This window comes from Lissotriton vulgaris, chromosome 6 (assembly GCF_964263255.1).
Source record: "Lissotriton vulgaris chromosome 6, aLisVul1.2, whole genome shotgun sequence".
NCBI lineage: Eukaryota > Metazoa > Chordata > Amphibia > Caudata > Salamandridae > Lissotriton > Lissotriton vulgaris.
Window position 1 is genome coordinate 1,292,057,126 of NC_141694.1, and position 977,397 is coordinate 1,293,034,522.

Below are 977,397 nucleotides of genomic sequence, written 5' to 3' on the forward strand. Positions count from 1 at the left end.
AGGCTAGGGTCTTACCTGTCCATCACACTTTGGAAATTCCTTAATGCCACTCTCTCCAGCATCAATTATGCTTGGAGTCATTATCATTAATGGCAGGCTTCTCAGTGTCCATCAGATCTTTCCTTGACTTCTCATTTCAGTTCAGAAAGCTCTATTTCAGCAATACATGCCATAAAAGCAGAATAAAAACTTAAGAGGTCCGGCAAATATCATACATAAAAAAGGAATCAGCACAATTTACATATGATATTTACACTGAAATGTAGTCGTCGTCATAGCCATGTTAAAACCCATAAAAATGTGAAGCTCGTTAAATTATCAAGTTAAAAAGGTAAAAGCTCAACTTTAATCTTATAATCCACATCCAGCCCAGAGCTTGCATATTGAGGGGACAATTCTGAGTGCAGTATTCTCAATGCAACACAACTGCTTCTGGTGCCCAGATTCTTACATGTAGGTTTCAGCCATTTTTTCCGTGGGCCAAAATATCCTGAGCAGGCAAACAAGACATGAGAGAGTGTTTAAATTTTATCTGTTAAAGTAGGACATTTGTTATCAGCTTTGGGAGGCCAATTACTTGAAAGTATTGTCTCCTATTGAAAGGCTTGGATATAATGTACCAATAAGGCTCGTGGAGGGGGGTGGATTTAAATATTTTTTTTAACTCCCTGTCAGTATAGTACTCTCAATTGCGCTGAGATCATCTGTCATAAGCATGTGACAATACTGATCTTTTATCTTTTCTTTTGAGGGTGACTGTACACCAGTTGGGTTCTCCCATGTTGCTTAATGTTCTTTTGATGTTATAGAGCCAGTCAATCTTCTGTGAGCGATCAGCCTCATTAACATCCCTCAGGACTTTAGGATATTTGACCAGCTCGGGGGTAGACCACATTCTACGCCAAAATAAGATTGGATGGAGTCTTGCTATATCTACTCGGGATTTTCAGACTAGGACATAAAGCACAGGTTTACGAGGGGTACTTTGTGGTAAACATGTCAAATTTTGCAGAAACTTATTCTCTGCTACAGTAAGTAGGGCTAAATTCGTATAGCCCCAAAATTCTGAACCATAGAGCACTGAACCCATTACTTTGGCTTCATAAATGTGGGGAATTGGACTTATTGGCTTAATTAAATGAGCTTTTGGATTATTTTACTAATGCGCCTGCTAGTTGGTGATGTTTGCAGACCATTATTTCGATTTGGGGTTTCCCAGGCAGATTCTTGGCCAGAGTAACTCCTAAATAATTAAAAACATCAGTTTGTTCGAAGTACTCACCATCTAGTTTCACAATGCCCCTAAAAGTCTTATGTTGATTAAAAGCCATACATTTCATTTTGGCAGAATTAATAATTAAACCTCGAATCTTACAGAAGGCCTCAAAGCAGAGAAGTGTGCGTTGCAACCCACTAGGGGTTTTTGCGATTATAATTGGCATACATCATTCAAAAATAAGGAGAATAGTGTCAGCCCAAGACACACCCTTCCCTATCGGAAATCGTTCGGTAGTGTCACCCTTGACTTCTATTCCCATCGTTCTTCAAAAAGAGAAACTCCTGCAAGAATAGGGAATGGTATTAAAGTGTCAAAGGTTTCAGGGGTTGAGGTCCCTTTTAGTGACATCAATGCTCTTAAACTGAAGGGAGCACAGTTCCATTATACAGGCTCTCCTTTAATGTGCATCTCTTCCCTGGGGTTAGACAATCTTGTAAGCACAGGCGGGAAAGGCAGAGTGAGTCTATTCCCTGCAGAAGTGGCTGGCCAGGTCTCGGTGTGGCTTGCGGCAGGGGACCATCTGATTGCTCCGCTCGCGTGCATTGCACAGGTCCGGTGGCCTGTCTATCGGTTCCCACCAGTTCTCCTTCTTCTGCCTCTTACCCACAACATTGATTGGAGAGTTGGAAATTGGAGTAGCCAGGGCCGAAAAATTTATCATCAAGAACAAACTCAACAGAATTAGGGAATCAGCTACTGAATCTGCTGGCTATAACTGCCCTGCACAGGGGTCTTCTTACCCTTTATTACTGGGTGAATACATAACCTTTTCAGGCCATTAACTGTTACTCAGTTCAGTCATTAAACTGCTTCTCCTTAGGCATACATCCATTTGTATAGAGCCGTGCTCGGCTATACAAAATTCATTCACACGAGTGTAGCATCTTTCAAAATTTTGGAACAAGGCTCTATACAAATGGCGGTATGCCTAAGAAAAAAATTGTCCTTGCATTAAGAAACAGAGAACAGAATGCAATAATTGGAATATGTTTAGAGAAAGTGTGCACTAAAGCCATGTACGAATCTCAACGAAGCGTATAATAAACTTCGCTCCATGTATTAGAGGTGAGCATGTGATGTTTTTGCCCTGAAGAAGCCCATAACTGGGCGAAACGCGTTGGCTGCACGGAATTTTTCAATCAGAAGACTCTGAATAAAGAATCGAAAAACAATGGGAATACCTCTCTAGCTATCTGCTCTTGTTGCTTATCTAGCAGATTGATTATATTTATGTTTTTGTCTAAATGTTGCCTCTCTACTGTGTCCAAATATGGCTTTCATACCCAAGAACGATGGAGAAATGAATGAAACAACTGAATTAGCACTAGACTCGAAGGAGCTCTCTCCATCCTGAGTCATAAAGACGTATTTGACAAATGGGGTATAGAAATTGCACTTCCCAAATTGGAAAGATATCTTCCAATATTTTCTTGACGCAAACCCATCCTTGTGAAATGCAAACAAATTCGCTGAGGCCCCACATGCCAATGTCTGAGACAATCCAAGGACTCAGTATAAACACTTATTCAACTTTGAGAGGCACTCTTCAAACAAATTTCGATAGTCCAGTATAGGAAGAGATTGGTGTAAAAGTGGGTCATCAAGGCAGACAACGGTGCACAGTGACAAAATCAGTCAATCAAAGGCATCAAGACTAGTCCTGGCTCCAGACAATCCTGGGGCAACCCAATCCTATTTAAAAAATAATGAATCAGCAAATAATCAAAGCTGCCAATCAGAAGACCTCCCCAATTAAAGGGACCTCCCTATACGTAAATTAGTTGCCTCAGATTCTGCTCATGAAATATTGCTGGCTGGGAACAAATCAAGTTCAAGAGGATGCAAACCAATACCTATCTTAGTTTGATTTAATCTGCCGGCAAGAAACATGGCTAGCAAACTTATTGTATTGTTGGGATATGAGCCATTCAAGCTTATAAAAGAGCTGTCAACGGTCAACCAGCAAAAGGACTAGCAGTTTTTTGCTAACTCTCCATGAACTGTAAAATAGAACAAATAAGATCAGACAAACCATGAATTTGGGGGATTTCAATTAAATTCCCAAATAAGATCCGGCAGAATCTAATTCTGCTTTGTATTTATTTAAATTCAGGCAGGCTGGCTCTCAAAGTCAAAGTGGACTATTTAATCAACTACCTCTATGATGTCATCAGGGAAATCCCAAAGACAGAAATATTAGTGACAGGCAACTTCAACTTCAACTTGTTCAAGTTCTGTGACATTCTATAATCAACAAGACAGATAGATTTAAATGGAATATTCCCTTTCCTGTGTTTCTTCCACAATGCTGAGATTCAATAGGGAATACACTAGTTGAATCCCCCATGCGCATGGCTAGGATACTGTGAATCAACTGGCAGCACTCACATACATCACCCCTAAGCGCAGCGCTGAGTTGGACTACATGTTTCTGTCCGTGCCTCTGCTCAAGCAGCTGATAGAGTTCCAAATAGAACTCTGCCCAGAAAGCAACCATTTCCCAGAAACTTTGGTGCCCCTGTTCAAAGACTACAAGGTCAGTCATGCCAAATCGAATCACTTGAACCGCCAATGTGGGGAATGGTGAAGCCATATGGAGGAACCACTTTGGGGGGATTACTCAAATGATTTAAACACTATGGCAGTGGAAAACTGTAGTATTCAAGAAAGAAGGAACTCTTTTAGTAGAGATAAATTAAGTTTTATTGATCAAGATAAGGATAGGGAAAACCCGACATGCAGTGCCAGGCTCTCCACCAATTCTAACGGCTGTGTCTAGAACGCCCCGGTTACATGCACGGGACTAGCTGACACGTGCCCAGAGCAAGTCGCGAGCCACCACGTGGACTATAAACATAACACATCTCCTTTCCTTTGACATGAAATGATGAAAACATAGTAAACATAGATTGGTTACATATAAATTAGAAGTATTATACTATAATAGTAAATATCATGTAGATAGTGAGAAAATTAAACATACAATGCTGCTTAATGAAGGAGAAAGACAAGGAAAAACAATAATAAAACATTGATAAACAATAACAGAAAATTACAATCTTAGCCACTCCTTTCCTAAACATTAAACAAAATCTTTCAAATATGTGGGTGTACTTCTCTTGCGAACAGGTCTATCCCCTTTTACACCAATAACTTGACGTGGAGGTGTAGTTAGTAACTGAGATCCCTGCGACCTAATACTTTTCTAATACAATGCTACCCTCCGGAGATTCCATGTCTGACCATTTTGTAACCTGACATAGTTACCAGACACAGATTTTACCTGAAAAGGTCCCCTGAACTTGTTAAACATTTTGTGCTTTCCTCCCGGTTTGACCTTAGCCAAATATCCTTCAGAAATATTCGTTTTGCCAACCATGACAGTGTGTTGACCACTGACAAGTGTGATTTTTGCGTCCATGTGGGTATTAATTTTGTACCAGACAGTCTCCCTTTCATGAGCTCAAAGGGTGTTTTATTCATGTTCTGGTGTACAGTTGTGCGATATGCCCAAAGCATTTCCTTGATTTCCCCTTGAACAGACCGATTTGAAGCCAAAGCAAGTTGCATAGTGCCCTTGACCAATCTATTCACCCTCTCGCACAGGCCGTTACCTTGGGGATTATAAAGTGATGTACGCAAGTGTTTCAGACCTACGTGAGCAAAATAGTCCTCCATTTCTTTGGATGTGAACTGTGTGCCATTGTCTGACAAAACCATAGCTGGAATGCCCTCCCTCCTGAAAATGTCATTAAGTACTTTGATAGTAGATTGTGCGTTAATGTTCCTCATGAACGCAAACTCAACCCACCTAGAAGTTGAATCGACCAATACCATTGCACATTTTTCACTCTCCTGGAGTTCATAAAAAGGTCCTATAAAGTCAAGACACACTTTTTTCCAAACCCCTTCCTCAGATACCACCTGTCCACCAAGTTGAGTACTCGCTCCTACTTGAAGTCTTTTTTCCGACTCCTTACTCGGCTCGCAACGTTCCACCCAAGCTCTAACCTGGGAGTCCATACCCAGCCACCAAAAGTTTTCTTTAAGGTGCCTGGCCATGAGAGTCTGTCCCAAATGACCTTCACGCGCTAGGCCAATGATACAGGATCTCAATGAAACAGGTGGAATATATCTTTCCCCTCTTAGTAAAATGAAATCTCCATGCATTGATATTTCATCCTGAAGTTGTACATAGGGTCTAAGATCTGGTGTTACTGTGCTCTGTCTAGAAACCCCTTCCCTACACACCCTAATCAAACTTCCCATAAACGGGTATTCCTTCATTGCCTGTATCCGTTCGTCTTTAGTAACTGATTTAGAAAGGTCCCCCACAAGGTCTTCTAGATAAGCAACAACATTTTCAGTCACCAACTCTTGTGGCCTAGCTTTGGTATCTGGTAACCTGGATAAACAATCTGCCACACTGTTGCACCATCCAGGTACATACTCTACATTGCATGTGAAGTCTTGAACACTGACAGCTAATATAGCCAGTCTGCCCGAACAATATTTGATGCCTCCAGGACCAATACTTTCAAGAGGGGTTTGTGGTCTGTCCTGAGTGTAAATTGAACTCCCCACAAATAAATTCTAAAATATCTCGTTGCCCATGCAGCTGCCAACGCCTCTTGCTCGATGACCGAATAATTCCTCTCACTCATGGTCAAAGAACGAGATGCAAAAGCAACTGTATTCAAGTGACTACCACACTTCTGTGTTAAGTCCACTCCAATGCCTACAGCGCTTGTATCCACGGTGAAGAATGTGTGTAAGAAATGTTCAAAACTAGAAAGAATATTGGCATTCACAATATTATTCTTAATTGACTCAAAAGCATCCTTTTGTGCTGGCCCCCAGGTGAATATTTTCCCTGTTCTCAAAATATCTCTTGGAGGCTCAACCTTATCTGCATAATTCTTGACAAATTTCGCATAGTATTCTACCATGCCCATGAACAATCGTAGTTTATCTTTGTCATCTGGCTCTGCTACATTGAGTATGGCACTAACAAGATCTTTTTTTGGTTGGATCCCATTTCCAGTAACATGGTATCCTAGATAATCAACCTCTTTGACCACAAAAACACACTTGTCCTTACGTAACGTTAGGCCAGCTTTTGTTAAACACGATAACACTTTACCCAAAGTGCAATTGTGGTCATTTGAGTCCAAACCATATATTAATATGTCGTCTTGAAAAAAACAACACGTTCAATGTTCTTGAGGATATTCGTAATAATCCTTTGAAAAGCACTTGCAGCAGAACATAGTCCAAACAGTAATCTCTTGAACTGGTAGTTGGCCTCCGGGGTGATGAACAAAGCGTACTCTTTTGAATCTTGATGGAGTTTAATTTGGTGGTAAGCACTTCGTAGGTCGAGTTTAGAGAACACTTTACCACCAGCTAAGCCCAGGACGATCTCATTGATATTGGGCAAAGGAAAATTGTGCATCACTACTGCCTTGTTCAAGCTTCTCATATCAACACAGAAGCGCAAAGAGCCATCTTGTTTCTGTGTGATGAAGACCGGAGACAACCATTGTGTTGCCTCCACCGGTTCGATAATGTCCTCCTCAAGCATTTGATTAATGATCTTTCTTACCTCAACCCTGGCAGACAAGGGTATTCTGTGTGCGACATGCTTAACTGGTACACTATTCTTTTTAATTTTAATAACATGTTGGTACCCTAATGCCTTTCCCAAGGTTGTGTTAAAGACGTTCTCATATTTCTTCAAAATGATTTGTACATCACTTGCGTCATCGTCAACACACATGACTGGTGGATCAGCCCTAGGATTTACCCTAATGTTTAGGTCATACTGGTGTAACCACCCCAGAATGGCAGGACCATGAGGAGAAACATAAGTCTTACCATGGGTAATATCACAAGACACCAATGCTTACCCCTTGACACCCTTTTAAAATGACATCTGATGTAACCAATTTCTCTGTGGAAAAAGCAGTGTCATACAATTTCTTGGGGATGATTGTGGATAATGAACCCGTATCTACCATGAGGCTCAACATTTTTCCATTAACATCAAAGTCTGCGTTTGGACGACATAGTATGATGTGGTTAGTGTCCCGTGGGTCATCGTTAGACACTATCATCATTATCTCTGCCTTGTCATCAGTTGTCACACTCTATCATTGGAACTTTTCTATTGCTGGCTGACCTGCACATCCGTGCGAAATGCCCTTTCTACCGCATTTCAAACAATCTTTCATCAAAGCACTACAATTTTTAGAATCTGCTAGATGAAACGGACTCCCACATCTATTACATGAGCGTATGTTTTGTTTTTGTTTGTATGGTAGTGTTGATTTAGTAAATGAAGTAGCACCTCTATAGCCAATTTTAGCTTGTGAACTTTGTGTGTGTTTTATTTTTATAGGGTTTACGGTCTCACTACCTTCAACTTGTTTACGTATACGTATACGTGTATCGCCACATTAATTCTGATTTTTTCGTGTACTTCACTTAGTGGGCCCACAATGGCAGTATCGTCGCTTTAATTGGATAATCCACTTAGTGGGGCCCACAATCCAAGCATCGGCGCTTTAATTGGCGTTTCTGTTTTAATTCTTTCTAAAGGCGAGTTAGTGGTGATTTGCCCACGGGAAGCTTAAACCTTGATCCTACTGGTAACGGTGAGGTAAACCATCGTCTTTATTATTTTACAATTTTAAACGACGTACCTTTTTCTCACTAAGGTTAACTCGGTACCTTGTGAGTTGCATGCTGTCGGTTTCCGATTCCTTCGCTTTGCTTCTTGCTTGTTGCTCTTTGTTAATGAACTTCAGCAGACCTCTGAAGTGTTGCCTTGTTGAATGGTTTTCAATTCTTTCATGCATCTATCACTTTCTTCTGCCACTTTTGCTATGGTTATAGATTCTGTGAGAGAAGGGTTTTTTGCAGCCCATAACTTCTCCTGTATCTTCTTACTGTAACATTGTACAATTAACTGATCCCTGATCACTTCGTCTTGCATGCTACCAAATTGACACTTTACATACAATTCTCTTAACCTGGAGACAAAGTCATCAATAGATTTGTTTTGTTTTTGTGGCTGGGTATAAAACTTGTCTTCTCATGACAATGTTCTCTTGTTTGGCAAACCTAGTATATAGTCTAAACAGTGCCTCTTTATATACATCATCAATCTCTACTAGTGGTGCGGGTAAGTATTTAAAAATCCTTTGGCCTTCCTTGCCTAATTCTCCTAATAATAGTGCTTTCTTCCTAGCTGCTGAAAATGTTGTGCCATCTAGAGCTACAATATAATTTTCAAATGCCTCACACCAATCATCCCACTCCTTGGCTGGTTCCCCAAGAACAACCAAAAATTGAACCGGTGCTTGGATGGTATTAACATTCATCTTGAGTGATAGTGAATGTATCTCAATTCTAAGGAATGTGTGTGTATCACAGAAGAAAAACAAACCGAAGGAAAATGATACACGTTGTAATGTGTGTGTATCACAGAAGCTGGTTCCAAATGAATATGCAGGATGAGAAATGTCTAATTCATGGTACAAATATGTGCAGCAATTATTTCAGAGTACACAGCACTTCGTATACACTCAGTTGTGTGTGTATCACAGAAGCTGGTTCCAAAAGGATATGCACTTGAACATTGTCTCAAAGTATACTGCTTCTATTAAAAATGTTCAGTGACAGTCTCACTCCCTCTGTGCACAACAATTTCTTCTGAAGTTTGCAGGCCTTTCATCAAAATGCACAATTTATTTTATCAATGACTTTGCAGTGTTGCGTCTATTTTACTTCGTGGGGCCCAGTATACGTGTATCGCCACATTAATTCTGATTTTTTCGTGTACTTCACTTAGTGGGCCCACAATGGCAGTATCGTCGCTTTAATTGGATAATCCACTTAGTGGGGCCCACAATCCAAGCATCGGCGCTTTAATTGGCGTTTCTGTTTTAATTCTTTCTAAAGGCGAGTTAGTGGTGATTTGCCCACGGGAAGCTTAAACCTTGATCCTACTGGTAACGGTAAGGTAAACCATCGTCTTTATTATCTTACAATTTTAAACGACGTACCTTTTTCTCACTAAGGTTAACTCGGTACCTTGTGAGTTGCATGCTGTCGGTTTCCGATTCCTTCGCTTTGCTTCTTGCTTGTTGCTCTTTGTTAATGAACTTCAGCAGAGGACGATTTCCATTCATGTCTCTTCTGGTTGTCAACGTTGATATCGTAAACGTAGCAGCGAGTGGACCAAGTCGCCATAAAATGTAGTATTCAGGAAAGAAGGAACTCCTTTAGTAGAGATAAATTAAGTTTTATTGATCAAGATAAGGATAGGGAAAACCCGACCAGCAGTGCCAGGCTCTCCACCAATTCTAACGGTTGTGTCTAGAACGCCCCGGTTACATGCACGGAACTAACTGACACGAGCCCAGGGCAAGTCGCGAGCCACCACGCGGACTATAAACATATCAAAAACCAGCTCTGCAGCTCAGCAGCCTGCAATAAAGCAATGGCAGGCCTCTGCATGCAACTAAGGACATCAACATGAAATCAGAATAATCTCACATCCGTCATCACTGAGTGTAAGGCGTCTTGGTACACAAACAGCTTATGCATTGAAAAGAGGAAGATTGGCAAATTTGCCAGATTGATTTCCAAGGTAAGGCATAGTGCAGAGGCCTGGGCGATACAAGCGACTATAGAAACACTGTTGTGCCCAAAAGGGTTTCACAAAAGGAAACGTGTTTTTACTCACGAACCTCCTAGCTGGTAGGCTCATGGAGGTTTTTTAGATTGAAGTGTCCAATACATGGTGCTGTGGAAAAAAAACCTTGGCCCTGGGGAATCTGCGTAAAGTACATGAATCAGAGAAACATGTTGGCATCTAACAGTGGTATGCATATATAGCAACCTACACTGTTTTTTAGTTTGAGTGGGTTCACTGAGCAAAAGAATAAAGTTGTTGTGCATCGAGTGAATCCTTCTTATTTTAACTCATTTTTCCACACTGTGAGGTGTGACACATTTCTGCACTTCACATTCTGCACCTTTATACCATTTACACTTTGGACACCTTTCTGTTGAGAGCCTAATGACCGCCGATGATGACAACAATGGGCTCATCTGGTGAGTACCTACCAGTGGCCCGCCAGGTGGCATGCCCGTGAGGGGTCATTTCACTCGTCTCACTTTTTCACTCTGAGTAGTGTATGAATTTGACTCGAATAGTTGAGAATGTTAAGCCTATGAGTCTTTCCTTAATACACTAAAAAACTGTCAACAAAGTGTGGGAAAATGTTTTTATGATATACATATATTAATACTACTGAATAGAGTACAATGAAGGTTATGTAGAAAACTACAAACCATTAAGTAGACTACAGTGGGGAGATACAACAGATTAGGATCTCCGTAGTCTTAGGACCCTGGTCTTTTTGTGTATAACTCTTGGAGTGGAGGGTCACCAGGGTTCTTTTCCCTCTTTGCTCCATAGTGAATGTGTAAGGCATAGTGCGGACCAATGCAATGCTAAACTCACTCAGCTGAGGAAACACTACGAAAAATTAGTCTGGGAAGCAAAACAAGCGGTGAATGAACAAATCTGGATCTTTTCACTGTAGGTTTCAACCTCAGATAAAAGTCACCAATACTGGAAATCGGTGAATTCCTTCACAACCACAACATAACCGTTAAGACAAAATCAAATGAAAAGCACAAGGTCAGAATCTTACATGGCCAACCTCTATAACTCCTCTGAGATAATTAAAAAAACATCCTCTGCCTCCTAATAGTAGTATTAACTACAATCATCTTAACACCGCCACTAGCACCTTCTTTATTTAAAGCATTGCCGACAATGGGTGATCCATCGCATTCAGAGGCAGAATGGAATATCTCTCAAACCACCCCATCCTCCCTTGGGGGAACTAGTACCAAAGAGAGAAGTAATGGGCCCCAGGGCAAAATGGACTTCCCACTGCAATTTTAAAAGAGGATCAGAAGTTTTAAAGCAAAGCACTGTGCAGCGTGTTTGATGACATACTTCTAACTGGCACGATTCCTTTATCGTGAAAAGGAAGTATAGAGGACTCGAATAATATGTGTTTGCTTGACCTGGATGCCAAATTTTTTGCTTTGCTGATTCTACAAGATCTACAAAATTGGGTTAACTAAGTGAATACAATGCACTGGATCCAGACTGAGTTTCGTAAAACAAATTATGACACTTTCCTTTCTAGTTCACAAATCGTTGACTAATAAATGAGCCCTTCATGCATGTTTTTTTTTTTAATATAAAAACCTTTATTTTCGTTATGCACAGTACACAGCGTCTGCCTACAACCCAATCGGGCCGGCCGCTATGACAATTAACATCTGGATGCCAGATATAGAGGTAGTACAGTTAGAACAGAGAATAGCAGCTTAATGGTGCACCGGCACCAAAACACCATGCATGTTTTATTGACTATAAAAAAACATGCAATAGCATTTATAGGGCCAAGCTACGTCAGAAATTGAGCAACTGGTGTCTTTCACCAAAGATATTAAACCCGATGATCGCCCTTTGCTCTAACAAGTTGATCCAAGTTAAACTTAGAGGGACGTCACCTTATCTACAAATGGATCTAAGTTACTCTTACTAGGGAAGGCACATTATCTAAAAGAGTTCCCATAAATAAAGGACTGAAACAAGTCTGCGTGCTGGCCCCCATTCTTTTCAATATATTTACTGCAGACATCTAACCCACCCAGAAAACCCCAAAAGCCTGTCCTCAGGGACTCAATGGACAACCATTGCACAATTTGCAATATGGGGATGACACAGAATTGCTGGACTTCTCAGCGATTGGGCTCCAAAATTCTCTTAACAATCTCTCTTCTTATTGTAAGTTAAATGGATTTGAAATAAATCCAGGAAAAGGGAAAATTGTCACCTTCAGGAGGATCATAAGCACCTTCCCTGGTCCTGGAAACTAGGGGAGCATACGATTGACAAGGCCATTTCATATAAGTATTGTGCGCTCCAGGCCTCTGAACATCATCAGTTCATCAGGAAGCCTTGCAAAAACGGGCCACAGGAATCAAGGCTGGCCTCTGTAAAATGTCAGTAAAGACCCTTCCTGTTTCCACTATTACAGGTCATATCAGGCAAATTCTTATCTTCAGTAGTCTACAGCCTTGGAATAATCCCTGATAAATCTGGGTGCTTGTTGAATAAGCAGCAGTTTAGACTCTGTTGCCAAATATTTAGACTCTCAAATTGCACCATAGAACTCTAGAAAGGCTTCAATGTACTTTGATAGATCAAATCCCGGCGCATCGGGCACCTGTGTTGAAGTTTAGTTTCGTTAAACTAAAGAAAGAGGAAGGGTGGAGCACTTTCTAGAGGAGGGAATCACTTTCTATGTAAAGATTTGTTCAAATCACTGTCATCGCCCTGGCAGGTTACAGTGCATACGTTTTTGTACGATCTGAAAATGAGCCAGCCATGGTATGAGAACACATCCTATGAGGTCTTCAAATCCCTGTTGGGAAAGGCAATAAAAACATTAATGGTAAAGAAAGATCCCCGGGATTTACAATCAAAAGCCCACAGCCAATATGCAGTAATACGCCCTTGTGAATTCCCATAGAAGCCCATGTTCTGGTGTGAAATTGTGCTTCTATGGAAATTCTCTATGGCATATTATCAAGCCCATTATCGCCGCTTTAGCTGCAGTTTTCTGCCGCTAATGCGGCGATAATGTTAACGTCGTGCTTGATCATATGCCCCATAATTCCTGTTGTTTTGTCCCTTCCTAAAGGAACCGCTGGCCCATGTACTATGCACCTGTCCATCTTTTGAATCAGAAAGATACTTTTCGCTAAAGCTACTATTTAGAGAACTGCAGGTGAGGTGGGTGGCTGTCCAGAGGCAGCTATCCAATGCTTCCAGGGCATGGATAGGAGGCTCACTGCCCGCTTTGTCAAATTTATTAACCAGATTAAAGCAATACTGGAACACCTAAAATCTATGTAGGAAGTGAATTGCATTCCATAATTTTAATGTGTATGTGTCACAAGAGCGGCATTGAACAATTTTTTTGTGCCTGTGCCTAATTAAAAAAAACTGTTTACTATAAATTAGGACCCGTAATGCTGAAGATTAGCTTCCATTTTCTAATGATCATAAATATAATTTCATGTCGAGAGGGACCAAATTATTTTAATCAGAGCATTTTAGTAAATTTCTTTAATCATTTTTCAGAGCATTTTTATAAATTTTTCATTCTTTTAGGACTGCTCTAGGATGAATTTTATTGTATTGCTAGGCAATGGTTTTTATTAACTAAGCATATTATTTAAGTAAATATTTAATATTTCTTTTGTAAGCACTGACAACCATGGGCAGTGCTGGACATGGGGACAGACTGTGTGTAGAGGTGGTCAATAAGTAGACTAGAATCTCCTCCATTACTAGCCTAGTATCTGGGGATAGTGAATGGGCACGCAAACCATCTCATCTGGGGGTTCCCTCTCTTGAGTGATATATGGCTGCGACCTTTGGAATTTCTACAACTTTCATTAGTTTGTTCAAAGGGTCGATCTCCTCTGCACTTATCTCCTTGCACTATTGGATAATGTAGACATTCTACTGTGTTCTTCGAGTACTGTCTTGGAAAGCAAGGGCAATATATACAGAACAATTATCCCATAAATACAAAGACAGCTGTTATTTTATATTTGGTCACGTATGGGTTTTACAGCATAGTACAGCATTCTGGTTTAGTATTTCTTTGTTTGCATTTCCTGTGCATGTGCTCAGCCAACACATGTTTCAACCTGCATGGAATTTTTTTAACAGCTTTCTCTAAGCTGAACGTTATTGTTCACATACATCACGTTTAGGCTGTGAAGAGTGTATCAGTGCTTAATTTGTGCCCGTGGTTTCCGGTGCTTGGCAATTAATTGTCAGCAATGGCTCTATTTACAGTTCAGGTGTCAAGTTGGTACTGCCATTGGCAGGGTATGGGTGGTGCATGCTTCAGTGGTCTTCTGAAAACTGGCCCTGGCACTTAATGTTTTACAAATTCGGCACTGGAGTGTATAAAACTCTTTTTGTTGTAAGGTTGTGCCATACAGTCCCCATAAGAAAGTCACCCGCCGGATAGCGAAGACTACTGGAAAACTATGTACAGGAGTGCTACCAACAGTTCTCAAGACTCGTCCTGCTAGGTTATAATTGAGCTCACAATGAGGTGCTATGATGATCATGCCGTACAAAGTAATGGCCAAGTATCCTCCTCGCCTGTAATTGTGTGCGAGTCCTGGGTGCTACTACACACTGGGTAAAACAATTTTTTAGACCTTCCAGGTGACTAGAATATTGCACTCCCTTGTATTTTGTGGTGAGGAGGAAAGAGTATTGTAATCCGAAATGCGTCCACTGTTAAGGAGCGAGGGTTGCATAAAAAAAAAGAAGTTGAAGAACAAACTGCATGAAGAGATAAGACATTAAAGTGAAATTGGCCTATACTGTGAAACTGGTTGGAATATTCTCAGGGTGCACCATGGACATTATTCAAATATGGATGCCCCTTTTTGGTGAAAATGCAATAAAAAGGACTGCTGAAATGTGTTATGTGATTGTATGCACTATCTAGAGCTACTATGTGAAATTGTGTGAATAAATGTATAAGTGATTGATCATTGACTTACTCCCATGATTTGTTGTAAATGAAGATTGAAAATGCAATACAATAGTTACTGATTCCACTATTGTGTTGTAAAAAGAATATAAAGAGTATATCTCATTCTCTACAGAGAACACACAGTTCACACAAGTCACTGCAAAATTGTGATAGATTCACACATAAGGGCAGATGTATTCAAAAAAATTAAAAAAGGCAGAGCAACAACCATTTGCTGCATTGTGCTGGGGAGAGAGCCGCGTAAAGTAAAATCTACTGAGATATGATGCTGCTGCTCTCTTCTCCAGTTCTGGCACACAAACAACTGCCTAATGCCATATAAATACCTTTGCGCTATAGTACAAAGATGTGTGTATAATGTTTAGCATATATTTTATTCTGGAAGGGTACCTTACAGTGCAAAATCCTGAGCCTAAATGCATTTTTTAACTTTTAACCCACTCAGAGCCAGATTTATCAAGGGCTTCCGTTGCCTTTTGCGTCACACAAGGTGGGGCAAGGGCAAAGCAAGCCATTAAGTGAGATTTACTATGCCACACAGAGCCACCTTGTGTGGCATTGTAAATCTGGGGCAACGCATGTCACTGCCTCGCTTTACTCAGCCCTGGGAAGGGGTTCCATGGGTGGAGCATGGGTATTCCCTGCACATTCACCCACGGTTTTTGGCCCATTCCCTGATATACTAACACTAGTAAATCTGGTAATGCTTAAAATGGTATGCCTTACCAGGGGAGGTGTAACAAGGATAAATATGTTTATGTCTCCTCATTTTTTCCCTTTCTATGTGTGCTCTATACTGAAGCGCAAATAGAGAAAAACACCCCAAGGATTGTTTTTCTGCAACAAGGTACTCCTTCCTGCACAAAAATAATCCCGCCTGGGGCGCAGGCACACTTGCATTGTGCCTGTGTAGCCACAAGGGCACCAGCACAGAGGGAGAGCAGGAATGTGTCATATCATAGTAGATATGGCGTATTCCTGCCCTACCCATTTGATGCAGCGCAGCAAGTTGTCTTCCTGCATTGTGCAACATAGGAGTAAATCTGCCACTGGAGGTGGCTGTACAGTGGTGCAGCACACCTGCAATATGTGAAAAGTTGGGAAATATTCAGAGGAAAAAGCACCATTACTTTAACAGCTGCCTACAAGCAGAAAAAAAAGTGTTATGCTTGAAAATAAATACCTTTCCAATACTTTCAGCCACTTTGCATGGTGGTGCAAGTTGTTGATAAATCTTCTCAAAAGTATTTGTATGATTTTGGGGAAGGGGAATGCTTATTCACAGATCCATGATTATGTTAGACTTGTCAGACTTAGGTGGTGTTCCCCATGCATTTTGCCTTTTTCCCTCCTGCTTTCTCCCTCATTTTCTGTTGCTCTTAGGACTCTATAAACTAGTGGACCTGCAGCACTTATTGTGCCACCCACTTAAGTAGCCCCTAATTGACTAAAGATTGATTGATGATGAAGTAGCTCCCTTCAGTTCTGCCAGGGCAACATGTGTGGACTTTTTTTTTAAGAACAAACTTTATTGATATTTTTGTTGTCCACATGATAACCTCGAACAATAATGTAAATGGACATGACATGAAATAATATTCACTGTCATGAGCCACTTCATACAATAGATGTAAAAAAATAAATAAACTACAATAAAGGTAACAAAACATAATTAACCATAATAAGAAAAGGGCTGCGTTGCGAAACATTAGAGTAGTATCTCTAAAGCATGACCATGTTTCAAGCAACAAATTGGCTAGTCTAGTCACCTCTGACATAGGACAATGCATAGACTCCAGTTTTAGCTGTGGGGCAGAACCGCCAACACTGGAGATGTGGGCGATGATGGATGTATCAAGACAATTCCTCTATAGGCTGCCCAGTGTTGCCATATACGTATGTGTTTCTGTGGACATCCACATGCCTTAAAGACTGGTTCCTCCAATCCCATGTAGAAATCGAATCTGTGCTTCCAAGCTACCAGTGGGGGAGGGGTGGGTGCCTTCCATGGTCAGGCTATGTCAAGCTTGGCAATAGTCAGGCTGAGAAACAATAAATGACGTTTATATATGTTGCCCCCTATGTCTTCCGCAAATTGTAGCAGCGCTAAGCGTGGTGTGTTTGGTGTAACCCATCCCAGTAACTTAGCCAAACATCCTTGCACACACTTCCTAAATCTATTAAAGGTCGGCATGACCATACTGTATGAATAAAAGTAGCCTCTTCCGCTCCTCAGCGAAGGCACTCTGGGGAAGCAAGAAGACCTTCCCTATGAAGTCACATTGGAGTGAAGTAAATTCTGTGTAAGTATTTCAGTTGTATAAGTCGTAGTCTCAAGGAGATAGCAGCCCCGCAAAGGGATTCTAATGCCTCCCTAATGTTTGATATATTTTAGAAATGTTGTGGTCAATCAGGTCGCTCATAAGGAGCTTTCCCCCTAGTGGATTAACTTCAGGGAGGGTGGAAATATCTCTAAAATGAGGAGTAATAGCATGATGGAAATTACGATACTTATAAAACTGAGAGTGTGGGATGGAGTATACCTTCTGAAGATCGAAGAAGGATTTGAGTGTCGTACTCTGGAGGAAGGAGGCCAATGAAGAGATACCGATTCGGTCCCAGCCCTGGAACCCTTGTAATCGTTGTATCTGGGGAAGAAGGCGATTGCACCATAGCGGGGTTGCATCTGTAAGATGGTTCAGCCAGCCGATACGGCGGAGCGACTGAGGCCACACTGCTAGGACCACCTTGGTGGCCAGAGGAAGGCCCTGAGTGTTTGCCCAGCCATATAAATATTTGTAAAGTGATAGATCGTCTAGAAGCCAGCGCATAGGCCGGTTCGTCTCTGGGGGAGTACCACCAGTCATTTAGTACCTGTAGGTGGGAAGCAGCATAATATGACTGGATGTCAGCCGTCGCAATGCAACAATATGTAGAGAGGAAACATATACGAAGCGCCAGTCTAACGGTACCTCCACCCCAGAGAAACTCATAAAGCATGGTGTTCAACTGCCTGAACCAGAGACGTGCTATAGGGTAGGGGTGGTTGTGCAATTGATGAAGGGAGATCATTTTGAAAGTGGCCGAACAGCCATACAGAGATGGTGGTAAGCCCGCCCACGACTTAAGTTCTTTTTTGACTTTGGCCAGGACTGTGTCGATATTTATTGCTTTGGATATTTCTTGTCGGTCGGTCACAAAGACCACCAAGTATTTAATACCTTCCTTGGTCTGGTAGAATTCTGAGGCCCAGCTATAATCAGACTCGGAACCACGCAGGGCCCATCGTATGGATTTATTAATGTTCATGTATAATGCCGATATTTCGCCATGGTTTTACATAATCTGCAAAATGCGGGGGCCCGATCTTCGAGGGTCAGAAAGGAAAAAGAGAACGTCATCCGCATAAGGTGTGATTCTATCACAGACCTCTGGTGATCACTCAAAGCCTCTAAAGAGGATGTCTATGCAAAACCACACCACCAGCGGCTCGATGGCTATGGCAAACAAGAGCGGAGACAGTGGGCAGCCTTGTTGGGTACCTCGAGTAATGGGAAACGGAGCAGATATTCTGCCGGATATGCGTGCAGAGGGAGTTAATCCAGTATAAAGCATACGAATATAGGATAGGAATTTGTGGCCAAAATTAAGATGTTGCAACAGAATAAATAAATATGTCCAGCTGACTGAGTCAAAGGGGGGCCTAATGTCGGCCAGCAGAAGAGCCGCTGGGCGACTGAGACGGACCACGGCAGCTATGGCAGTATGAGCTCGGCGAATGTAATGTGTTGTGGCCCGTCAGGGAATAAATCTGTACGGGTCAGGGTGAACAAGGTCGGGGAGGTGATCTAACAACTTGGTAGCAAGCATCTTAGCGATGAGTTTTGCCTCAATATTCAACAAAGAAATGGGCAAATAGGAAGCATGTAGTTCTGGTGGGCACCCTGGTTAGTGAAACACAGCCATTTCTGCGTGCTGCCAGCCTGGGGGCATAAGTGCCATATGTGTCACTTCAAGTATAGCCTCAAGACAATGTGGGGCTAGTAGCTTTGTGTAAGCTTTATAGAAATCACATGGAAAGCTGTATGGACCGGGTGTTTTTCCCGGGTGCAAGTCAGCTTTAGCCCTGGTGAGTTCCTCAATGATTAGCGATGCTTCAAGTGGGTCACAAATCCAATCAGAGAGGGCCCGCGGAGGAAGATCTATAAAGAACTGATCGATAATGGAGGCATCAAGGATTTCCTGTGCCGTGTTCAGGGACCAGTAGTAGCCTGTGAAGCTAAATGCGAGCGTCTTTGGGTCTGTCATTAGGGCCCCAGCCGAGTCCCGGATCCCCGGGAGTGGGGCGTGTGTTTGTGTGTGTTGACAAAGTTTATAGAAGAGTCTCCAGGATTTTTCGCTCCACTGAAAGATTCTGTATTGTGTTGCAAGCCATGTCACTCGCGCCTCATCCATCAACGTATTGTGATACTGTTGCTGAAAAAGGTGTATCTGTTAGCGCGCCACGGCACCGTCTACACCCCGGGCCTGCCGCTCTGTTGTTATAATTTGTGCTTCTAACTGTATAGGTGACTGTCTACAGAGCTTACATGCGGCTGAACAAAACTAATATCAGTTCCACTCAGCGTGGGATTCATGACTTCCCAAAGCGTACATAGACGAGGTCACTGTTCCTTCGTTATGAGAAAAATATTCTGAATGTGAGCAATGAAGTTTAGTGCGATATGTTGGGTTCTGTAAATTCAATGTCAAGAGCCACCAGCTTAAAGGCGACAGATCTGGACCTATTAAAAGCTGAATGGAGAAAGGCGAATGGTCCGACAGTCCTTGAGGTAGGATTGCAGCCGTAGGTACCCCATGGACAAACGTGCCCGGGATAAATATGTGATCTAATCTTGAATAGGAAGTATGTGTATGGAAGAAGTAAGTATAGCTAGCCCCAGAGGGGTTGTGAACCAGCCAAGTAACCACCCAACCAAGCATGCGTACCAGGGACTGTAGTTTAGTATTGACGGTCCCCATGGCCGTCCGCCTGCCGCCATCTATCCATGGTTGGGGACATGACATAATTCCAATCCCCTCTAAATATCGAGAGACTTCCATGTAAGTCACCCCACATCCCCACTAGATGTTCTATGAAGCCTTGACCAATACTACAACTTCTTCGGCAACCAACCCATGTACAAAGATATATCGACCATAGGCATCAGTCCATTTCTTTATCAATGTAAAGGGTACTCTTTGATGAATCAGGATGGCGATGCCTCTAGAACCCCTGGTGAACACCGCATGTAAGACGTGAAAGAAGCCATACCGGGCCAGACATGGGGCCTTAGTGCCCAGCATATGGGTCTCTTGCAGCAAGAGGACATCGGCACCAATGTGTTTAGCTTATCTAAGGACCGCACCATGTTTAATCTTGTCAAGCATACCTCTGGTATTCCATCTGACTATATGAAGCTACCCCAGGGAGTGTATTATAGGTTCTGCCGCCATTATATTGTGACAAGGTGAGTGATGGTGCCGAACACATCTGGACAGAAATGCACTGAATGTTTAATGGCTGTGCAGCACTTGTCTAAAGGAACAAAACAATCACAACCATGAACATCAACTCCTCCCCTACTCAACCCACCCCAATACTTCAAAACAGTAGAAGTATATGTCGTAGAGAGTGAAACCTCCAACCCCCAACAGGGGAGTAGGGTGCAGACCCTCCAAAGGATCTGCATTGCCCCCAAAATGTCTCGAGTCCTCTGGGGGGTTGAAGCAGACCCATAACACTGGTCCAACCGTTACCTGGCACTCATTGTATAGGAAGGATGAGCTCTCCATGCTACCTTCAGAAGTCTGAATACTAGAAATCATAAAACATAATTTCTTGGAGGGCCTCATGGGTTTGCTCATCTTGTTCTTTGTTCTTGGACATCCATGTAGATCTGGATCTATGGCGTTGTCTTTTTTTAGGTTTTGGCTGTGTGCGGCCTGGATCTCTGGTCCATGAATCAGAGTCTCTAGGTGGCACAGAGTGCAGCTTGACCAAAGGCTTCCTCTGGGTATAACAGCATATATGGAATGTTTAAGTCTCTCAGCCATGCCTTGGCGTCAATAAATGATTGGCGCTGTTGCTGAACCATTTCATGATTCGGTGGGAGTCAAATTTAAGATCTGTTTTAAGTCGCGTCTGCTGCGGAATCACATCATGGTCATGGAAATTCAAAAGTCGTGCGATCAGGGACCGTGGCCTGGCACCTGGTGGAGGTTTAGATTGTAGGGCCCTATGGGCTCGCTCAATTATGAAGCATGAGGAGAGAAGGCCATCCGGAATCAATCAATCAATCAATCAATCAAAGGCATTTATAGAGCGCACTACCTACCCGTAGGGTCTCAAGGCACTAATGGGGGGGGGGGGGGGGGCGTTACTGCTCGAACAGCCAGGTCTTGAGCTTCTTCCTGAAGGCGAGGTGGTCTTGGGTCAGGCGCAGGTCAGCCGGGAGGGAGTTCCAGGTCTTGGCGGCCAGGTAGGAGAAGGACCTTCCTCCTGTTGTCGCTCTACGGATGCGTGGGACGGCGGCGAGGGCGTGGCTGGCTGATCGGAGGTGGCGTTTGGGAGCGTAGAATTTGATTCGGTTGTTGAGGTAGCTCGGGCCTTGATCGTGTAGGGCTTTGTGTGCGTGGGTGAGGAGCCGGAAGGTGATTCTTTTGTTGACGGGGAGCCAGTGCAGGTCTCTCAGGTGTCCGGAGATGTGGCTGTTTCGTGGGATGTCGAGGATGAGTCTGGAATCCATGAGGTAAACCAGTTTGTTAGAAACTTCCCTACATCATTTCCCTCACAGTTTTCGGGAAAGCCCGGAAAGGGTAGGTGGTTTGCTCGTGTGCGTACTTGAACATCTTCCATGCGCAGGGCCAAGCCTTTTTGTCAATTGTTCCAGAGAGGTAACTTAATGTTGTAATGTAGTCACTGCATCTTCAACTCCATAAACTCTGGTTTCAGCCTCGATTATACGGTCAACTGCATTGTGCAGTTCTTGGCCCAGGAGTGTGACCTCCGTGCCCACCGTACCAATCTGTGTTTCAAGAATCTGTCTAGATTGGGGGCGTGGTCTACCGTACAGTGGAATGGCCGCTTCTTGAGTGGGGCTCCCCCGGCCGGGATCAAATCCTACATTAATCCTGCACTACGGATGGATGCCGACCTGCCCTGATCTCTCCCCTGTGTTACTGAACACCTGCGGACCCTGATATGCTTGTTCCGACACTCCGACTGCACCCCGAAGCTGAGATAAGGGGACCGTGATACAGATGCTGAAGATCTGTGAAAGCGCGGCTGGGTCGATAACGGCAGGTCGCGAAAATTGAGCCCGCGGCTGCTGGCGAGCTGTAGGCCGCGCGCTGCTGTACGTGAGGCCTGGCACTCTCTCTGGCGGCGGAGCTCGGACCTGCAGTGCACTACTGTGGAGGAGAGCTGTGAAGGACGACTACATGCCCTCGGGCCCCCGAGTGTGAGTGGCTGCTGTACTAGGGGTGGAGGACGAAGATGCCCCACGTACAACTCCAGGTCCACCATTTTGAGGCAGCCCCCGGGTATGTGAAGCATTCTGTTGATCCTACCGTGGGCCCGCTGAGGACACTGCATATCCTTTTGCAGGCACACGTACCATACTTCCTGCTGTACCCAGCCAAGCTGAGAGTGTCATTTGATGGAACTGATCACTTCTTTACCGATTCGAAGTCCGTGTTAAAGTTCGCTTAGCATGTGGTAGGCAAGAAGAATAAAAATAATCGTGAGGCCGACAAATCCACAAAAGATCACCTCAGTGACAATGACTGATTTGGGTATCTTAATGTGTTCTAACTTGTTAACTTGGTAGAGTTGAGGTTTGGGGCCCAGAGGCATGTTGTTTCGTTTGCTAAATAGAGGTCTTGGTGCTCTTAGATATGTTATTCCTTTTTGAACTGAGATGCTGGGATCCTGGGCATATGGCACCGTCCGCAGTACTCCCGGCCACCTTGAGTAAACAAGGAAGTTTGTCGGTGTCACTGCTCCCCCATGGGAGGACTCCCTATTTTGATATGTACACCTTTGTTCTTTTCGTTCTCTGGGGTGGGTATTCTACAACCTGATTGGGCGGTTGGAGTGGGTGGTGGGGGGAGGGTGGGGTTTGTTTACTTGTTCATTGCCAGTATGGATGCAATTTGTTGGCTAGACTGTGCAGTCCATGGTTGGAGGAAATTTTGTTGTCACCTCACATATGGCCTCTGTAAGTACGCATTACACATATCCTTACTAATACACTGAATTGCATTACCTGAAACATCCGAGGGCTCAATGACGGAAGACAATCTAGACTGGTCCATGCTTACCTATCCAGATATAATGTAGATATCTGTTTGTTACCGCACCTCAATGTTACACCCTCACAGAGGCTCTGTCATAGTTGGTGGGGAAATGTCTACTCTTCTGTATATTCTAACTATGCACGCAGGATGGCTGTGTTGATTAAATGCGGATTAGATTGGAGGGAGGGATTGGTACATGTGGATGCTGAGGGACGATATGCTCTTATACAGGGGGTTTTGTGTGGTGTCTCCATGGTTATTGTGTCCGTCTATGGACCTTATGTTGACTCCCCAGAGTTTTTTAGGAATGTCTGGACGAAAGTCAGAGCAACAGGGTGCAATACGATATTATGGGGAGGCGACTTTAATGCTATACTAGATGATGACCTGGACAGGCGGGGTGCCTCCCGCTCCCTACACCCGGCTGCCAGTGCTGTCCTGTGTACTATAATGTCTGACGGTCACTTAATTGATATATGGCGTAACAGACATCTCCTGACTAGAGAGGGCACCTGCATCTCTGATCACCACAGCGCATGGTCCCACTTAGATTTCTGGCTAGTATCTAGCAATATAGCCATCTGGACTTCTGATGTAATACACCTGCCATGTTCATTGTCAGATACTCGATGAAGCCTTTAAAGAGGAGATACGGACAGATATCACTGAGTACTTTGCTCTGAATACAGGTTCGGTGGATACCGAAGCTTCGCTTTGGAAAGCATTCAAGGTTGTAATTAGAGGCCAGTGCATAGCCAGACAGGCGGGAGTGTTGAAGGCAATTAGGGCACAATAGCATCCTTGGAGGCTCAAATAAGAGAACTTGAGGAGCGGTTCTACTCCACCGGTGACCCAGAGGCTGTTGTCCTCCTGCAGTCCAAGCTACTAGACTTTTCTGAGGAGGCACAACGGGAGGTTAGGTTCCTTGGGAAATATGCGGAGGCAAGACGATATGGAGAGGGAGATAGGCCAGGACGCACGCTGGCCGGTATGATTAGATCACCTAGATCCACCATGTCTATTCATGAAATCCACACTGCACCACACACCGCTGTTAGGGGTCAGGTGGAAATTCTAAATGCTTTCTCCAATTTTTACTCCAAACTTTATACTGCCACCCAGGATACATGCCTCGAGGGACTGCAGTCATTCCTGCATTTGATTGCACTAGTATGGTTTAATACCAATCACAGAGATTATATGGACCTCCCGTTCACTACTGGAGACATAGCCCAGGTAATAAAAAGCTTACAGCTCGACAAGGCCCCTGGGCCTGACGGTCTGACCACATCTTTTTACAAAACCTATGTTGAGGAACTGGCGCCTAGGCTGCTGGCGGTATATAAAGAGGCTTTGGAGGAGGGAATATTGCCTAAATCCATGAGGAAAGTCATAATTATTACTTTGGTAAAGCCTGGGAAATCCAATTGACTCATACAGACCACTGTCCATGATAAATGTGGATGTTAAAGTTCTAGCTAAGCTGATCGCTAATCGGCTACAACCAATGCTCCTTATCATTGCACTGCCGGATCAGTTAGGGTTCATCCCAGGGAGGTCGACATCTCATAACGTACAAACTGTTTTCTCAGTCTTACATTACCTGCACCCAGAGGTTCATGCTTCAGTGGTGGTTTTAGACGCCACCAAAGCGTTCGACACACTCGAATGGCCATATTTATTTGCCATACTGGGCCCCATACTGGGCCCTATTCTTGCATTTTTGGGTGCACCCATCGCCCTTCCAGCCTCATGTGGCAGTAGAGCTTGATGGGGTTGCACCTGTTCCTGTTCTGCTTAAAGTAGCCATTTATAAGCCATCGTGATGACCCCGTGGTGATATAGACACCGCAGGAACGCTGCGTTGAGCATGGGATGAGCTGCGTAGACAGGCGGGAATCCCGGTGTTGTATGCTCCATCGATTCCGCTAGCACAGAACCCAATGATGCCCTGTGTGGAGACGGAATCAGTAAGACACTAGAACAGAAAATGCAACTGCATACCTTCGCTGACTTGATCCCCGACAACACATTTAGGTCACCTCCGACTGTGGACGAAGATCAGAAGATACCTTTTTTGCGAGCTATTCATGTATCATAAACTAAAAGCGGCCTGTCGGGGCCTTTGCAGGGATTTCCCGGAGGCCCCTCTAACATTGCCCACATTGGAGAACCTGCTACGATCCCCTTCTCCCCGCAAACTTGTCACACGCCTCTACACGCACATGCAAAACACTGCCCCTTTGGTGAGGCCTAAATCCCTTCAATACTGGAATGAAGACCTTTCCACCCCATTGACTGAAGAACAGTGGGAATGTTGCTATGGACAGTTGAAAGAACTTTCTCCCAACTACAAACTCCGACTAATACATTTTAAATACCTGCACAGATTTAATAGGACTCCTATAGGCCAGCATCATATGGGGCTTAGAGAAGATGACAGTTGTTGGCGCTGCAAGTACTCCCCTGCTACATTCCTACACATGGCATGGGACTGCAAGGTGATTGCAGATTATTGGTCCAGAGTCTTGTCCCTCAGTGAGTCAAATTGTTGGAGGGCCCGCAACCCCACTCCCATATTAGGGCTATTGGGCTATGTTAAAGACACCCCGCCCAAGCTGCGCAAGCTACATGCAATGCTTCTATTATATGCTAAGCGCCAAATTGCGGTACATTTGGGTAGAAAGAGGGTGCCATTGATTAAGGGTTGGATTGCTGATGTCACCACACATAATTGAACACTTTCTGGGAGCTTGCCCCCCCCCCCCACTTTCCAGCCTCGTGACATCTGGGACCCTTTCCTGATATGGGTTCGAGGGCAGAGCGACTTTGCTGGGGCAGAGCACACTGGCGATACGTAGGCTGAGACACAGGTGTGCAGGACCAGTGAATGTTCTGAGCTTGGGGGCGGATTCCTGCTTTCAAAGCTTTGAAGACTGTGGGTATCATTGTATAAATCCTGCAATGTACTATGTTTTTTTGGACTCTGTCAGCTTATATTCTCATATAATGATGTCAAAGAGCGTTTGGATTTCTGTGGTTAGTGCTATATAGAACCAATGATGTAAGTGCGACATGACCAAAAGATTGTAATCTGTGCCGATGCATGTACTGTGATTAAGCTACACTTTGTAATGATATAGCAACAAAGTGACTTGTTCTGTTGTTGTATTGTTTTGTATTTGTATAAAATGCCAATAAAAAAAGTAAAAAAAGAATCTGTCTAGATTGGGTAATGGCTTCCAGGAGAGCAACATTGTCTGGAAGGTCCGAGATGGCACCAGGGACATCCATGGACTGTGCCGTCCTGGCAGCGAATCGGTCCAGCATGCTCTGCCGCGGGCCGGGTCCGCTGTTTTATCTTTAGACATGGTGGGTCAATAATATCTGGAGGATTTGGATAGTACCCACCAATTAAATAGTCAATGTATTTACACACTCCAAGCTGGATCCGCCGTGTATCGTGTGGATCGCTGCAAGGCTACAGCCGCTGGAGGACCAACAATATGCCCCGCCAGGAGGCCAAATGGGCCCAAGGAAGTCGCCGTTGTGCAACCCCAGCCAGAAAGGGTCCAGTCCGAGTCTCTTTCTAGTGAGGCCCCTGCAAACACTAGGCAGCTGAATGTAGAAGGTAGACACTCTATTTGTTCATTGCGTGACAATATGTCACTCCAGCATCAATAGCCAGGGGAAGGCCTTCTACTTGGCCACAAGCCGCACCAAACACTAGTCTGGCCACCTCCCCAACCAGGGGTATGCCACCCACCCCCAGTGAACCGCTCAGGGACTCCACTGTAGGCGGTCATCAATGTCACCAGGATGGGCCAAGGCAGTGTTCACTGATGGGCACAGTATCATTCAACACAATATTAGGCCACAACAAAGCCCCGGATCCAGATCATCGATTCCCCGGAGGCCTTGAAAAGACACAGGTACAGTTTCACACTAGGCAAGCCAAGGCCACTACCCTAAACAGCAGGCCAGCTCAGTCGCCTAAGCAGCAGTTAAGCAGGGGCTGCTAATAGCCACAACAGCATCCACTGGGATGTCTTGTAATGCCGCAGCCTCCAACAAGGCTCTATCCGCCGGCACTCACCCGCAGCGTGGCCCAGTCTTTTCTGCAGATGGATACCGCTCAGTGAGGCAACAACTACATTTTATGTCCACCGGCGATCGGTGCCATAGGCCCAGCACCAGCTATGGCCAGGCTGCCAGCCCAGGACTGGCTCCCGGAGAGGCACAGGCCAAATTCGGGACCGGACAAAGCACTAGTCACTCTCCCGATCGGCACTCCGATCCGCACCGTCATACCGGATATCCTCGGCGTCTCTATGGCATGACCTCTGGGGCCCCAGTCCCGGTCTCGCCCCAATCATTGGTCTTTCACTTCCCTCTGGCCCAATTCGACCGCCGGCACTGTCCCAGCCGCGAGGCCCGCCTGTTTGGCAGCATCGCTTTTGGCCTCGGTGGGATGATCTTGGGCACCTGTGCCTCTAGGCAGCCGTTCACTTCTTTAGGCGATGGTATGACTAGGTGCCGCCAGCCTTGGAGGACACACCTCTGCCCGGCCGCCGCTGCTCCAGCGATGTACGACCCGGTCTGCTCCCCAGGCTGGAACCGGACAATCCAATTCACCCAAGGTCTACTGCTGTGTGGCTGTTGCCACAGCCACAAGAAAAGCGTAGTGTTTGGCAGGATCATGAAGGATTGTTTCTGTGCCGAAAAAGCTCGCTCAGAGCACGTCCGCCATCATGGGATACTTGGCTGCACCCCCCATGTGTGCAGTTTTAAACTGCTAATTTAACTTGGCAAAAAATAAACCCTTGCCAGGAATAAAAAACCCTTTTCAATATGTATACATCACCCCTAAGGAAGCCCCTAATCAGCCCATAGGGCAGGATGAATGTATTTAAAAAGTGGGGCATGGAATTTTAATATTTACACGTCCTGGTAGTGAAAAACTTGTATATTTGTTTTTCACAACTACAAGGTCTGCCTCTCCCATAGGATAACATTGGCTTACCTTATTCCGTTTAATAAGTGATAACGTTTGTTTGGGAGCAGGTAAGATATGGTGTCTAAGGAATTGTAATTTAAAATTCCCTGAATTGACAGTCAGATTTCACAATTCTGAAACTGCCACTTTTAGAAATTTGCCATTTCCTTTTCCTAGCCATCTAGGGCCCGATGTAGGTAGGCCGTTACCGATCGGTAACGGCCGAAAATACCGATTTTTGGCCCTTACCGATCGGTAAACAGCCATCGAGATGTAGGGAACCAAAAAAATAAATAATCGGAGTGAAATCCGAATCGGAAAGAGTACCGAATGGGAAAGAATCCGATACGTACATACCGAAAATCGGATATGTAACGAATCGGTAACACACCGAATCGGATGCAAACACCGAATCGGTCCATGTACCGAATCGGTAGTGACACCGAATCGGAAAATTACCGATTCGGTCCATGTACCGAATCGGTAGTGACACCGAATCGGAAAATTACCGATTCGGTCCATGTACCGAATCGGTAGTGACACCGAATCGGAAAATCACCGATTCGGTCCATGTACCGATTCGGTAGATAGACCGATTCGGACATGAGCCGAATCGGAAAACATACCGATTCGTATGAATCGCCGATCGGGAAATTCCCCGATTCCGACAGATGGGGAGATGTAGGGAGGCACAGAAACACCGAAATCGGCTCAGAATCGGTAGAATTCACTCGTTATTTACCATGGATTCCAATCAGGTGGTGACCAACTCCAACCCATATAAACAGTCCCAAAATGCATTGCAACTTGCAGGATGGCAGCTTTTTATGTCATTGCGAGGCGGCTACGGCTACAGCAGGAAGGACAGAGGGAATGGCTAAGAAATGAACAGGTCTACAGACAGAGGATAACCCTGTTCATGCTCACAGAGGCAGAGATCCTACAGAGATACAGGCTGGACTCTGACACCATACTTGAGCTCATCAGGGATCTCAAACCATTCTTGGACCACCACACCCCAAGGGCACACGCCATCCCTGCGCACATCCAGGTGCTATGCAGCCTACACCTGCTAGCGTCTGGCAGCTATCAAAGTGGAGTTGCAGCGGCAGGAGGGGTGAGCCAGAGCAGCCTGTCAAGGTTCTTCCACACATTCCTTGACGCCATGATACACAGGATGGACCAATACATCTCTTTCCCTGCAACCCACGCAGAACTGCTACAAACTAAAGCTGACTTCTACCAGATGGCACAATTTCCCTAAATCATTGGTTGCATAGATGGCACGCACATTCCGATTTGCCCACCAGCGGACACCGAATACATATACCGCAATCGGAAGTCTACACACACCATCAACGTACAGGTGATCTGCAATGCAAAGTGCACCGTCACAGACCTGGTAGCAAAATTTCCAGGGAGTACCCATGACTCCTATATTTTCCAACAGAGCGGCATCTATGCACGGCTGATGGCTGGCGAATTTGGTGAAGGATACCTCCTAGGTGAGACACATCATCAGACCCCCATAACACATAGTAGCTAGGTGGAATACATGTATGCATGTGTGTAATGTAACCCCTTTCTCTTCCAGGCGACAGTGCATATGCCCTCCGCTCATTCATACTCACCCCCTACCTCAGCCCCTCCACACCCAGCCAAAGGAGGTATAACCGGGCCCACATACGCACAAGGAATGTTGTCGAACGGACCTTTGGCATCTGGAAAAGTAGATTCAGATGCCTGCACAAGAGTGGAGGCGCAAGGCAGTATACCCCCATCACCTGCTGCAAGATCATAGCTGTATGTGCAATGTTACACAACCTTGCGGTGAAGAAGGGCACTGAGGTGGAGTTGTCTGACTACGAGGACCATGACGACGACGAAGCTGTGCCACTGACACAGCCAGCTGGGGTGTGTACGCCAAGTGATGGCAGATACAGACGTGAGGAGATTACTGAAAACTATTTCTGAGTGAGTACAGATGCAAAGACAGCTAAATGGTTTTTGGGAAAAAACAAATTTTAATACTGTTGCAACACAGTTACTGCACTGATGTGCAACAAAAAAATGGTGTAATGGAAAAGAAAACAAAAGTACAAGGTTCAGGTTGCCTCACCCGCCCTTGCAAGGCTATTTCTTTGCCCGCTTGCCAGACCCACTGGGGTGTCCCTCAGCCCCCTCTGAATGACCAGCAGCATCTGCGGAGCGCCTGGTGCTCCTACGTGGCTCAGACGCAGCGCTGGCCGGGCTGCTTCGGCTGCTGCTGTCCCCAGCATCCCCCAGGTCCAGGGCAGGATTGGTGGCTGTGTTCGAGATGATCATGGCCTCCATAGCAGTGGTGATCCGGGCCATTCCCCTTGTGAGCTCTGCCGTGTTCTGACTCAGGCTAGATTCCATGTTTGCGCTGCGCTGGCACAGTTGTGCCGTAGCCGCAGCAAGGCGGCTCATGCAGCGGTTCTGCACACGGGCATCCCGCCTGCGCACCAGCTCCTGCTCCTCCATTCTGCTACACAACTGGGTTATGGCAGTGGTTAGCCTGCCTAACCCTGCTGCCACCTCCTTGTTTGATTCCACGAAGGCCTGAAATCCCTTTACCATTTCTCCCATCTGCAGGTTGTGCTGCAGGAGCTGGCGTTGGCAGGCCATCGTGGATTTTGCCTGCTGCCTCTGTATCTTGACCATCTTCCCCTCGAGGCCCAGGAAGACACTGCCCTCCCGTGCTGGTGCAGCAGTGGTGGTGATGGCACGGCGCCGGGCACTGCTGCTGCCGGCCTGCTGAGTGGGCTGGGGTGCCACTGGTGGGGGTGTGGTGCTGGCCGGTCCCTGAGCCCCTGCTCCCAGGACAGGTTGTACTGGTGGCAAAGCCATGGTTGTGGCAGTAGCTGGTGTAGGTGGAAGGGGGTCCCTTGTAGGGGAGTTCTCTGGGGAGAACTGCAAGGGGGATGTGCTGGGCATTTGTGGGGAGTGCAGTGCTTCGAAGTCTATCACCAGGTCTCCCTCCATACCAAGCCCTAGGGTGTTTCCGTCCTCCTCCTCCTCCTCAGCAGCCTGGCTGGTGCTCGGCCCTGCGAGTGCAGTGTCAGATGGTGCTGCTGCCTCGGATGACAATGTTTGTCCGCCTGATGGTGCCCCTAGGTACAAAGAAGCATTTGTAAATTGAGTGCCGATGTATTACAGTCAGTACAATTAAAGCATTCCACATGTCCTTGCTTCTCCTTAGACTGTGTCACACTGTTTCCTGTCTTGTGATTCTGCACTGCCATATTTTGCTAACTTCTGCTGACTACATGTACCATGATGCTTGTCTCTTGTATGTTGGTTACAGTACTGTGCTGGGGCTTGCCTATGCATTGTGTCTAATGGGGAGGTGTCTGGTAGGGTGTGTCATGATGCGCATGCTTCTTACCTGTAGCTGTAGCTCTCGCAGAGCTGTCCAGGGTCCCAATTCCACTAACACTCTCCCTCTCAATGGTGGTGGAGACCATTTCCTCGAGGTCTGTGAGGGGTGGCGCCGGGTTCCTGCCTCCACCTGTGAGTCCAGCCTGCCTCTGGATCTCTGCCATCTTCCTTTTTGTGAGGCTGCGGATGTCGTAGAATCTCTTCTTGAGCTCATCCACGGACCTGGGGGTGACACCCACAGCATTCACCTTTTGGGCGATTTCGCTCCAGATCCTCCTCTTGGTGCTGTCTGGCACATTGAGGGACAGCTTTCCAAAGAGCTGGCGGTGCACCCTCACCACCTCCTCGACCAACACCTGAAGCTCGGTGGTGCTGAACTTCGGCTTCCTCTTCTGGGAGGACTTCTGGCTCTCGTTCTGGTTTGCCATGTTCTTCACTACAGTTCACAACCTCCTACTCCCACTGCTGCTAACTGTGAGTGTTGAGCTCAGGCTGGCTCTCCAGAAACTTCTTAATTAGCTGCACCTGCCAGGGTTGCCACTCCCTGTTTGGGTGGGGGAGGGGGAGCCACCTCATTGGCTGAATCGGCTTTTACCGAATCGGATAATACCGAATCGGTAAAATCCGATTCGGTAAAATCCGAATCGGTATTATCCGATTCGGTAAAAGCAGATTCGGTTTCTTCAATGCATTCCTATGGGCTTTTTCGCCATGGGTGTGTTTTCATGGCTATGATTCTATGATTACCGAATCGGATTTTACCGAATCGGCTATTTCCAATTCGGTGTTAGCCGAATCGGAACTATCCGATTCGGTGTTGGCCGATTCGGTACTTCCCGATTCGGCCCGTGCCGATTCGGAACGTACCGATTCACATTACCGATGCCGACCGATTCGGTAATAATTCGCATTATTTTGGCTACATCTCGTTTTCCGATTTCAGAATACCGATTCGGACCGCCTCGGTATTTTGAAATCGGAAAATCCCTTTTACCTACATCGGGCACTTAGTTCCTGCAGTCTATTGCTGGGCCACAAGGCGTAGTTGGCAGTTACCCTTTCTGTATTCCTCTAAGGCAGCCTCACAATAGGGGTAATGGGAGTTGGAAGGAATGGGTCGGAGCTGTGCACAGCCCCACTTGTATTGTAAATTAACTCCACACTAGCCTTTTGTGATTCGAGCCATCTTAAGACCAGGGCAGGAAGGCAGGAAATTCCATATACTTATCCAGAGGTTTTTTCCACTTCAAATCTGACACCAGATATAAAATTTGGGCACTCAGACCCACACATCAGTTAACTTCTTGACCTGCAGAGGACTCTCAGATGACTGCCCTGCTGTCTGTGACCTGCTGTATACTGCAGAGGACTGCCCAGCGGCACCAAGAGGACTGCCTCTTGGTCTGAGCCTGCCCTGTGTCCTCAGAGGACGGCTGTCCTTCTTGAGACCTGCTTCTCTGCTTGAACCTAAGACTTCCAGAGTGATTCCAAGGGCTAGTTGGCTTGCCTCCAAATCATAGCCTCAGGTACAGAAAAGGTTCCAACCATCCAGCTTGACTTCGCACCTGGGCCCATCCTGAGTCCTGACCTTCCAATTGTTGTCCCTCCAGACCTGGGCCCTTGGAAGTGGTGACAAAAGTGCCCAGAAACACGAAAACCAAAACTTTGACTCAGAAAACTTTCAGCCAAAAGGTTTTCATAGAACCACGAGGAGACCAGTACCTACCTGCTCACTGATGTGCCCAAGTTGCATTGCCGGTCAGCTTGTCTTTGCGTTAGCTCCCTCTACGTTCTTCTCCCCAGCATCAAATCCTGTTCAGTGATTCCTAAGCAAAAGCATATCTGGCCTCATGGAGCCCTTGCATGCAGAGCCTATAGCTTCATCCCGCTGGAGATTTTCTAAACCCAAATAAGGGTCTAAGTCTGAATGTAGAACTCATCAATGTGACTTTGTCCAGCGGCTCCCCGATGAAGATGCCTCCTCCTTGGACACTGCTGTCTGCCTCACCCTGCTGAACTTTGCCTTCTAAGACTTTTCTTCTTTCCACTTTGCGTATCCGAACCGAACTCCATTGCTATTGGCCATAACTTTCCTCTGGCCCCGGCCTTCCATGACTAGATGTCCACGGTTTATGCTTTTATCTTTCAGGTGCTGTTTTACTTTAAACTATGAAAACGTATAACTCTGGTTCTACTGATTGTATTTTTGTCATTTTGCTATCGAATACTGTATGAAATTTTACTCTATTTTCCTAAATTGGTGTGGGATGTTTCTTGTATTGTGTTTTTTCTTTAGTACTGTTTAAGTGCTGCATAAATACTTTACACATTGCCTCTGAATGAAGCTCGACTGCTTTTGTGCCAAGCTACCAGAAGGTTAAGCACAGGTTAATTTAGTGACTTTTTGTGGTTCACCCTGACGAGGATTTTGTCTGTCTCTTGAGAAGGGCTCCCTCCTCCCTCCCCCCTCAACCAACAATCCATTTTCTTATAATGTACTCAACTTGTGCTATTGCTGTTATATAAATATAGGTGTACTGGGGCACGGAGTGATGCAATTCTCGACATTGCAAGTCTTTTTTGCAAGATTAACTGCTGGTGTGCATGAACAGCTAATGATATCATACATGAAGAGGAACAATGAGAAAGGCCATATTCCTCAAATAACATGTAGAGAGTTAAGCATCTCTGTTCTCCATTCTTTCTGCAGTCTGTTAGCCAGTCAGTTTGATAATTCCCCAGCAGTGTGTTAGCCAGTATGTGTGGTCAGGGTCCTCACGGTGAGCCAGATGGCTCAGGTTTTGTATCCTTGGTCTTAGAACAGTATTTTCCTTACATCTTGACATTTTTCGATTCTTGTATCCGATCCTGCTGGTCCTTGGCTGTAAAATTGTGTTGATCCCAGGTGGTACCTCTGGATTCACTCTAAACAATATTACAATGATCCTAGAGGTTGATGCTTGATCTAAGTATGATCCTGGCGTGTTCGTTTGATGATGATGTGTCCTGGTTTATTGGATCCTCTGGTGTCTTGGAGAAGTTGTTGTATGCCTTGGCAAAGATGTATACCCTGTCCACTTAACAGTCAAATTGGGTTCTCCTAAATTCCAGTTTGTTTTTCTAGGTAGTATCTTTTTGAGTTCTTCTAGTGCCTCGTTGAGATTTTAAAGTTCGAGTGGTGATCTCTCCACGATTAATATCCTTTTTATGTTTCGCCTGAATAGTGCATGCAGCGCATGCACTGCCCTTGTAAAACCGTTTGTAAAAAAAAGCTTAATGGGGCTTAGAGAGCATGCCCCATACTTACCATACTTTGGTTGGTTTGTTTGTCACTCTTGTTTCCTTGCTTCCTATTGGTCAGCGGCTTGCTACTTCTTCCTGGGCTTCAGGTTTCTGACATTGTCGTGGAGCATGGACCACCTGTAGTTTCCTGTCTGCGACCAGTGTCCTTCCACTAGCCACAGGCTCCTGCAGGTACTTTTTTCTTTAGTTTTGGACATGCACTCTCAAAGAGTGCATGTCTCTGCAGTGTGTGTCCCACCCTTCTGTTCATCTTGTATCTTTCCCCACCCCATGCCCAGTCCTCCCACTGTGCATTGTTGGTGCGCCTTCCCACCTCTTTCGCTGTCCCTTATCGCTCCTGTATTGACATTAACAGAACCGAATAGCTCTCACAAAACTATTTGGCTTTGATATATATTTTTTTATTTCAAAAGTTTTTATTAAGGAAGCAGAAGGCAAAGTTTAAACATAAGTAAACGGAAAAAATATCTTCTGTATTGACAGTATCAGTAAGAGTGACACAAAGTAAATACATAGTGAGCATAGTACAGATCTCACAATATGATATCAAAAACATAGTAATCAAGCTAACCACTATTTGGTGGACCAAACAGAGTATGAAATAAGAGATAATAGGGAAAAAAGGGATACTGTGGAAAAGTTCTTAAAGAAACATGGCTACAACATGCATAAACATTTGTAATGAGTTTAAGCTCAGGCAAGCGAAGGCAAAGTCACGATCACATACATTAATAGTAAATATATTGGTTGCAAAGTAATACAGTAGTATAAGAAAGTCTCATGTAGAGCTGCAAAGGAGGATCTATGGAGGCTTAATCAACTGTAACTAAAGGTCCAAACTATTCCAAAGCGATTTGTTAGCCGAAATCCATGGGAATAGTGCAGACATAATAGTTGGTGTGCTTCAGATATAACCAGGGGCGGGTCCTCCATTTGAGCGAAGGAGCTTCGCCCCACTAACCAAAATGCCCCATAAAAGTCCAAGAGATGAAAAATAAAATGGTAATAAAGTTATTGTATGACCATTTTAGCTTTCATCCACCCATCCCGAATCGAGCGTCTGGGCGGGGGTGGGCGGCTGCTGAGTGACAGCAACAGGGAGGAGATAGGGGTGCCTAGGCACTTCAAAACTGTGCATCTTTGGCCGGCTGTCTTGAGATGGCCAGCCAGACATGCGCACTTTGAAACCTCTAACCCAGCTGTTTAAGACAACTTGGTTAGACCAAGACTCTGCTACCAGTGCCCTTGGAAGCGCAGAGAGAGGCCACTCCCTACAATCCTGGTGCTGCTCTCATGCTGATTAAAAACATGAAAGTAGCACCAGGATTGATATTGGGAGTTGTGGGGGGTTCCGCCCTGGAGGTAGAGATGAGAAGATGAAAACTGGACCACGGAGGACTTTTGTGCAGGTAAAGGTGTTTTTATTTTCTTTCATTAATGTGTCCCCCACCCACCACCCATTTGCCCACCCAACCACTCTCTAGTGCTGTCAGCTGCAACATGATCTAACATAGCCATTCCCACTATGCATTGCTCAAGGCATTACCATGAGACTTTCAGTTTGACAAAATGGTCTTGTGGGTAAGTATATCAAAAACTACAGAGGGACCCTGAAACCTAAAAGGGATAAAGGGGGAGGGAACAACCCACCAGGGCAAAATTCATCAAGTAAAACATGGAAAGGGGAGTTCCCAATCTTTAAAGGGACCCAAGGGGTTCCAGTAATAAATAAGGGACGCCCACAGAACTGCTCGAGATTCTCAAAATTTAAATCGTTTATTGATATTCATAGAAAAATAACACATTGTAATTAATTCAATATAACATACATTATTTAATAAATAGGGATCAAAAAGAAAGGTATAACATCAACCCAAGGGACACAGAGAACACAAAAAATTGGCACACAGATCACACACTCATTCTATCAAAGACTGACTCATTCCCAAACCATCAACATTCATACTCTACTCTATCATCAACCACATATCATCAAACAAACACTGTAAAGCGCCGACGCGCGTTCCGGAACAGTGCCAATATGGGGAATTCCTTCATCAGGGCGCATGACATAGGAAACACAGTTTATTTAGGTCTCAATGGAGATCCTATAACAGCATGATAGAGGACAGGTCCCAGAAGGTACATGAGGGCAAAAAGAGCATATCTGTGGGCGAAAGAGACAATTTTAGAAAACACATTTAATGTAAAACCAAAAGTGCCAAAGAATTGGTCACAAGAGGGAGGAAGGAGCAAGACAAGATAAACACAAGCACATTCATGCCAACCGTCCAGTAAATTAGTCTAAAAAGCAATGAAAGAACCGAATTTAGAGAACCAAAGACTCCCAAAGTCCACAACATTAGATACAACCAAAACCAAGGGTGAGAATCAAGGATTAGAATCACCAGAGAGTCTGTGAGAGCAAATAGATAGATTCCATCCCAAGACAAAACAAAAATACAGTCAGGCATACCAAATATTTTACGAACTTGACTGCTCAAAGTCGCTAAACAGCTCATGGGCAATATGCGGACCGGAGGGTCCACGGTCTCCAGTACCAGGTGGCAATACAAATCTAGAAAAGACTGCACCTGCGACAGGATGGATGCGCCGTATTTAATGTACGGCGCTCCATGTCACAAGGACTGACAGATACATCAGTATTTCTGACGTATCTGTAGGGACAAAAGTGGTGCATTGCTGGGATGTGTCTGAAAACTGACGCAACTCCAGCAACGTGTCGTCCTAGAAGTGACGTACTGAAATCGTATAGATTTCAATGCGCCACTTCTACAAGGCTTTTTGCGGGTGTAAAGCACACCCTGCATACATACCTGGAGCAGGTATAATGTGGCACAGGGGTTTACAAACTGATGCATCTGCCTAGATGCATCACATTGTAAATAGGGCGCAACATGGCGCATTTTTACACCACTTGTGCGTGACAAAAAGTGATGCAACAGCGGCTCAAAAGTGTTGCAAGGCCTCATAAATAAGGCCCTAGATCTAGAAGTAAACATTATTCTTTCTGTAGAGTTAGAGCTTCCATGGGACTAAAGGGACCACAAATGGAGAACAAGAAGTGCCATAGCAACTGTAAGTGAAAGATATTGTCAATAATATAATTTATGTACCCCCAAAAAGTAACCAATGAAGGACATTCATACAGCATACATTGCCTATTGGCATGCTCAGCTTCACAATATTGTCAATAATATAATTTATGTACCGCCAAAAAGTAACTAATGAAGGACATTCATACAGCATACATTGCCTATTGGCATTCTCAGCTTTACAGCTCCAACAGTGAATATCATCTAGCAACCCTAAAGAGGCCAAGCTACGAGGAGTCCAAAACGTTCTGTCTAAAATGTGTAACTTAATTTGGGCTAAATTGGGTGTAATATTTTTTTTTATGGAGATGACCATAACTTCTTCCAGTCAATAGATGACTGTGACGGGGCCGGTCGAACGACCGAAGGACAAACCCCGGACTCGAACTGGTGGACAGTCGCCCCCCACTTACCCACTTCTGTCCCTTCTCCGCAGCAGCCTGATCCCTGTCTCCAAGAGGACTGGCCAGAGGAAGACAACAAGAATCGTTGGGATCCCGAGGATTTCGGACAGTATACCTTTAAGGGGGAGGACACCTATGGCGAGACCCAGCCCCTACTCAACGTCACATCCAAACCCAAGTCAAAAAAGAGGAGGAACCCAGGAAGCGGCGGACGGCGTTTCCCTGGAGGAGAGAGAGCTACGGTGTGGAGAAAGGAACTGGAGAAGGACGAGCGAGGACGCTGAAAAGCCCGAGGACGAGGAGAACGTTGAGGAAGATCCGGAGAAGCCAGGAGGCTACCGACTTCACGAGTCGCCCCGCCACGCTCCCACAGGGCAAAGTAGCAGGCTGGGTGGGACGGCGTACCCGACCCCTTTGAGTAAACGTGTATATAGTGTAAAGCCCCCCCTGTGTATAGTCTTGATCTCACCCCTACCTCCTCACGAGCACTAGTAAATTACAGCGACCGAGGGTTACTTGCACTTATGCACGTGGTTTTCCTCACACTCGGCCCTGAACTCTGTGGTAAATAAAAATATGACCCTGTCAGAATTTCTATACTTAACCAAAAGGTCATGCATATAATGAGAGGCAGAGTCCGTGGTGTCCGATTCAGAAGGGCTTTATTCAGTAACTCGAGTTAAGGGAGAATCCGGTTCCATCACCACTAAGGATCAGGAAGGATCGTCATCTGAACTTTATTCACAGTGTACATTATTTATACTTTAAACATACATTACATTGCATAGAGAAGGCGGAGCGCTCCAGGCGGAGCAAGCGAAGGAGAGAGATAAGAGCACATGGGCGTGAAAAGGGCGTGTAAGAAGGCGTACACGTGGGTGTTCCCTTGAGCAGTCATAGGTGGGTGGATACATGGAGGGGGTCTGCATGGTCAGCAGGAACCTTTACCCTACATGTGTGCGCAACTTGGTCATGACGTGGAATTGACGTGTAACTGGGGGAAGCTGGGGGGAGCTGACTTTCGTGCTAGTAGAGAAGCCTTGAATGTCAGGACGACCTGCACTTCTGGTATTATCTGATATCTTGAGTTTGGAGGATGTATTATCTGAATTAAAGGTCGCTCGAGCAAAAGCTGCTCATCACTAAATGTTAGTGTGTGCATATATTTCTTCTTGTATTGCGTGGGGCCATGGGCCTTCTATGGATGTGAGTTCTGTAAATCACTTGAATGGAGACAGAAAGGCTAGGCCCTATCTTCTGCAGGCGGATATGTTTACCTTCTTCATTAAGCAGGAATGTGTTTCTGTGGACCAGAGCAGATAACTGTAAGCAAAATACTGTCTTGGCAGGCCAGGCTGGGCACCTCTCGGCTGAGCAGGAAGTATGTGAGAGGTCAGGGATACATAGCTAAACTGCAGCTTTCAGAGTGTCAGGAGGCATGGAGCCTGAATTCGGGCCTGGCTCGGCTGAGCCACAAAACGGGTTCATCTCGACTTTTAAACGTGCACCATGCAAATGCATTGGCAACATAGGCCTCAGTGCAGAATTAACGTTTCTTTCATGGAGGGCTTGGTAACTGACATGCTAACATTGGACGGAAATGCAGAGGCATTATTATTACAGGCATGAGAGGGGAAGTGCATGGTGACATGAAGATACATAGGGTACATGCAGGGGACACATTGGCCACATAAAATTTCTATTTCCTCATTCCCTCCTTGTCCCCTACTGTGCCCTTCAGGACACATCTATATTCATGATACCGTATATCTGATCATACAGCATCATTTGTTCGTCTTTTTTTCTTTTGTATACGTGGATGGGTAATACAGGCAGTGGCACACAAGCCGCAAATCGCTGGGCCACATTGTAGACAGAGACAGCAACTGAATATAACAAGCAGTATCATTCCGAGGAACGACAATACTTTCCATCCCCATGCTGATATTACACTCCAGAGCCTACTGGACCAAGTCCATGCGCCTGGGTTTTGGTGTATCTCGTGAGCTATCTTGTGGAGTCTTGTTATTGCTGCATACACGGATGTCGCGTTATTAGGAATAAACACGCAACAACTGAAGCCGATCACTCTACAAGCCCCGCCCCTAGCTGCCAGGATGACGTCAAGAACAAGACGATTCTGAAGAACAACAAGTCTCATGGCAGATTGCTCCTCCGTCAAGTTCGCCAGAGCAGATGCAGTCTCATTTACTACTGCTTCTAGAGTTCTTGTTAACCTGCGTATTAGTTTACTGTTTTGGACGGGACCTATGAAGAAAAAGAATCCTCTATTGAAATCTGTATATTGCTCCCAAGCTGTCTCAGTCTGATCAATCACTGGGGAATCGGTCTCCCTCTTGTTTCTAACATGCAGTAATTGGGAATCTCGATGATAATGGGATGGTGCTAGAAAGACGGGTGGCAGCAGGAACGCTATATAACACGTTCCACCCCAGTCTAAGGGCAGACGTACATAGGCTGTCTGACCGCAAATGAAATAGGAATGGCGGGAAGCTTTGAAAGTAGACTTTCCTTTATCATTGAACTCGATTACAGTATTACAATCACTGTGTCCCAGATGCACTGACCCTTTCTTTCTAACGCACAATTCACCTTTTACTGGTAAGACTGATATGAACGGTGGACCTGTATTTTTCTCGGACTGGACATTCAGAATCATAAAGTTAAGGGAAGCATTTCCTTGTTCGTACACTTCATTTTCTAGATCGGTCCCTTTCCTCTGGGGAAGACCGTCTTCGTCTGGAAAACATGCCTTATTCATTACATTATTTAAATCTCCCCAAATCCAATCGCCCTGGGAAGCTGTGAACTTTCGATCTTGTGATGACATTAAAGCAAACCATGCTCCGCACGAACCATTGTGCGGGAACGGGAAAGGAAAAAGGGGCAGAACTCCCTTCGTTTTCTGATAAGATGGGAATCGGCCACATACCCAGCAATTCGTTACATTGCTGGTCTGATGAGAATGGTGCAACATTCGAATAAAAGTATTGTTGCGCAGTGCTAGTCGATATGACAGTTCATGGGGTGGCAGATGACTGAATGTGTGCTCTACAGTGTCATTAAAGGAAGAGTGTATATGTGAGGCAATAGGAGGAAAGAAAACATGTAGTGTCAAGCTGATACATATAATCGTTATACTTAGAAGAAACATAATAATCAGAGTAACTATACATCTACTTCGTAAAATCTTACAGTATTTCTCTCTCATCTTGCTCTTTTTGCTATTCTGGTCTACGATCTTATACATGTCAGGAACCTGTCTAACCGATTCACCACCGAGTGGACTTAAACAATTAAACGCTGTCTGACTTACTAGACCGTAACTTAGACCTATACTCCTGTTGCGGAGTCTTTTCTAGCAAAGGGGGCTTTGATTCATTATTGTCGGGGCAGTCTTTAGTTTTGATCAAAGTTCCGGTATCTCCATAGAATATTTTAATATGCTGGGCGTGGATCCAGCCTTTGCGTCCCTCGACCTTGACGGCAGTACTCGTGGTAAGCAGTACTAACTTCGGTGTTCTCCAGCGGGGCTCAAGAGGGCTTGAACGATCAAAATTCCGGACAAATACCATATCCCCCGGGACGATGGTGTGTTCTTTGACTTGGGTGTTGTCGGGGAAGGCGGTGGCAACCTGTGAACGACAAGAGAGTAGTGCAGACATCAAGGAAGCCAGGTAATCTGTCAGCATGTTACTGTCAACATCAGTAATTTTCTTTGGCATAGGCGTACCCCACATGTTCGGTGGTCTACCAAAAACCACTTCGTAAGGGGATAGACCTGTTCTGGAATGAGCTACCATACGCATGTAAAAGAGGGCAACCGGCAAGGCTACCAACCAATCCACTCCTTTTTCTGCACAGACTTTTGCTAATTTCGTCTTAAGTGTCTGGTTATGACGCTCTACAAGTCCTGCTGCCTCTGGGTGTCGTACACAATGAAATTTCCACTGGTATCCTAACAGAAGGGACACTTGTTTCATTAATTCAGAGGAGAATGGCTGACCGTTGTCTGAGTACACGACACAGGGCAATCCGTACCGTGGGAAAAACTCTCGTACCAATTGCCTGGCAGTGGTCACAGCAGTATAATCTGGGACTGGGTACGCTTCTGTCCATCTAGATAGTGCACATACAACTACTAGGACATATTTGTATCCTCTACATCTGTCCATCTGGATATAATCCATCTGGAGGACTTCAAAAGGGTGGTCAGGAGGATGAAATCCACCTTGTTCCACCGGAATGCCTTTGCCTGGATTGAACTGGCAACAGATCATACAGGTGCGTACTTTCTGTTTCGCTGCTGCACGCAGGTGCTTGTTAAACCAAATATTCTGTAAACTGTCTAGCATTGCCTTTTCTCCTAAGTGTGCTGGACTATGTGCTGTGTTTATGATGACTTGTACCATAGAGTCTGGGAGAAACCATGTAGCTTTGCCTTTTGTCATCCAACCCTGGTCAGTCTGGACCCCTCTTTGTTCAGTCCATTTCTTTATTTCGTCTGGAGTGGCATGTGTCTGTATATCGAGTACATCTTGTGAGGGATCCCTGACTGTCATGCTGTTTGTCAGTGATGGTACCTTTGCCTTTGTCGTGTCTGTTGGTGTCTGGGCTATAAGTTTAGCTGTTCGGTCTGCCAGGTCGTTACCCTGGGTAATGGTGTCTGTAACTTTCGTGTGTGCTTTGCATTTCAGGATGGCTATGGCTGTAGGCAAATGTATTGCTTCTATCAGAGCCTGAATTTTGGCCCCATGAGAGGTCAGGAAACCTCTCTCCTTCCATAACACTCCGAAGTCATGAACAACCCCGAAGGCATACTGTGAATCTGTATATATGTTCACTTTCGAGTTCTTGGCTCGTATGCAAGCTTGTGTCAGAGCGATGAGCTCTGCTGCTTGTGCTGACAGTGTGTCTATTCTTTGTGTCTCTATGACTTCAGTAACAGTGGTCACGGCATATGCGGCCACTAACTCTCCTGTGCTTGTTCTCATGCATGAACCATCTACATAAAGTGTCAGGTCAGGGTCTGGCAGTGCAATGTCTGTCAGGTCTTCTCTTGGTTTTGTCACTGTATTAATTATTTCCACACAGTCATGTGGTGCAGTGTCCACTGTGCTTGAGGGCAAGAGTGTAGCAGGGTTAAGAATGTTGCATTGTCTGATCTCTATGTGTGGCTGAAATAACGTCAGTTCATATCCTGTCAGTCTTGCTACAGTCAGATGTTCTGTCTGTGTCCTGTTCAAGAGAACTTCTACTGCATGTGGAACTTGTACTGTCAGGGGGTGTCCTAACACTATAGAATCACTCTGTCTTATAGCTAGGGCTGTTGCTGCAACTGATTTCAGGCACGCAGGCAGAGCCTGGGCCACTGGATCCAATGTACTAGAAAAATAAGCACAAGGCTTGTGTTTTCCTGCTTGATCTTGTGTAAGGACAGATAATGCTGTTCCATCTCGTTCAGTGACAAAAAGCGTAAAAGGCTTGCTGTAACAAGGAGTCGCTAAAACTGGTGCTTGACATAAGGCTTTTTTCAATTCTTCAAATGCCAGAGTATGTTCTTGTGTCCAAGGGAGGACAGTCGAAGACGCTGCCTCCTGTGTTGTCAGCTGTATGAGTGGTTTGGCTAGATAGGCATACTGGGGAATCCATTGTCTGCAGTAAGAAGTGAGGCCAATGAAGGCCCGTACTTCCTTTTGTGTCTTGGGCTGTGAAAGGTTAGCAATTAACTGAATACGTTCTTGTGTCAGCTGTCTACCCCTCTTGGACAGCAAGTGTCCAAGGTACACCACTTGCTGTGCACAGAATTGCAAATTTGAAGGGGACACTTTGTGCCCCTTGTCTGCCAAGAAGTGTAAAACTGTCAGTGATGCATGTTCGCAGTCTGGTTCTGTTCGTGCCGTGATCAGGATATTGTCTACATATTGGAGCAGTACAGTGTTGGTAGGCATGTGAATACTGTCCAGTTGTCTCTTTAATGCTTGGCTGTAAATACTAGGACTTTCTGTAAAACCTTGAGGAGCTCTCGTAAATTTAAAGCTGCGTCCATTTAAACTGAATCCGAAGAGGTATTGGCTCTCTGGATGAATTGTGATACTGAAGAAGGCGTTCTTTAGGTCAATTACAGTAAAGAGCGTCGCCTCGGAATCAATTGCAGTCAGTAATGAAGAAATGTCTGGGACCACTGGGTATTGAGGAACTATGCATTTGTTCAGTTCTCGAAGGTCAATCACTAATCTGTAGACTGGTGGTGCATTAGGGTCTGTTCGTTTAAGAATAGGGATGACAGGTGAATTACATACATTCGAGTCAGTCTCTACTACTACTCCTTGAGCAATGAGTTTGTCAACAATTTTCAGTAAGGCTATAACGGCATCAGGTGGTAACTTGTATTGTCGGATACGTGGCAGTACTACTCCTGGTTTGAGAGTGACACGGTGTGGCGTAATGTGCATGTAACCTACGTCAGTCCGACCTTGTGCCCATAAATGCTGTGGTACATTCTGGAGTCTGTGATCAAAATCTTTCAACACATAATGTCCTTTAAAATCACGTAAGAACAATCGTACTCCTTCCGGAGAACAACATATAACTGCTCCTAGTTCTTTCAATGTCTTTATACCAAGCAAATTTTCTGGACATGACTTAGTAAGTAACAAATCTGTGGTACGGGACAATGGACCGACTCCTAGGGAAACTGGCTTCGACACTTCGTTAACAATAGGTTTTCCTGAAAATCCCAGGGAAACATTCTGTGAGCCTGAGAGGGGTGCCCCTGGAACCTCGTCATGGCTGATGGTAGTTCTGCTCGCCCCTGTGTCAATCAAATATTTTCTGTCCTTTCCCAATACACGACTATGTACATAGGGACCCTCTTGATCTACAGGAACCTCAATAAGGGGCAAGCCAACTTCCCTCTCTAGGCTGTTTCATGAGAACTGTTGGTAATCTGGATAGTCCGACGGTGTGTACTGGTACATTTGTTGTGTGGCTTGTTGTGTGGCAGCTGGTGGTGGGGGTGGAAAAGTCGCTACTGTCTGTTGTGTGTCATGTGGGGTGCTATTCTGTCTAGAAGGATGCGGTCGTTCTTTTGTCTTGCCTGTAGCTATATTGTGTTTCAGGACAGCACATTCATTTACATAGTGACCTGGTTGCTTGCAATAATTATAGTTCCCTTTAACAGGTGCTGTGCCCTTTTTATTCGCATTAGCTGGTACCGATTGTGCAACCAGCACTTTCATTTTCGTATCTTTCATGCTTCTCTTTTCATGATCCTGTTCCTCTCTAATTCTGTTCTGGTGATATTGTAACATTTGCAACATTTGGGAAGGGCTATTTGCTTGCCAGGTACTCTCAACCTTTAGTACTCTATTCTTGATCGGGGGTAAGGAATTTTCTACTAATTTGCTCACAAAAAGATGTGGATATGATTCACTACTGGGCTTAAGGCCACTATTAATAGAAAAACATTTCTCGAATCTAGAATAAAAATCACTGGTGTCCTCATCTTGTTTCTGTTTACAGGCTGAAATAGCATCCCAATCTTCCTTTTTAGTAGTCAATAGTCTCGGCAGAACCTGTATCAGGAGTTCAGGTAGTTCTTTAGCTTTTTCCCCAAGACCAACACCAGGGTGCCGGCCTTTATCCTCTGTTTCCAATTCTGCCCAACTTAACTTTTTCTCTCCCACCTCCCAGTCTTTTTCTTTAAGCTTTTCGTAAATACCAGCAGGCAACAGTACTTTCAATAATTTTATAATGTCAGCATACGTGTAATCCCCTATGCGGAGAATGTCTTTTAATTCACGGTGGAACCCCCCCGGGTCTTTATCATGGCAGGACAGCATCTTTTTCATTTCCAGTATTTCTAGTTTCGTCAAGGGTGTGTAAACGTATACTCACTGAAGGTTACCCGCTGCATTTTTGACGGGATGTACCTCTCGTAGGGGGTTCTGTCTGTCTATGTGTAAGCCCTTTCTGTCGTGGTGTGGGGCAGGAATCATGCACGTGGTTAGAGAAGTCAAGTACTTATGTCGTTGATCTAGAACAGGGGTACTCATAGTACGGCCCGCGGGCCAGTGGCGGCCCGGCAAGCCTTCCCTGGCGGCCCGCGGACCTTGCTCACATCATACCAGTGTTTGAATCATACCAGTGTTTGAATTGTTTTTTTAAAAAAAGAGTGTCTGCAAACTAAGTTACAGCAGCGCGACTCCTAGACTCTGCTGCTCTGTGTGGGCCGGCCGGGGATTCCTGCCATAGTTGGAGTGGAGCTGCAGGGGCAGAGGTGAACAACACAGCCTCATTTACATGCTAATGGTCTTTTAAAGACCTGTTAATGCGCTCGGTGCATCTGTGTGTGTGTGTGCGCTCCGAAGCTGTCTCAGCCCGGGCTGACACAGAGGCAGGGTGAGAAATGAGGGAGAGGGAAAGAAAAGGAGACTAAGTGAGGAAGGGAAAGGGAGAACGGGTGAGGAATTAAGAGAGGGAAGGAGGGAAAGGGAGGGTGGAAGCAGGGTTCAAATCAAAGTTCCACGCGGGTGGACAGCGTCCCCCCACTTATTTTACTGGGAGCTCGATAACTGGAGCACATGGAGCAGCACATTCACTATTTGGCCTCTCTGGGGTGAGATTGGAGCTCATTCAGAATGCTGCTCACGCACTGGCTTCTTTGATGCAATCGCATCTAAGGGGCGAGCAAGAGGAGGCAATGAATCTGAAGGTGCAAGCCACCTTTCGTGACATCACTTCTTGTTGTGACGTCAGCGTCCCCCCACTTCTTTTTTTAGGACTTGTGCCTTGGGTGGAAGGGAAAGGGAGGGTAGGGGGGGGGAGGGAGTGACAGAGAGGGAGTGAGGGAGGGGAATGGAGATCGGGTGAGGGAGTGAGAGAGTGAAAGGGTAGGGGGGGAAGGGAGGGAGGAAGGGAAAGGGAGGGGGAGGGAAAGGGAGTGACAGTGAGGGAGGGAAAGGAAGACCGGGTGAGGGAGGGAAACGGAGACCGAGTGAGGGAGGGAAAGGGAGACAGAGTGAGGGAGGGAAAGGGAGTCACAGAGTGAGGGAGTAATGGAGTAAGAGAGTAAGGGAGGGAAAGGGATACCGAGCGACGGAGGGAAAGGGAGACAGTGAGGGAGTGAGGGAGGGAAAGGGAGACGGAGAGAGGGAGGGAAAGGGAGACAGAGTGAGGGAGGTAAAGGGAGACAGTGAGGGAGTGAGAGAGGGAAATGGATGCAGGGAAAGGGAGGGAGGGTAAGGGATGGAGGGAAAGGGAGGGAGGGTAAGGGATGGAGGGAAAGGGAGGGAGGGAAAGGGAGGGAGAGAAAGGGAGTGACAGAGTGAGGGAGTGAGGGAGGGAAAGGGAGACAGAGTGAGGGAGTGAGGTAGGGAAAGAGAGACAGAGTGAGGGCGGGAAAGGGAGACAGAGTGAATGAGGGAGTGAGAGAGGGAAAGGGAGGGAGAGAAAGGAAGGGAGGGAAAGGGAGTGAGAGAGGGAAAGGGAGGGAGGGAAAGGAAGGGAGTGACAGAGTGAGGGAGTGAGAGAGGGAAAGGGAGACAGAGTGAGGGAGTGAGAGAGGAAAGGGAGACAGAGGGAGGGAGACAGAGGGAGGGGGACAGAGGGAGGGGACAGAGCAAGGGAGAGTGAGAGGGAGGGAGGGAGACAGAGAGAGCAAGAGAGAGAGATGTGTGTATGTCTGGTGGCTCAGTGCATGAAGGTGTCCGCTGCATGGACCAGTGATCAACCTCATGGTCAGTTTTTTTTTATTGCTCTAGCCCCGCCCCCTCCCCCACTGACCCCGCCCCCACTGGTGCGGCCCTCGGACACAATTCACAGTGTAAATTTGGCCCCCGAGAGAAAGTTTGTGAGTACCCATGATCTAGAATGACATTAATTAATTCAGTACCTAGGTCTATCCATCTATCTAGAAGTATATCGTCCAGTAATTTATACAAGGGACCGGGATCAGAATATTGACTCTCGTACAACGTTATCAAATGTTGAACCATGTAAATACCAGCCAAACGCTGTTCGTTCGGCGGAAGGCTCAAAAAGGTCTGGGCAACTACATCACTGTTATATATGTTAGAATTAGACACCCATTGAACGGCTGACCGGGCTAATTCCTGTTCGTGTGGGGTGTGGGGTCTATCACACTCTACTCGTCTTTTCAGTGCGTTCTCAGTAGCTTGGAATAGATTTTCGATGGAATATCTTTCTTTTATAGGAGGTCCCTGTTTGCGGTAGTTGAGACACTTGGGCCTGTCAAACTGTCGTGCTTTGCCTACGTAATTCATTTTATCCATTTCTTCAGTTCCGAGCTCTCCATCTTCTGATGGTGACTCATCTTTCCCGTCTGACTCTTTCCTGTGTAATTCTAAGATCTCTTTCCGTATTTTCCTGTACATACATTCTGTCGGACCCTGTTTATCATGTTTACCGGCAGCTATGTTGTCACTCCAATCAGTCAGACCTCGCTTTACTTCTTTGTCTGGTTGGTCTTGTTCCCTGATCAGACAGTTAATCAAAAAACGTAAAATCATGCATTTAACCTCCACCTTTCTTTGTTCCATGGCCTCTTCTATACTGGCGGGTCCCTCCCCCGTCCTAATGAAATGGTATATTTTATCTAAATTTTCCTTCATGCCTGGTAGGGTGATCAAATAGTCTACAGCGTGTCTTAATCTTAGTGAGTACATGAGCATTGCACCCTCACCTGGTACTGGATCGTATATACAATGTGAAATAGTTACATTATGCTTAAAGGGTGATGCTGTGCTGCCATTTGTGGCGTTCGTGGTAGCCCTAACCCCAGCAGTGCTCGTGTTGCTGGCGGTGTTCGTGGCGTTGTTGGTGCCCCCCCCCACTGCCCCTTTTCCTACGTCGTCTTTCACGGCCTGCGGAAGCCGCATTTGTAGAAGCAGATCCTGCGATGGGGGCGGAGGGAAGGGAGGGAATTTTGCGTTTACATAGTCCGGAGCGGGCTCTTCTAGATAGGAGGAAATAAAAGCCTCAGCTGCTGTCAGCTTCTGTCTACGTACTCTAAAGGGTACTGGTGGTGGTGGCAACTTACGGAGTACTTCTGAGGGAGTCGCTTTAGCTAGTTCTTCTGTGAGGACGGGATAAATACCTGCAATGAGGGCATTTCTTTCTCAATCTGCTGGTTCTGCCTTGACCCGTTCCCCCTCTTCCTGCAGTTCCTTTTCTCTGGCTTTTTCCGCTGCTTGCTTACTTCTCTCTGCTTTGTGGAATTCTTTCTCTGCTCTCCTATGCGCTTCTTTACGCCATAACTCAATGGCATCTTTCTGGGACGGCCTCACTTTCTTTTTCCATAGTGCTTCCTCTACGTTCATAATGCATTCAGCATCCCATGTTCCTGAGGCAGGCCATCTATACTTCTCTTCTAGATCCTTCGTGTAATCTACCCATAAGTCTAAAAACAGTATGGCATCTAGCCCGTGCTTCTGATACATAAAATGACCAGGTGTGTCTCTAGGCGGGACGGGAACTGCTTCTTCGAGTATCCCTTTCCTGGTCCCTATCTGACGTAATTTCGAAAACAGTGGCATGTTGGAACTAACTTAACGAAAACACAATATACACAAAAGAAATAGACTGAAAACAACCATTCGCACTACAACACTAAAACATTAAAACAGATAAGTTCTAACTAGTACATAGGGAAAAACATGAACTTGGAAACTGTTAACTTTATGTACTGCAATACAGTACAACCATACCGGTCTCATAAAGAGACACGTCTTTACCGTGCCTGTGTACCCAGACACGTCTTTACCGGGCTCAAATAAATGAACCCGTCTTTATGCGTTCCCAATAACGGTACTCACCGGGAAGCAGAACTTGAAGGCCTCGGAAACTCGATACTGCGTGACTGCGGTGCTGCTACTGCTACTGCGCATGCGCCTCGGAACAGGTGGGCCTCGGGATACCTCGGACCTTGCTCTCTCACGGCTTGGGCTCTGGTTGGGATGGTTCGCAATCCTCACCGCCTCGTGTGGATGCCTGGTCGCAGTCTCCGTCTCCTCCGTGGACCTGAGGGAGTAGGCAGGAAGTCCCGCTGTCGTGTACACTTGAAGTCCGTCACGGCTGTAGAAGGGGGCAAGGGCTGGACCTACATCTCCGGCGCGTGGGAAAGGGGACTGGCTCCTGTTCGGGCGCCAGATTATGTAGTAAATAAAAATATTACCCTGTCGGAATTTCTAGACTTAACCAAAAGGTCATTCATATAATGGGAGGCAGAGTCCGTGGTGTCCGATTCAGAAGGGCTTTATTCAGTAACTCGAGTTAAGGGAGAATCGGGTTCCATCACCACTAAGGATCAGGAAGGATCGTCATCTGAACTTTATTCACAGAGTACATTATTTATACTTTAAACATACATTACATTGCATAGAGAAGGCGTAGCGCTCCAGGCGGAGCAAGCGAAGGAGAGAGATAAGAGCACATGGGCGTGAAAAGGGAGTGTAAGAAGGTGTACACGTGGGTGTTCCCTTGCGCAGTCATAGGTGGGTGGATACATGGAGGGGGTCTGCATGGTCAGCAGGAACCTTTACCCTACTTGTGTGCGCAACTTGGTCATGACGTGGAATTGACGTGTAACTGGGGGAAGCTGGGGGGAGCTGACTTTCGTGCTAGTAGAGAAGCCTTGAATGTCAGGACGACCTGCACTTCTGGTATTATCTGATATCTTGAGTTTGGAGGATGTATTATCTGAATTAAAGGTCGCTCGAGCAAAAGCTGCTCATCACTAAATGTTAGTGTGTGCATATATTTCTTCGTGTATTGCGTGGGGCCATGGGCCTTCTATGGATGTGATTTCTGTAAATCACTTGAATGGAGACAGAAAGGCTAGGCCCCATCTTCTGCAGGCGGATTATGTTTACCTTCTTCATTAAGCAGGAATGTGTTTCTGTGGAGCAGAGCAGATAACTGTAAGCAAAATACTGTCTTGGCAGGCCAGGCTGGGCACCTCTCGGCTGAGCAGGAAGTATGTGAGAGGTCAGGGATACATAGCTAAACTGCAGCTTTCAGAGTGTCAGGAGGCATGGAGCCTGAATTCGGGCCTGGCTCGGCTGAGCCACAAAACGGGTTCATCTCGACTTTTAAACGTGCACCATGCAAATGCATTGGCAACATAGGCCTCAGTGCAGAATTAACGTTTCTTTCATGGAGGGCTTGGTAACTGACATGCTAACATTGGACGGAAATGCAGAGGCATTATTATTACAGGCATGAGAGGGGAAGTGCATGGTGACATGAACATACATAGGGTACATGCAAGGGACACATTGGCCACATAAAATTTCTATTTCCTCATTCCCTCCTTGTCCCCTACTGTGCCCTTCAGGACACATCTATATTCATGATACCGTATATCTGATCATACAGCATCATTTGTTCGTCTTTTTTTCTTTTGTATACGTGGATGGGGAATACAGGCAGTGGCACACAAGCCGCAAATCGCTGGGCCACATTGTAGACAGAGACAGCAACTGAATATAACAAGCAGTATCATTCCGAGGAACGACAATACTTTCCATCCCCATGCTGATATTATACTCCAGAGCCTACTGGACCAAGTCCATGTGCCTGGGTTTTGGTGTATCTCGTGAGCTATCTTGTGGAGTCTTGTTATTGCTGCATACACGGATGGCGCGTTATTAGGAATAAACACGCAACAACTGAAGCCGATCACTCTACAAGCCCCGCCCCTAGCTGCCAGGATGACGTCAAGAACAAGACGATTCTGAAGAACAACAAGTCTCATGGCAGATTGCTCCTCTGTCAAGTTCGCCAGAGCAGATGCAGTCTCATTTACTACTGCTTCTAGAGTTCTTGTTAACCTGTGTATTAGTTTACTGTTTTGGACGGGACCTATGAAGAAAAAGAATCCTCTATTGAAATCTGTATATTGCTCCCAAGCTGTCTCAGTCTGATCAATCACTGGGGAATCGGTCTCCCTCTTGTTTCTAACATGCATTAATTGGGAATCTCGATGATAATGGGATGGTGCTAGAAAGACGGGTGGCAGCAGGAACGCTATATAACACGTTCCACCCCAGTCTAAGGGCAGACGTACATAGGCTGTCTGACCGCAAATGAAATAGGAATGGCGGGAAGCTTTGAAAGTAGACTTTCCTTTATCATTGAACTCGATTACAGTATTACAATCACTGTGTCCCAGATGCACTGACCCTTTCTTTCTAACGCACAATTCACCTTTTACTGGTAAGACTGATATGAACGGTGGACCTGTATTTTTCTCGGACTGGACATTCAGAATCATAAAGTTAAGGGAAGCATTTCCTTGTTCGTACACTTCATTTTCTAGATCGGTCCCTTTCCTCTGGGGAAGACCGTCTTCGTCTGGAAAACATGCCTTATTCATTACATTATTTAAATCTCCCCAAATCCAATCGCCCTGGGAAGCTGTGAACTTTCGATCTTGTGATGACATTAAAGCAAACCATGCTCCGCACGAACCATTGTGCGGGAACGGGAAAGGAAAAAGGGGCAGAACTCCCTTCGTTTTCTGATAAGATGGGAATCGGCCACATACCCAGCAATTCGTTACATTGCTGGTCTGATGAGAATGGTGCAACATTCGAATAAAAGTATTGTTGCGCAGTGCTAGTCGATATGACAGTTCATGGGGTGGCAGATGACTGAATGTGTGCTCTACAGTGTCATTAAAGGAAGAGTGTATATGTGAGGCAATAGGAGGAAAGAAAACATGTAGTGTCAAGCTGATACATATAATCGTTATACTTAGAAGAAACATAATAATCAGAGTAACTATACATCTACTTCGTAAAATCTTACAGTATTTCTCTCTCATCTTGCTCTTTTTGCTATTCTGGTCTACGATCTTATACATGTCAGGAACCTGTCTAACCGATTCACCACCGAGTGGACTTAAACAATTAAACGCTGTCTGACTTACTAGACCGTAACTTAGACCTATACTCCTGTTGCGGAGTCTTTTCTAGTAAAGGGGGCTTTGAGTCATTATTGTCGGGGCAGTCTTTAGTTTCGATCAAAGTTCCGGTATCTCCATAGAATTTTTTAATATGCTGGGCGTGGATCCAGCCTTTGCGTCCCTCGACCTTGACGGCAGTCCTCGTGGTAAGCAGTACTAACTTCGGTGTTCTCCAGCGGGGCTCAAGAGGGCTTGAATGATCAAAATTCCGGACAAATACCATATCCCCCGGGACGATAGTGTGTTCTTTGACTTGGGTGTTGTCGGGGAAGGCGGCGGCAACCTGTGAACGACAAGAGAGTAGTGCAGACATCAAGGAAGCCAGGTAATCTGTCAGCATGTTACTGTCAACATCAGTAATTTTCTTTGGCATAGGCGTACCCCACATATTCGGTGGTCTACCAAAAACCACTTCGTAAGGGGATAGACCTGTTCTGGAATGAGCTACCATACGCATGTAAAAGAGGGCAACCGGCAAGGCTACCAACCAATCCACGCCTTTTTCTGGACAGACTTTTGCTAATTTCGTCTTAAGTGTCTGGTTATGACGCTCTACAAGTCCTGCTGCCTCTGGGTGTCGTACACAATGAAATTTCCACTGGTATCCTAACAGAAGGGACACTTGTTTCATTAATTCAGAGGAGAATGGCTGACCGTTATCTGAGTACACGACACAGGGCAATCCGTACCGTGGGAAAAACTCTCGTACCAATTGCCTGGCAGTGGTCACAGCAGTATAATCTGGGACTGGGTACGCTTCTGTCCATCTAGATAGTGCACATACAACTACTAGGACATATTTGTATCCTCTACATCTGTCCATCTGGATATAATCCATCTGGAGGACTTCAAAAGGGTGGTCAGGAGGATGAAATCCACCTTGTTCCACCGGAATGCCTTTGCCTGGATTGAACTGGCAACAGATCATACAGGTGCGTACTTTCTGTTTCGCTGCTGCACGCAGGTGCTTGTTAAACCAAATATTCTGTAAACTGTCTAGCATTGCCTTTTCTCCTAAGTGTGCTGGACTATGTGCTGTGTTTATGATGACTTGTACCATAGAGTCTGGGAGAAACCATGTAGCTTTGCCTTTTGTCATCCAACCTGGTCAGTCTGGACCCCTCTTTGTTCAGTCCATTTCTTTATTTCGTCTGGAGTGGCATGTGTCTGTATATCGAGTACATCTTGTGAGGGATCCCTGACTGTCATGCTGTTTGTCAGTGATGGTACTTTTGTCTTTGTCGTGTCTGTTGGTGTCTGGGCTGTAAGTTTAGCTGTTCGGTCTGCCAGGTCGTTACCCTGGGTAATGGTGTCTGTAACTTTTGTGTGTGCTTTGCATTTCAGGATGGCTATGGCTGTAGGCAAATGTATTACTTCTATCAGAGCCTGAATATCGGGACCATGCTGAATTTTGGCCCCATGAGAGGTCAGGAAACCTCTCTCCTTCCATAACACTCCGAAGTCATGAACAACCCGAAGGCATACTGTGAATCTGTGTATATGTTCCCTTTCAAGTTCTTGGCTCGTATGCAAGCTTGTGTCAGAGCGATGAGCTCTGCTGCTTGTGCTGACAGTGTGTCTATTCTTTGTGTCTCTATGACTTCAGTAACAGTGGTCACGGCATATGCGGCCACTAACTCTCCTGTGCTTGTTCTCATGCATGAACCATCTACATAAAGTGTCAGGTCAGGGTCTGGCAGTGCAATGTCTGTCAGGTCTTGTCTTGGTTTCGTCACTGTATTAATTATTTCCACACAGTCATGTGGTGCAGTGTCCACTGTGCTTGAGGGCAAGAGTGTAGCAGGGTTAAGAATGTTGCATTGTCTGATCTCTATGTGTGGCTGAAATAACGTCAGTTCATATCCTGTCAGTCTTTCTACAGTCAGATGTTGTGTCTGTGTCCTGTTCAAGAGAACTTCTACTGCATGTGGAACTTGTACTGTCAGGGGGTGTCCTAACACTATAGAATCACTCTGTCTTATAGCTAGGGCTGTTGCTGCAACTGATTTCAGGCACGCAGGCAGAGCCTGGGCCACTGGATCCAATGTACTAGAAAAATAAGCACAAGGCTTGTGTTTTCCTGCTTGATCTTGTGTAAGGACAGATAATGCTGTTCCATCTCGTTCAGTGACAAAAAGCGTAAAAGGCTTGCTGTAACAAGGAGTCGCTAAAACTGGTGCTTGACATAAGGCTTTTTTCAATTCTTCAAATGCCAGAGTATGTTCTTGTGTCCAAGGGAGGACAGTCGAAGACGCTGCCTCCTGTGTTGTCAGCTGTATGAGTGGTTTGGCTAGATAGGCATACTGGGGAATCCATTGTCTGCAGTAAGAAGTGAGGCCAATGAAGGCCCGTACTTCCTTTTGTGTCTTGGGCTGTGAAAGGTTAGCAATTAACTGAATACGTTCTTGTGTCAGCTGTCTACCCCTCTTGGACAGCAAGTGTCCAAGGTACACAACTTGCTGTGCACAGAATTGCAACTTTGAAGGGGACACTTTGTGCCCCTTGTCTGCCAAGAAGTGTAAAACTGTCAGTGATGCATGTTCGCAGTCTGGTTCTGTTCGTGCCGTGATCAGGATATCGTCTACATATTGGAGCAGTACAGTGTTGGTAGGCATGTGAATACTGTCCAGTTGTCTCTTTAATGCTTGGCTGTAAATACTAGGACTTTCTGTAAAACCTTGAGGAGCTCTCGTAAATTTAACGCTGCGTCCATTTAAACTGAATCCGAAGAGGTATTGGCTCTCTGGATGAATTGGGACACTGAAGAATGCGTTCTTTAGGTCAATTACAGTAAAGAACGTCGCCTCGGAATCAATTGCAGTCAGTAATGAAGAAATGTCTGGGACCACTGGGTATTGAGGAACTATGCATTTGTTCAGTTCTCGAAGGTCAATCACTAATCTGTAGACTGGTGGTGCATTAGGGTCTGTTCGTTTAAGAATAGGGATGACAGGTGAATTACATACATTCGAGTCAGTCTCTACTACCACTCCTTGAGCAATGAGTTCGTCAACAATTTTCAGTAAGGCTATAACGGCATCAGGTGAAATGAAATGAAAAATTATATTTATATAGCACGTACATACCCTAAGGCCTCGCAGCGCTTGAACTGAATAATGTGGTGAGCAAATAGCAAGGTTTAGCACATTTTGGCGAACAGGTAAGTTTTTAATATTTTCCTAAAGACCATCAGGTTGCTAATTTCCCGCATATTCGGCGGTGGTAACTTGTATTGTCGGATACGTGGCAGTACTACTCCTGGTTTGAGAGTGACACGGTGTGGCGTAATGTGCATGTAACCTACGTCAGTCGGACCTTGTGCCCATAAATGCTGTGGTATATTCTGGAGTCGTGATCAAAATCTTTCAACACATAATGTCCTTTAAAATCACGTAAGAACAATCGTACTCCTTCCGGAGAACAACATATAACTGCTCCTAGTTCTTTCAATGTCTTTATACCAAGCAAATTTTCTGGACATGACTTAGTAAGTAACAAATCTGTGGTACGGGACAATGGACCGACTCCTAGGGAAACTGGCTTCGACACTTCGTTAACAATAGGTTTTCCTGAAAATCCCAGGGAAACATTCTGTGAGCCTGAGAGGGGTGCCCCTGGAACCTCGTCTTGGCTGATGGTAGTTCTGCTCGCCCCTGTGTCAATCAAATATTTTCTGGCCTTTCCCAATACACGACTATGTACATAGGGACCCTCTTGATCTACAGGAACCTCAATAAGGGGCAAGCCAACTTCCCTCTCTAGGCTGTTTCATGAGAACTGTTGGTAATCTGGATAGTCCGACGGTGTGTACTGGTACATTTGTTGTGTGGCTTGTTGTGTGGCAGCTGGTGGTGGGGGTGGAAAAGTCGCTACTGTCTGTTGCATGTCATGTGGGGTGCTATTCTGTCTAGGAGGATGCGGTCGTTCTTTTGTCTTGCCTGTAGCTATATTGTGTTTCAGGACAGCACATTCATTTACATAGTGACCTGGTTGCTTGCAATAATTATAGTTCCCTTTAACAGGTGCTGTGCCCTTTTTATTCGCATTAGCTGGTACCGATTGTGCAACCAGCACTTTCATTTTCGTATCTTTCATGCGTCTCTTTTCATGATCCTGTTCCTCTCTAATTCTGTTCTGGTGATATTGTAACATTTGCAACATTTGGGAAGGGCTATTTGCTTGCCAGGTACTCTCAACCTTTAGTACTCTATTCTTGATCGGGGGTAAGGAATTTTCTACTAATTTGCTCACAAAAAGATGTGGATATGATTCACTACTGGGCTTAAGGCCACTATTAATAGAAAAACATTTCTCGAATCTAGAATAAAAATCACTGGTGTCCTCATCTTGTTTCTGTTTACAGGCTGAAATAGCATCCCATGTTCCTGAGGCAGGCCATCTATACTTCTCTTCTAGATCCTTCGTGTAATCTACCCATAAGTCTAAAAACAGTATGGCATCTAGCCCGTGCTTCTGATACATAAAATGACCAGGTGTGTCTCTAGGCGGGACGGGAACTGCTTCTTCGAGTAGCCCTTTCCTGGTCCCTATCTGACGTAATTTCGAAAACAGTGGCATGTTGGAACTAACTTAACGAAAACATAATATACACAAAAGAAATAGACTGAAAACAACCATTCGCACTACAACACTAAAACATTAAAACAGATACGTTCTAACTAGTACATGGGGAAAAACATGAACTTGGAAACTGTTAACTTTATGTACTGCAATACAGTACAACCATACCGGTCTCATAAAGAGACACGTCTTTACCGTGCCTGTGTACCCAGACACGTCTTTACCGGGCTCAAATAAATGAACCCGTCTTTATGCGTTCCCAATAACGGTACTCACCGGGAAGCAGAACTTGAAGGCCTCGGAAACTCGATACTGCGTGACTGCGGTGCTGCTACTGCTACTGCGCATGCGCCTCGGAACAGGTGGGCCTCGGGATACCTCGGACCTTGCTCTCTCACGGCTTGGGCTCTGGTTGGGATGGTCCGCAATCCTCACCGCCTCGTGTGGATGCCTGGTCGCAGTCTCCGTCTCCTCCGTGGGCCTGAGGGAGTAGGCAGGAAGTCCCGCTGTCGTGTACACTTGAAGTCCGTCACGGCTGTAGAAGGGGGCAAGGGCTGGACCTACATCTCCGGCGCGTGGGGAAGGGGACTGGTCCCTGTTCGGGCGCCAGATTATGTAGTAAATAAAAATATTACCCTGTCGGAATTTCTATACTTAACCAAAAGGTCATTCATATAATGAGAGGCAGAGTCCGTGGTGTCCGATTCAGAAGGGCTTTATTCAGTAACTCGAGTTAAGGGAGAATCGGGTTCCATCACCACTAAGGATCAGGAAGGATCATCATCTGAACTTTATTCACAGAGTACATTATTTATACTTTAAACATACATTACATTGCATAGAGAAGGCGTAGCGCTCCAGGCGGAGCAAGCGAAGGAGAGAGATAAGAGCACATGGGCGTGAAAAGGGAGTGTAAGAAGGCGTACACGTGGGTGTTCCCTTGAGCAGTCATAGGTGGGTGGATACATGGAGGGGGTCTGCATGGTCAGCAGGAACCTTTACCCTACTTGTGTGCGCAACTTGGTCATGACGTGGAATTGACGTGTAACTGGGGGAAGCTGGGGGGAGCTGACTTTCGTGCTAGTAGAGAAGCCTTGAATGTCAGGACGACCTGCACTTCTGGTATTATCTGATATCTTGAGTTTGGAGGACGTATTATCTGAATTAAAGGTCGCTAGAGCAAAAGCTGCTAATCACTAAATGTTAGTGTGTGCATATATTTCTTCGTGTATTGCCTGGGGCCATGGGCCTTCTATGGATGTGAGTTCTGTAAATCACTTGAATGGAGACAGAAAGGCTAGGCCCCATCTTCTGCAGGCGGATTATGTTTACCTTCTTCATTAAGCAGGAATGTGTTTCTGTGGAGCAGAGCAGATAACTGTAAGCAAAATACTGTCTTGGCAGGCCAGGCTGGGCACCTCTTGGCTGAGCAGGAAGTATGTGAGAGGTCAGGGATACATAGCTAAACTGCAGCTTTCAGAGTGTCAGGAGGCATGGAGCCTGAATTCGGGTCCTGGCTCGGCTGAGCCACAAAATGGGTTCATCTCGACTTTTAAACGTGCACCATGCAAATGCATTGGCAACATAGGCCTCAGTGCAGAATTAACATTTCTTTCATGGAGGGCTTGGTAACTGACATGCTAACATTGGACGGAAATGCAGAGGCATTATTATTACAGGCATGAGAGGGGAAGTGCATGGTGACATGAACATACATAGGGTACATTCAGGGGACACATTGGCCACATAAAATTTCTATTTCCTCATTATCATATTAGTCATTAGACGTCCTTAACCCGCTCCTATTTCTCTCCTTCTTTCCCGGTTGCCGTGCCTGACGGAGGAGCCTCCACCCATCCAAAGACCCCTTTTGTAAGGACTACTATCCTACGCATTTTTCGGGTCGAAACGTAGACCATATAAACTTCACCAACTCCTACCCCCAAGCTAGACCGAAGCAGCTGAAGGCGAGTTAGGTGGTCTGCATCATTTGATCTCTGGACTCTATACGAGCATAATATTGTGGCCCTTGGTTCAAGGAACCACATGAACATTGTTTTTGAAGCTATGATGAATACCTGTCACGAATGATTCTGACTATTCCCCCAATCCTACTTTATCCCTTACACTTTCCTTCACTTCACCCCCCTTCCTGGTTGTGTATGTGGGCACATATACATACAGTTTGTTGAAATATTAATGATGAAACCTAACCAATGTAAGGTAATAATGCAATTTTGAAATAAATCCAGTTGCATTTAATAATCTGTCTTTTTGAAATAACTATACAAAATTGTAATCACTTGTTCTTTGTCTGGGACCCTTTTCACTTATACCGCTTAACTACCCAGGTCCCCTGACTTTACTGGGTTTAACCTTTCCTGTTTAACCCAGATTAGAAAGCAGCAAGCCAGTCCAAACACACCAAGACAGCCCAATGGACAGCCAACAAAAGCGAGAGGGGCACAAAAGCCCAGACAGTGGAACTGAAGAAACAGAGGGCATACCCACCACAGTGACCCAACAAAAAGCCACAGCAGAAAAGAGACGCAGTCCGCCCGAAAACACAGCCACACTGCAAGGTGGACCACCAACTGCGAGACAGCCGAAACCATCAGAGGAACTGGGCAGCGGAACCAAACGTAATCAAACAGACTGGCAGGAGCTGCAAGAACGGATAGAGGTGCAAAAGGAACCCAGCACGCCAACCGAACAACGAAAAAAAAGAAGGTCACCACAACTCCACCCGCAAGGATATAAACAGGTGGGACACAGACCCCAGTCGTACAAAGGACCCCCAGATGGGAGCGCGACACCAGGAAGAGAACCAAGGCAGACACAAGGCAAAACAGACCTAGGAAGTCGCAGGAACCATTCCAAAGAGACATGTTCACCAAGGGAACCCAACCGGCCAACAGCAAAAAGCAGAAAGCAGAAAGCCCACAAGGCCGCCCACGGAGCCCGAAGAGCGGAAGGAACTAGGCCCAAGGCCAAGCCACCAGAAATAAAGCAAATGTCAACCAGAGGCCACCATGCAGAAGAAAGCACATAGAACCCGTCAGGAAGGGGAACGCAGCACGAAGCAGCAAGACCGCCCCACACAGGGACCAGGCAAACTGTCCCAGTAACGTACCACAAGAAGTAAATGAGCCGCTGAAGCGAGCACCCAGGCGGCCACACAGCTAGCCAACAACCAGGCCTGGCCCAGCCGAACAATGAAGAATTGACTGGAACAGGAGCGCACAGGGAGGAAAAGCCACAGGCAGAAACACACCAAAGGCCGGAAGGACAGAAGAGCTGAGCGAAACAAGTCCTAGCAACGTCAACACATCCAGGGAGCAAACCCGAGCCAGCAGGCCCCAGCACCCCAAATCCAGGGACAAAGAGGGAGAGGATGCAAATTCCATACAGGAAGAGCAGGGCCCCGCCCAGAGAAGGAGAACCGGGAAAACCCAGCAGCCCCAGAAAATGAAAAGCACAGTTCGAACACATACCACCTCGGGAATTTTCGAAAGCCGTGGCAGGAAACAAACCCTGGCCTGTGCAAGAACATGCCCCCCAAAGTACAATAATGACCATCGCGCCAAAGCCCAATGGTCCAACACTTGCAGCAGCATAAGCCAAGGGAGAAGCACCCAGGTGAGCAACACCAACAGGTCAAATGCCCTGTACAGGCCAGACAAGCCCAGACCCCCTGGAAGCAAAAGGAACCAGAGGAAAGCAAAGGAACAGCCGAGGGGCCACCCAAAACCAGCTGAAGGAGGACAGGCACTGGGAGGAAGGCAACTAATAAACTGGAAAACTAGAAAGAGGATGGGGAAAACACCAATACCCCACTGGAGAACCGGAACCAGATGAACAAGACCCGCCAGAGAATGACTAGCGAGACCGCCAAAAAGCAATCGCGCAAGAACAGGCCAAAACGCACCCCCCCCTGCAGAGGCGAGCGCCGAACCCCAGGCCCGACCAGGCCGACACCTCCCAAAGGCAGCACAGTACCTCGGACCTGAGCAGGGGAGCCCAATAACTGACAATCGGAGTAGCCCAGCAGCGGGCAGGACCCATGCAACTGAGACAGAGGCCACCCAGGACAGGAGGAGGGACAACAGAAAGCCCCCACAGAGGTAAACCCCTAGGAGGCGAGGAGAAACACGACCAGGAAGGGTATGCAAGTGCCGCCAGCCGAGCCAGGGAGCAGGAGGAGGAGGGGGCACCATAACCGCGGCCCTGGACAAGAAAAGGCAAACCCAGCAGAAGCAAAATACCACCCAGTGACCAGGAAAGCAGCCCAGAGAAGGACGGACAGGTGCCAACAGCAGTCTGCCCACAGCAGACACTCCGCAGCCCACAACCCCCGGAATCCTCGCAGCACACTCTGAACGGCAAACTCTGATTAATGAAGGAGTGCGAAAACGCCTGGAAGGTACCAATGCTGCGACAAGCAGTGCCCTAAAAGGGTATGCACTACACAATGATCCTGCCCCAAAAAAGCAACAATCCGCACTACAACACTAGTCACCAATGATCAGCCGGAAATACAGACAAAGAGTGAAAGCCACAAAAGTAGTATTTAGAGAACCAACGTAAACCAGCACAAAATTGAAATGTGCCATACTGCCATATACATACTGTGCATAGAAGCAGGTCCAACAACACAAGTCAATAATGGGGTGGAACCAACGACCAAACAACACCCAAAGTGGGGAAGAAAAACTAACCCCTATCATCCAATGAAAACTGTGAAGCAAACACAGACCTAATGCAGCAACAGGCGTAGGAGACCCCTCCAGGAATCGGAAAACATATACAAATATTAATATACTCCACGCACTCCATGATGTGAAGGGGCAGCTCCTGAGCCTGGACCTACCGACCACGGATGTCCAGCAAGTGTGGTCGTACATGGGAAGAAGGGCCCCCACCCCCACTGCGCCGACCAAAGGCAGCAGACACTGCAGCCGGAACCAAATCCAAGAAGGACTGCAAGGTGAAGGCCCAGCCGGGCCTTGGGAGCAACCCAACATTACATCAAAGGAACAACCACACAGAAAAAGGAGAAAAACACCACATCCCCTTAGGACAGCCGAGAAGGCACAACCGACCCAGCCCTGGAACAATTAGCCTCCATGCAAACTCCCTGGCGTGGCAGCGGGAAAGGAAACAGACAGCCCGCACCTGTGTTCAACACCCAACCCATCGACAGCCTCAGGAGCCCGACACATGTAGGGTCGACCCCCCTCCCCCGGTGACCCAGGGGAGTTGCCCCACGAGCACATCTCAGGGAAAAAATAAAAACCCAGAGGAAAAAAGTAGCGAAGGGAGAAGCACATACCATGGGAACAACCCGTGGCCAACAAGAGCGAAAAGAGGGGTCAGAAGGAACGAAGTAGAGCCCCAGACGGTACCACCCCACCCGCCCCCCTGTATACTCCTGGCTTGGTAATGCAGAGCCTAACCGGATCCAAAGAAGAGAGGTCCAAGATTCCCAGAGTCAACTAGAGCAGGACTACCAACCAAGGACCAGTGCTCCCGCTAAAGCAGGAACCACTTAAGAGACAGCTCATCTGGAAAGTCAACGTGCGCAGAACTAAAAAAACAGGCTGAAGGGTTGGCCCGGCCCGCCTCTTATAGAGGTCAAGGTTGTAATAGGTCGGCCATATTGGGAAGGGATGGGAGGCATGGGAGGCTGACCTTTGCTTTGGAGAGTTCTGGTGTGGAGCTGAAGCTCACTTTGTTAGTCATGTGGCGAGGAAGACTTACGAGAAGGTAATGTGGCAGTTTCTCAAATGGGGGCGGGGTGGACTTTCGGCACTGGTTTTTCTGAGAAGTTTTGAAGCAGGTAGTCAGTGGAGCCTGATCCGCAAATCCTTTTTCAATGGCACTACCAAGCACAAACACGCACATTGGCGGCTGGGGGCCTCTAACCCAGCCAAGGCTGAGGTTGATTTGAATAATGGAGACTCAGATGGGATGCCTAAGTGGCAGGGCAATGGTTAGAAGCAATCCATTATGGGGCGCCCAATATTAAAAGTGCTCACGATGGATGCCACAGCATCTATATTGCAGGTATACATTATGGAGGACATGGGGGATGAGTCCTCGCTCGGCGATATGCTGATGGCTTTTGCTCTGGCTGGGATCACGGTTACGGTTACTGAATTATGCGGATGACCTACAGCTCCTATTTACAATTGACAACTCAGAAACGCCCATTGCTTTTTTCCAGTCTACAATGAGGTTCATCCAAGCCTGGATGAACCAGAATCATCTGAAACTGAACCCTGGGAAAACTGAGCTGGTCCTGACTGGGGACAGTGTCAAGTACTGGGGTCCACACTACTGGCCAACAGACATGGGTCTAGCCCCGTCCCCCTCACCATCGGCAAAGACGCTTGGCATTACCTTAAATAGCGACCTCTCACTTAAAACGCAAGTAGGTCAGGTAGTTTCCAAATGCCTTTTCCAATTAAGGAAAATCCGGAAGGTTCGTCGCCTTCTGACCCGCGAAGCCCTGATACAGGTGGTGATCGCTACTGTGATCTCTCACTTAGATTACGCTAACTCGATTTACCAAGGTCTTCCTCAGTTCCTCCTGAAACGTCTTCAGATGGTGCAGAACCACGCAGCAAGACTGATTCTAAGCCAGCCTAGATGGCATCCAGCAACCCCCCTTTTGAAAACACTTCACTGGCTTCCGGTAACCCAGCGTTGCATTTTCAAAGTCAGCTGTATGATGTTTAAAGCACTCTATGGCAAAAGCCCCAAATTCATCTCTAAATTGATCATAAAATATGCTCCGTCCCGAAGCTTACGTTCAGCACATCACTGTCTACTACAAACACCCTCCTTCAAACGCAAGCGGTCTGGTGGCTGCAGATTTGGCACCCTGGCACCTCGCCTATGGAACTCCCTTCCTCTTGAGATCAGGCTATGTCCTGACCTCCTGTCATTCAGGAGACTCCTAAAGACCTGGCTTTACCTACAAGCATACCACTAACCCCATAAACTTTCAACTCTGACCACACTCTGTCTTTACAGCGCCAGGAAACCCACCGGTGTCAGTACGCTATACAAACCATTGTTAACATAACATAACATAACATTTCTTTGGGTGGTAACATTGTTGCAGGAGCTCAGGAGGGAATAGCATTGTCTCTGCATGGAAGGTATCCTCTATTTGTGACAGCTGCAGAAACTGTGAGTAATGAAGGGGTTAAGTGTTCAATTGACTTTGTGTTTGAAATGGATAGTGGAACCAGCAGAAGCATAGGGGAAGGTGAAGGGCAGGGAGCGTGCCATGTAGCTCCCATTATGCCTCAGATATCCCCATCCCAAACGGATAGGGTATGTGAGCCCTCTGTATCTCTCTCTGCAGCAGTCACAGTAACTACAGTAGGTACAGTGGCCACAGCTTGTGCACAATTGACTGATGCAGACAACACTGATGCTCCTGGTGTAGGCAACACAAATACTACCTTGAGCACACTAGTTGGGGCTGTGACTAAATTTGATGCTGGTACTTCTGCAAAACACGAGTTGTCACTCAAGACCACTGGTGGTGGCATAAAGAAGCCTCAGGATGTATTTAAAAAGAGGGCAGGGTGGCAAATCTACCCCCACATGGCACGAGAGCCAGACAGGTGGTTAAAGGCAGTCCATTATGGGACTGGGTGATGTCAAAGAAATATGTACAGGCATTACTATCATGCTTATTTACTGCCTCAGTGGACTCTTGAAATCCTGCCAAAATAGACAAGGCTCTGCAGAACTTTCTTTATCAATGACTAGTATCCCAGAAAAATTGGCCCACACTGGAATCTAGTCTTTACTCGCTAGGCAATGCACCCCTGCGCCTGCTCTCCAGCAGCTGCTATACCCAATCAATTCTTATTGGACAGTAAGCAGGAGCCAATTATGTTCACTATATTGCAGATGCTGCAGGCTCAGTGGGCAGAAGTACAGAAACGGGAAGGGGCGAGGGTACGGAACTTGCCTACTCCAAACCCCCTGTCAAATACGGATACACAGCAAAAGGAGGAGGGAATGAAGAACGTGAAGTAGTGATCCAGTGGTGGCACATGCTGTGTGTCCTAATACTGCCCTCACTCACACAGATGTGGGACATGCTTTATCATAAGGCTGCTTACAATACACCCCGGCGAAGCCAACGACTGGGGTGGAGCAATAGGGTACGAGGAGACAAGCACAACACAAAAGAGAGAAAACAATTGAAAACAATGCTTTCAATTGTGACTGGGAACGCCAGAATTGAAAATGTAGTGTCATGTGAGTTTTAAACTAGCTCGGAGGTATCTCTGTACCTATACTTTATTCCAAGACCCTCCGGCCAGGATTAAAAACTTGAAGGATGGTGGTGATAGGGAGCTATAATGTGCTGCTTACACCCCTCCTTACTGCCAGGTAGTCAACATGTTTCGACCGTGTGTATGTGCCCAGTAATCAGGGTCAACCCGACCTTCTTCAGGACTTTCCTGGTCGCAGTGTAATATTGTTCGCTCTGAACCTCCGTTTGAGGTTGGTGGGTGTCTGTAACCCTAATCCTCACATAAAGGAACTTCCTCTAGAAAATTAGTGGATTTACGAGTTTACCCCTATGTCAGGTTAAAATGGCGCCATTGCTATACCTACATGACGGGAGCCGGCGAGCACCAATTAGGAGGAACACCACCTTTGGAGTAAGGGTGACAACAGGGGGTCTCTTCTCGCCGACCGCCATTTTAAACTTGACATAGGGGTAAATATGTAATCCACTAATTTTCCAGAGGAAGGTCCTTTGTGCGAGGATTAGGGATACGAGCACCCACGAAGGTGGGTTGTGTCATGTGGGCACCGCACTCCGCAACGCTTCGCTACATGCTGCAAGCACGTGACCGACTCCGTCGCCGCCCGACCCGAACATCGACCGGCTCCGTTGCCGCACGGTGACCTGCTAGCACAGCAGCGAGCGGTCTCACCTTTCAACGCAAGCCCTGGTCTCACGGCCTCCATCAACAAGCCGCTGCCTGCACCAAATTGTGAGGACATTGTCCGCCACAATGCTACATTTCACAACGCAACCGCGCCGTTTGCCTTGACCGACTCGCACCAACGAGTTGGTCGCAACAAGAAAGGTGCTGTGTCCAAGTCTGTTGACGCTTTAGCTGGCCCATATCGATGCGGTCAGCTTGAATTGTAAGACTCTGTCGTATTCAGTATCGCGGTAGCCCCAGGAGGAGCTACTGAGTTGGAAGAACTGTGTGTTATTGATTTTCCTGCAATTTAAAGGTTATTTTGCACAAGTACTATTGTTCAAGAGTATTGTATGTTGGATTTTTATCGTACTTGGTCTTGTTAGTTTAGATAAAGATTTACTATTTTTTTTAACTGGTGTGGTGTCCATTTGTAGTGTTTTTACTGTATTACTGTATGTGTTAACAAATGCTTTACACACTGCCTCTGATATAAGCGTGCCTGCTTGTTCCAAGCTACCAAGGGGGTGAGCAGGGATTATTTTAGGAGTGTATGCCCCTTACCCTGACTAGAATCAAGGGCCCCTATTTGGACAAAGGTACCTACCTCTGCCAACTAGAAACCCCCATGTCTAACATTGGTGGTCAGCGGTGAGGATCCTGTACTTGCATTTGTGATTGGTGTACACTACTAGCATAGTGAAGACCATTACGTGACCACAAACTTTTACTGAACTTTTCCCTTGGATTGTTTTTTCTGCAAAGTAAAGAACTGACAATTTTGTCATTATCACCAAGCCAGAATCCATTGCATCCATTGATATGGAATTTAAGGAAGATAGGGTGGAAACCTACAATGTGTCTCAACTGAAAGCTATCTGCAATAAATGTAAAGTCTCTGTGAAAAGCCTCACCAAGAAGGATGAATACAAAAAAGGCGCTGAGGGCCTGGTAGGAATCCAGAAATGCCAGTGGGCAGGATGAGGAGCCTCTGGTGGAGGCAGAGAATGTGGATGAGCAACACGAGGGGCAATTGAATCTGCCAGGAGGGAGGGTACCTTCTGTGGATGGCAGCAGTGTTTCTCAAAGGGGTCTGTCTCCAGAGGAGATGGCGGACAGAGAGAGAGGGTGCATGAGAGGGAGCTTGCTAAGCTCAGGCTGGGGAAGGAGGGTGACATAGAGAATATGAAGTTGGAGTTGGAAAAGCAGAAATTGGCCATGGAGGAAAAGAGGATGCTTTTAGAACATGAGAGAGGTTTGAGGGAATTTGATCTGAAGGCAAAGAGCCTAGAGATCACTCCCCATGGTAGCAGCGCACCATCAGTGCCTGGAGAAGGGAAGGTATACATCTCAAAGGAGGTTATCAAGGATTCCATTAAGCGTGACAACATTGGTCAGTGGTTCAGGGCCTATGAGGTAGCAATGACGTCCCACAGAGTCCCTGAGAGAGATTGGGGAGTGGGGTTGTGGGGTCGCTTTCTTAGCGAAGGAAGGGAAACATTGCTAAACTTGCCCACTGAAGATCAGATGTCCTATGCCCCCATGAAGGAAGCCTTAGTAACCAGGTATGGGTTGACCTGAGAGCTGCAAAGGCAACATTTTAGAAACTGCAAGAAGCTGGAGTCAATTACCTGGGTGGAGTATGTGTCCTACTTTTGCAGAGCATTGGATGGTTGGGTGAAGGGTAGCAAGGTGAATGATTTGCAGGGGCTCTATGATTTTGTTGCGTGGGAGCACTTGTCAGATAATGTTTTCCAGAGCTACGTCAGCACTTGATTGACATTAAGCTGACTGACCACAGGAAGCTTGCTGAGGAAGTAAACCAGCACTAGGGTCCACAAGGGTAGTGTGGGAGACTCCGCCAAAGGTGTGCAGGGTCCCCAGCAGAAGAGTGGGGGGGACAAGGGTAAACAGAAGGAGTTCCAAAAAGGGCCCCAAAGTAATCCCCAAGGGAACCAAGGTAAGGGTTCCCAGCCTCCCACTGAAAACAAGCCATGGATCCAGGCAGATAAGCCTGTTCATAGGGGTTCCAAGGCATGTTTTAGTTTTGGTCAGTTGGGCCACTTCCAAGGGGATCCTAGGTGTCCCAACAAGGTAAATATTCCCTAGGACCCTCCGTTTAGTTGTTTGTTGTTATTGTTCAAGTGCAGCCTTGGCTGCGGGTCCGGTCAAAAAAGAGTTCCATTGTGAACTCTATCTTCACAACCCAGTTTCTTGTGAAGAAGAGAGATATATATAGTCATAGAATACCTCGCTTGAGGGCCTTTCATTGACAGCGCCTCCTGAGATACACAACCGAGATCTTGTCCAGTTGGTCTCACCACTCTATAACTGGGTATCATCTAGAAAAGGTTCATCATGGCAACTAATCTAGGCCTGGCCTATGATGAGGCTGAGATACAATCAATCCTGGATGATAATCCAAGCATGCTGGACCTTATGCCCAAACCACAAGACTCTGGGGATGAAGGATGGTCCAAAATACTCATTCTAAAAAAGAGCCACTCTCGCATTTGCATCCATGGTATTACCATGGCCGAGTACATGAGAGGTAATGGTGCCCCCACGGGCTTAATAGTTAATGATGCCCCTAGATTATTTCTAGACGACAAAGAATTCATCAGAGATTGGTACTTAATTGCATGGAAGTGCACGCACGATTGGCTAGTTTTAATTATCAAAACTGCCAAAAAAGCTGCAGATAAAATCATGATCGAGATTCAGACTTTAGAAGGCCAGATAAAAACCACACTTTCATCCAAACTCTTTACCAAACAACAGGATGAGAACAACAAGGCAAATAAAGACTTTAAAGACTCAGTCCTGTTCTCTAAACTAGAGAAATGTAAAAAAAGATTTAGCTAGGTTTTCAAAAGAAAAAATGTATCCCTATACGAGTGCCACATATACACCGACACCGTATAATAGAAATGGAAGGAGAGGTGGTTCAACCTACGGTACTTCCGTGTCAGAAGACATCTCCAGTGACTCTGATTCCTCAAACCAGGGCGCTCACTTGAACCCCAACCGTGGGAGGGGCAACAGAAGACAGAGAAGAGGCAATACCTTCAATCAAGGGCAATTTAATCCATGGTGGACTATAAACCCATGGACTTCAGGTAAATTCCCTTATGCCCAACATGTAGGACCTTATGGCCCAGCACCATTCCAACCATTCCAACCATGATTCCTTTTTTAGGGTTTGGCCAAGGGAGACCACGCGGCAGGAGACGAGCTCCACAGTGTCAAGTACAGTGGAATCTGCCCCCATAGTCGATGGACCTGAGGAGCGGGAGGAAAATACCACAAGACCAGGCGGGCACGAGCGCGAGCACGGAGAAGGGCTCATAGTTAATCTTAGCTCACGAACATTGACACCCACAGAAGAGAAACTACTCAAACGAGGTCTTGGTTTTGTGGCGACAACTCCAGGGGATGTTTTTCAAACCCAGGTAGAGATTTCTAAATTCTTCCGAAAAATACGGCTACATTTCTTCTTTTCGAAAAACAATGAGCAAACAGTGATTGAAAAAAACACTGGTTTGAAGAATCCATCAACGTTCACGCCTCTCGGTACCACTATCCCAGCAAAAGTCACGACTTTCGAAGAAGATGTCCAACATGACATACAAAACCTGTTTAGTGAAAGACAAAAACCTTTTGTCAATATCACCAAAGCTGAACAGCAGGCACTTCAAGAATTGTCAAAAGAGCCTTCAATTACGATAAAACCGGCAGACAAGGGCGGGGCAACAGTCCTTCTGAACACTACAACTTACAGGACAGAATGTCTAAAACAACTGAGCGACATTCGTTCATACCGCTTTTTACTGGAAGATCCAACACCGAGATTGATGACACAGATTGGCCATCTTGTGGAAGAAGCCCTCTCGGAAGGTTGGATAACCCCAAATGAAGGCAGTTACCTACGCAGAACACATCCCACCATGCCATATTTTAACATCTTACCGAAGATACTTTAAACACAGCGGCCACCCCCGGGCCGCCCGATAATTTCGGGAATTGGCTCATTGATGGAACCATTGTCATCCTTTGTAGATGTCTTTTTGAGACCGTTGGTACGTGTCATGCCGTCTTATCATATTTCAAATATCGCTTTGAAATATCACCCGTTTTAGATGCATATTCCCTTATAACGTATAAATTATTCCAGCAGTATTCTTATTTATCATTCCAAGGATAACATTATATTCTGTAGAGATAAGTACAATTCCATAAGAATGTTGTATACTACAAAATGGCGCTTTGAAATACCACCTGCTTTAGTTACATATTCAGGCTTGAGTACGTCATTTGTGTCTAGTACGTGGCGCGAACCATTGCGTGGTAAATATGAGTAAGAAGCCGTGAGATCGCTAACTACGCCAGTATAACTCAACGCGAGCATACGATTAAGAACAGCGACGGCAGTAACTACAGGTACTTTTACCTCATTTGACTTCTCCCGTTTGTAGATAGAATCGGCAATAACAGCAATCCGATGCTTAAGCAATTCGTTTACTCTTTTTGTAGGAAGAGAATATTCACTCAACAGGTATGTCTTTGTTATCCGACGGTCAGGACAAGTATCCAATCGTGATTTTATACAAATATCTAAATGCCCTATTATGCGTTTACAGGTCGTTATAACCAGTCAAGATAAGGTAGGACCTATCATTTATTCTTTAAAATTATTCATCCCTTGATATAAAGGAATGATCACAATTAACCGCCAGGCTTTGATATCATTTCTTCCCAGAGAACTACAAGTCCCAGAAATCATTGGGTAAGCATGAAGTTATGGCTCTTATGACTTAGACCTTACATTGTATTTCTCAAAATATAATATTAGGTGTCGTGGTTTTTATTTCAGCTGACTGATCACGCAAATAACACAGAGAGGTATGAAATGGTATTATTTACAAGTAATCACTCCCATGGCACAAGTTAAACAAAACACATTTACACATTCTGTTTTTTATTTTTTCAGATCAGCCCCTGATGAAGGCACTATTTAGTGCCGAAATGCATTGGGCAGGAATTGATAAAATGTGAAATGTTAAAAGTTATGATTGGTTATAAAGTGTTATCACAGTGAAGATTGTATAATGTATTGAATAATATTGTGGAAATTTATTGATCACAATTGTATAAAGATTATGGAATGTAATACAAGTTGATTGATTGAAGATAATCAGATTATGAGAATAAATAACTGATTAACAATTGTATACAAAGTTGAAAGTGTATAATCAATTAAGGTGTAGGACAACACCATGTGCACAGTGCGCAACTAGATGAGAGTTGATCCCATCATAACCAGAGTCTTATTTACAAGACACTAAAGACGTGCTTAGGCTACTACCGAAGATTGAATTCGACTCCACATCTGATATACTGGTGTCTTTTGATGTGGAGTCGCTTTACACCTCCATTCGACAAGACGAGACGCTAGAGGTGATCGAACAACTTCTGAATGTGAGTGATTTGGACTCCATTTCGCCGGTCTCCCTGTTCATGGATCTTGCATCCATAGTGATGAAAGAGAACTTCTTTCAGTATGAGGACAGTTACTATCTACAGAAGTCGGGTACCAGCATGTGCAGCGTTTTCGCGCCGAGCCTGGCGAACCTCTACATGCACAAACTTGAACAGGATTATGCATTGAACATCACAAACCCGTATCTACCATCTGTACGGGTTTGGAAAAGATATATAGATGATATCTTGGTGGTATGGAGAGGTAGTGTACCGGACCTCATGGACTTCCATGCCTGGTTGAACAATTGTAACAATTTCCTACGGTTCACCATAGAATATAATCACCAATCTCTTGCTTTCTTAGACCTGCTAATAACCGTATCTCCAGAAGGACTGAGATCTGAGTTATACAAGAAGCCCATGGCGTGGAACTCACTCCTAGAATATGGAAGTTGTCATCCCAAATCCCTCCGGGATAATCTCCCATTTGGTCAATTTTTACGTGTTCAACGTAACTGCTCAACGAAAGAGACCTTTAAAAAACATGCTCAAGATTTGGAAGAAAAGTTACTCGAGAGACAATATCCTAAGAAACTGATTCAAACATCTAAGAAGAGGGCTTCTAACAATAATCAAGAGGCTTTATTGGAACCGGCTCCACCAAACGAACAGAATGAGTGGATAACGTGTGTTAACACGTTCAGTACCAGATCCAATGCTATTCAACAGATCATCTGAAAACATTGGAAGATCCTGATAATTTGGCCCTGATAATTTGGAACAACCTCTGTTTGCCTTTAAGAGACGCGCCAGTATCAGAGACCAACTGATACACACGAGACCGCAATTAGGGTACCACTCACCAAGTTGGGACACTCTGGGGCATACCAGCAGTAACAGGACACCACCCTTGTGGAAACTGCGCAGCGTGCCCACAAACCAAGAAATCGACAAGAATCGATATCGGGACTAACAGAGCTTGGGAACAAAGGCGCTTTACGAATTGTAATAGCAGCAATTTAATTTATTTAATCACCTGCCCTTGCTCCCTGAGATATGTCGGAATGACAACCAGGAAAGTTAGAACTAGGATTTCAGAGCATAAAAGTACCATTCTCTGTAAGAAACAGGCGACCCGACTAACTAACCATTTTTTGGAAGTGAACCACAAACCTACAGACTTCCAATGGACAGTACTTGAACAACCGCTGATTCCCACTCATATTACAGATGTGTCCAAACACCTTTTCAAAATAGAACAGAAATGGGTGTACAAGCTTAACACTGATAAAGCGGGTCTAAATGAAGACATCCCATGGATGTCACTATAACACATCCTGTATGACTTACAACTTCTATTTATCATGATAGCAAGTCTCAGATCAAAACATCAAAATAAGGTTGACAACAACTGATAAAGTCCTATACATCTAACCATCTCCGATATAATAAAATAGCCTCTTGACACAAATGACTTAGAGGTATGTGTATTAAAATATCCTGATCCCTCGAGTAAATTATGACACTGATTCCTCCCTGTCATACTGTTTTGTCTTATTGTTCATAGAAATATCCATTAATATTATATCACCAATTAATAGTCACCTTTCTCAAAAAACGTTCCAAAATACCCATCGGTTGCATTTAACACCCCATGACAACCGTTAATAGGTCAGTCGGTCGCATACTACTTATGAGGGGCCAGTCTATCTAAAACAGGGTTCCACGAATGTATCCAGTGGTTCAAGATGCAACATATCCAGCCAGCTCCAGAGTAATACACTCAAGCAGTTATTTACCCCATCTCTCCAAATAATCATGATTGGGCCATATGCCCTCAAAAACATATTATCTACAATGCCTATCTTTGTTTTGTGACACACGCCATAGTTGTAGATAGCATCGTTTTAAAGGAACCATTCTGTAACGATTATACAGAGCACACGATCAAACAGAACTTCGCCACATAAGCGCTGAACGTTCTACGTTTCCCGGCATACTCTGTCGCGGACGAGTGACTTCATCTTTAACCAATCGCACTTGTCACATTGCACAACAAGTAACGTGAGCATACGCAGCCCCGGCACCTCCCCATACAGCCCAGATGGTGGCAGAGTGTACCAACGGGCAGGTAAGCACAGCTACCCCATAGAATTAGGTATACGAGTGCTTGAACGAACCGCGAACTAAGTGCACATACAAAAGGAGCGGTTAGTCGTTGGTGGTGTTGCGTTTGGGCACACTGCGAACCATAGCACTATAGGTTGTTTTTCTTTCGTATGTGAGCCGTAGCACGAGCAGATATGGCTATGATAGAAGGGTCGATACTCGGGCTTTAACCTTTTCACACTTTTGAAGCTATAATATGAGTATATTCTCTCGAATCGAAATATAGACCTGTGATAGAGCGGGAGTAAGCAAACAGTGAGACAGAGAGTTATGGAGGTGTCTAATGAGAAGGGATCAGATATACACAAAGTGTAGACATGGACAACAGTATCTCATTCAGACTTGTTGGAGCGCTTTCATGTCTGGCTCTCGCGTTGTTTTTAATTGTGACTTTACATATCACTCTCTCTACATCATAGAGCGGTGCACTATCTTCCTGAGCTGTTACCAGGCAAGGAGTGGCACGTTCCTCTTACCTAGAGGTGAGCGAGAGGAGTCAAGTGACACAGTTACTATCAGCTGGTCATTTAGGATTGCCATATAATCAGTTGACAATATGAGATGACTTACACTAACCTTGGTAATGTCGTTTTTATCTTTGTATGTGTCTTTTATTTATGTTGTCTGTGTCTAGATGACGTCTTTCCTGGGACATCCCCTGCACAAATTAGGAGGACTACCAGGTTTGAACAGGTGATATCTGTATCAAAAATCCTTTTTTATATCACACCATCGAGCAGTAGCAAATGTTATAGGTCCTGAAGAAGCGGGAGATACTTATTGATCTTTAAATTACCGCAGAAACATGTTGACCATCACATTGGGCCAGTAATTATTAGGGTTAATCACTGGCAATTTTGCACTGAATTGTTTTTAGGTTTGGAAATGAGCGGCACCAGAATAAAGTTTTTTGCGTTCATTATTCAATTTTAGCATAGAGCACATCCTTTCCTTTTTGGTTTTCACTACTCTGTTTTCCACTGCTCCTCAGTTACCACACAGCACTTCCCTTAAAGCCCTCAACCTCACAACAACAGCCTCCCCCACAGAAGGTGGCAACAACTAAGATTCTCCACTTTGGGAAGTGTTTCAAATGATGAAAGGGCGGCAAAGGGCGTGTAACTGATGGATATCTTCCTATACAGAGCGATATCTTGTTGTGTGCTTTCCTAACATCTCTTAAGCACTAAATTTAGTCATCCCGACACATTTCGACACATAGTTGACCCACAGTTACTCTTGTTTGTATTATACATTTGGTTATGGGGGCTGTAACTGTGTGGTCGGTAAATATTCCCTAGGACCCTCCGTTTAGTTGTTTGTTGTTATTGTCCCAACAAGGTTACCACCACACCCACTGGTGCATCGCCCAGGCAATTGGCTAGTGTAGCCTTGGGGGAGGAGTCAGGTGCCCAAGATGGGTAGGATCCGCAGAAATGCCCCTGGTCTCTTTAGGAGACAGTGCGATGGTCCCAAGAGCTCAAGACTGATTTGCATATGGCGGGGTCCAAACTGGAATGGCATGGTGAGCAAAAAAACTATGGATTTAGGCCCGGATCTCTGTACTGGGGTGAATGTATCACATTGTTCTGCAATCTGTCCATCAATTGTTCTTTTTGCATTTGTCACCCCGAGTGGGACAGGTATCTCCAGACGTGGTTCCCATGCTCTCCATGCCACTGGAGTCAAGCTATCCTGGCTGATAGCCAGAAACCGGTCCTAGGATGCTTGTTTCCAGTCCAGGGAGGACCTGACCTGGCAGTTCGGGCTTGACTGTTCCCATTAGGTGCAGAGTCAAGACTGATTTGCATATGGCTGGGTCCAAACTTGAATGGACCCAGCCATGGTAATCAAAGAAATTATGGATTTAGGCCCAGATCTCTGTACTGGGGTGAATGCATGACATTGTTCTGCATTCTGTCCATCAATTGTTCTTTTTGCGTTTGTCACCCCGAGTGGGACAGGTATGCCCAGACGTGGGTCCCGTGCTCTCCATGCCACTGGAGTCAAGCTATCCTGGCTGATGAGGGCTGAAAGCCCAAAACTGGTCCTAGGATGCTTGTTTGCAGTCTAGGGAGGACCTGGCCTGGCAGTTCGGGCTGGACTGTTCCCATTGGGCGCAGGGTCAAGACTGATTTGCATATGGCTGGGTCCAAACTGGAATGGCATGGTGTGCAAAGAAAACAATGGATTTGGGCCCAGATCTCTGTACTGGGGTAAATGCATGACATTGTTCGGCAATCTGTCCATCAATTGTTCTTTTCACAAGAGCTCAGCTGCCTGATAGCACTAAAAAGTACAGACAGTGGGTGACCATCAATAGCCATAGTGTGGAGGCTCTGAGAGACACCGGGGCCAGTGTGGCAGCTGTGAGTTGTCGGCTGGTGTCTGAAGAGCAGGTGGTCCCCAACGCATTCTACCCAGTAGTTGCCACTGACAATTTAAAGTGCCTCTGCAAAGTGGCACAGGTTCCCTTTGAGTGGGGGTGCGGTCTCAGGTACCTTGAAAGTAGCTGTGAGGCCAGCCATGCCTGTGGACTGTCGGCTAGACAATCATTTTGAAAAGGATCCCCTTGGGCAAAGGTGGAGCAGAAGTCTCATTTAGAGATGTTGGGTCTGTCTGAGTGGGCGTGTGTGACCACTCGGTCTATGGCAGCCCATAAGGGCATTCAACAGGACCTGGAGCCTGAAAGGGTGGACCAATTGGAAAGTGTTAGACATTCACAAATACACAACATAGTCAATAAATGATACACAACTCAATAAGGAGAGCCACACCAATTTAAAAACAGAGATATCTCACCTAAAAACTGGAATTTTCTACCAGCTGCAGATCCTCTATAGGTTCCAGCGCCTTCCTGCTGAATCCACAGAAATTCTGTAAAAAGAAATTTACAACTGAGCCTTCTCTGGCATCTACCAGAGAATTTGGAACTCCTTGTCCCATGAAATCAGACTGAATCTCTCAACTGCAGCTTTCAAGAAGGAAGTTAAAGTACTACTAATAAACACAGTTCTGCCCTAGAACCCAGGAATTCTACTCTCTGTGCCCGTCATAGCACTTCGACCACACCCATGGCTATTTCTTGCTTGTTACAATAGCGTTTTTGATTTGTCAGACTTGATTTTGAGGTGGTCTCTCCCTCAACTGGGGAGTTGCCATATCCTATATTGAGTTCAATTATGTTATTGTTGGTTTGTTATGTCTATTCTTGTTTGTAAAGTGCTCTAATACTCTCAAGGGTCATGTTTGTGTGATATAAAATGTTAAAATAAAATAATACAAATCTTTATATATATTTAGGCAGTAGATTCAATATGATCAGGTAGGTACGATTTGTAAGAGAAATTCTTTAGGTTTTAGAAAGTTGACACAGTGCAGTTTTTGAAGGCTGCAATGTTAACCCATGGGAGAAAAAACATGTGCGGTTTACCAGTTCTGTGCAGCGACTTAGGGAACCAGTCTCCTGGATTAAAGGTGAGTAAGGGGCGAGGTCCAAGGCAGAACCTGCAGGTCACCTTCAGCGGCATTAGGGCGGCTGGTGCAGTGGTGCTAACTGCGTCTGATGCCCAATGCAATCCAATGGGGATTGGTCTGTTCATAAAGAGGCTGCAGGGAGGGACTGAGGTCAGTCAAGTGAAACCAACTGGTGGCTTCTGGTGTTGTGATGTTGGGGGATGTAGGGACACCTCTGGTCCTCTTCCCCTTGGGACGGGGCATCCGGGTGCAGAAGGGTTTTTGCTGAGTCAAATTACTTCGTCCGGCAACACTTGCGGTTGAGGGGGGCCTACACTCAGAGGTTGCAAGTGACATCGGGGAGTAAACGAGGGGTCACTTCACAGTGAACTCAGTCCCTGGAGAGCTTGCGGACCACGTTGACACTGTTGACCCACTTTGATTTGGGCTGGGGAGCTCGAGGGCACTGCTGCTTTGTGGCTTCGAGTTTTGGTGGTACCTGAGTCCTCGAGGTCCTTCTTTTGGTGTGTGCAGGATGCAGGGGAGAGTTCTGGTGTCCCACAGGAGGTCTTGGTTCTTGGGTTAAGTGCTGGCAGGTCTCCCAGGCTTTGGAGACTCAGTAGCTGCAAAACAATTCGTCTTTTGGCACAATTGTTGAAGTCAGCAGGCAGGCCCGCAGGGTTGGCACCAGGTCAGTTGCTGGGTCTTCAGTTTTGCTGTTTGAAGTTCTTTAAGGTCGGTAAGATCTGATTTTCTGGTGCCAGGGGACCCCCTAAATACTGAATTTAGGGGAGTCTAGGGTAGCCTCCAATGGGCTACCTACCTTTGGGGTCACTACGCCCCCCTGTATGACCACTTCTTGTCGAAGGGGGCAAAACCCTGTCCCAGAATGCCTAGGTTTGCTATCACAATGAAGGCTTACTCTGAAAAGTCGTGGCTACCTCAGTTAGCCTACCTTAGGGGTGGTACTAGCCTGGGATTGGGCACACCTACCTGGCTGGCTAATTTTTCTGCCTGTCGAGGTGCCAAAGGGATCTGACAAAGGGGGTTGGCTCCCTCGCCTGTGAAGGGAGTCAGGATCGCATTTCAAAGACAGTGGCTTCTTTGGAGCTCCCCTGCCTCGAGATGCTAATCTAATATCACCACTGGGTTTGGGATCCCAACAGTAAGGCCAAGCCACTGACCTGTATTAAACTAAACAAATGCCAATACTGTTATGGTATTTAGAGCCTAATTGGTCCAACCATATTGAAAGACCAAACAACATGTGCTATAGCCTTCTAGTTCTGTCATGAATACATCTTTTCTTTTTAATTATTTTTTATGTCAAAACGAGAATTTTTTTCAAATTTGCAAAACATTTACATTTTTCACATCATGATTGCAACACAAATATCACATTAAAACATTTACATATACATATTTCGAATTGCCCCCATTCAATCTCTCATTCAACCTTTTCACACATTCAAACACAAATACACTGCATTCACAGGTGTCACTATCTATTTCCAATTCAATTTTGTTCAATCTTTTTGGATTTAGAAAAATACCATAAAAACCAAAATCATCCTTTTGTAATTTTTTTAACACAATTCAAGCTTTGTTGAACATTCTTATGGCTAGAAAAGACTGGTCTATACGTTTCGAACTCTTGATAGCTGTAGAGTTCTCTTCAGGACCCAATAGCTGCAAGAAAAACAAAAAGGAATTTTTCTCTAGCACTTTGTCTTGAAATCTCACTGGTCACCACATTTATACCTCTTGGGCCACTCTTACCTTCTCTTAAACAAGCTTTTTTGATCAAACCGACGTTAGGAAATGTACCAAAAAATAAAACGACAACAATCACTATCACTAGTCGGGGAGTTATCTAGTTTGATACTTTCTTGTCCAAAAATGTAAAGAGAGCTACACTTACATCAAACTTTTAATCCCACGTTTTATTCAGACTCTGCGCCTTCGCCTTCAGACCTAAAGGACAAACCAACACTGATAAGGATTTCTGCTAGTCCCAATATGTGTGTGTGTTAACACAAGAGGTTGTGGACTTACTTGTTGTCATCCGGTGCATTCTACGTCGATCCTATTCTTTTTTTGTATAATGTTATGGCAGTTCACCCGCGGGCGGAACCTGAGATGGAAAGATGGCTCATTTAAGAGGATAATTAAAAATTTGCTAACATTCGTGCCAAGAATTTTCAATTCTATTAAGGACAGGAGGCGAGGATTATGCTTTCACATTTCTTTATTGGCAAAATACAGCAGCCAATAAGAACACAGTAAAGAAACAAACAACTACATTTTCCATGAGTACCACTGATGACCATAGAGGTTACATAGTATAAAAGGTACAATAGAGGACAACACTTCCTCTTTCTTTGTCCAGAAACAGTTCAACAACAAGAATAAAGTCTCAAGAAACCAAAGGATCCATGAAGGAGATCACGAGGAACAGACCACCAGAAGGCAGAACGAAGAAACTGAAGCCGAAGATCTTCCGTGCAAAGCACAAGCCTCAGACAACGGGGAACATGAATACAACACCTCATTTAGGATCTGGACCTGAAAGGTAAAACAGAGCCGTAATGCAGTACACCCACAAAAGTATAAATGCATAGAATAACCAAAATAGGGTGGGAAAAAATAAGGCATAAAACAGCATGAAACATAGCATAATACAATTGCATACAAAGCAAATGATAATGAACAATAGAAATGCAGATATAAACAAGGGTGGGATAATCCTCGCCTCCTGTCCTTAATAGAATTGAAAATTCTTGGCACGAATGTTAGCAAATTTTTTATTCTATGGCAGGACGCAGGCTCCGATTATGCTTGTTCAAAGCTTAGCCACCACAACCGAAGCAACATCCACAATAGGTTTGAAATAAAAGGTTTTAAACACAGACCCCAAAGACCAATCAACGGCCTTCATGATATCATGGAGACTGGCACCCAAAGAAAAGGCTTTAGAGGCCATAGCCCCCGTGCTGAATGAGCACCAAAGAGGGAAACATTAATGCCAGCCTCCAGCTTGAGCCAATGCACCCATCTCGCCAAAGTAGCAGGAGTCACAGGCTTGAAAGGTTTTTGCAAAGCAATTAACAGTTGACCAGGTACATTTTGTCGAAAAGGAGCAGTACTCACCTCGTAATCCTTGATACATTGAACCACACAAAGTTGTAGATTATGTGGAAAAGAAGGGTAAGTCACAGAAGACGTGTTACATTTAGTATGCCGAGAAATAACAAAAGATACACCTTCAGGCGAGAACGTACGACCCGCAAGGTCCAAAGCTCGAACATCTGAAATACGTTTGCAGGACAGCAGGCACAACAACATAGTCAGTTTAGCAGATTGTTGCTTGCGTGTCAATAAGGAATTGCAAGTCCATGATTCCAAGAAACGCAGCACAACGGACACATCCCATAAAGCGACATACTTAGGACAAGGAGGTTTTACCATCCGAATGCCTCTGAGTAATTTGGAAACCAAAGGATGTTCCCCAACAGGCTTACCATCAACAGAAACATGCCCAGCTGAGATGGCAGAACGAAAATTATTAACAGTTCTATATGCCAGACCAGACGGAGCAATGGACGCTAGAAAATTCAGGACCAAAGTTATATCCGTAGAAGCAGGATCCACCTTCCATTGTGAACACCAATCACACCATCGTTTCCAAGCTGACGCATAACGTTTGTGTGTGTTGGGGGCCCAAGCCTCACCGATAAATCTGGCAGCACTCTAGATAGGCCTGGGATTTGCCAGCGACCCCCGAAATCCTCCACGCCACCAGGCGGAGATGACCCGATAGAACGAGGGGGTGAGGTTCTAGAAGAGGGTCCAGCAACAGGTTCCATTTGTGGGGAAGAAGGAGCGGCGTTGAGCAGCTCATCTCCAGAAGAACCGGAAACCAAGCCTGGGCTCTCCATAGAGGAGTGATGAGAATGAGCTCCGATAGAAAGTGCCTCATGTGGGCCAGAACCCTGGGAATCATCACAAAAGGTGGAAAGGCATAACGCAGGAGAGAATCCGGACGCCAACTGTAAAAACGGGGAAGCTGTTTGTTGAGGCGAGAGGCAAATAGGTCGCGGTGACAACGTCCCCATATCCGGAACAATGCCCAAAATACCCGAGGATGAAGCCTCCATTCGCTGTAATCCCGCAGATGGCGAGAGTTCCAGTCTGCTATCCGATTGTCGCGGCCAGGAAGGTACTCTGCAATAACAGTGATCTGCCATTGCAGACAAAGATGCCAAAAGTCCTTCGCAATCTCCGCCAGGAGCCTGGACCTGGTTCCCCCCAGTTTGTTAACATATCGCACCGCTGAGATATTGTCCATGCAAAGGAGAATGCAACAATTCGACGCCTGAGGGGTTAGACAACGAATCGCAAAGGAGCCCACTAGAAGTTCCAAGCAATTGATGTGAAGGGTCAGTTCCTCCTGAGACCAACGGCCCCCTGTTGCAACAGGGCCGCACCGGGCTCCCCAACCCCAAAGACTCGTGTCTGATTCTATTACTACATCCTGGGTCTTCCGAACAGCGCACAACCGTTCCAAGACTCCATGTGTTCCAGCCACCATAACATCTCCCAACGTGCATCCTCCGTTAGAGGAATGAGATCGGAATAACAAAGACCCTTCTGAAGATGTTTGATTTTGAGGCGATGAAGAGCACGATAGTGCAATGGACCTGGGAAGATTGCTTGGATCGAAGAGGACAACAGACCTACAATTCGAGCCACCGATCTCAACGAGACCATCTGTTTGGACAGCACCATCCTCAATTCCCTCTTGATGGCTCTGATTTTCTGACCGGGCAGAAGGAGTTGGCATGAAACCGAGTCGATCCGAAACCTGAGGAAGTCCATCGTCTGAGACGGAAGGAAGTTGGACTTCTGAGGATTCACAAGAAAACCGAGTGATTGTAAGAGTTCTATGGACTATTGTAAATGAGTCTGCAAAACGAGAGGGCATTGAGCCATGAGTAGAATATCGTCGAGATACACTATCAGGCAACCCCACGGGCTCGCAAAGACTCCACCACTGGACGCAGAAGCTTCGTGAAACACCACGGAGCTGATGAGAGACCGAATGGGAGGACAGTGTACTCGAACCACTTCCCGAGCCATTGGAATTGTAGGAAGCGTCGATGAGGACCGTAAATTAGAACCGACAGATAAGCGTCTTTCAGGTTGAGGCGGACCATCCAGTCCCCTTCCTGAAGAAGGTCCCTTAGAAGATGGATGCCCTCCATCTTGAAATGACGGTATACCACTCCGCCATTGAAGTCCTTTAGATTGAGGACCAAGCGTGCACCGCCTCCCTTTTTCTCCACCAGAAAAACATTGCTGACGAAGCCTTTGGGATGCAGAGAAGTGGGAATGATGGTCCCTTTGGCTAGAAGAGAGTCGAATTCCTTGGAGATGAACTCCTGATCTCGTTGGGAAAAAACAAGGGGTAGAGGAGGGTGGTGTTGGTGAGGATGTTCGTAGAACTCTAGTCTGTAACCCTGCACTGTCTCCAACACCCAAGCATCGTTTGAGATTAACTGCCAATTGTGGAGGAAAAACCTCAACCTGCCCCCCAAAACAACCTCTGAAGCCAGAATCAAGCTCACCTGAGTTAGAGAAATCGTGACGTCCACCTTGGGTTACGCCGTAACCCCCTTTTTTAAACTGTCCTCTCCCTTTGCGAGAGGGGTAGAATTTGGACTTGTTCGAACCGTAGGAATCATGTCCTCCACCTCTCTGGGACTGGCCACCGCGTTGATTCTGTTGGTTGTTTCCTCGGCCGGACGAGCGTCCCCTTTGTCCGACCCTTCCAAAAACCGGGCGGAATGCCCGACGTAGATTGGATTGTGCCTTGTCCAGGCCACTGAAAGTAGCTACAAATTTTGTGAGTTCCTTAAGGAAAGGATGTCCAAAAAGTAAACCCTGGGCCAGGGAATCAGACTCAGAGGGAGCTAAATCCCTGAGTTTTGGGTCCAGCTTAAGGAGGATTGAGCAGCGGCACTCACATGAAATTGCGCAATTTGCATTGCCCAACATACAGATAGCCCTCTGTGACCAACCCCCCAGCTCATCCGGATCGATGAGAGCATCAGACTCCTTGGCCCTGAATGCCAAATCGAGAATGTTTGTCAGAGGACTGAGGCGAGAAGGTCCAACATCCTGTCCTGACAGGACCTCCAAGACCTGTCCAAACCCTTCTTGGGATCCTTAGAGTACTTCTTCATGTAGGTTACCATGGTTGGGTCAACGTCAGGCGTATCTGCCAACTTATCCGAAAGGTCTGGACGGGGACACTCCGATCTCAATCGGGCCTGAACATCTTTGTCAAAGGGACGGCGAATATGGGTTTTTACATAATCCGCCACTTCAGGGGAGGGAAGCCAGGAAATGGAATTCGGATGGATAATAACCGACGGATCAAAGGTGAGAACCTGGGGTTAGAAGGGGCGTCCACAAAGTGTTCCTTACGAGCCTACTTTTTTGGTGGAGGAACCACAGGGCCAGAGGACGAGGAATCAGAAGAGGAGGAGCCAGCATCCCAAGGGGAGTCTAGCGACGAACTTGCAGACTTTGAAGATTTCTTTGAAGGATGTGTAGCGGACAGAGTCTTCACCAATTTAGCAAAATCCGAATGATGCAGATTTTTGGGAGACTTTTTGGAATGCCCAGAAGATGGAGGCAACCAACCCTGTTGGGTGGCATATTCTGACAAATGCCGCTTCAATGGGGCAATGGCGTTGAACAACGCTTGACCCATCAAGTCACCGTCCACAGAACAAGAGGGCTCTTCTTCATCGTAGTAATACTCATCTTCAAAGTAGTCTCCCATTATGCCAACAGTAAGTTGGAATATGCCCATGTGAGGAGAATAATCAATATTAACAACCCAAAGGGCAAGTCAGGGGGAGTGGAACCCCAAAGCAAGCCAAAAAGAATGGCAGGAACGAATCTGACAGCACCAGTATATTTAAGTGTGTAGGGAGGGCTTGCTTTAAAATTAAAGACAGTCCAGGCAAAGCCTATGCACAATGTTACAACCCCCAAACTATACTGAATAGGGGCGTAGGTGGGGGCAAGTCAACCAGGCTAGTGGGCAAACGCTATGAAAGCTGCTTCAAATATCCCCTCCTGAGCAGAAACGCTGGAAAAGAGCACTCGCTGACGGCCACCGTAGCCAAATGTCAACAATGCTACTGCGCATGCGCGAGAAAAATAATTGCCGGTCGATGGAGAGACGCGCGAGCTACAAGCGCGTCTCTCAGCCCCCAAACTAGCGCTCCACTAAGAGGAAAAACAGGCGCGGACAACACGCGCCTGCAACGGGGAGGTGTCACACGCTCCCGGTAACTAACGCCGACAGCACAAGGGGGCAAAACTGAAACCGAAAAAACGGCAATGAACAAGCCGCGAAACAAGGCGAAATTGCAAGTACAATTAGCGCATAGGCAATAATAACATGTACATTAGAGCATTAAAAGAAGAGATAAAGTGCACTTAACTGGCTGCGAAGCAGCAAAGAAAGAGGAGGTGTTGTCCTCTATGGTACCTTTTATACTATGTAACCTCTATGGTCATCAGTGGTACTCATGGGAAATGTTGTTTTTTGTTTCTTTACTGTGTTCTTATTGGCTGCTGTATTTTGCCAGTAAAGAAATGAGAAAGCATAATCTGAGCCTCCGTCCTGCCATAGAATTCACACTTTTACGGCATGGGGGACCATAGCGCTTGATCGAAGGTCCAAAACTTACCTTTGTGCTCTTTTAGTTAGCTCTGGCAGCCTATTCCAGCGCACACCATTGTCGCAATCCTAGAGTGGGGGCGTACTACGTGAATGACTTATGTTGGCTTCCGGGCGCAAGGTTCTTTGGGATATGTAGTCACTTGGACGTTCGCGGCTGAAATGCCCGCGGCGTCTTATCGAAACAATCTATGTAATGTCAAATATTCGGTTCTCAAATTGCTTTCCATTTTGGCATCTGCTCAGCTTGGCTCACTTAATAATCCTACATGGGTGCTTTATCATTCATCTTTTGGTTTACCTGGCATAATGATCATTGGAGTGTGTGGTGACTGAAAACACTTGCGGTTCCGTGTTTTCAAATCACTCTATGAAGTTTCAAATTGTCGAAACTCAGTTGGAATAACCACTTTATATTTGGAATGATACATGGCCCGCATCGAGGGATTACACCGTGGGGGCCGTCATTGTGTGTCGTTTGAATTCAATTATTGTCAAACTTTATTGATCTATAGGTAATATGTGTGTTCCACTATCGTTCTCCTTATTGCTAGATTAAATTGACATTAACCCTCATATGAATGGCATCATTTTTTCCGGGTAGATTGTCCTTAGTCTGCGATATAGGCGGTCCAGATTGCTACGGGTTCAGACATAGGTCCTATTCTGGATTCGGTCTGGATGGATCATAATTATTCAGGGCAAGCTTGTGCCCAGACGTAAACTAGTGGTGGTTGCATGGGCTATCTTGTGTTTCCCCCTTAAAAAAATTGGCATTAGCCTCATTTATACATTTCTGACAATTCATTGAGTCCATCAACAATAGTTCACCAACGGGGCCGTTTGGATGTTTTTTTTGATTCTTGATTGGTGTTGTGTGATTCGTGTTCTAATTTCTTGGTTGGTTTTCCCTATATACAACATGTTACACTGGCATTTTTTTCCGTAATGACAAAGTGATTTGCAAATTGTAAAGGTCTTGTGTTTCCAATGAATGTTATTGTGTTGAAAAAGACTTCCTTCTTCTGTAGTGGCACACCATATACAGGTCGCACATTTGTGGTGTCCTTATACGGGAGTTAGCCCCACAAAGGTTCTCACTGAGACTGGATTTTTTTAAGGTAGTGCAGCCCGCACTATTTGATTAGCGATACTGGAATTTTTTTTAAAGCAAACAACGGTGTATTATTTAGTGTCTTATTTAAGTTTGTAACCAGATGCCAATTCTGGGTTATCACTTTCTTTAACATGTTTGAATTCGGGTAGAACGTAGAGACACATACAATTCTGTCCATCTCGTTTTTTGTTCTTTTTTCTAGAAGACATTCCCTTGGAGTCCACCACGCATACTTCATGGCCCTTTTGAGTGATTTCTTCAGGTAACCCCTTTCTTTTAGATTTTCTGTCAATTTCCTAGCGTGCAAATGATATTCGTCTTTGAAATGGCAATTTCGTCAAATTCGAAGCTATTGCTCATAAGGCAAGTTCTCTTTTAAATTCCGAGGATGATTGCTTGAGAAATGGAGGGCCTTATTCCGATCCGTTTGTTTTTTAAAAAGGGTTGTTACCAACCCTCCCTCCGATGGATAGACCTCCACGTCTAGAAAAGGCATTCTGGTTTTTGAATGGTTTAAACTGAACTTAATTTCCTGAGTTCGGTTGTTTAGCCATTCGTGGAATTTAACCAAATTCTCTTTGTTTCCGGTCCATACCATGAAAACGTCGTCGATATAACAACTCCAATTGCCGATGAGTTCTGTAAATGGGTTATTCTGGTAGATGTACATCTCTTCATACTTTGCCATAAATAATACGGCTAGCTCCGGTGCAAAGGGGCAACCCATGGCGACTCCTCTTACTTGGTAATAGAAGTCACCATTGAAATTAAAATATTTTTTTCTTAGTGCAAAGCTCGCTAATTTCATAATAAAATCAGTGGGCAATTTTAGAGGTCTTTCACGGGTTCCAAGAAAAGACTCAATCACATACAACCCTTGTCTTGGGTAATCTGGGTGTACAGTGACACCACATCAAGTGTCACAAGGTAATGGATATTCTCTTCAAATTCTAGTGTTGACAATCTGTTAATAAAATCAGTTTATCTCTCAAAAAAGACTTCACTTCAGGTAGAAAGAGTTTTAGGAACAAATCAACAAATGTGGAGATTGGATCCATAAGAGACTCGCATCCAGAAACTATAGGTCTTCCAGGTGGTGTAGTCTCACTCTTATGTACTTTTGGGACTACATAGAATAGAGGGATCCTTGTAGTTTTAATTTTCAGATATTCAAATTCCTTTTTGCCAATAAACCCTCGGACTTGGCCTTCTTCCAGGATTGAATACAGTTTTGTTTAGCTCAGATGTAGGGTCCTTACTGATTCTCTTATAACATTCTGTGTCGTTGAGTTGTCTCATTGCTTCAGAGATGTAATTTGACGTGTCCCATACAACAATAGAACCGCCTTTGTCGGCCTGTTTGATTATATCCGATGTGTCCTTCTTCAGGTTTATCAAAGCCTCGATCTCTAATTTGGTTGTATTATGTTTGATCCATCTTTTTTTCTTTTCCATTTCCGTTATTGCTGATAAAATAGTTATTTCAAAAGTTAACACTTCCTTTGGGACTTTATTTGTTTTCGGGCAAAAGACAGATTTTTTCCTAAGGCCCATTGTCTTCCCGGTTATATCAAAAGGATTGTCTGCAAAAAAGGTTTTGAGCCTTATCTTGCGGCAGAATTCTATTCCTTCCGTTATTAGTTTGACATAATCTGTATTTTTTGTAGGTACAAATGATAGACCTTTTTGTAATATACTTTCCTCTTCTTTAGTTAGGATCTTCTTTGACAGGTTGTATATTGCAGACACTGTTAATTTTTGTAGTTGTGTCGACGGGTGGACATTTCCCAAGGTTGTCGATTGAATCTTAACCGACCCCGTGCTCTTTGCTGGCCTCTTCCTAAAAAAGGAACCTGCTGTTGTTGGTGTTGGCATTGGCATTAGCATGAAGCTGTTGTGACGCTGGGGACAGAGACATGATGAACTGAGGAGCAAGACGCAGGTAAGTGACAGATTGTTATCAAAGAGTTGGAACACGGACGTCTTACAGCACCTGTCACTTGGCGCACATACAACAGCATTGACATTATCAGCAGGTAAGGTACGGTGCAGGCTCAGCAGCAGGGAGCCTAGGTATGTCGCAGTTTCAACAGTCACGCGACGTATGGTCACTACTATGTGCAATAATGTAGATCAAGAATGTGCAACAGGAGAAAAACGTGTGATCCACTCCTCACGCTAGTATCAGTCAGTACTGGTGCAATACGCATAAGGAAAACCCATTTGTTGCAGAATTAACTTGAATTCCAGCACCTGCCTGACCTTAAAATGGCCGCCGGGTAATCCTCTCAGGGGATTGGACGAGGCGTCTGACTCCAAGATGGCCGCCGGTGAAATCTCCCACCTCGCGAGAATACAGTCTTCAATCGTGCAATATTGACAGCAAGGAAAACAAGCAAGCACCTATACCTCTGGCCAGAATGAAGGCAGTTCTCGGGTCTAGGACGAGACCCCACATGCCCTGGAGGAGACTCACAGGCAGCATGGGCATGAGACCCCACCACACTCCCTCAAGAATATTTCCAGGCAGCAGCACGGGCATTCACAACCCCGATCCAGCGAAACCGGGGTGGGATCCCAGATCGCGGTAATGAGGTGAACAGCCCAGGCACACGTGACCGGGGTGGGCTCCCAGGTTGCAGCAGCGAGAGGGCACACAAGGGGCACACGCGACCGGGGTGGGCTCCCAGGTCGTGGCAGCAAAAGTGTACAGTAGGGGCACACGCGACTGGGGTGGACTCCCAGGTCGCGGCCCAGCCCACAGCTCTGAGGCAGTGGAGCAAACAGCAAATATGGCAGGGGCACAACGCGACCGGAGTGAGCTCCCGGTGCGCGGCACGGCACAGCAGCTCTGAGGCAGCGGAGTGCTCAGGAGACCACAAGAAGGCAGCCACGGTCCACGACCTACTTCGTCGCCAGATGTAGTGTCGCCTTGAAGGAATGGACTACACCGACAAACTTAATTGGTGAGGAGCTTTGTTTGCATGCTTTCATTACTTCCCTGCTACGAACTAACTCCTGACCCTCATCCCACTTCTACACTTTCCGTGTTGGTCCTAATGCCCAGCACATCTTATAATGTTACAGTATGGGTTCCTTGTGACAGAATGTGCCAAACAAAAGATACCTCATGTACAACATAAGGCCAGTTTGATTAGTCTCTCACCCTGGGTGTTATAATGCCCCTTATGATGTTTCCATCCTGTTTGCGTGATTCTGAAATGCAAACTTCATAGGTAAACATTTCAGACTTGAAAACTCAGTTACTGTAATCACGTCTACCGAAGTACATTAGACAGATGTTTATGGCGTAAATCATAAATGGTTTTGCATATCTACCTATAACAAGCCCCATTCCTGATTCACTGAATCTAGAATGGTGGAATGTTATCTTAACAAATGGGATTTGGCCTCTTGGAAATTTCTGGACTATGGAGGAATGTAAACAGACCAAATATAGTTGGGTTTGGTGGTGTTACTTGGTAGGGCAACTAGTTGGTTACCTCCCACTGACTCACAAATTGGTGGTTGTTCAAAAAAAAAAAAGAAATCTCACTTTGAAATCGCTCACAATTATACACCTTTCAAAGCCAGGCTACCTCTCGCATTAGAGATGGTCATACTACTTCCTCGTCTACTGCAGGTTAAAAAAACACATTTTCAGCACTACATTACAGTCCATTTGAAATATAGGAAGTTTTTTACCCTTCCACAAACTCACTGATTCATCCATAGCCACACTGTCAAAAATCTGTACCATGGTATTCTGCACTACAGTTTCCTTCTGTATGTATCCACCTACATTCAAGCCCGAAAGACTGCACAAAAATTGAGATAGCACTCAAACTCAAGCTTTTTAGAACTCATCCAAAGGAAAACTCCTAACATGTAAACAAAAACTTCTGCCTTCAATGTTTTACCTCTTGCTGGTCTACCACCTGCCTCAATCCACTGCAGAAGCGTCCCTGACCATCACAGAAGACACCTGGATCTTTATTTTAAATACCACTCACATTTGAACTTTGGGTGATTGTAACTACTTGCTAGAGCATTTACAGGCAATATCAGCAATCTTTTAAAATACCCAGAACTATACAATCTCTCGCAGCCAAACTCTGAGGCTACACACTAAGGAAGACATCTCCTCAATGCAATTTTTATTTTGATCTTAAGCAGCATGCATGCGTTGTCTGCAAGACCTGCTGCATTCAATACAAACAACGTGTTCCCCACGTTCTGCTTGCCATAGGTTCACTCCTGTGTCACGCTTCTTGGCTGCCTCCTAACTCGTTCACTCGACTGTTTAAGGCCCAGCAGCACCGGGCAAGTACAGGTTCCTTACAATCTGTATCTGTCCTTTTGGAGAACTTTAAAAACAAATGTATCGCTTTCCGCCCATCACGGACTTCTGCCGATACCGCTTCCCTGTCTGATTTTTAGGACTCGCCTATGGAGCACACAAGCGCTGCATAGGAAGGGACCTTTAGCCATCGCTCAGGACTTTTGGCTAAACGTGTGCATGTTTTCCATTGGTTTCTATTGCGACTTGTGCATGTTTGGTGCTTCCCTTGCGGGAGTGAGGAGTGGCGCGTCTGTTAGCAATTATCGCGCTCGCTCCCGCTAGGTAAATGCTGCTCGTCGCTCCACTTGCCCCCGCTCGCCCACAGATTGTCCAGATGTAATTCACACAGGAGCAATTGTGCATCATTCATACTTTAAGCAGCTACGTCGGAGGCTTTATATTCACATTGGGTGTTGCTCTGTCTGGAATTATGCTGTTTTATGATGGTAACTGCATTAAAAAAATGCATTTACCCTAACGAGAAGTGCGCTATGCATAGTATTTAAATTGCCGTGATGTAACAGGCCTTCTGGGTGGCTGGGTCGCATCAGTATACTAACTTAATTCGAGCAAGGCGGTTGCTAATGCTAGGATCACTTTAAGTTGCTCTGTGAACTTCTGTCATGCCAGTTGAGGCTTGCCGAAACTTTTAACCACTTGGACGCTAAGTGGATCCAGCCCATATAATGAGATTTCCATTAAAATGAATGGGCAGTGCATGACAAGTTACCCTTGTCATTAGCATCCAAGAGGTTAAGTGGTCGCTGTTCTAATGACATACATTTGCTATGCTATTTTGGCGAAGAAGTGACGTTTTATTGTTGGTCAAATGTCGACACAATAACACTGACCATACCCTCGTGCAGTGCTTCTGCTCAACATGACCCCATGTATTTCATTGTAGGTCAAGGCATTTCTGCCAATGGTGAGTGGCGAAGCTGGACTCAGAACAGCATTCACTTTAGCCCACTCAACTCGTGTATCCGCATTTCTGAAACCCGAAATGGTGGTAATGGCGCCCTCTTGTGGACACTAGAACAAATGCACATGATGAGCGTTGGGGCTTCCTGTAGTTACGCAAGGTCTGTCAGTGGCTTAATTTGTTTCTTAGCATCCGTTTATACCACTGCAGCTAGAGGAAACGATTTTCCTTTGTACCCATCCCAATTTGCGTACTTTGCAGCAAAAGCCCAGAGAGAGGAATTGAATGAACAGAGGGCATCCCCACCACAGCGACCAAACAAAAAGGCCACAGCAGAAAGAGAGACACAGACCCACAAATACAGCCACACCGCAAGTTTGACCACGCATCTGGAGAGACGTGCGCAGAACTAAAAAAACAGGCTTTGTGGTTGGGCCGGCCCGCCTCTTATAGAGGTCATGGAGTGTATGGGTCGGCCATAATGGGAAGGGATGGGAGGCAGGGGAGGCTGACTTTTTTGCTTTGGAAGGGTTCTGGTGTGGAGCGGAAGCTCACTTTGTTATTCATGTGGCGAGGAAGACTAACGAGGAGTAATGAAGATTACCGGTAAGTAATCGGGGCATTTGCTAGGACTACTAAATATTCAATGTATACATAACGTGAGCCCCTCTGGTGAAAACAAATATATCTGTTTACAAGTAAAGCAGTTCTACAAGGAGAAGTGAACATATTAACAAGGCAGTGCAGTGTGTTTAATCAAGGTTACTGTTAGGAATTAGTGAGGCTGCGAGAATCCTTGACATGTGGGATTGGTGCAGGAATTCCGGTATTTATCTCCTATCCCTAACCACTTTAATGATGTGAGTTTATTGACGCTCCCTAACGCGAGTAAAGAGGTGCGTCTGAACGTAGCCGTTGCTTGGCCTACTGTTCCAGTACCACGCCCCCCTTGCTGCTTCCTGATTCATGAACGCATTCTCCGTGGTGTGTTGCAGCTCCCTCTGGGCGTTCGTTGAGAAAACCCTTCCTGCATCTTGTTGCCGTCTCTTTCCGCAGTGCCTCGCTTTCTTCGTGCTCAGTGGGCAAGTTTCTTGCCGGTATTCGGCATTTCTCTTTCGCCGCGCTCGAGCAAGCTCTGCTGTTTCCCCTACCTTTCCTCACGCATTTTGCGGGCGTCTTGCTCGCCCATTACAATAGTCCCTAGCTCTGTGGCACTCAAAGGCAACTTTTATCCTCCCCTTTATTTTGAGACCTTCTGAGAGTGAGCGCTCCGCCCTGATTCTGCCTTGGGGCCGGGTGTCTCTCCTCCTGAGTGTGATACTGCTCCGCTGTTCTGAACCCTACACAGCCGGTCGATACACCTCATTCCTTATCTTGTTTTCTTTTGTGTGTTTGGTGTGTGAGTCCTTTGTGAGTTCTGTCCTTCCTGGTCCGTTATTGGATCTCCTGATTTCCTCTCATCACAGAACTCAGCAATACTGCGATCCCGACCTTCATATACGCTGTAGGGGGAATCCTTTCCCAGAGAGACAAAGAAACAGGACAAATGCATCCTATAGCATATTTCTCAAAAACCTTATTACCTGCTGAGAGAAACTACACTATAGGAGAATGAGAACTGTTGGCTATCAAGTTATCCTTTCAGGAGTGGAGACATCATTTGCTAGGGTCCCCCCACGCCACCCAATCCGGCTTCCGCCCAAACCTAAGTACAGAGACCGTGCTCCTGGAGGTGTCAGAAGCCATTAAAGGGGTACTGGACTCCAGGGGCAAAGCCATGCTGGTTATGTTGGATCTGTCGGCGGCCTTCGACACCGTCCCCCACGAGGGCCTTCTCGCAAGACTCTATGAGATTGGCCTACGGGGGACGGTGCTCAGCTGGTTTTCATCTTTCCTAGCTGGCCGCCGACAAACGGTCTGGGCCTCCCCAGACTCTGCCGTGATGCCGCCATTGGGAGTCGCGGTTCCGCAGGGCTCTATACTGAGCCCGCCCCTTTTTAACATCTTTATGACCCCTCTGGCGGCATTGGCGGAGTCGTTCGGGGCCCAGATCGTATCCTACGCCGACGACACCCAGCTCCTCTTTTCTTGTAAGAAGGGAGGAGACTTTGATGGAGAGAGTATCCGGGATTGCCTTGGGGCTGTTTTTAAATGGTTCCAGCTGAACAGCCTCAAGTGCAACTCAGATAAGTCTGAGGTACTCTTCTTCGGGTGTGCGTCGGATCCAGACTGGCAAGCTTGGTGGCCCATTAACATGTTTCCTCTGTCCAGTTCATCCCGAATAGCTAAGAACCTAGGGGTCAAGATGGACAAGGGTCTGACCCTGAGATCCCAGATCCTAGGGGTGACGGGTACATGTTTTGACCTCCTCAAGACGCTGCGGAGGTTTTTACCTCTCCTGTCTGAGGAACACAGGAAGCTGACTGTGCAGGCTCTGATCGGCTCTAGATTGGATTACTCCAACGTCCTCTACTTGGGCCTGCCAGAGTATCTGCTGCAGCGGCTCCAAGTTGTGCAGAATGCTGCCGCGAGGGCCATTTATTGCCTAAACAGGTGAGCCAGCGCTGCTGGCCTTTTGCAGACCCTACATTGGCTGCCTATCCGTAAACGGATTGCTTTCAAGTCATTAACTTTGGCCTACAAAGCTCTTCATGCTGTGGGAGCTAAGTATCTCCAAAGGAGACTCGCCTTTTACCACCCGGCCTGCTCTCTCAGATCAGAATCTTTGTTCCTGGCGGCTGTGCCGCGCGTAAAGAGAGCTCGCATTGGAGGCCGCTCCTTTGGACTGCTGGCGCCACAGCTGTGGAACACCTTGCCGCTGACACTCCGTGGAGCCACTAGTTTACTTGCATTCAGGAATGGCCTTAAAACCTGGCTGTTTGCCCTCTAGGCTGTTTTTCTTTCCTTTTCTGTTCTGCTTTCCACTTTGCTTTTATCACGGTGTTGTGTTATTCTGCTGTAGGTCTCATTATTAAAGCGCCGGGACACTCTTTTTGAGTAGCCGTGCGCTATATAAAAATAAATATAATATAACATAACATAACATAACATAACATAGTCACCATTTATTCAGACCACAAAAACCTTCAGTTCTTTAAATCAGCCAGAGCACTCACGCCAAGGCAAATGAGGTGGTTGTTATTCTTTAGTGAATACGATTTCCTTATCACCTATAGACCAGGGTCGCAGCAGGGAAAGGCAGATGCTTTGTCACGTTTAGGACATGAACAAAGCACAGACAAAGAACAACCCCTTCCTATTATTCCTGAGAACAAGGTACTTGGGGTGGGAGAAAAAGACTTCAAACTTCTTGAAGACATAAAGAAACATCTCCTCTCCATGTCATCTGTAGACTGGTTACAGAATCCCTTACACACCATCAGAGAAGGGTTGTATTATCATGAAGACAAACTGTATGTACCTACTCCCGCTCTTCAACAAAAGATCATAGAGTGGTGTCATTGCAGCACCTTAGCAGGGCATCCTGGCAGCGTAAAACGAATGAGCTTTGTCATAGGTGGTTCTGGTGGGAATCCATGACCAAAGATGTTTTAGCCTATGTGCAATCCTGCGCCACCTGTGCACGACAAAAGGCTTCGCATTGCGCGCCTACAGGGCTACTAAGAAACCTAGCCATTCCACCCTAACCTTGGCACACCATAAGCATGGATTTCATGACTGATCTTCCCTCCTGTGAAGGATACACCACTATTTATGTAGTAGTGGATTTGTTGTCAAAGATGGGCCATTTCATTCCTCTAAAAAAGCTACCTTCCTCTAAAGAGCTAGCATCTGTCTTCTTGGACAATATAGTAAAACTGCATGGGTTACCCTCAGTAATCATATCTGATAGAGATCCCCAGTTTGTCTCCAAGTTCTGGCGGGGGCTGTGTTCCATTCTGGGTATTGATCACAGGCTTTCTACCTCTTATCACCCCCAAACTGATGGGCAAACAGAAAGGACCAATCAGACCCTAGAGCAGTTTCTGCATTGTTTATTAACCTCAATTCCCTCTACTTGGGTTCAAGCTCTTCCTTTAGCAGAATTTGCTTACAACAATTCTAGTCACTCAGCTACAGACGTCTCCCCTTTTTTCTTTTTGCATGCGCAACACCCTAGGATGATTCCTATTGTGCTGCAGCAGAATGAAACATCTGTACCAGCACTAGAAGAATACCATGCACACATCCAGGAAGTATGGGAATCAGCTAAGACAGAGCTAGGCAAAGCCAAAGAAGCCATGAAAAAACAAGCTGATAAACACAGAAAGATAGAGCCCATGTACACTGTAGGAGAGAAGGTATGACTGTCCACTAGAAACCTTAGGATGGAAGGTTCTAAAAAATTCCAACCCAGATTCATAGGACCCTTTCCTATTGAAAAGATCATATCCCCTGTCACCCTGAAATTGCAATTACCCCCATGCATGAAAATACATCCTGTCTTCCACAGTTCATTGATCAAAAAATACCTGCCCTCCGTTGTCCCCGAGATTTCTCCCCCACCTGTACAAATCAATGGAGAAGCTGAATATGAAGTACGTAAAATTTTGGATTCCAGGAAATATAGAGGCAGACTCCAATACCTCATAGATTGGGTAGGGTACCCCCCGGAAGACAGATCATGGGAGCCTGCAGCAAACATCCAAGCAGCCAGATTAGTCAGACAATTTCACAGACTCCATCCCTCTAAGCCTGGTCCTGGGAATAGGCCTTTGAGGAGGGGTACTGTTAGGAATTAGTGAGGCTGCGAGAAACCTTGACATGTGGGATTGGTGCAGGAATTCCGGTATCTATCCCCTATCCCTAACCACTGTAATGATGTGTGTTTATTGACGCTCCCTAACGCGAGTAAAGAGGTGCGACGGAACGTAGCCGTTGCTTGGCTTACTGTTCCAGTACCACGCCCCCCTTCCTGCTTCCTGATTCATGAACGCATTCTCCATGGTGTGTTGCAGCTCCCTCTGGGAGTTCGTGGAGAAACCCCTTCCTGCATCTTGTTGCTGTCTCTTTTCGCAGTGCCTCGCTTTCTTCGTGCTCAGTGGGCAAGTTTCTTGCCGGTATTCGGCATTTCTCTTTCGCCGCGCTCGAGCAAGCTCTGCTGTTTCCCCTACCTTTCCTCACGCATTTTGCGGGCGTCTTGCTCGGCCCATTACAATAGTCCCCAGCTCTGTGGCACTCAAAGGCAACTTTTATTCTCCCCTTTATTTTGAGACCTTCTGAGAGTGAGCGCTCCGCCCTGATTCTCCCTTGGGGCCGGGTGCCTCTCCTCCTAAGTGTGATACTGCTCCGCTGTTCTGACCCCTACACAGCCAGTCGGTACACCTCATTCCTTATCTTGTTTTCTTTTGTGTGTTTGGTGTGTGAGTCCTTTGTGAGTTCTGTCCTTCCTGGTCTGTTATTGGATCTCCTGATTTCCCCTCATCACAGAAATCAGCAATACTGTGATCCCGACCTTCATCTGGGGTAAGAAATACCTGGTACAACAACGCATGTCAATGTTTTAAGTGTTACAGCGGTGTTTACCTAGAGTGTATGTTACATAGTGCATCCTGATTTTGTTTCCTAGCCTGGACTACCACCTGAAGCACTTCTTCCTGCATGCTGACCCCCTCGTATGAGGAGAGTGGTGGACACTCCTTGGGTTTTTACCTCATACTTTTAGGGGACAGTAGACAGGAGTGTGTTTCATATCACATTCTTGCTTCTGTGTCCTGGAGGTAGCGGGATTCTTCTTCGTTCCTGTGGAAGCTGGCACGTTTGCTAACAGTTACATGGAGCAGTTGTGCAGGTGATGACTCCAGCAATAAAAATCACAATACATTACATTTGCTTTTACTTATACATATCGACACTTTTTAAACACTAAGCGTACTTGAAATTTCGGGAACAGGGAATTTAAGCAGTGTGCCTAGACTTATAAAGTGTTGACTCTAGCTCCAAAGGTGGGTATAAAACCACCAAATTATCCACTCATTTAGGAGTCCATGACTGTCAGATCCGTGCCAGCTTTTCTGAATAACCACTGACTCTGTGATTGAGTTTCGTTAACAATAATTGTGTGCAAATGTATCATATGTGCCTCTCCTGAAAATCACGAATGGGCTTGGCCCCCTTGGACCTGTGCTGGACACCCATGTACGAAGCCGCTTTACCACCCATTAAACGCTGTTCATTCTCAGAAGTGGCATTTATCATATTCTTTTTCATTTTCCTTTGCAGTGACTCTCCTAGATTCAAGATCGGTGCAAGGCGAGCTTGGGTGGATAGCTAGTCCGCTGGAAGGCGGGGTAAGTGCATTGCAATCAAACAGTGAAATGGAATGATTAGTGCACTTCTGAGGAGCCCTAATGGCTAGATTATTGTTGATTGTGGTGGGCATGTCAGATTTCTGCCAGAGCCCCATGAAGTGAATTAGCTTTTGTGGGAGAAACCCAAGACTCTCCTGGGATGGCTCTGGTCATGGAAGATCAAGTACCAACAAGCATTGGCATAGCCAATCGGTCTCGCCGTTGTGACCTTATAAGTGTTTAGTTATCCAGCACAATATCCTTGGTGCAACAACATCAAGCGTTGCATGGATAATCACTTATAAATTCCTAAAGGGGAAACCTATTGGCTATGCCAATGCTTGTTTCTGATAAGGAAAAGGGGAGATTAAGTGATTTGCCCAGAATCATAGGATGTTGAGTGTCGTTGCCGAAACTCGAACACGGTTCCCCAGATTTGAGGTCACGGTTCCCCAGATTTGAGGTCGACTGCCCTAACCGTTAGGTTACAACCTCTCCCCTAATAGCCACTGCAGCTTCACTCGGATGTAAACGTAGCAGATATTCCAGCGTCTGTGTTGGCTTTGCACTCCCCCACCCAGCTCCTGGTCCAAAGAGAGGCCTGTTTGTGGACGCAAGGTTATCGAAGGGGGCTTGGGGCGATGCAGTTTGACTTTCGATAAATTAATACCCAAATAATGTTCCTGCTAGTATTGCGTGTTAGCAACAAAATATACAAACATTGTCTACCCTGTTCAACATGTCAGCTATATATATGTGTGAGCGTGTAAGAGTGTGTCACACACACATTAAACTCACATATACAGTTCTTTATTTAAGCACTCTATAATTTAGTTTTTTTAATCTGTGTATTTATTTGCATTTTGCATGCACTGGTTGGACCAGTCCAAAACTCCGCTCGAAGCTGATGTGCATGCCAGAGACCAGAATGTCACTCTCCTTTTTTCTCACCAACTCCTCAGTTCCGGGTACTTTCCGCTGCTCTGGGGCTATCCCAGCGAGGTAGTTTACTTCTGAGTTTTGCATCCGGTTCAGTGTGTTGATGTAGCTTTCACTCGCATTTCTGCTTGTTTATGGAATGCACCATGAGCACACATCACGGGGTAGGGGTCCTGGCTGTTCATGTGCACGTGTGTGCAACTCTCAGAGCTGACTCCCACGGCAGCCCAGACAGCTTCCTTTGAATGTATGGGACCCAGGTGCGCACACGGACGCATGTTTACCTTGTGGCCACATCCATGTAGAATCCAAGCACACAGGGCCTTTTCTAGGTGTGTTGCCACCCTAGGCAAGAATTGAAAAATGCCGCCCCCTCCCTTTTACTACCATCACTCTCTCCCCCTGTGATCCAGGCTAGAAGGATTAATTGACAGGTGAGGCTCGTGAGTGTCAAGGGACATCACTCAGGTTCTATGCATGCTGATCAGCAGGTGACGCAGCCCAGATATAGTGTACCAAATTCACCCACAATAACTGGAATGCACTTTATTTTATTGAATGGGCAATCATTGAACTACAAATACAGGGGCCTATGACGTGGGTGCGTGTTCATGCAGGGCACAGATGTGTGTTTGTTTTTAGGTGAATTTATTGTGACTTTTAAGCTGGGGACCAGGTTGGAGTCTGGAGGGAAGCTCAATCATCCTGTGATTCTGGGAAATTACATAATCTCCCCGTATCTAGAAAAGAACAAAAACGAATGTGTCTGTCTGTAATTCTGTAATGCAACGGTTTCTCCTGTAAAGTGCACTGATACCTTCCGGTCGAGTTCGCGGTATATAAACTGCAAAACAAAAAAAGTACAAACACTTAACTCGGAATTTCTCGGAAGATGTGCAGCAAGCAGCATAACTACACAGGCAGTCACCTCCCGCTGTTATCAAGTGGTGCTCTCTGCAGCACATGTTCTAACCCTGAAAATAACCAGAGTTTACTGTATGCACTTTAAAAAGTGCTTCGCATAAACTGGAAGACATCAGTGCCCTGCGGGAACGCACGCCTTCATGACACCACCCCAGATCTCATCTATGGGTTTAGAATTTCTTGTTGTCATCTCACGTAGTTCTGTTTATATTTCACTTAAACCTGTTTCCTATACATGAATCTCTCCTGCGCAATCAGCATGCACAATGCCATAGTTTACTGGGCCTCGCCAAAGACTGTAAACAGATAAAAAAAAAAGCCTATTTTGCTGATGTGTAACGCATTACATTTCTAGTCTACACTAACGTCTCGTAATCTTCCACTTTAGCATGTTTGTACTTCTGACAACGTTTCCCATTGTAGCATCAGGCAAAGTAGCCTGTTGGTTAATGTAAAACTTGTCTTTGCTCCCGAATTTGAAGGAAACGCTTCCTTCGGTGTGACTTAGTCTGAAATCTAGCCCATAGGACTCCCAGCTGCGACAGAGGGCCTAGTACCTACATGCTCCGAAGGAAAGGGCTTATCTTGGAATACAAAATCTCGCCACCTGTAAGCAGTGTACAAAATGTTCTTAAATCATAGACAAAACTTTCCATTGTACACAACAAAACAGCAACCAGTATATCCACATAACCATAGTACTCGGAAAATCAGTAAGTACATCTACATTGAACTTTCAATAGTTATCAAACCTTGTGTCTTTTCTCGCTCATGAGCACATGACTTTTAGTACAGTTCTTCCCTGCATATAAAAGAGAAAACTTATTTTTAAAAGGCACACAAATGACCGTGCACGTCTTTGTGCCTGCGTTATGTTTTTCAGACGCACTTTCTCTACTGAGCACAGGCTACATGCGTGGTTGGTTACAAATGAACCACCTTGTGAAATGTTGGATAGAGTCAGCACAAACTCATGTTTTTTGCCGCCCTACCCCTTTTGCCGCCCTAGGCGGCTGCTTAGTCCTGCCTAATAGTAGAATCGGCCCAAGTGGCATGCTTAAAACTTCCCAGTTAAGCATCGTGGCATTAGGAACGGCCCCTGTAATCGAGTGCCTCTCTGGGGTATGTTCTGGTCGTGGCGCCCCATTTAACAGAGAACAAACAAGACATTTGGCATTCTGGCAATATAGGCGTTCCCTACAATGAAGCGCCTCTCTGCTGTTATTCCTCTCTATATCCCGTGACAACAGAATAAACAAAAGGTTACAGCATCCGAGTATTACTTATGTCCCTTGTAATCAAAAGCCTCTCTGGGGTGTAACTAGGGTACAAGTCCTAAAAAAAGAAGTGGGGGGACGCTGTCACCGGAAGTGACGTCACAACAGGAAGTGACTTCACGAAAGGTGGCTTGCACCATCGGGCTCATTGCCTCCCCTCGCTCACCCCTTATATGCGATTGGAATCTTAGAAGTCAGCGTGTGAGCATCGTGCTGTGATGTGAATTCCGATCTCGACCCAGAGAGGCCAAAGAGTGAAGTCCAGCTGTTTGGCAGGGGGGACGGAGTCCTTCTGGTAAAATAAGTGAGGGGACGCCGTCCACCCGTGTGGTACCACAGCTCGAGCCCTGGGTGTAACCTCGTTAAATTGCCGCGTTTCAAACAAATAGGTGTCAGTTAAAACAATCGCGCCTTTCATAGGATTGAGGGCGATATCCTGATCTAAATGCCCCGTTTCCTGGGATTAAGTGCGTTATACTGCGACAATTATGGGCCCCATGACTAAAAGGTAAAGTATGGAGAAGGGGGTAGGTAGCAGCAGTGGTTGTAGCAGACAAGCCTGCACCGCAATTACAGGCAGTCCATCTTAGATTAAACTTCTAATACTAATCCGAAAGAATAGCGAGTTCTTATCGTATTGCCCAGGTTTCCTGGGATTAAGTGCGTTATACTGCTATTAACAAGCTCTGATTTCCCTTAGAGGACTTTCCATCCACCTCTACACGCCTTGATGGCTTATCTGAGCTCGTGGGGGCGAAGTGAGCTTGCTCTGGAGGCTAACTCTGAAGCCTGGATGTTGATGCTGCTCAAGGTACTCAATTCACTCTGAAAGAGCGAAAAAACTCCATAGCTTGCTGTTCAAAAGTGTCTCTGCTAGAGTTGGTGCTCTGGCTGCCTCCTCCAAGCTCTTATTACTGCGATGTAAATTGGGGGCTTCAAGATCCTCTCCCCTCTCATAGGATACCCAGTATCCCCATATATTAACACTGGTTCCACCAGGCCACCAGCGGCCCCAACAGGCGATAGCTCCTGCCCAATGCATTTCATTTCATAAATCTTTATTTGATTGCGAATAAAAATCGACGAACCAGGTGAACAGTCTTTTTGTTTCGTTCAAAAAGCATTTTCTGAGCATATGGCCATGGATGCCAGGTTCATAAGAGTGCAATGCCATGGGTGAAACCCAGTTTGATTCCACAGGATTATTTTTAAGTTGTGGACCCACACTTGTAGGTCCTGCAGGATGACACTTGGCCTCTATAGCCAGGAAGGCGATCAATCGATAGTTGGCTGGTTTGCTCTAGTCAACTTCTTCAAGGATAGGATGTATTATTGATCTCCTCCAGGAATCTGGTATTACATCGTATGACCCTGCCGAGTCATACAGTTTGGCTAACTTTGACACCCAAAATGCTGGTCTTGCTTGAATAGGGCTGGTGGAAGGCTAGTGGGACCTTGGGCCCCTCCCACTCTACTTTTCTTTTTGATTGTTGCTAGATTGTTTGGTTTTCGGTAGTCGGGTCCTTTGGGGATCCCATTGCTAACTGTGGCCTTAGTTTTCCAAGTGAGATTGTGCCTGTTTCCTTGTGCTTGTAAGATTGCCCCAGTGCTGTTGTCAGATACTGCATCAGCTTTTTGCCCTTCCAATGATTGACTTATAAAGGGAGGTGGGGCGCGTTTAGACCAGTGACCCCGCATTCTGGTGTTATCTTCTGTGCTAATCTCTTCTAATACTAATCCGAAGGAATAGCAAGTTCTTATCGGATTGCCCAGGTTTCCTCATTTATCTTCGCATTGAAAGCGTTAATTGGGCTCCTATAGATCTCATTAATGATTCTCCAGAAAACCTCTGAGCTATTTTGTTCACAGGAGCGGGGAATTTACACTCACTTTTGATCATTGCGGGCTTTCTTCGCCCACCAGACGACTTTTTTGTAATCCTTCGGCATTTTTCTAACCCTAGCCAGTTGCTCCTTGTTGGTTTGGTCTGGCTTTAGCTGTCAATACTCCCTATTGAGGCATCCCTTTAGGATGTCAAGCTCTTTAGTCACCCATGTTTTTATCCCTCTGTTACTCATTGAGTGGGAACAATCTTTCTCTTGTACGAGTCTAGCAGGGCCTAGCAAAACCATTCCTCTGAGGTTATGACAATATGTGGCTTGAGTGGTTTCTCGACCAACAGGTTCATACTTTTTGCTAATATTTTTCTTGTACATATTTTTGCCATCTTAGCCTCTTTAGGTTATCTGTAGTTACATATGAAATACAATATTTTGCTATTTTGTAAATGATTCCAATGCATTAGTTTGTGGATGATGGCCACTCTCTTAACATATCTCTATCCTGAAGGTTGGAATTGAATTAATGAGTGCAAGAGAAGCTATTGAAAAGTTAATTAATAGTAATTTATTTGTCAGACATGTGTGTCCGAGCTGATAAATTGTCACCCTTAATGCGGCCACTCAGTGTCGTCAAGCCTAAGGTTACCAATAAATTGGCTTGTCTGTCCCTTCAACTTTCTTCAGGGTGTGACCGAGCTGTAATATGCCATAATAAGTATTGCACAGTGGTGTTATCGCCATGCTCTTGTTGGTGAGAAAAAAGAAATACATTGGCGTTTCGGGATAACATTAGGTATGATGTATCATATTTCATTTTTATGTCTGTAATTATTGACTCAAATTTTCCAATTACTGCCGCTTTATTAATACATAGGTGTATGACGATGAATGGTGTTTTTCTGTCTTGAGTCAACTTTTTGATTTGGATAACCTGGATCCAGTTCTCTGAAATATTGAAGATTTCGACATTTACTTTTATGTTCACATAAATATATATGGAGAGATCTCCATTTGTCCGCCATCCAAGGCTAGCTCTCTGTGCGGGTTTGTTATATTCCAAATACCCCAGTAAGGGGACAGAGTGTTCTGACAAGGTCTCCTGCAGCAAGGTGACATGGAATTGCTCCAAGTACTGGGTGGTCTGGATGTCAGTTACCTTGTGATGAATCCCGGATATATTACATGAGCAGATATTCAAAGTTGATGGACCTTAGTCATTGGTGTTGTTTAATCTTTATAGGTAGTATTTTGTGGGGAATTTGCTATTAATTGATGTATTGACACCTGCTGGTACCATAGGGAGCCAGGTCCAGTCGGGACTACTTGATTCAGCATTACGCAAATTGATTTGCTGGCCTTTCAAGCCCAGCACGTCCTTGGTACTTTCATTCCTCATTTAAGTTCTTTTTTGTGTTCTCTGAGCTCTGATTTCTTTACCAACTGGGTTTCTTAAAATGGAAAAGGGCATTTGGGCAGGATCCTTGGCTCTCCCCGCTGGGTCAAAGTAAAGAGCTATCTGAACCCTACGAGAGGGTTTTTCATTTGACTATTACTATTAGCGATGGTTCGAATGAACCCAGATTCAGAGGTCTCCGTTAGTTTTTTTTGTTGCAGATTTATATAGCTCGAACTCGACCCGAAGGTATTGGAGCGCTTGATGTAACAGGTCAGAAGTCAGGAGTCCTGTCTCCGGTGGTGTAACCGGATATAGTTGTATCACTTCATCCGTGGGCCAGACGCATACATGCCAACATTTCAGGAGAGCAAAGTGGGAGATTAAAAAAAAAATCGGGAAAATGGGTCTTTGAATCGGGTTACTGGCATGTATGGGCTTTGGAAGTGTGCTGCTGTAGGATCGGACATTTGAAACGTAAATGCACATTTTTTTCTTACCAGAAGCATGGAACATAAGGCAGGCAGAGAAGGTGATGCAAGTGTTGGGGACTGGCCTGGCAGGTTGTTGGCAGTGCATGCACCCCCCACCCCCCTGTGGCAGCCCGGGCTGAAACAGCTCCCCCCCTCCCAGTACTTCGCAGGTCTTTAAAAAACGATTCCCTTGTTAATGACGCTTTGTTGGTTTTTCACCCCTTCGAGAGCCCCTGTATCGCCACTCTTTGTTGGAAGAGTTAGCACTTTACACAGTACCTAGCCCTGTCAGCTGAAACCCCTGAGGAATCGGGTTTTTGCTTGTAGGAATCGGAAGGCGGGAGACTAGCCTTCAAATCGGTAGTCTCACGCCTGAATCGGGAGGGTTGGCATGTCTGCAGACGTGGCCGTTAGGGGTTAATAAATGGGGTGGAACTGCAATTTGTTCATCTCCCGAGCAATTACTGGATGTATAGAGTGTGAGTTACTGATGCAACATTGCATCACCAGACACCGGCATATATGCTGCGCAACACTGACGATGAGGGGGTCGTGACCTGCACCCCACTGATCAGCACTGAGGAGCCATCCAACAGCCCTCCGCAGAGCCCTGCTGGTGCCCCTGCACCGCGGAAGGTGCGGAGTCTGGTTCGCCTCAGGCCGGTTGCAGAAAAGCGGCACCAGTGAATCCAGTGGCATCCTGAGGATCCAGACAAGCCGCAGAAGACAGACTCGGCGCGGTGAGTGTGGCCTTTGCTGGGCCGCTACTGCGCTTCGGGAGAGCCCGCCCAACAGGCCCACCTCCCGCACGGATGTGAGAGGGGGAGTACTTCAATACGAAGGCGAGTCAAGTGCCGTGTTCTATGCCCGACTGCGCAAGCTAGCCACCACCTCTACCGCGGACTATCATCCGAAAGAGATCAGAGTGCAGATCATCCAAGGGTGCCAGGACAAAGTGCTCAGAGGACTCATCCTGCGCCAGCGGGGTAAAAGCCTAGAGAACATGCAGGTTCTCGCAAGAATGCATGACCTGTTGGCGGCACGAGCCAGTGAGATGGATCAAGCTTCACAAGAGCCCAGGAAAGGCAGGCGAATGTCAAGACAGAAAGAGTCGACACTCTCTGTATGAAAACAAAACACAATGCGTACAGGAAACCAAAGCCATCAACAGCCAAGGTGAAATGCGGATACTGTGGGCGCGAAGAGCACCCGGCTAGTGAGTACCCCGCACAATGCTGCACCTGTGCCAACTGTGGGATTCCCTACCACTTCGCAGCAGTGTGCCGGAAACGGAACAGGGGAAGGGACAACAGAGGAAAAAGACCGTTATCCAGAGCAGTGTGCCAGCTGTCTACCACAAACGTATCGCAGCGCGAAGAACCGAAAGGAGCCAGCTGGGCTTGCCAGGGGCTAGAAGATTCATCAGATGACAACGAGGTAGAAACATTCCTCATCTCATTCCTGCAAGAGCTAAAACGCCACAGGAGACCTCAACCATCGTGCGTGGTCAAGATAGCGGGGTATGAAGTCAAGGCCATTAATGACACTGGAGCCTTGGTCAATGTAATGGGCATCCAGCAGTACCACCGTCTCCAGCCCAAACCGCCCCTCACACTATCCAAGACGAGGATCTTCGCGTATGGATGCCACTCCCCGCTGCCCCTAAGATGGAAGATGTCAGGACCAGTCAAAACAGAAGACCAAGAAGTGGAAAAGTGGTGCCATAATCCTCTGAATTGTCTGTGTGACGGCAAATCTCCCCAGTCCACGCTGCACTTTATACTTTTTTGTAGTTTTTATAGGGACATCCGGAAACTCGTATTAAAACAACTCTTTTTAGCTAATAACCTTATTAATTATAAACATGCTTTTAACTTTATATGTAATCTGGAAAATGCTAAAATTATGAATGCTGCAATCGTTTTTATACAAATGGCAATCAGGAGAAGAAAGGATTACTCATATTTGGAGGCTTTAACATACGAAAAATCTGACGATTGAACCTAGATGTGCTATTCAACTCTTAACCTGATATACGTTAACACCTTGCACTTTATGCACCTTTACGATGCAAGTTATTTTGTAACAAGTAAAACGGACGCCAAAAGATCACTAGTTTGAACCAATAGTGTCCTTAGTTAAAAAAAAATTTGGCCGACATGTTTCTGCTCAAATTGGCTTGCTCAGCTGAGCTTTCATCAGGACCAGAAAATGCCCCGGGTGGTATACACACGCTAAGGTGTATCCTGACCTCAGGGTTGAATTTGCTAATGAACCAAACTCACGGTTTCGTGGACAGTCCTGGATTTTCCCAGCGTCCAATACCCTGTGAAGAAATAAAAGGAAGAAAAAATGCGGCGCAAAGCAACATAATAATTAATCCATTGCTGCCCACATGGTAAATGCAGACACACACTTACTCTAACATTCGTGGGTTATCGCTCAACCATCCTCCACCATGGAAAAAACCATAATGTGCTATACTATGGCAATGTGAATTCAATATTTAATTAATTGTGGCGCAATGGTGACTTAAATCAATTTGCGCAGTGTAGCATGCACAGTTGTCAATTGAGCATGCATTCAAATTTGCACTAGTTCTAGTGATCGCTAGGGTAGTGCTTCTCAAAGTTATGGGCCTGCCTGCTTGTTTCATGTGGTTAAACTGTGCGTGCCTCTAAACACTCCGTGGAGTGTTTGCCGCAACCAGGATGGAGGGGCCACCATAGTATGGAAAAAGGTTGTGATTGCTCAGGAAGTCTTTCATGTAGACGTGTTATGTCCCGCTTCTGTGGGCTCACGGCGGGGGTATTCTTCACGCCAGATAATATCTATAGCAGCGTCAAAGAAAATGTGTGCGATTGTTATTGGTTTGTGTTAGAAACTCACATATATGGCTATGTTCAATAATCCTGATTGTGTTCCCTGGTGTTCACAGCATCTCGTTTTTGGGAGGAGTAAAAAGAAGAAGGGGGAAAAAAGAATGCCTGGAACCCTCCCTCGGCATTAAAAGTGGCATGTTTAAAACTTCCCAGTTAAGCATCGTGGCATTAAGAACGGCCCCTGTAATCGAGTGCCTCTCTGGGGTATGTTCTGGTCATGGCGCCCCATTTAACAGAGAACAAACAAGACGTTTGGCATTCTGGCAATATAGGCGTCCCCTACAATTAAGCGCCTCTCTGCTGTATATCCCGTGACAACAGAATAAACAAAAGGTTACAGCATCCGAGTATTACTTATGTCCCTTGTGATCAAAAGCCTCTCTGGGGTGTAACCAGGGCGCAAGTCCTAAAAAAAGAAGTGGGGGGACGCTGTCACCGGAAGTGCCGTCACAACAGGAAGTGACGTCATGAAAGGTGGCTTGCACCATCGGGCTCATTGCCTCCCCTCGCTCACCCCTTATATGCGATTGCATCTGAGAAGTCAGCGTGTGAGCAGTGTGCTGTGATGTGAGCTCCGATCTCGTCCCAGAGAGGCCAAAGAGTGAAGTCCAGCTGTTTGGCAGGGGGTACGGAGTCCTTCCGGTAAAATAAGTGAGGGGACGCCGTCCACCCGCGTGGTACCACAACTCGAGCCCTGGGTGTAACCTCGTTAAATTGCCCCGTTTCAAACAAATAGGCGTCAGTTAAAACAACCGCGCCTTTCATAGGATCGAGGGCGATATCCTGATCTAAATGCCCCGTTTCAAACAGATAGGCCTGGGATTAAGTGCGTTATACTGCGACAATTATGGGCCCCATGACTAAAAGGTAAAGTATGGAGAAGGGGGTAGGTAGCAGCAGTGGTTGTAGCAGACAAGCCTGCACCGCAATTACAGGCAGTCCATCTTAGATTAAACTTCTAATACTAATCCGAAAGAATAGCGAGTTCTTATCGGATTGCCCAGGTTTCCTGGGATTAAGTGCGTTATACTGCTATTATCAAGCTCTGATTTCCCTTAGAGGACTGCCCATCCACCTCTATACGCCTTGACGGCTTATCTGAGCTCGTGGGGGTGAAGTGAGCTAGCTCTGGAGGCAAACTCTGAAGCCTGGATGTTGATGCTGCTCAAGGTACTCAATTCACTCTGAAAGAGCGGAAAAACTCCATAGCCTTGCTATTCAAATGTGTCTCTGCTAGAGTTGGTGCCCTGGCTGCCTCCTCCAAGCTCTTATTACTGCGATGTAAATTGGGGGCTTCAAGATCCTCTCCCCTCTCATAGGATACCCAGTATCCCCATATATTAACACTGGTTCCACCAGGCCACCAGCGGCCCCAACAGGCGATAGCTCCTGCCCAATGCATTTCATTTCATAAATCTTTATTCGATTGCGAATAAAAATCGACGAACCAGGTGAACAGTCTTTTTGTTTCGTTCAAAAAGCATTTTCTGAGCATATGGCCATGGATGCCAGGTTCATAAGAGTGCAATGCCATGGGTGAAACCCAATTTGACTCCACAGGATTATTTTTAAAATTGTGGACCCCCACTTGTAGGTCCTGCAGGATGACTCTTGGCCTCTATAGCCAGGAAGCCGATCAATCGATAGTTGGCTGGTTTGCTCCAGTCAACTTCTTCAAGGATAGGATGTATTAATGATCTCCTCCAGGAATCTGGGATTACATCGTATGACCCTGCCGAGTCATACAGTTTGGCTAACTTTGACACCCAAAATGCTGGTCTTGCTTGAATAGGGCTGGTGGAAGGCTAGTGGGACCTGTGGCCCCTCCCACTCTACTTTTCTTTTTGATTGTTGCTAGATTGTTTGGTTTTTGGTAGTCGGGTCCTTTGGGGATCCCATTGCTAACTGTGGCCTTAGTTTTCCAAGTGAGATTGTGCCTGATTCCTTGTGCTTGTAAGATTGCCCCAGTGCTGTTGTCAGATACTGCATCAGCTTTTTGCCCTTCCAATGATTGACTTATAAAGGGAGGTGGGGCGCGTTTAGACCAGTGACCCCGCGTTCTGGTGTTATCTGCTGTGCTAGTCTCTTCTAATACTAATCCGAAAGAATAGCGAGTTCTTATCGGATTGCCCAGGTTTCCTCATTTATCTTCGCATTGAAAGCGTTAATTGGGCTCTTATATATCTCATTAATGATTCTCCAGAAAACCTCTAAGCTATTTCGTTCACAAGAGCGGAGAATTTACACTCACTTTTGATCATTGTGGGCTTTCTTCGCCCACCAGACGACTTTTTTGTAATCCTTCGGCATTTTTCTAACCCTAGCCAGTTGCTCCTCGTTGGTTTGGTCTGGCTTTAGCTGTCAATACTCCCTATTGAGGCATCCCTTTAGGATGTCAAGCTCTTTAGTCACCCATGTTTTTATCCCTCTGTTACTCATTGAGTGAGAACAATATCTAATTCTTCTAGCCTAGATGACAGGGGTAGAGTGTGATGGTAGTAAAAGTAAAAGGAAGGGGGCGGCATTTTTCAATTCTTGCCTAGGGCGGCAAAACACCTAGAAACGGTCCTGCATGCCACTGGTGTCAAGCTATCCTGGCTGATGAGGAGTGAAACCCAGAAACGGGTCCTAAGCTGCTCGTTTCCAGTCCAGGGAGGACCTGGCCTAGTTGTTCGGACTAGACTGTTCCCACCGGGGCCAGGGTCAAGACTAGTTTGCAAATGGCTGGGTTCAAACTGGAATGGCATGGGGAGCAAAAAAACGATGGATTTAGGTACAGATCTCTGTACTGGGGTGAATGTATGATGCTGTTCTGCATTGTGTCCACCAATTGTTCTTTTTGGGGTTAATAAATGGGGAGGAACCGCACGTGGTTCATCTCCCGAGAGACTATTGAATGTGTAGTGTGCGAGTTATTCCTGAGCTACTACTGAATGTGTAGTGTGTGAGTTACTGGCACAACGTTGCATTACCATCCACGGGCATACACGCCAAGCAACACTTCACATGAGCACCAGTTAAAATACACAAGGACACATTCATTATTTAGTATGCACAGGGAGATTAAGTGATTTGCCCAGAATCACAGGATCAAGAGAAAAACCAAATTACACAAGCACCCTCTTCAAAGTCCATTAATCTATGAACATAACTGTAGGATAGTGGTGTTATTTCCAAGGTTATTACACCAACATCAATCAATTGTTCAATGGCAATTCAAAGTATGGATCCAAAACCAAATCTTGTGCTTCAAGTTCTTTATTAGTCAAATATGTTAAAAGTTTCCCAGCTTTACACTGCCAGTGTAAAGCTGGGAAACTTGATTGATGTTGGTGTAATAACCTTGGAAATAACACCACTATCCTACAGTTATGTTCATAGATTAATGGACTTTGAAGAGGGTGCTTGTGTAATTTGGTTTTTCTCTTGATTCTTGGTATTTGCATTCAGTTGCATTGCTCAAACACCCCTGGTGGTGGGTGTCTTATCAAGTTCTCAGTGCACCTCTATTTGATACCTCACGCATTACGTACCCAGGGAGAATAACTATAACAGTAGGTGCGGACGTTTTCTCTGATGAGAAACACTACCGCCATTTTCTTTGTACAGAATCACAGGATGCTGAGCCAACGCTGAGGCTCGAACCAGATTCCCCAACTCCAAAGTCGGCAGCTCTAGCCATAAGGCTACATCCTCTCCCCATACATTTATTCCCTACCCCATAGATTTTATTGTTGTTTTGGGTAATGTCAGGCTAGTTCTTGCGTTGTCAGGGTTACCAGTGATGGCTCAGATATCTGGGCTCCGTAGTGTCGCTCCTGTGACCCAACAGGTGCAACACAGGATAGTTTATCCCCGTTAGCAGGGGTAGTGAAGCAAACCCCTCCTGTATTCTTGCCCCTGATAGATGATCCGTGAACACGTGAGCATCCGATAATAAAGTTAGCCCGACAGCATTGTAAGCACGGAGGCAAAGGCAGTTCACAGAACCAACTATGTCAGTCTCTTTATTTGGGCCCTGCATGAATCTCGGCAGAACAGCACGGCTCCGGACTCACCTCATGAGTCTTGGCTAATGCGATAGACTGTAGATTTGCAGATTTGTTTTAAGGTTTATGTCTTGAATACATTTGAGCAGATTCTTCCGGTTTATTAAATCGTGAGGACCTGTAATGTGGTAAAAAATAGTAATGTATTAGTACTGGGTACATTCAGGCGCGCAACTCCCATTGGGCTCAAAGGGCTTCAGCCCCACCCCCCTCGTGTGTAGCAGCCCGGGCCGAGACAGCTTCCCGGGCACACACACAGCTGCACCTGAGTATTTCACAGGTCTTTAAAAGACCATTTGCTTGTTAATGAGGCTTTGTTGTTTTTTCATCACTACTTAGAGGCCCTGCATATACAATCTGCTTCTTGCTGGAAGAATGAGCCCCCACCTCCCGAAATTTTTTCTTACCACCACCCCCCCATCCAAAAAGTGGCTTTAGTTGCGCTTCTGGGTTCATTTGCACTGTGCTGAGCCACTTTGGTGAGTTCCTTCGGCACACTTTAGAGGTGTTTGGATGTTTCTCTGATCTGCCAGTTGCATTCTCGCCCTTCACGACCTTGTGCTCCTGTGTTGGGTCAGTTTCTATTAGTTTGTGGCCCCCATGGTATACATGACTTTTGTGCCTGTAGGGCATCCCCGGGCCCGCGAAGGGGGCCCTTCCAAGAGGGCGGCCCCCCTTAGGGCCACAGGATGGCACACAGTTAGCTTCCCAGTGTTGGGGGGACTCTCGAGGGTCCCCCAGGCCTGCGTCACTTCTGGGCAGGCGAGGGCAGGGGGAGAGGTGCTTATACCTCTCCCGCCCACCGATCTCCCTCTTTTCTCTTGCTACCCTGACGCCGTTTGGTCATGCGGTCTGTCAATGCGTCCCAGAGGTTCCGCGGGCGTAGTTTGGTTGGGGTGAGTATAGTCTTTCAGGCTGTTGCCCCTGTGGTGTTCACGGCAGGGTGGACTGGGCATGTGCTTGGAGGCGCACGCTGCACATGCAGTTGTTTACCAGGGCATTGTACGCTCGATGTCTGTTCTTTGGTCCCGGGACGGAGCTGGCATGCCATCGGCATGCAAAGGTGTATCTCTTGGAGTCTGTGTGCGTCTCCGCCGCAGCTGCACGACCCCCCGGGTCTGTGCTTTGTCGGACCGCATGGGTTATCTGGGTCATGCAATGCTTGGAAGCTTCCAGCTCTCTTGGTTTGCTTGCTTTGATGTGGTTTTGTTTTCTGCGCAAGGGCGTAAATGTGTGGTGCTTGGTGCCTATGCTTGTGAGTTCCCGCCACAGCCCCGCTTTAAGTCTGGCAGGCACTTTGAGACTCGCATGGTGGCGGCTCTGAAGTGTAGGTGGCTGCCCCCTTTTTCAGAACTTGTTCAACGGGTAGCTGCCACAGGTTTTTAGTGACCGAGTTATTGGATTTCGTGCGCGTGGCGGATGTGCGTCAGGTGGTGGCATCCAAGTTTCGAGCTAGGAGGGCGGGTTTGAGCCTCCAATCTGCAGGATGCCCGTGGTCCCTGCAGGGGACCCCATAGGAGGGCCGGTCCCGTAGTATCGCAGAGGACAGCAGGCAGCCAGCCCATCCTGGGGCGGCGGTGCGAGGGACAGGGTAGGGGGGCGGGGCGGTGGGTATATAGGGGTGGCTAAGCATGGGCGAATTTTGTGAATCTGGCGTTCGCAAATTTTGCGAATTTGCGAACTCGCAATCCGCAAAATCCGCGAATTCTCGCGAATTTGCGGATTTTTTTTTTTTGTGTTCGCAAGGATTTTTGCCAGTTCGCGAGGGTTTTGTACCAGTTCGCAATTGCGAACTTACACGTCGGCTCGCAGCGGTCGCGATTATGTTGTTTCTACGTCTGGTTCATCATCACAGGTTCCCAGCACCCTCTGTTTCACCCCTGCCACCCTCTGTTTCACCCATGCCACCCTCTGGTACATCAATGCCACCCTCTGGTTCATCATCACTGTAGATTATGGGGGGAAAAAGCAAGCACACCTGCCCTGCTTCAACTGACATGAATTAATTTGGGGTTGATTTATTAATGTGTCACTGTTTTAAAATTCCAGTCTTGCACCTGCTTCCTTATCTGTAATTTGCGGTATGTTACTGTTACATCGCAACTTTTACATCGGAATGCTGTTACAACGCAACTTTTACAACGCTGGTTCCATTACATCGTATGCCATTACAACGCAGTACATTACATAGCAGATGCTATTACAACGCATGCCATTACATCGTAAGTATTGGTAAGTATATAATTTTTTTTTTTTTATTTAATATTATTTAATTTATTTAATTAATTTTAATTATAAATAAATATATTTATTTATGTTTTTTAATATTATAAATTAAATATATTATTTTAAGTAATTTTTAAAATAAGTATGAGTTTAGGAGTATATGTTTTGGGGTACTGAGGTATATGTTTTGGGGTGTATGGGTATTTTTAGGTTTTAGGGCAGGGTTTGAGTTTTGGGGTACAGGGGTGTATTTAGGTTTCAGGGCAGGGTTTGGGTTTTGGGGTACAGGGGTGTTTTTAGGTTTTAGGGCAGGGTTTGGGTTTTGGGGTACATGGGTGTTTTTAGGTTTCAGGGCAGGGTTTGGGTTTTGGGGTACAGGGGTGTTTTTAGGTTTCAGGGCAGGGTTTGGGTTTTGGGGTACAGGGGTGTTTTTAGGTTTCAGGGCAGGGTTTGGGTTTTGGGGTACAGGGGTGTTTTTAGGTTTTAGGGCAGGGTTTGGGTTTTGGGGTACAGGGGTGTTTTTAGGTTTCAGGGCAGGGTTTGGGTTTTGGGGTGCAGGGGTGTTTTTAGGTTTTAGGGCTGGGTTTGGGTTTTGGGGTACAGGGGTATTTTAGGGTTCAGGGGTAGGTTTGTGTTTAGGGCTAATTAAATTATATTTACCATTTATAAATTAATTAAAATATATTTATTAAATTAAATTAATTATAGTATATTAATTTCCTTTTTTAATTAAATTAATTAAATTAAATGAATTATTTTAATTATTTTTTTTTAATTACAATTTTAAAAATATTTAAATTAAATTAATTTCATTATATTGATTAAATAAAATTAATTACAATTTTTATTAAAATTAAATTAAATAAATAGATTTTAATTTATTAAAATAAATTAATTACTATTTTAAAATGTATTTTAATTAAATTAATTAAATTAAATTAATTAAATTAACTTAATTACATTTTTTTTAAAAAGGTATACTTACCTATACTTACAATGTAATGCCATGCGTTGTAATAGCATCTGCTATGTAATGCCATGCGTTGTAATGGCATCCGATGTAATGGATCCTGCGTTGTAAAAATTCCGATGTAACGGAATGCGTTGTAAAAAACCGCGTTGTAGTGACACCAATCCGTAATTTGCTTTCTGTTGCAGTGCAATTTTTTTTCCCAGGACCTTTGTGGCCTACTTGTAGCTATTCTATGAGCCTGCTGTGAGGGTCAGAGCAGGGTCATACAATTGTTGCAACTAGCAACTGAACTGGGAATTTGCGGATTTTTTTTTTTGTGTTTGCAAGGATTTCTGCCAGTTCGCGAGGGTTTTGTACCAGTTCGCAATTGCGAACTTACATGTCGGCTCGCAACGGTTGCGATTATGTTGTTTCTACGTCTGGTTCATCATCACAGGTTCCCAGCACCCTCTGTTTCACCCCGGCCACCCTCTGTTTCACCCATGCCACCCTCTGGTACATCAATGCCACCCTCTGGTTCATCATCACTGTAGATTATGGGGGGAAAAAGCAAGCACACCTGCCCTGCTTCAACTGACATGAATTAATTTGGGGTTGATTTATTAATGTGTCACTGTTTTAAAATTCCAGTCTGGCACCTGCTTCCTTATCTGTAATTTGCTTTCTGTTGCAGTGCAATTTTTTTTTCCAGGACCTTTGTGGCCTACTTGTAGCTATTCTATGAGCCTGCTGTGAGGGTCAGAGCAGGGTCATACAATTGTTGCAACTAGCAACTGAACTCTGGAGGGGCCCCAGTCAGGAAGCACTACAGGGAATGGTTACTAATGATGAGTTTGAACTTTTGCACCTGCTGAATGCTTTCACTTTTGCAAAACTCGTTTTTCTGCAGAACAGCATTACAGCAACTGTAATGCCCCAAACAAGCTTACTTGTGAAAGTTGATTTCTAATCCAAAAGTGATCCAAAGAAAGTCAAAAGGCCTCAAATCCAAAAAAGTGCAGGCAAATGTCAACCTGAGGAGTTATTCTGATAAAAATCATCATTTTCAGAAGGTCTATGCTGCTTGCTAGTGGATTTCTTGTGCAGAATTGCAATTTTTGTAATTTCGCGAGTGCGAGATTGTTGCTGCCCGCCGCACCTACATGTTCGCAATTGCGAACTTACACCGCACGGCGCAAAATTGTATCACCAAGAAAAAAAAATCCGCTGCGTGCGAATTTGCGGATTTTCGGTAAATTTGCGAGCGTTCGCGGATTGCGAATTTACCGAAAATCCGCGAGCGTAACGGATTTTCCGCCCATGCTTAGGGGAGGCCCCTCCTCCCATGCGCTCTCTTTGCCTGTTGCCCCCTCTCCCGCCAGGTCGCATCCTTGGCTGCTACCAGGCCCATTCAGCCGCGCCGGCTGTAGCCAGTCCCCCTCCCCGTCCAGGACCCTTATATCCCCCTTTGTCATCTCCCTCGTCAAGCACCGTCGGGATCGAGGTAAGCGGTGACACTCTTCGCCTCCCCCCGGGCTCCGTCCTTGGGCAAAACCCAAGTTGCACAGGGCTCCGTGGTCAGAGACCACGGGGAGGTGGAGGCGTCCGTCGAGGGGTCGTGCGGCAATGGGATTGTGCGGGCGGCTAACTTTGAGAAGGGGCATTTAAGCGTGGGAACATCGGCAGGCCTCGGCCTCGTGGGCACTGAGCATGGAAGGTGATAACAAGGATCTGGCTATCGAGCGGGGGGCCTAGGCTTGGGAAACAACAAGTGCGGGTATGACCGGATTACCATATTAATGAGAGCGGTAATGAATGAAGGCGAGTCGCTTGATGCAGGGAAAAAAAACGGAATGCACTTTAAAAGGCATGGTGTGAGGCGGGGGGGTTCGATCGGGCCGCGTTAATGTTGTAGATCGGGTGGGCTGGAATTAGGCAGATGCTTGTGGATGCATGGGGGGGGGGCACACATTGCCCACCAAGGTATTAGACGCAGGAGGGCCGTTTAGGCCGCTGCGGGCTGCATGGTTGAGGGCCATACGGTGGTCGGGCTCCCGCGGGCCGCAGCTTTGTCTCATGCATCTATATGTGCGGGCCCAGTAGGTAAGAGCCTCCCCTCCGCTCCGACCGCCCCCTCACCCCCCTGGGACACAAGTAGCATGGTGCAACAGGACCAGCTCGGTACGGCGCGACTTGGGCAGGTTGCTTGGCGGGGATGAAGGGAGGCATCGGTCCTAGTGTAAATGACATTCACTGGGGCAGTGTTATCGCGTTTGAGGACCGCGTCCTAGTGTAAATGACATTTACTGGGGCAGTGTTATCGCGTCTGAAGACCGCGCGTAGGGGGCCCGTGATCAGCGCAGGTCACGCCCTCGTGGCCCGCGCGCCGGTGTTTTAAAATGGCGGCGTTAGCATCACCAATTTACCCCCCCCCTCCACCCCCAACCCCGACGACATTGGGTGACCTCGACACAACCGTTTTACTCATCTCTCCGTCTGCCGCTCAATCGGCAAAGTACTGGGAGAAAGACCAAAGCATGTTAGCACTACACAAAGTTTCCCGTGGTCAAGAGAGTATTATGGTGTAATGGCAGCAAGATTTTCGTACTTTCAGCATGCTTGTCGCTCAACTGAATTCAGCACCTGGAAAAAGAACAAATGATGATAGCATGATCAGGAGAATGTTATGGTGTACTGCAGCAAGATTGTTTTATTATGCAATATGCTTGTGTTCGAACTTTTTCCCCTCAAAGGACAAAGTATGGAAGGGAATGATCAGGGCGTTAGACGTGATGCACCTGTGGAAGGGTTACAAAAGAAGGGTGGCTCAATTTAAAAGGGGGGGCGTACACACCAAACCTATATTTCGGGAAGGGTTCTACGGGTCATGAGGGGCGTGCGTAAGAGGCCCGCGCGTCCCTGCTTCACCCCCACCGCACTGGAGACGCGCAGGCCCTTAAGTGAATAGGCCTGCGTGTACGGCTATACCTTTTAGGTCCACCTTCACTAGCACACATCTCAGCACGCGCGGCGGCAGGGGGGGGGGGGGGCAACAGCATTGATACACCACTGCCTCACGCAAGCCACACACAAATTTATGGCAGTTTCAGGGGGCAACTGATATAGTAATATGGCGAAACAGGGAGAAACAGGGCAGGCAATAGGCAGCTCTCTAATGAGGGCATGAGTATGAGTGACATGTGGCCAGTAATGTTTATCTATGTACAGTGTTTTCCCCCATGTATCCTTAATGCAGTCGCTGTCCTGGTCGCAGGCGTAGCTGAGTATGTGTTTAATGCATGTTCCTTATTACAGGCAGGGGTAGGCAAGCAGCAACAGGACCGCAGGAGCACGGTGCCAGGGCACCGTAGAAGGTAAGCACGAGATAGGGGGTTGGGGGGTACCTGCAGCTCCGAAGGGGCGAACAAGAACAAACGCACTCGGGGGGGATCGGTGCATGGCCGCCCCCCCCCCGGTCCCACCGCAGCACCACTGGGCAAGGAAGAACGAATTTTGATATGTGCTTTTATCACAGTAGACACAGGAGCGGGCGCGCCAAGTTGGATTTATCGGTCGCGACGATCACACAGAAGCCCGTTACGACGCCTGTTAGGCCCCGTCAGCGCTCAAGTGCAGGAAGTAAATCCACAGGGGGCACGGGATCGGCGCACAGAAGGGTGGGGGGGTGCCTAATCCGGCCGTGATCTAAAAAAATCTCGAGGCGGGATGGTCACCGTACCTTTCTCTTGCAGGAGTAAAGGGACCTCGTCAGGATGTCCAAACGAAGATCGCCCGATGCTGGGTCGGCTGCAGACGAGCAGGCGGCAACCTTTGTACAGCTCGTTAGGAACAACCGCATGGCTTGGGCCACTGAGCTGCTCAATGCCAGCAACAATGACTCATGTTGTCACAAGGACATTACAGATATTGAGGAGGATGATACGGATGGGTCAGGACACACTAGGGCGTCTAAGAGGTTACGCACTGCCACGAACAAGGAATTCCCGCTGCTGCGAAAAAGAAGGGTGGGGTCAATTCGGCAGTCGCAATGGTTCATGAAGCGCCCGGTCCCTCGGGCAAGCAAAAAGGTTCGCAACCCACGGTGGATTACGCCACAAAGAGCGATCTTGGTAAGATCATGTCCACCTTACAATGTTCATGACTGAAATGAAGGAGAGTGTATCGAACCTGGGTGGGGGCGGCAGGCCCAGCGAATGTATGGGGCAAGGAGGGCTCAGCCCCTAGGCCTCCTGCCCCTGCCTTACCAGCCCCAGGACCCTGCGCACCAGGGGCCCCGCTGGCACCGGCGTCACCGTACCGGAGCACAATGTCGCCCCTGATCTAGCAAGGCCCCCTCCGCCGGCACCTATGGTACCAGAGTCACCGGTACCTGCACCATCGCCCATACCATCAGAATCACCGGTACCCACACCATCCCCCTTACCATCCACTCCTAGTCCGATGCCCCTCCTCCCGGCAGCCCCGACACCTCCCACGGCGCCATTGCCAGCACCCACCCTGGCGACGCCGCCATCCGAGGAGGAGGTGGTGCTGGACGCTCCCTTGCTGTCAGGGCGTTCTTCCTTGTCCTGAGAGGTGCCCCTGGCTGCAAAAGAACTCATCTGGAAGAGGGAGTTCATAGATATTTTTTTTATGCTCATGTTAGGACAACAGGGTACAGACTTGCGCAGGGCAGGGCTAAAAGAGGACGAAAAAAAGGTGAGGTTCCAGCCATGGCCGGAAAAATCGATTGACACTTGGTTGGAAGCCTTCGCCATACTATCTTCGGTAATCATGGAAACATTTTTGGCGCAAGGCCCCGCCCTGGTTCAATATGGCAGACTAATTCACAATGAGGCAAAGAAATGGGGGGTCGTTGGGTGGTTGAACTACGATAGGGAGTTCAGAAAGAAGATGTCCAAATGCCCCAGTATGCGTTGGGATCATAAGGAAGTACAACTTTGGATGGACTACATGGGGTCCAGCTCGCTGCAGGGAGTCGCGACAGGCAGCAAAGGGCAGGACACGCAAGCAGCGACAACAGAAAAGAGTTTCACGCAGCAGCACAATGAGCAAGGCACCCCGCCCTTTCGGGGTGGTCACCGGGGGAGGGGGCAAAGAAGGGGAGGCGGGAGGACTCAGGCCGGAACTTGCAGGTTGTTTAACAACGGTCACTGCCACTGGGGGAAATCCTGTAGGTTCACGCACACATGCAGTAATTGCGGAGGGCAACACCAGGCAGGAGCATGTAGGAACCACAAAGGACAGAAACAGGGAGGACAGTACGGGGGAGGGGTGGCGCGTGGCAGAGCAAGTAGCACAGATGCGCGTCCCGGCCACCCACCCATCCCCGCTCCCGGGCACGCGGCGCCCCTCTCCAACGCTAGGCCATCCTCTCCTGGCCCCCGGCTCCCACGCCCCCGCCATCCACACAGGCAAGTGCAGTGAAAGGGCCCTCACCAGTTAGTTTGGAACATTTGATCCCCCTGTTGAATAAATACCCCAACAGAGTTGACGGGAGACTGCTCCTGGGGGGCTTTGCTGATGGCTTTGTGATACCTTACATAGGGACACCGCGAGCACGAGATGCTGAGAACCTGAAATCCGCTAAGGATTACCCCGAGGTAGTGAGAGCAAAGGTTTCAAAGGAAATCGAGTTGGGTAGAGTAGAGGGCCCCTTCCAGCAGCCGCCGCTCGCACACTTCATAGTCTCCCCCCTGGGGATAGTCCCCAAAAAAGACCCTGGGGCTTTCTGACTAATACACCACCTGTCTTACCCCGAGGGTGAGTCGGTCAACCATAACTTGGAGGAAGGGGTCTGTTCAGTTTCATACTGCTCATTCGATGTGGCCATGGACTTGGTGAGGAGAGCGGACAAGGGGGCCTGGTTAGCCAAAGCAGATATAGAATTGTCCTTCTGCCTTCTGCCGGTACACCCCGGCAGCCAGCATTTGCTGGGATTCAGGTTAGGACAGGAATACAACTATGACAGGTGTATGCCCATCGGGTGCTCCATCTCTTGTGCGTTTTTTGAGACATTCAGCACTTTCCTCCAGTGGGTACTGCAAGCGACACAGGGAGTGGACAGCATGACCCACTACTTAGATGAGTTCCTGTTTGTAGGAAGGGAGGACACCCCAGATTGCGCTGAGGCATTAACAAAATTCCAAAATGTTACAAAACAGCTAGGAGTGTCAGCGATTTGGCATCACAGATACGGACAGTACTGAGACAGGACAAAGTATCCCTGGAGGACATACAAAGCTTGCATGGCAGACTAAGTTTTGCTACCAAAGTGATACCCGCGGGCAGGGCCTTTGCGCGCAGACTAGCTAGGACAGCCGCCAAGATAAAGCGCAGACACCGTGAAGTGAGGCTGAGCATGGGGGTAAAAGACGACTTGAAGATGTGGGGGGAGTTTCTGGAACAGTTTAACGGCTCTGTAATCTGGAGAGAACCCTGTACTAGCAGCCAGGAACTTACGCTGTTTACAGATGCATCAGCAGGGAGGGATTTGGCGCGATCCTAGATAGAGTGGTGCGCAGAGAAATGGCCTAATGCATGGAGGAAGAAAAGAATAACAGCCAACATAACTGTCTTGGAGATGTTCCCGATTGTGGTGGCTTTCCACCTCTGGACGGCCATGCTAACTGCGAAGAGGGTGGTCTTGTGGTCCGACAAACTGGCCGTGGTTCAAGCAATCAACACACAGTCCACTAGATGCGCACTCGTACTATGCTTGCTCAGGGAATTAGTGAAGGTATGCCTGTACAACAACGTAGAGTGCAGAGCTAGGCACATCCCAGGGGCACAAAACACAGCAGCTGACGCCCTCTCTGCTCTGGCACCTGCTGTAGTGGCGCAGCGCATTAGAGAGCTAGGTGAGCTGTCCCTGGCACCCCGGACCATGAAGAGATACCAGGCATGCGTGGAGAAATTCTGTGAAGTCATGGGCCCATGGGAGCAAGCAGCCTCCTCCGGGGGGACAGGGTTCAGGCGTTCATGATATGGGCCAAAGATTGTGGGAAGAGCCACTCATGGATGGCGGGGCACCTGTCGGCCATCGGGCACCACGCAAGGCTGCTTGGGCAGGAAGACCCCACTGCATTGGTTATGACCAGGGCGGCACTCAAAGGTTGGGACAGAGTGGTGCCCAAGTCGCTCGACCAGAGGGCCCCTATCGACTATGAAACATTACAGGGGATGCTGGAAGCCCTCCCTTCGGTCGCCCAGTCCGCATACGAAGCATCTCTCTTTGCCTCCACTTTCAGCTTAGCGTTCTTTGGGGCCTTTAGAATAGGAGAGTTGGTGGCACGGTCCAAGACAGAACCCAATTCTAGGGCACTGCAGATGAGGGATGTGCGCTTGACAGCTGACTCAGTTGAAATATTGTTACAATTCTCAAAAACGGACCAGACGGGCAGGGGGAGGGGAATTTCCCTGCACCACTTGGGGAACGACAGGTATTGCCCGGTGGCCCTGCTGGCCGCCTTCTTGGCCAGCCGCCCTTACACAGATGGTTTGTTACTGATACACTTGGACGGCTCCCCGGTCACCAAATTCCAGGTGGAGCACGTGATGCAGGGGTGCCTGTTCTTTGCTGGTTACACTAGAGGGGGGGCCAAATTCAGCTCTCACTCATTCAGGATTGGGGCGGCCACCACTACTTTCAGGGAGGGCCTGCCTGCAGAGGCAATTAAAATGGTGGGGCGGTGGGACTCCAATTGCTATAAAAGCTATGTGAGGGCAGTAAGTGTGATACAACCTGACTCAGAAATATCCCAGGGAACAATTAGGCAGGGAGGGAATCAGAGATGATCAGGCGCCACTGTGGGTGGCCGTTGCATTGTACAGTTGTGTGGAGTGTGGAATAAACTAAAAACTTGTCAAATCATAGTGTTTTATTGCAGGAACAAATGTGTGGGTGATGGGGCACTCCTATGTCGCAAGAATTGCAAGATGGGTGGAGGCTGTTACTTGGAAACATGGTTTCACCAACATATCCTGGTTTGGATTTCCAGGAATGCGTTGGGCTGAGCTTTTAGGAACGCTGCGCAGGACGTTGAAGGAGGGTAGACCTCAACCGCAAATCATAGGGGTACATATGGGGGGGAATGACCTGGTGGCAGAAGGCAAGAGGCGACTGCTGTAAGCAATGAGGGGGACTTAAGTACACTGAGCAGTGAGCTGGGATCATGTGGCCTCTGGAGGTCTGAGATGACACCTAGACCCATATGGCACGGGGCGAGATCCCAGGAAGGATTGGAGGTAGCTCGCAAGCGCATAAACGCAGCCATGTGTAAATTCACGGAGATGCGGGGGTTAGGTTTCATAAGGCATGGCCTGCTGCATGCAAAATCTGTCGGCTGCTGGGAAACTGACGGGGTGCACTGGTCCAAGGTAGGCATGGCAATATTCTTGCTAGACCTGGGTGAAGCTCTAGAGACAGCCGGTTGCAAATAGGAAGAGATCCAGGGAGCTAAGTGGTGGGGGCTCTGGATGCAGCGGAGGCCACACCCAGGGCTGTGAAGGAGTTATAGGGTGATCCCGATACAGAAAAGGCGCAGGAACAGGACCTGAAGCCTCCAGTGCTAAGCGCACCGTGCATAAGTCATACATGCTCCAAGGGGTCCTTCTTGGGAACTTGGAGTACGACGGCAACCCGTTAGTCCTTAGGGCGGTTGTAAACCTGAAAAACCGGGGGCTTGCCTTATAGGCTCCGCCCAGCTGGGAAAGGTGTGAGTCACTCTCCCTTGTTCAGAGGGCGGAGTTGGTGGACGACTGGTTCACCGGTGGGAGGAGTAGATCCTCCCAGGTACAACACCAGGCTATGGCCGCTGGTGTTTCTCTTGGCTGAACTTTAGGTGCCCTGCAACGAGGGGTTGCGGGGCGGACGGGATCGCCTGTAAGATAACCCACCTTTTATTTGTATATCAAATAAACCTGCAGCTTCATCTTTCCAATATCATTGTGTCTGTGTATTATTGTGGAATATTGTGGTGCTGTGGGCGGCGGTGTACCGATGGAGATACTATGCAGGATACCCGTGGTCCCTGCAGGGGACCCCACAGGAGGGCAGGCCCCGTAGTATCGCAGAGGATAGCAGGCAACCAGCCCATCCTGGGGGGCGGGGGGGGAGCGGCACGAGGGACAGGGTGGGCTATGGGTATATAGGGGTGGCCCCTCCTCCCACACGCTCTCTTTGTCTGCTGCCCCCTCTCCCGCCAGGTCGCATCCTTGGCTGCTACCAGGCCCATTCAGCTGCGCCGGCTGCAGCCAGTCCCCCTCCTCGTCCAGGACCCTTAGATTCCCCTTTGCCATCTCCCCTCCCCACCGCTCACCCGCTGAAAAAGGGGGGAAATGGGGAGGGGAACTGTATTAATGTTTCTTGTTGCAGGAGGAGTTACAGGGCGATCCAGATACAGGAAAGGCTCAGGAACAGGACCTGAAGCCTCCAGTGCTAAGCGCACCGTGCATAAGTCATACATGCTCCAAGGGGTCCTTCTTGGGAACTTGGAGTACGACGGCGCCCCGTTAGTCCTTAGGGCGGTTGTAAACCTGAACAACCGGGGCTTGCCATATAGGCTCCGCCCAGCTGGGGAAGGTGTGAGTCACTCTCCCTTGTTCAGAGGGCGGATTTGGTGGACGATAGGTTCACCGGTGGGAGGAGTAGATCCTTCCAGGTACAACACCGGGCTATGGCCGCTGGTGTTTCCCTTGGCTGAACTCCAGGTGCCCTGCAACAAGGGGTTGTGGGGCGGACGGGATCGCCTGTAAGATAACCCACCTTTTATTTGTATATCAAATAAACCTGCAGCTTCATCTTTCCAATATCATTGTGTCTGTGTATTATTGTGGAATATTGTGGGGCTGTGGGCAGCGGCGTACCGATGGAGATACTACGCTCGGTGTCCTGTGTTTCAGGACAGGGGTGGGTGAGGTGGACTCGCTCATAGGTACAGCAATAGAGAGCAAGGCGATTTTGCTTCTGGCAGAATCAGAGTCAGTGAAGGAGGCAGACTTGGTTTTTCACCTTTGATTCGCTGGGGAAACCCTGGGAGAGAAGAGCCCTTCTGTGGCCATGTCCCTTTGTAATTGTCTCATGAGGTTGTTTTGTGGGGAGGGTGGATTAGGCTTGCCTGGTGTTTTGTCGGTAGGGCCTGCCTTTCTGCAGTGCCCTTCCACGGTGGTGTTGGGACTTACACCTGATTCTCTGCTTAGATACATGTGTCACCAGTCCTTCCATCTTGGTTGTCCTTTGGGGGATTGTCCAAGGTCTCGTAGTGTTGATGGTTTGAACAGTATTATGTGTCTCTGACCTTCACAGTGTGCCTCCTGTGCCCTGGCTTTCTGCTTTTCCTAAGACCCTAGTAGGTGCCAGGCACGTCGCTGTGCTTTATGAATTTCGCTGCCTCCGTTGTGATGCTCATGGTGGAGACCACAGCGGGAGTGTTTGCATGCGACCTACTTGGCCCTCTATAAAGTGGTTGCTTCGAGTGTTTAGCGATTTAGTTGTAGGGTAAGTGAGCCTTAGGCCCAGAAACAGTGCGTAGGTCATTGTCGACAAACATTTGGAAAAGGGATGCAGTACAATATACTAGTAATTGTCTGAATACTGTGCTGTATCCTAAATATCACCACCATACCCCCTTTGTATTGCCCAGTTTGTACTGGCCTCTGTATAGACCGATTAGAACAATAATCTTGGGTGGCTTGCGTCCACGTCCCTAGGGAGCTTTAGGAGTGGTCATGATTGGCAACAGGAAAGGCCGCCCGCCGGGTGGAGCCTCCACAGTGCTGCGGGGTAGGGGGCCAGGCGGGAGTGGTCACGGGCAGCCTGGTGCCCCGTCATCATGGTTCCCTCTCATGTGATGTCTTTTCGGGGTAATATCGTGGTGCTTGGGGGAAGGTTCGAGCATGAGCAAAGGGTAAAATGTCTTGGGTGCAGATTTTATTGCTAGCGCCTAATTTGTGCCCTGTATTCTGGTAGTTATGTGGCATGTTAACTTTTATCCTTCTACAGATGTGCGTCACAGCAAAGGTGGTAGCCTCGCACGGGGATGGGGAATAGAACGCGGCGGCGCTCGGCGGCGACCCAAGGGGGTCTTGGGGGGGGGGGGGGCAGCCGACCGTAGGGAGGTCCCCCCCCGGGTGATTTGGGAGGGCTGCGGGGGGGGGTCTGGGTGATTGTGCAGGCAAAACATTCCAGAATTCTTGATGGGCTGCTTTCAAGTAGTTTTTGGCAGCCCAACTTAGATAGCGATTTTTGTGGTATTCTGTGGAGTACTTTGTGGTTTATTTAGATTTAGTTAAGGTAGCATTGTCTTTAATTGGTTAACTTACTGTCGCCATGGAAGATCATAGGGTGCTAGAGGCTCTTCATTTGCTGTCGGAGGCTGGTCGAATGGATTTGGTGATTGGAGGAGGCTCGGCGCGTCCTTCACGCCAGGCCTCTGCGGGCGTTGCTGCGGCTGTGGCAGCGTGTTATTCCCCGAAGAAGCAGCGTGCACAAGGGGTAAGTGAACCGGGCCGTTCCCGTACGAGGAATCCGGCCCCGTCTCAAAAAGGGCGTGTTGGGGGAGGGGTTGCTTCTGGTATGCTGAGCGATCTTTCTGCTGCCGCGGGGGGGGGTCCGCAATGGTGTTTCCTCCAGCCGGGCGCGTGTCTGAAGACGCCCTTGGCATTGAGCGCCCAGCAGGTTTTGAGGGTGCCCCTGCAGCCGCTGTGGGTCGCGGAGGCAAGAAGGCTTCAAAGAAGCGCTCGGTTTCCCTTTCCGAGCTCGAGCGGCGAGAGGTGTCAGGAGACGGCGCTTCCTCGCGGGTGCAGCGCAGGGGCTCAATTGCTTTGGGAGAGGGGAGGGGCGGCTGGGTAGTGGGCGGGGAAGTTTTTTCCTTTTCTATGGAGGCTCAGGGGCTTTCCACTATGGAGCATCAGATTGGGGGTGTGTCTGGAGGGGGTATTTTAGATGCAGTGGAAGGTGGTGTGGCTGCATCTTTTGTTGGGCAGCATTCCCCGGTAGTTGAGGATGTTGAATTGTTAGGGGGTGCTTATGGGGGTGATGAGTTTGTTGGTAGCCCTTTATTGTTTTCCGGTGCCCCTTCTGAGCATGAAGAAGTGTTGTCTGTCTTAGGCAGCTCCACAGGTGAGGGGGAATGGGCTCAGATGGGGGAAGGGGGTGCCAGCAAAGGTGTTCTTCTTGATGTGGGTGGGGAACGGATGGGGGCTGAGGGGTCAGCAGTGGGCAGCATTTGCCTCACCATCGTGTAAGACTGTCTGCAGGTGTCAAAGAAGACTTGCGAATATGGGCATTTTTCCTCACTTCCTTTAATGGTGTGCCATTGGTCAGAGATGTGGATTTTCAGTGGGATGTGCAGATGTTTTCAGATGCTGCAGGCAGCGCAGGTTTTGGCCTGTACTGGAATGGGAGGTGGTGTGCGGAGCAATGGCCTGCAGATTGGTTGGATGGTGGGAGGAGTATCACATTTCTTGAGCTTTTTCTTTTACTGGTGGCCTTGACACTTTGGGGAAACGATCTAGCACAAAAAAAGTCCTTTTCCGTGTTGACAACATGGCAGGAGTTGAGATTGTTAATCGGCAGTCGGCTAGAGATGAGCAGGTATTGAAATTGATGAGAGTCTTTGTGTTGGGTTGCTTGAAGCATGACATCACTTTTCGAGCCTTGCACATTCCCGGTGTGGACAATGACATAGCGGATGCTTTGTCCCGTTCGCAGTGGGGGAGATTCTGTGGACTGGCCAGGGAGGCGGACCGATCACCAACCCCAATGCCGACACATCTGTGGCACGTAGGCAACCTCGGGTATTACAACTGGTGGTAGGTTCTTTGTCTATGTCCACGTGTTCAGCTTATTCTTTGGCATGGAAGAATTTTTGGAATTAGGCGCGTGTATGCATGAAGAGGTTTGGCGCCGTTCCAAGGATGTCATTCAGTTTATCCTAGACCTCATGGATAAGGGTCTTTCTAGAGTGACTATTGCAGGAAAGTTGGCAGGGATATCCTTCATGGGTAAGCTTTTTTGGGGTTATTCTCCTTCGGCTGGCGAGATTGGCAAACGAATGCTTGAGGGTTGAGCCAGGGAGCAGGGGGGTGCAAGGAGGTGTAGAGCTCCGTTATCTTGGCAGACACTGGTTCGTCTATTGGCGATTCTGCCCTCAGTTTGTAGAGACGATTTTGAAGTTTGTTTGTTCGCCTGGCTGATGGCCTTCATGTTCTTTGGGGCTTTTCGAGTTTTAGAATTGTTGGTTTCTAAATGTAAGGGAGGAATTTGTTGGTATGATGTTCTCTGTTCACAGGAGGGGGTGCATGTGTGGCTTTCCAGCTCTAAGACTGATCAAAGGCAGTTGGGTAAAGGGGCGGTGATTGGAGGCGCGTTCACCAAGAATTACATTTCCATTGCTGTTGGCTCGCCGTTGGCGCATGCTCTTGGGGGGTTGCGATTGTGATCTGTTTTTTCAGCATATTGATAAAGTGCCTGTGACAACATATCAACTGCGCATGGTTTTGCGTAAAGCTTTGCAGCAGGTTGGTTTGGATAGGGATCAATATGGTACACACTCTTTTAGGATCGGTGCTGCGACGGAAGCGTTCAATAGGGGTTGGTCTCAAGGGGACATCATGAGGTTGGGGCGCTGGTCGTCTAACTGCTTTCAGCGATATGTGCGGAGCAATGCGGGGGAGGCGCATGCGTCATCCTCCTTTTCTTGAGTATTCATTGTTTTTTCTTTAACAGGTTCAGTTGCTGGGCTCTGTTGTGAAGTGGTGACTATTTGGATAGTGGGGCATTTGTTCGTCAAATGGGCACGGGTTCAGGCTGCTCAAAGTTATTTTGGGGAAATGTTGGGTTTCAATGACAAAATGTTCAATATTGTTTGGAAAGGTAAAGGAGGGATGCTTTGGAGGGAGCTGGTTCCATGTCTTAATACGGGAGTGGTTGGGGGTTGCTGTCCGGATATTTTAATCATCCACTTAGGAGAAAATGATCTTTGCGCTACTAAGGGGGTGGTTTTGTTGCGGGCAATTAAGAGGGACTTAGCTGTTATTAAAGAGCGCTGGGCTGGTTGCCATGTTGTTTGGACGGAATTGATTCGGCGTAGGATTTGGAGAGGCGCAGTGAATCCTCGAGCGATTGCTAGGGCCAGGAAGAAGGTGAATGCTGAGGTTTCCAGATTCTGCCGTCAGCTGGGTTTTGGAAGAGTGTCTCATAGAGAGATACGATTTGAGTCAGTTGAATTCTTTAGGGACGATGGAGTTCACTTATCCAGAGTAGGTATGGACCTGTATTTGTTGGAATTGAGAGAAGTATTGGCTAGGTCTTTGACAGTCCGGCGGTGAGTAATATTCGGGCTCCTTCCTTTTTCCTACTAGGGGGGGAGAAGGGGGGGGATAGTGTTTCTTCCCCCCCACCTTCCTGGGTGGCGGGTATAGTTGTTTCGGGGCACTTTGTGTCAGATTTTAGTGATTAATGGTCAGGTTGGTGTTATTGACAAGGAAAGGATAAGTTGGCCATTGGTTGACCGTTTATACGTTTTGGGGGTTTGACAGAGGTGAAGGGGCAGGCATATGATTGGTTAATGGAAGGCATGGTATTTATAAGTTATTGGGGTTGATATGATGACGTAACGTTTATATTGATGATGTAATGTTTTATAATGTTGTTGTAATGTTTGGGGGAGGGGCTATTGAAATCTTAGGGGAGGGGGTGGGGGGCGGGGTCAGGGTTAATTAATTATTTAGTGAGGTTTAGTTTTGGAAGGCTTTTGCCAAGGTTATTTATTTTGTGATGCGCACCTGTTCCTAATAAAGCGGCCTTTTCCACACTCAGAAATTTTCTTGGTCTGTATTTATCCCCCCCCTCGCCCTCCCTCTCAAGCAATGGTATTGGGCTTCGTGGTTGATAGTTTAATAGGAACACTTGAGGTTGGGCAACTTTCGGGAGTTGCGGCCAGCACTGCCGTTTTGGAGAGCCTGGGATGGGAGCAAAGTGAGTCCTGGCCTTCGGAGCGAGATTCCAGGGAGTGGGGTAAAGCATGACACCCTGTGTCTACCATTACGAGGCGCCGATTCCTGGGGGGAGGGGGCTGCTGCTCGTGTTGTCTGCTGCAGGGCCTGCTGGTCTAGGCCACGAGTGGGGTCTGGAATGTAGTAATCATTAACAGATTGAGGAGCGCTTCGAAACCTTTATTTTATTTTAGTGGAGGGCTTTAAAGGTCATGACAACAGGTGAGAGGCTCGATCGTTACAGGTGGCACCACTCCACTGTTCTCCATAAATTGACTGCACAAGGAATATTGCTCTTTAAGGTTAGCAGACTACGTATTCTGATTCATCAGGGCATTACCTTTTATTTTACGTTCGAAAGGTATTTTATTTAACGGACGCTGACGGCCAGTTAAACCCTTTTTGCATTGGTGGGTTTCACGCACAAGTCCGGTAGGGCAATTGTGCAAGCTTATCCGCAGCGCGTGGTCGGAATGTCATGTTTCCATATGTAATGTTTGCGCCCGCGGGTTAGCGGCCTAGTTAGCCGCGCACCGCGGGGTGCGCATACGGGGGCGTATTACATCACGCGCTGGACTATAAAAGAAACAGAGCGTGGCTGGGGAAGTTAGTCCGGACCACGCGGTAACTCTAACTGGTGTCCCGAGTCTCATTACTGCTGCAGCGCTAACCACACCACGCGCATGCGGTCCAAAGACTCAACACTGGCGACGAGGGTCTGAGAACCAATGCTGTGCCCCATTTGCCACAGCCCGGCCGCACTCCGAAAGAATAGGGGCTCCCACACTTGGCGAGGCCGGTCCTAGCGGCCCGCTCCGTGCCTGGAACCGGCAGATGACGACGGCCGCAAGAGGTTGTCCTCGCTTATGCCCCTACCGGAGGAAAGGACCGCGGACGGGCGTGAAGTACCCCCAAGCAATGATGCTGGCACCCTTGCCCTGTGAGAAGTGGTACGTGTTTCGCCGCTGGCGTAGTCACCGCCAGTAGCGGATGGGGTTTGGCCCGAGCGCAGTCAAGGGAGAAGACCATTTGCCAGGTCGTGAATCCCCAAACAACCAGCTCAGTGGCACGCACACAGCGAAGACCGCTCAACAGTGCAGCAGGACCACGACCGGCCGGAGCAGCGGCAAGATCGTCCCAAGCCACGCGCTAGGCCGCTCCACGTGCCGACATGGCAGGCATTCCCCCCATAGAACCATTTGTAGTGGACGGTGCCCCCGCAGCCCTGGCGCCACGCTGGAAGGACTGGACGGAGCGCCTGCAGTTCTACTTTGAGGGGGCAGGCACAGCGAGGGAACGCCGCAGGGCGCTGCTTCTTCATTTAGGTGGGAAAGATATCCACAGGATTTACAAGACCCTAGTGGAAGCCACACCAAAGACCTACATCACGCTCCTCAATGCGCTCAATGCACATTTCTAACCAATGGCAAGCAAAGACTATGAGCGATTCATATTCCGGCAGGCCAAGCAGGAGGCCGAAGAGTCACTCGACGCGTTCCATGGCAGGCTTAAAGAACTCGCCAGCACCTGTGGTTTTCGCGATGAGCAAGAGGAGATACGAGGCCAAATAATACAAAGGTGTTACTCATCAAACCTAAGAGTGAAGATCCTGCAAGAAGACGGAAAACGGCTAGTGGACATCCTGAAACTAGGGCGCTCCAAAGAACTATCGCAAGCGAGAGCGTTCCACATGGAGGCAGCCCTCCACCGGCCAGTCAAGGCAGAACAGGTCAACACAGCCGAACAGGTCAATACAGCCGAACAGGTCAATGTCGTTCGACCGAAATCACGCCAGTCTGGAGGGAGGAAGCCACAGGAAAGGCGCAAAGAATGCGGATACTGTGGAGGCCAGCCCCACTGCGCTCAAGACTGCCCAGCATGCAGGAAAAGATGCATCTCGTGTGGACGGATGAACCACTTTGCAGCGGTGTGCAGATCCACGAAGTCAAAAAATGAGGCGGCCCACGCCATCAGAGAAAGCCAGGACAGCGAAGATATGGGCGATGATTCCAACGACTACACGGTACACTACGTGTTCACCATTGACCAGCCACAGAGGAAGAAGAGGCGTCTCCCAAAATGTCGCATAAAGATACATCAGCAGGAAGTAAGAGCCACGATTGACACGGGAGCCTCGATTGAGCTCATGGCGGCGAACGTATACAATCAACTACGCAACAAACCGACTCTGAAAGCAGAAAAGATCCGGGTATTCGCCTATGGACAGAAGACCCCAATCCCACTGATCGGGTGTTTCCAAACAGAACTGCAACACCAGGACCGGTAAGTCCCGACAACCGTCTACGTCACCAAGGGGGGCAGTGGCATGCTCATCAGCGGGCAGGCGGCAGAAGAACTCCAACTAATATCATTCGCAATGGCGGTACTAACCGAAGAGTTAGACACGATAATAGAGGAGTTCGAAGACACATTCCGAGGCATCGGGTGCCTCAGGGGGAAAGAGGTATCACTCCACATTGACCAGTTAATTCAACCTGTCACCCTCAGGCATCGGAGGATAACTTTCCGCCTCAGAAAGAAGGTCGAGGAAGAACTAGAAGCCCTCGAACGACAGGGCATCATTGAAAAAGTCAGTGGGCCTACCCTGTGGGTGTCTCCCATCGTGGTGGCGCGCAAGCCTAAGCAGCCCGGCCAAGTCGGCATCTGCGTGGACATGCGCCTGCCCAACGCGGCGGTCAAGAGAGAACGGCACCTGACCCCCACAATCGACGACATATTAGGGGAGCTAAACGGAGCAAAGTGGTTCTCCAAGATGGATCTTCGATCGGTCTATCACCAGCTGCCCCTTCATCCAGACTCCCGCTACATAACCACTTTCTCCACCCACGTGGGCCTCAGGCGGTATAGACGCCTCAACTTCGGCATCTCCAGCGCCGCGGAAGTCTTCCAGAACACCATCAGAGAAGTTCTGAGCGGGCTCCAGGGAGTCCTGAACGTTAGCGACGATCTGCTAATATACGCGAACACAATCGAAGAGCACCATCAGAGGTTGAGAGGTGTGCTACGGAGAATCAAAGACTCAGGCCTGAACCTGCACCGCAAGAAGTGTCAATTCCTCCGAAACAAGATCAGCTTCTTCGGCTACACTTTCTCGGATCAGGGAATAGCCCCCGACCCTGACAAGGTGAAAGATGTACAGGAAGCCCCAGCCCCCTCCAACATCTCGGAAGTGATGAAGGACTGGGTTCTTTTGGACCCAGCGGTGCCAGGGCACAACACCTGAAACCTTCGTGGGTAACCTGCTCCGGCGTACAAGTCACAGAGACACGGGACACTTCCTTCGGCGTCAAAGAGTCAAGGTTTATTTACTGCAGGGAACACAGAAGTCACGACAAGTACAACACGTGCAACTTGGGGAGACTGCTTCAAATTGGTTTTGTGGATCGCTCTTTTTATACAGTTTTTACCCATAGGCTAACATTGAACACAAAGGTTTACAACTCAGTTCCCACATCTAGCTCCCAGAGGGGTCGCTTTGGTCGCTTTGAAACATACAAGGTCCGGAACATAAGTGCGGAAACATTTGGCGGTTCCCAACTGTAAAAACCCATCTTCCCACCATTAGCAAATTCCAATCAGCAGTAAAGTAGATCGAAACAGGAACGAAGACAGGTGCAGAGGAAGACGGAGACAGTGGGGAGATCGGAAAGGGTGTAAAAGAGGAGGTGTCGGGAAGCACGAGATACAGGCATCAAAGGGACGTGCCTAATGAGATGCACGGCTGAGACAATAAGTCCGTGCGGCAAGATGAGCCTCGAGCGGCGCCATCTGCCTTACAGTAGCAACCCCCTCGTCATAAAAACACTTTCAAAGGACATGTGTCTTCCGCAAATATCTTGGGAGTCCCAGGGTCGCGAAGCGGACAGCGTCCGTTCGCTGACTACTTGAGGGCAAGAGACAAAATGGATGCCGTATCTAAGATGGAACCCGTGGGTACAGATGAGAAGCCCACGTAACAAACGAACGGTTTAAGTTAGCACAGCGAAACTGCGCACACTTACTAAACTCGTCATTTGCGGTTCATAGATACTAGACTCGACCATATTCGTGCGAGTCAAAAACACCACTTACGATTGTCACGGAACCTCAGACGCTCCTTTTGCCCTCATGTAGGCAAGCACTAGTCGGAATCATATTCGATATTCATCAGACCATCAAGATGTCGTTGTAGCATAGCTCTGTCCAACCGAGTCCCCTTGGTAACAGGTGGTTGTCTCATACACGTTGTAGCACAGAGGCCACATAAGGCAGGACCACACTGCACACAAAGGCAACACGTGAACAGGAACACTACCACAACCCCGATGATCATCAGAATCTTCCAACCCCAAGTCGATACCAGGCCCCAAAACCAACCGAGTAAAGTCCAATCCCCTACATCCACGTGTATGGATTCGGAGATCTTATGCAACTTCGAGATGGCTTGATAGACAGTAGGAGCATTATCAGGTATGAAAATGCAACAGCTCGAATGGATCACTTTACATACCCCACCGCGATCTGCCAAGACGACATCTAAAACCATACGGTTTTGCAACGTCATAAGTCTCTCCGCCTGAAGTTCTGTGGTGATATTACCAAGGGCACTGGCAGTAATGTTAGCTGTCGATTCTACCACTCGAGTCAAATGTCTCAGGTTCCTACTATTAACCATAGGTCCCCAAAACGGGAGGAAACCCTTGAAAAAGTCTCCTGCCTCTTGACCGGCAGTATCCTCTTCGCTAATTACGCCTCGTACAACTCTAGTCTTGTGGTAATCGGCATCTACAGTGAACGTCGGAGGCAACAGATTTGCAACAAAACATGAGCCCATGAAGTCTGAGGGCAACCATGTATATGCACGATCATGACAGATGAAGTACGTACCCTTGGCAGCCAGAAACACAGGGGTCGGGGACATTGACAGAAGGTAACTTTCAGTGCAAGCACTTACTCCAAGTGAGGCTTGCGAACCACGACCCACAAGACAAAAGTTACCAGTGTGGGGTACGACCCATATTGGAGGCGAGCTTGTAAGCTGCTTTTCATTAGTGAACATACTATATTCCCCTCTACTCAGGACCCTATAGGCCTGTACCTCTTCCTTAGGGATGAGAAAAGCATCATGGATCTCATCTTCCAAATCCTGTATTGCCATCGATAACACCCACTGGTACGAGGTAGGACCAGGTTTGGGGGAACGTTCTGGAGAGGGGTGGAAACCTAGTGCGCTTCGAAGCATTGTTTGGTATGCTCGAGCTGACCCTTGGGAACTATACGGTAACACCAGATATGGAATTCCCTTACCCGTAGTATGTGGCATCAACCCACACACCCAACAATTAGTAGTGTTAACCACTAACTGATGCTGATGGAGGAGCTGGATAAAGGAATTGTTGCGGAATTCTACACGTCTAGCCTGTTCGTGTTCCGGTAAAATGTGAAAGGAATGAGGGGAAACAGTAGAAGTAATAGAAGTAAGATTAGGGTAAGGAGTAGGAGTAGGGGTAGGAAGTAAAAAGTAAGACATAGCGTAATACACCCCACCCGCCAAGAATGCAGAAGCAGTTAAAAACAGTACAAACAATTGGAATACAACACATTTAGTACGACTGAGTTTCTGCAGTTTGACTCTATACGCCTGAGCTCCTTCCCAATCGTTCAGCTTTGAAAATGCCATTTCCCTACGACCGTCCGCAACGTTTCTTGACGCACTTCGTTCTGTGCAGCAATAGTCAATTCCCAGGAGTTCCTAGGAACCGACGGCCTTTAACCTAGCGTCAAGACCTACTGTCCAGAAGGAAGTACGCGCGCGGCCCTACGGCCCTCAATACACAATATGTATTTTATTTAGCACAAAATTTCAGCTGAGGAAGGAAAAAGATACAAGAAAAAATCTGAATACATGTACAAAACAATTTGCAATGATACGAATTGTTCAAAGTTGATCAGGGGAAACGAGGATATTGCAGTTATCAGTTTCAGCAAATCAAGAAAATTTTATTTGTCCTTAGTATGAGAACGCAAAGAATATCGATGTTTCCCGGGACGTGTCTGCTCGTCGAACAAAGGATCTGTTGAAGAGACAGCGTCCTGTTGATCAATTGGTTGATTTGATCTTGAGTCTTTTGCTGACAATGTTCCAACAGTGGCTTTCTGCTGCGCTGAGTGTTCACCAACAAGCTGTGCGTCGCTAAAAGGTACAAACGCCGGCAATGTCTCTGCTTCTGTTGACGCAATGCCTTTCCTCACCCACGGGTCTGCCGGCAAAGGAATAGGGACTCGTTTACAATGGGTAGCATGTACCCAATTCTTCCGCCCCTCGAGACGAACGGCAGTCCTCGTGGCCAGGAGCACCTGGTAAGGTCCAACAAAACGGGGGTCCAGATTCTTCTTACGTGAGAAGTTACGGGTGACTACCCAATCACCCGGCTGGAGCTGGTGGCCTGGACCCTCCGTCTGCGTCGGCAAGGCGTCGTAAACCTGTTGATGAATTAATCTCAGTTTAGCAGTCAAGTCATGTAAGTAGTCAATCAACATCGGATACTCAAGATCAACGAATATTCCTGGCCTAGGAACCCCCCACACATTCGCAGGACGGCCGAACACTATTTCATAGGGGCTAAGCCCTAGTCGGGAGTGTACAGTCGCCCTAGTTGACAGTAATGCTAGAGGCAAAGCGTCAGGCCACGAAAGTCCAGTCGTAGCCTGAATCTTCGCTAGTTTTAATTTAAGGGTACCATTGTAACCTTCAACCAATCCAGCTGACTGGGGATGATTGGCGCTGTGGAATTTTTGATTAATTCCAAGGCCCTTACACACACTCTTCATTACACTTCCAACAAACTCACTTCCGTTGTCTGACCACACGACTCTAGGCATTCCATACCGAGGAAAGTATTCCTTCAGTAGGATTTTCGCAGTAGACAAAGCAGTATTATCTTTGAGGGGATAGGCCTCGATCCATCGGGAGAATGCGCAAACCACAACCAAAACGTATTTCAGGTTATTGCATCGCTCTATATGGATGAAGTCCAATTGGATCACCTCAAAGGGATACGAAGGAGGAGCAAAACTGCCAGGGGGAGTTGGGGTTCCTTTGCCAGGATTGTACATTATACACACCATACAATTCTTCACCAGACGTTCAGCACACTTCGTAATGCCATCATTCTTCCACACATCAGCCAACAGCTTGCAAATACCTTTCGCGCTAATATGTGCTAACCCGTGTGCCATTGTCACAACGGCCAGTACATACGCATCAGGCAACATCCATCTTTTCTGATCTGACAAATCAATCCAGCAACCATTCGCATCCAACCTTCCCGTACTTTCTTTCCACTTCGTCTTTTCAGTCTCGGTGGCCTCATTCTGAATTGCTTTCACGCTCTCTATAGTATTCTCACACATACTCGATTCTGTAGGCCACCTAACCGAACTCGTCACATACATTCGAGTGCTAAGGTTCCGGGCAGTCTCCTTAGCAATCTCGTCTGCAAACGCATTACCACGACCAACATCATCCGTCACTTTACGATGCGCACTACACTTAACAATTGCAACTTGAGCAGGCAAAGTCAATGCATCCAAAAGATCGTTCACGAGCTGGCCATGCTGTATTTTCGTGCCATGCGACGTGAAGAAACCACGCTCTCGCCACAACCGTCCAAAGCTATGCGCTACACCGAAAGCATACTGACTATCGGTGTACACATTCACGCGTTTACCTTTTGCTAATACACATGCTCTAGTAAGAGCAATCAGCTCTGCAGCTTGGGCAGAATTCTGATTCAATCTCGCAGTCTCAATAACAGTATTCAACGTCACAACAGCATAAGCAGTAGTCACATCACCATTCGGCAATTTAAAACATGACCCATCCACATACAGGGTGCCGTCAGGGTCTTCCAATGGGGTGTTTTTAAGGTCCACTCGACCTTTTGTTTCCTCCTCTGTACGCAAGTAGCAGTCATGTTCTGCTACTTCATCTGACTCTGCACTAATTGGTAACAAAGTTGCCGGATTTAGGACATTACAACGTTTTATCTGAATATGGCTTGCCAAGAGCGTCAATTCGTACCCAGATAACCTCGCACTCGTCAAGTGCTGAGTTTTCGTCCGATTCAAAAGAGTATCGACTGCATGCGGAACCATCACCGTAAGCATATTATCCATGACCAATCCTGCTGATTGTCGGATAGAGACCGCAGCTGCCGCAGTTGCTCTCAAACAACTCGGCAATGCTCTAGCTACTGGGTCTAAGGTCGAGGAAAAATATGCACATGGACGTTGCTTACCACCAAAAGGTTGCGTTAAGACACTCAAAGCACAACCTTCCCTCTCGTGAACATATAACGTGAACGGCTTGCTGTAATCAGGGGTACCTAACACAGGAGCCGAACACAATGAATCACGTAATTCAGAAAAACTTTTCTGACATTCTTCCGTCCATGGTAAAGGAGTTGAAACATCCTTGCACGTAAGAGCCACCAATGGTTTCGCTAGCAATGAAAAATTAGGAATCCACTGCCTGCAGTACGACGTGATACCTAGAAAGGCACGCACATCTCTTTGGGTTTGTGGCACAGCCATTCGCGCAATCGCTGCAATTCTCTCTGGGGTCAATCTCCTTCCCTCCTTTGACAATAAGTGACCTAGGTAGGTTACTTCTTGACAACAATATTGGAGTTTAGAAGGTGACACCTTGTGATTTAACTCACAGAGATGTTGCAGCAACGATATCGTAGCAATTTTGCAAATGTCCTGAGTATCAGCAGCCACCAATAAGTCGTCGACGTATTGGATTAAAGCCGCACCAACCGGCAACCTAAACGCATCCAGTTGACCCTTCAAAGCTTGACTGTAAATCGATGGACTTTCACAGTAGCCTTGAGGAGCGCGTTTGAACCGGAAGCTACGTCCACCAAGAGAGAAACCGAAAAGGTCCCTGCTCTCTTCGGCAATCGGGATGCTGAAAAACGCATTTTTCAAATCAATCACCGAAAACCATGAAGCAGTAGCTGGAATCAGAGTCAGTAGCGCCGTGATGTCAGGCACAACAGGGAATTGAGGAACCACAATTTTATTTACCTCCCGTAAATCGATAACAAAACGATAAACAGGCGGTTTGGTAGGATCAGTACGTTTAAGAATGGGCAGTACAGGGCTGTTGCACACGTTTCCCCGAGTCTCCTCAATAACATCTTTCTCGATCAAATCATAGATGATCGCTAACAAAGCTCGTTCACCATCAAGGGAGATACGATATTGGGGAATACGTGGCAATCGCACATTAGATTTCAACTGAACAACATAAGGGGAGATATCAAGTAGGCCCACATCATTTGGACCCGTCGCCCACAAAGACGCAGGAAGAGAATCTAATTCCGGTGGAAGCTTATCGAGGGACAAATACATGGGAGAAACTACCTTCTCTCCGAACGTAAGCTTTACACCCGCAGGAGAACAATACAAAGTTGCATACAAACGTTTAAGCAAATCCAGACCCAAAAGATTTTCACCACAACCAGTGGTTAGAATCAACGGAGCTTCGAGCTCACGAGGCCCAATTTTAAGGGGCAAAGGGCATGAAACTGGATTGCTAACGGGGGCGCCAGAGAATCCAACGGATACATTTGTTAAGCCAGACAAAGGTGCGCCAGGGAGTTTCGAATGCATGATAGAACTTTTCGCTGCACCAGTGTCCAACAGAAAAGGCTCAACGACGCCCGATGTAGCAACTGCGACGTAAGGCCCTCTCTGATCAACCGGAACTGATACCACTCCCTCTCCTTGTCGTTGGCTGTCCTAGTAATTACTGTCGTCAGTTCCCTGATCGACGTAATAATCGTCTACATTGTACTGCGCCGAACGTCCTTGTGATGATCCGCGTTGATCGAAACAGTTATTAGAATTTGATGAATTGTCAGAACGGTCGTTCTGAGCACCACGGCCTCTACCACGTGATGCGTTCTGTGAACCACCACGGCCTCCTCTAGACGAATTACCACTATTACGATCATTCAAAGCAGGACAATCAAATTTAATGTGTCCCTCCTGTCTACAATAAGCACATTGATTGTACCCCAATGAAGATCTTTGGAAAGAGGAATCATTACGCGACTGCGATCGATTCGATTGCGACTGTGATCTATTCTGCTGAGACGCATTCTGATTAGAACGCGGCGGATATGCTTGTTGCAACAACACTTTAGTTTTCAGCTCTTTTGTCTTTTTATCAGCACGATCAGTTTCCTCTTTTTCTCTATTTTCATAATATTGTGCCGTAGCCAGAATCTGAGCTGAGGTAGAAACGGCCCACGCACTTTCTGAATTCTTCAATTTATTGCACAAGTCGGGCAATAAGTTCGATACAAATTTATCCACAAACAGCCGTTGTCCACCCTCAGTACCCATATCCTGTCCACTATGATCAACGAATGTTTCCTCAAACCTTGTAAAGAAGTCTGAAACACTCTCATCTTTCTTTTGCTTACAGGCTGACAACTTATCCCAATTCACCCTCATAGCTGGCATAAGCGTTTTCATTAACGTAATGATTCGCTGGGGAAGAAGTTCAATCAACTGATCGGGTTTAGTAGCAGCCGCTTGTCCAGCGTCTGCCGCTGTAATAGCAGCCCAATCACCACCTAATTCATTTGTGTGATCTTGGTGACGAATCTTGGCCCATACCGGTTGCGGTACGACATTGCCAAACAACATGTCGATATCGGCAAGATTCATTACCGTAGCGTCTACGAGCTGCGATAATTCCTTATAATACCCAGCAGGATTTTTGCGAGGATCGGGCAAAGTTTGTTTCACCTGAAGCACTTCCGCTCGTTTCCATGGGAGATGTATCCACACTCTCTGGAAATGTGCCGCAACTGGAGCATTAGCATTAGTATTATCAGCGGGTACCCAAACCGGCGGAACTTCACGCATAGGATATTGGCCAGACTCAGATTGTTGGCGTTCAAGATCCTCAACAAACAGTGCGTGAGGAATAGGAGCTAGACGAAAAGATAGCAACTGCTCGATAGCACGTCGGACATTAGTATCGACTATCAGTCCAGTAGCGAACTGAAGCCGAAGATTAGACAGGGCGGTCAGCACCTCGTCAGGCGCAACGGCCGCTATCTGATCATGTAAAAGTTTACACATTTCGTCAAACACATATCTCTGAGTCGGTATGTTGAATTGACTAAATGTTTCAAGAACAACTCGGGGTGGATTTCTCTGTGGATTGTCCATCCAACCCATCGCCATATTGTAGAGCGCAGCGCGTTCTCTATTAGCAGGAAGCTGACTACGCCTCTGAGGACCATCAGAACCAGCAGACCCAAAAACAGGTCCGAGCGACTGAAAGAAGTTTGTCGCAATGGGAGAATTACGATTACGGGTAGAGGGACAAGAATAAGACACAGGACTAACAAGAGAAGGAGTAGAAGCAGTAGCAACAACAGGGGTTAGCAACACAGGAGCAGTAGCGTGAGCAGGAGTATGTGGAAGCGGAGGAGCAGTAGGAATAGAAACAGGCACAGGAGCAGGAACAGTCGGAAGAGCGGGTGCAGGTTGAGGAACAGGCGGAGGAATAACAGGGGGGAGAACAGGTACGGCAGGGACCACAGGAGCTGCGGTACCCTGTACGTACGGAGGTGGCGACTTCATAAGATAGGACATTAAAGGATCCTCAACTGCCTCTTCCTTCTTATCCGACTCCGTAGGCAAAGCAGGATAGCATTTATCTATGGTCATACGTTGCAGCCTCTCAAACACTTCCTTATCCTTATCCTCCTTATCACGCTGAAACTGCTCAGCTTTCTTCACAATAGTAGCAACATTATCTCGCTCACTACGTTTATTCTGTCTGATCTCTTTCCGTCGGGCTTCTTTGCGCCACAACCGAAAGGCATCAAACATGGCCGGCCTAGATTTGCGTTCGAACAACTTTATTTCCAAATTATCTAAGATCGACGCTTCGAAGCTACCATGAGGTGGCCAACGAAGATCGCCGTCTTTCTTTGTATATGTTATCCAATAATCGTTAAAAGCAATCGGGCCTAGCCCATGTTTGCTATATAGGTCATAAGTAGGAGTTCCTACCGGAGGTATCGGACACGAGTCCTCCAGCAGGGAATCCGCACCACAAGGTCTGAAGCAACTGAACAAAGTACTGCGACCAGGCATCTTGCACGCTAGCCGAGTTTCACAAACTTCAAGGGTTACGGGATTTACCAAGTCCCAGCAAGAACAAAACCCTCGGTCTTTGGCGGCTGCAGTCGTCAAACAAATACAACAACAAAGTACGCTTAGCAAAGTGTCACCGACAAAAACACTCACACAGCGTGTACAACAAAAACAAACACTAGTGTTTACAACAAAGACACTCGCTTAAAGTGTCTACAACAAGAACACTCGCTAAAGTGTTTACAACCAAGGATTCTGGGAGCGACCCACAAATACTTAACTCAAAGATCAATGGCGTCCTCAGGAAGGCCCGTCAATCGTCTCGCTATACCAAGGTCTACGCCAGGCGCCAAAACAGGTCTACAGTCAGGGCAGCAGTCCGTCGCAGCCGTTAGGAGGCGGGAATCTTCGCGGGAAAAGTCTTCGGGCCACTTATTTCGACAACAGGATCGATGAAGCGGGGTGCACCTTCCCTCGGAGATTTCACACGAAGTTCCTCACGATCGTCGGGCTTGGACCGGTACCACTGATGCAGCCCCACGTTGGGCGCCAACTGAAGGACTGGGTTCTTTTGGACCCAGCGGTGCCAGGGCACAACACCTGAAACCTTCGTGGGTAACCTGCTCCGGCGTACAAGTCACAGAGACACGGGACACTTCCTTCGGCGTCAAAGAGTCAAGGTTTATTTACTGCAGGGAACACAGAAGTCACGACAAGTACAACACGTGCAACTTGGGGAGACTGCTTCAAATTGGTTTTGTGGATCGCTCTTTTTATACAGTTTTTACCCATAGGCTAACATTGAACACAAAGGTTTACAACTCAGTTCCCACATCTAGCTCCCAGAGGGGTCGCTTTGGTCGCTTTGAAACATACAAGGTCCGGAACATAAGTGCGGAAACATTTGGCGGTTCCCAACTGTAAAAACCCATCTTCCCACCATTAGCAAATTCCAATCAGCAGTAAAGTAGATCGAAACAGGAACGAAGACAGGTGCAGAGGAAGACGGAGACAGTGGGGAGATCGGAAAGGGTGTAAAAGAGGAGGTGTCGGGAAGCACGAGATACAGGCATCAAAGGGACGTGCCTAATGAGATGCACGGCTGAGACAATAAGTCCGTGCGGCAAGATGAGCCTCGAGCGGCGCCATCTGCCTTACAGTAGCAACCCCCTCGTCATAAAAACACTTTCAAAGGACATGTGTCTTCCGCAAATATCTTGGGAGTCCCAGGGTCGCGAAGCGGACAGCGTCCGTTCGCTGACTACTTGAGGGCAAGAGACAAAATGGATGCCGTATCTAAGATGGAACCCGTGGGTACAGATGAGAAGCCCACGTAACAAACGAACGGTTTAAGTTAGCACAGCGAAACTGCGCACACTTACTAAACTCGTCATTTGCGGTTCATAGATACTAGACTCGACCATATTCGTGCGAGTCAAAAACACCACTTACGATTGTCACGGAACCTCAGTGAGAAGCTTCCTGGGCATGGTGAACTTCTGTGGGCGGTTTATTCCGGACTTGTCTAACCTCACCAGACCCCTCTGAGAGCTCACCAAGTCCACCACCCCCTGGCAGTGGGGTGAAGAACAGGACACAGCCTTCCGAGACACCAAAGCCGCGCTGTCGGCGGACAAGACCCTCTCATACTTTGACCCGGCAAAGCCTACCAACATAGCCGTGGATGCCAGCCCTTACGGCCTGGGAGCTGTGCTGACACAACGCCAAGGACAAGATGACTGGGCACCCATCGCCTATGCCAGTCGGTGTCTAACCGAAACAGAGCAATGATACTCTCAGATAGAGAGAGAGGCGATTGCGATCCATTGGGCCTGCAGACATTTCCATGTCTACGTATACGGACACCCGTTCACAGTATCAACAGACCACAAACCCCTGATCCCACTGCTCCGGGGGTCAGTGTCCAAACCGCCGCCTCGAATAGAAAAATGGATCCTGCAACCACAAGAATACGACTACCAAGTAGAATATAAACCAGGAGCGACAAACCCAGCGTACTACCTCTCTAGACATCCCAGCGCTGCCACCAACGTGGAAAAGGAAGACGCAGAGGAAACAGAGTAGTACGTGAAGGTCGTGCTGGAAAGGTCAAGGCCCCTACCGATGAGTTTGGACATAATTATTGAGGCAACTCGTAACAATGAAGTACTCCAGCTGGTGATGAGTGCCCTACAAGCCAACGACTGGAGAACTGTTCAAGCTTCGCTAACCAAGAGGACACCACAGGCGAGGAGCTCCCTGGAGACGTTCCTGCGGGTAAAAGAAGAACTGTCAGTCGACAGTCAGGGGTGCCTACTGAGAGGGCCACGGATCGTGATGCCCGAAAGCCTAACAGGGCAAGCAGTCGAATTAGCACACCACGGACACCAGGGGATAGTGAAAACTAAGAGTAGACTCCGAGCCAAGGTGTGGTTCCCGGACATGGACACCAGAGTGGAACAGACAGTCAAAGAGTGCCGATGGTGCCAGGCCGCGGGGCAACCCGAACGTCCACCCCCAGTCATCACCGAAGACAACCCGCATAGGCCGTGGGAACGGGTCAGCGCCGATTTCAGACACCTTCCAGATCGGAGATACGTGCTTGTCATCATAGACGACTTCACCAAGTACCCTGAGGTAGATACATTAGCAACTCTCACGGCCAAGGAAGTCATAGCAAAATTCGAGAAGGCAATCGCCACGCACGGAATATTCGAATGTGTCAAGAAGGACAACGGACCGCCGTTTCAAGGACAAGAGTTCGCAGATTACCTCAAAGAGTGGGAAATCCACCACCGGAAAGTGACCCCCCGCTGGCCTCAAGCCAACGGGGAGGTAGAGAGGTTCATGCGCACACTGAACAAAGTCATCAGAATCGCCCATGCAGAAGAAGCTCCCCTAGAGAGAGCAATCTACACATTCCTGAGGGAGTATCGGCTCACACCATATCGCACCACTGAAGCTGCCCCAGGCGCCTCTGCGATGGGGCGGATAGTAAGAGATACCCTACCCAGCCACCCTACCTGGGCTCCGAACAATGTTGACCCATGGAAGACATTGTCCAACAGGGTCCGGTCAAATGACTATGCCAGTTTTCGACGAAGGGCCAAAGAGCCGACCATCAGAGAAAGAGATCAAGTCTATGTAAAGGACAGATATCCAGGGAGCAAGTTCCGACTCCCGTTCGAACCTCGACCATGGACAGTCATGCGCCGCACAGGCACCGTGGTGACCTCTCAACGAGGGAGGGAAATTGTCACACGCAACATCGCCTTCTTCAAGAGGGCCCCCCAGAGCTCCCCAGGCCCACAACTTCAGGAACCAGAAAATGAAGCATCCAGCCAACCTGAGGGACCGAACAGTCCGGGAGAGACTGAAAATGATACCTTAGGTGATGACAGAGCGGCGAGCCCCACAGCTACTGAAACCCCTATAGTAAGTAACCCTGGGCGGAGTTCGCGGAGTGGGGCTTCGCGGAGCTACGCGAAGTGGGCAAGAAACTACGCCCACCTCCGCACTCCGCGTAGCCCCACTCCGCAAAACCACTGGCCGCCAGCCCCGCCACCCGCCTCCCTCCCGCCCTCCCTAAATACTTTAAAATAAAGGAACGCAATAATTTTAAAAGCACTTACCTTGCCGCCGCTGGCCGCCGCGTTCCCCGGGGCTCGTTATCTTCCGTCTTCCGTATTTTTCAATAATGCGCATGCGCGGGCGGCCGCGCATGCGCATTTTCTCGTGAAAATGCGCATGCGCGGCCGTCCACGCATGCGCATTACTGCAAAATACGGAAGACGGAAGATAACGAGCCCCGGGGAACGCGGCGGCCAACGGCGGCAAGGTAAGTGCTTTTAAAATTATTGCGTTCCTTTATTTTAAAGTATTTAGGGAGGGCGGGAGGGAGGCGGGTGGCGGCCAGCTACGCTCCGTCTGCGGAGCGTGCGTAGTGCCGCCTGGCTCCGCCAGCTCCGCAAAATGCGGAGTGGGCGGCACTACGCACACTCCGCAGACGGAGCGTAGCTGGCCGCCCACCGTTAATAGTAAGCAGTCCCCGGTCCCCGGACGATCGCTGGGGCGCCAGAGGGTCCCCTCAAGAGACTCCCCGAAGGGCACCTTCCCACGGAGAAGCAGCAGGATATGGGCTCAGAAGAAATCCGGCCCGTCTTTCCAACTGGCAGACTTTGCTGTAGGCTGAAATTGAACTTTCCACCCATCAGACTGGTAACAGGCCGGATGGCCCAGTATTACTTTCGTCTATACTGTGATCACGAATGACTCATGTTTATTTTGTTTTTTCTTAATAAAGGTTAAAAGGAATGTAATGTTTGCAGCCGCGGGTTAGCGGTCTAGTTAGCCGCGCACCGTGAGGTGTGCATACGCAGGCGTATTACGTCACGCGCTAGACTATAAAATAAATGGGGCGTGGCCGGGGAAGTTAGTCCGGACCACGCGGTAACTCTAACTGGTGTCCCGAGTCTCAATACTGCCGCAGTGCTAACCACACCACGCGCATGCGGTCCAAAGACTCAACACAATAGAGTTTCAGATTTTAATTTGGAACTTATTATGATGTAGGTTTCCAGGTACAAAAATATAACACTTTAACATGCTGATGTCAATTTAAACCGAGTATTTGATTTGTCTCACGTACGAGATAGCTCAAGCGGCTACAGTGTGACACTTGGAATAACAGAGTTGCCGGTTCGCTTCCCGTGTAGGTCAAGAAGTTTAACGAAACTTGGTTTGTTATCGTGATGTTTTAAAAAGTTACGGTTTGGGAACAGTACGAATTCAGTAATGTTTGTTCCCACTTGGCATCTGCTTATACACCCAAAGACAAAACTCGACACTATATGGTGGGCCTGATTAGTTTCACTTTGGTGTTGGGGGGGGGTGGGGGGGATCATAGGAGCTCAGCACAGGGGCTCCTGGTGGGCGAGTCTGATCCTGATCAAATGTTGGTCGGGTGGCTCTTCACCCGATTTGCAACTGCTTTAGCACATTCAGCCAAAGAACAGCTAGGTTTCCCGGGCACAATGTTCATCTGATAAAGTGTGGCGGGTGCTATTGTGCCTCTAAAATGCAGGGGAATCAGAATCCAACTGGGCTCTTGGCTTTTCTCTTTATGCAGCATACAGTACCCTCATGAGCAAAGTTTAGTCAAGACATTGCACCACATACCTTCCGCTCCAAAGGCATGCGATGCCCAGGGGAAAGCATGAGGGTAGTTTGCGTGAATGCTTGTACCAATCCTTACACTTCTGTGAGAGTATTCCCAAACCCCTCTTGGCGCCTGGAACATGGTCCTAAGTTAGTGCATGAATGTCACGATTTTCGACCGCTGTAACACTATCACTAGTGGGCATGCAAGATGGTTTAGCAGTCCGGGAGCTTTGGCTTTGTTCTCCAAAATGGTTCCGTCCGCAGACTACTTGTGGGGTCTGTCGGTGGTAAGTAAGATGTAACCACTCTGTTGACCCGGAATATGCAATATTTTAAGCGCCGCAGTACAGGGAAAGAGCTTGGTGTTGGACTTACTGTCCAATTGACGGTGACTATAGAGTTTTTGTCCTAACTGGGTACTTTGTAGAGCACTGATCATGCATATGGAAGCTTTTAATTTTAAAATACTTGAGGTTGGGGCACCACTGCAATCATCAGCATCAAGTTCACCTTAAATCTGGGTGGATTTATGGGGCAATAGGCACCGTCAGTTAATTATCACCACCGGCGCCTCTGACAGTCTGTCACTAGGCGGCACTGTCTTGCTTGGAGAGAGGACCACTCCAACATGTACTGAGTAAGTCAAGTCTTTGTTGACCATTGCGTTCTTCCCAAGCCATCGGGATAGCCTTGGGGGCCTGGATTGCCTCATTTGTCACACTTCGAGTTCGAGTTATATAGAGGCTTGTGAGTTCTGTAATTTCGATTGCCAAGTTTGCTGCGCATCAAGGATAGATGTTGAATGACTCCTGACAAATTCGGCTTGCAATGTTGGTTACATTGGGTTTGGTGATTACATTATCCTTTAACATGCGGTCTGAGAAAGTAGATAAGCTGTTTGGACATAGCAGTGCATGATCTGGGACACTTAGCAGTAAGCCAGCAAACATGAAACACATAGATCGTCATTCGGAAAAGGAATGCAGAGGTGTCAGTTGTGTTTGGACAAATGCTCCGGTAAGAAGAGAGCTCCGTGGGTTAAGGCGTGCACGGCAAGGATCTGGGGGTAACCAGTATTGGTTTGCTTCCTAGGTTTGTAAAGTTGATGAGCTGGGCCAAGTTGTGCTGCTAAGCACCGTGCATAATCTATAGGTCACAGTTTTGAATGCTAGAATATGCCGTGCATAATCTGTATGTCAGTTTTCAATACTAGCACACGCCTTATGCACAGTGACAGTTAGGTTCGGAATCCTCTACTCCTGCACAACATCACATATATTGTGCATTCAGGACACATGTTATACGTTCTACTGACCCCGATGAGGTAACCACCGCATCTGCAGCGATGTCAATCTTTACGGGCAAGAGGTGCAAGTAGGGATTGCAACAGGACACCTGCAGCAGGGTGTGCTGCCAGGCAGCAAAGAGTTGGTGAGTAAATAGGTCTGGCAGGTCCCTTAGGGGGTGCCTGCCACCTGGCCACTGCAGGTTGTTTATGGGGATCTCTAAGGACTTAATCGGGATCATGGCAAAGTAAACATGGGCTGAGTCACAGGCGGGGTGTGGCGGTGGTGGTACCTACATCATTTCACAGGATCACCTCCTGTTGGGTCTATCTAAGGCTATAGTACAGCATCAGTGCTATATTGGACCATCATTAACACCAGCAACTGTCACATTGTAGCAGTAAAGCTTTCATTTATTTCGCCCGGGAGTGGGGCTGGCAATGTCATCGAACTTTGCGGCCATCAACGGAATAGGCAAAGACATATCCGTGATTGCGCAACGCACACTCAGCACTAAAGCAAGCTAATTTTCAGCAGAATCCGGGTATACCGTCAGTGAAAACGGAAGGTTGGTCTAGACGCAAATAGGCACTTTCTGTCAGCTGTGGCGGGAGTTGCCATTCTCAAGAGGGTGCGGTTTGCTGATAGGCTGAATGGGAGGGGATGGAGCACTATACGGACAACTACCAGACTACTTTTGAAGTCATAGTTAAGAGGGTGCAGGTACATTACTTATAAGTTTTCTCCACGTCCACCGAGCATAGGTATTGCATGCTATCAGTTGCCTCAGTTATGCACATTTTCCTTGGGAGTTGTCAGTTACCATTGGGACTGCATTTTTATGGTCAGGCGGTTGGAAGGCCTTTTAGATGTGGGTTTGTAGCTCAGGCATGTCCAAGTAAGGGTTAAGAGGCCAGAAGCCGGCCCTGGGATTCAAGTTCACAGGCCTGTTTAGCGGCAGAACTGATAGGACTTGTGTTCAACCTCCTGGTCACAGGTTGAGATCCTGGTAGGTCCACTCAGCATTTCATCCTTCTGAGGTCAATAAATCGAGTACCATGGAGATGAGTAAGAATAAACATATGTGAATTATCCCGCCCTATAGCCTTAGCTGGAAGCCATGCAGGTTGTGGAAGTTGTCATCCAAAAAGCGTGCTACGGTCCAAAGTTTGGGGAAACTCTGGGTTAAAGCACAAATGCGCTACTAATTATTAAAAAACATTTCCCAAGAATACTATCAGAAGTTGGGGAGGGTAAGGCGTCACCTAGGGTGGTGACTGGCGTTTTCGATGGACATGTTCCAACAAGCGCTATACACTGAGGTGTGAGTTGAGCATCAAACTGGGGACCAGTGAATTAGGGTGGTCAGAAATAACCCCCCAGCAGCTGTGGCAGGGGGCGCGTTCAGGGGAAGCCACGGAGACCTCGCGCAGGAGGGTGAACAGCGCTGTAATAAGATGATCTGTAGCCGAGTAGTATTGATTAATTAGAAAGGCACATGGTATTCAAACCAGGATACTACAAGCGCCATGCACATATTCAGAGAGAACAGGGGTTTGGTTTGATCTTGTATGGGTTACTGCACGCCAAGTCCACAGGGTGCTTAGATACAGATGGGATACACCTGTCTAAAGGGGGAATGGACCTATTCTTGCTTGATCTGGGGGAGGCCTTGAAATCGGCAGGGGGTAGGTAACTAGGTCTATTGTGGTGGGGGCCCCTGGGTGACCGTGGCCACACCCAGTGCTGTGGCGGAGTTACAGGGCGATCCAGAGGCATTTAGGTACAGTAAGGGTACCCTCTGCAGGAGCACAGTAAGGATGCGAAAGCCAAAAATCCCCAGGGAGGTCCTCACGTTGGACCCTGGAGGAGCGACTGCGCCCTGTTAGTCCTTCTGTCGGTTATAGACCTAAGCAACCGGGGGTTACCTGCAACTCTCCGCCCCCCTGAGTTGGGAGGGGCGTGAGTAAGGGGGTGGACAGGCGGTCCGCCGGTGGGAGGGGCTTACACCTCCCCCAAATCGACAAACACCAGTTGGCGAGGGCCACTTGGTATTTGGCTCATCAGGTGGGCAGGCGGCGAGGGGCTGGCCTGCCCTGGGATCGCCCGTAAGATAACCCACCATGTTGGCATATTTGTTATGCAAATAAACCTGCAGCAATTTTCTCCACTAAAAAATGTGTTGTGTCTGATTATTTCTCCAGAGAATTGCTGTAGGAGGGCTGGGGAGTGTTGCCGATATTGGCACTATGTTCTTGAGACCGCTGATGTTCTAGGTAATGGAATCTCTAGGTTGTTTTGTATAGAGAGGCTTGCCACTTCTGCAATGCTAGTTATCGGTCTATTTGCGCCCTGTTCCTCTTACCGGTTACATTTCTGAGCAGTTTCTCCTCTTTGCCTGCTGTAGTTGCGTTATTGTTGAACATTGGAAAAACCCTTTTGTCCTCTTCAGTTCCTGCCACGTCAGCGTCTCCAGGTTCTGTTTTTGGAATCTTGCAGGGGCAGGCTTTGTTTCAACACTCTTGGTTTTAAGACCTGCAATTCTCCAATCCCTGCCGCTTTTGTTGTTCTCCCCTGCGATCTGATTGGTTACCTCGAAGGGTCTAGGTTGATGTAAGGGGGGTGGGGTGGGGGGGACGGGGCTGATGATCAGCGGGGGTATCTTTGGTGCTGAATCCTGTGGGTGTGAGTGTGAGTGTGAGTGTGAGTTGAGCATCAAACTGGGGACCAGTGAATTAGGGTGGTCAGAAATAACCCCCCAGCAGCTGTGGCAGGGGGCGCGTTCAGGGGAAGCCACGGAGACCTCGCGCAGGAGGGTGAACAGCGCTGTAATAAGATGATCTGTAGCCGAGTAGTATTGATTAATTAGAAAGGCACATGGTATTCAAACCAGGATACTACAAGCGCCATGCACATATTCAGAGATGGCCTGCCCTGGGATCGCCCGTAAGATAACCCACCATGTTGGCATATTTGTTATGCAAATAAACCTGCAGCAATTTTCTCCACTAAAAAATGTGTTGTGTCTGATTATTTCTCCAGAGAATTGCTGTAGGAGGGCTGGGGAGTGTTGCCGATATTGGCACTATGTTCTTGTGACCGCTGATGTTCTAGGTAATGGAATCTCTAGGTTGTTTTGTATAGAGAGGCTTGCCACTTCTGCAATGCTAGTTATCGGTCTATTTGCGCCCTGTTCCTCTTACCGGTTACATTTCTGAGCAGTTTCTCCTCTTTGCCTGCTGTAGTTGCGTTATTGTTGAACATTGGAAAAACCCTTTTGTCCTCTTCAGTTCCTGCCACGTCAGCGTCTCCAGGTTCTGTTTTTGGAATCTTGCAGGGGCAGGCTTTGTTTCAACACTCTTGGTTTTAAGACCTGCAATTCTCCAATCCCTGCCGCTTTTGTTGTTCTCCCCTGCGATCTGATTGGTTACCTCGAAGGGTCTAGGTTGATGTAAGGGGGGTGGGGTGGGGGGGACGGGGCTGATGATCAGCGGGGGTATCTTTGGTGCTGAATCCTCAGCGATTTTTATTTAATGCATTTTTTATAAAGCACGGAATTAACCCGAAGGTGTCATAGCGCTGTACAATAGAACCAGTTACGTTACATGAGAGACATGTTACAAAATAGAACGTTACAGAAATAGCAGGACACAATATCAAACACAGCAAGCAAGAAGAGGTATGGTAAAACATAGAAGTCAAGAACACAATATCAAACACAGTAAGCAAGGGTGAGGAAAGTACAAGAAAATATTACAAATTTACAATGTCTAACGAACTTCCTAGAGGAGTCTTTTATACCTAGAGGGTGTTTTTGTTTTGTTTTTCTTGATCTGTAACTGAGTTTTTTCTAAAGATATAGAAAACACGGCTGCGGTCTTTCCTGCCTGCCAGGACGGCTGATCTAAATCCCCGTTTCCGTCCCTTACCGAGCTGTTTGTGATCTCGCTTGGATTTCTGCCCTTGAACGCTCCCGTTCCTACCACTTTCAGTGTTCTCTAATTCTGTCGAATGGGTTGTATTGAGGCCTGCGATCCATTGGGTATTTCTTGTGAGATGCCAGGCAGTATTCGGATCGAATATAGGCCCGGCCGGGCACCCTTAAGAAAAAAAAAGTGGGCCATAATTGCAGATTGCGCAAAACACGGCTTTAATGTTTTCAGTATTATGAAAAGAAAGGAGGGGGTTCTCTAAAAGAGGCAGGCTTTCCTAACTTCACTGAAATAAAATAACAAAAATGCAAATGCTGCCAGGAATGTTAGTGCACGGAAAAATTCACACTAGTGCACCACACCTGAATATAAGTGAGGCCATTTCTGCTCAGACCTCCCACCTCTGCTCAATCAGCATACATTAATGGACCAACCCAGAAAGAGACTGGGAATGACAACTCCGTCCCAGTATGTAAAAGGGAGGTAATAGAGGACCATCTGCCTCCGGAAAGGCCCCTAGAGCGCCTGAATAGCACAGTCAAAAACCACATTGACTACGTCTACCACGCTGCCAAAAAAGCAGCCCACATCTGCAATTATTGCCCCAGTGCGCCCTTTTACAATTCAACATTGGTGATATCCATTTGGGGTCCTGTGACTTTAATCCAAGTCATCCGTAGACATGTTTATAAGATTGTTTTCGTGGGCTTTATCGGGGATTGAGTTACTATTTGCCAGTTGGTGAATTTTCTTTAGTGGCGTAGGGCCCCCCCTTCCCTAATTTAACAAGCTTAAGCAGGGCTTAAAGTGAGAGAAAAATGGTGGTGCTCTAAAAGGGGCATGACCAACCTATTAAGGGGGTGTGGTGTATCCAGTTAGGGGCGTATTCTAAATCATGGCTAAAATACATTGCCAAATCCAATAGCTCTAGTACGGGCCGGCAGCAATTGGCTTTGCCAATGCTCGTTTGTTATACCCAGGGCTTTAAGTGGGATGAAGAAACTGGGGGTCTCCCAAAGGGGCGTGGCCGTGTAATTAGGGGTGTGGCTGTAAAACATTTACGCTAAAAATCTGTGTTTAGCATAGTGTGCCGACCCAGTTGTATTTTGATGTTTCTGTCATTGCATCCAGATATGTGATACAACAAGTAACATCATACCTACAACAAGTCAGTACTATTGGCTTTGTCAATGGTTATTAGTTGCATAAGATAAATAAGCTGCAACTATGGCTTGTATATAATATTGAAAAAGCTTCCAGTTAAAGCCCTGGTGACCCTACCACAATGTTGCTGCTCTTGCGTTTCAGAAAGAGAAGGGAAATCCAGAAAGAAAATGACTCTTTAAGGATTTCCATTCCCCCACAACGCTCACCTGCCATGATGGCGGCAACTGCGGTCACTGAAGTCCGGAAAAAAACGGACCGCCTGTGCCAGGGCTCAAAACAGAGCCCGAAAGAGACCCGTTTCGAGAATGCCGGTGCTCAGACCCCTTGAGACCCTGGTTATACCACCATGTGTTTTGGACTATGCTTGTGTGTACAGTGAGCTTTCATGCTTATTTTGGACTCCTTCTTTGAAGATATTGTAGCAATCTAGGAGCTCAGCCAAATGACCTATGTTCCTGTATTAATGGCTGATATGTGTTTGGCAGGCGTTACTCTCTGATCTTATCTACATGTACATTTGAATCAGTAACCAGGTATATTGCTGATAGGCAGGTTTGTCAAACGAACTTTGTAGGTCTAGTATATTTACGAGTCCCACGGAATTCTTCCAAATATTTGGGAAATGTGATAGTATTGGGGAAGTTTTGTTAACGTGTTGTCCGACTCCCAGAATGTTTGCACATTCCACAATCATAAGACTTCGGAGGCAGTATAGTGCAGTTAGTTCACACACGTGTAAGTGGACTTGTGAAGCGCAGACCTAGTTGCGTAGCAGTGCTGACCATGAGCCAGACCCTGGAAGCAGAGTCGGATTGGGATTATAACAATTAAACAACAGGGGGTGGTGATGGACAGAGTTTCTGAATTAAGCAGAATACTCTCACCCAGTCAAGAGATCAGGGCTTAATCCAACACCGTTTTTTAGCTCACTGCACCATCCCAGCTCAGAACCTGGCTATATGCAAATTAGTCTGTCCCTGGCCCAGTACATCATGGGAACAGGGCAAACCAAACTACCAAGCCAATTCTTTCACTGGGAAGGAAACAAGCTTCCGGGGACCGGTTTCTGGCATTGCAGCCGTCTTCGGCCCGGCTTGCTTGAATCCTGATGGTGCAATGAGCAAGGGACTCACGTCTGAGTATACCCTTCCACGCTTATGGTGGACAAAAGAATTAAACAACAGGGGGTGGTGATGGACAGAGTTTCTGAATTAAGCAGAATACTCTCACCCAGTCAAGAGATCAGGGCTTAATCCAACACCGTTTTTTTGCTCACTGCACCATCCCAGCTCAGAACCTAGCTATATGCAAATTAGTCTGTCCCTGGCCCAGTAAATCACGGGAACAGGGCAAACCAAACTACCAAGCCAATTCTTTCACTGGGAAGGAAACAAGCTTCTGGGGACCGGTTTCTGGCATTCCAGCCGTCTTCGGCCCGGCTTGCTTGAATCCTGATGGTGCAATGAGCAAGGGACTCACGTCTGAGTATACCCTTCCACGCTTATGGTGGACAAAATAATTGAACAACAGGGGGTGGTGATGGACAGAGTTTCTGAATTAAGCAGAATACTCTCACGCAGTCAAGAGAGCAGGGCGTAATCCAACACCGTTTTTTAGCTCACTGCACCATCCCAGCTCAGCTTTCTGAATTAAGCAGAATACTCTCACCCAGTCAAGCCCTGATCTCTTGACTGGGTGAGAGTATTCTGCCTAATTCAGAAACTCTGTCCATCACCACCCCCTGTTGTTTAATTATTTTGTCCACCATAAGCGTGGAAGGGTATACTCAGACGTGAGTCCCTTGCTCATTGCACCATCAGGATTCAAGCAAGCCTGGCCGAAGACGGCTGAAATGCCAGAAACCGGTCCCCGGAAGCTTGTTTCCTTCCCAGTGAAAGAATTGGCTTGGCAGTTTGGTTTGCCCTGTTCCCATGATGCACTGGGCCAGGGACAGACTAATTTGCATATAGCCAGGTTCTGAGCTGGGAGGGTGCAGTGAGCTAAAAAACGGTGTTGGATTAAGCCCTGATCTCTTGACTGGGTGAGAGTATTCTGCTTAATTCAGAAACTCTGTCCATCACCACCCCCTGTTGTTTAATTATTTTGTCCACCATAAGCGTGGAAGGGTATACTCGGACGTGAGTCCCTTGCTCATTGCACCAGCAGGATTCAAGCAAGCCGAGCCGAAGATGGCTGAAATGCCAGAAACTGGTCCCCGGAAGCTTGTTTCCTTCCCAGTGAAAGAATTGGCTTGGTAGTTTGGTTTGCTCTGTTCCCATGATGCACTGGGCCAGGGACAGACTAATTTGCATATAGCCAGGTTCTGAGCTGGGATGGTGCAGTGAGCTAAAAAACGGTGATGGATTAAGCCCTGATCTCTTTTCTGGGTGAGAGTATTCTGCTTAATTCAGAAACTCTGTCCATCACCACCCCCTGTTGTTTAATTATTTTGTCCACCATAAGCGTGGAAGGGTATACTCAGACGTGAGTCCCTTGCTCATTGCACCATCAGGATTCAAGCAAGCCGGGCCGAAGACGGCTGAAATGCCAGAAACCGGTCCCCGGAAGCTTGTTTCCTTCCCAGTGAAAGAATTGGCTTGGTAGTTTGGTTTGCCCTGTTCCCATGATGCACTGGGCCAGGGACAGACTAATTTGCATATAGCCAGGTTCTGAGCTGGGATGGTGCAGTGAGCTTAAAAACGGCGTTGGATTAAGCCCTGATCTCTTGACTGGGTTAGAGTATTCTGCTTAATTCAGAAACTCTGTCCATCACCACCCCCTGTTGTTTAATTATTTTGTCCACCATAAGTGTGGAAGGGTATACTCAGACGTGAGTCCCTTGCTCATTGCACCATCAGGATTCAAGCAAGCCGGGCGGAAGACGGCTGAAATGCCAGAAACCGGTCCCCGGAAGCTTGTTTCCTTCCCAGTGAAAGAATTGGCTTGGTAGTTGGGTTTGCCCTGTTCCCATGATGCACTGGGCCAGGGACAGACTAATTTGCATATAGCCAGATTCTGAGCTGCGATGGTGCAGTGAGCTAAAAAACGGTGTTGGATTAAGCCCTGATCTCTTGACTGGGTGAGAGTATTCTGCTTAATTCAGAAACTCTGTCCATCACCACCCCCTGTTGTTTAATTATTTTGTCCACCATAAGCGTGGAAGGGTATACTCAGACGTGAGTCCCTTGCTCATTGCACCATCAGGATTCAAGCAAGCCGGGCCGAAGACGGCTGAAATGCCAGAAACCGGTCCCCGGAAGCTTGTTTCCTTCCCAGTGAAAGAATTGGCTTGGCAGTTTGGTTTGCCCTGTTCCCATGATGCACTGGGCCAGGGACAGACTAATTTGCATATAGCCAGGTTCTGAGCTGGGAGGGTGCAGTGAGCTAAAAAACGGTGTTGGATTAAGCCCTGATCTCTTGACTGGGTGAGAGTATTCTGCTTAATTCAGAAACTCTGTCCATCACCACCCCTGGTTGTTTAATTATTTTTCCACCATAAGCGTGGAAGGGTATACTCGGACGTGAGTCCCTTGCTCATTGCACCAGCAGGATTCAAGCAAGCCGAGCCGAAGATGGCTGAAATGCCAGAAACTGGTCCCCGGAAGCTTGTTTCCTTCCCAGTGAAAGAATTGGCTTGGTAGTTTGGTTTGCTCTGTTCCCATGATGCACTGGGCCAGGGACAGACTAATTTGCATATAGCCAGGTTCTGAGCTGGGATGGTGCAGTGAGCTAAAAAACGGTGTTGGATTAAGCCCTGATCTCTTTACTGGGTGAGAGTATTCTGCTTAATTCAGAAACTCTGTCCATCACCACCCCCTGTTGTTTAATTATTTTGTCCACCATAAGCGTGGAAGGGTATACTCAGACGTGAGTCCCTTGCTCATTGCACCATCAGGATTCAAGCAAGCCGGGCGGAAGACGGCTGAAATGCCAGAAACCGGTCCCCGGAAGCTTGTTTCCTTCCCAGTGAAAGAATTGGCTTGGTAGTTGGGTTTGCCCTGTTCCCATGATGCACTGGGCCAGGGACAGACTAATTTGCATATAGCCAGATTCTGAGCTGCGATGGTGCAGTGAGCTAAAAAACGGTGTTGGATTAAGCCCTGATCTCTTGACTGGGTGAGAGTATTCTGCTTAATTCAGAAACTCTGTCCATCACCACCCCCTGTTGTTTAATTATTTTGTCCACCATAAGCGTGGAAGGGTATACTCAGACGTGAGTCCCTTGCTCATTGCACCATCAGGATTCAAGCAAGCCGGGCCGAAGACGGCTGAAATGCCAGAAACCGGTCCCCGGAAGCTTGTTTCCTTCCCAGTGAAAGAATTGGCTTGGCAGTTTGGTTTGCCCTGTTCCCATGATGCACTGGGCCAGGGACAGACTAATTTGCATATAGCCAGGTTCTGAGCTGGGAGGGTGCAGTGAGCTAAAAAACGGTGTTGGATTAAGCCCTGATCTCTTGACTGGGTGAGAGTATTCTGCTTAATTCAGAAACTCTGTCCATCACCACCCCTGGTTGTTTAATTATTTTGTCCACCATAAGCGTGGAAGGGTATACTCGGACGTGACCCTTGCTCATTGCACCAGCAGGATTCAAGCAAGCCGAGCCGAAGATGGCTGAAATGCCAGAAACTGGTCCCCGGAAGCTTGTTTCCTTCCCAGTGAAAGAATTGGCTTGGTAGTTTGGTTTGCTCTGTTCCCATGATGCACTGGGCCAGGGACAGACTAATTTGCATATAGCCAGGTTCTGAGCTGGGATGGTGCAGTGAGCTAAAAAACGGTGTTGGATTAAGCCCTGATCTCTTTACTGGGTGAGAGTATTCTGCTTAATTCAGAAACTCTGTCCATCACCACCCCCTGTTGTTTAATTATTTTGTCCACCATAAGCGTGGAAGGGTATACTCAGACGTGAGTCCCTTGCTCATTGCACCATCAGGATTCAAGCAAGCCGGGCCGAAGACGGCTGAAATGCCAGAAACCGGTCCCCGGAAGCTTGTTTCCTTCCCAGTGAAAGAATTGGCTTGGTAGTTTGGTTTGCCCTGTTCCCATGATGCACTGGGCCAGGGACAGACTAATTTGCATATAGCCAGGTTCTGAGCTGGGATGGTGCAGTGAGCTTAAAAACGGCGTTGGATTAAGCCCTGATCTCTTGACTGGGTTAGAGTATTCTGCTTAATTCAGAAACTCTGTCCATCACCACCCCCTGTTGTTTAATTATTTTGTCCACCATAAGTGTGGAAGGGTATACTCAGACGTGAGTCCCTTGCTCATTGCACCATCAGGATTCAAGCAAGCCGGGCGGAAGACGGCTGAAATGCCAGAAACCGGTCCCCGGAAGCTTGTTTCCTTCCCAGTGAAAGAATTGGCTTGGTTTTTGGGTTTGCCCTGTTCCCATGATGCACTGGGCCAGGGACAGACTAATTTGCATATAGCCAGATTCTGAGCTGCGATGGTGCAGTGAGCTAAAAAACGGTGTTGGATTAAGCCCTGATCTCTTGACTGGGTGAGAGTATTCTGCTTAATTCAGAAACTCTGTCCATCACCACCCCCTGTTGTTTAATTATTTTGTCCACCATAAGCGTGGAAGGGTATACTCAGACGTGAGTCCCTTGCTCATTGCACCATCAGGATTCAAGCAAGCCGGGCCGAAGACGGCTGAAATGCCAGAAACCGGTCCCCGGAAGCTTGTTTCCTTCCCAGTGAAAGAATTGGCTTGGTAGTTTGGTTTGCCCTGTTCCCATGATGCACTGGGCCAGGGACAGACTAATTTGCATATAGCCAGGTTCTGAGCTGGGATGGTGCAGTGAGCAAAAAAACGGTTTGGATTAAGCCCTGATCTCTTGACTGGGTGAGAGTATTCTGCTTAATTCAGAAACTCTGTCCATCACCACCCCCTGTTGTTTAATTATTTTGTCCACCATAAGTGTGGAAGGGTATACTCAGACGTGAGTCCCTTGCTCATTGCACCATCAGGATTCAAGCAAGCCGGGCCGAAGACGGCTGAAATGCCAGAAACCGGTCCCCGGAAGCTTGTTTCCTTCCCAGTGAAAGAATTGGCTTGGTAGTTTGGTTTGCCCTGTTCCCATGATGCACTGGGCCAGGGACAGACTAATTTGCATATAGCCAGATTCTGAGCTGGGATGGTGCAGTGAGCTCAAAAACGGTGTTGGATTAAGCCCTGATCTCTTGACTGGGTGAGAGTATTCTGCTTAATTCAGAAACTCTGTCCATCACCACCCCCTGTTGTTTAATTATTGGGATTATAATAAGGCCCGCTCATCAAAAAAAACAAGCATTTGCAATGCAATAGGTCTCGCATTAGGAAAGTTTGAGCTATTGGTCTTGTAAATGACAATTTTTTTATTTATGTGTTTGTTTTGAAAATAGCTAAATTAATAGCTTTGTCATTTACAATGCCAATAGTTATAACTTTCGCAAATGTGACACCTATAGCATTTGTAATGCAACATGTTTTGTATTTACGTGACTTAGATGTATTGATATTACAAATAACAATGGCTTTTAATTTTTTAAAATAATTAATACTTAAATACAAGTGATTGTAATTTATAATGGCAATAGCTTTAACTTTTGTAAATAACTTTTGTGAAGATTATGTTCAGTGTATTTTATTGGACGAAAATCCAAGAACAGAAGTGAAATATTAACACCTTTTTGTGACATTTGTAATAAAGCTTGAAACATTGAGCGAACATATTTGAACCAGTTGTTGTTGAATGGTTGCACAGATTGATGCTGTGATGGCGCGGAGTGATGTTGTGGTGGCGACGAGTGATGCTGTGGGTTCAGTGATGCTGTGGTAGCACATAGTGATGTAGTGGTGCCCCTGAGTGATGCTGTGGAGGCCCTGAGTGATGCTGTGGAGGCCCTGAGTGATACTGTAGAGGCGCATAATAATGCTGTGGTAGCGCATAGTGATGCTGTGGTGTTCCAGAGTGATGCTGTAGTGTTCCAGAGTGATGCTGTGGTGGTGCTGAGTGATGCTGTGGTGGTGCTGAGTGATGCTGTGGTGGTGCTGAGTGATGCTGTGGTGGTGCTGAGTGATGCTGTGGTGGTGCCGAGTGATGCTGTGGTGGTGCCGAGTGGTGCTGTGGTGGTGCCGAGTGATAATGTGGTGGTGCTGAGTGATAATGTGGTGGTGCTGAGTGATAATTTGGTGGTGCTGAGTGATGCTGGGGTAGCACTGAGTGATGATGTGGTGATGCTGAGTGGTGCTGTGGTGGTGCTGAGTGGTGCTGTGGTGGTGCTGAGTGATGCTGGGGTGGCGCTGAGTGATGATGTGGTGGTGCTGTGGTGGTTCTGAGTGGTGCTGCTGAGTGATGCTGGGGTGGTGCTGAGTGATGCTGTGGTGGTGCTGAGGGGTGCTGTGGTGGTGCTGAGTGATGCTGTGGTGGTACTGAGTGATGCTGTGGTGGTGCTGAGTGATGCTGTGGTGGTGCTGAGTGATGCTGTGGTGGTGCTGAGTGGTGCTGTGGTGGTGCTAAGTGATGCTGTGGTGGTGCTGAGTGGTGCTGAGTGGTGCTGTGGTGGTGCTGAGTGATGATGTGGTGGTGCTGAGTGGTGCTGTGGTGGTGCTGAGTGATAATGTGGTGCTGAGTGATAATGTGGTGGTGCTGAGTGGTGCTGTAGTGGTGCTGAGTGGTGCTGTGGTAGTGCTGTGGTAGTGCTGAGTGAAACTGTGGTGGTGCTGAGTGGTGCTGTGGTGGTGCTGAATGATAATGTGGTGGTGCTGAGTGATAATATGGTGGTGCTGAGAGATGCTGGGGTAGTGTTGAGTGATGCTGGGGTAGCGCTGAGTGGATGATGTGGTGATGCTGAGTGGTTGCTGTGGTGGTGCTGAGTGATGCTAGGGTGGCGCTGAGTGATGCTGTGGTGGTGCTGAGTGATAATGTGGTGGTGCTGAGTGATAATTTGGTGGTGCTGAGTGATGCTGGGGTAGCACTGAGTGATGATGTGGTGATGCTGAGTGGTGCTGTGGTGGTGCTGTGGTGGTGCTGTGGTGGTGCTGAGTGATGCTGGGGTGGCGCTGAGTGATGATGTGGTGGTGCTGTGGTGGTTCTGAGTGGTGCTGCTGAGTGATGCTGGGGTGGTGCTGAGTGATGCTGTGGTGGTGCTGAGGGGTGCTGTGGTGGTGCTGAGTGATGCTGTGGTGGTACTGAGTGATGCTGTGGTGGTGCTGAGTGATGCTGTGGTGGTGCTGAGTGATGCTGTGGTGGTGCTGAGTGGTGCTGTGGTGGTGCTAAGTGATGCTGTGGTGGTGCTGAATGGTGCTGAGTGGTGCTGTGGTGGTGCTGAGTGATGATGTGGTGGTGCTGAGTGGTGCTGTGGTGGTGCTGAGTGATAATGTGGTGCTGAGTGATAATGTGGTGGTGCTGAGTGGTGCTGTAGTGGTGCTGAGTGGTGCTGAGTGGTGCTGTGGTAGTGCTGTGGTAGTGCTGAGTGAAACTGTGGTGGTGCTGAGTGGTGCTGTGGTGGTGCTGAATGATAATGTGGTGGTGCTGAGTGATAATATGGTGGTGCTGAGAGATGCTGGGGTAGTGTTGAGTGATGCTGGGGTAGCGCTGAGTGATGATGTGGTTATGCTGAGTGGTTGCTGTGGTGGTGCTGAGTGATGCTAGGGTGGCGCTGAGTGATGCTGTGGTGGTGCTGAGTGATGCTGTGGTGCTGCTGAGTGGTGCTGTAGTAGTGCTGAGTGATGCTGGGGTGGCACTGAATGATGCTGGGGTGGCGCTGAGTGGTGCTGTGGTGGTGCTGAGTGGTGCTGTGGTGGTGCTTAGTGGTGCTGTGGTGGTGCTGAGTGATAATGTGGTGGTGCTGTGTGGTGCTGTGGTGGTCCTGAGTGATGATGTGGTGATGCTGAGTGATGATGTGCTGATGCTGAGTGGTGCTGTGGTGGTGCTGAGTGATGCTGGGGTGGCGCTGAGTGATGATGTGGTGGTGCTGTGGTGGTGCTGAGTGGTGCTGCTGAGTGATGCTGGGGTGGCGCTGAGTGATGCTGTGGTGGTGCTGAGTGGTGCTGTGGTGGTGCTGAGTGATGCTGTGGTGGTGCTGAGTGATTCTGTGGTGGTGCTGAGTGATGCTGTTGTGGTGCTGAGTGATGCTGTGGTGGTGCTGAGTGATGCTGTGGTGGTGCTGAGTGGTGCTGCTAAGTGATGCTGTGGTGGTGCTGAGTGGTGCTGTGGTTGTGCTGAGTGATGCTGTGGCGGTGCTGAGTGGTGCTGTGGTGGTGCTGAGTGATAATGTGGTGGTGCTGAGTGGTGCTGTAGTGGTGCTGAGTGGTGCTGTGGTGGTGCTGAGTGGTGCTGTGGTAGTGCTGAGTGAAACTGTGGTGGTGCTGAGTGGTGCTGTGGTGGTGCTGAATGATAATGTGGTGGTGCTGAGTGATAATGTGGTGGTGCTGAGTGATAATGTGGTGGTGCTGAGTGATGCTGGGGTAGCGCAGAGTGATGATGTGGTGATGCTGAGTGGTTGCTGTGGTGGTGCTGAGTGATGCTAGGGTGGCGCTGAGTGATGCTGTGGTGCTGCTGAGTGGTGCTGTAGTAGTGCTGAGTAATGCTGGGGTAGCGCTGAGTGAAGATGTGGTGATGCTGAGTGGTGCTGTGGTGGTGCTGAGTGATGCTGGGGTGGCGCGGAGTGATGCTGTGGTGGTGCTGAGTGGTGCTGTGGTGGTGCCGAGTGATGCTGTGGCGGTGCCGAGTGATGCTGTGGTGATGCTGTTGTGGTGCTGAGTGGTGCTCTGGTGGTGCTGAGTGGTGCTGTGGTGGTGCTGAGTGATGCTGGTGTGGCGCTGAGTGATGCTGGAGTGGTGCTGAGTGATGCTGTGGTGATGCTGAGCGATGCTGTAGTGGTGCTGAGTGGTGCTGTGGTGGTTCTGGCTACACAGGCCTTTACTGCCTCTATGTGGTCGAAATCCCCAGCCTTTCCCTATCTGTTTCCAGTTACCTATGTCCTAATGCGACCAATGATGGTGAAGGTCGAACAGTCTGATAAGACAATGACTTTGAAAACGTAGGTTGTGCCTGTATCTCTCCCGACTCCCATGGGTCCTGATACAGGACTTGTGTTTTCATAAACATTAGGTATAACCCTATATTGTTTTTGTTGACTCTAACGAGGAAAACAGTGGAGGGGCCATTCACGCATTTCATTAACATTACATTCCTTGATCCAGCTATCTGAGCCCAGAGAAATGTCACGGGCAGATAGTATACATATTTACTAAACACCACGAGAATATTGCTTCAGTGACTACCGCATAATCAAACAATTGAACCACTGAAGTTATTTATGCACGTGTATGTATGTGTGGATACGTGTAGGCATGCGTGTATATGCGAGCATATCTGTGTATATGTGAGCATGTTTTAGTGTGTGTGTAAGTATGTACGTGCATTTGTGTGCACATATGCATTTTGTGTGGTGGCGTTTGTGTGTAGGGGCTTATGTGTATTTGGTTGTTTGTGAATGTTTGTGTGCGTGGGTGTAATCTATGCTTATTTGTGTGGTTGCGTCTGTGCGTGTGGGTATATTTGCTAATGTACGTATGTGCGTATTTATGTGGTTGTGCGGGTAGGTGTTTATATGGAAGCTTATGAATGTGGGCGAATGTGTATTTGCGTAGCTGCGTCTGTGTGTGTGGATATATTTGCATGGCCACCTAGTGTATTGTTGTGGTTGCGTTTGCGCGTTTCTCAGAGTAGGTGTATTTATGTAGTTGTTTGTGTCTGTGAGGCGTCTGGTGTATTTGCTTGCCCAGATACGTGTATTTGAGTAGTTGCGTCTGTGTGTGTAACTGTGTATGTATATTTGGGTAGTTGCGTGTGCGTTTGTTTGTGTGGTTGGTTGTTTAGGTGTGTGTGTGTGTGTATTTTTGCGTGGTAGATATGTATCTGAGATGTTGCACGTGGGAGCATTTGTTCATGTGCAATCATGTGGCTGATTTGTTTGTACGTGTGTGTACACAGACAAAAGACAAATGTGGCGCACTGAAACCAAACAAAAAAGGGCATGTGTTCATGAAAGGGCAACAGCAGAAAGGCAAAGCTGGCAATTATCCCAGTCTTCCCGAGGTACAATCCTCGCAGGTTTAAATGCATTATGTTGTAGCTTATAGTGGGTTTTTCAAGTAAATTCCAACTTCTATTGAATCGTCTGTTTCAGAACACACCCTTTCAGTCACTTGAGAAGCAGCGGGGGAGATAACGACAGTAGAGAGGGTGAGAAAGAGAACAAACAAGAGAAAAGGCGAGAGACCGGAGAAGAAGCAACAATACGAAGAGAGAGCTAAAGAGAGGCAGGAAGGATAGAAGGGATGGGGAGATAAAAGAGAAAGAAGGAGGATGAGAGGGAGAATACAGGGGGAAGTAGGAATGAATAGTGTGGAGAGAGAAAGAAACAAAGTGTGAGATAGCGAGAGAAAACGATAGGGGTGAGAGAAGTAAACATAGAAAAGAAGCAGACGAGAAAAGAAACAAAGGGGTGAGAGAAAGAATAAATAAAGAAGGGGTGAGGGACAGAGATTTGGAAAAGTCAGTCCTAAGAAGTCAGCCTTAGGGTCCTGGCAGGGGTGAATTAGGGTGGAGGAGAAGTGAGGCTTCACGCTTCAATGCCTGAGGCCGAGCGCACGCTGGGGAAGCTTCAGATGCCTGTGGGAGGGAGGCTGGTGGCTTTGATGTGGACGCGGGTTCCGCACGAGTGCACCACATGAACTGGACGCAATCCGCGATGGTTTCAGAGCTTGGTTTGCCCTCTATACTCTCGTCTATTTAACCCTTACGGGATAGAATAGTCGAGACCTACAAAAGTAGCCAATACTTGTGGATAATAACTTTTCATAAATGTTGCTTAGTTAGTATCTGGAGTTATTTTCCTCTCTCTTAATTTCCTTTTCTCTTCCCTTTTTTTGTCATTCTTCTCCCCTTTGCACATCTCACTTTTTCTTTTGTCTCCGAACTGTGCTTGTTCCATTTTGTTACTCCTTTCACTTTGTCATTTTTGTGCCAGGATGAATGTTGTTCACAGTAATGTTGTCAATCAATCAAAGATACTTTATTCGGTTTTTTAAAATACAAAACCATAAAAGTTCATTTTAAAAATACAATTAAAATGACATGATTATATTTACACTTTAAAAACAAAAATTCTAAATTAAAAACAGTTGGTATCTTATCTATGGCATTATTGAGCAGGCTTACACAGTTATAAAGTTATACAATACTGGCTTGGATCCTAACATGCCAATCAAATTTAAACAATTTGTAAACAAAAATTCATTTCATTATGTCAGGATCACGAGTACTTTTCCAAATTTGACCTCTGCTTAATACAAAGTTTTAAAAATTAGTGTTGTCGAAAAAACAATTGTTTCGAGTTGTCAAAGTTTTCTTTTTGCTCAATTTGGTTGTAGGCCAAATTTTTATTTTTTATTTTCTCTCAATCGAAAACAGGAGCGCCTCACAGTTTTGAAGATGACATGGGGAAGGAGACATCCAATGCTCAGCTGTCTGCTGCTGGAGACGAAAGTAGAGCCTCTTAAATGGCCATCATTTGTAATCTGGCTCTTTGCAGGCACAGCTCCCTTTGACTCCACCCCCATTAGTGCCAGCTGTGATGCTCAAAAACAGCATCGTCACTTCGAGGCTTAATTGTCTTGCTCAGTGACATGCTGTCTCTGCTCAGTTTGGCTCATTGTCCGACTGCACACAACAATGAGCACCCAAGGTCTGTACTTGGTACCACTGAGGTCTGATCTCTACTTAAAGCGCTGAGCTTAAGTGGGCCACTGCACCTGATGGCCTTGTAATCTGATTCCCACTAAATACTATATTCGTTTTACATTTGGCCTCTTATGTCTGCAGGCCCCCAGACAAAGACTCACTCGTTAAACAATCTATGAGAAGAGCAGGGCTAAGTGAAGGTCAAAAACTGCTAAGGGAGCCAAGTTCGAGAAAGGAGTGAGAACAAGAAATTTAAAAAAATCTAATTTTAAAAAGAATACAATGGCCATAAAACAGAGTGCGTGGGGGACTTGAGGAGGTTAAGATAAGATCAAAACAATAGTTTAAAAAATATGGTAGCTAAGAAGTAGAAAGGAGGCAGGTGTGAGGGGTGAAAAGAAAGGTAAAAGGAAGGAAACAAAGAAATAGGAAAGGTGAAAGAGAACTGAAAGGAAAGAAGGGTGAAAACAAAGAAAGATGGCTGGAGGGATGAAAGCATGGATCGAGGGGTGGGAGGATCAATTAACAAATGGATGCAAGGAAGGGTAAAAGGATGAAAGGGTGAGTGGGTGGATGGAAAGTTGGACTAAGGGTGTTAGCATAAATGGATGGAAGAGTGAAAGGATGGATACTCGATGTGTGAATGGAATGGTAATTGAATGGATGGAATGATGAAAGGATAGATAGTTGAAAGGAGAGAAGCGTGAAACGATGGATGAACAAATAATGGATTGATGGATAGAAGGAATGTTAACGGATTGTTAGAATAATGAAAAGATGGGGTAAAGGATAGAAGGGTGGGAGGATGAATGGACTAATTGGAGGATGAATGGATTGATTAGAGGATGTATAGGTGAAGATAACTAATCGAGGAACAATTGGGCTTACCGTTCCTATCATTTGGTGGCGTTAGAGATTTGGTTAAGGGGGGGGGGGGGGGGGGTATTTACATTTTCTGGCTACTCCCTTTGTTCCTTGTTCTTACATGTTTGATGATGACTGGGTGTGTCTCTATTGTGTCCCTGGGTGGGAATTCATGGAGTTGTCCTTAACTGCAGATCTCGGATTGACATGCTCTGCTAATACGGTTACTTATGCTTAGGTAAGAGTTTTACGAAAATAAGTCCTGGGTGAGAGTGGTCTGCCACCCGTGTGTGTAAGGAGGCGCTGAGACCCCCGAGTACCAGGGCATGCGCTCTTGATATATTTGCCACTTTGCTCCCCTTAGTTTGTGATGTATTTTTACTTCTTTTACTAAGCTATTGAGAAGCTAGGGAAGCGTGCTCAGCGTGTCCACTATGGGAGAGCTGTGGCATGTGGGGTATCCTATTGCGGTATTGCTCTGGGCTTGAATTATCAGGTTTTTAAGTTTGGTGTCAATTCTTGAAATAAAAACTGACAAGATGTTTAGCAAGTCGACCTGCAGTTCTAATGTTGATGAATGGTAATTCAGTGCTTCAAGAGGCTGCCTGTAGAGTATCCAGTTAGGCAGTCCAACAGCCTGAGCTGCAGTCATTTCTTTTACCATCTCCTTTCAACATTGCTGCATTATTTAATACATTACTTACTGTGCCCCTGAAGGGCCCTGCTTTGCTGGTGTGAAGGTAGCGTCCTTGACTTCCATGCATTCCTTCATATGGGAGTTATCAAAGGAAGCACAGTTTCCGTTACAGCCCATTTTTTACCCCCAGTCTAATGTCCTGGCCGGTCAGACTCTATGGAATTTCTATAACCTGTGGTTTGAGGTGGTACAAGTTGGGCCCGATGGACAAGTTACTTACCTTCACTAACTCCTTATTCGGTAGAGACATGATCTAGTTGCAGATTCCTTACCTTTGAACTTCCAGGCGTCAGGCTGGATCCGGAAGATTTTTGATAACAGTTACCCTGGGCGCCAATAGGCAGCATCGTCCGACTCCGCGTGACATCGTAGGCGTCGGGTTAGTCGTGACGTCTGCACCTATATAGCCTTAATCCAAGTGCGCTGACGTAGTACTTTGAATGACTTTCCACACCGGAAGCATGGAGCCATGAAGTGACTCAAACAACTGGGCCCGAAGGGGAAACGCCCCTGGCACTATACCAATCTGCAGTGTGGAGGATAGGTCAGTCAGTAAGGAATCTGCGGCTAGATCATATCTTTACCAGATAAGGCGTTATCAAAGGTAAGTAACTTGTCCGTCTCATAGACACATCTAACCGTAGATTCCTTACCTTAGAACAGATACCCAAGCAATGCCTTCCTCAGAGGAGGGACTTCGGTAAGGTTTTAAATCAAGAAATCCTGCAAGACAGAGCGGCCACAGAGACCCTCCCTGTGGACCTGAGAATCCAGGCAATAGTGTCTGGTGAACATGTGCAGAGATGCCCACTTGGCAGTTTGTTTGATGTCACTAACTGGAACACCACGCTGAAGAGCTGTAGTGGTTGCCTTCGCCCTGGTAGAATGGGCCCTAAGGCCTGCAGGAGGCTGTTTCTTCACAGAGGCATAACATATTTTATCAGGGAGGATGACTCGGTGTGAAATGGTTCTCCTCTTAACTGCTGGCCCCTTCTTGCTCCAACGTACCCTACGAAGAGTTGGTCGTTGACCCTTAACTCTTTAGTCCAATCTACATAGAATGATAATGCTCTTAGTGGGTCCAGACGGTGGAGACGCTCCTCTTCCTTGAAGGATGCGGAGGTGCATAGAAGGTAGGCAGAGTAACAGATTGAGCCAGATGGAAAGCACTACTTTGATGACATTGCCTGCAATTCACTCACCCTTCTGGCAGAAGTTATTGCCACTAAAAAGTCTGTTTTGACAGTGAGCAGCCGAAGGGGGCAATTGTACAGAGGTTCAAAAGGTGAACACATCAAAAAGGTAAGGACCAAATTAAGGCCCCATTGGGGCATAATAAAAGAAGAAGGGAAGAACAAATTGGTAAGTCCCTTCAAAGATCTCTGTACAAGAGGCGATTTAAAAAGTGATGATGACTGATCTGGCAGCTGAAGGAAACAGAAAGGGCCAAAAGGTAGCGCTTCAGAGTGCCCAAATAAGAACCCTGCTGGGAAAAGGAGAAAATGAAAAGAAGAACATCTGAATGAGAGGTAAACAAAGGGTCAACAGATTGTTCTGTACAGTATTACATTTTTTATGCCATCAGCAGGCATATACCAACTTCATGAAGGGGCGTCTGGCTGCCAGATTAATCTCACAGGCTTCGTCAGGAAAGTCTAAAGTTGTCAACTGTCGCCACTCAATCTCCACACATGGAGAGTGGACAGGTTCAGGTGGAGGACCCTCCCCTGCTGCTGTAACAGAGATCCTCCCGAAGAGGCAGTCTGACCGGAGGATCGATGCTCATTTGCAGAAGCTCAAGATATCAGACTCTCCATGCCCAGTCCAGAGCCTCAAGGATGACTTGGGCAAGGTCACTCTTGATCTTCTTGGGAACTCTGGACAGGAGTGTTTTGGGCGGAAAGGTGTACAGTAGTCCTGTTCTCCAATCTCGATGAAAAGCGTCACAGAGCGAGAGCCACCTTGGAAACTCCAACACGCAAAACTGCTGATATTGCGCATTCTCTTCGGAGGTGAATAGATCTAACCAAGGCTTTCCCCACTGTTAAAAGAGACCTTGCACCACCTCCGGATAGAGACACCACTCGTGATCCGTAAGGCACTGGTGGCTGAGTTTGTCTGCTCTGGCATTCAGAGAACCGTTTAGATGTTGAACCGCCAGGGAAATGCCAAGTTCTTCTAGCCAAGTCCAGAGATGCAGGGACTCTTGACCCAGGGTCCACGACCCCACTCCGCCCAGCTTGTTGCAGTACCACATGGTGGTAGTGTTGTCCGTGAACACCTGAACCAGCCTTCCTTTGAGGGATGGTAAAAAAAGGCTTTCAGTGCCAACCGGATCGCACAAAGCTCCAACAGGTTGATATGGAGCCTAGCTTCGGCCGGAGACCAGAGCCCTCTGATCTCAATCTCTCCCAGAAGGCCGCCCCATCCCAAAAGGGACATTTCCGTCACCAACGTGAGATCTGTGTGTGGAAGAGAGAGGGGTCTGCCTCTGTCCCAATTGTGGTTTATCAGCCACCACAGCAGGTCATTTGCAGTTCCTTCCAATATCTGAATTAGGTCGGTGAGTTTTCCCAGATGCTGTGCCCATTGAAACTTCAGGTCCCAATGCAGAGCCCGCATATGTGCCATCTGGCATGGTCCTCTAGAAGGATGTAGGAGGCCATGACGCACAACAGCCTCAGAGTTATTCTCACCAGAATCCATGATAGAGGCTGAAACATTGGTATCATAGCCTGAATATCCTGGACTCGCCACTCGGGAGGATAGGTCCGAAACTGCACCATTTACAGAACTGCTCCGATTTAAAGGAGCACCTGAGATAGAGTCAGATGTGACTTCAGCACGTTGATAGTGAACCCCAGCGAATGCAAGAGGCCCTTGGCACTGGTAAGGCCGAAGGGGAGCACAGTAAATTGAAAGTGCTTGTGGCCCACCGTAAACCGCAGATAGAAACAATGGGCTGGCAGAACGGGAATGGGGAAATAGGCATCCTGCAAGTCCAACACTACCATCCAGTCTCCCCCGTCTAGGGCATACAGGACTTGAGCAAGGGTCTCGAGTTATCAAGGGTGTTATGTTTAATAATGAGATCAAATTCAGCCGACCCTTTACATGGGATTCAGTGGGAAGATCAGCTTTGGCTATTACTGAATACATGCAGCCATCTGACCCACTATTATTTTGTCAGTTTAGCTTATATTCCTCAACATCTGTCAGATGTGTTTCGCTGGAGATTGATACTTTATTATCATCTAGGCTGTTCCCATTTTTTTAGACAATCTTATGTTCACTTGTGTTAAAATTGTTTTTATTTCTGGCAGGCATCTTCTGTTGGCCCATCTATTTTGTTTTTTAAAAAGTCAAACAGAATTGGGGAGGGTGTGTTGTTGTTGAACCTTAATGTTTGTTGTTGTGTTACCCTAGTGGTTGTTCGACTTGAATTGATGTGTTTGCCCAGGCCCACGGTTTTACACTTTCTTGCCCCCTTGGGCACTAGTGGTGCTGCTGATCTAGGTTACCCTGATCTGATTGCAGCGACGGGGAGATACAGTCTAATTTGTGAAAGGCCAGAAGGTGAGGGAAAGGGCATAGAGCGTTAAGCATGGACTGGGGTTGCACTAAACCTTCCCTGAGCGGTTGCTGGTAATTGTAGTTACTGATATTGGGTAGTAAGTGTGAGGCGCTGAGCTGTGGACCTTATCTTTAAACCAGGGTGTTATTTGTCAGTATAGCATCGGCTGGTTTAAACGGAAGCTACTCTATGTTACAATGGCCACAGGTATTGACCCCTCGTCTCACTACTTTCAATGTTCCCTGTGTCCATGTCACTGTTGGTTGTTGATGTAGGTACCAAACCTCGCTGGTCTCTAATCTGGTTTTCCGAGGGAAGCACAGACACATACAGTAGGGGAAACAGGAGAGAACTTTTTTGCACAAGCCACATCAACGCCTAAGCCAGCTGCCTACATGGTCCACTAATTCTGCACCCACCACCAGGAGGCGCGCCTGTTGCTTCACCACCTCCAGGGCTTAACCCTGCTGCTCTCTGGGGGACCAACGGCAGGCACCACTGCTGACTATGCTTGGCCGCTTCTACTACTTTTACTGCTTGGCCTTGCTGTTAGAGTTGATGCAAAACTGTGGGATGCAATACAATTTTGTCCATACTCCTGATGCAATTTTCCTGTGGCTACGGCTGCAGTACTTGCGGGGCTTTTCAACATGCATCGGGCGGCAGGTGTTGGGCGGCCAACAAATCAGCAGCCCTGAGCGAGCTGTGGGTAACTGGCCCCAGGTGCCGCTATAGTCCCCCAGCGCCATCATCCAATTTAGTGATCTTGTATTTCTGCTCTGCTTCTATCGGCATGGCAAATGCAGTCCAGTGGGACAGCCGGATCAGCCGTGGACCAAGCTGTGTCTGCATGCCCTGCTCTTCGCTCGTTGCTCTTTCCTCTGCGTTCCATCCATTAATGCCGCTTTCTGCTTCCATGTCATTAAGAAATATTACCTAGCCAATAGCAATAAATCCTCATATTTGTGAGCATAGCTTTCTGTGTATTTACTGGAGGGAGGTTAGTATTAAAGGTGGTAAGTTATATGTTGCCTTTGTGGACCTACACACTGCGTTTGATCTAGTACTGCGAGCAAAGTTATGGAGAGTGGTGGCTGAGATGGGCCTACCCCATAATCTATTAGAAATTTTAATTTGATTGCATTCACTAAATAGAGCCCACGTTAGGTGGGGGGAGAATAACCAACTCACCCAGCAATTTTCCATTAAATGTGGAGTGAGACAGGGATGCATCTTAGCGCCCACCCTATTTCTCTGTTTAAAAATGCGGTGGTAGTTCACCTAGATATAGATGGATGTGTCGCTCCGAAAGTAGGTGAGAGGAGAGTACCTGCATTACATTTTGCAGATGATACTCTATTAATCTCAAAATTCCCCCAAGGGCTCCAACAACTGTTGAATAATTTTATTGGGTTTTGTAAGGAGCTCGCCTGGTACTGAATGATCCCAAAACGAAATACATGATCTTCTCCAAAGGGAATACAAAATCACCTAAAAGAACGATGTACGCTGAAAGTAGCCTCTTAGAGCAAGTATTTGCATTTGACTATCTGGGTATTCATCTAAAATCTAACCTAAATTGGGCCCACCATTTTGAAAAAGTCCAACTGTCGCTAATTCAGCAGACTGCTCATATAAGTAAAATCCATAAAAATACAGTGTCCAGGAAAGTGCCACCAGCACTGAAATTTAGAATATCAAAGCACTGGGGGGCGAGGGGTGGGTTGGGGGCTCTCTATGGGGCTGAACTATAGGGTATTGAGAATACAAATTTTATCACTCCGATAGAAAACCGCTTTCTATGATCACTTTTAAATCTTCCCATTAGCACCCCCATGGCTCCTATGTTTTTGGATTTGGTCCAAAAACAGCTGGTGCATAAGCTGGACTACAAGCTGCTAATGTTTGGGCATCGTTTGTGGTCTGCTAAAGAGCTTGCCCGTTACCGAGAGGTGACGATTGATCTGTTGAAGCGACCTCGGGTAAATTCCATTCCATGGGATAGTTCCCTGAGAAATCTACTTGAGAGACCTGGGATTTAGGAGTACTTGCCCACTCCTGAAAGACTGTCCCTTATACCAAAGTGAAGGGCTAAAAAGATATATTGGGAAACCATAATGGAGAAGGAGATAGCTAAACCAGTGGGTGCACTGACCCAGGATTTTATGAATTTTAAATTTGTCCCATTTATGAAGAATCCATTGATGAAATTGTTCTACCAATGCAGGTAAATTATTTGTACAATTTTGATACAAGAGTCTCCCACTAAACTGTTTGTAAAAAAAGTGGTGCAGCAAGGCTCCCTCTGATGATCAGTGTAAGGTTAGCCCATTATCCATAATCCATTTGTTATTCTTTTGCCCCCACTACAGATGCTTGAGGGTCAAGCAGTGTGTAAACGAATTGGACCTGGCCATTACCTTGAGGTTTTGAGAATTGTAGCCACTGATACCAACAGGGTGATAATTTTTGGTTTGGCCTGATTTTGGTATGAATTATGGATCAAACATTTTAAATGTACTATATGAATTGTCTTTTAATCTATATTCATGAAAAAAGTTTGTCCTCTCTCGAACAATGAGTTTTATTCCTACACTGTTTTAGTGTTATGTAATCTATCTGTTAATTGATTTTTACTTTTTATGTCATCTTAGTCCGCGCTGTACCATGCACTTTGTAAGATTTTTGTGATGGAAAATAAAATTATTTGATGATGGTAAGATTAGCAACATAAATAATCCCTTTACTCAATGTGCACTTGCGACCAGGCTGGGATAATTGGTTCAGGCCGAAAGGAAAATGCTACCTACCCAGTATGCATCTCTTCTTGGCATATATAGCTGTGTAGAGTTATATGCTTTTGCATGGATCGCCATCTAGTGTTGGGTCCAGATGTTTGCACTTTGTTTTTCTTTGAAGAAGTCTTTCCTGTCACAAGGTAGGTGACTCCTCCTTTCGGTGATAGTGCGCATGGGCATCAACTCCATTGTTAGATTGTTTTCCCGCAGAGGATGATAATGGAGTTAGTAAGAGTAGTAAGAAGGAGATGTCCATTCATGCATGTAGCTAAGTAAAATATTACTGCCACAGGTATAGGTACGCGGGGCGGCGGGCGGGCGCATATGACTACCGCTCTGTATGCCAAGTACAGATGCATACTGGGTAAGCGGCATTTTCCGCTCGAGGCATGTGAGCTGTAGATCATATGCTTTTGCATAGACTACATAGTAGTTATCTCCCAAAGCGGTGGCTAACCTGTAGCTGTTGCAGTAGTCTGAAATAGTGTACGTAAAACTGCTTGGCCTACTCTAGCTTGCTGTGCTGCCAATACATCCACAGAATAATGTTTTGTGAATGTGTGAGGTGGCAACCATGTTGCAGCTTTGCATATATCATCTATGGGTATATTTCCTAGGAATGCCATAGAAGCCCCCAGATTGCGTGGAGAGTGTGCTCTAGGGGAAACTGGTAATGTTTGTTTAGCCTTTGTATAGCATATTTGAATGCACTTGACTATCTACCTTGCAATACCTGATTTTGATATAGGATTGCCTTGTGTGGTTGAGCAAAAGTGACGAAAAGCTGATTTGTATTATGGAAAGGTTTTGTCATTTCAATGTAATAATAGCAATGCTCTTTTCACATCTAATGTGTGCAGTGCACTTTCTGCTACTGAATCTAGTTGAGGGAAGAGTTCAGGCAACTCAACAGATTGATATGAAAAGCAGAAATGACTTTAGCAAGAAATTTAGGATTGGTTTGAAGAACTACTTTGTTTTGATGCATTTGTAAAAAAGGTTCTTCTATAGTTAATGCCTGAAGTTCACCCACTCTTCTGAGTGATGTAATAGCCACTAGGAAAGCAACTTTCCATGTGCGTAACTGCAGTTCACATCTGTGCAATGGCTGAAAGGGTGGACTCATTAGTCTGGTGAGAACAATGTTGAGATTCCACACTGGAGCAGGTGGACGTCTTTGGGAAGGACTCTTTTGAGTCCCTTCATGAACGCTTTAATGACAGGTACTCTAAAAAGAAATAGATGATGTCCATTTTGGAGATATGCGGCTCTAGCAGCTAAATGTAAACGTATGGACGCGTATACTAAATTGGAGCGTTGTAAATGTAACAAATAGCATAGAATGTTTTGGACAGAAGCATCAAGCGGATTGATGTGGTGGTTATTACAGTAAATCACAAACTGCTTCCACTTTGCTGCATAGCAGGCTCTTGTGGTAGGACATCTAGCTTCCTTTATAATACTCATAGTCTGGTGGCAGATTAAAATAGCCAAACTCTAGGACTTCAGGTGCCAGTTTGCCAGATTGAGTTGACTGGGGCCTGGGTGTCTTATGTCTCCATGGCTCTGTGTGAGGAGAATAGGTGTAAGACGTAGTTTTTGATGAGGAACTACAGAGAGTTCCACTTGGGTTGTGAACCACAGTTGATGTGCCTATGTGGGAGAAACTAGGATTAGTGTCAGAGACGCCTGTCTGAGTTTCCGAAGCACTGAGGGAATGAGTGGTAGAGGTGGAAAAGCGTAAGCAACTATCCCTGATCAGTTCATCCATAGTGCATTGCCTTTGGATAATGGGTGTGGATACCTGGTAGCGAAGTTTGGGCATTTTGCTTTTAAGTGCGTGGCAAACAGGTCTATGTCTGAGAAGCCCCACATTTCAAAGAATGGGAGGAGAACTTGAGGATGTAGTTCCCTTTCGTGATTTGCTGCATCTGACGACTTAGCAGATCTGCCATCTGATTGTCCACTCCTGGGAGGTGTTCTGCTAGGAGATAGATTTAGGGATGAATGGCCCATCTCCAGATGTCCTGTGCTAGGTGGGACAGTTGGATGGAGTGTGCCCCCCCTGTTTTTTAATGTAGTACATGGCTGATGTTGTCGGTACTAATTAGTACAATCTTGCGTACTAGCTGATCTTGAAATGTTTTCAGAGCCAGAAAAATTGCTAGCAGTTCTAGAGGATTTAAATGAAGCTGTTTTTTTTGGGGGCTCCACATGCCTTGAATTGTATGGGTTTGGAGATGCACTTCCCAACCTGTCAGTGTTGATTCTGCTGTTAGTACTATCTGTGGAACCGGGTCGCTGAAGGGCCGCCCTTTCAAAAGGTTTTTTGTGTTCCACCACTGCAGAGAGCGATGGATACAGCCGTCTAACAACACTAGTTCTGATAACGGACCTTGAGCCTGGTTCCACCGACGTGCTAAGCATTCCTGTAGAGAACGCATCTGAAGTCTTGCGTAGGGAAATATGAAAATGCAAGACGCCATCATTCCCAGTAATTTCATGAACACTGGAGCTGGTAAGGAGTGTTGAGGCTTGAACTGAGACATTAGGTTTTGAATATTTCTGATTGTGGCCGGAGTTGGGTATGCTAGAGCACTTTGTGTGTCCATAGTAGCTGCTAGATAGTCTTGAGACATGGATGGTTAGAGATGGGATTTGGTCAGATTTACTGTAAATCCTAGTTGGTGAAGGAGTTGCACAATCTTCTGTGTGTGACGCAGGCAGCTGTTGTGTGAACTGGCCTTTATGAGCCAGTCATCTAAGTATGGGAACACGTGAACCTGTTGTCTTCTCAGGTGCGCTGCGACTACAGCCAGATATTTTGTGAAACTCCTAGGAGAAGTTGTCACTCTGAAGGGAAGGACTTTGAATTGATAATGTTGGCCTGTTACCACAAACTTGAGGTATTTGCGGTGCACAGGGTGTTTTGGATATATGAAAGTAAGCGTCCTTTAAATCCAGAGTGGATAGAAAGTCGCCTTGCTGAAGGAGAGGAATCACTTGTTGGAGTGTTACCATATGAAAATGGTTCGACAGAATGTATAGATTTAGTTCTCCGAAGTCCAATATAGAACCGAGAGAGACGTCCTTTTTGGGAATTAAGAAATAGAGGGAGTACACTCCTGTTCCTTGGTATTGTAAAGGAACTAGTTCTATTGCCCCTTTTTGCAACAGAGAAAGAACCTCTTGCTTTAGAAGGGTGAGATGTTGTTAAAGATTGCAAGAATCGCTGTTAGCATGAGCTGAAAGCCATTTTGTACTTGGCAGCCATTTTAGTTAGCTATATGCTTGCCATGTGCTTTTTCCTTCTTCCATAGCCTTGCACATGCTCAGAAAGGCCTAGCTGTCAGAATGCACCTGCTCCTAGTATAGAACTGTCAGGCTATTCTTGCTGATGTAAGGAGAAATGTCTCTCCCCCCCCACTTTGTTGTGCAAGCAAATTTTGTATACCCATATTAGTCAGTAAGCATGCTTGCATGTGCCAGGACCTCCCCTTGGTTTTATGCTGAGTAATGTAATCTATGCATATATACGGCCCCAGTTCTCTGTACTCCTTAGACCGGAGATCTTCAATCTGTAGCGCAACACCATCTCAGGGGAGGGCGCGCACTCCACACTAAAATCTTACCTTCCTTTGTCTTTCACTGTCCCACGTCTTCACCCATTTCAAATGGGGATCTATGATTGGAGAACTCTGGGGCACGAAGGAAAGACACCAATGAGGGGGACAGAAGCAGAGATATCAGGAAGTCCCGCAAAAGTTGCGTGCATACAGATGCTTCAGTCTAGTCCGTGCTGCCTTTCTTTCCTTGTTTCCTGCAGAGGTTTCCTGAGTATTACTGACGCCTCACTGTGAAGGACTTTGCAGAAATCTACATCAACAGGAAAGAGGGCTTTGCTGGGCCATTTAGTGCTGCCCAGCTTTCAAAGTCCAGGGCAGGGGGGAGAAGGAGGGAGTGGGGAGGCGTTGGGCAGGGGTTCAGCAGTAACAGAGGGTTGGAGGGAGATGGGATGGGAATCGATGGGGCACAACGTGCCCATGCTTTTTTTGCCATTGCAAGAGCTAACAGGGCTTAATTGCTACAGCTGAAATGCTGTTACTTTTCTCTCGCATGGCACAGGCATACCGACACATACGCCCTACAGCTTCACATAAAACCACGTGTGCGTCATAACCGATAATGAGGTGACTGATAAAGGGATACGGAGGCGTTCGCCAATGGAAGTCTGGGTGGGGAGTTTCCATATTAATCATATTTACGTTACAGGTGGGTCTTCACTACTCACCCCCCTGACACTGGGGTTACTGCATGCCACACACCCCCGGCCGCCATGGCAAAGGCAAACAAGAAACAGCTCACAGGAGCAGGCCTGTGCACCCTGACACGGCGAGCCAACGAGGGATCAGAAGTGCCCGGAGAGTATGAATTATTCATCGACACTGCTCCGGACAGTACCCACCTGTCCAGGTCATGCAGCCTGGGAACGGTGTGTGCAGCTCTCCATTACCTCACTAGGGTGGCAACAACATCTTCAGTACCGGCGCTACTCAAAGAGCAGGGCAAACACACCTGCTTCAGTTTTACAAATTGTGTTTTGTGGAAAAGGTTAAATAAGATTTTCACCAGGGCAGACATGGCACAGACTGATTCTGCTTTATTTTTGCCGTGTTAACATATTAATTGAATAAAATAAATGTCTCCCAGTTTTCGAAATATAGAGATGGGACCTCTGAGGTAAATCAGTTTGCTCTATTTGTGGCATGTAAGTAGTAGAATCATTGCTATCTTAGATTGCGCAATATTTAACGATTCCTTATCTACGATTTCTTTGCTGGTAACTATGGTACTCCTAAAATGACAAACTGCTAAAACTGAAAATGCCATGTGTTGTTTAAATAGCCTGCAAAGACCTGGTCTTGACACTAAATGACGGTTATAAATAAAGAATGTATTTATTTGTAATGTGACTTGTCTGTCTTTCTTCCCTTTAATTATCAGTCATGGATCATTCAGGCAGCCCTAGAACACAATTAAAGAGCTTTCCATTTATTTCGAAGTATGCACAGATAAGAGCTGAAAATACCGCATTAGTGACTGCTTATTTTTGTACCACCTGGGACATCAAAACAATGAACTGGCAACTCTAATCATAAAACTGAAGTTTGTTGCAAGATCAGCACATTATTTATATCCTCCACCCTTGATCCCTGGTTAATGCTATAATAGCAATAGTTTAACTTGTATCTGAAACTCTATGCCACTGTCAATAACATGCTGAGTTACTTCAAGTGTCAGGGAATGCACACTGCATTCAGACAACTCGCTGCTTATTCTCACGCTTCACTTTCACACTCACATCAATCACAATGCCCTCACAATGATCCCCATGCACTCACACCAGTCACCCGCTCACCCTGTGAGTGGGTGACTGATGTGTACTGGTGTGCACGTGTATTATGCAGATCCAAGAACTGAGGGTTATATGTACAAGCCCCTATCTTCACTACAATGAAAAACTATGCAATCTCTGCTGGCTTGTGCTTTTAGCATAGCCTGCTGACATTTTTGAGAAATTAAATTCCCTGAATTTGTTCCTACAAGGAGCTGAAATCTCTTATTTTACCATGAATAAAAGAATAACTGCATTCAAGAAAAAGCTCAAATTATCGAGAAGACTAGTTGAAGAGGGCCTGTTTGAGCAGGTTTCATGTTTAGTAGATGCTCTTGAGGAGACTGAATATGAACGTCCAAGTGTTGCAGAACTAATAAAAAATTCATCTGACGTCTTATATGGACATTTTAGAAAAGTATTTTCCGGAGGGCAATGATCACTTAAATGACTGGCTCTTTCAACCATTTCTGGCAGAGGGGGAAAGCCACCCCCGATTCATATGCAGGAAGAACTGATTGAACTCCAAAGTAACTGCTCTCTGCAGATGCATTTCAGTTTAGTCTCACTGGGAGAGTTTAAGCTGGAAATGTCTGCAGAACATTCAGCTTCGAAAGAAACTGCAATCAAAACTCTCTTGCCTTTCAGCTCCTCCTATTTATGTGAGATTGGTTTCTCAGCACTTGCGGTATTAAAGACTAAGTACCGTTCAAGACTGGATGTGGAGCCCAACCTGATGATGGCTGTAGCAAAAATCCATCCACAGATTGACCGTCTCTGTGGCAAAAAACAGGCACACCCATCACATTAATGTTGGTGGTGTTATCAATCTATGTTGTGTAAAACAAAGCATCCTAGTAAAAACAATTTGAACACATTTTATCTTGGAAAATTGTGTTTTGACCTGTGTAATAAGCCTGCCATCTAATGGGTGGCAGTTGATTATGTAGTGTCCCAGATTCCAGTAATTCCTGCCAGGTGTGTGTGGGGAGGGGGGGGGGGGGGGGGGGGGGGGCGGCAACATCTAAAAAGATTCAGCTGGGGGGGGCTCAACCTGCAAAAGTTTAAAGACCTCTGCCTTAGACTGTCTCATACAATGGCTTAAGGGTACTGTGTGACGCATTCTCCCTCTTGTGAGGTCATTAAATATGTTTTCTTGATATTACAGCTTCTGTGCCAATTTCTTCTTTGTTGGTTAAAAGGACCAGGGGTATCAGTGAACCCCTTAGGAGGTTTTTATTTCTTCAATGTTCTTGTGACATGAGGTGCGACCTTGGAGGAATATTCGGTGGAGTGCTTGTAAGTTCCGGGCAATAACCAGATTGGATAATTTGTAGAACCCATTTGTCTGATATAATCATATTCCAAATAGGTAGAAATTATGAAAGGCATCTCCAGGCAGGAGTGGAATGATCAGGGGTATGGTAAATAAGTCACTGCTTGCAGGGAAGGTGCGTGTTGTTACCTCTGCCACTTCCCTTGCAGTGTTTCTTCTATATCCTCCTCTAAAATAACCTCTTGAAGAGGGCGATTGATTGTTGCCCTTGTAAGAGGAGGAGGAGGGATTTTCTGTAGATAAGGTTTTGGAGCCGCCCCTATTGAATGAGCGACAAAAGGAACCCCACTTAGAAGGTGATTGGAAGGCTCCCATGGATTTAGCAATTTCAGTATCCTTTTTCATCTTTTCTAGTGATACATCTACAGCTGGGCCAAAAAGATGCTCTGTATCAAAAGGTTGATTAAGAATAGAGGCTTGTACTTCAGGCTTGAACCCTAAAATCCTCAGCCAAGCATGTCTACAGAGTAGTACACTAATGTTTACTGCCCGAGCTGCTGTATCTGCCTGATCTAACACACACACCCGATAGAGGTGTTAGTTATTAAATTGCCTTCTTGAATAAGGTCACTGGCTTTAGTCTTATGCTCATCTGGAAGGAATTCAATGAGATTTTCGAGTTTGTCCTAATGAGCTCTATCATACCCTGCCAACAATGCTTGGGCATTTGCAATGGGCCAATTATTTGCCGCTTGTGAGGCTATCCTTTTTCCCGAAGCGTCTAATAATTTCACTCCTTATCAGGAGGGGCATCCCCTGTTGTTTGAGAGTTAGCTCTTTTACAAGCATTGGAACCGACCAGAGAGTCTAAGGTTAACTGGCCTTTGATATACACAGGGTCATTAGGTGCAGATCTGTATTTTTTCTCTACCCTGGGAGTAATGATCCTAGCTCTTACAAGGTCTTTAAAGATATCCTCAGTGTGTTTGAGCATCACCTTTAACATTGGTAATGTTTGTGTAGCCCTTTGAGATGAACTCTGTGTCTCTAACAAAAAATCATTCTATAAACTCTCCTTATGCAGCTCTACTCCATGATATTGTGCGGCCCTATTAAGGAGCTCAATGTACCCAATGTTATCTGGAGGCGAAGGCCTGGATGTATACAAGTAAGGGTCGTTATCTGGTTGAGGGACATTACAGTGATCCCATGGATCAGGATCCTGGGGTGCATAGTTGTCTATATCCCCATCCCCTGTTTCATGTGGGAGAGGTGATGGTGGTATAGGGGAATGTGTAGGTGTAATAAGCTGTTCTTCATTAATGGTTGAAATAGAAGGAGGAGAAGGGTTAGTGGCCAAATGTTTCTTCTTTAAAGCAATGTGGTAGTCCTCTGATAAGCCCATTTTCCTCTTTTAAGGAAGCTGGCGTATATATGGCCAGTTTCAGGATGAATCGATATTTCCTTCTGTTTCGGATCCAGTGGATTTTCGATCCGAGGCACTTTAGTTGTCGTACTTTCTTTAGATGCAGGTGTTGGCGTCGAAAGTTTCGGCTCCAAAGTTTTCGGCTCCGAAGATTTGGGTTTAAGCAACGGTGGCATGGAAACCGGAGGGTGTTTCGCCTTCGAAGCCAAAGGTTTCGGGTCGGCACCGGCACCGGCATAGGGACGGGTATATTCCGAGCAAAGAGGCTGTTGGTTATGTTTTGGTGCCGAGTCCGAAGGCGGAGTGCTCAAAACCTTTTCTCGGTGCCGACCTTGGCCCAAAGGCAGAGGAGGGACCAGAGCCTTTTACTTATAAAGGAGATGGTATGGGAAAAAAGTCTCTTTACTCACAATCCGTTGTCCCGATGTGAGGTTCTCGGCAATCGGAGTAATTGTCGGATACAGAGACATGCTCCTCCTCCATTTTGGCTTCCTGCACTTGCAATTCTTCGTGTTCTGACTCTTCTCCGAGGAGTTCCGGCGCAGAGCCGCTTTGTTGGTACATTTCATTACGTCGATCCTGATGATCACTTAGGGTTTTCTTGGATCGAAACGACTGAAATGCGTTACAGTCTTTAGCATAGTGTGCCGGGGATAGGCAAAGATTGCACACTTCATGCAAGTCGGTGCGCAGGAACTCGACACCCCGGGCATTACTTGAATGGAGCCCGTTCCATCAGCTGCTACTGATCCCGTGCGGGTAGGCCCAAAGACCTTCCACGAATGTTCCGATCAAAGGTTTTTGAGAGCAAACGATACGCGGCTAATGGGAAACGTGATCGATTAACAATACCGTTGAGGGCAGTGGATTGCGCGTCGAAGGGGGCCCGAAGAAACGGTGCCCAGCGGGAGCGTAACAATTCACATCCGAACCAGATGGTGGAAAAAAACAATCTAACAATTGAGTCGATGCCCATGCGCACTATCACCGAAAGGAGGAGTCACCTACGTCGTAACTGGAAAAGACTTCTTCGAAGATAAGCAAATTGCAAATATCCGACCCAACAATAGATGGTGATCTATGCAAAAGCATATGATCTACAGTTCATATGCCTCGAACATATTAATTTTGGGTAACTGGCACTTCAGATAAATGGCTGTCAACATAAAGATGGCCAAAGAGGTGACCCTTGGCTTTCTGGATAAAACGCCCTGCACCACGTGGACTACTACAGTTCACAGATAATGTGCTAGTTATTGACATTTATGCAGAAAAAAGTGAGGGTGTATAGGCTTGGATTAATCTGAACCACTGATAGTTACTCTGGCTGGCTTTAATACAAGTTAGCATGTCTGTGCTATTGCAGGAAGGGAGCACCTACAATCACATCATCCTTGGTCTGGCTCCACAAGGATCAATTTAACCCTGTACTGCTAGGCTATGTCCGTTACAATTAGGGCACCAACAAACACTGATCGGTTAGGGCCTCGTTGGACCTCGATAGTTAGGTGCAGCTTGAGTCCCTTTGCACAAGCACGGAAACACCGTTGGTGTCAAACTAGTCACCACACAAATCATAACAATTCCATTATAACAGGTCAAATGCTATTTTACAGACAACACATACTTCCATTTAGTTGACAAACAAGATCCACACTAAGAGGTGTATATGGGAATATGGGTGGCGGGGGGTGTACAGCCACATAGGTAGGATGTTTTATAATGTTTGTATTTAATTAATGTATGTGATGTTCAAGTTCTTCAGTTTTATTGTGAAAGTATCGGACCATTGGGATTACACAGGACATTTTCCCATTAACACAAAAAATGCTTGAAATTGTTTAAAAAAAGAGACCATGTTTTAAACATTAAAAAAATCTTGATTTTAATTTGCAATAAGAAAAAGAATGAGCAAACAAACTACATGGCAATGCTCAAAAGAATGTGTATATTCTTTGTGCTGCCACTTTTTAGGGCAAGATGTTTTGTATGCAAAATGTTTCTACTCTCCATCAAGTTTCAGAGTTTTATGCGAACAGCTATCCTTACCTTACTATCTGCACCTTCCGAAACAGGTCTTAATGGAGCGTAAATGTAATTTTCTTGCAACGCCAATCGTGTTTTTATAGTATCCCGGAAAGGAGTAAATTGCTTAATACCTTAAAGGAGTTTACCAGTGGTCAACATGATTTTTAGGTCTCGGCTAGCCGCGCGGAAGCGCGTCTCCGCCGAGATCTTTTGTCAGGGACTGTGCTTCCCACGAGACAGCCTCGGCCACGCGCATTGCCTCTTCAAGGAGGTGATTTCCGCTGGCCACGCGCTCGCGAACGCGCTCAGCTGCTGTCTCCTGGGAAGCAGCAACACCACACACGCATGCGCATACACACACACAAGCGCCCATGCACGCACGCACATACATACAGAGACACCCCCCCTCACACATACACACACGCGCGCGCACACACACAAGTGCACCGAGGCCCCCCTCCCCCGCCGTAATCGTCGCACACATACATACACACACACACGAGCATACACACACACACGTGCACCAAGCCCCCCCCAGCCTTTTGGAACTTACCTGGCCAATGTCGGGGACTCTGCTCTGAGCACGCGGCGCCCAACCTCCTGCTGGCGCGGCCCCGGGGCTCTACACCGCTCACAGGAGCCCCGGGCCGCGCGACGCATCGACTCCGCCTGCCTCCTCTTCCGGTCTGGACGTGGCCCCGCCCCCGTCACAGGCGACCGTGCCGGGCTTCCGGGGGCATTTTTTTTACCATATGTCTGGGTGAGAGTTGGAGCCTGTGCATTATTAACTCAGTCACTGGATGCAGTATGGTGCATTATTGATTAGTTTTACCTTTCTTATTGATTGAGTATTTTTGGTCAAAAGTGCATGTTATCTTTGTGTTTGGTTTTAGCTCTGACGTGAAGAAGGGCACAGTGACCCGAATGGCATTCTTCACTTTCGATCACGCAAATGTACTGGAAAACCAATGGGAAGATGAATGGCATTTGTTAAAATGAGCACGACATGAATAAACATGCCACGTGAATGGCAATCATCGAGGTAGTCTACATGTATTCACAAGCAGCTGTTAAATGACTGTTGAGTTCTTTTCAACCGAGATAGAAAGATGGTGCACACATGCAGCTGTTTGCATAATCACAGGGTGACAGTGCACCGCGCTATTTATCTCTGGCTCATTTTTCAGAAAGGTACAAAGAAAGTCTTCCATCATCTAAAGGAGCATTTGTCCCTCTTGCAAAACATCTGGAGCAGCTGATCCATGTTACACTGTAATGTCCTCAAAAGAATGTCATATCTATGTTTTATAAGGATTGAAAGCACACGCTTCTGTCGTCTGGAGGGAACCTCCCATAAGATAGCATGGGATTCTGGCCTGACAAGCCTCATCTCTCGGTCATCATCTGAAGGTGACACAGTAATGCCTGGACCAAACCCATATCTGTTGAAAGAACTCGTGCTCTCAGCAATGGTGTTTTAAAGATGACACTGAACACTGTACACTGTACACTGAGTGCAGAGTAGTGAGTGCAGAGTAGTGAGTGCAGAGTAGTGAGTGCAGAGTAGTGAGTGCAGAGTAGTGAGTGCAGAGTAGTGAGTGCAGAGTAGTGAGTGCAGAGTAGTGAATAGTGAGTGCAGAGTAGTGAGTAGTGAGTGCAGAGTAGTGAGTAGTGAGTGCAGAGTACTGAGTAGTGAGTGCAGAGTAGTGAGTGCACAGTAGTGAGTGCACAGTAGTGAATAGTGAGTGCACAGTAGTGAGTAGTGAGTGCAGAGTAGTGAGTAGTGAGTGCAGAGTAGTGAGTAGTGAGAAGTGAGTGCAGAGTAGTGAGTAGTGAGTGCAGAGTAGTGAGTGCAGAGTAGTGAGTGCAGAGTAGTGAGTGCAGAGTAGTGAGTGCAGAGTAGTGAGTACAGAGTAGTGAGTAGTGATTACAGAGTAGTGAGTAGTGAGTGCAGAGTAGTGAGTAGTGAGTGCAGAGTAGTGAGTAGTGAGTAGTGAGTGCAGAGTAGTGAGTGCAGAGTAGTGAGTGCAGAGTGAGTGTGTAGAGCAGTGAGTGCGCAGAGCAGTGAGTGCTGTTGAGTGCAGAGTGCTGTGTATTGGCAATGTAAATGACAATGCCATTTATTTATGATTTAAAGAAAAAAAAAAGAAATGTCATGAGCAATGCCAATAGCTCTACCTTTAATGATGCCGAGACCATTGCATTGCAAATGCTTGTTCTTTATGTTGTAACATTTAGAAATGTCATTACACTTGTTTAAAGGCCACAGCAATTTGGAGTAGAAAAATGCACCTTGGGTATAGGAGCCAATTTCATATTTGAGCTGCAATCTCCAGTCACACCATCCACAAGTAGGACTATTAAACACACAGCATCAGGCCTGGCACTGTGTCCTGAGGTTGCAGCCTAAAACATTGTAGTTACACAACACAGGAAACCAGTTGACATTTGCAAAACCCTTCTTTGAACTCATCTGTCACTTGGCCTTGTAGCCAACAATGCTAGCTGATTAATGTATAAAAGCAGGACTTGAAAAATGTTAAGAGCAGCATGGACGCTACGATGTTCTTTGAAAGTTTATTTTGAATAATTATCAACAATCCAGTCAATTGGAAAGGTAGACTTTTCCTAACATTGTGGAAATGTCTCTTTAGAAATCCTCGGAATAGGGGCGGATTCCACCCCGTGCCGGGTGCACAGCTTTAATGTCCATTGCATTCATGAAATATTATGATGAAATAAAAGAACTTGGAGAAAAAGGATTGAGTTGTTGGCATTTAATGAATGCAATGGACATTAAAGCTGTGCACCCGGCACGGGGTGGAATCCGCCCCTATTCAGTGTATTACCCGGAAAGCGCGGGCTGTCCGCTCTTTCCGGGGAGCACGCGATAGAAGAGAACATTGTGGAATAAATAAAACAAAAATTAAGAAAGAAAGGTGTGCACTCTGTCATGTTTACAGTGCAATATGTCTTTAGAAATCCTTATATTGTGCTACTTATACGCCTTAGTGATAATGATGTTCAGCTGACCTTCCCTCCCAACAGTAACTAAGCCTTGAAGAAATGTGAACTACTTCCATGCACAAGAGGTAGTTGAGCGGCCTCCGAGAGCGGTAAGGATGGGATGATGAATCGCCGTCCACCTATTTTGGAATGGTGGAATCAGGAGTGTAAAGGATGTATGGTATTACAACCGGCAAAGCTGAGTGGCCTGACTTTTGGCACATTTAAGTCAAACTGTGGTCGAATGTAAGAGACGTATTTCAACTGGATTCATTTCCAGTCTCCTTGTCTCAGGTAAGAGTTGGGGGAACCAATTTAGGTGTTTTTTCTCGCAGGGGTGGATTCCCATAACACAGGCCCTAGGTGGAATCCCCACAGCAGGATCCTCTGGGATAGTTGGAAGGAAGGCCAACAGAAACAACTGTATAAGTGGAATGATTGGCCTGAGGAAAATCTGTTAAGAGCAGGAGTTGACACAAATAATTATATAGTGTGTATAATTAAATTGGCCACCCACCTCCAGCTTATCAGAGCACAGCCGGAACCTGGTTAAGACTCAGGAGAAAAGTTTTGGCCGTCCCTGCCTGTGAAGAGTATTGAGGTGTGACCTGCTCTCCACTTGTACCAAGGGAATGGAAAGAGTCAGTGGCTGACAGCAAAAGGCTGACGACTGACTCCATCCTTTGTCAGAGAATCAATTGCCCAGCTGTGAAAGAACTGCACTGAAACCTGCTGAAGTCCTTGCATGAAAGAGAACTGGAGCCAATGAGCCTTCCCGGGTGCCTCTGAGTGTCTAGGAGCGTCAATAGAGGCAAAGATTAGGTGTTCCAGCACCTACACAAAACTGTGACAATCCTTTTCAGAGCTCAGGAGGACTGGGACAAAATGCCAATGTTTCCCAAGAAATGTGTGCTCTAGATCTATGTGTATGTGGGGATATTGATATAGCGCACTGTTACTCCAAGGAGTGTCATGGCGCTAAAAAGCTGTAGGATAGCAGCGGGGAGGAAGGTTTACGGGCATGAATAGAGCCAAGTTTTTTGTTTTTTTATGAGGTGTAGATTCAATGGTTCTCAGATGGAGTGGCATTTTGTTCCAGAGGGAAGGTCCGAGGCAGGAGAGGGCCTTACCCCCACAACGGGTATAATGGCTAGCAACAGGTTGGAGGAACGGATATTTCTTTGTGGGGCATAAAAAGAGATCCTGCGTTTGAGATACCCTGGTCCTGAGCCATATAGGGCTTTCTGGGTAACCAGCAGTCTTTTAAAGATTATTCTTTTCCTTACTGGTAGCCAATGGAGGCTCCACAGAAGGTGGGACACGTGCATTTCGTGGGAGCTCAAAGATGGAGCGGGTTGCTGCATTCCGGACAAGCTGAAGCCTGTCCAGCAAATACCTAGGCATGCCTAGATAGAAACCATTCCCGTAACCCAGCCTGGATATGGTCAGGGCTGGAATCACTTGTTGTCTGGCAGCTCTAGACAGAAAGAATTTAAATTTCCGCAGAAGATGTAACAGAGCAATACAGGTGCCTACTACAGTGTTATCTTGGGCACAGAATAACAGCTGGTTATCCAATTTAAACATTTATATTCAATACCAACAAGAGAGAAAGGGCATGGGTAGGCACTCCTGTACCCCAATCAATTGTAGATTAACAACAAAGGAGTGACTGTGATAAAAAGTGCTATCAAACTTAGATAATGAGGTGTGATGTTATTTCGCTCTGTGCTGCAAATGTGATCAATGCTCACACACGTGCATGTACAGAGCAAAATCTCTGTCTCCCTATGAACGCCCCACAGGTCCTCCTCTGAGGATGAAACCTGATGGGCTTAATGGCCACCCAGTGTTAAAAAGGGGAAAAGAACCTTGTTTATTAGAAGGACCCTCACTCACCACTAGTTGGTGACATGCTTCATCATTGGGTCCCCGCTGGATGCCAATCGAGTGGAGCAGAGTCGGGAGCATCTGGTGCGAGACCATATCGAAAGCGACCGATACATCAAGCAGGATAAGCAACGTACTCTCACCTGCCTCCTGACTCCGTCGGATGGAATCAACCATTTCTAGCAGCGCGGTTTCCATGCTATTGTTAGCGCAAAAGCCCGACTGGCTAGGCTGAAGTAGGCAATGCTTTTCAAGAAAGGATGATATCTGCTGGTTCACATGTTTCTCAAGGAGCTTCAAGAAGGCTGGGAGCAGAGAGATAGGCCAGTAGTTGGCAGGGTCAGAGGGGTTAGCCTGGGCCTTTTTTATTAATGGAATAACCTTAGCCTGTTTCCATTTAGTGTGAACCATGGCAGGCGAAAGGGAGTCATTTAATGGCTGCTTCATGGGCGGATTTATAGCCTTTGCTCCCAGTACAAGAATGGAAGCAGGGACAGGGTCCAATGGAGAGCCAGATTTAAGGCATTTTAGGGTCCTTTAAGAATCCTTCAGAGAGATGGGGGTCGAAAAAGTTCAGGGAACATACTTCCGTAGTAGAGGGTAGAATATAGTTAACACCATCGCTGCTGCAGAATTCCCCTCCTGTGCTGCATGATCTCTATTCCCATTGTTCATGACGAGCTCAGCTGGTCATCAGCACAGCTCAACCGTGCCTCATGACGAGCTGAGCTAGTCATGAGCATCGAAGGGGTTAAGTGTTTCCTGATAGTTAACCGCCACTAAGGCAGGACCTGATGTGTCATACTCCAATCAATCAATCAATCAATCAATCAATCAATCAATCAAAGACATTTATATCGCGCACTACTCACCCGGAGGGTCTCAAGGCGCTTGGGGAGGTGGGCTCCGCTACTGCTCGAACAGCCAGGTCTTGAGCTGCTTCCTGAAGGCGAGGTGGTCTTGGGTCAGGCGGAGGTGGGTCGGGAGGGAGTTCCAGGTCTTGGCGGCCAGGTGGGAGAAGTGGAGGGAGGCTGGCCTGGATAGAATCTATTTTTTTGGGGGAGAATGAGGCGAATGTTTCACACCATTCCTCAGAGGGCGGTTTCACATTAGAACCGGCTTCAGAACACATCACAATTCTGAACATTTCTCTAGAGTGATTGCCTGCCTTAAGAATTCTGGCCTCAAAATAGGCTTTTTTGGCTATTTTAATTTCTTTATAATAGTGCCCTAGCTCTGCTTTATTGTCTGCTTTGGCTGCTGGACAGTAATTTGTCCTCCATAGCCTCTCTTTACGTTTACAGGCTAATTTCAATTTTTTTAAGGACAGGGTATACCAAGGGCTAGGCACAGTTGACCGAAGCTGTTTGGTGCGACTTTCCGGAGCCAAAGATTGACAGACAGACTCAATCCAGCCCTCAACCAGGCATACATCAACGTTAATCATGCCAGTCAGAGGGGGACTTGTGGCATTCAGCTTGTTACCCAGGACGTCCGATTTAATTTTACCGAGGGCCCTAACCGTACGGGGAAAGTTTCTCTCTTTGAGAGGGACATTACTGAGTTTTGGCCATCTGAACCGGAGCATAAAATGGCAGACCAGACCAAAGGAGAGGGAGGATCAACATCAAGGGGAATTGACATAACTATTTGGTCAAGCAAATGCCCGGCCAAATGAGTCGAGGCCCTAGTGGTAGGCATAAGGCCCATGGCCGTGCAGCTCTCCATAAGTGTATGGCTTTCCCTTAGCTGCTCACAATCCATGTGTAGATTGAAGTCCCCCAGCAGGATGAAATGTTCGTACCTCAGGGTCAGAGGGGATACCATTTCACAAAGTGCAGATACAAATCCTGCAGACGTGCCCCGGGTCTGTATCTAAGGCCCCTGGATATTGATTGTTTAGGAGAGAAAGAAAGGGTAAACCCCAGTATCTCTGCCATCTCCCGGTTCACATGGGTCAGGGTATAGCAGTCTTTAAAAATAATGGCTATCTCACCACCTCTGCCCCCATTTCTATCGTTCTGTACAATTTTATAAAACCACTGGAACAGCTGTCCAAATGTCAGGACCCGAGGAGTCCGTGAGCCAGGTATGTTACCAGCCGCGGCCCGTGGAGGGAGTTCCGTGGGGCAGACAGGCGGGGCGGGGAGGGACATGGTGGGTTGGTAAACACTGGAATATGGATGATTGCAGGTAAGTAAACTAAATTAATAAAACGAATTTTGCGATGCAGGCCGTGCAGCGAAATTCGTTTTTAAATGTAATTGTTTACTTACCTGCAATCATCCATATTCCGGTGTTTACCACCCCCCACCCTGCCCTTCCCCGCCCCGCCTGTCTGCCCCACGGAACTCCCTCCACGGGCCGCAGCTGTATGTTACAAAGAGAGCATCGAAGTCTTCCTCACCAATGAGGTCATATATATTAATAGCATGCTTTGGGAGGGAGCGTGCATTGAATAATGCCGCCTTGAATGAAGGGACCTGCTCAGAGTAGTGTTGAGGGGCAGATTTATTATGCGTCAAGGTAAAATTGCAGGATGTGCATAGGTTTCCAAAGGGATCTAGAGTGTCCAAGCACAGCGGTATGCAACTAGGAGTGATATTGAGGGAATTAAGTTGTGAGGAGTTGTGGGCAGTGTTCCCTGAAAGCTGCGTGCGCGCTCACGTCTGTGCCGCCAAGCGCGCAGTGTCCAGTGTGAAGCGTGCACATCCTGGGAGAGCATTCACGCTGCAAGCTTTTAAATCACGCGCGGCGTGAAAAACGGTAATTTGCTGATTGCTTGAAGCTCATGTGCACGCTAGGGCTCCTGCACTTGCCGCATTTCTTTATTAATGGAGCGCGGCTGGGGGCTGTTGGTGGGCCTTTGTGAAAATATTTGTTAATTGCAGCACCGCCATGCGCTGCAATTAACAAATATTTTCACAATGGCCCACAATCGGACCCCAGCCGTGCTCTTTTAAGAGAAGAAATGCAGCAAGTCCAAAAGCATGACGTGTGCTTTACACTTTGTGCTTTTGGACTTGATTAAAGTCTTGTCTTAATGAAACACGACTGCGGGCGGATTGTAGGGCATTGTGAAGATATTTATGTTAGTTGCAGCGTATGATGGTGCAGCAATTAACAGCAATACTTTCACAAATGCCCACAATCAGTCCGCAGCCGTGTTCTATTAGGAAAAGAAATGCAGCAAGTCCAAAAGCACGACGTGTGCTTTACACGTTGTGGTTTTGGAGTTGAAACATGACTGCGGGCTGATTGTAGACAACTGTGAAGATATTAATGTTAATTGCAGCGCAATGTGGTGCTGCAATTAACAGCAATACTTTCACAAATGCCACCAATCAGCCCGCAGCCACGGTCTATGAAGAAAAGGAATGTAGCAAGTCCAAAAGCACGACGTGTAAAGCACACGCCGTGCTTTTGGACTTGATGCATGTCTGTACCATAGCTGCCAAAGTTTATTTATGAATGTAAGTGTCAATATGAGTGACATTGAACGACTATGAGTGACACTTTCTCTCGAGTAAAATCAAGTAAGCTTTTTTATTTTGCACAGCTTACTTTAGAATCAAGGCATTAAATAAAGGGCATACATAAACTAAATTGCATATATATTATGCAGACGATAATGAAAAAATGACTCCTTCAAGAGTTGTCTTCTTTTTGCAGGTCGTAGAATATTTAATGACTATTTGAATATTTGAATATTGTGACCTACATTGAAGATTACCTAGAGAGATATTTTTTGTCCGTTTTATTTTATTTAATATAGAAAATTCTTTCCTCAGTCGATGATATTATCTAAAATCATTGTGGAATTTCTACTTTGGGCAATGCTGAGGTTCCGTAACAATTGTAAGTGGTGTTTTCGACTCGCACAAATATGGTCGAGTCTGGTATCTATGAACCGCAAATGACGAGTTTAGTGGGTGTACGCGTTTTCGCTGTGCTAGCCTAAACCGTTCGTTTGTTTTGTGGGTTTCTTCATCTGAACCCACGGGTTCCATCTTAGATACGGCATCCATTTTGTTTCTTGCCCTCAAGTAGCCAGCGAACGGACGCTGGGGTTCCCAAACTCCTGCGGAAGACACGTGTTTCTTTGAAGGTGTCTTTATGATGAGGGGGATGACACTGTAAGGCAGATGGCCCCGCTCGAGGCTCATCTTGCCGTGCCGGTCTATTGTCTCAGTTGTGCATTCATTAGGCACGACCTCTTTGATGCCTGCAAACTCGTGTTTCCTGACACCACCCCTTTTACACCCACTTCGATCTGTCCACTGTCCTCATCTACCTCTGCACCTGTTTCTGTCTCCTCCTCCATTCGTTTACTGCCGAATGGAATGTACTAATGGTGGGAAGATGTACTTTTACAGTTGGGAACTGCCAAATGCTACTGTAATTATGTTCCGGGCCTTGAATACATGAAAGCGACCCCTTATGTTCTTTACGATGGGAACCAGGTTGTAATCCTTTGTGCACCATGTTATCCTATGCTCAAAAACTGTATAAGAAGAGCGATCCACAGATACAATTTGAATCAGTCTCCGTGAACTTACATGCTATGTACTTCTCGTGACTTCTGTGTTCCCTGCAGTAAATAAACCTCGAATCTTTGACGCCGAAGGAAGTGTCCCGTGTCTATGTCATTTGTACGCCGGAACAGGTTACCCACGAAGGTTTCAGGTGTTATCCCTGGCACCGCTGGGTCTTAGAATAACCCAGTCCTTCAGTTGGCGCCCAACGTGGGGCTGCATCAGCGGTACCGGTCCAAAGCCCGACGATCGTGAGGAACTTCGTGTGAAATCTCCGAGGGAAGGTGCACCCCGCTTCATCGATCCTGTTGTCGAAACAAGTGGCCCGACGACTTTTCCCGCGAAGATTCCCGCCTCCTGACGGCTGCGAAGGACTGCTGCCCTGACAGTAGACCTGTTTTGGCGCCTGGCGTAGACCTTGGTACAGCGAGACGATAGACGGGCCTTCCTGGTGACGCCATTGATCTTTGAGTTAAGTATTTGTGGGTCGCTTGCAGAGTCCTTTGTTGTTGTGGGTGCTTAGTTGTTGCATGGTTCCATTGCATTTGTGGTTCTTGGTATTTTGTTCTTAGTTGTACTATTTGACGTCTGCAGTCGCCAAAAACCGAGGGTTTTTGCTCTTTTCGCTGGGATATAGTGTAATCCCGTAACCCTTGACGTTTGTGAAACTCGGTTAGTGTGCAGGATGCCTGGCCGCAGTACTTTGTTCAGTTGCTTTAAAGGTTGTGGTACGGATTCCCGGCTGGAGGACTCGTGTCCGATACCTCCGGTTGGAACTCCAACTTATGAGTTGTACAGTCGACATGGTTTGGGTCCGATCACGTTCAATGAGTGTTGGGTTTGTTACACCAAAAAGGACGGTGTCCTTAGTTGGCCACCTCATGGTAGTTTTGAGGCCCCGATTTTAGATAATCTTGAAGCTAAATTGTTCCAAAGAAAAGCAAGGCCGGCCATGTTTGATTCCTTTCGGCTGTGGCGTAAAGAAGCCAAGCAGAGAGAAATCAAGCAGATTAAACGTAATAAGAGAGAAGGTATTGTTACAACGGTAAGAAACGCAGAGCAGTTTCAGCGAGATAAGGAGGAAAAGGAAAAGGAAGTCTTTGATAGATTGCAGCGCATGACTGTCGATAAGTGTTACCCCGTTTTACCGACGGGTACGGATAAGAAGGAGGAAGTAGTGGAGGACCCCTTGTTGTCTTATCTATTGAAATCACCACCTCCGTATGCACAGGGTACCGCAGTTCCTGTGGTTCCTCCTGTACCTGTTCCCCAACCTGTACCTGTTCCTCAACCTGTTCCTGCTCCCTTACCTGCTCCTGTCCCTACTGCTCCCCCGCTTGTAATTCCTCATACTCCTGCTCCCGCTGCTTCTACTGTTCTGGTTACTCCTGCTGTCCCTTCCGTTCCTGACACTTCTCTTGTTACCCCGTTGTCTTACTCTTCTACCCCATCTGCTAGACGTCGTGCCCCTTCTGTTGCTGCTAACTTCTTTACTTCCCTTGGACCGATTCTTGAGTCCGCTGGTTCTGATGCTCCCCAAAGACGAAGTCAGCTTCCTGGTGGTAGGGAACGTGACTCGCTATATGATATGGCGATGGGTTGGATTAGATACCCCCTTAGGAATCCTCCGCGTGTGGTACTTGATACGTTTTCTCAATTTAACGAACCGACACAGAGGTTCGTGTTTGAGGAAATGTGCAAGCTTTTACGTGATCAAATATCAGCCGATGCGACTGATGATGTATTGGCTGCTCTCACTAATCTTCAGCTTCAGTTTGCGAGCGGAATAATGGTGGGTAGCAATGTTCGACGTGCTGTCGAGCAGTTGCTATCTTTCCGTCCTTCTATAGTGCCTCGGGCATTGTTTCTAGAAGACATTGAGGAACCACTAACAGCGCCTGGTCAGTATCCTATGCGTGAAGTTCCACCGGTGTGGATGCCAGGTAACCCTGGTGCTGCTCCACCGATCCTGCCACATTTCCAGAGAGTGTGGATACATCTTCCGTGGAAACGGTCAGAAGTTTTGCAGGTTAAGCAGACTTTGCCCGACCCTCGCAAAAATCCTGCAGGGTACTATAAAGAATTGTCGCAGCTCGTGGATGCTACGATAATGAATCTTGCCGACATCGATATGCTGTTCGGCAATGTCGTACCGCAACCGGTATGGGCAAAGATTCGTCAGCAAGACCATGCAGCAGTATTAGGTGGTGACTGGGGTGCACTTAGAGCTGCAGATGACTTACAAGCCGGTGGGGCTAAGCCTGACCAGCTCATTACTGATCTTCCTCAGAGAATAATTACTCTTATGAAAACGCTTATGCCAGCTATGAAGGTTAACTGGGACAAATTGTCTGCTTGCAAGCAAAAGAAGGACGAAAGTGTCTCCGATTTCTTTACGAGATTTGAGGAGGCATTTATCGATCATAGTGGTCAGGATATGGGCACTGAGGGAGGTCAGAGGTTGTTCGGGGATAAATTTGTGTCTAATTTGTTGCCGGACTTAAGCAACAAGTTAAGGAATTCAGAGAGTGCATGGGCTGTTTCCACTTCTGCTCAGATATTGGCTACGGCCCAATATTATGAGAATAGAGAGAAAGAGGAAAATGATCGTGCTGACAAAAAGACAAAAGAGCTTAAAACGAAGGTGTTGTTGCAACAAGCGTATCCTCCACGTTCAAATCAGAATGATTCGCAACAGCGGAATCGATCGCAGTCTCAGTCGAACAGGTCACAATCACGAAATGACTCCTCTTCGCAGAGATCTACGTTGGGGTACAATCAGTGTGCCTATTGTAGGGGGGAGGGTCATTTGAAATTCGATTGTCCAGTTTTGCATGATCGTAATAGTGGCAATTCATCTAGAGGAGGTCGTAGTGGTCCTCAACAGGCCTCACGTGGTAGAGGTCGCGGTGTTCAAAACGATCATTCTAATAATTCTTCTGATTCTAATAATTGTTTCGATCAGCGTGGATCGTCGCAAGGCAGATCCGCACAGTACAATGTGGATGATTATTACGTCGATCAGGGCACTGATGACGGTAATTACTAGGACAGCCATAGACAAGGAGAGGGAGTAGTATCAGTTCCGGTTGATCAGAGAGGGCCTTACGTCGCAGTTGCCACCTCGGGCGTAGTTGAGCCTTTTCTGTTGGACACTGGTGCAGCGAAAAGTTCCATCATGCATTCGAAACTCCCTGGCGCACCTTTGTCTGGCTTAACAAATGTTTCCGTTGGATTCTCTGGCGCCCCCGTTAGCAATCCGGTTTCTCGTCCTTTGCCCCTTACTATTGGGCCACGTGAGCTGAAAGCTCCTTTGATTTTGACTACTGGTTGTGGTGAAAATCTTTTGGGCCTGGATTTGCTGAAACGTCTGTATGCGACTTTGTATTGTTCTCCTGCGGGAGTGAAGCTTACTTTGGGTGAGAGAGTCATCTCTCCTATGTACCTGTCTCTCGATAAGCTTCCACCGGAATTGAGTTCTCTTCCTGCATCTTTGTGGGCAACAGGTCCCAATGACGTGGGCCTGCTTGATATCTCTCCTTATGTTGTTCACTTGAAATCTAATGTGCGTTTACCACGCATTCCCCAGTATCGTATCTCCCTTGATGGTGAGTGAGCGCTGTTAGCAATCATCTACGATTTGATTGAGAAAGATGTTATCGAGGAGACTCGGGGAAACGTGTGTAATAGCCCTGTGCTGCCCATTCTGAAACGCACTGATCCATCTAAGCCTCCTGTTTATCGTTTTGTTATCGATTTACGGGAGGTGAATAAAATTGTGATTCCTCAGTTCCCTGTGGTGCCTGACATCACAGCTCTACTGACTCTGATTCCAGCATCTGCGTCCTGGTTCTCAGTGATCGATCTGAAGAATGCTTTCTTTAGCATTCCAATTCCTGAGGAGAGTAGGGACCTTTTCGGTTTCTCTCTCGGTGGCCGCAGCTTTAGGTTTAAACGCGCTCCTCAGGGCTACTGTGAGAGCCCATCGATATACAGTCAAGCCTTGAAAAGCCAACTTGGCGCGTTTGTGTTACCGGCTGGTGCGGCCTTGATCCAATATGTCGACGACTTATTGGTGGCTGCGGACACTCAGGACATTTGCAAAATTGCTACGGTGTCGTTGTTGCAGCATCTCTGTGACTTACATCACAAGGTGTCACCTTCTAAACTGCAATATTGTTGTCAAGAAGTAACCTATCTAGGCCACTTATTGTCAAAGGAGGGAAGAAGGTTGACCCCAGAGAGAATTGCAGCGATTGCTCGAATGACTGTGCCAACAACTCAGAGAGATGTGCGTGCCTTTTTAGGTATCACGTCATACTGCAGGCAATGGATTCCAAATTTTTCGTTGCTAGCGAAACCATTGGTGGCTCTTACGTGTAAGGATGTTCCAACTCCTTTATCATGGACGGAAGATTGTCAGAACAGTTTTTCTGAACTACGTGATGCGTTGTGTTCGGCCCCTGTGTTAGGTACTCCTGACTACAGTAAGCCGTTTACACTATACGTTCACGAGAGGGAAGGTTGTGCGTTGAGTGTTTTAACGCAACAATTCGGTGGTAAGCAGCGTCCATGTGCATATTTTTCCTCGACCTTGGACCCAGTAGCTAGAGCATTGCCGAGTTGTTTGAGAGCAACAGCGGCAGCTGCGGTGTCCATCCGACAATCTGCAGGATTGGTCATGGATAATATGCTTACGGTGATGGTTCCGCATGCAGTTGACACTCTTGAATCGTACGAAAACTCAACATCTGACGAGTGCAAGGTTGTCTGGTTATGAGTTGACGCTTCTGGCAAGTCATATTCAAATAAAACGCTGTAATGTCCTGAATCCAGCGACTTTGTTGCCAATCAGTATGGAATCAGATGAGATAGCACCTCATGACTGCTACTTACGAACTGAGGAGGAAACAAAGGGTCGTGTTGACTTGAAAAATACTCCATTGGAAAATCCCGATGGTATCTTGTATGTGGATGGTTCGTGTTTTAAGTTGCCGAATGGTGATGTGACGACTGCGTATGCTGTGGTAACGTTGAGTACGGTTGTGGAGACTGCGAGATTGAATCAGAATTCTGCCCAGGCGGCAGAGCTGATTGCCTTGACTAGAGCGTGTGTGTGGTCGAAAGGGAAACGGGTGAATGTGTTTACGGATAGCCAGTATGCGTTTGGTGTTGCTCACAGCTTTGGACGATTGTGGAGAGAGAGAGGTTTTATGACATCGCATGGTACGAAGATCCAGCATGGACAACTTGTGAATGATCTTTTGGATGCACTTATATTGCCCAAGTAGGTGGCGATTATTAAATGTAGTGCACACCGTAAGGTGACGGATGATGTTGGTCGTGGTAATGCATTTGCGGATGAAGTTGCTAAGGAGACTGCCAGGAATCTTAGCACTAGAATGTATGTGACGAGTTCGGTAAGGTGGCCTACAGAAACGGGTATGTGTGAGGACACTATCGAGAGTGTGAAAGCGATTCAGAACGAGGCCACCGAGTCTGAAAAGACGAAGTGGAAAGAGAGTACGGAAAAGCTGGATGCGAATGGCTGTTGGATTGATTTGTCTGAGAATAAGAGGTGGATGTTGCCGGATGCATATGTGCTGGCTGTTGGGACTATGGCACACGGCTTGTCACATATTAGTGCGAAAGGTATCTGTAAGTTGTTGTCCCCTGTATGGAAGAATGATGGTATCGCTAAGTGTGCTGAGAGATTGGTTAAGAATTGTATGATGTACAATCCTGGTAAGGGAACTCCTACACCCCCTGGCCATTTTGCTCCCCCTTCATGTCCCTTTGAAGTGATTCAGCTAGACTTCATCCATATGGAGCGATGCAATAACCTAAAGTACGTTTTGGTTGTGGTTTGCGCATTCTCCAGATGGATTGAAGCCTACCCTCTTAAGGACAATACTGCCCTGTCCACTGCAAAAGTCCTACTGAAGGAATACTTTCCTCGGTATGGAATGCCACGAATTGTATGGTCTGATAACGGAAGTGAGTTTGTGGGGAGTGTGATGAAGAATGTGTGTAAGGGCCTTGGAATTACACAAAAATTCCACAGCGCCAATCATCCCCAGTCAGCAGGTTTGGTTGAAGGGTACAATGGCACCCTTAAATTGAAACTAGCAAAGATTCAGGCTACGACTGGTCTCTCGTGGCCTGACGCTTTACCCTTAGCTCTTCTGTCAACCAGGGCGACTGTACACTCCCGAGTAGGGCTCAGTCCCTATGAGATTGTGTTCGGCCGCCCTGCCAATGTTTGGGGGGTCCCTAGACCCAGTGTGTTTTCTGATCTGGAGTACCCAATGTTGATCGATTATCTTCATGATCTGACTGCTAAACTGAGGTTAATTCACCAACAGGTCTTTGAAGCATTGCCGACGCAGACGACGGGTCCAGGCCACCAGCTCCAGCCCGGAGACTGGGTGGTGACGAGGAATTTTGGCCGAAAGCGCAACCTTGAGCCTCGTTTCACCGGACCCTACCAGGTGCTCCTTGCCACGAGGACTGCTGTTCGTTTGGAGGGGCGTAAGCATTGGGTGCATGCCACCCACACCAAGAAGGTACCCATCCCTTTGCCAGCAGACTCGTGGGTGAGGAAGGGCATCGCCTCGTCTGAGGGTGAGGTTTTGCCGAACTTCGTCCCATTCAGCGACGCTCAGCTTGTCGGAGATACCTCAGTGCAGCAGAATGATATTGTTGAACATTTGTCATCACAGAGCTCAAGATCTGAACAATTGACTGGTCAACGGAACTCTGTTTCACCATCGGACCAACTGTTTGATGATCAGACTCGTCCTGGGAGAAGCCGATATTTTCTTCGCTCCAATACCAGAGACTAATAAACAAATATCTTTGCTTTCTCCCCTGACATCCACGTTACCCCATTATCGCTATCCAGTTTGAACACACTTGCATTATTGTGATTTTGAAAATTTTGAGTCTTTTCTTCCATGTATGTATTCTTGCTTCCACAGCTAAGAGATTTTGTATATATTGTTGATTAAAAATACCTTACATCCGGGTGGACCGTAGGCCGCACGGGTACTTCCTTCTGGTTAGTAGGTCTTGACACTAGGTAGAAGACTGTCGGTTCCTAGGAACTCCTGGGGATTGACTACTGCTACACAGAACGAAGTGCGTCAAGAACGTTGCGGACGGTTTTAGAGGATGGCTTTTTCGAAGCTGTCGGAATTGGAAAAGGCTCAGGCCCAAAGATTCGAATTGCGTAGAATTGTTTATACAAAATTCTTCATGTTTCAGGTGTTCCTCTTATTCCTAACTGTTTCTTCGCTATTGGTGGGTGGGGTGTATTACACGATACAGTCATTGTTGCCTACTGCCTCACCTACCCCTTCTTCTGAACCTAAACCTACCTCCACTGTTTCTCCTCATTCCTTTCACATCTTACCCCAACACGAGCAGGTTAGACGTGCGGAGTTCATGAACAATTCCTTCGTTCAGCTCCTTCATCAGCATCAGTTGGTGGTGAACACTACCAACTGTTGGGTGTGTGGGTTAATGCCGCATACCACCGATAAGGGAATTCCGTACTTAGTCCTTACTTACAGTTCCCAGGGTTCAGCCCGAGCATTCCAAACGATGTTTCGAAGCGCACTAGATTCTTACCCCAATCGAGAGCCGCGTTCTCCCCACTCTGGTCCCGGTCCGTACCATAAATCGTTGGCAATAGCGATTGCTGATTTAGATAGGGATATCTATGATCCATCCCTTATCCCAGATGAAGAGGTGCGAGCCTACAGGGATCTGAGTGAGGCTGAGTATAACGTGCTAGTGGGTGATAGACAGCTTAAAAGTTCATCTCCTATATGGATCGTACCCCACCTTGGTAATTTCTGTCTGAAAGGCCGTGGTCGAAGCCCGAGAGCTCACCTCGGGGAGAGTGCTTGCTCTGAAACATATGTTTTACCAATGCTCTCTTCCCCTGTTCTTCTGACCGCCAAGGGTACGTACTTTGTCTGCTACGACCGTGCATATACGTGGTTGCCCCTTGACTTCGCGGGCACCTGTTATATTGCAAACCTGTTGCCACCAACCTTTACGGTTGCCGCAAATTATCACAAGACCAGAGTTGTGAGGGGCGTGATTAGCAAAGAGGACACTGCCGGTCAAGAGGCAGGAGACTTTTTCATGGGTTTCTTTCCGTTTTGGGGACCGATGGTCAATAGTAGGAACCTGAGACAGTTGACTCGAGTGGTGGAATCGACTGCTAATATCACTGCCAGTGCCCTTGGCAATATCACAGCAGAGCTTCAGGCGGACAGGCTTATGACGTTACAAAATCGTATGGTTTTGGACGTTGTCTTAGCAGATAGAGGTGGAGTATGTAAGGTGATCCATTCGAGCTGTTGTATTTTCATTCCAGACAACGCTCCGACTGTCTATCAAGCCATCTCGAAGTTGCATAAAATCTCCGAGTCCATACACGTGGACGTAGGGGATTGGACGCTACTCGGGTGGTTTTGGGGCCTAATGTCGACTTGGGGTTGGAAGATTCTGATGATCATTGGGGTTGTTGCAGCATTCCTGTTCACGTGCTGTCTTTGTGTGCAGTGTGGTCCTGCCTTATGTGGCCTCTGTGCTACGACGTGTATAAGGCGGCCGCCTGTTACCAAGGAAGCACTGATGGATAGAATTATGTTGCAGCAGCATCTGGATGGTCTGATGAATATCGAGATCGATTATGATTCCGACTAGTGCTTGCCTACATGAGGGCAAAAGGAGCGTCTGAGGTTCCGTAACAATTGTAAGTGGTGTTTTCGACTCGCACGAATATGGTCGAGTCTGGTATCTATGAACCGCAAATGACGAGTTTAGTGGGTGTACGCGTTTTCGCTGTGCTAGCCTAAACCATTCGTTTGTTTCGTGGGTTTCTTCATCTGAACCCACGGGTTCCATCTTAGATACGGCATCCATTTTGTTTCTTGCCCTCAAGTAGCCAGCGAACGGACGCTGTCCGCTTCGCGACCCTGGGATTCCCAAACTCCTGCGGAAGACACGTGTTTCTTTGAAGGTGTCTTTATGATGAGGGGGATGACACTGTAAGGCAGATGGCCCCGCTCGAGGCTCATCTTGCCGTGCCGGTCTATTGTCTCAGTTGTGCATTCATTAGGCACGACCTCTTTGATGCCTGCAAACTCGTGTTTCCTGACACCACCCCTTTTACACCCTCTTCGATCTGTCCACTGTCCTCATCTTCCTCTGCACCTGTTTCTGTCTCCTCCTCGATTCGTTTACTGCCGAATGGAATGTACTAATGGTGGGAAGATGTACTTTTACAGTTGGGAACTGCCAAATGCTACTGTAATTATGTTCCGGGCCTTGAATACATGAAAGCGACCCCTTATGATCTTTACGATGGGAACCAGGTTGTAATCCTTTGTGCACCATGTTATCCTATGCTCAAAAACTGTATAAGAAGAGCGATCCACAGATACAATTTGAATCAGTCTCCGTGAACTTACATGCTATGTACTTCTCGTGACTTCTGTGTTCCCTGCAGTAAATAAACCTCGAATCTTTGACGCCGAAGGAAGTGTCCCGTGTCTCTGTCATTTGTACGCCGGAACAGGTTACCCACGAAGGTTTCAGGTGTTATCCCTGGCACCGCTGGGTCTTAGAATAACCCAGTCCTTCAATGCTAGTCTCTACTTACCCCTTTATGGTGATAGGCTTTCCTTTGAGACTCGGAGAATGCATTTACTAACCGTGTGGTATAGTCCTCCACTGCAAGGTAGTTAGCCATCAATTAAATGGGTTAGCATTCATTATGATGTAATTAGAATGAATATTTAACTTATGGCTTGTAGATCGCACACCTAAATTTAATGTTAAAATTATGGCAGTACAATAAATCTACTTCCTCCGACTTTCAACTGAATCCTAATTATTAATATTAAACACGAGGCAAGTATACTATTATCTTGTAAAATTAAAACCTCCTTCCTCAGCTATCATGCAGAGCTTCCCCCTCTCAATTTAGTTGCCTTTCCAACTTTCACAATACCCACCTATGTATCTCCATCTAATCCAGAATCGTTGACCAAACACTCATCACATCAAATACACCACTATATCCATGCACACTGGTTCTTCTATATTGTTATCTGCTGTTTTTAGTTATAAGCATACCCATGTCAGGCATACGGACAAGGAATAATGGAGGAAAATAACCCCAACTATGGGTTCTGGTGATTTCCCTCGTATTGCAACTCAACAGAGACTGTTTAGGAGATCATTTACAGTTTGATGGAACGGAAGTACCACCATAAATTGGCTGAGCTTCAGTGCCACCAAATACCTGGTCCACACACAGAGGTGGTCAAACCGCTGCGTTTCCGACTGTAGTATCTGCTGACTCCACTGTTGAAAGCCCCTAGTCAGCGACCTTTCTGTACGCCAAAGGGCTTCCAGCTGTGTATGCCACATATTGGGTGGGCCAACTGAATGTTTCCTGCTTGAGGTTACCTTGTGATGCCTGGCAGACTTCAAGAGGGGAGAGGAGTTGGTCTATCGGCAAGGGCGGGCAGCTTCGAATCTGGGGAACTGGGTTTGAGTCTCGGCAATGACGATGAACATCCTGTGATTCTGGGCAAATCACTTAATCTCCCTGTGCCATAACAAAAAAAATATACGTGTTCTCATGTAATGCAACCGGTGCTATGTAAAGCGCTCCGATACCAGATTCGGGTCAAGTTTGCGCTATATAAAACTCTGTAAAGAGGAAAAAGAAGCAGTGAAGATAAGGGAAACATAACAATATCAGAAATCACACCCATTTAAGCAACAGTCTAAGAAGATTTTAAAGCCGCTATAAGCACAGGAAATTGCATGGCGTCCCATTAGTTGGGATGTGAGTGAAGGAAAATTGGCTCTGTAAGAGGACAGCAAAGACACATAAGGTGGAAATGCAAGTGATGCAGGTATGGGCTGCAAGATCTTTTAAATCTCACTCCCAGCAGAGGCTACAACCAAAAACCATTAGATTGCTTATATTCCATGTTTCCATGGTTTCTGTGTCCTTAAGAGTGACACAAGTGCCACTTGTTTGACAACTAGGGGGAGATTTACCAAAAAGTCCCTCAACGTAGCGCAGCACCTGTAGAGCGGCTGATAGGGAGCAGGAGAACGCCATATCTTCAGAGATATGGCTCTCTACACCGTTGTTACCTGTAAGGTGCAGGCACGCGCACATCTGTTCTCCTGAGTGAGCAGTGCTGTGTATGAAGCACGCACACACAGCACATCCGAGTGAGCGTTATGCGCCGAAAGGCAGAAAATGCTCCTGCACTTGCTGCCTTTCTTTCCTAACTAGAGCGCGGCTGTGGGGCCGACTGTGGGCCTTTTGAAAGTATTTATGTTAATCACAGCGCCTGTCAAGGGCTCCATTTAACATAAATACTTTCAAAAGGAAAACACTCAGCCCCACAGCCACGCTCTATTTAAAAAAGGAATACAGCAATTCTACAAACTCGAGATGTGCTTTTAGAATCATCTGAAAGCACACTTTGTGATTTTAAACTTGATGACCTTTTCTAAATAGAGCAACCCTTGACGGGTGCTGTGAATAATATAAATACTTTCAAAAGGCCCACAATCAGCCCCGCAGCAGCGCTGTAGGAAAATAAAGGCATCAAGTTTAAAAGCACAACGTGTGCTTTCAGATGATCCTGAAACTCTCCCCACTCACCTCCGCCTTACACAGAACCACCTCTCCTTCAGAAAGCAGCTAAAAACCTGGCTATTCGATAAGTAATGCACACACCCTCCCCCAAGCGCCTTGAGACCCTCTGGGTGAGTAGTGCGCTATACAAATTCCTGAACTTGAACTTGAAAGCACACATGTTTGTAGACTTGCTGCAATTCTTTTCTTAATGCAGCACGGCTACGGGGCTGATTGTGGGCCTTTTGAAAGAATTGATGTTAATCACATCGTCCGTCATGGGCTGCATTTAATATAAATTCTTTCAAAAGGCAAACCATCAGCCCTGCATTTAGAAAAGAAATGCAGCAAGTTTTATATAGTGTGACCTCAACACAAAAATATTGGAGCTCTTATTATTTACATGATTGATTTATTTATTTGGTATGCAGGGGGAGTTTAATTGATTTGCCCAGATCACAGGACGTTAGGCTGACCAGAGACTCAAAACCCATCTACTAAGTCGGCAGCTCGAGCAATAAGCCACAGCCTCTACCAAAAGGACGCAGGCATTTTCAATATTATATGCAACTTTATGCAACAAACAACCATTGACAAAGCCAAGAGTCCTGGCTTGTTGTAGGTGTAATGTTACTTGTATTATATATCTGTATGCAATGACAGAAAAAGCAAAATATCAGTCGGGTGGCACACTATTCGAAGCACAGGTTTTTGCTTAATTGCTTTTAAGCCATGCCTTAAATTGCATTGGTCACGCCCCTTTGATAAACCCCCCTAGTTTTTTCATTCAAGTTAAAACCCTGGTCTAATACGCGTGGTCGGGTTCTTGGCGCACATTGCCTTGGCTGCAGAGCACAGAGACCTTCCTCTGCCGCACATAGAGAAAAATAATTAGAGGGAACATTGGTTGTAGGTATGGCGGTGCTTACCACTTTTACTCATTGGGGAATAGTGGCAGGCGCTGGTCGCGATCGGGACGCTGATCGGCGCAAATGGGGCTCGCCATTGGCGCGCCCTATGGTGCGCATCCGCGCAGCGGTACAGTTTAAATGCATCAGCTTAATTGGGATGCTAGAGTGTGCACTACCAAAGACGGACGCTCTAGCTATCCCTGGAGGAAAGATGGCGGCCGCCCTCAGAGCAATAGAGACGGCCGGCAAGACACCTCCCACCTGTCTTCCACGACAGCAGACGGGATAGAGAACTATATGTCAACAACCAAGAAAGTGGTCTTGTCCAGTAAAAATTGTACGTGTGCCGTAACTGAACTAGAGTACCCAAACCATTAGTAACACTAGAAGTGATAACCCTGGGCTGGTAAAGAAAATCCCATCAGCCCACCCATTTGGTGGAGTGTCGTCATGTGGGAGATGTCATCAATCCAAATCTCAGACAATGCACCTAGTGATGGTGCGGAGATGGATTATCATGATGTAAATCCAGACCACTGGGCTTCACTGGTGATGCTAATGGGGTGCAGTGCAAGTGGAAAAATTAAAGTGAACAAGTGAAAATAAAATTGACTCAAAGGACCAAAATTAAGTTTAATCAGTATGGTACTAGGGTCAATATTAAAAATGCCCAAATAGTTTGAAAAAATAACTATACATAGGCAAAGTGAGTGGAGGCCGACATGTTTCAGCTAAATTGACTGTTGGTCTAAGCTTTCTTCAGGACCATTGGGAAACTGCGACTGCAACTATAAACAACAAAACTATGTGACTGTTCACGCTATATACGCTGGATAAATCCTACCAGTTCCTCTGAGCCCAGATGTGTACTGGAGGGAATCCAGATCTTTCAGTATCTCCTATAAAAAAGAGGAGGATAAGCGTGCATCAGAAGATATAGTGTGTAACGGAATTAAGGAAACTAGAACAAGTAACTAAGCACACAAACACTGCGGTGAGAGAATCACTCACTGCTGACAGAACAGACAATCTAATCCTGTCTATATTAATACGTGTAAACAATCACGGCTATGTGTAAAAAGCGTAATGACTTACCCAGCATTGTGTGGGAGTACGCCTCACCTCACCCGGCACCCACTCGGGAAGAAGGAGGCCCCGCTCTAGTTAGGATGGAAATGTGAAACAGAACCTCAGAAAAATAGCAGAGGGACTTATACTCAATTTTATTTGCATTCCCAGTAATCTCCTAACAAAACCTAGTTGTCAAGAAAAAAGACTCAACCTCATTTACAGCTCATGGCCAATACTATGCAGGAAGGAAGTTAACAAGAGTCTCAGATTAAAACCCCAACTCAAAGAGCTCTTAAATGGCGTTAAGATGGCTAAAAGTTGGTTCCCACTAACAAGAGGGGCAGCAGGATGTATTGCCCTACCTTTCCGTCGGTACCTCTACACCAGCGTCCGAGAGGGAGTGGAGGTAGCAGGGTCGTGGGCGCGCATGTCTATCTATGTCCGCGTTAATAGGCTCATTAGCCCCAGCTGTGTAGGGGATTGTCAAATCGCCGCGCTAATGAAGCACTACAGTGGATATACGCGTGCGCTGTGTATCTTGGTTAGACTGCGCATGCGTCGAAGATAAATGGCTTCGAGTCGCACATGCGCTGTTGTAATCAAAAGGAATGGGCATGCGCGAAAGCGCTAGTAAGTTGTAGTTGTGTGGGCGGTTCGATTGGATCGCCGCCCGGATAAAGCACTGCGACAGATCTGGGCATGCGCTAGGTATCTCAAGTGTATTGCGCATGCGTCGTCTTGAGGATCTTTAATGTCGAAACGCGCATGTGCTACATTAACCGATTCGCTGAACTGCGCTTGCGCTAATGCTCAGTTGCTAATCGATGTACACTACTGTATGTTGTATATCTAAGAAAGAGACTCAGTGTGCGAGGCAAAGCACCTATTTGTATAACGCCACAAAGAGGACCAAAGCATATATATATATATATATATATATATATATATATATATATATATATATATATATATTACCTACTGGCGGTCGCCAGTAGGTATATATAGTTAGGATTTTTTCCCTATGGGATTTCTGAAAATTCTATGTCTAATAACTTTGGCGTTTGTGGACGGAATCGGCTGAAATTTTCAGGAAAATGGCACATTTTGTTTCTGAGCAGCTCCTGGAAATTTGGGGGGGTTTCGTCAAGGGGGGGCTGAGAAAAAAGGGGGGTCCCAAAACACGTTTTTAACATTGAGTTTTCCATAGGGCGGTTGGACTCACTTTTAGCTCGAACGGCTGAATGGATTTGCACGAAACTTGGCAAAATTGTAGGGACTGTTAGCCCGATGTGCCTTTGCTAGGTCTCAATATATGTGCTTCAGTGGATTTTGAGAAATTAACGTTTAAATCAAGATATATATCTGTAACAGCGCTCCGGGCAGCGCTCCGGTTCGCGAACTTTTCGCGTATCGGAACTTTGCGAAGCAAAGCTGATTGGCTCTCCGGTGTCTGTCAACATTCTAAACAGTCCGGTGCGGCCGCCATCTTGTCTCTCGGTAGGATCGAGAGACAAGAGGAGGCCAAAACAAAGGGGGAAATGAAGGAAAGGGGGCAAGGTAGACCCCTTCTGACCCCCTAGGATTGATGAGGGGGATATTATAGAGCCACGCCGGGCCCCAAAAAAAAAAAAAAAAAATCCGATTTTTTCGCCGTAGAGACGCGTCTTGGTTCGCGAACCGGGCAGCTAACCGGGAAGCTAACCGGCAGTGTAACCCAAAAAAAAAAATCCGATTTTTTCGCCGTAGAGACGCGTCTTGGTACGCGAACCGGGCAGCTAACCGGGCAGCTAACCGGGAAGCTAACCGGCAGTGTAACGGGAGTCTGAGGAGTAGCTGATTGGCTGTCAATATTGTAAACAGTCCGGAGCGGCCGCCATCTTGTCTCTCGGTAGGATCGAGAGACAAGAGGAGGCCAAAACAAAGGGGGAAATGAAGGAAAGAGGGCAAGGTAGACCCCTTCTGACCCCCTAGGATTGATGAGGGGGATATTATAAAGCCACGTGGGGCCAAAAAAAAACAAACAAAAAAATCCGATTTTTTCGCCGTAGAGACGCGTCTTGGTACGCGAACTGGGCAGCTAACCGGGCAGCTACCGGGAAGCTAATCGGCAGTGTAACGGGAGTCTGAGGAGAAGCTGATTGGCTGTTATCATTGTAAACAGTCTGGAGCGGCCGCCATCTTGTCTCTCTGTGGGATCGAGAGACAAGAGGTGGAAAAAAAAAAGGTGTAAATGAATGAAAGGGGTAAGGCAGACCCCTCCTGAACCCCTAGGATTGATGAGGGGGCTATTAAAGTTCCCTGGGGGGTGAAAAAAAAAAAATTGCGATTTTTCGCGGTAAAGGTGCTTCCTGGTACGTTAACCGGGCAGCTAACCGGCAGCGTAACGGGAGTCCGACATATTGTGTTTTTTGAACGTTTGTGATATGTGCACGTGTGGATTTTGTCTAATTAAGGTTAAAAAAATATATATATATCTTTAAGCGTGTTCTGGCGCGCTTACGTTTTGGGTTTGGTTTGAGCTGCAGAGACGATACGTCACGGTTATGCGATGCATCATGAGGCGTCTCACGGGCTACGTGATACGTCACTTAATAAAGAATATATTTTACAGCTATAGATATTAGCTTTTAAAAAACCAATGAAATTCACAGAAAAAACCATAGGTTATAGACCATATATAGTTAGGAATTTGCATTTACAAAACCTTGAAAATTCACTGAAAAAACCATAGGTTATAGACCATATATAGTTAGGGATTAGCATTTAAAAAACCTTATTTTATTTGCACAAAACCATTGAAATTCCATATATAGTTAGTTGCACTAACTATATATCGCGGACCCGCAATCCACTGCTAATGATGTCACATATTACATCATTCATGACATGGTCAGTGACATCACTGATGACATCACTGATGACATCACTGATGACATCACTGATGACAACACCCAGTGACTGTATGTTTCTGTAAAGTTAAAATATGTCTTACATATTGAAGAATGAGTGGATGTATAAGTGTCTGGATGAAGGATTTAGTAGGTGCATGACTGACTGTATGAGAGAATGATTAAATGTGTCTCACTGAGTGCATGGGTTAGTGATTAAAGTGTCTTAATTTGGCAATCAATATTTATGTTCTTCTGTAAACTGCTGCATGTTTAAATCAGTAGCTATATCAGTAACTATATGGGTTATTGAATGGTTGCCCAAGTATTTGTATGGGAGACTGAGTGTGTGTGTGGGTGGCTGGGAGGTGTATAACTCTGTGCATAAATGTGTGAGCGGTTGATTCCCTAGGTGTATGGGTTCAAAAGTGCATGTAGAAACAGCTGTATGGACAGTTGACTGTGTGCATGAGTATATTGGTGAGTGAATGGATATCTCAGTTCTACATGTCAAAGTAAGTACATATGTAAAACACACTCCATGTGAGAGTTGACATATATAAATAACTGAACATAAGAGTCAGTGAATGTGAGAGTGGCTGTATGAATCATTGTGAACTTGTATCAAGGATTGTATAAGAGAGTAAATATGTGTTAGTATATGTTTGAATAAGTAAGGTGTGTATAACTGTATAGTTAAGGAAATGGAGATGTGATTGATTCTTTGCATGACTGAATAGGTGTGTGAGTAACTCCATGGATGTGTGACAGTCTGTGAGTGCCTGTTTACACTGAGTGTATCAAAGGTTATATTAGAGTCTGAAGATGTATTATCACATAAATGATATCATCAGTGATGTAATCAGTAATGTCAAATGAGATGTCAGTGATGTCATCAGTGATGTCATTTGAGATGTCATCAGTGATGTCATCAGTGATGTCATTTGAGATGTCATCAGTGATGTCATCAGTGATGTCACTGACCATGTCATGAATGATGTAATATGTGACATCATTAGCAGTGGATTGCGGGTCCGCGATATATAGTTAGTGCAACTAACTATATATGGAATTTCAATGGTTTTGTGCAAATAAAATAAGGTTTTTTAAATGCTAATCCCTAACTATATATGGTCTATAACCTATGGTTTTTTCAGTGAATATATATATATATATATATATATATATATATATATATATATATATATATATATATATATATATATATATATAGCGCCACCCAAAGGGCTGTAATCTGCTGCACAATGTCAGGTTAAATAAACCAAGATTTAATCAAGTGGAAGTATGTCCCATTCCACGTGTGGTATGAGATCTAATTTAAATGAAAAAGCAGCACATATGTTGATGTCGGGTTGCTGTCAATAATGCAGACCCTTGCACACTTATGTACTATAATGTAAGAACCAGAACAGCATTCAATGTTAATGTTAAGGGAAATTTATTGAGCGCACTGTCACCATGAGTTTCCTGGCGCTGATAGGACACTGAGGTTGAGCAAGAGGAGTTTAGTGGGGATGTGAAAAGAGCAGTGTTTTTAAAGATTTCCTAAAAGATAGGAGGGAGCAAGAGGTCTTGAGTGACAGTGGAAGAGAATTCCATAGCTTGGGAGCCAGGTGAGAGAAGCTGCGGCCGCCAGATTTAGTGAGTTTAAACCGGGGGATAACTAGAAGCATGAATGTTTGTTTATTAATTATATGTTAGTACAGTGTAGCACCAGGGGCCGGAATACGGAATAGTGTACCAGGTTCATAGAGAAGCACCAAAATGTGGTATGGGATTTGTACAGTTCAGGATCCCAATTAAATTGAATTCATGTGATGAGATGGTCCCGAAATCATAAATTCATAGCGATGTCCAGGGTATATCATCGTTCAAGCCTACAATGTGACTCTTCAAAAGGAAGACCCACTTCTGTTCCTTCTTGAACAGGAACTTGGACACGTCACTAATGTGTGCTGGAATAAATGGCTGTTCGAGTATAACCCATTTCATCTCATCGGCAGTATGTCTGTGATCTAAAAAATGATTTGTTAATTTGGTGGCCTGTTTACGACATCTAATAGTGCTTCTATGTTCCCCTATTCTTATTTTGATCTTGCGGGTGGTGTAGCCGACATATCGTAAGGAGCAGGGACAGGTTATCATGTAAATGACGTTGTCAGTGTTACAATTTGTGTGTTTCTTGAGTAACCATGTCTTACCTGTCCCTATGTCGACTGGAGTCGTTTTCTCAGTCTGGGGACAAACACTACATGACCCACAGGGGTGATGGCCAGTGACCGGAGGGAGGCTCCACAAGGTTGTAGAACTGTCAGTCCTGGTAGTCCTAGGTCTTGTGTGGACAAGGGTATCACGCAAGCTAGGTGCCCTTTTGAATGCGAACAATGGTAAAGGAAGATTCGCATCAGTGCTGTTCAAAATCGCCCAGTGTTTGCGGACCAGTTTTTGTACAGAGTTGGACATTGTGTTGAATGTACTGACAAATGTCAGACGTTCAGTTGGTGGTTTAGGTGGACGTCTTTCAATTAGTGCCTCGCGGTTATTATTCGAGGCACGCTTCCATGCTTTGTTCACAAGGTGCTTAGGGTAGTGGCGTTCCTCTAAGTGGGTGGCTAGTACGGTTGCATGTTTTTTGAATAATTCTTTAGATGAACAGTTCCTCTTAACTCGGAGGAACTGGCCCACAGGAAGGTTCTCCCTAAGGGAACGTGGGTGGTGACTGTTGAATGACAAGAGTGAGTTTCTCGCCATAGGTTTGGTGAAAAACTCACTCTGAAGACTCCCATCTTCAGGAAAGATAGATAAGTCTAGGAAGGGACGTTTTACATGGCTGTACTCAAGTGTGAATTTGAGGTAAGGATTGCATCCATTGAGCCATATGTGAAAAGCCTGTACTTCAAGTATAGAGCCTCTCCACACTACCACAACATCATCTATATACCTCTTCCATAGCACCAGGTGGTCAAAGAATGGGTTGCTATGGTTGAGGATATAATTCTGTTCCAGTTGGTGTACATAAAGGTTGGCTAGGCTCGGGGCAAAGACACTCCCCATGGAGGTCCCGGAGATCTGTAGAAATAGTTGTTCTTCAAATTTAAAGTAATTTTTCTTCATTGCCAGTTCTGCAAGAGATAGAATAAAGTTGACTGGGGTTATACTGTCAAGATCTTCCATTGATAACAGACCTCTAATTACATCTAGCGTATCCTGTTGCGGAATGCAGGTGTAGAGTGATTCTACATCAAAACTGACCATGAGGTCTGTATCCACATTGAATTGTATAGTTGGTAGTAGTCTAAGGACATCAGCTGTGTCCTCTAGGTACGTAGGCATTTTCTTAACTAAAGGTCTGAGAAAATGATCCACAAAAGTGGAAAGTGGTTCCAGAAGAGAACCAATCCCTGAAATGATGGGACGGCCTGGTGGTGGTCTAGTGGCTTTGTGGATCTTGGGAAGGCAATAAAAGCCTGGAATGATAGGTTTCTCTGTAACAAGGAATCTTGCTTCCTGGGGTGTAATCCACCCTTCGGTGTTACCTTCGTCCACCAAGGTTTTGATTTCAATAAGTAAACTCTGGGTGGGATCTGTAGTTAGACGTTGGTAAAACTTGTCATTACCAAGCTGTCTGAGACATTCCTGACGGTACTGTTCCGAGTCCATGATGACAGTGGCTCCCCCTTTGTCCGCAGGTTTTATGATAATGGACGGATCTTGCGAGAGATTTTTAACCGCCTGTTGTTCTAGTTTGGAAAAATTGTGGAACGTTCTCCGTTCAGTGTTGTGCAGCTGTGAGATATCATGTCTAACTGCCTGTTCGAAGGTGGTAACAAGGGAAGGAACTTGGTGACTCAAAGGAGTGAAGGTAGAGGGAGGACGTAGTCCTGTGTTGTTACCTATACCATCTCCTGATTGTGAGTCTTCAGTTCTGTCTTTAAAGAAAAAATGAAGACGAACTTCACGGAAAAACTTTTCAAGTTCCGTTCTCAAAAGGAACGGATCTCCTTCATTTGTTGGCACAAAGCCCAGACCTCTCTCCAGGACTGACTGTTCAACTGAAGTAAGGGTGCGGGAGCTAAGATTGACAATTAAACTCCTGTCGCCTCTGTACTGTTGCTCTCTTGAGCTGCTTTCCTGCTCCGGGTGTTGGGGAAAGTCTGGTCCGCTTCCCAATGGACAGTTTGTGGTCCTTTTCTTCTTCCCCTGTTCTGTCCCCGGCCACGACCTAAAAAAGGCTGGTTAGGGAAAAACTGGGAAAAAGGAGTGTAAGGATTCATTTGTTGTGCGAATGGCGGTTGTGGTTGAAAACCCCATGGACCAGGTGGCCACCAGGGTCCAGGATGCTGGTAATCACCTGGGTGTTGATTGTACATGGCACCTCTCTGTCGACCACCTCGCTTAAACGGTCGTTGTTGTGACCCACCCCCTCTTTGAGGGGCTCTAGACGTGTTGGATGCATCTGAGTCGCTAGAGTTAGTGTCAGACCCAGAGGATGAGTAATTAGATCCATAATTTCTCCCTCTGCTATTAAAGCTGGGGGCTACGTAGTTGTCACTAGTATATGGATAAATTCTCTCCATGGAAAATCGATCTAAATCTTTTTTGAATTTGTCCATTTTACTCATCAGGATGTTGTCCTTATAGTCCTTATTTGTCTTATTTGTTTCGTCTAGGCGTTTCTTAAATAGTGTGCTACATGCAGCTTTTATCTGGCCTTCAAGTACCTGAATTTCTATGAGGATGGCGTCTGCTATTCTCTTGGCTGTGCTGATGATCAATATTAACCAATACCGCGTGCAGCGCCACGCAATAAGGGACCAGTCACGCAAAAATACTTTGTCGGTCAGAAAAAGGCGTGGTGTGTTTGTGACAATTAGGCCTGTAGGGGCACATTTCCCTCTAAGGTATTGTGCCATGATGGTTCCATGGATAGAGGTGCGTGTGTGTGATTTCTTTAAGTTGAGTAGTGTGAGCCACTCATCTTTTACTACACTGGAGGTCTCAGGTAATGAGTCTAAAAGGGAAGGGTTGTCATCCAAGATAGTTTTGAGCATTTCATCATCAAACGCCAAACCTACAAAATCAGCCATGGCTTCGACGAGGGAGTCTCTAAACAAATATCAACTAGGAAAGTCCGATCAAGGGATATACCCTAAGACAGAATAACTACAATGTACAGGAAAGAGAGATAGAGAACTACCCACAACCAGGTCAGTAGAAGTGGAATGCTAGAGTGAGTAATAAAAAATTAGTTCAACCAGGTAGCTATAAACCCCTGGCTTGTCTTGTGCGAAGCCTTTTAAAGCACAGTTTGAGGCTACTATGGGAATGCTGGAAAAGCATCAGCTATCTTAAAGATTTCAACAACAATATCATCCTGCCAGGCCCATAGGAGGATTTTGAGAATCAAAAAAGTGATTAAGTCCAACGGTAACATTTGGGACCCAGACAAGGCTGCAAAATTCTCCCACTGGTGAAGCGTCTTTAGCAGCTTTAGAATCCAAGCTTTGCCCTTCACAGAGTTTTCAGCCCAAAAAAATGGATGCCTCAGTGGGATTCCAGACTCATACAATCCAGTGCTGAGTGAGCCTTGCCTGCTACTGTACCCTGCCTTGATATCCAGGCCGAGTTTTCCTTCAATCAAAAACGACTGACTCTCCCCCCGCCCAAAAAAACAAGACCAAAGGAAACATGTTTGATCGGTGCAATCCTCTTGGATTACCTGAACCCTACTTCATTGTGGTTAGCCTAAAATTGTACCTAGATTCCCATCAGCAACAACCATCTACTTTAATCTGTTTTTACTTCAAATAAATCCGATTTCTAATTTCATCGATCTTTGTTTTATTTCATGTATTTAATTTATTTTAATAAATGTATGTGTGGATTTCAGTGTCTGCTTTTCTGACGTTAATAATGTTTTGGTGCTGCTTATTTACATAACAGATTTCTTTGACGCCCAAGCGTTAGACTATAGCCACCAAAGATATAAGACTAGGTTTTCACAGTGAAACTATTTTGAACCTAGCAAGATATACAATTATCCCATCCAATAGAGGGAAATGGAAAGGCAGGGTGGGTTGAGGCTTGTAACGTGGTCATGTTTATAAGAAAGGGATTTTTCGTAGACATGAGTGAATAACTCATAACTTCACAGGACTTTGTGTCCTTGACGCTGTGGACTGAAACAGAAGGATAGCTTGTATTAATGCTACCATGAAAGAAATGAAATCTCATGACACAGGGTACATTGAGAGAAAGGACACTGTCTATTTTAGGAAGAGCTTACCAAGACATCAACTGAGCTGCACACTGTGTTCTGCCTCATGGAGAACTTATCAAAGCCACAGAGCTGTAAAAATATGGCTCAAAAGAGACAGCAGAACACTGCTGGCTTGAGCGTAGACCACATACTTATGTACCCTAAAAAATTGGGGATAAAGAGAATCACCTTCCATTCTTAAAACTGTTGAAAAACATGTTTTTTTCAGGAAGCAATTTAAAGGGTTTGGACAACCGAGGTTCCTATTGGATACAAGCAGAGTGATTGATGAACGTGTTGTGTTGCTCCTTCACACTTTGATGTGGGCTCAGGGGTGCATGCAGGTATGCAGATTTTAAAGTACTTTAAATAAAATATTATCATTAAATGGTACATGGTTAAACTTTGGACAGCATCTGAGTAGATTACAACCCCTGCAATGTATACAATAACCAGAAACAAAGAACTAGATCATAAACATATCGTTCAATAAATTACACTTAACAGATTTAACCCGTTCGGCGCTTATGACGGAACCATTCCATCACGCGCCTCGGGTGAGCTGTGCTAGTGACGGAACGGTTCCGTCACGGCCTGCTCGTCGCGCCTGCGCGGTGCAGATTTCACGCCTGTGCGGCGCGTTCTATTGAGCGGGCGCATTCGTGACCGAACTGTTCCGTCACTAGCACAGCTCACTCGAGGCGCGTGACGGAGCGGTTCCGTCACAAGCGCAGGTGAGCCGTGCGGCCCCCCCACCCCCTAGCACTGCGGCGTTATTGCCGCCGCAGTGAAGGGGTTAAGTATTTGTCAGCGTTAAGCGCAGTTTAAGGCACTGCGCCAGAAAGATTGTTTTTACTTCTAGTTTGCCAGCATAAACATACCAGGTATATACCAAACAGAAATCTAACAAATGACGAAATACGCAATTTATTTGTAAAAAATATTTATATATATATTTAAGAACAACAGTGAACGAAGGTCAATAAAAAAGCACTATGTAGTCAGGATCAGATTTAGAATCAGCTCTTTTTTTATCCAAAAACTAAAACAGAAGTAACTTTAAAAGTTACACACAATGATTATTCCCCATAGGGAACAGTAATGTCAGTATTTTCACACACTCCGTATTAAATCCCAGAAAAGGTTGGGTGAGAACCGTGGGCATGAACTTTGGCCACTTGCAGAATTTACAATGCAGAGCAACAGTCCCGCAGTCACTTAGGTCTTTGACAACAGTCACAACTATGCACAAGTTTGAAAGTCTGGAGAAATTGTAGCACTTGTGCAAGGGAATTCATTCATTCCTTTCACTGTAAAAATTGATTGCAGCAATTTAAAAGGTTTGGTGACGCTTAAAATTCCTCCATCCTCTGTGGATTACATACTTTGCCACTTGCTGCCTTTTCTTACGACCTTCAACTACAGTAAAGGTGAGTGGCTGGAAGAAGATGCAACACGGTTAGTTTAGTCTTAAATTCCACCAAATAAACCATCCCAAGCCTTCATGGTTCTCTTCGATGAATCCACTTTCTGGCTGCTTATAATATTTCTTCCTTTCAGTAGAATTCTCTTTTTCAGGCTCACTGCGCGCCTGGAAGACTGACACTGACTGAAGACTGGCTTGTCTGTGGAGCTGGAGATCCACTGCTGACTGGCTGCGGAGGCACAGGAGCGGGCTCCGTTTTGCTGATGTGTGTGATGAAACGCAAACGGAGCTTCAGAGCCGGCCTTAGATTACAGATGATTTTCTCTACCTGTACAAAAAAAAAATGAAGCAGAGTCAAGGCTAAAAATTGAAAAATCACTGTCAACTCATATAACTTGTGATATCCATATAGCCGTGATCTGCTATGCTTAACAGGGAAAAGTGCTGGTTGAAACTGATGGACAATACCCCATATTTAGGAAGACAGACGACAAAGAACCAAAGCAGCGGATGGGTTAGTCATACAAAACAAAGACGAAATCGAAGCAGCCACTGATCACTGCTTTCAGAGTTTCCCTGCCAACTCTCATCAAATTAAATCATCAAGTTAACTGAATGAGATGAATATCATTTTTGTGGCATATCCCAAGGGTACCATACCGTAATGGGTACTGGTATAGAGCATAAAGAAATGGTTACTTACCAGTAGGAGTGGTTTTGTAGCTGGAAGAGTTTTCTGGATTCACATGCTGTGCATTATTCTGCCATCTAATGGTGGGGCCCAGAATTGTTTCTGGTGGGTTTTTTTAGCCTGTGGGACATCGTCGACCACCATTCGGTGCTAGGTCCATTCTTTATGTGATGTCAGACGGTGGCCCGGAAGTTCCTGTGCGTGGTAACCATCTTCTGATTCTTTTTTCCCTTTTCTTTGTTTGGTAAAATAGGGTATGCCTTCACTTTTCTTGTCTTTAGTTCTTTATTTTCATTTTACATGATCTTTTGACCCACCTATTTGCATGCCTCCTCGAGGGGAGATGGGTGCATCTCATGTCAATCCAGAAAACTCTTAAAACTGCAAAACTACTGCTACTGGTAAATAACCATTTTGTTTTGCAGCACAAATCCTTTTGTGGATTCACATGCTGTGCATTAGATTATGTAGCGGTTTCCTCCCTCATTGGGGTGGTTGTGGTAAGAAGAGAAAGACCTTACGAACAGGTGTTGAAGAACTTTTTGTCCCTCTTGAGCTTCCTTTCTCATATGTATAGCCACGAAGTAATGCTTGGTGAAGGTGTGTAGAGATGCCTATGTCACAGCTGCACATATAGTGTCTACTGGCACATTGGCCATGAAGGCCAGGGTTGCCCCTTTTTTTTCTTTGTTGATTGGGCTTTTGGCCGGGTGTTTAGTGTTTTTCTCAATGAGGAATAGCATACTAGAATTGCTTCTACAATCCAACGTGCAATTGCCCCGTTGGTCACAGGTGCTCCTTTATTGGATTTGGAGGGAGAGACGAACAATTGATTCACCTTACAGAATTGTTTTGTCTCCTGTAAATAGAATAGAAAGCCCTTCTTACATTCAGGATATGAAAGCTTCTTTCCAGTCGTGTATGTTTTGAAGAAAACTGCTAGGTGTATGCGTTGATTCATGTGGAATTTGCTTACTACCTTAGGTAAGAATTGAGAGTTGTTCCTTAGGATAACTTTATCCTTGTGGATTTGCATGTATGGTTCCTCAATATATAATGCCTGTAGTTCACTTACTCTCCGTAGAGATGTTATAGCTATTAAGAAGGCAGACTTTATTGTGAAGTATCGGAGTTCTGCTTTGTGCATTGGTTCAAGTTGTTCTGTCATTAGTTGTGTTAGAACTGTGTTTCAGCTTCACATCGGAGCTGGAGCCTTCCTTGGGGTGCATTCTTTTGGAACCTTTCAAGAATCTTTGGATGACTGGTAATGTGAAAAAACCTTTACATGAAGCTCCCTTGGTGTAAGCTACAATCACTGCCAGGTGCACCTTTAGGCTTGAGTAGTTGATCTTGCTGCCTAGCAAGTGCATACAATATATCTGAGCAACGTTTCCTGTGTGGATATTGAATTTAGGGTATTGTTCTCCGTACAACACGTCATACCTTTTCCACTTGGCTGAGTAGCACTGTCTTGTGGTTTGTTTGCTTGCCTCCTTTAGTATCTCCACTGTTCTTTGCAGTAAGTTTCAATGTCTGAACCCTATGTACTCCAGGCTGCTAGGCTGAGTGTAACTGATTATAGGTCAAATATCTGAGCACCCTGCATTGTGAAAAGGTTGTTCTCTGCCTTGAATGTGATCATCTGTCCCGTGGGCAGTTCGAGTAGGCTTGAGTACCAGGTTTGCCTTGCCCATTGAGGGGCTATGAGAAATAGGTCTGTTCCTGGTTGTCTGGCTGTTTTCGAGTACCCTTTGTAGTAGAGGAATTGGAGGAAAAACGTATGTAAATGCCCCTGACCAGTTTAGCGACGGGGCATTCATTCCATTTTGATAGGTGGTGTTGAATCCTGGAGACAAAGAATTAGCATTTCTTGTTCTCCACTGTTGCGAATAGGCCTATTTCTTGTGTCCACCAGAGGCTGAATACCCCTTGCAGGCTCCTTTGCTTTATCTCCCATTTGTGTGAGCTACTGTTTTGCCTCCTGAGCTGATCTACTTCTGTGTTGTCCTTTTCTGGCAGGTGAATTGTCTGCAGGTTGATTCTTCTTGAATTGACCCATTGCCATATTTCCGGAGCTAGCTTGCTTAGGGTAAAGTATTTTGTTACTTCCTGTTTGTTGAGGTAAAACATTGTTGTGGTATTGTCCTTCTGGATCAATACTGTCTTCCGTCCTATGTGGGCTTGGAATGCCTTTAGTGCCAGTAACACAGTTTTCATCTCTAGGAAGTTGATATGTTTTATGGAGTCAACACCATTCCATTGACCCGTATCCTCAGGTATCCTGAATGTGCTCCCCTATCCTTGTGGTACACATCTGTTGTGATGGTCACTGAGGGCGTTGGTGATTTGAAAGGTCTGCCTAGTGTTATGTTCTTAGAGGCTCATCAATGTATCTCCTTCTGTACCCTTCTGGGTGTGCTCGTGGATGAACATGAGGTATCTCTTGGGTGCTTCGTTCATGAGTCTGTGCAGATAGGCGTTCTTTAGGTCTATTGTTGCCGTAAAGTCCCCTTTTGTAGTTGTGTGATTACCTCTTTTAGTGTTGACATCTTGAAATGCTGCGTGCTGATGAATTGGTTTATGAATCTGACATCTAATAAACGTCTTAGCGTGCGATTTTGCTTTGGCACCAAGAAATAAGGTGAAAAGTTTCCCTTGTTGGTACTTTCTCTATTGCTTGTTTTTCTAGGAGTTACTTTTTTCCTCCCTTAATTGTAAGAGTTCTGTTAGTTGGAACCTTTTCTTCCTTGATTGATTTGGTGGAGTTTCTTTGTTACTTCTATACAATAGTCATTGCGTACCACATTTAAAATCCAACTGTCTCTAGGTATGTTTTCCCACTGAAGTGGGTAATGCACTGTTCTGTCTTAAACTGGTGTTGTGTGAGGGTCCTCCTTTGTGGGCAAGTCACTTGGGGTTTTCCTCCTCCTCCTCCTCCTCTCGAGAGTTGTCCCCTGGCTCTTCCTCTGCCACAAAAGGACTGTTGTTGATAGGATTGGTATCCAGACTGCTGGTTTGACTGCTATTGGTTGCCTTGTGGTTGATGTTGTGGTTGCTGCCCTATTGAGAAGACCCCCCCTCCCTTCCTGTGGGTCTTCTGAGGTTTAATCATCCTCCTCTTCTGAGAGTGCCCCTCTGTTGTGGGGCCCCCTTTGCCCTGGCAGTCTCATTGTCCTTTTGTATTTGTTGTACAGTTTCATCAACCTCACTTCCAAACAGGGCTTCTCCTGTAAAGGGTTAATTGATTATGGAAGTTTGTACTTTCTGTTTGTAGCCTGAAATTCCTAAGCAGGCAGGCCTTCTTAGTGTTATGCCTGTGCACATTTGTCTGCTGGCTGTATCGGCTTCGTCTAGAGCGGATTTCAGGCAGGTGTTAGCTATGTTTTTTCCCTCCTGTATGATGGATTTTGCTCTCGTTTTATCTTCCTCTGGGACTTTGTTCCTTAGTTCTACAAAGGCATTCCATTGTTGGTGGCCATACCTATTGAGGAGGGCATTAGAGTCAAAATGCTCCAGTTTTTGCTGCCTCCTTCCCCTTCTTTCTTCCCACCATGTCCATTCTGCTACTTTCACCCTCTGGAGGTGGGCCAGAGGAGGAATGAGCGTGGCTCCTCTTGAGTCAGCCACTGTGTTCCCTTGAATGTATTTAGGGTCTCTTGCAAAGGGTTTGTACTTTATTCCCCACCCTTGGTGTTTCTCCCTTTGCTGAGGCAGGTTCCTTGAAAGCCTCTTTGCCCTGGTCGAGAATGCGAGGCAGCATTGGAAGGTATTGTGTACCTTTCATGGAAGGTGCTAATGTTTCTAGTAGGAACTATAAGTCTCCTTCCTCATCCTCTAAGAGGTCCTCGAAGGTATCAGATGCTCTCCTGATGAGGCTGTTGTAGAAGGCTATTTCATCTGGTTACGAAGCCTTCGAGGGATAGCTACAGACTTCTTCTTCAGGGCTTTCTGTGTCAAAGTCATCCCACTGTTCCTCGAAAGTTCCTGTTGATTCCTCCCCTTCTGGAACATTCCTCTTTGACAACCTCCTCATAAGGTTCGGGGGTTGCCGGAGCTTCTAGGGAATCCTCTTTTTCCTCAGCCTCTGTGGTAGTAGATGGCTTAGCAGGAATCCTGAACTCTTTTAGAGCCTTGTCAAACTCCTTCTTTCATTGAAGAAGAACAGCCATTTCTGCCTCCAGACCTCTTTTCTTCTTCTCCACCCTAAGGGCCTTTTCAGCGTCTGAAGCCAGGGAGATCCTCTTCTTTGGTGTGTGGAATTCTGCCTCCAAAGGTATGGTTTTGTTCTTCGCGGACTCTCGTCCAGCACTAGTCTTTGTCGATTTCGATGTTTTGCCCACGTTTGTATCCGTGGAATGGGATCCGTGGGGTTCTTTTGGCCGCGGCTGACCCTCAGTTGTCTTTTTCATCTATGCCTGGGCAGCCTTTTGCGCCTTCTTTTCAAGGTCCTTGGTATCTGAGGGGTTTTTGTTATCTTGTCTGGTTTCTTCTCAATGTCATTGGGCTTCCTTTTTGAGGTACACTTCCTCTTGGCGTCCCCTTCGAGGATCTCGATGTCAGACTCTCCACGTGTAGATTCTGTGGTCAGCCCCTGTTCGTCTTTGTCCCTTGAGAGGCCCAAGTCCCGCAAGAAACCTGTTATTTCTGACTGACAAGTATGGCTGCGTGATGGTCCTTGCTCTGTTCTCGACGGGCCTTGAGGGTCTTCGACCAAAACAGTGCAGGCCTTGCAGTCCTAATCCTTGTGATCCCTCAGCAGGCAGAGGTTACAGACGTAGTATGGATCATGGTGCGCAAATTTGTGGTGGCAATGAGGGCAAAATTTGAAAGGGGTATTTTGCGTTGCCCCTACCTTGCCTCATTTTGGTCCGTCTGCGTAGTCGTTGTTCCATCTGGATCCCCCGATGCGGAAAGGTGTGTCTCCTTCGCCAGTGTCTTCTCAATCGACAAAGGTTTTTTCCTCCAAAATTCCTAGATTTTTTCAGGGATTTCGTCCAAAACTTTGAATGTCTCCCCTTACTTCCAGACCCAACAGCAGAAAAAAGAATCTGACGATGGCTATCATGTACAGGAACTTACGGGGCGCCGACCGACGTCACACAAGCGATGGACCTAGCAACAAATGGTGGTTGACGACGCCCCACGAGAATAAAAAAAGGAAACAGACAATTTAGGATCCAACCACTAGATGGCGCATTAATGCACAGCATGTGAATGAAGAAAAGAATTCATGCTGCAAAACTGATAACCAGTAAACAAAAAGGTGCACAGTAAACATTTCTTATTATTCCTTACCGGGTCTTTTACACTGTCTCCGGTGAACATGTACTTCATGTGGTACAAGAAGTCACAGATGGGATCTATATAATTAAGGTGTGCGCTGCACTGGTCGACATTCAGGAGCATTTCGTAAAACGCCACACCAATCTGGAGTTAAGTATGAAAACAAAACAAAAAACATTAAGTTGAAAAGGTAAAGGACGCTTACAAACTCAGTTAAATAACCTGATAAAACAATTGATACATCTTCAATCGCAGATCAACAAGAATTTGATTTAACTGTCCTACTGCAATGCTGAGATAATTATTATAACCAAGACCTGCTGGCTACGTTCACTTACACTTGAAGTATGCGCCATCACAGAATGCCTTGGAATTAATTTAATTATTTTAATACACCAATAGTCTTTCTAAAATGAACACAACTTAACGTAGCCTGGAAGATGAATTTATATTGGATGTACGTTGTTACAACGCATGCTTTTAGCACGCATGCTGTAACAACGCGGTTTTTATAACGCATTCTTTTACAACGCATAATACAAAGGGGTGTTGGATAGTGAATATTTTAATTTACTATTCCAACACCAGTCCCCGTTGACACTAGGGAAGGTGTTGGATAGTAAATTAAAAGTATTCACTATCATTGAGCGCCCCCCAGAGTCATGCATTGTAATAGAATGCGATCAAAAAACTGCGTTGTAATAGCACTGCGTGCTAAAAGTTGCGTCGTTAACGACGTTCCCCATTTATATTGGTTAAACTAACAAAATGTCTTACTTTTAACTACAGATCTAGACCTTTGTCGTGCATTCTAGCGACGGTGTCGAACTCTGCGCTTGCCAAAGTTGAGTTCAACATAAAAAGGTAAGGAAAGGTACATCTTATGTGTCTTTCACACAACATCAGGTGGTCAGGAGAGAGCACCGAACGTGGCTCTCCAAGACATGCTGGACACCCACAAACATACCACATTTACTTCCAGAAATATCTGTAATTTCTTAAAATTCCCAATATTTCACATCGTTTGACTATATAAGCACTAGTCGGAGTTTCTGTCACATGAACTCTGGCTACAGTTTTAACCTCCAACAAAAACAGGGTAAGAACCGAATATTAAATCCTACCCACATCAACTACAGAGCTGTAATGTTTCAAATTCTAGCTGTTCATGTATCAGGGTGAGGTTGAGACTGCCTGATTGAGAATGGAGGATCCTCGCTCCAAGGAGCAGATGCTGATTAACTTTAATGAACATTCAGAGATCTGGAGACATTAACAGATGTTCTTAGAAACATCAATCTGTGGTCTAAGTTGGGCAAATAAAGAACCGTGTTGACTTCCTTTCACCACTGTGTTCTTAAAAGATGCAAGGGAGGCTAGCCAACAGTTTTAAAACGCAGGTTCCTCTAAATAAACTACTGCTCTAAACCTATCCAGAGGTTTTAGGATTCCTACTCGATCGACAGTCAGATTTAACAACCCCTTACATTCAGCTTGTATATCGGTTAGGTGGCAGTGTAAAAGTAGGTGGGATGAAGCAAGGGGATACTGCAGGTTTTGCTCACCTACAGATTTACTGTATTTACTTAATTCTGCTTATTTCTATATAAAAGTGCAGCAGAGGGTAAAATAGTTTATTTCAAACTTGCTAGACGAAAACCTTTAGAAGCTGCACATTCCTGAGCTTCAACAAACTTGAATAATGCCTGGTTATTTTCAAAGATCAATATAAAGATATCACTTATTTCTACTATATCCTGACAGATAGATTCCCGACAATATGTGCGACCACTATCAGAGTTTGTTGCTATGCTTTCGGCAAACAGGAAATGGAAATATCCCTTTTTCAACTTTATGGCTGCCAAGAAGTCAGAGCTCTGTAACAGTGGAATGATCATCTACAGTGGGACCCTGTGGAAGTACGGTTCACTTAGACTCTTGTTCGAAAATATAGGCTGCCATCCTCTTATTTTCTGTAGCAAGAAGCATCTCCTTCCTGCTTTGTTGACAACTGTACAGTCAATTTTAATAACACCGTAATGACCTCGTGCTCCAGATGAGAAAAGTGTTTTTCAGGCAATTCCATTAGCTGTGCCATCAAGCTTTTCAAATAATTGTCTTCGAATAGAAAATACCTGTCTGCATTAAGAAAAGTATTTGGAAATCTTTGGGGACTGGGAAAGTCTCACTTCTTTCAACTCTCCCCAATGAAGTGTGGGAGGGTGAATACCTTGAAATGAGGGTAGAGCTTGCCTTTCCTGAATGTGGGCAAGCCCACACCACTACTCTTTAGCGTGAATTGTCACCAAGGGAGGAACTATGCAAGAGAAAAAAGTTACTTGCCTTCTGTAATGTTCTTTCTGGTAGATACTCTAACTGCAGATTACTCTGTTAATACACCAAGGCGCCATACTGGATCAAGAGATATTTTTCTCATTAATTTCCTTAAGCGCAAGTAGGTGGCATTGTGTGGCTCGGTGTCTGGTCTGTCCTAACCCAGAAAGGACCCTACAGGCCGCAATATAACTGCCACCTCAGAGTGTCGACCTCGGTTTCCAAGCTGTCAGATGTGGAGGCCCTACTAATCAGATTATGCCAGTGTGCAGATCCCTAAATTGGAATCTTTTTAGTATGGACTGAAAGAGTTCATTTGCCAAAACGATGATCGGTGAGAAATCGGTGTTTACACAGAGTAGCCACCAAAAAGAGCACTAAGTGACGTTTTCTTTGGATGGATACTTCTAACCCCAAATTCCTTTCCTCATGAATAGATACCAGCGCAGGACCACCACTGGTGGGGAGTCTGTGAAATGGCTTAGACCAGGAAATCTTACAAGTGCGAACGACCAAAGTGCACCTCTCTCCAGACCAGATTATCCTGGAAGTACTGTTTTGTGCACATGTGAACTGGTGACATGAAGTTGTTGTGGATGGCAAAGTCACTGACTGGGGCAAAAGTGAGCAAGAGATTAAAGAGGAAGTTGCTGTAGTGGTGACTAACAGATGTCTCCTCAAGAAGTAATGGATAGAAGGAAAATGTTACTTACCATGAAAGCATCTGTTCGCAGTTTGCAGTGCTGTATAAACCCATGAAGTGAATAGACTGTACAGCAGTACTTCCCAAAGTGGCTAGTCTGTGGATGACGCAAATGTCTGAAATAATGCTTTAGGCAGAGTTTGGCCAAGCATAGCCTGCTGACAGGTGAGGATATGCTTGGTAAAGGTGTGTGTTGTTGACCATATTATTACTTTACAGATGTCAGTTATGGGAAGAGGAAGCATACCCATGTGTCTCGTAAGTACTATATAGAGATTCCTGGGGATTTTCGGTGAAACTCTGAATTGGATAATCCTTTTAAGGCCTTACATAAAATCTTTAATAACTGATTCTGAGAAGGGAAGAATGCTCCCTGTTTTGCATGTATGCGGCAATGGCCACAAGGTGTGGGCGTATGAGGAGAACCAGACATGTTGAGGAGGATTGAAAACCATGGTTGTCTGGCCCAAGTGGGAGGTACCACAATGAAGGTCAGAGACATTTTCCATAGCTTCTTTACCGCGTACTGAAGGAATGGGTGAGGAGGAAAAGCATAGGCAAATATCACTGAAAAGTTAATCTAGCGCAGTCTGCCCATGGACTGTGGGTCTGGAAACCTAGAGGCAAATAATATAATGCGTTTCTTATTAGTCGCAATCACCGCGGATTCATATAATAATTTAGTTGTGAATCTAAATGAGACTTTTTATATAACAGTTGTTTTTCCTGTTTGGCTGTGATTGAATTGCGCTTTTATGGATATTTTATCCGAATAAAGATTGAATAAAAAAAATAATATATATATATATATATATATATAATGTTTGGCAAATAAGTCTATCTAAATAATCCCCTCGTGTTGGAAGTAAGGGAGTAAGAATTGTGACTAAAGTTTCCAAGTCTGGACACGCTGATGCATCCTGCTGAGCAGGTCAGGAAATTTATTGTCCGCTTATGTTAAGAACTAAGCAAGGCAGTGAATGTGGTGGGGAATCGCCCAATAACAAATCTTCTGTGATAGCGCTGAAAGCTGTGGTGAGTAAGTAATGCCCTGTTTCTGCAGGGGGTACATGGGGTGTTATTTAGTCGTTTTTTATCAGCACAACCTTTCCCTGAATGCTGTCGAAAAAGGCTTTGAGGGCTAGGTGGATGGCAAGAGGCTCCAGAGTTGATGTGGAACACCTGCTGCTGAAGTAACCAGCGACCCTGAGCTGTTAAGCTGTAATTGTGATTTCCAGCCAACAAGAACTACAGCCATGCTGATGGTCATCTGCGGAATGGGGTTTCTAAAGGGGCTGCCCTGTAACAGTTTTTTGGTTCTCCACTACAGCAAAGTGTGAAAGGTACCGGCACTTACCAACACTAAATCCTGTAGCTAACCCTCAGATTGAGACCATTATCTTGAGATGCATTCCTGCAATGGGAGCATTTGTAGCATCGTACAGAGAACTATGCTGATGCAAGGGGTGATCATCCCATAAAAATGCATCAATGTTATGACTGGAAGACGATTTGGCTGAAAAGGAGGTATAAGCGACTGGAAATTTAGCAAAGGGTTAGGATATGGCTTGCCAGTGATAGCATTGAGAATTGATCCTACAAAAGGATGAATTTGTAGGCGGTTCAAGGTGAAAGGAGATGGCGCTTATTGTAAATCCTAAGCTGTGGAGCAAGGAGATGGGAGTTTGAGTGTGTTAGACACAGATGCCTGACCACGCTCTGTACACATGTCCAGATATGGGAAAATATGCATGTCCCCTCTTCTGAAGTGGGCAGCTAAGACCTCAAGGCAATTTGTAAACATATTTGGGGCTATGGTAACCACGAAGGGTTGCACCTTGAACTGTTATTGTTACCCTGAAGTTAAGATAGTGCAGATGAGCAAGATGGTTATGTGGAAGATGGCATCCTTCACATCTAGAGCGGCCATGAAGATGCTTTGCTGCAGCAGGGAAAGATATCCTGTTGGGCTGCCATCTGGAAATGTTCTCATAGGATGTATCAGTTTAAAGAATTGAGGATTGGTCTGAGGGAGCTACCCTTTTTGGGGATTAGAAAGCACAGGGAATAATCCCCTCTGCCTTGTTTTGCAAGGGCAATGGCACTGTAGCCCCCTTGAGCAGCAGTGCCTGTATCTCTTCGCGGAGGAGTCAATGTTCTGTGTTTAGGGTGTGTGGACAGGGTGGAATGTTTGGTGAAGCTAAGAGGAGCTCTAGGCAATACTCATCAGTCTATGGTTAGAACCCAATGATATGAGGTGAATTCTTCTCAAAGGGCAAGACATCACTGTAATTTCCCCCCCAACAGGTGTTAAGTGATCGGGGAGATACGTGGCACGTCAGTGTTTTGAAGTGAACACTCCCTTCGTGGGAATACCTCTATCCTTGCCCATGCTGGAGTTGTTAGAGATATAATCCACATGTGTAGACTACGCCTCCTTGTTGGGGGTAGGCATACAGCAGTCCTTGGTATGACTGAAACTATTCTGGAGAAGGGTAATTTGCTGCACCACCTTACTGTTCTCTACAGAAGAAGCCACTAGTTTATTGTGTTTGAAAGCTCCCCATACTCTTGGTTACTTTCATATCCTCCCTAAAAATGTTCCAACCTTTGGTGTACTTACGGACGAAAGAGGTGTTCACCATCAAAAGGTAGATTGATTAGATGCTGTTGCACCTCTCGTTTAAAACCAGATATCCAGTCATTAGTGTCGTCATAGGATGACTGAGGTGTTCACCTCCTTAGTTGCTGTATCAGCTGCATCTAGTAAACAACATCGCGCTGGAGATTATTTTGCCCTCTCAAACAATTTCTTCTACCGTTTCTAAATTGTTCTAGGGAGCGTTGTATCAACCCTCCATCTCCTCCCACTGTGCTCTATTGTACCATGAGAGGAGACCCACAAAGTTAGCAATCTACCAATGAGTGGCGGCCTCCATCGCAACCCTTTTGCCTGCAGAATGATTTCTTTTGATCCCCTTATCCGGCGAGGGAGCATCCACCGAGGTCTGTGCAGCAGCCCATTTATATATTTTCACCACCAGAGAGTCTGAAGAAATGCATACCTTAGTGTAAGTAGGATCCGAGGGAGAATGTTTATATTTTTTCTCCACTTGCAGAATAACCACTGGGGTCTTGAAAGGCTCTTTCAAAGTGTCCATGTCAGACATAAGGAATCCCTTTGAGCACTGAAAGAAACTGCATTGAGCGTTCTGACTGAGTGTTTCTCTGTGTAAGTCTTCTTCCATAAGGATCTGGGCAGGTCTACCTAGTGGTACGATGCACCTGTCTGTATGACCCCCATAAAATAAGACTGTCTCATCTGGGGGAGAGGGCCTGAGTGGAACTGGCTTTAGGTCTGCATCCCCCGGAGGTTCTTCAGTGGATTTAGGATAGAAAGGTGCCTCGTGGCCCTCAGGGGGTACAGTGCTGGGGCTACTTATATCCGAGTAAGATTGTGAAGACTATGATGGGGAATGGGAAGGTAGTGGAAGCATTTCTAGTGGTAGTGTGGAGGAGGAGGAGATATCTAAGGTGGCAGGGGTAGTCGTTGCATCTCTGAACCTTTTGAGTTGTGGGAGAGGCTCTGAAGGAGTATCATTGTGGGCTCCTCTTCAAAGGCCCGCCTCCTCTTTTTGTTATTGGAGAGGCTCTGAGGTCTTCAGATCCTTAGAAGTGATCTTCCTTGTCTGGGCTGGATTAAATTTAACTTTTGCCTAGCATCTATTTCTTCCTAAAGTGTTTCCATCCGTGGTTTCTGAAAGTCATCAGAGCCTGCGACAGAGAGAGGTTTCGTCCCAAAGGGGTTTTCAGCACTGCAGTGCCTTCTGAGCTGTTTGAGGCTGGCATTGGCTTCAATGAAGAATGCTGTGTCGACACTGATGGGTTCCTCAGCCTCAAAAAGTGCTTTGGCTTTTTGGTGACAACCGATGGGAATTGAGGCTCTTGGTTGAGTCAAGTGTCCTTTGGTAAGGCACATGATGTTTGCTTCAGCCATATTCACAGTCTTCTGCGTTGACTTGGTTTGAGGGCAGGTTGGAGCGGACACAGTCTCACTCCTGTTCTTATGGCTTGGAGGAGCCAGAGTCAATTATCTCTGGGCTAGGCTGTTGTGCAGGCAGGCCTTGTGATTCACTGTCATCCTGCTCCTCTTCAATGCCACCACAAGGATTCCCATCACCGAAGTATTGGGTGTGACGTATGTTGAATGCCTTTGCATATTTATGTGCATGCAGGGGTCTCTCCACTGCCAAAGTGCTATCTTACAGCGAAAAACTAGGCATAGGATAAGGTATATTCTGTTTTTGTGGTCGGGAGAGAGTCATATATTACACACCCTGTGAAGGTCAGTCTAGGGGTATTTCACATGCCATTAAAGGCACTTTTTGAAGGGGGTATGTTTCATCACCCTTTAGGCCTCCATAGCCGATAGAAGGAATGGAAAAGAGGCCAGAGTCATTGACACTATCTTCTACTTTCAGGCCACGCCCCTTTTTTCGAGCATTTAAAGGGCGCCGAGGAAAAGCGCGAGCCTGATCACTTTGACCTCCTGAGGCGGAAGCCGGGAGAGTTGCTCCTAGACCTTTTAAACTGTAATACTGTGATTTTAAGCCAGCATTTTAAAACTATTTGAGTGTATTTTTGTGATTTGACAACAAGACCTACCTCTGTCCCCTGGGCACTCCCGCGCAGCGGTTTGGAACGCTGCCGCGGGATACTTCCTTGTGTTGCCGCTACCCCCCTGGGACACACAGGCCACGCCCACCACCATTCAGGCCACGCCCATTTTTTCGAGATTTAAAGCGCGCCGAGGAAATGCACGAGCCTGAACACTTTGACCTCCTGTGGCGGAAGCCGGGAGAGTTGCTCCTAGACCTTTTAAACTGTAATACTGTGATTTTAAGACCGCATTTTAAAACGATTTGAGTGTATTTTTGTGATTTGACAACAAGACCTACCTTTGTCCCATGGGCACTCCCGCGTAGCGGTTTGGAACGCTGCAGCGGGATACTTCCTTGTGTTGCCGCCACCCCCCTGGGACACAGGCCACGCCCACCCCATTCAGGCCACGCCCATGTCCCCACTTATTATTCAATATGTGCTTCTACCGGACGCGCAGCGGACGAGCGCAGCGGACGAGCGCAGCCGGCGCGCATGAGGCGAGCCCGCCTGCGCCCGCGGCCGGGGCCAGGCATGCTGCGGGTAAGTGGGCGCACAGGGGAAGGATCGTATGGTCAACGGATGATCTTTGGGCTCTCAATACTACATCTGAGTGCTGCACTCATGAGATGGATCCTCAGACTTTCGCTCCTCCTCAGATCTGTGGGACTTGTGGGGTATCCCTGGCACCAAGAGACACTGCGAGGCTCTCCAAACCTAAGCCGCCGATTAACAAAGGTCTTAGAGCAGGCCTTCTGAACTGCAGATCCCTAGTCAAACATACAGAAGATATCTGGCTACTGCTAGAAGAGCACGAGTGGGACGTTCTGTTTTTAACAGAAACATGGATCAAGGAGGATAATATGACCGCCATTGCGCTAGCAGTACCCCCGGGATATAAAATATGTTTTTCGAACCGCACAGGCACCAAAAGAGGTGGAGGTGTGGCTGTCATATTTAAAGAACAGCTTGTATTAACATCCTCGGCCCCTACCATGATTCAGGGAATCAAGGGGCTACACTTTTGTTTTCAGGTGAGTCCTCAGCTATCTTTAGCGGGATTAGTGATCTACCGCCCACCATGCCGGCGAGGATCCCAATTTACTAACTCTGCTGGAGACGATTGTTCAGAGCTCGCTCCCTCCACCCTCAATTCATCGTGGTCGGGGATTTTAACATTCATATGGACAAAGCAGACTGCGCGCCTGCAGAGCTGCTGAGATCCACACTAATTACAGCCAAGCTGAGACTGATTAACGACGGCCCCACGCACAGAGCGGGTCACACGCTCGATTTAATTTTCTCTATTATTAAGGATGTGAAGGCGGATGCACCACTACCGTTAATCTGGTCAGACCACTCATGATCCAGTTTAAATTAAATATAGCTTTTGATAATCCTGCTTCAAGCAAATGCTCTTTTTTGAAGAGACAATGGAAAAAACTAGTCCCTGATATCATGGGTCCTGTTCTGGCGCAGAATATCCCATCTCTCACCTCAAACGCTAACAGGGACGCACAGCTATTTAATGATTGGGTCGGGAATATGGTTTCTTCCATCGCACCAGCCTCACGAGCAATATCTAAATGGGACTCCCCCTCCGCTCCCTGGTTCTCTTAGGACCTTAGGGCGGAGAAAGCTGCCTGTAAGAGGTTGGAGAGATTGGAGGGTAAATTACGGGCCCTCAGAAAAAACCAGATATAAGGAAGCATCCAAAAAACTTCAGAAGGCCATTAGAAAGGCAAAAAAACAGTTTTTTGCGGATTCTATCCAGCAGGCAGAGCAGTGGAGCAAACAGATCTTTAAGGTGGTACAGTCCTTTTTTAAACCTAAATGTATCGAGAGGGAGGTCCCCCCGTCAACCACTCTGTGGGAAAACATCTCTGAGTTCTTTGATCAAAAAATCAAACAAGTCTATGAGTCCTTTGGGCCAGAGAAAAAAACGGTAAAAACGGACCTAGCTATCAAAGATGTGTTGGGCGAAACCTTAGCTCAATTCCAGGCGATACCCCGGAGTGCGGTGAGACAAGAACTTAACCTCTGCAAATCTGGTTCACCGGACGACCCATGTCCATCTAAACTATGGTGCACCATAGCTGATTTTGTGGCCCCCACATTACAACAGATCTGGAATACGTCCATCATTTCGGGGGTATTCCCGAACATCTGGAAACATGCAACCCTCCTCCCGCTGAAAAAAAAACCTAATGGGGATCCAAAAAACCTCAGCAACCTACGCCCGATCTCTCTGCTAGCCGCACCGGGAAAAATGTTCGAGAAAATAATACAGCGCCAGTTGAGCAAATTCGTTGAAGACAACAAGATACTGCATGAGACGCAATCAGGCTTTCGCCCTGGCTTTAGCACAGAGACAGCACTGATTGAGGTGGCAGAGTCAGTAAGGTGGTCAATGGATTCGGGAAGCTCAGCGATGCTGGTACTCCTGGATCTGTCGGCCGCCTTCGACACGGTTGATCATGCTAGACTCTTGATACCACTGGCTGAGATAGGCATCCGTGATCAGGCTCTGGGGTGGTTACATTTGTATCTGTTCCAGAGAACACAGAAGGTGGCACTGGGGACTGCATCTTCAATGCCCAAAGACCTCAGTTGTGGCGTCCCGCAAGGGTCGGCACTCAGCCCCCTCTTGTTCAACATCTACCTCGCTCCTCTCTTTACGCTGATTGCCAATTGGGGTGTCAAGGCAATCTCATACGCCGATGACACCCAGTTGGTATTTCCGTATGCAGAGGTGTCAAACTTTCGGTATGAATTTAGGGTTCGGTCTCAGCACCACCCTGTCCTGTTTGAACTGCATAAATGGTTCCTGAATGGACAGGGCCTGTAGCTTGCTTACTCTCCTGGCAGATGTTAAAGCGAGTAAGAGCGCAGTTTTCCATGAGATGTACTTGATGGATGCTCGATGAATGGGCTCAAAAGGATGCCTCATGAGTTGGTTGAGGCCTAGATTGAGCTGCCATGTAGGAGGGACCTTCCGAGGCCTTGGGAAGGATCTATAAAGTCCCTTTAGGAACTGTTTTACCAGTCTACTGGACCACAGCGAAGGCCCTGTGAAAGTTCTGGTGAACCGTGAGATAGCCGCCAGGCTTTTATGGATGCATGCGCCAGACCTGACTGTGCCAGATGTAGGAGATATGGCAGTACCTGCTCAGGTGTGACGTGCAGCGGTCGCAGGCCTTGCTCTGAACACCAAATGCAGAATCTTTTCCATTTGAGAGAGTAGGTTTTGTTGGTACTGTCTGCTCTTGCTTTTGCCAACACATCCCTGCATTCCTGCGGAATATTCAGGCTACAGAACTCTCTGTGCTCAGGAGCCAGGCCGATAACTTGAGCGATTGCAGGTTCGGGTGTTGTACCTGCCCGTTGGACATCGTTAGGAGGTTCGGGTGCTGCCGCAGACGAATCGGTGTCCTGATGGAGAGTCAAAGCAGATCCGAGAACCAGTGTTGTCTCGGCCAGAACGGGGCAATCAGGATCAGGGTACAGGGCTCCGCCTTCATCTTCCTGAGGAGTCTTGGGATCATCGGAAACGGAGGAAAAGCGTACCCAAACACGCTGAACCAACGGATGGAAAAAGCATTTCCCAGTGACCCTTGTTGGGGATGCCAGCTTGCGTAGTTTGGGCATTTGGCGTTCCCCTTGGTGGCAAACAGGTCGATTCTTGGGACTCCCCATTGAGAGAATATGTGAGTCAGTGCGCTGTCGCTTAGTTCCCACTCGTGGGAGAGGGATCTTTGCCTGCTCAGGGCGTCCGCGATGGTATTGTCCTTGCCTGGTACATAGTCCGCTTTGAGCGTGATTCCATGTAGTACCAGCCAGTTCCAGATCTTCTGCGATTCGCGTGATAGAGTGAGCGAACGCGTTCCTCCCTGTTTGTTGAGATAGTGCATCGTCGTGGTGTTGTCCATTTTGAAGAGCACCTAGGAGTTCTGGACGCATGGTAGAAAGGCCTGCAGTGCCAGATACACAGCTCTCAGCTCCAAAAGGTTTATATGGAGCTGTTTTTCCTGAGTGTCCCACTTGCCGCTGATCTGAAGGTCCTGGAGGACAGCGCCCCATCCTTCCAGGGAGGCGTCCGTGGTGATCACCAGAGGTGTCGCCGGAAGGAGAAATGGCAGCCCTATGGTTAGATTTTTGCGGCGCCTCCACCAGTCCAGACTCTTGGATATTTTTGGCGTTATTCGTACAATGTCCTCGAAAGAACCAGTACTCTGAGTCCATTGGCTCGTGAGAGCCTCCTGCAATGGGCGCATCCTGAGTCTGCAGTGAGGGATGAGGAGTATACAGGAAGACATCATGCACAGGAGAGACTTCTAGGTCCGGACTTTTAGGTTCGCCTTTGACGCCACAGCCATGGCCAGAGATAATATTTTGTCTGTCCTTTCCTTCGAGGGGAAGGCTTTCGCGCACTCCGTGTCCAAGGTCGCTCCGAGGAAGGTAATTTTTGTCGTAGGGATAATGCAGGATTTCTTGAGATTGAGAGTTAATCCTAGCCTCTGAAAAAGATTGGTGCAGGCGTTGGAGGATTCGGTTGCGTCTATTGCTGAGGGTGCCTTCAGCAGCCAGTCGTCTAGGTAGGGGAAGACCTGGTGGCCCATTTGACGCAGGAAAGCTGCCACCGGTGCAAGGCACTTTGTGAAAATCCGCGGCGCGGACTTGAGGCCGAACGGCAGGACCTTGAATTGATAATGTTGTCCTGCAACTTCGAACCTCAGGAATTTTCTGTGACACTTGAGGATGGGGATGTGGTAGTAGGCATCTTGGAGATCCAAAGATGTCATGAAGTCTCCTTTTTCCAGAATGCCTAGTATTTCTTGAATCGTCACCATCCTGAACGATTGGCTCCGTAGGAAAGCGTTGAGCGTTCGGAGGTCCAGAATGGGCCTCCATTTTTTCTCTTTCTGGCGTACAAGAAAGAAGTGGGAATAGAAGCCTTTTCCTTTCTGAGGTGTTGGAACTCGCTCGATTGCTCCCTTCTTCAGCATCACAGAAATTTCTTGGAGAAGCAGGCGTAGGTGTTTGTGTGTCCGTCTGCGGGGAGGTGTGGTAGGAGGGATGGAGGTGAATTCCAGGGAATGGCCGAATCTTATCATTTGGAGAACCCACCGGTCCGTGGTGATGCGTTGCCAATTGGTGAGGAAATGGGTCAACTTTCCTCCAATTTGTAATGAAGGATAGGGTGGCTGGACTGGCTGGAGTAATAGGTCACTGGCGGCCGCCAGTGCCCATCTTCTGATTTTTGCCCCTGTAGTTTGATCTTCCGTAAGAAGACTGACGATTTTGTTGTTGTTTGTGTTGGTATTGATTTTTGGTATTGTAGGAATACGAGGACCTATTCTGATAGGAACCTCGATAAGAGGATTGACCTCTGGATCTGTTGCCTCGAAAGGACTGGTTCCGCGTCTGCAAGGTACCCAGTGCTCTGGCAGTATCGGTGTCCTTCTTTATGGTTTGTAGTGCCTCATCGATCTTGTCCCCAAAAAGGTGCTGGCCGTCAAAGGGCATGTCTAGCACTTTTGATTGCACCTCCTGTCGGAACGACGTCGCTTTAAGCCATCCTTGACGGCATAGGACAGCAGCTCCAGCAAGTTGACGAAAGCCGGTCATGGCTGCATCAATAGCACAGTCAATTATTTCCGCTGCTGAGGTTTGACCCTCCGTAAGCAGTGCCTTGACTTCACCTTGGACTGTGTCAGGCAGTTCCGCCAAATAGGGGGCTATGTCCTCCCAGAGTTGGCGATTGTAACGCCCTAACAGAGCTATGGAGTTGGCCACCTTGATGGTCATGGCCGAAGTTGTCGTGAATCGTTTTCCGATCGTGTCCAACTTCCTGCCTTCTTTGCCCGGAGGAGCTGATAGAGGGGAGGAAGGGTTGCTGGAGTTCTTCTGGGCCGCCTGTGTAACCACCGAATCTGGTTTCGGGTGTCCATTGAGGCAAGCTGCCGCTGTAAGTGGGGCCTTATATTTTTTGTCCAGGCGTGGAACAACCGCAGGTACAAAAGCGGGTGTCAGCATTAGTTTCTTGCCTTGCTCCCATAGGAATTCTATTATCGGGATAGATTTCGTTGACTTCTGCGTCTGCTCCTTAAAATCGTGCAAGAAGCATCCAGTTTCCGTCGATTCCATAACCATATGGAAGCGTTTTGCTGCCCTTTCCACAATTTTATGAAAGCCGCCAATGTCCACAGGTGGCGAATCTGCTTGGCGTGGTTCGGGTGAAGCTGGGGAAGATGCCACATACTCATCCTCCTCATCATGGGCAGAGTGTATTTCCTGTACCTCTCCTTCTTCCAATTCATCATCGTCCTCATCTTCGTCTGATGATACTACCACCTGAGGTTGGATTCTCTCACGGTGGGTTTGAGGGAGAGGTTGAGACTGTTTTGGGACTGACGCTGGGTTATTTACTGCAGGCGTCTGATTCCCACTTTCCGTCGATGGTGTTTCCGGGAAGCGTTGCTTGTAATCTTGTATAAGGTATCTCAGGTCATTGACAATAGAGACCGGCAGGCATACCATTGGGGTGACCTCTGTGCGAACACTAGTGTGGACGGAGTGTTCTTGGTAAGTGAACTCTTCCTGTTCCTCGTCCGTGCTCTGGCATTTGACATGAAGGTCCGAAATGGAAGTAGCAGGTTCCAGGGTCCTCCTCCTCAGATTCTTCACTCTGGAAATTTATTTATTTATTATGTTTTGGCTCTCAAAGAGGGCCACATAAATATGTACATACAAAGCAACACAATCAATAATAAAAATTACGAGCTTAAAAACATAGTATTCAAGCCAAAATAGGTACACTGCAAACCATCAGTCCCACAAGGCCAGGCCGGCACCGTCTTCCAGAAAATTTAATAAATAGCTAAAAATCCTTTAAAAAAGTTAAAAACATAGGCGCAAAACATTTCATTAGGTGGGCAGTAAAGTGCATGAAGAAAATCTTGTAAAGTGACAATGCTGAGGCGTAGACAAATTACTTTAAGCCATCGATTACGCAAGCTACGTAGCATAGGACAAATCAACAGTACATGCATACAGTCCTGGATATTCAAATTACATAAGTTGCACAGCGGTGAAGTGCCATGCCATTTGGACAGCAGCACGTTAAGAGGGATTAAGTCGTAACGTAATAGAAACCAGAACCTACGTATCCCATGTGGTAAGTTCCACAGGGCATACGGTTGGGGCTGTTTCAACCTATAGGATGAGATGAGCAGCTCCACATTCCTTTTACCACTAACTGTTTTTTTATCAGATAGAAAACAATACTCCCACGAAGCCTCCTTGAGGACCTGCTTTAACTGCGTGGGAGAGTAGGAGAAAAGAGCGCTTTCATCCAGTCTAAGGATTTTCACAGCCCCTCTAAAATTGCTAACAAGTTTGGAGAACTCCTTGAAATTGCCCAAAAGCTCATTTTTGAGTAAGACTCGCAGGGTTCCCTCTCTTGCTCTGGCCAAACTGGCTACCCACCTTATTAAGGCACACAGCCCCTGAACCCAGGCACTCCTGAGTCCAAAATCCAGCCTACAGGCGGCCAGTGGGCAGGCATTATTAAGAGTCGAGAGGGATCTCAGGAGTTTTCCCTCAACCGTGTGGCAAAAGTCCCAGTACTTAATCTCTATTATTTCTATACCATACAAAATGGTAGCGGGGATTTTAGCTCTGAATACTTCCAGAAGGCTGGAAAAATGTCTTTTCCCCGTTGCAAGGTATAGGGACTTTAACCCGTTGCCATGGGCAAGAGCTTTGCGGGAGCAATGCTCTATATGAAGATTCTCGCTCATATTGGCCGAGAATATTTTCCCCAAAAAAGTATAACAGGTTACGACCTCCAATCTATGCCCTCCAATGGCCCAACTAAAGTTTGTCGAGCGGCATTTCTTCCTACCAGCAATACACATCACTTTACTTTTATTAGTATTGATCTTCATGAAATGCTCCCCAGCAAAGTCCTGAAGAGCCTGAAGCCGATTTGCCAGACCCACAGGAGTTAAGTCAAGCAATAACACATCATCGGCATACATCAGACAGGCTATTGGCACTCCTCCTAGCATCGGTGCGATCCCCTCACTGTGGGACACAATATCAGGGAGGTCAGATGTATAAAGGGAGAACAGCAGGGGCGCCAAAAGGCAACCCTGTTTCAGGCCATTCTGAGCTGGTATTTTGGCTGAAAGCCCCCTTTCGCCCCCCATTAAGACCCTGCACCAGGTCTCAGTGTGCAGAGCCCGCACCAATTCCAGCAGGGGAGTAGGGACACCCAGCATCGCCAATTTTCTCCACAGCGTTCTCCGATCTACTTTATCGAACGCTGTGGAGAAATCAATAAAGGCGGCGTAAACAACACCCCCCCTCACCTGGACATATTTATCCGTAATAATCTGAAGGGCAGTCAGGTTGTCCAGAGTGCCATGTTCCCTACGGAAACCAGTCTGTTCCAGTGGCAAGATATTGCGCTCCTCGACCCAATCAGAGAGAGAACTCAAGAGGCATTTTGCAAATACCTTTCCGATGGAGTCGAGGAGCGCAATCATACGATAATTACTGGGGCTGTCCCTTGCCCCCTTTTTAAAGATGGGGACCAGAATGCTTCCTCTCCACGATGCAGGGACACATTTGGACTGATGGCATGCCCTGAACAGGGGGTACAGGATTTTGCTCCAGATTAAAGGGTCTTGTTTTAGGACCGTCATCGGGAGCTCATCCGGACCCATGGCCCCGGAGGGTCGCATATTTTTTATAGCAAACTCGATTTCCTTCTCAGAGGGAAAGAAAACCGAGTCATCAGGGTCAGCGTACGTGAAATGATCCACACCGGTGGGCTCATTCCCTGCATATAATTCTCTAATATGGGAGGACCATAGGTCTTCTGGTATAGCTATGGGGGTAGGGGAGTGGCGCGTACCACATCCTTTCCCGATTATTGCCCAGAAATCTTTGATATTGCCATGCGCTGCAGATTCCCTTAGTTTAATCCATACTTCATCCTCCCTATCCCTTTTAATTTTTAGCTTGAGTCTGCTTCTCTTTCTTCTTAACCTAGCGATTTCCTTCCCACGTTCCGGTACCCTTTCAATGTACTGTGCACGGATTAGTTTGTTTACATCCCTATTCAAATTGCGGAGGGTCAAAGGAACTGCCTCTCCTTTTTTTCTAGGGGGGACAATTTTTTTGACATTCCATATAATCTTTTGCATGAATTCCTCAAAACAAGCTATTTCTTTTCCGTGCCACTCTTCTATTTCCCTGAGGGTATCCGTCAATAACTCCTGCACCCCATTAATGGCGGCATTATTCCAGAAGCATCTTCCAGATGTTGGGTGGAGGGTGACCTCCTTGCCGTTAAGCGACCAGGATGCCGTAGTCAAAGACTTTAACGAAATAGATAGTAATAATATGCTATGGTCGCTCAGAGATGTGGGTATGATCTTTAGGTCAAGAATCTGGGGAAACAGACTATGGCTGGCGATAGCATAGTCCAAAATTGATGATCCAAAGGGGGATTTATGGGTGTAATTTGCGGGGACGTCAGATTGAAATCTTCCGTTTAAGATAATGCCATCCCCGATCGCAAGTTCTTTTAACAGGATCTTCCCCCTTTTATTTGTTCTTAAATTTTCAGGAAAAAGCGTCTGGGGGATGCAATATGCTTCCTCCTTAGCTTTATCCCTGAAAAGTTTTAGACTAGCGTTTGAAACTTTACTATTCAAATCCCCAATAAGCAGAATTACAGGGAAAGGAGGTGAATTTTTTACCTTATCCATATACTGGAGAACCCGCTGCAGTTTATCGTTAAAACATTCCTCAGGCGGAATATACACATTAAAAATTACCATAGAGTATTTTACATTGTCATAAAACATATTTTCCAATGTTATTGTGTGAAAAAGTCTACTGGGATCGATGTAATGGGAAAATCTCCATTGAAACTTATTTGATAGTAAACAGGCAAGCCCCCCCCTGGCATGCCCTTTCTTAGAGGGCGCAGCCGGGACTTCCAAAACAAAGAAATCATTTAAAGGCGTTAACCTATCTATGCACCATGTTTCCTGGATACACAGTATATCAGCCTCCAGAGTGGATAAAAAGGTCATTTTCTCCGGGCTGCAATGAAATCCAGCCGCGTTCCAGGAAATTATGTTTAAGGCTGGGTTAAAGGTGTTGGAACAATTTGGGGTTATCCTTATTTTTTTGGGATAATGCACTATGAAGCCAATTCCACCGGTCGTCGTTAAGTGTGGAATTCTCAACAAGTGGGAGAGGCTTCACGCGTGATACTGAGCGTTTTCCCCTGGAAACCCAAATTTTCAGGTCTCTCAGAGGCGAGGTTACCCCATTTTGCTCACCATCCCTCAACCCCAGATTATCAAAAGAATTTGGCTTGCCTGGGGTAGCGATAGGCAGAATATCAATGCCTAAGCGTTGAAAATTTTCAGCCTGTTCGAGTATCAGCTTTGTTATAATAGGGGAAAAGAATTTCACCCGAATGCTCAAAACCCGACTACCTCCCAACAGAGTCACCAGATCTATGTCTCTAGACTGAATATGATAGAGACATTCAACCTCGCTAAAACGCTTAAGAAGCCAGGCTCTATTTAGTAAGAGGTCAGTATCAAATAATGGCACAAAGTCTAATATACGCACATCCGCAGGTGCCTTAGACATACTTGCTTTAGGCCAGGCCGGAGGGCGCGCATTTACAGAGTCAACTGTTACCACAAAGGGAGGGGCAAAAGGGTTTAAGGTCCCGGATGGATGAGAGAGTAATCCTCCTAGTGCACTCCGAGAAGGAGAGCCGGGTAAAGAGTCCTCAATTTGTGGAAAATCCTCTTGGGGAGGCAAGCTGCCTTGATCATTTTCCTCCTCCACAGATGTTGATGTGGTTAGGTTCACATCCATGTCCACTTTTAAGGAAGTAGATGAGGGTTCCCCATTCCTTGTTTCATTCCCCCTTTCCTCTATACATTTTTGAAAAATGATCCTCCGTTGCTTCTTCTTTCTATATTTTCGAACTGGTTTCCTCTTGCTGGCTTTGGTAGTTATTTGTTTACCGTATTTTCTTTTTTCTACAGTAACCTCGGGGTTGTCGGCCAGGAGATCTTTTCCGCCATCCGGGGCAAAGATAGGAAATAACTCCTGAGCCGGTTTGAGGCTGGGCAAGACTTTATCCTCCTCCTCTATCTCCAGGACTATATTCTTGATACAGTTAGATGCTGCAGTATGAGGCACCTCCTCATGAGTACCCATGAGGGGCATTTCATTTTTCCTAACTGGTTCGCTTCTAGTGGCTTTAAATTTCCCCTCCGGTGCGGATTGTTCAGACTTGGGGGAGGAGGCCTTAGTTAGGTCCGGCACTTTCTGCAGCAATAATTTTAAGATTTGGGTAACTGATTCAAGGATACAGTCCGAGCTGCCTACAAATTTCCCTAGAAGCAGCAGAATTGAAGCAAGCAGTTGTTCCAGCGCGATCATAGACTCTGAGATCGGCTTTTCTTGTGCTTCTGCCGTACAAATATTATCCAGGAGATTCAAGTCAGGGCTCTTGGAGGAGTTGAGCAAGTCAGATATTTCATGTCTATTTAGCGACGGGGTGCTACTATACAACATTAACCCTGAAGGAGTGGCACCCCTCTGAGCTTTAAGTTGCTCCAGAGATTCCACTTTAGCCGGGCTTACGTAGCGTCCCCATAGTTCCAGATCAATGGATAGTGCAGACGGGTCGTCCCTTGGCCTGTCATTCGTAGATAATTGCGGGATCGATGAAGTGTGCATAGGTTCGCTTACAGTCATCAGCTTCCCATCTGTGTGATCCCGAATGGGGGACCCCCCTACTATAGTTTGGGAGGCCCCCTGCTGGACTTGAGGAGATCGGGTCTCAGAGGTAGTTGGTAAGTGAACTTCCTGTACTTCCAGGACTTTAGAATCTGAGTTATGTGAAGTCGCACAATTAAGTTTTTTTATAACAGGTAGATCCCAGAGTTCGGATAACTGACATTGACCTTTCAAAGGTGGATTGTTTACTGACTTGGTTCTTGTGCGGATTAGAGTGAATTTCCGACCAGGTTTTTCTCCCACTACCCTTCCAGATCGTAGAGTTTTAGACATTTTCCACAACAGCAGATAGGAATGTAAAAACTTAAAACGGATAAAAAAAAAACTGGAGTCAAGGCGGTCCCTGGCAAAACAGGTAGGACCAGGGTGCAGTGTAACTATCACAAGACTTGTATCAAAATGCCCTCCCACAGAGATGGGCACAGATGCAATTAGAATCACAAAGCAGTGAATAAAATATAAGGGACTGGGCCCAGCCCGGCCTACCTCGGTCACTGAGGGCCACAGAGGGCCCGGCGTCCCGCTCGCGTCCCGCGAAGCTGGAGCTGTGCTTTAATTTATGCGCCTCCAGACGCGCTGCTCGCCGAGGTCACTTCCGCCCCTGGGAATGCTGGGAGTTGTAGTACCAGCGTCCCTCTCCACTGCGGCCGCGCGAGGTTGGAGACTGCGGCGGCGGGAGGGATTCAACCAGCGGGGTTTTCGGTGTCAGCGGGATTCAGCAGGGTTCTTTGGCCACAAGAAGGTTCACGCCGACAGGGTGCTTCTGACAGTAGAGGTATGCCCGCTCCACCGGAGCTGTGCTTTAATTTATGCGCCTCCAGACGCGCTGCTCGCCGAGGTCACTTCCGCCCCTGGGAATGCTGGGAGTTGTAGTACCAGCGTCCCTCTCCACTGCGGCCGCGCGAGGTTGGAGACTGCGGCGGCGGGAGGGATTCAACCAGCGGGGTTTTCGGTGTCAGCGGGATTCAGCAGGGTTCTTTGGCCACAAGAAGGTTCACGCCGACAGGGTGCTTCTGACAGTAGAGGTATGCCCGCTCCACCGGAGCTGTGCTTTAATTTATGCGCCTCCAGACGCGCTGCTCGCCGAGGTCACTTCCGCCCCTGGGAATGCTGGGAGTTGTAGTACCAGCGTCCCTCTCCACTGCGGCCGCGCGAGGTTGGAGACTGCGGCGGCGGGAGGGATTCAACCAGCGGGGTTTTCGGTGTCAGCGGGATTCAGCAGGGTTCTTTGGCCACAAGAAGGTTCACGCCGACAGGGTGCTTCTGACAGTAAAGGTATGCCCGCTCCACCGGAGCTGTGCTTTAATTTATGCGCCTCCAGACGCGCTGCTCGCCGAGGTCACTTCCGCCCCTGGGAATGCTGGGAGTTGTAGTACCAGCGTCCCTCTCCACTGCGGCCGCGCGAGGTTGGAGACTGCGGCGGCGGGAGGGATTCAACCAGCGGGGTTTTCGGTGTCAGCGGGATTCAGCAGGGTTCTTTGGCCACAAGAAGGTTCACGCCGACAGGGTGCTTCTGACAGTAGAGGTATGGAAGATTTCTGAAGGTAGCTGTGTTTGCACTTTGCTCGGAAACGTGGTTTCTGGCGTAATTTGCTGTTTGTTAATCTTGCCAGACGCAGAACTTGATGTGGAAGTTGCTGTCGTTGCTGGTGTCGTCGACGGCGTCAGCGTGAGAGACGACACTTCTACGAGCTTGGATTTCTTCCAAGGCTCAGAAAGGGCCATTGTCAACGACGAGTCATCAGTCGACGGTGTCTTCGTCGACGGTAAGGTCTTCGTCGACGGTATCTCCGTAGACGGCATTTTGGTCGTCGACGATGATGATTTCGACGTCGATGTTGTCGTCGTCGGTGCACTCGTCGACGGCGAGCCCGTCGTCGACGTCTTCGTAGTCGACGTCTTTGCCGTCGATGCCCTCGTCGACGCCTTCGTCGTCGGGATCGTCGACGGTGGGCTCATCATCGACGTCGTCGTCGACAGTGGGCTTTTCAACGACGACGTCGTCGTCGACGGTGTAATCTTCGTCAAGGTTTTCGACGTCGACGACGATTTCAGCAGTATAACAGATGAAATAGGTCTACCCGCTGACGACGATGATGGAGTTGTCGTCGTCGACGGTGAAGGTGACGACGCTGTCGTCGTCGACACAGTGGTGGTCACTGAGGAAGTCCTCTGGGTATGTCTGCTAGATGATTGAGCAGGCTTCTTAAAGGTCTGGGAATCTTTGGCAGACACTGAAGATGTCGTAGATCTTGCCTCTGAAGACTTCTTTTGTGCCTTCCTAGGAGGAGTGTCTGAGGGGCCAGGGGAAGCTACCCTTGGCCGCTTCTGAGAGACTTCTGAGGTCTTAGAAACACTACCCTCGGAAGATTCCAGGTTGTCTCTGTCTTTAAGCCTGTCAAGCCAGATGAGAAGGCGACCTTCCCTGTCCCTTACGGTCTTTTTAGGGAAAGACCTACATATTCTGCAGTCTGCAGGGACGTGGTCTGGATAAAGGCAATATAAGCACAAGGCATGCTTATCTTCCACATGGAGCCTTTTCTTCCCACATGAAGAGCAGGCCCTGAAAAGGGCTTTCTTCTGGGATTCAGACATTGTAGAAAGCAGTGGAAAGAAAACACTTACTGCAGGAAAAAGTGGACAGAAGTAATCCCTGACGAGATGTAGAGTGAAGAAATCACTTCCAAAAGTTAAGTAGATGGTTTTGAAGGAATCCTGAGGAGAGCTCAGGCTGGAGTCTCCCTAGCACAACGTGCAGTAGAAAATCTGAGGGACTGAGGCTCCTCCCAGGAAGGTTCTAGAGGGAGGTCATAGCTGATTGGCTGACTCTAAGAGTTTAGTCCTTTTTACATAAGGACAAGGAAAGGCTACTAAGGTGAGGCCCTTAGGCCTATTTTCTCTATGTATGTCTATAGGACATTACTTTTTTATGTACCGGAGGCTCCCGTCTCGACGACGGGGAATGATTCAGGCATGTGAATCTATGAAAGACACCCCTAATACTGGATAAACTTCCAGGCCTGTGTGCTTCGCTCCAATTGCCGCGTTCAACTTGCCAAAAAGGGCTCGGCTGGGGTGTCGAACTTTTTCGGCAAATGTTGCGACACTGAGGAATACTCTGCCCCCAGCAATTCAGCAAGCCCCCTCTGAATATTGCTTCAAGACGTGGCTCTTTGCCCAACCACGCTAAACTCCCTCACTTCAGCAATCTGGATTAACTGTGTTCTTCTTAGCGCCGGGACACCTCCCCGTGAGGTAGCTGTTCGCGCTTTACAAAATGCTGTATTATTATTATTATTATTATTACTGTGGTCTCCAAAACATAGAAGAAACTGGATACAAGTACTGCAGAAGTCTGATGATAATGGAACTGGGAGTAGTCAAGTCAAGTCAAATAACTTTATTCGGTTATTTATAGTAACAACCATAAAAGTGCATTTCAGTAAACATACTTTAGCACATAAAATCCAAACATTATTAAAAGCAGCATCTGGTACAAAGTCACAAGGAGAATATACATTAAAAAATATAAGTTATATTAATTAAAAATATATCTATCAGCAACACAATTACCCCTCCATACTTTTCCTGAATTTAAGAGCTAATTTTAAAAATCTACATACAAATAAAGTACAATCACAGCTTAAAAGTTGAAGGTAGTAAAGTGCTGGTTTGATTTGTGCAAAATTCAGCTGTTTGAGGCATGGTTTTAGATATAGCCTCCGTGGTACGGTATAAAAGGGGAAGATGAAACGAAAGTGTGCCAGGTCTTGCGGAGACTTTTCGTCGCAGCCGCAAGCTGGCAACACTTGGCCACGATGGGCCCCCCTAGGTACGGCTAATAAAAGATGGAATATATCTAGGCGAAACCTCGTCAGCAAAAAGCGATCATAACCTGACAAGGGCCATTACAGGTACGGTTCCATGCACAAAGATGTTTTTAATAGCACGTGTTTCAGAACACTGTCTTTCATTAATTCGCCCTCCTCCCGAGCTAAATACCTAGATGTAATGAAGGTCTTCTTCAGAAAGATAACATCAGATTTAGTGATAGACGTTGGAGTTACAAAAAGATCGGGGCGCCCTAGTTCAGAGAAATAGTTACTGATATATTTAATCCAAGGGACTTTGAACCTGTTATCCCATGTTAAAGCTTCCTGCAGGATTTGTTGTGTATGGGGTGTATCAGTATTTAGCCAACAGTTTAGCCAACAAAGTAAAGGATTTACGGCTATCCTGTCGCATAAATATGGCATGCCCAGCTCTTCATGCACTGAAAAATTTGCTGTTCCCCTTGGAACCCTCCGAATCCGTTTTAAAAAACGATTTTCTGCAACCTCCAAGCCTCCAGGGGAGGCATACCCCCATAGCTCGCTTCCATAACATGCAATAGCAGTGCTCTTAGCTTGATAGAGTTGAAGCAGTGCGGCCACTGGACTGTTACCCATTTTGCTTGCAAAGTCAAGTATTGCTGCATTTGATCCGGTTACCTCGCCCGTTTTCCTCTCTACTGCGGGTCCTCAATTTAATTGATAGTCAAAGAAGACACCAAGGTAGGAAAATGTTTTAGCTACAGGTATTTTTTCGCCGTTGACATTAAAGGAATTTGGCTTTTTTTCCCCTTGGCCTACCTTCATGACATATGCTTTTGAGTTATTAATACTCAGGTCCCGGGACTTCATAAAGGCGTGGAAAGAGTTTAACAGAGTTTGCAGGCCGATTGCAGTCCTGGATATCAGGACTGCGTCATCCGCATAAAGCAGAACCGGTAGGCCTTTCCGTCCGACATAGGGGTAATCTGCTCCTGTACTTAAAAGATGCTCTTCCAGGTCGTTGATGTATAAGTTGAAGAGAAATGGAGTTAAGATACACCCTTGTCGGACGCCCCGATGAATTCCGAAATCCCTCGTTACTTTTAGATCTTGTGTGTAACGGACGTTTGCTCTTGTGTCGGAATGCATATCGGCCAACAAATTAATCAAACTCTGCTCCACTCCCATTTTTGCCATGGCATCCCATAGCCTACCGCGGTCTACACAGTCGAAGGCCGACGATAGGTCCATGAATGCCATGTGAATTGTACCTTGCCTGGCCATGGTGTATTTTCCTATAATCATATACAGGTTCAGACACTGGGTGACCGTTGAGTGACCAGGCTTGAAGCCGTATTGAATCGGGGAAATTATGTTATTTTCATCTGCCCATGCTATTAACCTGTTTAAAATTATGCCCCCTACTACTTTTACTACAGAATTAATTAGAGATATTGGTCTGTAGCAGTGAGGGCTATTACGGTCACCTTTTTTAAACACGGGTACTATGGTGGAGATCCCCCACGACTTTGGGCAACCAGAGGCCGCTGCTGCATTAACTACAGCGGTAAGGACAGGAGCCCATAGTGATGGACAAGATTTAAAAAGATCTGGGGGAAGGCCATCAGGCCCTGGGGCCTTGTTACAGGTTAAGCCTTGGATTCCTTTTTCAACCTCATTAATTGAAAAATGCAAAAAAATCTCCTTAGGAGTGACAAAACTATACTCAGCTAATGGCTCGTTACTTTTAAAGATAGTACTAAAATGGGTGACCCAATCCTCCTCTGGGATATTTGTGCCAAGAACGGTGTTACTTGGATGGTCAAACAAAGGTTTATTAATAATTTCCCAGAACTTTGCACTATTACCCAAAATTTTGGGATCTAAAAGGGACTCCCAGGTACTTGCCTTTACCTCTTTTTTTCGAGTCGCAAGTGTTTTATTGTAATTGGAGCGCATAACCTTAATACATGCCGGATCTCTGGGTCTAGCTTTTAGGGCAGTCTTAAGGTCTCGACTAGCTTTAGAACAAGAATGATCAAACCATTTTGGATTACTGCCGACATGCCCATTTGCTGGCACCATTAACAAAGACCCTACTGTTGATACAACCCCATCAAATGCAGACAGGGTTTGTCGAGGGGATGATGTAGGTGACACACAAAGTGAGAGATCAGAACTACATAGATTATTAATTGAAATATACAAATTATCACTGTTCACCATTGTCCATTTCAAGCGACGCTTTCAGTTTATGCACTTTAAAGTCCCATGGCCTTTGCGTCGCTTTCGTAGTTCAAAGATGCCTCCACCCAGTTTGATGGAAATTGGGTTATGATCACAATGAAAATTCATTTGGATACAAAAAATCTGAGGCAAAGTTGGCAAGGTCGGCAGATAATAGGATATGATCTATGTATGATCCATTTATGTTACCTTTATACGTAGGGACATGAAAAAGAGTATGCTCCGCCGTCACGGACATGGCTGCCACTAAATTTATTCGTTCATCAGGATGTTAAGTTGGGTTCCTCGCCGAGAGTGATCGAAGTGGAAGCCTTTCAGGCTGTTACACCCCAAATATCCCATGGGCGTCACTCCTGGATTCCCACGGGGATGGGTGTTAAAATCACCTGCAATCAATATGTGGCGCGGCAAATTCCCCACATTGACTCTCCAAAAATCGCACAACTGTAGTAAATTACACTCTCCCCGTTGATTCACTGCATTATAGAAATTGATCAGGGTCAAAGTATATTTGCCCCTCTTTAACTCTAAGACTTGAACAAATAAGAGCCAGATTAATGTAAGTTGCTAGGCCACCCTTTGCTCTTCCACTACTCGATGGTTCGGCTGGCGTGAAGAAACTTTGATATCCCTCGATGTGGGTATTTTTTCCATCTACCAACCATGTTTCTTGGAGGCATATCACCGCATGTTGCTTGACAAAAGACAGCCAAGTGGGATCACAAACTTTATCAGCCAGGCCCGCCGTGTTCCAGGAGAATCTAGGAGTATTACTGTAGAGGCCTAAGCAATGAACCTGGAACATGACAAGCCCAAGAGTCTCTTTGGCATGTGTCCGAAGCCAAACAAAAACAATCTAACAATGGAATACATGCACATTGCTGACTAAGTGATGAGTTACAGGTTATCTTGTCAGAGCTCAACACTAGATGGCAGGGTCTGTGTATCTACAGCCACACATGCGACAAACATTTACTTCCTGAGGATTCTCAGTTTGATGACAGGATACAATTTAAAAATCTATAAATTATGCAACGCGGCCAATACAATGTCTTTCTTCACAACCGCTCATAAATACGACTAGAACTTACAAGGAACTTTTAGAAAAAATGATTGGATCATTTTTTTTTCTCTAGCACAAGAATTGCAAGACCAGAAGAGATAACTGAAACAAAGAAGAATCATGAAAACTGGGCATCTTTTAATGTTTGTTGAACTGCAGCAACGTAGGGAGTAAAAGTATCAATTAAGAAAATTCTGCAACTATAGAGCTGGACAGCAAACCTTCTGCCTAATTGACCAAGAAGGAGGAATACTGAGTTGGCCGAAGCAGGCACGATTATCTAGCACAAACTGGAAACCAGTGGAGACAGCTCAAATAAAGAGAACGAGGGTCACTCGTTTCATAGTACAAGGACCAAGACACTCCATTCAGGCCCTGAAACTGGTAAGAGGGCACCACCCGCATTCATATGATCTGGAACTTGAAGATGATCCCCTCCTTGACAGATATGAAGCATTTGTTATAAAATGGAGGTCTCTGGAGCAATACTTTCCAGAAAAAGGGTTCATGTGCAGTGCTGGACCTCATACGAAGGTCTTTGTGTCAACATCACCATTTTCAACAAGTTCAACAAACATGGTCCTCTGCCTGAAAATCATGGATGAAGCAGGGAATATTGATGTAATGTGATGGCGGAGAAAGGCTAACAAATCCCTCAAATGAGGCAATATAACACAGCACTTAAACCACCCCTATGGCTGCTGACCTCTAGATACATCTGTGTGCTATATGAGATAGAGTAATCGCATGCCACAACGAAGGAAAGGACCATAAAGGGGGGGGGGGTCAATGTTTTGAAGAGCACCTCCGGAATAATGCATAACTGTGAGAAAAAATGCTACCAAGCATCACCCGCTACTTATTAATCACATTTTATGTACGGAATGCAGTTGTTTTTCAGTAACTAGTGTTTTGAGGAAGTCATTTTATTCAGGATTTGTTTAGTATTCAGTTGCTACTGGTAATAATTTCACAAGAAATGCAGTAATGAAGCATGGGGTGAGACAGTTTGAAAGCACACAGAAGAGTAAATACCTCGATCATGCATCGAGTTCTTTCTTGCTGAAATCTCTGTAGAAAAGGCCCCACCAGGTGATACAAGTAGAGCAACTGGAATTCTGTCTTCACTAAAGGATTCAGCACTTCAGCAAGGAACCTGTATAACATTAGAAACAACACAAACTAAACTTGAGAAATTATACATGGAGCACATTTCTACATTAAATCGTATGAAGGCTTTCGTTTTCTGACCAACTTCATGAGTATTTAGAATAAATATTATGTATATATTTTTTTTACAATTACCTATGCAATGGAATGGGGTGCATAATTGCCATCAATAAAACCTAGAGCTGAAGCAGAAGACCAGTGTAAAGTGTTGAATTAGTTACTATGTTCCATAATACCACTACCACAAGATGTATCACACACAAGATAGTCTAAGTGATGTCAAATAGTCAACACAGACAGAACAAAGAGCACACACACGCAATCAATCCCTCGCTCTACCTCTCAGCCCAGCACATATTGGAAGTGGCACAGTCTTAGATGCACGGATGGCTTAGATGCTGCATTCCTAAAGGGTATTAATGCATGGAAGTCATAAGTGGGTAGAGGTTGCTCAGAATGATCACTGCTAATGTTGGGCACAATGGTACCTGAGGGAAGGTACTTAAGCATGGAATTACTAACATGAGAGTTGAAGATAAATGGAAGATAGCAAAAGATGACTGGTACTATGTGAGGAGGAAAAGCATTAAAGTTGCTAATGCACCACTACTACTGACAAGATGGGAATCATGGAGGCTTGAGGGGTGCATTCGATATTGGAGGAGAAGGCAATGCCGTGCTCTGGTATAACACATTGTTATTTATGTACAGAATGCCTAGCTAAGGAGTAACAGAACTCTGGAGGCCAGCAATTTGGAAGTGATCTTGATGAAGGAAGGGTATTCATGGCATGATGCTCAGAATGTAGTCATGCAGGCCTTATTGAACAGTATATGGTATAGGCCTTCAAGCTGGCAATGGCACCAACACTAAGAAAGTGGCAGGTGGATGAACCCTGGTAATGGGGGACAACTCCTAAAGATACATGAAGGTCTACCAAAGCAGTCCCTGGGGACAGTTATCAGTAAAGGAGGGGTACACAAGGAAGCGATAGGAGACTAGTACTGGATGAGATGACCATATACTGTGTTAGTTTTGAGGGATTTCTACCCAGAATGTCAAAAACAAGGAGTTTGTAAGTAGTGGGCTGGTATTGGGGGAGGGAGTGCTATGTGGCCGCTGGTTGTGGTCTGCCAGGTACCCTGTACAGGAAGACAAAATGTAATTTGAAACTGTCAATGGCAAGTGAGGGCAAACTGAGGTTGGTAAGGGTGGGCTGATAGTTGCAAAAGGAAATCAAGGAGATTGGTAGTCTGATGCAGGCACAGGGAGAAGTACTGATGCATGCAATGTGGTAACAGCAGGCTTATCCTCTGGAAAGATGCAAGGTAGTTTGATAGCACGACTGGTAGATGCATCTGATAAACGTGGATGATATGAGCACAAATGGGATGACTGGGATGCAATAACTATCAAAGGAGGCTGCACACCCTGCTCTATGCTCCTAGCCATCTTACCCATTCTCACTTGCCACCTCTTGCTATGTTCCTTCCTTTGCCCTCCTTTCTTATCTCTGGCCCAAATCGTCTTTTCCGGCCCTTCACTTTCACCTCTATACCCTTTTCTACCCCCTTCGGGTTCCTCACTTCTTTCTCAACATTTTATACATCTGCACCTAATTTTCAATCTCTCTTTTCTTCGACAATTCAGTTTTTCCCATTTCAAATGTACCTGGCTCATCAAATCTCATTATTAATTTGCAGTTTGGGATTTCTAATCCTGTATTTGAAATTGTAAATGTTTAACCCCAAATACTAGAATACAAAGACATAAGACACTCACTTAACTTCGGACGACTTCAGATTATAGTTTGATGGCTCTGCCCCCTCACCATGTCTTTCCTCTGCTTCCTCTATGTAATTTATGCACCTCAGCTTTCACCCTCCTTCTCCAATATCCTTCCTTTATCTCCCTCCTTATGCCTCTCTCTCTGCTTCCTCCATGTACCTTCTCTCTATGTCACTATTACCAACCCGTCATTGCTTTCTCTCCATTCCCTCTCCCTTTTAAACTTTGTCATGCCATCTGTGAGAAATTGGGTTGTAGGTTGACTGGCGTGTAAACCCTGGTCAAGCAGCAACCACAATCCTTGTCAGGGTCAGGTACAAGCCAACCCTAAATTACCTGTGCTCAATCCTCTGGAAGCTAGTCACAGAGCAGTCATGCTTAACTTCGAGGCACTGTGTAAAGTATTTGTGCAACACTTCAAACAGTAATATAGTGAAAACACCACACAAAAAGGATCCAGCACCAAAGTAGACAGAGTAAAATGTAATAAATAAACCAAGAGCAAAATGACAAAGTACCAATCAGTAGAACCAGAGATATGATTTTTAAAGAATTTAGTGCACATAGTGCCAAAAAGTATAAAGTGCTAACTTGGGATATCTGATCATGCACGACCAGGTTAAAGTCACAATTTCAGGCTGACAGCAATTGAGCACATGTCGACAACAGTCACCAGGTTAGCCCAGTTGGAGTTTACCTTCTCAAGTTCATGCCAAGAGTCCCATTCACACTGAAGAGTGCCAAGGAGGGTCACTGACTGCATCGCTGGAGGCTGTTGGTGTAGCGCAAAGAGTCAGCCTGCATCCCGGAGCAGGCGTTGCTGTAGCTCTGCGTTGGTAGCCCTCGCGAGTGATTGATGCTAGAGCACGAAGAATTGGGCTGACAGAGCTTTGTGCTGAATCGCGGTGTAAGTGGTGAGGTTTCGATACAAACTGGGCTGTTCGTGGTCACAAAGGGCCAAAAGCTTGATTTCAGCTCACTGAGCCACACCAAGTGTCCAGGACCTGAGGGGCACCAGTTGGGGGGCAAGAACTCGCTGCAGCTGGGTGCTGGGTCCAGGAGCTGGTGCAGGACCTAGAGGAGTCTTTTTTTTGTCCCCAGTCAGGAGGCCAGCAGACTAGCCCTTCGAATCACGCTGGGAGCCATGGATTCAAGATGAAGTTGCATGTCCAGGTCTTCCTCCCAAGACAAGAGGGCAGCAGTTTAGCAGAGTGGCAGTCCTTTCAGCAGCACAGCAGTTTTCCTTCCTGGCAGAGTATTCACAGGGCCATAAGTGTACTGAAGAGTTGGTGTCTGAGGTCCAGTATTTATACCCAGTTGTGCCTTTGAAGTAGGGGAGAAGCTTCTAGGGGTTTCCCTTGTAAGTCTAAAGGCATTCTGCCTTCCCTGTCCTCGCTCCAGAATAAACTACAGGTGGTATGCAGCCCTTTGTGTGGAGGCAGGACACAGTCTACTCAAGTTTATGTGGGGCTGTGGCCAGCTCCTCTATCACACCCATCCAGGCATAACTAATCTCCCCTATTGGTGTGGCTGACAAGGAAATGGCCAACTACCAGCTACACCCAGTCATGTGATCCAGGTACAGGCATTAAGGGGCTAAGACAGGAAAATGGCAACTTTCTAAATGTGGCATTATCAAAATCGAAATTTAAAATCCGACTTTACCATAAGTTAGGATTTTAAATTAGCTATTCCAGAGACACCAAACATGAACTGGTTACCTATTCCAACTTGGAAATTACACTTATTAAATGTAGTAAGGTAATTCCAATGTTATTCTATGGGAGAGGTAGTCCTTGTAGTAGTGGAAAACGAATGTAAAAGTTTTTTACTACCACAACATATGAAACTCATAGGAAGTCCAACTTTTTAAATACACTGCAGGCTGCCCCTTGAGCTGTTCAGGGCCTAATCTAGGGGTGAGTTATATGTATTAAAAAGGAAGGTTTGGGCCAGGCAACATATGTATTATGCCAGGTCGAAATGGAAGTTTAAAACTGCCCACACAAGTGCAATGGCAAATCTGAGTCAATTTTAAAAGTGCTACTTAAGTTGATGTTACAATCAGTGCTGCGGGCCCACTAGTTGCATTTAATTTACAGGCTGTGTATACATGTAGCCCCACTTTACTAGGGACTTGCAAGTACATTAAATATGACCGCTGGGTGTAAGCAAATCTACAATGTTTTAAGGAAAAAGCCCAATTACCTTATCACTGGGTAGGAGTGGTAAAGTGCACAGAGTCCTAAGGCCAGGAAAAATGAACTAAGCAAAAAGCAGAGGGTATAGGCAAAAGCCTGCAGAGACGGCCAGGTCCAAAATCATCCAACTCCGTTCTTTAGAAACGTCGAGTTGTTTGATTTCAGGTTCAAGTAGCTTATCCATCTCGTACTTTTAGGTTTGAATTTATAGTCGAAAATGAAAGTGCTACAAATTCTAAAACAGACAAGCATTGGCAAAACCAACTGGTCTCACCTATGTGAGATCTATTGGCTTTGTTCATTTTTTTTCAGCCGGATGCATGTCTAGTGATTTAGTTCTTCTCTTATTTCAAATTTTACTTATCTTGCCTTCCTCAAACACTAGCTATTTAATCGTGTTTCTTTCTGTGGGTTTTTTCCATGCATTCGTTGAACCATGCCAGGTGTTTCTGAGGGGCTTTGATTGAGAGCTCGTATTCTGACGCTGAAACCAAAGCAAAGTGCCTGTCAGTAGATTGGCCTTTCTGCAGAGCACACAGGTCTCATCTTTGGGAACTATAGGTGTTGCCAATGGTTTTTACAGCTGCTGTGCAGAATTAGTAAAGAGGAACCTAAAACAAAGAGTTCCCTAGCGCAGCCATAGTGGCTGTGTCATTATGTAGCTGCATGCACCACAATTGTATGTGCCAACAAAAAGTCCAGGGTATCTTTGCTTTTTATTTACTGACACAAATTGTATTGACAAAAAAAAGAAAAAGGTAGTGATAAAGTGTTAAAAAAAATGTAGGTGGAGGGATTCAACAAGGAGAGCAGGTATGGAAGCCACACGCATGGCGCTGGTGGAGAAAGGATCAAGGAGAACAAAATTGGAAGAAACATGAAGCAAGGTGGGAGAAGTACACAAAAAGGAGAACAACCTGCAGTACAAAGGAACAGAAACACATAGGCACAGAATAGAAAACTCAACATGTAGGGCTGTGTGTAGGGTAGTGGTTAGGGTAGGTTGGTGGTGGTTACGGCTAGGGTGGTGGTGGCAGTAGTAGAGGTACGGTGGTGGTTAGTGGTAGTGGTTAAGGTAGGGTGGTGGATAACGTGATGAGGGGCTGGTGGTGGTTGAGAGATCATGGTTAGGGTTGTGGGGTAGAGTGAAGGTGGTTAAGAAAGTGTGGGAGTATTTAGGGTTTGGTGATCATGGTGGTTAGAGTATGGTGATGGAGATTAAGGTAAAGTAGTGGTGGTTAAGGTGGCATGGTGGTTAGGGTGGTGGTGGTGGTGGTCGGCTGGTTAGGGTTGTTATGGTGGTGGTAGTAGCTAGGCTGATGGTAATAGTTAGGGCGACAGTAGTTAGGATGGTGTTAGTTTAGTGGTTTGGGTGGTGGTGGTTGGCATGGTGGCGGTTATGTTGAGAGTGGAAAAGGTGGTTGTGGTAAAGGTGATAGTGGTCAGGCTAAGGGTGATGAAGGTGGTGGTAGGGTGGTTAAGGTGGTGGTCGTCAGGGTGGTAACAGGGTGGTGGTGTTAGTGGTAGGGTGCTAATAGTTAGGGTGGTGGTGGTTGTGGTTAAACTGGTGCGAAGGTTAGGAGATGGAAGACAGAGTGGTGGTGGGTAGGACATGGTGGTGGTTAAGGGGGTGCTGGTGGTTAGGGTGTGGTTAGTTGTAGGATGGTGCTGTGGTTAGGGCGGGTAGGGTGGTGGTTACGGTGGCAGTGGTTGGGGTGGAGGGGGCAGCTAGTTGTAGGGTGGTGGTTAAAGTGAATGTTTAGGGTAGAGGGGTGGTTAGCGGTTGGGTAGTGGTGGTGTTTAGGGTGGCGTTGGTGGTCGTTAAAGTAGTGGCTAAGGTGATAGTGTTAAGGTGGTTAGAGTGGGGGTGATTAGGTTAGTGGTAGGAGTTGTGGTGGTGGAAGGATGGTGATGGTAGTGTAGTGTGTGGAATGGAAGGGTGGTGCGGGGTGGTGGCGGTAGGGCTGTGGTGGTAGAGTGATGGTACACATACTGATTCAGTAAGGAGGACGGGTGAACATTCATCAATAAGGAAGATGGGGAAGAAGAAAGAAAAAAAAGTTCCTCAGTCCCATCGCGAGCAGCGGAAGGGTACTCTGTGCCCCACGGAAGAGAGAAATGAATGCAGAGAAAGTGAAACTGAATTCCCGGACCAGCAAGTAATAGTGACAAGAAGGCATCCTAAGTTAAAGCTCAGTCCATCACCATCCCCTTTTGTACCGCTTTTGGCCGCCATAAGTGTGGCAGGGTATGCTCAGACTTGAGTCCCTTGCTCACTTTGCCACTGGATTCAAGCAAGCCGGGCTGAAGACAGCTGGAATGCCAGAAACCGGTCCTCGGAAGCTTGTTTCCGGTCCAGGGAAGACATGGCTTGGCAGTTCGGGCTGGACTGTTCCCATGAGGCACAGGGTCAGACTGATTTGCCTATAGCCATGTCTGTACTGGGGTGGCAGAGTGGGCTAAAGAACGGTGATGGATTAAACCCAGATCTTCTGACTGGGTGTGAGTGTTTGATTGATTCAGATGCTCAGTCCATCACCACCCCCATTTGCACCCCTCAAACATTCACAGCAGGGCCCAGATGAAACAGAAATTATGCCACTACTTAATGTAAACTCAAGACACACCTGAAAGAATTTGCCAAATGTTATACTCATTGCTAGGTTTCCCTACTACAGCATTCCTGGAGAGTGGCTTTATGAAACGTGTTTGGCTTCAGGCAACAGCGGCAAATCAAGATCCTACAAGCAAACAGCAGAAAAGATCTCATTGCTGCACTGAATGACGACCAACTCTCTGGCATTGACCCTTCCTAATCTAATCTTTCTCCAAGTACTAAAATGTGGTAATTGTGAAGTAAAAGACGCAAAGCACTATCCATAAATTCTATAAAACATGATCACCAAGCTCACTTTGGTGAAGTTTGACAGCAAACTAATTTCTGGGAGGAATTAAGGACTCAAATAACCCTACCCCAATAGCATAGGTTAGCTCCGAGTTGCTTCAAAGGGGAAATGTCAATGATGTAAAGAGATAAACAGATGTACAGAATTCTACATACTTTGGAATGAGGGAGAGCTGTCCAATGCTTGAATGATGCCATACAGCGTGAGCCAATGCGAGGGTGTAGCTACAGCTCATCTCTGAATATGCCTGGTGGCACGCTGTAAAGTCGAACAGCTGAAATGGATATCCGACCCATTCAGTCTCCGACGTCAGGCTGGGGCTGTTGATGACAGTCACAATCCGTTCATGTAGAACTATCCAGTAAGGCTCCTACAGGGAAAAAAACACAGGAAAGATGGGAATTGTCATAACATCTGCAACCGTAAATCTATGCAACCGCAATATCTCCATGCGTGTCTTTACACTCATTTTACATTATTTTTCACTCAGCTAAAACAAGACCATCACAATACATATATATTCTTTGACTTTGTACATTTTCTTTAATTAATGCTCCAAATGTAAAAAAAACAAGCATTAGAAATGCAATAGGTCTCGGATTTTTTTGAGTTAGAGGTAATGGCATTGTAAATGGCAATGTGTTTTATCCATGTGTTCACCCTGCACACTCACACACTGCAGTCACTGTCACTCCGCAGTCACTCTGCACTCACTGTGCACTCACAGTCACTCTGGCACTCACTCTGCACTCACAGTCACTCTGGCACTCACTCTGCACTCACAGTCACTCTCGCACTCATTCTGCACTCACAGTCACTCTCGCACTCACTCTGCACTCACAGTCACTCTCGCTCTCACTCTGCACTCACAGTCACTCTCACTCTGCACTCACAGTCACTCTCGCACTCACTGTCACTCTCGCACTCACTCTGCACTCACAGTCCCTCTCGCACTCACTCTGCACTCACAGTCCCTCTCGCACTCACTCTGCACTCACAGTCACTCTCGCACTCACTCCTGCACTCACTCCTGCACTCACTCCTGCACTCACTCTTGCACTCACTCTTGCACTCACTCTTGCACTCACTCTTGCACTCACTCTTGCACTCACAGTCACTCTGGCACTCACTCTGCACTCACAAAGATGTGCTGTCGAGAACCAGACAATAAATAATTAACCCGCTCTCCTAAAAAAAAAGCAGTTATCAGTTGGGTGGATTTTAAAGAGCCTGTCATGTGAATTATTTCCTCAGATGTCAGCACAACTCCTCCTCCTCGGTAGACGTTTGTTTCGAACTCTGAAAATCAATAACACAGGCATTATCAACATCACGAGGGTGTAACGCCAAGTCAGTCCCGCTGGATTCGGGGCATTATTGCCACAATTGCATTAACCCACTATGCCACCTTACCACAAGGGTTGCAGCGTTGAGCTGAGCGGCTTATGGCACACAATGAGATGGGGAATGTAGTAGTGGAACTATGGTGGATACTTTCAGTACAGTGAATGAGCCTGTCTGTGGGACCAAGAGGCGAGAGAGCGAGCGAGAGAGCCTACCCTCTTCCATAACAAAGAAAACAAGGGAAGCCTCTGTGTGGGCATAACACTCTCCCAGCATTAACCCACTCCTACCCAGCAAGAAGGGGAGGATGGGCAAAGATGAGGCGAAAACACATAAGAAAAGTAACTTACAGGCTGGGGCATTCTCTCCTGGACTCCAGATGTGACGGAAAGTTGCGCAGCAGCAGTCAGCTCTGGAAGGAATTATCCCCGGGAGCCCATCGCCTCTTCCTCCACTCTGCCACTTGCTTTCACTTTGTGCTTAAGGGCAGCGGTCCGGTCGGGAGTTCCCTGTAATTGAGCTTCGCCCTCTCTCTCTCTCTCGTCTTCCCAACCCGGCCGCTGTGTTTATTTCGCTGCCTTTCAGTCAGAGGGCAGGGAAAGGGGCCGTCCCAGCAGCCTGACTTCACGGGAACGCCTCTTCGGATTACACGGATCTCCAAGGCTGCACCAAACAGGCCTAAACACAAGCAGGTCCGCCCGCCAGGCGCGCACGCAGGACTGCGGGCAAAATACACCCACTGGAGGCTTACTCAGGATTGAGAGGCCGCACCTTCTTTTTTACAGAATCCTAATATTCATGTGTTTCTCATAATGCCACCGGACAGAAATTTGCTCAAGGAAGCTTTACTTTGAAGGGGAATATTCGTCGAAAAATGCACGAAATAAAAAAAAAAAACCTCGGCCTCGCGCGCACGCGCCACTGCAGGCATATGTTTACAATTATCTCGGCCGTGACACCGAGATAATTGAAGATATATGGCCTTCTGGAGCGCGTGACCGCACGCAATATGCCATAGGCGGAGCTACTCTACCGCCTATGGCCTATTGCGTGCTCTCTTTGAAAAATACACAAATGCGAAGCCCGATTGCCATGCAGCTGGCAAAAAAAAGGACATAAATTCACGAGCAGCCAGGAATGTGTTAGGTAAGATTTCGGAGACCCTCACACAAGGACTCTTAGGCTCCGCCTACACTGCTACGCAGTGTGATGTAGGCCCGAGCCCTAAAAACACATTGGTTTGTGAAAAAGGTTGCATGAATTGATTATTGGTATTCATATTGTACAACAAAATTGATTAAATCACTCTGGTGGTGCTAGCAGTTGAACATGAAAACAATAAAATTGGAGAGCTACAAAAGTGGAGTTTTGAGTTCCCTCTTAATTGTGAGACTGTTCATTTTAGTCTGTGGGGAGTTGAGACCTGGGGCGCAGGAGCTTGGTGTAGTTGTACCTCAAGAAGCCCAGCGGCCCGCTTTGTTTCAATTAAGGCTACATTTTCCTATGCAAGTGTATGGCAGGACAGCACATTCCATTGCTTTTATTAGGGCCCATGGCACGGTTTTCACTTTTTACCATAAATGGGACCGATTAGACAGATCGGCCATGTAGAGCCCCATAGGTTGATGCATATTTGGCCAATGTAATCAGAGCCTCTCCCTGGTCACAATTGTGCACCTGATACACAGAGCTTAGAAGACAAGCATGTATTCCAACCTAGGGCCAGGTACACTTAAGCAAGTTTGAGGTAAAGCCTCCCAAAGTATTTGCCAGCGCACTGTCCTGCTACTGTATTCTTGATCACCCAAAGTAGGGATTATCTAGATTTGGTGAGTGCTGGATAACGCCCACTGGCATAACTGAACCATGCCGGTTTATAGTATTCATTGACAATAGATAACCAGAAGCAAAAGAGCAGGATGCAGCAGAACACACTGGTGATGAGGATCAGAGCCAACAACTTATTATTTTGGAGGGTTCTTGGTTCATTACACCATCTAGGATAAAATAAACAAGCATTGAAAATGCAATAGGTCTCGCCTTCGTTTAAGTTAAAGCAATTCTGTTTGTAATTAGGTGTTTTTTTAGCTTTGCTTTTATTAGTGTTTTTCAAACTTTCCTGTACATAACCTGCATATGTATGCATATATATATGTATATCTATGCATGTATTTATATAGATATGCATATATATATATATATAGATATGCATATATATGCATATATATGTATATGCATATATATGTATATATATATATATATATGTATATGTATATGTATATATATATATATATATATCTTGCAGGAAATAGAAATCCTTAATAAGGAATTGGAGGCTGAAAAGGATCAAGAACTTATCAAAAAAACACGAGAGGAAATTGATGTCAGACTCGCAAAGCATCAGGAGACTATCAGCACGCGGAAACAATATAAGTTTGCACGCGACAAACAAGATTATGAGACTGGTAGAATCTTTACTTTTGCTCGAAAATTCGACAACGTGAAAAGACAAGCGATGGCACAAAAGGTAACAGCTCAAAGTACAAGTAACAATCAAGTGGTGGAATTGTCAGAACCTGAAATGAGTTCCGTCACCAGTGGTAGTGAGTCTGAAGATGACATCGCTGGGGGGTCTAATATGGGTCCTGTACCCACAAAATACACGCCCTCTGAGGAACTGGGTTTTATGGTCGAGGACAGATTCAAGACCTTGCGACCACAGACCCGGCAACAGCGAAAGATAAACGAGCAGCAGCAAACAAAAAGCGCAGTGCAAGGAGACGATGCAAACGCCAAAGGGAAACCAAAGCGAGGGAGAGGAAGAGGAAAGAAATGGTAGATCCTCCCATTTCCCTGTCATCCACTGTGCTCTCTACAACAAGTCTCTCAGCTAATGGTGACAGTCAAGATCATACATTTAACAACATGGAAAGCAACACTGTCATCAATTTGTCTGAGGTCGACCTAAACAAAGCTGAATTACAACTCCTGTCATTGGGTCTGTCATATTGCCCCCGAAACTCATTCAATTATGTGCAGACCAGGGTGGACGTATTTAAATTCATACGAAAACTCAAGTTAAAAAAACATTTCAAACTATCAAGTGCGCAGTCTAAAGCAACCGACATCGTTAATAGCCCTCTAATGTGTTTTCTATTTCCGATACTAAAGCTCTGGTGGTAGCACAGGAACTGGCACTAGAAGAAGATTTCGTATCTGGAGTAACTCAACAAAATCTGAGGAGGGCAGGCATAGTAACTAATCTCCCATGTGTCACCAACTTCAAACCACCATCAACATTCTGCCCTATAATGCCAAAGGACAACATTGATGCATTTGGGGACATGGTGGTGGAAGAACTGAAGAAGCTACAAAATAACACCACACGCAAGAAGAGACGTATGAGATATATGGAGAAGGAATACAGCAAACTCATCAAAAAATTAAGGAGTGACTCCAATCTCATAATCAATAAAGCTGATAAAGGGGGCAACACTGTCATCTGGCCCCGAGACCAATACATGGCAGAAGCGGAACGTCATTTAAGTAACACATCTTGTTACAGAAAGGGCAACTTTATAGACATTCTGCGCCTCAAGGACAAAGTACACAAAGATTTAAATGAATGGAGGCGTGAAGGTCTATTAAGTAAACAAGAACATGCTTTTTTGAAAAATGAATTCCCTATAACCCCTTTCTTTTATCTAATACCGAAGATACATAAACAAACAAACCCTGTGCCTGGCCGCCCCATTATCTCGGCCCAAGGCAGTCTGTTAGAATCTGTGTCTCGGTATGTAGATCATTTTCTGCATGATTTTGTGGAAGCATTACCTTCTTATATCAAGGACACGGGGCATTTCTTGTCCAAAATCAATGATGTAGTATGGGACAATGAATCTGTTTTAATAGCGTTGGATATAGACTCGCTTTACACCAGCATAGCACACCAGGATGGGCTGAATGCGGTAAAATATTTTCTGAGCAAACGTGACATTGCCTTTACCCAACATAGTAGCATGCTGTTGAAAATGTTAGAACTTTGTTTAAATAACAATTACTTTTTATATAACAAAGAAGTATATCAGCAGCTAAGAGGAGTGGCCATCGGGGCATGTTTTTCCCCCACTTATGCATGTCTTCATGTAGGGTGGTGGGAGGAACATGTCCTCAGGGGTTCTCTGGAGGCTAAATTTCAGAACAGAATTTCGCATTTTTGGCGCTTTATTGATGATGTTTGTCTGGTGTGGAGGGGATCTGTGGATTCTGCAGCTGAATTTGTTAGAGAGATCAATAAGAATCAGCTCAACTTGAAATTTACATCTCAAATAAGTAAAGAAAAAATCCAATTTCTGGACGTTGAAATCTATGTCCAGAATGAGAGACTCCAGACCAGGCTATATAGAAAGCCCACAGCGGGCAATTCTATTTTGCACGCTGGGAGTGCGCACCCAGGTCACCTCGTAAAAAGCATCCCGTATGGGGAATTCCTGCGTATTCGCAGGATTTGTAGTTCTGAGGAGGACCTGAATAAGTGCCAGACAGAAGCATTCCAGAGATTCTTGGCCAGAGGGTATGACTCCACGGCCCTAAGGGAGGCAATGTCCAAGGCTAATGAGCTAAACCGAGCAGTGTACTTAGGAACAACTACTGCTGCTAGAACCAGACAGGAAGAATCATCTGAGGTCCCTGATAGATTGGGATTGATCACCACGTTTAATAGTGAGGAGAGAAAATTGAGAGGCATTCTCAGAAAGCATTGGCCACTATTAAAAACTGACATCACAATTGCACCCTTGTTACCTGAAGAGCCCACTTTAACTTTCAGGAGGGCACCCTCGATGCGGGATGCCTTGGTAAGAACTAGCCCAGAGGTTATCCCCAAAAAGGAGGGTCTATTTGAGAAGTCAGGTTTCTATCGTTGTATTTCGTGTAGGGCCTGTAAGTTTGGAGTTTCCACTAAGGAATACAAAACTGCTTTTGAGGCTTCCCCTATTTCCATTAAGGGGCACTATACATGCCGGTCTGAGTTTGTAGTTTATGTGCTCCAATGTACTTGCGGGCTCAGGTACGTTGGGAGCACTAAACTACAGGCCTTCAATAGAATACTCCAGCATCTCAGGGCCATAATAAACGCAGATGAGAAATACCCTGTGGCTCGGCACTTTGGCCTAGTACATCAGAAGAATGTAAATCACCTGAGCTATTATATTATTGATGGAGTCCCTAAGAGCATCAGAGGGGGTAACAGGGAGAAATCCCTCAGACAATTAGAAAGCAAGTACATTTTACTATTGGACACGAGGATCCCAAACGGCCTTAATACAGGGGAGGACCTTCATTGCTTTTTATAACATCACGACCTATGATTCAGCTATGCTGACTAGGTTAGGTGTATTATCCAGCCCCTCCGGATAACCACTATCTAGCGTCTTTAAATTTTGGGGAAGGCCAGCTGAGTTTTATTGGACCTGTAAGAAGTGTGGGCAGTCCATAATGTACCATCATACCTGCATCCATAATAAGAATTCCATCTTTATGCTGCAGTGGTGTCTGAGGCTTTCACCCCCGTGGGTTAAATCAGTTCCCCTCACTTTTGTGTGTATATATCTTTCTTTAAACACATCATTGATTATAATTTGGACATTTTGATCCATTCCATTTTGAATTCTGTGTTTACCAGCTGTAAAGTAATGTTCAAACTGTTACGTTTTGATACCCTTAAGGCACTATGTCTGAATGTTATCTCTAATAGTTGAGATTGTATATATACTTCGGTATTTATCTGTATGGGGTATCCAATTTGCAAGTACTATAGTCACGTTTTATTTAGGGTTGGGAAGTAGGTTAAGTAGTTGTATTTACTCTTGCACATGCAAACCTCCTAATTGGCATAACATGGTTAAGCATGAGTATCTCCCAATTTTTATACTTTTGACCAGTGTGTTAAAACTTGAATAACTAGTCACATATCAAATCACTTATTTTGATCCTTTTTTTGAATTTTAGGTTATGGGTTTGCCCTTTCCTCCCCCGTTTTTTGCACACTAGGTGGTCACGTTAGGGGTTCTAATACCAATCAACTCGGGTTTGTGAGCGGGGAAATTTATATATTGAACAAGAAATATAATTGCGCACCATCTTTTGATTTTGCAAATATATGTAATGTAACACGGCATTGGGTTTGTAAATATATGAAAACAGTAATCTCGATGGATTCACGTGTACATAATGTATAGCAACAATGATATAATGAATTGATGGATTGTACATAGGGTTGTACATAGTTTGTGCGTACGAATAGTGTGATCAGATTATGGATTGTAAATAGTTAGGTAATTTTATATCCATTTCTTTGTCTGTTTTCCATGACAGGATGATGTGCATGAAAAGATTTTTTCAGTTTCCATTATTTCTCCCGCCCCTCTTGTTGATTGGTAAACCCTATATATACATTTTCATTGGTTTTGTTCGTCATGTGATCAAGGTCACCGTGGAGTGACCGAAACGCGTCATGCTGGCGAAATCGTGTGAATAAACTTTGAGAATATTTCATCCTCGCGCTGTGGAGTGGTTTGTACCTGTGGTATCCGGTGTGGCAGATTGGATCTTGGTCCTGATTTGAGGCAGCGGAACAGGACTGTGAATTGTGTATATATATATATATATATATATATATATATATATATATATTGGTTACCAAGCCGCGTTCCTTCCAATCAAGGATGGCACTGACACCGTGAGTTCAACTCAAGTTACATTTATTTCCAAAAGCTGCTTACAATATATATGTCACTGACCATGTCATGAGTGATGTAATATGTGACGTCATCAGCAGTGCATTGCACGCGCAAGTTATAGTGAGTCCAACTAACTATAATGTGGGAATTTCAATGGTTTTATGCGAGTAAAAGTTCCTGCTAACTATAACTGGTGTGAAACCTATGGTTTTTGTCAGTGAATTTAATAGGTTTTTAAATGCTAATTCCTAACAATAACTGGTGTGAAACCTATGGTTTTTTTCAGTGAATTTCATAGGTTTTTTAAATGCTAATTCCTAACTATATATAGGGCCTCAAACCTATGAGATGTAATATTTTTTATAATGAATCCCATATTGTATATTTATATAATACTTTTTTTTTTGCCCTGGTTCGCTCCCGGTGCGCGCCCCGGTGTGCGCACTGGAAAGCGCATTTTTTCGGAGCGCCCCGGGTCGCGCACCGGTGAGCGTCCCGTTAGCGCTATTGCCGCGAACGAAAACATCATGACGTATCGCGTAGCCGCGTCCGCGTGATACGCACGGCGTAAGCGCACCCGGAAATACTCGAGCAAATACGATTGCGCAACGTAATCATCTGACGCGCTTACCCGACGCGCCCCGTGGCGCGTCGCGTAACCGCGCCGGGTCATGTGACCTAAAAATAACACTTTTCATTGGTGCAGAACAGTTTTGGTTTCTAGATGATGAAAGCCCGGGTCATGTGACCTGAAAATAACACTTTTCATTGGTTCAGGACATTTTATTCCCCAAATGATGAAAGACCCCACCTTTTTTCCTTATTCTGACTTTGTCCTTTGACTGAGGAAGACCTGTTTGAACATCTTTGAGAAAAATTTTGTACTTTAAAATGGCTACAGTAGCAGCAGCAGCTGGAGCATCTGCACCACCACCACCACCACCACCACCACCACCACCACCACCACCACCACCACCACCACCACCACCACCAAGAGGACCACCACAACATTACATTGGTGGTCAAGAAGAAGAGGAGGAGGAGGAAGGGAGAAGGTGGCTGCCAGAAGACAATACCCCATACAAGCCAAGGCAGCACATTGCATGGGAGTTTTTTTCAATCCCAGAGGGCAAGAAAAAAGTCAATGCGCCCAAGGTGACTTGCCTAATCTGTGGCATGGAACTTTCAAGGGGGAACCCTAACAAAAAATATTCTTTCGGTAATTATTCCTTGATTAGGCACATGCAGCGCAAGCATCCGAACAACTATTCTGTTGCAGAGGTGAGAGAACTGGCTAGTAACCCTCCCCAATCTACAACCACCACCTCCAAAAGAAAGCAACCCACTCCATCGGGACCAGAGACAAGGGAGACGATCCCTTGCATACAACCACGGTTTGGGGAATTCAGAATTACATGTATTTTTGGTGGTAAGACCATCTCCTATGGTGAACAGAGCATAAAGCTCATCCTCCTTGCTGGTGACAACCACAATTGCCCCAAAAACCCTAATTTTTTACTGATTTTTTTTTGCTCCAGTTGAGCCATTTTCAATTCTGTTTTTTGCTTCTCCCCGTAAAAATAACAAAAAAATATATAAAATAGTTCATAAAAGCCAAAATAAGTACAAAATGTTCAAAAAACATTAAAAAAATAAAACAAAAAGAAGAAAAAAAACAGTTCTTTTTAGAACTACCTCAAAATTATAAAAAAAGGCTACATTTTTTAAAAAACTCTATCATTCTTTTCTCCCTGGTACGCTCCGCGGTGCGCGTACCGGACGCTCCCCGCGCGCAAATCCCCCCCCCCCCCCAACATTTTTTTTTTTGCCCGCAGGGCCCTTTTATAGCCCCCACATCAAACCTAGGGGGTCAGGAGGGGGTCTACTCTGCCCCCTTATGATCATTTCCCCCTTTGTTTTTGCCACCTCTTGTGTCTCGATCCTACAGAGACACAAGATGGGGGCAGCTCCGGACTGTTTGGAATGGTTACAGACACCCGAGAGCCAATCAGGTTTCCACGCGCGAACTCGCATAGCGAGCACCGGGGCGCGGCCATAGATATATATATTTTTTTTAACCTAAATTACTCAAAATTCACTGGAGCACATATCTTGAGGCATAGCAAAGGCACATCGGGCTACCAGTCCCTACAATTTTGCCGAGTTGGTGGAAATCCATTTAGCCGGTCGACAGCCCTATGGAAATTAACATGGGGAAAACACGTTTTGGCCCCCCCCCCTTTATGTCATGGGTGCAAAATGTGCCAAATTGCAAAAACAACCAAAGAGGGAAAATGACCAAACAATAAAACATGGAAAATACGTCAACTCATAACTTGTAAAACTGAATTCACTGTATATGGAATAGAATGTCCATGCCCACTCATGTACGTGGGAAGCACCAAAGGAGAATTGAAAAAACGCATTATGGAACATGCTAGAGCACCGACACACAAAGACCGCACTAACGCCGTTGCCAAACACATGGAACAGGTACATAACGGAGACTGGCTGAGACTAAAATTCTTTGGCATAGAAACAATCCCCAAAAATATCCATGGAGGAGACCGGGAAAAAACTTTAAGACGGAAAGAGTCACGTCATATTATAAATTTCAGAACATTAAAACCATACGGCCTGAACCAATCGGAGGAGTTATACATTCATTTGTGATCATGGAACATTATGGACAAATGATGATAAATTCACTGGAGGGATAGAAAATTAAATTTAATTAAAATTAATTTGTTTATCAAAGAAATGGAAGGGAAATCCATGTAACCCTTAAAAATTAAGATGGTTTTTGTTTTCTAATGAACAATGATGAAAAGCATCTCTTAAAATGAGTTTAATTAAACTACAATTACCATAATGCTTAGCAGCGCGGCTAGGAAATGATGTATACTAGCATGTGACAGCCATAAATATGAGAAAAAAATGTAGGAAGTTGGTCGTGAGCAAGATGCAGGAGGCATCGAAACGCGTTGATCAATGCTTACCCTTTTCTTGGCTTTGAATAAATAAACGGATTGTGGATTAATTGCAGAAGGAGTGCGCCCGTTCTTCTTTTCAACCGAAGGAGCAGTGTGGCAATTTTGAACGGCGTGGTTCCGCCGTAGGTTCACGCACCCACAAGGAGCGCCCACATGGTCGGGGCAAAGCGAACCAAAGATTGAATTTTATATATATATATATATATATATATATATATATATATATATATATATATATATATATATATATATATATATATATATATATATATATATATATATGTCCTACTGGCGGTCGCCAGTAGGTAGTTATAGTTAGGATTTTTTTCAATGTTAAATCTCAAAATTCTATTTGGAATAACTTTGGCGCCGGTTGACAAATCTGACTGAAAATTTCCTCAAAATGGCCTCGTGGCGTTCCGGTCCTTCCCTGAAAGTTTGGGGGGGATTCGTCAAGCAGGGGCCGAGATAAAAGGGGGTCCCAAAACGCGTTTTCCCCATGTTAATTTCCATAGGGCGGTCGATTTCACTTTTAGCCCGAACGGCTGAATGGATTTCCACAAAATTTGTCAAAATTGTAGGGACTGGTAGCCCGATGTGCCTTTGCTATGTCTCAAGATATGTGCTCCAGTGGATCTTGAGTAATTTAGGTTAAAAAAAATATATATATCTATAGCAGCGCCCCGGTACGCGCCCCGGGGAGCGCTCCGGGCGCGCCACGCAAGGTGCGCACGGAAAGCTGATTGGCTCTCAGGTGTCTGTAAACATTTGAAACAGTCCGGAGCGGCCGCCATCTTGTGTCTCTGTAAAATCGAGACACAAGAGGTGGCTAAAACAAAGGGGGAAATGACCATAAGGCATCAGGGATAAGACCCCCTCTGACCCCCTAGGTTTGATGTGGGGGCTATAAAAGGGCCCCGCGGGGCATTTAAAAAATTTTTTTTTTCGTTTTGCGCGGGGGGAGTGCCCGGTACGCGCACCGGGAAGCGGACCGGGGAGCGTACTATGAGGAAAAAAGAATGACAGAGTTTTTAGAAAATGAAGCCTTTTTTTAGAAATTGGAGGTAGTTCTAAAAAGAACTTTTTTTTTCTTCTTTTTGTTGTTTTATATTTTTTTGTGTTTTTTGAACATGTTGTACTTTTTTTGGCTTTTCAAAACAGTTTTATATTTTTTTTGTTTTTTTTTAGGGGGAGAAACAAAAAAAAGGGAATTGAAACTGGCTCAACTGGAGCAAAAAAACAAAAAACCCCCAAAATTACTTCTTTTTGGGGCACTTGTGATTATCACCTGCAAGGACGATGAGCTTTACGCTTTTTTCACCATAGGCAATAAGCTTCCCACATGCAGAACAAGTGATTTTAAAATCAGCAAATCGTGGCTGAATACAAGGCATCATCTCTGATGTTTCTGGTCCCGATGAAGTGGGTTCGTTTCTTTGGGAGGTGGTCCTTGAAGACTGGGGGAGGTTACTGGCCAGTTCCTTGAGCTCTGCACGAGAATAGTTGTTAGGGTGCTTACGGGTCATATGTCGAATCATGGTATAGTTACCAAAGGAATATTTTTTGTTTGGGTTGCCCCTTGAGAGTTCTTCCTTACAGATTAGGCAAGTTACCTTGGCCGCATTCACTTTTTTCTTGCCCTCTGGGAGTGAAAAGAACTCCCATACAATGTGTGACGGGCTTGTATGGGGTATTTTGTTCAGGCAGCCATCTATCACCATCCTCCTCTTCCTCCTCTTGTTGACCACCAATGTAATCTTGAGCTGGTCCTCTTGGTTGTTGTGGTGGTGGTGGTGGGGCAGATGCACCAGCTGCTGCTGCTACTGAAGCCATTATAAAGATCAAAAAGGTACAGAGAGGTACAAACAGGTCTTCCTCAGTCAAAGGACAAAGTCAGAATAAGGAAAAAAGGTGGGGTCTTTTATCATTTGGAAAAAAAACTGTCCTGAACCAATGAGAAGTGTTATTTTCAGGTCACAAGACTAGGGGCTTCATCATTATGAAACCAAAACTGTTATAAACCAATGAAAAGTGTTATTTTAGGGTCACAACTATGAATAATGTGTTGAGTGAAAAGGACAAATGATGTACTAAAAAAGTTACATATCTACCGGGAACCATCACAACATGTGTATGCACAGGGACGATCTGACTAAAGTACCTCAACTACAATGTTTATTTTCAAGAAAGACTGTGCCCCAAAATGGAAATAATTAATACATAGAGAGTCACTCTATGGTGGAGTGTGTCATCCAATTGTAGGACCATAAAGAGTTACTATACGCTGGAGCGTAATAAGACCCTTGTGAGGGATCAATATGTTCATGATTTAAGGTTGTTGTTGATTGTTGGTATGGTGTTTGTGTATTCATGTGGTCGCTTGTGTGTAATATAGTGTTTTGTAAACATTTTTTCTAGGAAGAAGATGTTCTTCTCTCCTTCCAGTGGGCATTCAATTGTGATGGTTCCCGGTAGATATGTAACTTTTTTAGTACATCATTTGTCCTTTTCACTCAACACATTATTCATAGTTACAGTAGCCTTTTTTCCTATGTTCCTGAAGAAAGCCGGGGCAACGCCCCACAGGCTGAAACATGTCGACCGTCCCGCACAGCGCCATGGGGTAGTCATACTACTCGGCGTGTTTTTAATATTTGACACATAGATTGCGTTTTGAATGTTGTACAGCGCCTGTGTAGTCAATTTTAATTTATCACTGTTACTTTAGCACTGCACTTTAGGAAACACTACTTCACAATGGACATCACGGCTAGATTACTGACATCCATTTCCACAGCGGCACTACATGGTCGGTTGTGATATGGAATGATCAGCAAAACATCCCACATGACGTGAAATCCACCATAAATGGTGGTCTGATGGGATTTTTTCCAGCCTATGTTTTCAACAACATACGTTCATACATGCACCCATTGTTGCACATTCGCCATTACAGCTGCACACCTTCTTTCAGACCTAGTCTGCTCTCTTGTGTGTTTTGTATCTCAGAGTAGGGGAGCGAGCAGAGAGGTCATTAAATATTCCCCTTGACCCTCCACATACATGTTTTGTTTTCTTATAGTACATTGCGGTCATGTTGTCCGTCCGGATCAACACCGTCTTGCTGTACAAGTATTTCTGAAATGCTTTCAGGGCTAGGAATATCGCTAGCAACTCTAGTTGGTTGATATGCAGCCTTCTCTGCTTGTTTGTCCAGAGCCCCTGTACTGTGTATTGAAGGAGATGGGCTCCCCAGCCTGTCAGTGATGCGTCCGCTGTTAGTACTAGTTGTGGAACCGGCACTTGGAACACTCGCCCCTTGGAAAGGTTTTGTGGGTTCCACCACTGCAGAGAGTTGTGAGTGCGACTGTCTACCAACACTAGGTCTTTCAGTTGTCCTTGAGCCTGGTTCCATTGCTGTGCTAGACATTCCTGCAATGGGCGCATCTGAAGTCTGGCATGGGGAACAATGAATTTGCAGGAGGCCATCATGCCTATGAGTTACATGAAGATTTGGGCTGGCAAAGAGTGTTGTGTCAGGAATTTGCGAATGAGTGTCTGCATACTGGCTATCCTTGCCGAGTTTGGATACGCCTTTGCCACTGAGGTGTTTATGGTGGCTCCCTGGTACTGCTGTATGTGGGATGGTTGCAGAGGTGATTTTGTATAGTTGATTGAGAATCCTAGGCTGTGTAACAGCTGGATTGTTTGAGACGTGTGTGCTGCACATTGGTGTTACGATTTTGCTTGTATAAGCCAATCGTCCAGGTAAGGGTACACATGTACGTGCTGCCTCCTGAGATGTGCTGCTACAGTCGCTAAGCATTTTGTAAACACTCTTGGAGCCGTAGTAACCCCGAAAGGCAAAACCTTGAATTGGTAGTGTTGACCTTCTATTGTGAACGTGAGGTATTTCTGTGATCCTGGATAGATGAGTATGTGGAAATACGCATCTTTGAGGTCCAGTGTTGCTAGGAATTCCCCCTGTTTTAGCAACGGGAGCACTTGTTGTAATGTTATCATGTGAAAGTGCTCCGACAGTATGTATTGATTTAGGGGTCTGAGGTCAAATATTGGTCTGAGAGAGCCATCCTTCTTGGGAATAAGGAAATATAGGGAGTACACTCCCTTCCTGTTGGAAAGGGACTTGCTCTATGCCCCCCTTTTCTAGCATGCAGTTCACCTCTTGTTGTAATAGGGTGATGTGTTCTCTGGACATTGGACAATGTCTTGGTGGTATGTTTATTGGTGTAGCTCTCACCCACCTGTCTGTGGTAATTGTGTTCCAGACGGGTAGGAACTGTTGGAGTCTGCCTCCGACTGGTGTTATGTGGTCTGGAGGTAGTGTAATAGAGTCACTGTTTTGAGGCAGTGGAGGCTCTGGTGTTATTGCCTCCAAGTCCTCTTCCCTTGGTATTGTTACCTCTGTAGCCTCCTCTGGTTGTGTTTTTGGTAAAGGAACTTTGTGCGTTACCTTTATATGAGGCCGTTGTTTGTGAGGGATGCCCTCGTGTATTTGCCCCGTATGAGGAGCGACGAAAGGAGCCCCTTTGTTGCTTAAATTGCAATGCCCCCATTGATTTTGCTGTCTCTGTCCTTTTTCATTTTATCCAAAATGGTGTCGACAGCAGGGCCAAATAAAAAGTCCTGATTAACAGGCTGGTTAAGGATAATGGACTGTACCCCATTTTTAAAACCAGAAATATGCAGCCATGCAGGTCTGCGGAGTAGAACGCTAGAGTTGATTGACCTAGCTGCAGTGTCTGCTGCGTCAAGCGCACATTTGATTGAGGCGTTAGTTATGAATTTCCCCTCGTGTATGAGATCTTGGGCTTGTGCTTGGAAAGGCTCAGGTAGGTGTTGCATTAGGGTTTCTAGCTGGTCGTAATGCGCCCTGTCGTAACCAGCCAGTAGGGCTTGTGTATTAGCGATCCTCCACGAGTTGGAGGCTTGTGCTGCTACTCTTTTCCCCGATGCCTCTAGTATTTTTGATTCTTTGTCTGGGGAGGTGCCTCCCCAGTGGTTTGGGAGTTGGCTCGTTTACGTGCATTGGCCACTACCAGTGAATCAAGTGGTAACTGCCCTTTGATGTAAGTAGGGTCTGTAGGGGCTGCCCTATACTTTTTTTCTATTCTGGGGTTGATGACCCGTTTCCTGGCTGTATCCTTAAATATGTCAGGTGCATGTTTTAGGACTCCTTTTAACATGGGAAGTGTTTTGACACTGATGTGGGGAAGGTGTTAAACAAAAGTCTTCCTCTACGGGGTCGTTATGCATATCCACGTTGTGGAACTGTGGAGCTCTGTCTATGAGCTGATTAAAAACCACGGTGTCATCAGTAGGTGAAGGTTTAGTAGGATAAGAGGGCATATCAGGGATGGGATGGGTGTTGTAAGGGTCAGTTGGCTCTTCCCATGGATCTTGTGGTTCAGGATCCTGTAGGAATTCATATTGAGGCTGTGGCTCATCCCCTGTGTTACCTTCGTCTTCCCCGTGATGAGAGGGAGAATAAGGAATATAAGGATTGAAAGGAGTAGTAGGCATGATAGGTTGAAAAGGAATGAAGGGTCTAGAAGGAGAAGTTCCAAAGTCCTTTTTCTTTAGTGGAATAGGGGACTGAGGTTCAAAGTCCAAAGGCCTCTTTTTCCTATGCAGGATGGTAACTTTACCAGTCTGTGGGTCAATAACATTTTTTGCTTGGTCGTCAGAGGGATCTGGGTGGAAGAGTTCTTCCTCAACAATCCTGGGTTGAGTCTTAGGCTTTGGTTTGTTGACTACTTTAGGTTTAGGAACCGACTTTTTCGGCTCGGGCCTTTTTTCGGGTCGACTGTCTTTCGGGTCGACGCGTTTTTGTGCTCCTTAGGCTTCTTCGGAGAAGTGTTGTCTCCCGAGTCGATGTTTTTTTTGGGATCGACTGGAGTCTTTTTTTTTTTCGGCTGAGTGTCCTTTCCGGAGTCGATTGTCTTTTTTGGATCGACAGGTGTCTTCAGATCCGGTGTTTTCGGTCCGAGAGGACGTTCTGACTTGGACGCGTGCTTCGGTACGGCGCCTTTTGTCGGGTCGACGTTTTTCGGTGCCGAAGGCTTGTTTGGGTCGGAGACCTTCTTTGGTTCGGCGCCCTTGGGTTGTGTGGCCTTGTTTGAGCCGACAACCGGTTTTAGGTCGACAAGTTTGGGCTGCATGGCCTTCTTGGGGTCGACAGTCTTTTTGGGCTTGATGCTCTTTGGCTGTACGGCCGCTTTCGGGTCGGCGACCTTCTTTGGCTCTGGAACCTTCTTTGGGACGATGTTTATTTTTTATTTTTATTTATTTAGTTCATTTGTATAGCGCAACAGCTACCCAACAAAGGGTTTCCCGGCGCTAATGATCCAGTGATTTGATTGATTCAGGTCTTTAGATGTAAAACAGCCAGGTTTTTAAGGCTTTCCTAAATTTCATGTAATTTATTTCATTCCGTAGTGTCAACGGGAGAGTGTTCCAGAGTGAGGGTCCGAGATATGAAAATGATTTGCCGCCCATTCGTGTCAACCTAATTTTAGGAATCACAAAATGGTTAGCCGTGGCTGATCGAAGGGTTCGAGATGGGCGGTAGGGATGTACAAGATTTTGTAAATACTTTGGGGCATTGTTAGTAGAGATCTTATGCATAAAGCATATGGATTTAAACTTAACCCGATTCTCAATTTTCAGCCAGTGCAATTCCCGGATGTACTTGGAGGTTGGTGTGGAGATGGGAATTTTCCACAGTAGTCTCGCGGCTGCATTTTGCACTGTCTGTAATCGGCGGGTTGTAGCCTTATTGGCCCCTAAGTATAGCACGTTACGGATTGGGAGAAGACTTGGAATGTACGCTGTTCCAGCAGGGATTTAATCCAGTTACAGGCTGCGCCCCGGATGCCTATGGAATGAAGTGTTTGTGCAAGGACGGAATGTGACACAGTGTCAAATGCTGCACTGAGGTCGAGCAGCACCAAAGCTACAGTTTCTCCCCGGTCCAGCATTAGACGGATGTTTTCGGTTACGCCTAGCAGGGTCGTCTCCGTGGAGAAACCTGTGCAGGAATCCTGATTGATGGAGGGGTAGTAAATCATGAGTGGTTATGAAATCAGTGAGAGACCTATGAATGTCTTTTTCTAGTATTTTTGCAAAGGTGGGCAGCAGAGAAATAGGTCTGAAGTTGGATGGCAAATTGGGATCTGCTCCCATTTTTTTGAGCAACGGATGAATCATCGCGTGCTTCCACTCGTTCGGCACCGTTTCTTCCTGCAAGGATGTGTTGAGGAGATTGGTGATTATGTCCAGGGCCCCGTTGCTGAGTTTTTTTAGAACTGAACAAGGTAGTGGATCTTTGGGCGAGCCAGATTTAATAGTATTTAGTAGTTTGAGAACTATATCGAGGCTAAGCTTCGGCCAGTTGTTAAGTGTAGCGGAAGATGCCTCGACAGGAGGGAACGGGCAAAAGGGAGGAACTGCCTCAGCCGAGGTGATGGAACCTGAAAAGTTGGCTTTGTAGCTAGGATCAGTAGGTGGAATAACGGGCAAGGTCGGATGAGTCTTGTCAAGGTCATTAGTGGCTTGGTCTATGCCCTGATGTATTTTGTCCACTTTGTCGACAAAGTAGGCCGCTATTGAGTCGCATTGTGACTTATTGAGGTCTGGCGGAGATTGTATTGTGAGAGAGCCAGCCAGTTCTCTCACTGTTTTGAAAAGTGTTTTGGATTGGTCTAGGGCTTCCGTTATTTTAGTGCAGGCATGTTCAGCTTTAGCTCTACCACATAGCTTCTGGTAGTTCATTAATTTAATTTTATAAGCTAGTTTGGCGTCTGGAGAGTAGGTCTTCCTCCATTGCCGTTCCGCGTTTTTGCAGCTGCTTTTTTCCTGCTTTAAAGTCTCAGTGAACCAGGGGGCGGGAGGACGGTGAGTATTTTGTTTTAATTTTGTTTTAGGCAAGGAGGAATCGATGGCTTCCGTGAGCCAATTTTGGACAGTTGTCGAGAGGTCTTGTACAGTTGACTTTGTACAGGGGAGATGGCCTTCTAGAAAGGAGTTAAGATTCTCCATATCAAGCTTTTTCCATTTCCTGACAAGTTGTGTAGGTACCGGTGCATTATCTTTATTGGAGAGTTTTACCAGGAGGGAAAATTTAATCAGAAAATGATCTGACCAGGGCACGGGTAAAGCAGGGTGCATAGAGATGTCATTTAAGTTGGAAAAGATGGGGTCCAACAGGTGACCGGCTCTATGTGTGGGGCCGGAATTCTTTAGGATCAGATTAAGGGATGCTAAATTCGTTATAAAATCATTGGCTATTAAACAATCCTTATTTTCCAAATGTTATGTTATGTTATGTTATGTTATCCTGATATATTGAGCGCACAGCTGCCCCAGCAAATGTAGGTTCGTATCCCCCATGATGGTGAAGCTAGCCATTTTCATAACTAGAGGGCCCATAAGTTCTAGCAGGATTGGTAGCCATTTGGAGGCGGTTCCCGGCGGCCTATAAATAAGTGCTCCAGAGAAGGTAAAGTTAGGTGTTAGCGAAAGTTTGAAGATTGCCCCTTCGCAACCTTCACATGGGAGCTTGCTGAATTCATAATTATAACTATTTTTGAAAATAATTGCTATCCCTCCACCTAACTTCCTTTCGCGGTCAAATCTAACAATAGCATATGTATCAGGAAGTGCCATAGCTAAATCTGGACCAGAGCTATCCTGAAGCCATGTTTCTGTTAAGAACACGGCGTCAGGAGCCTCATCCAATAGTAGATTGAAAATTTCGGTTTTATGCTTGGGTAGTGAGCGACAGTTGATGCTAAAAAATTAAAATGATTTTGAATTGGTTATCTCATTATTCTTAAGTTTTCTAGCCTGCATAGCTCTTGTTTCTACACGGTCTATGGAGAATCGGCAGCATTGGCAAATATCTTTCTCCCGACCTGGCTTTAACAGCCTGCACGAGGGATGTCTTGCAGGTCGTAAGGTCTGCAAATGTTCCGTAGTAAATTTAATGCGAGTAGGGGCAGTTACATCAATTGACGTATTGATTGTAAATGGTACCTGTAGGTGTTTACTATTGGATGATGGAGGAAGCAAACAAAGGAATATAGGCGTGGCGCACTGCGATAATGGTTGAGAAGTTGGTTTAACGAAGTTAAGGTGGGTTGGATAAGTTTAAGGTCGGACCCACTGGTATAAATGAAGAGCGGGAGCGACCGGAGCACAGGAGCTGCGAGAGACTGAGGCGGCGGAGCAACCAGGGAGGATACGAGGCCGGGAGAGCAGAGCAGAGCAGAGCAGAGCAGGGACAACCCCACACGCGGGAGCGGAGGTACAGAGCGCTCCTTGAGAAAGGACTTCTTAGTCCGAAATGCATTGGAGCATCAATCTCATGTCGTTTGATGATGTTTTTCAAGAACTTTGATGATTTGTGAAAAAAAAGCGTTAAAAACGTTACAACGATAACCTTAAAATAAATAAATAAATTCTACAACTTCACTTATTTGGAACTTTGTTTGAACTTTTTTGGAATCTATCGTGTTGTCCAACACAAAGAACCACACATGATGGAGGAAGCGCCATAGCCCTTGGGCACGTCCGAGGCGCGGACGGGCGCAGACGGGCTGACTCTGGCGTGACTCCGGCGCTGGCGAGGCGCGTCCACTGTACGCGTCCGCTGACGCGGAGAGCGTCCGTTTCCTTTTGTAGGGATGGCTAGAGCGCTGTCACAGCTGCCGCCTCCCACTCAAGATGGCTGCCGTTGGGAGTCTTCCCCTTCGACTCGGTACACAGCCCTAAGATCGGCTGGAACCGACAAAGTGCAGGGAAAAGGAATCGCTGGGGCGGGGTAAGTGCAAAGCAACAATTAAATGGTTTTTAAAAATTCGCCGTCTAAAATACAATTACAATGCGCTAGTAATCAGCAACAGTTTTACACAATTCAGCTGTTACTGGGCCCTCGGGTTTCCGAAGGTTTCGTTTTTGGTGCCGAGCCGGATGGCGGGGCAATCAAAACTTTTTATGATCTTGGCTAAGGCCTTTTAGCGATGCCTTGACCGGAGCCGTTGTTATTGGGGTAGATGGTGTGGGGGGCAGGGTACTCACGATTTGCCCCGGTGGGATCTCGTTATCGGAGTCCGAGTAGTCCTCTACGGTGACGATCTCTAGGTCCGAGTCTGGCGCCTCTTGTAATTCTTGGTCGTCATCGACGATGTTGTCCGGGTCTGGTGCCTGTAGCTGCATTTCTTGCCTGGCTGCACGTCAGTTCCGAATAGTTTTCTTGGATCGAAACTGTGCACAGGCTGGACAGCTTTTCTCTTTATGGTCTGGGGAAAGGCACTTGTTGCATACTGAGTGCTTATCAGTATGTGGAAACTTGGCGTGGCATTGCGGGCACCTTTTAAACGGGCTTCTTTCCATCGCCGGTCGAGTCACGTGGCGTCGAAAAGGCCCAACGGCCCGCGTCGACGACCACTTGGAGATGGAAGGCTGGATCGAGTAGAGAGGTACCGATCGAGAACAATACCATTGAATCGAAGGCCTTTTGGCCTTTAGAAAAGTTACGTTTTCGCTTCCAAAGTTGGAGCATAGGAGTTTGCATCCGAACTCAACGGCGGTAAAAAACAATCTGAGGATGGAGAGGATGCCCATGCGCACTGTAGTCCAGGGGAGGAGTCACCTATCTCATGATACTTCCAAGACTCTTCCAAGACAACAAGTGCAATCATCCAGACCCAACACTAGGCGGCGATCTATGCACAAGATATGAATTCAGCAGCCCACATGCCTCGAACATATATATATATATCTATGTGCATATGGGTGTGCGTTGAGAGAGGTAGAGAAAGGTATAGAGGTAGAGGTAGGGAGGTAGAGAGAGGTAGAGAGGTAGAGAGTAGAGAGTGAGTAGTAGAGAGTAGAGAGTGTGTAGTAGAGAGTGTGTAGTAGAGAGTAGTGATTGTGTAGTAGAGTGTGTAGTAGAGAGTGAGTAGTAGAGAGTATGTATTAGAGAGTGTGTAGTAGAGTGTGTATTAGAGAATAGTAGAGAGGAGTGTGTAGTAGAGAGTGTAGTAGTGTGTGTAGTAGAGAGTGTAGTAGTGTGTGTAGTAGAGAGTAGTAGAGTGAGTTGTAGAGAGTTGTGAGTGTGTAGTAGAGTGTAGTAGAGAGTGTGCAGTAGAGTGAGTAGTAGAGTTAGTGAAGTCGAGTGTGTAGTAGAGTAGTGACTGTGTAGTGGAGTGTAGTAGAGAGTGTGTAGTAGAGAGTAGTAGTGTGTAGTAGAGTAGTGAGTATGTAGCAGAGTGTGTAGTAGAGTGTAGTAGAGTGAGTGCAGTAGTGTGTGTAGTAGAGAGTACTGACTGTGTAGTGTAGAGTGTAGTAGAGAGTAGTAGAGAGTGTGTAGTAGAGAGTGAGTAGTAGAGAATAGTAGAGTAGTGAGTGTAGTAGAGTGTACAGTAGAGTGTATAGTAGAGTGAGTAGTAGAGTGAGTAGATCGAGTAGTAGAGTGTGTAGTAAAGTTTGTAGTAGAGTGTAGTAGAGAGTGTGTAGTAGAGTATAGGAGAGTGTGTAGTAGAGAGTGTGTAGTAGTGTGTGTAGAGAGTGAGTAGGGAATAGTAGAGAGTGGTAGTTAGTGTGTGTAGTAGAGTAATGAGTGTGTAGTAGAGTGTGTAGTAGAGTGAGTAGTAGAGAATAGTAGAGTGTGTAGTGTAGAGTGTGTAGTAGAGTGTAGTAGAGTATAGTAGAGAGTGTGTAGTAGAGAGTAGGGCTCCCCTGAACCCTGACGATTGCTGTACCTTACAGGTCAAACAGCATCCAGCGGGATGTTTCCTTCATTGGATCACGATTCAGTACACAATGGCTACGCCACTGGCAGCCCAGGCAACAAAATAAAGACAATGTAATTGCAAATAGGAAAGAAAACGTCAAAAGCTGCTGTATTTGCCCGGCCACGACAAGCTGAACAACCTCCGTCTTAAGCTTGCAAGAAAAGGAATGCAGCCAGCAAGTTTTTCCACGTACCCTCCCTAACGTGAAAATAACATGCAAAATGACTGCACTTTTTAGGATATATATCCCGGAAAAAAATCTTTTTTTTTTCTTTTTTAATTTATTTCTTTTTTCTTTTAAAAAATATCAATGCCCGTGCTGCAGGCATCCTTGCACGTGACGTCACTGCTGGTGCGTGGAGCGAGGCCTTACAATTAACATACTCGGGAGGTGCGTGATCCCTGCTTGGATGTACAGCCTTCGAGCAGAAGATAATAAAGCGCCAATGCCGCGCCTTTACGCAGTCCAACCGTACTGGGACGGAGCGACCCTCCTCTCCCCCCGGGTGCAGGGTGACACTGAATGATTACAACCCGCGTTGCCAGGAGGCCTGTCTGAGTTACGAAACATGTCAGGGGCAGGGCGCCGATTTCCCTACAGGAGCGATGCGCGGTGTGTGGGCCTCAGAGAGGGCGAGTCGAGCCAGGCTGGACACGCACCTCTGCTGCAGGTACGACACCCACTAAGCTGCTGCATCCCTACAACAACACAAACTATGATGCGACATGCGAACCACGCAGCGGCGACAGGGGGTACTGCAATGACATTGAGAGAGGGAGAACCCAGTACAAAGCACCGTGAGAAGGGGTAGGAGCCACGCTCAGGGTGGCATATGCCACCAGTGCAAGCAGCAGAGTGCTGTGAAGTACTGGAGAGTACCGGAGGGAGGAAAGTACTGAGATGCGGCATGAGAGGGGTGTGCACAAGGACTGCCAAGGGCGACTGCATAGGCATAGGTTCCGCTGGTGCAAGTGGTGCAGTGGCACCGGGGCCTACCGAACCCTGATCACTGCTGCATTTTATCATTCAAACAGCCACCAGGGGGGCCACCTCCTTCCTTGAACAGGGGTCCATGACTACCGCCTACACCACTGGGGGGCGTGCAGCGGGAGTCCTTGTGATGGAGGGTGTAAACCGGGGGACGGAAGAAGCTGAGTCCTGAGAGGGCTTAAGAAGTAGGCGGGGTGTCGGAGGGCAAACAAACAGGAGAGGGCAGATACACGTTCGACAGCAGAGGAGGGCAGCAGGCAGAAAGATGCGGACAGTAGGTGTCTGTAGGGACAGCAGCGGACACGGAGAACGTTAGAGTAACAAAGTAGCAGGACAAGAGCAGGGGGCTGGCTTAGAGTGAGGGGTGGGAGCGGTTTGCTGAGAGTTAAAGATGAGACTGTGAGGCCAGCAAGAGGATCTGCCCTCACGCTACAGATTAAGAGGGCGTCTGATTGGTCTGTTCATTGTCGGTGCACGAGCCAATGTCAACAGTGCTAAAAGGTCAGGAGACAGGACATTAAAATGTGACCTGCCCTCTGTGCCCTTGAAAGCAGCACCCCTTCATTGCACTCCACTCCCTCTGGCTTGGCACTGTAGCGGAGGCCGGAATGCCAGTCTAGGGCCAGGCGTCGCGCACCCCCAGTAAGGGTGCCGAGGGGGCTCAGTCCTACCTGTCAGCCAGGAGTGCTTCCGGCGGCTCCACCTAGCGGGGCAGGCTGAACGGGGGCCACTTCACCGGCCTCTCCTTGGGAACAGTCATGGCTGCAGGACGTGCTCACGATGCTGAAGTCTAAACTGAAGGCATTCACCCCGCATCCCGCGGCCCATGCACCTGCAGCAGGGGAGTTACCTTAGAGCTGTGAGGGGGGCCAAGAGAGGCGACAAGCCTGGGGGGCTCTGCTATCTCCTCTGCTTGCCACAAACAAACCCCCCAGCCGAAGCCCACGCTCCCCCATCCATGCATCAGCCAAAAACAAGCAGTGAGCTCAGACTGCAGCAGCTGCCGTCTCAGGAATCTGGCGAGTCATGTTACTAATCTCCTAACATATGATCTCAGGCGAGCGCTCTTACTTCTGAGGTACACCACTGCTGTTGTGGGCAGAAGGGTGCGTGGAGGTCCAGCTTAGATGCCAACAACCGCTCGCCAGGCGGCTGACGCAGACTTTTGTCTTATTCTGCCGTCCCACTTGAAGGGCCTTGGCCTGCTTTCCTTCTGGCGTAAACGGTTTGTTATCTTTATGGGGCCATCTGTTTGACCCCCATAAAGATAAGAAAGCTTTTACTCCAGAAGGAAGGCAGGCCAGTCCGTCCACGTGGGATGGCAGAAATAGAGAAAAGTGTACGTCAGCACAAGCTTTTTCCCATTGGCTGGCCACCGTTTAGCATAAATGGTGACGCCGGTCAATGGGAAAGAGGGGCGGGGCTTGAGGGGGGGCTTAAAGCCAGTTACTGAAACCTCCTGAAAACACTAAATTTCGCCAGCGAGACTGCGCATGTGCGCAGCTCTAGGCTTCGACCTAAAAAGGTGTTTTTTTTCTGGCACGTTGTTTTAGTATAAGAATCAGATAGTCCTCTGAAACCAGCAATAATGGGAATGTTAACTTTTTATAGCAGGAAAGCAGATTACGTTTTCCAAATTGTTTGTAGAAAATGCTAAGAGACAAAATGAAATGTGAGTGACAAGATGAAACATTTCTGTAGCTCCGCTAATAATGTTTTATTGATTTTATTTAGTTATCTTTATTTTTATATTACAGATGTTATGTAGTGCATTTAATTAACTCCTCTTTTCGGTATGACTTTTTATAATAACTTTTAAATAAACATGACAGTTGAAGTGAATTTCTTTTTGTTTCAGTTTAGAGTTATCTATGAACATCAGCTACAAGATATTACCGTGGAACAAAATGAAACTGCATATTTGCACTTTCAACTATAAAAATACCAAAGAAAAAAGTATCAATTAAACCCATTGGGATAGAAAGTTGCTATGTGAAGTATTTGTCATGTACCGAACCCTGTGCTGGTGGACTTCAACGAATTAACAGCTTAAAAACAAAATTAATCCTAAATTCTTTAACTTTCTCATGACGTCACTTCATAAACATTTTGAAATGGCACAGGACAAATGGCACCCCTACAGATATTGTGGCTGGTGTGACATATTTCCACTTTCAGACCCTCTAGATTACTGCTTTAGAAGATTGAAAATGCGCACACAGAAAAACTCACACCTACTTGCAAGTCCTCACAGACAGTCCTCCACTACCTCCCAAATAGCAGTTTATGCTTTTAATGTGTGTTCTTGCCTCGTAAATTGGGTAGTGCTGTAGATATAGAAAGTGTAACATTTGGATTTGTTGTCCCACAGAGAGGAACACTTCATGCTGGCCTACAAGTGATACATTCTTTTTTACCACAAAGAAAAACAAACAGCAACTTCTGCATAAATAGAAACCGGCTTAGGCATTTATAGAATTCTGGAATATTACTTCGAAGGCATAAACGTTAGGGCCCTATAGTCAAAATGTTTGACCTATGCATTTCCATCCCGTTCTATACTGTTAAAAATTAGTTACACATTTTTTTTTCTAAACAGAAGACGTTTTACTCTGATTCTGATGCAATGAAGTACAAATTGAATTGGATGAGACACTACCCGACAACTCACAAAGCCTGGGTGTGTCCAACAAGGCCATAATGACGGACATGTTTCTCTAACGCTTGGGGACTCCTCCTCTTTCACCCGTTGCCATCCTGGGGGCATTGAGGGCTGCTTTCCAACCTTATCTGTGGACCTTATCTGACATCCTGCTGCCCTTTCCAGTGCTGACGCATGGCCGCAGGGTCGTTCAATTGGCAGTCCTCGCTGATCCCAACATGGCGGCCTGCTGAGGCCAGGGGATACGGCGGTGACGACAACGGAGTGGCACTGGTCATGAGGAGCATGGACTAAGACTGCTGTGGAGACAGGGTGCTGTGGCAGTCCCCACGGCCCGACAGCACCATTAATGCTCAGCTGTACACCGGGCAGCGGTGAAAGGCCTTGAGTGTAGCAGCCTTCTGGAAGCATTGACTGAGACCGATGGGTGCCCTGCAACAATCCGACTGGCTGCTTGTGCTGGTGCCATGGGGGTGGTCTTCACAGGTGTAACACTACCTATGGGGCCTCTCATCTGGGGAATTGGTGGCCCATGATCCACGCTGACCCCAGGCACTCCAAGCCTACTCAGCCTGAATGCTGGAACCGAAGATGGCTGCTGTGGGGTAGACACCCCCTTGCAGTAAGGCACATTTATAGCCCCTAAACACCTGCTATGCTACAGAAGCGCACTCCAGGAGCAGCCATCTGACCCCCTTGTAGGTTAGCTAGGACGGTCTCAAGGGCCCTCAAATGGTTTGCGGAGCAGTTCACTGTGGGAGTGAGTGGCCTAACGCATACCTGGAGACTTGCTCATAGACTAATTTTCCCTGCAAGACCGGTGGCACCCGAACATTCCAGCTGCTCATACTACCGCCTTCTTCTCCCATCCGCCATACCGGTTTGATATCTGCCCCACCCCACGGACTATATCTGTTTGATTGCGGCCCCACACTACATGGATAAGTTGCATTGCACTGGCTCGCTTTGCCATTTTCTTTGACGAGATGTGTATTTTGTCGCTCTGCCTACCATGAGGAGAGATGAAGGAGCCAGTGCGCACACCCAGGCTAAGATGGATCGGTACACAATACAGACCTCCACTGGGGTCGGAGCGCCAGCAGAAGAACTGCATCTACAACAGCAGCCTATGACTTGGGGACCGTACTGCAGGCCAGCCAATCCTCGTGTGAAGTGGTTGAGGCTAAGATAGGAGAAGCTCAGATTGAAACATCGCTTATCCACCAAGATTTGTGGAATGTGGGTAAAAGAGTATCGGAGGTAGAAGGCAAATTCTCTACCCTGGAAGATGAGATTACTACTCTTAAGCAAACAGTTTCTAAACTCTTCTACACCACCGCTACCCTTGAAATACACATGGAAGAAGTAGAAAACAGATTCAGGAGGAATAACCTGTGTCTCATCATGTTTCCTTAAAACGTTAAAGCTCCTCACCTGGAGCGTTTCTTGGAGGCCTGGCTGGATTCCTGGGTGTCCAAGGGTAAGTGGACACCAGGATTTACAACTGAAAGGCCGCACCGCTTGCCGTCTCCGCGTCCTCCTCTGGGAGCCCCTACCCACCCTCTGATAGCTCGTGTTTTGATCTATTGAGATAGGGACACAGTTCTATGAGCAGCCAGCCAAGCTGGTGCCCTGGCTATTGAATCCACCCGCTTCATGAGCTTTCCTGACTGTACCAGGGCGGCCTAGAAGCGGCGGAGTTCCTTCGAGAAGATCAAACAGAAGCTTAGGGTCCTAAATATACATTACATGTTCGTATTTCTTGCCAAGCTCAAAGTGATCCATGATTCTGTAACACATTTCTTTGAGACTCCCGAAGCAGCCTGGGACTGGGCCACTGCGGTTTTGGCCTTCTGCACCAGTTACCAGCAAAAAGTCTTCCACCAGCTCAAATGCTACCGGCCCCCTCGCACCAGGTCACGACGAAACATGCGTTCGCAGAAGAACAGGAGGCATACCCAGAGATAATCGGTTTCCCCTGATCCCCACAGCACAATTATCCACCTGGAACCCAAGAGTCATGCACTCTGGGCCTCGGCTCACACCAAAACACTGCCTTGAAGCCTCAATATGGAGTGTAGGCCATGCCTGTGCTGTCTGCCAGTGATGAGCTGGCCAGGTCCACTTCAGTGCTGAACTTGCATACGTGCCCCACAATATCCTGAATCAGAGGAGTACCCATGCTGTGAATTTACCGGTTTGGTTTTGATGGTTTGTGTTTTTGGGGGTTACAGGGCGACAAATGATTGAGTTGGAGAAGTGTGGAAGTTGGGGGGAGAGTTGTTTGGTTTCATTTTTAGTTGTTTTTTCATTTTTGTCTGTCCTTCAGGACCATGCACTGTGATACACACTCATATCCTCCGACTACTGAATGTTGCACACATCCATGATCAGGGTCCTCCTACCAATTACCAAACCCAAATTGCTGTTTGACGTGGATCCATCGCCTGACCACTGATGCCCTAATGGTACATTTTAAGATTATGTTGTGGAGCGTCAACTGCCTTTTAGGCCGCATTAAGTGGTCTGCGGTCCTTTGCCTTGCCAAAAGATTTATGCCTGAGGTGTTGAGGCTGCAGGAGACCCACCAGCTGGGCACACAATGTAATCTTCTGAAACACTTTGGGTATGACAGCGTATACCACTCCGGGTCCGCGTAAGGGTCTTGGGGTGTGGAGCTTCTTTTCCATAAATCACTGCCATTGGTAGTGACCTCCGCTGCTGGGGATGCACAGGGGAGCTTTATGGGCATACAGGGCTTGCTCGAGGGCCAACGCTACAACTACATGAGTGAATAGGTACATCATCCAAGTCCCCCTCCCCGGTGTTAACGGCATGGAAGAATGAGGTGGTCCTGTTTTCGCCAGGAATTACAATAACTGGTGAAGACTTCAATGCCTCCCCCAACCCTGACCTTGATGCCCCGGGCTGCCCACAGCAGGCCAAATGTTCCAGGCCAAACAGCTCCGGACTCCGATGAAATCCCTGGGGCTGTATGATGCTTGGAGAACCTGGCACTCCAGGAACTGGGAATATACCCACATGTCAGCCTCATATGGGACCCATCCCCATGTAGCCTGCTCCTACTCCCCGCCACAATCTTCTACAGGACGACAGGACTAACAATCCTTCTGCAAGGTATTTATGGCTACTCTTTCATCATGGGCCACTTTGCAGTAGCAGATCTGGTATGACACCCTCTTTGATATCTTAATGTCTGGCACGTTCTTGACCCTGCATGCAACAAGCATATAGAAACTAAACTTTATGCTTATTTTGATCTTAACAGCGGAACAGTCGTGCCTATGGGTGGTGGAATAAAGCCACTGTCAGGGGGCACAGAGATATCTTAGAGGGTGGGAGTAAAACTTAGCCAGATGTCACTAGGGCACCTGATTCTGGATCTCGAAAAATTAATTGCGCTTAGGCTGATGGAGACCTCCACAGGCACCTTCAAATCACCAGGGCCTCCCTAAAACAGATTTTAGTTGATGAGTCCAGGAGGCAAAAGGGGGAACCGGCTGTATTGGCTTACTACCAGTGATAGGACTTCTAGGATACTCCCCGAGATAGTGGAGCCTTCTGGGACCCTCCGATTAACAACGGCGGGTACTGCTGCTGCCTTCGGGGACTACTACTGCACACTCTATGCCGGCAGGTCTCTAGAGGAATGGGACCGCCCCCGGCCTTTAGAGGAAGGGGACTTCCCCATTGTTATTGGCATTTCCCTACCAAAGCTACCAATGGCTCTCCGTTCCAAGCTGGATGCGCCTCTGCCGATCGAGGAAATTGTTGCGGCAATTACTGAATACAGTTTGATAAATGCAGCAGTCCGTTTACGACAGGGTACTGGGGATGGTAGACATCAGGCTTTACTACTGGGTGACCCATTTAACAGTGATCATTAAATGGCTGCCCGGAGAGAAGGATGGCCCTGCCTACCACCTATCACATTTTTGCCTAGGACTTATACCATTTTGGAATTGCTCTATGGTGGCACGTTCCCTAATAACTTCCTAGCCCTGACATCTATTGCGATTCAGACTTGGCACATGGCCCTATGCTTCACAAAATGGGATGGGATAGTTAGGCAATGGACCTTCCTGCGGATGGAAGATGGCTGCACCACACGGCCCACCTTGAAGGCTTTAGGAAATGGATCAGAAGTGGCCAACTACCCTGGTGGCCAAAAGGGACATGGCCCATTAATGGAAATCATCCCAACCTCCGGCCCAGCGGACTGGTGTGCCAAAATGGAATAACCAATATATCAGGTAAGGGGGTGACTACAGAAGCACGCCAAGATTTGGGGCAGGTGAGGGAGAGTGGCCAACCGCCGAGAGCACTGGCCGCTTCCTAAGGCGGCTCCGTCCCAGTGCGCCCGTTTACAACAATATCCGCCATATAATCATCCGGTAGTTGGTACAATTGTATACCGGGATACGCAGGAACATACCGGGGGTTGATTGCGCTGAGTCCCGACTGAATCAGTCTAGTTGTTCCGGGATTGGACCACTGACTCACCTTGAGCGGGGAGAGGCCGCAAACCATGGAGAGCCTGGACTGTGTGGAGCTGCTGTTCGCGTCTGCGACCTGACGGAGGTACGATGCCTTTGTCTTCTGGGGCGTAGCTTTGGGCTGACAAGTCACCGGGGACCCAGGAGGGTCGATCTAGACCTGGTGCTTGCTGCTGGGTGGGGGATCCGAGGAGCCTGCCTGCCTTAGGCCGCTGGGACCCTTGGTTGCGCCTCACATCAGGTGTCGGCTAGAGGAGACTGCAATCTATTCTGCGTGGCAGGTGGGTGAATCCAGAAGCCACCCGCTGTGTCTTGATGCGGGTGGCGGTTTTGAACTGCGGTGAGCGGACTCGAACTTGGCACCGCCCACCACTGGTAGACGGAAGCGGCCAGAGCGAAGCGACTCGCTCCATTAAACTTTCTACCCCTGGCTCTCCACACCGCCCCCACTGGCTACAATTCAGTCCAGTGGCCACTTGAGGACTTCGGGACGGCCGCGGCCACACGTGAGGAGCAGTTGAGAGTTTTGCCTTTCCTCGAGGGACCTGGGCGAGACGTTGAGAATGATGTGGCCCTCTGGGAATCTGGGAATCCATCCACACTGTAGCAGGAAGCTGCTGGGGGAGGGAGAGGGGGGGCAGCGGGGTGCTGGGCCCCGTTGACTTTGTACACTAGTGGAGCGCCCAGCTATCTGGGGGGTGTCCCGGATTGATTTGTGGGCTAGTGAAGGGAGTGCCACCCGGCCCCCTGGGAGGTGCTGCCGTATCTGCTATTGGAGCCAGTGTGATTGCACCTCCTGGCCTGCGGTGCCACGGCGGGTCCTGGTTGACGTGGCTTGAGGAGTAACCTGTGCAGACCGAACTTGCCCTTTCTTCCCTGGAGTGCGCACAGACAGAATCGGCTACACCATGGCAGGGGGGCGAAGCTCCAAAGCGGCAGTCCAGGCCAAGCTGACCAAATTTGCTTGGGATGGAGGCCCCGGCGTAAGTCCAAAGAGGGGACGCACCACGCAGGAGAAGCCACAGTCTGGTGAGAAGCAGAAAGAACCAACACTGCAGGACATTCTTGAGGCCATTACAACCATGTGCACGTCGTTGGAATTGTGCATTGACTCTGTGTCCTCGAGGTATCCCTTTTCCGAGCAGATATGCGCTCGATGAACTCACGCCTAAAAGATGTTGAGATAAAAACGGGCTCATTGGTCGAAACTGGAAGCGCAGTTGAACGACTACGAAGGGCGCTCTAGGCGTAACAACGTCCGCATATTTGGAATACTGGAAAGAGCAGAGGGGCAATCAGCGGACCTGTTCGTGGAGGATTTGATTACCACCCGTCTCAATCCGAAAGGGTTGGGTGGGATTGTTTTCATTTATATTGTAGTTTATTTGTTGACTAGGCATGGCATACCTGATTGACCTTTGGCAAAGGCGGACGCTGGTTCCACATTGTTGGTGTACGTGTTGGTGAAAAGCCCATGGTATACCTAAACGTTTCCCCCCGGGGGCCTTTCTGGGTGGCTCTCACCGGACATACATGTACCTCGGAGACTGAGTGAGGGGCACAACAACTAGGCAAGATCTTAAGTTACTATCTTTGAATGTCAACGGATTGGGACAAGATTAAGAGGGGTGTGGACTTCAATTCCTAAAGCGATACTCTCCTGATGTTGTTCTCCTTCAAGAGACCTACCTGCTTGGAAATGCATGCAAGGCATTGTCAAGATGGGGCTTCCACCTAGCGGCCCTCAGCTTTCGGCTCTGGTTCCCCGGGTGTGGGCATACGGTCTGGAAATGATTCCCCCTAACTGTTGATTCGGTCCGCACTGACGCCCTGGGTCGCTTTGTTGCCGTCTCTGGGTTCTATGAGGGGCGCACCCTCAATCTTGTTTCGGCTTATATACCAGCGGGTCTGCACACTCAGGCCTTCGCTGACCTCGGGGATCTCCTTCTTGGCTTACCAGACAAACGATTGTTGATCGGGGGTGACTTTAATTACATTGTCTCTGACTCCCTCGATCGGTGGCCCTAGAGGGACTTGCCGCCTTCCCGCAAACAAATCCATAGCCTTCTGGGCGCGAAGGGCCTGGTGGATATTTGGAGAACCCTACATCCTACTAAGCTCCAGTACACCTTTCTTTCTGGGCCTCATCGTAGCATGTCCCGCATAGACTACGTGTTGACGCTGGCATCCCAACTTCACACCATCAGAGAAATACAATATCTGGCCAGGGGGATCTCCGACCATTCAACCAGTCAGTGTCGTTTAGAGGAGGGCAAGCCCATGGCTGGCCGGGTGGCACGATTAATCCTTGGTATCTCACGACCCCCTCCATCTGATACAAGGTCTTGAGCGAGTCGGATCTTTACTTTCAGGAGAACGAAGGGTTCGTCGACTCGATAAACGTACTTTGGGAGGCCCATAAGGCTGTTATACGGGGGTGATCCTGGCCCAGATCGCCAGAAAGCGACAGGATAAGGGAACTAACGGTCCAGTTGCAGGACTCGGTAGAATTGCACCAGAAGCTGCGCATAAAAGAATTCTCAGATTTAGCGAAGGAGGCTGCCAAGACACACTATAGAGCCACGCTCAGCAGAATTTACGACGTAGGCGATAAGGCGGGCAAACTATTGGCCTGGTTGGATCGTCGGGACAGGGCTCAGCGTGTTGTGGTTGAGTCTGAAACAGACTCACAAACCTGCCTTACTGCACTACAAGATATAACGGTAGCATTTGGCCAGTATTATCAATTGCTATACACATCTCACACGCCGCATACGGAGGAGGAGGATTCCTCTCTCCTTTGCGATATTTCAATACCATTCCTTTCTGAGGAGTGCTCCGATCTAGACATTACAGTGACGGAAGTTGAGAAAGCCATACAGGACCTGCATGGGGTGGGGGGAGGGGTCGGCGGGTCCAGACGGTATCCCCATAGAATTGTTCAAGCTCACGGCGGGTAAGACTGCACCCTTTCTCAACGAAATGTAGTATCGAGAAAGAAAAAAAGGGGGTATCCTTTCAGAGAATCAAAGAATTGCCAACATTGTAGTCATTCATAAAGCGGGCAAGCCAGCTAATAAGTGTTCGTCCTATAGGCCCATATCATTGCACAACTGTGAAGCTAAAATTCTGGCGAAGGTTCTTGCCACGCGCTTGCTCAGGGTCTTGGCCTGCCTGGTCCATCCGGATCAATCGGTGTTCATGCCTGCGAGAAACACCTCCCTCATCCTGCGCAGGCTCCGCGGAGTGCTGTGCCGGGTGGACACAATCAGGGAAGATGCAGTCGTGGTGTCCTTGGATGATGCATCAGCGTTCAACACCATCGAATGACTACATGTTCGCCGTGCTCCGCAAATTGAGTTTCGGCCCCGAATTTATCAACTAGGTGTGGCTTCTGTACCACCACCCACTTGCAGAAGTAATTATCAACAATAAGAAATCCCCTGTGTTTGTTCTTGGCAGAGGCAAAGGGGTGCCCCCTTGTCACCGCTTCTCTTTGCTCCGGCCCTGGAGCCGTTAGCAGAGAGGGTCCGGCAGGACCCCGCTATCAGGGGCCTAGGTGGGCTTCCGGTTGGGAGGACCACATATCGCTGTATGCGGACGACATTTTGCTCTACTTGGCCTCCCCAGCGGCATCCCTCAATGTGGTCCTGGACATATTTCGAGTGTTTGGTAGGTTTGCGGGGTATACAATAAATTGGTCTAAATCAGTGCTCTATGTTCTGTACGGCAAACGGCACTCGCTCCACCGGGGTTCCCAATTAACGGGGGCTACGGAAGGCTTTAATACCGGAGGATCTGGGTTTCCAAAGAACTAGCCAGATTCCACGAAAAAATCGTTTGCTGCCTCTAGTGCGTCCTGAATCGGACATTCAACACTGGAAGTTGCTCCTGTTGACTCTTTTGGGGCGCGAGGCCCTATTCAAGATGATGTCCCTTCCTAGACTTTTATATGCATTGCAGAACACTCCACTTCCAGTCGCCGCCTCGTATTTCAAGGAACTTGACAGCATTGTTCGAGATCTGCTTTGGGAGGGCAAACCACCCCGTATAGCAACACACAAACTCACAGTAGGATGGTTTGATGGGGGCGTTGGTCTACCGCATATTAAGAGGTACTATTGGGCCTTGCAACTTGCAGCGATTAATTAATGCATGTATAGACCGCAGGAGGATCCGGCCTTTCGGATCGACAGTTGGCTCCTCCCGGGGGGGCGGTTTTGAGGGTGCGTTATACACACGATCTTTGAGACCTGTCTTGACCGGCGCGACCGGGCATCCAGTGCATGTATGGAGGGTGGCCAATAGGAGTCGGGACTGAGAGGGTAAACACACACGGGCCACGCCTTTTTGGCACTGTGAGCAATTGGGTAGATTGATCAGTTCAAAGAGCTTCGACCAATGGGACCTTATAGGTATTTCCAAGGTGGGTGACCTCTGGAAGTCGGGTACGGTGGTTCCATTTTCCCGATTGCAGCAGGAGTATGAACTAGCACAGTCCGAATATTTTCGATACCTTCAAATTAGGCATGCCCTGCTTACGGTTCGTCCCAAGGGTGACGCTCTCCCGGAGTCCTCCCCACTTGAGGACAGGATCCTGGACATCGGCCTACCGGAAAAAGCAATATCCCTTAATTACAAGAAGATCATCAACAATATGGCTGATCCCCTGATCCGCTTGAGAGCCAAATGGGACCACGATGTTGCGGGCCTAGACGATGAGAAGTTGTGGGCAGCAGTGGCCTCCCCTCGTGAGGTGGCCATCTCATCTAGGCTCCGCCTGGTCCAGTTAAAACTTCTCCACAGATCCTACTTGTTGGGGCCTCTGCTGGTTAGCAGGGTTATATCTTGGACAGGGGCTGTGTGCGACGATGTGGGCGTGCGCAGTGATCCAGGGGTACTTGGAACGGGTGGTATGCCAGATGGAGGGAGGGCTGGGGCAACAGATTCACTGTAATATTAAGTTGGCATTGTCAAACATCTAAGACCCTACAGATCTGAACTCCAGGGAGCACACATGGGTCAAATTGGGGCTTGTGATTGCTAAAAGGAACATTGCACGGATGTGGAGGGCTCAGAGCCCTCCAAAGATAGTGGATTGGGCCAATGATATGGATTGGTGCATGGCGACAGAAAAATCCATTTATGAAGCCAGGGGTTGCCTGAACAAATGGACATAAATATGGGTGCAGTGGAACACATACAGGGGGGAGATTTGTGAACCACCAAGAGTCAGAGAAATGTTCACTTGTGGGATCGGACATTGGAAGATGGGTCCTTTCCGGGGCACCATTCAATGTGTAACCTATAATGTCTAACTGCCTATTCTTGCTATACCTAGGTAACATACCTTTTTTTTCAATAAAAAGTTATTACATTTTTTTTTTAAAGATTTTGGGCAGGGGGTGGTGGTCATACTATATAGTATGGGAAAAGTGGGGTGATGGACTGTTACAACATGAGACGCAGATGGAACGTGTACATATGGACTGTACGCAATTTCAATGGACTGTAATGTTTGTTTGTTGTTAAGAAAACAATAAAAAGGTTTATCACAGAAAAAACAAGAAAAAAAACTCACAAAGCCCTCTTCACCCCAATCAGAGATAGTTTGGAGCATTATGCCCAAGTGTTTGGACTTGATATAATCACCGACATACCTCTAGCCGTGGCCAATGTCATGTACATATATGACTCTGCAACAATATTTGTAAAGATCTTTGTTGAAAGAAAGGATCAAACCAGTCAGTCCATTTAAAGATTACATTCACAAACAGGCATAAGTCGCCGTTCAAAGTTGGCATAGCTGGGAGTGAATATTGCTTAGTATTCACAAAGAATTCCTCTGTCGTGGTCTCCATTTTGGAAATCAACAAATTGGGCAAATTTTGACCATGCTCACGAGTAGCTATTAAGTAATCATTCGTCACAGGGCGGGAGACCCATTGAGCTATGTTAAACAGAGATTCTCACACACTACATTGTTCAGGCATTCATTTAAATATAACGAGAAAGACAACCTAGAAAAGTTCTGTCCTAGACATACAATCAAAACCAGTCTGGATTAACTTCAAAATAACATCAATTATCAGAAGAGCGTTCAATATTGAAACAATTCTGCATATTAATAACTATTGCCAGTAATTTAATCCAATGTTCACACCCTGAAAAGAGTATCACAAGAAGGGCGTGGATGTGTGAGTGTATAAAAAGAAGAGCAGAAGGAAAGATTCAAACGCAACTCAGTACTTTGTTACTGCACTTTGTGTGGACTTAGAACAAATGGTTATACTCAACTCACTGGCAAGGCTGTGATGATCAAACCGATTGCATTCATCCAAGCTGTAATGTTCTCTCTTGGCACTAACGGCTGGCTACAGGAAACAAGAAAAGCATTGTAGTGCGTTTATTTTTACTTGTCATGATGGTTTTTATTGACATTTCCATGTAACACACATTACTTTTCACAATATTCCGTAATAGTGGCCCTTGACAAGAAAACAAGATGCCATAACAAACTAGAGCAACAAATGAAAAGAAATGAAAGAGAATGCAAAGGATACATTAACACTCAGTCCATTTTTTACTTTTTGGTAATACTCTCGCTTTGAAATCTCATTAGATATGAAAGCGACTTATCTATAGCACAGAGCTTTGTGGCTACGGCTATAACTACAGCCCTGTCTAGAACGTGCATTCATACCGTGGCCAGTCTACCCTTCCCATGCCTGACTAACCATGATCGCCAACCTAAGAGGCCTTGTCTGAGGACCTGCACCTCTGATATTTTAGCCACCAAAGCTGTATCGAGATTACTGTCCACGTTCTCCCATAAATTTGTTGTGTAATAGGTATGCACTTACACCCAAACTTATGAAAGGGAGAAGGCCCTGACCAGAGCCAGAGGAATCAGCTTTTTGAGGAAATTCGATTCTTTATGGGGCAGACTTGCACAAGATTATCAGGCCCGATTGGGAGATTGATTTAAAAAAAAATATATGTATACATTTTTTGGATGGATGCTGCTGTTTCATTTTGTGTTTGCTGAGTGCCAAATTAAACTGCGGAAAGAATAATTCTTCGTGTGGCTTCATCCGTATGGGTAACCTGCAGCGATGGATTTATAACGGCTGGCCTCGGCCGTGGAGTGGGGCCCACCGCATCAAAGCGGGTCCTATCAAGTGCCGATTGGTGGTTGAAAAATTAGGAACGAAGTTGGTGTTGTTGCAGGACACTGCCCGCTCACCCGCATTGGCAGCCAAAAAGCGGTACCCAAGATAACAGTTGGTTTTCCATCCATTCACTGGGAAATAAACTATGTTTTAATTTTGAACTGCTCAGCACACCCACATGGGTTAATCAGCAGCGCACTACAATGCCCACGAGGCCTTGCATTTGCCACGCCCGGGAGGCAGGTATTAATAGAGATGTGCGCGAGGCTACGTTGTCTGCAGTTTCTCTGAAATACACGCCGCAGATGAAGGGAAAGAGAGTTCCCGAAACGCGTCCGGCGTTTGAACTTTTTGGATGGATGCTGCAATTTCATTTTGTGTTTGCCGAGTGCCAAATTAAACTACGGAAATAATAATTCTTCGTGTGGCTTCATCCGTATGGGTAACCTGCAACGATGGATATATATATATTTTTTTCTCTCTTTCCCCTTCTTTTTCGTTTTCTATTGTAATACGCATTTACGGTTAAGTTGGTAGTATCACTAAATTACGTGAATCATACGTATTTTCATTGTGTTCTCATTGCATTATTGTAATGTTACATATAATGCCTAATGCTTTATCTCTTTTGGCAATAAAAAAAATACATATATTCAAAAATAATAGGCAAGTACCCAGAAGGCCAATATTCTTGTAAGTTTCCCATATTTTGCACTTGTTTAGCTCATAAGCATCACTGAATGAACATCGTCACGCCCTGGCTGTGCTTTTGTCTTGTGCCAACTTCGGGAACATAAATAGCTGGTGCTGTTTTTTTTTTTTAACTAAGTGTGGTGCAAAACACAGTTCTAAAAACAGCAATGGAACAGTACCTCTTCAGCACCACATTCAGGAGGGCATTACCAACGTCCTTTCCAGGAACAGCCAAGGCCATGAGTTCAACACAGGTGACGTGGAGCGCATGCGCTGCTGGGTTCGGAAACTCGTTGAATCTCCAGTCACAGTTTGGAAATGGACCCGGTGACTTGCCAGCCATTGGTAATGCTGTGATGAAGGAAAGTAATCTCTCTCGTGGCATAACTCAAACCTTTTTCAAACATAAAATTACAGCGTCAAAAACAGGTGTAGAAAAGCTTCAAGATCAAGAAATTACTTACCTGCAGTAACGATGTTTCTGGTGGAGAGAGACTCCATCTGCAATTTCCTCACCTGTAAAACAACACCGAGAGTCAGGCTAGATCTGGAAACTTCAAAGATCTCACTTCAACGATAAGGAGTGCTGGCTTCAGATGACACCGGAAGTGACGTCAGATGACGTCCACGAAGCCATATAGCGGTGCAACAGTTACCATACATTTTTGCCAGCCTTCAAGGCAAGAGGACAGATTCCCAGGTCTGGTGGCTCAGTGGGCTAATGCGTCCACTGGAAAAGCATATGTGCGATCTCATGGTCACAGGTTCAAATCTCAGATGGTCCACTCAGCCTTTCATCCATATGAGGTCGATAAAATGAATACCATTGAGTTGGGTAGCAATAAACACTGTTATCAACGCCAAGATTCCTACAAGTGAACGTGCCCTTTACAAATACACGTTATGCTATTGATTAAGTGCAGTACCAAAAATAATAAATTGGGATCTTATTCCTTTCCCTATAACACATCCATCTAACAGGGAGGTGGGTGGTTCAGTAAGGAATCTGCAGGTAGATGACCATCCACCAGAAAGATTGTTACTAAAGGCAAGTACATTTTTCTTCTCGTGGATACTTCTACCTGCAGATTCCACAATTGTATAACAAATTAAAGAGCAATACCCTGCTTTTGGAGCAGGGTTAATGGATGGTTAAACAAGGAAGTCCCGCAAAGCAGATGTGGCACTTCAGAATCCAGACAATAGGGCTCGACAAAAGTGTTCAGGGACATCCACGCCGCCGCCTTGCAGATGTCTGCGATGGGAACTCCCCTGGCAAGAGCCAAAGTTGTAGAGCTTGCCCTGGTGGAATGAGGTCCTTCAGGATGATCTTTTTGGCTAGAGGGTTATAGGTTGTGATACAAGAGACAATACACCTGGAAAGGGTACTCTTCTATATCCCTTTCCCTTTCTTAGCTCTGCAGTAGTAAAGAAAGAGCTAGTCATCTAGTTGTATGTCCTTTGTTCGGCTGAGATAGTAGCTGACCGCCTGCCTAGGATCCAGCCGATGCAAACGCTCCTCCTCCTTAGCAGGATGGGCGGGGGAATAAAAGGTTGGGAGGGCGATGGACTGGATTGGTGGAAGGGATTCACTACTTTTGGCAGGAAAGCAGCCAATGCTCGCAACACCAATTTGTATGTATAAAAAGAAGTAAAAGGAGGATGGGAAATGAGAGCTTGTAACTATTGAACCCATGTAGTTGCTTTGATAGGCACCAAAAACACAGTTTTGAATGACAACATACTTAAGGGACAACTATTTAGTAGCTCAAATGTAATTCACATAAGAAAAGTCAAGACTAATCCTAAGTCCCACTGGGCCACAACGAAGGGGGGTAGGAGGATACATATTTGTCAACCCCTTCAAAAAGCGCATGGCAGTGGGGGACTTGAAAAGGGATGCCACCAAGAGGAATGTAAACCGGGCAGCAAAATACCCCTTGACATTGTCTATCACCAGGGCCACTGGAATTATGCGAGTATGCGGCAGTGGCATTTTTCACAAAATAATACATCTGCTGCATCAACGGCAGATTTTAACAAACCAAATTGTTTCTAGCTCAAACTGATCAAAAGGTACTGAAAGAGTAGCAAAACGAGTCCCAGCATAGAGGAAAGCCCTTTGCAAGTTTTGACTGGTAACCCTTTAACTGCTTCGTGCTGTATTTGTATTGTTTTCAATAGGGTGAAATATTTGTCCAGGCATTACCACATGTAAAATTGACAAAATTAAGACTATCGCAAAATGTGGCACACTGTGATGCATGCCTTTTCTTGCGTCATACTTAACCCTGCGACATAGTTTGTTCCTTCCCTGTCCCTTAATTCCTGTGGCCTTAACTACCGCACTACTCTGATGAGCAACGTAAAGTGTGTATGGCAGGACCGGACACAGCTCGGATTACTTGGGTCCACGTTATTGCCTGCACACCATGCAACAAAGTTGCTCCATCTGCCCGATTAAGCAGACTTGGTGGAGTGGCGATGCACTGATAAAATAACGTCAACCATCCCTGGAAGCAGCTGAAAGGAGATCAGGTGTCCCCACTCAATTTCCAAGCATGTAGGTGAAGGCCTTAGCGATTGGGGTGGAGAAACATTCCCCTGACTGGGAGAGAAGGCCTGGATTGAATGAAAGATGCAGTCACAAACAAAGCAATGGATCCGTAATTCTAGGGAGGTCTCACAAGTGACTCGATGTGCTCTAGTGCATAACAGGGAATTCCCTTTTAAGGACAGTTCCCCTAACACACCAGAGGTGTCATGCTTCATCATGGGGGTACCTCAGCACAGGCGAGGTCGAGAGGGTCCAAGTCAGTGCCAACATTTCATGGAGCCTATTTCTGTATTCTTCTCCCTCAATGAGCCATTGGGCATCTCTTCATGATTTGTGTTCTGGAGTGGCGCTGGATAACGGTGCTGGTGAGTCTTGACTGGTGCCGGAGGCAGTTGTGGTGGTGGCGTCAGTGGTAGTGGCACGGTCTAAGGTGTTGTGTATCAAATGACCGGGTCAAAGGAAAGCCGAGACAGCAATGAGGTCGATGGACCTGCGCAGACAGAGATCGGGGGAATAGAGAGGAACAATGGTTGCCTGATTGGAGCAGGTGGTTGCGCAGGTCCACTAGATGGCATAGACGCCCTTGCGAAAACAGAATACTTGGCATTCAATTACACCACTGGGTCCGATCCTGGTGTTGGGAACCCTTGGAAGGTTGGTGTCAGAAGTCGGCCAGGAAGTGGCCTTGGTGTCACAAAATCCAGTGGAGTTGGAGTCCAATCCGAGGCAGGGTCCAGTGAGGCCATCAGAGTACGGACACTCTGAGGGGAGCCACAAGGGCAGGCTGACTAACTCCAGCTCAGAGGATGAATGACCTGTGGGAGTGGGAAAGAGACAGGGTGACTTACTCATGGCGCTTTTCCTCATCTTCTTCCGTTTGTTTCCAGATGAGGAAGATGGTGACAGGGAACGATGTCTGGAACATTTTCTACTTCATTTGTCCTCCTTAACTCAAGCCATAAAGAGCTTAGCCACGCACTCCTTCATAGCCTTGGGGTGCATAGTTTAGCATGAAGAGGAGGCCCGGGAGCCATGGTCCAACATCAGGCACTAGAGGAAAACGACAAGGGGGACCGTGATCAATTTCTGTTCTTTGCATTCCCTACATGGTTGAAGCCCAGATTTTTAGAGGGAGACCCTGTATTGCATTTTATTAGAATTTGTGAGAGGAAAGTCTCCACGGAGCGCACAAGCTCCGGATCTGTCTAAAACATGGGTACTCACAAACTTTCTCTCGGGGGCCAAATTTACAGTGTGGTTTGTGTCCGAGGGCCGCACCGGTGGGGGGTGGAGAGGGGTCAGTGGGGAAGGGAGCGGGGCTAGAGCAAATAAAACCTGTGACCATGAGGTTGATCACAGGTCCCTGCAGCGGACGCCTTCGTCCACTGAGCCACCAGACCTGGCATACACACCTCTCTCCCTCTCCCTCTCCCTCTCTCTCTCTCTCTCTCTCTCTCTCCCTCCCTCTTCCTCTCTTCCTCTCTCTCACCCTGACTGTCTCACTCTCTCTCTGTCTCCCTCTCTCTCTCTGTTTTCTTCTCCCTCCTTCTATTTCCCTCTTCCTCACTCTATTTCCCTCTCCCTCACTCTATTTACCTCTCTCTCCTTCCCTCTCCCTCCTTCCTTCTGTCGCCCTCTCTCTCCTTCCCTCTCCCTCATTCCCTCTGTCTCCCTCTCTCTCTCTGTTTCCTTCTACCTCCTTCCTTCTGTCGCCCTCTCTCTCCTTCCCTCTCCCTCATTCCCTCTGTCTCCCTCTCTCTCTGTTTCCTTCTCCCTCACTCTGTCGCTTTCCCTCACTTTATTTCCCTCTCCCTCACTCTATTTCCCTCTTCCTCACTCTATTTCCCTCTCTCTCCTTCCCTCTCCCTCCTTCCATCTGTCTCCCTCTTTTACCTTCCCTCTCCCTCATTCCCTCTGCCTCCCTCTCTCTCCTTCCCTTTCCCTCACTTTGAGGTCTCCCTCACTCTGAGGTCTCCCTCTCTCTCCTGAGGTCTCCCTCACTCTGAGGTCCCCCTCCCTCTGTCTCCCTCACTCTGAGGTCTCCATCTCTCTCCTTCCCTCTCCCTAACTCTGAGATCTTCCTCTCTCTCGTTCCCTCCCCCTCACTCTGAAGTCTCCCTTTCTCTGAAGTCTCCCTCTCTCTGAGATCTCCCTCTCTCTCCTTCCCCATCCCTCTCCTTCCCTCGCTCTCCCTCGCTTGCTCCCTCGCACTCTCCCTCGCTCTCCCTCCCTCACGCTCCCTCCCTCACGCTCGCTCCCTTGCTCTCCCCTGCTCCCTCTCTTGCTCTCCCTCCCTCGCTCTCCCTCCCTTGCTCCCTCTCACTCCCTTGCTCTCCCTCGCTTGCTCTCCCTTGCTCTCCCTCCCTCCCTCGCTTGCTCTCCCTCCCTCATGCTCCCTCCCTCGCGCTCCCTCGCTCGCCCTCCCTCGCGCTCCCTCACGCTCCCTCTACCTCCCTCCCTCGCTCTCTCGCTCTCCCTCCCTCCCTCTCCCTCACTCCCTCCCTCCCTCCCTCTCCCTCCTTCCCTCTCCCTCCCTCCCTCACTCTCCCTCCCTCGCTCTCCCTGCCTCGCGCTCCCTCTCCCTCCCTCGCTCTCCCTTGCTTGCTCTCCCTCCCTCCCTTGCACTCCCTCCCTCGCTCTCCCTCACTCTCCCTCCCTCGCTTGCTCTCCCTCCCTCTCCCTCGCTTGCTCTCCCTCACTCTCCCTCGCTTGCTCTCCCTCCCTCACTCTCCCTCCCTCCCTCCTTCTCCCTCCCTCATGCTCCCTCCCTCCCTCTCCCTCGCTTGCTCTCCCTCCCTCCCTCGCTCTCCCTCCTCACCCTGCCTGTGTGTGCTCGGACTGTGACCGCTTCCAGGCGCACACACACTGCCGCACTCAAGCTCTTCACAGGTCTTTAAAAGACCATTCGTATGTTAATGAGGCTTTGTTCACCTCCCAGCGCCCCTGCAGCCCCACTCTGCTTATGGCCGGAATCACCCAGCCCCCCCCAGAGCAGCAGAGTCTGAGTCGCGCTCTGGCTGCACACATCTTTAAAACATTTTTTTTTAAACTCGGGTCCAATATCTGCAAGGTCCGCGGGCCGCCAGGGAAGCCTTGCCGGGCCGCCAACGGCCCGAGGGCCGTACTATGAGTACCCCTGGTCTAAAAGATGTGGAAAAAAGGCAAAATGACGTTTTTGCGCAAGAGCAAGTGCTATAGGGCATTGTGACGTCACCTGATGTCACTTACGACATCATCCGAATCCAGCACTCCCTAGCGGTGGTGTAGTATCTTTGAAGTTTCTAGATCCAGTCTGACGTCTGGAGATACTCAATAGGTGAGCAATCTGCAGGTAGCAGTATCCATCAGAAACATGCATGTATAAGTGTGATCATGAAATATTTATAGCCAGAGATTAAACCCAACTGTTCCAGGTATACGGCTGTCATTGTATCACTCAACGTGCAAACAAAAATAGGCCAGTCAGGGTGTAACAGAATACCGTGATACAAATACTGATGGCCTAGTTATGCATGGCTAAAACAGTGTTCACTGATAAGAGAGGAAGAGATTTGTCAACATTAAGGCGGAAATCGATACATGATGGTGAATCTTCCGGCTGATGACATGGGGAGAGCAGACTGCAAGCCACAACAGTCATCAGTCACGGTTCCACTAAATATTGATTCACATCAAGGGTCAGTTTGTAACTCTTGGTGTGCAGGTGTCTTTTATATTGGACTGGTCAACTATCATTCCAAGTGAGTGATGACATAAGATGTAGATGACGTAAATACCAAAGTGATGATGCTGGATGACCTTGTGGGGGAAGAGGGTATGCAGTTCTCCAGGTAGGAAAGAGAGAACAGACGAAACAAAACAGAGCCGGTTAATCAAAAGATTAGTCAGGCTCGCAAAGGAAGAGGAAGGGAATTCCTCTTATCGGAACCAGGGTCCTCACACACCCAGCAAGCTAGGTGTCATGCTTCATCATATGGACCTGCTCCTTGCCGGGTCAGCGCTGCAATACCGAATGGGCACCCATAAAGGGGCTCTTTAGCGGAGATCTTTTGTTCCTGGCCGTATGGTGCAGTGCGTGTGAGAGGTCAAGTTGTGTAGATGTAGGTAAATTAAGGTGGTTTAAAACAGATTGGATAGTCCAAAATATGACTTTTATTTCAGCTGGCTATCCACCGGATTATAAACAAAATAAGAGTGGTAGCTTGCTGATGTAAGGGTTCAGTTCAGCTATCTGACGGGCAACAGGTTTCATGCCTCGAGGTTCTAGTGATCCCCAGCAATTCTTCAGGATCTAGTGTAAAGAAACTAACTACACAATATGGTGGGTGCAGGTGCTACCTACTACGTCTAGTACTATGGAAAATAGTCTCTCCACGAATGTTGGGTGACCTAACTCAGTACTATAACAAACTCCAATCTGTGTCAGATGCAGTACCGGGACACCTATAGTCTGGTGTCGATTTGTGGTCGCTGGAGTGGGCTGGAAAACCTACCCCTCGCACCTTGAACCGGGAAGACCTTGGATGGCCTTGGCCATGTGCAGTTGCAGGAGGATGTAAGGTAGATTCTTGTGATGGATATCTTTGGGCAAATTCATTTGAACTGCCACTGTTCTTAAAAAGAACATTAAGAAGCATTAGAGTATAGTACCTGTAGAACTATGCAATAATGATTTGGAAACAATGATCTAAGGTATAGATAGTTTAGGGTATTTACCTTTGGCTGTGACAAATAACCTAAGATAGAAAAATACTTGGGGATATGATTTGGGCTTGCAACATTATAGTGTATTGTGACAGGTTACCATCTTTTGTGAACTTAAATGGAAGGAAGCTGGGGAACAGATAACTGAATGGAATATAACATTATTAAACAAATTGGCACCAATGCAAGATTTGGCATAAAGTATGCCAGGTAGTAAATAAGTACAATATTAACAACCAGGTAGTTATTTGGAAAACACATTATGTTGCTACGGTGGATCTGGGCGAAACGTATCTTGTACCATTAAATCGAGGAACCAGGTTGTAATACAGCCTTATGTCCAAGGGGATGAACAAAGGTGAGCAGTAAGGACGAAGACACCCACAAATACGGCTTCTTCCTACTGGTAACAGATAAAAGGAAAATACACCAACAGTACTTTAGAGTGGCTGGACCACATAGATTAGTACTTTGCACAGATGGATAGTTGTGTTTTAATTTATGACAGATAATTTAAAAACAGAAAACAAATGATGGGTCTTCTTAAGAAATATGCTGTTTAGAAGACTACTACCATCCTTTCATACAGATGTTTTCTTTCGAACTCTGATTTGGAAATGTTAAAATTACAGTTCTAGTCTGCCTACTTTGCAGCGGGAGGAATTATCTCTTTCCATTTCTGTAGGAGGTCTGGACCAAGGGAGAGGTCCTATTCCACTTTTGACTGACCTTTACAATAAACAATAGAAAAGACTCCATCAAAGGTAAAGCCTGGTCAACACCAGATGAACCACACATGCAGTGCATTTACTAATTGCACCCCAATCAGGCCCCTTAAGATTACAACATATGGAACATTTTCTGTAGCGGGAAAGGTACTTGTATTGCACTCCAATTAGGTCATCTGGAGGAACTCTGTTTGAAGTTCTCATCTGTTCGCCCCTGCCAAGAGAAGCATAAAGTTTGAGCTTCTTCATCTACCAGAGGCCCATGTGATTTCTTTATTCCAGTACTGCTGCTGTCTGTACAACAGGCATTTGTAATCTCTCTGTGGAAAAAACTGCTGTTGTACATATTTCTGAATTTGACCTTTCAAATAAAATCTTGGGCGTCAAATTCTAGAAGGAAATATTCTCTAAAAATGCTGATACGCTGTACAGTTCTTATTTCCTGCAAGTCTTGATGCTGTTGTTATCATTTCTTGCACTGTGCATATACTTATAATTGTAGCCACCTCATCTCAAAAGTGAAGTATTTTGGATATGGTACATCTCGCCTGATGAACAGGGCTTGGGGTTCCTACTAAGGCTAGTTTCGGTAGAGTGGGATGGAATCATGAATGGGATTATGAATGAGAGTGTTTTAGTACCACATTTCAATTTTTTTTGTATTCATGTTGGGTAGGTTACTTACCTTCTACAACGCCTTATCTGGTAGAGACGTGATCTAGCTGCAGATTCCTTACCTTTGAACTTCTAGGCGTCAGGCTGGTTTCATAAGATTTTTCTTAGCAGTGCACCTGCATGCCGGTAGACTCCATGTGACGTCATCGTCATCATGATGTCCGCTTTGTCAATATAACAACCACTCCGGCACGCTGACATCAGTACTTTTCACAACTTTCCACCAGAGAAGCGTGAAGCCATGCAGTAACTGGCCATGGTGTGTTAAAAAATGAACAGCTAGGGCTCTGAAGGGGAAAATCCCTGACACTAAAAACAATTCTGCTAAGCCGGGAGGATGGGCGGGCCAGCAAGGAATCTGCGGCTAGGTCATGTCTCTACCAGGTAAGACGTTAGCGAAGGTAAGTAACCAAGCAAAACCATCCCCTGAGGGACTGCGGAAAGGTTATATCAGAAAATCCTGTAAAACTGAGCAACCAAACAGATTGGGAATCCAGGCAGTATGGTCTGGCGAACGTGTGCAGTGATGCCCACGTGGTGGCTTGGCAGATATCAGAAACATGAACTTCATGGTGAAGAGCTGTGGTGTAATGGATCCTTAAGCCCTTCAGGGGGATTTTTCTTCACTAAGGCGTAGCAAATTTTTATACAAAGGATAACCCAGTGGGATTAAGTCCTCTTTTGGACAGATCACCCTTTCTCTGCAGCCACGTACCCTATAAGGAGATAGTCATCCACCTGGAACTCTTTAGTTTGATCGAGATAGAACCATAATGCTCATTTTGGGTCCAGACGATGGAGCAGCTCCTCTTCCTTGGAAGGGTGAGGTGGTGCATAGAAGGTGGGAAGAGTAACCACTGTCCCATGTGAATGGGTGTCACCGACTTAGGGAGAAATAAGATGCTCTTGTACGGAGCAACACTTTGTCTGGGAAGACTGTCAGGTAAGGAGGCTGTGATGATAGTGTGTGTAGTTCACTCACACTCCTGGCAGATGTAATTGCCACCAAGAAGGCTGTTTTGATGGTGAGCAGCAGCAGAGGGCGGTTGTGCAGCGGCTCAAATGGTGAGCACTGTAACAAGCATTTGCAATGTAATAGGTCTCGCATGATTGCTTAAACCAGCGTAAATGCGAGACCTATTGCATTGCAAATGCTTTTTTTTCTTAAGCTCTCCTTGAGACCGCATTTGTTTTTTAGCTGTCTCCCTAGTGTGCTTCTCCTTCCCACTCTGTGTTGCTCTCTTACTCATGAGCTTAACCCACTATCTATTATGCGCTTGCCTCCCTATGCCTTTCACCCCCCACCCCAGGTTGCTTCCCTCACTCCAAGCTCCATGTTGCTTATTTGCCTACTTGTCGCTCCCACCCCATCGGACTCCAAGCTGATCTCTTTCTCTCGCCCATTTGCTTTTCTCCATAAAGCCCCCACCCACTTACCCCTCTGCACCCCCGCACCTGCCACCTTCATGTTGCTTCCACTTCCAGGCAGTAATCAGTTTGAAACTGCACATATTTCAGCTTTTTATTCTGGTGAATCTGCACTTCAGTGAATTATTAGAATATCAGTGGTAGGCAGTTTTTTGCTTCAGTGAGTCATTTCTTTCTTGAGGGTAGCAATAGAAAAAGGAGAAGAAATCAACGTTCAGCTGGCAGTAAATAAATATGTGTTTTTGGATGGACAAGTGATTGCTCCTGGCCTGATTCCGCATGAGTGAGTAAAAGGTCCGAGACTTATCGTGACATCTAGTCATGTGGTAATTAGAAACCGGGGTGGAAGTTGAAGGAATCTTTGTAAGGAGGATGTAGCCGTGAGCTGTGGAATATGTGAACCCTCTGCAACAGAGATGCACGTTGGTCCCGCTTGAGATTGCCAAATTAGTGACATTTCACATATGTCGAAACACTGTGGCATATATATGAACACTTCTGAAAATACCAACGGATGTGCCAAGTACATGAAACCCAGTTCTGTAGTAGTTTGCTAACAGTTCTTAAGAAATACCATTGTATTGTTAGATGGAATCGGTGTGCGCTGTGGCTTATGATTCATTCTCACATTCACAAACGTGCAGGCAGTGACAAATTTGAAATGTTCATTATGGTGAAGGAAACATAATTCAAATGGCCTCTTTTTTCTGAAACCCAATTATTCCTTTTAGGAAAAAGTGCCCGGAGTTCTGTATCATAACTCCGTGCTCTGACCAGATGTGTAGACCGTAGTAATGCTGTTAACAGACTGCACCATAACTACGGACTCGGGCAGCTTACTTTGAAAACACGAACACGCTGAGCTGCAGTATCGGTGACCCAGTATGCGCCGTCTGCTTTGGGGAAAAAACTATTTGCTTCAATTAACAGAAAACAGGCACATGCATCTCAGCAGCTCTGGCTTTGAAGCATGGAAGAAACAACTACAGCTCTGTAGGTTAATTTACCGGAAGCCGCAATACGTGTGCAACCTGCAGTCACCGGTTTAAATCAGAGAAGGTAGGACGCAACCTTACATTTTACATTAATATAATTGTTTGAAGTATACAAATCTGTGTTTACAATAAACAGGCCTTCACTGTCCTCCTTCTGTTTATTTGCTCCCTGTGAAATGGATCCAAACAAGAACAAGCAACGTCCCCAGCACAGACTAGTCAAAATAGGTCCCGATACACAGACCTACGCAACCCTGATGGAAACCCCCGTGCAAGGGACTGGACACATTCAAACCTCCACGGCGTTTATCTCCCTATATTTACGCACTAGCCCAGAGTATAACCCACAGCCCCATCCATCCCCAGCAGCCTGTGCACTCCAATGTCAATACTGCACGTATGGTCTGAAAACAATAGGCCTCTATTGACGGGCTCCAGCCTGCACCCATGGTTAACTGTTTCTAGGCTGCCCTCTGGTGCACGCGACTCTGCCATGGATGTCCCAAGCCCCACTTCCCCCCCCTTCCAGCTCTGAGAAGCAGCCCCTGATGGAGACCCGACGGCTGAGATCACTTACCCTGCGCCGACGGGACTGCGTCTGCGGCCTCCTCCACCGAGGCGAGCGGGGGTATCATATACTGAATATGTGGGTGCACCCCCAAATCCACCTGTTCGGAGACCGTGGGACAGGCGGATGCAGTTCAGGCGCTGCGTCATCCTCAAACAAGTCGGCCTGGAGCAGAGAACAGCCTATGAGACACGGGGGGGGGGGGCATGAGCGTGACGCCGTGAGCGTGCACATTGGCGTTCCCTGCGGCTCCTGACAGTGGCGGCCCTGCAAAGCTAGAAGCGCGTTCACAGACCGGTGTCTGCTCGTACACCGGTCTGTACCGCTTGAGAGGCTCAACACAACGACAATAAGACTCGCTAGCGGCAGCGCGCTTCGCGCTGCAACGCTAGGCGAGCCCTAAAAATGCACGTAAAAATGTCTAAACATGCCGCCTTAATTATGTAGCTTTTATGACTAATGAAGGCGTGGCGGTGGCGTCAGTAATACACCTGCTCCCGATCACCAGACAGAAAGTGAGAATTATCACAGCATGAGGCCCCAAAATAATAATTATCACAGCATGCCGAGAGGCGCCCAACGCTGCTGGAGCACTCAACTGCGCATTAATTATAGTTGAGTGCTCCAGCAGCCTGGGGCGCCTGTTGACATGCTGTGATAAATGGGGTCTCATGCTGTGATAATTGTTACTTGGGCGCCTGACGTGCTCCGCATTAACGCGCACAAGCCGATCCACTGTGAAGCACGTTCACAGACCTCAATCGGCTCGTGCCCATACTAGAATCGGCTCGTGCCCATACTAGAATCGGCTCTTGCACAGGTCTGTCTCCAGGTCTGTCTCCCTTGGAGGCAAACACGGCAGCTATAAGTCTCGTTGGCGGCAGCGCTTCGCGCTGCAACGCCAGCGAGACCTAAAAATGTGAGAACCAAATGAAGGTCCCACGGTGGCATAATAAAGGGTGAAGGGGGAACAAGTGCATTAACCTCTTCAATAATCTCTGCACCAAAAGGGATTTGAAAAGAGAAGGCTGATCAGGCAGCCACAGAAAATAGAAAAGGACTTTATCTCAGCGGGGCATTTGACACCATTTCTCACAAAATCCTTCTTGATGCCTTACCCACCATGGGCCTGGAGGGATTAGCCTTGGACTGGCTGGCCTCCTTTCTTTCTAAGCGCACTTTTCAAAATGTTTCCCGTTCTGCCACTTCCAATACTTAATTCACAGTACCATGGGGTCCCCCAGGGTTCTATCCTCAGTCCCCTACTTTTTAATTTATATGTTACCCCTTTAGCTCATATAGCTGACAATGTCGGTCTCAGGCTATTCACATACGCCGACGACTCCCAGGTTATCTTCTCGCTTACGAACTGTGGCGAGGCCTCCTTCTCTCGCCTTCAGTTTGGTCTTGGAGAAATAGCAAAATGGATGAATTACAACCTCCTCAAACTGAATGGCGAGAAGACGGAGGTCCTTGTCCTAGGACAGAAGCCTAACCTGTGGACCTCGAGACACTGGCCAGCTAACCTAGGTACCCTTCCTGTACCAGTGGAGCAGGTACGAAATTTAGGTGTTGCCATCGACAGGGGCCTGACAATGCAATGGCAAGTTAGTAAAGTATCTGCCATGTGTTTCACCATTATACGTTGGCTTCGTAGGATCCTGTGGATGTTGCCTGTTGACACAAGAAGGATGGTGGTGAGTGCCTTGGTCACCTCCCGGTTGGACTATGGCAACATACTCTACCTGAGGGCGGCCAAGGCTGTCACCCGACGCTTGCAGCTAGTCCAAAATGCTGCAGCGCGTCTTCTTAGTGGATGTCGTAAAACCGACCACATATCCAGCCACCTTCGTGATCTTCACTGGTTGAAGATTGAAAACCGGGTGAAGTTTAAGGCTCTCACCTATATGCATAAGATCAGGCATAAGGTGGCACCTAGTTATCTACAGACTTTAGTAAAATCTTACTCACCTTCCAGTTCTCTCCGCTCTTCCTCCCAATGCCTCTTCTCAGTTCCCAGGATCAGACTCTCCAGAATGGGAGGCTGTTCCTTCTCTTACTTAGGGCCCAAGTTATGGAACTCCCTTCCTTTGGCCATTCGGTCTGAGGACAGCCTTATTTGTTTCCGTAAAGCCGTTAAGACCTGGCTTTTCGATCTATAACTAATTGGCCAATCCATCCCTTGTTAGCTGCAGTATCTTAGCGCCGGGAGACCCTTACGGGTTGCTGTCGAGCTCTACAAGCTTAAATAATAAATAAAAATAAATAAATAAAAAGGACAGAAGGATAGCTCTTCAAGGTGCCCAGAGAGAGCCCTGATGGGCCATGGAATGTATAAACAGGAGGACATTAGATAAAGATGCAGCTAGAGGGTCAATAGACCGGTCTGTACAATATTTACAAAATTTGTTCCATCAGCAGGCATATACCAATGTTGTGGAGGGACACCCGGCTGCCAAAATAACTGCACAGACTTCGGGAGGGAGGTCGAAAGCTGTCAACTGTCGCCGCTCAATCTCCACGCAAGGAGGCGTAGAGTGGACAGGTTTGGGTGAAGGACCCTCCCCTGCTGCTGCAACAGAAGATCCTCCCGTAGGGGCAACCTGACCGGAGGATCAATGCTCATGTCTAGAAGCTCAGAATACCAAACTAACTGTGCCCAGTACGGAGCCACGAGAATGACTGGTGCTCGTTCATACCTGATCTTCTTGAGCACTCTGGGCAGGAGTGGTATGGGCGGAAAAACTTATAGGAGGCCTGAGCTCCACTCGCAACAAAAAGCATCATGGAGCGAGAGCCGCCTTGTAAACTACAAAGCGCAGAACTGATGACATTGCACACTCTCTTTGGAGGCAAACAGATCTAACCAAGATTCTCACCCTGCTGAAAGAGACCTTGTGCCACCTCCGGATGGAGACACCACTTGTGATCCGCAAGGCATCTGCGGCTGAGCTCGCACGCCCTGTCATTCAGAGAACCGACCACTAGGAAAATGCCCTGTTGTTCCAGCCAAGTTCAGAGATGCAGGGCCTCCTGACAGAGTCTACGACCCCACTCCGCCCTGTTTGTTACAGTACCACATGGCGGTAGTGTTGTCCGTGTACAACTGCACGTGCCTTCCCTTTATCGACGGCAAAAAGGCTTTCAGTACCAGTCGGATCGCCCAATGGAGCTGATCTTCCGCAGGAGACGCAGTCCTCTGATCTCCACCTCCCCAGATGGCCACCCCATCCCAGAAGAGACACATCCGTCATTACGGTGAGTTCTGGGATGGGAAGGGAGAGGGGTCTGCTCTTGGACAAACTGCGGTCTGTTAGCCGCCCCTGCAGGTCTCTTAACCAGGTTGGTGAGATTTCCTCGATGCTGTGCCCATTGTAACTTCAGGTCCCACTGCTGAGCCTCAATGTGCCACAGTGCATGGGTCACTAGCAGGATGCAGGAGGCCATGAGGCCCAACAGCCTCAGAGTCATTCTCACCGAAATCCAGAATAGAGGCTGAAACATCCGTATCATAGCCTGAATATCCTGGACTTGCCTTTCGGGAGTATAGGCCCGAAATTGCACTGTGTCCAGAACCGCTCCAATGAAAGGGAGCATCTGAGAGGGGGTCAGGTGTGACTTTGGCACATTGATAATGAACCTCAGAGAATGCAGGAGGTTCGCCGTAGTCTAGAAGGTGGGAGACAACTGTTTGGGGCAAGCCCGCCTTCAACAACCAGTCATCGAGATAGAGAAAGACTGGAACCCCTGAACTCTGCAGATGGGCTGCGATCACCACCATCATCATTGTGAACACCCGAGGGGCAAGGGTGAGGCCGAAGGGAAGCACTGTAAACTGAAAGTGCTTGTGGCCCATTATAAGCAGCAGGTAGCGACCAAGGGCAGGCAGGATGGGGATCTGAAAATAAGCATCCTGCAAGTCCAGCACTACCATCCAGTTTCCCGGGTCCAGGGCAGACAGGACCTGAGCTAGGGTGAGCATCTTGAACTTCTCCTTTCTGAGGAAGTAATTGAGGGCTCTAAGGTCTAGGATAGGAGATGGCCTCTGTCCTTCTTTGGAACCAGAAAGTAGCGGGAATAAAACCATTGCCTACTTCTGGCCCAGGAACCCTCTCTATAGCTCCCTTGGCCAAGAGAGTCTTGACTTCATAGTGGAGTAAGACAAGGTGATCCTCTGTCAGTCGATCGTACACTGCAGGCATAGATGGAGAGGTAGTCTCGAAGGGGAGGGAATTGCCTCTTCTGACTGTTTGCACTACACTCTTGTCCGATATGATGTTTCGCCAGTGGTGTAGATGGTGGCCTACTCTGCCACCGACCAACAGTGTGATCCTGGGGGATCAGACTAGGAAGGTTTTGCAGTTGAGGAGTGGAATGTGGCTTGGCTTGCCTTCTGGTTTCCAGACCCACGGGGCTGGGGTGAACCGCGTCCACGGCCCCCCAGAGTTGCTGAACCTGCGGGGCTCGCTAGCCGGCATACGGTTGGCGCGGTTGATAGCCCCTTCCTTAGCCACGAATGGACCAAAAAGTGGATGAAGCCCTAGAAGTTGTGGTGAGTCCCAAAGACTTGGCCATGGCTTCTTTGAAGCGCTCAAGGGCAGTATCCGTTTTGTTTCCGAAGAGACAAAAGTCATCAAAGGGCATGTCCATGAGGTTAGCCAGGACATCCCCCGAAAAACCAAATGTTCTCGGGCAGGCATGGCGACGAACGGCCACTGTCGTTGAAATAGCTCTGCCCAGTGAGTCTGTCTTGCCCAAGCCACATCTGATGACGAACTTAGCTGCGTCTCTCCCGTCTGAAATAGCTTGGGAGAGTAGAGCCCAGTACTCCTCTGAGACTTTGGGCAGCACTTGCGCAACCGTGTTCCATATCGAATGGATATAACGGAACAAAATGCATGCGCTGTTCACCGGTTGCATTCTCATACTGGCGGAAGAATTTTTTTTCTTTCCGAAACTCAACAGTCTCTTGGATTCCCTGTCCGGGGGTGCGGAAGGGAACGAGCCACAGGAAGTGGAAGCCTGGACCACCAAGCTTTGTGGGGTGGGGTGGCTGGTTAGGAAAAGTGGGCAGCCCAGTTCATGGCAATGGCAGTAGGTGATCGTCTTATTCACAAGAGCCCCATTGCTGGGTTTGGACCAGGTACCTAGGAGGATATCGGTTAAGGCCTCATTAAACGGTAGTAGGGATTCTGAGCTGGAGACCCCATGCTCCAGGACCTCTGTCAAGACATTAGTCCAGGACCTCCGCAGCCCTACGTGCCACCATAGCAAATGATGCTCCCTCCTCCATAGCCAGGGTAGTAGGGGAAAGAATGCCAGAGTCGGGGGAGGTGTCCAAACCACTGGCATCACCCAACTCCTCGTACCAGTTCACTACTTGTTGGTGTAGGATTTCTAAGGGATCCTGCCCCCCCTCCAAATTCTCTTCCTACATCCCTAAACCTTCAGAATAGGACAGGGTGAATGTCTTGGAGCCGTACCGTTGGGACACCCAACTGTCTCTGTGTCGTCGGGAATGAGGATCGGGGAGGCGCCACAGGAGGGCAACCGCGATGCCAAGGACCTCCGCATCGGACGCGATGCCAGGGAAGGTCACCGTGGCGCTGCGACTGGCATCAGTGCAGACCCAGGAAAAGGTCCAATCGGAGGCCGTGGAGCCGAGCCGGAGCTGCAGGCAAGCAAACCACGAGGGCCCCACCATCCTCTGACCCTGTGGGGCCCAAAGGTGTACCGGAAGGGCCAGGCCATCCAAATATTGCGCACAAGGCATCACAACTCCTTCAGCTGTGCCGAATTAGTACTGGCTGGCGCAGAAAGAAAAGAAGGGAAGTTAGCGCACCAGAGTGGCGGTTATATTGACGATGACGACGGACATAACACGGACGATGCACATGGAGTCGACTGGCGCCACCTACCAGCGCGTATGGGTACTGCTAAGAAAAATCTTCCAGATCCAGCCTGACGCCTGGAAGTTCAAAGTTAAGGAATCTGCGGCTAGATGTCTCTATCAGATATTGGATTTTTATACAGAGCACTTCATATAGCACAGTTGCTGTTTGAACGCTCCATAAATGACAGTTATTACCCAATTTAATGATGCTCAATAAATGGTCTAAAAAACATGGAAGTTAAAGACTACCTTGCTGGAATATGAACTTGTGAATCCTGGTTTATACATACACTATCAACAGGTTACTACAATAATTCGTAAAGGATATTGTCAACCAGTCGACCGATCAATTTGCAGTAATAGGTGTCATCTGGGATCCATGGATTGTCTTCTCTCACATTCATCGCACACTTGAGATAATTGTCACTCAAACACCAGCCCAGAGGTCGGTTATCTTTTAAGGAGCCAATAATAGCATGGACAAGCTTCCTTTTCAGGTTTGTACGTTCTCGAAGATGCAGCTCGTAGTAGTGCAGAGTATTGTATAAGTATGTAACTGGCCGGTCTGGAAACAGGAAACAAAACGAAAGGATTAATATTCAAAATCTTGGAGGTAATATCCGTCAACTGACATTTTAAACCGTGGAAGAAGTAGCAGTATCAGTATAAAATGTGACAAAGACAGAAGTATTCTAATCACCAAAATACATTTGTGCTCTTAGTCCCTCCACCACAACCCTTCTTTTGAGTAGAGACTTCCTCCACAATAGAGACAGGAAAAGGAACCCAATAATACTAGTGACTATGAAACCAAAAAACCTGTCTGGCCCAACTTAAATCGTGTGGCTCAACATTCACTTTGTTGCGCCCTGGAAGTGATGGAACAGAGCTGCATACAAGCTCTGCTCTTCCAAGCTCATGCCAGTTGCTTAATTTTTTCTTTACATGCTCTCAGAAACAGAGGTAGAACAATTGGAAGTACCAGTGTGCACATATCTAACTTGGGACATTTTTAGAAGTTAAAAAGAGGCCACTCTAAAGAACATGAAGGTGGGACGGCAGCAAATAATCTTCAGTTAGATAAACTATCCACCAGAAGAACAAGCTACTTACCTTCTATAACACTGCTTCTGGTGAACACTCTACCGGACAGCAGATTTCTCACCTTGTGTCGGTTCGGTTTAACCCCAGAAGTGATGTCGGGGCAACAATATAACCACTACTTTCATGCATAGTCAGTTTCTGTCTGATAATAGTCCGCTCTGTCAAACGCTGAGCCCTTAGGAATCAGATTATACCAGTGTGCAGAGCTCCAAGCTGGAATCTTTTTAGTATGACTTCCAGAGTCCATTCCACAAAGTGAGAACGCTGGTGGGTTGATGAGGAATCTGCACCATAAGACAAAGCGTTACTGAAGGTAAGCAACTTAATGTTCTGATGGATACTTCTAACTGTAGATTTTTCTCTTTGTAAAGCAGTATCTCCCCAGGTGATATGTATTTGGGATGGCTCAGACCTGAAAGTCTTGCAGGACCAAATAGGCAAAGTGGTCCTCTAGGCGGGACCGGACTATCCAGGCAGCGGTGCTTCGTGGACGTGTGAACTGTTGTCCACGTTGCATCTTGACAAGATATTTAAAACAGGCACTCCACGCATCAGTGGGTTAGTAGCAGGTATGGCTATGGTAGTATGAACCCGCAAACCTTTCAGAGGCTGTTTCTTGGCCAGTATGTTGCAGACTTTGATACGAAGTACAATTCATCAGGAGATGGTTCAATTTTGCACAGCTCTTCCTTTCTTTGTCCCAGAATACACTGCAAAGGTAGGATCATTCAGCCGATGTTCCTTGGTAAGATCAATTTAAAAGCTCAGAGCTCACTTTGGCGATATAGTCTCTTTCTCCTTGGGTGGATGACATGGGGAGAAGAAAGCTGGAAGGGTAACATTGGGAGGAAAACTGACTTAGTCCTTAATACTAGCTTGTCTGGTAAGAATGCAGTGTATGTTTACAGGACAAAGTGTCCATAGCTCACTCGTATGACAAGCTGTGACCACTATGGGGAACAGTCTAGTAAGCAACCTCAGAGAACAAATGTGCTTTGGCTCAAATAGGGTGCACATCAGAAATGCGAGGACCAGGTCATGGTCCCACTAGGGAATAAAAAAGGGATATGGCAAGAGCATGTGGGTGAGTCCACTGCGAAAACACAGTACAACAGGTGATTTGAGCAAGGGTAGCTGATCAGATAATCATAAAAAGGCTGATAGGACTGACAAATAGTATTTAAATATTGTCATAGCAAGTCTTTGCTTGGCTAGTGATAGGGAGAAAAGGAAAACATCATACAACTGGACTTTTTAAGGCTGGATACGTGTGGGGGGGGGGGGGAGAAACAAGACAACAAACTTCTCTTAGTGTTCGCATGGATGTTCTTAGTTGAAGGTCACCAGGCTTCCAAACTAACATTAGGTCTCAAGGAAAATTGAAGGCAGTCAACTTTTGCTGCTGAATCTGCATGCATGGAGGTGTAAATTGTGCCAGCTTGGATGCATAACTTTGCCCTGCTTTTGAGACAGGATTCCCTCCCAAAGAGGCAGCCAGATCGGAGGACAGATATTCATGGCCAGACGTTTTTGGTACCACACTCTCCTCGCCCAGTATGGAGACACAAGGATAACTTGGGCCTGGTCGACCTGATCTTCTTTGAAACTTTGGCAAGACAGTTAGAGGTGGGAAGGCACACGAGTCCAAAGTCAAAACTAGACCAAAGCTGTCTCAGAGAGAGAACTGCCTTGGAACTCCCACCCACAAAAGTTTGGATTCTGCGCATTCTCAGCAGTAGCGAAAAGATTGAGCCAGGGTATTCCCCACTGCTGGAAGACTACCTTCGCGAAGTCTGAGTGCTGCAGCCTTTTGTGACCCACTATGCAACACTGAGTTTGTTGGCCCTGGTATTTGAAGATCCTGCCAGGTGTTGCTCGAACAGGTCAATGCCCTACAATTCATCCTATTCCAGAGCAGCAAAGGCTACCGCCACAGGACCCACAACTCCACTTCAAACTGTTTACTGCAGTACCATATGGCACTGGTATTGTCCATGAGAACCTATATCCATAACCCCTTTGATGGATGGGAGGAAGGCCTACAGTGCCAAGCAAATCGCCCACAACTTCAGCAGGTTGATGCAGAGCCATGTTTCCGCTGGAGACGAGAATCCTATTCTCTCCACCTCTCCCGGATGGCCAACCCACACAACAACGTTTCCATCACGACTGAGCTCCAGGTGGGGTAAGGAGAGGGTCTGCCTGCCTGTCCACATGCGGTCTAGTAACCACTACTGAAGATCTTGGTCTCCTACAGCATGCACCTGGATGGGATTTGAGAGGCTACCTTGATGCAGAGCCCATCAAGGCTTAAGATCCCGGTGCAAAGCCTGCATGTGCCACCTGGCATGCTCCACTAGCAGAATGTAGTAAGTCATGAAGCCTCAGAGCTGCTCTCACTAAACACCAGGACACGGGTCGAAACATCGAGATCATACCCTGAAGATATCTTGAACCCGTTGACGTGGAGGGAAGATTCAAAACAGCACCTTGTTCAGGATGGCTCCAATGAAATGAAGCCTAGGCACATTGTACGTAAACCACAGAAATCTCCACAATTGATGAGGAGGTGGATTACCACTGTATGAGAAGAACCCACCTTAACCAACCCATCATCGAGGTACGGGAAGACCAGCATTCCCAACCTTCTCCGATGGGCAGCAACTACAACTTTTGTGAATACCCAAGGAGCTCAGGGGAGGCTAAAACGAAGCACAGAGAGCTGGAAGTGCTTGTGGCCTATCTAAAACTGCACACGGAGTCTGTGGGATTGCAAGACATGGGGGAATGTGAAAATAGGGATTCTGCAAATCTAATGCTACCATCCAGTCATCTGGTTCCAAGGCATAAAGAACGTGGGCTAAAGTGAGAATCCTGAAGTGTCCTTCTTGAGGAAGAAGTTCGGAGACGTAGGTCTAGAATACGGAACCAGAAAGTAACAGGACTAGTAACTAGTCCTGATTTATGATGCCATTCTCTTGATAAAGCTTCCTCCTCAAAAAGAGCGTGAACTTCTTGCTGAGGAATAGACATGTGATCCTACGGCAGCCGATTTAGTGTAGGTGCACCTCAGGAAGAGTGGACAGGAAGGGTGAACCTCAATAATTACATTCGCTTTAACCTCCACTGAGGGACGCTACAGGTCAAGAACTTCTGCCACCCTTCTGATTAACACAGCAAATAAGGGAGGTTCCCCTGAAGAGGGGCCATGTGGAAAATTGAGGCCAGTTGTCAGTAGGTGTCAAGGCAACAAGCCTCCTAGGAAATCCAGAAAAACTTTTGCTATTGTATATTTGGGGTATATGATGTAATGAAGCTCTGGATTTGAGAATCTATGTAGTAGCGGAAATGTGTCAGATGTAGAACAGGGCTGTGGAAAAGATCAAGTTGGGTGAAACTTCGTTTGTTAGTCCTCAAACATCAGCTCACGTGGAACCAGTGCAGTATGTGTTGCTGTAAGAGGAGTCATAAAGAGTTTCAGACTCGGGGTAGACTCCTAAGCGTGTTTGTAGTTGGCGCCAGGAATAGATAGACTGGAGGAAACCAGACTAGAGGCCTCCTTAGATCCATAGGGCACAAGCACACCAAGGGCTCCAGAAAAGTACCAAACATTTGCAACATAGCACCTTTGAAGTCTTAAATCTCCTGAGGCATTGCTAATGGACTTAGACTGGATTGAGATTAGAGTGGGGTTCGAATCTGTGGTAGCCAATGGAGATCCTGAAGTACATTGCTGTCCATGCAACGTTTCTTATTGAAAGTGGCAGGAAGCGAGGGAGCCATACCATGTCTGGACTTCTTGAGGTTTTTTTTTTACTTACCGGAGGATTTGGAGTGTGATGATGAACTCTCTCTGGAACAGCTTTGGGACAGAAAATGTGCCTGCATCCTCCACATTAAATTAGGGGTCTTGAGCACTGTAGGAAAGCTCAGAAGGCAACAGTGTAGAGACTGGCTAACAATTAGACATTAAAAATTCTTAACTATCCCCATAAAGTCTTATAATGGTATACAGAAATGCACGTTTTTAATGAAATATTTATCATTTATTAATGACTTGAACTTAATTGTGTGGACTATTTTATTAAACACAAGATTACTTGCATTTAATTTAGATTCAATAATTATTTTTTATTTTTAATAAACAACAAACTTAACTCTTTTATAATGTTATATAGCAATTATATATATATAATGCCTGTGCAACCCTCATCCTTTAGAAAAAAATGCCTCAGAGGCCTAGCTCTCCCCAGGGGTCTGTATTCAAAACAACAGCAGGAGCCTGTGCTTTTATTTATTTTTTTGCTGTGGATTTAGAATTCCAAATCCACAGCCAAAAGAAAGCACAGACATGTCCCTGATGGGGGAGGCCCACAGATACCCCCCGGGTCCCAGGGACCACTACCCCCCGGGTCCCAGGGACCACTACCGCCCGGGCCCCCATAGGGCTTGGGGTCCACTACTTCCCCGGCGCCGGCCCCTGCTATTTCTCCGGGTGCCCACCTCGGGACATAGCCGTTTGCTTTTGCTTGGCAGGAGCTGACATCTCCCGCCAAGCCAGAGCAAACACTCCAGTTCCAGGAGGGAGCTATCAAAATGCTCCCGCCTGCTGGAAGCAGAGGTTTCATCCCTTTTCCTGCCAGTAGACATATGGGCTAGGAAAGAGATGAACCTGATTGCTGCTGCATGGAGGGAGCTGCCTTTGCAGCAGCTCTCTCCATGCAGCAACAATGCCGGCTCCCCAGGAGGCGGGAACATGTTGGGACAGAGGAGCCTTGAGGCTCCCTCCGCGTCCCAGGGGAAAAGAGAAGAAAAAGGCAAAATAAAGGTCAGCAACAAGCAGAAAGAGACAAAAAAGGGGAGCAATGAGTAGAAAGAGCATAATGGTGAAAACAGTAGAAAAAGGCAAAATAATGATCAGCAATCAGTGTGTCAGCTGCAGAATCATTCGGATTGGGGGGAAAAGGTTTTCGCAATCTAATGTCTTGAGAATTGGTCTATTTGTAGTGTTGCCTATCTCTTGAAGATTTGTGTCAGTACATCTTGCTTTGGTTTCCACTTGTGTATGGTGTTTGCTTTTCTGCTTAGTCTGTGCGCTTCTTTGTTGAGTTTTTCAGGCAAGTGTATTACTACCAATATTATACTGTTTTGATTCAGCCATCTTCATACTTCCTGGGTCAATGTCAATAGTGGTGGTGACCTTGCTCCTCCTTGTTTCTTGATGTAGAACATTGTTGTTGTGTTGCCCGTCTGAACTAAAACTGTCCTTCCTATTAGATGTCTCTGGAAAGCATTCAGTGCTAGGAAGACATACTTCTTCTTAGCACATTTACTATTGAACGGCTTCTTTGGGGATCCATTAGCTCCTGATTTTTAGTTTGTTTATATGGGATCCCCATCCTTTATGGGATGTCCTTGTTGTGATGGTCACCAAGAGAGGTTGTGGTTTGAATTATTTCCCCACTGTGATGTTTTGTAGGATCCATCATCACATTTCTTTCAGAACCTTGTATGTAAAAAAAAACCACAGAATTGTCCTAACTCTTGGTTATCTGTGATCATTGTTACTGAACCCTTGTTCCTTCGGTCTCATGCAATCTTGTTTGTGGTATTAGTGCAATGCAAGAAGTTATCATGCCCATCATTTCTCCCACTCTCCTTACTGACAGACACTGTTACTTGTGGTAGAGGTCCGTTCTACAATTGCTTTAAAACTCTTGTCCACTGGTACTGCCCTTATGTTCTGTGAGACAAGGATCGCTCCTAAAACGTTTTTCTCCTTTCCAAAGTTTGTTGTCCTGGCACTGGTTGAACATACCTGCTTTTACTAGTCAGTCATCCAGGTATGGGTAAGTGTATTTTCTCCTTCGTCTAAGATGTGCTGCTAGCCTGCTAGGCACTTTGTGAACACCACAGAGTCAACTTTATCCCAAAGTGTAGGATCTTGAATTGGTAGTGTGTTGCTTGTTATTGGTATGTGGAGGTAAGAAGGTTTGAGGTCTGTAGTTGCCATGTGGTCCCCGTCTGTGGTTGCCACGCTTCCTCTATATAAGAGGAGGACTTCTTATTGGGATGTCAAATTGAATTTTTGCATCTTTATAGACTTGTTTAGTGTACTTAGACCCTGGTACCAAAACAAGACATTAGGACCAATACTGGATCTAATTTGAGTCGAACACTATGAGTCCTTCTCCAGGGGATATTACTTCTCCGGCTTGTTTGCCTAACAGGTCCTCTACTTCATTTCGTAGTCAATTTTGTTCTCTTTATAGTCTCTTCTTCATCCGTGGTATTGTTGGAGGTGTCTTTATTAACTTAATGCAATAGCTATATCTTATAATATTTAGTATACAATTGTAAGAGGTGATCTTTCTCCATTCTCTTAGGAATCCTCCAAGTCTTCCTCCTACTGGTGACCAGTATAGAAAGGTGCTCTGTGTTCAGTCACTTGCTTGCATGCCCCCACCCAACCCCGGAATTTCCTACTCTTCTCATGTGCCCGTGAAAGGGCTGTCTTGTAACTGCACTGTCCTGCCATTGTGGTGATGTAACCTCGCTTAGCTACTGGCTGAAGGCAGCAGGGTTGGTAGAGCAGCATTCTCGAATGTCTGGTCCTAGTGGTGGACAAAACCAAGCTGAGATGGAGACAATGTCTCTGTACATTGTGTATCAAGAGTGGAGTTACAACACGTCTTGTGACTCCATCTTAAAAAAAAAATAATAATAATTGCAAGCACCCAAAACTATGGCACAGAGGAATGCAGATGATGTGTATTTACAGTTACACATGCTAAAACACAAATGTTTAAGGTTATGTCACTTAAATATTACCTGTGAGGTAAAGTGCAATGATAAAAAGTATTGAAATCCTTGATGTACTTACCCGAGAAGTACATACCACTCCTTAACAACCCTTGAAATACTGACTGGGAGGAAAGGATAGCACACTGGTTGGTGCATTGCCTAGCATCTATAATTTGTACCCCAGAAAGAACGGAGAGATGATCCACAGAAAAGACAGTGGGAACATACAGAACCGGCAAATTAATATTGTACTATTTTGCTGCCATTGGCAGTGGGTTGTGACATCTGCAATGTTTTTACTAAACAGATAATTCAGTTGATTCACATGAAGCACTCACCATGAAATTTGTACAAGCCACCAAGGTGATCAAGTAGAGTTTCCAACGATTTGGAAACTGGAAGCAGTTCAAGAAATCTGTGGATCACAATGTCGAACACTGGAAGAAAGCGAAGACACACATTTCCAAAGTAGATGGGCAGGTAGTGATGTTGAAGCTGCACAGGAGGATTCACTTGCTCAGCTAGTCCTTCAAAGTAAAGCTTTTCGGGATACTTCTGGGGAAAAAGCAGCAGATAGGCTTTATGTTTTCCCAGTAATAACAAATAAAAAAAAAAACAGGACAACAATTAAGAGGGGACAGGAGTTTATTCTTTATATAAGCGTATAGATACAATATTTATCACCACAAATAACAGAGGAAATGTGTGCCCGTTCGGGATTTGTGGGAAGAAGGTTATGGAAGATAAGAATAGAGAAAGATAGATCAAGAGAGATAGCTAGCTGAAGGGCAGAAGATAATTAAATGCAAAGAACTTCAAAAATGAACTGTAGGAAGCTGGTTCTGTATATACTATACCAAAGTGAAGTATAGTGTGCCTAGAGTCCAGTTGATCCCTAAAGGTAGGCAGAGGTAAAGTTAGATAGAACTTCACTCTCTATTTGTGGTAGTGTGGTTGAGCAGTAAGGCAGTATCAGAGGACAGTGTTAAGCATTTGTTGTACACACTCAGTCAGCAAATTAATTCACACACTCAAAGACTGAACTTCAGACCAATTGTTTTTGTAAAAAAATATTCTTTTGGTTGTTTTATTTTCTAGAAAGAAGCAAGCCTAGCACATGTAAGTTGATAGATACTTTGCAGTAAATATACAATTTGAAATGCAATTGTAAATGGACTTTGAAGTGGTTACAGTTTGAATTACTGGTAATGCAATACTGTGGAATGCTGTACATATACTTTGTATCGATCTTGCAATGATAATGACAGATAAGTTACTTTTACGTTACTTTTGAGATTACTTTTTCTACTCAGTGGGTTATGCCTAGATATCACACTGGGAAATTTCCTAGAGAAAAGGTAAGTAAAGTCAGTTTTGCACAATTGTTATTTTTCAGGTGTCCATACAAATCAACTCCACACAGAACATTTTTCAGAGGAAAATCAGTCAATAGGTTCCTATCTAGAGAAATGAAGTTAACGGTTACCAGTTAAGTAATAAGTCTTTGGAGTTGAGCTTCTAGGGTAAAAACAAGGGTTCCCCCAGGGTCAAGGATGCACTCTCGTTACACCCCCCCCAGAGGCCCTAGGGCAGCCGGGAGCAGAGTGCTGTGGCCCAATGTTATCCAACAGGGGATAGGGGGCCTCCGGTTGGTGGCTGCTGGCTAGCAGGCCAGTCGGCTGTGGGACCAAAGCTCCTGGACTTTAGCTCAGGGCAAATGGGGAAACAAAATAGCACCATAGGTGCTCCCTCCGCGGCACTAGGGCGGCCGGGTGCAGGGTGCTGTTTCGAAATTGGGCGCCCTGTTGTTTTCAATGGGAAACCTCCGGTTTGCAAAGGCACTGTAGGCTTGGGGACGAAGGTCTTCTGGGTGGGACCACCACTTCAAGAGGTAAGTTGGGAAGTTAGGGTTTGGCTATGCACCGTCTGTTTGGTCACACAAGGCAGTGGGGCGTTGGGTGCAGAGGTGCATTTTAGGGTCGGATCATCTTATCAGCTCCTGGTTGTGGGGACCTTCTGGATTTAGGCTGAAGGCGTCGGCTGGAGGCAGGTCAGGGGTCACCTGTCAGGATCGCTGGGGTGACCTCCTCGTGGTGTTTGCCCACTTGAGCTTGTGCTGTGGACGATAGTTGCAGAGTGGGGCGGATCCACGGTGTCCGGCCGGAAACAGAGGTTGCAGATGAAAAATCCGGTGTTCAGGGGAGACAAAGTCTTTGTAGTTGAAGGCAGGTAGGTCCTCTGGGGTTTTCAAGGTTGCCGACCACGATCTTGCAGGAGCAGTTTTGAAGGGGAGACAGGCCAGTAGGGTTGGGGCCAAGTCAGTGGGCGTCTTCCTCTTGTTAGCTGCTGCACGGCTTGTAGTTTCTTCTTGTTGGAGGAAGAAGCAAGGTTCAGGGGTGCACCTAAATACTAGAATTAGGGGCGTTATAGGTAGGTAACAGGCAGGGTCCAATGGGTCCCTTCCCTGGGGTGTGTACACCCCCTATTATGCCACCCTCCAGTGGGAGGGGAGGCATGAGCCTGAACCTGGTTGGCTGAGCCCCTCCATCTTGAAGATGGCGGGGATTGGGAGTTGTGGTTCACCTTGCCTCCCACACCTGAGGGGCTGAGTTGGCAGAGGTAGGCACACCATTCTCCCTCACTTGTTTTTCCCGCAGGTTCTCCTGCCTAAAGTGGGGTCAGAACCTTTGGGGACCAGTTGCTGAAAGCAGCAAGTGGCCTGGGGAAGCTCACAAAGGCGGCAAACCTTTAAAGCTTCACCTTCATGAACTCTTGACCATCCTGGGGGAGGAGGCTTGGCACGCCATACCAGGATGCACATTTTCTCAGGCCCCAGAGAGCAGCAGGCTCTCGACCCAGGGGTCCAGAAACATGACTGGTGATGGCAGATGAAAGCAGCTGAAAGCAGCCACTCAGCCTGGAAACTACTCGTGGTTTAGTTTTCAGGGGGCATCTCTAAAATGCCCTCTGTGTGCCTTTTTCATTAAATCCCCCACTGGCATCAGTGTGGGTTTAATGTGCTGAGAAGTTTGATACCAAACTTCTCAGTTTTCAGTGTAGCCATTATGGTGCTGTGGAGTTCGTAATGACAAACTCCCAGCAACATATACTCTGATTAGCAGCACTGTAATTACAATGTCTAAGAATGGACTTAGACACCGTCTAGTGCACCCAGCTAGAGGGGTGACTGATCTATGCCAGGGCAGTGGGTTGGAGGCAAGGCACAGAGAGATGTGCGCCATTGCGAATCTTCACTTTGTTCTGCACCAAAACACGCAGCCTGCAAAGGCAGTATGTGTGTGTAAGGGTACAGGACCTCTAACTGTGGCACAATAAGTGCTGCAGCCCTCAGAGGTCTTCCCTGGTCACAGTGCTCTGGGTACCAGCTATATGGGAGTCTAGGAACTAGCACAGTTCAAAAGATGCATTGATTGGCAGGGAACACGATAAATGTTGTTAATGCTGCAGGCCGAGCCCTCCATCTTCTGGTGGGATTTAGGAATAGAGAGAAAACTTTCTGGCACCAGAAAAAAACACCTGTCTTAGCCTAAAGGCATAGTGTAGGGTGAACTAGTACTCCACATAACAGTTTAGGATTTTTATTTTCTCTTTACAGTCCATGTGCATCTTACTATATTATGGAATAACGAAATAAATGACTACGGTAGTTCTACTGAGTTTGCAGGCATACTGTGTTTTGAGGTCAAACTGTGTGTGCACGTGTGCTTGCTTTCTTGGTTTCCCTTGAAGGCTTCCTTCCCTTCTGGTCAGTTGACATGTGCCGTTTCATGAGGCATACCCTTACTCTATCCCTAAGAGGTGGCAAGATTTGGCTTTCCAGGCTTCCCCCACCTAGGACAAACTGCTCCTTTCTTAACCCACCAATTACCCCAGCCAAGAAACCCAGCTCAAGCTACCAGGTTAAGGGAGGACATGTTAGAACTTAAATAAAACTTTCTGTTGTATTCGGACTGGTTTGGGCTCTTAAGGTAAAGTAAGGTCATTAGCTAGGCCACCAGCTCTGATTAATAGCAACATGAAAATGGTTACCCAACACACTTTGGCTGCCCTACTACATGAAGATCAAAGCAGCACAAGAAGGTTCAGGCATCTTCTCAAATGGACAGTGCCCATAGTATATAGTCAAGTGCTTTACTGGAAGTAAGATATTAATTTAATGGCTCCTTTTCAGTGTCATGAAGATTGTCTCTGAAGTGTTCTACACTCACTGGTGTCTTAAATCTTCACCTCATCTCGAGATGGTGGCACCACTTGATGCCGAGTTTCTATTGAATATCTACAAAACTGTGAACATATAACATAAAAAGAAAATTGGTACTTCTGCATTCATGATTTCCAATTTTCACAGATGATGGAAGTGGTGAGGCAGAAGGAGGAAACGTGGCTTGTCAAGGGTTGTGATAGTTCAGACAAAAGTGAATGTCTTAAAAACTGTTTCTTCATCATAAGGGATTTTTTTTTAAACATGAGAATGCAGATCAACATGTTCTCGATGATGAGCCTGATGATAATGCCTGACAAGCACACAAGAGTGTTAGTATTAAGTGTTAATATTGAATTATTGTGTAATATGGAAGAGCAATAGAAACACCTCAGAAAACAAAGGCCCGAAATGCATGCTCGAAGACAAGGACCCATGAGTTGACAACAGCATTAACAGGACTGCTTTTTTGTTAATAAACTGAATGATGGTAGCATCTATTGAAGGAATCCACGTTGATACCATCAAGAAGAGAGGGATGAGGGTCTGTACCTCCTCTTGTGCATTTAGATGCAGCTCTATGCCAGATGGTAATCGATAATCGGTTACGCATTCTGCATAGAATAACCAGAAAATTGAGTCTTATGGCCAGAAGTGTTGTAGTTTCAGTTTATTTTATCGTTTGATTAGAGCCAAAGAGGCTCACAAACATAGCACAATCACACATCTTACTAAAATTAGAAGAAACAGATATTCTATAGCTAATCATTTATTATTTACTCCAAAGGCTCAAATTCTTAACATTGCAATATCTCCATAAAAAATTCGATCATTAACTGCAAGGCAGCCATAATCCAATGTCCCTTAACAAATACTGAAATGCTTACCCCCAAAAACATACAACATATATTTAAAATAAGTTAAAACTCCACCCAAACACAATCAATTAATATCCACCATTAAAGTGCCTGGCATAAGATGTTGCGTTTATCAGTTCTTAAAATAATGATTGAACAAAGAATAAAACCACTTTATCTAAATTTGTATAACCAAATGTCTATGTTTACATATGATATTGACATAAGGTACTATGTACCCATGATCCAACATAGGGCAACCTAATCATTTAGTCAATAACTCAATTTGAAAATACAAAACTCTTTTAATGTTAACCCATACCCCATAGGTCATTCAAATGTAATCAGGTGATCATTTGAATGTTGGATAAAATTCCAACTCATCAAAGCCATTATTAATAATTAATCATGTCAAATGACTGTAAAGCTTCATTTTGCTCCGAACTGAAACCAAAAACGCATTCACATATTAAGTGACCTCGTGCATTATGGCACATAAAACAAGTATTCACAATCAGGCATTGTAACGCCAAAGGGTGCCAAATTCTTATTCAATCAGATTCGACTCAATATTCATTTTTGTTTCTAATCCGCTTTCATAAGCCATATTAATAATTCTTCTAGTTAAATAGCCTTACAACAGTTATTTGTTTATAAAGTGACCATGTGCATTATATCCAATAAAACTAAGATAATATAGAGCAGGTAATGTAAAGTGCATATTCAGGCATACAGTTGTTTAGCCGCAACATCAATGGTTACTTTATTAGAAAAAAAAGTCCCCACTTTAACTTAGACTATTCTTCACTGTTTCTAAAGATTTACCAACCATATGGTATATTGCCTGGCCTTATTGAATGCCAATATGATTGAAAATACATCCTGAAGATATTGCATCTGGGGCTGTCAAAAACAGTCAATCAAAGTATCCAAAGCAGAACAGAATATCAGTTCATGGCATAATTACAGAGAATATTGTTTAGAATACGGGCAAATAACTTCAGTTCGGGACTCTTTTTCATGGATCATAACGCTCCATTTCCATTTTATAAAAGACTACAGTTAGCCTTATCTTAGCTTCAGCATCCATCAGCTGATATATGTTTGCTTTTATATCTTTAAGTAATGCTGTAAGGTATCCTTATAGTCCCTACATAGCAAATATGCCAACTGAGGTCTCTTCCTGCACTCATCAATATCACATTGCATAGCATAGCTTTTGATAAGATTTTTTTGTCATTTTCTTCATTACAAAAGGTCGAGTGTCATTAAAAATATCAGAAATAGATTAATTCTGATCCTTCATATTTCCTAGATTCTTTATCCATGGAGTGGTTTCTTGTACATGTACCTAACATTTAAGCAGATGCCTAAATGTCCCTTCCTAGGCTGACCATATAGACTTGCCATAGCTTAAAATTCGATGCCAGTACTTTAGTTTAATATTCATAACTTCCAGCTACAGAATGAGCACAGTATTTATTGTATCTTGTGGAAGACTAAGCCAGCTTTCTAGATGATTATCTCTATGGACTGCAATTCGAATATATCGGAATCTACAAACATTTGACAGCCATAGAGCAGCAAACTTACAATTTTTATATTACATGTCTCCTTGAGCACGTCAAAGGATTCATATCCCAGGACTGGGTCCATATGCTTTAAGGAGCAGGCGACTGCTTTAGCCTTCTGCTCCTGGTTGCTCATATGTGCCTTAAAATTAAGACTACCTTAAAAAGGAAACCCAAATATGTATGTATATTCATGTACAATCTCAAATTTATCTGATTTAATCCACCACTTCAGGTATTTTTCATTTTTGTACACTTCGAAAATATTACTTTTGTTTTACAGAAATGTATTTTCCAATCATTGGCTTCATAGTATAAAGAGAAGGCATTTAGCTGTTTTTGGAGACCTATGGCCGATGTACGCCCCATTTTTGCATGTGCAAACGGGTTAGCGACCCGCTTGCGCATGCAAAAACTAATAGGGCCATATACAAACCCTATTTAGCAAGTCGCAATTTATTTGCGAATCGCTAAATAGGATTTGCGACTCCCAATTAGGAAGGGGTGTTCAAAGTGTGTACCTTCCTAATTGCGACTCGCTACCCTATGTAAGAATGTTTTGGGACCACAATTGCTGTCGCGAAACACTCGCAATTTACCGCCCTCTTCAAGAGGGTGGTAATGCACTCGCAAATGGGAAGGGGACCCCTTCCCTGTTGCAAAAGACCAGGGACCACTACCTGCCCTTAAAAAATGAAACAACCTTTTTTTTTTAAAAATGCATCCCGTTTTCATTTAAGGAAAACGGGCTGCATTTAAAAAAACAAAAACTGCTTTATTAAAAAGCAGCCCCAGACATGGAGGCCTGCTGAGCCCAGCAGGCCAACATACTTGGGAGGGCCATCCATTCCTAATGGGGTCGCAAATTGTGAGTGCCCCATGAATACTGATGAGGCATGCAATTTGCAACCCTATTGGGAATCGCAAACAGTGTATCTGACACTGTTGTAAATGGCATTTAGCGACTCATACATTGCGACTCGCCATTGAGCGCAATTTGCGACTAGCTAAAACCCCCGGTCGTACATCTGGCCCCATATGGTGTGCAGTTAGATGGTGTCGTCAGCATATAATGTAGCTGGAATTAACACTCATACTAGTTTTGGTGTGGGGCAGTATCCTCAGACCAACGTTTTGCAGGTACATCTGCAATATGTAAGAAAAAGAAGTGATGCCAGCATACAGCCTTCTTTTAGTTCATTAGGCGTATTAATTTTCCTAGTTAGGGCACCATATCTCCTCAGTTCCACATTGGTCCAAGCACCTTCATGTAGTTGTATGATTACTTTCAATAAGCCGGGGTAGATCTTCCAATTCAAAAGTTTTTTCAAAGGTTCTCCTATTAATCAGGTCGTAAATGGGAGATCGATCTATGAAAGCTGTGTAAACTAGTGGATTTCTTTTACAAACATTCTTCCATCTTCATCATCTTCAAAGCAAATGATCCAACTACAGTATGAGAGTATATTTAGGAGTGCAATATCTCCCACCTCTGCTTCGAGTGTATCTTGGGGAGTACGAATAACTTCAATCTGTATTTCAAGTTTAATCGTAGGAGTGCCACACACCAATCTGTAATTTTAGTATTTCTGCTATCAAGCCAAGCTGCTGCTGAAACTTGTAAGTTTGTGTCACCTAAGTTAATGCATGTTCATTGTATGTAAATATTGTTAGTTTACTAATGGTAACTGCCTCCTCTTGTTATTTCCAGTGCATTACGTCACGGCAAAGTCAGAGGTTCTGGTCCAGTGCACATCTACCTTGAAAACATAGGAGGTCTCAGAAGTGACGAATCCTGTTACCCAGTGTCGCACAGCCGCGGGGCAGATCCAGTACTCCAAGCCTCTCTTTTCTTCTATCATCCCAAACCCCCTTCCCCAAGGGTGACATTGTGGACTCTCAGGTTTTGGTTCCTGGATCTGCATTGTCCTCGGGAGGGAAAGGAGGTCTAACATTGGCTCCATTGTCATTTCTGCAGTTGACACCAGGTGAGTACATGACACCTAAGGCAATCTTCACCAACAACGTAGACTTGCAAACAAGTTTAAAAGGATAACAACGTTACCAATCGGAGTAATTAAGATTTTGCAACAGCTTGGCTAGCGACAAAAGCTGGAATGGTATTAGATCAAATTGGATCTAGCACGCAGTGGTGGTGGAACAATTTATAGTGTGGTGGTACTGCCATTAATGCCACATCACTGAAATCTTAAAAACGGTGGAAAATTCAAGCGTCATAGAAGAAATCAAGAGTAGCAAATGTGCCATGCCCATTCAGAGAGATAGTGGTAAAGGTGTGGCACATAGTTGGTGGTATATTTTGGAGCACGGGTATGGTAGAAAATGGTCATTTACAGACAGCATATTTTCTGTTGAAAAGGTCTCTGAATTTGCATAGACATGCAATTTTACTGGTAAAACTATATAGCAAAATAACAAAGTGTAGATATTGGGTTTCAATTTATATCTATTATTTGCAGATTATCAAGTAAATTGTCTTGGTTTGTTTTGATCCTATTGAAATCATTGTTCCCATCACACTTCAGAATAACAAAAAAGTGTTTTGTTTGTGCTTTCCTCACTGCAATTTAAAATATGGGTATAATTGCTGCTGCCCATCTCTGGAACGAGCTACACCAGAGTATCAGACAAATTAACTCCTTGATTGATTTTAGAAAGAGTCTTAAAACCTGGCTCTTTCCTAAGGACTGATCTCTTTTTCCTTCTGTCATCTTCTGTCATCTGGTTAATTCTCTCAGTCTAAGTGCCAGGATACCCGTAGGGTGGCAGTTTGCGGTATACAAGAACATTTTCAATTCAATTCAATACATTTTCTGTTTTTTTAAAGTCTCTGTTAGTTAAAAATAAAATCCTGACATGCTACAGTCTTTCCTTTAGTTTCCGGTACCCCAGGAGGATTGTCACCTCAATCACTATTACATTATGCTTTCACTTTGCAATCAGAGGAAATAAAAGTACTCTAGCCTGATATTTGACCTCGGTCTTTGAATGTGCAGCAAATGTGACAAGATAAACCCAACATCTATAGGCATCTTTATTGCTCATTCTCCTTCTGAATTCCAGCATAATTATGTCTGGGGGTGCTGCAGCACCCCCACCACCCCTAAGCTAGCACGCCTCTGTTAGGGACTTTATGGTTAATATGTCAGATATGACAAATGTAACAATCAAGTTCAAATAGAAGTAAAAATCTTTTTCTGTGAAAACGATCTAAAAGTACCATCTAACAGCTACGTGATCTGTGAACAACATGTTGAAATGTTTTAACTCAAGGTATGATGCTGAATAGCTGCCAAAAGCATTCTATGAGCCAGCCAAAGGTGGAGGAACCTGAAGATTGCACAACTGAAGAATGCTTATCCAGTGTCCAGGGGATGTGGCAAAAATGACTCCAGCCTTCTAAGAGACCAGAGAAAAACAGGAAAAGAGTTCTGTGGATTGGGAGTGGGAGAACTCCTGATCCTGTTTGGGAGGGTTGTTTGGAGTGTGACAGATCTCGAGGCAGACATTGTATCAAGCCTCTGTGAAGACAAACCCAGAAATTCCAGTGAGAGACACTGTCTCCTTTTATTTAAAAAAATGTAAGGCAGATGTATATCTGGAAAATATGTTTAGTCCAAGGATTATTTTAGGAATGCGTAGGCCAGAGAGAAAAAGTTGTACTTGGCAAGGGAGACGGTTAAGGGCAGGGTGAAACCACACTTCTTAGTAATTAATAACACTGTCAAACTCACTATACATAAATTACAAAAGGCTGAAAGGTCACAGAGGAATACCACAGACAAAGCCAGCATTTCATGAAAATGAAACATCGTGTCATAGACAGAATCATGAGGTGAGGACTAAATGTGCAGAAAAAAAATGAAGAGCCACACACTGAATGGTACTTACCTACTTGACAATGGTAAATAGGTCTGGCAAGCATTTGTAGTCTATATAGAGTAGAAGAAATGGAATGGGTATGTCAGGGGCACAACTGCAGTATTCATTATCTATTCTGAAATGATGCAATTACAAACTGCAGGGCAGAAGATTACTTACAAGAAACACCATTGGTGCTTCTATAAAAAATCCAACACTGAAGATAATGCAGTTAAAGCCGATGTCACTGATTTTAAAAGGTCAATTTGGGAGGTGGGAGGGAGGGTACTTGACATCGAATATGGGGGAAATTACTGTATCTTAAACTGATATGCAGTGAATGAATTGCATTTGTTCTATTAGGAATCCAAAGAGAAAACAACATTCTGAATAAAGGAGGTAAAAAAACAGATCAACAACAAATATGGGTGAGTTATCATGTATGAAGGAGCTTAGCATTTACAACGGTGATGGATTAAACCCAGATCTTTCGACTGGGTGTGAGTGTTTGATTGATTCAGATGCTCCGTCCATCACCACCCTCTTTTGTACCGCTTTTGGCCACCATAAGTGTAGCAGGGTATGCTCAGACGTGAGTCCCTTGCTCACTTTGCCACTGGATTCAAGCAAGCCGGGCTGAAGACGGCTGGAATGCCAGAAACCGTCCTCAGAAGCTTGTTTCTGGTCCAGGGAACACATGGCTTGGCAGTTCGGGCTGGACTGTTCCCATGATTTACAAAAAGGGGGTGGTGATGAACAGAGTGTCTGAGTTAAACAGACCACTCTTACCCAGTCCAAAGATCAGGGCTTGATCCATCACCGTTATTTATCTCACTGCCCCATCCCAGTTCAGAACCTGGCTATATGCAAATCAGTCTGTCCCTGGCCCAGTGCATCATGGGAACAGGGCAGACTAAACTACCAAGCCAATTCTTCACCAGAAAGGAGACAAGCTACCGGGGACCGGTTTCTGGCATTTCAGCCTTCTTCGGCCCGGCTTGCTTGAATCCTGATGGAGCAGTGAGAAAGGGACTCATGTCTGAGTATACCCTGCCACACCTATAGTGGCCAAAAACGATTCAGAAAAGGGGGTGGTGATGAACAGAGTGTCTGAGTTAAACAGACCACTCTTACCCAGTCCAAAGATCAGGGCTTGATCCATCACCGTTATTTATCTCACTGCCCCATCCCAGCTCAGAACCTGGCTATATGCAAATCAGTCTGTCCCTGGCCCAGTGCATCATGGGAACAGGGCAGACTAAACTACCAAGCCAATTCTTCACCAGAAAGGAGACAAGCTACCGGGGACCGGTTTCTGGCATTTCAGCCTTCTTCGGCCCGGCTTGCTTGAATCCTGATGGAGCAGTGAGAAAGGGACTCATGTCTGAGTATACCCTGCCACACCTATAGTGGCCAAAAACGATTTACAAAAAGGGGGTGGTGATGAACAGAGTGTCTGAGTTAAACAGACCACTCTTACCCAGTCCAAAGATCAGGGCTTGATCCATCACCGTTATTTATCTCACTGCCCCATCCCAGCTCAGAACCTGGCTATATGCAAATCAGTCTGTCCCTGGCCCAGTGCATCATGGGAACAGGGCAGACTAAACTACCAAGCCAATTCTTCACCAGAAAGGAGACAAGCTACCGGGGACCGGTTTCTGGCATTTCAGCCTTCTTCGGCCCGGCTTGCTTGAATCCTGATGGAGCAGTGAGAAAGGGACTCATGTCTGAGTATACCCTGCCACACCTATAGTGGCCAAAAACGATTTACAAAAAGGGGGTGGTGATGAACAGAGTGTCTGAGTTAAACAGACCACTCTTACCCAGTCCAAAGATCAGGGCTTGATCCATCACCGTTATTTATCTCACTGCCCCATCCCAGCTCAGAACCTGGCTATATGCAAATCAGTCTGTCCCTGGCCCAGTGCATCATGGGAACAGGGCAGACTAAACTACCAAGCCAATTCTTCACCAGAAAGGAGACAAGCTACCGGGGACCGGTTTCTGGCATTTCAGCCTTCTTCGGCCCGGCTTGCTTGAATCCTGATGGAGCAGTGAGAAAGGGACTCATGTCTGAGTATACCCTGCCACACCTATAGTGGCCAAAAACGATTTACAAAAAGGGGGTGGTGATGAACAGAGTGTCTGAGTTAAACAGACCACTCTTACCCAGTCCAAAGATCAGGGCTTGATCCATCACCGTTATTTATCTCACTGCCCCATCCCAGCTCAGAACCTGGCTATATGCAAATCAGTCTGTCCCTGGCCCAGTGCATCATGGGAACAGGGCAGACTAAACTACCAAGCCAATTCTTCACCAGAAAGGAGACAAGCTACCGGGGACCGGTTTCTGGCATTTCAGCCTTCTTCGGCCCGGCTTGCTTGAATCCTGATGGAGCAGTGAGAAAGGGACTCATGTCTGAGTATACCCTGCCACACCTATAGTGGCCAAAAACGATTTACAAAAAGGGGGTGGTGATGAACAGAGTGTCTGAGTTAAACAGACCACTCTTACCCAGTCCAAAGATCAGGGCTTGATCCATCACCGTTATTTATCTCACTGCCCCATCCCAGCTCAGAACCTGGCTATATGCAAATCAGTCTGTCCCTGGCCCAGTGCATCATGGGAACAGGGCAGACTAAACTACCAAGCCAATTCTTCACCAGAAAGGAGACAAGCTACCGGGGACCGGTTTCTGGCATTTCAGCCTTCTTCGGCCCGGCTTGCTTGAATCCTGATGGAGCAGTGAGAAAGGGACTCATGTCTGAGTATACCCTGCCACACCTATAGTGGTGTAGAGTATTCTGTTTAATTCAGAGACTCTGTCCCTCACCACCCCTTGTTGTAAATATTTTTGTCCACCCTAAGCGTGGAAGGGTATACTCAGATGTGAGTCCCTTGCTCATTGCACGATCTAAAAGGATGCACCATCAGGATTCAAGCAAGCCGGGCCGAAGAGGCTGAAATGCCAGAAACCAGTCCCCGGTAGCTTGTTTCCTTCCCAGTGTAAGAATTGGCTTTTGTAGTTTGGTTTGCCCTGTTCCCATCATGCACTGGGACAGGAACAGACTAATTTGCATACAGCCAGGTTCTGAAACTGGGATGGTGCAGTGAGCTAAAAAACGGTGTTGGATCTAGCCCTGATCTCTTGACTGGGTGAGAGTATTCTGTTTAATTCAGAGACTCTGTCCCTCACCACCCCTTGTTGTAAATATTTTGTCCACCCTAAGCGTGGAAGGGTATACTCAGATGTGAGTCCCTTGCTCATTGCACGATCTAAAAGGATGCACCATCAGGATTCAAGCAAGCCGGGCCGAAGAGGCTGAAATGCCAGAAACAGGTCCCCGGTAGCTTGTTTCCTTCCCAGTGTAAGAATTGGCTTTTGTAGTTTGGTTTGCCCTGTTCCCATCATGCACTGGGACAGGAACAGACTAATTTGCATACAGCCAGGTTCTGAAACTGGGATGGTGCAGTGAGCTAAAAAACGGTGTTGGATCTAGCCCTGATCTCTTGACTGGGTGAGAGTATTCTGTTTAATTCAGAGACTCTGTCCCTCACCACCCCTTGTTGTAAATATTTTTGTCCACCCTAAGCGTGGAAGGGTATACTCAGATGTGAGTCCCTTGCTCATTGCACCATCAGGATTCAAGCAAGCCGGGCCGAAGAGGCTGAAATGCCAGAAACCGGTCCCCGGTAGCTTGTTTCCTTCCCAGTGTAAGAATTGGCTTTTGTAGTTTGGTTTGCCCTGTTCCCATCATGCACTGGGACAGGAACAGACTAATTTGCATACAGCCAGGTTCTGAAACTGGGATGGTGCAGTGAGCTAAAAAACGGTGTTGGATCTAGCCCTGATCTCTTGACTGGGTGAGAGTATTCTGTTTAATTCAGAGACTCTGTCCCTCACCACCCCTTGTTGTAAATATTTTTGTCCACCCTAAGCGTGGAAGGGTATACTCAGATGTGAGTCCCTTGCTCATTGCACCATCAGGATTCAAGCAAGCCGGGCCGAAGAGGCTGAAATGCCAGAAACCGGTCCCCGGTAGCTTGTTTCCTTCCCAGTGTAAGAATTGGCTTTTGTAGTTTGGTTTGCCCTGTTCCCATCATGCACTGGGACAGGAACAGACTAATTTGCATACAGCCAGGTTCTGAAACTGGGATGGTGCAGTGAGCTAAAAAACGGTGTTGGATCTAGCCCTGATCTCTTGACTGGGTGAGAGTATTCTGTTTAATTCAGAGACTCTGTCCCTCACCACCCCTTGTTGTAAATATTTTTGTCCACCCTAAGCGTGGAAGGGTATACTCAGATGTGAGTCCCTTGCTCATTGCACCATCAGGATTCAAGCAAGCCGGGCCGAAGAGGCTGAAATGCCAGAAACCGGTCCCCGGTAGCTTGTTTCCTTCCCAGTGTAAGAATTGGCTTTTGTAGTTTGGTTTGCCCTGTTCCCATCATGCACTGGGACAGGAACAGACTAATTTGCATACAGCCAGGTTCTGAAACTGGGATGGTGCAGTGAGCTAAAAAACGGTGTTGGATCTAGCCCTGATCTCTTGACTGGGTGAGAGTATTCTGTTTAATTCAGAGACTCTGTCCCTCACCACCCCTTGTTGTAAATGGACTGTTCCCATGAGGCACAGGGTCAGACTGATTTGCATATAGCCATGTCTGAACTGGGGTGGCAGAGTGGGCTAAAGAACGGTGATGGATTAAACCCAGATCTTTTGACTGGGTGTGAGTGTTTGATTGATTCAGATGCTCCGTCCATCACCACCCCCTTTTGTAGCATTCACAATAGGCATCCGCCATTGAGGAACGTCAGGTCAAGAATAAAGAAATTTGCTGCTTGCTCCTATGAAATTTAAATATTTGCATAAGAAATTGTTTCATGAGAAGTTTTGCAAAAAGAACAATTGATGGACAGAATATAGAAGACTGTCATACATTCACGCCAGTACTGAGATCTGGGCCTAAATCCATTGTTTTGTTGCTCCCCATGCCATTCCAGTTTGAACCCAGGCATATGCCTATCTTGACCCTGTGCCCAATGGGAACAGTCCAGCCAGAACTGCCAGGCCAGGTCCTTCTTAGACTGGAAACAAGCATCCTATTTATTTATTTTGAAAGTTTTATATAGCGCGAACATGACTACCAAGGGTATCGGAGCGCTTTACAGATTATGCATCACGTAGGTTATAAGTAAACAAAACAGAATAAACAAGGCAAAAAAAAACAGAATCGACAACGCTACAAGGCCACATTCTAGAATTGTCCAAGAAACTCGTGAACCAGGTGGCTGGGCTAGAGTCAACGGGTGTGGACCCAGAACCAAATGAAGGAGCCATGTTAAGGAAGAAATTTCTTAAACAAGAGTCCTTTGACTTCTTTTTTGAAGAAGACAGTGGAGGGGTTCACACTGATTTTGGGAGGAAGGGAGTTCCAGATCCTTGGAGCCATCCCTGAGAAGGTTTGGTTATAGGTAATTTTTTTGTTTGTTTTTTGTGTGGTTTTAGCAAAGGGTGCTGGCACTTCTGGAGGCCCTAGAAAAACAGGACAGCTCCAGTTTACGAGCAAGATACAGTGATGTCTTGAAGTGGACGGCCTTGTGAGCCATATATGCAATTTTTAACTGTATCCAACCTTCATATGGAAGCCAATTCAAGTCCGCAAGTCCGGAGAGATGTGGTGGAATATTTTTTGTACCAGTTAAGGGCCTAGCAGCTGAATTCAGGGAGGCACTAAGAGAAGCCGTCCTCACTCTAGGCAGGAATTAAAGTGTTGTGCTACCATAGTCCAGCTTTGAAATCACTAATGTTCGTACTGCAACTTTTAGGTCATGAGCAGGGAGAAAGGGTTTGAGTTTCATGAGTAGGCTGAGTTGGAAGTTCGCTCCTTTGGTGAGATAACTGATGTGCTTCTGCATGTTCAGGCTTTTGTCCAGAATGATAACCAGAGAAGGTGCTGAGTCCATGAGGTGCTGTCTGCAGTTACGAGCAGTCAGCTGATTCAGCCATTGCTCCATGACAGGGGATTGGTTGTGGGGTGAGATCAGTCAGAATTCTGATTTAAGAGCTTTTAACTTCAGGTGATTACTTGTCAACCAACTCTGTGTTTCCAGCAGGACTGAGTTGAGGGACTGAATGTCTTCGGGGGATGCGATTTTAAGGTATAGTTGGGTATCATCCGCGTACATATGATAATGAATGCTAGATGATTTTAGAATTTCTGTCAGAGGCTCCATGAACAGGTTAAAGAGCGTGGGGACAGTGCTGAACCCCCAAGGTGACCGGTGCAGGATGTGACAAGGAGTAGTTCACCTTGAATCTTTGGGATCTGTTGAGAAGGAACAAAGAGAACCAGTTTAAAACCGGCCAAGACAGCCCCATTCTATATTCCAGGAGGTCAATTAGGTGATCGTGTTTGACAGTGTCAAATGCTGACAAGAGGTCAAGAAGGATCAATAGGCACGCTACATTGTGATCCAACATTCAAAGTGCATCATCCACGATGTGTGTTAGCGCAGAGACTGTACTACGACCTGGGCGAAAACCAGATTGGCATTGGCCCAGGAGCTTGAAGTGGTCGATGTGATGACCGAGTTAGGCGAGCACACATTTCTCCAGGAGTTTTGCTAAGGTGGGTATGTTGGTGATTGGGCGAAAGTTAAGATGGTCCGTGGGATCAGCATTTGGTTTCTTTATGATCGGGGTAACTTGACCTGATTTAAGGCAATCCGGAATAGCACCTTGCATAAGAGAAGCATTGACGATCGTCATCCAGAGTGTTAGTAATAATAATAATAAATTCCTTTATTCGGTTTTTAACAATGCAAAACCATAAAAGTAATCACAAAATACATGCATAATCATATGTGAAATAAAAACAAATTATCAATTATAGGACATAAATATAGCCAAAGTCCTGTATTTTCTTAAAAAAGGAACAAATCGATACATTTCAATCAGGTTTTTTAAAGATTATTCCTATGCCTCATAATACACTTTAAAAAATTAAGTACGTGATAGCAAGTGCGTTCAGAATCTAACATCTGCAAGGCTAACATGGCGGGCCGACACTGTCTAAAACCCCAGCGCTTTAGTAGCGGAAATAGCCAGATCTTTCTGTGAGTGTGAAAATATTTACAGAACAGTATTGTGTGAATACATGACTGAGGGGACATATCGTCACATGGGCAGAGGGCCAAGTTTGCGTCCCAAGTGTTCTTTTCTGGAAAGGCCACAAGTCTGTGAAAAAGATTCAGTCTAAGCCTTGTCAGAAGCATCTTGTCGTATGTGGTGAATTCTAATGTGAGGTAGAGCTGGATTTGCGGGGTATGCTGTATCATGTTTGCATGGAGCACAGATTGTTTGGTCGATAGCAGGGTCAGCCTAAGAGACTGTAGATGGCTCAGCGCTATTTGTTTTAGGTCTTTCTTTGTTATTTCAGTTAGTTTTTCTGGGGAGGTATAGTACTTTTCTAGACCCAAGTCGGAAAAAAAGTGTCTGACATAGGTGAGCCATGCTATTTTGTGTGCACGATCCAGTGCCATGGTATCCTGTAAAATGTCTTTGGTCAGTGAATTTTTGTCCGACAGCCAGATACGTCTCCAGAGTAGCAGTGGCTGAACCTTTATCAAGTCTTCTATGTATGAGATTCCCAGTTCCACATGACAAGCGTAGATGGAGGAGCATTTTGGGGTGGATAAAAGGAATCTCATGAATGAGTTCTCTGCTATTTGGAGTGAACCAGTGTCTGTATGTCCCCATACCCCAGCCCCATAAAGAGCGATAGCTAGGCATTTTGCTGTATAGATTTTTAGAAGTTCAGCTGGTGGTCTCTTTCCGAGTTGCTGTGAAAAGTTCATCAACGCTACAATTGCTCTTTTGAACAGATGTCTCCTGGCCTCGACGGCGGCCCTCCAGTTTAGTCTTTCATCGATCATAATGCCCAGATAGGGGTACTGGGGGGGGGTCCTCTCAAGTTTTTGGTCATTTAGATAGATCTTCTTTGTGGCTTTTCGGCCTCCGCCCGCTACCATGATGAATGTTTTTTTTACATTTATGTGTAGATCTAAGGCACTCATGAAGTCAGCATAGTTGGATAGGGATTTCTGGAGCTCAATTGGGGTGCGTGCTAAAATAACTGCGTCATCCGCATAGAGCAGTGCGGGGATCAGGCGATGTTTCAGTCTGGGGAGGTCCTGCCCCGCCCCTCAGCATCCTCTCCTCCAATCCGTTGGTATACAGGGAGAAGAGGAAGGGGGCTAGGACACATCCCTGCCTTACTCCTCGTTCTACTCTGAATGGCGCGGTGAGCTCTCCTTTTGTTCCATAACGCACTCTTGCAGAGGCTTCAGCGTATAGCTCTCTTAGGAAATCCAAAAGGGGGGGATCCACCCCTATGGTTCCTAAAAGGGTCCAAAGCTTCGCGTGAGATACGCAGTCAAACGCGGAGGACAAATCCACGTATACCATATACATTGTCCCTGGCTTTGCGTGGATATATTTGGACACAATCATGCTTAGGTTGAGGGCCTGTTCAACAGTTCCAAAGCCTTCCCTGAATCCAAATTGCAGGTTCGATAGAATGTTTTTATCGTCTGCCCATTGCTGAAGTTGTTCTAAGACTACTCTGCCGACTACTTTGCCCAGAGAGTCTAAAAGTGAAATGGGACGGTAACATTTTACGTCCTGGCGATCCCCTTTTTTGAAGATTGGTACCATGATGGAATTTGACCATGACTCCATCAGTCCCAGTTTTGCAGCTGCAGTACATACTCGTGTGAGTATGGGGGCCCAAAGATCCGGGAGTAGTTTAAACAGATCTACTGGGACCCCATCGGGTCCGGGTGCTTTACCGCCCTTACTCATTTGCAGAGTGTTAGTAAGGAGGATCTCACTTCCGGGAACAGGTTCGATGGCAAAGGGTCATTGTAGTGATGGAAAGGTTTCAACTTCAACAGCAATTTGCGTATAGTGGGTTCATCCACGGTTTGGAACAGACTCCAAGATGCATTATTTTTGGGGAGGCAGGGCTGTGAAGGGTCAGCGCTAATCGACTCTGAAGGGCGTAGGGTGTTCTGTGGAACACTCGGGAGGAGATCACAGGCCAAGCTTAATTCCCTCTCAATCTTAGTAGACTTATCAGTGAAGAAAACAGTAAATTCTTTGCAGTTCGAGATTGACCCTTGATCCAGAGGGGAGAGGATAGGCTGATTGTTAGCTTGGGACTTGATGAGCTCGAACTGTTTTTTTGGACTTTTCTTGCTTGATCTAGTTGAGTTCTGAAGAACGTGGCCTTCGAGTATCTGATGCGTTTATTGTATGTGCTTTGCAAGGATCTCAAGTGACAAAGATGTTCAGGGGAGGGATGCGATCGCCATTTCCTTTCAGCAAGTCTTAGATTTCTTTTTTCAGCATTACGACTATCATTGAACCACGGTTTGGAGCATTTAGAGGACACTTATTTCAGCTGTGTGGTGCTACTGAGTCAAGACCATGAGTATTGCATGGTTATAGTGGGCCATCAGGTTATGGACATCTGACATGTTCAAAGGTAGTGGCAAGATGCTATCACAAAGCACCATCAGGTCTTGCAAATTGATGTTCCTTAAACATCTTTTCAACTGTTTTCAGCCAGGATAGCTTGACTCCAGTAGCATGGATAGCACGGGACCCATGTCTGGGCTTACCCGTCCCACTCGGGGTGACAAATGCAAAAAGAACAATTTATGGACAGAATGCAGAACAATGTCATACATTCACCCCGCACTGAGATCTGGGCCTAAATCCATCGTTGTTTTGCTCCCTATGCCATTCTAGTTTGAACCCAGACATTTACAAATCAGTCTTGACCCTGCACCCAATGGGAACAGCCCAGCCCAAACTGCCAGGCCAGGTCCTCCCTGGACTGGAAACAAGCATCCAAGTTGGCAGGTTATGCCCAGACATGGGTCCCTTGCTCACTTTGCCACTGGATTCAAGCTAGTCTGGCTGATGAGGTGTGTTACCCCGAAACCGGTCCCAGGATGCTTCTTTCCAGTCCAGTGAGGACCTGGCTTGGCAGTTCGGTCTGGACTGTTGCCACGAGGCACAGGGTCAAGACTGATTTGCATATAGATGGGTCTGAACTGGGGTGGCGAGTGAGCTTAAGAACGATGATGGATTCAACCCTGATCTGTGACTGGGGGCGAGTGTCTGAAAGGTTTCAGTGCTCCGTCCATTGTCTCCGTATGTTTGCTCATGTGAAGTTTTGCCATTATATACACAGGCAGTTTTATTATCTGTAATCAAGGGATGGCATTTTACATACAATATCAGGGATCACTTCCACTAAACTAAACATACTGCACAAAAACTTTGCAAAGTATTTTAGAAAATGGGGTCTGAACGCGTTGAGCTAAAACCTGGAAACAATGTGCAAAATGTATTAACCCCTTCCATGCTCATGACGAGCTGAGCTCGTCATGCAGTACACTGGTCGTGTGCTTATGACGAGCTGAGCTCGTCATGAACAATGGGATTCTAAAAAGTACAGCACCAAGCGGGATTTGCTGCAGCAGTCAAGGTTTTAAACCAGTTGAATTGTTTATCAAAATCAAGTAGAAATTAACTAAATAGGTTTTACCTTGTGATAATTCATATGCTTCGTATGCCAATCATTCTGTAGCCAGTGTTCCGGGGAGTTCTCCTTCACAAAATCACTCACTCGGTTCCTAAAATCATTGGGTTTCAGCAACAGCAGCTGAATTATGAAGTAGCAGACCTGAGCTTCATTGCCTTCATGACTACGCATAGCCTGCAAAGATATATAAGCAACCAGAAACTTCAGTAAAAAACATTATGTACACAGATCATCCAAGTACTGCAAGGATCAGAAATGGAAAACATTTTAAAGTTCCCTGTGAAATATGGATTTAATCCTCAAAAAGACAGCCCCAAACACACTCTACAGGGCTGTATCCTTGTCAGTGCTACAAGGAGTATGCGACAATGGATGATCAAATTATGTAGCAAGGTAGTCTAGCTCTCATCGGTAAAACAAAACAAAAAAACAAAGTACGTGAAACATTCTTTGTCAATGGGATTTTTTTTTTAATCAATTTGAGCTAGAAACAGGACCTTTTGTTGTAATTCGCAAATTATGTGGTCAAATTAAGTAGTGAATGTGAAAAAGCCCTAATTATGCAGTGAAGGCTCCAGCCACAGAACCGAATGAATCCACAGGCATTCGCCATTGTTTTATCAACAATTTATTATTGAAAGGGAAGCAACATCTAAATATTCTCATTTAAATCAGTGCTCATTGATAGCTAGCCACACTTTGAAGAGAACAGGCTAGCACACACAACAAAGTCAAATTAAATGTGGCCCCATAGCACAGGCTATTTAGAGCCAGCATACTAATAAATGTTCCTTCACACATTTACTACTACAATGCCCAAGGACAAATGTAATGATATTTTAACAGTACAACAGTGAGAAAACAAAGTTTACTGCCTTACAGAATGCATGTTACATTGACTTCACAAATAAAATCAATATTTAAAATTATCACAAGACCTTTTTCAAGTGATTTTATCTCAATGCAAGGATTTAACCCGCTGAACATAGGATCAGGATAAGGACTTCTGCTTAGAACCACTTCACATAAGAAAACAATATGGCATAAACCATATATGCAGACTCATGAGAATAATACAAACTCTCTTTAAAAGCGCTTTAAATAACGAAGGCTGATCCTAAAACGACCCCAAAAAAACAAAAGAGCAAATAATTAGTCCGTAACAGTGCCAAAAGCAAGATCTTACTTGGATACGGAGACCAAACAACAAAACTTCAGATTTCGAGGCTTGTAACCGGTCAGCTTGTCAGTAGCTGCAACAATTCACACATCTGTCACAAGAACTAGCGTACACTGATTTTGTGGAGGATAGCCATGCTGCCAGGATGAGACAGTGGCGGGAAGGCATTCAGGAGTCCCGAGCTGCACTAGATGGTCGTATTCAACAAGTACCTGCTTTGGAAACTCCAATGTGCAAAAGTGCTGACACTCCCTGTTCTTATACAGTACCAGACCATTTCTGTACAAACTGAAGGATTGAAAGTTGCAGATAAGTATTTCAAAAAGTTTACTGAACATTTTGAGACGTTATACATTGTTGAAGAATGTAAGACAGTGTTGTTGTAAGGGTGTACACCAAACTGCTCATTTTGCAAATATGTGTAGAGTATTTTTTTAGGGCGTTGCTGTAAATGCCTTCTCAGTGATAAATGGATAGATATGAAGCCTCTGACTTAAGATTGTATGTCAGATGAGGTGTTTAACAGGCAAACTCCAACAAGGTAAATAAAGACCAAACACTTTTTTGGGTGGTGTTCAAGCCGCAATTAGTTGCGGATTGCATTTTGTTTCTTACACGGCTGAATACCAGCAAAAAGATAATAATACCCTTCATTAGTATCCGGTACTGTAGCTGGTGTATTAACGCCCATCATTAATGAAATGTTTAGGCAGGGCTCTTTTCCATCAGACCTGAAAGTTGCTTTGCTTCTTCCATTGTTAAGGAAATCACATTTGGATCCCTCTGGGGCAAATAACTATCGCCCTATCTCAAGACTCCCCTTTCCTGCAAAAATTGCGGGAAAGGCAATCAACAAGTAATTGAATCTATTCTTGGAATCACTCACAGTTTGGGTTTCGCAGCCAACAAGCACTGAATCAGCTTTATTCACGGCCTCGGGGGAATTTAGGGCATCGTTCAATAAGAGCGATTCTGCAGCCCTCATTCTCCTCAATTTTTCGGCGGTGTTCGACGCGGTCAATGATAAGATTCTGAATGGCCGTATCGAATCTTTGAGCATCAGTGGTTCCACCCTAGCGTTATCTTGGTTTCTCACAGAGAGAGTGCAATCTGTATCTATGGATGATTACCTTTATGATTCCTTCCCTCTCCCTTGTGGTGTTCCGCAGGGTTAATCTATGAGCCCGACCTTTTTAATCTAAACATCACTCCTCTAGCCACTTTGATCACAAATGTGGGTTTCTCAGTAGTCACTTACGCCTACGACACCCAAGTTGTTGTCTCAGTTGCTGGCAATCACAAAAAATCAGCTGGCCTTTCCCGCAATTGCATGCAACAAGTTAACAACTGGATGATGTGAAATCGCTTAAAGCTAAATTCTGATAAGACGGAGGTACTACTACTGGGAAGCAATGTTTCCTTCGGGTCCCCTTATTGGTGGCCAGGTAATCTTGGCCAGGTAATCTTGGATTGGTTCCGACCCCAGTAACAAAGATGAACAATCTGGGGGTGATTATTGATAATCATCTGTCTTCTGACAAGCCGGTAAATGCCATCACTTCCAGCACTTTTTTTACGCTGAAAATTCTGGAAAGATTTTGCCTTTCATCCCACCGGAGCGGAGTAAATTAGCAATAACCATCCTTACCTGTTCCAAAATAGATGACTGTAATGGTCTATACCCCAATCTACAGAAACACTCCCCAATAAGTTACAGATCTTCCAGAATTCAGCAGCATGCTTTTACCAAAATAAACATCAGTGTCAAAGACATTAGTGGAGCTTCACTGGCTGCCAGTAGAGAAGAGGTTAGAGTTTAAGGCGCTTGTATCGCCTTTAAAGCATTACATGACAAAGGTCCTGACTACTTTAAAAAGAAATTTGCTAGATACATTCCATCAATGCCACTTCGATTTTCTTCAGCAGCCAACCTTAGAGTGCCCAATTTGAAAAGAACTTTTTGGGAAGGAAGACGTTTTATTTATGGTACAACCAAACAGTGGAATGCCCTACTGCTTTATTTAAAGACCAGTCCATCTCTGTCTGAATTTGGAAAGAATCTCAAAACTTGGCTTTTAATCCTAAATCCCCTGAGCAGGGTTTACTAACTTTATCCTTTCTGTGTTTAGCCAACGCCAAGACGCCCTTGGGCAGTCGAGCGCTTTATAAAACTTATTTTAATTTCTTTTCATTTCATTAATGCGGATGATTTCACACACATGGTTTTTCTCTCGTATGCTGTGAAAGGTTGCATCCATTAGCAGTGTTATGGTGATTGAAAATTGGCTCTAGGTGTAGCCTATTGAATGTATTCCAGACCAAAAAGCATATTGGCTCTAGGTGTAGCCTATTGAATGTATTCCAGACCAAAAAGCATATAGCACACTGTCACATTCATTGGATGAGGTCATCCTTGATATTAATGATGTCATTAATGATGTAATTTGCAATAGCATCAGCAATGTCAACAATGATGTTATTTAACATGCCATGAGTGATGCTATATGTGAGAGCATAAGCAGCATGGAGTGCAAGTTATAGTCAGTTCACTGAAACATAATTGGCAAATTTCAGTGGTTTGTCAATTGTTAAATGATAAGTCTTGTGTGACTTCATCATCCAACTACAATGTTGGTTTAACCGTTGTTTTTTTTGTGGATTCTGTTGTTTTTGTAAGATAAGGTGTTATTTCCATACCCAACTATAATGTCTCATTAATCTTTGATGTTTTCAGTACATTTCTGTTATCACATTCTACATTTAGGATGTGTAATGTGTTCTTCAGGTCAGGAGAACCTCTGCAGATGGCGCACAGATGTGTGCTGTACAGACCTGGACAAAATGCCTGGTGTCTGATTAGACATTGAGCCCAACTTTGTGACATCATTCAACATGGCAAGAGATTGAAAGCACACTCATTTTAGATTTTTGTGGTGTGTTTCATGCTTTTTTGGTTTGGAGCAACTTTAAAAAAAACTTTTTGGAAAATGTTATTTTTGAAAAAATGTTTTAATTTCTTTCGTTTTTTCAACAAGTCTTTGTGTTCTGTGTGGAGATTCTCTTTTGTGACGTTTGAAAATATTATTTTATTAGTTTCCCCAGAGGCCCATACTTTGAGGCACTGCCTGCAGTACATTGTAAAATGTTGAATCTTCTTGTCACTTTTCTCCCTCTATTGACAAAGCGCTTCCTGTGGAAAAATCGGTTGTCCTTCAGCTGCACGGCTGTTTTGCATCTCAGCAAGAGCAATGCTTTTGGGATGCGTATCCATTAGGTACTTCCACATCCCACTGGTACCATGAGAATGTTGTCCACCCTTTCTGCAATGCAGCACCTAGTTGTTGATAGTGTACATAACCGCCTGTGACCTAATTTTCTATGGCCAGCTGGAAGTTCGGAAAACTGCCCCACCGCTTATTCTTTCTAAGGTCTCAGTAGTTGTGGTGCTGCTGAAGTGGGTAGAAAGACAATAATTTAATCACCTTCTAATGTTTTTGCACCATAACTTTGTTAATGGCCACCACCAAGGACATTCAGATGAATTTGGACACGGGTAACTAGGCTGGATTAATACTTCTCGATCTGATGGCTGCGTACCACACAGTCTCACATACTTTTTTATTGAACCGTCCTAGCGCTACTGGACTGGGGGAAAAGCCATTGGCTTGGTTGGAATCCATCCTAAATAGACGACAGGCTGTGCAGCTGGCTTCCTTCTGCACGGATTTTAAGGATATAACATGGGGTGTGCCACAGCGGTCTGCCCTCAGCCCTACGCTTCTAATATTTATGTGGTTCCTCATGCGCATCTAATTTAAGCTTCTGGATTTAAATTTTTACAGGTATGCAGATGACACCCAAATAAACATCTGAACAGAGGGCGATTTGTCATTACTTCAGGAACAATTTAGGAACGTCTGCTTAAGGTGGTGAAATGGATGAATAATAACTTGGTTCGCCTAAATTCGGATAAAACCGGAGTCTTGATTTTTAGGACATTTTCTCAATCTGGTCCCATAGGTGGTACAAAACTCTTTGGGCAAATGCCCAGTACCAACCACATCAGATCAAAACTTGGGAGTGCTCTTTGATAGCTGACATACCTTTGAGTTACATATCAATAACTTGAAGTCAACTTGTTTTTTATTTTTTTATTTTACTTCCGAGGCATCTTAAAAAGATAACTCTGTTCATCACTCATGAATTCAGGCAGCTGCTATGGTACTTAACAGATTGGATTATTGCAAACCTCTAAATTTAGGTTCTACCAGAGTATATAATGTGGAAACTGCAACTCATACTAAATGCGATGGCCTGGTTGATTTTTGAGAAAAGAAAATTTGATAGTGTTTCTCCAGCTATTAGAAAGCCTCACTGGATGCCCATTAAGAAGTGATGTCAGCTAAAAGCCCTCTGCATGGCTCAGAAAGCTATTTATCCTACAATTCACAACTCTTATATGCCAGATTTGTTTCAAAGACATTGTTCCTCCAGGCTGCTTCTCTCCACATCGGCTGGTGTTCTTATTATACCGAATGTTTGCAGAGCTCGCCTAGGGAGCAAGGCTTTTTTCTCTATCACAGATCAAGCCTAGACCAAATTGCTTATGCATCTTTGTCTCAAACCTGATGCTCTACTTGTGATCGGCCTGGTGGATGGTAAGCTTGGTGTCTCTAAGTCTCCAGTTCTGTCTGAGGCTATGATAGGCTGTGATTGCATGTACACCAAACTGCCTGTCTTAAACACCAATCTGCTAATGGTGGTCGAGAAAATAATTTGAAGCTGCTTGCTTGGATTTTTAGTGGTGTTCTATCAGTACTCTAGCAGGACTCACAGAACAAATGAGAGAGTTGTGTGTCACTCCCCCTAGGCTGTTACTTTCTTTTCTGGGTCCTGTTGGACTCCGAAGCATTACAACATTTGTGTTTGGTTAAAAGAGATCATTTGATTTTAAGTTTGAACCTAGGGATTACCTCACAGGCAAAAATAAATATAATCTGCTGTAGTTTTCATTCAAATTCTTAAAGCATTACAGTACCGTCGGACCTGCGACTTTCAGCTAAAAGCAGATCTGATTGGCTGAAGTCATTGTATTTATATATTTATTTATATATTTAAGAAAATCCCACATTATTGCTTTTATTAGGGAGTGGCTCTTGAGTGTATTGACATTCTCTGCAAGAAAAGGTGTACTGAAGATGAAGGAGCCTTATCATAATCTACTACACTCTACACTCTCCCCATCTTTATTCTCTGCCAGAGGAGGTTGTTCGCACCCTCACTCAAGTCACCAACCCGCTATATGCAGATATTACCTTGTATTGCACGAAAGCCGGTAAAAAAGTACGTTGGAAAAAAGAACACACAGCAGCTCGATACTAACTCTTGGCTGCTCACAAAGCAAACTACAAAAAAAATTTGGGATCAGAGTGCAGAGGCCACACTTTTTAATTATTGTTAGATGAACCCCAATAAAAATACAAAATTACAGGAAATATGTACAAATATTTTTAATAAACAAGAAGGAAATTGGCAAAGGTACTATTAAAAAGCACTTTTCGAGGTTGAAAATAGAAATAAAATTACACAGTATGTCTTGTCTGTATCTTGATATACAATGATGGGCATAGTTGATTTGGTTTAGTTCAATGTTTTGTAGTATACAAACATGGTCCAGATTTACTTACACTGCACTCTATGATATTTTTGTAACACAAATCCAGTGCAAAACCTTGTGGCTATATTTATTTTCCAAGCAAATCCAGATTTGCATTAGAAAGTTGAACAAAGTAAGGCAAGTGGTGGTATGTGTAACTTTTGTTCAATAGGGCCTTCAATGGGTGGTACATTTGTATTTCTATGCAATGACTAGTCATTTCCCTGTGTACACCCCTGTGGCACCCAAACCCTCCGTCTGCTGCAGGTGGTCAACACCCCACTGCGCTAGGCCTTGCAAAGTTGGCCACTGGGCCTTGATCCCAACCACCATGTGTGTTGAACCTTGCCTGTGTTCTGGTCTGCGCTTAACCCCTCCACTGAGTACAGATGTTAGCTGTGCACAGTGCGGGATTAGCTGCAGCCCAAAGCACCAGTGGCTCCCAGGTAAGTTTTGCTGACGGGCGTTCTTGGTGAAATACAAGAGAATAGCGGGGGTAGGGTGCACTGCAAAGCGTAGAAACCCGCAAATGTACCTGCTGGTGCTGCCTCGGGTCCCCGTGTCTCGTCCACCGAAAGTCAGAGTAGCAAATCAAAGGGGGCAGGAGGACAATGCATCCCGTCCTGGCAGAGGCAATGTCTCAGTAAGCCAATTCAAATTGCTCTGACTGCCGGCGGGTCTGGAGATTACCACAAACGTGAAGAAACAAGCAATGCCGAAGCAGGAACCAGATTCTCCAGGCCACTTGCGACGAGCGAGCTTCTGAACGTGCCTCTGGAATGCGCGTGAAATAAATGATACAAGCGCCTCCTCTCGCAGAAAGAAGCAGAAGCCACTGTGGGGGTGAGAAGACAGCAACATTTAATGCAGTAACAAGGCGAATGCATTTCGGCCGGTTTGGCCTTCGTCAGCGCCTGCGGTCAGTAAAAAGGAAGTCCCAACGTTCTGCAGGTAAAAAGCACCACACCGCACTCTGATAGGTGCATCATAATAGCTCCGCCCCTCAGCAATGTTAATCTCAAAATGTGAATCAGCTGATCTGAGGAAGTCAATGGACTCTATCCCCCAGGATGCACCAGTGGCTCCCAGGTAAGTTTTGCTGACGGGCGTTCTTGGTGAAATACAAGAGAATAGCGGGGGTAGAGTGCACTGCAAAGCGTAGAAACCCGCAAATGTAACTGCTGGTGCTGCCTTGGGTCCCCGTGTCTCGTCCACCGAAAGTCAGAGTAGCAAATCAAAGGGGGCAGGAGGACAATGCATCCCGTCCTGGCAGAGGCAATGTCTCAGTAAGCCAATTCAAATTGCTCTGACTGCCGGCGGGTCTGGAGATTACCACAAACGTGAAGAAACAAGCAATGCCGAAGCAGGAACCAGATTCTCCAGGCCACTTGCGACGAGCGAGCTTCTGAACGCGCCTCTGGAATGCGCGTGAAATGAATGATACAAGCGCCTCCTCTCGCAGAAAGAAGCAGAAGCCACTGTGGGGGTGAGAAGACAGCAACATTTAATGCAGTAACAAGGCGAATGCAATTCGGCCGGTTTGGCCTTCGTCAGCGCCTGCTATATATATATATCACGCTCACAGGTCTGCCACACAAATGAGGGAGCACTCGAGGCAGCCGAGAAGGTTAGACCGTTAACCTTTAATTCGTGATATGAACAGCAAACACGCATAGGTTTTAATAACAGCAGTTCCTTCGTCTCCTTAAATTTAGTGGCGGACCCAGGAGCTTGAATACATAGCGGCAGCCCAGCCGCGAAGGTGTACCATCCTGTCTAAAACGGGGGCCATGAGATGGGATGTTACCTACCTCGACTGTGGAGCAGCGGAGCTGGATTAAAACTGCAGAGTTGGTGGAGGCTCATCCAGAGTCTAGGGGCTCATACAGAGCAGCAGTTAAGACAGTGCGTTCATTTATGGACTTTAAAGACTTCAAAATCCACAATGCTGAGGGGCGTGAATGGCCCAATCAGTGAGCATGTAGGAGTGCCGCACGAAAACTTCGGTAGAAGCCTCTGAGGAAGATAGCAATTGAAACGCGTCAGGTGATTCGAAGTTTCTGCATATCCCGCCCACCTACGTGTGCAGTTTGTACCTAATATATATATATATATATATATATATATATATATATATATATAATGCTCCGCTGCCTTTTGACAGAAAGGACCAGCACTCTCGTTACTCTTAAACCCAATTAGGATTTATTTGTGCAAAAATAAACAAACAGACGCGTTTCAGCCGTAGCTTTCATCAGTGTCGGCAAGCGTCACATAAGCGGAAGTTAATATTTACAAAATACATAAAAATAAATGAAGGACTATACAAAAGAAATCATCAGCACCATATTAGAGTGTGCAAATCGCTATCAGAACAATTCATTTCTTTTAAATCATTATATGCAGTTCATCACTGTCCTATTTCAGGATTTAAATACCAGATATGCAAATTAAATAATTTGACTTATTAGAAGGAGACAGTTATTAGGCTCTATCTCTCATAATTTCAATAGAAATTGCACATTGTTCAACATGTGACATTGTAAAATATAACTGAATTATTCAGCCCTGGATGGGCAGGCACATTTTTCTATTTGGGGAGGAATATCTCGCAATTTTGTCATGTGCCCCATATTAAGTTGTAACTAGATTTAATTACTTGTTGATGTTTTGATTTCATTTCAATTTATGTTGAACTGTTATATACTATGTTATAGTCCTTCTATTCTTTGCCAAGACATACAATAGTGCTGTTCAAATTTATCTTGTCACAAATGAGTTATCAGCTCCACTCCAGCGTTTAGCCCATTGTGAGACTTGGTCTGGAGTTTGATAATATTTCTCGACTCCAGACGTCGTAACCTCTTCTCTCTATCTCCACCCCTGATGTCATTGGGGATACATATACATTTTGGGGAACAACTTTCCAGATATACATGACATTTCAACCCCAACCACTACTTTAAATACTAATTTCTCAAACAAGGCTGAAGGGATGTACACCAAATCACAATTCTTATTTTCTGCACCCCACCCCACTTTTCTGCCATTGCCCCCCTCCACCTCTGCCCCCACTAGGCGCAGCCGAAGGGTATTATGAGCAAACCCTTGTAATTTTTCAATTGTTTTTGGTACTGTGGTACCAAATGGGTGTCCTTGCCTGTGGGGCTCCTCCGCTAAGGCAGAGGAGCGTCGCCCCACTGACAGGAGGAGCAAAGAAAGGAAAAAAAATGATTAAAAAAAGTAATGTTATTCTCATTTTATATTTCCTCCTGCTGCCGCAGTGCATGAAGGGACAGGCAGAGCTGCAGGGGAGGAGTGGTAGACACTCCTGTTTGCAATGACTGTTTGGTCGGCCCTCTCAGGCCGACCAAAACAGTCATGCGCACTCCCCTGTTCTTCATGCAGGCTGCATTACAGCCTGAATGGAGAACATGCCCACCCTACAGCCCCTGGCTGAGCGCCATGTGACGTGTTCAAAATGGATTAAGCGTATTTTTTGGAAAGGTCTGTGCAGATTGGTCATATAACAGCAAAGTTATATAGATGTTTTCAATGGAAGTTACTAAACGTAGCCCAGTAACACATCACATTTAGATCAACTGAGCCAATGCACACCCCAACACAAGTTTACTACAGTGCAAGGGTTCAATTAAAGTTATTACCACAGGACAGCAAAACTAACATTAGGAACAGTTTATTACCAATAGTGCAGAAGAAGAGGAGCAGTATGATGTACTTGAAGCTTCACCTTTTGTGAGTTATGGACCATCTGCACACTCAACAAAAATAATACATAGCATAATTCAACTCTGCCCATATGCATATGGAATCTATATGCCATTGCAGTGAAAATAAATGAGGACCATAGAACATCTTAATGTGCATTCATTAGTTCGTTTCTGTAAATAATGCATTTATTATTACAGGGCAAATGTCATATTTTAGTTTTGTACCACAGCTGAGATAAACTTACTGATTACCACCTTACAGACTTCAAGTTACAGGTACTTTTACTTTCCAAAGTGTCACACGACTTCTTCAATGCAATGTTAGCTTGCTTTGCAAATGTAACCCTTTGCATCCTGGTTTTGGTTAAATATTAAAAAAATAAAACAAATACATAAGAAAAAATGCTTAGGCATAAACTATATAGGCAGAGGTGCAGAGTGTACTAGGCTACCTATTACTATTGTTAGTGGAGCTGAAGGGCGACATGACCCACTCAAGGTTTTGTTTCTTGTTAACCATGACCTCTCCCAACACTCAACAACAATAATAAATGTCTTAGGAGTAGATATTTGGACGGGCTCCACAACCAGTTTTTGGCACCAATGGCATATGACGGAAAAGGTTGAAGTACTGTGGAAAAGGAGAGGGAGAAGGAGAGAGAGGTAGAAAGGGAGAGAGGGAGAAAGAGAACAAGGGAGAATGAGAGCGAGGAAGAAGGAGAGAGAGGGAGAAGGAGAGCGAGAGAGAGGGAGAGGGAGAAGGAGAGAGAGAGAGAGAGAGAGAAGGGGAGAGAGAGAGAGAGACAGAGGGAGAAGGAGAGAGAGGGAGAGAGAGAGAGAGGGGAAGGAGAGAGAGAGAGAGACAGAGAGAGAAAGAGAGAGAGAAGGAGCGAGAGAGGGAGAGATGAATAGATAGGTTGATACGTAATGGTCTTATACTGCCATGAGGGAATTCAGGTGATATTTTAAACTGTGATGTTTGTGAAGGTCACCAAATCCTAAAATGACCATATAGGATGATGTATCATGATACAAGCTTTGTGTCTGATCTACATGTTTATTGTGTGAAAGTTTGCTTTAAAAAAGGTATTTTCTTCAAAAAGGGAGAGGTCTATTAAAGTAAGTGAAATACTTGAATTCAATGATTATGAAGTTTAGCTCAGTATGTGAAGTACGTAGATTTTGAAAAACACACCCACTGCCTTGTTTAAAAAGGAAAAAAACACTTACTGTAGAAGGGAAAGACTGCTCAAGCTGTTCTCTACAAGGTGCAGTGAACAATGGCACCAATTGGAACTAGAATCTATTAAAATTATTTATACCGCGCACTATCACCATCGGTTTCTTGGCGCTCCTTGATAAAAAAATAGCATTGATCCAGGGAGGGGATTAGTCATATGCCGCTTGAAAAAGCAGAGTTTTTAGGAGTGTGCGGAAGCTGTCGTACTTTGGGCAGAGACGGAGAGTGAGGGGTAGGGAGTTCCAAGTGGCTGGAGCCAGGACAGAGAAACTCAGGCCACCGTGCTTTTTTCTTTTAAATCTGGGGACCTCAAGGAGATTTAAAGATGCTGAGCGAAGAGCTCTGGCAGGAATGTGACGGGACAAGGCCGATGAGATGAACCTGGGAGCTGCGTCCTCGAGGGCCCTGAAGGTGGTACATGCCAATTTGAAGGTGCAGCGTTTGGAAACAGGGAGCCAATGCAGACTACGGAGGAGGGGGGTGACGTGCTGGTGTTTGGGCTGGCAGAAGATCAGGCGGGCAGCCTGATTCTGCACCAACTGAAGTTGGTGAAGGTGACATGCAGGGATTCCTGCGTACAAAATGTTGGCGTAGTCAAGCCTGGAGGTGATGAGCGGAATGACAACCTGGGTCAGGGCTTCTTTGTTAAGAAACCTGCTGATCTTGCGGATGCGCCTGAGATGGAAGAAACAGGCAGAAGTGACCGCGTTGATGTGAGGTCTCATTGATAGATCTTGGGATATGATCACCCCCAGGCTTTTGACTGAGCTCACAGGAGTGGGTGCAGTCCCCAGAGATGTAGGCCAGAAGGAGGCATTCCAAGGGTGATTGGGGCCACCCACCAGGAGGAGCTCGGTCTTGGTGGGGTTCAACTTTAAGTGGCTGTGATACATCCATTCCGCAATGGTTAGCATGATGGATTGGAAGTTGGTGCGGGAGGAGGGGAGGGAATCTACAGGGAAAATTAACTGCAGATCGTCGGCATAATTATACATTGTGACCGGGAAGTTACGGAGGGTGGCTAAAAGTGGTTGGAGATATAAATTAAAGAGGAGAGGGGATAGTGCCGAACCTTGTGGGACACTGCAGTGAAGGGAGGTGTAGGGTGCAGAAAAAGTGGAGAGGTGGACGGACTGTGAGCGCTGGTGAAGGAAGGATCTGAGCCAGTCGAGGGCCACTCCCTGGATGCCGGCGTTATGGACACGGTCGATCAAGATGGTGTGATCGACCGTGTCGAATGCCGCTGAGAGATCCAGTAGGACAAGGGCTTGAGAGATGTTTTTGTCGGCTCCTTTCCTGAGGGTGTCCATGACTGCCACTATGACCGCCTCGGTGGAATGGAGGGGTCTGAATCCTGCTTGTTGAGGATCTAGAAAAGATGATTGCTCTATGAAAGAGCTCAGGCAGCGGGTCACGTAAGTTTCCAGGATCTTACCTAAGTAGGGGAGGAGAGAAATGGGTCTGTAATTGCTGAGTATTATAGGGTCTGCATTGGGTTTCTTCAAGATTGGTAAAACGGCAGCTTGCTTGAAGGAAGATGGGACCACTCCGGTAGCGAGAGAGTTGTTGAGTAATGCTAGCGGGGGGCCAGGGCAAGCAAGAAGGGCTCTTTTAAGAACCTGCGGGGGGCAGCAATCATTGGGGGATCCCGAGCTGACTTTATGAAGAAGTGATGAAAACTCTTGTAGATATATAGGTGGGAATTCAGTCAAGATGCTAGTATTTGGGGGGGCAGAGGAGGAGGCGTAGGAGATGCCGGGGTAGGGATATTATGTTTTATTGTTGTGATTTTATCTATGAAATAAGAATTGAGTGAGTCGCAAAGGATTTGTGTCGGCTGAGGTTGGGGAGTGACTCGGTCTGGAAGGGAGAGCTCATTTACAATTGAAAAGATGTCTTTCATTTTGTTATCCAAGTTCAGAATTTTTTGTGAAAAATAGGCCGTCTTGGCTTCCAAGATAGATTGTTTGTAGGTTTTTAAAGTCTCAATGTATACGAGTTTCAGCTGAGGGTCGTAGTGGCGACGCCAACGGCGTTCTGTTTGCCGCAGGGCGAGTTTGTCTGCTTGGAGTTGGTCCGTATACCAACGTTGAGCGTCATGGGGGCGCATTGCTTTGATTGTTTTCAGGGGGGCAGCTTTGTCACTGGCCTGGCGTAACCATTCATCGAGTTTCTCAGCCTGATTCTCTAATAAGGATGGCAGCGAGGGTGCAGTGGAAGCCAGTGAAGCATGGAAGTCAGGAAGATTAGCCCTTTTCCAATTGCGAGCCATCTTGTTCTTGGTACGGATGGGAAGACACAAGGTGTGTAGATGAAGGTGAAAGGAGATGAAGTAGTGGTCAGACCAGGAGCATGGATGGACTGAGGGGGGTGAGATGTCGAGGTTAGATGACCAGACTTGGTCAAGTGTATGACCTTTCAGATGGGTGGGGGTGTGAATATGTTGAGAGAGGTTCATGCCTTTGAGAAGTTCAGTGAATTCCACTGATAAATGGTTTTCGTGGACATCGGCTGGCCAGTAATTGAAGTCACCGATTACCATGATATTAGCGTGGTTGATGGTCAGTTGAGCGATAGCGTCGCTGAAGAGTTTGGGGAAGAGAGGCATAGGATCAGGGGGTCTATAGACGATAACACAGACAAAAGATGCTTTAGAGGAGGTGAATTGAAGTGCCAAGTGTTCTGTTTTTGGAATAGCGGTCATCGTGATCTCGGAGAAGATGTGTTTAGAGCGAATGATAGCCGCCACTCCGCCACCGGTCTTCCCAGCAGGCCGGTTGGCGTGCATGATATAGTATCCGATAGGGATTGCAGCAAGAATATCGGGGGCAGAGTCTTCAGTAATCCAAGTTTCTGCTAAGAGAAGGATATCAATGGAGCTTTGATGCAATAATTGAAAGATTTCAAGCTGATGTTGAATGAGGGAACGGGTGTTAAGGTAGTAGATCAATAGGGAGGTGGTGGTCTGGGGTGCAGGGGGGGTTGGGTCGTGAAGATCGCCCAGTGCCGGGAAGTCAGATGGGACGAGAATGCCACATGTCAGGGCTGCTTTAGCGGCACGGGCGGGAATGGGTCCAACGTGATTGAGACTCATTAGGTCGGCAGAGGAATATGAGTAATAATGGGCATTACGACAGGGCCCTGGGCCTGGTCGGCCGCGGACGGGCGCAGACGGGCTTGACTTGTGCGCGACTTCGGCGCGAAGTCGGCGCTCCCGCTGCGCTCGTCCGCTGCGCTCGTCCGCTGCGCTTCCTCCATGCCGCCATTAAATACTAAAGGGGAGGGAGCACTAGACCGCTAACCTGCAAGGATTCTGTGCAGGGCGGAAGTGATGTCACTGCCAGGAAGTGCCGTGCCTCGACCTGACACTCCGCGCAAACGGCACAAGCTGGGGCGGACCGGGGCCACGAGGGAGTTAAGAGGCAGGTAAGAGTACCTTACAATAGCTCAAGAAGCAATGTGCAATGTGAAAAGAATAAATTGTCGACGTGCTATTAAAATCAGCAAATGTAACAGTGAAAATCACATTACAGTTTTTAAAAAGTTTGACCAGCGTGCTGGTAAATCAGCAGCGAAATTTAAAAGTCCAGAGCAGGAACACAGCACAGCCTACTACCGCAGCCTAGATCGCCGCGTTTTATCAAAGAGGCTAGGAGCTAAAGACAGGTTTTAAATAGTCGGAAGGCTCGGCAGCACTAGACCGCTAACCTGCAAGGATTCTGTGCAGGGCGGAAGTGATGTCACTGCCAGGAAGTGCCGCGCCTCGACCTGACCCTCCGCGCAAACGGCACAAGCCGGGGCGGATCGGGGCCACGAGGGAGTTAAGAGGCAGGTAAGAGTACCTTACAATAGCTCAAGAAGCAATGTGCAATGTGAAAAGAATAAATTGTCGACGTGCTATTAAAATCAGCAAATGTAACAACAGTGAAAATCACATTACAGTTTTTAAAAAGTTTGACCAGCGTGCTGGTAAATCAGCACCGAAATTTAAAAGTCCAGAGCAGGAACACAGCACAGCCTACTACCGCAGCCTAGATCGCTGCGTTTTATCAAATGTTTAAGGTCCACCCCGATCAACATGAGTTTTGGGGGCAGAGGCCAGCCCCACTCTTATCTGAGGCCCTCGCGTGGTAATCGCTAGCACCCCCACTCTTAAATTCAGCCGCCGCGACCGGCAAACACCGGGGCAGCCACGTGCGGCAAAAGGCCTAGCTATGCAACTGAATAGAAGGCTTAATTAAAATCTTTCCTGCAGCCAAAGTTGATGATGGTTAGCGTGATACGGCCTCAGCTCCCGTTGCTTTCAGTTTCATCAGTACTCGGGAACAGCTCAGCCCCAGGGCACAGATTGTAGAGGTACCACTGGAAAGGGGATAGTCTCCTCATGGAGCTGTGGACAGCATAGGACAAACCACTAGACAACATGGATTACTTGACTACTTTATTATATTTAGAGCGGGGGCCGGCCTGCACCTGCCGACCCTCTCACCCTGGGCCCAAGAAGACCTTTCTGCAGTTTAACCAGCTTGAACGTTTACTCCCAATCTGGTCCCTGGCATTGCGCTGCTCTCACACAAGTGGGTCCAAAACAGGCCCTCTCACCCCACCTGGAGAGGCAGAATGGAGAGTTTACTCTATCTCTGCTCCCTTTCTTTCCAATCTATTTTGGGTAAGAAAAGACAGTGTGATCACCACAAGCCAGACCACCCTAGATTCCTCTGTGTGTCTAGTTTTCAGAAACATCAGGAGAAGGAAGGTTTCTTTGGGTGCAGGACGATCGCTAACTCTAACAACGCCTGCTACCCACATCCCCGGAATGATTGAAGTTCAAATGAAAATTCTATGTTTTCATATTGCATTTAGAGGCCTTTAACCTCCATGGGCATACACCCACCAATACGAATATGGTGAACTTTTTTTACTGGGAAAAACGGGAATGCTGGGTGGAAGAATACTTCTGTTGATCCCTGCAGAATCTGGAACTTTCAGTCACAAGAAAGGGAGTAAATTCAGTGATTCTAGTCAAACATTGATATTTGCTGGGCCTTCTCCGTAAAAGAAAAAGACAAAAAAAAAGATAGTGGAATTAACAAGTCGCATCACTATGTACACCCGTGGGTGGCTATTTGTTTTAAAAAATGTTTGGGGTTGGTAGGTTTGCCTGGGTGCCTGCCAACCCCAGGTCCAGGTACCACAGCTTCCGACATTCCCATAATGATTGCAATTCAAAGGAAAGCCTTGATGTTTCCACATAGCATTTTGGGGCCTTTCTTGCCTTAGGTTATAGGCCAACAGATACAAGTTGGGTCCTATACAGATGTTGTTTAGGGAGACATTAGCAATGAAAGTTTTTCAATGTGGAGTGTGCCCTTGGTACTCCCACTGCCTTTTTAGCATATCTGTATTGTCAGGACTATCAAATCTAGTGATTGGTCCCGAGGGTAAGTCCCTGCTTGAAAGGGCAAAGGAAATTAAACATTGGTACCCTTTCTTGATTGTTTTCTGTAGGTAATACATATCTGTTTTCTGAAATCCAATATATCCAGGGCACTTTTTGCTTGAGACTTATGCTGTTGGAAGAATGAAGGTGACCAGGGACCTTCTGATGGCTGATGTGTCAACAAACGTCTACTATTAACCTTTGTGTGTACACCACTATGGCTGCCAGATATACCTTAATTGAGGCGCTTGATAGTATTCATCTCATAGGTGAGGTACTTGACTACTGTCCTGTCTAATACCCAGCTTTTACCAAGGACTTTCTTATTACAATAATGAAAGAGCCAGTTCCGCCTTGTGGTATGCCTTCGGACTTCTTTGTGGGACTCCACAAGCTTATGGTAGACCCAGGTGACCAAACTCTAGGTCCTCCAGAACCATACTCTCAGGCTTTGTGTAGCTGGTTTCAGATGGTATACCAGACCCATTGAATTGTCAACAAATCCTGATGACCTGGCAGCCTCATATCACTGTCTGTGTCAGCTTCACAAGATTGGTAAGCCATGTTTGTCTGGCCTACTAGGGTGCTATGAAGATTACAGTCAATGGCACTTGGTTGCCTTTCTCTAAAATGAGTGGTATCAACTGAATTTGGGAAAGATGTCAGCAAAAGTCCCCAACCATTCTATTGAGTGGGAATTCCCGAGTGACAAGAGTTGTAGATACCTTGAAGCAAAATGTAGGCATTTTGAGTTTCCTTGTGTTCTGAAAAAATCTAGGAGTGGTGTGTCCAACCTCTGAAAAGTTATCGCCACCAGCTGTTGCTTTAATTCTCTCTCATATGAGGAGTCTGTCTGCCTTTTTAGCCGGTCCGCTTCTGTGTTCTGCACCCGATAGGTGTATTGTAATTAGTGTTATACTTCTCTAAATAGTCCAGCTTCATGTGTCCTGTGCTTGTTGGAAAGAACGTAAGACCATGTCCCGTTCTGTTTGTTATGGGTGAATATGCTTCTCGAGGTCTCTGTCTGGATCTGAACTTTTCTTCCCCAGAAATGTCCATAAAGCTTTGAGGGCTAACGAGACAGTGTTTAGTTCTAATACATTTATATGTTTTACTGCCTTCCGCTGGCTCCATAAGCATCTGATGTTCATCTTGTCCTTGTGGGCTTAAAACAGTGTTTCGTGTGCACCCATTTTGAAAGTTACAGAGTTACAGAGAGAGTTAGTCGTTTGAATCTTTAGTCCACAATAATGTTTGTGATCCACCACCACAATATCTCTTTGGGCACACTGCATGTGATAACCATTAGATCCTCCCAACTCCTGGTTGCCTGTTGCTATTACTGCAGCTAAAGCCACCCCTGAAGAGGTCGAATGTGAAGTCTTGTACAGAGTGTCAGGCGTATGCACTAAGCCATCATGTCTGTTCGTTTCCCCACCGGTCTCACTGTCGGACCTGTAACCCTTCTATTAGAAGCGAGCTTGCTCTGTCAGCTCCCATTCTGGCATTCAGGATGATTTTTCTAAGTTGAGGGAGAAACCCAGTTAATAGAGTATCTTTATCACAGTGTTCATATTGTTCTTGCACTGTTTGAATGACTTCACATTTACCAGCTATTGGCCTTCGTAACTATTAATGTGCAATTCCTGTATCCAAGGGTGTGCTGCTTCTACAGCAAAGTACTTTGCGAAACCCTTCGTAGAAGCCTCAACAAACCGCAAGAACGTCCTGTGTCCGCTGTTGATTGGTATGTAATAGCAGGTGTCCTTGAGGTCTATAGTTGCCATATACTCCCTTCTTGCCTTGCATGGGAAAACCTCCTGCAATGTTGTCATCGTGAATCTTTCTGTCTTTATAAACCTGCATTAGTTCTGGTATGGGTAGGAGTGTCTTGTTCTGTTTTGGCACGAGAAAGTAAACAAAGTAGACTCCTTGGTTCTATAACTTTGATAGTATTCTTTCTATTTTCATCTTGAGAAAGAGGGCTGCGACCTCTAGCCCAAGAACTTTCTTTGCTGCAGGTCTATGTCTTTGGTTTAACTGTTTGAGGTTTTCTTAGCAGATCTATGCAGTGGCCATGCTGGATTATTTTCAAAGTTAATTTTCTTCCACTCTTAAGTGAAACCTTCAATCCTACCTCCTATCCCATTGGAAAGTCCCTTACTGAAGGGTACCGACCCCCCCGGGCCGTTCTTTTTCTCTGGGTCTTCCATAAAAGGTTTACCTCGATGGAGAAGAGTACTTCCACTCTGATGGTGCTTTTGATGTTCCACTTTGTGGTGTGAAGATTGCATGCAATGTGATAGACGACAAAGGCCATGCTGAATCGCTTCACCTACTTTTGCTGAAGACAATGGGAGGAACATTCAGCCTTCACTTGCTGGGGTATTATCAGCCTTCCTTCCAGCATAAAGCAGGATAGCAGACTATGCTAATATATTGAACAGTGTCTTCACTGTTAGAAGCAGGTAAGAGTGTGTAACATCTTTGAAACTAAACTTAGGCTTTTCTTTTTGTGCGGAGTTCAGTTTAGTAAGCCAAAGATAAGAGAATGAAATTGTTCTAACGTTACATAGCCTATTGTTGGAACATTTTCTTCTGTTCACATTATTCGTGAACACTGCAGCTCTTGATGTTTCACAAGATTGATGGTTACCTGAAATGCATCTCACTCAAATACTGCTTAGTAATTTGCGATTTGGCTGCAGTCCAGCTAGCTTTCTGTCTCAGGTTGGCACACTGGCAAAGTCCTAAGTACTTGGGAGTCTAGAAATGCCTATTTTCCAAGCCATAGAGCATGGGTACTCAAACATTTTCTCAGGGGAAACAAAGTAATTTGGGGTGCGCTTGAAGGCTGCTTCAAGGTTTCCCTATGTCTACGGAGACAGGGTGGAAAGGAGGATTACCAGGACAGAAAATAAACCACAGCTTTTCAAAAGATCACTGGGAAAATGCTTTCTTTTAAATCTTTTTTGTGTGTGCTGATTTTGCATACATGCCAACATTTTCAAACTGGGAAGTGGGAGATTTTGGAAAAAAATAAATAATCAAAAACAGAAAATAGGGGAATGTATAACCCCCATTGGCTTATGTTGAAAAAGAGGGAATTTTAGGCGGGAGGCACATAAAATATAGTCATTGTTTACTCCAAAAGTCAGGAGTCCCTGTCTACATGGGGTCTATTAGAATGTATGATTTTGCAGCAGCCTATCTAATACTTTGTGCAACCTACACATTTTTACAATTTTGTAGCCTATGCTACATTGTGGGTAGTTTTGTTTAAATGAAAGAGGTGCACATTGTGTAGTGTTTCAGGATGGGACCCAAAAGCAATATAAATACACATCACATTACTCCAGTGCACCGCCCTGGATTGAAGTTTGAGACCCTACAGTTACACACAGTCATCTAAAGTCTGTAGCACCCCTGCTAATTGTCCCACTCAGGTCCATGCATGATGTGCTGCCCCAGTCCAGGTTTTTTATTTAAATTCTAGGACTTTTAGCCTAGGTTATTCCAAAAAGGCTGAACTGGAGCAGTACATAATGCCGGAAACTTTGGCAGTGAGTAAAACGGTGCATTTCTACCAAAACAATGCATTTCCACTTTTTTTAACTTGCATTAATTGCTTTATTGAAGATATGTGCATCACATTTATATGCAATGTACTTTAGGTAATAAACCAGCAAAGTATTTACAGAATATGGTTTACGTACCTCCTGACCCACTCCCCAAACTTACTAACCCAGCCTTTTATACTTATGTTCACAGTTCCCCTTGTTTTGCTATACACTTCCACAGACCAATCAGATAAGACTTCCTCTCTGAGCAGGACTGCTTACCTGTCAGTACAAGCAGAAGGAGCTGTAGAAATAAACTCCATAGCCAAAAGAGCGTAAAGAAAAGTTAATCCTAGTGTCCTCTTTATTTCTGATTCTGGGTTTTGTTTCTACAGTGATTTTAGCTTGTTCTATTAACAAGCCTACCATGATCCTAAAATAAGCTAAAGTGACTACAGAAAAAAAGTCCAGAATCAGAAAAAGGAACTTGCTTGGGTAACAGGAAAAAAACAGAACTCGAGCAGCTTTGTTTTTTGCAGTTCGTTCCCAAGGGGAAGTCTGACGGCCACAAGGAAAGGTCTGCCAGGCTGCCAGCCACCCCTGGGCTGCACATGGAGTACCACAGTGCAGGAGGATCTAGAAAGCATATCAAAAGTTGGCAATGTGTTAATGTCTTGCAGCCAACTCATTGGGTCTCCTTCACCGGAGGAGATACGATAGTGGTTGGTGCTTGTGTTCTTAGGTGCAGTGTGACTATGAAAGAGTCTATAGCCTCATTGCCTTTGCTGTAAAGTGGGACCTGGTAGAGTGCTTGCACTTCTTTTAGATCCTAGTCATTCTCTTTTGCTGCAGCTGGTTCTCCGATTGCCTATCGTCCTTGGTCCAGTATGATGGGCAGCAGGGACAGGTATTGGTTCTTTTTCTTTGAGGGTAGCAGCGTTTCTAGGAGGAATGCAAATGCTACTTACCAGTATGCATCTGTTCTTGGCATATAGGGCTGCTGACATTCATATCTGTGCATAGATCGCCGCCTAGTGTTGGGTCCGGATGATTGCACATTGTTGTCCTGGAAGAGTCTTCGAAGTATCACGAGATAGGTGGCTCCTCCCCTGGACTACAGTGCGCATGGGCATCGACTCCATCCCCAGATTGTTTTTAGCCATTGTGGCCAAGATGGAGTGAAACTCAGTGAATGATGACCATGCCATGAAAAGATATGTGAACACTGCAGCTGCTACAGGCGCCGGGGAGGAGGGCGGGCGATATGAATGTCAGCAGCCCTACATGCCAAGAACAGATGCATACTGGTAAGTAGCATTTGCAGTTCAAGGCATGTGGGCTGCTGAATTCATATCTGTGCATAGAATACATAGCAGTCCCTCCATTAGCGGCGGCCGCCCGTGCCAGCTGCAGCAGTTTGGAAAAGTGTCTTGAGAACAGCCTGCCCTACAGCTGCCTGCTGTTTGGAGTGCACGTCTACACAGTAATGCTTAGTAAATGTGTGTGTGGTAGACCATGTGGCTGCTCTACATATGTCCTCTAAGGGAATGTTTCCAAGGAAAGCCATAGAGGCCCCCAACTTTCTGGTTGAGTGGGCTCTTGGTGGAATGGTAAGAGTGCGTTTTGCCTTTGCATAGCAGATTTGAATACATTTCACGATCCACCTAGCAATACCAGCCTTGGAAATAGGGTTACCTTTGTGATGTGGCGCAAAGGCAACAAAAAACTGCTTAGTCTTTCTAAAATCCTTGGTCCTATCAATGTAATACATTAGGGCCCGCTTAACGTCAAGGGTGTGGAGCATCCGCTCCGCCAGTGACTCTGGATTTTGAAAGAACACCGGCAACTCAATGGTTTGGTTGATGTGGAACTGAGACACAACTTTGGGTAGAAATTGTGGGTTAGTGCGTAGCACTACCCTGTTTGAATGAACTTGGAAGAAAGGCTCCTGGTTTGTGAGGGCTTGCAGTTCACTAACCCTCCGTAGCGATGTAATTGCTACAAGGAAAGCCACTTTCCATGTCAAGAACTGAATCTTGCAGGAATGTAGTGGCTCAAAGGGAGGACCCATCAGTCTTGTAAGAACCACATTGAGGTTCCATTCAGGAGCTGGTGGAGTCCGTGGCGGAATGACTCTTTTGAGGCCTTCCAGAAAAGCTTTGATGGCAGGCACTTTGAAAAGTGAAAGGTGCTGCCTATTTTGGAGGTATGCGGCCATCGCAGACAAGTGAATGCGAATGGAAGTATATGCCAGATTACACTTGTATAGATGGAACAGGTAACAGATGATGTTCTGAATAGAAGCATCTAGTGGATCAATGTTGTGGTTTGCGCAATAGATGACAAACCGTTTCCATTTTGCCGCATAACATGCTCTAGTAGTGGGCTTTCTAGCCTCCCGAATGATGTCCATGCAATTGGGAGGAAGGTTGAGGTAGCCAAACTCTAGGACTTCAGGAGCCAGATCGCCAGGTTGAGCTGTTGCGGATCTGGGTGCTGAATGTCGCCATGGCTCTGCGTCAGAAGGCTGGGTGTGAGATGAAGCCTTTGATGCGGTACCACGGAAAGTTCCAGAAACGTGGTGTACCATGGTTGGTGAGCCCACGTTGGAGCAACTAGGATGAGAGTCATTGAGTGCTGCCTGAGCTTGCGCGCCACCAGCGGTATCAGAGGTGCTGGGGGAAAAAAGTACGCAAATCTGCCTGACCAGTTCATCCATATCGCATTGCCCTGCGATTGCGGGTGTGGGAACCTGGCGGTGAAGCTTTGGCATTTTGCGTTCTCCCTTGTGGCGAATAGGTCGATCTCTGGATGACCCCACCTGTGGAAGTACGGTTGGAGTACTGATGGATGTATCTCCCACTCGTGCATTTGGTGGCTGTGCCTGCTGAGCAGGTCCGCCATTTGATTGTCCTTGCCTGGGAGATGTTCTGCCATGAGGAAAATGTTCCTCTGAATGGCCCACTTCCACATGCTCTGAGCCAGATGAGACAGCTGCGGAGAGTGTGTGCCCCCCTGTTTCTGAATGTAGTACATGGCCGTCATGTCCGTCCGGATCAACACGACCTTGTTGCACAGATGTACTTTTAATGCCTTTAAGGCCATGAGGATCGCCATCAGTTCCAGTACATTGATGTGCATCTTCCTTTGCTGTAGTGTCCATAGTCCCTGCACCGTGTATTGGAGCACATGCGCTCCCCATCCCTGGAGCGAAGCGTCCGTTGTCAGGAAAATCTGCGGCACAGGCTCTTGAAACGGTCGGCCCTTGCAAAGGTTTTGTGGATTCCATCAATGCAGAGAGTTGTATGCCCGACCGCTCACCAACACTAGGTCTTTTAAGTGCCCGTGAGCCTGAGTCCACTGACGTGCTAAGCACTCCTGAAGCAGACGCATATGTAGTCTTGCGTGTGGGACTATGGAGATGCAGGAGGCCATCATGCCTATCAACTGCATGAACACTCTTGCTGGAAGCGAGTGTTGAGGTCTGAATCTTTGGATCAGCGATTGAATGCTGTTGACGCTCACTGAATTCGGCTGCGCTGTGGCCGCTAGAGTGTTTATGGTCGCACCCAGATACTGCCGTATGTGGGCGGGCTGGAGATGAGATTTTGGGTAATTCAGTGAGAAACCCAGATCGTGCAGAAGGTGAATGGTGTGGGACACGTGGTGGGCGCACTGCTGGGCCGACTTCGCCTGAATGAGCCAGTCGTCCAGATAGGGGTAGACGTGGATGTTTTGACGTCTTAGATGCGCCGCCACCGTCGCCAGGCACTTTGTGAAAACCCTGGGCGCCGTGGTGACCCCAAAAGGCAAAACCTTGAACTGGTAGTGCTGGTTTTGAATTGTGAACCTGGGGTACTTTCTGTGTGAAGGATGCAGTGGAATGTGGAAGTACGCATCCTTTAGGTCCAGAGTTGCTAGGAAGTCCCCTTGCCGAAGCAGTGGGAGAACCTGCTGCAGCGTGAGCATATGGAAATGTTCTGACAGAATGTTAAAGTTGAGCGGTCTGAGGTCTAGGATGGGCCTGAGGGATCCGTCTTTCTTTGGAATCAGAAAGTACAGGGAGTAAACTCCTGTACCTCTTTCCTGCAGGGGCACGAGCTCTATTGCCCCTTTTTGCAGCATGACGTTGACTTCTTGCTGCAACAAGTGCAAGTGATCGCCGGACATAGGACGGTTCTTTGGGGGTATGTTGGGTGGAGTGGATGTGAGCTCCAGACAATAACCGTATTGGATAAGAGATCTGACCCACCTGTCCGTGGTGATGGACTTCCACACTGGCAGGAACTGCTGGAGTCTCCCCCCGACCGGTGTTGCGTGGTCGGGGGGCAGTGACAAGGCATCACTGTTTGTTGGCGGTGGAGGACCTGGAGCTGTTATTTCCACGTCCTCTGCCTTTGACGTTGTTGCCACGAAATCCACCCCGACCCTTGTTGGTATAGGAAGGTTGGGTGTTGCTCTTGTAGAATTGCGTCGACTGTGACAGTTGACCCCTCGAGGTGCCTCTATTATTGGAGCGACGAAAGGAACCACCCCGAAACTGCTGGGACTGCAAGGCACCCATAGACTTCGCAGTGTCGGTGTCCTTCATCTTATCGAGGGTGGTATCAACCTCTGGGCCAAACAGGTGGTCTGGGTTGACCGTCTGGTTCAAGATGGTAGTTTGAATGTCTGGTTTGAAACCGGATATCCTGAGCCATGCATGTCTACGAAGTAGAACGCTAGTGTTAATTGCTCTTGAGGCGTTGTCAGCCACATCCAGAGCGCACTTAATCGAAGCATTGGTGATAAGCTTCCCCTCCTGTATCAACATTTCTGCTGCTTCCTTATATTGATCGGGTAAGTGCTGTAAAAGGGTCTCTAGAGTGTCATAGTGTGCCCTGTCATAACGCGCCAGTAGCGCCTGTGTTTTGGATATGCGCCATATGTTGGCTGCCTGCGCAGCCACCCTTTTCCCCGAAGCCTCAAATACTTTTGATTCCTTGTCTGGGGGAGGAGCATCACCCGTAGTTTGTGAGTTGGCTCGTTTGCGTGCATTGGAGACAACCAGGGAATCCAGAGGCAACTGTCCTTTGATATAAGTAGGATCAGTGGGCGCTGCCTTGTACTTCTTGTCGATACGTGGGTTGATGACTCTTGCTCGGGTGGGCTCCTTGAAGACTTCTGCCGCATGTTTCAACACCCCTTTTAGCATTGGCAAAGTTTTTACAGTTTTTTCAGAGACTGAAAAGGTGTCTGCAGAGTCTTCTGCTGGGGAAGTCTTGGCTGAAAAAAGCTGAGGCTCCTGCCCCGAATGCGGGTCCCCAGGATCGCCACCAGCGGACCATGGCTCAGTCACATCTTCTGGGTCTGAGTAGACTGGATAGGAATACTCATCCTCGTCGTTGCCGTCACCCTCCTCCGCATGGGAATCAGTGGGTGAAAGTTCATGTGCTTGTGATGATACAGGCTCCATAGAGGCAGAGGCACCAGTAGAGTCCATCTTTTTCTTAAGTGGAATTTGGTAATGCTCCAATTGTGGTTCAGGGGTGATCTTTCTCTTCAGGAGAGAGAGCTTGCCCGTGTTGGCGTCGATTACCACTTCTTGACGCTCCTCGTCTGCCAGCGGTCGGTGCCGTGGGCTTGGAACCACTAACGATGCCTTCGGCGTCGAAGATATCTTCACTGGCACTCCGGCCCCAGGTTTTGCTGTGAAAGCCTTCGGCGCCGTCTTTGGCGGCAACGTGAACAGAATCGGCGTTGGCGTCTTTCCCGTTTTTTGAAGAGGCTTGGGCGGCACAGGGTCCTTCGGCTCGACTGCTGCGGCCCCCTCCCTAATACGTTGAAGGGACCCCGTAACCTTTTTAGTGAACGAGGCGGAGGGACGCACCGGCTCGAGAGAGCCTTCTGAAGCTGGTTTTGGGATGGCGACCAATGACGCAGTCTTCGGAGCCGACGCAGTTGCCCCCTTGGCCTTATCGAGCGGAAGCGAGGCAGTGAGAGACTTGGGGTCGTCCTGCCGCTTCTTCGGGTCGAGAGTGGCCTTCTTATGGTCGTCGGCCTTCTTGGGATCGAGGCGACTCTTATGTGCGTCGACCGTCTTCGGCGCCGATGCAGCCGCGTCGGTCTTTTTAACCTTCGGCTTCGATACCGTAGTCTTCGGGTCGGCCATTTTGGCGCGGCCCTTGAGCTCGACGGCCATCTTGGATTCCTTCGGCGCCGAGGCCTCCGAAGCCTTCGACCCGACCAGCGCGACTAGCGCTTTCGGTTTCGATACGTCTGGCGTCGAGAGCGATGGTTTCACTTTCGGTTTTTGTACCGTGAGTGGTGCCGTGTATCAATGTCCATGGCCGGGCCGGAAGGCGGAGCCGTGGGACGGGAATCAAGGCTTTGGGTAAGGCCCGAAGGCGATCCCTCGGCCTGGGCCTTAGAATGGTGGCTGGCCCAGGAGTCAGTTTGAGGAAGCTCCTCGTCCGAGCTATCCTCTACGGTGGCAAGGGCCCCGTCGTCGTCCCCTACCTCCTCGACGATTTCATCGAAATCCTCGTCTTCCACGTCGTAGTCGTCCTCGACCTCCGACGCCGGGTTAGATTCCGTGATCTCCTGGATAGTGTCGTCGCCGACACCTCCGTGTCGAAGATATCTGCAGGAGGAGGTGCCGATCGCTGGGCCTCCAGGCGCGCAGTTCGGCGGAGCTTGAGTGTCTTCTTTGACCGGAACTTGGAGCAGGCCATACACTTGGCCTCGTTGTGGTCCGGCGACAAACACTTATTGCACACCGGGTGTACGTCGATATGTGGATACTTCGAGGCACACACCGGGCACCGTTTAAATGGACTTCGTTCCATGATGGAAGTAGGCTGGAGCGTCGTGTAGGCCCGTCCGCGCCGAAAGCACGCGGAAGGGCAGTGTTGGTTCGGAGCCGAGGAAAAAACGAACCCGAACGATAGACAATACCGACGCAAGTCCTAAAGACCTTTTGGTCTCGAGCAAAGTAAGTTAAACAACTATCGATTCCGACAGAGGGAACCGAAACACATCCGAACCCAATGGCCGAAAAAAACAATCTGGGGATGGAGTCGATGCCCATGCGCACTGTAGTCCAGGGCAGGAGCCACCTATCTCGTGATACTTCGAAGACTCTTCCAGGACAACAATGTGCAATCTTCCGGACCCAACACTAGGCGGCGATCTATGCACAGATATGAATTCAGCAGCCCACATGCCTCGAACACCTAAATCCCCCTGTTCCTCTTTTTTCTGCACCCAAGTTTTCCTCCCCATTTTATTAAGAAGACCGTATATCACTATGTCATCCAGGCACGATGGTTAGGATGGGTAGGAATTGATACCTTGCTCAAGGGAATCCACATAGAAAACCTACCACTGCTCGTTAGCGTCTCCTGTCTGGAAAGATTTGTGCTCTATTTGTCCTCTTGTTCCTCTTTGTGTTCAAATAATTCCTCTTGTACCTCTTACTGGGACTCTGGCATGATAGGAGTCTCCAGCTCTGTAGGTTCTATTTCGCAGGTCTTTCCCTCGATGGTTTGAGTGGGATTCGGAATGTCTTCAAAGAGTCGTTGAACTCCTCAGTTCAGCCTCCATATTTGTCCTGAGTTGCAGTTTCCTCCAATTGATGTGGGCCTTTTGTTTGTCGTCGAGCATTGCTTGATCTTCTATTTGGCGTTAAACCCTCCTTTTTGCGGGATACTTTATCACACTCATCATCACCCTTATGAGTTGAGGCTCTGAGGGTTTGCCTCCAAAGTAACTTTTGATCTTGATCTGTGGGGCACTTTTTGCCTTTACATCCTTTTGAACACTGGTGTTTTGGGACTGAGTTTGACTTTGCATGCTTTGAGTCTGAAGGTTTCAGCTTGACTTTGTTACCTGGCGTTTCTTGCTTTCTCCCTATTTCAACGTTCTCTCTGGCCTCTTTTATATGTCCATGACTTCTTCGACGCTTGAGCCTTCTGCTTTTGCCAGTTTAATTGCTTTGGGGTTTTCTTTGTCGAATGAAAAGCCCAGATCTTTAGATGATTGGTTTGTGCTGGATTTGCACACTCCTTCAGCTCTGCAGTTCTCATTGTGCTTCCATACTTAATGATGGACAAAAGAATCAGCAGGTGTAGACCATGACAAAGGGCTCTTGGGCATACGTACAGCAGACATCACACAAGGACAGAAAGGGCAGCAAATGGTTAACTACGAGCACAAGAAAATACAGAGAAAAGGAACTAATAGAGAGAATTCCTGGACATTTCCTAGGAAGTGGTAATTTCCAGTTTATTACTTCTCTCTGAATGTCAGCGTAGAATAACTTAGCTGTCGCTACCCAGTGGATCACGAACGGCATCTCCATCTGGAGGTGGTGCAAGGTCTCTTTCAAGAGTGAGTAGAGCGTTAGTTAGATGTGTTCTCCACTGCAGAGAAAGCGGGAAATGCCCAGATATTCTACACATGTCCAGGGGTGCGGGCCTCTTGATAAGCCGTTCACGACCGCCACCCTGCGCTGCTTGTATCTGTACCCCATGACAGTGGTGTTGTCCGTGAATACCTGTACCAGCCTTCCCTTGATTGAGTGAAGAAAGCTTTCAATGCCAACCAGATCACCCAGCGCTCCAACAGATTGATGTGAAGCCCGGACTCTGCCAGAGACCTTTGATCTTCACCTCTCCAACATAGCTGCCTCAGTCAAGGATTGAATCATGGAGCAAGGGAGACAGCTGCTGACTCAGGAGCTGAGGATCCGGATTAGAGTCTCGGCGTCGACTCAACAACCGGTGATTCTGAGCAAATCGCATAATCTCCCCGTGCCCATGGACAGCACCTGGATACTCACATGGGTGATGAGCAGCCCTATATAAATCTAGAAATGTAGAAATTTTACAGTCAGCTCGGGCTGGAGAGGGGAGAGGGACTGTCGCTGATCCAATCATGATTCACAGCCAACACTGCAGAACTTTTGGAGTTCTCATCGAGGTCTGGACCAGGAGGGAAAGGTAGTCCTGATGTTGTGCCATCTTCAATGTCAGGTCCCACTGCAGATGCCTCATTTGCCAACGGCATTTGTCACTAGAAGTATTCAGGAGGCCATGAGACCCAGCAGCCTCAGAGTCTCACTGAAACCCAGGATAGAGGCTGAAAACATTATCATATCCTGAATATCCTGGATGGGACGTTCAGCAGGATAGGCCCGAAACTGCACTCTTTAAAGAGTGACCCCGATGAAAGAGAGCGTCAGAGAGGGAGTCAGGTGTCAATTTGGTACACTGATAGTAAACACTAGGAAATGCATGAGGTTCGCTGTAGTCCGGAGGTGGGGCAAGCCAGCCTTAAACAGCTAGTTATCGGGGTAGGAGAAGACTAGAATCCCTGACCTACGTAAATGTGCTGCAACCAACGCAATCGCTTTGGAGAACCCAAGAGGTGCTGATGAGGCCAAAGGGGAGCCTGGCAAACTGAAAGTGCTCCTGACCCACAGTGAACAGCATGTAGCACCATTGGGCGGGCAGGACAGGGATGTGGACGTATGCAACCTACAAGTCCAACACTACCATCCAGCCTACAGAGCAGACATGACCTGACCTAAATTAGCATCTTGAATTTGTTCTTTTCCAGGAAACAGCTGAGAAGGTGCAGGTCTAGGATAGGACAGAGCCCGCCATGTATTTTGGGCACCAGAAAGTAGCAGGAATAGCAACCAAGCTATACGTCTGATGCTGGCACCCTCTCTATGGCCCTTTTGGCCAAAAGAGCTGATAACCCACCAGAGCATGGAGAGATGATCCTCTTTCAGCTGAGAGGAATGGTTGGTGGAGTCTCCAAAAGGGGGTGGAGTAGTCCCTCTGGACTATTTGTAAAACCCAGTCCAATGTTCTAGACTGACAATGAGGCAGATGATGGCAGATCTTGCCTCCCACTGGGTGTCTGTGCTGGCATAAGAGCAAACTAAAGGGGTTTGGAGGCTTCTGCTGCTGGGGGAGGTGGGGGTGGACTGACCCACCCCCTGTTGGTGGTCCCACATGGTCTGTGGGAACCACAACCCGAAACAGCAAACCTGTTGGCCCTGGTGGCTGGGCAGTAAGGGACATGGCTGGAAGCCCCTACTGTAGAAACAGAAGGGGTGAAAGACGGTTTGGAGTTGGTGAAGAGCCATGGATAGACCCAAGGACTTGACTGTCTGTCCCTAAAAGGCTCCATCACAGAGTCTGCCTTCTCACCAATGAGGCAAAATCCATCAAAGGTTATATTCATGAGTGAAGAGTGGTAACCTCCTGAGAAGCTAGTGGTTCTTAGCCAGGCGTGGCATCTGAGTGACACTGACAAATAAATCAATTTGCCCAGCAAGCCAGTCATGTCAAGTCAACACCTGATTGTGAACTTTGCTGCATCTCACCCATCAGCAATAGCTAGGAGTTTATGGCTTGGGCCTCCGCAGAGACCATGCAGCACTTGGACAACTGAATCCCACACACTGAGTGTATAATCCAAAAATGGGCACGGTTTTCACTGACTTCAGTGCTAGGTTTGTGTAAGAGAACATTCTCTTAGAGAAGGTATCCATCCTTTTGGATTCATATTCGATGGAGTGCCAGGGAATGCCCCAGGATTGATCTAAGAAGTGGAAGCTTGTGGCTCTTAGCTCTCTGGGGTAGGGTACTGAGGGAGGAAATTGGGGTCCCCAGGTGCAGAGTGATGGGGGGCAATTGTCCTGTGCGCAGGAGCCCCTGTGTAAGGCTTGGATCAGGCTCTAAAGAGGACATCTGTACGGTCTTCATTGAATGGGAGAAAAAGTTCAGAGCGGGCTAATCCCAGCTGAAGTACCTCGGTCATGACATGTGTCTTGACTGCCAACGTGAGCAACTGAATGTCCTAGACATTAGCTACCCTTAGCAGCACCACTACGAATGAGGCACCCTCCTTTACCATGGTAAGGGGACAGACAAGGCCAGAGTCTGGTCAGTTGTCCAAAACACTCATGTGCAAGTTCCTTGTACCATTTGTCCTCTGTGTCATCAAGGGGATGGTGGTCACTCTCTCCAGGCCGGTCAAAGGAAAAAGGCACTGGCTCAGAGTCGGAAGGCATACTACCAGTAGACGCCGGACGACACCCATCGGTTCCATGTCAAAGCTGGGTATGACCATGGGGCCTGTGCCACTGTGAGGTGTCAGCGGCACTGGGAGCGATGGCAGTAGAGCCGGTGGAGGAAGTTTGCGGGTGGCCCTGCTCCAGATCCAGCAATAAATCTAAGGAGTTCGACTGGCGCCAAGGGTGGGCCTACTGGCAAAGAACCAGAAAGGTGTCTTTCCGTACCTGTGGAGCCCAAAGGCGCTCATAAGCTGTTAAGCTACCGAATTATGAGGTGCATAGCTTCATAGTAAAATTTCTCAACTTGAGAATGGGTTGATCTGGTCAGGAAAATTCAGGGAGGTGCATAGCAGACCCTGGCCCAGACTCCGCCACTAAACGAAGCCTATAGTGCGGATGCGCCCATGCCAGGGGCCAAGTTTTGGACCGGCAAGAGGAGGTCGAAGACTGCTTTCACTTCCTCCACTTGTGGGCCTTACCTGATGACTTGGATCATGAGGACGAGCATTGGGAGTGACTCCGTGAGCGGTTCTGGGACCTTTTGCGTGACCGGGATCCACTGGGTCGCCTCAGCTTCTTCGGATTCATGGCTCAGCAATCCTTGCAGGTCTTGGAGTCGTGTTCCTGCTCCAAGCACCACAGGCAAAACAAATGAGGGTCTTTCACAGACGTCTGTCTGTGACAAGCACCACGCACTTTAAAGCCTGCTGGCTTCTTAAGGGACGATCAACACCCACCAGGGAATGAAAAAGCGAAAACAATATGTTGAGGAAATAATTACTGGGGGTAGCTGTCTCCAAATCTAAAGGGACTGGCATGTAAAGAAAAGAACTGAAGTCAGCATGCTGGAGTGGCGTCTACATAGACACCACGTACGTCATTTCTGAATAACACCAACTGCTGGCATGCAGGGGAACTGCTCGAAAACTTTGAGATCCAGTCTAATGCCCGGGGAATAATCTAAGGTGAGGAACCTGCGTCTAGAAGTCTCTATTAGATATTATACAGCTGCAGAAAAGGTTGTCATGCTTGTGTCATCAATTCCCATTCTTTGCCAGCCGGAATTAATTACAGGATTTGTATTTCAGAAATGCTGTTTGGGTGAAAGCCTGCCCATTTGGCCCCTTTGGGTAGATGTGGGGGGTCTCCAAGGAAAAAAGGAGGATGTGGTAAGAAACTTTAACAAACTCCCAAACCTTAAGCTTCCTTAACAGCCCAAAAGATCAAGCCTGTGTCACACACTAGACCCTTCAATAAAGTGATAATGCTCAGTTACCTTTAGTGCACTTAGATTTTGGATCTACATAGAACTTTGATTAGCTGACCAGCCTTCATCTCACATTATTTAGTCCAAAACAAAACTGATGAAGAGTCAATTTCCGCATTCCCTAATGGATACCATTAATGATCTCACATCAAACGAAGATCTAGCTCATCTACAAGGCTATGGAAATTCCTCCAGTCACGGCAACTGGGAGATGAAATCAAAGGTGTTTTTAATAATGCAACTGGTGCTCAATTCTGTTCCCTTGCTGGTAAGCTAGGTGTGACAGTAGTGCCTGCAGATGTGTTGGATAATGAAAGGACTAGCTGACAAGGATGACTTGGTACACAACATGTCAAAAGAACTCATAGGGTCACTAACCTTTGTTGGCAATTACTAAGAAGATAATTAACAAGCATGTTTGCTGGTATTTTGAGGTGTATTAACTTGGCATTAGGTAGTTCAGGTAGACAGGAGCAAGTGATCCTTTTTAGTCAGTCAGAACTGCGACCGGCCATGACATGTAAGGTATCTTTTGTGGATCATTTACAGGGCTTCATTGCTGATTTATTACGCTCTGTTAAAGATCATTTCTAGGCCTCTGAACTAAATTAAGGGGCACACAAATAAAGCAAAGTAATTCACAAATTATACCTAGTATCTCCTTTTCATGTGTACATAAACTTCATTAAGAAACAATATATAGACTTTAACAATAATAATTAACCACAAAATTTACATGTGGGGCTGTGTTTATTCGGGATATGTCTGAGACAGGGATTGCCAAGAAGTATTCAAGCAAGTCCTTGTTCAGGTGAGGGTTATCCCCTCACAAAAAACAAGGGACTCCTGAAAGAATAGAAAGGCTAGTTTCAATCAAATTCATAAGGCATATGGGTTCAGGTTTCTGTGTTTTTTTTGTTATGTGACATGATACATTTGTGAGAAGGATTACCTAGAATCTTTCTTGGCCTGAACAACTGGGATGTCCTGTTGAGTGATGCACATTAATCATACCCATATCCCAGGTAATACTTACCAGACAAAGTATCAGTCTGTCAAGAGTCACAATGTTATACTTCCACACCATATCATTCAGAATCTCAATGCATTTATTAAGCTGCTGCCCTCCTGCTGATGTAGAAAACTCGTACACCAAGAAGTCAGCAAAAGTCCTGACATGAGCTACAAGAGCTCTGGCTCCAATTCTTTCAAGAACCCTGAAAAACAGAAAAGAGTGGATTTCAGCAGTGCTTGAATAAATGAAATACTTACACAGAAATTGAAGAACTTTTAATAAAGTATTACTGACCAAGACAATTACATTTTTAACAAACTTATTCATACAATAACACAGCAAACACTATCCATAATCAGCGCCGTACAAATTCTCTTTTCAATCATCTTGCGAGACAAATAAATTAAGCTATCATGGAGGGGGGGTTACATTTCGATGCAGTTACATGTACTTCTTTTTGATATCAATCCAAAACGTGAAGGAACATTTCAGGGCTTGAATAATCGACAAATTGCAACCAGGCTCAAGGTTTATTAACTTGTAAAACCCATGACTTCCCCAACCGACCTGTTCATTTTAACTTGTTATAATCCTCCTCCCCTTCCTAAGCGCCTTGAAACCCTCCGGGTATGTAGTGCGCTATATAAATTCTTTGACTTGACTTGACTTGACATGGTATACATATTTTAAGAATGTAATGCAGAACTAGGAGGAGATAATCAGCTACTCTTATGGCCATACCTGCCCTGTATTTCCTTTCGTTAAATATAATTAAGAAGAATTATAGTACTTATCCTCTGAGCATCTGTTCATTGCATGTAAAGCTGTAGATTCATCTTGTGTTGGGCTCGGACTTTTGCAACTTGTTTTTCTTTAAAGTCTTTAGAGTAAAAAGATCTCGGTGATTTCTACCTTCTCCATTGTTAGACTGGTTTTCACACAGCAGGTTAGAGAGAAGGTATGGAGTAGTGAGTAGGATAGAACAGTGGCCATGTATGTAGAATACAGAATACTGATGGTTGAGCAAACATTGGCTTCCGTGGAGAAGGGCCAGAGCATGTGAATCTACAGGAGTGCATGTAACAAACAGATGCTCACAGTGTAAGAGAATACATTTGTAGCACGAGTGGCTGTAAATACAAATATTCAGCATTGACTGTAAAGCAGTACTCCCCTAAGTGGTGGCTTGCCAGTCGATGGTGCAGAGTTCTGAAACAGAGTTCTATAGACAGTGTGACCCACTCTAACTTTCTGCTTTGGAAGGACATCCACACAATAATGATTTGTGAAGGTGTCAAGTGGCAGCTAGGATATGTTTCCAAGAATAAAACAGTGGCATGTGGATGAAATGTGGCCTCGGGTGGGCAGGTAGGGTCCTTTTGGCTTTGAGGTAACAAGTCTGGATGCATTTAACAATCCATTTGGCAATACCTGCCTTCAATATGGATGGCCTTTATGAGGATGAGCAAAAAGCAACACAAAGCTCTTGTGTTTTACTGAAAATAAAACACAAGAGTATGCTTGACATCAAGTGTGTGAAGTGATCTTTTGCTACTGAGTCAGGTAGTGGAAAAAAGAATGGCAGCTCATTTACTTGGTTAAAGTGGAATGGGGAAGACAACCTATGGCAGGAACTTAGGGTTGGTCCTAAGAGCTACCCCGTCATTATGGACCTGGAAGAAAGGTTTTTTTTAGTGCAAGGGCATGTAGCTCACTAATATGCTGGAGGGATGTTATGGCTACCAGAAAAACGACTTTCCAGGAGAACTAGGGCAAGAATGCAGTGATTCGAAAAGGAGCTCCCATGTGTCTAGTGATGACAATATTGAGATGCAGACTGGGCAAGGTGGAACCCTAGGAGGGACGACACATTTAAGGCCCTCAAAATAAGGCTTTAACAACAATGATTTTGAAGAGTGAGGAGTGCTTCCTATTCTGTATGTATGCAGCAACAGCAGCTATGTGCAGTCAACTAGAGGTGTAGGCTAAGCATCACTTTTGCAGATATAGAAGGTAGCAAATGATGTCTTGACTGTAGATGTGCGAGGTGTATGTGTTTCTCATACTGCAGACAAACCATTTCTACTCAGCAACATAGCAGGTACATGTGGTAGGTCTAAGGGCTTCCTGGAGTTTGTCTATGCACTCTTGAGAAGTTAAGATAACCAAATCTAGGACCTCAGGAGCCATATTGCTACATTCAGTTGTCTAGGTTCCAGGTAACTGACTCGGTCTTCATTTTGTTATAGATGGCCCGCCTGTTGGGGAGTGCCTCGTGTGGAGCGATGGACATCTCTAGGAGGTTCAAGAACCATTGTTGTCTGGGTCCTATGGGAGCCACCAGGATGAGAGTAAGGGGGCGTTGCCACAGTTTCCTCACCACGTACAGTAGAAGTGGAAGAGGAGGAAAGGCGTATGCAAAGATCCCATGTCAGTTCCTCCACAGAGCATTGCAGATGGATGTGGAAACTTGGAGGCAAAGTTTGGGCATGTGGCAAAGAGGTCTATGCCTGGGGTGCCCCACAGATGAAAGTAAGTAGGACTCATGGACTTGTTGCTTCATCCTGCTGAGTTAGTCTGCAAACTCGTTGTCTACTGCTAGTAGGTACTCCGCCAAGAAGTGAACCTGGCGGACTGGCCATTACCAAATTATTTGCTCTAGTGCAGACACCTTAGGAGAGTGAGTGCCTCCCTACTTTTATAGGTAAAACACAGTGGTGGTGTTTTCCATTTAGAGCAGAACCCCCTCATCTTGAATGTCGAGGGTTTTGAGGGCTAGATGAATGGCTAAACGATCCAGATGGTTGATAACCCCATTAATGAGATGGCCACAGACCAAGGCCTGCCATGCCATTTACATGTGCCCCCCTATACAGGGAGGGATGTGTCCATAGATATGGTCACCCAAGTCTGTATGGGGCCTGCCACGCAACTCATTACTGCTATTCCACCACTGCATAGATTGATAAGTGATGGCCCATATCAACACCAGATCTTCCCAGTAATCCTATGCTTGTGACCATTGATTTGAGAGACTCACTTGGAGCTACTGCATATGGAGCCTTGTGTGAGGGACTATGGCTACACATGAGGCCATAATACTGGGAGAGGGGCATTACTGTTCCAACTGTGAAAGGACACAGTGGCTAAAAAGAGGCAGAAGCTGCTGGAATGCCACCAACCGTTGGGAACTGGGGCAAGCTTTGCTCAAAACTGTGTTTAGGACTGGTACCAGGCAGTGTTTGACCTGAAGTGGCTTAAGGTGGGACTTAGTGGCATTGACTGTAAACCCCAAGCTGTGCAGTAGAGAAATTACAGCTTGAGAGTGGGCTAGGTAGTCTTGTCTGCCTACACTCTTGATCAGCCAGTCATCTAGGTATGGGAAGACATGAGCCCCTCCCCTTCTGAGGAGGGTGACTACTACTGCTAGACATTTGTTGACTCTGAAGGGCAACACTTTGAAATGGTAGTGCTGACCACTTACCATGAAGCACAGGCTGCGCTGATTAGCTGGATGGATTGAGATGTGAAAATAGGTGTTCTTAAGGTCTAGTGTGGCCATGAAGTAATCTTGCTGCAGCAGGGGGATACCATACTGTGGGGCGACCATATGGGAATGTTCCGACAGGATGAATCAGTTGAGAGGCCAGAGATCGAGTGAGCTGTCCTTTTTGGGATTAGAAAGTCCAGAGTAGACACATTTGCCATGGTGCTGAGGGGGCACTGGCTATGGCCCCTTTTAGAAGGAGCACCCGAACTAAATAGTCATCTGTTGAACAGATACCAAGCAGCACCTTCCCATAAATGGGTCTGTGAACTGGCTCAAATGAAAAAGCCTGCAGGAACGAGCAGGTAAAGTGAATCGTAATGGGAGTGGTGCTCTCTGTGTTGACCAATGGGTAGCAGATCTTAATACAGAGTACAATTCACAAGAGATGGTCCTCTTCAGAACTGCCTGGACTTTCTTTGCTACAGTGAATACAATAAACAACAACTCTCTAGTACAATCTATATAGAAGCTGAGAGACAGTTTTGGATCCAGTCGACGTAGTTTCTCCTCCTCCTCCTCCTCCTCAGAGGGGTGAGGCACAGCGAAGAATGCTGGAAAGGTGATGTTTGCCCAACGTGAAATGGAGTGACTACCTTCAGAATAAAGGACGCTTGAGTTCTTAGAACAAGTTTGTTTGGGTGGAAAGTGGTGTATGGTGGGTTGACAGAGAGGGCTTGCTGCATGCTCACTAGCCGGGCCAATGCTATGGCAACAAGAAAGCCTGTTTGAAGGATAAGCACTGGTAGAGGACAGCTGCGCATAGGTTCAAAGACAGCACACATGAGGAATGTCATAACCAAATGTAAGTTCCACTAGGGCATAACAAAAGGATTAGGGTCACAAAATACTATGAACCCTTAAGAAAATGCATCACAACAGGTGACATAAACAATCAGGACTGATCCTGCAACTGTACGAAGGCTGGAAGAGCCAACAGATACCCTTTAACAGTGCCCAAAGAAAAGCCTTGCTGTGCAAGGGACAACACTGCTTCAGACCGCTTGACATGAAGTGGGTACATCTGTTTAGTAGCAAAGCAAGCCACAAGCTAGCCACAACGGCAGGCATATACACACCTGGTTGAGGGGCGCCTGGCTGCCAAAATAACATCAACAACTTTATGAGAATGGTCAAAGGCAGTCTATTGCTGCACCTCAGTCTCCTAACATGGAGGTGAAAAGTTTGCAAACCTGGATGCAGGGACCTGCTGCTGTTACAGGAGATCTTCCTTAGTCTAATCAGAGAACCGATGTTCATGCCCAGGAGTGAGGGATATCGAATTCTCTGTGCTCAAAGCGTTGCAACTAGAATGGCTTCTTGGGCCATGTTGTTCCTAATCTTCAGTAGTCGGAGTAGGAGAAGTATCGGCACAAAGGAATTCTGGAGTGCTGAATTCTACTATAAGCGGAATGCGTCTCTAAGTGAGAGACTCTTTGGAAACACAAACGCACAGAAGTGCTAACGTAATGCATTCTCTACAATGGAGAACAGTTCGAGCCAAGCTTCTCCCCATTTGTGAAAGGGATCTTGGACCATATCTGGGTGTATTCAGGATTTGCGATCCGCAAGATTTTGATAGCAGAGTTCCTCCGCCCGGGCATTCAAAGATCCTGCTATGTGCTGCATGACCGGGGACATTCCCTGGTGTTCAGCCATCAAGAAGTGCAAAGTTTCCTGCCAGGGTTCACAACCACATCACGCCCTGCTTGTTGCAGTAGCACATGGAGCACATGGAGGTGGCGTTGTCTGTGAAAACCTGAGCCAGCCTCACTTTAATGGTTGGGAGTAAGGCTTTCAATGCCAAGCAAATGATGTTGATGTGGAGCTGAGCCTCTGACAGAGACCAGAGGCCTATGATCTACACCTGACCCAGGTGGCCAACCTAACCTAGAAGGGATGCATTGGCCACCATCATCTCTGGGTGTGTTAGGGAGAGGGGTCTGCCATTGACACAATCGCAGTCCAGCAGCCACCACAGCTGGTCTTTCTGTCTCCTCAGAAATCTGGACAAGATCAATCAATCAGCAAATTTTTATAGCGCGCTACTCACCCGCTAGGGTCTCAAAGCGCTGGGGGGAGGGGGAGTGGCTATTGCTCGAACAGCCAGGTCTTGAGTTGTTTCCTGAAGGAGAGATGGTCCTGGGTCAGCCGTAGGTGGGTGGGGAGGGAGTTCCATGTCTTGGCCGCCAGGTAGGAGAAGGATCTTCCTCCGGCGGTGGTTCTGCGAATTCGTGGGACGGTGGCGAGGGCGAGGCTGGCGGATCGGAGCTGGCGGGTGGGTGTGTAGAATGCGAGGCGGCTGTTGAGGTATTTGGGGCCCATGTCGTGGAGATCCTTGTGTGCGTGGGTGAGAAGTCTGAAAGTGATCCTCTTGCTGACGGGGAGCCAGTGCAGGTCTCTCAGGTGGGCAGAGATATGGCCGTGAAGGGGGATGTCCAGGATGAGTCGTGCAGAAGCGTTCTGTGTGCGCTGGAGTCTTTTCTGGAGTTTGGCTGTGGTTCCAGTGTAGAGGGTGTTCCCGTAGTCCAGTCGGCTGGTGACGAGGGCCTCAGTGACCGTCTTCCTGGTTTCGGTGGGGATCCACCGGAAGATCTTTCGGAGCATGCGCAGGGTGTTGAAACAGGATGACGAGACGGCGTTGACTTGCTTGGTCATCGTGAGGGAGGAGACCAGGATGAAGCCCAGGTTGCGTGCATGGTCCGTTGGCTTGGGGGCAGGGCCCAGGGCAGGGGGCCACCAGGAGTCGTCCCAGGCAGAGGGGGATGGTTCCAGGATGAGGACTTCAGTCTTGTCTGAGTTCAGTTTCAGACGGCTGAGCTTCATCCATTCCGCGACGTCTTTCATTCCTTCCTGGAGGCTGGCTCTGGCGGTGGCGGGGTCGTTGGAGAGGGAGAGGATCAGCTGAGTGGCGTCGGCGTAGGAGATGATATTTAGGTTGTGTTGGCCTGTGATGGCTGCAAGAGGGCTCATGTAGACGTTGAAGAGGGTGGGGCTGAGCGAGGATCCTTACGGAACGCCGCAGATGACTTCGGTGGCCACGGATCAGAACGGGGGGAGGTGGACTCTCTGGGTTCTTCCGGCGAGAAACGAGATGATCCACTCCAAGGCGTTCCTTGGATTCCGGTGTTTCTGAGGCGCTGTATCAGGGTGCGGTGGCATACTGTGTTGAAGGCTGCTGAGAGGTCCAGGAGGATGAGGGCCGCTGTTTCCCCGTTGTCGAGCAGGGACCTGATGTCGTCGGTAGCTGCGATGAGGGCAGTCTCGGTGCTGTGGTTTGCTCGGAAACCAGACTGCGATGGGTCGAGGGATCCGTTGGTCTCGAGGAAGGCAGAGAGTTGTTTGTTGATGGTCTTCTCGATGACTTTGGCAGGAAAAGGGAGGAGCGAGATGGGGTGGAAGTTCCTGAGGTCCGTGGTGGGTTTCTTCAGGAGGGCGCTGAGCTCGGCATGTTTCCAGCTCTCCGGGAAGATGGCGGATGCGAAGGAGCTGTTAATGATGTCCCGGAGTTGGGGTGCGATGATGGAGTCTGCTTTGTTGAAGATGTGGTGTGGAAAGGGGTCGGTTGGGGAGCCGGAGTGGATGGTGTTCATCGTGCGGGTGATGTCTTCGGTGCTGACCGGGGTCCAGGTGCAGAGGGTGGTGTTGGGGGGCGCTGGTTCTGTGGTTGGGTGCGTGGTCTGTGCGCCGAAGCTGTTGTGTATGTCGGCGATCTTGCGGTGGAAGAACGAGGCGAGTGATTCGCAGAGGTCTTGCGAGGGTGTGATGTCGTCGTTGCAGGCGCTGGGGTTGGAGAGCTCTTTAACAATGCTGAAGAGTTCCTTGCTGTTGTGGGTGTTGTTGTCCAGACGTTCTTTGAATGTTGTGCTTTTGGTGGTGCGGATCAGCTGGTGGTGTTTGCGGGTGGCGTTCTTGAGGGCTGTCATGTTCTCTGTTGTCTGGTCGTGGCGCTAGGCTTTCTCGAGGATGCAGCAGGTTTTCTTGGAGTTTTTGAGGTCGTTGGTGAATCACGAGGCTTATCTGCTGCCGGGTCTGCTGGGAAGGTTCTTCAGTGGTGCGAGGTCATCGGCGCGGTTGGTGAGCCACTTTGTGAGGTTGCGGCCTGCTTCGTTGGGGTCCCTCGTGTCGGTGGGAGGGTTCTGGCTGAGGGAGGTGGTGAGTTGGTCGGCGGTGATCTTGCTCCAGCTTCTGCGGGGAACCTGTTGCGGGTGGTGGTGGGTCGTGGTTCTCCTGAAGTTGAAGTGGACGCAGCTGTGATCTGTCCAGTGTAGTCCGGTGGAGTGGCTGAAGGAGATGTGTTTGCTGGAGGAGAAGATGGGGTCTAGCGTGTGGCCGGCGTAGTGGGTGGAGGTGTTCACCAGTTGCTTGAGTCCGAGGTTGGCGAGGTTGTCCAGCAGGGCGGTGGTGTTGCTGTCATTGTTGTTCTCCAGGTGGAAGTTGAGGTCCCCTAGGAGGATGTAGTCTGAGGAGGTTAGGGCGTGCTGGCTGACGAAGTCTGCAATGGCTTCACTGAATTGTGTGCGTGGTCCCGGGGTCTGTAGATGAGAGTGCCTCTGAGGGTGGTCTTGGGGTCGGTGTGTATGTGAAAGTGAAGGTGCTCGGCGGCGGTGAGGGTGTCGTCGGAGTTGGTCGTGATTCGGATGGTGTTTCTGTGGACAATGGCGATGCCTCCTCCGGTTTGGTTGATGCGGTCCCTCCGGGTGATCTTGTAGCCATCCGGGATGGCTATGGCGATTTCGGGGGCTGAGGAGGCGTTCATCCAGGTTTCTGTGAGGAAGGCGACGTCTGGTGATGTTGTGTCGAGGAGGTTCCAGAGTTAGACGGTGTGTCTGTGGACGGAGCGGGTGTTGAGCAGGATGCACTTGAGGTGAGTGTTGCTGGTGCCTGGCTTGGCGGGAACGGTGCAGGTTCGGAGGCAGGTGAATTTGCAGGCTTGGCAGGTGAAGGGTCCGTGGGTGTGTTTCGGGAGGGCTCGGTAGCAGGCAGGGCTCCGGCCAGCGTTGAGTGCGTGGAGGGTGGCAGCGTCGTAAGTCCGTCGCGTGGGCTGGCATCGTCGGGGGCCAGGGGTCCTGGCGCTAGGCGCGGTCCAGGCACGGACTGGCGCAGACGGGCTTGCCTTTGGCGCGCCCGCTTCATGGTCTGCATAAGACTGTTGACGGGAGGGAGGAGCAGCTGGGTGGCGGGAGCGGGGCGGCGAATGGGGTGACAGGGGTGTCAGGGGGGCGGGGCCGCAGGGAGGCAGCAGCGGGAAAAATGCGGCGAAGGAGGCAGCAGGAGACCGGGGTGAGCAGGCGGCAGCGGCGCGGGGCGACCTAACCTGAAGGCAGGGTCAGAGGTCGATCGGAGAGTCCCCTGATGTTGAGCCCACTGTGACATTAGGTCCCACTGCAGAGCCTGTATATGTCATCTGTCATGCTTGATCAGCAGGATGCAAGAGGTAATCAACAGAAGAAACTTCAGTCATCCTCACTGAAAGGACAGAAGTTGAAACATAAGGACATCCACTGGGGAGCCCAAAAGAAAGCACAACACACTGAAAATGATCCTAACCCACCGTGAACCACAAATAGTGTCTTTAGCCTTTCAGGATGAGGATGTGAAAATAAACCTTCTGCAGGTTCAATGCTACCATCCAGTTTCCAGAGTAGAGGGCAGACAAGCCCTGGGCCAGGGTAAGCATCTTCAATGTGTCCTTCTGCAGGAAAGCATTAGGAGAATCTAAAATAGGGCAAATGCCTCAGTCCTTCTTCAGCAACAAAAGTACCAGGAATAACCACCACAACCTACTTTTAGAGTAAGCTCCCTCTCTATTTCACCTTTGGCCAACAGAGCCTGACCCTCCTTTTGGAAAGGGGACAGATGGTCCTCCGTACCCCGTTTTGACAATGGTGGATGGTGCGAGGAGAATAATTAGTCGATAAATGGTCGTGCAAAGCCACACTGAGCTATTTGTAACAACTACTTTTCCAAAGTTATGCATTTCACACATGAAGTACTGAATCTTTCTTCTGATGGGGTGGCTGTGTGTAAATATGGACATATTGAAGAGGCCTGGGGCTGTGGAAGACTGAGCTGCAAGCTGCTCCTGTTGACAACGTGATCTGTGGGTACGGAGGTCCCAGGCCCGGAAGGAATAAGGGGTTGTTGCACCAGGTGCAGTTGTTGGTAGTATGGAATACCCGTCCCACATCCCCAGAGGGGGTGAAACTGAGGGTGCGGCTGGCAAGGGGGGCAGTCATACCCAAAGACTGAGAACGCATTGTGGCACTGCTATCCATAAAGTGCTCAAGGGCCGTCTCTAGGTGGAAACATCAAGTTGTATGTCCATCAAGCTAGCTTGGACATCACTTGAAAAACCAATAGGCGGCATCCAACAGTGCTGATGAAGGGCCATAGTGATAACTATGGCTCTGCCTGGAGAATCAATTGTGTCAAGCCCACAATTGATCTTGCATTGTTTGAAAAAAGGTGGCATGACCTTCCTCAGGAACAATGGGAAGTTCCTGGGCCACCGAATCCCACAGGGCATGGGTTTAGCGGCTCAGCAAACAGATAGCATTCATGGACCATAAGTCAAGACTGGTGGAAGTAGATATCTGATTCCCAAAAGTCTTGATCCTCTTAGACTCCCTTTTAGGTGGAGTATAAGAGAATGCATTCAATTCACCTTGGTAGCTGAAGCCTGTACCAAAAGGTTCTCAGGTTTGGGGTGCAGGACGAGCACACCCGGATCCTCAGGCACAAGATGGTGATGGCGGGCAATCTGTTGGTTGACTAGATGCCCAATGAGGGCTTTGTCATTGTGCCATGAGGGTGTCAGTGAGAGACACATTGAACAGTATAGGAGCTCAGCACTAGTGTGATCCGGTTGAAAAACCTCAGTTAATACGCTGGTCTTGACCACCTAAGCGGGGAGCAGTAAGTCAAACATCTCTGCAGCCCTCTGCATCTCCATCACAAAAGATGCACTCTTCTGATGGTAGGCCCCACAGGAGACTCCAGGTCAGTGTCTGGAGAAGAATGAAGTCTACTGGCATCCTGGAGATCATCGTACCAATTGTCCTCATGGTAGGTGTCAGAAAGGAATATGCTTTTCCCCCCGCATACCATTACCCCACATGTTGTTACAACGCAGTCATTACAACGACCGCGTTGTAACAACGCATTCCATTACCCCGCAAGTCGTAATAACAACTTGCGGAAGGGGGATGCTGGATGTTGGAATAGTAAAATTTACTATTCCAACTCCAGTCTGTACGGACTGTAGGGAAGGTGTTGGATTTTAAATCCAACACCTTCTCCCCCTCCGCAAGTCATTGCAACGACTTGCGGGGTAATGGTATGCGTTGTCACAACGTGGTTAAGGATGCGGGATGACAGCGTTTTACCATAGGAAAGAGCCCGTTTTTGACATGGTCACTTTAACTTTTTGCCTGGTAAATATTGTGATTGCGACTGAAAGTGCACAGGTTTTCTGCTAACCAGGTCCCCAGTGCCAGAGCTCAAATGTGACAGACATGCCCATTCAGGCTTTATCCTGCAGCACAATGGAATTGGCAATACATCCTGGTTCACCAGGGCAACTGGTTTCCTCTCTCTGCTTCTCGTGCCAGCCTGTCTACCTCAACAATGGGGGAGACCTCCCCCCACCGGTGTTAAATATCTGCACTTCAAAGACAACTTCACCTCTGAAGCTTGCCTTTTGGGGCGGACACCCAAGTGGCTTCCCGCAAAAGGGAGGTGACACCTCCCTTGCCTGCAATCCCTCATTGTTCTCCTTCCAGAGATTTGTTGGCACATCCCTCCAAGAGGGAAGACACTTTACACATGGAGCAGGCTCAATTTGCACATTGGGAAGGCACAGGAGTTTTAAAGGCAACAAAGTGGCAGCTTTGCTAAAGCTGCACACCCCAACAAGTTACATTAATTTCAACTTGAAATACAAGTCGGGCCTAATAAAACACCTTAATACCTGGACCCGCGGGTTGGCTGGTGGCAACATGGGGGAACTACTGCGCCCTCTAATACATGACATGGGAACTTCGCCCATAAATCAACATTAAAATAAGGTATAAAAAGGCAGGGTAGGAATACCTTGATCCACTTGCCCTTGTAGGGCAGGAGGATGGGGGAGGGGGAGGGGGTCATATCCCAGAGGGACACTCCTTGCGGACAAACATTTTTAGAGGGGTCTTCATGATCCTGCAGGATTCCAAAGGACTTCCTGTAGGATCAGAACTTTTTTTTTATTACAAAGAAAAAGGTTAAAGTGGAGTAGGAGTCTGCTGGGGGCTGCATAGTTAAGTATGGTAATAACATTTTACAGTACATTAAAAAACATACAAATTCACTGAAAAAAACAAAGGTTGTAGTGATGTGATGAAGAGAAAAAAATGAAATACACCTATTATAGTTTACTTAACTAAAACTTGCACCCTTGCCATGCACTGCTTATGATCACACATATTATATCACTCATGATACATTCTATTACATTATTGATAACATCATTGATTACGACACTTGGCATGGCGGGGGCGCAGGTGTAGTTACTTTAGTTACATTTAATTGGTGAATCACAAGTCTCACTTTTTTTTGTTTAAAAGGTTAAGCATTAACTGACATCTACTTCATCCACCTCAGTTCCATCCTGGAAAGTTTCAGGGTGATCAGTAAGGCGGGATTGAGAAAAAAGTAAGGAGGGGGGTCTCAAAATGCTTCCCCCCCCCGCCCAATCATTTTCCATAGGAATTTTTTGACAGCACTACAGCCAAAACAGATTAACAGAATTACACCAAATTTGGCAGAAAGCTAGATCTTTACCCAGAAAGCATGGTGTTGTGATTTGGTGTAAATCTGTCCAGCAGTTTTTGAGTTTTTAACTCCATGCGCGCTAGCGGAATTCCGCTCCTGCGCTGAGTTTTTGTAAATCGCACTTTACGTGACGAGCTGGGCTCGTCATCAGCGTGCGAGGAGGCTACGCCATGACGAGCCCAGCTCGTCATCAGCGTCGAAGGGGTTAAGGCTCAAAATGTATAGATATATTGACATTTGTATCCAGATATACTCTATTTGTCCATTTTAAAGGCAACTAGTTATTCCTGATTGGTTGGTACAAATATGATATGGCAGCCCTTACAGGACCCGAGGAAATGACCTGTGTGTCACGAAAATCTATTAAAAACATATATATGGGGGCAGAGTGAGCACACCCTGACCATAAAGGGCATGTTGGGAAGTGGTGAGGCATGACTGGCTGGCCACAACACTGACAACATGTTGTGCCTGCCATTACAGAACTCGGGGACATGGGCCCTATTGAAATGCCTGTAGCAAAAGCCTGTTTTGGAGGGCCACAAAAATATATAAAATCACTTTTTGGTGGTCCCATACTAATTATAGGATATTGTGGTGTAAAATACTGATCCTCTGCTGTGATTTGATGAACCATGTTTAACAGAAAAATGTTTTGTCTCAAAAGACATGGCTTGGCAGTTCGGGCTGGACTGTTCCCATGAGGCACAGGGTAGGACTGATTTGCATATGGCCATGTCTGAACTGGGGTGGCTGAGTGAGCTAAAGAATGGTGATGGATTAAACCCAGATCAGTTGACTGGGGGTGAGTGTTTGATTTGCTCAAACGCTCCGTCCATCATCCCCTTTTGTATCGCTTTGTTCGGCCTAAGTTGGCAGGGTATGCTCAGACGTGAGTCCCTTGCTCACTTGGCCACTGGATACAAGATAGCCTGGCTGATGAGGATTATGAATCCGAAACCGGTCCCAGGATGCTTGTTTCGGTCCAGGGAAGATATGGCTTGGCAGTTCGGGCTGGACTGTTCCCATGAGGCACAGGGTCAGACTGATTTGCATATGGCCATGTCTGAACTGGGGTGGCTGAGTGAGCTAAAGAATGGTGATGGATTAAACCCAGATCAGTTGACTTGGGGTGAGTGTTTGATTTGCTCAAACGCTCCGTCCATCATCCCCTTTTGTATCGCTTTGTTCGCCCTAAGTTGGCAGGGTATGCTCAGACGTGAGTCCCTTGCTCACTTGGCCACTGGATACAAGATAGCCTGGCTGATGAGGATTATGAATCCGAAACCGGTCCCAGGATGCTTGTTTCCGGTCCAGGGAAGACATGGCTTAGCAGTTCGGGCTGGACTGTTCCCATGAGGCACAGGGTTAGACTGATTTGCATATGGCCATGTCTGAACTGGGGTGGCTGAGTGAGCTAAAGAATGGTGATGGATTAAACCCAGATCAGGTGACTGGGGGTGAGTGTTTGATTTGCTCAAACGCTCCGTCAATCATCCCCTTTTGTATACCTTTTTAATGTCAGCATGCACAGAAACCCACAGGTAAATAATGTATTGTAAACATAGCTTTAATTTTTCTCTCATAGTTTGTCAAAAGGACTTTGATTTAAGCCACAACTTATTTGTAACATACTCCTGCAACTCACATGAGTTGCAAACAATTTCTACCTTGCTTAAATGAAGTAATGTTCACTGCTAAAAATGTGCTATTAACCTGTGCACCATTTCCGTTTTACCATACTGAATCTAATCACTTGTCTCAAGGGCTATCCTATTCATATTTCATGGATGCACATGTAAATACAGTCAATGTATACTGTAAATGTTTGTGGACCTATCACTAATTACGTTCTTTTCTACACTCATTCAGAGGATTTTAGGGTAATTTGAGCTGCAGTTGTTTGGATGATGCCTCAGCCAATCAGATCGCCCTATTATCTGAAGTCATGTGCCCGCAGGTGTCCCATGTATCCAACCATTAAGATATGTAGACATTTTGAACCTTAATTTCTCAAAAACTACTGAATGAATTTACACCAAATCACAAAAACATACTTTCTAGGTAAAGATGTAGCTTTCTCCCAAATTTGGTGTAATTCCATTCCGTTATTTTGGCTGAAGCGCTATTCAAAACTCCCTATATAAACTAATTTGAACAAAACAGCAGGGGTGATTTGAGGTTCCTTGGCACTCTCCTAGAAGTACACACTAAATTTGATGTATGTGAGCATAAGTAAAGTGGTGCATTTATAAGGGGGGGGGGGGATGCCCAGCCAACATCAACTAACAGAATCTTGGTTCCAAGTAAACTGAAATACAACTTTATTGCACACGCTACAGTAGATAAGAAGTTCAGTCTTCAAGTGTTACACGATCTTCAACATTTGTGAGTTGCTTTATTCAGGGATCAGCTTTAATCCAACTTTTTCCAACACATGCTTTGCTGTATTCAAGACTTCATCAGAGCTGCATATCTGGATATACAACATCTTTTAAGTTTACCAATTTAATTGGTATATCAACTGTCAACCCAACACTTACGTTGAAGTCCATGGACCGTCACGTATTCGCAACGTGTTAATCTCCGAGCATTTGCAATGCGCTATCCCACTATGACGTGATGGCGCCCAGAGTGAGAATTACGGCAAACCCCTACTCGGAAGTTTAAGCTTGGAATACTACTTTAGTGAACTCACTGACCTCATTTATGAATTGAGATCTTATTTTGGATAATTTGACAACATCGAAATAAGTGTTGGGTTGACAGTGGATATACCAATTAAATTGGTAATCTTAAAAGCCGTTGTCTTCACAGATATGCAGCCCTGATAAAGTCATGGATGCGACGAAATACGTTTTGGCTATAGTTAGATTAGCAAAAGTTGGATGAAAGCTGATCCTTGAATAAAGCAGTTCTCAAACATTGAAGATATGTACAACACTTGAAGACTGGACTTCTTATTTACTGTAGCGTGAACAATAATGCTGTATTTAAGTTCCCTATAGAAAATGAATGGGGAAATTGAGTATTGAAAGCCCCCCCCCCCCCCCCCGCCCCTTTTCTCAGCCCCCACTTAACAGATCATCCCAAAGCTTTCCAGGACCAAGCAGTGGTGAACTTTTTTTTGTGCTCTTCATGAAGATTCACAAAATGGCACCAAAGATATTAGCAAAAAAATAGATCTATTGTCTATATGGTATAGTCCCTAATTATATTTACACACTTCTATACCTTTACCATATATACATCACAAATGTTGGCAGAAGAAAGTTTAAATTCCGTTGATGCAGTCTCTTCTTGCATGGTGGAAAGCATTTACTATGTTCTTTTGTGGATCAGTAAGAGATCACTATGGTTCTAATAAATGAGGGCATCATTTAGGTTAGCTACGGAAAGCTGATACACCTAGGTTGCTGCTCACAACCCATTTGAACTGCTTTGAATCCGCCTTCGTTTATCTAATTACCTATCTTTCAAAAGTAAGCAGTGGCGGCTGGTCCATAGGGGCACCAGGGCAGCGCCCCACTAGACCGAATAAACAAGAAAAACTGCTCACAGGCAGCAAGAAATGTAAGCAGACGGCAGACGCAGTTCTTCTGTTTACATTTCTGGCCTGTGCTGGCAGCTGCTTCACAGCCTGTATTGTGCATGACAGTCATTCAACAAGTGCACGCACGCAGGCGAGAGCAGCAGGAGTTCAGAAGTGGACTTCTACTGCGCATCTGCAAGGGGCGCTTTTTATTTAACACTGCCACTCCATTGACATTACATTAGGCATAGTGTAGTGCAGGAGCCTGAAGACAGGATCCTGCTCGGGCATTGACGTACAGTCGCCCCATGCCCTGTCAAATGTCAGGATACCTCCGAGTAGCCGCCCCCAGTCGGATCCAGTCTTATGATTTTCCACTTGCCATGAGAGTTCCATCCAGAGTGAAACCCTCCTTAGCTTTTCAAATGGCTAAACCTCGATGCTTCTGGGGTTATCTGGGACACACCGCCCTATGATTTTCCACTTGCCATGAGAGGACTCGGAGACGTGATGCGACGCGGACCGGCTGAGGAGATGCCTCATCCTGTTAAGTTTATTTGTTTTATTTAATTAACCCCCCCGCGCCTACCTCGAGCCATGCCTTATCCTTGTAAGTTTATTTGACCCCCCCCGCGCGTACCCGAGTCATGCCTTATCCTTGTAAGTTTATTTTCCACCCCAATCCCCCTCCCGTGCGTACCCCCGAGTCATGCCGGCCGCAGGGTTCCATCCAGAGTGAAACCCTCCTTAGCTTTTCAAATGGCTAAACCTTGATGCTTCTGGGGTTATCTGGGACACACCGCCCTATTGACTAGGAATCAGATTCATCCTTGCTCATACAACGATAACGATTTATAAACACAGAAGTATGTTATCTATTTTAGCAGCCAGCGTTTAAAAATGTAAATGGACAGCTTTTTTTTCACTGCGCCGCATCGTACAAGCTCGGAGTCTAAAGTTAAACTTTTCTGCATCATGGTGCCCCACTTATCACTGTCAAAGAACTCAAATAAAACGATGGCCTATTTCGCGGGCACTGACTAACCTTCTTCCAAACTATGCATTTGGTGGAAGAAAGGGGAGGGCAGCCAAGTTGGCGAACATTTCTTGGTATTTAAGTAGCGTGCCCCTCGCACTGGAGCTGAATTTGCAGATTTTGAGGGTTTTTTTTCATCCCGACTGCCACATCTTCAGGACACGAGCTCCAAAGGCTAGGTACAAAAAACATTCAACCTGGACCACAATGTGAGAAACTGGAACATCGATTCTCTAGTCTAACTGTTTGTGATCCGCTGATAATAGGTTTACGTTGCACACACTGGTGAATATTTTTGCCTAAAGACAGTTTGGCATCCTGTATCGTACTTAGGAGGACGATGACAAACCTGCTGGTGTGCGCTTCCAGAGTGGACTCCATGTGGCTAAGCAGCACGTCCTGTTGTAAAGTGATTCCCACCCTACCATGTGCAGCTCTCTGTGCTGGGGCTTGTTTTGCTTGGTCTTGTCTATAGCTTGAAATGCCACTTGGACCAAGGATTAGAAAGAACAGCACAGCCCTCATATCTGATGCTGGTGCAGTCCTTCTGCAATGAGGAATGCGCAGAATACTGCAAGTTACAGCCTGGGTCCTCGATGGCATTAAGGTCTTGGCTGTTTGTGCAATGGTCACCTTTGGTGATTTTTGTTGCGTTATGCTTTGTCCTGCCTGTATTGTCAGAATGCGCAAGGGGTGCCCCCAGGGTGGCCCAGGTTGCATGTTGGGAGGACACACTAATTGCTTCTCAACTGAATTCATTGATACAGGGGCACGTCCCCTCTGGATTGCGAGGGTGCTCTGGTGTAGGGGCAAGGTCTCATCACAGGTGTCTCCTTCACGTAAGGCAAGAAGGGCCTGCCACCTCCTGAGAGAAGGAATTGGCTTGCTCCTTTTCGTTCTTCAGAGGGGCAAATCTGGTATTCAGGCTCCCACAGCACCATAGCATTCTACGGCTTTCTGAGTGGCCTGTCCAATGATTTTCTTGTCCCCTCGCGGCCCTCACTCACTGGTTACCAGCACCCACTCTCGCTACGGTGCAGCATGACAATAATTTTACGCCACACCACTTCAAATGTCACCAGCCGCCACTGAAAGTAAGTGCTATTCTGCTATTTTTTTTCTATACAGGTGGACTTTGCACGACACACCAAACACTGTTTAGTGATACTGTGCAGTTTTAAGCTTTCAACAACAGAAAATTATAATCATGACAATTGTTTAATGTAAATGGATTCATAATGTCCTGAAGGTTATTTCTGCAACGCCTATTATTTTGGAGACACTGTGGCATTGCCTCATTTGAGAAATTATTACTGTGATTTTAACAAATCATGTCACCATTGTTGCATGGTACACTTTACCTAAACATCCTTCAGATCGTAAGCACTAAAATAAATCCATGAACAAAAAATGTATGTCTTGAGACACCTGAAACTAGACCAAGAGCAGAAACCCCAATGATTTGACTAACACATCATTTAAAAGCTAATGTCTCTTGCTTTGAAGAATAATAAGGTTTAAATGGTGAAAAGAATGTGAGAAAGTGGACGCACTCAAAGGCACTGCGACAGGCTTCAACTAGTCTAATGTCTTAAACAGAGAGCGTTGAGTCTCGTCTTTTTCAAAATGCCTCTCCCGTTTACATGACTTTCCGCACACCAAACTCACAGAAGCCATCTTCAAAGGGTAAAAAGATTATTTAGATTACAAGTATTATTTATGGGGTAAAAAAGATAACATTACATAACGGTTAAAAAACACATAAAAGAGAATATCTATGTCAGAGTGTGTTTTAAGTTTACCTGTAGCCGATCTGATTTATGTGATCTGTCTCAAGCAGCATCTTCCATAGTAGGCACAGAAACAGTGGCGGTGAGCCCTGCATGGAGAAGTGTGTAATGATGTCGTCCTCAATGGTCATAGACTTCCACTTCCTGTACTCTTCCTCTACGTTCTTCTTTAGGTTGAAGCGACTTTCCTGAGGGACGTTGTTCTGTCTGAAGAATGTCTGACGTAAAACACATTGGAAAAAGAGAATTAAATCTTTTGGAAGGATCACTGCTTATAGACTCACAACACTTACTACCGTAGAAGGACTTTCACGACAGGAGACGCATCTGTCAAGTTTGTGGGCATAATCCAACCAAACAGGTCTGCTGTCTAATTTCTAAAACGTGATCGATCCGTAAGAGGGGAACAGAGGGTTGAAGGTACAGCACACAATTTCCCAATGGCATGTAATAGCAATAATAAAGTTTGGAGTAACGGGGAGAGAGGAAACTAACACCACCCATAATCTTTAGACTATTTGTCTCATTTAATTGTTATGCACATAGGCAACATGGTTGCGGAGCAAAAGCCCTCACCCACCAAGCGGTGCGAGATTCCCGATATTGAAGACGAATTTCCCATGGTATCTTTAGTTAAATTTAATCTTATTTTTCACCTTTGTTGGACAATCTACTTGATAATATTGGGGCTAGACAGACCTGGCCCTTGTTGGATTTTTAGAAAAAGATCTACAGCAAAGAGCCCCTTTTGGGACCCGTTGAGCATTTCAGTGCCAGCCAAACGAGGAGCACAGCCCAATGAAAAACGTTGCCAAGCTTAGTGGGTGAGGGCTTGTGCTCAGCAATCATGTTGCCTATAATCATAACAATTAAATGAGACAAACTGTCAAGAGATTAAACTGTATTTTGGGTGAGGCGAGTTTACTCTCGGAACTGCACACTGCTATTATTGGAATGAATTACTGAAAAGAACATTGCAGTTAAAACTTTGACACAAAGTTGGCAATTGTCTTTACAGTCAACAGGTGCAAACAAAACAGAAATTCAATGATAATCAATCAGGCTATGAAAAATACACACTTGTAAAGCAAATCTGTCTGGCATCGGCCAGCAGCCTTTTAACTTTTGTCAATGTTTGTTTTGTTATGGTTTTTGCAAAACTTGATTGTTGGGAACGCTGCCAGGTCCCCATCTATCTTGAAAAAATAATGCACAAAAAAAGTTATAAATCAGAATATTTTTAGATGGTCTCAAAAAGCACAGTGACTGGCACTGAGGTAACTACTTTGTGGAGATGCCCTTTTGTGAAACAGCAGAATGCCATAATTCACAGTGAAGATAGCGCGTGGCTAATGTGGGCTGACCAAATAGTCCATGATGTGTGCTGACAGAACACAAATGTGATTTACACAATAACAGATCAATGGATTAGGAGCGCTAGCTGAAAGTCTATTTAGGTAAATAAACTATACATATCATTTAGTAAAATTAAAAGGTAATGAGTTACGCCAGACCCATTCAGGCTGCCTATGTGAAAGCACACATTATATCTCAGCTTGTAGAACAGTGGCTCCTGACAAACATCCGCTCAAGGTGACAACTAATTGCCAACAATGGAAAGAATTACATTATTTGAGACCCTACCTACGACACAATAGGCAGCTCTTTATAATTCAGACACAAAATATTTAGAATGTTACCTGGAGCGGTGCTGGAAAGCAGCTTAGCGTGTGTGAAGCCCAATTGTGCGGAGTAAAACTCATGATTGTTTGAAGAATGTCTTTGCACCAGGTTCCCTGTATTGAATCGGAACCTGTGAAAAAATCTATGAAATTTGAACAATTTTAGTAACACTCTACTTGGCTCTTCTCATCAAAGATGCCTGCAATAAGTTGGAGATAAAAAAGCAGTGCACAATGACTGGAAAACGGAGACACAAAGCCATCACAGCAGGAGGTAGCATTAAGTAGCCTAAACTAAAGCTTTGATAATGACGTAATCTAAACAACTGTAATATTAACAGCAATATGAATTGACTGACGTTTCATATGGCATCTCTGCCAATTCTAAGTGCGGCAAATAACTAGTGCTTCTATTATCTAATTTACCAACTTTCGGAAAGATGGAAGGCTAAATCTGCCTTGTTGGGATTCGACCTGATCACTGCACAGTTAAGAAATGAATGTGCAACTCACTGACCCATCCTATTGCCTATATTCTAAGAGTTTGTCTTTTTCCATGACTTCTGTTATGTTAATGCCAATACACAGTGTCCAGCCATGTTGCTACTAATACTCTTGTGCTGTCCCCTCAAGGTCTTTTCAATTCTATTGACTTTTCCCAGCACCCCCTGCAAGAAGTCAGTGATAACATTTTCTCGAGGAAAAACTACGTTTTCCTCAGAGCATTGGCCAAGCAATAGCTATCTTTAGACCCCTTGTTCATGAACTGCAAGCACCTAGGGATATTATAATGTCCTGTACAGTATTTATTCATGAGATCCCAAACTAATCTTCACATCTTCCAACTTCCTCTCCTCATCCACAAAATAATGAATGAAGCCCTTGCTTCTACGTTATCATTTCTTGAGCGCTCAAAGCAAAGCCTTGGTCAATACCCAGGGAAAAATTTCAAGATAAAGTGCAATCTTTTCTGGCATGTAGCCTTAAACCATTATTGCAAGAGTCCTTCAAGGCATCATGCATAACATATTAAGTGGTAAAATAAGGAAAGAAAATATTACTTTCTTCTAAGAATCGGTTTGCAGCTTGCAGTGCTGTAGATTAAAATAGTGTTCACACGCCTGCCTTTAGTGTTGGGCTTGGGACGTCAAAAGTTGCTTTTGTTTTTCTTCGGGGGAGATTTGGTCTCAGGGTGACTTGTGACGCATCCCCTAAAACCCCGAAATACATCAGGGCACATATTTCCCCTAAAATGGTGGTTTTCTTCGAGGGTAAGTGTGTATGTTGAGATGCAAAGCATTATTAGGCCTACGTCCTGGAGAAGGAACATGTAATTTCTAAGGTCATTGTATTATAAATTCACAGTTATAATTACTTTTCAGGTTCAGTGCTGGGCTCAAAGATACACCCCTGGGACCTCTCTGATAGCAGGTGAGTAATCTCGTTTTCGTTTATCGGCTGACTTTTAGTGAATATTTTAAAGTTGTAAAACTCGGCACAGAAGAAATTCGGAGTGAAACACAGCCGAAGTTACCCTATGGAGAAAATCAAGTTATCGGTCTTGTGGTAAGTACGTGGCTGGCAGAGTTAAGGTTCTGGGGGTAGACTCAGGGGTCTCCCAGGGTCAGGTAGGTACAGTTGTTGCACCCTCAGCGGCACTGGGGCAGCCGGGTGCAGAGTGAGTAGGCCCAATGTTATCCTATGGAGGATCGGGGCCTTTGGTTGGTGGCTGCTAGCAGGCAGAGCATGTGGCTGTGGGACCTGATCTCCTGGTCATTTACTCAGGGCAAGTGGGGAAGTAAAGTAGGATAGATGTTGCACTCCCAGTGGCACTCGGGCGGCTGGGTGCAGGATGCTTTTGAGCCGTCGGGCGCCCAGTGTATTTCAATGGGAAAGCTGGATGTTGAAAAAAGGCTGCAGACTCAGGGACGGAGATTCTTCAGGTGCGACCACCACTTCGAAAGGTAGGTTGGGGTCTTGGAGGTTCGGTAGACACTCAGGAGTTGGGCACAGGGGGACGTGGGGAGCCGGGTGCAGGGGTGTTGGGAAATCTTACCCTCAGCTGGTCGCGGTTTGGTGGTCCCTTGTTGAGAGGCTGCAGGCATCATCAGGAGCGTCGAGGAGGGTCCTTGGGCACTGGATTTGTGGTCACAATCGCCGGGGGGACTTCCTCGTAGTCATTGTTCACTCAGGCACAGGCTGGGCTCGGCGGGTGCAGTATGTGCTGGATTTACCGTTCCTGGCTGGCACCAGGGGTTGTTGCTGTTTGAGCAGAACCACTGCTCGTGGGAGTCCCAGTCTTTGGGTGAGCAAGGCAGTCCGGTCCTCCAGGGTTTTCGAGGATGCTGACCACAGGAGATGCCGGGATTTAGCAGGAGCCGGTTCAAGGATCAACAGGCCGGTAGGGCTGCGGCCCAGTCAGTTGGTGTTGGTGTTGTCCTCTTGTTAGCAGCTGCACGGCAGGTCTTCTTTCTTCTTGTAGTTTCAGAATCGGTATCGGAGGAAGGAAGGTTCCGGCGTGCCCCTAAATACTAAATTTAAGGGCGTTACAGGTATGGGAAGGTCTGGGACCAATGGGTCCATTCCCTGGGGTGAGTACACCCCCTATCCTACTTCTCTCCTGTGGGAGGGGGGCAGGAGCCTGTCTCTCATTGGGTAGGGCTCCCCATCCTTATGCTTCACCTCGCCTCTCCCACCTGAGGGGTGGGGTTGGCAGAGGCTGGCACACCCCCTTTCCTCATTTAGGGTTTCCTGCCTGTCTTTCAGCCAGAGAGGGGGTCAGAACCGGTGGGGGCCAGTTGCTGAGTACAGAAAGTGGCCTGGTGAAGCTCACAAAAGGTGGCATGCCTTTGAAGTTTCCCCTGACCATCCTGGGGGAGGAGGCTTGTGACCTCGTCCCAGAATGTGCAATGTTTCAGGCCCCCGAGAGCGGCAAGCTCTCGACCCAGGGTCCAGAAACATGTCTGGTGGTGGCAGCCTCGGAGGCCACGCACGCAGGACACTGGGAGTTGGTTAGGTTTCAGGGGGCATCTCTAAGATGCCCTCTGTCGTGCAATTTACATTAAATCCAACACGGGCATCAGTGAGGGTTTAATGTGCTGAGAAGTTTGATACCAAACTTCTCAGTCTTCAGTGTAGCCATTATGGTGCTGTTGAGTTCTTCATGACAACCTCCCAGCACCATATACTCTTAATGGCATCACTGCACTTAATTGTGCCCAGGAATGGCCCGGGGTACTGTAGGGGCACAGGGCTCATGCACCTGTGCCTACACCACTGGCATAGTGCACCCAGCTAGAGGGGTGACTCAGGTATGCCAGGGTAGTGTGTTTGTGGGCATGGCACACAGGGATGTATTCAGACCTTAGAACAATTGGAACATGTTTACGATCCTTGCTCAGGCGAACAGCTTTGAGTTAGTAGTTATTATAGATTTCCATATTTTCAGATGCTTAATTGATCAAAGTACTCCAACATCTTGTAATTTCATTTATTTGTCAATTGTTACATCACACGTGAGAAATTCAAATCTTGAATTGCTTCTTGTGCCTCAGATATGCTAATCCAAGCATTTTTCTGGGCATGACCTTTCAAAACACAAACGCTTCTTCGATAATGAATCATATGTTACCCATGGATTTCGAGCTTTTAGAAGCTCTTCTTCAGGGGTTTCACTATAAGTAAAAGAACATATCAATAAATTACATTACATCTCTCAAACCATGAGTATATCCACAGCGTACTTCTCGTTGAAACAAAATAACATCAAATCATTTTTAACACGTATCGTAAATTGCACTATAACCGTAACTAAAAAGTTACCCAAATGATGTCCTGTAAGTCCCTTAATTTGAGTCCATCATTATGCTACTGATGGAGCAAGGTAAAGAACAAAATTTTGTTCAAACTTGCGAAATTAATCTCTCCTAATAAAGAGTAAAACAGACTAATACATTTGTGGTGAAGTTATTAATCAACTTAGTTTAAAAATGCACACATGTAATACATGCGGGATTAATATGCTTTTTGTTGCTAACGCAAAGAAAAATTAATAAACTAACCTTGTCTATTGTCTTTGTCAGTATTAAATGCGCCAGTTAAATTTAATAGCATGTGCTTATTTTATGTGCTTATGTTATGTCTTTTGTGGTAAAAGCTCTAAGAGTTCCTGACATTCGAAAAGGACTGGTAAATATGATGCTGCTTTGTGTGCTTAAGCTAGGTAACATAATTAACTGTGTTAATTATCAAAGGGGGAGGGTAACAGAATGGGTCTCAATTCTTTAATTAATTTATGTCTTGTGTTTGTTTAATAATAGTTTCCGAAGGGAGGCCTAAAGTTGGCTCTGAGAAACATGGCTGACAGAGCTGCAGACACGAAAGCTTGTCCAGAGTGATTTTCGCACATGCGCAGCTGTGAAGAATTTGGCTGCGAAGCTGTTATAAAATAAAGAGCGATTTTCTTTGCTGAGATGAGCGTGTTCACAGAGGCCAGCCAAGGACAGTAAAACGATATGGTGGCCAAGGCCAGGAAGTAGAAGTAAATGTTCTGAGCTCGAAAATAAGTATCATTCTTGAGGAATGGAGGATGCGGAATAGAAAGGACAATGGGCCTTATATGAAGCCCGGATTTTGGACAAAAGTTGGATGACTTTATCATGGTCTGACACCGAACAGCCAATGAGAAATGCAGATTCTTATGAAAGAATGTAAAATGTAGAAAGTTTAGCTAAAGAGAAAGGTATAAATTATGACACCATGAGTGGAGAAAAAACTCTTACTTTCCAATTCCTGAATGGTGCGCGTTATGCTGATGGACCTTTGGCGCATGTAAGGACAGCGGATTTATAATGATTTATTTCTTTTTAGGTGAAGACAGATTGAGACAGGGAAATAGTTTCAGGGAAAGGAAACTGTTATTTTGCTAATTCTTCATGTTTCTGATTTAACTTTGAAATGTCAGTTCTAATTTACACTTCCTTATTAAAAATGCTACTTTCTTATTTGCTTATAAAATAAAGATTTAAAACCTAAAATGTTCTTTCTTTGAATAATAAAGCTAATAAAATTAGATTTTAAATGACAAGCTGGTCTTGTTTATTCATGGTCTAGTTTCCATTAGTTGATCCATCAACCATAGTGGTTTGATTTAATTAAAAGTTTGTTTTATATATCATGGTAATGAAGAATAAACTGCAGTTGTACATATTAGTGTAAATATTATGTGAATAGAATATAAATCAAATCACTCGATTCAGCTGCTCAATAATTGTCTCATTGGTGTTATGGGCCTGTAAAAGTGTTTTATACATATTGGTGAGTATTGAGGTGTTGTTTAGCGTTTGTGAGACAGTTTTTCTATAGGAGCGCTGGATCACTACCTTTGCTCGGCAATGTTAGTGATAACACTAGCGTGAAAATAAACCCACCCGATATTCCTGTAATACAAGGCCGCAAGCTACCGAAGTGGTCCTCTCGTTAACATACCTTTACGACTTGCGTGAGAATGCTCTTGCTTTTTTCTGAACTGCAGCAGCCTTACTTACTGATTCTACTTAGCTTTTAAACAGCGATAAAGGACCCCTCCTCTCTATTCGTAACAATCATACATCGCCAACCATTAGCGTCCCCTCCTCCTAACTACCCATCCCATAATGCATTGTTCTCTACCTTATTCGACCGTGCGCAACAGCCCGATCCTTCATTTCATAAACATACCCGACAATTATCTTCAACTAACGACCCCGGACATTTAATCGATTGCCCCGCCCTCCCTTAAGGTGTTGTATTACACGCTGTAGACAAGTTGTTCTAAATATAAACAGACTGGTGCCATTACACATTATACATGGCAATTTACTTGAAACAAATGCATTTGTTCACAGTTCTTCTTGTGCAAATTCATGGATTTGAAATGAAGCCGTTTATCAACAATAAAGTTCCTTTTGTAAACGAAGAGATGCATCTCACGTGTGTGCTGATATTGATGCTTGACCAAGTTTTACAATGCTCTTACGGGTGCAACAAGTGGTTTAGGGCAGAATCCAATCATAATCATCATTTTTGATGACACAGGGATGTGTGCCATGTCGACTCTCTGTTTAGTTCTGCACCAAGACACTCAGCCTGCAAAGGCAGGGTGAGTGTGTCAGGGTACAGGGCTTCTAAGGGTGGCACAATAAGTGCTGCAGCCCTTAGGGGCCTTCTCTGGTCACAGTGCCCTGGGTACCTAGGGTACCATTTACCAGGGGCTGACCTGTGGCCAGAGATACCAATTGGGTTTATGATTTAATGCAGTTTTAGGGAAGCAACATAGGTCCTGGGTACCTGATTGGCAGGAACCCAGGGAACACTCAGTCAAAGTACATCAGCACTTCAGCAAAAAGTGGGGGGCATACTATGCAAGAAAGATGGCACTTTCTAAAAACTGCTATTCCTCACTGGGTGATGCTGCCTTGTCTTCGTCCCCATGCTAGCCGAGAGCTGATGCCCTTTGAGCAATGGCATCTCTCCTGCCTATTCGACAAGAAGATATTGTCAGACATATACACCTTTCTTCTTGCTTCTAGGACCTCGTTGAAATATTTGGCACAAAGTAGATGAGAGAGGGAATATGGACGTCCTTTTATGGATAAAGGACAGAATTACATTTTACAGCTCACCTGTGCTACAGCCATTAACACCACCAGTAAGGCGATGTTCTTAAAGATTGCTCACTACAGGTATTACACCCCAGTTAGAATTGCTCATTGGGATCCGAGCAAAGATGGACGTTGTTGGCGCTGATGTGAACAGCAGGGCACTCTCAAACATCTGTTATGGCAGTGTCCCAAGTTGTAAACCTTTTGAGATGGGTTCTTGGATGCAGTAAACACTATATACAACACAGACATCCCTAGATTTCCCATCAATGCGCTATTAGGTTTTCCCAATCATCTAACATATCCTAACGTATCCTCTGAAAACCAAGAAGAGGCAAAGCTATTGCACGGACACCGCGAAACAAGTTCTTCTCTCTAGATGGGGCTCAGAGGTTGTCGAGGTGCACTTAGACTGGCTTTATAAATTACGGTAACTGTTGTGAATGGAGAAGTTAACAGCTGTCGCCACACATACCCTCCTCATATTTAATAAGACGTGGCAACCATTTATTCCCTACCTATCAGAGGAATTCTGCATACTGCCTACTTTATTCGCGCATTCTCCGACTAACATCCTCAGGCGATTCTCCTCTGAAAACACCACCATTACGCTAACCACTGCACTCTCTCAGCAAGTAAGCTTCCTGCAAAGTATCACACTCTTCTCTCCTCAATATTCATATTGTCATTCCTTCCGTCCCTTTAGTCCTGTGCTACTCTTCTTCACTACTATACACATGTTAACTCAGCTGTGCCATCACCACGGGCTACTTGATGTAGGTGGGACGTAGTTGTATTACATGTTTCTCTATAAACAATAAAAAGATATAAAACTCATGTGCCTCCTGGGCACACATGGAGCCTACTCCACTAGGCAGCTTTCTGCCCTCCTAGAGAGACGTGCAAATGAATCTCAGGAAGGAGAACAATGAAAGATCAGAGGCCACCTCCCTCCTGCAAGAAGCCACTTACGTGTTTGACCCAAAAAGTAGGCTTTAAAAATGATGCCGCCTTTGAAGAGTAGATGTGGGACACCAGGGGGAAGGGCTGCCTCATTGTTGAGGTGAGCAAAAACAACAGATAATGGATGGAATGCTGAATAAATCAAACATTTACCCCCTGTCACAGATGTGGGTTTAAGCCATTGTTTTTTGCTCACCATGCCGCCCCAGTTTGGACCCAGGCATATGCAAATCAGTCTTGACCCTGCGCTCCATGGGATCAGTCCAGCCCGAACTGCCAGGTCAGGACTGAAGCAGGACTCCCCTGCAGCACCGAGGGACCAGCAAAGAGAGGCTGCACCAATGAGGACTGCACCTGCTGGCTAGTAAAGAGAGGGACTATGTCTGCTGTGTCCTGCTCAAGGAGAAGCAATCTCCAGAACCCAATCAAGCCAAGAGAACTCCAAGGGGCAGTTGACTGGCATCTTATTTAACAGCACAGGGACACAACAGCTGAAGAAGTCTGTGGGGGGCAAGAAGGTAGCACAAAATCTTCACACCACTACCACCACCGCTGTGCAGCACAGAGGACCAAAAGCCTACACGTAGACTTGCACCAGAGTTCGCTGTCAGAGAGTTGCTCTGACCCTCAGACGGAAAGTTATTGACCAAGGAAGGATTGACATGTGCCCGCAACAAAGTGACTGGGAGACCGCTCTGCTACGGACGGCATCCAGCAGAGCCTGCACGTAGCACTTCATTGACTGCCCCTGCCTTTGGCCACCGGACAGCAAGCAGCATTTTGACCCGACCCCTGGAGGTGGGTGAACACTATTTAACCAGAGTCGGTCCTGCAACGCGGGAGATCGCTCTGCAACGGAATGCATCCAGCACAGCCTGCATGTAGCACTTCATTGACTACCCTTGCCTTTGGACATCGGACAGCACACCACATTTGACCCGGCCCCTGGAGGTGGGCGACCACTATTTAACCACAGAGTCGGTCCCGCAACGCGGGGCGCGCGGGCTAAGCACAGGCCAAGACCGGGCCACGACCGGGCCAAGACAGGCCCGTCTTAGCCGGTCATAGGCCGGATTAGATTGGGCTGGGCCATTACGCTTGGTTCTATGCTCAGGCGGCCTGGTAAAATGCTGATATAACGACACATCGATGTGGGGTGAGTTGCTCTTGCTTACGGACCTTTCGCCTGCTTGCACAATAGACTGTCTATTAACTGGTTACATCCGTTGCTCACCTGGAGGGGAATTTGCACATATAACCTTACCGCTAACGCCCATTAGGCCCCTGCATAAACTGATACCTCGAGGCTTTGTTAACATTTTATGCTCACTGTGTTTGATCTGCTTGAGACGGATAAAGGCTTTCTGAATATAATCTTAGCTTCGCCTGCATAGTATAAATCTGGCATAAAGGGTAAGAGGAAAGCTACCCTTCAGATTAAAGCTAAATCTAAGACCAAAAATCTAAAATCCCGCAGTTAGTACAAACGATATTAAGTAGAGCAGGCACGCATAGGATCTCAGCTGTGGGCATTAACTTATTCCCCTGGGATATTTTTATCAGCCTGCAAACAACTCCTTTGGGATAGTCAATGGGCTAAATAAAGTTATTGCTTCGCCTTTATATAATGTCCCAGTGCATAATCGTTTTGACCTGCTCCCAACCTCAGAGGAAGTTGACTGACTACCTTTTTCAGGTTCAAGGATAACGGAGAAAAGGCAGAACCTTTATATAACTATTCAAGTGTCACGTTTATGCACTCCGACTACAGAAAAGTTTAGCTCTCTACAGGGCCGTTTCTACCATTAGGCAGGACTAGGCAGCCGCCTAGGGCGGCTAAAGGCAGAGGGCGGCAAAAAACCTGATTTTGTGCTGGCCCTACCCAGCATTTCACAAGGCTGGTTCATTTGTAACCAACCACACTTGTAGCTTGTGCTCGGTAGAGAAAGCGCTTCTGAAAAACATAACACAGGCACCAAAATGCTGCACAGTCGTTTGTGTGCCTTTTAAAAAGAAATTTTCTCTTTTATTATATGCAGAGAAGAAATGTACTAAAAGTCGTGCTCATGAGCGGGAAAAGACGCAAGGTTTGATAACTATTGAAAGTCCAATGTAGATGTACTTACTGATTTTCCGAGTAGTATGGTTATGTGGTTATACTTGTTGCTGTGTTTTTTGTGTACAATGGCAAGTTTTTGTCAAGCTTTAAGAACATTTTGTACAGCGCTTACAGGTGGCGAGGTTTCGTATTCCAAAATAAACCCTTCCTTTCGGAGCATGTAGGCCATCTGTCGCATCTGGGAGTCCTATGGGCTAGATTTCAGACTAGGTCACACCGACGGAAGCGTTTCCTTCAAATTCGGGAGCAAAGACGTTTTACATTAACCAACAAGCTACTTTGCCTGATGCTGCAATGGGAAACGTTGTCAGAAGAACGATAGATAAGATCTGGGATGGTGTCATGAAGGTGTACGTTCCCGCAGGGCACTGATGTCTTCCTGTTAATGCGAGGCACTTTCTAAAGTGCATACAGCAAACTCAGGTTGTTTTCGGGTTAGAACATGTGCTGCAGAGAGCACCACTTGATAACATCTGGAGGTGACTGCCTGGCATTCTAGTTATGCTACTTGCTGCACATCCTCCGAGAAATTCCGCATTAAGGGCCAGATGTAGGTGGCCAAATACCGGTCGGTAACGGCCGATTTCGGCCGTTACCGACCAGTATTTGGAGTTTGGGATGTAGGGGCATGTTAAAATACAGATTCAGTAATTTTACTGAATCTGTAATTTTTCCGATTCGGTAAAATACTGATTCGGTAAAATTACCGAATCTGTATTTTGACATGTAGGTAGCACTGTAATCAGTGCTACAGGGGTTTAAGAATTCGTTATTTACCACCAACTAGAAGTTGGTGGCAAATAATGAAAACCCATTAAAAAGCATTTTTTTTGCTTTTAAAACAGTGCCATGTTGCAGACATACCCTAAGGGCATGTATGTCTGCAACATGTGCACCCATGCACAATTGAGGGGTGCAACAGGGTGTCAAAGTGACACCCTGCCACCCTTCTATGTTTTCCCCAATTACCAAATCGGTATTTACCCATTCGGTAATTGACATTCATTCCTATGGGCCTCCAGGCCCATAGGAATGAATGGCAATTACCGAATCATACCGATTCGGTAATTAAATCGGTAAAATTACCTACATCCCGATTGACAGTTCTTAAATACCGAATCGGTATGATTCGGTATTTAAGAATCGGTAATCTGGGATTACCTACATCGGGCCCTAAGTGTTTGTATTTTTTTTTTAGTAGTTTATATGCCATATACCAGTGCACTTTACAGGAGCACCAGTTGCATTACAGAATCGACACATTCATTTTTGTTCTTTTGTAGACACGGGGAGATTAAGTGATTTGCCCAGAATCACAGGATGATTGAGCCTCCCTCCAGACTCTAACCTGGTCCCAAGCTTAAAAGGAACAATAAATTCACCTAAAAACAAACACACATCTGTGCCCTGTACGATCACGCACCCACGTCATAGGCCCCTGTATTTGTAGTTCAATGATTGCCCAATCAATAAAATAAAGTGCATTCCAGTTATTGTACGTGAATTCGGTACAATATATCTGGGCTGCGTCACCTGCTTATCAACATGCATAGAACCGGAGTGATGTTCCTTGGCACCCACGAGTCTCACCTGTCAATTAATTCTTCTAGCCTTGATGACAGGGGGAGAGAGTGATGGTAGTAAAAGGGAGGGGGGCGGCATTTCTTAATTGTTGCCTAGGGTGGCAAAACACCTGGATAATATTACATCCATTCCACCTAATTTCCCATTGTCTACTTGTAGGGTTCCTGAGATTTTATCACTGCCCGGTGACACCTTGGTTAATGAAGTTGATCCCGCACTGACAGCCACCATAGATCCTCATGGTGTTTTGTGTGCTGATCCCAAGGCAGAGAAGTTTAAAGGTCGACACAGGAAAGATTGTTGTAACATCCTGTTTTCGAATGCAGTAGGCTTAAATTCGAAGAAAAATAATCCGCTATGGTTGGACTTTGTGGGGAGTTTGATATAGTCTGTACTCAGGAAACATGGGTGGAGGACCCGATCTACATTAATGGGTACAAAATTTACCATACGGCAGCAGTTGCCTCGACACATGGGAGATCTAAGGGAGGCTTATGTACCTTTGTTTCTAGCTGCGTGAACGTTACTAAAATTACATTGGAAGTTTCAAATAGATACTATCAAATCATTACTATTGATGTTGATAAGTCATTCTGTATTGCCTTGATGAACTATTATAACAATGTATCCCACAATTTGATGGGGGTGTTTTAAGGAAAATAAGTAACCTTTTATATAGTTTGCAGGTTATTAAAACCAAAGATGTGCTTATTATTTAGGGAGGAGACTTTAATTCCGCATTGTGTCAATATTTAGATGGTAATGTCTGTGGAATTTTGACTGATGGTAATAGTTTCCCACATTTCTCCCACACAGTGTCTGGGGATCTCTTAAATGAAATTATTTTGGTGTAGATTTGAGATATGTAAATAATCTTGTTCTCCCCCATGCCCTTTAGTCCCACTTTTATTGGTTGTAGTAGGTCGCCTACATTTGACTATATTTTAATGTCAAGTAGACATTCTTCCATTATTTATGATTTCTGTACTCACACTAACACCCTGAGCGATCATTTTTCGCTAAGCATAGCTCTAATAAGCCAGAGTAACCTGGTAAATAGAATGGATAGTTCAACTCTTATTGGTCGATAACATATCACGGAGTAGGGGGCGTGGCTTGATGCGCGGCAAGATGGCCGCACTGTAGTGCAGCTCTACCACCCGCCACTATCATCCTTCCATTATCCTGCTCCTATTGTGACCATCGAAGTGATTTTCCGGGTGGAGTGCCTGGCAGATAATCTGGGCGCCTGAAATGTGGTGCTTGTGAGGGCGGAGCGCCAATGCTGTGGAATATAACGGACTCTGGTGCAAGTGATCGTACCTAAAATCGCGGCCCCGCGACTGGCGTAGCGGCTGCCTGCCGGACGGTGAGACGCAGCTGGGGATGCAGCTGCATTGAGCGGGGCTGTGCTTGAAGTCATGTGGCCGCGATCGACGCAGAGAGGAAGCTGATTGCTGGTAGGCGCACTGTGCGATCGTTGACAGCTGCAGGGGAGGTGTGGAAGCAACTCTGATCTGAGCGGGAGTGCTAGGGTGCATTGGCCTGATCGGAGGCAGCCGCACTCTGGGCCTTGCGGCAGTTCGCTCTCCCTGGGCATATCGCGCACTGAGAGAGTTATAGCGCGCTCCTGACCAGGACCCTGGCGAACTGGTGAGAGCCCTTCATTGATTGCACAGGGCTTACACGAGTGGCTGAGGAGCGGATGTGTAGGGCAGATATCGTCTGCATTTAGTGAAAAATACCCACGGGCCGCTCAGCACCATCTAAGCACACAGCACACTGTCACACCCGTAGATTCAGCTGACTCTGGCCTTTTTTTTGGTGACAGGCATATAATCACTGGACGCTGCTTGTGAGAGGCTCCGTTGCGCATCAGTTGCGCATCAGTTGCGCATCAGTTGCGCATCAGTTGCGCATCAGTTGCGCATCAGTTGCGCATCAGTTGCGCATCAGTTGCGCATCAGTTGCGCATCAGTTGCGCCCCCCTCGCGCGGAGTGCCTTACTGAGCGGATACAGCCAGTCATCATGGGAAAGCCAGATAAAACCCAGCTGTGCCTGAATTTAGAACTGCGCAGGGGCAGCAAATCCTCACAAACCACGGCCTCTGACTCTGAGCTGGATACTACTGTGCAGGCCCCAACTGCTCTATAAAAAAAAACTATCTGCCATTCAAGCCAGCCTTCAGTCTATTGATGGTAAAATTGAAGCACTGAACTGCCGCATGGATCATATCTCTGCCAAGCTAGATAAGCGGCAGTTGGAATAGGAGCGGTGGAACAGAGGATTTCGGACGCTGAGGATGGCCTACAACAAGTGGCTGCCAAAATTACCGACATTGAAAAAATTCTATCACTGATTCGTGACAAAAGCAAGGACATTAAAGCGGGCTCTCGGCGAAATAATGTGTAAATTTTAGGTTTGCCGGAATCCACGAATGTGGGAAAGCTGGAGGAGTATGTTGAGACCCTGTTCCGTGATGTTTGTGCCTCAGGGAATCTTTCACAAATGCTGGTTCAGCGTGCTCAACGGTCTTTGGCAGCGCGTCCGCCGCCAGGTGCCCCACCCAGGCCTATCATTGTGCGCTTGCTGAATTTCAGGGAACGTGACGCGGTGTTGCGTATCACTCGTCAGACAGGCATCAATAATTACCACGTTAACGTCCTATCTTTCAACCCTGATTTTACAGCCACATTTCAAGCAGCACGCAAGGAATTTCAGGGGGTTAAAAAACTGTTAATGAAGGAACAAATCCCCTACACCATGCTGTACCCGGCCCGATTACGAATATTAGAGGAGAATAAAGCGAAGATCTTTGCCAATCCAAAACTGGCAATGGACTACTCCAGATCCCTGAGACGTGGACAACGTGCGTCTGGTTCAACCTCAGACATTGATGAATAATGCCCTCCCTTTTCTGGTTGTGTTCTGTATATCGAGTTACAGTGATGCCTATGCAATGCATTGCAAATGTTTGATATTGTACATGGAGGGCATGCTTGCCTTTTAGTCGGACTTGCTCGGACATTTAGGTGGGTGGTGGCGCAAGAGCCGCGGTTTGGTGAACAACAATATAGATGTCAAGGAGCACCGGCTCTGTTTCTTCTAGATTAGTGTCAAATAACCGAAATGGCTGTGTCTGTTGTGGATATGTCATTCTGTTTGCCATCTATGGGATCAAGGTGCTCTGGGAGTACCGAGAATGTGCACCTAGGGGGTTTGGATTGGTCATTGAGTTGTTGCTACTGGCCAGTGGCCCCTTTATCTTTATGTTGCCAGCTATATCAGCTTTTATTCTCTGGTCCACATACAGGAGCACATCACTTCTTGTAGGCGGCCTCCTCCCTATCTCATTTGGGAGTGGTATGTGCCGCTATGTCCCCCAATGGGTAACACCCGTTTGACTACGATGGACTTTTTCGCTATATTATTTTTGTTTTTATTTTCCTTACTATTGCACAGTTGGTTGTATTATGGGATCATGGCTTTGGCACTTTGAGGATGCTAAGGTGGGTGGGGGAGAAGGGTTTCATTGTTGCCTGTATGTTTTTCTTTTCGTGTGTGATTGGACCCATGCTATGTAGTACATGTCAAGACACGGCATCTACAAAAAACAGAATGTTCTACCTACAAGTACACTTTACATTAACACTGCCTGACAGGCGAGAGGTATAATTGTATAACTTGGAATATACGTGAGCTTAATACTCCCAAAAAGATTAGTCAAGTGATTGCATATTTGGAGAGGCACAATCTACATATTGCGTTACTACAAGAAACGCATCTGAACAGACGAACAGAGGTTAATATTGCACACAAATGAGCAGGATTCAAACTAGCCTCATCTTTCTCCACCTATGCTCGAGGGGTTCTAATATTGATCAAAAAAGGAATAACCTTTCTCCCTGTTCACACGCACACTGACACGGAGGGTCGTTGGGCGATTGTGCAGGGCAAATTGGGTATGACTCTGCTCACACCTATAAACCTATATTGACCAGTAGTGGACAATCCATAGCCCATCCTACAGATACTAAATGTGTTACACATGTTGCCAGATTCGGCCATCCTCTGGGGGGCGATTTTAATACGCACCTTAATCCAAACATGTATAAATCTAACCCACAAGGTGCGCAAAACATTAAAACGGCTCAGTGCGTGCAGGAAGCCATGGAGGAACTGGGCTTGGTGGACATATGGCGCCTGCGACATGCTCAGGATAAAGTAGGCACTCACATTACCCCATAATATAACAGTTGGTCTCGGCTGAATTACTGGCTAGTGAGTTAGGAGGCTAATGGGTGGTTGTCACTTAATCATAACTTATCTCGCACCCTGTCAGATCATAACCCTGTATATCTGATTTCAGATTCCCACAATCCGCACCGTCCCTTCACTTGGAGGTTTCGCGTGGAGGCCCTACTTGACCCTATATATGAAGACACAATCAGACAGGCAATAAAACAATATTTTGAACAAAACGTGGGATCGGTAGACAGCTTTTTCGTGCTATGGGAGGCACGGTGCGTGGGGTGTGCATAAGCACCACATTAGTCATATTGAAGGATATCAGAAGCCAAATTTCTAAAACGGAGAAAGCACTGGGTGAATTAGAGGCGCAGCACTCGGTTCAACCGTCAGCTGCTTTTCTTGTTCGTATTCAGGAGCTTAACATGGAGTACAATGAGTTAGCTGATTCAGAGGCGAGGTATATCGCCGGCAACACGTGGCCAGGTCGTATGGGGAGGGCGGCTGACCGTGCAGAAATCTTGCCTTCAAACTGAAATTTAGGGAGCACCACCAACATATTACTAAAATTGTGGACGATGATGGGACAGAACATTATACGCCCCATGCATTACTTTATCAATTTAAACGTTACTATAGCGCAATGTATACCACACGGGGGGTGGGGTGGAGAGGAAGCTGATCTCGAATATTTATCTGACATTGCCTGTGCTTGGCTGGCTGATGGTCAGCGTGAATATCTAAGTCACTCCATTGATGAGAACAACGTTAAAGATGCAATTCTTTCACTCCCTAATAATAAAGCATCAGGGCCGGACGGGCTGACGGCGGAATTTTACAAGGCTTACGCAGACATTCTTGTCCCTTATCTACTGGAAATGTATGCGGAGGACCAGGAGTCTGGTATCTTGCCTCCCTCCTTAAGACAGGCACTTATCACACTCCTTAAGAAGGATAAACCCCCACGCACTGTAAATCATACCGTCCGCTCTCGCTGATTAACCTCGATGCGAAAATTCTATCGAAAATTTTGGCCACCAGGCTCCAACCCCTCATGCCTATGCTAGTGCTCCCAGATCAACCGGGGTTCATACCTGAGAGGTCTATTTCACAGAACCTCAGGACCATATTTGCCATTTCTCATGTTTTAAATCCCGAGCTTCCAGCTGCAGCAGTTATGCTTGATGCTGCGAAAGCATTTGACTCTGTGGAGTAATAGGTTTTATGTTCTCAAGCGCATGGGGTTCCCTCTAGTGTTACAACAATGGCTGAAAGTATTATACACTGAAAAGTCGGCGAGGGTACGAGTGGGAGGTTTCACCTCTGACCTTTTTCGAGTGGGAGGTTTCACCTCTGACCCTTTTAATATTGAGAGGGTCACGAGGCAGGGTTGTTCCCTTTCCCCCCTTCTATTTGCCATCATACTGGAACCGTTAGCGTGCATATTACGCTAACGTCACAGGAGCTCCGCACTCAATTTTCATCATAGACCCGTCGGCATTTCCATGTATGCGGACGATGTGGTCCTTTTCGTCCGAGAACCTCAACAATATCTTTCTCCGATTATTCGTGAATACATTAGATTCGGTCTCTATTCAGGATTGTCGATCAACTGGGAGAAATCGGTCATGATCCCTCTAACACAGAACACTGCTCCCCCCGGTAGAATTCCCATTAATATGGACCGAAAATCCAGTCAAATATCTTGGAGTGTGGGTGCATCGGGATCCCGAGACTGTGATAAAAGAAAACTATGGCCATGCTTATGATGCACTGGTGTGTAAGGTGGATAAATGGATATATCTACCGCTCTCTTTAGCGGATCGCACCGCGGTCATTAAGATGGTCATCCTCCCCTGTTTCTTGCATCTGTTCTGTAACATCCCCATCTGTCTAACCAAGCACTTATTTTTTTTTTTTGAGACCCACGGTCTCAGATTTTATTTATTTTCACAAAGTAAAATGTACACAAAGCCAATCAATCATAAAATGTTATATAAACAGCAGTCTTGTCATACTCGGCAGTGTGCCCGGCATTCCGGACGTAAGCAAGCAAAAGTAAACAGTAGCCAGGAAAGATGCATTAGTCCACAGTTAACGGTAGCTAGAATAAAGCAAGCATGTTATATCTGCAGCGTACCCCACTGCATATGGGCAAAAATTGTCCATGACGGGCCAGAGCAGTTGTTCAGGGCTGCGCTTCCTGGGTAATACAGATGGTGCATTGAGCTTAGCCACTTCCCGCAGTATAGTTCAGAGCACGAGGCTACAGTCATGTGATCATGGCAGTACATAATTACATAGAACTAAAACGCAAGAACAGAAATCATGATCACAGCAGAAACATCACCAACTGCATAAAAAGAAGAAAAAAAAAGAAAAGGGGGGGGGGAAACACATCAACAACAAAAAGACTAGTGTTCGCATGTATAGCAGTGTGACGGTATTGCCAACATACTGGGGACATCGGATGTGGCCAGTAGAGGGAGGGAGCAGTCGTGTATTGAGGGTTGCTGTAGCAATGAGGCGGCATGGGGGAGGACGGTAGACAAGATGGAGGGGGGGGGGCAGGCCCCAGGGTGCTATAGTTACTTGGTCATCACCCCACTGCAAATGGGAAATCATGTGATGCCCGACTGGAGGCAGGCCTGATGGTATGCGGTCAGAGTGGTGTCCCATTCCTGGGCAATTGGATACATGCGGAGCACCGCCGTCTCCTCCCTGTGTAGCGCCACACTTTCCGCACTAGCCCAGTTAGCAAAGGAATGACGCCAGTCTACCGGCCGCGGGGGGGCACTATTCTTCCAGCGCTTCGTATTGAGTCGCTTAGCTGTTATCAGCCCCAGATCCCAGAACCGTGCCTGCAATTTAGTCTGTTTGGACCTCTTATAGAGCCCCAGCAGGCATGCCTCCCATGTGTTGGGAAGGGTGCCGCCAGTGGCCACTGTCAGTGTGGCGGTAACCGCCGACCAATAAGTACTAAGGTGAGGGCAATGCCAGAGTGTGTGTAGTAGGTCCGCGTCCAGGAGCCCGCATCTGGGGCACGCCGAAGAGGTGAGGCCAAAATAGCGATTCAGTTTGTCCGGAGACAGGTATGCCCGGTGTATTATAAAATACTGAATGATCTTAAACCGTGCATTCCGAGGGACGTTTCCTGCTCCAGCCAGTATCATGGTGCATTGTTTGTCCGACCATTCACTGCCTCGATCAGCCGTCCACTTATCCCTCAATCGTTGGGAGGAGAATTGTGTATGATGGTGCAAAGCCTGTGCTAGCCAATGCACCAGATGAGAACCATCACCCATCACGTGCAAGTACTGTATCAACATATGTGTGGTCGGCTCCTGAGACAAATCCCCCCAAGCCTTGGACAGCGCACGGAGAAGCCTAGCGTGCACTAGGAACTGTCCCAAGGGCAGTTCAGTACTGGCAGCTAGAGCCGCAAAGGACAGCAACTCTCCCTCTCCATATAAATCTCCCAGACTATCCAAATCTGCCGCTGCCCAACTGCGCAGCGCGGAGTGTGACATCACGCCGCCCCCCAGGGGGTCCCTAACAGTGGCAAGTTCGGGGCGTATGGCACCGTGTCTTTAGTGAGCCTGAGGCCCCGCACAAAGCACTGTCTTGCGACCGCTAGGTGTATTGTATCTGGTCAGGAGGACGTCCCCGTATTAAGGGGTAAAAGAGCGTGAGTACCTGGGACAAAGTCAGGGTCGTGTCGGCGGTGGCAGTGTCATTCAGGTTTCTGCCGCTGAGCCAATAGGCAACCCACTGGAGCTGGGCCGCTAAGTAGTAAAGCTCCTGATTGGGAACCGCCAGACCTCCAGCCTCTGTGGCCGCATAAAGGGTCCTCAGCGCCACCCGGGGGCGCCCCCATTCCAAATCAAGCGCCTGGTTAAGGCCTCCAAGCTCTTGAATATGTGCGTTGGCACATACACCGGCAGGTTGGCATAATAGTATAGAAGCCTAGGGAGCATTATCATTTTCGTTAATGCTACGCGGGCCGGCACATTCAGAGGAAGGGAATTCCAAAACGTGACCTGGGCGGTCAGCGAGGAGATGGCCCTGACAAGGTTACCCTCTAGCAAGTCGACCGGGTCCAGATAAATGAGGATTCCCAGGTATCGGAAGACCGTCGGGTGCCACTGCAGTGTCTCACCCATCATCCGCACCTCACATTGTGGCATGCCAGCACTGAACGCGTAGACACCCGACTTCGCCCAGTTGACACGGAGCACCGACATATCCCCAAACATCCGAAAAATGTCAGTGAGGGTCTCGGGTATACACGTTAGGTCCCTAACATATAGCAGCAGGTCATCGGCATACAGTGACACCCAGTGTGTCCCGTCTACTAGGGGGATACCCCAGGTGGCGCCAGAGGTTCGAAGCAGTGCTGCCAACGGCTCCATCATGAGTGCAAATATCAGGGGAGAGAGGGGGCATCCCTGCCTGGTGCCCCTCCCGACTCGCACTCTGTCAGAGAACAGCCGCCCGGTGCGGACCCGCACCTCGGGTGCTTGATACAAGAGTGCCACCATCTGGATATAGGCATCACTTAGCTCATATTTCTCGAGCACCTGGAGCAGGTAGGGCCACTCTAGGGGTGCAAGCCTCCGAGCCAGTGTCGCCGCCAGAATCTTGTAGTCTGTATTAAGGAGCGCCAATGGTCTATACGAGCCAAGCTCGCGCGCCTCCCTGCCTGGCTTCAAGAGCGAGATCACATTGGCCTCGTTCAGGGACGCCGAAAGCTCAGCGTTCTCAAATGCCGTCTTATACACTTTCAGCAGTTCCGGTATTAACAGTAAGGAGTAGGCTTTGTAAAACTCAGCCGGTAGCCCATCCGGGCCCGGCGCCTTACCGTTAGAGAGGGAGAATATCACCTTGCGCAGTTCCTCCCCGGAGAGAGCTGCGCCCAGCTCTGACTGTTGGGCACGGGTGACAACAGGTAGCTGCAGTGTCGTCAGATAGCCTGTAGTGGGACGTGAACGCCTCACGAATCAGCTGTTGGGTAAAAACTTCAGCGCCCTGAGCCGTGCGGATCGAGAGCACCGACGCCGATTGGGTATCTTGACGTATCAGCCAGGACAGGAGCCTGCCAGGCTTGTCCCCCGCATTGTGGGTGCGCGCAGAGTGTGCTGCGTAGTTAAGGTTCTTCGACCTCTCCAGCAGAAGGCAATGATCCGTCCTGGCAGCAATCAACGGGGAGTCATCACCCTCCACCGCCTCCCGCTCCCTATCTAGTAGGATGGACTCTGCGTCCGTTAGATCCCGCTCTACTTGCCTACGCAGGCCCGCCTGTACACCAAGACAACCACCTCGGATAACCGCTTTAAAGGCATCCCACTCAATTCTCGGGGACGAGGCGGAGTCGCCGTTGTCCTCAAAGTACTGGAGTATCCTCCTAGACATCTCCTCGCGAAACGGTGTATCAACTAACCAAGCACTTATTTGCCACAATAAAAACACAACCCTTGAAACTGGTATGAGGAGGCAAGACAGCCAGGATTAGCTGGGCCACTAACACTTTCTTATTCGAGAGGAGGGTTCGGTGCTCCGGATTTTTACATATATTATTAATGTGCTCAGGCCCAATACGCATATAACTGGTTTAGACCGCATGACTACCCCCGCATCTAGCAGTGGAGGAAGGGGATGCCTATCCAACACCGCTGGCGGGTTTGATCACTCATGTTAAAAGGGGCACTCCCAAATAAGAAATACATACCATAGATACCTCTATCAAGGCATGGCATATGATAGGCAAATTGGCTCACAAGCTCCCTATGTATGCCCCTGCTCTTCCCCTAGCTGATCACGCTGCGCTCTCAGTCACTCAGGAGATTGGTCCTATGAGATCACTCCGAAAGGTCGGTATTACACATATGCATGATCTTTATTGTGAGGGTAGCTATCTTACGGAAGCCGAACTTGCGTACATCACCAATCCCACTCCACTCTTTCAATACACCTGCCATCGCTTGAAGAGAGCGATTAAAGAACACTACCCGAGTTTCCCTGATGAGCCATCTCAGCTTCATTCGCTTCAAATACTACTGACTGCCCCTTCCAAGAAAAAACTCATTACTAAATTATACAAATCGTTACAGGAAGAAGCAGCAAGATCTGAGACTAAAAGCTATGAACGATGGAATGCTAGAGTAGACCCTCAAATTACTCTGAAGGAGTGGGAGAACATTTGCACCCTAACTGGTAAACTGACACCCAATGGCAACCTGCGGGTCATTCATTTTAAATTTATACATCAAATTTATAATACTCCTGTCAAATTGCACAAAATGGGACTCAGACTCAGATCGTTGTAAAAGATGCGGTCAAGAGGCAGCCGATTTTCTTCACTTGGCCTGGGGGTGCAGAGCTGTTGCGAATTACTGGGTGGAAGTCATACCGAGATTACAGATCATGACAGGCACTATGTTACAGTGTACACCTCTTACATGTTTACTTGGTTATGTCCCGCAACTGAAGGGTACTAGGGGCAGGTTCACCAGAGTGGCCCTCCTAATGGCCAAGCAAAGAGTCATGTTCACATGGGAGGGCAAATGTAGTCCACAGCCTGAGGGATGGGTTACAGATCTGGTGTATTGCCGCGATCACTTGGAATTATTTGCAGAGGAATTACCATCAGCATCGAGACCCAAACACATCTGGGAGCCACTGAGGCATTACTTATTGATAAAGGCCCAAATGGATGACACATCATCTGAGAGATCTCTAATACTATCAAGATGAAATGTTTGTTAAGTGTACAATACCATGTGTGTGTTGAGACCTTGATAAACCTTGCTACAGCCTGTCCAATCACTGAAGTTACAGTTAACCTTGATTTTCTTTTTGCTGTTCCTTTGTCTTGATTGCACTGCCCTGCGAGGCAGATGATATTTTGCTGATGATGGAAATTCGATAAAGAAATAAAAAAATAAAAAATTTAAATTAAAAAAACCATATCACGGAGTAAGATGAAAGGGTATTCACTTCGCTGGACAAACTCACTTGTATTTACGAGACAACGTCTCATAAGGATATTTTAGAAAATGTCTCCACTATATCAGTTTATATAAAACAAGCACTTTGTGTGGAAAATAGAAAATTAATAAATAAAGGAAAAGGGTGGTTTGATTCCAAATGTACCAAGGCACTCTCTAGACTTAAGCATGTTTTACATAAAAGTGTTAAAAATAGAGAAGGAATTAAATAAGCGAGAAGGAAATATAAGAGTGCTTTAAAAAACGAAAGCAGGCTTTAAAAAAAGAGGCCTGGTTAGCCTTACATGCAGCCTCAGTGACTAGGGGCAATTCTGGCTTTTGGAAGGCTGTAAATGCCCCTTTTTTGGAGAATAAAGATAGTCCTACGATTGAGATTGCTATTAGTGAGGCTGAGTGGGTTAACCATTTTTCCATTTTGTATAATAAACTGCCTCACAAAGCTAGGGGAGAGGTTGATATAACAGATTCCCTAGATTTTCCATCCCGGGACTGTTTAATGGACTTACGCTTTGACCTTGCGGAAATCAGCGAGGCCATATTGTCAAGTTCGGGGGAGGAAAGCGCCTGGCCCAGACGGCATTCCTGTAGATCTTTTTAAATCTAACGTTTTATTCTGGGGACCACTTCTAACTCAGGTTAATATTGCAAGCTGTTTTAGTCACTTCTTACCGTCCTGGTCAGAATGAATATTGGTACCCATTTTTAAACAAGCATTTACAATGCAATGGTTTTGCCTTTGTTAAAGTTTGAGCTATTGGCATTGCTCTTGACAATATTTTTATTTATGTTTTTTTAACATAAATAAATGGCATTGTCATTTACAATGCCACTAGCTTTATCTCTCGCAAATGACACACACAATCACCCACAGAGAGCCCCCCCAACACACTCAGAGGCCTCCCCACACACACACCCACACAGAGCCCCCCACACACACAGCCACACAAAGCCCCCCCCACACACCCACAGAGCCCCCCACACACTGCGAGCCTCCCTACACACTGCGAGCCCCCCCACACACTGCGAGCCCCCCCCACACACTGCGAGCCCCCCCCACACACTGCGAGCCCCCCACCCACTGCAAGCCCCCCCACACACTGCAAGCCCCCCCACACACTGCAAGCCCCCCCACACACTGCAAGCCCCCCCACACACTGCAAGCCCCCCACACACACTGCGAGCCCCCTAACACTTTACAATGCAACGGTTTCGCCTTTGCAAATGTTAGAGCGATTGGTATTGTAAATGACACCATTTTTATCTCTGTGTTAGATTTGAAAACTGATAAATAAATGGCATTGTCATTTACAATGACAATAGCTTAATCTCTCGCAAATGCCACACACAGACACACCCACAGAGAGCCCCCCACACAGAGCCCCCCCCCACACACACCCACAGCCCCACCAACACACCTACACAGAGCCCCCCCACACACTGCGAGCCCCCCCCCCACACAGAGCCCCCCACACACACTGCGAGCCCCCCCAACACACTGCGAGCCCCACAAAGCACCTACAGGAATTAAAAAAGAGCATACCCTTGGGCTCGCCCACTACCTACTCACTGCGACAGGCAAGTTCCCCAGTTCGTCGGCAGCTCTGGTTGTTACAACACATCCTCTTGTTCTTCACCAGGTCCTCATTTGTCCTTCAACATATCTCTCTTTAGTACCCATAAGAATTTATTCAGAAGCAAATGAGTGGCCTCAGCCTGGTGAAGGACATATACTATCACGTGCACTGGTAGCATGCCCCTAAGCGACTCTTGCATCTCTAACGTATAACAATAACGACACTTTTCACGAGCACTTTGATACATTGAAACCGGTTGCTAAAATTTCGAAGACAACACGAAACATTTATTCACACAATAGATCGTCTATAGTAATCAAACGGCAAGGCAGAACACAAAAGAGGATGTCTCCAAGCAAAAGAAAAAAAAACACACTTGGCTAAACCAAACCCGATGGCCACAGAATGTGAGAAAGAACAGAAAAAAACGCAGAAAAAAAGCATCACTCCCGTCGTAAACCATTCTTATGATCTGCATTGTCAGTGCACACGGCTAAATATAACCACATGTTCCAGCACTGGAGCAGAACAAATCAAAACCACTCCTCCACCAACTGCGTGCGAGTCAGGCACACACAGTAAAGTGAAGGCCTCTTGCAGCTGCAAATAAAGTTTTTTTGGGAATGGGGGCTTTTAAGGGGGAGCACTTGGATTCTCCTGGTTTTAAACTGAGACGACGCGGGTCACCATAGTTTGTAAACGCACATAAGGCATGATGCATGTGTATAAATAGTTAAGACATTCATCGATGAAAGAGAACTGAGGTTGCACAACTTTGTAACAACTTTTGTGAGGAGATAGAAACGAGTGAGTGTGTGTGTGTGGGGGGGGGGCATGGAGGAATTGATCGAGGCCCAGGGACGGCGAAGGCGCCCAGGGAGGGCGAAGGCGCCTAGAGGGCGACGGTGCACAGGCAGTGTCGACGAAGGCATCGGGTGCTTGGGAGAGCTGTGCAGGGACAGAGCCCATTTAGGCGAACACGGGTCCGAGTGCGAGAGCCGGGTTCTTGGGGGCGGATGGTATTAACATGTCTATTTAGAAATCTTGCCTTGTTTCCAGCTCGGCGCTTTCCTCCTTTCTGTATTTTTCTTTCTCCCACTCCTGTCTCGGAAAAGGAGCGAAGCAACGGTTAAGGCAGCTCCTTCATAGCCCACGGGTCCCAAGGAGGTGGGGGTAGCTTTCAGTACTAGCAGCAAGTGCATTTCAAACATAGCTTAGCGGGTGGGGGGGCAAGAACACGGACAGCGGGACGGGGGAGCGGGAACACGGGGGAGCGTGCACTTCTTATTAATTAGTAGAGGTGGCATCTCCGTTCCACTCGGCCACCGGTCTGTTCACGTGGGGTCGGCTCTAAACAACAACAGGATCCCAGAAATGACGGCGGCTGCAATGAGGGCGGGTGCCGTCAATGCCGGACCAGATTGGGGGGCGTTCCCGAGAATCGGCTTTCGGCTGACGTAGCGTGACGTCGCCAAAAGCCAAAAATTCTCGGGAACGCCCCCGAATCTGGTCCGGCATTGACGGACAGGCCCGTCTTCCAATGGCTAGCCTCCATTTATGGAGCTAGCCAATGGAAGACGGGGTCCGTTCCTGTCTCCCGTACCATACTCATTAGGTTTTCGCCTGCGCAAAAAGGATGCAGAGCAACCTCCCGGCTTCCGCCTCAGGAGGGGAGACAGCCTCCAGTTCTGAGCTCTCCATCATGGCTCGCTAAAAATAAAACGCTCAACGAGCCATGATTCAGAGCTTTGGCATTGAAACTAAAGGCATTAATCAAAGGGCCTGTTGGTGGCTTAAAACATCCACTCCGGTCCGGCGCCTCTCCGCATCTATAGATCACCACCCGCCACTGCTCATTACCCTAAGAGTCAAGCGTGATAGGAGTTGAACTTGACCTGGCCAACTCCTCCAACTCCAAGGACCTTTTTAGTGTCATTCAAGAATTCACCAACCCACGCAGCGAAGCCACAGACATCACCCCATCCCAAGACCTCTGCGACAAGCTTGGAAAGTATTTTCACCTCAAAATCAAAAACCTCTCCGACAACTTCAACGACCATCCACCAGGCGCCACTGACGGCCCCCCGCCCCCCAGAAATACCAGCCAGCCCACCATCTCCAACTGGACACCGATCACGGCTGAAGACACCCCCTCGACAATGAAAAGCATCCACTAGGGGCCACCACCTACCCCTGCCCCCCTCACATCTACCACAGAGCCATGGCAGCCATCGCACCCGATCTACAACGCACCATCAACGCCACCTTCAAAACAGGCACCTTCTCAGACGACTGCAAGCGCGCAGAAGTTCGACCTCTGCTCAAGAAGGCCACAGCTGACCCCACCGGCCTCAAGAACTATCAGCCCATCTCGCTACTCCCCTTTGCAGCCAAAGTTGCAGAGAAAACAGTCAACAGGAAACGGACATGATTCATTGAAGAGAACGCCATCCTCAACCCATCCCAATCCGGATTTCAAAGCAACCACAGCACAGAGACCGCCCTACTCGCTGACAAAAACTACCTCTGCACCCTCCTGGACCAAGGCCATGCCGCAGCCTACATCGTACTCGACCTATCAGCGGCCTTCGACACAGTCTCCAAACGCACACTAGTCGCCAGACTACACGATGCAGGCATACAAGGAACAGCCTTGGACTGGATCTGATCATTCCTCACCGGAAGAAGCCAAAGGATCAGACTCCCACACGTCCTCTCCGACCCCACGAAAATCACCTGTGGAATCCTACAGGGTTCATCCCTGAACCTCACCCTCTTCAATATCTACATGGCCCCCCTCGCAGCCATCGTCTGACAACACGCCTCAACATCCTATCCTACACCAACGACACCCAGCCCATCCTCTCCCTCACCAAAGACCCCACCACTGCCAAACTCAACTTCCAGAAAGGAATGCAAGACGTTGCAGTCTGGATGACCAACAGCTGTCTGAAGCTCAACACCGAGAAGACAGAAGTCCTCGGTACCACCCCTTCTGCATGAGACAGCACCTGGTGGCCGACCGCCCTTGGAAGCCCACCTACCCCCTCAGACCACGCCAAGAACCTTGGCATCGTACTCGACTCATCACTCACCATGAACCGACAGGTCAACTCTGTCACCTTCAGCTGCTTCAACATCCTCAGGATCCTTCGCAAACCTTCAAGTGGATCCCCCCTGAGTCAAGGAAGACCGTTACCCACACACTCATCACAAGCAGACTCAACTATGGAAACGCACTCTACACTGGCATCAGCCAGTCCCTACTCCACAAACTCCAGACAATACAGAACACCGCAACCAGACTCATACTCTGCATCCCCAGACACGAACATATCAGTCAACACCTACGAAGTCACCACTGGCTCCCTGTGGAGAAAAGAGTTACTTTCAAAATCCCCACTCACGCCTACAAATGCCTACATAACAATTGGCCCAAATACCTCAGCAACAGAATCAACTTCCACGTACCGAAAAGAAACCTCTGATCTTCCAACCTCGCACTGGCCGAACTCCGCGCATCCACAGAGCCAGAGCAGGAGGAAGATCCTTCTCTCACATTGCAGCCAAGACCTGTAACAAGCTACCGGCAGACATCAGGCATGCCCCCTCCCTGAACTAGACACAAAGGAAGGGTTATTATTTTTGCGATAAGTGGTGGCGCCTCCAAAATTGAACGTGATTTTTGATGGAACAATATTTGGAACGGTGCCACAGAAAAGAGGTAAACCCACAACCTCCAAAATAGACCGTAGTCCACAAGCAATAAATACAAAGGATCTGTGCACACTTTCTTTTGTTGATAGTATGAATACTGTACGTAGTTAGAAAACCACAAAACAAAAACACACAATGAGAAATGTTGATTGAAGTATTCTTCCAGTTAAGGTTTATTCTTGGTGCCCAGCCAACACGTGTTTCATCAGGGAGTTACCCTAGACTTCTTCAGGGCTCTAAAAATGCATAATGGTGGCAGGTTACACAAATGTAATCGCACCAGATACATACAATATGGCAAGCTAAACAGATCTGTGACTTCAAGTGCAAGCCAAAACGCAAGCATGTGTTCCCAAAAGCTGTCAAAGAATCCAGAATTGAAAACATGCAACTATTACATTGATTCGAGTCATCTTATCATCACTCTGAGTGCAAAATAATCTGCCCCCTCCCTGAACACCTTCAGGAAGACCCTCAAGACCTGGCTCTTCGGCTAAACAGATCTGCGAACCCTCCCACCAACCCCCCCTACCCTCCCCTACCCCCCTACCCCCTCCCCCCCTCCCTACCGGAGCCTTGAGACCCTCATGGGTGAGTAACAAGCTTACAATTCGCTGATAGATTGATTGACCAAGTCTGCAGAGCCTTAGTAGACCGGGCACCAAGAAACCAGGGGTAAACGACCTCCGCTCCCAGGATTGAGGCAGAGTAGCCCCTGTCTGCTTTTGGCCCCTCAAATGGGGACTGACAATATATAGCTTTCTTACCTTACACCCTCTGGCTCTAACCAGGCATTGAAATATCAACCATAAATATTTTGGCTTTATCTGACCATTGTTTTAATTTAGCTGTAAATAAAGGATGTTCTGTATTCTACCTAAAGCACTTTTGGATCAGGTCAGCACTATAAAAAAAAACACTTAAAACTAAGTAACTACTTATTTAGGTACAAGCAGTATTACTGAAATGTGACGATACGCCATTACTTTATGGAGCAATTTTGACTGATGCCACCTGAAAAAGGCTGGTTGGTGGTAGCTTCACGCATAAATGCAGAAAACTAAACATAATTGCGTGACAAGGGATAATGCAGGAAACACTCTTCCCTCCTTACACAAGATGATCACCAACGATTTATCATGAATTTCTAAAATTCTGTAAACATCCGACTTTATACGTACGATGAGCTATGTTGCTGCGTCTATCGATCAGGGTTCACCGATTCATACACACAGAACTTAATAATGGCATCGTGAAGGGTGAGAGGTAAGTGACCCGCAAGGATTTGAACCTGTGCTCACCGATCCTTGGCGTGGATGCGTCAGTAAACTGAGCCACGCGACCCAACTTCGAAAGCCCAACCTTCCCTTCGGAGTGCCCTGCGGCACCCCAGGATTACAAAAACAACGGGGTAAGCAATTCAATTCAATTCAATTTAAACTTTATTTCGGTTTTTTCTAAACCATAAAAGTACATAATCTAAAAAACATCAAATTCAAATGTAATAATCATCATCACAGCAAAAAGATTATGAGTAATTACTAAAGCCTAAATCATGGGTGGAGGAGAGATTCACACTGTCCATCACTAATTTCTAAAAGCGCTAAAAAGAGATAAAAGATTTAAAATATTTACATTAGATAATTAATAAACGGGGGTAAATCAAGTTTTTAATTCATACATTCCTATTATAATTAAGAACTGTTGCTATTAAAAGGGTTGGAAAAACGAAGAATTTTCTATTCAACAGTCAATCAATTTAATAGACACAATTAATGAGTTAGAAGCAGATGTTGGAACAGTCTGCATACTATCCACTAACTGCTTGCATGATAGTCAACTAAAATTACAGTTTCAGATTATTTTTAACTTCGAAAGCCCAACCTTCCCTTCGGAGTGCCCTGCGGCACCCCAGGATTACAAAAACAACGGGGTAATCAGATACAAAGTGGATTTAGAAGGTGAGAGAGATGGAGAAATCAAACTAAAAGCCACGAGACACTGAGACAGAGCGAGAGGGTTAAGGAAGGGAGGGGTGGGAAGTGAGAGGGAGGGAGCAACAACGAGCTCCACGCTGAGAAATGAAACTTAAACGAGTATTAAGGATCTTCGGGAGGAGAGAGGGGGGCAGGGAGTCACGCGCTCACAGCCCTGGCTGCAGCACAACACCTGAAACCGCGCCCCTTTAAGAGGATGGAGTGAAAGCCGCTCTGGATGTCAATGCAGTAATACTGGTTCCAGGTGGACAGCGGGTGTGGCTGCTGTGAGCTCAATGGACACAAAAGGGCGGACACCTCGCGCTCCACAACACTTGACCCACCCAAAACACCAAGAGGAGGAGCAGGGCGTGCGGCTTGGGGGGGGGGGGGGGGGAGAGGAGAGGGTACAGATGCTTCTCATTGCAGGGCCGGCTTTAACGTTGGTGCCCCACCCCCCCCAAAGCCCCCTCAAGCCCCCATAACCACTCTCTCTCCGATGTATTTAATTAGTTATATAGCACCACCTAAACCAGTGAAGGCTGTCAGAGCACTTTACACCAAGCATACATTACACAGACAATTACACAGAGAATCAATCATAAGTGGGTAAACAAGTGTATAATAAATACTACATAAGCTTGAAGACTACAAGTGAGTCACAAGAAACGAAGACTCGGAATTTAAAACATACCTCCATAGTGGGGGGTTACATTTAATAATAAGGATTTTTTTACCGAAAGGAACCCTTTCTGAAACATTACAATAAATAAAGATGGAGGAAAACATCGTAATGCTCTCAATATACCCTCATGTTTACATGCAGCTGTTTGATGACAGTTATTAGCTCACTATTCCATGTTAGGATTTTAACATCTACACTGCCAGTAACAAAAGGATCAATCTGACAAAAGCTCTAACCTATTTAAACTCTATGCACTTTGTGATCTGCATGGTACACATTCTTTGCAGCAGGCACATTGACCCTTTGTGCTATCATAAAAAGAGTTAAAACTTACACTAGACAAAACTCCTCCTCTCTCCAAGAAGAACATTAATCACCGGAGTTATCTTGACATTTTTATTGTATGAAAATTGCCAGAGCCCAACAATTGAGTCGCAGGTGCTTTTAAATCCATAAAATACTTCCAAACAGGCGCCCCCTGGAAGAGTCAGCACCCGGTGCGGTGGCACCGGTCGTACCGCCCTACCCTCATTATACCAGCTCCCAGCATTCTATGGTTCAGCATCGCCCGTTCCCAGCTCACCCCTCTCGCCCCACTGCTCCCACGGAGGCTGCCCTCTCCTGAAGCGAGCTGAGACCAAGAAACGAAACTCACAATACTGTTCAGTTTCGGTTTCTATCTCGGAAACTATGTATTAAAGGGCGCTGAAGCCCTGCAGCCAGTCCTGGAGAGGAGAGGCTGGATGCAGGGACTGGCTGCAGGGCAGCAGCGCACCCGGGTACCAGAAGCAGGTGAGGAAGAGGCCCGAGGCGACCCGCAGACTCCAGCACTCACTCACTCAGCCTGTTTGCAGTCACTGGCTGAATTAATTGTGTACACTCCAGGCAACGGCACCTTGTTTCTACCCAGCCAGGCTTTCAGAGGCATCAGCACCAGCCTCGCGCATGCATGACTCTGCCCCATCCCTTCAAGCCTCTAAGATGAATCTTTTACATTCCTCGGCCTTTCAGAGCCATCAGTTCTCAAGTGACTGGCACCTCAACATCCCTGCTTGCAACGCAGCATCTCGTCCCTTCAGAGCATCTCACCCACTCGCCTCAACCATCAACCCTCTTCCCTCGTCGTCTACTCCTCCCCCTTCACTCCCGATATTTATTATTATTTATTTACACCAACAGGATCCCAGAAATGAAGGCGGCTGCAATGAGGGCGGGTGCCGTCAATGCCGGACCAGATTCGGGGGCGTTCCCGAGAATCAGCTTTCGGCTGACGTAGCGTGACGTCGCAAAAAGCCAAAAATTCTCGGGAACGCCCCGAATCTGGTCCGGCATTGACGGACAGGCCCGTCTTCCAATGGCTAGCCTCCATTTATGGAGCTAGCCAATGGAAGACGGGGGCCGTTCCTGTCTCCCGTACCATACTCATTAGGTTTTTCGCCTGCGCGAAAAAGATGCGCAGAGCGCATCTTTCACCAGGCAAAACCTAAAAAGGGATAGGGAAAATCCCTTGTGTTATAGACCCATTTCATTGTTGGATTCAATGGTGAAAGTGATGGGTCGAGTTACTTTATCTAGACTGCAGGACTGGGCGGACGAGAATACTATTGTCTCTGACATTCAATTTGGCTTCCGCAAAGGATTTGAAACCGGTCTTAGGATGCTTGTTTCCGGTCCAGGGAAGACCTGGCTTGGCAGTTTGGGCTGGACTGTTCCCATGAGGCACGGGGTCAAGACTGATTTGCATATGGTCAGGTCTAAACTGGGGTGGCATGGTGAGCAAAAGAATGATGGATTTAACCCAGATCTCTTGACTGGGGGTGAATGTTTTAATTTGTTCTGCATTCCGTCCATCAATTGTGTCTCTTTTGCTTTTTTTCCAAGGATTAGGCACTGTGGAACAGGGTCTTAATTTGAATACTCTCATAGGTAAATACACCATGGCAAAAAGGGGAAGGTTATACTTGGCCTTTGTTGACCTAAATGCTGCCTTTGACTGTGACATCCATGTCAAGCTTTGGAAGATTTTAGAGGGCATGTGGGTATAGATCTCACTCATACACTTTATGAGGCAGTTTTATGTGCGTGCGAAGGCTAGCGTTAGATAGGGAGCAAGAGGGGAATGTACGTCGCCATTTAGCATAGGAATGAATCAAGGGTGCGTTTTGGCACTATTTCTCTTCACCTTATACATAAATGATTTAGTACGGGTGTTGGCAAATGTGTGCCAGGATTTACTGATAATTGATAAACGTCCTATCCCTGCCCTTTTATACGTGGATGACGCAGTCCTCATAGAGCGCACTCCATGGTGTCATTTTATGTGGCATTTATGTCTAACCTGGTACTCACTGTCAACTCCTCAAAAACAGTTATTATGAAAGTTGGAGCCGGCAGCAATGCGTGTAGATATAGAGATATATATATATACATATATAGATATATATATGTATATATATATATATATATATATATATATATATTAGCTCATACTCCATTTCTTTCACCATGAAACAAAGTTCAGCACTCCCGGGGTACAGGCAAGTATTTCTTTATTTTCGCCATTAGCCGTAGACAGACACGTTTCGGGTGTGAGTCCTTCATCAGTGTTTACTCAAAACGCCGTCAAGCGGCTACTTAAATACGTCATTGTGACACGCCTCTCAGCATTACAAGACGGTATCGAAATCGCATGTGCGCCTATGCGAATGTGGCGGCCATCTTAGAAAGCATAAAATCGTGCAATTCCCACTGCAGTATATTAATACTGTAACTACTCTTGCCGTGTATCGGCATATCAGCCGCTCAAGCTGGTGTAACCTCACTATAAATACTCACGTCCGAAACGCGTCTGTCTACGGCTAATGGCGAAATAAAGAAATACTTGCCTGTACCCCGGGAGTGCTGAACTTTGTTTCATGGTGAAAGAAATGGAGTATGAGCTAAAATGTTAAACGCGTGTACCGTCACGTCTGAAGCACCCGCTCGTGAGTGACCCGTGTTTATGGTACAACAGGAGCGCTGATATATATATATATATATATATATATATATATATATATTATATATATATATATATATATATATATATATATATATATATTGATCCGTGATCAAGACAGCGGACGCTGTCGAAACGCGTTGGTTGCTTTTTTGTTGTTTGAACCCCCCACATGGATTGATGGAAATAAATCTTGAATTTTCACTGATATAAGCGTTTCAGAGCCGTCTTTTCAGCAACTCCCCTCTTCCCCGGGACCGGGGAAAACCTGTTGCAATTGTTAGCGGTTGGCTCAACCGCAGGAGTAACGCGACCGAGGAAAAGGAGCGCCTAGCGAAGGGAAAGGGAGCCAAGCGGTGGACATATATATATATATATATGGCTGATCATAGTGGTGGCAGCACTGTGAAATTCCGCTGGGGAAAGAAAGGCAGACTGGAGTTTACTCTTCTGCCCACTCGCTCTCCTGTACTCTTGTTTTAGCGCTTTTTAAAAACCCTTATCTCCACTTTTACATTCAATTGATTTGGAAATTGTGATGTATGTATTTTAAATAATTGGACCCGTTTTTTACCCTTGTGCTGTTTTCCCGGTTCCCCTGTGCCCCGTTCCACCGCGGCTGCTCTGTGCCGATTGATGTGGAGGGCCAGGTCGGGCGGCGCCATCTTGAGTGAGGTCCGGTCCCTGGCTGGTCGGGAGGTAGCGGTCCAGCTCGGGGAGGGGCTTGGGGGTTAAATAATGGTACCTCATAGGGCGCGCAGCGGGCGCGCCGTCTTCGTGCCGAAGGAGTGCCAAAGGAGGGCCCGTCTGTGCCCGTCCGTGCCTCGGACGGGCCCAGGGCCAGCCATTCTGCCCGACTCCCTGCAGGGATGGCCAGCCTAGAGATACGCAAGTATTCTCGCCACGATCTTGTGAAGCTTGCTCCCCCCCGTGTAGGATTGCCATGTCCACGTGTAGATCTTGGTGGAACTTGGGCTGAGTGCCCCAGCTGTGGCTTCCTCCCCCAACCTGTCCTACCCCCACGCCTGGTCAGGAACGCCGGTGTTGCAACCATTAGGGCGGGACTGATTAACGCTAGATCGATGGTTAAACATGCTGCAGATATTTTCGAGCTACTGGTGGATGGCCGGCTGGATGTGCTGTTCGTCACGGAGACGTGGATGACCAACACCTCCGCTCCGAGTGTGGAACTGGCTGTCCCGAGAGGCTTTAAAATTGCGAGGGTAGACAGACGTCTGGGGAGAGGAGGCGGATTGGCCGTTATTTACAGGGAGGGGTGGTCCTTTGCTGTTGAGCCACCGATTGCGGGTGTTGATGGCGAGGTTCTTCACTTTGCTATAAAAATATCCCCGCACTTCACCTTAGGTGGTTCCGTGATTTATAGGCCCCCTGGCCAGGCCAATCACTTCCTTGAATCCTTAGAAGAATATATAGTGCCGCGGGCCTTAAGCTTCCCTAGGTTCCTTCTGGTCGGCGACCTTAATATTCATGTAGACACCCCTGACTCACCGGAAGCCCGTAGGCTTGGCGAAATTCTCACCCTGGCACAGCTCAATCAATGGGTTACTGTCCCAACTCATGAGGGAGGTCACCTGCTTGATCTGGTCTGCTCCAATTTCCCGATTCAATCTGTGACAGTGGAAAAAACAACTTGGTCTGACCATGACCTGGTCAGGTTTGAGTGGTTATCTGAGGAACCTGGTCCCACGCCCACCATCTGTCACACCCAAAAGATCAACTTACCTGCGTTTAGACAGGCCCTGTCCAGAGCTCGCCCGAAAACTACGATGCTTCTGGACGAGGCGGTCGGCGAGTTCAACGAGTGGGTGCGGCAGGCGTCTTCTGCTTCCATCAAACGTACAACTGTGTCTAGGGTACGACACTCTCCCTCCCAACCCTGGATCTCTCCTGAACTGAGGGTGATGAAACTTGGCTGTAAAAAATTAGAACGTGCGTGGAGATGCAACTATAGCCCAGAGGCTAAAGCCGCTCTACGCCTAGGACAAAAAAGTTACTATGCAGCCATCAAGGGATCAAAAGGGAACTACTACGCTGGGCGTATTGCAAAAGCAGATAACAATAGCAGAGAGATCTTCGCTATTGTCAAGAGCTTTGTTGCGCCTGTAGCTGACGCAGTTTCTCTTCCGTCCTCTGCGCAATGGTGCGAGGATTTGACCACCTTCTGTATTAGTAAAATAGCGAGGATCCAGCAGGACCTTATGGCGGCTATGTCTGCAGACTGCGTAGTGACTGACATGTGTCCCATACTATGTCCTTGCTCTGGACAACAGCTTCTGAACTTTGGCCAAGTTGCTGAGGGTGCTATCTTGCCCCTCCTGCAATCTCTGAAATCGGGCTCTCCCGCTGATCCGTGCCCGGCTCGGGTGCTTTCAGAGGTGGCGGATTTGGTCTGTTCTGAGATCACACAGATAGTGAACCTCTCCTCGGCCTCAGGGGAGGTGCCGCTAGGGTGGAAACAAGCCAAACCTCTGCCGCTTTTGAAAAAACCAGGACTGGACGCGACGGTTCCTGGGAACTATCGTCCAATATCTCTTTTGCCAGCACTTACGAAAGTTTGTGAGAAGGTGGTGCTTCAACAATTGGAGAATTTTGTTGAATCTTCCAATGCCCTCCATCCTGCCCAATCGGGTTTTAGAGCTACCTATAGCACTGAGACAGCGCTAGTGGAGATGACTGAGGCGATCCGGGACTGTCTGGACGGAGGCGGTAGAGCGGTCCTGATTTTATTGGACCTCTCTGCCGCGTTCGATACCGTCCCCTACGAACTCCTTCTCGCTAGGCTGTCCACTATTGGCATTGGGGGAATGGTGCTGTCTTGGTTGTCTTCGTTTCTTTCCGACAGGTCCCAGCAGGTCTGGATGCCCCCCCATGCCTCGAATCCTAAACCACTTCTCACGGGGGTCCCCCAGGGCTCCACTCTTAGGGCCCGATTCACAGAATGAACTTACTACTTTTGGCATTCACAGAATGCACTTACTACTTTTGGTATTCACAGAATGAACTTACTCATTTCGGTATTCACAGAAGTTAGGACTACTAACTTTAGGATGCCTAAATGCCTTCTGTGAATACCGAAAGTCTTAAAATTAGGATTTTTCTCAATTTAGTAGTAGTAAAGTTAGGACTCCTCACTTTAGGATGCCTAAATGCCTTCTGTGAATACCGAAAGTCTTAAAATTAGGATTTTTCATTATTTAGTAGTAGTAAAGTTAGGACTACTAACTTTAGGATGCCTAAATGCCTTCTGTGAATACCGAAAGTCTTAAAATTAGGATTTTTCATTATTTAGTAGTAGTAAAGTTAGGACTACTAACTTTAGGATGCCTAAATGCCTTCTGTGAATACCGAAAGTCTTAAAATTAGGATTTTTCTCAATTTAGTAGTAGTAAAGTTAGGACTCCTAACTTTAGGATGCCTAAATGCCTTCTGTGAATACCGAAAGTCTTAAAATTAGGATTTTTCTCTATTTAGTAGTAGTAAAGTTAGGACTACTAACTTTACTACTACTAAATTGAGAAAAATCGTAATTTTAAGACTTTCGGTATTCACAGAAGGCATTTAGGGATCCTAAAGTTAGTAGTCCTAACTTCTGTGAATACCGAAATGAGTAAGTTCATTCTGTGAATACCAAAAGTAGTAAGTGCATTCTGTGAATGCCAAAAGTAGTAAGTTCATTCTGTGAATCGGGCCCTTAGTCCCTTACTGTTCAATGTTTACATCACCCCCCTGGTTTATCTAGCGGAACAGTTTGGGGCTAAGATAATAGGGTATGCGGATGATACCCAACTGCTGTTTACCTGGCCTGACGACAATTTGGATCCATCAGTAGTTCATCGGTGTTTGTCCTCTGTATTTCGCTGGCTAACTCAGGCCCAGCTGAAGTGCAATGAGGACAAGTCGGAGGTGCTTTTTTATGGTTCCTTCCCCCCCCTGTTTAAGAACACATTGTGGCCCCCTAACATTCCTAGCCCGAAAGAGATGGGAAGACCGGCAAAAAACCTAGGCATCTGGTTTGCAGAGGATCTTAGATTTGAGGAGCATATAAAAAAGCTGACAGGCACCTGCTTTGCCACGCTGAAAATGCTCCGCAAGTTTTTTCCTCTGCTCCCTAAAGAGGCTAAGGAGACGGTCGCCCGAGCTCTTATACTGGCAAGGCTGGACTACGCGAATGCTTTAACATCCCCAGATGGAAGAGCGTACGTGCTGAGATGAGCACCATTCATTGGCTCCCGGTTGCGCAGCGCATCCTGTTCAGATCTCTGGTGCTGGCGTTCAGAGCCATTCACGACCAAGGCCCCGTCTATCTGAGAAAGAGATTTATTTGTTATGTGCCAGCACGCTCTCTTAGATCATCCACGTTGCTGAAACTGTCCCTTCCCCGTTTCAAACGTGCCAGACTTGGTGGCCAGTCAATCTCTGTGATTGTGGCCAGGGCTTGGAACGCCCTACCTCTTCATCTGCGTTCCTCCCAAACTGTGGCGCTATTCAAGAAAAATCTAAAAACACACTTATTCAAGAGTATAATATAAGTTGTTTTCTCTGTGGTTCTGTTTCCCGCCTTTCCCCTTCGCGCCAGGATACTCCCAAGTAACGGAGCGCGCTACAAAATAGTTTATATATACATACATATATATATATATATATATATATATATATATATATATATATATATATATATATATATATATATATATATATATATATATATATATATATATATATATATATATATATATATAACAAAAGGATTGAAAGCTCTAGAACCTTTTCGTATTTAGGTATTTTGTTTGATCGATTAGGGACTTGGACTCATGCGGTCAGAGCCAGAAGACTGCTGTTTGTGAAGGCTATAGCTGCCTTATCTAACTTTAGTAGAAAATTGGGCAGTCGTCCTCCAGCAGAATTACTGCAAATCTACAAAGCTAAATGTCTGTCAATTGCCACTTATGGATCTGGCATTTGGGGTCATATACATATTAATTCACTCCAAATTAAAGAGAATACTTTCTTTAGATTTCTGATGGCAGTCCCAAATAGTACCTCTTCCTATATTGGTCATGCAGAGCTGGGCATGCCCCATATTGCGGAGATTATAAAAATTCAGCCAGTGCTCCTATAGCATAGGATCTGGACGACTGAAAAAACAGCATTTAATCATCAAATTTTGTGTGATAGTATCAGATTACAAGGGGCCATGCATATTAGGTGGTTAAAGTACATAACAACTTTTGTAATTAATCTTGGCCATCCAGAATATTACAAAGATCCTCACACTTTAAGTGTAGTAGCTAGCGAAGAACTTAAAAGTAGCTGTCTGTCTTTACTTGAAACACGTAGAACTTCTGGTGAAATTTCGAAATCTACTGTGCAAGCACATCAGCTTACTCTAACCTCGCATAGTATCCACCTATATTTAAAGAATACAGAAGCTGGCTTTGACAGATTCTTGCTAACGCATTTCATATTGGGTCTCATTCATAGAACAATTTGTTTTCCAGACTTATCGAACTATGTGTAAATGTCCATGTGACGATTTATCTCTACAGTCAACACTACATGTACTCTTTTTTTCTAAATTTTATTCCGTGCAGAGGAGGCGGTGGATCCTCCCGATTTTAAGAACACTTGGACTCAGACAATGTCGCCCTGCTCTACTGGTTTTACAATTTTTAGATAATGATCTTTTTATTACGTCTATAACTGTGTTCTTAAAAAACATTATAAAATGTAGGAAAACGATTATGATGTGAATTTAGAGAAGTGGACGATAAAGTTATTGGTTTGATGTGTCTGTAAATATTGGATCCCTGAAGTTTGTAAATTTTGTTATTTAAACATTTGTGGTCTTAATCTTTATGTATTATGTGCTTTTTTATCTTCTTTTATGATTCCCTTATTTAAGAAATCGAATAAAGCTTTATTAAATTGAAATTGACTGGTAGTACAGTGGCAACTGGACTTCGGCCAGACCGGAGAGGACTTAGTGGAAAGCCGACACTGCAACCAGGATCCTCTCACCATCTTCGTGGACCAAGGAATCCCTGCAGGAAAATCCTAGTAGATAGCGTGCATTCACAGCATCTTCAGCATCCTTTATCCCTTGCATCTGGACCACTTCATAGTAATCCATTGCAATGAGGACAAAGTGCCTGGAACTGCTGAAGGACTGCTTTAAAATTGAAGGTAACTGTTCTTGAAGATCTTGATGGCATCCCCCCCGTTAAATCCTGCTGGAGATGTTCGCCTCAAGTACTTCTTACTGACAGTAGTGATACTTACCTATGTTTTCCTTGAAAAAGTTTGCAAGTGTCCAATTTGTTGATTTTGCCAAGGTTTTTTTTGCACTTGAATGAAACTGCACTGCTTGCGAAATCTATATATCCGGAACCCTCTGGTGGATCTTTTCCGTTCTAGTGGATAATTTTTTTTTTTTTTTTTAAACACAGTCTATTTTTATAAATTGGTGTCTTATTTATTGAGTGTTGTGTCGATTTCTTCTTCAATTGCACAGGTGCTGTTTAAGTGCTTAACACTTGATCCTCTGAGTAAGCCTTCCTGCTCAGCACCACAGCTAACCAGGGATGAGCTGAGGGTTTTACAGACGAAACCTATTGACCCAAAGGAGTTGGTGATTACACAACCAAACCATGTAAATACACCATTAGCGGCTAGTGTCATGGCAGAGTGGCGAGCGGGGTGGGGTGTATGTGTTTGTGCGTGCGTGTGTGTGTTGGGGAGGAGGAATCATAAACAACAATGAAAATACATTAAAATAATAAAATAAATAACTGCTGCCCGCCACAACCCCACACTCTTCTGCTCCTCTCTGGGTCCACACAGGATCCTAGACTCCCCTATGGCCAATCCTGGCTCTGCTCTCATGCTGCTAATTGCATGATGGCAGCGTCAGGAATGGTCTGAGCGGCCTGGATGTACGCTTCGAAAGAGACTGGGAGCCTGTGCCTGCTGTATCAAACCCAGCAACACAGTTCGGGTTGGAGACAGCTCAGTGAACATGTCGATTTGGCAATCCTAAGACTGCTGGCCAAACCCACATGCTCATGGACAGCAGAGCAACCACTCCCACTCCGTGACTGTCATCACCATGGCCTCACCCCCAAGACATGGCCCTTAGAACTTGAAAAATAAAATTATAATATATCTGTTTTATTATCGTTTTAATTTTAAACTTTTGAGGCGGGTGGGGGGACTCCTAATCAAAGCGAGGAGCCCTCGCTGAAATACACCCCACTTCCTCACAACATCTTTCCCTGTTTTGAACACCTACTTCCAAATTGAATAGCTCATTAAAATTTTACAAATGTTGCGTCTAATTTGCGGTTATCGTCTCAAATGCCCAGAATCATCTCTTGTTCGCCCAAATAGTATGCACACCCTTGTCCCTACTTAACTTCCAATTAGGCAAAATGTTCCTACAAACATTGTAGTGTTACAGATTCACAGAAAGTTCAAACATCTTGCAGTCACTCAATAGTATTGGCAAGTTTATATTGAATGATTTGTAGCATGCTAGTACAGGAATGTATGTAACCCAATTCTGATGGAACAAGAAGACTTGTGGTACATACCGTATTTTCCGGCGTATAAGACGACCCGGCGTATAAGACGACCCCCTACTTTGCTTGATAAAATTTAGGTTTTGTGCTATACTCGCCGTATAAGACTACCCCCCACTTCCAGCGCAGTCCAACGCAGTCCTGCATAGCCATTCCGAGAATGTATTTTGAACTTACCGTATTAGTGATTCTAATCCTCCTCCCTGTGGGTGAGCAGTAAGGCTTTATCAGTGGACAGTGTTAAGCGTTTATTTTACAAACTCAAAGACTGAACTCAAACAAATTGGTTGTATTAACAATATTGCTTTACTCGCAATATTTTTATTTAGAACCATATGAAAAACTGTCACTTGTGAACATACGGTACCTGTTTGTCATCAAACATAAATTAGTGCATGAAACAGTGCAAGTGGATTAAACTTTCCATAACTTTTCATAAATCCAAGCGATTTCTACAGGATTTACAACGTTCCCTTTAAAAGCCTTCAAAATCCTCCTCTTCGTCATCTGATCTCATAAGTAAGTCAATGAGATCTTGTGGTACATCTGTAAGGCAGTCATCGTATGGATCTGGTACCCATTCCGTATCAGATGATGTGGTCTCTGCTTCGGCATCCTCTTCATCTTGCCACAAGTACTCGTCCTCCATACCATCTAATGAATTTGATATGCCACACTTCTTGAAAGACTTTATGACAGTTTCTGCATCGATATCGTTCCAGGCCTTTATGACAAAGGTGCACAAAACATCCAACTGTGGAGCACGCATGTTTCCTCCTTTTGTGAATGTTTTTTCACCGCTAACCATCCACTCATTCCACTGTTCTCGGATGCGATCTTTAAATGGCTTGTTTAGACACACATCCAGTGGCTGCACCAACGATGTCAATCCTCCAGGTTAACTGCAGCATCTGTTTTTAGTCTTGCCAGCCTTTGCTTGGTGCTTGGAGTTAAATGAGCCCTGAACATATCACACACCAGTAGACTATGTCTTTGTAGAAGTCCACCTGGTCGCCTGCTCCATACATTATCAAGCCATAGCTTTACCCCTTCTTCATCCATCCATCCTTTCTCATTCACATGCACAAAACAACCAACAGGAAACTTGAGTTTCGGCATTGTTTTTCTTTTGAAAATAACCATTGGTCTCAGTTTTGCGCCATCAGCTGTGCATGCTAGTACCACTGTGAAACTGGACTTCTCATGTCCTGTTGTTTTTATTAAAATTGTCTTTTCACCTTTTTGATGGACAGTTTTGTTTGCAATCATATCGAAATTCATTGGAGTTTCATCCATATTTCCGATGCTACTTAGCGCATAGCCATGTTCATTGCGCAGCCTAATAACGTAGCGATGGAAGCTATGCATTTTGTCATCAAGATCCGCAGGTAATTTTTGGGCAATTTTTGTCTTTTGCCGCAATACCAGATTATGCCTTCCCAAGAATCTGGTACACCAGGATACAGTGGCCTTAAATCTGTTGCTGAGATCTGGGTTAGATTTGGCCCACTGAAGTGCAACCAATCGGATTTTATTTCGGGTCACAACATAACCGCTTTGGCGATGATCGGCCACCATGTCTGCTACATGCTTTTCGAGTTCTTGCCAATGTGGGGTGCCTCTTCTTAATGCACACTTACCCCTTGGCATACTCCGTAATGCTTTCTCATTTGCTCTCCAGGCCCGAACCATCTTTTCTGTCACTCCATATTGTCTTGCAGCAGCACAGTTATTATGTTCCGTGGCAAAATCCACAACTTTAAGTTTGTAACTGGCTTCATATTTCCTTCTTCTTGCCACCGCTGGAGCCTTGCTGGGTTCTTGACTGCCAGCCATTTGCACTGGATGTACTGCTGGAGCCTTGCCGGGTTCTTTACTGTCTGCCATTTGCACTGGATGTACTGCTGGAGCCTTGCCGGGTTCTTGACTGTCAGCCATTTGCACTGGATGGACTGGTGCTGTACAGTATGAACAGGTGCGGTACGGCAAATATCTGCTCACCAGACTGCCTTTCCTCTTCGCAACAACCAGCCAATCACGGCAAGTGCTCTACTGCCTTCGGGAACATTCCTCAGTCCCCTTTCTATGCCCATGCCCATGTCATGGAGAGAGGAGCGCGTGCCAAACGTGCAACACAGCGGGGCTGCCATCTTCGGCGCTGGCTGCCCGTTATATATTTCGGACGTCCTGCTGCCTCGTCCTGCTGCCTCGTCTGCCTGGGGATGTGAAAGCGGTTGGAGGAGCGTGTGCAGCGGCAACGGCAGTCGAGGTAAGACTCATGGCGCCATTTGCTCGCTTGTGAAGCGGTCTGACACCTTCAAATGAAGTCCTGGCTATGAAAAAACGCTCGCTTTCGATACTTGCACAGTTCATGGCGCGGGGCCTGGGTGTGGACGTTGCCAGTGCCGGTGGCTGTATTTTTTAACATAAGGTGTGTTGTTTCTTGTTATTTCCTATTGTGAAGCGGTCTGACACCTTCGAGTGAAGTCCTCGCTATGAAAAAAAACACTCGCTTTCGATACTTGCACAGTTCATGGCGCGGGGCCTGGGTGTGGACGTTGCCAGTTCCGGTGGCTGTATTTTTTAACATAAGGTGTGTTGTTTCTTGTTATTTCCTATTGTGGAGCGGTCTGACACCTTCGAGTGAAGTCCTCGCTATGAAAAAGCGCATGAAAAGATACCATAAAATTTGGTACCCGGCGTATAAGACGACCCCCGACTTTCCAGAACATTTTACGGGGTTAAAAAGTCGTCTTATACGCCGGAAAATACGGTAATTAAAACAGAGTGTTCCTACATTTTTCTTGATTGGTGGCAGACTTTACTCCATTCAGAGCGCCTAGAGACCTGTAGGTGATTTGGCGCGTTATAAATCCAACATAACAATAACAATAAAATTCAAGTCTTTTCAATTTGTAATTATTGGCTACATAGAAGGCTAAGGCAACAATTGATCAAGATCTCAAAGAGAAACTGACTGATATGGTTTTTGTTTAATTTTGAAAGCTTAATTTTCAGGTCTCTGGGACAATCATGAGCAAGTCATTTTGTTAGCTTCAAGAACATGTCTAGTGGAAAAGTTTTGCATGTTTAGCAAGTTCCAAAAAAAGCAGAAACAGCCAACGACCAGAAGAGCTAAGAGGGCAGCAAGAAGCATTCACACTTTTTCATCAGCAGATGAAAGCGTGAACTGTTATCAACAAAATTCATAGGAAATGTTCCCACTAATGATGGAGTTACACACCCACTTCTGTCACCTCCTGTACAGTCTCATGTATAGCGAGTGAGCTTGTTTTGGTTTCATTTACACATCAAGCATCATGTATTTCTTAAGTATGCAGTTGTTGACACTGACAAAATAGGAGCAGAAATGGGTCCGTTTTCATGAGGTGTCTAATGAGAATGTGGTAATTGTATTTGACAATGAGTTACAGACTTTATAGAGGTGGATTCAATTTGTGATTGCTAATTTGAGTTGATAAGCTACAGGGCCTGACTGTTTTTCTGAACTATAACCAGCCTGTGTCATAAAAGTGACTTTAAAGGACTTACCTGTCACATGAGTTGCTCGAGCAAGTGTCAAAATGAGAGCTCTATTTAGTTCTTCCGATTCAGCAGACAAAACAGTTTTTGGGTCGCTCAGAAAACGGGTAAACTGTGGCTGGACCTCAGAACTGCCAAGTGCCGTTATGAGGCGAAGGGCAGTGCTCTCCACACTGAAAAAGACATATAAAAAAGTAGGAGCTTTAATTAAATAATTTTAATGTTTAAATAGTAGGGACCGAATTAGACCCACTAAGAAACCATTATGCATTTTTGACCAAGTCCAGTATACTCTTGCTATATTCATTCATCATCAAATTTAACTCTTGAGGTAGATAGTATATTAGGTGTTTGCTAAGGCACATTCCACGATCTCCGCTTCCTTCTTGAGGTGAACAACAAAAGGTTATCTAAGTTATGGCAATTATTCATAGTTTATGTGTGGAAGAAGGAAATCACAATTGTGCGCCTTAACCTTTGATATTAATCGAGGTAACAGACATGCAAGTACTAATCTTTATCCACATCCCTACACAAATCTAGGTTAGGACCAGAGGCGAGAATTATACATTCAGCTTCTTTTTAATCAACTCAGCTGCCAATCACCATTTAACGTAATTAAAGTCAAAGAACCACATGCCCCATGAGTCTCTGGTTATAGGTCTCATTTTGATTTCTACAATTAGATGACCAGTGCTGCAATGTACCAATCATCAGGAACAGCATTTCCGCTTTCTTCGCTGCTCAGCAGCCAGATATGTGATGACCTTGATTAATGTTTATGGTTATAGACAATATTGGTGAACATGGTGTGCTTTTTAGATTTACTTTAATGGATATGTCAGACGCTTTGACAAACTATGGGTCTGGACAGAGTTCATACTCTCTATACTTATGGTTGTGAATACTAGCCTAACATTGGCTAGATTATAGTCGGCTCATTCCTGGATGTACGCCTGAGAGGGGTCCCTTCCTGGACCACAACGCCTGGTGGAAGGGGTCCAGTAGGCAGGCTCACAGAGCGGTTTCATAGTGTTTGCATTTATTGCCCAACCCGCATCATGGTGGGGTGGGGTTGGGTGGAGTGGTGATGCACCTTGTGGTATGTGCACGTGCAGATCGGGCCGCCAGGCCTGAGCCCAGGGACGATGTGAGTGCAGAGACGTTCTGGCCGTCTGCTCTTCTTTCTGGGCATTAGAGTAGCTGCCTCCAGACACTTCTGATATGCTTAAATAATTATAAATACACCAGCAAATATCCAGAGAACACAGTCATCAGCAAGACCTACATTGGGAAATATGTATCACCAGCAACAGGTGGGTGTTGCTCGAAATACTGACAGGGTACCCTATTGAGGGTCTGTCTCTGGGATAAGATAATTAAGATGCGCTCACCTTAAACACTAAAATGTAAACAATCCTAATCTCCATGCAGGGTCCTGAGAAAGAGATTTCCAAGAGGAGATAGTTGAGGAGCATGGAGGAAGGGGATGGCTCGACAAACTAGATTCTTCAGCACTTGAGCCCTTGGGAAGACAGATAATGATACTGGCTGCCACACAGGCCCTAAACACCCCTTAGGGGAAAGATCCTCTGTATTCTACTCCTTTTGAACCACCCTAAGGCACTCCGCAGCCTTTTAAGGCCAAAAAAACCAATCATCAGAGGTCCTCAAGGTGGCCTTTCTTTAAAAAAAAAATGATAATAAATTAAATCAACCCTATCATGGATAACGAGGATGAACCGGGTTACAGCCGACCTGGTCACTCCAATGAGGGGCCTGAACACCCTTCATTACAGATATGTGATCCAGCAAGTAAGGTAACATTAAACATGCTGGATCCTGAGGACATCCACATTTCCTGTTCCTGAGAATAGTCTCCAGCGGATAAAATGACACAATATATGGCAATATGTTTATACAAACCTCTTGACAAGAAGGTGAGAAACTGCCTTAGGGTGAAATACCTCAGACCCTCATTGGAGGATAAAGTTCATATGACCCCAAAACTGATGGGAAATATGCTACTTTCCTATACAAATTTGAGAAGTATCCAGAAAACGGGACCAACTGTTCGAGAAAGGATATCTCAGACAAGCTTTTAGATATAGCATGCCCACTTATCAAAAATATTGCGCTGGTGAAGGAGGCCAGGAAGACCTGGAACAAGATTTCCCCAGACATTCTCTCTGGGTGGGTTTACCAAGCTATATGTTTCCTCTGCAAAGCAAACTGTGCCTCCTAAACAGAACTACGCCGATTGCTGTCCATCAAAATTGACCCCAAGCTAGGAGCATTGGTGACTTCTGAGGCAGACCAAGAGGTGGAGGAGTGGTCTCTGGAAAACCCTTCATAAAAGAGCTAGAGAAAACTGTTCCAAACTTTTCACCTCTAGACAAGGCCCAACAGTGGACGAAAATGGTGTTTGGGCAAAAAAGTTTATGGAGGGGCCGGTGGAGGAACAGGGGAGCTCAACTGGCTGACCGTTCTTCCTGTTTCCCAAGGAGTACAACCTCTAAGGTGAGGCTTTCAGTGGCAAGATCGGAAGGTCAGAGGATTTTTCCCCTCATAAGGCACTGGCAGAGATCGTTAAGGAAGAGGAACTTTCTGGCTTGCTGTCAACGCCCAGGTGGAATAGCAGATACAGATTACCTCTTTTTTTTTTGGAGCAAAGGTGGGAATATTTCTGGGCCGGGAGTCCCAGTAGGAAGACATCTCATAACTCTCCTAAAGAAAGAAAAACAATGTTTTTCTTATAAAACCCTCACCCTCCAGGGTTTGCCCCTTAGCGGCATGCTTCATCATCGGGTCATCCCTAACCGCTGCAGATCCGGGCATGCTACGACCTACGGCTATTTGGGAGCATTTATTTGGTGTATTTTTACAATGATAAAGAGGATCTTAAAGGAGGTGAGTGAAGGGTAGTGCTAAACTAAGTTAAAAATACCTGACTAGTAGTCTATCAACTATATTCCCGCCTCTAGTTGGTATGATTAAAAACTGGGTTTTATTTTTTTTATTTTTTAAACGAGGTTATGATTTACCTGCGTTTTTCAAGGTCAACATGCTTAGAGCCATGCTCCTATTGGTTCTTCTTCAGGACCATGGGAACCTAGTTCCTATGGTACCACTCCTATGGGTTCCTTATTAGGAACACGCTAATTGCATGCCATGCAATGTGCTGAACATTTATAATTTTATCACCTAGTTGGTGTTCTTCTACTGCTTTTCTGTGGATATATAAAGGAGAGTTTAGGTGTTTCAGCCTAAAGCTGAATGTCATCACTTAAAAATACACTTGTGAAACACCATGGCGTGAGAAAGTGTAATTGAGAACAGGAATGAGTGAACATTATTAGTGTTGTTCGATTGAACAAATCCCACAACCTGGTATCATACGGTGCAGGATAAGCCGATGTTTGGAGAGTTGTGTGATAATATTAAAGTCGGGTTTATAAATAAAAACGAGAAGTTTTAAATCAAACCAAAGAAATAAAATTAACAAAACAGAAATCCACATACATACTGGATGCTATATTATTATGTCATGGTCCCTCCGGGTCGTGGGTGGCCTTTGTCACACTCTAGAAAAAAGGGGGGAAGAAGAGGAACGACTTTAGAAAATTAGTCAGCATTTGTAAATCCGATACTGATTCTCGGGAAACGGTACTCGTGGTATAATAGCTGAAGGCCTGTATAAGGGTAATCAGCGTTCCTTGAGAAAAGGGGATCGGGAAAGGTCCTTACTTCGTCTAGGCAGACCCTTGTCCAATGTATCTACTCGGCTTTCCCCGGGGACAGCATCCTGCAGATGTGCGTACTTCCGGCGAATTTTGTTATTAGACATAGCGCGGAGACGGGACGTTCTCGCCTAAGTTCTCTCCCAAACTAAATAGGCCCCTCACATGGAGTAACCATTGGGTTCCATTGTGGTATTCGTATGTTTAAAATGAACTGAGTTTCTCATTACTTTATCATTGTGTTGAAACATGGTTTTCAGTAAAGAAATAGACTATGCATTAACTATATGTTTTTTCCTCCTGGAAGAAACGTTGATTTTGTTAGGGTACTTTCATGTTTTGAGGTCTTTGTTGAATTCTCAATATATACAGTTTCAGCCAAAACAAGTACATATATGGATAATGCTACTTACCCAGTATGCATCTGTTCTTGGCATGTAGAGCTGTGGATTCACACAGTTTGCATAGCCTGCCATCTAGTGTTGGGTCCGGATCTTCGCACTTTGTTTTTCTTCATAGAAGTCATTTCCAGCCCCTTGGTAGGCGACTCCTCCTTTCGGTGATAGTGCACATGGGCATCAACTCCATTGTTAGATTGTTTTCCCAGAGAGGGTGATCATGGAGTTAGTGAGAGTAGTAGAAAGAAATGCCCATGTATATATGTATCCCAGTAAGATATCACTGCAACAGGTAAAGGTACCGAGGGAGGCGGGTGGGCGCATGTGAATCTACAGCTCTACATGCCAAGAACAGATGCATACTGGGTAAGTAGCATTTTCCGTTCGAGGCATGTGAGCTGTATATCACATGCTTTGCATAGACTATATAGCAGTTATCTCCCAAAGCGGTGGCCAACCTGTAGCTGTTGCAGTCGTCTGAAATAGTGTATGTAAAACTGCTTGGCCCACCCTAGCTTGCTGTCTTGATAACACATCTGCACAATAGTGTTTAGTGAATGTGTGAGGTGAAGACCATGTTGCAGCTTTGCATATGTCATCTAGGGGTATATCTCCTAAGAATACCATAGAAGCCCCTAGTTAGCATGGGGAGTGTGCTGTAGGGGAAACTGTCAATGTTCGATTTGCTTCTGCATAACCTGTTTGAATGCACTTGACTATCCACTGTGCAATATCTGATTTTGATATGTGATTGCCTTGATGTGGTGGAGCAAAAGCTACAAATAGTTGTTTCGTCTTACAGAAAGGTGTTGTCCTTTCTACGTAGTAGAGTAATGCTCTTTTCACATCTAATGTGTGTAAAGCACGTTCTGGCACATAATCTGGTTGAGGGAAGAATACAGGCAACTCAACAGATTGGTTGCTATGAAAAGCAGAAATGACTTTGGGTAGGAATTTAGGGTTTGTTCGAAGAACCACTTTCGTTTGGTGTACTTGTAAAAATGGTTCTTCTATTGTTAGTGTCTGAAGCTCACCCACTCTCCTCAGTGATGTGATAGCTATGAGGAAAGCTACCTTCCCAGTGAGAAATTGCAGCTCACATCTGTGCAATGGCTCAAAAGGTGGACCCATCAGCCTGGTGAGGACAATGTGGAGATTCCATACTGGAGCAAGTGGAAGTCTTGGGGGAATGATTCTTTTAAGTCCCTCCATAAATGCTTTAATGACAGTCACTCTAAAGAGAGACAAATGTTGTCTGTTCTTGAGGTATGCAGCTATTGTTGCAAGATGTAAGTGTATGGATGTGTACTATAAATTTGAACACTGCAGATGTAATAAATAGCATATAATGTTTTGAACTGAAGCCTCAAGAGGGTTGATTTGATTGTTATTACAGTATATCACAAACCGCTTCCACTTTGCTGCATAGCAGGCTCTTGCGCTAGGACGTCTAGCCTCCTTGATGATGGTCATGCAGTCTGGTGGGAGATTGAGGTAGCCAAACTAAGATTTCAGGTGCTAGACCGCAAGGTTGAGATGACTGGGATCTGGATGCCTTATCTCTCCACGGCTCCGCATGAGGAGATTGGGTGCGAGATGTAGTTTTTGGTTAGGAACTACTTCGAGCTCCAACAGGGTTGACGAGCCCATGTGGGAGCAACTAGGATTAGTGTCAGGTACGCCTGTCTGAGTTTACAAACCACTAATGGAATGAGAGGGAGAGGTGGAAAAGCATACGCAAATATCCCTGACCAATTCATCCATAGGGCATTGCCTGTGGACGATGGGTGTGAATACCTGGATGCGAAGCTAGGGCATTTTGCGTTTAGGTCTGGAAAGAGCCACATCTTAAAGAATGGGAGGAGAACTTGAGGGTGGAGTTCCCATTCATGGATATGTTGTCTTTGACGACTGAGCAGATCTGCAATCTGATTGTTTACTCCTGAAAGGTGTTCAGCAAGGAGATACATTTTGTGACATATGGCTCATCTCCAGATGGTCTGTGCTCATTTTGACAGCTGGAGAGAGTGTGTGTCCCCCTGTTTTTGTATGTAGTACATTGCTGTTGTGTTGTCTGTATGAACCAGGACAGCTATGCCTACAAGATGAACTTGAAATACTTTGAGCGCTAGAAAACTCGCTAGCAGCTCTAGATGATTTATCTGAATCTGTTTCTGCTGCAAGCTCCACATGCCCTGAATTGTGTGTGTTTGGAGATGAGCTCCCCAACCAGTCAGAGATGAGTCTGCCGTTAGCACTATCTGTGAAACCGGATCGATGAAGGGCCGACCTTTTGAAAGGTTTTGTGTATTCCACCACTGCAGAGAGGGATGGGTGCGGCCGTCTACCAACACTAGATCTGATAACAGACCCTGAGCCTGGTTCCACGGACGTGCCAAGCATTCCTGCAGGGGACGCATCTGAAGTCTGGCATAAGGGACTATTAGGATGCAAGACGCCATCATCCCTAATAACTGCATGAAAACGCTGGCAATGAGTGTTGAGGCTGAAACTGTGCGAGTAGAGTCTGCATATTGCGGACTCTGGTTGAATTGGGGTAGGCCTGAGCCTTTTGTGTATCTATAGTGGCTCCCAAATACATTTGTGTGTTGGATGGTTGGAGATGGGACTCACACAGATTTACTGTGAATCCAAGATCGTGGAGCAACTGCACCGTTTTGCAAGGGTGACAGACAGCTTTGTTGCAAGCTGGCTTTTATGAGCCAGTCGTTTAAGTATGGGAAGACATGAATGTGTTGTCTTCGTAGATGAGCTGCGAATACTGCCAGGCATTTGGTGAAAACCCTGAGCGCAGTAGTTTTTCCGAATGAGAACATCTTGAACTGATAATGCTGTCCTGCTACCAAGAACCGGAGGTATTTGCGGTGAGCAGGCCGAATTGGGATATGGAAATAGGCGTCCTTTAAGTCCAGAGTGGACAGAAAAATCGCCTTGCTGAAGGAGCGGGAGCACTTGTTGGAGTGTCACCATATGAAAGTGGTCCGACCAAATCTATAGATTTAGTTCTCGGAGATCTAGTATAGGCCTGAGAGAGTCATCCTTTTTGGGAATTAAGATGTACAGGGAGTATATACAGGGCCCTTGATATTGTAACAGGACGAATTCTATAGCTTGTGTCTCTAACAGAGAGAGAACGTCTTGCTTGAGAAGGGAGAGGTGTTCTTGTGACATTGCGTGTGATCTTAGAGGAATGTTTGGAGGAGTGTCTGTAAGTGCCAGGCAGTAACCATATTGGATAATTTGTAGAAACCATTTGTCTGAGGTGATTGGTATTACAGGCAGGTAGAAATTGGGAGAGAAGTCCCCCGACAAGAGTGGAATGATCGGAGGTAGCGGAAGGAAGTCACTGCTTGTTATTTGCGAGGGAAGTGCATGTTGACCTTACCTTCCCTTACCATGGTTTCCTCTAAACCCACCTCTAAAATAGCCTCTTGATGAGAGAGATTGGTTGTTGCCTTTGTAAGAGGAGGAGAGATTCTCTGTAGATACATTCTTGGAGCCACCCCTGTAAAAGGAGTGACAAAAGGATCCCCTATTTAAAGGTAACTTTAAAGCCCCCATGGACTTGGCGAGTCTTTTTTTATTTTTTCCAGCGAACTGTCAAATGCTGGGCCAAAGAGGTGTTCCTTGTCAAATGGTTAGTTGAGGATAGAGGCCTGCACCTCAGGTTTGAATCCTGAAATTCTCAACCAAGCATGCCTGAGTAGCAGTATGCTGGTGTTTACGGCGCGGGCTGCTGTGTCTGCTGCATCTAAGGCGCATCTGATGGAGGTATTTGTGATTAATTTACCCTCCTGAATAAGGTCATGAGCCTTTGATTTATGCTCATCAGGCAGAAATCGTATCACCTTCTCTAACTAATCATAATGAGTCATGTCATAGCGTGCTAACAAAGCTCGAGCATTAGGAATGCGCCAATGATTGGGTGCTTGAGACGCTACCCTTTTGCCCGAGGCATCAATTAATTTCGACTCCTTATCAGGAGTGGCCTCACCTGGGTCTGTGAATTAGCTCTCTTGTGACGGTTGGAAACCACAAGAGAGTCTAAAGGCAGCTGACCCTCTGTCGGTGGGGTCAGTAGGTGCAGGTTTATATTTTTTCTCCACCCTGGGTGTAATTATTCTTGCCCTCACAGATCTCATCTGTATGCTTAAGCATCCCTTTAAGCATTGGCAGTGTATGAGTAACTTTTTGAGAGGAACCTAGGGTTCAAATAATAAATCCTCTTCTAAAGCCTCCTTATCTGCCCCATGATAATGAGCAGCCCTGTTAAGTTGCTCAATGTATCCTATGTTGTCGTCGGGTGGTGAGGGTCTGGCCGGATATAAATCAGGGCCATTTTCCGTGTTTGGGTCAGTGTCATAATCTTCACATGGGTCAGTATCCTGTGGCCTATTCTCATCCCCATCCCCTTCATCCTGTGGGTCAGGTGATAGTGGTGGTGGTGAATTTGTGGGTGTGATGAGTAAATTTGGATCATTGAGCTAAGGAGGTGGAATGTAAGGTGGAAAAGGGTTAGTACCCAAATTTTTCTTTTTCAGAAGAATGTGGTAATCCTCTTGCAGGCCAAATTTCCATTTTCCTTTTTTTAGTCAATTTGGCATGGATATGTCCAGTGTCTGGATTTATTACCAGTTCTTTCTGTTTCGGACCTGAAGGGGGAACGTCGGACCAAGGCTCTTTTGGTGGAGTGTTTTTGTCTTTGGTCGCCGTTTTCAGCGTTAAATGTTTTGGCTCCAAACCCTTCGGCTCAGAAGATTTACTCTTCGATAACGGTGGGATGATTACGGCAAGCGTCGCACTGTTTTTCGTCGTGTGCCAGGGATAGGCAGAGATTGCACACTTGTTGCAAGTGGGTGCGCGGAAATTTAGCGCGACATCCGGGACAGAGGTTGAATGGAGTCCATTCCATGGACTGCTAGCGAGCCCAGCGAGGGAAGGCCCACCGGCCCTCCACAAGTTTTTTGATCTACGGTCTTAGAGTCGAAACACTACATGGAGAATGGGAAACTCGATCGAGAAACAATACCGTTGAGGGTAGTGAATTGTGCGTCAAAGGGAACCCGAGAAACAGTGCCGAAACGGAGCGCAGCAATTCACATCCCAACCCGATGGCGGAAAAAAGCAATCTAACAATGGAGTCAATACCCATGCGCACTATCACCGAAAGGAGGTTTAACCTACCTCGTGACTGGAAAAGACTTATTCGAAGAAAAACAAAGTGCAAACATCTGGACCCAACACTAGATGGCAGGCTATGCAAAGCATGTGATCTACAGTTCACATGCCTCGAAAACATACACACACTCAATAACACACACACACACACACACACACACACACACACACACACACAGATTCAGCAAATAAATGAGGGGTCTACATATTTTTGTACTTGTTATATGATGTTTCAAACAAAGGGGGGTGGGGGGGTAAGGGTTTTGGTTGGTTCATACACATAACAGGTAATCAAAAGAAGAGTGACCATAAAGATAAAGTATATGAAAGAGGTGGGTGTCGCACGTAAAGTCTGAGGCCAGTTGTCAGTGGTCCGATGGTAAGACCAAATTTCAAGAAAAAATACACTGTTTTTTCAGGAAACCCTCACTCACCCTAGTGGTGACATGCTTCATCATCGGGTCCACCGGGAGAGATCGAATACCTTCCCGGTGTGCTGCGACGCCAGGAGACTGCGGAGCAGGTTTTTGTGTGAAGATGAAGTGTGAAAAAATACTGAGGTTTAAAAATGTCAAAGGTTGTACCAAAAAAACTTTATTCACTGGTCAACCTGACATATTAAAAATAAGATATGTGAAGGGAAACTAGCCAATTACTTTATACTGGTGTTTACCCTGTAAAGAAGGTCAACATGTTTCTGCCCGTTTTTATGTGTTACTTTACTGGGCTTTCATCAGGACCGGTAAGCAAGTGTGCCAATGACAGGAGGGGCGCGCTAAGGCCCGCCCTGCCAATGGTCGTGAAAGTTAAAAATAGCACTATGTGTAAAAATGGTGCAAAAAGAAAGAGAAACAAACTCATAAGTAGTGGGGTTTTACCTCTTTTGCGAGGAACCTAGGAGTCTGTAGGAAGAAAAATTTTTTTTGACAGACAGACAAATACAAACATAAACACAAAGATATCGAATCATTGGTTTGTGCATATGTACAGTGGCCATAAAGAGTGACTTTGTGGCTTGACACGTGCTAGCATACCTATCAAGGGCCGTGGCCGGTATGCCTGGGTTGCGTAGTTGAATTCATGCCAAAATCCGAAGTGGAGGGGCCTCAACTAACGCTGATTAGATCTATTCAGCGCGAACTGTTGCATATGTGTGGTATAGCAACAGTGGCTAAACAGGTAGACTAGTCATGTATAAGTCTATTTGTGAGGAAGTACAAGAAATATCTTGCTACCTATGGTGGGGTGTCAGGGAATGAACCCCGAAGGAAAAAAATACGTTAAAGCAGCGTCCCGGTGCGAAGCGCCGTGACACTGCTGGCCGTGGTATATACATTACCCAAGCACACAACACTAAGTACAAGGTATAGGATAAATGTCCTCACTTGTAAAGAAATAGATCCACGCCCCATAGAACACAGGAGGGGGGTGGGAGCGACAATGGCACACCCTGTAATTGAGGGAGAGAGGGAAACAAATACACACAAAGGAGGATTTTAGAACTGGCAGGATTCCATTCATACAACTTATCTGGTTAGAATGATGTCTTCAAAGTAAGGTCTCTTACGCCCGCAACGCTCAGCACCCGCTCGGCACCTAGCTTCACCCTCGCTGGATCTCGTGGATCCATTGCGACGGGCTAGCGAGGCGTTTAAAGGGCGGTGGCTGCGTGCGGACCAATCAGGTGCCTTCCGATGAAAGCGAGGCTTGAAGCTCAAAGCCGTTAAGCCAATGGGTGACGGGGAAGGTGCTCGCGTAATCTCGCGAGAGGACCTGGAAGCGAGGCTTGCATTGAAACGCAAGCCTCGATCTAAGGATGGGCGAGGTCCGCCCTTGTTTCAGAGAGAAGTTGTCTAAGCGCTCACGAGATCACGTGAGAGATTGACTAGGATCACAAAGAGGCTTGTAACTCAAGCTGAAAATGGAACGCAAGCCTGGAATTTTGCGTGGCTGGTGTTAGTAATAAGCGGAATGCGTAATGTCCAGCATATGTTACCCAGTGTTGGTAAAGACATACATGAGCAGCATAAGTCTGGTCAGATTAGCTGAATCAGGTTGTTAACATGGGAATATGTTCATGAATGGATCTAAAATAGCGCTGGTGTGACTAAACCACTCAACCAGTGTGGTTATGGTGTTTGCATTCAAGAAGGGAATCAGAGAACTCGGGATAGTTTTAGTTTTTTAGGACGCTGGTCCACGGAATTTGGTCATTAAGCCCATTTACATGGGTGCTGAGTCGATAGACCCAGCGCTGCTCTTTTTCGAACAAAATGTTTTCTCTGTTTTTTACACAGTTGACCTGTTCGATCACTGTCCAGGTCAAGTCATTCGGAGTATGATTGGTTTGCAGGAAGTGCTCGCTGAGTTTCGTGGTGATTTTTTTGCATCGAATGTTGCTACGGTGTTCCCCGATGCGTGTCTTAACTTTCCTGGTGGTCATCCCCACGTAGCGTTTCGCGCAGGGACAGGTGATCAAATAAATCACATTTGTCGAATTACAATTTGTGTGGGATTTTTGGGTCCACACTTTTCCTGGTTCCAAGTTGAGTTGTTTCGAATGAGTGGTCAGATGGCAGACACTGCAGTCTGTGCATGGAAAGGGACCCGTAACTGGGGGTAGGTGCCAAGCATCTGTGATAGACCTGGTTGCTGTGTTTGCACTGGGGCTGTTAATGGTCTTGTATGCACCAAAGCATCTTTAATGCTCCTGCCTTTTTTAAAAGAAAAAAGTGTTTTTTTCCCAGTTGCTGAAATTGCTGCTGATAGTTCTCCAATTTTTATTGATGGATTTTTTCACTGTGTCTGAGAGGGTGCTGTAGGTGGTTACACACGTAAGTGGTGTTTCTGTGGTTGTCCTTACGTTGTCCTCTAGTAGTGCCTCTCGAGGTTGATTTCGTGCTCTGGTTTGGCCTTTTTTCAATACTCCTTTAGGATACCCTCTTTGTGTTAGTTTCTCTGTTAGTTCCTTGGCCTGTTCCTTGTAGTCGTTAATATTACTACAATTTCTTCTCAGCCGAAGGAATTGGCCGTAGGGCAAGTTTTCCCTTAAAGGTCTTGGATGGAAACTCCTGAAATCGAGGAGATTGTTTTTCGCCGTTGGTTTGTGGTGAGTCACAGTTGTGAAAGAGGTGCCCTCTATTTTAATTACCACATCAAGGAAGACGATCGATTCCCTACTGAAGTTATTAGTGAACTTCAAGAAAGGATCCAGAGTATTTACCCATTCTAGGAACTGTAGAAGACTGGCTTCCGTCCCTGTCCATAGTAAGAGAATATCATCAATATACCTCCTCCATAATCCTATGGAGGAGGCAAAGGGGTTGGTAGGTGGTAGGATATGCTTTGTTTCGTAATCATAAACATACAACCCTGCTACGCTAGGAGCGAAAGTACTCCCCATAGAGGTCCCTGTGCATTGTAGATACAATTGGCCTTTGTACTCAAAGTAATTTTCTTTGAGTGCCATTCGTGCACATTTCAGGATGAATTCTTTGGGGGTGGTGTATTCCCAAGTTTCTTTGTCTAATGCTTCCCCTAGTACCCGTAGTGTGTCTTCCTGTGGGATACTAGTGTACAGACTCTCTATGTCCATTGTTACCAATATTACTGAGCTTTCAGGTAGAGTGGTATCGTTCAGTAATTTGAGTAAGCTTTTGGTATCTTTTAAATAGGTGCTGGAGTTCTGTACTAGCGGTTTCAAGTAATGGTCACAAAAGGTGGATAAGGGTTCCAGAACTGACCCGATCCCTGATACTATTGGTCTACCTGGAGGTGGGTCCACATTTGTATGCGTTTTAGGCAGGGTGTAAAAGTAGTGTATGGTTTGTCCCCCTGCCATAAGGAATGCTGCTTCATGCGGGGAGACGTGACCTTCAGTCTCTGCTTCCTGTACTAGGGCTCGAATGCGTTCCTTCATTTCTGTGGTAGGGTCTGTGTTGAGGAGCAAGTAATTTGTTCTGTTGTTCAGAAGTGTCATGCAGGCCTTATCATAGTCAGTGGTGTCCTGGATCACTATCCCTCCGCCTTTGTCGGCGGGTTTTATGGTTATTTCCTTGTTGTTTCTCAGGTTGTCCAAGGCCTTGTGTTCTGCAGCGGAAAAATTGTGGAATCGTTTGGGGTCTTCACAATTTTCCAGGTCTTTTATAACCGCCTGTTCAAAGGCAGTAATTGCCGCAGGGATTGTATGCGGAGGTGGCATAAACGTAGATTTGAGTCTGAAATTTGTGTCAAACTCCTGTTCTTCTGTCGGTGGCTGGTCCTTAGATTCAAAGAAGGCCTTTAATTTTAATTTCCGAAAAAACTGTGAAAGTTCACAGTGTAGGAGGAATTTGTCAGGACGACCGGTAGGGACAAATCCCAAGCCTTTTTCCAAGACTTTTGTTTCTTCTGGAGTTAAGACTTTATTAGAAAGGTTGGTGACCAGGCTTACACTGCGCTGGTGCTGGCTGTCGCTGTTCTGCTGCGGGTGTGTTTCCCCACTGCATCCTCGTCTTCCCAGGTCACTTGTGTGTTGCCTCTGTTGCCTCTGTTCCGTCCACGTCCTCTCCCGCCCCTCCCTAAAAAAGGCATCGGTGGATGATTGAGGGGAAACTGGGGGTGCATGTACGGATTCCAGTTCATCATGGGGAACTGGGGTTGTTGGTAAAACATCGGTACGGGACCGTTGTTAGGCTGGCCATAATTCTGGCATCTAGGTTGTTGGTTTGGGTAGTTTGATCTACCCCTCCCTCCTCTCCGTCCCCTTTGTCTTGGACTCTGATTACTAGCTGTACTCCCACTTGAGGAGTGGCTATCTGAGTCATCTGATTTGCTGGTGTCCTTTTTTGGAACACTGTAGTTTGGATCGGAGTAGGGATATACGTTCTCAAATTTAAATTTTTTGAGGTCTTTTTGGAATTTTGTGAGTTTCGCCTGCATCAGGTTGTCCTTGTACTCCGTAAGATCTTTATTGATTTCGTCCAACTTTTTTTTATAACCCGTTATTGTAGCTTTATATTGGGCTTCTGTTTGTTGGATCTCAATTAACAGAGTTTCGGATAGGCGTAATGCTGTCTTAATAATAAGTACCAGCCAGTCTCTGGTGCAGTGCCAGGCAATCATGGCCCAATCTCTTCTAAAAGTGGCGTCATTGAGAAAGATCCTCGGGGCATTTGTAACCAGCAGCCCTTTGGGCGCTGAATTGGAGGTAAGGTATTGTTTTAGGATAGTTCCATGAAGTATAGTTCTTATTCTGTCGCGCTTTAGTTCGGTAAGTTGTTCCCATTCCGCTGTATGTGAGATAGCCTGAGATATTGCTGGATCAGCAAACATATTAGGATCTGCCAAAAGTTCGTCTATCTCCTCCGTAGAGAAAGTGAGTCCCAAATTAGCTGCCATTATCAGTACAAAATATAAGAGATTTATATTTTGTGAAAAAAAGGTTTATGTGACAAGAAAAATTCTCTCACTGCTGTGCGCAGCTAAGTATATCTCAACAAAAGGAGAGAGAGGGTTTTAGGGCACTCTTAGTCCCCAAGCAATATACAGGTAATCAAAAGAAGAGTGACCATAAAGATAAAGTATATGAAAGAGGTGGGTGCCGCATGTGAAGTCTGAGGCCAGTTGTCAGTGGTCCGATGGTAAGACCAAATTTCAAGAAAAAATACACTGTTTTTTCAGGAAACCCTCACTCACCCTAGTGGTGACATGCTTCATCATCGGGTCCACCGGGAGAGATCGAATACCTCCCCGGTGTGCTGCGACGCCAGGAGACTGCGGAGCAGGTTTTTGTGTGAAGATGAAGTGTGAAAAAATACTGAGGTTTAAAAATGTCAAAGGTTGTACCAAAAAAACTTTATTCACTGGTCAACCTGACATATTAAAAATAAGATATGTGAAGGGAAACTAGCCAATTACTTTATACTGGTGTTTACCCTGTGAAGAAGGTCAACATGTTTCTGCCCGTTTTTATGTGTTACTTTACTGGGCTTTCATCAGGACCGGTAAGCGAGTGTGCCAATGACAGGAGGGGCGCGCTAAGGCCCGCCCTGCCAATGGTCGTGAAAGTTAAAAATAGCACTATGTGTAAAAATGGTGCAAAAAGAAAGAGAAACAAACTCATAAGTAGTGGGGTTTTACCTCTTTTGCGAGGAACCTAGGAGTCTGTAGGAAGAAATTTTTTTTTTGGCAGACAGACAAATACAAACATAAACACAAAGATATCGAATCATTGGTTTGTGCATATGTACAGTGGCCATAAAGAGTGACTTTGTGGCTTGACACGTGCTAGCATACCTATCTCGGGCCGTGGCCGGTATGCCTGGGTTGCGTAGTTGAATTCATGCCAAAATCCGAAGTGGAGGGGCCTCAACTAACGCTGATTAGATCTATTCAGCGCGAACTGAAGGAACGCATTCGAGCCCTAGTACAGGAAGCAGAGACTGAAGGTCACGTCTCCCCGCATGAAGCAGCATTCCTTATGGCAGGGGGACAAACCATACCCTACTTTTACACCCTGCCTAAAACGCATAAAAATGTGGACCCACCTCCAGGTAGACCAATAGTATCAGGGATCGGGTCAGTTCTGGAACCCTTATCCACCTTTTGTGACCATTACTTGAAACCGCTAGTACAGAACTCCAGCACCTATTTAAAAGATACCAAAAGCTTACTCAAATTACTGAACGATACCACTCTACCTGAAAGCTCAGTAATATTGGTAACAATGGACATAGAGAGTCTGTACACTAGTATCCCACAGGAAGACACACTACGGGTACTAGGGGAAGCATTAGACAAAGAAACTTGGGAATACACCACCCCCAAAGAATTCATCCTGAAATGTGCACGAATGGCACTCAAAGAAAATTACTTTGAGTACAAAGGCCAATTGTATCTACAATGCACAGGGACCTCTATGGGGAGTACTTTCGCTCCTAGCGTAGCGGGGTTGTATGTTTATGATTACGAAACAAAGCATATCCTACCACCTACCAACCCCTTTGCCTCCTCCATAGGATTATGGAGGAGGTATATTGATGATATTCTCTTACTATGGACAGGGACGGAAGCCAGTCTTCTACAGTTCCAAGAATGGGTAAATACTCTGGATCCTTTCTTGAAGTTCACTAATAACTTCAGTAGGGAATCGATCGTCTTCCTTGATGTGGTAATTAAAATAGAGGGCACCTCTTTCACAACTGTGACTCACCACAAACCAACGGCGAAAAACAATCTCCTCGATTTCAGGAGTTTCCATCCAAGACCTTTAAGGGAAAACTTGCCCTACGGCCAATTCCTTCGGCTGAGAAGAAATTGTAGTAATATTAACAACTACAAGGAACAGGCCAAGGAACTAACAGAGAAACTAACACAAAGAGGGTATCCTAAAGGAGTATTGAAAAAAGGCCAAACCAGAGCACGAAATCAACCTCGAGAGGCACTACTAGAGGACAACGTAAGGACAACCACAGAAACACCACTTACGTGTGCAACCACCTACAGCACCCTCTCAGACACAGTGAAAAAATCCATCAATAAAAATTGGAGAACTATCAGCAGCAATTTCAGCAACTGGGAAAAACCACTTTTTTCTTTTAAAAAAGGCAAGAGCATTAAAGATGCTTTGGTGCTTACAAGACCATTAACAGCCCCCAGTGCAAACACAGCAACCAGGTCTATCACAGATGCTTGGCACCTACCCCCAGTTACGGGTCACTTTCGATGCACAGACTGCAGTGTCTGCCATCTGACCACTCATTCGAAACAACTCAACTTGGAACCAGGAAAAGTGTGGACACAAAAATCCCACACAAATTGTAATTCGACAAATGTGATTTATTTGATCACCTGTCCCTGCGCGAAACGCTACGTGGGGATGACCACCAGGAAAGTTAAGACACGCATCGGGGAACACCGTAGCAACATTCGATGCAAAAAAATCACCACGAAACTCAGCGAGCACTTCCTGCAAACCAACCATACTCCGAATGACTTGACCTGGACAGTGATCGAACAGGTCAACTGTGTAAAAAACAGAGGAAACATTTTGTTAGAAAAAGAGCAGTGCTGGGTCTATCGACTCAGCACCCATGTAAATGGGCTTAATGACCAAATTCCGTGGACCAGCGTCCTAAAAAACTAAAACTATCCCGAGTTCTCTGATTCCCTTCTTGAATGCAAACACCATAACCACACTGGTTGAGTGGTTTAGTCACACCAGCGCTATTTTAGATCCATTCATGAACATATTCCCATGTTAACAACCTGATTCAGCTAATCTGACCAGACTTATGCTGCTCATGTATGTCTTTACCAACACTGGGTAACATATGCTGGACATTACGCATTCCGCCTATTACTAACACCAGCCACGCAAAATTCCAGGCTTGCGTTCCATTTTCAGCTTGAGTTACAAGCCTCTTTGTGATCCTAGTCAATCTCTCACGTGATCTCGTGAGCGCTTAGACAACTTCTCTCTGAAACAAGGGCGGACCTCGCCCATCCTTAGATCGAGGCTTGCGTTTCAATGCAAGCCTCGCTTCCAGGTCCTCTCGCGATTTTACGCGAGCACCTTCCCCGTCACCCATTGGCTTAACGGCTTTGAGCTTCAAGCCTCGCTTTCATCGGAAGGCACCTGATTGGTCCGCACGCAGCCACCGCCCTTTAAACGCCTCGCTAGCCCGTCGCAATGGATCCACGAGATCCAGCGAGGGTGAAGCTAGGTGCCGAGCGGGTGCTGAGCGTTGCAGGCGTAAGAGACCTTACTTTGAAGACATCATTCTAACCAGATAAGTTGTATGAATGGAATCCTGCCAGTTCTAAAATCCTCCTTTGTGTGTATTTGTTTCCCTCTCTCCCTCAATTACAGGGTGTGCCATTGTCGCTCCCACCCCCCTCCTGTGTTCTATGGGGCGTGGATCTATTTCTTTACAAGTGAGGACATTTATCCTATACCTTGTACTTAGTGTTGTGTGCTTGGGTAATGTATATACCACGGCCAGCAGTGTCAGGGCGCTTCGCACCGGGACGCTGCTTTAACGTATTTTTTTCCTTCGGGGTTCATTCCCTGACACCCCACCATAGGTAGCAAGATATTTCTTGTACTTCCTCACAAATAGACTTATACATGACTAGTCTACCTGTTTAGCCACTGTTGCTATACCACACATATGCAACAGTTTGCGCTGAATAGATCTAATCAGCGTTAGTTGAGGCCCCTCCACTTCGGATTTTGGCATGAATTCAACTACGCAACCCAGGCATACCGGCCACGGCCCGAGATAGGTATGCTAGCACGTCTCAAGCCACAAAGTCACTCTTTATGGCCACTGTACATATGCACAAACCAATGATTCGATATCTTTGTGTTTATGTTTGTATTTGTCTGTCTGTCAAAAAAAAATTTTCTTCCTACAGACTCCTAGGTTCCTCGCAAAAGAGGTAAAACCCCACTACTTATGAGTTTGTTTCTCTTTCTTTTTGCACCATTTTTACACATAGTGCTATTTTTAACTTTCACGACCATTGGCAGGGCGGGCCTTAGCGCGCCCCTCCTGTCATTGGCACACTCGCTTACCGGTCCTGATGAAAGCCCAGTAAAGTAACACATAAAAACGGGCAGAAACATGTTGACCTTCTTTACAGGGTAAACACCAGTATAAAGTAATTGGCTAGTTTCCCTTCACATATCTTATTTTTAATATGTCAGGTTGACCAGTGAATAAAGTTTTTTTGGTACAACCTTTGACATTTTTAAACCTCAGTATTTTTTCACACTTCATCTTCACACAAAAACCTGCTCCGCAGTCTCCTGGCGTCGCAGCACACCGGGGAGGTATTCGATCTCTCCCGGTGGACCCGATGATGAAGCATGTCACCACTAGGGTGAGTGAGGGTTTCCTGAAAAAACAGTGTATTTTTTCCTTGAAATTTGGTCTTACCATCGGACCACTGACAACTGGCCTCAGACTTCACGTGCGACACCCACCTCTTTCATATACTTTATCTTTATGGTCACTCTTCTTTTGATTACCTGTATATTGCTTGGGGCCTAGAGTGCCCTAAAACCCTCTCTCTCCTTTTGTTGAGATATACTTAGCTGCGCACAGCAGTGAGAGAATTTTTCTTGTCACATAAACCTTTTTTTCACAAAATATAAATCTCTTATATTTTGTACTGATAATGGCAGCTAATTTGGGACTCACTTTCTCTACGGAGGAGATAGACGAACTTTTGGCAGATCCTAATATGTTTGCTGATCCAGCAATATCTCAGGCTATCTCACATACAGCGGAACGGGAACAACTTACCGAACTAAAGCGCGACAGAATAAGAACTATACTTCATGGAACTATCCTAAAACAATACCTTACCTCCAATTCAGCGCCCAAAGGGCTGCTGGTTACAAATGCCCCGAGGATCTTTCTCAATGACGCCACTTTTAGAAGAGATTGGGCCATGATTGCCTGGCACTGCACCAGAGACTGGCTGGTACTTATTATTAAGACAGCATTACGTCTATCCGAAACTCTGTTAATTGAGATCCAACAAACAGAAGCCCAATATAAAGCTACAATAACGGGTTATAAAAAAAAGTTGGACGAAATCAATGAAGATCTTACGGAGTACAAGGACAACCTGATGCAGGCGAAACTCACAAAATTCCAAAAAGACCTCAAAAAATTTAAATTTGAGAACGTATATCCCTACTCCGATCCAAACTACAGTGTTCCAAAAAAGGACACCAGCAAATCAGATGACTCAGATAGCCACTCCTCAAGTGGGAGTACAGCTAGTAATCAGAGTCCAAGACAAAGGGGACGGAGAGGAGGGAGGGGTAGATCAAACTTCCCAAACCAACAACCTAGATGGCAGAATTATGGCCAGCCTAACAACGGTCCCGTACCGATGTTTTACCAACAACCCCAGTTCCCCATGATGAACTGGAATCCGTACATGCACCCCCAGTTTCCCCTCAATCATCCACCGATGCCTTTTTTAGGGAGGGGCGGGAGAGGACGTGGACGGAACAGAGGCAACAGAGGCAACACACAAGTGACCTGGGAAGACGAGGATGCAGTGGGGAAACACACCCGCAGCAGAACAGCGACAGCCAGCACCAGCGCAGTGTAAGCCTGGTCACCAACCTTTCTAATAAAGTCTTAACTCCAGAAGAAACAAACGTCTTGGAAAAAGGCTTGGGATTTGTCCCTACCGGTCGTCCTGACAAATTCCTCCTACACTGTGAACTTTCACAGTTTTTTCGGAAATTAAAATTAAAGGCCTTCTTTGAATCTAAGGACCAGCCACCGACAGAAGAACAGGAGTTTGACACAAATTTCAGACTCAAATCTACGTTTATGCCACCTCCGCATACGATCCCTGCGGCAATTACTGCCTTTGAACAGGCGGTTATAAAAGACCTGGAAAATTGTGAAGACCCCAAACGATTCCACAATTTTTCCGCTGCAGAACACAAGGCCTTGGACAACCTGAGAAACAACAAGGAAATAACCATAAAACCCGCCGACAAAGGCGGAGGGATAGTGATCCAGGACACCACTGACTATGATAAGGCCTGCATGACACTTCTGAACAACAGAACAAATTACTTGCTCCTCAACACAGACCCTACCACAGAAATGAAGGAACGCATTCGAGCCCTAGTACAGGAAGCAGAGACTGAAGGTCACGTCTCCCCGCATGAAGCAGCATTCCTTATGGCAGGGGGACAAACCATACCCTACTTTTACACCCTGCCTAAAACGCATACAAATGTGGACCCACCTCCAGGTAGACCAATAGTATCAGGGATCGGGTCAGTTCTGGAACCCTTATCCACCTTTTGTGACCATTACTTGAAACCGCTAGTACAGAACTCCAGCACCTATTTAAAAGATACCAAAAGCTTACTCAAATTACTGAACGATACCACTCTACCTGAAAGCTCAGTAATATTGGTAACAATGGACATAGAGAGTCTGTACACTAGTATCCCACAGGAAGACACACTACGGGTACTAGGGGAAGCATTAGACAAAGAAACTTGGGAATACACCACCCCCAAAGAATTCATCCTGAAATGTGCACGAATGGCACTCAAAGAAAATTACTTTGAGTACAAAGGCCAATTGTATCTACAATGCACAGGGACCTCTATGGGGAGTACTTTCGCTCCTAGCGTAGCGGGGTTGTATGTTTATGATTACGAAACAAAGCATATCCTACCACCTACCAACCCCTTTGCCTCCTCCATAGGATTATGGAGGAGGTATATTGATGATATTCTCTTACTATGGACAGGGACGGAAGCCAGTCTTCTACAGTTCCTAGAATGGGTAAATACTCTGGATCCTTTCTTGAAGTTCACTAATAACTTCAGTAGGGAATCGATCGTCTTCCTTGATGTGGTAATTAAAATAGAGGGCACCTCTTTCACAACTGTGACTCACCACAAACCAACGGCGAAAAACAATCTCCTCGATTTCAGGAGTTTCCATCCAAGACCTTTAAGGGAAAACTTGCCCTACGGCCAATTCCTTCGGCTGAGAAGAAATTGTAGTAATATTAACAACTACAAGGAACAGGCCAAGGAACTAACAGAGAAACTAACACAAAGAGGGTATCCTAAAGGAGTATTGAAAAAAGGCCAAACCAGAGCACGAAATCAACCTCGAGAGGCACTACTAGAGGACAACGTAAGGACAACCACAGAAACACCACTTACGTGTGCAACCACCTACAGCACCCTCTCAGACACAGTGAAAAAATCCATCAATAAAAATTGGAGAACTATCAGCAGCAATTTCAGCAACTGGGAAAAACCACTTTTTTCTTTTAAAAAAAGCAGGAGCATTAAAGATGCTTTGGTGCTTACAAGACCATTAACAGCCCCCAGTGCAAACACAGCAACCAGGTCTATCACAGATGCTTGGCACCTACCCCCAGTTACGGGTCACTTTCGATGCACAGACTGCAGTGTCTGCCATCTGACCACTCATTCGAAACAACTCAACTTGGAACCAGGAAAAGTGTGGACACAAAAATCCCACACAAATTGTAATTCGACAAATGTGATTTATTTGATCACCTGTCCCTGCGCGAAACGCTACGTGGGGATGACCACCAGGAAAGTTAAGACACGCATCGGGGAACACCGTAGCAACATTCGATGCAAAAAAATCACCACGAAACTCAGCGAGCACTTCCTGCAAACCAACCATACTCCGAATAACTTGACCTGGACAGTGATCGAACAGGTCAACTGTGTAAAAAACAGAGGAAACATTTTGTTCGAAAAAGAGCAGCGCTGGGTCTATCGACTCAGCACCCATGTAAATGGGCTTAATGACCAAATTCCGTGGACCAGCGTCCTAAAAAACTAAAACTATCCCGAGTTCTCTGATTCCCTTCTTGAATGCAAACACCATAACCACACTGGTTGAGTGGTTTAGTCACACCAGCGCTATTTTAGATCCATTCATGAACATATTCCCATGTTAACAACCTGATTCAGCTAATCTGACCAGACTTATGCTGCTCATGTATGTCTTTACCAACACTGGGTAACATATGCTGGACATTACGCATTCCGCTTATTACTAACACCAGCCACGCAAAATTCCAGGCTTGCGTTCCATTTTCAGCTTGAGTTACAAGCCTCTTTGTGATCCTAGTCAATCTCTCACGTGATCTCGTGAGCGCTTAGACAACTTCTCTCTGAAACAAGGGCGGACCTCGCCCATCCTTAGATCGAGGCTTGCGTTTCAATGCAAGCCTCGCTTCCAGGTCCTCTCGCGATTTTACGCGAGCACCTTCCCCGTCACCCATTGGCTTAACGGCTTTGAGCTTCAAGCCTCGCTTTCATCGGAAGGCACCTGATTGGTCCGCACGCAGCCACCGCCCTTTAAACGCCTCGCTAGCCCGTCGCAATGGATCCACGAGATCCAGCGAGGGTGAAGCTAGGTGCCGAGCGGGTGCTGAGCGTTGCAGGCGTAAGAGACCTTACTTTGAAGACATCATTCTAACCAGATAAGTTGTATGAATGGAATCCTGCCAGTTCTAAAATCCTCCTTTGTGTGTATTTGTTTCCCTCTCTCCCTCAATTACAGGGTGTGCCATTGTCGCTCCCACCCCCCTCCTGTGTTCTATGGGGCGTGGATCTATTTCTTTACAAGTGAGGACATTTATCCTATACCTTGTACTTAGTGTTGTGTGCTTGGGTAATGTATATACCACGGCCAGCAGTGTCAGGGCGCTTCGCACCGGGACGCTGCTTTAACGTATTTTTTTCCTTCGGGGTTCATTCCCTGACACCCCACCATAGGTAGCAAGATATTTCTTGTACTTCCTCACAAATAGACTTATACATGACTAGTCTACCTGTTTAGCCACTGTTGCTATACCACACATATGCAACAGTTTGCGCTGAATAGATCTAATCAGCGTTAGTTGAGGCCCCTCCACTTCGGATTTTGGCATGAATTCAACTACGCAACCCAGGCATACCGGCCACGGCCCGAGATAGGTATGCTAGCACGTCTCAAGCCACAAAGTCACTCTTTATGGCCACTGTACATATGCACAAACCAATGATTCGATATCTTTGTGTTTATGTTTGTATTTGTCTGTCTGTCAAAAAAAAAAATTCTTCCTACAGACTCCTAGGTTCCTCGCAAAAGAGGTAAAACCCCACTACTTATGAGTTTGTTTCTCTTTCTTTTTGCACCATTTTTACACATAGTGCTATTTTTAACTTTCACGACCATTGGCAGGGCGGGCCTTAGCGCGCCCCTCCTGTCATTGGCACACTCGCTTACCGGTCCTGATGAAAGCCCAGTAAAGTAACACATAAAAACGGGCAGAAACATGTTGACCTTCTTTACAGGGTAAACACCAGTATAAAGTAATTGGCTAGTTTCCCTTCACATATCTTATTTTTAATATGTCAGGTTGACCAGTGAATAAAGTTTTTTTGGTACAACCTTTGACATTTTTAAACCTCAGTATTTTTTCACACTTCATCTTCACACAAAAACCTGCTCCGCAGTCTCCTGGCGTCGCAGCACACCGGGGAGGTATTCGATCTCTCCCGGTGGACCCGATGATGAAGCATGTCACCACTAGGGTGAGTGAGGGTTTCCTGAAAAAACAGTGTATTTTTTCTTGAAATTTGGTCTTACCATCGGACCACTGACAACTGGCCTCAGACTTCACGTGCGACACCCACCTCTTTCATATACTTTATCTTTATGGTCACTCTTCTTTTGATTACCTGTATATTGCTTGGGGCCTAGAGTGCCCTAAAACCCTCTCTCTCCTTTTGTTGAGATATACTTAGCTGCGCACAGCAGTGAGAGAATTTTTCTTGTCACATAAACCTTTTTTTCACAAAATATAAATCTCTTATATTTTGTACTGATAATGGCAGCTAATTTGGGACTCACTTTCTCTACGGAGGAGATAGACGAACTTTTGGCAGATCCTAATATGTTTGCTGATCCAGCAATATCTCAGGCTATCTCACATACAGCGGAATGGGAACAACTTACCGAACTAAAGCGCGACAGAATAAGAACTATACTTCATGGAACTATCCTAAAACAATACCTTACCTCCAATTCAGCGCCCAAAGGGCTGCTGGTTACAAATGCCCCGAGGATCTTTCTCAATGACGCCACTTTTAGAAGAGATTGGGCCATGATTGCCTGGCACTGCACCAGAGACTGGCTGGTACTTATTATTAAGACAGCATTACGTCTATCCGAAACTCTGTTAATTGAGATCCAACAAACAGAAGCCCAATATAAAGCTACAATAACGGGTTATAAAAAAAAGTTGGACGAAATCAATGAAGATCTTACGGAGTACAAGGACAACCTGATGCAGGCGAAACTCACAAAATTCCAAAAAGACCTCAAAAAATTTAAATTTGAGAACGTATATCCCTACTCCGATCCAAACTACAGTGTTCCAAAAAAGGACACCAGCAAATCAGATGACTCAGATAGCCACTCCTCAAGTGGGAGTACAGCTAGTAATCAGAGTCCAAGACAAAGGGGACGGAGAGGAGGGAGGGGTAGATCAAACTTCCCAAACCAACAACCTAGATGGCAGAATTATGGCCAGCCTAACAACGGTCCCGTACCGATGTTTTACCAACAACCCCAGTTCCCCATGATGAACTGGAATCCGTACATGCACCCCCAGTTTCCCCTCAATCATCCACCGATGCCTTTTTTAGGGAGGGGCGGGAGAGGACGTGGACGGAACAGAGGCAACAGAGGCAACACACAAGTGACCTGGGAAGACGAGGATGCAGTGGGGAAACACACCCGCAGCAGAACAGCGACAGCCAGCACCAGCGCAGTGTAAGCCTGGTCACCAACCTTTCTAATAAAGTCTTAACTCCAGAAGAAACAAACGTCTTGGAAAAAGGCTTGGGATTTGTCCCTACCGGTCGTCCTGACAAATTCCTCCTACACTGTGAACTTTCACAGTTTTTTCGGAAATTAAAATTAAAGGCCTTCTTTGAATCTAAGGACCAGCCACCGACAGAAGAACAGGAGTTTGACACAAATTTCAGACTCAAATCTACGTTTATGCCACCTCCGCATACGATCCCTGCGGCAATTACTGCCTTTGAACAGGCGGTTATAAAAGACCTGGAAAATTGTGAAGACCCCAAACGATTCCACAATTTTTCCGCTGCAGAACACAAGGCCTTGGACAACCTGAGAAACAACAAGGAAATAACCATAAAACCCGCCGACAAAGGCGGAGGGATAGTGATCCAGGACACCACTGACTATGATAAGGCCTGCATGACACTTCTGAACAACAGAACAAATTACTTGCTCCTCAACACAGACCCTACCACAGAAATGAAGGAACGCATTCGAGCCCTAGTACAGGAAGCAGAGACTGAAGGTCACGTCTCCCCGCATGAAGCAGCATTCCTTATGGCAGGGGGACAAACCATACCCTACTTTTACACCCTGCCTAAAACGCATACAAATGTGGACCCACCTCCAGGTAGACCAATAGTATCAGGGATCGGGTCAGTTCTGGAACCCTTATCCACCTTTTGTGACCATTACTTGAAACCGCTAGTACAGAACTCCAGCACCTATTTAAAAGATACCAAAAGCTTACTCAAATTACTGAACGATACCACTCTACCTGAAAGCTCAGTAATATTGGTAACAATGGACATAGAGAGTCTGTACACTAGTATCCCACAGGAAGACACACTACGGGTACTAGGGGAAGCATTAGACAAAGAAACTTGGGAATACACCACCCCCAAAGAATTCATCCTGAAATGTGCACGAATGGCACTCAAAGAAAATTACTTTGAGTACAAAGGCCAATTGTATCTACAATGCACAGGGACCTCTATGGGGAGTACTTTCGCTCCTAGCGTAGCGGGGTTGTATGTTTATGATTACGAAACAAAGCATATCCTACCACCTACCAACCCCTTTGCCTCCTCCATAGGATTATGGAGGAGGTATATTGATGATATTCTCTTACTATGGACAGGGACGGAAGCCAGTCTTCTACAGTTCCTAGAATGGGTAAATACTCTGGATCCTTTCTTGAAGTTCACTAATAACTTCAGTAGGGAATCGATCGTCTTCCTTGATGTGGTAATTAAAATAGAGGGCACCTCTTTCACAACTGTGACTCACCACAAACCAACGGCGAAAAACAATCTCCTCGATTTCAGGAGTTTCCATCCAAGACCTTTAAGGGAAAACTTGCCCTACGGCCAATTCCTTCGGCTGAGAAGAAATTGTAGTAATATTAACAACTACAAGGAACAGGCCAAGGAACTAACAGAGAAACTAACACAAAGAGGGTATCCTAAAGGAGTATTGAAAAAAGGCCAAACCAGAGCACGAAATCAACCTCGAGAGGCACTACTAGAGGACAACGTAAGGACAACCACAGAAACACCACTTACGTGTGTAACCACCTACAGCACCCTCTCAGTCACAGTGAAAAAATCCATCAATAAAAATTGGAGAACTATCAGCAGCAATTTCAGCAACTGGGAAAAACCACTTTTTTCTTTTAAAAAAGGCAGGAGCATTAAAGATGCTTTGGTGCATACAAGACCATTAACAGCCCCCAGTGCAAACACAGCAACCAGGTCTATCACAGATGCTTGGCACCTACCCCCAGTTACGGGTCACTTTCCATGCACAGACTGCAGTGTCTGCCATCTGACCACTCATTCGAAACAACTCAACTTGGAACCAGGAAAAGTGTGGACACAAAAATCCCACACAAATTGTAATTCGACAAATGTGATTTATTTGATCACCTGTCCCTGCGCGAAACGCTACGTGGGGATGACCACCAGGAAAGTTAAGACACGCATCGGGGAACACCGTAGCAACATTCGATGCAAAAAAATCACCACGAAACTCAGCGAGCACTTCCTGCAAACCAATCATACTCCGAATGACTTGACCTGGACAGTGATCGAACAGGTCAACTGTGTAAAAAACAGAGAAAACATTTTGTTCGAAAAAGAGCAGCGCTGGGTCTATCGACTCAGCACCCATGTAAATGGGCTTAATGACCAAATTCCGTGGACCAGCGTCCTAAAAAACTAAAACTATCCCGAGTTCTCTGATTCCCTTCTTGAATGCAAACACCATAACCACACTGGTTGAGTGGTTTAGTCACACCAGCGCTATTTTAGATCCATTCATGAACATATTCCCATGTTAACAACCTGATTCAGCTAATCTGACCAGACTTATGCTGCTCATGTATGTCTTTACCAACACTGGGTAACATATGCTGGACATTACGCATTCCGCTTATTACTAACACCAGCCACGCAAAATTCCAGGCTTGCGTTCCATTTTCAGCTTGAGTTACAAGCCTCTTTGTGATCCTAGTCAATCTCTCACGTGATCTCGTGAGCGCTTAGACAACTTCTCTCTGAAACAAGGGCGGACCTCGCCCATCCTTAGATCGAGGCTTGCGTTTCAATGCAAGCCTCGCTTCCAGGTCCTCTCGCGAGATTACGCGAGCACCTTCCCCGTCACCCATTGGCTTAACGGCTTTGAGCTTCAAGCCTCGCTTTCATCGGAAGGCACCTGATTGGTCCGCACGCAGCCACCGCCCTTTAAACGCCTCGCTAGCCCGTCGCAATGGATCCACGAGATCCAGCGAGGGTGAAGCTAGGTGCCGAGCGGGTGCTGAGCGTTGCGGGCGTAAGAGACCTTACTTTGAAGACATCATTCTAACCAGATAAGTTGTATGAATGGAATCCTGCCAGTTCTAAAATCCTCCTTTGTGTGTATTTGTTTCCCTCTCTCCCTCAATTACAGGGTGTGCCATTGTCGCTCCCACCCCCCTCCTGTGTTCTATGGGGCGTGGATCTATTTCTTTACAAGTGAGGACATTTATCCTATACCTTGTACTTAGTGTTGTGTGCTTGGGTAATGTATATACCACGGCCAGCAGTGTCACGGCGCTTCGCACCGGGACGCTGCTTTAACGTATTTTTTTCCTTCGGGGTTCATTCCCTGACACCCCACCATAGGTAGCAAGATATTTCTTGTACTTCCTCACAAATAGACTTATACATGACTAGTCTACCTGTTTAGCCACTGTTGCTATACCACACATATGCAACAGTTCGCGCTGAATAGATCTAATCAGCGTTAGTTGAGGCCCCTCCACTTCGGATTTTGGCATGAATTCAACTACGCAACCCAGGCATACCGGCCACGGCCCGAGATAGGTATGCTAGCACGTCTCAAGCCACAAAGTCACTCTTTATGGCCACTGTACATATGCACAAACCAATGATTCGATATCTTTGTGTTTATGTTTGTATTTGTCTGTCTGTCAAAAAAAAAATTTCTTCCTACAGACTCCTAGGTTCCTCGCAAAAGAGGTAAAACCCCACTACTTATGAGTTTGTTTCTCTTTCTTTTTGCACCATTTTTACACATAGTGCTATTTTTAACTTTCACGACCATTGGCAGGGCGGGCCTTAGCGCGCCCCTCCTGTCATTGGCACACTCGCTTACCGGTCCTGATGAAAGCCCAGTAAAGTAACACATAAAAACGGGCAGAAACATGTTGACCTTCTTTACAGGGTAAACACCAGTATAAAGTAATTGGCTAGTTTCCCTTCACATATCTTATTTTTAATATGTCAGGTTGACCAGTGAATAACGTTTTTTTGGTACAACCTTTGACATTTTTAAACCTCAGTATTTTTTCACACTTCATCTTCACACAAAAACCTGCTCCGCAGTCTCCTGGCGTCGCAGCACACCGGGGAGGTATTCGATCTCTCCCGGTGGACCCGATGATGAAGCATGTCACCACTAGGATGAGTGAGGGTTTCCTGAAAAAACAGTGTATTTTTTCTTGAAATTTGGTCTTACCATCGGACCACTGACAACTGGCCTCAGACTTCACGTGCGACACCCACTTCTTTCATATACTTTATCTTTATGGTCACTCTTCTTTTGATTACCTGTATATTGCTTGGGGACTAAGAGTGCCCTAAAACCCTCTCTCTCCTTTTGTTGAGTCATACACATAACAGCCTGTCATGCGGTGTCTTCAGTGCTTAATGTAATTTTCTATCTCAGTTAGTAAGAAAGGGGATGTGTCTCACTAAGTAAACTAGCACCACAGGATGTTGTTGATGAGGTCATTGGTCTTCTTTCAGAGTTGGCTAGGACCTTTATATGTTCTAGAATCACCCATTTGTAATCCCGTGCCAGGTGGTTCATCTCTAAAAAAAAAATCGGACGATATTTTTGTGGTTGCGCGGCCACATCTTAGATTGCTTCGATGTTCACTAATTCTAGTTTTGATCTTTCTTGTCGTCATTCCAACATAATGTAGGTTGCAAGGACAGGTTATCAAATACACCACTCTTTGTTTATTACAGTTCATCAGGTTCCGAAGCTGTCAAGTCATCTCATTGTTAAAAAACACTATTTTTGTGGTCTTTGTTAGGTGCACACACTACAGTTCCCACATAGGTAGTGGCCCATAGTTGGCATCATGATGCTATGTGGGACCGTTGTCCGACTATCTATCATGTGTTGTCGGGTATGGACTAGCATGTCTTTTAGGCTCTTTCCTATCGTATGGGAGAACATGGGTCATGGTATTGACAGGTTGTCACTATTGAGTATGCACCAATGTTTCTGGATGATTTTTGTTACCCAATTGGACTCTACATTGAAAGTGGTTAAACATATAGATCTCTCTTCAGGATTATCTTGTTTTTGGCGAGGTTCTAAATTCGCATTGGCAAGATGCGGTCCCCAGGAAAAGCTGAGTAGGTACACTGGACGAGGGTTTGCCTTGACAAAGTAAGTAGCTTTCCTGATCCCCTTTCCTCAAGGAATGCAGATTACCCTTATACAGGCCTTCAGCCCTGATACCACGAGTACAGTTTTCCGAGAATCAGTATTGGAGTTACAAATGCTCGCTAATATTCTAAAGTCTGTTCATCTCCTCCCCCCTCCCCCCTTTTTTCTAGAGTGTGACAACAGGCCACCCTCGACCAGAGAGACCATGACGTAATATTATAGCGTCAAATATGTATGTGGTTTTTTGTTTTGTTAATTTTGTTTCTTTGGTTTGATTTAAAACCTCTCTTGTTTTTATTTATAAACCCCACTTACGTATTTACCAAATAGGTGGTAAATGTATAAATGTTCAGCACATTGCATGGCATGCAAATAGCGTGTTCCTAATAAGGAACTCATAGGAGTGGTACCAAAGGAACTAGGTTCCCGTGGTCCTAAAGAAGAGTCAATGGGGGCATGGCCCGACACATGTTGACCCTAAAAAACGCAGGGGCATCATAACCTATTTTTTTTCAAAATCAACCTGTTTTTAATCATATTGACTAGCAGCAGGAATAAAGTAGTTAGACCTACTAGTCAGGTATTTTTAACTTAGCTTAGCATTACCCTCCACTCCCCTCCTTTAAGATCCTCTTTATCATTGTATAAAAACACCAAATAAGTGCTCCCACATAGCCGTAGGTCGTAGCACATCCAATCCGCAGCAGATCGGGATGGACCCGATAATGAAGCATGCCACCAAGGGGCCACCCTGGTGGGCGAGTGATTTATAAGAATAATAAGGTTTTTCTTTCTTTTGGAGAGTTATGAGAGGTCTCCCTACTGGATTTTCGGTTTAGCTTAAATGGGCCAGTTTATCCGCAAGCGACAAAACATCATCAGGGAAACTTGGGTCCTTCAAACCATTCAAAGGTAACACAGAGTTGAGCGATAATCCCTTACTTAACAGTAGGAGCAGTTTTACAGCTTGAAGAGTTTCTGGATTCACATGCTGTGCATTATTCTGCTATATAACGGTTGGGCCGGAATACTGTATATTTTCCATTTTAGGTGCATTATTCAGTTTTTTTAACATCAGCAATTTTTTTACATCATGATTTGTAACTTGATACAGTCCACATAAAATACATTAGAATTTCTTTTTAGGAAGCGATGCATACAATATACAGTACACAGAACTCTTAATACAAAGTAACAACCAATCAACTTACAACTAAACTCAAAGGCCCCACACACAAAAAAAGTGCAAATAAGCAGACAATTATTTTACATTATAATGTGATACTTAAGATGACTGAATAAATACAGTAAACAAGTACTATACAATGTTTTAAAGTGCGACACTAAATACAGTAATTTTAGATTGCTCATTACGTCCATCATTATATACAGAAAATTAATACAATACATCTATGTTATGCTGTTTAGAAGTGATTAAGAGAGGGGCGTGGCCTGAGAGGCAATGGAGTGGGACGTGTTCTCCCTGCTCTCGGTCTCCCCGAGGCCCATCGAAACACCAATGACCGTCACAAGACAACCAAGCTGGCATCCTGCAGCTTTACCGACCCCTGTCACTGCCCTGCGTTTGACTGAGGGGGTCGGATGTTTCGAAGAGGGGGTGAATGCGGACGTCAAGCGCCATCTTTTCTCCGGGGGCTTCTGTACCGCCTCCGATGCTGAGGCTGCCCTGAGATGCTGGGGCAGGCCCACTCCGTTCTGGGCTTGGTGGTGGGGGTTCCTCCTGTGATTTTACGGGGGAGGGAGGGGGTGACCCCTGAAGCTGATTGGTAAAGAGCCCACCGGTGCAAACGGTTCTGCAGAGCGGCCACACCTGTGGCGACCCCGGGGGCCGGCACCCCTCTCCCCTGCCTGGAGGTGAACACCCTGCCCCTGCCCGGTGTTTAAGGCCTTGCCACCGGAGAGGGGGCAACCTACCTGCTCCGTGCAGCGCTGCTGATGTCAGAGGACCTCTGCCGCTGCTGAAGGGGATCCCTGCTGTGGGCCTACATTGACAGCTGTGACACTGCGCCCTCTACGGTGAGTGTGGTGCAGATAAAGGGCCAAGTGCCCCAAAGCATAGACAAGATCAGAAGCAAGAAGAGGGGGTGGCTGAGACCTAGGGTCCCCTGCTGCTGACAGTGAGATCACAGACTGGGCCCGCCGGAGACGGGCGCTCTGTGCTCTCTTGGGCCTGGTTGGTGGACTGGCTTATTCGCTGCTTGTGGACGTGCCTTGCAGCCGGAGAGACGGGTGCTCGACTGGGCCCTCGGCCTGAGACCAGTCAGGGGGCATGCCTGTGAAAACACGAGGTGGGGGTGGTGGTGTCAGTGGCGGGGGACCTTAATGGGCCGATGCACGAAAAAAAGTTCAGAGCCTAGAGGCGGTGAACAACAACAACAACGCTGAGAAGGCCTAGGGAAGGTCCCCTTGGAGACGCTGGCCCGGTTGACGCACCCAAACCCATGGCGAGCTAAGTCCTCATCACCCAAGAGCCAAATCCCTGCAAAAGACATACCCTCAACACGCAGACACTGCCTAGAGACACTTACTGGCCTTGTTACCCACAACTGGGGAGTGAGGTGGCATGGTGAAGGGGCCTTCTTTGATGCAGCTGATCAAATGAGACAGCCAGCCCAATGTTTAACAATCCAATATAGCTGATAAATTATCTGGGACTACTGCTAAGGGGCGGACATATACTTTGATCTGTCTGAGTTGGCACAAAGCCGTTCCCTCTCAGGGGGACTGCGAGAAGCGGGCCCTGCTACACCCAGCAACTTCTAGCCCTGGGATGGCGGGAGATGCTTTGGGGACCTCTCTTTGACTCCCGCAATGTAAACTATGCCTTTTAGTGCAGAGTCACTAACAGCACCTGTCCTTTCGAAGGAGCCCCGGATTGGAGTGAGGCAGGCCCGGCACATCTATTGGCCTTGTACTTGGTGGCACATGTCACCCCATTATGCCACGCTCTAAAACAGCAAAGGAAAATCGGGTGATGTCTATCTGGAGTAAGGCCCCACAGGTGGATGCATTGGTGCCTTCGCCCTCACTCTCACCATGGGCGGGGGATACATCTTCTACCCCGGTCACTCAAAGATACATGGACCGTTTATTGCAAGAAATTCGCACAGATATCACCTCACTCAAGGATGAATTCAAATCCAGCCTAAGCGACATTCAGAGAGATGTATCCGAAATAGAAGAGAGGGTGGGTGACTTTGAACAGACAGTTGATGCCAGGTCAGAAGATCAGGAGATGCTATGGAGGTGGATAACGGCCTTGGAAGAACAGAACATCGACCTACAAACCAAGCAAGACGACTTACAAAATAGGAGCAGATGCAACAACATCCATAACCGGGGAGTGCCACGGGGTGTGGAAGGCACCAACATCATGTTGTGTTGTTGCCTCCCCAGCCGCTTTAGATAGGGCCCACTGGGTGACTGCCGCCAACAGTCACGAAGAGATGATTCCGGATATCCTGACTAGAGAAAATGTTTTCACGAAGAAAGAAGCTATCATGCATGCAGCCAAGATAAGACTGAACTTGCACTTCCAGGCTATGCGATACAACTCTACCAAGATCTCTCTCCTATAACCTTGAGGAAACGTGACTTCAAACCGGTCACTGATAAGCTACATAGTCTGGGAATCCGCTATAAATGGAGTCATCCCTTTGCTCTTTTGCAACAATGGGAAGGCAAGCGCCGCTCACTGAGGTCTCTAGCGGAGGCAAAAATCCTGCTGGGACTTCCAGATGACTCTCAGAAAGAAGGCGCCTCCCCGTTTTTGGGCACCCTGGGGCGAGATCTCAAGCCCAAATGGTCCAACCACGGCAGCAAGAGACATCCTCCTAAGAATCAAAGCACAACATTATCCAGCACCTCCGTAATCTTAGCAGGGATGCCTCCTCTGCTGCTCAACCGCAGACTCCCTCTGAACTCAAACACCACCTGGCACAAGCATGCGTCAATGAGACTGAACTGCTACTGCCTGTCTCTCTCCTTTTCCTTCTGACAGTGGCGGTAGACCTCATGGGTGGAGAGGGCAATTGGCGGCTTTTGGACTCAGACATCCCGGTGCCTTCGCTGATGGAAGCACCTATTGACTTTCTCTTCTGGAGGGTGACTCCTCCAGCCAGTTTGGAGCACTGCGGTGCCGCCTGCGGCAAGATGAAGAAGTCACAGTTTGACCCTGTTGGTCTGTTGTTCCCATATGTTTTGACATGTTTTCTTTTTGGAGGTCGTATCCTATTGGCTGCGGGCAAGTGGGATGGTACAGCTAGCCTGTCGGCCCGAGAGTTGAGGGCGAGGCCCAGTTTCACGGCCCTTCTATTTGGTAAGCAGGCCGCACTTCGACAGTCATTTGACTCCTTACACATACGCTTTATGCCCACTCCCCGACTATATACCCCCTCTGGGGGCCTTAAACTGATATCCCTGAATGTGCAAGACTTAAACTCTTTAAACAAATCTAAATACATTTGGCGCAATGTTCTCAGCATGACCCGGATGTCCTTCACTTCAGGAGACCCACTTGACGAGAGCTGACTGCCATCGTATGGAACATCCAAAATACCAAAAATGGCACTGGGCATACATGACTTCCTAAACGCTGGGGTGGGCATTCTCTGTGAGGCAAGCTTTTATGCATCTGTGGTGAAAGAGGTCTGCGATAAGGAGGGTCACTACTTGCTATTACACCTACTCTGGGGACAGTGCAAACTGACAATGCTTAACCTATATGCCCCAAATACTTCACTGGACACATATATTAGGCATATCCTGTGAGAGCAACTAGAGGGGGAGGAGGGTGACATCATAGTTTGTGGGGACTTTAACCTGGTGTGGGACCCTTTACTAGATCAAAGCGGAACAACATTTCAAAACACTAGGGCTATGTCTTTGCACTTAAAGAGGGATATAGAGGACCGTGGCCTTGAAGACGCATGGCACTATAAGCATCCTGACACATGAGACTACTCCTTTTACTCGCATGTCCACGCCTCCTACTCCCGCATAGATTATGCTTTCATTACTCCTTCCCTTATCCATCGGCTAAGTATGGTGGCGCTCTCAGACATCATCTCAGATCATGCACACTTAGACCTCACATGAGATGCTAATGGACCCACCCTGGGACCACACCACGCTGCCGTTCCCCCCACCTCTGCATCTTTCGTACGTTCCTGAAGATGTAGAGAGATACGTCAAGGAATCACCAACTATTTTAAGCTTAATGCCCTCCCCGAAACCTCCTTCCACACACTCTGGGATGGGTTTAAAGCCACTTTTAGGGACACGATCACGTCCATAGCCATTGCGCTGGGGCCTCAGGCGAGGTTGGTAGACTTGAACCTGTCGGCAGAGATTAAGCAGCTAGAACACCTGGACAAAACTGCCCCATCCCACTGGACCAAGCGACAGCTAGCTATTTTATGCGGCAACTGCGCACCCACCGGACAGGCAAGGTGGAACTAGCGCTCCTGGCTCTCCAAAAGCGATAGTACGCAGGGGCGATAAGGTTGATAGGCTCCTTGCCCGCAGGCTGTGTCATGCACGGGCCAAGACACATATTGCGAAAATTCAGATGGGGTACCTGGGATGGGCCACTGCTGAAAGGGATAAATTGGAGGCCTTTACGACCAACAGTTGTATTCTCAGGATGACCCATGCCCCACGCGGCTTCACTCCTATCTCACAGAGTGTGACTGGGAACCCCTACACCTACAACACGCCGCCCTTGTAGATGAACCAATCACTTTTGAAGAACCACGCACTGCAGTCTGGGCTCTCCCTTTGGCAAAACGCCCGATCTGATGGATTCCCGTTCCTCTTCTATCGGCTCTTCCTGCCCCACTTTCAGGAGCATCTCCTACGACTTTTCAACTCCTTCACACAGAACACGGGCCTTATCACCACAGTGGCAGCTGCCGAAATATCGCTCATACTCAAAGCAGGTAAGGACCCGGCCTTGTGCTCCTCTTATCAACCCATAGCCTTACTCAATACAGATGCTAAGCTCTTCACTAAAATACTAGCTGCTCGACTGGAACCATACCTACCAGGCTTTATCAGCCCTGATCAAGTGGGCTTCATTCGCCAACGGCAGGGGGGGGGTAGACAATGTTCGCCGCATCGCACACTTACTGGAAAAATCACATTGTTTGACACAGAGAAGGTCTTTGACATGGTAGATTGGTTGTATCTTCATGCAGTACTGAATAAAATAGGACTTGGATAGGGCTTCATCACCCAAATGATGGCTTCCTACGTGGCACCGGTAGCTTGTATACGTGTTAATGGTCGAACCACATGACCTATATCTCTTCATCGGGGTACCCAGAAAGGATGCCTGCTATCGTCTTTATTGTTCGCCCTGGCGGTTGAATCGCTCGCCATTAAAATCTGCGATAGGGACACGGTAAAAGGCATACCTTTTGGTGTCCAAATGCACAAGATAAGCTTGTCCGCAGATGATCTCTTGCGATACCCCTGCCCAGCGTTGTGGAATGTCTACAGGCCTTTTAGGCTATCTCTGGTTTCAAGATTAATATGACCAAGTCATCTGTGCTTAATCTCACTATACCGGCTCAAGATGTACGAACCTTACAAAGCCTAGTGCCTTTCCAGTGGTATTCGGACTCCATCAAATATTTAGGCTTTAATATCATTCCCACACTCACCGTATGGTCTCGTGCAAAGTGGCCCTGCCCTCCCTCCGCCGCTCCATCCTGGCTGATTTCCAGAGGTGAAAGCCCCTCCACATCTCCTGGCTGAGGCGTATAAATGTTATAAAAATGAACGTACTCCCAAGAGTCCTCTATTTATTTTAGAATTGCCCAGGTCACTCCTGCAAGAGGATCTCCTGTGTCTCCAAAGGGACATTCACACTGTTATATGGGATGGGAAACAACCCAGAGTAGCCCACTCCTTGCTGATGCTGCCATGTGATAGGGTGGTCAGGCCTGCCCCAACCGTCTACAATACTACCGGAACTGAACTGAACTGAGAAGCTGTGGTTCCACATGGACCACGCAGTGGCGTGTAGACCCCTTTGGTACCTTGCTTGGCTACCTAAACATGCCCGACTGCACAGTACACATGTTTCCACACCGACTAGGACAGTGTTGGAGATTCAGGACATGAAGGTCCTAACTATGGGACTGACTACTTTTGCATCCCCTCATCCCCATTGCCTGCAACTCAGCCGCCCCCCCCCCCCCAAAACTATCGCCCCCTTCCTTTCTTAGTTGGAGGGAAGGGGACTGCCGGACGCTCCAGGAACTCTTTACTGGAGGCATCAGGAAGTCGTTTGACAAGGCAGGGCGGAATTTCAACTTCAAGTCACAACACAACTCCAATACCTCCAGCTGTGGCACTGGACGCTACTTTCGGCGGTCTACCCAGCAGCTACCCGCCCACACCCTATTTGAGAAGCTGGTGCGAACCTTTGATGCTACACAAGGGCTAATATCCAATACTTATCAGGTGCTGCAAAATTCCACCCTAATTTGCACCCATATGTATCAATCCACATTGGAACAACACCGTTCCAGAGGAAATGAAACTCAAACATTGGGAGACATTATGGCGGGACATACCCAAAACCTATTGCAGTCTCTCTCTACATGAGACCGCATATAAGCTGATGTTTCAAAGCTCCCGCTTTTCTGTCTACCATTTATTTCAATATCTCCCCCCCTCCTGTAGAGTGATTGCTACATACTGGAAGGAGATACTAGGGCATATCAAAGGCACCATAGGCTTTCTTCTCCCCTTTTCATTCCCTACAATTATCCTAGGCATACATCCTTTTAACTTGACCGCAATGACCCACGCAGACTGGACACTCGTCAGTCAGTTACTCTTGGCAGCGTGCCAACTCCTAGCGCTTATGTAGAAGCAACCAGCGTAGGTATACAGGTAGCCTATATAGGCGCAGTTAACACTACAAACTTTCACCTTTATCCTTCCCTACATTATATACATAACAGATCATAGGGACTGACCTTTTAACTAGATACGACACTGCATTCAGAACGCAGGCTTTTCCATAGTTCGAAACTCATACTTTATGTATGAGGCTTCTTGGAAGCTCAGCAGGACGAACATCTCCTGTATAATATCTATGTATAAAGTGCAAGCCCGACGTCATCCTTTAGGCCGACACAGTAACACAGCGAGGTAGGACCCCTGGGAAGGGATATCTATCTATCTATCTATCTATCTATATATATATATATATACATACATACATATACATATATATATATATATATATAATGTCTTGCTTAGTAAGACAGAGGTGACCGTGACTTCTTGGCTGACACACTGACCAGAGACGCAGAGGTTCCTGCATGCACACACTCCAGCTCGCAGTGGTCTAACATCCCTCGCAGGGTGTCCAACTAGAGACCATGATGGGGTCCCATATTCTCACCTTTCTCAGGTTATGGGGTTGACTAGACCTTACAGGGATTCTTGGCATAACACCTACACAGATGCTAGGTACATCTAGTTAGGGAGACATCGTAGGAGTATGCACTTTCTAATTATGTGTTTTATGTACTTGTATATATATTCATGATTACTGCAAAATGGTAGCACTGTACCATCCCTTTACTTACGTAGTACTGCTAATCATATATCTCTACTACTGTCTGATGGTTGTTACAGCACATCTATTGTGTTCGGAGCCAGTCTGCCACCAAACCCACAGTTGGTGTTATCTGAACGCGCAGATCATGTAAAGCATGGGTACTCACAAACTTTCTCTCGGGGCCAAATTTACAGTGTGGTCTCCGGCCGAGTGCCGAACCGGTGGGGGCAGGGTCAGTGGGGGAGGGGGCTGGGCTAGAGCAACAACAAAAACTGTGACCATGAGGTTGAACACAGGTCCCTGCAGCAGACGCCTTCGTCCACTGAGCTACCAGACCCGGCATACACACCTCTCTCTCTCCCTCTCTCTGTCTACCTCCCTCTATCTATCTCCCTCTCTCTACCTCCCTCCCTCTCTCTACCTCCCTCCCTCCCTCCATCTCCCTCCCTCCCTCTCTCCCTACCCGGTCTCCCTCTGTCTCACTCACTCTGACTGTCTCACTCCCTCTCTCTCTGTATCTCTCCCTCATTCTGACTGTCTCACTCCCTCTCCCTTTCTCCTTCCCTCTCCCTCCCTCTCTTTCCCTCTCTCTCCTTCCCTCTTCCTCCCTCTTCCACTTCCTCCCTCTCCCTTCGCTCTCCTTTCCCCTCCTTCACCCTCACTCCCCTTCCCCTCACTCTCCTTTCCCCTATTCCCCCTCTCCCTCCCTCACTCCCTCCCCTTCCCTCCCTGCCTCCCTCACTCCCCTTCTCTCTCTTCCTCCCTTTCTCCCCTCTCTTCCTCCCTTTCTCCCCTTCCCTCTCTCCCTCACTCCCCTTCCCTCCCTCCCTCATCCCCCTTCCCTCACTCCCCTTCCCTCACTCCCCTTCCCTCCCTCCCTCATCCCCCTTCCCTCACTCCCCTTCCCTCACTCCCCTTCCCTCACTCAGTCCACTCCCTCACTCAGTCCACTCCCTCACTCCCTCCCTCACCCCCTTCCCTCACTCCCCTTCCCTCACTCCCCTTACCTCACTTATTCCCTCACTCCCCTTCCCTCACTCCCCTTCCCTCACTCCCCTTCCCTCACTCCCCTTCCCTCACACCCCTTCCCTCACCCCTTCCCTCACTCCCCTTCCCTCACTCCCCTTCCCTCACCCCCTCCCTCCCTCACTCCCTTCCCTCACTCCCCTTCCCTCACTCCCCTTCCCTTACTCCCCTTCCCTCACTCCCCTTACTCCCCTTCCCTTACTCCCCTTCCCTCACTCCCTTCCCTCACTCCCTTCCCTCACTCCCTTCCCTCACTCCCCTTATCTCACTCCCCTCCCCTCTCTCCTTCCCCCTATTCCCCCTCTCCCTCCCTCCCTCCCCTCACCCCCTCCCCTTCCCTCACTCCCCTTCCCTCCCTTTCCCTCACTCCCCCTCCCTCACTCCCTCACTCCCCTTCCCTCACTCCCCTTCCCTCACTCCCTCTTTCATGCCCCTCTCTCCTTCCCTCCCCTTACCCCTCGCCTCTTTCCTCACTCCCCTTCCATCCCTCCCCTTCCCTCACTCCCTCACTCACTCCCCTTCCCTCACCCCTTTCTCACTCCTTCCCCTCACTCCCCTTCTCTCACTCCCTTCCTCACTCACTCCCCTTCCCTCACTCCCTCCCTCCCTTTCCCTCACCCCCTCCCTTGTTCCCTCACTACCTTCCCTCACTCCCCTCCCCTCACTCTCCTTCCCCCTATTCCTCCTCTCCCTCACTCCCTTCCCTTCCCTCACTCCCTCCCTCACTGCCCTTCCCTCACTCCCTCCCTCACTGTTTCCCTATCTCTTTCTCAATTTCTCGGTCTCCCCTTGTCTCGGTCTTCCCTCTCTCCCTCCCTCCCTCTGTCTCTGTCCCTCTACCTCCCTCTGTCACCCTCTGTCATCTCACCCTGCCTGTGTGTCACCGGGCTGAGACAGCTTCCCCAGCCAGCTTCCCCAGCACGCACAGACACACAGCCCCCACCCTGAGCACTCCACAGGTCTTTAAAAAGACCATTTGCATGTGAATTGGGCTTTGCTGTATTTCACCTCCTCTTAGCGCCCTTGCAGCTCCACTCTGGCCTGGCTGGAATGAATCGCCCGGCCCCCACAGAGCAACAGAGTGTTTGCAGACACTCTTTGAAAACACGGTTACAATGTCTCATGGTCCACGGGCCGCCATGGAATGCTTGCTGGGCCGCTGCCGGCCCACGGGCCGTACTATGAATACCCGTGATGTAAAGGATATATAGGAACTGCACGACAACATTGGCCTTAACAATTGGCACCACTATGAATAAAGATGAGGACATACAAAAAGCATGTGATCTAAATATAGAACCCACTTCCTGCAGAGGTCACAGAGCTGCTCCTCCTTTGCTAGGCCTTCACAGGATCCAGTGATAATTCGTAACGGGAGCACACTTGGTGTCAAGTGATGATGGGCGGCTCGCAGGGGCTTTCCTGCAGGATTAATACACATAATGGCCTCAAGCAGGGTTGCCTGTTGGCCCCTCTTTTGTTCTCTTTTTATATCTATGACCTCCCCGAGAAAGTAAACTCAGCGAAGGGGGATGCCCCTAGAATTGGTACAATGTCTATTGGCACTCTACTATATGCAGATGACGTTGCTATTTTTGATCTAACCCTCATTGGTTTGCAGCGTCGTCTGGATGCCTTGACTAATTATGCGGAGGAGCATTGTTTGAAAATCAACATTGCCAAAAGTAAAATTTTAGTCTTTCGCAAGAAAGGTCTTAGAATAAAGAAAGGGTATAAATGGCTGTTGGGGCAGGAAGAACTTGAACTGGTCAATGCGTACCAGTATTTAGGGAAGATTTTTTCAAAAAACGGGCGTGACTCAGAGCACATCAACCGTTGTGTTGGTAAGGTCGCCTCCCAGGCTGGAGCTCTAAATAGATTTTAGAAGACCTGTGGGAGACATCATTTTAATCATGGTCTGTCAGTGTTTAAGGTTAAAATTCCCCCAACTTTAACCTATGCTGCAGAAGTTTTGGATAGGAATTACTGGCTCTCTTTCGATAAGGCTGAAGGCCGGTTTTTCCGTCAAATTTGTAATTTAAATTCCATGGCTGCCCCACATGTTCTTTGTTTGGAATTCCATTTAGTTTCTTCTTACACTTCTTCCCTGGCAGCGGTCCTGAGGTGGGGGAACTCTCTTTGTTGGGGTGTTGAGGGCACGTTAAGGGCCGCTTTGAAGCTGGAAAATTTTGTAAAATTAAAAAGAGAAATCAGCTTTCTTTAGATCTTTTGCTTACGCAAACCATCTATTTGGGCTCAATTTAAATAGTGACTCACCCATCCCAAAGTCTGCACTGAAGTCGTTTTTAAAGAGGTCTGTAAGCATGATTAGTACAACAAGAGATATAGCTTTAAGTCATCCTAAAGTTCGTAACGAGGTGATCTGTGTGAGTGCGATGGGGAGCGGACCCCAGCCCTATCTCTCATGGAATGTTCCACATGGCATCAGAAGATTAATACTTCTTTTAAGAATGAACCTATTGCCCTTGAGAGACGTAACGGGCATTTGGGAAAAAACTCCTAGAGATGAGAGAATTTGTGAACTGTGCCGCTCCCAAATACAGGATCTCAATCATGTGCTATTTGTGTGTCCAGAACTTTTAAGGGTAAGGCGTATGTTTTTGAGACCCTCTTTTATTACATTTAATATTCATTCCGCTGAGGAGGCCCGATATTTTGTGTTGTCCCCTTCCAATGAAATGATCTGCCATAGAATATTTTAATTTTTTTAAACATTTCTGGTTATTTATTAGAATTTCTGAATTTTAGTTTAGTTGGTATGTGTAATGTTTTGCCTATTGCTTAAGGTAGATTTTTGTATTTGTTATAAAGCATGTTCCTTTATTGTATTGGTGTATTTTTGTGGACCTCAGTTGGAGTTCCGTAACAAATAAACTAATTGACTTGACTAATTGACTTGACTCGTAACGGGAGCAGATTCAGCCTTAGTAGTAAAATGGTTCTATGCACACCATGGGGAAGGTTCCATAGTACATCCAACTGTTTTTTTACAAATAATACTCTCCAATATTATCTCATGCCGGGCATACTGAGCATACAACACAATATCCCTTTTCTGACTTACTTCATAGATTGTTTTTTTAATTGACCAATTGTAAACATGTCCAGAGCTTTCATATAATTTAAAAAGAGTGCGCTTCTTATCTTCAAACAATAAAATATTTAATGTTTCAATGCAGATCGAAATGACCCGGATTCACTATTCAGTACATTATCCCCCCACCTTAAAACAGCAGCCATGGCAAACAAATTTGCGGAGAGAAGCCCAAATTCAAGCCGAAGGGCCAATAGGGCAGCCAAGGAAATCAGATTGCAGATTTGGCGCCAAGTTCCCCCTTCAACTTTCTAGAAAAAAAAAAGACTAATGATACTCTTCCATTACCTCACAGGTAAAGCTCAATGCAGGCGGAATCTTAATGGTATAATCGTCAAAAAGCCTTTGTCCACAACACTTATATAGTCTACTAATGGCAGAAGCTTGAGATTTTGCCTTGCTTCTACACGGAGTAATGTGATCCTTATTTAGGCAACTATTAGAAAACATTCTGGCTAGGTATGGGTGCAGTTTCATCACTTCCAAGTTGCCTATCCCCAGGGGCCAATGCAAACCCTTCCTAACTCTACACCCTCTCGTCCTAAAAGTCATAACTTTACTCTTAAGGATATATATTTTTTTTAAATGTCATCGGAATAATCACAATGAGCAAGGAAACAGTCGCACTCATGGGTAACTAATCGATTCGAGCTTCTTCCAAATTTACAGATGGTTAGGGTGCTTCAGATGCTCACTCCTGTTCGTGGAGGTGCAAGGGAATACGTCAACAGGAAAGCCTTCCCCGGGAAAGGTTGAAATCTGAAGCACTCCTGCAGAAATGCAATTCTCTTTTTCACTAAGTTCAATGAAAACTAGTGTAATCTTTTTTTAAAAATCCAATATTTATTCATGTATTTCTTTTTCCATATTACTTCATATGGGGGTTGTGAAACATCATAGTTTAATCCATGTTAATTCAGTCCAATAGAATGGATCAACTAATCTTAACATGCGTTACAGCTGTTTAGCAGGTCAACACATTGAGAATATGACCCTGATGCATTTCGAGCCGGAGTTTGGTGAACGCTATCGAAAGGAAAACATTTTCGTTCGGCGGCGTTCACCAAACTCCGGCACTTTCGGAGACGTGGGTTAAAATCACTGAGATATTTTCCCCTGAAGAAGAGCTATTGCTTGAAATGCATCAGGGTCATATTCTATTGGACTGAATTAACATGATTGAACTATGATGTTTCACAACTCCCATATGGAGGAATATGGAAAAATAAAGAAATACATGACTAAATATTGGATTTTTTGAAAGATTACACTCGTTTTCATTGAACTTTTTCCAAGAAAAATTGAGAAACCTGTTAATTCCTGCGCTATAAAAAATAATGTGCTGTAGATGTTCCATATTTGCTTCCCAGTAATTATCCACTTCTGGCCTGATCTTGTCATACCTGCCAACTCCATGCAGTGGCCTGTTCAACAAGAACACATCAATGGCAGAGTGGGGTCTCCTGGGATTTCCTTTCTCAAAGCTAGATTACATTACTCTAGAACAGAGAACAGTCCAAGGCGACACGTCAGTGCCACCCCATTAAATCTGTGACCAGGGTCCTGTGTTTTTAGTTATGTCCTGACAAATGGCTTGAATTGTACGGCTTGCATTTGAAAGTGTTTGCTTTCAGCAAACCAGTTTTTTGTAGGCTGCATGAAAGCCATTTGTCAGGCCATAAAGACCGCACAGAGCTGCTAAGTGCAGCTAATCTCTCTGAGCAGTTATAAAGATAGAAATAGTACCAAGACGCCAGTAACCTGTGAATAATTTTATTTGAATCCTGCCCTACAATTTATTTATCTGTTTATATAGCGCTAGAATCGACCCCCAAAGGGGTATCTCTGCGCTTACATGGACTTAAGAAGAAGGCAGTGGTTCTTTAGCAAAATTAGACATCACAGAACAAGAACATTTGAAAAAAAAATGAATGTAAGATGTACAGGACACTGTCTGAGGGAAAGAGGAAGGTCATTCCATAGGCAAGGGGCCAGATGGGAAAAGGCTTTCACTCCTAGCCTACCTTTTTTTTTTTTTTACAGAGGGTACTTCCAGAAAGTGTTTACTGCTAGAGCGGAGAGATCTAGGCGGAACATAAGGTACAAATTTCTCTGCAAGGTATAAAGGGATTACATTGTGTAGTGCTTTATGAATAGTACAACAGGTTTTAAACTTGATTCGCTGGCAAATCGGAAGCAAATGGAGCTTCACAAGAAGGGGATGGGAAGAGGTCCTCGGAGGAGCATACAGGACCATCCGTGCTGCTGATTTTGAACTACCTGCAGTCTGTTTAATGAGCTTTCATTGGCCAATATCAACAGGCCATTACAATAGTCCAGGCGACTTAGTACTAATGCTTGGACCAGGGTTCTGCGGGTAGATTCAGGAAGCAGAGGAAAGGCTTGATGCAGTAAACTTATCACATGGAAACATGAGCCGATTGGCTGGGTAACATGTTCTTTTAGGTTAGGCGACCGGTACAGATGGGAACAGGATGGAGACCCAACTCCAACCAAAACAGGGGGGCTTCTCCAAAGAGCATTACCTCAGTCTTCTCCACATTACACTGCAGAAAATTATCTACCATCCAATGGGATATAGCTCTCGTCCCATTTGAGAAGGCAGACTGAACTGCAGCTGTGAGTTTGTCAAATGGGAAGAGAAGCTGCGTGTCTGCATATGATACGGGGATAAACCCACATTTCCTCAGGAGGTTGGCCAATAGAGCAACATAGATGTTAAACAAGGTAGGGCTCAAACAGTTGGTCAATTCCAGAGGGGCCGAACGAAACGCACCCAGGTTAACGCTCTGACACCGATCCGACAAAAAGCTCCTCATCCAAGCCACAGCCAAATTTCTTAACCCCGCCTCTTCCATTTTTCTGAGCAAGATACTATGGGATAGTGTGTCGAACGCTGCAGATAGGTCCAACAGCACCAGAATCATAGAGTGGCCCTTATCCAGGGACATTCTAATACTGTCTGTCACAGTCAGTAAAGCAGATTTGGTGCTGTATCTGGGCCTAAAACCAGACTGGGAATGATCTAAACACCCGGTCAGTTCGATGAAGTTGGAAAGATGGTTGTTAACATGTTTCTCCATATGTTTGCTCAGAAACGGAAGAAGCGAAATGGGTCGAAGGTTAGAAAGATCTGTCCATGGTGTTTTAACATTCTTGTGGATAGGTCTGACCTGAGCGATTTTCCACTCCTGTGGGACTTTACCCTCTGTAATAGAGAGATTAATAAGAGATTGTCCCTCCGGAACGAGCTGTTTGGTCAGAGATGGAATAACCTTACAAGGAATGAGATTGGATGGAGATCCAGATTTTACCTGGATGAAATGATGAAATTAAGGTAAGAAGGAACACATTTAGTTTGGTTCTTTGTTCTATTCAAATATGTTTTAATCATTGACAATAACTTTATCAGCCTGTGGGCAGCTGGTTTATTCATCACTGTAAATGGCAGAAGTAACTCAAGCATTGAATTACTGGGCTATCCCACAAGTTACATAGACCAACAGGATTTGGATTTAGAGTACTTTGGTGTACTCCAAGTGAATCAGATGTTACTGACTCAGAAGTCACACTCTGTGTTCATGAACAGCTGCTAATTCACACTGGATCACATTTGTCATCTTTCTTCTAAATGGGTATTACTTTCTTCCAGTGCTGTATGTACTCACTGGCCTACTTAAAGCATAACCATGAATGCCACTAATCAATCTAAAGAGATCTTCAGGATTGTCTCTGATCTCTCGAACCCTGACTGAGTTACTTGGCTGATTCTATCCACTCAAGATCTGTGTGACTCTCTGAATGTCTTCTTTGTAAATAAGATTGAGGCCATTATGAACAGCATCCCTCCCTGTTCACCAATTAATAATCTGTTCATGCATGTGGTGAATAGTCAAACTCTTACCTGCTTCTCCAACTTAACGCGAGAGGACCTAGCACTCCTATTGACAAAGGTAAAGTTCGGTTCTTCAACTGACCTCTGCCCCCCAAAGGTCCTGAAAGTAGTATGTACTTGGATGCCTACCGTATATAGTCATTTCTTAGCCAATCTGTCAATATAGGGGTGGTCCCTTGGTCCTTTAATAAAGCGAATATTGCCCCAATTATAAAGAAAGCTGCTCCTTATCCTACGGATATGAAAAACTTTAGGCCTATCTCGCTTTTACCCTTTTTTACCAAAATACTCGATGCCCACATAGCGCGTCATCTAGGTCTCTTCATTTAAGAGTCAGGCTTCTTGGCTCCTGCACAAGCAGGATTTCAACCTGTACACTCTACAGAAGCTGTGATTATGTCTGTTGATGACATGCGAAAAGAGGTAGATATGGGCAACGCCCAAGTCCTGGTGCTATTGGACTTGTCTGCGGCCTTTGATAAGGTCGACCATAGTATTTTGGTTGACCAGATCTGGGTCGCGGGCTTCCAAGATTCAGCATTGAACTGGCTTATTTCCTTTTTGAGGGACAAATCGCAATAAGTTAGGCTACCTCCTTACTCATCTTCAGAGGTCCAACTGAATTGTGGGGTTCCTCAAGGTTCTTCGCTGTCTCCCCACCTTTTAAACATTTATATTTGTCCCCTAATCAAAGCCCTCAAACTATAAGTTAGCAGAGGACATGCAACTATTATTTATGCTTAGTGATTGCCCTTCATCTCGCTATTTGTTTCAGGATACTAGAAGGTTCATCTGAGACTGGATGAACAGCAATCATTTGAAGCTGAACCCCAATAAAATGGAGATATGTCTCGCAAAAAGTAAGGTGAACTATTGGTGCCCCTCGTTCTGGCCTAGCAAGATGGGCTCTCCCGCTTCACCTGAAAAAGCTGTAAAAAGCCTGGGTGTCATAATAGATGCAGAACTTTCTTTTAAGCAGCAGGTAGTGGAAACCAGCTAAAATCGCTGATAGCATCAGCTGAAGTCATTTTGTTTTTGGCAGCCATTTTAGTTAGCCATGTACTCGCCATGTGCTTCTCCTCTTCACTGCTGCCTGCCCTTGTATTGTGCTTGAGTCATCAGTTACAGTTAACTCCTTCAGCATTGAGTCAGAGCACAACACATGCTCAGAAAGGCCTGTAGCTGCCAGAATGCACCTGCTCTTAGAGTAACTGTCAGGCTATTTTAACTAATGCCAGCAATATTGTAACTCCTCCCACATTGTTGACTAAGCCATTCTTATGTATCCTTATATGTATTTGTTTGTATAGTTCTACTTCCTCTTTTTGAGTCTCCATGCTAACTCAGCTATAAACTGGCAATAAAAGGCTCTTGGTTTCTGTACTTCTTGGACTGCCTCATACAGTGGCCTGAGGGTACCCTATTGACGCAGTCTCCCTCATGTGAGGTTAATACATTTATTCTCTTGCTATTACAGCTTCCGTGCCAATCTCTTCATTGTTGGTTTAAGGACCGGTGCATCAGTGAGCCCCTAAAAAGGCTTTTTATTCTACAGTAGGAGCTGTGACTTCTGCCAGCTACGTAGCATAAAAAAAGATTTAAATAATCCTTATTAAGGAGGCTTTGATCCAAGTAATCAGAGCTCTATTCAGGTCTAGATTAGACTATGCTAACACAATTTACCTGGACCTCCCTAAAATCCTTCAGTGGAGGCTCCAGCTTTTTCAAAATCAGGCTTCAATGCTGATTTACACCCTGCCCAAACGTTGCCAACCTTCAAGGTAATGGTGGGCCTTCACTGGCTGCCAGATGTACAGAGATCAATGCTTAAAGCATGTTGCGTGGTTTTTAAGTCCCTGTACCTGAGCTACCCTGCCTTCGTGAAGTCTAGCAATATTGAATACTGCCCAACCACAGGTTTAAGATCTAGCAACTTGCACCTCTTGACAATTCCGCCCTGGTAAAAACAAAGGATTGGCGGGCGTAGGTTTGCCGTTATATCCCCTTGTGTATGGAATAGCCTGCCTTTGGACCTCAGGGCCTCAATGGACCTTGCTACATTTAGGAAACTCAAGAAAACACTGCTTTTTAGACAGGCTTATTACAAAGGGAGGTTGAACTTGACTGGTTACCTAGCGCAAAGAGACCATCTGGTGGATGTGAGCTTTACAAATGGGCAGTAACATAACATTACATAACAAAGATCTGATGGATGCTGTTATCTCCAGCACAGAGTGTGAAAACAACATTCTGGCCAGCATTGGGCTCCTCATTCTTCCAGCACTTGGGCCAGTGAATAGCAGTGGACCACACCATTGTCAGTAGCTAGCAGGATTGACCTAAAATATCAGTCATCTTGATGCTTGCAGGAACAACCACATGACCGCACACGGTGTGTACACCATGTGTTACAGGTAGCAACATGGGATTTGGTAGAACTTTTATGCTTAAAGTGATGGGAAGGTGGTGGGAAGATATGGCTAAAGACAATGTATTTTTCTAACAAAAGTGCAGGAAGGAAAGAAAGTACCTGCACCTACAAACGGACAACACTGGGGCCTGCAGAGCACCATTTTCATTTAAAATTAGAGGTGCAACTGGAATGGGTGAGGCTCGCTCAAGTTCTGCTTAGGTAATATTCAAAGCACAAATAATTGCAAGCAAACCCTAAGCGCCGGGTGGAGCAAGACTAGCAGCAAGTTCCGGGCGCCGCAATCTTATATTAGTGCAAAAGGTATGTTTAACCCCCACCAGAGCCAAATACAGTTTTTGTCTGTCTAATGACTAGAAAGACAAAAACAGTATTTAGCGTCAGCGGAGGTTAAACATACTTTTTTGGCATATGCCATTGCCTAAAGATCATTTATTTAGTTAGCTGCCTGCAGCGCAGTCTGAAATTTTTGGCAATGGGGCAATTTCGGTGCGCTCAAACTAGTGCCAGCACTACAGTACTACGACCATTTGTAAAATACCAGGACTGGTGTATACATGAGCTCACCGACGCATTTCACACAGACCAGTCCACTCCAGACACAGTCTATCTCACTCCGACGACACAGAGTGTGGAAATCAATTTCCTGATCTGGGAACGGCCCGTTGAAGTTCTGCTTCGGAAATCCTCAAAGGCGATTTGAGAGGAGAGACAAATGATTTCAAGCAAACCCACAATGCCAGCCGCAGCAAGACTAGCAGCAAGGGCCTGGCGCCACGATATTATATTAGTGAAAACATTTCTTCTTTGTGCTTTGGGGATAAGCACAAATCGCACCCTGTGTGAGAGTCGGAGTGTGCGTATTTGGCCCAGCACCGAGGTCACAGTCGAAAGAGGTCCTTCTTCGTCTCCACCACCAGGAGATGGGCATTCTCAATGGGCTTATGTGTGTTGATCACCGGGTAGTAGGTCCCTGGCGTCAAGGATCCGTTGGTGTCATTAACTGGATCTCTGGTCATGTTTTCCCTGTACCGTAGGCCAGATGAGCATTGAATGTCCAACTGAGCCTGATGGCAGAAAAAAAACGAACTAACAAAGGAACTGCTGAACATGCGCAATACCTCGAGGGGGAGGAGAGACGACATGACGGAGATCATGAGACTTCCCAGAGGAAAAACAACTTGCAGAGTTGCACATGTAACTGTAGCCAACACATGCTTTGAATATATTTGCTCCCACCACCCTTCAGAATTTCACAAGAAAGTGCTTCATTTGTGGTGTCCGAATTCCAATATATTCTTAAATATCGTCAAAGATCATTTATAGACATTTACATTTTGTTGTGTGCTAAAGAATAGTAACATCGTACAGCCTTCCTCCAGCACATCCTCAGGAGCCAGCATGATTGTCACATAAATCCTCTCACTTTTAAGTCAGAGAAAGAAAGGTAAATACCAAGCTCCCTTGGAAGACAGAGCCTGACATTTGACCTCTGTTTTTGAAAGACCATATATGTGACAAGCTAAGAACAAGATTTAAAGGCCTGTTTACTGAAATCAAACACTGGCGGAAGGATACAGTAAATAGGTTCTGCTCCTCGAGAAAGGCAAACCTAAGCTGGACAGCCTAAAACAAATAAAGTCAGCAAATATAAACCAAGCATATGTGAGCTACAAACCACAAAGCCAATGCTAAGGGATGTGCAAAATGCATTCCCAGGGAAGCTTTCCGATTTTCCCCAAGATGTCTTTAGCAAACCAGACAGCACAGTTGTCTGGTAGGCTCTGTCCTAAAAAATGCAATATTATGTCAACTAATACATGCATAGTAAAATTCAGCCTTCAACATCTAACCCAGTGTATGTCACAAGAGACTGCGGACCACTCACAACACTGCAGATGTTAGAACAATGTCTGCGGAACAAAGGTACCCAATTATAATGGAATTTAGCAATGCAAAGGTAGGGGAAAGGAACTGTGGGCTCTGTATTGATATGGGCCCAGAACAAAGGAGTGAAACCCCCCAATTTACAACAATATGTACACTAGCCTTCAAGGATACAAAATAAGCAATATTTAGATTTAAACACAGCAATCAGATTAGCGCAGAATACCTTTATTTGCTCTCAGTTGCTTATATAAATGCTATTAATTCATGTCGGAATTATTTTCCTTTTCTACTCACCACAAGTGGAGCTGGTTTTGATTTGTTTGTGGAAAAGCAGCAAGAGAATGTAGGTGACTCAGCAGCTGGACCCTGTAATGAGGCTGAATGTGGTGCATACGGTAACTAAACATCTCTAGTAGAGTGTGAAGGATCCCCCAAGCATGGGACTTGAATACCGTGGGCAAAAGCTGACCTGAAAGAAAATAACCATAAAGTTAAAGTTCTGCATGCATACTATTCTTGGCTAAGACTGTGTGCATATCTAGAATGATAATGTATTCTATGTATGCTTACAAACAATGCAATGGGATTTCTGTTCCCATTGACAGCATAAAGATAATCCTCTACAACACAGCAGGGAACATTCACAGACAAATACTACTTACGTTGACAATGAGGTGGGGTATCACACAGTTCAAGACTGTAAAGGGGAAATTTAACTTAGGCTAACCAACATTTTTTTTTAAAGATACGCAACATTTAATGTGCCACAGCTCCTGTACCCGACACCTCCCATAAAACAGAAATGTAACTGACAGCACATGTAAATTCAAGACAATGCCCATACTGTTGAGGTACCTGCAAAACCTCAAACATGTGGGGCTAGACCATCCAAAGCAAAGCAGAAGAATATATGCTCTGTGCAATATTTCAAATATTTAGTCCCCATCCATGTGCTGTGAAAGGGGATGTCCATCGTGTTAAGGAACGACACATAGGCATCTACAAAAACTGAAGAGAGAGACACTGAAAACAAGATTATAGTAGGGAGGCCAGTACCTCAAAACTGAATATTACAGCCTCAGCCACAAGTGAATTTGTACATGCGGGATGACAAGATTAGAATGGATTAATCTAACAGTACTATTAAGATTTGCTTGACAGAAGTGAGTAGCAACTCAAAATATCTAGCAACTGAAGGAATGGGGATTACTCCAGGTGGTGCACTTCTAGCACGATTTGCCTCTGTAAACACATGAATGCTGCCCTTGTCACACAGCTGCATAAGGAGTAATCCACAGCTGGAGATGAAGCCAGAACATGGAGTAAAGTTTAGTGATGCCCACCACTACGTGGCTGGATATAGAAGTCTTGAAAGTTCAATACTTTAGGACCACTGCGGGTGTCAAAGTGCCATCAGAAGAGCAGAAAGATTCTAGGGATAAAAACTCTTAGATGATCTTTTGATAGATGAAGACATTCTCAGGACTTTAGATGGATTGTTAGGAAAATGAAGGATCAGTTATGGAAAACTGTCAATGTTTTTTTTACTATGAACACCTGCAACTTGTTCCCTACTAATGCTCAACAAACTGGGTAAATTGCCTTTTACCAGCTTAAATGCCAACATGGAAGTTTCCACATAAAGTGGAGTAGCCCATCAGGGAGTAGCCCATCACAAAGCAAGCTGAAAGTTTAATTACGCAAAATAAAAATTAGCGTCAGTTCTAAAATACATCAACCACAGACAGGCATGACATATATAATTCATACAGGAAACCAAAGCTGGGCAGATGTGCAATAAAGTAATAGAGCATTATAGAGAGAGATGAATCTCAGATCAATTACTGTCAAACAACCAATCACAAAAAATGGAACAGTGAAATGTTAATCACTAACCAGCCACAAAGTCGTCGGTCATGAATGTTTATTAAATATTAAAAAGAAACAATTGATGGATGGAATGCCGAACAATTCAAACACTCACCCCCCAGTCACAAGGATCTGGGTTTAATTCAGCACTTTTTTGCTGACCACACTACCTAAGTTTGGATCTGGCCATATGCAAATCAGTCTTGACCCTGTTCCTTATAGGAACAGTCTGGCCCGAACTACCCAGACGGGGGTCCCGTGCTCTCCATGCCCCTGGAGCCAAGCTATCCTGGTTGATGAGGGGTGAATTCCCGAAACCGGTCCTAGTATGCTTGTTCCCAGTCCAGGGAGGACCTGGCCTGGCAGTTCGGGCTGGAGTGTTCCCATTGGGCACAGGGTCAAGACTGATTTGCATATGGCTGGGTTCGAACTGGAATGGCGAGCAAAAAAATATGGATTTAGGCACAGATCACTGTATTGGGGTGAATGTATGACATTATTCTGCATTCAGTCCATCAATTGTTGTTTTTGCATTGGTCACCCTGAGTGGGACGGGTATCCCCAGACGTGGGTCCTGTGCTCTCCATGCCATTGGAGTCAAGCAATCCTGGCTGATGAGGGGTGAAACCCCGAAACCTGTCTTAGGATGCTTGTTTCAAGTCCAGGAAAGACCTGGCCTGGCAGTTCGGGCTGGAGTGTTCCCATTGGGCACAGGGTCAAGATTGATTTGCATATGGCTGGGTTCAAACTGGAATGGCATGGTGAGCAAAAAAACGATGGACTTAGGCCCAGATCTCTGTACTGCGGTGAATGTTTGACATTGTTCTGCATTCTGTCCATCAATTGTCGTTTTTGTATTAAAATATTACTCAATGAATCAAAGTTTGTCATTTTGGATAAAATGCATTGACAAACACATGCAAGATAGATAAATAACATCTTATAAAAATCAGTTATACACAGTTGATAAGTCTTTCAATGGAATAAAAAGAGATCGAATAAAAATGTAAGATAGTCACACTACATGAGAAGTCTTAATAATAATTCTAAACAGACAAAAGTGTGTTAGCACAGTTCAGACAAAATTACAAATGCCGGAAAGTTACACAAGAGACTTATTGCAAAAGATACATTTACTAGCCCACAGTTTACTTAAATCTATGGCCAATTAACCCATTTCTCCTATGCCAAATTGACTCGAGGTATTTTGATTTGAGAATACTACGTGGGCCCCAGTATTGTATTTACAAACTCTCAGGGCTACCCTATATTGTCAAACCCCTATGTGCCTACAGAGAGAAACAATCTTTTAAGCTCTCTGTTTTTCATATGACATGCACAAAAATAGGATGTGTCCCTCCATTTCATCAGCAGCAAGGTACAGTGGATTTAGACAAAAAGCCCTCCAGCTACTAGTAAGTATTCTAAGGGCAATGTCCCTAGTCTGAACTTGATATATAATGATTGAGTAAATGGAGGGTTTACACAGTCCAAGAATGCTTCAAATCTAGGGCCAGGTTTTACTTTTCACAATCTGGCTGTCACGGTTCTCAAACTTGTGGATTGCTGAAGTTTTCCCCACTCCTAATCCCAAAAGCAGTTCCTGACAGACTTGCGGGACGTGGTAGTAATGGCTCCTTTGTTGGAGCACAAATCGCTCAGACCCAACTTGGTCAAAGATGCCCTGTTTTAACTTACACAAATTAATCTGCATGCACCAGGGAATGATGAAATATCTGAGACATAGCCTGTAGGGATCCGACACCTCCACTGACCAAATAAAAAAACAGTAGAGGATTGGTATTTAGCTTAATTATACCCTCTACAGGTTTCATGTCAATGGCCAATCTTATGGCCCATATTGAGGTGCTTTTTGGTAGTTTTACAATAGCTCTTTAAAAACAGTTTCAGCCTCCTCCATAAAGTAAGCAGTACTATTTCCGTACAATTCTCAACCATAAACGGCACCAGCAACCGCTTGGGTCCTCAGATTTCTAGAGCTGTGGTAACAGGGCAAAATGTTATGTTAGCAAATCTGCTGATAGCAGCTGCCCTATGTTTTAGTAGTACCACACTTTTCTAAATTTGGTAAAACTATGAGTTTCAGCTGGACAGTCGTAACCTTAGGTAGCCAAACTCAGTGACTCTTTTAAGACTTGGTTTACTCAATCATAGTGTTCCCCTGAATTGTTTAGGAGGGTTGATTACCATGAACTTGTGTTACTTGACTTGATTGTTAGGCTATGGGTCAAACAAAATAGGGTAAAACTTTCTAGCAACAACTTTTGTGTGTACTCTGACCCTTATAATGGGGTACGTTTCATTGGCTTGTGCCCAATTTGCATAGTCTAACTTGTCTGTAATCATTATCACAAAAAACCTCCTGGGGCGTTTGCCAGGGATCGGGGGGTTCAGATAGGAAGAAAACCGGAGTATGTCCTCCCTAGAAACATATTTACACAAAAGATACTCCAATCACACTATGATATAGCGTGTTGCCAAATAGTGTGTATTCTAAAGTAAAAGATGTCTGTAGTGGTATGGATTACGCACTTTCCTACCTAGGGTATGAGGATCATACTAGTTATGACCGTGTTTGTTAAGGGGGGAAATAACTAGTTCTTATTAGTTACCCTCACACACCCTAGTGGTGTCATGCTTCATCATCGGGTCACCACGGCCACTAAAAGTCGAGGTGGGCTCAACCACAGTGTTGGGTAGCTCTTTAGATAGATGAAGGGCGGGGGACTTAAAAGATAAAATACCTGGAGCTGACCCCTGGTTTCCCTTTATTCTTGGGTCAGATCCGGTTGTTAAAAATAGATAAAAGGGGTCTTTTCGGGATTTTAATGGTCCTAAGACCCTAGTGTCGACATGTTTCAGTCCACGGGGGGCGTAAAGGTCCAGGACTTTCTTCAGGGCAGTTGAAAAAATCCCCCTTTATGTGTGGGAAATTATAGGATGGAAGTCCCTATCCTATTCGTGTTAAGAGGGATGAGTAGCTTCTCTTCGTGAGTGTTAAAATGTCTTGATATTGCCAGGCTCCATCTGTAGGGCAAAAAATACACAAAGGAACAAATTATGTATCCACATGGTGATAGTGAATAGGTGCGTAACCCATGTATGAGCATGCTACATTCTGTGTGCATACCAGGAAAGTGGAGTGCTTGACCCCACTCAGTGCAAGTCATTCATACGTGATTGTGACAGGCTCCAAATAAAACAATGTTTTCATTGATTTATATTCTGTGTTCTATTGTAACATCGTATCTATCAGATAGAGATTTGTGAATAAACCGTGAATAAAAACCAGTGATCACAGCCTCAATTGCAAAAAAGGCACATTTCTTTTAATCAGCGTATAGGTAATGCTATACTTTCACCAGGGTTCTCATACATACATACCACATGCACGTGAGAGTATTAACCGTGCTGTCAACAATACATACGTGTAGGCATGCCATGAGTGCTTTAGCGTTATTGTTCGCACTTACCCAAACTTTGGGGGCTTCGTGCGTCTCAACGGACCGGGATGAATGGTGTGGTCCTAAGAGTTTGACATTTACAAGGAATATGTGGTTTATAGAGGTATGACTCCTGATAATCGTATACCCAGATTACTACGACGGAGATCCGTCAAAAGAGCAGGAATGCCAGGGAAAGTGTAGGCAGCCGGCTGACCTTGCTCATGTCGGGGGGAGAGAAATAAAGGTTTGTTGCGATGACTTACTCAGTTAGAGGTTTCACCCGTCTGCTGCATCTAGCAATATCCCGGTCCCCGGCTTTGCGAGAAAAGAATGACCGGGAGATCGGACTTAAAAGTTCCATTTGCTAGGTGTATTCACTTCCGGGAGAGACACTGCCAGAATGCGTGATCCGGATGTGGTCGGCGGATGAATGATCGTTGACCCTGAGTTTCCGGTCCTGGAGAGTGAAGGTTCATGGGACGAGTAGTTCCTCAATTACATTGTTGAAGAGCCACATAACTTAATGCATAAATGTACTGACAGAAACGGATTGCTAATCTCATGTAAAATAATTTACAATTGAAAGCGAGGGAGAGTTTGAAAAATGCACTCGTCCAACACAAATATAAACGATCGAGTCTCTGGGTGAAGGTGATGTTGACGGTAACAATTGCTCGTCAGGGGCGGTACTTAATTTGCAGTTAAATGTACCTGATCTCTATTTTTTTAAAACAAGATTTGAACAAGAGAGTAGGGGTTGATAATGACAGTGGCCATGTGATGTCATGGGTCATCATCAAAAAAAGTGATCATGGTGATGGCTAGGAATTCCATGCAGATTGTATTGTATCACTAATGTGATATGATCATCTTTTTATCTGGCCCCAAGGAATCGAGTCATTTAATCCTACTTCATGAGTCTTTAAACGGTAAACCCATCGTTGTTCCTTCTCCAATAGTGTTTTCTGTAAGTTGGTCGTTACTTTCACTTTTTCAATTACAGTCCATCTGATATCAGTGTCCTTGTGATGTTTTTCGACATAGTGGGCTGTCAGCCTGGTCGCTGTGGTAGCTCTTCTGATGGTGGTTTTTACTTGATAAGATCAGATGCTCACAGATGCGGGTTTTTACTTTTCGTGAGGTCATCCCTACGTATAGTAGGTTGCACGGGCATCTGATGAGATAAATCACCCCCTCCGTGTTACAATTTGTATGCGATCTCTGTTCCCATGGGGTGGTTAATCCTAGATCGAGATGCTTTGTATGTTCAGTAAACTCGCATACTATGCACATCCCACATGGGGAATGTCCTGTCACTGGTTGTGCATTCCAAAGGGTAGGTTGGATATTAGTTCTGGGCTGAAAACTGTTGGTATGTACCAGAGAGTCTCTCAGACTCCAGTTTTTTTTGAAGGAGAACATGGCTTTTTCAAAGGTTAATTGATTAGAAGTCAGTATCCCCCATTTCTTGTTTATAATTTTTTTCACTTCGTTAGATGATGAGTGAAAAGTGGTGACGCAGATCAACTGTTGCGATTCAGGTCATTCATGGGTTTCTAGAAGCGAGTCCCTGGGAGTGTTCATGCTCTTTTCTTGGCGTTGTTTAAAATTCTCGCTGGGTATTTTTTCTCTTGAAGTTTCTGAGTAAGGATTTTTGCTTCTTTTTTGTAGTGCTGAATGTTGGAGCGGTTCCTTCTGATTCGTAGGAACTGTCCTACTGGTAGGTTCTCCCTGAGGGTGCGTGGATGTGCACTATCAAATCTCAGTAGACTGTTCTTATCAGTTGGTTTTGTGTACCGGGAGCTACTCATGGTGCCGTTACTGGAGATGATATTGATGTCTAAAAATGGTACTGTTTCTCTGTCTTTATTCATTGTAAAATGTAGATGAGGGTTAAGTTGGTTGATCCAACTCTCAAAGTTTTCCAGGTCCTCTTCATCCCCTTTCCAGATCATTAGAACGTCGTCAATCGAATATGCTACTTACCAGTATGCATCTGTTCTTGGCATGTAGGGTTGCTGACATTCATATCTGTGCATAGATCGCCGCCTAGTGTTGGGTCCGGATGTTTGCACAATGTTGTCCTGGAAGATTCTTAGAAGTATCACGAGATAGGTGGCTCCTCCCCTGGACTACAGTACGCATGGGCATCCTCAGATTGTTTTTCGCCATTGTGGCAGAGATGGAGTGTAATACAGTGAGTGATGTCCATGCTACATAGTAATTCTGAATGCTACAGGCGCCGGGGAGGAGGGTGGGCGATATGAATGTCAGCAGCCCTACATGCCAAGAACAGATGCATACTGGTAAGTAGCATATTCGGTTCGAGGCATGTGGGCTGCTGAATTCATATCTGTGCATAGATTACATAGCAGTCCCTCCTGTTAGCGGCGGCTGCCCGTGCCAGCTGCAGCAGTGTGAAAAAGAGTTTTGAGAACAGCCTGTCCTACAGCTGCCTGCTGTTTAGAATGCACATCTACACAGTAGTGTTTCGTAAATGTATGTGTGGTGGACCAAGTGGCTGCCTTACATATCTCTTCTAAAGGAATATTCCCAAGGAAAGCCATGGACGCTCCTAACTTACATGTGGAGTGTGCTCGTGGTGGAATGGTTAGTGTGCGTTTAGCCTTAGCATAGCAAATCTGTATACACTTAACGATCCACCGGGCTATCCCTGCTTTGGAAATGGGGTTGCCTTTGTGTTGTGGAGAAAAGGCAACAAAAAGCTGTTTTGTTTTTCTGAAATCCTTTGTTCTGTCTATATAGTACATTAGAGCCCTTTTGACGTCTAACGTGTGTAGGGATCTCTCTGCGACATTTTCTGGATTAGGAAAGAAAACCGGCAGTTCTATGGTCTGGTTCATGTGGAACTGCGAAATCACCTTAGGCATAAATGTAGGGTTGGTGGGTAATACAACCCTATTTGCGTGGACCTGTATGAATGGCTCTTGAATGGTTAGTGCCTGGAGTTCACTAACTCTTCTCAGTGAGGTAATGGCTACTAGGAAAGCAACTTTCCAGGTCAGAAATTGAATCTCACAAGAGTGTAGAGGTTGAAAAGGTGGTCCCATCAATCTGGTGAGGACCACATTCAGGTTCCAGACTGGTGACGGTGGGTGTCTGGGAGGGATCACCCTTTTAAGTCCTTCCAGAAAAGCTTTAATGGCAGGCACTCTGAATAATGAGAGGTGCTGTCTGTTCTGAAGATAGGCTGCTATGGCGGATAAATGTATACGAATGGAACTGTACGCTAGATTACATCTGTATAAATGCAACAAATAACAGATAATGTTTTGAATAGATGCATCCAGTGGGTTAATGTCATTGTTGGTACAGTATATGACAAACCTTTTCCATTTAGCCGCATAGCATGCTCTGGTTGTGGGCCGTCTTGCCTCCTTGATGATATTCATACATTCTGGCAGCAAGTTGAGGTAGCCAAATTCTAGGATTTCAGGAGCCAGATCGCCAGGTTGAGCTGTGGCAGATCTGGATGCTGAATGTCGCCATGGCTCTGCGTCAAAAGCCTGGGTGTGAGGCGTAGCCTTTGATGCGGTACCACGGACAGTTCCAGAAAGGTGGTGTACCATGGTTGGCGAGCTCACGTTAGAGCAACCAGGATGAGAGTCATCGAGTGCTGCTTGAGCTTGCGTGCCACCAGCGGTATTAGAGGTGGTGGGGGAATAGCGTACGCAAATTTGCCTGACCAGTTCATCCATATCGCATTGCCTTGCGACTGTGGATGTGGAAACCTGGCGGCGTATGTGGGCGGGTTGCAGGTGGGACTTTGGGTAATTCAGTGAGAATCCCAGATCGTGAAGAAGGTGAATGGTGTGGGACATGAGGGCGGCACACTGCTGGGCTGAATTTGCCTGGATGAGCCAGTCATCCAGATAAGGGTAGACGTGAATGTTTTGTCTCCTCAGGTGCGCTGCCACTGTCGCCAGGCACTTTGTAAACACCCTGGGTGCTGTGGTGACTCCGAAAGGCAAAACCTTGAACTGGTAATGTTGGTTTTGGATGGTGAACCGGAGGTATTTTCTGTGTGACGGGTGCAGCGGAATGTGAAAATACGCATCCTTTAGGTCTAAAGTTGCGAGGAAATCCCCTTGACTGAGCAACGGGAGTACTTGCTGCAGGGTCAACATATGAAAGTGTTCCGATATAATGTACTGATTGAGGGGTCTGAGGTCCAGTATGGGTCTGATGGACCCGTCCTTCTTTGGTATCAAGAAGTACAGTGAGTAAACTCCTGTGCCTCTTTCTTGCACAGGCACGAGCTCGATTGCCCCTTTTTGCAGCATGACGATGACCTCCTGCTTCAATAAGTGCAAGTGCTCGTTGGACATAGGACGGTGTCTTAGGGGCAAGTTGGGTGGAGTGGATGTTAACTCCAGACAATAACCGTACTGTATGAGCTGTGAGACCCACCTGTCTGTGGTGATGGTTTTCCAGACCGGCAGGAACTGCTGAAGTCTCCCCCCGACCGGTGTTGCGTGGTCGGGGGCAGTGACGAGGCGTCCCTGTTTGTTGGTGGCAGAGGATCTGGCGTTGTTGTTTCCACAACCCCTACCCTTGGCGCTGTTACCACGATATCCACCTCAACTTTGTTTGGTGTATGTGGGCTGCGTGTTGCCTTTGTAGTACTGCGTGGTTTGGGAGAGCTGGCCTCTGGAAACGCCTCTAGTGCTTGAGCGATGAAAAGACCCACCCCTGAATTGCTGGGACTGTAAGGCCCCCATGGACTTAGCAGTTTCAGTGTCCTTCTTAATCTTTTCCAAGGTGGTGTCCACCTCTGGGCCAAACAGATGATCTGGATTTACTGGTGGTCTGTATCTCTGGTTTAAACCCCGAGATTCTGAGCCAGGCATGTCGTCTCAACATGACACTAGTGTTGACAGCCCTGGCTGCGGTGTCAGCCGCGTCTAGTGCACATTTAATTGAAGCATTGGATATTAGCTTCCCCTCTTGAATAAGCATCTCAGCTGCCTCCTTGTATTCGTCTGGCAGGTGCTGCAACAGGGTCTCCAGTGTGTCATAGTGTGCCCTGTCATACCTCGCTAGAAGCGCATGTGTATTGGAAATGCGCCAGATATTGGCCGCTTGGGCTGCCACCCTTTTCCCTGATGCCTCAAACACCTTATATTCTTTGTCTGGGGGAGGAGCATCACCCGTTGTCTGAGAATTAGCCCTCTTCCGGGCATTTGAAACAACAAGAGAGTCCAAAGGCAACTGTCCTTTGATGTTAGTAGGATCAGTAGGCGCCGTTTTATACTTCTTCTCAATCCTAGGGTTTATCACCCTGGCTCTGGTAGGCTCCTTAAAGATTTCCCCAGCATGTTTTAAGACACCCTTTAACATAGGCAGAGTCTTGACAGTTCTCTCTGAGACTGAAAAGGTATCAAAAAGAAAATCCACGTCAATGGGGTCAGCATGGAGCTGGACGTCATGGTTTTTAGCCGCCCGTTCAATGAGGGCATTGAACACTGCTGAATCCTCTGTAGGTGATGTCTTCACAGAATAAAGTTGAGTGTCTGGGGCAGAATGAGGATCACCTGGGTCAGCACCAGCAGCCCAGGGTTCATTGGTATCATCAGGGTCTGTGTAGACAGGATAGCTGTACTCATCCTCATCATCGCCCTCCCCAGGGTCCACGTCAGAGTAAGTGGGCGACACATTTTGGGCATGTGGAGAAAGTGGTTCCACAAGGACAGGAGTCGAAGTAGAGTTCTTCTTTTTCTTTAAAGGAATTTTGTAGGACTCCATCGGCTGTTCCGGGGCAATTTTCCGCTTGTGGAGGGAAAGTCTGCCCGTTTCGGCATCAATAAAGTGTTCTTGTTGTTCTTCTAATGAAGATTGCCGATGTTTCAAGGTGGGAACCACCGTCGTCGACTTCGGCACCGAGGACATCTTCTCGGGCATGCTGGCGACCATTCTAGGGGTGAAAGCCTTCGCGCCACCTTCGGCGGCAACGCGAAGTAAATGGGCGTCGACGCTTTGTGAGGTTTCTCGACCGGCTTCGAAGGCGGAGGATCTCTTGGGCCGGCAGCCGAGGCCTTCTCCTTGATGCGCTGTAGGGAGTCCGTCACTTGCTTGGTGAAAGCGGCGGACGGTTGCGTCGATCCGACGGGATCCTTTGAGCCAGCACCAGGCGTGGACTCGCGGGCACCGCCGCTTCTGGCCTTGTCTTGTTGACGCGGAGTCTCGAGAACTTTCGGATCACCGAGTCCTTTGTTGGTGTCGACCGTCTTCGGCGCCGATTTACTCGGCTCGACCACCTTGACCTTTGTCTTCGGCGTGGCAGACTTCGTCTCGACGCCCTTGACTTGTGCCTTCGGATTGACAACACCCTTCTGCTTCTTTGGCGCCGAGGGCTTCGAGGCCTTGGATCCGACCAAAGTAATGCGCACTTTCGGTTTCGAGGGGGGCACCAGTGCTGTTGCTTGTGTCGAGACCGTTGGTTTCACTTTCGGTTTCGATTTTGCAGGGTGCGGCTCAATAGTAATGAATGTGGCCAAGCCCGAAGGCGGGGCCGTAGATCCCATTGTAAGATCTTGGGTAAGGCCTAGTGGCGATCCCTCGACCCGAGCCTTATGAAGCGGTACGGCCCCAGTGTCAGTGTGAGATAGCTCATCGCTCGAGCTATCTTCCATGGCCCCAAAGGCCCCGTCGTCGTCCCCTACCTCGTCGACGACTTCTTCAGCTTCTAACATTTCAGCATCCGCGTCGTAGTTGTATTCGACCTCCGACGCGGGATTCGACAGGTTGTCACCGATTTCCCGGTCAGCTTCCTCCTAGACATCCCCAGCATCGAAAATGTCCACAGGCGCGGTGCAGTGTGCTGGGCCTCCTGGCGCGCAGCGCGCCAATGCTTAAGCGTCTTCTTGGACCTGAAACGGGTACAAGCCATGCAACTGGCTTCATCATGGTCCGACGACAGACACTTGTTGCACACCGGGTGGACGTCGATGTGGGGATACTTTGAGTTGCAGACGGGACATCTATTGAACGGACTTCGGTCCTTGATGAATAGTCGACTGGGCCCTCCGCGCCAAAAGCACGCTGGTGACGAACGCAAGGCTATACCGACGAAGAAAACTAAAGACCTTTTGGACTTAAGAAAGTTTTTTATCGATTCCGACTAGAGGGAACCAATATACATCCGAAACCAATGGCGGAAAAAAACAATCTGAGGATGGAGTCGATGCCCATGCGCACTGTAGTCCAGGGGAGGAGCCACCTATCTCGTGATACTTCGAAGACTCTTCCAGGACAACAATGTGCGATCATCCGGACCCAACACTAGGTGGTGATCTATGCACAGATATGAATTCAGCAGCCCACATGCCTCGAACTGACTCTGACACTTCCTTGGCTATGAATGGACTGGGGCGCGTCGACTCGACAGGGTCCTTGGAGCCAGTCTTCGACTTGTCCGTAGGCCTCGACCGAGGATCGATCCCATCTTTCGGTTCGAGCCTTTTGTGTGAATCGACTCCCTTCGGCATCAGCCTTGGTGGTTCGACAGCCTTGACCTTGGTCTTTGGTGCCCCAACCATTGGCTCAATGACCTTCTTGAGCTTTCCAGCATCGACGGCCATTTTCTTTTTCTTCGGCTCTGAGGGGTTTGAGGCCTTGGAGCTGACCAGAGTCACTTGCACTTTCGGTTTCGGTTTTGGCAATGATGCTGTCGGTTTCGATTTCTTTGTATCGACCGATGGCGGTTTCGAAACCGAAGGCTCTGTAGTAATGTTCGAAGCCGGGCCTTTAAGCGGGGCTGTAGAACGAGATTGTTGATCTTGGGTAAGGCCTAGTGGCGATCCCTCGACCTGAGCCTTATTGAGTGCGTCATCGTCGGCCCCCGTATAGCCGGTTGTGCCTAGCTCTTCGCCTGAGCTATCTTCTACGGCCCCAAGGGCCTCCACGTCGTCTCCTACCTCATCGATGACGTTTTAGTCTTCTTCTTGCACCTCTTCGTCGTCATACTCTGAGTCATGGCCCGAAGCCGGATCGGAGCGGTATTCCTGATCCTCCAGATAAACGACCTCTTCGTCTTCGGTCCCAAAGATGTTCACGGGAACAGGCGCTGACTTCCTCGACTCCAGTCGAGCCGCGCGTCGAATCTTAAGAGTTTTCTTCAACCGGAACCGGGCACAGGCCATACAGTTGGCTTCGTTGTGGTCTGGGGACAGGCACTTGTTGCACACCAGGTAGACATCGATGTGCGGGTATTTTGCATTGCAAAGGGACACCTCTTGAATGGACTTCTTTCCATTTGAGATCGAAGATCGGGTCGAGTGTGGAAAGAAAAACTTGTTGAGTCCTCGATGCCCTCTCGAAACAAAGGCACTGATACCGAACGAAACGATACCGACGCTGTCGAAAGCCTTTTGGCTTTGTAGAAAGTTTTCCTAACTTGAGCTAAGATAGTAACATCCGAACCAAATGGCGGAAAAAAACAATCTGAGGATGGAGAGGATGCCCATGCGCACTGTAGTCCAGGGGAGGAGCCACCTATCTCGTGATACCTCGAAGACTTTTCCAGGCAACAATGTGCAATCATCCGGACCCAACACTAGGCGTCGATCTATGCACAGATATGAATTCAGCAGCCCACATGCCTCAAACGTATCTGTACCACCTGTATATTTTGGTGGTATATGGATTGGGTGTCCAGATGTTTAGCTTGTCAGTAAGTCTTCTAGTATATGATACCAGTGGTACCCAGGGCCTGTAAGTTAGAGTGTGCCCCAGCACAGAGGACCAAAACCAGACATACAGAGTTGCATCAACATTCGCTGAGACCAGGAGTGCTGTTACCACTTACGACTGTAACTCTTAAGTGGTTCAAAGTCCCAGGAGTAGAGAGCTCTTGCCCAGGGTGTGAGGGCAGTAGTGAGACAGATCTGCACGCTCAGCTCTTCTGTCCATCTTACTTTAAGGTAAGAGCCAAATGGATTACCTTACTTTGTAAATCCAGGGGTTTGAGGGACTATAGGGAGGTATTTAGAATTCTTACATACGATACCTCCCCTTTGACAGAGTTTGCAACGGCCAGATTTCTCCTGTCAATGTGGCACACAAGGTGTGCAAAATTGAAAATTGGAAGCCCATAATCTATTGATACTTAAGTAATCTAATTATCGTATCACGAAGTTCTCCACTAAATGCCTAGGGATTTTCCAAAGTGACTGTTATTCTAATTCATGCAGCTCTTTGGTATGTTTGCACTTTCTTAACCCTGTAAAAAAAAAAATTATCTGAATATTACGCTTTAGGACTCATGTTATATGTCTTAAAATATTTATCTTATTTGTAAAATTGTACATATGTCTTTTGATGGTTTTTAACCGATAATACAAGCTTTTGACTGGCTTTTATATTTTTATGTTGTTTGGTTACTATGCAAACTTTTACTATTCGATTAAGATTTTTAAAATAAATATTTTAAATGTAATCCTATTGCTCCGTGCGCTATGCTGGATTGTGTTGTTAAAGAAAAAGATTGCTTTGATTACCCCGGTGTTCCTGAAACTTGAACGAGATTGACAAGTTACCTGACAACAATATCCGTGCAGGACTGCTATGTGAAATAGTGACAGGTCGGAGGTCCAAATGGTATTTCTTCCTTAGCATAGAGCATTAAACCAAGCCACTGCACTCTTGTTTTAGAAATCAGACTCCTGCAGATCTGGAAAATTTCAGAATTTGTAGCAGGGTCACTTCTGGAATTAATAATGCCCATGGAAATACATTTAGAAGTATTGCCCAATCATCTAGGAAGGTGCCTCCTGGGGAAATGTCCCTTGTCCCTTTTTGTGATGTGAATCGGTCAGCTTCCTTTTTCCCTTAGAGGCAAGTAGTCTTAACACTGAGCAGGCAATTACTGAAAGAGTAGATCCACCACCTCTCAGAAAACTACTTCAGGAGAATAAGGGAACATTTAGTGAGGGATCTCGGAATAAAAACAAAGAATTGAAAAGGGATGAACTCATAGAACATTAGCAATCCAGTGTCTTGAAATCCTGGGCATCCCTTTGCTAGCTAAGGAACAATGCAACATACTTTAGTGGTTCTCCTGAATGTTCTGGCTCCATGCCAGATAAGTGGCAGTAGAGGCAAAACATAGTCTATGAATTCTATGCCAAATTACCAAAGACCGTGTCTTTTCAACAAACAGCTATCTTCTAAAGTCATCTTAATATTATGACATGTGGAGAGTTCGAAGTAAAGAGTTCCAGAATGAAAATCTTTGAGAATACAAACATCGCTACCCAAGCAGATTGTATTGCCCTGGGAGAATAGAATGAAAGTTCTGGGTGTCTGACCTTAGGCATCTGTTTAGGGCTATTAAGAAGAATCTTGAAAAGGTGCTGAGTGACATTGCTTATGCATAACGCATATTTTGAATTTGTTTCTGTTCTTATCGGGCAACCAACAAAGCATGATCAGTGCAGGAAAAATGTGATGAGATCTTTTTAGTTTTCTGCATAAGTTGGGCTGCAGAGTGTTATTTTCCCTAGAGAATGTTCATCACTTCGGCTGGGAAACTGGGATTAGAATATGGTTAAAATAGACAGAGGTTAAAAATGGAGAAAAAAGCCCACCACAACGACCAAATTCATTCAAATATGGTCTGGCAAACAAAGAATCGGATGGAGGTGACAAATGTATTGATGCAAAAGTTACTTACCTTCGGTAACTATATATCTGTAAGAAACATTAGTAGCAATAGATTCCTTACCTTAGAATTAACCCCAGGCGGATCCAGAAAGTTTTTTGTAAGCAGTACTCTGTGAGAAAAGGTGGAGGCTACAACACCCGGGCTTACCTTTGACGGGGCAGTCAGATGCTGAGGGCAATAGTGCGGGAGGTGCTCCATTAATCAAGAGCTGTCACTCTCCTCCACAGGGCGGGGAATCTGCGTGCTTGGAATCGAGCCCACCCTCACGCACACACCTGACAGGGGGTGACCAATGGGCTGCCCCGACAGGAGGAGAAAAGGAGGCCGCGTCATCAGAAGGGCAGCGAAGCAACCCAGAAGCGGAGGATGGACTGGAAGAAGACACCAAGAGGACCAGAGCCAGGGATACCAAAAGGAACACAGAAGACTGGGCAGTACCGGTAGGGAGCAACTACCTGAGAGCGGAGAAAACTGATGCCAATACCGAAGAGGACCCAGACGAGTGGTGGGAAGAGTGGTGGACCCCGGAGGACACGCAGGAACCGCCGCAACTCAGGAGAGTTGTGGCTTGAGGTGGTACGTGTCGGGGGCACAGGGAGGCCAATGTGAGTGGCGGGTGAAAGAGAAACGCACTATGAATGTTTAAACCGCGCCACACCCCAAAAGGTTTTGCACTTTTTAGCAACATTATATTTAGTGGGATCTTGGCACTTTCCTTTTTACCAATCCCCCGGTTTCAGGACCGCTTTTGACCACTCGTACGCTATCTTTTGTGCACATTTGTTTTTTTTTTACTTTATTGGAGCTCATCCCACAGCTTGTGCAAAAGGGGAAAAAATAGGGAAGGAACCTGAGGGAAGGGACCGTGCTTCCTGCACCGCCTTCTTTTACTGGCACCATGCAACAACCACAAAACTCACCTGGGTGTGGTGGTAGAAAGAGTGCAACAATCATAGGGATACTTATCCTCTCTCTTTCCTCATTTGGGTTATCCTGCCTAATGAACCTCCGGGGAAGCCATATTCTTCTGGATCACCTCCACGGATGAGAGAGTGAGCGAGGAAAGGTCCAAGAAGCATCACTGAACGAAGACATCCCATCAATCACACCAGGGGAAGAGACTCTTTAAACACCCTTTTCATCCCATAACCTTGTCGGCATCTGTTGCTATCCTGACAATAAAACCCTCACTATACACCAGCTACGGCCTCCTCACTTCTGTTTACGCCCATTCCTCTGACAAGTGGTGTCAGAAGTATCAGGGGAAATAGAGGCCGTCGTGTCCAAGATGGAGGAAGGACAGGAACGTCTGGAAAAAATCATGGGTCGTTTCCTAGAGGTATCAGAGGCCGACAGAGTGACCCTACATAAGGCCCTTACTGAACAGACTCAGTTCCAGGGAACTACAATAGGGAAATTGGCAGAGACACTGGGGCAGCCCCGGGGACATACCTCTTTACCCTCGGTTGTGCTAAAAAAATATGTACCAGGAGAGGACCCTGATTTTTTCTTTTATAACTGTGAACGAATGGCAAGAGACGCCATGTGGCCGGAAGATAAATGGGGTCATTATCTGGGCCCACTTCTGACGGGGGAGTTACAATCTGCCTATCAGGCGGCCAACCCCCAAGGCACCACCCCCTATCACGATATATAAAGCGCAGTGTCCATGAACGTATGGGCATTGATGAAGAAACACATAGGGTTAGGCTACGTCAGGTCAAAGAGGATCCACAAGAAACGCCACAAGCCCTATATTTCAGAGTTAAGGATCTAGTAAAAAGGTGGCTGAAACCTGGCTCCTCGACCAAGGAGAAAATAATTGAGAAAATATGCCTGGAACAGTTCCTGAATTCCCTGCACCCTCCCATACAAAGATGGGTTAGACAACACGTGGGCCTCACTCTGCTTTTAATCGGGCACAGGAATTGCAAAAGGGAAACAAACTACCTTGGAGGCACCCTGGTGGGACTCCTCCGAAAACAGCCAAGACCCTCCCTCATCCCAGAAAACAAGAATCGGTCACTCTGATCCCAAGCCCTGTTCACACCCCTCCCCCAAAACCAGCAGCATTTTTAGGTCCACAGTGTTTCCACTGTGGCGCTTTTGGGCATATTGCCCGATCCTGTCCCCAGAAAGAAGAACCCATGGAGGTGGGTTTTTCCCGAGCCCTATACTGCCAGTTCCCGAGGGAACATCCATCTTTTCATAAGAGAGTACTCGTTAACGGAGAACCCCATAATGCCTTGGTGGACACAGGGTGTTTACAAAGAGTCATGAGACCACAAGAGGTTCCAGGGGGAGATCCTACGACGACAGGGGTTGTCCACATACAATGTGTACAAGGATATAGTAAAGCATATCCTGTGACAGACGTCACTATACAACACCAACTCAATATGCCACCAGTCCTCCTGAAGGTAGGACTGATCCCGAAATTGCCTGAACCCCTAGTACTGGGAAACGATTACCCTCATATGAACGAGCTCCTCAAAGGAGTGTGGAAGGAGGGAACTCAGAGGAGGGAAACAGCGCCTTTTGCCCAAGACCCAGAACACGACTTAAATATAGGGAAGGATAGGAAAAGTCAAAAACAGAGAAGAAAGGAAAAGAAAGAATGGACTGCAGCAGTTCTAACCAACACAGGCCAGCAACTATGGGACCATGATCAGAACTTCCATTCGGCCCAGCGAGAAGATCCCACTTTACAAGAAGCCTGGAGACAAGCCACAGATCAGGAAGACCCCCATCACCCTCAATTCTACCGGCATCGGGGCTTGTTATATCGGAAAGGGGGTATTCCTTGCCAACACAATTACTAATACCCCAACCCTTCCGGGAGAAGGTTTTATTTTTAGCGCATAGCCATCTACAGAGGGGACACTTTGGTGTGGATAAAACAGAAAAGGTAATCCTAGATACGTTCTACTGGCCAAGGACCTTCCAACAAATCCATAGATATTGTAAAGAATGCTTGGTGTACCAGAAAAATAGTCGCTACATTCCCCCTAGAGTTCTGTTGAGACCACTTCCAGTCTTCGATGAACTCTTTGCTAGAGTGGGAATGGATATCATAGTCCCTCTCCTTCCCTGCAGGAGCAGATATCGGTATGTGTTAGTACTTGTGGACTACGCCACAAGAGTTCCTGAGGCGGTAGCCCCAATATGACACAAATAGCGAAAGCCATGATCAATGTCTTTTCTAGGGTGGGTTTCCCACGGGAGGTCATTACTGATCAAGGGACTCCCTTTACATCCTGCCTGATTCAACAGGTATGCCAACAGCTTCAGATTAAGCAATTTCGCACTGCAGCCTACCACCCCCAGACAGACGGCTTAGTGTAATGGTACAATTCCACGCTTAAGACAACCCTAAAAAATTATTGAGCCTAGAAGCGAGGAAATGGGAGGACATGCTTCCTTTAGCCCCATTCGCTATTAGATGTGCTCAGCAAAAAAGTTTGGGTTATTCCCCCTTCGAACCTTTGTATGGGAGACCGCCTAGAACCCTCTTAGACATGGCCAGGGAAGAGTGGGAGGAAGAAAGGGACTGTACAAAATCAAAGGGAGAGCTTGGGAATAAGTACAGGTTACGTCCCTTCCCCAAATGAATACAGGACTTAAACAATGTGGACGGACCCACTATGTTTATGCAATTAAATCACTGTGAGGAGTATGAAAATGGACCCAATTAGGTGTTCTTAAAAGGTCCGTCACACACTAACCTGGTTGGTGTCATGCTTCATCATTAGGGTCCTAACCGGGCGGCCGAGTACCTCTCAGATGTGCTACGACGCAGGATTACAGCGGAGCTGGTGTTGTGCATAAATGTGGTGTAAGGTGAATTATTTACAGTTAAAAATATCTCTGAGGATCCTTGCCTACAACTTTAATATTGCGGTACAAAAGGGGGTGGTGATGGACGGAGCATCTGAACCAATCAAACACTCACACCCAGTGAAAATATCTGGGTTTAATCCATCACCGTTCTTTAGCCCACTCTGCCACCCCAGTTCAGGCACGGCCATATGCAAATCAGTCTGACCCTGTGCCTCATGGGAACAGTCCAGCCCGAACTGCCAAGCTATGCCTTCCATGGACCGGAAACAGGCTTCCTAGGACCCGTTTCTGGCATTAGAGCCGTCTTCAGCCAGGCTTGCTTTAATCCAGTGGCAAAGTGAGCATACCCTGCCAACTTATGGCTATCAGAGCGGTACAAAAGGGGGTGGTGATGGACGGAGCATCTGAACCAATCAAAACACTCACACCCAGTCAACAGATCTGGGTTTAATCCATCACCGTTCTTTGGCCCACTCTACCACGCCAGTTCAGACATGACCATATGCAAATCAGTCTGACCCTGTGCCTCATGGGAACAGTCCAGCCCGAACTGCCAAGCCATGCCTTCCCTGAACCGGAAACAAGCTTCCTAGGACCGGTTTCTGGCATTACAGCCATCTTCAGCCAGGCTTGCTTCAATCCAGTGGCAAAGTGAGCAAGGGACTCGCGTCCGAGTATCCACTTTTGTATCGCTTTGTTCGCCCTAAGTTGGCAGGGTATGCTCAGACGTGAGTCCCTTGCTCACCTGGACTGTTCCCATGAGGCACAGGGTCAGATTGATTTGCATATGGCCATATCTGAACTGGGGAGGCTGAGTGAGCTAAAGAATGGCGATGGATTAAACCCAGATCAGTTGACTGGGGGTGAGTGTTTGATTTTCTCAAACGCTCCGTCCACCATCCCCTTTTGTACAACTTTAATAATGGCGGCTCAGGATAAAGTTAAAAACAGTATGTGTCGTGCAACTAATCTGGAATTATTTACTGTAAGTTGACTATGTGTGGCCGTCTACATGTTTCAGCACGTAAAAAAAGTGAAAGGGCTTTCTTCAGGACCAGGTGAGTGAATAGTGAGTGGCAAAGGTGAATTGTGCCACGTGAAACCTTTTGTAATATCTACACACGCGCTAAGGTGTGTGTTGGCGTACTCACTGACACTTGAAAAATACCTGCAGAGAAAAAAAGAGACATAACAAAACATATCATTTTTCGCAACAATAAAATGCAACCATAATGGCAAAAGGATGGTTGTAGTCAAGTGTCTCTGACTACTACAGTAATTGGCATGTAGCCCATGCTTGTGGCTGCATGCAGGTAGTACTATGCATGCTGCGTCAAAATTCATGAAGGACAGCAAGGGCAAATGAATGGTGTGCGTGCATTTAGTAGGAAGTTAAAGGCGCTAATCTTAGACTGACGATGAGGTGCTGTGTGGCTCCTTAGTGGGAGGAGGCTGTTTAAAATACTGAAGTGCACCCTGTGCAGTCTGCGGGCTATGCAAATGAGAACCCGGTGTGAGGCCACTAGCACTGTGACAAGAGGTCCTAGGCGCGTAGTGCGCTTATGGCCAGGAGTATATACATACAGTGATTAGATGCTCCTCGACCAATAGTGACTAATTAAAAACTGTCAAGACAGTAGTAAAACAAGCATTTGCAATGCAATAGGCCTCGCATTATTAAAGTTTGAGCTATTGGCATGCTAAATAATGCAACACCAATAGCTCAAACTTTAATAATGAGAGACCTATTGCATTGCAAATGCTTGTTGGTTTAGCATACAGCTCCTGTTACGAAATCTGGTTTAAGCCATCTCTTGTAACAGGGAGACAATGCAGTCACACCCATGAGCTTAAATGGAATAAACTACTTACACTCATCTCGACTAAAAACCTAAAGCCACAAGAAGAGACTTTAAATCTAACATACAAACATTAAAATCATCTTATTACAAACCAAATAGAAGAAACAAATTATCAGACAAAAAACTATTCAGCATTGTCAAAACCTAAACAGTCACCTGTAAAGATGATGATATCCACAAGAAATAGCTAATTTCTTTGGAAAGACACAAATTGTTAGTAATTTAAATCTCTGAACAAGGGCTAACTCTGATCTCATCGCATCTTGACCAGAACTGAAAATAATCTCAAATTTCTGCAGCCTGATATGGACCTCCTGGAGCCTGATCACCTATGAATCTCACCCCGCTACCTCTATGGTTCTGTAACATCCAACCAAGGCAAAGTATCATGAACACCTCTATCTATCAGTGAGTGTTCCATACCGAGACATCATAAGATCCAGCCTGAAAATGCTCAAAGCTGTCCCTGATAGCAATGAAAACCATTCACCATCTCACAGTCCTGCCCTTCATTACTATGAATATGGAAAAATCTTGAAACAGTTCACCAAATATTCAGAGAATAGAGAGGCACTCTAGAGACCATAAACGTTAAAAACCCAATGGATCACACTGCCATGGAAGTTAGTGAGTTTAAGAAAGAAACAAGATGTATGCTGTAAAACAATAATAAGATGCCGAATTCCAGATTTCCATATGATCCGTAGGAAATGGGATTGCAGCTTCGTGAATTCATGGATATGCATGTAACAAAGCTGCTAATGCATGGTCGGACTAATGGGCTCAAGTCTGCTCGAGAGTTAATAGGTACGCTTGTACCAATGCTGCTCATGCCTGATGTTCTTAACTGGAGAGCATGCTGTGAAACACTAATAGGGTGCCGATGTCCAAATTTCCATGTGATACTTAGAAAAGTGATTACAGCTTCGTGAGTTGTTAGGTACGCATGTACCAACGCTGTTAATGGGCGGTATAGTGATAAAATGATTAAAAACTTTAAAAAAAAACTCTGGGAGTATGGAAAATGCTGTGTCGCTGCCTGCCTGTTGTATGATTATGAAGGACCACGAAGGGCTGTCATGGTACAGCAGAAGGTGCAAAGCTTGAGTTAATGGTGCACCCACGGATACAGTAGTGGTAATGTCGGTGGTGCACTCCAAAAGTAAGAACAGCAGTGTCCATGCATGCTTTCACATAACAGGGAGGTACCCTACAGTTTAAATAGATTCTGCTCTTGGATCTGGCTCTACATTATTATCTGCTGAGACTGTTCCAAGGTATGTTGTTCTTCAAGCCTGTTTTATGACTGGATAATTGATATATCCATCTCTGTTCTTTTTGGAATAGCTGCTGTTTGGATGTTAGGCATGTTAGGATCCAGGGTTTCTATGATGACCCAATGCATGTCGCTGTTGGTATGTCCTGCCTCCAGAAAGTGATTGGTCATTTTGGTCACATTTTTCTTGCATCTTATTGTGCTTCGATGCTCACAGATTTTGGTCCTGAATTTCCGGTTGGTCATCCCAATGTAGGTGGTGAGGTTGCAGGGGCATAAAAAGCGGTATATGGTGTGCGCCGTATTACAGTTGGTGTGTTGTCGCAGTTCCGACGTTTTTCACGGTTCCAGGTGGAGAATTGTTTGTAGTTTCAGTCAGGTGACAACCACTGCAATTGCCAAATGCAAAATGGCCAGTTACTCTTGGGAGCCCCCAAGCGTTTAGGACAGTGTTGTCAGGTCTGTGTTGTGGGACCGGCCTCGTAGATACCAGTGCGTCTTTGATGGATTTGGCTTTTTTGTGCGACACCAAATGGAGGTCCCAATTGAGGTTGCCTGTCTTTAGGATTTTCCAATGTTTTTTGAAGATATTAGTGATTTTGGTGGAGACGGTGTTGTAGGTTGTGACACATGTCAAAGGTGTAGGTTGGGTTTCTTGTGAGTGTTTTTCAATGAGGGCTTCACAATCCTGATTCCGCGCTCGTTTTTTGGCTTGGTCTGTGATGTGTTTGGGGTACCCCCGGTCTTGAGGTTTACTGCTTAAGTCCTTTGCTTGGTGCTTGAAGTCTGTCACGCTACTACAGTTTCTACGCAGCTGTAAGAATTGTCCATAAGGGAGATTTTCCCAAAGGGGCCAGGGGTGAAAACTGTAGAAGTGAGTTCCGTGCAGTAGGTTTGTAATGTGTTTTGCTTTTCAAATGTCCATTTTCGGCCAAGATGTCTAGATCAGGAAGGTGTTTTTTTGGTGGTCAAACAAGTGTGTGTACTTGAGGTTTTAGTCACAGGTATGAGCCATTAGCAGAAGGTGTTTAATGACCCAGTATCTCCTTCCCAGATCAGTAGAATGTCTGTATATCGTTTATAGAACTTAATTTCCGGGATCCGTGGCACGTTGTTAGGGCAAATGTATTTGGACTCGAAATCGTGAACATACAGGCCTGCCACACTGGGGGCGAAAATGCTCCCCATGGATGTGCCGTATTCCTGGAGGTAGAGTTGCCCTTCGAATTAGAAGAAGTTGTCTTTCAGCGCGAGTTTTGCGCATTCCCAGATGAATCTCCTGGATGTGTGGTACTTCCAGTCAGTTTTCTCCAAAGCTGTCTCCAGGACGCCCAGAGTGTCGTCTTGTGGATGGCTGGTGTAGAGGCGTTCTATGTCGAGGCTCACTAAAAAGAAGGTCCCTGGATCATGGGTCATGTTGTTGAGTAATTGTTGTGGAGTAGTCTCAGGAGATCCTTTGTGTCTTGGAGATAGGTGTTGATGGATTGGACCATTGGTTGGAGAAAAAAATCACAATATCGGGACAGTGGTTCAAATAAAGAACCTATGCCTTGTACAATGGGGCGACCCGGAGTGGGTAGTTTGTTTTTGTGAGTCCTAGTTAGTATATAGAAGTATGGTATTTTGCCCATGGTGGAGGTGAAGAACTTGGCTTCATTGGGTGTGATTTGTCCCGTTGTTTCAGCTTCCTCCACTCGGGAATGGATGAGTGCTCTCAGGTTTTTGCTCGGGTCCTGATTTAGTTTTTCATAGTTTTTAGTGTCACCGAAGAGTCTCTCACGTTCTAGTCTGTAGTCCTCTCTGTTCAAGATGACTGTCCCTCCGCCCTTGTCGGTGGGTTTGATAATGATCGATTGGTTGGATCTCAGGGATTGTATGGCAGCATGTTCTGCTGTGCTGGTGTTTTGGAATATGTGGTCCTCACTCAGTGCTTTAATATCCTTGGAGACGGCTTGTCCATACACAGCTACCTTGTGTGGGATAGCACTGTCTTAGTGGGGGGACGCCTGGCTGCCAAGATAACATTACAGACTTCGGGAGGCAGGTCGAAAGACGTCAACTGCTGCCGCTCAATCTCCACGCAAGGAGATGGAGACTGGACAGGTTCGGGTGGAAGACCGTCCCCTGCGCTGCGACAAAAGGTTCTCCCGAAGAGGCAAACCGATCGGGGGATCAATGCTCATACTGGCTCGGGATACCATACTCTTCGAGCCCAGTCCGGAGCCACAAGGATGACTTTGGCCCGGTCGCGCCTGATCTTCTTCAGCACTCTGGGCAGAAGTGGTATAGGCGGAAAGGCGTACAACTGACCGCAACTCCACTCGCGAAGAAAAGTGGTTCTTCGGTGGCGAATAGATCTAACAAAGGCTCTCCCCATTGCTGAAAGAGACCTTACGCCACGTCAGAGTTCAGATGCCATTTGTGAACCATCATGCACCGGCGGCTGAGTTTGTCCGGCCTGGTGTGCACAGAACCTGCTAGGTGTTGAACCACCAGGTACATGCCCTGATGTTCCAAGTCCAGAAGCGCAGAGCCTCTTGGCAAAGTGTACACAACCCCACCCCACCCCGTTTGTTGCCGTACCACATGGTGGTGGTGTTGTCGGTGAACACTGCACTACACTCCCCATGACAGAAGGAAGGAATGCCTTCAGTGCAAGTCAGATCGCTAGAAGGTTGATGTGGAGCTTGGACTCCGCCGGAGACCGGAGGCCTCCTATCTCCACCTCCCCCATGTGGCCGCCCCATCCCAGAAGGGAGGTGAACGTCACAAATGTATGTTCCGGTTGGGCACGGGAGAGGGATCTGCCACTGACCCAATCGTGATTCATGAAGCCACCACTGCAATTGTCATGCAGTGCCCTCCGAGATCTGGACGTGATCGGACAGGTTGCCCTGATGCTGTGCCCACTGGAACTGCAGGTCCCACTGCAGAACCCGCATATGCCATCTGGCATGATCCACCAGCAGGATGCAGGAGGCCATCAGATCCAGTAGTTGAAGGGCCATCCTGACCGAAACCCGGGACAGAGGCTGAAAGATCAGAATCATAGCCTGAATGTCCCGGACTCGCTGCTCGCCAGTGGTGGAGATGATGGGGTATTCGTCCACCTACTGGCATCTGATGGGCCTGAAAGGTCAGACTAGGAAGTGGATGCTGCGGGCGGAGGCGGACTGACCTGCCCGCTGGCCCCCTGAACCACCTCGACGGTTCCCAGGTCCGCGACCACGCTGAGGTTGTTGTTGCTGGGGTCTTTGGCTCTGCGAAGGCGGTGGGGTGCCCCTTCCGTGGCCACGAAAGGAATGAAAAGCACAAGGCGGAGAAGGCTGAGCGGCCGACAGGCCCAAGGACTTGGCGGTAGCTCGGGAGTCCTTGAAGCGCTCCAACGCACTATCTACCAAATGGCCAAAAAGGCGAATGCCATCAAAGGGCATGTTCATCAGAGTGTTCTGGACATCCCCTGAGAAGCCAGTGGTCCTCAACCAGGTGTGGCACCGAAGCGCCACAGTCATGGAAATTGACCTGCCCAGTGAGTCAGCGGTGTCTAGCCCACAACATATGGTGAACTTTGCTGGATCTCTCCCAGCCGCAATCGCTTGGGAAAGAACTACCTGAACCTCCTCCGGGCAGTTAGGAAGCACCTGCGCAACCGTGTCCCACAGAGAGTGTGTATGATGGCCCAAGAGGCATGCAGTGTTCACCGACTGCAGCCCTAAGCTGGCAGATGAAAACAGTTTCTTACCAAACTGATCCAGCTTCTTGGAGTCCCTATTCAGAGGTGTGGTAGCGAACGCGCTCTGGGATGTAGAGGCTTAGACAACCAAGCTTTCAGGGGTGGGGTGTTGGGTAAGGAAGAGGGGGGGTCTCCCGGAGCCGGGCGACGGTGTCGGGCCACATTCCTATCCATAGGAGCCCCTGTGTTGGGCCTGGACCAGGTGCCCAAAAGAACGTCAGATAGTGCTTCATTAAAAGGCAGCAAGGGATCCGAAGAGGTAGCCGCCAGTTGAAGCACTTCTGTCAGGAGATCAGTCCTGACGGCCACTGTAGGGAGTTCGAGGTGGAGAGCCTCGGCCGCCCTACGCAACACCACTGCATAACTGGCTCCCTCATCCGTAGCCATGGTAGGAGGAGACAGCATGCCAAGGTCAGGTGAGGTGTCAAGACCACATGCCACGCCCAAGTCCTCTACCCAGTTCAGATCATAAGCACAGTCCTGTTCTAGAGACCCTTCCCAGTCCTCTCCTTCCTCAGAAGTCTGTGGAACAGGCTCAAATTAAGGAGGAGGGACAGAGGGCACAAAAGAGCCCATCGGTGTCGGGCGACGTCGAAAACCCACTGTGTCCGGGTCGGGGCTGAACCTGGGGACAACGTTGTCTCGAGGAGCAGGCGACGTCGGGAGCGATGCCAGGGAGATCTGCGCCAGTGGAGGTGTCACTAGGTCAACCGGTGTCGATCGGGATCTGATCCTGGATCCTTGGGGGGCCTGCGGCATCGGAGCCGCTAGAAATAGTAAAGCAGAACCCCCAGTCGGGCCCGCGGGCGCACCGGTGGGGCTAGACGGCCAATTGAGTCGGGCCATGACAGCAAGAAACTCTTGCACCTGAGTAGGCGTCGCCCGGAACAGGCTCAAAATAAGGAGGAGGGACATAGGGCACATGGATCAGGCACTGTGTCCGGGTCGGGCTGAACCTAGGGATGACTACGTCGGGAGCGGGTGACGTCGGGAGCGGGTGACGTTGGGAGCGGTGCCGGTAGATCGTGTCTCTAGGTCAACCGGCGTTGATCGGGATCTGATCCCGGATCCTTGGGGGGCCTGCGGCGTCGGAGCCGGAGCCGCCAGAAATGGTAAAGCAGGACCCCAAGTCAGGCCCACAGGCACACCGGTGGGGCCAGACGGCCCATAGTGTCAAGCCATGGCATCAAAAAACTCTTGCACCTTGCACCTGAGAAGGTGTCGCCCCCGCACCCGGGAAGGGGGGGTGTAGACTGGGGGCAACGTTGCAGGCTCCGCCAGAACCCCCGGGGTGGCACCGCCCGCACCCTCGGCTGCGTCGCTTGATGGGCGAGGGGAAGTCGAAGAGCGACGATGCTTCTTCGACTTCTTGGAATCCTTCGACTTGCCTGACCCCGAGTGCGAAGTCTTAGATCCAGTAGAATGATGGTGACGACTCCGCGATCGGTCCTTCGACCTCCCACGGGACCGGGACCTTGAGCGGCGCGGAGTAGACTGCCGGGCTTTAAGCAACTTTCGGGACCGCTCCCGCAAAGTCTGCGGCACCATGGACCGGCAGTCGGGGCACGACTTGGGTTCTTGGTCACGCCCCAGGCAGTAGAGACACACGTCGGTGACGGACCCACACCGCATCATGCTGAGAAAGTCTCCACAGTTCTTGAACCCGGGAATCCCTACGACACCAGGAGTCAATTGTTTCAAAAAGATTAGGCAAAAGGCCTAAAAAAACTCAGTCAAAAAGTCACTGGGGGTACTTGCTCTTCCCGGATCTGCACTTGCTGGCGCGGAAAAAGAAAGAACTGACGTCAGCGCACGTGGCCGCGTCCAAGTAGTTGCGGCGACGTCATCCAGGCGCCAACGCCGCACATGGAGCCGCACGACGAAGCCTACCGACGCGCAGGGGTACTGCTGAAAAACTTTCTGGATCCAGTCTGAGGCCTGGGGGTAAATCTAAGGTAAAGAATCTATCACTACGTGTTTCTTTCAGATTTACTCTTTAAGAGTCATTATGTCAAATGGAGAGATGCACAACAGCTCAGCATGAAAACTAACATCCAAATGAATGATTATGATAGAGAACCATTGTGATGAACATGTTAGTAGGTCCAGTAAAACTGGAAAATTATGAGGTTTGGTCGACCTAGGAGGTCATTTTTTAAGTTCTGAGGCAAAATCATTAAAGCGAAGGCAGTTTTATTAATCTAATCTTGTCCATATGAAAGGCTAGTCATTCCCGTTGTTTGTTTGGTATCTTGATAGGAATTTAGGTATGAGAGCATTAGTGAAAGTCAGTGTTATGGTTATTCCGGATGAATGAGAGGTGTCATGTATTTGATGAATAAATATTTCAAAGGGAAGATCCTTAGTGCACACAAGAGGACACTTTTGCAGTTAGAAAGAAGGAATCAAGTTGTATGTGCTAGGTGTGTTAAAATAAAAGGACCAGAACCAATGGAGTCCTGAAGTCTCAATTAGGCAGGTAGCCTTCAAATGGGAAGAAGATATTATGGTTTACTGTCCCAAAGATGACAGAAAAGTTGAGGAGCAATACTGACCAACCCTGGCCAAGGTCTCTCACTTTAAGTAATATCTTCCTTTCCAAATTAACTCCTGATTTCGATACTGAAGACTTGTCAATGGGGGACGATAAATTGTGGCCATGAAATAGTCTCTCACCTTTATTCTGAGGTATCCAGTGTTAAAGACCCATCTAGTTTAGGCATTGGAAATAGCACCATAATGTTCTGTTACCTAGAGAAATTCCAACTTGACCAAGGGTGAGGATGGAAAAATATACCACTGCCATCCGAATGATGACTTTGAATTTTCCTCATCTGCATTCTATCCAACATGACAAATATAATGATGGAAGCAATGGTGCTACTGGGCAACTCGAACAACAAGCATTTGCAATGCAATAGGTCTCGCATTTGCAAGTGTTTAAGCTATTGGCATTGTAAATGACAATGCCTTTTATTTATCTGTTTTTAAAAGCCAACACATTAATAAAAGGGATTGTCATTTACAATGTCAATAGCTTAAACACTTGCGAATGCGAGACCTGTTGCATTGCAAATGCTTGTTTAAAACATTATTGTAATAAAGTTTCCTGAATACGAAGATCTGCCTGGTAGTAGTAACTAACGCTTTTCTTTTAGTTTGAGGCAGAGGCGTTGTTAATTGAGAATAATATGCTTTGGTTGAACTGCACAAGATACTCATAAATGTTAGTTGCAAGTAGTTTTCAAAGAATGACCAGTAAGATAGAAGACATGGTCAGCCAATCATAAGCAGTTAGGTCAGCAAATAGCACACTGAGACATTATGAAAGAGGACGCAGAGAAGTTGCCACACTGCACAGTCACTACCCAGTGTTTCCTCTCATGGTGAGTGCAAATTGATGTCCCATGAAGCGGCATGCCATGATCAGAGCGCATGCTCAGGGCTGGCTTCAGGAGTGCACATCCCTTAAGACGTGCTTTAGGCGAAAGGTGCCCATGTTCGCAAACTCTCAAGCAGGGAGTTCAGGTGGAAACCCATTTCCGGTAACATAGTTAATATCCACAAACATGCTGCCACTAGCTGAGATGAAAGTCATTTTTGGTGGGTGGCTGTTTCCTCAAAATCGTTTTGCGTTACGGACTAACACTCGGCAACAGGTGACACGGAGTAATAAAGGATGTGTTGATGTCACACTCGCAGGAGGCTACAACACACAGCGCCTCTCCGGTGACTGCTCCGGGCTCCATCCAGCACTTGAATCAAGCTGGGAGCACTCGTAGTAAGAACCCATTGCAGGAAAACAATTCAAACATTTATAGAGGGACCGTGAATTACAAGCATTTTCAATGCAATAGGTCTTGCATATGCATTTTATTTATGTGTGTTTAAAACAAACACACATATAAAACACTTTGGTATTTATAATACCAATAGCTCAAACTCTCACAAATCCAAGACCACTTTGGTGGTGGCATGCCACTTTCTTTTGACGCTGCTCGCCGTGTTCAGGTTACAGTGAGCAGCGTTTAAAGAGAGGGGCACAGGCAACACTAAAGTGAAAGCGCGGTATGGGGCTTTTTCACCCAAAAATGAAAAATAAATAAACAAAGATTCTGTCGAGCAGTCGCTAAAGGTAAAGCGGACCGCGCTGGAAAATTAACCAAGCATTGGCATAGCCAATAGGTCTCGCTTTTGGAATCTTTCTAAGTGTTTAGCCATGCAACACTTGATGTTGTTTAATGAAAGATATTGTGCTGGATAACTAAACACTTGCAATGTTCCAAAGGCGAGACCTATTGGCTATGCATTGGGGCGCCTTATAAGTGATTAGGTAGCGCTATTGACTTTGCTAATCTTTCTAAGCTGTGCTGTAGAGAAGTGTTGCTGCTGTGCAATATGCTGAGAAGTTGTAATTAGGCAGGGCAGGGTATGCTCAGACGTGAGTCCCTTGCTCACTTTGCCACTGGATTCAAGCAAGCTGGGCTGAAGACGGCTGGAATGCCAGAAACCGGTCCTCGGAAGCTTGTTTCCGGTCCAGCGAAGACATGGCTTGGCAGTTCGGGCTGGACTGTTCCCATGAGGCACAGGGGCAGACTGATTTGCATATAGCCATGTCTGAACTGGGTTGGCAGAGTGGGCTAAAGAACAGTGATGGATTAAACCCAGATCTTTTGACTGGGTGTGAGTGTTTGATTGATTCAGATGCCCCGTCCATCACCACCCCCTTTTGTACCGCTTTTGGCCGCCATAAGTGTGGCAGGGTATGCTCAGACGTGAGTCCCTTGCTCACTTTACCACTGGATTCAAGTAAGCCGGGCTGAAGACGGCTGGAATGCCAGAAACCGGTCCTCGGAAGCTTGTTTCCGGTCCAGGGAAGACATGGCTTGGCAGTTCGGGCTGGACTGTTCCCATGAGGCACAGGGTCAGACTGATTTGCATATAGACATGTCTGAACTGGGGTGGCAGAGTGGGCTAAAGAACGGTGATGGATTAAACCCAGATCTTTTGACTGGGTGTGAGTGTTTGTAGATTCAGATGCCCTGTCCATCACCACCCCCTTTTGTACCTCCTTGTATAGATGACACGCCACCCATACTCCATTAGCAGCCCGCTAGCACTTGGCATTTTGTCACCCCGTTGCCCCTGTGCGCTACCCCATTGCGCCATCTGCTCCCTTCCACCTCTCTGGCCCCACTCTCCCAGACCATCTCTGCTTCTGCGCTCCCGGGGATTGTTCCAGATTCCCCCCACCCCCTTCCGGGCATAGCTATCATTTATCCCCCCCTGGGACCGACACACTGTCCAAAGGGAATTAGCGAGTTCTTCCACACGCAATGTCAAGTCTACATTGTTTATACCACATACAGTAGCATTTTTAACCCCCCTCTATGCCTTCCCCTCTCATAGCAAGAACAAGACCAATATACCCGCTACATTAAGTTACAAGTAAAACTTAACCCTAACAACCCTAACACTTTGCTCTCTATGGGAAATATAAAACGAGCAGCACACTTTAGAACACATTGTTTCCACGCTGCATAACTACTAATGCAGCATGCCTCACTTTTATAAAGCCATCCTTGTAATAAAGAGCAAATTTTAACCCTCCACCCAGCCGGCTACCATATTAAAAACAAGCCCAAAGTACATGCTGTATGTTTTTTAGGCCTTAAAACAAGTTACTTGCTTTTTTAGGTCCCACTATGGAACAGACCGTGCCCGACCCCTGGCCTGTCCTCCCATCGCCCGCCGAACTGCACCCCAACCCAAACGGCCTCAGAAGGATGAAAGGCCCCTGCTGCGACCACCCCCTTAATGCAATGTCTTTCCCCTAATGTACCCATCCCCTTTTCGCCTCCTCCCAAGCCGTGCGAACCCCCACCTCCCTCACCCATCCAAACTGCGTGCCCTACTCCGCCCCACTGAAACCTCAGGCCCTTTCCCCACTCTCCCCAATTAGCTCCCCACAATGCCGAAAGCTTGTTTTTAGTGGGTGGCAAAAATGCAGCTCGTCCACTGCTGCTTTGACTGTTGTCACACAGCTCTTCTCTCTTAGCACGGTGGCTCCTTAACTCAGTTCCTTGGCTGATCCACCTTTACAGACACACAAAAAATAACTGAATAATTAAAATCACTCTGACCCTTTCTTGTGTTTGGTTTTGCACTTTAAAGATAATCAAAGTAGCATAATAAGTAATGAAGTTATGCTTTGACCACTGTTGAAGACATACATATGATTTAAAGCAATTGTTTTCATACCCGAAAGAACCATTGTTGAAACTATTGTAAATGACAAAGCTATTACTTTTGGAAGTTGCAAGACCCACACATTAAAATAAATTTGTCAATTACAAAACCAATAGCTACAACTTTTCTATTGCGAGGCCTATTGCATTTCCAATGCTTGTTACAGTGTGGTTTGTGACAAGCCGAGCATGTACCCAGTTAACAGGAGCTTCAAGGGTACCGAAGGAGGGGAAGCAGGAGCTCTTATGGGTGGAGTCGGGAGGGGTGGGGTGTGCCCACAGTAGTAGCAGGAAGGGACACAGCTGAGCACTCCACATGAGAGAGGGGTGAAAATTAAGGGGGGACGTCTGAGACAGTGGAGAAGCATCACGAGTCTCGGCGGGAGTAGGAGTCCCTGCCCTCGCGAGCCAGGAAGCATGAAAACAGGCAAAGTGGTTAAGAGCATTAGAGAAGCGCGTAACTAAGCAGAGGGGGAAGTGGAACACCGAGCTGAAGCTGCATTTCAGCAAATGCTGATATTTCTCTGCGACGCCCTCCAAGCGTTGTAAATATTTGACAGTTGTAAACTTTTAGTCAGTAAGTTGGCAACTCTAGATAAAGTGTGTCAGGGGATGCGCTAGTTGGCTTCCTTTCAGTAACATGACGTATTGTAAGAGATTCTGCATTATGTGCAAATAAGCATATTTCTGTTAAAAGAGAGCTCAAGTGCGAAAGCTGGGGCATATTACCAAGCAATAGTGATAATTATCGCTATTGCTTGGTTAGAGACAAAAATTTACTGCAGCGCTGCAGCGATTTTTAACGCAAATAAACCTTGGTATTACCAAGGTTTAACGCAAATGCGGTAAAACTCGCCGCAAAGCATGAATATCGCTGAAAAGTCTGCGATATTCATGCATTAGCAAGCTAATGCTCTTAGCCATGTTATCCACCTCCCATTGGATAACATGGCTAAGAACTGCTCAGGGCAGGTGTTAGCTTTTGGAGATATTCCCGCTTAGCGCGAATATCTCCAAAAGTTGGTAATAGGAGATAGCGATGTTAGCGACTGTTTTCAGTCGCTAACATCTTGGCACGCCCACTTTGCATCTCATTAGTGATAAATATCACTGACATGCAAAGTGGGGCCCAAGATGGTCGCTATCTCCTACTAGCTGTCGCTAACTGGTGTTAGCAGCAGCTAGGTAATAGGGAGATAATTTTATCTCCGCTTTCTTGGCTTTTAAAGCCAAAAAAGCGGAGATAAACCCCCTTGATAATATGTCCCGCTGTTTTTAAAAGATGCTCAAAGATCAGAAATCTATTGGCGCTCGAGTGTGCTTGTACAACCCTGGTGCTTTAACGCTGCACCAGAAGTCTTCAAGGGGGCGCGAGGTCTGGGTCTGTGTTCTTGTCCAGCTCTTAAATGCAAAGTGTATAAATTGTGGACAAGGCTGCCTTTTCAGAGAGAGCACGCGCTAAAACAAAAGCGCGGCTCAGCGGCCGTGAAAGTTAATTAACAAGTACTTGTGCGCGCGCATTAAGGGTGCCCAGGAGTGCGTGTAGTACACACACATTTCAGTCAGTACAAGCAAAGTGGCAAAGATAACTTAATATTTTGAGCATTCCTATTGGCTGTCACTGTAGTACAGCGGCATCACATAGGGAAAACTTCTGTGCACATCTGCACCGCATCCTTTCCCAGAAAACCCTCATCCGAAGCAGCGCAACAAGAAGCGCGTGGGTAAGGCGCAGGAATTCTTAGTAAACAACCTGCATGAGGAAGAGAAGGACAGGAATCTGTGTGGACAAGTGTAGTCTTTTTGTGGCCTTTTATAATGATTTAAAATCATATTTTATATGTCACTGCATTAGTGCATAATCATGTTCCACGTTTTTACATTTTTATGATGTACACAATGAGGTTATAATAGTCTCCAACCTTATCTGCAGTCTCCATGCAGAACAACGAAAAGCTCACTCCTCACTATCCAACCAGCTAAGGAATGTGCTTTCGCAAACCATCCCTAAATATGTCGTACTGAAGTGGGCCTTCTCTTTATCAAGAGGCCTAACATAGAATCTTCAATCCTTAACCCCCCCGCCCCCCTCCCCCCTCCCCCCTCCCCAGGCCTTGGATTGTTATCTCTTCTTATTTCTCCCAAACCCCATTTTACTGAGAAGGATTTGGTAAAGCCAAATACCTTGAGGAGGTAGGGACCATCAGGGGGCAGTTGGGGCCTCTCAGTGCCTAGGTTAACAGTGAAAGTGTGGCAGCAGTACTTCTCAGTGTTTCTCTTGCAAGAAGGTAAACTCATAACCACACAAGTCATTGGAACAGAGTGGTGATAAACAAAATAGAATTTAAACACAAGAAAACACTTGACTATTTGGATATAATATCAATGAAAAAAAGGTGAGATGAGTCTATACCAATAGCAACTCACAGGATAAAGCATCAGCGTTAAAAGGATACTTATCAAGAAATGAGCTGCTGACTTGAATGAATGGCTGAATGATTTCCAAAGACCCACATTCTATGTTAACCCATGGTTATTTTTATAAAATTACCCCTACAAGTTCAATTCTTTAACATCACACAAAGCATCTAAATTTACATGGGTATACAAGTCTAAATAAGATAATTAGGCCAAAATAAAAACAAACTTAACAACTTACTTATGAATCCTTTAATGCCCAAAGATTCAATCTCCATGTAAACCAAAAGGCGACTGTATGTTTCCACGAGAGCTGGGGCCAGAGCCAGGGAAGATTTAGCATGGGCTAGTTTAATCACTCTGGTAGCAATGCTGTGAATAAGACTGGAGAATAATTGTTTTCATATTAGTCTCATAGGTAAAAATTAGATGTTGTGAGTAAAAGCAGAGCATTTCATCACACAATGGTACAGCAAAGAGAAACAAATGTACAAAGTAAGCTATTCCTTTTGCACGGAATTACTAAGATTGAAGTGTGACTGCCATACTTTATCATAATTTAGTTTCAACAAGTGGGCCACTGCATTATTACAAAGGCTGCAATACTTAATCTTGTTATGTCCAAGTATTCCCAATGTACTTCATTCAAGTCATAGAAGAATTTCATTTCACCTTGAAGTCTAAAATTAAAACGGCCTGTGCTATACTTTAGCAACAAAGAACAAGCTACTTATCTTTAGATACAAAAGCTACCTCAGATTTCTTAAATTAACTCTTCCTGCAGGCGTCAGACTATATCCTTAAATTTTGAAACAATAACTTCACCATCACTAGGTTCACTGTCCGACAAACTGACAAGTGTCTCACGACTCCACCAGAAGTGATGCATTGGTGGGTATGCTTGGCACAGAGGAACTGCTGGCACAAGCTCTGTGCAATTTTTCTACTCCTCACAATGGGAAATGCAGGTTAATGACAGGAGCAAGAAAAAAATGAACCAAAAAAAACCTTACTCGAGAGGGAAGCGAAGAGAGTAGTTAAGAAGCTACAGGAGCTATTGTATCTATGAAAAAGAACATCAAAGGTAAATAAGTTTATCTCCTTATGGATACCCTTTCCGCATATTCCGTATAGTCATTGAATGCACCTCTTCCATTACATCTTTCAGGGAGCAGGGTAGAGTTTACTACTAGAAGGATTGGGGTATTGTTCAGTTAAGTTGAGAGTGTAGACACAACGGTAATGTTAAGTAAAAGAATGAACCATGGCATACACTATGAAAGGGAACGCTGCACCAAATCACAGAGCTAGCCACTATCTGCCTGGCTGAGTGAGCTAGAAATTTCTCAGAGGCTAGTTTGCTTGACTACTTGTGGCAATGCTTACCCAACAGGGATATACGCCTTGAAATTATCAATTTTCTCACTGTTTTCTCAATCTCAGAAGCTTGAAAGCTCTTGCACCCTAGAAAATGGCACCCTGTTGATGAAATAGCTCCAAGTTCTGCAGGGGTACACTATATGAATGTGCTCCAAATATCTGGAAAGCTGATGAGTCAGCAAGAAGAATGGAAGATAAGTTGCCTGTGAAATCTGAAACTCCATTGCCACCTTGCAGAGGTACAAAGGCTTGTCTCTGAGAACACCAGCTGCAAGATTATAGAAGGAGACCGTACGTACAAGGCTGTCCTGTTTGAATGAAAAGAATTGTGCCAATCATCAATGGCAGTGAAGCTCGAAGTAATATGAGCTCACATAGAAGGCTACTGTGATCATTTAAGACATAAGGAAATACATCTCAAAAGGAGTACATAACAGCAAGTTTTTAATGCTACTTATAATTGTAAGTGAAAGAAATGATAATTGGTAATCAGGACCTACTTGAATAAAAAGAACATTATATAAAAATCACGCACATGAGGACTTCCCATTCAATAATACTGGGTCAAGAAAACCACAGGAATTTAAAAACCTTGGGAAGAATCCAAGTATAAGTTGAGAATGAAATTATAAAATCCAAAAGAACTGTAGACTATCTGCCCCAACAAGGGTGTGAGATTCTTCATGTCATTTTAAAATTCGTCCTGAGGAAGGTGGAGCATATATGCGATACCCACCAAAACGCGCCAACACTTTTTTCTCAAAAGATTATTGGGTTTTAATGAATTATACTGTTTTCAGTATTGTGTTTTTGTGCATTTTTATATGAATTAGGATTAAATATTTGGATGAACCACTGTTAAACGTCAAACGCTATTGTTTGTACAAGTGATGAGTTGTTACTCACCACGATATGGATGCTGTATTTTAACTGCTTTCACAACACATGGAATATAATATGCATTACAATTTTTTTTTTAACCTCTTCCATGCTCATGACGAGCCCAGCTCGTCATAAGTCACAGTAGAGCTGTGCTCATGACGAGCTGGGCTCGTCATAACGGCCATGGTCCGCCCGCGCACCATTGATTCTCCGCCTGTGCGTGCGAATTAATCAGTGGGGGGAGTTGTGACGAGCACAGCTCTACTGTGACTCATGACGAGCTGGGCTCGTCACGAGCACCGCGCCCCCACCTTTCCCGCGCCTTAGGGGAATTACCCCCGCAGCGAAGGGGTTAAGAAAACGTGTGAATAAATCAGAGAATATATATGTTTTTAACACACTGTCTTAGTGGTCTTTCATTCCATTTTATTTTTCTTTCTTATCCTTACGACCTCTTGGTACTCTAGTATATACTTGCCTCTGTGTGTCTGAGCAAGAGTCTATGTGAGTTATTTGTGGTATTAAGATTTATGTGGTGGGACTACGTACAGTTGTTCAAAGGGAACAAGCTCCTGCTTTAGGGTTTTGCCCAATTCCCTTTAGTTGAAGGGATACTCTCAAGATTTTTTCCCTTCTTATCCCTGAGAACAAACTTTCCTTTGGATAAAGTACCAATGCTTGGCAAAACAAAAAGTGTGAAGTTCACTGACTTGAGTTAAGTTGACATTACGGTGAGAGAAAAAAAGCAGTTTTTAATAAAGCTATTTTATCTGAGAACAATGTGGCAGTTAATTAAGGGCTGGCCCAAAATAAGGAATATGCTACTTACCAGTATGCATCTGTTCTTGGCATGTAGGGATGCTGACATTCATATCTGTGCATAGATCGCCGCCTAGTGTTGGGTCCGGATGATTGCACATTGTTGTCCTGGAAGAGTCTTCGAAGTATCACGAGATAGGTGGCTCCTCCCCTGGATTACAGAGCGCATGGGCATCCTCTCCATCCTCAGATTGTTTTTCGCCATTGTGGCAAAGATGGAGTGTAATACTGAAAGTGATGACCATGCCTGAAAATGATTCTGAGTGCTACAGCTGCAACAGGCAGCGGGAAGGAGGGGGGGGCGATATGAATGTCAGCAGCCCTACATGCCAAGAACAGATGCATACTTGTAAGTAGCATATTTCGTTTGAGGCATGTGAGCTGCTGAATTCATATCTGTGCATAGAATAAATAGCAGTTACCTCCTTAGCGGCGGTTGCCCGTGCCAGCTGCAGCAGTCTGAAAGAGAGTTCTGAGAACAGCCTGTCCTACAGCAGCTTGCTGTTTGGAGTGTACATCTACGCAGTAGTGTTTGGTAAATGTATGTATGGTGGTCCATGTGGCTGCTCTACATATATCCTGTAAAGGAATGTTACCTAGGAAAGCCATGGATGCCCCTAGCTTGCGTGTGGAATGCGCTCTTGGGGGAACTGTTAAAGTGCGTTTAGCCTTTTGATAACAGATTTGTATGCATTTAACAATCCATCTGGCTATACCTGATTTGGAAATAGGGTTGCCTTTGTGTTGTGGAGAGAAGGCAACAAACAGTTGTTTAGTCTTTCTAAAGTCTTTTGTCCCGTCGATGTAGTACAGGAGAGCTCTTTTAACATCTAAGGTGTGCAGTGCTCTGTCTGCCACTGAATCTGGGTTTGGAAAGAAAACTTGCAGTTCTATGTTTTGATTAATGTGGAACTGCGAGATCACCTTTGGCATGAACTTGGGGTTGGTGCGCAGCACAACCCTATTAGCATGAATTTGTAGGTAGGGCTCTTGAATTGTCAGGGTTTGAAGCTCATTGACCCTTCTTAGCGATGTGATGGCTATCAGAAAAGCCACTTTCCATGTAAGAAACTGTATCTCACAAGAAAGAAGAGGCTCAAAGGGGGCCCCATGAGTCTGGTGAGAACGATGTTTACATTCCAGACAGGCGAAGGAGGGTGTCTGGGAGGGATTACTCTTTTAAGGCCTTCCAAGAAGGCTTTAATGGCAGGCACCCTGAAGAGGGAAAGGTGCTGCCTGTTTTGAAGATAAGCGGCCATGGCAGCCAAATGTATCCTAATGGAACTATACGCTAGATTGCATTGATATAGATGCAGCAAATAACATATGATGTTTTGCGTGGACGCATCTAGCGGATTAATGTCATTGTTGGAGCAGTAAATGACAAAACTTTTCCATTTGGCAGCATAGCATGCCCTAGTTGTAGGTCGCCTTGCCTCTTTGATGATGTTCATACAATCAGGGGGCAAGTTGAGGTAGCCAAACTCTATGACCTCAGGAGCCAAATCGCTAGGCTCAACTGTTACGGATCTGGGTGCTGAATGTCTCCATGGCTCTGAGTGAGGAGGCTGGGAGTGAGGCGCAGCCGTTGGTGAGGCACCACTGAAAGTTCCAGGAACGTGGTGTACCAAGCTTGCCGTGCCCACGTTGGAGCAACCAGGATAAGCGTCATGGAGTGCTGCCACAGTTTGCGCACCACCAGCGGTATAAGTGGGGCTGGGGGAAAAGCGTACGCAATTCTGCCTGACCAGTTCATCCATATCGCATTGCCCTGAGACTGCGCGTGTGGGAACCTGGCGGCGAAGCTTTGGCATTTTGCGTTCTCTTTTGTGGCGAAGAGGTCGATCTCTGGATGACCCCACTGCTGGAAGTATGGTTGGAGCACCGAGGGGTGAATCTCCCACTCGTGCATCTGATGACTCATCTGGTTGTCAACGCCCGGGAGATGTTCCGCCATGAGGAAGATGTTCCTCTACTTGGCCCACTTCCACATGCTCTGGGCTAGGTGAGATAGCTGCGGGGAGTGTGTGCCTCCCTGTTTCTGGATGTAATAGATGGCAGTCATGTTGTCCGTCCGGATCAACACGACCTTGTTGCACAGGTGCAACTTGAACGCTTTCAGTGCCATAAAGATTGCCATCAGCTCCAAAAGATTGATATGCATCTTTTGTTGTTGTGCCGTCCATAGTCCCTGCACAGTGTAATCGAGGACATGCGCTCCCCATCCCTGGAGAGATGCGTCCGTCGTTAGCACTATCTGTGGGACAGGCTCTTGGAACGGTCGTCCCCTACAAAGGTTTTGTGGACTCCACCAATGCAGAGAGTTGTATGCATGACGGGTCACCAACACTAGGTCTTTTAGATGCCCATGGGCCTGGTTCCACTGTCGTGCTAAGCATTCTTGAAGGGGACGCATGTGCAGCCTCGCGTGCAGGACTATGAATATGCAGGAGGCCATCATACCGATCAGCTGCATGAACACCTGCGCTGGGAGCAATTGTTGAGGTCTGAACCTCCGAATGAGCAGCTGCATGCTGTTGATTCTGGCAGAATTCGGCTGTGCCGTTGCCGTCAGTGTTCAATGTTGCCCCTAGGTACTGTTGCACATGGGCGGGCTGCAGGTGCGACTTTGAGTAGTTGAGTGAGAACCCTAGACTGTGAAGGAGGTGAATTGTACGTGACATGTGGCTGGCACACTGCTGGGCTGACTTTGCTTGAAAAAGCCAGTCGTCCAGGTAGGGATAGACATGAATGTGTTGTCTTCGAAGGTGCGCAGCCACAGTCGCTAAGCACTTGGTGAACACTCTGGGGGCAGTGGTGACCCCGAAAGGCAGGACCTTGAATTGGTAATGCTGATTGTTGATGGTGAACCGGAGATATTTCTTGTGACTTGGGTGAATGGGAATGTGGAAATATGCATCCTTGAGGTCCAGGGTCGCTAGGAAGTCGCCCTGACTGAGCAACGGCAGGACTTGCTGCCAGGTTAACAAATGAAAGTGTTCTGACAGTATGTATTGGTAGAGGGGTCTGAGGTCTAGAATGGGCCGCAGGGAACCGTCCTTTTTGGGGATTAAGAAGTACAGAGAGTACACTCCTGTACCTCGTTCTTCTGCAGGCACAAGCTCTATTGCCCCTTTTTGCAGCATGGAGAGTACTTCTTGCTGCAATAAGTGCATGTGCTCTGCGGACATAGGACGGTGCCTTGGGGGTAGGTTGGGGGGGTGGAGGTTAGTTCTAGACAATAGCCGTATTGGATAAGTTGTCTCATCCACCTGTCCGTGGTAATGCCTTCCCAGACTGGCTGGAACTGTTGGAGTCTTCCCCCGACAGGTGTTAGATGGTCGGGGAGCAGTGACAAGGCGTCACTGTTTGTTGGGAGCGGAGGATCTGGCATTGTTATTGCCACGTCCTCTGCCCTTGGCGCTGTTTCCACGGTATCCACCCCTGGTATTCTTTGTGTAGGTGGATTGCGTGCTCCATTGCTGTACTGGGCTTGCTGTAAGGCCTGTCCTCTTGAGGCTCCCCTATTACCGGAGCGACAAAAGGAACTGCCCCGAAACTGCTGTGACTGCAGAGCCCCCATGGATTTTGCCGTCTCAGTGTCCTTTTTAATTTTTTCGAGGGTTGTGTCTACCTCGGGACCAAAAAGGAAGTCTGGGTTAACCGGCTGGTTGAGCAAAGTTGTTTGAATCTCTGGTTTAAACCCAGAAATGCGGAGCCAGGCGTGACGTCTCAACATTACACTAGTGTTAATGGCCCTAGCTGCCGTGTCTGCCGCATCCAGTGCCATTTGATGGATGCATTAGAAATTAACTTCCCCTCCTGTATGATCATTTCTGCTCCCTCTTTGTAAACATCAGGCAGGTGTTGCAACAACTGTTCTAGTGTGTCGTAGTGGGCCCTATCGTATCTAGCCAATAGGGCCTGTGTATTTGAAATACTCCAAATATTAGCAGCCACTCGCTTTCCTGACGCCTCCAAGATCTTTGATTCTTTGTCCGGAGGAGGAGCGTCACCACTTGTTTGCGAGTTTGCCCTCTTACGAGCATTGGCCACTACGAGGGAGTCCAATGGGAGCTGGCCCTTGATGTAGGTGGGGTCCACTGGAGCAGGCCTATATTTTTTTTTAATCCGTGGGTTGATAACCCTCGCTTTTGTGGGCTCCTTGAAAATGTCCGCAGCATGCTTGAGGACCCCTTTTAGCATAGGCAAAGTCTTTGTCGATCTTTCAGAGGTGGAGAAAGTATCAAATAATAAATCTTCTTCCACAGGTTCTGCGTGCATTTCCACGTCCTGGTTGAGGGCTGCCCTTTCTATCAAAGCGTTAAACGCCGACGTGTCTTCAGTAGGCAAGGTTTGACATTGTACGACTGAGTGTCCGGTGCAGCTTGTGGATCATCAGGATCTACAGTTTGATCTACAGCATCAGACCATTGCGGAGGTTCCTCCTGATCAGTGTCAGCGTGATAAGTGAAGGCCGCCTGACCGTATTCATCACCCATGTCCTCCTTGCTTTGTGCTGGAGAATATGCCATCTGTTGTGAATAGCTCTCAACGTGTTCAAAGAGAACTGGTGAGGTGGCTGAGTCTTTCTTCCGTTTAAGAGGGATTTTATAAGCCTCCAAGGGATGTTCAGGTGCAATCTTCCGTTTATGGATGGTAAGCCTGCCTGATTCCGAGTCGATGAAGAGTTTCGACTGGTTGTCGTACGAGGGTTCTAGGAACACAATCCCTTCAGGGGTGGGCTTCGAAGGCGCGGACAATGTTTTGGATGTGTCGGTGCCTTTGTGGTGTTCGAGATGCTTGGCTTGAGCCGTTGGTGGCAGACCGAATTTAATCGGAGGGTGGCCGACCTTTTTGGAGCTTGCCGTAGTGGTCGATGCAAGCTGCTTCAGCGACTCAGTAGTATGTTTGCTTGATTGTGTCGACTCGAGCTCCCGGTGCATAGCATGCACGGCTTTGGGCGTCGATGTCACTTGCTGTTTCGGGTCGGCTTTGGTCTTCGACTCGAGTTGTTTGCCGAGTAGCGGTTTGAGTGCTGAAACTTTCGTCTCGACAGCCTTTTTGGTTTGGCGGCCTTTGGTCTTGTCGCCATGTTTGGGCGTCGACGTCGACACAGACTGCGTCGTGGTGACGTGCTTGACGGTAGAGCTTGGCTTCGATGCCCCAGTCTTCGAGGCGATGGCCCCTTTTGACGCCGAAGGGTCGCCGATAGTCTTTGACTTGACTGGCATCGACGTCGATCCGACGACCACTTTAAGAAGTTTCGGTTTCGATTTTGGCTCTGTAGGTTTGGGTTTCGATTTTGAAAGATCGACCGATGGCTCCTTCGAAGTATTCTTAGCCTGGCTTGGACGCGGGGCTATAAAATGTAAAGGAAGATCTTGGCTAAGGCCTTTCGGCGATGCCTCGACCTGAGCCGTAGGGAGCGTATTGTCAGTAGTAGGCCCCGCTACTGCGGTTGAGCCTGGCTCATCACTGGAGTCGTCATCGACGGCTCCGATGGCCTCATCGTCGTCCCCTACCTCGACGAAGTCTTCTTCGTGGACGTATTCCTCTTCTTGCTCGTCCACCTCGAAGTTGGAGTCATGCTCCGACGCTGGGTCCGACTGCTCGTCAGGATCTTCTTCTTCTTCTTCGGCGCCTTCTTCGTCACCGGCCTCGAAGATGTTGACCGGCTCGGGTGCTGACTGTCTTGCTGTGCGTCGAACTCGAAGCGTCTTCTTGGAGCAGAACTTCGAGCAGGCCATACAGCTGGCCTAGTCGTTCTCGGGGGATAAACATTTATTGCACACCGGGTGCACATCAATGTGGGGGTATTTCGAATTGCAGACGGGGCATCGTTTGAACGGGCTCCGATCCATCGTCATCGTAGTTTGGGCCTTTGGTGTCGAAAGTGAAAAACTGCTTTCGACGTCCGGTTCGAAAAACTGGAGAAGAAACAGGCACCGAACGGGACAATACCGACGCTTCGAAGGCCTTTTGGCCTTAGTAAAGAGTTAATACAAAGTTTCCGAACTGGAGTCGAGAAAGTACATCCGAACCAAATGGCGGAAATAAACAATCTGAGGATGGAGAGGATGCCCATACGCACTGTAGTCCAGGGGAGGAGCCACCTATCTCGAGATACTTCGAAGACTCTTCCAGGACAACAATGTGCAATCATCCGGACCCAACACTAGGAGGTGATCTATGCACAGATATGAATTCAGCAGCCCACATGCCTCGAACACAAGAGTACCATAATAAAGTCCCACTGGGCAACTGAAAAGGAAGTGCTAGGAATTTGTTCTTCATGCATTCAAGAATTTAATTGACCGCCTGTAATTGAAAGAGGTAGGAGGAGAAAAGACACCCTCCGATCTCAGAAGGGTATCCTTTCACCATATCAATTCTCAACTCATTCTTTACCAAAGAGAGAGAATTGAAGAATACGTGCCACCTGGTATGGAGCAGAATTAAGAATGTAATTGGACACCAGGAAGCAAACAAAGCTCTGTTTGAATACACATCTCTTGTAGAGGGGCTACCACCATAAGCAAAGCATTCAGCGCATCTGGTGGATAATTACATGAAGCAGGAGCAACACTCAAGTTGCATGCATGGACGTCCAGAGCTGCCCGATTGTGATTAAGAATTTGCCCCTATTCTGTGAGAGGAAGTCTTCCTAAATATAAAGACAAACAATGGGAAAGCCACAATTGGATCAAACTAAGGTGCAGTTCCTAGGCCACTGGCCTCTATGGGCACTACCAAGAAACCAGAACTTTGCAGAATGCTATTTTGTGAATTAACATTTAAAGAAGAGGTACCGGACAGAAAGTCACAGTGCAGGAAGCAAGTCCACAGAAGACACATCACAACCCTCAGAGTTTTTTTGTGGATACTAATGTCTGAAACAGGACAGAGGACATTTCCTGCTTCAAGTGACCATGAATAGATGGATACACAGGGAATGCCACATATTGAATACGTTCTCCAGTATCCCTACCTTTCTTTTAAAAGACAATCCTGTGCGCACACACAGTTATTAAAACAGACAATGCAAGTGTAAATTGTAAGCAAATTAGTGCAAATTCCAACATAGATTTCTTTTCTTGTTTTAATTGGTAGTTACACAAAGCAGCCAGCCGAGACATGTTTCATCAGAGAAACAGTGGTCTCTGATTCTTCAGGGCTGTGTGGAATGTTCACAACTTAGTGTAGTCCCTCAGCCGGTGATAATTTCAACCCAGTGGGGTACAAGTCCATCAAATTGGAAAGTAATTGCACACTATAATGCAGGCAGCTGTAAGGTAAGGCGGCAGATGGCGAGAACATGCAGTCGGTGATAATTCCAAACCGAACAACATGTTGCTCTAATGGCTCAAGTATTCGGAAAACGAAGGAGGTCTTCACACGCGATGTCGCTTAAAAAGATATAACACCAGTACAATCACCATACAGGACGCAATCTTCCCATGTTATGTAGGTCCTAATCTAAAGTACAGAGATATTGTGGTATGCACAGCGCCCGTCGAGGAAAGACACGAGTATTGTGTCTGCCTGCTTTAGTGGTGCGTGGTGCTCTCGTCCTATCTTTTGTCCTATCAATAGTATAAAAGGGCTCTTTTGAAATCAAGTGTGTGCAGAGCTCTTTCTACTACTGAATCAGGTTGAGGGTAGAACACAGGTAACAACTGATTGGTTAGTATGAAAAGCAGCGACTACTTTTGGAAGCAATTTGGGGATTGTACGAAGAACCACTATCTTTATGAAGTTGAAAGAAAGATTTTCTACGGTTAATGCCTGTAACTCTTCAAAATGTTTTAGTGAAGTAATAGCAATGAGGAAGGCATCCTTTCAAGAAAGACATTGTAATGAACAATTGTGTAATGGTTCAAAAGGTGGTCCCATTAGTCTTGTGAGAACAATATTAAGGTTCCAGACAGGGGCGGGTGGTACTCTGGGTGGTATTGTTCTTGAAATTGCTTCCATAAATGCCTTAATTACTGGAACTTTGAATAAGGACAAATATTGTCTATTTTGAAGATAAGCAGCTAATGATGCAAGATGTAAACAAATAGATGTGTAGGCTAAGCGTGCTTGTTACAGATGCAAGAGATAACAAAAAGTATGTTGTCTAGATGCATCTTGTGGATTAATTGTGGTTTTATTACAATATATAACAATCGTTTTCCAGAGGCGGAAACGCATAAGCAAATATCCCAGACCAGTTTATCCACAGAGAATTGCCTTTGAATAGATGGTGTGGAAATCTGGAGGTGAAGTTTGGGCATTTTGAGTTCCCTGCTTTGGCAAAGAGGTCTAACTGTGGAAACCCCCATTTTTGGAAGTATGGAAGGAGAACCTGGGGATGAAGTTCCTTTTTGTGTACTTGTTGCCACATTCTGCGGAGGAGGTCGGCAAATTGGTTGTGCATCCCTGGAAGGTGTTCTGGCAGAAGATTAATTTTGTGATGTATTGCTCAACACCATATGGTCTTAGAGGCATGACAGCTGTAGAAAGTGTGCCCCCCCCCCCTCTGTTTTTGTACATAGTACATAGCAGTCATATTGTCCGTCTGGACTAGGACAACTATCCCTAGGAGGTGAGGCTGAAAAACCTTTCGTGCTAGATAGACAGATAGAAGTGGGAGTGTTTACCGTGGCTCCCAGATATCATTGCAGTTGTGAGGGTTGAAGATGGGACTTTTGAAAATTGACTAAGTCCCCATTGATGGAGAAGGTCTATGGTAGTTTGAATGTGTTGTAAACACTTTTGCTGTGTGTTTGCTTAGATGAGCCAATCGTCTACATATGAGAAGACATGAATTTGTTGTTATCTTAGATCTGCTGCTGCTGCTGCTGCTACTACTAGACATTTTATGAATACTCTGGGTGCAGTAGAAACCCTAAATGGGAGCACTTTGAATTGATAGTGATTTCCTGCTATCACAAATCTGAATTATTTGTGATGTGCTGGGTGAATAGTAATGTAGTAATGTGTATGCATCCTTTATGTCCAGTGGTGACAAAGTCTCCTTGTTGTAAAACTGGAAGCACTTCCTGAAGCGTGCCTATATGGATGTGTCCTGATAGTATGTATCGGTTTAGTGGTCTGAGATCTAATATCGGTAGTAGAGAACCATCGTTTAGGAAGTAAAGTGAGTAAACTCCTGAGCATAGGTGTTGTATTGGAACTGATTCTATAGCATCTTTTGTTAGAAGAGCTTGTACTTCTTGTTTGAGGAGCTGTTGGTGCTGTAAAGAACGTGTATGAGTGTAGAATATTGGGAGGATTGCTGTTAAGCTCCAGGCAATAACCATGTTGGATAATGTCTAATACCTATTTGTCTGAGGTTACAGATTGCCAAATGGGAAAAACTGTTGTAGTCTTACCCCCACAGCTGTTCGGGGGGAATTACAGGGGATTCGCTGTTTGTTGGGAGATGGAGAGGCATGCATTGGTGTACCTTTACCTCTTTCTTCAAAAAATTTAAATACCCCTGAGTAGGATAAGAAGGAACCATTCACTATACAACACTTTCCCACTGGCCTCTGAGTGTCTGTGTTTGAGACTTATATCTCTTACAGCAAACATGGCAACCAATCACGGTCTGGCTTTTGACGAAGCCGAGATCCAGTCGATTCTAGATGAGAATCCAAGTATTCTAGATAGTATACCAATACCTCAGATCAATAGCGATGAGGGTTGGGCCAAAATCTTAATTTTGAAAAAGAGACATTCACGTACTTGTGTTCACGGTTTAACTATGGCAGAATATCTGCGCGGGAATTGCGCACCTAGTGGCCTGATCGTGACCAACACACCAAGATTATTCTTGGATGACAAAGACTTTTTGAAACACTGGTCCTTAGTCGCGTGGAAATGTACCCGCGATTGGCTAGTGTTGATAATAAAAAAAGCTAAGAAAGCGGCCGACAATATAATGGTCGAGATTCAACTCCTGGAGGGACAGATTAGAACTACACTTTCAGGGAAAGCCTTCAGTAAAGGTCTAGATGAGAGTAACAAATCGAACAAAGAGTTCAAGGACTCTATTCTCTTCAACAAACTGGAGAAATTCAAAAAAGATCTGGCCAAATTTGCGACAGAATGGGTCTACCCCTATACTAGTGAAACATCTGTCCCTGCAATTTAAAACGCTAAGGGACGCTCAGGAGGGTCAACATATGGAACCTCTAGCTCAGGGGAAGGGTCAAGTGATTCAGACTCATCCCAGTCAGGGAACAGTACCAATAAAAACCGAGGCAGAGGAAACAGACGAAATTGGAGAGGATCCAATCAGAGTTACAATCAACCTCAGTTTCCACCATGCTGGCAGCCAAATCCTTGGCCTCAAGGAGCTCCTTTTCCCCAACAGATGGTACCTTATGGTCCTCCACAGTTCTATCCTGAATTTAATTCCCAGCCTTTTTTAGGGTATGGCAGAGGGAGAGTGAGGGGGGAGAGGCGAGCACAACAGGGCCAAGTACAGTGGCACCCTGTACCACAGACAATGGACCTGAGGAATGGGAAAAAGATCCCCCAGGAACAAACAACAGCGACCACTTCAGAGACAACCTTGTGATAAATCTGAGCTCACGAATACTCTTGGAGATTGAACTCAAAGTATTGAACCGAGGGCTGGGTTTTGTGGCCACAAATACTGGTGATCCCTTCCTCACTCATATTGAGATGAGTAAGTTCTTTAGGAAGATCCGCCTACACTTTCTTTTTGCAAAAAAGAATGAAGATATAGCGGATAAAACTATGGAAGATCACAACACAGGTCTAAAAAGACCATCCACCTATAACCCACCAACTATAGGTCTTCCTGCAAAGGTACTGGCCTTGGAAGAAGCGGTGGATAGTGACATAAAGAATTTATTCCAACAGAATCACAGGCCCTACATGAACTTTCCAAAGAAAGAACAAGAGGCTCTACGAAATTTAACTAAAGACGAATCAGTGGTGATCAAACCTGCTGATAAGGGGGGAGCAATAGTCCTATTGGATACCACAACATATCGGGAAGAATGCCTTCGCCAACTCAGTGATACCAAGTCTTACTCAAAACTAACTGTGGATCCGACAGAAAGACTATCACTAGTTATTGCTCAGAATGTGGAAGAGGCACTGTCAGAAGGATGGATAACAGCAAAAGAGGCACTGTATTTACAATAGGTCATCCTGTGATGCCGTACTTTTACGTATTGCCTAAAATACATAAAGCTCAAAGACCTCCTCCAGGCCGCCCTATAATATCAGGCATAGGGTCATTATTAGAACCCTTATCCACATTCGTGGACCATTTTTTGAGACATATGGTCCGCGAAATGCCCACGTTCATACAAGACACTAAGGATGTTTTGAGGATGCTACCAGATGTGGAATTTGATATGGATCTCGATCTATTAGTGTCCTTCGACGTAGAGTCTCTATACACAACAATTCCCCAGAGAAAGACCCTCGAAGTGATAGAGACCTTACTACTAGAACGAGATTTAGGCTCAATCACACCGGTCGCTTTTATCATGACTCTGGCTAATTTAGCCATGACAGAAAACTACTTCCAATTCGAGGACTCAATCTTTTTGCAGATCTCTGGCACCAGTATGGGCAGTATTTTCGCCCCGAGTCTAGCGAATTTATATGTCCACAGATTCTAACAAGAATTTATTCTTAACGACACCAATCCATTTTTCAACCAGGTACGCCACTGGAAACGTTACATAGATGATGTCTTGGTCATATGGCGTGGAACAACAGAGGACTTATCGCTCTTTCACACTTGGTTGAACAGTAGAAACGAATTCTTACGTTTCACTGTAGAGTATAGCAAACACCATCTTGCGTTCTTGGACCTGAAGATAACAGCTACTTCAATGGGTTTGCAGTCAGAACACTATTGCAAACCAATGGCAAAGAACTCCTTACTAAGATATGAAAGCTGTCACCCCAAAGCTTTAAAAGACAACCTGCCTTACGGGCAGTTCCTAAGAATACAGAGAAACTGCTCAACGAAGGAGAGCTTCAATGATCACTCAAAAACTTTGGAGAAGAATTTGATTGAAAAGAAATATCCAAAACATCTAATACGCAAGTCAAAAAAGAGGGCTTTCAACAACAACCGAGAGAGCCTACTAGAACCCTCAACAAGAAAAGCTGAACAAAATCGCATCATGTGTGAATACCTTTGGAACCCAATCGAATCAAATTCAGAAGATCGTAAAAAAACATTGGGGTATCTTAAACACGGGCAAAGACACTCTTCCCCCTCCACTGTTTGCTTTTAAAAGGAGTCAAAACCTTAAAGACCAATTGGTCCATACGAGACCGCGATCAGTTATCCCAAGAGCAGTAGGCACACTCTGGGATATGCCAGCAGTCAAGGGCCACCATCCGTGTGGTAACTGCACGGCATGTCCTCAGACCACCAAGACCACCACCATCGATATAGGTAGCAGGCATCCCTGGGAACAGAGGCAGTTCACTAATTGTAACAGCCAAAATGTTATCTATTTGATAACCTGCCCCTGCGACCTAAAATACGTGGGCATGACCACAAGGAAAATAAAGATACGCATTAGCGAACATAAGAGCTCTATCAGATGCCGTAAACAATCTACTAAAATGACCAACCATTTTCTTGAAGTACTGACTTTAGATGGACTTTAATAGACCAACCTTTGATACCCAGCCATGTTACAGATATCCAGAAGTTCCTGTTCAAGAAAGAACAAAAATGGGTATACACATTTAATTCTGACAAGGGAGGTCTAAATGATGACATTCAGTGGATGTCTTTATAAACAGTAATATACTTGGCCCTAGAGAACTGTATTTCTAGTACACTGTTGCCTGTATTTCTGATTGGATCCTAATAGTGAGATGGAACATCCATCTTGAAGTTTCCTAAAGGTATTGCTTCATGGTCAGTTCCCATTACGATTTTTAACAATTTCTGGAGTGAAAACGATATTACAACGGAATAAATTTGAGAATATGACTGCTGATAAATATAAATATGTCGAGGCAAATAAAAATACTTATACACACTTAGTGGCGAAGTGGGCTCTCACAAATAATTACTCTTAAACGTCCATATCTGACAACACCTTATCCGAGAAAAAAACGCGATATGCAGAAAGGTAGAACGTTTTCAATTTGTAAGCCGAAAATCGAGATTTATTTGGTTCCTACTACAAATCCCATGAAACCTTAACATCACGTGACAACAAACGTGAGCGCGACGTTATCACGCGCTCACGGAATCAGGAAGTAAATAATCCAGTGTTTCAGCCGCCCGTCACCTCCCCGAATGGCTCGGAGGGACGCCTGGAGTACCGACGGCCAGGTAAGAGATGTTACCACCGTCATTCTATCTCTTAGCCTGCCGTTGTTGGGCCCCTAAAACGAAGGCGGACCTCGGGAATCGAGTTTCTGGCGATTCCACACTATAACTGAAACGGAGGGTATACTGGTACTACTCTCTGTAATACGACATTCTTAGAATTAGATTTTGTGCTGTACAACGCCAGTAAAATGTATCCGCATAACTTGAGGACAAGTATAAAATGCTGACAGAATATCATAGCCAAGAGATCGTAATTGGACCGTGTGAATAACGGTTGATTATTACAATAGCAATCTCGATCCCTGATACAACTCATAACATTAATTTGATTACAGACAATGAGACAATGAGACCGACACCACTGGTTTTCAATGTTGCAAAAAACTTTGAGGCATTTATCTACATGACCTGCATGATGTGAGTTTTGACACAGACCGAGCCAGTGAGATTGTCAGTTGTGAAGTCAGCAGTTGCTGACATGTTTATGTGTTCCTTCCCTTCCCCTCAGAGCAGTGCTTCAACTACCTGAGCCATAGCCAGGTGAGGTGGAGTGGAGTCTTTCTCTCCTGTACAAATTGGTAAGTGAGAGTACAGATACCAGAATAAGGTAACCCTGCTGAAATTGAATGAACAGCATGAGGGCGAAATAATTAAATTAGTCGCCTGGTTGCGATATACTAGATGTATCATAGAAATGTGAGAAATTGAATATCTAGACTGTATTAATTGTATGTTTTGTCTTCCTTTGCAACTGTCTACCTGTGTCCTGTTCGGTTGAAAAATCCAGCTGGGAGAATGATGTTCATAAAATACCCAGGTGATAACTTTTCATTATGAGCTTCACAGTTTTGTGTTTTAAGCAGTAGCGTCGCCGGTCCTGAAGAGTGCAGTAGACACCACTTGGGTCTATTAAATCTGCAGAAACATGTCGACCAGTTAAGAATACACTAGTAGCTATTAGTTAAAACTACTAGATTCGCACTACTTTTTTATTGACTTAGAAGCAGCGAAGTGTTTATTAAAGTTCTTTTCCTCCTGTCTATCTAATTTTAATAACACTTTTTTGTTTATTATCACACCTTTTTCACATGCACTGCTTGACAGTAGTCTCCTGTCGCCCTAACTACTTGGCTATACATCACTGGGTCACATTTCAGTCTACCAACAAAAAAACAACCATTGTAGACTATCTTCCTTCGTGGTATGGAGGAACCCATATGATGAAAAGGGTGGTACAGGTCGAATGCTGATGGGTATTTTCTTCAAACCTGAATGAAGTACCCCCGTTGATTCTAGTTTTGTTAGTTTACACCACATGGTTTGAGGCTGTAAGTTGCATAGTTAGTCACTCCCTTTTGCCTTGACCCACTGCTATTTGCTGTTAGTACCTTTACCTCTGCCTTTGAAATTGTTCCCTCTATATACGCTTTTATAGAAGCCTCTAGATGGAGAGTGTTGTGTGTTTGATTTGTATGAAGACACATTAGGATATGAGGAATTACTTTTGGATTCTCCTCTATAAAATGAGCAACAAAAAGAGCCTCTGTTGGATGGTAACGGAGTGCTCCTATTGACTTTGCCACTTCTGTATGCTTTTTCATCTTCTCAAGTGATCCATCCACTTGAGGTCCAAAAAGATGTTATTTATCAAAAGGAGCATTGAGAATAGTTGGTTTTACTTCTGGTTTAAAACCGGAAATTCTCAGCCCTGCATGTCCCCCAAGAAGAATGCTTTTATTGACTCCTCTTGCTGCAGTATCAGCAGCATCTACTGCACATCAAATACACGAATTAGGGATTCATTTTCCCTCTTGCACTAATTCTTGTCCTTTTTTAGGTCTCGGCCTGGCGAAAAGCAGCGCAAGCGATGCTCTGCCATGCAGAGGACCTTTTGGAATCGATACGATTCCAGCGTGCACGCGGGGAGACAAACAGGGCAAAAGATGAGACAGAAGATGTGCACGTGGGGATTGGATGTTTTACTGGCGGCGTGATACTCTGGGGACTTTTTTTTCCCCACCAGTAAAGGCAGTCCCCGCATGCACAACTTCTGTCCGTCCCATGTCGGGCCGCGCGTGCATGTTTTCATTCCAATCTAAATTACCACTTGCGCAAAAGTGCTCTGAGTAAAGGTGACATTTTACAGCTGGCATAATGGCGATGTTTGAAATACAGTACAGAAAATGGGCAAGGCGATACCCTCCACTGTACTTGCTCGAATACATGCAAACTCCTCTATTCTTGAAGGTGGCTGGCAAAATAATCATTAGTCGGGGGGATAACGCAAAGTGTTTCTTGTTCCATTTAAGAATTGTCGTCAAGCAGTCATTCTGGCTTTTGGCCTCTGGTTGGCGCGAAAACATTCACCTACAAAAATTTGAAGCGTAGCACTGCCCCATTGTCCAGCTAGAAACCTGAGGTCTTCTACTTCTCCCATTTATTCATCCCTCGTATTCACGAGAACAGAAAAGGCAAATGATCTTGCTCGTAGCCTCTCGGGCATGGACCACTCTTTCCTTTCACGCTGGGCTCACGCAAAATCATATCAGTTTCTGGCAGGCACTCCAGGACTTTTTTGATTCATTCCTGCACATGGATCCAGTATCCTGCTTTTTGGGTAATCGCTTGAAGGTTTAATACCTCTAGGACACCCCTAACAGGAATAGCAGCGGCACTTAGAAATAAAAATTAGGTAAATAACCTAAATAATTTTTCCCTGTGGTGCAGTCATCGTGCTATCAGATTGGCGGTCATGCCTGATAGAGTGGAGAAGCCCCTGAAACCGACCTCCTATGTGTATGTTGCGCTTTAAAAAACAATTTCTCGCAATTACAGGTTTTGTTTTCACTAGGTATTCATATGAAAAATCAGTAAAAATCGGTCAACTTGGGGGGGCGTGGCTGGCGGCCGAACATGGCGGCAGCATAGAGGACTAGCTCCGGCGAGGAAGCGACCTCTCCATCTATCCGCATGATAATCCGTGACTATTTGTTACCTCCAACGGCAGCACCGAACGCCCGGGACCGGGCGGGACTGGCGGCAGGTTCCCAGACGAAAATCGCGCATTGGATGAAGGAGTTATCGTCGAATGTTGAATCGGCCGGAGCACAGGCCCACCTACGGGCCCTCAAGTGATCGCTGAGACCGACCGGAAGTGCAGCCTGCTCGGTTGCTACAGACAGGAAGTGGTCGGTGCAACACCCAGTGACGGTCCTGCTCCGCGTCACTCGGCTCGCTATACCCGGCGAAGACTCATTGGCAGGGTGGCCGCACTTTCTTGTCATCCGAACTTTGCCCGACAAGTCTGCCCTGCGGAGACCATCACGGCGTCTCACTTTTTAGCAACGGAAGCCTCCTCCATCTTGAACTGAGATCAGCGTAGTGATTGCGCATTCACTCGATACCCCACCGGACCGACGAACTGTATTCCCTCCGCGATCGAACGATGGCCGGGAAAGGTGTGAAAGGCGGCACAACCCAGACTCGTATCGACCGCTTCACAAACGATAGGACCGCTTCCCCCCCGGCGGAGAGAAGAACTCCCCCCGTAAAACCAGGCGAGTCTGGGGGAACGAAGAAGGCGACGCTGAATGATGTTATGAAGGCTCTTACACAGGTCCAAACAACGGTGGGCTCTATCTCGACCGAAATCACACTTATCCGCGCTGACTTTCACAAGATGGCCGAAAAGGTAGGCTCTCTAGAGCTTGTCACGAAATCGCTGGTGGAGGATGTCTCGGAACTGCAGACGGCCATGGAAGCGGTCATGGCGGAAAACAAGCTCCTTAAGGACAAGCTCGACGACCAGGAGGGCCGCTCCAGGCGGAACAATGTACGCATTCTTGGCGTTCCGGAGTCTGAAGGTGTGAGGGCTACGGATCTATACGTGGAGGAACTCATCAAGACTCATCTTCAACCCAAAGGCCTGTCGACCTTCTTTTCTGTGGAACGAGCCCACAGGGTCCCGGGAGGTCAACCAAAACCAGGGGCCGCGCCGTGGCCAATCCTAGCGAGACTGTTTAACTACCGCGACCGGGACATCATCCTACAGGCGGCGCGTGTCTCGCCACCGGTGAAAATCCTCAACTCAACGGTGGCATTTTTCCCAGACTACACGGCGGAGGTGGCCAGGCGGCGAAAAACATTCTTGGATATTAAAAAGGAACTTAGGAAACGTGAACTCCCTTATTCTATGATCTTCCCAGCCAGGCTTCGGGTGGTGGCGGAGAACAGGACATGGTTTTTTGACGACCCAAGCACTGCGCGAGACTGGCTGGACGGCTGGCGTCCTGCTTCTCACTCTCGCCGCCCTGGACGGACTAAGAACGGCTCGCCTCACTCTGATCACAACGCTGCAGGAGCCGAGGGTACGAACAGTGGCAGAAGCTCTCCGGTACGAGATGAGGCTACTCTAAGTCTGCAGGTGGACCCTTGAACATATGTATGTGCTATTGAAGTTTGGGACTGTGGTTGGAACCGCCAAGGACACTGGGCCGAGGGCCTCCGTGGAGGGTATGAGGGGTCGCTAATTCCGGAGTGCTCCTCACCCCCAACGAGCAAGTAACTGTGTGTTTTCTTTGGGGTGGGTTTAAGCACTCTGCTAAATTGGGGTGGCGGGCAGTTTGGAGTCCGTGTAGCAGGGAAGCAGGGAGGGTGAGGATGTTGGGTGTGGGGGGGTTATGTTGGTTGTTTGGTTTGAACTGTTTGGCTCTACTTCTCATTTTGAACATGCTAGTAGTCACGTATGACCGTATTCCTGACACCGGGTATATTGCCTCTGATCCTCGAACACTGAATCGGCGCAGACACACGCTTCGTTGCATGGGGTTGGGGAATTCCCTACTTGATATGGCTCCGTCCCACCCTCTAGGACACCCAATTGCACGCTTGATCACAATATGGCGGATCCCCCACAGCCTGCTGTAGTAACGCATGACACTGGGGTGGGGGCGGTACCACCGCTGCGGGTAGTGTCCTGGAATGTTCGGGGGTTAGGAGATAAAGTGAAGAGAGGGCTGGTCTTGCAATGTATTAAAAGACTGAACTGTGATATCGCCCTCCTCCAGGAGACGCACTTAGTGGGGGTGGCCACCAAAGCCCTGGATAGGAGAGGATACCGCATGTTAATACACTCGGACTTTACTTCGGGGTCCCGGGGGACGGGTGTCTGGGTTAAGAGGGCGTCACGATTCATACATCACTCCACGAAAGCGGACGAACATGGCCGCTTCGCGGCGGTGTGTGGGCAATGGGAGGGCGTGCCCATTAACGTGGTGTCTGTGTACATCCCACCAGCGCTACATTCATCGGCACTTCCGGACTTGGGCAAATTTCTCTTGGAACTCCCGGAAGGGGATCTGTTGGTGGGCGGCGACTTCAATGCATTGGCTGATACTGATATGGACAGGTTCCCGGCTCGCTCCCTCCCTACTGGCCCAACGAAATTCAGGGACTTCTTGGAGGCACAGGGTCTGGTAGACATTTGGAGACAACTTCACCCTACTGATCGCCATTATTCGTACTATTCCTCCACCCATGCTTGCCTGTCACGCATAGACTACTTTCTCACACTGGGGGGTGGCAAACTCACTTTTGACAAAGTACAGATTGCGCCACGGGGTATTTCAGACCATTCTCCCTTGATCGCTACACTGTCCTGTTCGGCCACGGCTCGCACACGTCTCTATCCCATTTACCCTGGTTATCTCAAAATTCCCCCGATCCGAAAATCCCTCAAAACTGCCACTAAACATTATTTCCAGGAGAACTCCGGGTCGGTGTCCTCACCGACGATTCTCTGGGAAGCATACAAAACGGTACTAAGGGGCCAGGCCATTGCGACCATAACCGATCATAAACGCAAACAAAAACTAGAACTGGTAGAACTGGAGCTGCAGTTGGAACAGGCTAATGTGACTCATATGACCACACCGTCAGAGACCACTCGACACGCGCTGACTCTCTGCCAGCAAAAACATGACGATCTTCTCCGCCGAAGGGTGTTAGAGCGTATAGAATCGACAGCATGCAGAGTATATGATGTGGGCGAAAAAGCCAACAAATTGCTGGCTTGGTTGGACAAAAAGCGGGACGGAGGCAGGCACATTCTGCAGTTACGGGACCAAATGGGGACGTATCACACGTACCCTCCCAAGATCGTAGACCTCCTGGCAGACCACTTCCAAGGGGTGTACACCCCAGAGGTGGTGGTCACGGCTGAAAAGGCGGAACTGGCACTTCAAGATGTAGAAGTGGAGGTGTTACCGCCGGAGGCGCAAACTGAGTTAGAAGCGGTAGAGGAACTCCGTATGGCGATAGGCGCACTGCACACGGGCAGAGCGCTGGGCCCCAATGGGATACCAATCGAATGGTTCCAAACGATGTCGGACACACTAGGCCCACCATTGTTGGCCATGTTCGAGAACTGCCGTGAGACCGGAACGCTACCCTTGGACCAGCGCTTGGCAACGATAGTAGCTATCCCAAAACCTGATAAACCTCCAGAGTGTTGTACATCCTATCGCCCGATCTCGCTCATCAATGCAGAGGAGAAGATCCTGGCAAAGGTTATTGCTAATAGATTGACCCCACACCTCTCCCAGCTGATCCACCCAGACCAGTCCGGCTTTATGCCGCACAGGAGTACGGCATTAAATCTCCGTAGAGTGCACGGCGCGTTGGCACGAGCACACTCCCTGACGGAACCGGCGGCCATCTTGGCACTGGACGCCAGGATGGCCTTCGATATGGTAGAGTGGCAGTACCTGTTCGCAGTTCTGCATCGGATGGGCTTCGGACCGAAGTTTCTATCGTGGATCCGACTACTCTACACAGGCCCAATAGCCCATGTGGCGGCCAATGGCCATATCTCACGAGCGATCTCTTTAGCGCGTGGGACTCGCCAGGGCTGCCCCTTATCCCCGTTGCTGTTCGCACTGGTCCTCGAACCCCTTGCGATCGTTCTCAGAACGACACCACTGTTGAAGGGCATCAGATGGACGGAGACCTGGGAAGATAGAATATCACTGTATGCGGATGATATGTTGGTGTACGTGTCAGCCCCCGAACTGAGTGTTCCGATTTTATTGGCACTCTGCGACAAACACGGTGCGGCCTCTGGCTACACAATCAACTGGACGAAATCGGTCCTTTATGTTTTGAAGGGCCCTCGACCAGTCCTCCCTGAACACTGTCCGTTGGTGGTGACCGATGTCTCCTTCAAATATTTGGGCATCCATGTCACTAGCGATACGGCCGTCTTTACCGACCGGAACCTGGCGCCCCCCCTCCTCCGTCTGAAGGCAGACGTGAGACACTGGTCGTCCCTGCCACTCACACTCCTAGGCCGCGCTGCACTGTTTAAAATGATGGCGCTCCCGCGCCTCTTATACATCTTTGAAAATACGCCAGCTGAGATCCCGCCCTCCTACTTGCAGAAAGTCACCGCAGTTGTCACCACTCTGCTTTGGGGTGAGCGTCCCCCGAGGATAGCTCACCTCAAGCTTAACCGCGGCTGGTACGATGGTGGAATTGCGCTACCGAATGTGCAGCTTTATTATTGGGCATCCCAACTCAAGGTACTCAACCAGTGGATCCATGCATCACACACCGACCCGGCATACATGGCGGACAGGGCCCAACTGGGAACACAAACTCTCCTGGCCCCCCTCTATAACCCAAGTCTCCTTAAGGACCTGATTGGCCCCACTAAACACACAGTTACCTTATGGTACAGGGCACTCACCAAGCTACAGTGGAAGGGAATCATCACGAAGCTCACCCCGCTTTGGGATACCAAAAAACTGGGCTGCCTAAGGACCAGTAAAGGGTTCACCCAGTGGGACAATATAGGCATCTCTACGGTGGGAGATCTCTGGACGTCCACAGGGGTGATTCCATTCGAGCAACTTCAACAACAATATGCCCTGGGCCCCACAGAAACATACAGGTATATCCAAATCAGACATGCTCTCCTGGCAGTGTTGGAATCCTCCCCCCTGGAAGACCGGCTCCTCACGGACTTCATGCAAACGAGGGCCACCTCGCTCACATATCGTAAATTGCTAAATAATCTCCCAGACCCCCTACAGAAACTGCGAGAAAAATGGGAGGATGAGTTGGGTACTATGGATGAGACGGATTGGAATGCTGCAATGGCGTCCCCGAGAGAGGCTGGGGTTTCGGCCAGGTTCAGGCTCATACAATTAAAAATACTACACAGAACGTACTATACGAGGACCACCCTACACAAAATGCACAGGGCTGACTCCCCTCGTTGTCTTAGGGAATGTGGGGAGGATGGCACATTATTGCACACACTATGGGGCTGCCCTCTCATTGCCAGATACTGGCAGCAGGTCATGCGCACGATCTCACAGGCCCTTGATACCTCCCTCACACCCGAACCGCGCCTTTGTCTCCTGAATATATGGGAGGGCACTGATCTTAACCTCAGACAACAGCAATGGGTCACAATTGGAACAATGGTGGCGAAGCGTGATGTGGCGCAGAGATGGGGGGTAGCGGAGCTACCTACTTTGGCGCTACGGTGTAAAAACATGGACAAATTGATGGTAACTGAACGAACTGTTTACAAACTCAGAGCGAACCCAAAGAAGTGGAACAAGGTGTGGGAGGCTTGGAATAGGTACAGAGGGGACCTGTGTGACCCGTTGCAGGAGAATGAAGACGAGGATTCAGAGGATGAGGAGGGAATGATTGATTAACCTATGGGTCACTGCGGGGTTGGACTAGAAATGTACTCTTATAGTTGGAAATTCAGCTCACGATATGCGGGGGGGTGAAGGGGGTAGGCCTGGGGTTGGGGGTCGGCGTGTTCTACTAGTATCTTATGTTCTATATTGCTTCATATCTATGCACTACTATTGAGCCACTATGTTTGGTTTGTTTTGATTTTTCATAAATGGAACAAAAACAAAAATGAACCTTAAAAGTAAAACTTCATAACTCCGATATTTACATCCTGATGGTCTGCCATATCATCCTCATCCTGTGCTGCCGGACCGGAGGGTTGTCGGCTGAATAGCTGTGTAGAAGTACGTGATATTCTGTTCTTATCTCATGGCATGAATACTGCGTAATTGTACTGTTGTAATGTGGATGATGAGTATCAATAAAAGTTTTACACCAAAAAAAAAAAAAAAAATCGGTCAACTTATAGCCAAAGTTATAATTGCCTCAGTAGCGGTCCCTTCAAACCGGGGCATGAGGATTTACCAACAAGGGACGATGAAGTTTGAAGAGTAAACATTACGACGGGTGGGGGTCGAGAGGCGGCGCGTGCCATTGCGCCATCTTCACAGCACGTGCCCCGCTCCCTTGGCCTGTTCCTTGTTAGCTCGTTATGACGCATCTGCTTTGAAGTCTGGGTACCCTCTTCCCTCAACAACAGGTCTGCTCTGATCTCCCTCCCCTCAGAGTATCAAATTCCCTCGGTCCGGAGCACTGTTAGGGTACGAGGAGCACCGAGAGGGCGGGAGAGGACCCGAGTCACCAGAGGCCACCAGTCTTTCATGGGGCTACCAGGGGGGGAGAAGGTGCTCTGAGTGGACCGGAGGTGGCCGGAATTTGTTCCAGGCCCCCAGGGGAAGTGATTCACCGAGGGGGTCAGAGGGTGGGAGGTGAAGGTGTGACGGAGGGCGAACCAGAAGTGTGTGCTGATGGCCTGCCAGGATAAAATGAAATTGTATTAAAATAGACTTTGTTTTTCCTCTGAAGTTAAATTTAGTTTTTCCTTGAACAACAGTGTAACTTGTCATGCTGACGTCTGTGTTGCCGGATTTGGTGTCGGTAGAGAGGCTCATAAAGCCGGTAAAGTAACTCAGTGCATTAATGCACCCATGCTTGAGATCTTTGTATTAACTGGGAAGACCAAGGTTCCAGTCACAACGGGGTTCACTTAGCCACTCATTCTTCCGAGGTTGATAAAATGAGTCTCATCAACTTGAGAAATAAGTAGCGCTTAAAAAGAAGACAGTGCGTAAACTCTTACAAAAGAGTACTAATTGTTGATAATATTGTTATAATTACTGTAATCAAGAAGTCTAAGCACCTAAGTTGTGTGCACATACAAGATTAAACATTAACGTGTTTGGCTATATTTATTGTGGTACTTTGGCTTGGTTGGTGCTGTTGGATGCTACCTACCTGGCATTATTGGTGTAGTGAGAGTCTGGGTTTGGTGCATTCAGAAGCTCTGATGTATCTGGACCTTGACCTTTGTTGCTAGATTTGATGTGGGAGATGCTCAGGCAGTGCCGCCTTTTTTATACCCTGGTCTCTATGCCTCGATATGGCGCAGTGAAAGGCTCGGACCTGGACCTATTAATGAAGTTTGTGCATTCAAGAGCATAGACCTTGGCCTTGTGGCAGGATTTAATGCAGTGAAACGTTCGGACACTGGTGCACAAGGTTTTAGGTCGAGCTCGACCTGCATTCAATGCAAAGCATTGATTGCGGTCTGCTCGACAACTATTGTCAGCCGTTTTTGGGAATATGGACGCGAGAGTGGCACGAGCGCAGATTTGACCATGTGGGCGTGCACGGCGCCATGCCCATCTCCTGCCTCGGAAGCTCCAACACCACACATGCATGCGCATACACAGACACACACACGAGCGCCCATGCACGCACGCACCCATACATACAGAGAACCTACCCCCGCCGTCGCATACACACACGCGCACACACACACACACACACACTGCATACACACACGCCCCCCCCCTCGGAAGCTCCAACACCACACACGCATGCGCATACACACACACGAGCGCCCATGCACGCACGCACGCACCCATACATACAGAGAACCCACCCCCGCCGTCGCATACACACACGTGCACACACACACACTGCATACACACACGCTCCCCCCCCTTACCTCACCGGGCTCTTTTCTTGATGAAATCCCTGTTTTCTTGTGGGCTCCTTCTGCTCGGCTCCGAATGGATGGACGGGCGGGGGCGATGCGGCCAGGGGCTCCAGTGCTGCTACGGCGGGCGGGAAGGCAGGGGCGACGCGGCCAAGGGCTCCAGTGCTGCTACAGCGGGTGGGCGGGTGGGGGCGACGCGGCCAGGGGTTCCAGTGCCGTCCATCGCCTCTTGTACGCCATCAGCAAGCGGACCCAGAGAAGCGGCCAAGAACACTCTGCGCCTGCGCCCGCCTGACGTCACTTAGAGGCTGAACCTTACGGTAGGCAGGCGCGGGCCGCAGGGTCCCTCTGACTCATTCTACGGGGCTCCAATACTTTCAGGCCGACTTCGCGCTATATAAAGCTACATAAAAAACAGTTTTTTCTTTTGCAGGGCATGGCTCGCCTGTTTTGTTTAATAACTTACAACTATTCATTGCAGCGCAGCACCCATTGCACGAGCTCTGTGCGTTCAGCTTCGAAGCTCCATCTCCCCATAGTGTGCCCTGCCTCCCACCTCCAAAAACATATTTAACTCTCCTTTCACCCCGCTACCGGGTTAAAGAGTTGATCATCGGCTGGGCTCATCGTTTCCTGGGATCATCACTACGGCGCAAGGGCCACAGGGATCGGCTGCTGAGCCAGCCTCAGACCTCCCCGCCCCCCCCCCCCCCCTCCCCTCCTCATCCCCCTCCTCCCATGCAGCAGCTAATCAGCTGCCCAACAACTCCGGACTCCGTGCAGTAAATAGTACGACAATCAACCCCGTTCGGTCTCCTGTTGTGAAATATCAAAGGTGCATGCTACCTGCTTGCTGCATTACAAGTACCAGACAATTGCCCTTATCAGACATACATGCTACCTTTGCCTGTTTAGCCTCCGTTTGAGGTGTTTGCATTTTCGGAAGTGGGGAACAGGTCGTCCTGGCCAGCTGGAGCACGCCAGGCCAAGGATCGAATTTGTTGCACTAGGGAAGTTATCTTCATGATTTGCTAGGAAATGGCTCCCATTTTTACAGTGGAATGACATTAAAAAAAGTACAAGGTATAATATTTTAACAATCTGTGCAAATAGTAAGCAGTTTAACTTCAATGTTCAATATCTCACTTTCGAAAATGCCGCATTTGAAAACGTATAAACTAGTAATTTTTAGACATTTGTTTAAAAGAGACATGGGCGGCTGAACTGCATATGTTTCTAGTTAACCCCAGGCATTTTCGAAGTACTTGCAAAGCTGGGGACAAAAACATAGCATCAACGTCAGTATCTGGCTGGTTGTTTAAAGCCTTAGCTACTATTACTATTGTCCTTTTCCACAATGCATATGCTTCTAATGAGATACTCAATTGAGAACAAAAAGCCTACATTAATATTTAAAAAATTCTACCTCCTAGGCGATCAAAAGAGTTTAGCCACATCAATAGCCTTTGTTATCTTGCACATCAGCTTGTTTATTTAGAACCTAATTTGATGATTTGTGGTTCTATACCCTTATTATGGTGGAAAGTGCCAGTTCTGAGACTCCGCCTGTCCTCTTGCTTGACCCACAATGTTTTAGATATCACCAAAGCTGTATCTGGACCGTGAGTTATTGCAGAGGCAGAGCATCCTGAAGAGGTATAACAAGACTCCTAGAAATAAAGAGGACTTCAGACGTTCAAAGGGAAGATGATTTTCCTTCTTCTCTTTTGATTGGATGCAGATGCGCTTGTCCCTACCCTCCTTCTTGGTCCAGCCTCCTCCTGAGAAGAAGTGCTTTATCCAGGACAGACAGATGAATCCGTCAACAGGGAAACTTTTTTTTATCAACTGAATAAAAAGATGGCTCACAGGATAGTGTGTTGCACACTGCTATATACACCGGTTACACCCTGAAGAGCCTCTGCAGTGTGGGCATGTTTGTTCCCTGATGAGCAGAGTTTGAAGATACCAAAAGAGTATATATTTGGGGCAAAATAGAATTTCTGCAGGTCAAAGTGCACTTTCGATAGATGAACATGATTGCAATGTAACTATTTTTGGCTGATAAACTATTGTTTTAAGTAACATTCTCAGAACCCTTGGAGGCAGTCTTTTATACGAAATCATTAGCTACCAAAAATTGACAAAGCTAGTAAGTATGGATTTAATGTGCCAACCCGTGTAAAGAAGGAAATGCAGAAGGCTGCCTTTGTGCATGAGCAGTTGATAGTCTGGGAGGTCTAAAATATTTTCTCATGCTTTCCAATTCAGACACTCACTGCAGGTGGAGTGGTGCGCCCAAACTGCCAACAGCTTTAGGTGAGAGGAAAATACTCGTGGAGCCAAGACTTGATTGGCGAGGTCTCAAGCCAATGGCTGAAAGAGGCTGGTCAATAAAAGCTAGGTTGTGTTGCAGGGGAATTCCCTCAGTAATCTAGCTTTGGAAAATATAGGAAATGTGGCACGATTATCTCTTATTACCGTTACCCGGATTTCCGCTAACGGTCAATGGATCTTTGCCACCGTTTATGACCAGAGAGCTCCTACATAAACATGAGCAATTCATAAAATGCAAATTAACATTTTAGCCAATAATGAGCAGTTTTAAAGGGATTTATTTTCCAATCAAATATAAGAATCTCTGACTCTTCATTCAGTAGTCCGGTATCAATCCGGTTACAGAATTGCAAACAGAAAAATTAAGTTAGCACAAAGCATCACTCTATCGCCCTCACTCTATCTATCGCCCTCACTCTATCTATCGCCCTCACTCTATCTATCGCCCTCACTCTATCTATCGCCCTCACTCTATCTATCGCCCTCACTCTATCTATCGCCCTCACTCTATCTATCGCCCTCACTCTATCTATCGCCCTCACTATCTATCGCCCTCACTATCTATCGCCCTCACTATCTATCGCCCTCACTATCTATCGCCCTCACTATCTATCGCCCTCACTATCTATCGCCCTCACTATCTATCGCCCTCACTATCTATCGCCCTCACTCTATCTATCGCCCTCACTCTATCTATCGCCCTCACTCTATCTATCTCCCTCACTCTATCTATCGCCCTCCCTCACTCTATCGCCCTCCCTCACTCTATCGCCCTCCCTCTTTCTATCTATCACCCTCCCTCTATCTATCTATCGCCCTCCCTCACTCTATCGCCCTCCCTCACTCTATCGCCCTCCCTCTTTCTATCTATCACCCTCCCTCTATCTATCTATCGCCCTCCCTCACTCTATCGCCTTTCCTCACTCTATCTATTGTCCTCCCTCCCTCTAGCTATCTATCGCCCTCCCTCTATCTGTCGCATCACCACAGCATCACTCAGCACCACCACAGCATCATGCAGGGGCACAACAACATCACTATGCGCTACCACAGCATCACTGAACCCTACAGCATCACTCGTTCACCACCACAGCATCACTCAGCAACACCACAGCATCACTGGTTCAAATATGTTCTCTCAATGTTTCAAGCTTTATTACAAATGTCACAAAAAGATGTTAATATTTCACTTCTGTTCTTGAATTTTCGTCACAATATAATACACTGAACATTATCTTCACAAAATTTATTTACAAAAGTTTAAGCTGTTGCCATTATAAATTACGATAACTTTTATTTAAGTATTAATTATTTTAAAAAATTAAAAGCCATTGTTATTTGTAATATCAATACATCTAAGTCACGTAAATACAACACATATAGCATTACAAATGCTATAGGTGTCACATTTGCGAAAGTTAAAACTATTGGAATTGTAAATGACAAAGCTATTAATTTAGCTATTTTCAAAACCAACACATAAATACAAAATTTGTCATTTACAATACCAATAGCTCAAACTTTCCAAATGCTAGACCTATTGCATTGCAAATGCTTGTTCATTGTGAGTCTTGGACAAAGGTATGTGGAGTTTGTGCAATGATAGGTTCAGACATCTAACTCTGTTTTTGAATTTGTTCCAGTGAAAAGTTCAAGCTAAGGCTCTCTTGCTGGATTTGGTTTCCCTACTAGAGACAGGGAAAGGCAAAGGATTGAAGCTGTGGGAAATAAGGTCTTCTCTTAGATGAGCCTTTCCCTCTGTACCACAAACACAACCTCTATTTTGATCTCTTATTCCCATGCATTGTGGGAACTGGTGCAAAGGCTTACTTTAAACCTCTCCGTCCACTTTTGTGACATTTATGCTGTAGTGTAGTTCCTAGTTTCCCACTAGGCCCTGCGCATTGGAATAACATAAACAGTAGTATCGACGTGGAACTGCAGATATTCCAGGCCTCCACTGACTATGCTAAACTTAATTGGGTTGTGTTACCAACTAGCTCAGAGGTCACTGGAAACTTTCTTCTCTGCATAGGAAGTGATCAGCTTCCTTGGCACAGACAAGAAGGGATTCAGTTTTCCAACAACCGTGCAACATGACAACTTTGCTCCTCAGATCAAGAGTCAATCTCTAGGGTCGTGTGAAACAATAGACAGGTATTTCACTCAGTCAGTTTAGTGCAGTTTACTTTCACGAGATGTAGAGAATAGAGAGACGGGCGTTTGTCAATAAAGGGTTAACATTTATTGAACAGTCTTTCTTCTCGTACAAGAGAAATGTATTGCCACAATTGCAAGACTTGTTGTTATAAAAAGTACGTACAGTAAGATAAGTATTGCGAAATAGAACTGTAAAAGCATTGATATGGTTTCTTAGCCATACAATGGTTTAAAAGTAATAAAACATATATACAGTCATATATACATTAGGCTAACATACTCAACTGGTGCTTCTAACTAAGCCTACCCCAGTGTGCCTGACCTAAGCCTAACACGTGGAAGGGGAGTAAGTAAGTAGCTTTAAGTTAAGTTGGTTTTGCCAAGGTTTGTTTCAAGAATTCTCGTCTAAGGGTTTAGTCAACACCATACCTCTGAATAGAATGATGGAGGATTGGTATCTCCTTCAGGGGTCACTCTCGATATCCCAGTCACCCGCGAGGGTAGACCGGAAACGCCGGAGCTGGATTTCTCTGCAGGAGAAAGGCAGCGGGTCTCTTCAGCGCGTCGAGGAAGGAGGGGGGACAGCGTCCGCGGGCAGCTGGAATCTGCTGGATGTCTTCGCAGAGGGACGGCTGTTCAGCTCCTAAGCGTACTGCACCATCGTTCGCGCTTTAGCAGCGATAATGGTATCAGTAGCTTCACCCCCACAGGGACAGCAGGCTGCAGCGACAGAGTGCTAGATTCACCAACACGGGGTCTTGCAGGCAGCTAGCATCAGCAACAGTAGCTCATTGCTTAAGGCAACGTTGGTAATATTTATACCTGACAGGTGCCGGGTTTGACGCAAGTTTGCTGGACATAAGACGTCAATTAAAGATGTCACTAGGAAGTGATAGTTATCAGTTGCTCATTAGAGTTCCATTACTAATCAAAACACAGCAAGCGGGGATTTCCAGGTGTGCTGAGTTTTTATCTTGTTGAAGAACTCGGAGTGTTAATCTAGGAATATCAGATAGTGACTTCTGCTCTGTCATTGCACTAATTGGTTGCAAAGGAAGTGGCAGAGAACTATGCTGGAATGTGGCTCTGTTCGTGTGAGGCCAGAGATGACTTTCTGAATATCGTACTTGAACGGTTATGCCAATATAGGGAATAAATGGATTTATAGCCGAATAGGGGCATAAGGTCACAGTATCGATCAGGAACCTAGATAAACACGCAACAATGCAGTTGTGCGTGATGGGCAAGACGCCCGCAAACGTACCCCCCACTTTGTCTGGATACAGAGGATAGTGTGGCATGATCCATGGGCTCTTTCGCCACCAACCGCTGCCATACATAGAAACATTCCACTGGCATTCTGGGTTATCTCCAGGCAAACCCCATGGACATGACTTTTGATAGAGTTTGCTTCTTTGGCATTAAGGCTATCTCAGCAACGGACAGCTACAAGCAAAGTTTGTCTTTGACTCAGTCTTAGGGACTGTTTTTTTCTGCTAGCCAGTTTCACCAGTAGTACAGAAGGTAAAGAAGATATTCCAGGGGCCTGTCTTATGGGCAGCGCCTGCCATCGCAGCATGCGTAGCTGCCCACATTATTTCACAGCTAACAAGGGATGTGACACAGCCAAGGACTATTAAGAGCTTCAGCACAGTCCTCTTTCTCCTCTTCCCTGGCTCCTTCTGCAAAACCATTTTAATTTGCACTGGAAGGAGCATGTGCGGTCTCTTGGGCAGTAGGATGTCCTTTCATTTAACTCACTGTCAGTCCATCACCGAGGACTGGTGTGTTTGTCGGATTGTTGATCAATGTTATACCCTTACCTTTCAGGACTTGCCTCCTTCCATTTCTCGTGTTCTCGGTGTCTCTCCAGAAGATCAAGCCCACGTTATGCAGCAGTTGGTTATCGATCTGTTGAGGAAAGGGGCTGTGGATTTGGTTCTAGAGTACATGAACAGGCAAGGATCCCACATCTGTTATTTTCTTGGCCCCAACAAAATGGTCTCTGTCCCATTCTGAATGACTTCCTCCACAAGGAGGAGTTCAAGATGCAGGTCTTTTTGATTCTGGAGCTGGCAGATTAGGTAGTGTTCCTCGAATTGCAGGATACATGTATCATTATGACTATGCTGAAGGCAGGTTTGCTGGTTTTGATGTCAGACCACTTGCAGACCACAAACTCCTTGCTCTTTGACTTAGGGTTTTCAAGCACTCTCCCCAAGTCTCACCCCCAGTCTTTTCGTCATTGAGGCAGAACAGACCATTGTTTCGCTTGAAGCCTTCTCACCTCCCCAGCAAGTTTGAGACATTCATACTATAATCCTAATTTTTCCGAACGTGAGGTCTTGTGGCCATAAGAGTCTTCTGCCTTTTGGGCCTGCTTTCTTCTTGCTTCTTGTTGGTTCCCCACTCTTTATGGCACATGCTTGCACTCCAGTGGCGTCTGTTTTCTTTTGGTCCAACACTGGGCAGTTCTGCTGGACAGCATTCAGGTTTTCCCTTAAACAGCTTGATGCTTATGAAAGCAAGTAACAGCTGTTCATGTCTTCCATGGTTATCCATTTTCTAAAGGTATTGACCAATTTGTTTGGTTTGCTATTTGTTAAGTTATCCTTTGCAACAGCTAACCTTGTAGGCCGTGTTGTTGATGGCCATTACCTCAGCTCAGCTTCTTAGCAAACTGCAGCCTTTGTCTACAGTTCCTTTTTTCTGCTGGTGAACTGTTCCTTTAGACTAAGGCATTTTGTCGAAGGTGTTTACCCCGTTTCACATGGTTCAGTGCATCACTCTTCCAAAATTCTAATCATCTCCGATTCCCACCAAAGATTAGGAAAGACAGCACTGCCTGGATCCTCACAGGGTGCTCTGTTTCTACATTGACAGGACCCAAGAGTCCCGGACCGATGATCTCTTTTAAGGTCTTGTCTGGTGTTAGCAGCGCGCATGCGCTGCTCTCGCCATGACAAGGGCCTTTTGAAATCGATGCGGATTCCAAAGCGTGCACGCGGAGGGACAGAATATGTGCATGCAGGGACTGGATGATTTACTGGTGGCGTGATACTCTCGGGACTTTTTTTTTCACCGCCAGTAAAGGCAGTTCCCGCATGCACATATTCTGTCCATCCTATGATGGGCCGCATGCGCTTCTTTTCATTCCAACCTGAATTACCACTTACGCAAAGGTGCTCGGAGTAAAGTTGACATTTTACAGCTGGCATAATGGCGATGTTTGAAAGACAGTACAGAAAATAGGTGAGGCGATACCCTTCACTGTACTTGCTCGAATACATGCAAACTCCTCTTTTTTTGAAGGCGGCTGGCAAAATAATTAATATTAGTGGTGGTGATGCCAGTGAACAGGCAAAGAAGGGTCACTATATGCCTAAAGAATATGCCTAAAGAAAAAACCTCTCTGTTTGGCATGTAATGTGATTCATGTTCACAGATGTGAAATTGAGCCCGATTGTGAGAGAGTTATATGAACAAATAAATACAAGTTCATCAAAGACGCCGCTCTGGCTCAAACCAAACAGCACATATAGGAGGAAACGTTTTGCTTACCTCGGACAATGTCCCTCCTTTCAACTCACTGCACTCACTCAGAAGTGCTCGCTCAATCTTGTTTTCCTTTTTCACTGTGACAGTCCTTCACTTTCGATTTCTCTTCTTGCACTTCCTTTTGCTGTGAAAAATGCTAATCGGATGGCAGCTGGGATTGCAGGCGCACCGCGCAGACAGACAGCACGGACACGTACTGTGTCCCTCAAGCCTCTTCACCTTTGCACCGTTTGTACTAGTTGTTTTCTTGGGCACTGTGCTATGTGCACATTATGAGTGACAAACTTGGTCGTTCAGAAGACAGCTTGCCTGCATTCCCATACCAACATACTGTAGACCTTGGATGGTCTCCAGCCAATCCCTTCCTCCTGCTGGCTCTCGCGACCTCTTTCACACAGTTCCCGAACCGGAATCCGGCAGTCAGTTCTCCGAAGGCGTCCTCCGGTTTCTTAAACTCTGTCCATGCCCCTGGAGTCTGAAATACTCGTCTCTCAGTTCTTTTATCTTTTTAAGAAATGATTTTGACAGCTTGTGAGGTACTGAGGACTGAGGTATCACTTGCGTCTTCTATTGCAGGGAAACGTTTTGCGTGTAATGCTGTGATTTAGACTGTTAACAGCATGGCTTTGAGATGAACAGTTGTCTTTGCCATGGAATGTGGACTTAACTGGGTGAGACACATAAATAGAAATATATGTTTGTAAATGGGGTAGGTATGTGTGGTCTTTTTCTCTCAGCTGCAGAGCACAGACAGTCTAAAATACTTTTTTTTACAGAATTCACAAAAGCAATTTGTGCCACTTGAATGGATGCGTCGGCCATGTTTGTTGGGTCCTTAAATGTATCATGTGCACATAGGCATATGTGAGTGTACAATGCAAGATCGCAGGCGCTGCGGATGCATCTGTGGAGTGGGGTCCACTTGTTGCGGGCTTCACAATAAAAAGGTGTCAGACAATGACGGAGGAGAGCGTGTCACGCGGAGACGGGGGTGCGCGAAAGGGGGTGTATGAGAGATGGTTAGTGAGTGAGATGGGCAGGGGTCTGTGGAGGGGCCTTCAAGTTAATTTTGGGGGTTGTCTTCTCAGAAGACATGCAGACTGGAATTTCCTTTTGGGGTGAGGGGGAGGGATACTAAGGTTCCAGGTGTGGAACTCTAGGTTTCAGTAGAATTCAATATGTCGGAATCTGTCTACTGGCTGAGCTCTGTGGGTGGTTGTTAGACTGTGTGTTGTCAGTCAGAAGTGGGAGTCACTAAATTACTAGTTCTTACAGAGGGCATGTATGTTATCAGAGCTGTGAGGGTCTAAGATCATGTGATTGGAGTCCTGAAGAGAGAGAAATGTTGCCTAATCTGGAGATAAGCAGCCACCACAGCCAAGTGTAGTCGTATGAAGGTGACAATAAGCCCACATGTCTGGAGGTGTGCTATGTAACAAACATTGTTTTGAACAGTGGCTGTTAAGGGAAAACAATGTGCTTTGAAAGGCAACAACATATAAACCCTTTCGATTTGGCATAATAGCAGGCTCAAGTTGTAGGTCTGCGGGCTTCCTTCAGAATGTTCATGTATTCGAGAGGAAGATTGATGCAACTAAATTCTAATACTTTAGGAGCCCAAATGCAAGGTTGAGACTCTTGTGATTGGGTGCCTGATTTCTGCATGGTTCTGTGTGAGAAAGTGAAGCCTGTTTGGGAACCTCTTGTACAGAACCACCGAAAGCTCAATGAGAGTGGTGAACCAGGGTTGTCTGGTCCAAGTAGAAGCCATCAGGATGAGGGTGAGAGAGGTTTGTAGCATTTTACAAAAGAAAAACTGAATTCAGGGAGAGGTGGGAAAGCGTAGGCCTAATAACCCTGACCAGTTCATCCATAGTGCACTGCCCATTGACTGTAGGTGTGGTAATCTTGATGTGAAGTTTGGGCAATTTGTGTTTCCTGCTGTGAAGAGGTACACATCCGGAAACCCGAGAACTGGAAATGGTGGAGGACTCCAAGGTGGAGTTCCCACTTGTGGTTGTGTTGCCGCATCCTGCTGAGAAGGTCTGCAAAATCGTTCCCCACCCACGGGAGGAACTCAGTCAGCAGGTGGATTCTGTGATGGAGAGCCCAGCGTCAGATGGACTTAGCTAGCAGAAAAAGCTGAGATCGAGTGCCTCCCTGCTTCTGTATCTAATAAAAGGCTGTCATGCCGGATGAGGACTACCTTGACCACAATGTAGGAAAGGAAGGCCTTGAGGGCTAGATAGACAGTTAAAAACTCCAAATAGTTGATGTAGAGACCCCTGTGACTAGAATCTCACTGATCCTGGACAGTCCGGTTTTGTCGATGAGCCTTCCCACCGAGAGATGCGTCCATTGTAATGGTCATCTGAGCAACTGGGTCAAGAAAAGGCCATCCTTGCAACAAGTGGATGGTGTTACAAAAATGCAGATAACAATACGTGTGTTGGCTGCTCAACACTAAATCATCCGAATGACCATCCGCCTGAGAATACAGATGCAATAAGCACTGCCTGCAGCGGGGGCATGTGCATTCTTGCTTGGTGGTACTATGGCGAAGCAAGAGGTCATCATGCATAGGAGTGCGCATGACTGAGCAGACTGACCTATTGATTTGACTGAAAAAGAGGGAGCAGCACATGGATGGACTGGACTCTAGCTGCACTGGATAGGCTTGGTTTACCTCTGCACTGAGGATGGCTTCCAAATACAGTTGAATTTAAAGGGGCTGGTGAAGGAACTTTACAGCTTTAATGGTAAATCAGAGTTTGTGAAGGAGGTGTACAGTGGCACGCACTGCTGTTGCATTGTACTTTTTATCAGCCAATTGTCGAGGTATGGGAATACATTGTTACCCTGTCTTTGAAAGTGTTCAGTTACTACTGCAAGGCATTGGGTAATATTTGAGGTGCGGTGGTGACCCCGAAGGGCAGCACTTTGAACTGGTTGTGTTGGCGCCTTACCACACACCGGAGGTAGTGCGGATGCGCTGGATGATTCGGGATGTGGAAGTAGGCATCTGAAGTCAAGTGCAGCCATTAAGTTCCATTGCTGTAGCAGTGGAATGACATTCAGAAGAGTGACCTTGTGGAGGATGTAGGAAGTTGGCTCAGGATATACTAAACCAAAGTGAGGTACAGTGTGCACAGAGTCCAGTGGAACCAACAAGGTAGGCAGAGGTAAAGTAGATCGCTCCTCACTCTCTATTTGTGGTAGTGTGGTCGAGCAGTAAGGCTTTATCAGAGGGCAGTGTTAAGCATTTGTTGTACACACTCAGTTAGCAAAAGAATTCACACACTCTAAGACTGAACTAAAGACCAATTGTTTTTGTATAAAAATATTCTTTTACTTATTTTATTTTCTAGAACCAAGCAAGCCTGGCACAGGTAAGCAATAAATACTTTTTAGTAGTAATGCAGTTTGTAAATAGTTAGAACTGTAATTGTACTTTAATTTGATTACATTAGTGTTATTGATAATGCAATGCTTTTCAGAATACAGTACATATAATTTGTATAGGATTTTTGGTAAAATTACAGGTAAGCTACTTTTGAGGGTACTTTTCTTACACTGTGCATTATGCCTGGATACTGCACTGGGACATTTCCTGTAAACGGTAATTAAAACGTTTTTGTTAGTTAGAACAATTGGAAACACTTTTCATAGAAAAACAGTCAATGTTATCCTATGGAGGAAAATAGTGTTATTGGTTTTAAGGTAAGTACTTTGTTGTGGGAGTTGGTGTTCTGGGGTTAGAATCAGGGGTCCACCAGGGTCACAGATGAACTTTTGTTACACCCTCAGCAGCACTAGGGCGGCCGGGTGCAGAGTGCTGAGGCCCATTGTTATCCAAAGGGGAGAAGGGGGCCTCTGACGAGCAGGGCACTGGGTTGTGGGAGCAAAGCTCCTGCACTTAAGCTCAGGGCAAATGGGGGTTTCGGCCAGCACAAAAGACACACCCTCATCTGCACTGGGGCAGCCAGTTGCAGAGTGCTGTTTTGGTGCCAGATGCCCTGTAGCTTACAATGGGGAGTCTCAGGTTTGCAAAGGCACTGCAGGCTCGGGGACTAATATATTCTGGGTGCAACCACCACTTGGAGAGATACGTTGGGATCTTGGGGGTTGGTTACGCACCATTGGTTGGGCCATCCAAGGCTGTGGGGCGTCGGGTGCAGGGGTGCCTTTTAGGGTCGGATCTTCTTACCACCTCCTGGTCGCGTTTGGGTGGACCTTTCAGTTTGAGGCTGCAGGTGTCTGCTTGAGGCAGGTCAGAGGTTGCCGGATCTCAAGTCAGGATCGCTGGGGGGACCTCCTCTTGGTGTTGGGCCACTCTAACTCAGGGAGTGGGCGTCGGGTGCAGAGTGGTGCAGACCTGCGGATCCTTGCGGAACTGGAGTCTGTTGTTTGAACAAATCCGGTGTTCACGGTACACAGTCTCTTTGGGATTGAAGGCAGGCAGGTCCTCCGGGTTTGTCGAGGTTGCTGGCTGCAGGACACACCGGAATTTCGTTGGAGCAAGTTCGAGGTGGGGACAGGCGGGTAGGGCTGGGGGAAAGTCAGTGGGCTTCCTCCTCTTGTTAGCATCGGCATGGCTGTTCGGTCCTTCTTTTCTTCTTGCAGGTTCTTGTCTGAGGAAGCAAGATTCAGGGGTGCCCCTAAATACTAGACTTAGGGGTGTTACAGGGAGGTAAGATGGAGGGAACTGAGAGTTGTGCTTCACCTCGCCTCCAACACGTGAGGGGTGGAGTTGGCTGAGGTGGGCACACCCATCTTCCTCATTTGTTTTTCCCGCCAGTTCTCAAGCCCAAAGTGGGGGTCAGAACTAGTGGGGACCAGTTGCTGAAAGCAGCAAGTGGCCAGGGGAAGCTCACAAAGGCAGCAAGCCTTTGAAGCTTCCCCTTCGTGAACCTTGCCCATCCTGGGGGAGGAGACCTGGCACCTCATCCCAGGATGTGCAGGGGTTCAAACCCCTGAAAGCAGCAGGTTCTCGACCCAGGGGTCCAGAAACATGTCTGGTGGTGGCAGCTGAAAGCAGACAGTCAGCCTGTGAGCCTGGACACTAGTGGTAGGTCGTTTTTCAGGAGGCATCTCTAAGATGCTCTCTGTGTGCATTTTTCATTAAATCCCACACTGGCATCAGTGTGGGTTTAATGTGCGGAGATGTTTAATACTAAACTTCAGTTTTCAGTGTAGCCATTATGGTGATGTGGAGTTCGTAATGACAAACTCATAGCACCATATACTCCTAATGGCAGCACTGTACTTACAATGTCTAAGAATGGACTTAGATTCTGTAGGGGTACAGAGCTAATGCACCTGCACCCTCACCACTGGTATAGGGCACCCAGCTAGAGGGGTGACTGATCTATGCCAGGGCAGTAGGTTGTAGGCATGGCACACCGGGATGTGTGCCATGTCGACTTTTCACTTTGTTCTGCTTCAAGACACACAGCCTGCAAAGGCAGTGTGTGTGTGTGTGTGTAAAGGTACGGGGCCTCTAAGGGTGGCACAATAAGTGCTGCAACCCTTAGAGTTCTTCCGTAGTCACAGTGCCCTGGGTACCTGTGGTACAATCTACCAGGGGCTGACCTGTGGCCAGAGATGCCAATGAGGTTTAGGTTAGTTTTGGGGTAGGAGAACAAGCCCTGGGAATCTGATTGGGGGGACCCAGTGCACATCAAGTCAAAAGTGCATCAGTAGCCTGGCAAAGAGTGAGAGGGTTACTGCAACAGAAACCCAGCTTCTCACAAGTGTTCTGACAGAATGCACTTGTTCAGGGGCATGAAGTCCAGGATAGGGCTTAGGAACCCATCCTTTTTGGGAATGAGAAAGTAGAGAGAATACAACCTTGAGCCCTGTAGGTGTGGCTGCACAGGATCTATGGCCCCTTTGAGAAGGAGCGTTTGAATCTCTTTTTGAAGCAGACGTTGGATTTCTGAGGAGAGGGGGGGGGGTTATAGAGGGTGTTTCCACAGTAGCCACTTCTGAAGTATGGATTCTGGATTCAAGCAAACCGGGCTGAAGACGGCTGGAATGCCAGAAACCGGTCCTCAGAAGCTTGTTTCCGGTTCAGGGAAGACATGGCTTGGCAGTTCGGGCTGGACTGTTCCCATGAGGCACAGGGTCAGACTGATTTGCATATAGCAATGTCTGAACGGGGTGGCAGAGTGGGCTAAAGAACGGTGATGGATTAAACCCAGATCTTTTGACTGGGTGTGAGTGTTTGATTGATTCAGATGCTCCGTCCATCACCACCCTTTTTTGTACCGCTTTTGGCCGCCATAAGTGTGGCAGGGTATGCTCAGACGTGAGTCCCTTGCTCACTTTGCCACTGGATACAAGCAAGCTGGGCAGAAGACGGCTGGAATGCCAGAAACAGGTCCTCAGAAGCTTGTTTCTGGTCCAGGGAAGACCTGGCTTGGCAGTTCGGGCTGGACTGTTCCCATGAGGCACAGGGTCAGACTGATTTGCATATAGCCATGTCTGAACTGGGGTGGCAGAGTGGGCTAAAGAACGGTGATGGATTAAACCTAGATCTTTTGACTGGGTGTGAGTGTTTGATTGATTCAGATGCTCCGTCCATCACCACCCCTTTTTGTGCCACTTCTGAAGTAGCCTCTAGTGAAGGTTTGTTGAGCAGTCTCTCATTGTAAGGACGTAGAGGCTCTGGGAAGGGTGGTCTTCCGTGATACGCTGATGCCCTTTTGATACTGCCCTCGGTGTCGCGTAAAATAACCCTGGGACGACCTCCACCAGGTCTGTAACCCTTGCTTCTCACGAAGCATGACGAGGCCTCTTGTGACGCCTGCTGGTCCTTCTGGTCGAGAAAGATTCGCCGTCATTTCGAAATACCATGCAGGAACTGCGAAGATACTCCAAACCTCTTCGGCTCCCAGGACTTCAAGGGGAAACATCATCCCGAGCCTTCGACCGACAACAAGGAGACTCCCACCTGTAGGGAGTTCTGGCTCTGACCTCGAGATCAAAGACCCGCCAGTTCAACAAGTCGTGAGTATAGCTCCACCTCCACCCGACACCACTCAGAGCTTCCGTACCACAAGGGGCCTTCAGCTGCTCTGTACCCACAGAGGCAGGATTCTGAGACACTACTGTACCAATAGTTGAATTTGGACACTGCACCCAGTTTCAGCTCAGTGCTGAAGAAAATCTTGAAGTGGACTTCCTTAGCATGCCTGCTCCTCGCCCGGCACCAACCTGGCCATCTGATTAATCCGATACAAAACAACCTGTACATACCAACACCACATGGCAGGAGTATGTATAGCATGTGTATTTACAGTCAAACACATGCCTCAAACATTTTTCCCAGGGAAGTTTAAGATATTTGAAAGAGTTAATGAACATCTTGTGACTAATGTCATATGGGTATGCACAAAATGGCATTAGAAGTAATGTATAGCAGATAAGCCCCCCTATCCTAAATCACTGTCAAAGATTTTCTTAAATTTCAAAATGGTTAAAAACAATTAAGAGCCACATAGTAGGGCTGTTAGTCATTTCCATATGAAGCATAATTATTCAAGGATAATAAATGGTGATGTATTCAGAAGCTTTATATTTTTCAAATACTAAATATTCCTGAATCATTTCATTGCCATCACAGATGTACTGGCTCATTCAAATGTCAAACCATCTCTTCTAACCAAAAAGTAGCATCATTGTAACATTGAACAAAGATTTAAATAAAGAAACAAAGGTGGTAGGTAGTGGTATAGAAGAGCCTCATTTAGCATTTGGGCTTCAAGGTCTGCATTCATTCCCAAAACAAAATAACAACAGATCACAGGAATTTCACTTCCATTTTCTGGATGTATAAAATAAGAGTAATCATTCGCAGAAACAAATAAATGAGCAAATAAAAGTACCTCATTTTTGCATGAACAGTGAGTGAATCCAGCAGGTTCATTGGCAAAGGAGTAACAGACCCAGAAGCCAAACAGCTGGTCCCAGGAAGAGGGATCCTCATATTTCCGTTACCATAAATCGTCTCCACCAGAACTCCCATGGGTAACGTAAAACACTCAGAATTTGTAGAATAGGCGTTGCACAACAGTGCAATTTTGTAATCATTCATTTGTAAACTTTTATTCCTCAAACTCTGCTGCAAGAACCTGTTGTGGAAAATTATGGTTGGGGAGAAGGAGGATACAAAAAAGAATCACAATCTGTAATAGGATTCTTATATGCAGCTTGTCATAACTCAAGGATGACGATAATTAATGGGGAACGATGACCTAGATCAAGAACAATCATTAGAGTGACCTTGTATTGTAATTTACTGAAACATCACATTTTGGGGCAGTGCGGTCAAAAGTGTTAAAAAGAACATAATAATAAAAGGATCTAACTGCACTTTAGCACAAACCCAAACTAGACTGCTCAGTTCAGAAGACCTCACAACAAGAGACACATCGACTATGAAGTTAAAAAACTTCAAAAGAAAGCCAACCAAAATCTCAATGACATTCTGGCAGTTTCAAAGAAGTGCATTCTAAACAATACATACATGCACAGCAAAATGGAACATAAACAAGGGAGAAGATAAGTTGATGACCACTTTAAAATATTCAAAATGCAAATGAAAACCCTACATACATTTCCCAAAGGAAAATCCGTAGATAGAGGGACAAAGGGGTGTGGGAGGGGAAGATGGGAATAAATCATATGCAGTGAAGGAGGGAGACCCCAGTGAAATGTTTGAAGGGCTATATGCAGTAACCAACTAGCAGGTTTGGTAATAAAATAGTGTAAATCATGAAAAGCAAACTACAGGAATAGGAACATGTTTAATGCCAACGAGTAGGGGCCAGTCTTGCATGTCTCATAAGAATATGGCTCTTATTTCAGATCAAGAGCTTGGTGAGATGATCGACAAATTCGGATCATTTTAAGAAGTGGTTTTTTTTTGTTTAAACACAAGGTACCTGAGATTTGCAATAAGTAATAGGCAGATATGACATACCCTGAATATCACTATTGCTGGCTGCATATTAGCTATAATAGTGCTTGCCTCAGTCTACATTCATTACTGACCTGCAGAAGGGCTGGTTCGGAGCCTAGGTAGAGCAATCAAGCCTGTGCCAGGAATGAGAGTATGTAATATGGCCATAAGACATCTCTGGCTAGAGACTAGAGTGCTAACTGACCTTCATCTTACAGCCCGCCCTCATTTGATTCAAATTTTGCAGGAAACCTTAGTTTGCAGTGCTGGCATGTTTAAAAGGTAACTGCAGAACATGTAAAAACGAAATTCAGCCAAAAAGTTTCCTGAGGAAGGGTATGTTGTCTTAGCTCTGGCACTTACACCCCTTAGTTTAAAAAACAAAGTCTTAATTTTCTCCTCAAAGGAAAAGTTGACCTAACTTAGGGGCCGATTAGGATGGCGGACGGACCTGCGTCCGTCTGCGACCCCCGAGGTGGAGGGACCATCTGCAGGGGCAGCGGCGGTCCCTCTGGTGCAATTAGAATGTGACCGCCACCCTGGCGGTCACATCCTGTATCTTTAACCTTGCGGCGGGTGCTGCTTGAAGCAGCACCCGCCGCAAGGTTAAAAATGCATGTTTTACATTTACATGCACAAAGCTGCAGGCACCGCTGCTTTGTGCATGTAAATGCTGGGGGGTACCAGAGGTACCCCCCATGTGCCCCCCCACCCCCTGACACCCTGGGGCCCCACAACGGGCCCCTAAACACCAAAGAAAGACCACATGCTTTTCCACGGCGGAAAAACCCGCCGTGGAAAAGCATGTTTAAATGCACATCGTAATTTGGCTGACTGTGTCTTGTAGACACCGCCACCAAATAGCCCTCCACACCCCGAGGATCAGCGGCGGATGGACCTGCCGTTCGCCCCTGGTCCCACCGCCATCCTAATCTGGCGGTGGGTGTTTTCTGTGGCCGCAGCGGTGAATCCGCATCCTCCAGGCCGGCGGTGACTTCCGCCGGCCCGGAGGATGCGGATTCACCGCCATCCTAATTGGCCCCTAAGTGTTGAATTGTTACTCTTTAACTCAAATGTCTGCGTAGGTGCATTAACAGCCTGCCCTATCAGCTCCTATTGATCACAGACTTTTAAAATGAGAGATCAACTGAAAACCTTACAAGTCTTGAATATGAATGTATGAAAAGCCTCTTTTCCTATGATCATTCCCAAGTTTTTCGACTGATGCTGCAGGTTTTTTGACTCAGAGTGCATGGAGGCCTGCTAACCAGACCTCAGTGCCCCGACCCTAAAGTGTATAGCAAATCGGCTGTATCCAATTGAAAATGGCTAACTTGCTTTTATGTCCCTAGTAGATAGTACTCTGGTACCCAGGGCATGTAGGTTAGAAGGGTATTCAGGGCTTAAAGCAATGGTTGTGCCGCACTGAAGGTCTCTCAAAAGTAAAAAAATCCGCCCCCTTCAGCTATTGCAAAATGATAGAACACTTGTGCACTGCTAGCCCGACTTTGCCATTGAAAGCAATAGCAAAGCCACTACTTCCCCTGGACATATCTGTAGGTTACCCCCTCTGGCAAGCCTACTGAGTCCTAAAAGCAGGGTGTAACATAAGACACAGCCAGGAAATGTACTTTACATATCCTGACAGCAAAACCAGTGAAACTACAGTTTGTACTGTGGAAAGGCTTGGTCGTCCAATTTGCAAGTACAGGGTTAAATGCGGACCCCCTCAGCTGTGCTAAGTCCTGAACAGTGTGACCAAATTGGGCACTCCAAGATATCACACACTTCGTTATATTGAGAGTGAGCTGTAACTCAAGACAACAGTAATATAACTTGTTGCAGTGTGCAGGTGTAGCAAAGTTGCCACTTTGTTGTCTTTAAAACTCCTGTGCCTTCCTGGGCAACCATGAAGCCTACTCCACGAGACAGCTATCTGCCCTCCTGGTAAGACATGCCATCAATTCTCAGTAAGGAGAACAATGAGGGACTGCAGGCAAGGGAGGTGTCTACTACTGCAGAAAGGCACTTGGGTGTTAGCCCCAAAGTGCTTTTGAAGGCCAGGTGAAGCTGCCTTTGAAGGCCAGATATGTAACACCGGAGTGGAGTGGTCAGGGGGAGCTTAGGGGAGGGCTGCTTCATTGTCGCAGTAGAAAGGCTGGCATGGAAACCAGAGAGGGGAAACCAGTTGCCTGGATCCTGGGATACCCAGATGTCAACCTCCAGAGGAAGTGGTCACCAGATGGTCTAAAATAGCTCGCCCAATGAAATCTGACTTGCCACAATGAGTGGGTGAGTAGATTGCTCAAGGCCTGAATAACAAAGCTCAATCCAGCCTTATTAATGTATGCACCAGGCGTTATTCATTGGACTTAACAGTGCCTTCAAACTCGGATAGCCGGCCCTGCACTTCCAGGATCCTATGCGTGGTATTGCGGCGATGTTGTTGGATTAGTGCCAGGTCAACCTTGCGTTTCCCCATCTTGCCCTCTAAAGTGACCTTGAGATCCTGGATGAGTGTGCATCATTTAGTGACTTTGAGTGTGCAACAATTATCTAAAACTCCTCTCTGATAAGTCTAAGGCTGCGTGTGACTAAACTACCCTAGATAGAGCACCTTGGGAGGGCTAAAACAAGACCCTGTCCACTCATAAGGGATACCTGGACTCTTTACACAGCACACCTCTTTTTGGTATACTATAAAAAGAGTCAGCTTCCTAAATACTTTAAGCAGCACTACTGCAAAAAATATTTAACGAATTACACCAAATTTGTCAGGAAGCCTTTTTAATAGCTTTTGAGAAATGAAGGTTGAAAAATATTTGTTATCATGATTTGTACTTCATTATATTCCTCTCATCATGACTAATGTGTATATTTGATGTATTGCTGAAGAACTGCACCTTTCAAGAAAAGGCTTATTGATGGTCGCTTTGTAGATTTGATATATATATATTTTTTACATTTTAGCCCCATGGAGGAGAGAGACTCCTCCATGGGGCTAAAATGTAAAAATGGTCACATTGATGGATTACCACTGGAGTCCTGCAGCATTTTTTTTTAAATGGTGGCCCAACACTTTACAATAATTAGGAGTCCAATGGAAAAAAAAGGCAGGGAGTATGCACTGCCCCTCCTCAAGCTATTTTCGGCCCTAGGGACCCCATCCTCCCTCCAATGTATTTAAGTGGTGGGGGCACAACGCCCGCCCGGGCAGCCCCCCCTCGATGTCTTAAAAAGACAGACTCAATTACTGTGTTTCGGGGAGCCCTCTCAAGGGACAAAGTTTGCTTGCCCACACTACAGTGGGCAATGAAACAGATGTTTGCTTCCATCTGGAGGTAGCATTTTCAAATCTCCTGACCAACGGAAGCAAACACTAAGTCTGCTCCCAGCCGACGGGAGCTTTATAAATGCTCCCACCGGCTGGGAGAAGACTCGCGATCTGTTTCCCTGCCTGCACGGATGCGGGGCAAAGAAACAGAACAACATATTACTCCCGCCCGGAGGGAGCAGCATAATTAGCTGTTTCTTCCGGGCAGGAGTATTGACGCCTCCCGAACTATGCAGGGAGCCGGCTGGTGGCCTAAGGCTTTCCCCATGGCTACCAAGGTGAGCCATAATCAGAGCATGCCACCGGCACAAGTTATAGTTAGCTCTGCTGGTGAACAGGTGAATGTCTGAGTTTATTTTTGTTCAACACTTTAAAGTTGTAACCAAGGACATCACTTTAACCTTTGATTTTTTCAGTGAATGAGCATGTGTATATGTGCATGTGTGCAGGCAAAAGGTAATTTTGGCAAGTGCGCATGAGACAAAGTGCCTTTTAAGTGCACAATGACCAGGCTCATCAGGAAAATCAGGTTTGATTTTATTAAAGTCGCTGAATACTGAATATCTAACAACTTCGGTCAGGGCCTTAAGAGGGTAATTACATCCTCAACAGAGATAATTTCAATCCAACCGTGGATAGCCAGCTCACTGAGTCAGTTTCCTTTCTACAATGCCTACTTTTCGCCCTATCCCCAGCCCCGCAGAAACATATGCAATGTTGGGGCTCTTCAATTCTAAAAGGGATCAAAAGCCCTGCCAATAGGGGTTAAAGGGTGTACAATGTTAACTTTATTAGCCCCATCATTAAAACACCAATACCATTACCATATTGGTCAATCAGTGTCCTCCGCTACATCCACAAAGGCCTGATAATCACACTAGTAATTTCATGCTATGCTCTTGTTCATACAAAGTGTGCAATCACAGTCCTGAAACAATATTCCCACCTTCCTTTAGCTTTGATAAATCAATTTAATGCAGTACACCTTGAAACTAACTAAAGGTAACCATGAGATGTTACACTTTAATTTCCAAAACCTATTAAAATATGAGGTCACCTAATACAACTCCAAGACAGGGAGATAAAACTATTTGTACAGTGGTTGTAAAGCTCAGTGATTCAAGGTAGCAGACACCCAAAAAACACTTACTCATGATGAAGCTTGAGAGAATGTGGGATGGGTATCTGTAGCTTGGAGTTGTCATTCTGTGCTTTCCTGTTGAGATGTATCCAAATGCAGGTCATGGCAAAGGCGTGAGTTGACTGGGGTTTATTAATATCCGGTACAGGAATACACTAGAGAGAAAAAAGAGAAACATTTTGTATCACATGTTAACTCATTACTTAAAGGTGTGTAGCATGATGGTCTGGAAAACCTGTGGTACACAATTTAGGATCTTTAAAGCCAATCTAATTAAATCAGGTGATAGTTGTTTAAAAGGTTTACTTTAGGAACAGAGCTCCCTGAAGAACAAACTCTTACAGCTTGTGGAAGCAATTTGATAGCTTAATTGTGTAAAAGAAGATCATAACTGAAAATCCACAACTACTACTGCGTCATTATGGACTAAAGCATACGTCCATTACCGGACTATACAAGCTTTGTTAGGGTCTACAAATACTCCACACTGTAAAGAAATGCGATTGGTTAGGTCTGCATCTTACTAATGCTAAATATAATAAAATGGTAATATTACATCAAATATTAAAATGACGCAGTTTGTGTCTGAGAGTATTCATTAAATTGCTGTTTGCACATGTACATACAGTAAGGATTAGTTACTTACCTGTAATCCTAGTTCTCATCCAGGGGTATACTCATCAAAGTCATAATCTATGTATATTCTCAGCCCATGTGCGGGATCCCAGAGCATACCGAAAATACATATATATAACTATATATGCATATGTGAAAACATATATATAGATATAGATATATATGCAGCCTAAAACATTTCCACAATGGCCAAAATGCTCAAATTACATAGGTTTGCGTTGTAGCACCTATACTCTCCCAACCCGTAAGGAAGATAGAGAGCAGTAAACACTTGTCATACAACAATGCTTTATTGCCATAGAGAAAACCTGTAATTGCAGGCATTTGCCAGTAGGCTACAGTAGAGTATAAGGAAACAAAGAAAAACTGACACCTTGCCTTTAAGGCATTAGAGTAGGGGTACCGTGCCTTTAAGACCTCAGGAGACCCCTTGCTCCCATGATGCCCTGCAGGTGGCAGTTAGGTCAGTTCTTTTTGGAGGTGCATAGGCACCTGTGTAGATCTGTAATCATCATACAATAACTTTCCAGTAATGCTTGTCCGGGGAGGTGGGTAGGTCTCTTAGGACGAGTATACCCCTGGATGAGAACTAGGATTACAGGTAAGTAACTAATCCTTCTCATCCAGGGGATACTCATCAATAGTCATAATCTATGAATAGAGTAGAAAGCCCATACCCAAAGTCTCCAGGACGAGCATCAAATATTATACAACATGAATAAACATTGCATTCAAATTGCAGTTATGCAAACATATTCATCAAAGAGGCCTGCCCCAGCTGGGCATCGGCCTGGGCATCTGAATCTAGGTAGTAATGGCGGGTAAAGGTATGTACTGAGCGCCATGTAGCTGCCTTGCAAATCTCAGATATCGGAATGTTGCGAAGGAGAGCTGTGGTAGAAGCTTTCCCTCTGGTGGAATGTGCACGTGGTCTGCCCTGCAAAGCCCTGTTAGCTAGCTGATATGACAAAGACACGAGACGATTCATCTAGAGATAGACCTTTCTGTAGCTGCCAGACAGGTATTAGTTGAACCATAATTGACAAAGAGCCGGTCAGACTTTCTAAGTGGAAGAGTCTTAGCCAGGTAAACTTTAAAAACCCTTCGGAGATCTAGGGAGTGTAAAGATCTCTCCGGGGGAGTGGTTGGTTGAGGGAAGAAAGTAGGCAGTGTGATGCTCTGATTGATGTGGAAATCCGAGACCACCTTGGGCAGGAAGCCTGGATGAGTTTGTAGCACCACTCTATTGGCATGAAAGACCGTGTAAGGCTCCTTGCAACACAGGGCCTGAATTTCACTCACCCTGCGGGCTGAGGTGATGGCTACAAAGAAAGCAGCTTTCCAGGTAAAGTGCAGCAAAGATGCCTTATGAATAGGCTCGAAAGGAGCACCCATCAATTTGGTAAGTACGATGTTAAGCTCCTAGGGAGGAGAGAGGGACCTCACTGGTGGAAACACCTTCATAAGCCCCTCTAGGAAATCTTTGACCACAGGCATAAGGAAGAATGAGGTCTGGGAAGGAGACTTCCAGTACGCTGTGATAGCAGCTAAGTGAACCCTGATGGAGGGGTACTTCAGGTCTGACCTTGCCAAGTGTAATAAGTATGGGAGAATCACCTGCTCCTGACCTTGAATTGGATCGAGAGCATTGTCCTTACACCTAATGTAAAACCTCTTCCACTTGAAAGCATAAGACTTTCTGGTGGAGGGTCTCTTCGCTTCTCTAAGTATGTTCATACAGTCAGCCAAAAGGTCTAGGTGGCCTACTGGATGACCTCAGGAGCCATGCCGTCAATCGAAGGGAAGGAAGGTTGGGATGAAACACCCTCCCCTCATCCATGGTCAGTAAGTCCGTGCGGCATGGTAGCCTCCGGTGAGGAACCTCTGACAATTGGAGGAGATCCGGGTACAACCACTGGCATGGCCACTCCGGCGCTATCAGGATCATTCTGATGTTGGTCCTGTAGAACTTCTGTATCACCTCCGCGATCAGAGGGAGTGGAGGAAAAGCGTACAGCAATGTCTGCGACCAGCTGATCAAAAGTGCATTCCCCCGTGATCCCTGCTGGGGGAATCTGGACGCGAAGACGGGGCATTTCGCATTTGCCCCGTCTGCACACAGATCGATGTCTGGCACTCCCCATTGCCAAAACACCTCCTGGGTGACGTCTTCATTGAGCACCCAGTTGCGCGCTTCTAAGAAATCTCTGCTTAGACCGTCTGCCTGAACATTCAGGATCCCTGGAAGGTGAACTGCAACAATGGAGAGACCTCTCGCCAGAAACCACCGGCAAATGGATTGAGCTTCCAGAGACAGAACTCGTGACCTGGTGCCTCCTTGTTTGTTCAGATAGAACATTGTTGTTGTGTTGTCTGTCTGAACTTGTATGAGGCTGGACTGAAGAGACGGGTACATGGACTTGAGCGCCAGATAGACCGCCCGTAGCTCCAAGAAGTTGATATGATAGCTTATTTCTGTCTCGGACCAGAGACCTTGTACCTGAAGCTGGTCTATATAAGCTCCCCAGCCTTGCATTGAGGCATCTGTGACCACCGTCTGCTTTGGAGGCGACTGATGAAACGGAACCTCTTGCAGCAGATGAGAGCGCTTCATCCACCATCTGATGGAGTCTCTGGCAACTTGGTGGAGACAGATACGATTTTCCCAGTGACCTGACCTCTGAGGCCATTGATCCTCGAGTACCTGCTGCAAGAGGCCGCATGTGAAGGAGTTCATTGGGTGCAATGTAGATGCACGAGGTCATCGATCCTAGTAGTGATGACACTTGTCTGGCTGTAGGACTTTGGGTGTCGAGAAGGGTGCAGCACTTCAGAAGCATCGATGACAACCTCTCCTCCGAAGGACACACGCTTGCCTCTGCGGAGTCCAGGGAGGCGCCCCGGTAGTGTATTCGTTGGGTGGGGTTGAGGTCCGACTTTTTGTAGTTGACTTGCAACTCCAAGGAATGCATCAGGTTGAAACAGTATTATGTGAGATGGCTCTGAAGTAGAGCAGGTGTGGAGCTTTTCAGGAGCCAGTCGTCTAGGTATGGGTAGACTAATATCTTCAGACTGCGGAGGAAGGCAGCCACCACCGCCATGCACTTGGAGAATGTCCGCAGGCGGATTTGAGGCCGAACGGAAGCACTCAATACGGATAGTGGTGACAAGAGATCTGGAAACTGAGAAATTTGCAATGCTTCACTGAGACAGATATATGAAAGTAGGCGTCCTGCAGGTCGATAACACACATCCAGTCTCCCTAGTGAAGGTGCGGAAAAATCTGATGCTGGGCTAGCATATGAAATTTCTCCTTTCTGATAAACCTGTTCAGCATGCGCAGGTCGAGGATAGGTCTGTATTCTTTAACTACTCCTCGTTTTTGGTCTAGGAAGTAGCGGGTATATACTCCCTGATTTCTTTGGAGGGGCGGGACCTCCTCTATGGCCTTCTTTGCGAGAAGGATATATACTTTGTCCTTTAACAGCTGACCTTGAATTTGAGGAAGGCGCTTGAATTGCGGGGGCACTTGCGGAGGAGGAGATGTGAACCTCAGCAAGTAACCATGCTGCACAATATTCAGCACCCACTTGTCTCTTGTTATGGTTCCCCACTCTTCCAAGTGAAAAGCTACACTCCCTCCTACCGGAGTGGCGAACGGTTGCGGAGGAAGTAACGACTCAAGGCTTGGGAGGCTGCTTAGAGGTGGACTGCTGTTTGTCATTGCCTCTTCCTCTTCCAGGGCGCCTTTGTTGGAACTGGGATCTTTGTTGGTTCTGGGAGGACCATAGAGGGGTTTGAACCCTCTACTGAAAAGAACGTTTGTCGCCCTGACGGAAACGTTTCTCTAACTCTTTGCGCTTTTCCAGGCCAACAGCCTTGACAGTGTCCATCTCTGCCTTCATTTTGTTCATCTCTTCGTCAGCGTGAGCCCCAAACAAAGACGAACCATTAAATGGAAGGTTCAGAATCTTTTTCTGGGCATCAGGCTTGAGGCCTGTGAGGCGCATCCAGGCTGCGCGTCGTGAACAGACTCCATGGGAGTAGCCATGAGCGGCGAGATCTGAAGCATCTGCTGCAGCATTTATCACCTGATTGGCTACTAGCCCCCCTTCTTGCAGAATTTCCGTGAAATCCTGCCGGTCCTCTTTGGGAAGCTTCTCGGTGAATCGTGTCAGGGAGTCCCAAATAGATCAGTCATATCTCCTGAGAAGGGCAGAGGCACTCGCAACCTTCATTGATGACACTGAAGTATTGCACATCTTCCTCCTATACGAGTCCATTTGTTTACTGTCCTTCTCAGGGGGGACAGAGGATGACGTAGAAGCTGAGTGGGACTTCATGGCTGCAGCCACAATGACCGAGTCTGCTGGTGGGTCAGCCCTGAGAAACAAGGGGTCCTCTGCTGGGGCCTTGTATTTTTTTTCAATTCTGGATGGAACGGATTCCACCGTCGCAGGGGTGAGAAAGGTGGCCATAGCCGGTTCCAAAAATCCTGGCACCAGTGGTAGCAGCGGTCTAGGAGCTGTACGGTGATGTACGGTATCAAAGATGACGGACGTGGGAACCACCGGGGGATGCAACGTAATGTTGAGTTTCTTTGCACCCCTACCCAGAACATCTGTGAAAGTCGTGATGTCATCAATGGGCGACACCCGTGATGGAGGAGCTGAGGAGAAGGTCGGAGAGTAGTCCCGGACTGAAGATCTTGTAGAGGAAGACCATGTGGGTGATCTTGTGCGCCTTCTTTAATGGGGTCTGTCGTGAAGATGGCCCTGGACCTAGACCGACGTGTAGAGGGTGATCTTGGTCTGGAAGGCGATCTTTGTCTTCTAGGGGGAGACTTGGAGGGTCCAGCCGGAGTGCTTCTCCGAGGAGTGGTCCTGGATGGCGAATACGTACGGGAGTAATCCGAGCCCGGACTACTGCGGCCACCTGACCCGGCACCTTGCGGACGGCGAGGCGACAGACCGTGGGCCCTCTCCTCTGCAGGTTTGGGGGATACCTCTGGTGAGATCTCCACAATATGCAGTCCTGGAGACAAGATGACGATCTGGACCTTGGTACCGACTGCTGCCGGGACACAGCTGTGATTTCTGTAATCTTTTCTCTGGCAGTCGAGTGCCTCGACGGCAATGAGGTCTGAGTCACCATCGGTGTTGAATGAGGTCTCGATGGTGGTCTTGACCTTTGGCGTCTATTTGGAGATCTCGATGCCAATCTGCCATGGCGTCGAGTTGACGCGATCTTTCATAACGTTGTGTCGATGGCTATCTTTCATGTCGTCGTGTCGATGTCGATCTTCTTGACGTCTAGTGGTGGGACCTCGACGACCCTCTCGACGACAGCAAGCCCACTGGTGGAGAGATGTTTGCCGCGCAACTCTCGACGCGGACCCCCTCGAGGGCAGCGGAGAATGTCTTGACGTCGACGGAAGCCTTGACGTCGAGGGAGACTTAGGTCTCTCAGAACCCACAACCTTCGAGCCCGAAGTGTGGTGCCTTGACGCCGACTTATTTGCATGAGGCGGAGACTCTCGACGTCGAGATGGTGTTCTGTCCCTCGACGCTGAAGAGTATCTGGGCCTCTTCGACGTCGAATCTCTTGTTCCCTTCCTCTTTCTGGGGTCAGGAGAGGTGGAATGTCGCCGCTTTTGATGTTGTTTGCCGAAAGATGGTGGTCTGAGGCCTCCATGGCCACCACCCTGATGACTTTTGTCCTTTTCCAGCAGTGCATGGAGTTTTATGCGTTCCTGGTCACGCAGGGTTCGCCTGGAGAACTTTTGGCAACGGTGGCACTGGTCAGGATTCTGTGAGGATGCAAGACACACAATACACACAGAGTGAGGATCTGCCAGTGCCATCTTCTTGTCACAGGAAGGACATTTCCTGAATAAGGCTGGCATTCTGACTGGAAAATATTTATGGAAAACCACAAAACCAGCAGAAGAAGCCTTTAGAAAGCAGAAAACTTCGAATTTTCTGAAAAAAATCTCTTCAAAATCAGTTTTAGTCACAAAACTGAAGAGCTCACGCTCAAGGATCCTCTCAGAAGGAGCCGGAGAAAAGAACTGACCTAACTGCCACCTGTGGTGCATCATGGGAGCAAGGGGTCTCCTGCATGTCTTAAAGGCACGGTACCCCTACTCTAATGCCTTAAAGGCAAGGTGTCAGTTTTTCTTTGTAACCTTACACTCTACTGCAGCCTACTGGCAAATGCCTGCCGTTACAGGTTTTCTCTATGGCAATAACGCATTGTTGTACGACAACACTGCCCGCTTAGCAGACTATAACGCACAGTGCTACAACATTGGTTGACACAAATGCACAGAGCGAGGTGGCTACCATAGACGGCCTAGATACCAGCCAGGTCCGAGTGCAGAAACACAGAGAGGCGAGAACACCACATAGGGGAAATGTAAGGGCCGCAAGCATACAGATAAGCGCGCTGATTGGATCGAAAAGCAGTGGAGATTATGGACAAAGACAAAACCCAGCCAAAAATTAACTTTGATCAGCGTAGACAGAGGCAGAAGGAATTGGAACCTGAACAAGCAACAACTGCGCCAGCAGAAATGGCAGGCCCAGCGGAAGAAGATATACGCACAATACTAGCAGCAGTTCAGAAGACCTTGGCAATCATTGAGGGCAAGATAGACTCCTTAGAGTACCGGATGGATCGCATTACGGAACGTCTCGATAAGCAGGCAGAACGGATAGACATGACGGATAGAATGGTGATGGAAGTAGAAGAAGGCCAGACAGAACTGGACTCGGAGCAATGACAGATGAGGAAGCTGCTGAGTAACCTTCAGGACAAAGCAGAAGATTTGGAGGCTCGCTTGCGGAGGAGCAACATATGAATAATAGGCCTTACGGAATCTACCAGCATGGGTAACATGGAAATGTATGTGGAAAACTTGCCAGTGTCGCTGCTGGGCCGGGAATCCTTTTCCCCTATGTTCGTGGTGGAGCATGCCCATCGATCACTTGGCCCAAGACCACCGCCAGGTCCCCCGCCAAGACCCATAATAGCCAAATTGTTGAACTATAGAGCCTGAGATGCAGGACTGAGAGGCGCAAGAGAGAAGAGAAGCCTCCAACATGAGGGCTCCATAATCTCTTGATTTCCTGACTTCACTCTGCGGGTGCAGGAAGCGAGAAAACAGTTTGCACTCCTGAAAAAGCAATTGAAAGAGCAGAACCTTGATTATGCAATGCTTTACCCAGCACACCTTAGAGTGAACAGGCAGGGAAAATCTAGAATATTCACGGATCCTAAGCTGATACAGAATGCTCACAAAGAATGGTCCAAACAAGACACAAGAATTAAAGACTCCGATGCCGGCGAAGGCACCCATGGAGGGAGCCTGGAAGAGCAAGATTGAATGGATCGCAGACACAAGAGCCCGCTAATGTGTGAGACTGATATGTTGGGGTAGACGTACGTCTCTAAAATGGCTGAGGCGAGGGAAACTCTGATGAAGTGGAACAGCACATACAGGTTTACTGTGGACTCACAGCTGGGCTGTCGGGCAGACTACCGACCTTGCGGATTCTCACAGGGCAACTGTCCGTCTTTGCAGGTGAGTGGCTGCTCGTTATGCAGTCACCTCGAGAGCTCGGACCGGACGGGTCCTCCTTCGCTTTGCTCTCGGGCTCCCGGTGCAGTTGCGGTCACGGTGTTCGGGCCAGCGGCGGCTGGTCCTTGCTTTGCTCTCGCTGTTGCGTTGGGCCCCGGTCACGGTGGTCAGGTGGATGTCGTTGCCTTGGAGGAGATTCCTCCGTCGGTGCTGCGGCGATGGCCAGCACCCGCAGTCGCTTTCTCCCAAGGGGGTAGCGTCCACTGGTCCTGGGACGCTGGTCAGGGGGCAAGTTCAGTTGCAAGCCCTTGGAGATCTCTTTAGCAGAGTTTGGCACACAGTAAAGCAAAAGTCTTCTCGTAGTCTTTTCTTCTTCCTCTCCTTCAGCAGCAAGGCACCAGACACAGGCAAGAGTCAGCACCCTTCCTTGTCTCTCACGGTCCTTCTCGTAGGGCAGAGTCCTTCTGTGGCCCAAACAGGATCTAATTTTCAAGGAGCAGGGCTCCTTCTTTTATAGGCCAATTCTTTTGTTCTCGCAGGCCAGGGGGGCCTTTGCATAGCCACTCTCAATCCTTGAGTACCCCGGTGGGTGTACTCCGGCTTCTGCTTTCAGTGTGAGGAGCAGGCGCATCAGACGCCCCACAGGAGGTGGAGCCAGCATTGTGCGGACAGGGGTGGCCAGAGTACCTTGTTGATGGGGGCTTCGCCCTTCCTGGGCCAGGTGCCGGCAGAGTCATCCGCCGCTCCCCAGGAGGGTGGAGCCAGCATTGTGGTGGCCGAGCACAGCTACAGTTCGAGTCAAGAGGCACTCCTACCTCCCACTAAGGTGTAATCTGCGCATTCACCACCTGTCATCCCTCCAGCCCTGTCACTCACACATCCCAGACAGTCAGATACACATACCAGCAGAGGCGGGCTGAAATGGTTAAGCAAGCAAATGCTAACTTTCTAAAAGTAGCATTTGCAAACCCAGGATACTAAAATAAACTTGACTACAAGAAATATTTTATCATCCTGAGTTCAGGCATACTAAACATGACTCGCTACCATGCTCCTTGAGCCTGCGGGGATTATAGGGTGTAATAATTCTCGCAGCTCAGTCTGGCCTAATGGAGCAGGTAGCCTTCAATAGTGAAATACGGTCTTGGTTGTAAGTCACTACTAGGACATGCCACGCACATCAGGGCTTGTCCTACCTTACACCTACAACGCACCCTGCCCGCAGGCCTACCATAGGGGTGACTAATATGTAGTCAAGGGAAGGGTCGGTGCTGGCAAGTGGGTGCACTTGCCCAGCTAGCGTGACGGTACGAGACCGCACGCGGGTTCTGCGGTCGCAGTTCCCAGACACATCTTTACGGCTGCTTCGGTGGGTGGCGCAACCAGCGCTGCAGGCCCACCAGCAGTATTGGCATCTACAAGCCCCGGCACTCTCTAGTGCGCTTTACTAGGGACTAACAGTAAATCCAATGAGCCAATCATGGATACCAATCGCATGTACAATTTACAGTAGGGAGCACTTGCACTGCGGCACGGGTCAGCCGTGGCGCAGTGCCCCGAGTATCGGAAAACCAGCAAAACATCGGAGGCACATCAGCAAAAAGTGGAAGGGAGACTCACGCCAAGGTGCCAGGTCTAACAATTACTCAATATTATACTGCACTAAGGTGGAAGTGGGAGAAACAGAAATCCTGGAGCACATTAAGCTACCATGGCTGACGGACGAGTACAGAGAATACCTAATGAGGCCACTCAACGAAGTTAGGGCAACTCTGGCTGGCATGAGGACAGGCAGTGCCCCGGGTGTAGATGGACTGACTGTATCATTGTACAAAGAGTCGGCGGACCTATTGATACTGCACTTATTAACCCTATTCGAGGAAATGAGCTCAGAGGGCCGAATGCCCTCCTCAATGAGGGAAGCACTAATAGTGACTATACTAAAATCTAACAAACCCTCCGCCGAGTGCTCCTCCTACCGCCAGCTTTCCTTATTAAATGTTGACACTAAAATATATGCCAAAATCCTAGCAAACCACCTGGCCCCCTTGATCCCGATCCTAGTAGCGCCGGAACAAGCCAGCTTCTGCCCAGAGCGTAGCTTGACGTATTATCTGAGAACAGTTTTTGGGGCTATACAACATACTAGGCAGGAAACAAAGCAGTCACAGTCTTTTAAGATATGGAAAAAGCATTTGATTGAGTGAAATGGGTGTTTATGAAGCACGTTTTATTGCGGATGAGAATGGGCAAAATGTTTTTACTGATGATAGGTGTTTTGTACAACTCCCCGATAGCTAGAATCAGACTGGGCGGCAAGGTCGCCCCATTAAGATAACTAGAGGCACTCGTCAAGGATGCCCACTCTCGCCGCTGCTCTATGCTCTTGTAGTGGAGCCACTAGCCTGCGCTCTCCGTGAATACCACAGTCAGAAGGGCATTTGCTCCCCAGAATACAATAAAGCAATGCAGATGATACGTTACTTTACGTGATACGGAGGAAAACCGGTCACCGATGCTCCAAGAGGTTGTTAAATATGGAGGGCTGTCGGCCCTCAAGGACAATTGGACTAAATTATTATATTGCCGATTACTCCAGCGGCGCAGCCCTTTGCACCTGAATACCCCTTACAATGGACAACAGAGCCAGTACGCTACTTGGGGGTAAAGATACACACGGACTCAGAAGTGGTGTTCTGGGAAAACTATTGGATGGCAGTAAGTAAGCTAGAAGACAACATAACACATTGGAAGCACCTGCCCCTATCTCTGGTGGGACGAGTATCACTCATGAAGATGGTCATTCTTCCTAGATTCCGGTTTTTATTTGCTAACACCCCAATGGTTCTCCCAAAATCCTTTTTTAAAACAATCAAATCGCTTTTAGTTGACTTGGCCTGGGCTGGGAAACACGCAAGAGTCCGCTGGAGTACACTTACTTTACCGTACAACATGGGCGGATTGGGCGCTCCGGTCTTAGAACTGTATTACAGGGCGGCACAAAGTTCCCACGCACACTACTGGATACATGAGACACCTGGGCCTCCACACAGATTGAAAAAAATTGTGGCAGCCCCCTACCCACTACCAGCACCATTATTCAAGCCCCCTTCTCGCAGAACCGGAGTGCTAGACTTCGTAAATGCGGCTACACATACCTGGCAGAAGCTACTTACTCTACAGTCTGGTGCCATACTATACTCTCCACTGACGCCAAAGGAATGGTGTCACTGGCTGCCACCATGCTGCGATAAATGAGTGATAAGCGCGCTTGAGTCAGTGAACATCACTACAATAGGCGACATGTTAAACGATGGCGCAGTCAGAAAGTGGTTGGACGTGGAGATGGGTGAGCATCAGAGCACTCTACTCACTAGACTTCAATATCACAGGATGGGACAGGCACTGAAAGACATACTAGGAAATGACTTAACAGAACCACCTGACGTCGCAGCACTTACATACGTCAAAGTCAGATACTCCCGTTAAAATAGTCTTCAGTATATACAAGATCACACAAGATTTTAGGAAAAATCATTATGCCAAAGCCAGACTAGAATGGCAAGCAGACTTGGGGGTGAGCTTGGAGGACGATAAATGGAACTACTGCTGTGAAAGCACAAGGCGAATCTCCTTAAATGGAGGACACAGACTTATTCATTTTAAGTTCCTTAACAGGGTTTATTAAACTCCGGAGCCGCTGCACAGATATGGGCTCCGTGAATCAGCTCATTGTGATCGCTGTAGTGCGGGTCCAGTGGCGTTTTTACATTTAGCTTAGCTGTGTTCAGAAATTTTTGGGAACTGATTTTTAAAGCGCTGGGCGACACTGCCTCCATGACATTGACCCCAGACCCTTAATTAGCGTGGTTAGGCTATTCCAAAAACTTGCCAGAAGCAGTGAGGCACCTAGTGGATATTGGACAACTACTAGCTAGGCGTAGAGTAGCGACTGCCTGGGCCAGAGGTCCAGTTCCCACACTGACTAACTGGTCCAGGGATATGGTGTACTGTAGTGCGCAGTCTGATCTTTATAGTGAATTGCTCCCACTCCGGAGCCGAACTAAACATTTTTGGGGGCTCTATCAAAGCTATATTGCCGCACAGACAGCAGACATCACTAGTGCGGAGCGCCCGGATACGAGTGCGAACCAGATACCTGATAAGATGCACAGTAACAGATCTATGGCAGAAAACTCCTGATAAGAATATCATATCCTTTGTTATTTACAGCAGCTGCTGCATAACTTACATTACTGAATGTTATTGGGCTTGAAAACGTTATCAATCAGTTGTGTGGTATGAATATGGGTGCAGTGTCATTATGAGACAGAATTATAGACACAGTGTTCATGATGTGAAGGTTCACTTTGTGAAGCCAACTAATATGATGTAAATCATGATGTCTTTAATGCCTATGCTAAACGGAACGCATGTAACCTTTGTTATGTTTGGTTATAAAAGATAATTAAAATGCTTTTTTTAAGTCATATAACTTGTTACTTTGAAGTTGGGATAGCAGGTGTAGGAGACAGTTATAGCCTCGAACAGAAATTACATACATCTGTCACAGCACTAATATACCTTACAGTAGGTAATCACAGTACTGTCAACAGTAAAGAAAATTCAATTAAAAAAACACATACATGAAGACCTATCAACATTCATTAGACCGAAGAACTCACATACACCCAACAGAAGAGACACCACAGTGGTAATTTCCAAATGTTTCACAATTGAACAAGCAACCAGCTTATGACACGCAGAAACCCAACACAACATTCATTCTCTTGCTAATAAATCTCAAGAACACAATAGACGGAACATTTCAAGTACATCCGCTGCAGCATGGACAAGCAATGTAGTTTACAAATATGTCTTTATCTACTGCACTCACTAAACAAGAAAGTACTCAATCACAAGACACGTTGGAGAGACATTTCACACACAGCTATCCACATGGCCAGACCAACATGAAACAACCACTACAAAGACAACCACAAATCAAACACCAATTTAGACATAATACATGCCCAACATAGGCAGCTCCAATATACATGTGCGAAAGCAACAAACTCAGTTCTGAATCATTCTGTATATACAAAGACAAAGAGATGATAAACATCAATAAAACTCACCAGTCACACCTCTGTAACACAAGAGTCAAACCGCAGCTCAATACATTTAGGCACTGCCACACAATGAGTAAAAATAAAAGACCCCAATACATATCAACTACAAGTAGAGTTAGAATGCAACAGAACCCTTAAAATCAGGTGTAAAGGCATTTCTACACATGCCCCTTCGTCTGGGATAAAAGGCGTTTCTTTAAAGCCATACTAACTGGCAGATTGAAACTAAGGAACATAACATAGGAAAAACATTAAATGTAATCTAGTTAAAATGTTTATAAAATGAAATACTTGAAAGGGAAGGTGGTTTAAAAGTATAAAAAGGTTGTATATTCCTAACAATAATACTTAGGAGAACTGACATGTGCAAATGAGTGAATCAGACCCATCCTGATAAGCAAAATAAGATGTGTAACTGAGTGAGCCATACCTATCCTGATAAACAAATCTAGGATTTCTCTGGTAACATACTGTGTTACACCTGACTAACCGTAAGGAGGATTAATCACAGTATGAACATGCCAAGTCACTGTCCATTTGACACAGCAATACACAGTTGGAGGACCCATACCATTAATAAATATATAGCGGGAAAGAGTGTAAAACACTAGATTATCATGTTATGGCAGGCTGTCATTTATCCCACACCGCAAGAGTTACACTAGGCCTGTAGACTATGAAGTTAAAAGGCATGAGAGGCAGCTGAGAATACCAGCTCACCAAGTTGTTAGACCTGGCAAAATGTCCTTTCTCTCATCCATCTCATGTTCTCTCCTTACATCCCTACCTCTGGCCCCAAGCACCTTATCAAAATTCAGTCAAATTATCCACTGAAACGTCACAGCAGATGACCCTACTGTGCTCTTGAGCTAGGTCACCCACAAATAAAGACAAGTTTACAATCCTGAACGATGACTAATCCAGCATAGGAACGATTCAAATAACACCATTAAATTATTACTTGGAATCAGGAGTTATATATTGTAAGTGCATTTTTCAAATTAAAAGTGCGAGTGGGATCATATTTTTCTTCTTTGAAAATATAAACAAACCCAAAACATGCACACTTAAAATTTGGAAAACACCAATACTCTTTTAAAAACAAAACTAAGCATAAACAGAATGAAAAGAGTTCTCTTTTTAATAAAGCACAAATTTAGAAAAAGCATTAAACCATGACAAACCACCGAATACTAGCGGTAGTCTTACTGGTAACTCAGAATTGTCCTCACTGAAAGGTCTGTGGAGACAGCTCACTATCTCATGCAGAGTCCTTTCCATGCCCTGATGATGGATACTTTCAGAATAACAAAAAAACAGGGGGGGGGGGGGGGGGGAGGATGCAAAACTGGTTTCTCATGTGATTTTAAACAAAAAAAGCCCTTTAAAAACTGCATAGTCTCAAGCAAACATAAATGGGATTGTTAAGAATGGAGTGCAACAAAATTACTGCAATACGAATGTGAAGGATTTCATCATTTTCAACAATTCTTGGGCAGTAGAAACTTCATGTTGTCTACAGTGCCCTGTGATCGGCTGAAAAGATGCCAATAAGAAATGTTGATGCACTTGCTCTCTTGGATTAAGTGAATGCAGGGGGATGATTGAGTATTGACAGGAGAGGTATTCCTTTAAGCCCTGTGTGGAGTACAATAACGGGGTCAGCTCTACATCATCAGAGATGCCATAGATATCAGTTCAGTCCAGTTGACTGGTTCTCGCGACTAGATGGCCAGTGTAATATTACCAACTGATGGACACCTCCGGGTAATTACACAGCAGAACACCTGGGGACTAGCCAGTATAGGTGCACTGGCAGAAAGTGTGGATGTGTAGTCTGTGACTACTAGTGTAGTTGCCTAACTCTCTTTTCTTGGACATCTTATTATATATTTCTCTATTAGAGCGGTGCTCCATTTACCTGCGTCACAGCCAGGTGAGGTGGAGTTGTTCTCTCCTACAAATTAGGTAAGCGCGAGGCCATCATTTGAATGACACATGGGTGTTTAAATAATCAACACCCTGGGTGAAACAATAATTGGTATATAGTCACCCCTAGCTGGTAAAGAGTTGGCAAACAGCAGCCATCCAAACACTAATGATTTTCTGTTTATATTCTGTCTGTCTTTTCATGTATCTGATTTCGTTCATCCTGCACATCCGGATGAAGGAATATGCTACTTACCAGTTTGCATCTGTTCTTGGCATGTAGGGCTGCTGACATTCATATCTGTGCATAGATCGCCGCCTAGTGTTGGGTCCGGATGATTGCACATTGTTGTCCAGGAAGAGTCTTCGAAGTATCACGAGATAGGTGGCTCCTCCCCTGTACTACAGTGCGCATGGGCATCCTCTCCATTCCCAGATTGTTTTTCGCCATTGTGGCAGAGATGGAGTGTAATACTGAAAGTGATGACCATGCCTGAAAATGATTCTGAGTGCTACAGCTGCGACAGGCACCGGGGAGGAGGGTGGGCGATATGAATGTCAGCAGCCCTACATGCCAAGAACAGATGCATACTGGTAAGTAGCATATTCCGTTCGAGGCATGTGGGCCGCTAAATTCATATCTGTGCATAGAATAAATAGCAGTTACCTCCTTAGCGGCGGTTGCCCGTGCCAGCTGCAGCAGTCTGAAAGAGAGTTCTGAGAACAGCTTGTCCTACAGTGGCTTGCTGTTTGGAGTGTACATCTGCGCAGTAGTGTTTGGTAAATGTATGTATGGTGGACCATGTGGCTGCTCTACATATATCCTCTAGAGGAATGTTACCTAGGAAAGCCATGGATGCCCCTAGCTTGCGTGTGGAATGCGCTCTTGGGGGAACTGTTAAAGTGCGATTAGCCTTTTGATAACAGATCTGTATGCATTTAACAATCCATCTGGCTATACCTGATTTGGAAATAGGGTTGCCTTTGTGTTGTGGAGAGAAGGCAACAAACAGTTGTTTAGTTTTTCTAAAGTCTTTTGTCTTGTCGATGTAATACAGGAGAGCTCTTTTGACATCTAAGGTGTGCAGTGCCCGGTCTGCCACTGAATCTGGGTTTGGAAAGAAAACTGGCAGTTCTATGGTTTGATTAATGTCGAACTGCGAGATTACCTTAGGCAGGAATTTGGGGTTGGTGCGCAGCACTACCCCATTAGCATGAATTTGTAGGAAGGGCTCTTGAATTGTTAGGGCTCGAAGCTCACTGACTCTTCGTAGCGATGTGATGGCTATCAGAAAAGCCACTTTCCATGTAAGAAACTGTATCTCACAAGAATGAAGAGGCTCAAAGGGTGGCCCCATGAGCCTGGTGAGAACGACGTTTAGATTCCAGACAGGCGAAGGAGGGTGTCTGGGAGGGATCACTCTTTTGAGGCCTTCCAAGAAGGCTTTAATGGCAGGCACTTTGAAGAGGGAAAGATGCTGCCTGTTTTGAAGATAGGCTGCCATGGAGGCCAAATGTATCCTAATGGAACTATACGCTAGATTGCATCGATCTAGATGCAGCAAGTAACATATGATGTTTTGCGTGGACGCATCTAGCGGATTAATGTAATTGTTGGAACAGTAGATGACAAAAGGTTTCCATTTGGCTGCATAGCACGCCCTAGTTGTAGGCCGCCTTGCCTCTTTGATGATGTTCATACAGTCAGGGGGCAAGTTGAGGTAGCCAAACTATGACCTCAGGAGCCAAATCGCAAGGCTCAACTGTAGCGGATCTGGGTGCTGAATGTCTCGATGGCTCTGAGTGAGGAGACTGGGCGTGAGGCGCAGCCGTTGGTGAGGCACCACTGAAAGTTCCAGGAACGTGGTGTACCAAGCCTGCCGTGCCCACGTTGGAGCAACCCGTATGAGCGTCATGGAGTGCTGCCGCAGTTTGCGCGCCACTAGCGGTATGAGTGGGGCTGGGGGAAAAGCGTACGCAAATCTGCCTGACCAGTTCATCCATATCGCATTGCCCTGAGACTGCGGGTGTGGGAAACTGACGGCGAAGTTTTGGCATTTTGCGTTCTCTTTTGTGGCGAAGAGGTCGATCTCTGGATGACCCCACTGCTGGAAATATGGTAGGAGCACTGAGGGGTGAATCTCCCACTCGTGCATCTGATGACTGTGTCTGCTGAGCAGGTCCGCCATCTGGTTGTCTTTGCCCGGGAGATGTTCCGCCATGAGGAAGATGTTCCACATGCTCTGGGCTAGGTGAGATAGCTGCGGGGAGTGTGTGCCTCCCTGTTTGTGGATGTAATACATGGCAGTCATGTTGTCCGTCCGGATCAACACGACCTTGTTGCACAGGTGCAACTTGAACGCTTTCAGTGCCATGAAGATTGCCATCAGCTTCAAAAGATTGATATGCATCTTTTGCTGCTGTGCCGTCCATAGTCCTTGCACAGTGTTATGGAGGACATGCGCTCCCCAGCCCTGGAGAGATGCGTACGTCGTCAGCACTATCTGTGGGACAGGCTCTTGGAACGGTCGTCCCCTGCAAAGGTTTTGTGGATTCCACCAATGCAGAGAGTTGCATGCAAGACCGGTCACCAACACTAGGTCTTTCAGATGCCCATGAGCCTGGTTCCACTGTCGAGCTAAGCATTCTTGAAGGGGACGCATGTGCAGCCTCGCGTGCGGGACTATGAATATGCAGGAGGCCATCATACCGATCAGCTGCATGAATACTTGCGCTGGGAGCGATTGTTGAGGCCTGAACTTCTGAATTAGCAGCTGCATGCTGTTGACTCTGGCAGAGTTTGGCTGCGTTGTTGCCGTTAGAGTGTTTAATGTTGCCCCTAGGTACTGTTGCACATGAGCGGGCCGAAGGTGCGACTTTTGGTAGTTTAGTGAGAATCCTAGACTATGTAGGAGGTGAATTGTGCGCGACATGTGGCTGCCACACTGCTGGGCCGACTTTGCTTGAACAAGCCAGTCGTCCAGGTAGGGATAGACATGGATGTGTTGTCTCCGAAGGTGCGCAGCCACAGTTGCTAAGCACTTGGTGAACACTCTGGGGGCAGTGGTGACCCCGAAAGGCAGGACCTTGAATTGGTAATGCTGATTGTTGATGGTGAATCTGAGATATTTCCTGTGACTTGGGTGAATGGGAATGTGGAAATATGCATCCTTGAGGTCCAGGGTTGCTAGGAAGTCGCCCTGACTGAGAAATGGAAGGACCTGCTGTAAGGTTAACATATGAAAGTGTTCTGACAGTATGTATTGGTTGAGGGGTCTGAGGTCTAGAATGGGCCGCAGGGAACCGTCCTTTTTTGGGATTAAGAAGTACAGAGAGTACACCCCTGTACCTTGCTCTTTTGCAGGCACGAGCTCTATTGCCCCTTTTTGCAGCATGGAGAGTACTTCTTGCTGCAATAAGTGCATGTGCTCTGCGGACATAGGACGGTGCCTTGGGGGTATGTTGGGGGAGTGGAGGTTAGTTCTAGACAATAGCCGTATTGGATAAGTTGTCTCACCCACCTGTCTGTGGTAATGCCTTCCCAGACTGGCAGGAACTGCTGGAGTCTTCCCCCGACAAATGTTAAATGGACGGGGGACAGTGACAAGGTGTCACTGTTTGTTGGGAGCGGACGATCTGGCATTGTTATTTCCACGTCCTCTGCCCTTGGTGCTGCTCCCACGATATCCACCCCTGTTATTTTTTGTATAGGTGGTTTGCGTGCTCCCTTTGCTGTACTGGGCTTGCTGTAAAGCTTGTCCTCTAGAGGCTCCCCTAGTACCGGAGCAACAAAAGGAACTGCCCCGAAACTGCTGTGATTGCAGAGCCCCCATGGATTTTGCCGTCTCAGTGTCCTTTTTAATTTTTTCGAGGGTTGTGTCTACCTCGGGACCAAAAAGGAAGTCTGGGTTAACTGGCAGGTTGAGCAAAGGTGTTTGAATCTCTGGTTTAAACCCAGAGATGCGGAGCCAGGCGTGACGTCTCAACATTACACTAGTGTTAATGGCCCTAGCTGCCGTGTCTGCCGCATCCAGTGCACATTTGATGGATGCATTAGAAATTAACTTCCCCTCCTGTATGATCATTTCTGCACCCTCTTTGTAAACATCAGGCAGGTGTTGCAACAGCTGTTCTAACCTGTCGTAGTGAGCCCTATCGTATCTAGCCAATAGGGCCTGTGCATTTGAAATCCTCCAAATATTAGCAGCCTGTGCTGCCACCCGCTTTCCTGACGCCTCCAAGATCTTTGATTCCTTGTCCGGAGGAGGAGCATCACCACTAGTTTGCGAGTTTGCCCTCTTGCGTGCATTGGCCACTACGAGGGAGTCCAATGGGAGCTGGCCTTTGATGTAGGTGGGGTCCACTGGAGCAGGCCTATACTTTTTTTCAATCCTAGGGTTGATAACCCTTGCCTTTGTGGGCTCTTTGAAAATGTCCGCAGCATGTTTGAGGACTCCTTTTAGCATAGGCAACGTCTTTATGGATCTTTCAAAGGTGGAGAAAGTATCAAATAAGAAATCTTCTTCCACAGGTTCTACGTGCATTTCCACGTCATGGTTGAGGGCTGCCCTTTCTATCAAAGCGTTAAACGCCGCCGTGTCTTCAGTAGGCGAGGTTTTGACATTGTAAGACTGAGTGTCCGGTGCAGCTTGTGGATCATCAGGGTCTACAGCATCAGTCCATTGCTGAGGTTCTTCCTGATCAGTGTCAGTCTGATAAGTGAAGGCCGTCTGACCGTATTCATAGCCCACATCCTCCTCGCTTTGCGCTGGAGAATATGCCATTTGTTGTGAATAGCTCTCAACATGTTCAAAGAGAACTGATGAGGTGGTTGAGTCTTTTTTTCGTTTAAGAGGGATTTTATACGCCTCCAAGGGATGTTCAGGTGCGATCTTCCGTTTATGGATGGTGAGCCTGCCCGATTCCGTGTCGATGAAGAGTTTTGACTGGTTGTCATACGAGGATTCTTGGAACACAAAACCCTCAGGGTAGACCTCGAAGGCGCGGACACTGTCTTGGATGGGTCGGTGCTTTTGTGGTGCTCGAGATGCTTGGCCCGAGCCGTCGGTGGCAGACCGTATTTAATTGGAGGGTGACCTGTGAACGGGCCGACCTTCTTAAAGCTTGCCGTAGTGTTCGATCCGAGCTGCTTCGGCGACTCACTAGCATGCTTGATTCCTTGCGTCGACTCGAGCTCACGGTGCATAGCATGCATGGCCTTGGGCGTCGATGCAACATGCTGCTTCGGGTCAGTTTTGGTCTTCGACTCGAGAGCTTTGCCCAGTAGCGGTTTGAACGCTGAAATCTTCGGCTCGACAGCCTTTTTGGTCTGGAGACCTTTGGTCTTGTCGCCATGCTTGGGTGTCGACGTTGACTGCGTCGAGTTGACGTGCTTGACTGTAGAGCCTGGCTTCGGCGCCCCGGTCTTCGAGGCGGCGCCCCCTTTCGACCCCAAGGGTTGCCGACAGTCTTCGACTTGACTGGCGTCGACGTGTCTGATGGCGTCGATCCGATGACCACTTTTAGTAGTTTCGGTTTCGATTTTGGCTCTGTAGGTTTCGGTTTCGATTTTGAAAGATCGACCGATGGCTCCTTTGAAGTATTCTTAGCCAGGCCTGGACGCGGGGCTATAGAATGTGGAGTAAGATCTTGGCTAAGGCCTTCCGGCGATGCCTCGACGTGAGCCGCAGGGAGCGTATTGTCAGTAGTAGGCCCCGCTACTGCGGTTGGGCCTGGCTCATCACTGGAGTCGTCATCGACGGCCCCGATGGCCTCTTCGTCGTCCCCTACCTCAACGACGTCTTCTTCATGGACGTAGTCCTCATCCTCTTCGTCCACATCGAAGTTGGAGTCATGCACCGACGCTGGGTCCGACTGCTCGTCAGGATCTTCTTCGTCGGCGCCTTCTTCGTCACCGGCCTCAAAGATGTTGACCGGCTCGGGCGCCGACTTCTGCGCTGACTGTCTTGCTGCGCGTCGAACTCGAAGCGTCTTCTTGGACCGGAACTTCGAGCAGGCCATACAGCTGGCCTCGTCGTGGTCCGGGGATAAACATTTATTGCACACTGGGTGCACATCAATGTGAGGGTATTTAGAATTGCAGACGGGGCATCGTTTGAACGGGCTCCGTTCCATCGTCGTCGTAGTTTGGGCCTTTGGTGTCGAAAGTCAAAAACTGCCTTTGACGTCCGGTTCGAAGAACTGGAGAAAAACAGGCACCGAACGAGACAATACCGACGCCTCGAAGGCCTTTTGGCCTTAGTAAAGAGTTATAACAAAGTTTCCGAACTGGAGTCGAGAAAGTACATCCGAACCCAATGGCGGAAAAAAACAATCTGGGGATGGAGAGGATGCCCATGCGCACTGTAGTCCAGGGGAGGAGCCACCTATCTCGTGATACTTCGAAGACTCTTCCAGGACAACAATGTGCAATCATCCGGACCCAACACTAGGCGGCGATCTATGCATAGATATGAATTCAGCAGCCCACATGCCTCGAACACATCATTAGAAAGAAGAATGGAAACATATGAAATACCCAGTTGATATTTAAATGCAGAAACATGTTGACCTTGTACTTTATATAGTAGATATTTGTTTAAACTACTAGACTATCGCACTGGTTTTATTATCTTGGAAGCAGAAAGGTATTTATTAAACATATTTTCCTCTTTTCTCTCCAATTTTAACTTTATTGACTATCTTTCTCATTTTCACATTTTTTCACGCACTGCTGTATAGTTACTTCCACTTGCTCATATACTTTTAGCTCACTGTAATACCCATTGCACAACTGAAATCAATGTTTGAATGGGCGCGAGCAATTACCCTTCCTGGTGAGAAGGATCCCAGATGATGACAAGGGCGGTATCGGTCGTAAACTGATGAGTATTTTTCACAAACGGAAAGTATCCAGCTGATCTAGTGTCATTATTCTCCTAAGTCAGTTACATGTCTAGTCGATAGAGTGTGCTTGTTTGACCCACAGCTACTTTGTGTTTGCTGTAAGTATTGTACTTGGGGGTTGTAGCTGTGCCAGGTCGGTAAACATCCCCTTGGACCCTCCTCTTCACTGTTTTGTTTATAGATACACTGTGGTATTCACTGAACTGTCTTTCAGCTAGTAAGAATTACTCAGTTTGTTCAGTCCATTCTGATGTTGTGGTAGCCAGTCAGATGGATGTAGCTCCTAATTAATTATAATAGGCTATGTGGCAGCCAACCTGAATGGATGCGGCTCTTCATATGTTTCTAAGACGCTTGTAGGAGAAGTGTGGCTCAATGGTTAGAGCGGCAGACCCGGATGCAGAGGTCCAGCCCGGGACCAGGGTTCAATTCCCCGCCTCGGCGGGTCTTGGGCTCAAAATTCCACGGACCTGATAATTCTCGCCTCGGTGCCTATTCTAATCATAGACTCCCACTCTGCAACTCTGGGCAATAGCTTGCTTAATCTCCACGGCCCCCACAACGCTAAGGATGCCTGGCCTTCACACTGGGGGTGCCCAGGAGTGGACGCCTCACCCGGAAAGCCTGGACGGGTTCCACAGCGGTATTCGTACAAGCGCCTTGAGACCCTTGTGGGTGAGTAGTGCGCTATACAAGTAACAATTTACAATTTTATAGGCCCAAAAAGGGAAGATGTGAGCGATTCATGCTGTAATGCACAATTACATTCACCAGTTTCTTTTGTCTGGAAAAACAACAAAAATGGCAGAACCATCTCAAATCCACAACAGCAAAGAAGACATAAAAAAGGGCAGCATCCACCTACTTCTGGGAAGGGAAGTCCAAGCATACAAGGGCAAGTGAGGCATAGGCAAAGCAATGGTGAACCCTGCTTCCCTTCAGGTACGTTGGCAGGTGAATCAGTCCTTTCTCAAACCCAGAAGAATATGTCAAGCAAGAAATGGATGGGTCTGACATTGAAGGCTCAGTAAAGAAAAGCTGAAAACATCATGGAGGCTGGACGTTAAGAAAGAAAGTAACTTCTTTGAACTATTCAAAATCAACAAACTGACCATTAGAATAAACATCTGTATACTATCACAATGTCCACGCAGCACAACAACAAAAAATGCCAACACAAGGCACCTTATTGATGCAGATTTTCAGGCAAATAGATTTGCAATTGACGTTATTCCAAATATTTTGTTTACATTTCATAATAAAAAATAGTTAGAAGCTTACTTCTTTTTCTGGGTACAATAAGTCAAAGAGCTTCATGACAGGAAGGAAGTCAGCCAGTGCATTCTTCTGGATGCTGCCCGAGATGAACTGCAGCAAAACCCACATCAAATGATCTCTGCCTTTGATTAGGCCTCTTCCTGCCAACTGAAAAGACACATTTAAGTGCACACAAATAAAAGACATTACTGTGGATATTATTTTACCCTCTTTACAAGTTTCTCCAGTTTGACGTTTCCTCGGTCCACCATATTGTGGCAACAGACAGATGTGGTGAAGGATTGAGTCAAGGCCAACCAAAAATTACATCCAGCTTAGTGTTACAATGAGTTTTCTTCTCTTTGCTAAATCATAGCTTTCTTTCTCCCACCCATGTCTGATCACAATTCTATTGTCCAGCAAGAAGGCACGTCTTGCCAAAGTGGTACTGTCCAGTAAGGAGGCTAGTACCAATTGTCTGCACTGAGGCAACACAACGTTTTAACATTGGGCATCCACTATAGGCCTCAGCATGTTAAGTATTAGTCTTTCAATGATGTAGTAGTCACAACTGCCATTACCCACAGATGGACTTTGCAGTCAATACCAAGCAGATATTGCGGAAAGCCATTTTCCATATTGGCTCAAAGTACTGAGACATCCACTACTATTTTTAGATTTTTACCTTAATTACACCGTTGTTCTACAAAGAACTTAAGGTCAAGCCAGCATACCTACAATGTACAACGTTTGATTATAATACAAGTAAGGGTTTTAAGATAATTTTAAGCACTATATTTGCAATGTGCTTTAATGTTTAACACAGGCACAACTTTAAGTTGAGATGAGGTTTAAGGGTCTGAAGCATCGCTCAATTTATGAATAGATGTGTAACCATTGCCTGTCTGGTGATATTAAAGGGTAACTTACAAGGAATAATATATTTAAAGTTGCTTAAGCTTTGCTTTGAGTGATAAAGAGACAATTCCAAAGACACTTATTAGTATTGATATCGATAAGGCTTTTTATAAGATAGGTTAGCTTTTTTTATGCACACTCTTATGCAAGTACTAGGCTGTTTTATCCATCCCATTACCAATTGCGTGACAACTGTATCATGCTTCTTTCATATGTTATTTTAGTGATTTGAAATTAATTGGAGCGCTGAAGGAAATGGGTTTATGGAGCTCCAAATAGATTACATATAAAATAGTGAAGGTTAGACAGAGGTATAAACAATGAGCACCTTTCAAACTTACCTCCTGGGAGAACGTACATACACCAAACTTCTTTGAATGGCCTACCCATACCATTGTTTACAAAGTATGTGAACAATATTCATAAAGTTCTCAGCTCCTTTGCATAAAGCGTGCGAAAGATGGTAAAGCTATCAAACGGTGTGCTTTTGGGCCAAACCAAGAATGTTAGATTCTAGGTTTCCAAAACCGAAAAATTATCATTTGGCCTTCTGCTTGAAAGCCTTGCATGTAGAGTAGAAAAACGTCTATGTTGTGTTGATATGAGATGCTAGTTTGAGGCCTGTTACCGCATACTTCATTTTTTTTTTTTTTTTTTTTAAATATGTTTTTATTGCAGGAATCAGTACAACAATACAGTAACGACCAGCATCATATTATAGCCCACCTTTACAAGTTATAGCCCATCGACCCCCTTCCATAGCATTGCTATACAGCCAAGCAGCCCATATCCCTGGGGTTGGGCGGCGAATGTAGCTGGGGCCAGTAGGATGCAGGAGCTGGTCCGGATAACACACTGTCCGTCATCTGCTTTTCTAAACAAACCCCAACCCCCAAAAAGATACCCCCCCCTCAAACTCCCAGTCATTGTGGAACTCCCTCCTCCCCCCCCCCCCACCATCAGCGCCAGGGAGCTTATCACTTTAGGATCCTCTGCTTGACCCACGGGGAAGGTAATAGTGCTGTTACTGCTAGTGTCTAGCGGGACTCTGGTCTAGTTGCTTCTTCGCTTTCGGAGTCGCTGGGGGCACAATAATCCCTGAGGGCCTGTACCAGCGTTTCCCATTCTAACGCGGCCTCCTGCGCCTTCTCATTGCTTTGCCTCCAAGCCAACTGATATCGCAGCGCGCTCTCACCCGCCGCCCATTTCAAAAGTTCACCGTGCCATCTGCCGCCCGTAGGACCAGCACGTGCCTTCCAGTTCCTGGTCACCTCTCGCTTAGCCAGTAGGAGCCCCAGATCTATAAATTTACTGGTGATTTTATTCCGGGGGGTATGGGGGAACCAGTGCAATAGCCCTACCGCCGCATCGAACGATAAGTGCCTCCCCGTCACTCCTTCCAAAGTCGCCGCCACCTCCTGCCAGTAGGACGTCAATCCTGGACAGGCCCATAGCATGTGTAGGAGGTCCGCCTCCTGAGCCGGGCACCTAGGGCATTCCGCCGAGGCCGTGGCAAAATAACGCCTGATCTTAACCGGGGTCAGGTACGCCCTATGGAGAACATAGTAGTGGACCAGTTGGAAACGGGCGCTACGTGTACCCTTCCATGCTCGCCTCACCAGCTGGGACCAGGTCGTCTCCGGGATCTCCCTACCGATGTCCTCTTCCCAGCGGGACTTCAGTGTGGTGAGAGGGACCAACCCCTCGGTAATCAGCCTGCCGTAAAGGCAAGTGACCGCCTTCAATGTGCCCGCCGACATCATTACATATTGGCACACCTGAGACAATTGAGGCTCCTCTAGTCCGTTTCGCCAGTGCGCCTGTATTACTCGCACAATGGCCGAGTGCAGCAGAAATTCGCCCCGGGGGATCCCAAAGCGGTCAATGAGATCCTGAAAGGACAGGAGCACTCCGTCCTCATACAGGTCCCCGACGAGCTGTAAACCCGAATCCTCCCAGTCCGCCAGTCGCGACCAGTCTCCTCCGTGTGGGAGGGCCGTCAGCATCCCCAACGGTATTTCAGGTGCATATGGGGTTCGCAGGTGACCCCTGTTATGAGCCCGATTCCAACAGAGTCGGATAGTCCGCTCCTCCATCGACAGGTCCCGAAGGGCTAAACGCTGTCGCAGCGCGATAAAGGAGAGGACGTGCCTTGCCATACCCGTCCCTCTACCGTCTTCCGGGCCTCTGAACTCCCTGGCTATCTCCTGGGTGTATGTCTGGAGCTGCACCGCAAGGTAATACTTCTCAAAGTCCGGCACAGCGAGCCCCCCCTCGTCCTTCGGCCTCATCAGGGTATTGAGGGCCACCCGCCGCCGGCCCGTGCCCCAAAGGAACCCTACCACCATAGAACGCAAGCGGCGAAACGTAGCCGGTGGGACCCAGATCGGCAAAGTCCGAAAATAATACAATAGTCGGGGGAGTGCCACCATTTTGAGCAGGGCGATGCGTCCTGCCACGGAGAGCGGCAGCGTGGCCCAAAAATCCATGCTGCCTCGGAGTGCTCGTATGCAACGGGCAATGTTCCCGTCTAGGAGGTCGGGCTGGTCGTGGTACACAAATACCCCAAGGTATTTAAAGCAGTCGGGTTCCCATCTGATCTCCTTATGTAGCGCCGGAGTGGGGGCACCCCTACGCATCGGGAAGAGGCAGGTCTTAGACCAGTTCACTCGTAGGCCTGAGACGTCTCCGAACTCCGTTAGCGCTAATTCCGCTCCCCGGAAAGCGTCGACCGGATCCTCCAGGAAGAGCAACAGGTCGTCCGCATAGAGCGAGACGTAATGTGGGCCCGCCGCTGTCCATAAGCCCGTATAATGGGCTCCCGAACGAAGATGCATCGCTAGTGGCTCCACCGCTAGTGCAAAAAGAAGCGGGGATAAGGAGCACCCTTGCCGCGTGCCACGCTCCACCGGATACCGCGATGAAATCAAAGTGCCCGATCTAACCCTGGCTGAAGCGGAAGCGTAGAGAACTGCTGTCCATTTGATAAATCCCTCCCCGAGGCCGAATTTCCGCAAGACCGCGCTTAAGTAGTCCCACTCCAGGCTATCAAACGCCTTCTCCAGGTCCACCGACAAAACTACCGGGGACGGGGCGTCCACGAATGGTTCCCCAAGCAAGCGAAACAACCTTCGGATGTTCATGGTCGTGTTTCGCCGTGGGATGAAACCGGCTTGGTCCTCGTGTACTAGGGAGCTCATATGTCCTAACAGCCTCAAGGCCAAGATGCTGCTCAGTATTTTGTAGTCCACCGTCAGCATTGAGAGGGGACGGTAGGACCCCGGGTCAGACGAGTCTCGGCCTGGCTTGAAAAGAGGAACCACCAACGCCTCACACATCGAGCCGGGGAGGCGACCCAGCCTCTTCGCCTCCCTGTAGACCACCAGCAAGCGAGGGGCCAGGAGGTCAGCATAAGCAGCATAGAACTCCACCGGCAGGCCATCTAGGCCCGGGGTCTTGTTCCTCGCCATCCGTTTGATGGCCCCACGGATCTCCCCCAAGCCAATGTCAGATCCCAGGGTGTCTGCCACTTCCTGTTCCACTGTGCGGAGTTCCAGCGGGCTAAGATAGTTATCAAGCCGGTCCGGATCACGCGCGGAGCGACTGCGGTATAAGCATTCGTAATAATGCCGGAAGCAATCAAGAATCTCCGGCTGGGTGCACACCTCGGTCCCATCCGCCCTACGCATCCTAGTCGTCGTTTGGGACTGGCGCGTAGGGTTGGCCAACCACGCCAGTAACGCGCTCGATCTGTCGCCCTCCGCTATAGATCGGACCGTGTAGGCCTTATAATCGAAACAGCGGAGCCGTTCGACCTCCACCGCCACCTTCTCCCTCGCCTCTACCGTTCGTGTTTGCAATTCCGGGTGTCCGGGTCGGCTAATTTCGAGCTCGCGGAGCGTTCGGTCCGCTGCGTCTAAATCAGCCAAGATAACACGCCGCATGCCCACCTTCTTAGAGATACAGTACCCCCTCACCACCACCTTGAAAGCGTCCCATTCGAACGCCCTAGTACTCGCGGAGCCGCCGTTGGATGCAAAATAATCCGTGATTCTCTCCCCCAGGTCTGCCTTGAAGACACTGTCCTCGAGGATCTCGGGGCGCATCTTCCAGGTGGGTACCGCCGGCGTCCCAGGGAACCAGCGAATGTCCAGCAGTAGGGGGTTATGGTCCGAGATGGTTCGCGATAAATACTCCGATCGGACCGCTGCCGAGACTAATTCGGACGAACCAAGAAAGCCATCCAGTCTGACATGCAGCTCATGAAGGCTCGAAAAGTACGAATAATCTCTAGACGCGGGGTGATGCGCCCTCCAGATGTCCGTCAAACCCCAGCGGGTCTGCCAATCTTGACGGCCCTTAGCCGTCCGCCGGACCGGGGAATCGGGGAGCGGGGGATGCGAGCGGTCTATGTCTACGTCAACCACGGAGTTAAAGTCTCCCCCCAGTAGGAGGGGGCCGGCGAAGAAGTGGGCCAACGAGCCCGATAACCTAGAAAGGAAGGCAGTCTGGTCCACATTAGGGGCATACACACAGCAAACATTCAAGTCCCTCCCTCCTAGCGTGCCTGATATGGCCACGAAACGCCCCTCTGGGTCTAACACTGTCCTCGTGACCTGGAAGGGGACTCCTGCCCTGATCCATATCAGCGCCCCCCTGGCATAAGCAGAGTACGCCGTGGAAAAGACCTGCCCTCGCCATCTACGCTGAAGCGCCGCCCCTTCCGCCTTGTTCAGATGCGTTTCCTGCAGCAGCGCCATTTGCACTCCCCTACGCACTAAATAAGCGTGGACCCTGTGACGCCTGGACATAGTGTGAAGCCCCCTCACGTTCCAAGTAATACATTTCAAGTTAGCAACATCAACCATTGTCCCAAAGTGTTCGTGCACAGTCCCCCCGTCCGGGTCCCCACAAAGAAAAAACATCAATCCTCCCAGCGCTGACGGCGGCCATTTTCCCCAACCAGAACCAAACCCCCCAAAAACCAACAAGACCCCCTCCCAACCACCCCAGAACAGGACCCAAACTGCACCATCTAGATCCCATCCAAACTGCTACGAAGAACAACCCCGAGAACCCCACTAGCCCTACGGTCGCCACCGTAGGAAGGCCTTATGGGCCAGGTGCGGGCTGAGCGGAGGCAACGGGCCCTCGTCGCCCAGGCCACCAGGACTATAATAAGCCACCCCTGTGTCAAAAAACTTTCGGGGCTAGAGCATAAGCCTCCCAACCCTCCCTCTTCCATTGCCAGCAATATAGAACGGCAGCCGCCTCCCCCCTGCCGGGCCCCCACCCAAAACAAGGCAACCTATTCCATTACCCTTGTCCGTCCAAAAGGTCCTCTACCGATTTCGGTGTGATCACCGGTGTGTGGGTACTGTCTGCCACTGAGTCTTCCGAGTCCGATGGTGCCCCCTGAGCACCCGGGTTTTCTTCCTCCTCTTCGATGTCATCGCCCCTTGCTCCCGACAGTTCCGACAGAACTTCCAACACTCCTCTCCGCTCAGATGATGTCTCCGCTGTCGAGGGTCCTCCCGTGCGGCCGCGGCGGTTTCTGACCCTTTTAGATCGCCTCCTTTGTTCCGGCTCCTCCGCCTGATGGGTCGAGGCGTTATAACCATCCTTCCCCGTTCGGTATAGTTCGAGCAAGTCACAGACCTCCTCCGGGGTGTCGAAGAACTGGGTTTTGTCATCGACAATGACTCGGAGCCTCGCGGGGAATAGGAGTGAATATTGGATGCCCTCACTCCTGAGTTCACGTTTAATCGCCAGGAAGGAGAACCGCTTGCGCTGCGTCTCGTAGGTATAGTCAGGGAAGATATTCACCTGACTGTTTGCAACCTGGAATGGGCCATTGTGTCTGGCGGCATTTAGGATCAGGTCTCTGTCCCGGAAATGTAGCAACCGCGCCACCACCGGCCTCGGGGCTCGTCCCTGCTGTGGGGGCCGCGCTGGAACTCTGTGGGCCCGTTCTAGAGTGTAAAAGGAGGACAGGCCCTCCGGGACCACCGTGTCTCGGAGCCAGGTCTCCAAGTAGCGCACCATATCGCCTTCCTCGACCTTTTCCGGCAGGCCCACTACCCGAATGTTATTCCTCCTGTTTCGGCCTTCCGCATCCTCCGCCCTCCGTTCGAGGGTCTCGATCCGGGACATGGCATCCTTTATCGTCGCAGCCAGGGTTCTCTGCGCCGGTTCGATAGACTTCACCGTGCTCTCCACCTCCTTGACCCGGTCGGAGAGTTTACCGTGGTCTGCCCTAAGGAGGCCCAGGCCAGTCGCCACCTGGGCAATGTCCTGTTGTAGGGCCGACCGAGTTGCCTCTATGGCTTCCAGTACGCGGTCGAATTGTTGTTGGAGTGGTGCGCCACCAGGTCGTTTAGGATCTCCATGTTCTTCCTTGTCCTGGGCCTCAGAGTCCGAGGTGGCCTGGCTGGATCCCTTGGCTCCTTTAGGTTTCCCCATGCTGCCAGGGGCTCTCCGCAAAGGTCCCGGAGTAGGCGCCTCCGTGTGCAAGTGCCCAGCACGACTTTCCCGGGATTCCGCCCTCAAGTCCGGAATGGGCGATCTCCTTCTCCAGAGCCTGTGGAGACTCCGCCGTTTCGGCTCACGCCACCGCCACGGCGTCCGAGGGCACCGATAAGGGGGCGGAGACACCCGTCTCCGAGTCGGGCAGGCCCGTTCACCCACTATAGCTCCGGGGCAAGGGCCACCAACTCTCCCGGTTGTCCTGTGGCGCCCGAGTGTCGCGCCATCCATGTAGTTGGGGTGGCCAGGAACTCGCGGCTAGTTGCGGAGTCGCGGTGCAGATCACCGCCTGGGTCTGAGTGCACCCGTGCCCGGGGCCCTCTAACGCGTGGGCACCCGCCCGGTCGTCCAATCGAGTTATGGTTCCGCTGTAGAGGGTCCGAACCAGCCAATGTCCAATGTCTAGAACAACTGAGGCCAATGAAGCCGGGTGCCGGGCGACATCCGCGAGACCTCCCCAACTCCGTAGGTCCGATCAAGGGGACAAAGGGGTCCGGGCGCCATATTGGGTCGCACTCCGCCACTCCGCAAACTTCGGCATTTCTTCAAAGCCACCTCCATTCAAACTCCACCAGGGCCCTCGGCAGGGTGTCGTCGCCTCGCTCAACCGAATGCGGGGTCTGGGGTGCCCCTCAGCCTCCGATATTCAGGATAAATCCGGGCTTAGTCCCGGAGCCGAGCTCTCAGGCGACCATCGCCATCGGCGCCCAAGCCACGCCCCCTTACCGCATACTTCATGTTTATCAATTAATCAATAAAAATAAATGTTTCGGACCTTCTCCTGTTCCTAGACCTAATTCAAATGGAGAAGTGTTGGTAAAACAAAAAATAGGAACGCATTTACTACTTGCCATGAGGAAGCTTCAATTTTGACAATACCTGCTGCGAAACTTAAAAACTGTTTTGAAATAGCTGGGTAGAAACAGCTATTTTTATATTGAGTCACACATGATCTGTCAATGCAATAGTCAATTTCGAATATCTGAACTTAAAATATAAACTAGTAAAAAAGAGAGAGGGCATTAGGAGATACTGAAGGACATGTTTAAGGACATTAATTCCATAATTTCAGGTGGTACACCTGATATTACAAATTAGTTTCAGATGTTGCAGGGTTTGAGGATTTCTGCAGCTATCTTATACAAATCTTTAGTTGATTGTGGCATGACATTTACAAAGATAGAGGAGTGAAGACTTTGATTTAGATGGCATGAGGCACTGGGAATAATGTGTTGAAGGAATAAGTTGAAAGTTGCTGCAGAAGGTTTCTACGAAAAGTTAATCTAAGAAGGATGCATAAGGAACAATTTTCAGCTCCTATTGGTCATTTGTTATGAAGTTTAAATGAGCCCCTTTTTAATCTGATAATGGTTGGTTTTGCAGTTTGCTCGCGGGGACTTTAAAACATTTGTTTTGGTAATGGTGGTGGAAGGTGCATTTATTTTCAGAAGAAATATTTCACTGTCTGGATCTAATTGTACGTGTAAATTCCAAAGTAACCCCTCTTTTGTCCATCTTCAACTAAACTGAGCTTGAATACGTATATGCAATAGCAAAAAAGCGTGATGCTATAGGTCGACAATTGGTTAACTGATGCTTTTATTTAAAAATGAAAAAGTTCAACATCATTTAATATGGAACTCAGTTTATGCTTGGAACACATGATTCAGTGATAAGGAAGTATGTGTTTTAAAAGAAGAAAGCACTTTTGTTTATGCATTTGTCAGCTTTTGCTTGTCTTGGTGTATTTACCCATTTTGCTGTACACTTTCCAGGTTTTGATAAGAAAAATACTTGCTTATCTTAATGAAATTTGATATGGACATAGATTGATTTTATTCTGCTCTTTGAAATTAAATGTTTTTAATGTGAATCAACATGTCTTTAGGTGTTCTGTCTAATCAGTCAATAAACTCAAGGAATAGCAAAGAATAAAAAAATATATGTGTGTGTATATATACACACACACACATATATTCTTTATTAATTGATATATATATATATATATATATATATATATATATATATATACACACACGTCTGATGAACAGATGACCGATCAATGTTAAGAATGTTAATTTTCAGTGCAGGACGCAAGTGAGACTGCCTAGATAGTAGAAGAGCAATAATATATTTTTGTTTTCAGGGTTTACAGTAACAGCAGTACTTGAGTGACTATTGATAACAATTAGCCATTAGTAGTCATAAAAAGGCTCTTGGATATTGATCAGGTGAACATTCAAATACATACTCAGTGGTAATAGAAAAATTACTACAATCAATGTCCTTACCTCATTCTATATTTTAATAATACTATAGTGACACAATATAGAGGTCAGGGCACTGCTGAGAAACAAACTACTATGGACCTATGAATGTTACAACTATCAACCAACCAATTTGGTCTGTCTGGTTTGTCACTGACACCAGAGACACAGCAGGTTATAAATGATTATGAAGAACACGCTCTTGTCAATGTCTTGAAGTGGACTTGGCTTACCAACTAGAATGGTAGAATAAAGACGTCATTAACACCACCCATTCACCAGTAGATGGTTTTTGTGTATTATTGTTTAATCGAGATATTGAAAAAACCCTTATTTAATCTTGTAATCCTTTGTACTACTACTGTACTGCATCTTGTAATTACTGTGCCAGTCTATCACCCTTTCTAGTTCACTTAGGGAAACTTCCTACATTGCATCTTCGGAGTCAGTCACCTGGCAGCATAAATACAAATGTTTTCATTTTTGTGAAAAAAGTACTTTTTTGTGACATAAATGTAATACAGTTATAACGGTTTTACATAGATCTCTTTACATATGTACAGACCCGCAAGTGAAAATAACCCGCTATCGTTTTAAAATTCTGGAGAATCTAGCAACTACATTTCTGGCATGTTCGTATCAAATACTTAAATATTTGGAGTCTTTTCATACTTTTAAAGAAACTCCTTTTAAATACTCAGTACCTCTAAATATTTTAACTCTGTTCTATTAGAGAGTTACAGGATCAATTGTTAAGAATCATTTTGTTTGGAGCAGCATTCGTATCAATTGATTTTAAGATTTTCTTAAATATCACAGCAGCTTTAGGAGTAAGAAAAATAACTATGGCAACAATAAGGCGGTCTGATCAGTACTAAATACATGTTAAAAACGTTACGGTGTAGTTCACCAATAAAACTACTCATGCTATCATGCCTCTATGCTGGACTAAGAATGAAAGTTAACATACTTTTTTTTCTAAAGATTCATATGCAAGTAAAGTAAAAAAAATATTGCAATGACGAGGCTGCTGCAAATTGGCACAGCCAACGTATCCTCAGCAAGTTAAAAGAGACATGCAAAACCCTACCTCCTCGCTGACACTAACTTTAGGTGTCCATCACAGGGAATGGTAATATGGCAATGCACACATGCAACGTATACCTTTTGATGAAGTGACAGGACCATGTGAGGAAAGCTGGCAAACTGAAAGAGCACAAAGAAAATGAGCTGGCTGGATAGGTGCTGCCACAGAAGCTGGCTGGTGCCCCCGTCGTCAAATTTCTCCTCCGTCTCCGAGCGTTCCATGGCATAGACCACCAGATCGACCAGCTGGTCCTCCAGCACAGGGCAGCGCTGCTTGTGCTGTAAGGCAGAGATCAAATACAGTATTCCAAAAGTTTTGCATCAGGCATTTCACGGAATGACATATTCACACACAAAGCAGAGAAGCATGAAATGAAATTTGAACTCTAGAAGTTCAAAGGATGGCATCCATCAGAGCTGCACCATGCTGCATTTGGGAAAGCCCGACAGTATTTAGCACCATGCAAAAGAAAAAGAATAGGAAACATGAAGCTGCTGCTCTGTAAACTGCAGCTTCACAAATGCAGGAAGGTAACCCCTTTTTAATCTTAATAGTGGGGATGTATTAATCACCAACTGACGAGAGTACATTGGCAAGTTAATGGGAATATACCAATGACATTATTAAAAAGCAGGAGTAACATATGCATCACTGCTGGTTGTAATTTGCATAGACCTTCACAACCATTTGAGAAGAAGATTAGGGAATCTGGGAGTTGCAGGACATCTTAAATGAAAAGGAAAAACATGTTGCAAGTGAAGTAGGAATTTTATTATTAGTTACATAAGGGATACATGGCTAAGTCAACTTCAGACTGGGACCTTTATGATCATAACTGGATCAAAAGTGCAAACAATGTATGTAGCACCAGGTCAAGAGTTCCACTCCTCACCATAATGCAGCTTTCATGGGGGGGTGGGCTGTGTGTGAAAAATAATATAACAAAAAGGACAGGATGCTCTTCAACACCAGAGAATTTAGATGGATTTGGGTCCCTTTCTACAGGCAAACATTTAACTTTTCAATTAATCTGGTAGACCTACCATCAGAGACATGCTGCCTTTACTTGAATTTCTAAAATATTGTTGTGATCCCGATAGTAACAGACTCTGACGCTATTAATGCATATATGTTTATGAATCGGGAGACACACAACTTCTAACCTTAGGAGATGCTGGTTGTTTAACTTTGCCAGGAAAAAGGGATGTCATCCTTGTTAAAAGAAACATACAAAAATGATTGGGGAAAAGATCAATTGAACAGCACCCCCACTCTTTGCCAGCGTAAAATAGTAGAAAGCTACATAATGTGGTGAGCTTTCATAAGGCATGCTGCAAAAGAGCGAAGAAAAACTGTTGGTTCACCTCTTCCAAGAATACACCATGATTACACTAGCCTTACAACAGGAGTAACAAACACCACTAGCAGTGAACACTTATTTTCATCTAAACGTCACTGATGATTATGCAGCAAAACACAAAAGACAAAGACTATGGGCTTAGTTAGATTTCAACATGCAACACTTTACGGTGACCAGGGCTTGAAATTCACTAGTCCTGAGAGTTCATGAGCCTTGTCCAGCACAATGGCAAAGAGGTTGCACATGCTTCTTTTCTTTTACAGAAATTTCCAAGAAAACTGGTGTACAGCGAACTGGCCACAACCCATAGTTTGTATTTCTAAACCGTGCAAGTTAGTATACCAAATGGAAATAAACAAGTCAGATCATGCAGACATGCCACATCTCACGCATTAAGAGTGAACATGGCATCCTTTCTGCAGCATTATTCAAAATATTTTGTCCTAATCATGGCTATTTGTGTTCATAAAGAAAACCATTTTGGCAAGTTCAGAAAAATGTATTTGCGACTACATCAAAAAACAAAAAAACTACCCAAAAACATGTTGAGAAATAAGGGCAAATCTGTATTGGAAAGGTGTTGTTAAAAAAGTCTGCTACATTTTCTCTGTAGCTTGACAAGCAAATTCATGGTGATAAAAAAACAAAAAGCTGGCTAAATGATAGAAAAATAATGCACTTGTTAGGGCCATCTTAGGAGCTCCCTGTCTAAACTGATAGATGAGTTATGCAAGTTGCACATCATCAATGTTTAGCAATATATCACAAAAAATCTACAGAAGTGGTCTGAAGATATGGATAAATAACAGAATGTAGTAATTATGGTGGAGGGTTTGGTGTTACCCGTTCAAAGATTTAAATGATTTGGGAAATCAGGAAAAAAAGTTTCTTAATTAAGTCCTGTGAATGAAAATAAAAAAATCATTCTTTACAGTTTACAGACTATCTACTAAATGGATAGTATTCTAGTTGGTCTGTCTGCTACTGTGGTATACAACATAGAACAAAGGATTCCTTTAGGATAATTTAAGTGAGGTTTATAGATCAAAGGTACAACTAATGCAATTTTACTGTGCAAAAAAGAAAAAAAACACATTTGATAATTAAAAGGTTTAATCAATGAAATCCTTCAGAGCAATGACCTAATCCTAGGAAGCCTGCAGTGAGAAAAATAAATTTAATTACAAAGAGCGTGAGCTGCAGCAGAGCAACAGTCCCAGTGACGACCATCCTTTTTACTGACAAGGCCCCCTTTAAAGTTCTACGTAGGGGGAAATCATACATCAACATTACTAAACAGTTCTGAACTACTTTCAATAAATTACCGTTCATTCATACAAGACTTGTACAGATGATTGCTGACTCCTTGTTGATTCTTGTCATCATATGCAGCTCACTGCTTACACGTTTCGGTCTTAAATAGCACTGCACTGTTAACCACTTTACCAGAGTTGCGACTTTGCCTGTTTCAATGTTGATTTTAATATATAACTCATATAAAAAGGTACTGTTTTCTTTTTTACGTTGTGGTACTGCCTCTCTTTGCATCTGTACTATCACTACTCTACAGGTTTCATTGACTGAACCTTATATTTATCTAATGTGTCTCATTTGTTTGCTCCTCTCATCTTCAAACTTCCATTAAATCAACCCAAAGAAACCCCTTCGTACTATATTGTGTTTTGCCCGGGTTCCCACGTATAGTGGTCAGTACCTTGAATATTGTGTGCCCCATGACAGGCTAGGCAGGCACTGGTTTTGGTATACTGCAAAAAGGCATCTAAATTAAAGCAATCATAAGTATTTTATTACTGGTCTCAGCAGATGGAGTAGGCACACATGGAAGAATATGTAAGCCTTAAGTAAAATGCGATGGAGTCAGTGGTTATTATAAGGTAGCCATCTAAGAGGTTTTCACCAAATGACATTACTAAATTGGTGCTCCTCAAATTGCAATATCTTTGGAAATACCTAGCAGGACCAATAATAGTCATGCTGATAAATGTTTTGAGATGCCTTATTTAAAAGATAAAATATGTTATTGCATTCTCTGTGTTTTACGATCGCCAAGTAAGAAACTATCAGCACAACACCTCTTCCATTTAGAATTTAGATCAAGTTCTCTGGCAGGACCTTAGAGGAGGATTGTTCTTTAGTCCCATTACCGTGAATGAAACAGCAGCCAATAAAGAATAAAAACAAACACAAATCCCATGGCCACAATGCGATTAAATCTAAAAATCACAGGCGAATTAAACCAAATGAGAGCCTCTGGGTCCTATATTATGATTATATATTGTTTTAAAGCAACAACAGCCATGTGCGAGTTTTGTTGCTCAGCAGCCAGTTAATTACCTTTGTCCAATGTAAAGTTATGGCTTGCCCTTCATATTGCAAATTGTTTGTGATAATGAGCAGCTTGCCTTCCTTCTGTTCTCACAACATAGCCTCACCTTGCTACCCGTCATTGGCCTGCCCATCCCTGACACAGATGGCTACCCTGCTCAAACCTCAGAGCATGTGATACAAGTTCATACTAGAAGGCCAGCAGGGGTCTCTGGTCATTTTGCTTTTGTATTCATTCTGATGGAATATAATAGTCTCCATACATTTCAATGTCTACGCTGGCAGGGGCTTTTACAGAGTTTGCTGGTTAGACAAAACTCTTACACTCTTCTGCACTGATTTCTTGAATTAATTTTCTTTCTGGTCTGTAGTGCATCAAAAGGTACAGTCCAATATGGTTGACATTACAGGCACAGCATCATATATACAAGTGGAATACATGGGGGCAGAGTTCTCTTATGCCTTAAATTAAATTATGCAACGGTCAGTGTGCAAAATAGTGTCTAAAGAAATGAAGCCCTTGGGCAAACACCTGTACCCGCTACCTGTGACTGTGCTCTAGCCACCCCACGAAGCAGAGAGGGAGGAATCACCTCCTTCAAAATTCAATACGCAAAGCTACAAAGGAGGGCCCATTTGGGGACACTGATCTCATCAAGAAACTGGAATCTGCGCTCAATACTAACTCACAGAAGACTGCATGCCTACCTCCAGTCAGGTAGACCAAAAGCCATGTCCCACTCTCAAGCTGGATGCGGCTGATGAAATGTTTCTAGGAAGAGGAAATTGACAAGGGATACTTCTATGATGGTTTCCAAAGGAACACTCGAATAGTTTCCTGCTAATGTAATGTTCTCTGCATCAGCAGGTTGATTTTCTTTTCTTGTTATATGTTTGTACAAACCCTTCTTGAAGGAGTATAAACGAACAGCCAGAGAGACTAAGACAACCTTGGACATAGAGGGAAGTACATTGGAAGGGGTCTCCTAATTCTGCTGAGTTATACTATCTGTGATACACCAATTAGACCCCCACCCAATAGGTAGCTCCATAAACCCAGGCAAAAATCTACAAGCTTCTTGATAAAGCGGTTAGAAATTAGATTCAACTTTAGGACTCCACACATGCCAGGATGAACTGTAGGACATCACAGGTTCTGGCACAAAGATAATAGTGGATTTTGCCAAGGAAACAGGCAACCCCCGTTACTTCTTATATTTTGTCAGGTTGAGCGCAGCACATCCACTGTCTTCTAATGAATGTCTAGAGTTTGATTTTCACAGTAAGGTGAAGGTCAACACTCTTGAGGGCGAGAAGGTTTTTTTGAAGCAAGAGTGGTTGCGCATCGTAAGTTCTTTAGGGAGCAGTTTGTGGATGACTTGGGAAGGTTTTTCTAGACCTTAATAGCCTTAGACAAAAACACGAAATCTATGCACAAGGTATTCTCTTCTTGGGTTTTTGGAGGGGTCGGACACAGCAAGAAACAGAAAGATGCTTAAGACACAAGATGATGGGGATTCAGCCAGGTACATTGCAAATTCAGTCCATTCTTTCATTCTAGAGTCTGAGCGCTTGAAGTGTGCATGAAGATTTACTCAAGGCACCAGACATAGTGAGGGAAATACTGTAGGTAAGCCTTTCCCCTACTTCCTATGTAAAGGTGGGGAGGGGGATAATATGCTGTCTGTCAAGGTATACATTCTGAGGCCTGGGTTCTGTAGAGAAGCTCCAGATTGTGTGCTTCTGACCGGCTCACTCCACTGAGACCGTTATTCTCACGGTGGTGGACGAACTTAGGAAGGGGGTGGGCATGGGCATTACTCAGGCCCTGGTTCTTCTTGATCTCGCGGCAGCCTTTGACACGGTTGACCATGATCTTTTAGTCGATCTTGTCAGCAATGCCGGGATCCGGGGCCCGGCTCTTGAGTGGATCCTATCTTTCGTCAGTGATTGCTCTCAGGCTGTCGGTCTCACTCATAATTCCTCCCCCAAAATGGAATTGGCTTGTAGAGTGTAGTAGGGCTCTTCTCGTTGACGCTCCTTTTTATTATGTACCTACTGCACCTGATCCACTCCCTTGGATAAAGGAAGGTCAGCACCTTTAACTATGCAGATGACGTTCAATTGATATTTGACATCAAGCAATTGGCTTCTTCTGTTCTTAATTTCCAACCCACCATTAAATTTATGAGTGGATGAACAGTAACCAACTGAAGCTGAATCACAATAAAACGAGCTGATCCTGATCGGTGGACCAGCCAACCCCTGGGATTCCAATTTCAGGCCACCCGAATTGGGAAACCCCGCACTCCCAGCACGTTCAGTTAAAAGTCTGGGCATCAACAGTGATCTGTTAGTGAAGGCCCAGATTGGGACAGTGGTCTGTTCCTGCTTCTTCCAGCAGTGAAGGATCAGGAGGATTAGTAGATTCTTTACCATAGAAGCTCTGACCCAAGTTGTCTTGGCTCTAGTCATATCCCGCATTGACTACGCCAACTCACTCTACGTGGGCATCCCGGTATATCAACTAAAATGTTTGCCAGACTGATTTACCATCAGCCCAAATGGCACCATGTTACGCCATTAATGGTCAGACTTCACTGGCTGCCAGTAACCAAACGTTGCTCATTTAAGCTGGGGTGCATCACCTTCAAGGTTCTTCATGGCAACAGTCCGGCATTTATATCCTTCCGGATTCAGCGCTATGTTCCTCTTTGAGACCTTAAGTCTTCTCATCTGAATCTGATGGCCATCCCGTCTTCTAAACGGAAGAAACACAGGGTACTCAGATTTGCGGTCCTGGCTCCTCAATTCTGGAATTCTCTCCCCCTGGAGATTAGATCTCTGACCTCTTATGCACTGTTTAGGAAAACAGTTAAAGACCTGGCTGTTCCGATAAGCTTATAACTAAATCTCCCATGCAGCAGTTCTCCTTGGACTCCTGCGCCATGATACCACTTGGTGTACGTGCGCTCAACAAGAATTTTTAACATAACATAACAGTGCTGTGCAACCAAAGTTTAACTGACAACACAAAATCCCATCAGTTTCTCTCTTTAATACCAAGAACTAGTAGATCAAGATGTCAGCAACATACTAAAGACAGGGAGCATTAAAAGATCTTTTCTTCCACCCGGTCTTTGTCCTGTGACAAGTCTACAAGTGTTCCATATCTGCACCATTTACAAGCATTTTCAAGACAGAGGTCGAGAAACAGTTATGGGATTGGTTGATGGAAGGTGAATGGGCGGCCTGATTAGAACGCTAGAATGCTTATCTTTGGGTGCTGAACCTCTGCCCCACCAGCATTTCCTCCATTTTTCCTAGCAGAAACCGACTATCAAGTTCAAAGTTCTCAGGTCATTGCAGCACTTGCTCACCATCCAAGCCCAAGAGTTGAGATTGAGGATAATTTCCTACTTGGACAATATATTTTTTATGGACCGTGAACGTAATGTCCGGTTCAGGGCCTGCAAATGGCGACCTTACGGAGGGTTTTCTGATGAAATATAAGTATAAAGCGAAACAAAAGAGGATGATGGACGGAGCGTTTGAGAAAATCAAACACTCACCCCCAGTCAACTGATCTGGGTATAATCCATCACCATTCTTTAGCTCACTCAGCCACCCCAGTTCAGACATGGCATATGCAAATCAGTCTGACCCTGTGCCTCATGGGAATAGTCCAGCCCGAACTGCCAAGCCATGTCTTCCCTGGACCGGAAACAAGCATCCTGGGACCGGTTTCGGATTCATAATCCTCATCAGCCAGGCTATCTTGAATCCAGTGGCCAAGTGAGCAAGGGACTCACGTCTGAGCATACCCTGCCAACTAAGTATAGCCTTGTTGCCAACAGAATTATGGATTTCTTATGCTTCACTGTAGACTTGGTGAAAGTGTCACTGCAGCTTCCCGATTCCAAACTGGCAGTAACCAAAACATGGCTGAGGCAAGTTCTGACTATCCAACGTATACTTTTGAGGTTCCTGGTCAGGATAGTTGGACATTTGGCTTCCTTCCGACTGTCGATATTCCCCAAATGTCAGCATTATCAACCCCCTCAAAGTCATGCGATAATATATTAAAGGAAAGGTCTATTCTATCCATAGAAAATAAGACGATCCCAGGTAGCCAGATTGGAGATTCAGTGTTGGCTAGAACAGAGGCAGGCCTGGAAATCCTGGGCCATCTTCGGCTCCTTAGTGACTATTATCCTAAAGTGCGATGCTTTCTGAGAGTTTATACGGAAACGGGTAAGAAGAGCTGCACACATCAATGCTCTAGGATTTCTGACCAGCTCTTTCAAACTCCACTGCCTAAAGACAGAACTGGCTGCTCCATTCACCTAAGAACAAACAACATCTCAGCCATCAGGTGCATCATCGGCTTGTGAGGGCATGGAAATATGGATGCCTACAGAATTTGTATGGTATTAGTGAAAGTGTAGCGCATATAAAACTCCACACCAATAATACTTCCTGCATGGCGTACGCTGCTAAAAAGGCAAAAGAATGAACAGGAAGACTTGTGGAACAAAGTACTCTGGACAGGCCATTAAAAAGCTATGATCAAGAATGCACAGAGACAGCCTCAGGACTTGAAGATATCATAACATTTTGCTCTACCTCAAAATACAAAATAAAGAGTGCATCTCAGAAAATAATGAGAGTTACACTAATTTTCATGCAACAAATTTACAGCATGACTACAAGACTAAGAAGAAGAAAACAAAAGGAAACCTGCAGTGAGGACCACAGCAACACCCTACTAAATATTCAACTCCAAGAGGGTCAAGCATGATCTTATCACAATTGACCCAAACCAGACAGAACTCATCAGCATGCTCCTCGGCCACAGATAAGTCCCCACTAAATTCAAGCATTGGATGATCACTGAACTACATAAAAAGCATAAGTGACACAAAAAGTACTGTTTATCTTTTGACTTATTTTGCAACATTGCTGGCTTATGAAAATTACTGAAATCAAGGTTACTGCTCAGCTGTTGACACATCATGAAACATGTTCTGATTCAACAGGATGCAGAAGACACCCTGATGAACGCCAGTCACAGACTGTTGTCTCACTGTTGGCTTAGTCATGCAACCTGAAACCATCAACCTTTCTGTGGCCTTTAGGTAGACAAGTCCAAGCATGTGTTGGAAAAACTATCCCCAACTCTTTTGTAAATTCTTCTGGCAAACCTTATGTGTTCTACCAGGGGACTAACAATTTCTGAGTCCCCTGGAAGTGATCCATGTTTCTGAGATCCACACCAATTAGAACAAGAACCGGTATTTTTATATCGATTTTGAACCATAGAACTTCGCAATCAGGTAAGTACTTTTTTGTAATCAACTTTTTACAAATTTAGCATTGTTAACCAACAATGCTGCAATTCTTGCAAACCAAGCACTCAGGTTGTAGTAAAACAATTTGGAAGTTCAAACACACAATAATTGAAGTAGAAACATGATTTCAGCACATAAAATATAGCGATGTTCATCAGTACAATCCATCTCTTAACAGGTGTTCGCTCCAGAAAAACAGCAGACACGTGTTTCGTCACCAATGTGACTTTTTCAAGGCTTGCCAGGTATCGGGTACTCTCCATGCAGCAAAGATCTTAGTCCAGCGATGAAGAAGACAAAAGGGTTCAGCACTATTCAAAAAATTATATCAATACAATGTCAGCCGTTCAAGAACCAGTGAACACAGAAAAGGATGTCCAGATCATCAATGTGAATTTCTTAAAAGAGTTTTCCTTATTTCATATTTTCATAAGAATGGGAAATTATAGCAGACGCATTTCATCTCTAAAAGAGAGTTCTTCAGGGCTTCACAAAGTAATACAGAGGGTATTCACTATGATGTTCATATAGTTCAAGCAGGTGTCTGAGAATCCAATTTTCGGAAGACTTCTTATATAGTAGATATTGTCAGACGTGGCATGGTAGCCCTTAGCTTCTGTTCTCCTCATTTTCAATTTGAAAACAAGGAGAACAGAAGCAACACCATAAACAGTAGAAGTGATTCCAGGTCTGGAGCCTCTACTAAGTTAAGGCAGATAGCTTCCCCACCTGAAATAATAGATGGACGGAGTCCATAATAAGCTCCCGTCCAGTAAAGTCTTTTCCCGCGTCTATGGAGGCGCAGGAAAAGACCTGGAATCACTTCTACTGTTTATGGATCACTGCAGTATTTTGAAAGAGGGTTCTCATAGTAATTCCGGCTACACACAATTAGATTTCCAACTGTATTTTGTTGTTCAATTGGCTAGACAGACGAGGACCACACATTATCGTGTTCTTTTGGGACATTCTTTTCAACTCGCTGGAATAAGATCTTTTCTGTATGGAGAGTACCCTATACCTGGCAAGCCTTGAAAAAGCCACGTTGGTGACGAAACACGTGTCAGCTGTTTTTCTGGAGCGAACACCAGTTAAGAGATGGATTGTACAGATGAACATCGCCATACTTTATGTGCTGAATAAAATCAGGTTTCTACTTTAATTATCGTTGCGATTGAATTTTCAAATTGTTTTAATAAAGCTGGAGTGCTTGGTTTGACAAGAATTGCAATTTTTTAAACTTGGGGTCTTCTGGCCAATAACTAACTAACACCTTTGGTAGTAGGTTGTTGTCATACCCATGAGCATCAAAATCTTCAAGAATTTCTACCAATACCCACTATTTACTTTGTATATCTCAAGAGGAGCAAATTATTTACCACTACCACCTTGTATATAGTCTTAACCAACAATGCGTTTTACACGAAATACTTTCCTAAGGGAGAAAGAACATTAACATTATACATATACTTGCAATGCATTTCTGTGGGATCCCTTTCGGTTGTGACGTCATAGAGGGACAAGGACCAAAGTTCCATCAGCAGATCGGTTGCATCTGTCCTGGTGAGTCCGGGTGCATAGGTGCTGGACGTGTTTGTAGCATTGCACGCTATGCAGTGGATGAAGGCCACCTGGAAATATGCTGCAAGGGGGGGACTTAGGGACAAGACTGGGAGCTAGGTTCAGGAGAGCCCTGGGAGCACAGGAGACAAGTTGTTTTTCTTGGACCCGGGCGGCTCGGGTGCAGACAGTTTGTACAGTTGGCTGGCTCTTGTGCATCAAGGATGGCAACGCTGGTCAGGACCAGCCAGGGGGAACAAAAACACGACAACTGGGTCGCTCTTGGTGCTGGCCTCTGAGTACTGATGTCCCTCGTCAGCCTGTATTCGGTGATGTTGTTGAAGTCCGGACTGGACTTTCACCAAGATTTGGATCGGCTTTTGGTTGTGTACACAGACAGCTTTTATGGCAAAAATTGAAGGGACAAGGTATCCCAGTTTCCCTTTTAACATCCATCCAACTCCTCTATTCTGATATTTGGGCCAGAGTTCAGATGGGAGACGGCTCAACATTAACGAAGGAAATTTCAACCTTGACTGGTTTAAAACAAGGGTGTGGATTGGCCCCACTCCTTGTTAACCTTTTTTCTTTAGCAGACCTAACGGCCCCACTGAACGAAGTCAATGCACATGCTCCCAAATTAGCTAATACTCAGATTAAAATCTACTATACGCAGACAATGTCATTTTACTTAGTCAAACAAAAGTGGGTCTGCAACGTCTGATAAACAGGATATCATCATACTCAAAAGAAAATGGAATTATTATAAATGAAACAAAGACAAAAATCATGGAGGTTAACAAAAATTCAAGGTCAAAATACAAGCATAAATGGTTCCTTGACAATGAGCAATTATAACAAGTAGAATCCTATAAATATTTTGGGGTATTATTTGACAATAAAGGATCTTTTCTCCCATATAAGGCTGATACGCAAAGGAAAGCAAATACCTTGATAGCTGCATTGAAAATCTTGCAGAAAACGCTAGGAGAGCTGAGTTACCGACTGTTTATAAAAGTAATATTGGCAAAACTTTTGCCAACTTTAAGATATGGTAGCAAAGCGCTGTGCGGGAAAGACACGGAGACCATCAACACTGCGGTGACAAAAACTTTTAAACCCCTCTCATCTTCCTCACAATGCATCTCTGGCACAGATTGGAATTTGGATTAACTAACCAATTATTTGCACTAAAAGGCCATTTTGTTAAAAGTATGGAACAGAATCAAAAATAATACCGTAAATCAAATGTCCCAACTAATTTGGCAGGAAATAAATACAAATAGTAAATCATACGCCTGGAAATATTTACATACTGCAGTTGATGAATACTAAGTAACTCCTACTTGGAACACGTCAATAACTACAGATTCATTTAAAAAATCTATTAATATGATAAGACATTTATCGCCGCTTATGGATAAAAACTCTTTTGCAAAAAGGAAACATGCCTGGCCACTAATGAATGGTTTCACAAAGGTGAAAGCACAACCAAACCTGAAAACCCCATTGTCACTGAAGTACAAGTGTATTTTCATAAACGCTCGTTTTGGTGCATTTCCTGGCTTATGTCATCTTATGCCATGGCTAAGAACAGAGGAACTGTCGCATTGTCATTTATGCAAAATGGGAGAGGAAAACATTATCCACTTGCTGTGTGTATGACCAGAACTGAAAACTGAAAGAAAAACTATTCTTAAGGGGCATTTTAACGCACGAGGAGTTCTAATTTGCAGGCAAGCTTTGATAAAGTGCTTACATTCTGACGATATAACATTGAACTCAGCCTTTGTAAAGTTTTTAATAAGTACTGGATCAAAATTAGACCAGCAGAACTCAATTGATACCTACTGTATGATGTATATTAATATGTAAATAGTATTATGAAATTGATATTATCAAATGTAATCCATTTTTTTATTCATGTTTTTACCACTTAATCGTTTTCACTTCTGGCACGCTTGCCATTACATTGTAAGGTTTTAATTAATCAAACAAAGAATGAAATGAAAATGAACAAGATTTGGTCATGGCATGAGTCCGGTATCCTTATTGGTGCAGGAAACCTCGTGGGGGTCCTGGCATCTTCAGGCTTGGCAGGCACACCAATATGACCTACTTGAGTGGGCTGTCCTACTACTGGGCGGCTATTGCTCGAGGGATCCAGTGGACAGCAGCTGCTTTAAAATGGACGATGCAGTTGGTGCCTGCAGGCAAGTAGCTACTCTACTCCAAAGGAGATGCTGGACGAAGTGCTGGCAATACTCTAGGGCTTGTGGCGGATGCACAGCTGCAGGATGAGTCAGGTTTTTGCAATTGTTGAGTCTCTGTGCGGCAGGCAGAGTTTGCCGCCATAAGTCCATAGCAGTCTTCAGTTCTTGCAGGGGAGGTTCTTCAGTATCCTCCTCTTCTTTTCATTCAGTGGAATCTGAAGTTCTGGATTTAGGGAGCCCCCTAAATACTAAATTTAGGGGCATAGGGGATGGGAGAGTAGTAACCAATGTGTACCTACAATTTGGGCCTGAGTCAGCAGACCCTCATTATCAACACGTCCTGTGAGAAGTGGGCATAACCCTCTCCCAGTTTCCTAAAATCTGCCATCTCCGAGATGGAGGAGTTTTACTAAAGTGGGGCACATCATGCAGCTCACCGTAGGGGTGTGACTGACCCGGGTGTGTTCCAGGCATACTTCGCACACTAATTTCCCACCTGTCCTGGTGCCAAATGGGCCTCAGAGCAGGGGGTTACATCTCCCAGTTCGGCGAGGTTGCTTGAGTCGCTTATCAAAGGCAGCATGGTTTTGAAGCCTCCTGCCCAGCTATGCTGATTGTTAGCCATCCTGTTTGGAGGAGGTGTAAACACCGCCTGCTAGAGCAGGCATTTTTCCTGACTTCTCACGTCCTCCGGGGTTAGAAACGAGTCTGTGGGGGCAGTTTGGACTGGACCAGTCAGTAAGCACACTAGTGGACTGTTAGGTTTCAGGGGATATCTCTAAGGTACCCTCTGGGTGAATATATTAATAAATCAATCACTGAAATTAGTGTGAGTTTATTAATAAGAGATTTTTTACACCAAGGATCTTTGGTTTCAGTGAAGCCATCATGTCACTGGGGAACTCTTAATCACCAGTGCCTAGTACGTATACTCAAGATGGCTTCCCTGGTCACTGGAATTGTCCAAGAGTCGACTTGGAAATCACATGGGCATATATGCTCATGCAGATATGTCCTCATATGTAATGTAATGCACCCTTAGACTGTAAGGCCTGCTGTAGGGGTGACATTTATATTGCATGCAGTGTCTTCAGGCTTGGCACACAGGAAGTGTGCCATATCATGTCTTCACTCTTGTCTTCACCATGTCACGCAGTCTTCAATGGTAGTGTGCACAAGCAAGGTGTGGGGTCCTTTAGGGTGGCACAATACATGCTGCAGCCCTTACAGACCCTCTTTAGTAACCTGGTCCTAGGTACCATGGGTACCATTTACTAAGGACTTACAGAGGTGCTAAAGGTATTGGGCGAAAAACTGAATAGTTTTAGGGAAAGATCTGGCACTGGGGACCTGGGTAGCAGGAATCCAGTGTACTTTGGTCAAGATTGCATCAATTGCCAGTCAAAATGTGGGGTTGACCATGTCAAAAAGGGGCACTTTCCTACACTCCCACTTTCCATTTTTGAGGTTATCAATGTCATGTGTGATATTACTTGTGGTGTACTAGGTTTGGTGATAAGCACTGCATTTGGAAAGTTTTAATTGCTTTCATTACCATAACTGGAAACATTCTGTGGTTTTTCGGTTTTGCATTCAACAATAACATCCCATGAGCAGATGGTGTACGTTAAGGCATTTTTTTTTATAACAAACATTATTTCCTTTTGAGTAAAGAACCATAAGCGTCCTCAAATTTGTTTTTGTTTGAGCTCCATATGGAGCACCTAGCTAGCCTATCAACCAGCAATCATGAAAATCTTTGAGGTCCACGCAGCGGTCTCTGCATGCAGGGCACAGCTATCTCACAGCCATGTAAAGACATCACACCTGCATACTTTGTGAATTCTTTCCAATATCAGCTTCCCAAAACTTTAACTCAAATCTGCTATTTCTGCACTTTTTTTCTGTTGAGTTTTTTTAGCTCCCCAAGAAAGAATAAGGATAATTAAGTACCTCAATAGTGTTCTACTGTTGGCTTCCCAAGAGTGTAAAAAGAATGGGAAGAAACTGGTAACAAGAGTATTTTAGGGATGTACGTATTTTTCAAAGCGTCCTTCCTGAACGTCCTGTTCTCAAGGGTTTAGTCTGAGTCAAACAATAAGAATATGGTTGTCATGCACAGGAAGAATAACACATGAAGTAAACTTAGTACAGAAGAATAAATCTCTTTAAAATGTAAACCAGTAGATATAAACAATGCAGTTTACCATGGCATAACACAGCAGCTTCTCAGGCAGTAGCAGCCCGTATGAACCTACATTCAATATGCACAGATCAGCATAGAAGGGAATAAATATTTTCCCAACTTCAAAGAAGTCAGGACGCTACCTGATAAACCTATAATAAAATCCAAACATAACAAGAGAATTGTCAAGTTCATCTTAATGTGACATTTTCAATGGACAGCCAATGAGGATAACATGCTTTCACTTGTCCACAGTAAGGAAAGTGATTTTCAAAATCTATTCTTGGCTTCACAATATCCTTATGGACAGATTCGTAAACCGTCCAATTCATTATAGCACTTCCAAGTACTTAGAAATTGGCAACTATTGAAAGGCAAACAGCATTTCACTCAAAAAGCTTGATGGTGGCTAAAAAACCAGAGAGAGAATTTGTGATTTCATGTTCAGGCCACTACTTTTAGGTACAACACATCATAGATATAAATTCCCTTTCCTTGTACTGTACACAACTTTATCAATGCTGCACCTGCAAATTTTACCATACTCATACTGATTCTGTAGAACATTAACAAACTTCAATCTCCATATATTGAATTCTGGCAAAACATATTTACATCCTATTAAATCAGTGTTTCATGACATTAAAAGGTCAATTGGTAAGAAACCACACCCTTACTCTATTTCAAATCAATAATTGAGTGGGTGTTACAAGAGTTCTGTTCAATTTAGATTGGAGAACTGCAAAGGAATCTACTTGTAGGTGATCTACAAAAAAATCACAACACAATTTAGGATTTAAAAAATCTACTCTTATCACCCCTGTACTAAAATTCCTGCATTGGCTTCTGGAGGAATATGGAATCATTTTAAAGACTGGATATTATGCAAGAGGCATACAGAAATTCCCTGCTAAATTTTCTTCAGAAACATCCCAAACACCATACCTTCACCGCCATCTAACCCAGTTACTATAAATCTACATGCAGACCTGTGTTCAATCTGAAAACAATGAGGCCAAAACTTTTACGGTACTAAGCCACAAACTGAGTACTATATGACCTCCAGCCTCAGAACCTAGTGAGAATACCGGGAGAATCTGATAACAACCCTCCTTAACCCAGAGGGACAGCATCAGATAAATATTACAAGGGAAGCAAGCCACCCACCCCTTGAAGCTCCAATCTGTAAAAGAATCCAACATTTTCCTCAAGAACAACCATCAATTTAACACTCTGAATCAGACTTATAAAGCAGTCATTTGATGACTTTATCTTTAGGGGCCATTGCTGACTCACCACTGAAGGTCAATCTTTTGTCTTTAATTACAATTTTCACATTCACTGAAACATGCCATTTAGTTATATTTTGAATGCAGTAACAAAAATCCTTCTGGGAGAGGTCCACCATGTGTGACCAAAACATACGTCTCATTGGAAACAAATCCTTACTTTTTTATGTATTAAATGTGAGTGAGAAAGAGTTCTAAAGGAAGACCAGTCATGTTAACGCTGTTGGGTTTCACTTTTTTTTTTTTAACTATACTGTTCTTACAGTGAACCCTAAACGATTATTATAGGCAATTAGAAACCACAACTCTTCAATTCCTTAGTCAGAGATAATTGAACCAAGTCCTTTGGGCCCTTCAGCACCAATAAAATACTAGAAGGGCCTGTGCACTTGATCCTTCATCAACAGCAAAACTAGAAGCCAGGACATATAGGAATCAGCAGAGCAGCCAATAAATTACCTGAAATTATTATAGTAGGGAAAGCCAGATCGCTACTAACCAAATGGCTTGGAGGGATGGACTGTATTGCAAAAAGGGAAGTATTTGTATACACCAACATGGACTGTAAAAACAAAGATGGGCAATATTCAAATGATGTCTTTCCATTCTAAAACCAGTATCACTCAAAAGTGTTGTGTTTATTGATTTTTATGACTTTTACATTGCTGATGACTGTTACTTACTTCACGGTTGTTTCTTCTTTAAACTCAATAAGAATTATAAAAAACAGCATTAGGGCTAATCAGATTGTATTTACTTTTAGCAGAAATTTGGAGTGTGAAAGGGGAAAAAACTAAAAAAAGATAATTAAGATGCTATTTCATTTTGGGGGTTGGTCCAGCCAATTTCAAGCCCTGACCACGTATATGTTCTCTAACTGGAATCAGTGGCTACAAGCAGCCAGCGTACCGTTAGTCACAATACAACAGTAAAGTTGTGAACATACCTGAGAAATGTTCAGGGTCTAGAGCATTGGAGGATGGGCAGGACAAGACAGGACAGAACAAAAATAAAGGAAGAAAAAAAGAAAAGACAAAACAGTGACTATGAGGCCAACCTCAAGGAACCCAAAGTCAGATGACAACGTCCACCTCCCTGACCAAGGACTGACTGTCCTATGGATCTGTGAACACTGGCTTTCAAGGAACACAAACATACTAGAAAACAAAAGAATGGAGTGTCATTTCCTACATGATGGAGACTTAATTTCGAGATAAATCAATCAAAACATTTCTTAGGATGCATTTAGCTACTGGTCTGGCAGAAGGTTTACCTGAGGATGGCCTTATAGGAAAAAAGCAATGCAAAAAATAAATAACGGAAGGTAAAATTTAAATAATTGGGCTTTTGTTTAGAACACCCCTAGATCACACTACAAAAGAATGACAGTACCAGGTCCAATAAACTAGAAGATAGTGGAAAGAAAATCAAATCAAAATTACTGGCTGAATCTAACTGTTTTGTTTAGTTAGCTACAGCAAAGAAAAGAAGAAGAATAGTGCAAACTCAGAGCAGCCTTCGGAGTGTGTTACAGAACACTGCAGTACCTGCTTGTTCAGCCCAAGCATGTTGCAGACCATATCCCTGGAGTAAGGTTGCTCCAGCACATACCGCAGCAAGGCGGTCTGTGGCTCAAACAGATCCTAGGAGACAAAAATGGAGACAGCAAAGTAATTTTTAAAGACTTAGTATCGAGGCATTCAGAGAAATAGCAACGTTAGTGGTTTATTTGTAATCATTACTTGAGACATAGATTCATAACATCTTGTAAACAATGTTAAGCCATAAATTAGATTAATGTAGAACTGCCCAACACTTACATGTGAATCCCAATTTAGTAACCGTGAGCAGTATCTAGCAAGTGTACATAATTGATTGTAACTAGAGATCAAATAGAAAGAGAAGATAACTGGGCGATATGGGCTCTCCGGGAAAGATAACGTAATAACTTTCAGGAAAACTGCAAATAAGGACTACCAGGCTTACAGGAGAAACAGAATGTGTGAGGAATTGCCAAGCAAATTATGAATGAGGACATGCTAGAAAAGTTACAAGTGAGGAATTGAAGGAGAAATGGAAACATAAAAAGGTGTGGCTAGATGAAAGCAGGAAACTGAATCACTGCTTCAGCCTCCCCTCACGCGGTTAACCCCACCCTTCCTGTAGATTTATTTACATTCCCACCTCTCCTCCAGCACTTGAATGATCTCCTGACTTCCCAATTCACAACCTCCTGAACAAACCATTAGGACCCGGGAGAGTGGCAGTTTATACACAGGAGGAAATTAATCAGTGCTTCTGAGACTACTATACTATATTGTAGTCTAGCCCTGAGCAGTACTCGGAAATACTTGTGGACTACTTCTTACAAGATGTACATTTTACACAGTTGACTGATGTCGCTGCTAAAGATTTAGTGGCTTCCAAACCGGAGCAGGAAATACAGCATGCAATCCATTCACTTACCAAAAGGAAACACCAGGATCTGATGGCTACCCATGGTACTTTAAGCTGCATGCAATCCCTTATTAGTCCCACAACTGCTCAAGCACTACCATGCAGCAAAAGACCAGAGATGCCTCCCATAGATGATCAAAGAGGCAATAGTCACTTCTACCCCAAAGCCAGAAAGTGATCCATTAATCATATCCTCCTATGGACCAATCTCCATTTTAAAGACTTACCACTGCAGAGCCTTCCTACCGGGTGGGTCACACATCGGCCCTACTTGCTCATATGATGGATTGGATGCTAACATCCACACAGTGGAGATCTCTATCAAGAAGGTGCGCTCCAAGACTTCCCAACTTCAGTCGCCATTCGCTGCTTATATGAAGGCCAATTCCAGTTAATATAGGAAAATTACAGATGCTCTTCACAAAATATGGGGGGCAATAAGGCTTACACACAATACGAGCAGGACACACATGCCGTTATATAAATGCAGCATACTACAGGGCATGGGCACAGGCTAACTACATGGTTTTATAAAGCAATTCTAGAGCTCACAAGGTAGTCCCATCTTTCGCTTCGAGAACAGAAGGAATCCTCTGAGCATACCTACAATGATAAGGCATGCAGCAGGCTCTGGAATATCCAAGCAAGTTATTCTGTAATGCTGGATTCAAATGTATTCAATTAATACTCTGCATAAAGCCTACCTCGTCCCTTACAAACTAAAATGTATGACTAAACTGTAGCCTGCTGACCCTGATGACAAAATTAGCCCGTTGATTTTTGGCACATGCTTTGAAACTGCACACATCTCCTCCCCTCTTGGAAGGAGGCACTGGCTGTCCTTTCTGTTGTAAGAGTTAAACCGAAATTCGAATATATTGAAGACTGCCTTATGGGTATCTATCCCAGGCCTAAGAAATTCAGGGTTGTGATGATATGTCCTGGCCTCACCCTTATACAAAGCAGGCCATGTGGAGGAGATTTTTGGTGCAAGTAGTCCCCTCACTTTTTGCCTGATATTTGATGCAACTTTGACTAAAGAGCAGTGGAACCCCGGCTAACCAGGACCCCAGTGCCAGTGTTCTTTCCATAAAACAAGACACCAGGTCACTTGATCCCCAAGAGACCAGGCCTTTAGCTTCTCTGCAAGTTCCTAGTAAGTGGTATCTCTGGTACCTGGGGCCTAGGTACTAAAGTGGGTCCTTAAGAGCAGCAGCATATCATGTGCCACTCTAAAAGATCTAGCACCAAACTCATATAGACTGCCACTGCAAGCTCCGTAACAAGGTGCACCAAAAAGTCAAAGCACAACCTGGCACACACTTGTGTGTCATGTCCCCTAACACTGCATGTAATATTTGTAAGTAAACCCTAGAGTAGGCCTTACAGCCCATAGATATGGTGCATTTTATTACATGTGAGGACTTATCTGCATGAGCAGATATTCCCCTGTACTGGCCAGTTCAATTACTGACAGCACAAGTGATCACAGAAGCCATTTAAGGTATGTACTGGCCACTGGTCAAAACGAGTTTCCTAGCTACATAATGGCTTTGCTGATACCTATGGTTTTGTTATCAAACACTTCCAATTAATAAACACACGCTGATTTCAGTGGGTACCAGGGTAAGGCCTGGGATCTCAAAAAGGCTTGATACTTTGAATGGAAACAGACAGGGCACCGAACCAAGGACCACTACGGTCCTAAAAAACTAGTTTACCCCGAGACGTTGCAAGTGTAGTCTTTTAGTTCGATTCATCAGATCAGGAAGTCCTTGTAGCTTTAAACTGGAAAGAGAGGCCACAAAGTGAATTGAAGATTACAGATTGTGAGAACGTGCCATCTTCTTGCATGGTATGCCCCCCCACTTTTTGCTGAATTGCTGATGTGCTTTGACTGAGTGTGCCCTGGGTTCCTGCCAATCAGGTGCCCAAGACCTGTGTTCCTTCCCTAAAACTGTGTTCAAACTAAAACCCAATTGGTATCTCAGGCCACATGTCAGGCCCTGGTGAATGGTACCCTAGGTACCCAGGGCATTGTGACCAGAGAAGACCCCTGAGGGCTGCAGCACTTATTGTGCCACCCTTGGAGGCCCTGTGTACGAACGTATGTACAGATTCACGTACACACACACGCACACACACACACACACACACACACACGTACGTACACACACACACACACGTATGTACGTACACACACACACACACATGTACGTACACACACACACACACACACACACACACACACACAGAGCTTTTGCAGTCTGAGTGTCCTGGTACAGAACTAAACAAAGAGTCGAAATGGCACACATCCCTGTGTACCATGACCACAAATACACTAACCTGGCATCCATCAGTCACCTCTCTAGCTGGGTGCACTATGCCAGTGGTGTGGGCACAGGTGCATGAGCCCTGTGCCCCTGCAGTACCCAGGGCCATTCCTGGGCACTGTAAGTGCAGTGCTGTCATTAAGAGTGTATGGCGATGGGAGGTTGTCATTATGACAAAGTCTGGTACACAAAGTCGAGAATGTGAGACCTTACGCGGAGAACCAGCGGAGCAGTGTGGAAGCTGCAAACAGATTGCGGGAAGGTGAATCCGACCGAATTGGCTCCAAAGCACCATGAAACGCCCTCAGACCACACACACTTGAGGAGCATGAACCCCACTGAGGCATGCCTCATAATGACGGGACCCTGAGCGGCGGCACCGCATGGAGGATTCTACGGGAGACTCAGGAGCAGTTACTTATGAACAGTCGAGGGGCTATAGTGAGGAACTGCTGGAGGGCCCACGCCGACAGGAGTGCTAAAACCACAATCCAGAGAGTGCCAATTTCCCCCCCACTGGCCATCACAACAAAGTTGTGAGACAAGGACAGTACTCCGGCACCAAGGGAGAGACAGGCGTCATCTCAACCCAGCAGTACAGGCACAGGAGGAAGGACCCTGCAGCGCATAGGTTTGAGAGTATATCTGTAAGGCAAGCCAAGCACACAACTCTCTGTAATGGTGTACAGCTCGTGGAGTGAGACTAAGTGAGTAGGCCCCCCTGGCCCCCATTCCACGGTAGCAGCAAAACAGCAAAGCAACCGGTCGGAGGTAGATAACCCGAAAGGCGGCGTGTGACTCCCTTCCACACGGACGGGCAGCGGTGAGTACTACCGCCTACCCACGCCACTCAACACAACATTGATTGTGGCCTGTTGCGATCGGGGGGTTAGCGTGGCACACATCAGATGAAGCTGGACAAATATACCTGCGCCAAACGTCCAACTGATCTGTTGGAGCACGTAAATGCTCGGGCATGGAGTCCTTCCAAGCCGGCGACACCAGAGGTCATGTTGCAGGACATTATGACTACACTGAACAAAGTACATACCTCCCTGGACTCCCAAATAGCATCGATCTCCAAAGAACTCTCCCTAATACGAGCAGATTTTTTTAAAAAGGCACGTGAGTGTCGGCAGTCAAAGTTACAAAGGCAACCCTCACCAAAGACATGGCAGCTCTGCAGCGCAAAGTGCGGCACCTTGAAGCAGATTACAATGACATGGCCGCCAAAATTGACGATCAAGAAGGGCGCTCGCAGCGCAATGACATCAGAATTATTGGGGTGCCATAGTAGACGGGGGGACCTGCTCTGGACCTATTTATTGAACACATCGTCAAGAATCATCTGCAGCCAAGGGGATTCTCTGACTACTGCTCAGTGGAAAGGGCCCACCGAGGTCTGGGAGGCAGACCCAGATCAGGCACCCCTTCCCGGCCCATTCTGGCCCGCATTTTTTTATTTACACGACCATGACTTGATCCTCCAAACAGCTTGAGTCACCACTCCACTGAGACTCGACCATGCCACAGTAAAGAAAATTCCGGACTACGCGTCTGAGGTGACAAGGCAGAGCCGCAGCTTCCTTGAAGTGAAGAAAGAACTGAGGAACCGTAAACTAAAGTACTCCATGCCATTCCCACCAAAATTAAGAGTTGAGGATGGGGCAAGACTTGGTTTTTCACGAGACCTGCGGAGGCTCAGGAATGGCTAGAGGGATGGTGACAACCATTGAGTTAAGGGAGGACAAGAAATTCAATCGCCGTTCACAGGATGCGACTTTACTAGAGTCGGACGAGACGAGTCCCGGAGACGATTCCACTTGGGCGAGCAGTGGTGGGTGAGAAGGCCCTCTTGCTCCCTAGATGCTAAGACTGGGAGTACATTCTCAACAGCACAGTACATAATGGCCAGATTGACATGCATATAGACCCGCCATGATGAGACGGCGTTCTAAGACCACAGTGCCAAAATCAGAGGCCCGCACAGCCAAGGTGACTCAAACCGACATAGACAAATATCAGACTACTGTAGACTTTGTTCCAGTTTGCGCTGTTCGCACCACAGGACTATTCTATAATGCTAAGATAAGTTTGCCTGCGAATTACGCTACGGGTAAGGGGAGGCTCCAGGGGAGTTGCTGGTCTGCTCTCTTCCCCATGCAAGTACTAAGGTATGGGAAACAAGCATTCTGCGTTGTTGAGGAGGCGGGCAGTTTTAGGGCAGTCATGCAGGGAAGGGGGTGGGTAAGGGAATAGAGTTACTGGGTTCTTATTCACTATATTTTAAATGTTCAAAACAGTACACGGTACGAATTCAATGATTCTGCACAACAAATCAGATACACCATCCAGCTAATCTTCCTTCCATAATTACAATATATGACTCTGCCAGCATCATCAGGTGACACTGCGATGCCCCACCCTACAGCTGGACCACCTTTCTCAATTCTTTCATGGAACGTAAATAGCCTCAGTTATAAAATAAAGAGAAGGTTGTGGAGGAAAGTGGGTTTCTATTGCAGTAACCCCCCAACTTTTTGCCAGACTACTGATGCACTTTTACTTTATGTGCCCTGGGTCCCTGCCAATCAGGTTCCCAGGGCCTGTATTCTTTCCCCAAAACTAACCCAATTGGCATCTATGGCCACAGGTCAGTCCCTGGTAAATGGTACCACAGGGCACTGTGACCAGAAAAGGCCTTTAAGGGCTGCAGCACTTATTGTGCCACCCTTAGAGGTCCTGTACCACTACACTCGCACGCTGCCTTTGCAGGATGCAGGTTTTGGTACAAAACAAAGTGAAGAGTAATGGCACACATCTCCGAGTGCCCGGCCTACAACCCACTGCCCTGGCATAGGTCAGTCACCCCTCTAGCTGGGTGCACTATACTAGTGGTGAGGGTACAGGTGCGTGAGCCCTGTACCCCTACAGTATCTAAGTCCATTCTTAGACATTGTAAGTGCAGTACTGCCATAAGAGTGTATGGTGCTGGGAGCTTGTCATTACGAACTCCACAGCACCATAATGGCTACATTGAAAACTGAGACGTTTGGTATCCAACTTCTCAGCACATTAAACACACGCTGATGCCAGTGTGGGATTTAATGAAAAATGCACACAGAGGGCATCTTAGAGATGCCCCCTGAAAACTAACCAACCACTAGTGTCCAGGCGGAGTGGCTGCTTTCAGCTGCCACCAGCAGACATTTTTCTGTACCCCTGGGCCAAGAGCCTGCTGTTCTCTGGGGCCTGAAACAATGCACATCCTTGGACAAGGTGCCATGCCTCCTCCCCCAGGATGGGCAGGGTTCGCGAAGGGGAAGCTTCAAAGGCTTGCCGCCTTTGTGAGCTTTCCCTGGCCACTGGCCAATTGCTTCTTGCAGCAACTGGTCCCTACTGGTTCTGACTCCTACTTTGGGCGGGAAAAAACAAGGGAGGAAGAGAGGTGTGCCCACCTCTGCCAACTCCACCCCTCAGGTAGGGGAGGCGAGGTGAAGCACAACTCTAAGTCCATGCCATCTTGAAGATGGGGGGGGGGGGCTGGGGGGGGGGGATTGGAACTCAGCCAACCAGGGACAGGCACATACACCCCTCCAACTGGAGATTGGCATAATAGGGGGTGTACCCACCCTAGGGAAGGGACCCAATGGTCCCTGCCTTTTACCTACCTGTAACACCCCTAAATCTAGTATGTAGGGGCACCCCTGAACCTTGCTTCCTCAGATTCAGACACGAAACAAGAAGAAAAGAAAACAGACCAAACAGCCATGCAGCAGCAGCTAACAAGAGGAAGACGCCCACTGAGTTGGCCCCAGCCCTACCTGCCTGTCTCCCCCTCAAACCTACTCCTGAAATCCCAGTGTGTCCTGCAGCCAGCAACCTCAAAAACCCCAGAGGACCTACCTGCCTTCACTTCCAAAGACTGTTTCTCCCGTGAATACCGGATTTGTTCAACTGCAACCTCTGGTAGCAGCTGGAGACCGTGAATTCACCCCACAAACACCGCAAGGAGGTCATTCCGGCGATCCTAAACCGAGATCCGCTGACCCCAGACCCGACTCAAGCCTCCAGCCGACGCCTCTAACCTAAACCCAGAAGGACCCCTAAGCGCGACCAGGAGCTGGTAAGAAAATCGGATCCCAAAAGGCACCCCTGCACCCGAAGCCACACACGGGCCTTGTGTGCCCAAACCGACGGTGCCTAACCAACCCCTAACTTTCCAACTTACCTCTCGAAGTGGTGGTCGCATCCAGAAGTCCTTTGTCTCTATGCCTTGCAGTGCTTTTCCAAACCGAAAGTTCTCCATTTGAAACAACCATGGCACCCGACCTCAAAACAGCACCCTGCAGCCAGCCGCCCTTGAGCCGCTGAGGGTGCACCTTTGATTCTAATTTGTTTGCCCATTTGCCCTGAGCTAAAGTCCAGGAGCTTTGCTCCCATAACCCAGTGGCCTGCTTGCCAACAGCCACCAACTGGAGGCCCCCTATCTGCCAATGGATAACGTTGGGCCTCAGCACTCTGCACCCGGCCACCCTAGTGCCGCTGAGGGTGTAACAAGAGTGCATCCTTGACCCTGGGCGAATCCTTGTCCTAATTCCAGAACCTCAACTCCAAAGACCGATTACTTACCTAAAAACCGATAACCATATTTTCCTCAATAGGATAACATTGACTGTTTTTCTGTGAAAAAGTGTTTAAGTGTAGAGTTTTGAAACCTAAAGAAACTCTTTAAAATTGTACGATTTAATTAAAACTCTCTTACTCACCTGTTTACAGGATATGTCCCAGTGCTGCATCCAGGCATACAGCACAGTAAGAAAAGTAATCCAAAAGTAACGTACTTGCTATTTTCCTGAAATCCCAATCTAGTCAATGTACTGTATTTACAAGTGATTGTGTTTCACTGAAACAATACTGTAAGTCAAACCATAGTACATTAACAATTGCAATTGAACTGTTTTACAATCAGCATTTACTACTGTAAAGTATTTATTGCTTACCTGTGCCAGGCTTGCTTGGTTCTAGAAATAAAACTAAGAGAATATTTTTATACAAAAACAATTGGTTTGAAGTTCAGTCTTTGAGTGTGTGAATTCATTTGCTGACTGAGTGTGTACAACAAATGCTTAACACTATCCTCTGATACGGCCTTACTGCTCGACCGCACTACCACAAATAGAGAGTAAGGTTCTATCTAACTTTACCTCTGCCAGCCTTTGGGATTCCACTGGACTCTGTGCACACTATACCTCACTTTGGTATAGTATGTACAGAGGCAGCTTCCTACAGGTTGGTCCTGCATTACCTTAAGCATCAGGCACCAGCGGTGGCCCTGATCCAAGAGTCGCACTTAGTGGGATCAGCTTGTAAGGCCCTGGGGAGGTGGGGCTTCCGGATGGTGGCACACTCCAAGTTTACCTCAGATTCCTGAGGGGTGGGTATCTTGGTGAGAAAGCAATTCCCACTTATCATTAACAAGATATGGACAGATAACCAGGGGCGGTACGCAGCCATCTCATGTCAGTGGGAGAGACAGACATTCAACATAATATCTGTGTATATCCCTCCTGCGTTGCATTCGGTGGCACTTACCACCCTCAGCACTTACCTACTCACACTTCCTCAGGGGGAACTTCTCATAGGAGGGAATTTTCACGTCACGGTTGATGACACTCTTGACCGTAAGCGCCCCCCGGGACCAACGCAGTGCACCTTCTCGCTTTGCGGACTTTCTCAACGCACTCGGCCTCATAGATGTTTGGCGTTCCCGATTTTCGCAGAAACAGCAGTACACCTTCTACTCCGGGGCACATAACAGCCTTTCTAGAATAAACTACATACTCACACTGGCAGATAGTTTGGCAAAGCTGGAGGTGGGCGACATACTTACCCAAGGGGATTTAGGACCATTTCCCGGACTTTGTTAAATACAATTCCCATGCACCAGACCAGCAAAGCATATTTCCAATATTCCCGGGATTTCTTAAAAACCCCAGGATCTGGAAAGGCCTCAACAAAACCACGCGACACTATTTTAGTGAAAATGAGCCCTCAGTAACCTCCCCTATAATATTATGGGAAGCATATAAGTCAGTTCTGTGAGGTCAGGCAATTTAATTAATTGCAGCTCACAAAAAGGAAAAACAAGAACAGGTAGAGGCTCTCGAGCAGGAGGTGAGTAAGGCAGAGGCCACACATTACCAGACTCCCACTGCAATCAATGTCCACAAGTTAAACTTGAAAAAGCATGAATATAGAGACTACATGGGGGAGGAAGCTGAAGCAAAAGCGAAGCTTACAGCCACTCAGCATAAGATTACGAGGTCGGTGATAAAGCAGGCAAGCTTCTGGCTTGGCTGGATAAACGAGAACGAGCTAGTCGCTGGGTGACACAGTTACAATTAGACAGCAAGGACACTATAACAGACACGTAACAGACGGTAAACACACTAGCACTCCACTACGAGCGAATAAATACACCAACGGCCACAGCCACACTCGAAGAGGCTCTGGCTTTCCTCAGGGATATTCAGATGCCCTCGCTCTCGCCACACTACACTCAGAGGCTCGAGGCAGATCTCACGTCGGATGAATTAGCACTAGCCATAGGCACCATACAATCGGGGAAAGCAAGGGGACCTAATGGCATACCAAAAAGCGGCGACTAAACTCACACCACACTTGCTCCACATGTATGTGGCTAGCCTAGAAGTAGGTGAACTCCACAAGGACCAGAAACTGGCGACTATTGTCACTATACATAAACCCGGAAAGCCGGCACAAGACTATACGTCCTACTGGCACTATCGCTTCTTAATGCAGAGGCCAAAATACTGGCTAAAGCATTGGCCGTCAGATTGCAACCCTGTCTTACAAAATTAGTCCACCCAGACCAATCCGGATTCATGCCCGGTAGGAACACAGCACTCAACCTGAGACGCCTGCACAGCGTAATGGCCCATATACCTACCATCCGGGAAAATGCGGTCATTATATCCTTGGAGGCACATATGGCCTCTTTGATATGGTCGAGTGGCCATTCCTTTTTGTCGTTCTTAAGCACATGGGCTTCGGCCCCAAGTTCTGTGCCTGGGTACAGCTACTATACATAAGGCCTCTTGCGAAGGTAGTGGTAAACAGCCGAATCTCTGCTGACTTCCCCCAGGGTCGTGGAACACGACAGGGCTGCCCCCTGTCCCCGCTCCTATTTGCCCTGGTGCTTGAACGGCTGGCAGCCTGGATAAGGAGAGACCCAGTTATTTGTGGGCTCCCTTGGACAGAGGGCTGGGAAGACCAAATCTCCCTATATGCGGACGATGTTCTGCTGTACTTAGCATCCCCCAGGCACAAGCTCAACAGGCTCCTGGACATCTGTGAGGCATATGGTAGATTCTCTGGATATACTATCAACTGGACCAAGTCGGTTCTATATGTCCCAAGTGGCTCGCCGCCCCAACTCCCAAGGGGATGTACAGTGCAGAGATGATGGCACTCCCGAGATTTCTTTATGCTCTACAATATACCCCATTTCTAGTCCCTCTCACCTATTTCAAGGCCATTGAAGCGGAAGTCTGCAACCTTCTTTGGGACGGAAAACGAGCCCACATAGCCATGCGCAAAATGATTAAGGGATGTATGATGGCGGAATTGCCCTCCTCAACGTACAAACATACTCTTGGGCCTCCGAATTGATCGTGCTTAACCAGTAGCCCCATGCCCCTCAAACGGAACCGGCATTCCGCATGGACAGATATTACCTTGGAGAGGGGGGAAACATGAGAGCGCTCTACAATAAATCCCGAAAGACACCCCTAATGGGACCAACCGCACATAAAGATCAAATATTGCATATAGGGCTCAAAAAGTTGGGCTGGGACGGTATTATAACACAACTAACTCTGCGCTGGGAAACCCAACGGCGGGGTAGACTCAGCGGTTGTAAGGGATTCCACCAATGGGACTTAATATGCCCTAGGGATACAAAGAGTTGGGGATCTTGGGTGTAAGGGAGAGGACATAGCCTTTACTCACTCAGTTCAGATCTGCGCTCAAGGCAGCCATCCCATCAGGCACTACCCTCCCGGAGGCCTCACCACTAGAGGATAGGCTCCTTACTGAGTATATGGACAAAAAAGCCATTTCACTAACCTATCGTAAGATTATTAACCACCAACCAGACCCTCTCTTCGAGAAAAATGGCAGGCTGATATGGGAGAGCTGGACGAAACCGACCGGCAGGAGGCTCTCGCATCCCCACAAAAAGTGGCGATAGCGTCAAAATTAAAACTACTGCAGTTGAAAATAATCCATCAAATTTATAACATGAGGGTAACCCTGCAGAAGATAGGGAAAACTAATAGCCAACTTTGCTTACAGAACTGCGGGGCAATCGGCACCTTCTATCACATACTGTGGGAATGCCCGGAGATTGCGACATATTGGGGAGTAATTATGCATACAATTACACGTTAGCGGATCCACCGTATCTCCAGAACCCAAGAGGTGTCTCCTAAACATCTGAGATCCAACGGATCTAAACCATGCGGCTCAAGACTGGACAACGCTGGGTATGATGTTAGCCAAACGTAACATTGCTAAACACTGGGGAGCACAGGTAACTCCAACATATCGGAAATGGTGTAGCAACATGGTTGGAGCCATGGTGGCGGAGAAGGCAGTATATACACATAGTGGGTACCGTAAGAAGTGGAATGTATGTAATGTAAAAGATTTAAAAAGAAAAAAAAAAGAATGGTTGGCCTTGTGACAGATGAGATATTTGAGACCACCATGCTAACATTTCTAGTATTCTTGAGGTAATGCTGATCAAGTCTTCAAAAGAGTCTTTCGACTGGATCCAGTGCATTTGGAGCTCCTCTTGCAGTGGTCTCATCTCCAATCGTGGTAAAGGAACCAGATTTATTGCCGAAGAGAACAGGGTTCTTAGCCGCACTGAACAGACATATTTTTGAAAATCTTTAGAGGCAAGTTTGTCAACCTTCGCTGCCTGTTTTGCGATAGATAGGCTTTGTTTTTGATTGTATCCAGTTGGCTCCCAAAAACATTGTGACTTGGGCTTAATGACGATTTATTCAAAACGTTAGAATATCAGTCCGTGAAACAGTGAGAGGCAAGCCTTGATAGCTTTGGCAGCTTGTCGTGATGAGGCTTTTAGCTGCCAGATGTCTAAGTAGGGGAATACCTGATTACCTTGTTTTCGGAGTGTGGCTGCTACCGGGGGGAGAAATTTGGTGAATATCTGAGGAGCTGGCTTAAGGCCAAATGGGAGGACTTTGAACCGGTAATGGGTACCGCTACGGTGAAGCAGAGAAATATGCGATGCTTGGGATGTATGGGAATGCAGAAATATGAATCTAGTAAATCTAAAGAGGTCAGCCTAGCCTTGACTCTATCCCACCCTTGGAAATGCCAGATCTGGAAAAACTGTTCTACAAAGTTAAAAGTGGCTCCCACAAAGATCCCGCACCTCCACGAATGCTCGCAGAGGTAGTCTTCCCGGTGATCATAGACCTTGTTAACACCTCACTTGCGTCAGGAGTTGTCCCCCCTGCATGGAAGGAAGCCATGGTGAAGGCCTTACTGAAGAAACCTTCCTTAGACCTGTCAATCTTAGGGAACTACCACCCCATTTCCCTGTTACCAGGGATAAGTAAAATCGCCGAAAAACACTTTAACTCAACACTCTCCTCTTTTCTGGAGACGCATAATATGCTCCACCAGACTCAGACTCACTTCTGCCCTCTTCAGGGTACTGAAACAGCCCTGATTTCGGTAGTAGAAGAAGCCAGAAAAATAGTCGACTCTGGCGGTACAGCGGTGGTACTGCTTCTTGATCTTAGCGCGGCTTTCGATACAGTTAACCATCACATCCTAATTCATAGGCTTAGCAACTTTGGTATCTCCAGAACCTCGCTGGCCTGGCTCCGGTCGTTCCTTGATAACCGATCTTTTCAAGTGCTTCAAAATGAGGTGACCTGCAAAAAAACTCCCCTCCACTGCGGGGTGCCTCAGGGCTCCTCCCTAAGCCCCACCTCTTTTAATGTATACACCTGCACCCTCGCCGAAGCAGTCCTTCCCTTCGGAGTACACATTGTCACCTATGCGGACGACAAGCAGCTGGTGATCGGGCTTAACAAAAAGAATAATAACCTCCCCGGCCTACACATCTGTCTCCAGGAGATTGCAACCTGGATGAGGGACTCTTTTCTAAAACTAAATGGGGAAAAGAGCGAAATCATGGTCTTGGGAAACCGTTCCCCACTTGATATGAGAGAAATCTGTCCCACTGCCTTAGGCCAGGCTCCCATCCCTAAAACTGAGTTAAAGATTCTGGGCGTATAGCTGGACCAGGACCTGTCTCTTAAGTCCCAGGCACGGAAGACTGCCACCACATGTTACGGCCTCCTTTATATCTCCCGCAAAATCCTCCCCATCCTGCCGTTCAGGGCCAGAAAAATCATGGTACAGGCACTTGTCCTGTCCCGGCTGGACTATGCAAATGCGCTCTATCTGGGGACCCCGATGGCCACAATCTCCAGGTTGCAAACCGCCCAGAATCGGACCACCCGGCTGCTGCTGGATGCTCCCAAAATGCAGTCTGCCAGACCAGCCCTGAAATCCCTTCATAGGCTCCCCGTCCTGGAAAGAGTTAAATGTAAATCACTATGCATCGCCCATAAATCATTTCATAACGCAGGCCCTTCCATTCTTAAAAAAACATTATTCAGCCCTATGCGACTAATAGGAGCCTCTGATCCAAATCTTTAAATATTGCCTCCGTCCCTAGAATTAAAAAAAGCTAAAATTGGAGGCCGACTATTCTCGCTGAACGCTGCCAAGCTTTGGAACTCCCTCCCGCACAGCCTCCGATCAGAACCCAATCATCTCCTTCCGCAGATCTCTAAAGACCCTTTTGTTCCCTTAACCTGTCCTGTTACATCTGCCTCAGTCTCTGCAAGCGCTGGGATGCCTCCGGGTAGCCATGTGCTATATAAATACCATTCAATTTCAATGTAATCTCAGTTGTTTAGCAGGTGCAGGATGTCAGAGAAAGTAATCATACGAAAAGATTGTTTGCAGAGATATTTGTTTAGTTTCCTGAGGTCTAGGATGGGTCTCCATTCCCGTTTTCTTTCGTACAAGGATAACATGTGAGCAGAATTTCATGCTATTCTGAGAACAAGGGACCTTTTCTATTGCCAGCTTCATTAGAGCTTTACTCCCGAGGAGGGTGTGTCCATTTTGGAGGATTGTTTGGTGGTCTCTGCACAAATTACAGGGTATGTCCGAAGTTTACTAATTCGAATACCCATTTGTCTGACATTATCACTTTCCATTGAGGTAGGCAGTTGGGAATATTCACACCTACATGAAGAGGAGTGGATGTAGCCGGTACCTGGTATAGGTCACTGTTTAGGACCTGCATCTCAAACCTGAGGGGAGGGGCATTTACTTCCGAACGGGCCTTTTTTGTTATAGTCTGCCTAGAGTAGTTGCTAGCTTTTTTTTTTTAAAACCATGATTTATATTTTCCACAAAGACAAACAGCATTTAGTCAGTTCATATACGTACATTGCGAGTGATAAAATTATGCAATTTATACCATCCTGGAGTGAGATCATTTTAAGCATCAGGCCCAATTATCACCACCCCTTGACCAGTTACTTCCCGTCCCAGCTGTGGGATTTCCCACTAATGGGTCTTGATCCGTTTGTGAGCCTACAGACGTTTGTGTTAATAAATAGGATTTATATGGCTGCCATATGTCTAGTGGTCTTGAACACGGGGGTTGCAACTGGGCATATAAATCACTATTGGTATTACAGTAGGACATGCTAAATAGCCAATCCTTCAACATTGGCGAGTACTTGCTCCTCCATTTCAGCGCTACTTCTCTCTTCGCTAACAGCAACGCCAATGCACAGAGGCGTCAGGATGACTTGGGGAGGGTCTTAAAATATCCCAGTAATGCCATTAAGGGAGTAGGTGGGATGTGCCAAGAGTAGTTGACGGTACACATGATCTTGGTAGGCAGGCCTATACTGTGATTGAAAGGGTTGGTATTGATGAGATTGTTGATAACCCCCTCTGCAGGTAGAGAAACCTCTTCCTCTAGCCCCCGAAAGGGCGACTTCCCAAACTGAAGGTCTCTAGATACCTAGCGATTTTAGTGTTTGTCTTTATCGCCAGTAATGCGTCATCCATGTGTTTTCTGAACAAAGTTTCTCAGTCGTAGGCTGTGTCCAAGATCTTGGATTGGCCCTACAGCCTAAAGGACGTAGCTTGAAGTCATCCCTAGAGTCTTGTGACCACTGCGCCGACTAATTGGCAGAAACCTGTGGAGGTGATGTCAATTGCGCAATCTATAATCTCAGAGGATGTGCACTCACCCTCCTCGAGGACCTTTTTTTTGCTTCCGCCTCTTTGGCTTCAGGCACCAAGTCAACTAGGCCACTGACATCGGATCACATTGTACGGTCATTGCAACCCAGGATTGCTAGCAAGTTGGCCACTCGAACTGTGATGGCATACAAGAGGGAGAATCACTTCCCTATGATGTCCAAGCACCTGGCTTCTTTGTCTGGTGGTGCGGAGATGGGAGCAGAAGGGTTTTTGAACATCTTTGCACCGCTTGTGAGATGACAGAGGTTTAGGATGACTTGTGAGGCAAGCGGGGGAATCCCTGTAGCCTAGTACTTCTTGTCTAAGCTAGGTGGTACTGCTGCTACTGTAGCTGGGTTCTTCATTATCCTAATCCCTCCCCCTAGATATAGTCAATTGTGGGAATGGACCTCACAGACTTCCTTTCTTGCTCCTTGAAATCAAAAAGAAAACAAATAGACTTCTAAAGAGGTTGCTAGATAAAACTGTGTTGCAGCCTGGTCCATCAGGTTATGAAAGCACCCGATGTCCTCTGGGGGAAGAGTCTGAAGGGTGCAGTGGTGGCGGCGATGGAGAGGGAACAAAGGAAGTCCTCCAACTCATCCCCTGGATGTTGGGATTCAGGGACTTCCCCTTCCTCCCTTTTCATCTTCAGATGTTTGATTGTCTCTTGGTGGTGACGGTCATCTAGGTAGTTATAGGCGGAAAAATATGCCTTGGCATAGCAGGAGAGGCAGGTTGAGGTGGTGCTATTGGCTGTTCCTGTGGAGGGTCAGGAAATATTCTATAATCCTGCATCATGGCCTGTCGATCCTGAATTAGCAATATGGGCATTTTGACTTCATCATACCTGGAATGAGGATGGCATTGGTAATGTTCATAGTGTCACATGAGAGGGGCATAATAATGCTGTTCCTTACCTTCCTCCTGGTATTTTACCCTGAGCTCCAATAGCCTGTCAACATCTGACTCTTGAAGTGACTTGGTGGCAAAGGTGAAACCTTGCTGGGGGGTGTCAATTCAGGTCTAAAAGCTATTTTTCTAATTTTGGTGATTTTTATCACTGTGGAAGAGGTTGTCAACGACGTGAATGTGAACTTGGGCGTCGACCATAGGACCTCCATTTTCGGTGCAGTCGTCAACGCTTTCTTTTTAGAAGTTGCTGCTGCTATCAACAGCGTCATTATCGACTATGTAGTCGTCAATGGTGTCATCAGTCACGCTGCCGGTATCTTGATGGATATTACCCTTGCATTGAGATGGATGCATCGATGGCTGTCGAAGTACTCGATGACGTCAATGGTCTCATAGAAGAGATGGTAGTGACTGTTGTAATCGATACCGGCATCAACGGTGATGTCATCAACAGCGTTTAGAGAGGATATTTTTTTTTACCTCATCATAACGGTTTAGAGGAAGAAGAAAGCTTATGCTCCCCTGTCATCATAGATGGAGTAAAAGGTTGCAAGGAGTTTTAGCTTCTCCTTTCTTAGAGAGTCTTTATGATGGATTTTAAGGTCTTTCTGCTCTCCTTAGAAGCCACTAGGTCAGATGATCTTGACCTTTTGTTGAATCTCACATATGTATCACTGTCCTCCTCTGAAGTGGTGTATTTCTGAGATTCAGACTTCTGTAGCCGCAGAAGTAGCTTTACCTACCTGTCTTTTAAGGTTTTAAAAGTGAAAGTGCAAAATAGTTTGCACTCCTTTACCTGATGTTGAGAGTAGAGGCAGTACACATGGTCTTGGTGTGGATCATCCACATGTGGCTTTTTCTTCCTACAGGTCTTGCAGGATCTGAATAGGCCCTTCTTAGAAGTCTCAGACATAGTATTTGTAGGCAAATCTTCAATGTAAAGGAAAAAACTGAACAGAGCTCACTCCCTTACATGAAATGCGGTAGAACATCTGAGGGATGCAGCTCTGTTGGCAGTGTTCTAGATTGTGCTATCACCGGATTGGTCATAGTTCACGTTTGGTCCTTTAAAAAAAAGAAATAAAAGGACATGTATAGGCGATTGAATTGGCTTTGAATTGCCATTATAGTGTATGATATGGAAACATACTGCTTTCCTATGGTACCGTGGAACTCCCACTTCAACGACAGGGTGTGATTTAAGCATGTGAATCTGTGAAAGATCCAACACTAGAGAACCTCGATTCCCATGCATGTTTTTTTAAGGGTGTTGAGCAGTGTGTGTGGTCAAACATGTCAAAGGAGGAGGAGAGGTCTAAAAGAATCAGCAGACATGAGTTACCTGTGTCAGCGTCCTGTGTATGTCATCTATATTATTTAATATAGCCGTTTCAGTACTGTAGCCTGCTCTAAAACCAGACTGAAAGATGTTCAAGAAGGTTGTGGTCTTCAATGTGTTGGTCGAGCTGTGACTGTACATATTTCAATGGCTTTTGCCAAGAAAAGGTAGGTCACTTATGGGGCGGAAGTTCTTTAGGTCTTGAGGGTAAGCCCCTGGTTTTTGAGGAGGGGAGTGTGATATGTACAAATTTTATATTTAAAAAGTAAAGAGAAACCTAAATGTGTAAGTTTTAGGCATTGTACCTTGTGTTAGTAAGGAGTGGATGATGAGGGTCCATATCAGAGCAATTGTGTATTTGAGTACTTTTATTTATGCAGATGGTCTGCAAGGTGAATTGTTAGATTTAGTTCTGATATGACTTTAATAATTTAATTATCTTCAAGTATTTTGTAATTCCTGCCATAAGAAGGGGTAGCAAAGGTTGCAGTGCTGTGGTCTCTTCATTCCTGTTGTTTTGATTTCAGTGTGCGTTTGTAGTCAACAGGGCCTGGTTGTTGTTTCCATTACTGTTCAGGGATGCTTCGATTTTCGAGAAGTTGCACAGTAAAAAATTTTGAGAATTATTTGCACTGTTACGCGGTTTCCATTGCTTGTAGTGTGGGGTTTGGCGAGATTTGTTATCTGATGATGTTGAAGAGTCGTTTTGAGTGGGCGGAGTAAGTGAAAAGCCATATAGAATTCCTCAAGTTAGAGGCTGTTATCTTGAGGTAAAGGAAAGTCAAGCTATACTTCGTGTCCTGAATGAATGAGAAAATCCAAGATCAGAGAGTGGATTCTGTCCACCAAAACCAAACAGTACAAGATGTGAGCTGAATAGTGTGATCAATTGTGTTCAATGCTTCGGAGAGGTCTAAAAGAGGATACATGTTGTCCAGTTGAATGGCACAGGTCATAAAGCAATGCAGACAATGCCCCTCCTTGGCTAGAAGTAAGCAAGGAAAATATAAAATGCCTAAGTGCTCTCTTTACAACCTCAAGTACAAGATCTGCACCTGTGTGTGCTTCATATATCCCAAATATGTTGTGTAAGCTTCTCTAGTAAAAGTCCCAGTCTCACAACCTCTAGAAGAATCATCATTTTAATCAGAGTTCAATGTACAATAACAGGTAGCATTCTCCGGTTCACAGGTAAAGGCTATAATGCAAAATGCGCTAAGTTGTTCAAGATATTATGGCACATGTAAGATGCACATATTCACAAACTGTATCAATACTGGGGCCACACGCCATTTACCATAAAATGAGTACCTACATTATAAATAGCAGCGGTTATAAAAAGGACTTAAAGTAGTATGTACTGGAATCAATTTTGAGATAGAAATATCTGTTTAAGAAAACACTTCTACAAATATTAAACCTCTCATAACTCGATAAACCAAATATAATCACCTTGTCATAGGGCAGGAGTCCTTTCAAAGGGAAGCGTAGGGTTGTGGGATCTAATTTCCATGAGTTGCAAATTGCACCAGAATTGTTCACCACAGGCAGAAGGCTACAACGTCCTACAAGCAGCATTGGGGAAAGGAAAATAATGAAAAATGGCAGTGCATCCAAGTAGGGAATACAAAAGTATACAGTAACCACCTAATAAATAATGAAATCTACAAAATAGCTATAAAAAACATACAGACCACTAGAGATCTACACTCTCGCAATCAAACAGCACTTCATTTGGCGTGTACACACACAAAGATGAGTTAAGACTGAAGCTCTACGGCTTTCGACTCACTCTCATGCTACTGAAATCTTTAGAGGGCAAAGGAGCCGTTGCAATCAGTGAATGTTGAGCTATGAAAAAAACTCAATATTTCCTAATGTTCTGTGGTCTAGAAACTTCTTTAGACTACTGCATCGGACTTTAAAATAATCTTTTCAAAGAAGTTTGTAAATCACTAAAAAGGTACAGTACATTGAGACCATGGAAAATCAAAGTGCTTAATGAAGGTCAAATCTGACATGTGAATTAAACTCTGCTGGGGTCAGTTTTATTAAACTCTATATTGAAACGAGATCGATCCTAAAATAAAATAAAAATACTTTGTTCTACTAGGTCAGCAAGTTGCTTCCTTACTCTTTCTTTTTTAATCCCAGAAGGGAGATAATTAATTTACAAATGGCAATCAACCCGCAGGGGCTACCATTAGTTGCTCCTGAAGCCTTCTACCTCTAAAGGGGTAACAGATGAAACCTTCTAGCACTCATTAGCTTGGTATTCTTCCCTTGCATTAAAAGAAAGCAATTGAAGAAGCACAGAAAGATGGCAGTGTTTACCTTATCACTCATCCTTTGCAAACTGCATGTCTGGAATATTCTTTCCATGTATTAAAGAGAAGATTATCTGGGGAGGGAAGCTAGGGTATGAAGCTTATAAAGAAACGGGCTTTTTGCACGTTTACTCCCACATTTTGCTCTCATTTGTGACCACTAGGTACTGATGTAATAGCTCTGAAATGCACTGAGCCCTGCTAAACAAGGATCAGTGTATATACTCTGACCATGAAAATGGCATATTTTTGATTGGCTTGTCCCCAATTGGCATTGCTCAACTTACTTTTAAGTCCCTAGTATATGGTACCATTGATACCGCTGGCCTGTAAGCTGTGGTGTCTCTCGTGGAATGCAGCATTGGTTGTTCCTCCATAAGTACGACAGGGTAAACACAATTACATAAAGTCTGCAACTGCAGACGAGAACGGCAGTTTAAAACTACCAATTCAACGTTGTCATTTGACGCCATGACAATGCCCAAACCTCTCTTTTTAATACATGCAAGTCACCCCTAAAGTAAGCCTAAGGGAGGGTGCTGTGTGTTAAAAAGTGGAACATGTACTTTTACAAGCTCCAGCAGTAAAAACCCTACTTTGTCATTTTTACTGAGGATAGGCTAGTAGTAACATTGGCAAGTACAGAGTACAGGCTGACATCTCAGCTATGAAAACTTCTGAATGAGACTACTAAAGTTCGTAAGGTATCAAAATAATTAGTGCATAATAAATCCAATGTAATTGTTAAATCTAATTATTTAATGTGAAAGGTAGGCAAAGTGCATCGTTAAACGTTGCAACTTTATTTGCCTGTGGATTCCAGTACCCGCTTACTGTTGTACTCAGGGTCTGTCCTGCAGTCCAATCATCAGGATGGAGGGTACCTGGCAGCCCTATGACTACAAACTGCATCCTATACTAAGGGCATTTTTTGTGCATAAATAGGGCGCCCCTGGGACTCAGAACTCCGATCTCAACTGGACTGGAAGAAGAACCGATGAAGGACTGCCAAGCTGCATATTGTGCAAAGAGACTACACTGGTGGGGACTACTACGATGTGGACTGCACCTGATGTGTAGTGAGCAGAGTCCAGGAAGTGATAAGGAGGCAGACTAGTGCTGTCTCCTTCCTAAAAAAGTTTAAAAAATGATGTTCCCTTCCTGTGATTGCATCATCTTATTTTTTTCTTTAACTGTCTTTGCCTGTGGTTGTTACAGTTTAAAACTGTAGTTTTAATCTGCCAGTGATTGCATAATTTATACCATGTTTTTGTGTTTAAATTTGTGGTTTTTCCTGCCTGTGACTGCTACCTGTTGAATTGTGGGATTTGCAGTCCAAACTCATTAGTTTTTCCCTCGCATTCCCCGTGACCAACCGTTTTTCCCTCCAAATGTCTCCTTTACTCTGTGCTAAGACCTGTATGTTAAGCAGTGTACCCCCAGCAACCATGTTGTGTTAACAAGTCAGTGAAACCAGCCCCCCTTCCTCCATAAGATAGCAGTAATCTGCTGTAAGCTGTTTAAACTGTGTTTAATAGGGACTGTGCACTTTGTTTTTTGGCCAGGAGAGGGAGTAAACTTTTATACAAATAGTATTGCAGGGGACAAGTTTGTTGGGGCCTTACCTGCAGAAGTCCAAAATGTGGATTGAGCCGGTCTGTCTCCTAGCAGATCTCTGAATAGAGGGTTAGCCAGTAACTCCCTGGCCAGCAAACCTTGTCTGAGGTAGCTGGGACCTTATATAGTCTGATATTGTTTGGTACTTGTGTACACAGATTGGTGGTTGTATCTGATGTTTCTACTGGATTAGGGTTAGTGTCCTCATTGGTTGGATATTTGAAGGTTCTGATTGGTTTCTGCGTCTGTGATTCAATCAATGTAGGGTTGAGACTAGGGCTATGGTTAGGATTTCAATTGGAAGTAAGGACTATGGCTTCCTGTGTTATTGATTTTTGGGACTAGGGTTAGGCCTTTAATTGGAAGTAGCGACTAGGGCTTATGGTGTGATTGGTTGCTGGACTAGCTGTAAGACTAAGAGTAGGGTTAGGCTTTCTATTGGAAGTAGGAACTAGGGCCTCCTGTGCCAGTGGTTGCTTGGACTAGGGGTGAGACTACTGGTAGGGCTAGAGCCTCTATTGGACATAGAGATCAGGTTTTTTTGAAACTGATTGGGTGCTTGGACTAGGGCTAGGGCTAAGATTGGCTGTAAGGGCCTCATCTCCTATTGGTTCTAGCTTTTAGGGCTAGTGCTGTGATTGGATAGTGTTAGGGCTAGGTTTCCCATTGGCTAAAGGGGTCACTTGACTACTAGGGCTATAAACGGCCAAGGCTTAGAGTGTCTTAGCCCGGGCGTCAAGGGTAAGGGTGGAGAAGACATGGGTGAATTGCTGTTTGAGCCTGTCTGGGACTGGTCAGGACCAGGGCCAGGAATGCTGCCCATTTTCCCATTCATTAATACCCACCCTAAGTATTTGTCCCTCTGTATATAAGCATTTATTTTCACTATAGATATATGCCTATCTTCGTGTATTGCTTTGTGTATTGCTTTGTATAAGCATGTACAATAATGATGTTATAAAAACAAAAGAAAAAAAAAAATCATCTTTGGTCTACATGTACTTACTTACATTGTGCATCTATGTACCTCCATGTACTTTTTTTTTTGGCAGAGCTTTACATGGCGCGAACTTGACCCAAATCGGGTATCAGAGCGCTTTACATAGCAACAGTTCTGTTACATGAGGACACACATTCATTTTTGTTAGGCACAGGGAGATTAAATGATTTGCCCAGAATCATAGGATGTTTTGGCGTCGTTACCGAGACTCGAACCTGGATCCCCAGGTCTGAGGTCAAGCGCCAGGTCAGAGGTCGGGCGCCCTATACGTTAGGCCAACTCCTCTGGATCTGTGAGTCTGTTACTTTTCTCCTGAGAAAGCATATCCAATGCACTACCCTATTTCTCATCTGCTACCTCTATCAATATCTTTAATCTGCATATACTTACCTCCTTTATGCATCTATATACTTTCAATATACTTATGGATCTATATATTTATCACTTTCTTCTAATTTAGCATTTCCAATGCACTACCCGATTTCTCAGCCTATACATCTCTCGATACATCTTCTAGCCCAAATTTCTGACTCATCTCAAACTTCTTTCTACTAATTTTTCAAATTCACTACCCTATCTCTCACCCTATATATCTATCACCCACTCTCTCATTTATCCCAAACTCCATACCACTATGTTCCCCAAAATATCCCTTTCTTGGCTCTCTCCTACACTACCCCTACTTGCATCAGCTGACACCTCTTTTACTATACCGATCCCCCAAAACAAACCTTTCTAAACTCTCCTCTCTGACGTTTCCCCTCCAAAAACCATTTTTACACATCCAAAAGCCTCCTCCTACTGCTATGACCTTAAAAAAAGAAATGCTTCACTTTTCTATCCCTCCACTATCCTTTTCAATCAAAATAACAGACTAGCATGTTCACTTCTCTAATTCCATATTCCACTGTACTAATTCACCTGTAATCCTTTATGGGTTCCAGAGTAGCCTGCTACTCGCCAACAAAGCCTCACCTCATCAGGGTTATATGAGCTATATAAAATAAACCTTTTTTTTTCCTTTTTACCCCTCCCCAACCCTTCTCAATCCAAATAACTGACTAAGATATCCACCACTCAGTCAGTCAAATTCACTTTATTCGGTTAATTAAAACCATAAAGGCATACAAAAAAATATATAAGTACACAATAAGAAGTATTTCCTTGATATTACAATGTCAAAAACATCACAGAATCTAATCCATCAAATTGCACTTGATGTGTGAGGCGTGCCGCAGTGTGAGGCGTGCCGCAGTGTGTGGCGTGCAGCAGTGTGTGGCGTGCAGCAGTGTGTGGCGTGCAGCAGTGTGTGGCGTGCAGCAGTGTGTGGCGTGCAGCAGTGTGTGGCGTGCAGCAGTGTGTGGCGTGCAGCAGTGTGTGGCGTGCAGCAGTGTGAAACGTGCAGCAGTGTGAGGCGTGCAGCAGTGTGAGGCGTGCAGCAGTGTGAGGCGTGCAGCAGTGGGAGGCGTGCAGCAGTGTGTGGCGTGCAGCAGTGTGTGGCGTGCAGCAGTGTGTGGCGTGCAGCAGTGTGTGGCGTGCAGCAGTGTGTGGCGTGCAGCAGTGTGTGGCGTGCAGCAGTGTGTGGCGTGCAGCAGTGTGTGGCGTGCAGCAGTGTGTGGTGTGCAGCAGTGTGTGGCGTGCAGCAGTGTGTGGCGTGCAGCAGTGTGTGGCGTGCAGCAGTGTGAAGCGTGCAGCAGTGTGAAGCGTGCAGCAGTGTGAGGCGTGCAGCAGTGTGAGGCGTGCAGCAGTGTGTGGCGTACAGCAGTGTGTGGCGTGCAGCAGTGTGTGGCGTGCAGCAGTGTGTGGCGTGCAGCAGTGTGAGTAATGCAGCAGCGTGCAGCAGTGTGTGGCGTGCAGCAGTGTGAGGCGTGCAGCAGCGTGTGGCGTGCAGCAGCGTGTGGCATGCAGCAGCGTGTGGCGTGCAGCAGTGTGTGGCGTGCAGCAGTGTGTGGCGTGCAGCAGTGTGAGGCGTGCAGCAGTGTGAGGCGTGCAGCAGTGTGAGGCGTGCAGCAGTGTGAGGCGTGCAGCAGTGTGAGGCGTGCAGCAGTGTGAGGCGTGCAGCAGTGTGTGGCATGCAGCAGTGTGTGGCATGCAGCAGTGTGTGGCATGCAGCAGTCTGAGGCGTGCAGCAGTCTGAGGCGTGCAGCAGTGTGAGGCGTGCAGCAGTGTGAGGCGTGCAGCAGTGAGGCGTGGGGGAAAAATGGACTGAGAAAGAATGGGGGGAGCACGAGTCGACGAAAGAGTGGGGGAGGGGATACTCGAGCCGACGAAAGAGTGGGGGAAAAAGCTCGAGCCGACAAGAGTGGGGAAAAAAAGCACTAACAGACGAAAGAGTGGGGAAAGAAATGCACGATCCGACGAAAAAAGCACAAGTCAGAGACGAAAGTAAAATTTGAGCCAGAGAAAGACAGGAAATAAAATAAGTAACGAGCCACGTAGGAAAAAAAATAAAAAACTCTCGGCATTGCTGTGGTATGGGCGGGGTGCATTCCTTTCAAGTCTGATGCGGGGGCGTGGGAGCGGCAGCCTTTGAAGTCTGATGCTGAGGCACAGACAAATGGTGGTGTGTGATGTGGCTGGCGATGATGAGCACGCGCATAGCTCACATGAACTATACGCGATCCGCAGCTAGGTGACTTTTCTTTTCAGCTTACTATAATCTCGCCTATTTAAAAGCCAGTCTGAACCGAATAAAACCTTTGTCTTTTAAAATGGGTAATATAAACCGTTTCCTGATATGCAAAAAGTAATCACAAAATAAAACAAAAAGCATCAAATCTCGAGTAGAAAAGTTGTCACAGGTACAGACAGCCATGTTCTCCAGCTTTTTCCATCCCCTTGATTCAGAAAGAATTAAGTGCAACTGGTTCAATCTGAATCGGAACAAGAGGAAACGATGGTGCTGATTAGTTACAATAGTGAGATATGGCTCAAGCGTTTGTGACGTACATAGCAATTGAGGAGCACACACAAGGGGTTTATTTAATTCCTTGGCCTCTCTTTCACATTGTGAAATAGTAAGGTAGGTACTTTTAACCCAGACCATATCTGTTTTAGAAGTTTTTCTAGGGTAGTAAATAATTTGGGTCTTCCCAAATAAATTGCAGATTTTTTAACGTAATTTAACCACAGAATGCGTCCAGCTAAATCAAGTGTAAGACAATCGCGAATAATGATACGGTTCATTTCTAGATCTGGATTTATCCAGATGCTAATCCATTTAAGTAAAGGGGCCATACCTATGATGTCTGAGATAAGCCCTAAACCCAGCTCTTGATGTATGATATAGGTGGAAGTTGATGATGGTACAGACAGCAAATTTCAAAAAAAAATTATTTTCAACTATCTGGACCTCACCAACATCCCTATAACCCCAAAGATCAGAACCATATCTTGTGATAGCAAGACATTTTGCCTTATAAATATTTAACCTGGCACTTATCGGTTTGGCTCCCAATCTACGGGAAAAATCTAAAACTGCAATGGTAGATCTATCCATTAAATTTCTTTTAGCTTTCATTTGAGGAATCCATGTGCATCTTTCATCAAATAATTCTCCTGGGTATGGGAATGATGTCACCTGAGTATGTTTATTGCCCTCACAGGAATAGGTTTTGCATTTCCTCGCATTTACCCCCATGTTCATGATATGGGACTAAAGGTTTCATAAAGGATGCAAACGTTGATAAAAGATGCTGCAGGCCATTCGCTGTTCTGGCTATTAAAGCAGCACCATCCGCATAAAGAGAGCTGGAATTAATTTCTCACCAACGCATGTAATGTCCATGCTAGCACCTGATAAAACCGTTTCAAGATCATTAATATATGAAGTGAATAAAATTGGAGCCAGAATGTAACCCTGTCTCACCTCTTTAATGATGTGAATGCTGCGTGTTAGGTTGCCTGTTTGGTCAAATCGGACTGTTGCTTCAAGATCTTGGTGCAAGTCTGACCAAAAATATACAATATTTTCATCCAGCCCTGCCTTTAGTAATAATTGCCATAACTTGGATCTATTTACATGATCGAAACCCGAAGAGAGGTCCATAAAAGCCAATTAAAGTGAACTCTCAAATTACTTCATATTTCACTATTCTAATTTTCAACACTAATACTTTATGGGTTCAGGAGTAGCCTGCTACTCACCCGAAAATCGCTTCAACACCCCATCAGGGGTTAGAGGCGCTTTATAAATGCAAACCTTTCTATCCTTCTCACTCCAAATAACTGACTAATATCCACCACTCAAATTACTTTCATATTTCACCATACTAATTCACCACTAATCCTTTATGGGTTTCCAGATTAGCGTGCTACCCACCAAAAAAATGCTTAAACACCCCATCAGGTGTTAGAAGCGCTATATAAATACAATCCTTCTTTCCCCTTCGATCCTTCAGAATCCAAATAACTGAATAACATATCCACCACTTAAAATGTACTTGCATGTTTCACTTTCTAATTCAACACTAATCCTCTATGGGTCCCGGAGTAGCATGCTATTCGCCAAAAAAGCGCTTCAATGCCTCGTCAGGGGTAGTAGGCACTATACAAATGCAATTACAATACAATACAATACTTGAAGATAAGTCTGAAGGGTCAGTTGTCTGACCTTATGTTCGCAGTTCAAGACCACAAAAACTTAGAAGCCTGTGAGGGCAAGTTGGCAGCCCAGAATCCTTAGGTGGCAACCAACCTCCGCCATGCAGCACCAGGGACCAGGACCTGACACTCAAAGTTGCACCCGAGTATGCTGAGCCCGGGAGAATTGTTGGAGTGCAGCTTGGTTGCCTAGAAGACAATGCATCATCTAGGGAAGAATTTTGCTGTGACCCAAAAACAAGGCAACCTATTAGCCCAGAATTGAATGAACATCTACCGGCATCAAGAGGACTTTGAGGGACGTCGATCCTGTGACCAGGACCACCTTACCTTCTTGGTGGATCGAGGAATAGCCATATGAAGACCCATAGTGTTAAACATCATATCCACAGCATCCTTGAGCATCTTCAGTAACCTTCATTCATCTTAACAGGACCACTGCTATAGGAAACCATTATAACAAATAAAAATGCCTGGAACGGACGAATAGTTGTTTCACCTGCAGAGGTAACTGTTTCTGGGGACCTTGGTGGTCTTCCTGACTGGCTCTCTACTGGAGTTGATCATCTTATGTGACTAAGAGACTCCATTACAACTAACCCAAATTTGCCAATGCTTGTTCACGGTTGCATGAAATGCTTTGATTTACTAGAACTTGTAAATTCTATATCTCTGAAACCCTTCAGTGGATCTTTTTCCATTGTGGTGTCTAACAATACATCAAAATACAATCTATTTTTATAAATTGATGTTGGATTTCTTGAGCGTCTTGTCGATTTCTTCTTCAATTGTTTTGGTGCTGTTTAGATGTTTTACACTTGCTTCTTTGTTTAAGCGTTGCTGCTCAGAGCCACAGCTACCCAAGATCATGGTAAAAGTTTGATAAACGAAGCCTACTTTTCCTGATGGGGTTGGGAAGTGTTCTACACGGTGAGGTTGCACAACTTCATCATATAACACACCCAATTCCTAACAACGCTTCATCCAGTTTTACATTAATGGAGAAGGTCAACAATCAAGCCAGCCCTACTGCACAATTAAGAATAATAGTCAGCATGCTGTTTTAAACTGCATTAAAAAAAGGAGGAGTCAGTTATGCAGGCTACAACATCCACACAACAAATCTCTAATATTTTAATTATTTCATGTAACAATGCTTAGATGCAATAGATAGTGCATCCATAAATACTTAAATTCATCTTTGTACTCCTATTGCTTGTTTACTCCACCTCTGACTAGAAAATAGATCATTGTTGAGCATGAGAGGCATAGTGTACGAGCGCAGATTATAAACAAGAGTTCACACTGACTTTTTTCGGAGGAAAGAATTCTTTGTTTATTAAACCTTTACAGGCAACTGAAATGTACCTGGCAAAGGCTCTGCTGGATGTTAAACACATTTTTCACTGATGTATAACCCTTATCTTTTTACCATATTTAATTAGAACAATTTGCACTGAACATGTACCTAATGCCTCCAATATTTTAATTGGAATTCACCATGTCAATGTGAGATACGCAAATCTACTTTAAACATATGTTATTGTCCCTCTGTCTGTGGTGACTGTGCGCGAGACTTGATTGGGTGACGGGAGGTCTCAGATTTGCTCCCTGCTCGGTTTTGGATGCTTTATCAATATAGCATCTGTAATGTTCTCAGTTTTGCCAGCAACACAAGTTGCAATATTAGTAGCCATCGCATTTTACAGAGATAGTGATAGAGATTAATCTGGCTCATGCCCCTGGGATAGTTTCCCACTGTCTTAATTTATAATTTATGTCTGCTAGCTTTCCATTTATATAAATCAATTGTCTGTGACTTGCAGGGCATTGTGGGTGGAGCTCCCCTGGAGAAGGCAGGAGGTGGAAGAAGTCCAAAGACTGGTTTGCTTTACTGTAGCAGTCTGACAGACACATGACTTTTAGAGTGCAGAAACGCAATGCATATACACTGTGCATGTAAGTGTGGTGCAATTTACTTATTGCCAAAACTAACACGCTTGCATCTAATAGGAGCAGAGAGGGCTGAGACAGTTTCCAAAACTGGATGTTTCTTCCGTATATGGGGCGGTAAAAGTGAGTGCTCACAGAACATGCAAGTGCTTGACAGAGCCCACAGGGCTACAACTCCTTTCCTAATTGAGGCTCAGTCAATTAGAGAAACCTGAGAAAACCCGGGGGTTGTGGTACTGAAAATTCTGGACCAGACTATGGTGTGGTGCCGAAGCTTTACACTCGTGTCAGAAAATATCATCGTATCATGACGAATTTGGTATCGGCAGACCGGTAATGATTAAGACATTATACCTATGCATTTGCGTCATGGTCGAGTGATGCAATCACCTTAAAATCGTAGTTTTCTGTCTTGAACCCTCGGGTTCCATTTTGTGAGCGGCATCCATCTTGTGGTTGCCCTTACATAGTCAATTGACCAAGGCCGAATTCGATCTAATAGGACACGTACACCTTTCCTGACTCCTCTGTGACCTGGGCGAGCTAACTCCACTGCCTCAACCCAATGGTCGAGCGAGATTAGCATCAAGGCACAACATGTCATAAACCATTCATCGCATACAAGCCATGTCTTATCACACACACACCTGTCCCTGTTTCTTCTTTATGGTCTGTTTTACAAGGAGGAGGTGCCCGGTTTTATTGGGGGTTCATCGATATCTGATGGAAGTTCTGGGCCTTGCTGGGTAATCTATCACGAACTGGACAAACCTAAATATGGGCTTGCCATCATGACTCTGCTTTTTCTTTATTGTGAAAATATGTAAATGGCCAAACTGTAAAACTAGGAATTCTTGCCTGAAGCTGATATTTTTGTATAAAAGGAGAAGGCTGGTTCTGTAAAAACGAACAGTCTCCTGAGAATATACACAACGTGCTGTTGTACTTCTAGGACGCTTGTTACTTGGTTGCAGCCAATAAACTCGATCCTTGACATCACCTAGAAGACTCTGTGTTTCTGTGGTCCAAAACAGGAAGAACTCAAGAGGTCTCTGGGTGTTCCCTCTGGCACCGCCGGGTCCCTAAAAACCCGGTACCTCAGTTGGCGCCCAACGTAGGGCGGTATCAAGCGGTATCGGTCAAAGCCAGATGTTCGTGAGGAGCTTCGTGTGAAAATTCCAGAGGACGGCCAGCCACTTCAGGGACCCCTGCATGTCGACGTGGTTCCGAAGGTCTTTGCTGCGAGGTTCCCCGCGTCCCGACGGCTACGAAGGACTGCTGCCCTATCGCCCTGTTTTGGACCCATTGATGCTTGGTAGAGCGAAACGATAGACGAGTCTTCTAGTGACGTCATCGATCTTCAATACTTCAGTCAAGTATAAGTGGAGCGTCTCCCAGTCCTAGTTTGGTTCTTAGTTTTGGTATCCTTTGAGATAAGCTTTGTTTGGAACTTGCAAGCGCCAAAACCAAGGGACTCGTGTATTCACGAGAATATCGTATTCGATAATCCTTTGAAGTTTGAAGCTAGACTAGAGAGCGAAGATCCCTGGTCTTAGCAGACTTGGAAACTTGTTTTGTCTTGGTTGTAGTAGGGACTCCCGATTAGAGGATTCCTGTCCGGTTCCTCCGATTGGACCTCCAACATATGAGCTCTATGTGAAGCATGGCGTAGGCCCTATTGCATATAATGAAGTGTGGATCCGATACACCAGAAACAATGGTGTCTTAAAATGGCCTCAATATGGTAGCTTTGATACAGAGATCTTAGATAATCTATAGGTGAAACTTTTCAAGAAGAAAGCCCGGCCGGCGATGTTTGACTCCTTTCGCCTATGGCGCAAGGAAGCCAAACAGAAAGAAATGAAATTAGCAAAGAAGAATAAACTAGGTATGTCAATGGTACAAGCTGCCATTGCATTCAGGGATAATGAGGAAGAGCAAGAGAACGAACAAACACTTAGAAGTAAGAAGCTAGCAGTAGATAAATGCTACCCAGTCCTGCCAAATAGAGGACAGGAATCAAAAGGGACAGTTGAGAAGGATCCTTTAATGTCCCATCTACTGAGTTCTCCACCTCCATATGCGCAAAGTGCTACAGCACCGCAACAACCTTTAGTTGTACAACCCCCTATTGTTGGACAACAGGTTCTAATACAAGCACCAGCTCCTCTTCAGCTGGTTTCTACTTCTCCGGCGCAGCCCTCTCAAGGGCCGCCGCCTTTGCTACATACTCCCATCTACCTTTTCTACGACTTCGCCTACTGCTCCAACGGCTTATCCTAATGCTCCCTCTGCTACTACCTCGACTTCTGCTTTACATCAGCCTGTCTTTTCTGGTGCATCTGCCTTTCCGCCAGCTTCTCCGTCTGTTCGACAGAGAGTGGCAAACACTGTCACTGGTCTTTTCTCACCTTTCTTTGGGTCGCCTAAGACAACCCCTAACACAGAACATAGACAGTTGCGGAGTCGACTGCCTGACTACCAAGAGAGAGAAGTACTGAATGAGTTAGCACGCAAATGGGTTACTGACACTGTAAAGTATGACGTTCAGTCCGTTATGGAAGTCTTCCGTCAGTGGGAAGCGTCCACACAGAGATATGTTTTTGAACAAATGTGTGTATTTCTTTGTGAGGATTTGAGAGGCAATGATCCAGTATACGGCATGCCTGAGTTATTCCGTGTGCGATTCAAGTTCGCAGAAGGCATGATTGTGGGTGCCGATGTTGAACAAGCAATTGAGATTTTGTTGTCTTATAGGAGTAAGGGAAGCAATTCTAGATCACTGTCCGAGCATGACATGCCAGGTAGGAAAAAGGCGCGACAGTATCCCATGAGAGAGGTTCCCCCAGTTTGGAGGGAAGGTAACGCAAATGCGAATCCAGCAATTCCGCCGCATTTTCATTGTGTGTGGGTACATGTCCCTTGGAAAAGATCTGTGGTTTTAGCACTCAAGCAGACATTGCCTGACCCCCGCAAAAATCCTGCAGGGTATTATAAGGAGTTATCACAAACTGCCAGCTCCTGTATCATGAATCTAGCAGATGTAGACATGTTGTTTGGAAATATTGTTCCACAGCCTTTATGGGGAAAGATTCGTCATGCAGATCATGATCAAGAGTTAGTTGATACATGGGTTAATATTGCTGCTGCTGATGCTAGACAAGTTGGTGGCTCTAAGCCCGAGCCTTTAGTAGCAGAACTTCCTGGTAAAATTATCACATATATGAAGACTTTAATGCCCAAATTGCGTGTGAATTGGGACAAGTTGTCTGCGTGCAAACAGAAAAAAGATGAGAATGTGTCTGCCTTTTTCACGCGGTTTGAAGAAACCTTCGTCAATCATAGTGGTCAGGATATGGCTACTGAGGGTGGCCAAAGATTGTTTGTTGACAAATTTGTACATAATTTACTTCCTGAACTGTGTAACAAGTTGAAGGATTCAGAGAGTGCTTGGGCTGTTTCCATGTCAGCGCAGATTTTAGCTACAGCCCAGTACTACGAAATTAGGCGCAAAGATTAGCTAGAGAAAGCAGACAAAAAGACTAAAGAATTGAAAACTAAAGTCCTTCTACAGCAAGCTTATCCACCCCGTAATAATAGTCAGCACGATTATCAGCACCCACAGCAGTATTCGAGAAACTCGCAAAGAAACGAGTCTTCTCAACAGCGTTTACTGTATGGTCCGAATCAGTGTGCGTATTCCAAGTAAGAGGGTCATTTCAAGAATAGTTGTCCGGCTTTGTTACGGCGTTTGAATGGTGTTTCTGGTGCAAGAGGTAGAGGTGTTCAGCAGGCCCTAGAGGTAGGGGTCGTGGAAATTTCCCCCAGAATGCTCCTTCTTTTCCGCCTCAGAAATATATGAACAGCTTTGACCAACGGAATAATGCGTCATCTAGGACAGCTCAGTACTATGCTGATGACTACTATGCAGAGACCGAGAATGAGGGTAATGATTGCTAGGACAGCCATGGACAAAGAGAGGGAGTTGTTTCAGTTCCAGTAGATCAGAATGGACCTTATGTTGAGGTAATTACATTAGGTGTGTCAGAGCCTTTTCTGCTGGATACTGGTGCTACAAAGAGTTCTATCATGCACTCAAAACTTCCTGGCGCACCTTTGTCTGGCGAAATGAATGTTTCAGTAGGTTTTTCTGGCGCCCCTGTTAGGAACCCGATCTCTAGTCCTATGTCCCTTTCTGTTGGGCCATGTTAATTAGAAGCACCCCTCATTCTTACAACAGGTTGTGGTGAAAACTTGTTAGGATTGGATCTGTTAAAGAGACTATATGCGACTTTGTACTGTTCTCCCTCGGGAGTACAACTTACCCTAGGTAAGAAAGTGGTTTCTCCAATGTATTTGTCAAGGGAAAAATTTCCAACAGAATTATCTTCTCTTCCAGATATACTTTGGGCTACTGGTTCTAATGATGTGGGTCTTTTAGAGATACCGCCATATGTTATAACATTGAAAGCCAATGTTAGGTTGCCACGTATTCCCCAATACAAGATCTCTAGCGAAGGCGAAAAGGCGTTGTTAGCGATCATTTACGATCTGATTGAGAAAGATGTCATTGAAGAGACAACTGGGAACATTTGTAACAGTCCTGTTCTGCCGGTTTTAAAGCGTACTGATCCTTCCCAACCACCTGTCTATAGGTTTGTGATTGATCTTAGAGAAGTGAATAAGATTGTTGTGCCACAGTTTCCAGTTGTTCCCGATATCACTGCCCTATTGACTATGGTTCCAGCTTCAGCCACTTGGTTCACAGTGATTGACTTGAAGAACGCTTTCTTCAGCATCCCTTTTGCCGAGGAGAGCGGAGATATTTTTGGCTTTAATTTAGGAGGCCGAAGCTTCCGCTTCAAACGCGCTCCTCAGGGCTACTGTGAAAGTCCATCTATATTCAGTCAGGCTCTGAAATCACAACTTGACACGATTGTTCTACCTGATGGCGCGACTCTTATTCAGTACGTTAACGATTTGCTGGTCGCTGCAGATACTGAGGAGATTTGCAAGCAAGCCACTTTGTCATTGTTGCGTCATTTATGTGATATGAAGCACAAAGTCTCTCTTTCAAAACTGCAATTTTGTCGACAAGAAGTGACCTACTTAGGTCACATCTTATCGAAGGAGGGAAGGAAGCTGACCCCAGAGAGAATACACTCAATTGCAAAACTGAGTGTCCCAAGGACACAGAGAGAAGTGTGTGCTTTCTTGGGCATTACATCATATTGCAGACAATGGATACCGAATTTCTCCTTGTTGGCCAAACCTTTGGTGGCATTAACTTGCAAAGATACACCGAAACCCATTCCATGGTCTGAAGAGTGTCAGAAAAGCTTTCACAAATTGCGTGATGCATTGCGTTCGGCTCCTGTGTTGGGTACCCCCGACTACAGTAAGCCTTTTACGTTGTATGTCCACGAGAAGGAAGGTTGTGCATTATCAGTCCTGACACAGTCTTTTGGGGGCAAACAGCGTCCATGCGCATACTTTTCAGCAACTCTAGATCCAGTAGCTAAGGCATTGCCAAGTTGCTTGAGAGCCACTGCGGCAGCAGCTGTCTGTATTCGACAGTCTGCTGGGATAGTAATGAATAATACACTGATTGTTATGGTCCCACATGCAGTAGACATTTTGCTAAACAGAACGAAGACACAGCACTTAACTAGTGCTCGATTGTCAAGTTATGAGCTGACACTATTAGCGAGCCATGTCCACATAAAGAGGTGTGACACACTAAACCCAGCCACGTTACTGCCCATTCCAGTAGAGACAGATGAGGTCGAACAACATGATTGCTGCTTTAGGACAGAAGAAGAGACAAAAGGGAGAGTAGACTTGCAGGACACTCCTCTTCCTGAATGTAATGATTCCTTATGGGTTGATGGTTCATGTTTCAAGTTGCCAAATGGTGATACGACTGCAGCATATGCTGTGACAACATTGCACACGACTGTTGAAGCTGCACGTATCCCACACAATTCTGCGCAAGCAGCAGAGTTGATTGCACTTACAAGAGCATGTGTGTTGGCAAAAGGAAAGTGAGTGAATGTGTACACAGACAGCCAATACGCCTTTGGCCTAGCTCACAGTTTTGGACGATTGTGGAGAGAACGAGGGTTCCTGATGTCGCATGGCACCAAGATCCAGCATGGTCAGTTAGTAAATGAGCTTCTCGAGTCACTGACCTTGCCACTACAAGTTGCGATTGTGAAATGCCGTGCACACAAAAAGATTCAAGATGATGTTGGTCGTGGAAATGCGTTCGCGGATGAAGTCGCAAAAGAAACTGCAAAAAACGTGATGAGCCGAATGTATGTTGCAGGCCCTGCGAGATGGATTGGTGATGTTGGTATATGCGCAGACACGATTGAGAGTGTGAAGTCTATCCAATCCGAAGCCACAGAGAAAGAGGTGAATGAATGGAGAGAAAGTAAGGGTAGATTGGACGCGAAGGGTTGTTGGGTCGAACTGTCAGAGCATCAGAGATGGCTGCTAGCCGATGCGTATGTGCTTGCAGTGGTGACAATGGCTCATGGAATGGCTCACATCAGCGTGAAAGGGATCTGTAAGTTGTTGGCTCCAGTATGGCAGAATAGTGGAATACCTAAATGTGCAGAGAATGTGGTCAAGAACTGTATGGTGTGTCTGAAGTACAATCCTGGTAGGGGAACCCCAACTCCATCTGGTCATTTTGCGCCTCCAACGTATCCGTTCGAGGTTTTGCAGCTAGATTTCATCCACATGGAAAGGTGCAGCAATCTGAAATACGTACTCGTTGTTGTTTGTGCCTTTTCCAGGTGGGTGGAAGCGTATCCCCTTAAGGACAATACTGCCTTGTCCACAGCCAAAGCCCTTGTCAAAGAATTCTTCCCTAGGTTTGGAATGCCTAGAATGGTCTGGAGCGATAATGGGAGTGAATTCGTGGGACGAGTGATGAAGAGAGTGTGCGAAGGGCTAGGCATACAACAGAAGTTCCACGCTGCAAATCACCCCCAATCAGCTAGACTAGTAGAATGCTATAATGGCACTCTAAAATTGAAACTGGCCAAGATCCAAGCAAGCACCAGTCTTAAATGGCCTGACGCCCTGCCTTTGGCACTCCTATCGACAAGAATGACTGTCCTAGAGTGGGACTTAGTCCACATGAAATTGTGTTCGGCCGCCCGGCCAACATATGGGGAGTGTCAAGGCTCACAAGGTTCAGTGAGATAGAGCATCCTGTACTGCTTGACTATCTGTACGAATTGACGGCTAAATTGCGTGTTTTACATCAACAGGTCCACAGCTCTTTCCCGCCAGCGTCTGATGATCCACTGCCCCTTCCATATGACCAATGGGTCCAGGAGGGAATTGCTGACTCTGAGACCGAGACTGTGCCTCGCTTCTTACCCTTTAGTGATGCACGTTTGAAAGGAACTACTTCAGAAAAGGAAAGCAATAACATTCTACAAGAAGCTGTGCCTCCGTCAATGCGATTGAACACTGCTGAGCCTGAACTCCTGTTTCTAGACCACACAGCTCCTGGTCGAAACCGTTATAACTTGAGGCCAAGACCTATGACTAAGGACAAATAAACAAGCTTTTTCTTTTTTGATTGTGCAGCTCTCTCATCCAAGAAACTTGCTCTTTTTTGATTTTCGAACCGCCATCCGGTTCTGCTGCTAGGGTAGCGGTTGCCACAGTCTTTGGAGTGCAGCTGGAGACGGTTAGGTCGACAGTTCTGGTTGGTCTAAGGGAGTTGCCCTAAACTGACAGAAGCACTCCTTAGCAGAATCAATCTCCCACCGCGGGCAGCAACTTAGAGGATTGAGTTTCCCAAGATAGAGAGACCTGCCAAATCAGCGAACTTTGAAACAAGAATATGCACAGCGATGGCGAAAAAACTATTTTTAATAATATGCATCCTTATGTTCAGCAGTATAATGATGTTTTTGATTGGCTATGTGTGGTATCTCCCTCTTCTGCCTCCCCCGGCGGCTCTGCGTGTGATGGTGCTGCTCGCGGTGACATCACTTAGAATGTCACCGCGACCAGCGTTCCAAGGCGAGCGCCGGGGACACTCTGAGGCGTGAGCATTTCGAGAGGCTGTGATTGAGGTCGCAGGTGTTTGTGCTTGATTAAATAAACACTTCTGTTCACATACGTGACGGCTCAGACTGTCATTTGAAGGCGTCACTACACTGGCGACGAGGGTTAACCTTCTGCGAACTCAACACGCTGGTGAGAAACAGCTGACTCGAGTTAAGCAGCCGGCTGACTGGAAGAGTATCGAGTTGCTGTGTAAACTAAGACGGCAGCGCGGAGAGCTCGCCGAGTAAGAGGCAGCCCAGGGAAGAAGGAGAGGCAAGGAAGGAATAGTGCCTGCAAAAGTACATGTAGGAGCGACTACGGGTCGGTGTTTACTCTTCATCTGACAGCCACCTCTCTGAAGTAAGGTAACGCGTGTCTGTCGTCCCTGCGCGTATATAAGAATCTTCCCGAATTATCCGTGTGGCGAGAAATTTCAGCAGCGGACTTAAGAGTATGTGAGACGTCCTATGATATCCAAGCCTGGCTAGCTAATAAATATAGCGCCACCTGGGTCGTGAAGGAAGGCGGGAGCGAGGCGCACGATTTCCACATTCACCACAGGATTTGTTTGGTAGTTAGCCTCCAGCAGTCATTTTTCTTTGAGGAACTGTACCTTAACTTATGAACCTAACTGCCAAGTATAGCGGAGAGGAGGTTTTGTTTGTTGCTCAAGCATTGGAGACGCAAGCATTTCACCTGGAGAGGGCACGCTCAGCGCAATGCAACGCGCGAAGGGATCTGGCGCATAGGTGGCTGCCTAGTGAGATTGAGTCATCATCGGCGAGTTTAGAGGCTCCAGCAGCATAGGCTGGCGAGAGACCTGTGCGCTACTACCCCGCCGTCTGGGAAGTCACTGCTGCTTTGGGAAGCCCACGCAGCGAGGCGAGCGTGCGTGTGGCAGCTTCTCTGTCATCTCAGACAGCGTGTGTAATCCAGCACGGCAGGCGAGGCGAATAATTACCACACGAGATTGATGCACTGCATGCTGTTTGACAGAGACTTTAATAGGCTTCTTCAAGAACTGTTGGTGGTTTCAGCGCTGGGTAGTGGGTGTATATGAAGGAGTTTATTGCCACCTTTTGAAACCCACCTTTGGAACCGTGCTGGCAGTAAGAGAAATAACCTCGTGTCTTCACACCTTGAACAAGTAGTGACCTTTTTTTTATTTTTTTAACAGCAAGCCACGTGCTGAGTATTCTCAGTCCAAAGGTGCAGGGCCGTGCAAGAGAATATATACATTTTGTGTTTATGTATTGCTGTTTTGATATCTTCATTGCCAGTTCAATGTTCCTTTCACCAATTCATGTAAACAAAGACTCACAGGTACCTCTGTAGCCTGCTCGGTAGCCAATTGTATGTTCATTATCCTTTGATTCAGTTGGTTACATTGCTATAGTAAGAATAGTGACCCATAGCAGTGTTTCCAGGCATACTTCCTTGGTGCAGGCTAATAGTGTTCTTCAAAACTCTTTAAGTTTTACAGTGGGTTTGTGCAGCCTCCCAGGTTGTAAGCTCATACTGAGACCGTTGTGGATTGAAACATGCAAAGTGTAACCCCTCCACCTTTTTTCTTAACCAACCCAGGTGACCCCACCATCCTATGGAAAAAATGGAAGAAAGTGTTTTTAAATTACGCTACTGTGTGTGGGCCTAACCTAGGATTAGAAAGGAAAGTTGCTTTGTTGGCTTATTACCAAGACGCAGAGGGGGAGGAAGTTCTACACCATCTCCCGGATTTAGGGGCACAGGAGGCAAGAGGTCTGAATGAGTTTGAAGTTAGCCTAAAGAAGTTAGATTTACACTACCTCCCTAAGACAAGCACAATCATGGAGAGGTACCACTTTGGGAAGAGAGCACAGAAGGAAGGAGAGTCTATAGAAGATTTTGTGTCTGAGTTGAGAAAATTAGCCGCCACGTGCAAGTTTGGTGGAGCGAGTGAGGAGAGAATTAGGGACCAGTTTGTCCTGACTTGCAGGATGGAGCGGGTGCGTGAAGAGCTATGGCTTAAGGATGACCCGCCGTTGAGAGAGGTCCTCATCATAGCCAAGCAGGTAGAGCACATGTTGCAGTGCGTCAAGGAGATTAAGCAAGATGCAGGGGAGAAGAAGAACGATGACAAGACCAATGTCAGTGAGGTGGTGTCCGAATGCGAGACTGTCTGTGGTTAAAGGTCAGAAGGTAGTGGGCAGAGAACAGAAGGAAGGCAGGCCAGGAGGATCATTCAAAGGTACCTGCTACAGGTGTGGCAAACAAGGGCACCTAGCCAACGACAAGGAGTGTCCCGCCCTCAGATTCACATGTAACAAGTGTGGTAAGAAAGGCCATTTCAAGCAATATTGCAAGAGCGGGCAGGGGGCCGGTAGACAGAGTAGAGACAGAACGAATGTGGTGTGCGACCAGTTTGTTGTGCAAGTACAAGAGTTGAAGGCGCCTGGTCCCAGAAACCCCACCTGTGCGGAAATTACAGCACAAGTTGATAAAGATCAAGTCGATAGTCCCAAAGACACCATAAAAGTAGGGGAGGTTGACCTAGAAGCATTGTTTGACTCCTGTTCTAGAATAACAATTATCAATGCCAAGGAGTTCTCACGTGTGTCTAAGGGAAAGATAATCTTGAAGAGGTTAGACCCAAGGCCAGGAGGGTATGCAGGGCGCCCCATCTCCATGAAAGGATACTTTCTGAGTAAAATTGAGTACAGGAATAGGACTACTGTGTTTAAAGTATATGTATCCACTGTAGGAGACAACATTTTAGGGTGGCGAGCTCAGAAGGGTTTGGGTGTGTATCTCAATCCCAACAGCAATCCCCAGATTTTGATACAGGAGATACAAGAATGTAAGACCGACATCACTAAAGAGTTTGAAGAGGTGTTCAGGGAAGGGCTTGGATGCTTAAAGAACTACTGTCACAAAATCAAATTGAAGGTGAACGCCAAGCCCGTAGTGGCAAAAGTTAGAAGACTCCCCATAGCCGTTCAGGAGGAGGTCAGATCCGAATTGGAGAAACTGTGTAAGGCTGGAGTCATCGAACCTGTGGAAGCGACCGAATGGTTGGCGCCCATTGTGGCAGCCAAGAAGAAGGATGGGTCAGTCCGGCTCTGCATTGATTTGAGGGCACTCAATAAAGAGGTCGTTGTTGACCGATACCCCTTGTCGAACATCACCCAAATGATGAGCATGCTAGAGGGTGCCAAGGTGTTTTCCACCCTCGACCTCACCTCGGCCTATTTCCAGATAAAACTCCACGAGGAGTCTCAGGAACTCACTGCTTTTGTGACACCCATGGGCGCTTACAAGTTCAAGAGGATGCCTTTCGGTCTAGTCTCGGCGGCTGCCGTGTTCCAAAGAATCATGGGCAACATCCTGAAAGGCATCCCAGGCGTCATGTGTTACCAGGATGACGTGCTTGTTTTCGCAAAAAACCAAGTTGAGCACGATGAGAGACTGAGATGTGTGTTGAGGAGGTTTTTGTCCCAAGGCCTTACCGTAAAGAAGAACAAATGTGTATTTAGCTGTGCTGAGTTGGATTTCCTGGGTCACAAGATAACGACGGAAGGCATACGTCCCAAGGCCGAACTGCAAAACACCATCGTGAATCTGTCACCCCCCAAAAGCAAAGACGAGATCAAATCATTCATGGGGATGTTGGAGTTCTATGGACAGTTCATAAGAAACTTGGCAGGCAGGACTTACCCCATCAGGCTACTGCTAAAAAAGGAAAACAAATTCAAATGGAGCCAGGAATGCCAAAGTGAGTTCGAGGATGTAAAAAGAGCACTTGCAGAAGCCCCCAGTTTGAAATCATACCTGCCCAACCGGGCAACGATCCTCACCACTGATGCAAGTGCAAAAGGGTTAGGAGCTGTCCTCACCCAGAAAGGCGTGGAAGGAGAAGAAACCGTAGCCTTTGCCTCAAGGTCGCTCCAGAAGTCTGAGAACAACTACTCAGTCATCGAAAAAGAGGCATTGGCGGTATCATGGGCTGTAGGAAAATTCAGAGACTTCCTGTGCGGTACGCAGTTCACCCTCCGAACCGACCACAAACCGTTGGTAGAAGTGTTCAGCAAAAAAGGTTTGGATGCCATCTCCAGCAGGATAAGGCGTTGGGTGGTCAGTCTCCAGGAGTACACGTTCAATGTCGAGTACGTCCCAGGAACGCAAAACCTTGCAGCTGACTGCCTATCCAGACTCGTCAGTGGTGTAGAAGCAAGAGAAATGCAAGAAAAAACGGATGAAGAAGAAGAGGGATACATGGTTGAGAATGTCTGCACCATCCAGAAGGCGTTGGGTGAAGAAACGTGGAGAAAGGCACAGGAAGAGGACAAGATAATGGAGGAAATTTGCAGAAGAGTGAGGGATGGATGGAAGCACGGCGACAAACGAGATGAAGACCTACGGCCTTTCCAGGCTGTCAAGGACGAGTTAACCATTGTTGACGGATGCCTGTTCAGGGGAACAAGGCTCGTGCCACCAGCAACTGTGAGAGACAACCTGGTCGAGATAGCTCACGAAGGGCACTTGGGTATCACCAAAACCAAGCAAAGACTCAGGGAGAGCTATTGGTGGCCGAACATGGACCTGGTCACCGAAAGGAGAATCAGGGAGTGCATCCCGTGCAGCAATAGCGACAAGGTCCTGAAGCAACAGACACCACCCATGGTGTGTAGGCCGCCCCCGTCAGGACCATGGGACGAGTTGGCTTTAGACATCGTGGGCCCGATGTCTGGGGAACTGCGGACGCCTTACATCTTGGTGCTCGTGGATTTGTATTCTCGGTGGCCAGAGATAAAACTCGTCAGTGAAGTCACGACTAAGACTGTCATTGGATTCTTACAGGAGGTGTTTATCCGAGAGGGGCTCCCCAGCAACATCCTCACTGACAATGGAGTGCAACTATGCTCGAAAGAGATGGAAGACTTCCTAGAAGAAAGAGGCATCAGACACAAGTGATGCGCATTATACCACCCAGAGACCAATGGCATGGTCGAACGTTTTAACAAAACCCTCAAGGAGAGCATCCAGCTGGCCAAAGCCAGCGGCATAAGTTGGAAGGAAGAGGTGTGGAGGCGTTTGGAAGCATACAGGTTCACGCCGCATCAGACAACGGGCGTCACCCCGTTCGAATTGCTCCGCGCAAGGACACCCAACACTAAGCTTACCCCGGGGTGGATGGAATGGCACAAGGGGTGGTCGGACCGAACCAAAGAAAAGGATAGTCTGAGGAAGCATGAACAAGCCATGAAGGTGAGGAAAGAAGGTTACGACCAACGCAAGGCCACACGGGAGGTTGAGTTCAAAGTAGGTGACAACATCAAAATCAAAGCTCCCACAGGGAAGGCAAGCTGGTCAGAGTACAGCAGTCCCACAAAAATCACAAAACTTTTCAAGAATGCTGTCAAAACTCAAGAAGGGAAAATATGGAACCTAGGGAGAGTTGTAAAGTACCACCCTCCAGTAGAAGTCCCTGAAGGTGCAAGGGAGGGGGAGAGTGGCCCTAGGCTGGATAGTGGTTTCACCATCAGGAGGTCGCCGGGTGTCTCCCACCCAGGCCACAGGCCCAACAGGAGAGTGACCAGACCCCCCAGGCACTTTGACCAATATGTAATGATGTAACTATTGTCATTCCGCCTAATGGAAGTTTTCCCTATTTCTGCTTTCTGCACAGTATATTATCTAATGTTTTAATTTCTGCAGGGAAGGGGGATGTGTGGTATCTCCCTCTTCTGCCTCCCCCGGCGGCTCTGCGTGTGATGGTGCTGCTCGCGGTGACATCACTTAGAATGTCACCGCGACCAGCGTTCCAAGGCGAGCGCCGGGGACACTCTGAGGCGTGAGCATTTCGAGAGGCTGTGGCTGAGGTCACAGGTGTTTGTGCTTGATTAAATAAACACTTCTGTTCACATACGTGACGGCTCCGACTGTCATTTGAAGGCGTAACTACACTATGCTTTATTCACCTTTCGAGTTTCATTTGCACACGACACTCAGCCCACACCTCCTCCTACTGTTTCCCCACACTCCTTTCACCCTCTACCTGAACACGAGTCTGCCAGAAGGTTAGAATTTGTAAATAACTCATTCGTTCAGCTCCTACACCAGCACCAGTCTGTAATGAACACAACAAATTGTTGGGTGTGTGGACTTATGCCACACACGACAGATAAGGGTGTCCTGCCATTTAGCTACTATGGTTCTCTGTGGGCATTCCAAACCATGTTCCTATTCGCCATCGAACCATATCCCCCGCGTCCCACAGGAAGAAATTTAAGCAACAAGGCACTAGTGGCAGGAATCAGAAATATGAGCAGAGATATCGACACATATCGAACGATCCCCAAAGATGAATTTAAGGCGTACAGTAGATGGAATATAACTAAATATGGAATTTCCTTGAGTGAGAGCCAGCGAGCAAAGAAATCCTCCCCAATCTGGATAGTACCCCATCAAGGTCACCTATGTCTGCAGGGAAATAGCAACAACCCTGGAGCTCAGTTAGGGAAGAGTGTCTGTACTGAAACTTACGTTTTCCCGTCTCAGACCTCCCCTTTGTTCCTAGCAGCTAAGGGTACCTACTTCGTCTGCCATGATAGAGCATATACATGGTTGCCCCCTGACTTTTCGTGCACATTTTTTATCTCGTTCCTGTTGCCACCCACCTACACGGCCGAGGCAGATTACCATCGGACAAGGACAGTTAGGGGTGTCGTGAGTAAAGACGACACCGCGGAACAGGAGTTTGGAGATTTCGCAAAAGGTTTTCTGCCGTTTTGGGGGCCTATGGTGAACAGCAGGAACATTCGCCAATTGACGAGGGTAGTTGAATCCGCCGTGATTGAAACGGCTGGTGCCCTTAGTAACTTGACTGCGGAGCTCCAGTCGGACCGCCTTATGACTCTTCAGAACAGGGTTGCCCTAGATGTCATACTTGCAGACCGTGGTGGGGTATGTAAAGTGATCCAATCCAGTTGCTGCATTTTCATCCCTGACAATGCTCCGACAGTATACCAGGCCATCTCCAAACTGCATAAGATCTCGGAGTCCATTCATGTGGACAAAGGGGACTGGTCCTTGCTGGGGTGGTTCTGGGAACGGATATCTGCCTGGGATGGAAAATCCTGATATTCATTGGAATGGTCTTAGCCATTCTGTTCCTGTTCTGCCTGTGTGTACAGTGCGCTCCTGCAATATGTGGCCTCTGTGCTACATCATGTGTAAGGAAGCCTGTGTCAAGGGACGAACTAAGTAACAGGATGATGCTACAGCAGCATCTCCATGGCTTCATGAATACAGATTTGGACTCAGATTAGCATGAGTTATTGCCTATATAAGGGCAAAAGAAGGGTCTGTGGTACTGAAAATTCTGGACCCGACTATGGTGTGGTGCCAGAAAATATCATCGTATCATGACGAATTTGGTATCGGCAGACCGGTAATGATTAAGACATTATACCTATGCATTTGCGTCATGATCGAGTGATGCAATCACCTTAAAATCGTAGTTTTCTGTCTTGAACCCTCGGGTTCCATTTTGTGAGTGGCATCCATCTTGTGGTTGCCCTTACATAGTCAATTGACCAAGGCCGAATTCGATCTGAAAGGACACGTACGCCTTTCCTGACTCCTCTGTGACCTGGGCGTGCTAACTCCACTGCCTCAAGCCAAACCTGTTCGGGCAGTCCCCATCCCAATGGCCGAGCGAGATTAGCATCAAGGCACAACATGTCATAAACCATTCATTGCATACAAGCCATGTCTTATCACACACACACCTGTCCCTGTTTCTTCTTTATGGTCTGTTTTACAAGGAGGAGGTGCCCGATTTTATTGGGGGTTCATCGATATCTGATGGAAGTTCTGGGCCTTGCTGGGTAATCTATCACGAACTGGACAAACCTAAATATGGGCTTGCCATCATGACTCTGCTTTTTCTTTATTATGAAAATATGTATATGGCCAAACTGTAAAACTAGGAATTCTTGCCTGAAGCTGATATTTTTGTATAAAAGGAGAAGGCTGGTTCTGTAAAAAGGAACAGTCTCCTGAGAATATATACACCGTGCTGTTGCACTTCTAGGACGCTTGTTACTTGGTTGCAGCCAATAAACTCAATCCTTGACATCACCTAGAAGACTCTGTGTTTCTGTGGTCCAAAACAGGAAGAACTCAAGAGGTCTCTGGGTGTTCCCCCTGGCACCGCCGGGTCCCTAAAGCCCGGTACCTCAGTGTGGACAGTATAGATCATCCACCAGTCTCAGCCAATGTAATTTCCCTATGCCTCTCACAGTCTAGACCCAGTGTCCTGTTTGCCAGGTCTGTGCGCGGGAACTAAAGGTGTCTGCTGGACTCAGGCAGCAGACAGCTGAAGCCTCTGCCTCCTTAAATTGAGGACCAACATCTCCTTTTGTATATATCACCAAAAAAAATTCAGAAATGTAAGGTTAATTTTAATTTCAGAATGAAGAATATGCATGCTTCTACATGTATAGATTTTTAGCTATAAGAACTACACCATTGCTTGTAAAAGGTAGATGGTTACTAACATCTCCAGTGTTACAACTTTAGAAAGATTGACAGTAATAATCAGGAAACCATAACTAATGTTACAGAGCAGCACAACTGGATAGTAAAGACACTGTTAAAAGTCAAGTAAACACTGGCTCACTTATTGTGCCATTGTAAAAACACCAACCAACTATCCTATTTGTCTGTATGCAAAAAAGTAAAAAAGAAGACCAATTGGTCTGATCAGTATTTTATGGCTTTTCATAGAGCCATGTTTGACCTCTTTCTCAACAATAAATATGAAGAATATTTCAAAATTCTCCTTAGGAATGAATAAAACCAACTTCTAAATCGCAAACATCTGCTCCAACAAGAGCATTCAGGTGAAAGGCTAAGTTAGGAAAACATGGTCCAAATTACACTTCTCTAAACTGAAAAGTCTACATGTGAGCCTTGAAAACATATTCCAGAGATATTTTCCGAAGATGCTCCGGAAGGGAGTTCCACAGGCTGAGAGCCAAAAAGGGGAAAGATCCTCCCCCTGCTTTTGCTCTATGCACCCTAGGAATACATACATGATTTTGACTACCAGGGCGGAATGCCCTAGGAGGTCTTTATGTCTTAATTGTGTCCTGGATATAGGATAGGCCCTTTTATGTACAGCCCTATGGGTGATCATGAGGGCTTTAAACTGTATTCACTACTTGGTTCAGTAGCCAGTGTAGTGATTTTTGACCTTGAAAAATAGACTGGCATTTAGGGATGTTTAGAACAAGTCGAGCTGTCACATTCTAAACACATTGTAACCTATTAGTCAACTCTAGAGGTGCCCCCAGAAAGAGGGCAATAGCATAGTCAAATCTTGTTGTTCTCAGCGTGTGAACAATGTCATTCCAAGTGACTTCAGGAAGAAGTTTTGAGGTCTTTCTCAAAGATGTAAATAGAGAAAAACAAAAAACTGTAATGATTGGAATGTACATGAGGTTTAAATGATAAGACTGTCTATTCTCACCCCAAAGATGTTTTGCAACTGATGTTGGAGGGTTGGGTTCACCCACTCTGTAGGCCATATTTTTATCATTTCCAAAGGGGAGAAGGCCCTAAAGACCAAAATTTCGGGTTTATCGTACTTACCATAGGCAGCTTTCAATCTCCATTTGCCAAAAGGCACCCTGAAAATTACTAGTTCTTGAATACTCCATTAGGTTCTAAGCAAACATTAGCTGAGTGTCATCTGCATATAACACGATATTGAAGCCACAGGATTGTGCAATAGGGGCTAGTGGAGCTATGCAAATATTTTTTTTAAAAGTGGGGCTGAGTGCTAACCACTGCTAAACCCCATAACCCAGCTGTATGTAGCAAGAGGAGTGTTTTCTAATGGAAAGATAAGATTTTAGCCAATTCCATGAAGTGTCAAGTATGCCCGCCTTTTCCAATTGCTGCAGGAAAATGTCATGTGAACCGTATCAAAGGCAGCAGACAATTCAAGGAGGATAACTAAATATTTTTTCAGACTTCAAATTCAGTTCTGATGAAATTACCTCTAAGAGGGCTGATTCAGTACTATAGCCCACATGATTGCAAGATTGCAAAGGGTGCAGAAAATTGTTTTTTTCAATATGTCTGGTAATCCGGAGGTTGATTAAAGTCTCTAAGATTCTCCCTAATGTAGAGAGATTTGCCTATGTTGCCCCTTTCAAATCTTGAGTTTGAGAAAACCAAGAATAATATGTAAAAATTCTGCATTGTCATCATTAATTTCATTCACAATGGTTATAAATCTCCTTTAGTGATACATGGTTCTTCTTCATCTGCTCTTCATCATAACACCTTTTAGGTTTACTTTGTCATATTCACTGACCCTATTTTCCCCATTCACAACTTGGCATCAATACTGTTGTGCACTGGGAAGCAAAGCCCTTCATAGCGTACAGACACTGAATAACACATTCACATAGCACAGATATAATTTCTTGAAGTTTGCATATTTTGGTTTCTATGACAGCTGTTCACATAACAAGGATTGCAACTGTAAAGCATACTTTCTTCCTTTAATAAGCTTCTTTTTAAATCTTGTTTGCTGTTTTAATAGTTCTTGCCAGGACAACAAAAATATGTATGATCCAACACTACAAATCCTTCATGCAGTGTCGATACGGATTGTAAAAATCACACGAGAATAAAGTTACTGGGTTGTCTCAGTTATAGATTACATTGATGGCACAGGCGTGAGGGGAGTGTTGGGGCTGATGGTTATGTTATGTTAAATTTTATTTATTCAGCGCACGTACGCCCGTGGGCTTCATGGCGCTATCGAAATTTGTGAGAGCATAGCATAACACTTAAAAATACATTTGCGCAAGAGTACATTTCGCACTTATTTAGGAAAAGGCCTGTCTAAAAAGCCATGTTTTAAAGGCTTGTCTGAAAGTGAGTAGAGTGTCGCACTGTTTTAGAGACAATGGAAGGGAATTCCACAAGGAAGCCGCAAGGTAATGAAAACCGCTACCACCCTGACGTTTTTTCTTACATGAGGGGAACATTAGTAGTTCTTGATGGGCCGAACGAAGGTTACGTGAGGGGGTGTATTTACATACCAAATTCCTTATGAATTTGGGGCCCTTGACCTGCAAGGCTTTAAAAATAATGCAGCCGGCTTTGAATGCAACTCTCTGGGCTACCGGCAGCCAGTGAAGATTTTCCAATCCTGGCCTAATGGATTGCCATTTAGGTGGTTTACTAATGAGCCTGGCTGCCTGGTTCTGGACATACTGTAATCTCTTCAGCTGACCTGCTGGAAGACCTAAGTACAAACTATTTGAAAAGTCAAGCCGAGATAAAACCAAAGCGATAGTTACCAAAGCTGAGTGGGTTAGAAAATGGGCGATTTTCTTTATTTTTCTCAGTTGAAAGAAGCTGGATGAAACTACCGTCCCTATATGACTTTTAAGCGATAGATCCTCACTAACAGTCACCCCTAAACTCTTCACTGTGTGGGATTTGGTGGGAGGAGTTCCCATATCAGGTGGCCAGAAATAGGGTCCCCAGCTAATTTCACTTTTCCCGGGCAAGATGAGTTCTGTCTTGCCCGGGTCGAATTTCAGGTGGTTCAGATTCATCCATCTCTGGATATTGGGACATAGTTTTTTTTAATTCAACCACGGCATCAGGGGAGTCTAGAGAGAAAACAAGTTGCAAGTCGTCTGCATAGTTAAAGATTGTAACTTTGTGATTTTTCAGAGAATACAGTAGAGGGCGTAAATACAAATTAAAAAGTAGCGGGGACAAGGATGATCCCTGCGGAACTCCACAGGTAGAGACAGTTTTTGGGGCTGTAAATGTCCCCAATCTAACAGATTGAGTGCGTTCCGAGATGAAGGACTTCAGCCAGCTCAAGGCAGGGCCCCTGAGGCCAGCCTGCTCAACACGGTTAACAAGAATAGAAAAGTCAACCGTGTCGAACGCAGCCGACAAACCCAGGAGCACCAATGTCTGCGTTAGATCTCAGGGTGTTCTGGACCGCCAGTATCACTGTCTCGGTCGAATGGCATGGGCGAAAGCCTGCCTGATTTGGTTCCAGATATTCAGTTGATTCGATGAAATTTGAGAGGCAGTTAGAGACATGGGCTTCCAAAATTTTTGATAGATAGGGTAAAAGGGAAATCGGCCTGTAATTCGTAAGATCATATGGGTCAATGCCAGATTTTTTGGTTAAAGGAATCAGCAAAGCACGCTTATACCTACTAGGTACCTTGCCCTGTACGAGTGATTCATTTAATAAAGGGAGAATACTTTGAGGAATAGCAAGTCCTATTTCTTTAAAGATGTAGGGCGGGCAGATATCAGGCGATCCAGATTTAACACGCGTGAGAAGTTCAGAAAAAGTTTTAGGCTCAATGGGAGAAAAGGTGTCTAGTGTAAAGGGATTATAAAATATGTCATCTAGTGGAATTGGATGTGGGAGGGCTAATTATATTCTGTTTTATGGTGAAGATTTTATCCCTAAAAAAATCATTCAATGAGTCACATAATTTTTGAGTAGGAATTATTGGGGGAGCTGTCCTGTCATCATTGCAAAGATCATTCACTGTGTTGAATATCTCCTTTGATTTATTCAAAGAGTTCATGATCTTTGACGAAAAGTAGTCAGTTTTGTGTTGTAGGAAGATTTTTTGGTATATTTTCCTGGCGGAGCAGTAAATCTCTTTATCCTGTGATAAATAGTTAGCTCTCCATTTCCTTTCTTTTTGTCTAATCTCAAGTTTTAATTTCTTCAATTCTGGAGAGAACCATTTATGGGCGTCCTTCCCCCGTAATCTGGAGAAGCTTACCAGGGGAGTGTGGAAATCTGCAGCTTGGCACAGCCATTGTGAGAGTGTCTTTTCACTGGATTCTATATCCTCACATTGAGAGGGAAGGGTAGTGGCCAGAGTATTTAGGAATGCCGGTAGGTCCAAGGACTTCCATTTCCGGATTTCTCTGCCCACCTGTAGCCTAGGTTTGATAGTCCCATTGACTGTAAAGGAAAAATCTATAAAAAATGATCTGACCAACTACAAGGACGTATAGAGGGCGAAGGTAGAGACAGATTATATGACCAAATTTGATCCAGGCTATGGCCCTTCTGATGAGTAGGAGAATGTATATGCTGTTTTAGGTTTATATCCAATAGTAGGTCCTTGAGTTCTGCAGCTTGAGAATCTAATGCCATATTATCAAACCAATAGTTCAGGTCCCCAATTAAAATAATTTTAGAGTAATTAATAACACAGGAAGCCAGTTGTTCTGCTAAAAGTGAAGAAAACGTGGCCATACACTGAGGAGGACAATATAATAAAACTAATAGTAACGCTCCACTATCAGTGTCTAACTTGATGACAATATTCTCCGTGTTCAGAAGCGACAGAGGTAAAAGTTCTCGGAACTGATGAGTTTTAAGAATAATAGCAGCTACTCCCCCCCCTGTTTTCCCAGGTGGGCGATTGGATGAGAGAATGTAGCAGTCAGAAGGGAGAGATGCGAGTATACCTGGTAAAGAATCAAGAGTAAGCCAAGTTTCTGTCAAAAGAAGAATGTCTGGTTTTTCATGTGTCAATAAAAGGGTAGAGGGGGCTCGTGGTAAAATGGAAATTGTTGTATTCTACATATTAGTTTAATATCTACTCTAGCCCTGCTACCTCTAGCTGCTCAGCCAGAGTGTGTCTTGGTATTAGAATGTTGGTGTGCCTGTGATGCGTGGAATGCCTGGGTGACTGAGTGGGTTGCATGTGGCAGTTGGAGATGGGCTGAGCAGCTAGGGAGGCTGCTCCTGGTGGGGCTGGTACCACACTAGGCTGGCTGGAGTCATCACTGATGTAACTTGATTTGAAGTCTGAATAAAGAAGTCTTGAATATACATCCTGGCTCCTGGTGTCTTTCCACATAGGATACAACAGAAATTTTCTGAACTCATATGAGCTAAGAGGACATTGCTGGGCTTTGAATGAGCAAACAGGGTCTGGGTTAGATGGATGTTGCAGACTGAGTGATAGAAAGGAACTTTAAAATTTTAATTAATGCTGGATTACACGGATCTAAAAGTGGAAGAATGTAAAAAAGAAATCAAAGAGGTGGCCATTCTGAACACTATATTCGGTGTTTTTGTGCTGTTCGGAGTCTGCTGAAAGCCTTCAGACTGGTGGGGCATGCCTAACAACACTTTAGGAAAGTGTTCCCTAACTCTGCCACATTGAGCTTTATGTTAACGGCTACACCCTAGGTTAATTGTGCAACACTTATAAATCCAGAAGCAAAAAAGCAGACTTAAAGGCATTTTCTTTTTAGGAATACAAATTCTGATGGTCTATTAAGTAACAAACAAAACCAGAGAGATGGCCTGTGATGTACACTGCATTTCCTTGCACAGTACTGGGGTTTTTCTCATTCTCTTGGTCTAAAGAGAGATTGTGGTGAACTGTCAGAATGGTATTGTTTTTTGTTTGTCACAAATACTGGTCTACTGCCGGTCTACAGGTGAAGAATACAAGTATAGGTATGCATCACTTTTCTAAGTGGAGTACTAATGCTTTTGGGTATACAGAAGACATTGAAGTATTGCAATGTTTCACAAGTTTTCCATAAAAACTATTCTTTCGGTTATTAGTGAAAACAAATCCAGCAATACAATTCACAATTTCAACTAATTTTCTATAATTTTCCTTGCGGGGAAGTGTCTCACAGAACATGCCAGACGAGGGTCAGTCAGTTCAGTGCTTTCTGCAACTGTTGTTTACACTCCACTAGTTTTAAGTCATCGGCAACCGAGAATGATGCCTTGAGGGACTCTACACTCACTGATTGTCTGTGTTGTATCCACAGCTTTTCCCGACAAGGTGCTTGTTGCTCCTGAGCACATCTGTATATGACCGTGCTTATTTTTATAATTTGGCATATACTTAACTGATAAACAATTTGTTGCATTAGCTTATGCATTCTATACGATTACGTTCAACAGCCACAAAGCAAAAAATGATAGAACCACATGTACATTAACAGAAAATGTACTACTTGAGAAAGGTACATTTAATTTACCAACTAGTTTGCAATCTGAAGACGCCATGCTTTTAGCCCTGCATTCGAAACCAATACCACTGTCATTTCAAAAAGTAAAAATATTTGGCAGGTTCTCTTAAGTTTAAAAGAATTAACACTTCAAAAGGTGTAAACAAAGCACAACTGGAAATAAATGTCATCATTTCTAAGTTTACAAATTTTTGGATTGGATCATGATCAACGGATCTGAGATATGAATGAAGATCACATGCATGATTTTGTGACAAGAAGTGTAAATATCTTTAAGATTGCTAGCAAACACTGCATTTTTTAGCGCACTCAAGACCAAACAGTTTTGTGTGTTTGTGTTTTGATAAAATAATAGTTTTGAAGTTCTTCAATCAATATAGAATATACTCTGAAAAACTACAATAGTCCCATATCAAATGTCCTGGCCCTCAGGGTTTATCTATATGGTAGAGGAAATATGTAGCGTTGAAAATTCAAGACCACCAGAGCGGAAGTGCCATCTTCATTTGTAATTTGTCTGCAGCAGTTCCCCTAACATTTTTTATATTTTTGGTAGCATCTGGGCCCTAATCCCTTGGAACACCCCAACTGTGGGGGAACATCTCCCTATGTAAAGACGCCTCTGAACAAGCTTTGGCAGTTGAGCTTAGGTGCAACCAACAGAGTTGCATACTGGCCTCCCTACAATAAAGGATGCCTGGAGGTTTGCGCTCCTGCTGGCTGTGTTTTATATATACTTTTATGTTTATGTTTGTTTATGTTTATGAAATTTTTATTGCGCACAACTACCCTGGGGTGTCTCGGCGCATGTAGGACTTCCTGGGACAGAAAACAACCAGATGATCATTGATTAAATAACCAGGTTTTCAGAAGTTTGCGGAAGATGATGAGAGTGGGACTGGTTTTGATAAACAGAGGGAGAGAATTCCATAGCCTGGGGGGTTGCTACTAGGAACAGTCTGTCTCCCCAGGTAGCGGTTCTGGTACGTGGGACGGGGAAAAGATGGGTGCAGGATGAGCGAAGTGATCTTTTTGGAGCGTAGATCCGAAAAGCATCCTTAAGAAACCTGGGTCCTGAGTCATGGATGGCCTTATAGGCGATACAGAGTGCCTTAAATTCATGATCCTTAGCCAATGCAAGTGACGTATGGCCGAAGAGGTGGGGCGGTGACCAGGGATGCCGAGCAAAATTCTGGCTGCAGCGTTTTGGACTGATTGCAGTTTGGTTAAAACCTGTTCTTGTGTATTGAGGAAGAGAGCGTTGCCATAATCCATCTTGGAAAAAACAAGGGTGGTGATCAGTGTTTTTCCTGCAGCTGGAGGGAGATATGGCAAGAGCTTTTTAAACTTTTAAAAATAAATGTAATATTAGGGAGCATTACATGCAATCCTCATTGATGTGACCCATTTGAAAAATGTAAATGTAAAAGTACAGTAAAGGTTTCACAAAGTTTTAGCTTGCACCTGCCATAACCGTTAGCTACTACTGTTTATGGACATCTATAAAAAAGGCATTTCCAAGAGACTGTAAGTGCTGTACACAGAAGATGAGAGCATTTGCCACTCCTTACTGTTCTTATTTATTATGTGTGACCACAGTTGATTGTGAGTGGCCGATATATCTCAGACTCCCTGCTGAGAAAGGAGACTAAGCATTAGCCAATTCGGCTAAGCCTTCAAATTGCAAGTATGAACTTGACGCTAATTGGCAGTGAGCATCTGCCCAACTGTCCGACTTTGCATATATATGTTGGACCATCCCTTCAGCTCACGGAACATCACTGAGGACTGGAGATATGTTGATCCTTTGTTGCTAAAGCATACAGACTGTGCAGCTCCAGCCCTGCCACTTCATTCCTAGCTAGGACTAAGCCAAAGGCCTGCTGAAGTTCAACTGTACTACCTTGCGTTGAACCCTACTAAGTCGAAACCAAAGAAGTGACTCCGTGCCTTGAAACCCACTTCATGCTTCACGAAGAGACCGGAATCAGGCTGCTGATTGATCGACCTCTTCACATGGCAGTGTTTTCTTATATCTGGTGAGCCACTCGATTTCCTTATGAGGAACAGAGAATGGCCCCTTCAAATATTGACTGGTATGGCATTCAGGTGAGACTATATTTACTCTCAATTGACTCTTCTTAAAGCTCAGCCCTAATTTTATCAATTTCTTCTGCTACATTCTAGCCCTTAATGATTGCAGTGGCACCAAGCATCACTGATTAACCAGATACAGGGAGCTTCATAGCCTGTTCCAAGATACCTGCGCATTTCCAGTTCAACGCCCTGAGGTCAGTGTACATGATTGCTATGCACAAAATGAAAAACAAAGAAGCACTGTTGTTTCTTTGCAGGTACTCTAAAGACTTTAGTTGAAACTCTGTTTTGCATTTTCAGGTTTTTGAAATTGTTTAAGGTCGATAGAGCCAGTGGATAGCAAAGGAAAAGTCATTCATTTTGAGAGAAATACAGAGAACCTCATTTTTAGCTACACTGTCTAATTATTGCTGTACAATCAGTTGTTTGCAAACTGTAAGCTTCCATACAAGTTCTGCATCATATTTGCTCTCGCTCGCTATTTCCGATATAAATGTGTGCCAACTTTGTCAACCTTAAATCTTCATGACCATCAGAACTTCAGAATCTTTATACATGGTGTTTACGAAGAGGCCCTAGTTGCATTACTGTACTCTTATTACCATATTTCAGGTAGCCATTACAGTTTATTTCAGAGTACCAATTTCTATATAACTTTGTTTTCATTGAAGATAAGCCTCACTTTGCAATTTTCTATTGTGTTTTATTCAATTATTCAATAAAACTATTTTGATACACTGCAAATGCAGATAATACATTAAAAGTTGGGTTCTCATACAAAGCTGCTGGAGAGTCATACCTTTTTGGAACTATGATAAATGTGCTGGACCATATACAGCAGTACATCACTAATGTCCTTTGAGGAATGCATTGGCTGCTTACATATAGCTACCCAGATGGTCAAGAAAACTCAAACAGTCACATTCAGCTGCAATTTTGTACCTTGAGATCAGGTTACCTGTATCGGTCACCTTTGTTCATTTGAGAGAGCAATGGCACCTGCGATGTGTCAGCCAGATATCTTTGGCTGACCAAATTTTGAAGGGTATGCCCTAATCATTTCTAGGATTGACACTGCAGAGATTTTGCTGTAATTAACCTAGTACCTACTGGTGTTAGCTACACTGAAGCAGAAAAGTCAGTACACTTGTGGTACTATATACAGACATCTTAATTTTACAGAAAAGATAGCATTATACTACTTTAAGTTACGTGTTAAACATGCTAACAATGCAAATGTTAAACAGTGTAATGCCACCACTCCAACGTCAAAATTGAAATGGCCTATAAATGCAGTAACAATGCAAGTCAACTTTTTGGTCACTGTGATTACAATACTTGTTTAGGAACTTTCTTTTACATATGTAAATTTCACACCTAAGGTGAAAATCTACCCCCCAGCTCTGAAAGTCTGGTAATGGACATCCAGACTGGTGTTTAAAGAAAAAAAATGAGTAGGCTACGTGCTAATACCTAGCCTAGGAGTAGTCTTAAAATAGTATTACAGTATGCCATTGATCACACACAAAACTATTGATTTCTTATGCTTGCTCTACTACCGGACGCCATACCAAATAGAAATTTAAAGGATAACAGAAGAAGCTTTCGCTTGGGGCAGCACTTCTAGTGACTGCCACATCTCAGTTCCAGCAGTTATTAATCTGCATTTTATAAAACACAATCTCAGTTACATCAATACATTCCAATGTAAAAAGTATATTCTGGAGCATTTCAATATAAATGGAAAACACCTATACCTCACCACAACATTGACGAAAGTTATACTTTTATTTTCATATTGGCCAGAGGCAAAAAAAAAAAAAAAAAAAAACTTGAATTGAGGTTGCAATGCATTACTTGAATAAACCCACTTCAAACTATAGGTAACAGAATTTCAACTCTAATAACTCCAAATAAAGGTTAATCACTAATGGACAAACATTCTTACCACAAATGGAATTGATACGTGCAGTAGGGCGAAAGCTGTCCACAAAGTCAGATACAAGGGTCCCCAACAGCTGCAAATGGCAGAAAGAACATCAGTTGTGTAAAATACCTGTCACTAGTTTAAAACAATCTGAAAATCTAGTTGTCAGCATTACACTCATAAATGGAATGATCAAGACATATATGCTGTTGACCAAAACACTGGAGCTCAACTACATCCCATTAATTTCAAATGAAGGTATACGCCATGCTGTACATGATGAGGACATACATTTTTGGAGCGTACACTAATTACAAATAGCAAAACATGCTTAAATTTCACTTCGGAGTTGACACATTCTAGGTTGTACTTGGCAAAGAACTGAAAATACTTCAGATAGATAGAGAAGAAAGACATGTGCCTCTTCTTAATAGTTCTTCCTTTTATGGATTATTATTCTCAAACGTACTTTACAGGGAAGGCCATCTTTTGGGCTTTTACTATTGCCTTTTAATTCACCCACAACCTTCTTTCCCCAATCCGGACTCCTTCCACATATGGATTAGTGCTAGAATCTTACGTACCATGCAACAAACAGCCTGTGTCAATGCATCACATATTATGCAATCACAATACACGGTCAAATATCATATACTTTGTCCTCATATGGAGATGATTCCAGGTTCCCCAGCATTGAATCGCTCATAGCTTCAGTGTTTAAATTGTTCTTCGACGTCAGATTAGGAACCTTCAATGTTCACGAAGAAGAATTCCAATACAGAAACCAACATTGAGAACAAATTGGAAACAATCATTCACTACCAGTAGCCTGTTCAATCAAAGTTCAGCCAATAAAAGAGAACATTGTTCAGATGCATCACTGTCAGATTCTTACCACACGTCTGGTAATTGGATGGAAATCCTCTCTGCTGTACTCCAGAAATCTTTCCAGTAAAATTTCCAGTTTCTTCAGTCACTAGTAGTACATTTATCACACCTTTCTGCAGAAGGTGAACCTTATCCTTATACTTTCTCTTGTGTCTCAGTGGATGATCCAACTACCTCATGTTTTTCCATCAATATTTCAGAGTCTTCCAAAAGAAAAAGTCTTTGACACATTTAGGGTAAGATCGTTTTTTGTTAAAGATCCTCACACAAAGTGTTTACTTCGTCTCCCCATTGATGGATATTCAGCAAAAAAGAGCTCTTTATCCAAGTACTTATGGGTCAGAATCTTGTAAAATAGAAAGAGGAAGCGTCTCTTGACACTTAAGACATATCCACCTGGTGGGGTAGCTATTAAAGGCCTATCCCCAGAGTCCAAATCCAAGAAGCCCAGATATGATTCAGATACCTCTGTGAATCCATCATCTTCGGCCTCTGAAGCACCCATTATCTCGGTCAGTAGGGACCAGACTTCTGGACATGGGACAAGCCCTCGGTCATGGGGAACGATCCAGATAACCAGTGAAAGCTGTACTAGGGTTAACCTGAAGAGGTTTCACAAATGGTCTTCAGCAGTGAAATCTTCAGTTAAAGCAATGCAAATTCCGTTGCTGATGCCACCACAGTTGTCGCAAAAATGGTCGCAGTCAGTTCCTCTGTTGACAGCCACCAAGGTCCCTTCAAGGATGAGAGCACCACAATGATCCTGACAACGAAGAAACCTACAATAATCGCACCAACTCTTAAATCGTTGCCAATGACAGCTTTGAGCTCCATGCTGCCAATTCATCCTCTTTGCCTACCATTCTGCTCCAATCATTTTCTCACACATCCAGATCATGCTGAATCCACCACTGTTATGTGAAAGATAGGAGGATGAGGAATGACAATGCGGCTGAAGAGATGATGCAAGTCATAGACTCATGACAATCGGCAAGAACACTCAAAGGCATAATCACATGAGAACTTACAAATACAATTTATATGTGATAAAGACTGAGCGAGATAGAAAGAGAAAAAACAAAAACAAAACAATTACCATTGTCGGCCACACCATCATCACGAGAGGCATTTTGTTAGGAAATCACCATCATTCCCTATGCTACCAATTGTTCAAGTGATTGCAGATTTCTTGGACTCATTTAAACTCTTTGTTGCAAAATGACCCCTTTTTGGGAGGTCAACTTAAGCTTTTAATTTTTTCTTTTTTTAGAAGTCATCTACTGGTAATCATGATATTCAACACTGGAGCAATGCTATCCAGTGCCCAGCGTACTTGCTCCAACAACTAGAACATGTTGAAATTGGCTTTTAGCCTTATTGACACATTGAAAATTCCTATATGGCCATAGAATATTGTGATAATACACATATGCATTGAAAGTCCAAGAAAAACAAAAAAATTATCGAATGCTGAACATTGTCAAAAAGTCACCCCCAATACAGAGATCTGGACCTAAATCCATCGTTTTTTTGCTCACCATGCCATTCCAGTTTGGATCCAGCCATATGCAAATCAGTCTAGGCCCTGCTCCCATGGCAAGTGTCCAGCCCTGCCAGGACAAGTCCTCCCTGTACCGGACACAAGCATTCTGGTACCAGTTTCAAGGTATCACCTCAAATCAGTTAGGCCAGCTTGAATCTAATGGTATATGAGCATGGGACCCACATCTGGGAATGCCCTTCCCCTTGGGGTGACTATAGAAACACAAACAGATGAGCATCCTGGAACCGATTTAACCCAGGTCTGTGACCGGTGTGAATGCTTGACAATATTCAGCATTCTGTCCATCATCTTTTTGCGCTGCTAGAAGTTGCCCTTAGTGGAAAGGGTATGCCCAGACATGGGTCCCATGCTCTTTATGCCACTGGATTCAAGATATCCTGGCTGCTGAGGGGTGATACCCTGAAATCGGTCCCAGGATGATTGTTTTCCGGTCAAGAGAGGACCTGTACTGACAGTTCAGCCTGCTTGTTTTCCGGTCAAGAGAGGACCTGTACTGACAGTTCAGCCTGAACTCGTCCCATACCAAGCCTGTGCTTTTCCTGAATTAGATGCAAAAGATGTGTGAAAACATTCCCCACATAAGAGACAATGGCCTAAAGAGTGTGGTGAAGTTTTCTTCCTTTGTCAGGGAGGCCCATTGGTTGGGCTATGGCACCTAATTTACTTGAAAGGGCAAGTACATGTTAATTGACACCTGGAAAGGCCCCAGCTTTTGTCCACCTAGTAAGATGCTGAGTGGGACGTAATTGATTTAAGGCCCGACTTCATTTTGAGTAGGCTGCAACTCCATTTTCTGTATTGCTGAAAAAGTATCATCATGGCTGCCTTTGACGCAGATGTTGTCTTTCCTTATCTTTCCAAGAACCCTGAAAGTGTCAAGTCATGTAGATATAGACCTAAACATAACACCTGATGCAACGTTAGTCTGTAAAAACAAACAGTCTTGTTATCTCAATTTCAAGGTCAAGCAAAGAACAATAAACAAAACAGTGTAGTCTGAATTGTTGTATTTTCACCTATTATGTATAAAAAGATTGTCCTCTAAACTAGCATCTTGATGTTTACTGGTTATAATAAATATTCCCAAGCTGACATCGCAAAATCCATCTCAGGGAAGATACAGTACATAAGGAGTGCGACTTGACCCTCTGTCCTGGGAGGTCCTTTCCTCCAGATTATCGGAAGCAACATACTGCCAGACCAGAAAACAATCCTGCCTGCCAGGGATATTGCAACCATATTACATCTTCTACTGGAAGCTGATATAGAGTACGAGCCTAAGAGCAGTTGTTGACGAACACAGGTTTGCCTTTCCCACAGAATATTGCCTTTCTGACCCCGATGATCACAGTGTTTTGCTGTAAATTGGGTATGTAGTGCACTCATCCTAAGAAAAACAGTTTAAGTTATTTTACTTTTCATACTCTCCTAGCATTGCGCATAGAAGTAGGTTTTCGTGTGTTAGGTTTTTAGATATTTTAAACCATGTTAGAAATGTTAATTTTATTCTGGTTGTTCGCAAAGTGCATTTGTGCAGTTTTCTTCCTATTCTATGTGGTTATTTTAGATGTGTTGAGCAACAGGATGCACCTGTTGAAATAAACGCACTTTTTAGTTTGAATGTATTTTTCTTGTGATTGCATGATTGAGGAGAACGGAAAATATTTTTTCTGATCACCACGGTATCCCTGAGACTTCGAAATCTGAAAGCATTTACAACACTTCAACTATGTATTGAGAGCAGTTTGGCTGGGCTACAAAACCCTGTCTTTCACTTTCCCCAATATAAGGGGGAGGGGTGGGTTTCAGGGAGACTGGGGGGCGAAGCAGCTTTTTTTGTAATAACTGCTCACACGGCATATGCCTTGGAGACATTTTACTCATGGGTGGCGTTTGAGGCTATATATGCTGCCTAAGGGCAGTTTCAGACAATTATGGCAGCATGACCGCCTGCACATTATAGAGCATACAAAGATTTGGAAATCCCTTTGACTTACCAGGAACACCATAAATGGTCTGCTGGTTAGTTAACACACGTGGAATATTTGTCTGGGATCCCTGAGCAATGGAGGGGCCACGTGGCCAGTCTTGGCTGGCTGCATGCCCGTTTCTTGTCGCGAAACTTTAGCACATATTAAGGTGGCAGGGGTGTTAAATGACAGTCACCTGATACAAAAGGCCTGTATTGAGTAACATACGCTGTAGACCTGCTTTCGCAGCAGGACCTACTGCTTTGGCACCAATACAATCTATGAGTCCAAAGTGTATTAATGCTATCAAGGGTAAAGCCCCCACAAAGCGTAAAGAGATTCCCTTCTGGGTTGCTCACAAGACCAACCTGTTAGAAGCGTTTATCCATTTACAACACCCAAAGCAAACACAGAATATTGACTATGTGTCTCCCTTTAGGAATGGTGCCCCCTGAAGAGGAATGTAACACCTAGGGGAAGCATATTTACATGTATTTACAAAAGGACGCATGATATGCCTTCATTAGCAGTTCTTCCTGAGGTACTGAAAGAAGTACAGAACAAGCATGGAGTGCACCAGCTCTGGGTGTAGGAACAGAGGTAACAGGGATCTTCAACAGTTTCTTCTATCATCCAGAGTAAAATTAAGGGAGAAGCTTCAGTTCTGATAATATGTTAGACTGAAAGCAGTTCCAGATCGTGAACGGGAAATCCCAAAAATAATCTGAGAAGTATACACCTCTGTGGGCCGCATACCGTAGGTTTGCGAGATGTTACGATACATTTAAAATCTAAAAGGGACATTGAGTGTTTAGTTAAAAATTACATTTGCAATAGAAGGAAGGAAGAAATTGAGCGGTAAAGAGAAGAGACGGACATGATCTCCTTGCATCTCAGGAATCTGGCAGGGATGGTTATAATTTAAGGGACAGCAAGAAAATTAAAAAAACGGATCGGTATCTGTATTCTGATATCCGCTCTCCACTTTCTTTTCAGGACCATGACGGTAAATGAGCAGAGAGGGATAGGCGATCCAAATTCCGCAAAAAGGAGAAGTATAGCAGAAAAGGTGAAACAGGGCGAAGGGTTTCAGTCAGCGTGAAAAGGAATGAGAAAGGATTGGAATCAAAGACTCCCATTAAGAACAAGCATTGGCATAGCCAATAGGTCTCGCCTTTGGGACCTTATAAGTGTTAAGCCATGCAACAGTAAATGTTGTTGCACCAAGGATATTGTGTTGAAGAACTAAACACTTATAAGGTCCCAAAGGCGAGAACTATTGGCTATGCCAATGCTTCTTTATTTCGGTTTTCATGTTGCTTTTGAAATAATTTTGATCTAGGTTATATATATTTACCACTGAGCTAAAGCAATGTAAAAGTTCTGGGCATGGATTCAACTGGGTAATGCTTATAAAAGGCCTGTATATTAAGTTAAAAAGACATACTTTAAACACTATTGCCAACTCAATTCTAATAATGCAACTTAATTGCCTCAAACGTATTCCACAAATTACATTTTTCACAGCTCTAAAGCCACTGGGGGTGTGCCCAGTTGTTCAGTTACACAATTCGCAGAGGTGATTGGAAAAGGAACGGTGAATGATATCTTCATATTTTTTTAAAGTTTGGAAGTTTAAAAATATGACCCCCTGCCACAGGTTGCCCTGCCCTTCTTGGGCGATAGTAGCCATAGGAAAGACAGGAAGCTGAAACTTCAACTTAACCAAAGTAGTCAAACTTAGTGCACTTTCGCAAAGTGTGAAGTCAAAGAACTAGCTAGTACTCTTCTAGCAAAGTATCTGAACCGAACGATCCTCGGGGTGTCCTCCCAGCTTCAACCAGTCAACCTCGATGCTACTGAGCCACCCCATCGGCGGCTTAACCCCCTTGGCTTAGACCACTGAATGGACAGTTAATCCCTTTAGTGGAGCCTACTGCGAGTGTGATTCATACACCTTTCCTCATCTTTAATCTCCAAGGTAAAGGCAGCTCGTTTCTTTATCTCACAGAGAAGATGGAGGTAAATCCTGCTGGCGGCTGCACTGCTTCTAGGCGGCGGCACGTAATCTCTTGGTTAACTCTCACGCCTCCCTCACTCTTCCTGAGGTGCCGGTCTCTTCCTCCTGCATGTTTGCCACCAATTCCATGCAGTTTTAAGCAATCTCCTTCCCAACGCACAGGAAGTTACAAAAAGTATTTAAATTGGAAATTGAAAATCGAACTAATATCACCGAACACCGGAGAAGGATTTAAGCGTGCGGCAAAGGAAGCGCTGAATGGCGTGGGAGGACTGAAATGAAAGGATGGCGCAGGGGCATGATAACTGGAAGTCACAAGTTAACTCACCGAGGGAAGGGAGTGAATGCCACTAAAGAACACGTCTCCATACACAAGGTTGAAGCAGATAATTACATTTGCAGCCCTCCACAAACCAGCACTGTTCCGCGTCCGTGAAAGTTAAAGAGTACTCGTGCATGCAGATCGTTTGCCTTGCGGGAGCGAGCAGCAGCAGGCGCGATAATTGCAAACAGATGGCGCCGCTGCTCGCTCCCACAAGGCAAACACTATACGTGCACGAGTACTCATTGGAAAAAGTGCAAAACATGCACGAGTTTCCAAGAAAGTACAGAGCAATGCCAAGATGTCCCTCCTAAGCAGCGCTTGCGTGCTGCGTAGGCAAAACCTAAAAAGATAGCAGCAGCATTTTTCAAGAAACATGCCGATTCAACTAAGGATTTATCCTGAAAAACAGAACTTGCGCAAGAGCTCTCATAGGCAGCACAGCAGAGGTCACAATAGTACATCAGACGGTTCAGAAATTTCTAGTGGCGAGTCCAACTGATGAGTTCATATAATGAAACTCTAGAATAAACATTTATATCCTCCTGACAAGATTTATGAATCGGACTTACAGATTGAATGGGACATACCACGCATTATTAAAGCAGTCTTCTCAGCACATTAATTTGATGATTATGCCAACATATTGGCTGGGGAAGACTAGCCCCCAGTCTTTATTAGGGGAGCAACCCAGGGGAGGAAGTTATTAGAGTAGCTTTTGCTTTCGTAGTACCTGAAGACATCATGAAAATGTCCACAAGTGAACGGGCTGTAAAACAGGTTCCGGCCTATTACAGAAACCAAGTGGGTGGAATAAACATTCAGTTCCACATGTCATTCCCTTACACAGAGAACCTCAAGCACAAAGTTCAATTCCCCATCAAACCAAAAGGAAAGTATGGTATTGAAGCAATATATGATCAGCTGCAATATATTTCACCAATGAACATGTCCCTTTATCCCATCGTTAAACTCCTATAGAATAGTCTTATATAAGGAATAGGAATTTAAAAGGCCCTTACGAAAACATATGCGGTGCAAAATACACATAGCACAGGTTTAATGACTAATCTGGTGCAGAAAAAATATAAAAACAAGCATTTACAATGCAACGGTCTCGGCTTTGCAAAAGTTAGAGCTATTGGCATTGTAAATGACAAACTTTTTAATTATGTGTTGGTTTTGAAAACAGATAAATAAATGGCAATGTCAATTACAATGCCAATAGCTCAATCTCTCGCAAATGCGAGACCTATTGCATTTGCAATGCAATAGGTCGCGTATTTATGCGAGTTTGAGCTATTGACATTGCAAATAACAATGCCAAAACCAAAACATAATAAAAGGTCTCTCACACTGCAGGAGGGAAGGTGAGAGAACGTGGAATATATAGACAGACAGGCAGAGAGAGAGAAAAAAGCTGAGATGGCTGTCCACTCTCACCAGGGCAGAGAGTGGGTATGGAAGTCGCACTGCTACATCCTGTGCTGCACTAGGCGCATGTGAGGGTACCGTGCACTCTGGCTGCCACCAACTGCCCTGGACTTGTGCTGTGTGATGGAACTTTCCATCCCCGAGGCCGTGCTAAAGGTAATCGGGAGGGAGTGATGCTCGCGCTGCTGGTCCAGAGCTGCACATCTTCACTGCTAATGGAGGTATGCTGCACCTGTCCCGTGGCGCTATGCTGCACCTGTCCCGTGGCGCTATGCTGCACCTGTACCGTGGCGCTATGCTGCACCTGTCCCGTGGCGCTATGCTGCACCTATCCCGTGGCGCTATGCTGCACCTGTCCCGTGGCGCTATGCTGCACCTGTCCCGTGGAGCTATGCTGCACCTGTCCCGTGGAGCTAAGCTGCACCTGTCCCGTGGAGCTATGCTGCACCTGTCCCGTGGAGCTATGCTGCCCCTGTCCCGTGGTGCTATGCTGCCCCTGCCCCGTGGTGCTATGCTGCCCCTGTCCCGTGGTGCTATGCTGCCCCTGTCCCGTGGTGCTATGCTGCCCCTGTCCCGTGGTGCTATGCTGCCCCTGTCCCGTGGTGCTATGCTGCCCCTGTCCCGTGGTGCTATGCTGCCCCTGTCCCGTGGTGCTATGCTGCCCCTGTCCCGTGGCGCTATGCTGCACCTGTCCCGTGGCGCTATGCTGCACCTGTCCCGTGGCGCTATGCTGCACCCGTGGAGGGGAAGCGCGTGCACTTCTCATTCATACGTGGCACCTGTTCTGTACTCTGCTGTATAGTGCAACATGTTTTCGCTGTAGGAAGGCAATAATTAGTGCCATTGTTAAAGCCTGTTATTAGGCTGACTCGGAGCACTCTGCTAGTTCATGAAAACAAGCAATGTCGTGTTCTTGTCTGATGAGCTCCAGCAGAGGGCGGTAGCTTCAGGTGTCTGCAGTAAATTGGAATTCAAAGCAGCAAGGAGGCACTTGTAACTGGCGTGGGGGACTGCATGAGTTGTTCACAAGTATGGACGATACATTTTTTTCTTACGTATTTGTATTAGTTTTGTTGCAGTTTTATATAGCGCCAACTTGACCCAGAGGTATCAGAGTGCTTTACACGAGCACCAGTTGCGTTACAGACGGACACATTCATTATATTAGACATGGGGAGATTAAGTTGCATGACACACAGAAGACTTGAAACTTTTTTTTTACAGATGTTACTATTGCTCAATGGCCCTTACTTATTTTTTTAAACATTTCTGCCCTTCCTGTATCAAGTTTTTTAGATCAATCCTCTCAAATTCCCTTAGCCAAGGCTGAAGCAAAGCCTGTCCAAGCAGAAAGAGAGAGAAAATAGTGGAATCAACACTGCACTAACCCCCTTGAGACCCGGCTTAAAAGTAAGATGCAGGCCCCGCTCATGTCTCTATATATAAACAAGATGTATACATGAATATAAATTACACATAAGCTGCATATATATTTAACATTCTTACATCCATGCTATAAATTATATACAAATAATCATATATATATCTACACGCACACACAACTATAATATTTATCTGCATGCATTTACTGACATCCACAAAAATCTAGACACATATACACTGAAAACAATGGTGGTAAGAAAAAACGACCCACGTTTAGAAGCACGAAAACACACATGTATAATCCCCGAGGCCTGCTCTGCGATTTTAGGCTGCAGTCCTCTCTTGGCAGTTAGTGACTGCTCCGGCGCATTGTTGAGAAACCGGCATGCCTTCTCGGAAGACTATTCGTCACAGCCGTGTTTTATGGGTACTTTTGAGCAGAGACATTAATTGTCTAGCAGGCCTTCAGCTTGATTGCCAGTTTGTAGCATTCCTGGGTGGGTGGCAGCGGGTGACTGGGTTCGCTCGGCAACTTCCATCTTGAGCCTGGGGGGGGCGGTATTTGAGCCCATGCTGGACTGCATGCAAGGGCCTGGCGAATATACAGGAATGCCGCCGGGGTCCATATGCACATAGTAAATGCTCATTTATCCTTTCAGCTGTTTTTTAAAGCACGTAAATTAGCCGATTTTAACATATGCTATTTTTAATGTGTAGAACGACAAGTACGGTATTTGATGCTTCATAAAACCGGTTGACAGGCCGCCTTTGGTATGTTTAATCATATAGGTGTCCTTCTATCCCCGTCAGTCGTCAGTCCCTGAAATCATCAGTCTGGACGAGTCGGCGGGACCCTGGTGAGGTGTTAAGGGCTGACTTCGGAACATACTGAGGGAGGTGACGGAAGGTTACGGGAGTGGGGCTATGGGGAGTGGTTGTCTGGGGTGGTGTCAATCCTTGTACACAGTAACCTGTGGGTTCCCCCTAGCCCGGGTAGCAAACGAAACGCCTTATGAAGCAAGCCCACTATCGAGGATTTTCCTTAAGCAAAGCCAGGCTGCCCTACTCTCCCTTCTCCTGATTTCCATCTCTTACTTGGGCATGGCTTCGGTTCTCCCGAAATCCTGGGTTTTGCTCCACAGATCACAGCGCTCTCTCCGCAACCTGCACAGCCTGCTTCAGATTCTACGTCGGAGAGAGAGAAGAAAGACCCGCTAGACTCAAACCTGTATCAGAACGAAGCTATCGCATTCTTGGAATAGTGATTCTTTGTTTTTCGCTTGAAAGATAAAAGTTAATCTCAAGTAATGTATAACGTTTAATTTTTTAACAATGTATATTTTTCAGTTTTAAATAGCGCGACCTCGACGCAAGGGAATCTGAGGGCTTTACCTAAGAGTCAGTATAAAACAAGAGGTAGCAAAAGGTATATTACAGAAGGAATAGACTCGGACTTCGGCGAATCGCGTCAAGGCGGGCCCTGAACTGAGTGACGCTCCTCTCCTCCAATGGCTGGCCAGCATTTACGAGGCCAGCCAATGGAGAAGAGGGGCGTGTTCAGGCCCCCATACTACACACATAAAATTTCGGCTCCGCCCACTGCTTACGCAGCGCGACGGTAGCCGAAACCTAAAAACAACTCTTGACATTGCTAATGTTTTTTTGGGTCAAAATAGAGCACCTCAAAGACAATATCTAACAGCCTTTAGTGTCAAAAGGGTGCACATCTCATATCGAAGTTTGCCCATGTGCTATAAGAACAGTCCTGGCCTACTCCCAGCGGGCATAATGGAGATCTTTAACCAGACCCCAAGGCATTGTCATACATTGATGATATCCATCTTACAGATGACGACTTGGATGCATATCCAACCACGGTGGACAAAGATGTTTCATTATTAACATCACATGGTTACAGGATTCACTTAAAATATATACATAGATACATATATATTGAAGATTGCCTACCCTACGATGACCTTCCTCAGATATGAGGGAACCAATGAGGGCAAGGTATTGCCTTCCGATTGTCTTCAGAAGTGTGCTACCTTGCAGCCTCTTCTAACACACTGAAGAAGTTGCAATCCCTCCTGGAATTTCCTAGCTTCTGACTAACTTACTTGCTGCATTATGCAGTAAATCCCTTGTACAGCTATATTTCTCCCACGTTTTCATCAAAACAATGGATGAGCAGGCACATTGTTATCTTGCATGCTTTGCAAACAGACATGCTCGAGACAAAATATTTACACACAATGGACAGTAAAACCAACCTAATTCTTTAGGTCATACCAAGTCACTCCGGTTATACCTATGTGAGTTACAACGATGGACAGACTGTTCCTATTGCAATCAAGTCTCACTTGTGTTCTTCAGTTGAAACACGTTTTGCTTCTATTGAAAAATTCTTACAGCTGTGCAAACGGCTTGTTTAATGGAGCACCCATAAGCAAAAGGAAAACTCGATTACAATTTCTCCAGGACCAGTACTACAGGCAGCCACTAAAGCCAGCATTCCTAGGGGGTGCATTGGGCCTCTTCTTTAAGTGCAGTGGTTGTAAAGTTTCAGTAGCATCCCACTCCACATACGCAAGCTTTTCTCCAATACGAACAACGCATTCCTCCTACTCCAAAACCTTATCCATAGAGTCTTACAGATTATATTCAACACTGATGGCTCTGCTCAACCAGCAGTAGGAACAAAATTAAAGTACTCTGCAACCTGAGCAGTAGTGCAAGGTGTGAATTCTATCCGCAGCGCAACTATACTGAGATCTAAGGTGACATCACTGTGCAACAAGCAGAACTTTGAGCCCGGTTACCTGCATTATACAAGAGTAATCCATTTGTTCCCACACTCATCCAGTCCTAAAAGCTAATCAAGCCGACCCATGATACAAAACAGAAACACCTACAATAGTTACCACATATACTATAGGCAATCTGTGCCAACGATGGTTAGCATATTTGAGTCTACCGGCTATAAAACAGCATTGAAATCAATTAAAGAAAACATGGATTTTTTAACTTCATTCTAGGACAACATCCCACCAGAAAAAAACAATGTTTGGCAACAGGAATCTATGCCATTTATAATGAATGTAACAAATACTCAGAAAAGAAAGCTTTAGAAAGAATCAAACAAATAGGTCAGGAAAATAGGCAAACAATCTTTAAAGTTATCGGCATTGGCATGAACGCACTCTAAGAGAGTTTACTCACTAAACAACATCCAGTCTTCATCATTAGACCTCATTAAAGGAGGCTTAGGTTTGTTACAACATGGCCAAGCTTAACTAAAAGCTATTATACAATTAAATTAATTGCTCATTTTGTAATTGTAAGCTTATGCTTCCTCCCAGCATCTCAAGACAATGTTAAGGGGCCAAAAGAAGGATACAAATGAATAGAAGAGAGAGAAGTGCCTAATTTGTGTGTGTGATTTCTTTCTAAAGTGCAGGGTCTCAAATTTTTTAAGACCCAGCGGCCAAATGCTGGGATCTTTGAAAAACAAGGCTGTGCAAACTCCATTCCACCACATTCCTCTTTCTTCCACTCTACACTTCCTGTTTCTTCATCTCACTGTTGCTGGTTCTTAATTTTCATCGCTGCTTTCTCCCGTTGTCACATTTTTTTTATTTTATTTGTAATTTATTCCAAAATAAAGAAACTGAACAACTGCATGGAATGGTTTGCCTGAGCCCACAAGACTAATGCCAGTAACTAACAGTAACCAATATCACTGGACTACCCACTAACCTTGGGTTGCGGAGCAGCGTGCTGCTTGGCATACTTCGCTTCAATGGCGTGTCAGGGGTAGTTTGGTAGCAATTCAAGCATGTTTATCTATGAAAGAACCCAATGCTAAAAAACTGTAGATAAAAGGTAACTTTCTTTTCAAGGGTTCCAGAAATAGAGCACGACCGCAATGAAGATCAATAAGCATGATTCATCAGTCATATGTTAATTAAAAATAGATCTTTTTCCTAAGAGGTTCCCAACCCCAACACTGTTCTGTTCACAAGACATGGTCTATGGCTCGTGTGAACCTAGGGTTACGAATGCGAAATTAATTTTGCACAATACACTATGGAAAGCTATACCATTCTCGTTTCTTCTTGTCAAATTAAAATGTCACATTCTCTACAAAGAACCTCTCAAAAGAAGCAGGAATACAAAAGCAATACAGAATCCTCAATAGAAACCTAAAGTATCAGTCTCAAGGTCATATTGAGTAGCTAGCAAATGCCAAATTCTTGCTTCATGAACCAGAAAAAGAGCACCTACTGTTTGCAACCTGTTTTTCGACCTGCCAAGTCACAGCGCTAGCTTCACAAAGCCTTGGTGACTGCAAACCAATACACAACTGCAGCAAGCCATTTTACATGTAACACAACTATTTGGACAAAAGTTCTCTGCATAGCTTAGGAAACCCCAATCAAAATGGTCTCCACCAGGAGATTGTGAAAACTAGATTCAAGAAGTAAGATGCTCTTTTCCCTGATTGGGCAAGAACACTAACTTTGAATGGTGGAATGCTTTTGGTTGGCTCAGACATCCATCTGCGGCTACCAGAGGATGATAAATATAACCCCGGTGATTGAGAGGAACTAGGGCTGAAGGCAGTGCAAGTTTCTCATAGTGCTTGTCAGTGGGTCATAAATGTGCTCAGATTAAATCCTCATTCAATCATTGGTCCTTCTGCATGGCGCACAGAGTAATAGTGACATGTGCCAATTGGAATGTTGATTATAGGCAAAGGTTTGTGACGAAGGAACAAAGCTGCTGAAATACTTACAGGGTAAAAGAAAATGCTGTGCTTACAAGCATGTGTCTGAATGTGCATTGCAGGATACTGAAGGAAATGCAAGGACGTACATGCAGAAAGAAAGTGACAACAGGGTGCAAAAGAGGAAGGAGATGAAGTGTGAAATATGCATATGGAGTATTACAGAAAGATGTTGGAAAAAAGGGGGCAAGTGCCTCAGAGAGAGAATGCAGAGGAAAGTAGTGAGAGCAGGAGTGATTCAAACCCCCTGAAGACCACTAACACTTCCACAGACTTCCGAAATGTTTAATTCACAGTCTCATATTTTCATAATTGCCAAAGTCGAATCACTCCCAACAACATCACTATTGTTACTCATTTATGTGACACTGCTAACCAGCATTGGCAAAGCCATTAGGTCTTTAGGCGCTTGTTCAAAACTGTGATGTTTGAATGCAGTAAAGCATTCACAAAGCTACTCAAATTCAATCATGTGGTACACCATGGGAAGCACAAGATTTTAGTTTACATGTTTTGAGTCACATTCTTAATTACAGGGTGTAGGAAAGTGCTCCTTTTTGTCATGGTCACCCACGGCTTTTTCCACTGGTACAGATGTTTTTTGACTAATGTGCACTGGATCCAGTCCATGAAAAATCATAAAAATGTTAAAAGACTTGCAGGTCTAGTGAGTTAAATAACTTACTCGCCCTATATGTAATGCCCTTGACCCATAAACTGGTTTCAAATAATGTGATAATACTTTAATTGAGCCACCATTTCCTTTATTATCACATATGAGAGCACTATCAAATATGCGAGTTAAACAGGTCTACTGTACAAAAATCTCTTTTGTTTGATTTAATAGACTTAACTTTTGCTTTAAATATAATGCAAATCTAGCCACATATTGGATACAGATGACCCTGCTCCAGACTTGCCTCTTATTTCATTAACAGCATTGTTATCAGGGCTGGGAAGGGCATGTTTCTCAAATAATGTATAAAACCTATCACTTTCAATAATTAGATAACTAAAGCATGAAGTGGTAGCACACTATCACTTGCTATCTGCAGATTTTACTTTGAAATGAACACATAATTTCCCACTGGCATGAGGTTTTACTCATAAAACTATGTAGTGTACAAACCATGTTTGGAAATGGAGTTTCTGTAAATATTTGTCATTTGCACATCACCAAATAAAGTGTTTTGTTTTGCTCCTATAAAAACATTTGTTTGCATCATACTATTCACTTACAAAAAATGTGCATTCGTAAATTGGGATACATTTTGAAATTTTTCTACTATACATTTACAAGCTAGTTAAATGTTGTGTGCCTCGTTTCACAATGATTGTCAGATAGCTCACTAGAAAAAAACCTTAAATCGTAGTAAGAGAAACAAAAATAAACTATATTTCCAAGCAGCAATTAGTGATAAGACAAACTGACATTTGACCTCTTTCCTTGAATAGACAGCAAATGTGTCAAGATGAAAACAATATTTAAAGGCATCTCTATTGTTCATTCACTTTATGAATGAACAGAACACCTGTTCCTTTACAGATTATGTTCCCTCACCCGATGGACTAGTAGTTGCTAAAAATAGCTTAACCTGATTCTGAATGTGACTTGCCATTGCGAGTGGGCGAGTAGATATTTTTCTTTAGGCCTGGGGTCCCTGCTAACCAAGGCCCCAGTGCCAGTCCTCTTTCTTTAAAACAAAGACATGCTCAACTGTTCATCAATTGACAAGGACTTTATTACCCCTGTAAGTCCCTCATAAATGGTACTCCTGGTACCCACAGCATGGGTACTAAAGAGGGTGCCTAAGGGCTGCAGCTTGTTTTATGCCGCCCTAAGGGACCCACACACAAACTCACACATCCTGCAATGGCAGGCTGCATGCAAAGGGTGCAAACCGTTGTGAAAACATTACACACTCCCTGTGTGCCATGCTTAAATTACACTAAATGTATGATATGCAAGTCACCTCTAAAGCAGGACTTATAGTGCCAAGGCAAGATGCATTATGTTCAGGGCCACTGGAATTATGTGATCGTCAGGCTGCATCGATTTTCACATAATTATAGATTTGCCACATAATATATCTAACGCATAATCTGCAGATTTTTACAACAAAAAAATATGACTAGCTCAAACAGTTTAAAAGTTAATAAAAATGAAGTGACAAGTGTTGCTGTGCAATGGAAGGCCCATTAAAAAGATTAAATAGGCACATTTTTGTTGCTTATTGCTACATATGAATGTTAAACTGGTATTAATGAGGTGCACCCAACTCCCAGACAGTGTTAACAACTTTGAAAATAACAAAATAATTAATACTATCACAAAATGTGGTGCATTATGCTGCATAATTTAGCTTTTTTGCCACATAACTTACCCAACCCTGGTGCATAATTTGGCCCGCCTCTGCCACATAATTCCAGTGGCCCTAATTCTGATACATGTGAGGGCACTACTGCATGAGCAGATATGCCCCTGTGATGCCGAGCACCATTGCTAAGGCATTGCAAGTGATTAGGCAGCCATTTTAGCGATATGTACTGGGCACTAGTCATAACGAGCTACCAAGCTACATATTGGCTGTACTGAAAATAATGGTGCTTGGTATCCGGCACTCGGTCTTAATAAATCCATACTGTTGCCAGTAGTGGATTTGTTATATCATGCAGCTAGAGGGTAACTCAGAGGTGCCACCTGAGAACAAACCAGTCTCTTAGTGAGCTGGCTGACTGGTATCTACCAACCTGCCGCCACAGACAGGTTTCTCACAACGTGCAGGTGAGAGCTAGCGCCCTCAGAGATCAGAAACAATGCCTGTTCTGGCAGGAGGTGTTTACACCTGCTCCAGCAGGATGGCTAGAGATTTACCATATCAAGGCCATGGCTTTAACCCCTTAAGTGCTGCTGACGGCCAATGGTCGTCAGCAGCGCTACCTCCCCAGTGCTGCGCACGACCATTGGACGTCCATTCAGCACTGGTTCCAATGGACAGCGCAGCACTGGGGAGGGATGTTTACACGCAGCTAAGGTGTTAAAGACCCTGCCGCCTTTGATATGCGACCCCAGCTTTCTCCAGACCTGGAGAATACCACCCCCTGCCAGGAGGACCATTTGGCACCAGGACAGGAGGGAAAATATCTATGCAAGTAGACGTGTTGCACTCCTAGGCTAGTCACTCCCCTAATGTGGGATACCTGATGTGCTACACAAAATAAGGATTCCACCATTTTGTTTTAGGTGGAATTAGGAACTATGGACAGGGTTATGCCCATTCCCAACAGAATGTGGTCATACAGGGACAGATGCAAGTTGCCCATTGGCTACTACCTTAGACTCCCCTTAACACCCCAAAATGCAGTATTTAGGTGGCGCCCTGACACCAGGAACTTAGATTCATCTACTAGGAACTGAAGAGGACACGAAGAACAAAAAACACGAGCACTGTGAACCAGCATCAGAATTGGTGTCAAACCATGCGTGCTTGCTGCTGTCCTGACAATTGCAAACAACTGATTCGTCCAGCAATTGTGCATCCTCCTAAAGCCTTACAGGTCTGCTAGCACTTTGACAACAAGCCAGCATCCCTCTTGAAGTGGAGGAGCCATTTCCCTGCTGGCACCGATCTTATCGACTTGGTTAACCGTTTCGTTGACCCACTGGTCCACCCAAGAAGCAGCACCCCCAGAAGGAGGGGTTTCAAGCTCCCAGATGTCAGTTCCGTCTATCCAGCAAGTTTCAAGATGCTATACCCTCCAGGAGCCCAGCAGCACCAATACCATGGGTACTGGAGCCCTTGCAGGCGCCAAGGCTTCTTTGTTGTCCAATCCAGACACCAACACCGCCAAGACCGATGAGGGACGTCAGCATTGAGAGTGGCCCAGCTGTCCTGTTTTATCCCCATCTCAACTCCAAAGGTGAGTGCCTCCAAAGCAAGCAACCCACTGGACAAAACATTACTGCACCCAAGCCCCTCAGCCCGTCCAGACCTACTGACGGTACTCCCTTGCCCCAGAGACCCTCAAGAACCGAGCCCCCCACCCCTCCTTTGGGTTCCTACAGACTTGTCCCCAAGTTCCGACTTACAGCATTTTTCTTGTTACAGGTTTCTTCGTCGACTTAAACAGTAGCATTCAAAGCTATCCTAGCGACCAGCAACTGCATCCGGACACAACAGGGCAGGTAAACCAAAACTGCTGGTGGTTGTAGGGACCTTGGCACCTACTTATCCTAAGTCCAAGAGATCAACCCTGTAACTCGATTGCAAATATACCTATGCAGTGTATGTTTCTCCCATAGGATAACTTTACAGCATTTGAGGCTCATGCCTCCAATCTGACAACTGTATTTGCAGTGTTTTTCCAATAATCAATAACCCAAAACGTACTTACATGATCCAGAGGATCTAGATGTCTAAATTAATGTAAAAATACATGTTGTTTTTATAACTTTGACCCCGTGTGGGTACAATTCTTTCTCAAAACTCCTCTGATAAGCTTAATGCTACTCATCCACACTACCACAAAATAGAGCACTTTGGGGTTGTTAAAGCAAGCCCCTGTAAACAGGTACGGGTCGCCTGGACTTTAGGCACAGGGTACCTCATTTTGGTGCACTATATAGAGAGCCAGCTTCGTACACTTAGGCCACGTCTCTTGAAAGGGATTCATAGTTACACTTCTTTTGTCACCCACTTTTTAAAGACAACCCCAACCCCTGCCCCCTACCTTTTTCATCGCACTTAAAGCCTTAGCTGCAGCTTACGGTGGGAATTCTGCTTAACTAAAGGCAACATAATATTACATTTGCTTTAAGTTGATTGTTAAAATAAAATGATCAAGCATATTTTACAAGCAATAAAAGGATGAATGCACGGATGCGCGAGGTCATTCTGGTTTTCATGTAGTATTAAATGTTACCCTATTAGTTTCAACACTCGAAATGAAATGTGATGAACTCAAGTTGAACTTTTATTAATCATCATACTGTAGTGAACATGAAGTAAAATTGGCTGATAGTTAAATGCCAGTAGATAGGATGACATGTCATACACAAAGGATTCTAAGAGAAGAAATATGTTATCTTAATATTGAAATCCATAACCAGCACACACCATTTAAAGCTAGTTTTGTGAATGTGGTTAGATGCTTAATTGAGAAACTGCCTTACTAGTCCTACCTACCCACTTTATCACACTTTATTCAGTTCGCTTATCATACAAAGTCAGACACAGACACTACAACTTGTATAGGTGATTATAAACAACTAGAAATTAACTATGACAAATGTATGCCTCAAATTATTGACACCACAAAATAAAGACTGTTACAATGCTGCAAAAAAATTAAAATTATTGCAAGAAGGACTTTCTAAGTTGCTGGTTAGTGCAGAACTGCTGGGAAGATGATGGTGTGCAGCCGACACTGATATATCCTATTGTGCATTATCAAAATAAACTGCAGGCATTTAAAGGCTAAATAAACTATCTGATACCGGCAACATGAATGCAGCAAATGCATATACACATACACATACACATATATAGATATACACACAAGTGCAATGCCCACACACTAGGCAATTGGATCATTTTTAACCTGCAAAAAACACCTTTAATAAAATGCACAATTGCAAGCAGGATTCATCTAGGGGTTGGAGGACTGGAAAGTAAGCAAGCCTCGAATGAAAACAGATTCAACCTTCTTAAAATAATTACGTTATTTCCCCCAAATGTTAAGGAAAAATAAGCAACTGGGAATTGGGGTCCACATATATATTTCCATGGGGAAATTCAAAATGATGGTGCTGGAAATGCCATGAAGATGGTGTCCCCGGTTGCTGGTATGTAAAGCAGAACCAAATCACCCAAAAGATAAAGTATTGCTTAGCAGCATAGAGAAAAATCTTCAATATAAAAAAGGTAGCACTTGACTGATGGTTACACAACTTTAGTTTCTACAATAATTTCAATACTTGGAATAGTCCCTTCTAAAGTAAAGCTCACGTTTGGCTGTAAAGCATAGCATGCAAGCAGCCAAGTCCTGCGGTTTATGCAGCATTGCTTCTTTTAAGCAGCTCCCTAAATGGAATGCTGTCTCCACCCCAGTCTTTATAGGGGTCGGATGAGATGGAGACTTCTGCTTACAGTATCCTTCAGATAATAGAGAGGGCGTGAATTACTTTTGGAGGTTTCTTTGGAGGACGAGAAGTTTGAGGTCAGTTTTGAAGGCCTGGGAGGAGGTGGTGGTCCGGAGCTGAGGCGGAAGGAAGTTCAAGATTCTCACCGCGTTGCCTGAAAAGGATTGGGCCATCGATCTTTCCTTCTTGAAAGTGGGAGGTTCAAGTACTAGATTTTCTGCATTACGTGATGGTCTAGAGCCTCCAGAGAGTTTCAGTTTATTCGCCAGGTAGCGAGGAGAGGAGGAGTGCAAGGCTTTGTGGGTGATACAGGCAGTCTTGTAGATAGCTCTAGCCTCGATGGGAATCCAGCGTAGGGTGGATAACATTGGTGTGATGTGGTCGCTTCTTTTGGCCCCATAAATGAAACGAGCTGCTGAATGGAGAACAGATTTAAGGGGGGACAAGTGGGATTTGGGGAGGCCAGTAAGAAGAGAATTGCAGTAGTCCAGTCTGGAGAGGACCAGCGATTGCACCAGGGTTTTAAGGTCCTGCTCCGGCAAGAAGCGACGATTTCCCCAATGAAGGCGCAGTTGGTATCGAGCAGACTTTGCAGTGGAATTGATGTGGGAGATTCGATTGAGTTTGTTGTCGAGTATGACACCGAGGGATTTTGCGCTGTCGACAATGATGGGTTTATTAGTAAGTAGAGTCATCTGATCCATCCAAGATTGAACCGGGGGAGGAGAGAGTGCAGAGGAGAGGAGGAGGAATTCAGTTTTGGAGGGATTCAGAATCAGTTGAGGAGTTGACATCCAGTTTTGAATGGAGTCGAGAGTAGATCTTAGGATGGAGAGATCGTGAGTGGAGGCAACCTTGAGGTACATTTGAGTGTCGTCTGTGTAGAGATGATAGTGGATCCCGGATTTACTTATGAGATTTCCCAATGGTTCTAAATAGAGATTGAACAATGTGGGTGCAAGTATAGAGCCTTGAGAAACACCTTGACCTACCGCCACAGGAGATGAAAGACCGTTAGCTATTTTGATCATTTGGGATCTATCAGAGAGGAAGGTAGCAAACCATTTAAGCAGAGTGCCCTCCATGCCCATTCTCTGTTAAAGAGTGTTGAGGAGGGTGTTGTGATTGACAGTGTCAAAGGCTGCAGAAAGGTCAAGGAGAATTAGAAGACAGGACCCCCCCCCGAATCGGGTATCCTCAGCGCGTCATCAACCACTTGCAGTAGGGCTGTTTCAGTGCTGCAGTTTTGGATGAAGCCGGACTGACAATTGTCTAGAAGATCATTGTCCTTGATATGACGAGAGAGTTGTTTCGCTACACATCTTTCTGTGATCTTCGCAAGAAAGGGTAGGTTGGTGATGGGGCAGAAGTTGTTTAGGTCATTCGCATCAGCAGTGGGTTTTTTAAGCAGAGGGGTGACCTGCCCAGTTTTGAAGGAGACAGGAAGGGAGCCTTGACAGATGGAGAGGTTGACCAGAGTGGTCCAATAGGAAAGGGAATGGGTATAGAAGTCAATGGCAATGGCACTGGGGATGGGGTCCAGAGAATGGTTGAAGGGCTTTGTTTCGAGGATGCACTTGAGAAGGGCATCTTCAGATATGGGGTCAAATTGCTGCCAAATGGCTGAGGATTTGCGCTCCTCTGGAGGGGTAGGATGAGCGACGTGATCAACAAGTGATTTAACTTTTTCATCGATGAATATAGCGAAATCCGCTGCTTTCTTTGAAGAATCCCCCAACTTGGAGGTTGGGGGAGAGTAGTTAGGAATCTTGATGAGATCGAATCGTTTTTTGGCTCTATTTTTGGCTGAGTCAAGGAGGGTTTTGAAGTGTGACGCTTTCGAAGGAAGATGTGCTTGTGGTACTTGGATCTTGCTGAACGAAGCGTGGCCAAATTATCGGCGGAGGGCACTTGCCTCCATTGTTTCTCCAGGAATCTTAGCTGCTTCCTTTCTTCATAGAGGGATTTGTTGAACCATGGTGCTGAGGGAGTGGGCCTTATCTTTTTACTTTTGAGTGGAGCAACGTTATTGATTTCGGCTGCAAGGACTGTGAGGCATTGGGAGGTGAGCTCGTCAACATGTAGGTTCGGGTCTAGCCTTGGAAGTGATAACAAAGCTGATTCACAGAGGGGACCGACATCAATATTTTTAGCATCACAGAACCAGGAGGTAGCCCTCTTAGGTTGGCCAAGAGTTATAGAGTGTGATAGGTGAAGAGAGAATGGGACGAGGAGGTGGTCAGACCAGTCTACATGAATAGGGGTAGTGATAGAAAGCATGCCTGCTTTAGAAATAACAAGGTCCAGGATTGAGCCCTTAGAGTGTGTTGATTCTGTGCAGTGTTGGATGAGATAGTTTGCAGAGAGGAAGGTGGCCAGCGAGTTCGCAGAAGAGTCTTGCGGTAAGCCCCAGTGCAGATTGAGGTCACCCACGAAGATCTGATTGTCACTTTGCGAGTATTGGTCGCTGATGAAGTCAGTGAGATCCTCCATAAACAAAAGGCCACTACGAGGTGGGCGGTAAATGACATGGAATCTGAGGGGTGAGCGGTGGTGCAATTGAAGCTCAAGAGAGGCATTCAAAGGGGTGGGAGGAGCTGATAGGAGAAGCCTTAAGTTGAAGGGAGTTTCTAAAGAGGACTGCAACACCTTCCCCAATGTTGTCAGATCTGTCATTCCTAAGTATAGAATAGCCTGTGGGTAATAGGAGATCAAACATAGAGTGAGAGGTATCGTTGAACCAGGTCTCTGTGAGGAAGAGCATGTCAATATTGTGATGGGTGATGGTATCGGAGATTTCAAATTTGTGTTTTCCTGCAGATCTGCAGTTGTGGAGCAGACAGCGCAGCTCTGTCAAGACTGTTTTGGTGACGGGGGCACTTGGGCTCTGAAGGGTGATCGGGATATTGTACTTATGTGGGGGTGCTCGGGAGGGTTTAGGTGGATGCCTGGTTCTGACCGAGGAGATGGTCAGAATAGTGCAGATAGTAGGGTTACTAGAGGATGTAGGTTGAAGAAGGGAGGCGTTCAAGGACTTGTGTGAGTTAACAAAGTTTGCAGACGACAGGTTGAGCTTGGCTGTATTGGGGTGAGGGGGCGAGGTGCATCTCGTGGGAAGTAGTAGAGGTGCATGGAAAGGTGGAAATCTTGGAGCTTAAAAGTGAAACGGCAGCTACAAGCTGGGAGATGGAGGTGATAAGGGAGCCTAGCTTATTTTCAAGAGAGAGTAAGGCAGAGCACGGAAGGTTGGGTGGCTCGATGGAAACAGGAGGGGGTGGAATTAGTGGTGGAAGGCAGGGAGACGTGGGGGGACAGGAGTTGAGTTGGGATATAGGGTTCAAAAGTGGAGGAGGTTGAGAGCGGGAGTTGGTGAATCGGAGGTGAAGGGAGAGCTGAGGCCCATCTGGTCGGAGTCCCGAAAATGAAAAAAGCGAGAATGGGAGAACGTTCCTTCAGTTATCTCGCCTCTAAACACTGGAATGCCCACCCCTACTCTTTACGCATAGAACAGTCTGAAACACTCTTCTGGAAAAAACTAAAACATGGCTCTTTCACGTATAGTTTTTAGGATCAGATTTTCAATTGCTCCTATATATCCGGTCTGTTGAGTTTGGGCTGCAGCGCGGGGACACACTTCAGGTGGGGTAACCAGCAGCTTTACAAGCTTGCTCATCATCATTATTATTAAAAATAAGTTAATGTACTGTGGGTTACTAAGAAATTGGGTCTGCATGAGTGTATAGGTCTTAATGTAATTGCAACCAAACTACAGCTTTACCCATTAATAAATGTTTAATAAATATATTAATCAACTATGTACGCAGGAAAGGTATTCAGTTTTTCAAGCCAGCAAACATTTACCCAGTGTGGAAGCTTGCCCTCTGGGTACAACTTTCTGATCTCAGTCACTGCAAAGTAAGCTGGTAATAGGCAAGCATTTCTATTCAGAATGTAGGCAACCACCTAAAAGGAAAATGAAACAAAACTGCGTCAATTTAATAAGAACAGCTCTTCAGGAAAAGATACATGCATGTTTTGATCTCAAAGGATCGTTACAAGTCCCAGTGTCGCAAATCCGCTTCCGTTCTCTTTCTAACTGACCCACTGATAAACACCACTTGGGGACAAATTGACTACATTAACTGTTATTAGTGGCTGGTGCAGTCAAGGGGTTTCTTTGTGGAAGTGCTTTATCATATGAGTAAAGCATTGGACCTCCTACCGGGTTCTACCCCCTTGCTTGCTCATCAGAAAGCACAGACATAGGGGCTTATTTCAGTACTCCTGTTTGTAATTCACTAGTGCATTCCCCAGCTGTTCTTTTTATCATCGATCTGCCCCTCTGCCACTTTATCAGCCTGTTGCTTTCTTTGCCTATGGCACAATTGGGCTACACTGTAATGTGAATGCATGTACCAAACTTGCCTTTGAATGGAGACCAATCTCATGCAAGTTTACTGTAAGTTACTGTATTGTTTGTTGAAAATCTAATACAACAGACCTCGAGTAAAAAAAGAAGGCATTTGGAAGGATAATAATTCAGCAACTTCTACGAAATGTTGACAGGGTTTTTGTTATGGTATGGAGATTATTTTTCTGAATAGTTTTTAGATTGCAAGCATGGACAAGCTGTGCAGTTCCGACGTGAGACACACATACAGCCACTGTAGTGCTGCTAATTATTACCTCTCTTGCTTCAAGGAGTTGCTGTACCACTGCAGAGCTCACTGTGTTGGGAATGGTGTGGATTTTCTCCAGGATTACTTTCAGTAGATCTCTCACACCCTGAAGAAACAAAGATAAACATTATGAATATGAATGTATTGTCAACTAGTAAGGAACAAAATATAATGATGGACCCTTCCTAATGTCAGCACCTGACTATCTTTCTCCCCGTAATATTCTATGTCCCTTGAGTTAATGAGAGGGATTGTGTGCACACTGGATGGCACCCACCATAACTATGCCTATTCCCTAGGGAATTTCAGTGCAAATCAAACAACCGCAAAGGTGCACCACAAAAAGCAAGACAATAAGTGCAAATGGTATTCAAGCACAATGAAGAAATATTTCTCAAAGAGATGTTGTTAGACTTCTGTTAATCTTTATTTTCAGTTTGCAGTAAAACATACAGCCGACGCGTTTCGTCCCAAGCTGGGACTTCTTCAGGGCTGTCGGTAAAAACATATACATCCAATCAATTTTTTATGTACAAAAATCAACATCCAATCTAACAGCATGTACAAAAACAAACAGTTTAAAAACACTTCAACGATAGACATGGAGCTTGTGCATTCATCGATCTTATGGTGTCAGCCCAAAACAAGTCTATGAGCAGGGGATTACATACAAACGCAGGGATATGTACAAATGTATAAACATTATTTACAGTTAAAAGGAGTAATTCCATGGGCTATTTTCATTTGGAACAAGCAATTCCATTGAGTGGTTGATGAGCATGTACATAAGGCATAAGGTGTATGCTAAGCCTTTGTTTGTACATATGACACAGGAAAGGACCGGGATAAAAGGAAACAGGGAGGAGTGGCGAAATCACAAGAAGAGAAAAATCCGTTTAGAGAGTGGGCTGATTACATATTAGAAGCTTATTATTATTGTTAATGGCCACTGATGCAGACTCGGTCATATGTTTAGAAAGGGAGGCTGGAGAAATAAGGATACAACTACGCCTCTGGGTAAAGGGGCCTCTAGCATTGAAAACCATTGTTACCCCAAACCCAATACTCATTTACCTTTAAGTTTGTTGGACGTCGCTTGTAGAGAGAATGTGAGAGGAACCGGGGTCCAATTTCAATTTCAATAGATGTATCGAGTTCCACAGATATCATTGCTTGAATGGTGTTTATTTCATTAACAGTATAATCAGTGACATTATTGACATTGTTCAAATTAACATGATTAGTTGGATTACGTGCAAAGTGATCTTTAAGCTTGACCAATCGAACAAATTTCATTAGATCAACAAATAAATCAACATCTCCACCCGTTTGGTTGGGGCAAAATCCTAAACCCTTGTTGAGGACAGAAATTTCATCTTGCTTTAGTTCTCTCTTTGATAGGTTTACAACAATGGATCTTACTGTGTTATCATTCTCTGTTCTAGCTATTGTTGCGGATTCCCCTTCTTTTTGGATCTTGTTATTCTCCATGGAACACAGTGCCCACACCCTCCTCCCATGGACTAATAGGACCACCTGTCCACTACCATTTCTACAAATTACTCAGGTAAACAGCATGTTAAACACTTCATCTCCTTTCTCTCCCCCATTTTTAATATGTTTGCAATCCCTTCACCCTCCGAATTAAAAAGCCCTCGCATAGGGGATGACCCTGCTTTCCTTCTTAATGTCTTACAGAATACGGTTTGAGACAGACACAAATTAAGGTGGCAAGAACGTTTTCACTGCTCAGGAACCCTGTAAAGCACTACCTTCATCGTCCATTATCATGCTTACAGTAAGTAGATGGAAGTAAAGGATCGTTAGACTGTATCATAGGGTACCCAACGCCCTCCTTCGCCTACCCCCCCCTCTTCCCTACCGTACTGCTTTATTCCATTGCAAAGTCATAATAAAGCACTGCTAACCTTGCCGCCTAACAATACATCGATAATCCTTAAGACTTATTTCTTACTTTCCTGTCCCTGTTAAGGTCCAACCCTGTTAGTTCGGCATTGGAATGAAATAATATATATTCCGGCTCGCACATCAGGATTACAGTGTCCGGGAAGGCGCCCCTTGGACCCCGGTTCCTCTCACATTCTCTCTACAAGCGACGTCCAACAAACTTAAAGGTAAATGAGTATTGGGTTTGGGGTAACAATGGTTTTCAATGCTAGAGGCCCCTTTACCCAGAGGCGTAGTTGTATCCTTATTTCTCCAGCCTCCCTTTCTAAACATATGACCGAGTCTGCATCAGTGGCCATTAACAATAATAATAAGCTTCTAATATGTAATCAGCCCACTCTCTAAACGGATTTTTCTCTTCTTGTGATTTCTCCACTCCTCCCTGTTTCCTTTTATCCCGGTCCTTTCCTGTGTCATATGTACAAACAAAGGCTTAGCATACACCTTATGCCTTATGTACATGCTCATCAACCACTCAATGGAATTGCTTGTTCCAAATGTAAATAGCCCATGGAATTACTCCTTTTAACTGTAAATAATGTTTATACATTTGTACATATCCCTGCGTTTGTATGTAATCCCCTGCTCATAGACTTGTTGTGGGCTGACACCATAAGATCGATGAATGCACAAGCTCCATGTCTATCGTTGAAGTGTTTTTAAACTGTTTGTTTTTGTACATGCTGTTAGATTGGATGTTGATTTTTGTACATAAAAAATTGATTGGATGTATATGTTTTAACCGACAGCCCTGAAGAAGTCCCAGCTTGGGACGAAACGCGTCGGCTGTATGTTTTACTGCAAACTGAAAATAAAGATTAACAGAAGACTAACAACATCTCTTTTTAGAAATATTTCTTCATTGTGCTTAAATACCATTTGCACTTATTGTCTTGCTTTTTGTGGTGCACCTTTGCGGTTGTTTGATTTGTATTGTCAACTAGATCCTTCTTTGATCCTTCCTAAGCACAATGTCCAGGCAGTAAAGTATTGAAATCCTAAAGAAATAGTTGCTATAAAGTGCTGAAAAGGCTATTAAGTGAATCCAGGTGCCTGTCAAAAATCTGTAAAAACAACAATTGAAGGACAGAATGTTCAAAAATATGTAGCGCATTAAGTACCTGCAGCATCACAAGACATCTGCATTTCTCTCAAATTAGCCATGCTCCTGCATATGTGAGAGTCACGACACACAACTGTGCACAGAGGTTACCCTTCAAATAAAAACAGACCTAAAAGGACCCAGTAAGACTCTCCGATGGCTTGCTGCACTTTAAAGTTCTGAGTGGAACATTTAGCCCAAACCGACATAATTACTTTTAGATATAAAAATACCACCACAACTAGAGTAGTTGAATCCCTCTCACTGTATACTGAGCAGACAAAGAAGACATCTGTTGGCACAAGTATGAAGGAAGGTGACACCGGCACAGTGGGTATAGAAAATGTATTCCAACCATTTAGTTCACCAGAATTTTTCGCTTTTGGCTCCTCGGTTTTTAGACATATAACTGTGAGTTAGTCTTGCTACCTGAGTCTTACTCACCGTAAATTCGCATTAATTGCACTGACCATGCTAACAGCAAGTGTACACCTTTTAAGATAAAGTCACTGCTGGCAGTTAGGGTGTGAGGCACTGAGCTAGGTGAAATCTGCGCTAAAGTACAGTTTTGCTTTACTTAGGCCTATAGGGTCCTGCAAGGTACCAAGCTGAATTAAACATACATGCAGAGCTTGCATTTGCAGTTCCCAATATCCAACATCTTATGGAACTTCATGATTTTGAATATTTCTACAGCTCAGCTCATAATCCAATTCCAGGACGTTGTCCCCTCCCCCCATCAGGCCAAGTTAATTACTATTCTCCCCAGCAGAGGGATCAAAGGTCTTCCCACACAAAAGGGCAATCAACAGTGATTGCCGCAGGTCCTGAGAAACTAAGCGGTGGACAGGAAATCTGAATCTGATAAGCAGACGGCACCTGGCCACCAGGAGCAAAACAAGCACAAAAAGAAAACAAGCATTGGCAAAGCCAATAGGTCGTGCCTATGTTGCCTTTGTCAATATGTTTTAGCGATGCTGCACCTCAGCGTGGCTGCTGTACAGCGTGGCTAAATATTAGTGGGGTAAATTAAAGTGGCAAGGAGTGTCAGAGTGGAGTGCTATGGAGTGTTGTAGAGTGGAAAGGGCGTAGAATCCATTAGTGTTAGGGACTGGTGTACAGCAGGAAGGAGTGCAATAGAGGGTGTTGCGCAGATTGTTGTAGAGTATAGTGGCCTAGAGCAGAGTACATAGTCATAGAGTGGAGTGGCAGAGTAGAGTAGTGTAAGATAGTGGAATAGCAGAGTGTCGTAGAGTATAGTGTTGTAGAGTCAAGTGGCATAGTGTCAAGTGGAGTGGCATAAAAATGGAGTAGAGTCAAGTGGCGCAGAGTGGAGTAGGGTGTCAAAGAATAGAGTGAAGCAAAGTGGCATGGAGTGGCACAGAGTGAGTTGAGTAGAGCATTGTAGAGTGACAGTGTTGTAGAGTGACAGTTTGCAGATTGGAGTAGAGGGACAGAGTGGAGTACTGAGTAGACTGGCATAGAGTGCAGTGGAGTAGAGTGCATTGGTTGTGAGTAAAGTGGTGTAGAGTACAGTGGCATAGAGTGGTGTGCACACTAGAGTGCAGTGGCGTAGAGAAGATTGTTTCACAGTAGAGTGAAGTGGCAGAGTGGAGTGGCAGAGTGGAGTGGCAGAGTGGAGTGGCAGAGTGGAGTGGCAGAGTGGAGTGGCAGAGTGGAGTGGCAGAGTGGAGTGGCAGAGTGGAGTCTAGTGGCGTAAAGTTGAGTTGTGGAGAGTAGAGTGCAGTGGTGCGGAGTGGTGCAGAGTAGTATAGAGTGGCATAGAATGCAGTAACGGAGAGCGCAATGGTGTAGAGTGGCATAGCATACAGTGGCGTTGACTGCAGTCGGGCAGAGTAGAGTGGTGATGAGTACAGTGGCACAGAGTGATGTCTTGCAGAGTAGAGTGTCATAGAGTGTAGTGGCGCAGAGTAGAACTGAGAGACAGAGTGTAGTGACACAACCAATAGTGTAGAGTGGCGTAGCTTGCGGTGGCGCAGAGAAGAGTGGTGTGGACTTCAGTGGCCAAGAGTGCATTCTTGCAGAGCAGAGTCAGGCAGAATGCAGTTGCGCAGAGTGTTGCAGAATAGGGTACAGTGGTGTAGAGTGAAGTGGTGCAAAGTAGTTGGTGTAGAGTGTGTTTGGTTTTGGGTAAAGTGGTGTTGAGTGCCCAGGCCTACAGTGCAGTGGTTTAGAGTAGAATGACGTAGAGCACAAAGGCGCAGAGGGAAGTAGAGTGGTGCAGAGTAGAGTGCAGTTGTACAGAGTAGATTGTTTCAGAGTGAAGTGGCATAGAGTGGAATAGTGCAGGGAAGAGCGGAATGGTGCTGTGCAGTAGCATAGAGTAGTGGCATACAGTGCAGGAAAGTGGAGTGGAGTAGAGTGCAGTGGCGTAAAGTAGAGTGGAACAGAATAGATTGTGGTAGAGTGAGGGGTGCAGGGTAGAGAGCAGTGTTGCAGGACAGAGGGCGGTTGTGAGGGACAGAGTGCGGCGGGGAGGGACAGAGTGCGGCGGGGAGGGACAGAGTGCGGCGGGGAGGGACAGAGTGCGGCGGGGAGGGACAGAGTGCGGCGGGGAGGGACAGAGTGCGGCGGGGCAAGACAGAGTGCGGCGGGGCAAGACAGAGTGCGGCGGGGCAAGACAGAGTGCGGCGGGGCAAGACAGAGTGCGGCGGGGCAAGACAGAGTGCGGCGGGGCAAGACAGAGTGCGGCGGGGCAAGACAGAGTGCGGCGGGGCAGGACAGAGTGCGGCGGGGCAGGACAGAGTGCGGCGGGGCAGGACAGAGTGCGGCGGGGCAGGACAGAGTGCGGCGGGGCAGGACAGAGTGCGGCGGGGCAGGACAGAGTGCGGCGGGGCAGGACAGAGTGCGGCGGGGCAGGACAGAGTGCGGCGGGGCAGGACAGAGTGCGGCGGGGCAGGACAGAGTGGGGCGGGGCAGGACAGAGTGCGGCGGGGCAGGACAGAGTGCGGCGGGGCAGGATAGAGTGCGGCGGGGCAGGACAGAGTGCGGCGGGGCAGGACAGAGTGCGGCGGGGCAGGACAGAGTGCGGCGGGGCAGGACAGAGTGCGGCGGGGCAGGACAGAGTGCGGCGGGGCAGGACAGAGTGCGGCGGGGCAGGACAGAGTACGGCGGGGCAGGACAGAGTGCGGCGGGGCAGGACAGAGTGCGGCGGGGCAGGACAGAGTGCGGTGGTGCAGGACAGAGTGCGGTGGTGCAGGACAGAGTGCGGTGGTGCAGGACAGAGTGCGGTGGTGCAGGACAGAGTGCGGTGGCATTGAGTAGTGGCGTAGAGTGTAGTGACAGAGTTGAGTGGTGCAGGGTGGAGTGGCTTAAACTGGACTGATGTAGAGTGCAGTGTCGAAGAGTGCAGTGGGCACAGCAAAATAGTTAGAGTGCAGTGGCTTAGATTAGAGGGGTGCATAGTTGAGTTGAGTAGAGAGGATTAAAGCAAAGTGGCGTAAAGTTTTACACCAGACACCAGCAGTGCTAAAGCTGGTCCTGGTGGTAGACTGTTGTTTCAGTGAAACACTTTCACCTATTTCATTAAGGGCAGCACAAGCATCCACCAAATAGTATAAAAACTATGCTTTGACATAGGCAAGATGTTTAAGGCTGTAGTGCAGGTATTGGGTTTACGGGTTCCTGTCTAGTTTAGAGTTTTCAGGAAAGCAGTAATAGGTATAGTCTAGGTTTTTATGGCACCATACTTATTGCACTTGCTGCCCATATTGAGGCTATTGCTCGTTAGTTGTAGTTGTGCAGGCTACACCTTTTGGCTTGCCAATGCATGTTATTAGAAGGGTTTGGTACTCTGACGCGCTGACTGTAAACAGAAAGATCATTTGACATTCACTTGAGGGTCACACTAAGCAAAAGCCAAGAATGTTTTGACAGAAGAAACTGGACATGAATATTTGTTTAGCACCGCTACAGATTGTGAGTGCACCTTCTCCATGCACACCTGTTTTAAGGGTTATGTTATATCATCGCAAATTGGAGCATAGGAGAGGCAAAGGGGAGAGCAATCTGCATTCCTCTTGCTTACATATAAACACTCTCACTTTGAAGTCACAAAAAGAAAGAAAAACACCAATCTCCCTCAGAAAACTGAGTCTGACATTTGACCTTTGTTTTTAAATGCACAACAAAGGTGCCCAGATAAGTGCAATATTTATAGGGCTGTTTACAGAAAGCGAGATCTCGGATGGATACAGAAAACATGGTTTGGCAAGAGAAGGGACAAATTCGAGCTGGACAGTATGAAAACAAATAGAGCCTGCAAATAGAAGGCAAATAATTGTGAGTTACAAACCACAAAGCAAAATGGTAAGCAAGGGGCAGAATGCATTCCATGGGAAGCTTTCTGAATATCCCCAAGATGTCTTTAGCAAACCAGACAGCTGCACTATTTGGTAGGTTTCAACATACAAATTGGCGTAGCAGGCCCTACATAAGCATTATTAAAGATTTGCACCCGGTTTAAAAAAATAAAATAAAGAACATGTGACGCTCCACTGCATTTTCAGGAAATACCCCCAGGGTGGACTACATCCCCAGTGGTCCGCACATAAGTGGATTCTTATTTTTAAAATGATGCCTTTGGAGAGGGGCCATGAGTGAGGCCCGCTCCCCAAACTGAATGCTTTCTACCTAGGGGCAGACAAACAGAAGACAAGGAAAGTAGACCACTGGAGCTCCCATACGCTCTTTCTTCCTAGATCCCTGGAGAAATGCAGCATACTTCATCCACCTCTCTATGCCAGCATTTGCAGGAGTAGAAGAAGGGCGGAGGGTGACCAAAGCAGCTGTACCTCACTCAGACGGTAGAAAGAGGCCGGTGTACTCCCTACCCACACTAGCATGGGCAGGCATGGGCAGGCAGGGCACACAGGAAGCTCAGCTGCGTGGGAGAGGAGTCCCTGCACTGCTTCAAACAAAGAAACACCAAAAACGCCACAAGAGTGGGAATTCAAAATAGAAGACAAACAGTGTGAGGCAGCGAAGAGGGGAAAATAAACCAGCAAAGCCCCCAAATTAAAAATTCACCAGTATTGGGTCAGAGAGGCCCCTAATGCCACGTGCAAGGGCTGAAAGTTAACATGCCTTGTCCATGATACACCAATGAGGGGCATCACCAGAGCATGTTTTTTAAATGTTGTTGGGGACTGTAAAGAGTGCAGCAGCCCCTCAAAAGTGTTCTTTAGAAATCGCACCCTAAGTTTCGCAGGGAGGTATAGGCATGCCCGGGGGATAGGTTTAACTTACATTTAAAAGCTCTGAGAGATGCAGCTGTATGCTCCCAGTCTTAGGAGTGCAGGGACCCCTTATGGCGGGTCCTATGGCTGCATTACATTACCTGTACATTGTGAAGAAAGATTTATACATAGAAGTTGGTTTGAACTTCAATGCTTTTTAAGAATTTACAGATTGGCCAATGAACGTTTACCATTATTATAAATGCAAATTACTATTTTCAAGGGTTCCTTTGATTTAAATGGTGATGCAAGGTGGAGTCATGGCATGCGGGTGATTCTATTAACATGCCCTGACAAAGCCTGTAGAACTGTCTTCTATATACTGACACCCCTTTTAAAATGCTACACTGACAGAGGATAACATGTCATTGTTTTTATTAATGTGGTGACCCTCTGGCAAAGCCATCATGTTTGATTTATTTAAAGTGGCACCTCCTTATATTGTGATACTGCAACTGGCATAGGTGGGAGGTATTCTGAGGTACAGGACCCACTAGGAGGTAATGGGATATGAGGGTGTCTCCAATGATTTTCCATCTACCGGGCGTATATATTTGTAATTTAAGGAGTAATGTAATTTAATGAGCAGTATTTTATAGTGTGTGTGAGATACATGTACTTTTGCTTTAGATAAAAGGTGCTATATGGACAATAATTTATTGAGCATTATTGAGTGCCCACTAACTGGGATTGCTAGCCAACACCATCTCCTAATTTGCAAATTTCTTACAGTGGATACAAGAAAACACCATGCAGAGTAACTCTAAGAGCCAACCTGAACAACTTTGACAGGACAAACATTCACAACCAGAGTTTAATATTTTAAATATCCTTGAATGAAGCAGCCAATGAGACTGATACAATATCGTATGTGACTTGGTGCTAAGTAAAGTGAATGGTTAGTAGCCCAGAATGCTATCTATTTTACAGCAGGAGTATATTCCTCAAATTCACACTCTATAGAGATTGTCTGAAAACGGGTGAACATCAACGAAGAATATCAAAACAAACCAGCTTCCTTCTACCCTAACAAAAAACAAATGAGAGGTCATCAGAGCATTATTACAGGATCCCAAAGGCCAGATTCACAAAGACAGTCGGAGATTTACAACACAAATCTCACTGTAGAATGCTGGTTTTCCCACCCCAGAACAGTTTCAATGCAAAGAAACCCACATTCGTGATAGAGATCTCTGAACTCATAAATGGGGTTTAACGTATGCCATGAATCTTTGTGTATTCTTTGTGGGCATAAAACAGGTCAATTCGGTCAAAATCTTATTTTTACAACTGAACTTAGGTTTGTGAACATATCCTGGTCTGATGGCTCAGTGGACTAATGTGCCCACTGCAGGGGCCTGTGTTCGACCTCATGGTCACAGGTACAAATCGTGGGGGGTCCACTCAGCCTTTTGTCCATCTGAGGTTGATAAAATGAGTACCATTGAGTTGGGTCACATTAAACATCTGTTACTCAGCGCAAGATACCCATGGGTTAACGTGCCCTTTAAAAATACACGTTAAGTTATCCTAAAGTGTTCGTAAAGCTTATCATTCAACGTAACAAGGTGCCTTAGGATGTTGAGCTTCTTTAGGTTAAATTTTGGAACGGTTATTAACTGACATATATGCTTTTCTCCAATATCCAATTATAAGGTAGTCCAGATTAGTTATGAGTTAAAAAAAAAAGATTCCTACGATCAACAGCAATTGCTATGTGTTCAAGGATTATAATTTTGCTGCAGAAGCCTCCTCATATCCTTCACCTCTAGAAAGTCTGTCAACACCCATGCCCTAAAAAATGGTGGTGGTTTCAAGAATACAGTGGTGGGTATTTCGACCTCTCGGACTCTGCCAGCTAGTAAGAGGCGCAACCAGATTTCACCCTGGGGTACCTACTCCACTATGGACCAAAGAAGTGTGGGAAATCCGAATTAGTGGAGCGGCAGACGTGAGCGTAAGTGACTGTGCAGACATTACTGACTTGGAGGAGATGGACTGGAGAGATGAAAGAGAGTAGGGAAGTGGTGCCCTGGTGGGGAGGTGGTTGTAGTGTATCGACTTGGAAATCAGACCACTACGTCACAACAGTACTACTTGCAAGGTCAGTTAATGGCAAAAAATGGAAAAAGTGGGAATTGTGTTGCCACTTTCAGCCCAGCAGAGGTGGCGATGACAGAGGAGCATGGGAGGCAATAAGCCAAAAAGTGGAGATATGAAGAGTGCCAAAACAGAATAATGCCTAGCATTGACTCGGTCCTCTGGACATAGTTAAGAGAGGTCAATGGCTATGGATGATTACCTCAAGAAAGTGGAACGCACGGGGCAGCAAATACAAAATTCAGTAACTGTTATTGGGGGAAGGCCAGAGTGAGTGAAAGTGATGAATATTTGAAAGCAATGAAGACTTCAAAGGCATAGTGACAGGAGCACGTACAGTATATAGTGGAAGAACACTTTCAGAAGCAGAACCCATGTCAGAGGAGAAGTGTAATAAGGGAAATAGAAAAAAACTCTGTCCAACATCTCAGACCACCTGGATTTGAAGGAGTCTGGAGTGTGGGAAAGACCAAGTGGAATGGATATCTGATAGGAATATGGGGGCACTATTAGAGTAACCATGACAGAACCAGAAATGGAAGATCCTGTGCTTTGTAAGTCAGCCATGTTCACATGATGAAAAGACCTCCAGGTAATAAGGCAGGAGTTTGCGTATTTGTTTTTATTTTGCCCTCTTTTGGTATCTGGTGAGATTGAAGGGCGAATAGAAGGGGAAACCATATGCGTTACTGAAGAAACAAAACAAGTGTACAATGCGGAGAAGGAGTGATGGAGTGGTAAGTGAAGAATGGGATTTGGATCTATCTGGTTTATGCTGCCTCCATGGGAACACTGGTGTCTACCGCTTGCACGCTCTATTTTGACACCTACGTACCTTTCCCTCGCTTTCCCAATCAGCATCTACACACCTCTCCTTCCTTGATGTCCCTCCCCTAGCTGTTATTCTTGAATGAAGCCTGTTCACAATAGCAAATCATTTAATGGTGCACCAGCAGTCATGAAATCCAGTTTCTTGCTGTCCTGGTCTCTTGCTGTCCTGGTGTGGTCTCTTAGAGGAGTAAGACTGGTGGGACAAACACACACCAAGGTAAAGTAACGTTATAGTTGGGTGAAAGGTTCAGTAACCACGTAACACTTTAAACTCTAAAAAACACAGAAATTCAACATATAGTTATCCAAGGAGATTTGAATTTCTGATTCTTCAATTGGCATGTGATGTGGCTTCAAAGTATGGAAGAGCAGTCCTATTTTCCATGAATGGGATTCCTTCTAAGCACAGTTTAATTAATTTTCGATAGGACATCTATACCTAAACTCGAAAAGATGATCTTTTAACTATTTAACACATTTTTTAAATGGTCAGAAGGTAGGACATTTTGAGGCTTCTTTGATTACATGATGACAAAAAAATGTTGTGGCTATATCCTCAAGCAAAGTGTATTGGTTGGTATTCAGATAATAAGATAAGAAGTAAAGATCACGGGTTTCTTTCGACTATGTAAACAGAAAACCAAATCAGACCAGTCAATAAAATATAGCCCACATAGAAGGGAATGTAAAGTACCCATTAATAAGAATAGACTAAGAGACAGTGCTCCCATACATACATATGTATCTGTAAATACAGGCACTTTGTTAAAACATGTATAACCAAGTCTAAGACACAAGTGTGGTTTTGAGAAGGGACAAGCCAAGCACAGACAACCAAGAAAGAATCAAGCCATCATCAATAAATTACAGACCTTGATGGCACATTTAAGTTTGCCATTTTACTTGATGAGTTGTTAGAGGACGGAGGTTATCGTTTTCATTGCTTCAGGGGCCACAGAGCAGTATATGGACACAAAGACAGTTTTAAAATTCCCTTTATAGGAAAAAATACATTGCAGGCTACACATTAAACTGGTTTAACCTCTGGTACCACTGCCAACCAGACTCCAGGTTATGCACAATGAGAAATTGCACTTTTACCTCAGTCGCACTTAACTTTTAGAGACCATTTTCAGGATGCCTGGTCATACACTCTACAGCTCAAACATATACAGGGGATCTTACACCACTGTTCCCCATAACATACTGTAAAGAGAACTGTATTCCTTCACATCAGAAATGGACTTTCACTCTTTATACAAAGCAATAAGATCTTTAACGGTTTAATTTTTGAAAAGGAATGGTTGGGATAAAATTAACAATCCTGAGATGCAAACGGCTTTTGAAATAAAACAGAAGGTAGGAATTATACAATAAACCAATATCCACAAGTCAGGAGGTTAACAAAATGCACATGAAGGGTATCGCAAGTAAAACCAAATTCAAAAATGCACCAGTAAAAGCACTCGTCAATCAAGATAAATAAGGACCTTGGATACTAATACTGCCTGTGGAAAAGCTATGTGTGATAGCTTTACACATGCCCATGAGGTAGGCGTGTATGCTATGTGCCATCAGCCCAAATATCCTGCACTCATTCCCAACCAGGTTTGTAGGTTTCACTCCCCCTTCACCAGCATCCATACCTGCAGGAGAAGAGAGCCCTGGGGACCTTCCCTGCAGCACAAAGTATGTCATATTGCTTTACATGAGCAGAAAGAAACTGGAGCTTGTATCGGCCACTGTACCTTCCTCATAAGTCATTCATTAATGTTGGGAAATCCTCAACAAGACAGGTGTGCTAGGAAGACATGTGCGCTGTGGAGCCTGGTGCCAAGATAGACAGAAGCGGTCCGCTCCTACCAAGGTCAGGTCAGTGCCTAGCCAATGGAAGTTTAATCTGTGAAAATGGATTGCGATTGCCACTGCAGATAGTCTTTTACTTGCAACACTGGACACAAACACTTGTCCAGAGACAGCCTGATGACGCTTTAACCACTAAATTCAGGGCCTGCACATAATTCAACAAATGCAAGGTAAATTGGTAGTGGGATGGGTCATGCAGTCTTGCTCATTTGGGATCTGGTATGTTTCTTCCAGCACTTCTTTCTTGTAAGGTTCAGCACTGTAATGTTATAGGATTTTGGGCTGGTCATTCGTTTTGTTGGGAGGTAAACCAACGCAGTCCAAAAACTTGGCAAAACAACGAGTAGCAATCTCGGAATAGTTGTTTGGAAAGGGCAATGATCGGTTGTTGTTGATTAAAAGATGCTTATTTGTTGATATAAATTTGGTAAAATGCTATAGAAACCTAGAGAAACAAATTAGGAAGCACGGTCTGATTGGGTGTGGGGAATTTCTGTTAATTGTTTGAGGACTGTAGCAAAATAACTAATGCTAAAAACAGATTTCAAACAAACTTGTGTGATATGGAAGAATACATAGTACACTCCTTGGCTGTCAACTGCATATTTTCAGACCCACTCAACACTGCAGCAAGTCCCCATGTCCTTTGACAGTTTCTGCAGTTATTGACTACAAATTAAAAAGACCAGCCATGCTTGAAATCCAGCTCATACCTTGTAGTCCACACCACCGATAATTTTACGGACAAGCTTGAATGTTAGAGCCCAAAGCTGCGTTCTTTCCCATTCCAAGGTGTCCGAATTTATGAGAGCTTCACAGACCATTCTAGAGAATTTAAAAACAAAAAGCACGTTATTTTTTCATAACAGTAAAAGAAAATGCAGCTACTCGTCGAGAGGTAAACTATTTCAATGAATAACACGTCACTTTTAGTATGTCAAACAGATGTATGAAGACCAGTGGGTGGAGGTTGTATTTTAAACATCAGTCATTTGCTAATCTCTAAAACCTTTGAGTTGCAACACCTTCCTCTTACAACCACTATGAAACTTGGATTTACAATGTGTGTTCCTGTGTGGTACAGTACTGTACTAACTGGTAAAACAAACATTTTATAATAAAAATGATTTAACTGTAATGTTAGTCAACCTTTAAGATGCAATGATCTGGCTGTTCTAAAACAATCGAAATGAGCCACTGAGTAAGGATTCCCACTTTAATGACAGCAGCACACTATGGGAGAGATTTAGGATATGCTTTTTTGCAAATGCCTTAGCCCTTTATCACGGAACAGATCTTCGACCCAAATGTATTTACTAATTGCCCTGAACTCTGCAAGTCACTTTCCACGTCCCTCCATTAGAAAGGGAATCTCAGTCTCCCCCGACTCCATTTCTCTCGCATGAATATGCATCTCAGCACAGACATGCTAGTCCAACGTCCAGGGAAGAATGTAAATGCATTCACTTGTCTTACACTGAGGCTGGATGAGTGGATAATTTAGGGCAGCCATAATGAAAATATTCTTTATGCGGCATTGCAGATCACTAGTAGACAAACAATTTGACCACCTTCGTAAATGTCTTTGAATCCCAATCTGTCAAACTGAGATGTGTGCAGCAGTTAAGCAAACAGTGTATCTGTTCAATATTCTGCAAATACATTAGTAGTATAAGAATGATAGCTTTCGTCACCATGCATTTTTTGACAGTTGTGTGGGCTGTGTAGCAGGCCAGCGCATGGTTCTTTAACAGGGTAATGTGTTGTACAGACCTAAACTGTAAGGTTGCTGGTGCAGCATCATGCACAGCCAAAGTTGAAATGCACTGATGTAAGTGACAATTACTAAAAGAAAAAATAAACATTTTAAAGGCTCTGATGTAAAATGATGCTAGTTATGAAAAGGAAAATAAAATAAATACATAAATGAAGACAAGTGTTGTGCAATTGTGGCTTCTTTCTACGTGAGAGTAATGTGTTAGAGATGATAAACATGGCCAGCATGTAAAGCAACAGCTGATGGGTGAGCAGAGACATACCTGTGTGTGCCATGTTGTCTGGGCAAGCAGGGACATGTCTGGGCATGGAGGGACATGTCTGGGTATGTTCAGCGGGTAGTTGCGGCTGTAGGGGGGTGTTGCTTGAACAGTGGCGAGGTCCATCTGTGTAATGGGAGCCCTAGAGTTTTGCTGGGTCTTTTGGGAGGGAGACCAGCCCCCTAGGAGGCGTGCCGAATGCCTATGGAGTTCCTGAGTGGTGGCCTGTGGTGTAAGGACGCAGCCATAGCCAGCCAAGGGTGGGAATTCCAATGTCCCCAGAAGAGGCGGGAAGCTAGACTGTTGGTTTGCTGGAACAGTAATTTTACCGCCTCATTTTAAAAAGTCTCCGATGGTAAAGGAAAATAAATAAAATAAAAAATAAATAAAGACAAGTGTTATGCAATTGTGCTTTCTTTTTACATGGGGGTAATGTGTTAGGTATGATAAACATGGCCATCTTGTAAAGCAACAGCAGGGGTCTGGCAACATGTCCAAGCATTGTTCTGCAACATGGTGGACTGTCCTGCATCAGCCCCAGACTGCTAGTTTGCAAGTGCAATATTTCGCACAGCCTAACATTAAAGTCTCTGGTGTAAAAGGATGCCCGTTTATGAAAAGGAAAAATAAATACATATTTTAAAGTCTCTGATGTAAGATGATGCCAGTTATGAAAAGGAAAATAAATAAAATAAAAAACAAATAAAGACAACTGTTATGCAATTGTGGCTTCTTTCTACATGGGGGTAATGTGTTAGGTATGATAAACATGGCCATCTTGTAAAGCAACAGCAGGGGTCTGGCAACATGTCCAGGCATTGTTCTGTAACATGGTGGACTGTCCTGCATCAGCCCCAGACTGCTACTCTGCCAGTGCAATATTTTGCACCGCCTAACATTAAAGTCTCTGGTGTAAAATGATGCCAGTTATGAAAAGGAAAATAAATAAAATGAAAAATAAATAAAGACAGGTGTTATACAATTGTTACTTCTTTCTACATGAGAGTAATGTGTTAGGCATGATAAACATGGCCAGCATGTAAAGCAACAGCAGGGGTCTGGCAACATGTCCAGGCATTGTTCTGTAACATGGTGGACTGTCCTGCATCAGCCCCAGACTGCTAGTTTGCCAGTGCAATATTTTGCACCGCCTAACATTAAAGTCTCTGGTGTAAAATGATGCCAGTTATGAACAGGAAAATAAATAAAATGAAAAATAAATAAAGACAGGTGTTATACAATTGTTACTTCTTTCTACATGACAATAATGTGTTAGGCATGATAAACATGGCCAGCATGTAAAGCAACAGCTGTGGACTGTGTAACGGGCCAGTGCATGGTTCTTTAACAGGGTAATTAATGGGTGTTGCCACAAACCTAGACTGTAAGGTTGCGGGTGCAACATTATGCACAGCAAAGGTTGAAAGTCTCTGATGTAAATGACACTAATTATGAAAACAAATAATAAATAAATGATATAAATATTGACAAGTGTTAGGCATCCCCAGACTATGCTCTATGGCTGAGTGAGGGGCCAAGGCTGATAAACATGGCAGTATTGTAAAGTATGCGGAAGGGTTCAATAACATAGAAAGACATATTTTTGTAACGGTAAAATAGGCTGCTACAGCCCAGAAAGGGCTGGATGGCGCAAATTCCACAAAAGGTGGGAAACCAGTCATGGAGTTGTAACAGGGTAAAAAAAATGCTGTTGTATCACAGAAAGAGAGGGACGAACAAGAGTTTCATAAGAGCGGCAAAACTAAAATGTAAGTTTGCTCATGTAACATTTTCAGCGCCTAATTTCAAACCGCCTAAAAGCAGTGGCCGCTGGTGACATTTGAAAGTGGTGAGGCGTAAAATGAGTGGTGTAGCACACCGTGCGAGCGAGCGTAGCGAGCGAGCGTGACCCACCTAAGGAGGGTTGGGGGGGTTCTCCCCCCGAGAAAATTTTGAAAAATGAGTAGGCAAATGGTGCATTTTCAAGACTTTTGGAAGCCACTGTGCTAACCAGAAACAGGCACATGCCTCCCCTCAAACTATCATCAGTTCCAAAGCCCCTGCCCTTTTCTACTACTGACATGATCCTCTTCAACCAATGGCACTACCTGCTGCCTGCATAGACTGACTGAATTCAGGCGTACTACCTGATCGGATATGCAGAGAGAAGAGGAGCAGGTTTTCACCCAGAAAGTTTCAAGAGTGGGGTTGATGCATCTTGCATCAGACAAAAAAAATAAAAAATGGTCAATAGTGCATTTTATAGTGATACTTTCACTAACATTTGCTGAAAACCCATAGACTCTTTTATGGCACACATTAAACATTCCAATACTTTCTTTAAACAAAATTAAATGGAAACCGGTTAATCAAGTTAAACAAGATCAGAGAGAACCAAGTATTATGCTATAAGTGGCTACAGATTTCACAGAGATGAGTGAATAGCCAATGCCATTTTATAGGAAGCGTTATATTATCTTTAAGAGAAAAACATTCCATAGACAAACACCTAATAAAAAGGCCCAAAAAGATTTAAAGTGTGTCCCTCACCTCAGACTTGACATGCAGCACAAAATGGTCCTACTAGCAAGTGAGACTCTGGCCTTTGAGCCAATACTCTTCAACTCTTATAGTGGCACAACTCTATTACTGAACCAGTCACACCATGCCATGCTGGTCAGTGCCAGGAGCAGGATAAAGGGTATAACAGTCCTTATGCATGCACCATTTTACTTTGTTCAGATTCAGCACGCCCTGGCAGCCAGGGTGGGTGCGCATCATAGGGTTGTGCTGACAGATTCAGGGGTGCTAAACCAAGTTCTGCAAGCACTACTCTGCAAGCTGTTGTCTACATGCAAATTGGGAAACCAAATGTATATTGGTTAAGTTGCGGTCTAGGCCAAGCACATTGTTTTTTTACTGATATCTCTGTAAATTAACTCTTGTGAGGCCCAAAGATCTTTCCTTGTGGTCAAGTAAACCCTATTCAACTGTTTTAATACTTAGACACAAAGAAGTATAGTGCACCTGACCTGACTACACCAAAGAGAAATGCACAAATCACATGTCCACAGGAGCCATCAGCTAGGCATATGTGTCTCGTATGTTAACAACTGAAGCAAACCGGGTCAGCTCAAATGAAAACACCAATGCTGTGGCATGTACAGTTCAATTGACATCTAAACCACAGACATATACAGCATTCGTGACCATGTCAGTTCAACTAAGAAACATTTTTAATTAATTGCACCACGCTAATATCTAGCCAGATAAATATGCAGTTTTCAGGACTAAATGCTCACATACACACACAAACATAGAACTACACAGTTGCCCTGCTCATCAACACTGAACTAGTCACATTCAAACGTGCACCATATCTGCTGCTGCTGGGATCAGCTGTAGGTGCTGAGGCAGGATGGGGCCAATGCCTCCTAAAAACCGCTGCAAGCTCAGAGCCCATAGTGAATAGGTACACTAAACAGCTGCAGTCAGCTTTAAGAAATGTTTTAAACAAAGTAAAGTGATGCAGACGAGCAGGGCAGGTAAGCGGGATGTATAAGTAGGAAAATGGGTTCAGAGCACATCACAACCAAAACAGAACAATTTTTAGGCACTGTTGCCACCCGCTTGCACTTTCAAGTCCAGTTGAGTACCCCTATCGCTGCTTTCAGCCACAACAATTTCAATTAACCAACACAACGGCATGCGTGACTGACATTCAATCACCGGCCAGGCCGCACTGAAGATCCTGTCACCACCAGGGGTTCGGCAAAGCCACTGGAGCAAAACAATAAGTGCCGGTGGGACACACAAATGAAGTGCAACTCCCCCTCACATGCCACCAAGGGGACAGGATGGAATTGGCGCTCTGGCTGCCAATGATGCATATTTTCAGAGTGTATGAGCAAATGATGCCACCCTCCCCCCCAGCTTGACGCCCGGTGCGGTGGCACCACCCAGCACTGATTGCGAGGTAACAGCTGGAACGATGGGCTAGGCACATCACATGAGAAGTGATAGATTATCATGCAACCTTTGTTATTTTTCGTACACAGAACATGAACAGCAGTGAAATGAAGAGTGATATAGACTATTTGACATATGCCTTTAAACAAACTTGGGTAATGGGTTGTACTGCGCACTCAATTCGCGATGATGATCACTTGTTTCAATTGTTTAAATAGTTTCAAACTGGGCGTGCTAGGTTGGGAGGAGGGAGCTAATCTCCTATGAATAAAGAATGAGTAGTAAGTGATAAGTTATCAATAAACCCTTCCTGCACTGCTGTTGCTAACCCTTTGGGTTGGCTACTCAACAATTACGACAGCTGGAATTTTTATCTAAAAGAGTTTTGAACCAGAAACTTCATGCTTCTACTCTTATCCAGTACCACAAAGTTCAAAGAATACCGCGAGGATTCCGGCTACCAATCAAACCAATGCTCTTCAAATTTCAATACATTAAACACTTTATGGATAAATGGCATGCAATCATGGCACGCAATCCTCAACAAATATTCCCTAGATCTAATTTTACTACTAGTGGAGGAACTTGCAAAAATTATCAAAGATCTAGAAGAAGAACTTGAGTTATTAACCAATGAACTATCCCGACAAATACAATCAGAAGAATGGAGTGCCATCTTGAAAGAGTTGAAAGACAAATTAGATAAATATGGAAAAGAAACACAGGATCAAAAGTTGCGCAAACTCAAACGGGATACCATTGATTACAAATTAAATGAGGTTTACACCTGGGCAGAGGTGTATGCACAACGAAAACCTCCTCCAAGACCAGTAACATCATCACAAGAGAGTGTGGTATCCGTCCAAGAATTAACCCTATCACGACAACCACCAACAAGCGTAACAACACCAGTGATCAGTGACAGCAGTTCGTCACAAGCTTCTGGTAGCCAAGATATTGCTCAGCAGAATTTTTTAGAGAAGGGCCCAGTAGCGGGCAAACCACCGGAAACGGCAGGAACTCGAAAACAAGACGTTGCAAAAGAACCAGTAAGCTCAAACCTACGGAGCAAGGGGAAACCCTAGTGATAAATATCTCTAGTAAGGAACTCAACAAACAACAACTACAAATTCGACAAAAAGGCACAAGCTTCGTACCTACTTTTTCGAGCAACTACTTTGACACCGAAGTTAGTCTTTTTAAATGTATGCGTTTATTACGCTTGAGACATTTCTTCAATAATATCATGCCTACATTGCCAGAGCCTTCACCACACCTCACAAGCGAATACAAAGAATTTAAGCCACCTAGTACGTTCATGCCTCCAGTTTCACATAAACTCCTAGACACTTTTGAAATCTTGGTGAAACAAGACTTACAAAAAATAAATTGGCATAAAACAACGAAGAAAAATATCAACAAACACGAGGAGAAAATTCTTCAAAAACTAAATGAAGTAGCCAACCCAAAGGGTTAGCAACAGCAGTGCAGGAAGGGTTTAGTGATAACTTATCACTTACTACTCATTCTTTAAACAAACTTGATCATGTGCCAGCCAGACAGACAACCACTTTCATTAGAGAAATTGCACATTTAAGGATATGATAGAGTGACACATGAGTCTAACCTTTTCTAGAGGAGAACTTAAAATCTCTAAAATTAAACTACTGTTGGTTAGGTTACTCCCTCACAGCGTCACTGAAATCTCTTATTTTTCTCCTCAAATGATATATCATACGTCACTCATGACGAGGCCACAACACCACTGAATCACACAGTGAAAGCAGACACACCACACCCTGGAGCCAGCCCTTCCCCGCTTAGCCTGCAGTGCGCTCACCACCCCTCCACTCCTCCCCCCCGCAAAGGTGGGATGCATTAGTGACTGCTGCTTTGAGCATGTGGGAGAGCTACACAGATGGGGGTCTGCAGCCAACACACACCCAGGCATATCTGTGGCCTGGCCTGCAAACACACACAACCTGAAGGCAGGCCCCGAATCTGGGGCCTGTAGTCTAATGCATACGTGTTCACTGCCAGCCATAGACTGAGCTGAGGGATGCGCACACACGCTATACGTGTGCACGTCATACGCTCGGAAAGACAGCTGTCCTGTTACCTGTGCTGTGAAACATGCATGATCAAAGTCACACACAGAAGCATACGCATGCGTGCGTGAAATCTTTGGCCTGTAGTCTAACGTCGTATACGTGTTCACAGCTAACCATAGACTGAGGCATACGTACAGACATCATACATGTGTACGTCATAATATGGTCCAGAGTTCCGTCTCCAATCTCCATTCTATGTGAGGGTATTTCAAATAGGCCACACATGAACAAATATCGAGACATAATTATCCGAACAAACATAGGAATACTGCCCAAGGGGAAACATCCTTTAAAACAAAGTCTTTAATACGAGAGGCCTTAACAACGAAACTGGTACCACAACAGAGTCACTCATTACTACGCACGTCTTTACTACGAATGGCATTACCACCCATGCCATTCCAACGAAAATAAAACTAACGCTGCACCAGCATTGTGAAGTGAAAAGATTTGGTGCAGGATTAAGGGGGAGGTGCTGTTTGTTGCCCGGTTGAGTTAGGGTCTAAGAGCTGCAGTGGGCCAGACAGATTCTCAGCGTGCATAACAACAATGTATTTGTTTATATTTGACAAGAGGTTTTAACATGGCAGTCAGGCAGACACAGCAAACATTACGGCATGATGCCCCGTCATTACAGATTTGTAGAAATATCCCACCTACTCTGAATAACACTGCTGCTTGAGGGTGTGAAGGGATGGAAAATGCACATGGTGTGGGTCTTGAGTCTTAGAGCTGGGGAAGGGGCAGTTTGAGACTTGAAGGACATACAACCAAACGTTTATCAGAAATATGCGCACATAACAGAAATGAATGACAAACTAAAAGAGGGATTGCTAGTTTTTGCGTGCATCTGCAGCAATAGTACTCCTACCCAAGTATGTGGTCTTGGGCCCATTAATTCATTGAGCTCTGTGCAACAGGACAACATATGTGGCACTATCTAAATGGAAGGCACAGTTTGTGTGAGAGCATCGAAAATGAGGTGATCCTACATTCATGCTAAAGTCCTTTTGAAAGTTCAGCAGTGAGCAGGGGAAAATCTGATTTATTTATGTGAGGGAAGGTAATAAAGAGATGTGGTGACAAAACACAGGCATGATGACAATAAATAAATTGCAGTTGTGCGCTGCATTTTTTCATTGGCTCAAGGTAATTTAGCATCGCCGAATGACAATTTTTAAGTGATTTTTTGCACTGCCAATCAATGTGAGGAAAACTGATTTTAGACGAACTACACCCTTCCCTAGTACAAAAATGGTTGGCTCTGATGCAGTTTCAGTTTTCCATTCCCATACAAGCAACACTCACCAAAACAAAAAATGGAGAAAGTGAAACGATAAAACCTGTGCCCCACATAATTCTTGTCTCTGCAATGTAAAATACATTCAAAGGCAAATGGAATTGACTGTGAGATCCTGGCATTGCTGTTGCAGCGAGATATGCTTTGACGGGTTATGCTAAAGCCTTTATAGTTTAATCCCGTGTTTCTTTCCTAAAGTGGAAATCTATACCCAGAGTAAAACTTGCTTCCTCTCCGAGAGCCTTAAACCCTTCTGATGGGGTTACAGGAGACTCTTGTGATGGCAGAAATCCAAAGTCTCCCTGACAGCTAGGCCATACGGAAACCAGGTGACTCCCCAAAAAACGCTAAATGGGCACTTGAGCAGGGCTGTATAAAGGCAGTGTCATCATTATGCATTTGATTCGTGGTACAAGCCTTCGTTCATTGTAAAGCCATACATACATGATGTATGTATGTATGCCTTTACAACGAACGAAGGCTTTTACCACGAATCAAATGCATAATCATGACACTACCTTTGTCCGAGAGAGGCCCCAGAATTAATTAACATTATGACCTACTAACCTCCGGCTGCAGCTGCAGTCAAGTCAGGCATGTCTTCCGTCACTACAGCAGGGTCGGCAAGCAGCAAACTGGCATTCGACTCGAGTCTCTGCAGTGGTTTACCAGCTTCCAAAAAGTTCCAGTCAGTGCAGACATGCCGGAAACAGTCCATGGTTGAGTCTGCGCAGACTCCAATCATCGGCCTCCCACCTGCCACACCCCTTTCCCAACTCATCACTGGGGGGGTTCCAGCACGCCCTGTAATGAGTTGGGAAAGGGGTGAGTGACAGTCTCCACACTCTGATTGACGTGGAGGGTTAGCGATCCCAGGCTTAGACTTAAAACGCCCGGGGCTAACTTTCCCTCCACGCCATCAGGGGGTGGAGACTCGGCCCTGAAGCTCAGTCTTTGCCGAGCTGATGACATCACAGCCTTCAGGGCTGTGAGGTTGTCGGCCCGGCAAAAACTGAGGCTTCTGTCAGTCAGTTTCATGTCACGTGATGCTTCCCTTGAAGTCACGGCCGCGATATTGGTGAGTGGCCGAGGCTACAGTGCTGGGGTAGACAGGCTGAGAGTGGCTGCTAATTGTGTATAATTGTAAAAGTAAATGGAGCCAAAATGTAAATTAGAAGACGTTAGAAAATGTTTTGTTTTTTTACTAAATAAATATGATTGAGCAGCTTTTAGGAACGGGGGCGGAGCCCCAACGCCCCCGAGGAGAAACCGCCACTGCCTAAAAGACTGCTAAGACACCAAGAGGCTTCTACATAGGAGTCAGCTGTCAGGGACTGATAAGCATGAGAGTCTTGCAAAAAGTGGCACAGAGGGTCTAGAAATGTGCACAGTCATGATGTTCTTAGACAGGGAGAGGTCGGTGAAAGTATGACATTTTTAAGGCGCGCTTTTTACACTAGGGATGTAACTACACTTGCACTCTGAAATTTGTTGGAGTACCTAATTGTATCTTTACGGGTAAACAGGCTTTGGCAGAAGACTACAGAGTTAACATGGTGCAGAGGGGAAACAGCCATGCTGATGAAGCACACTCTATACTTAATGTAAGTAGCTATGGATTTATTTTTTATTCTATAAGGCAGTTCTGGTATTTGTTAAAAACTTTATACAAGGAATAACTGTAAAATCAGCATGCATATAGGTAATATTGTAGTACTATGTCATAGAGACCTAACAGCTTTAAGAGGGTAAAAATTACAAAATAAAACAATGCCTTTTATACACGTACCTTAAGTGTTGGTGGTCTCCGGCGTCTGCTGTATTACAAGGGGCCAGTTGTGGTAGGTGCACTGTCTACTGCTGCTCTGTGCACTTGTTCTACCCCAGATACTACATTTTATTGACTGTTTGACTTCCCCTGCTGCACCTTTTGGGAGCACACTCCTCAGCATACTGATACACGATCTTTACTTAGCCACATCGATGCTACAATTCCCCTGCTGTGCTGAAAGGTCTTCATATCCATTATACCCGACGAGCTCAGCTCGTCATTAGTGCAGCTCCACTGTGCCTCATGATCAGCTGAGCTCGTCATTAGCGTTGATGTGGTTAACACAGCCAGCATTCCAGTACTTGTAGTGCTGGCTATTCTCAGTCTCATACTGTTTAGGGGCGGTACAGTAATGTTATTGGGAAATTGACAATGACAATACTTCCTATCAACATTCTATGCATGTTCGCATTCATTTGAGAAGACTATTGATGTTTTCAGGGTGAGTGTGCCATGATGCTGTTAGTCTAGTACATTTGTATTCACAGCAGCCAGGATACAAAGTGCACATCAGAGGGCTCAGACAACACCATTGCATTTAACAATTACAAACGTGGCACTACATTCCTCAGCACACTGCCATAGTATCCATGGCTCATGGATACACAGGTTTTGCTCTCTTGAGCTCAGTTGCAAAAATTGTCCTCTGTAGACCATTCATTGCAGTGGTTAATTTGTAAAAATTAAGTGCTGGGGCTCTTGTCAGGAGGCAGTTTCCACCAGACCATTTCTCCTGCTAGCACCGCCTAAACCAGAATCAACTACCAACCACGAAAGTGGGAAGAGGATGTGGCGTAATGGCCAGAGTTGCTGACATTGGTGCAGGGGAACCAGGTTTGAGCCAGGACATAGGCTCAGCATCCTGTGATCCTGGACAAATCACTTAATCTCTCTAAGCATAAATGAATGTGTCCCTAACTGGTGCTAATGAAAAGCATTGGTGTTGATGATTAAGCGCCGGCTGAGCACCGGAAAACACTGGCTCAAATTAAGCACTGATTCTTCTGCTTCTTTGTGCCGGAGCTAAAACATACATAAACCTGTTAATCTGTGGAAGCTATTCCTAAATGAAACTGCCTTGAAATACATATGTTGAAGCAGGAGGTCAGATCCATACTCCCCATACACAGAGTATACTCCTTGTGTTGTGCATTCCCAAAGGTGCCATCCAGTGTAGATAGAAAACACCAAGTTCTTTTTGTCCACACATATGTCACTCTCAATTACCAACAACTGGGGCCCGAGTGTTGGAACTAGGGTTGCAGCAGGTGCTACAGCACCCCCAGACCTGGAAGGAGTCAAGAAAGCTGGTGGAAAACAGTGAATCCTTTCAATCTGTGAAATCTCCCAACAGCATTAGCAGTGTGTTCAAAAGCAGTGAAAGATCAACGGAAATTAAGGAGAGCCCAGAGAACAAAGGTATGCCACTCTTGTGAGTGGGGGATATCAGATTACAAGAACGAGGCACATGAAAGGCACCAATGTAACTAATAGTTCCTTTTTAAAGTTTGTCAACATCGCAAACAAGAATCATTTGAGTCTTTTAATTGGGAAATGTGGAGACAGACATGTGTTAAAGTAGGGTGGGAAAACAAACCAATTCACAAATTATTTTACCCTTGCGTGCATGCATGTCTAAAACCACGTTGATTTATTAAGTGTCTTTTCTAAGTAACTCATTTCTTTAATGTATATATATTTTTTTAATTAATTGACACAATGTATTCACATGTTTCAAAATATCGCGCCATAATGCAAACTAAACCACATTTTCACTAAAAAGGTCTCAGACTATCATGCACCCGCTTCCATCCCTTCAGCTCTAAACTTAAAACATTTTGTCATGCTCATTTGATACACTTGCTTGTTCAGTAACAGCATGATGCTCTTAGAACACCTACCGTTTTAGCGTGCTGAAGCCCCTGGCCAGTATCCTGAATCAGAAATGTGTTCTAACATCACTGATGGCTTTTCAGAGCTCATGTGACATCGTTCACCAGATGACCCCTTTCTAGCTCCCTGGGAAGCAGATCCTACGTTGGTTCATGCCGTAGAGCACTTCTGCGGATGAGTCTAAACCTTCAATATTCTAGATGAAAGGAGATTTTTGTTTTCCAAATCCTCATGCAATTAAAAGCGTCTCAGACCAAGGTAGATATCCCTCCATCACCATAACTACCTTTACAATCTACATACTTAGTGTGTCAAAATAGGACTTTCTGTGGTGTACTGAGCCGAAGAAGAAAATGGACTTGGCTGTCCAGAAAGCGAGGAAGTAAACCTGATACTGTGTTAGTAGCAACCGTGCAAATAGGAGAGAACTCTTTGTTATGTTATGGTAGATGTTTTTATTTAGGCACCCTACACTATTTACATGGTCTGTTAACACCCTTAAGTGTTATGACAGTTTGCTCTCCCACAGAAGGTTCATTTATTGTGGAAATAAGACTTGTGTATTCCGGACTTGTTGTCAGTGTGTTTGTGGTGGCTTTGCTCAATTTGCACTGTGGTGGTGTGTCTCTATCCCTGAGCCTTGAGTTTATTGTTAGTTCATTTGTAGATGTAAACAAGCAGATGCCTTTGGGTGAGGGCTGCGTGGTTTGCATTATATTTTTATACTAAACCACAGTTCTGTTTGGCCCAGTAGTGTGAGGTTTTGCTGGAAGAGTTTTGCCATAATAGATAGATGGTTTATACTAGATACTAAACACCCTCATTTTCTGTGTGAGACGTGTGTCTTGTTGTAACTTGTGTAAAGAAGTAGGTTGGTATGGTTTAGACTGATGTGGTTTTGCAGTGGGTGGTGTAGGATGGTGTGGGGAAGCAAGTGTGGTTTTGGCTATTGTACAGGAATGAGTTGTATAGTAATTACATTGCAATTTAGTGTGGTAAGGTATGGTATTTGGGATGTGGTACACAAACCTTTAAGGCGAGATGTAATGATATGGTGTGCCAAAGTCTGAGAAAGTGTGGCATGGTGTGGTACTGAGAGATGTCGTGTTGAAAATTGGTGATGTGACATGATGGCATATGTTAGTGTATGATATAGTGTGCTGCAGTGAGGTAGACTGAAGTGCAATATGAGATTCACTTGTGTGGTATGGTGGTGTGTTCGCTGGTGCAGTGTGGTGATATGTACTAAGTGAATTTTGTTGTTGTATAGATCTGCTGTGCTGTGATGTGCAATGTAATTGCTCTTATATGGATAGTTGTGGTATTGAAGGGCATGTTTACTGCATGGTGTGGTGTAGTCTGATGTGGAACCATAGGGAACTATGGGAGGGGTTGATGGATGGGTGTGGTGCAATATGATAGCATGTGATGTGGCTTGGTATAAAGTGTGGGAAGTTGTAATCTGGTATAACTATATTTGTATCTGGTGGTGCAATGTGTAGGATGTAGTGTTTTGGTTTCGTGTAGATTTGGTGTTGTTACATTGCACATCACAGCACAGCAGAACTATACAACAACAAAGTTGACTAAGTACATATCACCACACTGCACCAGCAAACACACCAACATACCACACAAGTGAATCTCATATTGCACTTCAGTCTACCTCACTACAGCACATTATATCATACACTAACATATGCCATCATGTCACATGTCACATCACCAATTTTCAACACCACATCTCTCAGTACCACACCAGTCTCAACAGACTCAATATCACACCATGCCACACTTTCTCAGACTTTGGCACACCGTATCATTACATCTCGCCTTAAAGGTTTGTGTACCACATCACCAAATACCTTACCTTACCACACTAAATTGCAATGTAATTACTATACAACTCATTGTTGTACAATAGCCAAAACCACACTTGCTTCCCCACACCATCCTACACCACCCACTGCAACACCACATCAGTCTAAACCATACCAACCTACTTCTTTACACAAGTTACAACAAGACACACGTCTTACACAGAAAATGAGGGTGTTCAACATCTAGTATAAACCATCTATCTATTATGGCAAAACTCTTCCAGCAAAACCTCACACTGCTGAGCCAAACAGAGCTGTAGTATAATATAAAATTATAATGCAAACCACGCAGCCCTCACCCAAAGGCATCTGCTTGTTTACATCTACAAATGAACAAACAATAAACTCAAGGCTCAGGGATAGAGACACACCACCACAGTGCAAATTGAGCAAAACCACTACAAACACACTGACAACAAGTGCGGAATACACAAGTCTGATTTCCACAATAAATGAACCTTCTGTTGGAGAGCAAACTGTCATAACACTTAAGGGTGTTAACATACCATGTAAATAGTGTAGGGTGCCTAAATAAAAACACCTACCATAACATCACAAAGAGTTCTCTCCTATTTTCACGGTTGCTACTAACACAGTATCAGGTTTACTGCCTCGCTTTCTGGACAGCCAAGTCCATTTTCTTCTTCGGCTCAATACACCACAGAAAGTCCTATTTTCACACACTAAGTATGTAGATTTTAAAGGTCGTTATGGTGATGGAGGGATATCTACCTTGGTCTGAGACACTTTTAATTGCATGAGGATTTGAAAAACAAATATCTTCCTTCATCTAGAATATTGAAGGTCTAGACTCATCCGCAGAAATGCTCTACGGCATGAACCAACGTAGGATCTGATTCCCAGGGAGCTAGAAAGGGGTCATCTGGTAAACGATGTCACATGAGCTCTGAAAAGCCATCAGTGATGTTAGAACACATTTCTGATTCAGGATACTGCCCAGGGGCTTCAGCACTCTAAAACTGTAGGTGCTCTAAGAGCATCATGCTGTTACTGAACAAGCAAGTGTATCAAATGAGCATGACAAAAAGTTTTAAGTGGAGAGCTGAAGGGATGGAAGCGGGTGAATGATAGTCTGAGACCTTTTTAGTGAAAATGTGGTTTAGTTTGCATTATGGTGGGATATGTTGAAACATGTGAATACATTGTGTCAATTAATTAAAAAATATATATACAATAAAGAAATGAGTTACTTAGAAAAGACACTTAATAAATCAGAGTGATTTTAGACATGCATGCACGCAAGGGTAAAATAATTTGTGAATTGGTTTGTTTTCCCACCCTACTTTAACACATGTCTGTCTCCACATTTCCCAATTAAAAGACTCAAATGAGTCTTGTTTGCGATGTTGACAAACTTTAAAAAGGAACTATTAGTTACATTGGTGCCTTTCATGTGCCTCGTTCTTGTAATCTGATATCCCCACTCACAAGAGTGGCATACCTTTGTTCTCTGGGCTCCTTAATTTCCGTTGATATTTCACTGCTTTTGAGCACACTGCTAATGCTGTTGGAAAATTTCACAGATTGAAACGATTCACTGTTTTCCACCACCTTTCTTGACTCCTTCTAGGTCTGGGGATGCTGTAGCACCTGCTGCAACCCTAGTTCCAACACTCGGGCCCCAGTTGTTGGTAATTGTGAGTGACATAGGTGTGGACAAAAAGAACTTGGTGTTTTCTATTTACACTCGATGGAACCTATGGGAATGTACAACACAAGGAGTATACTCAGTGTATGGGGAGTATGGATCTGTTCTCCTGCTTCAGCACATGTATTTCAAGGCAGTTTCATTTAAGAATAGCTTCCACAGATTAACAGGTTTATGTATGTTTTAGCTCTGGCACAAAGAAGCACAATAATCAGTGCTTAATTTGAGCCAGTGTTTTCCGGTGCTCAGCCAGCGCTTAATCATCAACACCAATGCTTTTCATTAGCACCAGTTAAGGACACATTCATTTATGCTTAGAGAGATTAAGTGATTTGTCCAGGATCACAGGATGTTGAGACTATGTCCTGGCTCAAACCTGGTTCCCCTGCACTGATGTCAGCAACTCTGGCCATTACGCCATATCCTCTACCCACTTTCGTGGTTGGTAGTTGGTTCTGGTTTAGGCGGTGCTAGCAGGAGAAATGGTCTGGTGGAAACTGCCTCCTGACAAGAGCCCCAGCACTTATTTTTTACAAATTAACCACTGGAATGAATGGTGCACAGAGGACAATTTTTGCAACTGAGATAAAGAGAGCAAAACCTGTGTATCCATGAGCCATGGAATCAAAGCAGTAAAACTACAATAAAATAGTGTTGTCAATACAGCAGTCGACTGAACAGAAGACAATCACGAGGAGGCTATCAGCGGTGCCAAATAAGGGGATACAATGGCAGTGTGCTGAGGATTGTAATGCCACGTTTGTAATTGTTAAATGCAATGGTGTTGTCTGAGCCCTCTGATGTGCACTTTGTATCCTGGCTGCTGTGAATACAAATGTACTAGACTAACAGCATCATGGCACACTCACCCTGAAAACATCAATAGTCTTCTCAAATGAATGCGAACATGCATAGAATGTTGATAGGAAGTATTGTCATTGTCAATTTCCCAATAACATTACTGTACCGCCCCTAAACAGTATGAAACTGAGAATAGCCAGCACTACAAGTACAGGAATGCTAGCTGTGTTAAGTAAAGATTGTGTATCAGTATGCTAAGGAGTGTGCTCCCAGAAGGTGCAGCAGGGGAAGGCAAGCAGTCAATAAAACGTAGTATCTGGGGTAGAACAAGTGCTTAGAGCAGCAGTAGCCAATGCACCTACCACAACTGGCCCCTTGTAATACAGCAGACGCCGGAGACCACCAACACTTAATGTATGTGTATAAAAGGCATTGTTTTATTTTGTCATTTTTACCCTCTTAAAGCTGTTAGATCTCTATGATATAGTACTACAATATTACCTATATGCATGCTTATTTTACAGTTATCCCTTGTATAAAGTTTTTAACAAATACCAGAACTGCCTTCTAGAATAAAAACAAAATCCATAGCTACTTACATTAAGTATGGAGTGTGCTTCATCAGCATGGCTGTTTCCCCTCTGCATCATGTTAACTCTGTAGTCTTCTGCCAAAGCCTGTTTACCCGCAAAGATACAATTAGGTGCTCCAACAAATTTCAGAGTGCAAGTGTAGTTACATCCCTAGTGTAAAAAGCGCGCCTTAAAAATGTCATACTTTCACCGCCCTCTTCCTGTCTAAGAACATCATGACTGTGCATATTTCTAGACCCTCTGCGCCACTTTTTGCAAGACTCTCATGCTTATCAGTCCCTGACAGCTGACTCCGATGTAGAAGCCTCTTCGTGTCTTAGCAGTCTTTTAGGCGGTTTGAAATTAGGCGCTGAAAATGTTAAATCAGCAAACTTACATTTTAGTTTTGCCGCTCTTATGAAACTCTTGTTCGTTCCACCCTTTCTGTGATGCAACAGCATTTTTCTTTTTCACCCTGTTACAACTCCATGACTGGTTTGCCACCTTTTGTGGAATTTGCGCCATCCAGCCCTTTCTGGGCTGTAGCAGCCTATTTTACCATTACAAAAATATGTCTGTCTAGCTTATTGAACCCTTCCGCATACTTTACAATACTGCCATGTTTATCAGCCTTGGCCCCTCACTCAGCCATAAAGCATAGTCTGGGGTGCCTAACACTTGTCCTTATTTATATCATTTATTTATTATTTCTTTTCATAATTAGTGTCATTTACATCAGAGACTTTCAACCTTGGCTGTGCATAATGTTGCACCCGCAACCTTACAGTCTAGGTTTGTGGCAACACCCATTACCCTGTTAAAGAACCATGCACCGGCCCGTTACACAGTCCACAGCTGTTGCTTTACATGCTGGTCACGTTGATCATCCCTAACACATTATTGTCATGTATAAAGAAGTAACAATTGCATAACACATGTCTTTATTTATTTTTCATTTTATTTATTTTCCTTTTCATAACTGGCATCATTTTACATCAGAGACTTTAAAATATGTATTTATTTATTTTTCCTTTTCATAAACGGGCATCCTTTTACACCAGAGACTTTAATGTTAGGCGGTGCAAAATATTGCACTGGCAAAGTAGCAGTCTGGGGCTGATGCAGGACAGTCCACCATGTTACAGAACAATGCCTGGACATGTTGCCAGACCCCTGCTGTTGCTTTACAAGATGGCCATGTTTATCATACCTAACACATTACCCCCATGTAAAAAGAAAGCACAATTGCATAACACTTGTCTTTATTTATTTTTTATTTTATTTATTTTTCCTTTTCCATCTGAGACTTTTTAAAATGAGGCGGTAAAATTACTTTTCCAGCAAACCAACAGTCTAGCTTCCCGCCTCTTCTGGGAACATTGGAATTCCCACCCTTGGCTGGCTATGGCTGCGTCCTTACACCACAGGCCACCACTCAGGAACTCCATAGGCATTAGGCACGCCTCCTAGGGGGCTGGTCCGCCTCCAAAAAGACCCAGCAACACTCTAGGGCTCCCATTCCACAGATGGACCTCGCCACTGCTCAAGCAACACCCCCCTTCAGCCGCAACTACCCGCTGAACATACCCAGACATGTCCTTCCATGCCTAGACGTGTCCCTGCTTGCCCAGCCAACATGGCGCACACAGGTATGTCTCTGCTCACCCATCAACTGTTGCTTTACATGCTGGCCATGTTTATCATCCCTAACACATTACTCTCACGTAGAAAGAAGCCACAATTGCCCAACACGTGTCTTCATTTGTGTATTTATTTTATTTTCCTTTTCATAACTAGCATCATTTTACATCAGAGCCTTTAAAATGTTTATTTATTTTTAGGGCTCGCACTGTGGCGCAATCGCGAAGCGATTGTCGCTGTGGAGCCTTATTGTAATCAGTTTAGCTTTCAAGGACTAACAAGACTTGGGACAAGAGACTGGCACGTGCACGCAGCCTGCCGGAATCGGATCAGGTCGCGTGCTCAGATTTTGGCAGGCTCCTCAGTCACCATGGATCACGCACACAGAGACACACACACGAGCGCACACATTGCAGACACACACCACACCTCCCCAGCCCCCCCGCCGTCGTCGCCCCCCCACACACACGAGCGCACACACACACAGAAAAGCCCCCCCGCCGCCCCCCCGCCCACACACACACATACAGAGACCCCCCCCCCCAACCCTACTCACCGCCTACGCGGGGCTCTCTGCCGTATTCTACGTATCAGAGGTGAGAAAGCGCACTGTGTTAATGTGTCTGCTGCAGAGGGTCACAGGTCTGAATCCCAGCGCGGCCGCATAATAGCACCGTGGTACTCCAAATGTACAAGTGCTGTGAAAGGAGAGGCTTTTGCTGCCATGCTATGCTCAATAAATCGACCTTGGAGAAATATGGCGGGGGGTGTGTTGAGAGGAAATGGGCGGGGCTCACGCGGCAGACATACTCTCCTCACGCGGACCATCCCAACTCATTGGGGCGAGCCACAAAAGCATTTATGTGTGTGTATGTGCCCGGAAATGTCCAACTCTCTCTTATATATCAGTAAAAGTGAAAAGAGGGCACAGTGACGGTCCTATATACTTGTGCTAGTTGCATATGTATAATCCTTGAATTTTCCGTTTCATTCCCATTCCGGTGTTTTGCAGGCTATTCACAAAGTCATTTAAGAGCACTGCTTTAAATACTCTAACCCGGTGGTGCGAATACGTCATGCCTCGCTGAGCTCTGTGTAGTGAATGTCACCCCCTTCTTCCCCCGGTCCAGCCTGCTTCCCTGTAAAGGAAAGGGAGCTTCAGCTGAAGCCACATGGGCCCCTTTCAGATGTAGGGGCGCCGCTCTGTCCAAGGAGGCAAACTTACATAAGCACAGAGCTACGTCACTGTGCAGGAAGCTGCACTGACATCAGAGGTGGCCAAAGAGAAATGGCTAAAGATGTTTATTTAGAAGTGAAGACAATTCAAAGTAGCTGCTGATCAATTCAGGCATTGCAAAGGGAAGTTAAGAGGAGCTCAAAAAGGGCACTCTCCCACACAAACACACACACACACAGCTCTGACACCGCACACTCGCTCTCGCACATGGACAGTCCCTCACCCTCACACCTCCTCACCCACCCCCCTCACACCTCCTCACCCTCACACCTCCTCACCCTCACACCTCCTCACCCTCACACCCCCTCACCCTCACACCCCCTCACCCTCAAACACCTTCACCCCCGTCACCCTTAACCTGTCACCATCACACTCCCTCACACCCTCTCACCCTCCCTCACCTCACACCCCATCACAACCTCACACCCCATCACAACCCCTCACCCTCACAACCCCATACACTCACCCTCACACCCCCTCACACTCCCTCACCCTCACACCCCCTCACACACCCTCACTCCCTCACACACCCTCACACACTCACTCTCACACACCCTCACACCCCTTGCCCTCACACACACTCACACACCCTCACCCTCACACACCCTCGCTCTCACTCACCCTCACACCCCCTCACACCCCCTCACCCTCACTCACCCACACTCTCACTCACCCACACTCTCACTCACCCACACTCTCACTCACACATCCTCACCAGCATAGCATAACAAAAGATAGCATAGCATAACAAAACAAAGCATAGGATAGCAAAACAAAACTTAGCATAACAAAACAAAACATAGCAAAACATAACAAAGCATAGCATAGCATACCAAAACATAGCATAGCATACCATAGCATAGCAAAACAAAGAATTGCATAATAAAACACAACTAAACATAGCAGAGCATAACAAAACATAACAAAGCATAGCAAAGCAAAACATAGCAAAGCAAAACATAGCAAAGCAAAACATAGCATAACATAACAAAACATAGCATAACAAAACACAGCATATCATAGCATAACAAATCAAAGCATAGGATAGGAAAACATAGCATAGCATAACAAAACAAAACATAGGATAGCAAAACAAAACATAGCATACAGCATCTCTCCGTACCACCACAGCATCACTCAGGGGCACAACAACATCACTATGCGCTCCCACAACATCACTATGCGCTACCACAGCATCACTGAACGCCACAGCATCACTCGTTGGCCATCACCTCACTCAGCGCCACCACGGCATCAATTTGTGCAACCATTCAACAACACCTGGTTCAAATATGTTCTCTCTATGTTTCAAGCTTTATTACAAATGTAACAAAAATATGTTAATATTTCACTTCTGTTCTTGGATTTTCGTCACAATAAAATACACTGAATATAATCTTCATAAAAGGTATTTAGAAAACTTTAAGCTATTACCATTATAAATTACAATAACGTTTATTTAAGTATTAATTATTGAAAAAAAAGGCCATTGTTATTTGTAATATCAATACATGTAAGTCACGTAAATACAAGACATATTGCATTACAAATGCTATAGGTGTCACATTTGCGAAAGTTATAACTATTGGCATTGTAAATGACAAAGCTATTAATTTCGCTATTTTCAAAAACAAAACAAATAAAAAATGTGTCATTTACAATACCAATAGCTCAAACTTTCCTAATGCAAGACCTATTGCATTGCAAATGCTTTTCTTTTAGTAACTGTCACTTACATCAGTGCATTTCAACTTTGGCTGTGCATGATGCTGCACCAGCAACCTTACAGTTTAGGTCTGTACAACACATTACCCTGTTAAAGAACCATGCACTGGCCTGTTACACAGCCCACACAACTGCATTACATACTGGCCCCCTGTTTATCATCCCTAAAACATTACGCTCCCGTAGAAAGAAGTCACAATTGCACAACACGTGTCTTTATTTATTGATTTATTTCCTTTATTTTGGTTTCCACAACAGACATCATTTTATATCAGAGACCTTAAAATATGTATTTATTTTTCCTTTTCATAACTGGCATCCTTTTACACTAGAGACTCATGTTAGGCGGTGCAAAATATTGCACTGGCAAACTAGCAGTCTGGGGCTGATGCAGGACAGTCCACCATGTTACAGAACAATGCTTGGACATGTTGCCAGACCCCTGCTGTTGCTTTACAAGATGGCCATGTTTATCATACCCAACACATTACCCCCATGTAAAAAGAAACCACAATTGCCTAACACTTGTCCTTATTTATTTTTTATTTTATTTATTTTTCCTTTTCCATCGGAGACTTTTTAAAATTAGGCGGCAGAATTACTGCCACAGCAAACCAATGGTCTAGCTTCCCGCCTCTTTTAGGGCCAATGGCTTTTCCTGCCCTCTGCTGACTATGGCACGCCCCCACGCCTCAGGCCACCGCTCAGGAACTCCATTGGCATCAGGCACGCCTCCTAGGGGGATGGCCTACTCCCAAAAAAGACCATGCAACACTCTAGGGGGGAGGCATACTTACAGCCTCAGCTTTCACCGTGGCCGGGCTTTGCTCCGCCAAACAGCGCCGCAGCTCCAGCATCTAAGGGCCGGGCCTTGCTCCGCCTACTCCCCGGCCGGGCTTGGCTCCGCCGGGGCCCACCCACCACCAGTGACGCCCGCAGCTGCGCCAGGAGGCGCATAAAGACAGCGCCAGTGCAGAGTCTCGTGGGGGAGGCATACTTACAGCCTCAGCTTTCACCGTGGCCGGGCTTTGTTCCGCCAAACAGCGCCGCAGCTCCAGCATCTAAGGGCCGGGCCTTGCTCCGCCTACTCCCCGGCCGGGCTTGGCTCCGCCGGGGCCCACCCACCACCAGTGACGCCTGCAGCTGCGCCAGGAGGCGCATAAAGACAGCGCCAGTGCAGAGTCTCGTGGGGGAGGCATACTTACAGCCTCAGCTTTCACCGTGGCCGGGCTTTGCTCCGCCAAACAGCGCCGCAGCTCCAGCATCTAAGGGCCGGGCCTTGCTCCGCCTACTCCCCGGCCGGGCTTGGCTCCGCCGGGGCCCACCCACCACCAGTGACGCCCGCAGCTGCGCCAGGAGGCGCATAAAGACAGCGCCAGTCTCTCGGCGCGCGGGCACGTGCCGGGAGAAGCCCGGGACAAGGGCGGGACAGTCTGCGACAGTCCGCGACTGGACGAGGCTGGGCCGGGCCATGGACTTTGATATTTCGTTTTTATCCAACCCTTCGAACTGTGAGTGACTATTTTTTAGCATAACAATGTCTAGATTACGATCTTCCTAAACGGCTACATCCGCTGGATCTATTCAGAATTATATGTTTAAGGTCGTTGAAAAGATAAATTCTGAACGGCGTAAGTCCATAGGCCAAGTCAGCTCACCTCCTTTACATACAGGCAATTGTACTTTACCCGAGATAACTGATGTAGTGCCAGGAAATGCCCAACCTGATCTATTGGGTGGTGATATTGATAGTATTGCACAACCCACACAATTCACACAGAAGCTGCCGGATAACCCTATCCTCTCTTTATCGCAGGAACCATCACGAATAATACCTCCAGTTCCCTTAGCATCCCCAAAAACTTCCTCGCCTCTGCGTAGAACTGCGAGGGTTTGTAAGAGGACACAGAATAAGCGGGTAGTATACCATAGAGTTAAGAAGATAGGTGGGACTGCTGATAAATTAAGGTCTGTTCCTGTTACCCAAATGGAGGATGACTCGATCACCCTGAAGTCCAACCAACTCGATTCCCTGGTAAACATGTTCCCCCTTAAACTTGAGGACATGTTTAGACCACTGGCTGAGGAAGTAGAACTGATCAGTAAAGAGGTATCCAGATTGGGCACACTATTGACATCCCATAAGGCTGTAGCTCAAAACCCCAGTGTGCTTAGCAAGGGTCCTGGTGCTGTAAGTAAAGGGGAGACAGCTAAACTTGACCAGGTTGCCAAGGAGGTGTCTAAACTGGGGGTCCTTTTATCTACCCATTTGAGCTCAGTAAAACCAGTTAGGCACATTAGTACAGGGGATGTGGTGAACGAGGTGCCAGCAAGTACAAGTGCAAGTAGTGGGGGGGCATTATTCAAGTACCAGCCGCTCAGCTTCCCACTCAGCCATGCCCTCCGCCATCTACACTGCAGGTTAACACTCTACCTAATATGGCAGGAGCCCCTTTCGAGCGAACGTCAGGAAAGCGAAAACCTATTGTTCATCTACCCCCAGATTGTGCTCCATATACTGTAGTGTTGACTAATGTCCCTGGCATAGACTCACACATGAATGATGCAAAAAGGGAAACCCGCGATTCCCTACATCATAAAGTGTTGGCCTGGTTGAGTAAATATGCAAAAACAACAGGTGATGGACCGAATGTGGATCAATGTCACACACTCACCCCAGTCCAAAGATCTGGGCCCAAATCCATTGTTTTTTGCACTCCACATCACCCTGGGTTAGACAATGGCGATATGCAAATCAGCTCTGACCCTGTGCCCCATGGGAACAGTCCAGTCCGAACTACAAAAGCCATGTCCTTCCCAGAACGGAATCAAGCATCCGAGGACCGGATCGGTTTCGAGGTAACACCTCTCATCAGCCCGGCTAGCTTGACTCCAGTGGTGTGGAGTGCCTGGGACCCACGTCTGGGCATCCCCAGCGCACTTAGGGAGGAATATGCAAAAACAACAGGTGATGGACCATATGTGGATCAATGTCACACACTCAACCCAGTCCAAAGATCTGGGCCCAAATCCATCGTTTTTTGCACTCCACATCACCCTGGGTTAGACAATGGCGATATGCAAATCAGCTCTGACCCTGTGCCCCATGGGAACAGTCCAGTCCGAACTACAAAAGCCATGTCCTTCCCAGAACGGAATCAAGCATCCGAGGACCGGACCGGTTTCGAGGTAACACCTCATCAGCCCGGCTAGCTTGACTCCAGTGGTGTGGAGTGCCTGGGACCCACGTCTGGGCATCCCCAGCGCACTTAGGGCGGAATATGCAAAAACAACAGGTGATGGACCGAATGTGGATCAATGTCACACACTCACCCCAGTCCAAAGATCTGGGCCCAAATCCATCGTTTTTTGCACTCCACATCACCCTGGGTTAGACAATGGCGATATGCAAATCAGCTCTGAGTAAATATTGCGGATTCCCTGTTGCCTTTTTTAATGACATCATATCAACACGAAGAGTTGAGTGGTTGGGTAATTCAAGAAAGACTACCAAGGGTGATTGTGTGATTATAAACTTTAAGCATCCACAGCATGTAGCAACTGTTTTGCTAAGGGCCGCTTCTTTGCCATCTACAGATAATTCTGGATGTGCCCGCCCCCTTGGTTTCTTTTATAATCACTTGAATGACATCATTAAACCGCAAGGAGCCCAACACTATCCACCAATCTCTCCTTTTATGCAGGGTAACGTGCCACATGTTTTTCCTGGTCATCATAATTTAATGCCTAAAGATTCCTATTGTTATAATTTATGTCGACCAAATTTCCCAGCTGATCAAATTTTGCCTTTATTTAATCGTTTTGCACCTTTAGCACCTTTGGAGGACAATGATTGACTGGTAAATCAATCACGGACTATTACACAAGTTTGTAGAATCATGACCTGGAACATTGCTGGATTAAGGGGTAAAGTGGGCAACGCAATTTGGATTGACTTCTTGAAAACCTTTGACATTGTGGCTCTACAGGAGACCTGGGACCTCTCGAACAGCTTTTTTCTTGACGGATATAGACATTTTTTCATTCCTGCTACAGCCAGTTTGGCTGGAAGATCGAAAGGAGGGTTATTAACATTGTTCAAGTTAGAGCTAAAAGGAGCACTGTCACAGCTTGATACAGGTTGTGAAAATTGTTTAATTATTGAAATGAATTCCCCCGATTCATCCAATATTTTATTTATAACTTTTTATAATGCTAAAGCTACGGAGAGCACCAGATATAATCTGGACCAGATAGATACATTTTTGTCAGTCTATAGAACGAAAGTAAATTGCTTTGAGATAATTTTACTTGGAGACTTTAATATTCACCAGTGTGACTACCCCTGTGTCAACCTATTAGATGATGGCCCACCCGGTTCCACAGTTTCACATTTTGAACATTCAAAAAGGGGGGAGGCTCTTGAAGAATTTTTGGCTGTATGGAACTTATATGAATCAGGATGCAGGGAGGGTGACTTAATCGTCCCAACTTTCAAAGGCATAGGTGTTGGTACAATTATTGATTTTATTTTTATGTCCTGTAATATTTTTGGTAAAGTGTTAAGATATAGAACTGAGGTTTCGGTTTTTAGCGACCACAACCCAGTCCTGATGGAGGTTGTGTCTAGTGGTTTGTTACCTTTTAAAACAGTACTTCAGAAGGGAGGTCAGCGAGTGATTCCGATAGATCAAGGACGTAGATTAAAATGGGAGAACATAGAACCAGAGGCCATCCTGCAGACCATTTTGAATAGGGTAAAGGATGATGTAGATACGTGTTTAGACCCACAGGCTGCTAGCAAGCAAGTAGTTAGTGCATTTGGCAGTATTTGTAAACAGATCAATCAAACCCTAACGGTGGAAAAAGGTCCCCCTAAAAATTCAGGGAAGAGATGGTTTGATCACTCCTGTTCAAAGGCACACGCTGATTTGTTAAAAGCCCTGAAGTCTAATAAAAAAGACCGCGTATTAATAGCCAAACTGAGAGCAAATTATAAAAGGGTCATACAGATTAGGAAGAACACTGTGAAAGATAACGCTTGGGCACAGCTACTCGATCCAGAGGTACTAAAGAATAGCAGCCAATTTTGGAAAGTGGTAAATCACCCCTTATTCTCATCAGTAGAGAATTGCCCCCTTGAGTCCAAGATCGCCGATGAGGCTTGGATTACGCATTTTAGTAACATATACTCTAGTAACGCTCCTCCAGAGTCACTAAATATGACAGTTGAGAGAGACAAGGGTATTTGTATTTCTTTCGAAGTCTCAGACGTGGAAAGGGCAATAGATCAGACCTTGAGAAACAAGACTCCTGGTCCTGACGGGGTTCCCGCTGATATTTTTAAATGTGCTCCAAAATTTTGGTCGGAGATATTGTGTAAAGTCTTTAATAAACTAAATCAAAATAATATCCCGGTATCCTGGAAAGAGTCCATCATTGTCCCAGTTTTTAAGAAGGGTGATCGGTCAGATCCAGCCTGTTACCGACCGATCTCCCTAATAGATTTGTCGGTTAAGATCCTGGGACGGGTCATCCTTTTTAAACTACAGAACTGGCTTGAAGAGAAAGCGATTCTTTCAAATGTTCAATACGGTTTTAGATCCAAAAGAAGCACTGTGGATCAGTGTCTTAATCTACAATTGTTACTGGATAAATATACCGTTGCTAAGGAAGGGACATTATATCTGGGGTTTATGGACCTTTCGTCGGCCTTCGACCTCGTGAATCGACCAAAATTGTGGAAGATTTTAATTGGACTGGGTGTTGATTCAGTCCTGGTAAATTTTCTGGCAGATTTACATACTAATCTGCGAGCCTCTGTTAGAGTAAACTCAGCGGGACGCTGTTCTAGCCATTTCCAATCAGAAAGGGGGGTTAGACAGGGGTGTATCATGGCCCCTCTTTTGTTTACAATCTACATAAATGCTCTTGAACCCGCACTTAGGGGGGCCAGGGCAGACATACCGCATGCAGGAGATCTGGGTATACCGGTTCTCCTGTATGCGGATGACGCTGTGCTTCTGTCACGAACTGGGGTGGGGCTTTCACGATTACTGGACTCATTTGGTTGCTTTATGAATTCCCTAGACCTTAAAATTAATGTAAAAAAATCACAAATAATGATAGTTGGGAGAGGTTCTCGAAAGAAAAACATAAAAACTTTTTCCTGCTGTAATGAGAAATCGAATAGAGTCCCCACCTTTCCTTATTTGGGGATTATTTTTGAGGAGAGGGGGAAATGGGGCCCACAGATTAAAGCAAGAAATATTGCCTTTGCTAGAACTTCTATGGCAGTTATGTCCTTTAGCAGAAAAATAGGGCCCAGGCCCATCTCAGCTCTGTTAAATATTTATAAAGCTAAGTGTCTGACAGTCGCAACGTACGGCAGCTCACTATGGGGATACAGTACAACGGACTGCTTGCAAATCACCGAAAATAAATTTATGAGGTCAATCTTGTTGGTGCCGCAGTCAACCCCTTCATTTTCAGTGCACTCAGAGTTGGGTGTTGGCTTTATTACAGATATGTTGAAGGTTGCCCCATTAATAACTTGGCTGAAGACTTGGTTGAATGATGAACTTTACCTGAACCATGCTATTCTTAAGGACTGTTCTGGTTTAGACAACCAAAACAAAATTAAGTGGTTGTCCTATATCAAACAGGGTTTTCAGAAAATTGGAAGACCTGAGCTATTTTACTCCCCCGAAAGTATAACCCGTAGAGACATAGCATTTACGAAGGAAACCATGTCACAGATGCTGTCTCTGGAAAGGGAGCTCAGAAAAAGCACAGTTAGATCTTTTATCATGGTTGCTAATCCCCCTGGCCCTGAACCTTACTTGGTTCTAGTGAACCGTCCCTTTCACAGGTTTCTTTTAACACGTTTTTGTTTAAATTTGATTTATTTAACATTGGGTCAACTCACGGAATGGAACACGTCTGACCAGGCACCACCGTGTTCCTGTGACAATTTTTCAAAACAAGACACTAAGCATTTTGTAATGTTTTGTAGCCATTATTTAGCCGCAAGGAGGAAGTTCCTTGTGCCTATCCTTAGGGAAGCAGGCTTTACTCAAGTGAGGCCTGCACTCCCATATCTGCAATTACTAGACAGCCCGAGAGTAATTTTTCATGTCACTAGTTTTTTGGTAGGGGCAGTGAGGGAAAAAAGCAAGATAATGAAAATTCCTGCCTAAATGTACTCTTTTAAAAATGCATTTTTTGTATATTGTCTTTTTAAATAAGTGATCGATTATAATAGCTACCACTCTGTGAGCTGATCGCTTTTAATGTTTTTCTGAACTTTTAAAGTTTTTAAAGTCTTTGATATTTGACTGGACTTTTTAAACCTATTTAAAATATCTAAAAGTATTAGTGTAATTGATTGTATTTTGTTTACCATTGTCTTTTTATGATATTGAATTATCGAATAAAGTATCTTGACTGACTGACTGACTGACTGAATTTTGGTTTCCACAACAGACATCATTTTATATCAGAGACCTTAAAATATGTATTTATTTTTCCTTTTCATAACTGGCATCCTTTTACACCAGAGACTTTAATGTTAGGCGGTGCAAAATATTGCACTGGCAAACTAGCAGTCTGGGGCTGATGCAGGACAGTCCACCATGTTACAGAACAATGCTTGGACATGTTGCCAGACCCCTGCTGTTGCTTTACAAGATGGCCATGTTTATCATACCCAACACATTACCCCCATGTAAAAAGAAACCACAATTGCCTAACACTTGTCTTTATTTATTTTTTATTTTATTTATTTTTCCTTTTCCATCGGAGACTTTTTAAAATTAGGCGGCAAAATTACTGCCACAGCAAACCAATGGTCTAGCTTCCCGCCTCTTTTAGGGCCAATGGCTTTCCTGCCCTCTGCTGACTATGGCACGCCCCCACGCCTCAGGCCACCGCTCAGGAACTCCATTGGCATCAGGTACGCCTCCTAGGGGGATGGCCTATCTCCCAAAAAAGACCATGCAACACTCTAGGGCTCCCATTCCACAGATGGACCTCGATACTGCTCAAGCAACATCAGCCTGCAACCGCTACTAGCCACTGGACATGCCCAGACATGTCCCTGCATGCCCAGACATGTCCCTGCTGGCACAACCAGCATGGCGCACACAGGTAAGTCTCTGCTCCCCCCAACCCAAAACCCTAAACACACCAGTAGGCCCTACTGACTGCCTTGCTGCTAGCCCTAGCCACCCCGCACCACCACTCTACACCTATGACGCCCCTAAACATCCATTAATTCCTGTGTGAAGGGCACTCACACACTACGCCCGCCCCAGTTCCGGGGTGGGCCCGCCCTTCAGGGGCCGACCCTCAGGGGCTGGACTTCCGGCCCGGGACTTCCGGGGCGGGACTTCCGGGGCGGGACTTTCGGGGGGTGTTCGTGCATGGTGACGAAAGCTATCATTCTTATACTACTTACATTTCCTCCTAGATACGAGGGTAGCGTTCTGATGCCACTGAATATGGATTTTCTACTTTAGCATTTAAAGGTAGTGATATATAGTATGCTCCAAAACACTTTGCCACGAGACTCCTTAATTATTCATAAACATGTTAATGAAGAAATTCATTAGAGATTTGTGCCCCTCCACCCCCACAATCAGGATCCCACAGGATGCGCTTTTCAACCAAACCTTCCCACGTCTCCAGACATCTACACAAAGCAGTACAAGTATGCTGCTTCTTCTGGATACTTTTATATAAGACGCATCGTTTGTTTTCTGCCTTAAATTACAGAGAGTGAACATCACTGCAAAACAGCATATAGAGCATTTACATGAGGTTGCAGACTGCCTACCACGCCCCAGGCTGATCCATCTTTTCGTTAATTTCACTTCATGCTCAAAGGAGTAACAATTTCAGCTGTATCCATTATAAACTTTTGCATGAATCAAGACAAAACATTAAGCGGTTTCAGGAAACTGATAATCCATTTACCATTTACATCCATGAGAGTTTAGCTGTTATCAGTTTCCAGGTGCAACACTGTAAATGTTGCAAAGCAGTAGATCTGCTCACTACGAATGCACGAAAGATTACGTTATGTGCAGTCTAAAGTCAACAATTTAAAGCCTGATGCTGTGTGCTAGCCATTTTCCAACTTAGGTGTATCCCACATACAGAAATAAAATGGCAACGGATGTTCTTTCACTCATACCTTACACGGTATGCATGAAGGTAGAACCGTAAACATACATCGAACACTACCAAAAAATGCACATCTAAATATTCCAGGCACTGGGATGGTTATCTATGTAAATAAGAAACAAACAATACCTTGGTGGCAAAAGGCCTGTCTCAACAGCCATTGCCAGGCAGTCATAGAGGAAGGAGATCCTTTTAGGGCTGTGCTGGCCATGTATGAATCTCACAACCCACTGGACACACTGCTCATGAGAATCCTAGAAAAGAGCCAGTAAATGTATTTCAACAACGGTGACCCGAAAAACAAGCATATAACAATCCATCTAATTAAGAGGCTTTTCATGGATGTCACTTCATAACCTTGAGATCTCTTTGGTTGGAGGCTCTAGGATGCCTAAAGTAATCCCTCACAGACACTCATATGAATTATAAAAGGCATGATGACATTGGAATGGATGCTTAAACTAGAACACCAGAAACAAACAAAACAAATGAGAGCTGTTTGTGGCACAGCTGCTGTAGACAAAGATAGCTCAAACTTATCATATTATTACCTCATTAGATATTCAGAGTCGAAGACATGTACAAAAGCACAAACTCACTCTCAACTACTCAGTCAATAGCTTAGATGCTCATTTCGTGGGTCCAGAAACGAAGAAATATAACAAGCATTGGTACCTGGGAAAGACTACTCCAAAACTGACGGAAAGCACCCAAGCAGCTAATCAATTTGGTTCTTTCATCATCTGGTGTATCCATAAACATGCTATTAGAAAGATACAAGAAGAAAAAAAAACAAATGCAAAACGCTCTTAAACAGGGAATGCTTTCGAAATACAAATAATAGTTTTTGGACTAAAAGCAAACTCACCCCGGAAAGGCTTCCTCTATAATTTCAGTTTTCTAAAAGAAAGAAGAAAAAAAAAAAAGACAGTCATATCTTAAAAGTTGTACTTATTAATAAGAGACACGTTCAGGGATGATGTGAGACAAAACAGTGGCTCCAAAACTGTGGCAATGCCAGCAAGTAGGAAGCACTGAATCCTGAGCATACACTAATATTTCCCACAATTAATTAAAAAAAAAAATTTTTAAATACACATCTTGCAGCTCTTTTTTTCCAATCATTTTTATTGACAAACATTACAAGCTACAATTATGGTGCTTTTTGTTAGCGGCTGTATAGCATAATTACAGGTAAGTTGCACTGTGGTTGTTACTATATGGGTATAGCTCAATAAATGAATTTAGATATGCGTCTTTTTACACTGCAATTGCATATGTAGTACTCAGAAACCAGACGTTGATATATTCAACCACTCAATACAACTAGGGTGAGAATGTAGGGTGGAACTGAGGAACACAGAGAGCTTTTATGTGAGGAGGAGCTGGTGGGTGTGTAGAGATGGGCAGACTTTAAATATGGATCTTAAAGATAAACCATGGGGAGTGATAGGGATTAAAAGTCCAGTGGTTGCACTGCTTCGGGTCAGCAGTAACAATGAATAGTCCAGAACATATTAACAACGTATCCTAGTGGTGGGAGGGGGGGTGGTTATACTCATGAAATGTAGTCTTTAGGCGCTCTAGGGGCATATCCCTATGCACTGCTGATCCATCAGCTCACTTTGAGAGCTCTCCAGTAGTGGCTTCCGCTGATGAAAACCGGCAGGGCAGCTGGGGCACAGGGGGCGTGGAGAGGTTGGGAAGTAATTAAATTAAAAAATTAAAATCAGTTGCCTGCCCCTCCGCTCTGCTTCTGCTGCCGACCACCTTGTTCCTCCTGCCCCTCTCATCCCAGAAGCAAATGAGTCTAAAGGCACAAGCTACCCACTCAATCCAGACGCTGCTCTCTAGCAGCAGCGCAGTAGGATTGGTCTGAGTTGCCTCGTTTTCCGCTTAGGAGATGCCTGGGAGCCTGTAGGGTTTCTCCAACCTAGCTGTACAATACAGCCGGGTTGGAAAAACTTTAGTGCGCATGTGTGTTTTAACGGCCAGCCTAGGAAGGCCTTATAAGTGCACAGTACTCCTCCCTTCTATTGCCCGGCCTGATCCCTCCTGTCAAACTCAAGTAACTCTGACAAAGATAAATAAAACAATAATAGTGTGTTATTATCGTTTTATTTATTATCTGCTGACAGTGGAGTGACGCTCCTTCTCCATAACGGAGGAGCTGCCCCTGGAGCTCTTGTGACTAGGCTGCAAAAGGGGCGGAGATTTAGACCTCGAGGGCGATGTAATCATACACATAGGCAGGAGTCGGGCTAAGATGGATAGTTTAGGGATCACAGGTTCTTTTCTTGAATGCTTGTATATTCACAGTGCTATGAAACACCAATTTAAAGGGATTGGTTTGGCTGTAATGCTGGAGAAGTGTGGCTCACTGGTTAGAGGAGGCAGACCTGGAAGCAGAAGTCAGCCCGGGACCAGGGTTCAATTCCCAGCTCGGCGGGGTCTTGAGTCCTAAATAAAATGTCCATGGACTCGACAATTCTCGCTCCGGTGCCTACTCGATTCACGGGTTCACACTCTGCGACTCTGGGCAATAGCTTGCTTATTCCACAACGGCCCCTCGCGGCGGGATGCCTGGCTTTCACCTTGCGGATACCCTCACAGGGAATACCAGGATGGGTTCCCTAAGCAAGCGCTTAGAAACCGCTCGATGATTTGCGCTATATAAATTCCTGTACATTTACATTTATAATAGGTTTGTAGTACAAGTCCAGAAAACCTGAGGATTGAGCAGTGCCAAAGTATGTGTGTAAAATCAGCTACAGGAGCCAAATAAGGAGGGCAGGAGGCTGCAACTTCTGAGAAGCGTTCATTGAGGGCAGCAGGGGAAAGGTAAGGTCTTTGCAGTACCTAGCACTGCATTAAATTAAATTCTCATTGTGTGATGTTAAACGGGTATTTGAAGAGCGAGGGCCCATTCCTTATAGTGAGAAAGGCTATGTTGGGTCAGTATCAATGAAACCTACAGAATGAGGTATTTTTAGAATCAGGAAATATGCAAGCGACCATGACCCATTGTGTAAGGCGCATGAACAAAGGGATGGGGAAATGGATGAATCAGTGAAAGACCATCGTTTATGTGGAGCATGTCATATAGTATTAAATAATAGGACTTAGCCCCGGTGCAGGCCAAATTTATTAACATGCTCCTCAAAGGGAAACAGGCGGTCATCCTCGAAAAGATCACCCACTGTCATGAGGTTTGACTCATGTTAGAGTTGGAGATCCCAGGGGCTAAGCGTGCCAGAAGGGGTGGGAAAGGACAGGGGGGTTGAGGGAGACTGTCAGGGCATAGGGATCACCCTCTTGGTGAGGATAAATGGATAGGAGTAGAAACTTCACAATACCCGGAGGCCAGGAGTATGGCTGTGGGTGGTGAGAGGTTGTAAGCAAGAGTGAATTCAAGTCTCCTACCTGAAGTGGGGGAGACCGTATAGCAGTTTCCTCAAGGGAAAGTCTCACAAGCCAGTTGCTCAGCCAAGGCCTGCCACTTGTAAAGCTCAAACTGTGAAGCGCCCACTCCTCCCGAATCAACCAGAAACCGGAGCTTGGCAATTCCCACTCTCCTTCTCCCTGTGTGCCAGATTAGGTCACCCAGAAGCCTGTCTAGGTCCTGGAAAAATTTCTAGGCTAAAGCTAATTAAAGAAGAAAGAACAGTGATCCCTAATAACTGGCTTCACAGTTCGGGCTGGACTGCTCCCATGAGGCACAGGGTCAAGACTGATTTGCATATGGTCAGGTCTAAACTGGGGTGGCATAGGGAGCAAAAGAATGATGGATTTAACCCAGATATCTTCAGTGGGGGTGAATGTTTTGATTTGTTCTGCATTCCGTCCATCAATTGTGTGTCTTTCTATGTACTCAGCCAAGGCCTGCTACTTGTAAAGCTCAAACTGTGAAGCGCCCACTCCTCCCGAGTCAACCGGAAGGCGGAGTTTGGCAATTGCCACTCTGCTTCTCCCTGTGTGCCAGATTCGGTCACCCAGAAGCAAGTCTAGGTCCTGGAAAAATGTCAAGGCTAAAGCTAATTAAAGAAGAAAGAACAGTGGTCCCTAATAACAAAATATCATGGAAATCAAATAGTAAAAGAGAGTCAATTATTAGTGTAGAATCGGTATAGGGGAAGCAGACAGAAGCAGAGAGAAACAATAAAGCGGCAGAATACAACAAGCATTTGCAATGCAATAGGTCTCGCATATACAAGAGTTTTTAAGCTATTGGCATTGTAATGAGAATGCCTTTTATTTATGTTTCGGTTTTTAAAACATAAATAAAAAGGCATTGTCATTTACAATGCCAATAGCTTAAACTAACGCAAATGCGAGACCTATTGCGTTTTTAATTAGGTTGATCTCATAAGGTCTGACAACAGCTGCGCTGTCAACCCAGACCTTAAAAGAGCACAGAGGAGCTGGTGTCATATAGGTTTCATCAAAGAGCAGCAAAAACAGCGAGGAAAGTTATGCTCGATAGGCAGTATTCTTGGGGTGAAGAGGAAGAAGCGGTCCCCAAGGCAGGTGGGTGCTGCCTGAAAGAGGAATTCTAGGCATTTGCCTTGTGGTATGTAGCACAGAGGCGCAAGGCACAGTGATCATTATAATCCTATTTAATAGACTTTTGTGCATTCATTTACAAAGTGGCCCATAATTTAGTATTTCTTCTAAAGCTTCCATGCACTGACCTAATTGAATCTATGCTGCATGCGAAGGGAAGCTTAAACAGGAAAAGCCATGACTTTAAACAATCTAAAAAAAACAGCAGTGCCAGGTAAAAAAATAAATGGATACCCTCATTTCAATCCTTTCTGCTGCATTTAGACAGCTAACTTTATCATCCAAAGCTTACGGGAGTTCCCATCAAGGTGTTGCTTTCAGTTGAGACCAGATTCCAGGTAGTTTTCAAAGACAAATTATTGATGAGTGAAGCAAAGTCTCGATTGACTGTTTTTAAGAGAAGCTAGTTGCGAATTTCAAGAGGGCATACTATATGAGATATGAGAAATTAATGCAAAAGCAATGGTAGATGCATTTAAACAATGAGATGTGTGGGACTTTCTAAATGGGACAGTATGGGGCTCTACAAAAGGGAGGCTGATTAAGATTCGAGGAAGATTAGATAGGACCTTCTAGGGGAGAGGTTTTTACGATTTGAAAGTAAGTGTGGTTTTGAAAAGGAGGACCCATTATGTTTTAGAGATTACCTGGATTGATTGTCGCAGCAGGCTGCAGAGAGGATTTCTGACTTGGGCTTTGCAGAGAGGGGTACGTTTTCAGGATGGTAACCTAGATTGGTCTGAATAGGTTCTTTGCAGAGGAGATATAGGAGGGGCTTTGAGGAAGAGGTTAAGAGGATTCTTTTTAAAGAATGTTTGGACTGTATGCTTTAGATGGTATATGAATACGTTTGCAAAGTTGTGACAAAATAGCTTTCTAGGGTGCTTTGCATGGAGTTTTTTTGCCGGTGGGTATGGGTGGGGAATTGGAAGTGCTGCAGAGGGTTCAATGTGCGTGGTTAGGGGGTGGGATGTAGGGGGTTTGGGTGCGAATTTACACAAGTGGGTGATGGGTGGAAGTGCGTACGGGAAGGGGTGCGGGAGGGCTGGGTGGAACTGGTGAAGGGGGACTGTTTCTCGGACTGCTGGAGCACGCTTTGGAGGTGGCGGATTGCGAGGGGGGGTTAAGCCACAGTGTGGTTAGAGCAGGCATATGGTGGGCAATGTAGGGGTCCCATGGGGAGGTGTCGGCCATTGTGGGCAAGGCTGTTGACTTTGGGGCGGTGGGATGGAATACAGATTTTGGTGTTGATCACAACTGGTGATCCTGGGCAGATGGTTAAGTATCCGGGAATAGTACGGAAGGGACGTTAGCCGGGTGTGACGTGGCGGGCAAGTCTGCAATACACACAAGCACTGATTGGGAGTGGAGGGAGATGGGGGAGCACCAGTAGGAGAAGTGGGGAGCACTGGTTTGGGCAGCTGGGGTCGTGACCAGGCAGCAGAGGGTCTGATTTCGGGATTGAGGTGTGAGGGGGGGAGGGCCAAGGCCGTCCAAGAGAAAAAAAATAATTCTGATGGAGAGACTAGGGTGGAGAGTCGGGTTGGAATGGCGGAGTTGGGTTAAAGGTCGTAAGGAGCTGTGGGGCCGGCACGAGGGGATGCGCAATACAGGGAGAAATGCAGGGGAGCCAGGAGGTAGTTTGCGCAGGTGGTTGGGGAGCGGACGGTCCCCTTCAGGAAAAGGGAGGGGGCTCTAAGGGCGCAAAGCAGTGGGGATACGCGGGGACGATACTGCAGTCCCGGGAGGCTGGACTGCATGTTAGCACATCCTGGGTGCTGACCAGGTGTGAACGTGACTGATAGCGTTGGCACCACCATAGGGACGTCGGTGGTTGGGGGGCTTCACGGTTACACCTTCAGGTCAGTCACGGGTGCATTTGGGGCTGCGCAACAGGCAGTGGTGGGGGCGCAGATGAAGCGGTTTCGGCTGGCCGGTGTTGTATTTCCCAGGGGATGGTGTGGCGCCGCAGTTCAATTGGGCTTGGTAGTGTTTGTTGCCCCAGCTGTTTTTTTGCAGCATCTGGGGGACCGTAGTGCCCGTGGCGGAGGTACTGGGATGCGGGGAGGGGGAGCGGGGATGTAGGAACAGGCTGCTGCTGTGTGAAGAGGTTGTGTGCATGTGTGTTGCCAGGGTGCTGCTGGGGGAGGGGGAGCAGGGATGTAGTGCTTTCAGCGGGCGGTGCAGGATGTACTGCTTTCGGCGGGCGGACAGGGTGGGGTTGTCTGTTCCCCTCCCTCGGGTTGACTGCTGGGCTGGCTCAGACGGGCGGGCAGGGTGGATTCGGGGAGCTGCTGCCTTCCTTGGGAACCGGGTTCCCCCACGGCCTGTGCTGATAAGCCTCTTCCTTGCCCGCTCCGCCGAAGCCCCAGGGACTTGATGCAAGGCGGAGTCCAGGGAACAGGCATCCAAATTCCAGACGTGACTGGAATGCGGAACGTGGCGCTACATCAAAAACAATACCAGGTCTGGGCTGCACTGCAGTGAATCAGGGAGTACGGTGGCCACCCTATCACGTTGAAAATGAACATTTGCAGACACGCTGGTTTTCACAGCACCATGCTGATGTAAATTCCCAGCTCCCTATCGGTCAAGAAGAGGCCAAGGGGCCGCTCTTCCTCAGCTAAAGGACATCACTGCTAATTAAAACAAGTGCGAGTGGAGGAAACAGTAGTTAGGCGCCGCTGCTTCGGGACTTCAAGGAAGTTACTATGGGATCAATAGCCAACAGAAAGCAAGATAAGAAAAGCAGTGTCACAGTTAAACGAATCACAAGCTGTATAACAAATGACACAGAGTTTCACCCAGCATATAGATTACCATAGGGCTCGCTGAGACAGCGGATGCGCTGCCAAACACGAGATCTAAAAAGGAGGAAGTTACTAGAGAAAATGGTATCTTCTGAGTTTGTTACATGCTTTTTATGATTGTATACAATGAGCCCGTTTATTTATTATTTTATTCATGTTTCCTAATTACTATGTTACCCCCTCCCCTGTTTTACCTCACCCAACAACATACAGCGTCCTCTCGGGATCAAATATATTAGGAGTCTTAAAGATGACCCCGCCAATAATAGGGATTGAAACCTTATCGACAAATTAGGCGAAATCAATTAAATTTGAATCTCAACCTATTCTCTTGGTCATCGCTTAAGAAAGCTTTGTGAAACACAACTTGTTTCAAGCTCTGTATTACAGAGCGTGTCACTCTTATGAACACCGAGGACAAACACTTTGGCACCTCATTGTATATTGGGATTTATTGTTGGATAAGAAATTTTATATATAGGATTATTTAATCACAGAAAATAATGACGATATGAATTCCCTGACATGTTGTTGTTACTTGGGTTCATTGTTCTCTCTTTTTTAATTGACACCCCAGGTCCCTAGTGATTATAGGGTTTCCGTGTGTTTCAGAAAGGGTAAAGCCAATGGCAACTACCCTACATAATAAAGAAGGTGGGGAAGGACCACCACTTTTGAAAGGGCTACGAGTCCACTCGGAGACAGGGAAAGGAATCTCCAAAACGATACCTGGAAGGAAATGGCAAGCATTGTTTTGGTCAGGTTGCCATCCAGGAGGTTCCTATCTGAATGGTGGATCCTGAAGCCTAGGTAGCTGAATCTTGTGCCCCGCAGACAGGAACCCCATTTTGTGCTATCATGGTTTCAGGAACTAATGAGAAGGCGTGCTACTTCAGCTAGTTGACCCAGAAGTGGCCGTAAAGACTTCAAAGAGTAGTTTTACTCAGATTTAGTGTCAAACTGGGGAGAAATGGATTCACAGACACGTACTTGTGTTGTACAGTCAGATTAAAGTATTTGTATGAGCCAGATGATTCGGGGGCCAAATCCCCAAAAATTAATAACTTCAAAAAGGTAGTCCCAACAAACAATATTGAATACTTTTTTGAGATGCAAGCTAGGGGCCATGGATCTTGGTCAGGTTTGAGAAGATGCATCAAGGATTCTGTGGAGACAAACGGAGATTATGTGAGGTGTTATTTGAGGAAATGAGCCAATTTTCATGAGGGTGGATTAGTTGCAGGGCAGGTGGGAGCATTCAAGTGGCCGGGACTTTACTCTATATTATAATCTGAATTTAGAATTGCCATGGGTATTACTGGAGGAAGGGTTATTTTAGGGTAGTCCAAGCTTCAATAGGGGGACTAACATGGCCTCTCTTTAAGACAACAGGAGAATGCCCCTTTTCTTATGTTTAGGCATAAAGTTACACTCATTTAGGGGTTCCTGCTTCCCTTTCTCGTTTCTGTGGCAGAGAGGAAGGTGGTTTTTTCATTCATTATGCAGAATGCGACCTAGATCTCCACATGCTTAAAATAAATGCAACCCACTACTAAAAACATGAAAGAGTAGGAAAAACAGCAAAAGAAACAAGCATTTGCAATGCAATCGGTCTCGCATTTACGCAAGTTAAAGCTATTGGCATTGTAAGTGACAATGACTTATTTAGGTTTAAAAAAATAATAATAATAATAAAAAGGCATTGTTATTTCAAATGTCAATAGCTCAAACTTGCATAAATGCGAGACCTATTACATTGCAAATTCTTGTTTGCAACTGCACTCAAAATCCATTTTCGTCCAAAATTCGTCTCGTGCTTATGAAAACTCTGCCTAAGCACCTGTACGCAGGCAGCATCCTTCTGCAGGGGAAAGGATGAGAGCAGGCACTTTTCATAGCTCATCACAGAAAGGCTCCCATAGTTCACACGTTTACATTGGACTCCACGTTCGAGTGAGGGTAGCCCCTTTCAACTGCGGCATTTCGTCCAGGTTTGATTTACCTGTGCATTTTGGTACTTGTAATCCTGCAGTGTGTAACGGTAAAAACTAAAGAAGGATGGGATGAAGAGCTTTGCTGAGTGGTGCTTGCCCCGGATGTAAAACCGGTCTGCAAATCGGGGTGTATGCCCCCTCACCCTCCTTCACTCATGTGGCTGCAGATGTATCTATGCCACCGGCGCCATTATGTTTCAGTCCTGGGTGGAGTGCATTTTGCAAAGTTGTAAATTTCTGGCTGCACTTCAAATTAAACAAAATCCTACAGCTGTTAAGTAGTCCAGTGCCTTGTGTGACACTTTCATCCTGCGCGGACATTTACCTCACACGTCCAATGGTAGGAGGCAAACTGCACAACCCAAAATGCAAAGTTGTTGATTTAATAGCCAGAAATAGCTGATGGCATCACCACCCCCTAGGATAAGACTACAGCTCCCAGAATCTAACAGATGGGGACTTGAAATTCCAGGTTTAGGACATAATGTTCCAGTGAAATGGACTCAATCGTCTGGTTACTTCTCCCAATAACGAACAGCTTCCTGGCCCCCTGCGCGGAGCAGCGGATAGTTCCAGCTTCGAAAGAGTGGTGTGAGAGCTTGTCTGGGTTTTTTGTTGAAAAAATAGCGGCTATCCAGTCAAGCTTTGCTGCTACCAGCCCGTTTGTTAACCCGCAGGACTTTCCTCTTCCTCGGAAGGTTCCCTCGACCAAGCTGTCGGAGTTTGTTCCACCTTCTATCACTGACACTCTTGCTGTGATCAAGTCTTTAAAATCGGGGTCTCCCTCTGACCCCTGTCCAGCAAGAGTGTTGGCCGCTGCTGCTGATGTGGTGATTGAGGAGGTGACGCACTTAGTTGACCTCTCCTTCAAAGCTGCCAGTCTGCCTGCAGAGTGGAAACAAGCTAAGCTCCTACCTCTGCTGAAAAAGGCCGGCGCTGATCCGGCGGTACTGACCAATTATCGGCCTATATCGCTGCTTCCGGCCTTGGCTAAAATCGGTGAGAGGTTGGCCTTCCAACAGCTCAATGAGTTTGTGGAAGGATCTGGAGCTCTGCACGAGGCTCAATCCGGGTTCCGCACTGCCCACAGTACGGAGTCGGCTATGGTGGAAGTCTCTGAGGCGGTCAGGGAATGTTTGGATGGGGGCGGCAGAGCGGCTCTAATTTTATTGGACCTCTCTGCCGCGTTTGATACTGTTCCCCACCAACGCCTCCTGTCCAGACTTGCTGACATCGGTATTTGTGATCTTGCTTTGGACTGGCTGAGTTCTTTTCTGTTGGCTAGATCTCAACAGGTCTGGCTCCCTCCGTTTTTCATCTTCGGCTAGACCACTCTGTACAGGGGTCCCGCAGGGCTCGACATTGAGCCCTTTGCTCTTCAATATATATCTGACCCCCCTGATTGAACTAGCCGAACATTGGGGAGCCAAAATTATTGCATACGCGGACGACACGCAGTTGTTGTTCACTTGGCCAGGTGAGGCACTGGATACAAAGCAGATCCAAAATTGTTTGTCCTCAGTCTTCAATTGGCTAGCGGCATCTCAATTGAAGTGCAATGAGGACAAGACGGAAATCTTGCTCTATGGCCAGTTTCCCCCTGACTTTAGGTCACTATTGTGGCCAGATGGCTTCCCCATGCCAGGTGCTTCAAACACCTTGGCCAAGAACCTCGGGGTCTGGTTCGGGGAGGACCTCCGTTTCGAGGGGCACATTAAGAGGCTCACTGGAAGCTGCTTTGGGACCCTGAAGTCTCTTAGAAGGTTTTTTCCGCTTCTGCCGGCCTCTGCTCGCGAGTCAGTCGCGAGAGCTTTAATTCTCTCGCGCCTGGACTACGCGAACGCTCTGTTTAGTGGCTCTCCGGCTTACTTGATAGGGCGGCTCCAGGTTATTCAGAACGCCACCGCTAGATTGTTGGGGAACATCTCCAAGCGGATCAGCGTTAGGAGTTACCTGGAGAGCTTGCATTGGCTTCCGGTGCAGCATCGAATTACTTTCAAAATCTTGACTTTGGCCCATAAAGCCATCAATGGGCGTGGCCCCGCCTATCTGATGAAACGATTCCTGCAGTACACTCCCAATCGAGATCTGCGCTCAGCATCTCAACACCTCTTGCAAGTACCGCGTTTCCGGCGCACCCGGCTGGGTGGGCACTCTGTGACAGTGAGAGCGGCGCGAGCATGGAATGCGCTCCCAGTCACTTTGCGCAGCACGGTGGACTTCACGGTTTTTAAGAAAGCACTAAAAACCCATTTGTTTAGATTAGCTGTGTAAAGTGTTATGTTATTTCAGGGCTCGGCTGCTATACTTCCCTTGTTTCCTTCTTCCACGCCAGGATACTCCGGCAGTAATTGTGCGCAGTATAAAACAGCTTAACATTAACATTAACACTAGTGAGGTGTTACAATAGTGTAGCCAATACCCCTCCGGAGTCCCCCTTAACCTTCAACCCCCATCACATCTCCTACCCTCAGCAAAATGAACAGCTGAGCTGCACGTGGCACATTGAGAATGTGGTGTAACGGCCAGAGCTGCAGCCTTTGGTACCGCGTAAGAAGGTTTCAGTCTCCGCGTCGGCTCAATATCCTGTGATACTGGGCAAATCACTTCATCTCCCTGTGCCTACCAACATCCAACGTGTCCTTGTGTAATGTAACTGACGGTCATGTAAAGTGCTCCAATACCTTACGGTCGACTTCGAGCTATATCCAACTGCAAAAGTAAAAACACTAAGAAAAGTAATGAAAAACAGAGTTTTCCCAAAGCTCATCAACCCGCCATGGTTGGTTCAATGTGACAGCAGCAGTGACGAAATGTAGAATCGCGTTCATAATGGGTAAAGCTGGACCGCAAACAGAGCTGGCCTTTGATCAGGGAGCGCCCTGGGCGAAAAACACTTGGAACCCCCTCCCCAAACCCCTCACTCATCTTCTTTAATTTTCTATGTGTACCAGGTGGAAGTGAGGCTTCTTGCAGACAGATGTGCGCCTCTGGAGGTTGGCGCCCTGGGCCCAGCATACATATGCTAAAGGTTGGCCCTGACTACAAGCCCCAAAATACAACGCCTGGTTGGCAGAAAAGCATTGACTGACGGGCGCACGGACATGGGTGCACTTGGCAGTTAAGACTCTCAGTTAGGCCAGTGGTCACCTCAGCTAATCGTTGATCTATGACCGGAATTGTGTGCTAAACTAAACACCTTGAGGCGAATCCTTTTGCAGGGAGCGCTACACAAACCACGCCGATACAATAAATTAATGGGGCCCATGCAAATTAAGCCAGAATATGGAGTCTGTGACGTGTTCACACTGCTTCCTTAGTATTTTAAAATGTCCCTGGGTATCTCCGAAAATTAATGCAGCCTTTACATAGACCAGGGCTCCACCTGGCGGGATAACTCAGTGGGAGACTATGCCTGCTTTTGGGATGTCTATATTTCCCACACATCGCTGAATGCCTCACTCAGCTTGTTACTTTAATCAAAAAGGGGTCCACCTCAAAAGGGGGTCTGTTTGTATGTATCCTGGTGTTTCTGGAATACACACATTTGTTTAAAATACCCCTCACACACCAAAAGGGCCCTTGGTGTCATGCTTCATCATCGGGGTCTTCCCGCCCGATTGCCGGACGGGGCAGTGCTGCGACAAGCGACTACGCTGGAGCACCTTTTTAATGTGGGTGCTATGTGAGTGAAATGGAGTGAGTGTCAGTGAGGTCAGGAGTGATAGGAAGGTGATGTTAAAAAATACCTGGCCTAGTGATACAAAAACTATTTAATAAACACTGGCTGGTATTGTTAAAAAAGTGAAGTCGGAAAGGATAAGCGGGGTTATGTGCTTACTTTCCTTTGTGGGTCGACATGTTTCGGGGCTCCATGCCCCTTCGTCAGGACCGGGGTTAATGATCCCCCTGTCACTCACTAGAAAGTCGCCACAATGGGTGTATTTACAAAAAAGTGAAGGTAAAGGGAACTATGTGTATGGATATAAAATTAATATTCTAATACACATCCCTTACTAACAAGATACTCATGTAGTATGCCTAAAAAGACAAGAGCACAGAGTTACTAAAGCGCAGATCCCAAAGCGCTATTAACTAAATACCTGTAAAGAAAAGGACAAACAAACAAATAGTTGTTCTCCATCCCTAGGCAGAAAACCAGGGAGGGATCTGTACTTTTTCAAGGGTAGTCATACACATAAACAGAAAGCACACATTCCATACATTTGTAGTGGAGAGAGGTTGGCTGTACATACTTATTATGATGAGGACCGATGCCTCATGGGCCAACAGTAGATGGAAGGGTAGTGGGGGGGGTCCAACTGCAGGTGGGATAGAGAATAACACAGAGATGCATATGTAGAAGGTTCCTAAAAGGTTTAACAATGGCACCTCATATGCCTCTATTTTCTAGTCCTACAATTCGGCTATGGTCTCTGTAGGGATTTACATCGCTCAGGATCTTGGACGTCTCAAGGTGGTGTACGTACAAGCCTGCCAGACTAGGCGCACAGGTGCTGCCCATGCTCGTGCCATGTTTCTGTAGGTAGTAGGTGTTCTCGTACTGAAAGAAATTTTTCAATAATGCATCAGAATACTTAGACCACTGGGGATCTCTCAAACCAGAATTCCAGTCCCTATTAACCCTCGGGAGGTGAATACCTTAAACATGGCCACTACATTAACCAGATACCGGCACTTCATCTGTTCTATTACAGGTGTCGGACATCGGCAATCAGACCCACCCCCTTTAACCAATTACCACAGCTACTTAAACTCCCGCCCCGACCTCCATCCTCATTACCACGGAGGCCATGGACGGAGGAGGAAGCACATTGAGGCTGGGAGTTGAGTAAGTACGGCATAGCCGAATTGTAGGACTAGAAAATAGAGGCATATGAGGTGCCATTGTTAAACCTTTTAGGAACCTTCTACATATGCATCTCTGTGTTATTCTCTATCCCACCTGCAGTTGGACCCCCCCCACTACCCTTCCATCTACTGTTGGCCCATGAGGCATCGGTCCTCATCATAATAAGTATGTACAGCCAACCTCTCTCCACTACAAATGTATGGAATGTGTGCTTTCTGTTTATGTGTATGACTACCCTTGAAAAAGTACAGATCCCTCCCTGGTTTTCTGCCTAGGGATGGAGAACAACTATTTGTTTGTTTGTCCTTTTCTTTACAGGTATTTAGTTAATAGCGCTTTGGGATCCGCGCTTTAGTAACTCTGTGCTCTTGTCTTTTTAGGCATACTACATGAGTATCTTGTTAGTAAGGGATGTGTATTAGAATATTAATTTTATATCCATACACATAGTTCCCTTTACCTTCACTTTTTTGTAAATACACCCATTGTGGCGACTTTCTAGTGAGTGACAGGGGGATCATTAACCCCGGTCCTGACGAAGGGGCATGGAGCCGCGAAACATGTCGACCCACAAAGGAAAGTAAGCACATAACCCCGCTTATCCTTTCCGACTTCACTTTTTTAACAATACCAGCCAGTGTTTATTAAATAGTTTTTGTATCACTAGGCCAGGTATTTTTTAACATCACCTTCCTATCACTCCTGACCTCACTGACACTCACTCCATTTCACTCACATAGCACCCACATTAAAAAGGTGCTCCAGCGTAGTCGCTTGTCGCAGCACTGCCCCGTCCGGCAGCCGGGCGGGAAGACCCCGATGATGAAGCATGACACCAAGGGCCCTTTTGGTGTGTGAGGGGTATTTTAAACAAATGTGTGTATTCCAGAAACACCAGGATACATACAAACAGACCCCCTTTTGAAGTGGACCCCTTTTTGATTAAAGTTACTTGTGTATGAGGAGGACGTGCCCACCTCAGTGCCACGAGGCACTACCTCTTCCTCCCTCTTGTTGATCTCCTTACTCACTCAGCTTGTTATCACTTTGAGATGCGCCACAAAGTCCGTTCAGTTTTTGGTGGTAGCTGCGTAGATGCAGATTAATATTAGACACTTTTTTTATTAATTTTTGTTTGCAGTGGTGCCTCCTTTAGGTGTCTTAAGAACAGATGGTCGTAGGTAGAGTATTTAAAAAATGTGTATGTGTTTGAGTGCGTGTGGTAGTTGCCTGTTTGAAGTTTATGTGAGACACGGATAGAGAGCACGGACAGCAAGCACTGACCACCACAAATGGACAGGGGCCTCCTACAGCACTTGAATTTCCATATGTACGGTGGAACTATAAATGGGTACCTAAGCTTACGTTTCCCAAATCCTACTCATACAGTTTACAGACTGGAGAGCCAAGGGGCAGACTTCCAATAATTTTTAAAAAACGAGCGTCGGCTCAACATCAGGTGATTCTGGGTGAATCACTTAATATCCCCAGAATCTCCCCATGCCCACCAAATAATGATTATGTCCTTCGGGTCTGGTTTATGGCTGCCACTATGTAGGACGGTCATGAGCGAAGGCAGAAAGCAACAAAGTAGCGAGGAGCAGCAGCAGAAAGGTTTTCCTGGCTCTGGACGGTGTCAGATGTCAACTTGCCATGAAACTTGCTCCCAAACACTGGAATCCTGACACAAACTATGGGAGGGCTGGGAGCAGAAACAATGGGAGGGCTGGGAGCAGAAGCTAAACACCATGAAAGCGCAACATTAACAAACAAGCGCAGCCGAAGCGGACCGGTCACGAATGAATGCAGAAAGTAACATAGTAGCTAGGAGCTGCAAAAGGTTATGCTGGCTGGGGACGGTGTCAGATGTCGACTTGCCCTGAAACTTGCTCCCAAACACTGGAACTCCGCCACCAACTGGGGGAGGGCTGGGAGCGGAAGCTAAACACCATATAAGCGCAACATTAACAGACAAGCACAGCCGAAGCGGACCGCGCTGAAAATAAAGCAGACTGCATTACTGAGTAGAAACGCTCCCTCATGGCCCGTGTGGCAAAAAAATTAAATAAATAAACAAGCGTGGCCGAAGCGGATCAAAAAAAGAGTGCTTACAGACTTATGGAGACCGTGGGTGTAACGCCGCAAGGAAACGTTCCAGTCCGGGTGGGCAGGGCCAAAAGGAGACACGGCGGTAACAAGGAGGGGCTAAGAAGCCTCACCCACAATCCAAAGCTAGCGTTTAGCATCAACGATGACGAAGCCAATGGAAAGAAGGGGCGGAGCCTATACTCCACTTCTGAAATCGGCTTGATTACAAGAAGCCTCACAGTGCGAGCAGCGCTTGTGCACTGCAAATCAGGTCTGCGAGACCTAAAAAGCAGGAGGACAATCGAAATTTGCCTAGCTTACGTAACGGTAAGTTTCAATTCTATTAAGGACACGGAGGCGAGGATTATGCTATATCTTCCTTCGCTTTATTAACATAAAGACTCCACAGCAGCTTAGGAAAAGATATAATAAGAACAAAAAATGCTTTAAACATAAAGCATTGACGTAATGTTCAACAAAAAATCAACAACAACTCCCAAGAGTCTCTTTGCGTAACCATAGTCCATAGTCCTATTACTCTGTCCATCATCACTATATAACCGGACCTCTCCTCATCTTCCTCCTCTTTCTTCGCGCAGATCACGCTGGAGCCTCATTGGTCCTGTTTAGCACCGTCGTTGCCTGCCAAAAAAAGGAACAGCATCAGCGAGGTGGTCCAGGAAATGCGACAACAAGGCGAGGAGCATTCAGTGAACAACACAGCACTGACAATGTAAAGGAAAACGCTTTACTTACTGCCATACGGGTGGGTAGAGACACCACCGTAGTCCAGGTGGGATAATCCTCGCCTCCGTGTCCTTAATAGAATTGAAACTTACCGTTACGTAAGCTAGGCAAATTTCGATTCTATGTCAGGACCGGAGGCTTCAGATTATGCTAGTTTAAAGCTTACTTACCACCAACTGAGCCAAATCCACCACCGGCTTAAAATAAAACCTCTTGAAGGTGGAATCCGAGGACCAATCCGCAGCTCGCATTAGGTCCTCCAGACGAGCACCCACTGAGAATGCCTTAGAGGCCATGGCCCCCCTGGCGGAGTGTGCTCCAAAGAGAGAAGTATTGATGCCCGCTTCTTGCATGACCCATCGCACCCACCGAGCAATAGTGGGGGAGGAGACAGCTTTGTGTGGCTTCCGCAGGGCAATCAACAACTGACGCTCGCCCGGAGGGCGTAGATCGAAGGTCAGGTCCTCATATGCTTTGAGGCATTGCACGACACACAACTTAGGAGTGTCAGTAAAGGCTGGATAAGAAATGGAACGCGACGACGTCTTAGTACGTCGGCCCACCGTAAAAGTAACCCCATCCGGGGAAAAAATGCGTGCAGAGACATCCAGCGCGCGCACGTCCGAGACGCGCCTACAAGAAACCAGACATAACAACATGGCTAACTTCGCCGAGAGCTCTTTAAGAGACAGATAAGAATTGGCTGGCCACGACAGGAACAAATTCAGAACCAAATTGACGTCCCAAAGGACGGAGTACCTGGGTTCTGGCGGCAGTGCGAGGCGAACAGCTCGCAGAAGTCGGCACACGAAAGGGTGTTCCCCTACCGGATGGCCATCGATGTTATCATGGCCCGCAGAAATCGCCGACCGGATAGCATTGATCGTCCTATAGGCCAAACCCTTGTCGGCCAAATGTGCCAGGAAATTTAGCACGGGAACAAGGCTGGCGACCATGGGATCCAAACCCCTTCGTAAACACCAACGCATCCACTTAAGCCAAGCGGATCTGTAACGCTTCGTCGTACTATCGGCCCATGCTTTGGAGAGCAAGTGCTCAGCTGACCCCGAAAGGCCCGGGAGCGTCCAGCGTCTCCTGAGAGCCTCCACGCCACGAGGCGGAGAGTGTTCTGCATGACGAGAGGTTGAGGTTCCTGATCCGGGCTCGTCAGGAGCAGAGGAAACAGGGGGAGTAGGATTGGAAAATCCCAAGAAAGTTCCAGAAGAACCGGAAACCATACTTGAGACCTCCACAGCGGTGTAACCAACACCAGTTCCGCACCCTGGCGGCGTATTTGAGCCGTCGTTCGCATGATCATGGAGAACGGGGGAAACGCAAACGGCTGTTCCCGACTCCAATCCTGCAAGAACGCGTCCGTGGCCTCCGCCAGAGGGTCCGGCCTCCAGCTGTAAAACCGCGGCAGCTGGTGGTCGAGACGGGACGCGAAGAGGTCCACCGAGAAGGGGCCCCAAAGGGAGTGTAGCCACCGGAAGACCCCCGGATCCAGTTTCCACTGGCTGGCGTCCCTGAGATGCCGAGAGTGCCAATCCGCTACCTGATTGCACTGACCTGGCAGATACTCCGCCGTCACCGCAATGTGACGAGACAGGCAATAATCCCAGAAATCCTTCGCTAAGTCCGCCAAGGCGCGGGAACGGGGCCCTCCTAGGTGGTTCACATACCGGACCGCCGAAATATTGTCCATCCGTAGCAGGACACAAGCCTTGACCGAATCTTTGGTCCAACAGCGAACAGCGAAGGAGCCCGCAAGGAGCTCCAAACAATTGATATGCAATTGTTGTTCTTCTGACGACCAGGCGCCGCCGGTGGAAAAATCCCCACACCGGGCGCCCCAACCCGACCTGCTGGCGTCGGACTCTATGATCAGGTCTGGAGCCGACCCGAAGATCGCTCGCCCATTCCATGCCTCCATGTGAGACAGCCACCATGACATCTCCTCCTTCACTTCGTCCGTGAGGGGGACCCACTGATCGTAACACATTCCGCGGCGCAAATGCTGCGCCTTCAGGCGTTGAAGAGCCCTGTAGTGCAGCGGGCCTGGGAAAATCGCCTGGATGGAGGACGAGAGAAGGCCCACCACCTTGGCGACATGGCGCAGTGACGTACGATTCCTTGCGATCGTCTGCCGAAGCAGGTGTCGTATCTTCCCGACCTTCCGACCCGGCAGGCTCAAGACCGCCTGCACCGAGTCCACCACGAAACCTAAAAAGGTGATCTGCTGAGTGGGAACCAAAACCGACTTGGAGCCGTTGATGACGAACCCCAGTCTCTGAAGCAGGCCGACAGCCTGTCGCAGCTGGCCTGCCAGTACCTCTGGGCACTGCCCCATGAGGAGAATGTCGTCCAAGTATACAAGCATACGGACCCCCTGACTTCTGAGAAACTCCACTACCGGGTGGAGGACCTTCGTGAAGCACCACGGGGCCGAAGAAAGACCGAACGGCAGGGCGGTGAATTCGAACACCTTGTCGTCCCACAGGAATTGCAGGAAACGACGATGAGGGGGGTGGATGGGAACGACCAAGTAGGCATCCTTGAGATCCAGTCGCACCATCCAATCCCGAGGGAGGAGCACGTCTCGAAGGAGGTGGATCCCCTCCATCTTGAAGTGACGGTAGACCAACCACCCATTGAACTCTTTCAGATTGATCACAGGTCTCTTGCCCCCATCTGTCTTGTCTACTAGGAAGACGTTGCTGAGGAACCCATGTGGGTGGCGCGTTGATAGACGGATGGCTCCCTTGCGCAGCAAGTCCGAGATCTCTCCGTCTATCAATCGCGCGTCGGATTCTGAAAAAACCATCGGGCGCGGGGGCCTCGCCTGAGTCGGCTGGTCGTAAAACTCGATATGGAAACCTCTTACAGTTTGCAAAACCCAAGCGTCGGCAGTGAGCAGTTCCCACTCCCCGTAAAAGTTTGCCAGCCGCCCCCCAATCGGAACTTGATCCAAGCAAAGTACACTTACCGGGGGCATGTCCCTGTCCGGAGTTCTTCTTGAACCCTCTGCCACCATAGCGTTGTCCCCTCGTGGGGTAGAAGTTGGTGTAGTTGGCTGAGGTCTGGTACTGACCTCTTCCGGAGCCTTGTCCACGGTTGTTGGTCTGCTGACCACGGCCGATCGCGCGCCCCCTGCCGCGACCGGCCCCTCCAGAAAAACGCTGGTGGAACACCTTCTTGATGCTGGACTGGGCCCTGTCCAGCGACGTGAACGTATTCACGAACTTTCCCAGCTCGCGGATGAAAGGCTCATCGAAGAGGCCACCCTGAGCCACGGCACCTGCCTCCGACGAGGCCAGGTCCCCCAGCCTCGGATCCAGCTTGATAAGGAGCGAACGCCGCCTCTCCGTGGACAGTGCACAGTTGGCGTTGCCCAAAAATACGATCACCCTCTGGGCCCAGTTGGAGAGCACCTCCGGCGAAATGGCGGTGCCATTCGCTCGAGCCTCCTCCGCCATATCCAGGATCTTCGTGGCGGGCCCGACCGCATCCAAAAACTTGTCCTGGCAGGCCCGCCAGGACCGGTCGATCCCCTTCCGGGGGTCCTTCATGAATTTCGCTAGGAAGGTGGCCATCTTGGGGTCCAATTCCGGTGTCATGGCCACCTTCCCCTCCAGGGTAGGCCGAGGGCATTCCCCCCGCAGGCAACCCCTCGCCTCCTTCTCCAGGGGCTTGCGCAGCCTGCCCGCGACAAACTTCGCCACCGTCTACCCCGGGGCCCAGGCCGCGGATCGGGGGTGGACGATCTCGTCCGGGTCCAGCATGCCCGACTCGTCTCGGGGCATCTCCTTTGCTGAAGGCGCCGGAAGCCAAGAACGGGTCGACTCCCCGTCGTCATCCGTGTCCGGAGAGTCGTAGATCGGGGAGGCGGGTGCCGTAGACACGTCGCCCGAAGTGCCAGGGTCCGCCAAGGGTGCAGGGGGCACCGCCGTCGCCTTGGCCAGGAAGGCGTCCCGAAGTCGCTCGAAAGCGCCCTTGTCCACGCCTTGGGCCTCCGATGAAGGCCCCTCCCCACGGGGTCTCTTCGGAGCGGGTGGCAACCCGCCGGACGTCCCCGGGAGTTCGGGGGACGGAGGCACCTGCGCCGCTGCCAGCTTCGCGCATTCCTCCACGATGCGAGCGGAAAGGCGGTCCTCCATGGGCCCAACCACCTCCGTCACACAACGATAGATTGAATTGTCCACCGCTTGATAGAACTCATCATCCTGCAGATAGGGGCAAGCCTCCTCATCGTACTCCCCTTCCATCTCGGAACCAAGTGCAAATGCGGGGCACCCAAGAGGGCGGCAACCGAGAAAGTTCTCGAATGTGGGCAGGCCCAGCGGCTGCGATCACGTTTTGGGCCAGCTGACGTGGCAGGTGGGCAGCACCAACCCCCAAGCGCGCAGACCCTCCTCGCCGGGACCGGGTCTACGTACCCCTCAAGCGCGCTAGGCCACACACGGGTAAAGAGGTGCACAGATCTCACCCGAAGGCGCTTCACGCGGTCAGAACCGCTATACCGACCCCAGAGGGCGTCAAAATTGGCAAAGTACAGACCCGGATCACCAGGTGTCAGAGGGGTACGCGAGGGACGGCCCCTGCGCAAGCAGACCCCACGGCGCGGCTCCTCGCACCGCGGAGGCGCGCCGGAGGGTCGGCGAGACGACAGGCCGCCCCCGTGCGGTCTATGTACACACCGCACACAAGTGGGAATAAAGTCGCGTAGGAACGAAGAACGTTCCCGCAACCGGGGACTCTGAAAGGGAATAAACCATGCAAGGAGTCCCCAAAAGATCGTACACCAGACAATCAATCACAATAAAAAGAAGACAAATAGAAAAGCACTTATCTGGCTGCGGGAGCAGCGAAGAAAGAGGAGGAAGATGAGGACAGAGTAATAGGACTATGGACTATGGTTACGCAAAGAGACTCTTGGGAGTTGTTGTTGATTTTTTGTTGAACATTACGTCAATGCTTTATGTTTAAAGCATTTTTTGTTCTTATTATATCTTTTCCTAAGCTGCTGTGGAGTCTTTATGTTAATAAAGAGAAGGAAGATATAGCATAATCTGAAGCCTCCGGTCCTGACATAGAATCACCTTTGCCAAGAGTGCTCTAGTACATGACCTGTGGTGAAATATCCACAAATCAAACTATTGAAAGGAGAATAAATTCAATAAAATCTCTGGATTGAAGGTAGTCAGACAATTGCTGTGTATGTGTTGGACTACAGGCCATTCAGATGCTCAAATTGGGTTTAAGGACAAGCTACATGCTTAAGATTTCCTTCGGATATTGGCTTGCTGAGGACATTAAGCAGTCCAAAAACTGCCCATAGTACTTAAATCCTTTGTGGCTGTGTGGATATGTAGCATGGCCTTTCATAACAAAACCTACAATATTTACACAGTCATCTACCCAAGAGATCTTTGACCCACCTCTCTTTGCACGGTCCCACGTCAAACTTCTCTAATGCCCCTCAAATGAAAAATCTTTTTTGGTCAGGTTTCTTTCTTGGTCTAGCTTCATTTTGATATAAGTAGATTAAACTTTGAAATATGTTTACTCATTCTGTTTGCTGTGCCAGGTTTTATGGAAAAGGATTATGGTGCCAAAAGTATACAGCATTTTTCTTTCCACATGCAGGTCTTTCAAGAATCAAAGATCAACCTTTTTGTAATTTAAATATATATTGGACTGTCCAATTCATTAAGCACTTTTATTCATATCATAAGGATACCATGTTTCCAAGGCAGGGTTGTCCTGTTGCAAATTGTCATCCAATATGACCGTCCAATTGGTTATTGGAAGCAAACTAGAATTATAAATTCCAGAACACCTTAGGTTGACAAATATGGTGCCCTGAAAACATGAACTAGAAATCTGGTCATGGCTTGTGGGTGTAGTTCAGAGCTCTATTATATGAAATGCCACTATAGTGTATTTGGTGCAAAAAGTGCCAGTTAGGTTTATAGCATCAGGCCTTTATATAAAGGAACACCACCCAGCACCCTAGCAACAAATAGCTTGGTAAAGTAAAGCAGATGAAGTCCAGAGCAGGTTCAACTACTTGCGGAAAAATAAAAAATGTAATATTACAGACACTAAAACCCCTATTAGGCAAGAGCACAAACAAATATCGCCTTCATTCTTAGGAGCAAACTTTAGATTTCAGAACAGCAATTAAACATTTTTGAAAACATGTGTAGGTACTACAATAAAATCGAAACGGAGGAATAATAAAAAATAACATTAAATGAGAGCAATGTTACAAAATACATTAAATAGAGCTGAGAAAATGATCTACTGGGATTAATAAAGAAAGACTCACTTTACTGAGCAATTGAACTCACCTGGACACTTTGCTTTCCCCAGGCACTCGCACAGAGGCATGGACGCGTGTGGTTCTTTCCCGTTGGTCTCCCCTGCCACCGCTGCATTCCAACATCCTGCGCGGCCGCCGAGGAGGGGAGACCACATCCCCCAGCGCCCACTGCGGCTAACGCCGCCCAGCACGCGGAGTTCGCGCGCTTTAAAGGAGGAGTGAGTTCCCGGGACAAAAGCGGGCGTAGCCGGGCTAAGGACGGGCAAAGGGCGGGCCGTCTATGGGCATCCGGGGCAGAGGAGGCCGGGCTAGGCCACACCCCTAACATCTGCTTCTCTACATTTGGAGTCATATGATATACTCCATGAGGTACTGTTAAAAAATCTTTAACCGGACTTCTGGCCAATTCTACTTATACCCAATTGCTCAGAGGGCTCTTATACAAACACTTTATTTTTCCACTGTGTAGCTTGAAGTTGATTACCATAGGAAAGAAAGGCTGGGTACAGTGAAAGTTATCGTGTGTAACTGATATAATATGAGCAATAAGGGTAAAAATGCCAAATCTGTTATATCAGGTCCTGTCACTAGGCACCAGGCTGCTACAGCACAGCCTCTCCCGAGCTTGACGGCCATTGGGGTTGTGGCTACAGCGATAGAAAATACAGAGAGGCGATTGTCAATCACCCCCGCTGTTCCTTGCCTTCGGCAAGTGGATGATTTTTCAATGACTACAGCCATTCCCCCGGACTCTAGCTTTTTTCTTACATCTTCTTATGCTGAGTTACCCTGTGCACAGGTTGACCCCGAGGCTGTTGATATCCCTGAGGTCGCTCAATCACCGCCACATCCTGTAGCAAGTAAAGTTTATAAAACACGTACGCGAGGCAAGAAAATAAAGCCTAAAAAAAAAGCAATTAAAAAAAACTTGCCTACACCTGACTGCACGCTGGTCTTAGCCGGCACATCTCGACCGTTTGTGGGAACACCAGTCTGGGTTACCCACATTATTGCGGATCTTGAGGCCTTTGTGGAAAATCTTATTGACACATATATTAAATCCCTCTCATCTAGGTTTCCACAATTAACAATGCTGGCGTAGGGAAAGCTCAGTCTACTAGGCCATTGGGTAAACAAGTTACTAGAGAAACGCCAAGCATTATTAACATTATTCCCCATTCATGATCACCCCCAGTTAAGGGAAATGTTGTTGGGACTCCTGTTCCTGAACTGATACCAACTGGCTCTAAAACAACCTCTGACTTTCAAAACCTTCCAGTCAATAATAATATTTCAGTTGCACCGCCCCAGGTTAGCGGTAACCCTATTCCTAAATCAGCTTTGTCCCTGAATAAGGATGGAAAAGTGGGCAGTGGAAAAAATGCAGTGGTTAGTGGGGCCTCTGAGGCGGGGCTAAACCATTTGGGTGAGCAAGCCAAACACAGTAGAAATATTCCAGTAAAGGAATCATTAATTGAGCCCTCGACCATTGACCTCCCTCCAGAGTCCCTACCTTTTGTAGTAGTGCTTGCTGGGGTCCCACCCTTAATCCAGGGGAAAAATGAGGATCATATTGAACTCAAAAACAAATGTATAAATTGGCTTAACAACAAGAGGTTTCACCCCCCCCCCCCCCCCCCCCCAAAATTCATCTGGTGAAATACTAGGTGTCAGAAGAGTAGAATGGATTGGGTCTGGTCCTAAAACTATTGCAGGAAATTGTGTCATAATTAATTTCAGGCACACTTGTGCTGTAGAACACATCTGCAGTGGGTTGCCAACTTGGTCTAATACCCAAATTCTTCCCCTTCATTTATCGTATTTTTATCCCACCCCATGGGCGAGGAATGGCCAGAGTAGAGGTGTCCAGTATGAAGGGGGCCAAAATAATGAAGCACATAGAATCCAACAAGGGAGAAGGACCTGGGAGGGGTTTGACTCGTACATCCCTCAGCCATCAATATTTCCCCAAAGAAATAGGTTCACCGTATTAGAACAGGTAGACTGACTCCCTGGGAGGCAAGACTGCACACTGGTAAAAGGTACACCTTAGATAACTGTGAAACTACACCCAAGGACAACGCTGCTATCTCAACTCAGGTTAATTTAACAGCAGTGCATGATTTGTCCGATGATGGTAGGATGACCTCGATTGAGAGGGCATATAATCAGGAGATAGACACATTAAATGTTGCACTAGTAAACGGTGAAACTAGGGAAGGGACAAACAACTACATGGTCTGTCAGAAAACTTACCGGCTCCAGGAGGGGTCGCAGAGACGCTGACTACACCGCTGCTTGTCACACAGCGCCGCTGGGTTCCTGACGTTGTGGCCGCCCCCGCCGCTGTGCAGCGCCATCGCACGGCCGCGGAGCGGAGCGGACCACAACTCCCAGCGAGCCCTGCAGCATCCTACGCCCACTTCCGGTGAAAGCGCCAGGAGGCGCTACTAAAGGCGACAGCTACCTCCGCGTCGCGGACGCGCGCGGGCGGCGCCGGGCGGAGCCCGGACAGAGGGCGGGCCGTCTAAGGCCGTCCAAGGACGACCAGGGACGGGACGGGCCACGTCCGTAACATCACTCATCATGGGTAAGCGCAAATTGGTGACATCAACGGCAGATGAAGCGAAAGCGAAAGTGCCTAAGTACACCACCAGTATAATAACCTATTTAACAACAAAGGTGGGGGAACTATCAACCCAGATCGCTGAGTCTGAGCGTGAACTAGGCCTTGCTCCTGGTCCTGGGAGCGTTGATATATCCAATTCCCCTGCTATAAACTGTATTCCGTTGGAGCCTCGGGTCATTATTGAGGCCTGTAGACCTACCTTGTCACAACCCGCCACAGTTCTTCCATGTCCAGCTTTACCTGAAACTGTGATACCTAACTTTCCTGTGAACTCTGTGGATAGCGGAAGCTCTGCTTTGAGTATGACTGGTACCTCCCAGCCAGCATTTGTAACGGAGGAGGGCATTATGACCTTACTGGAAAAACTGTTCTCAGAAAGACTGGAGACTGCTTTAATCCAGATTGCCTCGGACATAACAAACTTTGCAGGACTGTGTCAAGAACCTTATGGCAAAATGTGATCGCATTAATGATGCCCTTAACACTCGGGCGCCCCCCTTCTTTTATGCCTTTGGCACCTTGCCCTACAGTTGTGCAGGGGCTTGCCCCTAAAGTTGTGGACCCATTTACATCTAGGCCGGTTGTTACCCCTCTTTTGCCCATTGTTAACCCCGTGCCTCAAAAAGGGAAAGTGGATAATGGGATATATATTCCCATAACGGAGAAAGCTCACAGTGTAAGTTCTTCCATAAAGCCTAGCGGCCGGCCGGGGGTTGTGGAAAAAAGGGTACCCCCAATAAATTTACCTCCGGACGCAACACCCTTTGTTGCAATTTTGGTTAACGTGCCCAAACTAGAAGACGGGGTGGTGGAACAACATGAAACCCTTCTCAGGCACGTTAAGAAATGGTGTAATGCAAATTGCACGGGAGAAAGTAACATTGCTGATAATATTGTAACAAGTAGACGGGTGAATTGGGTGGGCAGAAACAAGAAAGAGGTATCTGGTGATTGTGTTATTGTCAATTTTAAATCCAGGAATGTCGCTAGTCGACTCTTCTGGGATGACTCTCCTCTGGACCCTGTAAATAAAGGGGTTCGGGCGATGCCCCTTGGCTTCTTCTATCGCCGACCTTATAGACCAAGTGCAGTGGAGAACAAGAAGTCACAGTTTACTGGTAATACCTGGGCAGAAGATAAACTTATCTCACCTATGCCTATTAATGTTTGGAAGACTAAGCCAATCAAGGGCAATGGGGTAGTAAATGCTGCAAGGAATACATCCCCTAATGACTTACCATTGTCTAACATGTTCTCGCCTCTACCTGATAGAATTGATATTGAATGACTAGAACCTGAATATGAGAACCTGATTTGCCTATCCCCAGGTAATGCTGAGGCTGTCCCATCTACTATCAGGGTAGAACCTGAACACGAGAACCTGACCCGCCTATCCCCAGGTAATACCGAGGCAGTTCCATCTACTGCCAGGGTAGAAACGGTTATTAATGACCCTTTAAAACTAGGTGGAGGGCACATTCGGTTATCATCATGGAATATTGCGGGCCTACGGGCAAAACAGGATGATCAGACTTGGTTACAATTGGTGAAGAACCATGATATTGTTGCCCTACAAGAAACGTGGACGAAAGATAAAGCCTTTTGGGTAGATGGATTTATCTCCTTCTTTGTTGATGCCCAGAGTTCCATATCGGGAAGGGACAGAGGGGGTTTGCTATTTCTTGTCTCAGTTAAAATTGCAGGGAATGTTAGAGAAATCCCCAGTTCTTCGCACTATTTTCAGCTGGTGGAAATATGTTCTGTAGACAAGAATAAGATTGTATTAATAAATTGTTATAATTCTATGCAGGGGGGACCCCCAAATTTTGTTTTAGATGGTTTATCGGCCTTTTTAACCAAATATATGTCAAAACAAACCACTTTTGTTCAGTTTATAATGATGGGTGATTTTAATGTTCATTTGTGTGAGTCTCATTGCCAGATTATTGATGATACCGGTCCTGATTATACTTCGCTGCCACACTTTGAACATAGCCCTAAGGGTGTGGCAATGGAAAATCTGTTATCATCAAATGACCTATACGAACCAGGGTTTTCAGATCCTTCAAACCGTGTGGTCACTTATAACGCAAGGGGCAGTGAATCGATTATCGATTATTTCTTTATGTCTTCAGGGCTCCTTGGTTATGTATTGTTTTATAATGCATTTGTAAGTGGGTTTAGTGACCACAATCCTGTACTGCTGGTTCTGGACGCTTTATCTGGTTTGCATAAAGGAGAATTAAGGGCTACTTCCACGAGGGACGTAAGGAGCAAAGATCAGGGGAGACGCCTCAAATGGTGCAAAGTCTGCCCAGAGGATTTCCATGGTCTTATTGTACAAGACATGTCAGTTGAAATGGAGAAATGTAGGGATGGAGAGAGGAGGGGGGCTGAGGTCGTGAGTGCCTTTGAAGCGATTTGTGCTAGAGTGGAAAAAGAGCTTAGAGCTAAACCAGGGAGGGGTTCTGCTCCAGCTTGTAGATGGTTTGACCGCTCTTGCTCACAGGCACATTCAGCTTTGCTGAAAGCCCTTAAGCAATCCCCTAGAGACAGGCCCTTGGTGGCACAGCTAAGAAGGAAATACGCTTTGGCAGTCAAACTGCGGAAGAAAGCCATCAAAGATGAAGCATGGGATTCTTTAATGGATCCCAAAACCCTTAAACATAGCTCCAAATTTTGGGCCACAATAAATAATCCTTTGTTCTCCAACACTAACAACATGGATCTTGAAATTAACATCTCTGAAGCTGACTGGATTAACCATTTTTCCAATATATATGGTTCAAATGAAACAGTCGAGGCGTTTAAAATACCCCACTCCTTATCGTCACCAACTAAATTAAATTTTAGCAAATCGGAAGTAGAGCTGGCAATTCTAGGCTCTGCTGCAAATAAAGCCCCGGGCCCAGATGGGGTACCCCTGGACCTATACAAACTTAACTCTGAGATGTGGGCTGAGATTTTAGCTAATGTTTTTAATTGTGTGCATGAGGGGGGTCTGCCAAAAACGTGGGCTTGTTCTATTATTGTACCCATTTTTAAAAAGGGGCAACGATCAGACCCTAAGTGTTTTCGACCGATCTCGTTATTGGATTCTTCTATGAAGATTTTGGGCAAAGTCCTGCTAGCTAGAATTAACACCTGGTCCCTAGATAATGATATTCTAGTAGATGCTTAGGTATGGGTTCCGTGCTGGTAGGGGGACTGAGGACCAATGCTTAAATCTTCATATGTTAATCTCGAAATACACATCTGTTAAAAAAGGGTCAATTTTTGTTGCTTTCATGGACCTGTCCACGGCTTTTGATTTGGTGAACAGAGCCCGGCTGTGGAATATGCTACTGAAGCTGGGTCTTGATCCTCCCCTTGTATATTTTTTGGCAGAACTACATAAGGACCTAAAAGCCTCAATTAGAATGGATCAAGATGGCAATTGTCCTGCCTGGTTCAAATCCAGTAGGGGCGTGCGGCAGGGCTGCATCCTTGCCCCCATGCTGTTTACTCTGTATATAAATTCACTTGAGGAGACACTTTTAACTGCTACCTTGGATATTCCGCGTGCAGGGGACACTCGTATTCCTGTTCTCCTGTACGCGGATGACGCAGCTTTAATAGCTCGGACTCCCATAGGTTTGCAAAAACTTTTAAATGCTTTTAATGATTTTATGTCATCATTAGACTTAGTGATAAACAACTCCAAATCTCACGTCATGGCTTTTGGGGCTGTAAAAATAACTCTAAACAGTTCTACTGCAATGGTGACGTCATCAATAATGTAAAAAAATTTACGTACCTGGGTGTAATTTTTGACACTAAGGGGAGCTGGGCTCCACAAGTTGTAGCCAAAACTAAAGCGGTCAGGAGTTCAGCCAATGCCATTTTAAGTTTTTCCAAGAGACTGGGCGGGAAGCCAACGGGTGCCTTACTTAATCTGTACAGGGTGAAATCAGTAGCAATAGCCAGGTACGGTTCGGGGTTGTGGGGCCATGTAAATAGTGATTCGGTCCAAAGGGAAGAAAATAAGTTTTTGCGTTCCACCTTAGGGCTTCCCCAATCGACAGCCACGTTCTCAGTTCACCAGGAAGTTGGTCTTGGGTACATATCTGACATCCTTCAAATGGCCCCTATCCTGTTATGGATAAGGCTCTGGACCAATAATAGCCTAGGTCTGAATCACAAAATATTGGTGGACTGTCTAAAATTGGACAATTACAAAAACATTACTTGGCTCTCATACATTCAAAAGTGTTCTCTGGACCTGGGACGTCCTGACATTTTGTGGGCCCCTCAGGGTCTAAAGAAATCGGATCTAAATTGGGTGAAGGTCAATTTTATTAAACTAAAAAATGTGGAGAGGGAGGAACGCCAATTACTTAAGCCCACGGTCAGAGCCCATTACCTGACTATTACCAGCCTTACTATACAATCGTATCTTACCATCGTCAATATCCCCTTTCATAGGTGGCTCCTGGTTAAACTTCGGTTTAACCAGATTTACACAGTCCTGTGTGATAGTCAAGGCTGGTATAAGGAGGAGGACGCCCCTGTCTGTAATTGCGATAATTTCTCTACGCAAGATAATATGCACTTTATGTTGTTTTGTAATTTTTATATTGCGCCCAGACAGAAATACCTGATACCATTACTGAAGGATAAAGCCTTCCATCAGGCAAAACCTGCCCTCCTGTATCTTCAATTATTGGATTCGGCGTTGGCTATGTTTAGCGTGGCCAGCTATCTAGTTGCCGCTGTTAGGATCAGGAGGAGAAGACTTAAAAATGTAACACTAGGGTTTTGTATAGAAGACTGAAATGGAAATGTTGTTTTAAATTACAAACTTCGTTTTTATTGAATATTTATTCTTTTTATGAAGTATTTTTTACACATTGTATATTAATTAATTATTATTGATGTTTCCTCATATCATCTTTTCCACCATGAATATGTAAATAGTAATGATTAATGATTATTGTATTTTCCCATGAATTTACATTGCCCTTTTTGCGATTGTAGAATGCTTTTATGATTTTTAACTAAATCGAATAAAGTGGTTTTGACTTGACTTGACATGGTTTTGACTGATACTAGTGGTTTGGCGAGTTGCATTAGGAAACGGCCAGCAAATTATGTGGTTTTAGATGGTTGTATAAAAATACTGCCATGGAATGTGGCCGGTTTGAAAAACAAGCTGCATTTGCCTGAGTGGAGCTCCTTTATGGCAAATCACGACATCTGCATGATACAAGAAACCTGGGCACTGGAGGCTAGCGTAAGTCCCGGTTATTCAATATTTGATATTTTAGCTACGACTAGGGGTAGGGGGCGACCATCGGGAGGCCTATCAATATGGGTGGGTACACATTTAGGTGTTCGGGCTGTTCAAATACCCACCCATTCCCTTGATGTCCAGTGTGTTCTCTTAACCCCCCAAAATATGCCTCAGGTGGCCATAATAAATATTTATTCACGGCCAGTTGAATATGGGCAGGAATCTGTTACAATTTATGTATTAAAGGATTTTATCCAGGTTCTTGACCCGGCAACAGCTATAATGCTTGGTGGTGACTTTAATTGCCAGTTTGAGCCCCTTGTTAATGTTGAGTTGGGTGAACAGGAAGATGAGGACCTCTTTTGGCATGTTCTTGACCCACAGATTCCACCTGTCAGGGCATGGACCCCGCTGGTCCTCCAAATAAAATCATTGTCCCTTGCAACGTCCTTGCGGGCGTGCAATGGGAAGCTGGTTCCTGATAGACCGGGGTCTGCTACATTCAATAGAATTGAGCAAAACTCAATTATCGACTATATAATGATGGAGCTTAAATACTGAGATAGACTGAAGGAATTCAAAATCTTCCCTAGGTATGACAGCGACCACAATGCCCTTGTTCTAACACTTAAACCAGGGAGTTTTGGGTTGACAAACCCTGGACCCGAAATCAATTCTAATTTGCTGCCTCTTACGGTAGCAAATAACAGGCGCAGGGTTAAATGGCCTCATTTCCAGGACTCCCCTACCAAACTCGCTGAAATTTATAAGATAGTTATACCTCTGATTTCTGCGATGGAGGACTTGGGCCCTCAGGGTAGAGCTGTGGAAACCCATGAGCAATTGGCTGCTGCCCTAGCGGATGTGTAAAGCCATGTGAGTGGGAATAAACTCCACCGGGCCAAGACATACCCCTGGTATAGCCACGCCTGTAGGAAGGTAAAAAAAGAACTCCTCTTGGCACTTAAAAACAAAGATAGAGCCGGAATTAGAACTTTACGACTGCTCAATAGAAAGGCTACCACTATGGGAAAAAGGGATTGGGAGGAAAAAAGGTGGGAAGAGCTTAGACTAGCTCTCTCATCTAAGGACTCTAAATCCTTCTGGACCATCGTCACAGCAAGGGTGGGTGGGGGCACTCTCGCCATAACCCCGAACATAGCACCTTGAGCATGGTAGGCTCACTTTGGCGCATTATATGCCATTTCTGAGCCAGAATCTGTGCCCCTCTCTGGTTTTGAACTATGTCAGGACCGGAGTACGGTGAGTGCGATGGATCAGGTCCTGGGCAAAGCTAGGGTGCCTCCACCTTTTGCCGTGCCGGACCCCTGACATGAGTATCGATTGCCGTGGGCTCTGGCTGGCGAGCGGCGGCAGGGCACTTGTGAGGCAGAGGATGAGTGTCATTCTGCAATGCCCGAGACCATTACTCTGAAGGAGGCCGAGTTTGCACTACTCAGGTTACTCCCAAATAAAGCCTAGGGATTTATTTTGCTCCCAACCCAAAATATGGGCACCTTACCTGGTCGTCCTATTTAATGCTATCCTCTCTGGGAATGATCCACCGGGCACTTGGTTGGGAGCGGAGATCGTCCCCATCTATAAGAAATGTTGCCCGCTAATTCCATCTAACTATAGGCCCATTAGTCTTATTGATACAACTCAAAAACTAATGGGCAGGATAATCCTGGACAGGATCATTGGGCGGGTGGAAGAAAATGAAATATTGTCCATACTTCAGGCAGGGTTTAGGACAGGTGTCTCAACCATGGACCAAATATTCCGGCTCCAGACCCTATTCTGGAAAACGGCAAAAGTGGAGGGAGGTAGCCTCTACGTTGTCTTTGTTGATCTACGGGCCACTTTCGACCTTGTCCCTAGGGAAAAGCTGTGGCAAGTCTTAGCATCCTTAGGCCTCCCGTCCTATCTATTGGAAATCTAAAATAGATTACATACTGGCAATTATGCTTCAGTCCGAAGTGGGCGGTATGGAGAACTTTCACCACCTTTTCCAGTCTTAAAGGGTGTACACCAGGGTTGCGTCCTGGCCCCCACGCTGTTCTGCCTTTATATAAATGGGCTTGTGGAACATCTAAATGGGGTACTAGACAATGACGCACCAAGGTTGTCTACTGGGAGGGTGCCCGCTCAGATGTCTGCGGATGACACTCTGTTATCCAAAACATCATCGGGCATCCAGCGAATCTTGGACGGTTTAGCAACGTTCTGTGCTCTGCGTGGATTTGAGGTCAACTTGGAGAACACCAAGTATATGATAGTTAATCCACCGAGACAGACCCGCCCAAACCCTGTCCTCAATTGTAAACCTCTGGAACGTGTTAAAACTTTTGTCTATTTGGGTATCATCTTGACGGAAGATTTTGATTGGGGTTGTCAGATCTCCAAGTCAGCTCTTAGGCTAACACAAATAGTAGGTGGTATCAGTAAGCTCCATAGAACATCTTATTTCAAACCGGCTGGCCCGGTGCTTGAAATTTATCGTCTCAAGGCGAGAACAGCCTGAACGTATGGTGCCGAACTTTGGGGACATAAGAACATATCAAATCTTTTGAGGGTGGAACATTGTTTTATGAGGAACTTGGTGGGTCTACCACAAAGTACACCTCTCATCCCTCTAAGATTTGATTTGGGCCTGGAATCAATGGAGGACCTGGTAGTTGCTTAGGCCTTTGCTAAACTGGAAGAGGCTCTGGTCGGTTCCCGAGCTGGCCCCCTATAGAACTGACTTCTTGGAGGTCTGGGGCCCCTTAAAAAACAAAAACATCCCCTGGCTTAACCACATCAAGGTCCTTAGCGCCCTGGTAGGATTGTCTGACCTCTGGGAGACCCCGGAGGGGAGCTGCCCCAGGACATCTAGATTGGAAATTAAAATTTTGTTGAAGCACCATAACTGTGAAACCCTACAACGATTATCTACCCTGGGTAGGCTGTCTGTAGAATTCCTCTTAGTAAAAATGGAACCACGATTTGAGGAATTCCTAGATAAAATTCAACCTCCTCTAGCAAGGAAGCTTTGTATACAATTAATAATAAACAACAGAAGATGCACGTGCTGCTAATAACTTGCCTGTCTTATTTTTGGCTAAACATCAGAGTTGAAACAAATTTTTATATTGACCACAATGTGTCGTTAATTTATTTAATTTCAAATTGGACTTATTTATTCATTTTTATCTCAAAGAAATCAGATTTTTTCAAGTTCATTATGTTGTATGACTGATGGTGAGTGATTTGTTTTGTCTAAAGTGTTCTAATTTTTCTATTTGTAAAAAAATTGCTTATCTTGAATATATGCCATTTGTTGTTTATGTTGTACATAAGGTCTTAAATAATAAACTTGAAAAAATCTGATTTCTTTGAGATAAAAATGAATAAATAAGTCCAATTTGAAATTGATGAAAGAGGGTAGGCATGATGGATTATACCCCAACGTCAGGTACTGATAGTGGTGGTTCCTCAAATTAGGCACTGTGTGTGTGGCCTATTTACAGCCGCATTCAATTGTATGGGCCTGAGACTTGTTAAAATGGATGACGATTCAGTTGATTATGAGGTAAAAAAGTCTCGCGTCATACAATTGAATGCGGCTGTAAATAGGCAACACACACAGGGCCTAATTTGAGGAACCACCACTATCAGTACCTGACGTTGGGGTATAGTCCATCATGCCTACCCACTTTCATCACTAGCTCAACCCTCTTTCATCACTAGCTCAATCAGGATAGTGAGTGTTGGATGACTGGCTGCTTCTATACGCTCCCTCCCTTTTCTGTATGGCCGGGATAGTTTTTCTTGCAATAGACGGTCACCTGAGGAAGGCTGCCTAGTTAAAACGCGCGTAATAACTACCCTACCGCATTGCCGCATCATCTGCCATGTCTAATGCTAATTGTTTGTTTGTTATGTGATTTTAATAACTTTTGTACATGAATTGCAAATCATCTATATAAGAAAGAAAAAATGAAAGTGTCAAAAAAAGATAAAATATATATACAATCTATGAACAATAAAATGAATAAGTGATTTATCAATTGGGTGGTTAGTCTTTGTACTGTTGGGCGATATCACTATAAATTCCATCTGTGTCTTCCATATATGTTGTTTAGTATTTTCAGCTCTTTCACTTGGCAATAGACCTTTCTCAAATTAGTTGCAATGTCAACTAATACATTTAAAGCACATTATGAGAAGATTGTAGCACATTCACTGCCTGGCAGTCAACAATGAAAGGTAAATGTGCTACTGTTTAAAAAAGGTAAACGGCAATGGAGATGAGACAAGGAATAGAAGAAAGTAAAAAATATGTTGTATTAATTTTAAAAACAACAGCAAAATACAGAGATACAAGAAAGAACAATGATTCTACCTCGGCTGGCTTGCCAAGCAATTCAAAGATTGCTGACAAACTATGCAGAGCAACAAAACTAGCAAAGACAAAAACAATAGGTTTGGCTTTTTTAATAAGTGTGATGATTGGCTTATTCCGTGACTAGGGAGTTTGAGTGGGTGGACTGGAGAATGTGTCACTGGTTGGATGAATGAGTGGGACCATGCACAGGTTAAACAGTCAAAGGATGAATGAGTGAGTGCAAAATTACAGCAAATTAGAAATGACTAGACTGCCAGCAGACCTCACTAAAACATAAAATACAAATTAAAACTGAAAAATATATCATCCTCATATGCTACTCCTCACTAAGGATGTTGTTGTAGGGATCCAATGTGGTAGGTAAACTTCTAGTAGTCACTTGGGCTGACAAGAACCACTTTATATGAAGGTGAGCTATTAACCAGCTTAAGATCAGGGCCTTGCCCTCGCTACGTGTAAGATTTAGCGGAGCGCGACTGAAGATGTCAACTAGACCTAACGAGCGTACCAGTCTCATTCCTGATGATTGAGGATGGCTTGGCATTAATTCAGAACAGTGGAATTATGGTCGTAGGAAGAGTTGGGGGCACAGGGATTTATCACCCCCAGATTTTGGAAAGGGGGGCCCAGTGGTAAAGAATGGGAGAACTTGTGGGGAAATCAGCCCCATCCCTTTTCAGCCCTATCTTGCTTGTCACCTCAAAGTCGAGGTTCACACTGTCTCTATTAAAACTTAAAGGTTGTTCAGCAATGCAGCCCCTAGTTAAACTACATTATTTTTCAGTTAATTAAAAACATGGGGACTGAAAAACAAAGTTTAAACAGGGACTGCCGATTTAAATTCAGCATGCCTCCGATTTATAAAACAAGGTAAGCAGCACCCATTTTGCTAAAAATGCTCTTCAGATCCTCCGCCCCACCCAGTCGTGTGCTGTAGCAGAGGCTGCAGCAGCTTTGATGACACACAGAATTCTTTTAGCTGAGGGCTGGCTATAGTAACTTTGCAGGCCCTTCACAGGCTTTTTAAAATAAAGAGTTTGATTTTTGACTGCTTCTTGTACCCCCTGCAGTCTGTCTCATTTCAGCCCACTTGCAAGGTGTTAATTAAGGGCTTGGTGGGGAGAGACCAAAAAGGAAGAATGGCTCTATTATTGTATTTCTTCCCCCTGATAAATACACGACAGTAGTACATTCTCACACTCTTTAATACTATAAAGGGGATGGTATGGGAGCTGGTATGATTACTCATAAATAAAACACTCAAACAGATTTAACAAAAATAAAGGGGAGCTTATGGAAATGCTATTTAAAATGTAACTGAGCGAGACAGTGTATTGCTTTATATTGTCTTTCTATAGCGCTTTCCCCACGCTTGTGAGCCCAAAGGCTCGGTGCCATGAATATTTAGGACATTACAATACAAATATTGACTTTTTAGGTCTCGCGACCTATCAATGCGCGCAAGCGCATTGAGCGGAGCGAGAATTCATGTCGGCAAAATCCTCTTCAAACCAAGGGCTTTCAGCTCTGCGGTTTTCTTGCAGTTCACGTGAATCACGTGAGCAAACATGCACGCGCATTCACGGCCAGCCGCAGGCCGGCCGTACTTTCAGTTTCCTGCTTCTCCTCCCCTAATCATTCATTCCCGGCCGCTCACAGCACATCAAAGGGCTTCGCCCAGCGTGCGCTCTGCGGCTTCTCCTCCCCTATGCCCCCAGGCCGTGTTCCCTCCCCTGCTACCCCATCCTGAGTCATCCCTCGCACCCCCTCCTCCTTCAGCCCCCCACCATTTGCTTTTGCTTGTTAATTTAGGTTTTCGTTGCAGTGACTTTTTAATTTATGTTTTCGTTGCAGTGACTTTTACTTGCTCATGGAATGACACCCACGCTCCTCCCATTGCTGTTTCGGTGCACATTTCATTGACGCTTTTCTGTGCCTCGTATTTCTGTTCCCGAGCTCCGCCAGCAGCTCTTCCCGCTCCGCCCCCTGCCTCCACAGCCGCCAGCACCTCCCCTCTCTTCAAATCTCAGCAGCTTCTCCTCCCCTTTCACTGCCCAGCCAGGCAGCCCCCCACCTCTCTGCCTCTAGCTGGATCGAAAATTAAGAGCGGTGAACTTTTTGGATGTAAATCAGTTTACCTTCTACATTTTACACTTGTTTCCATGTAGCAGCATCTGTTCCCCAGCCTGTCAAGCGCTCCGCCCCCTGCATTCTTCCAGTCATCTCACCGACTTGCATTTCTCCTCCCCCTCCCCAGCCGCCAGCACCTCCCCTCTCTCTCCCCGCACACAGCCTTACTCGGCAGCTTCTCCTCCCTCCTCCCTTTTCACTGGCCAGTCCTCTAGTTAAATCGAAAATTAAGAGCAGTGAACTTTTACAGCGCCTACAAATGTCGAAGCGATTCAGCTTGAGCAGTGCACATCTATGAGACTGTTTCATTTCATTTCCATGGGGCGGAGAGCGCTCTCAAAAAGTGTGGCAAATGATTCCCATTTGGTTGTAAAAATGCTTCACCGTTCATGTAATTCCATACTTAGGTCAGGGTTTGAAAAGCAGGAGTCAGTTCAAGAGGGCACTCCAAATTAGGACGAATCTAAAAGACTTCTTATTTTAAGGACTGACGCTTTGAATCATAAAATGCCTTCGGAGACGAATATATAATGCACAATTCTTTAATGGACGCCAGCTTTGCGATGCGGAAGACGAGGCATGTATGCGCATGCGTGCTGGTGACTAAGAATTGAATTTACATATCTAATTGAACACGGGCAGAAACGAGATGCGTCTCATTTCATGAAAACATGGAAACAAGTGAGAAATGTAGAAGGGAAACTGATTTACATCCAAAAAGTTCACCGCTCTTAATTTTCGATTCAGCTAGAGGCTTCCTAGAGAAACAGTGTGTGCCCTCTTATTTATTTATTTGAGAGTATGATTTAGCGCTAGTTAGCCACACCTGAGCGCAACCCACACTGTGTGCACGACGTGGCACGGACAGAGAGCTAGCGATTCTAAGGTCAATCGTGCAAGCCCTCAGAGCACGTGCAGCTGTCCAACTAGAGGAAATATTTTAGTTTATGGAAGCAGAAAAGGATAACCAGTCAGGAAGTGGCAGAGGAGGACGGGCCGGCTGCTGCATCAAAGGAATGCAAGCCTTTGATGCATCTCTGTGTCATATTTACTTTTTTTTTATTACACTTGTTTTACGCCCCCCCCCCCCCGTGGCCCCTCTCTGACCCAGCCTGTGTTGTTTGCTCTGCTCCTCCTCCGCCTCTCGCACACCTCTCAGCCATGCCCTCTCCTACTCTGCTTCCCTCGAAATTCACGAGCTGCAGCCGATGAAAGCTGCTTCCACTTCAGTGCATCAATTTAGATTTAAAAAGTGATGGTTCTGCCTGACAAGTGTCCTGATTTCGAGTTATGTGGTAACCCTGCTTTATTTTATTCTCCTCGAAGGCTTCGACCAATAGGTCTCGCAGTAGGAAAGTTGGAGCTATTACAATTGCAAATAACAATGCCTTTTATTTTTCTTTTCATTTTAAAAACATAAAGGGCTTTGTCATTTACAAAACCAATAGCTCCAACTTTCCTACTGCGAGACCTATTGGCAACGCCAGTGCTTGTTTTTTTTTTCTTACTGTCTTGAAACCATTCATAACATAAGGCACTACTTAAACAGAAACGTTCATGTAAAAAGTTATATTCTGTCATCAGGTTCTATAAATTATTTATTTAATGGTCCAAATCTCCATGTTTCTCCACACTTCTCATTCTAGGTTGCAGATGCCTTTGGTAAAGGGCGCTTTGTGTGATGTACGCCCTCTTGTAGTCTAATATGCATGTGACATTTCCATTTCACAGAAGCCGCTTTAGGGGCTTTTCGGTAAACTTCTTTGCCTTTTAACTGTTTGAATCACTTGTTCCTCTGAAGGACATTCATCTCATATCAAAACATTCACAACGTAGAACACAAAGCACTCACACACTTCTATCCACCATTCATTAGAATGATCCAAGAGCAACCATTATTCGCTCACTACTTTTCACTTCAAAATTCATGCATATGAGCGGTGAAATAACATGATAAGAGCACAATTCTGATCATAACATACAGCATGCACAACCTTTGGGCAGTAAATGGGTACTAATGAGGTAGAACCTTAACCCAGACACAGTTAAGATTAGTAGAAATGTCAAAATAATGAAGAATTACAATTGGATAACGTACCGCATTATGCAGCATAATGTGCATTTTTTAATCGCTGCATAATTTAGTCAATGCCCTCACATAATTTCTTTACTACCTTATTCTAGTGGCCCTGACCACGGGCAATAACTGCATGTAAAATAAACTTGCAAACACCTTACATGAAAAATAAATGCATAATAAACGAATCTTTGAAAATGCATTGTTCTGGAGAAAAGTTCACTTGGTTAATACAATTCATTCACAAAAATTAACTATATGCTAAAATCATTATGCGACAAACTGCTAGAAAATGTGCAGAAAGACTCGGGGTGCTAACCTGGGACAAAGCGTTGTGCTGGAATTACTTTCCAACACATCCGGATTTACATTGGAAATTTGCCTAACACAACGCAAAGTAGAGATACATGCTACTTTACGGCAAGTACACAGGCATTCCGATATAACCACCCATGGTTTTAATACATACCCTTATCTACCAAAAAAGGTAGACAGGACTTTATGCCAAAAACACTTGCCTCCTCGAGGCAGGCAAGGTTTTCTTTTCTCTAAACCTTTAATACTTTACACATATACATTACCCATACGCATCTCATTCTGCATATTACACCATACTGAATTTCTGTGAGCCTCTCTCAAGGCTGTGTCACATTTCTCTTTTTTTCAAGCATCGCATATACTGGGGTACTGAGTGTTTCACACAGCAATCTTGTCCCATTTGTATGTTACTTTCAAACAAACACTGCCATTCGTTTTTGCAAACATGTTACACACACACCCACTACATCTTGCTTCTGCGTGCATCTCACATACTAGGTTTAATATACCGGTTTCTTTCACACCAGGTTTTTCATATTTCCAAAGCATCTCTTTCCAGTATACACACTTTCAGCTCACTTAACTTTACTGTCAAGCATGTTTAAGTAGTCTTCAGGCCTGGAGTTAGCCCAAATAGTTTGAAAAATTATTCCAACAGGTATGGCTTTCTTTACATAGGGTGAGAAGATACAACAGATTCTTAGTTATTTCAATAACTTCTTTGAGGTTGAGAAAACCTACATTGGTCTTTGCTGACTTCAAAACTTGGTTAAGGTCAACTATGTCCCAGAAAAGACTGAGCAATGGTGCTATATGCAACATACGATAAGAAATGATGGAGTCAGTTGAAAAAGGCAATAGCAAAATAATTTGTTCTACACACTGACGTGGACAAGAAAATGTTTGTTATTTAAAACTAAAGTTCAGGGGCCTCATTTATGAGGCTGTGCGTCACTTTTACGCTGCGTCACTTTTTGTGACGCACCAGTGGCGTAAAAAATGCACCTTGTTGCGCCATATTCACAAAGTGGCGCATCTAGGTAGATGCATCACTTTGTAAACCCCTGCGCCACATTATACCTGCGCCAGGTATAATGTATGCAAGGGGGCGTATTAACGCAAGAAAGGGTCGTAGAAGTGACGCAGTGAAATCTATGAGATTTCACTGCTTCACTTTTAGGACGCTGTTGCGTCAAAATCTTGCGCCTCCTCACAGCAGGCGTAAGACTGACGCAGGCCCTTTCACATGGGGCTTGCCCCACGTGAAAGGACGCATTGCTGGAGTTGCGTCACTTTTGTGACACACTCCAGCAATGCGTCACTTTTGTGCTTACAGATACGTCAGAAAAACTGACGTATCTGTAACTCCTTGCGACATGATGCGTCATACATTAAATATGACGCATCAGGAATGTCGCAAGGAGTGCGCACTGAGACGTGACGCATCGCTGCTTTCACGCAGCGATGCGTTATTTCTCATAAATGAGGCCCATGGATTTCATTAAGATCCCCTGGAGCGAAAAAAGAACGGTTTTAGATTAGTACAATTGCATTTGAAATTTAGGAATAAGGCGAGGAAGATTTTATTCTACCTTTTGCACCCCTCCCACCCTTGTATGCTTGGTGCATGAAGATGCAAGGTTCAGTTCTATCTATTTCCTAATTACATTGCAGAGTGTAAATAGTTATAAAGCATACTTGCAAACTGCGACTACCTGCTCGTCTTTTTAACTATTGGACTATGAAAAAAACTATGATTGCATACGTATATCAAAAACTGCTGCTCGCAGATCACAGGCACTTTGTATATGGTCACAAGAAAGTCCCAAAGGCACTCCATGCCTCCACCCCTTGCCCCCACAACAGAAATGTTGTGTATCCCACACCCCTTGGAGGAATATACTTTTTGCTTTCATAAACCAACCAAATTACCTCACTCTGCATGAGAGAGGGGGCACTAGTCTCCTATACACAGCACTCGAGCCTCCTCTCATTATATGTATATGCCTCGTCAACATAAACTACTACCCACGAGAATGGGACAGCACAAAAGATGCGGTGTCTGCTGTCACTGACATACACCACAGGCGCGATACAGCCCTAGAAGTATGAATGACTCACCACCACTTCCTCGAAGATGCTCTGCAACTGCGACTCCATGGGCACCATGGGGAGCGCCATGACCCCTCTTCCCCACCCACGAAGCCGGTGCCAAGCACCTCCGTTTTGGAGACCCTGAGCACGAGAGAAGCACAACAGAGCTCCAAGAGGCCGGAAGGAGCCCCTGACATAGAGGAAGGACGTGCCTGGAATAACACCCGCTGGCGAGATGCAGCAGTAACTGCCATCTTGGAAAGGGACACAAGTGCTTTTCTTTCAGAGGCATTGAGCGGCTGCTGAAGAAATTGTTGGCCAAAGTATAACAAGGTATTTGTTATATATCATTATGGAAACAGTTGTGCGTAGAGCTACTAAATTAAACGTAAATAATCATTTGAACTCTTTAGAAAGAGCACTGCCGCACTTTCTTAAAATACTGTGGATACATTATTTTACAAAATGACCCACATTTAAACATGATGAGATTGTTACATAAAACGTTCGTTTTAAGTTGGTCAAGCACTGCCATATAATATGGCTGTAATGTTAACGAAACATTGGAGAGTCGCGACATTGTTATAATCAAATGACGTCTATAATTGACAGGATAAAAGAACATTAAATGCTTAGCTTTCATATCTACAAGTAAGGGTTCCGCCGTACTGCGCCTATATTCGCCAACTATCTTTGTTGTTTAGGTTTGGACCAGCGACTGCTGTGAACTACTAGAGTGATTGGGGTGCAAACTTCTCCGATCAGATTTTTCAAAATAAAAAAAACTTTCCACAGGGCACAGACCTAGAAACACCAGCACTAAAATGTCAGCGATTATGGAGGCTGAAAGAATGACAGCACCCGCCGACATGGAAAAAGGACTACTCTCGCAGTCACTAAGATTCATTGAAACAGATTTGAGGAAGACAAAAGCACCTATTCTAGAGGTTTACAATGTATTATGTTATGGAACGTTTTGACTAGCGCAAAGCTGATTAAAAGAGGTCTTAAATTGTCTCCGGTTACAATTGTTATTGTCTTCCTCTCACATTAGTAGCTCATTTTGTTTTCTTGCAGTTCTGCATAGCCTGAACTTCGCCCAACGGCATTCCTTTTATTTTTATGTCTCAGCTACAGACAGGATGAGCTGTGTCTTGGTCAAACCTATTGCTACTAATAAATACAGAGTGAGTGAGTCTCCAGTCAGCCCCTTCAGCCCTGCGAAGTACCACTAAAGTACAAATAAATAGTTTTAAAGAAAAGAAAAAGAAAAACATCCACAAAATGACATCTCTATAAAAAAAAAAATCTCAAGTATGGCAAACAATCAGTATGATACCCCCCCATCCCCCCTCCCTGGACTTTTTTTTACAAAGTCCTGTAAAACCACTAATAAAATTGAAGAATTGGCACAGAAATGTTGAAAGTTGCTTGATGGCAATCAATGGCAAAAAAATGAGATGCAGAAAGGAAGAAAGCACTTATGTATGTTTTGCTAGGGATCGCAGTACAAGAAGTGTTTTGCAATCTATCTGAAGTCGATGTGCCTCATGATCGATTTTGTTTGGTGGGTTGAATATACTGAGGCAGTTGAAAGAATGGTATACAAGTGAACCAAGTATAATGGTTGAGGGACACACCTTTTAGTTGAGGAAACAAGCACCAGACGAAAATGTGGAAGAATATATAGCGGCACTACAAATACTGGCATCTACATGCAAATTTGGAAATAATAGTGATGTTTATATAAGAGATCAATTTGTTTTGCATTGCTATTCAAAGACAATTAAGGAAAGGTTGTTAGCTTGTTGGAACCCAACATTGTCAGAAGTGATTGACATTGCTAAAGGATTAGAGAGATCAATTCAAAATTTGCAAACATTTGTGACAAGAATTTTCAATTCTATTAAGGACTAGGAGGCGAGGATTATGCTTAGTCTCATTTCTTTATTGAAATGCTCAGCAGCCAAGTAAAAAAACACATTACCCAGAAACACTTGGGTAATAACCATAGAGTCTTGTAGTATAAATAGGTGTACAGACAATCCCACTTCCTCTTTCTTTGGTGAGGAGAATCCAGGAAACAGTAAACAATCCAAAAGTCAATGCAACAGCAAAGATCAGTCCATTGAAGGTAACGAAGGGAGACATCCCAAACAGCCGAAGGCAGAAAACAGGAGACTTCTTCAGAGAAGATAACAGGCGCTCCTACGAGGAACTGGAGGCGCATCACTTGGGATCAGAACCTGAAAAAAGACACAAAGCCATAATAGGCATTCCAACAAAATCAGACATATTCCGAAGTAAGGGTGGGAAAAGAAGACAATGCAATATATCCTGTTGTAACAGACTAATGCAAAACAATTGTCAGTAACACAATGTACAATCTATGGGTGGGATAATCCTCGCCTCCTAGTCCTTAATAGAATTGAAAATTCTTGTCACAAATGTTTGCAAATTTTGAATTCTATTGCAGGACAGGAGGCTCCGATTATGCTTGTTCAAAGCTCATCCAACACCACGGACGCAACCGTAGGTACAGGTTTAAAGTAAAAAGTCTTAAACACTGAATCTGTTGACCAATCAGCAGCTTTCATAAGGTCCCCCAAGGTGACCCCCAATGAAAAGGCCTTAGAGGCCATGGCTCCACGAGCTGAATGAGCCCCAAAAACAGAAACATCGATCCCTGCCTCTCCCATAAGCCACCGTACCCAGCGAGCCAACGTAGCTGGAGTAACGGGGCGGAAAGGCTTCAGCAATGCAATCAACAGTTGACCATGCATATCAGAACGAATAAGAGAAGTACTCACCTCATAAGCTTTCAGGCATTGGACCACACAAAGGTTGGGACGAGCCGGAAAAGAAGGGTAAGATATAATCTCAGTATCAGTCTTGGTGCGCCGGGAAAGGCGAAATGTAACCCCTTCAGGAGTAAAACTCCGACCAGCCAGATCCAATGCTTGAACGTCAGAAATCCGTTTGCAAGAAAGCAAACATAGCAACATGGTAAGCTTGGCCGAAAGTTGCTTGCGCGAAAGCAAGGAATTAACCGGCCAGGCTTCTAAAAATCGCAAAACAACCGAAACGTCCCATAAGGCCACATATTTGGGACGCGGAGGGACAGCCATACGAACGCCCTTAAGGACCTTGGACACCAAAGGATGTTCCCCTACCATCAATCGGAACATGACCTGCCGAAATAGCAGAGCGGAAATTATTGATAGTACGGTACGCCAGACCAGAAGCCGAATACAGGGAGGCCAGAAAATTGACAATTAAAGAAACATCTGCTGATGTTGGATCAGCTTGCCGTTGAGCACACCAGTCACTCCAACGTTTCCAGGAACCCCTGTAACGCTTGTGGGTATTTGGTGCCCAGGCGTTGCTGAGGAGTCTGGCAGCGTCCGAAGAAAGGCCTGACACAGCCCTCCGTTCCCCGAAATCCGCCACGCCAGGAGAAGGAGAGAGCCTGACTGAACTAGGGGATGCGGATTCTGAAGCGGATCTGACAGGAGATTCCGCTTCTGAGGCAGAAGAAATGGCAATGCGCAAGTCATTTCCAAGAGAACAGGGAACCAACGTTGAGCCCGCCATAGAGGAGTGATCAGAATCAGCTCCGCCTGAAAACGTTTCACATATGCCAGAACCCTGGGGATCATCATAAACGGGGGAAACTCATAACACAGGGAGGTCGGGCACGGTTGAAGGAAGGCATCCATTGCCAGAGCCTCCGGATCCGGTCTCCAGCTGAAGAACCGGGGAAGTTGTGCATTGAGCCGGGACGCAAAGAGGTCGATCTGACAAGGGCCCCAGGTCCGTAGAAGTTGTCGAAATACACGCGGATGGAGTCTCCAGTCGCTGAAATCCCTCAGGTACCTGGAATTCCAATCCGCCACCACATTGCGACAACCCGGAAGGTACTCCGCAATAACTGTGATCCCGTTGTGTAGACAGTAATGCCAAAACTCCTTGGCGATCTCCGCCAACAACCTCGAGCGAGTCCCTCCGAGCTTGTTGATATAACGGACTGCTGATACATTGTCCATTCGGAGAAGTATACAGCAGCAGGACTGAAGTGGAGACAGACATTTGATCGTGAACGATCCCGCCAGTAACTCCAAACAATTGATGTGGAGACAGCGCTCCTGGGGGGACCATCGTCCCCCTGTCGTGACTGAACCGCAGCGGGCTCCCCAGCCCCATTGACTGGCATCCGACTCGATCACAATCTCCAGAAAAGATCCGAAGAGGGCCCTGCCGTTCCAGGCCTCCATGTGATTCAACCACCACGTCATCTCCGACTTCGCCTCCTCCGACAGAGGGATGCGATCGGAATAGCGAAGGCCCCTCTGAAGATGCTGAATCTTCAAACGCTGCAACACACGGTAATGCAGCGGAGCCGGAAATATCGCCTGCAGAGAAGACGCTAAAAGCCCTACAACTTGAGCTAATGATCTCAACGACACCGTCGGACTCGAGACAACAGACTTCAATTCCCGTTTGATGTAACGAACTTTCTGACGAGGTAGCAGAAGTTGACAAGAAAGGGAATTGATTTGAAACCCCAAGAAATCTATCACCTGTGTAGGTTGAAGTACAGATTTGGGAACATTCACCAAAAACCCCAGAGACTGGAGCAGGTCTACGGTCCACGTCAGGTGAGACATAAGCTTTATCGGACAATCCGCTAACAGGAGGATGTCGTCCGAATAGATGATCAAGCGAACTCCGCGACTGCGGAGAGATTCCACGACCGGACGCAACAGTTTCGTGAAGCACCACGGTGCTGACGAAAGGCCGAATGGAAGAACCTGATATTGATACCATATCCCCAGCCACTGGAATTGAAGAAAACGGCAATGGGGCGGAAAAATCGGAACCGAGAGGTACGCATCCTTGAGGTCTAGACGGACCATCCAATCCCGTTCCCTCAGGAGATCCCTCAACAGATGGAGTCCCTCCATCTTGAAGTGGCGGTAAACCACTCCCGCATTGAAGTCCTTCAGGTTGAGGACCAACCTCGATCCCCCTCCCTTCTTCTCCACAAGGAAGATTGAGCTGGCAAAGCCCTGAGGATGGCGCACCGTCGGCACAATCGCCCCCTTGGCCTCCAGAGACCTGAGTTCCTCTGTGATGAACTCTCGACTTTGGTTTGAGAAATGGAGAGGAAAAGGAAGACGGGACTGACAAACAGGATGATAAAACTCTAGCTTGAAGCCCTGAACTGTCTCCAGCACCCATGCATCGCTGGAGATTGATCGCCAGTTCTCTAGGAAAAGGCGAATCCTGCCCCCCAGAACAACACTGCATGCAGGAAGAATGCTCACCTGAAATGGCGGAATCGTGGTAGCCGCCGGCGGATCCACCAGCACGTCCTTTTTTGAACTGGCCACGTCCTTTTCTTGAGGGATAGAAGTTTGAACGAGGGGTATATCCCGAGTCCTGCTGACCTCCCCGCTGGGACTGGTACCCCTTCTGGGAGGGCTGCTGCTGACCACGGCCGGAGGAACGCCCCTTACTTCTTCCGGCCCTGTTGAAAACCGGACGAAGGGTCCGGCGGAGAGACGCTTGAGCCTTATCCAGGCCGCTGAAGGTATTTACAAAGTTGGTCAGCTCCTTCAAAAATGGTTGCCCAAAAAGAAGACCCTGAGCCGCAGGACCCGACTCAGAAGTGGCCAATTCTTGCAGTTTAGGATCCAGCTTCAGCAAAATGGACCTGCGCCTCTCAGCAGAGAGCGCACAGTTGGCATTACCCAACTGGCAAATGGCGCGCTGTGCCCAATTAATCAGCTCATCCGGATCCACCATCCGGTTAGTACTTTTAGCCAGGAAACCGAGGACCAACATTTTGGTGAGGGGGCCCAGGAGATCTAAAACCTTGTCCTGGCAAGCCCGCCAGGACCTATCCAGACCCTTTTTGGGATCTTTCGCAAATTTGCGGAGGTACGTCGTCATAGTGGGATCCACCTCAGGGGTCTCCGCCAGATGATCAGCCAAGTCTGGTCGCGGGCACTCAGACCGGAGACGGGCACGTACCTCCTTTTCAAAGGGCTGGCGTATGTGCTGCTGGACGTATTCCGTCACAGCCTGGGAAGGAAGCCAAGCCGTGGACTGGGGGTGGACAATGTCCGCCGGCTCAAAAGTCAGGACAGGTGGATGCGAAGACGCATCAACAAAATGCTCCTTGCATTTCTTTTTCTTGGGGGGGGGAGGAGCGGGATACGAGGAAGAGGATGACTGCAGGTCATCGCTCTCATCTTCTTCAACAACAGCGTCAGGTTTTGCAGAGGACAAGGACAGCGCCAATTTCTTGAAGACAGAAGAATGTGGAGTAGCAGGAGAAGATGACGACTTCTTAGCCGCAGGGACCCAACCCTGCTGCTCAGCATATTTAGTCAAGTGCTTTTGAGGGATCTATGACAGAATTTCGACAGACAGAATTTCGACCTACACAAATATCGGCGTAATTATATCGATAGCAAAAATATCGAAGCCCTATGTACAACATGGTAAGTACCAAAATATCGAAAATTTAATATCGATGTAAAAAATATCGTTGTTAAATATATCGATTTTTTTTAATTTAAAATAACATAAAAAAACTGTAAATAATACATAATAATTACTTAAACATATTTAAATATATGTAATAATTGTTAAAAAAATAATAATACATATTTAATAAAAAAAAAAAATCATATATAATATATAATTACTTAACAATAATTACTATTCCCACTCCAGTGGGTGCAACAGTAGGGAAAACTGACCCTGAACACTAAAAATACCCCTTTACCCAAAAACCTAAAACTGACCCTGAACCCTAAAAATACCCCTTTACCCATAAACTGAAAACTGACCCTGAACCCTAAAAATACCCCTTTACCCAAAAACTGAAAACTGACCCTGAACCCTAAAAACACCCCTTTACCCAAAAACTGAAAACTGACCCTGAACCCTAAAAATACCCCTTTACCCAAAAACTGAAAACTGACCCTGAACCCTAAAAATACCCCTTTACCCAAAAACTGAAAACTGACCCTGAACCCTAAAAATACCCCTTTACCCAAAAACCGAAAACTGACCCTGAACCCTAAAAATACCCCTTTACCCATGAACTGAAAACTGACCCTGAACCCTAAAAATACCCCTTTACCCAAAAACCTAAAACTGACCCTGAACCCTAAAAATACCCCTTTACCCATAAACTGAAAACTGACCCTGAACCCTAAAAATACCCCTTTACCCAAAAACTGAAAACTGACCCTGAACCCTAAAAATACCCCTTTACCCAAAAACTGAAAACTGACCCTGAACCCTAAAAATACCCCTTTACCCAAAAACTGAAAACTGACCCTGAACCCTAAAAATACCCCTTTACCCAAAAACTGAAAACTGACCCTGAACCCTAAAAATACCCCTTTACCCAAATACTGAAAACTGACCCTGAACCCAAAAAATACCCCTTCACCCAAAAACTGAAAACTGACCCTGAACCCTAAAAATACCCCTTTACCCAAAAACTGAAAACTGACCCTGAACCCTAAAAATACCCCTTTACCCAAAAACTGAAAACTGACCCTGAACCCTAAAAATACCCCTTTACCCAAAAACTGAAAACTGACCCTGAACCCTAAAAATACCCCTTTACCCATAAACTGAAAACTGACCCTGAACCCTAAAAATACCCCTTTACCCAAAATTAATTAATATTACAAATAAATTACTTCCCACCCTATTCCCCTATAAACCCACAACCCGCTCCAGTAGTAAAACATATAATTTAGTTAAAAATACACATAAATTATCAATTAATTAATCAATTAAAATAAATCATTGCCAATTAATATTTAATTGCAAAATAAATTAATAATTGAAAAATAATTATTTAATTACAAATAAATTACTTCCCACCCTATTCCCCTATAAACCCACAACCCGCTGTGGTAGTAAAACATAATTTAGTTAAAAATATACATAAATTATCAATTAATTAATCAATTAATCAATTTAAATAAATTATTGCCAATTAATATTTAATTGCAAAATAAATTAATCATTGAAAAATTAATTATTTAATTACAAATAAATTACTTCCCACCCTATTCCCCTATAAACCCACAACCCGCTGTGGTAGTAAAACATATTATTTACTCTTATATATTTTTAAATTATAAAAACATATTAAACACATATTATAACAATTAATTTAAATACTTAACTTATATTTCTAACACATATTAGTAAATCGAAATTACTTACATCGATATATATGCTATCGATATTAGTAATTTCGATATTACTTACCTTAGGGTCGATATTCTGGCCATCGATATTCTGGACATCGATATTCTGTCCCATCGATATTAGCAACTCGATATAAGTGTAGGTCGAAATTAAAAACTCGATATTTTGACTGTTTACCGCTTTTGAGAGGCGTGATAGCACGCACTAGTGCCTTATTCATTGAGTGTTGGACTCCACGGTCCAAAGCCTCTACCAAATGTTGCTCCATGGAGTCTGGAGCTTCCTCATTGTACTCTTCCTCATCCTCATAGAAATAATCACTCATGATTCACAAGTAGTGTGAAAATATATGCCCACAAATGAGGAATGCAAGGTATAAACAAGCCAAAGGCTCAAATAAAGGGGGGTGAAAAACCCTCACAGTAAGCCAAAGCTGTAGAGATTACAGGTCAAAATACGTAGAGAGTGGAGGGAGGGCTTACTGTCACCAAAAACGTCACCCTAGGCAAAGCCTATGCCAAATTTTACAACCAGTATCCTATTCTAGACACTGGCGTCGACAGGGTCAATCCTGGAGGCTTGTGGGCGTTAACGCCGCAGGGGACGTCCTTCAGAAGAGCTCCGGTGAAGAAACAACACGGAGCGCCGGAAACATCAAAACGCGCATGCGCGTTGAACCGGCCGCCTGAACAGGAAGGAGAGCAGCTCGCGCGAACAGCGCGAGGCAGCCCTGACCCCAAGATCCACTCCACAATAGTAATAGAACCCAGGCACAAAGCGCCCGACTTCAGGGTGGAGAATGCCTCGCACCCAGCCGCGCCGCCACTGAAACGCAACTCGAACGGAATGGCGAAGGCAAGCGCAAGCAGCGCGATAAGCGCGGAAAACAAAGCGGCAAGAAATATTAAACAGAAGCCGCGCAAGTAATACAAAGTGCAAGGCAAACAACAATAGTAAGGTAAGAAGCACTTAACTGGCTGCGGAGCAGCAAAGAAAGAGGAAGTGGGATTGTCTGTACACCTATTTATACTACAAGACTTTATGGTTATTACCCAAGTGTTTCTGGGTAATGTGGTTTTTTACTTGGCTGCTGAGCATTTCAATAAAGAAATGAGACTAAGCATAATCGGAGCCTCCTGTCCTGCAATAGAATTATTTCTGCTAAAGTCTTAGCATCTGATGAGAGTATGTCATCTAATATGTGTGCTGTCAGTGAAAAACAAACTATAAAAAAACTATGTTAGTAATACTGAAGTTTGATTGGTGGAACGATGCTAGTGGAAGAGGTAATGAAAAATGAAAAAGCGGTAAAACATTTAATAAATGACAAATTGTGTGTTAGGGATGTGGGTCAAAAATCCATTTGGGCAATATTCCTAGCTCTCCGGCGTATAGGAAAAAATGCCCAAAATGCTTAAAAATTGGAAATTTCTCTACAGTGTGTAGGAGTAGTAAACCAAGTGTTAGGGTAAATTTGGTTGAGGAATTTGAGGAAGATATGTGTGTGAACATAGTTCTAACTGTAGAAGAAAGTACTGGCACAACTAGATTTAAGGGACCACTGGGTACGGTTCACATTGGTCGAGTGGAGATGACTATTATACCTGACTCAGGGTTGCCAATAACTATATTAGATGAGGAAGTATTTAAAAGATCATGGAAAACAGTTACATTGCTGAAACCCTACATCAATCCCAAAGCATTTTGTGATTTTGAGATAATTTTGTTTGGTTATTTTGAAGATGATCTTGAATTTCAAGGACATGTAATCAGAACAAAGATTTATGTTGCAGAAAATGGGAGAAATATAGTTGGGTGGCAAGATTTAGGATGATTAGGGATTTGGCTTAAACCTGTATCAGAAGACCTCGTTGTTTTAAGCGATATTCCCATTTTAAACATAAAGGAAGAAAAGTTAGAAGAAGTAAGCACTGAGGGAATTTTAGAGAAATATGCCAAAGTGTTTTTTGCTGATGTAGGATGCATCAAAGGTTTTGAACACAAAATACAGCTGAAAAGTGATGCAGTACCCGTGTTTCACAAAGTACGACGTGTAACATTGTCTGTTGAGAGTGATCTAAAGTAATTATCACATGAAATGTGTAGTGATGGTATAATTAAACCTACAGATTCATCTGAATGGGTTTCCATGATTGTTATCACAAAGAAAATACAGGGGTGATCCGTCTTTGTGCCAATTTAAGATCATTAAATTAGAAAATCATTGTAGACTGTCACCCATTAGCAAAAGTCAATTAAATATTGGCAGCAATACATAGATCATCATATTTCACTATAATTGATCTCAAATCAGCTTACCGTCAAGTCAAATGAACCAATGAATCAAAAGAGCTAACACATTTGTAAACCCATTTGGTGCATATTGATATTTAGGCCTGCCATTTAGCCTTGCGTCATCGGCATGCATCTTTCAAAGATTAATGGACATTTTGTTTGGTCAGGTAAAAGGAGTGCAAACATTTCAAGACAAAATAGTGATATATGGCACACATGAAAGAACATAACAGGATCTTAGCACATGTACTGGGAATTTTGGAAGGTAAAGGGATTACTTTCAGCAAAGGAAAATGTAATTTTCTGCAAACAAATGTTGACTATTTAGGACATACAGTTGGTTCAGAAGGAATTTCACCCAAAGTAGATATTGTTAAAGCTATTTGAGAAGCACCAGTACCAGACAACAGGGATGCCTTGAGGTCATTTCTCGGGTTAAGCGAGTACTATTCACACTTTGTAAATAATTATTCATTTTAGGTCTTTGTTGCGCAAAAAAGCAAAATTTGTCTAGGGCTGCGGTTTCCAAAGGGTGCGCCGCGGCACCCCGGTGCACCGTGATGAGCAGCCAGGGGCGCCGCGCCGCCACGCAGGATGTGGATCATGTAAATTGCAGCCCAACATGCAAGGTGGTTTAAAATGCCACCTTCAGAATGGTTTTGCCCAGCACACTGCCGCATATGCATCCGTGCGTACGAAAGCAAGCGTCGTACTTAAGCTGCGTAGTCTCAGCATTACTGCCTTACCAAGCTTGGCGCATTTGAGGAACGTTGCTGCTGACCCCCGTGTTGTGCCGTGCCGTGCCTCGTGGGACCCTCTTCACCAGAAATCTGTAAGTAAGCAAGTGTAGTGGCGCGCCCCCGATGTGCACTTTCATGTAAATGAGGGAATTTGTTGTGTTGGAGTTTTAACTTACTTTTTAACATATTTGTGTTCTCTTGTTTCTCTGAACGCCTTTTTCTGTCCTCACCACGTGTTCTCTCATTTGTTCTTCTTTTGCTTTCCACCCTTATTCTAAAATGATCTGTTCCTTTCTTTTCCTTCGCTTCTCCACACGCTCTCTGGTCTCTCCCTTGTTCCTCTTCTACTCGTAGAAGTAATTTGACCCGTAGCTATCTAATTTAGGAACCCCCCCACCCCGTGACCTCAGCTGTTTACATCTTCCCTCGCTCTCTGATCTGTTTCACTTCTCCCGCTCTGACCTGGAGAACTAAGCACTGCAGGACAGACCTGTCCCTCATACTTTTCACATATCGAGGCTTCTGCTTGCCCATCTCTGTACGGTGCTGGGTGTAATGAAAAATTTCCTAGCTATCGTAACGGAAAGTTTCAATTCTATTAAGGACAAGGAGGCGAGGATTATGCAGTCCTTTCTTCTCTTTATTTAAAACAGCAAATTTAAAGTGGACCAATCAGAAAACTTTATAGAAACTTCAACTCCCATGAACACATGGGCCACAGTGTCCATAATAGCCGCCATCCAATCACGATGTCATCCACTGTATAACTGGTCCTGACGTTGCTTCCTTTTCCTCTTCTTCTCTGTGAGGAAAGATCCCGAGGACGTTCATCAATCTTTCTGGTCTTGTCCTAAATCACCACAAGACAAACCGTTATCCTGATCCCTTTCCGTGTACGAAAGCATAGAAAAGCGACACAAAGAGATCAATACCAGATAACACTTGAGAAAACATGTCATGGGGAATTTAAGGTTAGAAACACATGCGAACAGGCCTGGTCATGAACCCCAAATAGCAAATGAAGCATTACAGAGCAAGGCACAACATCATAACATATTCAAACCCCATTGTAAAATTTACTTACTGAATTTACGGAGGTCCTGGGTCGGGCGAGACCAGCAAGTCTCGGGGGGGATAATCCTCGCCTCCTTGTCCTTAATAGAATTGAAACTTTCCGTTACGATAGCTAAGAAATTTTTCATTCTATGTCAGGACGGAGGCGAGGATTATGCAGGTTTAAAGCCTTTCCACCACCAACTCCGCAGCGCCATAAATGGGTTTGAAATAAAACTTCTTGAATGTGGGTTCGGAAACCCAGTCCGCCGCGGCCATAATATCTTTTAACCGGCCGCCGACCTGAATGGCCTTAGAAGCCATTGCTCCCCTCGTGGAATGAGCTCCGAATCTGGTCACATCCACCCCCGCCTCGGTCATGATCCAACGGACCCACCTGGCGATGGATGGCGAGGAAACCGCCTTAAAACGGCTTCTGCAGTGCAATGAGGAGTAGACGTTCCCCAGGAGGGCGATATTCCGACGTCATGTCCTCGTATGTCTTGAGTTACCTCACCACACAGAGTGTGGGCTGATCCGGAAACATAGGATAAGATACCGACCTGATGTTAGTCTTGGTTCTCTTAGCCACCGTAAAGGTGACCCCATCTGGAGTGTAGGTCCGTGTAGTAATGACCAAGGTCCTCGCGTCTGAGACGCGCTTGCATGAGACCAGACCTAGCAAGATCGACAACTTGTCCGACAACTTCTTCCTGGAGAGATACTGGTTGTCCGCCCAGGAGCAGAGGAAAACGCAGAACAACATTGACGTCCCAGAGGAATACGTATCTGGGTTCCGGGGGCTGAGACAGTCTAGCACCTTCCCTTAGTTTGCAAACCCAAGGGTGCACCCCCGCTGGCTTCCAATCGATGAGGGCATGCCCTGCCGAAATGGCGGATCTGAAAGAATTAATAGACCGGTAGGCCAAACCTGAGTAAGCCAACTCCGCTAAAAATTCAGAATGTGGCTAACATCCGCCCCCACGGGATCGGCGTGTCTTTCTAGACACCAAGGACGCCATCGCTGCCAAGCCGAGCGGTACCTCTTGACAGTTCCCGGAGCCCAGGCTCTACGAATGAGGTCCTCAGCGTCCGCCGAAAGGCGTCCGTCTTGCCAACGTCCCCTGAAATCCTCCATGCAATGAGGTATTCAGCGTCCGCCGAAAGGCGTCCGTCTTGCCAACGTCCCCTGAAATCCTCCATGTAATGAGGTGCAAGGTTTCCTGAATCACCAGAGGACCCGAAAGCAATGAAGGGAACAAGGGCAACCGAATCGGATAATCCCATGACAGCTCCAACAGAGAGGGAAACCACGCTTGAGCCCTCCAGAAGGGCGCTACCAGGAACATGGAAGCTTGTTGACGGCGAACCTGAGCCGCCACTCGTGGTATCATGAGAAAGGGGGGAAACGCATACACCCGTTCCCGCGCCCAATCCTGCAAGGACGCTTCGACCGCCGACGCCTCCGGGTCCGGTCTCCAACTCACGAATCTCGGGAGTTGTAGACGCAAACAGGTCCATCGAGCATGGACCCCACCTGGCCATCAAAGCCTGGAAGATCGATCGTTCCAGACGCCAGTCGCTGAAATCTTGGAAGTGCCTGGAGTGCCGTCCGCAATCGAATTCTGCCTGCCTGGAAGATACTCAGCCGACACTGAAATCTGTTTCTCTCGGCAACAATGCCAGAAGTCCTTCGCCGGATTGCCAAGGCCCGAGACCGAGGGCCGCCCAGGCGAGTGATATACTGTACTGCTGACCCATTGTCCATGCGCAGCAGAATGCAGCACGACACTTGGGTCTGAGTCGGGGGTCTCACCGCGAAAGAACCCGCCAGGAGTTTCAGACAATTGATGTGAAGTTGAAGCTCCTCCTCCGACCATCGACCTCCATCGATATGTCGCCACAGCGCGCGCCCCTTTTTCACGCACATCTGTGTTTGATCCACCAACGCAACTCCGTTCTCGTCTCCTCCGAGAGGGAGATGAGTTCGGAGTACGTGAGGCCCTTCCTGAGGTGTTGCGCCTTCAGTCGGTGAAGGGCCCTGTAATGTAGGGGTCCCGGGAAGATTGCCTGGATCGAGGAGGATTGGAGACCCACGATGCGAGCCAGTTGCCGAAGGGAAATCTGTCCTTGCGGAGGACTTGGGAGAGTTCCTTGCGGATTTTGGTTACCTTCTGAGGGGGGAGATTGAGGGAGGCTCACTCCGAATTGATCAGGCATCCCAGAACGTAATCTGAGTTGATGGTCGAAGTTCGGCCCTCTGGGCATCTATCACAAAGCCCCAGTCCTGGAGATGCGCCATAGTCATGTTTAAGTCTAGACAGAGCCGGATTGGCGATTGATTCAAAATCAGTATCGTCGAGATATATGATCAACCGAACGCCCCTCTCGCGTAGGGTCTCCACCACCGGTCGACGGAGTTTCGTAAAGCACCATGGGGCCGATGATAGGCCGAAGGGCAGAGCCTGAAACTCGAACACTGTTTCGTTCCAAAGAAAGCGGAGGAACCACCGATGAGGCGGGAAGATCGGTACTGTGAGGTAGGCATCCTTCAAGTCCAGACGAACCATCCAGTCCCCCCTGGAGGAGAAGTTCGCGGAGCCAATGGCTTCCCTCCATCTTGAAGTGGCGGAACACCAACCACTCATTGAATTCCCGTAAATTTAATACTGGGCGAAAACCTTTGCCTCTGAACTAAGAAGATGTTGCTTCAGAACCCCGCAGGGCGCAGTATTGCCGTGCAGACTGCTCCCTTCCAGAGGAGATCTGACACCTCGATGTCGATCAGAGCCCTGTCCTCCGAAGAGAAAAACGAGGGGGCGAGGACGAGTCCTTTGACGGGGGGTACCGTAGAACTCTATCCGGAACCCTCGTACTGTCTGGAGAACCCAAGGGTCTGAAGTGATCCTGCACCAGTTGTGAAAGTGGTTCTGTAATCTCCCCCTCAGTATGGAAAAACCTTTTTAATCGACGTCTGAGCCCTGTCTAAGGCGGAAAAAGTAGTGACGAACTTATTTAATACCTTGATAAAGGGTTCGCCAAACAGCTTGGCCTGTGCAATAGGCCCTGCTTCTGAAGTAGCTAGGTCGCCGAGCTTAGGGTCAATCTTTTTGAGGAGTGACCTCCTTCGCTCCGCCGCTAATGCGTAGTTCTCATTACCCAAGAAGCACAGGGCTCGCTGTGCCCAACCTGTCACGACCTCTGTGGATATCGCCGTCCCCGACTCCTTGGCCCTCTCGGCCAACTGGATGATCTGAGTTGAAGCTTATCCTAACAGTTGCGCCATGAACGACCTAAGCCCTTCTTAGGATCCTTCATGAACTTCGCAAAGAACGCGCAGAGCTTTTCGTCAATGTCCGGGTGACAGCCACCCTGCCCTCCAATTTCGGGCGAGGGCATTCACCCCGCATGAGCGTCCAAACCTCCCTATCCAGGGGTTGGCAAACTTTACCCGCGACATACGCCGCCATCTTAGGGTCAGGGATCCATTCCGACGATCTAGGGTGGTAAATCCCTTGTCGGGTCAACATGTCAGAGGTCTTATCGTCACCCTCCTGGGCCCCCTAAAGGCCGATCGGAATACTCCTCCTCATCCTCTGAGGAGTCCTCATCAATAACACCCTCTCCCTCCACGGGGAAACCATCCTCCTGGTCCGTTTCCGGGGCGACCTCGTCGCCATCCTCTCTGGGGAAGAACCCCTCCCGGCAGGGTACATGTGTGAACGTCCGCGCACTCCTACTGAAGGAGCCCCTCAAGCGGTCAACTCCTCCAGGTGCCCCGCGTGACGTTTAGCAGATTTCCGTCCCTCACCCTGCCCGCCTCTAGGTCCGCGATCGACGGGCACTGCGGTACCAAACACCCCGGGAAAACTGTGGGCAAGAGTGACCACTCTTTCCCGCCAGGGCGCCAGCACCGTGACAGAGCCTGTGAAAGCGCGCGACCCACCTCCGGCGGCAAGGGCTGGGAGATGCAGAAATTGTCCGCCTCCTGAGTGGGGTTTTGCCTGCTCTGAGGTTAGCATAATGTGAGGGTGTGAGCACCAAACGCCCTTATCCTAAAATACAATAGGGCAGCCCCCTCGCCGATGCTCTCGCAGCCTAACTGCCAAAAAATGCAGGTGCAGTACCTGTTTCCGCCACCAGATGGCGTCGCATCGCAAAGCGCGGTTAAGAATCACCTCAAAGGGTGTCAGGCGAGGGTTGGTGACGCGAAAGGTATATCGCCTCAGCGCGCCGCAAAGTGAGAAGAAGACCGCGAGCGCAGCGTCTCCTCACACCACGGCGCCCCACAGAGCCGGGAAAACGCGAGGGCGCGCCTCACACGGTCCGCGATGGAAGCGGCAGTAACGGCGCAAGCAGCGCCTGGTGCACGTCATTCTGCCGACTCAACAGTGCTAGTAAGCACACTTCAAGAAGCAATCAGTAAAGCACAGGCACAAATCGCTTAACGAATCTCTAACAATAACATATCACAGAAGTCAGAAAGATATGAAATCTGTCGAGTCAACAGCTCTAGTAAGCACACTTCAAGAAACAATCAGTAAAGCATAAGCACAAATCGCTGAACGAATCTCTAACAATAAAATACCACAGGAGTCAGAAAGATATGAAATTGACTTATCTGACGAGCAGAGAAGAAAGAGGAAGAGGAAGGGACGTCAGGACCAGTTATACATTGGACGACATCGTGATTGGATGGCGGCTATTATGGACACTGTGGCCCATGTGTTCATGGGAGTTGAAGTTTCTATAAAGTTTTCTGATTGGTCCACTTTAAATTTGCTGTTTTAAATAAAGAGAAGAAAGGACTGCATAATCCTCGCCTCCTTGTCCTTAATAGAATTGAAACTTTCCGTTACGATAGCTAGGAAATTTTTCATTACACCCAGCACCGTACAGAGATGGGCAAGCAGAAGCTAGGTGAAAAGTATGAGGGACAGGTCTGTCCTGCAGTGCTTAGTTCTCCAGGTCAGAGCGGGAGAAGTGAAACAGATCAGAGAGCGAGGGAAGATGTAAACAGCTGAGGTCACGGGGTGGGAGGGTTCCTAAATTAGATAGCTACGGGTCAAATTACTTCTACGAGTAGAAGAGGAACAAGGGAGAGACCAGAGAGCGTGTGGAGAAGCGAAGGAAAAAAAAGGAACAGATCATTTTAGAATAAGGGTGGAAAGCAAAAGAAGAACAAATGAGAGAACACGTGGTGAGGACAGAAAAAGGCGTTCAGAGAAACAAGAGAACACAAATATGTTAAAAAGTAAGTTAAAACTCCAACACAACAAATTAAGCTTTGGAGGTGTTTTAGACTTGTGTCTCCAGCGTGCATCCCCCAGGCAGGGGCCGTTTATCACCTCTCCGACTGAGGTAAGCAGTTTTTTTTATTTATTTATTTATTTAATGTGTGTTTTCATATAGCGCGGACTTTACCCGAAGGTGTCAGAGCGCTTCACAATAGGAACAGTAATGATACATGAGGAGAGAATTACAAGTGACCAAATTACAAAAGCAAACGCTAAATTACATGAGGCAGTAACGTGAGCAAATAAAATAAAAGAGGCAGCAAAAGGTACATTACAGGAGGAAAAAGTGACACATGTGCAAGTTACAAAAGCGGACAAAGTACAAGTAGAGGTATAATACTGCAATAAATGGCAGACACTCAAGCACAAGAACAGACGTTACGTAGGCAATGATGGCACTTGTGCAAGTATCTAAAGCAAACAAAATATAAGAGGTAGCAAACAGTGTGTTACAAGAGAAAAGTGACGTGTGCATGTTACAGAAGAGTACCAAATACAGGTAGAAGGATAATACTGCAATATATGGCAGACACTCAAACCACAAGAGCCCACTGGGAAGGCACTTCCATAGTCATGGAGAATAGAATTTTTTATAATGGAAGGTCTTCCTTCAGATAATAGAGAGGGTGTGAGTTAAATTTGGAAGTGTCTTTGAAGGAGGAGAACTTTGAGGTCAGATTCGAAGGCCTGGGAGGAGGTGGTGGTCCATAGCTCCCGAACACATTCAGACAAACCGGGTTTTCTCTGAAAAAAAGGCCTCAAGCAGGGCGAGCTTGATACTCCCTGGCGAAAATAGTGACTGGTAAATGGAGTGTGGCTGATCCCGGGGCCACCATGTCCAGGGGCGCCTCCGTGCAGCAATACTTTGATGAACATGCTCTCTGTTCATGACTCCAGTCTATCTGCGGCTCAAAGATGTTCTGCTGCGCTCCCATTGTTGCTTTTTGACAGGTGCCACGCACAGTGCCTGAAGGCTCTTTATTAAGGTTGTTATTTAGTTTATTAATCTGGATTTCTGTTTTAAAATCTGTATGATTCACAAAGATATAAGGCTTATAAGCATAACAAGTGTTGGAGATGGTTGTGTTATCTGCTGTCTCAATTTTCTCTTGTGCAAATCTTTCTGGGTCATGGAGAAGAATCATAGACTTCTCGCTCTAGTTTTGCACAAACAGCAAAAATAGTGCAATAGATTGGCCCTGCTTTTGCACTGATGCAAGCGTTCTGGCCCTTGATGCCCTGTTTTGGTGCTCACTGCTGTGTGGTAAGCACGTGATTTTACCAAATGACGTTCCTTTGCAGTCTAACTATTCCACACATCTCTTCACTCATTGTCAGTGGGGGAGGCATGGGCCCTCTCGACCGATAGTAATGCCCACCAGGATGTTGCAGATGGCTCAAGCCCCCTCCAAAGAGTGAGAGGGAGGGTGGTAATGGAACCATAAATGCAGTGGGGTATTCACAGATTGTCCACTCCTGTCTCTCGCTCACTTTCACACACATGCTCACACACACTCATCTGAATGCACACAATGTTTGACAGATTTTTGCACTTCCATGTAGCTGCCTTCCCTGGTTCACTCCAGCTCTTCTTTTGCTAGTGGTGAATGAGTTATGAAGTCAGGCACATAGCTTTCTCCGCATAGGCCTGCGCGGTGCAGCGTCAAGCCTTTGAGCAGGTACTGAGACGCATAGTCCTGCACCTAGAAGCGTGCCTTACATGTGCTCAACTGCACTTTTGCAGTGGTGTTTGTGCTCCACAGCATTTTCTGAATTGGTGTGGGTGTTGTAGTTACATTTGCTGTGATGGTGTGTATGTGTGTTCAGTGCTGTGTTGTCAGCATTTTGCATGCATTAGTGTGTGAATGGTAGTGTATCTGAGTGTGCTGTCTTGTGTTTGCTTCAATTACTTGAATATGCTCTGTTGCATTTGCTACTAAGCTACTTGGATGCCTGTTTAGCTTTTGCAGAAATTATTCGTGCTTTGCAGCATTTATGGCTACAGCTTGTCTCTGTTGGGGGGAATAAACGATGGATTGGAATTCAACCAAAGTAATTGCCAGTGGATAAGATTAATAATTCAAGCATTCCAACCATCACATTATTCTTTATTCGGGGGGAGGGAGCACACTGCCTCTCATCCCAGCATAGTTCACCCCATTGCATCCTGGTAAATGTAGTATGCTTACTTTCAAAGTTGCTGTAGTCTTTCACCAAAGTTGGTGCAGGTAGTGCTGTTATCTCTAGACACGTGTTTCTGGGTTTAGCCTGTCATCAGTAGAGAGCAAAAAGTATTAAGGAGCAGAAAACAGTCATCAATGGGTTGCTGAAATGGTGCCCAAGTCTTAACAGGTCACAGTACCTCTCCACAGGCACACAGGTGCATCCCAGGAGAGCTTGTTGGCTCAAGGGAGCCTTTTGAACACACGGGGGGAGGGAGCACATTGCCTCTCATCCAAGCACAGTTCACCCCATTGCATCCTGGTAAATGCAGTATGCTTACTTTCAAAGTTGCTGTAGTCTTTCACCAAAGTTGGTGCAGGTAGTGCTGTTATCTCTAGACACGTGTTTCTGGATTTAGCCCACCATCAGTAGAGAGCAAAAAGTATTAAGGAGCAGAAAAAAGTCATCAGGGGTTGCTGAATTGATGCCCAAGTCTTCAAGTCATTGTTCTTTATACTTCACTTCTTTAGGAACGGATAATAATTAATGAGCCTCGGAATAAATGTAAAAGTAACTTCAAGTCATATTTGAAGCATCTACAGATCATTATTTATTTAGATGGCATGCTGCATTAAAAAATTGATAGCTTTGGTTAGTAAAAGAAAACTAGAGTAAAACTAATAATGTGTCGCATTGCTTTTAAATCCTGGTTGCAGGAAAGAAGCACGCTGTGGAGCAAAAGCAGATCTCATCAGTTGAACCCACTGAACCAGTTCCTCCAGGCAGAACAGCCATCGTTGAAGTATGAGCAGTTACGTGAAGCGGTTTCTACCCAGCTTATATGAACTCAGAGTTGCTAATTTTTTCTATTGTTGGTTGCAACTGCTGCACTAAAATGCAGCAAACTTTCCATTGGCCATTTTTCTTGTCCTGTATATATTGCTATTATTACTCTTGGGGGCCCGGGACTTGTAAAATGGACATGATCATTTTTCTGTAATGTTGCTCTGCCTTTCATTGCTGTCACGTTTATGCCAGAACCTTGACCTAAAACCTTCCCAATGAGCACAAACAGCCAATTGCATGCAGCCGTACATTTTTCATTTGCCTTGATTACAAAATACACAACAGATATTGGTTGGCTGTGTCAGAGAATGGGACGATAGTCAAACTACTGCCATGATTTTGATTAAAAACTATATGTCCGTTCTATAGCGTACTCTGTACTACGGTGGTATGTCCTAGGATGGGCCCAGGAATTGTTGAAGTGTGGTATTTGGTGTTACAAATCTCAGTCTGATGTACACATTAGCTACAATTTGGTTTTCTTCATTGTTTGCAAAAATGTGCGATCTTAGATTTCATTACAAAACTGAATGCTCTTTCTATCTGTGCGGAGTACCAATAAGAATAATTAATCCAAATGGTCACCATCATCACGGGCTGCTATTGGAAATTAACAGAAACAATAGATCCATCATTAGAAAGAGGATAACTTTTGTTCTTATACTTGTCTTACCTGGATGTTTTGTACTTCAGACTTATTATACTGTGGAGACTGGATGAGACCCGGAAGAAACCTGGACATACTTGAGCAAAGGAAAAGAAAAGAAGACCAGGAACTTTACAGATAGAAAGACCTTTCTTATATGTTTTTGTAAATTCTTCTCTCCTCCATCTGAATAATTCAGATGCGTGGAACTCATTTCCATATTTCTGATTGACAATGAAGAGATTTCTAATGCCAAGTTCAAGTTCATCTGCACAAAGTGAAGTTGCAGGTCCTTCTGACAAAGAGGACGGGAAACGAAAAGCCAAGTACAGAAAGTACGATGACAGGTATCTGGATTATGGTTCCACGTGTGTTCAGGTTAATAATGAGGACCATCCTCAATGTGCAATCTGTTTAAAAGCTTTGGCTCTGGAATCCATGCTTCCAAGTAAACTTAAGCGGAATCTTGAAAGTCTTCACCCAAATGTGGTCAGAAAAGCCAAGGGAATTTTTTTGTAAGAAAAGTTACAGAAGCCAAACTACAAAAGTCCACTTTCTCAAAACAAACCAAAATTAATAGTAACGCCCTCCTGCCTTCATATAAAGTGGCCTATCTAGTTGCACAGAGTAAAAAAAAAACACATCATTGCAGAAGAGCTGATTTTGCCTGCTGCAGTTGGTATGATAACAATCATGCTCGGCGAAGATGCGGGTAAACAGCTGCTGAAAGTGCCTCTTTCTAATAATACTATCAGCCGGAGGATGAATGATATGGCTGAAAGTATTAGCGATCAGCTCATCTGTAATCTAAGAGGCAAAGACTTTGCACTCCAGTTGGATGAGGCAACAGACAACCACAAAGACACCCATCTTATTTGCTATGTCTGGTTTCTACACGAACAACAAATTGTTGAGGATTTGTTGTTCTGTAAACAAATCCAAGGTTTAACTACAGGTCAAGACTTGTATTCAGTTGTGGATGATTTTATGCAACAGAATCAAATTGACTGGGGATGCCCTCCTTGCCTTACCCGATCTCTGCATTTGCGGAGGCCGCCTTTTGGCTGCTTGTTGACCTGCCGCCAAGGGTCCCGAGGCATACCTGCTGCTGTGCCCAAATCGTCAATTCACTCACTCTCGCGGATTGCGGACTGCCGGGGCACTACAACCCCCAGAAGGCAGTGCAGCCGCACAAGATTTGCAGCGGGAGGACCAGCACCATCTTATTTAAACACCAGGGAGCCCCCACGGCGCGGGACATGTGCGGGCTCGCCCGGGCCAAGGGTGAGCCCGTCCGCTCCGGTCAGCGCCAGAAAGAGCCAGGACAGGGCCCTCCTTGAGTCTTCATCTAAAATGGCCTGCCAGTTGGTGGCACAACTGCTGCGTCCCATATAAAGGTACTGTTCCCCTACTCATGATGTTTGCTCTGTAAAAGGCGGAGAGCTAATTTTTTCCCTTGGACAATTAGTGGAATATTAAATAAGTGGTGTTTTCTTTGCATTTTTGTTTGGTTTTCACCGAGAAGGGATATATATTCGGATGGGTAAGCGCAAGTAAATGGAGGGGGTGAGTTGGGGAGCTGAGTCTGTGACTTCTTCTAAGCCACGAAAGGGTAAAAAGGCAAGGAAGGTGGCTAGACATGCAGCTACCAACTGTGTCCTTGATCGTATTGACAATCTGGTGGAAGAATGTGAGGCTATTCTAGGCAGTGATATTAATGCAAAAGTAATTGGGTGTGCAGTCATAATATCGAATAAAAAATATCGACTGGCCAAAATATCGAGTCAAAAATATAGAATGGACACAATATCGAATGGACAGAATATAGACTACAAAAATATCGAATAGAATAGCAAAATATGGAATAGAATAGCATTGATATTGAATCCAAAATATAGAATGGACAAAATATCGAATGGACAGAATATAGACAGCAAAAAATTTCTAATTTGAGGTAAGTTAATATGAATTTTTTTAAAGTGTTTTTTATGTTACTATATGTGTGAAAAGTGTATATTTATTTTATAATTCATTTTAATTATTAATTTAGTTGTATTTAATTTTCGCGTAATATAATTCTGTAGCGGGTTGTGGGTTTATAGGGGAATAGGGTGGGAAGTAATTTAAATATAATTAATTAAATACGTTAATTTATGTATTGTTATTTATGTTGTAATAATTGGTAATTAATTATTAATTGGTAATTAATTAAAATATAATTGGGAATTAATTTTAATTAATTGAATAATTGATAATTATGTTAATTAATGTAATTTCTGCAGCGTGAGGTTCCGTGACAATTGTAAGTGGTGTTTTCGACTCGCACGAATATGGTCGAGTCTGGTATCTACGAACCGCAAATGACGAGTTTAGTAAGTATGCGCAGTTTTGCTGTGCTAACTTAAACCGTTCGTGTGTTACGTGGGTTATTCATCTGTACCCACGGGTTCCATCTTAGATACGGCATCCATTTTGTTTCTTGCCCTCAAGTAGCCAGCGAATGGACGTTGTCCGTTTCGCGACCCTGGGATTCCCAAGACATCCGCGGAAGACACATGTTCTTTGAAAGTGTCTTTATGACGAGGGGGATGATGCTGTAAGGCAGATGGCCCCGCTCGAGGCTCATCTTGCCGTGCCTGTCTATTGTCTCAGCCGTGCATCTCATTAGGCATGTCCCTTTGATGCCTGTAGCTCGTGTTTCCTGATACCTCCCCTTTTACACCCTTTCCAATCTCCCCACTGTTTCCATCTTCCTCTGCACCTGTCTTTGTTCCTTCTCCGATCTGTTTTACTGCCGATTGGAATGTACTAATGGTGGGAAGATGGGTTTTTACAGTTGGGAACCACCAAATGTTTCCGCACTTATGCCCCGGACCTTGGATGTATCAAAGTGACCAAAGCGACCCCTCTCGGGGATAATTATGGGAACCGAGTTGTAAACCTTTGTGTACCATGTAACCATATGGGAGAAATTTGTATAAAAGGAGCGATCCACAGTAGCAATTTGAAGCAGTCTCCTCGAACCTACATTCGTTGTACTTCCTGTGACTTCTGTGTTCCCTGCAGTAAATAAACCTTGAATCTTTGACGCCGAAGGAAGTGTCCCGTGTCTCTGTCATTCGTACGCCGGAGCAGGTTACCCACGAAGGTTTCAGGTGTTGTCCCCTGGCACCGCTGGGTCTTAAATAACCCAGTCCTTCAGTTGGCGCCCAACGTAGGGCTGCATCAGTGGTACCGGTCCAAGCCCGACGATCGTGAGGCACTTCGTGTGAAATCTCCGAGGGAAGGTGCACTCCGCTTCATCGATCCTGTTGTCGAAATAAGTGGCCCGAAGACTTTTCCCGCGAAGATTCCCGCCTCCTGACGGCTGCGACGGACTGCTGGCCTGACTGTAGACCTGTTTTGGCGCCTGGCGTAGACCTTGGTATAGCGAGACGACTGACGGGCCTTCCTGGAGACGCCATTGATCTTTGAGTTAAGTATTTGTGGGTCGCTTCCAGAGTCCTTGGTTGTGGTTGCTTAGTTGTTGCATGGTTCCATTGCATTTGTAGTTCTTGGTACTTTGTTGTGTTGTTTGACGTCTGCAGTCGCCAAAAACCGAGGGTTTTTGCTTTTTTCTGGGACTTGGTAAATCCCGTAACCCTTGACGTTTGTGAAACTCGGCTAGTGTGCAAGATGCCTGGTCGCAGTACTTTGTTTAGTTGTTTCAGACGTTGTGGTACGGATTCCCGACTGGAGGACTCGTGTCCGATACCTCCGGTTGGAACTCCCACTTATGAGCTCTACAGCAAACACGGGCTAGGCCCGATTACTTTTAATGAATATTGGATTCGTTATACCAAAAAAGCTGGTGCCCTTAGTTGGCCACCTCATGGTAGTTTCGAGACTACGATTTTAGATAATCTTGAGGCTAAATTGTTTGAGAAAAAGTCAAGGCCGGCCATGTTTGACGCCTTTCGGTTGTGGCGTAAAGAAGCCCGACAGAAAGAGATCAGACAGACTAAACGTAATCAGAGAGATGGTGTTGCTACCATTGTAAAGAAAGCAGAGCAGTTTCAGCGTGATAAGGAGGATAAGGAAAAGGAAGTGTTTGATAGGCTACAGCGTATGTCCATAGATAAATGCTATCCTGCTTTGCCGACGGAGTCGGATAAGAAGGAAGAATCAGTTGAGGATCCTTTAATGTCTTATCTTATGAAGTCGCCACCTCCGTACGTGCAGGGTACCGCAGCTCCTGTGGTTCCCCCCGTACCTGTTCCTCAACCTGTTCCTCAACCTGCACCCGTTCTTCCGACTGTTCCCGCTCCTTTGCCTATTGCTATTCCCACTGCTCCTCCGCTTCCACATACTCCTGCTCCCGCTACTGCTCCTGCTCTACTTACTCCTGTTGCTTCTTCTGTTTCTACCCCTTCTCTTGTTAGTCCCTTATGTTATACTTCTCCTTCTACTCGATGTCGTACCCCTCCGGTTGCGGCTAGTTTTTTTCATTCTCTTGGTCCTGTTCTTGGGTCCGCTGGTTCGGACGGTCCTCAAAGACGTAGTCAGCTTCCCGGTAACAGGGAACGTGCTGCGCTATATAATATGGCGATGGGTTGGATGACGCACCCTCTTAGAAATCCTCCACGTGCTGTACTTAATACGTTCTGCCAATTCAATGTACCGACACAAAGATACGTGTTCGAAGAAATGTGCAAGGTTCTGCGTGATCAGATATCGGCCGATGCACCTGATGATGTGTTGACCGCTTTGTCTGATCTCCAGCTTCAGTTCTCGAACGGATTGATAGTGGATACCAACGTTCGACGCGCTGTTGAGCGGTTGTTGTCTTTCCGTCCCTCTCCTATACCCCAAGCCTTGTTCGTTGAGGATGTTGAGAGTCAGTTAGATGCGTCCGGTCAGTTTCCTATGCGTGAAGTTCCACCAGTGTGGATGCCAGCTAATCCACAGGCTCAACCTCCGGTATTGGCACACTTCCAGAGAGTATGGATTCATCTCCCATGGAAACGATCGGAAGTGTTGCAGGTGAAGCAATCTTTGCCTGACCCTCGCAAAAATCCTGCAGGGTATTATAAAGAATTGTCGCAGCTCGTAGACGCTACGATAATGAATCTTGCCGATATCGACATGCTGTTCGGCAATGTCGTACCTCAACCGGTGTGGGCTAAGATTCGTCAGGAAAATCATGCCAACGAATTAGGTGGTGATTGGGCTGCCATTATAGCGGCGGATGGGTTGCAGACTGGTGGTGCTAAACCCGAACAGTTGATTGCTGCTCTCCCTCAGAGAATAATTGTGCTAATGAAAACTCTTATGCCAGCTATGAGGGTGAACTGGGATAAATTGTCGGCTTGTAAACAGAAAAAGGACGAGAGTGTCTCTGATTTCTTTACGAGATTTGAGGAGGCATTCATCGACCATAGTGGTCAGGATATGAGCACTGAGGGTGGTCAGCGGTTGTTCGTGGACAAATTTGTCTCTAACTTATTGCCCGATTTGAGCAATAAATTAAAAAACTCTGAGAGTGCGTGGGCCGTCTCTACATCTGCTCAAATATTGGCTACGGCGCAGTATTATGAGAACAGAGAGAAAGAGGAGAACGACCGCGCTGATAAAAAGACGAAAGAACTTAAAACAAAAGTGTTGTTGCAGCAGGCGTATCCTCCGCGTTCGAATCAGAATGCTCCTCAGCAAAATAGATCGCAGTCGCAATCAAATAGGTCACAACCTCGAAATGACTCCTCTTCCCAAAGATCTTCGTTAGGGTACAATCAGTGTGCCTATTGTAGTCAGGAGGGTCATTTAAAATTCAACTGTCCCGTTCTAAACGATCGTAACAGTGGTAACCCATCTAGAGGAGGTCGTGGTGGTTCTCAGCAGACATCACGTGGTAGAGGTCGTGGTGCTCAAAATGATCGTTCGGATAACTCATCAAATTCCGATAACTGTTTTGATCAACGTGGATCATCGCAAGGACGATCTGCGCAGTACAATGTAGATGATTATTACGTCGATCAGGAAAATGACGACAGTAATTACTAGGACAGCCATAGACAAGGAGAGGGAGTGGTATCAGTTCCGGTTGATCAGAGAGGGCCTTACGTCGCAGTTGCTACATCGGGCGTCGTTGAGCCTTTTCTGTTGGACACTGGTGCGGCGAAAAGTTCCATAATGCATTCGAAACTCCCTGGCGCACCTTTGTCTGGCTTAACCAATGTTTCCGTTGGATTCTCTGGCGCCCCTGTTAGCAATCCAGTTTCACGCCCTTTGCCCCTTACAATTGGGCCTCGTGAGCTTCAAGCTCCGTTGATTTTAACTACTGGTTGTGGTGAAAATCTTTTGGGCCTGGATTTGCTAAAACGTTTGTATGCAACTTTGTATTGTTCTCCTGCGGGTGTAAAGCTTACGTTAGGGGAGAAGGTTGTCTCTCCTATGTACTTGTCTCTCGATAAGCTTCCACCGGAATTGAGTTCTCTTCCTGCATCTTTGTGGGCAACAGGTCCCAATGATGTGGGCCTGCTTGACATCTCCCCTTATGTTGTTCAGCTGAAATCTAATGTACGGTTGCCACGTATTCCCCAGTATCGAATCTCTCTTGATGGTGAACGAGCACTGTTAGCGATCATTTATGATCTGATCGAGAAAGGTGTTATTGAAGAGACGCGGGGAAACGTGTGCAACAGCCCTGTACTGCCTATTCTTAAACGTACCGATCCTTCAAAACCGCCCGTTTATCGTTTTGTCATCGATTTACGGGAGGTGAATAAAATTGTGATTCCTCAGTTCCCTGTTGTGCCTGACATCACGGCGCTACTGACTCTGATTCCAGCTTCTGCATCATGGTTTTCGGTGATCGATCTGAAGAATGCTTTCTTTAGCATTCCGATTGCCGAATAAGGCAGAGACCTTTTCGGTTTCTCCCTTGGTGGTCGCAGCTTCCGGTTTAAACGCGCTCCTCAGGGCTACTGTGAGAGTCCATCGATTTACAGTCAAGCCTTGAAGGGTCAACTGGATGCGTTTTCGTTGCCGGCTGGTACGGCCTTAATCCAATACGTCGATGACTTATTGGTGGCTGCGGATACTCAGGACATTTGCAAAATTGCTACGGTGTCGTTGCTGCAACATCTCTGTGACTTACATCACAAGGTGTCACCCTCTAAACTCCAATATTGTTGTCAAGAAGTAACCTATCTAGGTCACTTATTGTCAAAGGAGGGAAGACGGTTGACCCCAGAGAGAATTGCAGCAATTGCACGAATGACTGTGCCAACAACCCAAAGAGATGTGCGTGCCTTTCTAGGTATCACGTCATATTGCAGGCAATGGATTCCAAATTTTTCATTGCTAGCGAAACCATTGGTGGCTCTTACGTGCAAGGATGTTTCAACTCCTTTACCATGGACGGAAGAATGTCAGAAGAGTTTTTCTGAATTGCGTGACGCATTGTGTTCGGCTCCTGTGTTAGGTACCCCTGACTACAGCAAGCCGTTTACATTATACGTTCACGAGAGGGAAGGTTGTGCTTTGAGTGTCTTAACGCAACCTTTTGGTGGTAAGCAACGTCCATGTGCATATTTTTCCACGACCTTGGACCCGGTAGCTAGAGCATTGCCGAGTTGCTTGAGAGCAACAGCAGCAGCTGCGGTGTCCATCCGACAATCAGCAGGACTGGTCATGGATAATATGCTTACGGTGATGGTTCCGCATGCGGTCGACACTCTTTTGAATCGTACGAAAACTCAGCACTTGACGAGTGCGAGGTTGTCTGGGTACGAGTTGACGCTGTTGGCAAGTCATATTCAGATAAAACGTTGTAATGTCCTGAACCCGGCGACTTTGTTACCAATTAGTACAGAGTCAGATGAAATAGCAGCCCATGACTGCTATTTGAGGACTGAAGAGGAAACAAAAGGTCGAGTGGACCTTAAAAACACTCCTTTGGAAAATCCAGACGGAACTTTGTATGTGGATGGTTCATGTTTTAAATTGCCGAATGGTGATGTGACTACTGCGTATGCTGTTGTGACTTTGAATACTGTTGTGGAAACTGCAAGATTGAATCAGAACTCTGCTCAGGCTGCAGAGCTGATCGCTCTAACTAGAGCGTGTGTGTTAGCGAAAGGGAAACGTGTGAATGTGTTTACCGACAGCCAATATGCGTTTGGCGTCGCTCATAACTTTGGACGGTTGTGGAGAGAGAGAGGTTTTATGACGTCGCATGGCACTAAGATTCAGCATGGACAACTTGTGAATGATCTTTTGGATGCACTTACGTTGCCTAAGCAGGTAGCGATTGTTAAATGTAGTGCACATCGTAAGGTGACGGATGATGTTGGTCGTGGTAATGCATTTGCGGATGAGATTGCTAAGGAGACTGCCCGGAACCTTAGCACTAGAATGTATGTGACGAGTTCGGTTAGGTGGCCTGCAGAGACTAGTATGTGTGAGGACACTATCGAGAGTGTGAAAGCGATTCAAGATGAGGCCACCGAGACTGAAAAGACGAAGTGGAAAGAGAGTACGGGAAAGTTGGATGCGAATGGTTGTTGGGTTGATTTGTCGGAACATAAGAGATGGATGTTACCGGATGCGTATGTGCTAGCTGTTGTGACAATGGCGCATGGGTTAGCACATATTAGCGTGAAAGGTATTTGTAAGTTGCTGTCCCATGTGTGGAAGAATGATGGTATCACGAAATGTGCTGAACGGTTGGTTAAGAATTGTATGGTATGTATGTTGTACAATCCTGGTAAGGGAACCCCAACTCCTCCTGGACACTTTTCTCCCCCTTCATGTCCTTTTGAGGTGATCCAGTTAGACTTCATCCATATGGAGCGATGCAACAACCTGAAATACGTTTTAGTTGTGGTTTGCGCGTTCTCCCGATGGATTGAAGCCTACCCACTTAAAGACAATACTGCCCTGTCGACTGCGAAAATCCTACTGAAGGAATACTTTCCTCGGTATGGAATGCCTCGGATTGTATGGTCGGATAACGGAAGTGAGTTTGTGGGGAGTGTGATGAAGAGTGTGTGTAAGGGCCTTGGAATTAATCAAAAATTCCATAGCGCCAATCATCCCCAGTCGGCTGGTTTGGTTGAAGGGTATAACGGCACCCTTAAACTAAAGCTAGCGAAGATTCAGGCTACGACTGGTCTTTCGTGGCCTGATGCTTTACCCTTAGCTTTATTGTCAACTAGGGCAACCGTACACTCCCGAGTAGGGCTTAGTCCCTATGAAATAGTGTTCGGTCGTCCTGCGAATGTGTGGGGGGTCCCTAGACCGGGTGTGTTCTCCAGTCTTGAATATCCAATGTTGATTGACTATCTTCATGATCTGACTGCTAAACTGAGGTTAATTCACCAACAGGTTTACGAAGCATTGCCGACGCAGACGGAGGGTCCAGGCCACCAGCTCCAGCCCGGAGACTGGGTGGTAACCAGAAATTTTGCCCGCAAGAAGAATTTGGAACCCCGGTTTACTGGACCCTACCAGGTCCTCCTTGCCACGAGAACTGCCGTCGGTTTAGAGGGTCGAAAAAATTGGGTGCATGCCACCCATACGAAGAAAGTTCCTATTCCTTTACCGGCAGACTCGTGGGTGAGGAGGGGCATTGTTTCAGCTGAATCCGAAGGATTGCCGGCGTTTGTACCTTTTAGCGACGCACAACCTGTCGGAGAATCCTCAGTGCAGCAGAAAGACACTGTTGAACATTTGTCATCAAAAGACTCGAGACCAGAACATTCGACTGATCAACAGGATTCTGTTCCTTCATCGGATCCTTTGTTTGATGAACATACACGTCCTGGGAAAACACGATACTTTTTGCGTTCCAGCACTAAGGACAAATAAAAAGATTCTGTTCTGTCCCTTGACAATTGCATTATCCCGTTTTCCACGATCAGTCTGAACACCCGTATCATTGTAATTATTTTTGTATATATTGAGTTTCGTTCCACATGTATTTTTGCTTCCACAGCTGAGAGACATTTTGCATATACATTGTGAATAAAGGCCGTAGGGCCGCGCGTGTACTTCCTTCTGGTTAGCAGGTCTTGACGCTAGGTTAAAGACCGTCGGTTCCTGGGAACTCCTAGGGATTGACTACTGCTACACAGAACGAAGTGCGTCAAGAAACGTTGCGGACGGTCATAGGGGATGGCGTTTTCTAAGCTGATGGACTTGGAAGAAGCTCAGGCGCAAAGGTTCAAGCTACAACAACTTAGTCGTACCAAATGTTTTATGTTTCAAATATTCGTATTGCTTTTGACTGTTTCTGCATTATTGGCGGGTGGGGTGTATTACATGATGTCGTACTTTTTACCTTCTGCTATACCTTCTCCTACTTCTGACCCTACACTTACCTCCACTGCATCCCCTCATTCTTTCCATATCCTACCTGAACACGAGCAGGCTAGACGTACAGAATTCGGAAATAATTCCTTTATTCAGCTCCTTCATCAGCACCAGTTAGTGGTTAATACTACTAATTGTTGGGTGTGTGGACTGATGCCACATACCACGGATAAGGGAATTCCATATTTGGTCTTACCGTATAGTTCCCAGGGTTCAGCTCGAGCATTCCAAACAATGTTTCGAAGCGCACTAGATTCTTACCCCAGTCGTGAGCCACGTTCTCCCTACTTTGGCTCTGGCTCGTATCATAAGCCTTTGGCCATAGCGATAGAAGATTTAGATAGAGATATCTATGAGCCGTCGCTCATCCCAGAGGAAGAGGTACAAGCCTATAGGGTCCTGAGTGAGGTCGAGTATAGTGCGCTCACGAGTGAAAAACAGCTTAAGAGCTCGCCTCCGATATGGGTCGTACCCCACATTGGTAATTTTTGTCTAATGGGTCGTGGCCGAAGATCGAAAGCCCGACTTGGGGAGAGTGCTTGCACCGAGAATTACATTCTGCCGATGGTCTCGTCCCCTGTGTTTTTGGCTGCCAAGGGTACATACTTTGTTTGCCATGATCGTGCGTATGCATGGTTGCCCTCCGACTTTGTGGGCTCATGTTTTATCGCAAATCTGTTGCCTCTGACGTTCACTGTAGACGCAGACTATCACAAAACTAGAGTTGTGAGAGGCGTAATTAGCAAAGAGGACACTGCCGGTCAAGAGGCAGGAGACTTTTTCAAGGGTTTCCTCCCGTTTTGGGGGCCTATGGTTAATAGTAGGAACCTGAGACAGTTGACTCGAGTGGTGGAATCGACAGCTAATATTACTGCCAGTGCCCTTGGTAATATCACCACAGAACTTCAGGCGGATAGACTTATGACGTTACAAAACCGTATGGTTTTAGACGTGATCTTAGCAGATCGAGGTGGGGTATGTAAGGTGATCCATTCGAGCTGCTGTATTTTCATTCCAGATAACGCTCCGACCGTCTATCAAGCCATCTCAAAGTTGCATAAGATCTCTGAATCCATACACGTGGATGTAGGGGATTGGACGCTACTTGGGTGGTTTTGGGGCCTGATGTTGACTTGGGGTTGGAAGATTCTGATGATCATCCGAGTTGTTGTGGCGTTCCTGTTCACGTGTTGCCTTTGTGTGCAGTGTGGTCCTGCCTTATGTGGCCTTTGTGCTACAACGTGTATAAGACAGCCACCTGTTACCAAGGGGACTCGGTTGGACAGAGCTATGTTACAGCAACATCTAGATGGTCTGATGAATATCGAGTATGATTCCGACTAGTGCTTGCCTACATGAGGGCAAAAGGAGCGTCTGAGGTTCCGTGACAATTGTAAGTGGTGTTTTCGACTCGCACGAATATGGTCGAGTCTGGTATCTACGAACCGCAAATGACGAGTTTAGTAAGTATGCGCAGTTTTGCTGTGCTAACTTAAACAGTTCGTGTGTTACGTGGGTTATTCATCTGTACCCACGGGTTCCATCTTAGATACGGCATCCATTTTGTTTCTTGCCCTCAAGTAGCCAGCGAACGGACGTTGTCCGTTTCGCGACCCTGGGATTCCCAAGACATCCGCGGAAGACACATGTTCTTTGAAAGTGTCTTTATGACGAGGGGGATGATGCTGTAAGGCAGATGGCCCCGCTCGAGGCTCATCTTGCCGTGCCGGTCTATTGTCTCAGCCGTGCATCTCATTAGGCACGTCCCTTTGATGCCTGTAGCTCGTGTTTCCTGATACCTCCCCTTTTACACCCTTTCCAATCTCCCCACTGTTCCCATCTTCCTCTGCACCTGTCTTTGTTCCTTCTCCGATCTGTTTTACTGCCGATTGGAATGTACTAATGGTGGGAAGATGGGTTTTTACAGTTGGGAACCGCCAAATGTTTCCGCACTTATGCCCCGGACCTTGGATGTATCAAAGTGACCAAAGCGACCCCTCTCGGGGATAATTATGGGAACCGAGTTGTAAACCTTTGTGTACCATGCAACCATATGGGAGAAATTTGTATAAAAGGAGCGATCCACAGTAGCAATTTGAAGCAGTCTCCTCGAACCTACATTCGTTGTACTTCCTGTGACTTCTGTGTTCCCTGCAGTAAATAAACCTTGAATCTTTGACGCCGAAGGAAGTGTCCCGTGTCTCTGTCATTCGTACGCCGGAGCAGGTTACCCACAAAGGTTTCAGGTGTTGTCCCCTGGCACCGCTGGGTCTTAAATAACCCAGTCCTTCAAGCGGGTTGTGGGTTTATAGGGAAATAAGGTGGGAAGTAATTTAAATATAATTAATTAAATATGTTAATTTATTTATTGGTATTTATTTTGAATTAATTGTTACTTAATTATTAGTTGGTAATTAATTAAAATATAATTGGATAATAGTTGTAATTAATTGATTAATTGAATATTATGTTAATTATTAATTTCTTTTCAGTAGTGGGTTGTGCGTTTATAGGGGAATAGTGTGGGAAGTATTTGAATTATAAATAATTTAATTTTTAAATTTATTTATTGCTTATTTTTGTTGTAATAATTAATTTTTTAATAATTAAATAATTTAGTGTTAATTGGTAAATAATTTGTATTAGTAGGTAATTTTTTTTAATAATTACATTTCATTTGTATTTTTAATTGATTAATTAATATATTATATAAAAATGTTAATTATTTTATATTATTTGTAATTGCTAATAATATTTAATTTACTTTAATTCATATATGAAGTATTTACTTTCCCTACTGTTGCACTCACTGGAGTAGAAATAGTAATTATAACCCCTACGCTATCCAACGCGTTCCCTACTGTTGCACTCTCTGGAATGGGAATAGTAATTGTTACCCTCCCGCTATCCAACACTTTCCCTACTGTTGCACTCACTGGAGTGGGAATAGTAATTTTTACCCCTACGCTATCCAACGCTTTCCCTACTGTTGCACTCTCTGGAGTGGGAATAGTAATTTTTACTCTCCCGCTATCCAATGCTTTCCCTACTCTTGCACTCATTGGAGTGGGAATAGTAATTTTTACCCTCCCGCTATCCAACGCTTTCCCTACTGTTGCACTCACTGGAGTGGGAATAGTAATGTTTACCCCTACGCTATCCAACGCTTTCCCTACTGTTGCACTCTCTGGAGTTGGAATAGTAATTTTTACCTCTACGCTATCCCATGCTTTACCTACTGTTGCACTATCTGGAGTTGGAATAGTCATTCTTACCCTCCCGCTATCCAATGCTTTCCCTACTGTTGCACTCACTGGAGTGGGAATAGTAAATTATATGCCTACGCTATCCAACGCTTTCCCTACTGTTGCACTCTTTGCAGTGAGAATAGTAATTTTTACCCCTACGCTATCCAATGCTTTCCCTACTGTTGCACTCACTGGATTGGGAATAGTAATTTTGAATCTCCCGCTATCCAACGCTTTCCCTACTGTTGCACTCTCAGGAGTGGGAATAGTAATTTTCATCTCTACGCTATCAATGCTTTCCCTACTGTTGCACTCTCTGGAGTGGGAATGGTAATTTTTACCCCTACGCTAGCCAATGTTTTCTCTACTGTTGCACTCACTGGAGTGGTAATAGTAAATTTAACCCTCTCGCTATCCTACTTTGAAAATATTGTATATGTTTTTTTAATAATATATATATATATAAAACCTTTGAAATTCACTGAAAAAACCATAGGTTTCAGGCCTTATATAGTTAGGAATTAGCATTTAAAAAACCTTTAAAATTCACTCAAAAAACTATAAGTTTTAGGGGTGTTATAGTTAGCTGGACATTTCACTCATACAAAACCATTGAAATTGCTCCTATATAGTTAGTTGTACTAACTATATTTCGCGCACCCGCAATCCACTGCTGATGTTGTCACATATTACATCATTCATGACATGGTCAGTGGCATCACTGATGACATCTCAAATGACATCACTGATGACATCACTGATGACATCATCCAGTGAATGTGGTTTGTTCGTGATTTAAATATGCATTATATATATAGCAATTTGCATTGAAGAATGAGTGGATATATAAAAATAAATATTTGGATGGAGGATTTAGTATCAGTGTAATTGACTGTTTACTTGACCAATTTATAGTGTCTCACTAAATATAGTGGATAGTGACTAAACTGTTTGAATATCTGTATCACTTTGTCAGTTGTTGTGTAAACTGGTTCTCCAGTTGGTTACTAGCTATGTGAAAGACTATATTAGTTATTGATTAGTTAACTGAGTATTTGTATGGGAGAGTGAATGTGTGTGTGATTCGGTGCGGGGTGTGTGACTGCCCAAAGATGTGTGAATAGTTGATTCACTAGATATATGAAGTTAAAACTACATGTTCTAACAGTTGTTTGGGTGAGTGAATATCTTAATGGGTGTGGTGATGAGCAAATATATTTCTCAGTGGTACATGTCCAATAAACTAGAAAAATAAAAGGCAGTGTATGTGTCAGTTGTTGTATATAAATAAGTATACATAAGACTCAATGATTGTGTGAGTGACTGTATGGATAACTTTATACTTGTAATAATGATTTTATAATTCACTAAGTATGACTTACTATCTAAATGAATAGATGAAGTTTTGTTTGTATAAGTGTGTAGCTAAGTAAATATGTAAGTATGATCCATTGTTTGCATAAGTGAGTAGGATGACTTCATATGTGAATAGGATGTGTGCTGGTGTGTAATGTCGATTTAGGTGTATAAGTATTTTTGATAGTGTTCTATTGTTCATTGACAGCATGTATGAGTGAATCTACCGGTAAGTGATTAGATGTGTGTATACATCTATGAATCACTGAGTGGGTTTTTAGATACTTGTATTGCTGTAACAATGGATTCAAATAAGATACTCTATATTTTACAAAGAGTGATGACAGATTTTACTAGTGTATGAAAAGGTGTATGTGATTGTCACGTGGATGATGTCATCAGTGATGTCATCAGTGATGTCATTTGAGATGTCATCAGTGATGTCACTGACCATGTCATGAATGATGTAATATGTGACATCTTCAGCAGTGGATTGCGGGTGCGCGAAATATAGTTAGTACAACTAACTATATAGGAGCAATTTCAATGGTTTTGTATGAGTGAAATGTCCAGCTAACTATAACACCCCTAAAATGTATAGTTTTTTGAGTGAATTTTAAAGGTTTTTAAATGCTAATTCCTAACTATATAAGGTCTGAAACCTATGTTTTGTTCAGTGAATTTCAAAGTTTTTTTAATGCTAATTCCTAACTATATAAGACCTGAAAGCCCACCAGGAATCTCCAGTATGCGCCAGGGGACTGCATTGCAGAGAGGTGTAATGAAGCCACGCCCCTTTTTACACCTCTCTGCAACGCAGCCCCGTGCATGTTTGAAGAGGGGGAACTAATTCCCCTTGCGTACTGGGGGCTCCTGGGGGCCAACTAGCCCACCTGGAACCTCCAGTATGTGCTAGGGGGCTGCATTGCAGAGGTGTAATGAGGCTATGCCCCTTGTTACACCTCTCTGCAACGCAGCCCCCTGCCACGTTTGCAGAGGTGGAATTAATTCCCCTTACATACTGGGGGTCCCGGGGGGCCAACTAGCCCACCAGGAGCCTCCAGTATGCGCCAGGGGGCTGCATTGCAGAGAGGTGTAATGAGGCCACATCCCTACCTAATGCTTGCGGCAGATAGACTGATACAACATTCAAAGCCCTTCCCTCCCATTGAGCCTCAACCACAGCAAACCGTCCTGCGGCATCTGACCGCGTATTAAGTACAATCAATGGAACGGTTTTCTTAACAAGGATGCATGTACCTCTGGAGCCAGTAGTGTAGTCCGCATGCACAAGAAGCCTATATCCCCACCTGTTGAGGGCTTTACATTTATGGCCAACCAGATGTGTTTCCTGCAGAAGTACCAGATCCGGGGATTGCCTTTTCAGGTACTGTTGTACTATTCCCCTCTTAATCCTATCCCCCAAACTATTAACATTCCAGGTGAGTACAGAGAGCACTGATTCACGATCAACTACCATTGGTCAAGAGTACAAACATCACATTGCAGGTCAAATATAAGGTCCATATTGTTATGAGCATCTTATAGAGAACAAGATCAATATCAGTTAGAAGTCCACCACTAAAACATGAATAATAGAAAAAAAAACAATACGACAAACAATTCGTGCCACAGAGTCTGGCTGTCAGTATGATTATTTCAAGTTTTTCCAGTAAGGCAATTTCAGGGCAAGAACAACAATTTCTGTCCCAGTTCCTCACCACCCGTCTAACCCCCCTAACTCCCCCCACCCTGTTACTCTGCCTGTGGATTCAAAACTACCCACCCCCAAACTCAGCAGAGTGCTTCTCGCCCCATTGAACATGTTAGAAATGCAGGGGGATTCAACCCTCTCCCAACCACGGTAACCACAGGTCTATTAAATATAATCACCACCACCGCCCTTAAAGAACTAAGGTCAAACAATATCACGTCATATCAATCTAGTCAGCACATTATTCACATCATTCACCTTGAACATCCCCATATATAGTTGCCACTGTAATACAGCCAAAAACAACACCCCCTCCCCCCCAGACCCTTTACTTGCGCCTCTTATGCAGAGTGAGTGATTCAAAAAGGGGGTGGTGATGAACAGAGTGTCTGAATTAAGCAGACCACTCTTACCCAGTCAAGAGATCAGGGCTTGATACATCACCGTTATTTAGCTCACTGCATCACCCCAGTTCAGGGGCTATATGCAAATTAGTCTGACCCAGTGCCTCATGGGAACAGGGCAGACCAAACTACCAAGCCAATTCTTCACCGGTATACCCCACGGGCCTCACAAATACCTGCTCGTGTGGAAGCTTACTGTGCCACCCTTGCGGTGGCTGCCTCTGTCGCAGGCCGTCTGGGCACTTTATCCCCCGCTCTCCTCCGTCGCTCCACCAGGAGAGCGGGTACACGATGTCCGGGTCTTCTGCCAAGGTGGGTGGGGAGGGGCGTAGAGAAACACCTGTGTCTCTCCTTCAGTGCACCGTCACCACCGCGAGAAGGCCTCAAAGCTGGGGACTCGAGTGACTTCATCCCCTGCTCCTCCCCCCATCTGAAATTGCTCCCTGGCCGTCAGGGCTGCACGGCCCCCGATTCCTCCCCCGCCGGGCCTCACCACCTCACATGCGCCTCACCGCTGATCTCCGGCGCTGCTTCCCAGGACTCCACCCTGTCACAGCAGGCATCGTCCTCCAGGCTGCGCCGCCATGCTGCTGTCATCACCACAGCTCTTCAGGCCCACACTTCGTCCGCGATTTCCCTGAGGGCTTACAAGCTACCGGTTCGAAGTCCAGGTGGGGGGTTGGGGAGGGTTCAATAGGACTCCGACACCAGCTTCTGCTCCCGGGATTCGGATCTGGGCGGTGGAAAAGCAACAATTATCCCGTGGTCGGGCGAGAGCTCCTCTAGGCAGCAGCCATCTCTCACGGCTGCTAGCCGCGCCCCAATGTAGTACATAATTGATGTCTTTGACCATGTCTAGAATATTTGCTTTGATTTTTATTTTATTTTTATTTATTTTTATTTTCATCAATTGATCCTATTTATTGTATGGTATGAAATTGGATTTTTACTCCTTCCATTTGCTGCCTGTTTCTGATTCCTTTTATTCACAACTTTTTAACTGTGTCATTTCTTAATTCAGATTCATGTTAGCTTGTCTGAACTATGTACAATTTGTCTCGCTTTCATGAGTTTTATCTCGAATAAAGCTATTTTGACTGACTGACTGACTGGGAGAGATGTGCTGGAGTTTGTACAGATAGGGGTCATTCAATGGCAGGATGCTACCAAGGACTTCAAGCTCGCATACGATCTAAAGCGCCCAATGCTGTTTGGACGCACTGTATAATACACCGAGAAGCACTGGCAGCAGGAAACCTTAGTGAAGAACTGCATGATATTTTGAAAATAGTAATCAAAGTGGTAAATCATAATTAAACAAGACCAATGAAAGCAAGGTTTTTTGCTAAACTGTGTGAGGACATGGGTGCCAAACACTCATCCCTCTTGTTCTACAGCAGTTCTAGGAGGCTGTCTCTTGGTAACTCACTGCTTAGAGTGTATGAGCTGAGGAATGAAATATACTCATATTTACATGATGATGAACATTGTTTTGCTGACAAATTTATTGATGTAGACTTTCTAATACAAATGGCTTTTCTTTCTGATCTATTTGAAAAAAGAATACACTGAACAAGTCCTTGCAAGGCAATAACACTAACATCTTGCAACTGTCAGACAAAGTTTCAGGCTTTAGCCTCTTGGCTGCTAGGCGTTTTCCCGCTGTGTGCTGGAAAATGCCATTTTAGTGGCACTATGACGAGCTCAGCTCGTCATCAGCACACGACACCCGTGGGTGATGACGAGCTGAGCTCGTCATCAGCATCGAAAGGGTTAAGAAGAAAGTGATCCTTTGGAAAAGCAGTGTAAGCAAGGGTGACTATAAATGTTTTCCTTCATTGGACCAGTTTCTACAGGAGAATGAGATTGTGTTAAAGGAGGAACTGCAGACAGTTTTTGTTCTGTATTTGTCTCAACTGCATTTTTACCTTCACAAATATTTTCCAGAGAATGAAGTGGAGCCAATAAAATGGGTGAGAGACCCTTTCAATGCTGAGATACCTCAGCATTTCAACAATGAGGAAGCAGAACAGCTTATTGATGTTGCAAGTGACTCAGTATTGAAAGTAAGGTTCCAGTCTCAGTCACTGTTTGAGTTCTGGTACCAAGCTGGAGATGAATACCCAATGATAAGCAAGAGAGCCCTGCATGTTTTGATCCTGTTTGCTACTTCATACCTTTGTGAAGCTGGTTTCTCAGCAGTTGCAGTTATAAAGTCCAAATATAGGGCAAAAATTAACCTTGAAAAAGAAATGCGTGTTGCGATCTCAAAAATAACTCCAAGATTTCAGGAGCTATGTAAGGAAAAATAAGCACATCCATCTCACTAGGATTTGTAAGGTAAATTCGGACCCCGTTGTTTTTCCTGTTCATTGAAAAAGATATTTTATTATACAGAAGTTTTTAAAACTATTGTTGTGTGGTTAAAAAAAGTCTTGTATCGTTTCTCACTTAACGAGTTTTTATTAAACAACTGTTATATTCTTATTTTGTTACAAATATGATTATAATACCTTCATTGCGTCCCAATTACTTTAAGGAAGACAATAGGAAGTACTGCCGAGGTCGGGCTTACATCCCGCCCACCAGTAAAAAAAATGGTGGGGAGCCACAGCCATCTGCCGATTAGATCAAGGGAGCCACAGGTCAAAAAAGTTTGGGAACCACTGGTCTAGGGTGAGTAACAACAGTAACCTTTCAGTAAAGTGAAAGATATGATTATGAGAGGACCATCATTGAAAGCATATGATCATGAAGGAGAGAATGTGGTGACAGTAGATGCAAGTGCTTTAGGACTTGGGGTTGTTTTTACTCAGATATCAAAAGGGAAAAAACAAACCGTGGCATTTCTTTCATTGAACATTACAAATGCCGAAAATCACTATAGCACAATAGAAAGAGAGATATTAAATTGTGTTTGGGCAGTGGAGAAATAAAAACGTATTTATGGGGAAGAAGTTTCACTCTAGTAACAGATCACAAACAATTAATGTATATGATGGATGGCTCAAGACGTGGAAATTCAACAGCTTTGTCAAGATTAGTCAGGCTAATTCCTAAACTTCAAGCGCACAATTTCAGAATTAAATATATTTCAGGATGGCTTAAATGTAGAGCTGATTGCTTATCAAGATTGCCATTAGTAAAAGCAGATGATAGTGTAGGTGCCCAATCAGAGGAGGAATGTGTTGTTGGACATTATTGATGTTATCCAAATGAGTGAGAGTGTAATAAATGAAAGAGGCTGGTTAGAAGCCAATGCAAAAGATGTTAATTTCCAAACAGTTAAAGAACATGTGGTTAAGGAATGGCCACCAGTCAGAATTTAGACAGTCATCAAACAATTTTGTCAAGGCAGGGATGAATTGGATGCGTTTCTGCCTTGCTTCCAGGATCTTGTTGCTGCCTGTAGTGCTGCATGTCTTTGCCCTAAGAGACTCAGTGTCCCAGAAACCCACCAGAGACTGCGAGGAGGAGGAGTTGGGCAGCACACCTGAACGGCACGTGCTGAAAAGCGCTGGTTGCCTCCCGCGGCGCAGGAAGCACGTGGGCCACACCTGGGACAAGGACGGGCCCGTCCGTGCCTCTCAGAGCCCGGAGGAGGCTGGGCCACCTTACTTGATGCTGGGACTCGTTGGACAACCAGGACTGGAATCCCAAAAGAAAGCATAAAGAAAGGAGCCTCGTGGATTGATCCCAGCTATAAACACGCTAAGGTAGGAGGCGTCTCTGTTATTAAAATGAATAGAAGTGAGAGGATTTTCTGCTCGGTCGGCAGCTGCACCTTAGTCCCCCTTAACACTGGAGCTGTCTATCCTGTTTAATCAATATTTACCCCAGTGTGGGAGTTATGGATAAACGCAAAGGCCAAACGTTAGCACTCCCAGGCCCTCCAGCCATGACAATAGATGTTTTTTTATTACGGGCTACGGGGATTATAGATAAGGAAATTGAGCCGGTGGCCTTCTGGCTCTCTCATTCTCCTGTATCTCGACCTCTAGGTGCAGTGGGGGGTATTGTATTGCACCCTGCCCAGGTGACCCAGCTTGAACAAGGACCCTCATTAACCGAAGCTGGATCACCATCCTTGGGGATTGAGGGAGACCACGGCCCAGAGGTAGCCATAATCAGCAACAATGCGCTTGAGCCTACAGGCCCAATTATATCGATCAAGGGCCCGGGGTTAAGGTCAGGGTAGGGGATCACTAGCAGGGGCAGGTAAGGGAGTAAAAAGGAAAGGTCTGGCGACAGGGGCTAAAGACAAATGCCCAAGGGTAGAGGGGTCATGACAGTGTGTTCGTAGTCCGCTGCTAACTTATGTCTCCCTGAACACACAGTGCCGCCTGAAGGAATTACCAACTGATAATGATTGTCTGCAGGCTTTATCTTTTTCCCAGGGGTTGGTAAACTTCTTGTTGTTGAACTTTTATAATGCCAACTCTGCATCTCCAAATCTTATGATTGCAGGAGATTTCAACATTCATCCATGTGGGGATCCAAACGCAGGCACTAAAATCAGCATAGGATGCCCTTGGATGGTGGGTTTGCATGTTGAACACACCTCACAGGGAGATAGTCTTAATGCCCTAGTCGATGAGTTTGATCTCATCATGTCTATGAGCAGGGTGGCCTACGACAGGAACCATATTAATTCGACATTTAGTGGGAGGGGGAGCTCAACATTTAAAGACTTCATTTTATCTCTAGCCCCTTCTTCCAATTTGTTTTTGGGAATATAGTGTTGAATAGAGTATTTACAGGGATTATAATCCGCTGTGCATCTCAACCACTTGGCCAAGACCCGGGAAACCAACGGTTATGCAAGTATCTAGGGGAACATTAAGGACAACAGATCAGGGCAGAAGGCTAAAGTGGGCGCAGATAACCCCGGACACCTTTTACGAGTCATTTTTGGCCAAGTGCAAGAGGGAGATCGTTATCTGCACAATCGGGCCTGGGGAGACAGGGGCTGTTCTGGAAGCATTCTCGACAATCTCATTTACAATTGGTCACCTGCTTAAGGCACCACCCACGTCCTCGAAGGGTCAAATTACGAGATGGTTTGATCACAATTGCTCCTGTGCGGCCACAAACCTGAGGGGGGCACTAGGCACTAAACCAAGGGATTCTGCTCTGGTAAAAGAGTGTATAGGGATATATAAAGCCGAACTAACAAGGTGCAATGCCGAGCTAAGGGAGGAGCTATGGAGTAAGATTATTGAGGCATGTACAATGAAATATAGTAATCCGTTCTGGAGTATTGTCAACTGTCCTTTTCTGTCCAGTGTAAACTCACAGACCCTTGACGCACATATTACAGAAGAGGAATGGGTTGGCTATTTCCAGGATATGTTCAGGAGTCCATCAGATCCAAGTCTAGCTGGTGGCAGAGGGAAGTCATCCCTTGTCTTCACAGCAGATGAAGTTAGTAAGGGTATAGCAGGGTTGTCCAGGAACAAGGCGCCAGGACCTTATGGTATCCCTCTGGTCCCCTTCTTATCTAATCCCCAGTTGTGGGTGCAAATCCTTCCCATCGTTATAAATGCTGCAATAAGAGGGGACTTGCCTAGCACTTGGTCCCTATCCACCATCGTTCCGGTCTTTAAAAAAGGGAATAGGGATAGTACCCTCTGTTATAGACCCATATCCCTATTGGACTCGTCAGTCAAAGTGATGAGACGTATTCTGTTGGACAGGCTGTCCACATGGGCAGACGATAATAACATCCTAACTGACATCCAATATGGTTTTTGTCCAGGGAGGTCTACAGTCGATCAATGTTTGAATTTATATATGATCATTAAAAAATATACCAATGCTCGATCTGGTAGTATATATTTGACCTTCATGGACTTGTCTTCCGCTTTCGACTGTGTAAACAGAATCAAGTTATGGGAGACCCTATTAAGTATGGGCATGGACAAAGACATCATCCTCTTCCTCCGTGATCTTTACAGGGATACTAAAGCAGAAGTACAGTATACAAATAGCGGTAAGGTCACCTATCAATTCCCAATTCAGATGGGATGCGACAGGGCTGTATCTTGGCCCCTTTCTTATTTAACTTATATATCAACGACTTGAAGAGGGTACTAGTTGACACTCAGGTAGACTTCCCTCAGGTGGGACGGCGTGGCCTGCTGGTATTATTGTGTGCAGATGACGCCGTCCTAATGGCCCGGACACCAAGGGGCCTGCAAACCCTACTCAACTCCTTTGTGAAGTTTATGGAGGACTGGGACATTTTAGTTAACAACTCTAAGTCATATGTGATGCAGATGGGGGCAATTTAGACAAAAAACAGTGGTTCGTGTGGGTACTTAATGGTTAATATTGCAATATATATATATCAGCACAATCGCAGTAAAATGGGGGTACATAAATGTCAGAGAAAGAAGGACATGTAACACAGAGTGTGTAGAGAAACAAGCTGTTTTATATATGAAAATTAACATTTGTTATAAATTCTCAGTGCTGAGTGTCCCAAGTGAAAGAAGGGGAAACCTACGAGTATCGATTGTGACTTTTGTGACATAAAAACAAGGTTTCAATGTTGTTACAGAAACGACCAATCTCCAGTCCCTACTATTAGGAGCCTGCTAACATTTATTGTGTATCCATTAATTGGTCACACCGCAGCAGAGAAACCACCCAACCGGAGACTGCGGAAGCATTGCAGCGGAGCGCCTGGTCCGAACCGCAATGGTTCCAACTTTACACGCCTTTCCAGTGCTGTACCTGATACACTACCAACAAGTAATGCATCGTCGCCGACAACGCTGCAGGTACGCAATTATACAATCCCGCACACAACCACAACCACAACACACAACTCCTGGGCTGATAGACGCTTCCTGTCCACACCAGACACTCTGGTGGGGACAGGAACACATCCACAAGTGTACCCACACATGTCCTACCTGTCTCAAAATCACCCCTCCGCATCCAGATCACCCATCATCTGCAAAATATATGCAATCTCCCGGTCATGTTACCGCAGCAATGAAGACGCAGGAAAACATGTGCACAATGTAGTTGGCAGGGCCAGTGCCAGGCATGGGAATTCCACAAAGAGTAACATGGCCCCACCTCCACCCTTCACACACTACACCCCCACACCATTAGGGGACATGCTGTGTGCCCCTCCTGTGCTCCCCCTGCACAACTAACCAGCCAGGTAAACCCAGTCCCTGCACCACACACACCAAACAACCAGGGAGCCAGTTTCAGCAGGTGGGGCTGCAGAGGAACACACAGCACGGAAGCTCAGGGCCAGGGCAACCCTCCTCCCCACACCCACACTCCACTCATGTCAAGCAAACTGAGTCCAATCACAAAATGAACAATCACACTGAACATAACCAATCACATAACTGTACACACTGCCTGTCGTCACCCAGACACACCCCACACTGACCCCCAGCCACATACACATATTAGATGTCAGCAGCAATGGAGGACAAGAAATAGGCAAGACAAAGGTGAGGTGGACAGTGATGGGAAGACAAGGAGCTAGCCACAAAGCATGAGTACATCACATGCAAGAGAAAGAACATATCACACATGGCTGGCACAGTGAGTGAAATTAAACCACAGTGACCTCTGTGCCACAACTCAGGAAGACAGCAAAGCAAGCCATGCATTGGCATAGGGATGATAGGAAGTGTCTGAAGTCAAACAGTGATCAGCCACATATCTGTATCTCCTTACCTGACATGTGAATGTCACCAGCATAACACACAGGGCTCATTGACACTCTCCATGACTATGACTGTCAAATGCAAGTTGGATCCTTCACACATACCCTTCCTCCACCCACCTCACACCTGCAACACTCAACACCAGTGGTAAACATACAGAATGTTGCGAATAATGTCTTGGGAGTACACTGACAAACAATCACACTCCCTGGGGGGCATCCACAAACATCACAAACACACACACTCAGGGAGGCCGGAACCAATGTTGCCACTAAACCAAGAGCCAAACACAAAACTCACAAACATACACAGAAGTCTAATAAGCCCAGACATGTGTAGACAAACAGGAGAAAAGTAATGGGAGCCCAGACAGAACAGGAGTACACAACATCATCACTCGGGACCAATGCACAGACACCATACCCCAACACAGACAAGAAGAGCATCATCACAAAACAATCATGGACACAAACTGGGAGCAATGGGACAATAAGAAAACACAGACATACCACACCACCCATCAAGTCAACATGGTGCAACAGTGTACCACATGCATGCACATGCACATGCACATTGCTGACAAGTGACAGGTCAAATATAAGAGGAGAAATCACCAAGGTGCACTCAAAACAAGCTCAGGAAAAAGAATACTCAGAAGGGCATGTAACAGACATACAAGTAATGCACACTACACTTGCAACACACATCCGAATGTATCACAATACACAAACAACTCACACACAATGACATGCAAATAGAACATCATACACAGAGCATCTGTCAGCTGTAAGAGACAACACAGGCCAAACACTGCACACATCCACATCAAACGCACAGCACATGCAACTGCCAAACCACCACACTTTAAACATGGCTGTGCATCAGGAGATGCACAACAAGCAATTACAAGGCAACATACACTCACAGCACTGCATGCACAACAAGCAGTGCACAACAACCAAACCAGTTGCACACATATCTGAGTGCCACAATATGAACCTCCACAACACAAATCACCACAGCACACAGACATCATCACACTCATGAAGGGTAGCAGTACCTCAGCAAATACCCATACAGCTCACCCATCACTCACAGATGCACAACTCATGGACACCCAGGTGCAAACAACATGACCAGAGGACTGTGCAGCACAAACAGATGCACTGCATATGAGCAACCCTGACTGCAAACCAGTACAAAAAAATCCCACATAACCAATTTGGAAACTATCCAGAGTGGCACATTGCTCCTGTGCACAGATCAGCACCGCAAAGCATAGTGTAACAAATGAAGTGGTGGGGAGGCACACACACTGGCAACCCAAGGGAATAGCTGACATGAGAGTGAAGTCGTGTGTACGTCAGTAGTGGACATGTCAGGAGTGCACCATACACAAATAGATGGAGTGCTCACTCACAATGGATAGGCATCAGAAGCACAGATAGGGGATGTTAAAACTCCACATTCCACATGCCATACTGGAGACAAAAAAGCCTCAAGTGACAGCAATGCATAAGAAACACACCCACAATGTCAATGTGGCTGAGCAGGTCTGCAAAGTGAGCACAAACAGTATCAAGACACATGGCTGATCAACAAAACACAACACTGACTTGCCAGTCATACACTCTACATACTCACAATTGGCACTAAAAACAAGTAGGTGTACCACAGAAGTGCAAGGACACACCAACACACTGCACAGTGTACAACCTACAACTCCCACATGTGCACAGAATCACAAGCACAGGGCTGATTAATTAAACTAACAGGCACTCAACTCCTGGGTGACACATGTATGTAGTTGCCATTGCAGGGGCACACACACATCAAAACTACAGACAAAGTCACCCCTTCACACTGCACACTCCATGACCCCCCAAGTGCACACATTGACATTTACCTATGTGACTAGGATGACTGGCCATCACAAGATGATCATACACAAACACTGCTGTTCACACATCAAGAAAAATCACACAGACATGACGGACCCTAGCCAGCCTGCCTGCAATCCTGTGGATAGAATCCCACTCTGTGCTGGCAGTGCATCCAAACATGACATGTGTACAATTTGGCTAACCTGACCATAGAATGATTAGGACAACAGTAGTACTTCACAAACAACCATCATTGCACCCCCAAACCTCAGAGTCAAGAAGAACTGAAGTGCCTGTCACAATTGCAAAACCCTGAAAAAGTGATTCAAGCCATTGGCAATGATAAAGTGACAAACAGAGGACGTGCCACATTAAACCATACCCACACAGAAAACCCTTTATTTAGAAAGAACACGGACAAAGCAGACAACAGGAGTAACTGTCTTTATGACATAATACACAGTTAGGCAGCGGCGTAGCTAGGGGGTGCAGTGGGGGCGGTCTGCCCCAGGCGGCACTATTTTGAGGGCGGCGGCCGCAGCACTGGCTTGTTGCGGCGGCCTTTATCATTTATTTGAGGACACTACTGTCAGTGAGTGTCCTCAAATAAATGATAAAGGCCGATGCAACGGGCCACTGCCGCAGCCGCCGTTTGAAGTGCGAGCACTGCGCAGCAGCGCGTCACGTGACTTCCTGCTGCTGCCCGTGCCTAATGCGAGTGAGGAAGAAGTTGTGGGACAATGAGCGCGCCTTACACCTCAGGCATCATTTTACAAAATGTGTTCCTGCGACCGGACTCACCCGAGCCAACCCCAAGGATCGCAGCAGGCTCGCAGCCCAGGGCACACTGGTGTGCAGCTTTAATAATGCCCGGGCGGCATGGTTTGCCCCGGGAGTCAGTGGGGCCACGAGCGGCCATGCCGGGCCGAATTGCTGCTCGCCTAGAGTGAGGTAATTGTATCTCTCACTCTGAAAGTTTATAAAGATGTGCTTGCCTTTTAAACTAGCAGCACCTAGTATCTTCAGCTGCCTGCTCTAGATGTAGTATTGCAGTCACTCACAGCCGGTGTCTGACTCCATTCGGACCTCATTCCAAGTTAGCTGAAGATTTTTAAACACTTTTTATTTATTTTAATTGTAAGGTCAGCTGAAACACTAATAATTGTGTTGATTATCGTAGAGGACAGTAATATACACTTTTGTCAAAAACGTCCTTGCAAAGATATGAGAGAAACACATCCCTATCTTCCAGGCGGATCAGAAATACATGACTTTAAACATTGTCTTTAACGGAGCCTCTCTTAAACTTTAATCACCTCTTAGCGCTTACATGTGAATGAACAAAAAGGGCGTTAGAAAACTCTATGTGCTCAGCTCAGATGATTCATGGTCCCATACTTAAACCCATAGCCAACCCCAAGGATCGCAGCAGGCTCGCAGCCCAGGGCACACTGGTGTGCAGCTTTAATCATGCCCTGGCGGCATGGTTTGCCCAGGGAGTCAGTGGGGCCACGAGCGGCCATGCCGGGCCGAATTGCTGCTCGCCTAGAGTGAGGTAATTGTATCTCTCACTCTGAAAGTTTATAAAGATGTGCTTGCCTTTTAAACTAGCAGCACCTAGTATCTTCAGCTGCCTGCTCTAGATGTAGTATTGCAGTCACTCACAGCCGGTGTCTGACTCCATTCGGACCACATGCCAAGTTATCTGAAGATTTTTAAACACTTTTTATTTATTTTAATTGTAAGGTCAGCTGAAACACTAATAATTGTGTTGATTACTGTAGATGACAGTAATATACACTTTTGTCAAAAAAGTCCTTGCAAAGATATGAGAGAAACACATCCCTATCTTCCAGGCGGATCAGAAATACATGACTTTAAACATTGTCTTTAACGGTGCCTGTCTTAAACTTTAATGACCTCTTAGCGCTTATAGGTGAACGAACAAAAAGGGCTTTCGAAAACTCTATGTGCTCAGCTCAGATGATTCATGGTCCCACACTTAAACCCATAGCATGTTATCAATTTATTTTGGTTAACCCCTTCCCCTTTTTATCAATCTCTGCAAAGCAATACACAAGTCCACGTTCCTTTAAAATTCTACAATTATTGTCAGTGCGCCACAGTACTCCACAGTTGTGTTATGCCACGATGTTAATATCAGCCCTTGGCTAACAAACAGTTACTGGTATATATTCACTTCCTCTTTACCTCAAATGTTCATCTGCATGGTAAGCACCTCACCTCCCATGTAAACTTTCTGCAAAACCGCCTAGTCAGATTTGAAGAGTAGACAGTAATGAACGCCGTATTGCTGAGCTTGAAGATGGCTTGGTTGTGCAACCCAAAACCCTGCAACTGATTGAGAAGCAAGAAGCAGCCTTTGAAGCTGAGTAGGACTGCAGAATGTCAGAAGACCTTTAAAGACCTGAAAAGAGTACTATATGATGCCCCTGAATGTGGTTCGTCCTTACATGATGCCAAATAAAGGAGTTTTAACAGTCCTGGATCAAATTGACTTTAAGGGCAGAGTTTGTCCAGTGCCTTTCATTAGCCATAGATTATTTTATAGGAAACAGAATTAGGTGACCATTCAACAAGACTGCTTTGGAAACAGAAGTCATTAACCACCACACCTTACGCACCACCACCAGGAATCTATTCCTTTATTGTCTGGTTACACTCATCTGTAGTAACTGAATTAATCAATAAAATAATGCAAACAAATGCATTTCCTACCGATTACTTTACCTTGGATTTATCTTTAAACATACAGTGTGCCTTTATTTTATATGCTGTTACCTGAAGGTGAAGACATTCGAAACTCGGAGCAGAATAAACATATTTTGTACTTCCAGCTTTGTTTTTAACTTACTGCCCCTCCCAACCCTCTTCTCTCTCATCCGGCCTGGTACTGCCCCAACTGCAGAACTCAAGTTAGTCTAGTGATCAGGTGCATTGGACTCGCCTGTAGTTTTCTGAAGGCGCTCCAGGCGATTTGTGGTCAAACCCAGTGTTGTGGACCGGTCTGCAGACATTGCTGAGGTCATGGACGGGGAAGATAGGGGACAAGGGTCATGCACAAGCTGTGATGTTATGAGTGAGGTGTGACAAACAGGATAGGTAGAACTGATGTAAGTTTTGGGTTTCCTTCTGCTTTCCTTCAGCGGCGTAGATAGGTGGGTGCGGTCCGCCCCAGGCGGTACTATTTTGGGGACATTGGCTGACTAGACCTGGACCGTGTCATGTATGTACATGTAACTTGCATGATCGAGGTAACTATTAGCGGCGATACTACGTGTCTCTCTGACCTCTTTCAGGTCCTTGCCGTCCTTTTTCCCCAGCATCCCCAGGGGTGCGGCAATCTGAAGGATAGCCCCGGGCGCCACTAGCTCTAGCTATGCCTCTGCAGATAGGCATCAAAAGTAGACAAGAGCAAGACCAGGGGCCAGTCCAAAGTGCAGTGTAGGTACATGAGAGGCTGCACAGGGAATGGGCTAACACAGTATTGAAAAGCAAGGCCAGTGGCCAGCCCAAAGTGCAGAGTAGGTACATGAGAGGCTGCACAGGGAATGGGCAAACACAGTATTGAACAGCCAGGCCAGTTGCCAGTTCAAAGTGCAGAGTAGGCACATGAGAGGCTGCACAGGGAATGGGCAAACACAGTATTGAAAAGCAAGGCCAGTGGCCAGTCCAAAGTGCAGAGTAGGCACACGAGAGGCTGCACAGGGACTGGGCAAACAGTATTGAACAGCAAGGCCATTGGCCAGTCCAAAGTGCAGAGTAGGTACATGAGAGGCTGCACAGGGAATAGTCAAACACAGTATTGAACAGCAAGGCCAGTGGCCAGTCCAAAGTGCAGATTAGGCACATGTGTGCATGAGAGGCTGCACAGGGAACGGGTGAGACTGTACCCTGCCACGGTCAGCAACACAGTTAAGGGGATAACAAGGGGCAGTCCAGGCACCGCTGTGGGAGAGACAGGTGTGTGAGGGCAACTTTGACTTAGACTTGGCTGTCAGTCGGACTGGGAGGTGGCTGAGTGTCAGGCCAGTTGGAGGACTGGACCTGGGAGAGAGAGGACCAGCTGAGGTAGAGGCATCAATGGCTTTGGGAGCCGGAGGGCTGCTTGGACCGGGTGGTGTGGTGGCACGTGGAGGGGGAGCTGTGCTGCAGTGAGACACAGTGTGGGTGGGAGATTGTGGAGGGGTGTCTTTCCACTTCTTGGGGAGTTTATGGGGAATGATTGTCTTGGGAGGAGTGGAAAGTGGGGCGGGACAACAGGCATGCTCTCCACCAATCAGGTGCAGCCGGTGGGCCTCCCTCTGGGGACCTGCTGGATCCAGCGGTACGGTTGGTCTGGCCTTGCTTTTTCCCCTCTATCACCTGTTGAGCAGGTGAACCCCCTACAGTGACCTCCTTCACCTGTTTCACTGGGGTCTGGATGGGAGTTGGAGTTGCGGGTGAATCTGATTTAGAGGGCTTTTTCTGTGGACTCTTAGCAGGCACCAGCTTCACAGCAGTCACAGGAATTGACTGCTTTTCTCTGCGAGACGCTTTTGGGACAGGAGTGTCCTTGCCTGGGGATGCATTTGAGGCATGTGACCCAGAGATCTGCTTTTTGGCGTGATGCCCCTAAGTGTCATCTGAAGGGCTTTTCCCTTTGAGCTCTGGAGTGGCTTTTGATTGTTTGGGTGATGGTGTCTGCGCTCTGGCCTGCATGGGCTGCTGCTGTTGTGTGCTGCGTGTGCTGTACATTGAGCCTGAGGTCTGTGGTGTGTGGTCCCTCTCATCAGAAGTAGCTACTGGCAGGGGAGTGGCCAAGGGGACTGGAGCTGGACTCTGAGCCTGTGACAGCTGAATGGCTGCTGTCACTCTGGCGGACAAAGACTGGACAGTCCTGTGTAACCCACCCATGTCTGAATGAATTCCCTCCATGAAGGCATCCACCTGTGCCAACTTCTTGTCTTGAGCAGCTCAGTAAATTGCAAATAATTTAAAACACAGCAGCAAGGGTTGTCCTGAATGCTCCAGCCAGGACACCTTCCAGTCCCCTGCTGATGAGACTCCACTGGCTTCCAGTTAGGAAGCGAGTCCACTTTAAGATCTTATGCACCATCCATAAGAGCATGATAGGGGAGGGCCCGAAACATATGATTAAGATCTTCCAGCCCTACATCCCGGGACGACATTTGCGCTCCAGCCAACAGCAGCTCCTGCAAACACCAAGAGTAAAGAAGACCAGACAAGCTGGCCGTGCATTAGCTTATGCCGGCCCAACACTCTGGAATTCTTTACCCCAAGAACTCAGGTCAATTTCCAGCCATCTGAGTTTTCGGAAGAACTTAAAAACGTATCTGTTTTCTGACAAATAAATCACTTCCCGGCCTTGCTACCCTATACTAACCACTCTCTTGTAACAGCACTAATGTGTGGCACAGTAATAGCGCGGAGATACCCCTTCGGGAGTCTAATCTGGCGCTCTATAAGAATATAAAATAAAATAAATAAAATAAATGGTCGAGGAAGGCATTGAGGAGAGTTGTCTGACCCACACACAGCTAGTGCAAAAGGTCCACAGGCTCAGCACTGAGGGCAGCAGGGGAGACGGGCAGGGGCAGCCGTGCCTGGGGTGAAGGGCACTCCTCCCTTCTTGCTGATGCGAGCACATGCAGCACTAGTGGAAGTAGCTTGGAGTTTGGGCACTGGACACTGTGTGGTGGAAGAGGAGGCAAAGTCCACACTCCCTGTGCCCGCCAACATAGGTGAGTCAACGCTGGCATCAGATGACTTTGAGGTTGGTGTCTATGGCTGTGATTCCTCAAGCAGACTCCTGTCCCCCTCCAAGGCGCTGGTCACATCAGTGCCAGTGTGCTCGTGTGTAGCAGTTGTACCTGATGCCTCACCACTGGTGTCCATCCCCTGTCTTTCTGTGCCTATGGTAGATGCTGCAAGAGACAGAGAAGTAGGTTCAGTTTAGTGCCATTCACACAAACATCATATGCAAGCAAAGCACAAAGCAAGTTGATGATATCCCCATGTTGTACACCACCCTGTGCAGTAACTTGTGCAACCTCAATTCAAAAGTCACAAACTGCATGTTATCATGCAAACATGGCATAACTGACCCATGTGATGCCCACACAGCCAAATAGCTTGCCTGTGCCTCCGTGTAACAAGACATACAGATCCCTCTGAGCATACCTAGGGCTCTGAGGGGGAAAAGATGTACCTCCCAACATGTTGTCACAGTCACATCTGGAGTCAGCATAAGGGGACAACACTGATACAGACTTCTAAATATCAGTTCACAATGGCCATGAGCTCATGCCATCCACCATGTCGCAGTTTGGGGCACAACTACAGTTGTACATTGCCGTCAGATGTGTAGTTCTTACAATTTTGAGGTCAGGCACTGCACACAGATGATGCACACTGACGTTCACTTCCATGGGATGTCCCTGACTCCCCCAATGCAGCCGATGCCATAAGGCCACAACTCAGAATGCAATGTCAAGCGCCGTTACGTCAATGACATGAGAAAGTACAGGCAGGGAAAATGCTGTACCGAAAAACATGGAGGCCACTTAGAAGCCATTGCATCACACTAGCAACATCACAGAACTCAGCACTGGCTCAGGCTTGGAATACATGCAGTCACTCACAACCAAAGTCACCCTAACCAGAATACTCACCCGCAGCTTGCTGCTGATGGTCCTTCAAACGTGCATTCAGCTCAGTCTGTGTCACTGCTAAGATACGGGCCATTAGTGGTTTCATGCTCCTGCGCTCCAACCTGCCAGTCCAAGGGAGCAGCCCCAGCGTAATCTCTGCCACTTTTTGCTCAGCCAGCCGATGTCATCCCACCTCTTGTGACAGTGTGTGTGTCATCGGTTGGAGACACCCAGAGCCTGCACCTTGCATGCAATGGCCCTCGACACAGCCTTACACTGGTGGACTTTGAGCTGCAGGCATGGGAGACACAAGGGGGAAATTTCAGTGACACTGGGTTGTGTACCACTATCTCTCAGTACAGGAGCATGATTCTAAATCAGCACTACTTCGCAGATATGTTGAGCAGAGACAATTCAACATGACACGTAGTACATAAGCACGGGATAATCATACCAAAAAGCATGCAGGTATATGGGTTACACAGTACCTGCCCATCCCATACACATGCAGGATGCCAGCACAGAAAGCTATATGTAGGAGGCCAACATCTGCTATCCAGTTGGTTGGAAAGCAAGGCATACATTACATTGGAAATGATGTGTTGGGGCAGAATCACTGTGTCCAAAACTGCACAGCCCTCAATGTCCTTGCCCTGTGAATGGCTCACTGTGTCATGGAGGTCACATTTAGGGACATGATTTTACAATCTCACACCCTTATCAAAATGTCTGTTGTGTGCAATCTACTGGTTTGAGATAGCTCTTTGATGGATTGGGTAGCAGACAACCCATTTGTCTCACTCTGTACATTCAGTGATGTGTCCTTGTCAAATTGGGCAGTGACTGCAACTCACACTGAGATTCAACGTGGGGCTTCAGGAATGTCACTTGCAGGGACATAATGAAAGGGCAAACAGTGCCTACACATGCAAATCAGTACACATGATAATGAAGATGGAAGGGGTCGGTTGAAAAGTACAACATTCTGCTGTGTCAGAATTTCCACCAAGAGTGTCACCCTCTGGCATTTCATTCTTGTGCTTAATGCTGACTCATACATGGTGGCAATATTATGTCAGACACACTTCCATCAGTACCCTCTGGGCATAAACCATTGGTAATTTCACAGATGAGCCTGTGAAGAAAATCATGGACCAACACATCCATTCACACAGCCAATTTCTGTCCTGACTAAAGCTCAACAAACTTGCTATGCCACTGTATGGCTGCTAAAACAATGCATGTCCCTCTCATCCTGATGTGCAGCCAGGGACATGTCCAAAATAGGCTACAAACCCCTTTACCCTGGAGTCAGCATGCTAGGCAGTGTAAGACACAAACCCACACTCTCAGGCACATAGTGCAGCAGATCAACTTCATGAGTGCACTCTCTGCACTTTCACTCCCACTCTGAAACACTTACCATGACATCTGGAGCACCATATAGCCTCCCATGGTGTGTGAACAAGTTGCACCTCGTCAACCAGGATCTCCAGCTCCTCTGTGGTGAAGGGACAGGCCCTGATGTTCTCAGTCCTCAACATCATTGGGTCCAGGAGACAGGAGCAGCAGAAGTAGGTGGTGAGAAGTGTCAGGCAGCAGTGTCTGGGGAGAGGAGACCGGAGCAGTAGCAGTTGGTGGTGGGGAGCGTCAGGCAGCAGTGTCTGGAAGCTGTGGAAATGTGAGGCTCTCTCACACACATATATAGCCCCCTGGGATAGTTTCAGTGGTTCTAAGCTGCTGCAATTGTTGTTCCAAGTCCGCTTTTTTCAAATGCATCTAATGACCGGCCCGCGGTGGCAGAGCACGGCTACCGCTATTTTCAAAAATGCATTGGGCTACAGCGATTGCATTTCCAATTAGCTGTAAGGGCATGGGCCATGGTGGTCACACACCGCTGGAGCCAGGTGGTCGCTACCGTGATCATGTATCTTTCAATTGGTAGCGGAGCGCGCCTAAAAAATGCACTGGGCTACCGCACTTGCGGTTCTTATTGGCTGTAAGGGTATGGGCCATGGCGGTGACACACTGCAGGGGCCAGGCGGTTTCTACTGCAATGTGGCTGCTATACATTGGTGCCAAGGACCGTGATTTGGGTGGCGGAGCACGTTTACGGCATCTATGGACATATCATGCTGAGTCAATGGCAATGGCCAGTTCCCAATGGTGCACAGTAGACACCTGATTCATGGCACAAGATAGTGCACATAATGCCAATGTTACATTCAGCCCACTGCTGACTACACATGCCATGTTGGTGTATATGATTGCAAACATCAGCATGTACTCCCCATGTCACTTGTGATATTTCTGGGCATGTACACAGAACAGTGTTGTAATGGACTCTCAAATGGGTACTGTTAGATGTGGGGGTCTCTATTTGGCAGAGGTAGGGTGCCTGTGACAAATAGGGACCCTTGCGTCTAGTCAGGGTAAGTGGGTACACTCCTAAAATATTTCCTGCTCACCCCATTGGTACCTTGGCACGAGCAGACAGGCTTATCTCAGAGGCCGTGTGTAAAGCATTTGTGAACACATACAGTAACCCAGTGACAACACTACAGATGGACAACAAACAAGTTTTATATAAAAAATAAGTACTCTTTATATAGATTTATCACAAGACCACAAAAGTCAAAAATCCACGATACTGTACTTAAAATGGTAGAATTAGCTTAGTTCTCTTTAGATGTTAAAATGCGACACTTTGAGTTCAATGTACCTTTGGATGCGTAATGCTATACAACGAAAGTGTTGCAGGGAAGAGGTGATGCGTCGATTCCTTACATGCAGGAACGGTGAAGCGTCGGTTTCTTACTGCGCTTCCGTGGCGATGCGGCTCGCAGCCCTATGATGTGATTAAGATCCTGTGCGATGAAAACAAAGATGTTGTCTTCTCCTTGCTGCGAAACGATGCGTGCACGCCCGATGAACGTGCAGCGACTCAACAATTCTTCTGAGCAGCGACAGACCCTGCGACACGCTTCTCCGGCGATGCGGGATGCTCCGCAAAGGAGATGCGATAACTGCAGCGGCGACACCCTTGTTCAGTGATGGGACGACAGCGGCTGCGGCGGTGGCATTCTTCTCTGGTGATGTGAAACGCTTCTGCGATGCGACCGCCCCAGCACCGACACCCTTGTTCAGGGATGCGGCGGCGACACTCTTCTCCAGTAATGCGAGACACTTCTGCGATGTGATGCGACAGCCCCAGCACCGACACCCTTGTTCAGTGATGCGGCGACATGCTTCTTCCTCGTGAGTCGCGCTTCTAGCTCCTTGCGACACTCAGTCCTCTGTAAAGCCCAACACAACTGCAGGCGCTTCCAAAGAACTCCTGGGGAGCTGGTGGTTGAAGTCTGTTGTCCCTGAGACTTCAGCAGAAGGCAAGCTCTTTCTCAAGCCCTTGGAGATCCTTCACAAGTTGCAGAAAGTACACACAAAGTTCCCCTCTCCTTTCTTTGGCAGTCAGGCCACCACTGCAGGCCAATCCCCCAAGCATCACTTCAGCTTAGGGATAGTCTATCCTCAGTCTCGCTGGTTCCTCTCCTCAATGGAGGTTTCTTCTTGTTTCCCAGTAGTGATCTAAAGTTCTGGGGCCTGGGTCCCCTCTATTATACACAGTTTCTCTTTGTTCTCTGAAGGCAGAGAGGCCTTTGCCTAGTCCAAACCAGTTCTGGTCAGTCCTGAAGCACTTTGTTTACATGACTCCTTCTTTCCTTTTACAGTGCAGGGCAGAGATATCAGACGCACCACAGGAGGTGGAGTCAGCAATGTGGAGGGAAGGCACAGCACTATTCAGGTCCCAGGTACAACTCCTCCCTCCCATCTGCATGCAGATCTCTCTATTCAGCCCTGTGCTGGCTGACTCACCCTGTCTCCTAGAATCCCTCAGCCCCTGTCACTCAAACTCCAGACAAAGAATACACAACCTAGCAGAGGCAGGCTTGGATAGTTTAGAAAAGAAAATACCTACTTTCTAAAAGTGGTATTTTCAAACACAGAATGTTAAAACCAACTTCACTAAAAGATGTATTTTATCATTCTGAGTTCAGGCATACTAAACTTGAATTTCTACCTAAGTTCCTGAGTCAGTTAGGATTATAAGATGTTATAATCAAACTGCCCATTCTGGCCTGTGGGTAACCGGTAGCCTTGCAATAGTGAAAAAATGAAAATGGTTGTAATTCACTATTAGGACATGCCCCACTCCTCAGGGCTTGTCCTACCTTTTACCTACAATGCACCTTGCCCTTGGGCCTACCAGAGGGGTGACTAATATTCAGAAAAGGGAAGGGTTGGGGACAGCATTTGAATTACCAGCCCTGGGCACCCGCAGTGCACTGTACTAGGGTCTGACAGTAAATCAAATAAAATTATTGGTTTTTTGCTGCGCACAAGCTGTCTCAGTTGAAAATATTTGATAGTTTGTTGTGTGCTCCAGAGGTATCACTCTCTAATTGATGGAGTGTTAATCATAAACTCACTGTAGGCGATCTCTAATCGTAGGGATCGACCCTCTAGGCACAACGATGAATTTCGCTATGTTGCGATTATAAGACTGTGTGATCAATTATTCCTTCGAAAATTGTACCACGAAGATTGACTTCAAATTATATTTTTATTTTACTCATGAATTCATTCATTCATATTGCATATTTATCCAACCTCGTTGCTTAATTAACATATTCCAAATGATTCAAACTGATTTGAGATAGATATTCCCAATGCATTTCGTTCACATGAGTGCACTTCTTCAGGGGAATCTCACTCTCAGTTTGTCCCAATTTTGGCAGTGTTACTGACGCTTCATTGTGTGTTAAATCAGTTTGAATCATTTGGAATATGTTAATTAAGCAACGACGTTGGATAAATATGCAATATGAATGAATGAATTCATGAACCCATGAGTAAAATAAAAATATAATTTGAAGTCAAACCTCGAGGTACAATTTTTTAAGGAATAATTGATCACACAGTCTCATAATCGCAACATAGCGAAATTCATCGTTGTGCACAGAGGGTCGATCCCTACGATTAGAGATCACCTACAGTGAGTAAATCAAATAAGCCAATCATGGAGTCACTAATCCATACATCAATTTACAAGAGGGAGAGCATATGCTCTTTAGCACTGATCAGCAGTGGTAAAGTGCCCAGAGTCATAAAAACAACAAAAACAGGTCAGACAAAATACAGGAGGAAGGCAAAAAGTTCTGGGATGACACTGCAAAAATGGCCAAGTCCAACAGGTACACATGTCAATGTGTGATAGGGCTGAGCAACTCACAGTGATGAATGTCTGACTACACAATGTGCATATTTGACTGTCTACTTTGCTTGGCCCACGCACATACTTGTTCTTAACGCACAGACTGTGCTCATTGTGAGGTTGATATTTGCCCTGTTTGACTTACACAAGAAGGGGTGGCAGGTACAGCAGCTAGGTAGGAAACAGTAGTGTTGCTGTTTCACACATATGCTGTATGAACTACTGTCAGTGCTGCTTATGCAAGATGTGGCCATATACCTCAGGGCATTCATATAGTCCGATATTGTTTTTGAGTTACTCACAGTACAGTGGAGAAATGTATGACTAGTGTAGCTGAAGGTGTCTCAACATGTAATTTGTGCTGTAAGCTGAGGTTTGATGCCAGTCATTGTTGACGTTGTGTCAGTCAAAATGTAAGATGTTGGACACATCACATGGTGGATTGCAATGACATGTGTCCCCTTTCATCTCACATAGGAGGCGACCAAATGTGCATCGTCCCTTCACAGTGCTGGCGGACATGGAGGATGAGGACATCTTACGGAAGTTCTGTCTGGATCGACCCACCCTACAAGACCTATGTTCTGTTGGAACCCCCCCTGTGGCCTCACAGAACGTATCCAACTGCTTTGACACCAATGTGTAACGTGATGGCGGCCCTGCATTTCTTTGCTACTGGTTTATTCCAGTACACGGTGTCCAGCACAGGTGGATGTCCATTTCCCCAGGAGGCATGATTTGGCGGCTGTGAAGGCTGATTTTTATGCCCTTGCCCACATACCTAATGTTGTTGGTGCCATTGACTGCACACATGTTGGCCTGGTTCCACTACAGGCATGTGAGCACATCTATAGGAACAGGAAACATTTCCATTCCATCAATGTGCAAGTGGTGTGCCAGGCAGATATGATCATCACACACGTCTGTGCCAAATTTCCTGGCCCGGCCAATGACTCGTACATTCTGCATAACCGCATTGTGCTACAGCTGATGGCTAATCTGCTTCCGGATCGTGCATGGATTGTGGGTGAGTACGTATAGTCAGGTAGCATGCTGTATGTGTGACATGCTGTCCTCTGCCACAGTTATATTACAAAGTTGGTCTGTGTATCTCACACATAGGTGACTCTGCATATCCCAATCGTGCTTCGTTGCTGAGCCCACTGCGAAATCCCAGGACTCCAAGTGAAGTCTGCTACAATGATGCACATGGGAGGACACATCTTGTGGTAGAGCCTACTTTTAGTCTCCTGAAGTCACGATTTCGCTGCCTGGACAAGACCGGAGGTGCACTGATGTACTCGACCTAAAAGGTGTGTCAGATTGTAGTTGCATGCTCCACAACCTGGCCTTGCACAAGGAGACCCCACTGCTCCTGGAAGCTGATGAGTAGCCGAGGCCCCGCCTGCTAACTAACCCATGTCCAGTGACGGGGATAGTGGAGAGGAGGAAGGTGTCGACCTACACCAACAGCTCATCAACCGCTACTTCCCTTGAAGGCGTGTGACAACATACAACAGTGCCATTGTCTGCTGATGTTGTTGTTGGTGTAAAGGTCTAGGTGAGCTTTGTGACTGCAGCCTTTAGTTGACTCTGAGATGGCTGCTAATGTTTCTGGGACAGGGTAGTTTAGCACATATACAAGATGTCTGTGTCAGTACTGTTTCTCATTGTAATGTGTACAGATTTGAGTACCTTGATGACAAGTGTTGTATGATGGCTGTGATGCCACAGCCTGACTAGTGAATATTGTTCTGTTGTGTTTTCCTAGGTCCCTTCAGCCTCTCCTTGCCTACAAACAATCTGTGCTCCAGGTACATTGTTATAATGGGGAACATTTTACATCCTGTGATAAACATGGAGCAGACACACCTACATAGGGGTGTAAGGACTGTTTTTTACAATGGGTACATGTGACTGTGAAGTGAATATTTACAAAACAGTGATTAGTGAATCAATGAGTTGTCAATGATGTAAGATGAGACAATCGAGTAGTCCCCACATTGATGTGGTGACCAAGTCCAACAGACGAATGCCATTAACATGGCAGTGTGGGAAAAGGCAGTCAACAAATTCAATGCAATGGTGAAGAGGTGTGCCATCATAACTGGCTCCTTGACTGGCGTTTGGCAGGTGCTTTACCATGAAATCCTCCCTTGGATTTCTTAGGAGAGCCCCTTGGTCATTTGAAAGGGGGGGCTCGTTGCGGGGCCAGTGGGGTCTGAGGAGTCCCCCCTCTCTGTGGCTGCAGGGGAGCATGTGGAACTGTCATCATGCGGGCCACCGAAGGAGGTAGAGATGTTGTTTGGGCCGCAGGCCTGTCCCTCAGAATCGCCACTAGCTAGACCAAAAGTTCCACGATTTGGCCCATTCAGGTGTCTATGGACCTCAGCAGTAGGTGGGGCTCACGGGAATCTTCCTGAGCCTGGCCCGTTTGTCCCTGGGCCTGTTCATAGGCCCCAAGGACTCTGGTGATGTTGTCTAGGGCTTTGGTCCTAGTGTCCGTTTGTCTTTGACTCCCCCTTGCCCTCCCACCTGCCTTGCTGTCACGGACCTGTTGCCTCACCACTGTACGCACTGGCCTACTCTCCCTACCCTCCTCAGTTAGTGGGGTGGTCATCCTCTGGGGCAGGGACAGTGTTGCAGACAGCACTGGTAGTGGTGGTGGTGGAGGCTGCACAGGTAATTACAGCAGGGGTCAGCGTAGTTGTTGTTGTTGCTGATGTGGTGGCGGGGGGGACAGTGGGGTCCTGGGACCTGTAGCGCCCTGGTATGCCAGATGGGCCGGCTTCTTGCTCCGCATCCTCGAAATCCAGGGAGTCATCATCAGAAAGTCCACCTTCCGGGGGAGGGAACTGGCTCTGCCGGTTGGTGTTATCATCCTCTGCAGTCAATTCTTGGTCACCTGTGGTACAGAGGGGAAATGGTCCTTGACGTGCACCAACCCAAACTTGGTGTTCAATGTATCTTATTTACAGGTTATGCAACACACAGTTTACTAGTTGTCACATTGTTTGTCTGCACAATGATGTGCATCATGACATGATGGTTAGGTACATAAATTACTCGTCCATGTTGTGACATGTCAATGGATACCATGTCCCACGTGCAGAATTTGTGATTACGAGGACATTTTGCCACCTTACGACTAACAGCACTACGACTTGATGTGACGCATCTTTGCTTATTACTCTGCCTGGCAGGAGTAACATCTGCGCATGAACTAGCCATTGTTATCTCATGCATACCTCTGTCATGACCGGGGTTTAGCTTCATTTGTTCTACAGACCATGCTTGCTTTGTTTTCATCTGATCCTTCAAGCTCTGCCCCCATGGAACTTACAGATTGCATTCAGTGCTGTGCATGATTGTGCCCTGAATTTCTTCAACATGTGATTGGGTGAGTCACACGTTGGTTTCCGTGACAGTTACATACGCTTAGCTGTCTGCACACTGTAATTGGATATTTGATCTGTGTCAATTTTGGTGGGATGTGAGGGCTGGCGTTTTTATATGGTTCAATGCCTTTCGAGAGGAATGATGTTGTGAATGCACTGTCTGCTCACCTGTTCTGTTGTCACATTGGGATGGGATTTCTGACACATCTCTATGGGTGTGTTTTTGAGTGATCCATCCTGCTCATGGGTGGGACAGGAGGACTGGTGGGAGTTGTAGTGGAGGCCTCCCACCCCCAAACAGCCCTCCATGGGAAGATGGCTGCCTACCTGTATGTTTGGTTGGTGAGATACAATGGCTGCCACACGCTTCTGGCTGGGTGGGGGTGCTCCATCCTGCTCAGGGGTGGGGCAGGGGGCTGGTGGGAGTTGTAGTGCAGGTCTCCTTCCACCAAACAGCCCTCCCTGGGAAGATGGCTACCTACCTGTAAGTTTGGTTGGTGAGATACAAAGGCTGACACACGCTTTTGGCCAGGTGGGGGTGCTCCATCCTGCTCAGGGGTGGGACAGGGGGGATGATGGGAGTTGAAGTGCAGGCCTCCCACCAACCAGCAGCCCGTCCTGGGAAGATGGCTACCTACCTGTAAGTTTGTTTGTTGTGATACAATGGCTGCCACATGCTTCTGGGTGGGGGGGAGTGCTCCATCCTGCTCAGGGGTGGGACAGGGGGGGGGGTGGGAGTTGTAGTGCAGGCCTCCCACCCACCAGCAGCCCTCCCTGGGAAGATGGCTACCTACCTGTATGTTTGTGTGTTGTGATACAATGGCTACCACATGCTTCTGGCTGGGTGGGGGTCCTCCATCCTGCTCAGGGGTGGGACAGGGGGGGATGGTGGGAGTTGTAGTGCAGGTATCCTACCCACCAGCATCTCTCCCTGGGAAGATGGCTACCTATCTGTTAGGTGAAGGTGAACCACACAATGGCTGCCACATGCTTCTGGCTACGTGGGGATGCTCCATCCTGCTCAGGGGTGGGGCAGGGGGATGGTGGGAGTTATAGTTCAGGCCTCCCACCCACCAGAAGCCCTCCCTGGGAAGATGGCTACCTACCTGTTAGGTGAAGGTGAACCATACAATGGCTGACACATGCTTCTGGGTGGGGGGAGTGCTGAGCTGTGGAACAAGGGGGGCATGTGGGAGTTGTAGTGCTGGCTGCCTGTACACATTCAACCCTGGGAATGAAGCTGGCTACCTTTGGGGTGAATCAAATGGGGTGAATGTTACATCTGTGAGACCTGTGTTGGGTATTGTTGTGCAGTTGGATGGGATTGGGCCTAGGAGGTGTAGCTTTGCAGTTTTGTGAGACAGTACATAGCAATGTAATGGTAGACATTTGTTTGTACTTACCAGCCTGCAACCCCGGGTATTCCTGTGAGACTCTCTGAATGCAGTATGGCAAGCACCTTCTCCTCCCATGCAGTGAATGTTCTTGGTGGAATGGGAGGGTCTCCGCCAGTCATCTGAGCTAGCTGATGGTTCTTGTTACTCTTCTCTTTCACCTGGCTCTTGAGATCATGCCACCACGTCATGATTTCTTTCTTGTTGCGCTGGACAGTTCCTACTGCATTGACCTTGTTGACTAGCCTTGTCCACATTTGTTCTCTGGTGGCTGATGGTGTCTGTTGGATCAGGGTACCAAACAATTGTGGTTCTACTCTGATTATCTCCTCTACCATGACTGACAACTCACTGTCAGTGAATTTGGGCATTTTCATTTGTGCCATGGTGTGTGATGTGCAAAAGGTTTGAGGTGCAGTTGTGAGGGTGGTGTAGGGGGTGTGTGTTGTTGTGCCGGTGAGATGGGTAGTGTTTTGCCTATCCAATGTGCTGCAGGGTTTGGTTCATTCAGGGCTGGAGTAGTGCAAAGGATTCTGGTTAGGGAAGGGGCTGGTTTTATTTTCATCTATGTGGGTGTGTCAAAAAATGGAGTATTGCTGTCAGGTGTGTTGTGTGGGTTGTCCAGGATTTGTATTTTTGAGGTTGCCATGGGTGTGTGTGATTGGGGTGTGTGAGGTGTTTTTGGGGGCTGAGCTAGTTTGATGTGTGTACTTGGTGGCCTTGTTGTATGTTTTTTTGGTTTACCGCCATATCGTCACGGCACTTTCGCGGCAGTGGCTATGCAACTGGCCTTCCGCCGGCTCTCCCATTCATCACTGTTTACGATTGTGGTGGTCGGAAACAGCAGATCGTTCAGCTGTCACCTCAATGGTATCCTAATTTCCCTTGCGGTCACTCCGCTGGCCTCTCAGCGTTTTTGGGAGTTTCCACCGCAAATCCGACCGCCGCAGTCAGATTTTCACCTGCTCCGCCCGCTACCGATGGGTATGTGTTACCTGTCAGACCTGTTGTCATTTCACCCATTATCCTATTGGCTTAAAGTTTGGTTGAACAAGGGGACATCGTTACACAAAGACATCCTATGGGATTGTATGGCCATCGACCATGCCCACCATATCCTTTGGTTCAAATATATTCGGGAAGGGTTCTGGACTCTTGGCAGATCAGATCTCTTTAGTACGCCGGATTCAATCAACAGAAAGGACTTACTTTGGGCTAAAGAGTCTTTTTGTAGACTCCGTGCGGTGAACAGGGAGCAGCGTGAGTTAATGAAGCCCAGTGTACGTAAATACATCATCCTGAAAACTGTACACACTTTGGAACCATATCTTCTTGGGCTTTCCAATACATACAACCGTTTTCTATTGACAAGGTTCCGTTTTGACCTATTTTATCTCCTCCTCGCCCATCCTCGAGGAAGTAGCAAAGGTGAGACCCTGCTGCTATGCTGTTGTGACAGCAAGTCCCCTCAGGACATGATTACTTTTTTAATGTTTTGCAGCAAATTTTAATCAAGTCCGTCCTGCATTTACTTTTCTAGCTATGCTCTCAGAGTCCACGTTATGGTATGTTCGTAGTTTTTTAATGGCCGCAGTTCGGCTTGGATCAGATCCAGCTGTGATTAGCACCATGTATAGAGTAGGCTTGATGGATGAATTTTTATATCTACTTATTTTAAAACTGTGTTTTATCTTTTTGTACGAAAAATGGTGTTTGATGATATCAATTGGACAGGAGCTCATAGCTTTGTGGCATTTATGACTTTTATGGTTTTTATCACAAAAGCCGAATAACGTTTTAGTGATTGATTGATTTATTGATTGAGTTGAGTTCAAGGAGATTTTCTTTTATGTAGTGATTTGTTTATACCACCTTCAAGTCCCAGGAAAAGGCTCATTGTTTTGGCACATGAGAGTCATCCAGGTGCAACTGCCACAATAAAAATTGTTGACAGAACATTACTGGTGGCCAGGTATGGACTCTGAAATAGATCTTCATGTTAGTAGTTGTAGATAATGCCTTAAGTCGGACTAACATTGGAAATGTATGAAGAAGGAAATGCATTTGTTGGATATACTAAACAAACCATGGTCAAAGTTGGCCATTGATTTTGCAGGACCATACATGAGTTTGGGGCAAGGAATGTGTTACATACTTATATTAGCAGATTACTATAATAAGTGGATTTGTTATGAGTTTGTGATCATTATCACTTCAGAAAGGGTGATTGACTTTATGGAAGGAGTATTTTTAAAAGAAGGTTATTCTGATATTGTGGTATCAGATAATGGAAAACAAATACATTTTTAAAAAATGGTTTAATATTTTGCCAGGCATAGTATAACACAACAGAAAACACCTTTATATAGTCAATCTTCCAACTGACTTGTGGAAAGGGTTAATAGGAAATTAAAGGAAGGAGTTCAAATGGCATTTGAATCAAATCTATGTGTTAGAAACTTTATTTAAAAAAGAGTCTTCACATACAACAACACACCACATTCTGTAACAGGGTTTACATATTTTTATTTATTAAGGGGAAGATTCGGCTGTACCACGCTTATGCCTGAATTTGACAGAAACAAAAAATACTACCTCAAATATCATAAGAGATGAGAATCTGCATGTACACGAAAATGTGAAAAAAACGGAAAAGAGATAAGGTCTATCACGATCATGTACGTAGATACAAAACTAAACAAATCATAAATTGGGTCATGGTTAGAAAACCTGTGAGGATACCGTGAGGTGAGACCAAATACACTAAACCAGCGTGTGTGATGAAAGTTACAAAAAGTGCAGTTTTATTAGAAAATATAAGTTGGTGGAATAAAGAGTGTGTTGTGTTACTTAAACCAGGACAAGAAAAACATCTTAGTGCTGACATGGAAGAAAATAAATAAGACACATGCAATTTCTTTGGCGATAAGGAAATACAAACTACAACTAGAAATTGTGACTATGATGAAGAATGTAATACCTCAAACACAGTGTAACAACAATGTGAAAGTTGCAATGAACAACAAACAGCTAAAGCTACTTATGTTATGTTATGTTATGTTATGTTACGTTATGTTATGTTATGTTATGTTATGTTATGTTATGTTATGTTAATAAAATGTATAAAAGCGCACGAATACCTAATGGTGTCTTGGCACTGAGGACCACAATAACCTGATGTACGCCTAGCCCCGGAACAGCCAGGTTTTCACATTTCTCCTGAAGCCAGTTAGGGAACTAGCGTTCCTAAGCTCAAATGGAAGAGAAATCCAGAGTTTAGATGTTCCGTAGTAAAAGCCACGGCCATCCCAATGTGAGGTCCGAATTCTAGGCACTGAGAGAAGTTTAGCGCCCGTCGACCGAAGAAGTCTAGTTGGTTGGTACCACGTAAAAAGATTCTGTAGAAAAGCCGGACCAGACTAATTCAATGCCTCATAGGCAAGACACAACGCCTTAAATTTTATGTGCTGAGGTACTAGCAGCCAATGAAGATTTCGGTTTTTATTGGAAACAGTTTTATGCCTGGGAAGATTGAGTAGTAGACGTGCCGCTGAGTTTTGCACCATCTGGAGCTTCTTTAGTTCCAGTTCCGGAACAGTATTTTCAGAATGCAGTGGTAGAGGGATTAATTTTCCAGAAAAATTTCATGAATGTATACTGTTTTAGTATTTTCAACTTGCTTGTGTAGTTATACGCGCTAAAAACCTTTTTGTTATGTATATATACTAGCAGCCCACCCCAGCGTTGCCTGGGGCAGAAGGGGGCCACGACATTGTCTGTGTCCCGGACAATGTCGTGGCAGGCGGGGTCCGGGGCGGGAGTGCACGCACGCCTGAATTGCTGCCCCCAGACCCTGAGCCTTACCGCAGTTGTTCCGGGCCAACCTCCCGCACCGGCTCCCTCCCGTCCAGTGTCCCAGAGCCTTACCTGAGCCGCCGCTCCTCCCCGAGCTCCTCACTTCACCACTGCTCCTCCTCGTCATCACGTATGTTGCAGCCAGCGCTACGTTGTGGCCGTCAGCGTCGCGGCCGGCGCTACTTTCAGGGCACTCATTTTTTTTAAAGTTATATTTTTAAATTTACGTTTTTTAAAATTTTTTTACTATGTCCATCTGCACACCCTGAGGATTACAACAATGTATTGGGTGTGTGGATTGGCGCTGTGGTTCCCGAGTTTACCTTGCCAAAAGGTTTGTGTTCTCTCTTTATAATAGTAGTATAGATTTGAGTTTTCTACTTATTGCCTCTTCTTTTATTCAAATATATATATAATTATAAATGATTGAAATTTTTTTTGTTAAGGAAAGAGATGTACTACGTTGTTAAGTAGTATTGGAATGGAACTTTTTTTACATTCCATTCGTGTTGAGGTAAGGGTATTTTGAGGCAGGAATGTTGGGTGGTCAGTTGACGGGAGAGGGGTGTTGTAGCAAAGCCATTTTGCTGTGTTTCCTGTGGACCTCATTTACTTGAAATAAACCAGTTTCCTGCTCCTTCTGTTTCATTGTTCATCGTTTACTACACTTTGCTTCCCTATTTCTGTTTAAAAAGCCAATGGTACTTAAGTGGTGAGTACATCACAATAGCTTGGGTCGTTTAGACTCTATACATATAATCTACAATAAAATAACTGATAAAAAATAGCCCAGACCTCTATATACAAATATTTAGATTGATTTATTATTATGACTTTTTTCACCCATGTTTTTGAGCATTAGTCCAGGTGAGCAGTGCTGCGCACCAATGACAGATTGTTTTACCTCTTTGCAGGCAGATACCCAGACAAGGGACACCTCGTGACTCGAGCGACTCCTGAGTGGAGGACACCAGTCAGTTTGAGTAATAGCAGTAGTCAGAGCAGGTAGCACCAGCGGCATAGGATTTTTACCAGCAACCAGGGAGAACCATGTGATTGCACTTTACTTTCCCATGCCTCACAGCAACCCCATTTTCAGAGTCAGTATTGTTGTTTTTAATCTGCAGAATATTGTATATGCTGACATTTTAGAAGAGGAAAGTGAGAGATTAAAAAAAAAGAGTCAGGAGAATGCATTTCCCCCATTCACTTCTTTGGAAGCAGAGACAATTTCAGGCCGAGACAGTCAAAATGAAGCCATTTTTGTCGTCCACCTGAATCGGGCACAAATGCAAACGTATTCTATTGTAAACAAAATATATGTTCAACGCTGTTCATAGCAGGGTTAATACCCGGAAATCATGTGCAAATATTGCCTATAGTCATCCAGTTATATATAATAACACAACTGTGTAAAAAGTGCAAATACACTAAAAAGCCACAATATTATAAAGAGCTCGGTGCTAAGTGATATGAATCACTGTCAAAAGTCAGGAACCAATGAAACAGTAGACTAAATTGACATGTACTGCACAGCTAAAAGGTAATTAGATATGTATCTGTATTGATCCTGGGATCCTGAGTTAACTAGAATAGAAACGGATGACATTAGGGTAAAAGTATTGGGCTAGTAAAGGAATCGCAGCAATAGACATCATGATGTAGGACTCACACAGGGACCACAGGAATCAGAAGGGACAGGTAAAGGACACAATTAAAATCCTTCAACCTAGAAGGATTTAAAGAAAATTCTGAAGATCCTCTCCATTGTTGAGACCGTTAGGGGCTCTGGAGTTCAATTCCAAAATGAACTTTGACTCCAGCTGTCTAAGCAATTTCTCCCTGTTGTAGCCTCTTCGTAATGGGGACACTGCCACAATCACGAAATATTTGAGGCAGTTGAGGTCATTGTTTTGTACTGTTTTGAAATGTCTGGCTACAGGGTACGTGGAATCGGAATTGACTATAGCCCTCAAGTGTTGCAGGACTCTTACATGAACTTGTAATGTCGTACTTCCCACATATTGGAGTCCAAATGTGCCGGTCAAAATATAAACCGCAAATTCCATTCTGCAATTCTAACAGGATGGTTTTACTACCAAAGGCAGAAGTGTATTCAAAGGTATTTTTTCCGAATTTGCATTCTCTAAAAGAACTACATTTGTAGAAGCCATGTTTCAGGGTGAGCCAATTGGTTTTGGATGTAGAATTGCAAGATGCTATTTCAGGACTGCTTCTTACTAATGCACTGTTCATGGAAGGGGTACGTGTAAAGGTCCGAGTGGGTTGAGAAAGTAAGCGCTCACCCAGGATGGCATCTGTCATAACGATTGGCAACTGATTGTTGATGATAGACCTTATCTGTCTCTGTTGTCTACTGTACATGGTTATGAGGCGGCTCTCCAGCTCAGCGCTACCTTTCGTTCTATCTTAGACACATATGACATTTTATGCTTTGAGATTCATGAAAGAGCATTTCTTCTTGTGTAATATTAGTCGCTTTATCTAGAGCTTGTTGAACAATGTGGTCATCATAACCCCTTTCCGAGAATCTAGGTTTAGCCTCATCTAGACAGAGGTATTTCTGCTCAGTGCTATTTATCCTGCATAGTCTTAAAACTTGACCATAGGGAATACTCTTGATAAGATGGTGCGGATGGAAACTCGAGGCATACAGGGTTGAATTTCCTGCAATACTCTTGCAATGTAGAGTTGATTCTAATTTATTGCCTGCTACTTGGCTGGTGCGGATCGAAACTCAAGGCATGCAGGGTGAATTTCCTGCAATACTCTTGCGATGTAGAGTTGATTCTAATTAATTGCCTTGCTACTTGGACGTGCACCTCTAAAAAGTCAATGGCTAACTTGTCCATCTGCCCATTGAACTGTAAGTTCACGTCATTAACATTAATGATGTTGACAAACGTGGTGGCAATATTGAATGAGCGTGTGTGTGTGTGCATGTGTGTACGTGCGTGCATGTGTGCCTGAGTGAGTGTTTGTTTTCTCAACCTTAATGCCAGCCCGCCCACCACTCTAGCGGTGCTGGGACCAGCCGCCAGCGGTGCGGCGGTCCCGCACCGCCAATTAGGATGCGTCTGCCACCCTGGTGGTCTCATTCTTCATCATTAACATTGCGGCGGGTGCTGCGGTAAGCAACACCCGCCCCAATGCCAATGAGGAATGCTGTGCATTGCCATGCAGAAGGTGACAGGTACCGCGCTGCGCCTGCCACCTTTTGCATGGCAATGAAGGGGGTACTATAGGTACCCCCCAAGTGCATCCCCCCACCCCTACCGGGGGCCCTCAATGGACCCTCAAAGCAATTCCCGTTAGCCTTTCCATGGTGGCATCCATGGAAAGGCCTTGTCGGCCCGTCAATATAATATGGTTGGAGGTTCCTGGAAGGTACCGCCACCATGTTATGCCCCAGGTCCGCCCGGCCGGCAATCGTAACGACTGCCAACTGTCGAAAAAGCGGCAGATGGACTCTCCGTCCGCCGCGGTACCCCCCGCCATGCTAATGTGGTGGGGTGTAAATCATGTTGTGATGGCGGGTGGATAGCCACTGCCAGCCGGGTGGTGGCGATCCACCCGCCATCATAATGACCCCCTTAGTTCCTGTTTATATTTCACATGTTTTACCTATTCTTGCATTCCCTTAGAGTGTTGGTTTTGTGTGTTTTTTTTAATCTAGCATGTTACTCCTGCACAGGGCATACTTTGAAATAAGTCAAGTTGTTAAGGATTTTTGTTCTCTTATAGTGCTGTGGTCCATTAATAACATGTAGATAGTATTTCACTCTTGATTACACATGTGCACGCTATTATAGAGCTATTTTCTTTGAAGTGGTTTTCTTATGAAGGGTGTTTTTCAATTATGTCTCAAATAGGGACTGCCACTTTGCTGCTTGCCTTGCTGTGTTGGCCTGCTGCTTCTGTCTTGGGAATGAGAGAATTGGTCTTTGCTCTCTGCATCCTGCTTTCTAAAGGTTCTCAAAGAGCTTCAATTGAGCTTGCCTCCTGTTGGTTGTCTCAAGTCCATCAAAAACCTCACCTGCAGCATAGGGGCTCCTCTGCTGAGATCCTTACTCTGCCAAGTTGTGCCAAATCCAGTTCCTGGGCCTTTGGAAGTGAGTTGCTGTGCTAAAAAAAAGAAGGCAACACTTTGATTTTGAGCATCTCTTGAGACTGGGGCTGCACTCCGACACTGCTCCCTGCACTTGTTATATTCCATGTGGGTACCCTATTTAGGTGCAGGTAACACTGCAACCTTTCACCTATATCCTTTGCTACATTACATACATAACAGGTCATCTGGACTGACCTTTTACTTACAAACAACTCTGCATTCAGAACGCAAGCTTTTCCTTAGTTCGAAACTCATACATTATGCTTGAGGCTTCTTGGAAGCAAAGCAGGACTGACAGCAGGATGAACATCTCCTGTATAATATCTATGTATAAAGTTCAAGTCCAACGTCATCCTTCAAGCCGACACAGTAACACAGCAAGGTAGGACCCCTGGGGAGACCTGTGGGTATATATACATCATGTCCTGCTTAGACAGACAGAGGAGACCGTGACTTCCCGGCTGACACACTGACCAGAGACGCTGAGGTTCCTGCATGCAGACACTCCAGCTAGCAGTGGTATAACATCCCTCGCGGGGTGTCCAACTCGAGACCAGGTCGGGGTCCCATATTCTCTCCTTTCTCAGGTAATGGGGTGACTAGACCTTAGAGAGATTCTTGCCAGAACATCTACACAGATGCTAGGTACATTTAGGTATATCTAGTTAGGGCGACATCACAGGAGTACGCACTTTCTTATCATGTGTTTTATGTACTTGTATATGTTCATGATAACTGCAAAATGGTAGAACTGTACCATCGATTTACTTTCGTAGTACTGCTAATCATATATCTCTTCTACTGTCTGATGGTTGTTACAACAAATCTATTCCACACTAGAATAACAACTGTTCAAGAAATCCTTATTGAAAAGCCCAGACTGATTATTCTGTGTATCTCTGAGACAAACTAAGTAAGCACATGTGACTGAGCAAAAGGTAGCATATTGTTTACACGATCCGGGGGGATCAGTGAGGAAATATAAATTTTATGGTCAAGTTGTGTTCCCTAGCGAGTACCCCACCGTCTCCATGTACCAGCTTAAAGTGCGTGTAACTTCCCTCCTGTCTCAGCTATGAAGACGCAAATACATTTGCGTCCAACGTTAACATGTCCTCTTTCAGACCCACCCAGAATGGGTTAAATAGTCCGTTCCTAAGTATGCTATGCCAACGTCTTTTTGTAGTGTACCTTACACGTTTTTCTGCTCTGGCAAAGTAGGCCCTGAATTTCTGCCATCAAGCCTTTTTTCTGGCTTCTGACTCTGAAAGCCTCAGCCCAGGCTGCCTCTGTACCCGTGAACTCTGACTTACTTCCAGCGCGGCCCACCGCGCTCAGCTCAGCCTGCTGCCTGCCAAGACTGACTATAACCTTCGAATTATCTGTTCCGCTCCTCGAGAATACATTCCTGCCTACTAGCTTCAGTAAACATCCCCCTCAGCTACAGAGCCAAAGGGCCGACCTGTCTCAGTGCAAGTAATTCATAGCCTCTGTTACCATGCTCCCATGGAAGGCCCCCTTGCCCCACGCTTCTCATGCAGACACTTAGGCGCACATACACGCATCCATAGTCAGTATAGAATAGCTTCTGCCCCAGAGACCTTTCCCGTTCAGATAATATGGTTCCCAAACATCAGATATCAGATATGATAGAAGTACGAGTTGATCTGACATGCCAGACTTCTGTCTCTTTCCGTTAGTATAAATGTCAAGTCCCCTGCACCCTCCAGTTTCACGTCAATCACACGTCATGCAGCTGCGTGCGCATCCAAGCTTCCGATTTCTGCTGACATTGCAACATTTCTGTTAGTGCCACCCCCTTTGTGACACCTACCTGTGACGTTTCTAGCACACACCTCCAGTTCACGCCTAGTCCACGCCTTCTGATTACGTACTAGTAGCACGTGGATACTGTTATCTTGTCTTCTCTCAGCTGTTACGCCTACTGTATTGCTTTCTATGACATGAATTAAGTATATAAGCTATGTACTGTCAATAAAATGTAGCGCTCTATCCCTTCTTCCACCCCTGTGGTGGGAAGAACATGATATCCTGGTCTTGACCATTCCTTTTTGAGGAATAAAACCCCTAAGAACTCTAACACCACGGACTCTGGTTTTTTCTTTCCGATTTGAGTTATTATTGATTAAGTACTTACCTGCATAGAAATTAAGACGGTAAATTATATATTTACATCATTTTGGCGCCCGAACAGGGACCCCTCCCCCACCTCACGCGCCGGTTGGTGCGTTGCAAGCTCTGTCCCCTGCCATCAGTTAGACGGAAACTACGCGTACCGGCAGGATTTCCTGCATCTCCCTCTGGCCCACGGAGGTGACGAAGACTGCGATCAGTACCCAGACGAGGCGGTGAGGAGTGCGGAGGATCCCGACCAGAGCCGAGCCGAAAGAAGCAAGGTCCGAGGTGTCAAGAGGCCCACCAGTTTTCCGAAGTTTTCCGAAGTTTTCCGAAGTTTTCCGAAGTGTCGAGTCCAGTCCAGTCGAGTTTTCCGAGGCCTTCTGTTTCCGTGCTTCCCGGTGAGTACCATTGCTGGGACGTATCTAGACGGGTTTGGGTACACAAGTCCGGTCTGCACTGTTTTTAGACAGTGTATCTGTACTGTTTAGCAGTATATCTAGTATTCTGAATTTCTGCACTGTTTCACCAGTGTATCTGTACTGTTTAGCAGTACATCCAGTATAAGGGGTAGTCATATATGTCTCAAATGTCTTTTCATGTGATTAATGTCGTGGTATGAATGTGACCGTTTTTAATGTGCATTATTGTGTTCTTGTATAACTAGCTGTATCCAGTATTAAGTAGTAAGGATTGAGCATTCAGTATTAAGTAAACAAGATGCCGTTTTTCGACAAATTGAAGCAACTAGGAACTAGGAAAGGGATACTAGAGGAAGCGATTCCTATCCCCCCTAGGGACACTCCAGGAAACTTTATGTACCACAAGCATGGCATAGATGCCATATTATATCTAGATTTATGGGCCAACTATACTAAGCATCTAGACGAAAGACACAGATGGCCTGTTACCGGAACATGGGATGCCGAGTGCATCATGAAGGTAGAGGAAGCACTATGGAAAAAGAAAGCCAGACAATCTCAGAAAGACGCCATAGAGTTGTGGCGTAAGGAATCACATAAGCGTGCTGAAAAAGCACTACGTAGAGAAGACAGACTTAGAGAATCCGATAAAGCCCAAGAAAACGAGTTAGTTACCGAGGGGATCCGAGTAAAATCAGAGCAAGTAGACCGCGCACGAAATAACCTCGTAAACGGTATGTATCTCGCGGCCGAGGGTTCGCCTGAGGCCATTTCCCGAAATACCGAAAAATCTGCCGCCACCATTAGTTCCAACTAAAGTAATGCATAAGACTACTAAAGACATATTCCTGAATTCCTATCTAGAGGATGTAGCACCCGCTTACACCAACCTCCCTGTCCGCGCCCTGCCTAACGACAGGGACGGGGGTGGTAACCCGCCCCAAGATCATATTCCGCCAGTACCACAACAGAATGCTCCTGTTCCACCACCTCCACCACTTCCCGCACCTAAGGTTGATCTACCGAAACCACTTCTACCTGATTCTACTAAAAGACAAATTCAAGCTCAGATACAGACTTCGCCGAGAGATAATGCCCACGCTTCCGCCTCAGGGGGTGCGGCCGGGGGTCTTCAAACACCGCCGTTAACACGCAGGTTACAGCTCGGGGATTTGCGGAATCCTTTTTCGTTCAAGTCACCCCGCCTTGACGCATTCAAGGAGAACCTTTCAGTTTGCAGATATGATCCAGTACCCGGTAAAGACAATATAATGATGATGGCATCACTACGGTTAAGATCTGATACTGATTTCCTGCTGTGCTATGCAGGAATGAAGGAGCGCCTAGATAGAATATATGAGTTTGTTCAGACGGGGAAAGACCCTGACAGTATTCAGGAGGCCATGGAGCGTCAGAAAGTTGACGTTCAAGCACAGATACTACGTTTTTTCATAAATTGCCTAATAAGAGAACGAGACAGGCCTGGGACAGATCAGAGCGAATTAGATGCACTAAACAAGTGGGGTCAAAATATATCTGAAGGAAAACATGATAAGGGGACTTGCATAGCCAGTATGTACAAGAAAATTAGAAAAGCAGTGATAGAAATACACCAAAAAGAGAAAGAAAAGGCTTCCTCCGAGGAGGAAGAAGAACTTGAAGAACCAGAAAAGACTACAGATACTATAGCGTATGTAGGTAGGGGAACTTACCTTAGGAAAGGTATCCGTCCGGAAAGCAAGAGAGTTTTCCTCTCTGCCTTAACAAACCCGAATTCTTCTGAACATCAGTTCCAGGAGACTGATAAAAGACTCCGAGACCGAGTGGGGTACCACATACTCAATTGTATGGATGAGCAAGAACTAGCCCGGTCAGCCATATTATGGGCTGAAAACCCGGATATGTTTAATGATGACACCGTAGCGCAGACATTTCTGAGCCTCTCCCCAGACGAACAGAAATTAGCAGGGGTATACATGATTCAGCACCTCCTCACGAAATACAGAAACCAACATTCTGATCCAGGTCCCTTACATGAAACATTAGAAGCACTACTCATGGATAGATGGAGAGGTCTCAGTACCAAGTTAATACAAATAATTCTAGAACAACGACATAGATATAACACTTTCATAAGCTCTGAATATGTTCCTGCTCCGCCCCCAGAAAGGAAAATGTATCACATGCAACGCCTGAGTGGCATTGAAAGTCAGAACCCCTTACGAGAAGTGCACCCAGTTATGGGTGAGGATCATATCTTGAAACGCGTGTATGTACACACGCCACTGACTAAGTTAGAACTGTTAGAAATGAAGAAACTAGTCCCGTGCCATGATAAAGACCCTGCAGGTTTTCACAGAGAGCTTAAAGACATGTTACTGATGGGGGATTACACATATGAAGATATCATGAAAATGTTAAAGGTACTGTTGCCCACGGGCATCTACGAGAAACTGAAGGAAAAGGAATGGGAGGTGGGAGAGAAAAAGATTGTATGGGCAGAAATAGAAGACGAAGAGAACAAACGTGTCCCAGGGGTAGGCCTTGGGGACAAAACTAAAGCATTACCAGGTTTGATAGTACAGGTTCTGCCAAGATTATTGACAACTAGAAAAGAAGACTGGGATGCAATCTCAGCATGTAAACAGAAACCCGACGAAGATACTAGTGACTTTTATTCAAGATTCGAGAAATGTTTTATTATTAATAGTGGTCTTAAACCAAGTAGCGAGTCGTACCCACACCTTTTTGTATCAAAGTTAGTTGAGAATTCCCTGTTAGCAGTCAAAAATCGTGTATACAAGGTTGAGAGTACATGGCAAGCAAATACGCCATCTCAGATGTTACAAATGTTACAATACCATCAGAATAGAATTAGAGAAGAACAAGATCAGGAACAGAAACGTATGAAAGACACGAAAATGAAAATGTTAGTAGCCCAGTCGGTCCATACCGACGGAAACAGAAAGGGTACGACCCAGACAAATCATTCCGCAGCCCCCGTTAAAGGGACATGCAACTATTGTAAGCAGCCAGGTCATTACGTACATGAATGTCCAGTTCTGAAACATAACATAGCAACAGGTAAAACTAAAGAGAGACCGCATCCACCTAGACAAGATCAGGTCCAGCAACAGACTTCACAGAATGTACAGCCCATGCAGAACACACAGCCTATGCATGCTACATCTTATACAGCGCAGACAGTAGCAGTACCACAGCCTACTGCCACGACTCAACAAGTTTCCCAACAGATGTACCAGTATGCCCAATCTGCTTACCCTGAGTATCAACGATACACATGAAACAGCCTAGAGAGGGAGTTTGGCTTGCCTCTTATTGAAATTCCTGTAGATCAAGAGGGTCCTTATGTACACAGTCAAGTATTGGGAAAAGATAGAAAGTTTTTAATTGACACAGGGGCAAGCCGCACAACGATCAGTCATAATGAAGTCCCAGGGGCACCCCTCTCAGGCTCACAGAATGTTTCCCTTGGTTTTTCAGGACAGCCCATTGTGAATGAAGTATCAGAACCAGTACCCCTGGCTGTGGGTCCATTATCACGAGTCACAGACTTGTTACTTACGAAATCATACCCAGAAAATCTGTTAGGAATTAAAACCTTGAAGGCTCTAGGAGCTATAATCTGCTGTTCCCCAGAGGGGGTTAGACTCTTTCTGCGGGATTTCAAGGGTCATTATGTCTTGCGAGAATTCGATGTCAGATTGAAAAATGTACCAGATCACCTGTGGGCAAAAGGCCCAACTGATGTAGGTTGTATGCATATCACACCATACCGTGTTACACTCAAGACAGGAGTTGTTCTACCACGAATCAGACAATACAAGTTACCACCCGATGCTGTAGTGGCTTTACTGGAAATCATTGAAGAGCTCATTGCCCAAGGAGTGGTCGTAGAGACCGACTCCAATATCTGTAATTCACCCATCATTCCAATTCTTAAACGTACTGATCCCAATGCACCGCCAGTATATCGGCTGGTGATTGATCTGCGAGAGCTGAATAAATGTATTGTACCACAGTACCCTGTGGTCCCCGATATCTCTTCCCTATTGACTGCTATTGATTCAGAAGCAACGTTCTTTACTGTAATTGATCTCAAGAACGCTTTCTTCAGTGTACCTATTGATCCAGAGAGCCAATATCTCTTCGGATTCAGTTTAAATGGACGAAGCTTCAAATTTTCCCGCGCACCTCAAGGATTCACAGAAAGCCCCAGCATCTATAGTCAAGCACTGAAAAGACAACTAGATTGTATTCAAATGCCAGTTAACACCGCTTTACTGCAATACGTCGATGATCTATTGATCACCGCACGAAGTGAGCCCGAATGTGAACAAGCATCACTGACAGTTTTACATTTTCTGGCTGACAAGGGACACAAGGTGTCTCCTTCGAAGCTTCAATTCTGTGTTCAGCAAGTTGTGTACTTGGGTCACTTGCTGTCCAAAGTGGGGAGACAGCTCACTCCCGATCGCATTCAGTTAATTGTAAATATGCCACGACCCCAGACACAAAAGGAAGTGCGGGCCTTCATAGGCCTCACCTCGTACTGCAGACAATGGATTCCTCAATATGCATTTCTAGCTAAACCACTCATCCAGTGAACGACGCAGGAGGCAGCGACTTCGACTGTCCTCCATTGGACTCAGGAACATACACAAGCCTTTGAGGAATTAAAGAAAGCATTATGTCAAGCACCAGTTTTAGCGACACCATGCTACAGCAAACCGTTTACACTTTTTGTTACAGAACGTGATGGTACAGCATTGTCTGTCCTCACTCAAGACCAAGCAGGTTCACATAAGCCTTGCGCTTATTTTTCAAGTACATTGGATTCAGTAGCCCAGGCACTCCCTGCGTGCTTAAAGTCAGTAGCAGCAACAGCGTTAGCAATCAGACAGAGCGATTCGATTGTTTTAGGCCATCAGTTAACAGTACAAGTTCCACATTCTGTAGAGGTTCTGTTAAACAGAACCCAGACTCAACACTTGACTATAGCACGACTGACAGGTTACGAATTAACGCTATTCCAGCCACACATAGAAATCAGACGCTGCAGCATTCTGAACCCTGCAACACTGTTACCTACAATTATGACAGATCCAGCCCCGCATGATTGTATAGAGATCATTAATGCAGTAACAAAGCCACGACGAGACTTAACAGATGTTCCACTGACAAATCCAGACATGACACTTTATGTGGATGGTTCATGTATGCGAACAAGTACAGGAGAATTAGTGGCCGCATATGCAGTGACCACTGAAACCGAAGTTAAAGAAACACATCGCATTGACACACTGTCTGCTCAAGCGGCAGAGCTTATTGCTCTGACCCAAGCCTGTATTCTAGCCAAGAACAGAAATGTCAACATATACACTGATTCCCGTTATGTGTTCGGAGTTGTACACGACTTCGGCATGTTATGGCAAGAACGAGGTTTTCTGACCTCTCATGGTGCCAAGATCCAACACGGTCCCCTCATTCAAGCACTGTTAGAAGCAATACATCTGCCTTCAGGCATATCCGTCATGAAGTGTAAAGCACAAACTAAAGTTACAGATTCTGTTTCCCAGGGTAACGACCTGGCAGACCAGACAGCAAAACATACAGCATTGACTCACACTCAGACAACTGACATGACAAAGACAATAGGACCGACAAATTGTATGACAGTCAGGGATCCCACACTAGATGTTATCGATATTCAGACCCATGCTACCCCAGAAGAAATAAAGAAATGGATTGAACTAGGAGGGATCCAGACAGATCAAGGTTGGATGACGAAGGGAAAATCTACATGGTTTCTCCCTGACTCTATGGTTCAAGTCATGATTAATACAGCACATAGTCCAGCACATCTAGGAGAAAAAGCGATGTTAGACAGTTTACAAAATCTTTTGAGCAATAAACACTTACGAGCAGCAGCAAAACAGAAAGTGCGTACTTGCATGATCTGTTGTCAGTTCAATCCAGGTAAAAGCGTCCCTGTAGAGCAAGGTGGATTTCATCCTCCCGATCACCCTTTTGAAGTCCTCCAGATGGATTATATCCAGATGGATCGTTGTCGAGGTTTTAAATATGTCCTCGTAATTGTTTGTGCACTTTCCCGTTGGACCGAAGCATATCCAGTCCCAGACTATACCGCCCCGACCACTGCCAAGCAGCTGGTTCGAGAATTCTTCCCACGGTACAGCTTGCCTCGTGTCGTGTACTCAGATAACGGTCAGCCATTCTCATCCGAATTAATGAAGCAGGTTTCCCTATTGCTAGGATACCAGTGGAAATTCCATTGTGTCCGACATCCCGAAGCCGCCGGCCTTGTAGAAAGGCATAATCAGACACTAAAGACACGCCTTGCTAAAATATGTCAAGAGAAAGGGGTCGACTGGATAGTCGCCCTGCCAGTGGCACTGTTCTATATGAGGATGATTGCCCACTCGAGATCAGGACTATCACCGTACGAAGTGGTCTTTGGCAGACCACCGAATATGTGGGGGACGCCCATTCCTAAGAAAATTACTGATGTTGATTGCAATATGTTGACAGATTACCTTGCCTCCTTGATGTCTGCACTCCAATCATGTCGTTCACAGGTTGCCGCAGCCTTCCCCGACAACACTGATGTAAAGCCGCATGATGTCCGTCCAGGTGATCTGATTCTCATAAGGAACTTTGATCGGAAAAGTCCGTTGGAGCCCCGCTGGAAATCGCCGAAGACCGTTCTACTCACTACAAGGACAGCGGTGAAAGTTGAGGGCAGGAAGGGGTGGATCCACATGAGCCATGTTAAACTGTGCAATGAACTGAAATCCGATCCAGGCTCATCCACCCCTTCCAAAGACTGTATCGAGCCCAGTGACTTTAAGGTTTCCGAACGAGAGAAAACTCCCCAAGAGGAGTACAGACTCAAGCTCTGATCTAGCAAGTCAGACAGTTTAATTGTTTAAGTCCTCCCCTAGGTGAATCGGTTAAATAGTTTCTGACATGTATCCCCTAGATCGAGATAGAGAGAGAGAGAGACAATTCCAGAAACGTACATACTGCAAATCACTGCGTAGTCACTGTATAGTGACATTGTTAATAATGTTTTTTCTAAGTCTTCTGATAATAGTTGCAAGTGTACTTCTCCCTATCTATTACCCTATTTTCAAGCGTGAACAATCTGCTTACAATGTTTCTGCTGAACACACCTTTAGCGAGTTACCTCCACATGAACTTTCTTACAGACTTGCGCTGCGCAACAACACATTCATTAGTATGCTACATCATTCCCATCAGACTAACAATGCTACAAACTGCTGGATATGTGGCCGACTCCCTCCCTACCAGAATTACAAGGGAGCTCTGCCCCTCTTTCCGTACCCGTTCACTCACAATGGCTCCTGTGGTGCATGGTTTAAAATAATTAATTCCTTAGATCCTGATATTGCTGTTTTCGATGGGGGCTGGGTTTGGGGAAACTTGAACTTGGTCCTGCTCGACGTCTGTTCCCCTGATAAGGAGGGACTCCCCACTAGAATAGGAACTGATCTAGAAAATGAAGTATATGGATTAGGTAATTACACAATTAACCTTATGATTCTTACTGTTGAATCTGATGCTGCACCAGTTCTGCCTGTTATGTCAGTATTACCAGTCACTGGTGAATTATGTGTCAGAAAGAAAGGTTCCGTACACTTAGGTCATAGTAAATGTACTACTGTGGTCGAATTCAGTGATCATGGTAAATCGTCCTTTAAAGCTATCAGTCATTCCTATTTTGTTTGTGGTCATACCGCATACATACGATTACCTCCAGATTGGGATGGTACCTGTTATATTGCATTCCTTCTGCCACCTGTTTTTCTAGCTCCTCCTGATTATCACAGAAATATAAATCTAGTAAAGAATAGACTCAGAAGAGATATCCCACTTGTCGACTACACAGAAACGGCATGGGAACAGTACACCGATTTTAATAAAGGATTCTTTTTCTTTTTAGGCCCTGTTCAAAATAGTAAACTAATACGCAGATTAACTAGAACACTTGAAGCAGTAGTAAATGAAACTGCCTCCGCCTTAGGTAACTTAACAGAAGAGCAGTCCGCCATGCGGGTTGTTGTCCTTCAGAATCGTCTTGTTATTGACGTCATCTTGGCAGATAGAGGTGGAGCCTGTAAGGTCATCGGGTCAAGTTGCTGTGTTTTCATTCCACAAAACGCGCCATCTGTATATCAAGCTATTACACGTCTTCATAAAATTGCAAATCAGATACATCAGAATCCAGGCACCTGGACTTGGTCCGGTTGGTTCTGGACAACGTTAACAGCTTGGGGATGGAAGATCCTATCCTTCCTAGGCATTGGCTTAGTCCTAGTAGTCAGTTGCTGCCTGTGCTTACAGTGTGGGCCAGCGATTTGTGGACTGTGTGCCACATCTTGTATTGAACATTCCAGTTTCCTCTCAAAACGCGAGAGGAAGAAAGAAGAGCAAATGATGTTACAAGAACAAACTGATCGATTCATGAGGATCGATATATCATGAAGGGTCCGTAGGGAACAAGGAGGGAATGAGGAAATATACATTTTATGGTCAAGTTGTGTTCCCTAGCGAGTACCCCACCGTCTCCATGTACCAGCTTAAAGTGCGTGTAACTTCCCTCCTGTCTCAGCTATGAAGACGCAAATACATTTGCGTCCAACGTTAACATGTCCTCTTTCAGACCCACCCAGAATGGATTAAATAGTCCGTTCCTAAGTATGCTATGCCAACGTCTTTTTGTAGTGTACCTTACACGTTTTTCTGCTCTGGCAAAGTAGGCCCTGAATTTCTGCCATCGAGCCTTTTTTCTGGCTTCTGACTCTGAAAGCCTCAGCCCAGGCTGCCTCTGTACCCGTGAACTCTGACTTACTTCCAGCGCGGCCCACCGCGCTCAGCTCAGCCTGCTGCCTGCCAAGACTGACTATAACCTTCGAATTATCTGTTCCGCTCCTCGAGAATACATTCCTGCCTACTAGCTTCAGTAAACATCCCCCTCAGCTACAGAGCCAAAGGGCCGACCTGTCTCAGTGCAAGTAATTCATAGCCTCTGTTACCATGCTCCCATGGAAGGCCCCCTTGCCCCACGCTTCTCATGCAGACACTTAGGCGCACATACACGCATCCATAGTCAGTATAGAATAGCTTCTGCCCCAGAGACCTTTCCCGTTCAGATAATATGGTTCCCAAACATCAGATATCAGATATGATAGAAGTACGAGTTGATCTGACATGCCAGACTTCTGTCTCTTTCCGTCAGTATAAATGTCAAGTCCCCTGCACCCTCCAGTTTCACGTCAATCACACGTCATGCAGCTGCGTGCGCATCCAAGCTTCCGATTTCTGCTGACATTGCAACATTTCTGTTAGTGCCACCCCCTTTGTGACACCTACCTGTGACGTTTCTAGCACACACCTCCAGTTCACGCCTAGTCCACGCCTTCTGATTACGTACTAGTAGCACGTGGATACTGTTATCTTATCTTCTCTCAGCTGTTACGCCTACTGTATTGCTTTCTATGACATGAATTAAGTATATAAGCTATGTACTGTCAATAAAATGTAGCGCTCTATCCCTTCTTCCACCCCTGTGGTGGGAAGAACATGATATCCTGGTCTTGACCATTCCTTTTTGAGGAATAAAACCCCTAAGAACTCTAACACCACGGACTCTGGTTTTTTCTTTCCGATTTGAGTTATTATTGATTAAGTACTTACCTGCATAGAAATTAAGACGGTAAATTATATATTTACATCATCAGGGTTGTCATGTTCTGAGGTTGCCAGAAACTATTCTCTCTCCAATAAGAAGAGATTCTAGTGGCAGTGTGAACTAGCTAATGCAAACAGGCTAACATATCCGGTGGGGGTGCTCGGAACCAGTCTGCACCAAACCCACAGTTTATGTTGTCCAAACATGCAGATCCTGTATAGGATATATAGGAACTACACAACACACTGAAGTTGTGGTCCCCTCTGAACGCAACAACTGCGACTCACAATGCAAGCACTGGCGCTGCTGCAGCTCCTCCGAAGAACTGCCACAGAGGGAGTCCTCAATACCGTGCCCCCGAAGTCCAGGGCACCCAACTCTGCCACCGAATTGGTGACCACATGGTGTGACATAGATAGTGCGAAAACGACACCTTGTGGCTTGACTCTCAATGCTTCATCAACACCACACCTCCAGCAGAACGGACTCCTCGCCACAGCCACAGCATCACCCCCTTGTGCCTTGAAACGTACCCGGGTGTCTGCAGCTCAACGACTCTGCACCACCTTCAGGAATCTACGCCTCACTTGATTCAGTGACGCCTCGCCTCCGTTGTGCAACGCACAGTCCCTGAGCGTCGACATGCCAATGACCTGCATAGCAGTAAGGAACCCATGCCCCAACTTCCTCAGCGACGCCTCACCTTCCGGGGGCAGTGCAACGTCTTTGTTTCTCAATGTTTCTGAGGTACTGTACAGGGTGTTTGTACGACTCTGTAGCCAACCTGCGCTCCTTCGCAGTCGGCCTGAATTTGTGGATTTGACTCCGTCAACCACGTCGGAATAGCCCCAGCCAGAGTTTTGTGTTTTTAAGAGCTATATCTTGATTTAATTGTTAAAAATTCATGTCTTGACTTGTGTATTTGGAATTTTACCGTTTTGGTCTTGTTTTAGTCAGATATAAATTGCCTATTTTCTAAACTGGTGTGGATTATTTTTGTGGTGTTTTCACTGTGTTACTATGTATGTATGTGTGTGTGCACAAATGCACATGCACAAATACTTTACACATTGCCTCTTTAGTGTAGCCTGACTGCTCTGAGCCAAGTTACCAGAGGGTGAGCACAGGTAAATGTGGTGTGTACTACACTTACCCTGATTTGGATTGTGGGTCCCAATTTCTAACACTGGTGATCAGGGTAGGTGTATTTGCACATTACATACTGTAATTGGTGTACTCTACTTCTATGTCTCAGACCACTACATACCAAAATACTATATTTGCCTTTTTTTTGCTTTGGCAACTGTTTTGAGTTTTTGCTATCATGTCTCAGTCTGGAGAGCCATCAGCTGTACCTGCAGATTTGGAGTTTGAGCAGGAGAGGCTGGAAACCTATACGGTGCCTTAGCTCAAGAAGTTCTTCAGGGATCTCAAGTCTCTTTTAAAGGCCTTACTAAATTGTGCACCCAGAGGATGAGAAGGGTGTTGTGGAGGAGGTGGAACCAAGTTTGTACCTAGAATGGCAGCAGGATCCAGTGTTGCCTGTGGGGTGGGGGATGAGCCTGAATGGCCGAAGATTTCCCTTCAGACCTAGCAGTAGTATTTCATTTAGGAGCCTGCTTGCAGCAGAGTTGAGAGACAGGGGGAAGAAAGAAAGTTCCATTTGGAGCTGGCAAAACTCAACGTGCATGTGGAGAAGCAAAATTGGCCATAGAGAAAAGGAAAATGCTTTTAGCTTAAGAGCTGAGCTTGAAGGAGCTGGATTTGAAAGCCAAGTCCAGCACTGATGGTGGCAGCTTATCATCAAATTCTGAAGGGAATGTACATATACCCAAGCAAGAGTCTGGTGGCTGATTATCAGGCAGGAGATGACATAGATCAGTGGTTTCAGGGCTATGAAGCAGATTTACACATGCACAAGGTCCCTGAACAGGATGAGGGCAGGCATGTGGATGCATTTTGCAGAGGAGGGGAGGGACACCTTGTTAACACTAGGGCCAGCAAAACAGATGAGGTATCCCAACAGGAAGGAAGCCCTGATCAGAAGATATGGTCTGACTCCAGAAGCCTATAGAGTAAAGTCTAGGGAGAGCCCTAACCTTGGTTCCCAGACCTCGTTTGAGTGTGTGGATTCCTTTTGCAGAGCACTAGATGGTTGGGTGAAGGGCAGTGAGGTAACAGACTATCAGGGGCCGTACAATTTGATTGCACATGAGCACATGTTTGGTCTATGTTTTCTAGAGCCATGCCAGAATTTGGTTGATAGTAAGCTTACTGATCCCAGGACACTTGCTAAGGAGGCACACCTCTGGCTCCGCACCAGGGTCCATTAGAAGTTGTGTGTGGGACACTCAGCCAAGGGTAGACAGGGTCCACAACAAAGGAAGGAGTGGAGACAAAAATACAAGTAAGTAGTTCATTAAAGGGCCCCAGAGTAGTTCCCAGGGTAAAGATTCCCAACTTCCTGTTCTGAAGAAGAGTTGGTTCCCTTCAGGAAAGCCTACAGGGAAGGGACTCCTGAAATGTTTTCCTGTAGACAGGAAGGGCACTTCAAGGGGGATCCCAAGTATCCAAAGCAGGCACAGCCCCCCACTGGTGGGCAGTCACTGAGGATGGTGATTGAGGAGGAATTGGTCCCAGTTAGTGGTGGGGAGCCAGCTGAGATAACCCTAGTTTCTCATGGTGACAGTGAGATGGACCAGAAAACTCTCAAGACTGACAATACTAGGAAGTACAGGCAGTGGGTGACGATCAATGAGTGGAGGCTCAGAGAGATATAGGCGCCAGCATGACAACCGTCCAGTGCCCCCTGATATCCTCAGAGCAGGTAGTCCCTAATGTGGTCCACCAAGTCCTTGCAGTATACAACAGTGAGTGCCAATATTTGGTAGCTGAGGTTCTCTTTGAATAGGAATGAGTCTCGGGTTCCTTAAGGGTAGGTCTGTGAGTCCATCCATACCTGTGGATTGTCTGCTAGGCAAAGGCCTAGAGCATACCGCCCGGAAGGAGGTGGAGCTCAGGTCATACTTGGAGATGTTGGGATTGCCTGAATGGGTGTTCCTGCCACATGGTCAATGGCAATAAGTGAGGTAGGTCAGAAGGACCAGGAGCCTGAAAGAACGGCCCAGGTTCTTGCCAAGAAGGGAAAGCGCAGGGGATGTGGGAAACCCGCTCTAGAAATTCCCACGATCCTGGAGTGGACTGAACCTGTAGGGGATGCTCCGGAACCTACAGGAGAAGATCTGGCTGAACTGGGAAACCTGCCTGAGCTGTCCCAGTGGCAGCAGGACACAGGTACCTCCAGGAAGGAGTTCTGCACAGTGTAGAATGAGTGTCCTACTCTTGTGGGTCTTCGGAAGCAGACCAATGCCCAGGCAGCTGGTGACACCTCTGTAACTCACCTGATTTACTGGGAGAATGATCTTCTGGCTGGCAAGCCTAGGGTTGCTAACCCAGGGACAGCCAGTGTGCTAGGGGTTACCCCAGCGCTTCAGAGCCTTCCTACAGGGACTGGCTCATGATGTACCTCTGGCAGGTTATTTAGGGCAAGACAAGACATTTGACAGGCTTGTCACCCTTGTCTATTGGCCTCAAATGAGAAAGGCCTCAGATGTGTTCTGCAGGTCCTTTCCTACCTGCTAGATGAGTGGCAAAACTGGGGGGAGATGCAAGACTCCTCTGAAACCATTTCCTGTCATGAGAACCCCTTTTGAGCGGGTGGGCATTGACATTGTGGAGCCTCTGTATCCCAAGGCAGCCATTGGCAACAGGTTCATCCTGGTCTTATTTGACCATGCCACTCAGTACCCCAAAGCTATCTCTCTGAGGATAGTGACTGTACCTACCTTGGCCAGGGCACTGATGGGGGATCTTTACTCACATGGGTTCCTCCAAAGAGGTGGTATTTGACAGAGATACCAACTTCATGTCCTTGAACATGAAGACCATGTGGAAGGCATGTGGAGTTACCTACAAGTTCTCCATGCCTTTCCACCCTCAGATCAATAGGTTGGTTGAAATGTTCAACTAAAACCGTGAAATGTATGATTATGGGTCTCTCAGAACGCATGAGGTAAAAGTGGGACATCCTCTTGCCGTGCCTTCTGTTTGCTTTCCAGGAGGTACCGCAGAAGGGTGTTGGCTTCAGCCCTTCTGAACTTCTGTATGAGTACCTCTCAGTTTGGTGAAAGAGGGCTGGATGCAACCTTCCAAGAAGTTATCCGAGGATGTATTCAAATACATGCTCGTTTTCAGAAACCTGACAGCCTGCTTCCGGAAACTCACCAAGAAGAATCTGGAAGCTCCCAGGAGGACATGACATGCTGATATGACCAGAATACCACTCTGGTTGAGTTTCAGCCTGGTTAAAAGGTGTGGGCAATGGCACCAGTAGAGCCCTGTGCTTTAAAAGAATGCTGGTCTGGCCCATTTGAGGAGAAGGAATGCAAAAGTGACATCACCTACCTGGTGGACTTGCATGCACTTAGGAACCCCCTGAGGGTCCTACATGTGAACCGCCTCAAACCATATTTTGAGAGCTCAGAGTTGACCAGGCTCGTGGTCACGGATGATGGGGTGGAAGAGGAGAACGAACCTCTCCCTGACCCCCTGACTTCCAAAGCGCAGAATGAGTTAGTGGAGGATGTGATCCCCTCTCATACACTTACCCCAGAACAGCAGAGATTGTCACCCGGTGTTGGGACAGTTGGCTCCACTGTTTTCACTCATCCCAAGAGTCAACCATTAGTGCACCCATGACATTGATACTGGGGACAGCCTTCCTGTTAAGTTCAAGTTTTACAGGTTGTCTGATAAAGTGAGGTGCATTATCAAAGAGGAAGTCTTCTCTAAGATGCTGGATTTAGGAGTTATTGATCCCTCCAACAACCCTTGGTCCAGTCCAGTGCTTCTGGTCACCAAGGTTGCACCACCCTGTGTCATAACTGAAGTGCCGCCTACTTAGATGACATTGCAGTCTTCAGCTCCAGTAGGGAGGCCTACTTGCACCACCTAGGAGAAGTCTTGAGGGTCCTGCAGAGCACAGGGCCCTATCAAGGCCAGTATGTTCCAGATAGGGCAGGGTTCTATAGTCTACTGGGGACATCAAGTAAGGGGGCAGCAAAGTGCAGTCCCTTCAACCACAGGTTGATACCATTCTGGCTTGGGCACCACACAAGACCATGAAAGAGTTAAGAGCCTTCTTAGGCCTCACCGGTTACTACAGGAGGTTGGTCAAAGGATACAGCACCATTTTTCCCCACTGACATAGCTGACTTGCAGGAAGCAGCCATGTTAGGTGATCTGGACAGAAGTGTACCAGATCGTTTTTGACAACCTGAAGAAAGCAATGTGCATGGCGCCCATGCTCAAGGCTCCTGTGTTCTCCAAGGAATTTGTGGTGCAGACTGATGCCTTAAAGCATGGCATGAGCGTTGTGTTTCAACAGCTAAACAAAGAGGGCCTCGATCAACCAGTAGCCTTCATAAGTAGGAGATTACTTACCAAGGAACAGAGGTGGAGCACAATAGAAAGCGAAGTTTTTGCTGTGAGCTGGATGCTGAAGAAGCTGAGACCCTACTTGTTTGGGACTCACTTACAGGTTTAGACAGACCACAGGACCCTGAGATTGTTAATGCAGATGAGGGGTGAGAATTCTAAACAATTGAGGTGGACCATACACCATCCAGGAACAGAACACTTCAGCACTGATGGGCATTCCAGGTTCTTCTGCCTTAGTCACGAGAACTCCCAAGATCCCAAGAGATTGGGTAGTTCTCTCTACTTTCTGCTGGGGTGACACATGTTAGACTTGCCAATGTTTGGTGTGGTTTTCCCTGTCTTTTTGCTTCTGACCTCCTGTTTTTGTTTGACTGTGTGCTGAAATTACTTTTGCTGGCTTTAGGACTCTGGGCACTTTACCACTGCTGATCAGTGCTAAAATGAATGTGCTCTGTGTCTAAAATGTAATGGCATTTGGTTTCTCCATGATTGGCATATTTGATTTACTGATAAGCCCCTCCTACAGTGCACTACATGTACCCAGGGTCTGTAAATCTCATGCTACTAGTGGGCCTGCAGCCCTGATTTTGCCACTCACACGCGTAGCTCTTTAATGCTGTCTCAGGCCTGCCACTGTAATGGACTTGTTCTTTTAAGTTTTGCATATCCTGGGAGTGAAAAACTGCTAAATTCATTTTTCACTACAGCCAGGCCAATCTCTTCCATAGGTTAGCATTGGAGTTGCCTTGTAACACTTTACAAGTGTATCTTCCAATTGAGAGCAGATGGGAAATTGGAGTTTAGGGTCTATGGACTCACAATTTAAAAACCCATCCTAGTAAAGTTTTTAAATTTCAGGTCTGAAAATAGCACTTTTAGAAAGCTCCCATTTTCTTACTTAACCATTCTGTACGTCTGCCTGTCCATACAATGCACGCCTGGGTTGATAACAGTTGGGCTTTGTGAGTTCACTCTAGACAGTCACACACAAAGAGAGCTGAAGTGTGTCCTGCATATCCTGATGGCCCATCACCAGGCCGATGGGTGTTCCAGAGCTAGAATGGTGGGAGGAGCTGACACTTGCACCTTAATATAGCTGTGTCAGTCCCCATACAAAGAGCTGCATACACCCCATGTAGTATGTCAGGTGGCAAGGCCAGAAAGGATAGGGTCTTGTGCACTACCTTTCTGTGAAGTCTCCCTACCTCAAAGGCTAAAATGGGTATAAGTACTGGACCTCTGACACAATATGCTCAAAAGACTTCTGTACTGAGGACATTCTGCCAATAAGAACATCTGTTGTGCTGCAGGAGGAACTTCCACTTTTCTTCTTTCTTTGCTGTGTTGGCCTGCTGCTTCTGTCTGGGGCATGAGATGACTGGACTTTGCTCTCTGCATCCTGCTTTCTAAAAGTTCTCCAAGGGCTTGTGTTGAGCACGCCTCCTGTTGGAAGTCTCAGGGCCATCAAACACTTCACCTGCAGCACCTGAGCTCCTCTGCTGAGAGCCTTACTATGCCACCTGGTGCCAAATCCAGTTCCTGGGCCTTTGAAAGTGAGTTGCAGCACCTCTGAAGAACCACCGCAGAGAGATGCCTGAGTACCGTGTCACCGAAATCTGGGATGCCCAAATCCGCCACTGCACCGGTGGTCCCATGGTGTGACATCGATGCTGCAGAATTGATGCCTTGCGGCTTATCCGTCAACGCTTCAAACGACATTGCACCACCAGCAGAACCGTTGTCTTACCGCAACTGCCACGTCACCCCTCCCTGCACCTCGTAATGTCCCCAGGTGTCAGCGTCTCAATGACTCTGCATCGCCTCCAAAAACCTATACCTCACTTGCTTCAGTGACACTTCATCTCAATTGCTCAATGCACTGTCCCTGATCGCCGAACCGCATAGCAGTAAGGAACTAAAGCCACAACTGTCTCAGCGATGCCTCCCGTCCATGGCGCTGTGCAACATCTTTGTTTCTCAAAGATTCCAAGGTACTGTACTAGGGGTCTAAACGATTCTTAGCCGGCTCACGTTCCCTCGCGGTTGGCCTGAACTTCTGGATTTGACTCCGTCAAGCACGTCAGAATAGTCCCGGCTGGAGCTATTGTGTTTCTAAGCACTATATCTTGATTTAACATTTGTGACTTGCCTTGTATATGTGGCACTTTTGTTATTGTGGTCTTGTTTTACTCAGATGAATATTGGCTATTTCTCTAAGCTAGTTTGGAGTACTTTTGTGGTGTTTTTTCTGTGTTACTGTAAGTGTGTGTGCACAAACACTCTACACATTGCCTTTTCAGTTTAGCCTGACTTCTCAAAGGCAAACTACCAGAGGATGAGCACAGGTAAACTAAGTGTGTACTACGCTTACCCTGACTAGGATTGTGGGCTCCTGCTTGGAGATGGTGCATACCTCTGCCAACTAGAGACCCCATTTCTAACAAATATGATGTTAAATATTTCTCTGTTCTGATTTGCTGTTGAAATTATACATTTGCACACATTACAATGCTCTTGCAGTTGTGTTAATTTCTTATTGGAAAATAACCCACACAATACTCTACACTCTCATGCATGCTCCTCAACATCCACTCGCTCACCAAACATGCCACAGAGACCTGGGATCTACTGCATGATAATGCCACTGAACTTACTCTTCCTCACGGAAACCTTGCATCGGCACTTGACATCACCAAAGCCACCGGCTACAAGATTGCCTGGGAAGACAAACTCCACAAGCCCAGCGGCAGAATCAACATCATCCACAAGAACATTAATAGACATGTTGTGCTCCATCATGGACTTTGTTGCACCATTCACACTCTGTTAGAAATTGTGTCCTACTTGGAGACCTGAACTTTCACCTGGAAGAACAATCGGACTCCAACTCTATGGCACTGATCGAAGACCTTGGAAGACTGGTCTCACCTGAGAAAAGGGACCTACCCATGTCACTGGACATTCCTTGGCCCCTATTTCCGCCCAACTTCGACAACATTGGAGTCAACCAGCCCATACCATTCCCATGACAGACTACTCCCTTGTCAAATTCAACATCCCCTTCTCGGTCCAATGCACATGCACCACCATCAGACCAGCCCGCCACAACTGGAACAGCATCACTGACAAGGACTGGAACACTGCTCTCAACATCCACTGACCTGAACACAGCAACAGCCTCCCCAAAGCTATCAACAATTTCAGCATATGGATCACCTCCTGCACCAACTCCCTGCCCCCACCAAAAACAGTGCTACAACAATATCCAGACTAGAGGCCAACTGGTACATTAATAAACTCAGACTGATGAAATGCCACTTTAAATAATTGGAGCACAAAGGGAGAATAAGCCCAGCAGTGCAGACAGGAGCACATTCACATCTGCCCTAAGACACTACCACAAAATGATCTAGACCACCAAATGTGCTGCCCTGGTAAACTAGATAGATGCCAGCACTTACAGAAGCAAATAAATCTTCTCTGTTGTGAAAGATTGCACCTCACCATTGTTACTTTCAACTCTATAAACCCACGTTGTACTTCTGCAATAGTCACTCTCAATTCTTCAGCAACAAAATCACCATGATTTACAGTATCTTCAACCACAACTAGGCCAGATAAAGCTTGCTAAATGCCTCCCAATCTTATCTAATGAACAAATGCTAACCGCATGGCCTGTCATTGCCCCAGAAAAAAACTGCCATCAAGTCCATTGACTGGGGCCCCATGCGACCCCTTCAACCACCACACCTACACCAGATGACTGACACCCATCAATGCCGTGCTCACCCCCCATTTGGAGTGCCTCCACCTCTTTCTCAAACTTTCCAGATTCTTGGAAGCACAAACTGTCTTCCCATTGCTGAAGAAACCCTCTGCAGAGCCTTCAACACTCACCAGCTACAGACTGAACTCCCAGCTTCCATTCCCAGCCAAGGTCTTAGAACAAATCATTAATAGACACCTTTCCGAATACTTCAATGACCATCAAATCCTACAGAGCACTCAACCTGGTTTCAGACCGAAGTCACAGCATGGAAACTGCACTAATTTCGGCCAGGGATGACATCCATATGACTCTGGACAGAGGAGACACAATAGCCCTTTCCTCCTGGACCTCCTCACAGCATTTGACTCAGTCTCCCACCCTATCCTCATCTAACTCCTAGATGACATTGAATCCAAAGACACACACTCCGATAGATCAGTTTGTCCCTGACTGTAAAGACCAAGCCAGTCAGCCTGGCACAAGCCTTCACCTTCAACGCATAATTGATCCCTGTTTGCAGCATTGTTTGCTCCCACGACATCAATGTCCTCTCCTACGCCGATGACACGCAACTCATTCTCTCCCTCACAGAAAAGATGTCCAGTACCAGGATCAAATTTAATGGCTGCATGACTGAAATCGCCCACTGGATGTAGACCAACAGTCTGAAGCTGAACATCCACAAGAATTAAATTGTGATCTTCGGAAGAGCACCTTGCTGTGGTGGTATACCACCCGTTGGCCAATAGAGGTTGAAACAACAAGGACAAAAACCTTATCATCAACAACAAATCTGGCCAAGCCTCCCAAGCCAATGCTGCCACCACCTCATCCTTCCATAGCCTGAAGATGCTAAGGAAGATTTTCAAATGGCTCCCAATCAGCATACGGAAAACCATCACACATGTCCTGGACTATAGGAAGACCCTCTATGCTGGGATCAACAAAAAACTCTCTAGGCTGCTGCCGACCATTCAGAACTCAGCTGCCAGAATCGCTCTCAACCTCCCATGCTAAGCTCATATTACACCACACCATTAGGAGCTCCGCAGGTGTCCCATTCACAAATGAGCATAATTCACTCCTCACCCACACTTTCAAGGCATGACATAACACTGGCCCAGAATACCTCAACAATCGTATCTGCTTTCAAAAACCATCCGGACACCTCCGCTCATCTGAACTTCTATTTGAACAAATCCCACACATATATAAAAACAGACCAGGCGATCAAGCCTTCTCATACGTCACTCTTAAAGCATAAAATGACCTTGCGCTACACATAAGAGCCTCCTCTGCACTTCTTGAATTCTGCAAGAAGCCGAAGACCTGGCTTTTAGAGTACTCCTGCTAGGCCCTAGGTGTGTCTAGACTTACACCTGCTCAGCGCCAGGATAGGCTCCTGAGTGATAGTGCACTGTACAAATCTGCATAATATAACATGTATAAAAACTCTCGATTTTGGAGGTTGGCTAGAGATTTTAGTATTCTGCTAGGTATGCTCTCTGTTTTTCTCCTGTCTACTAGGGACTTGTACTAATTTCACATTTTGCAATGCTCTGGATTGCTCTACTTACTGAGAGCCTTCTTGGGTTTGCCTCTGTATAGGCCTATGTCTGAAGTTTGTTATAAATCCCTTTAACTATTCCATTGATCTAGAACTCAGTTATTGAGTGATCCCTTTACTTAATTGATTTCATTTCCATATTCCTTATATGTGGGGTGTTCCTTACTTACCTAAGGGACACATCACCTCAAGAAATTGGGGTTTAATAACGTGTCTTTGGTTCATCAAAACTGCGGGCGTCCTGTTGATGTAAATTTTAGAGTGTCAAAACTGTGGGGCTCCCCATGCCCACAAGTTCCAAGTGTTTATAACAGGCCATAAATGAGAGCTCTGTAGTTGAGAATGAAGCAGTGAAACTTTGTCACAGTGCCTGTCAATGTGCCGAAAAGGTGCTCAGAATACATGATCATCCTGTTGAAGGGATTCTGTTTGGAAACAGAACCATGCCTGGGATCACAGAATGTCAGTATGTAAGGACTGAGTCACCATACCACATAAGTATCTATGGGCCCAAATCCTCACTAGCTCATACAACCCGATTCATGAAGCTAAATAGCGCTCGCAAAGGGCCAGATTCTGAGAATCTGGCCCTTTGCGAGTGCGATTTTTGCATTTGGGATTCATCATCCCAAATGCAAAAATCGATATCGCATATTTGCGAGGAATTGGATTTAAGGAATCTCTATTAGAGATTCCTTAAATGCAATTCATGAACCAATTTTAAATTGCGAATTCGCAATATTTGGTCGCTATTTACCACGAAGTCTGACTTCGTGGTAAATAGCGAAAAAGTATAAAAAGGCACTTTAGTGCATTTTTCTCTGTTGCGTGTTACACACACACATGTCCTTTGGACATGTGTGTTCGCAACACCTGTGTAAATTTGCATTTCAGGGGTGCTACAGGGTGTCCTTTGGACACCCCTGGCACCCTTGAAATCGCTAACTTATTTGTGATTAGCTAATTGCTAATCGCAAATAAGGAATACTCCCCATTCATTCCTCCAAAGGAATGAATGGGGAGTTATTCCTTATTTGCGATTAGCAATTTGCTAATCGCAAATAATGAATGTGTAGGAATCGCATTTAATTTTGCGATTCCTACATGAATCCCGTTTTGCGAGTCTGTAATAGCGATTCCTTATGAATCGCTATTAAAGACTCGCAAAACGGGTCTTTGATGAATCTACCTGATAGTCCCTTACCCGGCCTCCTAACCTTCCCAGAGTAACAGGTAAGTTGGCACTCCATAACACAACACTCTAGTGACCCAGGGGAACTGGGGTAACAGGTCATCAACTTTCATTCTCTCACTTATGCCTGTTCATAATAAATAAATGAAAGACATGAAGAAGGTTTACAATATTTATTGAAACTAGTGTGCACTATGGTGTAGCTATTGTGCTGCAATTTGGAAACATGTGCAACTGAGCAAAGTAATTATCATTATCAATAAACTGTGAAACAATGAAAAGCTCTATCATATAAATTATATATTATCTAAGCCTATCCTCACTACGTGAGTACAGTAATATATCAGTGATCTCTGGGATTAGAGTTGTGCCCCACACCTGGCATTTGCTGTTAGCTGGTCAACATCTCAGATTGTGCAGAGCTTGCACGCTCCTCCTGGGACCTTTCCTCTGCTAGATATCCTCCTCTCCATTTTCAAAGCAGCAAGTCTTGGCTTATATGATAAGAAATGCCATGCTAGAAAACAGCAGCTGTGTTTTTCTATTATGTTCATGTGTTATTGATCGACCTCAGAGAAAAACAGGGCATGATGTTATTCGACCTTGTACTAAATGTTTAGACTGAATCCCAGCAGAAAAGCTGAATAACAAAACATGTGCAGCCTATTTCTAAAGTAATAGTGTGTCACAAAAACAAATGGGCTGCTTTGTAACGTGTACAAAGCAAAAGCAGCCTACAACCTTCAGTTAAGCTAACACAGTGGAGAACCGCAGTGGGCCCCAGAGGGAACTCACGACAATCCAAACTCTGTTCTCTCTGCAGAGAGCACGTATAAATGGTCATGTATTCCAGTTACAGTTGTGATTCTGGGAAAATGAGAGTGCAGGGGGACACAATTGTCCAAATATTTACAAGGCGATAGTAAAAGAAATTGAAGTGCTTATATGTAAGGGGATGCATTGTGTATTTGAGATGGGGTGAAACAAAGGAGATGCTAGAAAGTTCATTCAGGGCAGAGTGATAAGAGAGTGCTGAAAAAGATAGAGATGATGTGTGAGATATGCCAATGGAGATGATGTGGAGAGAGAAACATCACTATATCTAACATAGAGTGAATATAAAAACAGTGATTGGAATACTTATAAGAAAAATACCTCTTCCACAGGTGTCAGTAATGTTTAATTGACAGTCTCATAATTTCAGAGTTAAAACATTTTTTATATTAATTATATGCAACAAAAGCATTTATCTTAAACAGCTAAAAACCATTGACAAAGTCAATAGTCCTGGTTGGTTTTATGTGTTTGTGAGTTTTTGTGTTATTTATCTAGATACAATAACAGAAAGCTCAGAGAGGAACCAAAATACAGATTGAGTGGCATGATCTGGGAATCACAGAAATGTAGTTTATGCCATGCCCATTTTAGAGACTCCCCACTTTTTTTCATCCAGCTTAAAGTCCTGCTTTCAAGTTCTAAGGTGGTGTAATAGTCCTGTCAATCTAGTCAACACAGTCACTTCTCTTGACACCAAGGGCAGGGACAGTATAGCAGCATAGATTACTGTTTTGTAGCCCACCCAGACTCTCATCACTGCCAATTTCATTGCAGCCTTTCCTTTAAGAAGATTCTCTTGGTATTTGATATAGACCCAGCACAGACCATCTTCTGATGCAAGGAAAATACTATCTTGTTCAGTAATGGGCCACCCTTACATCTGTATAAGAAAACTATAAAATGTCCCCAAACATGTGTGACTTTGTGTGGTGAGATGGGGAAGGAATGACAGAAGACTGAAGTAGGGGAAGCGCTGTAGAGTTTATTCTTCACCACAAGAAGTCAGCAGACAACATCTCTCTGCGACTGCTCCAGGCTCACCCAACGTCAACTGCCAGTCTAGAACACTAACAGAGCTACACCAGTAACAGCACAGAACACACAATACATTCCAACTATGAAAGAGACATTCCCAACAGGCCCATAACACACCTCACTTAACAAAACAACACAATAACATAAATTAGATACTACAATAAAAACATGACTAAAACAACAATATAAAAATAAAAATGAAATAAAATAACATTATCAAGTCGCAATATAACCATTAAGGTACCAGGGTCTTTTTGCAATGTCTCCTAGATCTTTGAACTTAGGTGACATCATTGACAACACCACTATATCTCTCACGTGGTTGCTGCAACCTAAAATCAGGGTTACTATCATACTATGAACTTAATTTCCCAACCCCACCTCTGAAGCACTTTCCACCACGAGAGCGAGGCTCATCACTTGCAACCAAAGAAACATTACCCTCAGAACATGTCTCCCATCCCTGCTCTCCTTCCAAGACCTACAAAGGTAATCCCCCCCCCCCAAAGAATCAGAGGAGTCAAGATGGTTGGTAACACTATTATTATTATTATTATTATTATTATATAAAATTTATAATGCGCTCAGTTACCCAGGGGCATCCCGGCGCAATACAGAACAAGAAAGAAGCACCGATCGATCACTACACTGGAAACAGATGGGTCTTCAGAAGTTTCCTAAAGAGTAGGATCTTAGGCTCTGAACGGATCTTAAAGGGGAGGGAGTTCCACAGTGCCGCCACTTGCACTGAGAAACGCCTGCCCCCAGAGCGAGCTCTCTTTACTCTAGTTGACTGCAGGAGATGTCTTTGGTCCGAACGCAGTAGGCGTGTGGGCTTATAGGGGCGTACCATGGGGCAAGAATCGGTGGGCCCTTACCATGCAGAATTTTATGGGCCGTGCATAGCGCCTTAAACTTCACCCGTTCCCTAACGGGGATCCAGTGAAGCGTTTTCAGGGCCGGAGCAGCTGAATGTCTTCTGGGAACATCCATCAACGCTCTAGCGGCTGCATTTTGTACCTGTTGGAGGGTTTTCAAAGTCGCTTCGGGGGCACCGAGAAACACCGCGTTCCCGTAATCAAGCCTCAACAAGATTAGACCACGAATCAGAAGCTTCCTCGCTGGATCAGGGAGCAGTGGTAAAACCTTGCGAGCTGACCGAAGCAAGCCACTCAACACCCAATTCGGAGACAACTCATTAGAAGAATACCGCCCCCTTAACACCACAAAAGGGGCCACCTCAGTGGTCGAATGATGTGTATTGCGATGACACCAAAGTCTTTCAGTGACTGGTTCTTGTACACTCGCCGCAGCAGAAATCGCCAATTGGATCGTTTCCTTGAACATCCGGTTAACCCTCTCAACCATTCCATTCCCTTGTGGTCTATATACTCTACAGTGCAGTAGGAAGATGCTTGACCCCCAGACTATTTAAAAACCCACCAATTTTGATGAGAGATAAACTGGACCCCATTATCTGTGACCAAAAATGCTGGGACTCTTTCAAGGTAAAATAGGATTACATTGGATGGGTTTGTCTCTCTAATAAATCTATATGATATCCATTTAGAATGATAATCTACACCTATCAAAACGGATCTTTGGCCCTCACTCAGCCCATCAATTGGGTCAAAAAGGTACATTACCAGTTTCTCCCAGGGACATATAGGATACTCCACAGGACAAAGCAGAATATTGTGAGTGCAAATGGATTTGTAAGCATGCAAACACTCTATTCACCTTTTCAGCAGAACATCAGAGTCCATACCAGACCACCATTAATTCAAATGTAACCTCTTTCATACCTGTAGCTTCCACATGCCCCTGATGAGCCAATTTTGCCAAACTGCACCTTAAATCACTTGGCGGAGTCAAAGAGGTACCTTTCACAATTAAATCACCTTCAATTCTCAAATCATCTTTAACTTTAAAATAAGGTCTCAAATCCTTAGCACTCAACCCTTCCCTAGGCCAACCCTGACATATGTACTTCTTGAGAATTTGGTGAAAATTATCTCTATTCATGCATTCAATCCAATCATAACGTAGAATGACATCTCTGACACCAGTCCATCCACCACACCAATGACTACTACCTCCTCCTCAAACACATTATCATCCTGATAACAAGTTTAGGGACATCTAGAAAGAAAATCAGCCTTGCAATTTTTCCCTCCTGAAGTATGGTTCACCTTGAAGTTGCACTCGTACATCTTGGAAAGTAAACAGATCCGTCTTGGACGATCATTCAACAAATACACCTAAGGTTTGTGATCTGTAGTGCAGGTATGTGTTAGTATCTGGCACCCTGGGCAACAAATCACTTCTATTGATCAATGTATACGCTCCTAAAGTTGACACTACTGACTTCTTCCCCAAAATCACCATACATATTGCAAGGCTAAATGTGGAGAACATACTAATGGAGGGAGATTTCAATCTGACTCTCGATCCCATAGCAGATACGACAGGACCAGGCCATATCACTAAACCACATGGAGTGCAGGGCCTCATCTCTCTGCTGGATACGTGTTTAGCAGACCCATAGAGGACTCACCACCCAGTCGGTTGTGATTACTCCTGTTATACAGCTCCGCATGGATCTTGGTCACGGATAGATCACTGGTACCTTAATCCTTGACTTTTACTAGCTGTTTGTATGGTTAACTACCTGTCTTGGACCCTATCTGACCAGTCCCCGGTCCTTACTGTTGAGTTACCCACAATATTGTGGCCATAATATCTGTGGAGGTTCCCTGCTGAGGCACTACTAGATTAGGTATTCTATGCTGATGTGGGTGACGCTATCCGAGAATATTTTCAACTGAACCAGGGTACAGTAGCTCTGCAATCCACACTGTGGGACCCCTTTACCACCTATATCATAGGGGTAGTCATATCCAAACAGGTTGGAGTGTTGCACTCCGTATGAAGAGAGTTGGAGGTGGTGGAGGGTAAACTCAGGGACATGGATGCAGACGAACGGACGGCTGACCCCCCCATCCTTGGCGACAATGCTAACAAAGTTTACTGACCTTGCGACCTGGTAAATAAAATATCTGGGCAAATATGCCAGAGCCCGAGTGTATGGGGAAGGGGAGAGACCTGGCAGAACACTAGCCAGATTACTTTGACCTCAGTACCAGTCAACATATATTACACAATTAGGCATGGACAACGAGAACACATTGCTGCAGGGAAATGATATCATGGCCACCTTTCCATCCTACTATACCAAATTATATACTATGCGTGAGCCCCTTGTGGGGCAAGCTCTCACAGACTACTTGGAGGAAGTGGCAATGGTATGGATGGAAGGGGGACAGCGTGAATTCCTAGCCGCCCCTATCTGTGGGAATGATATCAAGCAAGCAATCCACGACCTTGCTGGCAACTGAGCCCCTGGCTCGGATGGCTTAACCAGGGAATTTTATAAAACCTATCAAGACATACTGGCCCTCACTTACTGGAGGTATATGACGAAGCCCTGAAGAGGGGAGTCTTTCTCCTACCATGCGGGAAGCTATAATTACGCTCCATTTGAAACCTGGCAAATCACCCCGCAGATGCGCATCCTACAGACCGTTGTCCCTCCTTAATCAAGACTATATAAACCTGGCCAAAATTCTAGTCACCCACTTCTCCCTATTAATCGACAAGGTTATATGCCCATTCCAGGCTGGATTTACCCCTAGCTGCTCCACCACAGTAAATTTGCGTGCTATATTTCCAGTCATAAATCAGCTAGAACCTAGTCTTCTAGCGGCAACAATCTTGCTCAATGCCGAAAAGGAGATCGATTCTTTATAATGGCCTTTTTTATATGCTGGTTTGCAAAAACTGGGGATCCCTATTGGATTTCTCAACTCAATTTGACTTTAATACGCCGACTCTGATGCTCGTCAAAAACGAAATGGTGGGATATCCTCTCACTTTTCCCTCACTCATGGCACCAGGCAGGGCTGCCCCCTCTCAACTTTACTATTCATTATAGCCATGGACCCCCTAGCACGACATATCCAAGAAAGGAATCTCCATCGCGGGCTGCGATCACATAGGGGCCCGCTGGTAGCTGTATTTTACGCTGTTGACGTGATGCGATTTGTTCATGATCTGAGCATTAATCTATCCCCCCTGTTACGCAAAGTGGTGCGGTTTGGAGTATATTCCGGTCTAGCCATCAACTGGACCAAATCGAATGTGTTTCCACTGACCCCCGCCACTACTCAAGCCGACATTGAATTTCCTCTGTGATGGTGTACTGACCCTCTGAAGTATTTGGGTATTTTTCTCCATTGTAGCGCACTCAAAGTGGTTCAATTAAACTATGGGTCTGCAATTGACAAGCTTACAATACAAGTCGAACGATGGATCAAACTCCCTCTCTCTGTAGCAGGTAGAATCGCCATCATAAAAATGGTAGTCCTTCCACGTTTTCTATATCTATTGAAATATTCCAATTGCACTCACAATGACATTTTTTGATCTACTACTGACTCTTTTTATTCGTCTTATATGGGATGGCAGACAACCGCGGATAGGGTGAAATACCCTAACTATGCCATGTAGTCGAGGGGGGTTTGGAGTACTATCTCATAGCACAAGTCCATTTGACATATTATTAGTATCATATGGATGCCCGCCTCCAATATCCCAAGCCAGAATGCTCTCACATATATCCTAACCAGCTATCAGCCATACTGCCACAAGGACTGCCTAGAAACCCTGAGGAAATTCAGACATTGCCCACCGTCTGCTGGGCGTGGTTTAAATTACGGCAATATCTACAGATGAAGGGGAAGATTTACAAATCCCTTGCGCCACTTTTGCGTCACTTTTAACATGGGAAAAGGGACGCAAAGGTGGGGCAAGGGGCTTGTAAACCTGCCCCGGATTTCCTTTATTGAGCGCACATACCACTAGCAGTCAATCCCTAGCTACACCCTAGAACAGAAACTCTCACTAAACATACCGGGATAAAATACGGGCTCCGCACTGTGGGTGATTTTTTTAAAGACATACGTACCTCAGTGTGGGCTGGTGCTGGTGGGCTGGGACAGTGATGCATTGTCATATGGTATTGTTTGATATATCTGGTGCTGACCACTGGGGAATTGTTGGGGTGGATGTGCTTATGCCATGAAAGGGAACTTTTCTAGATCTGCAAAGAGGCTCCTGTGGGGGGGTCCCCTCTGGGCCCGGATATAATTTTAGTCACCCTTTCTCTATAGGGGCTACGTCTCATCCGAGTATCTATGTATGGTATCTATTCAACAAATCGAGGACTACATAACTAACAGACTGACATAATGTTTTATTGAGACATTCCATAACTGACAATAAGGAAGCACTCTGTATCTTGTTCTTATCCTCTCATTTTGGATTTTGGGGTAATTGGGATGTTATTGATGCTAAATTTAGCGAAATTTGCACCATGTATTTTAACAGCCACTCACCCACACAGCCACTAAGTCAACGATACAGCCACTCACATATCCACTCATAGACCCATACAGCCACTCACAAAGCCACTCACTCACCCATACAGACACTAATACACCCACTCACTCACCAACACAGACACTCACACACCCACTCACTCATCCATAAAGCCACTCACATACCCACTCACCCATACAGCTACTCACACAGCCTCTCACTCACCAATACAGCCAGTCACACAGTGACTCTCACACTCATACAGTTACTCCCGCGCCCACTTATTCACTCATACAGGTACTCACACACTCACTTATTCACATATACAGCCACTCACACACCCACTCACACACCTATGCAGCCACTCAGACATCCACTCACACATGGATAGGCACAGTTACACAGTCACTCACATAATATATGTTAGAAATATTGTCACTAATTAGTAGTACACAAAGTATAGTAATTTAACTTTTGCAGTACCTTAGTATATATGTTTAACACTCACAATCAGTGGATGATATCATCAGTAATGTAATTTGAGATTTCATCAGTGATGTCACTGATCATGTCATGAGTGAGTGATGTAATATGTGAGATCATAAGCAGTGCATTCAGGACCGAAAATTATAGTTAGCTCAGGTAGTAACCATAACTACAGAATTTCACTGGTCTAGTATGAGTGAATCTGAGTATAACTATAATGTCCCTGTAACCTTTGGTTATTTTAGGGGAAAGAAAATAAAAAACATAAATAAATAACATTTTAAAATGCCTCTAATAATGCATGTGAAGCATTATCCATCAGTGTCCGCCTCTTCCCCCAGAATACCTTTAAAGCGATGTTAATTTATTGCCCTCGAGGGCCTAGAGGCACGTTTTTGGACTCGCTTAGCGCTCTGTTGGAAGAAGGGTTATGCGCAAACTCCTTCACGATTATGGGATATTTTAATTTTCACTTGGAAGATGCTTTAGACTAAGCATGGGCGAATTTTGCAAATTTGCGATCCGCGAATTTGTGGATTTGCGAACTCGCAATTCGCAAAATTCGCAAATTTGCTGTTTTTGCCAGTTCGTGTGGGTTTTGTACAAGTTCGGGAACGCAAACTTACTTGTGTGGTCGCAACGGTCGCGACCATGTTGTTTCTGCGTGTCCAGCCTGTTTGCGACCTTGTGGTTCATCGCAGCCACCCTCCGGTTCATCACTGCCACCCTCTGGTTCACCAATGCCACCCTCTGGATCATCACTGTCCCCCTCTGGTTTATCACAGCACCCTCTGGTTCATCACTGCCACCCTCTGGTTGATCACTGCCATCCTCTGGTTCATCCCTGCAACCATCTGGTTCATCACTGCCACCCTCTGGTTTGCCACTGCCACCCTCTGGATCATCACTGTCCCCCTCTGGTTTATCACAGCACCCTCTGGTTCATCACTGCCACCCTCTGGTTGATCACTGCCATCCTCTCGTTCATCCCTGACACCCTCTGGTTCATCACTGCCACCCTCTTGTTTGCCACTGCCACCCTCTGGATCATCACTGTCCCCCTCTGGTTTATCACAGCACCCTCTGGTTGATCACTGCCACCCTCTGGTTGATCACTGCAATCTCTGGTTCATCCCTGCCACCCTCTGGATCATCACTGCCACCCCCTGCTTCACCAGTGCCACCCTCTGGTTGATCACTGCCACCCTCTGGTTCAAGGCTGTGGATTGGGGCAGGGAGGGCTAAATGAAACTAGACACTGCCTGGGGCACACAAGGTGTCACATGCAAAGTCCAGTTCAAACCGGTGCTGGGGCTCTCCAGCCCCAGCTCTGGCGCGAAATTGGACAAAGGGAAAGGGGTGTAACCACCCCCTTCCTGGGTCCCACCCATAGGAGGGACCTAGCAGGAGATCCAGCCCCTAGATTTGGAATAAAGGTAGGAGCTGTGCCAATGCAAACCAGATCATCCTGACTGAAACTTTGAAATGAAACTCTGGACCCTTCAACATCCCACTCGACGTGGAAGACTGAAGAATCTCCTTTGTGATCAAGGAGTGGCCACCCTGTGCAAGCAGGCACCATCAGCGCATCAAGACTTTCTTTGCCGTTGCTCCCGCCGGAGCTCGAACAACAGAGATCAACAAGACCCAGACTCCCAGACATCCAACAGCCCGATCCACAGTCCTGGCAAAGTTGAGACCCGTGGAGGCGACGAGAGACGTGGGACCGGCAAGCTTGAAGAGTTGACGAAGTGCTTACTGTGCAGCTCCTGAGGCACCCTCGATGCTGTGCTTTGGGGTTTGAGAAGCCCCAGCCCCAAGCAGCCTGTGCTCCAAAGATCACCCCTCCACACTCACCGAGTGCTGCGTGGGGTCCTTTTGCACTTTTCCTGCTTGCTGTGTTGTCCGGTCGCTTGCCCGTTGGCTAGTGGCCTCTGTGACAACGATACATCAAAACTACACTGCTGGTATGGTTGCTCCAGACTGGCCCTAGCTCCCCTGAAAAGGAGCCATCGATCTGACCTTCCCAGTCCGATTCAGGAGACATCTTTGAGGCCTGCATGGGTTGCATTTGCCAAGGTTTGGTGACTCCAATTCGAGAACCGACACCGCCGACAGCAAGAACCTTTGTGGGACAGCTCGTGTCCACCAGCTGGTCATCTTCGATCCTTCCTGGTCCACGTGGCAGCGGAGACAAACTACTCGACAGCACCTGATCGCAACCCGACACTGCCTGGTTCCGTCCTGGTTCCATCCTGGTCACTGGCTAGTGACCTAGACTGTGTCCCCTCTGCTTTCAGGTACTCTACATCTTCGATCCACCCTTGGATCCAACCAGACTATTCTCTCCTGGCCGCCTGCAGCATCTTTACCTCCAGGCTCCATAGAACTCCACGAAGAAACCCGACGCACTTAGGCACCTATGCACCCGCTTCCTGTGGGTGAGGTAACGAGATTACATCGGTGCTCCTATAGTGGTTTACACCTCTAGTGTCCTACTTTTTAGTGGCTAAGTTCTACTCCAGTCTGAAGACTCCTAAACCTATAACTTTCTGATTTTTATGCACCATTGACTTGTATGGTAAACACGGTTGCCTATAGACACTGCACCCGCATCCTATGGGCCTCCTATGTCCTAACCTTCATTAGTCCAGTGTAGGCCCAGCGATTCCCTAGGCCCTGGGCCTGTTCATTGTTCGTGACGTGGTACTTATACCACTTTCTTAATATATGGTTTGAGTGACCACCCTGCCTATCCATAATTGTGCATCTTATTGTATGTTATGCTGTGTTCTTTGTTTAACGCTTGTGCTCCTGTGCTCATAAAGAGTCAAGGGGATTATTCTAGAAATAAATACATATATTTTATAATATATAATTTGTGTGGTGTCCTTTCGTTTGGTATTTAAAGGATTGCATATGGTAAAACAGCTGGCTTCACATGCTCTCTTGAGTTTAGCCTAAGACTGCTTTTGGCCATGCTACCACTAGGATAGCTGGTCTATAAGGTTGACTTACAACCAATCACCATAAGGGTCATTTGGACTGGTGCAAGGTGCTCACTAGAATAGTGATCATCATATACCAGGCCAACTTCTCTCACACAGCACCCTCTGGTTTGCCACTGCCACCCTCTGGATCATCACTGCCACCCTCTGGTTCATCACTGCCACCCTCGGGTTTGCCACTGCCACCCAGGGGTTTGCCACTGCCACCCTCTGGATCATCACTGTCCCCCTCTGGTTTATCACAGCACCCTCTGGTTCATCACTGCCACCCTCTGGTTCATTACTGCCACCCTCTGGTTCGCCACTGCCACCCTATGGATCATCACTGCCACCCTCTGGTTGATCACTGCCATCCTCTGGTTCATCCCTGCCACCCTCTGGTTCATCACTACCACCCTCTGGTTTGCCACTGCCACCCTCTGGATCATCACTGTCCCACTCTGGTTTATCACAGCACCCTCTGGTTCATCAATGCCACCCTCTGGTTGATCACTGCCATCCTCTGGTTCATCCCTGCCACCCTCTGGTTCATCACTGCCACCCTCTGGTTTGTCACTGCCCCCCTCTGGATCATCACTGTCCCCCTCTGGTTTATCACAGCACCCTCTCGTTCATCACTGCCACCCTCTGGTTGATCACTGCCATCTTCTGGTTCATCCCTGCCACCCTCTTGTTCATCACTGCCACCCTCTCGTTTGCCACTGCCACCCTCTGGATCATCACTGCCACCCTCTGGCTGATCACTGCCATCCTCTGGTTCATCCCTGCCACCCTCTGGTTCATCACTGCCACCCTCTGGTTTGCCACTGCCACCCTCTGGATCCTCACTGTCCCCCTCTGGTTTATCACAGCACCCTCTGGTTCACCACTACCACCCTCTTGTTCACCACTGTAGATTATGGGGGGAAAGCAAAGTACACCTTCCCAGCCTCAACTGAGATGAATTAATTTGGGGCTGGTTAATGTGTCACTGAATTTGTGCTTCAAGTCTGGCACCTGCTTCCTTAGCTGTAAGACCTTCCTGTTGCAGTTATTTTTTTTACAGGAGCATTGTGCCATACTTGTAACTATTCTCTGACCCTGCTTTGAGGGTCAGAGCAGGGTCAGAGAATAGTTGAAAGTAGGCAACTGAACTCTGGAGGGGCCCCTCAGGAAGCACTACAGGGAATGGTTACAAATTAACTTGAACTTTTGCACCTGCTAAGTGCTTTCAGTTTTCCAAAATTTATTTTCTGCCATTTAGCGAGATTCGCGGGACGCAAAATCGTGCTAAATCGATCTTGCAATCCGCAAATTCGTTAGAATTTTCTGATTTCTTTTGTTTTCGTGTTCGGGCTGTTTTTTGCTTATTCGCGTACCGCTTGCAGCGCACCGACTCCGAGGTTGCCCATGTGGTCGTGTACGGGCGCGGCCATCTTGTTAGCGTGACGTGTTTTCTTTTCCGGGCGCTCATTGCATGCTCGCGTCATATGCGTGGGCGTTTTTGCGTGCTCGCGGGGGAAATATCGCGCAAACTTACCCACGCGGTCCTCTATGGGCGTGGCCATCTTGTTTTTTATTAACTGCTATGGTTTTGGGCATGCTACCTTTCTATCCACCTTACATCTTTGTAATCCTATGTTTTTCTGATTTGTTTTTTTTTTTTTTGCTTATTATCTCTCTCTTCAATTTCCTACATCTATATTTTGTGTTTTTTTAAACTTTTTGTTACTTTATTACCTACTTTATTTCTTTCGCTCTCTCTCTTATTTTTTTTCACACCTATTCTTCTTTCCTTCTTCTTGTGCCCAGGACCATGGCTAAGGGAGGCGACAAGGGCAAGGGGAAGACCCAGCACCACGTACCCGGCTCCCTTGCGGGCGTTGGAGGGGGGAGGAAGTGCAGCCCAGGGAGATCTTCTCTGCGGTGGAGGTGGCCGCCTTGATGGTTTTTGTGCAAATCCACCTCCCTAAGACCGTGGCAGCAGGTGGGCGGATTGCTTCCGGTTACATCCTCCGGGAGCGTCGCCAGCTGTGGGAGAAGGTGTGCCGGCGCATGTATAAGGAGTCTGGGGTCCGGCGCACCTACCACCAAGTGACGCACCGGTGGAGTGACATCTTGGACTGGGAGCATGACATGATCGACCTGCTCAGTGTGGAGATCCCTGGCCTTGGTAAGTAGCTATTTAATAACTACTTTTTTCCTTCTGCTCTGTTATATTGCTAATCTATTTTTTTCCTGAAGAGTACGAATGCTGCTGATTAGATTACATTGCAGGAAATTAATGTTGAAATAGCTTCTGTCATTGCAGGTGCTCGCCTGGTTATTGGCGTTGCTACTATGCTTACTTGTTTGCAACTTTTTAGTCATTTGAGAGCATTACTACGTAATGCTAGAGACAGTAGACTCAAGTCTAGTCCTTCTTTGTACTCCTGCTGCTGCCACTTTGAAGAGATAGTGGTGGATTGATATGTTGAGTATATTATTTATTACTTGTTATAGGACATTTGTTAGTGGTCTATAATCATGATGACAGACTGTGTCTGTCACGCGACGTCTCGTGCTGCTGAGTGATGGCAGTCGTAGTAGAACCTTTTTGTTGTTAATGTAGTTAGTGAATTACATAACTTTTCTATTAGACGGTCTGCAAATCCTGCAATACTGTACTACAATCCTCCTAGTTGACCAGATCAAATGCAATTGATGTTAATTTGTTTCCCCGACATTATTTTAGATTGAGTACAAAGAAATCAAATATTTCCCAAAAAACAATCATCCATGTTGGGTTTCTTTATTTCATGATCACCAGCAACTCCCAGAGGCAAGGCGCCGGCGGCGACAGAGACTCCAGTGGCAGAAGTTGGACAGGAGCAGTCCCTTGCAGGCTCTTCTGCTGGCCCCAGTAAGTTGTTTTATTGTTATATTAATACTTATACTTCCCTAACTTTTACAGCTCCTATTCATTATAAAATGGTTCCTAATAATTCTATGTTTTACAAAATAGTCTTTGATCTTCTTCTAATGCAGACTACTTTCTACATTCTTATCCTGGCTCTACCATCACTCTCTGTGCTACTACTATTTACAATTATGAGTCGGTCTGTATAGGTAGCTAAGCTTGCCCATTCGGCAAACGGTGTGAAACAAAACTCTGATACAGCAATAGCTCTAGGCACTGAGTGCAGTCCTCTGGGTTGCCCTTGCTGTCTATTCCAGTCTTCTTAATGTAAGTGCTTTGACAATTTCCAACAACAAAATGTCATTGTTTACACCAAGTAAAAGGTAGCAGTTCCCTTTTTGATTTGAGAGGAGCACATCCCATACCACTAGTGTTTCAGGGACTATTCTGCACACAAAGCAGTATGGACAAGATAAATAGGACATTGTTGATGATAGGTGCAGTTCGACTTTCAACATACCTCAGTCCGAACAGAAGTTGAACCCCCAATCCCCTGACCGACTATTAAGCATGGGCGGAAAATCCGTTTCGCTCGCGGATTTTGCAGATTTTTGGTAAATTCGCAATCCCCGAGATTTGCGAATCTCCCGCAAAATCCGCAAATCCGCGAGCAGCGGATTTTGCTCGCACTGCTCGCACTGTTCGCGTGAGTTTGCGGCTTCCCAGTACAACTTCGCGCCCCGCGAATAAGTGCAAAATTGCAGAAATACGATCTTAGCAAAACTGAAACTACTTACCAGGTTCAAAAGTTCAGGCTCATCATTAGTAGCCATTTCCTGTAGTGCTTCCTGAGGGGCCCCTCCAGAGTTCAGTTGCCAGTTGCAACTAATATGTGACCCTGCTCTGAACCTCAGAATAGTTACACATATGCCACAAAGGTCCTGAATTACAGCTAAGGGAGACAAGCAGGAGCCAGGCTGGAGGTTCAAATCCATTAATCAGCCCCTAATTCATCATTGTCAGTTGGGGCAGGGCAGGTGTTGTAACTAATTTTGCAACAATGAAAGCACTTAGCAAGTTCAAAAGATCACTAATCAGGAAGCACTAAGGAAGCAGGTGCCAGCTAAAAAAATATTCTGTGACACATTAATCAGCCCCAAATTAATTCAGGTCACTTGAGGCAGGGAAGGTGTGCTTGCGTTGCCACAATAATGTACACTGACTGGACAACCAGAGGGTGCTGTGATGAAACAGAGGGTGGCATGGGTGGGCCAGAGGGTGGCATGAGTAGTCAGAGAGTGGCAGTGGTGACAGAGAGTGGCAGTGATGAAGAAGAGTGTCCCAAACAGGCTGGACACGTAGAAACAACAAGTTCGCGAAACTTGCGACCCGACAGGTAAGTTCGCAATTTGCGACATTGTACAAAACTCTCGCGAACTGGCAGAAACCCGCGCAAACACACAAAAAAAAAATCCGCAAATTCGCGAGAATTCGCGGATTTTGCGGATTGCGAGTTCGCAAATCCGCAAAATTCGCGAACGCGAGATTCGCAAAATTCGCCCATGCTTACTGACTATCTAGATTGTCTGACCAATGATTTTACGACCCAGAAGAACAGAAGAAGACTACCTCCGAGTCCCGGCCTATCTGAGTCACTGAAACATGACTGTCAAGTGCAGTAGTTCAAACCTTTCCGCTCACTCACTCACTCGTAAACAAATACCACACCTTGTTTGTTAGTTTTAAAGTTTTATTTTCAATTAAGAAATGAAAACATTATTTCTTTATTTTTAATAGCGTAGTATTCTGATGGATGAAGATGACGTTAAAGTTTAAACAACATTCCCATGAATGAAATTAGTATGACTCAAACTTAATAATAGTTAACAGACACATGAAATTATTAGAATAACTGTGCGGGAGCACCCACCTTCTTTAAAGTACTTAAAGTACTGCTGGTGATGACTTAGTAGTAGTTGGTGAATCATCTGGCAGAAGGGCAATGGAATCTTCTTTCTGTAATGAGAAAAATGGTGCACGTTAAGCAAGCATTCATCAGTTGCCATAAGAAGAAGTGTAGCATTTAATGGAATTAGCATATTAAAGGTTAACACCCTCCCCAAAACCGTTTCTTTTTTCAATCCCCGTAATAAAAAATGTGTTATCTAACATTTTCTTCCATTACGAGACAAAATAGGGGGTTGTGTATGGCATCTGAAAATATGACATGTTTTTCCTAAACGTCACAACATCTGATGCGGCACAGATGACCACCAGTGCCAGGGCCAGCAGTGGGGAGGGGTCCAGTCTGGATGCGGCGGCGCCAACAGGAGGAGCTGAGGGGGAAGACTCAGCGGCGGCGGACGGTGTTAAGTTATTATACTCCTTACTTATTGAATTTTTTTTGAGTAGGCTCGCAAAAGAGTGTATGATGTACTGTACAGTAGTACACAGTACACTAGTATAAGTACACTGTACTGTCAAGAACATTTACTAATTTAGAACTACTTTTTGGACTATCACGGAGAAGACAGTAAACCTTAACTTTTAATAGCATTAGCGGCGGTACTTCTCTGGTAACCAATGGCCCCCTCTATTTCACTTCAACTCAGCTGGCAAATTTTTATTGTGAGGCCAAGTCATATCAGATGTAGTTTAGGGATGTGAAGAACGAAAAGTTAAAGAAGGGTGAAACGAAGGACGAGGGAGTCTTAATATTTATGACTGTAAAGAATGGTTTTGTTGAATGCAATTCAACATAAGAAAGAAGACGGCGGTTTCAAAAATATTATGAAAAGGGTGTTAGTTGGTTGTTGACAAAAAGAAATTTTGGTACATTTGAGACATTAAGAATAATCATAGACGTACTTTGGAAGCCTGGATGTTATCTTCTTATCCTCCTCGTCGATAGCAGAGGTGTATGATGTAGTAGAGCAGACGCTGAGTGGATGAAGTATGGCCAGTGGCAGTGCCACCCCTATAGAAAAGTAAGACATTCCTATCCCCACCTGCATGTAGTGCTTAAAGTACTGCGAGTCTGCATCATCTTGGTCTGTGTCTGTATTTCTTGGGTGAAAGCTGAGTGAGCTGCCATTATGGCGGCTACCACAAGTTCACGTACCAGTAATTTATTTTGCAAAACAAGAGAAAAAAAGTAAAAAAGGCCTTTTTTTAGTACTCTCTAACTATGTATGTAGTAGTGAGTCCACCTATAGTGCTGCTAGTGGAATTCCTGAAACTCACAGTGTCACATGCTTACAAAGACAGCGGAAAGATACATGCCAAAATGTTATACTGTGTTTGCTACTTGCTGGTGTTACTGAGTGTCAACCTTCCGTTGAATTATTTTGACTTTATGTTAAAGACTATTGGCTACAGTATTTTGCTTTCTTCATTCATAGATGCTACTCCCAAAAAGCTCACCCGTAAGGAGATGGCTGTCCGGGCCAGGGCCGTAAGCTGGAGGCTATTTGTGCCGAGTATCGGCGGTTGTGGGCTCGGGAGCATGAGGAGACATCAACATCTACATCCTCCTCCACTGCCCCTGGGTCCACCAGCCAGAAGCCTCCAGCAAAACGGAGCCGTGGCCCGACAGCCTCCCGCCGCCGCCGCACAGCAGCAACAACATCAGCGGCCTCCCCCAGATCCTGGATGGTTCGTGTGCGCCGGCTACGCAGAAGAGTGGACTACCTGGAACGGTTGGCCCAAAAACATCAGCACCTGCTCCGGGACCTCCGCAAAGAGCAGCGGGACATGCAGCAACAGCTTGCCAAACTACGCCACCGGAGGAAGTGACTGTCCCTTGCCCCTTTTTTAAAGACTGTTGGGGGGGGTGGGTATTGGGTGTTTGGGAAAGGGGACTTTTGGACTTTTTGACATTGGTTGGGTTCGGGAGGGGGGGTGAGTTTGGGTAATTTATTTTATTATTGTTGTGCTGAAAACAACACAAATATATATTTTCTAATAATTACTTTTCTTTCAAAAACACAGTATACGCGTTCATATATTATTTTGTGTGGGGGTTGGCGGTGGTTACTGGACGTTTGTTTTCTTCAAACTTACCAGCATGAATGAAACATCTAGTTCTGAAATCTACCAAAATGCAAGTAACCGAGTTAGTAAATTTAGTAGCCCTACTATTGTACTTTACTAGTAGTACTGTCAGTCTCTGGTCTCCTAGTCTCCTCCTAACTTAGTCCTCCTAGCCCATTATTCTACTACCTCTCCAATATGCTTATCTTACCTGTGATTTGTGTTTACCAATAGGGGTAGCCCCAGGGCTGGCTGCATTGCAAATGGTGGTTAAGGTTGGTTGTTGACTTGAATCCTCAACGGATGCAATATCATTGTTGTGCTGGTAGCAGTAGTGGTACACACTGGCAGTATCACCATATGAAAAAAAGAGGAAATTAAACATTGAGTGGCCTGAGCGTAGCATTAGAAACAGTACAATAGATAGTACTGTACAGAACAGTGCCCTAAATTGTATCCTAAGCAGTGCCAACGTAAGGTAAGCATTTTAAGCATTTGATTGTTCACGTCGTGTAGGAGGATGTTCTTATCAATCCACGATGGCGCACATGAACTTCTGGTTGCTTTGACCTTATCCTCCCCAGCAAGTGTGTGGAATTTATTGTTGTTGTCAGTCACACCTCAATGAAATACCACACAGCCAGGGGGAAGAGGGTTAGGGTTTGAAAATTGAAACAACAAATGAAGAGAAACAAATCTTTGGATTAGAAGATATTGATAAATCTTTAAAGGGACATAAAGGAAGTGCACTACTGCATGCCAGAAGTACTAAATGGATGGTTAGGTTACTGAAAAGTAGTACTACTACTTACTGCAACTTACTAGTAAGTACGTAGAAACAAGTTGACAGTACAGGGCTGCAGTCATTACGCAATTTAACTTGCGTCTCTGCCCTCAGAGAGAATAAACACTTAGAACATTAAATTAGTGTTAAACATAGCAAAGACGTATCAAATAGCTGGAGGGATGAATTTAAAGCAGAGATCAAACAAACGCACAGAGTCACACTCGTAGAAGTAAGTTCAAGTTCACAAGAATATCATTTAAAAGATATGGAGAATTTTGGATACTGTTACTGTTTTTTGTAGTTGTCCCGTTGAATTTCTGAAGTTGATGCATCCAGCCAATCCTCTTATTCGCGGTACTCCTTCATTCCATCAGATGCTTCGTCGATCAATCTTGGTGACCAGACACACTGTCCACTGCCTGCCTGATGCGTATTTGCGGATCGCTAATTGTAAGCCTGAGGAGTACATCGATGGCACAGGGTAAAAGCATGCCTGTAATTGATGATGGAAAAACACAACAGTAAGTGTTAAAGACACCTCGTAGAAAAAAATATATAAGGCACGCTGTGTAGTGCAAAAATTATACTGTCACTTTCAGAGATGACAATCCCCAAAATCTAGAACACCCCACATTACCCTCCCAAAAACGTGCAGAATACTGCTGCTACCTTGCAGAGGCCTAATTTCAAATCCTGCCAAAACGCACTCAGAAAGTATGCCCAAAACCCCCTTTTCCCACCATGGATTATCTTCAAACCACTTGCAATAAAAATTAGACATTCCAACAAGTGTTCCAAGACCCCACCCAGTCGTAAAAATCTAGAACCCCAGCCCAAACACATGCAATACAATACTGCTAACCCTAACAAGCCCTAGTTAAGAATAGTGGCAAACGCTTTCTTTAACTAGGCCAAATCCCCCCTTTCCCACCATGAAATTTCTTCAAACCACTTGCAACCAAAATTACGCATTCCCACGAGTGCTCTAAGACCGCAGAACCCAGTTGCAAAAATCTAGAACACCCCCAAACACATGCAATCCTGCTGCTAGTGCTAACCCTAACGAGCCCTAAGTTAAAAAAAGTGCCAAAACGCTTTTCAGCATGGATTTTCTCCAAACGACTTTTATCCTGTATTAGACCTTCCCAGCAATGCCCCAAGACCTGCCAACCCACCCACAATAAAGCAGAACACCCCCAAACAGGCATAAAGCAAAAATGGAAAATCTCATACTTAGAATATTTTCGGCCTTCTTTAAATTCTGTCCAAACGCGCTGTGCAGCTAGGTCATAACTCCACTTTTCCACCCTGGATTTCCTGAAAAACAAATGCAATCAACATTAGACTGTGCCAGCAGTGCTCCCAGACCCCAAAACCCACCCACAAACACCCGGAACCCCCCCAAACAGCACCCCAAAGAAGAGCAAGTGAGCAAAAACGCAAAAACTTTTTCACCATGTATTTTATCCAAAACACTTTTATCCGGTATTAGACCTTCCCAGCAATGGCCCCAGACCCGTCAACCCAGGCGGAAACAAGTAGAATACCCCCAAACAGCCAAAAAGCAAAACTACAAAAATGGGGACTTTGAAATTTTCAGGCAAATTTCCTAAATCACTCTGCGCACGCTATGCAGCTAGGCCCTAACTCCCCTTTGCCACCATGGATTTGCTTCAAACCTCTTGCAATCAAAAGTATCCATACCCAGCATTGCTCCAAGACCCCAAACCCACCCCCAAACACCAGGAACCCCCCCAAACAGATCCCCAAAAACACGAAAGAGAGCAAAAACTATAAAAAGTGAAAAACTTTTTCACCATGTATTTTATCCAAAACACTTTTATCTGGTATTAGACCTTCTCAGCAATGGCCCCAGACCCGTCAACCCAGGCGGAAAGAAGTAGAAGACCCCCAAACAGCCAAAAAGCAAAACTACAAAAATGGGGACTTAGACATTTTCAGGCAAATTTCCAAAATCACTCCACGTGCGCTCTGCAGCTAGGCCCTAACTCCCCTTTGCCACCATGGATTTGCTTCAAACCTCTTGCAATCAAAGGTAAACTACTTGGGGGTATTTTTTGGAATTCAGATGTCATGGGCGCACTGCCTCAAATTTAACGTTAATGTGTGTATTTCAAAATTGGTGACTGTGTAGTGCGTAAAGAGCAGACGGAAAAACACCCTTAACCGTCTAAAAAGTCAGAGACTATATACAATTGAACAGCTATGCTCTCGCAACTACAAACAAGTGTTCCACAATTCAGTACAATAGACAGGTAACAAAAAATGAAATAACATAGAAGCAGATCCTTTGGTGTGTTTCTTGTCCCAGCAGGGTGAAGATTTATTAGATCCAGACTTGAGGAATATCAGTAAGCCGACACGTGTTTCGTCGTGTGCCGTTGAGTCAACACGACTCTTCAGGGCTGGTGGTACAAAGCACAGTGTATACAAATTTACTGGTACGTCATCTCGCAAAGTTGGACTGCATATGGTGACTTGAAGTGCATCACGCATGCAGTAGTGGTGTGCGTATCCAGTCGCACAGGGAGTGGGTGTGATGGGTGATGACGTTCAGAACACTAAGAGTGTCACACTCTGAGGAAGCGAGTGGTTTTCCTTGAGTGGTGGTGCCCTGGGTGTGAAGTTGATGGCATTCAGTTGACAATTGTGGCAAGCGTTCACGTGCACACGGTGGTCCTGCCTATCTAGGGTTACAGAGTGGTGAGATAAATTTGTGAGGGCAAGCAAAAGTGAAGTGAAAGTTTTGTCGGTGACAAGTTCATACCGAAGTGTGTGAATATCATTTGTGGTCTAAAAAGACTGCGTGGTATTTAAAGCGATATCTATAGTGATGTATTGAGATACATGCTCTCTCTAAGAGGTTTAGTTGTTTACCTTTAAACTCAACTCCTGGATGTGGGTTGAGTATGGTCTGGAAGTTATGGCAATGTTCCACGTAGGTGGATTAGAGAGAGACTACAGAGGCGAAAGGAGAAGAGAAAACATCGTCAGGAAGGCATAAAATGAGGAATGTGAGAGAACCTATCAATGGATGGTTACATTGAAAGTAAACCAAAATAACCAGGACACTGTATTGGAAGTATCCTTACCACTGGGATTATTTACGTTCGAATATCTTGGTAGGTAGTGGTGGACTATCCCGTGGATTTAGAAGTAAGATCGCGTTCTATCAGCTCTGTTTCACCCCTTTTGGGTGTGTCAGAGACTTCAGGTTAAAGACGCTATGATAAAGAGATAAAGTGAATCAACAAGATCAGTGAACCTGAGGTAGCATACATCATGTTTACCTCAATAAGTTTTTCAGTACAATTGCTAGGAGAACTGACGCTCAGACGTAGAGAGGCCACATGGATCATGCGCCTACAGAGCGTGGAACATGGGCTAAACTACGACCCTGAGCTTCAATATTTTCTAGGTAACTAATTAGTTACCTGTGGGGATCCCAACTTTTGAAAACCAATGATATCCACCTCTAGATACTGACACAACTCCCAGGAAATAACCACAGACATTCTGTTGTACATAAATCTACATCATTTGGGACAAAAATGCAACACAGTAATGCACGTATTACAATTTATACAAACGTTTCTATAATGTTAATCTGTAACCACACTTGTCAACTTTGAATACTCTATAACCTATTACATGTGCGAAATGAGGCTACTATCTTATGAACTACCAGAATCGCTGTGATTGGACAAAAAAAGATGCAATTTGGCTTTATGTATTCTATATTAATGTGTTCTATGGAGTCACCTTTTCACAACAATTTGTATGCACCCTCACTTGTTGGATTATCACCCTGAAACGGGGCCAGTGTCTCATGATCGATATGAATCACCAGTGAGAGTTGACAAAAAAAGATGCAATTTGGTTTTTGGTGAACTACATTAATGTGATCTAGGAAGTCACCTTCTCACAACGATGTGAATGCACCCTCACTTGGGGGATTGTCACCCTATCGAATCACCTTCTGCAGTAACATATAATTCTAGAAGATACTCAGGAACAGTGGTAGGCATATACACCTATCTCGGGTAACCTCCACCCACCTATCCATACCAACAGCACCATGTGAATAATTTCTACTTAAGATCTCACCGTCATAGGAAAGATAAACATAGTATTGTTTTCTAATGGGTAATATCTACTTTCTCCCTCGTGCGTACATTAGATAGAGACACACCCTTCTCAACTACACATAATGCCGACATGAGAGCACCGTGCATATAACTAATAATTAGTATCTTGGCAATTATGAATAGAGTATGCCCAGCGGCATTATTTTCCTCTGCTCCACTATACGTCGCAAGTGTACGCACTACCTTGTCCACAAACAACTGGTCAACACGCGACATCCAGCATTAACATTTCCCCACGCTAAGATGGCGGCCACTTTTCGTACTTCCCAACCAACCGGCATTTTCTATGTCTAGTTTTTCTACATAGCGTCATTTCCTCCTCCGGCCCGGGGTCCGCTCACGACAGACGGCCACCGGGAATCAACGGAGGAGGGATACCGACCTATAGGTAAGTTGCCGCCCGCTTCCTTTTTATAACTAGATTCCAAATAGCATTGAGCTCACAGATAAACGCGAACTGGCGACTGCATTTGTAATAATTGCACGCTATCTTCCAAATCTTTACAGCTTACCGCTAACCAGGAAACGCACCCGTTTTCCGAGGTTTTCAACCTTATGGATCCCCTCCCGGTCAACACCTAAACACAGCAATACTCAGGTACTGAACGTATCTTTAGCCTTCAATTTCTCCTAGCAATTGTACTGAAAAACTTATTGAGGTAAACACGATGTATGCTACCTCAGGTTCACTGATCTTGTTGATTCACTTTATCTCTTTATCATAGCGTCTTTAACCTGAAGTCTCTGACACACCCAAAAGGGGTGAAACAGAGCTGATAGAACGCGATCTTACTTCTAAATCCACGGGATAGTCCACCACTACCTACCAAGATATTCGAACGTAAATAATCCCAGTGGTAAGGATACTTCCAATACAGTGTCCTGGTTATTTTGGTTTACTTTCAATGTAACCATCCATTGATAGGTTCTCTCACATTCCTCATTTTATGCCTTCCTGACGATGTTTTCTCTTCTCCTTTCGCCTCTGTAGTCTCTCTCTAATCCACCTACGTGGAACATTGCCATAACTTCCAGACCATACTCAACCCACATCCAGGAGTTGAGTTTAAAGGTAAACAACTAAACCTCTTAGAGAGAGCATGTATCTCAATACATCACTATAGATATCGCTTTAAATACCACGCAGTCTTTTTAGACCACAAATGATATTCACACACTTCGGTATGAACTTGTCACCGACAAAACTTTCACTTCACTTTTGCTTGCCCTCACAAATTTATCTCACCACTCTGTAACCCTAGATAGGCAGGACCACCGTGTGCACGTGAACGCTTGCCACAATTGTCAACTGAATGCCATCAACTTCACACCCAGGGCACCACCACTCAAGGAAAACCACTCACTTCCTCAGAGTGTGACACTCTTAGTGTGCTGAACGTCATCACCCATCACACCCACTCCCTGTGTGACTGGATACGCACACCACTACTGCATGCGTGATGCACTTCAAGCCACCATATGCAGTCCAACTTTGCGAGATGACGTACCAGTAAATTTGTATACACTGTGCTTTGTACCACCAGCCCTGAAGAGTCGTGTTGACTCAACGGCACACGACGAAACACGTGTCGGCTTACTGATATCTCTTGCAATCAAAGGTATCCATACCCAGCAGTGCTCCCAGACCCCAAAACCCACCCCCAAACACCCGGAACCCCCCCAAACAGCACCTCAAAGAGAAGCAAGTCAGCAAAAACGCAAAAAAATGTTCACCTCCGATTTTGTCCAAACCACTTTTATCCGGTATTAGACATTCCCAGCAATGGCCCCAGACCCGTCAACCCAGGCGGAAAGAAGTAGAAGACCCCCAAACAGCCAAAAAGCAAAACTACAAAAATGGGGACTTAAAAATTTCCAGGCAAATTTCCAAAATCACTCCACGTGCGCTCTGCAGCTATGCCCTAACTCCCCTTTGCCACCATGGATTTGCTTCAAACCTCTTGCAATCAAAAGTATCCATACCCAGCAGTGCTCCCAGACCCCAAAACCTACCCGGAACCCCCCAAACAGCACCTCAAAGACAAGCAAGTCAGCAAAAACGCAAAAAAATGCTCACCTCCGATTTTGTCCAAACCACTTTTATCCGGTATTAGACATTCCCAGCAATGGCCCCAGACCCGTCAACCCAGGCGGAAAGAAGTAGAAGACCCCCAAACAGCCAAAAAGCAAAACTACAAAAATGGGGACTTAAAAATTTCCAGGCAAATTTCCAAAATCACTCCACGCGCGCTCTGCAGCTAGGCCCTAACTCCCCTTTGCCACCATGGATTTGCTTCAAACCTCTTGCAATCAAAAGTATCCATACCCAGCAGTGCTCCCAGACCCCAAAACCCACCCGGAACCCCCCAAACAGCACCTCAAAGACAAGCAAGGCAGCAAAAACGCAAAAAAATGTTCACCTCCGATTTTGTCCAAACCACTTTTATCCGGTATTAGACATTCCCAGCAATGGCCCCAGACCTGTCAACCCAGGCGGAAAGAAGTAGAAGACCCCCAAACAGCCAAAAAGCAAAACTACAAAAATGGGGACTAAGAAATTTTCAGGCAAATTTCCAAAATCACTCCACGTGCGCTCTGCAGCTAGGTCCTAACTCCCCTTTGCCACCATGGATTTGCTTCAAACCTTTTGCAATCAAAGGTATCCATACCCAGCAGTGCTCCCAGACCCCAAAACCCACCCCAAACAGCCGGAACCCCCCAAACAGCACCTCAAAGACAAGCAAGTCAGCAAAAAGGCAAAAAAATGTTCACCTCCGATTTTGTCCAAACCACTTTTATCCGGTATTAGACATTCCCAGCAATGGCCCCAGACCCGTCAACCCAGGCGGAAAGAAGTAGAAGACCCCCAAACAGCCAAAAAGCAAAACTACAAAAATGGGGACTTGGAAATTTTCAGGCAAATTTCCAAAATCACTCCACGCGCGCTCTGCAGCTAGGTTCTAACTCCACTTTGCCACCATGGATTTGCTTCAAACCTCTTGCAATCAAAAGTATCCATACCCAGCAGTGCTCCAAGACTCCAAAACCCACCCACAAACACCCGGAACCCCCCCAAACAGCACCTCAAAGACAAGCAAGTCAGCAAAAACACAAAAAAAATTCACCTCCGATTTTGTCCAAACCACTTTTATCCGGTATTAGACATTCCCAGCAAAGGCCCCAGACCCCTGCAGCCACCCGCAAAAAAGCAGAACACCCCCAAACAGGCAAAACGCAAAAATGGGCCTACTACCTTCAATTTAGTCCAAATACGCTGTGCAACTAGGTCCTAACTCCCCTTTTCCACCATGGATTTCCTGAAAAACAAATGCAATCAACATTAGACTGTGCCAGCAGTGCTCCCAGACCCCGAAACCCACCCCCAACAACCTAAAAGCCCGCCAAACAGCACCCCAAAGACAGGCAAGTGATCAAAAGCGCAAAATCTTTTTCTGCTCTGATTTTCTCCAAACCACTTTTATCCGGTATTAGACCTTCACAGCAATGCCCCAGACCCGTCAACTCACCCGCAAAGAAGTAGAACACCCCCACAAGTGCAGAGTCTTTCTTCATTGGGTGTAATCCAGCCATCTGCTTTGAGGTAAATAGGTAGTTGGAGGAGGAGGATAGAGGAGCATGTTCTTGTGAACTTGTGAACCTGAGGAATGCAGACTGCGGCACCTTCAAATCAATAAGCAAATAAGTGAAGACAGTGCTGCTGATGGGCTTGTTTTTGTGATTAGGTGATTAAAGTTCTTTTTTATATAGATTTTGCAAAACAAAGAAAGACAGACACACAGGAATAAAAGTGAATAAGGACGAAAAAGAAAGTTAGTGATTCATTGACTCATTTTCAGGGCTCAGTGTCAGGGAAGAAGAGCTCGTCCTCAAACTCCGCGAATTCAGATGGGAGTAGGTCACTTAACAGAGAAGAACTTCCCTCATCTAAGTTGGTGTCCTCCTCGTCTTCTTCCTGCGTACATTCCCGTATTTTGTAATCTGGTGGTATGAGGTGCTGATTCATCTTGATCATTGTTAACCTCTCCCCATTTTGGGCGAGAGGTGGGTCCTTTTGCAAGTTACAATGCCACCAGCAGCACTGAAAACACGTTCAGAAGACACGCTTGCGAGTGGGAAAGACAAGTCATTTATAGCCAGGTTGGTGATCTCTGTCCACAATTCTCTTTTCCCATGCCAATACGCAAATGGGTCATCATGAACATAGACCTCTGTTGAGTCATTCAGATAGTCCTGCACCATCGACTCAAGGTTCTCCAGGGTTCCTCCACTTTGCTTACTTTTTGCTGGGACCTTTTGAGAAGCAAACCCAAGCTGAGTTAGCCAATCCTCTTCTTCACACAATGTTACTGTTGTGTCTGGTGCAGATGATACGGTTGCTGGTGTCTTTAACTGCTGAGAGGGAAAATCACTCACTTCTGCCACAGCCACAGATGCAGAAGTGGATTTTTTTGACTCCGGATGCCTGCTGATGCTGATGTACTGCCTTTTCCTTCAATTTCCTGCCGTTCTCTTTCAAACCGACTGGCTGACACAGCTAGCCAATGTTTGTACTTTGTAACATCTGCGTCATCAAAAGGAAAGAATACTCTGCCTGCCACTGCCTTTTTGTACCGTGGATCCAGAATAGTAGCACAAATGTAATGCTGTTCTGTGTGGATCTTTTGAAGATGTTCATCGCAAAGTAGGCGCTGTAATAACTTCTCCGCCAAATCAAATGCTTCTTGCTTTCCATCTTTTTGAAACGTAGAAGACACCGCCTTCAGTTGGTGCTCTAGCATGCGCAACAATGGGATAGCTTTTCCCAAATTACAGTCCTCCCTGCTGACTGCACGCGTGAAGACCTCAAAAGAACAAAGCATGTCTGTCAGGCTTTTAACTAGCTTCCATTGCTCCACCTGTATCCTCAGGTCCATCATAGGTGTACCCAGTGTAAAGAAATACTGATCGACTACCGCATACTGCTCATACAGACGCTCAAGCATGTAGAAGGTTGAGTTCCAACGTGCTACCACCACCTGGATGAGTGCTTTCACTGGCAGTTTACGTTCATGTTGCAGGCACCTCAGCTGCTACCGGGCCTTAAAAGAATGGTTGAAATGTGTGCACATTCTTCGGCAGGTGGTCAGTAACTCGCACACTGGACTTTCTTCACTCAAGAATTTTTTAACAACCAGGTTTATACAGTGCACCAAACACGGCACTATGAAATAGTTACCCTTATCCATGGCCTTAACTACATTGGCGCCATTATCCGTGGAAACATAACCAATCATGCGTTTTCTTGGGGACAGCCATTGAAAGACCTTTGTGTTAAACTCATGCAAAATGTTTTCTCCTGTATGATTTTTCTCCATGGCAAACATAGCTAGTGTTGCATGTTTCCGAGCAGCTTTATAAACTTTGTCGAGGTCAACACCTGCGGTTACCTTTGCTTTAACCCCTGAAAAAGAGTCCCAGCATGCAGTGATGCACATGTAATCAACGGCTTGGCAACTGGTTCACATGTCTGTTGTCAGATGTATAGTGTGAACAGCACTCTTCTGCAAAGCTGCCCCAATCACCTCCAGCACATCTTCATGTAGTGTTGGAACCGCAACTCTGGCAAAATAGAACCGGCTAGGAACCTTCTATTTAGGGCAGAGCGTTGCCACTAATTCAAGAAAACCCACCCCTTCCACAAAAGAAAAAGGGAGAAGGTCCAGCGCTAGCATTTTAGCCAGCTTAGTGTTATACAGACGCGTCATTGGGTGGTTGCGTTCAAATGGCGCATCTGAAAACAACATGCTTCTAATGGTGGTCTGGACCATTTTACGGGATGATGATGACTTCTTCGACCCAGTTACGCTCGGTGATGATGAACTTTTTCGCATTGGTGTCTCACTCTCTCCCACACTCTTAGTGGGGCTCATATATCTTGCATCGGTGTGCTGCTGACAGGGGTACTGGGTGTAAGTGAAGAAATGTTTGACGCTTCTTCCTCCTCGTCATTATCAGATGGAACATCAACGGATACAATTTGTTGACTTGCAATTCGCGCTGCCTTGATCTCCTTTAGGTGCGCATGCCATTTGACAGTGTGCTGTCTCTCAAGATGACCTCTCTGGCCTCCGGTACCATAGTTGGTACCAAGCTTACCACGACTAACTCGAAGCTTACAAATGGTACAAATGGCTATGTTTTCCCTTGTTGGGCTAACACTAAAATAGTCCCAAACTGCGGACTTCAAATGTCTGTGGGGGGCGGAGGAGGCGATACTGGGAATGCTAATGTCAGATGAAGTGGAGGATGTGTGTTGCTGAAATTTACTATGTTGTGCACTTACAGCATCACTAATTGAGGAAATGGAGGTCGAGGTGGATGGAGGTCCCTTCTGGTGAGAAAATAGGGAAGCGGGAGGTGGTGGTGTACTAGTTAACTGCATTGGTGTTGGTCCCATTGCCACATCGCCAACATCACGCTCAGCAGCATTTCGGGCTAGGGTAAAAATGTCTGTTTGCTGCATGCCTGCTGAGGCTGCAGTGATGTCTATGATGACTGCATCGTCGTCGTGAGAGTCTTCATCAGCAGGAGTATACGCCACTTCTTGTTCAGCGTCATCATCACACTCCATAACTATGAGACTTTCGGGGACCTTCCTTTTACGCTTAGCTACTTTTGTCAGATCATGGTGTGCCTCACTCTCAGACGTCCGTGGTGGTTCCCAATTGTCATCCATATCATCAGAAGGAAGGGGGCTTGAAGAAGATGTAGACACCATCCTTGATCTTTTCCTTGCTAGGGATCTGGAAGACAATGAATGATCAGGAGGAGTGGCTTCCTCAAATGATACCTCGGCTTGAATGTCGATTTCCTGTTGTGCCCCTACTTCGGGAGGAACAACTATTGTGGGCACTTGTGCCGCTCCATGCACCTCTGCTTGCGCATCTCCTTGCGCCGCCTCTCCTTCCACATGTACTTGGGCTTGTACTTGCACATGTGGTTGTTGTTGCAACTGTGGTTGTTGAACACTCGTCAGATCAGTTACAACAACCTGTGTTGTTTGAGTGATGCTGCTACTTTCTTGCGATGAGCCAACATCACTGGTCGATGGTGATTGAACAACTATACTGGCTGCCTCTGCAGCACTCAAGGGCTTGGACTTAAGTTGGCGTGGTGGTGGTGGCACTGAGCCCAATGGAGCGGGGGTGCTGCTCCCAGCTTGGTCCCCAGCAGACCCCGCTGCTGCTGCAGGCGTACTTTTTTTCCCCAAAAAATGCGGCGGTCGGCACACCAGTCTCCTTGGTAAGTGGCGCCACTTGCTTCTTCTGCTCCTTACTGGCAACTTTCTTGCTACAGGAGCTACGGGCAACTTTTTTTGGGGCCATCTTCTTCAGATGTCAGAACAGCAGGCCTCAGTTGCACAAGTTGCAGAGTTGTCTGTGGCCACACGTGACGTTGTGCGGCACTCACCGCAGCAGGACTTCCTGGCAGTGCACTGATGAGGAACGATGAGGCTGATGATTCGCCTTTCTGCACCTAAAAGCAAACGAAGCCAGAGGAACATCAGTTAAATAAATGTTGCATATGTAGAGCTTCAATTAATAGTTTGCAAGTAAGCATTTTTATTATACACACTCCCCAAAATGGAAAGACCAATAAAATGCACCACTGACAGAGTACCCCTGGGCATAATGGATGAAAGCATTGCAGACTGGGTGCAGGCCTACGGCACAACAAAGCACATTGCCTGGCTTCAAAATGGCCCCTAGACCCCCACCCACATGGCCAGGCCCTGCCTGGACCAGTCCTCAAAATGGCCCCCACCCACATGGCCATGCCCCATCAACACCTCAAAAAATCGAAAAACACACACAAATCACCACAATCCAATGACATCCATGCCCACAATCATGTTCAAATTCAAGACACCCCACAGAAAGACTAGGCCCATGCACCACTGAATAACCCTGGGCATGATGGATGAAAGCAAGGCACATTGGATGCAGGCCTATGGCACAAAGCACACTGCCTGGCTTCAAAATGGCCCCTAGACCCCCACCACATGGCCAGGCCCTTACTGGACCAGGCCTCAAAATGGCCCCCACCCACATAGACAGGCCCCAACACCACCCCCAAAAATCGAAAAACACACAAAAATCACCACAATCCAATGCCATCCATGCCCTCAATCATGTTCAAATTCAAGACACCCCACAGAAAGACTAGGCCCATGCATCACTGAGTACCCCTGGGCATAATGGATGAAAGCATGGCAGACTGGGTGCAGGCCTATGGCACAACAAAGCACACTGCCTGGCTTCAAAATGGCCCCTAGACTCCCACCACATGGCCAGGCCCTGCCTGTACCAGTCCTCAAAATGGCCCCCACCCACATGAACAGCCCCCATCAACACCCCAAAAAATCGAAAAACACAAAAATCACCACAATCCAATGCCATCAATGCCCTCCATGATGTTTACATTAAAGAGACCCCCCAGAAAGACTCAGTCCACGCACCACTGAGTACCCCTGGGCAAAAGGTCCCAACAACAGCCCAAAAATCGAAAAACACACAAAAATCACCACAATCCAATGCCATCCATGCCCTCCATGATGTGTACATTAAAGAGACCCCACAGAAAGACTCAGTCCATGCACCACTGAGTACCCCTGGGCAAAAGGCCCCAACACCACCCCCAAAAATCGAAAAACACACAAAAATCACCACAATCCAATTCCATCCATGCCCTCAATCATGTTCAAATTCAAGACACCCCACAGAAAGACTAGGACCATGCACCACTGAGTACCCCTGGGCATAATGGATGAAAGCATGGCAGACTGGGTGCAGGCCTATGGCACAACAAAGCACACTGCCTGGCTTCAAAATGGCCCGTAGACCCCCACCACATGGCCAGGCCCTGCCTGTACCAGTCCTCAAAATGGCCCCCACCCACATGGACAGGCCCCATCAACACCCCAAAAAATCGAAAAACACACAAAAATCACCACAATCCAGTGCCATCCATGCCCTCCATGATGTTTACATTAAAGAGACCCCATAGAAAGACTCAGTCCATGCACCACTGAGTACCCCTTGGCAAAAGGCCCCAACAACAGCCCAAAAATCGAAAAACACACATAAATCACGACAATCCAATGCAATCCATGCCCTCCGTGATGTTTCCATTAAAGAGACCCCACAGAAAGACTCAGTCCATGCACCACTGAGTACCCCTGGGCAAAAGGCCCCAACACCACCCCCAAGAATCGAAAAACACACAAAAATCACCACAATCCAATGCCATCCATGCCCTCAATCGTGTTCAAATTCAAGACACCCCACAGAAAGACTAGGTCCATGCACCACTGAGTACCCCTGGGCATAATGGATGAAAGCATGGCCGACTAGGTGCAGGCCTATGGCACAACAAAGCACACTGCCTGGATTCAAAATGGCCCCTAGACCCCCACCACATGGCCAGGCCCTGCCTGTACCAGTCCTCAAAATGGCCCCCACCCACATGGACAGGCCCCATCAACACCCCAAAAAATCGAAAAACACACAAAAATCACCACAATCCAATGCCATCCATGCCCTCCATGATGTTTACATTAAAGAGACCCCACAGAAAGACTCAGTCCATGCACCACTGAGTACCCCTGGGCAAAAGGCCCCAACAACAGCCAAAAAATAAAAAAACACACAAAAATCACCGCAATCAAATGCCATTCATGCCCTCCATGATGTTTACATTAAAGAGACCCCTCAGAAAGACTCAGTCCATGCACCACTGAGTACCCCTGGGCAAAAGGCCCCAACAACAGCCAAAAAATAAAAAAAACACACAAAAATCACCCCAATCCAATGCCATCCATGCCCTAAATGATGTTGAAATTCAACAAAACAGTTGTATCATGCACCCATAACTAACCCTGTTCCTACTGGATACTGTGGCTACCCACAATATATTTTATTTAATGTTCTGAAAAAGTTCCAAAATTGTAGTTGCAGCAACTGTAATGCCCCAAACAAAAAACATCAACTTACTTGTGAAATTTCCAATCCAAAAGTGATCCAAAGAAAGTCAAAAAGGCCTCAAATCCAAATATCCAGCAGCATCCACAAAAAGTAATCCTTCCAGGTCAAGATCGAAAACAAAGTGACCAGGACATGAACAAAGCATGGGAGGAGCCTGCTGGACAGGAACAGGAAGTTGGAGACTGTGGGGCACTTCCTTCATCCCCCCCCAAAAATGGACTCCTTGCAAAAAAAAGTGCAGGCAAATGTCAACCTGAGGAGTTATTCTGATAAAAATCATCATTTTCAGAAGGTTTATGCTGCCTGCTGGTGGATTACTTGTGCAGAATTGCAAATTTTGCAATTTCGCGAGTGCGAGATTGTTGCTGCCCGCCGCATCTACGTGTTCGCAGTTGTTTACTCCCGCGATGCGTGATCACGAGCCTTTATGACGTACTCGCGTTGACAAACTCTCACTGTGCAAGGTGGTGGGCGCAACGACGTATTCGCGGTCGACAAACTCCCGCGAAATCACGCAGCAAGATCCAAAATGGCGCAGCACACGCAAACAGGGAGAAAAACAACTCTTCAAACGCTGAATAACGGTAAGTGAACGCCGCGTGCCGCAATATTGTATTTGTCAAGCGCGACGAAGCAAAAAAATCCGCTGCGTGCGAATTTGCGAATTTTCAGCAAATTCGCGAGAATTCACGGATCGCAAATTTGCCGAAAATCCGCAAATTCCATGAGCGGAACGGATTTTACGCTCATACTTACAAATGACTAATGGATCTTATAGGAGGAGAAGGGCTTGACCAAAGGGTGGCGGGCCAGTCACATATAGCTGGGCATACGCTGGTTGGCTTTTTTTCCAACAGTTCCGGCCTGGATATACTGGAAATGTTACCCCTTTCATGGTCAGATGACGCAGTTATTATTTTCACGCTCTCCCAGCTGCCTCAGAATCCAGCTATGCCCAAGCCTAGGGAAAAGATTTCTGTCCGGGCATGGAAAAATATAGATGGTGCTGAGATGGGTAATTTCCTGTCATTGAATATTCCTGGCTTTCCAGCAAATGTAGATAAAGCAGAGGAGTTGTACTCAAGGTGGAGTGAGAGTGCGTGTAAAACATTTGCACTCGTAAAACTTTTCACTTCCAGGCGAGCCCAGCCCTCGGCTCCTTGGTTCTCTGACGTGCTGCAAAAGCACAAAATGTATTTATTTATTTAAGGTTTTTATAGAGCGCGTAGTCACCCAAGAGTATCCCAGCGCTATACCTCGTAATCCGGAGGGGAGGGAGAGCTGAGGAGTTGGAGGGGTTATGGGAAGAGGAGAGTTTTGAGCGATTTTCTAAAGCGGAGGAGGTTCCACTCAGTTCTAAGTTTCAAAGGAAGCGCGTTCCATAGCTTTGCTGTGTGAACCGAGAAGCGGCGACCTCCTGAGCGGGCTTTTTTCACTCTGGGAACCACAATGAGGTTTTCGTGGTCCGAACGGAGCGCTCTCGTAGGTCTGTAGGGAGTAATACAGTTCCTAAGAATTGGAGGGCCTTCGTTGTGTAGCACTTTGTGAGCCAGGCATAGGGCCTTGAATGCCACTCTTTCCCTGATCGGCAGCCAGTGCAGTTTCTTCAAAGCGGGTTTCGCAGAAGTTCTGGCCGGGGTGTTTGTAAGCATCCGGGCAGCGGCGTTCTGGATTTTCTGTAAGGTCTGGAAGGTGGCTTCAGGGGCACCCAGATATATGGCGTTACTGTAGTCCAAACTGGACACAATCAGGCCTTGGATCAACAGTTTCCGGGAGTTGAAAGGAAGGAGGGGGAGCACTTTCCTACATGACCTTAGAAGGCCGAAACAGACACCAGCCGTCTTCCTTGCCTGCGTTCTAAAGGTGAGATCTTTTTCTAACCATATTCCCAGGCTCTTGACTTCTGTCTTGGGGGCAGGAGGTTCACCAAGACAGGCGGGCCAGATGTTCGGGGGTAGAGAGGGCTCTTTTTGTCCCAGTAGTAGAATCTCTGTTTTTGACCCATTAAGTTTAAGGGCTGAGTAATTCATCCATTGGTGTATTTTGGAGAGACAGCCGTGTAAGTTGGAGGGTTCTTGCTTGGGGTGAGATAGAGTTACCACCAGCTGTGTATCATCAGCGTAGCTGATGATAGTAACTCCAAATGGGGTGACCACGTCCTCCAGTGGGGCCATGTACACGTTAAATAACGTGGGGCTTAATGACGAGCCCTGGGGCACGCCACACCGAAGGGGGATGGTAGGGGAGCGGCTGTCATTTTCCCAGACTTGGAAGGAGCGTTGGCAGAGAAATGATGAGAGCCATTTAAGGGCTATGTCTTTCACTCCAATGTTTCCCAGGCGTTGAGTTAAAACCTGGTGGCTAACCGTGTCGAAGGCCGCACTCAGGTCCAGGAGGATCACTGCCACTGATCCTCCTGTGTCAAGAATGTCTCTGGCCTTCTCCACTGCTGCAAGGAGTGCGGTGTCAGTGCCCTGGCCTGGTCGGAAGCCCGTTTGGGAGCTCTTGAGTAGGTGGTTAGTTTCAAGGAACTGTGAGAGTTTTCTATTTACTAGTTTCTCCGCGACCTTGCCAATCCAGGGGAGGAGGGAGATGGGTCTATAGTTTGATAGGTCCTCAGGGTCTAGGGAAGGTTTCTTGAGAAGTCCTTTAACGACCGCTTCTTTCCAGCTATGAGGGACTTCGCCTTGGGAGAATGAGGTGTTGATCAAGGCGGTCAGCGGGGGCACTATGGTGTGGGTGATTTTGTTAAGGAACCGTATGGGTACTGGGTCACTGGGGGCGCCACTCTTGACTGAGGCGAATGTGGCGGCTACTTCCTCCATGGTAACCGGGCCGAGTGATACCAAGTGAGGGGCAGAGGAATTCAAGGGGGAATCCATCTGCAGGGGGGGGACGTCATTATCTCCTTCAATAAGGTCGGATTCGGCAGCAGGGAGAGAGGCGAGGATTTTCTTAATTTTTTCATCAAAGAAGGTGGCTAATTTGACACATTTGTCTTCCGCTGCTTTGTGGTCCATAAGTTTTTTTGGGGGGTCGGGGACATGAAGGAGCTCTTTAAGGATGAGGAAGGTTTCCCTAGCAGAGCAGGAGGAATTCTCTATTTTTTCCTAATAAAAGGCACTTTTGGCGTTCCGGAGTGCAAGTTTATATGCTCTCAAGGATGTCTGGAATACCGCTTTTTTATTTGCAGACTTATCCTTCCTCCAAATGCGTTCCGACTTTTTGCATTCCTTCCTTAAGGTGTTCAATGCAGGAGTGTACCATGGAGCGGGATTGATCCTCTTGGTATGTTTAAGCGTACTCGTGAGCGGAATGAGACTGTCTAAGGAATGGGTGAGCCAATCATTAAATACTTTATCCGCGGTTATGGGATCCTGGGAGGGGAAAGGGGTGGACTCTCTTAACTTAGCTTCCCAGTCCTCCGTTGCCAGCTTGTGCCACCGTCTAACGAGGGTCCTGGCTTTGGGTGGTTGAGTCGGGGCGGTATTGAGTTGCCAGTGCATGGGAACCAGTAAGTGGTCTGTCCATGGGAAGGAAATAGGTTCCTGGGTTTTAAATTTGCGAATATTCGTGAAAATCGGATCCAGAAGCTGGTCTTTTTCGTGGGTAGCTTGTGAGTTCATGAGATGCAGGTCGACTGACGCACGATCTGTTAGTAGGTTAGCTGCTGAATTGTCTGTGGGGTCAAGGAAATGGAGATTAAGATCCCATAGGAGAAGGAAATTGGAGGCAGTGGTCTCCATTAGTGTGACATGATCCATTAATGTGCTGGAGAATTCCCCAAGTGGGCCTGGCGGTCGGTAGACTAAGAGTCCGGAAAGGGAGATCGCAGGAGAGATCTGTAGATTGAAGTTACAACTTTCACAATCTTTGACATTGCCATTGTCGATCCTGCAGGTGAGGTGGTCCTTGTAAAGGATGGCTAGCCCACCGCCTCTACCGACAGGTCTATTGAGGGGGCGTATTTGATAGCCTGGCGGGACGGCATTGACCATGTCAAAGTCGTTATTCGGCGTCAGCCATGTTTCTGTAAGAAACAAAATATCCAGCGTGGAGTTTTGAACGAGGATATTTATCTTGTGTGCATGTCTGACCAGGGACCTGCAGTTGAGAAGGTCAAGTTGGAGGGCTTGAGCACGTTCCTGCTCCTTCGGCATATTGCAGAGGGCACAGCCCGTGAATGGGTTGTCTTCCATGTGGATGAGCGTACAGTTGGGATGTTTCTTCCTATTCAATGCTCGAAGCCTGTCTTGGGTGTACGTTATACGACTTTGTGAATCGGGCAAAGTACCTGGGCCTAAGGCCGTCTGGGCCCGGACGGGCCCAGACGGGCTTGCCTTAGGCGCGCCTTCGGCGCGCAAACGGCGCGCCCGCTGCGCGTCCGGTGGTTGCACATTTGTGAGCGGAAGAGAAGGGGTGTGTGGGCGTGGCCTAGGGGTGGGCGTGGCCTCGTCCCTCGCCGTCAATGGCGACTGGAATTGTTTGTTTCGCATCAGCCGTTCCGCTACAGCGATAGTTCCGCTGTGAGGGCGGTCTGAGGGCAGAATCTGGTGAAGCCAGAGGGGTGAGTGGAGAGTTAAAATACAACACGCAATTATTTGTGACACAGAAAAACAATTTTTAAAAAGGCAGTTCGACTCCCGGCTTCCGCCTCAGGAGTATACGAGGTTCTGTTTACCAGCGCTCGCATTCAGCGCTTATATACAGATGGGCGTGTGGGCGTGGCCTATGGGTGGGCGTGGCCTCGTCCCTCGCCGTCAATGGCGACTGGAATTGTTTGTATTGCTTCAGCCGTTCCGCTACAGCGATAGGTCCGCTGTGTGGGCAGTCTGAGGGCAGAATCTGGTGAAGCCAGAGGGGTGAGTGGAGAGTTAAAATACAACACGTAATTATTTGTGACACAGAAAAACAATTTTTAAAAAGGCAGTTCGACTCCCGGCGTCCGCCTCAGGAGTATACGAGGTTCTGTTTACCAGCGCTCGCATTCAGCGCTTATATACAGATGGGCGTTTGGGCGTGGCTTAAGGGTGGGCGTGGCCTCGTCCCTCGCCGTCAATGGCGACTGGAATTGTTTGTATTGCTTCAGCCGTTCCGCTACAGCGATAGTTCCGCTGTGTGGGCGGTCTGAGGGCAGAATCTGGTGAAGCCAGAGGGGTGAGTGGAGAGTTAAAATACAACACGCAATTATTTGTGACACAGAAAAACAATTTTTAAAAAGGCAGTTCGACTCCCGGCTTCCGCCTCAGGAGTATACGAGGTTCTGTTTACCAGCGCTCGCATTCAGCGCTTATATACAGATGGGCATGTGGGCGTGGCCTAAGGGTGGGCGTGGCCTCGTCCCTCGCCGTCAATGGCGACTGGAATTGTTTGTATTGCTTCAGCCGTTCCGCTACAGCGATAGTTCCGCTGTGTGGGCGGTCTGAGGGCAGAATCTGGTGAAGCTAGAGGGGTGAGTGGAGAGTTAAAATACAACACGCAATTATTTGTGACACAGAAAAACAATTTTTAAAAAGGCAGTTCGACTCCCGGCTTCCGCCTCAGGAGTATACGAGGTTCTGTAAGAGGCTTGAGAATATTTGGAGAAAGGGGCTTTGCTCTAACAATAAATAAAAGTCTAAAGAAAGCCTCACCATATATAAGAAACTGTTAACAGAGGCAAAAAGAGCCTATTTAGTTGAGGAGGCCAACTCATCCTCCAGAGAACTGTTCAGGACCATCTCAAAGCTGACTATCCCTACTAAACCCAGCCTTCATAGTAGCCCGGCCTTGTGTGAATCACTAGCCTCCTTCTTTAGGTGGAAGGGATCTTTTCCTCCTTCTCCAATGCCCAAGGGGAGGCAGGGGAAGCAGCAAACAGCCTCGAATCAAGGCCGAGGATGTCTGCAGACAGAGTAGAGGGTTTTAGTCCCCTACAGACCACAGAGGTCTTAAACCTACTGCGTGCGGCTCGGTCAGGATCTCCCAATGATCCTGGCCCGATTGCGGTACTTAAAATTTGCCCTGAGGTCATCGCATCCACACTTACCCCTGTATTTAACATGGTCATTGACGTGGGTGAGTATCCTAGGAGGTGGAAATCCGCCTCAATACTTCCCTTAATAAAAAAATCTAATTTGGATGAAAACGATCCTAGTAGTTACAGACCAATATCACGACTCTCGCTTCCGGCCAAGTTGTTGGAGAAGGCTATAAATCGGCAACTAAGCACTTTCTTTCAAAGGACCAAGGCACTCGACCCCACACAGTTTGGGTTTCGTGCAGGTCACAGCACGGAGCTGGCCCTTATCAAGTCCACTGAGGAGGTTAGAGCGGCGGTTGACCAGGGAGGGGTGGCTGTTTTGATTATGTTAGATTTGTCGGCAGCCTTCAACATGTTCCACCATGGAGTTTTGATGGACCGGTTGTTGTGGGCGGGGGTGGATGGCTCGGCCTGGAGCCTGCTGAAATCCTTTTTGGGCGACAGAATTCAAATAGTTGAACTGGGGTTGGACAAATCTAAACCTTTTTCCCTCCCTTGCGGGGTGCCGCAGGGGTCCTCCCTGAGTCTAATGCTCTTCAATATCTATATCGGTCCGCTGGTGGCCTTGATAAGATTATTTGGTCTGCAACTTACATTGTGCGCAGATGATACGCAAATTGTGTTATCCATACAACGAGGGTCCCAAGGGGATAGGGCAGCGAGATGCCATGACTGTCTGAAAAATGTTGCTGGCTGGATGGCCTTCAGCTGCCTTAAACTGAAAGCGGGGAAGACCGAGGTCATCATATTCAGGAACAACCCCAACATCTGGACCCCTGATTTGTGGCCTAAGGCCTTGGGAAAGCTACCAGTCCCCACTGGGAAGGCAAAAAATATGGGTGTTATTATGGACCAAAATCTTGACTTCGGGGATCAGGTTAGTGGAGTGGTTTCGACCTGCTTCCATACCCTTAGGACATTAAGAAAAATTACATGTTTTCTTCCTGCCGATGGTTTTAGCACTCTAACACACAAAGATGCCCCCTTTCTCAAATTACTTCCTATGTATTTTCAAATAGGGCCAAGTAAACAATCTCATTAAACCTGGTCCGGTGTATTTATTTATACCTCTTAATCATGTAATTTCATACAAAACAATTTCTTATAGCAGAGAGAGAAAACACATACAAAAGAATACTTACAATATTACTTGGTCACAATTAACACAAAAATCACAAAATTTATATGCAAAAAATGACATTAATAACACATCCAAACAACAATACAGATAACGATTTCATCAATTTTAGAATGTACTGTTAATTTTAGAATGTACTAAACCATTTCTGTAGTCACAATTGTTTGATAAAAAAACAAACAAACTGATTCATAACAAGAGCGACAAATTCTGTATAACTTATTCAAAAAGCACTGGATGTATTAATTAGCTCTTGATGGATTTTCCAATTCTGTATAACTTATTCAAAAAGCACCAGATGCATTAATTAGCTCTTGATGGATTTGCCGACACGTTTCAAGTTCGGGCCATGAATCCCCAAACTATTATCAGGGCTCTGTTTACTAATCTGTGTCTTCCTAAAAGAGTGATCACTGGTAACTTCTAATGATTAACGCACTCCTTTCTTCACGTTTCAGGTGGGGCATCTCTTTTTGTCAAAAGATCTCCGCCTACGCGGACTTGCGCTGCACAAGTGACTAACGAGCGATTGAGAAGCATCGGCTTTACGCAGCGGAGCAAATTCCATCTACAGGAGAGTGAGTGACCCATCGATACATTGTATCTCGCGAATAGACACAAAGGCGAGTTTGCTACACGCTGAGCCCCGGACGGGCTACGGACGGGGGCGAGAGTCTTCAATTCGTTTTTGAACCGGACAGGTGAACGAGGTTGCCGTGATTGAACGAATATCGCAGCCCCGCTGTTTCAGTATAAGGATTACACGACAGGAATAAAGTGAACCAAACACAGAAATTCCTCCGCCCCCTGTGCAGCGCAAGTCCGCGTAGACGGAGATCTTTTGGATGTGTTGTTAATGTCATTTTTTGCATATAAATTTTGTGATGTTTTGTGTTAATTGTGACCAAGTAATATTGTAAGTATTCTTTTGTATTGTGTATTCTCTCTCTGCTATAAGAAATTGTTTTGTATGAAATTACATGATTAAGAGGTATAAATAAATATACCGGACCAGGTTTAATGAGATTGTTTACTTGGCCCTATTTGAAAATACATAGGAAGTAATTTGAGAAAGGGGGCATCTTTGTGTGTTAGATTTATAAAAGGTCCAGCCCTCACTCAGCCCCACAAGGACCTATCTCCTTTTGTGCGATGGTTTTAGCACAGCAGTCTCAGCCCTCATTTTGTCGCACTTGGACTACTGCAATAGTCTGTACCTGAATTTGAAGAAAAAAAAACGGGTACACAGTGCAGACTGCAGTTGGTTTAAAACGCGGCGGCGAGGCTGCTGACTGGGATCCCCAGGTTTGCCTCAGTACAAGAGGGTCTCCGGCAACCACATTGGCTGCCTGTAACAAGACGTGCACAATTCAAAGTCCTTTGCACTGTCTTCAAAGCTCTGATGGGCAGTGGCCCAGAGTTTTTGAGTAGGCGTTTTAAGTGGTATGTGCCGGTTAGAACGCTTCGCTCGGCCGAAGGCAGACTAGTTGTGGTGCCATGAATAAAAAAGGCCAGGTGGGGAGGAAACAGCTTCTCCTACTGTACAGCAAAAGCCTGGAATAGCCTGCTGGCACATCTTAGGAATGCCTCGGAGCTCCTTTCTTTTAGAAAGGGGGTTAAGACCTGGTTATTCAGGGATTAGAAATTACAAAAATTCCCTTGAGTCAAATTAAATACAGGTTACATAAACATAGCTCAAAATACAAAAAGTACAATCATATTATGCACCAAAGATTGAAAGTTTAAAAATTCATTTATTATGTATACATTAAAATAAAAACAATGGTGTAGGGCTAACTAATCAAATGCCCTAATCTAAAATACATAAAATTCAACAAAAACAATAAATTGTGGCCTGCACAATTGGGACTAGAGACAGAGAAGGTAAAACATAAAAATTGTTAAATACAGGTTGTACATTCAGGCTCTATTATATTTGCACCAATGTTTTGCTACTACAGAATCTGTGCGTCAACATCAATGTCGGAGTCTTGAATAATACCAGGAGTGGCGTCGACGCGTTTCGGTGGATTCTAGTGATAATTACCACCTTTATCAAGACTTTCTGTTTTTCTGTCACACCAAGGGGGTCAGTCATATCTCCCTATAATGAATATACACACAGTTAGGGTAATGCGTAAGATATTTTGATTACTCACACTAAAAACAATATGGGCACAAGCAGCTAACATTAGCCTCATCTTTAAAACCAGTGGTGTTCTAACTTACAAAGTCAATAATGAGTCATATTAACACTTTACATGGTTCACAGTCTATTGGATTTCCCTCTGCTAAACACAATTAAACTCATACGTGCAATCTTTACACTTCATCCTTTAAATAAAGACAGGCAATAGCACTGCCTTCTGTCTCATCTTTATTGCCCGTATTGTACCAAACCAATACCGCAGAGATTCTGCATAATAACATTTAAAAAGATTTATTGTCATAGGCCCATCCTTAATTCAAGTAGATGTGTTCAGTGTACCAGATCTTAATAGTCCACTTGCCTATATCGAACTCAGAAGGCTATTTGTTGTTTAGATTCCAAATTTGTACTGTTGTGCCTAAAAGCCTACTGATGGGGAATCTAGTTATGATTTACTCTTACCCTTGTTTACCGGGTAGCTTGTGTTTTCTGTATCAATCTCTGTAGCCAAGAGGTCTGGTGAGAGTCGTTGAGTCTATGAAATCAGTTCTCTGCCCTAAATGGGAGATATGTAGAAATCGTAATTATAGCTCACTAGGGGCCAGATGTAGGTAATTCATATTTACCGACTCTTAAATACCGAATTTTACCGATTCGGTATTTAAGAGTCGGTAAATATGAAGGGGGGGAGATGTAGGTATTACAGATTCTGTAAATACCGAATCGTTAAGATTCGGTATTTACTGAATCTGTAAATACCGAATCGGTATTGCCCATTGATTCCTATGGGCCTTAAAGCCCATAGGAATCAATGGGCAATACCGATTCTGTAATTACAGAATCGGTAAATACCGAATTTTGCAAGGGTGCAGGGGGTGTCACTTTGACACCCTCTGGCACCCCAAAAATAGGCATGTGCGCTATGTGGCACACAGACATGCCCTAAGGGCATGTCTGTCTGTCACATGGCTAGGTGTGCATGCACACATGTGCATGCACACCTGAATTCGGTATTTTAACACCCAATTGGATTGGGTGGTAAAATACAGAATTTGTAGGGCCTTTGGGACTCAGAAGAGTCCCACCTAAATCTGGGAATTACCGAATCGGTAAAAATACCGATTCGGTATTTTACAGATTCTGTAAATTTACCGATTCGGTAAATTTACAGAATCTGTAAAATCTGGCCCCCTACATCTCAAGATGCCAAATACCGGTCGGAAACGGCCGAATTCGGCCTTTTCCGACCGGTATTTGCCACCTACATCGGGCCCCATGTTGCAATGTTGTCACATTCTGTAAATCTAGGTTGTTAGTCTAGAGCGTACCTGTTTTGGGACTGAGGAATAATATTTATAGCGCTGTTCACAGTTAAAACCAGTTTTCGTTTAAAATGAGTTTTTCCTGATACATCTATTATTCATGTCCCTGTTGACCTAATGGGGGAGAAAGGAGAGATGGAACAATTATCTTAGAAACATGTTACTCCGTCTTCCCTGGCTCTCTATCCGAGAAAAGCTCTATGAAAGAAGCGTACCCGCGACGAGGTTTGTTAAGGATCGGCTTCTCCCGTCTAGCGGTTATGTCTGTAGGTAAAACCGTCTTTCTCGCTGCCCGGAGTCAGGGTTACTGCAGCTTCTGTGGAAATTAATTAACAAAGTGCTGCGTTAGTCTACATCTTGCTACCAAAAAGATTTGCATTCTACCAGACTATCGGCATAGGATTCTCAACTGGTTCTTACCTCTAGAGCACTGGCTGCCCCGGCGTCTTTTGGGGTTCCGTAGTATAAACACGGATATTATACACCGGCCCTGTTTAAAAACCTAATGCTCGGAACCAGAAAGGGAACGCATTCATGGAGCATTAGGGGTGTGGCCTTGATTATGTGAAGGCCAATCAGCCTTTACAATTCCGAGCCCACCTATTAGAAAGCCGCAGACTTGAAAAGTCCGAGCGCAATAGGCCCACTAGGTGAGGCTACTTGACCAATCACATATCAGAGATGTCATGAGTGATGTAATATGTGACGCCATCAGCAGCGCATTACATGCGCAAGTTATAGTGAGTCCAACTAACTATAACGTGGAATTTCAATGGTTTTATGTCAGTAAAATTTCCAGCTAACTATAACTGGTGTGAAACCTATGTTTTTTTCAGTGAATTTAATAGGTTTTTTAAATGCTATTTCCTAACTATAACTGGTGTGAAACCTATGGTTTTTTCAGTGAATTTCATAGGTTTTTTAAATGCTAATTCCTAACTATAACTGGTGTGAAACCTATGGTTTTTTCAGTGAATTTCAAAGGTTTTTTAATAGCAAATTCCTAACTATATAAGACCTGAAAGCCCACCAGGAATCTCCAGTATGCGCCAGGGGACTGCATTGCAGAGAGGTGTAATGAAGCCACGACCCTTTTTACACCTCTCTGCAACGCAGCCCCCGTGCATGTTTGAAGAGGGGGAACTAATTCCCCTTGCATACTGGGGGCGCCTGGGGGCCAACTAGCCCATCTGGAACCTCCAGTATGCACCAGGGGGCTGCATTGCAGAGGTGTAATGAGGCTATGCCCCTTGTTACACCTCTCTGCAACGCAGCCCCCTGCCGCGTTTGCAGAGGGGGAACTAATTCCCCTTGCATACTGGGGGTCCCTGGGGGCCAACTAGCCCACCAGGAGCCTCCAGTATGCGCCAGGGGGCTGCATTGCAGAGAGGTGTAATGAGGCCACACCCTTTTTACACCTCTCCGCAATGCAGGCCACTGGCGCGTTTGCAGAGGGGGGACTAATTCCCCTTGTATACTGGGGGTCCCTGGGTCATATCTGCCCAAACACCGATATTCCGAACGATTGAAAATGACTTTTCTTGAGAAACATTTGGATGTGGATTATCATGTCCTATACTTTGGAATTTTTGAAAGACTGACTTTGAGGATGCTATAAATTACTCAAGTCTGCCCGAATTGTGTGGGTAAAATTGATACCTATTACCTAGTCACTTTGAATACGAATGTACTTACGTCTCGTCTAACATTTGGAAGAAATATCTAGTTATATGACAACAGGATACCGACATAACTTGAAGGAAATAAGAATACCCTGAAGAAGTTCTGCTGTACAGAACGAAACGTTTCGGCTGGCTGTGGTACATAAACTTAAGGAAAATAAAAGCATTTGAATATACACCAAGATTCAGCGCTTCAATAAGGACTCTAAGTGATATGATTTGATTGGACTCATTGTGCAAGTGGTGCTGTGCCAAACTTTGGAATATTCTCCACTACTCTCTACTACTTACTCTCTCCTACTCCACTACTCTCAAATACTCACTCTCTACTACTCATTCTCTACTACTATACTACTCTCTACTACTCTCTCTCTACTACTCACTCCCTACTACTCGCTACTCACTACTCCCTACTACTCACTATCTACTACTCTCTACTACTCACTCTCTACTACTCTCTCTCTACTACTCACTCTTTACTAATCACTACTACTCTCTACTGCTCACTCTCTACTTCTCACTCTCTACTACTCTCTACTACTCACTCTCTACTACTCTCTCTCTACTACTCACTCTCTACTACTCACTCTACTACTCACTCTCTACTACTCTCTACTACTCACTCTCTACTACTCTCTCTCTACTAGTCTCTACTACTCACTCTACTACTCTCTCTACTAGTCTCTACTACTCACTCTACTACTCACTCTCTACTACTCTCTACTACTCACTCTCTACTACTCTCTACTACTCACTCTTTACTACTCTCTACTACTCACTCTCTACTGCTCTCTACTACTCACTCTGCTACTTACTCTCTACTACTCTCTACTACTCACTCTCTACTACTCACTCTCTACTACTCTCTACTACTCACTCTACTATTCACTCTACTACTCTCTACTACTCACTCTCTGCTACTCTCTCTACTGCTCTCTACTACTCTCTATTACTCACTCTCTACTCTCTACCTCTCTCAACTTCTCTCTCTACTAGTCTCTACCTCTCTTCCGCTACCTCTCTACCTCTACCTCTCTACCTCTCTACCTCTACACCTCTACCTCTGTACCTCTCTCTACACTCACACATATACACATATATGCATATATATGCATATGCATTTATATATATTTATGTGTATGTATATATATATATATATATAAAAAAAAGATTTTTTTTTTAAACAGCTACTTTTTTTTAAAACTGTCATTCTTTTTCCCCATGGTACGCTCCCCGGTACGCTCCCCGGTGCGCGTACCGGGCGCTCCCCCCGCGAAAATATATATATATTTTTTTTCTTTTTGCCCTTTTATGGCCCCCACATCAAACCTAGGGGGTCAAGGGGGGGTCTACTCTGCCCCATTATGGTCAATTCCCCCTTTGTTTTAGCCACCTCTTGTGTCTCGATCCTTCCGAGACACAAGATGGCGGCCGCTCCGGACTGTTTGGAATGTTTGCAGACACCCGAGAGCCAATCAGCTTTCCGCACGCAGGTCGCGTAGCGCGCCCGGTACGCGCACCGGTGCGCGTACCGGGGCGCTGCTGTAGATATATATATTTTTTTTAACCTAAATTACTCAAAAACCACTGTAGCACATATCTTGAGACATAGTAAAGGCACATCGGGCTACCAGTCCCTACAATTTTGCCAAGTTTGGTGGAAATCCATTCAGCCGTTTGGGCTAAAAGTGACTTTGACCGCCCTAGGGAAATTAACATGGGGAAAATACGTTCTGGGACCCCCCTTTTATCTCGGCCCTAGCTTCACGAATCCCCCCCAAACTTTCAAGGAAGGACCGGAGCTCCGGGAGGCCATTTTGAGGAAATTTTCAGGCAGATTCGTCAACCGGCGCCAAAGTTATTCCAAATAGAATTTTGAGATTTTGCATTGAAAAAAATCCTAACTATAACTACCTACTGGCGACCGCCAGTAGGTAATATGTATATATATATATATATATATATATATATTACCTACTGGCGGTCGCCAGTAGGTATATATAGGTAGGATTTTTTTTGAATAGGGATTTCTGAAAATTCTATGTTGAATAACTTTGGCGTTGATGGACGGAATTGGTTGAAATTTTCAGGAAAATGGCACATTTTGTTTCTGAGCGTCCCCTGAAAGTTGAAGTGGGGGCCGAGAAAAAAGGGGGTCCAAAACGTGTTTTTAACATTGAGTTTTCCATAGGGCGGTTGGACTCACTTTTAGCTCGAATGGCAGAATGGATTTCTATGAAACTTGGCAAAATTGTAGGGACTGGTAGTCCGATGTGCCTTTGCTAGGTCTCAAGATATGTGCTCTAGTGGATTTTGAGTAATGTAGGTTAAAAAATATATATATATCTGTAAGCGCGCCCCGGTACGCGCACCGGGAGCGCACCGGGCGCGCCACGCGACTTGCGCACGGAAAGCTGATTGGCTCTCGGGTGTCTGTAAACATTCGAAACAGTCCGGAGCGGTGGCCATCTTGTGTCTCGGTAGGATCGAGACACAAGAGGTGGCCAAAACAAAGGAGGAAATGACCATAATGGGGCAAAGTAGATCCTCCCTGACCCCCTAGGTTTGATGTGGGGGCTTAAAAAGGGCCCGGCGGGGCAAAAAAAAAAAATATCGTTTTTTTCGGGGGGAGCGCCCGGGACGCGCACCGGGAAGCGGACCGGGGAGCGTACTATGGGGAAAAAAGATAGACTTTTCAAATATTGTATGTTTATTGATTGTTCTTTTTGTTGTTTTTTTTATTTTTTTTTATTTAATTAGCAACATGTAGGTCCCAATGCAGAGTCTAAAAATTAATATGATGTAATATGTGACATCATCAGCAGTGGATTGCGGGTGCGCGATATATAGTTAGTGCAACTAACTATATATGCGAATTTCAATGGTTTTGTGTGAGTAAAATAAGGTTTTGTAAATGCTAATCCCTAACTATATATGGTCTATAACCTATGGTTTTTCAGTGAATATATATATATATATGGATCCAATCCTGGTATGGTGATCAAAAGAACAGGCACCGACTCCGTGGATTTAGAATCAAAGGTTTTTAATTAAAAAAAACACCAGACGCGTTTCGGCGGACAAGTCCGCCTTGTTCACTACATCTGTAGTCACCAAGGTAGTGAGCTCTTTTATAGTAGTGCAGAGCAACTCGTTAAAGATCAGGTGAGTGACTCATGTAACATGTGACATACCATAGACATGGAAAAGTTGGTGTCAGAAAGAAAAGTGCAAGTCATGTATGTAAAAAAATATTAAAATAATAATAAAGACATGTAAATCACTCTTTACATTTCATGTTTTTAAAAGCTAATATTTGGTTACTACACCATGTCTCCTAAATATCCTGTCTCAACCCGCAATTGTGGTATCATGTATTATCCACATTTTGACCTTTGGCTTCTGGGATGTCGTGCATTCCACCTCGTGTAGTAACTGACATAGAAGAGTTATGCTTCTGTTATAAGTGTGCCTGCGCGCGCTGTTTCTGTAAGGCCATTCTGACAGGTAAGCTCATACTGTTGCTGGTGCTTGTGAATATTTCCGTCCTACATGAGTGTTTGTTTCCTTCCCCCTTGGCCATAAGCTTGTTTAGTGTGTGGATCATAATGGTCCCCGCACGGCGCAATGCCTGTAAAGCTGCCCGTTTAGGCGGAATGAAGTAATTTAAACTTGATAGCAGGGGTGTATGTTTCTAGCGGAGGGAAGAGGGCGCACTGCTTTATTTGTGGGCAGGAGCGGCGGAAATTGTAGCTGTATCAGGTATATTTGGCGTTTGATGCTTATCTAAAGTCAGCCTGCGCGCTGCTATATGTGTGGGCAGGGATGGCAGAAATGTAAGAGTCCGGATTACGAACTATTGGTCGAAAGAGCTACTCGTCGTCAAGACCCGTGGTTGGCTTATTATTAGTATTGCTAACAGTGCTAGGCCCGATTGAAATGAAATCAGAGCAATGGCTTCGGAGGTTTGACTCAACATATGTATGTGTTGAGAACGTGTGCCCTATTTAGCACAGCGTTCAAAGTATAGGTAGACCGGGATTTTGCCCATGTGGGCGACCTGGCGATTTTGTTGTATGTTTACCACCTAAAGTCACACTCCGAAATATCGTGTTTCCCGTGTTTTTGTACGTAGTGCCAACCTTGGTCGGTATCACCAAGGATGAGCGGCTAAGGCTAATTTCTCGGGTGTATATTAATAAGCTTTGTGCGTGATCTAATGACCTGACCTGAATCTAGTGCATGTGAAGTGTGGTGTGTGGGTGGTTACTATTTACAGAGTTACGTGCTCAAAGTGGGTTTAAATAAGATAGTGAATGTTAGAACTGGGATTTCTAGTTGGCTAAGGCTTACGCCAAAGCCAGGCAGAAACCACCATTCTAGTCAGGGCAAGGGAGTCACAAGCCAAGATAACCCCTGCTCACCCCCTTGGTAGCTTGGTACGAGCAGACAGGCTTATCCCGGAGGCCATGTGTAAAGCATTTGCGCACGCACACAACAGCAACAACATCCTAGGCACACCACAAAAGGAACTCCACACAAGGTTATATAAAAATAACTTTTGTATTGTCAAAACACATCAGATAGTAATCACACAATATACATTGTGCCAACTGGCATGGGCAATATTCACAAGGGATTATTTACACAAGGACAGGGCCACGTGGGCCACTGTCAGAATCAGCACTTAGTAGAACCAGCACTTAGAATAACTGCCTCACCAAATAACAATTATAGATCACAACCAGTAACCACTGGTAACAGGTAGGTACACACTACGCAATACTAATAACCATAGGCCTAGATCATGCATGGACACATAACCTCTCTAGTATAAACTATACTAGGCAAAACAACCTCCTGAGCATGAAAGCACATCTAGAGGTATCACAGGTATAATGGCATTTCACGTGGAGAAGTGTGGCTCAGGGGTTAGAGGCGGCAGACCCGGAAGCTGAGATCGGCCCTGGACCAGGGTTCAATTCCCCGCCTCGACGGGGGTTGGGCTCAATAATTCCACGGACTCGATAATTCTCGCTCCGGTGCCTACTCGACTCATGGAGTCCCACTCTGCGACTCTGGGCAATAGCTTGCTTAATCTCCACAACGGCCCCTCGCGGCGGGATGCCTGGCTTTCACCTTGTGGATACCCTGCCGGGGCTATCTCACAGGGGAATACCAGGACGGGTTCCCTAAGCAAGCGCATGGATGCCTGCGATGTGGGCGATTTGCGCTATATAAATACATGTACATTTACATTTACATTACGCATAACTCACATTTAGCCCTAACCATTAAAAGACAGTAGGCAATCTCCTCACTAGTCTAAACACATTAGACTCTGCTTCCTAAGAATAAATCACATTTAGGGGCGTAACTCACAGTGAAGTAAACTCTCACTAACACCAACCTCCATATGTAAAACCATCTCTAGAGGTATCAACACAGGGTGCGTAAAACATACTAGATGCATTACATTTCCTAGCACCACATCACTCTAGCCCATAACTCACAATAGGCAATTATCATCACAATCATAACAGGTCATCACATTGTGCAAAAATCACATTAGGGCTTTGCACCCTATACCTCTACCAGTCCCCTAGGCCAACTGGCCATCAAGAAGGGGCTCAAATGCCCTGTGTCCAGAATGTCAGAGCGCGCTGACAATGCAGCACCAGTCAGGGGTGCGCCACCAGCGCCAACCTAAATGTTGCAGCTGCCCACTACTTGCTGGGCAGCTGAGGACAATCACAAGGGCCTAAACGCTGCAGCTGGCACTGAGTGCTACGGAGCTGTAGAAGGCCTGGCACCTCTGTGCCATCTCCGTCCCTCACAAGGACTTTCACTCAAATGGCGCCTAAACGGTGCACCTGCCCACTAATTGCTGGGCAGCTGGGAAACAACAAAACTGTGACAGGGCCCTCACTGACCCTAGAAACCAAACTGCGCCCACTGTTGGAGCCCTCTGGCTCTGAAAATGAACAGGTCCCCTCAAACACTGGGGACAGGACACAGGTCCTCAAAGTCACATCTGCGCCAAAACGTGGGAGCGGCCCGCTGCCATCTGGGGCCGCTCAGGACAAAGCGCGGTGCCCTCTCTGGCACCTCTCAGGGAAACAATTGGGCCCCAGGAGCACACTGGCTCCTTAATTGAAACAATCTGGCCCCGGAGCGTACTGGCTGTAGAAACAACTGGGGGGAACACGGGCCTTCAGACACTAGTGCACACGTGGGAGCCACTGAGGCTCTGGGAAAAGGTGGGCGGCCCTCTGCCATCCGGGGCCACCCTTGCGCTGTGCCTGCTTCTTCCCTGACACCCGCCTGGAGCCCCCAGTCCGTTTCAACTTACCGGGCTGCTGTCCTTCGGCGGGGCTCCTCTGGGCAGGCGGCGCAGGACTTCTCTGCCAGGGCTCCCTCCAGGACACGGGAGCCCCGCAACACCTCTGCTCTTCTTGGCGGGCAGCAGCACTCTGTCTCCGGGGGCACTGGGGCGGCGCCTGCTACCGCCTCTTCGCCTCAACCCGGTACTCCCGAATGGAGCCGGCGGGGCTTTTGGCTGCGCTTCCTGCTTTGTTCCTGCCGCTGCGGGGCTCTCCCCTCGGCATGGGAGCCCCGTAGCACCACTCACGGCCCACGAGGAGGCGGGGTAGGCTCCTGACCTCCTCTCTCCACCCCACTTCCTCCGGCTTGCCACGGCGTCACTTCCTGTTCTGTCCGGCGGCCCCGCCCACAACCAGGTGGGCTGTGGACGGCGATGATTCTCGGGGGCAATATGAGGGGTGGGCACCCTCGATTATAAAACAATCCAAGGCGCACATAAACAGGGTGGGCACCCGTAAATCAGCATAAATATGCTCATGAAGCACTCGGGGCACACATAGGGCAGGAGCGCTTCCCTCCGAGGGAAAACGACAGCGCTCTGCCCAGGGATAAAAAGATAAAGCGCTCATAAGGTGCTGGGGGTTCAGACAGCACCACAAGTCCCCAGAGATGACCCCTGCATCAAGAAGGGTCCCAGCAACTCAGGATTTAAAGAAAAAGGTATTGGGGCAAAGTGGAGCAAAAGGGGAACCCAAGCAAGAAAAGATCCTCCAGGCATCTAGGTCCATCAGCAGTCCAGGGGCTGGGCAGGACCCAGGGAGGCAAGCCTTCCCCTGGGTCCCAGCAGCAACACGCCCCTGGTTGATTCCAGTCAGAAACAAGAACATTTTACAAGAGGTCACAGCCTCTTTTTATACACAAAAGTCCCTTTGTCTAGCAGGGTGTAGGCAATGTAAGAACCAGCTACAACTGGTTATGGGGGACTCCCTTTCACTGGCCAGGCTAGGGACATCAGACGCACCACAGGGGGTGGAGCCAGCATTGTGGAGGGAAAACCCAGCCCTATTCAGGTCCCAGGTGTACCCCTCCCTCACATCAGCATGCTAATCTCTCTATTCACCACCGGGGCAGACCCATCCTGACTCCTGGAGCCAGACTCACCAGCCAGCTCCAGCCAATCACACGCCAGACACAAATTACACAAACATGCCAACTTCTAGAAGTGGCACTTCCACACTAGACACAATCATGCTGCATACATCATTGGGCAGCTTTCATTCTCACGAGTTCGCACATACCAAACTCGACCCTGCACTCCCCACACATCAGGAACTACCATGGTCACACATATTCCCCATGCATTCCTATGGGAGGTCAGGTCACTCTCACAACACACACAGAGAGCGCACGCACTTTACACTGGACTACAGTGAAAAAGTGCATAGAGACCTAAATTCACCAAAACCAGGTTACAGAAACAGGCTAGGCAAAAGCAAAAAGTTTCGGGGTGAACCTGCCAAAAAGGGCCGGGTCCAACAGTGAAACTAGATGCTCTCAGTAGAATGGGTTACTTTACGCATGACTGCGGAGCTTGTGCGAGGAATTTAATGTGGTGCAGTTTATAAATGTGCACTAAGGACTTCATCTGCGTTATGGCCAATGGGGATTTTACAATCTAGTTGAATGATATATTTTGATTCAAGTCTTCTCAGTGATTGTTGCCTGTTTCCTCCCCAGGTATTTTATGCCACACTGTCTATCACAAAGTACGCGAGATCTTCAGTTTTGCCGTTGTTGTGGGCGTTTATGTGTCTGGCCACTGGGTAAGTGGGATCATCGTTGGAAATGGCTCTAATGTGTTGTAGGATCCTGATGTGTACTGGATGTATGGTGCTGCCTACGTAGAAGTTGTTGCAAGTACAGCTGAGCACGTATACTGCAAAATCTGTTTTGCATGTATAATGTTCTTTTATCTCAAAGGGTGATTTACGGAATGGAAACTGTACTGTCCGTGCTTACAGGCCTTACATTTGGCGCACTTGAACAAACCTGGTTGTGCTTGGAGCCATGTTCTGTTTTTGGACAGTGTTGGCGCATAGTTAACTAGTTCCTGTCTCAAGGAGGTCGCCCTCCGGAAGGTTAACTGGGGTAGTTTTGCACAGGTCGGGCCCAGGGTTGAATCATTTTTAATGAGCGGCCAGTGCCTATACAGGATTTTACGGAGGTTGTTATGGTATTTGTTAAATCCTGTCATTAGTCTGGGGGCCTGAAGTGGTTTTGTGGTTTTGTCAGCTGTTTTGGCTTTAGTGTTTTTGTGTAGCAAATCCAACCTGTTGAGGTTGTTGCTTTTGTCTCTAGCCCAATTGAGGGTCTTTTGTTGGTAACCTCTGTCTCTAAGTCTGTCAAAGAGGTTGTTCGTGCATGCCACCAGGTCGCTTTCCAGGCTGCAATTTCTTTTCATCCTTAGGCACTCAGCGTAAGGTATACTCTCTTTGAGGCTGGTGGGGTGGAAACTTGTGGCGTGTAAGATGGTATTACCTTGCGGTTTCTTTTCTGTGTGTACGTGTCTGTACCTTATCTCCTGTATGGAAAACCTCTCAATCTAGGAATGTGATCTTTTCTGCGCTGATGGTGCAGGTGAACTTTAGATTGAGGCTGTTGTCATTTATACTTTTAGCATTCTCTTTTGTGCCCCTCCAGATTATAAAAATGTTGCCGATATAGCGCTTGTACAGTACCATATTCTGGGTGACTGTGGGATGGTGTTTGGCCATGAGTACTTGCTCCTCCCACCAGCCCATATGCAAATTCGCATAGCTGGGGGCAAAGCAAGTACCCATGGCCGTGCCCTGTGTCTGTTTGTAAAGTAGTTTGTTGTAGGAGAATGTATTGTTATCCAAGCACCATTCTGTCTTCTGTAGAAGCATCAATGTGTATTGGTGTAGGGTGATGTCTCTTTTCTCTAGGTAGTGTCGCATTGCATTTAAGCCATCTGTGTGTTTAATACTGGTATATAGGCTTTGTACATCTAGTGCGACAAAAATGTAGTCTTGGTGCCAAACAAAATCAGTAATATGAGTCAGAAAATCCCCAGTGTCTCTCAAAAAAGCAGCTAGAGATCTCACTAGTGGTTGGAGGAAGAAGTCTATATATTTACTCGTGTTCTCAAATAGGCTTCCGATGGCTGAAATTATTGGTCTATAAATATATATATATATATATATATATATATATATATATATATATATATATATATATATATATATATATATATATATATATATATATATATATATATATATATATATAGTATTGGTTACCTTCGGACTGCCTCAAAAACCAGCCCAGCAAGTGGCCTTCTGCCAGGAGCAGCCGGTGACTTCACGGGGAGACGCGGACATTGTGCTGACGTTTCATCGCCCGGTTGATTCTGGTAACAGAGGTAGAGCATTGGGGACCCGAGGAAGACTGGGGAACTATCACAGCGGAGTGTGTCAGCTCTGCATTACCCACCTTTGCCAGGCATTAGCAGCTCCATTATGGAATAACTTAGGCTCCACCGGAGTACTTACTAGAGTATGGTCTTCTGGGAGCTGCAGTCTTCCACGAGGACTGCAACTAAAGACTTAAAGACTAAATTTTGCAAGTGGGACCTCAAATGTCTGCTTTTCTTTCAAAGTCTTTAAGCATAGGATTAGCACAAAGCCCTCCACACCGAGAAGATAGAAAAGGACAAAGGGCCCGATGTAGGTAGGCAAATACCGGTCGGTAACGGCCGAAATTCGGTAATTTTGGCCGTTACGGACCGGTATTTGGAAAATGAGATGTAGGTGGGCATTTTACTGATTCGGTAATTTACCGAAACGGTATTTTAAGGAATCGGTAAATTACCGATTCCTTAAAATACCGAATCGGTAAATTAACGATTTTGCTATGTAGGGAGCACTCAAATGAGTGCTTTTCCCTTTTAGGATTCGTTATTTACCACCAACTACAAGTTGGTGGTAAATAATGAAAACCTTGGAAAAAGCATTTTTTTTGCTTTTCCAACAGTGCCATGTTGCAGACAAACATGCCCTTAGGGCATGTATGTATGCAACATGTGCATCCATACACAATTGAGGGGTGCAACAGGGTGTCAAAGTGACACCCTGCCACCCTTCAATGTTTCCCCCTTTTACCGAATCGGTAAATACCGATTCAGTAATTGGCATTCATTCCTATGGGCCTCCAGGCCCATAGGAATGAATGCCAATTACCGAATCCGTATTTACCGATTCGGTAATTACCGAAACTTACAGATTCGGTAATTTTTTCGGTAAAAATACCTACATCCCATTTACCTGTACTTAAATACCAAATCGGTACGATTCGGTATTTAAGAATCGGTAATCTGGGATTACCTACATCGGGCCCCAAGTCTTTTGCTATTTCTTTAACAAAGATTTTAAGCATAGGACTAGCACAACGCTGTCCATGCCGGGCTGTAAAATGACAAAATCCATTTACCACTTCAGGCACAGTATTACAGCGTTGAATATATACACACTCTAGGTTTGTGGATTTGCTGGAGTGCTTCCTAATCACCAGTGGTGCACCGTGGAGGCGATACCACAAACGCCTCTTTAAAATGCAAAACATCCCTCTCTCCATTAACCCTTTCAGTGCTCATGATGTGAGCAATCAGGACATTGAACCCCACCCCCCCGTTTACACGATTATACAAAAAGCACATTTGAAAGGGGAGTGTAGTATTTGATATTAATGTCAGCATGGGTCTACCTACTGGAACCTAATAGATTGATTCTTGTGTGCATGGATTGTCTCAGTGCGATTTTCATGATATGCAATCCTATTTAAATGTGCAAACTTGCTTTGTGCACATTTCCAGAACATCAACAAGTTATTGACTGTCCTCTTTAAGGAGGCCTTGAATATCATCTAACAATCCCCTTACTCCGCTGCCATTGTTGCGATAAGCCAACGGGCCTGGTCTCTCGCTCACTAAAAGCGCTTAGAGACCTGTCGGTGATTTAGTGCTATATAAAAATAAACTAACATAACATAACATAACATAACATTGACAGTGTAGTGATCTCTTACATGACATAAATGCTTTGCTTCATGATTTTTAACACATGTAGAAATACTTTCATTCTAATTGCTGCACAATCCATGTGAAAAAGTACCTCTTTTGACAAGGTTAGACCCCCCCCACCATTTTTTGCCTGGAAAATGGCGTGGTTTCAACTGTAGTGCACAGGGCGCCTGCCAACCAGGTTCCCTGTGCCAGAGCTTCTTCCCAAAAACTGTACCACGATTAACAAATGGCAAATTCAGTCCCCTGTAAGTCCTTAGTAAATGATACACATGGTACCTAGGGCCAGGAAACTGAAGAGGGTCTTCAAGGGACCCTCACCAAGGCCATGCCACTACCACTGCAGCTTGCATGGCTTGGTGCAGTGAAAAACGACAAAGTCGACATGGCACACTGCTTGTGTGCCATGCCAACCAGCACTGCCTAAGGTATATGTATGTCACCCCTCTAGCAGGTCTTATAAGCCCTAAAAAAGGGTGCATAATACTCAGGTGTTGGTATATCTGCATGAACAGATATGCCCCTTCTATATTCAGGTCTATTCCTTAATATTGTAAGTGCCAGGGACGCAATAGAGAGTGCATGGGCTGGAAACTTAACAACTCACGTTCCTCAGCACCATGATGGTTTCACTGAACCCAGGAGTATTTGGTACGAAATAACTCCTCTTAATAAACCCACACTGATGCCAGTGTTGGATTTATTAAAACCTGTACTCAGAGGGCACCTCAGAGGTGTACCCTGCAAACCTACCAACCCTGGTGTGGTCTCTGACTGGCTTTAGGCAGCCTGCCACCACCAGACATGTTCCGGAACCAGTGGGTCGAGAGTCTCTGCTCTATGTGGCCAGAAACAAAGCACATCCTGGGCAGAGGTGTCACACCTCCTCCCCCAGGATGGGCACAGTGCTCGAGAGGAAAGCTTCAAAGGCCTGTTGCCTTTGCATTGCAACATCAGACTCTGCTGCTAGCAGCAGATGGCAGACCCCGGTTCAAACCCATACTTTTTGCGGGAAAACTTAGGAAGAATAGGAGGTGTGCCCCCCTTCGCCAACTCCACCCGTCAGGTGCTGTAGGCAAAGTAAAGCACATTTTATTGAGTGCCCACCACCCTGAAGATGATGGGGCTTATCCAGTCAGGGCTAGGACTATGTTTCCTTCCCTTAGAAGGGTGGCATAATAGTGGGTTTAGACATCCCAGGTAAAGAACCCATTGGTCCCTACCTGTTACTTCCCTGTAACACCCCTAAATCTAGTATTTAAGTGGCTCCCTCAGACCCTGAAATGAGATCTACGATGACCTAAGGAGCTTGGACACTGAAGAGTCACACCAGTACAAGAGAAGAAGGACCAGTGACTGACTCTGCACCAGTCATACCGGCCTGTCTGTGCCTTTTCGCCTGTGCTACAAAAAGACAACTCGTCCTGCAGACCTCCAAATCTCTGGGAGGACTGCACTCCTTTGATAAAGAACTGTCCATAAGAAACCATCTACAACGAAAAGAACTCTGCTCTGAGGAACTGTAAACTCACCTTCAGATCCACCTCTGCACCAGATACCCATGGACCAAGTCCAAGTGGCCCAAAGGACCTGTGAAGTTTCCCTAGCACTTCTGAGCATGAGTTCACCATGGGTTGACCTCTTCAGGACTTCACCTCGACGCCTGCAGCCCCAACTCGAAGGCTCCCCCTGGCCAGTAAGCCATTTTCCAACATCTAAGGACACCCCTCCACCCAAAGCCCCCGGTCTTTGGGGATCTTGACCGACAGTGTCCCTAGGTCCCCTAGTATCTCTACTTACCTGGGCAGCTGTGGGTTTTCTTCCTACGACCTCCTGGGCTAAGCCTGCAGCATTTCTTCAACCTCTATCTTCCCCATTGAATTGCATTGGAGGCCCGTAGCTGTGCTGGCACTCTGTACTCATCCGCCCCTGTTTTGCTGAGGGTGTACATTTGGTGCTGCCTTTTGGTCCCCCCTGTACTTACCTTAACCCCAGTAGCTCAACCCCTGATACCGCTTTTCTCACCTGTGAGCAGAGCATCTTCAAAAAAAACCCAGTCTCCTTTGGTAAACTTTGGGCACCAACCCTGAATCTGACCTCTTCACCTAGCCACCCGTTGCTGCTAGTGGTGCAGTTTTGGTGCCAATCTGAACCTTGCCTGCTGTTGCCCAGAAACCCAGAAGAAGGGAACTGTAAGTAGTGTACTTATTAGAAAAACTTAATTCCTGTTTTCCTCCATATGTTAACATTGCAAAGTTTGAAAATTACATTTTAAAGTATTAAGTATTTTTCCTGAAAAATGTACTTACCTTTTTACAAACATCTGGGTCTTAAAATAAATCTTGAAATAGGCGTGCATTTCTAAAATTGGTGTGGATCTCCTTTTTGAGTCGTGTGTCATTTATTAGTCACTGTGTGGATAACAAATGTCTTACAATCCTGTGTTAGGCCTAAGGCTGCTAGCTCACACTACCACAGGTAGAGCACTTTGGGTTTACATTGAGCCCTGTGCACTTCTGGGGGAATCTCTGGACACTATGCGCAATATAACCACTTAGTGGTATACCATATACAGAGCCAGCTTCCTACAATCCATTTACCCTTTAACCGTATGCTTCAGAAAAACTGTCAGTAAAATGTTGCAGTGAAGGCAAGGCGCTTTGCAGGGATGGTACCATATTGTTTTGGGCCCATTCAACAAACTTTTTCAGTTAAAAGTTTCAAATTGGAAATTTGATTTTGAAAAACAAAATTCACAGTGACCCTTTTGTGATGGGAGTTTTCTCCCTGCACGTTGGGGGTCATAGCTTGATTTCCTTGTTTGGGATGCCATGCCTTGCATGGCAGTCCAAAGAAGGGAAATCTACTGATGATTGTCTCACCCTAAATAAGCCACTGCAAGCGTCACCATTGACCTGGCGATCCAGGGACTGACAGGCCGCCAGGTAAGGTGTTTGCAACACCATGCCAGCTGAGGATCTCCTGGTGGAAACCCTGCGAAAGAGATGCGGGAACTGCATGTTTGACAAGGTTGCTGACCCACTAATTTATGGCTATTCCTCTGCTGTACTAAACTCTAAATAACTCCTTAACTCTTTCCATCAGAGTTATCAATGCTTATGCAAAATACTATTCATGTTATAAATTGCTGCCGGACACAGTGTTTACAAGCTGTAATTTAGGCCTTCACTCTGTTCAGTTGAATGCAGAGCGCATACTGTATGTATTTTCACATGAGATACTCTCATTATACTTGCATGTGAAACATTGTATCTAACAACTCCAAAAGCATGGCCCAGAGAGGAATCAATCTGGGCTTCATTACGAGTTTGGCGGTGTGGGAGCGGTATTCTAGGCTGCCACCCACTCCTGCACCGCCAAACCCGTGTGCACCACCCACCAGATTATTACTTTTTTTGTCACTGGCGGGCAGTTCTTTGGCTGTCCCATGGCTGTGCCTATTTCATAGGCACTGCATTGGGAGAATCAAAGGCATTACCTGCACGGCATGGGCTGGTGCAGTTCATGCTGTGCAGGTACTGGTGTGAATGCACACAGGGGGGCACGACATGTGCCCCCCTGCAATCACCCCAATGGCCCTGAGGCAACAGGAGGCCTTGTAGGGTCCCCTTTGTTTCCTCTCTGCCACAGTTTTCCTGGAGGAGGAACCGCCATGAAAACCCTGTCAGAGAGGAAACTCATAATATGTTTGGCTGGACAGTGGTGGTCCCGCCAAGCATATCGCGGTCTGAGACTGCCGCACCACCACCAGGGATCTCTTATCACTGGCGGTTGCTGAGGTGCAATTGCGATCCGACCACTCAAGGCCCTCTGTCTGGAGATGATTTGTCATTTGGATACATGCTGAGTGTCTTGGGGCAAGTGATGCACCGGTGGTAAGTAGAAAGTAATTAACTAATTTGGTTAACAGGCTGCCTGATGGTTGATGTATTAAACAGCAGGCTAACAAAGCATTCCTTGAGTAAATAATTATCTCATGAGTGCTGTAGAGAAACATACACTGTGCCATAACCATGTTTTAACTGACTTTCTGAATGTCAGAATGGTTATGTTGTTGAGGATACGTGTTATCCAAAACAAAGGCTGAAAGTATGTCAGTTTTTGTTGGCTGTTGAAAATGGCCTGACGATATCGCATGAAGTTATTTGTCAGAATTTTGTTCAAAGAGGTAACAAAATGCTCCTGTAAATCAGTACTTACGTGTACCCCAAATTGAAAACTTATATTGTGACAGAACTATGGACATATTTATGTTACATACTGTCTGCATTATTGTCTTAGCTCTATACTTGAGCTGCTTCCTCACGTTCTCCCATTTAAACCAATGTGACCCAGTCACAGGCAGTTCTACACTGCCGATGTTCACATGCTAGGCCCTTTATGAACCACCGCTATGGAATTAAATGTTTTACTTCAATATCAATAGTATCATGGAACATGCAAATGTTTACATTTAGCTTGATCATAGTTAATCAATCAGGTTGGTAAAGCGCAGCTACTCACCCATGAGGGTCTCAAGGCGCTGGAAGGAGAGGTGGTTGTTCAGGTATGTTGGTCCAGTGTTATGAAGGGCCTTATATACGTGGATGAGGAGTTTGAAGTGCAGCTCGCTGGGCTGTTGGGTGATATGGATGTGGTGAGGGATGTCGAGGATCAGTCCAGCTGCGGCGTTCTGGACGGTCTGGGGTCTGCAAAGGAGTTTCCTATTGATTCCAGCTTTGAGAGCGTTGCCGCAGTCAAGTCTGCTACTGATGAGAGCATAGTGAATGAAGGTCGCATTTTATAATGGTTAACGTGGTTGCTATTCTGTCCATGTCATGTACCTTTCTTTCAGGAGAAAACCGAACCAGTATGTATCATTTGTTTTCTTTTCCCATGTGAATTTTTTTTTACACACTCTTTGTGAAGTGCACTAATGTGAGCCTGCAGGATATTGCCTAAAGCGAATGCATGTCATTATGTTTCAGATAACTGTTTGTTGAAGGGCGCTAGGGGTGAGCTCATTGGGTTTTAGCATGAGAAAAATAATGAAGTTGTATTATCTGTTTGTGCCTCACCCAGATTGGTTCTTCGTCTTTGAATCATGTATAGGAGTAGCAAAATGTTTGATGTGTGATTTAAACTAATGCAATGTAGACAGGAGTTCAGATGCTTTCTGCTGTTCTTTAAATTTACATATCACTTTCTACTTGCTTATAGAAGCTTCTTTTCCACTGACTTAGCAGTGTAGCGTCCTCTCTCATTGGGAGAACTGGTTTTGCTCACATTTTCTTTAGAGACAACTTTATAATAGTCCGTCTTAGGTTTTATCAATTTGAATTGCATTGAACTATTCATTGACTAATGCATTCAAGTATTGGTTATTGATTGCAACTAAAAGTGATGATTTGAATTTGTAACTTTGCTAATCTTTTAATAAACTTTTATGGTTTTGAACTGAACTACTCTCTGTCATCCTTGTGGAGTCTAACATGCTTCACATTATTGAAATCTATTGAATTTTAATGTCAGCCTCAGTCGGAACTAAAGATTCATCAGAGGGTGCTGTTTGAACCCGAATTTGCATGGAGCACAGCACCCTATCATTGCCCACGCATTACTTTTACTGCTACAAGATAGAAATAGGGTTGCATTTTTTATTGCGCCATAAATGATTCGAGATAACCCTCTTAAAAAATGGAACTAGGTTAGTGGCCATGCATGAGCCCTGCAGTCAGGAGTGTTGCACCTGATGTTGTGTGACGTAGGACGTGCTATGTTATATGGGGATTTGTAGCATGCACAATTACTCAGGAGTATCCTGGCGCAAAATGGGCTACAGACATGCAGATGTAAAGGGCTAGAAGGCCTGTTTGAAAAGATGAGTTTTAAGAAGTTTCTTAAAACAGCGGAAGTACTGTATGTGGCGTAGCGATACAGGAAGGCTGTTCCACAGAATGGCTACTTTGACTGAAAGGGACTGACCCCCCATCCTAGAGCGGCGAAAGAGGGGGGGTAGCCATCAAGCGAAGAGAAGCAGATCGTAAAGCACGGCGGGGGGTGTAGAGACGCACCCGTTTCTTGATGTAGGAGGGGCCTACATCGTGCAAAGCTCTGTGAGCTAAAGTAAGGGCCTTGAATTGCACCCGCTGGACCTCGGGTAGCCAATGAAGCTCGCTCAGATGTGATTTAATACTAGATCTCTTAGAGATGTTAAATAGGAGTCTAGCCGCCGCGTTTCAATTGCAGTTTATTCACCAGGAAACCCGGGATGCCCAGAAAGAGCGCATTCACGTAATCCAAACGGGTGAGGATAAGTGCCCGGGCCACCATTTCCTTGGCCGGTTGGGGAAGCAGAGGAAAGAATCTGCTCAGAGATTTTAGCGTACCGAAGCAGGAACCCGTAAGTCTCCTGATATGTTCCGAGAACCTGAGATCCTCCCCAAACCAGATGCCCAGATTCTTAGCCGGGCTCCCCTCCGAGAGTGGACGGCGGAAATCAGGGGGCCACAGGGTTTCCGTGAAAAAATGGGGAAATTGGCCATAGAGCAGAATTTCGGATTTCCCCTCGCTGCACTTGAGTTTGGCCTGTGCAAGCCAAGTAAACACCTCGGCCAGGCACCTCTGGGCAGTCCCCGTACCCAAGGCAGGGCCATTCCAGGTAAATAAGAGCTGGGTGTCGTCAACGATTAGCCAAAAAAGATTCCAGCCAGGCCCACACTGCGCCTGAAAGGCCAATGGCAAAGAGGCGGGAGAGAAGAAGCTGATGGGGTACTGTATCGAAGGCGGCAGAGATGTCCAATAAAATCAGAGCAGCTCTGCCGCCCCCATCCAGACACTCCCTAATTGCCTCCGTCATCTCTACCAGTGCCGTCTCCGTGCTATAGGAAGATCTAAAGCCAGACTGGGCCGGATGTAGGGCCTCCGAGGACTCCACAAAAGCGTCCAGTTGGCGAAAGACCACCTTTTCGCAAGGCTGGCAGTAGTGAAATGGGGCGATAGTTGGCTGGTACCATAGGATCCGCTGTTGGTTTTTTTAAAAGCAGAAGAAGCTTAGCTTGCTTCCATTGCCTAGGTACCGACGCCGCCTGAAGTGACCAGTTGATAATGGATGCCACCTCAGTGCACACAGTGTCGGCCACCCCGGCCAGAGCTCTGGCCGGGCACGGGTCTGAGGGAGAACCTGACTTAAGTGATTTAAGAATAGAAAGGATGTCAGATTCCTCCACTCGGGCGAACTGAGAGAATAAAGGATTCTGGGGGAGCAGAATGGGGGTGGTGAGGGAGGGCTTTGCGGAATTACAGATAAGGCCTGGCTTTCCTGGATCAGTTGGATTTTTTTAGTGAAAAACGTCGACAGCTCCTCACACCATCCCGAGGAAGTAGGGATGGTCTTGTGTTCTGCACCAGGTGACATAACGCTTTTTACAATAGTAAAGATCTCTTTGCTGTTATTATCCGCTTTCATTATTCTGTCGGAAGACAGTTCAAAGGATGTATGCAATATGCATTACAATTGAAAAGAAAAAGAAAAGGAGTCACTGTAAACTTGAGGACAAACGGGTATTATTCACCATTTAGAAAGCTAGGCAGGTCTTTTTGCAAAATCATACAGTTAAAACAGCACTGTATACAATAAATGGGGTGACAACCCGGTGGCACTTGGTGCAAGTGGTATATACATGAATATGTACAGTGAGTAGTGACGGTAGTGCAAGTGCAGGGGTGAAAACAGCGTGGTCGGCGCAAAGTGACAGTGAAAAATACACAGAGTAATGGCTCCAGGGATTTAAGTAGTAATCACTTAAAGCAAGATTCAATTCCAGGAGTACAAAACAGGTAAAGCGCCATAAAATTAGGCTGTATTGTCGACGGCGTTTCGATCCTCTTCACTCGGGATCATCATCAGGACGGGGTTGTCGGGGGAAGACAGTGCTGTGGGGTAAGAGAGGACGAGTCAGGGAAGAAACTAAGAATTGACGGGCGCGCGAGTCGCGCGCCCGTCAATTCTTAGTTTCTTCCCTGACTCGTCCTCTCTTACCCCACAGCACTGTCTTCCCCCGACAACCCCGTCCTGATGATGATCCCGAGTGAAGAGGATCGAAACGCCGTCGACAATACAGCCTAATTTTATGGCGCTTTACCTGTTTTGTACTCCTGGAATTGAATCTTGCTTTAAGTGATTACTACTTAAATCCCTGGAGCCATTACTCTGTGTATTTTTCACTGTCACTTTGCGCCGACCACGCTGTTTTCACCCCTGCACTTGCACTACCGTCACTACTCACTGTACATATTCATGTATATACCACTTGCACCAAGTGCCACCGGGTTGTCACCCCATTTATTGTATACAGTGCTGTTTTAACTGTATGATTTTGCAAAAAGACCTGCCTAGCTTTCTAAATGGTGAATAATACCCGTTTGTCCTCAAGTTTACAGTGACTCCTTTTCTTTTTCTTTTCAATTGTAATGCATATTGCATACATCCTTTGAACTGTCTTCCTATTGATACCTGTTGGGAATTGTTTACACTTACAGTCTACACCCATCCCAACTTGGTTTATGGGTTCCCTCCTGTTTATCCTATACATTCATTATTCTGTCAGCATAGTACTGGCTTTTTGCTTTTTTGACAGCTGCGTAATAGATTCTCTGGGCCGAGCGCAGCTCGGTTTTAACTGATTAACAGTAAGCAGCCCTCCATTGGTGGTCCAAATTCTTGCAGCCTAGTTTTAACTCCTTCAACAACGGGGAATACCAGGGTTGGGAGAGGGATATCCGGAGGACCTTACTAGGCAAAAATTTGCATGAAGATTCAACACCCCGGCCTACCCAAGTGTTAAATTGGTCAATCGAGCCCTCAAGGTCAGCCGCAGTGGTGCGCATAACGAGTGGCGGAGGCAGTGTGGACGAGCGGACGAGTGTGGCCCAGCTCCTCTTCTCTTCTGCTCAAACTGGGGGTTCCTTTAACCACAGAATTGCTTTGTTGGAGATTGCACAGCTTTTGCTGGATTCTGTGCAGTGCTCTGTGTGGTGAGGAAGTGCATGACAAGTGTGGGCACCGTTAGCTGGTGGCCACTGAGTTTGAGACTCAGGGGTCTGAGGGGTGGCCCGTTGAGTCCCTACTCGTCTGCTTTCTCATTGATGGGGTGGCAGCGCCCTGAAGAAAAAGAATTGAGCAGTGTGGGAGGCTGCTCAACCGATCGCTTAGCCAATCGCCTAGATTTAATCCAAGAGGCCGGAAGCCGCAGGACGTTACTACCAAGGGGTGTAGCAGACCACAGACTGCAAGAGACTGCAAGACTGCGAGCCAGAGGTTTTATTGTTGTTTGGCCTGGCCTCGTGGCTACCTTTCCCTCTGTTTGGGCCATCCCTCCGGCATGGAACACCTGTTCTGAAGGTGCTCCGGAGCAACTAGGCGCTATTGGTTGTCAGTAATATGTAAAAATAAATACGTGAGATGATTGCACCACTGTACCATTGCACTCTGGGAGCCTGGTGCTTGATGCATATTCAGTCCTCTGCTCCACAGGCTTCACTGTGGTTTTATCAACCGTTGACCAACTATTGTCCAACGCCATAGAACAATGAAAAGTATGGAAGTAAAAGACGCTTTTGGATTGCTGTATCAATGACACATTTTCTGGATGAGCACTTTATTATATTCCAATATAACTCCTTATATTTACTTTGTTTCCCCTGTTTCGCACATTGCTGTTGCTACCTTTGCCTGTGTCCGAGGCCTTGCTTCCTCCTTACCCTTTCGCATTCCTGCCCCACTGTGACCGGGCCTTACTACTATGGCTCGTTGCCACTCATTGAGTCGGGTTATTTAAAAGAAGGGCAGAAAGCAGCTTACAGAAATCAGTTGGAAGTACAGCAAAAGTACAGTGAGTGGTGGGCTGCTGTAAACTGTTATATCAGCGGGTACCAGTATGTAGCTGTTATAGTGTGGGATAACAGACTGCAGAGCTGTATAGTATAGGCCAGGGGTCTCCAAACCGGTCCTGGAGGGCCGGATCCATTCCAGATTTTTTGGATATCCCCATTGAGATACATGTAGTAATTTTAAAAATCTGGCACGGATCCGGCCCTCCAGGACCGGTTTGGAGACCCCTGGTATAGGCAGTGTGTTCACATTGAAAAGATAACAACAATAGATGATCTGATGATGAAAACTGGATCAGCAAAAACCTTGGCACAGAAGAAGCAAAGTACAAGCAGCAGAACCCAAAGGAAGTGAGGCACTCCAAAGAGGGCATGACAAAGGGGCCCCGTATTGGGGGAGGTGCGAGTCCAATTACTTTGAATACGCTGATCCTTCAAGGTAGACATTGAGGTGTCAGAGCAAAAAAGAGAAATGTGGAAAGATGTTCTGCCCGTGATACACAACTAAAAACCTGATCAAGAGACACATCAAGAAAGTTATCATACGATTTAACGGTTTCAATGGATTCACCAGCCTTGAAACAGTCAAGGAATACTTTGGGAGAAAAGAGAATACGGCCGGTTTAGACCCTAGAGATAATGTCAAAGTGAGAAATGAGATTGGCATGAATAAATCCAAGGTACAAGGTGCGCCCCCACCGACGGTTCGAGACAAGAGAAACCTCATTACCTACACAATCCACATTAGTCGTACAAAGCACCTACGGAGGCAATCCCAATAGAGGAGATCTTTCGATTACATCAGAAAGTTCGATCCTGTCTTCCTTGCTCAAAGTGGTGGAAAAGGAGAATGAGAAACCAAAGATACATGATAAAATAGATGTAGCAAGCAATGTAGGAAGTAATGAAGCAATAAACTCGGAAACGGATTCGATATACGGACGTGAAGATCCAAATATATCAGGGGATGAGAATACTATTGATGATTCAGAATCCGAGCAAGTTGAAGTCTCATACGATTCATTTAATGCTTCAATTTGGTCCGGTCAACCGCTGGAGCTGGATTATTTAGTTCATTCACCAAACTCAAAAACGAACTTTAACTCAATTACATCGAGGGCACAGTATAATGCCACACAAAATGTCTCAGGTACAAGACGGTGTAGTAAACAAGATCAGGATTTGGAAACAAAAAGACGGAAATTGAAAAAAATGAAGGCAAATTAACATGAGATGAAGATACGCCTCAAAAATTCCCGGTACTGTCTGCAATGGGGGCAATAAGTAGTACACTGTCACAAATGTCAGATATTTTAACAACACAATCAAACCTATTGACAGAACAGGTCAACTATCTGAGACAAATTGCAGCAGAAATGGTATTAATAAAGGTAAATTCTGCAACATTGTCATCGATAAAAAAAGGATATGAACGAACTAACTAAAGCCTCAAAACATTTGGGGCATATGGATGATATTGTCGACCTACAACAATCATTACAAAGAAAAATCGGGAACTGCAGTTTGAATTGTATTAATAAAAATGCACTTCCGGGTATTGAAGAGAAGATTACGGAAACGAACAATGAAATAATGTAATTCAAGACAGCTTTGAACATAGAAAAGATGTTGTGAATATAGTGACAGAGGCAAAGATAAACATCTGTAGTGGAATACAAGTTCATGGACATCAAGAGCGCTTCGTTCCATATTTGAGTAAGAGGGGACTTAAAACATTAAGAAAACTTAAGAGAAAAAATGACATCAAACAAACACTCCCTGATGCTCTAGTCCCAAAGAAAAGTGATAACTTCCAATATTCAATAAGTCAACTAAAAAGGCAAAAGAATATAACAATATTAACATTGATAGGATTCATAAGTATGACGTAAATAGGCCAAAGTCATTAAGAATCATGTATTATAGTAAATCAAGATAAAGTTACAATATCAGAAGACAAAACATCAGAACAGGAGCAGAAAAGCGCACCAAGAGTGGCCAATAGGGCTGTACCAACGTCACATAATTCACCTAAAATCAAGGCACGAACACATACTTGCCTTGTAACAACAGTACCACAACTATGGTTTAGTGAAACTGTACAGCATGGAACATAAAACACTACTACATCTATGGTCAACGCAAATATTCAAAATGAGGATAGAGTTGCGCCTCGCCCAAGCAACAACGAAGTTCTAATTAAACAGATTATGGATGGCATATTAAGGATAACTGAAATGTTAGAAGACAGGAATTTAAGACGTCCAGCAAATACAATGAATGCAGGGAAAACTGAGGAAGTTAAAAATTGCTCGGAGTCTGAAAATGCACAAAATGACTGTCCTGTGGGTATTCAACAGACAAATAGGGGGGAAACCCTAAGAGCAAATGAAGGTATGTTAATTCAAGAGAACAAACCATTATATAAAGATTGCTCATTTAGTGAAGAAAATGTATAATTGACTTTATACCTGTATATAAATCCGAAGGTCTCCACGACATACTAAATCGTCAAAATATACTAAAGTTATTAAATTGCTTTGAAAGTCTGAAAGAACTTAACTCAAAATCACTTGTTGCTGTCTGCTTTATCTCAGGTAATAAAGTTAATTCTGCTCACGAAATCCCTAGAGCAACATGGGCATCCCAGAATGTGACTTCAATGATTCTGGATATAAAAGAATTTTTAACCGATTGGGGGATTACAATCACACAGCGGGAGAAATGTAAATACCCACATATTCTGCGAACAGCCAATAGACGAGCAGAATATGAAAAAAGCCACTAAGTACCAGACCATCATATAAAGGTGCTGAAGTTTACATTAGATTTGAAAATATTCAAATCACTGCAGGGAAAATACATGTTAATGGTAAATCAGTTGCAGATGCTCCATATTCAGGAGTGATGCAGTATCCACATGTGGCAAAGAAGTATTCCTAATAGAACTGATTTAAGGGAAGCCCAACACAATGAGTTCTCCATTTTATCATGGAATATAGCCGGCCTTGAGCGACAACTAAAAAAGGTCGGGAAAAAAAATGAGCTTTCTACAAGATAAGTATGTAATATGTTTACAGGGAACTTGGCAATCAGTTAATCTAAATATTCACAACTATACAACACATGAAATTAAAGCAAAAAAGAATGCCTTCGGAAGACCAAGTGGCACAACATTAATAAGCACTAAACTATGTGTGAAAAGCAAAAAGATAAAAACATCATCAATATATATATTACCAGTTCTTTTAATACATCAAAACTCTACAAAGTGTTTTATTATGAACATATGCTTCCCTCCTCATTTGGTGAAAAATAAGTGCAGATATCAGACAACATTAGACGAATTGGAGCAAATTATGGCAGCGTATGAACAAATGGTGGTTATAATAACAAGAGATTTTTATCAAACTTTACTGCCTTTGGCAATCAACCCTTCAAGTAGTGATGAACCAGACATGGGTTCTAAAATCCCACAAGTTATATTTCCTTCACGGAATCAGCTTAAAAAGGTCAGTACCTCAATTAAGTGCACATATGATTTATTGACTGACTCAGGATACAGAATTCTTAATGGAAGACTAGTAGAAGATCAACTAGCCTCTTTAACTTCCGCGGGCTGACAGGGCCTTCCATCAGAGATTTTACACTTGTGCATTACACTTATTTTCATCTGTGTAAAAAGTAAGCTATTATACCAAGATCCGAAAGTGATCCCGATCCTCAAAGGCTAGTCATTCAACATTAATCCACAAAACAGACGTATAGCGTTATTTTCCGTATGCTTGATTTTTTTACTAACAGGGCCAATGAAATTATGGTATTGAGTGTCGAACATCCTGAGCTAAATCCGGTTTGTGTTATTGATATTAATGACTTTTCCTCTACCCAGGACCTTATTTTATTTTGAAGGTGTTTTGCAAACAATTTCCCTTCAAAGTCCAACAATGCTATTAATCTGTTGCTGGATGGATCATCTTTTGGGCCACGTTCATAAATTGGATGGACAATCGCTCCTTTCCAGGAAGGCGTTATCCTTCCATATTAGATTACCTGGGAAAACAGCTGTTTTAGCATCGCACTCCAAAAGGTTATGTTTAACTTTATCAAGTCTATCGGGATACCATTTGGTCCTGCTGCCTTGGATGAGCGGGGGCTCATTTTAAGTTCAACTATTTCTTCTTCTGTTATATCTGCAAATGTTCCATCAACTTTTGATAACGTATAATTACAGGTTAAAATTGATTTATATAGAATTTTGATGTAATTTTCCCACTTATTGCTTGGCATAAATAGGTCGTCTGGCTGTTTATATGAATTTGTGCCATGTCCCACCAGGGACCAGTATGCTCTTTCATTCCTAGTTGATATAGCATGATATAATGTTGCATAGGCATCATTCACGCTATCCCGCTTTATCTGTAAATTCTTGTTCTTGAATTCTGTCTTTATGTCTTGTATTCTCAAGTTACGCTCATTAGATATCAGGATTTTTAAGATATGTCTCATCTTCTTGCAATAAATTCTCTTAGATTCAATTAATTCTGAAGTCTTCGGTGCGTTAATGTTTGGTCTCGACTCCTGTACGCTTGCCACAAGACTAGATAATATATTTTTTTAATATAGATTGCCAGGCATCCAAACAGCCATCCACAGACTTTAGTAGCACAATATCTTTTTCGCTACTCAATGTCATGATTTATTCAAGATTGGATGCCTTCACGTTTAGCATATTGTTCCAAATAAGTATTTTCCCATTCACAGCGGTCAATCTGCCACTATTGGCCTTTGCATGGGTTTCCCAATAATCACGATTATTCCACAGTGTTTGATAAGGTTAACCCACAAAGGCTGTGAAGTAAATTAACAGCATGGGAAATTGATCCGAATCTTTTAAATGTTATTATTGGCCTACATTTGGAAACATGGCTACAGGTGAAATTGGTTCATGACAATACACTATCACCAAAAATGGATACCCCAAATGGTCTTAAGCAAGGTTGTGTCCTTGCACCGCTGTTATTTTCTCTCAATATTGCAGACATAGATTTGGCACTAAGTTCCGATAAGGGTGTGGCACCTAAACTAGGAGGTAAAAAAATATCATACCTAGCATATGCAGATGATAGCTGTTATTTCAACTGTGGTACGCGCTGTGTGCGCAGTAGGACCAGAGCTGCTGTGTGTTTTTAAATTACCTCGTTTTTCATCTCATTTGGATTTATTTACATTTCCCCTGTTTTTAAAGCGCGCCTGGCCCTCACTTGCATTCTAACTTTTGGGAACCACACCGCTGTTGGGCGGGTCCGCATCCTCGCGTAACTGGCATCTCAGGAGCGCCATTTTGGAAGTACTCGGTGCCGCTTTTCGGCGCCAGCAGGTAGGCTTGACGCTCTAGTCGTCAGAAGGACGCTAGGCGTGTATTTAAGCCAGGTAAATCTCAGGCTCCCCCCTTGTCAGCTGTTATTTCAACTGTGGTACGCGCTGTGTGCGCAGTAGGACCAGAGCTGCTGTGTGTTTTTAAATTACCTCGTTTTTCATCTCATTTGGATTTATTTACATTTCCACTGTTTTTAAAGCGCGCCTGGCCCTCACTTGCATTCTAACTTTTGGGAACCACACCGCTGTTGGGCGGGTCCGCATCCTCGCGTAACTGGCATCTCAGGAGCGCCATTTTGGAAGTACTCAGTGCCGCTTTTCGGCGCCAGCAGGTAGGCTTGACGCTCTAGTCGTCAGAAGGACGCTAGGCGTGTATTTAAGCCAGGTAAATCTCAGGCTCCCCCCTTGTCAGCTGTTATTTCAACTGTGGTACGCGCTGTGTGCGCAGTAGGACCAGAGCTGCTGTGTGTTTTTAAATTACCTCGTTTTTCATCTCATTTGGATTTATTTACATTTCCCCTGTTTTTAAAGCGCGCCTGGCCCTCACTTGCATTCTAACTTTTGGGAACCACACCGCTGTTGGGCGGGTCCGCATCCTCGCGTAACTGGCATCTCAGGAGCGCCATTTTGGAAGTACTCGGTGCCGCATTTCGGCGCCAGCAGGTAGGCTTGACGCTCTAGTCGTCAGAAGGACGCTAGGCGTGTATTTAAGCCAGTCATGCTGACGCGCAGCGGTTACGCGCTGCGGGGACGCCAGATTGACGCCGGAGTTACGCCAGAGTTCAGCCCGTCTGCGCCCGTCCGCGCTGAGGACGCGCTGCTGGACGGGCTGAGCTCTGGGACTCCTGGCGTGCACGCACCCCCCACTCGGGATGATTTGTTCTGTACTCTTCAGTCCCTGAGACCCCCTGCGCGCTGCTGCCACCATCGGCTTAGACCCGAGGTATTGCGTCGGGCTCGCTCGTGTCCCTCTTGCAACATTTCGTTTGCTTGCTCTACTCAGGCCCTTATTCATTCTATTCCATCTGTGCCTGCCAGCCATGTTTCCCAATCCAAACAGGGATTTTTGATCAATGCTCGCTCTTTGATCAAACATGGGATTGAATTTCACGACTTTGTTAGCTCGAGGAATCCCGACTGGGTCTTTGTTACAGAAACGTGGGCTTCTGAGTCCTCTGGCCATGATCTGCTTTTGGCCATACCTGAAGGATACACCTTCCTAAGGTTAGATAGAGATCGCTGTAGAGGTGGCGGAATAGCCATCCTCTTTAAATCTACTCTTTCCTGTACTATAAAACCCCTATCGGTCTCTACGGATCCCTTTGAGGCGCTATACTTTTGTATTGTGCATACTCCGGTGAGTGCCTTTGCTGGTATTCTACTCTATAGGCCCCCCGGGTCCAGAGCCAACTTTTGCCCAGAACTTTTTAGAATTTTGGAACCTTATTTTGGCAGACCGCATTTCACCATCCTGGGTGACATTAACTTTCACTTAGAGGATTTTTCTTCGAAAGATACCTTCTCTCTGCTTAATTCTCTGGAGGCATGCGATTTTGTTCAACGAGTTCTCCACCCGACTCACAAGGCGGGACATATCCTTGACGGGATCTTTTCTAATGATTCTAGACTAGAGGTCGGTATACCGGTACCAATTACCTGGTCTGACCATCTAGCAGTCCCGCTGTCTTTAGATATTCCCTGCCCTGATGTTATTGTGGGCACTGGCAAAAAACAATCTAAAAGGAGCTTCAAAAACTTTACTAAGGAGGCTCTAGCCCCTTTCATTCTTAACATCAATATTTCTACTCAGCAGAAGGTGGATGAGTCGGCCCAAGAACTCACTGATGCCATTACCAGAGCTGCTGACGAACTAGCCCCTCCTTCCTTGAAATCTGCAGCTAGACAGAAGCCAACTGCCCCCTGGTTTTCCGCCGATCTGAGGCTTCTCAGACAAAAATGCAGACAGAAGGAACAGGGGTGGCGTAAATCCTGGGATCTCAAAGACAGAGAAGGTTATAAAAACCTACTACGGGAGTACAAAAAGAGAGTCATTAGGGAAAAACAGGACTATTTTTCCAACTTAACCTGTTCTTTAACATCCTCTAAAGAGCTCTTCAAAATAGTAGACTCACTGTGCTCCCTCCAGGTTCCTGACCCTGTTGTTGCTTCCCAGGAGCTATGTAATGATATATCAGACTTTTTCTACAAAAAGATAGATGATATTTACATAGCTCTAAAGTCACAGAGGAACTCGCTTAGTTCTGAGGATTTTTCTCAAATTAAACGACTGGAAGCTTGGAATACAGATTCCCCTCAGTCCCTTGAACATTTTCCTGCTCTTTCTCTAGAGGATCTTAATAGCCTGCTGGACAAAACAAAATCCTCATCCCCACTTGATCCAGTTCCTCTGAAAGTACTTATGAGCTGCAGAGAGATCATTCTTCCTCCGATGTTGGAAGTCATGAATGGAGCCTTAGAACAGGGCATCTTCCCATCTCTTTGGAAGAAAGCCATTGTAAAGCCGCTGCTGAAAAAGACCACCTTAGACCCCGGAGTACTGAAGAACTTCAGACCCATCTCCCTGCTGCCGGCCCCTGCTAAGATGTTGGAGACCATTTGAATCTCCATCTTTCCAATTTCCTTGACACCTCAGGCTTCCTGGACGGGTCCCAACATGGCTTCAGAAAGCTGCATAGCACGGAGTCTGCCCTGACGAAAGTCATGGATAACATCCGCAGAAAAGTGGATTTGGGTCTAACCACCGTTCTGGTGCTGCTTGATCTTTCAGCAGCATTCGACACCCTGTCTCCCCTTACTTTAACATCTAGGTTAAGGGAGGCAGGGGTAGAAGGACCGGCACTCAGTCTCCTGAGCTCCTTTTTACACCAACGAGAGCAGCGTGTCATGCTAGGTGAATACCTCTCCCCTGCTAAGTCCTTGCAATGTGGGGTGCCACAGGGGTCGGCATTGAGTCCGACCCTGTTCAACATCTACGTGGCCCCCCTTGCAAGACTAGTAAGATCTCAGGGGATGGAGGTAGTGTCGTATGCCGACGACACGCAGATCATGGTATCCCTGACCCACTCTGTGAGTGAAACCGCATCTAACTTTAGGGCCTGCATGCAACTTGTTGCAGAGTGGATGGTTTCCAACTCCCTAAAGTTGAACGGGGACAAGACAGAGGTCCTGGTCTTTGGCAAGGACCAGGACATGTGGTCAGGTGATTGGTGGCCTCCTTCTTTAGGTAGCTGCCCTATACCTACACAATCTGCTAGGAACCTTGGCGTCATCTTTGACACCCAGCTCTCTATGGAGCTCCAGGTCAATAGAACGGTGGCTACCTGTTGGGGTGTCATCAAGACCCTGAAAAGGATCGTTCATTATCTGTCCCCACAGGCACGGAAGCAGGTGGTTATCGCCCTTGTTGGTTCAAGGCTTGATTACTGCAACTCAGTGTACGCCGGGGCCAACAAGGGCCTGCTTCAGCGTTTGCAGGTTATACAAAACGCGGCAGCGCGGTTTGCTCTCGCTTTGCCCTGGTTGGCATCTATGACATTAGCGAGGAAGAACCTCCATTGGCTCCCCATTCCCTCAAGGATTACTTTTAAACTCCTCTGCCTTACATATAAGGCTTTAACTGCAGGCTCGGCTGATGCTCTTGGATCGTTACTTACTAGATACGTTCCGAGCAGATGCCTCCGATCCAGTGAGCTCAATCAACTGGTAATTCCCAGAGCCAAGAAGGCTAGATGGGGGAGCAAAGCTTTTTCTATACAGGCACCTCGGATGTGGAACTCACTCCCCCTGGAAATCAAACTACTGCCTTCCCTCGACCTCTTTAGGAAGTCATTGAAAACCTGGCTATTTATTAATGCATACCAGTAGGCTCTGTTTCTGTCTGCTAACAGTCTGTTATTTGGTTTAGGCGCCTTGACGCCCACTGGGCATAGTTGCGCAATATAAGTGATATTTCATTCATTCATTCATTCATATAGTAATCTTGTACCTAAATTCGAAAGGACTCCAGTACGAACTGAATCAACTGCTGTATATCTATGATTAATATCTGGTTAGACTACTGTTTGTTTGTTTATTAATATGTTTATTTAAACCTTTGGAATAGTCCTACTATGATAAAGGAGCACTGAAATGTAAACGTGGCTCACTAAAAGACACGAGGACTACTGTTATGACAAAAACTACAAATATGGCGGACGCCCAATAAAACGGCGTGCCGTAGCTCTCGTTTATCGGAACATGCAATAATCTTTCCATGCTAGTGTAACTATATGTTAATCTCTGAAGATAACGAATACAATGACCTAAATAGGCTTTACTTCACACAGAGAGAGTGATACTATCGTGCGGTATAGAAATTACTACTAAGGTCGCTCCAATAGGGACGCTCTAGTCCGTTTTCCATTACGATTAAACGGTTCCGTGAATGAAACGCGGCTTATAAGTAGAAACGAGACCCACTGTTATGCAAAAACTACAAATATGGCGGTGGTTTCTTTAGAAAGAAACAATAAGTTATATACCCAATCCGGAGGAACACGCCTTATTTGTGTAAGACTGTTGTAATTACATGTTAAATTACTGAGACATTGAACACACCGACCATAAAAAGGAACGATACTGTTCTGTGGTACTTAAAGTAACATGAATATGTGTTTAATATAGATGCCGTAGTCTGTCTTCGATTTACGAGATGCGGATCAACTACAATTAAAAACTACTATGATGGAGGATTTGAAGGGTTAACGATCCATCGATTGATTACACCTGTTGCCCACTAACTAAATTAATTGAAGGTTTGAGGGATATAAAAACTATGTGTTTGAGCAGCATTTCATCTTACTCTGGAAACCAGGGAGACCGGGAAGGAGAACCGCTGCCTCATTCACTAAAGGTAAGGGAAGCGCGCTAGGCAACATGCGTCGTCAGGGAGGCGGCAGGTCTACTTGCTAGTACGAGTATGTACTCGAAATCAAGGACTACTTGCCTTAGTTTTGCACAAAATGTTTAGTGTAGAGATAATTTTATTTAAAGAATAAGTTGGACTTGATATCTATGTATAATTTATTTAAACATAAAAATTAGCGTAGACGTGTAATACAAGAAAGCGTCCACCCTTTAAAATAACTTGATTGAGTATTAGCCCCTGATAACTGTCCATGGGAATATGGCGGGAATACTCGATCTTCGGGTACCTTTGGGAAAGCGGAGTTAAGATATACGCACTACAAGTTATCGCGTAACTCTGACTGCCTAATCAAATATGAGTGGCTGAGCTAGCTAAAATGTGGACAAGTTACCTAGTCTATTGATAAAGACAAGTGGGTGTTAATCCAGTTCACCTATAATTCTCATGAGACCTCTGTACTCTAATTATAAAAAGGAGGATATACAAGCATGTCCCAAGCACAAGATATGTTAAGAGGGGTAATAGCAGAAAAATAACAAGGAAAGAATAATCTTTAACTGTAACCATAAGTAGGAGGTATAGCCTTGCTGACATTATGTATTTCATGATCTAGGCATACAGGATCCATTTAAAGCCAAAAGAGGGACTAACTTGGGATACGAAAGAGGAGGAAAAATACCCCCCCGCCATCAAAGGCGAGAACTGATAAAGCCTGAGAATTGCAAGACCAGTGTAGTCTAAAGTAAAGCACGGCACACTTTGCATCCAGTAAGTGTATAATGGGATCAATAGTTTTACATTTTAAATAAGAGAATGAAATTTATGATTAAAACTGCATATTATTTTCTATACAGATTCTCTGATGGAATAGAGAATCGAATTTGAGGTTGTTCATCTATTGTGACCCCAGGGATACTCATCTGGTACCCGAAAGATTATAATTAACAAGAAGTAAGATCTGTTTATGACCATTCACCTATATAGCCCGCTAGATTGAAAACAATTCTGCAATGATGATAATATTAATTGTATGTGTCTATTTTTAGAAAGAAGATTTGATGTTTTTAAATCATACTGTCCTGAGGAAGGTGTTCTATAAAAACGGAGCACCGAAACGCGTCTACATACGGACTTTCTTATATGTACAACAAATTTTTTTTAGAATGATGTGTATTGTGAAATATGTATTGATGTAATATAAACTGTATAAGAATTGAATATAATGTTCTCACTGTGAATGATATATGTAACTGATTTTAATGTATTGTGAACAAATATGCATCTATTTTAAACCTAAACTTCTTTTAATAAAAATTACAAAGATACACACACGTTTATGTTGTGGTCAGAATGTTTATATAGGGCTTTGTATAGTCTGAAATTGGTCTAAACAAATGGTTTTCTGTAATTAATTTGAACACAAGAGTTTAAACACACAGAAAGGAATTTCCTTTTTTGATTGTGCCATTTCCCGGTCCTTTCTGGGTTTGCTTGGGAAAACGCTCTCATTTTTGGACGAACTGAATCAACTACATATCTATAATACAATGAACAGTCTGATAGCCAATTTGTCAAAAACAAAAATTCTGACATTTGGGCAGTCAATAATCCCTAAAAAGTGGACACTAGGAGAAAAATTAATTGAGGTAGCGGAACAATATAACTATCTCGGACTAATCTTCGACAATAAGTTATCATAGTCAAGCCATAAGGTCAGTAAAAATGCAAAATCAACAGCTATTACTAAATCAATTTCGAGATTCATGAAAATGTTTGGAGGAAATGTTATTAATCCATCACTTAGCGCATTACAAATTAAAATGCTTCCGTACTTATTATATGCATCTCAGTAATGAATAAAAAAGTCAGTCTTGAACTTGAGAAATGCTTTATGAAATGTGTACGCACCATACTTCATCTACGACATGCAACTCCACATTGTATCATAAGATTGGAATTCGGTGTAAAATCTCTGGAACTGTTGCTTAAGAGAAGTTGTGTGAACCACATCATTGATTGTGCCCAGGATGATCCGTGCACATTGAAACTCCTAATATTTGAAGAGCTCCAGAGCAAAAAAGTCAGAGATTTACAACTATAGAGTATAAAGATGGAAATGGGATCTTATGATCTGCCTGACATACAGAAAATGGGGCGAATGACCAGAGTTGTGCGGAAAAACCTAATATGTAATACGCGAACTGCAAAGCAGTGGAATTCAGATCTTCTACAAGCTGGGAAACATAAACATATGGACCTAGTCATCGATACATGTACCATACAGGTTCAAGAATACTTAGGATGGAATCTACCCAGTTACATAAAACGGAAATACTTAAGGTTTAGACAATTTTATATACGGATTGGGGAATTTGAAGGGACTTTGAACCAGGCACTTAAAGGTATACAAGCATATTGGCTTTGTGGAACTGGTAAGAAACTTTGAAC

General features: G+C 45.9%; 1 protein-coding gene and 1 pseudogene across 4 annotated transcripts; one reads left to right on the top strand and one right to left on the bottom strand.

Moving 5' to 3' along the window:
- Positions 1-218,318: 218,318 nt before the first annotated feature.
- On the bottom strand, positions 218,319-801,469 carry MED23 (mediator complex subunit 23). 4 transcript variants are annotated; one of them, XM_086927428.1, is made up of 30 exons: positions 801,319-801,469; positions 759,850-759,881; positions 759,657-759,744; positions 759,111-759,235; positions 727,844-727,955; positions 714,013-714,111; positions 713,188-713,289; positions 688,836-688,905; positions 651,602-651,714; positions 632,248-632,343; positions 631,647-631,664; positions 614,474-614,674; positions 603,624-603,767; positions 580,167-580,312; positions 574,607-574,852; positions 531,587-531,729; positions 496,243-496,417; positions 444,291-444,454; positions 399,646-399,770; positions 397,958-398,163; positions 379,248-379,428; positions 345,070-345,240; positions 324,251-324,464; positions 316,333-316,569; positions 298,636-298,801; positions 296,893-296,965; positions 259,681-259,895; positions 252,496-252,616; positions 224,805-224,936; positions 218,319-219,146 (listed from the first exon to the last, which is right to left on the bottom strand). In XM_086927428.1, the coding sequence occupies exons 1-30, from the start codon at positions 801,376-801,378 to the stop codon at positions 218,973-218,975; spliced, it is 4,149 nt and encodes a 1,382-aa protein (XP_086783554.1). In that variant the 5' UTR covers positions 801,379-801,469; the 3' UTR covers positions 218,319-218,972. The 4 variants fall into 4 exon arrangements, with proteins under 4 accessions (XP_086783554.1, XP_086783553.1, XP_086783556.1 ...); XM_086927427.1 differs by having other exon boundaries at positions 324,251-324,467; XM_086927430.1 differs by lacking the exon at positions 631,647-631,664.
- A 21,343-nt stretch (positions 801,470-822,812) lies between these two features.
- LOC147708797 (protein FAM200A-like) lies at positions 822,813-841,983 on the top strand (annotated as a pseudogene).
- Positions 841,984-977,397: the final 135,414 nt, after the last annotated feature.

Bases quoted from the DNA above. Each gene is read 5' to 3' on its own strand.
- MED23 (XM_086927427.1), bottom strand. From the start codon at position 801,378: ATGGCGCTCCCCATGGTGCCCATGGAGTCGCAGTTGCAGAGCATCTTC. The intron at 714,112-727,843 runs GTATGAGCTGGA...TTGTTTCTTCAG, and splicing joins TCGGTGGTGTGGACTACAAG to GGTGTGAGAGATCTACTGAA. The intron at 399,771-444,290 runs GTAAGTCCTTTA...CAAATTTCATAG, and splicing joins TCGAGCAACTCATGTGACAG to ATTTTTTCACAGGTTCCGAT.